The 1,153,433-nt window shown below is 36.6% G+C and overlaps 6 protein-coding genes, 3 long non-coding RNA genes and 3 pseudogenes across 34 annotated transcripts; 6 read left to right on the top strand and 6 right to left on the bottom strand.

Moving 5' to 3' along the window:
• Positions 1-146,738: 146,738 nt before the first annotated feature.
• Positions 146,739-149,119, bottom strand: LOC103556802 (4-hydroxybenzoate polyprenyltransferase, mitochondrial-like; annotated as a pseudogene).
• Positions 149,120-223,327: 74,208 nt separating this feature from the next.
• LOC103556426 (NADH dehydrogenase [ubiquinone] iron-sulfur protein 3, mitochondrial-like) lies at positions 223,328-224,123 on the bottom strand (annotated as a pseudogene).
• A 55,547-nt stretch (positions 224,124-279,670) lies between these two features.
• LOC139076802 (uncharacterized) lies at positions 279,671-299,005 on the bottom strand. Its single transcript, XR_011528784.1, has 3 exons — positions 298,878-299,005; positions 283,091-283,167; positions 279,671-282,229 (listed from the first exon to the last, which is right to left on the bottom strand). It is a non-coding gene; the product is annotated as an uncharacterized lncRNA (long non-coding RNA).
• KCNH7 (potassium voltage-gated channel subfamily H member 7) lies at positions 298,882-771,010 on the top strand. 12 transcript variants are annotated; one of them, XR_011528780.1, is made up of 17 exons: positions 298,885-299,184; positions 300,851-301,081; positions 601,711-601,866; positions 628,278-628,706; positions 633,226-633,246; positions 633,676-633,699; positions 645,694-645,908; positions 690,137-690,562; positions 706,144-706,543; positions 716,078-716,281; positions 739,095-739,347; positions 742,471-742,676; positions 744,542-744,617; positions 752,809-753,072; positions 757,855-758,023; positions 766,048-766,240; positions 767,566-771,010. XR_011528780.1 is itself a non-coding variant. In XM_070581420.1 (17 exons), exons 1-17 carry the CDS (start codon positions 299,109-299,111, stop codon positions 767,830-767,832), a joined length of 3,597 nt encoding a protein of 1,198 aa, XP_070437521.1. In that variant the 5' UTR covers positions 298,885-299,108; the 3' UTR covers positions 767,833-771,010. The 12 variants fall into 12 exon arrangements, 8 of the variants coding, with proteins under 8 accessions (XP_070437520.1, XP_070437521.1, XP_070437517.1 ...); XR_011528779.1 differs by having other exon boundaries at positions 744,518-744,617; XM_070581420.1 differs by having other exon boundaries at positions 716,078-716,277; positions 739,104-739,347.
• On the top strand, positions 363,970-365,895 carry LOC139076801 (uncharacterized). Its single transcript, XR_011528783.1, has 3 exons — positions 363,970-364,074; positions 364,331-364,456; positions 365,713-365,895. It is a non-coding gene; the product is annotated as an uncharacterized lncRNA (long non-coding RNA).
• Positions 768,040-812,280, bottom strand: GCA (grancalcin). Of its 5 annotated transcripts, XM_070581426.1 has the most exons (11): positions 812,153-812,280; positions 811,748-811,828; positions 811,432-811,631; positions 811,104-811,187; positions 788,431-788,604; positions 785,696-785,765; positions 784,773-784,816; positions 784,335-784,482; positions 781,666-781,779; positions 781,264-781,322; positions 776,914-780,382 (listed from the first exon to the last, which is right to left on the bottom strand). In XM_070581426.1, the coding sequence occupies exons 5-11, from the start codon at positions 788,581-788,583 to the stop codon at positions 780,356-780,358; spliced, it is 615 nt and encodes a 204-aa protein (XP_070437527.1). In that variant the 5' UTR covers positions 788,584-788,604; positions 811,104-811,187; positions 811,432-811,631; positions 811,748-811,828; positions 812,153-812,280; the 3' UTR covers positions 776,914-780,355. The 5 variants fall into 5 exon arrangements, with proteins under 5 accessions (XP_070437528.1, XP_070437526.1, XP_070437527.1 ...); XM_070581427.1 differs by lacking the exons at positions 776,914-780,382; positions 811,748-811,828; positions 812,153-812,280 and adding an exon at positions 768,040-768,346 and having other exon boundaries at positions 811,104-811,685; XM_070581425.1 differs by lacking the exons at positions 776,914-780,382; positions 811,104-811,187; positions 811,432-811,631; positions 811,748-811,828; positions 812,153-812,280 and adding exons at positions 768,040-768,346; positions 793,417-793,585.
• On the top strand, positions 812,222-864,299 carry IFIH1 (interferon induced with helicase C domain 1). Its single transcript, XM_070581424.1, has 16 exons — positions 812,222-812,674; positions 819,098-819,266; positions 823,878-824,024; positions 836,324-836,428; positions 841,576-841,796; positions 849,336-849,546; positions 850,418-850,635; positions 851,794-851,910; positions 853,893-854,016; positions 854,554-854,820; positions 855,201-855,460; positions 857,835-857,984; positions 859,474-859,635; positions 862,822-863,012; positions 863,599-863,692; positions 863,794-864,299. Exons 1-16 carry the CDS (start codon positions 812,222-812,224, stop codon positions 863,971-863,973), a joined length of 3,069 nt encoding a protein of 1,022 aa, XP_070437525.1. The 3' UTR covers positions 863,974-864,299.
• A 25,447-nt stretch (positions 864,300-889,746) lies between these two features.
• Positions 889,747-963,961, top strand: FAP (fibroblast activation protein alpha). Of its 10 annotated transcripts, XM_070581411.1 has the most exons (28): positions 889,829-890,123; positions 891,370-891,550; positions 891,885-891,969; positions 893,984-894,094; positions 906,852-906,950; positions 907,898-907,992; positions 908,921-908,995; positions 910,515-910,567; positions 914,185-914,257; positions 914,937-915,057; positions 916,005-916,159; positions 918,642-918,745; positions 920,865-921,000; positions 924,576-924,620; positions 930,521-930,625; positions 930,724-930,794; positions 933,047-933,100; positions 934,727-934,851; positions 939,086-939,133; positions 945,842-945,940; positions 946,393-946,462; positions 947,206-947,400; positions 952,282-952,336; positions 960,011-960,110; positions 961,171-961,235; positions 961,735-961,807; positions 962,069-962,142; positions 963,561-963,961. In XM_070581411.1, exons 6-28 carry the CDS (start codon positions 907,990-907,992, stop codon positions 963,660-963,662), a joined length of 2,001 nt encoding a protein of 666 aa, XP_070437512.1. In that variant the 5' UTR covers positions 889,829-890,123; positions 891,370-891,550; positions 891,885-891,969; positions 893,984-894,094; positions 906,852-906,950; positions 907,898-907,989; the 3' UTR covers positions 963,663-963,961. The 10 variants fall into 10 exon arrangements, with proteins under 10 accessions (XP_070437507.1, XP_008523678.2, XP_070437508.1 ...); XM_008525456.2 differs by lacking the exon at positions 893,984-894,094 and having other exon boundaries at positions 889,771-890,123; XM_070581413.1 differs by lacking the exon at positions 945,842-945,940 and having other exon boundaries at positions 889,823-890,123.
• LOC139076800 (uncharacterized) lies at positions 921,658-929,685 on the bottom strand. Its single transcript, XR_011528778.1, has 2 exons — positions 928,574-929,685; positions 921,658-923,372 (listed from the first exon to the last, which is right to left on the bottom strand). It is a non-coding gene; the product is annotated as an uncharacterized lncRNA (long non-coding RNA).
• Positions 963,962-982,242: 18,281 nt separating the features above from the next.
• GCG (glucagon) lies at positions 982,243-991,438 on the top strand. 2 transcript variants are annotated; one of them, XM_070581375.1, is made up of 6 exons: positions 982,243-982,398; positions 985,380-985,480; positions 986,924-987,085; positions 988,691-988,828; positions 990,173-990,316; positions 990,949-991,438. In XM_070581375.1, the coding sequence occupies exons 2-6, from the start codon at positions 985,389-985,391 to the stop codon at positions 990,953-990,955; spliced, it is 543 nt and encodes a 180-aa protein (XP_070437476.1). In that variant the 5' UTR covers positions 982,243-982,398; positions 985,380-985,388; the 3' UTR covers positions 990,956-991,438. The 2 variants fall into 2 exon arrangements, with proteins under 2 accessions (XP_070437476.1, XP_070437477.1); XM_070581376.1 differs by lacking the exon at positions 990,949-991,438 and having other exon boundaries at positions 990,173-990,320.
• LOC103554427 (securin-like) lies at positions 991,275-998,158 on the bottom strand (annotated as a pseudogene).
• A 66,235-nt stretch (positions 998,159-1,064,393) lies between these two features.
• DPP4 (dipeptidyl peptidase 4) lies at positions 1,064,394-1,151,453 on the top strand. The gene is made up of 25 exons (XM_070581403.1): positions 1,064,394-1,064,794; positions 1,088,038-1,088,133; positions 1,088,537-1,088,628; positions 1,089,956-1,090,036; positions 1,095,694-1,095,746; positions 1,095,865-1,095,937; positions 1,096,722-1,096,842; positions 1,108,660-1,108,820; positions 1,110,292-1,110,404; positions 1,118,381-1,118,516; positions 1,120,576-1,120,620; positions 1,122,716-1,122,823; positions 1,123,080-1,123,147; positions 1,124,114-1,124,167; positions 1,124,553-1,124,674; positions 1,126,435-1,126,482; positions 1,126,727-1,126,825; positions 1,129,125-1,129,194; positions 1,131,894-1,132,088; positions 1,134,635-1,134,689; positions 1,135,266-1,135,365; positions 1,138,123-1,138,187; positions 1,148,069-1,148,141; positions 1,148,415-1,148,488; positions 1,150,315-1,151,453. Exons 1-25 carry the CDS (start codon positions 1,064,650-1,064,652, stop codon positions 1,150,414-1,150,416), a joined length of 2,349 nt encoding a protein of 782 aa, XP_070437504.1. The 5' UTR covers positions 1,064,394-1,064,649; the 3' UTR covers positions 1,150,417-1,151,453.
• Positions 1,151,454-1,153,433: the final 1,980 nt, after the last annotated feature.

The following is a 1,153,433-nucleotide window of genomic DNA, read 5'->3' as shown; positions in this document are numbered from 1 at the left end:
TGTACTCTACCTTTAAATATACTTATCCTTGAAGCTTTCATTAAATACGTGTGCTTTTATTTATATTAGTATACATGCTTTTCACAATTTAAAAAATGTTGTTGCCTACGTATGTTTGTATATGTTTATGTGTGTGTGTGTGTGTATCTGCCAGTATTAACACTTTTAAGCTATTAGAAGAATTGGGCTCACACATTTATTCCCCAAACTTGTGTCAAGTAACAACTAAATGCATTATACCATATGCTTGAAATGACTGGGAAGCACAAAACAATAAAGCTATAATATTCTTAAGAAAAGAAAAACAGGCCCCACTAACTGTAGACCATGCTTTGTAAATAAGTCTATCACTAAATATTTTCTGAGTATTTCACATAAGAATAGTGTTTATGACTGTGCCACAAAACATAGGCTTATGTGCTGGATTTAGACTTCTTCAAGTCTAATGAACATGGATTTAGACTTATTCAAGAAGATGAGCCCTGTGAAAGAATTTGAAGATATCGACACCAATGAACAATGGTTCTAAGGGGGCAGATATCACAAGTCTTTGGAAAAGGGATTACATGTGAAGGAATTTTCATAATATTTTAAGATGATAGATAGTGGGACTTGTCTGGCTGGCAGGAGAGATGAGAAAAAGTAGTTGTGTGTGTGTGTATGTGTACACCGGTGTCTTAGAATTAAGATGGGGATGGGATTAAATATCAATTAAGAATTTATATTTAAACAAATACATAGTGGGATAGTCACTGAAGATACTTGATTGAAAGAAAACCGTTTATAGACATAGTGGTGACGTGAAAATAGCCTTTCAGTAAAATGATACTTATAACTGTATATATGATGTATATGATGAAAACAGCAAGAAATCAGATTCTAGGCAAATCAGAACTGGCACATGGCTATGTCAGTGCAGAGACGGAGTCCAGTCATGAGATGATAAAAAGAAGAACACATGCATGGTGTCCTTCTTGGAGAAAAGTAGGAACAATATACATATAAATTGTCAGTACAGTTAGGATACCTAGAGGTTTAATTTGTGATAACTAAGTATATAAATAAAAATACCCATTGGTGGCATCCAAATTTGCATTTTTCTTTAAATTAAGAAAACTCCATTCCCCATTTCATTACCAGATTTGTAAGAAAAAAATTAGACTCAAAAGTAAGAAGAGTGAATATATGACTCAGTCTCAGAGAGATGAGAGAGAAAATGCTTAAACACAAACTCTTACTCCTGAGAGACTGGTCCATGGTGCCACCTTGTGTTGATGATCCAGTGTTTCTGTTTTGTGTTTTGTTTTGTTTTCAGACTAATTTTCTTGGTGCTCAACTACCTACAGAAGTAAATATGGGTAATTTTGCCCTAATTCCAAAGTAGTGAAGTACTGAAATGGGTATCAAATAAATATTTTTAAATAATCTCGTCCATTAGTCAATTTTTCTGCTCATTTTGTTGCAAATTGGTACATTCTTTTTTTACTAAAATGTGGTCAATCCATTGGGGCCATGGAAAGCAGTATTGGGAACAAATGGATTTCGTACTGAATCCAAGGGTAGAACTTAACAACACACATTGTTTTAAGGTAATTGTAATCAAAGTACACGACCAGGGTATGCACATTCTAATATAACACTACAATTAATTTGTATTGGCCAATATCTATTTTTTTACATCAATTTTTAAAGATTTTATTTTTTTCCTTTTTCTCCTGAAAGCCCCCCAGTACATAGTTGTATATTCTTAGTTGTGGGTCCTTCTAGTTGTGGCATGTGGGACACTGCCTCAGCATTGCCTGATGAGTGGTGCCATGTCTGCACCCAGGATTCGAACCAGCAAAACCCTGGGCCACTGTAATGGAGCATGTGAACTCAACCACTCAGCCACGGGGCCAGCCCCTTCATCTATTTTTTAAATGGCTACGAATTACTGACATTTTAACGGAAAAATTTTTTGAATTCACTATTTTGAGAATAATTGAAATAGGAACTGATCAAATCTATCTTTAGCAAGTATTTTTATTATATCTAAGCCTTCATTGTTTGAACTAACAGTTGATCACTATTTTTAATCACCAGCCAAAATGGATATCTCTTTCTGTTAATTCCTGGAGAGCTAGTAGATAAAATGCTTGGGGAAGATAATTTGGACAATAAACTACAAACCCTGTTTCTAAAGCCACTATCCAAAATTGTCTTATGGCCTATAAGTCTTCAGATGCTTTAAATTGAATACTATTTTCTTCCTAGAAAATTGTAGTAGCTGTTTCTTTCCTATTTTCCCTTGTCTTGGTGACTGATTCATTTAAGAGAAAATAAGCTTGAACTGGAGTTTTGTACTTTCCTTTTCCTCCTGTTGAATGACTTTAATGTTCTTAGATATAGCCTGGTATTAAATTAGAAAATAAAGATAACATATGTAATTTATTTAAAGTGTAGTTGGCCAAGATACTAGACCTATCCTTGAAATAAAAGTAGAATTCTCAGACTCTTATTATTATGAATCTTATTATACTGACTTATTCAAGTCAATATAACTTCTTAATTAAAAACTTCCAAATACCAACCTGCATCTGGAGTCTTTATTTGTTATAATGAAACAAATATTTAGTGTGTTTAGTATATACATAAATATTTATAATTATATGTAAACTTCAATATATGTTTCAAGTATACATAATTTATACATCTAACATATACATATAATTCTACTGAAAACTTTGGATTTCCTATGGTTGTGGGATGTGCTGATCATGGTATAATTTCCATATCCTCAGTAGTATGGATAAAGAGATTCTTTGTGTCCAATAGCAAATGACTAAGGGAAATTGTCTACCTATTAAGAATAATTTTAGGTTCTATGTAAACTTTGCTATAGGCAACCTTCTTCCCTTCTGGCACTCAAGTCAAAAAATGTTCATTTCTAGAGAGTTTGAGTCTATCAATTAAAATTTCATACTCTTATGACCAATTCAACAATATGCTTAACTATTGTCAAAGAATCTCAACTCTTCATACAAACACATTTTTTAAGTGACAAACAAGGAATTTACCGCTATCACTTATTCAGGATGTCATTTCTTTCCTTTTCATCGTAAAGGAAATTCTGTCATTCCTTTGCAGAATACATATTTTTATCTATTTGCAGTGCATTATTTTTAGGAGGAAAGCTGTTCAACAGATTAGGGAATTTGAGCTAGCCAGTGGAGAACTTAACTACATAAGCGTACTACACCTAATTATAAAAGATGAAGGTTTTAAAATTTGCATAATTGCAACTATTGATAGGGGTCGGTAACATATTTGCATTATCTACTTATGTTCCATACCAACACTTTTTTAAGCACCACTTTAAAAAAAAGTCTGTAAGTCAGATGCTTGTAGGTGTCAGAGCATCGTAACCTAAAATGCAGGGAATGCCTTTTGCTACCCACACCCCTGGGTTCTGACAGCTTTCTAAAATCAATTTCTAGGTTTTGGTATGATTTCATTTCCTGAATTTTGAAATAAGCAATCTTTCATCCATAGTTGCATGCAGCAAGAGAAATGCCTGGTGCCTCTAAACCAAGTCCCAAGTACTCACTTATTTCCTTTGCAAATAATCATTCCATTTGCTATAATTCATAATCATTCATATTTACAAAAATGGCATTCACAGAATAAAAGCATCGAGATAGTCAAGAAGAGTGGTTGGTTATACAAGTTTTCCTTGTCTACCCAATAATACAAGAATATTTAGTTCTTGTTTGAAAATATTTGTTTAATACCTCTTAAATATAATATTTAGATTTGATATTTGTGTCTTATGCACAGGAATCAAAAACAGTTTTTACACACCATTAGAATGCTCCAAAGAAGGAAAGGTGTTTGCAATTCAATCTACACAAATATAAAAAAGCTAGAAAAATATGATTTGTAGCTTTTCTATTTCTCTTTCATCAGCTTTCAAGGAAAATAACTAGCAATGACTATAAAAAGATTTTTGATGAAAGATGGTAGCTAACGTTACTCCTATGTAAATAACACTCATCCAATTAACTCTTCCATCTTCGTCTTGTCTACTGAGTTTTTGGTAGTCTCTTCATTTCTCAACATTTTCTTCTCAAAGTACTGTTTTCTTGTCTCACAGCATAGTTTTAATATTTAATTAAAAGTGAGTATTTGGTTTGTCTTAGCAAATCTATTTTAGTAATTTATCTGTCCTTAGAACACTGCTTTTCACCCTCCATACTGAAGCATTTTCCCCGAAATTCGTATTTTGCTTTTGTGTTTGCTCATTTTTATGAAGTTCTATACTGTCACCTATTCTTTATAGCTGGTGTAATAATGTTTAGTTTTCGTTACAATCCTCTGGGCTCTGCTCACTTCCTATTTGATGTTCCCACTCTGGCTATAGTAGGATGTTGCACAGAGCAGGTAGTTGCTCTTAGTTGAGGAAGTGAAGAAATAAGTGAAATGCATTTGGTCTTATTTTGAGGACAGCTAATCTTTATGAGCAGAAAAATGTTGAGGTGGTGATCTATCCTATTAACTAGATTATTAAAGTTCTGCCATGGAGGTATTATTCAGAAAATATAGTTGTAATTTTGTGGGAAGGAGGCAAGGTGGAATAGTGGAAAAAACATGGACTATAGTGTCAGAAAAAGCAGGTTTAAATCCAGGTTTAATTTCTATAAGCTCTATAAACTTGGTCAAGTTATTGAATTTCTCTGAGCTTCAAGTTCCTCTTCTATAAAATAGGGGAAAATTATCTATCTTACCAGGTTTTAATGAGAATTAGAAATAATATATGTAAAGTGTCTGGACCTTGCACATAGAAGCTATCAAATTGATGGTAGCTATTATCATCATAATTTTTGTTAGCAAATTCTCAAAACTGATTTATCAATCCCCCTTTCCAGTTTTGAATTCAATTATTTCAGATGTTATTTAGATATTTAAATAAGATCAGCTACAAAAAGATGTTCATTTCTCTAACATACAGGGGTTTTTTTAGCCTCCAAAGTATACAGGCCTTTATGAAGGATGCCCAGACTTCCCAGGAAACCACCAGCACTTCTGCTTTCCATACACTTAGGCATTTTCACGTAGACTGGAGAACACTCACTGAAGATTAAACCAGGCATTCTCCCAAATGTCTCTGCCTATGATGGGAAATTTCCCCTCTCCTCTCTTCTCCTTCCTCTTGAAATCTGGCATAAGTTCTTCTTGTATCACAAAAATGTTTACAGGGGGTGAGGAGGAAGAATAGAACACATCAGAAAAGTGATTTCTACCAAGTATCAATTTACAAGTATTTAATTCAAAATACATGATGTCCAGGGCACTAATGCAATCACAAACTTCCATTCTCCAATACAGAGTCATAGAGGACACATTATTTCCTTGAATGTGAGTTTTTGGAAAATTTCTGAGTATAAGTTTAACATAAACAAAAAATCATCACAGTTACACAAAGAAATAGAAGAGAAGACTCAAACCATAGAATCTTAAATCTAAAAATGACCACTATTAGAAATCATTTTATAGATGAGCAAATAATTCTCAAGGGATTGGTGATTTCCTTCAGCTGATCTGCTAAATAAGAATGGTGCTGCCAGAATTGGAATTCAGGTTTTCCTGTGTACTGTGCTAGGTGTCTTTTGCTGTACCATAGCTCAGCATCTACCTGTGAAGCAAATAAGGCTCATTAGCTCCAGGAATATTGAGACTTGAGACAGCTAGTAAATCACTCGAGGGAAGTCCAGCTCAGGTTTAGCTGTCTCCGAAGACTCTCTTGGCCTCCACATTACTGGACCTGTTACTAGTATCTGGTCTCCCAGTAGATTCACAATGATGATGCAACATTGTGTGTGAGTATTTAGGGTGCTCTTGTTTTGTGTTTAGAAGTTTCTGAGGGGATATTTTAATTCCAGTTTATACAAGAAAATGTGTCCTTCTTGGCCAGCTCACAGTTTAGACAGATACAAAGACTTAGAAAAACAATTTAGGAAAGGGAGATTGTCAAAAAAGGAAAAGGCATTTTATTTCCACAATGAGTCATGCTTTGTAGAGTAACAGCCTGGAGAGTCAAATGGTCAATTTTTTTACTGTACAAATGTAACTGGAAGATAATTTACTCAGTTATAATGCTATATTCATAAAAAATCAAAACAACATTTGCTTACAAATCAAATATTACAAGAAGATATGTTTTTTCTAGTTAAAATTGCTCGTGGTGTGCTGACAATTCCCAATAATCAAAACTGCACAGGAAGCGAGGTTGTTTTAGCTGGCTCCTGGAACGCATACGTTTATTTCACACTTACGGTAAATATCACAACTTTTCACTGGCATTGCCCAGGGCCCCTTCAGTTGCTGCTCTCCTGAGGTAACTCCCAGACCCGGCATTTTCTGTAACTTGATTCCTCAGTACTTTCCAGGAAAGAAGGGTAGCAAGGAGCCTCGAGTTTTATTGTCAACTCCTTCACGATAGGAGAAAGCCTCATCATCGCTTTCAGCTTTTCAGCCATAGAGATAAAAATAAAGTATATAACTACATTTTCTTTTACATGAAGTTAGAATGTCACCAAGTAGAGTAAAATCCATACTCAGATTTCTCTGAGCGAGCATCAAAAATACGAGCAGGTGTGCCTGTGTGCATGAGTGTTTGGGTACGCATAGGTGCTTCTCATATTTCCCATCGTATCTTCACCTGATGGTAATAATAGTATATGGCTCTGCATGAGTGTTTTTCTCACTGCAGATTTTGATTTGCTGGGTTTTGAACTCCTGACAAATTTGGTGACACTATGGCTGATCCACTTTATCCCTGCTTTGTTTGGGCTCAGTCTTGCTCTCTGAGGCTCCAACTTCCCCATTTTCATTGACTTCAGGAAAAGGTTCATTAGTTCTGATCTCTCTGTCTTTTTTCTTCCTCCCCTTTCTTCTCTCATCTCCACGCTGGACTCTGGGGCTCTTTATTCCTCCAGTCCCCTGTAGGTTAAGCCTAAGCTCTTATCCTCTCTTCTCTTTAACTCACAGTCAGCACTGGTACCTGTATTCTGTAACCCTCCATATGAATAAATAAAAGCAGGTACCAGCCTCCCAAATCTCCAGGTCTGGCCAGACAAACAGCTTGAGACACAGCTCCTGTCTCAATTTCACATCACCTTGGAGCAAAAACTCCCCAATGCCATTAAGATGCATCTGACTGTAACTTTAATTCCCTGGTGCTTAAGTTTGCCAGCCTCCCACAAGCCTCTACATGACCTACAAATAATTAACATCTAAAGGAAGAGAAATTTTGGATATAAATGATGCACTAAGACGGAAGGAATGAATGTATCTGTGCATGGGATAATTAAGGGTTTCTGCGGGGATCTTCATGCTTTTTGGAGGGTCTGACTTGTCTGTAGACAACTAGGGTCTCAGCCAGTTTGAGCAGTTTGATGGGTAATTTGCATTTGCCAGGACTTCTCCCTCCTCGTTCTGTATACCCATGATTCGTGTTCTTTACAGAAATTCGGCATTTTTCAAAGAGTATGCTCCTTTGAAATTATTACAAAATGATTATTGTCTGAAAGTGAAACTTGTGAGGTGAAGGGCTAATACTCCCGCTCTTGTGAAGTTTTGTTTTTGCTTCTGTTTTAAACTTGAGGTTTAAACAAACTTGAGGTATTTGCATTATCAGTTCACAAAACTTATCATCCTGGGTAGATGTGAGTCGCCTATCTTCGTGAGTTGGTTGGCTGTTGATTTGTTTATTTTTTAAAATTCCTTTTGGTCCCTGTTCTTAACCACACTCATCACTTCCTGAATGGGCAACCATTGGAATGTGTAGCTTTTTATTATGTTGCATTCTTGAAAAATGTATATTGTGTTATGTGCATATATTTTAACATAAATGATATTGTTATGTAACTCTTTCTGTTTCCTACTTTTATCTTCTGTGTTTTTAGTCCCCATCCTTGCTTTTAGGTGTGCTCCTAGTTCACTGTTAACTGTTCCATAATGTTCATGGTGTGTCTCTACCACTCTTCGCCTATTCATTAAAGGTCTGAGTTTCACTTCTGAGTAAAGAAAAACAGGCAAATATCCTAAAGTTTGTTTTCTCTTTTGTGCGGCTCTTTGAGTATTTTCTGTGTCTGTGCTGGGTGAAAGGGATATAATGACCTAATTTAAGGATGGAAACAAAGGGAGAAAGGATGTGATCAGAATTATGAGTCATTTAGAATAAACAAGGTTAAGGTTAGCTGTTTTAGATTCAACTCTGTACAGTAGTAGGGTTGACAGGCTTACACCTGCTCAGACTTGCTGGGTGTTAATCTTGGTTCATCTACTTACCAGCTCTGTAACTTAGGCAAGTTACTTAACCCTTTGAGGGTTGGTTTCTTCATTTATAATATGGATATAAAAATAATACATTACTTGTGCCAATCCAGATAGGCTATAGTATGCTGCTATAACAAACCACCCCCAAATCCCAAGGGATTAAAATCACTGAAGATATTTCTTGCTCACATTATGTATTTGTCAGAGTCTGCCGGGGGCTCTGTTCCACGTTGCTCTCACCCTCACTGTAGGACCGCTGCTGATGAAGCAACCACCATCCAGATTTCTGGTTGCTGAGATAGAGGGTAAAGAGAGCTCTGGAGGCTCACGCAGCGGGTTAAATACTCAGCCCACAGATAACAACTGTCCTTCTGCTCAGAAGTTCTAGGCCATACTCAACCCTGCTGACCTCAACCCAAGAGGTCATAAAGGGAAATCTCACTAAGCGCCCAGAGGTTGGAGAAGATCCTGAAATGTTCAGTGACCATCTTTAATGACTACCATATCCCTCATGTGGTTTTTGCAAGGATAAATGAAGTTATTTCTTATCAAGTAGTTAGTACAATACCTAGAGCACAGCAGACACTGAATAAATATTAGCCGTTATTTTATTTTTTTAAAGATTTTTTTACTTTTTCCTTTTTTTTTCCTCCCCAAAGCCCCCCCGGTACATACTTGTGTATTCTTTGTTGTGGGTTCTTCTAGTTGTGGCATGTGGGACGCTGCCTCAGCGTGGTCTGATGAGCAGTGCCATGTCCGCACCCAGGATTCGAACTAACGAAACACTGGGCCGCCTGCAGCAGAGTGCGCGAACTTAACCACTCGGCCACGGGGCCAGCCCCTATTAGCCGTTATTTTATAGTCATTAAAATGATACATAAGGCCTTTCCTGTTTTCCAAACACTCTCCAGTTAAACACTGTGTTCTGTTAGTTCCAAATCTTCCTTTTTTCTGCGCACCTCCCATTAGAAAAATATGCCAACACTTCCTTCATGTTTCAGGTGAACAGCATCTTTCAGTACCTTGATCCTCATTCCATTCCTCTAGGCTTTCCTAGCCACTATTGACTCCTTACCAATTCTGCCATTATAACTACATCGTGCCCCTTGGATCTACTTGCCCTACCGGTCTTGGTGACAATTGGCTCACAGTGGTCTTTTTGTTGTTAGCGCAGTTAAGTCGATTGCGACTCCTAGCAACCCCGTGTACAGCAGAGCGGAATTCTGCCCATTCTTTTTACACCATCCTCTCACCTTCTGGTGCTGTATCAGAGAATGCTCTGCTGCTATTCATAGGATCTTCATGGCCAGTTTTTTTGGAAGTGGGCAGCCAGGTCCTTCTTCCTGGTCTGTCTTAGTCCAGAGACTCTGCTGAACCCTGTCCACCATAGGTGACCCTGCTGGTATTTGAAATACCAGTGGCATAGCTTTTAGCATCACAGCAGCATGCAGCTGATAGATGGGTGGTGTGGATCCTTGAACAGGAACAAACAGGGACTGCGGTGATGAGAGCACCAAATCTTAACCACTAGACAGCCAGGGCTGACTCACAGCTCTCTTTACTATGGCTTTATTTATGTTTTGGCATAAAAATAAAATTATTGTCCAAACTAGCACTTTTTAAAGAGTAAAATGGGGCAGTAAGTCAAAACTGGGACTGTCTCAGGGAAACTGGGATGGATAGTCACTCCAGTTTGTTGATTTCAGCCACAACTTAATGGGCTGCTTTAATAGCTTCCTATGGTATCTTTATTCCATATGGTCCCAGCTCACTAGGCTCATGCTGGACTTGAGGATTTTCTCATTTTTCAAGACACCTGGAGCATCACTTTTCCTGGGCACCCTTTCCCAACTCCCTCCTTCCTCCAGAGTTAGTACATTCTTCCTTTGTTTTCCCAAAGAAACAGGAGTATACTACACGGTGTATGAAAATTTTTTATTTACCTATCTCATAAAGCTATGAGGTCCTTGCACACAGAGATCTAATTTCATTCGTCTTTGTAACCCCAGGAAGCTACAGAGTCCTGACACACGGCAGGCAATCAATGTTTGTTGCACAGATGAATGCAGTCCTAGAAATGTAATACCTTAATTAAGGAGACCAAATCTTTAGTGGGCTGGGAAGTGGGTATTTCAGGCATTGTGGGAAGACAGCTGGAGACAGATTTTGAGAAAGAATGTATTTCAGTATTATCCTAAGATTTCATGTCAATCAATTTTTCTGTTTACATTTGAATGCTGATTCTAATTGATTTGTAGTATTTCGTGTCACTAGTTGATAAGAATTATAGTGTTCTAATACTATCTCTGGGATAGTTTTAGATGTTCTAAAACTTCAGATATTTTATTAATAATAATAGTAGTAGTAACAAATAATCACATAAATCTTTAGAGGATTTAGGCACTTCAAATACCTGACATTTTTTTTAATGAAAAAGTAAAAATGAAAAAGCACCCAATCTCATCACTGACAGAATCTAGCAGGCTTCCTAAAAAAGCCTTCCCAAAGAGTCTGGTGGCAAAACTCTTTAAAAAGCCCGAAACCTGCACGACAGTTCCCCGGCCTTTAGAACTCTCACAGGGATCCACTTTCTTTATATAGGCCCTCCTTTTGTTTCCACCCAGGGCGTTGCACTATGGCAAGAGCCTCCTCAATGGCTTCCCTGATTCTAGTCTCTTGCACCTCCAATCCATGCACCTACAGTCATGTGGCCAGCGACTGCAAAACAGTAATTAGATCATATGACTCCCTTTGTCAAAAATTATTAAGAAGGTGGATCCTTATGATTTGAAGATTAAAGGACAGTATGTCCATTCAAAATCCCTCATCAATTATACCTAATTTACTTTCCCAGACCCAAGACTGCTTACTATTCACCATAATTCCTACTCTTCAGTTACACAATTACCTGCCCGAATATACTGTGTTTGCACAACTGTGTCTTTTTCTTATGTTTTCTTCTTCCTTCTCTCTTCCCTCTAAAAAACTCTAATTCTTCGATATCCAGTTAAAGAGCATACTTCCTTCCATTCCATTCCCATGTTTTCAATTTTTCCTTAGCTTAGCTTTTACATCTCCAATAGACTTTAAATTCCTTGACAAGAATTTTCATGTCCTATTCATATTTATTCCTTTTTAGCATCTACTTAAGCTCCTGCAATTTGTAGTTACTGGTTTTTAAATTTTAATTGAATTAATTACGTAAATTAGCCTATTGCATTACAGTTCCAGTTCTGAATGAAGACATAATTCGTTACTGTCAGATTTGAGGGATGGCCTGGACTTCCACAAGAATTTTAACGTTCTCAGATGAGTTTACCTAGGTCCATCTTTGTAGGATGAGGACAATCTTTCTCATTTCTTGATTTCATTTTCTTCCTATACGTCAAGAGTTATAAAAAAATGATAATGGAATCTGCTTTATAAAAATATAAAAGTGTTTTGCAACATATACACAATGATTATGAACTCAAAATTGTTAATATTGTTTGAAGCTAAAATCTCTAATAATCTTAATATAAAGTCATCCATAATGCCTATAATAGTGACATCTGGTGGCTCCTAAGGAATGTTACATTAATCTACGAATTTTAACCTCTAAATATATTTCTATTTTAGTAAGACAGTTGACTTTGTGCTTGTAAATTAGTCCCAATCATTTAAAATATTTGCTCCATCCCTTACTGAAAAATAAATATTACGTTATATGTTTTATTCTCTAATATGTACAAGTCTTAAATTTATATTTTCAGTTAGTAAAAGCAGGCTAAATTGCAGACCTGCGTTCTTATGCCTGAAAGGGGTGAAAGGTGGAAGAATGCATTCACAGCCCCTGTAATCCCTCCTACTGTAAATCTGAACTCAACCCTCCCTACACAACCCTGGTCTTCTAGAACGTATATGTTATAACTTATCCTTTGTACCTGGTGTAAATCGTTGCCGTGACACAAAGATCAGAAGACAAGAAGATTGGATTTCCAGACCAATCCTACCACTACACAATTGTGTAACTCTGAATCGGTCACTTCCATGGGCTTAAATTTTCTGATCTGCAAGATTTAGAATCAATATCCTCTATCTTGAAAATTCTTAATGACAAGGACTTAATAGACAGTGATGGTTAATTATAATGACATAGCTCTCCTCTGATATTTGGCTTTTGGTGCATAGAGGATAGGTATTTTACAAAATGATAATAAGGCTTCTTTAAATTTATATTCAGTATTCATGTAACATCCATTATCAGAGTACCCAATGGGATAACTCAAGAGTCCCAGGGCCACTGGCAAGGAGCCAAAGCTATTACAGTCGCATTTGTGAATAAATTAGAAACAGCTTAGGCTCAGTTTCTCACACTCAAGAATTGACTAAATGTACCTGCTGCTCTATCCCCATTCAGTAATTTCCAAAGTCTGTTAGAGAATAGATTCATTAGAATCATCTGGACACTTGTTAAATACATGTCTCTCATGCTCCTCTCTACACTTACTGAAGGGAGATGATAGGAATCCAGATTTTTAAGAAGCTCTCCTGATAATAATAAGGGTTATCCTGGTTTGGGTACTTCTTACTATCCCAACTCAGAAACCACGTTGATTCAGACAGACAGGGATACTGGTTTCATCTGGATGATGAAAGATAAAGTCCTTTAAATCAGGACTTGTAAACTCAAGTGTCTACAGGGCCCACACAAGTAAGTTAAATGAAAAATCGGCCAAGGCAGAATTAAGGGAAACTCTAGAGAGCATGCCCCATGTAAAGTAGATAGCCTTTAATTAGCTGTAGTGGTTACCAGGAGGGCAAGCTTCCCAGGGTTGCCCTACACTTTGTAAAAAGAAGATGAAAATAAGATTCTTACGTGAAATCTCCACTTTGTAGGAGTTGGTACTAATTCAATGTGAGCTAAATGAAACACATTTGTGGCTTCAAGTCTGTAGTCTCTATTTTAGATCCAATTCTCATTTGTGCCCTCTGTATCACACTTTCCTCTGTTTCAGCTCCACTGCATTTTTCAGTCTAATGCATTTAACCAGCCAGATGAACCTACAGAAAACCCTAAATAGACTGGCCATTCCATCTTTTTTGTTGTCATATCCTTTCAAATTCTTAGAAAATTTGTTGAAACCTTGTCTCTTCCATAAATCATTTTGGAACTTTACTCTCCAACTGTCTGCCAATGCATTCTTTTCAGATACTATTCTCAAAGAGCTTTCCCCTCCATTTATTTAACAAATATTATCATAGGTCTTCTTCATCTTCACATATCACACCTATTAGAGGATTTAGCTTAAATAGGGGAAGATAATACTTCCAATAATAATTTTTGTTAATGACTAAGTATATTATATATAATTATCCTTCACATAGATATTTAAATGTTGCAACCTTATTATTTATTCCTTATTGAGTGCCTATTACTAGTTTAATATTACCTTGATTAAAATCAAATACTATGCACAACTCTCTTCATTCTGAAGCAAGAGTCAGAATTCTTAAAATAAGTAGATAAAAAGGACCTTTCCTAATAAGAAAGTCAAAAAGAAGCCTTACGATGAGGTGTTCTTGGAGCCTAGATCCTAAGGCAGAATAAAAGAAAGCCTCTGGGGTGGGTGGTGAAGCAAAGGACTTTAAATAGAAACCCAGAAACTTCTCCTAAAATAAACCCTACACCTTATGCTAGAAAGAAGTTTTAATAATTGGCCAAATGTAGTTAGTCAACTTTTTTGTTTGTTTTTTGCTTGTTTCTGTTTTATGGTAGTGCTGGTGGAATGATGCTTCCAGATAACAGGGAAACACCTCAAGTCCCCTGAGGAGAAGGGAAGGAAAATAAAAGCATATTACTCTGAGAGAGGATCTATCACAGCAGTATGGGGACTGAGGCTCACCAAAGCACGATCAATTATCTCCACATCCTGGAACTGGTCATCGAAAGGAACTTAGGGATTTATCATAACCTGGAAAGTGTCCAAAAGCCACTATTTCTGATATATGACATATCACCAGGACTCATACCATTGTAAAATGATATGACTCAATTAATTTGAATGAAGATAAAAGATATCTAAATTTTATGTCCTATAATAAGTATCACTTACATGACACATTAGGAGAATTTATAGAGGTTGATGATTTATTGAATGTTAGCCATGATCGTGGCCTTGTCTGAGATGATGGAGAAAGAATAAAAATAAACAAAAGAGATCATCTCCACTCTAGAGTAGTTTAAACTCTATTTAAAGAATACAAATAAAGTACATGCATAAAGGTGCTTTGGAACAGGGTAGGGTTCTGAATGAATTGTGTATTTTAATGAGAACTTGGTCCACTGAGTTTTAAGGAAGTAAAGATTCAGAGTACAGTGGCAATAGCTATGCAAATTAAATAAGCTGTTTTTAATTCGTCAGCATAACTAGCTTTGAGTCTCCTAATTCATTCAATCATTTATTCATTCAACAAACATTTGTTAAGTACTTCTCTGCATTTTTATTGAAAGGTAACGCATTCATGTGGCTCAAAAATGAAAAGATATTTTAAGAAGTCTCACTGCTGCTCCATCCTAATCCTCTTCCATAAGTGATCATTTTTATTAATTTATTTCTTATCCTTCTAGTTTACTCATGCAAATGCTAAAAAATATTAATGTGATTAAGAATATATTACTGTGATTTAGTAATTTAACCTCTTTAGTATATAAACGGTAGTGTATATTATATACACTGGTCTCTACTTTACTTTCAGTATTATAAAAATTCCCTACAAAACTGAATAAAATTCCATTCTGTGACTGTACCATTGTTTAACCCATCCCTTACAGATGGATACAGATTATATCCAATTTCTTGCTAATATCAGAGTACTAATATCCCTGTAATGATAATCTTGCAGATGAGTGTTCATATTCCTGTCTTTTCTTATCAAACTCCCTCAATAGATTCTAACACTCTAATAATACTTACATAAATTCTTATTGGTTCGAGAGAAAAGAGGTTTGGGAATGGGTGTGGAGCATAAAGTAATGAAAAGATAACAGCAGAAGTGATAGAGGAAAGGGGACCTTGCAGGACATTTGATCCTGTCCAAAGCGTCCATGGAGACATTAGTTCCACGCCAAGAGGTCCTTGATATTTGGTCATATTTGAGCCTGTCCAAAATGTCCAAGGAGACTTTGGTTTCATGCCAAAAGCTCCTTGACATTTGGTCCTCCCCAAAATCATTTTGCATGGAGCGAATATGCACATGGACATTTTGAGCAGGACCAAATGCCAAGGACCTTTTGGCATGGACCAAATGTCTTATGGACCAAATGTCCTCTGGACATTTCAAGCAGGACCAAATGTCTGCTAATCGAAGGGGATAGTACGAGGGGACAGGCCCTGCTTTGAATGTTGCCTATTATTGAAATGTTACTTCTCTTCTCACAAGAGCTGTATCTCTGAAAGTAAAGTAGCTTATTATTATCAAATTGTGAAAACTAAAAATCCTGCCATGGTTGTCTGTAAAAGAGAAAATAATAAAAAAGAACACCATAAATTCAGAAGTACTAATTGCTTAAGAAATCCTAAATACTCTGTGATATATACAGGTATATATATTTTTTACGATGTATACATATTTATATAAGAATTATGCATATAATTACATATAAAATATCTGTTATATATAATATACAATTTTAAACTTGATATACATTATTGCTGTTGGTAACATCCCCTAATATAAATCACAGCATGAATTCTCCTCCATTTCCTTTGAAGCCATTTTAAGGAACCCTAGTGCAACCAACCTTGAGAGAGAGATGACATTCTTTGGCTGTCCATACCTCACACTATCATTTTTTCTTAGTAATCACCATCTTTTCTATCTCAATCTCCTATTGGTGTTGGGTTATGGATCATCACACAGTCAAAACGTTAACTGAATCATGTCATGTCCCATGGAGTTTTATCATGTTTAAATTTTCAAAACTTGACTGCATGTAGGAAAATGAAAGGTATTAAAAAAACCAAAGCCCAGGTTCTTCCCAAGCTCTGACAGCTTGAAAGGAACTCCAACAGAGAAACAGAAGTAAAACGAAAACTCCTGGCGTCTTCGTGCACCCATACAAGACTCTAATTGGCAGACTTCCTAGGGAATTTGTCGGTCCTTCAAGTTCCATGCACTTTATTTCCTGATTAACTTTGAAAACACAGACATTGTGTGATACTGTAATTTGTCTCAAAATTAAAGTAAAACATTACTTTAATATTTTACAAAAGTTTACATTTAATGTGCGCATTTATCTTAAAACATACTCGTTACATATTTCTTTATTACTTTTTATTAGAACTGTTGCTCAAATATCTACTTCAAGAACCTAGTCCATTTGCAAACGAGATCATATTCATGATATTTTAATTCACAGCTCATTTAGCCAATTCATATCTTTTCAAAATGCCTCTATCTAAATGTAAAATATTTCAAAGCCCGTCTTTGCAATGTGGGTGAATAATAGAACACACCAGACATACACTTCTGACGACTCCTAAGATCTTTTGCTAATTGAAAAAAAATGAATGCTACTGCTTCAGAAGATCTCAAAGAACTTTAAAATTATCTGGTTTTAAAATCTTGCATGCTTGTGAGGGATCAATATTATTTTGAAGAATATGCGACTTCTGAAAGCTCGGAGTCAGTGGTGGAGCTCAAAATAGAACCAATGAATCTTGACTCTCAATTTGTGTCTCTAGCTAACCACATTAACTGGACAATTTTCTTTCATCTGTGTATTATTAATAACATAATATCCTGTGATACAACAGACTAATAGCCTCTTTGGAGAATTACCTTAGAGTTATGTGGTACACGTTTTTAAAGATGTTATGTGCAGATATATATAACTTATGGACTGTCACATAATTAAATAATTTCTGGCTATTTGGATAAGAGTTTTCACTTCCAATAGTCTTAGTCTTATAAATAGGTATGGGTCATTTAGAACAATGATACATCTTAAATTTACAGAGTAGCTTTTTTCAAGAAATTCCAATTTTTTCATACCCGGATACCTCATGAAGAGGGAGGGAGGTAGAATTTTCACAACCTATCTTTATTTTAGATTAAAGGTAAGTGAGGTCTGGCCTGAGTAAGTCACTGCCTCTGGATCCAAAGGAAATTAGTATTAGACAAGACTTTGAACCCAGGCTATTCAACTTCAAATCAAGACTAACGGGTTTTCCAACTTGTATGGTTTTTGCTTAATGTTATTACTGTTAGCTATTCAAGTATCATGATAACTTCACTATATTTCAAACTTTTCCCTCCCTTAGTGGCAATGATAATGTGGTGTTAAGGTTTTCATTTTATTTCTCTATGTTTAATTTCTTCTATACCATAAATGAAGGTTTTCCTCAATGGTCTCTCCTTGAACTCCTTCCTTTTTTTTTTTTTTTTGTCATAAACTTCTATAGCTTCAATTATTGCTTATAAGAAGCTCATTTTAACGTGTATAACACTAGCTTAACCTTACTCCTGAGATTTATTTGCCTTCTAGTCATTTCCTCTTGGGTTTTCATTAGCAGCTCAAATTCAACATGTTTTAAGTTTTCCTTAACTTTTTACTCTTGAGGGCATCAGCCTCATATACTCTGTGATCCCATATGCATAAAATGCCTTTTTCTTTTCCATATTGTCTTATAATTATACCTTTATAGGTGTTTTATCCCAGCTAATTTGCAATCTCCTCGTGAACAGGGTCTTGTTCATCTTTGTTGTTCTGGTACATATCACAGTACAGTATCTAGCAGATGCTCAATCCTTTTTTGGTGAAGGAATGAATGAATGAATGATCATTGGGTAAACTTTCAAAGTATATGAGATGGAAGGAGATTGATTTCCTGCAAGAAAAATAATTTAAGCCTTGCGTTTTAAAAAGTTGCTAGAGAATCAATTGTTAAAATCCACTCTAACAACATACTGGAACACCTTCGCAATATGTATCATTATTATGTGCTTTTGAAATACAATTTTAAGAAAATTATATTTTCTTGATGGAGCGTTTTCAACAATAGGTGATAGTCTCTTAAAGTCAGTCTTATAAAGGGACGCCATTCTATTAAAGTTTATGTTACTAAAGTGTTAGGTATTTATAATTATGAAGGAAATACAATGAAGACAAAAGTATTTCCAATCAAATAGGGTTTGATTACCCATTAATGCTAAATGGGAGGTTCATGACCTGAGCCTAATGGGCCCTTTACAAGTTGTAGTGGACAATTAAAGGACTCAGCAGTGAAACTGACGTTGAGGAGCAGATTTTGCCTGCCAGCCACTCTCAGGGTTTTGGTTTGGATTTCACTGGATCATGTTCCGAAAGGTCAGCACTGGACAGATGACCAGTCCAGAACTGCAGATGGCAATGTGGTCACCTGACCACTCTGGGGCTCCCCAACCTGCTGCACAGGCTCAAGTTCACTGAAAGGTCATGGCAGGCCCTTGCCATTAATCAGGAATACCGTAATTCCAGGTACTGTCTCTTCTACATTGTGTGGGAGAAAATGGATCCATTTGGACCCAGCCAGAGGATAAAATCATGATGCTGTTGTAACACTTGCAAGATAGCAGCTTAGCTATAGGCAGCAGCTCAGCATGGGACACCTTTCTTCAGAGGAATGTTCACATTCTGTAGGTGAAACAGCATTTACACACTCACCAGAAACTTGGGTGATATACACCAGCTTTCACGTCTGACTTCACCAATTACAAGCTGTACATCCTTGTGCCAGTCACACCATCTGCTTGAACCTCAGTTTCATTTCCAGCTGTAAACTGGAGAAGATAGTCTTGTACCTATCCTGCCCTCCCAACTTCAGAGAGTTCAGAAACACAGTGTGTGAGTCATCGGCAAGCTGTCTGGTGATATACAAACATATATCCATTTCCTTTCTGTTTGAATGAGAGTCTTTGTGTGAATTTCCAGAGAAAAAAGTGAAAAAAGATTTTTTTGAATTTTTAAGCTGTACAAGTCAGATTTAGTGAGTAAGCGAAAATGCATTTATTGCCCCTAAACTATTTTAAAAAGAGACCCAAAAGGGAAACAGATGATCTAAAAACATCTCTGGTCAATGATTCTCGTTCTCAAATTTTGCCCAAACTAGCAGGAAAATGAGATGAACTTTAAATATTTTTATACTCTTTCAGAGTCAGAATTTAGGAATATATGTTTGAATGAGGCTTTGAACTATTGTATTATATATGCTCAAACAGCGTTTTTAAAAAACGTGTAGGATACCGTCACAAAGTCTCCCCCCCAGTTCTGCTATCCTTTGTAACTCTCGCTGCTTCAACAGGGTGTTTCGTTTGCCCACAGGCCCGACCTCTTGGACGTTGCTCACTCGAGGTAAATGGAGAGAGGTTATGTCCATAATACGAAGAGCTCATCTAACATGAGAGAAAAAGCTGGGCTCACAGGAGGTGCTGGAATCTTAAACAATGAGGTTATTTTTTCTGAAAAGCCTCTTAAGAATAATCAGAAATGGACGTGGATCTGGAAACACCGCCCACGGCCCCTGGATGAGCCTGCAGGAGTGCTTCCGCAGAGTTTTGCGCCCAAATGTTAGCAAACAGCTGCTCTTGGCGGTAAGATTTTAACTTGTTTGTTTTAAATTGTAATATCCTAAAGAAGAGCTTAAAGTATTTTAACTTAGAACAAATGGGAAAGGAAAATTTTATATATTCATTTGATACAATTTTCACCAGACATCTAATTTGCATCGACGCTTTCTAATTTTGCCCAATTTTATTTCCCTACACTGCATCAGCTAAGAGAACAGAGGCATCTGTCTACAGCTAACACAGCCTTCTCTGAAAGTTCTCAGGGAAAACAATCAAGGACACAATGGAGAAGAAGGCAGATGTACAGTCTTCAAGTCTCCTGTTGGCTTGGCTTGGCTTCAGGTCCTGGGAAATAGAGAGAAGGCTGATTTGCATGGTTGATCCCGTTCAAAGGGAAGGCAGAGTGCCCCATTACCCTGTGGCGTGTGCCTAGCAAACACTTCTGGTTCCTTGGAGCAGAAGCAAGAAGACAATAAATAGATCAGTCGCCTCCTAGAAACTAGAAAGCTAGAATTTCTACCTTGTTTTTGCGAAAACTTGAGAACCAGGCAGGTTTTATAGTACACAGGAGAGGAAGACAGTCGTAGAGACAGACAGGAGGTGCCATTTCCTTAAGTCTCCCCTTTCAGTATGTGGGCAGTTAGCATTCTGAGTAGCTTATGTTGTGTCAGGTGTGACACCTGCTCTGCTGTTGGTTTCTAAAAACTATGTCCACACACATGTGGTTAAAACCTTCCTCTCTTGGGTGTCTCCTGTCTGTATTGGGTGGGATTTGGCTCCAGGAACCTGGATTCCTGTTTGTTCACCTAGCCACCATCCCCAATATGGTACCCACATATAGGCCTCACCACTCACCTACTGTTTCTGCCTTCATAACTGTCCCCAATACCTCAGTCACCACCAACTTTTGCCGCCAGAATTGATTTGCCCTGAGGGAACCACTGGGGCAGCTGGTGGGACAAACTGTACTCTCTAACTCTTCTTCTGCACTTTGCATCTTAGGGGCATTTCAATTAGAAAAGGTATGCTCAATGTACTTAAAATTGCTCCTGCAGAGGCTGCTCTAGAAACATTTGAACTCTATGCAAATCTGTCAGCCCTCTCCCTTTCTGAAAACCATCTTCACTTTTTCTCAGCCTAGGTGTCTGTATAGCCCCACAGAACCCAATCCTGGCTTGCAGGGTCAAGCTGTCCTTTCACAGTGAGAAACAGCTGATGAAAATCCTTCACACGGAGGTGTTAAGAGCTTAATGACCAAGGCTCCCTTGAGTATCTTCATTTTGAAAGAGATTGCCTGGAGAGGTTATTGATTTACACAGAAAAATGGATTTCTAATCCTGGAATTTTGTCAAGAGAAGGGAAAAGATTTACTTGGGTGGAGAGAGAGAGAATTTTTTTTGGAATGACTCCAGAAATTAAACAGGAACAGCCACCTGACTTGTCCTCTGATGAGGTGGCCCAGATAATGTTAGTGCCTTTGACTCAAATATAGTGCTAACCTTTGATAGAGAAAACAAAGGAGAAGAGAAAAGGGAGAGAGGAGAAAAAAGAGCAAGAGGAGAGGGGAGAAGGAAAAGTAGAGATGTACAGTCAGTATGACCTCACAGTAACATAAAGGCAACCGAGAATTCCACAACCCACAACCCTGGTGAGGAAATGCATTTCTAGGCAAATATTTGGACTAATTTGGCATAGAACTGTAGCCACAGAGCTCAGCAATTGAACCAGATTAAGATCAATATGTTTATCAGCATAAAATAAAATGAAGTACTATCTTAAAAAAAAAAAGCCATAGAATTAATAACTAAATGTTCTTCTCTTGAATGTGACTCCATAAGATTTTTAGAAGTCTCATCTGCTGGAGATTATGACTTAAAAAAAAAAAAGGAAAGGGAAAGAAAACTGAAGAGACTAGGGCAAAATGAGATCACTGTAATTGGATATCAGAGATGACTAAAAATAGCCACTTCATATCCAGATAAGCAAGTACAGGATGAATAAACTAGCAGTAATATTGACAATATTTATTTAAGATAATGATGGTGTTGAGGACTATTCTAATTTCTTATGTAACTAGATCATCATGATAATTCTATGAAATAGATACTCTTAGCATTTTATTTTTATTTTTTTTGGTGAGGAAGATTGGCCCTGCCCTAACATCTGTGCCAATCTTCCTTTTTTGCTTCAGGAAGATTGTTGCTGAAATAAGGTCTGTGCCAATCTTCCTCTTTTGTCTGTGGGACATTGCCACAGCATGGCTTGATGAGCAATGTGTAGGTTCACACCTGGGATCCACACTCACAAACTTGGATCCAAACCCTTGAACCTGGATCTGAACCCTCGACCCCTGGGGCTGCCGAAGTAGAGCGTGAACTTAACCAGTAGGCCACCTTGCTAGCCCCATCTTAGCATTTTAGAGAGAGGAAAAAGAGGCACAGAAAGTTGATGGATTGACAATTAGCAAGTGGGAGAGCCAGAAGTAAGCAAAGTAGTGCTGTGCTTTCCTTAAGTGTATTCTGAGGCTACGTATTAGCATTTCCGGCATGGTTGTCCTAAACTTTGTCTGTGCTTTTGAATCATCTTTGTTCCACTCCTCTGTTTTAGCATTGTGGGAGTTCCTAATGATGTAGGCCAAACAATGACACATCCTCACATTATTTGCAAATCCTGCAAATTAATACTTCAAAGAAAGCAAGAACCAGTTGCTCTGGGGACTTAAACAAATGGAGGATGATTGCTTAAATGAATCAACCAATTGCCATAACTTTTTTTACATTAAACAACAATGGCAACAATGCTCTCTAAAATTCCTGGTTTTGAAGTTTGGAAGAGACGCTAGAGATAATCTTGTCCCTCACCCTCACTTTACAGACGAGGAAACTGAGGTCCAGAAAGAAGGCATCAACTAATTTGCTCAAAGTAACACAATGGTATGAGATGGACTAATTTCCCAAAAAGTAGTTCTAAGTGGTATTAACCATTGTGTCTTTTAGTGATTTGTGATATAGTTAACTTAATCTAGGTTACTGAGATGGCTGATATAAAATAAGCATTTTGCCACTTTTTGTTAGCCTTCCTCCTTTTGATCAACTTTGGCTTTTGCCCAGAGTCTCCAGAATCATCGCTTCTGTTACATGAGAGTAAACACTGGACTTTTAGATAGCTCTTCCCCCTTTCCTGTTTCCCCTCCGACCTTCATTGTTATCCTTCGCTGAAGAATGAAAGCCTTTTACAAGTCTGTTTTCTTAAGGAGGAATCATTCTTTTCTTTCCTTCCTTTTCTTTGTTTTTCAAGAACATTTGATTTCTAGGACCAAAAAGGAAATTATAGGTTAAGATGTTAGTTGATAAATTTTTGACTTTTTTCCCTATAATCAACTCCCTAGTTCTAGGATTATTTAACTTACGTGTTAAATTTTGTATTGATTTATGTGTGCTTGTACATATTTATATATACATATATTTGTATCCATGTATATGTGTGTGTGTATGCATATATATATATAAATACATTCCCCTCCTGCCCCCCACATCTCTCCTAGGCCAGGTGCCATCTGTGAGGCATTATAGAGCTCAGAATTTGGATTCAAATGTTAGCTCCAACTCTTAGTAGGTAGGTAAATTTGCACAATTTACTTGCCTTCTTGGTTCTCTTATTTCTTCTTGTGTAAATTAATAATAGTATTGATTTTTCAGAGCTGTTTTAAGGATAACAGACATAAGAGATAGTATAAAGAGTCTAGCACAATGCCTGGCATATCGGAGTGATCAAAAAATGTTTCTCTTATTATTATTTTTGCCTGACCTATAGTAGGTGTTCAATAAATACTGCTACTGTTATCATCATTATTATTATTCTATGTCTCTGATCATTCACAATTACTCTCACTACCATAGCAACAATGCTGTATAACTACCACCACATACCTTCGTTCTTTAAATAGAAAAATAGGCAGCATGTAATATACTTGTGAGGATTATGCAAGGCGATCCCTAAACAATTGTCATATGAAGTGCTCAATAATGGTAGATATTATTAGGATTTTGTTTATTAACAAAATTGTTGTACGAGGCTTGCTGTGCACATTTTCCTTTCCTTGATGTTCTAGCTTCTTAATTAGGCTGATCAGCTTGGCTCTTCATTTCTAAGAGAAATATAAAACCACTAATGGTATGGAAATCTTATTTCTATCTACATGGTCCTTTGTGGCTTTGGCCAGGTCGTTCATCATGTATAAGACTCAGTTTCTCAACCCTAGAATGAAGTATGTAAATGAGATCTTGAAAGGACTTTTTCAATTTCATACAAAAGTGATTTTCTGAATCTGTTTTGTGAGTGAAAAGAAAGCCAAAGGGTAGTCACCATTCACCACGAAAGTATGTGACCACTGCTTTGCTTTCAGTCTAATTTGAACTGATCCAATGAGATTTCTTATAAAAGAGGCACAAGCCACTTGAAAGTCAAATACTAAACATCCCTGCTTTAAATACAGTTCTTAACCTCCTGTATTTTCTCCATTTCCTACTTTGGCCTCCTGATGTCTCAGGATAAAAGGCAGCGTATACATTACCTAAACGGTGAGATCTCAGTGTGAGTCATTTGTTTTGATCGTGTTGCTGTAAATTGTTTACAACGTCAGCCTAGACCTATTATGTGCGGAACTACAAAGAATCATAATCTGATGGGCCATGAAGAAATACAGTTTTGTCCAAAAATCTATTTGTTCAGTAAAAGGCATTTACTTTTACTTGTTTTAATACATGGTGTATAGTGACATCTATTGGAGATTGGGTGTAATGAGTGACATAAAGCTAAAATCAAGATTCTATGGGTGTGGTAAGTTTTCATGTAAGGAAAATGCATTAAATGGAAACAGGAAAATATAAATTCAATGTTAACACTTAAGGTGGGTGTCTCCTCAAAGAATGAAAGATGCTTGGTGTATATCCCATAAAGTAAATATCTTCAAATGACTGGAAAAAATTGAAGAGGAAGACAGCAATTTCCATGGTAACCATATAAAGGTGAATTTTGTAAAGGAAGAGTAAGGTGAAGAACAGAAATAAAAAGAGGTTGGCCAGAAAAGAGAATACACCTGGCCAGAAATAGCGCAGAAGTAGTTCTTTAGTTGAAATATCTATAAATAATATTTAATTCTCTAAAACAATAATACTAATAAAAAAAAAAACTATGGATATAATTACAATTCTATCATGTGCTATACCATCTAAATTGTATTCCCCAACCAGAAGAATTGTGTCCCAGACACATCTCGAAAAGTAGTGGCAGCACAGCATGGAGAGAAGAGCAGACGGTGGTCAGGGGATGGACTCAGATTCCAGGGCCGCCTAACTTCTCTGGACCTTCGATGTTTTACCCACAAAATGAAAATGGGTGGAAAGGCAATTTCAAAGGCGGAAATTAGCTCTAAATTTTTCACGAATGATTTAAAGTCGTGGTGACTTTTCTATTTTGATGATTCTCTGATTAGGGACTAACTTGATGTCCAGCCTTGTACAAAGCACTTAACCTCTCCGCACCATGGCTTCTTCACTTATAATGGCAGATGTTTGGATAGGATGATCTCTGGATTGACATCTCTAAAATGTGATTATTCTCAGATGCTTTATCATATTTCCAATTAAAATTTTACTGTGAGGTAGAGTTAAGAGAATCAGTTGAAACACCAAGCATGTAGGTGAAACAACCACTTACATTAAACATGAATATTGTGTCTCCAAACATATTTATACAAGCTTGAAGAAGATATTTTGACTTTTTAAAAAAATCTATGTACCCACACCACTTCCGTGTTTTGGTTGGTATTTGGCGACAGCAATAGAAAGGCTGGTGTGTCACTGAAGGTCTTTTCTCCTCCCCAACCCTATTCCCAATCAGGCTTCAAATTTGGACCAGTGGTCCTAAATAGATGAAGAGGTCTAAATTTCTGAATTTAATTCCCTGGATTCTTCCAAAGCCTTCATAGTTTAATCTAAGGCTCATGAAGACATTGACTAAGATTTTGAAACAATTAAATATGTATTTCCTATACCTGTGCTGAAAAGAGATGTTTTAGTATAGCAAATCATCCTATTTATATTCAAACGTTACTATACCTATTCTGGAAAAAGCTACAAGTTACTAGGATTTCTTCATATTCAACAAAAGAGAAACTCTTTTTCCTGATGTTTTGGCTTGAAGCCAAGCTTAGAATCCTCTCAGTAGTAAATTAAAGACCAATTATATTGGAAACATATTATGAGCTAAAAATGATGTTAAAACTTCAGGCGCAGTGTCTCATTTAATCTTTATAATTCAATGAAGCTTTTGTGACCTTGTGATAAATGAAGAAAATAAAGCTTTGAAAGTTTAACATATTAAGCTTAAAACTGAATTGAAGTATCATGAACTCTCATTCGTTCTGTCTCTCTCACACACCCACATGTGGCACACACATACTTTAATTGGTTCCTGCCATTGTTATCACAGGTTTAGTCTTTCTTACCATACTTATATTATGAGCTAAAAGTCAATGGCATGTTCAGTTTCTATATGAAAAGGGCTAAGTTAAAATTAAGGCTAGAAAATAGTTTTATTATCTATTTCTGATGTTGTTGTTATGCTATGGGAAAGAGAACTATGTGCAGAGAATCTCATATAAGGTTAAGAAATATCAGGTGCTACTGATAGAGGTGAATGGAGTAGTTGAGGCACAGTGCATTACACTTAATGCATTTATTTTGGGTAACTATGTATTAAAATTTTCATTTCAAAATATATTTTTTTCAATTTTGCCTTTTTTATTGTAAAGGATTTTCAACATTTAAAAAAATAGAATAGGGGCTGGTCCAGTGGCATAGTGGTTAAGTTTATGTGATCCTCTTCAGCGGCCTGGAGTTCGCAGGTTAGGATCCCGGGCATGGACCTAGCACTGCTCGTCAAGCCACAATGTGGAGGCATCCCAAATAAAATAGAGGAAGATTGGAACAGATGCTGGCTCAGGGCTGATCTTCCTCACACACACACACACAGAACAGTAAAGAAGCGTAACCAATATGAATCTATGGGCAATCCTGCCTCAATCACAACCCATTCACTCCCCTTTCCCATGTTATTTCACAGCAAATCCTTATCATCACATCATTTCATCTGCATATATTTCAGAATGGGTCAATAAAATATAATTTTGTGTAATGTAAAAATGCATTTCTCACACATACCCCAAAGTAACAATTTCTTGTTATCAAATATTCAGTCAATGTTTTTTGAAGTACAATTGAATTTAGAAAATATTTTTCTTAGAAAACAAGAAATGGAAAAAGAACTTTCTTAATCTAATAAAGAATGTCTTAGAAAAAGCCACAGTATATATCATAATCAATGGTGAATTATTGAAAGATTTTCTCTAGAGATCAAGAACAGGACATGGATGTATGCTGTCATTGCTTGCAGGAAACATAGTACTAGAATCCTAGCAATAAAAGAAATCAAGAACAAAAGACATTAGTTTGCAAAGCAAGAAATCAAGCCATCAGTTTTGCAAATGACATGATTGTGCATGCAGACAATACAGATTCTTTAGCAAGTAGCTAGATGTAGCAAGGTAGCTGGATATAAGGTAAATATACAAAAACTAATTGCATTTCTAAATACCAGAAATAAGCAGATGGAAAAAGAAAAATTTTAAAAGAACATCAAAAACATGAGATACTGAGGAAAAATTCAGTAATATATGTAAGACCTTTACACTAAAAACTACAAATATCATTGAAAGAAATTAAAGAAATCCCATGTAAATGGAAAGATATGCAAGATCTACTGATTAGAACTCTCAAAATTGCAAACATATCAATTCTTTCCGACTTGATCTATAGATAAAAGGTGTTTCCAATTAAAAACACACAAATTAATATCTATAGACTTTACATCTGGTTGTGTATTCTTTTGGAGCATACACGAATATTGACAAAAATGGATTTATACTAAATATTAAATTTGAAAGAATACCCTGTAGGTCCACAAACACAAGACAAAGAAAGGCCTCACAATTTCAATTTGTAAAGATACAAGGAACCAGATTTAGATTTACAGAGTATATTACTTATATGGACAGCAACAAAAATCCCCTATAAACCAAAGATGACATCTCCCTGCGTCCTGGTCTAACACATTAAAAAGGATGACACTGAAGCAAAAGGAGCTGAATGACTGCAATTCAAGTTGTAGAATATTCTGTTGCCAAGGAGCCAAATCTAGACTGAGCTGAGTGCTGTTATATTCTACAGCTCTATATTGAGAGGGGTGGGGCAGAAAGCACCATAACTCATCTGAGCCAGGAAGCAATGAGAAACGGTCTCATAACAGCCTTCCAGAGGAGATAATGAGAAGAGTGGGCAATGGCCTCATTGAAGCTCCTTAAAGGACTCCCACAGTCTCATGTCTCCAGAAGATCATAAGATATACTGCCAAGAGTCAAATAAGCTGCAGTTCATACCTTTGCCTATATGAATACATGCAAGGTCACCAAGGTAGCATGGATGTGCTATTACCCTAAAACTATGTTCTCTGTGAAAAACACAGCCAGCAAAGAAGATATACAAATGGAAAATAAGCTTATGAAAAGATGTTCCAAATTATATGTATTCAGGGAAATGTAAATTAAATCACAATGAGATATCACTACTATTAGAATGGCCAAAAAGCAGAACACTGATAACACCAAATGCTGGTGGGGATGTGGTGCAAGAAGAACTCTCATTTATTGTTGGTGAGAATAAAAAATGGTATAGTCACTTTCAAAGACAGTTTCACAGTTTTTTACAAAACTGAAAATGCTTTTACTATGCAATTCAACAATCACGTTACTTGGTATTTACCCAAAGGAATTGAAAACTCATGTCCACACAAAACCCTGCACACAGATGTTTATAGCAGCTTCATGCATAATTGCCAAATTCTGGAAGCAATCTAGATGTCCTTCAGTAGGTGAATGGATCAACAAACTGTGGTACATCCAGACAATGGAATATTACTCAGTGCTAAAAAGAAATCAGCTATCAAGCTATAAAAAAGCATGGAGAAACCTTAAATGAATACTACTACGTGAAAGAAGCCAATCTGAAAAGGTTACATACTATATGATTCCAACTTATGACATACTGGAAAAGACAAAACTATGTAGATGATAAAAAGATCAGCCATTGCCAGGGGTAAAGAGGGAGGAAAGAGAAGAATAGGCAGAGCACAGAGGATGTTTAGGGCAGCAAAAATACTTTGTATGATATTATAATGGTGGATATATATCATTATATATTTATCTAATGTCATAGACTGTATAACACGAAGAGTGAACCCTAAGGTAAACTATGAGTGTTGGGTAATTATGATGTGTCAAGGTAGGTTCATCCTTGGTAAAAAATGTACCATTCTGGTGAGTGATGTTGATAATGAGGGAGGCTAAACATGTGTGGGGGCAGAGGGTATATGGGAAATCTCTGTACTTTGATTTTGCCATATCTCTGAAACTGCTCTAAAAAAACAGTCTTAAGAAATAAATAATAAAAGTAAAAAAAAGTAAAAATAAAAACCAAACAGAGGGAGGGACCAGAAACATGGCAGAGTGAGCTGTTCCCTTTGTCTCTCCCCCTTCAAACTACAACTAACTAGACATTCATTGTTCAGAGGAGGATATTCACACAGCATATCAAGATAACTGAGAGACCCACTCAGCTATACATCTGAAGAGGGCTGGGCTACGCCCAGGAAGGTAGTGGAGATGGTGAGCACTCTTCATCCCCTGGCAGGCCTGTACAACTGCTCTCCAAGCTGGAGCACCCATAGCATCACTGTGGCCCCAAGGGTGGGAGTGCGTTTTGGTGTGACTACAAGAACAGGTGTTGGCAGGCTTGAGGCCCTGTGTGATCACTCTCCTACCTGGTGGGAGAGCCCACAAGGCTTCCACACACCCCAGGAAGTGGTCCAGGCTCCAATTCAGTGGGGAGGCCCCATCCATCCATCAAGCACAACGGCTGGTGCAATGTAGGAAGAGATGGTGGGGAATCTGCATGCCTGGGTGAATGAGTTCCTGGCTGCTGCGAATACCCATAATACCACTGTGGCCACAGAGAGGGGAGCATGTCTCAGTGGGACTGTGGGAGCAGGTGGTGGCAGCCCTGAACCCCCATGTGGTGGCTTTCCCATTTAGTGGGAGAACCCAACAGTGCCCCTGAGGTCCCAAGAAGTGGCCCAGGCTCAGACAGGCACAGCTGACAGGGATTTTGGCATGTTCAGAATACACAGCTCCTGCCTTCCCACCCCAGTGGTGGCAGATGGAATCTGTTAACAGATACTGTCTCCATGCAAAAGCACAAATCCACTCATCAAATAGTATGAAGTATACTAATACTCCAGACCAGAAGGAAAAAGATAAACACCCAGAAATCAATCCTGAAGGCACAGAAATCTACAATCTAAATGATAGAGAATTCAAAATAGTTATCAAAAAAACTCAATGATTTACAAGAGAACTCAGAAAGACAGTTCAATGAAATCAGGACCAAAACTAATGAACAGAGGGGAGTCTTCACAAAAGAGATTGAAACTATAAAGAAAAACCAATCAGAAATGTTGGAGATGAAAAACACAGTGAATAAGACAAAGAAAACTCTAGAGTCCTTAAATAACAGAGAAGACATTATGGAGGAAAGAATTAGCAATTGAGAGGATGAGAATATAGAAATGCTTCAGATGGAGGAAGAGAGAGAACTAAGACTAAAAGGAAATGAAGAAACTTTCTGAGAAATATTTGACCCAATTAAGAAATGTAACCCAAGGATTATAAGTATACAAAATGGAGAAGAGAGGAAGAAAATAGCAGATAGCTTGTTCAAAGAAATAAAAGCTGAGAATTTACCAAATATGGGGAAGGAGCTGAAATTACCAGTAGAAGAAGCTAAAAGAACTCCTAATTACATCAATGTATAAAGGCCTTCTCCAAGGGATATATTAGTAAAACTGGCAAAAGTTAATGACAAAGAAAAAATGTTAACGGCAGCAAGAGAGAAGAAAATAATCTACAAAGGAACCCCCATCAGGCTTTCAGCAGATTTCTCAGCAGAACCCTCACAGGCTAAGAGAGAGTGCAATGATATATTCAAAATTCTGAAAGACAAAAACTTTCAGTCAAGAACACTATATCCAGTGAAATTATCCTTCAGATAGGATGGAGAAATAAAAATTTTCCCAGATAAACAAAAACTGAGGGAGTTCATCACCGCAAGACCCCCCCAACACACAAGACATAATCAAGAAGGCCCTCATACCTGAAGAAAAAAAAAGAGTTACAAAGCCTTGAGCAAGGAGATAAATAGGCAAACAAATCAGAAAATTGCAACTCACTATCAGAACAGATTAGCAAATACTTTATAACATTAAAGATAAAGAGAAGGAAAATATCAAAATTAATATAATCACTTCATTTTAACCACAAACTCACAACACAAAGTGGAATAAGTTGTGAGAACAATAACTCAGAAGGGGAAGAGGATAGAACCTGCTTATAGTAACGGAAAAAGAGGCTATCAGAAAATGGACTATCTCCTCTACAAGATCTTATATACAAACCTCACAGCAACCACGAAACAAATAATCAGAACAGAGACGCAAATGATAAATAAAGCAAAAACTGGGAAAACTATCATAGAGAGCTGCCAAACTGAATTGGCAGTCCGAAATACACAGGACTAGAAACAAGAGAAATATAGAATAACCAGAAACCAAGTGATAAAATGACAGCATTAAGCCCTCACACATCAATAGTCACTCTAAGTGTAAATGGATTGAATTCCCCAATCAAAAGGCACACAGTGGCTGGATGGATTGAAAAACAAGACCTGACAATATGCTTCCTTCAGGAAACACTTCTCAGTGCTAAAGATAAACACAGGCTTAGAGTGAAGGAATGGAAGATGATATGCCAAACTAATGGCAAAGAAAAGAAAGCTGGTGTTGACATTCTTATATCAGACAAAGTAGACTTGAAGATCAGAAAAGACAATGAGAGACAAAGAGAGGCAATGTATAATGATAAAAGGATATAACACATAAATACATATTCACCTAGCACAGGAGCACCAAAGGACATAAAGCAACTATTAATTGACCTAAAAGGAGATATTAACAACAACACAATAATAGTAGGGGACTTAACATCCCACTTTCATCAATGGGTAGAGCATCTAGACAGAAAGTCAACAAAGAAATAGTGGAACTGAACAAAAAACTAGAACAGATGGACTTAATACGTATAAATATAAAACACTCCATCCAAAATCAGCAAAATACATATTCTTCTCAAGTGCACATGGAACATTCTCAAAGGTAGACCATATGTTGGGAAACAAGGCAAGCCTCAAGAAATTTAAGAAGATTGAAATCATATCAAACATCTTTTCTGACCATAATGTTATGAAACTAGAAATCAACTACAAGAAAAAAGCTAAGAAAGTGACAAATATGTGGAGGCTAAACAAAATGCTACCGGACAATCAAAGGATCATTGAAGAAATTCAAGGAGAAATCAAAATATATCTGGAGACAAAAGAAACTGAAAATACACCATACCAACTCATATCGGATGTAGCAAAAGTGGTCTGAAGAGGGAAACTCATAGTGATACAGGCTCATCTTAACAAACAAGAAAAGTCTCAAATAAGCAGTCTTAAACTACATTTAACAGAACTAGAAAAGGAAGAAACAAAGCCAAAAGTCAGCAGAAGGAAGGAAATAATAAAAATTATAGGAAAAATGAATGAAATTGAACCCCCCCCCCAAAAAAGTAGAAAGGATCAATGAAATGAAGAGTTGGTTCTTTGAGAAGATAAATGAAATTGGCAAACACTTAGCCAAACTCACTAAGAAAAAAAGAGAGCAGTCTCAAATAAATAAAAATAAAAATGAAAGAGAAGAAATTACAATGGATTCCACAGAAATACCAGAGATTACAAGAGACTACTATGGAAAATTATATGTCAACAAATTGGACAATCTAAAAGAAATGGATAAGTTCTTATACAACCTCCCAAACCAAGAAGAAGTAGAGCATCTGAGTAGACGATTCACAAGTAAAGAAATTGAAACAGTAATCAAAAACTTCCTCCAAAATAAAAGTCCAGGACCAGATGACTTCTCTGGAGAATTCTGCTAAACATTCAAAGAAGATTTAGTACCTATCCTTCTCAAACTATTTCAAAAAGTTGAAGAATATGGAACACATCCTAACACATTTTATGAGGCCAACATCACCCTGATGCCAAAGCCAAACAAGGACAACACAAAATTTACAGGCCAATATCACTGATAAACATAGATGAAAAAATCCTCGACAAAATATTGGCAAACTGAATACAGTAATACATCAAAAGGATCATACACCATTATCAAGTGGGACTTATACCAGGGACACAGGGATGGTTTAACATCCACAAATCAATCAATGTTATACACCACATTAACAAAGTGAAGAATAAAAACCACACGATGATCTCAATAGACACTGGGAAAGCATTTGGCAAGATCCAACACCCATTTATGATAAAAACTCTCAATAAAATGAGTATAGTAGGAAAGTACCTCAAAATAATAAAGGCCATATATGACAAACCCACAGCCCACATCATAGTCAACAGGAAAAAACTGAACAACATCCCCCTGAGAACCAGAAGAAGACAAGGGTGCCCACTCTCAGCACTCTTATTCAATATAGTACTGGAGGCTTTGGCTAGAGCAATTAGGCAAGAAAGAAAAATAAAGGGTATCAAATTGGCAAAGAAGAAATTTGCAGATGATGTGATTTTACACGTAGAAAACCCTAAATAATCCATCGAAAAACTATTAGAAATAATCAACAACTACAGCAAAGTTGCAGGGTACAAAATCAACTACAAAAATCGGTTGCATTTCTATACTCTAATAATGAACTCACAGAGGACTCAAGAATACAATATCATTTACAACTGCAACAAAAAGAATGAAATATCTAGGAATAAATTTAACCAAGAAGGTGAAAGATCTATACAATGAGAACTATAAGACATTATTGAAAGAAATTAATGATGATATAAAGAAATGGAAAGATATTCCAGGCACATGGTTTGGAAGGATAAACATAGTTAAAATGTCCATACTACCTAAAGCAATCTACAGATTCACTGCAGTCTCAGTCGGAATACCAATGATATTCTTCAAGAAAGTAGAGGAAAGAATCCTAAAATTCATATGGGGCAACAAAAGACCCTAAATAGCTACAGCAATCCTTAGAAAAAAGAACAAAGCTGGAGACGTTGCAATCACTGACTTCAAAATATACTACAAAGCTATAGTCATCAAAGCAGCATGGCACTGATACAACAACAGACACACAGATCAGTGGAACAGAATTGAGATCCCAGAAAAAAAACCACACATCTATGGATAGCTAATCTTCGATGAATGAGCTAAGAACATACAATGGTGAAAGGAAAGTCTCTTTAATAAATGGCATTGGGAAACTGGACAGCCACAAGCAAAAGAATGAAAGTAGACAATTATCTTTTGCCATACAAAAAAATGAACTCAAAATGAATTAAAAACTTAAAGTTAAGATGTGAAACCATAAAACTCCTAGAATAAAATATAAGCAGTACACTCTTTGACATCAGTCTTAACAGCATCTTCTCAAATACCATGTCTACTCAGACAAGGGAAACAAAAGAAAAACTAAACAAATGGGACTTCATCAGACTAAAGAGATTCTGTAAGGCAAAGGAAATAATGAACAAAATGAAAAGACAGCCCACCAACTGGGAGAAAATATTTGAAAATCATATATCTAACAAGGGGTTGATCTCCAAAATGTAGAAAGAACTCACACAACTCAACAACAAAAAAACAAACAACTCTATCAAAAAATGGGCAGAGGATATGAATAGAAATTTTTCCAAAGAAGATATACAGATGGCCAACAGGCACATGAAAAGAGGTTCAACATCACTAATCATCAGGGAAATGCAAATCAAAACTACAACGAGATATCAGCTTACACTTGTTAGGATAGCTGTAATTACCAACACAAAAAAACAACAAATGGAGAGGATGTGGAGAAAAGGGAATCCTCATACACTGCTGGTGGGAATGTAACCAGGTGCAACCACTAAGGAAAATGGTATGGAGATTTATCAAAAAGTTAAAAATAGAAATACTATATGATCCAGCTATTCCACCACTGGGTATTTATCCAAAGAACTTGAAATCAACAATTCAAAGAGACTTCTGCACCCTTACGTTCATTGCAGCATTATTCACAATAGCCAAGATATGGAAGCAACCCAAGTGCCCACTGACTGATGAATGCATAAAGAAGATGTGGTATATATGTACAATGGAATACTACTCTGCCATAAAAAAGACAAAATTGTCCCATTTGTAACAGCATTGATGAACTTAAGGGTATTATGTCAAGTGAAATAAGCCAGATAGAGAAAGACAAACACCATGTGATTTCACTTATCTGTGGAAAATAGACAAATACATGGACAAAGAGAACAGACTAGTGGTTATCAGAGGGGAAGGGGATTGAAAGGTAGGCATAAGGGGTAAAGGGGCACATATGTACGGTGACTGACAAATAATGTGGAACTGAAATTTCACAATGTTATAAACTATTATGACCTCAATAAAAAAAGCAATATGAAATATTATATATTTAGAAACAAAAAAATAAAGAATATTCTTGGGGTGAGGAAGAAGTCATAAGGGAAATAATTACAACTCAATGTCAAATTTCTGAATGACAGTTAAAGTAGTATTTTTAAAAAGCAAAGTAATAACTTTAAATATATATCAGAAGACAAGAAAAAATTAAAATATGAGCTAAGTATTTAAATCAGATAGATTAAAAAGGAGAATGAAAATAAATCCAAAGTAATAAAGAAAAAAGGAAGGAAATATTTCTGTATGTAATCTTTAGTATGCACACTAAGTTAAACCTGAATTCTTACTGATATCTCTAACACTAATCTGTTACCTCATGGATCAACCCTCAAGCTGTTCTCTAAGAAACCTAGTTTCTGCCATTCATCAGCCATTTACTTAATTATTCAACTCCATTATCTTTGTATACCAGTATAAGAATTGTTAATCTATGTTCCCCTGTGGGGAACAACTTCATCAACTAGAGTACAGTACTGATGTATAGTTCCTTTTGCCGTTAATTTTATAGGCTCCATTCATATCTATGACTTTCTATCTATGTATTTATAGATACGTGTACATGCACGGGTTAGTATACAAACAAAATTCTTTGCTCTGTCAGCTGAGCTAGCCTAAAAGAAATGACATACCAGTAGCAACGAGGACACCAAGTGCCCAGATCTTGGTTTCTAATACCATTCTCCAATAAATGGAACCAGGGCTCCTTGGCGTAATAGCTGAATCTAGGACAGGAGTAGAAAAGATATAAGATGAACTTGGAGCATCTCACAGTGTCATAAAGTAAAAAAGTGCTTAAACAAACCAATCCTCTCACATTGCTGGAGGTATGTCAAAGGGGCACAGAAACCAACAGAAAGAGCCTCCAATAGGAAAGCTGTAACAATTTGAGCAACAAAATGAAGTAGGTTATAGCCCAAAGTACAAAATAAATATTCATGAGTCCATTGTGATAATAAATGATTAAATAAATGAGGCATACAAGACAGAACTAACTGCAAAGAATAATTCTAAATAAATTTTGTAGATAGTCTACACTAAAGAAAGTGGAGCACAGAAAGTGTGGGTTGCACTCAATGACTTCCTTCCAAAGGGTGCAGTATGGGAGGCGGTGAAAAGAGAGTAGCTTTACTGTAGAGAAAACTGACAAGCAGTACTTCAGCCAGATAAACAAAGTCAACATCCACAGTCACAAATCATGTTGATAGTATGTGCCCTGGATATGATGTGAGAAAAGTGGCACTGAACCTCTGTGATCTTACCCCCAAAAACCCATAACCCCAGGATAATCATGAGAAAAACATCAAATTCCATTACAGAGTATCCTATAATACACCTGACAAATACTCTTCAAAACTGTCATCGAAAACAAGGGAATTTGGAGAAACTGTCACAGCCAAGAGGAATATAAAAAGACATAACAAATACATATGAAGTGGTATCCTGGAACAGAAGTAGGACATTCGGTAAAAATAAAGGAAATCAATAAACTATGACCTTTAGTTAATAAATTTAAAAAGGAAGGCCATGACAAGAAAGCAGACCCACAAAAAAGACAACAAATGTGACTAATTCGTGCCCACCCAGATAATCCAGGATAATCTCTCCATCTCAAGGTCTGTAACTTTAACCTAATCTGTAAATTCCCTCTGCCCTACCATATAACATATTTACGAGATCCAGAATCTAAGATGTGGATATCTTTAGCCGGGGCGGGGCATTTTTCTTCCTATCACAGGAATATAAAGTAACTTTGAATAAATAGAGAAATGCACTATATTATGAACAGAACTATTTAATATTTTCCCTGAAATAATCAATATAAATGTAAGGCAATCTCAATGAAACTTTTGGTGATAATGAAATAATTTAATAAACTGATTCTAAAATACAAATGACCAAGAATAGCCAAAACAATTTTGAAAAAGAAGAGCAAAACGAAAAGAATTGTATTTCCTATTGAATGAATCAAAACTTTCATAAATGAATGTTATACTTGGGATGGACTTGACAAATAGACCAATGGAAAGAAATTGTATGTTTAAACTGTAAAGATATTGAAAATTGGCATATGAGAGATGTGGTATGAGAGATTAGTAAAGAAAGGCTAGATTTTCTTATGAATAATGATGGAAAACTTGCTTACTACATGGAGAAAATTAGTTTAGAATGCCTAATTTATATCATTTAGAAAACTCCAAATGTATTAAAGACCTAAATTTAAAAGGTATACTATAAAGCTATTAAAATCATATTTAGAATAACCTTCTAAAGATGCGGTGGATTTGGATGTCTTACACAATACTTGAAAACAGAAAATACAATGGGAAAAGTTATTGGTTTGACTACAATAAAAGCAATGCTTTTGGGGCTAGCCTGGTAGCATAGTGGTTAAGTTCGCACACTCCCAGTTTGCATTTTGGGAATCCCAGGCGTGGACCTAGCACCACTCATCAAGCCATGTTGTGATGTCATGCCATAGAAAATAGAAGAAGTTTGGCACAGATGTTAGCTCAAGGTCAACCTTCCTCGCAAAAAAACCAAACGAACAAAAACAATGCTTTCTTTTCATTGCAAACACACAAAGATTGAGAGAAGATGTTTGCAATGCCCCAAATCAGAAGAGTAGTAATACTTGGCATAAACAAAAAAATTCTCAAATCAACTAGAATATTATAGGAAACAATGAAAACAATACGCAAGAAATAGAAAGAGTAATCTACGGAAGTTAAGCCTGGGTGGTTAACGGGTATTTGAAGTAATGCTCAGGCTCATTAGTAGTCAGAGAAAACAAAACTATTTTCAGCTTGGCAAAAAATCAGAACTTATTTTCCAAGAGTTAAGAACAAGAACTCCTGATGAAAGTGTAAACTGATGTGGCCGCTATACTCAACGTTTTGGCAGTTCTCTCTCCCTCTCCCTCTCTCTTTTGAACAAGCCAACAAGTGAACGAACGTATGTTAGATACATAAGAATTGTCAGGATTCAATTGCTATCTTCATGGTACTTATCTTCTGGTAGGGATACATAGATCTATAAAATCATATATTATATATGTTTAACTTTGGGCTTGGGAGGGGATAAAGGGAAAAGTTAATCAAATTAAATAAAACATGGGAAGGGCCTTGCATGATTATCCAAATAATAATGGATCATGAACTCTCCCTAACAAACATGATGTATCCTACTATTGTGGGTCTGGGATTGGAATTTATAATGCATCCTTAGACTTCAACAAAACTTGAAGACATATTAGAGCATAACTGCACCCTAGAAACTTATTTTTCAGTCAGTACACTGAGGCAACATCCGTTAAAAGCAGAAGAATGAAACCAAGTTGCCGCCAGGCAACAGAAACTTAGACAGCATCTGTTAGCTCTAACTATTCTTAATGGTAAAGAGATCCCAGGAGAATTTTTTCAAGACAATGTCTCTGACATAGGTTTATAACCAAGAGAATGCCCCAAATGAAATCAAGCATGTACCAAATTTATAGAGAAAAATTCCAAGTTTTATCATCAGAGATATGGGGTTTTTTTTTCCTTCAAATCAAGGATTTCTTGTCCTTGGTGTACAGAAAATATATAATAAATGCCAATAGCTCAGAGTCCTGCTCTTCCCAGGATGTAGCTCCAAATAAAACTGGAGATAAGAACCCTTCAAGAGGCAGAACCTGGAGCAGCCAGATTGGCAGGCCGAGGAATTCTCTCTAATTCGAGGCAGTGATAAAACATATGTATGCATCTGAAAATTTGCTGATCCTATCATGTGCCTTAAAATTTCTATGTTCTAGTATGTAGTATCTGTTCTAGTCCCATTATCAATATTCATTTCTTTCTAAGAAGTCTCCTTCTTTACTCTCCTTTTGTAAATGCTAATTCTTATTGCAATTTTTCTGTATTGGAGTTGTCACTGACTAATTGCTCCAAGGAACTCAAGGGAGGTTTCAGAAGCCTCTATTTCTCCAAATTGTTTTGTTGTTGTTGTTATGTTAAGAGATACAATCACCAACCACCCTGAACCAGACTGAGCCCCACCACAAGAGCAGTGCCTGCACGGATGAGCTTGGAGATGACCTAAAGTCACCCTTTGCTTCATTTTAATACTAAAATCTCCTCCCCAGGAGGAGCCTAAGCCTTATTACCATAACACGCAATGTATGTGGAAGCATGTTTTCCAACTGAGCCTGCACAAGCGAATACCCACCTCTCCCTTTTGAATATTCATTCCTCATCCGAAGTAAAAGGCCCCCGCTTTCCTGTGCTTGGGGAGCCATGACTTTGGGAAATGACTCCCCATGGTCTCCTTGTTTGTGGCAAATAAACTTCACTTTGTGTGACAACTACTTCTGGAGAAGGCTCTGATTTCAACTCACCAAGAAGCAGACCCACTTTGCTTTGGTAACAAAGTGATTAAACTTTAATTAAGAGTTTGATAGTGAGGGCTTTTCATAAATCCAGTCCAAAAGAAAAAAAAACTGAAAGAGGAATAGAAGTAACCTGGAGAGGGTGGATTCTGAGGAATATTCCTCCTTCACCTCTCAAATCTTTGGTTTGTGTCTTTGAGAGGAATACTTTTGAAGCTGCTTCTATAGTTAGAATTGTATTATCTTTTAGGTAGACATATTTGGAATCTTATAAATGTTGGTTGGCGATTATGTATTCCATGCCAAAAAACAAAAAAGGATAAGATATCCTGGAAATCCACATACATCCTTCACCAGTCAGCTGTGGTGCAGGAATTGGGTGTTGGTATTTAGAGTGGCCTCTGAGAGGGATCTTTGCAAAGGTGCTGTGGGTGTAGAGAGAATGTGTCCCTGAGTACTACTGTCAGAATCTCCTTACTTGCTTCCTGTCAAGTTTATAGTGATCTGAAAAACATTTTTTTCTGTTCAAATTAATTAATTAGCTTGCTTTTTCCTCTTCAATCCCTTGCCAATGCTGTTTGTTATGCTGTTGTGTCTAACATTTTTACACATACAGAAAGTACAAAGATCATATGTTCTTGCAAATGCTACATAGAAGTCCAAGTTAAATAATTTTATTCTTTTTTGTAAAGGCAATTAATTAAATGAATAATCAATAGTCACTTAATACTTATTCCCTGGAGAATATGTTCACACACTTCAATTCATAGACTAGAAAAGGGTCTTTTTTAAACCATGTGAGGTATTTTTGAATAAATAAAATATGAAGATGACTCTGCCTTTGAAACATTTTGGTGAAACATTTCAAAATAGCGTCAATGCAAATAACCCATAATCAATCTATAAGTCAAAATTGGGGTGAGTTTATTATGAGCCAGATCTGAAGACGAGCCTGGGGCCTTCCTTCTCCTAGGAAGGAAGGGCACCAAAGAAGTGGGGTGTATAGAGTGGTTATATACCATCTTGGAACAAAGAGCATACATCACATATGACAGGAATGTCCTTTTTACCGTTGTTAGGAGATGCTTACCTGGCACAGCAGATCAGTGGTCAGCAGGTCAGTGGTCACAAGGTGAGCACAGGTCGGTAATTAATCCTTAGTTCCAGGAAGAGATGCTTATCCTTAAAGAAATGCTGAAATGGGGGGAAGTTATATCCCTATCTTTAGGGCATCATTCTTGTTCTTGGGACATAGTAAATATTTAAAGCAGATGTACAATGCATGCTCAACAGGCCACATCAGGCCCTTTTGGAAAAACGGGTTCAGGCCAAATTAGTTTTAAGCCAAACAGCTTCCTTAGATACTCCTTATTGCTTTTCATTTATTTATCATTTTTCTCCTTTTGATCTGTAATCTTTTGATAGAAAGGGTGATGATCAAAATATTGTCCCTTGGTGTCAGAGTGGTTGCTGCCTGCCCTGGATCCATCATGTCTCTCGGTGCTAGCTTTTTGTCTCATTTATTTGCTCCATTATCCATGTTGGAGGAAAATAGTCAGACAAGCATAGAGGTATATATTAATGGAGGAAACATTTCATAGGTTATATAAATTTTCAATTAATTTCAGATTGTCACACAAACATTGTGCTTTTATGTGACTCCTCACACTCACATTGTTTACAATCATAACCAATTCCTGAAGACAGCCAACCAAACAAATCAAGACTGAGTGTAGCATCACTTAAGCCATTCACTTGCCTTTTTAATGTGCTTTAGGAAAGACGACAAATTGGAAAATTCATCAGGTATAAAAACACAGCAGTTTGAATGAGTTTACACATACCACCTTAGGATGCAGTTAAAATATCTAAAGCCATTCTATTTTGAAGGAGAGCCTTTTTCATTAAAGACATTTTGGTACTCTGCAAGCCTATTCCTGCTTGACTATCTTTAAGGGCTTGTTGAATAAATTTAGTCAGGGTTTCTATATGTGATGACAACATCTTCTAGTCCCAAGGAAGAAACAAATATAGCTGTTAGGTGGCCATGCCAGTGGAACACTGAATAAGCCCATCTGGCCTTAACGAGAGGAAGGTGGGCAATAGGTGTTAGCTCAGTATGAATCCTTCCCTGCATCCAAGGGAACTTCAGGGTGTAGTGTTTTAGCATCCAGGCAGTAGCCCAGGCCAGAGATTTGTTCCACATAGCCATTGAGTTCCATTAGGAGCCACCTGATAAATGCCTGGTCTTCGAGACCAGTCTGTTCCAAATAAATCACTTTCGTTAAGTATGATAATATTCTTAAAACCTTAAATAGAACAATTACAAAATAGGTATAAAGTTTAAGCATAACAAAGGTTTAAGCATAACAAAGGTTTAAATGAGGAGATATAAGATTGGGAATACAGGCCTGGTCCAGAGTCTTGGGACAGTTGTCTATAACAGATGCTGTCTTCTTCTCATCCTGGTTTGCAGATATTTGTCTTGGTCAGTGGAAGACATGTATCAGAAATAAGAACTGAAACCCACTCAAGTGGAGAGGCCTTTTTGAAAAGAGAAATATGAATCCATGAGTCTATGCCTTTTCATTCTGCACTGCATGAATTTGTTAAAAGCCCCAGGTATGGTCCTTTCCAAAAGGGCTATAAAGAGTCTTTCACTTGATGCCTCTTCCAGTATATAAATTCTCCAGGTATAGTCCATGATCTTTAAAGTCTGGGACCTCTCTGTGAAAAGAATCAGCTACCAACCTTTCATTTCTTTTAAGCATCTCAATGAGACCATGACAACAATGTAATACATCTCCCTTAAGCAAAGTTGGTTCATATATTCCTTCCTCTAATTGGATAGGCCATCCCATTATTATCTCCAAAGGAGACAGCCAATGTTTACCAAAGTGTATAGATCTAGGATTGAGGAGCACTAGCAGAAGAGCTTTTGGTCATGAGAGATTAAATGCTTCTGAAAGCTTTGCCAATTGAGTTTTGATTGTGCCATTAGTTAAAATGTTGCATTATTGACCAAAAGTGACAAATAGATTGAATTATTTGTCTGGTGAAATGAGTTCCTTGATCACTGTGTAACTTGGTAGGAATTACTCAAACAGGAATTATCTTTTTGAATAATAATTGACCTAAAGCCATTGCTCTTATGAAAGAAAGGCCTCAACCCAATGTGAGAACAGACAGACCATTACAAGATATATTTATGCTTGAGATGGTGGCATTTGGACAAAGTCCAGTTGTCACACCTCAAATAGTCCCTTAGGAAGGGGAAAGTGGCCTTGTGATTCATAAAATAGTTTCCCTACATTATATTTTAAGCATATAGTACTAGTATAGGCTTTATGAGCTACTGTGGGAGAAAGTTTCCAAAAGTATTGTTTTCCCCCTTTTGTTGCTACCTTTATTTCTTTTCTTCTGTGGTGATTTATTGAGCCTATAGAAGAAATCTTTTACTGGGTTAGCAGAGTCAATGCAAAGTAGCAGGCATTTTTGAGGCTGGACAGCATATCCAGCTTGATAATGTCCTTGCTTATCATTTACAGATGCATCTGTAAACTAAATTAAATAATAGAATGCAATCGTGGTCTTTTGCTCTTGTGATGTTGGAAGAAAGATATCAGGGGTAAAATAGTGAATGATATTTATCTACACATATAACCTAAGAAGGTTTATCACCATTTACTTGACAATGCATCCCACGCAATTTAGCATACCAAACAAGCCTAATTAGTCTCTCTCTCTTTGTAGGAAGAGAGGACACATTTCTTTGAGAAGTCCCAAGGGCCTTCTGAAAATCCCCCAAAAAACATCAAAAGAAAGATTCTGTTTAGGGTATGAATTTTGGGGAGCTTGACAAAAGTATCAAAATGTTTTAAAACACTTGGTCAAACAAGATAAAGGGGTTGTTGATCTTGTTGCTGTGAAACATGAGTTATTGTGAAAAAATGTTTAGTTATCCATTTAAATAAAGTAAGACTCACTCAAGAGTAAAGAAAAGCATTTATAATCTCTTTATCAAAAGCAGGCTAAAAGTCCAGGAAAATTATCCTTTTTAAGAGAAAGAGAAAACCAAATTCTAATTTTTTACACCAGCTTACTTCTGATATTAAAATTTATTCACTTAATTAAATTTATTTTAATCTTAGTTTCCCTCCTAGTACTTTGGGATAAATTTATCTTTTTTTAATAAAAGAAAAATGTTTCCATTCTTTATACCTTCTTTACTGAAAAATTACATCCTTCCTCAAATACAAAGATGTTTTCCTTATTAATTTTTAGTAGCTTTAATCACATATATTAATTAGAATTTTAACCCTTATAGACCTTAACCTTTAGTGAAAACTAAGAAATAAGTAATTATAAACTGTCTTTCACATTAGCATTCTGTGGCTTGGCAAATTTATACATACTTTTCATAACTTCTAAAAGCATGCTACTTCATAGTACAATTTTTCAATAAAATACAAGGCGTGTTTACTAATAGACCTAAACATCTTTTGGTTTCTCTGTAATAAGAAGCCAAATGTATGTAACCTATATTTAGTAATTAATATCTAATATTTTATCTTATGTGGAAATGACCTAGATATTCAATAAATTTGTATCACTTAACCTATTTAACAAAACTCTAAGGTTTCAAGTCATCGAAATGTTTTGAAATTATTTTAAATATACATGCCATAACACACAATTATTTTAAAAAGTTCACCCAACACTTTTATTTTTTTATATCTATTTAGTTTAGTCATTCTCAATAATTATTTGGATTACCTACAAAACTTCACAAAAGATTAGGCAAAATTAGCCAACATTGTAAGCCATTACTTTTATTAACCAGTTTTTTAATAGAGATAACATCGGCTTATTTGATCAATAAACGTAGAATAAAGACTGCATGTCTGCATCGTATCCAATGCTGATAACTCTGAAGGCATGTTAATTTTAATCAAACCAACAAATATAAATAAACTTTCACTTACCAAAGACATATTTGCTTGAAAGACATTATGTTAGTTTCCATTATATTTAGAAATAATTTATGTAAGTGCTTACTTTAAGCAATTAAATAGAGGTCTTAATTTTGGCAATACCGTTTACAGGTAAAAATATCGCATACGTGTAACATACACATAGATACACATATATAGAGACTCCACAGCTATTGTTTTAAAATTACTGCCATGGAGCAGGTACGGTAATATGAGGTTCTCTAGTTATGAATCTAAATTTTGTTTTAAGCTTTTCTTTAGTAATATTTGTGGAGAAGACACTCAAGATGCTAGATTTTTGACGAGGGAGCTCTTACAGCCATTTTTATTACTTTTTTCTTCTTTTTTCCCCTTCAGTTTTAGGAATTAGTGATGGGCTAGAAAACAATTCCCAGAGAGGCAAGGTGATAATCCTTTTTGAGATAAAGGAACTGGGTGGCATCTGAACTGCCTCTGGACTTGCATTTTAGTTTTGCTGGAGTTTGTATGTTGAGAACAGCTGTTCTACCTGTCCAATTACATCACCCTAATTTGCTTCTTTCCCTCTGGGTGCTTAGTTTTATTTTAACTTAGGGAAGCCGGCCTAGGAAGAAAATTCCTATCAGGCTCTCAGTATCAACTTCCAGTCTGGCTGACTTTCTGATAGTAAATTGTTAATTCCTTTCAAATATCTTGTCAGGTCTTAGCCAGGACAAACTAACTCCCTGGGCTGTATTGAATCTTTGATGTAGCAGTTTCCCAGAAAGTCTCATTAACTCTAGGAGTAGATTACGGAGGTGTCTGTGATGTCATGGCCTAGTATATTTTCCTTTAAGTATTATTTATAACTTAATTTTCTATTAGCTTTTTGCAATAAAACTTTCAACAAGATTACTTTGGAATTTTGAAGTCTTTGCTTTCAAGTGCACTTCTTTTTTTTTTTTTTTTTTTTTTTATTTTAAGATTTTATTTTTTCCTTTTTCTCCCCAAAGCCCCCCAGTACATACTTGTATATTCTTCGTTGTGGATCCTTCTAGTTGTAGCATGTGGGACGCTGCCTCAGCGTGGTCTGATGAGCAGTGCCATGTCTGTGCCCAGGATTCGAACTAACGAAACACTGGGCCGCCTGCAGCGGAGCGCACGAACTTAACCACTTGGCCACGGGGCCAGCCCCTCAAGTGCACTTCTTAAATAATCTTATCTAATTGGAATGTTCTTTCTAATGGCCAATGTAATTCCCCTGAGGCTGGTAGCAGTTTGGTAAGACCCTTAGCCAAGAATGGAGTGCAACCCACATTTCTGTCCGACCATCTCTGACCACAAAATGGAGTGCAATCACATTTTGTCTGACTGTATTTTGGGACCTCCAACCTGACGATTATTAACCTAAACCCTCAGAATATGAAATAAGCTTGGTAAGAATTTTGTGAGTGTGTGTGGGTGTGTGGGCGTGAGGAATATTTGCCCTAAGCTAACCTCTGTGCCAATCTTCTTCTATTTTGCATGTGGGATGCTGCCACAGCATGGCCTGAAGAGAGATGTGTAGGTCCACACCCAGGATCTGAACCTGTGAATCCCAGGCCACAGAAGTGTAGCACACGAACTTAACCACTACACCACTGAGCTGGCAGTGATTTTTTTTTTTTTTTTTTTTTTTTTTTTGCTTTCTTTGTAAACATTTACAGCTTCCAGAACCTTTAGTTTGAGTAATTGTGCTGGAAGTTGGTGAGCTCTACTCTTTAAAAATTTCTCTGTTATCTGGTCCTTAAAAGGGAGCCCCACAGTGGCCATGGTGATTTTAAATTATCCTGGGTTATCTTCTCAGTCATTTACAGCTCTCTTTATTTCGTTAAGCATTAGCAAGTTTCAGCATGAAGCCAGCCGGAGTTCTGCGGGGAGGCTGCCCATTCAAGAACTGGTCAGCTTTTAGAAGCTCAATTTCCCATTTTTCTTTTAGTTTAGTTTTCCATAAAATCTGAACAATTTCTAGGGACAGTGTAAGAAGCTGGTACCCCTTCTTTTCTTGGCAGAACAAGTTCAGACTCTCATTTCTCTATCAAGCAGCTTGTTCAGACTTTATAAACACAATTCTTTCCAATTTAAAGCCAACTTAAAAAGTTCAGACTGCCCCATTCACTCCAAAGTTCCCCTAGGCTCCCCTGGCCTAGGAAATTCCCCCTTGGTTTCTCTTTCCTAGGAATCTCCCCCTGGCCAGGTTCCTCTTACCTAGGGTCTGTACCAGTACTCCCTCAAGACACCTAGTCTTAAGGCTTGAAAAAGCTCATATAAACTCTGGACCATTGATTTAAAATAAGGAGGTCCAGGTTTCAGGAGACCTCACCAGGGTTGCCTGAAAAATGCAGTGATCTGGGGGGACTCAGTGGGCCCCTATTGGTACGAAATGCCAGTTCCGTGTAGATTCCAGGTGGTCTCCAGAGGGTTTCTCTGAAATCCTGCCATGACTACACCAAGAAATGTTGACACAAATAATCCATAATCAATCTATAAATCAAAATTAGGTGAGTTTATTATGAGCCAGATCTGAGGACTAGCCTGGGGCCTTCCTTCTCCTAGGAAGGAAGGGCACCAAAGAAGTGGGGTGTACAGAGTGGTTATATACTGTCTTGGAACAAAGAGCATACATCACATATGACAGGAATGTCCTTTTTACAATTGTCAGCAGATGCTTAACTGGCACAGCAGATAAGCGATCAGCAGGTCAGTGGTCACAAGGTGATTAATTCTTAGTTCCCAGGAAAAGATGCTTATCCTTAAAGAAATGCTGAGATGGGGGCAAGTTACATCCCTATCTTTAAGGGCATCATTCTTGCTCTTGGGAAGTAGTATATATCTAAAGCAGATACACAATGCATGCTCAACAGGCCACATCAGGCCCTTTTGGAAAAAGAAGTTCAGGCCAAATTAGTCTTAACCCAAACGTCTTCCTCATATACTCCAATATAATTCTATTGCTTTTCATTTATTTATCAATAGTTACGGAATTTATCAATTCAAAATATGCTGTTGATTGGAGCAGTGGGGAATAAAGTCCAGGATTGAGTCCTGGAGTGAGGAACTGAGAGAGAAACACAGTTGCTTCAAATATTTCTTCTGTTCTTTCACCTCTTTCTTCTCCTTCTGGTATTCCCATTTCATGTATGCTGCCCCTTTTGCAATTTTCCCACAGTTTTTGGATATTCTGTTCTGACGTTTTCATTCTTTTTTCTCTTTGCTTTTCAGTTTGGGGATTCTATTGACATATCCTCAAGTTCACAGCTTCTTTCCTCAGCCGTGTCCACTCTACCAATGAGTCGTTCAGAGGCATTCTTCAACTCTGATACAGCGGTTTTGATTTCTAGCATGTCTTTTTTCTTTCTCAGAATTTCCATCTCTCTGCTTCCATTATTCATCTCTTCTTGCATGTTGTCTACTTATTCCATTAGAGACCTTAGCCTATTAATCATACTTGTTTGAAATTCATGGTCTGATAATTCCAACATCCCTGCCATGTCTGATTCTGATGCTTGTTCTGCCTCTTCAAACTGGTTTTACCTTCCAGTACATGGTGTAATTTTTTGGTGAAAGGCAGACATGTCCTATCAGGTAAATGGAATTCTGGTGAATAGACCTTTAGAGCTATAGTGGTAAACTGTTGGGGGTTGGGGGGTGGGGGGAAGAATTTTATAGTCCTGTGGTAGGTCTTAGTCTTCTAGGGACCTGCACCCCTGGGCTGTGAACGTCACAAGTGCTTCTCAGTTGGTTCCTTTCATCCGCTTAGGTAGTACAGGACGGCTAGAGGGTGCTGGAGTTCCATTTTGCTTCCTCCAGGTAGTTTAGGCTGTGATAAAACACCAACAGGTTAAACTCTGGCAAAACAGTCTTTCTTGAGGGCAGGCCTTTTCAAAGTGGATACTTCTCCCTTCCCTCTGCAAGAAGCCCAAGGGGATTTTTCTTTAATCTCACACATTCTTACAGTGAATCTGTTAGAATTCCAGGAGTTAAAACTTATAAAAACATTGCTGGGTCCCTCTGACTAGGACCTCTTAGAGTTCCTATTTCTTAGCCTTGTCCACACTGAACTTCCAGCAATTTGTCAATTAGTCCAGGCTTCTTGGGGAAGTTTCTGCTGGTAGATTTCTACTCCAGTAAGTTGTGATTCTCTGTATCTGCTTGTCTTTCTCTCTAATTTGGGGGCAGTGGTTTGTCCTGTGACCTCACTTCTCTGATGGATCTAAGACTTGTTGATTTTTCAATTTGTTCAGCTTTTTACTTGTTAGAATGGAGCGGAGACTTCTAAGCTCCTCACATGCCAGACTGGAAACTAGAAGTCCTAAATCTATACACTTTTGTTTTTATATATAATTTTGTAATAACATTTTACTAGTCTCATAAAATGAATTGGCTATTCCAGCATCTTTTTTTCCCCTTCTGTTGGCTGGAACAAGTCTGTTAGGAGGAATCATTCATTCCTTAAATGTTTGGTTAAAGCCACCTGCAAAACAGTGTGGGCCTGGGAGGTCTTATGATTCTTTTAAATATTGCTTCAGGTTGTGTTTCCATATAGCTCAATTAAATTCTTTGAGTCTTTTGGTTCTCTGCATTCAGCCATAATAAATCTTTTTTCAGTACCTCAGAAAAACTCTGGGTTTTGCACATGCTATTTCTCTTTTTGAAGTAGTCTTCTTTCCATGTATTTTGCCAGCAAATTTTTATCATCCTTTAGTTTTCTTTGAAACTGTCTGCAGTCAATAGCTCTCATCAGATGGCGGTGATTATATGTTATAGAGAACGACATCTTCCAGAAAGCCTTCCTTGATCTAAGTCAGATTGCATGTACATGTTATGAGAGCACATAGATTCCTGTAGTTCTGCTCTATATTCCTTATCACACAATATTGTCATTTGCTGTAGACTCATCAGTATGTCCCACTAGTCCATAATCTCCTTGAAGGCAAGAATTATATCACTTCTTGATTCCTCAGTGATCAACATATATTGTCTTAAAGTATTTGTTAAATAGAATAATTGTTCTATAACACTGTAACTGAGTTATGTTGTTAAAGAGGCAGTGATTGGGCCAGCCCCAGTGGTCTAGTGATTAGGTGCGGTGTGCTCAGCCTAGGCAGCCTGGATTAGGTTCCCAGGCACAGACCTACACCACTTGTCTGTTAGTGGACATGCTGCGGTGGAAGTTCACATACAAAAAGAGGAAGATTAGCAGCGGATGTTAGCTCAGGGTAAATTTTCCTCAGCAAAAAAAAAAAAGAAAAGAAAAAAGAGGAAGTGATTGACTTTTGACTTTCTCCATACCTTTTTGATATTGACATTGGTGAAGAGATTTTAATCATTCAGTATACACTTTAAAGCAGTCAACCACTACCATCTGGTGGCAATTACATGAATTACAGTCTATAGCCTCAAAGTAACTCAAAGTGTGTATGTTCTTTTAAGCCAGTAGTTCTCATTTTGGGGCTTCGGAAATTAGATTACTGGGGGTTTAAGTAACAAGGCGTTTCTTGAAATTCTTCAAAGGTCAAAGTTAACACATTATTTTTAAAAACATTATGAGTGTATTCAGTGGTAAATATATAATCATATATTTTACTCATAATCTCAAAGCTCAAACATTCTTTGAAGATATTAAATTAGGTGAATACACATTTATTATCATTGTATCTCCCCACTAAATTAACTTTTTCATCATTATGAAATGTCCTACTTTATTACCAAAAATTCTTCCTGCCTTAAGTTCTACATTGATATTAATAGAGTTACACCACTTCATTTTGATTATTATTTTGCAAGGCAAGTCTTCTTCTATCATTTCACTTTCAACTGATCTGTGTCCTCATAGCTAAAGTTTGTGACTATCACTCCATCAGCTCCATTGGCTCTGGTTTATATGTCAGATGGTCCTTTGGAGGTCACCACACCTTTCTTCTCTGAGGGCTTTCAAGCCATTACTTTTTCTCTTGGCTTCAGGGAAGGATGACATCATGCTATGCTGGCTTCACTCTAAGCTGTGCCAGACGCGGATAGATATTTCCTGTGCAAATAGGATGCTCTTTTTGTTCTGCCTATGAACGCTTGCCTGTAGTCTCTGTTTACAGCCTTGTGGGGAAGGCATTGAACAAGATCACATCCTACGAATGTGGAGATTATGGCCTAACGTGTTGCAGAGAAGAGATAGGTGGAAGATGTGTAGTTTATGATATGAAATCCCAAATAGGAAATTTAACATGACCAAAAAATAAATTGTTGTTCACATTTTCCTGCATATACTGGAAAATTATCAATGATGTTCAGTTACAACTTTTAGAGAGCTATTAAAAGCTAGTATTCATGGGCAACATAATGGATGATACAACATCATAAGGAACAATGTAATCAGCATCAAATTAATGGTGTTAAAACACCACAGAGGCAAGATCTATATTGTTTTGATACAAACAAGTTCCAAAGAGCCACAGCATTGTGACTAATAACAAGATTGACCCCTTTTTCTAAATATTGGAAATATGAAGCTAGCCAGGAAGAGCCATTTGACAATATGGAACACACAAGAAAATCATTCATGAATTTGAACAGAAAGAAATTGTGTTTTGACACTGGAAAGAATCTTCATGTATGCCAATAAATAAATACATATGTGCCTTGTTTTCTGTGTACTGTTAAAAAGAATCTTCATAATAAATCACTATATCTTATATAGATGCAAGAATATTGAAATGCATTTTAAAATCATGTCCTAGAGATATAAAGAGTCCTCCATAAAATATAAAATATGCCTGATGCCCTCTGTTCACCCTAGAGGGGGTCCTATTTGCAAGCATCTCTAATTAGACAGTAGGCAACTTGTTTAGGAATGGGATCATAGGAGGAAAATATTCCTAACTGATCAAGATATAATTAAACAGAACAAATCGGAAACTTTTCTTATAGTGAGGCAAGTAATGGATTCACACACTGATCATGTTCCGTAAATTAAGGGAAAGCACCAATTTAATTTCAGCAAAAGGATAGCTTGAGCACAGATCTCTGATTTCCATACCTTTCTGAGTTTCTTTCTAGGATAATACCATATGACATTCTAGAAAAGGCAAAACTATGGGGATATAAAATGACTCAGAAATTATACCCCAATCTATCCTATTTGAAGAAAATACTATAGGGATTATTATAATTAAATGACAATTGAAACAGGGCAGAGATTTCAGAGTAGGTGGCAACCAATAAGAGAGGAAAATTTTGTGAGAATTAAATCAATCTTTCTCTTTCTCTCTCTATCTTTCTCTTTACCTACCTACGTACTTATCTATCTAAAAGGACTATGCTTTTGAAATAAAAGCTTTAACCACTCAAGCCATTCAAGAAACGTCATAAGAAAAAATACTAATAGAAGCCTGAAATAGAATTTTTTTTTTTTTTTTTTTTTTTTTTTGCTGAGGAAGATTTGCCCTGAGCTAACATCTGTGCCAATCTTCCCTTATTTTGTATGTGGGTCACTGCCATAGTGTGGCCACTGACAAGTGGTGTAGGTCCACACCCAGGAGCCAGACCTGGGCCAGTGAAGCAGAGTGTGCCAAACTTAGCCACTAGGCCATGGGGCTGGCTTTGAAATAGAAATTCTCAATTGTCTCAGCAAAAATTAGCAGGATTGGTTGGTGTGAGTTGAAATTGATACCACTCATATTACATAATGCTAAGAGTGATAAAATAGGAAGCAGATATTTTTCATTAATGTGGATGGAAGATAGGATACTTTTTAACTAGGAGAAATAAGTTTAAATTTAAAAAAGATCCATTTTTGTAAAAGCAAGCAAGCCAAAACTCTATATATGTGCATATACTTGTACATAATTTTGCATGGGCACAGGGTAAGAGGGAATATAAAGGCTATTGACATTGGTTCAACCATGAATAGATAAAGGAGAAAAGCAATTAGAGAGAGATCATTAATTGTTTATACTGCCTTGCATTATTTCACTCATTACAGTGCTCACATAATATTTATTTAATTAACATTTCAATAAGGAAAGTATTAATTAACGAATGGTTATTTATTATTGTGGAGATGCATTCAAAATCTTTTGTTGAGAACCTACTATCTACAAGATCTTGAGCTAAAGTGGAGAATTGAGGCCATATATGAAATCCGCCCTCAAGAAATTATCAACCATTTTCCCACTTCTGTTAAAGAGAGCCTAGGTTGTGGCAGACAAATTATCTGGACATATTTAGGCTTTGGGTATTTATCAAGGACTAAAATAAAACACAGAAAGGTGAGCCCAATATTTAGTGCAGGCTTTTCCCCTTGAGGTATTTGCCAATTAACGTGTACTATCTGATAGGCTAAAGGTGGGACACAAAGGGCGGCTTAGATCCTGAGAAATTGGGCAGAGCTTCTGACCATTTCATGAAGTTGATGGGACAAAATTATGTTCCAAAGAGACAAAGGAGGAAAATATTACACAAACACTTCAGGTTTTTAGTTAAAGACCTTGAACAATTACAATCTAGAAGTATGGATGAAGGGAAATAGACCATCTGTCACAAATAACAACATCTAGGTAACAATAAAGTCAGAGTTTAAGGTTATTCACCCCCAACCTAGCCCACCAGGAACAAAATTAAACCTTCTTTGGAAGAATACAACATCATCGATAGCATGAAAACACCCTTTCCATACACAATGTTTGGCATTAATCAAAACTACTAGGCCCAAGAGAAGACAAATTACATGAAAAAGTTCAATAGGAAAAAACCCAGAAAATAGAAACAGACCTAGAGAAGATCATTGTATTTGATTTATCATTAACTTGTATGACAATGCACAGCATATCAGAAAAATACTACAAATGAAAAAGGTCAAATAGAAATACTAGATCTGTTATTGTAAAAATAGAATAACAGAAATTAAGAAATCAAACCATAAATTTAACACCACACAGCTGGAGACAAGATTTCCTTAAGGTACAAGATATATTTGATTTTGATGAATATTCCAAATTCTGGGGGAATAAAGGAAACCTCAAAAAATTTCAAACGACTGAAATTGCAAAGCATATTGTTTTAAAACAGTGAAATTAAAAAATAAAGACAGCTAGAAAACTAAATATTTGGAAATAGTGGAATACACCACTAAATATACCATGGGTCAAAAAGAAATATAAGAACCATTGGGAAATATTTTGAACTGAATAGATATGTAAATAGTGCAAATGGATATTTATGTAATGCAGCTATAACCTAATAAAGGAAGAAAGCTATAACCATGCTTCCAGAGAAACTCATAGCCTTTCTTTTTCTTCTGCTTTATCTCCCCAAATCCCCCCGGTACATAGTTGTATATCTTAGTTGCAGGTCCTTCTAGTTGTGGCATAAACTCATAGTCTTAAAGGCATGTTTTAGAACAGAAAAAGACTGAAAAGTCAGTGATTTCAATATCCATCTCAAGAGTTAGAAAAAATAATTAAACCAAAGAAAGAAGTAACAAAATGATAAATATAAAAGCAGAAATTAATGAAATAGATAGCTGACAAAGAATAGAGAAAAACCTCAAAGGCCAAAAGCTGATTGAAAAAAGTGATAAAGTTGTTAAACCTCTAGAATGATTATTGCAGGAAAAAGAGAGAAGGCGCAAAATACCAATATCAGAAAAAAAAAAGAGATAGCAGTATAGATCATACAGATGTTACAAACATTAGCACAGTTTTGTGAACAGCTTTATGATAATACCTGATATTTCCAAATATAGATGAAATTGACAAACTCTTTAAACAACATAAATTGCCAAAACTGACATAAGGAGAAAGAGAACATCTGAATAGTCCTACATCTATTAAAGAAATGAAACCACAATTAACCTTTTCAACTAAATACTCCAGGTATATAAAGCTTTGATGGAGAATTATTCCTAATATTTAAAGAGGAGACACCACTATTCCAGAAAATTGAAAATTAATGAACACTTATCAACTCATTTTATGAAGGCACAATACTTGATATAAAAATCCAAGATGGGGATAATTAGAAAGGAAAATTCCACACTAATTTCCTTAAACACAGATGAAAATAATAAACAAATATTAGCAAGCTAAGTCAAGCAATGTGAAAATTATATCATGACTAATTGGGCTTTTTCAGTGATAAAAAGTTATTCAATGGTTTGAAAAATAAATAATATAATTCACTTCATTAACAAAACAAAGGTGAAAAATTATGTGGTCTTCTTAAATATGTGGAAAAATATTTGATATAATTCAATACTCATGAAATGGGGAAAAAAGTAACTGTAAACTAGGCTGAGAAAGATATTTCTTTAATCTAATAAAGAGTACCTATAAAAACCTACAGTAAACATCATGCTTCCCACAATGAGATTGGGAAGGATTACATTCTATCACCACTTTTATTCAATATTGTAGTGGAGAACTTAGCCAGTGCAATATGATAAGAAAAATAAATAAGAGTTATGAGGATTAAAGAGGAAGAAATAAAATACTTTATTTGCTAAAAGCATGATTATGTATCCCAAAATTTAAAAATAAATATATATGGAAGCAAGCCAAGCATCCATCAACGAATGAATAGATAAACAAATTGTGGTATATACATGCAGAGGAATATTGTTCAGACTTAAAAAGGAAAGAAATTTTGACACATGCTAAAACATGGTTGAAACTTGAAGACATTATACTAAATGAAATAAACCAGTCACAAAAAGACAAATACTCTGTAATTTCAATTATATGAGGTACATAGAATAGTCAAATTGGTAGAGAGAGAAAGGAGAATGGTAGTTACCAGGGCCTGGGGGAAGGGGAAATGGGGAGTTGCTGTTTAACGGGTGTAGGGTTTCAGTTTTGCAGGATGAAAAGAGTTCTTGAGATTGGTTGCACAACAATGTGAATGTACTCAACACTACCAAACTGTGCATTTAAAAACAATTAAGATAATAAATTTTATATTGTGTGTATTTAACCACAATTAAAAAAATAAATGTATAGTTAAACTATTAGAATTAATAAGTGAATTTAAAAAGTTCACTTAATTTCTATACACTATCACCACCACCACCACCAGAAAAAAAGCAAATACTAAATCTAACAAACGATGTGCAATACTTATACATGAAAAACTTTAAAATATTAGTGAAATAAGTTTAAAAAGAATCTAATCAGTGAAAAATGTGCTCTGTAAATATGTCTATTTTATCCAAATATACCCTTAGATTTAATACAATCCTAAACACAATCCTAGCAGTCCTTTTGTGTGTGTTTGAGGTGTAAGTAGAAGTAACTAATCCTGAAAATTAGATGAGAATATGAAGAGCTAAGAACAGTAAGATAATATTGAAAAAAATTGGAGAATGTGGTATTGACAAAAGTATAGGGAAACTATACAAATATAAGAGAATAGATAGTCTAGAAACAGATCCACGTATATATTAAAACTTGATATGTGGTAAATGACACTGCATACTAGTGGAAAAAGGAAGACCTCTCGACAAATGATGTTGGGTAAAATAAATATACAGAAGAAAGAGAATTTTGATCACCATCTCATATAATATACACAATTAAATTCCAGGTTTCCAAATGGATTAAAGGCTTTGGTGTAAAATATAAAACCTTTAGAATGTTATATAGGAGCATATTTTCATGAACTTCTGCTAGGTAAAATTTTGAAAAATAGTACCGAAAGTACCACAAAAGTAGTAATCATTAAAGTTACAAATTTCTCGTCAACTAAAAACCCTATTAAAAGAGTAAAAAAGCATGTTTTGTGATTTTTTACCACAATTTTTAAAAAGAGGAGTAAACAGGTGATCCAGAGAATAGGAAAATCTAAAACTGACAAAGGCCTCATTGAATAATATATAAAAATCACTGACAAATCCACAAGAAAAAGACATAAAGCCAAGATAAAAATGAGCAAGGAATTTTAACAAGCACTTTGAAAAGAAAATCCAAATGGTTGGGAAATGTATAATGACTTGGTCAACTTCATCAGCCCTTAGAGAAATATAAATTAAGCCCATAATGAGATACCACAACATACATCAGAATGGCTAAATTTAAAAAGACTGAAAATTCCAAATGCTGGTGAGGATTCGGAGCAATTGAAGTTCTCATATACTGCTAATAGGACTGTAAATTAGTACAACCTCTTTGGAAATTATTTAGCAGTATCTACTAACGCCGAGCACATGCCTACTCTATGACACAGAAATTCACTACAAGGTATATAACCAGCAGAAATGCATACATATATTCACCAAAAGGCAAAAGGCATGTACAAGAAGGTCATAGCAGCAATACTGAAATGACTGAAAATTGGAAACAACTCAGAGGCCTATTTGCATTAGAATAGATAAATGGTTTTCTGCAAATTCATGTAATAGAACACTATGTAGAAGTGAAAAATAAACTATTGCTACACAAAGTGATGTGAATGAATGTCACAAATATAACCAGCAAAAGAAGTGAAGCCTTAAATACATTCAGTATGGTTCAGTTATATGAAATCCATAAAAGTGCAAAGCTAAATTTGAGGTTAGATCTTAAGAGCATGGTTGACTTTAGTAACAGGATGGGAACAACGATTTGAAGGTGACATGAAGGAGGACTTCAGGATGCTAGTTATATTGTAGTTCTTCCTATACACATTGCTTGTATCGTTATCAATTTGGATAGCATAATTAGAGAAGTAAGGAGAGAGACATCACTAAAGGCAGGCTGAGAAAAGTGATAATCAATAGCAAAAGTAACAAGAAATAGAATAACTATGAAAAGCAATAAATATTTTAAAAGCCAAATAATTCTATAGTCTTAACTGTAGGGAGCAAATAGTCATTCCAACAACCCCATAGGTCATCAAGGGATGACTGGGTTCCAGTATGGAGCACGGTTGATAGTGAAAGCTGTGGCCAGAAATCATTAAGAAATCAACCCAACCTAAAGTTCTTTCCCTCTGTTTTTTATCTTAGTGGATATAACACTAAGATTACTACAGGTATTAATGTGTTACAGAATACATTACAAACATGTCTATTAAAGTCTTCAATATTTATTCAGATTGAGGTGGAAGTAAAGTGGGATGAGATTGAGAAAGTCAAAACTGATCAGAATTTTATATGTATAATATAAGTTCATTAGTTATAATGCCTATTTTTAAAAACTTCTTTTATGAAAGCTTTTATCATTCTTACAAAAAGAATCAGTTCACCAGCAACCAGGGTTGGACCTTGGGAATAATTTCTCTTTATGAGCCTATTTTTATCTGGCTCTCAATGTCCCAGTAGGGGCAGAACTAAAGGCTTTAGACCAAAGCAAAAGTATGTGTAATATATTTGTGATATTCCCACTAAATACACACACACACATCATTTTGGCATTTAGCAAACCAAACTTTAACTGTAAAATTTATTTATAGAGAATACGTTTCCCAGCAATAGTAGATAAATGAGGTCTTATTGTGTATACTATCAGCTCTTCAAATAGCTTAACTATTGAAACATGATCACCAGCTTTGTACTTTAAAATTGCATGATTCTGTTTTAAACTTGAGGATGTTTATAAAAATGCGTATATTTAAGGTGTACAATGTGATGTTTTGTATAAATATATGTTGTGAAATGCTTATCACAGTCAATCTAATTAACATATCCATCACCTCACATACTTACCTTTGAGTGTGTGTATGTGTGGTGAGAACACCTAAAATCTACTCCCTTAGCAAATTTCAAGTATACAATACAGTATTTTCAACTATAGGCACTATGATGTACATTAGATCTTTAAACTTATCCATCCTACATACCTGAAACTTTGTACCCTTGACCAACATCTCTCCATGCTGTGATCTTTTTTACAAGACAAAACTACATAGTTACAAATATTTTCTCTTCCTGAAGCATTATTGCAGCTTTAATTGTATTATATATATAATATATATAAGGTGCATATGTTTTGTATTATATTGTAAAATGCTTGCAAATGGCTAAAATACGACTGACTCCATCTCCCCTTTATTTTGCTTTTTGATCAGTAACAAAGTAATCTCAGAGCCTAATTGGGTTAAAATTATACAAGAATTTGAACATTATTTTTCTGCGCTCAGAGTCATGTGATTCATAAGCATGAATCTTATCCATCATTTCACATATTTTCCCCCAATTTACTTTCTACCCTTAACATTTTAACAAAAGCTACAGTCTTTATCCCTTCTATCACCCCTCCTCTTCCTGCACTGCATCTTCTTTATTTAAAAAAGAGGTAAGATTTATTTGGAATTATAAAAAAAAAAACAAGTGAATCATGATTCTGGAAAAACTGTGAAGTCATAAAGGAAGTTCTCTCTGAGAAACAGAGCTATGACCTAGATGGAAAGTTCGCTCTACAAAGAAATGATCCCACATTCTCGGGCTCTGTGAACATTATATTGCTAAAAAAAGTTAGACTAACAAAATCCCAGTGGAATATGTACATTGCAGCAGTTGCTAAGGTAACCCTTTTAAAATTCTCTAAATAGAAAAAAAAAAATTAAAAATACATTCTTTGAGGGCAGATCCACTAAGGCTGTCCCAAGGCTTTCTAAGAGTATTTTTGTGGAAGCAATGAATGACTGTAAGGAAAACAGCTGGGATCTAAACTGAGACTGAGTCACAGGGAAACAATTAATAGAGCAGTACAAATGAAATTAAGACAACATAGAATACAGCCCTTCTGAAGTCCTCTTTAGGTGTCCACAAGGAAGAGCAGCCTCAAGGAGAACTAAAAATGAGGAAATTAAACTGTATTGTCATATTCATCCCTTAGGGTGAATTCACTGTTAAGATAGAAAGAAGCTGGGAATAATTTGCTCACTATACAGCTCTTCCTAGCCAAACTTTATCTTTCCTCTGCGGTGAACTTTGAAACTACAGATTTCTTATATAAGAGCCTGGAAATACACAGAGAACAAGTTTCAGAACAAGATTAAATTACTCTCTATTTGAAAAGTATAAAATATCTAAATATATATTATTTAAAGAGGAGGCCACTGGATGTCATTGTAATGCCACGAAAATAGAAGTTTCCTAAGTAAACCTTTATTCCATAAATTTGACAGCATTAAGCATAGTTCAGTCTATATTATCTAAAGCATCAGCAAAGATATGCTTTCCAGATTTGTTTCACTTCGTGGTGATGAGATATTCATTAAAGGATTTAAATACCTTATTTGATTTGCATTTCTTCTGTTCTGTTAGTCAACTGATAAGTAGACTGAAAATATTTTATGATTTTTCTGTTACTACACTTTGGTTATTTAAGTCAAATTAGTTTGCATTATTAACTAATGAACAAAAACTTTACTAACTAAGACATTTTATGGTTAGTAGAACCAGAGAAATAATGAAGATTTGAGGCGCAGCTCATGGGATGCTTCAGCTTTTACTGAGGCTACTGTACGTAAATGATTCATAAGGACAGCAGGCATGCTGGGCACTCATGAGGGACAGGATTTGAATACCGTATTTGCCATTGAAGTAGGTCCCCCCTACTACTTAAGACACCCTGTTCAGAGTGCTAGTTGCCCAGAGAAGCTCCTAACAGTTTTCCACAGTTTAAGGACAAATTCAAATTGTCGAATTGAATCAGTGTCTTCTCCATCCAGCTCAGAATTCTCTCTCCAACAAAAACACCAATGAAAGCAAGGTTTGGCTGAGGTTATTCTTACTCTATTTGAGGTCAGATCAAAAAGCTTAGGTAATTAGGAAGGTGCCTTACCCCTATCTCTGGCATTCATATTTCCCTTAATAATAACCCATAACAAATCTATTATTTATTTATATAAACAAATTTACCAAAGTAAATTCAATGAAACCAGGGTTCTACCAAAATTCCCTATAAACAAAAGGGCCCAGTGGTCAAGATTTGAAAATCAAGCACTCTATGAACCTCTTGGAACTTCACAATGAGTTTTATATTATCGAAGGCTCTGAGAATTCTTGCAGTAAAGAAATCTATCTAAATATATTTAATATAGATTTGTTGCCTTTTAATTCCTGTCATAATTTATTAGTTCTAATAAGTTGTCTGTTATTACATGCTTACAATTTATCAACTGATTTTCTAGAGAAAAACAAACACCATACTATATGTACATGCACAATTATTTACCAATCATAATATGTAATTATTCCTAGACTTAAATACCTCTTTCTTCTTCAATAGAAACATTTAGGTTTCCATCTAGACTTTCTTCACATTCTAAATTAAAGATTCTTCTGAGTCACTCTGGGGTCAGAGTTGCAAGGTTTTTCCTACAACGTGATGTCCTTTTATCATGTTCAGTTCTGATGCACCATTTCAAAGACTGATGTTTTTTAGCTATTTGGGGTATTTTATTTCTACCATGCTCTCATTCTGCAAGCTTTGGTGCAGATGTCCCTTTAATCTTACCATAAGGCAGCAGAAGAAAAAACTCAGTACTCTATAGGTTTCATACTCTTTTCTTAGAGAAGTGGTTTTAAATTTCAGCATCCATCAGATACACTTGGAAGGCTGTTAAAACACAGATTGCTAGCCTTCACTCCCAGAGTTTCTGATTCAGAATGTCTGGGACGGACTTCAAGAATCTAAATCTGACAAATTCCCAGGTGATGTTGGTGCTGTGTCCGAGGGACCACACTTGGAGAACTACTGCCTTAGGTCTTCTCTAAAATGATTTGTTCAAACATCAAGAGCTTGAAGGTGGTTAGCTGTACTATCAGGAATAAAAGCTATATCATAGCACATGCTGCTAAATTTATTTTCAGCTGATTGAATGAATTGATTGTTCACGGAACCCATTAAAAATTTATGGACTAGTTGTGTCAACTAGAGATGTCTTGCACAAATATTCAAGAAAAATGTTACCCATCTTGGCACCAGCACAAAAATCCTACCTTCACTTTTCATGCAAGTATAATTATATATTTGAAATAGAAAATGCATGCATTCTTATTTAACTTGTCTCCTAAAATGATATAAGATGGCAGAAGCAGTAACAAGTAGTATCAAAGTGAAGCACTTTATTTCAAAACTGGTGCTTTTGAAATTAATATCTTTAACAGTTTTAGGATTGACGGTATAATTTGGAGGTCTATTTGATGCAATATTTATCTAGTTCTTATCTGGTTAAATTTGAGGTTAATTTTTTTCTTCATTGAATTTTTTCACCAAATCAATGAAAGTCACACAGCACCTTCTGAAAGTCAGACACTGAAAGATGGAAATTTGTCACTTGACTGATATTCCTTCATGATGCACAAAGTGGATCATAAGTTCTTTTTTCTTTGAGAAGTCCGTAATCCTGTCACAGAGGTTTGGCAATATGTATGGTCTTTAATTGCATTTTCTTGTAAGTGACAAAAAATTTTTTTTGAATAAGTCTCAATGACAAAATGAAATATGTCTTTATTTGTACCTTGCACCTTGAAGTTCTGAAAGTTTCTTGGTTTTATTCTTCAAAAAAGAATGTGGAAATGTAGTCTTTTCTCCAGTGATAGAGATTTTAAATCTCACAGCTGTATTTCTATATTCTTTTTGTTTCAAAATTTTATTATAGTGAAAACTTTTAAAGGACATTTTAAATGACTAAGTATATAAATATAAACATAAACTGTCTGTGATTTTATCAATGCTAATAACTAGAGGTGACAATAAGTTAAAATTCTTTTTATGCACATTTGACATAAGCAAGCAAAGACAACACACCTTTCTCTTCTGTCCAGAGGTTAGCTGTAAACATGTGACAAAATGTATATGCATGTATATGGAATTAAGGAAATAAGGTATAAAAAAAGCCAAGGAAATAGTGACATAAGCTGATGAATACATTCTTAAAGTTTCAGGAATTGGTAAATTTGTATACTTTGACTATAGTTTTCTTTTTTTTTTTTTGCTTTATATCTTTATAGATCAGAGAGAGTTGCCACGACTGTTCAGGGGAGAGCTTCTCTATGAATGTAAATACTTTCATCTCTTTTCCTGAATTTGAACTTATCTAAAGGAATTTGTTTTAGGAAATAAAAATGATATCAAAACAATTCACAGTCTAAGTAACAAGTAATGTTACATATACAAGCAATGCAAATGTTTTGTCCTCATTCATTTCTATATAGACTAGTAAATGGTATAAGGTTGTGCCTATGTTAGAAGAGGAAGGGAAAACTGAAGGATCATCGCATAGATTCAATAAAATGAACAGAGAGACAAAAACTTAAAGTTTAGTAACAGAAAGGATTGTAGAGATCATCTAGAATGCCTCATTTTACAGAGGAGCAACTTCAAATCCAGTGAGACTAAATAAAGTTTCCAAAAGACAGTGGCCATGGCTAATAAAGATCATAAAGACAGTTAGCGACAAACTCAGAGCTAGCACTTTTCTGCTGAAGGGCTTTTCTACTAAACATTCTAAAGGAATATTAAGTTAAGATGATATGGTAAGTCTCAATAACATTTTCTTCTCAGCTGATTACAGATTCCAAATATATTCTTCCCCCAAAGTCTTTCCTCTGTAGCCCCTTTTCTTTCTGTTTCCTTTTGCATTACATCCAGTCTATGAGTTATCTCCTTTTTTCTTTTCACAGTCTGAATCCCTCATGGTAGGAGAGATGATTCCCTGAGCAAGGCCTGGTCAGGTGGTAAGCAGTAATGCTTATGAAATGGGTGAGGAAGAAGAGAGTGGATTTGGGGACTGGTGGGAGGAGGGCAGTCATGGGAATGGAATTTGACACTGCGGAACTCAAATGTTCAAGCTTATTCATAACGAGTCGGCAGTCAACCATTTCCCTCAAGTAGGCATCTCAAAAGACTTCGCATTTTAGCATCCTATTCATCTCGTGTGTGTGTGTGTGTGTGTGTGTGTGTGTGTGTGTGTGTGTGAGAGAGAGAGAGAGAGAGAGAGAGAAAATGAGAGAGTGAGCTTTGTTTCTTTCTTCAACCTGCAAAATCATAAATTCCTTAGAGTTGTAAAACGACTCGGGATCACACAGCACAGTATTGAACACATAGCACACATTTTATAAATTATCGTTTGCTTGGTAATTTTATGTATATGTTTTATGTTCTCATATTTGGAGTAATAGGTTTAGCCAATTATTTATTGTTTGAAGGCGAAAAAAAAATCCATTCATTATTTCATTTATTCAACTACCATTAATTGAATGCTCCTCATGTGCCAGGCAGGTACTGTGCTAGACTCTGGAGTTGCAAAGACGTTACTACCTCTACCACATCCTCCACCAAATCTAACGAAGATGTCATAGCAGTTGCTACAGCTGCTGATAATAGAGATGAAGATAATGAATGCTAACATTTGTTGAGAGTTTACTATCTCCCAGGCATTGCTCTGCTTTACTCACTTAATCTTTAGAACAAATGTAGGAAGTAGCTACTATTATTTTCATTTTATAGTTGAGAAAAATAGAGCAACTTGTCCATTGTCACAGCACTAATAGCTGATGCATCTAGGATTAGGTGACTCATCTGGGGTTAGGTGAGTGACCTGGTGTCTGGACTTCAAGCAGTCTAGCTCTAGAGCTACTCACACCTGAGTCATTGTGCTGTCGAGGGTGTCTCTGCCCTCCGGAAGCTCTCAGTCTGAAGGAGGAGCAGCATACGTGAGTGGACACGAGAAGTGCCAACTATGATTTGCAAGATAAATGCAGTGAGTGCAGAAAGCCTGATGTGCTGAGCCCCCACTGGAGAAGTTGTGGAGGCATCCCAGAGCAGAAAGCATGATGTAGGTCTAACGGGAGTTCTTCGTATGATTTTCCTTCAGACTCCTCGGGCAGTCTGACGAATTTTTCACTGAATAATACTTTTAAGCGCATAAAATAAAATACACAGAAATGTAACTGAAACTAACTGTGTGGAAATAAAGTTATTTAAAATACAGTTTTCATGTAATAATATGTGTACGTCTTTATTAATACTTTAAATAACAATATCTAATGGTAGTTCTAATAATTACTCTAATTCAAAGAAGTGAGGAATCTAAATGTTATTTGAAACACCTGCAAAAACTGTAACCTGTGATGAAAATATCTGTGATTTCTGTTGGTGATAAAGTCACAGGTTCTGCTAAGAATACTGAGGTTTGTAGCCTACATTTGTTTTAGAAAGACATGCTAAATCTTAGCTCGGGGTTAGCAAAAGTAGAGATATAATTTTTTCCATACATGTTCACAAATACATTGAATTCTATCCACGGTCTATGTGGGGTCCATGGACCCCAAATTAAGAACCCCTGGAAGAACGAAGAAGCATTTATGATGTGGATAAGGCAGGCATAACTTGCTATGGTATAATTTGGAAAATGCCACATTGAGGGTTATCTTCAGTTTACTCACAAACAAAAGTCCTTCCCCAAAGTATAAGCAGCAGATTATTATTTTCACACCATGCACTGCAAGAATGACCTGCTGAGAAGCACCATTAATTAAGACTGAACAGTATAGTTCCCTCTCTACAAACTTTGTTCCTCTTTCACTACAGCCAACTTAGAATTTACGCGCTCTTGCCAGCACTATCCTGCAGATTTCAGAGTCATAGTAGTTTTATTATAAGGTAAATATTTGATCCCAAAGAAGACATATTTCCTACCTAAGCAGCCTCCATAGTGTGGGAAAGACCTAAAATGTCATAACAAAAGGAGTCCCCAGTCAAGCTGGGACCAGCATTTTGGCAGCCAACCGAGTGGAAGAACTCAGTGAATGTCCAATTTGGGACGTAGGATGCATCTTGGAAGGACTGATAGACGATAAGAAAAAAGAGGGAAAGGGATTCTTGGTTACACTTTGAAGGCAAAGTCGCCATTGAATGTCATGGACATCACTGAAACTCAATGTTCAAATATTTGTTTACCACCTAGCCCCCTGCTGCCAGGTTTCCGTGTGTGCTGGAAGTTTCCCACAGCACATGCAAGGCTCCAAGTAGTTCATTAAGGCTTCTCACCTCTTTCTTGCTCCCCCTCATCTTCAGAGGTGTAAATTAGAGAGGCAGATGTACCATCTGGGAAGTTTTCCAGCTACATATTTAGAATGTGGAGTGTTCGGCACTGTGGGCGTTGAACAGAGTTTTTCAGTCTGTCACACATCCAGCTTCAGTGCCAGGGAAACCCCCCAAAAGGCTCCTGAATGCTTTGTTCTAGAAGAAAATAGTAACCTTTATCAGGACAGGCTGCAGTTTGTTTTTTAATTTTTATTGTATAACGAATAAGGATTGAACTTGGTGGGAGAAAAAGAGGATTCTGATGAAGTCTGGGAAGCCTGAGTTTCTTGGCTAGATGGTATGTGTTAGGAGAAAGTTTTAAAGGGTCCCTTTATTGCAATTGCAGAAAAAGCTTGTGCAAGGAGAACATTAGATACCAGAAGGCTGAAATGGCATAAGAGTATACTTACTTATATTTGAAAAATACTTTCCAATTTGAAAAGTGTTTTTATGTATTTTCTCATATTATTCTTATTAAGCCTCAAACCTACAGGGTAGATTTTATTTTTCCAAAATTTGATAGGAAATCAGTCTCCAGCTAAGTAGGTCTGTCAATGTCATGAAGATATATTATGATGGAATTTGGTCTCAATTCCTTCATTCATGAAACTATTCAAGAACTATCATTTATCAAGAGAAAATATAGGGAAATAGTATAGAACTCTATACTCATTAATTTCCTCCACTATCTCTCAACCTAATATGGAGAGGAGTCATCTGAGAAGTAAAAAGCATCAAGTATGAACGGAGATTCAAGGCAGCCTCATAAAGAACATGGTGACTTGGGAAAATTGTTCCTGTGGGCGCTTTCCGTGCATAGAGATCTGTTTCCATCTCACACTTTTTTGAGCACAATTGAGTTCTCTAGTTTTCCCTTCTCTAAATTTCTCTTATCTTCCTTTACTCTGAATTGCAAAGACTCAGACTCCACTGATGGTGTAAACGCTCTCTACTTTTGTCACTGAAGTGGACTATTCTGAGATGGATTCTGTATGGCTCTTCAGAGGTTCTGAGTAGGACTGAGGGCCAGTTCCCCACCGTGATGACCTTCTCAAGAATGCACACTTGTAATGACGTTCCCTTCTTTTCATTTTTCACTCTCTCTGACCTCTCACTCCTGTTCTCTGGGATCACGTTCAAAATAAGCCACTTATACAAGCCCTTGTTTCAAGCTCTGCTTTCTGGGGAAAGGCAAGGTGAACGCAGGGGAACTATGGGCCTTTGGTTTTGTGTAACCTAAATTCCTTAGTTGGCTGTATGTTAAAAAAAATTCTGTTACTATATGCTATCAACTCCAAAAATTAATAGTTGAACCAAAACACTTTAGGAGAGGAAGTGAATGCCATAAGCCTCTCACATTGAAGGAAGCCAGAACAAGGGAAGCCCAAGTTTCAATTGCCCACAGCTCACACTACAGAGTTGCAAGACCATCTTAGTATTATGTTCTTTCCATCTTCCCTAATTAGAGCTCTGAGCAGAAAAAAAGGAAGACACCTCTGCCCTGCATGTTTTACCCGACACAGACTCAACCTTAAGGCAGATTCCCCTTTCAATTAAGTAGGCCCCCAACTGAGGACTCTACTAATGTGCTCCATCCTATTTTCATCATCAAATTCAGCTTCCTTTTCTTAGCATGATTCATTTCAAGTGAATGTCCTAGGAACTCCCTGTCCCCTTTGACTTTTCTGTGGCAGCAGAACACATGGCGTTGTTCCTGACAGCCACATTGCCACAGGCACCTCCTCCTCATCACAGAGTCTGCGGACAACAGGAAGCAACACCTCTGCCTTCCTTGCCAGTACATTCTGCGCTGGCTTTGGGAACGATGGTTATAGTCTATTATGTGGACACTCCTGCCCCAAGGATTCTAAGGAAAAAATGAATTCATAAACCTCTCGTTCCATGTTTAAATGGTTAACACTTACTTCGTTTTTTTCAAAACTACAAGAGAGAAGCCATATGACTGACCTTCATTATGACATCACTCACAAGAAATTGGAGAGCTGTTCATTTAGCCACTGTCTCCATTCACTTGCTCCAGAGGAAGTCATTATGTGAAGGCTTTTATTTTCAACATAATCCCAATCTGTGGAAAGAATGTAAAAACTCTGGCTGTTCTATTTTCTTGTCTGCTGTTACAAAAAATGAAGTTTCACTCAAACTTTTAGAATAATCCCTTTTAATGGTATGATGGAGCTCAGGAACAAGCATAAATATCTGACAAAAATGGTGCAGCAGCTGCAAAGTCACGATCTTGGATACCTTTTACAGTATTAGACAAATATAGAATAATTATTTTTAGGTGATGGTAGCATATTTGTGTGTGTGTCAGGAGTAAGTAAATCACTCCTCACCTTATGTTTTGAACTTGTGAAATGATCGGTTTTGTCATTTACATGTGGGGCCAGTATAATCATATACACTATTCCAATTTAAACTAAAAAATTTTGGAAACAATTTTGCTATTTTTTAAACCTACCACTAGATGGTATGCAAATACTCTTTCTTCAGGGATGGTTCTACTGTTTTTAGATTGTTAGAATATGAGATGTATCTGTGTATGTGATGTTCTGATTTAATTTTATTCTTGTCTTCGAAGTTGGGGTGGGTAGGAGGAAGGGATGCTGCTTAAACAAGAATTTTTCATAAACTAATGTCACCTCCCCAGGACTAATTTTATTTCTTTACATGTCAATGGTGATATTTTGACTTTTTAAAGTTTTTATACCATTTCCTCAGTATACCGAAGAACCAATTAGTAAATAATAATATTTAAGGATTGTCTGCAATTAGCAAGTGTACTTCATACCTTGAAGTTCTTTGGACTTGAAGAGCTAAAGAGATTTTACATTAGTGATTTTAAAAAATTATTTAGAGGTTTAAAATAGTGCATAGTTATCAAATATAAATATCACTTCGTGGTCTGCAAAAAGAAAAAAATGTGTTTTATATATAGTTATCTAATACTTCTAATAGCTAAAATTAGTTCCCAATTTGGCCTATTCAAATAGCTATATCTTTCAATATATTTGAAAATGCTTAATGTTCCCCTGTCTGAGATTCTGATTTGATTCCTTCTAACTCATAAATGAAATTAATGGGTTACTATTCCTAATGTGGTAATGAGATCCATCACTGTACAACAAATCTATGGTGAGTCTACATTTTTCCAAAACCAGTTACTACGTGAAGTATCAATCAGCTCCATCTCCCAGTATTAGATAGTAGTTTACCATTTCAGCTTCATTGTTCCTGCTGGAACGTGGAAGAGCTTCTCTGTGAAATTTACCTATAAGCTGTCCTGAACTACGGTCTCCAATTGGCAGCAGTGGTCTTCCTTCCATTCTTCTGGATGGAGGATTAAAGAAAGACTAACAAAGGGGGCCAGACGGGTGGTGTAGTGGTTAAGTTCACGTGCTCCAATTCGGCAGCCTGGCGTTCGCCATTTTGGGTCCTGGACAGGGACCTATGCATCACTCATCAAGCCACCCTGCGGCAGGCATCCCACATATAAAATAAAGGAAGATGGGCACAGATGTTAGCTCAGGGCTGATTTTCCTCAAAAATAAATAAATAAACAAAAAGGAAGATTAGCAAAGAGTAGAGAGGAAAATGAAGATGGATGCGATGGCCATAGAATCATTGACTCATCTGTGCTTAAAATTAACCATTTCTCTGAATATGTAGCACAGTCTCATGTATTAGTGAGATTTCAGAAATAAAGGACATCTTATCATGTTACAGCTATTTAGCTGTTTATATAACCACATATATCTACACAGCTATACACACTATCATGTAAACAGCCATCTGCATACATAACCACATAAATAGTAAGAAACTGCCCTACATCTCAAATTATCTGAGCTTTTCTGATTACTCATTCTCACATAGTTGAGACTTCCTTATCAGCCTGAACTTCATGTTCATCTATTTCTTTCCTCTTTTTGCCACATTTTCTTTTTAAATCCTTGGCTTTTTGTTCTCATATTTGCTTTCCCTGTTCTTATTCTAGATCACAAAGTAATCTCACAGGAGGAAAGCTAACCAGGAAGATCTCATGCAGGACAGAAACCAGCTCAGAAGGAGCCCTCCTACTTGCTAATTTACTACTGAAACTCCTAAAGGAATTATATCCTTTGCCCAAGGTCCTGGCTCACTGATTCCACACACAGACACTATTGTGGATGAACTCACCTTTGGTTTCATTGAAAGGATGGAGATTCTTGGATCTAGTCTTCTTAATTCTACATTTTTTAAAAAATAGCTGCAGGGGAAGGTGTAGCGATCTTTGTGATCCATTAAGCAGTTGCCTTTGATCCCGTCATTTCCTGACACCTCAGGGCTTTCCTCTAGACCCAACTCTGCACTGTTTATCTTCAGTCACTCTTTTTCCTATTTCAATATATTTCCCTTCTCTCTTAAAAAAACAAAAATGAAAACAAAAACACTAATGAGTCCTTCCTTTGCCTCTCCACACTTACCCCCAGTTTCCAACTTTTACCTTTTATTTCACTGGAAAAGTGTCAATATTCCGACATTTTCATTCCTCTCTTTATTGGCTGTAACCTCTGCAATTTTACAATTGACTTCACTCTTCTGAAAAATACTCTCTTTCTAATATTCCATTTATTGCCACTTCTAATGACATTTCTTATTTGTCTGGACTTGTGGACTATATTTATTTTTTGACCAAACTAATCTTTGTGAACCTCCCTTGTGCTGTGAACTGTGTGATCCCTCTCTTGATTCTCCTCTTGTCACTCTGAGAGCATATTCATTTATTTGAATATCCTCTTCCTGCACTTCCTCTTTCTTCTTAATTATGAATATTTCTCAGAGCTCACTGCATTCTGATTCTTTGCTATTCTATTTATTCTCCACTTATTTACTTTTTCATTCACCCATTCCTTTTGTACAGCTATCATACCAGTCTACCCATACCACTACTAAATCTAGTATATCTTCTTGTGGTATGGCTCTACAGGGAAAAGATCATTACAGAAGAACTAATTGGAAATATGAAAAAAATGCTAGGGTTAGGAAATCATCGTATTTTAACCAAATAAAGTTAAGTATATAAACCATGTATGGTCATGCATTGCTTAATGATGGGGATATGTTCTGAGCAATGCATCATTAGGTGATTTCATCATTATGTGAACATCGTAGAGTGTACTGAAGGGGAACAAAATTTGCCACATCAAAATGTGTCTTTTCAACATGAGGATTATTTTATGCTGATTTGTTTTTTGGAAGATTGGCCCTGAGCTAACATATGTTGCCAATCTTCCTCTTTTTCTTTTCTTCCCAAAGCCCCATTACATAGTTGTATATCCTAGTTGCAGATCATTCTAGTTCTTCTATGTAGGATGCCGTCACAGCATGGCTTGATGAGTAGCGTGTAGGTTTGTGCCCAGGATCCAAACTGACAAACTCGGTTCCTGAAGCAGAGCGCACAAACTTAACCACTCTGCCCTGGAGACAGCCCCTATGCTGATTTGTTTTAAGAAATAAAAGGCTCAAAAAGGTTTTCTTGTTACCCACCCCTTAACTGCCTAAAAGAATTCAGTTAAAAAAAACCTGTCTCAGGAAGTGAGCTATCACCTTAGCATAACATGAACTAGGTGGTAGACAGGCAAGAACCTAGAAAGCCTGTTTCTTGGGCTTCCCTTTGTGTGCTTCTGTTTCTGTGTAGCCAAATACTGGTTTTCCAAACATTTGCTCCTTCTCACCTACCTATGCATTGCCTTCCATCCCTTTGAAGTCCCTGACTCTCACCACTCTCAACATCTTCTTTTGTCTTTAGCTGAGGATGATATTTAAGGTGAGGGATTCAGCCATTTTGGTGAGTTACTAGGATTTCCTGAGTTTCTCCCATGTACACGTTATTAAAACTTTGTTTTTCTTCTGTTGATCTGTCTTATGTTAATTTAATTTTCTGACCAGCCAGAAGAACCCAGAAGGATAGAGGAAAATTTCTTTCTCTCATGTCACAAAATGAGACAATGATGGATGTTGTCTGCCTCCAGATGTTATGCCCTGGTACAATATCTCTTAAGCCATCTGCACCTCAGCTTCCTTAGCTAGGAATTGAAGATGTGTTTTGTGAATTCAACTCAATACTGTGCTTGAATCATTGCAAACATTCAATAAATGTTGATTTTTCTTTCAAATTCTTCCACATTATATCTTCATACAACATTTCTTACCTTGTGTCCAACTTCTCTTCAGTATGTTTTCTTCACCCAAGTCACATGTATCTCTTTGCCCCAGCTAGACTGGCAGGTAGTATTTAGAATTGTGTTTTACACAGACTAGATGCTGATACATGTTGGTTGTTGCCATTGATGTTGGATTACTGTATAAACTGTTTTTTGATGAATTGGAGGAGAAAGGACTCTTCTAACTTACATTAAGTCTGTTGCTGTAGATACTACATTTGCCTCTGTGTTTTAATTTTCTTACTTCTCTGTATGCTACCAGCAAATTAGTTTCATCACATCTCTTTCTAACCTGATTGAGCGAGACAAATAGGAAAGGCAATAATTTAATTTGAGACAACCTAATTCAAAGCTTATAAACAATTCTTCTCATAATAAATTGTATTTTACAGAACTGACACTGGAAGACATATTTATTGATTATGCTGTGAAGCATAAGGTAACATTAAATTTTAAAGTAAAATTCTTATCCAGGTGTAGCTAAAGAAGCAGGTTAAGACTGAATATATGATGCAATTTAATTAAATAGTTTAAAATCTCATATTACATTAAAAATATATTGGCAAATCATGTTGATTGATTACACAGAGAAATATAAGGCAATTATTGATTTTAAACTAAAGTTATTTTTCAATTGGGTCTAAGAAATAATTAGGATGTTTGATTCATTTTCATTAAGCCACCTTGGAACTTTATCCTCTACATTAAAATGTACTGGTCAAATTTAGATTTTTTGATCCAGAGACCAGCAAGAAATATTGTTTTAAGTTTTATTATTTACTATATTCATAGAGTTTGTGTTCATTAAAGCATATTATGATTTGTTTACATTGTAGCATGAAATAAGGAAAATTAATATCCATTCAATACAAATAAAATGGAGTTGAAGTCAGTTTAATATTTTCTATGATTTTCTCAATTGATTACTTAGTAATTTAGCAACCTTTGTATAGTGATTTAATTTTTTAGTTGAGACAAAGATTTTTTTGAGCTTTCTTTTTAGACAATCTTAGTGAACACATTAAGGTAATAAATGTTTCAGAAATTAAGTACATGTTCTTCAGTTTATAAACCACATTCTTGAAATATAACCTGAATTCTCTGCATATACAAACTCAAAACAACCATCTCTGGCTAAAAACATTAGAAAAAGAAATTATCTTTATGACATCCTAATCCGTAGTATTTTGTAGCTTGTTTTTAAATGCAGGGTTAAAAGCATTTATTGAGATAGAAAGCATTGAATGACAAGTAGAATAATTTTGTTTTGTTTTCTTTCATAGTATTTAAAGACACAATGCTATAAGGAACAATTAGAGAAATGATATAACACAATTCTTTGTTTAATTTAAGTGTAATTTTCTTTTTGTTTTTTTTTAAAGATTGGCACCTGGGCTAACTGTTGCCAATCTTTTTTTTTTCTGCCTTATTTCCCCAAACCCCTCCTGTACATGGTTGTATATCTTAGTTGCAGGTCCCTCCTGTACATGGTTGTATATCTTAGTTGCAGGTCCTTCTAGTTGTGGGATATGGGATGCCGCCTCAACGTGGCCTGATGAGCGGTGCCATGTCCGTGCTCAGGATCCAAACCCTGGCACGCCGCAGCAGAGCGCACAAACTTAACCACTTGGCCATGGAGCCCGCCCCTGTAATTTTCAATACCTGTCAAATAATGAATAAAAGGAAGTGAAAGATATATAAACAGTACATTCACCAAGACTGGAGAATAAAGGAAGTATTCCTTATCAAGATTCTATAACAATAATATTAATGAGCTCTACTTATCAGTTTCAATTTATAAACAGCATCTTGTATACATTAATTTCTACCTTAACTCTATTAGCTCTATTTGACAAATAAGAAAATAGACCTGTATTATCTTCATTTGACAAATGAGAAAATAGAGACTTCCACAGGTTAAGTAATCTGGGCAAGTTCATGAAAAAAGTACAGGCTAGAGCCAGAATTCAAAAATAGGTGAGTCTTCATTTAAAGTCTGCACTTTTAAGCAGTATGCATACTGCCTTCATGGGTATGCTTATATTTCAAGGGTGAAGGCCAAGCAAGTTTTAGTTTCTGTTGTTCTCCTTTGAGCATGTCTATATTCTACTCTCATCTTACCAGAAAACTGGTCAAGAAAAATATGAGTTTTCACATCATGTACTATCTTTTAACCTTTCATTCCATAGAAAGAAACTATTTGGATGCCAAGTTTCAAGTGGAAATGTCTTCTACTGATACTATTTTTTTTTTCCCATTTTAGAGTGAGGAAAATAATACCTACTATCAAATGTTGTTGTAAGGATCAAGTGAGATAAGGCATCATAAAGTCATGTGTAAGAAGTTGCTGAAGTGTGCTCTACAAATGTGAGCACCATTTTTGCCTTTTTCTATGTTTTTCATGAGTACTCAGCATCATGATATAGTTAAGACTTGAAAAAAGAGCTTCAGCTTTGGGATAAATAGTGCCATAACTACGTTTATAAGTATGGCACACTAAAACATTCTGATTTTCCCCTAGGGTACAAGGCAGATATGAGTAATTTCAGGGCTTCCCACTGGTGCTCTGATACAATAACACACTGGCTAGTTTAGACCCTCTGGAGAAGTGAAATATTTCATAAAATGTTTGAGGAGAATCAAAGTTTTTGTGTGAGTGCTCTCTGTTTTGAAAGTTGTTTTATATATAGGTTATATATATATATATATGTTTCTTATGACTATTAAATGAATTGGCTGCATGCTTACCTGCCATAATAAATAAGAACTTGCCAGGTGACTGGATCATACATACCTTTTCTGATATGTATATACTTTCAGTCTGTCCATATAGAAGGGCCCTTTTAGACAAGAATATAAGTTACACTTTAATATTTTCTCAACGGAGTGTCAGTTCTACCACCTGCATATCTGGTGTCTAAAACATATGGATCTCTCCAATTAATGACATGGAATATTGACACTTCAGACACTTGTCACAGAATTCAATAATAAATTGAATGTGATTGCCAAATGCTCATTTGAGATAGCTAATGTCTTAGATGACAGACATCAAAATGCTGATCCAGGTACTCAGAAAACCCCAAGAAGGATAAATACCAAAAAACTTAACTCTAGCATGATACTCAACCTGCAGGGAAACAAATACAAAGGGAAAATCTTGAAAGAAGAGGAAACGAGGGAAACCTTATCTATAGAGGAATAAGGATAAGAACTGCACTGCACTTCTCTTCAGAAACCATGCGTGCAAGAAGAGTGCAGTGAAATATTTAAAGCCTTGGAAAAAAACACCACCACCTCACCTATCTAGAATTTTGTATTCTGTGAAATTATCCTTCAAAACTGAAGGAGAAACAGAGACTTTTTCAGACAAACAAAAACTTTAGGAACTTGTCATCAGTAGACCTGCCCTGCAAGTTTGTTAAAAGAAGTTCCTCCGATGATAGAGGTCAGAGACTCAGATTTACATGAAGAAAAGAGAAGCATTAGAGAAAGAATAAATGAAAGTAAAATAAAATCTTTTTAAAAATTCTTAGTTGATCTAAAAGATAACTGTTCAAAATAATAATAGTAATAATGTATTGGGTGATTATATCTTATGAGTAAACAAAATGAATGGCAGCAATGCTATAATGGAAGGGAGGAAGTAATTGGGAATATTCTGTTACACTCTTCACTTCCCAATGAAGTGATATAGTCTTATTTGAAGGTGGACTTAGATTAATTATAAAAGTATACTTCAAGCCTTAAGGCAGCCATTAAAAAATGAATATGAAAGTGTTACATCAAAATTTGTGTGATGCAGCAAAAGCCAGGATTAGAGGGAAGTTTAAAACGTTGAATGCATATATTAGAAATAAAATAAGATATAAAGTCAATAATCTAAATTACTTTAATAATCTAATAATAATAATAATAAATAATAATTTAATAAGCTAAATACTTTAAGAAACTAGAGGAAGAAGATCAATGTAAACTTAAAACATGAAAAGAAAAGAAATAATAAAAATCAGCACAGAAATCAATGGAGTTGAAAACAGGAATATGAAAAAGAAAATTAATGAAATCAAAAGCAGACTCTTTGAAAAGAACATACAATTGATAAACTTCTACCCAGGCTAACTAAGAAAAAAGAGAGAAGACAAATTACTAATATCAGAAATATACAAAGGTCCATCACTACTGATTCCATGGATTTTAAAGGGTAATAAAGGAATGTGATGATCAACTCCCTGTCCACAAAGTGATAATTTAAGTGAAATGAACCAATTCTTTGAAAGACAAAGTCTACCAAAACTCACACAGAGATAGAACATCTGAAAAGGCCCATATCCATTAAAGGAATTGCATCAACAACCGATAATCTTACAAAAAAGAAAGTATGAGACCCAGGTGGTGTCACTGGTGAATTTAATCAAACATTTAAGGAAGAAATGATACCAATTATCTACGACCTTATCCAGAAAACTGAAGCGGAAGGTACAATTCCTAACTCATTCTTTGAGGCTAGCATTATCCTAATACCAAAACTAAAGAAACACATTATAACAAACTACAAACCAAAATCTTTCATGAACATGCAAAAATCTTCAATAAAATATTAGCAAATCAAATCCAACAATGTATAAAAGCACTAGGTGCACCAGGGTGGGGTTTCTGTTTTCCTCTATTTTTCTTCCCAAATTAATACATGTTCTTTTTAGAAAAATTAGAAAACATTCATAACTAAAAAAATTTTTACCCATATCAACATCTGCAAATGACAAGTTAGTATTTTATGGATATACTTCCTGACTTTTTCTTAGGACAATTCATAACAGTCTATCTTTTACAAAAATTAGGCCACCGTATGTAATTTACAAATTACTTTAAACTAGCAATATCTCATGAATGTACTTCTATGTCAAAAATAAATCTTGATCGCTTAATGGATAAACAATATTCTATCATATGGATAAAATTGTTTGCTTAATCATCTGGTATTGCTGGACATTTCAGTTTTTTACTATTTGCTTTTAAATAAATAATAATAAACATTCTTATACAAAAAAAGAATTATACACCACAACCAAGTAGGATTTATCCCAAATATGCAAACTTAGTTCAACATTCAAAGATCAATTAAAATAATTCATCAAATCCACAAACTATAAAAGAAATGTCCCATGACCATATTATAGATGCAGGAAAAAATTTGATAAACTCCAACACCTACTCTAGATAAAAACTCTCAGCAAACTAGGAATAAAGGAGAACTTCCTCAACTTGATAAATTACACTATAAAACACTTTAATGGTGAAAAGCTAAATGCTTTCCACCTAAGATTGGAACAAGGCAAGAATTATCTTTCTAACCACTCAGAATCAACATTACACTGGAAATCCTAGCGAATGCAACATGAAAAAGAAATAAAAGGAAAACAGATTGAGAAGAAAGAAAGAAAACTGCCTTTGTTTGCAGATGACATGATTCTCTATGTAGAGAACCCCAAAGAATAAAAAACAAAACAAACAAACAAGAAAAAGCAAAAAAAATTGCCTGGAGCTAACACATGATTATTGTAAGGTTGCAGGGTACAAGACAAATATATAAAAGTTGCTATAGATCAGCAAATACATAAAAGTTGCTTTCCTACATACTGACTATGAAAAATTGAAGTTTGAGACTAAAACCACAATACCATTTACAAGGGTACCCTCCTCTCAAAAAAAAAAAGAGAGAGAAATACTTAGGTATAACTTTAACAATATACATGTAAGATCTATATGAGCAAGATTACAAACTCTGATTAAATAAATCAAAGACAAATAAATGGAGAGATATTTCATGTTCATGGATAGGAAAACACAATATTATTAAGATGTCAGTTTTTTTCCAACTTGATCTCTAGATTGAATTCAATCAGAATCAAAATCCCAGCAAGTTATTTTGTGAATATCAACAAACTAATTCTAAAGTTTATATAGAAATTCAAAAGATGCCAAATAGCCAACACAGTACTGAAGAAGAATAAAGTCACAGAACTGAGATGATCTGACTTCAAGACTTATTATAAACCTACAATAAATAGAATAGTAGGGTATTGGCAAAAAAAAAATAGACAAATGGATCAATGGAATAGAATAGAGAACCTAGAAATAAACCCACATAAATATAATCAACTGTTGTTTGACAAAGAAGCAAAAGCCATACAATGGAACAACGATCATCATTTTAACAAATGGTGGTGGGTCAGGTGGACATCCGCAGGGAAAAAATGAATCTAGATGCAGACATTATACCCTTCACAAAAATTTACCCCGAATGGACCACAGAACTAAATTTAAAATGTAAAACTTTAAAACTACAAGATGATAATAGAAGAGAAAATCTAGATGACCTGGGGTATGGCGATGACTTTTTAGATATGACTCCAAAGGCATGACCCATGAAGAAACAATTGCTAAGCTGGACTTCATTAAAATTAAAAACTGCTGTATAAAAGACATTGTCAAAAGAATGAGAAGACAAACAACAGATGGGGAGAAAATATTTGCAAAAGATATATCAGATAAAGGAATATTATCCAAAATGTACAAAACTCAACAATAAGAAGACAAACAACTCATTTAAGAAATGAGCTAGAGACCTGAACAGACACCTTACTGAAGAAGATAAACAGATGATAAGTATATAAAAATATGCTCAACATCATACGTCATTAGGGAATTGCAAATTCAAACAATGAAATATCACCACACACTTATTAGAATGGCCAAAATCCGAAACACAGACAGTGCCAAATGCTGACAAAGATGTGGAGTAACAGGAACCCTCATTCACTGCTAGTGGGAATGCAGAAAGGTATAGCCACTTTGGAAGACAGTTTGGCAGTTTCTTACAAAGCTACACATAATATTACCATATGATCAGCATTTGTGTTCCTAGGTATTTGAAAACATGTGTCCACATAGACACCTGCACACGAATGATTATAGCAGCTTTATACATAAATGCCATATTCTGGAAGCAACCAATGTACCATTCAATAGGAGAATGGATAAACAAATTGTAGTACATCCATAATACAGAATATTATCCAGCAATAAAAAGAAATGTTCTCAGAAGCTACAAAAAGATATGGAGGAAACAAATGCATTTTATTAAGTGAAAGAAGCCAATCAGAAAAAAGCTACATACTGTATGACTCCAAGTATATAACATTCTGCGAAGATAAAACTATAGAGAGAGCAAAAAGATCAGTGGTTGCAGGGTGGGGGGCAGGAGGTGGTAGGAGGGGGTACATGTGGGTAGGAGGTATGCAGGTGAAGCACAGGAGGAAATTTTTAGGTATGTGAAACTATTCTGTACTGTACTGTAATGGTGGATATATGACATTATGCATTTGCCAAAACCCATAGAACTGTGCAACACAAAGAATGAATCCTAACATAAACTATGGACTTTAGTTCATGAAAGAAAAGAAAAAAAATTTTTTTAAAAGAAACATAATCTGCTCCTTTGAGATGTATCTTCTCTGACTTATGAACTCTTACATGTCCTCCTAACTATCAGTTTCCTAGCACATGGCTCATTGACTTGCTTCCACCTCAAGTTCTGCTTGTATCCTTGGGGACACAAAGAGTTCATCCAACAATATGGCTTCTCAATTCCCAGATCCTCTCATCTCTAATGACATCTCATACATCTAGGCTTAGGGGTACAGCTTGGTCATGTCATTATCTGAAAATAAATGAATCTCTTTTGAAAGAGTAAATTCAAACATCCCTCTCTCTCATCAAAACTTTTCTTCCATTCTGCTCTCTCATTCAGTTTCTTGTATTATACCACAGTTTGATCTTTGGGCCGCCGTTTCTTCTATGTTCTCTCTACCTACATTCTTCTGTTCATACTTCTCTCTCTAGCCAGCTAAATCTACCATTTTAACTATTCTTTGGCCATATCTTTACGGTCTATTGTTTTTCAATCATACCGACCTGCCAAAACCCAAACTTCAGATCAACCTATCTCAACTGCCTGACAACAACCCATGAATACATCTCCCTTGCACCCAGGTTGCCAAGCCCTGCTGAAGATAATCACGTACAGACACAAAATTGACATATTTCTTCATCTCTCAATGAAACAGAACCTCTAGTGTTGTCCAGTAATCTTTTTGTCTTTCCATACCTTTCTACCTTTTCCCATTCTTCAGAGATACCACTTTACTTTGCTGAAATATCTGACACCACATCTTTCTCTCATTTTTCAGCATTAACACTAGAGCTTCATAAAGAAAACATAATTCACTATACGAATAGTCACTTGACTTCCTATATCGAAGCCATTCATCACATGGGCCCTGGAGTGAGACTTATGTTCAAATCTCAGCTCTATTATTTAGCATATGACCTTGCACAGGTAACTTAACCTTTCTGAGTGAGTTTTATCTTCTATATGATGATATGATAATAAAAGAATTTTCTTCATTGAATTGTGAAGATTAAATGAATGGTGCATGCTAAGCATTCAGAACAGTGTTTGGTATATACTGGGTGCTCTTTAAATTATATAAATTATAATTGTTGTGATTGTTAATGGTATTTCTGCCACCTATTTTACAAACTTATCTCCTTCAATATTCTTCATTCCCTCTGATTTTAAACCAGAAAAGTGTCCCTCCTGGAACACCATGAATGGTGAAGGCTTTCAGCTATATTTTGGATTCTATTCCCTCCTACTTTCTCCAGTACTCTTTTCGATTTTTAGTTCCTTTTCAATTCTGTTATCCTGTATCTTATTTATATTACTTACTTGCTTATTACTTACTTAGTTAATTTATTCCTATCTCTTTCTCATCATCATTTAAATATGCTTAATTCTCTCCTATCTTAAAAAGAAAGGAAACGAATTCTATTTTCACCAATGGTCAAGCAGCTTATATCAGACTAATCCTCCTAGAAATAACAGTTATAAACTGTGGAAACATAAAAAGTTACTGTGATGAATGGCAAAAAGCAGGGAGAACTGGAAAAGATTCAACCCTTCAAAGAAGGAAAACACACTGAGATTCACATGTATATGGTTTTTCCACTGAAGGCACTTTGGAGTCCCAGTGTCAGGGGGTAGCTAGTACTTATGTAGAAATCTGAAGTCATATGCCTGAGAAGTAGAAGGTCAGAAAGCAATGCTGCAAGAGTGGCTGGAAATCGATGGAGGAAATTTTCAAGAGGAGGGGCCCACAAAAGGGAGAACCCATCTGGGCTCCATCTGTGTATAAGTTCCTCTTAAATATGGATTATTCTAGAGCTGCAGAAAGCCCAAGTGAAAAAAAAAAAAAAAAAAAACCAAAACAGGCATAAGTTTAAAAGCCAAATAGAGATTTCACCTGTTGCTCACTTTAGGGGAGAAAGAGTTGAAAGATAGAGTGTCTTGATAAAAAACTCAGACTTGAAACCCTAGAAAGGCCGTATGTTAGGAGTAAAAGACTACATTTTTGGACTAAGACATTCTCCCTAGGACAAAATTTAAAAAAAAAAAGCAGACCTGCTCTAGCAAAGCTTAAAATCAAGCCTGTAGGTTTCCTGTCTAGTAATTGCTGAGTAGCTTCTATTGAATTAACTCTCCTAAAGATAACAATAGATTCTTCATTAAAAAAAACCCCAAAACTACTTGAAGGCACTGAGTTTTTAAAAGCAGGCAGACACTGGAGGGGAATAAACCCTTGGAAGAAGGGGCTATTCTTGGTGATTTTCTTGTTTTTCACAGCTTTACGTCGGAAGGAAGATTGGACTTGACATCACAAATGGCAATTGAACTTGGGTAAAAAAATCTTAGTGGCTCAAAGGAATAGAGAGCAAGGATATGGGCAATCACAATAGCTGAGGTGAGATAATAGCAACTCCAAGTTATGCATATAACCTCTGATCAGATCTCTGGCTGGTCCTTGAATGACACATAAAGAGGACAGGCTGAAAGCTGCCCAGATGTAACAAAAAAGAACTGCAGATAGATTTTAGCTCTCGCCCATGTTAGGGAAAATAGAGCTTGGAATTTTGGCTCAGTCAAGTTAATTATTAACATTAATTATTAAAAAAAATCAACACTGTGAAGAGAATAGAAAGGAATCAAAAATGTCTACAATATATAATTTTTAATGCCCAGTACACAACCCCAAATTATGCATACTAATAAATATGAAAAACATAAACCATACTCAAGAGAAAAGGTAATTAATGGAGATCAATCTTAAGATGACTCAGATGTTATAATTGCTAAATAAGGATTTAAACATTTGAATGACAAATACACGTAGTAAAAGATGCTCATATCATTAGTTATCTTAAATGTAAATTAAACTACATTGAGATACTACTTCACATCCACTAGAATGGCTAAAATTATAAAGAATGACTATATCAAATGTTGGAGAGGATTTGAAGCAAGTAGAACTTTCATATACTGTAAAATGTTACCATTCGTTCGGAAAAAGTTTGGTATTATTTTATAAACTTAAATGTATGCCCAACTTTTGACCTACTACTTACTCCCCTAAGTATTTACTTATATCAGTTTTCTACCAATAATGCACAAATATTGAAAGCAATCTAAATATTCAGCAACAACAGAATGGATAAAATGTGATGAATACCACCCAGCATGAAAAAGCATAAACTACTGATAAACTCAACAATATGGATAATCTCCAAAGCATTTTGGTAAGTGAAAGGAGACAGATGCAAAGGACTGCAAAATGTGTCATTCTGTTACATGAAGTTCGGTAACAAACAAAACTAAACTGGTGAAATCAGAAGAGCAGCTACATTTGGGGATTGGGGTTTGACTAGAAATGGGAATGGAGAAACTCACTGGGGTATTTCAGCTGGTATGGTGGTTACATGCATGTATACACTTGCCATAATTCTTTAAACTCTACTCCTAATATTGATTCTTTAATTTTGCCTGAAAATTCTACATTTTTTTAAAAGTCTTCATCCTCACATACATACTTGACTAACATGATATGTCCACCTTATGCCTGTCATTGCCATATCTAATCAACAGCTTCTGGAAATCATCCTGTTTTCTTCTTCTGCACTGCTGCCTTATACATTTAGGCTATCATTCTCTCTCATACAGTTTATTAAAATATTTTACAATTAAGATCATTGTTTGCAACTTAGTTGAACTGATTTTTTTTTTAAATGCAAAACGGATCACAGTACATTATTGCTTAAAATCCTCCAATGGCTGTGAATGGATCTTAAACAAAATCTTAAATCTCTTTCTGTGTCTTCATGGATCTTTATGGCCTGGGCCCTGCCTACCACTTCAATCTTATCTTTCACAATTTACCCACTAGAGCATTTGGTCCCAGACATTAGAAATGTTTTTAGTTTAATTTCAACCTCTTCTCCTGATTCTGGTTCTTCCTACATGCTTTTCCTTTGACATGAAACAATCCTCTTTCCCTCTTACTTGACTAATTCCTACTCAATCATCTCGTTTCAACTTAATTAACCTTTTGCTCTGCGAAGCTTTCCCCAGCCACAAATTCTGTTAAGGGCATAAATGCTACCATAATATCCTACTCTTCTCACACTGCATTTAATTACTTGTTTATTTGTCTATATTTCTTTCTCAACTTTAACCATGTGATTTGAAAGATCACGTCTGTCTTGTTTACAATAACATCCACAGCATCCACAACAATTCCTGGTTCATGATTGAGTCTCAATAAATATGCAATTATTACTAAGTCATTGAATAATTGAGTGAATAAATAAATGAGTGAAATAAAGAATGAGTGAATGCTGTACTCTTGGCCTTTTAAAAAGAGGAAGTCTATATAAAACAGCCATTTAAAGACTAGTTGGATACCATTTACAGAACTGTACTCAATTTCATCCATAAAAGTCTCATTGCTGCTTAAGTTTGTCACCACTTGTGTCAGTTGTCTTTAAAAACTTCTGACTGATATAAGGCAAGATATTCTGGCATACTGAACAAATAAGTTCTGAGAAGTTTAAAACTTGTTCTGTTCCTGTATAAACAGGACATTGGTTCTCCTGTGACAATAGCTGCTAAGTAGTTAAAAATAAAAACAAACCTTTTATAAGTCAACATCCCACGGGAAACTCAGAGGAAGCAACATAGTTGACATCCTTTTATAAACGATGTTAATTTATAATTAAAACAAAATCCCCAGTAGAAAATTTGGGAAGTAATTCATGGCACCTCTCAGGTAACACAAGAAAGTACAAATTCTAATGGTAATTATGTAAATTATTTCTTGTAATTTTATTGCCATGTTGTGATCTCTCCTTATTAGTTAACGCTCAGCCTTGCCCCAGTTGAAGCCTGGCAAACCCACCAGATAAAAATACATCGAGTGATAAAAGTTTTACATAATTAAATAATGATTTTGTTTTGCCATCTGTAAAGTTCTCAGTTTATTTTTTTCTTAGTAATAGGTTATGATGCTATTAGCCAGCATTCACCAAGTGTTTATTATATATCAGATGATGTTTAGTTTCTGATTTACGGACAGGTTTTATTTCACCTTAGTGAAAAATCAATTATGAGAAAATGAATGGTGGGGATATGTCAATAACATTATTGGGAAAAACAATATATTATTAAAAAGTTCACTGAGTATAATTCTGATTATTTAAAATTATGGATATACTATGTATGTGTGTACACATGTAAAAAAGCCCAAGCAGATTCCTCACCAAAATGCTGACAATCATTATGTTTGCATGATGTGATTTGAGGTGATTCTTACTTTAAAAAAATTATTTTCAGTGTTTTAAAAAAGACATTTCATAATAAGTATGCATTATTTTAATTTGCAGTAAACTCCTCTGCCTCCCTACACACATATTTACTTTGAAGAGATATGTTAGACTTTTTATCATATTTATAATCTTCCCTCTATTTTCATGTCCATAAACAGAAGCCTCCTATTTCAAGCTTTATAGATGCAGGGTTTTTTTTCTTTAACTTCTATGTCTGTACCTTAATATTTTACCAGAATCAGAGTGGGTAGAAATGGCTCATTGAAAGATAAATAAATAATTTTATATGGAATAAATTGTAATTGCGTCTTGGGTCATACCTCATACCTCTTCTTAGTATATAGCTAAACAAATTAGTTTAGTTTTAAAATATATTGGATTATGATGTCCCACCATAGACTAAGAATATAATCACTAATCGCATTTCATTACTCTTGAAAGTTGGAATGTACTTAAGAAATTATTTAAAAAGAATAATTTCGTATCAACTACACCAAAAACTAAGTGTTTTCTGGAGAAGAATTTTCCAGTGTTCAGATAGACTATATAAAATCATTCCACCCAAAACATACTCAACAATTTATGAAGCTGCAACTTGAAACTACAGCTTGCAGCTAACGTATGCTAGTAGGCTCAACAAAATCTGTGAACTTCAAAATCAGACATTCTACTAGAGTTGTATAGAGACTTCTTATTGCTATACTTGCACTCAAAATTTTATAGCTTTCAAGTTCCTACTTTTCTAGGCCTTAGGGAAATTTTAGAGATCATTTTGAGAAAATATCTGTAACTTATTCCTACAGTCTATCTTTTCACAAGAATATAAGGTCACCATACTATAACATAATATTGACACAATTACTTGAGGAAATATTATCTAAAGCAAGGGGAGTCTCTGTTTGACCATTTAAATAATTTTTGCCCTTTAGACATTGACCAGAGAGCTTCATCCTTTATTGACTCTTCCAATTCTTGTCAAAAAAATATTTGAAACAAGTGTTCTAGAGAAAAAACATCCAGAAAACATGTTATTTCTATCAGTAAATAATTGTGCTCATCTTCCCATGAAAAGGCCTCTTCTACAAATAAATCTCTTGGAAGTAATTCACTGCTTCAGATGGGGAACCTTAGCGAATATGATCTAGTGAAGAACATGTCCCGGCTTCGGATGACAAGAGCGAGTGAAAAACTTTAAGCCCGTCATGGCTATTTTCTTGTTTCTTTGAGACCTGGTTCTGCTCCTTACTCTTGTGTTTCGAACTAGCAACTGATGCTGAGGACTAAGAGGTACAGTGTCTCATCTTCTATCCGGTCTCGATATATCTTGTCCTAAAACTAAAGATAGTCTAAGAGAATATCTTGTTTTACAACTAAGGGTAGGGAATAAAGGAAGATGGTGGGGTGGCACTGCTCATGTTCCTTATTTATAGCACTCCGATGAGTAGACTTCCCTCTTCCTGAAGAGTTGGAATTACTATTTTTAATTGGTAATTGATTATTTCATAAAATTTTTTACACAGCAGTGGATTCTAGAAGATATTGTGAATTTTTTTTTCTCCACCCTTTATTCTTTGTACCAACACAGAGAGTTTCTTCAGAAATGTCTACTGACAGGGAGAAAAGTTGTCTCTGACCTTTATCAAGGATCAAATGAATTTAAAAAAATTTCCTTTTTATCATATATAAATATTTAATACCCCTTAAATAGATTGTTGTTCTTCCTAAAAGGAATAAGAAAGGAGGAATGATAAATTACTCTTACAATTTGGGGTAAGAAAATGTGTCTCTCTTGACAATCTTTCTCCAAATTGACCTAAAGATTACAATATGCATCTTTTAGTAATGATAATATACCATGAATTTATATTAAATCACTGCATATATATATATATACACACACATAGTTTAAGAGCTTTAATACAGCATAATTCTATTTGTATCTCCCCTTTATTTCTATTATTTTGTCATAAATTTTACTCACCTGTGTTCTAAATATCACATACATTATTATTATTTGTAATTAAATAATCAATTTACTTTTAAAGAATTTAAGAAAAGATATAAAAATATGCTTCTGTATCTATCTACATGTTTACCATTTCTAATCTTCAACATTCCTTCCTATGTATAAGAATTTCTATTGGGAGTCATTTACCTTAAGTCTGAGAAATTTATTTAGCAATATTTTAGTGTAAATTTTCTGCGACAAGTTCTATCAACTTCTGTTTACACAAAAATGTCTTTTTTTTCCTTACATTTTTAAAGATATTTTTCCTGGATATAGATTTTTTTCTTTCAGAATTTTTATAATGTTATTCCATTGTCTTCTGATTTACACAATTTCTTTTCCTTTTCTTTTTTTTTTTTTTTGAGGAGGATTGGCCTTGAGCTAACATCTGTGCCCATCTTTCTCCACTTTATATGTGGGCTGCTGCCACAGCCCGGCTTGATATATGGTACTTAGGTCCATGCCCAGGGTCTGAACCAGCAAACCCCAGGCTGCCAAAGTAGAGCACACGAACTTAACCACTACCCCACCAGTCTGACCCCTGATTGCCACCATTTCGAAAGAGAAGTAAGCAATATTCTTATTGCAGTTCCACTGTGTATAATTTTTCTTTTTCCTCTGGTTGCTTTCAGAATTTTTCTCTGGTTATCAGCAATTTGACTGGGTAATGACTAGGCACGTTTTCCGCTTTATTTTTGCTGTTCTGGGCTCACTGATTGTCCTGCAACTATAGGTTGCTCTTTTAAATCAAATTCAGAAAATTTTCAGCCAATACTTCTTCAAATATTTTTTTTTCTACACCTCCTTTTCTTCTCCTTCTGGGACTCTAATTACATATGTGTTACACTACTTGATACTGTCATTTTGGCCGGTGAAGCTCTGTTTGTACTTCTCAGTCACTTTTCTCTTCATACTTTGGTTTGGATAATTTCTGTTGACTTGTTTCACATTTACTGATCCATTCTTCTCTTTTGTGCAATCTGTTGTTAATAACATGCAGTGAAGTTTTGATTTCAGATATTGTTTTTTTTCAGCTTTACATTTTCCATTTGTTTCTTCTTTACAGTTGTATAGCTCTTCTGAAATTTTCCATCATTTTGCCAGTTTACTCATGATTTCCTCTAATTCCTTTAATGTATTTATCATAATTATATACAAATCCTGACTGATAATTCCAACATCTGGGTCATATGTGGGTTTGTTTTTAGTGGATTATATTTCCTCTTCTTCACATATCTGGGATTTCTTTCTTTTTTTTTTAGAAGCTGCCATTATGTATTGTAGAGAGTCCAGAATCTGCTATTGTCTTCTGAAAAGTGCTGTATTTTGTACAAGCAAGCAGTTACATCTAACAGTTTTCTTGATCTTTGAGAGGATTCTTTTTAGGCTTTCTTAGAGTGGTAAATTTTATTCTTCTCTTCAAGTCTGATGACAAACACCTTAGTCTGTGGATGTAGTCTTTAGTCCTAAGGTGTGACCTTTTGTTGTCAACAGAGAATCTGAGATGTTTACTAATTTCCTCAAAATGGTGAGATTCATTCTCCAGTCCTAGCTCCCCAGCAGTGGACCACTACTAACATCTCAGTACAACTCCTTCAGCCTTCCAGGTGTCGTCTTCCCCAGATGGAGTCATTGATGTCTTATTCTGTGCATGTAGAGCTGAAGGTTCAATGATTTGAGAGGGGTTCATATGCAGAGTGTCCGTGGTTCTCTCCTTTCCAGGATTCTCCCTGCATGTTCTATCCCCTCCCAGATCCATTAATTTTATTGTCTGACTCCTTAAACCAATAAGACAGTAGCTTCTTTTCTTAAATTCTATCAAAGGTATGTCATGTGGACTTGAGAGTTCCCTAAACAGAACATCACATAAGTGGAGACTTTTTCAGGGTTAAACCTTTTCCAGTTTGTGCTTGTTTTTGTTACTCTTCAGTTGCTTTAAGTATTTATATTTTATATTTTGTCTGTAGTTTATAACTGTTTGCAGCAAATCAGTTAGTCCATTATAAGTTTTTCCATCATTGCCAGAAGCTAGAAGCTTCCATCACTTTTATTTGCTTGATTTTCAAATTATTAGTGAACTGAGAGATCTTCAAGATATTTTACTAATATAAATTCATTTAAATGCAAATTATCTCTTAATTATGTGAATGTTGCTACAACAAATGGATAAGAGCCTCAGAAATTAGATATGTCATTATTTTTAAAGTGCATTAGTCATTATGCAATGAGCATACTAAAGTTTACACAAACAGATATTTGGAAGATGGCAATCAGGAATCTCAAGTCATCTTTATACAAGTATTTACTGAAGTTGCTAATATGTTTTCTAATGTCAATTGATGTCACTCTTGCATTTTAGCTTTATAATTATTTAGATTAATTTGCTTATTTAAAATAGCATTAAATGTCTTGGGAAAGGAATTACGTATTTATTCAACATAAACATTTATCCCTAAAGACATCTCACATTCATAAAATACTCTACAGTTTGTAAACAAAATTCTCATATGTTTACCTGGTTTAATTTTCTTAACCACCCTTTGTGGTAGCATGTCAGGATCTCCATTTTATACATTACAAAATTAGAATTTTAAAAGGATTATGGTGACTTTCCAAATAAAACACAGATAGCAGGTGATGGAGCCAGGTCCTGAATACAGACCTTCTGCCTCCCAATAAAACTTTGTTCCACTAATTCATAGCAATCTCCTTAATTGTGTCCTATCTAATTCTACTTTGGATCTCAATGTCCTTCTTGGTACAAAAATACTTTGTGTTATTCTTGACATAACAGAGAGCAACACAGGATATTTGATGGTAACTTTGAGTTTGAGACTGGTTAACTTGATGAGAAAATACAATTCAGAAAAGGCTAAGGTAGCATACAGAGATCACATAGATTGACATAGCTCAGATTAGAATTTGGGTATCCTAACTACTGAATGTTCCATTGCTTTGTGCTTGGCAATGCAAATTAAGGAGATGCATTCTGGCTCACTGTTTTCTATTATCCATGTTTATATTTTTAAATCTTGATCAACTTCAAGCTTAATATAAACAATTCATTTGGACTCGAGCAGGGAATGTTTTGTAGAAAAAAATCAGTAAGTGCAATTTTTGAAGTAAATGTTAGACTAAAATCTGTCTCTCTTAGCCTCCTATGTTTTATAATCAGGCGTGAGGACAAATTTTAAAAATTTGCTTGCAAATAGCCTTTTATCTCTGCAACCTGGAACTAGTTTGATTTACCCTCTGGAAAGAAATGGAAGATGAACTTGATTCCATTTTTGATCTACAATTTCCATTTGTTTAACCCCTCTTTTAAATTAAATTATTTTTTTTAACTTCTCTACTGTAGCTCTTCTCTACTAAAGTTGCACCTTTTCTTTGATTGCCAGATGTCCCATGCAGAAAGTGAAGCTCATTCTGAAAAGCTCTTGCCTTGCTAATACACTGAAGGCATATAATTGTAGGGAGGGAGCTCCTTGAAGAACATATATGTGATTCTTGTTACTAGAAAACCATATTCCTAGATTAAATACCTTTCATACAGGAACTGTTCAATGGAAACATATGTCGGTTTGTTATCCATATATATGTATATGCATATCCAAAATTTTGCACATACATAAAAATCAAGTTAAAGTAGGAAATGCCTTCCAGAGATATGATTTATACAAATTTAGTTGTACTGACACTTTTGAATGTCAAAGAAGTATATGATTGATTGTAGGTCTTAAGTTCTTAACATTAGAAGTATAAAGAATGGCAATTTAAAGCATAAAATAAGTTAAATTTGAAATCTTTCCAGTATCTAGTTCTCTGTATTAAAAATGAGTGTTGAGGGTAGTAAAAAGAGACACTTGATTAAATTGTTAGAGCTGAATTTAGATATATCACAGGATTTATAAATTTCCTTTCTTTTAAGATAGTAAGAAAGACATATATATATATATATATATGTATATATATATATATATATGTATATATATATATCAACGTACTTAGTTTCTTGGGGCTTAAAGACTGTTATAGACCATTTGATCAAATTTTCCTTCTATTCCTACATTTTTTTGATAAAATTAGAGAAAGCTGCCTTTTGCAAATTGTTACAATGGTGAAGCGCATCCACTCAAGCACTATTGTTCAGAAAACTTCCCCTTAGTGGGCCTTTGCCTAAAATTAAGCCTGATATAGTGTAATATAAAAAGAAGAATCATTTTGAGCCTGTGGCCAGAATGACCACTAAGCTTCGTGGGACAGTAGGAAAGCTCCACTATTGGGAGCTATCGTAGAGAGCAAAATGATTACTAGCTCAACTATATTTGAAGGAGCTTATTAGACTAGTGGCAAGGTTTAACCCCTCTAGGTTTGTGGGTGAGGTGGTATACACTCTCCCAGCCCTGAAGGAGGTTAAGAGACTTCTCTATAGTATCTTTCTGGGTTATAAAGGGCTCACACGATATCATATGACTCTCTGCGCCTTCAGTTATTTGCACACACATGCTTGCATGCATGCATACACACAGACACACTCAGACATTTAATCAGAGATGCTAAATCTTAGGTAGTTGACCTAGAGAATTCAGTTCTGTAAAAGTCAGTCAGTAGTTGATGCAGGCTAGTAAGCAAAATTTAAACTTGTGTGATATGGAAATTTGTGACCATTATACAAATATTTCTGTGGCCTTGTAAGGGAGTCAAAAGGAAGAGTTTCAGTGAAAAAGTGAGTTGGGATTATGAACTTAGGAAGTATGAGTAGTTGAGGAAGTTCAGCCAGAATTAAGGACAGAACTGTGAGGAGAGATGCTGCTTCAGGAGGGCTGAAAATCACAGAATCGTGAAGTTTCCAATTTGGAAAATATTTAATCAATCACAGCTCTCAGGTTTCATAAATATGCATATTGTAGACCAAAGATTGATTGCCCAAGCTCTTAAGATGTAATGACAGAGACACAACTATATCTTCGCTCTCTGACTCCTATTCCAGAATTTTTCCCATTATATTGTGCTGTATTCACACATACATGAGCTCCCCATTGGCTCTAATGCAACTGCCTTTTTTTACTCCCATTACTGGGAAGTAAAATAATCCTCTTTGAGTGAAGGCCTAGTCACACACAAATAAAAGCATCCATATCCAGTGCTGAAGGACTTTCTTCAAGAGAATGGATGCACTTTGAGGGATCCTGGGAACAGACGCTGGTCACAAAATTATGAGGTTAAACAAACACATCTGCAAAATTATGTGATTTTGGCTAAAAATGAAAAGCTAAGTAATGTAACAATTTGAAAATATTCAGTCTTTTAATATAACTCAGATGCCTATTTTTTCTTTTCGGGTTAAAATGTAAATTGAAGGAATTGAGACATTGGCAAAATGACAAGAGCAAATCATCTTCTAAGACTAAGACATCTTTTAGGTACTTCTGAAATTTCTTAAGCATAAATGATCTGATTGGACTAAATGTTCCAAAGCAGCAGAAATAAACTTTCGTGAGAGATATATATAATTAGCCAGGAATGTAGTTATGTTGCCTTTGCTCTGGATTTTGGTTTGCTTCAGCACTGTTTCTACATTAATTGTGGGTGACTCACGGGGATTGAAAAGATTATTCTTTTTTGGAAAAACCTATCTTTACCAAATATTGATCAGGAAGAAATTTATTTGGCTTCAAATTTTAGCATTTTGAAATGAATAAAACAGCACTTACAGGAAGAGAAGCCGTTATGTGAGGTTTGTCATTTTCAAAACTATTTTTTTCTTTTGAAATAAATTAAGTATGACGCAAAATTGAGAGGCAAAAGAAAATATTGATAACTTCAACTAAATAAAAATTGTATAACTTAAAAACCACCATGAGGGGCCAGCCTGGTGGCACAGTGGTTAAGTGCACACGTTCTGCTACAGTGGCCCAGGTTTCGCCAGTTCGATCCTGGGTGCAGACGTGGCACCGCTTGGCAAGCCATGCTGTGGTAGGCGGCCCACATATAAATTAGAGGAAGATGGGCACAGATGTTAGCCCAGGGCCAGTCTTCCTCAGCAAAAAGAGGACGATTGGCAGCAGTTAGCTCAGGGCTAGTCTTCCCTCCCCCGTCCCTATATATATATATTATATATATATAATATATAATATATATATATATCAAAGAAAACAAAACAAAGCATATATTCAGAGATATTTCTTGCAGCAATATTTCTAATAGCAAATTATTTGAAACAAATAAAATTCTCATTTATACAAAATTGGCTGAATAACCTATGTTACCTCACACAAATGGATAACTAAGCAGATTTAATAAAAATGAGGATGATCTCTATGAATCATACTGCTTTATTTCCAAGATATATTGTGAAGTGGAAAAAACAAGGTGGGAAAAATGTATTACTACAGTACCTTTGGTTTAAGGGTGAAAGGGGAATAAGATATTTATTTACACATCTTTTTCACTCCTAGTTTTTTAGAAAAGAAAAGAGAAAGGAACAGATAGATACTAAAGAAAATGGTTACACAGAAGGAGTGGTGGGAATCTAGTGGAAAGGAAAGGGTCAAGAATAAAACTCTTCTTACTACATGTTTTTACTGTAAACTATGTAAATAATTCACATATTTAAAATAAATTAAATTAAAAAGGATACAAAAGAAACAAACACCAACATGAAAAACAAATAGAAACAAAGGAATGTAGCACTATAATATTGATAACATAATCCTACAGAAGGAATTAATCTGCTTAATCAGAAGAGGAGTTAGCACGTTTTTGAAGATAGCTCTCTGATGGTACACTCGCTATGGGTTATACTCTAAAGATAAGATAAAACAGCAGCAAAAACTACGCAGAAAAAGGGACATGGTAGGTGTGATATTTGTAGTGGTGAGAATGTAGAAATTCCAAAACTATTTGTGTGTATTTTATGATTGAGCAAGTGGAGGAACATATTGATACTGTTGGGACCTAGGTTCTCACAGTGGGAGAAGTGAGACACAAATACAGGACAGGAAAGGAGAGAAAGAACCCTGTGAAGTGGGATTAGCATTAGAGGTATCAGTATAGCTTCTTGACTTAAAAAAAATTTCTGTATCTATCTATCTATTTAGCTAGCTAGCTAGATAGCATTGCTAGCTAACGCATAGCATGCTAGTTTCCTGTGCATTTCTTAACAGTCTCCGTTGACTGGACCTAGAATTCCAGTAGCTATTCAGTGCCCAGATCTTGTTTTTTCTACATTATTTCCCACTAAAAGAAACCAGGCTCCTTAGAGAAGTGACTAGAGGTAGAAGAGGGAAAGTACAAGTTTGAAAAATGACAGACAGAAAGTAAAGAAGCACCCCAAAACAGATGGAGATGTGGAAAGGACACAGGAGCTAGCTTAAAGCGGTGTTCACTGGCCCAAATTAGCACAATCTGAGTATCCAAACGAATAATGACATGAATGGTTTCATAGTGCATGGCATGAGAAAGCATCCATGAGTTTATACAGATACATAAAAAATAAAAAAGCTTTAATGGAGTAGAAAAGGAAGAGTTCTTTTTCTTTTCTTTTCTTTTCTTTTTTTCTGCTTTACTTCCCCAAATCCCCCTGGTACTAAGTTGTATATCTTAGTTGCAGGTCCTTCTAGTTGTGGCATGTGGGACGCCCCCTCAGCATGGCCTGAAGAGTGGTTCCATGTCTGCGTCCAGGATCCGAACTGACAGAACCCTGGGCCGCAGCAGAGGAGAGTATGAACTTAACCACTTGGCCATGGGCTGACCCCGAAAAGGGAAAGTTCTTTACAAAAGGATGCCAACCTGTAAATATAGAAGAATTGATGGAATTATAGCATCATCACCATAGTCATAATTGATTCAGGCAAGAATCATCAACGAATTGTAAAGCTATTACATGAAAGATTGTTGTGAAACAGGATTTTCACACAGTCTCAAAATATCACTTCACATGCTACTTATAGAATTCAAAGAGGAAAGCATACCTTAAGAATGACGGAATCTGGCAGATGCCACCTTGACCAGGGAATCAAATTTAGCATCACCAATAATAGGACACTCTGACTTATAAGCCTCCCTATATAATGCATTGAGAAAGAGGCAATATCCCTGTATAACATTACTGACAAAATGAATATGATCGGGAGGAAATAATTGGAAAATAAAAATTGAAAGACATTCTGCAAAACAAGTGACACAGATGTTAATGTCAACGTTAGAAAATATTACCAAAAAAAAACCCCTGAAGAAATGGTCTAAATTATACACAACTAAAGTGCTATAACACCTAAATGCAATGTGTGATCCCTGATTGGATGACAGATTGAAAAAAAAAAAAAGAAAAAGAAAATAGGCACTATTGGGACAATAGGGAAAATTTAAATATGGACTTGCTTTCAACTACAGCAGAATGAAGTTTGCGTAAATTGAAATGAATTTAAATGAACTTTCTAGGAAGTAAAATCACTCAGGAAAAGTGGTTTAATTTGTGACAACAGAACACATTTTATCTAAAACTCATTTTGAGAACTTAATTAGTGATTTTGCTGAAATGAAAGTAACAAATAGATTTTATAAATTGAATATGTGATAACATAAAGAACAATAAGTATTCACTTTGGAAGGACAAAAAAAATACAAAGAATAAAATTAAAACCATTGATTTTAATAAAATTAAAATTAATCCCTTTCCCATGAGAACTCTTTCCAATATTTCAGTGAATGTTGTTCCAATCTCTTTTCTATGTTTACTTTTCTTTTTATTTTTTTAGTTTGGCTTCTTTTCTGTGCACTACCTTTTGCCTAACATAGTGCCCTTTCCAACTATCTTTGAACATTATGCTTTGACTTTGTTTTTACAAGCAGAATAGTATCCTTTAATGTGTATCCACATCTGTATGGTTTTAATTATTTTCTAGATTGGTTTAGCAAGACCATTTTAAACTTGAGTTCATTTTTTCAGGAGACATGTTTTTCCCTAGGTCCTGGTGTGTATGTCTGTAAATAAAAGGGAGCTCCAGTTAGACAAAATAATCTAAAACTCAGTGATAGTCTATTTACGAAATAAAGGAAGCCAGCAGCCATATCACACCAACAATTTCACATTTGACTTGCTTTTCCTCGTAAAATATTAAGAGTCTGGTGCTCATTAGCTGAAGACATACAGCATCAAACGAAAATGCTGCTTGAAATAACAAGAATGTTAGTGCTGGAATTTTCTTTGTTACTATCTGTGCTTCTGTTAAAACAAATAGAGAAGGTTCTTGATCTAGATGGTTGGAGGCATAACTTAGAAACTGCACACGAACAGGGTAAGTGGCAAAGACTCTCTCAGGCTCAGTTTTGAACTAGCTGAACTAGACCTACACACAAAAGGTCACCCTGCTCCAGCCGGGTGCTCTGACTGGTCCCTCTCTAACACCTCCCGTACCTTTCCATTGCAGCTTGTTTCCTTGCTCCTGAGATGAAATTCTGCCTCCTCACACCTCATTCACGTGGCACTCCTACACTCCCACACTTGATGCTGAGCTGAGCTGCCTCCTATTGTGGAGGAATAATTATTTCCTCAGTGACTAGACAAACACAGTTTCTCTGAAATCATAAACACAAACTTATACAGTAATCAATCCAACTCCGGATCTATAATTCACCAAAAAGCTCCATCCTTTTAAAAATAATCAATAAACACATTAAAGTAAGAACTTACCTTTGCTATATACATGACACATTTACTTTGAAAATATTTGGACTACAAGACCCATTTCTTTCCGTATGTGTATGAAAACAATATGCTCTCTTTGCATGTTATATGTGTTCAGGCAGCCAGCAAGAGAGAATTCAAGCCTTAATACGTTTTTAAAAATTTTTCATTTTAATTTAATTAACTGTGACACAAGCGAAAAAATAACTCTATTTTCCCTGTATTTTCCTCACATATGCCTCACACCCCTCCAGCATAAGAATAATCAGTTCTGCCCAATAAAGTTGGTGGCATTAATGATTGCTGCATCACTTCACTGTAACATCAGGCTCTGCAGTGATGGCTGGCTGCCTGCCAGAGGACAATCTTCCTTCCCCTCAGCTTTCTCATTCTTCTTTCATTAGCTGCAAGTGAAATTGTCACATATATTTTCAGCTTTTTTCATGAGAACCTAATTCATTCAATATTATATCTAGCCTGAAATTCTGGGCATCACAGCTTGTGTGTATTTCAAGAAACTTTATTTTTAGCTTGTCCCTTTTTGTGCCCTGTCAGCACTTATGGCTTTCCTCCCTCTGTAGGTAGGTGGCTAGGAAAGGCTAATAGCTAAAAAGATAGATGCATTCAGAAAGAATAGCCTCATGAATCCTTGGGATGACTATTTCTCCTGCTACGCCAAATATTTATAAAACAGCGTGTAAATGAGCATCATTCAGCTGGGATTATTTCCATTGGCACTAAAGGTCAACACTTCCTTTTATAGATTGTGTTTGAATATATATTTACACTCACAAAGCCCTAATTTTTGTTTCTGTCCCTTTATCATCCAAAATGATCCAGCAACATTGTAGTTATGATATGCTGGAAAAAAAGTCCTGCTAGACTTTAGTCATAATGCAGTCCAGGAAATTGGCAGGCTCTCTTGAGTCACACGCCATCACTCTTACTCCTTGAAGCTAGTTTGTCAAACTGATCTATCTACACACCCAGGAAATGTGAAGTACTTTTAGACTTTCTTAGGGTGGGATGAAGAGGAAAAGAATTTACCAAGGTCAGCGAAAAATAGTGTTGATACTTTTGGAAATTGATTTAATTTGAGCCTAGTCCTTGAGTTTTAAGAAGCAGCCAGGTTCTCACACTCCATTTTCTCTGTCTTCCTTGGTCTGAAGGACAAACCCCAAAGGTACTGATTAGTCACTCTGAGATCAGAAGATCTGAAAATTCCCTGGAATTGCTCTTTAGTAAAAATAATTTAAAAGATATGAGTGAATATACTCACTGGTTTCACAACTCAAGCTTACCACAAATCACAACAAGGAACCCAACGTTTAAGCCCAAAACGAATTCTCGTCTCATAAATTGAATTGGCTTTTACACCAAGGAAATAAGTAGCTAAACACTCTCTATGCTTGTTGTGTGTAACTTTACTCTAAAAGTAGTAGAATTTTCCACCAAAATCATATACTGCGGACTTCTGAAAGTCAGTAAGCACTAAGGCTAGAATAATCTTTGTTCTTCAGTGGCTGTTGAGGTGACTAGCAAGGAAAGTTCTGGGGCTTATCAACTAACTGCAGCCAATGAAAGTAGGAGCAGATAGCTTTTTTCAGCATACAGTCAAAATGCGGATTTCACCAACTCAACAAAAAAAGGTGTGGATAAAGAAATTTCATTAGCACACCACAATAGTAAATTTCCTACTAGTCTGTGTTTGGTGAGCTCCTTTCTCTTACACTCTTTCTCTCCAGACATTTCTCATAAAATTGTGTATTCTTTGGGTGGTTATTCTTTGCATTTTAACAGATATGCTGAACTAAATTTAAAGTTAATCATTCTTTCTATGCTACTCACCCCAAAACATAAGGAACAGAGAATTATCCAACCTGAATATTTCTCTCTGTATTTTATGGCATTTTTGTCGGGTATCTAGGTTTTTTTCTCTCTATTTTTAACAGCAAAAATAAATAATTATTATTTTTGTAGTCAATGTTAATATAGATTTATCCATATATTAATCAACATTTTTGCACCTTCTTCTGTCTTGCATTCTAAACTTTCATTAAATATTTTTCTTTTTCTTGAAGCATATCTATTGAAAGTTTCTTTAATGAGGTTCTATTGAAGGTAGACTCTCTTAGCTTTATATAAATATGTATTTCATCATACTCTTAAATGTAAGTTAAGGTAGGTTTACAGCCTTAAGTTATAGCTATGTTATTTTAGCAAATCAAAGATATTGCTCCATTAACATCCAGCTTGTATTGTTGTTGAAAAGTTGCCTGTCAGTCTAAATGTTGATTGTCTGCAGACAATCTGTCTTTTCTTTTTCATAACTTTAGGGAAACTCTCTTTGTCTTTGGACTTCTACAGCTTCACCATGATGTATCCAATGTTTTTGGTTTTGTTTTTCTGTTTGGGTTTTGTTGAGATTCCTGAATCTGAGAATTCACATCACCAGGGAATGAAAATGTTCAGCCATTATCTCTTCAAATGTCCCATGTGCATTCTATTTTCTCCTTCTAGAATTTTGAAAAGAAATGTATTAGATGTACTTATTTTTCTCTCTTAATTTCTCATGTTTTCTATCCCTTTGCTTCCCTAGACTTCAGATTAATATCTCTATTTATTAATTATCTTCAGTTCTGTCTATATGTGATATTTATGAGATCCACTAATTTCAATAATTATACGTCTATTGTAGACATTCTATTTGCGTTTGTTTGTTTTGATTTTTGGTTTTGGTTTGGTTTGGTTTTAATATCTGACTACTTTTAAAAGTCTCTTATTCCTTGTTCATGCTTTCATGTACCATTTAATTTTAAACAAACTTTCTTCATATGCTCTAGCTGATCTTCCTAATATTAAAAATACTTGTGCTGATGGTTGTTTCTGCTGATGGCCTCTTAGACACGGCGATTTATTTCTCAGCATGTTTGATCATTTTGAACTATGAGCTCATATTCAGTTACTCTTTATAAAAATTCTGTAAGACTGGGTTGAGGCACATTCTTCTAAAAATTATTTGTGTTTGATGCTTCCACATACTTGGGATCACACTATCAGCTTAGAGTTTCCTAGAACTCACAAGTAATGTAAATTTAGGCCTAAAACTGTGTGAAACACCTTTGGCCGTGAATTCTCAGGAGGGACATTTTTGTTTCACCTATAATCAAGGTGAAGACAGACTAATTCTCTTGTCATTTTTAATTGCCAGAGGAAATATATTTTCTAGTGTATTCTCCACTGAGCAAGTAGCTCATGGAGGTTCTTTGTTCCGTGCAACTGTCTCAGCTTCACCTCACCATGCTGCAGGGCCAAAGGCCTTATTTCCTTCCCATAATAAGAACAGTTTCTGTTTCAACTTTAGCTTTCTATTACTCATTCAGATAATTTTATTTTTATTTTTTACCCCTTAAGATTTTGTTTTTATTTCTCAAAAGTTCAACTAGGCATTTAAAAGGGTTTTTGTACTATTTTATAAAGAATTTCTGTATTTTTTTAAAAGGAAGTTTTTCAGGCTTTTTAACCCATCAATATAGCCAGAAATTTAAGATCATATATTTCTTTTAATGTGATTCAAAGGATTAATAGAAGTATACGTTAGAAATATAGATTATAATCCTAAATCCATCTCTGATACTCTGAATGTTCATGTTATGAGTAATGAGCAGTGTCTCTTTTCCTGAAAATTTTTTTTCCTATAGTGAGTGTTCTTACTGGCTTTTCAGATTCAGATCCCGAGGTACTTTACTATACCTCAGAAATTCAAGTCTGATCATTACCATGAATTATTTGAGGTACACTTTAGATAGCTCATTTTATGTTATCATACGTGTGCGTTGAATTAGAAATCCATCAGTAACCATAGATTTGCCTTGATCTTGCCAAACTCCTTAGTGCCCTTCCTCCAGTTGTAAACATTTTTATAAGGCTTTTGGTGAAAAATTGGAGGATAGTACATGGTTACAGAATGGGGCTATAAATATAGTTTATTCCTTAATAGAGTGATAATCTACCTGACCAACGTAAACAAATTTGATTATAATTAGTTGATAACCCATATGCTTAAAAAAACCCAAATGACCTCTAAAAGTCAAATTAAAAGCCAATCAGGGAGCAAAATGGAAAAATTAAATTATCTAGAGAAGTGTTTGCTAAACCATCACATTAGAATCACCTGGGAAACTTGTTGTTTGACTATTCATGCCCACGGTTCTCTCTGAATAGTGATTTAGACTTTTTAATAGTAGATCCTGTAGAAATGGGTTGGAAGTAAATTATTATAGTCAAACGATTTTGACAGTATATTCCTGAAATATATTGGGACTAATACAGTGTATATAATTTATTTCAGGGAAAAAAGGCATGTTATAGTTTAAAAGAAATAAAAGGAACAAGCAATCAAGAAATGAATTTTGGGGGCCGGGCCCTGTCGTGCAGCAGTTAAGTTCACACACTCCACTTTGGCAGCCTGGGGTTTGCCAGTTCAGATCCCAGGTGTGGACCTACGCACCACTTATCAAGCCACGTTGTGGCAGGTGTCCCACGTATAAAGTAGAGGAAGATGGGTATGTGTGTTAGCTCGGATGTTAGCTCAGGACTAATCTTTCTCAAAAACAAAAAAAGAAATGAATTTTTGATGTAATGCCTATAAATATCTAAGTCATGAGATATGTAAATATTCCTTTTCTTGGTATTATTAAAGTATTATACGAATAGGAAGTAGAATTATTTAGTTTTGCTGTCATTGTTATATTACTTCCTATATATTGACTAAAGACAAACATTTATAAATTCTGAACAAAACAGTGGTCTCTTCTAACTTTCCTTTGTAACAGGTCTGTCATATGGAATATTTCTAGTCATCATCACTATTTAAATGAGAGATTTACTAGAAATAGTTTTCAAAATGATTGGAAGAATGGAAGGAAAATAGATTGTCATTAGTAAGAGTAGACCATCTCCATGCTAAGGATGTGTATAAAATAATACTTTGACAAATATAAAAGTTGTATGGAATCTACGGTTCTCTAAGAAACCCAATTGAAATCATTTTCTGGTGTTTTTCAAAGGTGAGTTGTCTCATTTTTCCCATTATTAATGTTTCATTATGTTCTACCACCTACAACTAAGTTGTTCTCTCTGGGTCTTAGTTTTCCCATCTTTAAAATAAATAAAATGGAGATAATAATACATATATGGTTGCTATAAAGATTCGATATTATAATGGATGTAAGGTTTTTAGTCCTGATTCATAGTTAGCAAAAGATGTCTTATTTTTGGGAGATGTGAATTTAGATTGCAAACAAACCTAAGTTTCGATATAAAATTTTTTTAGTACTAAAACACAATAGATCATGGTGCTCAGGAATAAATATTTTAAATTTCAAAATTGTAAGAAAAAGAGATCCTTTGACTTTCTTGAAAACAATAAAATTATCATCTGCTAAGAACCTGATATTTTAGTTGATTTGTTTTAAGCAATGACTTGAGGATGTGTAAGTAAAAACAGCCAAATTTTTACCATGCTAATATTTTGAGATAACATTATAAGATCCTTACAATTGCCTCAACAGGTATTATACCAGCTAATGTTAGTTTATGGTGACTATTCAGTACTAGTATGATTTCAAATTGACCATTTGAATATACTTTACATCAAGAGCATAACAGGTAAAACCAGCAGTCCCTTAAAATACAAGTAAAGGAAAATGTGATCACTTTGAAATGAGCAATATGTTGAAATGGCATTGACAGAAGATGGGATGACTAATGAATGAAATAATACACATCATCTAGTGACGGGGGAATATCGTACAATTACACAGGATAACAAATCATTCTGGTTTCAGGATTGTCAAATGTCATGAACTCATCTTAAAATGTTAAGTTCCATAAAATACTCAACACGTAAATTGCTTTTAGATCACGCAAAGGTTAATCTTTGAATTAATTTGAATATCTGTTCAGGATACTATCAAGTGTTCATGAGAAGTTTTTAAAGAATCCATTAAGGATTTCCAATGAAGTACCTTTAAGCCAATTAAAAGAAAATACACACACACGGAGCAACAGTAACAAAAATAACAGATCTTGAATGCGATGCTTTGTTAATGTCAAGAATTTACTTGGAAAACTTGTAGTCATCATTTTATAAGGACTCCCAGCTCTGAGGCAAAATTCTCTTGCCTTTAATTCTTGTACTACTTCTAGTCCTCATTTGCTTATTAATATTCTTGAACAAATATTATTGTTAAGGAGACAAGGACACTAAAGCATATGCAATGGTATTGAGTTGTATTTTCACACCAACAGGGATGAAAATCTTTGCACATAAGAATAGAAATGAAAAATGTTCTAAGGAATCCCAGTGGCATCAGAGTCTGGGATTAAACCTTAAACATATTGGAGGTAGGCAAGCCTGTCTATTTTGTCACGACTGCAGAAGCAAAGTAGATGTGATATAAATCGAATCAAGGAGCAAGGAGTCAGTGAGAGTTTTCCTGCGTCATCAGTGGGCAAGAGAACTGGATGGCAGTTTTGTACAGGTCCTCTTTGATAACCATTAAGACATCACAAACAACATGCAGGAGGGGGCAGCTTGCTAAGACCGTTTTCTGGGGGCCTACGCTCGATCAGGGGACAACTCAATACTGCTTTGAAACCTATCAGATGCAGGGATGAAGAGGACCTGAAACAATGTCTCTCATAACATGGAATTTCGGTTCACCCAGGACCAAGCAAAATTTGGTCCAAAATGCCATGCAAAACTCTTGCTCTCTAACCACAAAATACATAAATATATAAAATATTTTTAAGTACAGCTTAAACATACAAAAGAGAGAAGATTATTCAGAATCAAAATAATTTTAAGAGAGAATAGGATAGAGGATTTTCCTGAAAGTAGGTTGGGTGAGTACAGGCGGAAAATCATGAAGTCATTACTAGAATTGTCAACATCTACTAAAAGAGGGAGAATTTGGCATTACATAATCTTTAATCACGTGAGTAGAAGTCTTGCTCTTGATCAAATAATTTCCTTAACTCATCTGTCATAAGAAAGAAAATAAAAGATGGAAAGGAGAAATTAAATTTTATAATTCCCTTCTATTCTAGAATTGCATATACTTTCAGGAATCTTATGATTATAATGTCGAGTATAATAGTCACCCCACCACAAGTCAGCCATATAGCATTTCTGGATTTTTGTTTACCTCCTTCTCTATAAAAAAGAGCAATGAAGAAATAGATCTCAGATAATAAATACGAAAAGTGAACCTTACTACTATAGATTTTTTTGTTTATTGTTTGTGCATTTATTTTTTATTCTTGGGTGCTAGAAAAGGAATTTAAAAAGGTGGTGATTACTTGTGCTGCTATGAAACTACAGAAACAATAGAAACTAGAAATTCTCTAATATTGGCAGCGTGCAGCAATAACTGTATCTTTAAAGCCCTACCTGCAGGCTCACATTCCGAAAATAGATCTCTTAGTAGTGTTTTCAGGCAGTATCTTTATTCCTTTCAATCAACTGCAGGAGAATCCAAGCTTTTGCTTTCATATTTTAAGTTTGTTAAAAAGAAATAAAACATATACAAACACTGGCTTTTAGTTTAATTCTACCAAATCCAAGTTTTTTCAACTTTAACACTTTGAAATTGAAGTTAATTGAGCACCAGTGAATAAAACGAACCAGCAAGTCCTTATAGTCTACCTTCAATCACTCTTGATGTGAAACTGGGGTTTAGGAACCCTCTCCCAGTTATTTTTACTCCTTGCCTGGGTTCACTGTACTTGTCAAGGAACAGACAATACTCAGAGTAACTTTAAGGCATTTTCAGACTGATTAGAGAAAAGATATTTACAACCGAAAGGTAAGTCCAGGACGTTAAGAAATACATGCATCAGTGCTAGCTCATGCAGTGCACACACACGAGGTGTAAGGAGAGGAGAAGGAATTTTGCGGTTTGGAAAAAGTGAAATGTGAGCTCCACATGATGGCATAGACAAATAGTTCCTTCAAGGGTAGAGGGGAAAGGACTCTGTAGGCAGGGGAATGGTGGTGAGCAAATAGAACTTCGGCTAAGAGTTCAAAGCTCAACTGTTTCACAGCCTGAAACCATAATAGTTTACACACGTTTTAGAACCATAGAAATCGCTCACTCTCTCTGGATCTCCATCTTTCTGTCTCACTCCCTCTCTTTTCTCTAAGCACCTCTTTCTTAGTCTTTGTACTTGCTTACTCTTATGCTTTCCTAGTCTAAATTTTCTCTCTCTCAACCTCTTATATTGATATATTCCCCTTTTCTTCTTACATTCTATCCTCAAAAATATGTATTGCCTATGTATATTTTTAGTATGGTTTAAAATACTTTTTACATTTATCTAAAAAAATTTAAGGGTCTCTATTTTAAAATTTTCAACAGTTTTCTTTACCCTTTTACCTCTCAGAAAGAATTTATCTTTATGAATTTAACTTGGAACTCCATCTTGTTAAAAGATAAACCGAGGCACGTGAAAAATTTTGTTTATTTGAGCAAAAATCGATTCTAATTGGGCAACATCTAATCTAGCAGATAAAAAGGAACTCTGAGGAGCTGTGCAAAATGAAAGATCTTTCTAGGCAGAAGGGAGCAAAAAGAAGGCTAGTATAGTAGACAAGAAAACAGGTTGGCTATTGCAAGGGTACTTTCCTTTAGGGGATGGCAGGGGTCTTTTAGGCAGGTTACCTAATAGTGCTGATCAGGCAATTCCTGACTGACTGGTTTAAGATTCTATTTCTGGGAGAGCTGAAATTCTAATTAAGCCTTGATTTGGTGATGTGGGCTTTAGCAAAAGTGACTCCATTTTGTCTGTTGTATTGTTTTAAAAAATCTCCATCCTTCTTTTTCAGTACTTCAATTCCCTATAAAGAAAAAAATCTTACTTTGCTCTCTCCCTTCTTTATGAGCTATGTTTGGAAGTTTTTATTTATTTTTTAAATTAATTAATTATTTTTGGAACTTTTTAGATAAATAGATGCATGAGTGCAAAAAAGTAGTACCATTTTCTCCTGATTCCATGCTACATTACACACATTCTCACAAAGCAATCACACTGGTTGTGCAGTGATTGGTGACAAAAGAACAACAGATTAATTCATTGCAAGACTTCTTAGAACCTTAAATGTAGTAACGTACATTGCGAATTCTCTTTAATTCTTTATTTTCTTTTTCTCATAGCATTTCATGATTCAACTAGTGCTCCACAAACATACTGTGGGAAATTTATCATTGTATTTCCATTTTTGTGCATATATTCTGTAATATAAACAAATATCTCTATAAACTATATTTAATTGTTTTCTTTGCATAACAAAGACAAAAGATTACATTAAACCTCTGTCAGAAGAACAATATATTGATTCTAAAGAAAGTGCAGTATTGACATTCTACTGTGACCTAGGAGTACCTTAGAGAATCTATTCTCGGTTTCATGCTCCCTTGGTTCTTATGTTAAGAGTTAAAATATAGATTTGAGTTATAAACAGAGATAACACACTAACAAAAATAGAATTTAAAATGCTCCATACCTATTTTTCCAAAACACCTTGAAAAGAAATTTTACTTGGTAAAGATTATGAGATTTAATTTAGAGATTAAAAACAGTAATGTTGATCTATTAATAATTGGTACATCTGACTCTCAATGTTTGTTAGTTATCTTTATGGCAACTGATATCTTTTTCCCAAAATGGAATTAAAATCTGACGACCATGTGTTCTCAGTATAAACACAGATATACACAGGCGTACACAAGGATTATAACAAGATTGCTTTACTGCCTTCTACTATGTCTACGTCAACTGGAAACTAAATTTTTTGAAGTTGGTAAGGTAAATTGAAAAGCCAGAAAAACTATGTTGAAAATGATATTTTTCTAATCTGTGAGTTGCTGATGATAAAATTATATTTCTTTTAGAGACTCTGGTGTGAGTAGATATTTAGATTTCCTCATCCTTCAAAGGAAATTACGTTTTTCCAGTTATAACCTCCGGTTGGGGTTGTGTGCTTTCTGAGGGTTAAACAGATTTTTAATAAATGCACCATATTCAGAATTTGTCATCTTTCAAATCAATTTAAGCTTCCCCTTGAAACTGGGGGTCTGCTCATAGTTTTCCAGGTTTGGATTGCCAATCTGCATTCAAACTGACCCTTGCCAAGCTGATGAAGGTACTTTAACCTTCAGCAAGAAACACTAAGCATAGTGTACGCTGGGATGTTGACCTAATTTTTGAAACTTCAACAATACCAGTGACATCTTTGCAATTAATACAGTTTCAAGCTTCCTTCAAAGGGCTACAAAGAAACATGAGGGTAAAATCTGCAAAGACCTTCCAAGGTGGAAATTAGAAAATTAATAGAGGTGACCATGGGTTCAAGAGACTATATTTCTGTTTTCTTTATTTGCTCCTCTCCTAGTTCCTGCTGGGAAATCCCACACAGACATGTTAATCAAAATTCCACCAGAACTTGCCTCAATCTTTTTATTTTGATTCATCAACAAGAAGTCTAATGTGTGGCATAGAGTTTGAAAACTATGTCAAAGTTAGAATGGCTCTCTAAGAGCTGGAACAAATGGTAGAAAATTTTCTTAACATTATCATCTGATACCGATGCTTTGAATGGAACCCAATACGTTTCAAATGCTTTATCTCCTTTTCCCCCTTTCTTCACAGAATCATTTAGGCAGGGGCATGGAGTATTATTTCTATTGTAGGAGAGGTCACATTGCACCAAGGAATTTATAGAGAAGCTGGTCCTGTGCCATTCTAAATTTAGCAAGAAGATCCCACTGTGCACAGACATTTGCTCTACGTAATTGCCAGAGTCTCAGGCTTTGTTACAGAAGCTTATGAAAACAAATGCAACCCTCCACCCCAGCAAGGACCAAGTACCCTTGAGCATCTCTAGACCCTGGGTCTAATTGAAGCTTTTCTCAGCAAAGCACTTGTTACTTAAGCAGGCAAAATTCCAGCCATATCTGCACATAGTAATCAGGCTGCAAAGAGGAAAGAGTGGGGAGACAGTACCTAAGGCAGCATGAGTTCTCTATAGAACCTAAGAGCTGGTACTTCTGCCGGAACCAGAAATAAGGGATTCCTTTGACAATAACTGAGAATAGCCTCTGAAAATGTGTTTCAAAGTTACCTTCAGTGGGAAGAAATACAGGATGTTAATCAGTATCAAATGATAATGAGGTAGTATTTTATAGAGAGTAATAGAAAGACTGTACCACCAAAGACTGATGCAGATGTTATGAATCAGGAGACTGCGAAATGAATCCCACAATACAAATTATTTTGTCTTGTCTTAATGTGAGTTAGTTTCTAACGTTTAAAAATTGAGAGAGTTTCACTCAAAGAACCAATTTCTCCCATCTTTTAAAGATTGGAGGGTCCTGGGGCCAGCCCTGTGGCCTAATGGTTAAATTCGGTGAGCTCTGCTTCAGCAGCCCCGGTTAGGTTCCTGGGCACGGACTTACACCACTCGTCTGTCAGTGGCCATGCTGTAGCAGTGACCCACATAAAAATAGAAGAAGATTGGCAACAGATGTTAGCTCAGGGAGAATCTTCCTCACAAAAAAACACCCCCAAAAACATTGGAGGATCCGAACAATTGTAGTGTCTGTTAATGAGTGAATAGATAAGGAAAGCGTGGTATAAATAAAGATTATTCAGCCATTAAAAAAAAAGGAAATTCTGCCATTTTCAACAACATCACTCCGTTTCCCCAGCCCTCAGCCCCTGGCAGCCACCATTCTAGTCTCTGTTTCTATGAATTCAATGTTTTTATGAGTGAGATCATTCAGTGTCTTTCCCTTTCTGACTTATTTCACTTAGCATAATTCCCTCAAAATCATCATTGTTGAAAATGGCTGTGATGTTGGTCAAAGGGTACAACCAGTTCTAAGATGATTAAGATCCAGGATATAAGGGACGGCGTGGTGACTTTACTTAGCAACACTGAACTGCGTACTTGAAAGTTGCAGTGAGAACAGAGGTTTAATGTTCTCCCCATAACAACAGCAACAAACTGGTAATTAGGTGAGGTGAGGGATGTGATAACTAACTTCATTGTGGTAAACATTTGCCACATATATGTATGTGGATGAAATCATCGCAATTGTACATCTTAAACTCACACAATGCTGTATGTCAATTCTATCTCAATAAAGCTGAAAAAATAAATAATTTTTTTTGAAAATTGGAGGGCCTGGCAATAGTGGGCCCACATTCCTTAATGTCAACAATGAGCTGAAGCTTACATCCCCCTGCTCCCTTTACTTGGTCTGTTTTGCATGTCACTAGAGCATCTCACTTTGCAAATCCTGCTCTGAGAGATGCTTGAGATAGGAAAACTGGGCCTGGATGTCACCTGGAGGCTTCAAAGGGTATATAGTGACTCTAGGAGATGGCACCTAGAAATATCAGTTTTTAGGTCATTGTAGTTTATCACTACTTCTGCATATAAGGAGACCAGAAATAGGTACCACAAAACAATCAATCTAATGTGTCTGAGTATTACAAAGCCCACCCTCAGGAGTGCCCAAGGCCCTGTGAACCCACACCCCTCACCACATCGCATGCACTTATCTTCTCTGACTTTCTGAAAAGCCCCAGGATTTCAAGGAAGCCCTCTGTGTTTAGAGTACAGTACAATGACCTGTCTGTATTATAGTGGATCTCCTGAAACAGGTCACAATTTCCTTTCACTAAGATCTTAAGTCATCAGGAATTTAAGCTAATAACTAGTTTTAGTGACATAGAAGCACTTTATATTTGACAATTACATATAATACATTTTCCTAACACTTTACAACTTTTAACGTGCTCTCACCTGCATTAACTCCTTCATTTCTTATAATGACTCTGAAAAGTAAGCAAAGCAGATATTCTTGCTCCTTTTAATAGTCTCTGATAGTAAAAATGACCTTTGTTCAAGACCAAAAAAATAATTTGAAAAGCCATGAGTAGAACTCTGGTCTGTTTTCTACCAATAGTGAAATTTTGAAGTGTGTTCTTTAAATACCTAAATTATGTCAATTGAGTAAACGTTACAGAGAGGTACAGGTCTTAAGAATGCAAGTTCTGGGGGCAGGTCTTGTGGCCTAGTAGTTAAGTTTGGCATGCTCCACTTCGGCGGTCTGGGTTCATTTCCCGAGCACAGACCCACACAACTCATTGGTGGCTGTGCTGTGGTGGCAACCCACATAGAAAATAGAGGAAGATGTCACAGATGCTAGCTCGTGGAGAATCTTCCAAATCTTCCTCAAGCAAAAAGAAGAAGATTGGCAACAGATGGTAGCTCAGGGCGAATCTTCCTCAGCAAACAAAAAAAGCAAGTTCTGGAATTACTAGATCTCGGTTACTATTCTGAGTGTGTTGCTTAATAGCTCTGAAATCATGAACAATTTAATATTTTTTTTTATTTTTCTCATTTGTAAAATGTACATAACTGTAGTTACCTTACAGAATTATTGTGAAAATAAATAAGATAATGCCTGTTTAATGCTTATAACAGTGGCTGGCATACAATAGGATTTCAAATAATATTTAAAAGAATCATCTTAAGATACATAGGAAAGTAGAGAATTTGAATTTACGTAACTGGGTGAAAGAATGATTTAGGTTATTTTACTATAACTTTCTCTTTACGAATTCAATAGCATGTAGGGTAAAAAATGGTCCACGTGGAATTTAACTTAGATAATTGAATATATATATGCAAGGAATCCTATAAAGACGCCAGAATGCTACTTAGGAAAAAAAAATTGCTTTTGGATTCTATTACTCTTTTTTGTGATGCAAAATTTTCAAAAAATCATTTTGTATTTATTTATTGACAGAAATTTTTTAATACTTGAAATGGTTGTAAGTGCAACACTTTTAACAGTTCATTTTACGTTAGCATTGACAAATGGAAGCATTCTAAAGTAATGCTTTCTCAGTTACAATTGTGAGAGATTTTGTAAAGCTCTTGGAGAGTTGCAACCTTGCTTTTAGTTTGCAGCAAATTTGACTGTTTTTTTTTCTTTCTTTTCTTCAGAGGTGCTATAATTCTCTCATCAGGTAATGAGAAACAGTCAAAGCTCATTAAGATGAAAACCAACCAACCAAGGCTCATATTTCTCTGTGTACCATGTAACAGATACAAGGTTCTCACATTCGAATAAGTATCAATGCTTAATTTATTGCCTGATCATAGTTCATTAGAAATGGATCCTGACAATAAAATTGCAATACTGTTGACTCTTAATTTACAAGCTACATCCTTACAAAACACAACTAAACTGCATATTCTTTATCCTGCATTGCTTGCACAGTTCTCAAGGGACAATGGTAACAGTGCAGGTGCCTCTAAATCACTTTTATAGAACTCAAGGAATATCATATCTTGTTTACTATCTTTAATGTCTTAGGATTTCGTGAAAAATTCCACTGTTTCATATTCAATTATTCAAAACACCTAAATCAAATTGACAATGACTTTGGATCTTGGCTTAATTAAAGCACTGAAGGTTTAGGTAAACCCACCTGCTTTGCCAGGATTTTGTTGGTCGGTTTCCTTATGGTTTATTTGTGTACATTTTTTGAAAAAGAAATTTAACACCTCTCAAGACTTGGTGGTTTTAAGAATTATTTATAAACGTGAACCAATATATTCTTTTCCTTTAAAAATGGCCATTTTAGGGAAGAAATGGATATTTATTTGAATCTGGAGACTCTCATAAATTTAAAGATGGTAATTACACAGCAAAAGGAAAGAGAACTATAAAATCCTCTTTCAATGGTAGTGCTAATATTTTTTAAATTTCCCTTTTAAGTTAGCTTAATAGTTAATACTTTATTGCATCTCTGTTTTCATATGGCAAATTTTATATACAATTTCACTTGCTATTTTCATAGATTTTATTGACTATCAAATTGTTTTTCAGTTACTAACATATACAAATTATTGGAATAAATATATACTTGGGTCTTCATAGATGTATGCATGTGTATTATGTTATAATAGTTTACATTAATTCTATGTCCATAATTAATATATTTCCCATAAAAAGAAGAGTAAGTAAATAAATTTTAATATTTTCAATATTACTTTTAACATTACTCAGGCAATTTTATGGCATTTTTCATAAGCTACAAGGAATTTATGCATATCACAAAAGGAAAAATTTTTATTGGATAAAAGAATTTACCCAAGGAAGCAGCATTAAATTATTACTTAGTTTGATGCACTGTAGGGTTTGTTTACAGACATTTTTTACTGCATGGCTAATATAATGGGGACTAGAAAAACTAAAAGTACTATACAGAAAAACTAGCAGCCACAAATGAAAAAAATAAGAAACAGATCCTTATTAGTTGACTTCTCACATGAAAGTCTAACGCAAGTTGCTGGAGCAAAACAGAACCTTTACAAATATTAAGTTCGCGCAAAATTTTTTTCAGAAATATGTTTTGTTAACTATATTACAGTTACTAATTCACTATTTGTTACAGAAAGTAAAATCAAAAAACAATTGAAATGCAGATAACTGAAATATTATAACCTGACATTATTGGCTATTGTTATATACATTGTGATTTGCTTTTCTAGAAGTTATTGTATACAACTTACGTATCTAATGTTCATTTAAAACTTATTTGTAAATCGAAGAGTGTCCAATTTTTCCATCAAATGCTAGGGAATTTGCCTGTGCTCACTATTGACAAAGAACCCACTATTGTCAGCATCTTTTCTTCAGAGGGTCTTGAGAGTAATATAAATGAATTACTTAATTACTTCTCTTAAAAACACATTTTTTTCCAGTACCGAGTTTCAGTCTGGAAATTTTTATACGTAGATTCTAAGAAGAGAAAGCTTCAACATATTTGAATTCCCAGCCCATCTCAAAAGCTCAGACTGTGCAAACACTCGTTTCTCTCCAGTAACTCTCCGTTGCCTACTCCCTTTGACAATCTCTGTGCTGTGCATTTCATTGAATAAGTCAGATAGTCCTTTATCTTCCTTCATTTCATGAAATAATTTGGATCACAGATTTTCACTATTGTGATGTTTTAAATTATATTGGTAAGATTTCTCTATTTGGATTTGCACACTTGAACAAGATAACTACTTCATGCAAATGTCTAATCATTGCCAACACTATCATGATGACAACTACTAGCATTTTCTAGATGTTAACCTTGTGCTTTACATATATTACTTAATTTATTCCTTACATCACCACCACATTTCATTGAATATAAGATGCCATCAATTATAAGAAGTGTCACCTTTTCTGTCCCTAAAAGAAATGATGCTTTCAATCAAACTATGTCCCAATGCTAAAGCATCATAGGCTGTAAGATACATCTTGATTTTAAAGATGTTGAAATGTGAAAAACAAATGTACATTTAAAAATCTATCCAACACAACTACTCTAAAGAACCAAGGATGCTTCCAGAATTATTTCGTAAAACACACACGCACATACACACACATATTTGAGGACGTATCTCTTAGTATTTAGGAAATGCATCACAGCACTTTGGTCTAGTTACCTTTCCAGTAACATGGCAAATCGAAAACTCTGTATATCATGACACCAGAGGTATCTGTTATTTTATCACCCATTTCTATTTCTTTTTCTTCCAAGAGCACTCTAACTTTGCTTTGGGAGATCCAAGTGCAGGTGACTACACATATTCTCCTTGGAATTGGAAGTATGAATAATGTCAAAAATATCAACCATGGTAGCACCCCGAAGAGATTGTCAGTTTTTCCCTCCCAGATCCTGAAAGCTGCCTTGGACGTAGCATTTCCAAGCCCAATGAGTCAATGATTCGGTTTTTCCTTAAATTCTGTGAGCTCACCTACTCCTTTCCAAACAATTTCTTTCCTGCTCCACTTACCTGCCACTAATGGATCCTGAATGAAACCAACCATGACAGTCGAATGACCTTCCATACAACATGATTCCGTGGTCAGTTAGATATGACAACACTGGGGCAAACATTCCAATAAAAATAGCAAATTTAGTTTACCTGGATATTGTAAACATATATCTATCAGTTTGTTTTAATTTTAATTAACTTAATTATCAATTAAAAATTTTAATTTTTATGTTTAGAGTATTTTGTTGTTTTCAGGAGTCCTTAGCTGCAAAGACATCATCTGGGAGCTTGTCAGAAATGCAGATTCCCAGGCTTACCCCAGACAGATTTAATCAGAATCTGCATTTTTATAAGGTCACCATTTTCAACATTAAAGTTTGAGAAGCACTACTTTAAGTCTTATTCTGAATCAAACACATGAAACAGAACCCTGCTGACACAAATAGAGGCCATGCTCAAAGCTATTATATCCATTAGAGTGAGAGAGATCCATGATTATTGTAGAGTGCTTTTGGAAAATCCATAACGTTCAATCAAAAATGTCTTGTCTGTTCACCATTTTTTAATTATAAAATCTGCCTACTCTTAAATTCAGAGAACAAGGGATTATGCAACTATATATTTGAGATAGTGGCTATTTTTAGTTAATTTCTTTTTAAACAAGTCAAACATGAAATTTATCCTCATAAAATATCCCAACGATAAAAATAAATATAGTAAAAAGCTGTGGTCCTTTGCATACTACCTACCTCAGTAATTCCTTACCTCTCCTTAGAGTTAATAATTAGTTCTATGCCCTTTCAAATATTTTTCTATCCATGTGTGTGTGGACCTGTTTTTATATGTAGTTATAGAGAACAGATACATGAATGTTCTCTATAAAAATTTAGATACAGAGAAAGGAACTAACACAGGTAATATGTATGGATCTATGAAATACATCATAAACTTTGTTGTGGAGAAAAAAACGTCTTCTTTACTTTTTTATGCTGGATTCCATATGTATCTTCATTTTTTTCCAGTAAAGGAAAGCTTATTTTTTCCAATTCATGATAAACTCAGTCAATTCAGACATTCCTCAGTTGATTCAGAGATCTTTAAGTTCTAAGGGCTTACGTAACATCATGGCATTGGCAGGAAGACTCTGGTCCTGGATCATCACCTCTCAATGTGATATCTGCTGCTCCGATTAGGTGTTAGCTCATACTCAGGACTCAGGACTGATGGCTCCCATTGCTATCTATAATCGGTCCACTCTCAGCCACACAGAAACACGCTTATTTGCTCCTGCTTTTCTACTGGGGTCCATGAAGACTCTGAGATTGGAATAGGTCCATTGGCCTATGCACCCCCAGATAACCATTTCTACTCTACTTTGTTGTGTCACAGTAACACAGAAAACTTTAAGGGCACTTGCTCCCCTCAGGTTCTTAGGAGGTGGGACAAAAGCCTTTCCTACTATCAGGTTGCTACGCTTATCTAGGAGTTCTGTTGATCACCTCCAGTTAGCACAGGGGCAGGCATAGATAGGGTCCTTTCTCAGCAAATACGCCAGTGTCTAACATTCTTATTACTTCATTGCAGTAAATTTTATCCTTTGGGCAGGTGGAAAACTCTACCTATAGTTGTCTCCCTTCAGTTCCAATAATTCTCTCTCTTTTTGTTTTCCTATGGAATTAGCTAGGACCTGTCACATATATTGAATACAGTGTGATAGCATGCAATTTTGCTTTTACTATTTAGAAGACAGAACCCTCTACCTTTTGGTAAGATACCACGTTATCAAGTTAAGAAAGCTTCCTTCTATTTCTGACTTACCATTTTTAAAATCTGTCAAATTCCTTATGCTGATTTTCTCCTTGGATGTATTAATTACTTATGGGTTCCCTAATGTTGAGTCATCCTTGCATTCTTAGGACAAATCCTACTTGCTTACAATACCAAGTCTGTTAGTGCACTGTTGGACTCAACTTACAATATTTTATCTGGGAACTTTATATCTATGTTCATAAGTAAAATTGGTCTACTTTCCTCTCTCTTTTATTTATTTTATGTTTTTGTTTTATGTTGTCCAGCATTATTATCAATATCCTTTGTATAAGAAACACGTGTCACTCCTGAAAGACTAAGGAACAAGTATGTTATAGGGTACTTTGATTAACCAAATAGTTTAATTTGGTTATACACATTTGGAGTGTCCACCTAAATTTGAGGTGTCCAGCCACCAAATTCCCATGGCTTTCCTTTGTTTAGCATTACATTTTAATAATCTGAGCCTAGTATATTGTCACCTTGCACTTGAACTCTGTATTATTTTACTAACAGGTATGCCACCAGTATCACTCCTTTCTAAAACATTTTACATATCTTTGTTAAAGTAGTCTTCCCAAATCTTTTCATTGTCACATCTTCTTTTCTTTTAAAAACCCATTCCCAATACTCATTCACTTGTCAATATTATGCCTTAATCAGGTAGAGTTGGATAAATTTTCTAATGTTGGATACATTTTCTAATATTCATATTTTCTAATGTTGATGATTACAATAAAACATGGTAAAAAATAAGTACATATTAAATAAAAAATATACATACATAAAGTACTAATAATCCTTTAATCTTTAATTCTGAAGATACTTTAGAATCTGTTAGAACAATATAAAAATCTTCATTAAATAGTTTATCTTTGTGTAGTGCTGTAAGATGAGGAAAGGATCTTATCATTTGAGATCTTAGCTAAAATATAATTTTCTCTCAGAGTTCAAGGGAAAAATTGACAAATATGTATAAAGCAACAATAATAAATTTTTCACTCTGTATGGACATATGGTGTGTCTGCATTTTAGAGTTTAAAGAAACAAATATTGTCAGTTGTAACTTACAAAAGAAAATGTATGTATTTGTCATTCTTCAAAGATTTAGAATGTTTTAGTTTATATGTTGTCTTGAGAAAATTAGATGAATCTTGGCTAAGTGTAGCACTCAAGTTTCCTTGATTCTACTGAGTTTCATCTGTCTGCAGAATGACCAGCTTTCATTCATCTTGGAAAAAGATGTCTGTGATAAAATACCTCTCTCTTTATATATATATATATATCTCATATACATATGTATGATCACAAAAATTAATAAATATACACATAAGCTAATACAAATATACACGTAATCTAATGTGACAGACAATTAAATGCATTCAGCTAAAGTGAGAGAACAGAACCCACGAAAACGAAAAGAGTAGTGGAAACACAGGGGCCACTTGAATTTCTGAAATATCTATTGGACAATGTGACTTCAACTGTGAAACAGGATTTATTTCCAGCATCAAAAAAATAGACGCAAAACTCCCTGGTTGGATCTATTCTGGTCTATAGACTGCATTTTTATTTTTATGCCACTGTAGCTAAGTTTAGTAATTCTCTCTTCTCTGTTACCAGCTGTAAAACAACACTTTCAGAGTAAAAATATACTTTTCACTGTAACTTGTTTAATATTCAATTTTTAAGTTTAGTTTTCTCATATGATCCAAATGTAAGTTGAATTCTTTTAGGCACTAACTAGATTCCCACACCTACCCTCTCCCTTATTCCTTTGCACTGTATATTAACTCTAAGAATTAACACACTACCCCAGGTTATGGGGATGGGACCCAAAATACACTACTGAAATTAAATTTCCACACAGCTTATTGGAATAGGGGCTAGAAATAAAAATTAAGTAGAATTATAGATATAAAACATGGTTCTTATAACATGAACTTGTAGACCAAAATTCATGCCCTATATAATCATACGATTTTTTGTTGTTTCTAAAAAGGGAATGCAAAAGAAAGGACATTCCAGGAAAGAACAACCTATGGAAAGGTGAAAAACTTAACTTTGATATTTCATATTGTGCCAAGAGACTGCATGGCCCCGATTCAAATTAGGTGCAAAATAAATATTTATTGAATATGTCAAATTAAGAGCCGACACCAAAAGCTGATGAACATTTTGTTTTCTTCTATAAAGGGCCTGTATCACTAAGTCCAGTGTATGTAAAATCACTTAAGAGATCTACCTATCGAATTTCCAAATGCTGTTTATACATCCTCACTTGTGTTTTTTACCCCTAACATAAAGTCTGAAATGAAAGTCCCAAATGAAATGATTTTCTTTTACTTCACCTGATCCAAATTTATTTTAATTCCTTACTCCTTCGGCATCCCTTCAGTTATAAGATACCATACGTCCAATAGCCAGGTTGAGATATATCCTACAACTTCTTGAGTCTCCTAATCCAAGCATGCCTCTAATTCCATAGCCATATACCAAGGATAGACCCTTACTAGCTCATAGTCAGTTACGTATGATTCCACTCATCTAATTTTCATGTCTTGGGCTCTTTCCCATCTGGTGCATCTATAGTATTTCTGCTATGCAGTGCATATATTTCTCAAGAATCTTGCCAGTAACTTAAATTTATTCAAGATTTAATGGATCCAACATTGTAGACTCGCCAATCTCTTGTATTCCCTACTGCATAATTTTAGTTTTTCAAAATTTTCTATCATGTAGCCTCTAAATTGGTCCTTTCACCTATTTTATACATACTTATGTAGAACTGAATACTATTTCCTCACCTTTATAAAAACACTTTGGGGTTTCTACTTCAATTTTTGAGCTTCACTGACCTTTTTGTAAATTATTATTTTGTCTTAGTGATTAAAACCTAGTTAGCTCTATGACCTCGTAATGACTTAATAAAAGAAAATGGCTTTTCTCAACATGTGATTATGTGTCCTAATTAATTAATTCAGTAATTGTTTTTAAGACAGTTGGGATAACTTTAACCTTTACATTTCAGTTTTTATTACCAGGACTTTAAACAAAATGTTTCAATGAACGTTCAAATATATAGCAGATACATTTTGAATTCTTGTGACAATATGGTAAGGAAATAAGGCAAGAACTATTTCCATCTCAAATGAAAGAAAATGAGGCTTAGCAAAGTTGGGCAATTTATCAAAAGCCATTTAACTAATGGCATATTCAAAAAGAATATATAATTTAGTCTGAACATTTGTTGGCCAAACTTCTGTTTCTCAACTACAACAATATCACACCACATGAATAGAAAATTAATCATAAATTCAGATTGAGGAGGATTTACATCTTAAAATAACCCAAGTGGAATTCTACTTAAGTAGCATCTGTTCCCACCCACCATCCCTTCTGATTTTCTTTCCCCAAAGCGCAAGGAAATGGTGATTGAGGACACTCAACAACATTGCTATGTTTTACCTCCAAAGTCAAGATTTAAATTGAACTTGTGATGTGAGCTACATCGTCCTATAAAGCACCAGCTATATATCCTATAGTTAAAAATTCCTTAAATCAAAATAAATCTCATGCTAAGGTTTTAAAAATGAAACCTGAAATTCAGCTAATAATTTCCTATGGTAACATTATAATAAGGTTTTCTTGAATATACATCTGTATATTTTTACTTTAGTCACAAATATGTTTTGTTTGCCATATGTATGATCTGCTCACTTTTGTTTTCCATTGCAGGATTTTCTTTTATTTGCACTTTGCATGGGATGATGATCTGAACTCATCCACGTTTAGCACGCCGTCACCTACAAAGAGTAACTACCAAAGCCTTTAGCTAATATCACATATGATTTCCAGCTTCTTTTTAATGTTCATTACCCTTTATCACCACTCATTAAGGTCTATAGCACTCTCATAGGTGTAAGGAAGCACCTAGAAGTGTGTGAACCACTGCCAATGTTGCAGCTAATGAAAATGGGTCTCCATCTGCAGGCTGCTGTGTCAATCTCTCCCCAGTACTGCTCCCTACTTTCTCCTGCAAATAAGGGAAACAGGTTTGGATAATCATGGATGAGTTCCTTGGGGTTCTATAGAGGTAGAAAGTAAAGGTGGTATTCTTTTATTTCTCCATTAGTAAGCACAAGCTTACCCAGCACTACAAGGTCTATGCTTCAGTACCAAAGATAACATTCCTAGTTCTTGGTGCCGCCTCAAGTATTTACAAGTACACTTTTGTAAACTGAGGAGTAGAGCATTTCTTCCCAGCGGCCAGAATTCTGTTCTCCTAGTCAGAAATACAGATAGGTCTGAATCCAGACTAGGGCTCATAGAATCGTCTTCCCTGTTTGTCTATCTCCTACTTATTCCTTGCTTCTACCTCTATTTCTGTTATCTTCTCCCAAAACTTTTAAAAGGTAACAGATCTTTTCAAGTAGGAGCTAATATGACAGGTATTTCTCTAAGTGGAGCACACTGAAGTTAAACTTGGCTGAAGGACTTTCACGTTGGACACAGCTTCTGGGGTCTCAGGTCTCAAAATTTCCACTGTGCTCAGTGATTTTATCTCCTTTGATTGTATCAGTTTCTCTTCTACTCAACAGCCTTTAACAAGCATTTAAGTTCATTTATTCCTATTGGTTTACCAGGCAGGAAGGAAGAGGGAGGAGAAAGAGAATCTAATGTCCCAGCTTCTGTCCTACTTTTTACACATCTTCTAGTGATGGCATCAGAGTCACTGAGTCAGTCCTATGAAACACACTATGGCCCAAGATTCAGATGATTTACTGTACCTGGCACCCTCAAAGAGTGTGTGTGTGTGTGTGTGTGCATGTGTCTGTATACTACACAGGAAGTTTTAACAAAGCACTAAAACCTGACAGGGTGTGATGCCAAGGATCCAAGGTAGAACCATTTAAGTCACCATGAAAATGTAACTATTAAGCTCAATATCCACCTGAGAAAAACTTTCTGTCTTCATGGCTCTATCACAGGAGAACAAAGAAACTATCAATAATGAATTCAATGGGCTAGGAAACATATATTCGAATAAAGAATTATTATGAAATAACATAAAATTTAGAAACATTTGCATGTTTCTCTTTTGTACTAAATATTTATATTCTGTCTTTGCCATTGTCCACGTTCATAAAAGGCTCCCTGTTGCTAAAAACAGCGCAAGTGCTTAAGGAAACTTCTTTCAGTTTTAGATGTCCGATTGTAAAAATGGAGAGGTTTCTGAAGATATTTTTGGTGTTATTGATCACAGTCAGATGGAAATGACCTACAAAAATACTTTTCTTTTTTTTGCCGTTTGTGCTATTAGCTGTATCCAAAAGAAGAGCTGTAAACAAAGCAAAGTCAGTACAGCTTACTAACATTAACGATATTAAATAAATAGCTTACTAACATTAACGATATTAAATAAATAAATAAAATATTAATAATAGCTAACATTTATTGAGTAGTTACAATGTGCTAGTTACTATTTCAAGCATTTTATGCTTATAAATTTTGAATTCTCACAATAACTCCAGTAGTTTATTTTAATTCTCCAAATGATTTATGTTGGTGGTAGTTGACATTAATTACTGTTCAATCCAATTTATCTCACTTTTTCAGTAGCGAAACTGCATCATGCCTTATGTCTTTAAGTACTATAATAATTAAATTATAAACAAAAATTAAAACAATTCAATTAACTAAATTAAACCAAATTAATTGAATCAAAAACAAAACAGTCTCTGTTAAAAATGAGAGTGTCGAGTGAAAATTTGACATAATGAATCAAGAGATGATGATATTATGGTATTACAGTTACTTTCAATAGCCCTTTCTTTAAAATTTTCCTGAGGGTCAGTGACCAATGGAACCTCTATTGCACACTGGTAGGATGCTATCTTAATCCATGCACTGATTACTTTGCTATTGATAAATAGAAAATTCAGTCACATGTAACAATTCTTTTAAGTAGAGACACAATTTATGTAAGAAAGTGACAATTAGTTCTTTTCATTTTGAGTGCAGTTTGAATCCACCTTCACTTTTAAACTCCGATGCCACTTTTTTAAACAATTAATTTTGAACAATTACTGCTGCATCCCTAATTCTACTCTTTCAAACTTGCAGTAGTGTCTCCACTCAGCTTCTAAAACTGCCATTTTCTGGCTTAAGACCTTCTCTGGGAAAGCATCCAGGTGTAGAGGATAATGGTGACCTCCTGAATCTAAATCTCTTCATAACAACCTTCCAGAAAACCACAAGATCAATAATGACAAACAAAATGACACAAATAAACAAAGAACACTAGTAAAAATACCTTTGGTGATGCTTTAGGCATTACCAGGGAAAAGAGAATACCAAGAACTTTTAATTCCTTATAAGTAGAGAAAAAAACAAATTCCAACAAGCTCTCATGGCTAGTGAAAGTCTACAGGCATGAAGAATGAGGGAAGGAAAACAAAAGATTCTGTGAAAAAGAAGAGTGGAACAGAAGATGCAGATAAAATATAGAAAAACCCCTTCCAGAAAGAAAAAATACAACCAGAATACTAAACACAAATCAAGGAAGTGGTAGTTCCAAGCATCAGCTATAAGAATAGGGTTTGAAAGTAAGCCGAACTGGAAGTATTCGCTTTGGGGAAGCATTTCTTCTCCGGGAGAATCTGCTAAACAGAGAAGGGATGGCAGTGAAAAGAGAGAAAAAAGAAAGGGGAAGAATTGAAAGTTAAGAATCCCATAGAAACAAAGACAAATATGACAAACCACCCTTTCCCTCTTCCTGCCATCATCCCTACCATCACCAAGATAATCATTTTTTAAATGCATTTTATATATGTTTATATATGTTATATGTGTTTATATGTATTTATATTTATACTGGTAGAAAATGGCACTCGACCCAGGAAAATTATCAAGGAAAGGCTAAAGGATTAAAAAACAAAATCAACCCAATTCTGCAACTGTGAGTACTGCAAAAAGTAAACAGAAAACTCAAATTAAATATGTCCGTGATAAATATTTTTCCAAAAATCAATAAGGAAGCAGAAGGATACTGCAACAAACAGCTTAAATTGAATTAAATAGTCTTAAACAAGCATTAGTTATGATTATAAAAATGTATTCAATCATACATTTTAAAAACTAATGAGAAAAAAAGGACAAAACACAGGAAAAAATGCAAGGAAAGTCAAACTTAGAAAGGAAATTGAAGAAAAAGACAAAGTCAACCTGGAAATGAAGAATAAATTAGAACATGCCCCAAAGAATATAAATTGGAATAAAAATTTAATAAAGGGCTTTGAGGAAAGGCAGGAAAACAACCAAGAGAGTTCATTTCAGATTTTAAAATAACAAAAAGTTTAAAGAGAAAGTGAATGAAATGCCAGACAGACAAGAAAAAAATCTGTTCTTTATGTAATTAGGGTTACTGGAAAAGAAAAAGAAACAGAACAGAAATAAATATTCTGTAAGACAAGAAAACTATCTGGAAATAAACGACAACTTAAATTTACATTTTGAGGGGACCTACCTTGTACCTGGAAAGTGACTCAAAAACAAATATCTCTGAGAAATATGCTAGTAAAACGATTCTACTTTAAAGAAAAAATTCATCAGGTCCTCTCAACAAAATAATCAAATTACCTATAATGGGAAGAATATTAATCTAGCCTCAGCCTCTCAAGAGCAACATACAGTACATAGCAACAGTGGAGCAGCATTTTCAAAATATTCAATGAAAGAAAAGTTAACCAAAGTTTTTTGTTCAGTCAGGCTGTCTTTAAAGTATCAAGACTATAGAAAAACAGTTTCAACTGTCCAAGAACCTAGGAACTATTGTCTGGGTGAGTCATTCATGAGGAATCTACTACAGGATGAGTTCACGTAACCAAGACATACCAAGGAAACCATGGTAAATGGATTGATGGTGATTATTTAACATATTTAATTGTAAATCAAATACTAACAAGAATAGGGTAAGGCGTGAGATAATTCCATTTAAATATTCTGACTATGTAGAAAGAATTCCATCAAAACTGGGAGGAGGAGAGAGGGAGAAGGGTGAAATTTGAAAAACTTAATTGACTGTTGTGCATGTGAGTCTCAATGAGTACCACTGAAAACTGGCAGACTAGATAGCAAAATATTTTTTAAGAAAAATAAAAATTAAGGGGACTCTTAATAGGTACAAATATAGAGATAATTACTAGAACAAAACAGAATCTTTCCTAAGAACCAAATGAAATAATAAAAGAAAATTTTGTTATATTTATTGCAAATAGAACATGATACATATGCATATGTATTTATATGCATATTATATCAATATAGCATAAAATAATGTCAGAATTGAAACTAAATGTCACTCATAACATTAAAAGTACATGGACAAGAATGTCCGTTCTCACCACTTCTATTTGACGTTATACTGGAAGTCCTAGCTAATGCAACGAGACAAGAAAAAGAAACAAAAGGTATACAGAATGGACAGGCGGAAATGAAACTGTTTTAATTTACGGATGCAATGATTGTCTATGGAGAAAATGCCAAAGAATCTTCAAAATAACCTACTGGAGCTAGTAAGTGTGTATAATGGGTAGCAGGATATAAGGTCGATAGATGAAAATCAATTGCTTTCCTATGTACCAGAGATGAAAAACTGGAATTTAAAATTTAGAGAAATACCATTTACAGCAGTATCAGAAAATCCAACACTTAGGCATGAAGCTAGCAAAATGTACACAGAATCTATATGTGGAAAACTGCAAAATACTGCTGAAAGAAATTAAAGATTATGTAAATGAATGGATCAATATTCTGTGTTCATGGATTGGAAGACTCGATCTAGTTAAGATGCCAGTTCTTTCCAACATGATCTATAGATTCAATGCAATCTCAGTCTAAATTCCAGGGACCTGTTTTGTCAATAATGATAAACTGATTCTAAAGTTTATATGGAAAGGCAAAAGACATGCAATCCTATACAACATGATATCCTTTCTTCATTGGTTACTATGTTTCTTTTTAAAATGGATGATTTTTATTCTTAATTCCAGCTTTTCATATTAGTAAAAATATATCATTAATATCTCTGGAAAGGTAGACTGGTTATTGGAAAATTACCTTGGAAATCAAGCTCAAGTGTATCACCACGGGATGCCCTTTTGCCATCCTTAAGGAAGTTGGCAGTTAGTTGTCTATCTGGGTTGCTCCTGGGATTCCATTTTAAACTTCTCACCATTGCATACCTAAAGGATTACATGTGCCTGGTGGCAAGCATGCTGAGTGTGTACCATTTGGTTTACTTCATTGCTCAAAATCGTAATAGATCTCTACAGATTAAAGTTAGAAAGTTATATATTGTGATGGAACTAAACAGTTACGTGAAAATTTATTAGCCAAAACCAAAACTCAAGCAATTCATTAGTTTAACCTGGCAATAGAGTCTGTAAAATCAGATAATTGAAATTCTGTCCTTACCTAATCCTGCACAAGAGATGATTAAATAAAACTTATGGAATCTGCTAGTACTGATCACTATAACTTCCTAGCAGAGTAGCTCATAAGTTTTGATTTATATCATAATCATCAGCAGAGCTTGTTAAACTCATAGATGCCCAAGCCCTCTGCCTCACAACTTACGATACTGGGATCTCTTGGAGATTGGTCATTTGTATTTGTAACTAGCTCCTCAGGTAATTTTGATGTACACCGATCTCGTGAATCACCATCTTAGCAAATAGCAGTCCCTCTAATAAGGAGCATGAAAGGAATTTACTGTTGATTATTCATTATCAGTGCCCAGTAAGAGAGAACCTATTTCTTTTGCTGCAACTACCTCTCTCTGCCATCATTTTCTTATCATTTTACATCACATTAATATGTCTATCTCATAGCGAAGGGAAAGAGAGATGAAACAAAAATTTGTCATTTTTTCTTCTCAAAGGTTTTGGTAAAAGGTGGAGCAAGAAAAAGAGTAAAATCAATTTTAAGATTTTCTGGGGATTTTGGTATCCATACTCTCCATGTTTTTGGTTCCCACAGATTAATAGAGGTTATTATATCAACTTGGATCCTAAATAGATCCTAAAATAGATTCAAGAATCATAGCACTGGAGAGTTAGCAACAGTCTCAGAAATTATCTAAATTGCCTCAGTTTCTTGATACAGAACCAGAGCAATTTTATTTTATGTTTTTACTTTCAAACAGGCTTCTACTTTGCTTGATATCTGCTTCAAATGAAGACAAGTCAGAAATATAGTGTAGGGCCATTAACATATAATAAATGAGCACAATGTGCATGTAAAGACTTTTTTACATCCTGTCAACCTTCTGAAACAGGTTCTAAAATGTATCTGGTCATGATCCAACCAGTTTGAGAGAAACGGAAAATCTGAAGAACAATTGGCAAAGAGGGTTGTTGAAAAGAAGTGAGAAAAAAGAAGAATCTAAAGGATTTATAAGATCTACGATACAGGAGAGTAAAAACATATTTTCCATTTCAATTGGGAATAAAATGAAGAATCTGTTTTAAATTGCGTCAGGAAGGGTTGGCCCTAGCCTATACTTGCAGTTTTGCTAAACTAAGAACCCTATGTCATGCCTCACTCTCTTTGCACATGCGATTTCTTCTACTTGGAATGCTCTTCTCTTACAAGGCTTTCTTGACTTCACGGACTATGCAGTTTTCCTTCACTTGGTGTAATTTAATTGTTCCTGAGCTTGGCTGCTACACATCCCAGGCAGAGATGGTATTTTATTCACCTTTAATTCTTCATTCTTATTAGAATGCTTTGCATACACTGGTTCTTGACAAACCAAAGAGTTGAAGGTTAACAAAAACAAGTCATTGGGAGTAAAAAAAAGTGGCTGCCTTCTCTCACTAGAATTGACCAGAAGGTAAATATGTGAAGCATCTGTTGCTTTCTTCAAACCTGTTCTCTCTCCTATGGTCACAGGGCAATGAGCATGGCAATTGTGGTGGCCCCTGAGAAGCTTCTACTTTAGTTAGACCCACCACTTTCTAAGTCTGAGCACAGAATCTACGGGTTGACTGCTAGCAACCATACTTCATGTTGCAATCCCTGTGTAACTGAACAGCATGAGCTGTAAGGTGGGACCTCCTGTACCAGAGGAGCAACTTCATAGCCTGCAGTCAGAAAGCCTGAAGGCAGAAATGCTGGCCTGTAACCAGGAAAAGGTCAACTCCTATCACAATAGATAGAAAAGAAAACACCAATACAAAGGGGGTAGGAAAAAAAGTAAAAAAATTCTGGATAACTATATTAGGACAAGAGCAAGGGGCTGCACAAGATATAAAGCAGTCAATTCCACAAGGCAGGTAAAGATATAGTTCTGCGGAAGTCCAGAAGACAGAAATAGTATACTGAGCTGTGGGGCAGAGCTCAGTGAAGGCATCGTGGATGGAGTGAGACTTGATTTGGGCCTTGAAGAATCAGTAACCTATGAACACATGGGCAAGAGCATCCGCGACGGAGGAAACCTTGAGCAAGGTTTGGAAGCATTGAAGCAGATGATGTACATGGGTAAGGGAGTGCTTCTATTTTGCTTTAGCAGGGTAGTGGTAAGAAATAGAATTGAAATGTTACATGAGTCTGAAAGGAGTCGCAAATGAAGGCCTTTGCTTATTTGGTAACTTTTTCCACACAGGTGCGTCTAACATGAACAGAGCAGCAGACACTTATTTCCAGCTTAAGCAGTCCCAGAGGTGGTAACTGGGATGTCAATATCACCGCCTTTTCAAAATGTGATGAGTCAATTGGAGTCTAGAAAAGACGTCTCTATTAGTCACAGATAAATATTCAACCGAGCCTGTCACATGCACCTAACAAGAGGGGAGGTGTGGCAGTATTGAACAGATGCAGCCTTTTCACGCTGCGGTCCCCAGGCATTTTCTAAAGGGAACATTAAAAGAATGGCAGTATTTAGAACCGAAGGGAACTAACACCACAGCCTCTAGCAATGAGCACCGCAGTGTAAGTGAGAGCACCTAGATTCGATCTTGGCTCCACCATTAACCCCTCCTGTGGCTTGGGGTAGAGCCTAACGCACTAAGGCACACTCCCTCCTGGGCTCTGACTCCTGACTAAATTGAAAGGAAAATCATTATAGTAAAAATGTCTCAAGATCTGGCAATAGGCCAGCAAAAGTTGCTGCTATTAGCAAACAAATATTAAATGAATACATGTTTTTAGACTTAAAGTAAAAAAGTTACATATTCTCTTAATTCCAACAATATGGTGGAAATTGAAAACGAGTTTTTTGAACTTTGCAAGAAGTAATAATGTATGAAATCTCTATGTTAGCTATTCAATTGTATCTTGAATATCAAGTTACTAGAAGATAGAGTCATACTACAATGAAGATTTTCTAATTATATAATGTATTTGTTATTTTTTTCCTTCAGGGAAATTATATAACAAAAAAATAATTGTGGAGCCAATCTCAGATGTTGTAAATATATTGCAGGGACTGTTGGCTATGTTTCTCTCTATATTAAAAATTCATATACTTGAAATATATGTGCATATATATGTGTTTAAAACATATATGCTAAAAACACATATACACATAAATGCATATGTGTTTAAAACAATAAGACAAATGCTCATAGGAGTCCCCTGAAAGGATTTTCGTTAATATATATTAACATGATATGGCAAGAAAATCTGACCTCCGTTAAGGATTCAGAATTACACTTGCTGCGTATATACCAAAATGGATGTTATTTAGGATGCCTCATTTAGTAGACAACCGCAGATGATTTCTACCTTATGATAGAAATGAGTTTGCCTCATGTGGAGTGTAGGCCACATTACTGCTCCCAAAGGTAATATTAACATGCCAAATACAAGGGACGTGGTTTGTTGAATGACCTACAGAATTCAAAACGGTGACCTTTAGCTCTGACAATTTTGCTAACTAATTTACTGGATACCATTATTGACTTTTCTGATGACACATCATTTATACTCTCAAAATGTATACATCAATTATTGGCAGCATCATCAGAATGACAATATACCAACACAGTTTCACCATATAGATGACACTTAAAGAAGAGACCCAAGCTACATACACCAAAATTACCGCTGGAAGAAGGAGGTATTAGTTGGAGTCTGAAGAATAATAACACCGTGAAGCTCAGAACACACGGAGAAGTAATTTCTATAAACAACTAATTGTCTTTAGTATAAAAGAATGAGGAGGGCAGTTGAGTAGCTCAGAAAGGAGAAAACCAAAATGAGCTTTGATTTAAATTATTTAATGAATTATGGAATGTTGCTGTTGCTACTGTTTATATATAAAAACCAGGCTTGTAGTATTAAGCAGCTAGACAGTCTACATACTAGGAATATTTTTTAGATCACCATTTATGTTCTAGAATATTAATGAATGAATAATTTATTTGAGAACATTTTATGTACAGAAGTGATTCTAAATTTTCTGATCCTAATTGTTAAAATACACTGCTTATAGAAACATGTGTCTTTAAAATAAGCTTAGGAAAATTCCAACTTTTTTTTTTTAAGTAATATCTACTTCTGGCCTGATAGCAAAACATGATGAATACGACTAGCTTTTCCCAATGAATAAATTACATCCTGAGGCAAATTTGCACTTTTTGGGACTCTAACTTTATTCCTCCTAAAACTCACTCCTGAGAGCCTATAGGCAGAACTAAAATAGTTATTTACTAATCATGTACCATCATTTTATTTGGCATATGGCATTTTATTGTTTTATTCTGTATATGTACATGCTCTATTTATTAAAAATATATAGGTTGTAGGGCGAAATAATTTACTATGGTCTACAGCAATCCAGTTCAACAAAGATGTGCTACATACCTACTGTGTGTCAAGAATTGTTTACTTGAATTTTTGTTGTTGATATGTAGTATTGAAGAGTTTTAAGCAGAGAAATTAATCTGCATCTTGTGTGGGAAATGAATTTGAGGCAATCACCCCATTACGAAGGTGATGCCATAGTCCAGGCTAGAAATATCCAAGTTTTATTCAAGTTGTGAGAGAGATGATGAAGAAAGAAGTAAAGAAGAATTCAAGGAATACTAAAGATGTAAATTGCCTCCTCCCGATGATTAATTGCATGTAGAGGGTGAAGACAACCAAGGGAAAGCAAAGAGTTGAAGATGTTTCTAAGGTTTTTAGCTTAGGTTGGGATGATTAGTGACATCCCCAGATATGATAGAGAACAAAGGAGAAGGTATTGATTGAAAGCAGAGGAAATGATGAGTTAAGCTTTGAGTATATTAATTCCGAGCTTCTTCAAGGCATGCAGGTAGAACTTTCCAGCCGAGATATGAAAGTCTGAAGAAGATAAAGGAAACCTCCGGGCTGGATATAGAAACTTAGTCAGGATCAGTAAATGGTATTAAAGTGGATCAATCACATCAGGAGAGAATGGAGAGAAAGAACAAAAATAGTTTGATGGCAAAACCTTGTAAAGAATATCAATGTTTAAGGCACGGATAGACCAAGAAGGTATAGGCAACTAAGTAGAAAAGGTAGTAGAAGGACCAATAATCTGGTTTCACTGGAGCAAAGGAGGTCTATGAATCATCAAACTAATTGTTCACTTAAAACGTCAGCTCCACTGGAGTAAGGCACTTCCAGACGTGTTCACTGCTGAATCCCCAGCACTGGCAGCAATGTCTGGACTGTAACGGACACTCAATAAATGTTGTATGAATGAATCAAACAGTGGTATAAAAGGCACCACAGAGGTTTATTCAAATAAACACTGAAAAATGTACCATTGATAAAGCAATTGAGGGCATTGACTGAAATCATTTCAATGAAAGGATGAGCGCAAAAGCCAAACTATAAGGGAAGGTTAAGTATTACAAACACTGAGGGATGATTTCTCGTCAGAAAAATAAATTCTGTATAAAGGAAAGGAAAAAGGAAGGCAATTCTTAAGAAAAACAAAAGCTTGGGAGACAGGAGATTGTCAAAAGGAAAAATCCTTTAAAGTTTAGCGTGTGAAGGATTGGAGTCAAGTCATACTAACATGGGGCACAGAAAGGAGAATTCCACCACCAGATTGCAATTTCTTGAATAACAGAGCCAGCATCTTACTCCATTCTCTTCTCATGACAGGTTCTGACATGAAGCAGGTGCTCAAATTGGATGCGCTTGCTGAATCAACCACATCTAAACTAACTTTACTCCAACATGAAACCTGTTTGTACTTATTAGTCCTGTCCTTCCTCTCTCTGTCCTCTCCATCCCCTCCCAGCTGCGCAGCTGAGACATTGCTCTCAGGAGCTGGGCCCACGCTTGAAGAAAAAATGATTGGAAATGGTCAGAAAGGGTGTTAGTGCTACCTGCACATGGGGCTTAATTATGCTCTAGGCCTGGGAGCTCTGAGGAAATGGGATGAAACCATTGCTCCATATTAGGAAATCAATTCTCACTCAACTAGAGATCAGATTGGTTATATAGCACTTGAAATTTTTTATAAGATTCAAAAGGTTTGAATTAGATACCAAAACTCCTTGATACTGGTGAATGCATATTTTAGAGCTATTTATTAGCCCAAATAAAAGTTTGTTTCTGTGGATGCAATTAAGTTACTTTCATATGTTTGCCTGTATATTGGAAAACAATAATATTATTTTAAACCTGGGATTTGGTTTTCCTTATTTCCTTCCTTCCTTCTCTCTGTTAGAATGGATATATGCTGAAGCTGGATGTTTTTGATTTAGGTGATTATACTTGTTTTGTTTCATGTTTCTCTCTTATCTCTACACAGCTAGTTTACAGTGTTTGGATACATTCTTTGGTATCTGCAGTGTTTTGACAAAATACTAGTTGTAGGTAGACTGTTACGTAAGTTACTGTGGCTCTGCAGGCCATGAGCATTTGGAGCTCTGTCAATGACAGTTGCAGATATTGGGAGCTGTTTTATCTCTACTTTACAGGATGTCTCAGTGGATCTTTAATCTGATGTAATTGTGCCAAAATAACCTGGTGCCATGCATGTACAATATGTCTGTGCTAAAAACTCCCATAAAAATTTTGGATGAGTAACCTCACAGACAAAGTAACTGGGATCTGCTATTTTAAAAACAGAAGTAATGTGATTGTGTTTGTTGTTTTCAAATGGCAAAGAGTATTATTATCATTAAATATGCTCATTGCTCAACATAACCTGCATAAATATGCGTTATACTAGGTGTCCTATAGAAAGCGTCAATTTCACGTATAGCTACAAGTGCTTGTTTATTTCTCTCCAAGGTCATGACAGTAGAGCCCCCATTGCCTGTATAAAAGTTCATTGTGATGGGAAACTACTTAAACTATCTCCTAAGACTATTTTGGACCAAAAAAGAAAAAGTCTGTGACATAATGAGCTTTGGAATCAGCTTTACAGACTAAATAATTAGCTAGAAAGAAGTAGAAAAGCATAAGACCTGACTTGCATTAAGGTTTCTCAAACTTATATGTGCCTAAAAGTCATTCAGGAGGCTCATTAAAATTGCAGTTTCATGGGCTCTGTCTCATACCTACTGAACAGGAATCTATGGATGTGGAGGCTGAACTAAGGAATTTAATAACCACTCTTGAATTAATCTTATATCAGTGGTCCTAAGCACACCTTGTGTGTCCAGGCAAAGTTTTAAAACTTTCTGGGATTCAGTGCCAAACAGTCTTTTATCTTAGCTGGTTTTCATATTTTCTTCCAGCCTCTATTTGTATATGAAGATGATGTGGGATTCTCAATAGACCGTCATGAATCTGGAAACCTGCAGAGAATGAAGGTCAGGAGAAGAGAAAGGACTGTGTCTGCCTCTCCTCCTTGGACAGGACATGATGATAAGGCATCCCTGCTCATGAAGCAAAGCAGCCATTGGAGGCCACTGACCACGGAAGTGAAGGGAATTAGGTCATTCCCTGAGCAGGTGAATTTGCTATCTGAATTATCAGGGGAACTGACCTGATTTTCTGCTTTTTCTTGTCGATGGGGACTTGGCCTAAATTTGCCCTCACTGCATGCAAACCGAGTATGATAAGTGATCAGACAGATCCAAATGGTCCAGAGTGCTCTTAAAATATTTGTGCTAGTCTTTCATTAGCATCAACATCATAATAGATTGAATTTTGATAACTATTCAGATATTTTGAAGCCTTTTTTTGTAGGTTATGTCATTTGAGCCTCAAAAATGTACAGGACAGGATTTTAGTCCTATGTGACTGCTAAAAAGACTGAAACCCCAGAAAAATCTAACAGCTTGTTTGGCAATCAGGGACTAAAGCTCAAGTTCCCTAATATATTATTCAGTGATATATCTTTGATTGTGCTTTGATTTCTTTTATCTTAAAAAATTATTAATAAATGTTGCTACCTATTAATAGGAATCCTGAATCTATTAAGATATTTTAAGCTGCAAGTCACAGAAAATCTTCTCAATATGGCCTAAACAATAAAGGCAATTTATTGACTCCTCAAAACAAATGCTCCTATAGCTCGTACCGCTTCCAGAGAGGCTTGATCCTGGGATTCAAATAAGGACCTGGTATTTTTCTTCCTGTTTCTTCATCCAACTTATCATTGCTGACTCCGATCTTCTGCATGATCTTTCTTGTGGCCCTAAAACAATGACCAGCAGCACCTGAAGCAAAACTTTCCTTTTTATACAGCAGAAAAGAGAAAGCTCTCTTCTGGCCAATGGCTAGATTAAAATCTCATTGGCCTGATTTGGATCATATGCCCAGTTCTGAGGGCAGAATGGATGGTACAGCTCCCAAGCTCACACTTGAAGGTAAGGTTCTCAAAAATGCAGTGTCAAGACAAAAGGATGTTCATGGAGATCAGAATAATTTTACTGGTCAGGATTCTGACTTCAAAGTCCCAATACCCTTTACTATTTGTTTTAAAAATATCTTCCTGGTCGCCTGGAGGTTTGTGGTAATGAAAGCGAGACATTGGGTAACATACTAGTTAGACTAGTTTTATAGAAGAAAAACCCCATCATTTTCCTAGTTCTGGCAAAACTTTACTTTTGATAACAAAAGGACCCAGAATAGAGTATGTATGGTTTAGTATAATCTTTGTTCATTAATATGGAAAATAATATTAGCATATAATAATAAAAGACATAGAGTATATACTGCACCAGTAAGTCTTAAGTCACTGATCTTTGGAGGACACAGTGAGCCGTTTCTACAGCTTTATTCCATCCCTGCCCTCCGAAGTCTTCCTGTAATGGGGAAAGATAGCCTCTTTGAAACAACATTGGCCCTAAGTACTAGACATACAGCAAGAATATATCAGTGAAAGAAAAATATGGAAGCATAAGACAAACTAAAAGAGGAATTTTCTCCTTTGAAAACTGCTATGCCAAAAGAAGAACTCTCTACGATTTAGGAAGATTAGGTTATCTGGAGAGAAACCATTCCAATTTTAAGAGCAACAGAACTTTACACAGAAAGAGTAAGCATTAAAGTGCTTCATTCAATGAACAAATATTTCTTGAGCAACAACTCTGTGCAAAGGATTTATTTAAGCATCCTGTTCAATTACTGCAGAGGATAGATTATACTTCTTGGCTTTTTGTTTTGTTTGTTATACTTGTGGATTGACTACCGTCTAACCCCACACTTTCCTTAGAAGGATATTGATTTGCCTTCTGAAAATCACAGCTCTAACTCTCAGTTTCTGCTGTTGGGACATAGTAACCATACCTCAGTTCCAGCAATAAGCACAGGACTAACTCCTTGGCCAAGAATAGAATTTTTTTCCCCTGTCCACAGTAATTGGTTCAGAGATTTACTCAAGCCAGATCACTGGCAGTTATTTCAGGAAATTTTGCTGAAACTATCAAGAAAGAGAAACTGGCACTACTTTTTACATGAAATACTGAGATACAAGCATCAAGCTTCTGAGGGCCATTACAGGGGAGAGAATTGGCTGAGAAAATAAAAACCAAGATGGAAGAGGGCAGAGTTAACAGATGCAGATGGAGATCCAGTCTTGATAATATTTGAGTTGCTGTTATCATCAGCATCTGAAACTATACTATATACTCTTCAATTAGGTGGGCCAATACATCTCTTTTTTTGTTTAAACCACTTTGATTTGCATTTCTTACATGACTAAAATTATGAATTAACATAGTCGCCAATTCTAAGCAGGTTTATAAATGTAAGCCCTTATTTTTAAACTAACAAAGAATTAAAGAATTTTAAAATATATATACTGTAAGGTGAATGTAGCAAGTTATAGTGAATATTATGTTAAATGGGAGCGATTTGTATAAGTGATCAAAATTTTCTAAAAGGTAGACACAATTTAATTGCAAAGTTTTTCAGTAGGTACCATAGCCCTTCTTTATCACAAGTGGTCTGAGATTTCATCCCCTTCATAGAAAGCTTAACGCAGAAACAACATCTCTGCGCCTATATGTATATGTATATATATATATATATATGTTGTTTTTAAATAAAATGTGCCTAGTTCTCAGAGGAGGCTACTCCAGGGTCGGGATTTTAGAAAGAGATGACTTCAGACACACTTATAATTTCATTTTATCTTAAGAGGTTAAATAGAGAATTTAAAAGTTGTAGATTTTTGGTCTAGCATGTTCATCTAGGTGACTTTCTGTTTGTGACATTTGGAAAGTGAAAACCATTAACAACTGCGTGTTTTGATAACTCCTGAAATAAATGGTATGGTAAGAAACCATAAGAAAGTGCCAAATTGTGCACTTTTAGTTTGGGTCCAAGTAGGGAAAATCATTCTTTCTTTCTTATTGAGGTAAAATTTACATACTGCAAAATTAAAAAAAAGACAAAGTGCATAGTTTGACAAGCTGTGATATAAATATACACCATAGTAACCACCACACCAGGAAAGATAGAAAAAATTTCCAGTCACCCCAGAAAATACTCTGGTATAAGAATCCAGGCAACCAAATCCCCATAAACAATCACTGTCTGATTTTTTAATGACTATAGATTATTTGCCCTTTTTTGAACATCATATAAATGTAATCATAGAGTATTTACTCTTTTGTGTCTGATTTCATTTGCTCAACGTAACATTTTAGAGATTTACCTGCATCGTTGAGTATATTACCAGTTCATTTTTTAATCATCTTTATTGGGATATGATTTACATGAAATTACATTTAACAATTTTAAGTGTATAATTCAATGAGTTTTAACAAATGTATACAGCCAGGTAACCATCACCCAAACCATGATATAGAATACATCCATCATCGCAAACCTTTCCCACATGCCCCTTTATGGTCAACACTGCTCCCTACCGCGGGTCCGTGCCAAACGCTGATCTGCTTTCTGTCACTATAGCTTTGCCTGTTCTAGAATTTTATATAAATGGAGTTACAGATTGTGTAGTGTTTCGTGTCTGGCTTCTTTTACTTAGAATAATGTTTTTACAATTCATTCATTTTGATATTTAATAGTTTGCTCCTTTTCATTGCTAAATATTATTAATTGCATTTTATTATATGAATATACCACGATTTGTTTGTCCATTTGCCAGTTGATGAATATTTTAGATTTCTTTCAGTTTGGAACTATTAGGAATAAGGTTGTTATAAACATTCAAGGACAAATCTTTTATGGATAATTATTTTCATTTTTCCTGCGCAACTAGCTAAGATTTGTATTGTTAAGTTGTATTCTAAAAGTTTTTACGTTTATAAGAAAAAACGAAGCTGTTTTCCAATGTAGCTGTATCATTTTGTATTCCTGTTGGAGGAGGTCATTGAGAGGACATGACCTCTGGTTGACCTGCAGGCTGGGCCAGGACAAATCAGAGGCTCCTCACCAGCCCCTGTCCTTGGAATGTAGGTTCCACCCACCATTCCCACACTGGGAGCTATTCCAAGGACATAGCTTTGGGAGAGTAAGGTGTTGTTGAGACCATCTGAACTGTATTTGTGACTGAACCCCGTTAAGGCCTCTATATAAACTTCTAAGATTCTAGCAAGTGGATGTGGAGACCTACTCATCTTGTGGCCACCCAAGACAAGCCTGGTATGTAAGTTCCCCTCCTTATTATATCTGCCACCCATGCATCTGGAGTGGCGGGCCTCTTTCTTCAGTCTCTACTTGCCCTCTATGTATGGGGGCCAGTTTCTGAGCCAACATTTGGTGACTGAACCAGGAGACTGAAGAAATGGCTTTTGGGAAAGAGGCATTTGTGGGGGATACCCCAAGTTGGCCATCAACCTCTATATGGGGAGGGGTGGCCTGTATGTTAGATGCTTGTGGATTGCCGCCTGAGCACAAGGACCCCTGTAAACACCAGCTGGTCTAATGTGCTTGTGTGAGGAACTGCATGTGGTGCACTGCAGCAAGGAAGGGAAGGGAATGGCTGCGCAGTGGGCTGGCCTCTACTGTGGGCAGTTTGGCTGGCTACCAATGCCCAACTAGAGGCTGAAGCTTGAGTTAGGAAATTGGAAGAAGAGCTGAGTTAGAGAAGGATGTGCAGCTGTCCATTACTATGCCAGTTTCTGGGCTGACAGACAAGGTGGGAGAGCAGGATAATAAGTTGGAGAACTTAGATTGCCCTTTTGCAAAGCTAGAGGGGCACAAACCGCCACAGATTAAGGTCCAAGCACTTCTGGCAAAGCCTGATTGGGATGCTAAGAGACAGAATCCCTGGAAAAGTGAGGACAAGGAGAATGTCATGGTGATTGACAGTGACACAAACGAAAGGTCCTGTGCCAATTGACCTCGAATACAAAGCAAAGCAAAAGCACAACCACCACCACCCCGGCCAGCGGGGCAGCCCCTAGTTCAGGAAATGTTCATGATGAGAGAATCTACTCACACTGAGCTAAATTGATATAACTGCCAAATTCCAGCAAAAGGCCAGGGAAACTATCCAGGCAGGTTAGTGCAGCTATGGGATATGGGGTAGAAGTAGGGGGTTGATGGCATTTCTCTGTCCAGCAGGAGGCAGAGTAAATGAGCAACATCACCACACACCCTGCCCTCCGGCAGCACCGGCATGGTGCTCAGGGGCTCAAGGTACTCACTCCCTCCTAGATTGGATTATTCTAGCTTGCAGGGAGACGCGGTCCAATGAGAAGGATCTCCCTGGGTCTGTGGGACCCTGGAAATCTATAAAGGAGATACAACAAATTCTTAGGGAGTTGCAAATCAGACAGGCAATCTACGCTGCTGTCTTTGAAGGCCCTTCTCCAGTCACATTCACTGAAGAAATGAATGCCAAGTTACTCCAGCCCAACCCCAGCACCCAGTAGGGACACTGATATTCATGATGAGCCCAGTTGTGGGACAAGACATGACGTTGGGCAATCCATTGCTGATCTGGGGGAAACTGACAAATCCCAGAAATGAGTATGAGCTTTGGGAAAGACCCAAGGCAGAGGGGAAGACTGGAAAGCCAAAAGCCTATTCCAATAGGTTGTAAATTCCAGATAAGGGTCGTTGGAGGCAATTGACGGCCTCATGTTGAGCTCACTATTCACTGGTCCACAAGAAATAAACAGAAGGTGACAGCTCTGGTTGACACTGGAGCCAAGCATACTGTAATACATGGTTGACCCTCGAGTTGGATCAGGACAAACCAGAGGCTTCTCACCCCAACCCCTGTCCTTGGAATGTAGGTTCTACCCACCATTCCCACATTAGGAGCTGTTCCAAGGACATACCTTGAGAGAGTAATGTGTTGTTGAGACCATCTGGACCGTAGAAGTGACTGGACCCAGTTAAGGCCTCCATATCAACTTTTAAGATTCTGGGAGGCTGTGTGAAGATCTACACGTTTTGTGGGCTGCCCAAGACAAGCCTCATATGCAATTTCCCTTGCCTAGTAAACCTGCTACTTTCCAATCTTGAGTGGTCTGCCTCTTTCTTCAGTCTCTGTGCTCCGTAAACAGAGGCCAGTTTTTGAACCAACAATTCCCACCAGCAATATATAAGAGTTTCAATTTCTCTGCCTTGTCACTAATACTTGGTATTGTCAGTTGTGTGTGTGTGTGTGGTTTTTTGGTTCATTTTGGATATTTTAATAACCATGATGTGCTATCTAATGTTTTTAACTTGTCTTTCTCTGACAACATGATGTTGAGCATTTTCAGTGTAATTCTTTGCTATTTGTACAACTTCTTTGGTAAAGTATCTGTTAAAAGATTTTGCCTATTTTTAAACAGCATTTTTTCTTTTTTTGGTGAGGAGGGTTGACCCTGAGCTAATGTCTGTTGCCAATCTTCCTATTTTTCCTTGAGGAAGATCGTCCCTGAGCTAACATCTGTGCCACTCTTCCTCTATTTTGTATGTGGGGCACCGCCACAGCATAGAGAGTGTATTTTAAAGAGCAAAATATTTTAAGTGTATTTTCTTATGAAATTGATCAGTACTGAAAAGTTCTTAGCCATTGCCATTTTGAGTTGGTGTTATTATTTTAACTGTATTTCAGATAAAAATCCAAAACATAAAAAAACTACTAGGAAAGAAACATGTATACAAATAAAAAAGAAAAAAACCCTCAAATGTTATGTATAGCCAACCTAATAACATTGATTTTTCTCTTATAGGTAACATGTATTTCAAACTTGAATTGCATAATATTTCTGGTCTATTTGGTAAACAATGTTGGGTTAGAAAAACTAAAGTATGAATACAGATTTACCCAAAGGAATATAGTAGCTTAACTTATAGTATCTTAAAAGACCATAATTGTACATATAATGCTTAATGTTTATCTTTAACAAAAGCACTTAATTGTGTAAAAGTATAATTTGAAGTCCAATTTATTTTTTTTTTCAGTTCATGATTTTTGTATCCTGAGGAATATTTGTCTAATCCAACTTTCTCCTATGTTTTTTTCCTAGAAGTATAACTTTAGCTCTTATATTTATATTTATTATTCATTTTTATTCAAAATTTATAATAGTGTAGGGAAAGATATGAGGTTTATTTTTTGCATCTGGTTATCCAATTGTTCCAGCAGCATTTGTTGAAAGAGCTATTGTATTAGTTTTCTATTAGTGCTGTAACAAATTATCAGAAATTTGGTAGCTTATAATAACACAAATTTGCTATCTTATGGTTGTGGAGGTCAGAAGTCTAAAATCTGTTGCTGGGCTAAAGGTCAAGTTGTTGTCAATGCTGGTTCCTTCTGGATGCTCTAGGGGAGAATTCTTTGCTTACATTTTCCAGATTGTAGAGGTCACCGCATTCCTTGGCTCATGACCATTTCCTCTGGCTTCAAAGCCAGCAGTACAGCATTGTCAAATTTAGTTTACTGATTCTGCTTCCATCATCACATTGCCTTCTCTTACTCTGAAACTTCTACCTCCATCTTATAAGGATTCTTGCAATTACATTGTGCCCACCTGGGTAATGGTTTTGGGCCCACTCAGAAAGTAAAGATCCATAATTTAATAACATCAACAAAGTCCCTTTTGACATATAAGTTAGCATCTGCACAGATTTAGATGATTTAGACATGGACATCTTTGGGGAGGGGGCATTATTCAGCCTACCATAACTGTCATTTCATCCATTAAATTACTTTTGTTGAAAATCAATTGACCATACATGTCAGTCTGTTTCTAGACTCTGTATTCTGATCCACCAATCTACATACCTATCCTTAAGCCAATACCATGTGTCTAAATTACTAAAGCCTTAGAGTGATTCTTGAATTCATGGAATGAAAGTCCTCCAACTCTATTCTACTTTTTCAAACACGTTTGGCTATTCTAGATCTGCATTTACACATAAATTTCAAAAGTAGCTTTTCAATGTCTACATCAACACCCATATTTCCATTTGAGAATTAAAAGCTTAGCAAAATGAGATTTCCTGATCAATGACTATTTTATATATATATATATATATATATATATTTGTGTGAATAAATACATAATAATATATATATGTATCTTTTATTTAGGTCTTCTATAATTCCCTAATCAATTCTTTGTAGACTTTAGTATATAGATCTGTCTTGTACAAATTAAGTTTATCCCTGTGTATTTCAAATAATTTTCTGATATTAAAATGGTATTTGTTTTTACTTTTCAATTTCCAATTGTTTATGGCAAGTATATAGAAATACAATTACATTTTTTACATTGACTTTGTATCTTAAAATTTTGATAAATCAACTTATTAACTTTAGTTGTTTTTATATATTCCATAGAATTTTCTACATAGATGATCAGATTATCTTGAATAACGACAATTCAACTTCTTTCTTTCCAATCTGGATGTTTTTTATTATCTTCCTTGACGTATTACACTGACTAGAATTTCCAGAATTGTGCTTAATAAAAACAGTGGAAGTGGACATCATTGCCTTGTTCCCAATCTTGGAGGATTTCATTATAAAGTATGATGCTAAATGAAAGTCATATGCATATTCCTTTATCAAGTTCAAGAAGTTCCCTTCTATTCTTGATTTACTGAGAGTTTTTAACATGAATTTATGTGAAATTTTTTTCATGACTTTTTTGAATCTATTGATATGATTATACCATTTTTTTTTTTTTAAAGATTGGCACCTGGGCTAACAACTGTTGCCAATCTTTTTTTTTCCCTGCTTTATCTCCCCAAACCCCCTGTACACAGTTGTATATCTTAGTTGCAGGTCCTTCTAGTTGTGGGATGTGGGACACCGCCTCAACGTGGCCTGACGAGCGGTGCCATGTCCGTGCCCAGGATCCGAACCCTGGGCCACCGCAGCAGAGCGCGAGAACTCAACCACTCGGCCACGGGAGCTATCCCCTGATTATACCCTTTTTTTATTGGTCTGTTGAGATAAGCTACATAGATTGGTTTTCAGATTTAAAATTCATCTTGTATTCCTAGAATGATCTCACTAGGCCATGACATATTATCCCTTTTGTATATTGATGCAATCAATTTTCTAATATTTTGTAAAGGTTTTTTGTGTCGATATTTATGAGGAATATTGTATTGTAGTTTTCTTTTCTTGTAATATTTTTGTCCAACTTTGAAATCAGTGTAATTACGGGCTTATAAAATGAATTAGGAAAAGCTCTCTTCTATCCTACTTTTGGAAACAGCTAGTGTAAAACTAGCATTATTTATTCCTTAAATGATTGATAAAATTCACCAAGGAATCCATCTAGGCCTGGAGTTTTTCTTTCTTTGCAAGTTTTTAATTATGAATTCAGTTTCTTTCATAGCCAAAAGGTTACTTAGGTTTTTTATATCTTCTTGATTTTGTTTTGGTAATTTATATCTTTCAAAAGATTTGTCCATTTCTTATAAGTAGTCAATTTAGTGGCATGAAATTATTCATAAAATTCTCTTGTTATGAGTTAACGTCTGTGGGAATGTCCCTAATTTCATATCTGATGTTGGTAATTTGTATTTTCTTCTTTCAAATCAGTTTATTTTATCCATGTATTGTGCTTTTCAAAGAATTGGCTTTCAAATTCATTAATTTTCTCTACTTTTTTGGTTTTCTACTTCATTTTATATTTTATCTACTTTATCATTTCATTGATTTCTGCTTACATCATCTCCTTACTTCTTCTTAACTTAGATTTAGTTTGATTTTTTCTTGTTTCTTAAGTTGAAATTTAAATCGCTTCATTGAAACTTGTCTTCTTTCCTAAAATGATCATTTAATTTAATGCTATAAAATCCCCTGCAAGCAATGCTTTAACTGTATGCCTCATATTTTGGTATGTGGTATTTTCCTTTTCATTCAGTTAAAAATATTTTATGCTTTGCCTTGTAGTTTCTATTTTGACTATTGGTTTTTTTAAAGTTATGTTGTTTAATTCCCCCATTTTCCAGATATCTTTCTTTAATTTAAATTTAATTGTTTTGTTCAGAGTACATACTTTGTATGCATTCAATCCTCTTAAATTTATTTTGATATTTTTATGGACAAGAATGTGGTCTATTTTGATGACAGTTCTTTGTAAACTTTAAAAGAGTGCTTATTCACCTAATATAGAATACAGTGTTCTATAAATGTTAATTTGGCAAAGTTGATAGCATTGCTCAATTCAACTTTATTTTTATACCTGTTCTATCAATTTTTGAGAAAATTATATTAGAGTATACAACTGAATTAATTACACATTAATCAACTTAATTGTTCATTTGTTACAAGGACTCATAGGTTTCAAACAGTTTTTGCTCACAAAACAACTTTATTATTGAAGGTCTCAAACCACCACCAGCCTGCCTGAAGCAAGGCACCTACATACCAGGAAGCCCAAGGTCTATCACAGTGAAGGTCTTTTAGAGTACGCTGATTTTATAGGCATATTCTACTATGTGACGCGCCTTAACTATTGGAGGCCCTATTACCACCATTTACTGAAACCAGGTGCAAATCATAAATTCAACTAGTATTTCTAAACAATACTGTCAGGATATTAAATCCTGTTCTGAAACAGCTCACAGAACCATGGTTACAGAATATTATTTATCTTTATAATAGATTCCATGGCATTGACCAAGGGCCAGTAGCTCTGGAGAAAAGCATGAGATCAACCCAGATGAGCCAAAGTGAATCCACACTACACCAGTGAGACATAGGTATTATTTATTTAAGAAGACAACTAAAGTAACATATAATTTTTGTAAAAATTTTATCAGAGTTTTTGCACCAACTTAACTATTCTCTGACAATCTTTGTTCACTGTAATTTGAACTTTATTATAAGCTAAAGCTTATAATCAATAATTAACTCATTATTATTGAGCCTAAGTCCTCTTGAGACCCATAAGCTTCCATTGAGATTACATCCTAAGCAGATTCTAGCTCAATTTTCCAGTACATTTGATCAACTATGTGTGTATTATCAAAAGTCTTATTGTCATCTATCAAATTGACTTTACCACTGATCTCAGTATTGTACAAAATTGCAACATTATTATGACTATTAGTAATATAATTACAAAAAAATCAGAAATTATGACTGTAGTCTCTATTGTTGCTTCTCAACAGAAATAACTGTTTTCTTTGTGCCAAATATTATTATGTACATGATTATTAACCAAAGGTTATCTTTCAATGAGGTATGGAGTTCTAGGTGCTCTGTGTGAAGATAACTTCATCAAACAAGATCAAATCAAGATGGATTTCAAATAGAAGGAATCTTTTAAGAGAGCCCCTTAACCATCTCTTGGGAGAATTCATGTAAAATTTAAAAGTTTTCTATACTCTCAAGTTGTACAATTGGGCTGTCTTATTCCAATCTATTGATGTTGCCAGAGCTGTTAAGAAGACTAATGTAAAATATACTCCCCATTTGGAAGCTTGTATTGATGGAGGGATCCATATATTTTCCATGAATAGGCTACCTCTGTTTTGGCAGTTGTATGCCAGGCCAATGGGATTGCCTATTTTGGCCTCCATTTGAAGCAATATGTCTAAAACTCCTGCTTGTGTTATAGTACAAAGCTTTGCTTACTGTTGTGTTCGGGCATATTGTCTTACCTTTGTTCCATTTGTAAAAATGGTTTAGTTAAAACTGCATTATCAGACCAAACAGCTTGCAATCTTGTCTACTTCATGGAATTTGATTACTCCCCAAGCTACCTTTTCTGATAAGAGGATCATTTTTCTCCGAGAACTCTCTTAATTAAAGCAAATTCTGTTTATCGAATTCTTCCTAAGTCTGTTCTTATTTCCCTTTAAACTCTCTTTGATCTGGTAGTAAATATTTTAGCATTGTCCCCATTGTATGTTGTTCCCAATGTGTGCTAATTGCCTATGGGTAGCTGGAAAACACATCCCGTAACCAGAAATGCCATATTTCCCAGGACTAAGTCAAATCAGAAATGAGTACTCCTATATATCTTTGTGGATACCAGAATGTCCTTCATAGGTCTCTCCAAATTCCAGATATTGTATTTCTGGTATATGATACCACTAGGTTAGCTGTAGGTATTGATCAATCTCGAGAACTCACACATTCTTTTAGTTATTCTTTAAAGGTATTGGTGTGTAATACTATGACACACCAGGCAGGTAGCAGAAGGCATTCTACCATTATAAACTGTTCTTAACAGTGCATCAACATTTTTAGTTCCATAATGATATTTTCAGTTCTAATATAGAAGAGAGTGCATGAGGTTTGACCTAGGGAATGAAATTCCCATAGGGATAATCCTGCTTGAGGCCCCAATAATAAATATAGCCTGTAAAATAAGAGCTGAAAGACATACCATGCTAGTGTTGTTCCATTTAGACATTGTGAGGATTTTTGTTGTTTTATTGAATCGTATGACATAAACCATTCCCGTAATGATGTTGCTTAATGCTTTCTCCCAGGTCATGGCGTTTTGTTCTAGTAGTGATGGAACATTAGCAGAAAAAGATGTATCATTCCTACAGGGATGTGAATCAAAGCTAAGAAAGAAAATTATTTTTTTGTCTGTAAGTCTTTCTCAAGGTGCCAGAATAATGTCTGATGTTTCCTAATGAATAATTCCTTTGTTAACTCTACCCTCAGTGATTATTTCACGTTCTTTCCATTTATTTCAACCCAAACTTTTCCTCCCCAAGTATGCACTCAGATCTGGCCACTATGCTGATCCACGTTGCTAGAAGAAATACAAGCCTTGCTACTGCCTCCCCCTTGACCCATTCCAATTCATTTGGGGTAGAATTAGAAAAAACAAAAGACTTATAGACTATCCACTAGGTAATAAGGCATTTGATATTGTTGAAGCCAGCTTTGGCTATATATATATATATATTTAATTATTTTATTGAGGCCATATTGGCTTATAACCTTGTATAAATTTCAGGTGTACATCACTATATTTCAGTTTCTGTATAGACTGCATTGTGTTCACCACGAACAGTCTAGTTTTTTTTGAAGAAGAAAATTAGCCCTGAGCTAACATCTGTGGCCATCTTCCTCCACTTTATACATGGGACACCTGCCACAGCATGTCTTGAGGAGAGGTGTGTAGGTCCGTACCCGGGATCCGAACCAGTGAATCTCAGGCTGCCAAAGTGAAGCACACTAACTTAACTGCTGCACCACTGGGCCAGCCCCCTAACAGTGAAGTTTTTATCTGTCACCATACATATGTGCCCCTTTGCCCCTTTCACCCTCCCCTACCCTTTCTTCTCTGGTAACCACTAATCTGTTCTCCTTCTCTGTGTGCTTATCTTCCACATATGAGTAAAATCGTACAGTATTTGTCCTTCTCCATCTGATTTATTTCGCTTAGCATAATACCCTCAAGGTCCATCCACGCCGTTACAAATGGCACAATTTTGTCTTTCTTATGAGTGAGTAGTATTCCATTGTATATGTATACAACATCTTTATCCCTTCATCTGGTTTTATATATTTTGAAGGATTGTGATTAGGAAGATACACATTTAGGATTTTATGTCTCCTTGATGAATTGACCCTTTTTTCCAGTTTTATTGAGCTATAATTGACATACAGCACTGTATAAGTATAAGGTATACAGCATAATGACTTGACGTGCATATATTGTGAAATGGTTACCACAATGCTCACTTAACATCAACCATCTCATATAGATAAAAGAAAGAAAAAAAGTGGTTTTCTCTTGCGATGAGAACTTTTAGGATCTGCTCTCTTAGCAACTTTGAAATATACCATACAGCAGTCCTAACCATAGTCATCATGTTGTACATTACATGTCCAATACTTATTTATCTTATAACTGGAAGTTTGTGCCTTTTGACTACTTTCATCCAATTCAATTACAAATTGACCCTTTAACACTATGCAACATCATTATTTATCCTTCATAATATTCCTTCCACTGAAATAAACTTTATCTAATAATTTGTTTAGCCATTCCATATAAAAAAAAAGAAGTTTTTCTTGAATTATAGTTTTTGGCAGTGAGTAAAGGTTACAATAAAGAACAATAAGTCCCAGTTTTCCATAGCTTTATTTTTCCCTAAAAAGAAAGCCCATTTTAGTACAGAATAGAATGCATATTCATTTAGATGTGTATTCTAATGCACATGAAATTTTTTTCTTAAGTGCCAAAACTCATATAATTCACATTATTTCAGAGCAGGAGAATGCATCAACTTAAATACTCAAGGTCATCTCAAATCCTGAAGAGTCCTTGGTTTCTGTGATAGGGGAAGAATTTTGCTAGCAAATAGTTGGAGTAAAATTTGGGCAAAATACCCTAAGTCTTCATCTTCTAATTCTTAATTATTTCATATATTGTAACAGATTGCTTATTCAAGTCTAATTATGTGCTAACAAGACCCGAGAGTACTTTGTCAAAATTTGTTTTAAAAATTCCTAGACAAACTTCATTTGCCAATTTTCTATTCTGCTGTCTATATTTTTCTTCATTTGGTCTGTCTTCTTTTCTTTCCACAAATTCCCAAGGACAATCTCTAGAAGACCATTAGTCATATTGTTTGGTTGGAGGTAAATTTATTTCCACAATCCTCAAGAGCGGATGTCTAGAATGTAGATCTGACAAGCCACTTGGTCTCCAGCAGCCAGAGCAGGGCTGTAGGGAGCTGTCTGATCACTGTTCACTCCCACAGGCTCAGTCCCTCCAGCATCACGATGCTGAAGCCACTGAGCCACTGCTTGGTGTTTTCACTGAGCTGCAGTGTTGTGGACTTAAGACCAATCGGAACATCATCTCTTTTGTCCTGATAGGCATAATAGTATCATATATTAGTGCACATGCAATTCCAGAAAAAGGAAGAGGCAGGTGAACAGATGGATCATAGGGACCCTTGATAACAGACCATCCAAGGAACACTCTTCAATTAAAAGTCAACCCCAAAGCTAAGACTAATTGGCGCCAGTATGTAATTCTTTCTGTTAGTGGGTAGGTGATGACAAGAAGTAGGGATCCTTCTCTCAGAGCTGTATTTTTTATTGTAGTCCCAGTCCCACATGTCATTAACAGTGCAGCCTGTTCCATGCATCAGAACAGCTCCAATGCCAAAGAGGTATAATATGTATGAATCTGGAAAACAACCTGGTTCAAAGGCCAAATCAATGCTTCAAGTACATGGCAGACACAGCAGCCAGGTTCCAATGGACTTGTCCAACTGTATGAGGAGCAGGTAGGGCTGTAGAGGGTGGGGAGCCCAATTCATGACCTCCAGTGCCACAGGCTGAGTGACTTCTGGGCCTGAGGGCTGCCCATCCCCCTGCAGCAGTGGGCACCAAGGTCAGGGAGCAGGCCCAGGAGTCCTGCAGCCATGCCTGCACAGGCCCACAGGCCCCAGGAAAGCCTGCAGTGGGGAGCCTAGGAGGCAAGATCTCCCTGTCATGAGCTCTTTGTTCTGTTCTTTTCATTTTCTGCCTTCTTTTGGTTATTGGGTACTTTTTATGATCCCCTTGTATCACCATCATTATCTTATCAGCTACACCTCTGTATTAGTCAGGGTTCTCCAGGAAAGCAGAACCAATAGGATATATCAAAAGATTTGTTTTGAGGAATTGGCCTATGTGATTGTGAGGGCTGACTAATGGGAAATCTGCATGTTCAGACAGGAGTTGACGTAGTCTGAAATCTAAAATGTAGAATAGGCCAACAGCCAGAAATTCAGGTGGGATTTTTAAGTTACACTCTGGAGGCAGAATTCCTCATTCTCCAGGAAATGTCAGTTTTTGTCTTAAGGCTTCAACTGATACAGAACATATTCATCATCACAACAGTCCCTCATGTTCCCATTTTATAGCCACACCCTACCTTCTCCTTAACGCCTGTCAACCACAAATCCGCTCTCCATTTCTACAACTCTATCTTTTCAAGAAGCTACGTAAATGAAATCATAGAGTATGTGCTTTCTGAGATTGTTTTCTTTTTCCACTTAGCAGAATTCTCTGGGGTTTCATCCAGTTTTCCTTATGTCAGATAATTCTATCATTTCTGTCATTTTGGTCCGGCATCTATTGATTGTGTTTTTTAAATTGAGACTGGGATCTTCCTGGTTTTTGATAGGAGGAGTGATTTTCAACTGAAATCTGGACATTTTCGCATTATGTTCTGAGGCTTTGGATCGTATTTAAACTTCTGGTTTAGATGTCTTTTTCTGACATTGCTCCATCGGGGAAAGCAGGGGAATGTTGCCTTGTTACTTCCAGATGGAGGTGGAAGTTCAGTTTCCTCACTTGGCCTTTGTTGAGAACAAAGGGAGTAGGAGCTCCTTGTCACCTTTGGTGGGCATGTGAATTTGAGCTCCCCATGTGGAGTCCACTGACATTGTGGTGGAGATGGCCTCACTGCTGAGTGGATGTGAAAGTCTAGGCTGTGGCCTCCATTAACTCTGTGGCGAGGGACTCATCACCAGCTTGTGGAGATGAAAATCCTAACTCCTTGCTTGACCTTCTCTGATACCACCTCTGGGGGATTGTTACAGCACTTCACTACAGCCTCATGAGAGTGGAAGTGTAGGTTTCCCACTCAGCCTTTGCTGGTATGGAAGGGATGTGGCCACAGCTTCTTCTGTGGTTTTGATTGAAGTAGATTGGTTATTGTCTAAAAGTTTTCTGTCTTGCTAAACTGGTCTTTCCCAGTCCCTTGGCTAGAAAGAACAAGCTTTTATGGAGGCTGTTTTGTCCGTACTCTTTAGCATTCCTAGGCTGCCAGCTTCTTCAGCTCCAGATCTGGGATACGAAGCACAACGTGATGCCACAGAACTCACCGCCATTTTGTCCATTGGATTCTGAGCTCCCTACTAGTCTACCTTCTTCCTGCTATCTTTCAGAGTCTTAGAGTTCTACATACACATGCACACACGTGTATGCACACACTCACATGCACACACACATTCATATACACACATTTATATCTCTGTCTATCTATCTATCTATCAATCATCTAACTATCTTAGTTTTCTAGGGCTGTCATAATTGAGTACTATACATCAGGTGGCTTAAACAATAGAAATTTACTTTCTCACAGTTGCAGAGGCTAGAAGTCCATGATCATGGTTTCTTCTAAAGCCTCCGTTCTTGGCTTGTAGATGGCTGCCTTCTTACTGTGTCCTCACAAGTTCTTTCCCCTATGCATGCACATGTCTAGTGTTTGTGTGTCCAAATTTTCTCTTCTTATAAGGGCACCAGTGAGATTAGATTAAGGCCTACCCTAATGGCCTATTTTAACTTAATCACCTCTTCAAAACCTTATCTCCAAATATAGTCACATTCTGAGGTACCGGGGCTTAGAGATTCAACATATGATTTTTGGGGGAACAAAATTCATACCACTGCACTCTCTCTCTCTCTGTATGTATGTGTGTGTGTGTATATATATATAGTGTCCAGGAATTTAGTTGTACTTAGAGGAAAAATAGAGAAAAGTACATGCACTCCATCTTCCCAGAAGTGGAAGTCTTCCTTGTTATTGGTTTTAAAGTCATCACTTTAAAGATGACATTGTATTCTGGCCTCCCCTATACCTAGCGAAATGTTAGCCATCATTTATTTGTGGAGTTGTATCTCTCTTTGTAATATACATTTTTTTTTCTTTTGATTTTCGGCAGTTTGACTGTATGTGTCCAGAGATGGTCTTATTTGTGTTACCTTACTTTTCATTTGCTGGGCTCTTTATAGTTTATATTCATTATCAAATATTGAAAATGTTCAGCTCTTATGTCTTCATATGCTTTTTCTGTTCCATTTTCTCTCTCCAGTCCTTTTGGAACTCCAATTATACGTGATAGGTCACTTGATTTTGTGTCACAGATTATTGAGGCCCTTTTTTTTTCTTATCATTTTTATCTCTATTTTTCAGATTGGTTAATTTCTGTTGAACATTTTCTACATATGTTGATCATTTCTTTGGCCGTCTCCAATTATCTGTTGATCCGGTTCAATGAATCTTTTATTTCAGTTATTGTCCTTCTAAATTCTAAAATGTCCATTGTTATTTTTTTATATTTCCCTTTTCCCTGCTGAGATCCTGCATATATTCACTCATTTTGATAACATCTTCCTTTTTATCTTTGTATATATTTTTATTAGCTACTATAGAGCTAATAAATTCCAACTTTTGGATTATCTTGGAATTTGTGTTCATTCACTATTTTTTTCTCTTAAACATGAGCCACATTTTCCCACATGTTTTCATGTATCTAGTAATTTTTATTGTATACTAGATATTGTAGATAATACTTAGTAGAAATTCTAGAAATTCATTAAGTTCCTCTGAAGAATGTTGATTTGTGTTTTTCAGACAGTGAATTATTGGCTGTTAACATTCAGCTTGGTAGGCTTGCTTTTGTGCTTTATTAGAAGAGATCTGTTTGGTTTTATCTTTTTTCAAGATAAATATTGTAGTCCTGCTACATCATCTATGTAGCATAATCTATTAAGGTACAATCTCATGGTGTTTCACTGAGAATAACACAAACTCAAAATTTTATCTCCCTTCTGTGGGAAGAAACTGAGCTATCTGCCCAGCTAATTCAGCCTTCCACTTGATGTTTTCCACTCTTATCATTAGAGTCTTCTCTATGCATGCACAGTTTAGGAAACAGCCAATGATTTGAGGATGGTTATACACAGATTTGGAGCCTATCCTTTCAGTGTTCTCTTCCTTTCCAGAATCTTCACACAATTTCCAGTAACTCTGGCAGCTCCAAACTCTGTCCTCTGAGACCTCAAGCCACTGAGACAGCAGTTTTCTGCTTGAGTTCTAATCACCTCATGTCGTGTGGACTGGAATGTGTTTTAGTAGAAAAGTGAAACTCACTTTTAAGATATAATTCTCCTAATTTCATATCTCTATTTGTTTGATCTCCCAGGCCTTCATATACTTATCTTAAAAAATATTTTGTTTAGAGTTTATAATTGTTATCTGGGACAGGGTTGTGTTATACCAATGAAAGCTTCTCCACCATACCAAAGCCAAAATTCTCTTAATTTATATTTGTAAGTAAAAGAAAATTGTCAATTAAAGAATGATAAGAAGGTAGAAGAAAACATAAATGATAATAATTTACTGGTTTCTTAGAATGGTACATGTAAAGTGCCTTCCAGTGGATGTTTGAGTATTAGCAATCCTGTTTTGTTTTTATCTGAATAAATGTTAGGAATATCAAGTGGTTCAAATCAACTATGAAATAAATTGATAAAAACAGAAAAAGTCAAAGAAATATCAAATTTGGCTTTATAGCCCCATGTCAAAACCTAATTTTTAGACTGAGTCTCACACCAAGTTTTCTAATTCTAAGGCTACATGGAAGAATTTCAATTACCATATTTAAGACTTCAAAGGAGAAATAAATAATAATGCACTTTTAAATTTTTTATTAGATTCTGTGAAAAATAAGGTTTCTCTTCTTATGACTCACAGAATTGTTCTCTCAATAAGATGCCGGGCAGTGGCCGTCGTGTGCAGCAGCATTTGCTGAGCACGTAACAAGAATGTGTTTAGGGAATATTGATGAGGAACGATTAGTGTCCCCAGATATCATTTTTTGTGCTTTTTCAAAATGCTTCTTAAATTCTATAAAATGCTTGCAAACAGCTTTAACTGTCACAGAGTAAAGTAACAAGCTAGTTCCCCTGACTGAGGAGGCTTGATTTCACAAAGTCAAATTTGTACTCTTGTGATTTCAGGCAAATTTCTTTTTCTTCCATACATAATTTCAGGAATCAAAATTAATTCTTCTTTACAGCTATTCCTATAAAATTTGTTGTAGCAAACAGAATTAAATAGAAATGCAATTAGTTTCAAAGAATAAAATAATAATCATGTCAGCCTAAACATTGAATTTCCCAACTATGCCCACATTTTGGCCGACCTTTTCTATTATTTAAGATGGTTTTTGTTCTTAAGGCCTTCTTTTCTTAGTGTGCTTGTGAATGAATGGAAAGGCTGCCTCTAGGAAGATTAAAAAGTAATTTTCTGGGAAAATACTTTTATACAATTAAGCACTTTTTTAAAAGATAAACATTAAGCATTATATGCACAATTATGGTCTTTTAAGCAACTATGAGCTAAGCTACTAAATCCCATTGGGTAAATCTGTATTCACACTTTACTTTTTTCAGCCCAACGTTGTTTACCAAATAGACCAGAAATATTATGCAATTCAAGTTTGAAATACATGTGATCTATAAGAAAAATATCAGTTATTAAACTGTTTATACATAAAATTTTGAGGATTTTTTCTTTTTTTGTATACATGTTTCTTTCCTAATAGTTTTTATTATTACTTTTTTGAATTTTATCTGAAATAAAATGAAAATAATACCACCAACTCAAAATGGTAATGGCTAAGAACTTTTCAGTACTGGTCAATTTGATAAGATATTTGGACATTATCCATGTGGCTTCATTATGGCATTTCTCTCTGTGAAGATGGAAATGAGTGTTTATTAATATTTATTTTACTTATAATGTGTATACATGTGTGTGTATTTCTCTTATCTCTTCATCGTCTGCCTCTCATTCTCCTCTCCCCGATGCTCCCCTCAGTCTATTATTTCAACTTCACAAGTGTGTATTTTGCTGGTGACCTTTCTAATTCATCACTCTGTCTGGGTAGGTGTTGATCATTTGCCTTCTGTTGCTAAGTACAAGTTTTCTTTTCAAATCCCATTTACTCTCAAATAGTTCCTGCTTGTCAATTGGGTAGCGTATATTGGACTTCCTAGTATTCTTTTGCACCTACTGGTTCAAGAAACAGAGAAGGCACGCATTGGGTGAAGAAAAGTATACATATCCAACTATGGGCTCTCTCTGGGGAATTGTTATGTCAGGTTCTCATCTTTATTAACATTTATTTTGCTTGTTGCTGCTTCTGTTAAAATGTATTTACAATTTTCAATAATTTACATCTTGTTGAACTCATTGCAGTATATTGAACGCAGAGAATTGTAGTTATGTTTTGGCTCTTATCTCCTGCTATGTAGCTATGTAACATGTAATTGTATCTAAGACACCTAAAAGTAATTGTGCTACTTATAAAATAGCAATTGCATTAATAAAATTAAGCAAAAGCAAAGTTTGATTGAATATGTCTTGGTTATGTCACCTATTCCTGTCACCTGTCTGTCCCATAATATTTGCTCAATTTTGAATTGCATTTATATAATGTGATTGAATATTGTTCACGCAAATGCCACATGCACTATTGCATTTTTTTAGCTGTATCTTCCTTTGATTTAGGAGGATGAAGTTTATTCAATTCATAGTTATTGAAGACCCACAGGTGCATGCAATTTCTTATGATTTACCTGCCAAAATGCTGCTTGCCAGAGCTAGAGCCATATTCATAATCTTTCTCAAATTCTCCAAATTTATTGAAACATTTAAGATGCTATATGTTAGAGGCAATGTCAATAATGGTTCAACTTTTAAAAATTAGGAGTACTCGATGTTTGGCATGGTATACATTCTAGATTGTAATTAGATTCCATCTCTTGATTATAGGCCAAATTGACTCCATTGACATTGTTTCTCTACAGTCCTATGTTGAATAGGCTGTCAAAGGTCTCTTCCTTCTCAAGAGGACAGGGTAGTGGATTAATGTTCAAGGGACAAGGTGTGGCAATCCTTTTGTCACCAGACATGAGCCCTAACCTACTTCTCTCATTCTGCTTAAAAATCTACTCTTTATGTTTGACCTAATTCTCTTGTATTCTTGAAAGGCACAGGGGTTCCTTTATCTAACACTTGGGGCCTTGAGCTTATGTCATTTTCAGCTATGTTCCAGGAAGAAGCTCTAAGCCGCAGTGGCCAGGCACCCAGCTGTGCTGAACTGGACCAGGCAGGCCCAGACCACAACCACAAAACTGAAACCTTGGGGCTGGCCCCCTGGCCGAGTGGTTAAGTTCATGCGCTCCGCTGCAGGCGGCCCAGTGTTTCGTTGGTTCGAATCTTGGGCGCGGACATGGCACTGCTCATCAAACCATGCTGAGGCAGCGTCCCACATGCCACAACTAGAAGGACCCACAACGAAGAATATACAACTATGCACCAGGGGGCTTTGAGGAGAAAAAGGAAAAAATAAAATCTTTCAAAAAAAAAAAACTGGAACCTGTAAAAGCGGCCAAAAGTTGTACTAAAGTAACCTGCCCTCATTAACGTCGTAAATTCCCCTCCTCTGGGAGAGGTGAAGCAGCCATTTTTAGGTCATGCAATGCATGTAGAAGCGTGACTTCAAACCATGCATGTGCAAGCTTATGCCCGCCTCTACATACAATAATGAAACTTCTCCTTTGAATGTTCATTCCCCCTCCCAAATAAAGATACCCACCTCCTTGTTCTCAGGGGGCCATAGCTTTGGGAAATTATCCCCTATGGTTTCCATCTTTCTCTTTGCTGCATGCCACAAATGAAAATCGATTTTGTGAAACAACTACTTCTGAGCAGTTTAACTTAACTCTCAAGAAGGGACCCATGTTTGATCCAGTAGCACTTTTGCTGTACACTTTCCAACACTGGTGTAGACCAAATCACTATTGATTTACACAATTTGTTCAGTTTCCTAACAGTATGAGGCTATGAGCCCATAACTGTAGTTACATGTCAAAATAAATTGTTCCCAGATGGTATAACCATCTTATTAAGGAGAGATAAAACAACCAGGTAGAAGATATTAAACAGTCTTAAATAACGTAAACATTCTTAGTGTGTAAAGCCAAAGATGGACTAGGGTGTATAGCCAGAAAGAGTTTTCCTTAGTTAGAAGTTATCAAAAGAAAAAACGTTCTAAAAATGTTTGCTTGACAGATGTGAAAAATGATTGTTATTTAGTATTCCTAAACAATGATTAAGGTAGAAATGATGAAATACCTATAAATTCAAATGCTAAAAATAGGAAAGACAGAAAGAGATTAGAGTGTCTATTGACCATTGTGTTAGAAATTCTCGTCATCCCTACCAAATGATCATTCAGCTTCTGTTTGGACTCTGGGAACGATGAGAAACTCATTATCTCATGATCAAGCCTATACCCTCCTTAGATGAATTTAATTGTCATTTTAGAAAGTATTTAACAAATATTTATTTCTATGGAATTTCCTCATGTCAGTAGACTTATGGGAGTTAAAGGCAAAGAATAAACTAAAAATATCATGTCTTATCATAATATATATTTTATTATCTGCTTTTGTTAAAAAGCAAAATTCTGCTCTGTTTCTAACTGCATGAAAACACTGATATGAAAATTAACAAAAAAGAGAATAAGCAATCTAAGACTGTGACTTTCCTATTTTATTCAGGTTGGGCTTGGTTTAAGCTTGAGGCAAAGTTATGCATGCTCCTTTTGTTGTGATCTTCTTATTGAGAAAAAATTTCCATCCCTTTTCTGAATAAGTAGAAGTATACTAAATGTCAATCTTCTTGCTAAACAAGTTTTAAGATATAGCTTGCAAGTGTATTATCAATCTTGAAATCTACCTTGAGGCCTTCTTTGTCGGGATGCGTGTAAAGCTAATTTAACTTAGCTCAGATGTTAAACACTCTTTGCTGACTGTTCTAAGCTTTTTCTACCTTTCTTGACTGATAATAAAGCAATTTTGTGATGGTGGGTCAAGTGGTGTGTAGGCATGGATTATACTGTGCTATTCTGCTTTCCTCATCTCCTGTTTCCAGCCACTGGGTATACTTGTTGGGATTTCCAAAAGGTCCTCCATAAATGGCATTATTCCTTTCTACCTAGTTCTGAACAATTCCAGAAGTAAAACAAAACAATAAAAACATGGGAGCTAAAATGTTCCTTTGTTGCTTATAGTGAGCAGGTTACTGTAGGCGTCAGGTCTGTTCCTTTGGCAGACTAATATCCTTGTTACCTCTGCCTTGTAGGTTGCAGGCAATCCTCGGTAATTGAGCTAGGCCACCACCACAAAGAGGCAACACTCCCAGACCAGTAGTGGAATGCGTGTCTCTGCAGAAGATAGCTTGCTCCCAAGAGGAAGGAAGGCAGAGATGAGCCAAGCTCAGAGATGAGTTAATTGTCTTAAATTTACCCATCCGACAAATCTTACCTTCCTAATGACAAAGAGAGGTGATCTGTATGCTGAGAAAAAATTCTTCCTCAGGGAAGTCAGGAGAAAGGGGAAAAAGTATTCCCAATTAGCATGCTCAGTGAAAGGACATGGAGGCGAAAGTCTCTCTCTACTGATCACAGAAGCTTCACAACAGCGTTTTCTTCCAAAAGGCCACTGTTTCAAAGGGACATCAAGTAAGGTCAAAAAATATTAATTGACATTATATTTTATATATTTTACCCAATTTAACTAGTTTCTTCTCCAGTTGTAAATTTTAATTCTAGGGGCAGTCACAAACACCCAAACCTCTACAATAAATGCCCGGCATTGCCACTGTGTTGCAACATTTATGCTTCTGCAACCCTTTATTAACAGTTAATTACTTCTTTCATTATTTCGTATTAAGTCTACATTTTAAAAATCTCTAGTCGTTTGTAATGAGGTTTTTATATCACGACTTCCCTAGAGCACAAGAGGTTTTTAGTAAACATCTAATCCTACGCTCACATTTTAAACATAAAGAAACTGAAGTCAAGAGACATAGGCACATATGAGGTCACAAAATTAAGATAAAATGCTTTTTAAAGGAAATAACCATTTCCCGATTATAAAATGCACGAAGATACTGGAGTAAATACTTCAGAATATGTTTATTTTATATATACATATCTCAATTAATATTTACTACTCTTATGAGGCACATAACATTATCACCCTAGTTTTATAGATAAGGAATTGAGGTTCAAAGGAATTATAAAACTGCCCAAGAACACAAGCCTAATAATTAGCATGTTTCTGACTTGACCTTCTCCGACTCCAGAGAACTGTGTTTTTTATAGAAAACTTGAAAAATATCAAACTATCTAATCAAGACCATAAAATAGTACAAAATTCCAAGACATAGCAATATCCGTCATCAACAATTTGGTATGTGTTTACAATAATTCTTCTACTTTATATATTGACACATGTTTTAAATAATTGAAATTAGTGTTTTAGTATATATTTTTCACTTTTTAGTGAGATAAGATTCACTCTTTTAAAGTATACAATTCAGTGGTTTTTAATATATTCACAAAGTTGTGTAACTATCACCACTGCCTAAGTCCACAAATTATTCGTTACTCAAAAGTACCTGTTAAACCTTGTACCCACTAGCAGGCATTCCTCATTCTCCCCTTCCACCAGTCCCTGGCAACCGCTAGTATACTTTCACTATGGATTTGCCTATTCATTCATATAAATGGAATCATATAATACAGAACCTTTTATGTCTATCTTCCTTTACTTAGCATAATGTTTTCAAGTTGTTCATCCATGTTCATGTATGTTCAGCCATGTTGTTAACATGTATAAGTACTTTCTCTTAAGGCTAAATACTATTCCATTGTATGGGTATACCACATTTTCTTGTCCATTCATCAGCTGATGGACAGTTGAGTTGTTTCTACCTTTTGGCTATTATGAGTAATGCTGTGAACATTCATGTACAAGTTTTTGTGTGGATGTGTGTTTTCACTGCTCTTGGGTATACACCTAGAGGTGGAATTGCTGGGTCATATGGTAACTTTATGTCTAACTTTTCGAGGAACTGCCAAAATTTTTCCAAATTAGTTGCACCATTTTTCATCTTCATCAGCCATATATAGGGTTCCAATTTCTTCACATATTCACCAAAACTTGTTATCTGTCTTTTTGATTAAAATACATATTTTATACCTTACATTTTTGCTTATTAACTTATGTCATGATAATCTTTGTAGACAGATTATTTTATAATTATTTGGATATATGATTTGCAAATATTTTCTCCCAGTTGGTGGGTTATCTTTTCATTTTGTTCGTGATTTCCTTTGCCTTGTAGAAGCTTTTTAGTCTGATGTAGTCCCATTTGTTTATTCTTCCTTTTGTTTCCCTTGCCTGAGTAGACATGGTATTCAAAAAGATGCTGCTAAGACCAAAGTCAATATTAGGAAATTAGTCAAATTTAGGAGTGTACTCCTAATATTTTCTGCTAGGAATTTAATGGTTTAACATCTTACACTCAAGTCTAATCAATTTTGAGTTAATTTTTGTGTGTGGTGAAAGATTATGGTGTACTTTTGCATTTATGAAAAGACCAAAATTTACATTCTCTCCATCAGTATATAAGAATGAATATGTATTATGGATTTCTCATCAACTCTGAGGATAAGTTCTATTGAAAGGATAAAAGTTACATTTTTATTACTTTTGAATTTGAAAAATGTTCCCAGCTTCTACTGGCCATTTGCATTTTCTTTTCTGTAAACTATTTTGTTTATAAATGTTGCCTCTCCCTGTGATTATTTGTAACTCTGTATTTGTTGTAATCAATCTATATGACTTCTTTGAATATTACATGCATATGAACCTTTGTCATATTGATTGAAAATGTTCATCTCAATTTTTTAAAATTTCGTTTCTAATGTGTATTATAGAGATATACACGAATTTTACTTAAAGAGTAGAATTTATTAATCCTTGGTGGCTTCTTACATTGTTTAGAGACTTAGAGTATTTCAACCACGAGAGATCTGTTAAATATTCACCAACAGTTTTTTTTCCACCTTGTTAAGTTCATTTTACACTTGTCCTTACTACCTGCAGGTTTTATTTTGATGTATTATATGTGTCCAAATCTGTTTGGAATCCTTAACAACTCTCCATTCACAGGGAAGGTAGAGTCTTTTAAAAGGTCACCTGGATCTATCTCATTTCTCTTAGGACTTGTTAACACCAGTTACATTTCTTTGGCTTCAGACCAAGTTTCCATTTCTTGAGTTACCTCAATAATACCTGAGTGTTAATTTGGGCTGTGTCTTTGCTTCCTAAAGGCAAAATTTTCCTTAAAACTCTGCCTGCTGTACCTCTCTCGTGACATGTCCTCAATTGCAAGTCAATTCTGGCACAGCACAGTTTATTTCCTTGATTGAATTTCTTTTACCAAGTACCCAGTTTACCAAACATCAGTTTTCCGTTTGATATGTGGCTGTGTGTGTGTGTTTGCGTGTGTGTTTGGATAATGTATTGTCTGCTTATATGGTTTTTAATTCTTAGCCAATATTACACTTCTGAGTGCTATGGCTTTTCAATGTGCTTTAACTCAGCCAGGAAGTATCCTTTTATCACACTTCTTTCAGAAATAACTATTCCTGACAGTTTGTTTTTCTTTAATGTTTTGATTTAATTTTTATTTTTCACATAATATAAAAATTTAAATAGTTTTACAAGGCAGTTGAGAGAAAAAATTAGTTCTTGCTACTATCTCTATCCCCATTCCTTCTCCTAAGACAAATACATCTTCAATTCCTTTAGTATTTCTGTGGATAATTAACTTCACATCTTTAAATTTGCTTACACACAGCTTCTTATTATTTTGGTTTTAGGCATTATCTACAGACATGAAAAAGACCTTTATGAAAAAAACTTTTTTTGTCCTGTCCTAATAAACACACTTTCTCCCCTGGCCCTTTCTTTCTCTCTTTATTCCCCCATTTCCTTAATACAGTAAATTCATAATTATTGGTTAGAACAATATTCAGGGACTATATTGTGACTGTGAAAAATATTCATAGCTAACACTTCACATTTCTTTTTTGGTACAAATCTGTTTTTTTCCTGTAAGTAAAAACTGTATCCTTTTGTTCAATTATTTAGTTAGCTTTTCATTATAAATAGTCCTTTATTATGAGTTTGCATAGTGCTTGATACATAAAATAAATTTCATTCAAAATATTTAACATAATTCCTGAACATATGCAATATATTCTGCATATCACTATAATAATGTCCACATTCAAACCTTTAAATATGAGGACACCGCTGTTCCTCACACACAGGAAGACATGGTCAGCGGTCTAATTGTGCTCTTTACCATAGTGGTAGTTAATTTTTTTTTCTTTTTCTTTTTAGCATCTTTATTTGAAAAGTATAGGCAAATTCCTCATTTTTACTTCAGTCCAAATCCTCAGTATTCTTTTTATTTCTGTTGTAATATTTTTAGTTTCCAAGAAATGTTTCTTATTGTTTTTGTCCTACAGCATTATTTTTATGGTATTGTAAAAGTCATTTTTTCTGTCATTATTTTCAAACACATCAGATTTTCTTTCAATGTCGTGCTCATGGAGCCAGCTCTCTGGAGCCCCTTGCCCTGCTCCACTCTGGACTGGCAGCTCCAAAAGGGTGTTTCACTGCTGCCTGCTTGGCGTCTACCTTCCCCGCCATGGGGGTGCTGCTCTTCACCTCTTCGCTCTGTTTCACTTTCTATTTTCTGGTTCTGATCTCTTTATTTTCCTAAATGCTTCAAAAAGATGATGTGCCTCTCACCACCAGAAAAAGTGTATGGAAAGTAAATTTTGTGCATCTTGTATATCAAAGATGTGCTTATTATATCCTCTTAATTGATTTATCGGTTTGCTGGGTGAAGAATTCTGGATTGAAATTTTTCCTAAAACTTTTGGAGCTAGTTTCCCATTGTCTTCTAGATTCTGCTGTTGAGAAGTCTAGCAGTCTGAAACCATTCCAATTCTTGATCTTTTCTATATGACCTCTTCCCCTCCTCACTCAGACAGGTTTTTAAGATTTTTTAGTTTGCACTTTTCTGAAAGTTCATGATATCATAGCTTTGTGTGGGTCACTTCATCCATTGTGCCTGGCTCTCAGTATATCTGCCACTCTTGACTCTGTGTCTTTGAATTCTGGAAAGCATTTTTTATATTTATTTGATAATTTTCTACTCCTGGTTTACTTTATTGTCTTTTCCATATTCTAATAATTCAGATACTAGATTGTTCAGACTAAATCATGTACTCTTATGATTTCTTCTTTTTTTTGCTTTTTCGTCTTCTTCTTACTAGACAAGTTCCTTAATTTTACTTGAATACAAATGCTCAGTATTCTTTTTACTTCTGTTATATTTTCATTTTCCAAGAAATATTTCTTGTACTATCATGTTATTTTTATAGCATTTTAAACATTATTTTTATCTCTTTAAGGATTAGTTACTGATTTTTTTAAAATTGCTTTCTCCCTGCATTATTGCTAGTTTTCTGAAGTTACCATTTACTATTTCTTCTGATCTTTATTTTTCCCATGAGAAAATTCCTTCAAATATCTGGTGATCCATGGCTGTCTCTTCATACTTTAACGTGGGGCACTGAAAGCTCTTTAGGATCCCCATGTCATGGGGAGGTCTTATGACTCTTAGACTTTTTAGGGGTGGTGACTAAGTTGGGTTATTTTGTTGCAGGATTCACAACTCCTGTACATATAGATATTCACTCAGGCTGGTCAGATTTCCCAGAAAAGTTATTGTTTTTGGAGGAGAAGAGGACGTAAAGGGAGTATAAGCATGCAGGACAGAGTGGTAGATGCCTAATGAGGGAAGTTGACTGTGGGTGTGCTTGTATGGGAGAAGGATATCTTACTGATTATTCTATAAATTTTCCTTTAATTCCCCTGGTTTCAATAGGGTATCCCTGGCCTCAGCTGTTGTCTCATCAGCCAGACTTTGTTCAATGTCTCTAGAAAACAATCCTTTCTTACATTGGTGCTGCAATAAAGTAGTTGCTTGGATTTATAATATAGGAAAGAAGAGCTGGAGTATTTAAATCTTATCAAATTGGTGTTCAGCTCATTCTTCATTCCACTGTCCACGCCAGAGCTACCTAATGCAGCCAATCCCAGACTTTCTGGGATTCAGTAGCGCAAAGTACATTACACTCCACTTCCTAGACATTAGCTTTTCATGAGTTTATCCTTCTTAGGGTAGCCAATTTATTACTCCTCTTTCAATTGCTTTCCAACGTCCAAAATTGAGTAGTTGTTTTCTCCTCTACTATTCTTTGGCTTTTAAATTTAACTTCTTTACTTGTAATTTCTGAGATTTTAGTAGTGAGCAGAAGAAAGAATGTGTGCTTAATCTATCATCTTCAATCAGAAGCTATATTTGGTCAAGATTTTGGTTTTGATTAAATTAAGTCAATAAATTAGACTTGAATGTTCTTTGACATAAGTAATTTTTTTTCATATAAGTTCCCCATAATTTGCCTCTCAGTATTGAAAAAAATTGTTTTTGTTTTATACCTGTTGTAGATTCTAAGATGTCATTGCTAGTATAAGGAAAGTTAATCGGTTTCTGATATTTTTGTACCCAGACAGTTACAGAATTCTCTTATTAATCTACAATTGCTTAGTCTTCTAGATAGGTAATTGTATTCTTTCTTCATGATACTTTACTTTTGGTGTGTACCTTTACCTGATATTCAATTAGATATAGACAACCGAGTTATGAAATAAACACTTTGCACAATTTTATTTGCACTTGAACAATTGCATATCATTGGAATTAGTTGCTACTTTAAAGTTTAAATATATTGTTTACAAAACTGTCTAGCCCTGAAGACTTATTTGTTTGGCCTGGAAAGATTCAGCCTGAACTAACATGTGTTGCAAATCTTTTTCTCTCTCTTTTTTTTTTTCCCTCCCCAAGCCACAGTATGTGGTTGTACATTCTAGTTGTAAGTCCTTCTAGTTTTTCTATGTGAGCCGCTGCCACAGCATGGCTACTGACAAACAAGTGGTGTGATTCTGTGCCCACAAACCAAACCTGGACTGCCAAAGGGGAGTGCACTGAACTTTAACCACTAGGCCATTAGGGCTGGCTCATAGCCCTGCAGACTGTTTTTCAATTGACATCTGATATTTTAAAATTCTTCTGTTTTACTATCTATACAGGTTCTCTCTCTCTCTCTCTCTATATATATATGTATACATGTAAATATGTATCCCTGTATCTATAAACATATATAATACAAATATATTTTTTATATATACTATATAGTATAAATATATATAAATCTATGTAATTGATATATTACATATATAGTTATAGAAAATTTTTTAATTTACTCCAGTTAAAAATATTTTGTGTAATTATGTATAATAAACAATAATAATTTTTACAATATCCTGCCTACATTTCTTGTTACATCTCTTGCTGATTTTACTTGTATTATCTGTATTTTACTTTGGTTAGATTTTCCAGATAGTTATATATTTTTTGGTGAAAAAATTCTCACTTAAATATCAATTTTATCCCTTGTTAATTCATTTTTTTTACATTTTACCTTTAATATTTTCCCAAGTACTTTTATTCATCTTTATCAATTCAATGACTTGAAGATTTGTCATTGATATTAATTATTCGTATTCACAGTGATATAATTAAAAGTTAGGAATTGGGGGCTGGTCCAGTGGCATAGTGGTTAAGTTTGCATGCTCTGTTTCAGCAGCCCAGTGTTTCTAGGTTTGGATTCTGGGCACAGACTAGGTACCACTCATCAAGCTACGCTGTGGTGGCATCCCACACAAAATAGAGGAAGATTGGCACAGGTATTAGCTCAGTGACAGTCTTCCTCAAGCAAAAGGAGGAAGATTGGCAACAGATGTTAGCTCAGGGCCAATATTCCTTACAAAAAAAACAAAAGTTAAGAATTGACCAGAATAGATTAGCCACCTTTTACACTTTTTCAGAAAGTATCTTTTTCTTCTGAATATTCTGGAATTGTAATGTTGGTTTTTGTTATGGGTTGAATTGTGTTTGTGTGTTGAAGTCCTAACCCCAAGAACCTCAGAATGTGACTTTATTCAGAAATAGGGTCCTTGCAGATGTAGACGAGATGAGATCATGCTAGAGTAAGGTGAGCTCCTAAGCCAATGTGACAAGAGTCCCATAAAAAGAACTCGATATGAAGATACAGAATTTAGACAATAACAGCACCACATGAACATTAAGGCAGAGATTAGGGTGCTATATGTACAATCAAGAAACACCAAAGATTCTAGGAAACCACCAGAAGCTAGGAAAGGGGCATGGAATATATTCTCCCTCAAAACCCTCAGAAGGAACCAACCCTGAGACCCCTTGATTTCAGATTTCTAGCCTCTGGAACTGTGAGGCAATACATTTCTGGGATTTCAGCCACCCAGTTTGTGGTGCTTGGTTACAGCAGTCCTAGGAAACTAGTACAGTTTTCTATTGGACCTTACAATGTAAAAGAATTTTTTTCATTGCAAAAATAAATTGCAAAATATTTTGAAGTTTCTTTTTTAGATGAATACTAGATATCATTGTTAGAAATATTCAAAAGTCGCTTGAGATTTTATCCCTTCATAATATAAAATGTGATATATAACAACTTATTAGTTCAACCAGTATTATTCTAGCTTATAAGGCACCAAGCACTGCTCTAAGTGCTGGGGAAACGGCAGTGAACAAGTCAGATAAGGTCTATGCTTATGAAATGTAAGATAAGAAAAAGAGGAAACAGTTAATAAACACATAAATAGATTTTCAGATTGTGTTACAGCCTACGAAGGAAATATACAGAGTTGTATATTGTAAACTAAGAAGGGTAAGGCATGGAGAATGGTTCAGAGAAGGTTTAGCTAAAGAGATGATGTTCAAATAAAGCTTCAAAGATTGAGAAGGAGCCTGTCAGCTGGAATAGTGAGTGCCGGGAGCCGTAAGCCTACAAGTTAAGCCTCTGCCTTGTGACACGGTCTGGGAGAGAGATGAGGGGACGCACGGTGACCCTCAAGGGAATCTATCAGGTTGCCCCTGCAACGAGTCTCCCTGGTACTTTTGACTTTCCTGCTTCTGCTCACTCTGTACTGCACCTGGGGTTATTTCAGGGGAAGTCAGTCCAGCCCTGGGAATGAGAATGATACAATGCAATATTCTAGGGAAAGTTCTGGGGAAAAACATCTTCTAGGGAAAGAACATTCTGACCCGTCCTTTGGTGGGTAAAGCGGTGGGAGTGGAGAGGGAACAGAGAAATCTGTGGCCCCCACAGATCTCTCTAGGAGGACGGTGGTTACCATGGCCCATTGAGTCAGGCGGCCGCTGGGGGTAGCCTCCTTGAAGTAAAGAATTACAGAAGCTTGACTCCCCCAGGGCCTACATGCAATCAATTGCTCTTAGGATTATTGTCTACCTTACAATCAATTGCTCTTAGGACTATTGTCTACCTTGCAAAAACCCACTTACGCGAGCCAAAAATATGTACTGTGACTGTTTCATGAAATCATCCTTGCATATCCTGAGCCCTATATAAATCATACATACACAAAATAAAGTTACACTTGGACACCAAACTCCTTGTCTCACTGCCTCCTCCTTCGCTGATGCTGTCCATCCCTCAGGAGACCCTGTTCTGGCTGGGGCTGGACCCCGGCAAATGAGCGCATATTCCAAGTAGAAGCAACAGTAAGTGCAGTCTACAAGCTAAGAATAAATATGACCTGTTCAGAAACAGCAAGGAGACCAAGTTTGCTGGAGCAAGGTACAGAGTGGTAGAAGTAGACTAGAACCAAAGCATATACAACCATGTAGTGGGGTTTGCTGTGTTTTGGCATCTAGTGTCCTTTTCTATTTTTCCTGGTAAGAGAACACAGTTGTCTTCTAGGGGAACCAGTCCCTCCCCCAGTCTCAGTCAGTGTGGATCTCTCCACCCACTTTCTCAGAGGTGGAAATTTGACTCAGGCCTGGCTAAGTAGCTCATCACATTACCTTACCATGCACTTGTGACTAAATCAGAGGAGAGACTCTTGAGGGCAAGACACGCTCTCTTCTTCAGCATGAGAGCCAGGCATTTCATCATCATGTGGATACCTGATCACGATGCAGAGAGCCAGTCGAGTCACTGAGAACAGATCCTGGAGATATCCTCTAAGTCCTTTACTCGTGATGCTCGGAAGCCAGATCTATCCTAATGGGACCTCTATTCTCAGTTTGATTTTCTGTCTATCAAGGTTATAATAGAAAGAGATTATATCTATTAATTCATCTTTATTAATTATATTGTTTAAATAATTTCCTTTTTTTCTACTTCTTCAGCGTTTGATCGATACCAGCATTTTAAAATCTCTCACTGCATTTGTATTTCTGTCAATGTCACATTGTATCTCAACATCTTAATGTACAGCTCTTCATTACAGCGTATACCGCTATTGATATAAAATGACCTGCTTTGACTGATATGACTGTTTTGTTCCTGGCATTGTCCTTTGCTAGTAGGAGAAGCCAGGCTTTGCCTTTGGCTTTCTTTTTTCCACCTTTAGACCATTGCATATCCTTCGATTTTTAGACTTTATTATTTGTTTAAAATATTTCTTGTGAGCTGATTGTTGTTAGTTTTTGCTTTTTTTTTTTTTTTTTCAAGCAATCTGAGCTCTTACCCTAATGTGCCAGGCTTTAGATGCTCTGGTTCCTATTTAACTTTCTGATTTCGCTGACAGATCTCCTGATCAATCTCATTGCTGTAGCTGCCCTCGCCTCCTTGCTAATCTTTAAATACTCCTGATGCATTTTCTCTGTAGTGTGTACCATTGTCTAGCATGTTTCATACTTTACTCAGTTTACTTTGTTGATCATCTGACTCTCTTAGTGGAATGCACACTCGATGAGGGAAGGAATTTTTGTCTGTTTTCTTAACCACTCTACACTTGGGACCTAGAATATTGTCTAGTGAATAATAGGTACTCACAAATGCTTGTTGACTGAATGAGTTGAACAAATAGATCTGGTTTTTTTTAGCTATAATATTTAATTTCAGCATATATTTTTCTTATTTTGTGCTCCTTAGCTGCTTCTTTTTCTATATAAGTTGTCTTATTCTTATTTGCTTATGCATTTGTGGAATTATTTCAAAGTTAGTCATATGCTTTTTAGTTCTACAAATGGTTTTCTTAAAGCTTTTCTGTGACATTTACAAGCCAACATTATCCTGTGAAATGTGGAGATTAAGATCAAACCCTTGCTTCAGTTCATCCCAAATGTGTGATTTAGGCAAATTACTTAACTTCTTTGTAACAGTTTTTTTATCTGCAAAGTGGGAATCATAACATTACCTATAGGTTGATTTTGAGAATTAAATGAGTATATATTTTACAGTCCTTGGCACATTGTGAGCACTATATGGTTGACAGAAATTGTCTTAGTCTGTTTGTGCTGTTATAACAAATCACCACAGACTGGGTGGTTTAGACAACAGACATTTACTTCTTGTGGTTCTGGTAGCTGGAAATTCAAGATTAAGGTGTGGCACGTGGCAGGTTCACTGTCTGGTGAGAGTCCTCTTTCTAGCTTATAGACTGCCTTCTTCTCCTTGTATCCTCAGATGGTGGGGAGCAGAGAGAGAGGGCAAGCTCTTATGTTTCTTCTCATAATGGCTTGAGGACTCCACCCTCTTGAACTGGTTACCTCCCAAAGTCACCACCTCCTTAATTTCATCACATTAGGGGTTAGGATTTCAACACATGAGTTTGAGGTGACACAGACAGTTCAGGACAGCATATGATTATTACCGTCATTACCATAAAATCATAGATATCAGTAACAAACTAGTAGTATTTTCCTCCCCCTTATGGAAGAGGAGCGTAATCCTTTGTCCACCACTATTTTCCCATTCTATTTTACTTTAATCCACAAATACAACACCGTGTTCTTTTTCTTCTTCTCTCTTGATATGGTTTTACAAACAGTTAATTGAACATAGTGCTAGCCAACAGGTTACAAGTAATAAATTAAAGTCAACATGATCCTAAGGGTACACAGTTTAGTGGTTAAAGATACAATAAAGAGGTGAAAATATAAAACCAAATAAATATATATATAAAACATAAGAAAAATCTTCTGATTATGACAAAACTGCGCTGTGATAGAAAAATACTAGAAAGTTACCTTGGTTTAGGTTTGTCAGATAAGGCTCTCTAGGGTGATATGACTGAAATTCAGAACTGAAAAGATGGAAAGTCTAGGAATGTTGATAATAGAAAGACAGGGGCACCAGAAGGTTCCAGGCAAAAGTAACTGCACATGCTCATAAGATTATTCATGTTTATCCTTCAAAACTTCCACCAGGATACAGATTATTCTCTTTTCATTAACTTTATCTCAAGGAGTTTCCACTCTCAATTTTTAGACTAATTTTTCTTTAGATACAAGGATTTTTATTCTATTATTTCTATTAGATACTGTTTGAAACTTCTATTTGAGTAGGATGAATTCTACGGCTCTGATCTAAGGGTCTCAATATTTTTCTTTAGGTTTTAAGATTTCCCTTCTTACTCTTTGAATTTTGGGGAATTTCTTGAGATTGACTTCTTTAGTAATTTGATTTTCTGTAGCATTCACTGTCTCCATTATTATTATTATTATTATTTTGCTGAGGAAGTTTCCCCCTGAGCTAACATCTGTTGCCAATCTTCCTTTTTTTTTTTTTGCTTGAGGAAGATTAGCCCTGAGCTACATCTGTGTCAGTCCTCCTCTACTTTGTATGTGGGATGCCTCCACAGCATGGCTGATGAACAGAGCAGATCCACACCTGGCACCTGAACCCATGAACCTGGGCCAATGGTGTAGCGCACATGGAAATTTAACGAGTCAGCCATGGGGCTGGCCCCTTCTGTTATTTTTTAATATGTTAATTATGCTTTAAATTCTCTTTAAATTCCTCATAAAGCCAAACAGCCCCATTTTTATACTTTTATATTACTTATTTATAATTCAAATAGGCAAAGTCTTCTTTGAACCTTACTGAGAACACAAATCATACATTTTAGTGTTTATTTTTTTCTTTTCTTTTTCTATTCATTTAAGCAACTGGTTTAATAAGAATAAACCTCCATGTACTTCAAGAAGTTACCTTTTTTTGAACTAAAGAATCTTTTAAAAGACTAATAGTTTTTTCTGTCAGTAGGAGCTTTCTGATGGCTCAGTATCGGCTGATCATCAGATAGAATTAGACAAAAGTCAGTGAGGGTCCCTGCTCATATGTAAAGAAAATTTTTTCAAGTTCTGTTTATGATTACATGAGGAAAAGTAACATCAAATGGCAATTTGAGTACGGATAATTTCCTAAAATACTTTAATAATAATATTGACTGCAAAAAGAGAAAAAAAAGAATTCCATACAGAATATGTTTAGTTTCATATATTGGATAGTTTTGGTGTGAAACATATAATGAATTTGATTATTTCACATTGGTTAGTGAATTCTAGCTCTAAAATTGTCTTGACTTTTACTATTTTATTAAATTTTTCTTTTTCTTCTCCAAATAGGTCTTAAGGGAAAATAACCCAGTAAAAGACAATTCTGAAATATTCAGAATAAGGAAATTCAGAGGAAGAGAAAGTAGATTATGGTTGCCATAGGACGGAGGAGAGAGGAATGGGAGTAATGGCTTAATAGACATGGAGCTTCTTTCTGGGGTGGTAAAAATATTTTGGGACTCGATAGTCAGGATGATTGCAGCACTTTGAATGGATCAAGTGTCACAAAAGTGTACACTTTAAAATGGTTATTTTTTATGCTATGGGTATTTTTCCACACTCAAAATCTAAAGGATTGCTTACAAGCAACAACAAAAGTAATTCCTTTCTCTTAAGTAACAGCCTTGATTATGCTATGCAATAGGATGTTTCTTTCTCCGATGGGCAAGAACAAGAGGAAAGCACATAAGAGGTCAAAACCCCGGTCAAGATGAGGTGGTTATGGACAGCATACATTGTTCTCAGTTGAGTAAGGCACCTTGTGGTCTGGAGCTAGCCACATCCACAACATGTGATACAAAATGATAGAACAGAAACAGTGACTATAAAAAAGACATCTGCTTGAAAAAGAGCAGAATAGAAAATGCAGCAGTCTCTTCTCCATAGCATATATTTTCTCCTAAATAAAAATGGTGAAGAGTCCCCACCTGCCAGTGGAATAGGCTTCTGTGTTAGCCACTCTAGAAGAGTTCTGCTGTCACGGAAGAGGCTCCTTCTTCATTGTCCTCCATGACCACAACAGAGAGGGACCCTGTCCACGTCTACACTACTTTAGTAGTCCATGCCCTGTAGCATTAAGTTGGTGGCCTTAGGATTGAACATTGACAGGTTGTTGCCAGATCATCAAGAGCCTTTCTATCAAGAGTCTCCTCAAAAACTTAACAGTCTTCTATAATACTTATTTGTTGAGCTAATAACTACAACTAAGATCTTGACTACACTGAAGTCCATGTTCTTTCCAGATTTAACCTTCAGTTGAACGGACTCTGCCTTCAGCCCAGGAAATAATAACCACTAATCAGATTTTTTTCTTAACCAAGTTTGTTCATTCTGTCTGGTGTAGAATGCCTAATGATAGAACCCTAAAATAGGCATGGGTTTCACTCTCGACAATTAGATTTTCTGCAAAGTCATTTACTTCCTGATTCTCCGAAGGCACCAGCTTCAGCTCAAGGATAGTGAAATTGTCTTATAAAACCTGAAAAACACCATATGTAGGGGCTCTACTTAGAAGGCTTGTTATAGACAGAAAGCATCTTTCTTCTCATAGCTGCATTTTCTTCCCTTTCTCCTTTCAGCTCAACCTTCCTTAGGCTAAATTTCTTTCTGTTTTATAGTCCCCTGCTGACAGCCACAGGATAAAACCAATGCACACAAACATTTTGAATTTTTCATGCTTTTTTCCTAGTTTTTTCTTTCTTTACTAGGAGGCCTGTTATGCTAGAAATAAAGCGAAAGTGGTGGTGGGGGTTGTGGGGATAGACAATGACCATTAATTAAAACAGTCAACAAAGTCTGCTAGACTCAGGGCTTAACAAATGTTTATTATGCACACAAACATTTTGAATTTTTCATGCTTTTTTCCTAGTTTTTTCTTTCTTTACTAGGAGGCCTGTTATGCTAGAAATAAAGCGAAAGTGGTGGTGGGGGTTGTGGGGATAGACAATGACCATTAATTAAAACAGTCAACAAAGTCTGCTAGACTCAGGGCTTAACAAATGTTTATTGAATTATTTAGCTTGGGTTCATAGTTGCTTCTGACAGCTCTTGATATTAAGAATGTTTTATTATTTTAGAAATCTTTCCTTACCTGTTTTTTCCCCCAAATTCTAAATACCCTTGTATTAGTGTGATCAGGCTGCCATACACAATATCACAGAGCAAATGGCTTAAAAAACAGAAATTTACCTTTTCACAGTTCTCGAGGCCAGACGTCCAAGATCAAGGCGCCAGCCTGGTTGGTTTCTGGTGAGACTCTCTTCCTGACTTACACATAGCTACCTTCTTGCTGTGTCTCCATAGTCTTCTTTGCGCATGTGTGGGAAGAGAGAGTTCTCTGGGGTCTCTCCCTTATCTTCTTTTAGGGCCCCAGTTCTGTTGGATTAGGGCTCACCCTTATAATCTCATTTGACCTTACTTATCTCCTTAAAGGCCCTGTCTCCAAATACAGTAACTTTGGGGATTAGAGCTTCAACATATGAATTTTGGAGGGATACAATTCCATCCCAACAACCCCATTTTTAAGCAAAATCCTAGTAGTAACTAAGTATGTCTTGGAAAATCTGTTGCTCTCACTGTGAAAGGCACATTACCATTAATAGGTCAGAGGCATTGCTCATTGCTATTGATTAGATGAGAAATCTTTCATTTTGGAGGAGGGAAATTTACTAGATTAAGAAAAATATTTAATATAGACTCCATTTAGTGCAAGGGATAGGAATGTGTAATTGTGATTACCCTGCTTGAACATGTATGTTGACTTGTTAGAAGTAGAGTATAGCAAATTGATAGACTGAGTAAAAGAGGTCTTAGTAAGAAGAAGGAAGACACAAGAAAGAGCAGGAACTGTGAGGATTTTGCATTCTTATAACCATGAACACAAAGCATTCTGGAGAATATTAAGTCTGGCCAAACATGGGAAAGGTTTCAATTAAGAATGAACCATGCTGGCTGCATTCCTGGTCTCCCTGGTTAGTAGATTCCATTGCCTAGATAAGCCATTTCTTATGAGTGCCTAATGCATTCTAGGCACTGAGGATACAGCAGAGAATTAGATAAGACAAGTACAGTAGATGCAGTTATATCACCCCAGCCTCTGGCAGTACAGGAAAGTCCCCATGCAGGCTGACAGCTTTTCCACCCAGGCACCTATGCTTCTTGGTCTAAACCTTAGGCTTTCTCCAGAACTCAGGTAATTGTTCATCCCACACAATGGACAGCCCAAAAGAACTGGAAATTGAGCATTATCAGGATAAATCGCCTCGATGGGAAAATTCTGAGGTTTAATCATTTCTGCTATAATGCTTGTCTTGAAAATGTGAATTCGTTCCAACACAATCGCTATATTAAGGAATGATTTGAGCAGAAACCAGTTTTGTGTTTGCTCGCACATGATTTCTTCCATGAGAAACGTTAAATTAGAGATTGGCAAACTCCGGCCCATTGCCTATTTTTGTAAATAAGCTTTTACTGGGACACCCTGGACATGTTCATATCTTAAAACCTCTTTTCTATGACTGTGGCAGGGTCTGTATGGCCCTCAATACCAAAAATATTTACTATCTGATCTTTTAAGAAGAAATGTGAAAATCTCTGATCTAAGTGAATGCAGAAAACAACATGCAGTTGACTAAAGCCATGTAAAAATACAAAAGCGTGCACACACCTTGAACATCTACAGTGACCCCAGGGCATCACATGAGTTATGAGCCACACCCAGCCACACCTAGAGTTACAACTTTCCAACAGATTTCATGTAACTCTTCTTCCGCTACTTGCCAATAACTCACAAACTGCAACCTTTCCAGCATGCCCCTCCATAAGCAAACATCAGGCCTTGTTCAAAGTAAAATGCCTTATTTATTGTAGATTTTATGCATTTCTTAACCATTTAACATGTGTAACACTGTGCTACCATTTTTAAGAATCTATCTTTTTTATGTGTGACTGGTGAAGATTTCGAGTACTGTGTTCCTAACTTCATTTTTTTCCAGAAGCCCTGTGGTTTGTATCACATGATTTTGTATAGCACAAGGATTTTTTTAGGAACACATATGCCACGTTATATCAGAACTGACTGTACTCTCTACACTCTGTTCCTTAGAAATTTTCCAGAAGAATGAACCCCAAGTGGCCAATCAGTGACTTGTTCATTAACAGATGGACTAAATGGCTTTTTCCTCTTCCCTGTCTCTCTTCTCCCACTCCCTTCTTTGGGCTTCCTTGAATCATCTTTCACATAAACTCCTTGCTCCCAAATCTTTGTCTCAGGCTCTAATTTTGAGGGGGAACAAATTAAGACAACAGATTTCTGCCTTTATGGAGCATATCTCTTAATTTGAGAAAAGAACTATAATCGAGTAACTAAATGAAGAAACAACAAGCAAGCAAGATAAATATATATTGTGATCTTTTTTTTTTTTTTGCGGAGGAAGATTCACCCTGAGCTAACATTTGTTGCCATCTTCCTCTATTTTATATGTGGGTTGCAGCCACAACATGGTCACTGACAAGTGGTGTAGATCTGTGCCTGGGAACCAAACCCAGGCTGCCGAAGCAGAGCATGCCCAACTTAACCACTAGGCCACGAGGCCAGCCCCCAGATTGTGATCATTTTTATGTAAGAAATAACCAGGGTGATGAGAGAAAGAAAAATTGGAGGAAGTCACTTTAGAAAGGATTCAGGGAAGGCCTTTCTGAGGAGGTGACATTTGAATCGAGACATAAACGATGAAAGTGAGCCAACTGGAGTAAAAATGATAATGGTGTTACAATGAGAAATATTAGAGGGAAACCACTAGATGGAAAAGGACCAGAGTGGTGCATAAGGATGTTGAATCAATACTTGTGGATGTGTTGGGAACTGCAATGTCTGACATTTCTCCCACTGGTATGGCAACCAACAGTATAAGTACACTATTTCTTAATGTTATATTCACTGTATGGAAAGGACCACAGCCTGGAAGACTGAAGTTCACTTTCAACATTTGTGAGTTGGCATAGGTTCGGAGAAACTGCAGCAACTACTGCCTCAATGGTTCTCCCTGCCCTGTACTGCTGCAAAATAAGGTTTTCAAAAAAAGATAAGAACCAACAAGTAGGATAAGAGATCAACAAGCATGGCATAAAAATATGATATGTGGTACAGATAAAGCATCTAAAATGACCCTGGGAATCCTTGAGTCCCCAGGAGTAGGCTCTCAAGGAATAGTGACAGTGATGGCTTTGACATTGACCTTGGTATTTATGATGGAAAGTAGTGATACTCATGATGTTCATTAATTATTAATCCTCAGTGCAGAAATAATGACATATAATCTCAACCACTAGGCTTCTTCCCAATTTGGAAGAGATGCACTATTTGGACATTCTTTATAGAAATGGCTCCTAAATCTTAAGGCGTCTGATCTAAAAGAAAGGAGCAGAGGGAAGAAAGGATGGGTCAAGATAAATGGCACTGCTGAGTATCCACATGGAATCACTCTATGGCACGTTTTATATACAATCTTACTCATCTTCACAATAACCATATGTGATAGTTAGTAGTTTTCCTAGTTGTCACTAACAAGGAGACTGAATCTTGGAGAGGTTCTATAATTTCCCCAAATTCCTATAGCTCATTCAAACCAACGTATATCTGGCTCCGTGCTAAGAGAGGAAAAAATAAGTTACTCACATAGACTGAAGAGATAGGGACAAATTTAAAGAAAGGAACAAACGTGGAAAAACTGAATGCCAGCTTTAAGTTTAAGACTTCATTTAGAAAAAATTGGAAAGGAGACAAGCCAGGAAAGGCTGCAGTGGGACGCGAGGTCTCCTCACTCAAATTGTACTGTCTTTAGCAGTTGATTCATTCTTGTCAATCATCACCTCTACTAAGATACACAGTATTAGGCTTCGTGTCAGTAATTAAACATTTGTGCTGATTTTGAAGAATTTTATGAACACAGTCGGGAAGCCAAACTGATGTAATTGTTTTGCTAATTGCTAATTTGCCTCAGTATAATAGCAGGTGTTTGCATTTGTGTAATTAGGAAGAGGGCCAGAATAACATTTGTAAGAAATCCTACACTAAAATTGGAAAAGTAAGAACTATGTTGACCAAGGGTCCATACCATAAAGCAGGTGGTTTGAATTTTTTTTGAGTTTTAAAATAATATTATGATGCAATGTCAGTGGCTTTCTCTACCCTCTTTAAGTGAGTACACTGATATATCTATCTCTCTGTCTATCTAGATATTTATTCTTTTTGTTTTGTTTTGATTTTTTTACATATTTAGGCTGCTAATGGGGATTACTTAATACGGAACTACAGGAAAGCTCATCACTAGCAGCTGACTCTTCCCTCACTCTCCACCTCTATTTCTTCCTTTTGTCTTTTCTTAAATTTGTCTCCATAAATTTAAAATTTGTCTTCATAAATTTAAAATTTTCTTAAATTAATTTCTATTCTTTTTTAAAATACTGTTCTTGTTTATATTATACTCCTTTACTACACTTTTGGTTTAGTTAAAAAATTTTCTGTGATAAAAAGTTTCTCGGTATGTAAATGAGGTGTACAATTTTTATGTTCTGCTTGATTTCAAGAAATTTGGGGAAATTGCTACAAATATACACTATACTATATACATTTTTTTCCACAGTTTGCTTCATCGGTATGAAGAAGAAAGAAACTCTGTTAATTTTTATCTGAGTCATGTGCTCCCAGGGACAGTTAAGAAATCCTTCCACCATTTTGTTTTCTAATTCTCCTCACCATTTTATGTTTCAAGAAATGGCTAACCTAACTACAAAGGACTTTCTCTCTCTCTCATATTCCAAAAAAAGACTCACCTCCACCCTCATCCATCCTCAGCGATTCAGAGTAAAACCATCTCTGTCCTTCTTCATGACTCCCATAAGACTCACTGATAATTTTCTCATTTACCTGCCTCTATAAAACTGTCCTTAATTAAAGAGCATGCTCGATATTACAATAGCCTTAATAGGATCATCTCCTTAATTGTCTGGTACCTTTTATCTTTCTCAGAATGTTGAATGACTTGGAAGAGATACTTGAATTTATACTTGACAAAGGCTTTCATCAATACCCATTCTTCTTTGTCCTTGAGGTAGCCAGATGGCTGGAGAATATAGTACATAGCAATTAACTGATTCTATTCACAAACTCTTGGCACAAATATGACTACTTAAAGCAGAGGCGATTATGTTCAAGTTCATCACTACCAAGTGATATGAGTTGAATATCATAGGATGACCTTCTGCTCCAAAGTATCTTATTCCTATCTTACTGGTATACACTCAAATACATATCAAAGAAAATATGCAAAGGTTTTAGTTCAGTTCATGGTACACAGTGAATGCTCTATAAATATTAGTACTTTTTTGCTGCTATTGCTAACCAAGTGCTCACAGTGCTTCCAGAAACTTAGCTATTCATTTCTCTGGCTTGGAATACCTCCTACATCTGAGATGTTCACTAATAAATGCAAATCATTTTGGAATAGGTGACATATCAACCTATTATTGGAAAATCTCTAAATTAGTTTGAATTACAACAGCAGAGGAGCCAAAGCATTCTCTCTGGTAATGGGTGGCCAAGAGACTAGAAAGCATCATAAACAAACTATCTATTTATAATTTGGCCTTATAATTATCACTCAAGGTCATAGCAATGTCCTAGAGTTTTGTGTTATTTTTAACAGGATCACAAATTTATACTGTATGCTCAGAGGTACACAGAAAACATACTTTACTTATTTAACTTTTCCAACCTTCCTTAAAGCAACCCACTGCCACATTACATTTATATCAATTCCACTGATATGTGTATATCAGTAGATATCAATTCCACTGATATGTGTATATCAGTAGATATATATTTACATATATAATTTTAATATATTTTATATATATTTACATATATTTACATATATATTACACCCCTTCCAGGAAAAAAAAAACTGAATTAAATGTAGTTCATTCTGGTAAACTCAATCCGATCTGGTATTTTAGTCTCTGTCTCTTTCAGGTCAAAAGAAATCTTGAAGATATCCTTTTCCTCCCTACTCCTTTCCTAGAAACGTTTTAGATAAAATGAAAACTAAGGCTTTTGTGACATTGTATCTGAAAGAAGTAGGGAATGAAGACTGGACCTTTTATCCACATGATAACTTTGAATGCTCCCTTGCAAATGCTGTGATGTAGCTAGTCTGGGCTACTCTCAGAACAAGTAATTGCTGAGGCAAGATTAGTCCTGTTCAGCCATTAAAGCATCTTGTAAAGGTCACTTATCCTTCGTCAGAAAGTCCTCACACGTGGTGGCTGCTTTGTCCTAATCCCAGGCCTCTGCAGATTCAATGACCTTCTCAGTTTCTCTGTGGCTCTTCAATCAAAGCACATAGAACACCTGGACCCCCTGTGCTTCATACAGGGCTTGGGAGCTAGAAACATTTCAAAAGGTTTTTCTAGTTACTTCTTTCTGCCAGTGCTATACAATCCCACATCATGATAGATGTGACTATGCTATGTTGTGCTAAACCTAGATGTTTGTGGCTTTCCCAGGAAAATATGCCACTGGCCAGTGCCAATGCACTCTAGTCCCTCCATTTCAGGGTGTTTGCCCTATTCTATTTTTCACATCTTTCATTTTTCACTTTAAAAGATGGAAAGCAAGGATGTGTGTGTCTGATACTTTTTCCTCCTCCATGTCTGTCTGCTCTTTGCAGTCATAGTCTGGGGCCATAATGGGTGAATTTATTTTTTTATTATTTACCATCCCGCTGAAGGTAGAAACCATCCAACATCCACCTCCATGTCCCACTTTCTCCTGGGACGGTGGATCCTAAGGACTTCAAGAGACCCTGCTGGCTAGGACAAATGGGCATCTCCATGATAACCAGCATGGGCAGAACACCAGAGGAACTACCCTCGAATGAACTGTATGAGACACTTGGTATTTTACATGACTATCTGGAATGGAAGAAACACCAAAAATAACTGAGCCATAATTTCCCAGCAGGCTAGCTATATGAGGGCTCTTCTTTGACCTCCATAGAATTTAATTAGACTAAAAGAAAATAAATAAATAAGAACTCTATTGCAAGCTTTAATTTGTGGACAATAAATCACATCTGCTGCTTACCATTGTTCCTCTCCCACTGTTAGTTCAGAATTTCTGATAATTTGCTTAACATTCACAAAGGCTAACTACAGGAATTTAGAAATTGATACTTTTAATGTAGATTTTATCCTCCTCAATGTGCAATTTTAATAAATTTAAATCTTGCATGCATTGCATAGACTGTGATAGTTATTTATTCCTCTAAAGGAAATTGAACTTTTGCAATTTGTTATACTGAAATATCCTTGAATTTCCCCATCATCTGGTATGACAAGTATATCATATTTGCCATATTTATATTTTTAACAGTTGTGGCTTTTAAGAATTTGAGTGTTTTAGAGACCAATATACTCAACCCACACATTAATTCTTTATGCTGTGTAAAATATCTAAATCAATAAACATTTTAGAAGAAAAAAATCAATATTACCCAAACTCCAGTGAGTAGACTATGTCCCTGTGCTTCAGGTAAGTGCTGAAGATCTGTGGGGAGACTCATCATTGGATTGATTTTGGTTTTGGCCTTGTGATGCACCTTGATCGACTGTGCTATATTTCCAGCATTCCCCTTTGTAGTAAACCTATGCATTCAGGGTCAGAGCCCCATTTTCAATTGTGTATATTTAGTGTGTGACACCTGAGGGACATTTGGGGTCATCTACTTAGAGATACAAAGAAGTGACTCTAAGGACAAATGTTAAAGGTGATTTGTAAACTGATGATTTATTATTAATATTACTTTATTTTTCAGGGCCATTGTCATAGAGAAGTATAGCATTTTATCTAAACCTGGAAAAAAGGAGGATCATCAGAAATAATAGAATTCTAATTCTCCAGCAACAGACCAAATGAAGCCCTCTGGTGACCTCTATTGAATTAAACTAAATTAAAAGAAAATAAATAAATGAGACATTTCCTGCAAACCTAACTCAAAATGCTAATGTAAATACGTTATAACCAGACAGATAATGGAGTACAGATATATTCCCTTTAGGCGTTACTCAAAAATCATATTTCATCAAACATTAATGTGTTTTTGTATTTTCTATACTTCAGAATCAATTGTTTGTTTGAAAAGCTAGACAGCTCTAACTTGCCAAGCCAGAGTTTGCTGCATGTGTCCTTTTCAGTTATATTTAGGTGCCAAGGTGAACCCCAGTGGATCATCTGGGTTTCACGTACGTTCCTTTCATCAGCTGCTAGGGACTGAATAATTTCCCCCTCCCTAATTCATAAGTTGAAGTTCTAACCCTCAGTGTGACTTTGTTTGGAGAGAGAGCTTTCAGGAAGCAATTAAGGTTAAGTGAGGTCATAAGGGTAGAATCCTAATCAATAGGATTGATGGCCTTATAAGTAGAGGAAGAGAGATCTCTCTCCATGTGCATGCATCATGGAAAGTCCATGTGAACACACTGAGAAGACAGCTATCTGCAAGCTAAGAAAAGAGCCTTCACCAGGACTCAACCATGGCGGCACTCTGATCTCAGACTTCCAGCCTCTAGAGCTGTGAGAATAAATCTCTGTTTTTTAAGCCTCACAGTCTACGGTCCTTGTTATGGTAGCCAGAACTGAGCAAGACATCAACATTTTGTATATCACCCGTACCTCTTACTAATCAAGGTCAATTCCCACTGCTAATATGATGATGACTCTTCTTGCCTGCTGACCCTTGGTCACAAGAAATCCAAAGAGCCATGGCAACAACTGTAGCCTGTAGTTCAATGTGTCCCTTGCTGTGTCCCAAGAATGCACCCTTTTTGGAGACTATGTCCTCTAATCCCACAGACGGCAGAGTTGCAGGGATAAAAAGCATAATTTCCTAAGTAGGTGTTTGGGAGTGATGGTAAAAGGGACCATCCTACTAGCACCATTCAGTTCTCAGATCAATGCATTCTTACTGGGAACACAGTACCATATGCAGTTTTCTGATTTAGTACATATACCGAGTCCTAAATGATGACACCACATCCTTGCAGAGTATTGCTTCCAAGCTGGGACTTTAGTATGGTGTTCACTAGGTCATCCCTATGTTAGAGGAGATCAGCTACTTCTGCTCGTTGCAATATGTGATCTAACCAGTGGATCCCATTATTACAAGCCCACTCTTGCATATTCTTTGCTATAAAATAAGTCCTTTGGTTGGATGCTATGTTGTATGGAATTTAATTCCTAAGGATTGGGCATTCCCTAAACCTGTGGATAGTTGTTCTGGCTGAGGTTCTGTAGACAGGAAAGGCAAATCCAAGCCTGCAAGAGGTGTCTCTGGGAGGATAAACCTCCTGGAATTTCTAGGACAGAAGGCCCAGTGTAGTTAACCTTCCATTAAGTGGCCAGTTGATCATCTTGAGGGATTGTTTCACCTTAGTGGCTCCATAGGGCCTGTATTGCTGACATGTTAGACATTCAGTGGCAGTAGTAGCTAAGTTGGCCTTGACAAGTGGTCCTGTGAGTAACCTCTATCTATGCATAATGGCCACTCTGTTCAAATGCACCCCTGATGAAGACTGGCTAATGCTGACATGTTAATTCATTTCACCTTCATGGTTGCTCATGCTTCTTATGTGATGGATGCTTCTAGTGAGTATTAATCTTCACGTTTTTTGCCCACTTTCAAATGCCCAACCACATGCTTCTACCCCAGACCTCTTTATCTCAAATTTTCCAGTCTAAGTCCTTCTAGGCTCCTGACTAGGTGGTGAGGGCACTGAACTTGCACTACCTTGCATGATTTCTCCTTCTACATGAAATGGAGGATCAGGTATACCATTCTCTAAACCCTTTAGAAAGATTTTCCCTCCTCAATGTTTTTCAAGGCCATTCCTGAATATGGCTGTATTGTAACCACTGTTCATTTCAAGCTTGCAACCATATGCCATTAGTAAGCCAAGCTTGACTTCTTTTTTACTCTTTCAGCTTGCCATTTGAGACCTCCTCACAAGACCATAGGAGTAAACTGGGTTGGTTTCTAGTGCAACTTGATGGGGAATACAGGTGGCTAGGCTATATGCTCATGTAGTTTACATGTTTCCCTGGTCCTCCCCAAGCTCTGTCCTAGATACACCCCTTCCACTTTCTGATGGACTTCTGTTGAGCCTGTTCATCTTTGTTGCTTGATGGCTCCAATAGAATCCATGTTATAAGGGACAGTTCCAGACACTTGGTGTGGGGGTCAATGGTGGAACATTTTCTCTCTTACAAGGGCCCAATAACATAACAGGGTCTGTTTCTTGAAAAATGCATCCTTATCCACTGTGGGTGGCATGGCCTTGCTCAAGAACCTCAGAAGGCTGCATTGCGAGTCTCTAACACAGGGTTGTCATAAATTCCACACTGAATCTTTCCCCATCACTAACACCCCCAACACCAAATATTATGGCCCAAGAGACAACTTGGACCTTCTGTGGAGCCCTTTCCTAATCTGTACCTCACTCAGGCTGGAGGTCTTCCATGTCACACAGTATGTAGGCTGGAGCAGTATTCCCAGGGTTGAAATGTATTGTCTCTAGAACCTGAAGAGATGTAATGCTATGCTTCCTTCTTTGTAAAAGGGGAAGCAAAGCCATAATTTGTCTTTTAACTTGGAAGGACATGCCCTTGACCATGGAGCCTCTTAAATTTTTAATGAAATAGTAGGTCTCTGAATCCCTCAAATTTCATAGGGCTTAATCCTCACTCTTTCAATGCATGTGTTTTACCAAGGCTTCCAGTGTATTAAATACTTCATGCTTATTCTGCCTGATTGCTGTGATGTCATCAATGAAAGGATCAATGTCATGTTCTGCAGACTAGAAAGTACAGATAGCTTCAGACGATATTATGAAAGAAAACAGAAGAGTTCATGTAACTGTGGGCAAAACCATAAATGAATACTTTTATCCATTCCATGCCAATTCAATCAATTTCTAATTCTATTTTCTAACTGTAGACTTGACACCTATGAAAGGAGAGAGAGAAAGAAAGAGAATTGGATAGGAAGAGATTCATACTGCCATGGAACCGAAAATCTAGGCTGGGGTGATGAGGAGTCCTCAGAAAAGGCTTCCCTAGAGGCCCGTCAGACAGAAAAGGCCTGGCTCTAATATTTCCACCATTGTCAGTCATTGCTGGCGGCAGCCCAGGGGAAGCGTGGCCCTTGTGTGGCTGCCATGGAAGAACAAAGGTTATCTGAAAACTCAGTCATCTACGGTCGCTACCACAGATTTTTTGGAAGGGAGATTCAAAGAGTGCAAACTCCTGGTTGCCACAAACAGAAAAAATTGTGTCTGTTATCTCTGATCTCTGGATGAAGAGCGGGAATTTCAAATCGGTTTCGCTTTGACTTCATTAGATAGTCCTCTCAAGTGGAAAACAGACAACCAAACAAATAAACCACTTCTCCCAGCCACTCATCCTTAATTCACTAAAGAAACATTGAACAAATACATAAAGAATATCAATTTGAAGGGATATAAAATTATTTTTCTGCCCAGGGCATTTGCAGTCTAACCCTGTGTATATTCATCGCCTCTGTCTCCCTCTTGAGTCTCTCCCCTCCCATCTCTGCTTTTATTATGCCCATGTACCCTGGCTGTTAGAGGAGACGATATCTGCAGTAACTGCATGCAGGGATTTGATCATTTTCGTTTTTCAATTATTAAGACATCTTCCATCCATCAGATATCAGTTATGGGCTTGTATCTGATTTCCAACCGTTTAAAAGATTTTACGTTTTTAGCATGCAGGCTGACAAAATAACTATCAAAGTGGAGAGGTGCCACACTAAAATGATTTGTAGATCTGGCAGAAACATAAAAATTTTGTGCTTCAAAGCAAGATATGTTACCAACTGACTGGGTGTGCTTTGCCACCTTAATGTATGTTTTCCCACATCAAAAAATGTGTAAGCATATTCAATCTTATCCCTGAAAGTTTTACAAAAAATATTACCTAGTAAAAAGCAAGACCTATTTGTTCTATTAGTTTCTCAATGTGAACACACTATATTCTAATGGCCTATTAGGTACAGCAGGCAAAGCTTTCTTAACTTAAATGTGTGGTTGTTTGACTTGATGGAACAGAGTCTGCATAGGTTTTTGTTTTTTTTTTTTTCCTGAAGGATTCTTTGTCACTCTATGTTCAAACTACCTTTCACCTCTATTGGCATTAACTAACCTCAGCATCTGTCTACAGGATGCTTCACTGTTTACTGTTTCCTCCATATATAGTTTCATCCATCTGTGAAAATTTCTTTGGTGCTTTTTTCCCTGAGATGAATTTTCTGTTTATTCCGTTAGATTGTAAAAATGATCAAAATAGATACTTTATTTAAAATATAGAAGTGGTAATGTATATTGAGATTTCTTCATTGCTATACAACTTGAATTAGTAATACTAACATGCATATATATTGTGATTTATTCTATACAAATATATATATAGTATTTTTAATATAACTCTCTCTGAATATCTGTGTAATAATTGAGAATGTTTTGTTTGACGTTGAAAGACACCCTCTATTAAGAAACCATTTTGGCTCCTAAATAAATCTGGAAATAGTGTTGAATTTAAATTCACGTAACATGGTTACAAGTTTATTACTCTATTATGTGTTGAAAAGAAAGATTTGTTTTACTTAAAACTGAGACCAAATATATCTTTGAGGAAAGAGTTGTCTATAGATAAAATCTCCACTTCTGCATCTCCTATTTATTCTTCATCCCAATCCATTCCACGCTATCCCTCTACCATTCAATTAATTGCTTTTGTCAAGATTGCAAATGTTTTCCAAATCCAGTGGCTATTTATCAGTTCTTATTTCACTGATTGGTCTTAGGCTGCCATAGTTGAATACACCTACTTTGTGAATCACGTTTTTATATTGGCTTTTGTGATGCCACATTCAACTGTTTAGTTTTGTTTTTATCTTCTCTCTTTTCTTACCTCCCTGACCACTGTAACTCGATCTCTATTACTGGCTCATCAAGACATGTTGCAATGTTCTATGAGGCCTAATTCGTTCTTACTTACCTTGCCACCTATACTGGCCAGCTATTGCTGTATAACAAACATGTACAAAATCTCAGTAGCATACAATAATAAAAATTTGTTTCTTACATATCTGTGGGTTGGCTGGAGTGGCTCTGCCGATCTTGACTGGGCTTGTTCATGTGCCCATGGGTTGGGGGTTGTGTGAACTAGATAGACTCATCTGGGTAGCTTTGTTTTCAAACCTAAGATCTGCCAATTAGCCAGGTGGCTCTGCTTTACATGTCTCTCATGTTTCTAGGCTAGTGGGTTAGGTAGAGCATGTTCTTCTCATGGAGATGGCAGAGGTGCAAGGGGGAAGCCAAAGCAGGCAATGTTTGTAAGGAGATTCAGAATTGGCACATTACCATTTCCATTCATATTCCATTGGTCAAAGAAAGTCACATATTTGAGTCCAAAGTCAAGAAGAATGGACATGAGGAAACTAAGGAACAGAGAGATTGAGAAACTTGTCCAATCTACATAATTACTAAATGGCAAAACCACTATGCTCTGCAGGTCCACAGACTTGTTGCAATTCCATAAGCCAAAAGTTCTACAAACCATACATTTTTGGGTCCAAAGAGGTTTATGCACCCCCATGTTCATTGTAGCATTATTCACAATAACGAAGATGTGGAAACAACCTTAATGCCCTTCTAAAGATGAATGGATAAAGAAGATGTGTGGACATGTGTACATATATATATATGTACACACAATGGAATACTACTCAGCCATAAAAAAAGAAAAAATTGTCCCATTTGCAACAACATGGATGAACCTTGAGGATATGATGTTAGGTGAAATAAGCAAGACAGAGAAATACAAATACTGCATGATTTCTCTCATATGTGGAAGATAACAAATACATGGAAAAAGAGAACAGATTAGTGGTTACCAGAGGGGAAGGGGGTTGGAGAGTGGGCAAAAGGGATAAAGGGGCGCATATGTGTGGTAATGGATAAAAATTAGACTACTGGGGGTGAGCACAATGAAATTACACAATGTCATAAAATATTATGATCCCAGTAAAATTACTTGAAAAAGAAAATCACACATTTTTGTAACTCATTTTCTAGCAACAGAAACTTGACCTTTACATGATTAATCCAGGAGCTTAAGATGGTGGTAACATCAAAGGAAAACTTTTATTTGGACAGGGAGACCCAAACATATTTGCAGGCATCAGGGAAGATGTTCATGGGAAAAAAAGAAAATACATTATTTTGACATATATGCATGTTTAATTTTATTTTTTTCTTAGCACTATGCTAGGTTCTGAGTATATAGCAATGAACTCAACATAGTTTCTGGCCTCATGGAGCCCGTATTCTGTAGAGGAAGAATCCTTGATAGAGCAAGATTTCAGGGGAGGCAGGAGGAGATGGGAGCAAAGCAGTATGATGCAAAGTGTGGTCCATGGATGGCAGCATCAGCATCACTGGAGAGCTTGAAAGAAATGCAAACTCTCAGGTCCTCCCTTAGGCTTACTGCATCAGAATCTCTGCTGAGAGGCCCTGGGTGTGTATTAATACACTTATTACCTGATTCCTATGCATGCTAAAGTTTCAGAATCACTGGTTTAGAGCACACATGGAGAGATCGGCCTTGTTAAGGAGGAAGAAACAAATGAGAAAAGATATTAAAGTTTGAGGAATAGTGAAATGAAGGCAAGGTAGATCACACCAGAAGATCTTCACTTTTCACTGACGTCAGAGTGAGGTCACCTGCTGAGCGTATGCCACACGCTTCCGGTCCCTCTGCAGTTGTATCTCCCACTATGTCTCTACATACTCTCACTCTAGCCAGCATCTCCCAAATACAATAGGCACATTTCTGCCTCCTAGCCTTTTTCATTTATCTGAAGTAACTTCCTGTTCCTCTAAATTTATTAAGGTCTCCCCCTCCTACAAGTCCATGTGGATTCAGTGTAGACTTCTCATAGAAGTGCCTTTCCTGTGAGCTCCTGTTGCAGCTGGTGGCAGTATAGACAAAGTAGAGTCATTACAGGTGCGCTGTAGCACGGGCTCTGGAGCCAGGAGACTGGGTCTATATCAGTTCTACAACTTAACGTGATTTGCGGGGAAAGTTACTTAAGTTTTCTGAACTTCAGTGTCGTCATTGCAAACTGGAGATGATAATAGTATCTTCCTCGTAGGCACACTTGGCAAATGGTAAGTACTCTTTAAATGTTAGTGCTTATTGTTTATTACCTACTTCAGGCTTGCCGTCAGTATATGCTACCTATATAGTTATTTTCTATATATCTATCTATATACAAACATATATACATGCTCACAATGGATTCTCTTCTCACTTGAAACAAGGGATGAATCTTAATTGTTCAACTCCATCTAGCTTCAGAAAGCTGGGTGGGGACTTAATAAATGTGTTGAATAAACGATGATGTAATAGTTATCCATTTTATGCTTTCTGTTTTGAGTCCTGGGCCAGACAATCCCTCTTAATGTATCCCCCACAGTATCTCAACAACTGTGTTCCACGTTACTGCTTTGATGGGTTCATTATTAGCCTCGGAGGAGAAAACTGTGGTGTGATAAGGACACTGAGCCTAGAGTTTGAACACTGAACTCTAATTCAGGGTTTTTCAGGCTCAGCACTATTGGCTCTTTGAGCTGGATAACTGTTGTTATGGAGTCTGCCCTGTGTATTGCAGGGTGTTTTATAGTACCCCTGGCCTCTACCTACCAGATGTCGTAGTGCCCCTCTCCCAGCTGTGAAAATAAAAAACGTCTCCAGACATTACCAAATGCTCCTGGAGGGCAAAATTGCCCCTAGTTGAGAACAACTGATCTACCACCGATCTATTTATGTTTGAATATTGTCACTTTTTAGCTATATGTAATGTTGGTTGGGTCACTCCTCTCTCTAAGCCTCAGATACTTCATCTGTAAAATGTGTATTTCATAACAGCTACTGTATAGGAGTGTTATAAAGACAGAATGAGATGCTGTATTTCAGTGACTCTCAGAATATATCAATAATACAATCTGTTACTCTAAATTTCGGAAGTCTCTATTGTTTATCCAGGCAGAACAAGAGGAAACGCTAAAATGCACCCAAAGGATGGAAAAAGATCATGCCCATTTCTAACCATCTTAATTCTCTCCCACCCTGGCATCATTTTACACTTGACTTGACCCATGTTTGCTGTGGAGCTAAAATTGGCACTGTTTTAAATAACCTTCATGCACCACCTGTCTCTTCTGGCAGCTCAAACTTAAAGAGACAAGTCAGAAGGAGAAGAGGAAGAACGAAACACAACAACCAAAACACACCAGCAGCCGGGAGGAACGTGAGATTCTGAATTTAGAGAGAGCGAATTTTTGGTCTTTAGGGAATACAGCACATTCCTTGGACAGCTTCACAGGGCTCAAATACCTACCTAGGCCAAACTTAGGGAATGCTATTCTTGATAGTTGAAAAATAATATGCCTTAAGTGGATAAATTAATCATTATTACAGAAAATAGAAAGTTAAATAACCCCATTATAGCTCAGTAGATTAATAAAACAACTATCCATGTAGAGTGCAATTATTCTTAAGAAATTATTTGATTCAGCAAACCAATTCTATTTTCTTATGGTATTGAAACTATAAATAAAATATTACCGTTACTGAAATACTTGTGAATGCCTTAGAATATGAAGCCAAAATTAAATATGTCAAAGGATGCAAACATGAGGTCCTTTCCCAAAGGATGGGTTAGCTCTTAGAAGTAATGAAAAACTTGATTGACCAACAATGTTGCTGCAGAATTGAGCTGTTGTGTTTAACTTGAATATTTTTCCTTGCATAGAGTTTTCAAAAATCTCCAAACTGTTGTAAAGTATATTTGCGCATTTTCCTGTATTAAGAAACAAACAACCTGAGAATTTCCTTGCCAATACAGGATCTTGAAATGCTTCAGGGGTTCTCATTCTCATGAAGAATGCGTAATGAAGAGATAGCAAACATTGGATTGAAAGGAAATATCCAGAAAAATGTTTTTCAAATTGTGTCCCATAGACCCACTGTTTTTCTTATATTTGTCTCTGTTTGCTGGAAGCCAAGCACAAAAATACCTAGAAGTAGGTCCTTCGCATTCTCCTTCCGCCCATCTCTTCTTTCCTTTTCTCTTCCTTTCTCTCTTTCTTCAATCCTCTCCAGATTCAACAAATATTGATTTATTATGTAAACCTACTCCAAATGGTAAATTTGACCAATATCTATAAATATTGGGTTACCCACAGGCCTAGCTGCCTCTAGGAGACAATTCATCTCACCACTAAAAATAATGTCTTTGAAACTAAAGGTGTTATAGACACTAAACGTGTATTTTATAATTGCTAGATATCTAGCCATTATTATCGTTCACTTAGAATTAGTGAGTAAATCATAAACTGATTCATAAACTGACACAAAATAATTTGAAACTACTTTTTTTTTTTTTTGGTTTTCCTTACATCTGCTTTTCTTGACTTCAAAAGGATTAAGAGGAGGTAAAGAAAATTATCTCATCATTGCTTACAAATGGTGCACAAATTGCCACTGTCACCCTGTCCTTACGCACGCACACATATATACACAGAGACGTGCAAATAAACACACATAATCCTTCACTTCACCTATATGCTGATTTATTATATAAGGATTTGTTAAAAGAGGTTATTACTCAGATGGAAAACTTTACTTAAGAGAGAAAGCACAGGTTTCTTTGTGACTCAGAAAGAGTTTTCATCCTGTGATTTAATTAATTATTTGCAATTAATGTTCTCTTTGATTCTAAGTACTTATTTTTATTTAATAGTCAACTTATAGTTGCTTCTCTGGTATTGCTCTGGGACTTGAAATTCTGGCCTTTTGTATGAGAAACAAAACATGAATTATTTTGCTTGACTTTCCTATTTTATCTGTTATTTTCCTGAAATTAAAAAGACAACTTGCTCAGACTGTATATCGTAGATTTAATAAGAAAATAAGTAGAAATGTCCTTGACATTTTCCATGACTGTTCCAAACTGAAAATCTATTCAATTTACTCTCATTTAATTAGGATTATGGTAAATATATCCAAGACTTACTTCAATTATCTCATACCCACACACACAAACGCACATGCAAAGGTATGATGAAAATTTTAACTTAAGTATTTGTACTCCCACACATTCTGCATATGTGTATATATATATATGCCAATATGTGTTATGTGTTTGCAGTTATCTCCTTGCAATCATATATATTTACAATTGTCTATATATTTGCATATGTATTTTCTATTTGTAATTTTTACATTTCATATATTTTAAAGTACTTTTCACATAATTTAAATATCAAAATATTCTCTCCCTCCTTGATAAATAAGGAAACTAAACATAATTTTGCTAAATAGCTTATGTAAGCTGACATAATCAGGCAGTATCAATCTGAGACCAGAATCTGAGGCTTCTGCTGATAGCCTTGCAACCTTTTCACTAAATATTTGTGCTGGATGGGGGGGCTTGTAATCGTCATGAGGACAAAACTCATGAAATTGGCTTGTTTGAGTCCAGTAAGGTACATCGGGAATAATCAATGTGTAATAGTTAGCATAACCTTAGAACACTATTAAGTTGAATTTCATTTTGTGCATATCTTTGTAAGCAACACAGGCAGGCAAATTTCATGTTACTATCTGAATACTATTCTTTGGATTTTAAGTCTGTTTTGCCTCTCTCTTCTCTTCCTCCCCCCATGCTTGCACACCCTTCTCTCCACCATTCCTTGCCTTTTCCGGGCAGTGTTCCAGTTTGGGGCGTGAGGTGTCTATGTATGCGTGTGCACACATGGTTGGCTGTGCATGGGCACATGCTCATTTTTGTTTACCATGATGTACTGCATCTCAGATTCAGTTTTTGAGTGGAGTGCTTTATAAATCGTTATTGTTAATGTTCTCATTAAAGCTTTTTTACAAATAGAATGCGGTGTTCAAGCATCTTACCTGCCACAAAACAGGCAGACGGGGAGGCTAATTATTCATCTTTGCATTCCTAATCTTCCTCAAAGAAAGATAAAAGAGGTGTGAGTTTAGAAAACACAGACAAGGTGAATACAAAATGTTCGCTATTCCGAGACAGATGTCTGCGAATTGACTCAATTCAAAAATAGCTATGAGGTATTCAAAAAGCTATTGTTCTGGGAATGCAGAACTAACATGGTCATGTATAAAAACTTTACAAAAGCTGCTTCATATACAAATCTGCTCTTGTTTCTTTACACTAGACATAAGCTTGGGTAAATTGAAATGGGAGCCAGCAGCCATAACTTGGTCCTGAAAATGGGAAAGGAAAGAAAACTAAAACTAGGGTTAAAAAAAAATTCCTTTTATTTCACTCAGTGAGACCAAATTATACAATTTTCATAACTTACTCCACAAGCTCTAAACTCAATGGAAAATATCACTTAGCCTCTCTACTTGTCATGTAACATTCGAAAATAAAGCTTTGCCGTTTTTGTGACTGAGCTTTTCCTCAACTACTGGTGGGGACTATCTCCAGTTGGACTCCTGTTATGGAGGCCACACATTGGGGTTCGTGGCAGTGTGGTGCCATCCAAATTTCTTTGAGTCATATTGTTTCAGAGAAGTGTGTGTTAAGCGTGATATTAATATGCCAGGGTTTTGGTTTAAATCAGTAATCATAAGTTAGATCTAGTTTTGGCAATATGGCTAGTATTTTAACAAAAAATAATGTCCTGTAAAATTGTTGGAGTACTTGATGGGTATATGAAAGAAAATGTATTAAAATGTTTTTGTTCTTAATGTCATCAATAAGATAGATATATACTGATGACCTGCCAAGTCTTGCTTAATCCCTCAGTAAATCACAAATACTAACCCTATAAGCAAGGCTATTGGAAACCTCTAACTGAGAATATCTAGTATCATAAAAGATTTCCAAAATAGTTTCCTAGCGATTTTTTCTTGCTCTTCTCTGATTCATTTTACAATGACTTGAATTCAGGGAGGAAAATTAAAAGCTGGCCACCAAAGGTGTCACAACTTACTCTCTGGAAATGAAACCAATATGTCATCTAATTTCAAGGAGTCTAAAGTAGTACTTCTATTTAAAGCCTGACAGTATGAACAAGGTAATGGTCTTTTAGCTCCAGTCTTGAGATGGACTGTGTGAAGCAACAGACAAGGAAATGATATGATATTGCAGTAAAGCAGTTCATTTGTTATTTTCAAGTTTCTTAATTCCTATTAGAGTAGCTGTAGCATCAAGGATTGCTATAAGCACAGGAGACAAGTAGATCAGCGTGATCCCACATAGGTACCCCTGGTAAATGGCCTAAACTCTGATGAGTCCATTCAAAAAGATTGGGAGGACATCTAATTTATGCCAAGCCCTGTGTAGGAGCTCACGGCCAGAGCTGCACTGGCTCAATGACACTGTAAGAAATAAAACCTGAAGCACAGGAAGGAATTGTTTCATATGTAGTAGGTAGAAATTTGAGTATTGGCATGGCCCTCACCCAACCTAATATTACAAAAAGCAAGGAGCTCTTAGCTCTCTGATCTGCCGGAAACCTCATTCCGCATAAACTACATTGACCACAAAGCTTGGGACGCATATTTGTGAGGAACTAGGGAATTCTAGTTCCCATTAGAAAGCTACATCCACTGGCTCATTTGCATCTTTATCTCATATATCATTTACACTATTTGAGTCTGCCAGTAAACCAAAGTGAAAGCAATTATGCCAGGTGTGAATTCTCATTTTAACAGATATACATATGTAAATTTGTTTGTTTGTTTGTTTGGTGAGGAAGATTGGCCCTGAGCTAACATCTGTTGACAATCTTCCACTTTTTGCTTGAGGAAGATCGTCCCTGAGCTAACATCTGTGCCAATCTTTCTCTATCTATGCCAATCTTCCTTTATTTTGTATGTGAGATGCCACCACAGCACGGCTTGATGAGTGGTATATAGGCCCACACCTGGGATCCAAACTTGCAAACCCTGGGCTGCCAAAGCAGAGCACATGAACTTAACCACTATGCTACCAGGCCAACCCATTTTAACAGATATTTTGAATGGAATGCATCTTTGTGGTTCATTTGGCACATATTTTGCTAGGTACTCCTGAATATGCAAGAACATGGATTCTAAAGGTGAAGCACAGTATCTTTCACACCTGTTCAGTTAAATCCAAAGATTTTATTTTGGTCAATTAAATGAAAGAACCAATCAAACAATTTTTTCGTTCATTACCTTAAGTGACTTTAATTGACCATATGGTTAATTACATGTGAATTTTAAATATAGGAGTCCTATATATATATAGACTCTTCACCTCTCCCTTTTAATTCTACATGATTTCCTCTTTAAGACCACTGTAGAATCAAGATACCATACAAAATTAAACTCTTCTGGTTCATATTTTTGATATTTTAGATGGTATCTTGTGTTTGAAAAATAGAAGCTTTCTATCTGAACTCTATTTTTCAAAAAATCTATTGTGGCATATTCGATCTTTACATACAAATTATTTAAAGATAAAAAAGAGAGTGCATAGATTATACTCATAGCTGGTGCATGCGCTCCACCATCTGGAGAAAACGCCCTAGAGCCTCATCGTTGTTAGCTAATCTGAAAGAGAAGAGTTCAATTATTTGCCCAAGACAACAAAGAGAACTACAACCAAATCTACATTATAACCAAAAATTCCCACAAAGCATTCTTTTTTACATATGCCCTGTGTTAAGTAGTAAGAATATATTCGCCATAATATTGTAAAAACTTTTAGCTACCCCAAAATTAAAAGTCAAACTTTATAAAGTCAGGGAATGCTAAACCTGAAATGGAATTATGACTGAAACTAATTACATTCCTGTTATCAAGTTATAATTTATTAGATAGATTTATTAATTAAAGTAAATATATGTATCTGCTTATGGAGGGTACTTCCCCTACGTTCAAAGTAAGGGAATACCAAGAAGGATCAAACCTAGTCTTGGCTACTATGTAAATTTACCAAGAAAACTTAAAATTCTAAAAAGAAGTTAGAAATTTTAGGGCCTGCCAGCTGGCATAGTGGTTAAGTTGGCAGGTGTGTATCCCAGGCATGGACCTATACCCTGCTTGTCAAACCATGGTGTGGTGGAGTCCCATATACAAAATAGAGGAAGACTGGCACAGATGTTAGCTCAGGGACAATCTTCCTCAAGCCAAACAGAGGAAGATTGGTAACAGATGCTCTCTCTTTCAAAGCTCTGCAGGCATTTAGAGTAATATTTTTGCATATGCAAATACTTTGTTAAATGCCTGCCTTTAATTTATCTAAGGCCACTGCTAGCCTATCTGGTATCTTTAGGCAGATAGAATAAGTACTTACTCTGGGCAACTGATTAGGAAGAGTCCCTCCCTTTTGGCAGATGCCTCCCATGGGCATGCTTTTGAGCTGAGCACTGGCTCGATTTGAATCCCACAGCCCCACCTGGCACGGTTGGCAGTCCCCAGGATGCTTGGTGGTCCTGAGTCTAACCTCCCCTATGCAATCATTGTCTACATTCTCACTTTGAAAAAACTCTTTCCTTCAGTTTAATAATCATGTCCTTCCATAACGGACATCTGTTGACCAATGGATTCTTCACCCTGTAGTTTTAAATCTTTGCGGCCAAGATTTTAGCTTTAAACATCCTTGGATTTATCAAGAAAACAACAGCACCAAAAAGGCAAAACTAAACTCTGCAAGAGATGACTTTGTAAAACATGGACACTTAGAATAAAAAGGTGGAAATCTAGAATAAAAAGGTGGAAATCATCAGCAAGAAAAACAACTGAGACTTTTAAATGTTTTAGTTTAAATTCAACTCCATGAGGGCACCCATGAAATATTTATACTTTAATGTCCCCAAAGTAGTTTAATCTGATCTGCCAAGTCACAGCTACAGCAGAATACTATGTTCCAGGGTCAGGCAATGTGCTGAACTCAGCAGGACAGGCTCAGCTTCCACAGCCAAAAATATATGTCATGCAGGCTTTGGTGAGAAGGCTGTAGCTAAGCAGCTCCCTCAACTCTCACCACAGAGCTCCTTTAGAAATGGTAAAGAATTTTCTGTTTAGATCTTTGGATTTGTTATTTCTTAATTGATATTATGAGTGGAAGAGTCAGTATTTGCAGAATTGCTACACAATTGCACACACATACAACCGAGGTATTGACCAATTATCAACAATTTCGAAGGGCCATTTATAATGAAAGCCATAAAGATGCTTCAGAAATTTAAATGTTCTTAATATCTGGCAATGAGAAGAGTTTGTTAAAATGGCGGGATGGTGGAGTAAATCACTCTTAATTCATTTATCAGTTACTCAGAATAACACCATGATAAATAATTATCACCTAACCACAACTGGTTGAACCATTTCCTTTCAAGTGATATTTATGACATATTATCAGCATACACAACTTAAAAGCTTACATATGTTTTTCTCATCCATGTAATCTAATCAAAGGTGCAAACCCTGGATCTATGCCAGTACAAACCTTCCTTGTTACATGGTTGCAGCCTGCGTGGTCCATCTGGAGTTGCTGGTCTGCTTGATGTCACATGACAGATCCTACTGGCGTGGAAGATGAAAGGATGTTCAGGCCACGTGCCTGGGGATGACAGTTTCCTTTGTGATGAACCACAGAGTCACAGCTTGTTAAATAAGCCTGTGACAGTGATAAAAGACAAAGCCATCAGTTTATAGCAGAATATGGCCTATCTGCCCACGACAAACCATGCTATCTCTTCTCACACACGCTGACATCTCATAAAGCATTCCCACAAGTGGTGGCTAGAAATAGTCTCTGAAGACAGCTCCAAAAAAGAGTAATAGCCTGCGCTTATCTTTGAGTAAATGAATGGAAAAAACCTGGAGTGCACAATGTAGTTCTCTTAGCCTCACAGATAAAGGGGTCTTTCTACTTAGAACATTTTGTATGGTGGACCTATTTCACATAACATTAAAATCCTGAGCACTGACAGAAAGATGACTATGAGGTCTGTTTTCAAATACATGCTACTTTTGAAGGCCCCTCTTATTGTTCCATAAGTCCATAGGCCAACTTTACAAGACTGCTTCTGTTTATTCAGAAACAATATGTCTATTAACCAAATAATAATAATAAAAGAACAATAACAAGAGCTATCATCTAGTCAATACTTACAATGTGCTAGCACAGTGCTAATCACACAATATATATTACTTCAATCAATTTCTATAAGCCATATATCACCTAAACTCAACCGAATGTACCATTTCCTTTAAGGTAATAGTATTATTATACCCATTTTGCAAATGAGGCAACTGAGACCCAGAGAAGTAATTTACTTAGATCACTCAATGGATGAATCAAGGATAGGATTGTGAGACTTCTGATTTACCATTTCCACACTACCAGAAAAGTAACAATTATGGCGGGAAACATTATAAAAATGGATGAAAAAATCTGAGGTCCATCATCTTGTACCCCTATTTTGGGGTCACATCTAAATTCATCAGTGATTTAAATCAAGATCGAGTGTTGAAATCGTTAGGTCCAGTTATCTTAGTGTGTCAGAGCATGATAGTTTTCCAGACGCTTTGCAGATGTGTGGTTATCTGCGAACTGTTCCCACAAAAAGAGAACAGTTTTTAATAACATTCAACCACTCCTTTCCCTCTCTTCTATTTTTCTTCCTCTCATTTTTCTAGTTTCTTTCTAGCCATCTTACTTTCCAAAACCTCATTTCTTTTCTTTCTTCTTTTTTTTTTTTTTGAGGAAGATTAGCCCTGAGCTAACTACTGCCAATCCTCCTCTTTTTGCTGAGGAGGACTTGCCCTGAGCTAACATCCATGCCCATCTTCCTTTACTTTATACGTGGGATGCCCACCACAGCATGGCATGCCAAGCGATGCCATGTCTGCACCCTGGATCTGAACTGGCAAACCCCAGGTCGCTGAGAAGCAGAACGTGTGAACTTAACCACTGCGCCCCCGGCTCAGCCCCGCCATTTCTTTTCATCTGATGCACTCTACTCCTTCTATTGTCTATGGTACCTTTGAATTTTAGTCTCTTCTCTACTTGATCATCTACTTTATACATACACACGCACACACATACACACACACACACATTCTGGTGTTGGGTTCTATTTAATGGTAGGACATTTTCACATAGTTCTATAATTGTCTTATATATGTAAATTTTGGCTCTCTACTATTTCCGACAAATTTCTTGAGACTGTAAATGGGTCATACACTTCTCTCATAGTTATATCAGACTTTGCAGAGTCCTCGTCAACTAGAAGATGTTCAGTGAATGGTTCCAACTAAAAGTCCTTTTTTCCCAAGAGGAGACTGCACCTCTAATGTTAAGGAACAATACTACCTGCCAAATCCAAACTCTGAACAAGCTTCTCATTCGCAATAGAAGCTTGCTTTGGGGAAAAAATTTACTTTTTCTAGTTCACTAAAATTAAAACAAAAAATTCTTTTAATCTACTAGTTCCTACTGTTCTGAGGGGACTGGCTAAACTCTATTGCTATTTTGGTTTTGATGTCTGCCATAATTTTAAGTGTTTATGATACACTGTGAATAGAATTTATAGACATATTAGGATGCAATGATTAGTACGTAAAAATACAATTTTAATTATAAAACTACAAAATAAGAAAGTTTCAGGCCGGACTTGAACTTTTAAGTTTAATTAACTAATTGATCTTAACTGGTTCTCAAGTCCTACTGCATATTTGAATCAACTAAATCAACTACATGGCATTTGACATATATATATATATATATTTTTTTTTAAATATTTAAAAATATATTTTCAGGTGATTCTCTTATGTAATCAGGGTAAGCCAGTAATCTAGTTTAACTACAGATTGGTGCTAGAGTCTCTTCTATAATACCTCTCCCCAAGATCATGTAACCTATTTCTTTAACACCTTTAAATGACAGAGCAGTGTCAGTGCACTCCACAACACTCATGAACTGAAAGACGTGAGGTCACTTGCAAAATACATTATTTACAATTGGAGAAGAACAACACACTCCTGATTAGAACAAACATTGCTCTTAGATGTCAAAATTAGCATATTTTACAGGTTTACTTCAAAATTGTAAAGCACATACTACACAATATGACTTTTAAGCCCAAGTCTTTCCCACTAAAGGCTTTGTGTTCTTGATGAGAAAAGTGGGGAAGTCAAGTGGAAAATGGCTGAAGAGAGGCCAGGGAAAGATTCTCAAGAAGACAGCACCAGAAAAAGGAGAACAAGATATTAATATAGAAAAAGGATAATTAGTTAGTGTATTATTCTGAAAGTTTGGCTGTACTCTTTGCTTAATTTTCGGCTGCCAGCCTCAAGTCACAGAACAATACTAGAGATCAGATAATGTGTGTGCATGTGTGGTATTGGTGTAACATTCAAGGAGACTGGCAGGCTTTGTAGGAGAATATCAAAACTCACCATCAAGAGAAATCAACTAATATTTATTGAAAATCTATTATATGAAAGACACTGTTAGAATAGGGCTTGGAGAAAGAAGCAGGGCTAGCCAATATATAGAAGCCCTGAAAAAATTAGACAGGCTTGTTGAAGTGGACCAGTTGGTTTTGAAAGAGACCAGAGTAGCCTTTAAATGGAGATAGAGCTGGAAAAACTAACAATGTCTGAGAGGAACGGTGAGAGCAGTGAACAATGATTCTGAGTGAGATGTGAGCTTGGCCTCCTGCAATGGATGAAAAATATACAAATTAGAAAAGAATTGCACAATTAGGAAGATAACCTTCTAAAGATTTGATAATATTGAACTAATTATTTGGGCCTCTATCTTCCCCCAGACTAAGAATAACTTTATAGTCCCCAAGCTGGAGTTTGAAGAAAGGGTGGAAAGGATGATATTACAAATGGATGGTATGTGAATTTTGGCTGTAGTTATTTGAAGCTCACAGGAAGAGGGACCAAGAAGATCATCACAGACCCTGTGCCTTATATAATCAATGATTTTAAGGGGATAAGATATTCTCTTACCTCTAATAAAACAAAGCATAAGGAGATGATAAGAAACAATAAAATAAACTTCAAATATAATAATAGAAGGGAAGCCGTAGGATAATAGAAAATTAATTGTACAATGATGAGTTGTTCAGATAATAATGGCTCTAAGAGTCCCAAAAAGGTACAGATCCCTTCAGTCTGAAGGGCTAAGAAAATGTGAAGGAGAATATTGTGACTGGGTGTAAGTAGAAGGTAACATTCCAAGGGAGAAGCATTCTGTCATTAAATGCTTAGAGGCAGGATCTTTAGACAGTTTCAATAAACAATTTATTTGGTAGGAGGGGAATTTTGGGCAAGGATAGATAGGTTTAGGTACTCAAACACATGCTGGAGAGTTTGAACTTTATTTTGAAAACAATGGTGACCCATTGAAGGTTTTTACAGACGGGAGTTATTTGTGATCAAAGCAGTATTACCGACAATTGACTTGATAGCTCATATAGAATGGATCGGAGGGGAAAGAAATTGGAGAGCCGAAGATGGGTTGGGAAGTTACTACAGTAGAGCAGACACAAGGCAATAGGAGTCTGAACTGGGGTCACAGCTGTGGAACAGAAAGAAGAGGTCCAATGCAGGAGTTGTCCCAAAGAAAGAACTGACAAGATGTGTCAACTACTTCTCATTAACTTTATTACTTCTATCATTTAACTGTGATCAGAAGTCTCTAATGAGTTAATTTGGTGAAACATTAGCTCAGTTGAAATGTGTGACAATTTACCACTTAAAAGGTCACACAAGTCAAACCCAAAAAGCTTTCTTATTTGGATACAATTATTCAAACACCATTTGGAAACAGCATTTCACTGACATGCTGCCTACCAAAATTTAGCCAGTCCCCTCAATTAGGCCTTTTCATCTGTGGAATTTATCCAAGTCAACAATGTTCCTTGGCCTCTGATGTCCTTTTCAAATCATATCTGACAGAGAGAGAACCCTCTGTATTTACTGAAGATAGAAAATAACATTAAATTCTAAAGCAGTATGGGTTCATTATCATTTAAAAGGATTTTGAAAACACAGAGGTTATGAATTTGACCATATAAAAGCTCCATTTAGCTCGTTGGTGCTTAAGGTGATGCTGTACAGACAGGTCATCTTTGTAGGTGGCAAAAATAACACCAGCGACAAAACTTCAAAAGTACTTAAATCATTATAAAAATAAAAACAGTAAACCAACCCTATTTCACATCTGGCTTTTTCAAATAATTGAATATTTCTGAAGTAAATTCTATTTACATAATAGTTGAATAATCGAAAATTTGTTTATTACTTAAAATGTATGAACTTCGAAAGTTTATCTCGCAAATATCTTCTGAAGATCTATTGTTACTTGATGTAGAATCTTTAGTTTTGTTCTTTTTGTCCTGAATTCTTTGAAAAGTCCCAGGTACACAAGACGATACATTTCAATCTCTTGTCAGTGATACACTTGGTAATTTGTCCTATGTAGGACATTCTAGGATTATACAGGCATCTCCAGCACATCCTGAGATGATAATACTTCACAGAATCATGACATCTTAAATTTGGAAAAGACTTTGGAAATTATACAGCCAACCTCCCACTCAAGACAGAAATACCTTCTCTGACAAGGATATCCCTGACAGAAATTATCACCCAGACTGTTGGAATGCTTTGCAAGTATTCCATTCTATAGTTTCTACTACAAAAAAAAGTCTTTCTTCTATATATTTATCCAAAGCATTTGTAAAATTTTTGAACAAAGCAAAGCCAAATGCTAACTCTACAGTACCAGAGACCTATTAGAAATATCACCATTCCTTGTTTGTTTGGGGTTTTTTTGTATTTGACCTCGTCTTACCGTCTTGGCCACAATGACATGGGAGATTATAAGACCTAAATTATTGGATTCTTTTGAAGCAAAAGTATTTCAAAAGGGAACAGTCTAGGCACTTCATCTAGGGCATTCTCATCTGCCAGAGGAAATCCAATTAACAGGGCATGATTTGTTCTTTGTGAATCCACGGTGCCCTCTAGTCATCACACTTTATTTTCAAAGTATTTACAAATAATCTATTTAATAATTTATTCCAGAATTCTTCCAGCATTAAATGTTAACTTCATCAGAATATATATTTATGGTATACTTTATTGATTCATTTAGTTTGACCAATATTCGTTAAGCACCTACTTTATACTATGTACTGGTCTATGTTGTAGTATGTGATGGTAAATATGTTCTCTACATTCCAGAAGCTTAGAGTCTAATAGGGAAAATAGAAAAGAAAGTTTAAAGACACTGGTATAAGGAATAAGACAGAAGAAATAGAAAGGTTTTTGGAAGCACATTGGAGGAGTATTTATTGAGGTTAAGTTAGGTTTCCAGAGGATTTTCGAGCTTAGCTGAGACAAAATTAATAAGTAGAAGTTAAGTAAAAGCAAGGATTATCAGTGGGGAGAGATCAGCATGTTTGAAGGTCCCAGTGATAGACTTTCATTTCACTGAGGAAGGGCAGAGTACATAGAGAACAGAGTATGGGCTAGTTTGGGCAAAAGGCTGTAGCGAGAAATGAAACTAAAGAGGACAGTACCACAGGAGGCTTAATATCCAAAAACTCTGCCATTTATATTATATTCCATTATATTCCACTATATCATATCATATATCATATCATATTATATTATATTATATTATGTCATATCATATGTGTGTTTGAAAGAGATACTGAGATGTAACAACCAGAGAGATAGAAGGAAAAACAAGAGAATGTAGTGGCTTGAATGCCAAAGGAAGACCATTTTTCAAGCAGTAGTCAATTATACCAGATGTATTTTAAGAAATCAAGCAAGAAAAAAGTAGGAGGTATTTATCGAATCTAGCAGCAAAGAGGCTCTTGGTAACACTGATGTCAACAGTATCAGTGGAGTTGGATATGCTAAATCCAGATCATTATGGATTGAAGTGTGACTGCAAGGGTCTTGAGAAAGTATATACAGTAAATATAGAGAACCCTATGGATAACTTCAGTGTGAATAAAGACAATGCGGTAACTAGGAAGAAAACTCAAGGGAAAATTTTTTAAGCATGGAGATACCAGAGTTAAAAATGTTTAAATCTAGGGTAGATATTGAAAAAGGAAAAAATAATTTATAAATCTCAAGAGTCAGGAGAGAATAAGATCAAGATCAAATGGAGAAAGCCACCACAGACAAGAGAAGAAACACAACCTGTATTTTAAAGGAAAAAGGGAGAAAAAGATGAATGCCAGTGCAGGAACGTCTGTAAGTTTGGTCATAGCTCTAGGAAGAATGTTTATCTTATTGTACCTTTTACTTTCTCTATAAGACAAACAGCTTAGATGGAAATACTTGTTTAAATTGAAGCTTAAAAGAGTGGAAAAGATCTTGCAGTGAATTTTGCTAGAGATTTGAATGGCTCGCTTTCCAATTCATTAGAAATCTTGAGAAATATTTAAGTATTGAAAAATCATGAAAGTATTATCTGATGGCATAGAAGACCCATTTGGGGGATGATAACAATAAAGTTATAATTTGTACAGTTTTGTGAAACTTATCCATCAGCATCATCAAATAGATTGTAGACAGATAAAAATGCAAAGACTAGATGAGAATGTCTAAAGTGGCTAAAATGGAGCACAGGGAGGATTACAGGAGTAAAAATGGAAAGGCTAAGATACTTGGCAATTGAATGAGTTGTCTTTGTGGAGGCAGGTATCTCCCCGGATGACAGAAGGATGGGAATGGAAAGGAAGACAGTCAGGCACTAAAATCTCCAGTGAATAAGGGATATGTATACAGCAGGATTGTGTCTGACAGCAATGAGGATGACTGGAGGCAGAAATGGCTTGATGTTATTCACCCCAAAAGAGTGATTGTTACAAGGAAATAGAGAAATAATGGCTTGAAATTAGCACTGGAAATTCTGGCAGGAGCAGACCTTGCGATGTGTGGATGTGGGAAAAATAGCAGCCTCCTCTTGAGGGATCTGTCAAAGGGCAGAGTGATCCAGGATCCACTTAGTTGTGATTTCTAAACCAATGTAGTGACTGCTTAACTGCCACTAGCAGGTTTTGCTCCATCCCAGACTAAAGAATATTTATATTCACATAAAGGACAAGTCAAACTAGAAAAATGTGACACTTCCTGAAAACTGGTCCCTTCTCATTACTGGTTCCACTGTAACAGCATTCACCCTGCCCAGTCACCAAGACTCTCTTATGTACCCTCAAGACTCTTAAAAATAATAATCACTTTCCTTCATTGAGTGTTTACTATGTGCAGCCACTTCATGTGCTTTTGTCAACCCTGCAAGGTAGGCAGTACTCTTATTAAACTCTTACAATGAAAGCGATACTTGAGGAAGTAAGCAAATTGGCCAAGTTCACAGAGTTGACTGGCTTCAAAGCTCATGCTTCTGGGACCATGAACCAATTTTCATTTGTATCTCATTTCCCCAATTTCCACTTATTATCTGGCTAATTACTGTATCCTTTGCTGGAAACGTAAACCTCATATAACCAATTGTCCAGTCTATCCATATTTGAATCCCTGCCTTTGATCTTAAACGAATGCTCTGTACATCCGACCTGTCTTTCTCTCTATAGATTTGCTTTCCGATTCATTTCCCAGTCTGCCCATTCTTTATATGCCCAACTGATACCTTGCCTCCCATATGTCTCCACACATGGCTTCCAGCTTTCATCATTTCCATTTTTTGCCCCAGTGATAACATTTGTGGAGTCCCTGGACCTTGCTCTCAGCCATTATGCTAGTACTAAGTGCAGTTATATTAAGAAGAAATATAAAATAACTTCACTGCTCACCAAAGAAACTAAAAACCTAGCAGGGGGCCAAGTAGAATTCTCAAAGGCTCTCTGATGCGAAATCTTATAAGAAGACAATTGGACTTTTGAAAATATTAGATGAAATGGTAAAATGAGCTAATTGAAATTTAAAGGCGTGCTAAGTGCCTTTAAAACCCTGAAATTCCATGCTTCTGTGATCTAAATTTAGAGCAAGCACAATCTTGTACTCCAAGCTGTTCCAGACTGTTGGGAACTTATTGAGTTCTAATCCCTAGTATATAACTGGGAATTAAGCCTCTTGGGTTTATGGGGTCAGAGAACACACAATCATTTGAGGTCGACTGTGTTTTGCAAGCCTGCCGAGCTTGATAGGCAAGCTACTGGAGACGGAACGTACAATAAAATTTCTTTGGACTTGAAGTAAACATTTATACGCCCACAGAAAAAGAAATTTTTCTACACCCCAAAGTGACAACTTACTTAAACTCTTTACTTCTTTCTTTCACTCATTCATCTTATAAGTATTTTTAAATGATTGCTGTTAGCAAGGAAGTTGGGAGGGCACAAAAAAAATCACATTGGAATGCAGCATAAAGATTTTTTTCCCCATAGGGAAGAATAGTTATAAATGTGAATAATTATGATTCATGAAAAATATTATAAAGGCCTTAGGAGTCTTAGCATAAATTTAGCTACAATATTTAATGCTGACTATGGGGATTATAATTAACTATTCCCAATTTTTCATATGCTGATGAATACAAGAAACTGGAAGCAATTCTTTGGAGGTCATAGGCTGGTTGGGAAGAGTTAGAAGGAGAGTAGAAGACTGTGTACTAGCATCTCTGGGGGTGGAAGACAGATACCACCTTTAAAAGCTTCCAAACGATTAGGATATAGGCCCCCACACAGGTAAGGCCACAGTAGAACCAGCCTTGTTAGTCTACTTTAACCAAAGTAAAGAATAGGATGCTGATGAAATGCTTGATCTGAATAAGGGGAGGGCTGTCCCATGAGGATACTGGTGTAGCAGAAGCTAAAGGAGGGTGAGGTAGGTGAGAGTCTTAGCCTTGGAGTTCCACTTATCAAGTGTTGAACAGAAGAGATCTGTGTTGTGAAAAGATCTTTATCTGTCCTTGATAGTTATAGTGCAAACACAAGTATGTAAGGTTAAATGGCCTAGGATTTCTTTACTTGCTATGATTGTATGTAAGAGTAAAGAAAACATCCAGAGAGATTCTTGGTGTCCAACCACCTCTATATGACAAGACAAAGCAAATCCACAATTTCCAACACAATTAGCAAAAATGACCCTTCCTGCTTATGAACTTTTCTTTCCTCTCTTTTTCTGTCCTCCGTTCTCTTTCTTTTGCTTTCTTTTACCCCTTCCTTAGTCCAATAATGTCAGTCATATCTACCAGATCTACAAAGTCCATTTAGTTTACACCATATAGTTTATGACAAAAGACAAGGACAAAAGAAAAAGTGAAGCCATAAAAATACATACATATGTATGTAAAACAAAATTACATGACAGAAATAAAATTCAGATGATGAATTATAAAGTGAAATTATCAGTACCTAGAAAATATAATGAAATAAATTCCATTTGCAACAGCAAGAAAAACATAATATATCTAGGAAATAACTAAAATAAAGCAAATGTTACTATGGCATATAAAATAAAATGAATAGATGGTGGCTATTGAATAAATGTTATTGAATTGGAAGTTTCAAAATTGTAAAGATGTTAATACTCCATATATTGATCTACAAATTGAATAAATTAGTGAATCCCAATCAAAGTGGTATTCGTGGTATTTTTTAATATCTAAAAGATTAAATTTTCCCATTGTCCTTTTTTCCCAAAATTTTCTTGGATATCATTTTTTGCTCATTATATAAAACGATTTTTGGGATTATTTCATCAAATTACTAAGCAAATGACAAATTTACTCTGTAAAAAATTATGCAAATTGCATGAATGTAGAATGCAAAGAGAGACAAAATAAGCAAAATCCGCCAATGTATATTTGTAAGGTAAATATGTAACTTCTGTAATATAAAATGCAAATAAAAAGATATAACATCTTTTTCCTCTTCAGATTGACATTCGAAAACATTACAATACTCCGTGTTAGTGAGGATGTGAGGGAATGGGTAGTCTTCTATACTGCTGGTCCAAATAGAAAGCAATAAATAACAAAGTCCTAATCTTTAATGTAGTGACTCCCCACTCTTCCCCTGCGCACCAAGAATTCAACTTTCAGGAATTTGTCTGAAAAGAATACTTGAACAAAACCCAAAAGATGTATTTATGAACATGTTCGTTGAGTTCAATACTTCGAAGAGAATAGGTCTGCAATCAACATTTTAGTGGATTAGCATGACCCAGGGCAAGTTACTCTGCTCTCTGACTCTGTATTTCCTCCCCCTTGAAATGGGATCAAAATGCATACCACTCAAGATCGTTATGAGAACAACTATGACGCTGTCTGTAAATACACAGCTTATTCTGAGCATGGAAAACAGTGCTTGCTAAGGGTAGTTATAAGAAAAAGATTTATAAATACATAATCTATTTCAACATATGTAAACATTAAACATTTCTGTGCATTTTTGTCTATAGACTGTTTCAACAGAATGTAGTTTTTATTTTATTTCATTTTCCAACATAGCTTTTAAAAATTGTGAATTGTTTATTTTTTCTACGTAAATAGGACTGCTGAAAAAGTAGCTGCATTCCAGCACATATATCTTTTGCAGTGTAGGTGAAAACATCTTAATAAATGATAAGCTGAGGAAAAATGGAATTCCTAAATATTTAATTTACCCTACAGCCTCCCCAAACACCCTTCCCGACACACACGCACACAAATGCTCACACACATTGTCCTGAGAGATCCAATAATATTTAAACTTATGCGCCACAATTTAATGTTTATTATGTCATAAGCTTCCCCCAAATCATCAAATGCATGCTCACAATTGCATTTATGCCTGACACATTGAATGCACGCATTGTTACTGCTTTGGAGCAAAGAATACAGACCATGACTCTAATACAGACTGCCTCAAGGACAGGTGTGTTGTTGTTGGCTCTTCTGTTCCATTTCTTTGTGTTCTTGGCAGAGCTGCTTTCCTAATATAGCAGCCTGGGACTGTTTGATTGTTTACACACAAACCTCATTTTAGTGTCTTACAAACTACATTGCTACCAAAGTCACACACAGCAGTGACACAAGCTAATTACACCATTCTCAAGAGTGTCAGAACACCGGGCAATGTGGGAGGAAGGCTACTCGAAGGAGAACTCTATTTAAACTCCTAAAGACAGCCAAAAGTAGGTTGCATACTCCTGTGATCACTACCCGAAGAAGATATCAACATCTCTATAAACTCCACTCTTTTAACATTTTCCTGTAGCCTGGTTTATTTTAATCTAGAAATGATGCAATCGAGGTGCAAGTGTCATATCTCCTTTACATCTGCGTCAAATACAATTTATGTAAAACCTCTTAAGACACAAATAGCAAAAAAAAAGAGATGATTTTGAGTTGACACAAAATGTTCTCAAATTCCTTACTAACCAAACTAGACTATTTCTTAACAAACTTGTCAGATGTAAAATGTCTAAAGCTGGACCTTCAAGCCACCTTATCTCGGTTGAATTAATCCTTTCTGATTATTCTAGTCTTCTCCAGACTGAAATGTAAGCAGTGTACTGCCCTATTTTCAGTGTGGAGGTGGAATTCCTTTGGGTTTTGGTTCTCACAGCTAGAAGGTCAGCCACAGCGGCCCCATGTTCTTACCCGGGCTCTTTTTGCCCCAGCTACATGGAAAACCCTCTTGGCTACTGGAACTCTAGAATATAAGATTTACCATCTAAGGAACTGAACAAGGTTGGTGAGAAAATTCACAACAGGATACCCAGAACAGACAGTACATTTTTGTAACCCTTGTGTTATGTGGGGTGGTGAGAAACAAAAGTCCTTTTGCATTTTAATGTGAAGTCTCCTGAGGAGTACATACCGGCCTAGCCTTAAGCGCCCGAATTAGAAGTCGCCAGTGACCCCGGGAGAGCAAATAGCTCACTTAGAAAGAGAAAATAAAACATTAGGATGCCTTGTATTCACATTTCAGGTTTGGAAAATATCCTGCCATGCTTTATATGAGATGTTTCTCACTGTAATTCTGGGGTCTATTCACTCAGTATAGTTTGATCAGTGACAGACGGAGTGCCACTGTGAAAAGGGCTGTAGTACAGCTAGAATCCTCTGGGGTCTACACTGAGGTCATCTAACAACCAAAGTATGATAATAAGAAGCAACTTGTTTATAGTATAGACATTCAGATTTAGGAATCGAGGTAGACTATTGCCTGAATTGCAAATAGATGTGGGTCTACCTTGAAGGTATTCACCATCTGAAACGCTCAGTCCTCCCTCCCCAAATCATTTATCTTGGGATTTCAAATATCTGGCACATATTTTGGAGCAGCAATTGTCTCTTTGTAATTATTAAAGTCATCTGCATGTCCTGAATTGAGAGAAAGAGACCAAGAAACGTGATGGGGAGCCCCCTTCCTGTCCCATTCCAGTCACTACCCTGTAATCCAGGGTAACCAGTATTCCAACTTCTGACGGCACAGACTAGTCATGCTTGTTTTTGAACTTGAAATGTTTGAAATCATAGACTTTGTATTATTTTTATAGCTGTCTTCTTTTAATTGATGTTATGTTTCTTAGATTCATATATATTGTGCTTACAGAAATAGTTTGTTCATTCTCATCGCTTCATAAAATTTCATTATATGAATATACTACAATTTACTTATCCCTTCAACTTTTGGGTGTTTGGGTAATTTTCAGTTTCAGCCTGTTATAAATAGTGCTGTTTAAGCATCCTTGTACATGCCTTTAGGGAACATATCTCCATATTTCTGTTATATCTATACCTAGGAATGGAATTGCTGAGTGATGGTGTGTGTGTGCATTCAACATTAGTGTATGCTGTCAGTTTTTCAAGTTTTTGTACCCAGTTAACACTCCTACCAGCAATGTCTGAGGAGTTCTAATGCAGTACATCTTCTCCAACACGCAGCAGTTTTAGTCTTTTTAATTTTATCCTTTCTCATGTGTGGTGACTTGTATTTTTTGGTTTTAATTTGTATTTTCTCATTATTAAGACTTAGTTTACTGTTTTTAAAATAAACAGGTGTTGAATTTTACCATATTACTTTTCTGCTTCTATTTAGATGACTATACAATTTTTCTCTCACATTTTTATTAGCGTGGTGGATTATGTTGATGAATTTCCATATATTAAAATACCTTTGATTTGTTGGAATAAACTCTGTTTAGTCCTGAAGTATTCCTTTTTTCCAGTACAACTGAGTTTCATTTTTTAGTAGCTTATTTAGGATAGTTGAGATAGATGGGTGACAGATATTGGTAAATAAGTTTTCCTTTCTTTTCATATCTTTGTAGGGTTTGGTTTCAACGTTATGCAAGCTCCATATGAGGAGGTGGAAGTGTCTTCTGTTTATTCTCTGGTAGATTTTGTATGATATTGATATTTGGAAGGATTCATAAGTGAATCTATTATAGCCTGGAATTTTCTTTGTGGAAAGACTTTAAAAATTGAATTAATTTCTTTAAAAGATTTTACACTATTCAGATATTAAATTTCCTCTTAAGTCTGTTTGGCAATCTGGGTTTTCAGAGAATTTTTCCATTTCATTAAAATTGTTAAATGTATTGGCTTAAAGTTTTTCATTTTTAATCATCATAGTTTTAATATTTAGGTGATTTATACTGATGCCTCCTCTTATATTCCTGATATAGGTAATTGGTATTTTCTGCTTGCTTTAGTCAGTCTTACTAGGGGTTTTTCAGCTTTATTAAAAGTTAAGTGAAAACAACTTTTTGATGTTTTTCTCTGTTGTTTATTTTGTATTTCATAGATTTTTTTTCAATCTTACCCTTATTATTTGCTTTCTTCATTCTTGAGGATTGCTTTGCTGTTCTTTATTTTTTTATAGTTTCTTCAGATAGATTCTTAGTTGATTTTTTATTATTTCTTCTTTTCTACAATATGTACTTATGACTTTACATTTCCTTTTCAGCACTGCTTTAGCTCTATCCAGTAAGACTTGACGTGTCTGTGTCTTCATTATTCTTCAGTTCATAACGTTCTCTAATTTCCGTTGTGATTTCTCCTTTGACATATAGATTACTTGCAATTTCCCAGCTTGTAGACTTATTATAGTTTTTTTATTATTATTCAGTTTCAGCTAAATTCTACTGTGGTGAGAGAATATACTCTGAATGACTTCAATTCTTTGATATTTTTAAGGATTTTTTTACGACAACATGATTAATTTGGTGAATATTTCTGTGCAGTTCAAAACATTAAACGATGCCATTGTTAGATTCAGTGTTCTGTATATATGAATTCGGTAAAGTTTTGTTAATGGTGTTTTTTGGATCTTCTATGCCCTTACTGCGTTTTCTATCAGTTATAGAGATGCGTCTAATTCCTCCTCTACAATTGTGGAATTGTCCATTGTCTCTTTAGATCTATTTTCTGCTTTGTGTATATTAAATCTGTGTTATTTATTGCATATATATTTAGGATTGTGCTATTTTCTGGTTGATTGATCTCTTCATGATTAAAATATGTCCGTTATTAATAGTGCTTCTTACCTTAAAGTCTACATTCTCTATTAGTGGAAATATGTTAGTGTTCTTTTTATTAGTATTTTTATATTTCATCAATTGTCCTTTTATTTTCACCATGTCTGTGTGCTTATACTCAGAATGCTTTTCCTCCTGGAAGAATAGAGGTATTCTTTATTTCAATCTAACAAGCATAGTATTTTAATTAAAATATCCAATCCATTCACCTTTAATATAAATACAGATACATCTGTGTTAAAATCTATCATTTTGTTATTAGTTTTCTCTATGTTTCTTGTCTTCTTTATTCCTTTGTTTCTCCTTTTAAGTTTTCTTTTGCATTTGCACAATATTTTTATTATTCCGTTTTCCTTCTTTATTACCTTCTGAATTATACATTCTCTTATTACTCTTTTAGTGCTTACTGATTAAAAATGTATCCTTGACTTATTACCATCTAGTACAAGTTATTAATAATTTCGCTTGTCTGTAATGTTAACATCTTAGAATACCTTACTTTCAAGAATCCACCTCCCATTTTTGCATTACTGTTGTAATGGATTTTGTCTGTATTTTTGTTATAAATTTCATAAAGCATTAAAATTATTTTATATAATCAATATATATTTATCAAAATATTTACCATTTCTAGTGCTCATAATTCCTTTATGCATTCCATTTATTTGTCTGGAATTATTTCACTGCAGCTTAAGAACTCCTTTGCATGTCTTCTGATGTCTATTGATGATATACTCAGTTCTTGTTTGCTGAGAACATCTTTACTTCACGTTTGTTTTCAAAGAATATTTTTACTAGGTATAGGATTCTAGATTAACAGTTATTTTAACACTTTAAAAATATCAACCCATCACTTTATAACTTCCTTTGTTTCTGATGAGAAGTCATCTGTTAGTCTTATTTTTGATCTTTTGATAATACTGTCTTTTTTACTGATCGCCACTGTGAGACTTTCTCCTTGTCTTTGGTGAGCAGCAACATGACTGTAATGTTCATAGTCATGATTTTTAAAATCTTCCTTGTGGTTTGCTGAGCTTATTTTATGTATGTGTTGATGGTGTTCATCTGTTTTTAAAAATGCTCAGCTCACATTTCTTTAAAACTATCTCTCTCTTGTCTTTCATTCACATATATGTTAGACTTCTTGACAGATTTCCTCAAGTCTGTTATACTCTTTTTTGTTGTTATTCTGTGCTTCGAGTTGGGTATTTCCTATTGACCTATCTTCTACTTGTTCAAGCTTCTGTGAAAATTGTCCATTGTTTTCTTAATTTCGCATATTGTGTTTTTATTTCTATAATATTCATTTTATTCTTATAGCATATTGAACTTCTCCCAACATTACCAATATTTTCATCTCTTCTCTAATTTCTTGAATATATTGGTCATAGTCATTTTTAAATCACTGACTTCTAATCTCAATATCAGGATCACCTGAAAGTCTGATTCTATGGTCTGTTTTTCCTCCTGGTTACTGATCATGTGATCCTATCTCTCTGTATGCTTAATAATTTTTTATATAATTATGAACACTGTATATAAAAAAACTATAAAGGTTCAGATTATAGATGCCATTTTTTCACCATAAAGTTTATAGGAAATGAAATGGAGGAACAATCACTTTAATCCAATCAGAAATGGAGCCAGGTCCAAACTGCTTTGGATTTTTGTCAAGATTCAAGCTCTCTCTACTTTGTCTCTATTCTCAGGGATGCTCACAAAAAGCTTTAAATTTAATTGAGAGCCTGGAAAGCATTTTTCTTCTCATTTCTGGGAGATTGTTGGGATTTCTGTTCCGCTTCTCAGAGATTTTTCAGCTTATCTTGTCTTGTGTAGCTTTCAAATGGAAATGATCTTATGAGGAAGTCTGGCTGGAGGTTAGAATGGCAAAACTCTTACTTGTTTCTCAGCTTCCCAAAACCCTATGCCAGGGGCCAGGCCTGGATTCTCTACCTCTAGCTTCACTCAGAATAAGCAAATATCCCCAGAAAGAAAAGTTAATAGTAGAATGTCAGTGTTAGTTCACCACTCTATTCAGTGCCTTCAAAAATTGTTTTTGGAGTTTTCCTCTGGCAGAGAGGAAAATTCAGTAAAATTTCAGTATTCAGTAAAAAATTTAGTAAAATTTCCAACATAGTTCTTTAACCACTCACTCTGCCCGTCCATAAATGAAGTTATATACTTATGAGAGAAACTGGCCATATCTTTGAGGCAATTTAAGTCTGCAGTCCTGGACAACTGCGAAAAGCTCTGTTGGCTTATTTGTTCCTTCTCATTGGCTTTCTCTCTGAAGGAAGCCCAGACCCTCAGGTTCTAGATCTTGCTCCAACTTCTCCCATGTTCCCAGGGAAAAGACAGCTGGAAATTCTGGGCTAACCTCTCAATATATTTCTGAATATTTTCTCTAAAAATTTAGTCCCTCTAGTCTTCCTTGTATCCACAGCTCTCTGATGCCTTTATGATTTTTATAATTTATCTCATTCCCCTAGATGTTCACATTGGGAATGTTAGCCTCTTGCAAATTACTTCATCTTACTTGAAAGTAAAATTCTCCCTAGATAGTTCATTTTGATTTGAATGCCAGTAAGGGGGACAATCGTTCTTCAGGTTTCCAAAGGTTTTATAAGTCCCTATTGTCTGAAATGCACAGGCTGATTCACTGTAGAGTAAGTTTGTGACCACTATGCTAAAAAAAAAAAAAAAAAAAAGTATAATTTTTTATCTCTTCTACCTTCCCTGTTCTTATCAGATTTTTAAGGTTCAATTCAAGCCAAACTCCTCTGGGACAACTTGCCTGGCTGGCAAGAGATGTCTACTTTCAATAAATTTCTTGACACTGTTGTCCTCCTGTGCCATTTTACTCAACAATAAATATTGGCAAAGAGCTCATGTGTTCTAAAAGAAAAGAACATTTCTACTTTCTGAAATAGTTTAGAAATGGGTAGAGGGCCAGGGAAGAATGGCTTTTGACTCTTGCCAATTTCTTCTCACCCTTATAATTGAAAAGTTGTTTTAAAAGACTTTAACAGCTATAGATTGCATGGAAGAAAAGCTAATACTTTTTGAAAAAAGCAGCTCTTAAACGACTTTGGAAAATACAGTTTATAGGTCTCCAAGTGCTTTCTTATTTCTGCAAACTGAAGACACAGTGGAAAAAGAAATTGTATGCAGAAGTCAGTTGCTCCTGATAGCAACATCAAATTTGTTCCACTGAATATGACTATTAAGTTGTTCTATTGAACATTCCACTTCTGGCTATACTTAAAATCCCTCAAGCTTCAGAGTTGGGTGAAAAAAGCTACTATACTACTAATGACTTATTATCTTCCCAGTTTAGGTAAGTGTCCTCTAGTCCCCAAAGGCAATCAGCTAGTGCCCTGAAGCACACAATTTAAGTATATAGTTACTAATGTTAATAAAATGATGGCTCTTATTTTGAAAAATACTTTATAACAATATTGATGATATTCCAGTAGCAATATTTGAAAATCCAGCCATAATACCTTGATATTAAAGTCTGTATATTCAGTAGCGTACACTTATCAATACACCACCACATGATTTATTCATACCACTCACCTGGTCTCCTCCAGCATTGATCTTAAGGCTGTATTTTAGCTCTGTGATGAAAACTCTACAGCTTAAAAATCCTGATCAAATGTCATCGCTTGATTCTATACCAGATCAGAAATATGACCCATGTGGCTTAAAGTAGAAGAAACTCTTTGTCTTGCATCATAAAATCTTGCCCATGGCTTATATTGAGAAAAGGCGGAAAACAACTCACTGAGTCAGCAAACTTACTGTCATCCTCTCATCAGGATAGACTGAGTTTATCTTTCTGAACCATGTGCTCAAAAAATGAAAAAAAATGCGGCTGATCTAATGAGTAAGAGAGAATATTTAACAAGGATGTGACTTTTGGAAACACACTTATGATGGACAGCAAAAAAACCCACACACATACTAAGAAAAAGTCTTGTTTAAAATGAGGTTAATTTAAAATTGGAAACAATCTTGGAACAATAATAGTAAAAACTTCACTAGATTTCTCCATTATCCAATGTTAAATGCTTAGAAAAGAGTTAGCTCTGGATTGGGTAAGTAACATTATCATTTCAAACACCATAGGCTCTGAGGCATGATAGTGACATTTTGACAAACAAAAATGAAAAAATAAAATTCCCAAAAACAAAATTCCAAGGAGACCTCTGAAGTATTTCTGGTTAAACTCTTCTTGGAAGGCATCTTATAAACAAAAGTCAGCATCCTGTGTGGCCTCCGGCTTTATAGCAGGGTTGGTGATGGCGGTGAGGTGCCATACTTTGCTTTTGAAAGACAGCAAAATACCTAGTTTCTATATTATTTGGTGCAAATGAAAATCTCCATCACATGTATTTAAGAACTATGGGTTTCCAATAAAGTAAGTCCCTCTTTGTTTATATTAATTTAATGTCAGTGTATATAATATACACACTTTTATACAAATGTCTAAAGTATCAAACATGAAAACCAGTAAGATTCCACAGGATAAGAAACAATTGAGGTTGACCTAAGAAAAATCACAGTAGATATAAGAAATGTTAAAAAAAAATGGACAGAATACCTTCTAGCAATGAAACAATCTCTGAGTTTAATTTCTAAGATGTTATAGTACTTTCATCAAGGTTAGGAAATAGAGTTTAGTAACCTTAAACTATATTTCACTCGTTAATGTTATGTTTCTTATTACAATCCAGATAACTGTATAAGTTAAGGTTAAGCCAAAGAAGCGGAATCAGTAGAAGATATAAATTAAGAGATATATTACAAGGAACTAGCTTACACTATTTTGGCAGCTAGCTAAGCACGTTTGAAATTTGTAGGGCAGGAGGTCAGAAGGGCAGGCTGGAGCTCTCAGGCACAGGGTAAAGCTGCTGTCCACGGAATTTCTTCCTCTTTATGGACGCCTTGGCTCTGCTTTTAACCCCTCTCAGCTGATTGAATCTGGCCCACCAAGACTGTCTAAAATAATCTCCATTACTTAAAGTCAACTGACTATGGATTTAATCCCACCTACAAAAAATTTCACAGCAACACCTATAGTAGTGTTTGAAAGAATAACTGGAGACTAGCCAAACTGACACATCAAAAAGACCCCCACAATAATATATAGAAGTGGCAAATTTAAGTATTGATGATTTCCCCAAATCTCGAACATTTGAAGATGACTCATTTAAAGTTCAAACCCTGACCTCTTTAAGAAAGAGATCTTTAAGATTTTATATGTGGGACATCTGCCACTGCCACCACATGGCTTGATAAGTGGTGCATAGGTCCAAGCTCAGGATCCGAACTGGCGAACTCCGGGCCGCTGAAGCAGAGTGTGTGAACTTAACCTCTTGGCCACCAGGCCAGCCCCATCGAAATACTTTTTTGAACCTTTATGAATGATAATTTTTCTTTAAAAAATTCATTTCTAATTGTTCTTTGCTAGAAAGTGGAAATATGATAGAGTTTTGTATGCTGACCTTGTATGCTATGTCTTGCTAAGCTCACTCATTAGTTCTGAGTCTTTTTTTTTTTAAATTCCTTCTGATATTCTACAAAGACAATCATCATCTGCAAATAGAGACAATTTGGTTCTTTAATTTCAATGAACAGCTTTTATTTATTTTTTCCTGCATTATTACAATGTCTAGGACATCTAGTACAAGATCAACTAGGAGTGGTTAGGGCATCTATTCTTGTCTTGTTCCTGATCCTACGGTAAAAGCATTCAATCTTTCACCATTAAACCTCATGTTACCTGTGGATTTTTTTGAGTAGATTATCTTTGTCTGTTCAAAGGTGTTCATTCCTATTCTTAGCTGGCTAAGAGTTTGTCATGAACAGAATTTTAATTTTGTCAAATTTTTTTGCATCAATTCATAATATCATTTACTTTTTATTCTCTAATCTTTAATTAATGTTGGAACATTAATTCAGCCTTACATTCCCAGGATAATGCTACTTGATGTGGTATATTATTCTACCCCTCTACCACCTCAGTGAGTTTTCACCTCACAGGGTCTCCACTTCCCTGCCCTCTGCCTAGAAAACCAGGGTTTTTTTTTTTTCCACTCCATTGCATAATTCCGATCACTGTGACTGCCTTTGAGGCCAAGTGATGAGAGGGTAGATAGAAAAAAAAAAACGCAATGAAGATTCTCTACACACTATTGGGACCACGGTACCTCTGGACAGAAAGAAGGGTTCATGTCTCTTAGAGTTTTCAGTTCCTGTTCAACTATTAATTCTGCTGCTGGCCCACTGCCATGCGAATGCCTGGGGCTGGAACAAGAGAAAATGGATTAAACCAAAACATAGAGTATTTCCTTCACTTTCTGACCCATCGGAGCTTCCTTTCCCACTCATCAGACCAGAAACAGAGGCCTTCCCTTGGCACTCTTTCTGTCTGCACATAGACAGCCATTACAGGGCTCAAGTTTCCTTTAGGTCCAGCCTGGGAACCACCAGAAAAAGAATAAAATAAGAAACTCCCCTCCAGTTCAATGTTACTTCAAATTCCGGTTTCCTTCTCCAATCTACCTGCTCCCATTTTTCAGAGTCCTCAGAGGGCTTCTCCATGCCTTACACCCAGAGATTTTAGTTGCATTTAGTAGGAGAGACAGAGTAGAATGCTCTTACTCCATCTTACCCAGAACCAGAACTGACACAGGTTTTTCATAGTAAATTACTATTTCATAGTAAATTAAATAACCTTCGTGTCCCTAGATAGACTATATTTACTGTTAATACTTTACCTTAAAGTGCACTTTGATGTTTCAAAGTTGAGATGGTCATTCTTCTCTATAGTTGAACAATACAGATTTTATTTTTATTTTTATTTTTTTGGTGAGGAAGATTGGCCCTGAGCTAACATCTGTTGACAATCTTCCTCTTTTTGCTTGAGAAAGATTTTCCCTGAGCTAACATCTGTGCCCATCTTCCTCTATTTGTATGTGGGATGGTGCCACAGCACGGCTTGATGAGCAGTGTGTAGGTCCACACCCGGGATCCAAACCTGTGAATCCTGGGTTGCAGAAGTGGGCACGTGAACCTAACCACTACACCACCAGGCCAGCCCCAACAATACAGATTTTTAATTCACAAACTTCCATCCTCAGAAATTATAGTAGAAAGAAATGCATGTGATAGATTTTTTAAATTAAGAATCCAATAGAACCATAAGTTAGACTACACATACAACAAAAGTCTGACTACTTTGTAGTTTGAAACTAATTGCATTTCCCTGAATTCTCATTAATAAGAAGGCTTTGTTATGGGGAACAGCTTTAGAGTCTGTCATCAGATGCAGCTCATTATGTGGCCTGCATTACTATTATCCACTTTTGCCTGGCATAACTTATTCTTAGCAGGCTTGGAGCTTTCACACTGTCAACATCTAAGTGCTTTCTGTGGGGTAGCAGGGTGACGGTGGAAAGAAGCAATGTTTGGAGTGTGAGCAAACATGCAGACTTAAGTTTTCCCCTTGAAAGGAGTTATTTCTCATCTGGCACCTTTTAGCTAAAAATATTAAATGCTTGTTTTGACTATTACTTCTATTGCTGAACCCTGAGGAAGAAAAAAGAAAAGTTAGGTATCTGCAAATTGGAGGATTTCTAGGTTCATGGAAACTCCAGGCTACCTGAAGAATTATTTGCTATGCCTGTGCCTAAGCTGTCCAGGATCTACAAAACGGCCATGAGCAGGACTTCCTGGGTCCAGCAGCACAGCCCTGGACAAAAATGCTGAAATAGAAAAGCCAGAACACCTAGGTTCTAGATCTGGTTTTACCCTAAAGTGAAGCCTTAGCTTTCTATTGTGAGTTAGGAGTTTTCTAACACTTGGACTTGCATAGTCTCATTTGATCTGCCCAACCCTGCTGTCAGCCAGGAAGAATGAGTATTATTTCCCCAGTTCTAGGGATGAGAAAGAGGCTCAAAGCAGTGAAGATCTTCTATTCTCTGTTAACATAAGACCTTTCCTTTTGAATATCACTAGTCAGCTGTGTTACTAGGAGACTCAGTTTCTTGATCTGTACAATTAAAGATTTTCATTCAATTTTTTTCCAAGGTCTTTTCAAGTTTGATTTAGTCACATTTGCACATTTAAGACACCTATCAACCATAATCAGACACTTTATAAATGATTTCTTAGGAAATATATTTACAATTCCCCAGTCTACAAAACGGTCTCGTCTCATATTCTGTCACTAAAATATCTAGCGTTTCTTCTGATCACACTACAGTGCATAAGCTCTGGCTGTGGAAATAGCAGCAAATATCTTAGTATAGTTGAATAGCATCTGATTTCTCATTGTGTTTACAGAATTATTTAATTTGAGAATTGTGATCTATTTTAAAGACTATTAAATTTTCTTGATTCCAACCACTCACCCAAATTCTCTAAATCTAATTTGTCTCATTAATATAAACACTCAGTTATAAGGCAAAGATATGAATGAACGAGTCACCAAAGAGGAAATATAATTAGACAAGATAGGTAGATAGATATTCAACCTCACTAACAGCCAAATAAATGCAAATTTAAATAATGACACACCATTTTGTACACATCAGACTGGAAAAATTATAAAAGATTAATAATATATAGTGATGGCAAGGATATATGCAAATGGGAAAACGCCTACATTGGATTACATGAGTTAATATTGTTTAAGCCCTTTACAGAGTGTCTGGCATATAGTAAGCACTTAAAATTGCCTGTTAAAAATCAATCAATAGGAGCCAGACTGGTGGCATTGTGATTAAGTTTGCGTACTCCACTTTGGTGGCCTGGGGTTCCAAGGTGCAGGTCCTCGGTGTGGACCTACACACCTCTCATCAAGCCGTGCTGTGGCAGCATCCCACATACAAAACAGAAGAAGATTGGCACAGATGTTAGCTCAGGGACAATGTTCTCAAGCAAAAGGAGGAAGATTGGCAGCAAATGTTAGCTCAAGGCCAATCTCCTCACCAAAAAAAAACAAAAAAATCAATAAATTCAATAATTAAACAAGCGTGAATTACCTCAAATCTTTTAGAAAATTATCCAGAAATATCTATAAACACGAAAAATTCACTTAGTCTTTGAGTGAACATTGCTACTTTTGGCAAATATCTTACAGAAACAAGAGCACAAGCATTTAAGAATATATGTAGAAGGATGTTTATTTCAGCAAAAATACTGAAAATAAACCGAATGTTTATCAGCAGGGGAACAATTTGATAATTGTATCTGAGTCCCAAGGAAGCAGATAAGTCATGATAATTTTAGGAGAGTTTATTCACAAAGGGAGTATTTTAAAGTATGATCAGTATGTAGGGAATCCACAAGAGCTATTTCAACAACCCGATTTTGACAGGAGTGGCGTTGTTGCCCTCCCTGGACTCAATGAGAGAAATCTGTGATCAAAGTTCAGGAGGAAAGGAGAGGAGAGGAGAGCTCCTTGAGAGGAGAAGTGGCCTTCAGTTGAGGGACACAGGCAAGCTGAGGCAAACTTGCATGGAGGGAGCCAGGAAGTAAATACCCTGCCTTCACCCCTTTTCCTTTCTTTAATCTCCTGCCAGGACTTCCTATCTGTGAACTCAATCAGAACCAGAGGGCAAGGGGACCCGTGAGAGTCGGCCTCCCAGAGTACAAGATAGAGAGGATCTGGGCAGTCAAGTTAGACTATATCTAACATAATACTCATGTCACATGAACACTATGTGGATGAAATAATACACAACTATGGAAAAGATGTATAAACTGACAAGGTTGGTCCATGTCATGGATATATGTATCCATGTATGAAACATATTTAGAAAAGAATGAGGTATAAAGTTTTGAATATGATTCAATTTTAAAAAATAATAATTGTATATATGTGCATGTGTATATGTGTGTGCACATATCTGTGTGTGCATAAATGTATAAATATGTGTGTGAATATATCAGCTTTTCGTTTTAGTGTTTCTACACAGTCCTTTGAAATACACTAGGATGATGAGATGTCACCAAGATTGTGATAGTGCTAAATGCACTTTGCACATTCGTGGCGAGTGACTGGTGACATAGATTGAATAACTGAGGTGGCTGAAATACAAGGATGGTTTGTTCAGAGTTTGTATGAACTAAATTTCACTTTGTACTATGAGTAGACAAAACAATGTACAGATAAATGAACCTTCAGAAAGAGAACATGTTAATTCTATATTTTTGTCATATCCACTTGGCTGGAACTTAAATGGAGTAAAGAATACTGGGATCTGATCTACTTCGGAGTCAGGGAAACATAACAACCCTTTGTAGGCAGCTCCAATGCTGGGGGATTTGATGAGGCCCTTAGCTCTGCAGCAACTTACCTCAAAGTCAAGAAGTTACCCTAAAGTCTGGAACATTTGTTAGATGTTATCTGGTAACAGATCTGATTTCTTCTGTTCAATTAGGAGTCCCTAAATATTTGGGAATTTTTCTTGTTTACTGAGGATTTTGTATAAATATCCTCTCCCCCATTTTTAATAGATGTCTGTGTTTATAACACGTTTTCCATTTTTAAAGTATTTTCAAATGTCATTGACTTTTAAATATTACCTTTTCACAAAGCAACTTGCAGACTTTGTTGTTTTAAAAACACATGCCAGACTTGGACTTGCTACAGATAACACACCATGCTTGCACAGCTGTTTCCTCAGCCTTACCTGGGATCATTTTCAAAATTCCAGGGCAAGACAGGAGTCCCACAACCAAATGCCTGGAACACAGCCAGTCTCACAGCACTGAGTCAATACGACACACAGACAGTGAGTCAAAGCTGCATTTGGTTCTTGGGTCTACAAGATACCAAACAACTGGTGTTCTCTCTCCCTTTCTCTATCTCTCTGTCTCTCTTTCATCTCTCTCGATCTCTTTCTCTCTTTGAAAGAAATATGGATGTTCTGACATTACGGACATAGAGTCTATTGGGAAGAGTCCTAAGAGAGCCAAGGTTTATGTGTGAGCTAGGTGGGAAGGAACGTAAGTCACACTTGGATCTTTTGAGGCATGGCTGCACATGTGGAGAGCATCGGCCATCATTGGTGTTGACTTCAGATGTGAAAGGCAGCAATTATATAGCTGCTTTGAAAAGGAAAACTCATGTGTGTCAAAGAATTTCCTAAAAGTATGTTAAAATATGACTCACTTTTAACCCATAGGAATAAGAATAGAGTCTTTTTTTTTTTTTTTGATTTTTATCTTATTTTGGTGAGGAAGATTGGCCCTGATCTAACATCTGTGCCAATCTTCCTCTATTTTGTATTCGGGATGCTGCCACAGCATGGCTTGATGAGGGGTGTGTAGATCTGTGCCCGGGATCTGAACCCTTGAACTCTGGGCCTCTGAAGTGGAGTGAGTGAACTTAACCACTACACCACCAGGCTGGCCCCAGGAATGGAGTCTTAAGTTTAGGAAACTTTGTTAGTACTTAAGCAGTGGACTTGTGTACATTAGCCCAAGAAGGAATTCTGTTGAGTATAAGTTCTGGTTACCTCTAAAATAAATGATCTACCAGACGGAAATTATGCCATTGACATTGTAGAATTATAACTTGAAGTAACTAGGTCGTTATTAGTGGAATCAGAATCCTACTTTTGATCATAAATTCCATATAGCAAGCTAGACAGCAGTGATATTGGAATGAGCTAATCTAATAACTGCTTCCTCTGTTTTCATGATTCATCTTTGTAACTCCAGGTGCCTGAAGGTGGTGGTATAGATAGAGGTTCATAAAAGCATCTGAAAGCTTTCATGACAAAGAACAAACAGGTGACTATCACCAAAAAACTTGCGTAAAATACATCAAAGTTTGAGAATCTTAGCATCTTCCCAGACCTCCAATCCCAACTATTTTAGCGCATAGGAAGTTTCCATGCTAGTAGGAAATGGAGCAGAAAGCAATAAAAAGTTAAATGAATAAGCACTCAATGGGGTCAGTCAATGACTATGACTATTTTGTGACTTTGGGGAAGGAAGAACACCCATTTGCCATCACGATATGACAAACTTCTTGTGAAATACAACTCAAAAGCGAATTATAGATTCATACCACAGGTTAGACTCTGGTAAAGGGATCTTTACCTGAATAAGAATTTTTCAACTGGTTTCCAAGTACCTAGTTGCTAGTTGCTTTCAGTCCATTTTCTTTTTTATTCCTACAGTGTTACTGGTAAAGACTATACCAGGCAAGGATTTTAAGTGTCATGTCATGGTGTGTTTGCAGATTGGAGTGTACTGAAAATACTTACTGAGCTAATGTTAAATTTTTACTGACAATCCATGACTTAATAATGACCCATAGATAAAAATGTCTGTTATTGTCCCTGCTGCCTCTCAACACCTCTGATTTTTCTCCCATCATCATCTGCGCTCTCCCCACTTCCCCCATGCTTTGGTAGCTCTCAAGGAAAAAGTAAAGATTTGCTACCCATTAGGGGGCCTGTGGATTCAGAAGCAGAGAAATATGTGAAAAGGTGAGAAAGCAAAACAAGGATATTTCAGGGGAAACAGAGTTTCATACTCCTAGACTAGTCTGATAGGCCTACTCAGTGATCCACTGCCCAAAACTAGCTTCTTAATGAGCTAGATGAATTTTTCACTTAGCTTCATATGAGTCAAAGGTCAAAGGTCTCTTGTTGGGTTTCAAAAACTTGTAGAAGTATCTAATATCTATTGAGTGACTGCTAAGTAACAAGCATTGTGATAGAAATTTTATTCTCACAATCACCCTGTGAGCTATGATGTTATTAATCAAATTTACGATATGAGGGAGCAAAAGTTCAGAAAAAGGTTAAGTAATTTACCAAAACCAGGCTGATGGAGTCAAAATTCAAAGACAGGTGTCAAGGCCCAGAGAGAATCTCTCTACTCTTGTTTCTGCTATTCCACATTGCCTTGTGCATCTTTATCAGGGCTTCGTATTTCAATGTGATTTAGCTCAATCTAGATCTACTCATTCATCCTGAGTTCCACAAGCATTTATTGGGCACTGTGTGGGGTACTGGGTTACTTCCTGAAGCCTTGTGAGGTAAGGTGCACTGGGAAATTGAGTTTGATATAGGAGTGGGACAGGTGGCTGCATGTTGATTTTTAGCACAAGCATAGATGGGCATTGCCTGGGGAGGGTGCCTAGGGACTTTGGGGGCTAAGAATTGGAAAAGAACTAGATAACAGAAAGTGAGAAGGTACTAATGATTAGTTTTACATCTTTTGTGTGTGTGTGTGTGTGTGTGTGTGTGAGTCTAAGTAGGATTTTATTTACACAGACACTCAACTCAATTATAGATACATTGCTAGATCGCTAGGATCCACATGCCTTCCCTGGAGCTACGTGGTTTCAGGTTTCTCATCTCCGGCTTCAAGCTTGAGACACTAGGGGGCTGGAGATAGGCAGGGAAAGCCTCCCATGGGCTGTTCAGGTCAAACTTGGGGAACTCTTGGGCCAACTCCACCAGCTCAGCCAACACCCACTTCACCTTATCATCATAGCGTAGCTCAACATAGCCAGACAAGGGGAAGTCTTCCCAGAAAGGATGTCCCTGGAAGCCATAGTCTGTCAGGATCCTTCTTAGGTCAGGGTGGTTAGCAAAGATGACTCCAAACATGTCCCAGATTTCCCTCTCATACCAGTTGGCTGCCTTGTGCACAGAGACAGTGGACTCGATGGACGTCAGCTCATCTGTGTAGGTCTTCACAGGGATCCGGGAGTTGAAGCGCAGAGAGAACAGGTTGTAAATAATCTCAAAATGGTTCTGCTGGGTGGGGATGTCCACTGCCATCAGGTCAGCCAGGGATTTGAATTGTGCGTTGGTGTGATCCCTGAGGAAAGTCAGCACTGGGATGATCCCTCAGGATGGATACAGATCTCTAACTCATTGAAGCAGGACGCCTGAACTTGGTGGACATATTTGGGCAGGATATCAGCCACGTACTCTCCAAAAGCTGAGAGCCGCCTGTGGGCCACATCATTCCATGGTCTGACAGTGGGGCGCGTGTCCACTGAAGTGCTTTCCATCCTCACTGGCAGCAACAGTACCAAGGGTTGCCTGGCCACTCTGGCCAGTGCCACGGCCCCCACGAGCCCCCACCACCAGCCCCTAGCCACTGCCACCGCAGCCGTCATTAGTTTTACATCTTTTTATAATATCGCTGGATTTGATAGCTTTTAAATGTGGCTAGGTTGAATTACATTTCCTAAAATTCGCTGCATGTTTCTGGTTAGGGTAGGTAAAGAGAATATTTTCATGAGAGATTTAGAAGGCAAGAGTGAAGCAGCAACCTCTTTGTCTTTATGCTCAGGTCAAAGCGGGTGCTTTTGTAGCTCTTGCATATTGTCATTTATCAGCTGACTCACCTTGGGATGAGGTAGTAGTCAGGCCTCCAACTGCCTCATCCTCCCCTGATCCTCCTTCAGTTTCTCTGACTCCTGAGCCAGGGGCATGTTCAGCTCCATGACAAAGCGCACGAGCTTTTCCTGAAGTATACACACATCACCAAGGTTGGAGGCAGCTCCACTCTGTCCTCACAGTTACAGCCGGCTGGTACTCGTAGGTGCCAGCTTGTCCTTGGGCTCCCCACTTGCTATCCATCTTCTGTTCCTGACTGTGTCCTGTGTGTTTCAAGATCCAACATGAGAAGCAGAGGAATAGTCTTACTGAGACTGTTTAACCAGCTTCCAGTGTGAGGTCAAATTCCTGTATCACACCCTGCTTCTCTGATTGAACTCTGACTAACACACTAGGAAAGGAGAGCTCTAAATGCTTTCCTTCCCCGCTTCTAGATTCCATGACCTAACTGTATCTAATACTCTTTGAACCTCGGGTCTTTATGTACTTCAGGCTTGCACACCTCTCTTCCTGTTGGTCCCTGCTATGCACTGAATTCTCTGCCGTTGAAACAAAATTTACACGTTGAAATCTAATCCCCAATGTGATAATATTTGGAGGTAGGCCCTTTGGGAGGTATTAGGTCATGAGGGTGGAGCCTTAATGAATGGGATTTGGTGCCCTTATAAAAGGGGCCCCAGAGAGCTCCTTTGTCCCTTCCACCATGTGAGGTTAGAGCAAGAAGTTTCCATCTATAAGTCAGGAAGCAGGCTCATCAGACACCGAATCTGCCAACATCCTGATCTTGGACTTCCCAGGCTCCAGAACTGTGAGAAATAGATTTCTGTTGCTTATTAATCACCCAGACTACGGTATCTTGTTATAGCAACTCGATTGGACTAAGACAGTCCACTTGCTCACCCTGGACAATCTCACACACCCTATGTTTTCAAGTACCCTCTCTAAGCCCCTATAAGCTAACAAGTACCCCTGTGTATTGGCAGGCAAAATTTCTCCTCTACACTTTAAAATTGTATATGCAGATGCCTACTGAAAAAGCCCACTCAGAAGTACTATATACAAACTAGAATTTAATTTGTTCAATATCAAATTTATTCTTGCTCATCCCACACTCTGAAAAAATAAACGAACTAACAAGCAAACACCCCTAATCTTCTCCTAATGATTTTGCTTTAACTATCGGAAGAACCCTTGATCCAGTGCTCAAGACAGAATGCTAGGAGTTTTCATTCCTTGGTATTTTCTTATTCTTCACATCCAATCACTCAGCCATAAATTTTCTAAACATCTATCAAATCCATTCACTTCTCTCCATACCAACAGCTACTGTTCCAGCTCAAGCCATCCATTCTCTAAGAGATGGTCACTGTTAATAAGTGTGTATATTATAAGACATATACAATATGTACATTTGATATATATATTATGTACTATATTTATTGACGGTATGCACTTTATATATATTTACATATATGAGATCATGTTACACATATTTTTCTGAAACTTCCCTTTTTACTTAATATTTTGTAAATAGTCTTTTTAACTATTGCAAAGTATTATGTGTTATGGGTGTACCATTATTTATTTAAATTATACAAGTAATAGACACATATGGTCAAGAACGCATGCAGAAAGCTATAAAATATAGAATCAAATTTGCCTTTTCCCATTGGCTTATTTCCATTTTGCTATTGCAATCATTGCTAAAAGTTGTTATATTAGTCACACTGAGTTTAATCTTATGACTTTAAATCCTATGCTATACCTCTATTTTTGATTTGTCAACATTAAAGAGTAACTATTTACTCCCTTAAATAATGTGTGAAAATCCACTGTATTTAGACCATCTTCCATTCCCCTGTCACAAATCAGATATTTTTTACTGATTTTAGTTTTTCATGTAGTAATTTTAGCTTTAAACTGTATTCTTAAGCTTTTATTTGTTCTTTTATCAATTTTTACCAATATCTACAGGTTCTCTTCTATGAAAGATGAGGAAATTAATTAGCCCACTGACACGTTCCTAGATCTATTTTTCCTCATTCCATCTCCAATTTCTGTCAGCTACATCATAATTTTTGCAACGTCAAGATTAATAATATTGACCAATATGTTCAGTTTCATCATTATAGTTAAGTCTACTATTCTTTATTTCCAGATTTCTTCTCAAGGCTGAAAACCAATAAATAACATTTGTTATAGCCACATTTAAATACACCTAGTTACTGTACAACTTGATAAAATATTTGGACCATAAAAAGAGCAAAATAATTCTACGTAATTGAAGCTTCTAAAAAGCAAAGGCTGATGGATTCTTTTTTATTTCCTTTCTAGTGTCCTTCATTTCTTCTGGGTCATTTTCAAATATCTTTCGCTTGTACCCTATGCAGTTCACCCTTGGCTCACCAGGAAAGTATCTGCGGCTCAACCAGGCAGGTTTATTACTTGTTGCAGCAGGGAAGACACATACCAGTGGGGACTGCGGGGTGTCTCAGTGAGAGGGAGTTCCAATGAACCAACCACAGGCTTTGGGTTTGTGTTAGATTTGGGGGAGAGTTTAAGTAGGGCTTTGCTTTGGGTTGCATGCTTTCAGGAAGTGAGAGTAATTCTGTGATTGAGTGTCTTAGTAAATCTTTTCTACAAGGAGAGAAAACTAGGCAGAGGCTAAAACCATAATTAATAAAGAAGCAGCAATCACTTTTACTGGCCAGGGTAGGAGAATGTTGTCATTTTTGTGGTTCAGATAATGTTCATGTTTTGTTTGTGTTCAGACATGATTATGTCTTGTTTCATATGATCACAGAGCGGCGTTCTCTGGTGTTGATGTTTAATGTAACTGTGTATGTTCAACAGGAGAAACCAAGGTCTAGCGATGAGTGCCAGCTTGTAGCAACACCGAGACTTAACTGATAATACCAGACTACTAGTTCCCGGAAGGCAGGGGCTGCTATCTACCTATCTGTCTATCTATCTATCTTTCTATTTATCTATCTGCCTGTATATTATTTATAGTTTGTATATGTATAAAATATTACATGTATACATATATATGTGTGTGTAGGAAAGTATATACATATATATATATATGTAAAATCTTACTCATATACATATATGTGTGGGTTTTTTTGTATATGTGTGCGTGTATATATATATATATATATATATATATATATATACACAAAGATATCAGTGATTCTTAACTGGGGTGATTCTTCCCCTGACTCGCCCAAAGGTCGGGAATACTGTTAAATATTGTATAACGCATGTAAGTCTTCACAACAAAGAATTATCTAACCCAAAATATCAATAGTGCCAAGGCTGAGAATCTCTGGTATATATGTATGTATATGTGTGTATAATAGATGAGAAATTTTCTGAGTTTCTCCATGTCCCCCAATTTTTATTTTCTTCTCACACTTGATGCATAGCTTGGCCAGGTATAGAACTGTAGGATTAGAATTTAAATATTACTCTACTATCTTCTACTATTACGATGAAAAGTCTGCTGGAAATGTGGTTTTATTCTTGATACATCCTTTGACTCTCCCTCTTCCTCTCTCTTGAATCTTTCAGGATTTGTCTGTTTTTGTGGTTTTTCCATTAATTTCATGGGTCCTTTCAACATAAATATTTACACTATTCTTTAATTTCGAAAATTTTCTGTTGTTGCTTAAATGTTTTCTCTCCTCCATTAACCCTGTTTTCTACACCCTATTTTCTATATCTTTTGAGTCTATCCTCTACATATTGCAACTTTTCTTGTAGACTTTCTTGCACTTTCTCTTTTTGTTGTATAGTCTAGGAAAGCTCTTCAATTCAGATCACTTATTTGGTCTTCAACCATGTTTATTTATTAATGAGAAAAACTATTGCTTTTGTTTTCAAAAATCATATTGTAATTTTCAAGAACTTTTAATTATTCTTTGATTTCCTTTCCTTTATCGTGTCTTCCTGGTTTTATTTTAAAATGCAGTACCATTTGAAAATCTCTGAAGATGTTAACTGCATATTTTAATTACTTTTTTCTTCTAATGCTTTGTTTGCTGGGCAGTTTTATTATTGCTAACACTTACGATGTTGATCATCCTCGTCTCTGCTTAGTCTTGATTGCCCATTCATAATTAATTGAGTGATTAGATTGATTAATACAGGCAGGGAGCCTAGAGACCCACACAATTGCCAAAAGGAGGCCTTGGCTTTGGAGATGGAGCAGGATAAGTTATTTCCCTCAAGGGCAGATTGGATTTTTTAGCCTCATCCACTTATCTGTTGTGGCAATGGGACTTGTCCAAAGCTCCAGTGTGCCTCTCTCTAGGACCCTAAACCCTCCCCTGATAGATTATGTACAGACTTTCTCTAATTTGTGTCAGGGTTTTCTCCTGAGGGCAAAATCCTTTCTTGTCAGTCATTCCATTTTCCTGTGGAGGATTGAAGGAGTTACTCCCTCAGCTATGATGCAATCAATTATTTAATGACTTTTTCTGATGGCCCCAAGGCCCACTTCTGTTCTGAGGGTTTGGTGGCTTTTATTTGGCACTCCTTTGGAAATCATTTAGGGAAACTACTCACAGATATCTTGGGCCTCTGTCTCCAGAGCCCATCTCTGAATGTTTGTGCAGGATAAACACTGCACAAGTCTATGTGAATCAAAACTCCTAGAGTTGTGCAGTTCACAGCTTGAAATCTACAAGAAATATCCCGAAATATGCTGAACTTTTATCTTTGTGGTTTCCCAATGACCTCCTGCTTTTTCGCTATGTGACCTTGGAAGGATGGAAAAAACAAGTATTCTTATCCCAATGACTTGAATCAGAAATCATGTACTATATTTAGTTATGTTAGTTCCCCTGGATAATATATATTATTAGATTAATCCCCTAAATAGCATCACTCCAAAATCCATAGAAGGAGAGAAATAATCAAGTGTCTCACAAAATATATGTATAAGTTATTGAATTTTATTTATGAAAACTTTGGCTTACCAGAAAAACACAGGCTTTATTGAGAAATTCTTTGTAAACTATGACTTTATCAGCTTCTGATACGTTAAACATACTAATACGTTAAGTAAAGATGTATGTGTGTGTATAAATGAGACAGAGTCATGAGGATAGAAATTATTTTTTAAATAAATGATGATATTTATGCCTAGAAGTCCCTCTACTTAAAACTTTCAGGTAGGATAAGTAAATTTGATTCAAGGAAAAAAGGACTAGACTTCTAGTTTAAGAAGGAAGAAAATAGAGACAGAAAAGAAGGAATGAAGACTGATTACTGGCTATCTCTTCATTTCCTAGTCCAACCAATGGAAAATGTGACTGAAGTCACAGTCGGTTGTGACTTCAGTTTAATATTTATCAACCAAAGAAGGATAAGAAACGTGTCACAGGTGAGTGCCCTGAGAAGCAGACTCTGAGATGATCAGCATGCAGGATATTTATTAGGGAGTGCTCTTAGGATCAACACCTACGGAAGGGAGAGAAAGGAAGCAGAAAATCTTAGTTGAACTAGGGCATAGTCCAACCAAGACTTCAGCCCATCCCACAGGGAGCTCCAGAACACATCTGGTGTTTCAGAGATGTTTCAAATTAGGATAAAGGAGTTTGGCCTCTGTATCCTCATATTGATCAGCCACTGTGTGTAGGCGTACCTGAAAAGATGTGTGACTTGGCTAAGGTAGCTTTCTTCTACCGGGGATAGCCACCAAAAAAGGCTGTGTTCTGTTCTTCATGGTGAGAAGCACAAGGTGCAATAATTTGTCCCTTAGTTTGGAGAGAACATCCTAGCATGCTGCAACCTTAAAATTTTTATTAGTCTTTTAGGCCCCTGAATCTTCATAGGAATTATTTCACACTCTCTGTAGCTCATATGGCTTACTAAGACTTCCATCATGCTAGCCAGTTCTTGCTCTTCCAGTCAAATTAGAATAATGTCATTTCGTAGTAGTCAAGCAGTATTATGCTCTGTGAGATAGACAGCCTGGATTTCTTCAAACTGTGTTATGACAGAGGACAGAATAACTACCATAGCCTAGAGAAAAACTGTAAAAGTATTCTGTTGCCTATTCCTTTCTTCTGACAAAGATACAAGAGAAAACATTCGCCAGATCAAATCAATGGCCACTTACTAGTTCCCGAGGTCATATTAATCTGTTTTAGCAAATATACCACCTCTGGCACCACAGCAATAATTGAAGCTACTGCTTTCTTAAGTCTACGCTAATACATTTTCTCCTTTAATTTTTGTTGTCTTTATTTTGTTTTTTGGGGGAGTTGGTTATTAAAAGAAATATGATGACAGCTATCACTCATGCATCTTTTAGAAATTTAAGGGTGATGCTAATTTCTGCCATCCGCCTGGCAGTGGGATATTGTGTTTTATTTAATATCCTAGTAAGGAGTGGGGCAGTTTCAGAGTTTTTCACTTGGCCTTAATAGCTCCTACACCACAAGCCAAGCAACCAATGTATGGGATGGCTCCAAGTAGTAAATATAACCACTATACATTTGGGGACTCTAGAAATGACCATTAAGTGAGTCTGCAAATCCAGTGGTCCCACTGTGAACTATGTGTGGGCCAGGACCCAATTTATTTTCTATTTTCATATGATCCCACTATAAGAGGGGGGGCATGATATACTCCAGGCTTCAGGGTATCATATCATCTCGGATCTGTGTTCAACAGTCCTTGAAATGATTAGGTATTCCACTTCGCCCAGTGTTCAGCTACCAGAGTAAATACCTGAAGGTCCTCTTCGGAAAGTACTTAAGAATCATTGCCATGTATAATTGCTATGGCTTTGCAGGTTTCTTTCTCCTGGTGACCCAGTCTCTTCTTCAGTTAGTGGATTTGAGGTCCAAAATTTGGCTCTGAGATGGGAACTGGGTAAGGCATTGTGACTTTTTATCAATATATTTGTCCTTACTCTTAGCTTCCTGATTTTTATCATTGATTTTATGGATTGAACAATACATTTTTGGCTACTTATTCTTCTTGGGATGCTATATTCTATTAACTATCTCTAGAACTCTGTGAGTTGGGCTTCCTTAGCCCCTTGACTTGACTCCAACATTGATGCTTAATCTCATTATTGCAAATGCACCCATCTGCCTTCTGATGGGTAAATGCTGTCATCTGGTCTCTATTGTGTTGTGTACTGTTATCCCCATTGCTATTAGTGATATGAGTTCTGTAATATTTTCCACTCACCTGGCCCAGAAAGGAGAGCAATAGATGAACTTCTCAGTGATGTTTGGACCAGTTTCACCAGCATATTCATTATTATTTTGGTAAATACTCTATCCCACTTGCCCTCCCATGGAACAGAATAGTCTAATGGGATTTATTACCTTATGTAATACATCCCCTCTAACATACCCATCTCTCTGGGACTTTCTTCTCTTCTTCCAGTATCTGCCATGATAGTTCTGACATTGCCACTTCACTAGAATGCGCCACCTAAGCGGCTTGCAAGTAAGTGCTGCCTAGCTGTGTGTTCACATCATTTCTCAGGTCCTTGCCAGGGTGATACATCCTGCTTTCTTGCAGAGTACTCCCAAAATTTGTGTTCTACCCTCCCCCTTGGTCCAGCATGCTCAGAATCCAGTCCACAGCATACTGTTCCACCTCACAGGGGTACATGTTGGTCAGGTCCTAGTGTTCCTTTAAGGTAGAATCTCTTTTTTCCCTTAGTAGACTTAGCACTTCCCTGCCTTGGTTGGTATAAATTTTTGCCTAAATTATTCCTGGTGGCCAGGAGATGGGGAGAAGGTAGATCCTGAAGACATGTTTTCTTTTAGGAAAGAAGCCTCTGCATTTTTTCAGACAAAGGGGGATTGCTAATCCTAATAGGGCTAATTGGGCCATTTCTACAAATTGAGAGGGTTCAGGGGAATCTGGAGATTCACGATTTTTAGGTGTATTACCCCAGGTATTATTCTAGGTGTCAGTACCTCATTCTTTCCCAACAAAGAACTGCCTTTGGCATGGCACATCCACTTGTTTGGGAATTTAATCTTATTTTGGAGCTTGGTACTCTTACTATTCCATTCTGGGCCTAGTTCCTCAGCCTTCTCAGTCCTCTTGCTATAGGAGATAAGAGCAAGGAGGCTTTCTGGCTTTTGTACTTAGCTTTTAATTGCTTATTAATCAATCTTATCTTTTTATTTTTTTTTCCAGAAAGTTCATAGAGCTTAGCAAGAGCAACTCAACTCCAATGTCCTTGGGGTTACTATTTCCCCATAAGTCTCAATTGTCTAATGTATTGCACAGGCTAATGCAGTCTCTTCCACAGGACAACCTTCCAGTTTGCTGCTGATGAAAGTGTTAATAATTATATTGCCCCCTTATGCTCAGGAGCTTTCTGTGTTCACCTATTACTAATGATGGGCTCCTGCTTTCCATCACCAGACAGGGACAAGTGATCCAGCTTCAAAATTTCAGTCAATGTCTTGTTTCTCTGACCACTGTCCGTACAGTGGATTGGTTTCCCTGGGAAGCAGATTCAGAGATAGAGCCTAGTGTGAAGAAGGATGTTTATTAAGGAGTGCTCTTAGGATCAACACTTGTGGAGGAGAGGGCAGGAAAGAAAGCGTGATTAGGGAGAGGCAGAAGTGGAGCTGGGATGAAGTCCTAACAAAGGTCCAAGCTGGCACCATGAGAAGTCCTGGAAATGCAATGGTCTATCAAAATTGTATCGACTTGGGACAAAGGGTTCTTTTTACCCACTTGTTGATAAGTCTTTGCATGCAGGCCTTCTCCTGAAAGTAAGTGTGAAGTTGAATGAAGCAGTTTTCTTCAACCAAGGCAGTTCTAAAAGAGGTCTGTATCTGAAAGCATTTTCCAGCAGCTGGGGGAAATATTCTTCATTCGAAAGGGCAATCTTGATGACACATCAGAGCATCTATTACATGATATGACCCATCTGAAGGGATATCTTTCAAACTGAGGATGGAAACAAAAAAAAATTGTGGCACATAATAAAGTAAATAGTTCCTACTCTTGTTGTTTTCAAAATGTGACTAGAAAATCATTTCAACAAGATACTCATCTGTTATTTACCCATTTCTTTAAAAACATTACTTACTGAGAAATAACCTATATGTTAGGTGCTTGTTGGTATTCAGATGTGAATAAGATAGATAAAGTCCTGCTTTCATGAGGATTACATTTTATGAGAAGAGATAGATGCTAAAAAAGTAAGCAAATAAATACATAATTTCAGATAATTTATTAATGAGTACATGTTAATTGGATAATTTAGTGCATCTTATTGGGCACCAGCTCTATGCACATACTAAGCACTGTGTGGAATTCAGAAAACTCTGTATCCTGTGTTAAATGAATTAAACAAGGTGGCCGTTAGACTGATGTGGCTTTAATGCTGTAGTGGCCTACATAAGCAAACCGATCTAAGCCTGTAAATGCCTCAAAGTTACAAAATCAAAATGCCAAGGACAACGAATCACAAACAGCCAACAAAGTTTTAAGCGATAGTCAATTCAATAATTTCCTTTCTTTGCTTCTGCACTGTCTCTATATGTCTTTGCCCTGGCTCCTATCAGCAGAGTGCTCCCAACCACTTCTGGTTTGGTGCTGCTCAATTCAAATCGATTTTTCCTCAAATAAACTTCAAGAATTTTTAATACACCTCGGTTTATCTTATAACATCTCAATGACTTTATAATCTTACTGGGGCAAGCCAAACAGGCAGAGAGAAAATCTAACTCCGAATGAGTGTGTGATTAAGATTCAAATAAATGAACCAGAGAATAACTGCAATGCTTTGCTTCTAAAACTGCAGTCACAGACCCACCAGAGTCTGAAGCAACTGCAGTTTTTGTTAGAGATGCAGATTCTAGGGATCTAACTCACATTTGCTGAATGAGAATATCTAGTGCAAGGGATACTGCGGCGCAGTTGTGCTGGAGAGGAATTTGTGAAAACAATACCTCAGAAGAGGTTAAAATAATCATCTGTTGGCAGAATGCAAGGAAGATCCATGGAGCTATGAATCTTGAGAAGAACCATGAAAATGGGTGGAATTTAGATCAATGAAGAGGGAAGAATGTGTTTCATATGGGGGAACTGAATCCTAGAGATATTTAAGAGATCTTGAATAGATCAGACAGACTATAATGATGCACAAATTGGAGAACAGTAGGAAATGAAGTTGGAAACGAAGTTTGCATCAGGTGGTAGACAGCTTTGCACGCCAGACTTAGAAATTTGTCTTGATTCTGAAGCCAATAAGGAGTATTTATTTATGTCAAGGGAGAAGATTGATACAAGCAAAGTTTTGAGAAGATTAACCTCGTCGTGGTGTTTTGGATATTCTGAAATGAAGAGACACTGGAAACAGGATCTCAGTTAAGAGACCACTGAGGTAATCAAGGTATGATGCCAATAGCTAGATTAAGGAATGAAAGCGGAAGAGGTAGATGGATATAAGAGAGATGATGGGAAAAATACTTCATCCACTTTATTTTTTATGAAAGCTGACATTTATTATCCTGAAGGAGGCAGAGAAGCTTAGATAAGATAAACATCTCATGTCATAAATGGTAATGCATATCATGTACTTGGTCTAGTCACTGACATGGGACTGAAGCTCAATGAATCCTGGCTCCAATGCTGATTATTCATATGTGGCACAAACCTGTGCTGTCGTGAAAGTGTAATTCGCTAGAGTAAGGAATTCTGGGTCCAAGAACTGGCAAGGTCTTGCTTTTTTCTGGGCCTTGGCTGTTTCTACTAGGGTATGCAGAGAGTTATACAAGAAAGTCTGAAAGTCCTTTAAAGTTCTGAAATTCTATCACTTTAAGAAATGATAACTTAATACATGTTATAATAGATATCTTATATATGAATATGCATCCTATACCATAAAAATAGTAGCAATATCCTCAGTCTCTTCTAGGCAGAGATAATTCCCTTCTTCTCACATAAAGTTTTTTCTTTTAATTCCTTTATTTGTGCTATTTTCAGTACACAATATGGCATTTGAGTTAGAAGGAAAGAATCTTATTTCAACTTTAACTAAGAACCAAGTTGTAGTGTTTAATGAAGGAGAATAAACAGCATGGTACAACAAAGATTAGAACTGGGCAGCTTTCATTTGCCTACATTTGTAGAAATAATTGTGGAAGTGATTTTAACATCCTGTTTCTAAGAAAAAAGACACAGAGGCACAAAGGAACTTACAGATGAACTTCAAAGCTTGAGAAGCTGTAGAATATCCCCAGTGCATGTTGAGTTTAATGGCCAAGAACTATGACGTCAAATGCCTTTTCTGTCATTTATGAAAAGAATTATAAACTGATTTCGATCAGACCTGTCTTGTTGAAAATCGTATACTGCAAAGGCAGTGCAAGTATTTTTCACTTTGGAAAAACAATTACTTTCTTCATCTTCAATTTAAAATAAAGGCAACTTGCTTTCTGCGATATAATGTCTCCAGCAAAACCAAAGCGGGGAGGGTTGTGCCTTATAATTTAGCGTTAGGCAAGCATTTCTAGTCAAGCACATTTTTCTTTACCCATGCTTGTAAGGCAATCTGTATGAAAAAGCAACTTTAAAATAACTTGGGTTTATTTAGTAGCAACCATGATAACTTTGAAAAGTTCTGATGTCAACAAGGATTTAATTTTTAAAATTTACTAAATTTACTAAAAAGTACTCTGCCTGATACATAATTAACAGATGAAAATTGTGATTCAGATTTTTTTAAAGTTTATTATTTTTATGGAAATACTCACCCTAGGAATGATTTGAATAGCAAATTTCTCAAGTATGTTAAAAGAGATTCAATTATCCAAAATGTATTTTATATTTGTTTTTAAGGTTCATATTTATTAAGTTTATTTGTACCTGTACCTTGAGTCCTATGTGTTGAATTGTGGATATTTGAATTAGCTGCCTGGAATTTATCAAAGACATTGATTAGCCCTGATCTTATGCACCAGTGTATGATATAAATCCTAACCAGAATAAAAAGTGTGCATATGGCTCTTTTTATTTATGTATTATTTTCATAATATGATGGCATTTGTCCTTTTTCAAATCAGCTTTAAGATTCTTAGAATAAGCGTTCTTTCTGATTATGTTTTTTCAACATTTCTTTTGCACCTTTAAGTGCCTAAATGATGTAACTTTAAGATGTAATCAATATGATATAGGAAAAAGCATATGGGATGTGTCATTTGGTCGTCAGGTTTGTCTTTTGAACTCACTCTAACAAGAGTGACTAGCAGAGAGGGAGCTGAGGGAAGTGCCAGTCTATTATATAGTCACAGGCTGGCATTGTCTGGGAGGCACCAACGGTATAGAGAACTGCGAAGGGATGACAGAGCCATTCCAGGGGGACCAGGAAGAAGCATCCCGGAATAGGAAGCAGGATTTAGGTAAAGAGTCCTTCAGTTCTCTCTCAGGTGTCTTGAAAGTATCATAAGGACCCTGTTGCTAGGAGACTTACATTTTTCAGATCTTGAAATTTGTACGTTTCCCGAACACTTTCCTCTAGACCCACTTTAGGAGGATACTCCCCAACAAAATTCTTTTGAAAAGAGAAAGGGAAAGATGGTCCAAGAGGGATTTTAACAAGTCAAACAAGTTTTGAATTTAGAAGGCGTGTATCAAGACTAAATAGCCCCATGAATCCCATAAGTATTAAAAGCAATTCCTAAAAGAACAGTGCAAGATGTCAGAGAATTTGTAGAATGATTTCTACCAATTTCAAATTATTTTCATGCCATGCTTGCTTATTTTTCAGCAGTGTTCATTCCCAAATGAATATTTGGCAAGGTAGGGAAAGGAAAACAAAGCTGTCTTCATTCTGTAATTTCTTTATCAATTCAAGTCAAGAAACCATGGAAAAGTGATAATAAAGAGCAGGAAATCTGAGTCAGACATAAATGAATGATGATAAATACCTGAACGTGTTTGAATTATGGTATTCTGAATAGATGTTGGGGAAAGGTTGCTGAATTATCAACTTGCTTCCGCTGAAGTTTTAATTTGTGTTAATTTGAGAGCCTAATTTTATAAATACTGTGCTGCAAATTGAGAGTGTTATTTTACTGCATTGACTTAGAGAAATAAGCCCATTGATAGACAAGATGAATAGAAAAATAAATATTCACAGCCACTTATTAGCATAACTTTGGTTGCTTTTATTTTCTTTCCGTAGTTTCCAGTACAAGGCATTCACTGTATTCACTGTACAGTGAATTGCACATTTCTTTAATTTGTTTTGTTGAATTTTATCTGTGTTTAATTCGAAAGTTCTCCCAGTTTTGGGAACAAGCTCTGCGTAAATACGTACAACCTCTCTTTAACCTATACCCTTGAGGTATGACCAGTGGATTGTCTCCAAATCTATAACGTAGAACTGGGGTTCCAAGTTCTAATGGCTTCGGCAGGCATAACAAAATATATTTCAGGTAGGAATACAAAATCCATTTGTTTCAGCCCCTTGCTTCTGATGAAACATCCAGGTTCTGTTGCACATCAGATCCACAGTCAACAAATTGCCACTTTTTCTTTAGGTTGAGGATTAACTAGTCTGGCTGCTCCCTGGCCAGCCTCTAACTCCTCTGACCCCAGGCAATCTTCAAAAATCTGTCAGGCAGGAAAAGGGTGCATCTGTGCCATGCACAATCAATCACTGCTAGGAAAACAAGTCAAAACAGGACAACCTGCTGATAGTAACCTGGCAGTGATGTCTCGTTATAGGCAGTGCCATGTATTTATCTATTACTACTCTGATTTCTATGACTTTGTCGACTCCCTATTCAAATATTAAACTCCTTCAGATGAGTCTGAGGATACAACAAAGAAAGGGTAGGAGGCCAACTAGTCAAACGTATAACTCTCCAAATCTGACTTTTAAGAAAAATTCTTGTCATCAGTTTTAAGGGGGTTTTTGGCTTTTTTAGTAAAGCCCAACTGGATAGGGATCATGACTTACGTTAATTAATTGCTTACATTAGTCTCACAATTATCCTACTAAAAGAAGGAAGGCATAAGTTGGGCCACGGTTATAATTTTTCAGGAGTCAAATTTACCTGTAGGATTTTCCTCCTCCCGATCAACACCCTTCCTAGATCATCTGGAATACACTTCCTAGATTCTAGTTGCTGAATTCCTCAAGATTCACATGAGCCATCTAATCTAAGTTTAACCTCTCATAACAACTCTTTTCTTTATCCCACTCAACCACTTTCTAATTGACCCATACCTTTTACCTTAGATTTCCATCAAAACATAATTTCCATGAAGGCATGGACCTAGTATGTCTTGCTTACAATTTTATCTTCAGTCTGGTATTGATAAGTAGATCAATACATTTTTTTGATAAATAAATGATCCATTCACTCTGACTGATTTGAGCTTGTCATTAGAATAAATATTTCTGATTCAACTCATTTCTAGCAACATCTCAAATCTGATGATAAAGATAACTTCATTTCCTTAAGGTGTTAAAGAAAAAATTATTCGTGATGCTTATTAAGGAGAATAAGGAGGACTTCATTTAAGAGGAGACTTGAATAGGCATAGGGTATAAGGACCACTGCAATAAGGTCTTGCAATGGAGGAGGTAGATTGGGTTCAACTCCAAATACAACAAGAAAAAGTGGGAATTTATGGCCAAGCAGTAGATGAAAAAATGACTAAGAAGAAACATGAAGGATAGGAGGAATTCTGGCTAAACAGACCTAACAAAATTCTTGCTGGAGGCAGACCAGGTGATCTGACCTCACTTAGGGGATGGTAGAAGATGAAGAATCCAATTAACTATTGAAGATGATCAAATATGGAGGATGGAGGATTCTGGCTAAACCGACCTAGCAAGATTCTTGCTAAAATTGGACAATGCAGAGATGAACACGAAAGTCCAAAGGTCAAGACCTACTTGAAAAAGAGCTCAAAAGACCCTGATTAGAATTTGGTCAAAGGTCATCTCTGGACAAGAATCAGCTAAGGCATTGCCTGAATTCTACAGTGGAAATTAAAGTACCATTTCCAGGTTTGCTTAACTTTTTGCCAAACAGTTTCACATTTTGATGGCATTTACTACCAACAGACTAGAACATAGGATTGAGTTTTCATCTTTCTTACTTATCCAGAACTATTTATATACATTTATGAGTAACCTGATTGTCTTACTCTATTATTAAGCTATTCAAACAGAGTGATTAAAACATATGAGCTATCTAAACTGCCTTTAACACTTAAGATATTTAACTCATAACTGAAAGTCCAGAATTTGGATCTCAAAGGGTCTTCAAGAATTTAGCAGTTCTTGCCTCTTGCTTGCAGACTATTAAATGCCTAACCCAACCAACATGAATGGTTTGGGATGTGATTTCAAAATATTACCATAATAAAATTGCTTCCCTGAATGTGCTTAAACACTAGTAAAAATGGAGGAAGGGTGTTTATAAAGAATAAAGAGTTTTATTAGAATTAATCCTACATGTGAAATTACTCCAATTCCTCTGCTTCCACTTTGACTACGTATAAAACACTTATTTTGCCAATGCGTGGTAGATAGTAAATGTAATGGCTTAAAAAATTACTTTGAAATTAATAGGAGCATCAGAAAAGACCAGATTTTTTCACAATGAGATAAATGAAAGCTTCATGAGAGTTGGTGAAGAATTAAATGCAGGAAAGACAAGCTTTGGGATGGCAGAGAAGGAGAGTATACTAGTTTCCTAGGGCTGCCATAACAAAGAACCACAAACGGGGTTGCTTAAAATGATAAAACTTTGTTCTTTCATGGTTCTGGAGGCTAGAAGTGTGAAACTAAGATGTCAGTAGGGCCATGCTCCCCCTGAGAACTAGAATCTTTCCTTGCCTCTTCCTAGATGGTGGCCATTAATCCTTGGCTTTCCTTTGTTTGTAGCTGCATCACTGCTGTCTCCACTTCTGTGACCACATAGCACGCCTCCTATGTGTCTCTGTCCAAATTTCCCCCTTCTTATAAGGACATCAGTCATATTGGATTAGGGCTCACTCTAATGACATCATCTTAACTTGATTACATCTGCAAAGACTGTATTTCCAAGTGAGGCCACATTCTGAGGTACTGAAAACTAGGACTACAACATATATTTTTGTGGTACACAATTCAACCCATAACAAAGAGTTCCAAATAGCTTTAAGACATCCATCTTGGACTATTGACATGCTAGTTAGGCCAATCATGAAATCTGAGAGTATAAGAAGAAAGTAAGTCTGGAATGAGAGAAAGCTTAGGAAGCAAACAGTTTATGGGTGGTGTCAGTTGTGCTTGCCTGAGGAATCCACATTGGTTGTCATTAACCTGTGGATCAACAGGATTTCAATGAGCAAGAAGAGATAGAAAAAGAAGTCAAGCAAGAATAGGCAGGACCTTGGGAGAAAAATTAGGGACAGTGAAGGAAAATAGAATTTCAAGAAGGAGACTGGTCAATAGTGCTGAGTTGTTTGTTCCACCTGGAAAGGAAATCTTCAAATTTGAAACAGAGGACGTCATCATCATGGTGGCACAAGACAATCCTTTTGTCTCTCCCTCTCAAACTACAGTAAATAAAATATCCATAAGCCAACAAAGGCTACACTGCACAACACACCAGGACAACAGAAAGATCCACACACCAGTACATACAAAGGTGAGTGATTTGGAACACATAGAGGAAGCTAAAAGTGGGAACATCAAAGACAGAGCCCAAGACCCTGGATTTCAGACACCCTAAGCCCCAGAGAACTTAGTGGGCAGCAGTAGAAGTGAGTTTGCGACTCCAGCCAGCCAGCCATGGCAGTGCCTGTAGGCATGGAAGCAGAGCAGCAGCAGAGGAAGAGTCCTGTGATCCTAGGCCCTCTGGTCTTGGCTTAGAGCCTGACAGCCACACCTGAGGTGTGCACAGAATTCCAACATCCCAAATGCATTGGTGCCTATGACCACAAGGTAGCAGACAACAGCTGAGGTGGTACCCTGTGTACCAGGCTCCCTCCCACCTTGCTGCTCCCCCCACCACAGCAGCAGAGCTTTCAACCCAGGTAATTCCAGATGCCACTAAGGTGGCAGCCATCCCTTTTCCCCCCACTGGCAAAGTCAGCAACCTTAGCAATACTAGCAACAGCAAGGCATTAGTGACCCCCAGAAGTGCAGTCAGGGATGACAAGGGTACCTGCAACACTCCAAATAGAAATGGTGGAGGTAAGAACCTGTAGATCTTCAAATATAGCCAGAGGCAGCTCAGATAAGAGAAACCAAAATCTAGTTCTATAGCACCACCTCCTTAAAAACAAAACAAAAGCTTCTAATCTCCAAGCAGTTGAAAAGTTTGAATCAAAACAAAGCTACCCTAGTACAAAAAGGTCTATGTCATTTACGAGACCTTTTATACAAACCACATAGTAACCACAAAACAATAATTCTTAACAGTTACAAAACATATAAAAGAAGAAACAAAGAAACACCACAGAAAACCACCAAACTGAACTTCTAGTCAGAAACACAAGGAAAATGAAACAATGGAAATATAGAGCAACAAGAAAACAAAAGATAAAATGGCAGTATTAAGTCTTCATATATCAAGAATCAACCTAAATGCAAAAGGGTTGAATTCACCAGTCAAAAGATACAGAGTGGCTAGATAGATTAAAAAACAACACCCAACATTATGCTGCCTCCAGGAGACCGACCTCAGCTCTAAAGACAAACATAGGCTCAAAGTGAAGAGATGGAAGCTGATAGTCCAAAGAAATGGAAACCAAAAGAAAGCAGGTATAACCATACTTAAATTATAAAAGACAAAATGTACTTCAAGCCAAAAAAGATAACAAGAGACAATGATGGACTTTTGTATTGATAAAGGGAAGAATCATCAAGAAAACATAACATTTATTAATATATATGCACCTGACACAGGAACACCAAAATATATAAAGTAATTATTACCAGACCCAAAAGGAGAAATTGACAGCAACACAATAATGGTAGGGAATGTTAATGCCCCACTTACATCAATGGATAGATCATCCAGACAGAAATTCAACAAAGAAATATCAGCCTTACATGAAATGTTAAACCAGATGATCTTAATAGACATAAATAAACTATTCCATCCAAAAATCAACACAATACACATTCTTCTCAAGTGCACATGGAACATTCTCTAAGCTAGACCACATGCTGGGAAACAAAACAAATTTCAATAAATTTAAGAAGACTGAAATCATATAAAAGATCTTTTCCAACCACAATGGTGTGAAACTAGAAATCAACTACAAGAAGAAAGCTGAAAAATTCATAAATATGTGGAGACTACACATGCTATTGGATCAATGGAGAAATAAAAAAATACCTGGAGACAAGTGAAAATGAAAACACAACATACCCAAATCTATGGGATGCAGCAAAAGCAGTATAAAAGGGAAATTTATAGCAATACAGGCCTACCTCAAGAAACTAGAAAAATCTCAGATAAACAATGTAACATTACACCTAAGGGAACTAGAAAAAAGAAAAAACCAAGCCCACAATCTGCAGGAGGAAGGAAATAATAAACATCAGAGTGGAAGTAGATGAAATAGAGACTAAAATTACAATAGAAAAAATCAATGAAACTAATATCTGGAATATCTTTGACAGGATAAACAAAATTGACAAACCTTTAGCTAGACTCACTAAGAAAAAAAGAGAGAAGTCTCAAATGAATAAAATCAGAAACGAAAAGGAGAAGTAACCATAGATACTACAGAAATACAAAGGATTATAAGAAAATACTATGAAAAGCTATATGCCAACAAATTGGATAACCTAGAAGAAATGGATAAATTCCTAGAATCGTACAGCCTTCCAAAACTGAATGAAGAACAAATAGAGAATCCAAAGATCAACCGTGTGTTAGGAGATTGAAACAGTAACCAAACATTTTCAAAAAAACAAAAGTCCACAACTAGGCAGCTTTTCTGGTGAATTCTCCAAACATTCAAAGAAGATCTCATACCTATCCTTCTCAAACTCTTCCAAAAAATTGAAGAGGAGCAAATGCTTCCTAACTCTTTCTACAAGGCCAACATTACCCTGATACCAAAACCAGACAAGGACAACACACAAAAAAGAAAATTACATGTCAATATTGCTAATGAATATAGCAAATTTAACAAAATATTATCAAATTGAATTCAACAATGCATTAAAAGGATCATACACCAGGATCAAGTGAGATTTATTCCACTGATGCAAGGATGGTTCACCTTTCACAAACCAGTCAACATGATACCTCACATTAACAAAATGAAGAATAAAAATTACACGATCATCTCAATAGATGCAGAGAAAGCATTTGACAGGATTCAGCATCCATTTATGATAAAAACTCTCAATAAAATGGAATAGAAGGAAAATACCTCAACATAATAAAGGCCATATATGACAAACACACAGCTAATATCATACTCAACAGAGAAAAACTGAAAGCTATCCCTCTAAGAACAGAAACTGGACAAGGATGCACACTTTTGCCACTCTTATTCAACACAGTATTGGAAGTCTTAGCCTGAACAATTAGGCAAAAAAAAAGAAATAAAATGCATCCAGATTGGAAAGGAAAAAGTAAAACTGTCATTCTTTGTAGATAACACGATTCTATATATAGAAAACACTAAGGAATCCATCAAAAAACTATTAGAAATAATACATGAATAGAATAAAGTTTTCAGAGTACAAAATCAACATGCAAAAATCAGTTGCATTTTTATACACTAACAATGAACTAGCAGAAAGAGAAATCAAGAATACAATCCATTTACAATAGAAACAAAAAGAATAAAATACCTGGGAATAAACTTAACTAAGGAGGTGAAAGGCCTATACACTGAAAACTATAACACATAATTGAAAGAAATTGAAGAAGATGCAAAGAAACAGATAGATATTCTGTTCTTATGGACTGAAAGAATTAACATAGTTAAAATGTCCATATTACTTAAAGCAATCTACAGATTCAATGCAATCCCTATCAAAGTCACAATGACATTTTTCATGAAAATAGAATAAAGAATCCTAAAATTTGTATGGAACAACAAAAGATCCCAAATAGCCAAAGTAATCCAGAGAAAAAAGAACAAAGCTGGAGGTATCACACTCCCCGATTTCAAAATATACTACAAAGCTATAGTAATCAAAACAGCATGGTACTGGCAGAAAAACAGACCCACAGATCAATGGAGCAGAATTGAGAGCCCAGAAGTAAACCTACACAATTATAGACAGTTAATTTTCGACAAAGGAGCCAAAAACATACACTGGAGAAAGGAAAATATCCTCAATAAATGTTGTTGGGAAAACTGAACAGCCACATGCAAAAGAATGAAGGTAGACCACTATCTTATACCATACACAAAAATTAGCTCAAATTGGACTAAAGAGTTCAGTGTAGACCTGAAACCATCAAACTCTAGAAGAAAACATAAGCAGTACGCTCTCCGACATTGGTCTTTGCAGTGTCTTTTGGAACATGTCTCCAAAAGGGAAACAAAAGTAAAAATAAACAAATGGACTACATCAAACTAAAAAGCTTCTACCTATCAAAGAAAAAGAAAAGACAATCTACCAAATGGGAGAAGATGCTTGCATATCATATATCTGACAAGGGGTTAATATCCAAACACATAAAGGACACGTACAACTTAACAACAAAACAAACAATTCAATTAAAAAATGGACAGAGATTCTGAACATTTTTCCAAAGAAGATATACAAATGACAAACAAGCACATGAAAAGAGGGGTTCAACATCACCAATTACAGGGGAAATGCAAATCAAAACTACAATGAGATATCACCTCATGCCCAGCAGAATAGTTATAATGAAGAAGATAAGAAATAACAAACAATGGAGAGAATTTTGAGAAACGGGAACCCTCATACACTGTTGGTGGGAATGCTAATTTGTATAGCCACTATGGAAAACAATATGCAAATTCCTTAAAAAATTAAAAATGGGACTACCATATGATTCAACTATTCCACTTCTGGATATTTATCTGAAGAACATGAAAACAGTAATTTGAAAAGATATTTGCACTCCTGTGTTCATTGCAGCATTATTCTATAACTATATAATATAATATAATAATTATGATAGCCAAGACTTGGAAACAACCTAAGTGCCCATGGACAGATGAATGGATAAAGAAGATGTGGTATTTTTATACAACGGAATACTACTCAGCCATAAAAAAGATGAAATCTTGCCATTTGTGAAAACATAGATGGACCTTGAGGGTATTATGCTAAGTGAAATAAGCCAGACAGAGAAAGACAAATATTACATGATTTCACTCATATGTGGAAGATAAACAAACAAACAAAAACACATAGATACAGAGAACAGATTGGTGATTACCAGAGGGGAAGGAGGTTGGGAGAGGGTGAAAGGGGTAAAGGGCACATGCGTATTGCGACGGATGGCAACTAGACTCTTGGTGGGGAATACAATGTAGTCTATACAGAAGGTGAAATGTAACGGTGTACTCCAGAAACCTATACAATGTCAAATGATAAAACAATGTTACCTCAATAAAAAAAAAAAACACAAAACAATTTTGTTCTGAACACATAATAGGTCATCAATAGATACGTATTTCACTTAAAAGAAAATAGCAGTGAAACGACACTTCATATATCCTGAAGCCTTAAGCGGACATGAATTCAACATTATGCTGGGCAAATTTCTAATCCTACCATCATCATGCTTGTTCCCTTGATTGTTCAATATAAGAGGATCAGAATGCAAATAATGTAGCCAGCTGTGTTTGTGTATGCTCGTGAATGTGTAGGCTGCTGTGTGATAACTCGGAAACAACCTGGCCAAGCCTGGTCACAGACAAGCTGGACTCCTGCCTCAGCTTGCTCTGTGGCTCTCACCTGCACCAATGAGGGTTTGCAGATCATGTCAGAATAACAGAGCCCAGAGTAATTATATTCATGATGAGTTGGTCTTGTAATTATAATTGAAGTTGCTAACTAGTTTTACCATTGCAATACAACCTAGAAATTTCTGGGCTTTGATTTTTTTAAAGAATGACCTATAGAAGACAAAGTCATTACATATTAAGAACAAAGGCTATTCAGGAATCCTCCCACCACCTATTACACGTTACAAATTAAATCTGGACTTTTTTGCTTTTCAACTTAAATTATTAATAAACAAGCCTTTGCAATTCATTGCATAGCCTCCCATTTGCACTGAAGCAGTGGAATGTGGAGGAATGAATGCTGGACTGGGAGCTGGCATTCCTGGGTTCTGGTTCTGGTTCTGCCAGTAACTTACTACATAAATATAAGCTGTTCATTTAACTCCATAAGCCCTAGTTCTCGTCATCTGCACAAAGAGCCTGTTTTCAAACAAAAATGTCGAGGATACAAACCTGTAAGAAGCAGATTTATTCTTATGCTGAGATAGAATAGATTTTCCAGGCATTAAGGGAAATAATGTCAACCTTTATGCTAAACATGGACTGATTATTCCCAGAGAGATTTGATATACTTTTACATTTACATGAGCTGTTACAGCAATTTTAAGGCTACTTCTAGGCAAAAAAGTAAAAAATAACATTTTTCATTGACTTAGTGACTTTTAAATCCAAGAATTCAAAATCATTTTAGAAACTTAATGGGAAGTTATGACCAGGAGATCAGATTTTAAGTGGCTTGGTAACAAAAGCATTTTATCTTACTGTCACAGTAAGCAGATTGAAAATATAAAATTTCTCAGCTATGTTTGGAGTAACGTGAGTTAAGAAAAGAGAAATACAAAAATCTTGTAAATTAATACAGAGACTCAGCTGTACCAGCTTGAAGGAATTAAAATTATCTTTGAATAGATCAGGAAGTAACTGGGTAGTAAATTTAACAGCATACCCCATCAAGAGTTGATAGCGTTGCTTCCACCAAAGCAATCCTGGAGTTTTGAATAATGATAAATAATTAAAACCATTCATTCATTCATTCAACCCAAAATGATTTATTGACATCTTCTCTATGCCTAGTACTGTTTTGGGTGCTAGGAATAAAAAATGAGCAAGCAGAAAACATCTCTGCCCTCATAAAGATTACATCCCAGTGGGGCGAATTAACAGTAAATGGGTAAATAAATGATGCAAGATCTTTCAGAGAATGACATATGCTTTGAAAGTAATACAGTACTGAATTGTAGTAGAGAATGACCGGTGAGGGGAATGAGATGATTTCATTATGGAGGTGACATTTTGCTGAGATCCAAATAAAGGGAATAAACCAGCGTTGTAAGCAAAATAATGGCTAAATGATGTTCATGGCCCAATCCTCACACCCTGTGAAGATCTTACCATACATGTTAAAAAGGTCTTTGCAGATGTAATTAAATGTAAAGACTTGAGAAGGGGAGATTATTCTGAATATTTGAATGGGCCCAATCCAACATATGGTCCTAAAAATGGAAGAGGAAGACAGACAAGTGGATCAGAGAGATCAGATACAGCAAGGAATCGACCTACCCTTACTGACAATGAAGACGGAGGAAGAGGGTCAGGAGCCCAGCAATTCAGCAGACTCTAGAAGCTGAGAATAGCCCTCAGCTCACAGGGAGCCAAAAAATGGGGACCTTACTTACACAGTTGTAAAGAACTGAATTTTGTCAACAACCTGAATGCAGCCTGCTGATACCTTGATTTTGTTCCTGCGAAACCTATACCACTGGACTTGTGGCCTGCAGCACAAGATAAGAAGGTTGTATTGTTTTAAGCCATTAAGTCTGTGATGATTTGTTATGGCAAAGATAGAAAACCATTACAACTAGTGTCTTAGTCTGTTCAGGCTGCTATAACAAAATACCATAGACTAGATGGCTTCTAGACATCAGAAATTTATTTCTCACAGTCTGAAGGCTGGAAGTCTGAGATCAGTGTGCCAGCATGGTCGAGTGAGGGCCATCTGCTGGGTCACAGACTACTGACTTCTTGCTGTCTCCTCATGTGGTGGAAGGGGCTGGGGAGCTCTGTGGGATCTCATTTTTTTTTTTTTTAACTCAGAAGGATTTTACCATTTTTTTTTGGAAGATTGACCCTGAGCTAACATCTATTGCCAATCTTCCTCTTTTTTTTTCCTCCTGAAAGCTTCCCAGTACATAGTTTCATATCCTAGTTGTAGGTTCTTCTAGCTCCTCTTTGTGGGACGCCACCTCAGCATGGCTTGATGAGCGGTGCTAGGTCTGCACCCAGGATCCCAACTGGTGAACCTGGGGTCACTGGAGCAGAGCACATGAACTTAACCACTGGGCCATGGGGCCGGACCCTGGGGTCTGTTTTATAAAAACACTAATCCCATTCATGAGGGTTCGACCCTTGTGACCTAAGCACCTCTAAAGGCCCCACCTCTTAATATCACAGTGAGGATTAGGATTTCAGCATACGAGTTCTGAAGGATATAAGCATTCAGAACATAGCAAGTTGATTTGTAAAAATTAAGTTAACTTCTAGGGATGAGTATTCCAGACAGAGAGAAAGCAAATGCAGAGGTCTCAGAATAGGAATGAGTTTACTATATTTGATAATCAGAGAAAAACAAACAAAAATTTTTGTATGACTGAATCATTATGAGTGAAGCGGAGTGTGATGAGAGACAACATCAAGGAGGTAGACAGAGACAGGATTCGAAGGCCTTATTGGCTCTGGTAGAGAGTTTGGATTTGTTCTAAATGAAAATCAGAGACACTAGAAGTCTTTAAATCTGAGTATGACGTGATATAATTCATTTTTAAAAAATATATTAGTCTTGCTGCTGTTTGGTAAATGGATTGTAGGAGGCAAGAGCAGAAGTGCTAAGGACCACTAGGAAATAATGCAGTTGTTGATGTAAGATGATGGTGAATTGGGAATCGCTAACAGAGACAGAAAGCATAGATGGATTTAGAATATATTGGGAGGTAGAATCAGCAGCATGAGCTGGTGGTTTGGAGGCAGGAAGTCAGTAAAGGAAAAAAATCGAGAATGACTCATGTTTTTGCTTTAAAGAATTGGCTGGTTGACAGAGCTATTGTCTTATATGGTGGAAACTGGAGAGGAAAATAGAGTCCCATTGACTATTGGTGATAATCAATCAGGAAGATGGAATCTCAAATATAAATTGACCAGAAGCAGTCTGGGAATCTTTGGATTTCATATTTATTCCTCAGGGAATGTGGGAGTGTCTCCTATCACTTTCTCCAGCACCTTGGTGAAACTTCGGAACATTTATTCAAGTGTGAGTTCCACACAACTCAATTTAATCCCTTTCAACATCCCTGACAACACGGCAACCAGAGCCCATATGTTGTGGCTACTCTTTACCTCTAGCAGCTGTGGAATTTGTCTTACTCAAGGAGGTGGTATACCAGCAGGTTTCCTTTTCCCTGGGATTTGGCTTTAGACATACTATTATTATGATGAAAACTGAACTGACAAGACAGATTTTAAAAGTAATTGCCAACTGTGCTCTCTGAGAGGAACTAGAAATGATAAGTAAAGTAATAGTTATAACTTCTTGAGATCTCATTCTGTACCAACCCCTGAACTAAGTGGTTTACACCTGCCTTTTATCTGAGGTACATACTACCTTTCACTCCTTTGCTGTATGTGATACCGATATTCCAGGAGGTTAAGTAACTTGAGGTCACAGAACTAGTAAGAGTGGAGCTGTGATCAAACACAGGCTCGCAGTTCTTCATATTTTACATTCTTAACCCTCACACTCAATGTTTTTCTTCCTTGAGATCTCCCTTATAAAAGCCTAAAATTCTACCATTTTAGGTAACAGATGTTTACATATTTACCCACACACGCAACCTCAATGAAGTATCATAGCAACTCTTTAATGGAAGAATTATTATTCCTTTTTTTTTTCTCATACAGAAAACAAGGATTAGAGGGCTTAATACAATTTTCAAAGCTCACAGAGCTACCATTTGGAGCTACTAGGGTTTATTTGATCCTAAATCTCAATGCAAATTTGTTACCTAAGTTTATTTCTCCAATACAAAAAGTAGCAAAAATAGACACTTTATTAAAAAACTATGATTTATTGTGTGCAGGCACTCTCCTAAGAACTTGAAATAATCTTTTTAACAACCTAATTGTTGAGACTTTTGCTCCTCACCAGGATGTAGTAACTGGTACCAGATTCACCATCCTCTAAACAATACAAACTTGGACAAAATGTAGGAGTTTATTGTTTGAAGCATTGAATATCAAGCAGTGCAGTACTGTGATCCTTCAGAGAGGAGAAACACACAAAGTGAATCCCATATTCTTTCCAGTTTCTTCCTGAGAGAATTTTATAGACCACAGCACAAGGAAGATGAGCCTAAAGAGAGAACAGAGGTCCTAGTAAGTTGAGGTGTCAGAGATCGGAGTTTGGACTCACTGAAATGTCTGGAATTTGTGCAACAGGGCGATGGAGAAAAGGGAGCAATGCAAGGATGAAACAAGCCTATGATTTTCCTGAGGTCCTGGGTGGGGACTGGGTTGTGCAAGAGCAAGACAAACTCATTGAGGCTTAACAGAGAGCAGATGGTGTGCAACTCAAACCTGAATGTAACTGTCAGAGATCAGACAAGGCTGAGGCTGCTGACATTCTAGCTTATTCAAAGTGCAGAGACCTCCCTGAGTACACTGGGCATTCTTTTGAGACCCCAGAATGATTAGACTTTACGTTAAGGACCCCACTCTAGAGTAAAGGTGATACCATAGGACTAAGGACAAAACTGAAATAGCCCTTTAACAGAAAACAAAAGGAAAACTGATAGTTTTCCCATAATTTACCTATAGAGCATTTCCCATAATTTATCTATATGCCAGAACAAAACATCATATCTTTTCTAGAAAGAAAACAGTACTCAGATTGCCTACTATGTATCACATACAATCTCCAGAAATAAATTAAAGAATCACTAGAGATGTGAAGAAAAAAGAAAGTGTAACAAATAATCAATTTAAGAAGGCAACGAGACTGAAAGATGACCCATATGTTAGAATTCAGACAAGAATTTTATAACATTTATTTTATGCATGTTCAAGGACCTAATGGAAAAAGCTAGATCAAGAGAAATGGTAAGTACTCTTAGCAAAGAAGTGGAAATTATTTTTTTAAAAAAGGAAATTTTGCAGCTAAAAACTACAGTATTGGAAAAGAAAAATCCAATAGATGGACTAACAAGAAGATTGGATACTACAGAAGAAAAACGGATCAGTGAACTTGAAGACAGATCAATGGAAATTGTTTAAAATAATTCCACTTCCAGAATGGCAGCTGTGGAGCTCCATGGACTCACTCACTAGTTAAACAATAGGCAAAAAATATTTTTTTTAAAAAAACAAAAAATCATTTAAAGTCTCTGGGAATTGTCCTATAGGTAAACAGAAAATGAAGACATATTTATTCAAGAAAATCTGCTACATCTTAGGAAGAACAGTGAGAGTCTTTGGAACTTTGGAACAACCTGCTCAAGTTCCATCTCAGTGTGACAGAAGATCCGCTATGTGTGGGTGTGGCCAAGAAGATGGGAGTGGGGATCCCTCTCCTCTCTCAGCTCCTAGTCAAGAAATACTGTATCTCTCCTAGAGAGAAGATATGCCTCCAGCATTTCTCATACCCCACCTCCAGCCTTGAGTTACAAAGGATAACTTCCTAGTAAATGCAGCCAAAAGGTTGGTGATTCCTTTCTTCTAATCAGCCTCCACTCATAGAATGGCATGCCAGGCTGAGGATACCAGTGCCCTAATCACCCTTACCTCAGCTTCTCATAGGGTGGAGGTTTCACGTTGGGAGAGGCAAGCCAAGAATACCAGAAACTATCACTCTAAGGCAACATACTGCTTATAAACAAAGGATATCACTCCTAAAGAAGCAGACCATTGTCCCCACATGCACTACAGAGATTTTGCCAAGGGGAAGAGGCAAAAAGCAGAGTGATCCAAAGTTCTCCCCAAAGAAACCTAATTTATTTGAAACAGAGTGTGGAAAAGTTCAAGCCTAAGGGCACTCTTAAAAACAATGAAGATTTTCATGGAAAGCAATTAAGAAGAAGTTAGTAGCTCTATAAGAGCAAAACTGCAGGCTAGCTAGTTTACCAAAGAGAATCTGGAAAAAAAGACAGTTAAGAGCCCTACTGGGGTAAGAAAAAATCTCATTGACTGGCCTTAAAAACTATCCCTGTAAAGGGGCCTGGATTTAATTGGACCAGACTATGGAGCAGTTTGTGCCCCAGGGCATTGTTGAAAACAGTAGGGGAAATAACTAGCAATTAGTGGAGCCTAATGATTAGTATGATACCAACAGAAGCAGACGGTTTACCAAAGAAATCAGGGAGAAGAGATACTCAAAGAGACCAACTAAAACCACTATCATCCCAGAATGATTGCGCAGTAAAAATGTCTATTTCTTCTTCTATATTCTCTTAAAGAATTTTAAAAGTAATTGTATAAAACAATATACACATAATTGAATTGTTAGACCTATAAAATATAGAAATGAAATACATTTGACAATACATGTATCAAGGAGCAGGTGGGGGGCAAAGCTGTATTGGAATAAAGACATCAGATGATAACTTGAATCCTAAGGAACAAACTAGGAGAATCAGAAATGTTAAACAAGAATGCAAACTATAACAAACTTTAAAATATATACTTGATTCCTTTTCTATCTTATTTGAAAGATATAAAATTACATAAAGTAATAATTATAACAACACATTGGAAGGGCTGTATCATATACAGATGTAATAACAGCACCAAATGGAGAAGACAGAGAAGAGCTATATAGGAGTATTATTTCTTTATCTTGCTGGAAATAAATTATTATAAATCTGTAGTAGATTCCAATAGGTTAAAATGTATCGTGAACCCTACGAAAATAATTCTTAAATTTAGTGAAAAAATAATTAAAGGAATTAAATATTACACTAGAAAATATTCACTTAATGCAAAAGAAAGAAGTAAAGAAAAAATAGGTGAACAAACAGACGTGAGACATATAAAAGACAAAAGTAATTTGACAAACATAAATTCAAATATATGAAAAATAATACTAAATGTGAAAGGATTAAATAATGCAATCAAAATGTAGAGATTGACAGAATGGATTAAAAAACAGCATCTTACTATATTATGTCTACAAGAAACACATTTTCTATTCAAAGATACAAATATGTGGAAGGTAAAAGGATGCAAAAAGTTACATCATTCAAATAGCAAATATAAGATAACTGGAGTGGCTATACTAACCAGACAAAATAGATTTTAAAGCAAAAAGAAGCTACTAGAGATAAAAAGAATAAAGATACATGGCCAATCCATTAGGAATATATAACAATTATAAATATATATGCACCTCACAACTGAGCCACAAAATACGTAAGGCAAAAACTGATAGATGTGAAGGGAAAAATGGACAATTCAACCATAATAGTTGGAAACTTTAATACTTCACTTTAAAAAACGGATAGAACAACTAAGCAGAAGATAAACAGGGAAATAGAAGATTTAAGAGCATTACAAACCAACAAGACCTAACATATCTACAGAACACTTCATTTAACATTAATAGAGTACACATTCTTCTCAAGTACACATGGATTGTTCTTCAGGATAGGTCATATGCTAGGCTGTAAAAGAGGTCCCAATAAATTTAAAAGGAATGAAACTTTACAAAGTATGTACTTTGGAATAGAATAAAATTCCACAATGGAATAAAATTAGAAATTAATAGAGAAATTTGGGAAATTCACAAATATGTGAAAATTAAACAACACACACCTAAATATACAGTGGATCTAAAAAGAAATCACACAGATTATAAACTACTTTGAACTGAATGAAAATTAAAACACAACAAAGAAAACATGGAATGTGGCTAAAGCATTTTGTAGAGGGGAATCTATAGCTGTAAAAGCCTATATTAAAAAATAAGAAAATCTTATAATACTCTAATATCTCACCTTAAGACTATTAAAAAAGGGCACACTAACAGGAAACAAGCAGAAAAAAATGAAAATAATAAAGATTAGAGTGGAGATTAATGAAAAGAGAACAGACAATAGTACAGAAAATCAACAAAACCCAAAGTTGATTCTTTGGAAAGATCACTGAATTGACAAAATTTTAGCTAGACTGACTAAGATAAAAAAAAAGAATACTCAAAATACTAAAATCAAGAATGAAAGAGGGGACATTACTACTGACATTACAGAAATAAAAAGGATTATAGAGGAATACTATGAATAACTGCATGCCAATGAATTAGATATATTAAATGGGTAAATTCCTAGAAAAACACAAACTATTACAACTAACTTATGAAAAAGTGGAACACCTGAATAGATCTATAACAAATAAAGAAAATGAAAAAGTAATTGAAAAAAATACCCACAAAGAAAAGCCCAAACCTAGAGGACTTCACTGGTGAACTTAAACAAACAGTTAAAGAAGAATAAGCACCAATTCTCCACACACTCTTCCAAAACAAAGAAGAGAAAAGCCTTCCTTTCTATGAGAAGAACATTTCCCTAATATCAAAACCCATTCTATATGGGCCAGTATCATGAGAACAGTATTGTCCTGATTTCAAAACCAGACAAAGACATTGCAAGAAAAGAAAACTACAGATTAATATCTCTTATGAATAGAGATGTAAAAATTCTCAGCAAAATGCTAGCAAGTTGAATCTAGTAATATACAAAAAAGGATTATAGGACCAGCCCCAGTGCCCAGGTGATTAAGTTTGGCATGCTTTGCTTTGGCAGCCTGGGTTCAATTCCCAGGCATGGACCTACACTACTTGTCTCTCAGTGGCCATGCTGTGCTGGCAGCTTACATACATAATAGACTAGGATTGGCAAGAGATGTTAGCTCAGGGCAAATCTTCATCAGCAAAAAAAAGATTATACACTGTGGCCAACTGGCACACCCCAGAAGTGCAAAGTTGGTTAAATATGTGAAAATGAATTAATGCAATAGAGTACATCAATAAAATAAAGGACAAAAGCCTTATAATCATACTAATAAGTACAGGAAAAGCATTTAACAAAATTCAAAATCTATTCGTGATATTCAAAAAATAACACTCTACTGGCAATAGAAGGGGTTTCCTCAATCAGATAAAGGGCAGCTATCAAAAGTCCACAGATAACGTCACAATTAGTGAGGAAAGACTGAATACTTTCTCCTAAGATCAGGAACAAGACAAGAATGTCCAGTCCTACTGCTTCTATTTAACTTCATATTGGACATTCTAGCCAGGGCAATTAGGCAAGAAAAAAGAAATAAAGCACACCCAGATTAGAAAAGAAAGAAGTAAAACTATTTGAATTTGCAGATATGATCTACTATATAGGAAATCCTAAGGAATCAACCAAAAATCTATTAGAACTACTTAATAATTGAGTTCAGAAATGTTGTAGGAAATAAGATTGATATGGAAAAATCAATTGCATTTTTATACACTTGCCATTAACAATCAAAAAATGATAATAAGAAAGCAGTTTCATTTCAGAAGCACAAAAACACTGAAGACTAAATTTAATGAAAGAAATGCAAGATATGTACAATGAAAATAACAAAACATCACAGAATAACTTTGAAAGACCTAAATAAATGGAAATGTATCCTGTATTCATGGATTGGAAGACTTAATGTTTTTGTGAAGGTAATTCACCCACACATTGATCTATAGATTTCAGGCAACTCCTGTCAAAATACTGGACGGCTTCTTTGCCGAAGAATCTGATCCTAAAATTCATATGGAAATTCAAGGTATCCAGAATAACAAAACTAATTTTGACAAAGAAGAATGAAAAGACCCATACTTCCTGATTTCAAAACCTACTACTAAGCTACAGCCACAAAGAGAGTGTGACACTGGCATAAGGATAGACATGTAGATCAACGGAATAGAACTGAGAATCCAGAAATTAGCCTACACATTTATGGTCATTCGATTTTCACCAAGGGTGCTAAAACAATTCAAAGAGGGAAAAGAGTGTGTTTTCAACAAATAGTGATAAGATAACCAGATAGCCTCATGCAAAAGAATGAAGTTCGACCACTTATGCACATTATATACAAAACTAACTTGAAATGAATCAAAAATTCTTATAAGGAGACAGCCATGTTAAGACAAACATATACAGAGGGAAGGCAATGTGAAGACACAGGAAGAAAATGGCCATCTGATTGGAATGCCATGTATTTCTCTGAAAGAAAAATATGTTTTCATAATTTATTCAATTTAGCTATGGTTTTATATTTAAAAGACATCTCTTGTGGATTTTACATAGTTTTGTTCTTCCTTTCTTTTGATAATCTCTACTTTTTATTTAAAGTATGTGGTTCATTTACATTTAATGTAATTATTTATATTATTATGTTTGTCTACCACATTGCTTCTGCTTCTCTTCATCTCTTTTTTGTTCTACTGTTTTGTGATGGTAATGTTAGAAGCTATTGATCGTCATTGTCTTGATTCATTATATTCTAATACTCTAATATTTCCCTTTATGTAGTCCCTAAGATGTTGACCAATGAAGGTTCCTTTCTTTTCCTTTTCTTTCTTCCTTCCTCCCTTCCTCCCTTCCTTCCTTTCTTGTATCATTACAAACTCACATGTTTAAACATAACTGAAGAATTTTAATGCCTTGCAGTTGTTATCTTCCATATTTTATTCTTATTGATGCACAAACTGTCCCATGTTTGGCCAAGAGGAAACTTCTCAAGTTGATTCCTGAATCTTTTCACATGACTCTCACAATTTTTTATGGCTGTCTTGTTTTCTGGTATGATGGAATATTCCAGGCCTATCCTAACATTTCCCAACCCAGACCTAGATTTACCCATTTCTAAAAGGAGATCTGATTAGGTTCAGTGGTAAATGGTGTTTAGAGACCAGAATCTGTGCATTAGACATGTCCATTGCTATTGGGTTGATAGCTTTTTCTAGGCTTTTCAGTAAATAGAGACAGAAAATAATTTGCCTTTCTTCTTTAAAATAAAATATATCATAAGTTCATGCTGATACTTCAAATTCAGAACTTATTTTTATGACGTCATTAATTTTTCATCTTTACCCATTTTCTGTAATACTGAAAATTTGCTTCCTGTAATATGCACATAATAGTTTAGAATAAAAATGACTGTACCACCATAAAATATGACAAATAAAATCAGTTTAAGCTTTCTGTACAGTTCTTTTGTCCTCAAGATACATTCTACAAGTTGTAAAATCAAATTACTGTCTTGATGTTTTATGGAATAAATCATATTAGTTTGCTTATGTCGCCAACTTAAAACACAGGTTCATTTGTTTTATTTTTTAATGTTTTCTTTTAAAAAGTTAATTTAAATTCATAATTATGTAAATGTTTATTTGTTTCCAAAGTCAAAAACAGTATATTCAGAGACATATAACTTCTTTCCATGTTTCCTCAACCCTCTTTGCTTTGTTTCCTTTGGTAAATGTCTAAAGCACTGTTTCTGGTTTATCCTCTTATTTTCTTTAAATACAAGCAAATGCGTATATTCTTTTGTAATTTCCCTTTCTTAAATAAATGGCAGCACACTACACCTCTTTTTCTTCCTTGTTTTTGTCACTTAACATATCTTTGAGATCACTCCATAGTACTATATGGGTATTTCTCGTTCCATTTTACAGTTGCATAATATTCTATTTTGGATATATTACCGTTCACTCAATCAGTCTTCTATTGATGGACTTTTAGCTTACTTACAATCCTTTATTATTACATATCATGTTTTTAAAGTACATTTGAAGAAAAAGTTTACTGAATATAATCTATCTTTAACCAAATTATCAAAGTCATTAAAGTCTCAATAAATGTTTTTGTCTTTGGTTCTAAAACAAAGGTAATTTTTGTTCCTTTCAAAGTTGAACTTTGTCAGAGAATAAAAGCTTTAAAATAACCATAAAATATTTCAAATTACCTTGATATTTAAAATAATGTATGGTTTTTCCTGTGTTGTCTCTAATCTTTCAGCAGATAGATATTTTAAAAAATAACAAGCACAACAGAATGATCTGTCCAGCCATATACTGACAATAGAAACATCAGTAGTATTTTAGGATGGTTATGAGGATGTGGTAACATTTTTTCCCCCAGTTACGATTCTAGTATATGCTTCTATAGTACACTTATTGAATGATTTAGTAAAAATTGTACACAGTTTTAGCAAAAAAAGAATGCACACACACATACACTTGTACAGATACACATACACAAAATCCTCTTACAATTTCAGCCGGAGCAGCAAAGCACTGAAGCCTATCCTTGGACTTTGGGCTAAGAATCTACCTTAACATTAACAGCATATGGAAATGAAACAGCTGCTGTGCAGGGTGTGAATTTCTCTGCATGCGAGGTCAGCTTCATAACTGAAGCAAAGTGTTTTCCCATAGAAATTACAGAGAATAGTTTACCTCTAAAGACAGATTTGGCTTTCTGTTAAAAAGACATTTTTACCTTTATAAAGAAATTTTGTAGAATTCCATAAAGTAGAAATAGAGGGGAAATTGAAGTTTTTCATCTTGAACTGGGAAGACTAGTTACTATCAAACATACTTGTTGCAAAAAAAAATCCCCACTATTATAATTTATATTTCCAGTGATTTAGATGTTCATTTATTTGTTAATAATAAATATATATGTGTGTGTGCATGGATATGTGTGTGTATGTATATACATACACATATATATACTGATGCTAGATTACATGTGCTGGGGAATAAATGCTGATCAAAACTAGACGTTTTCTGCAAGATGGAGCTGTAAGTATAGTGATAGAGATAGATATTAATCAAAAGTTCATTAAAATAATAACTGGATTGAAGGATCTGGTGTTATGAGGAGAGCTTATAATGGGGAAATTTAACCTAATCTAAGAAGGCAGAAAAGTCTTCCTTTTAAACAGAAAAGTAGTAATTGAGCTGAGATATGAAAAAAAAGAAGTTACATAAGTAAAGGGAAGAGGAAACATTCCTTCAGAGCAAATTCTTATATGACTCTTCCATGGCTAGAAGGATTATGGAATTGAAATCTTTCCCATAGTATTCTTACTCGTTTCTGTATATATAGAAGTGTCAAGAGGCAGTTAACAAACCTTTGTTTCAGTACTGTGTCTATAGATTGACTATTGTTCTCATGTGCTCTGGGCAGTCTTGGTTACAGTCATGATGTGATATGTCATTAAGAGTGCCCCATTCGTTCTCAGAAGTGTTCAGTGTAGACAATGAATGGCTTGGATGTCTACATCTCTTCTGAGTATCTGGGGACCTTTACAAGTCTGGATCCTTGATCTTTAAGTTCTTTTTAGCTATGAGTCCTATTGCAATAGTTTTGATAGCCATCAATTTCTGTTTCCTTTTGATTTCAAAAGTAGTTTATTCTTTCATACTGTACATGTAATCATTACAAATATATTCTTTGACTGCAATTCTACCGTCTAAATAAACATAAACTATTCTGTCATATTTCTGCATGTGTTCATGCATGCATTTCTGCACGTCATCGTATGTAAAACCTATTAATTGAAATTTCTTATATCACCCAAGCATCCTTATATTAACAACGAGGTAGCTGATGATTAAGTCAGTGGTATCCTCAGTCCTTTTCTTTGGCCATTTCATACTAAAATGTGAGAAATTACATGGCAACCTTATGTGTTGTCTCACTGCCACCTGGTGGCAAGAGTATGGAAAAGGCAGCAAACGAAGATGGAAGAGGGCCCAGGTGAGTCATTTCCCATAGTACAAAAATCATGTTTTCAAATTTTTTTCAAAGATCCCCAGTAGAAGCATTTTTCCTATCTAAAGTTTGGCTCTTTCAATAAACTGCACACATAGCCCTAAGAAACAACAAGGAATGTAATCGTCAATGATTAACCAATAAATCTTCAACGAGAAAATGTGAAAATAGTAAGATGTTAAAAGATCTACTTTAATAATTGAAGTATAACTTTGGAATGCTTTCTTTAAGTAATTTTAAAATTTCAAGGGTAAACTTCCTTAAAAGTTTTTATTTTGTCTGGCTTCACTCTTTGTAGATAAAGGAAATCAAGTTTCTGATATTCGAAAATATATGGCAATAAATACATTTTTTAAATCAAATAGCTATATTTCACAACCTGTCTATGTGGCTTAAGTCATTTGCAAAATAAAATCCCCAAGACTAAAATCACTGCTTTTAGCTTCAGTGTCTGTCCTCATTACTAGCTATTGTTTTCATTATTCTTTACATCACTATAGAGTCAAGCATTGACTGATAGCTTTTCAATGTCTAGAAATTTCATTATATCAAAATAATCTGTATTTAAGGAAATAATAATACCGAATGTCACTTTGACTCTTGCTGTTCAAATTTTTGTAATTCATTATGCTTTTAATGATGAATCTCCGGAATATCAGGGTTGACTTCTGTGTTCTACTTTTTCTATTTGAGGAATTTTTCAGTTCAGGCTTCCACATTTGTCACAATTGTATATATGTGTCTATGCAACATGGTATCCTATTTGAGTTATCTATGTATACTATAATGTATTTCTATATTGGAATTAATTGAGTCTATGTGTGTGTATTTTTAGTATTAAATTAGTACTTTGTATTTTTTTCAGCTTTATTGAGAAATAACTGACATATAACATTGTATAAGTTTAAGGTATACAATGTGATGATTTGATACATGTATATATTGCAAAATACTACAATAAAGCTAGTTAACACATTCTTCACCTCACAAAACTACCATTTTGTTGTTGTTGTTGTTATGGTGAGAACATTAAAAGTCTACTCTCATAGCAACTTTCACATTTTTACCAATTTTCTTTGTATGTTCTACTGCATTTGGTTCTCAAAAAAACTCTTGTAAGGGAAAGAGGAAGGAAAGGACCAAATTATTCCTATTCATAAATAAGAAAATAGAAATATTTTTGGCTGAGTGAGGAATTGTTGAACCTAGGAATTCTGGTTCCAACTCTAGAATTTGTTTCAATACGTCACAAATGATGGGGCAATTTTTCCCTGCTTTTTGAATGTCCACCGAAATCTAACATTGCTAAGGGAATTTGGCATGCTCCTGAATACACGCCCCAGGAGGTGTGGAAGAGCGAAAGAGCATCACCTTGAGTTTTACTGAGTGTACGGCATGGTCTCAACTGAAAAATTAGAATTATAACACATTCCTCTCCAGTTTCATAAGAGGATTAGAGTTAATTTATGCAAAGCTCCTACCACAATGCTGGGCAGATAGTAGGTGTTATAAATAGCTATTATTGCAATGAAAACATGAAGGTTACAAGATTCTCGTGGATCATCAGACTCATACAGAAAATAGATCCTCTAAGATGAACTGAACTGACAATGGATTACCTGAAATGTACTGCCAGATATTACTCCTGAAGTCCAAAGCTACCCCATCTCCTGTTTGATGCCTAGCAACGACATTATCACTGCCATGTTAACAATGATTGGGAGGAATATGTAAGTGTTATTAATGTTTGCAAATCTGGGTCCCTTATCTAGAGCCACATATAGTTACAGTTAGTTTAGTTCCATCTAACCAGTACATGCAGGCACATCTTTTTCCTAGCGCTGTGCCAGAGAAGTTTGATGAAACAAACAAGCAAACAAAACTCAGAACTGTACCAAACTGAATATATCTGGCCAATGCAGGAGAGAATAAATTGCACAATATAACAAATAAAAATTCAGTCCTATCACTATATGATCATTCCTGGATATGGGGTGTGTGTGTGTGTGCACACATGCATACACATACTTGCATGTATGTGCGTGTTTTTATGGAACAGTATACATGCCCTGATCACATAAGTAAAACCAAACTATGTAATACATATCCCTGTAGGCAAGAAAAGTGAGTGGGTTTTGGCCAGGACTCAGAACTGGGAAGACACTGCCGGGTGCCAAGACAGCTTAACCAATTCAGAATCTAAGAAAAGAACGTTAGAGAGGGCAATAAATGGCCTGGGGAGAAAAACAAAGTGTCACCTAGTAACCACTTTACAGTAGCATGCTGAGGCCACAACATTCTCAAGATAGCAGTGCCTTATGCAAAAAATATAGAAAAGGGACCTGTGGGGAAAAAAAGACAAGCTGTGTTAGGGCTAATGTTTTAGAAGAAGAGATTCGGAATAAAAAGGAGCATTTATGTAATAGATGTAGGAGAATCTGAAAGAGTGAGTAAAATTATTGTTTTGAAAGTCCAGGAAATAGTTAATGTAATCAAAACAAACTTCATATTTCTATGCAAATACTGAAATGGTACATATTTTCTTCAGTATATTTATTCATAACTCATAAATAGATATAACTGTCTTTAAGCAAGTATATAATAGAGAAATTATAAAAAATAACAGAAACATAATTGATTTCTTTATAAAATAAATCACTGACCATTTTCTTAACAAAATAAGTTCCATTTGTGCATTTAAGTTTAACTCTCAAAAGATGGTGATTTACAAACAACTGTGGTTATGGCACACAGTGAAAAGTCTACCGTAGTCTCAGGCATGAGGAGTATAATAAAATAAAACTGCACATTCAGATCTTAGGTTTAAGTATCACAGAAATTCAAGCATTATAATCGATGGTCTACCAGTTAGACAAGGAAATTGACTTACTAAAAAAGAGACTATAATATATCTCCAGGATGGTAGAAAAATGAAAAAAGTGAAAAGATCCAGTCTTTAGGAAACTGAGTCATCAAATGTTGAATTTCAACACTATGATTCTTCTCTGATTTCATAATGCAGAGACAGGAGTACTCAGTTTTTACTCAAAATTGATCTTGAGAGATAAATAAGCTACCAGATGATTGTCTCGAGAGCTCCATAGTCTAGCTATAGTGAAAAAAACTTGGACAGGAAGTGTACAAATCTGTGAAAGAAAAGACACCTAATTGTAACTCAACCCAGAAATACACGGAGAATGATAAAATGCACCAGTAAAAACCAATCCACAAGATACTTGCCCGGCTTTAATGAATGGTTGGTTTTTTTAAGAAGGGACTATGTGGGAGTCTATGTGTATTTCTTCCACAATTGTAATTTTCTACCCTGGCTTCACATTGTATCACCTGGGTCACCTGGGCAGCTTTTAAAAGAGAGATGTTTGTGCCTCACTCTAAAATAATTAAATTGAATTTCTGGAGGTTGAACCTGGGAATTTTAAAAGTTCTCCAGATGATAATATGGTGCAGCCTCAGTTAACAAACAATGACCAACATCAATGATAGTTAACACTAATTCAGTTTATATGTGCTGGGTACTGTGTTATATGGTTGACTGACATTCTCTCATTAATGCTCAAAACAATGCTATCGGGTTGTTATGGGGCTTTTTTCATTTATAAATAAGCAAACTAATGTTTTAGAGAGGTTAAGTAACTTGCTAAAATATAGGAACTGAAAGGAGAAAAAAAGAGATTATCTGATTTTAGGAATTTATGATCCACTTCTATAACCAAATCTACAAATTCATTCAATTATATTTTCAATCATTCATTTATTCAACAATCATGTTTTGAGTACCTATTATGTATTAAAATTTGGAGATATGGACAAATAGGACAGGACCCACGCTCTTGGACCATTTATTCCTAGAATATTCCTAGGTTTATACCTAGAGTGTAGCTGTGACTACTGGTGTCATTATGCTTCTCATGTGCATTATTGCCATCTGTCTTTAACAGCTCCTGAGATAGGAATTTTACAGCAGCTGCGCAAAGGCATTTTAAGCAGATATGTGTGCAGCATTCTCTACTTGGACCCTATAATTCTAAAGCTGTGACAGGTTGTTGGCTGGCTAATATTTAATACAAAGTTGGGTTTTAATGAGTTAAATTGCCTTCCAAATGTCTGTGTTTGGCAACTGTCTCAGTTGGACATATTTGCTAACATTTATATCTGTACTACCTAGCACAGTTCCTACCTAGTACATAATAGATATTAAATAGCTTTAATAGAAGTAAACCAAACCAAATGGGAATAACAACTCAAGAAGCTAATCTGAGTTAATGAAGGATTCATAGTTTTAGGTTTCTTTTTCTTTCACAGGCTTAAATATTCCACTCCCAGACTTCTGCTAATGGTGTTAGACTCCTAGATGAGGTCATTCTGATGGGAGAAAGCCTTATTTAGATAAATGATGATTCTGTTTTGTATCTGCTGCTGGGATCTATTTATTCTCATGATTTGATCTAAATTTGTATATTCACTGGGATAGGAGGTTTATAAAAGTGCCATGTACTCTACCGAGTCCTTCATTAAATATTAAGCAGATATTAATGGAATTAAACATAGAACTGATTCCAGAAAATTAAAATAAGCAAAGTCATCATTTGGTGGCCGCCGTTTTATACTTTAAAGTTTACGTATACAATTACAGGAAGGACTTAGGGCAATGAAATCTTTTAACTTTGGGAGAGAAAAAGTTGCAGTAAAGTCTCTGATATAAGAACACAAATATTTCCCCACAGAAATGTGTGCTAACTCTTGGAATTTAAATGCTGAATTTTGAGTTCTGTCAAGAGCTATCAGTGAGGCATTCTCTCCAACCAGACAAAAACTGAAAGAGAATAATCTCCCCTACATGAACTAGTACTTTCCATGTTCTCTTTCCTAAAATCCAGGTGGAGGACGGAGCCTGAAAATGAAGGTTAACCTTTTATATTTGCATAAAAATGGCTGTTTCAGGGTTTTAAGTAGCAAAATGTGAGTGAAACGGAAAAAAAAAATTACTCTAGGCCATTCTTACTTGTGCAGACCTTATTTAAGCAGCTAACATCATTGGTGAAAAGCTGTCAGATCTGATAGCAGGGACTGGCCACAAGCCTTAACAGGCAATGAACAGGCCAGCACATTCAATTTTAATTAAGTCTCCATGCCAGGAAAGAAAGCTTTGGGGGAAAGCAGGCTTTAGGGGTGCCATGTGTTCATGGAGTTGCTCTATATTCATGGAACCATTTGAAATAATTGCAGCTGGCATGGACATTTAACTGACCAATTAAAAGAAGTTTATCATTTGACTCCTGCCAAACATTTGACATAACCACAAAATGATCTTTGAATTATGCACACCTTCATGGCTGTTTGTTCTCCTGGGAGGTGAGGCTTTCATCCAGAATTGCTGTCTCTCCTGAAGTCAGGCCAGTTGTTCCTCTTTTAGTTTCCTGTCACAAGTAATCAATGAAAAATAAACCATTCCATTCTTCTTGCAAAAACACCAAGGACTTGGAGGTAATGTTTTTACCCCAAATTCAAGGAGGCGGAGGAGGCCAATTACACCTGTCGAAGGCAAGCTGGACTCCGTCGTTGCAGGTAATAAGATCTGCCTGACACTCACCATCTGCACCTTCACAGCACCAGTTGCTATCAAATTACATTTCCCATAAAGAAATTAAAGAAAAATCGAATCACTCACCATATGTAGATCCATCTCCTCTGGTGTTATTTACATTTGCCTTTGCCACAGTGACTACTAAGATATGGCCTTATACCAGTAATGCCACCTTCACATATGTTAGGATCTTACCAGTTACCTTAGGAACAGGAGGCCGTAGTTTCAATGAACCATGTCTCCTCATTCTGGAGTGCAGAAGAAAGTTGCTAAATAATAATAATAGTAATAAAATACATGCAAGTTGGGGCTCCTATCATGAATATTTCCCTTCTGAGCCAAAAGTTGGTGCTATGGATAAAGAATGGAACTGGAAAGCAATAGCCTTTCTTAATAGCACTAAAATGAATCAGAAAATTTCTTTTTTAGCTATAACGCTGTGGTTTACAGTATAATCAGGAGAGGAGGGAGGGGACGTGTGTAAACTGGGACAGTGCTTAAAATCAAGACTAACCTCTTCCTTGTCGGTATTCATCTGGCTTATTGATCTTTAATGTCTTCTGGCACATTGCCTCTTTCGCTAGTTATATTTAAATGCTATAATTCCTTCTATCTTAAAAAAAGTCATCAGGTCACCTCAAGCACCTATTCTGCTAATATATTACATCTCACCTTACCTTCATCACTGTGGTGTTGAAAATCTCTAGTTGCTCTCTTCTCATCAGTGCCTTAGTTCACTGCAACTTTCCTCATTTATCCTCAGCATTCCATTAAACTGGAACATCCCCAATTCGATGCACATATTTCAGCCATCATGCTCTGACTTTCTGCCCCACTCACATGTTACCACACCTTTCTTTTTTAAACACTAGCTGTATTCACTGCCTCATTAATATTCTTTCCTAGTTTTCCTTCAACCTCAGTGGTCTCTTCTTCCTGCTGTATCAAGCCCATCCTCTTCTCTCATCCCCACTGTTGTGACCTTAGTACAGGATCTTATCACTTTTTGTCTATATTGCTTCAAAACTCACCTAATTATTATCCTTCCACTGGTTTGCTGAAGTTTCAATCCTTCTTTATTCTTGCTGCCTTTCCTATCGTTTTTTAACAACACTCATTTCTTCTCCCTTGCCTTATTAAACCCGTGCAATGGTCATTAGAATAAACCCCAGACGTCTTATCATGTTCTGCATGTGTTCTGGTAACTGCTCTGCAGCTTCACCTGACACTCATTTACAGATGTGAAGCCATGCCAAATTGTTTGTGAGTTACCTGACTGTTTCACTCTTCTCATCATACCTTAAATATTCTATTCCATCTTCTAGTAAAGCCCTTATTCCACTTTTTCACCTGGATAACTCCTACCCATATTTCATGACATATTTCAAATCTTATCTCCCTGAAAAATCAACCCAGACACCGTATGCAGACAGCCCAATGTCCCTCTTCACTGCTTTCGTTGCACTCTGTGCATGCTTCTATAGTCACTTACACTGTTTTGCAACGGTCTGTATCCTGCCGCTAGACTCATCTCCTTCTAGTAATGGACTATGTTTTTTATTGACGTATTCTTAGCATTTAGAACAAAGCCAGATATTAGTCAGTTGATAGAAGAATGCAAGGAAGTAAAACAAGAAGAAAGGGAAGCTAAGGAGGAGGAAAGAAGAAAAGGAGGGAGGGAAAGAAGGAGGGAAGAAGGAAGATAGGAAGGAAAGGAGATATGTGTTATTGTACTGACACCGCATCCACCCATCCACTCATCCATCCTTCTGATAGTAGTTTCCTTAGGAGCCACCCTCTCCTACTCTTAGTTCATGTGATTCAGGTGGAGTTAGTTCCATACTTGACCTCAAGGTTGGATATATGGATTTTGAAAATATAATATTAACTTTGCCTGCCATTTTTGAATGTGGAAGCTTTGAAAGCTCAAATATTTCAGAAGTACAAAAGATTTGGTGTATGTTTTACAAAATTATGTCAGATTGCAAGTGAAATTGTATACTCTTTTAGCATACATATCAACAAAACTGAGATATCTACTAAATATCCAGCAGGTGTAATATCCCAAAAGTCTAATCTATGAATGAGCTCATTACTTTCAATGGTGCATAAAGTCGTTTATCCATGCAAATGAGTCCTTGGATGCAAGTTTACATACTGTTTGTGAAAACTTACTTGAACTTTTGCCTAGAACATCTTTATGCATATCCTGTATGTTGATATTCTTTTGCAGAGCAGCTATTTTTGACTCATTGTTTTTTCTTTTAATCATTTATAAAATCGTTCCTCTGAGAGGTCCCGGGAATTCCATATTTCATCTTCATCTCCAAAGTTCTTATTCCACTATCACGTTTCTTAGTTGTCTGTCGTCCTTACTCCACTGAGAAAAGCAGGGCATACTCCACCTTTCTACATTCTCTTTACCCACCAACATGGAAGCGCAAGTTCACAAAGCCAAAAACTGTATCCAGCCCACAGATATATTTTTCAAAAGCCAAATTGTAACTATTTGAGAATTTAATATAAAAGCTAAATTTCCAGCTTCTCTTGAAAAACAGTTTCCAGCAAGCCTAAAGCCCAAGTTCTCACATGGTAACTGTTGAGGGTTCAATTGTGTCCCCCAAAAGATACATTGAAGTCCTAACTACTGGTACTTGTGAGTGTGACCTCATTTAGAAGCAGAGACTTTGCAGATGTAATCAAGTCAAGATGATGGCCAAGGTGGGCCTTAACCCAATGTCTGGTATGTTTTGAAGAAGAAGGAAATTTGGACACAGACACACACAGAGGAGAACACCATACGAATACACACAGACACAGGAAGTATACCATATGGCAGAAATTGGAGTGATGCATCTACAACAGAGGAACGTCAAGGAATGCTGGCTATGAAGAGGTAATGAAGGATCCTCCCCTAGAGACTTCAGAGAGATCATGGCCTTGCCAACACCTTAATTTAGAACTTCTAACCTACAGGACTATGAGACAACAAATTTCTATTGTTTTAAACCACCTGGTTTGTGGTGCTTTGTTATGCAGCCTAGGATAAGTAGTACAGTAACAATGGGCTAGAAATGAATAAAGGCTGCCGCCTTTGGACTGGCTTGTGATCTTCAGTTCCAGGAGTTAAGGATAGTCTCTGTCACCCCCTATGGTTTCTGTGCCACCAAGGCCAAGTGTTAATTGCTATCTGTCATCTTATACTAAGCCAATTTCCCTCATCTGCTTTTTATCTTTTGTCCCTATAAGGCTTTGAGTTTGTGATATCTTACTATTTGTATATTAATACATCATTTTTATTTCATGTTGCGTATTTTCTTTAATCTATCTCTCAAAAATATCATTCTGTTATTGCTGCTGCTGCTGTTATTGGTGTAGTTGTTGACATTTTGGATATTGACTTCATCTTGACAAAAAAAAAGAAAAAGAGAAATATCTAGATCTTCACTTAGATATTGATAGTTTGTGCTGGATAATTCTTTGTGTTGGGAGTAATCCTGAGCATTGTAAGATATTTATTGGCATCTCAAGCCTCTACTCACTAGATGCCAGAGGCACCCCCATAGTTGTGACAGCCAAAAATGACTCCAGACACTGTCAAATGTTATGGAGCTGGGGAGGTTAAGAAGGGTGAGGGAAGAGGGGGCTGAATAACAAAATCTCCCTCACTGAGAACTGCTATCCTAGGCCATTTTTCCTATCCAGTCTCATAAAAAGAAATAAACACAGTAGCACACTATAACAAATGTTTCAACACAAAAAATGCCTCTCAGAAAATAATGTGTATGTCTCAGTGATGGCAGCACACTTTTGTCTTGTCACCCTCTGTACATCTAGCTGTAAGAATTCTCCTCCTTAATAGGGAAGAAGTGAAACTCTCGCTGTTTGCAGACTACATGATCTTATATATAGAAAACCCTGAAGAATCCATTGGAAAACTCTTAGAAGTAATCAACAACTACAGCAAAGTTGCAGGGTATAAAATCAGTTTGCATAAATCAGTAGCATTTCTATATTCTAACAACGAACTCACAGAAAAAGAACTCAAGAACACAATACCATTCACAATCGCAACAAAAAGAATAAAATACCTCGGGGTAAATTTAACTAAGGAAGTGAAGGACCTATATAATGAAAATTACAAGGCCTTTCTGAGAGAATTGGATGAAGACATAGGGAGATGGAAAGACATTCCATGTACATGGATTGGAAGAATAAACATAGTTAAAATGTCCGTTCTACCTAAAGCAATCTACAGAGTCAATGCTATCCCAATCAGAATCCCAATGACATTCTTTACAGAATTAGAACAAAGAATCCTAAAATTTATATGGGGCAACAAAAGACCCCGAATTGCTAAAGCAATCCTGAGAAAAAAGAACAAAACGGGAGGCATCACAATCCCTGACTTCAAAACTTACTACAAAGCTACAGTAATCAAAACAGCATGGTACTGGTACAAAAACAGATGCACAGATCAATGGAACAGAATTGAAAGCCCAGAAATAAAACCACACATCTATGGACAGCTTATCTTCGACAAAGGAGGTGAGGGCATACAATGGAGAAAAGAAAGTCTTTTCAACAAATGGTGCTGGGAAAACTGGAATGCCATATGTAAAAGAATGAAAATCGATGATTCTTTTTCACCATTCACCAAAATAAACTCAAAATGGATCAAAGACCTAAAGGTGAGACCTGAAACCATAAGGCTTCTAGAAGAAAACGTAGGCAGTACAGTCTTTGACATCAGTATTAAAAGGACCTTTTCAGACACCATGTCTTCTCAGAGAAGGGAAACAATAGAAAGAATAAACAAATGGGACTTCATCAGACTAAAGAGCTTCTTCAAGGCAAATGAAAACAGGATTGAAACAAAAAAACAACCCACTAACTGGGAAAAAATATTTGCAAGTCATACATCTGACAAAGGCTTAATATCCATAATATATGAAGAACTCTCACAACTCAACAACAAAAAAATCAAACAACCCGATCAAAAAATGAGCTGGAGACATGAACAGACATTTCTCCAAAGAAGATATACAGATGGCCAATAGACACATGAAAAGATGCTCATCATCGCTGATCATCAGGGAAATGCAAATCAAAACTACACTAAGATGTCACCTTACACCCATTAGAATGACAAAAATATCTAAATCTAATGTAACAAATGTTGGAGAGGTTGTGGAGAGAATGGAACCCTCATACACTGCTGGTGGGAATGCAAACTGGTGCAGCCACTATGGAAAACAGTATGGAGATTCCTCAAAAAATTAAAAATAGAACTACCATACGATCCAGCCATCCCACTACTGGGTATCTATCCAAAGAGCTTGAAGTCAGCAATTCCAAAAGTCCTATGCACCCCAATGTTCATTGCAGCATTATTTACAATAGCCAAGACGTGGAAGCAACCTAAGTGCCCATCAACAGACGAATGGATAAAGAAGATGTGGTACATATATACAATGGAATACTACTCAGCTGCAAAACAGAACAAAATCATCCCATTTGCAACAACATGGATGGACCTTGAGGGAATTATGTTAAGTGAAATAAGCCAGTTAGAGAAGGATAATCTCTGTATGACTCCACTCATATGAGGAATTTAAAAATGTGGACAAAGAGAACAGATTAGTGGCTACCAGGGGAAAGGTGGGGTGGGGGGTGGGCACAAAGGGTGAAATGGTGCACCTACAACACGAATGACAAACATTAATGTACAACTGAAATCACACAAGATTGTAACCTATCATTAACTCAATAAAAAAAAAAAAAGAATTCTCCTCCTTAAGTCTGTGACAAAGAGTGTGAGTTGCTTCCCAGTACCCCCTTGGATTTTCTGCCTTAATAAGAACACTGATATTTTTGTGGGCACATTGCCATGCAGATAAAAAATTTCATTCCCTAACCGAGTGTTGCCAATCAGAATATGTCAATAGATGTTGGCCAATGAGATTTGAGTGGGAGTGCTATGTGACACTATCAGAAAGTGCCATTAAAGAAAGGGCTTACTCTTCTTCAGTTCTTTTTTGCTTCCTGCCGCCTGGAAGTTTAATAGAACGGTTAGGTCTCTGGCAGCCATCCTGAGGCAATTCACTAAAAACAGAAGAGAAACAAACTAGAAGAAGTCTGGGTCACTGAAACAGGAGCTGCCATATAATTTTAGGACTGCCTACCTGAGGAATTGAATTCAAGAGAAAAAAATAAAATTTTATCTTATTGCGATCTCTCTTATTTCAGATTTCCTGCCCCACGGAACACAGTCTACTTCTAGTTAATGCATAGTCCATTCTAATTCTAAGAAGCTCTCCCAAAGTTTATTTGATGCTAATTTACACTATTTCAATATTGACTTGTGTATAGCTCTCTGAAGTTAAAATGTTGTCAAGTGTTTTTTCTAATATGGCAATAATAATATATGTCTTGTGAGAATATGTTTCAGATCAAGGATAATGTATATAAAGCACTTGATACACCACCTGTGTGATGGATATGTTGTTATAATCAACCATCAAGACAATTGCAACCGTTGTGATTATTTTTAGATCTCGGGATGTCTTCATGTAGTGTTCCTGTTATCTAAGGAAATAATTCTAATAGTCTTTACACTGTCTTCTTTGGGAGGCTAGGATACCTGCGTAGGTGAAACTTATATATTTGACAATATTTTCTTTTGTGTCATATTAAGTACAATATTAAAAACACACAAATTAATATTTTTAAAAATGTTTCCTTTGGCAAAAATGTTATAATATTTAGGCTTTTAAATTGAAATACAATTATTTCCTTTAAGACACTAGATCTGAAATTTGGCATCACCAGCGATATTTTAAATCTTACACATGCCTGGGTACCACTACTAGAGATTCTGAATGTATTATTGTAAGATGCAGCCTAAACATTGGGATACTTTTAGAGCTCCCCAGTTGATTAAAATTCACAGCAAAATGTGAGAACCACTGCTTTAAATAATAGTCAAGACAGGTACTTTCGTTATTGTTTGCTTTAGTTGTCAGAGACCAAGGGCCTGACACCTGAAAGGAGTGAGCAAAGGTGGCTCTCCATTGCCTGGTGCTAATCAAAGTTATTACAATATATTCCTCTTTTCTGATATTCTTCTCTCTCCATCAATCATTGGCCATTCTAAATTAGGAGAGGGATTTGCCATTTAACTTGAAAAACTGTAAATGAACCCTCAGAGTAACAGTTGAAAACAGGAGATAACCAGAATGGCTTCGCATCAGAATGGATTCCTCTGGAATTTTTATCCATAATTGCCTGACTTCCGACCCATTGCTTTCTTTACCTCTAGCATTGACCTTTGTCATCATCACCACTGTTTTTTCACACTAAACTGAAGGATGACAAGGAAACAAAAAAAAGAAGTTACCTTTTTTTTTGCATCTTGAAAACTGCCTTTTAACAAATTACCAGATGAAATAAAGCCATACAGAATGAGGAAATGATATTCTGTTTTTTAAAACCACTTGATATTTCTTAATATCCATTTTCTATGAGACAATAATTTATCAAATTATTCCTCTATCTCCTTCAAAACTCAAGTTGCTAAAAAATTACAGATTGTAACAAGTAAAAATCCAATTCTTATGCCTGGAGTTTGATTTTAAAGTAGACAGAAAGCATATTATCGCTTGCCCTAAGTGGATATTATGATCTAGGATTTAAAAGAAAACACTGTATATACCCAATTGCTGATGTCAAACAGGTTTTGAAGTGCATCAGTTTTAATAACAGAAAATGGAATTTGAAAATTGAGCACAAACATTTTTATTTGAACAGGTCAAGAGTGGTATTCCTTTAACTTGGTGGTAAATACATTTTTACCTTGTTGGAGGGGAAACTCTCATAGAAAGAGAATTAAATAAGCTTGTTTGTAACAGGAAAATATCCATGTTAACACCCTCACAGGTCGAGAATGTAGAACATTGTCAGTACCCAGAGCCCCTCCTGTCGCTTCTCAATCCTCACGCTTCCGTCCTGCAGAAGGCAGTCACCATCCTGAGTTCAATGGTAAATATTTCTTTACTTTCCTTTATAGATTTATTAATTCAACATGTATCCATAACACTAGAATTAGTTCTGTCTGACTTATAAAATTTATATATGTATTTATAATTTATATAAATGTGTATACATTTTATATAAATTAAATTATAAAATATGTGTTCTTTTGAATCCATCCTCTCTCAATCTATGTTGTGTTTGTGAGAGTCATTCACATGATTTCCTAGAGTTGTAGTTTACTTAATATTAATGCTACATATTATACAATTGAGTTAATATGCCACAATTTATCCATTTTTCCTTTAATGCACAGTCGATTGTATTCAGTTTGAGGATATGATAAATAAGACTCCTATGAATATTCTTGTACATGTCTTTTCGAGCATCCAATAGAAGTGAGTGTGACAGTTAAGGAGCCTGACATGCAGAGAGCTCTGGAGAAGATTAATAGATGGTCAGCTAAAAAGAATACAGCTCAATTTATACAAGGATGAATGTCCAGGAGTGAGAGCAGCTCTACCACCTACAAATAAGAAGTCACAACTCCTTACCCAGTTTCTGTACCTCAGCTAGTTCTTAGACCCCAAATCTATCAACTGGAGAAAAAGTGGGGTCCTCACGAGGTAGGAGCAGTAACACCATGGCAAGTATATACAGTGATGATTCCCTGAGCCCTTCTCAAATCAACATGTATAAATATACTCAGGTTACCATCCACTGTAAAAAGAGGCAAGCCCAAATAATTAGTACACATACCCAGGGACCTGAAGCATCCTCATGGCCTGCTGATTAGGTAGAGGTTTATGTCGGGGCAGGTAATAAATAGTGTCTTGACCCAGATCCAGCTTACAGTGAGTCAGCTAGGTCCACAGACGAACTAGTGATCATTCCTAAGTTCCTGAGTAAATAATTATAAGGCACATCACTTGGTGATTGACAGAACCATAATGCTGTTTCCTTGGCCTGTGGAGTAAGAGCTATTATAAGGGGGGAATTCAAAGTGGCAACTGCTGGGACTACCAACACTCTGCTCTGTGAAAATAATGAGCAGAAACAATATCCATCCTAGAGAGAATTACAGAGATTAGTGTCACCTTTAAAGATATAAAGGATATAAGGGTAATATTCCCATCATATACCCATTAAATTTTCCAATATGACCCCTCAACAAATCAAACAGAGCCAGGATAATACAATAGATTGCCTCAAACTTAACCAATTAATAGCCTATTTACAACTGTGAAGCTGTATGTAGTATCTTAGCTAGAATAGATTAATACAGTCTCAAGTATAGAGTCAACGATCTAGCAAATGTATTCTTTTTCAGGTTTATGGGGAAGGGGAACCAGAAATAGTTCATATTCACATGGGATGGATAAAGTATATATTTACTATCTTGCACAAGGGCTATGTTAATTTCCTCAATCTCTGCCATAATATAGTCCAAAGGGACCTGAACCACTTGCACATTCCACATGACTTTTGGTCCACCATATTAATGACATCAATTAATCGGATCAAATGAATAAAAAGAGACAAATACATTGGAGGCTAGGATACAGCACGTGAACTTCTGCCACTTTGGATATATGACCCAGTAGATCCTCTGATAGGAGAGGTACCTGTGATGAGAAAAGATGTTGTGTAGAGTTTATGGCAAGCTCCAGTAGAAGTATTACAACTCATACTCCTGGGGTTCTGGAGAAATCAGAAAGTATACATCAACTGAAAAACAGCCCATGGTGTGGTACTGCTCTTGATAGAAATGGTTTGTCTGACTAGGAGCCATCAAGCGACTGTGCAGCCCATCTTGAGATGAGTTCTACCAGACCCATCAAGTCATAACATCAGGTGGACCCAGCAGCAATCCATCATAAGATGAAAGTGGTTAATTTTGAATCAGACAGAAGAGGGGCAGAGAGTACACATAACATGCATGGCCAGGTACTAGACCTCATGCCATATAACACTGTTGCACCAGAACCTCTCCCTTGGCTCTCATCTACGGTCTCTAACAGGAGAGAGATGATGAGTGTGGTAGGAAGAATAATGGATTCCCAGAGATAGCCAGATCTTAATCCTCAGAAACTGTGAATATGTTAGGTTATGTGGTAACTGGCCACAGAGTGTCTCTTAAAAAATTCATGTCCACCCAGAACCTCAAAAATGTGACCTTATATGGAAATAAAATCTTTGCATCTGTAATTAAGACAAGAACCAAGATGAGATAATATTGGCTTAGGACGGGCCCTCAATTTAGTGAAAGCATCCTTGTAAGAGACAGAAAAATACACACAGTGGTACAGAGAAGAAAGTGATGTAAAGATGAAGGCAGAGATTGAGTAATGCATCTACAAGCCAAAGAATATGAAGGACTGCCAGCAACCACCAGAAACTATAAGAAAAATATAGACTGATTTCTTCCTCAGAGCCTCCAGAAGGACTTTACCCTGAAACACCTTGATTTTGGACTTTTGGACTCCTAAACCATGAGAAAATAAATTTCTGTACTTTTAAGTCGCCAGTTTGTGGAAATTAGTTATGGCAGTCCTAAAAATTAGTACACACAGCAAATGGGAATTAAGGCTGTAAATGGAATTAAGGTTGCCACTGAGCTAAATTTGAGATGGGAGATTATCCTGAATTATTGAGGTGGGCCCAGTGTCAACACAGGGATTCTCAAATGTGGAAGAGGTTGGCAGAAGAGAGACAACCAGAGAGATGGCAGGATGAGAAGGAATCTGCCTGACCGTGATGGCTGTGAAGACAGAGGAATGGGAACATGAGCCAGGGAATGCAAGTGGCCTCTAGAAGCTGGAAAAGACAAAGAAATGGATTCTTTAAAGTTTTGAGAAGGAAATCAGCCCTGCCAACACTTTGATTTTAGCCCAGTGAGTCTCCTCATTGTCCTGTGAATAACAATTGTATCCTTAAATCCCATCCTATACCTTTGCTCCGGTTGGTCCTTTTGCCGGGGGCTTGGACAGTTTCCCCCATCCAAATTTTACCCACTTTTCAAACATAATTCAAGTCTTTCCTCCTCCAAAACAGCCTTTCTTGGTCACTTTATTCCTTATCAAACATTTCTTTCTCAATTTTTTCTAGTATTAATAGTCTATATCACATAATATAATACATTCAGATATTTTTATATTATATACTGTTGATTAATATATGCTAAGCTTGTCTTCCCACATAAGTTTCAAGCTATATCAGTTGGAATCCCAACCAGTAAGAGATGACTATGGCACACACAAGGTAGGATAATTTGAGTAAGGTTTATTTACAAAAGGACTATTTACAAAGATTTGGGTACTGGCAAGACATAAGAGATTATGGAGTAAACTGAGAATAGTACCAGTAAGTTTTTACCATCCTTAAGCAAGAAGGCATAAGAGGGAAGGAGTAGATACCAGAACCCAGAGGGAGAGACAGTAACATATAATCAATTGCTTTGAGAAGAGCAGTGACCATTGGCTAAGGGAGACAGATAGCCTTGCGAGGGACTTTGCAAGGGAATAAATACCTTGGTCTCACTCTGGTTGGTGTTGTCATTGACAAACCTAATGAAAATCATAAGGCAAGAGAGTCCTGTTAATATGGTCTATGTGGTTCAGCCTCCTGGGGCAAAGAACAGGGTGGAAAATATTGGAGAATGGATTAGTAGAGGCGAACAGAATAAGAGCTTTAGCATCATTCAAAGCATTCAGAGGTCCTGGCAGGACTATAGGAATACTACCTAAATATACACTTTATAAATAGTTGTTATATATATTTAGTTGAATATAAGAAAAAGAATCTATATGATTGTATTAATTAAATAAACGTTTATTAAATACTTACCGTGTGATAGTCACTCTTCTTCAAGTCCTGAGGATATAGTAAACACAACAAAAAAAATAAAACTTCTGTTTCATGGAGATTGCACATCTTATGCCAAGGGTATATGACAGAGCTGTAAGATGCTTTGCTATATGCTAAAGATTCACTCAAATCGATTTCAAATCTCATAACCAAAACTATCATCTAAATAGTTTATTGAATTACCAAAGGTCACTTATGAGACAATAGGTAATAGATGAATTTAAAAGTTATATGTAGAAATTTTTTTAAAATTTAGTACTGAAAAATTCTAGCAAATTGTTTGATTAAAAATGTCATGAATTGTTTGCATAAGTATTGTGTTTGCTTAATACTAGGTGAACATGTACAGATTTGATCTGTAGATTAGAGCCCTCAACATTAGAACTCAAATGATGTGGGTGCACGTTGATACAAATAAATTCCACAGACGCAGAGTCCTCCAGCTTTCAGCTAAATTCCAGACAAACTCCAGCTTAGTGCAGCCCTATGAATTACCTCTTTGATGAAGATCTTTTTTCTGTAAAAATTAGGTATTAAATCCCTCAATTTTAATGCTTACATAGTCTTTTTAGGTTGGTCCATGATAGACCAATGGCTCCATTGGGAGGTGTAAAGTTTTTCAAATGTTAAACATGAGAATTGCATTAATTTAGTCACCACTTCAAGGCATTAATTTTTGGTGCTCTTATGAATATCTGTTAGCTCCTTTGTCAGGACTGATTAACTCCCCATTTCCCTGTAATTTTCCCAAAACCCTCTTTATCAAGATATTGAAGGTCAGTAGATATTTATTAATCAAAATGTTCAACATTCAGAATAAAAAGACACTTAGAGGACTTAGAATAAATCTTGACGGACAGGATCTTAGGCACAGGTATTCATTATAAATTATTTTCAGATAGCCAGCCTAATTATTATTATTGTACACCAACTACATAAAAAGCACTAGGTTAGGTACTGTGGGAAGAAAAAGATACATAGAGTATAGAAAATGTTTTTAAGAAGTTTCTAACCCAGTTCTAGAGGAAATGTGGGGTGAAAGAGAACGTAACTCTAAGCAAAATGCAATTCTGAGGTCCTCATATACTGGAATTTAAGAAGATACTAACTGTACATAAACAAGAAATGCTTCAGGGGAAATAAACATTTGAGCTGATTCCTGCAGAATGAGGTATTGTTTTTGTTTGTGTTTGTCTAAGATGTGAGAAGGTAACATTTCAGAAAGAGAAAATGGCACAACAGAAAAGTAAGTATTAGAAAGTATGGAGGCCTTTAGTCATCCAAGTTTTTTTCTTGGACAAATAAATCTGTTTGGTTTTGTCCATTAGGAAGATACTATAAGGAAAATTTCCAAGACCACTTTCTTCCCATTGTGTCTGGAGACATTTGTAATACTTGCAGCCAGAATAATTATGTTCAGTTGCTTCTTCTTAAAAGTAGATCATAGGTTACAAGATCAATAGTTTTAAACAATCAAATGTAACAGATAAAGAATCTGATGAAATATGAAATGTTAACTATTCAATCAATTTTAAAGCCTTTTCTTCTTTCTACTCATCAAAAATTCTATCAGTCCTTTAAGGACTTATTTCTCCATCTTCAGATGAGAATTTCCCTCTCCTTATTTCATGTTTATATAATCATTTGTATGTGTTTCTGTGAAAAATAACAAGATGATATATTAATTTTAGAATTTAGACTCAATTAATATTGGTTTATCTTGAAATATTAAATTATCTAAAAACAATAAAAATTATGTAACAGGTCACATTTGTCTTTTCCCCTGGAATGCCCCAGTGCATAAAGCTAACTTTGATGCTCAATCCATAGGAACTTCATTAAGCTAAGTGATCAGTGTATTTGCTTCTCCTTTCATTTAGATGTCTATTTTGTAAACTGTAAAGATGTTAAGATACGTACACACACGTAGTGTGTATTTTAAAACCAGTCCTCTAATTTTAACGTAGCCTTTTTGAAACACTTGAGAAAATATAAATAATAAATTGCTTAAAATTTTATTTATATTTTGAAATATACTGCTGCCCATCGATTGTCCTGAGTACAAGAATGTCTCCCATGAATAATTGTTGCACATTTATGAACTATTCTTTCTCAAGTACTGTAGTTAAGAGTTGGTTGAGAGTTATGACTCTACTAAATAAAATATAAAAACAAAGAGGTGGAGTCAGAAAAACTATTTGTTAGAACACATAACTTTGTAAAAGTTATACCTTAAATTCACTAAAATTATAGTGACAGGCTGCCCATTTAGTCTCTCCCAACAGCTCACTGTAGGAACTTGCAGATAGGTTTCATAGCTTTAATTGAATTTTTACTCACCACAAAAGTAACGGTTCTTAGAGCTACACAGCTTAACAACCAAAGAGGTTTATGTACAATTATAGATAGTCAAAACATTTGCGCCAGCAGATATATTACATACTCCATTTCCCAAGTTACAGTTGTGTTTTCTGATTAGCAAATCATGGACTATACGCAATCTTGTTCAGTTCATAGCATGATTGACAAAGCAGCAAAAATATTGGTCATATCATTTGAGTCACCATGTGGTTGACCCTTGGCTAATTAACTTTTGACTTTGGGTTTTGGTGAGAATGGTAGGAAATCATTACACTACTCCAGAATAACAGATGGAATGAAAGGAGGTGAAATTGTTTGGAAATCATAATCTAGGTCAGAGGTAGTTCTGTGTGTGTGTGCTTGTGTGTCTGTTAACATGATTTGAGCCTGGAGGTAACAGGATTTGCGGAACATTCGAAATTTCAGATCTCAAACCCAACTTGTTAAAGAATCTTTCTAGTCACCTTTCATTCGAAGGTGGCTATGATGCCACATAGCTCTGCTCAAGGAGTCATAAGGGATAGTGTGGTAAGCGGGATTTCTGAGACTATGAAGGCTTTTTAAAATTTAAATAAGAAGGGAGGGTAGATTCAGCTGGTACATCCTTTTCTACCTTTTTTTTCTTCTTTTTTTGCCTGAAATCATCTTGCCTGGAATACTGGTTAGAGGCTATTTTGCAACCATGAAGAAATAAACATGAGAAAAATAGTAAAGCATAAGATGGGATAACTCCATGCCTCTAATGGTATATGCTTGAGCTGTCTTGCCTAGGAGTTTCCTAACAAGGACTTTTTATGGCATAAGGCTAATAGACTTCTATCTGAGTCAAGCACATTAGTATAGAGTTTTTTGTTGCTTGTAGCCAGGTGCTATTTTAACAGATACACTTTCAATCACATCGTGCATAGAATTCCCTCCCCCATCACTTAGTAATCTTGTTGCAATGCCAAAACCGATGAGATGATGCGAACTTTCCCAGGAGAATGCCAGTGTTACATTACTTAATACTGACACCAATGTTAGAAAGTCTTTGTAAAGGTGAAGGATTCTAGAACAATCCTAAATGATTATTATGGAAACTTATTCTACATAGAATATGCTACACATGAACAAAATAATGCCCAAGGTGGTTTCTTTCATGAACTATTTAAACAATCATTTAGAGCAAAGAACTCCCATCTGCATAATGTCTTTTTTCTCCTACTTTTATTTTTAGCATTCTTCATAATGTAGTGTCTGCCAGGATAAGGTAGAAGAAACCCTATTTTGGCCCATAATGGTATATGACAAAATATCATGAAACAAGAGTAAAAAGAATTGAAAGAGGAATTTCTTGACCTGAATTCATTCTTTAGATTATGGTTGACAGCATAATGAGAAATGACAGTGAAAAATGACCTGCCAGGGAGAATGATCCAGTATTATTTGCTGCTATGTGGCATTATGCTATGAAATAATAATTCAGATAAAAAATGGTAAGAAATTAAATCTTTAAAAATACAGTAGGAAGAATGTATGTAGTAGATGAGAATTATTTCCAATGCTTAATTCTATCCAGGGCTAACAATGCTAATGACTAATTCAATGGAATCACAGTTTTGTTATTTAGATTAACTCCCTGTATGAAATATATTAACAGTATTCAGCAAAAGAATTTAATGCAGAAGGCTTGAAATAAAATATTAGTGTGACATAGTTTCGTAATTATATTTTGTCCAAGCAGAGACAGATTACTCAGTCAGGAAAAATTAGAGAAGGAGAAATGGAAATTTGTCTTTGAAAAGATTAAATACGTCCACACTGGATAAAGGCATCTCAAAGAATTTCAAGATCCAAAGTACTGTAAAACATGACTAAAATGTGCTTGAATGTGCAGTATGGTTTAGAGATGCAGTGTTGGTTAAAAAGAAACATTCAAATTAGCTATCAAATTTAGAAATTTAACAGATTTGGAAGAAGGAGTCTGTTTTAGCAGTTAGTAAGGGCAAGAGACTCGCATATTAGTTACAAGGCTGGAAAATGAACTGAGCTGAACTCATTTTGAGACCTAAAGCAAATCTCCTCTCTATCTCCATTTCCTTAGCTGTAAAACTAAGCTGAGAGAGACATGACAGTTCTTGTTCTCTTTCTTGTCTCACTCCACGGGCAGGAGGTTCTCTTCCAAGTTGGTGCACAGAAGGCTGAAGAGGAGAGGGCACTGAAAACAAACATTAACGCACATTCAGTTGTATGTATAAGCCCTGGATTTTACCGTCGTAGTAACAACCACTTGCAACTATGGTTATCTTTGATTTGTAGTCAAGCACAACCCTTTCATTGCAAACATGTATATATCTTCACTTAACAGTTTCAAGGTAGAATTGATTTTATATTGCCAATAAGTGTTTTGCTTTACTTATGCACATGCTATTCTTCTTTATAATGTCATTAAAATAGATGTCAGTTCGTAGTAAATTGTTTGCAGACAGCTTTATAGCACCAAGTGTAAGATATAATTGTATATCAACTTGAATGAAACATATCTATGTTTATTTAGAAATACAATCTTACCGATACTTGGAAATAAGATAGCTCTTTCAACTCATGTGGGGTGGGATGGTGTAAATTTTTGGTGCTGCTCTCTTAAGTGGTTTTGGATCGTGTAGTAGTAAGGATGACCAACTTCCAGAAAGGTTATGATGGGCACGTGGTTAACTTTATTTCTTCCTTCCACTTTCTTTCCACCCCTCTTTCTTTCCTTTCACCCTTTCTTCACTTTCCCTTTCTCCTTCTCTCTCTCTCCTTGTAGTCTTCCCCACCTCTCTTCCTCCATCCCTTTCCTTTTCCTTCTCTTTCTTCCTTTCTGCCACTTTTTCATCTTCTCTCCTTCCTATCTCCATTTCCTCCTATCTTTCCTCTTTCTTTCTTATCTGTCCTGACTCCATTCCAACAATCCATCCTGCTTGCTTCCCTTCCTTCCTTTCATGCATTCTGCCCCCCTTCCATCCATCCATTCATAAACTTATCCTGGATGCTTTCCTTTCTGCTCTCTTATAACAAACATTTATTGAATACTTACTATGTGCCAGATGGCATGCCCGATATTAGGAATCCTGAGATAAATAGCACATGATCTCCAAGGAACTGAATGTGTGTCTACAAGGAGGAAGGATAAATTTAAAACTTATTAGTAAAGTCATATAGATGACTATGAAGAAAGAGGTATGGATTGAAAAAATGAGGCTTGTGCACAGTGTTCCATTTCTACCCTCTATCCCTACTTTCAGAAACCACTTACATATATCTAACACAGCCAATAAGTGCCCCCCAACTATGATACTCTCTGTTGGATGTTATCACAACTATTAAGAATTACTTTCTCTGCAGATCTCAGTTCTTTCTTTCAATAGCCCATCATATTGTGATAAGAAAGTTCGTTCTGAAGAGATATTGGATTACTGAAGCACCAGAGGCCATCTACTAGGGTTTCTCAAACCCCACACATCCCCAAGAAGGGCCTGTCTTCAGGACTTTCCTTTCATTGGACTCTGGGGAATTGACCTATGAGGCCTTGGAATATCCTGCCTGATAAGAGTGCTTTTGTTTGCCTGAGGCCTCAGGCTATGCTGTATCAGTTTGACATCTGGCTCTGGTGGGGCTGGAGCTGAGTAGGTGAGTGAGGTCAGTCACACGAACACTGCATGCCTTTGTGACTGATCTTCAATAAAAACCTTGGACATCAAGCCCTGAGTGAACTCACTTTGTTGGCAACACTTCACATGTGGTCACATGTTGTTTCTGGGAAAACTAAGCTTGTCTCCATATGGCTCCACTGGGAGAGACATCTGGAAGTTTGCACCTGGTTCTCTTGGACTTCCTCCCTGTGCCTTTTCCCTTTTCTGAATTTAATCTGTATCCTTTTACTGTAATAAACTATAAGTGTAACAACTTTATGAATCCTATGAGTCCTTCTGGTGAATCATGGAGCCTGAGTGTTCTCTTGGGGACCCCTAACATGCCAAGAGATACCTGGCCCCTTTACTGCACTCTCTACAGATCATACATTGTGCTGTAATTATGTAACGTGATACCACGGGGAGCAACCGGATGAAGGTGTATGGGATCATCATATTTTGTTTCTACAACAGCGTGTGAATCTGCATGTACAATGATCTCAAAATAAAACTATTTTAAACAACTGTTTGAACCATACCCTTAAAAGAGGTACATGTTATTTTACATCAATTTTGCATCAAAAAAGTTGATTGTAAAATTTCTGGGGGCCAGCCTGGTGGCGTAATGATTAACTTCACACACTCTGCTTCTATGGCCCAGGGTTCACAGGTTCAGATCCCGGGTGCGGACCTACACACCACTTATCAAGCCATGCTGAGACAGCATCCCACATACAAAATAGAGGAAGATTGGCATAGATGTTAGCTCAGCAACAGTCTTCCTCAAGCAAAAACAGAGGAAGAATGGCAACAGATGTTAGCTCGGGGCCAATCTTCCTTACAAAAAATAAATTTATAAAATAAAATAAAATTTCTGGATTCTGACACAAATCTTCTAAGAACTAGGAAAACATGCCACTACTGTCAGTAAGAGACTAAGATTGAAAAAAGTTCTAAAAATTGCGTTATTATAAGATCCTGGTCCCTGCCCTTCATATAGTAGCCAGAAACATCTATGCATTCCCTTGATGTTGGTTTTTATTATGAAATCAACTTTTTATGCTTTTTCACTTCAGTTTAACGTTTTTCCGAAAGGCCCTTCAATCCCTCTCACAAATAGCGTTTTGTAGGGCAGCCCCATCGTTTTGCCAACAGTACTCAAATATGGCGTAAGGCCAGTGAGCCACAGACTGGAGTTCCTCCCTCAAAATAAAGACAAATGTAATACCCTTATTCAGTGAACTCGAAATATATTGACTGAGTGCTTATTTAAGGCTAATGATGTACCAGGAATTGCAGAAGTTATCAATTTATTATAAAACAAGATCCATGCCTTCATGGACATTATTGTAGCTCTGCTCCTTGCTAGCTATGTGATCCTTGATGAAGTTTCTTAACCTCTTTGAACTTTAGTTTTCTCAACCGTAAAATACAAAAATAAGAGTACTTAGCTCATAAGTTACAAAAATTAAATGAGTTTCAAAGTATTACATAATGATGCAAAGAAAGTGCCCTGATGGGTGGCAAAGAGTAAATACATCCTGGGCTTCAGAATAGGAGAGTAAAACAATGATTAGAGTAGTCAGGGAATTAAAAAATGGTGGAACTTGAGCAAGGTGTGGAGAAGTTAGGTGGAGGTAGAAGAAGTATAAAACACTAATAACAAGGAGAATGCTTGGCATTGGACTAGAAATCACAGCGAATCTACAGGGCTGTGGTGGGAGATGAGGGTGGATAGATGAAAGGTACAACTATGGAAGAGCTTTACATAATAAATAGAACTTATTTCTATTCAAGAAGTAATCAGAGACCATGAAAACTTTCTAATATGTGCACAATAAAAAGTTGATGTTTCAAAGAATATGGATGTGATATAGATCAGTAGGATGGTTAGAGTTAGGATAGTCTGAAAACAGGGGAACTTTTTAGGAGAATACTTTGATGATCCAGAAATGAAGTGAAAAAAGTCTAAAATTTTAAATTTGGGATCCAAGGAATAAAATGCAGGAAATTAAACTAAATAAACCACTTTATAATAACTTCCAGATGGCAATAATAAGATCTGTGCTTTTTTTAATGAAGAGAATATCTGTTGATTTAATGGTTAATTAATAGTCTATAACTATGATACATGTTATCTCCTCTCAATGATAATTTACTGTTTTCTTCTCAGCAGATGAATGAATGACTCATTATTAATGCCAATATATCAAATATACACTGTGAATTTTTTACTAAATTTGTTACATAATCATCCTCAGACTACTCATTCATTCAGTAAATAATTGGGTCTATATATACTGTATTAGTTATGGTAAAAATATAATCTTTTATTTAGTAGGTAATATTTTATGAGTTGTAAAGCTTGAATGGCTCTTATTTTCATTTTTACTTCCACAAGTGGATAAATATAACCACCACAATCCTGACATAAAACACTTCAATCACCCCCAAACTTCCCTCTGGCCCTTCTACATTCAGTCCTCTTCATTCACTGCCCTTTGTTGACCACTCATCTATTTCTGTTAGTGTAGTTTTGCCTTTTCTAAGAGGAATTTTATTTAAATGGAATTACAGAGTTTGTATTCTTTCGTGACTGGCTTCTTTCATTTAGCATAATGCGTTAGAAATGCATGCACATTGTTGAGGCTATCAGTATAGATGATTTCATTTTATTCCACAGTATTCAATTATGTGAACAAATCACAATTCTTTTATCCATTCACTAGTTGTTGGACGTTTGGGGCTATTATGAATAAAGCTGCTATGAACATTTACATAAAGACTTCGTTTGGACTTATGTTGGGTCATATAATAAAATATATGCTGAATTTTTTATGAAATTCTTTATAAGACACTTTATAACTTTTGTAAGAAACTTATCTCAATAGTGGCTGTACCATGTTTTAATGCTACCAGCAGCATATGAGAATTTCAGCTGTTCTACAACCTCCTCAACACTTGGCATCATTAAATATACATATATATATATAGGGTTTTTTTTTTTTTTTTTTGTGAGTGTGTGATGAAGATTGGCCCTGAGCTAACATTTGTGCCAATCTCCCATTTTATGTGGGATGCCACCACAGCACAGCCTGATGAGTGGTCTTTGGTCTGTGCCCAGGATCTAAACCTGCGAACCCCAGGCTGCCAAAGCGGAGCATGTGAACTTAATCACTATGCCTCTGGGCAGGCCCCTATTTTTTTTAATTTTACCCGTTCTATTGTGGGTGAACCGGTAGTGCTTTTTGGTTTTGATTTGTTTTGCTAATGATTAATTATATGACCATATTTTCAAGTGCTTATTGCCATCCTTATAGCTTCTAATTTAGCATGGTGTTTGCTCAAATATATTGCCCATTTTTATTGATTTTTGTCCTCTTACTATTGACTTTTAAGAAGGCTTAATGTATTCTGGATACAGGTACTTTATTGGATATATGTCTTACAATTTTCCACAATGTTTGGCTTGCCTTTGCATTTCTTAACTGAACAAATGTTTTTAATTTTATTGAATTCCAATTTATCATTTTTTTCTTTTATAATGTGGGGTGTTTCTTTTGCATTCTGTTTAAGACATCTTTCTTTAAGCCAAAATCACTAGGATTTTTTACTATGTTTTGTTCCAGAAATTTTATAGGTTTAGTTTTTATATTTAGGTCTATGATCTATTTTGAGTTAATTTATGTATGTGGTATAACATACTGGTTGAAGTGTTTTTGCTTTCCATATGGCTTCCAATTGTTCTAGCATCAGTTATTGAAAAGACTATCTTTCTCCATTGAATTATCTAGGCCCATTTGTTGAAAGTCAATTAGTTGTATATGTTTGGGTCTATTTCTGAGCTCTCCTTTCAGTTCCATTGTTTATGTGCCTATTTTTACACACTACCACACTGTCTTTATTAACATAGCATTATAGTGAGTATTGAAATCAGATGTTGGAAGTGTTCCCATTTAGTTCTTCACTTTTAGAATTGTTTCCGCTATTTTCGATGTGAGGAGTTTCATATAAATTTTAGAATTGGCTTGTCAATTTCTATAAAACTCTGATGGGATTTTTATTGTGATTGTATTCAATCTATAGATCAACAGAGGGGAAATGGCATTTAAACAATATTATGTCTTTTGATCTAGGAACATTGTATATCTTTCCATTTATTTATGTTTTCTTTAAGATATGAAGAGTAATTTTTGGTGTATCTTTTACTTATAATTTTTAAATGTATCCCGATATGGATTCTGTAATCTTTAGGCTATTTTACATTGTGTTATATTTTAATATAATTTCCAAATATTCATTGCTAGCATATAAAGACGCAACTGATTTTTTTAAATTTCTGCTTGTATATTGTGAGGTTGATAAGCCCAATTACTAATTAGTTCTAAGGCTTATTGGTGAATTACTTAGGATTTTCTGCCAAAACAATCATTTAGTCCATGAATAAAGATAGTGTTACTTCTTCCTTTTCAATCTGTGTACTTTTTATTTATTTTTCTTGCCTTTTTGCAGTGGCCATAATCTTCAACAGAATGTTGAATAAATTGTGAGAGAAATTCTTTCCCTGTTCTTGATCTTAGGGGGAAAATAATTTAGTTTGTCACCATTAAGTATATTTGAAAGAGGCTTTTATAGATGCCCTTTGTCACGTTGAGGAAATTCCCTGATATTCTTAACTTAATCGGGGAGGTTTTTTTTAATGATAAATTGATGTTTGATATTGTCAATTTCTTTCTAAATCTACTAAGATCATTTTTTTTCTTTTTATGCTGATATGGTAAATTACATTGATTGATTTTTAAATATCAAATCAACTTTAAATTCTTGAGAGAAACAACTCAGTTTTCTAAAATTCGAGTCGGGAGAGGTTCATGACTATGTTCATGAGGGATAATGCTCTGAGATTTCTTGTCATTTTCTTATCTGGCTGTAGGATCTGGTGGCTCTTCTCATGGTTTGAGAATTTTCCCTCTTCTTTCTGTAAAATTTTCTTTAGAATTGGTGTTATTCTTCCCATAGATGTTTGATAGAATACAGCAATGAAGCCATCTGAAACTGGAATTTTCTTTTTAAGAAAGTTTTAACTACAAATTTGATTTTTCTTTAATAATTATTGAGCTATTTAAGTTCTCTCTTTTTCAGCGGGTTTTCTTAATATATATCATTCAAAATTGTGTGTATTTCATTTAAATTGCCAAATTTGTAGGCAAAAAGTTGTTCATAATTTTAAAAATTATTTTTTAAATGTCTATGTGATTGGAAGCATTGATTCCCCTTTTATTTCTAATATTGGTAATTTGTGTTTTCTTTCTTTTTTTCCTGGCTAAGAGTGTATCAATTTTATTGATCTTTTTAATGAGTTGGTTATTGTTCTCATTGATTTTCTCTATAGTTTTCTGTTTTCTATTTTATTAATTCTGCTCTTATCTTTATTATTTTCCTCCTTATGCCCAATTTTTCTTCTTCTTCTTTTTTTTTTTTTTTGAGGAAGCTTAGCCTTGAGCTAACATCTGCTGCCAATCTTTCTGCTGAGGAAGACTGGCCCTGACCTAACATCCGTGCCCATCTTCCTCCACTTTATATGTGGGACACGTACCACAGCATGGCTTGCCAAGCGATGCCATGTCAACACCCAGGATTCGACAGCGAACCCCGGGCTGCTCAAGTGGAAAGTGTGCACTTAACCACTGCACAGCCAGACCGGCCCCCCAATTTTTATATATATATTTTTTAGTTTCTTAAGGAGGAAGCTTACATTATTGATTTGGTAACTTTCTTTTTTCTAAAAAAAAATGAGCATTTAATTCTATAAATTTCCCTTTCAGCATGCCTTATTTGCATCTCACAAATTTTGATACGTCAGTTCTTGTTTTTCAATCAGTTCAAATTATCTTCTAATTTTACTTGTGATTTCTTCTGGACTGTAGCAGTCAGGGTTCTAACAGAAAAACAGGTAGATAGATAGATAGATAGATAGATAGATAGATAGCCAGATATAGATAGATTATAGAAAAAATATATATGTATGATTTATTGCAAGGAAAAGTAACTGGCTTATATGATTGTGATGACTGGCTAAGCAATTCCTACATCTGTAGGGCAGGCCATCAGGAAGAGCAAGCTGGAACTCTTGGGCATGATATAAAGCTGCAGTCCACAGGCAGAACTTCTTCTTTAGGGAACCTCAGTTCTGCTTTTAGAGTCCTTTAACTGATTGAATCAGGTCCACTCTTGTTATATAGAATAATCTTCCTTACTTAAAGCAAACTGATTATAGGCTTTAATAACATCTGTAAAATACTTCTACAATGACACCTTAACTAGTGTTTTATTGTATAACTGGGAACTACATATATAACCTAGCCAGCTTGACACATCAACTGACCATCATATTGACCCAGTTATGTAGAAGTACATTTTTAAATTTCTAAATACTGGGTGCTTTTTTATATATTTTAATTTTTGCATTCTAATTTAATTCCATTTAGAACTTATAATTATTTTAAATGTAAATTATATTGTATTAAATTAATATAAAATTAAACATAAAATTAAATTTAAAATTAAATTATATGATTTAAATATTTTTACATTTCTAGAGCTTATCTTGGCGATTGTTTATCTTCGTGATTCTTCCATGAATACTTGAAACAAATGTGATTTCTGTTACTCTCTTGTGTGGTGTTCAGTAAATGTCAAATAGCTTAAATTAATTGATAAGTTTATTCGTCTTCTATATCCTTACTGAAGTTTTGTCTATCTTTTATTGAAAGAAGAGTGTTAAAATTTCTAACTAAAATGATAGACTAGCCTATTTCCCCTTTTTCTTTTATAAATTTTTTTGCTTGTTTAAGATTTTTTTTCTTTTGAGGAAGATTAGCCCTGAGCTAACATCTGCTGCCCATCTTCCTCTTTTTGCTGAGGACGACTGGCCCTGAGCTAACATCCATGCCTGTCTTCCTCTACTTTATACGTGGGACGCCTGCCACTGCATGGCTTGCCAAGCTGTGCCGTGTTGGCACCCGAGATCTGAACCGGGGAACTCTGGGCCACCAGAGCGGAATGTGCGAACTTAACCGCTGTGCCACAGGGCCGGCCCCTCAAATTTTGTAATAATAGTTTTCATGAGATATAATTCACATACTGTAAGATTCATGCTTTTAAATTGTACAATTCAGTATGTTTTATTAGTTTATTCACAGTTTAACTTTCACCACAATCTAATTTGGAACATTTTCATCACTCCGAAAATAAACCTTTTACCCATTAGAGATTACTCCCCACTCCTCCTTGCACTAGCCCCTGGCAACTGCTCATCTATTTCATGACTTTAGGGATTTGTGTGTTCTGGGCAAGTCACATAAATGGAATCACATAATATGCGGCTTTATGTGCCTAGCTTCTTGCATTTACCATAATGCTTTCAGTATTCATTGATGTTGAGCATATATCAATATTTCTTTCTTTTTATGGCCTAATACTATCCATTATATAAATATATCACTTCTATTAGTTATTAATTATATATGTTAAAACTTCCTATAGGTGTATATACACCTAAGACTGTTAGATTCTCTTGATGAATTAATGTCTCTGTTGTTATGAAATGTCCCTCACTATCCCTGGTAATAATTCTTTTTCTGAAATTCACTTTGTGAGAGATTAATATAACTTCAGCTTTTTAAAATAGTTTGCCTGCTCTATCTTTTTTCATTCTTTAACTTTAAACCTTTTTGCATCTTTGTATTTAAAGTGGATTTTTTGTGGAGAGCAGTAGTCTTGATTTCAGATTGACAAACTTTGCTTTTCAAATGGAATGTTTAATTTAGTTAAATTTCATATAATTATTGGCATAATTGTGTTACATCTATTGCATAGCTATTTTTTTAGTCCCATCTGTTCTTGCTTCTTTTTCTCTTCTCCTTTTGCATTTGTTTGAAATATTTTTTATGATTCTATTTTATCTCTACTCTTGGCCAACTAGCTATACATCTTTACTGTTTTTTATAGTGGTTGCCCCAGGGTTTACAATATACATCTTTAGCTTATTATACTTTAAGTTCAAATAATATACTCTCTCACAAGTATCATAATGAATTTGCAAAAGTATCCTTTTCATTCCCCTTCTTGTCCTTTGTTTTGTTGTTGTAATATTCTTTACTTCCATATTGTTATAAACCTCACAATTGATACTTATTGGTTTTACTTTAAACACTCAATTATCTTTTTAAAAAGTTTTAAAAAATAGTAGAGAAATTCTTTTATTTTGCCCACAGATTTACCATTTCTTATGATCTTCATTACTTTGTGTCAATGCAATTTTCTTTCTGACATGATTTTTCTCCTTCTGGAAAATATTCTTTTAACACTAATCTTCCTACAGGTCTGCTAGTAATGAATTCTCTTGGCTCTGCTAGTCTAAAAAAGTCTCTACTTTTCCTTAATTTATTAACGATAGTTTTTACTAGATAATGAATTCTAGGTTGAGACCTTTTTTGTTTTGTTTTATTTTGTTGTTTTTTAAATACTTGATGGGTATTGCTGCATTATATATTTACTAGCATAGATTCTGATGAAAATTCTCCTTTGTATGGAGTGTGTCTTTTTTTCTTATTGTTTTTAATATTTTTAAAATCTCTATCACAATTTATCATCAATTTGATTACAATGTGTGTCTTGGGGTGGTTTTCTTTATTTTTCTTCTGTTTGGGCTTTGTTAAACTTTGTGTATATCTAGGTTTCAATTATTTTTATCACATTTAGAAAATATGTAGTCATTACTTTGAAATCATTTTCTTGTCCTGACTCTCCTCCCTGCCTGACTCTAATTATATGCATGTTAGATCACTTAATATTGTCCCACAGGTAATTTTGCTGCTATTTTTCAATCAGTCTTTTTCTCCCTGTGTTTCATTTTGGAGAGTTTCTCTTGCTATATTCTAAATTTCACTGTTTTTTTTTTTAAATATATATAATGATGAATTGCTCTTAATTTCATTCAATGTATTTTCTTCATCTTAGGCATTATATTTACATATCCACAGTTTGATTTGGATATTTTTTACAATTTCCATTTCTTTCTTCATTAGGTTCATGTTTTCCTCTACTTCTTTGGGCATAGGTAGTATAATTCTAACAACTGTATAATGTCCTTGTCTGCTAATTCAATCATCCATGTCTTTTCTGGTTGTTTATGTTGATTGATTTTTTGCCCACTTTTTTGCACACCTGATAATATTTGGTTGGAGGCTAGATATTGTTATTTTGAGTCTTGCATGCTGGATTTTGTTGTATTCCTTCAAGTATAGCTGGCGTTTGTTCTGGGACATAATTATCATATCAGTATAATCCTTTTGAGATTTGCTTCTGAGCTTAGTAGACCAGTCTCTGCTTAAGGTCTGATTTCACCCCTCTTTTAATGCAATAACTTTCTAAAGAGCATAGTCAGTGTTCAATGCGTTAGCAGGTTTCTCACCTTAGACGGTGGCATAGTAACCATTCTCCTTCCTGTGTAAGCTTTGGTAATTGTTCTGCCAAATCCTTTCCTTAGTTTTTGTCCTCTGGTCTTGGGTAATCTCTTCACATACTTTTGCAAAGCAGTGAAGGACAAAGACTTGAGCTGATCCATATGAAGATATCTGGACCTTTCTTTCAATGCAACTCCCTTCTCTCCATTAATCTGCTCCGTAAATTCAAGCCTTCTTGATTTCCCTAAACTCTAAACTTTGTCTTCTCAAGGCATTCTATTTAGGTCTGTTTGATTCTTTACCCCATGCACTGTGGCCTGGAAATTCTCTTTAGCTGGTGAGCTGGGGCAATCACAGGGCTCACCTTATTTTTACTCTTCATTCAGGAAACAATCTCCTCCACTTCTTTTTGTCCAGTGTCTGAAAACTGTTGTTTTCCATATTTTGTCCAATTATATAGTTGTTAAAAATGAGAAGGTAAATCCCGATCCCATTATTCCACCATGAACAGATGTGGAAGCCCAAATAATAGCTTCCAAATTATTTGAGAAAAATCTGGTTCCTAGTGTACACATTTCCTTAAATATTATAGAATTCCTATAGTAGAATAAATCTGTCCAAAGATATAGAGACACTTCTTAAAATAACTAAAGTGAGTTTGTTTCAGAAAAAAGGCAATGCAATTTAGCATAATTCTAGGACAAAAATCTGTATTTCCACAAAGTGTAAAGACCAATCAAGTTAGACTTAATGAATACAACAAAAAATTAATCTGGATAATGATAAGAGTACATTGGCCAACTAAGAAACAATTTTAAGGTCTACCAATATAAAAGAAACTTCATACACTACCTTGGTCCGCAAAAAGCTATAATGTGTAACAACTGGCTCATTTTGGGACCTATGTTGTAAATTACTTATAAACTGAGTAAAGAACTCATCCTCTAAAACCACCTTACCAACGCACCCAATCAAATCTTCATTTAGAATATCTATTTAATTTTTTTATTTTAACAAACTTACGTTTTATAAATTATAAGAACCCAATCAGGTCACTAGCAATTTCTTATGTCAACTATTGATGAATGTACTAACAATGTACTAACTACACATATGAACACATTCTTTTCTGCAGGAATAGGTGGCACCTTTTAGAGAAGTGTTTACCAACAACTGTAACTTCATGTTACAGTAAGATTCATGTATAATCAATGAGATTAGCCAAATATTAACCATTTGGATAAAAACTATAATGTGGAGTATGTTATCGCAAAAGTATCTTAGGTGAAGTGAATAATAATTATCTGGATTAAAACTAACATATAAAGAATGTTATTAGGAAAGGATCTAAATTTTATGAAGAAATATTCAACTGTCTAACTAGAAAAGGTTATGTTAATATATTAGGAATAGTCACTGGTATTAGTCCAAGTCATTCAGACTAATGAGTATGAGTATGATTCACCTACTCCATTCTTACTTCTAATGCTCCAAACACACACACACCACAAGCAACCACCATTAACAACCTTAATCTAAGTTAGCTAAATCCTATATGTTAATATTATTAATTTACTAATTTTAAAAACATGGAGTGCTTAGATTGTAGGACAGCTGTCATTTATATGTTGACTACCTGTCAGAGTGTGTGCTAAGCACTTTGTATCCATTTTCCTAGTTATTCTTTACATAAAACTGAAAGATGAGGATTGTTGCACTGATTTTAGAAAGGAAGCTATGAACAAGAGAGCTTAACTATTTTCATTAGTTTCTGCTATAAATGGCAATTTCAGGTTAGAACTCAGTTTTTTTCTGCCCTTTTCACAACTACATGCTGCACAGAAATATTGCAGTTTTAGCAGATGACCTCAAAATTTCTGCCTCTTATAATATTCTAGAGCTATATATGATAATACAAGCCTAAAGTTTGCCTAACTTGGAACTGTAAAGTCAGATATTTCTTAGGTTAAAAGTGACCCAGTTACTAGAATAATACCCAGGATTCCCATAGAAGGCCACATTAAAATAGCCTTTATAGTGCTGCATTATGGTCATCAGATCATTAAACTAATTTTGTCAAATGGAGAAACCATCACATTTATTTCATTGATTTATATTCTACATTATTTAAAAATGTGAAACAAATTACCTGGCTTATTTGAGCTTAAAATGTTTTCATTCTCTTTCAAAATAAGAATGCCACTTAAATAGCCCATAATAGTTGCTACTATTTCCTTACAGATTCAAGCATTAATGTATGATACTTAAATTATTTCTAATGTAGGCTTCTTAAGCAGGGCTCTATTAATTCTGTGGGCTTTCATGCAGAATTTTGTGTGTACTAAATTTACGGACTACTTACTATGGTGCAAGCATTGTTGAAAGGTTTTTAACATTCTGTAAATACTAAACTACTTAATTTTACAGTAACTGAGACAATTAAGTAATTTTAAGAATATATCTGAATCTATTCTGTGTCTTTGCCCATAAGCAGGTTGTGACTATATACTTGATCAGATTTCAACAGTTGAACTTATGTGCTTTGTTTAATATTTGAACTTCCAAAAAAATCCCCAAATATTAAAACCTTATGAAACCTGGCTTCAACCCCCCCAAAAATCTAAAGTTCACTTTTGTAGACAGCAGGGATGAAAGGAGGGGTAATTTTCCAGCCAGCAAGCTGCCATGATTACTATCCTCTGGTTTGATTCTATTATTGGCTGAATATAGATTCATGTACTTGTCTCCACTGTACCAATGTATAATGCATGAACACGATTACTGGGATAATTTAGAAACAGGATGCCTTTAATCTTGTGCTCAGATCAATCAATTACGATACATAGGTTATAGAATGTCCTATGATCTTACACTGAATCCTTAATAGAACTAATCTTAGAGCTAAATGAGGTTGGGAAAAATGCGAAGCCCACAGAGATTGCTCATATGAACACAGACAATAGAACTTTAACCGCCATGTGTTTAGTTACCCAGAGCAAACAAACAGAGACTACTCTGAAGGTTGTAGAGAAAGAAAGAACACTTCAGGGAGCAAAAAGCTAGTTTTCCTCTTGAAGAATCCACTCTTCCACCCTTAAAGTAGAATTCAAGTGTTTCCAGACTCAATAGTCTGTGAAAGTTAGTATCAGACTCATAACTAGAGACATTATGCACTGTTATTTTCTGCATGTCAGTACATCTCATCATATGGCAGATAAACTTTGGGTTTCAAACTGCATTTGGAAATGCCTAGTTCCCTTTAAAACAATATTCATTCACTGAATATACATGTGATTTGAAAAAAATATATTTGCCATACGACCTTGTCATAACTTACTATTGTGTTATTATGCCTTTATAGCGTACATGAAACCTTAATTACAAGCCACATAATATGTAGTTTGTTCACTTTTCTCTGGAGTCCTTGATGCATTTTGGGAGGAATACATTTGAGCTTCCAGTTAGCTAAGAAGCTAAATAGAAAAGGGAGATGTTTTAGAAATGGGATGCAAATAGCACTCTCTGTTTCTCTGGGTATACGGTGAAGACAAGAAGAGTGTGTGAATATATCAGGGCCACTTGCCCGAGTTTGCAATTCTATTGTCTGTGGCTGGATGTAGGCAGGGAGCAGTTGCTAACGGCAGAATCAGAGTCAGCACCACGGATAGCTCCATACGTTTACCACCTGGGAAAGGAACTCTGTCGTTTCACAAGCCCAGCTGCAGCTAGCGAACACCACAAAAGGATCCACTTATATTGAAAAGGGGGAGAAAATAAAGCCGTGCTCTGGAGGATCGTGCCTTTTTAGATTCCGAGGGAGGGAATCGTACAGATTCAGAAAAGCTCAAGCTCCCATAAGAGCCTAAGGGTTGTCATGGATTGTTTCTTTTTAAGTAAAGCTAATTAACCAGAAAATTCAACATTCTCAGGCAATGTCTAGCGTTTCTGGTTCATTTTCATTACTCTGATATGAAAAAGTAAGAACTGCTTAGGTTCTTGTTTTTGTTTGGATTTTTTTTCCTGGCTTATGCTTTCTGGAATGTAAAGTAAAAGTCATTACACTTATTTCCTCGTTATTTACTGCAGTCCACAGGATTCACCTTTCTAACCCTCCCTCTCGGCCTCATCTCACTTCCGTCCTCATTTTTTTACTTCAGAACTGAAGTTGTAACTGAGAAAATATGAACCCGACTGACTCAAGACACAGACAAAGCAGGTTAATGGGCTGCACGAACTCCCAAAACTCTATCATGCAACTACATGTTTTGATAGGAGACTCTGCACCCTTTGCCAGCTGGAAACAAGCGGTTTGTCGGTCTTCTTATTCTTAGGCTGTAGTGGTGGCAAACTCCGCTTACAGAAACGGGCCTGGAGAAGGGCTGACTATTGGGTTAAAGGAGGAGATATCATAAATGAAGGGAAAAGAATAAAAAAAAAAACTAGAAAAACAACTTAGAAAACACCCTCTCCTGGCATGGCTTGTCACATTTGATCTCCTAAGGCTCCACAGGGACTATTTGAACAGAAGTGTATGTGTATTACGAGACTCCCGCATTGGTAGGTTCTGAGAAGCAAGAACCAAGAGGACTCTATTCTGCCCCTTAAACCCTTCTCCATCCTAAACGAGACGATTCCTTAGAAATGGTGAGTGAAGAGAGCAGAACGGAACGTCTAGTGCGTTTAGGGGATGAGTGGCATGGGAAGTCATACCAAAGCTGGTAACTCTTAGCCCCACCCACCTTTTGTTCCTTCCACTTCGCGCCTAGCGTCACCCGTTTCAAACTATTTTCTTGTTTTGTACCAGTTGCTGGCACAGTCTTTGGCGTTCTCGTCTTTCTCCCAGCCTCCAGCACCTAGAGACCCAATCCCCCCCAACCTTGCAACTCCTCAGAGGTTCAAGCAGTGAAACTGGGCATGCTCAGGGGCGGCGCCAGCAGCCTTCAGTCTTTGGGAGGCGCGGCTCAGCTCCCGGCAGGGACGGGAGCGCTAATTCAGCCCCGGCTTCAGCGCCCGCCTCCGCCGAGCCCAGAGATCCGAGCTGCAACCTGAAGCTAAACCTGCACCCTTAAGTGGCTCATCCTCAATCTTCAACCTCTTGAACGCCACCAGTGTTTAGAAATAGTCCTCACTGAGGCACTGTTTTCCCACCTGTCTTTTTTTTTTTTTTTTTTGGCAGCTAAGGGCATTTTAGCCACTGCAGCGTGAGGAGCTCAGGGATGGAGCCCTGTGGCTAGTGGCTGTGGAGATCACCTTCCCAGAGTAGCTGTTTGTCACTGAGTTTTGGAGATTTCTTGGCTGGCTTCCGCTAAAGCACGCTTGAGTAATCCGAGCTGTGGCGGCGCCCAAGCTCTCGGGATAAAGGAAGCGTGTGTGTGTGTGTGTGTGTGTGTGTGTGTGTGTGTAGGGGGAGAGGGCGGGGATAGATACGTCAACCCCCCCCCCCCCGCCCCAAGCCATCCTCCTTTTCTTTCTCCCCTTCCTGCAAAAAAACACACAAGTCTTCCATCCCCCCCTCAGCCATCCTCATAGCTCTGAGCAACCGGCAGGTTAAGCCCATTTGCACTGGGAAATTGGCACTGTTTGGTAGAAGAGAAACAGATCGATTGCCCTTGTGACTCCCCGCCCCCCTCCCCACCCCACCCCCACTGCTCCCTCCCTCTTTTCCTCCCCCGCCACCTCCCCTCACCCCGCCTCCTTCCCTTTCCCCACCCCCAAACCCTCTCACCCGCGGCAGTCCGGTGCGAGGCCCCCTCCGGAAGGTGAGGGGAATGGATTGGACTCCGGTAGGGAAAGCGGGTGTCTAGAAGTGGTGCTAATGGGAAGAGATTTCTGGTTTCAAAAGAGGATGCTCTGCCACAAAGAGCGGCTCGCGCGCTGGCCTGGGCTATAGCCGAGGAGAGATCCCGGGAGAACTCCGGAGCTCGCGGGGAGCGCTCCTCGGAAGACCGGGGTCAACATGCCTGTTCGCAGGGGGCATGTGGCACCACAAAACACATTTTTGGGGACCATCATACGGAAATTTGAAGGGCAAAGTAAGTTCATTTGTTCTCTTCTCTTCTCGCTCGTTTTCTGCTTGATAGTGTACTCGGCGTCCGCCGCTTACAAGCTGAGGAGACGGCAACTCTGGGCTCAGTCAAGTTAAGAGGCTGTGAGACCCAGCCAGGAGGTTCGAACGGGAGCAGGAGTGTTCTGCCTCTGATATTAATTTTGATTTACATTTTAGATTATGGTCTCCATGATACGAGGCAATTTGATCCTCCTCTCCCATTGCTCCATTATCTGTCTTGCTACTTAATGTCCTGCTCTTCTACTATCTTAAAGGGAACGTACTAGGATAACATGAGTTTACATTTTGAGGCTGTTTTATTGTGGACTTTTTGAAAGTCAAGACCAGGGCAGAGTGTACTATTGGAACAAGAGAATGTAAATGGTAGCAGCGATGTAAATGGCTATGCAAACTCTCCTTTACCTTGGTTAAATTGCAAGGCTGTGGTGTGATGGGGATGCTTGCTTGCTGTTAGTTTCCAGAAGCTAAACTTTGCATGGAATCAATGCAAATATATCCCAAGCACGATAATTTGGAAAAACCAATATCTGATCCATGCTGGTTCCCAATGCAAACAGCTCATTATTCAAAAGAACATTTCTGTCCCTACATTGTCCCCTTAAATTTCAGCCTAGAAATTTAAAAATTGAAGTGTAATGAGTAAACCCCACAAAGACTGAATGCAGAGAAATGTAACATTCTCATGAGGAATAACTATGAGAAATGAATTATTGTTATATATATATACATTAATGTTAAATCCTATACTGAGTTTATATTCGACATTTCCTTAAAACTACCTTAACACACATTTATGTTGTACATTTTGCAGTTATTTTGCACTACGTTTAGTGACTTGAGGATATAGTACCTTGTGTACAAAATAAACTTGTACATCCTGCTTCACATTCTACCTAGAAATAGTAAATATAATCTGTGATCAAAATTAACAAGCCCTTTGTGTTAAAATCCTTACTACTACACAAAAGTGCAAGATTCCCCAGAGTAAAAGTGAAAAGGTGTTAACATGATATTTACTGAGTATGTGTATGTGTGTGTAAGTATTTCTTCTGGAAAATATATGTTATAGAAAGGTGAACCTTTCGTTATTGAACTGCTAATTAATGTGAAATAGTTTCATTGCTAATAGTTTCTTCTTTCTTTTTTTAATTTGAGGTTTGTAGTATGTCTTAGAGGGTTAGAGAAAAGCCAAATCCAAGAATAATGCCTACTTTGAGAAAGTTGTGCTCTAAAGGCCAGGCTTGAAGTGAGAAATTTGACAGCTACTGATGTGTCACTGTTTGGCTTTGAAAATATTTACCTTACAATTAAATGGCATTCTGATAATATCAATGAGCCAGCTGCTTGTCTGAGTGTGCCTTAGATCCCCTGAGAGTTACAGGGCTTGAGAACTAAACTATTTGGGAAATTACATTCTTGAAATTTGAAGAGCAGTTCCTTAGTACCTTTTGTTAAAACCACTGGGATCCTTAATTACACTTTTAAGTTTTTTTTTTCCTTTTAAAAGTCCAGCCAGTTAGCAATTTGGGAAGCACCTGCATTTCAGATCCATCATGCAACAAATTGCTCCAGTGTTTATGAGAATCTTGTGGAAGCTTTTTAATAGATATCTTACTATCTTCTTATTACAGATAAAAAATTTATCATTGCAAATGCCAGAGTGCAGAACTGTGCCATCATCTACTGCAACGATGGGTTCTGCGAGATGACTGGTTTCTCCAGGCCAGATGTCATGCAAAAGCCGTGTACCTGCGACTTTCTCCATGGGCCCGAGACCAAGAGGCATGATATTGCCCAAATTGCCCAGGCATTGCTGGGGTCAGAGGAGAGGAAAGTGGAGGTCACCTACTATCACAAAAATGGTAAAGTTTATCTATTTAGGATTCCTTGTGTTTGATTCCATTGAAATGAAATTCTGACAACTGATTACTGGAAGTTCATGTGCAGAGAAGTCCCAAATATTCAGTTGTAGAGATATGCTTTACTCATAGTATTTTGGGATTCAAGTAATATGAATACTCTCATTAGTGGACTAGTGGGAACAATTTCTTCTTTGAATAAAGGTACTCTGTACTCTTCAAAAGTGCAGTAACTTAATGTCACTGGGGACAAAATGCCACAAATCAGTCTTACGCTCTCCCCTTTCTAAGGAATAATGTAAAAGCCGATAATTTACTGGTTGCGTTGATATGTATTTGGTAGGAGAGAAATATAGACTTTTATTTGCTTGAACTTGAAAATATTTCACAAAGTCTTGTTGAAAACTGTATATCCGAAACTAAAACTATTATAGTGATACATCTTTCTTGGATAGGCAATACCTCTTGTTTCTTTTGTTCCTGTTTATTCAAGATTAAGGATGATATATAGCAACTTCTAAAATTGGTCTTGTAAATTTATGTATATTCAAATAATAAAGGCTGTTCATGTATTCAAGATTTGCCCTAAAATAAGAAATGCAGCAAAGGAACTATGATACTGTGGAGTTATTAGTACTCATTTTTACAGCTGCAGCAAAACTAGCATCTCAAACTTAAGGTCATACCTCAACTTCAAGGGCACTCCTCCTTCTTTCAGGCTTGCTATTGGAGCATAAATATGTTAGACTTATAATAGTTCCTAAAAAATACACATTTAATGGACATGCATTCATTCAACTTGCAATATATATGTATATGAACTCATATGTTCAAATATTCAGATATACCCATTTTAAAGTATATACATTCTCAGATGTGCACACCTAATGATATTTGACAGATTAAGACTTAAAGGTAAATTGATTTTAAAAATGCACACAGCAGTTAGTTTTGTTGATATTGCATTATCATTTATTTCCTTTTATTCTATTGACAGAAATCAGTGAGACAGGGCGGTGTCTAGTCAGATTTTTAAGTAATGCTTAAGTTTTGTAAATGAGTGATGTGTTATAGCCTGTATCATATAATGACTCATCATTTGGTAAAATACAGAGAAAAAATTCTATCAGGGAAAAGCTTTAACTTTTCTTCTTATTTTCTGATAATTAAATATTTCATGATAGAAAATATACAATTCTTAATCATTGGATTTTCTTAACATCAACTTGAGTGGGTATGTGTGACTAACTATGATTGGAAAAACAGGTATGTGTAACTTTGGATTAATCTGGAGTGAAAACAATTCTATGATTTTCAACCAACATAGAGACTGTTTTTAAAGTTCTTCTCATTTTTCCCTCACTTTTCAATCAGTAGTGTTGGCATACTAGAAACAGCCTAATTGCTCTGTTGTCTTGAAAGCATTTCTTGGACTGAGGCTCTCACTACCCAAAGCAACTCATCTTTTTTGTGTGTGTATCTGATGCCAACAATTTGGGCTTTCGGAATAATTTGAATGTCTAACATTTTTTCCCATCTGAATATTTATCGTGATGTTGACACCATCTATATTGTGGTTACTGCAGGGCGTGTTGGTCCACGTGTGGTCATTATGTTTTCTAGGACATTTCAGAATTTTTTCAACTTATAGAATTTAAGTATAAAATGAATCTGGACTGTCTGGATCACTTAGATACTAACTATATTTTTCAGGCAATGTTTTCAAATAGAAGTTGTTATTTATTACATTGCAAGTGGAAAGGTGATGTTTTGAAACCTAGTTTAACTTGTACAATGTGAGTGTGTAGAATGATCCCAAAACACCTAAAAAAAGAGATTTAATGTGGAATCACAAACATGAATGTAAAAATTTCTGCAGTGAAGATGCTGGTACATTGACTAATGCGAATCTTCCCATCTGAGTGTTTTGCTTGGTTATATGAATTAAAACTTCCCCATTTTAGACAAGGAATCTTTATTTGGAAGCTTGTTTAAGTTATAAATACCAATCTTTGGTGATGATTTTGAATCTTTTGGCTTCATTTTCAGATGTGACTCAGTCTATGAGAGCTTGGGTACCTTTAGAGTTAATGGCAAACGTTGCCTATTTTGTTTTTATTGATATGGGAAACATGAGGTGATGGGTCAAGCTTTTTCTTTTTTTTCCAAAGAAAAAGATTAATTTGAATGATCTTTTTAGATTGTGAAGACACATAAGACTTATTTGCTGTGAATGTAATCAACTTGTATTTTTGCTACTAGTTCAGATACCTTGAATAGAATCTTCAGAATGTATTGGCTTTATTCACATGGCAACTGCAGAATCAGTCAGAGCTTGTGAAGTTCAAATGCTTTCAAAGTCCTACCTCTTAAAGACATGCCAGCCACTCTACATTTCTGAAAGCAGGGAGGGACAAAATCACCAACATTTTCTTTAGTTTATTTCTCAAAGATTCCTTAATTCTTTATTATTAAGGTCATTTGCTTTTGAGAGGTTCTTGGTTTCTTAAGTATATACAGTAAATGCTTCCTTTACTTATTCTTTATTTAGCATTTCACAGGAATATGAATAGGGATGTGATAAGCACAATGAGCATATTAACAAAAAGTTGAAATATTCTGTTTCTACTTTTTCCATTCACTTATACTGGAGTAACAAAAATGTAACCACGGTATTATTTCTGAAAGCTTGTTTCCGTAAACTGGCTAGAGGCTTTACAAGCGGTGTAAACCCATGATCTATGATGCAATGCGTGGTGAGCCGCATCATCACTATTGCGGAGCAACACTTCCCACCATGCAACTTTACGTCATTTTACTAGGTCCAACTGGACTTGCTGTTTATCAGAATATCAATTTTTAAAAGCCTAGTTATTTGCAGTAGGAATATTTGACAGCCCTTCCTTTGAGGATTCTATTTTACAGTTTAAGTCATTATTGCATAAATCGTTCTTGGCAGCTGTGAAATATTGCTTGAGGTGATAAAGCTGTAAATCTTTTGACTTGAAACTCTAATTATACAAAACTATAATTACGCTGAGGCTTATATAAGGATGGGCATGTATTTTAAAGCATAATACATTCACTTTAAAAGCACCTTTTTAGCATTAGTGATTGAGAAATAACAAGACTTCACTTGTTAACTAGTTCATAGTTTGGAGACGATGTTAATAGTAAGGAAACAGAAAAAAATAGTTTAGTTAGTCATTCCTTAATTTGTTGCTTGTCTGGCTTGGGGTATGTCATGGAATAGAGCTAGTAGGTGAGGTGCTCAACCACGTCAGGCGTATTTAGACATGTGACTTTTACCTTAATTCTGAAGCAACGCTAAACATTTGGAAAGTCAAAGTAAATTGTTCCAAGAGAAACAAAAGTCTTAACTCAGTAGGAAAAACAGGACTTCAAACGCATTATTTTTAGATGTCCGATTGTTTCTATATTTTTGCCATTATGCTTGCAGACATAGTGCAATGACAATTTTGTTAACACATCAGAAGTGTCCCTATCTTTGTGTTGCTTTTAAAGAACTAAAGGATGAGAAGAGGCTGAGGGAAATCCTTTCCTGATCCAGACAGGGACCATCCAGAACCAGACAGGGCACCTGTCATGCTGAGACCAGCAAAAAGGCAGCCTTTGATTCAACTAAACTCAGAAGAGGTTTTGGTTTGATGTCATCGAATGTGCCACCTCTCTCTAAGGGACTGTTTTGGGCAGTAGAGGAACACTAGGAGGAGCAGCAATGGAGGGTGTGAACTGTCTCTGCTCTCAGGATGTTTGTATTATACAGTGACTAGTGTTCGTTTCTATCTTCTAAACCCCAAGTTGTTTTCATGAAATTGTTTTTAAAGAAAAGGGAATATATAGACTATGAAACGAAGAAGCTTTTAGATACATGAAGAATAGAATTTAGGGCTAATTACCACACTTCTTCTATTCCTCAACTCTGAAATAATCTTGTTTATTTGTATTTCTTGTCACCTTTTGTCTTTTATACATAATACTAACTTATTAAAGACGTAATGTAGTTTAGTTAAAATTTTAATAGCTCAAAAGTAAATTTTATAATAGCTTTCTGTAAGTTATATGACACGTAAAATACTCAGCTCTCCTGATTCCTGAATTGTGTAGTAGAGATATAGATGGTAGCTTATAGAGAAGCATAGAAGTTTATTTGTGTGTGTATAATTCAAGCAATAAGAAAGTTCTGCAGGGATTATCTTGCCTATAATTTGTTTTGGTGTTCATTTTAACTTTCAGTTTATAAATTTTCATGCTCATCCAATAGAATATTGTGACAACAGTAATCTTAAAATGCATTTCTTTTACATACTTAAATTTTATAACATCTCATGGACTCTGGATATTGTATAGAATTTAAATTTGATTAATTGTTTTTGTTGATAAAATAAGAATTCTCAAGAAACGCTCCTCCTGGGGCCAGACCCATGGCCGAGTGATCAAGTTCGCCTGTTCCGCTATGGCACCCCAAGTTTCACCGATTCGGATTCTGGGTGCGGACGTACACGCTGCTCATCAAGCCATGCCGTGGTGGCATCCCACATGGAAGAACTGGAATGACTTACAAATAGGATATACAATTATGTACTGGGGCTTTGGGAAGAAAAAAAAAGGGAGATTGGCAACAGATGTTAGCTCAGGGCCAATCTTCCTCACCACAAAAGCATAAAAACACCCAGTGCTTCCCTATGAATTGTTTCAGGAGAGGGGTTAGTACACCCATTAAAAAAAAGAAAGAAACTCTCCTCACAATTTGAAAATTTTGTTTCAGCATTGTTCCAAGTGAAAACAAAACGTCCTAAAACTGCGGATGTCCTGAAATGTCCAAAATGTCCTAAAACTATGGCTGTGTTTATCAGTCCCTTTTCACCACTCACCAACACCTTACCTCTAAGCAGCTCTGGTGCTAAAAGAAGTCATGTTGTCCGCTGGCTTGAGAGATAACTGCCCAGTTATTTTCACACCCAAGGTCTTGAGAATGAGGTCAGTTTAAGACTATAGGCATAGGATATACTTAGTGGGAGAAACTGACTTCTCTGGCTTCTATTGGTTTCCAACGTTGTTTTTATTTTTGTTTTTTTTTGCTATAAATAGCCACTAAATCAATTACTGGCAGTCAGCAGCTGGGAGAGTCGTGGGATAATTGATTCACAGGGAAGTTGCATTTGGAGTATGAAATGTTAAGACATCAACATTCATCTGGCCATCTAAACTGGAAACCTTGGGGTCATTTTCTGTTTTTACCTCTGTTTCCTCCATAAACTGAATTAGTCATCAATTCCTTTCAATGCTTACATCTGAAATATCTCCCAATGCTACCCCCACTTTTCTATCACTGCCAAGCTGAAGCCCTCTTCATCCTTCTTCGGAATGCATTCTCCACAATGACATCAGACAGTTATTTCTGAAACTAGAATCACATACACTGATGACTTATTGGAGCCAGCATCATCATAAGTGAATTTCATATATTAAATAATGAGTACAACAATCCCGTAAGATATATGCTTATTAACCCCATTTTATGGGAAGAACCATGAGACCCAGAGACACGGAGTAATTTACCAAATCACACACAGCTCATAAGTGGTGCCGCCTGAGCTCTTAAACACTTTGCCATATCCGCTGCTCAATGTACTTATGCCATACCTTGGTTTAAAAACCTGTCTTAATTCATTAAAACTCTCAGGATGAAGCTCTAGTCTCTTTAGTAGCATACTCGCTGCCCTTCAAAGTTGAATTCATTTGGGTTTTCAGTAGGATATGTTTAGAGGAACCAGCTGATTCCCAGCTCTGACAATTGCTTGGTGAACTTGACCAAGTTTACCTTCTTGGTACTTCAATTTCCTTTTCTGATAGATATTTGGAAAATAACGTCTACTTTGTTAGGCTGATTTAATGTGTCATATACTATAAAGTACTGAGCGTTATCTCTAGCATGGTTTCTTGCCCATAACGTGTGCTCAATAAATATCAAAGAGTTGAATATGTTATCAACTCCATTTCTCTTACAAATCTTATGTTCCAATAATACTTGACTGCTCAGAATTTCTCAAATAAACTGCACTTTTATGTCACCAAAACTTTTCTCACGCTTTAGAAGTTTTCCTTTATCTATAATAAACAGTGCAAAGTCTTCTGAATGGAGTGACTTTCCTCAGTTTCTCACCCTAAAGAAACCATTATGATGTTTCCAAAGACAAATCAAAAGACTTCTCTGTGAAGTCCTTCCTGATGCCCCCACTGCCTGCTCCAGAATATTAATTTAACATTCCTCTGTGTCTCTGTAACACTTGGCTCTTGACTCCAATGGAGCACCTGGAGTGTGCCATATATCATTATGTATTATTGTGATTAATTTTATCTGTTTTTTTGAGCTTCTCCAAGAAAATATTTTTTGGAAATTTTTTCCAAGAAAATATCAAGTATTATTAATTTCTATGTCCTGAAGACATGAAAGAGTGCCTGGTATGTAGTACATGCTCAATTAGTATTCACCCAAAGAATGAAAAGAGGATGAGAGATGGTACTGTAGAGTTGGGGAAACAAGAAACAGATTGAGATCAGGAGGTCTTTAGAAAAGTAAGTTATAGGCAAAATATGATGTTTTGATTTTTCTTATTTTTTTGAGAACACTTCTAAAATATGAAGAATAATTTTCACCTTAATTTTATTAATGGACATATTTCTTTGCTTCATAAGCTAAGGTATTAAATCATCTTCATAGCCTGTAAGTATGCAAATAGCTAGAAAAATATTTAATAAAGAGTTAGAGAGAAAGCATTAATCAGAAATTATTAACCACTCTCCAAAGTGTCACTCACTCACCACCAAATCGAAATAACTCACTAGTGTCTCCAACAATCTCTATGTAATAGCCAAACCCAAAGTTCTCTTCTGTTCTTTTCTGACTGGAATTTGTTGCTGTTTGATGCCGTTCCTCTACTGACCACACAAGCTACACAGTATTGGCGTTTTATATCTCGTACAACGGTTTACCCCTCAGTGTTTTATGGAAAATTCTTAATTGAATGAAGCTTGATCTCAGGGTCACTCAATAATGAGAGTGTTAAATCTACAATAATAAAGGTACCTTATTAATAATAATAAAAATAATAGTTACTGTCAAATGAATGTTTTCTCTCTCTTTGCTGTCAGCATTTAGGAAAACTACTGAACTACCAAGAAGCAATAGAATCAGGCAGCAGTAAGACATTAATCAGCATAGTGAGGAAATTTGTCCTATCACTGAACAGTTGAGAAGGTCAGATTGCCACTTGTCACAGGTGGGTTATGAGAAAACCAAGTACCAGGCTCCTATCGCCTTCTGTAGGACTGACTGAATATTCCATATCTTTCTCTTGCTCCTTTAACTTACATGACATATCTAATTAAGAAAATCAAAGTACTCGTTCTGTGGACAGCTCAAATTCTGGCCTAGGCAGCCCCCTGTGGCCTTCTCTCACAAAAAGTGAGTCTGCCTGTATACAAACTCCTTTTTAGGGTTTTCACTGTTTTGTGGAATGTCCCACACTACTTTTTACTGTGAAAATGGGTCAAACAGCTTTGGCTGGTGCTTGGTGTGTAAGAATTTGGGAGAAGGAGTGAGAGTGGACTGTGGGTGCATTTCTGCCCTTAGTCGGCTCAGTTGTAAAATAATCTCAAGCTAGACAACACCAGGCTGAGCCTGGCAAGGCTGCCTGGCCACACTGCTTTCCTTTACCTGCTCTTTCCTCCTGGACAATGGAGCAGAAGACACTGTTACAGGTGATGGACTCTCACCATTGCTGGTTTATTGTTTCCTTTTCCTGTTTTTTTTTTCCTTCTTCAATAGTACTTTTATTTGTCATTCTTTATTTTGATAGGACATTAATTCTTGCATGTTGTTTGAAGCACTGGTTTTGAGAAACATGTCATAATGAATGACCGTCACCTCTCATACCAACTATTGACCTCTAGACTCACAACACCTTTTTTTAATTCTATTCAGTGAAATCTGTACTAATGACCCAAGATGATGGGCATGATGATGGATATTAAAGCAGAAAATTAGTGGTGGTTTCATAACCAATTTTTCAAAGATCTAGTAAAAAACAGAATCTAGGACAAACTAAATAAGGTATTTATATGTTAATAAAACAATAAAATCTATTTGTGCTAGAAAAGATCACATATTGAAATAATTATCCTGAGGTTTTTGAATATACTAATTAAGATCACATCAATTAATAAAATCAATTTTAGAGCTATGCAACATTGTGTATTCTGTGAATAATTTTTAATCAGATTCCCATTTACTTCTCTTAGCTAAATAATTCACATTTCTTCTGGTTTTGCTAAAAATTCCTATATACACCATCAGTTTTCTTTAATAGTATTAATCAGTTGATCTTTAGCTATACATTTATTTAAGTCTTTCACACACATGAATGTGCTCTCTGGGTTTTAATTTCCATGCTTGTAGTTCATAGCCCTGCCCCCAGTTTAGATCTTCTCCCAAGGGCCTAATATTAATTGAGTTCTGATTCTGTGACTAGCTCTTTATATGAATTACTTTGTCTGATTCTCATGACAGCTTTGGGAGTAGATATTCCCATTTTACAGATTAAGTTGAGGTTCAGAGAAGTTAAGTAAAGTACTGATGATCACAGGGCAAGGTGGAGACAAGGTTTAAAATCTAGATTTGTCTATTCTTGAAAACCTTATTGCCTTCAAATGATACACTTTTTAAACCTCACCCTGCCACGTCCTATATGCCCTAACTCTAGTTATTAATCATAGATTCTTAACGATTACCCAAGGTGTGAATCTTATCAGTTTTATTCACACCAAAAGATGAATGAAGCAAGCTTTATCCTAGATATTTTTTATTTTAAGCTGGACCTTAGGTACATGTCTACACTGAATTTGTTATACCTCTCATAGCATCAGATGGGTCTATTGAGTAAGTTTCTCTTGCCCTGCTAAGATTTCTTTCCTTGTCACTGTTGGAATGATTTCTGTGGGGAAGATAGCAAAATTTTTCACACATTTAGCATAATCATGTATCAATTCAAAATGAATCTCTATCTGGCAGAATGTTCAGTTTCAATAGAGTGAGGATAGCTAGTATATGCCTGTAATCTTTGCATAACCATTAATGGCACTCTTTTTCACTCTTAAATGTGTCCCTGTTTTGGATTGTAAATTATATGGTCAATTTATATTTGGGGGACATTTTAGTTGCCCTTTGTTTACTATTTGTCTAGTCCTTATCCAGGAAGTCTGGAAGAAAATTCATATAGTAGTGTGATTCAGTAGCAGAAGCTCTATTGTGTTCTTATCTTTTTTTTCTTCCCACAGCAAACTTTTATTAACTGGCAAAATTATGTGATTTCATAAAATCCACCAACAGTATTTAAAAGGGAAATCATAAATTTACTGGTGCGAAGAATCTCTGGTTTACTTAAAACACCTCCAGTTTTCTTCATCTTGGGCCAAATGTCATACTCAGGTCCTGTTACACACCCTACTCTCTTGTGCCTCTGAGTTCCTCCCAGAGGCCAGCATCCTCTCCTTTGCATGGTCTTTCAATTCCTCAGGCAAACTTGTCCACATTTCCTAACATTTTTTTTCCTTATCTCTGTTAGAACACTTATGAAATTATCTTGTAATAATTTGTTTCTATGTCTGTCTCTTCTATTCAAGATTGAACTCTTTGAAGGGATTCATTAACACACTTTTTTTAAAAAAAAGGAAATGGAGGGAGAGCAAAAATAAAGATTTAAAAGAACCCTGGAATACACCTGTTTACCAATGAAAAATCTCAGCTGGCAGGTTTTAGAGAAGTCTCATTCACTCATTCATTCATTCAACATCACATGCCAGCCATTTTCCTGGAGTTATAAAAATTAACAGCTTACGTTGCTTATTAATTGAGTAACTTAAACTTGCTGCCATATGGTTTATATATTATGAAGCAATTTATTCTAATACTTAATAACCTGTAGCTCTTTCTAAAGAGACAGAAAAACTAATCGCCCTTCTTCAATTAGCCTCAGAGAGAGGTGAATGGTCCGAACAGTTGAATACACATGATAGAATGCTTATAAAACCTTGCAATTATTCTTTCTTCTGCTGCTGCTTTTCTCCACACACTGAAAACAGCCCCATACATACATTGGTTTCCCAACACATTTCATTCTTTTTCCCAAACCCAGAATCAGGGGTTGAGATTGTAAGGCCTGTATGGTATCAGCAGACACTTCATCAGTCACATCCTGATACCAGATTTCACCACCTCCGCAAGGACTTCATATCTCTACTCTCTCTCAAAGTGGTTTAACTCCACTGTCGAAAAATTAGAAAATACAGAGAACAAACAGAAAAAAAAGACCAAAGACCAATAATCCTGAACCTAAGAGAAAGCCACTATCAAAATGATGGCATGTATTCTGTCTATAATTTTTCGACACAAATACGCACACACTTTTTTTCCAAGACCAGAATAGCACTATATGTTCCAACTGTATCCTGTTTTCCTCACTGAGAAATTTATCCTTAATACATATATGTTTTAATGATTATATAATATTGAACACATGAACAATCTGTAAGTGATTTTAATATCTACAGAGGACATCATTAAAGGAAATAAAATATTACCAGCATCTTATTATTGAACATTTTATTATTTCCAATTTTTCACTATTATGAAAACATTCAAAGAACCCAAGCATCTATCTTGCACACCTGTGCTATTTTTTCCTTAGTGTATATTCCTAGAAGTATAATTTCTGGATAAAACAACATGGATATCAATCTTTGGTACCTCATATCAAATTATATGCTGAAAGAGAGTGCACTTGATTGCACATTTACTGTGTATAGTAAAATTGGTACTCTTTTAAAATTTCCTCAACTCAATAAAAATAGTATCTTATTGTCTGGTCAGTGTATTTAACCCACAATCTTTATTGAAAAACACAAGTAGAAAATATTTGAGGTAATTTATTTTATTATTTAAACAAAACAGTGCCCAGTATTGCCAAACCTAGGGAGCAGTGGGAATCCTCCAGTAGCTGATTGTCCAAACTAGATGCCCCACCTCCCACTGGGGTCACCCTTCCAAACACTGCTCTTCACATTCACATTTTCATTTTAGTAATTTGATGGCAGTTTTCCAAGTCTCAGACTCAGAAACTAGTACCAATTATTAACTAGTTAGCAGCATTCTGTAAACTTTTTCTCCTTTCTTTTTGGAATAAGTTGGATTTTAAGTTATTTTTGATATTTCTTATCTCTGGAAACTATGATGAAAATCTTGATTAGGGAATAATTTTTACTTGGTAGTTCGCAACTGGGTGTTTATACATATACATAGGTATATTTAAATTTTATACTTTAGCTTAGAGTCAAAGTGATAGGATTGAAAGGTAATAAACTTGTAATAAATAAACATTTGGCTAGGATACCATGTAACAGAAATGAAATGTACTTATAAAACGTAAGTGGCATCAAATGCTGAAAATTACACAATAATATGTAGGAAATATATAAGTGACAGAAACTCAACATTACTATTGGATGAACCCCTAACTTTATCCCAATATAATACTACTAAAATGACTGCAGGAAAAGATCATTCTCTTCCTAGGCTGCCTTGCTTAAGCAAGAGATGCAGAGCTCCAGTAATCTGATCTTTCTAGCTGTGACTCAGTTGTCAGGTCTTCCCTCCAGGTGTTCTTTATAATGAATGTCACTTGACTGAGACTCAGTAGGATTTATGGATTCCCAGATTACTGTTCTCAGAATTTCCTCCCCCAGTGAAGGACTGTGCAAAAATGCCACTAATGATGCTCAGCTTCAACTCTCCTGCTAGTCGGTTTCTAGTAAGTTCTCACTCTAAAATTGCAGGACTTGTTTCTTCGCAGTTCATATTTTTAGAGTGAGCAGAAGGTATCCTACTACAATTTCATACCTACTAACATTCATTATTTTAAATATATTCACAACAATGTGAGTATAGTGTAAGTGACACATTTTGTTTTCATTATTGACTCTTCGGAGATGCCAATAACTTCAATGATAAATTTCCCTCCGAAGAATACTTCATTTAAAAGAGTTCTGTTAGGACTTTTTGTTATTTTTTTGAAATGTGAGAGATCCTGATTCTGTTCTTTAAATCTTTACCAAGCAAGAGTTTTATAACATTCTTTATTTTTCTTCAATAATAGAAAATAAAGCTAAATATCTAGTTGAGTTACAGCTCAGCTACAGAAATGAAAATCTCAAGTGTAAAAAAATAGGCAAAGGTATTTGCATAAATACTTCTTATATGGCATTTCAAAAATCACTAGCAACATTAAAAAAATTTCCAGAAGAGAGGGCTTAGAGATTTTAGTTGGAATGTCTGAGGTCAGAGAATTTAAAAATTAAAATATAAAGAATGAAGATGAACCTGACCTTATAACTACTTTAGCTGCATATTGGAACACCCAGAAAAGCCAAACAAAAGAAATCCCAGGTATTTCATTTTCAATCCAGCAGAAGTAACGTGTACTAACTTCTGTTAAAGATTCCAAGGAACATGCACTAAAAAACCCAGAAAACTTTTTTTGAACTAATGACATTATAATATCATAGCAAACGCCTCCTTGCTACCAATTCCGTTATTCCAGACTCAGAATAATCACCCCCTCCCCATCCCCACACCCAGTTTAACCACAACTCAAATGAAAAATCAAATCCTAGAATTTTGTTGTTTTTATTGATTTTTACTTTATTTATATTCATGCACACTAGTCTCCTGCTAATGAGTTCGAAGACTGGGCTTGTTAAATTATATGTTTGTGACAACTTGTATGTTTTCTGTAACTGGGATGAATTAAATAATAGAGTGTGGTTTGAACACTTTAAAGGATATTAATAACTCTTATTTATTGAGCACTTACAATGTGCCTATACTTTCCTAAAATCTCATTTTTTCCCCATCCTCACAACGTCCTATGAAGTAGGTATTGGATTGCTCCCATTATACAGACTGAAATGATGAAGTCAGTCGACTTTCCCCAGGCTGCACCAAGCAGTATGTGACAACTGCAATTTAAGTGCAGGTTGTCTTCTTTCAGAACCCATGACCTCAGAACTCTGTGGTACCACCTCAGGCCACCTCCTGTCCATGCAGTGTCCCTGACACACACAGCTCCCACATATGTAGAGTCAAGTCCCATCTTGATGGAAGAGTGTAAATTGTTTCTGCATTTTAGACATTTAAAGGTTTTAAATTGAAAGGCATCTAATCTTCTCTGAAATGCAATTAGAAAATTTGGAGGCATTTAATCTTCTCTTAAATGCAGTTAGACAAATTCCTGCCTCTAGTGTTTTAGAAATAATTTAAATTCACTTCTGTTTCCTCAGTGCCTACTACAGTGCCTTGCACAGAGTAGCTGCTCAACAAATGATTTCTTTAAATAAACGAATGAATTAAAACATGAGGCAAACTCTCTTCATCATTTGATCTGTCAGTTACTTCTTCAATAATGTGGAAGTCATCTCTTCCCTATTTGAGAGGAATGATAAAGAAGGAGCATAGTATAGTGGCTGAGGTCATGGACTCTGGAGTCAGGTTGCCTAAATCCTGAGCATATTCACTATGTGATCTTTTGCTAATTACCTAAGTGCCCTGTCCTCAGCTTCATTATCAGTAAAATGGGGATTACGATAGCAATAGAAGCTCTCTTATAGGATTTTATGAGGACTAAATGTGTCTATATTTTTAAAAGCACTTACAACACCTCCTGGTACCTAGTAAGTGCAATGTAAGTGTTAACAAATAAAATAATATGAAAAGAAAAAAATTGTGAAAACGAATTGGGTTAGAAATACATATTAAGTTGATATGCTCACCGAGTGTTGCACTCAGAAGGAAATTTGGAGCCCCATGTGTGATGGAGTCAAAAACGTGAAGCAAATTTTGACATCAGTAGGTGAAAGAAGAAATCAGCAGTATTTCTTGAAAATTTAAAATGTGAAATTCCAGGGACTTTATCCTGGTTATTATGTCATCAATCAAATTCTGTATAATTTAATTTATTTTCTAGACCTATTTTGAAATGCTGAAACTCGTTTTCGGTGTGGTTGCCCTGAAAATGTCAGCAGTCTGAGCAACGTGGGCTCTTACAATTTTTCTGTGCATAGCTATCTTGCAGCTATGTTGCACCAATTCCACTAATGGTATTCCAGAAACCAGTGTACTTTGAAAGCGAAAGTTCCTCAAGTCACAGTGAAGTTAAGCTCAGTCTGCCCCTCCTCCCCCAGAATTTAGTAGGAATCAAGATAAATCTTATTTGAAGCAAACATATATAATTAATTGAAATCTATTGATTTGAAGAAAATACGTTGATATAAATACCCAAATATAGGCACCATAACTAAGGTGAACATGTAACTTATTATCCAGAGCAGGATTCTGTTTAAACTAAAAGGGGAAATTATTAATAATTATACCAGCAAAACAGGAAAAAATTCAAGACTGACCAGACAGACTGGATGTATGAACACCCTCGATCTGGCACTGTGTATCAAGGTTTTCAAATGTATACCATTCCATAGGGCAGACTTTTTATGAATGTTTTTGGGCTCCTGAAACTGGTGAGTTTAAAAATGTAGCGACTCATTCTTGTGATGCCTAAAATGCTTACTTCATAGACAAAGACAGTATCTTGCAATCTGGAAAAGTGAGTCAGAATTCCTCTCAAGAATATATTGCACCTGCTGACCTCTTTGAAATAAGACTACAAATGAATCTCTCCATAAATACCACGTTGAAGGTTCTTAGTAAAGGAATTAACCTTAACCACTTTCTGAACCTCAGTGAGTCATGAGAGCAGAATGGACTAAAAGTAAAGAGATGGAGTTCATTGTTGAATGTCAACAGTCCTTTACAGGATATCTTTGATCTCAAAGATCTTGTAAAGGATCTTTACCTCTGAATCTGTTAAAGCATGGGTGTACGCCGGGAGTATGCACAACCACTTTTTTCCAGCTTCTCGATTAGGCCTTAGTCATATGTGTTAGTCTATTTGTAATTCCGTGATAAAATTAGCCTTGCTTTGGGTGTAATATTTGTTACCTAAAGGATGTTCATTAAGTAGGAGGAACAACTCCAGAGAGTTGGGACAGACAGCATTAAAGCAGAAAGTTATCAGTATTCTAATAAAAACAAACAAAAATTTAATTAATTAATTCAGATTGGTAATACAAAGTAAACTTGTTAGTTCTCAGGAATTCAAAAGGGAATTAATCTTTCCAAACTTAATGAGAAAATGCAATTATCAAAAATCAAAATTAAGGAGTAAGAATTTCTTTTTCAGAGGAAAGTTAAATGAAAGCGGTACAGCTGGTGTTCTCATTTTGTTTGTATTTTTCCAGTTCCAGTACAAACATAAAGGAAATCATCTTTGTCTGTGAAAACTGTTTGTAAACAAATTTAGCTTTTGCAGTGCTACAACGCAAAAAGCAAAAAAAGAAATCTATGAATAACAGTAATTATAAAAATTCTCCTTCCCTTCCACATTCAACTAAATATTCCTTTTAAATTACCCCTGGTTGTGGAGGTCATTGCCCATGATCAAACATTACCAGAAGGATGTGGGCAAAATAAATGGAGGAATGAGAAATTACACCCTCCACACTTATCTGTCTGTTTTCTTGTTGACTTATGGTGTCATAGTCACTTTATATTTGCTAAATGAAGTTTCAGGGAATAAAGAAACACCTGAATAAATACATTGAAGAATTTATATAACATGTGGAGATGGAAGTTGCATTAGTATGAGTGGTCATATTTTTGGCTGAAACTGTTTCCCCCTCTTAATGAACTGAAATGGAAAAAACACACGCAGGCTTTCAATGAGCATTATTTTTATTTAGCCTTACTGAAAAGTTAGTCATAGAAAAGAACAGCACATATTCTTGGTTTAGGAGCAATTTCTTCTTGTCCCTTGCCCTGCTTTCTTCCTCAGCTCTTTATTCCAGGGAAACATTGTCCTGCCTCCAAACAAAACATAATGAGCTGGACATGGTTGAAATCTTTGGCAGCTCAAAGCAAGATTTACTACTGTCTTTCAAGTGGCAACCAGATTAGCATTATTCTTGACAAATGACAGGAGACATTGATCCATCTGTCCAAATCTGCTATCATCACTTTAATTAAAATTTTATGTTGAAAAATAGTCAGACCTGCAGAAGAGTTGCAAAAATATTGCAATGAACTCTCATGTTACCTTAATATAAGTTCAGCTACTGTTTACAAGTTGCCACATTTGCTTTCTCTCTCTCTACATTTTCTGTATAACATACATATGTTTTCTGTATAACAAACATACATACATACTTTATTTACTTATTTTGCTGAGCCACTTGAAAATTATTTGCACAGATCAGGACCCTTCACCTTTAAATACTTCAATATTTTATCAACTAATAATAAGCAAATTCGTATATGTAACTTCAGCTTAATTACCAAATTCAGGAAATTTTACATGGATACAAGACTATTACCTAATATACCCTATCTTCAAATTTTGCCAATTGTCCTATGTTGTACTTTAGCTAATTTGTTTTTAATATTTCGGCATTTAAACTGGTGTCATACATTGCAGTTTGTTTTCAGGTCTCTTTAGCCTCCTTCAATCTGAATCACTTTCTCAGCCTTTCTTGTCCATCCTGATGTTAATATTCTTTAAGGATACAGGCTCATTGTTTTGTAAAATATTCAATTTGCCTTTGTTTGAGGAATCCCCATAACTTGATTCAAGTTGTGTGTTTTTGCCATGTACAATATATAAGGGATGTTGTATTCTTTTCAGAGCGTTACCAGAAACACCTATAATGTCAGTTTCTCCCATTATTGGTGATGTTAATTTAGATGACTTGTCTTGTTAATTTTTTACATGGTTTGACAAAAAATTGGAAAATGAAATTTAAAAATACCTTTAAAATCACCATCAATAGAACAAATTTAACAAAAACATGCAAGAAATCTACATTAAAATAAACACAAATATTATTAAGAGAACTAAAGGAGTAAATAAGTAAATGGAGAGATATCCAATGTTCATGAATTGGAAATCTCAATATTGTAAAGATGTTGTCTTCCCAAATCGATCTGCAAACCTAACCAAAATTATAGCAGATTTTCTTTGACATAAAGTAACAAGCTAATTCAAAAATTTATGTGAAAATGCAAAGGATAAATAATAGCCAAAAAAAAAATCACAGAAAATAAGAACAAAGTTGAAGAATTCTAATAACCTGATTTTAAGAATTACTATAATGCTACAGTAATCTTGACAATGGAGAGTTGGCATATACACAGATAAATAGATTAATGGAGCAGAATAGTCTGTAAATATAGCCTCACATATATAGTTAATTAATTTTTGATGAAGGCACAAAGGTAATTCAATGGGATAAAGGTGAGTCTTTTCAAAAAAAGAGTTATTAACTGGAAAAATATATGGAAAAAAGTGGATCTTGACCCTTACATTATACTATGTACAAAAATTGATTTGATATGCTTTACAGATCTAAACATAAAGGCTAAAATTATAAAATTTCTAGAAATAAATTTTAAAAAATCTTTGTAGCTTGGGTGGACAAAGATTTTTTATGAAAGACATTACCTATAAGAATAAAAAATGAATTGGACATCATCGAAATTAAAAACTTATGTTCTTCAAAAAATTCTATTAAGATGAAAATTGACATGGACTGAGAAAATATCATCAGTGCATTAATTTGACTAAGGAATTATATTTTATATGTGTGTGTATATATAGCATATAGCCTATAATAAATATATGTATATGTCTACAAGTCAGTAATGAAAAGACAACCCAAGCAAAAATGACGGGCAAAAGACTTGTATGGATGTTTCACAAAAGAAAGATATACAATGACCAGTGAACACATGAAAAGGGAAATACAATTTAAAACCAAAGTATGATGTCATTTAACACTTGTCAGAATAGATAAAAATAAAAGACTGACAACATGAAATGCTGGTTAGGATGTGGAGGCTCTCATATATTGCCAGTGGGATTACAAAATGATATTAACACTTTGAAAAACTGTTTAGTGTTTCATTCTAAAAGTAAATATGCACCTCCCTTTTGATCCAGCAATTCCTTTTCTAAGTTTTTATCCAAGAGAAGTGAAAATATATGGCCACAAAATAATTTGTATAGAATCTTTATAGCACATTCATTTATAATAGCCCAAATCTGGAAACAACCCAAATGTTCGTCAACAGGCAAATAGCTAAGTAAATTGTGGTATAGCCATCAATGTTATACCAATCAGCAATAAACACTGACAAATTATTGATATAAAAGAACAGCAAGATGAATGATTCTCAAAAACATGTTGAGCAAAAAAGCCATAAATAAAAGAATGAATAGCACATAATTCCATTTATGTAAAATTTAAGATTAGGAAAAATGAACTAATCTATGGTAACAGAAATTAAACCAGTAGTTGGGGCCGGCCCGGTGGCACAGTGGTTAAATGCTCACGTTCCACCTCGGCAGCCCGGGGTTCACCGGTTTGGATCCCGGGTGCAGACATGGCACTGCTTGGCAAACCATGCTGTGGTAGGCATCCCACGTATAAAGTAGAGGAAGATGAGCATGGATGTTAGCTCAGGGGCAGTCTTCCTCGGCAAAAAGAGGAGGATTGACAGCAGTTAGCTCAGGGCCAGTCTTCCTCAAAAACAAAAACAAAAACAAAAAAACAGTAGTTGCCTATGGGGTGGGGGGAGTAGGAATTGACTGGAGGGGAGCACATGGGAACTTTGGGAAGTGATGGCCATATTCCATATCTCAATTTAGGTGTTGATTATATGAGTCTGTATATTAGTCCAAACTCAACAAATTGTATACTTAAATTTGCATTTCACTGTACGTAAATTTTCCCTCAATTTAGTAAAGTCACTATTTACTTTCAGATTCAGACTGTTTTCTGTGTAACCATACAATCGTTACACGGACTTCAGCAAGACTTAAGTAAACACATCAAGAGAAATACATTCTTCAAATTCTGGGCATTTACTTTCATGGATAGGGGAATTAGTATTATATTTAATATTATACAGTCCATAACTCATTTTCTGTCTTTTGTTTCAAAGTTGAGAGACATTGGTAATATCCTGAAATACCAACCAGGATTTATTTTCATGGTTTAGGAAACAAGGATTACGCGTTTGATTAGCAGCTAGTTTTGTTTATTTTCCCCAGCAGCCTCTCATATTTTAGCAACGCCTCAAAGGAACTAAATCTATTGTTTTAGTATATGTTGACCTATTTTCTATCCACTTTTACCCATGTAACAGTGGTAATTCATAATTTTAAATCCAATATTTCATCCTCTTAAAACTGTATCTAAACTAACTGCATTTCATTCTTTCCAGTTTTCATAAATGGATCTCAGTTTTGTTTCAGGGCATTATTTTCATATTCAAGTGGCAAATGGATCTTTAATAATCTGTGAGCCCTCCAGGGCAGGGTACTCTCTATTGATTTCTGCTTGTAGTTTTCAAGATTCTATTACGGGAAAGGGCAGAAATGACCATTTTAATGAGATCCATTTTTTCTTAGATGCAGATCCAAAGAGTTCTACTAAAACTCAGCATGAGGAAGGAAAGAAGTTGGTACAGTAGGAAGGCTTTCTGGGAAAGGACAGATTTCTAAGTAGAATTTTTTAATCTGGAGCATAAGGGTTATGAGGAAATTCATTAGTGTGATCCAAAAGATATCTCTGTGCTACTCAGGTGGTCAGATGCATCTCTTCTTCGCCAAAATATTGAAATCTAGAATGACAGAGCTTTCTTTGAAGATTGAAAGAAAGCATATTTAAATGTAGACCTACATTGTGATTAATATGGCTGCCTCCAAGGGATGATAGCATTAAATTTATGAATATGTCTTAAAAGAAAAGTTTATTTGTGGCTACTAGAGCTGAGACAGACATAATTGAGATGCAAACTCAACATTTTATTGACTTTGAGACTAACATAAAGGGCAACCAGGTTTCCTGGGGGGCCATCCCTTGGTGTCCCTTTGTTCTCCAGTATGCATAAAATCTATCAGGGCATTCTGACCCAAGTTTTGCATTTCTCACTTTCTTCTATTCTTCTTTATGTTTAGTAGTTTAAAATCAATTCAAAACCACACCTAAAACCTAGTGCACATACAACTGCATCGCTTCACAAGATTTTTCTAATGACAGAATGTTTGCTCACACTTATTGTAATGAGAGTTGAACTATATCCGAATTATTTTGCCATGTGATAGACCACTAAAGATTATTGAATACATATTTATATCTTTATTGCGGAAAGAATTCATGTGTCTCATTTTTTAGTAATATTCTGATTATTTCTATCAGTTTGGAATCTCTAAAACTTCACTAATTTAAAGAGAGGCTTCATTTGGATGACTCTGTTCCTCTAATTATAAACTCTACAGGCGTGTTTAGAATAAGTTGGAGGATAAGACATATCTTCTCCTTTAATTGTAGTAAACATTAGATTAGGATCTACGGTCTTTAAATTTGAAGTATTTGGGGAGATTACTTTCTGTGAAAGAAAATATGATTTTCAGAGTATGAGGACAAAGTTCATATTTGCTGCTCAGTTATTAGAAAAGGCAAAAAACAGAAACAGAAGTGGAGAAGCAAAAATAAGGAGGGAAGATTCAAATGTAGGAAAACGAAACTGTGAAGTGCAAGGAAAACAGGTATATGGACCTGCAGTGGCAAGTGAGTAGGGTAGGAAATCCACTTCAAGGCAATGAGGGAATAACAGAAAGAAAAACACATAACAGAAGAGAGACTGCTGCTTCCTCCCCTCAAAAAAAAAAACATGCCAGTGAAATCTCTGACAAGCACAAGTTCAAGAGGGTTATCTGAGACTAGACACCGTGATCCTGGGAGGATGGATTCTTCAGTGTGAAGATTTATTCCTTAGATCTGTTTACTGTTCTATTTGGAGCTAAGGCAAGAGTGATGAATAATGGATAACAGGCCACCCTAATTGTCTCTGTAACAAAAGCAGCGGCACTGGCCATCACTATATCTTATTGTGTGAGAACCACATATTGACAGTTACACAGATGAAAGAACTTCTCTATAGATAACAGGTCTTTGTTCCAAACAACAGACTTACTTTTCCAGAAGTAGAAGCTAATAGTTGAGACCTATTCTGCCTTCCACACCTCATCTCTTTGGTGAAGTAAGTAGATTAAGCCCTCATGGAAAACAAGATAATAGTAATGGCATTTCCATCTTGAGTCAGTTTAGAACAATGTTGTCTAGAGACGAAATGTTGCAGAATCACACAATTTTAAGACGGTAAGCAACTGGGATCACTTTCTAAGAAAAATTTCCTGGCCCAGAGTAGCTGCCCCCAAAATGCTAATTAACTAATTAGCTTCCTGCCTGCCTGCCTCCCTGCTTCTTTTCTTCTCTTTCTTTTTTCCTCTTTCCCTGCCTTCTCCCTTCTTTTCTTTCCTTCACCAACCTTTATTTTACAATTGTAGAAACCAAGGCCAAGCAACTTGCCCAGGCTCACTTCGCATCAGGAACAGGACCCACATCTTTCAATTTCTAAAACAAGGCTGGATTTCCCCTTATATAGTGAAAGCATTGTCTTCTTGTTCATGCTCTCAAACAAACAATATTCTTACAAGTAACAATGAAGATTTAGTTTCCTTTTCTTGAAGATGAGGAGTACTTTGCCTGATTTTCAAATCAGCATTTTTCACTGAGTTTGAGCAATCATATAGCTTTATATTTCCTCATTAAGCATTTCATTTGCTCTTTTGGTGCTTTTTAAACAACGTTTAATCCCACTTTTTTCCCCCAATACAATCCATGAAGTGTATGAAACCCTGGAGAAGAGATGGTGCTGTTTGTACTGTATATTAAAATAGTACAGCATCACTCTTTGCCGTAAAATGATATAGCAATATTCTAAGAGAGGAACTCACATCTCACAGAGCGTCTGCAGGGGCATTAGAAATGAAATGGAATGCAGATCTGTTTGACTTGGTGAATTTGATTTATTCTGCTTTGTGAGCTCTTGCAGGTAATTTTGGGTAATGAGTTACTGCAAATAGTTTTGGAGAATGTTTGTATTTATGTCCAAAAGAAATGCTAATATTATCCAGGCTTATATCCATGCCATGAAGACCATTCATGTTCACTACAGAGAAAAAGAAATTAAATGAGGATGGTGCATTCTAGTTACAACTAGACTTTTGGAGTTTGTGCATTTTTCTGAGTACAGTTTCAGAAATTGAATATAATCCTTAGAGATTACTCTTTGTCCAAAGCACACCATCCTGTGAACTATGATCATGCAGTGCCCCTTTGGCTCCCAGTTGTGTGTAAGAGGACACTGGTGATAGGACAATTATAGAAACCCCGATTAAAGAGCCTCACCAATCACCCCTGATGGCAGCTGATATTTTACAGTCCCTCTAATAAAGCTTTCTTCCCCGTGGTTCAGTGATACTATTGTGGACACAAAAGTAGACGAATGCACCTGGTGAGGAAGACTGTTCTGGCAGAATGGAAGAGTGGAAATCTGGCTTTAATTTTCATCCGTGGTTATCTCACCTTTCTTTGAATTGAAGGGTAGCATGTGTTGGTTATTCCTGGGTCTGCTTGGATTCGGAGGGGTAAATGCAACGTAACATTCACTATACTGGCTGCCATATTTTCTGACTTATCCTCCCACCTTCAACATTTCCAATCCTCTGTCTCCATAGTCTTTGTCCTTTCTGACTTTGAACATGCAAATATATTGCCTAAGTTTCAGAGGGAGGGTAGAGAGGAGATCTGTTACCTTCTCATTGGTCACTCTCTGATTTCTGTCTCCTTCTTTCCGCATAAGAATTCTTGGGTTTCTTCTTCCTATGTTGTCTCTATATTTCCTTACCACCCTCTCCATTCTTGAGTCCCAGAAATCTTTGAATCCCAGTTACCCTCATGAAACTGCACTCTCAAAGGTCACCAAGGGTATCTTCACTACAAAGTCGGCCTACCCTTCTTCAGAATACACTCCAGAAAACTCTCCTTTCTCATCTTTCTTAATATTGTAATGTGCTTCCCCTCTGATTGTTTCTTTGATTCTCATCCCTTACTATCTTTAGATCTTAGTTGTTTATTATTGTTGTTGATTTTTCATCTTAACTTGACTTCTCAATTCCTACCTGTACAGCTGTTTCTTCACCCATTGTCGAGTACCATTCCTAATGCCTAATGTTATTTCATCTTCACTCCAATTATCCTGGATTTTACTGCCAAGCTGACCTCATTTTGGCCCTGTTTTCAGTGTGTCACTTTTTCTCAAAATATTCAGGGACCTCCCATTTCTTTCTGTTTCCTATCTAGATTCTTGGTTGATATGTTAAGTTTTAGGGTCTCCCATAAACTAACTTCACTCTGAAGCCTGAGGTTTTTCAAACTTTTTAAACCTTGACCAGAAAATAATATATTTTATATTGCAACCTAGCATGTGTGGACACACACACACATGCACACACACACACACACAAATTGTGCTGTACACTCATGTAATTGAAACAAGTTTCCTGTAATGATATTTACACATACTACCTACAATTTACTTTTATTTTCCTATTGTATTTCCTTGAAAACATCAAGTTTATAAACCCCTATACTGACTTCCTTTCATGATCCCATAGTTTGAAGTGGTCCAGCTTTTCTGATTTTCCACCTAGTCACATTCTACCTTCTTGACTCTCTCCAGAAGAGCCTGTCACTGTGCTATAAGCACAAGCGCTCAGGTTTCTGAGTTTTATTCATGTTTTTCCAATTCAAGTATCTTCTAGTTGTGAAGACATCTCTCCCAGCTTCAGCTCTTGAAAATCCCCAGTTCCTCTGAAGGACAGCTTCTCTAAACTGCCCTGTACAAGATGTCTCATAATCTTCTGCTGAATTTATAATGATTTTATAATAGCACATTTTATCTTTTCTATCTCATTTGTAAAGTCATTAAGACTAGCACTACGTTTCCTATAGCACTTAAATTTAAGTGGTCAAAACAAATCTACTAGGTTCTTTTTTAATTGATAGAATAAGATTGTAATTAATTCATTTTTCAAACTGCTGAATTTATGTGATGATATGAAAAGAACTTGGTTTCTAAAGGCTAGGTATAAATCTCAGCTCAGCTATCTACAAGCCATGAGATCTTGGGCAAAATCCTTAACATCTCATTCTTAATTGTAAAACAGGAAAACTAGAACCTGCCTCAGAAAATTGCCAAAAGGGTGACATGAGAATGCTTGTGAAAACCCCCGGCGGATATTAGATGCCCAATGAATGTTTGCTGTTCAATACGCTGTCCTGGCACATAAGCGTTGTATCACATTTCTTGCTTGATTTTCTTTCTATTTGTTTATAATATTTTCAAATATGATCTTTTCTCCAGTCTTCCTTGTTACACTTTTCTGATTGTGCCGATTACCTACTAGACATATTTTTCTAAATTTTACACTTGAGACAAAGTCTAATGAGCAATAAATAAGAAATTGTGCATGCCTTCAGGCTCTTGTCTCCCCTGTAGTACTCAGTGCATGAGTCTCTAACGTTCTAGAGAACAAAGAGATGCAGCCAGCTTCTATATTATATTTTCTTTGTAGAAGAGTCTTTCATCATAAGATTTGCTGCCACCAACTCTGAAGGTTCATTATACCAAATTAAATTGATTTTTAAATGTTTTATTTAAAAACAAGAAAAGTTTCTAAAATAAAAAAGGACATGCTTTGAACAATTCTTCATTTTGGGCAAGTGGGTGGTGATTTGGCCTTTCGCATAGCTAGTTATTTGACCAATTATGAGATGCTTTTTTTTTTTGAATTTGTGAAAGGAAGGTTTTGTATTTTAAGATAAACTAGGACACTAAGTTTTAGAAGCACATATTGCATCAGATTTTAGAACTAAATTTAAATTCATTTTCAACTTTCTGCGCTATGATATATGCAGTTTAAAAGGAAAGTGACACACATAAAATCATGTCTAAGTGTTTTAAATTTAAAAAATAGTTTTTTACTCACCAAGAGTGGAACTTGCTGGCATAAATTATCTAGCATCAGTTAGATGGCAGAAAGTAGCAGAGATTGATAGCAGATAGAAAGGCTAAAGATGGGTGGGACAAGCAAACATGGATATAAACATGACTTTCCTATTAATATTAGCTTACCTCTACCCTCAAATTAAATTCAGTATGAAACATTTCTCTTTCATATTTCATTTGGTTTTTATCATATGTGGTAAACATGTAACCTGTGACACGATGACAAATTTCTGCCAGACTTTCTGACATCACCCATTTCTTATCTTGATTTCCTTCCCACCCTTCTCCCCATTTCAGAGATGTGTTCGTAGCATAATAAACTTATTTTGTATCCATCTATTAAAAGCATAACCTCTATTGGTTTCAGTTTATTCAACTATAATATGAATATTTAGTATAGATGTATTATAGACATTATTATTAGATTATAGATGTATATTATATTAAGAATAGGTAAGAATGCATAATTTACAAAAGAGTTTTGAAATTCATGAATTTCTGTCAAACAAAAACTGTAAAAACTTTCATAGAATCAAATAAATCTGTTAATGTTATTCTTGTTCCAGATTACCTCTGCTCCTCTCAATTAATATAGAGAATTTAAACATTACCTTTTGCTTATATAGTTACTACCCTCTGAGTATCTAGAAATGTTTTTGTGGCATGAAAGAGTTAGACCTGTGTTATCCTGAGTATCCTAAAGGAAAGATACTTTATAAAGCTTTACCTCTTATAAGATCCAATGGTCTTACTATGCTCCAATGGTCTTACTATGCTCCACAAAATATTTCCAGCAAAATTTGCTTTGATACACAAGTCTGACATTTGTTTCTTAGTAAAATGAGCAATGATAGTTATTGTAGTAGTCATAAGTACTGAATAAAGCTTTACCTTCAATGAGGTTAAGTTACATATCAATAAAGCTTTGACCTTCCTCTAGGAAGAGGCAGAACAAGAATTTGTGAAATGTCATTCCAATACTTCTTAGTGTTTCAAGTTAAAGAGATAGCATCTTCTGAAAAATCTAGGTCTTAACAAATTCATGTCACAAAAAACAAGAAGCTAAAGAATGTCGAAAGACCTATGACAAATTTTTTAATTTCTTATTCAGTTTGCCTAAGAAAAGGGTGGAGACAGTTGCCAGGTATATTTTTTCCTTTGAACTTTCTTTCATAACATAGGGCTTAATAACAGTTTAGCTTTGTATCACTGTGTAGTCAGTGATAATGATCATCTTTAAGTTAAACTAACTCTCAGTTGATGGATCTCAAAAATGACTCCATCAAAATCTTGGCTCAAATTTGTTTGTAGAATTCAACTGTTAATGGGTTAGAAAACTCTATCAAGAGATCCTGCTAATCACTAATTTGTATAGCGCAGCCCTCGCCCTCCTAGTACTCAACCTCACAGAACAAACACTAGACCGTCTAAGTTAGGACTAGCATGATGGTTTCTCTGGGCAAAATTCAACCACCAGGTGCCTTTAGTTCATCACCCGGAACCTTTGTGTTGTACAGCTGCTTGTCCTTGGGGACTGGAAACTAGTTTCAAAATTACTTTGTGAAAAATACTATTAGGATTCTTTTATTTTATATGTGTATATGCATATATGTATACATACACACATATAAATATGCACATGCATGCATGTACGCATGTGTTTGCATGTGTAGTTATGGTACATTTCAAAATGGAAGGTAATGGGAGAAAGAGTAAAAACGGTGGGCCACATTTTCAAAATCTGTTAAAATTTGTACTCTATTGTTATATTTCTTTTTGACCTGGTCTTCACTTGGTGATTGATAGTTTCTAAGTTAAAAAATAAATGCTTTTTAAAAAGTAACAAAAATCTAGTAAAAAAAAGTCCAAGCTGACTATATAGTATAGAGAAAAAAGTAAGAGTCTTTCTTATGTCCCTTCGACACCTAGCCCTACTCCTCAGAGACTCCTTTAGCCCACTCCTGTGAATTCCTTCCATACTCAAAGCTCTGTGGGGTAAAGGCTATTACCATAGATCCAGAGCCTCACACTGCATCTGGCACATACTAGGCATTCTCTGAATATTTGTTGGAAAAAAAAAATGAATGTCAAAGAAGAACTAAATAAATGGAGAAATATTCCATGTTCATAGATAGGTAGACTCAATATTGTCAAGATACCAGTTCTTTGAAACTTGATCTATAGATTTGATGTAATCCCAATCAAAATCCCAGCAAGTTATTTTGTGGATATCAACAAACCAATCTAAAATTTGTGTGGAGAGTCAAAACCCCAAAATAGCTAACATAATATTGAAGAAGAAGAACAAAGTTGGAGGACTGACACTACCTGACTTCGTGACTTAGTATAAAGCTAAGTAATTCAAACCAGTGTGGTACTGGTGAAAAAACAGACAAATAGGTCAATGGAACAGAATAGAAAGCTGAGAAATAGACTTACATAGATATATAGTTAATAGATCTTTGACAAAGGAGCAAAGACAATTCCATGGATAAAAGATAGTCTTTTCAACAAATGGCATTGGAATAACTGGACATCCACATCCAAAAAAAAAAAAAATCTAGACCCAGACCTTACACTCTTCACAAAAACTATCACAAATTGAATCACAGACCTAAATATAAAATGAAAAACTATAAAACTCCTAGCAGATATTATAGGAGAAAATCTACATGACCTTAACTTTGCCATTGACTTTTTATATGCAACACCAAAAGCATAATCCAAGAAAGAAAGAATTGATAAGCTATGCTTCATTAAAATTAGATATTTGTGCTCTGCAGGAGAAATAGTCAAGAGAATGAAAAGACAAGCCACAGACTGGAAGAAAATATTTTCAAAATACGCATCTGTTAAGGGATTGTTTTCCAAAACATATAAAGAACTCTTAAAATTCGAGAATAACGACACAAACAAATCAATTAAAAAATGGGCTAAAAGCCTTATCAGACACCTTGCCAAAGAAGATATGCAGATGGCAAATAAGGGAAATGCAAATTAAATTAACAATGAAATACCACTACACACCTATTAGAATGGGCAAACTCTGGAACACTGACAACACTAAATACTGGTGAGGATGTGGAGAAACAAGAACTCTCATTTGTTACCGATGGGAAAACAAAATGGTACAGCCACTTTGGAAGACCGATTGGCTGTTTCTTACAAAACTAAACATACTGTTACATATGATCCAGCAATTGTGCTCCTTGGTATATGCCCAAAGGAGTTGAAAACCTCTGTCCACAGAAAAATCTGCACATGGGTGTTTATAGCAGTTTTACTCAGAATTATCAAAAATTGGAAGCAACCAAGATGTCTTTCAGTAGGGAAATGGATCGATAAACTGTGGTACATCCATACAATGGAATATTATTCAGGGTTAAAAAGAAATAAGCTATGAAGCCATCAAAAGACATGAAGGAACCGTAAATGCATATTACTAAATGAAAGAAGTCAATCTGAGAAGGCTACATACTGTTTGATTCCAACTATATGACATGCTGGAAAAGGCAAAACTGTAGAGACAGTAAAAAGATCAGTGGTTTCCAGGGGTTAGAGGGGAGGGAGGGATGAATTGGCAGAGTACAGAAGATTTTTAGGGCAGTGAAACGACTCTATATGATACTATATTGATGGATACATGTCATTATACCTTTGTCTAAATCCTAGAATGTGCAACACCAAGAGTGAACTCTTATGTAAACTATGGACTTTGGATGATAATGATGTATCAATGTAGGTTCATCAATTACAACAAATCTACAACTCTGGTGGGCGATGTTGATAATGTGAGAAACTATGCGTGTGTGGGGGCAGGGGTTATATAGGAAATCTCTGTACCTTCCACTCAATTTTGTGGTGAACTTAAAATTGCTCTAAAAAATAAAATCTGTTTAAATAAACGAATAAAAGAATGGGAAAAAAAGAATTGATGATTGAATGTCAAGAATATAAGTAATAAAGTTTCAAAGTCCATGGTATATAAACTATTGAGAAATTACTTTTCTACTTCAAGTCTCTTTATTTTCAACTTGCAGAGGGATGTCAGACCTTAGGTTTTACAGATACAAATAAATCACGTTTGTTTTCAGAATCTCCACTTTCTATTGAAATTAACATGTAGAGGTAAATATTTTTAGAAGTTTTTTGTTTTGTTTTTATGTTTTTTTACTTTATTTTTTATTTTTTGCAAGACAATATTTATTATTCATCCACTGCATTTCTATTTCTATAGTTTCTAATTTTCTATTTCTATTTCTGTACAATTCTATTTCTATTAGTATACTTCCTATTTCTGTGTTATAATTTCTATTTCTAATATTATAGTTCCTTATTTTAATGATTTCCTATATAATATTTTTACACACATAGATTACATAGTGATCTATATTATGGTCAATACCAGCTAGCTTAGGTGGCACTTTCAGTTTAAAAATTGGTCTGGCTACTAATTATCATTTTTTCATTCCCTGTTTTGACCTCATTAGAAAATAATACCCCTTCCTCCCACAACTTCAATTTTACTGAAACCACAAATTCCATTCAAACATGTAGTATTGCCAGTGGTGTGGATGTCTATTGGAATACAAACTATCATTCTTTATTAAGACAAGTTATATTATCTCAGACTACTATTATTTCTTCCGTTGATGACTTTAAGAGAATGTCCTAAAGCACAGTGAAAACTGTAACACTGAATAGCAGACTTTGAGAACTTGAAGGCCAAATCATTTCCTTTTTTACCAGCAGTAATGACAGATATTGGTAATTGTTTTATCTCTACCCATGACCTATTGAGATAAGGAAATCTGTAAACTACAGTAACAATTTGTGTCAGTTACAATTCAATTCAGAAAGTTTCCCCATTTCTGATATCACAGAACAGAGCACATAGTAAGAACTCAATAAATTATGGGTTATAAATAGCATTTTATTATCATCATCTAAAAACCCTTCTATTCAAGATAATGTATGAAGAAATGAGCTGTTGTTCCTAAAATTGAGTTGCCTAAACTTAAAGTTGGTTTAGAAGGACTTTATAAATTTGCGTAATTCTTTGAGGCAGTAATACCAGAAAATTTTGTCTATGAATTTAGGTATTCCCATTCTCATATTCACAGAAATTGTATAATTGAGGGTAAGGGGAATGATAGTAAAATAAAGTTACTTTGATTTTAAAGTATTTTTGGAAGAAAATTTCTTGATTTTTTTTGAGATAATTGGAGACACTTCAGCATGTGACCGAATGTGTCATTGCCCAGGGGTCCTGTAACTAAGACGTGAAGATAAGGGGACATGGGCAAAGAGAGCACCAGTGATTTGAAGTGCAGCTTCAGCTTAGTTCCAAGTTCCAGTCAGTTCCTTTGTCCCTTTATAGCTCTAAGTATTGTTCTGTGAATTATATATGAAGGTAAAAACTGTTCTCTTCGGGCACTAAGATTCCAGAGGTGGTTCTCTGATTAGAATGAATTATATGCCAATAATTTTGGTTCCCAGATTATTGCTCTATGAATAATGGTCTTTGCAAAGAGAAATTCTATATTATCTCATGGTACCAGAGTCTTACTGTAGAAAGAGCTTAGGCTTCTCCGCAGGCAGAAAAGGATCGTTTACTAGCTGTGTGACTTTGAGAAAATCATGTGCTCTAAGGGTCACTTTCCTCACCTGTAAAAGGGGGTTGCTAACCCTCTATGAATGGAGAGTTAAATCCAATGTTATAATATAATTAAAATATCTCACAGAGGTAGGTCAATAAAAATGTCTTGAGTTTATTATAAACCTGGTTTACCAATAGCAGCTATGCCAGAATTATTTTTAGATTCCTACTCTTTCCTTTTGTGTATTTCTAACATTAGCTTAACAAAAGTAAATTTCTCATGTATGGAAATTGATGTAAAATTGAAATACGTTTTAAATAATTCAACTGTTTCTCTGAAGAAGTCTGTAGAAAAGTTTAGAATAAATAATTCTTTTTGTAAATAAGTTGATTATCTCACTAGTGATGTGTGAATTGTAAAAATTATTTATATTAGAGTTAGAATAGGATTTAGTTCTCAAAATAGAAATCTTAGGGAAATTAAGAATAATAAATACAGCAGAATAGTAATGTGTATGGGATCATTGAGTTTTCTACTTTCAGCTATGCTCCATTATCTGAACAAAAGGCACTTTCGGTAAGGATAGAGTCCTTCCTCTTCTGGCTTGGTGACATCACATCACTGAGTTTTGCTCCTTTCAAGCTGTCCAGTTCTTCTTCTACTACCTTCAGTAGAATTTGAGGGCTATTTTGGAGACTCAAGAATTTCCCTAATATAATCACCTATCCATAGGCCTTCTCACATCTCCTCCTGAAAGAAATGGATCCACGCTGTTGTGAAATATATAGAATTTTCCTTTTTTTTTTTTACGGTAGCTACTTACCCATATGTAGCTAGTAGGAACTTGAAATAAATATCAAACCAGTATGAGTGAGAAACTTAATTTTCTATTTTCTGTTTGTTTAATTAAATTAAATTTAAATTAAAAACCTGAAGCAGTCAAATATTTCTTGGTTAAACAACACTATTGTTTTTGTTAAACTACATTTTAATTTAAACCACTGAAAATTTAGCATCTGCATTGAGATGTGCTATAAGTAAAATGCATACCAAATTTCAAAGATTTAATACAAAAATGTAAAATATCACATTAGCAATTTTCATATTTTGTTACACATTGCAATGATAATCATTTTTAATATAGTGGGTTAAATAAAATATAATGTTAAAATTAATTTCGCCTGTTTCTTTTTACTTTTTTTTGTAGCTACTAGAAAATTTAAAATTGCACTTATGGCATTCATTCTGTTTTTATTGGACAAGGCTAATATAGAGAGCAGTCTGAAGTAAAAATACATGAGAATTAAACGCAGGCTTCCAATAAGTCAGATCAAGCTTACAATATGACCTGGGAGACGAAGGACAGCTTGTGGCAGAAAAGAACGAAAGTTGTCTGTTCTTAAAGATTTTAATTTAGAAGCTGCTGTAGAGTTTAGTCTTAGCAACTAGTGTATAAAATTGTCCTTTAGCTAGAGTCCTACTGACAGCTTTACCTAATTTATAATAGCTTAGGATTTCCCAGTTCATTTGAGTACTGGGAAACTTTTGATGACACTGTGTCTCTCATTCTTTGGAAAAGAAACTAGAAAGTTATTAAACCAGAAGAGTAGTTCTCAAAGTAGTGCTGGAAGCAACAGCATCTGCATCACCTGGAAATCCTTACAAATGCAAATTCCCCAGCCCCACCCCAGTTCTAAGAAATCAAAAAGGCTGGGGATGGGGTCCAGAAATCTCTGATTTAAGCCCTCCAGTTGATTCCGATGCACACGAAAATTTGTGAACCACTGGAATATAATCTTCTTGTACTGGAATATGATGTTCTTGCTAACTGATTAATAAAATTCACTAACAGGCTGAGATATCAGTAAGTCCACAGGTATTTAGTGAATAACTAACTATAGAGCCGTGATTAAGTACTGAAGCTGAGAGGAACTCATTAAAGTGCGGGCATGACTCCCTCTTCCACCAACGACTTGTGTTAAATTGTTAGTTTTTAGGAAGATTTTCCTGTTTAGTGTTTAATTATTATTATTAATTGCCTTAATGGAGTTTACTGCTTAGCATTCTCAAACAATTCCTGCTTTATCATGATGCAAGAAAGTTTAATCTACCACAATGCTTTTACTTTTCATAAGGTGCACAGAGCATTGCTGAACAGGATAATACTTTAGTTTTAAGGCATCCCGTTCTGCTTCATCCATTTTGATGAAAAATGATTGTGTTGCCTTTTGAGAATGTCAAAATGATTATGTAACTTTCATGGTGTTAAATTATTTTGGATATGACATTCTTGGAAAGAAAAAAGAATACTTCAAGAAATTACTTCAGGATCTTACTAATCTTTTTATTCCAGATTTTGCTTGTGTAAATTAAAAAGAAAAAGAAAATTACTTTATTGAGAATTGCTATTCCTGTGGTAAATTTTAGCACCCTCACTATTTAAATTAAGTTTAAATCTTTAAGTTAAAAAGAGAAGACAAAACATAAGAAGGGAAAGCTTGTCTTTTTTGGATTTTAAATTCCCAATAATGCATTTTCTCCTTTATTATTCATTTAATTTTTAGGATTGTTTTATTCAAGTCTATTAAAGATTATGCACTTGTGCTCTAAACATATTTACCCCCTTAAAGTTAGTTCCAAACACATCAAAATGAATTTTTCCTTCTTTTAAAAATGGACAACCCTTGTCTGTATCCTTGCATCAACCTAAATATGGATTTGAAAGAAATAAAGCATGCATTTTACATTAAAATGTAAAATAAAAAGTCAATATATGCATGTACTATTTGAGTACATTTTCTCTTTCTTGCAAGAAGAAAAAGCCAAGGAGAAATCTCTAACTACTGTCACCTTAAAGCATGTCTTTGCAAACACTGATCACTAACCTGCAAGACAACATTCTTAAATAAACAAGGCGTGCATATGAGAACACAGGATTACTTCTACTACTTAAAGCTAGGAGTTCTTCAAAGAGCTTTAAACATGGAAGTATCAAAGGCCTAGCACATCGGCATGCAACATCCTTGTCAACATTGATGGGTATGGCGTTTTATAATCTAAAGCACAAGGAATAATAGAAGCCTTTGCAGCTTTTCTCTTTGTTAGTGTTAACAAGTGCTATTCTTATTCATGTACATGACTAATGCCTTCTTAAAACGTACTAATTTGACCCAAGAATGCTCTATTCCATTATCATGGGTGATAATATTCCATTATCATGGGTAATAATATTCTTTACTATGACAGGGGGATAAATGCTTCAAAGGGCCCTTAATGGAGTGTTTGGAATTAGAGCTTGAGGTATACTGGAGTTAAATTGTTTTAATCAAAGTTTTTGAGTTGCAGATGATGAGTGAAAGAAACAAACAGATTAACACAGGTAATAATAGCACATACAATAAAAATGTACAAATACTAATACTGAACATAACTTTCAGTAAAATGCCCTGGCTCAACCCCTAGACAAGCTATTTACTTTCACTTTCTACAGTTCTGCACCTGGACATTTCTCTAAACTGGTTTAAGTTTTTTCACCAGCGAGCTTCTTTCTTCTTTTCAGAGGACTCAGTGAGTACCCCCAGGCTCTTGTCATTGTTTGTTGTCATGACAGGTTGATAAGAGATCTATTCCTTTTATAAAAGATACAATATATATATGGATTTATATTTTCCAGCATTCGAAGACTTTGAGTTGGTTCCTCCTATTCCGAGTACTTATTCATAGTATATGTATATATGGACATGTAGATCTATGTGTGTACCTATGTGAAACAAAATATTTTATATTTATGCTACAAAGCCCCATCTCTTACACTTCAATAAGCACCTAGTGCAGAGATACAGAAAAGACAAATGTATAATTGATGATGCCCCGAACTTTCCAAGGCTTTGAAATGAAAACCAGGCAGGCAAATTGTTTTACCAAAAATGAAAATGTCCTCTGTATGACAGCAGTTTGTTCCAGCTGCACCTGTGCTTTGCTATGATTCACAAATTGGTTGAAATTTGGCCCTTGGCATCCTTTTAGCCTTAAAATGTTTAAGTATTGTAGGGGAGAAAAAGGAGACTTGAGCATTTATATACTCTTACATCTGATTTTGTATGAATTTTAATTTTGTGAGTATAAGATAATTTTTTGAATAGAACTATTTGACAAAACAGGAAAGGTTACTTATAACTACTTACAATGATGCGCATAAAAGTCTTCTAAAAATTTCAGATCTGGGTTATAGTGATTGATGATCTCAATGTTTACCTAATCTTTAAAAAAACATTAATTCATTGATTATTACTTATGCTCCATGTCATTCCACAAGAGATATATGACTGCTTTAGCAAAGATGGATGCAATTCAATAGGATACTTTTTCCAAAAATTAAAACAGGATTCTCTTTTTTCGAAAAATTAAATGGAAAATGTATGGAGAAAAAAATCATGCAATATACGGACCATTCAGACCCCACAATTGCTATACTTGAGCATTGAATTTGGCACTGAATTTCTTGACATCTTAAAGAAAGTGTAGAGAGGGCCAGCGAAAAAGAGGAAAACATCTGTTTCTCATGGGAAACAAAGCTCTTCCTGGTACTTAAAAAATAAAAGCTATTTCTTCTGTGAGTCTTCACCCGGAGGGTCTTTGGTGATAAATATGTAACTAACTCTGTTCAAATACCACCCAACAGCAAACCTGGTGAAAGAGTTCATTTCTTATACAATCCATCAGTGAAAATCAACAAAGTGTTAAAAGTCAACTCATTGTTTTATTTCAAGGACAAAAGTGAGAATTTCTATCAAGAAGTGCTTTCCAAAATTTTCTGTTATTCCTATTTCTTTCAGTTGTATTTTTGCTGAATTAAAGACAGTTGAAATTCTTTTATCTGGCCAGAATTTGAGATATAGGAATTCTCCGTCATTGATTAGGAACCATATTTTTTTTTAAATAAGAAAAGTAAACCAAGAATATTGGCCATAATCAAAAAACAAAACAAAACAAAAATAACAAGTGTGGCAAAGATATGGAGAAATTGGAACCCTTGTGCCCTGTTAGTGGAAATGCAAAGTGGTGCAGCCTCTACAGAAAACAGTATGGAGGTTCCTGAAAAAATTAAAGATAGAACTACATATGATTCAGCAAGCCCACTTCTTGATAGTTAGCCAAAAGAATTGAAATCAAGATTTCAAAAAGATATTTGAATTCCCAAGATCATTGAAACATTATTCACAATTGCCAAGATGTGGAAAAACCTAAATGGCCATCAACAGATGAGTGGATAAAGAAAATGCATATACATAGTATGGAATATTATTCAACCTTTAAAAAGAAGGAAATCCTGCAATATGTGACAACATGTACTAACCTTGAGGAAATTATGCTGAGAAATAAGCCAGTCACAGAATTACAAATATTGTATAATTCCATTTATATACGATATCTCAAATAGTCAAACTCATAGAAACAGAACGTAGAATGGTGGTTGCCAGTAGCTGAAGGTGAGGGGAGGAAACTGAGCAGTTGCTGTTTAATAGCTGTAAAGTTTCAGTTATGCAAAATGAAAAAGTTCTAATGGTCCGCTGTACAACATCATATTGATAGTTAACAATGCTGTATTTTACACAGAAATTTTTTAAGAGGATAGATCTCACATTAAGTGTTCTTACTAGAATTAAAAAAAAAGAATATATCAACAGTAATTTTAAATGACCATTCAGCGTTATCTACAAGTGTTGAACAATAGGTAGCCGATCCAAGATGCATAGACTGTTAGGTGAAACAGGGTGTCTGGTCTCCCACAGCGACTTTATAATTACTGTTCATATTTCTACCTCCATGATTGAATCACAAGCTCCCTTATGAGTGGGGACTATTTTTCATTCACAATGTAGTGCCTGGCACATATTAAGCCTTGATAAGGAAAAAAAAATAATGGAAAAATTGTTAAAGCTCTTCTATTAGCACCTTCTGTGGGACATTTTCTATTTTTGAATCTTAAAAATAATATTTTAAGACAATATTTTAAAAAGTATTTTGCAAGAAGGATTTATTCATACTGTCTGTATTTTTGGGAAATGACAGAACCAAATGCAACGTAAGAATTTCAATATATATTGTTGATTATTTTAGTTTGAGCCAAAATTTCTGCTATTATGCATTTGGATGAGATCTGACTTTATGTTCCTATACTAGGGAAACAAAAAATTCTTAGAAATGAATCCTAGAAGGTTGTTCAAGATTCTATCACACGATATGTAGAATGTGCAATGAAGGCTTTGAAATAGCTACATATAATTTTCTAAAATTTATGTGTGTCTCTTGAGGAATCTTACTATATTTATATCATTTATAATGCAAATGAAAGCTTTTGTAAAAATTAACTTGTTTGAAATTTTTTTCAAAAGTATTAGCTCCACAATACTTTCTCAGCAATTCTGTGGGACAGCAAATTCACAGGGAAAAAATATACGTTTTAAAAAGCTTTAGGGCTAACCATTTTCATTTTCTTGTTAAAAAACTCTCTTTCTACATCCAAAATACTATCTACATCCATATATAGTGTATATGGGGGCCCAAGGAGGAAAAGCTTTTTACCTACTGGAAGCTGATAAATTTATATTTCTTTAAAGATTGCTTGAACTCATGCTATAAATAGTATTATTATTCTTGCCATTATTCACACTTTTCTTTATTCTATCATGTAGGAAAGAAGATCAGAATTAGTCTCCCTTTTAATTCAGAAATGGGCTACCACAGACCGCTAATGCAACAATTCAAACTTCCAGTTCCTTAATGTTATATACTTGATTACTTTGCATAAATCCATACAATCTCCCTCTAACCTTTGCTGAATTTCCAGAGAAAGAACTTGGCTTGCACGTCTAGTTATCAGACTGAGTCAAAATGGTCAATTTGCTTCTGGTGCACAGGGCTTTCCCAAGGACGTCCTGGGGGTCAGTGCTGCCCACCATGCTCTCACATTTAAGATGTACACAGACAGTCTCATTCCCATAGCTTCAACATTTACATCACAGGGCAGGGGTTTGAAAACCAGGGCCATGGAGTACGAATAATCCAGAGATTCCTTCAGTTTGCTTTCATTTTGTTCTTGATGTTTGATTTGAATGCCTTCTTTTTTTTTGCTGAGGAAAACTGAGCTAACATCCGTGCCCATCTTCCTCTACTTTATATGTAGGAGGCCTGCCACAGCATAGCTTGACAAGCAGTGTGTAGGTCTGCACCTGGGATCTGAAGCAGTGAACCCTGGGCCGCTGAAGCAGAACGTACAAACTTAACTGCTGCACTGCTCATTTACAACAATCACTTGGCCCCTGAAGATATGTTAGTTCTTCATCCCCATGACAGCTCTTATTTTCTACTGAGTAATGTTAGACTTGTCTGTTCAAACAAGAATTGTTAAGGGGCTGGCCCGGTGGTGCAGTGGTTAAGTTTGCACGTTCTGCTTCAGCGACCCAGGGTTCACTGGTTCAGATCCCAGGTGCAGATCTACACACTGCTTGTCAAGCCATGCTGTGGCAGGCCTCCTACATATAAAGTAGAGGAAGATGGGCACAGATGTTAGCTCAGTTTTCCTCAGCAAAAAAAACGAGGAGGATTGGTGGCAGATGTTAGCTCAGGGCTAATCTTCCTCCAAAAAAAAAAAGAAAAGAAATGTTAATATCCTAACAACCACTAATGAATGGATCAGTTCTCTTAGATAACTTGTGTGTTTTCCAGCAAGAATCATCAGTGTCATAATCTAGAGATACTGAATAGATTACTGACTCTGATCAGACATCACTGACTTGATAGAAGCTCATGTTGGGAAGATAGGACACCAAATGCAAGTTCACAGTGAAAGACTACAGTTATTGGTGGCCACAGGCTGTGAGAGATTAGCGTTTATCAAATTTGTATAGTTCCAATAGACAAGAATTTACCATATAATGCCTTATAATTCTAGACTTAACCATCTTGCCCTACCACGCTTCGACTAGATTGTAGTCCAACTAGATAAGTATCCCTCCTAAATATTTGTGTACCCTTGTGGCACCTATCACAGAGCTTTACACATGGAAGGCTACCTGTATAACTAGAATGAAAGTAAGCCAGGTCTGAGGGGGAGCTGTTTTCTGACCCCCATCTTCTGTTGCAACTTTACATACAAAGGGATTCAAAATTTAAAAATAAAACATGATTAAGCAAAAACAGGTTTTTAAAAAAGTCCTGAGTGATGACTATCAAGCAAACATGAACACAGCTTATTTTATTGAAGCTACAGCTCTCTTACAGTAACCCTGCAGTTGCTAGTGCACAGGAACTATGGCTTGTTCAATGTTCACATATGCACTATGCTAAGCAGTAGTACCTGTCCTTGGAAATATTTTCCTGATACGAAGAGATGAAATACTATCATGTATTTTACATTATCGAAGACAAACTGACCATAGATCAGTTGTATTACGTGGATTACATGAGGAGAAAACCTCTCAATTTACTATCATTAGGAAATACTTAAGCCCACTAAGCTCACCTGAGGCAGATGGTTGAGCATTGCACTGGACAAAATTTTGCAACCCCAATGGACTCTGGTTCACTCAATGTCAATGGGTAGTTGTCCTTGCAAACAGTGTTGGCTTTCAGCCTGTTATGTGCTAGGGTTTGTCTTGGCACCTTATGTACATTATCACATTCAATCCTCTCAAGAACACTTTGAGGTTCAGATTGTTATACCCATTTTACAGGTAAGAAAATTAAGATTTAGGAAGATTAAATAACTTTCCCAATGTCCTGAAGCAGTGAGAGATATTAGGTTCAGAGCCAGGCCTCTCTGATTCCAGTGCCCGTGCTCTTCTTTTGTTGTCAGTCATGGTGTACATGAACAGCTTTTCATTTAAGCTAAACATAGATGTTATCGGGATGGAATGAATTTATTCTAGAATTTCAGCTTTCCTCTTTGTTCCTTGAGCCTGACTGTGCTTGTCTTCAGATTTGCTTTTTGAGGCCGCATTCTTACTCTATGCTCTTCTTTGTTTCCTTTTTTCACTCCTCTTCGTTTCACTTCACAGAGGTAAAATAGCCAATATCTGTCTGTGAGTCTGTGCACAGAGCATGCCCATGACCCTGTGCTCACAGACTAGCTCATAGGAAGGACCCAGGATGCTTTCCTCTCTCACTGTAGAAACAGAACCAGCCAGAGCAAAGTGTTCACAATTATTATCTTAAATTGTTTTTGAATCCCACACATGTGCACTCCTGTTCTGGGTACATCTCAAGATAAGATGAAGAGAAATAGTCTCTATTCTACAGAGAAGATTTCATGACATATCTCAGTATGAGCAGAGGAACCCTCAGTGCCAGAATCTGAGTGCAGGAATTGCCTCCTTTACAGCTTCTTTGATATTCTTCTCATTTGCTAGATTTGGAATCATAGATTTTCAGAGCTAATAGTGAATATCAAAGTATGGGTCGTGGGTCCTGAAGATAGGACTCAAGACCTTCTAGGAGCCAATGGCGTGAGTTGCCCTCAGGGTAGACTTCGCCCTACTTTAACAAAGGAGTTCCATCTAAGTGGGGATAGCCTTTGAAAAGAGGGGTTTTCCTGGATTCAAAAAAAGAAATTTAAACCACACCAGTGTAGCCTAGATTTCTCATAATTGTTGCTGCTCCCTCCTTTTCTCTCTCCCCCTTCACCACCAAACTCTCCTAAAAGTATAAAGTTTTCAACAATTTTGTTCCAATTTATCCACTAAATTTCATAATGATAAAAAAGATTTTAATAGAAAGTAATTGTATTATCTAATTACTGAATCATATATCATTAAATCATTGATAATATGCAAGGCAAATCTTAATCTACAACTAATTAATGAGTCCTTTTGTATCTACAAAATGAGTTAACTGTCCAAGAATATAGATTTTGTGGTTACTTATTCATTTTAATGATATTAAAAGCTAAAGCATGTTCTCAATTACTGACTAACTGGGCAAAATAGTTAAGAGTGAAATGAATAGCTTAAAAAGAAAAGATACATAGTGTAATTTCACTGACTTTGTTATGCGTTTTACTCAAGGTCATGAATCAGAACTTTTAAAACTATTAAAACTGAAGGATATCAAGGAATAAAATTAATGTGTTTCTATACATATTAATAAGGTCATTTTTCCATGTCAAATTGTTCTAGGACCTAAACCATATTATAGTTTGAAGTTGGGCTTTTTTGGAAGGGACTATCATGTATTAATAATAGAAACACATAAATGGTACAATAAAAATTGGTTTGGTGAGCCTAATTAGCAGAACGACTTCAGGCAATTCATTCAAGTAAGACCTTTTTGAGAGTCTCTTTTCTCATTTGGGCAATAGAAGTAGGCTTGGAGTATAAGTGTATTGAAGAACATATGCATGAGAGAAAAAGCGAAAGAGTAAATATTATAAGGGCAGTGGTTGTTAGATACTTGTGGAGATTGTTCTGGCAGTTAATGTATGAGTACCACGTGAATATACAGAAGCCGCAGCTCTAATCTTTCCTCCAGTGTTCCTGAGAATCTTTTTCCAGCCCAAAGCTGGGTGAAGTTGTGTTTGAGGAGGGGAAAGATGATGCTCTCCGCAGTGTCCGTGTTGCTCATGGGCAAGAACGGGTGGTTTTGCATGCACAGACAGCAGCTATGTGAATTAGTTCCTGCAACGTAATTAATCAAATCCTTCCTTCCTTCCTTCCCTCCTTCCTTCCTTTCCTGCTTACTTCCTTCCTTCTTTCCTTCCTACTACCTAGCTATCCATCCATCTATCTTTATTTTACCATAGAATTTCCATCTAGTATGAAGACTAAAATTTTTTTTTAAGCTATGGAAATAGTCTTGCAAAATTCGGAGATAAGAAACAAGTAACTTTTTAAATAATTCAGCTTAAAAAGTTTAATATCTAGATCATTCTAAAAATTAACGTACTTCATGTTTGGTAAATTCAAGCTCACTTATGTTGGACGGTAGCTTATATTCAGAATGTTTGCTTAAAATGAAAACATAATTAAAAAATACTTTATTGTAAACATATTTAAAATTTGCAAAACAATTTCAAACATATTATACCAGAATTTGTTCAAACAATCTGTAAAACCATGTGGGTTTTTAAACTTGTTTTGTTTTTAATAGAAGCATGAGAGCTCTGAAGCTATGCTCCCAGGGTTTAAATCTTGGCTCTGTGACTTGCTCCCTGTGTGCCCTTGGGCAGATGATTTATCTCTGTGCCTGTTTCCTCGTCTATAGAATGGAGGTAATAGCACCTACCTGATGGAGTTGTAATAAGGAGGAGTTGATATATGTCAAGCTCATAGAACAGTGCCGGGCACATATAAGAACTCTGTGAATATTGACTCATATTACTAGTTTTAATAGAGGTTGTCAGAACCATTAAAAAGGGGAGTTTATTAAATGATTGGAAAATTAATGGTGCAGCAAAAGTGGTGCAGTCACAACTCAGTGCCCACTCTCAGGGGTTTCAAAGTAGCACTGGTCTCAGACTCTTTCCTGAGAAAGTTGTCCCCCAAACCTCAAACAACCCAAACCACCAGCAATCAAAAACAGCAACGAAAACAAAAATCCTACCCACTCCTACACACACACACAAATCTTTGCACATGCACTCTGAATGGGGAATAATAATGGAAGCCAGAAAAAACAATCCCAACACAGAAAGGCTTCGTTTTTAACTCACTCACTTGAATGACTAAAGCAAGTGACTGCAAAAAACTCCACTGAAGAAAGTTAGGATGTCTAACTAATAGCAAATTATGATCCTAAGTCAATAAATCAATGAAATGTTGAAAAACTTTTGGTGTAAAATACCAACTGGTGGTAATATACTAAAAATCACCATGCTAAGCAAGAGCTATAATGATATAATCAGAAGTTAATAGAAAAGTCAGGGTCTTATTAAAGTGTTATATTTAAGACCATCAATCTTAAGAATAGGCTTTGCTGACCAGTGTATTTATCTCCAGCTAATGTGATTCATAGCAGTTTAAAAGACTGATGTTTCTTGGTTTACGATGTTTCATGACAAGTTAATATTTTCTTTCAAAAATGAAATATATGTATAGATGACAACATTTTAAAAAACAGAACTGGGAAATAGTGCAGACCCTTTGCATAGTAGAGTCCAGCCTTATTGGGCCCATATCGGCTGTTACTGGCAGATTGAGAGCAGGAGTTGGAAGAGGTCTGGGAGATGATGGCTCTCTCCAGAACAACGTCACCATTCCTCCCCGCGTGGGCTGGTCATAATGCTGTGCAGATTAACCAGGAGTTAAAAAGCATTATACCCACTGGTCCGGACTTAACTTTATTCTAAATTCAAAGCTTCTGAAATATTACTGTGGATAACACGGGACAATTTTGTCAAAGATTCCTTAAACGTTTCCCTTAAGTATTTGCTGAAATTTTCCGAAACAGTAAAGCATCCCAGGCAGTGCTGTCTTCTGAGATCTCCAGGAGACGAAGGGAACCTAATGTTTATTGACTATGTGACTGCATTTGACCTACACTGCAATCCGGGGGGTAAGGTGATCTGCCTGCTATTTTTGTGGACGAGGACACTGAAGCTCAGAGAGTCATTTGCCCAATGTTGCCAAGTTTCCAAAGGGTGGGTCTGGAGTCTTCTGGCTTAAGCTCTTTCCACTACTTGACAGGATTAGGAAGAAAATTTAAATAAAATTTAACACAAAACCACTCAAATAGAAGATAATTCTTCAGTGCTCACGTCAGTGGCTATATAATTGATGATAAGTTAATTAACACATCTCTGGTAAGAGTTAAATGAGAAATAAATAAAATATTGGAGTCAGTAGTATTATTTCTATACTAGCATTACAGAGATTGAAGGAAGGAACACTAGTCAGCAGTCAGTATGCCAGGGTCCGCACAATAACTCTACTCTCACTGGTGCTAAGAATATGGGCAAATTATTTAATCTCTCGGAGCCTCCATATTCTGTAAAATCAGCCCACAAGATGGTCAGGAAGATTAACGAAAACAATGTAATAGACAATCTCTAATGTATATTAGCTCAACAAATTGTTGTTGACTTTGGATCAATAGTATTGAATACGATGCCTTTTTTTAAAATCTTTAATTTGGGGACAACTTCCACTGCTCTTCTACAGACAGCCTGCGTTTCACAAAATCCAAATACTGGATGGTAGAAACAACATAAATTAAAACTAAATGAAAATTTTGCTTGAATAAAAATCAAGGGAATTTCTCAAAATTTGGTTTTTTTTCCAAAGGATATCTACATATCTTTTACTCAGACACACTAGTTACTAGCTCTTTGAGCTACGGTTAGAATGCACTCAATATTATTAAGGAAGGAGTAACTCTGAAGTCTGGAATCACTGATAAAAAAATCAAACATTCATTTACCTTTCAGACTGAAAAGTGCAGAAAGATTCTCTTCAATGTGGGTATCTTATGTTCAAAGCTGTGGTATTAAAGTAGAGAAACTTTGCTGGGTTTTAATGACAACACCCTTTTGTATTTATCATCTTAGAGATGTCACCTTTAGGGGATACAGCTAAAAGGATTGGTAAAATAAATTTAAAAGAGGATATTTATTTAATCTAGTTTCACGTTGTCTTTCCTTCTGAGTGTTTGCTGAGGCATCAGACTGGCAAACACATCTCTGTCAACATCTGCTCTCATTTTCCAAATTGACAGCATTAGGAAGCAGAAGTTGGGATTAAATGTTGTTCTTAACCTTGGATCAAGCTATACAACTGCATTCCGTCTGCTACAGAAAGCCTTCCTGAAAACACCTCAGACGTTGTTGGCCTGAGCCAAACATGTCCTGCAAGAGACTTAAGTTTATTTTGCAATTTTCCAAAACTTGCCAATATTTGCTAAGTTTATCAAACGTTAAAGCAAATGGACAGTTTTCTGTAAATCAACTGAATCAGGCAAGTCCAGGCAGGGGAACAGAGTTGCTAGTGAGTGTTCTAGGGTAAGAAATTTGTTATAGAAATCAGAACTTACACAATTGTGAAAGAAGCTGTGGAAGCGAGGTCAGAATTAATAGTTGGATCAGCAGAGGAACAATCAATCTGAGAAACCATGCACCTCCGGTTACCTGGTTGGGCTGCCAAGGGGAAGCTTGTGTGGGAGTCTGCAGGTAACTGTTGCCTCTGATAAGTTACCGCTGCTGTGGTTTCATAGGGAAGCACCTGGTGGTGGGCTTGGCCACTGTGAGATAACAGAATCAGCAACCAAGAAGATGCTGGATGCAGAGTGGAAGAAAGTTAAGACAGACTGGAACCCTCCAGGTACCTCTATACCTATCTATCACAGCATTTAACGATGATTACCCTCATGGAGTAATGACTACTGGATTCCTCCACTTTCGCCTTCCAAATCTTACACGTGATCCCATTTTGGTCACATATATTTGGCAGTCCTAGAGGGAAGAGCATTTGGGAAGCATAGTTTCCAGCTTAACCAGATACACAGTACAAACCATCACATGCTCCAAAATACATGCTATGGAAGCCCGTTCCATTGCTGGCCTTGGTGAGGGTCATTCAGCCTCCTTTTGGAGCTATTTGACTTTAAGTCCATTCTCAGAATAATGCAAAAGAAGCACACTTGGAATCATTGCTTTTCTTACTGCTTGGGTATTTTCTTCATTAAACCTCTCCAGAGGCTTTCTGATTTTTCCTCAATGGGAAAGCCAAAGTCCTTACAAAGGTTTGAAGACTGTTTTGAAGACTAGACTCCTCATGTCCTCTCTGAGCTTATCTCCCAGGCTTCTCTCTCCCCTTCCCTCAGCTCCAGCCACCCTGACCTTCTCATGCTTCCCTGAAAATGTCAGACATGCTCCTGCCTTTGTGCCTCTGCATTTGCTGTTCCCAGAATGCTTTCCCGAAAACGTCCACATGAATTATTAAGATTATAATCTAACAGACTATATATACTCCATACGTATTTTGAGTGCTATGTTTTTTCCCACACTGGAATGTAAGCTCCATGAGGGCAGGAATTTTTGTCTGTTTTGTTTACTACTGTGCCTGGCACATGATGAGAGGTAAGCTAGTAGTAATCCCACAAGTGTTTATTGAATATATTCAATGTAATGATCAGAGTCACAAAATTGTTTGGTCTATTCATAAGGATTGTGCAGGGGTTTTGTGTTACGAATGCAAGGTGTAATTTTAAAAGCCATATTTCAAAATTAATAACTCTAGAAAAATCCCAATTCCGGTTAATTTTTCATTCTGACTTTCATCTCACTGATGATGAGACTTGCACCATGAGGAATATTTGCTGAATTTACCTAGCTGTCTAAATTTCTTCCTTTGCAGGGCTCTATACAGCCAGTCACTAAAGGAAATTTTCTCTGCCATAGTAAAAAATTTGGTGTCCTCTTGAAGCCCTGGATTACTCTCTTTTCTAACTGATCCCCCTGAAATTTTAAGGGCTTGAGATTAGAAATTTAACGGAAGGACAGTTTAAAACCAGTTCTCTAGATTTTCCTGTTGATTTCTTAAATTTGACTGTGTAGCCACTAATCTTTAAGGACCCCATGCTCAAAAAGTGCTGTTGAGAAATGTATATAGGTAGATCTTAGAACATCGTTACTTATTGCGCCACGGCTCTCTTTCCTACACTACCGTTTTCATTTTTTTCCACCTTCAATCCAATTTTTATCTTCATCATTCTCATCTGCCATATTTAGTTGTTTCCATTCTCCTAGGTCATGAGAGTTTGCATCGATAGTGTTGAGAGTTAATAAATGTATGGATTTAGTTAATAAACATAGAGACAATTAATATGTGAATTAGGATTAATTAACAACCCCAATTCAGTCTCTTGCCTTACCACTTACTGTAGCCTAACATTGTAAAAATTTTTTATTTCCCTAAACTTCATCTGTTTAAATAATAATAGATAATAGTAGATTCTATCTTTATGAGGATTAGATGAGTGAATACACATAGAGGATTTAGCACAATGCTAAAGATATAGCACACATTAAATTCATACTATTAGCAATATTATTTATAAATAATTTATTATTATAAATAATTATTAATAAATTTATAAATGTGAATATACACCTTGTATGTGATACTTCATCTCTATGATTCTCAGTTTCATCAGGCATAAAATGAGAATATTAAACTAGAGTATCTTCAACTTCCTTTTCAGCTATAAAATTCTGAGTCTATAATACACAGATTTTGTCTGTATATTGGCGTGTTTAGATATATAAATATATGATATAATCTCTATTGAATTATCTCAATTAAATGATGATGGTAATGGAATATATAACATCATAATATCAGTTTATTACAGTCATTATATATGACTAAAAGCTATTGTAGTAGTATTTCTTTTGAAAAGGAATCAAATCATACGAATTCAAGGCAGTATACTTTTCAAATTGTGTAACTGTAAGGTTTTTAGTTAATAATTAGTTTAAATAATATCTTCTGCAGGAAGTGCCATCCTTACAAATATATTCTGTCCCAAAAGTTGGACCTCAATTGTTTGGAACTCCAAAACCTTTTACACAGACATAAGGTTAGAAATGGAGGCCATGTTTCTCCATGCTTGAGAAAAAGTTAGTTCAATTATGATAAGGGTGTAGATAAAAATGGTTTTGCAGAGTCTGAAAGTTGGGTTTGGACCTTGTCACAAAACTTAGGGTACTAGTTTTTATCTTTATTCCATCTCAAAATGTTAATATTTTCTGCCCTTACTGTTAGTGATTCCATGTCTGGGTGTTCATTGTATAAGTGCCTTAGCGCCGGCACAATGCATATTTTTCTGTGGTAGCAAAAGACTAGAAAAAAATCTAAAAATCCTTCAATGGAGAACTTGTTACATAAATGAGGCACAACCATCCAGTGAAGTATTATGTAGCCCTTAAAAAGGATGAGGCAACTCTTTGTGTATATATATGAAAACATTGCTAAGATATGTTGTGAAAATAAAACAAGGCACAGAAAGGTCTGAATAATAAGTTATGATTTTTGTGGAGGAAAATAGTATTTCTATGTATATGTCTGTGGAGTACTACTAACGGTTTTTACCTCTAAGGAAGAAAATTATTTTTCTGGAAACAAAGAAGGAGAGAAGGAGACTTATTTTTACTGTTCCTTATCAAAATGAGTTCTTAAGCTCGTAGGTTAGCTTAGGATTTTCCATCTCCTTGGATACATTTGTACCATTAGCACTCTTGGTATCCCAATCAACCAGACATCAGAGGGTTTTGTTTAAACTCACAGTTGCAACAGAGGGAAGGAAAAAGCAGATATACACCTTGAGGAAATGGAGGCAATGGAGAGGGGAAGAGGACGAGGGTTTAAAAAGACGTATGAGTCCATTGAGAAAGAGATTGTCTATGGTGCAAATAGTTAAGATGTATAAAGGAAGGAAAGAGGAAAACAGTGACAGTGGACTGTGCAGAATTTCTCTCAGAAGGAAGAAGAGATGATGGAGGAACATGGTTGGTTCAGACAGTTTTCTGCCACCAGGTGGCATCATCAACTCAAGACAGTTTGGATGCTATGGGTTAGTATGGGTTCCTATGCATTAATGACTTAGTAGAGGGAGGGTCAAAATGAAATAGCTTTTGGATTAAGAAGTGGAAAGCAATGTATGAGCAGCTATTCAAAATTTATTATAGCAAGAATATGTAACACATATAACAACTCAGTTCGTACACTGATAGTGCTTCTTTGGAAAAACAATTGTATTATGTGTATGTATATAAAACTGTTGTTTAAAGCTTGCTTAAAATCTATTGTTTCCCTTAACATTAAAATTCATATTATGTCTCTTGAAAAAAATATTTTTCTCCACAAATTTTTTCAGCAAAATGAAACAAAATGAATTGTATATTAAAACAGAGTTGATATAAGTAATGAAGATGGCAACAGTTTTTGAGTTGCATTAATATTTGGGTTGAATGACCTCGGAAGCTAGACCTTCCAGAAAAAGAAAAAATATTGGGCTTCTGGCCTATGAGATGTCAGGTTCAATGAGTCAATAGCTGACTGAGTAGTAAATGCACATAGCTTAATGGATAAGTTTACTATAGCAGACACATGGGTCATGCCTGTGTCAGAGTATCAGGTTAGGCAGCGATGTCTGATGTGCACATGTTAATCTGAAATATGAGTATCTAAAATATGAGTTTTATAATCAGGTAAAGATGAATTGTATCCATGTATTCTCTATCATCTCCATTTACATGATTTAATAATTTTGAAAGAAGTATTTTAGATCATGTTATAAAATATATTTTTGATATCTAGTCTATGTAGGACAGAATCTTGTGAGATCATTTATTCAAGAATATTTCCTGGTTATCCACCCTGTACCAAGTTCTGTGCATGCACCGATAACAAGATAATGAAAAAATGTACAGTCCCCACCCTCATGGTGTAGGATAATGAAAAAGTAAAGAATTTGGAGTTAGACCTAACTGGTATTTTAACATGTTGCTTGTTGATTGTGTAATGCTGATCTAATTAGCTAGCTTCTCTAATTGTCCATTTATTTTAAAAATATTTATGGAGAGTCTTCCATGAGCCCACTGCAGTGTAAGGTGAGCAAATAGGAGTGAATAAAATAGATAAAAATTCTTGGCCTTAAGGAACTTACACATCCGTTTCTTCATCAGATAAATAACATAATAATCTCATCTCAATAAATATTGAATGAAAAATTGTGCAGATAGGGCACTGAGAGCAGTTCTAGGAAAGAAATTGGCTCCCAATAAAGAGCAGTTCTCTTCTCCTTTGATAAATGGGTCTTTCCATATTTTTTCCTACAAAGCCTCCTTTTGCAGGAAGGGAGGGTCTATCTCTTTCCAGTCTTCGCATTCACAATAGGAACTCAGTCAAAGTTTATCAAACTGTTATTATTTGGAGAAGTGGTAAGAAATAAAACTGGAAATCTAGGCAAGGCCCAGAACTTATCTGACAAACTAAGGAGTCTAAATTTTTCTCTGTAAGCAGTGAGGAACCACTGAACGGTTTTAATCTAAGATGTTAGGAGTTCGCATTTACAATTTAGAAAAATAACTATGGCAGCAAAGTCGAGGGAAAGAAGAGAGGCGGCATGGAAGAAGTTAGACTTCCTGGAAAAAAGAAAGATCAGCTCATGATTAGAATAGCGTTTGCACTCATTATTCTGGGAGTGGATGATTTTGCTCAGGGAGATCTTGTATAGTGAGAGGCAATGTAGGCGAAGGGCGGAACCCGGGGACTATCAAGGTGTTGTTACAATCCAATTATATAAATGCTACTGAGCACCTGCTACGTGCCAGATACTGTTCTAAGTGCTGGAGAAATGGCGGTGAATGGAAGGTTGAAGTTTGCATTTTAGTGGAGGAAGATAATAAAGAAAGAAACAAATAAAAACCAGAAGAAGCTATCAGATAGTGACAAGGGTTATGCAGAGAGTTGAAAGAAGTTGATGAGAAGGAATAATCGTAGGGCTCGCTTGGTTTAGGTGAACACAGAAGCCTCTCTGGGAGATGATGTTTGAGATCTATCTGGCAGGAAGGAGCCAGGCCTGAGAAAATCAAGAGAAAGTCCACTTTGGGCAGGAATATATAGGGGTGAGCAGAGAAAAGAGAGCTGGCCAAAAGGACTGAGAAAGAGCAGTCAGAGTAATAGAAGGTAAAGGAGATTGGTGTTGCCGTCCAAGATAAGAAAAGAAAGAGTTCAAAGAAAGAGTGGTCAACACTGACAAATCAGAAAAATCAAGTTATAAAAAGCCCACAAGCAATCAATTAGATTTGTTAATTGATGACCTTAGTGAGAGGAAAGAAGAAAGAGAACTAACATTGCAGGTGATAATAAGTGGTTTTTATTTATTATCACCTGCAAAGTATATATAGCTGTGTTATTTTACTTTTTAAGTAATTGTTTATTTCAGTCTTCACAATATCAATAATATTACTATATCTGTATTACAGATGAAAGGACCTAGAATCAGAGGTGTTAAATACATTGTTCAAAGTCAAATAGCTGATAAGCTGGTATACAAACCCAGTTCTATTTAACTGCAAAACTTTCAGTGTCTCCAAAATGAGTGGTGGTGAAAGAAGCAAGATTTCAGACTGCAGTTCAGAAAAGTGGAGAGTAGGACAGAGAGGAAGTGAATGTTTTATGTACATAATTCTTTCATGAAATTTGACCCTGAAAGAAAAGCTGTGGAGTAGGGGCAATGGGCTATTTGACTTGCTGGATTAAATTTCATTAACAAATAATATTTGAGATGGAAATAAAACTATGAAAGGCCTTGAAGAACAAGTGAAAGTTCTTATTTTTATTTCAACCTGTAACAGGGGTTGATAAACTATAGTCTGTGGGCGGAATCCAGCCTACTCTTTGTTTTTCTAAGTAAAATTTTACTGGAATGTGGCCACAGTCACCCGTTTACACCTGTCTATGGCTGCTGTTGCCCTACATTAACGGAGTTGAGTGGTTGCAACAGAGACTCCATGGCCCACATATCCTAAAATATTTCCTTTCTGGCCCTTGATAGAAAAAGTTTACCTAACCTAATCTAATTTTTTTTTTTTTTGAGGAAGATTAGCCCTGAGCTAACATCCATGCCCATCTTCCTCTTCTTTATATGTGGGATGCCTACCACGGCATGGCTTGCCAAGCAGTGCCATGTCCGCACCCAGGATCGGAACCGGGGAACCCTGGGTCCCCAAAGCAGAATGTGGGAACTTAACCACTGCGCCACCAGGCCAGCCCACCTACCCTAATCTTATAGGGAAAAAGTAGAGTTGTTGAAAGTTGTTTGAAAAGTGAAATGGATTAGGTGGAACATATAAAATGATATATGTATAAACAAGATTAATGTGATTTTTTTTTTGAGGAAGATTAGCCCTGAGCTAACTACTGCCAATCCTCGTCTTTTTCGCTGAGGAAGACTGGCCCTGAGCTAACATCCGTGCCCATCTTCCTCCACTTTATATGTGGGATACCTACCACAGCATGGCTTGCCAAGCGGTGCCATGTCCACACCTGGGATCTGAACCCACGAACCCCAGGCCGCCGGAGCAGCACATGCACACTTAACCACTGTGCCACAGCGCCGGCCCCAAGATTAATGTGATTTTTGATGTAGGATGAATTTGTAGGAAAATATGATACTATTTCAGGAAAGAAGTGTTGGGAACCTTGCCAAGGTGGGAATAGGCAGGAAAGGACAGATGTGGACTTGGGAGCTGATTAAATGGGGGAGTTGTTGGAGAACATTGAGGGCTGATCCAAAAGGCCTGGGGGAGTGAATGCAGAAACAGGGAAGTCAAGAAAGGAAAATAGTATAGGGGAAGATGCAGAAGTATATTTTAGAAACGTATAATGCGCTAAATGTCACATAGTGAAAAGAACATGGAATTCAGATCTGAGGGACCTAGGTTTGAGTTCCAGCTCTCCCAATTGTACACATGTAACAGTAGGATATAAGCTTTCCCAGTCTGTTTCCTTATCTGTAAATTAAGAATAATGACGTCCGCCCTCCAGGGTTTGGGTGAGGTCAAAATGAGATGCCATGTACTTAGCATCATGCTTGGGACATAGTTGCTAGTTGTAGTGATGATAAGCTATTGTTATTATTGTCCATAAATTTGTTGTGTTTTAAAATCTATAGAAATTAAGCCATCATTATAAATATTATATTACATTAAAGTAGATTTAATTTTCATTTGTGTCAAAAGTGAACCTTTAGCTTGACTTTGGCTTATTTCTTCTTATTCAATCATCTTTTTTTATACTTCCTTAGTAGATAGTTAGATAATTTGTCATGTACAAGCTCAAGTAAGGAAACTTTCTAGCATAACATCAATTTCTTTGGCATTGAAGCATAAATTAAAATGATTCATTAGCATTACAGGATTATTTGTTGTAATTGATATCATTTTAATGAAAATATAGAATGTGATCAGATCATTCTCTTCTGAAAAATTAGTATTCCAACTTCACATTTATTTTTATTTTTAATAAATGCTTCAGCTTCACTTTTTGCCTTTCTACAGCTATCCTAGGGCATAATTACATTCACATAGTTACCGACCTAGTCACCCAAGGATTCCTCTAGACAAATTTTTCCTCTCTGTGCCATTCCAATCTTTACTGATCATTCCATATGGTTTTAATATATTACCCACTAATCAAATGACAAAATCAAAATTAAATAAAGCAAAACAACTCTTTTTTATGCAAATGGCAATGAAGAAGTCTTGTGCATATACAAATGGTCATAATGCGCAAAGACGTGAAAAATTAGACAGACACTGCCTCCCGCCATATAATCAGTTTTAGCTATTAAACTTTTAGGAAGTACAAAAGAAAGCCTTTTCTTCCCTCTCTGATTTAGAAACTAATTGAGAATTAGATGAGGGGTCTAATAGCTGGGTCAATTTTATTACTGATGAAAACTAGGCTTGGCAAGTTTAGCTTAGACGCAAGTAAATAGACTTTATAATACTTGTTAAATTGAACCTTATGCACCCACTTAAGAGGGGTGAAAGGCCAAGAATGTTAATGCAGCAAAAGTTTCTCTGCCTGGAAACATTAAGAGTAGGGAATAAATATTTACCCATAGCATCAGGTTGTTCTTAGAACTCTTCCTTACAGTTAGACAAATGTGAGTAGAAGAGCAGAAGGCTAAATGCCCCCAGCTTATTCCAAAACAAAGGAATGCAATGTTTAATTCCAATTCATTGTGATATCAAGTTCCCCTCAAAATCTTATTTTTCTAAAACTTCTTTTATCCTGTCTCCTTTGACACGTGTCCTCTTATGCTTCAAGTATTTTCAGTTGTCCTGAATTTGGATGTTTTACTACACCATGGACACTGGTATTTATTTTATTGCTAATCTTTTATCTCTCATGCAAACATGATTTAACTTCCAGTGTGATTTCACCTTCATGGGTACCGTGGTGGCTCACTGAGCATTCAGTCTTGTTGTAAATGTGCATTGCTGTGTTTAGTATATTTTGGTTTATCTTTTTAAACAATTGGCAGTGGGTTTAAGCTTACTGCTGAACGCCTCATTAATATCAGATCTTTCATAGTGCACACATTGGGTTTGTATTTAAGGATTCGTTTACCTAACACGCACCATAAAGGATGATTATATTGGCCAAAGTTACAGTCTTTACTTTATTTTAACAATAACAATAATCAGTCTTAGAAAAATAAACTTCTGTTTTAAAATCTGCTTCAACTTAGCATTATGTTCAGCATAATAATGCAATCAATGTTAATTCAATTTGTGTTACTAGTTACCTTGTTTTACATGAGGAACCAAATAAAGTACCCGGTACTGTCTTCTCTATGGCATCCTGTTGTGAATTTACTCAGAGCCATGTATTTTAACTCTGGGTAAAATCCTGGCTCTGCTCCCGGCCTTAAGGCCATTGGTAAGTTGCATTACTTTACTAAGTCTGTCCGTTTTATAAAATGAGGATGATACAAGCCTCACAGCTTGCTGGAGAATGAAATGAGATAATATAGTTAGTATATGTAAAGTACTTGGCATAATGCTTAGCTTATGTAAGACATGCTTAACATGTATTAGTCTCCTCAACTTCAGTATTTACCCTCTCACTTTTAATGCCACTAGAAGAGTACTATATTGGTGATACTTGTTTAGTGAAGAGCAGAATGATCTTAAAGATTCCAGGACCCCTTTATATGATAAGTCACTCAGCCTATATGTATGGAGTCTCTGATGGTGAGTGGACACTGGGCTCCAAGTACCAGCTCCAACAATAGAGGATTGAGAACAAGGAGACAGAGGGAGAAAATAATAGCTGTTGGAAGGTTTATATGGAAAACTTCTTTTAGAATAGCTGGTTCCATGTCCATACTCTACCCAAGGCAGGAAGTTATTTCATGTTTGCCTGCTATGCATTGCTTTAGTTAAAGTTCTTTGAAGAATGAGAAACAAAACCACATCTTGATATCTCAAGTAAAAATGAGAGTAGAACAGTAGCAGATATTACAGAGATGTGAGAGTAAATCCCATTGCCATCCAAGATTATGAAGTGAAGCACAGCCATACACCCTGGAAAAGGAAATCAGGAATCACTCAGTCCAAGACTGAGCTACCCTCTCTCTCTTTTAGAGACTCCATGGTCTCAAGGTTCTGTCTTCTCCTCTCTCTTCTCTCTCCCAATCCACCCTCTGCAACCCCTCCCTCGCCTTCTCTTTTCTCTCATTCTCTTTCTTCTCTCTCGCCTTTTCTTTTTCTGTCATCTGCCTCTCTTTCTTCTGTCTCTTTCTTTCCCTCTGCCCCCAACCAGCATTTTTCACTTGTATTTGGTTTAAAATGCAGTCTTCAAATCAGTACATCCTTTCAGGTCATCACTCAAGGATAATTGACTCAGCCTTTCACTATTTTAATTTCACTTCCCAGAGAGGAGCTGGTTTGGCCCAGATTACTTGTATTAGCCAATGGCTTGTCATCCCTAGATATGAAGCTGAGCACTTGGGATTATGCTCATGTGGTATCTATGTTAAGCCTCCCCTCCAGAGGCTAAATGAACAGACTCATTAGGAAGATATCAGTTATTTTCCTAGCACTTCACTCAGAATCTGGAATGTAATCTGTGCTCAATAAATTCTACTGAATACGGGAATGATACCACTAGATTCATAGCTTATTTTAGTAAGAGTCTCAGCTTTACTAATAATTGACAGTCAGTATGTGTCAAGTGTTCATCATTAGCCAAGCATTTCTTGATGCACATTCCGCGTATTCCCTCTGTAATCCTCACAAAAGTCCTGTGGGAAAATCAGGCACAGGAAGGTTAAATAACTTGTCCAAGGTTACAGAGCTAGTAAAGCGCTGAGCCACGTCTACCTGGGCACTTTGACTCTAGCCTCCACACTCTTGACCAGTAATCTAAATCGGCTCTAATTCTGAGCTTCATTTCAAACACTATAAACTAAGCCTATATTAGCTTATACTGATATTTTAGTACTTTTCAATAGTAGTTAAAAAAATAATGGAGCCGGCATGGTGTCACAGCAGTTAAGGGCGCACGGTCTGCTTCTGCGTGGCACAGGGTTCACCGGTTTGGATCCCGGATGCAGACATGGCACCACTTGGCACGCCATGCTGTGGTAGGCGTCCCACATATAAAGTAGAGGAAGATGGGCATGGATGTTAGCTCAGGGCCAGCCTTCCTCAGCAAAAAAGAGGAGGACTGGCAGATGTTAGCTCAGGGCTAATCTTCCTCAAAAAAATAAATAAATAAGAGAATAGAATTGTATAGCAGCAAATTAAGAGACATCAAGAAGGTCAGGGTTTCCTGATAGGCAATGCAGATGGATGGCTAAAAAGTGTAAATATTTTGTTCCTAAAAATCTGTTTTCTTTTCTCCCTTTTCTATCCTCTCCCTGGTTATACATTTCTACATTCTCTCCTTTTTCTCTTTTTTCTTATCCATCTTTTTCCTTTTAATATCCATTTCATCCATATCTATTTGACTATTCAGTATGATAGTTACTGTTGTTGTAGGAACTATTTTTACTCAATTTCTATTCTATAGCCCAGATCCACGTATTTTCAATGCCTCTTCGAAGGAGAATATATCAGTAGAAAGGAAAGCACGATAGACCATGAGAGGAAGGCCTTTTGTGCAACAAAGAACATGTCACAATGGCAACCTAATCTCAAAGACTCAAAATATTATGTAAAATACCAAGACAATGAAATGAAAAGTACAGCATAGTTCAAATTGAAGTTAGACTCACTATTAATTAAAGAAAAACAAACTAAAACAGATTTTTTTTTTACTAAACTAGTACATTTTAAAAAATGGTACTACCCCTTGATGTAGAGATGGCCTAAAGCAGAAGACTGTGTTTCTAGCAAATAATATGGTGATAGGCATTACAGGCTGTAAAATCTTCATACATTCCTTATTTTTTGTATTTGTATTTCTTGAAAAAAGACAATCTGCTGCTTATCATATCATTTTGTTGCTACTAAAAACAGAACAGGGGCTGGCCCAGTGGCATAGTGGCTGGGTTTCTGCACTCTGCTTCAGTGGCCTGGGGTTCACAGGTTTGGATCTCGGTCATAGACCTGCACACCATTTGTCAAGTCATGCTCTGGCAGCGTCCCACATACAAAATAGAGGAAGATTGATGCAGATATTAGCTCAGAGACTACCTTCCTCAAGCAAAAACAGGAGGATTGGTAATGGATGTTAGCTCTGGGCCAATCTTTCTCACACACACAAAAACCAGAATGGATGATATTAAGGTTGTAAACATTTTTGAAATACTGATACTCCTCAGAATTGGTCTATCGTAATTAGTGTTTTGTGATGACACTGACTCTGATAAACTAAAGCTTGAACCCAGCTACAATATGAATGGTTATTTCATAGGCATGGAAAAGTTGATTTGTACTCTTTTTCAGCTTTGTTTTGTGTTTTTTTCATTTTACTTGTGAGTCATAACACAATTCTTATTCTCTCTTTTGTCATTGTCGTTTGCCAGCATCTTCAGTTCAAGTTGGCAAGATACAAATTCCTAAAAACATTATTGTTCCTTATAAAGACATATTGGGATTATTTAGGAAGATACTTTGTGACTGCAATATTCAGAAAGCTTTTAGTTTGATATTGACCAAACCATATTTAGTCTGTAAACTTCTTTCTTATTTGGTATTTTGACCTTTGGAAACTGCCAATCAGATTAAATTTGCCCTAGTTAGTTACTAAAAATGAAACTCAGAGAAAATAGTAACTAAAGGGTCTACAAAGAGTTTATTTAGAAATCTTACCTTGATATTAAAGGAATTATTTTTTCTGCAAGTTTATAAATTCCTGGAAGCCTAGTAATCATGTTTATTTATTTCCACAATGCTTATATTAATGAATGTATGTTGAATAAATTAATGAAATTCCAAGGAGACATGTCTACAAATTTTTGTCTTTTTATTGTTGTTCATTTGATTCCTCGATTTAGAGATTAATTTCATAAGTTTGTGGGTGTTATAATTTCGGAAATTCCTAGTTTAGGAAGTAGATAATATTGATTTTAGATAAATTTTTATTTTTAGCAAGACCTGTCATTTATCTCTTTTCAAGGACTCTCTTCCTTTGATATTGGAGGACAGACTGTCTCTATGATTTGACTGTTACAAATTATCATTTAATTTAAGGAATATAGCCTGTTTTGCTCTAGCAAGAATTCCTATATGATAGGAAAATTAGCCAAGTACAGTTTTATATAAATGTATATAAAAGATCACTGTAATGATTGAGGTGAACTGATCTAATTGAGGTGAAACTCGATAACAGTTGGTTATTTGGATAAAGATAGTTGTAAAGCTTCAGGGAGAGTGATGAGGTTAGCCATGTGTAGGGATCAGTGGTTCCTGTCAATGGAAAGAGTAGAAACTGGTGCTCTTCTCTTTTCTTCTGAGTTGTATGTCTCTTTCCTCCTCTGTATAAGCTCTGCAAAGACAAGGGTGGCGTCTTTCACTTTGGTACACACTAAATGAATATTTGATGTACTGAATTGGTTGAGGTAGGAGAAAGAAAAGGGAGGCAGAATGCTAGAGATGCAAAAGTTAAGGTCGTATTTAGTTTAATTATAGTTCTAATTGGCCTCTACTATTGATCCTATGTGATTGAAATAGCGCTTTGAGGATCTTAAGTTTAAAATAGATTGATGTGTTTCCAGCTGTGTCTGAACTGGCTGCTCTGGTGCTCACTTGACTTTAAAAACACTTGAGGCCAGTGGAAAGTGGGGAAAAAGGAAGACAGATTTAATATATACTCCAAGAGGAGAAATTATACTATATTGAATGAATTAGGACCCCAAAAAAAGACAAAGGTTAAAAAGGATCCATGAGGCCAGCCCCATGGCCTAATGGTTAAGTTCAGCATGCTCTGCTTTGGTGGCCTGGGGTCAGTTCCCAGGCCTGGGCCTACACCACTAACTGGTGGCCACGCTGTGGCAGTGACCCACATACAAAAATAGAGGAAGATTGGCACAGATGTTAGCTCAGGGAAAATCTTCCTCAGCAAAAAAAAAATCGTTTTTGTGAAGCAAAAGAGGTGATATAATTGATATTACTGGAGAAGTTGGAAATAAAGGACTATAATGAGGCAGTAAAGTGTATGCCACATGAAGGACATAGCATGATGAAAAGGCATAGCCTTGTTAGTCAGAAAATCTGCATTCAAGTTCACACTTCCTCTAGTTACCAGTTATGACCTTTGCAACCCTCAGTTTTGCCATCTCTAAAATGGAAGAAAAATTAATCTTTTACGTACAGAGATATTGTCATGATGATTGAGTGTGATAATACATCTTCTCTTTTAGAGATTGTTTGGATGTAAGAACCTGAAATCTATGTACTAACTCAAATAAAACAGGGATATATTTTAGAGTACAGGGGAATTAATTGCTATAACTTAGAAATATTACCTATCTCATAAAAATTTTAAATTTTTAGGGGGCCAGCCCTAAGGCTGAGTGGTTATGTTTGTGTGCTCCACTTTGGTGGCCCAGGGTTTGCCGATTCAGATCCTAGGTACAGACCTACACACTGCTCCTCAGGCCATGCTGTGGTGGCACCCCACATAGAAGAACTAGAATGATCTTCAACTAGGATATACAACTATGTGCTGGGGGCTTTGGGATAAACAAAAAGAGGAAGATTGGCAACAGCTGTTAGCTCAGGACTAATCTTAAAAAAAAATTAAATTTCTACTGTGACCCTACTCTCTTCATATCTCTCTCTTTCTCCCTGGGATCTCATGGTCTATCATCAATTCATTTCTCTGAATTCCTGTGCCATTCTTTATGATATTTTTGGCCAAGAGTAACAGAAAACCTGATTACAAGAGGCTATACAACAAGAGATTCATTATCTTATGTAACAAGATATTTGGAGGTAGGACAGATCCAAGGTTGGTAATTCAACAGCTCTGCTCTGTTATCATGGACCTGGTTCTTCTCGTCTTTATACTTTTCTACCTCAGCCTGCAGGGAATGTCCTCTTAAGCTGGCCCCTTCCAGGATCCCCAGATAGATACCTCAGTCTCAGGCATCAGCTGTCTTCAAGGAGAAAAGGGATGTCTTTTCCTGTACATTTCTTTTTGAGAGCAAAGACAACTTGTTAGGTATATCCAGGCAATAATCTTATTTATAAACTACATAGCATTATACAAGTAGTTTTAAAGTTATTCATGAACTATTCAAATGGAGATATTATGAAGATGCAAAGTATGGAATCAGAAAAAAGTTTAGAAAAACTCCAAGTTTCACTCTGGGACATACTTTATTGATAGATTAGAAATTATCCATAGTCATGTATAAACTGTTTAAATTTGTAGAAATTTTATTCATTTAAAGTACCTTCCATATTAAAGTTTATTATAGTAGTTGCTATAGTGAACACTAAAATGAATAAATAATATATCTAAAAATCTCACAGAGGCAATCAAAAATATACAAAAATAAGAATGACACAAAACCAGAGGAAAGACCAAGGTCTACCTCAATATGAGGGAGGGAATTGAGGAAAAATTCATAAAGAAGTGACATTTGACCTCTACAAGTTGGGATAGAGAAAGGCTACCCACGGCAAGTGAAACAGAGTAAGCATAGACTTGCAAAAAGCAAAGTTGTAAATGCGTGCATAATGTTAGAGGATCATGAGAAGTTTCATTTTACAAGATCAACGAAAATAACAGTAACATTTAAGCTGGGTTTTGATCATGGAATGCCCTGAGGGTCAGCATAAGAAGTTTCATCTGAACAGTTGGAAGCCAGAAATCATTCATTATTTAGGGGAGACAGTAATATGTGCTTTGAGAAAAGGAATTGGTCTGCAGTATGCTGGGGAACTTGGAGCTCTAGAGACTCTCTACAATAGTCTGAACAAATCCATAATTTCAACGAGAGTTTAATGGGAGTGAAAATGAAAGCTCAAATCCATGAGAACAGCCCCAAGTTGTGAAGGTGTAAAACTTAATCACTCTGATTTAAGGAAAAGGTAACTGAGATTTTTGAACTTTAGGAATTGGAGAAAAGATAATGCCTTTACAAGAAATATGACAGGAGGAGGAGAAGTTGGTTCAGAAGATGCTATGAGTTGTTCAGATTTGAATCCAATGCATTTAGGATATCAACAGGACTTCAGTTGCAAACATTGGGGAAATTCAGGTGTGAAGTTTAAAAGAAAATGTTACTAAATTAGGAGATTCAGATATCATCATCATATTGAGAATATGTGAGAATATAAGAAGAGGATAAAAGTGAAAATCAAAACAATTCGTGAGATGAAAAGTAACAAAGACTGGTTACTTTCTCGTAATAAGATGCGTCATTGTAACAGCATCATATGATATTTACAGTTGCTGCATGAAGTTACATGTCTCATCTTAATTGATTCTCTTAGAAACATGCCCCAAAGGTGTTAGTAGAATTGTTTTATAGTTTGTGAGACTGCTATTCAAAGAGGTTAGACAACTTGCCCGAAATCAAGCAGTCGGAAATCAGAGAAATTGGAATATTTGTGCTTGTCTTTGGACTCGAAATTTCACCTTTAGTAATTTATAATGAACTGAAGTTAGTACAAAATCTTTGGATCTAAAATATCATTATTATATAAGTGAAATAAATATGCATACATATGAGATCCAATAGTAATTCTCAGGAATTCTAGATTTAATTAAATAATCTAAACGCCTTTACTGTTCTCTAGATTCTATCAAATTTTTAATCAAAGTTTGTTCATTCAGATTTTATGCAATATCAGGATAAAATGAATGTGTTGTGGTGAGAATTCAGGCAAATATGTAATCAAATTGCCATGAACTGAGGCTTAAGATGTAGTACCTGTGAATACTTGCAGTTGGCAAATTAAACCAATCAAATATTTCATGGATTTTACTAAAAATTCAAAGTTTAAAAGCCCCTCATTAGGCAAATGATGAATAAATTTTAATAAAAAACAAAAGTGTCGCTTTGCTTTCCTATTGCACTTTTCCAAAATCCCAAAGGGTTAGGAACTCAATAGTACACCTATGTTCAACATTAATTTGTTTGTAAGGACGTCTGTGCCTTCTGCTTTGCTTATTTGCATCTTAAGTTTGTGTATTTACAAAATTTGACTACTCAAGTAGCAGATGCCATTTTTAATGTTCTGCATCAATATTTTTAACCCCTTGGGTTTCTATTTTATGCCATATACTAACAAATATACATATTTATATATATATGTATATATATATATACACACACACACATACATATACACGTATACGTATATACATATGTTGGAAGGATGTTTATTCCTTAAAATAAAACCTTATTTTTCCTCATTACTTACAGATAGATAGCTAGATAGCTAGATAGCTAGATAGATAAAGGCATTTGTTCCTTAAAATAAAACAGTATTTTTCTCTACCTTTCCCTTGGAGATGGCCCTTCTTTACTAAGGTCTATAGAGGGCCTTAATAGGCTGCTTTTAATAGCGGTATGTGGGCAACAGGATGGTTAATTTCACGAGTATTATTAGTTTATGAATATTCATTAAATTTGTTTTTAAGCAGCAATTCAACTTTGTAAATGGTTGCAGCCAGAAAAAGCTCTAATTAGAGGAATTAATTAGGACTTGGAAAGGTGAACAGGGATTTGTGGGCATTCAGAAGGGGTATTTTCTCAACAAGAGACAGATACCTCCCAGGGAGCTGGCAATACAGTTTGCACGTACACCAGGTGAAAGAGAACAGTGAGTTTCAAGCCTTAAGGCAGAGTGGAGGTCTGTTGTTCAAGTTAGCACAGGACATCTTGCAGATTACAGGACATCCAGGTCTTTCCTTGGTGGAATTCATCTTTTAAAAGATCTTGTTACCAACATTCAAAACTCACATTTAATCCTAGTAAAAAGTTAAACCCAGTTAAACAAGAATAATGTGACAATGGAAACTATTTTCCATAGTCGGAGTGGTGCGTCTTTCCCTCTCAGTTATCTCCATAACATGATGACGTCCCTGCCACCAGAAACCCAAAGGAAGCAGCTGCTCTGAATATGTACAAACAAAAGAAGCTGTTACTATAGCAACCATAGAACTCTGTGGAAAAGCTCTCCCTTTAGCACTAGCCAATCCCTCTCTTCACCCCTCCCTCCCATCCTTTTGTGCACCGGTACACACTGCCTTTGGACAGATATGGTGATTGTGATTTGACTGCACTGGGGCGGGGTAGGGGCTGGAGTGAACAGTTCAGTTGGCATTTACACTTTGCAAGAGCTGGAGGACTTGGTTCTGGCCAAAGCTTATGAGAAGGCTGCAGAAATTGACACTTACAGAGCATTGGATTGCTTCATTCCCTAACTTTTCTTTATTATCCTTTAAAACATACTACTGGCCTCTCATTCTCTACTTGATGAAGTAATGATGTCTATTCCATCTCTGTCTTTCATTTCAGTTTTCATCCCTAGCCCATATTCATGCCCATGAGCCAAATGCGGCATGGCTGAATGGAATCTGTGGACTGCTGATTCCACAGTTGCTAATGAATTGGATGAAAGATAGAACTGTTTTGACTTCAGAGGTAAATGGGTGGTGTTAGATGTTAAAGGTTGTTGTTGTGTTTTTCCAAATGGTAGAAAATATAGTCATAGTTTAGCAAAATTAAAGCCAGCTTCAGAAACCCTGTCCTAAATAATTAAAATTCTAGTTATTTATTCTCAATTTTAATGTTCCATAAAGTTTTGTCTTGATTAATCTACCAACAATATCTTTCATTTAGTTTTATATCTCCTTTGGTAGTCAGCCTTCAATTTACTAATTGCTTGTACTCCCAAATTAGTTTGGAAATCAATAATTTAGGTACTTAAAATTAGTTTTTAAGTCAATAATTTAAAACTGGGAACATATTTTGATGTGGACACTATCTGCTAACTATCTTGCTAACACAAATCATGGCATTTTGTTAACACAAATCTGTTTATCCCTCATGTCGCTTAGATATTTTATCTTGGCAAGGAAATGTTGTAGAATACTATTTTACTTTTAAGTGTATAGCAAGGTCCTTTATAAATAAACTCCAGATCCAAAAACACCTTGAAGTAGGCTTTCTAATGGGGCCTAACGCTGCTAAAATTTGTTCACATGAAAACTAAAATCCTGAATTTAAAAAGTGTTGAAGAGGAAATTCTCTTATCAGTTATTACAACATATTTTAAAACTTTATAAGTAAAGCTATAAAAACAGGTCAATGGGACAAGATGCAAAACTCACAAGACCCAATTATTTATGAGGTTTTAATATATGATGAAAGCACCTTTCCAAGTGTTTGGGAAAAGGATGGATTCATTAACAAATGGTGTGGGCACAATTTTAGTAGCCATCGGGGAAAAAAAGTGGGTGTACATCTTAAATCTTACATCATAATAAATTCTGAAGTGGACAATTGTTAAATGTAAAGCAATGAAACTGCAATCATAGTGAAGACCATGGGAGAAAGACATTCAGAACCTGAAAAACTACTTTTTGCCTATCAAGTTGAAAAAAAGAATCATCTATTTGTATATGGTGTTGAGAAGGGTGTGGAGAACAAACACTCTCATCCATTGCTGGCGGGAATGTAAATTGGTAAAACTTTTATGAAGGACAATTCAAGTATAGCTTTTGAAATTTCAAATATACATATCCTTGAATTGAGTAATTTCACTTCTAGAAATGTACCTGCAGGTACAATTAGACACACTAGGAATGCCAGGATTGCATGTTTATTCATTGTGGTAAAAATTAGAAATTCTGTTTATGCCTGTGAATATAATATGGGTTAAATAAATTCTTTTACAGCCATACGATAAGAGGCAGCCATCAGAGAAAGAGAGAGAGAGAAGATCTTTTTAAACTCTTTATAATCTGATAGGAATAATCTCAAAGATCAAATGTTAAATTTTTGAAAAGCAAAGTGAAGAACTTATGTATAGAGTATTATACCTTTTGTGCAAAAATAAAAATGACATCTGCATGTGCGTATGTGTGTGTGCATGCAATTTGCTTAGAACCTCTCTGAAAGGACACACGCACGCAAAGACACTAGAAACATCAAAAGTTTCTAGAGAGGTAGCCGGGTATTTGGGTAACCTAGGTGGGAGGGAGACTTCATTTTATACCTTCTGTACCTTTTGAATTTTTTAGTGTTACCGATTCAAAAATAAATTTATGTAAAATTGTCTAAAAACTATTGCTTTCTAATCTTCTTGCTCAGATGTTGGGCAGACAACTGAAAGGAGACAGCTGTGAGAGTGACCAAAATTAAAGCCCATGATGAGACTTCTCTCCTTCCTCTTCAACTATTCTTTGGCTGACATATCCCTCTTGCTACCTTCCCATTGTTTCCGCTGTCCTATTGATCTTGGAAACAAAGGCAGGGAAGGAATAACATTGGTTAAGGATGAAAATCATTTCCAGATTTCCTCAAGATAATTTGAGACCACCCTAGGTCAGAGAACAGTTTTGTATAATCTTGAGGGACTGTCCCTGCAGATGGATTTGTAACAATATGTATTTCTTATTCATTCCTGAGTGGAAAGATGTGAAATTTGTTAATGGCTACACACATGTAAGTAGGCATTGATGTGTTCACCTGAAGCTCGCCCATCACTTTTGAGGCATGTCTGGTGTAAGCCAAGTATCATCTAGTACACCTATGTATTTAGTAGTAACTCAACAAATATTAATTGATATTAAGGATCATAAATAAACTCAGTGTGCAGCCAGCTTGACTCAGATCTATATAAACAGACTGGTTATCATTTTAAGGGCCTTTTCCCTGGAAAAACATTTAATTAAACTTTTTAAGAGTTACTAGATACAGGATCAACTGTAATGTATCATTATGTGTCATGAAACTTTTGTTAGTGCTTTTTAGAAAGAACTCTACTTTTGGTAACTATTTTCTTCAGATGAGATTAATATGCACAGTTAACCAGGTTATATTTTAAAAATCAATAAAAATTCTGTAATATCATAGACATGAAAAAGAACAAAGCCAACTAAAATATATAGATAGAAGTCCAGCTTAAAAAGAGATCTCTGCTGGCCAAGCTTTTTTGTTTCATTTTTGAGGAACTCACTGATTTTCTGATCAATTTGGAACTTGGACTTATGAAAAAATATTTTGACAACAAAGAGATACTAGACAGATTTGAAAAGTTCACAAAAGGGATTCCATTTCCATGTTCTTGACCTTCCTTTTGCTAATAATCAGGACTTTCACAAATTCACAAGCCCTTTCTTCTACTTAGATTTTTGTTTTATTTACTTTTACATAAACTTTCGTTCCATGTTAAGGTACATGTGCAAAGTGTGAGCAACATTGGCTAGCGTTGGAAGTGGACTATTCCAGTAAGTAAGGGGCACAGGTGATTTCAAGCCTTCTGGCCTTTTGTGTCGCACACACACATAAATATGCACACACACACACAAATACTTTAAAAAGAAAGAGAAAGAATATAGGAAAGAAAATGACATGTTAAGATTTTTTTAAATAGTGGAGAAAGAGAGGAAAAGAGAATGAAAAGCAGAACATTTAATGTAAAAGAAAAAATGCAGAATTTTGGCATCAGGGTGAAGATAAGTGAAATTCATTCATTTTGTTATATTTTTCATTATATATTCATTTTTCATTATATGTTGGACCAGCTCCACAAAAGACAGTAAGATGACCACTCCTCATTCATACTAAACACACTCTCTATTATATTCAGTGAACATTTTCCTTATCTTTAGAAACACCTACTGTTAGGAGAACAGTGTGGTGTCAACAAAGTAGGCTATATTGCCTCAAACTCCTATGAAGATGATCCTCAAACACATAGCAAAGACCTACCATATATTGGAAACTCCACAGAATGGGAAATATTGAAATTATCAAGAAGAATTCTAACAGGGTGAGGTTCAAGGTGTGCATGCTCAGTGTTGACAATCTTAGTTCTCATTCTTAAACATAAAGTCAGAAGTGAGCTGATAGTTATTTAAATATTTACATAGATAAAAAGACATGTGTGTACATATTTTTTGGACTTGTACACATACCAGGATTCAAGTATCATATATTAAAGGAGTTTTGACATTTATATCTTCTATTCATTTTCCTCTCCCTGCACCCTGAATTCAGGTCTGTTCAGGCTTTCTTTCTTTTCTTCCACCTTGCCCTCCTAAGGGTAAGTTTATTGTTGAATGTTGGCATCAGGAGCAGACTCAGACTGGTCTTCTATTTTCTGCTCACCTGTCTTCTTGTTCCTCCTTCCGTATCCCTTTCCTACACACATCAAACAAAATCTGTAAAGTCAGTGTAAATATTCATGTCAGTATCATGACATTTTAATATATGCTTAATTTCTTTTTAAGTCTCTATTTGATGTTTATATGGCTATATATGTCTAACAATTTAAAAATATAACTGCCTTAAAAATTATGTTAGCTAACCAAAATTTGTTGGCTAGGCTTTCTTTACTATTTAACGTAAATTTATTTTTGTTGGAGTAGACTTATATATGATCCTTCATAACATGCTAAAATATCATGAATTTAGGAAAATAAATGTAAACTTAAAACTGCATCTGCTTAGAGATATTTGTGTTTACATCTGGTAAGTGCTTTTAATTTTTGGAAAATAATTCATAAATTGATTTTTCTGGCATCTATATCCAAGCCTACATTGTTTATCCTCTGTCAATTTTGTTCTAGCTCTTGTACTTGTGGTAATTTGTAGAGGGAAAGATTATTTATGCCTGGGCATAATCCAAGTGAAACAATTAGTCTATTTTGTCCATTGTTTTGAAAAAGCATTTATATATCATTTTGCATTTTTAGTAGTTTCTAATGATACCTTAGAATAATCTTGCTGGTTTATACCAGATTTTATCAACTTTATCAACATTTAGATAATTGGGGAAGAAAGTACAAAGTCCTGTCTAATTAGAAAATATTATAAAGGAAGCTACATGGAGAAAAATATTCCCTTGGAAAGGATTTCCTTCTTAATATTTATATAAAATATTGCTACCTTGTACCTTGAATTTTTATGGACACACGAGCCATGAAATCAAAGCATCACTGGTTCTTATAGATGTTGATATTTTTCTTTTATAGAATGAAACTTTCCAAGACATCACACTAACTGTAAATTTTCCGGTTTCTGACTTACAGTTCTCTGACTTGAGATTTACATGAAACCTTAGGGAATTTTATAGTCATAGTAATACATTATTGGAGAATATTGACCCATTCCTGATGTGGAAAATATGACAAAGGAAACAGCAAATATTTGGAAAGAAAATAGTAGAAAGAAAGTTTACAAACACTGTTTACTGGTATAAAATCTTACCTTCAGGCAGAGAAACTTCACACACCCACACACACACTTCACACACGCTCTCTCATGTGCACACACACACCGCTAAGCCCTAAGGCATCTTTATTATGCTTTCCTTGATCCACTATCATACTTGTCACATTGTTTACACATCTGTCTGATTAAAGACAAAAAAGCTAAATTTTATCCGCAGAGGCTGTTGTAGTAGTTGGCACTCAGTAGGTACTGAATAAATATCTAATGGATGAAGGAACCAAGAAGCACAAGTCATGTAAAACACTTGTGCTACAAATGCTTTCTTTCCAGATCAATTTTCCCCAAGTTAATCAACCTAACTCAGGAAAAATTACCAGCCCTCCAACGTACCCTGGTCCTTTGTTTCTTCAACCCAATTCCTAATACCTCCTTTCTTTCTTTTGTCTAATTCAGTCCAACATTTACTGCCTCTGGAGACATGCAGCTCTGACCACCCTATTTCCTACCAATTTACCGGCAGAAATAGAAAGAAGCATACTGTGTAGCTTTCAGTGAGTAATTTGCAGTTTTAGGTAATAAAAATCAACAGTGTATGGATGCTATTTGCAATGAACAAACAATATCTACTTGGCCTATCGTAAATGGGAAACAAAATGGCATAGTGGTAATTGATATAAGAATGAATATAGATCAAAGACTTTTTCTTTAAAATGCTGACCAGTTGGTAATTTAAAAAGTGACTTGGAAATAATACTTTTAGTGTTTATTGAGTACTCGGAATGGTGCTTAGCGAACTATGGTCACTGTCTTAAAGGAGTGTACATTCATTCTCTTATGAAAGTCAATTTGTATTTGTATAATTCAGACAAAGTTATACAAGCTTAAAGAAATGTATCAATTGGAGGAGATCTTGGGACATGGTTCCTGAACTACTCTTAAAAGAGTGGGTAAAAAAATGGAAAGAAGAAAAATCCGTAGTAGCAGTGAAGGATCTTATCGTCTCTTTTCTATTCATCATATAATAAAATGGTTTCAAGGTGTCATAAGGAATCTGTTATTTTAATGGCTGTATATCTTTCTTTCCTCTCAGTCAAGTTAAAAACACTGCTTACATAATAGTTTCTTAAATACATAGAATATATTGACAACTTATTCTGGATAAAATGCAGTTTAAGATCTAAAGAAGACAGAGGGATGCAGAAAGAAAGGGAGTCTAGCCGCCCTTGGGACCTAGAGAGATCAACAATGGATAACGACTTCCCAAATCCTCTACAACACTGAGGGACTCACCTTTACTGTGCTTCCTTTCCTTGGAGTATCAGCACCCAACCTAAACTAGCTTATGGAGAGAGTTGAGACTTAGGAGAACGAGAGATGCTGTTGAAATTAAAGGAATGTTTAAACATTCCAACTGTTGGAAGGACAGAAGCTGTAGCACTGATACAGCCATATCTCAGAAGCAACTGAAACCACAGACTCAAATACCACCTGACACACTTGTCTAATTCCTGTGTGATGTGCATTACATTCTCACACAGGTTTTCTCCAACTGGTAGAGGGGAATGTACTGTTAAAAGTTGCCAGGTTTGGGCTGGCCTGGTGGCGCAGCAGTTAAGTGTGCACATTCTGCTTCAGCAGCCTGGAGTTTGCCAGTTTGGATCCCGAGTGCTGACATGGCACTGCTTGGCAAGCCATGCTGTGGTAGGCGTCCCACATATAGAGCAGAGGAAGATGGGCATGGATGTTAGCTCAGGGCCAGTCTTCCTCAGCAAAAAGAGGAGGATTGGCAGCAGTTAGCTCAGGGCTAATTTTCCTCAAAAGAAAAAAAAGTTGCCAGATTAGGGCGCCTACCCTGTGGCATAGTGGTTAAGTTTGGTGTGCTCCACTTCAGCAGCCTGGAGTTCGTGGGTTCAGATCCCTGGCATGGACCTACACCACTTGCTACTCATTCTGTGGCGGCTGCCCACATCAAAAGTGGAGGAAGAGGCACAGATGTTAGCTCAGGGTGAGTCTTCCTCAGCAAAAAAAATAAAAAAAATTTGCCAGATTAATCTGATGTAGTCCTATTTGTCTATTTTTTCTTTTGTTTCCCTTGCCTGAGTAGACATGGTATTCAAAAAGATATTGCCAAGACCCATGTTGAAGAGTGCACCACCTATATTTTCTTCTAAAGTTTCTGCAAAGCAAAGAAAACCACCAACAAAATGAAAATACCACCCACAAGCTGGGAGAAAGTATTTACAAATCATATATCTGACAAGGGATTAATTTCCAAAATATATAAAGAACTCATATAACTCAACAACAAAAATATGAACAACTCGATTGGAAAAGGGACACAGGATGTGAACAGACATTTTTCCAAAGAAGATATACAGATGGCCAACAGGCACATGAAAAGATGTTCAACATCACTAATTATTGAGGAAATGCAAATCAAAACTATAGTGAGATATCGCATCACACCCGTCAGCTTGGCTATAATTAACAAGACAAGAAATAACAAATGTTGGAGAGAACGTGGAGACAAGGGAACCCTCATACACCACTGGTGGGAATGCAAACTGGTGCAGCCACTGTGGAAAACAGTATGGAGATTTCTCAAAAAACTGAAAATAGAAATACTGTATGATCCAGCTATTCCACTTCTGGGTATTTACCCAAAGAATATGAAGTCAACAATTCAAAAAGACTTATGCACCCTCATGTTCCTCACAGCCTCATTCACAACAGCAAAAATGTGGAAGCAACTCAAGTGCCGACCAATGGATGAATGGATAAAGAAGATGTGGTGTATATATACACAATGGAATACTACTCAGCTATAAAAAAGATGAGATCTTGCCATTTGTGACAGCATGAATGGACATTGAGGGCATTATGCTAAGCAAAATAAGTCAGACAGAGAAAGACAAATACCATGTGATTTTACTCATATGTGGAAGGTAAACACGTAGATAAGGAGAAAATATCAGTGATTACCAGAGGAAAAAAGGGGTGGAGGCAGGCAGCAAGGCGTGAAGGGGCACATGTTTATGGTGATGCATAAAAACTAAACTATTCGTGATGAACATGACAAAATCTATGCAGAAACTGAAATATAATAATGTACACATGAAAGTTACACAATGTTAAAAGTCAATATGACATCAAAAAATAAAAAAAAGAGGGAGAGAATTATATATTTGCTGAAATACATACAAAATATCTTAGGAAGGATGGACATTAAACTCATGATAGGGCTGTATTGGGGAGAGAAACCAGATAGCTAGAAGGAGGTTTTCTCCCTGTACATTCTCATAGCTTTAGCATTGGTGCCATGGGAATACACATCATCATAAATAAATGAACGCATTTTTCAATAAAATAAATATTTTTTTAAAAAGTTGCCACATTAAAATCAGACTTCCTGACTTCAAGGGCCAATCACTCATTTGCACTAAGACTTGGGTAACAATTCTAATCTATAATTTCCTCACCTGTAAAATGTTGTGACTAATGATAGCATTGTTGTAAAACGTTTAAAGTGCTTAGCAGAATGTCTGAACCCAACAAATATCAACTGTTGTTTTTGCTGTTGTTGAAACAGATATTTTGGCTTTGGGCTCTCACTTCTCACAGTGCTGTTGCTTGAGACAGACAGTTTCTCTTCCCCAGGTTCTGATTTCAAACAACTTGAGAAAGTCACCAATTATCCTAGGTGTGGTCATGTGTTCAGACTATAAGGATACGGGGACTATGGAACTACAAAGCTGAAGTCAGAATGGGGAATGGGGGCATTTCAAGAGGAAGAGAGAGAAAGGATGCTGAGCAGAGCAAGCAATAGATGCTCTCCACAGATATCACCGATATCTGTCCTCTGCCTACACTAAATCTCCCTTCATAAGCTTGCTTGAGTGGGTCTAATCACATCTCTGATATAGATATTGATACAATTATAGGTATAAATGTAGAGGAAGATAAATGTCCACATAGATTAGATAAGTATTATATGGCCAAAAGATAATTGTCAGTTTTTATAGAATAGCAAAAACAAACAGTTTTGCTGTAATATGTCAATCTGATTCTTACACAGAGAAACTTTTAGAAGGCATTCATAAACTTAGAAATCCCTGCCAAGCAACTAGAATGATATATTAATTATAATTAGCTGCTATTCTACATGTAAATAATGTATTGTTCATAATTGAAAGAATAATGGTCTGTGCTGATCTCTCTAAGGAAGTTTTATTAGCATGCATATCTAGAGATATTTTAAGTGTGCGGTTCAAAAAGATCATATTTATGCATTCAATAAAATATATATTTAAAAGGGAAATCCTTGTTGAGCAGATGCTGCAATGAAATAAATGCAATGAAATAAAATATTGTAGCTGAGCTTATTTGTATGCATATCAGACACTTAACATTTCTGGTGTAATTAGGTTTTAAAGACAAATGATTCACTGCTTTTGATCACATTAAGAATACCAGGCATATGATTCAGAAGATACCATTTAGGGGACTAACAGAGGATGGTTAATTAAAATCACTTAGCCACAAATCAAAATGTATATATTTTGGTTTTTTTACTGAGGTCACAATAGTTTATAACGTGTGAAATTTCAGTTGTTCACTATTATTTGTCCGTCACCATATATACATGCCCCTTTACCCCTTTACCCCACCCCCCAACTCCTTTCCACTCTGGTAACCCCTAGTGTTTTCTTTGTCCACGTTTGTTTATCTTCCACATATGAGTGAAATCATACAGTGTTTGTTTTTTCTGTCTCACTTGTTTCGCTTAACATAATACCCTTACCACCCATCCATTTTGTTACAAATGGGAGGATTTTGTCTTTTTTTGTGACTGAGCAGTATTCCATTGTATATATATATATATATACACCACATCTTTCTTTATCCATTCATCAGTTGATGGGCACTTGGGTTGCTTCCATGTCTTGGCTATTGTGAGTAATGCTGCAATGAATATGGGGGGTGTAAATCTCTTTGCATTGTTGATTTCAAGTTCTTTGGATAAATACCCACTAGTAAGGTAGCTGGATCATATGGTATTTCTATTTTGAATTTTTTATACTGTTTTCCATAATGGCTTCACCAGTTTACTTTCCCACAGGCAGTGTATGAGGTTTCCCTTTTCTCCACATCCTCTCCAATATTTGTTATCTTTTGTCTTGGTGATTATAGCCATTGTAACAGGTGTGAGGTGATATCTCAGTGTAGTGTTGATTTGCATTTCACTGATGATTAGTGTTGTTGAACATATTTTCATGTGCCTATTGGCCATCTGCTTTGGAAAAATGTCTGTTCCTATCCTCTGCCCATTTTTTGATTGGGTTGTTTTGTTGCTGTTGTTGTTGTTGAATTGTGTGAGTTCTTCATATATTTTGGAAATTAACCCTTTGTTTGATATGTGATTTGTACATATATTCTCCCAGTTGGTGGATTGTCTTTTTGTTTTATTCTTGGTTTCCTTTGCCTTGCAGAAGCTCTTTAGTCTGACAAAATCCCATTTGTTGTTTTTTTCTTTTCTTTCCCTTGCCCGAGTGGACATGGTATTCGAAAAGATCCTTCTAAGACCTATGTTGAAGAGTGTACTGCCTATATTTTCTTCTAGGAGTTCCATGGTTTCACATCTTACATTCAAGTCTTTAATAATTTTGAGTTAATTTTTGTATGGAGAAAGATAATGGTCTACCTTCATTCTTTTGCTTGTGGCTGTCCAGTTTTCCCAACACCATTTACTCAAGAGGCTTTCCTTTCTCCACTGTACGTTCTTAGCTCCTTTGTCAAAGATTAGCTGTCCATAGATGTGTTGTTTTATTTCTGGGCTCTCAATTCTGTTACCTTGGTCTGTGTGTCTGTTTTTGTGCCAGTACCATGCTGTTTTGATTCCTACGGCTTTGTAGTATATTTTGAAGTCCAGGATTGTGATGCTTCCAGCTTTGTTCTTTTTTCTCAGGATAGTTTTACCCATTTGGGGTCTTTTGTTGCCCCATATGCATTTTAAGATTCTTTGTTCTATATCCATGAAGAAGGTCATTGGGATTCTGATTGGGATTGCATTGAATCTGTAGATTGCTTTAGGTAGTATGGACATTTTAACTCTGGTTATTCTTCCAATCCATGAGCACAGAATATCTTTCCATTTCCTTATGTCATCATCAATTTCTTTTGATAGTATCTTATAGTTTTCATTCTATAGGTCTTTCACCTCCTTGATTAAATTTATTCCTATATATTTTATTCTTCTTGTTCCAATTGTAAATGAGATTGTATTCCTGAGTTCTCCTTCTGTTAGTTCATTATTAGAGTATAGAAAGCCAGCTGATTTTTGTAAGTTGATTTTGTACCTTGAGACTTTGCTATAGTTGTTGATTATTTCTAACAACTTTCAGATGGATTCTTCAGGGTTTTATATATATAAAGTCATGTCATCTGCAAATAGCAAGATTTTCACTTCTTCATTGCCAATTTGGCACCTTTTATTTGTTTTTCTTGCCTAATTGCTATGGCCAAAACCTCCAGTACTTTATGTTGAATAAGAGTGGTGAGAGTGGGCACCCTTGTCTTGTCCCTGTTTTCAGAGGGATGGCTTTCAGTTTTCCCCATTGAGTATGATGTTGGCTGTGTGTTTGTCATATATGGCCTTTATTATGTTGAGGTACTTTCTTTCTATACCCATTTTACAGAGTTTTTTAAATCATACATGGATGTTGGATCTTGTCAAATGATTTCTCTGCATCTGTTGAGATGATCATGTGGTTTTTATTCCTCATTTTGTCAATGTGGTCTATCCCATTGATTGATTTGCACATGTTGAAGCATCCCTGAGTCCCTGGTATAAATCCCACTTAATAATGTTGTATGATCCTTTTAATGTATTGCTGTATTTGGTTTGCCAATATTTTGTTGAGGATTTTTACACCTATGTTAATTAGCAATATTGGCCTGTAATTTTCCTTCTTTGCATTGTCCTTGTCTGGCTTTGAGATCAGGCTGATGTTGGCCTTGTGAAATATATTAGAAAGTGTTCTATCTTCTTCAATTTTTTGGAATAGTTTGAAAAGGATAGGTATTAAATCTTCTTTGAATGTTTGGTAGAATTCTCCAGAGAAGCCATCTGGTCCTGCACTTTTATTTTGGGGGAGGTTTTTGATTACTCTTTCAATCTCTTTGCTTGTGATTGGTCTATTCAGATTCTCTATTTCTGCTTGGTTCAGTTTTGGGAGATTGTACGAATCTAAGAATTTATCCATTTTTCTAGATTGTGCAATTTGTTGGCATAGAGTTTTTCATAGTATTCTCTTGTAATCCTTTGTATTTCCGTAGTGTCTGTTGTTCTCTTCTTTCATTTTTAAGTTTATTTATTTGAGCCTTCTCTTACGTTTTGTTAGTGAGTCTGGCTAAGGGTTTGTCAATTTCATTTATTTTCTCAAAGAGCCAGCTCTTAGTTTCATTGATCTTTTCTACCATTTTTGTTTGTTTCAATTTCATTTATTTCTGCTCTAATTTTTATTATTTCCCTCCTTCTGCTGACTTAGATCTTTGTTCTTTTTTCTGTTAGGTGTAGTTTAAGATTGCTTCGTTCAGATTTTTCTTGTTTGTTAAGGTGGGCCTGTAGTGCCATGAATTTCCCTGTTAAGACCACTTTTACTGCATCCCCTCTGAGTTGGTGTTGTGTATTTTCATTTTCATTTGTCTCCAGATATTTTTTTATTTCTCCTTTAATTTCTTCAATGATCCATTGGTTGTTCAGTAGCATTTTGTTTATTCTCCAAATATTTGTCACTTTCCCAGCTTTTTTCTAGTAGCTGATTTCTAGTTTCATAGCATTATGGTCAGAGAAGGTCCTTGATATGATTTCAATATTCTTAAATTTATGGAGGCTGGCCTTGTTTCCCAACATATGTTCTATCTTTGAGAATGTTCCATGTGCACTTGAGAAGAATGTGTATTCTGCTGTTTTGGATGGAGTGTTCTATATTTATCTATTAAGTGTATCTGGCTTAGTTTTGCATTTAATTTAACTATTTCCTTGTTGACTTTCTGTCTGGATGATCTATCCATTGATGTAAGTGGGGTGTTAAGGTCCCCTACTGTTATCGTGTTGCTGTTAATGTCTCCTCTTAGGTCTGTTATTAGTTGCTTTATGTACTTTGGTGCTCCTGTGTTACGTCCGTATATATTTATAGGCATTATGTCCTCTTGGGCGAGTCGACCTTTTATCATTATATACTGTCCTCTTAGTCTCGCATTCCCGTTTTTATCTTGAAGTCTACTTTATCTGATATAAGTATGGCAACATGTGCTTTCCCTTGTTTGCCTTAGCTTGGAGTGTTGTCTTCCATCCCTTCACTCTGATCCTGTATTTGCCTTTAGAGCTGGGATGTGTTTTCAGGAGGCAACATATTGTTGACTCTTGTTTTTTAATCCATTTAGCCACTCTTTGTCTTTTGATTGGAGAATTCAATCCATTTACATTCAGAGTGATTATTGTAATATGAGGCTTAATGCTGCCATTTTATCACTTGTTTTCTGATTGTTCTGTATTTCCTTTGTTTTTCGTCCCACATATTTCAGTCTGCCAATTCAGTTTGGTAGTTCTCTATGATGGTGTTCTCAGTTTTCTCTTTATGTATCGTTTGTGTCTCTGTTATTTTTTGTTTAGTAGTTACCATGAGGTTTGTATAAAAGATTTTGTAGATGAGATAGTCCATTTTCTGATAGCCTCTTATTTCCTTAGTTTAAGCAGTTTCCTTCCCTTTCCTCTTCCCTGTTCAATTTATTGTTGTCACAACTTATTCCATTTTGTGTTGTGAGTTTGTGGTTAAAATGAAGTGATTATAGTTATTTTTGATGTTTTCCTTCCTTTTATCTTTAATATTATAATTAAGTGTTTGTTAACCTGTTCTGATAAAGAGCTGAAATTTTCTGATTTTGTCTGCCTTTTTATCTCCTTGCTCAAGGCTTTGTAAACCCTTTTTTGTTTTCAGGTATGAGGGCCTTCTTGATCATTTCTTGTAGGGAGAGTCTTGTGATGATGAATTCCCTCAGCTTTTGTTTCTCAGGGGAAGTTTTTATTTCTTCGTCATATTTGAAGGATATTTTTACTTGATAGAGTATTCTTGGCTGAAAATTTTTGTCTTTCAGAATTTTGAATATATCATTCCACTCTCTCCTAGCATTTAAGCTTTCTGCTGAGAAATCTGCTGAATGCTTGGTAGGGATTGCTGTGTAGGTTATGTTCTTCTTCCTCACTGCCCTTAATATTCTTCTTTTTCATTGACTTTTGCCGGTTTTATTATATATGTCTTGGAGAAAGTCTTTTTACGTTGCTGTAGTTCGGAGTCACATTAGCTTCTTTTGCTTGTAGTTCCAGCTCTTTCCCCAGGTCTTGGAAATTCTCAACTATTATTTCTTTGAACAAGCTCTCTGTTCCTTTCTCCCTCTCTTCTGCCTCTGGAATACCTATAATCCTTATGTTGCATTTCCTAATTGAGTCAGATATTTCTCAGAAAATTCCTTCGTTTCTTTTTAGTCTTAATTCTCTCTCCTCCTTCATCTGAACCATTTCTATATTTCTGTTTTCTAAATTGCTAATTCTGCCCTCCAGATCAGCTCTGTTATTTAAGGACTCCAGATTTTCCTTTATCTCATTCATTGTGTTTTCCATCTCCTACATTTCTGATTGGTTTTTCTTCATAATTTCAGTTTCCTTTGCAAAGAATTCCATCTGATCATTAATTTTATTCCTTATTTCATTGAACTGTCTTTCTGAGTTCTCTTATGACTCATTGAGTTTTTCTATGATAGCTATTTTGAATTCTCTGTCATTTAGATTGTGGATTTCTGTGCCTTCAGGATTGATTTCTGGGTGTTTGTCTTTTTCTTTTTCCTTCTGGTCTGGAGTATTATTATACTTCTTACTATTTGATGGAGTGGATTTGTGCTTTAGCATAGTGATAGTGTTTGGTCATAGATTCCACCCCTGCCATTTGTGGGGTGGGCAAGAGCTGTGTATTCTGTGTATTCTGTACTGCAATCCATGGCTGCTGTGCCTGTCTCCCTTGGAAGCTATGCTTACAGAGTCCATCTGCTCACTCACCACTGCTGCTTTACAAAGAATGTGAGCAGGCACTCTGGCAGAGGTCCCTTGCTCTGGCTGACCAACCAAGCTGCTCTTCCAGCCAAGGGAAGGGGCACTTTCTGTCATGTGTGTGATCCCAGGTGCACTTGCTGTCTGTCCTCATGGGCTGCTTGGCTTGGTGAATATGCCCCTGCAATTTCTTTTTTTTTTTTTGAGGAAAATTAGCCCTGAGCTAACTACTGCCAATCCTCCTCTTTTTGCTGAGGAAGACTGGCCCTGAGCTAGCATCCATGCCCCTCTTCCTCTACTTTATATGTGGGACACCTATCACAGCATGGCTTTTTGCCAAGCAGTGCCATGTCTACACCCCGGATCTGAACTGGTGAACCCCAGGCTGCTGAGAAGCGGAATGTGCGAACTTAACTGCTGTGCCACTGGGCCGGCCCTGCCCCTGCAATTTCTTAGCCTCCTCAGTGTGGAGCTTTCCCACAGGCTGGGAAGCAACTTGGAGAGCAAAGGCTTTCCCATGGATTACTGCCCCCTCTGCCCCTCCTCTCAGAGCTGTACACATCACTGTGCCCTACGTTGCTGCCATTGGGGGAGGGAAAGGAGATCCCCTTACCTCTTCCACTGCCTCCCAGAGGGTCCAGCAACTCCACTTTCAGATGTATGGCTGCGTGGGTCTCTCAGACGTCTAGTGAATTGTGTGAATGTCCTTTTCATGGTATGTTAGTGGTGAGAGTCTAAGGGAAGAGCTCACTCTGCCATGATGCTAACCTACATTTTTAAGGTAACTAAGTGATTATACATTTCCAATCTATGGATCACAGACCTTAAGAGGATGCAGGCTTATTGCATGGACTCCACAAATCCATAAGAGAAATCAACATTATATAAAGATTGAATTAAAAACATTCCTTGCAATATATGTGAATTCTCTCACATACAATGAGAAGTTGTTGAGATTGATAAAAATGTAAGTCAATTACTGAATAGTGATTTGAGGGCACTATTTATCTCTTCAACTAATGTATATCAGAACAAAGTATTACGTGTATACCTGAGACATTAAAAAAAATTATGTCAAGTTGTTTCTAAACTGGATAGGGTTTGAAGCCCCTGCTTTAGATTCTCACTGAAATGAGTCAGGTTTCTAAACTATGCTAATAAATTGTTAAGATAAATAAATGTTCTATCTAGCTATCATAAGCTATATTGATTTATAGCATTAAGAAATTATCTGCTGCATGCCACACAATTACTTAACATTGTGAAAATACTAAGACACTTTCCACTTAAGCTGCTTTCTTATCTCCCATTTTCAGTAAACACACTAGATACAAAGTTACCACAGGTCGATTCTTCAGAATTCTGCATCTTTTGAATATTTTAGTAGGTGGGACTTTGAACCCTAATTTGAAAATCTTAGTAGCTAAATTTAAAACAATTAATGGAAGCAAATAATAATTATCATCTAGAAAGTGGTTACTAATACATTTGTAACAGGCTTAAATTGCTTCAATTTTCTCTGGTTTTAAAAATTCTAAAAGTTTTCCTTTCTTAGCTGTTTTTCTTTTTTCGTTTCTTTTCTTCCTTTCCTCCTTCCCTCTCTGCCTCCCTTTGTTCCTTTCTTCCTTCATTCATTCCTTCTTTCCTTATGGTTTTTAAATCAAACCTGGCTTTCAACTTCTTTCCAACTCATGTCAGTGATAAGTCCAAAAGCAATCAATTTACTGCACCCTTACTGTTCTTGGATTGCAGTGGCCCCAGGGCTTACATAGGCCAAGAAAATGGGTTGAGAAGATCTGATTGGCTAATCTATTATGGTTACCACTGAAGCTGTACCTTGACTTATCCTGGGGGTCTACTTGAAAGATGGCATTTCTTCTGTCAAATTCACTCCCTCAGTGCCATGCTGGGCAATCCTCCCCAGATTCTAACAACATCCATGCAGCTACCCCTCCTCAGGGGTACTGCTTCCCAGGACCTGTGTGTGAGGCTAGGTTGCAGGCCTCCACCATTAACAGAAAATACAATCCAATTTACTTCTCTGTCTTGGGCAACTTCCTTTTATATTCAGGAGTCCCAAGGCCTCTATTCACTTTCTTATGTAGGTAAAAATAGTTTAATAATCCCTCCAGAGATCTAAATTTTCAAAAACAACTGTTGGTCCTGGAGCTAAAAGAAGCCCAGACTTAGTCCTTGCCTATATGTCTGGGAAAGAGTGGGAAAATACCTCTCTTTCTTTCTTGAAGAGGCAAAAATTTCTTAGGTCATTCAACAAGGAATTTTCATTGGATCAGCCTATTAGACTATATTTGGATATTCTTTATGTCACCCTTTTTCTTCCTTAAATAATTACCCATTTTTCCTTTATATTTCTTTGGACTCAAAATAGGTTCATAATGGTACCCTTAAACTTCCTCTTGTGCGTAGCAAATCTTGAGAGTTCAAAGCTTAGCTAAAAGGCAATAGACTTTTTATTGCTTGTCTGCTTTCAGTTTTTATTGAAATTTCTGTAAATTGACTCACGTTCTAGGTATACAAGATTAGTCTGTAAGGGTATTCAAGGGTAAAGCCTTTAGAAAAGAAATAACTCCTTAGAAATTTAATGCTTTATTAGAGTGGCTTGCATATATTTTGGAATCTAAAGCATTCACACAACTATAGAAATATTTTTTAAAGCAATTAAAATTGAGTTATTACTTAAAGCTAAAGAATTTCTTCAACATTTTTTGCCTGCTGTTTATATCAAAAATAACTTTTTTTCTCTGGTTTGATGAAACAATATATCCTCTAATACCAATATAACCTTGTTGCTTACACTGGATCCTGCCCAATATTTAATGCCTGCCTGGGAGCTCAGGCCATTGCATCTTCTGGGGATTACAGTGCAGCGTTGATCAGACTCCTAATGAAATGACATAGCTTTATTGCTAGAATTCAAATCAAGCAAGAATTTGCCTGATTTTCCTGACTTTGCATTGTCTCAAGGTGTTATGTTCCATATTTCCTGGAATATAAATATTCATTTGTTTATTCAACAAATATTTACTCAGCTCTCACTATAGGTCAGGCACAATAGGTCTCATGGAAACAACAGAGAAAGGGTAGGCTATTGTGCCTTTTCTTCTGTTTACAGACCAGCTCTACATATAAAGTCTTCAGTCTTACTTATTGTGCTGACTCTAGCCTTGGTTCTGCCCACACACAGTGAGCTCATTGAGAATCAGGATTCTCAGTAGTGCATGGTACAAACTCGTGTGGATTGAATGGTTGAGTGCATGAAAACTTAGCACTCAATGGCAGTGCTTCTGATAAGTGCTAAATTATTGGAGAAAGTGTATAACTTGACAATTCTCCCAAGAAACAGGATCTTTGGCGGCTATTTACTTGTCATGGAAATGCATGCCCTGCTTACTATCTTGTGAGAAATCTAGGGTCTGATATAATGTGCTCCCAGGACACAGTGGGGGAAAATCCTTTCACATCATTCTTCGTAGCAGGTTTGTAAGCTCTAAAGAAATAATCATCACTGCCTGGCAGTTCCTTTATTTAAAAATGTTTGTAATTTAAATACCTTTGTGGTCAAAAGTTTCTAGAGATATACATTTTCAGGGGAGGGAGTGGTTAACTCTATAATCATTTCAGGGAGATTGTATTTTGTTTTGTATTTCCTGCCAGATTTAAATTCTAGCAGTAAAGCTGTATCACTTCATCAGTAGTCTGATCAAGACTGCGCTTTTGGAAAGGGAAAAATGCATTAAATAGACTAATTGGGGAACCTGAAGGGTAGTCATTAAAATCAGCTGCCTTTTCAATACATGTTGAGAGATTTGTCTGGGAGCCTTTCTTTCAAATGATACTATTTCAATCATGCCTAACATTTAAATCTCTAAACACTGATATTCCCATTTTAATTTTAGCTGGCACCAGAAGGAAATGGTAAAACAGCAGATGATTACCTCAGTAATTTATTCCACATTTTCTAACAGCTTTACAGATTCAAATAAAAAATAATAATCTAAAAATGAAAAATACACAACTAAAATTAAACATAGAAAAATATTCTTAAGCCAAGAGATTTTTTTCCCTCATACTCCCCAAATGGTGAAAAGTAAATTCCACAGTGAAATGTAAACAGGATCTAATTTTATCACTGGTTATGTTTTGATGACTAACTTGAACTTTTTTTTTTTTAAAGTGAGATAGATTCAGGTCCTATTAATTTAAATTTTGTGATCGTTTAACTAAAGGATTAGTTGGTGTTTGTTTTTAAACTTACGTTATCTATGAGTAAATCTCACTTTAGAAACACCCTGTATATAAATTAAATTAAATTGCTCTTTAAAACAAGTCCTCTAAACGTTTTGATTTAGTTTAGTTAACAGTTTCAACTGAAAACAACAGAGATGAGATTTTCCTCAGAAGTAACAGAAAGGAGACTGAAGTCGGGGAAGTGTCATGTCAACAACAGGCATTTACTGAGAGTCTAATACATGCCAGGATTTGTCCTGGATTCTTGGCACAGCAGCAAACAAATACGCAAGCCATTGCTCTCACACGGTTTACGTTCAAACCTGTGACTTCCTAAAATTGGAGCCTTGGTAAGTCATTCTACTTCTTTTGGTTGTTTTTGTAAATAAGACTACCCTCCTGTTTAGTTGATACTGTTGAAATTTCGATTCATTTTGAAGGGGAGATATATAAAATCTTATCAGTCTAAGTCTACTGAATAATAAAACTAATTTTTTATGTTTATTTTATAATTCATTGGTGATTAATTTATGAAAACTCAAATAGAATTATTTAGTTTAGTTAACATAGAATAGAACATATCCCTTAAAATAAAATGTGAAACATTGAATTTTAAAATGTCACTTGCTTCTCTTACCTAGTTCTCTTAATTTAGCATTTTATTAATATTAAGATTAATTTACCTAATTCAACAACAATAAAACAGATATAAATAGGACTACTGCTCTGGTTGTAGAACACATCACTTGTAGATTTCTTAAAGATTGTCATTGAGATTTGCCAAGTCTATTACAGCTCATGATTAGTATTTCATGTCATAACATAAATAGTATGGTAAAAGTTTTCATAAGTCAATAATGAAATGATGATGTCTGTTTGGATGTGTCTGTAAGTGGAATGAAACTTCTGTCATTACATCTTAAGGTTATGCACTCCAGGAAATGAAAGGCTATCTCTAAAAAGATTTGTGTGTAAATAATAAATATCATTATCATTTAGTAAATAAATTCTAAATATCATTCTGTTCTATTAGATACTATTTTACCTGTTTAAAATGCTTTTATATACATGATCTATATAGATTATCCTTAAGATTGAAGGCAAGTCATGTTATTTAATATAATGTTCTATCTAAGTTGAAATTCATGGGCAAATATAAATTATTAACTCATGATACATGTAAGTGTACGGGAGGAAGACATTTCCTCTACCCACTCTAGTTTCTTCTTGCCAGAGAATGAATTAAATTCACATGAGACAGAATAGCAGGAGAAAATTAAACAAAGCTTTATAACAGGTGTACATAGGAGAGGCTCAGGCAACCTGAGCAGCTCGCCAAAATGGCCGAAGCCACCACCTTAAATATCATCTTCAGCTAAAGACAAAGGAGGATGTTGGGGGTGAGGGGAGTCAGTTACAGGAGATTACCAGATAAGTACAGTAAACAAGGGTCAGGGTCAGGTTATTATGTAGATTTAAGTCCTTGCCTTCTGCATTGCCAGGAGTTTCTAGAGATAAGGTGATCCCTCCTTCCTGGTACAGAGAGGGAGACACCTTTACAGATGGAGATTTCCTTTACAATGTAAATGTCTCTTAACAAAAGGTAAGTAAACTCTGCTTTTCAAAGTTTCTTTCCTGTCTGCAGTTTTTTTTAAAGTAGCCAGCCCAAAATATTCCTCATGCCACAGAGACATATCTTGGGGTGGCCAATTCTAGTCCCCCACATAAGCTATTACTCTTGTAGAGGAGGAAAAATAATTTTCCCTCTACCCTCCTATGTTCTTGGCTGAGATTCCCATATAATAAAGAAACAGATTAATAGGAGAAAAACAAACAGAAGTTTAACTTTATACCTCCTGTATACATGAGCAACACTCAGGAAAGCAGAGTAACTCCCAGAAATGGCCCAAACCATCATTTTAAATGCCATCTCCAGCTAAAGAGAAAAGATGTTGGAGGTAGAGGCAGCCAGTTATGGGAGGTTATCAGGCAAAGTACAGTAAACAAGGGTATGGTTGTTATGCAGATTTAAGTCCATGCCTTCTTCATTGCTAAGTTTCTAGACATTTAGTCATCCTCCTCTTCCTGGTAGGAAGGGGAGACACCCTTACAAATGGAGATTTCCCTTGTAAATGTAAATTTTTCTCACAAAAGGGTAACTTCTGTTTCCAGAGCTTTTCCTGTATCTGCAGTTTCTTAAAAATAACCAGCTCAAGATCAACTTTATGCCAAAGAGGCATATTTTGGAGTGGCAAATTCTGTTCCCCTTCACTCTGCAAATAGGACTTTTACAACCTGACTACATATCGACTATATGAGTTTGTTAAGCTTTTAGAGAGAAAGAGGAAATAAGAAGAGAAACTAAACAGGAAGGAGAAATAATTCTTAAACCCAAAGTCATTCATCTAGGAAATCATATTATCGTAGAAGGGTGAACAGCTTGTTCCAAACTAATGTAAAAATTACAAAATAGAATAGTCCCATCTGCAGCAATTCCTCTAGAATGCCAACTGGGAGATTATAGAATTACAGTTTTTGGTTTCAACGGAACCAACTTCAACTAATATAAATGAGAAGAAATTTACTGAAAGAATATTAGGGTTTTGCTTATTCAGCTCAAGGTTGAATACATTTTAACACCACTGTCTAGTTAGAATAGAACACTCAATGTTTTCTGTCTCTTTGCTCTCTGCTCAAAATTCAGATTCTAGAGAAGGAGCATCTTAGTGGCCTGGTTTGTTATAATTCATAATCTGTTTTTAGAAGCATCTGTGAAATTACAAAGTAGATTTCAAATATAGAAAATAACCTATGACAGAAAACTGTGCTGAAAGAAATTGAAATTGTATGTGTATATTTTCCACACTTAAGCAGGCTAAATTAAACAAAAAACCTAAAAAAAATTAGTGTTACCACACAAAGGGCACGATTTGCTCACCATCAAGAAGCAAGATGGTGGCAGAGAAAGGGCAATTTAAGCAATAAACTAGCAAATTGGAAGAGGGTGGACTAGCATCGTACAGCACTATCTTAAGAGGGGCACAGAATCTTGAAGCAGTTATATAGGCCAATGGGTTGTAGGGGAGAGGATTAGCAATGTTAACCCTCTGGTGTTACAGATTGGGAGTCACCACACCAGATCTTTCAATTGTCATTGATGATGGCTATCAACATAAACTCTGGGAGTCATCACATTGCTAAGGAAGTCAAAAGAACAAAGGCATCATCTTATCGCAACTGGAAGGTACATCCACAACAGGGGTCATAAAATCTACAGAGCAGGTAGATCTCCTGGAGGGCGCATATCCAGCTGGGTTGCTTAGTCAGAGGTCATTCAAAGTTACAATATGGTTTCTTTTCTACAATATGGCCACCTTTATGTCAACCTTGTGTTGAGCCAGTATCAATTGCACTGAGAATGTTTATGATAATCCAAGAGAATAAATGTTAGAATACACCTCAACTAATGTTATCCATCCTTCTAATGGGCAAAGAAGGAAGAAAGAAATGAAGATCAGGACCAAATTATAAGCATTTTTAAAACTCAGTGTGGCCTTTTAAATGTATTTTCTTGCTTTCTTCTTCCTTCCTTCCTTCCTTCCTTCCTTCCTTCCTTCCTTCCTCCCTTCCTTCCTTCGTGAGGGAGATTAGCCCTGAGCTAACATCTGTGCCCGTCCTCCTCTATTTTTTCTATGTGAGATGATCCACACCATGGCTGATGATGAGTGGAGTATGTCTGTGCCCAGGATCCGAACCCTTGAACCTGGGCCACTGAAGCAGAGTGCGCAGAACTTTAACCACTTGGCAAAGGGGCCAAGTCCTGGTTAAATGTATTCTTGAAGGAGTTCAAGGAATTTCTTTAGAGATCAAACTAAAATGGGCTATATTAGCTAAGAGTTCTTAATCTTCCATTGTGCCCTGTGCCTCTGACATTCTGGTGAAGTCTGTGAAGCCAAACTTGGAATAATGTTCCTAATCCAAAAAACTAAAATTCATGGAAACTAACACTTAAATGGTTTTAAAAATATGAAATTTATGGGGCCAGCCAGGTGGCATAGTGGTTAAGTTCACGTGGTCTACTTTGGCGGCAGGCCCACTTTGGGTGTGCAGGTTCATATCCTGGGTGTGGACCTACACACTGTTCATCAAGACATGCTGTGGCAGCATCCTGTATACAAAGTAGAGGAAGACTGGCAGCTGATGTTAGCTCAGGGCCAATCTTTCTCACACACACACACACACAAATAGATGAAATTTATGATATATTATTTTTATTTAACAATATATTAAGTAAGAAGGCCAAAGATGGTGAGTGTAAATGATAGTTTGGGATATTTACAACATTGTGGTTGATATAAACTATCTACTTTCTATTGGTATCAAAGTCAAAGAAATTTTTAATGCCTTTATAGTAAAATTTTTTTCCCCTCCAACCTCATGGACTCCCTGAATCACAGGTAAACAATCCCTGTCCTAGGATACTTTCAAAGTCTGATCTTACCTGAACACAGAGAAATTATTTAGATGACTTCTTCTTAGTTATTTTAACCCTATATTTTCAACTGAAAAGTGACTTATTTAAAAGTTGATAAGAGGACATTACTAGACAAAAATAGGGAGTACATTAGCTTATTTGTTTTTTAAAAGACTCAAGGTATATACTAAAGGCAGGCAAATACTTGAAAAAACTAAATGAGTTGTATTTTCTTCTTGGAAATCCTCTGTATTCTCCATGATTCTAGGTAGTTAGACATTGGTTGATTAGTCTTTAGAGAGATTTTTAATTTTAGCATTAAAAAATGTTATTTGCTTCTGCTGAAAACTCAATTGCTTAAAGAAGTACTTTCTTTTTAATATTTTTAAGGTAAAATTTTATGTAATGGATTATTAATACAATTGGCCTCCATCTTAGGTAAATATAACCATCAGTTAAATAGAAAAATAGGTCTACTGAGATGTAGAAAATATAAATTATAGCAAGAAAGAGACAGCAGAAGAAAAACTAAATGGGATTTAATATAAACAGGAAAATGTAAATTACTTCTTTAATTTATTTTGCTTACTTCTTTTATACATAATTCTTCTTGTAGAACATTAAATGATATAATACTTTGGTGGAAAGTAGCTTAGCTGTATAAAGTTATTATGAATTTCCGTTTCCATCATAATTCATTCTTTGGACAGCATGAATGCCTTCCTCTTATGAGGAGAATTAAATATAATGTTACATAGGATAGATACCTAAGATACCCAGAAATCAGGAGGACCTGAGTGTCACACCAATGAACTCTTCTTCTGAGACCAAATTGCTTGTAGTAGAAGAGTTTTGGGGGAAGAATCGTGTCGTCAGGAAAGAATTGGTTGTTGATGATGTTGTTGTCTTGGTTTTTGACTTTTTAAAAGTTGGCCTAGAAGTTGAATATAAGAGAACTAAGTCCTGGCAAGTTCAGAGAAACAAAAACGAATCCAGTTAAATTTTTTAGATGAAAATTTTAAAATATGTTTTTATTACAGAACAAAAAAATGAAGTACAGGGCCAGCCTCGTGGCATAGTGGTTAAGTTCGCACACTCTCCTTCAGTAGCCCGGGGTTCACAGGTTCAGATCCCGGGTGCAGATCTACACACCATTTGTCAAGCCAGGCTGTGGCAGCATCACACATACAAAATAGAGGAAGATTGACAACAGATGTTAGCTTAGGGGAAATCTTCCTCATCAAAAAAAAAAAAAAAGAAGCAGCCCAGATTTTCAATGAGATTCTTTCAGATTTGGCATATTTTCCATAAAAATATTGAGAGATGTAACTTTTTTCCTTCTTGTGCCCATGTGTAAGAACTTGAGCAAAAATAATTCCGAGGTGACACATTCTTCCATACACCTCTAAACCTAATTCAAATAAAATGTAAATGCTGATAAAAATGATAAATCAAACTGCTCTTAAATCTTAAACTCTTTTAACCTGCCTTTTAACTTTTATGAATGGTTTAATGTACTTCTTGTACCTCTAAATAATCTCTAGGTACCGTACAAATTCATTCATTAAATATAACCTTAACTTGGAAAGTATTTTATAAATTATATTAATTCTCTTGCATGCACTTTGAGTTGTATTAATTCTCTGAATTCTATAACCACTTTATTCATTTTAGCATCAAGTTTATCCAATACTAATATTTTATGCTTTTTTAAGCCTATCTAGAATTGCTAAGTCTTATGTTCATTTTACTACATAAGCTAAAGTTTATCCAGTATTTTTTGTTGGTATGCTCACTTGATTTTTTCTTTCCTTTGTGAGAGTAACAGTTAAGTTCCAAGACATTCTCTGTGCTGTCTCTGTATTTCCATTCAGAACACAGCAAGGCTTGTGGTTCTCTTTGTATCCCATCCCACTCTCAGTTTCTTTCTGTGGCACTACCACCTTGAAGCTAATGCCTCAATATGTTCTCTTGACTCTCTGGCTTTGCAAAGGCTGATTTGCTGTCATTAATGATTTTAAAGTTTTCATCCTATCACCTCTATGTTAATAGGTTGAATCCAGATTAGTCATTCCTTTTAATTAATCTGATTAATCTTCCTAGGTTCACATAAGTCCCCAGCGTAAGTTTCATGTTTGAAAGCAGAAAAACACTTTGAAGATCTTTCCAGGTCGTCAGTAGGATAAAATTAAGTTTACTCGTTAAAAAGATTTGCTCATTCCTATCACAGCATTTATTTCTTTCTGCCTTTAAACTTTACCCAACTCTCAGCAGGAACGTTCTCTTTCCATCCTTCAATCCTTATCAACATCTTTAAATTCTAGTCACTTCTGTGCTATGCATTCCTTCAACACCCATAGAGACCCACTATACTCTATTTTGTTCTTTGAGATGTGTTGCTTTTTGGTATTTTTTGTCATGTTTAGTCTATCTGTGTACTTGCTGCCCAGCTATGTAAGTCGTGTCTTGGAGATGGTCTAACTTGAGGACTGGCTAATTCCTTCCAATCTGTGCTCAAATATCAGCTTCTTAAAAAGGCTTACTGTTTAAAACTGCTATATGCTACTCACCCCTCTCCTCACATTTGTCATCCCACATTCCTGAACCCCCTACCCTGCTAAATGTTTTACACATTACTTGTCACATTCCATAACATGTATTGTAAAATTTACCTGTATCTTCCTTTTATTATGTTGTTATTTACAGTCTGCCTTCATTCGAAGAAGATAAACCCCACAAGGACAGAGATTTTTGTTTATTTTGTTTACTGATGGATCCTATTTACCTAGGAGAGTACCTGATATATAATATGTGCTCCAGAAATAGTTGTTGAATGAATGAATAATATCAATCTGCTGAAAGCAGAATTGTGTCCCATTCCCATGCTCCTTAGTATTTAGTGCAGTGTGTTTCATAAAAGGTGATCAAAAATTCACATTGGGTATATCTCCACTAAACAACAACAACAAAAAACGAAAATGGAAAAGAAGAAAGAAAGAAAAGCAGAGAAAAGAGTCACTAGATGCCTGTTGACTTTGTTAAGCATTGCTTTCTTGGTGCTATGTCTCCTGTGCTCACAGTCACATCTCCATGATTTTTAGGAGTCTTTTGAAAGTTAGCGCAAAAAGAGTACAGCTACTTTTATGCTAATAGCAGATGGTCATTCTAGTCTGGTAAGATCTAATTTGGAAAGAAAAACACAGAATTATGAGGAAGAGAATAGCTGTGAAGCTGGAAGACCAGCTAAATAGTTGAGTCTGCTACATCTGGATAACCCTCATGCATGAAGAGTCTTCTATTTTCCTTTCATCATTGATGCCTTGGCATAGGTATTCAATATTTCACGTACATAATAGGACTGTTCATTAAACAGCTTGACGAGACTGAAAAATGAAGAGTTAAATGAATCTGGGGAAAGGCATAAAAACCTAGTATATCTCATCTCAGCAAAAGGACTATTGTTCTAGCTGAAAAATATGTGAAACATGAAAAATCCAATCTGGATAGCACTGAGTAGCATATGAAATTTAAGAACTACAGTGATGACACTTAAGACATATTTCATAGACGCCATAACAAAACTTTACAGTATGAGGAATCCTATAATGTATTCCGAAAAGTGTTCTCCTATAGGATTTCTCTGAGGGCTATAAAATGATGAGGCCCTACGGGCATTTGCATTTCCTTTGTGCAAGTGGACACAGACCATGTTTAGTATCTTTTGAAGACTTCTCAGAGTAAAATGATTTTGTTGTTATCCAAAGATTATCTTTCAAGGTTCACTATTTGCTTTGACTCCCAGACAACCACTCCAACCACATTATCTCTAAACTACAGAACAGCTGTCAAGAAAGACAAGAAAGAAAAATCAGAATGAGTGTTTGTTCATAGGGCAGATAGACTTGTGATATAGATTACTCCTTTTTTCTGGGAAGCATTTGAGTATCAAGAATCCAATTCCACACTGGAAGTTATAAACATAAAACTACCTGGTTAGTTTTGGTAGCTTTCCATCATCCCAGTGTGCTCCATTTTTTGCGGAGTCCTTAAATTCAGTTCACCTGGTAGGGTGACTTCAATTAGCAAGCCACTCTGACATCTTGAACTAACCTATTGGGTGGGATATTGCGTTCAGTTCTGCCCACCCATTTGCTGTCACTCCACAAAATCCCAGCTGCTCAACCCACACACAACTAGAATGTACAAACAATACTTTTTTAAATACATCAACAAAAAGCGATAAAAACACAAGCACTTTGTTCTTAGCCACAAAAAGTAGAGAATATGTACTTGCTTTTGAAAACTCTTGGGAACAATTCCCAGGAACTAAGATATTGGCTTCTGTCCTTTTCAATGCTAACAGATCAAAGTTCTTGATGGTTTCTTTTATTATTTTTAACTCTTGCCGATGTTAAACCTTCAGAATCTAACCCCCATTTAGATAAAGCTTCTTTTTAAGAGTCGCAGTTTTCTTACTCATTCAATTGGTGTTCACACCAGACGGCTCTTTTGCTACCTTATTTTTAAAACTTTTCTTATCCAGCCACCCAGCTCCTCCTGCATGTAATGGAATACCCAGTCAGCTACACTCTGGAGTTAAACTTTAAAACTCTGAAAATAAATGCATTTAGAATATTTTTATAGGCAGTTTTTATATCTTTACCCAACAAAATGATAAGAATTTGTATACTTTTTTTCCTTCTTCACTCTTTTGCTTTCATTATTACTTCCACGTGGCAGAAAAACCTAAATTGTTAATTATTAGTGGCTGATGACAGGATCGTTTGGAACTTCATGGAATCCAAGAAAGATGAAGAACAGAGTCTTTGCTTTTTTTTCCGTTTCTTTTATTCTGACATGACTATTTTGAGAACCCTCATGGATAACTTCAAGTTTTTAACGTTTAAAATGTTATCTTTTAAATTTCCTATGCTAATTATCTATGCTGTCCCCATACGTAGTTTGCAGAAATCATCACGAATAAAGATGATTTACTAATTGATAGATCTATGTTTTGGTGTGTGAATTTATTGGTATTTTACTTGATTTCTGATTTACATACTTGTTTTACGTTTATAGCAAGTTTTGTTAAAGTTTCAGGACCATGGCAATTTCATGAAATTGGATTTTGGACAAATCTGGACTGAATTTCAAGTTTGATTTATTATTTCAGGCAGAAACCATGTAAAGTTTTGCAGTGTGAGATAAGTTTTGAGTTTAAGTTTTCTGGCTCATTTAAACCTGAATCTCAAAGAATCCTCAAGGGATAAGAATGCACAGGAACTGAAGCCAAACTCACTATAAATATTTTCAAGATAAAAATGGTTTCTGACCTTTAATTCCAATTCCTTTTCATATATTAACACTCATAACATTATTGTCCAAATCAGTTATGTTTTCACAGGCTAAGACAACAAATTACTATTTGAATACCATGAATTTTACTGTAGCATGATTAAGAATGATTTGGCTGAAATGCAAAGTCAGTGAGAGTTTGAAATTATTAAACACATTCTTCAGTAGTATTAATTACTATATTTATTGTTACAGTTTTAACTTGAAAATCTGAAAACCAAAATATCATAGGAAAGGGGGGGTTGAAGGGAAATAATTGTTATGTACTGTTTTAAAAGATATCCAGGGGCTGGCTTGGTGGCGCAGTGGTTAAGTGCATGCGTTCTGCTTCGGTTGCCTGGGGGTTTATCGGTTCGGATCCCGGGTGCGGACATGGCACCGCTTGGCAAGCCATGCTGTGGTAGGCGTCCCACATATAAAGTAGAGGAAGTTGGGCACGGATGTTAGCTCAGGGCCAGTCTTCCTCAGTGGAAAGAGGAGGATTGGCAGCAGTTAGCTCAGGGTTAATCTTCCTCAAAAAAAAAAAAAAAAAAAAACAGATACAGGAATTAAAACAGCAACTCTTTACCTTAGAAAACAGCAAGCTCATGAATTTTGTTTTGCAAATTCTACATATGGAAAAACAGTAGTCTTTATAAAGTTACAACAGCTCCAAGTGTCAATGTGTTAACTGAGCTGGGAGGCAGCAGATGTTGGCTTACAAGAAAAAAGCTACAACACACTCAAGTGTTCCTTAATATCTTTTTGATACATAAAGAAACTAGAATAAAAACAGAAAGCTTTTTTTTTAAGAGGACAAAAACTAAGAAAAGATAATTGTAAAGTTTTATCTAATGCGTACTTAGAAAAAAGTACTTATTACCTATGATTTTTTTTGTTTTTTAGTTTTGGTCTTCTTGAATTGTGATTAAACAAACACTTCAGAAGTACAAAATGGTATGCTGTTATATATTATTTTATTCTACTATGTCTAATATCTAGTTAGTCCCTTTGGAAAATCTATTCTGTGGGAAATATTGCTTTTTAGAGGAATATTCTGTTAAGGCAATTGAAGTCATACTTAGTATTTCTTGTTTAAAAGGATTTTTTAATTGAAATCACATGTTAGATTACTACTTTCAAACTAAAGAAAAATCTTTGTTAAGAGGTTTAACCTGCATCACTTCCTAGATGTTCCATCTAATATCCTTGGTTATTCATTCACTCTAAATAAATGGGGTCTTTAGCAAAAACAAGCTGTTAGGTAGTGACACTTTGGTCGAGCTGCAGTTGTAAATGATAGGTCAAATACAGGGGTTGAGTAGAGGTAAGTGAGCCTTGTTAAGGTAAATGAAGCTTAAAACAGAATTGGGATTGAACTGACAAATGACTACATCAAATTGCTTCATATTTTACCATTGTAGACAAGACCCCTACATGTTGTCTCTGTCTGTAAAGGGCTAGAAGCTGTATTTGTCAAGTTCACATAAAGTCAGGGAGTCATACTAGGATATTCTCAAATTTCAATTCAACTGTTTTAATGTCTTCCAGGGACAAAGCGTCTTTGGACATTTGGGCTACTTGCATGACAAAAAGTAAATCGGTAAAAAGCAATGAGCAGTAGCTCCAACTACTCTTGCAAAGTGTTTGTTTACTTGTGGGAACCAGTCAGGAAGGTTAAGTGAGGTCTGGCTGTCAGCAGGACTGCCGCCTCAGTCTTGTTTCTGGAATCACAGGTTATAGCGGCAATTAAAAGTTCTGGAAATTGGAATAAAACTGTATGTGTAGAATTAAAGTTGTCAGGACAGAGCTAGTGAGACACGGAGTTTAGAGGTAGGAGGAGCTGGGAATACCTGCCTGGTGGGGGAGCTTGTTTGCCTGGGGAGAACTTAATTACAGTGGAAATACCAGAATTATGAGGGAGGAAAAGGCTGTTGCTTAATCTTAAAATGTTGCATTGGCAGCAGTTATATATCTTAGAGAAACAATACAATGCATTTACTCAGGTAGACCTTCCTGATGTTTTAAATTCTCTGTGATTTGGGATATGAGTAGCCAGGTGTATCTGTCAGTTTTTCATAACCTGACAAACTGCTATGTTTGAAAGGATGATTTCTTTCCTATTTCTTTATTAACTGTTTTACCTCCCTAAAGACTTCTAGATCGTCAACATTTTGGGGCTATCGTGAACCCAAGAGTTATGTGAAATTTGAAGTAGAAAAAGGGTTCTCTTGGCATCTGTAAAATATCTTGAAATAAATCCCTTTATTCTTGAAATAAAATCATTTCACCAGAACCTAGATGACTGTGAAATTTATTACATAATTTTGTGGCAGTGAGTTATCCTTCCTGCACACTAGTACTATATGTGAAGAAATGCTGTAAAATATTTTATTTCTCTTTAGATGCACTTCTTAATAATCTGTCTTAATTCTTCTTCTGTGATTAAGGTTCTAATGAATGGCCCAGGCACTGGCATTCTAGAGTGGCATAATGTAAAATCTAAGGACCTCTTTATAGTCAGTCTTTCTTATTTTTGTTTTTCTTGTCATTCACGTCAATTTGCTCCAGACTACTGAAATTTTGGCCCTAGTAATGTCTGTTGGTTTACATGGGCGTTGCATTAAAACGTTTTTCATAGTTTTAATTTTTCAGACTAGAAATATGACGAGTCTAGTATTCTGGTCATTGAACCTGCATTCTGATCCCAGTTCTTAAGCAAATTTTACTTATGCTAGAAAGTTAGTGTTATTTTCCCATTTTTCTTTTGCTAACATTCTATATTATATACCATTTTGATTTTGAAAATAGCCTCTGGATTCTTTTCCTTTTTAATCTTTGACATATTCGTCTTTTTCTTTTTTCCCTTTCTTCTGTTCTTTTTCGCTTCTCATGATATTATCATTTATGAATTGCTTTCTCTAGAGTTTCTTTTGAATTATTATTTTTTTAGTTTTTTAAATAAATGCACAAGGTACGAAACTCAAAATGCTAAATACAGTTTACAGAAAGGCTCTCATGTCTGTCCCGTAGCCATCAAATTCCACTTGCCAGAAGTTGCCACCTGTAAACGGCTACAGAGAGATGCAGAAGGTAGACTTTATCATGTAGAGTCATGTAGTGACTAGCAAACAGAGATGGAGGGAAACATAAATCCTGGAAGTTAATAGGAACAATCAATGAAATGGGAAGAAGCAGTAACTAGTGAGAGAATCACAGAAGGACCAGTTGGACCCCAAATATGGCTGACAACTAGAGTTTCTGCTGATCCATCAGAGCCTGTAGTAGATTACTGAAAGTGAAGAATAACATTCCACTTCACCTAAAGCCTGAATGCATTACTTCTGAGACGTTTCTTACTCGTGTGTATTGTATCCTGACAATAAACTTCTGCTGCTTGAGGTAATTGGAGCATATCTCTAATTCTTATTGCAAGAAGCATTAACGTATGTCACAAACAAGAGATATGTCTTTGCTAGGTTTCAAGTGCACCATCAACCATAGGGAGGTCTTTCAATCTCTCTGTTGTTCTTTTCTGTAGTAGTAAATTTATACCAGAGTGCAGTGTGATGAAAGAAATGAGGCCTAAAATGAAAAAATCTGTTCTGTTTTAATCATACACTTAGTTGAATTGCAGATAATTTGTCTAAAATGTTATTCTGTTCTCTCTGAAGAAATGTTTTTAGAATTTTTAGTTCTCAAGAGAAAAAAGGGAAGAAGAAAAGAAATAAAGCATTCCATTCTTACCAAGGAATGAAATATGAAAAGTACAATGTGTAAATTAGCAGATAGATAACAAAATGGATTAAATATGCAAAATATACTTTATAATTTATATTATAATTTATATTTATAATTTATAGATTCAAATTAAATTTAACTTGTAAAAACAAGAAAAATATTTTTTCTATTTTATAGTTAAAAAAGGGATGTGAGGGGCCAGCTCCTATGGCCTGGTGGTTAAAGTTCGCTGTACTCTGCTTCAGTGGCCTGGGTTCAGTTTCTGGGCACAGAACACACCAATAGTCTGTCAGTGGCCATGTGTGGCGGCAGTTCACATAAAGAAAAGAAAAAGAGAAAGATTGGCAGCAGATGTTAGCTTAGGGCAAGTTTTTCCCAGCAAAAATTAAAAAAAAGAGAGAGAGAAAGAAATGTGAGGAAAAACTTATAACTTATATAATCTACGAAAATATAAAAATGAAGTGAGAGGAAACTCATTTTACTGCCATCCATTAACAATACAGGATCAAAGTTGAAAGATAAATTAAACCAATTCCTTCTGTCACTCTTATTACACACATTGCCCTGGACCATTTTCAAGTCACCTTGATCTTCACACTTCATGCCACTCCTAGTTCTGAGTTCTTTCATTCTTTGAGACTGTGTCTCTGCAGCATAAATATCTGAAGATGTGGCTTTCATTCTCAGAACTTCTGTCATAATTTGGAATTGAAGTAACCTCTGGGTCTTTAAGATAATATTTTGAATTCTCCATGCAATCATTTTGAACATGGCTTATCCCATCACAAGTGATAAAATAAACATATTTTCAAAACAAAGCATGTAAATAGATCCAACCATTCTCTGCATCTATAATTCTATTCATGGGCAACATGATTGCTTCGAGGAAAATAAATTATATTAACTGCAAGAAAACAAGACTTTTTAACCTTGAACTGTCTTTCAGAATCTTATACGTTATCTCACATTGCTTCATAAAAATGGAAGAATATTTTGTAAAGGGAGCTAATGTTTGAAAGTGCCTTGAGAAATCTCAAGTGTTTTATAAAGCTCTGTATAAATGTAAACACCGTTATTTTTATGATATGAACTGATAGTTATCCATATTTCTTAAGAGGGTCACAATAGAGATTATGAAAGTTGAGATTTTCATACTTAAAATTTGAAACTTAAAAGCTGAAATCAATTAAGATTGTTGACTAACATGGGATTACAGTTAGCTATGGGCATGTTGGTAAAAGAGTAGTGGTAGATAGATAAAATATGTAACATATTGGGGCTAGCCTGGTGGCATACTGGTTAAGTTCATGCACCGCTTTGGTGGCCCAGGGTTCATGGGTTTGGATCCCAGGCACAGACCCACACATCACTCATCAAGCCAAGCGGCATCCTACATACAAAGTAGAGGAAGATTGGCAAGAGGTGTCAGCTCAGGGACAATCTTCTTCATCAAAATATATATATATATTTTTATATAATATATAACACAGAGCATATGGTATATTACAACTTTAATATATAATATTAAAATACGTAACTCTATTATGAAAGTGCTTTTGCTTTTAATTTTTTAAACTATGAAAATAACATATGTTACTTAACATGTTAACAAATGTTAATATGTATAGTGCTAGCAAACCAGTCTGACATTGCATAATACCAAACACTCCTCCACTGAAATATTGCTTGAATTTTACCTTGAGAAGACTAAGTTAACCAGTGTCTGGATACGCATAACCAATTAGTCAATTGTAAAATATTTCTGAAGGCTATATCATGTGCAAGGTTTTGAATTAAGATTCAGAGAGAACTCCAAAGAAATAATAAGGAAAAAAACCAATGTCCTTGAGATGATTTCAAACTCCCATATATAGCAAGCTAACAATTCCAGGAAGTCCAGAAGAGTGCTTTATAGATACACACTGACCATAAGAGCTATAGCATTTCTGATGACTTGACAAGCCTTGGGAAGGCAACAGAAAGAGGAAAGGAAATTGCAGATGAGGGACTAGCGCAGTCATGGAGGCAGAAACAGCAGAAAGTTTGAGGGGCTGTGCTAGATGCCATGATGTAGAGCTGAAAGGTGACTACTAAAGATCTGCCTGGGAATTGAGAGGAGTGGAACCTGCCATATGATTGACAGACTGGAGATAGGAGTTTGAGGATTCAAATTCAATCCTTACTGAGGCATCATCAAAGTCACTGAGCAAGGGTGTGACTGTAATAACTTTTCCTTTATCCCATGTCTTTCTCTTTAATTAGATTTACTCACGAATCTAACCTGCAGACCCAAACACACTTCTCTCCAATTTGGGAGCGAGGTCACTGTCCCTACTCTCTCTATCTTGTACTGGCTAGAGTCTAGCTGTGCTACCACCCTTGTCAGTCTCCGATGTGCCTGGGAAGAGACCCGGGATTGGTTTGGCCTTTGACTCACAATGCTTTCTAACTTCTGTACATCTGCTTTTTGTTAGCTTCCTAATGCCTCATGGAAGACTGGCATGTTGCTCCAAACTCATTTTTGTGGTAAGTCTTTGTCTCCTCTGACTATTTAGCTCCTACTTTCTTTTTACTCCCCTCCCTTGAGACACACATACCTGCTGTCCAGCTTTTGGCTGGAGTCACAAAGGGATAGATCTCTCTGAGCAACGATGACTTGACCTTACTGTCTGCCCTTGAATTATCACTGCTTTTGTGTCCTGTCATCTGAACTGGAATCACCCATCCTTTACCGTAGGTAATGGCATGCCAAAACTTGTTGATCCACTCCTCATATAGCTTCTCCTTGGGACACTGGTCCATGGACTTCTTGGCTCCCCTTGTCTTTTTGCTGTTCAGCTAATTCTCCCCATGTGTAGTACTTTAATGAGTGGTATTTCTGGGACTCAACTCAATCCCCAGCCTTATTCACCCATGCACTGACAACCTAGTACGCCATACCTCATAGCTGTATCCATTCTCACATGTCTGAGTGATTGTATCTTTAGATGCAGCTGTTGACCTCAGATTACATGTAGTAGAATGAGGCAGGAACAAATAGTCTGGGATCTGGCACTGTGACTACTCCTTGAAGCCAGACCAAGTTACATGGAAAAGTATTCAGGAGGTGTTTCCAATGACCCAGGCTCACAAGGGATCCTGGAATGCCCTTCTGTCATTTCCAGCCTCCAAAGGCAGACTTAGAAAATTTTTACGGAGGCTCGCCTGATGACTGGGCCCCATGCAAGACCTGGGGCACAATATCTATAGTCACCCACAACAGCCCAGGATGGTCCCCATTGGTGCAGCGGCATAAGCAGTTAGGAGAAATTTAACCCAGCGGCCAGTAAAACACATGATGCATCAGGTAGCAAGGCAAAAGTAGAGAGCATCCAAGTATATGTGGCTGATAATCAAGATGTTTGAAACAAAGTAAAACTGTATCAGAATATGGTGATAAGGCATCTAAGGATCTCTGGTGACAACACTTAGAAGTGGAGGTAGCCAGTTGGCATTAGGGATGCATCAGCAGGGAGGTGGACTGTAGCCATTTTGCAGGAATCTGAAGCATGGTTCATGGTCTTTGAGACAGGAAGTCAGGCTGAGTGTAGTGAGAAGGAAAGACAGCCAAGAGCAGGGCAGGGGTAGACAGGAGGCTTTGAGAAGGGAAATTGAAAATACACACCAGGGCAAAAGTGCATTTATAAGAACTGGAGCACACAGGGGTTGAGGAGCTCTGAGGTTCCAAAGAAGATGGGCATCTGTATTTCACAAAGGCTTGAATGCCAGCAGGCATGGGGAGCTCAGGAAAATCTGAGCTTGTGCACAGGAGTGGGTTAGTATCCAGAAGTAAGGGCAGAACTAGGTGTCTCAGAGTGAGAATCTAGTGGGGAGGGATTATAGATTAGGAATTAGGCTGGGCCTGACTTGGGAAAGTGATGTTCTGCTTCTTCCAAAGTTATGTTGTGCTGGAGTTCAGTGTATGTCAGGGTGGAGGCAGGTAAACAACTTGGTTGTCTAGGTTTCAACAAGAGATGGATGGCAATTAAGATTCATTAAATGCTGCTTTGTATATTCTTTCTTTTACCTTCATAGGAGCTCAGAGGAGGTGGGTGTTATCCTCATTTTATGGATTAGTTTCAGTAAGAATAAGAAATTGCTAAACAGCCAGACAAATATCAGAAAAAAAGGCAAACAGGGCTCTGAGCTTTGTTTTTGAACATTTGTCCAGTGTGCTCTGTTGGCATCGACTCAGCTCCAGCATTTCTTTTAGGAGTTTTGTTCCTGGGGAAGAACTGGGTCAGATTAGGCAGCATTCGGCATGAAGCTACCTAGTTCAGAGACCTGCTGACTGAGTCAGGAAGGCTTCATCAGCAAGTTCTACAGAACCCTGATTAAATGAAAACCACAAGGCAAACTTGTCCTTTGAAAAATGTCAAATAAGGGCACTGATCATCTTAATATATAAGGATGGTGCTTCTCTGTGCTGAAGAATGCTGGTCAGGCAGACCACTTGGTCATCAAGGGAGGGTCATCAAGACCTCACTCAACTAGGGGTTACACACAGAAGGAGGAAAGCCTTTGCAAACGAGGACCAACAGCACATGCATGTGCATATATGCATGTGCATAGATATATATACATACACACATGCATACACACGTACACACAAACACACATCACCAGAACTGACCAATGACTTGGCCACTAGCCTTTAAGTTTAGAATCTTAAAAAGGAACTTATCATAGAAGTATTCTATTTAACTGCAGCAAAGACAGAGTAGAGCTGTTCTCTTTTTACAACTATTTTTAAAAGCCAAGCAGTATCATCCTATGTTCGACCCTCTTGACCTTACAGCAGGAAAGTGATCGTAAAGTGAGCCAAATATTTTAGACTCAGTCAGTAAAGTTCCAGAGTGTGTTTGTGATTGACTTTGAGTATCGTTATTTTTGTCTTTGATACTGTAGTTTCCATCAGTTATTAGTATCATTTTCTTTAAACTCAGTATGTGATTTTGAAGGCCTTATTTTCAAACGTTACTTTATTTAGTGTTTGTATATATTTTCCCCATTAGGGGTCTTATAGAATTTAATATACGTAGCCCAAAGGGGTATATTTTATCTCTCACCTGAATGACAGCAGAAACTTGATACCTGCCTCTGAGAATCCTTGGAATATTTACACTTTCGCAATGCCCTTGTGGCCCTGTCTCATTTCTTCCTTCCTGCTCTGCTGATCTCACCTTACCTTGTGCTAGTCACAAGGCTGCATTTTCTCACTGTTCTGATCCGTGAGCGTGAACAGGGTCCTCTCCAAATCAATTAGCAGCTGCTCCTCTTGGGGCTCACAGGCCCTCACTTACTGCTTTGGGTCCCCTTGTGGCTCAGGCCAAGGAGAGGAAGCCACCTCATCCAGACCCAGAAGACAATCTGTAGCCCGACAATGCTTAGGTTGATTGCCCTTTCTTTCCGAGATGCCTTTGATGGACTCAGAGAAGACATAACAGTCCAGTCTGAATTGACCAAACACCAGTCATGCCACAAATAATGTGGAGATATTTACTAGTGTCCCCAATAAAAGCCATGTTCTCCAAAACGTTACATTTTTCTTGCTAGAAACTGTAAAGGCAGTTTTCCTCTCAAAGGATTTCAAAGTTCCATCTCCCTGGGTACTCCATGTCGAGGTATAAATCTATAGGAAGGGGGGATGGGCTGTATGTTTCCCTGGGCAGTTCTAGACATAGTCATCTTACTGTTAAGATGATTCCTCTGATTAACCGTTACTGTCCAACACATTCATTTCTCTGTCTGTGACTTTATTACCTGTTATTGGTGAACAAGTACATCATTTGTGATGGGTGAGCTGTTTAAGTATCCCTTATCCACAAAAGCATCATTTACCTTCTGAGTAACTTCCAATTGGCAACTCCCTTCTCAACTTACAACCTCTCATCTTTTCTTTATAAGGGCAAGCCACTATGCGCCATTTATTATACAGGACATTATTACATAAAGGCCTCTATTTTAATGTAAATCATATTTGATAGGGACCACAACAAAACAGGCCTCAAAAGCAATAAGATCTCAGATTTTGAGGGCTCATGTGCAATGGGCAAAAAGTTTATATTTCTTAAAATGATACATGCAAAAAGTAACTGATTATTTTTCTATAACTGAAATTAATTTTGATCATGGGCCTCCAGTCTACTTAATCAGCAACTCATTTCATTCAGGGTTTTCTTGGTCCAATTGGGATTTTTAGTAAGTGTGGGATTCTCTTTCTTCTTCTGGGGCTGTGTCAGTGGACCCACGAATGGAAACCTGGTCCTGAGTCCTCATCCCTAGCCTGGCTGACATCAGTGAACAGACAGATTTTGCATTGTTTTTTGCTTTTTGTCATCAGCATCAATCCCAACAGACATCTACTCAAAATATCCATTCCTTCCATGGTTAAGTCATTGGACCACACAAGTTACTCAGCATTCTCCTTATCCTGACCACAGGTTTCCTCAGATCTACTGGCTTTCTCTCACTTCTCAAGAAAGCTCCTGTAGGCTCTGAAATGATTGGTGGGGCACTCTATCAAGCCTTGTCTAGATGTGTCATGGCCATTTCTTGCCATCTCATACCACATGAGACTGATTGTAAGGCCTGCCATCTCCCGGGGATGGAGGCACAGATTCTGTTAGCTTTAAGATCCCCAGAATAATCTGTTGGCTTTTAGATCCCCAAACACTGAGTTTGGAGACAAGGCAGTATAAAGGACAAGGTTCTAACCACCTTTTTGAAGACTTACGTCAGCATCTAAATCTTTTGCTTTCATTTGTGACTCCTTTCCTTTAATACCACTCTCTCCTGTTCTGATTTTCATTTGTTAGTTTAAAAAGAATGGTAAGAAAAATTGATTCCAACCAATCATAGATTTTTCTATGACTATGGCTTATGACAGAAACTTTATGTCTTGAATTCTACTGATCTGTGTCTTTTGATATTTAAAGCCATGGTTTTGAAGTTAAAAATAAAATTGTTCCTAAATTATCTATGCCATGAGTTTCAAAATTCCACCTCAAAACTCAAAACACTCCATTTCTGTTTAAACAACTTTCCCCTGAGGCAAGGAGTGCTTGATGTCTAGTTTTCACAGGGGGAAGGGCTTTTGGATCCTGGGGAAAAAAACAGCATAATTTTTCCATGTTTCAAAATACGTCCCACCACGCAAGGGCAGGACAATTGCAGTACTAACGGAAAGTGAGGACCTGACATCATGTTGCCTTGATGTTTCCAGATAGATACTAGGCAAAATCAACATCTATGATCATTATCATTTTTCATAGGAAAACACATTTTGTCATAAAAACATAAAAAGGTCATAATCTAAAAATAAAGGGCAATCCTTTTTTAATGGATGATATGGAGCATTATGGAAAAAAACCTATTTGTTTTCCTATATATAATTTTCCTATATAAATATTTTCCTATTTATCTCATTTATCCATATCTTAGGGAGGCAGGGGAGTAGGAATAAAACTTTATCATGGTATGTCACAGATCCATGGAGGAATCACTCTCTCTACTCAAAAGTCAGGTAAAATTTAAATGCTACTGTGTTATAGAGTAGAGCTTTTTGAATAAGACCTTTTAGGATCTATGTTTTCAAGAATGGAGTGGGTTTAGAAAAAAAGAACATAAGCTTAGGACTAAAAAATATACATATTCAAATACAGACACATCTAAATTTCTGAGCCTCAATTTACTTATTTGAGAACTGAGAAGAACAGTAACTATACATTTAAATAATGTTGATCATTTAAAATGAGGTAAAGTATGAAAAACACTGGGCACATGGTGGGACTTCAGTTAGTATTAATTTACATCCATTTTGCTCTTAATTGTAAAACTAAGGAGGAAACATTTATGCCATTTTATACAACAACTGAATCCTTCTACCATGCTCTATATAATCGCATTTTTCAAAAATTTCAGATTTAGATCTCTGGATCAAATACCTACTTTTTAGGCAGTCAAGAGATTGCTGCTCACGTTTAACAGAATAAAATGGCGAGACAAACTAGAGGGATGTATGGGTTAGTTTCAGCTAAGCTGTGCTGTGATAGAAAATGACACCAAAATCGCAGAGGCTCACAATAGCAATCACTTATTTCAGTTCACGCTATAGTGTGCATCTCGAGTCTGCTTCAGCTGTACTCCTTATCATCTTCATTCTGGGACTAGACTAAAGGAGCAGCCGCCATCTGAGGAAACCTGGTCTCTTGGCTGAGGAAAAGTTGCAGAAGGCAGAGCCACATGATGGCTCTTAAAGCTGTTGCTTGGAAGTGGCGTATGTCCCAATTCATTGGCCAAAGTAAGTTATGTGGCCAAGCCTGATGTCAATGGGTTGGGAAGGAATAATCCTGCAATAGGGAGAGGTAACAAATATTTTGAACAATAACACAGTCTGCCAAAGTGGGTACAAGTAAATGAATGTAAAGAAGACAAGGTATAAACAATGGAGAATGGTAAGCGCTATTGGCAACCAACTACACAGCTCTAGTTTACTTGCTGACATGCAGGATTGGGGACCCACTGTTGCCAGATCTAGTTTTTCAAAAGAAGCTGGGGACTGATGACTGTGTCCAATCATAGTTCTCTGAGCCCAGTCCAGCTCTTGGACAGGTCCTAGCCTCCTACAGCTCTAATAACAGGTGTAATGTAAGAGTACACCAGGGCTAGAAGGAATGGATACTCACTGTTGCTAAACATGCCTAATTTTTGAGACAAGCTGGGAATCTGGAATTTTATCTAAAATCTTTATATTTCCTAATATCATCATTGAATTCAATTATTTTAAAAAAAGCAGTGCCAGACTAACAAAGCATGGTCTGGGTAAAATCTGGCTCAGTGACCACAGTTTCTGAATAATGCTGGTGCTGTGGCTAGAGATCCCTTCACTTTCCTGAATTGGAGCAGCTTCTGAGAGGGAGCAATCAAGCAAGTTGTCAGATTGCTACATGATAAATGAACAGGTCATTTTCTTTTTCTAGTGTCTGGGAATGCCAGCTGCTAGAGACTCCATTTTTGTGTGACTGACATGTCTAGAATATCTAGGTCGAAAGTGAAGGATTTGTACTATCACAAAACATTTACAGTGAGAGAATCAATGAAAGTGAACAATGATAAAATGGTGTTTCAAGTTCTTTCTAAATTTGAATTGGTAAATGTTCATAAAGCTATAATGCAATGGAAATCTTTAAAATTTTGAAATTAAAAAGAGAGCTGGCATCATCATTAATGTAATTTTATATTTAATGCACCACAAAAATCATAGCAGAAAGGTATGTTAAATGGATGTAAAATTCAGGCAATAGAACAATTAAAATTAAACAGAGGCTTATTACCATATTGGGAAATCACAGTAAATTAAAATAAGCTAATTGAGATTCATTTTTCCTTTTATATCTAAAAAGATTGCATTCTCTTGGGCACATGGGGGTGATGATCTCCCTTTTCCCCACATCTGTCTCTTCAATATCCTAATCCTTGCCATGGTCTAGAATTAGGACCACAAAGGCCGCATTTGAAGTATGTGTACATTTAGGTAAAGAGAAGATTTTTGCGTATGTTTGTGTCTTCATCACCTAGCAGAGTGTATGGCACAAAAATAGGTGCTCAATATCCTGTTAAATGATTTAATATTTAGGATAATATAGATTTTCTATAAAAAAAATCGACCCCTCCCATTTAATATTCTATTTAACAACATAGATATTTGAAAGCAAGAATGCAAGTTTACTTTACTTTATTCTTGTTACATTTGAGTCACTGGGACTGAATGAATTACTGAAATACCTAGAGAGAAAGCTTTTAGCCACAGTTCAGGACGTGTGTGTATCTATCTATATTATTCTACCTGTCTACCTACCGAGCTGTATCCCTATTTGTAAGAGACATAATCAAAGTTGCGGATACCTGTACAGAGTTCTTTCCCATATTTCACCATCTTTTCCAAGTTTCAGTAATCTTTTGAGGCGGATATTAACAATTGCAATTTTACTATTACAAATGAGGATATTAAGGTTCAAAGAAACAAAATCACTTGCTGAAGTGAACACATCTTGTAACTAGAAATCCAGGTCGTCAGATCCCCAAGTCAATTTTCCTTCCATTATATCTTAATGTTCAGTTCAGTTCTCCTTACTGGATCCCTATTTATGATTTTAAAAACATCCATTCTTTAACCAGTAGCTGAATAAACCTGAAGCACTACTTACCCACATGAACATATAAACTCTAAGGGAACATATCCTTTGAAGAAAGAAATAAGAGAATAGAATATCTTTATACACTTGGTACCTGCTTAATTTACTCTCAGTTTCCCTTTTCTTTTTCTTTTTCTTTTTTGCTAAGGAAGATTCACCCTGAGCTAACATCTGTTGCAGTCTTCCTATATTTTTTATGTGGGTCACTGCTACAGTATGGCCCAAGAAGTGGTGTAGGTTCTCACTCCGGAACCAACCCCTGGCCACCAATGTGGCGTGCTGAACTTAACCACTAGGCCTTGGGGCCAGCCCCTCTGTTTCCTTTTTTCTATATGGAACTTATTGGTTTCAAAGGTCCTGGATCATTTTTGGCATTTTGAATTTGCTATAGGTCATTTCCATAAATATTTATGTACTTTTATTCATCGCATTGCAGATATCCATAAGAATAGTAAGGCATTGCCCTGTATGTTTTATAAAATATTATAAAATGTTTTAATCTTCTGAACTGTGCATGTTTTGTTCAATATTATGTTTATGTATCCATATTGATATACATAGCACAAAATTTATTTTGATTACTACATGGAATTCAATAGAATGAATATACAAGAAACTCTTAGTCAATATTCTATTTATGGACATATAAGTTTTTTCTTTCTTTTCCCTTTTTGTCCTTTCTTTCCTTTCCTCTGTCAGCTCATTATTACAAGCAAAGTTACAGAAGCAGCTCCTTGTGTACCTGTGCAAGAATTTTCTAATGTGCATAAATTAGAAGTAGAATTACCGTATTAAAAATATACACACCTTTATATTGCCTAATTACTCTCCAAATGGGTGCTACAGATTTGTCTTTCTTCCAACAGTGCATGAAATAGCACATTGCTTCACAACCTCAGCAATATTTGATATTATCAGACTTTTTAGTTTGTACGATGTGATGGATGCACAATTATATCCTGTTAGTGAGTTTGAACTCTTTTGTGTTTATTTGTCATTTCGGTTTGCTCTTTTGTGAATTGTTTATTCATAGCTTTGCCCACTTTTGGGAAGATTATCTTTTTAATGATGTCAAAGGGCTCACTATACAGATTCAGGACATAAATTCTTTAAGAGTTAGTAGGCATTACCAATAGTCTTCTCAGCTTTTGACCTTTTTTCTATTTCTGAGAGAGAAGTTTCTTATTAGAATGCTGTCAGTTTTTACCAACTGTTTGTTTCGTATTTTGCCTATTTAAGAAATCCTTTTTACTCTGAGATAATAAAGATTTTTCTCTTGTTCTTTACTATACATTTTAATTTTCACATTAGATCAATAATTCACTGCAATTTAATTTTGTGTATAGTGTAAGGATAGAGTCAATTTTGTTTAACCTGCTTTTCTTCTTTTCTTCCTTCCACCCTTTCTTCTTTGGTTTCTTCCTTCTTTCCTTCCTTATTTTGATAACCAGTTGTTCCAATACCTATAATTTTGTTTAGCATTTTTGTATCTTTGCTCATAAATGGTACTGGAACATACTTTCTCCTACTGTATTTTTCAGGTTTGAGTATCAGGTTTATACTAGACTGATTAAGTGAATTACTGAGTTTCTCTCTTTACTTCTAGTTTTTGCCATACTTTATGTAAGATTGTCTATGGAACTATATGGGTATTGTTGGCAAATTTTGAGGGGAGGATATTTGGGAAGAAATGATTCAGTTGTTTAAATTGTCATTAGTAATTTATCTTTTTAATTTATTCTCATGTTAGTCATATCCAAAGGTAGATACAGAAATTTATTAAGAATATTTTCTTATGATCTATCATATCATCATGTCTATAGTTTGAGCCTTTCCTTTCTAATATTGTTTATTTGTGCCCTCCCTAATTCCTTCATCTTATGGTCAGAGTTCTGTCTATCTTACTACTTTTTTCAGTAAATCAGCAACTGATTTTATTAATTGTTTCTTGATATTATGGTTCATTATTCTCTTCACTTTAATTGCTTAACTCATTTTTATAAGTTTTATTAGGTTTTCTCTAGTTTTTTCCCTAATTTTTGAGTTGCAAGCATAGTTAGTTTACAGGTTATGATTTTCTAATGCAAGAATTTATAGCAATAAATTTTCCTCTTAATGGTCTTTTAGTTATATTCCACAGCATTTAATACCACAAATTTAATATTTAGTGTTTAATTTTTTTAAGATTTATACATATTTAAACTTATTTCTAGCTTTTTCATTTCTGGTATCACTTAGGTTTTCACCTATGAGGTATTTGGAAGCAGTTTTATTTTGTAAAATTTCCAAATGCCTTTTTCCTAGTTAATTTGATGTTATTTTCCATTTAATTACATGTCATTATTGAATGCAACTTGTATGATATCAATTCTTTAGCTATGAGGTTTTTCTTGTAGTGAAATTTTTTTCAAATAAGTTGCTAGAATAGTCAATTTTTTGCAATATGTAATTCTTGATACATTAATTACTTTTTTTAAAACTATGGTTGTCTATTTGTCAGTTTTTATTTTTTTGGGCAGTGTTTGCTTTATATATATATATATTTTTTGGTGAGGAAGATTGGCCCATAGCTAACATCTGCTGCCTGTCTTCCTGTTTTTGCTTGAGGAAGATTGTCCCTGAGCTAACATCTGTGCCAGTCTTCCTCTATTTTTTGTATATGGGATGCCGCCACAGCATGGCTTGATGAGCTGTGTGTAGGTCTGTGCCTAGAATCTGAACCTGTGCACCCTGGGCTGCAGCAGCAGAGTGCACAAATTTAACTACTACACCACCAGGCTATCCCTTGCTTTTTACATTTTGAGGCTGTAATGTTAGTTGAATTTAAGTTTAGACTTATAATATTGGCAAGTTTTTCCTCTTGGCATTATGTATTGGCCCTCTTTTACCTTCTTATCTTTTGCCTTTAAACAAATTTTGTCTGATGTTACTATTGTTATAACTCCTAGTTCCTTTTTATTTGTATATGCCTGATAGATTATTTTCATTCATTTACTTTTAATTTTTATATATTCTTAAGTTTTTTAGTGTCTTTTATAAATGGCACATTGATTATACAGATGTGTGGGTATAATATAAGCTTTGTTGTTGGTTTTCTATAAGTAAGCTTATTTTATATGCATGTATTATGATTTCTCATATATTTGGAATAATTTCAACATCTTATTTTGGGGTTTTTTTCTTGTTGTTTCTTTTTATCCACTTTCCCACTTTATTGTACATAGATCATTCTTTAATCTCCATTTAGGGAATAAAATTTCATAACAAGGTATCTAGGTATGTATTTTTTACTAATATTGCTTCAAACTTACTGTAACATAGATTGGGGGTTCATGCTTTTCATAAAATATGAAAAATTCAACTATAATCATTTTCAATATTGACTCATTCTCCATTCCCTTTCTAGAAATATTAGAATCATTTGGATCCATGAGTCTTAATTTCTGTTTCATATTTTCCGTCTCTTTTCATTCAAAATCTTCCAGTTTCCTAATTTGGCTGTGTCTAGTAATATGTTTAAACCACACTTTAAGTTTCTTATTTTAGGAACTGTGGATTTCCACAATTTGTAATTAGCTATTTTTTTTAAATCAGCCTTTCAGACTCAAACGGTCTTGCTTTTTTTTAAAAATATATTTTCAATTCTTTATTCCAAGTCTAATACCTTTAAATCTACTTATTTTGTAGACTTGATTTTATTACTAAAAAAGTAAAACCATATGATCATCTCAACAGATGCAGAAAGACATTTCACTAAATAATTCAATACCTACTCAGGATAAAAACCAACAGAAAACTACCACAAGAATAGTATTTTCTCAAATTTTAGGGTATCTAAAAAAAATAACTTATACATGACATCATACTTAATGAAGAAGGACTGAATGCCTTTCCCCAAATTGAAAAAAAGGCAAAGATGCCTATTTCCATTACTTATATTCAACATTGTACTGGAGGTGTTACCTAGTTCAGAAAGCATAGAAGAGAAAGAAAAAGCATGCAGATTGAAAAAGAAGTAAGAGTGCCTATAAATACAGATGCCAAAAGTTACTAGAATTTATTTATAAGATTAGCAAGTTTGTTGAATACAAGATCAATTTCCAAAAAATCAATTATACTTCATAATACTAGGAATAAAGAATTAAAAATTGAAATTATAGCATCAAAATCATGAAATATCTTGGGATAAATTTAGCAAAATATGTGCAAGAACTGTTCACTGAAAAGTACAAAAGATTGAAAGATGCAATATTGTTAGGATGTCCATTCTTCCCAAATTGAGCAATAGAGTCTATATCATCCTAATGAAAATCCCAACAGGCAATTTCAAAGAAATTGGCAAGCTGATTCTAAGACATATGTGGAAATGAAAAGGACCCAGCCTGGCTAAAATGACTTTGAAAAAAGAAAAAACAAACACCAAAACCCAAAACCAGAGGACTTCAAAACTTACTATAAACCTATATTAATAAAAATAGGAAATACTGATAGAGGGAATATATGATAGTCATATAGATCAATGGAACAGTATAATGTTGAAAAATAAACCTCCATATAAATATGGTCAAATGATTTTTGACAAGTGTGCCAAGGTAATTTGATGGGAAAGGCTAGTCTTTTAAACAAATAGTGTTGTAATGATTAGATATCTGTATAAAAACAAAAGAAAGTAAAATCTTGAGCCTTACCTCACACCATATAATGAAACTGACTCAAAATATATTGTTGACCTAAATATAGGAGGTAAAACCATAAAACTTTTAGAAGAAATCTTAGGAGAAAATCTTCATAACTTTGGATTAAGCAAAAATTTTTAAGATGGGATCAAAAAAACCCCATGAACCATAAAATAAAAATGTGATGAGTCGAGCTCCACCAAAATTTTAAACTTTTGTTCTTTGAAAGACACCGTTAAGAAAATAAAAAGGCACGCCACCCACTGGGAGAAAATTTTTGGAAAACGTATGTCTTATAAAACATTTTAACCCGGAAAATATAAAGAACACTTGAAACTCAAACAAATTCATTTCAAAATAGGTAAAAGCTTTGAAGAGACATTTCACCCAAAAAGATATGCAAATAGCAAAACAGCACGTGTAAAATTTGTCAAGATAGTTAGTCATTAAGGAAATGCAACTTTAAACCACAAACGGATACCACCACACACCTTCTCAAATGTCTCAAATCAAAAAAAAGACTACTGATAATTCCAACGGTTGGAAAATATATTAACTAGGCCACTTATATATTGTTGATGGAAATGGAAAACAAATTCAGCGGGTTTTTTAAAATAAAATTAAACATTCACTTACCCTATGATACAGAAGCACCTCTCCTGGGTATTTTCACCAGAGAAATGAAAGTCTATGTACTCACAAAAATTTGTACATGAATGTCTATAGATTTATTAATAATAGCCCAAATTTTGGAAGCAGCTCAAATGTACATCAACAAGAGAATGGATAAACAAAAAGTGGCATATTCATACAATGGAATAATATTCAACTACTACAAGGAGATCCTAACAACACAGATGAATCTCAGAAACATTATGCTGAGAGTAAGAATCCAGACAAAAAGAATACATGCAGTATTATTCCATGTATGTCAAATTTTCAAAAAGGTAAAATTATAGTAACAGAAACTACTTCAATGAATATCTGGGACCATGGCTAGGCAAGGGGGAGATCGACTATAAAGAGAAATATGGGAAATTTTGTGCTAATAGAGTTGGTCTGTATCTTAACTATGGTGGAGTCCATATCTTTGTCAAAGCTATAGGCTTAAGGGGCCAGCCTGGTGGCACAGTGGTTAAGTGTGCCTGTTCCGCTTTGGCGGCCCAGGGTTCTCTGGTTTGGATCCTCGGTGCAGACATGGCACCACTTGGCAAGCCATGCTGTGGTAAGTGTCCGAAGTATAAAGTAGAGGAAGATGGGCATGGATGTGAAATCAGGGCCAGTCTTCCTCAGCAAAAAGAGAAGGATTGGCAGAGATGTTAGCTCAGGGCTAATCTTCCTGAAAAAAACCCTATATGGTCAATCTTATTGCATGTTAATTATACTTTGATAGAGAAGATTTTTAAAACACAAGTAATTTTGTTATACATCCCTAGTAGGGTATGCCCTAAGACAAAAATAAAACCTTAACAAAAAAATCTTACTCTTTAGTCATATTTTTGTTGGTAGTGTTAGTATCGCTATTCTAAGAATTTTAAAGGTCAACTGTAGTATAAAGTATGTAAGTAATTATATGTTATCTTTGGAAACCAGGATTCTTGGTGTAGGTGAAGGGAGAAATAGACAAGATAGATAAGTTTAATTAAAAACTCACTAGTACTAAATTTGAATTGAAAGTACGTGTATGAAGTCATGATGTTTTTATCTTTAAAAAAATCTAGCTTTGTCCACTCACAAGCAAACCCTAAAATAAGGACTTAGAAGCAGTGATAAGCCTTTTCCCCAATATTTAGATTATAGTCCCTAAGTATCATTTCCCGCTAAAATGAACCAGCGTTCCTTGGGGAAATAGCTGTTTTCACTCAGGTCTAGGGTAGGAAATGTACATATCAGCCCAGAAAGCAAGGAATTGTTAAAGCCAATAAGCATATATCAAAAGGACCCTGGAGCCAATTGAAGAGGCTTCCACCAGCCAAAGATGGGACAATTTGAACACGCAAAAGAATAATAACCTCCATAGATTGAAACATGGTTATATATGAGGTCATAATAATACTTCTTAAGAAAAATCATTCATCGCTGTTCAAGGTAAAAAAACTCATTATTTTGAAAACTGGAAAATAAAGGGAAATACACACTTATCCTGTTTTTCTGTATAAATTATACCTTCAGTAAACCAATAATCGATGAAGGGATTTTATAAAAAAATAAATGAAGAATAATTGATAGAAATACAATCACACTTTTTTGAAACCTCTGTTGAAACAATGGAACTAATCAATGATTATCAACTGTTGCTTACATCATAACAAACAGAAAAATGACCAGATATCCCTGTATCTCCTGATGAAAATACACAATTGTACCTAAGAAGCAGCAGTATGAAAACTGGAACCTGAAACCCATCAATCTCTGCCTCTCATGTTAATCAATTTACAGGAAATATATTGACAGAGGAGTATGGAAAACAGCTTCATGAGGACATAATCAACAAAACCCAAACTGGGAAACTATACAGAACGAATGAAACAGTTTTTAAAAAAAATTCGAAAAAGGGATAAAAATAGAGGGAGACTAAGTGTGTAGATCAAAATTTATAGGTGAAAACCTATTGATCAAAAGAGACAAGATACATATACCTTCTAAATGCCATAAGTGTACTTTATTCTATCTCAGTTCAAACAAATTTTTAAAAATCAGGGAAATTTGTATATTGATTGGATATCTAATGACATTAAGAAATATTTCTGGGGCCGACCCAGTGGTGCAGCAGTTAAGTTCGCACATTCCGCTTCTCTGCGCCACGGGGGGTCCCCGGTTCGGATCCCTGGTGCGGACATGGCACTGTTTCGCACACCATCATGTGGTAGGTGTCCCACATATAAAGTAGAGGAAGATGAGCACGGATGTTAGCTCAGGGCCAGGGTTCCTCAGCAAAAACGAGGAGAACTGGCAGTAGTTAGCTCAGGGCTAATCTTCCTCAAAAAAAAAAAAAAAAAAAAAGAAATATTGCTAATTTTTAAAAGCATCATTATTGCATTGTGGCTATGTATTTTTTCAAGAAAATATTCTTTTAGAAATAGGTGTTGAAATATGTGCAGATGAAAGGATGTGATATTTGAAATTTGCTACAAAATAATCTGATGCTGTGAGAACATGGATATTGGTATAAATGAAGCAACATTATCCAGGAATTGATAATTATGTAAGCTGAATATTGAGCGCATCAGATATTTTCACTCTGTTATCTCTAGTTATGAATGTGTTCAAAGTTTTCCATAATAAAAAAAGTTTTTAAATGTCCATCTGGGGAAAAAAAATCACTTGTGCTCTATCTACACAGTGTGAAAGAAACCAGACATGACCTAAGATTGATTAAGGGAAAAAGAAAAGAAAAACCTGGCCTTCTTCCTTTTGGTGGTCTTGTTCCTGAATAACGTCTGAGTGCTTTCATTAGGCCGGTGCAGGGACAGGAGATGAAGTAGCACAAGGTAGTTAAGACTCAGATAATATCGGGTACTTTTTGTAAAAAGGCTGCCTTAAAGTTGTATGCACATGTTCTGAAGGTGTCTTTCAGGGTGCTTGTGCTTACTCTATGGTTAAGGATTTTTGTTTATAAATATTATTTTAAAGAGAAATCCTGCCCTAAAGAATATTCATTATAAAAATGTAAGCAAAGATGGTAATAAATGTTTCTGCTCTAAATTTAAAAATAATTTGGAAAAATGTTAAAGACGACTTTTGTACCAATGTGATTTCACTTATGCTATATATTAAACTATTGCAGTAGGAAGCAATAATCAATGTGAATGTCTGGAAGTGAATATTACTAATAACAAATCTGTGCGTGCATTATTAAAGTTTTATCTAAGTCTTATCATGTTATCAAAAACATTTGAAGTAATCTTCTTCTAATCTAAATACAATTGAATTGAGAAAACTGCAGTTATGGCTAAAATTAGATTTAGAAGATTTCTTGTTCAAATTACAGAAATATTCATCAGCAAGCTGTTGGCTGATGTGACCTTAGCTTTCAGAAGACAGTCCAAAAATAAAACACACTTTCAGTGAGTCATGAAAAAAAAGTATTTTCCAGGGTTGAATGGGACTTAAGAGAAATAACCCTTTGCTTTGATGCAGTCAGTTGCCATTATATCTATTAGAATATATTCATTTTTAATGCTATTTGGCATACACACACACAAACACACACACACAGAGCAGATTTAAGTATGTTAACAGGTCCAGTAAATCAGTTCTTTTCCTCAGCTAGAAAGATATGACAGGCAGAATTTACAATGCTTCATTGTTACCTAGAACAACTCCGAAGTTGTTGATTTATTTTTATCTCATTTTCCAAGTCTATAACCTCAATGAGTTATTAGCAAACTTTTCATTCTAACTTTTTCAACTGAATCTTTATCAAACATAACATCTTTCCAGTAAAACTTAAAAACCTATATTTGAAACTGTGTGAATTGGTCCTTAGTTATGATTGTAGCCTTCATGATTCTATCCTCAGAACTAATGGATTAATGTGCTTTTATGTGCTCTGGATTTTTTTGAAGAACTCTTTTTCTGCCCCTGGGTCACAAGATATTCTCCTATATTACCTTGTCATAGCTGAACTTTTACTTCTTGCATTTGGTTTTTTGAATCCAGATGGAGTCCCCTCCTGCATCTGTAGTAAGCAAGGATTTCGTTCATTTTCTCCGTACAGTGAGTTAGTTTTAACAGCACCATCTACCAAACAATCTGTTTTCCCCCCATTGATTTGTGGAGATTTTAGTACAAATTAAGTTGCCCTTTATACACTAGTCTATCTCTGTAATCTCTGGGTTTTTTTCATTGATCTATTTGTTTATTTATGTATCATTATCACACTTCTTTGTTTCTTTTTTTGGTGAGGAAGATTAGCCCTGAGCTAACATCTGTTGCCGATCTTCCTCTTTTTGCTTGAGGAAGATTGGCACTGAGCTAACATCTCTGCCAGTCTTCCTCTATTTCATATGTGGCATGCCACCACAATGTAACTTGATGAATAGTGTATAGGTCTGCACCTTGGATCAGAACCCACGAACCCAGGGCCACCAAAGCAGTGTGTATGAACTTAAACACTACACCCCTGGGCCAGCCCGCATTATCACACTTTTATCACTATGATTTGGGAGTATCTTCTGCAATATAGTAGAGCAAGTCCTTCATTGTTCTTTTTTAGGGTTAACACAGCTATTCATGGACTTTTATTCTTCTGTATAAATTTTAAAATATGTTTATCATATCCTTTAAAAAAACCACCTGGAATTTCAGATTGGGATTTGTGATTAATCTAACAATTTACTGAGCTATCCTACAAATTCTAGTTGTTAATTCTATTGTTTTTCTACATAATCATGCCATTTACAAATTCTAATTTTAATCACCTTTCAATCTTGATACCTCCATTTATTTTTTTCCTTATAACATTATCTCAGAGATCCTATACATTATACAATAGTAAAATTGGTATATATTTTCTTTAATCAAACTGAAGAAGTCCTATTCTATTTCTAGAATGCTGATAGATTTATTTCCTTTCATACTGATAAATAAGAATTAAGCTGTATCAAGAAAATACTACAAAAAGCTATACACCAACAAACTGGACAACCATGAAGAAATGGATAAATTCTCAGAATCATGCAAACTCCCAAAACAGAATTATGAGGAAATAGAGTCTGAATACATCAATCACAAGTAAAGAGATTGAAACAGTAATCAAAAACCTCCCCAAAAACGAAAGCCCAGGGCCAAACAGCTTCTCTGGTGAATTCTACCAAACATCCAAAGAAGATTTAATATCTGTCCTTCTCAAACTCTTCCAAAAAATTGAAGAGTATGGGATGCTTCCTAACTCATTTTACAAGGCCAACATTACCCTGATACCAAAACCAGACAGGGAAAACACAAAAAAGGAAAATTACAGTCCAATATCACTGATGAACATAGCTGCAAAAATCCTCAACAAAATAGTAGCAAATCAAATACAACAATACATTAAAAGACTCATACAGTGCAATCAAGTGGGATTTATTCCAGGATACAGGGATGGTTCAACATCTACAAATCAATCAATGTGATACACTACATTAACAAAATGAAGAATAAAAGTCACATGATTGTCTCAATAGATGCAGAGAAAGTTTTTGACAAGATTCAACATCAATTTCTGATAAAAACTCTTAATAAAATGGGTATAGGAGGGAAGTACCTCAACATAATAAAGGCCATATTTGACAAACCCACAGCCAACATCATACTCAACAGTGAAAAACTGAAAGCTATCCCTCTAAGAACAGGAACAAGACAAGGATGCTCACTTTCGCCATTCTTATGCTATATGGTCTTGGAGGTTTTAGCCAGAGTAATTAGACAAGAAAAAGAAATAAAAGGCATTGAAATTGGAAAGGAGGGCATAAAATTGTCACTATTTGTGGATGACATGAGTCTATATATAGAAACCCTAAAGAATCAACCAAAAAAACTATTAGAAATAATTAACAAATACATTGAAGTTGCAAGGTACAAAATCAACATCTGGAAATCAGTTGCATTTCTGTACACTAATAATGAGCTAGCAGAAAGAAAAATCAAAAATGCAATTCCATTTACAATCTCAAGAAAAAGAATAAAATACTTAGGAATAAATTTAACCAAGGAGGTGAAAGATCTATATACTGAAAACTGTAAGATATTATTGAAAGAACTTGAAGAAGGCATAAAGAAATTGAAAGATATTCTTTGCTGACAGATTGGAAGAATAAACATAGTTAAAATGTTATATGCCTATATTACCTAAGGCAATTCACAGGTTCAATGCAATCCCAATCAGAATCCCAATGACATTTCTCACAGAAATTGAACAAAGAATTCTAAAATTTATGGGAAACAACAAAAGACCCCGAGTAGCCAAAGCAATCCTGTGAAAAAGAACAAAGCTGGAAGTATCATTCTCCCTGAATTCAAACTATAGTGCAAAGCTATAGTAATCAAAACAGCATGGTACTGGCAGAAAAACAGACACACAGTTCAGTGGAACAGAACTGAGAGCCCAGAAATAAAATCTTACATTTATGGACAGCTAACCTTTACAAAGGAACCAAGAACTTACAATGGAGCAAAGAGAGTCTCTTCAATAAATGGTACTGGGAAAACTGGAAAGCCACATGTAAAGGAATGAAAGCAGACCATTATCTTACATCAGACAAAAAAATTAACTCAAAATGAATAAAAGACTTGAATGTAAGACCTGAAACCATAAAATTCCTAGAAGAAAATGTAGGTGGTACACTCTTTGATATCGGTCTTAGCAGTATCTTTTTGAATACTGTATGTTCTCAGGCAAGGAAAACAAAAGGAAAAATAAACAAATAGGACTACATCAAACTAAAACGTTTCTGTACCACAAATGAAACCGTCAACAAAATGAAAAGACAACCCACCAAATGGGAGAAAATACTTGCAAATCATATATCCGACAAGGGGTTAAATTCTAAAATATGTAAATAACTCATACAACTCAACAACAAATAAATGAACAACCCAATTAAGAAACGAGCAGAGGATATGAACAGACATTTTTCCAAAGAAGATAAACAGATGGCCAACACGCATACGAAAAGATGTTCACTACCACTAATTGTTAGGGAAATGCAAATTAAAACCACAATGAGATATCACCTTATACCTGTCAGAATGGCTATTATTAAAAAGACAAGAAATAACAAGAGTTGGAGAGGATGCAGAGAAAAGGGAACCCTCATACACTGTTGGAGGGAATGCAAACTGGTGCAGCCACTATGGAAACCAGTATGGAGATTCTTCAAAAAATTAAGACTAGAACTACCATATGATCCAGCTATTCTACTTCTGGGTATTTATCCAAAGAATATGAAAACACCAATTTGAAAAGATATATGCACCCCTATGTTCATCACAACATCAATCACAATAGCCAAGACTTGGAAGCAACCCAAGTGCCCATCAATAGATGAACAGATAAAGAAGGTGTGGTTTAGATATATATAGGATGAAATAAACAAAATTGTGCTGTTTGTGACAACATGGATGGACCTTGAGAGTATTATGCTAATCAAAATGTCAGAGAAAGACAAATACCATATGATTTCACTCATATGTGGAAGATAAACAAATACACACAGATAAGGAGAACAGATTAGTAGTTTACCAGAGGGGAGAAGGTTGGGGGAGGACAAAAGGGGTAAAGGGGCACATATGTATAGTGACAGATGGGAACTAGACTTTGGGTGGTGAACACAATGCAGTTTATACAGAAGCTGAAATATAATAATGTATACCTGAAATTTATACAATGTTATAAACCAATGTGACCTCAATAAAATAATTTTTAAAAAAGAAACTGTATGAAATAATACTTTAGGTACTGTTGGATTCAGTTAGCTAATATTTTATTTAGGATTTTTGCATATATACTCATGAGGGAAATGACTTATGGTATTCTTCCATTTTATTGTTATCCGGTTTTGCAATTGAGATTACACGAACCTCATGAAGTGAGTGATGGTTTTCACGCTTTTCCTGTTTTAGAACTAGTAAAAATATACAGATTAACCCTGAGTTTTATTAACTCCCTTGTATGATCCTAGAGTGCGAGAAAGGAAGTATTTACCATTTCAGTTTTTAATGATTAATCTGTTTAAGTTTTCTGTTTCTTCTTGTACCACTTTGCCTTTTAAATATTTTGAGATAGAGAACAATTTCTTATAGATTTTAAAGTTTATTAGAGTTCATTTGTTTGTATTACGTTTTAAAAATTTCTTCTAGATCTATAGTCCTGTCTTGTAATTTTTCATGAATGTTCTTTGTATCCAGCCTTTTTTCTGTCACACTTTTGAGAGGTTTGTCTTATTAATATTTTTTAAGAACAATCATTTGCTTTGTTTTACAGCTTTTCATTGTTTTTTATTTCAAAGACTTTTACCCTTTTCTTCATAATAATTGTTCTTCTTGTTTCTTTGGGTTTGCTCTGTTGTTTTCCTTACAATTCCCGTATTTGAATACTTCGCTAATTTTTATTTTAACCTGTATTTTTTTCTTGATAAATATACTTAAAACCGTGCTTACATACTGTGCATACTGTCTCTCCTCATCTCTGTTTTTGAATGCAGTGTTCTATCCTTACCTAGTAATTTGTTTGTTAATTATATTGCTCAGATGACTTATGTTTCTGTTCGTGCTTGTTATTAGAGGAATTGTTAAAATTTTAAATTATAATTGGTGATTTCTCTATTTTCCTTGACATATTGTTACATATTGCATTATATATATTAATTTTATACTCAGTTTTCTATGCATTGTGATAGTTATATATTCTGCTCTATTGTTTCTTCTTTGTTCATTTCTTGTTTTCCTTATTATGTCATTTTGCTTTAAATTATGCTTTAAATTTCATTTCAGTTGTTTAGATATCCAGATTACTATTTCAACTTTATTTTGGTTTATACTTGCTTGGTTTTATCTTTTTCTATTCTTTTATTATAAACCTTTCTATATCCTAATGTTTTGTGTGTCTCTTTTAACCAACATATTGTTAAATGTTTCTTATCCAATCTGAAAATTCCTGTCTTTTAGTTGGTAGGTTAAATCTATTTTCATTTATTGTAATTATTCTTATTTCTGCCATTTTTTTTCATATATTTCATTTACTTTACTTCCTTTTGGTAACGTTATCCCTCTTTTCTGTTTTTAATTTGTTAGGTCAAGTTTTCTTTAACTTGCATAAAAAGTGGATTGCTCTATTTTTGTTCACATGGTGATTATCCTTAAAACCCATACTGGTATTTAGCCCTGTACATTTTTAAAACTTATCACCATCCATATCTTCCTCTAAAGACTCGGTATGCTATCACATCTTTCTTGTCCCTCTCCTCCCCAGCCCCCAATTAGGCAATGTTTATATTACCTAGAATTAAAGTTTTAGGGTTTTATTAATATACTTTTGATATGTCACACCTTTGCTGCTTCATATTTTAGAAAATAATAAACTTTATTTACTACCTCTACTTGTAGTGTTCTCCTACGTTTACTTCCTTTCTCATTTGCATACTTACTCCAAGAGAGTTTTAAAAATTAATCTTCATGGAGAAAACTTTCTGAAACTTTTTAATGTGAGAATACCTTTATTATACTCTCTCATTTGAATGGTAATTTGGCTAGATATAAAATCCTGGTTGATTTGTTTTCCACTTTGAAGCTCTAAGTGGAAACTACACCATTGTTTTCTTGTATACAATGTTGCTGTTAAAAAGAAAATCTGATTAGTCTGATTCCTAGCTATGTAGTTAATCCATTCTTTTCTTCTAAATACTTTTACAATTTTTCATTTCATTTTCTGACTTTCATGTATGAAGGTATGATTATTTCAATTAGATGGACATTCTATGAATCTTTTTAATAAGACAGTTCATCTTTTTTTATTTCTTGGAAATTTAATCTTATGTTTTTAACCTCCTTTGGGGATTTGTGTTTTCTGGATATTGGCATTTCCCATCCTACCTTCCATTTCTCTTAGCTTTTAAATCTACTATTTCTTTATTATCATCTTCTGTCTTCTGTTATGATATCTCAATTTGATCTTCCAGCTCTCTTATTTATTCTTTGTCTATATCCATCCTGCACTTTTCTGTTCTACTTTAGTATGCATTTAAACTACCATACTTTTTATTCCTAAAATTATTCTTGGATAAATTTTATGACTTCTTGTTCTTGCCTCATTGTTGTATCTTGTATTTGTTAAACTCAAATACTTTAACTGAGTGTATTTTCTTTGCTAATTTTAAAGTCTTAGTTTCTGTTTTCCAAATATTCTGTTTCATTTAGTTAGTAGTGTTTATGTGTTTATTTTAGATAACGTGCTCTGCTCATGTTCCCTTAGTGGTTTTAGCTATTATATCAGTACTATGGACTGGTGAAAGGTTTAATGCTGGGCTCCAGAGTCATCATAAAGAAGAATGTCATGGGTCTGAACATATACATGGCAAAAATAAAAGAAAATGTTAAATATTACTATGTGTTATTTCAATGCAGTTAGAGCCAGGTACCTGAGCGTTACTGTAGATATCCAATAAAAACATGATTGCTTTTCAACCTTGTTCCCATCATGGACATAGATGAATCTTGCCAACTTGCTGTTTTCTTGTTTAACTTGAGGGGTGACGCAGGGGTCTCCAGGATTTGTGAGCTTGTTTTACAGAAGAAAGAGAATGACTTTGGGGAGGTTGCAATCACCCTGGATAGTTGGCCCCCAGCTGCTGTTGATGCCCAGAAGTTAGATTGCCCAGGAACTTATCGGGAGTGACCCCTTTGTTTCTCTCAAGCTCCTCCTGCCAAGCCCCTTAGCTCTATAAAACTCCCTGCTTTCTGCTCTTATTAAAGCAGATTTGAGTGAACCCATGTTCCTACCTTCATGTTTTGGCCAATTTGAATGAACCTTTCTCCATCTCCAGGCACTGATGTTTGTCTTTGGCTTGCTGCACACCAGGCACAGGAACTTGAGATTAGGAGGCTCAGTATCACAATCAACTTAACGTTTTCTAAGAATTTATTTACATATAATTACTTGGTAGGATGTAAAGTTATTCAGGCATCAATTTTCTTTCACTGAAATATTAAACATTGCTATTATTTTATTTTTTAAATAAAGACAATCAAACACTTGAAAATTCTTAATCTTTGCTTTTTTATAATACATAAGATTTTTTAACTTCCATAAATGTGGGCTTTCTGATGTCTTTGGATTTAGTGTGAAAAATTTTACTTCCTACAGAATTTGAAGTATAAAATAATTACAGCATATCAATTACATGCTATGAAATGTAGCCAGTAAAAAGGAAATGCCTAGGCAACCAAAAGGCTAATTCAAGCATAACTGGACATGATTCCATTCTTTTTTTTCACCTTCCCTACTGGGTGGTGTGATCAAGTGGTATAAAGTCCAGCTGAGGAAGGGAGTGGCCGAAAGGAAAGACTGAGCTGTGGCTGGGAAAGAATCTTAGTATCCTATAATGCCTTTAACTTATGTGGATATTAAGGTAAGTTGGAGAAGGTAGCGTCTTTTTTCAGGTTTCAGATGTCTTTCCCACATGTAGTAATGTGCTGGCACTGCTTGACCAACTTATAAGAGCTAATTTTTAAATTTTCAGGAATTTTGTCTGCCATCATTGTTAAACATCATTAAAAATTAAGCTATTTTTAAATACCAGCCATTATTAAAAGTTAACTTAGAGAAATTTACAATTAAAAAATATGATAAAAGCATAACTCGGGGGCAGGTCCTGTGGCTGAGTGGTTAATGTTCTGTGCACTCCGCTTTGGTGGCCTGGGGTTCATGGGTTTGGATCCCAGGTGTGGACCTACTCCACTCATCAGTCATGCTGCGGAGGCATCCCACATACAAAGTAAAGGAAGATTGGCACAGATGTTAGCTCAGGGAAAATCTTCCTCACACATACAAAAAAGAAATTTAAAAAAAAGCATAACTCAAAACTCATCACTCTCTAGTTATTTTACTCCATTTTACTATTATCTATGCCCTTGGGGTTACTTCCATCTATTATCTGAATGGTAGAATCCTATATCATGGTGTGCTTTTGTGTGTCTCTTCTCTCTTTCACATTCCCTAGAATTATGTTAATTGCTTGAAATAGGTCATGGTGACAGTATTTAACCTCAGAAATCAGCAAATGCTACAAACGTAGACTTAATTTATGGTTTTGTTAATCGTCTAAGTTTAAGAAAATGATAGGGAAAACGCTAATAATGCAGATTATGGGTAAAACTGTATAGTGCCCATAGGCATTATATTGTGACTAGCACACAAAAAATTGAGGAAATGTTCTTCCAGCATTCACAAGTTTATCATCCAATTCAAGAAAGGAGTCACTTACATCAAAGACCAGCAAGGGAAGTTCCCGCATGTATCACAGTTGCTTCACTTTCCTCTTACTCGTTCACTTAAATGAAAAATGAATGACCAACGTTCAGGTCAGAACTACACAGATTCATCAACTGCAACGGTATTTTGGCTCTGGATACGAGAATTCAGCAAAATCCAACTAAAGGATTCTGTGAAAATCAATTGGCTATATGGAATTTACAATAGAAGTATTGTTTACTTTGTTGTTATTTTAAAATTATGTACTACACAATCTTTATATTAGTAAAAATTATATTCAACTTGTGTATGTATATATCTCTACATATGTGTGTGTAAAAATATATATATATATATATATTGGAGAGCTGGTCGTTAAATTCCTATAAGCACACCACTGCCCTTCATAGATTAAGTCTCAGATAACCCCAGAAGGCTAGATTTTGCCACACCATGGTTCATTTTTTTTTTTGTTTCTTTTTTTTTTCAGTCAAACATCACAGACTTTTTAAGGACTGGGGAGTAAGGAAGGAAGGCTTATAGAGAATTTGTGATTTTAGTTGATCTCCTGTACTTGACTAAAAAAGAAATTGTTCCTACAAATCTTCTTCCCTGGGGCTATTTAAAGACTAGCCTTTCAGTAAATAGTTGCTGTAGAGATGCAAAAACGTCTCTACAAATGTGCAAGTGAAAATACTTGATTCCTGGCCTTCCGATAAAACGCATCTCAAGGTAGCAGTGAAGCCATATGTTTGTGACTGTTATCTCCATAATTGTGAGGCAATGGAAACTCAGATTGACAGGTTTTGAGGCTTTACTTTGTTCTTGGCCATAGCTAACAACTCCTAGTATTTTAAACATATCCACGGATGCTGACTGTGTTATAAATAAACTTTCAGGGAAGCAATCAAACAAAGATTGTTAACACAAGAGGAGGGGTGTGATAAGTTGGGACATCAATTCAGGTAGACTTTTTCTGTCTTGGGAGCTTTTTGTTTGTTTGTTTGTTTTTTCTTGAACCTGAGGATGTTGATTGAAAATAGCAAGCAATTTGGGGTGGTGAGTAGGTTGAAGTCATGGTTTTGTATTTAGTATCTAGCCCACATATTCCTATTTAAGAACGAGGTTGCAAAAATTAGGGTTTTCACTCCATCTGTTTAAAACTAGTATTTGCATAGTCAGGGTGTTCTTTTTTGATATCATAAAATGCCTCTTGCTAAGACATGGTGAAATCCTTGTTCCTAAGAAATTTGAGATATTTTGTGGATATTAGAAAAAAATAGAATGCAAGTCAGTTCCCTTCAGAAAAAATCTTCTCACAAGTATCCGTCATTACTTAGCAGTTTGACATTTCAACCTTTTAGGATGTAGGTTTGTATTTAGAATATCTTATTCATTAAGAGAAAACAAACAAGAAACTCTGTGTCTTACACATTTAATGTGTACTCACCAATAATAAGCTATGTTGCTTTACCCGGTTTCATGCAGACTTATTATATTTTCCTAAAAAGGATGAAGCAAGAATAAATATTCACTTTACAAGATATATTACAATATGTTTATTTTGAATAAAAGAATATCTAGGACAGGAAAGCATTACAGTGCTTTGTCCTGCATTCACATTGGCACAGGAGAAACTGAGGCCCAGAACAATTAGGTATCTTTTCTGAGACCCGCAGGTAGTATATTCCCAATTTGGGATACGAACTGGTGTCTCCTGACATCCCTCCTTTCAGAGAGTGATATTATCATCGAGTTGAAAGACAGCTAGGAGGTCATGGACCAAATTCTTCTCTTTACTTTTTTTAAAAAAATTCTGAATGTTTATATTTATTCTAAGTGTTTGGACAAGGAAGTGTTCAGGCTAATTGAGAGTTACCAGCTATTATATACATATTTTATATTTATTATATATAATAAATCTATAAAGAATTAGAACATAATAAAATATGCTTGACAGAAAACCATATTAGACTTAATTTAATCTTTCTTTAATGACTTAGAAAGCACTTAAGTAATCTGCAAAACTTCTGAAATATCATTACAAATATAACTTTTAAATTCATCTTATATAAAATTTGTAGAAAATTAGACTGAACTTTACCGAAGGTGTGACATTCCCTAGAAGTCTCATGTAAGAGAAAAGCATGAACATACAATTTTAACAGTATGGAAAGGAATCAACTGAAACATGAAATTTGACCTTAAACAACCCCAGCTCCTAGCCCTACTATTTGAGTAGCTATACCTTATTAGATGGCCTTCTATGTATTCTTTTTAAATTAAGAGACTACGTTTTTAGAGTAGTTTTAGATTCACAGCAAAATTGAGGGGACAGTACAGAGATTTCCCATATATCCTCTGTCCCAGTACACACATAGCCTCCCCTCTTATCAACATCCTCCACCAGAGTGGTACTTTTGTTACAATTGATGAACCTACATTGATACATTATAATCACCCAAAGTGTGTAGTTCACGTTCAGTCTTGGTGTTATTCATTCTATGGGTTTGGACAAATGTGTAATGCCATGTATACAACATTATAGTATCATAAACAGTAGTTTCACGGCCCTAAAAATCCTCTGTGCTCCACTTGTTCATCTCTCTCCCGCATCCCAACCCCTGGCAATCACTGATCTTGTTACTGTTTCCATAGTTTTGCCTTTTCCAAAACCAATTTTTTTCTGCATTTAAAATTTTATAACTCTCTGACTGTTAAAATTAGGTTGTTAAATAGCATGTGAAAAACATCCACTGGGAAAAATGAAGTTATCCACCTAGCTAGTTAATATGATTATGTAGAGAACAACAGAAAAGGTATCCATATGCAGAAGCAGAGATATTTACAATTAAAGGATACATGGAGACCGGAGAGAAAACTCTGTATACATTAACTATAAAAATGGATTGGCATTTTTTTAAACATATAGTTTAAACATCAAAATGAGTGTTGTTCCATCCAAGATAATGATCTGGGGAGTCAATACCACGATTCCTGTTATGCTAAGACATTCAAAACGAGTCTCACAATCTGATTTCAAAAGTTCTTCCAGGTCCACTTGATGAGCAATCAGTGAGAAAGATGTTCTAGTCACATCGCTTTGTTGATGAAAAATTCATAAGATCTGCTTTGTTCATACCACGTTTCCCACAGTGGGTTTTAAATGACTTCTGACTATTTCCAAGACCGAGTCCACTCTCAATAGATAAAAATATTCATTATTAACTACGTTAAAGTTAGATTTTCACAAGTTCTGAAGGTAATGGCAAAAAATTGTTGCAAGAAACGTGTTTGAACAATGCTAGAGTCACTGGGGTCCGTGTGCTGCCTGCCAAGGGGTTGATTTGAGATGACAGTACCACTTAGAAATGTACACCCTGGTATATTTCATTTAACAAGTCATATTGCTTCTTAGACACATGATAGATTTCACTAAATGGGGTGTTAAAATCAAATATTAGTGTCCGGAGTTTCTAGAGCTTCTTTCTAGATGTCAGCTAAGGGAGTTCATTCTTTAGGGATCATTTTTATAATTGTTATCCTTTTCAGGTACTACTGAATTCATTTTCCATAAGCAGCTAGTATCTCATTCATCTATTCATTCAGATGCTGGAAATATAGCTTTGAACAAAACAGGTGCTTGCTTTCTACTGGGGAAACTGACAATAAACACCCAAATGAATAATCCAAGGTCAGGTGGTGAGAAGAGATATGAGGAAAAATTAAGCACAGTAACGGTGTGTTGGGGGTCATCATTTCAGTCAGTGTGATCAGAAACGCCTCTTTAAGAGCTTGACAAATGATCACGTATCTGAATGCCTATAGTTGGAATGTTTTCCTACCAGAGGGAACAAATGCAAAGGTCCTGAGGACTTTGAGAAACAACAAGGCACCAGTGAGGCTCAAGAGAAGCGACCAGGGGCTGTTGGTAAGAGGTGGACCCTTCCTCAGAATGGTATACAAGAAAGCAATCAATGTCCCGGGTCTACGTATTAGCTTCAACAATGATTATTTGTGTGCAATTTACTTAACCTTTCCGTGTCTTGGATCCCCAACTGCCAAATGGGACAACAGCAGCACCATCTCCTAAGCATGGCAATTGCAGGAGATAACACACGCACAGCACTTGACATTGTGTTGTCAGCGATGCAGCATCGGATGAAGGAAGACAGAGTGGAGACATGAAGTTGTGTCTGTCCTAAAATGAAAGAGTTAAATATCTGTTCACGTATTAAAAAGGGAAACCTTCAAAAAATTAACTTCCTAGCTCTAGCTAACGGTTAGGGGTTGCCATGCAGTTCTTTCTTTCAACACCTCCTTGTAACAGCTGCCATTGGTTTACTTTTAGGTTCAGCTCCGTTAAAGCAGCACTCTCTTTTTCCAAGATTTTTAGGCACAACTTAACTTTTTGATGCTTTTTTTCATAATCACAAAAGTATTACATGGTTGTTAAAGAAAAAAATTTTTAAAGCATAGAAATATGAGAAAATAATAAACTTCTTGGCTGTAATCAGAGACTATCTTTCCATGTGATCGCATATCAGTAAATTGAACCATTTCCAAGGACTCAATGTTGTAGTAAATATTTGATCATATTTCAGGACTTCGTTTTTACATTGAGTTTTCTAGTTTATCTCAATTTTATCTTTCTGTATGGTACAATGGGGACCTAACTCTAATTTTTCTCTCAAAGGCAAAACTTGTCTCATTACTAAATTGAAGTACAATCTCTTTCAAACACTAAATGTATAAAAATTGCTCGGATCTGTTTTTGGACTTTCCTTCTGCTTCCTTGATCTGTCTTTTCATGAGCCAGTATGACATTATTTTAATAATTTTGCATTAAAATTATATCACATATATAATAATATTATAAACACTAAATGTCTTATTGGGAAACTTATTATGCATCACTGCTCCTTAACATAATTATATTGTCTACTCTTAGTCTATTATACTTCCAGATAAAGTTTATATTATTTTACCAAGTAACAAGAAGCATTTTTGGGTTTTTTTACAGCAAGTGTGTTAAATGTATAGATGAATTTTGGAGATCTGACATTTTTACATTATAAATCTTCTCATCTTGGAATATATCATGTCTCTCTCTGTGTGTGAGCATGTATGTGTGTCTATGTGTTCATGTGTTATATGTGTCCTTTTACTAAAACTCAGATTTAAAGAGAATTCTTTATTCCTCACCTTTCTTATTCCACTTCAACATCATTAGCTGTTAGGAAAATGCAAATTAAAACTACAATGAGTTGTCACTACACTATACCCATACCAGAAAGGCTAATTTAAAAAAAAAAAGTAACACTATGAAATGTTGGCAAGGATGCAGAGAAAGTGGATCCCTCATTCATTGCAGGTGTGAATGTAAAATGGTACAGCCATTCTGGAAAATGGTTTGCTAGTTTCTTTAAAAAACTGAACATGAAATTACCATATGACCTGATAATCGCATTCCTGGGCATTTATCCCAGAGAGATGAAAACTTATGTTCACACAAAACCTGTACAGGAATTTCATCATAGCTTTATTCATAATAGCTAAAACTGGAAACAACTCAGTTTTCTGGCTACAGATGAGTGGTGAAACAGATTGAGGTTCATCTATAACATGGAATATTACTCAGCAATAAAAAGGAATAAACTGCTTATTGATACACGCAACAAGTTGGATGAAGCTCCAGAGAATTATGTCAGGTAAAAAAAGGAAATCACCAAAGGTTACACACCACAGGATTCCATTTATACATCACTCTATTTTTTTTTTTTGGTGTGGAAGATTAGCCCTGAGCTAACATCTGTGCCAATCTACCTCTATTTTTTGTATGTAGCGTGCCATCACAGCATAGCTGACAAGTGGAATATGTCCTTGCCTGGGATCTGAATTGGCAAACCTGGGCTGCTGAAGCAGAGTGCACAGAACCTTAACCACTTGGCCATGGGGCCAGCCCCTATACATCATTCTTGAAATGACAAAATTATAGAAATGGAGAACAGATTAGTGTTTGCCAGGGATTAATCACAGGTGGGAGCAAGTAGATGTGGCTAAAAAGGACTACAGATCCTGTGGTGAGGGAAATGTTCTGTGTCTTGACTGTATCATTGTCAATGTCCTGGTTGTGATAATGTACTATAGTTTTGCAAATTGTTATCTTTAGGGGAAATTAGGTAATTAGGCCATGCAGAATCTGTCTGTATTATTTCTTACAACTGCATTTGAAACTACAATTATCTCAAAATAAAAAAGTTTAATTAAAAATAAATATATGAGTAGAAATTTTAAAAATGAATCCTTAGAATTAATTTGGATTGAAAGTGTGTTAAATTTATAAATAAATTTGGAGTCCTCTGACATTTTTACAGTAGAAATCTTTTCATCTACAGGCGTGTTTCTCTCTCTGTCTCTGTGTGTGTGTGTGTTCCTTTAACAAATCTTAGTAATGTTTAAAACAAAATTAAAGTGATTTCATTATTCCTCAACTTGTTTCCTTTGGTTCTCTGCTTATTATCCTAAAAGTTTCAAAGTAGAATATTGACCTAGATAAAATAGGTCTAAAATAGCTGGATTTCCACATGTTCAACCCTTTTTTCTATGATATTATCTTGTGTCAAAAATGAATCTTCTCCTGAAAGTCCTGATTGGCCGTGGCCTTACGGGAACAAGGCTTTGGGAGCCCACGGCTGCAGGTAGGCACACAAAATAAACCGCAGCCAAAAATTAGTGGGCTATTGGAAATCTGATCAAATGATTGATATTTATTTTATTAAAAAGTGCATTTTTCCTCAAAAATAGAAAAGGCGCTGGATTGGACTTTAGATTTTTAAAAATCTTTTGTGTTCTGTAACTTTTTACAGATGACGTCTCCTCTGAGTCCACTTTTCTTGTCTGTAAAATGGAAGATAATTTCTTTGTGTTCTTTCATCTTTCAGTTTCCTAGATTGTTGGATGTTTTACATTTCTATGATCTTGTAATAAAACTCTAACCAGTGAATACAGTACATAACTATGTGTTACAATGAAGTATCAAATTATTCGAACTTCTCAATAAGGGAAGAAATCATTGGCTATTAAGCTTTTTCGAAAGCTCTTTGGCCTTTTAATATCCAGGCCCTTTTATGCTGTAATCTCTTATAGAAGAAGGGGTACAAGTTTGGGAAGAGACTAATATGATTCAAACTGTGGCTCCACCATTTACTGGTGTGATACCACTCTTTAAAGGTCACCAGACTTTTCTAAGCCTCAGGTTCTTCATCTAGGAATGGAGATTTGAGGGTGACAGATATATCTACATGTCTGACAAATGAAAGATCTTCATAAGTTTTTAATTACTATTTGATAACGATGATGTCTATTCTTTAAGGTAAACTTATTTTTGTCCCCAGAGGAAGATAAGTCTTATGCAGTCTCTTTGTAATCCTCAAATGGAGTATACGCCCTTGTTGCTTTCTGAAACACCTATGTGATCTCACAGGGAGTTATAAAACTGTTTCCAACTTTGCATTCAAACCAAGCTCACATTAGCACTTGATATGTATTATTTTCAGATAAAAGTAATCAGAGTTGTTTCAGATAACTTTTTATACCCTAGACCACTTAAAAAGCTATTATCAATCCTTTGGGGAGAGGCAGCGGTCAGGCTAAAAACGTAGACTGTAGAATTTGTTGAAAGCTATTTGTAGACTTTTTGATTTTTCATACAATGCAATTTGCAAAAAAGCATTTACCTAAAACGATATTTTAGATCACATTTTATAATATATTACTTTTGGACACAGAACATATAATAGACTTGTTTGTACAATTTAAATGTCTGCAATCTAAGCAGAATTTATTTGAAAGCCTAAAAGGCTGAAATAAGACCTGATTTCACAATACTGAAGATTAAGGCTCATTTCTGAGTCTCTTAACACATTCCCATTTACTCCTGAGGGGAATAATTGAATTAGTTCATTATCTCTTACACTAGAGTATGTATAGGTAAATAGGTCTATACAATATGGTTTAAAAAATATTTGTAAGTCCATTAAATGCAAACATACATCTTTATTCGAGAAATAATCTTAAATCTTGTAAATTGCCTCCGTATTTTCTTCTAAATAGTCAGCATGCTTCTCTCCTGCATCTTATTAATTTCCATGTTTCTTTGAATTTAGATTTCAATTAAAAAACCTAAGCTCTGATTCTAGCAATGCCTGTTACTAACCATATGGCTCTGGGAATTTCAGAAATTTAGGTTCTGAAAGAATTCTCAGAAATTCTTTTTAATTTCAGAATTTTAGAATTTTTCACAAATTCTATTCAGGACCTGGCTAAATTTTCTCCTTTGTAATACGGACAAAAATACCTACCTTCCTAGACCAGTTGTATATTGCCACAGTACTGTTGCTTAATAACAGCCACAAAATGTAAGTTGCATACAATTATAAACATTTATTCAGCTCACAAATAAACAAGGGTCGGCTGATCTCAGCAGAGCTTACTCATGTGTCTGAGCTCAGCTATGTGTTGGCAAGGAGATTATGCTGATCTTGTCTGGCCTTCCTCACATATCTATGGTTGCCTGGCTGTTGACTGATCTAGATGGCCTTGGGTGGGCTTATGGGATTCTCAGCTCTGCTGTATGTGTGTTTGTGTGTGTGCATGTATGTTTTAAGACTTTATGTTTTTAGAGCAGTCTTAGGTTCACAACAAAATTAAGAGGAAGGTACAGAGATTTTCCATACACTCCCTACCACCACACAGGCACAGCCTCCCCCTTATCAACATCACTCAACAGAACAGTATATTTTTTACCAAGCATGAACCTATATTGACATATCATAATCAGCCAAAGACCATAGTTTACCTAAGGGTTCACTCTTGGTGTTGTACATTCTATAAATTTGAACAAATGTTTAATAACATATATCCATCATTATAATGTTACACAGGGCATTTTCCTTTTTTTTTTTTTTAAAGATTTTATTTTTTCCTTTTTCTCCCCAAAGCCCCCAGGTACATAGTTGTATATTCTTAGTTGTGGGTCCTTCCAGTTGTAGCATGTGGGACGCTGCCTCAGCATGGTTTGATGAGCAGTGCCATGTCCACGCCCAGGATTTGAACCAACGAAACTCTGGGCTGCCTGCAGCGGAGCACGCGAACTTAACCACTCGGCCATGGGGCCAGCCCCTACACAGGGCATTTTCACTGCCCAAAAAATCCTCTGTACTCTGCTTATTCATTGTTCTCTCCCACTCCCACCCACCGACAACCACTGATATTTTTGTTGTCTCCATAGTTTTGTTTTTTCCAGAATGTCATTAATGTCATTAGAGTACGTAGCATCTTAGATTGGCTTCTTTCACTTAGTAATATTCATTTAAGTTTCCTCCATGTCTTTTCATGGCTTGTTAGCTCATTTCTTTTTAACGATGAATAATATTCCATGATCTAGACATACTATGGGTTTTGTATCCATTCACCTACTGAAGGACAACTTGGTTGCTTCCAAGTTTTGACAATTATGAATAAAGCTGCTATAAACATCTGTGTATAGGTTTTTTGTGGAAATAAGTTCTCAACTCCTTTGAGTAAATACCAAGGAGTACAATTACCAGATCAGATGTAAGAGTATGTTTAGTTTTATAAGATACCACTAAACTGTCTTCCAAAGTGACTGGACCATTTTGCATTCCCATCAGCAATGAATGAGAGTTCTTCTTGTTCCATATTCTCACCAGCATTTGGTCTAGTCAGTATTTCAGATTTTGGCCACTCTAGTAGGTGAGTAGTATTATCTCGTTGTTTTAATTTGCATTTCCCTGATGACATATGATATTGAACATCTTTTCATATACTTATTTGCCTTCTGCATGTCCTCTTTGGTGAGGTCTGTTAAGGTCTTTGGCCTACATTTTAATCTAGTTTGTTTTCTTACTGCTGAGTTTTTGGAGTTCTTTGTGTATTTTGGTTAACAGTCCTTTATCAAATGTGTCTTTTGCAAATATTTTCTCACAGTCTGTGGCTTGTCTTTTCATTCTCTTGACATTGCTTTTCACAGAGCCGAAATTTTTCATTTTAATGAGGTCTAGTTTATCAATTATTTCTTTCACGGATAGTACTCGTATCTAAAAGTCATCTCTATACCCCAAATCCTCTAGGTTTTCTCGTATGTTATCTTATAGGAGTGCTGTAGTTTTGCATTTTACATTTAGGTCTGTGATCCATTTTGCGTTAATTTTTGTGAGGGGTCTGTGTCTAGATTCATTTTTGTTGTTGTTATTGTTTTTTTTTTAAATGCTTTTTTGGTGAGGAAGATTGGCCCTGAGCTAACATCTGTTGCCAATCTTCCTTGTTTTTTTTTTCCTCTCCAAAGCTTCAGTACATATTTGTATATCCTAGCTGTAGGTCATTCTAGCTCTTCTACGTGGGATCCTGCCACAGCATGGCCTGATGAGTGGTGCTAGGTCAGAGCCCAGGATCCAAACTGTCGAACCCTGGGCTGCTGAAACGCAGTGCACAAACTTAACCACTTAGCCTTGGGGCCGGCCCCTAGGTTCATTTTTTTTGGCATGTGAATGTCCAGTTTTTCCAACACAATTTGTTGAAAGGACTATCTTTGTTCCATTGTATTGTTGTGCTCTTTAGTCAAATTTCAGTTGACCATATTTACGTGGATCTATTTCTGGGCTTTTTATTCTGTTCCATTGACCTGTTTCTCTATTCTTTCATCCATACCACACTGGTTTGTTTCACTATGGCATTATAGTAAGTCTTTGAGTAGCATCAGTCCTTCAGCTTTGTTCTTCTCCTTCAATATTGTGTTGGCTATTCTGGGTCTTTTGCTTCTCCATATAAACTTTGGAATCAGTTTGTCGATGTCCACAAACTAACTTGCTGGGATTTTGATTGGGGTTACATGTAATCTATGGATCAATTTTGAAAGACACAGATATCTTGACAATATTAAGTCTTTCTATCCATATACATGGAATGTCTTTCCATTTGTTCATTCTTCTTTGACTTTGTTTATCAGCTCTATGTTTTTTATCCTTCAGCAGGTTACCTCCAGCACGTTCTCATGGTCATACTGAGGGATAAGCACTACGCGGAATCATTCAAGCATTTTTCAAATCTCCCTTTGTGTCACAATTGCTAAGATACCTTTGGCCAAAGCAAATCACATGGCTAAATTCAGAATGAGGAACAATGGAAAACACTCCAAACTCTTGTTGTAAGGAGCTGCAAAGTCATGACAATGGGCACGGATACAGGGAGAGCTGAAGAACCAAGTCCATCATGTGATCAGTCTACACACCAACTTATTACAAAGGGTTGTGAAAATGAAAAAAATGTACTTGAAAGCCCTTAGTAAATTATGATACATTTTGCACATTCTGTCACTACAGACATTTTCATTATTATCACGACATTTATAATAAGGCTGTCTTGACCGACAGAACTTTAGAACAGGGATCCATAACTTTGGCTCATGTGCCACATTTGTACGATAGCCTCTTTTTATACAGGTCATGAGTTAAGTTTACATTTTTAAATGGTTGGGAAAAAAATAAAACTTTAAGAATGGTATTTTGCATCATGTTAGGATGGTATGAAATTCAAATTTCAGTGTCTATGAAGAGAGTTTTATTGGAGCACAGCCATGCTCATTGGTCTGTAGCCACTCTTGCTCTACAACGGAAGAATTGAGTCGCGACGGAAACCATGGGTCCCACCACGGCTAAAATGTTTGCTATCTGGCTCTCTACAGGAAAAGTTTGCCAAGTCCTTGTGTTTTACATGTACAATACTTACATGGATCTCAGGTTTTAAACAGACATTTCTAAAGAAGTCCAGCATGGTTATGTGGGTCACTCCTCTAAGCTCCTTCAGTGAATATTTGGAAGGTTCAGGAGTGAAGTTATGTGACTTCTGACTAACAGTACTGGCAATGTACCTGCTTTGTCAGCTTAACTCCTACCTCATTCTCTTCTCTCACTGCTTTTTTGCTTCATTTAGTCTTTCAGCATCACACTAGCTGACTATCCTTCTGCAGTGTCCTTGCAGCTCAGGTTTGGACAATTAACTCATGTGAGTCTCAGTGGCCAGTTGTTCCCTGCAAAGTTCATCTCAAGGAGAAGTCCAGTTCTGGAAGCACCCCGCCAATACTCCCATCTGTCAGAGGCAGCAAGAACTATAAGCCCCTAGCTGGAGCCTGCTGGCTCTAACCTAACACTTTAGGCTCCAATTGGACAGAAACCCTCCGAAATAAGTACATAGTTAGTAAAAGGAACAACCTCGTCCAGAACTTAGATATTCTGACTCTAAACATTAGAATAGTGCTACATCACTCTGTAGGCATGGTTCACTAGATGTTTTGCTCACATTTACATTTTCCACTTCATCCTAATTTAAGAAATTAAATATGTAATGTTTTGTTCAATAATTACACATCAGAATTAAAACTCTGCGTGCAAGTTATATTTAGTCTTTCAATTTTTAACTACTTTCATTTATCTAAGTATTTGATTTTATGAATAGTCACTAAACTAGTATGAGTATTTTTATATAATTCTGCTTTTATCCTCACACTCAATTATAAAGTCCTTTCTAACTCACCTCCATTTCTTACTTTGGAATTGGCTTGCTCTCAATGCTAACATAAGGTTCCAAGTGTTCAGTGCATTTGGGCATCAAAATGCCATCAATTTTGCCCAGAGCTACCTGCCACAAGGTATGTCCTCTGCCTATCAGAGATTTTCCAGCTCATACAGCAGTTTTCTTAGCACTTTTTTGTCTCAGAATTTGCCTTCCCAGTCACTCTCACTCAACTGGTGAAACAAGGAATTTCCATCTCATTCCTTCTCTTGACAGCGAATGCCTTATCTATGACTACTTTCTCTAATCATAAGAAATTGTCATTCTAACATCCTGAATCAGTTATTTGAACTCTACACACATCTTTTCTTCCACGTATTGCAAAAGAGAGATATTACAGCCAGGTAGCTACATCTTGCAACAACAGCATTCAACCGGCATATCACTGGTGTCAAATATGAGTAGAGATTTTTCCCCTTTACTTTAAATAAAGTGGGAAATATCTTCCTTTTGCCTGGTAAAGTTCAGTGAACTGTTCTGATAAGTGAAGCTTAAAATATAAAAGCTGAAGTTAGCTTCTAATACTTTTTAAATGGTCATTTAAATCATATGTGTTGAAAACTAATAGCAACCAAGTTGGTAGAAGAGCAATATTAAGACATTCGTGTACTATAAAATATCAGTTTAGATGTTTTAAAATGTACGAATTAACCTATTTCAAGGACATTTTGAGAACGTTTCTTCATTTAATCCTTCACCTTTCTTTGTTTTAAAATCACTCTGGTAATTGTTTCAATTTTTTACATTTTAAACCATTCTGAGTGCAGTTAAATAATGTTATCTCAACCACTCATCTCTTATGCAGCAAAAAGACAAAGACGGCTCCTTGTTCGCGAACAGTGAGAGGAGGGAGTAAGTAGGGGGCGCTGCAGAGAAGGACTCTTCTGGAGCCCGTTGCCAGTGTGGAGAACTGCTCCACTGAGTGGGGTGGGGTGGGATTTGGAGACTGATAATGAAGTAAACTGGGAGGCAGTCTCACAAAGAACGCCATCGTGCGCACTTAGCACTGAGGAGGGAACAGTGTGCCGCACAGACGCATTTTTCTGTGATTCTCAGAATCTGCTTTTGTTTGGCTGGTGTTAAAATTGTTCACTTTGCTTTTTAATTCTAAAGATGTCAACAAGTCACAGCCTAAAAATATGATGGGAAAAGGCTTAATAGAGTGAAAAATTTAGCCAGTTAAGCTGCTGAGTAAAAATTCTTGTACCTGAGGGCAAAGCATCACTTGATCCAAGGAGTCAGGCCCTGTTGTGAAGCTCTTAGAGAAAAGGCACCATCCCAAATGCACAACAATGAAAAATGGACAAAGACTGATGGGAAGAGGGGGGAGGAAACTGCTCCCTTTTGTCATCTCCTGGCTCTTGACCCTTTCGTATTTATTGCCTTTAGCATGTGCTTGTTTTGGACTCTTCCCTTTTCCCTTTCTTTTGGAAGGTAACGGCTATTGTAAACCTGCTTCTCTGCAGGAACAGAGGCTTCTGCTGTGTGCTCCTTCTTTTATGAGAACAAAAACACACTTACTGTGTGAAGCATTCAGAACTTACTCTGTCTGTCTGATTTCTAAGTTGACAGCATATTTTCACCTTTCCAAGTTTTGAGTTAGGGGAACTGCTGACGAGAAACATGACTTTTGGTCATTAGGAGAAGGTCCTGTGGGGTTGCATGGGCACACAATAGCTCCAAAGTCAAGTCATTCTTTCAATGAAAAGAAGAAGAAGGAAATTCCCTTTGAAATCTGTTACTGAAAATGCAAGATGTAGGTTGGGGCGGGGCAACGTTCTGTGACTTTTGCTGAGCAATACACGTTACAAAAGGCTTTTACATTTATAACCTGTTTCACAAAAGGCCAGAGGTTTCTCTCATTTATACTGTATCAAGGGGTTGATGCTCAGAGACTATTTTCATAGTCCCTTCCTGGTAAAGGCAGAGACTAATAGATTAATGGTGGCAATAGCAGCCTCAGTGAAAGAGTTCTAGAAATACAGTGCCTTTCAAAATCTCTGCTGATATAGAAGGCCTAGAGATGACATCTGGATTATTGCTTTAGGAATATATTCAGCCCAGAGGCCATGCGCTCAATGAAATAGGGGCAAGAACATTGTGCAATCTACCTTTCCCCTTAGAAACTCCTGCCCCTTGCTTCTTGGTTTGCACATATCATTTCAAAGCCTTTCCTGTTATTTCTAGATAAGAATTTTTTCAGCCATGTGGAAATGTACTATAAAAAGTGTAATAGTTATTGTTAACATCTTATAGGTGAGTTTTTTTATGTAGTCGTTGAAGTGATGCTGAAGAGGATCATCGTTTGAATCCAAAGCAAAATTGCAAAATGGTGGTTGGCAAGCCATATCAAGATGACAGATGTGTTCAGTTTGATGCATAATATTTTAGAAGAATTTGAGCCAACTTTTAAAGTCCTTAAATTTCACATTAAAAAGTTGGGGTTTCGGGGCTGGCCCCGTGGCCGAGCGGTTAAGTTCGCGCGCTCCGCTGCAGGCGGCCCAGTGTTTCGTTGGTTCGAATCCTGGGCGCGGACATGACACTGCTCATCAAACCACGCTGAGGCAGCGTCCCACATGCCACAACTAGAAGGACCCACAACGAAGAGTATACAACTATGTACTGGGGGGCTTTGGGGAGAAAAAGGAAAAAATAAAATCTTTAAAAAAAAAAAAAAAGAAAGTTGGGGTTTCTAGCTTCTCCTGAAAACTTGGAAGACCTGGTTATATTAGGCCTCTATTTTCAAATGGCAAAATTGGCTAGCGCTAAGTAACAGCAGCTACTAACGGGCAGCTCTGGGCAATGTTTGCCAGAATCCCTGACACCAGTCCACATCCTTATAGCGTGCGTGTGCTATGTACCTGCACTCCTCCCACTGCACTCATGAGGGTCCCCTGCCTTGAAGGCTTTGAGTGTGTGATCCTATTCCAACAAAACACTAAAACTGATGTGTGTCTTTTCCTAAATATTAGTGGATTATAGTGCTAACATGTTTGTACTTTCTGAGTGTGTCTATATAAGCACTGGTTTATGATGACACTTTGTGCAATTCTACTACATGGCACAGTCAGCCTCTCCATAGTACCAGTACCAAAGGACTGACAATAAGCATGAGTCATCAACAAATCAGGAAACAAAGACAGAAAGTTCTGAACTAATCCAGAATCTTGGTCAAAATATCTAGAAATAAATTAGTCTAATTATATCATACATGCATGTTTTGTATTTTACAGATTGACATTGTTTTTGTTTCAAATTACTATGGTGGTCTCCATAATCATTTTAGTGTGTTAGAGTCTATAAAGGATTTATTGGGTTAACTCTGAGCAACTAAATTTTCAAGCTCCTTTTGAGTCTTGGAGGTAATGTTGGATATCAGATTAATTTCGTGTGACTGTGAAGCAAAACTATTTAAATATCTAACCATCTCTGCTCCATGATTGGCAAATCCTTGGCTATCACTCTTGGAAACTGATGTTTTCCTACTCATTCTTTTCTCTTTTTTTCTTATTATCTTTCTTGTTTGATGATCATGCACGTGCAGAAGGGTAAATTCCCTCCAAAATCCATTCCCCAATGACCCAGTTTTATACCTTCAACTTCCACTGTTGAAAGACCAAGCTGTAAACCTTCATAATTTCAGTAGCAATGCACATTTCTGGGTATCTGGTACGTATTGAGCAGTCTGTGAAAGTACAGATTTTAAGTTCAACAAACATTCAGAAGGGGAAGTTCTCTCTAAGGGTTGGGACAGACAGAGAAGTGCATAGGAAGGGCATCAGTAGAACATTAGCAGAAGGAATGATAACTAGCAAGCTAGGAAAAGGTATCCCAAACACAAACAATGAGAAAAACAAGGGCATAGAGATAAGGAGCTTGAGATGTTAGGAGAGGTATGAACAGATCTTTTGGCTGGAGTAAAGCTTTGCAAGAAAAGCTGGGGACAGAATGTGGTGGGCATTGCGTTCCAAGCTTAGGAGCTCAAAGTTTATTCCATATAGATAGGAAATAGACACAGAAGATCAGAGCAGGGGATGGTGGCATAGCTTTTAGACAGCTAATCGGGCAACGGAGTTTATTCATTCAATAAATACTTATTAAGTACATATTATATGGCACACACACTGTTGTAGGTGCTAAAAGTATAAGCATGAACAAAGAAATTAAATTGTAGATCAATCACAGAAGAAACAAGCAAAACCTAGGAAGACTGGTTAGGATGTTATTATGGATACAAAGCTACTACATGTATCTACACTTCAAACACACACACACACACACACTCACCCCATCCATGCTCTCTTGTCTTCAGCCATTCTGAAGTGTTCTGACATCCCCACTTCACCTTCTACATGAGCAGTTGAGAACCTCTGCTTTAGTGAACCGTTGTTACAGATGGTTACCCATGTGATCTCTCAGTCATATTAGGGAATGAAGAAAATACTAATAACTACTGGATTGAGAGGTTTGGTTTTCAAGGTTTTGCTCAGAAAATCACCTACAAGGAACTAGCTCCTGGGTCCAGAGATTCTTGACACTTCACCATCATATATTATTCCCTCTTTTTTTTTTTTTTTTTGAGGAATATTAGCCCTGAGCTAACATCCATGCCCATCTTCCTCTATTTTATGTGGGACGCCTGCCAGAGCACGGCTTGACAAGCGCTTCTAGGTCCGCACCCAGGATCCGAACCAGCAAACCCCAGGCCACCAAAGCAGAATATGCAAACTTAACTGCTGTGCCACCGGGCCAGCCCTCCCTCCTTTTTTTAAAGCCAACACTTATATAGTACTTACTTAAAGCCAGACACTGTTTTGGATACTTGACCTTAAACTTATCTGTTCTTAATCATTCTTCATGTGTTTTCCCCCAGAATTAGAATGAATTTTTTTTAATCATCACAATAAACCTATGAGATAGGTACTAATATCATCCCAGTTTTATAGATAATAAAATTGAGGCATATTTAGAATCTCGTGGATTATTAGGGCTACGCCAATGACAAACTTCAGCATATTACTGCCCCACCGCTATCACTGTCTAACCTTGATTCTTTCATCTGTAGGCGTCTTTAAATAGTAGCGACAACAACATAAGATCATTTTTTGAGTGCCTACCGTGTGCTTCCATACTATGTATTGAAACTAATATTAGGTAATTCTAAAGATATACTCACTTTTTCTACTTCATAGCTGTCCCATCCGGCATTCTGTCACTTGGATCTTTCCTGTCCCTAGGCCTGGATGACACCCACGATATTCTTTCTCTGGTCTTTCTCCAGGATGACAGGGAGGGTATATGAGGTGGCTGATTGACTTATCTATAGGTACATATGATATACTTGCAAATTCTCACTACCATAAAAGCCGTACTACTTACCCTCGTGGTTCTCTTTTGCACCCTGTCGAATAGCTATTCCAATCTTTTATCCTCGCAGAAGCCCCCAATTTCTGCCCCTACTCCTTTCATTCTTAGTAAATGGCCTTGGGGAAAATGAGCTTCCGTAGCTTCCCTCTCCTAACACTTACTGGTTCCTCTTGATTCTCACCTATGTCTCTCTCCTCCTTCGATCTTATTAAAGGATGAAGTGTTCCTCCAGAGAGGAAGCCAATTGCTCTACTCATGCCTCTGAACCTGTGTCCTTTGATTCTTTCATTGATCATCAGTGGTCTCATTTTTCTTAATTCTTTCTTCTTTCTCTAGTCCCTACCCCATATTCCTTGATATACAAATATGTTTAAACTTATCTTAGTTTTAGTAAACCAGGACTTTCTCTGGACCCTGACAATAGTCCACCTTCTATCTGAAATCTTTAATTATTGTTTCCTAAGGACTCCACCTTAAGCTAGTCAACGCTTCATTTATTTATTCAACAAATACCTACTAGAGTCTAAGAATCTACTCCAAGCTCTAATAAATTAACAGTTAACAAAATAAAAGTCCTTGTCCCTGTGACTCTTAGATGGTACAAAGGAGAAAAACATGTCTTATATAAGAAAACATTATACTATGTTTGAAAATTAATAAGAGCTGAGAAGAAAAATAAGGTAGACAAGGGCAATGGGAAGAAGGTAGGGAGGTTGTAATTTTCAAGAGGGCGATGAGGGAAGATGTCACTGAGAAACAACATTTGAGAAAGTTTAAATGAAAGGGATATCTGGACAAAGAAGAAAGGCAGTGCAAAGGTCTCAAGACTGAAGAGCACCTGGTTCTTCAAGAAACCACAAGGAGGTTAGTCTGGCCAAAGCAGAGTGAGTGAGGAGGGGAGGAGTAGGAGATGATGTCCGGTGAGTTAGATGATGTCACTATCACAACATCTTCTTTACAGCAAGGTTTAATCTTGTTCATCGTTGTATCCTTCACAGACCTTACTTTTGCTCTTTTGCTACAGTAGATGTGCTTGATCAATCTTTCTTAAGTGAAATAAATTATGACTTTAAAAATGAAGCATTTAGGGGCTGGCCTGGTGGTGCAGCAGTTAAGTTCGCAGCGGCCCCAGGTTCGCAGGTTCGGATCCCAGGAGCGGGCATGGCACTGCTTGGCAAGCCATGCTGTGGTAGGCGTCCCACATATAAAGTAGAGGAAGATGGGCATGCATGTTAGCTCAGGGCCAGGCTTCCTCAGCAAAAAGAGGAGGACTGGCAGTAGTTAGCTCAGGGCTAATCTTCCTCAACAAAAAAAACTGAAGCATTTCTTTTCAAACATATTTAAAATTGTTTAAATTAAATTTTTTCAGGTAACGGGTGCTAGTTACATAGTTTGTGATAAAGACTATCTAATTCATATCTTCCCGTTTTAAGCAGAATGATATCTAAATCCGGCCATTATTGACTAATGGGGAAGTCTTCTCCTTAAAGGTTAATGATCCTAGTGGTTTTTACCTGTTTTGAATTTATGAATTCTGTGCTTTCTCTTTTAAATCTAAAGGAATATCAAATGAGTTCTCAAATGTAACCTCAAATTTATATCCAACATTAACAAAAAACCTAAGCAAAAATGAAATTAGTTCGATGTTTTTATAGTTACATTGATCTGGATCCTCTTCCTTTTCAAATGCAAGGAGAAGAAATGACGTTCTCTAAAGATGAAACCTCTTAGGGGAAAAAATATGGACTGTCAAAAGATGTGTTAATAAGTTGTGTCCTTGGGCTTAAGTGAATGCATATTCTAGTGTGCTGTGAGGGAACACCATGAAACTGGAGATGTTCCATGGCTTTCAGAAATAGAAAGCTTTCCCACTCCGACTGTGCTCATTAAAGATCTCAGTAACACACATTGTAAAAACTAAAATGTTGGTTTAAATGACCAGACCAACCTCTAACTGTGGTTATTACCTTTTTAAGTAGGACAAGCAATTTTAAGCAGTTTTTATTTCCTATGTGGACAAGCATTATTCCAAGCCTCTTCCCTCCTACAGGCAGCTGCATTTCAGAGGTGGCCGACATGACTTCCCTGAGCATGGAGGCAATTAGAGGCAAATAGTTTATCAAGAGCTCTGAAAGCTTTTGAAATAAAGATATATTGCAGAGATACCGGATAGTATATTTTTTGGAGGAGCTTGTACACCTTTGAGTATGTAAAATGGTAGGGTCATTAAGGGTAAATACTTTGTAGTAAGGCATATCTCGGCTCCCAATTGGGCTCAGCCTTATGTTTACTGTGACCTTGTCAGGTTACCCGGCATCTCTGACCTTCAATCTTCCCTTCTTTAAAATGGAGATAAGAGTGTCTACCACAGAGTTTTTATGAGGATTGAATAATGCATATGAAGTACATAGCAGACATTCAGTATATGAAAACTCCCATCATCATCATTGACAACGATATCATCATCCTTCAATTATCATCACGATCACCCACAAAATTACTAAAACCATTTTTAACGAGATTATAGTTTTTCCCCGTTTTTCATTTTTGGAAAAGTTCTTTGTTTCTTAGTGTTTCTGTAGGTTAAAAGGTGAAATTTAAATATTTCCAAGGATTACTAGTTGGCTAAGACATCCCAACTGCAACAAAGCACCATGGTCTCTAGCAAAGCTCCGGAAGCCCTCCTGTCTTTGGGTAATGAAGCACAAAAGATTTTACATTTAGCAGAGCACTCTTCTGTGACTCAAAAGTATACCTCTGTGGGCATGCACAGCAGAAGCTCAGCTGAAATATCAGGAACTTTGAAATGGGAAGTCTGACTTTTAAATCAAGTACATTTGTGTAGAGTGTGTTTTCTTTCCAATGTTCTAATTTTATTGCATCATGAATGCTCCAGCTGGAAGCACTGGTTGACAGTTGGTTTAGAATGTTTTAACTTAATTTTTAATGCATTTTTAGGAGTTTTCCAATTTGGTCCCCAAAATTCATTGATAAGAACCACAATTTACTGATTTCATTATTAATACCAATTTTTTTTCTGGATGCTCTCAGCAAATTTTTAGATGGGCAAAGGTTAATTTAAAATCTATAATTATTTAAATTGGGTTTTGCGAGCTATTCATAATATGACATAGTCCATTTTATCAGCCCAAGGATAACAATGGTATCATTAATTGGACAAATCCCTGAATACTAGTTTAGCACATTTTCACAATTTACACTACAACAAATTTACACTAGATTAGACACAAAAGAGTCATGTCCAGACATAATTTCCTTTTGATGCATGAGGCAAGCAACTTAAATCCACCTTATTGTTTCAGTGCTCTGAAAAGGCAAATGTTATGTTATAATCTTCCCATAAGTGAGGAGGATAGCTCAAGATTTGTAAATCTTATCTGTTTGAAAAGGATCCTAGTGATAATAAAATTGCCACTACACACTTTAGTTCCTCAAAGTTGCTATTTTTTAAATACTTTTAAAATATGCCACCCTGTACTTGCTTTCACTTAGACAGGTATTATCTCTAGTTTCTAGATTAAGAAACAAGCACAGAGCGTGTACCCATGGTTCCAACACAGCACTGCTACTGAAGATGCTATGTGATCCACATGTAAATTCTATAATATATTCATCAATTTTTAGTTATTAGATTACTTTGTGGTAAATTTCCTAATTATTATGAAATGTTTTTTCATCTGTTTTTCTCTTGATTCTAGTATGATTTAATGATTTCCATATAGCTTTAGTTTGTGAAGAGAATGCATGATAATAGAAATGAATTATGATTTACAAATATGATTTACCAAAAAAAGCACAAACTCATAATGACAAGCTATTTAAAAGTATTAAGAAATTTAACTCTTTTATTTTAGGTTTTATCCATGTTAATTTTGTCAAAACACAGATTTCTAAAAATATGAGAATCTTTCTTGCTATAAGCTTTTTTCCCACTCGGTTTCTTCTTCCGTACTTCCTACTCTACTTCAAATAAGAATTCGATTAAGAGGGCAGAGGAAAATATATCCATGTAGGGTTTTGGTGTCTTTGTATACTCTGCCTGGCCATAAAGCCATTTTGGCTTCAGTCACCTAGAGATGCCGAGTGGGGCTCATGGTTTCAGAGACAGCTGACTAATACTCATGCTCAAAGCAGCAGGGAATCTGGGAAGGGGGGTTGAAAGAAATTGTCTCTCCCATTGCCCAGTGGGGTTCTTTTCCTGTCTTATGGAGCTGAAAAGAGAAACTCTAGCTGGATAAGGCTGTGGATTTCTTTTTTTAATCAAGTATTTAAAAATAACTCTTCCAAAAGACAAAAGGTTCTAAAAGTTTGACCCTTACTTTCACCCTGAACCAAGACAAACCAACTCATAAAATATGGGCTATAATTTCTGTATAACCAAAGATTGCATTTCAAGGCAGTTTAAACTCATGGGAGGAAAAATACTGTCCATAATGTCTTTCCCTGAGATTTCAATAACTTGATTGCCTCTCTAATTGACTTTTTCTGATTTTGAATGTATCGAGGTAATAATAATGCTTTGCCATTATTTGCACCTTTTAATTTTTAAATCTGTCAACATCTGCCTCCCTGGAAGCAGGTCCTTTCTTGAGGGGAACTAAAGTACAGGAAATATTATGTGATTTAGTCAGGGTCCACATAATTTCACTGGTGAGGCAGGCATAACAGGATATCTAGGACTATATTTCTACTCTGGAAAATATTATTCCAATATTTTTCAAAAAGCTCACATATATAGTTATTTGCTAACAGTTTTCACAGTAACCCTTTAAAATATATTAAATATATTTCGTAGCAGAACTCACAGTATTACCATAAACTGATTTTGCGCCTTTACACTTTTCCATATTAATAAAAAGCTTTCTAGTATTCCTTTCTCTGCCCTTTTCCAAGAAACTCCCAGATAATTTTTGAACAGTTGGCAGGTTGATTACTTGATTAAAGCACCTTCTACTGTTTCTGTCATTTTCTTAAGATCATCTGTGGTGCCTCAGAAATGCTAGAGTTTCTAGCTGCAAGATAATTGAGTCACCATTTCAAATGACTTCTGTTAACCTTCTGGTACCATGATGACTATGGTGACAGGTAATACCTGTCTAGAAAAAGTCAATGTTAGTCCAAGGCCAGATTGCGAAGTAGTCAAGTTTAAGTTTCATGCTCCTTTATTTCTTTTCTCAGTTTTAAAGCACCTACTCCTTAAAAAGAGGTTGCTATCATGTAGACGTTATATATAAGGTTTAACACTCTCTGTGTTTAAATATAGATATGTCACTTGGAACTGTTCTTTTAAATGCAAAAATCTACCTTATCCAAACTATTTCCTCCTCTGATATTCCATATTTCTACCATTGTATTCTCTCAAGTATACATGCTTAAATCCTTGAAGTTTGCTTAAGCTGCCTGTAATTTAGGTGTCTCATATATAAAGTAGAGATAATGATGGTAGCCACTTCATGGGTTGTTGTGGGGATCAAATGAGATATTGCATAACACATGGTGTATAGTATTATCTACTGCCAGCTGTTATTACTATTATTATTATTTGCCTCCAACTGCTATACATAATTAGAATCAAAACTGCTCCTTCTTTTTATTATCTATCACATATAGCAACTTTTTTCTTTCTTTTTTTTTGAGGAAGATTGGCCCTGAGCTAATAGCAGTGCCTATCTTCCTCTATTTTATATGTGGGACGCTTGCTGCAGCATGGCTTGATGAGCGGTACATAGGTCCAAGCCTGGGATCTGAACCGGCAAACCTCAGGCAGCTAAAGCGGAGCTCATGAACTTAACTGCTGCGCCACCGGACCAGCCCCAGCATTTTTTTTTTAATCATTCATACCACCTTGATGATAGTCCAGGTCCTTGCTGCTCTCCTGAACTACTGCTATACAGCACTCTGTACACAAGCATTTACCGAGTTCCTCCAAAAATCTAGCACATTTTGGGACCCTTAGATTTCCAAAGTTAAATCAAATACTCTTCTTCAGGAAACATTTGAGCTAATTAGGAAGAAAGAAAAGAGGCAGAGATTTACAATTAGTGTGACTAAAGAGGATAAAATAAACTAACCTGGTAAAAGTAACAGTTAGGAAAGGGTACTCCAGACACAGGAATCAGCTTGTTCTAATGACCAGAGTGCTAAGAAAGAAAGGAGAATTAGAGATGCAGTGCTTAAATGCATGAATAACAATTTAACTTCCAATTTGACTTCTTTTCCTTAAAATATTGGAACACATGTCGAGTTCTTTCCTATCACATCTACAGTGCGCTATTTGACAGATTATCATGGGATAATTGTTGCAATTATTTTTAGACTATTTTTAAGCAATTCAAGCAAATGATGAGTAATAGCATTTGAGGCACAGTATTTCATTGATGGCACTAAAGCGATACACTATATTCAAGGTGGGAACCAGATGTCTCTACCTGATGGTGTGTCATTTATTTGACAGAACGAATTAATATCATACGACTTATTTTACTACTGTGGCTAATCTATGTATAATATAGTGTAATAGCCTCAGAATTCAACACTTTGACAGGAAGGAGGGAGACACCACATACAGATCTAGCTTTATCTGATTTCCAAAGAGAATATTGTGCTTATCACAATCAGAAATGACAATGATGATGATGATAATATATTGAATGCTGTTTATGATTCATGCTGGCTGATATTTCTCACTCTTCTTACTTTTCTTTAAAAGGACTTAACATTTTGAAAATAATATTTTATCTCCTTGTAATGCCCTTTAGAAATTGAAATTCGCTGAATTATACAATACTGATGAGCAACAAGATAGAATCTTTAATTAGATCTTAAATGTTTATAAGGTTAAATTCTAACCCTCAAGTCTCATTTTAAATTGGCTTTTAGAGGTGTTTGGAAGGATTATGAGATTATAATTTTGAAGACGATGTTTTGTGTGTCCCAAATAACCATATCTAGGAAAATCTAGCATGTCAGGTCCCTTCTGGCAATATCATTTTTTTCTGGACAGTTAGGTGCTTAAAATAGTAAGTAAAATTATTTTAAAGAGATTAAAATACTATATGAAAGGATTTCAACAAGGGTAAATTTCTGGAAATGGTTTATAAGCAGTTATTGAACATTTCTAGGACACAAAATAGACTATCGTGAAAAACCTATATATTTACATTTATATAATTGCTAAATATAATAATTCTCCAGGTAACTCATCAATGATACACCACTAGGAAAATTTTTATTATGCATGTCCCACAGCAAAAAAGAAATTGAAGTCTTTACACTAGATAAACCATAAATAAAAGCTAAACCACAAGAATAAGAGTGTCTTAATTATTTCTATGTGACAGTATTCAGAGTGGCTTTCTTTTTCTTGTCTCCCAATGACTCCTTTAGAACTATTATATTTTGACAGTGCCCTTAGTAACAATTCATTGACTTCACTATTATAGTTCTGAAGGGGCCAGGAGTGCAATATGCTTGTCATTCTTTATTAAGTGGGCATCTGATTATGTGAAAAACTGTTGTTAAGTTAGTTATGAAACCAATGTCCTGGCACACAGGGCAAACACAACAATAATTCCATTTCAAAAGAACAACCCCAAAGCCTTAAAGAGAGCAACCAATATTTAACCATTTTAATAAGCCAAAATTCTGATTTTAAAGATACCAAAACAGATTTGTTGTATCATGTTCATCCAGGAAAAAAAAAAAAAAACCCCTAACTGAATGAGCAACAATCTTCCAATTTGTTAAAAGCCTTTGACAGACTCAAAAAAGAAACAGATTCTTAAATGTTAAGGAAAAAACTGAGAGCAACAGTTTTTAAACCTCTGACACAATCACTAAGAAACAGATTCTGTTAGCTTCAAAGAAGTTGGAAAGGATCTTTATTTTTCAAATATGCTGACAGTCATAAAGTAATGGATTTTTTTAAAAGAAGAGACTCCTTGCAAATATTTACATTTTTACATGTAGAATTCTGGAGTAGTTGTCTAGTAGAGCAAAGGATGGCAGTTCCCTCACATTTAATTCATCCCTTTTTCCTTTCCCATGTACACCAAAATATGTATTTCATATCGTGATCCTCACAGAGTAGAAACTTTCCCATGAAAGGCAGCAGAGAAGCTGGCCCATGGGGATCTCTCTCTGACTTCTAATCACGAGGTTGGTCAGCTGGTGGCATGAGCAGGGATTCAGAATAACATTTCATGACTCCACAGCAGAATTGTAGATAAATGAAAAGTGTTTGCTTTTGATCGTTTCCTAGAGGGACATTAAAATGTCTCTTCTCTTCTCTTCCTCCTGCTTGGGGCTCTGGGGATTGGTGTATGCCATCATGCCTCTGTCCCCAGAACTCCCCATTTCACACTTCCACCACCATAAGGCTTGCTCCAGCCAGGGGAAGTCAGTCTCAGCTTTTGATATATTTGCATATTCGTTGGGAACTCCCCCAAATGTTTTTTGAAAAAGAAAGGAAATGTGAAGATTTGTCAAATTTGGGGTTCTTTTTCACCACTCCTAAAATTATACTACCAAGACAGATGCCAACTTGAAAAACTGGTCATAGCCACAAGGTACTACCATTGGTTTTAATGGAAATGTATCTATAGTTCTCTTTTCTTGGTTTCCTAGGTCATGCTTGCCTTCCTTTGTCTTCCCTATCACCTATATACTTCTTCAGAAAATGGGCAGTGGAGGGTGGGGGGGCGGGGACACACTCATAGAGATGTAGAACTGAGTGGCTCTTTCTGTGCTGTTCAAAGGGAAACCTTTCATTTTATTTAGAACATTATGAGAGAGAGGAAGCTATGTTCACCATAAACAGGAAAGACCATGTTTTTACGTTGTTAGAGATGAGTCTTGGCTATCTATTTGTCAGTCAGCCTATGTTAAGTTAAAAGCAAATAAGAAACAGACTGTCACATCTCAAGCAGATCAGAAATGTAGCAAATTTAAAAATATAAATGTTTGAAAAGAAATTGAATCTGAAATAAAGAAAAGTATCCATCACTTAGAGATGTTGTAGCAAATTTAAAAATATAAATGTTTGAAAAGAAATTGAATCTGAAATAAAGAAAAGTATCCATCACTTAGAGATGTTGGTTGTAGATTACTGAATGCATATCTGATACATTTGCGCTATATTTTCTTGATCAAAATAAATGTATTGGGGAATGAAGATAGGAAAAAGTTTAAAATTGTTTAAAACTGCTAATATGCCTGGCCAAAGAAAATATTTTCCTGTCTAGTAACTATTTCAGAATTAAATCTACTCTAGCATAAAACATAAACTTCAGAATGTAATATTTAACAGGTAAAGGAGTATAATTATCATTTAGAAGCTATCTGAAATACTTTAGATGTGTTTTCTCATTTAACCTTCACAGCAGCCTTGGAATGTTGGCCTTATGGTCTCCATTTTATAGATGAAGAAATTGAAGCTCATGGAGATACAGTAATTTCCCCTTTGAGTAAATACAGAACCTGAGAATGAAATACAGATCTGTTTGACTCAAAGCTATTGCCCTTTCTAATGTCCAGTTCTTTGAGGTTTTGCTCAAATACAATTGATTCTTAGGGGTCTCTAATTTTGAACTATTATAAAAAGATATGGTAGTCATATAAAATACAAAAGGTTTTTTGAGAAAATATGGCATATCAATAAGCCTTGGAAATATCAATTTATGCAATGAAAGTATAAAAGAAGTAGATTACAATTCTCCTACGAAACAAAAACTTATCTTCACTGACCCACAGAGAAGAATCGCAGGCTGAAGGAATAATTAAAAGGGAAATTTAGTGCTTACAAGTTGCCATGGCTTTCTATCTACAATCTTAAGTGCTAGGGTGCATATTGTTTCCAAATAGATGCATCAATTTAACAGGATAAAACACTCTTTCTCTCACTGACGTCTGTAGCTTTCCATTCATATGTGTAATATCTTCTTGTGGGAATGAAATGTTTTATGGGTCTGAAATAAAAGCAGGAGAGTAATAGACTCAAGGGTTGAGGAGAGGGAATTGGAGTGAAGGCGAGCCAGAGGCGGTGATTTCAGTTCACCTGTCCCAAGTGTGAGCTCTGAATCTAATTGTAAGCACTTTCTGATATGAAAGCTTTGAGAGAAATGGGGTGGTATTAATTCCAGGAAACTAAAATCTTATACTCAAACGGTTAACACTACCTTGGGAAAATTAATATTCTCATTTTTCAGGCCCAGAGATTGAGACACAAATAATATGAAGCTATTTTTCTTGGATAGAAAATCAGAGATAAGAGATTAAAAATAGAAAACAAGAATATAAGATAAGGCGGCTGAAGTAAACCAAAACTAGTTGTCCACTTGATAAGTCTTTTTAGCATTAGATTGACAACTAGTTATTATTTTGATTTTTAACATTTTATTGTAAAATAAACTGCCTATACTGAAAATCACTTAAAAGAAATATATAGCATTGTGAGTTATTATATGACAGGTATTCTTCTATCCCCACCTAGGTCAAGAAATATAACTATAATGACCTACCCCAGAAGGCCTTTCCATACTCTGTACCAATATCAACCCTTTCCTTTCCCATCCCCCGTAAATAGTCATTACTCTGATCTTAATAACCATGAATCCTTAGAATTTCTTTTCAGATTTATTGTCCAAGTGTGTATCCGTAGAAAACAGTTTATTTAGCCTTGACCATTTCTTTTCAATTTAAAACGTGTTTCAATCTACGGATTCTCTCTCCAGCCCTTGATTTTCCTTATAGTTTTATACTAGTACCCAGGGCATTTCACATGTAGCATTCCCACAGTCTACACTTTGCCGATTGCGTACCTGTGGTATACTGTAATGTGATTCTCTGACCTCTGTATTTCCTCAAGTTGGCAGCTAGATTCAGAAACTGGACCAGACCCAGCCCCATCCTTTTGGCAAAAATATGAGTGGTGGTATATTCTCTACTCAGGAGGCACATAATGTCTGATTGCCCTCTCTTTTGGGGATGTTGATAGTCATTGATGCTCAGTGCCTAGATTCATTGAACTATTGGCAGTTACAAACTTCTGGCATTTCCTTTTCATTTCATTAATTGAAATAATTTTATGAAGAGACACTTCCCAGGGCCAGCCCGGTGGTGCAGCGGTTAAGTGTGCACGTTCCGCTTTGGCGGCCCGGGGTTCACTGGTTCAGATCCCGGGTGTGGACATGGCACCACTTGGTAAGCCATGCTGTGGTAGGTGTCCCATATATAAAGTAGAGGAAGATGGGCACAGATGTGAGCTCAGGGCCAGTCTTCCTCAGCAAAAAGAGGAGGATTGGCAGCAGATGTTAGCTCAGGGCTAATCTTCCCCCACCCCCCCCCAAAAAAAAAAGGGAGAGAAAGAGACACTTCCCCCATTTTCTATTTAGTTAGCCAGTGGTACAGTTCATATAGAAAAGACTAGCTAAATGGAAAGAATCAAGACTAAATATTTGATCCTTTCATTTATCAGTTTTCAAGATAAAATGAATTAGTTTCCTATCACCTTCCAAAGGTCAATTAGATTTTTAAAATATCGTTATGAGCTTATGGATTTAAACATACTTGAAGGATTTCAATCAATTATAGTTGTCATTCTTTTTGAAGCTCAAATAGTCCCATTTTTGGTGGAAGAGACATCTTTACTTTGGCTCCTGAGTCCTTTTGGCATGACCCTATAGTTGTTGCTAGCTTCTGCAATATCTGATATGCCACAATTTCTCCGGCTCATTTACACTGTCCCTGCCCCAGACCTGGAATCAGCCGTTTCTTTGAAAAGTCCTGGGTTCTGTTTCTGGGAAAGGGTATTTCAAGGCTACAATTCGAGTGCAAGAGATGCTTATTGCTGGTACATTGATCACTGTCTCCAGACTTCTTCAGTAGACACCACTAGAAAATATATCCGTAAAAGTAAAATGCCTCATGAATTTCTAGGGATATTTCCCATTCATATTAGGACCCTAGGATTTATTATTATCATTTGTTACTTATCATCTTCTGTATCTTCCATATCAAAACTTCTAGTAGTGAAGGACTCAGGGGATGATAGAATTACAATAATCTGTAATTACTTACTTAGGTAGAAACTAAGTTACACATGTAACTGACTCAGAATAACAGTACTACATGTATAACTACTTTCTAAATATATATTACTATAATTATAATTCATAAATCATTTATAAAATCATTTAACATATTATTTCTCCCCTCCCTTTTTAAGTAATATTATATCTACATTACCTAAATATGTAGCCTTTGGCTTCCTTTTTAACTCTCACTTAGTCTTAGTGCTACAAGGAACCGTAAACTTACTGATCACCTCAGTCTTTATCTCTTTGTCTCTTTTAGTCATTTGACTCCTTTGAAGCTCATTCTGTGATAGATTCCTCAAGAAGAGCTTATGTGAACAATAATCCTTTATATAAAATTTGTCTTTGTAAATTTTTAGGAAGAAGTAGCAGTCAAGGTACCTTTTCTAACTACAGAGTCCCTTATTTGTTCTTTTCTTGTAATGATCCAAACAATATGGTGGCTCGCTGTCCAAGATTTCCTGGAGCTGGTCCCTTTGCCTGCTTTTATGCGCACTGTCTGTGCTGAATTGCATTTGTCAATAGCCAGTCCAGTTTTGCTCCTTCTCCAATAGTTTTTCCTTAGAGTAGGGCATTGGGTTATCAGTTTCAAGAGATATCGGGCCTAGACTGCTGCAGCCCCTTGTTCTCTGAAGGCATACCTACCTTGAGTCTCTTGCACTTGCTGACTATTGTACTAGGCCAAACCACTCTCAGTTTCAACAGCTGTTCTCAACTTGGCCCACTGTGCTCGCTAGTGAAAACCTCTGGACTATTTTGGGGTTCTCAGAACCATCGGTTGCCCTATTACTTCCCTCTTCTTGTTCCCACAAAGATTCAAGTAACCTGTAGCCTGTGTCTGGCAGTGTTTTCTCCTCAGAAGCTTGTACTTTTATTATAAATGTCATCCATAGGTTTTTGGTTTTTCTATCTTATTAACTTGTCTATTTTTGTGTTGGAATTCAGAGAAATTTGAAAACTATGATGCTGCTGCTGAGATCATCATCCTCCCAGAATCCAATAACTGATTATTATTAAATAGAGGCACAAAAATACTCCAGTTAATAGCAAAAAGAAGATTAACAGGCTTATATAAATAACAAAGGCAATGGGATCATAAGTTTCTTCCCAAGGAAAAATGTGAAACTTTATTCCTTCAGATATCATTAGTATCCAAAAACCCTGCAAAGTAAGAATATTTAGATTTAGTAAAAATCTTCTCCACTAATTGAGAAGCAATAACTTTAAGAATTATAAGTTTTTTTACTCTAGGCTAGCCGGCGGATGTACCCCAGGCAATCTCTTGGCTGGGAGTTGTGCTTGTGCTTCATTTCCTCCTCTTAATTATTTTGTTCTAGCCTGTCCTCCATTCCTGGGAAGCACATCCCTGGAAAGAGCAAGAACTCATGACATTGCCTCTAATTATGCATACTCATGCTCAAAGACTGTAACATCAGCTTCCTGAGTGAGAGCCCTGACTCCTCATGTGAGTTTCAAGTATGCACACACACACACACACACACACACACACCAGATGCGTCTCCCAGTGTTCAACATTGCAAAGATCTGTGAGTGCCCACTGCCTGTCTGCTAGAGTGAAATAATGGTACTGAAAGCTGACCTGCCTGTTAAGGTGGAGAAGTGGATCTGAGTTCTCAGTGAATGCGTTGATGACCTCTTGCAGATATCTTTGTCAATGACATCAGATGCCTTTTCTCTATCTCCAAACTGCAGAAGTCTGCCCACTATTTTCCAAGTTCTATCTGCTGATGAGCATTCTTCATAATACACAATACAAATTACTGCAAGATTGAGTTAAAACACAGATGATTAATTATAATTCCTCAAATATATTTTCAGATTCATAGTATATATCATTAAAATATGTAGATACTTGTTAACAGCTAAGCTTTATACTTGTAGAGCACTTTTCTCCAAGGGACTTTGAAAACACTATCTCATTAATCTTCACAGGCTTTCTTTTTTAATTATGAAATCACTGCACCATTCAAAATTAACAGCAATAGAACACCATTTCTCCCACCCATAATATGCTAATTGACTCATTATTAGCTGTAATCTCCTCTGAGATAACAGCCAGTCTTTCTTCTTCCTATTTTTGCTAACATGAGAAAGGTTTAATATTTGTGTTAAGCTTATATTGCCATATTGCCACATATTTTTCAGAGATTTGGAAATTGTCCTTATTCTTTTTGCTCATTAACTCAGAAATGTCATCTTCTTTATAAGTTCTTTGTGTCCTATTTTCATCCCCACGTGCTCAAAAGTCTTCTGCCCCTCAGCCAACTTTTTTCCTGTGAGATATACTTCCAATACCTCCTGAGCGCATGCCACTATCTACCTCCTGCCATCAGTGTCTTTTCGTCCATAACTATTCTGATTTGCAATTGGATGTTTGTGTTGATGCCATAACACATTGCACGTTGAAAATGACCTTCCACTGACCTGATTCTGTTGGAACATTCTTCAACATTATCTTACTCACTTTTAATACTTCTTGAATGTATGACATTTTTCTGATGTGTGATTTGTAGTGATGTGTAGAAAACACAAATCTCATGCTATAGTTGAAAATTATTGAGTTAACCGTACTCTCCATATCCTGCTTGAAAATTTAGTCACTTCCTTTCCTTTATAAGTTTTTATCTTTAAGCTATTTCTAGGTGTTATAGCTGCATGTGTGCCAAATGTGGTCATTTTTTGTTGTTAATTTACTCGAGAACTCTTTTAAAATGAAGGACCAGAGTTAAGCTAACAGGTCCTGGGATGTGTTTTTCAATGAGCAATTTTAACAAGGAAAAGACCTTTATCAAATCGTCGATATAGATAAACTATTTAGAAAGTCTTCTTCCAAAAACATTTTTTTGCCACTTATTCAGCATACTTGTAGGTGGACTATTTGTCATTCTTACCTGTGTAGACATAATCTAAATGTGACAATTTATCTTTTTTTGTTTGTTTTGTTTTGTTGGTTTTTTTTGAGGAAGCTTAGCCCTCAGCTAACATCTGCAACCAATCCCCCTCTTTTTGCTGAGAAAGACTGGCCCTGAGCTAACATCCGTGCCCATCTTCCTCTACTTTATATGTGGCACGCCTGCCACAGCATGGCTTGCCAAGCAGTGTGTAAGTCCGAACCCAGGATCCCAATCAGTGAACCTGGGGCCGCTGAAGCGGAACGTGCGAACTTAACTGCTGCGCCACTGGGGGCCCTGATTGTTTACATTTTTATGAATTAAACAAAATAAACGACCATGCAGTTTTTCTTTCATTTACTTATTGACTTCTTTTCTCTGCGTTATTTAAAAGTTTTCTTTGGAACTCTAGCGTGTCCTTCCTTATCTATGTCTCTCTCTTTCCTACTTTGTTTTGCTGGATTACTTGCAGTGTGCTGGCTACTTTACAATGTTTACTTTTGTTGGGTTATATTTATTTTTGAAGTGGCCTCTAAATTCTCCCATGTGGCCCTTAATTCATGAACATCAATGTTTGTTTTCTTTTCCGATGATAGAAAATAAAGCACAAATATGAACTTTTCCAAACTCTTCCCAGCTCACCTCAAGTACTGCTTTTGTCCTTTATGGTGTTATGCCAGCATATAATCTAAACTATCAATAGAGAAAAAAATCAAATCATCTAGAAACTCCCTTGTTCCTACTAGATTCGTCAGTAGAAAAATGAAACAGTAAACAATCTGTTCCCTACTGTGACATAGGCTTTTCAAAATTTGGTATATTGTGTTTTTATTAAAGTACTCAAACACTTTGATATTTCAGATGCAAAAATGTGTGTGTGTGTGCACACGTCTGTGCATGTGAGTGTGCATGTGCTACACTAAGAGATTTTGTTTAGAGAAGTCTGACTTAGATCCTAAGATCCTCAATTCATTGTAGCCAGGGTACAACTTTGATTATGAAATCTGATGTTGTTCACATCAACATTAGTTTCCCTTAGACAATACCAGTGTCATGGTCTCAATAATAAGATGTAATCTATCATACATGCAGAACTGAACACAACTGGTCACGTCTTGATTCCAATAAATCAGCAGTAGCAGAAATCAAAGGGGGACAAAGTGAGATTCTTCTTTGAGGTTATCAAGAGAATATTATCAAATATTAAATGTAATGCAATAATTGAGTATTGCATTCAGTATTTAGTATCACAGGAGTATAATGATTGATGCTATTTGCGGAAAATGAGCTATGTGCCAGACACTGACTTGGGAAGTTGGGGAACATTATTGCGTCATTACTGCTACGAGGTTTACAACAACTCTGGCAAGATGGCAGGTGATGTTCCCATTTTATAGAGAAGAAAAGTTACACGGCTAATAAATGGTAGAGAAAGGATTCATTCCAGATCCTTCTGACTCCACCTCTGGGCTCTTTGTACTATAACAGCTTGTAGAACTGGGAGATAGGACACCTACACCCACCTGTTGAATGACAGTGAGGCACAGCATGTCATTACAGAGCAATGTGGACAGCAGAGATAAAAAAAAAGAAAATTGGGAGATGGGATATTAGTAGTTAAAGAGACAGTGACACAGAAGCAGAGAATTACCTGAAGAATACCTACATGATGTTTATAATTCAATCAGAAAAGGAATGAGTTGCACTGAATTGCCTGAGAAGCCATAACACCATTGGAAAAGTATGAATTGACTTTAAATGGAGCGCCCTAAATAGAGTTAGCCCTATCTAAATGCAATGAAATAGCTTGGTAGGAACTATAAACTTCCTAATTGCTTAATGAATTTTTATTTCATTCTCAAAACTATAGTATTATTTCTATATATTATAAATTATCACTGGTAAATTTCCTTTTTATTTGTTTCCCTATGCAGTGAAACATGCTTTAGTTAAAAATTTCTTGATGAAATGCTTGGCAAAAATAGCTCAGATTGTGCACAAGAGTAGTTTTTATTTACTAGAAGGCTCCTAGCCATTTTACTTAGAAACCCATCTTTTGGGTGTACTCTTCTGAGAGAAAATCAATCTGCTGATTATCACGCAGGAAAAAGCTGAATTTTAAATTAACATATTCTTTATTCTGCCCCATAGCTCAGCCCTGAGAATAGTGGGTCCTTACTAGTGGTGTGCGAGTAAACGTTTAACAAGTGGTTTTCCAGCAGAGAGGGGAGCTCTAATTTGAAGTGTCTGCCAATTTTTGTGGTAAATACTTCCAACATGGCTGATCTCAAGCTACCAATGTAACATCACTGAACATGTTGTTGTGAAGAAATGCACAGCAATACGCCTTATAAAGTATTTCTACCATGCAGATGCAACAGCATAAATAACCTCAAAGCATAGATCATATAAGCATAGATTATATAATAATTAGAAAGTGAGAGTTTTGTAAATTCATTACCTTTGTTTTTAATATAATTTATTTAATTGAAAATTTATATAATTTAATTTTTAATAATGGCTATGTTCAACCACTGTCTCACAAAAGTCTTGAAAATAGCATCACTTCTTGGGAGTCATCATGAACTCGTATTAGGCAGCGTTAGCTGGCCTCGCACATCATGTTCCCCATAAGTACATTGCAATGCAAAGCATCCAGGTTTTGAAAATGAGAATGGGAAATGAAGATAGTACTATCTGGAAAACGGTCCAAAGTTAATCAATCAGGGTCAGTTTCAAGGCTGAGGTTTTTACCTGTCATCTTTCCGAATGGGCATTTTCATTATTTTTGTTATCGAGGAGAGAGAACTGGACACTGCTTTTCTGGTTCCTGCTGCCCATGATGACCCTGGTAAATGCAGACAAGGAATCGTAAAAACAGTTAATTAGCCACAACTACTCTACTAGAAATACTTTCTTCTGAAAAAAAAAGAATTCCCATACTGAACGTGGGCTTTACTGGGGATCTGGAAGATTCGAATGAATAGAAAATTGTTCATTTCTAATGAAGCAGATGCTGAAATTTCATCTGAGGCTGCTTGTATGCCAGGCATGCTTGTGACCCTCAAGAATTTATACTAGCCTAGACAGGTTTGTCTGTGAAACTGGTTTGGACCTGCAAGGCATAGGCACGTTTGAAAAAGGGCAGACTAAGGAAGAAAAATATGGAATTACAAGAAGGATTTAAGGAATCATTTCAAAGTAGAAAAGTAGAGATTGTTCTTTTAAGGCTTGCAACTTTGTTCAGATTTTTAGATGAACCTTTCCTAAGGCCTGAACTGATTTGCATCTCTTGTAGAGTGAGATTTGCAAAATGTGAGCCACGCTGTCTCCCTGGCTACCTCTTATGACCAAACCATGACCCACATTTATAGCACCACTAGCCAAGGCTAGTAATATTATCTCTGGCAATGAATAGAGTATAGTTTGCACTCGCCAATCCTAGCTAATAAAAATCATTAGTTTTTGTTTGTGAGGTGATATTAGCAAAAACTCAGGATTAAAAATTAACTGGTATATTCACTCCTCTGGTTGGCAGAGATGTTACCCACTTTGGAGAATTTATTTCTTTAACCTCCAGCCAAAGGAGAAAGCAAACATATTCTTAAGTTTGGGTTTTGAAATTGGGAAATTGCTTTTAATGTTTTAGTGCTTAATTCCTCTGTTATAAAAAGAAGTATATAGAATGAGAGCAAACCTTTAAGGTCATTTTCATGCCCATCAGAAAGTAAGGTCGTTGCCACCCAATACACCAGACTTTTCACAGTATCCCCAGTGAATATATTTTCCTGCTCTCTGTCTCAGTCTCCTTGATCTGGTTGTCTTCTCCCAGTAAACTAGCTATGGTCTGGACAGTAATGTTAGAGAACAATTGCTAAACTGAAGTGTTTTTCTTTCACTGTAGTCAGATTATCAATCACCTGATTAGAAAAAGAAAGGGCTAAGATTTAGTGAGCTGACTTCTCCTTTTAGCCTGAGACATCTCTTTCATTGTTTTGTTCTACTTTGTTTTACCTTCTCTGACCGGATTAGTGACAATGAATTATTATTAAGGGTTGAGTAAATCAATCTGTCTTTACATCCTATCTAATTTCTCTTTCCCCTAACTTTTAGCTTTGTCCCTTTCTGTTCTGCAGGCCAGGCCCTGGCACAAACCTCCCTGAATGACTTCATATGCATATAACCTCTCAAATGCATCTCTCGCTTTTCACTCTGGCTTCATCCTACTTGTCCTAATGCATCCGAAATACCCCCTTCCACCAGGCACTTCTCTCTCTGCCCTGAAACCTCTGCTGCTATTTTCTTGCTAATATGTTTCCACTTTGAAAACCTACCAGTCTCCCAGCACCACCTCAGTTCCAACTTCAACACAGAACCATTCCCAATAATTCCAGCCTTTCATTCTGCCCATCCACAACAAATCATCTTCTTACTGTACATTGTGTCACTAGAATATATTCCGTTGGCCTTTTGTTGTATATTATATTGTACTATACTAATTTTCTAATTGTACATTTTATTTCTTAAATAAGATACCTTCCCTGAAGGTATGGTCCAAAAATATTTTTATATTGATCTTATTCCTTAATAATTTTCCAGGTACCCAGCAGTTACTAAAAAATTACTTGTTAATACCAGAAAGTGCTATGATTGAATTAGAGAAATATTACATCTAAATGAATTTAGACATGCAGGAAAGGTCCTTTTATACTATCAGATTAGACAGTTTCCTAATGTGACCTTATGTCTCTTGTTAGAAATGTCTTCACTCTGTCTCACATTTGTGACATACTTGGGTAATTTGCTTGAAAGCTTGAGTTGCTCTCAATGACCCACATGAGATCAGTTTAAGGATGGTTTTAGGCGTATAAGAAAAAAATAAAATCAAAGGGGAAAAATCCTTGCAAAGAATAAGTTATTGAAACGATATATTAGAAGAGCTTGGTTGAATGTTTAAGAGTCATTTTAAACAAGATTAACAGAAAGATACCAGGTTAGGAATAGAAGAACATGGTCCAAAGGGGGACTCTGCCTTGTATCATTTAAGGTGACTTTGAATGAGCCACTTAATTTCTCTATCATCAATGCCTTCATCTCAAATATGAGGAAATTATAGTTGATGAATCCAAAGGCTATTTTCAGCTCTAAAATACTGTAATTTCTAAGTGAGAAATTTTCATAAGTGAGGAATTTTTGATTGGGAGATCTAAAGAGATTAATTTTTAAAATAACTGCACTATCTGAGTAGGGAATTGTATGCTTTGTTTGAATATCAAATAGTAGATTTACATTTAAGAAAATTAGCATTCTAATTTGCTGCACAGAGAGGGATGTAAATCTTTAAATACTAAAATGTAATGTGTCTCTCTATAAATAAGTAGACACCGTCACTTTGTCACACCCTGCAATGGAGTTCTCGTTCATTCAGGAGGAAAACCATTTGTGTATTACTCTTTGTCCTACCAACAATGGTTAAAGTTTTGACTGTGTGCTTCAACATTTCCTATTTCAATATCATCTTTCTTCTGTGTCTATTTTTTGATCCATGCCCTTGAGAAGAGAAATGCAAAAAACTACACTTTCATGTATTAAGCAAGCCAAATTCAGTAAGAAAGTCTTTTATAAGCTGAAATGTATTGATGGACAAATCATTTATTGTGTGGGTTTTTCCTCAATGAACATTCAGGAAATGATGGTTCTCTGTGGTTCTATCTAAATTTTGTGATATTGATCATTGCGCTACAAGCAGGTTTATTAGTACATTTTTAAACTTAGTTTCAACATCTATAATTTACAGTTTACTGTTTCCCTCTGATTACAAAAGTAATGTCTCTTTATCTAAAATTGTAAATTATAGAAAGTACAAAGAAGAAATTAAAATTGTATATAACCCCACATCTCAGAAATAACTACAGAGAATATTTTGTTGAACATTCTTTATGTTATAATATCTATATCTTTGAAAAATAAATAAATATCACTTTATCAACCTAGAACTGTCACCCAAGCCCTGAAATACAGATGGACTAAACTATGACTATGGTATAAAAGATCTAATTATTTTGTAACAAAATTTCCCAAATTCTTATCTCCTTTCTCTCGTTCTCAGAACACCTAGACTTATTAATAAATCAGCTCTTACAATTGGTAGGATGTGGATAATAGAAACAGCAAGGCTTTATGCTTCTACAAATGGCCCCGGTGTAACAGATTCCCATTGCTCTGTACACTGCATGTAGGTATTACCGTTTCTCACTCTCCACTGCTTAGGATAGTACCTGGAACCTATTGGCCCTCAGGTAAACATTTTTTCGGTGAACGCATACATCCTGAACTGGAAGAAAGGGAGGTTTGGCTATTCTGTTCTGACTCCGTGGAATCCCTGTGCATTGGCATCAGTACTGTATTCTGAAATCTGGTCCATCACTTGGCAGGGTCAGAAATACAGTTTTATGACTTCATCTTTCTGAATAAATCATGGGGATAAATTCGTTGCAACCAATCCTTACAAGAAGAAAATTAGTTCTGGAAACAAACAAAAAAAAAATCAAGAAAAATAAATTTCCAGTAACAGAAAGCAAATGACAAGTGCTAAAGAGCTAAGATTTTCAGAACTTTATCTCTTGTGCTCTTTCTTTTAAATCCATTTTCTCCTGAATGCATCAAAACAAATTAAATAAATAAGGACTCCTTTTAAAAGAAAAAAATATCACCATCTTGAGTTCAGCTCTATGTTATTTAAATATTTATACACTTAAAACTAGTTGCAAACTTCTGCTATGCTTTTAGCTCACATGTAATTATAAAAAGTCTAAATTTACATTAATTCCGTGCAAAACTAGTAACACTTCAGTCAGCAACACTAATAGGGATTTCTTTTTTATCCAAACTAAACCACTTTCACAGCATAAAAAGCATTAATATGGCGCCGACTACTAATGCATGAGTTTTATGGCAGGACTGGAGAGAGAAATCTGCACCAGCATCTCTATTTTCAGTTAAATTAACTTATTTATTGAAATATACATAAAGAAAAGTGCACAAGCCATAAGTGTACAGCCTTCAGAATCATCACAAAATGAACACACCCACATAATCATCACCTAGATCAAGAAATAGAATATCTGGGGGGAGGGTACCGAGGGGGAAGTGGTGTACCCACAACATGACTAACAAAAATGTACAACTGAAATCTCACAAGGTTGTAATCTATCATAACATTAATAAAAAAAAAAAAAAAAAAAAAAAAAAAAAAGAATATCACTGTCAACTCAGACACCTCCCTCATGCCCCATCCCACCCTCCATGCCCAGGCTCCTCCCTAAAGGCCACCTACACTAATTTGTGCATGTGGCGTGTTTATATGATTGCACTCTCCATGGCTACTCAACTTCTATCCTCTTCTCTTTTTGAACTATTGTGAAAATTTTGTCTTGATAGCACTCTGTGATAGCATTTGGCTTTTTATTTTGACACAAATTTATTATCTATGTAAGTCCACATTTTTCCCATTAATAATGATAGCTAACATTTATTATGTGGTTACTATGTCTGGACAATGTTCTAAGTGCTTAGCATGGAATAAACTTATTTAATCTTCAAATAAGACTACAAAGCAGATATTATTATTCTCTTTTTATAGATGAGGAAACTGAGGACACAACGTAAGTAATCTGCTCAAGGTCATACAGCATGTAAATTGTGGTTTTAAGGTTGTAGTTCAAGTGGTTGGGCTCGTGTCCATGCCCTTAATTACCTACCCTGCTATGCCATTTTAAAATTTTAAAATTTAAAGATTTTCAAAATTACCAAGTGGCAACAGTTTCAGAAAAAAGTCAAACACAAACAGAGTCATGGATATCCCCTGGCAGTACTAGTTATGAAGTGGTAATCCACATGATCAAGTATAAACCTATTTTAATTTTTTAGATTATTATTGAAATTCAAAGTCAGCTTTAGAAAACACTCTCACACAGCAATTTTAGAGGCTCCCATTCTTCCATATACAAACAAATGTGTCTGTGACCCCTGTTTGAGAAAAACTGAGTCTAAGAAATAAACTTAAATAATCTTTTCCTTATAAAGGGCAGTGGGCCAGGGTATAATCACATAGGATAATTATCTCTAATCCTTGCCTCTACAGAGTAACTCACCAAATGTCAGTAAAACAAGTGAGTAAGTAAAGACAGGTACTGCCTCTAATCATTGAATATTATTTTATAACTGTTAGATGATTCTAGATGTGCTGCACCTACTGGGCACAAAAATGAGTTAGAAGCATCCTGACTATTTCTTTTGTCAAACATGATCTATGATTTACAACGGTTGTTACTGGAATATATTATGAATGAGCAAAGTTTCAGATGAGCGACCTCAGAAGGTCACTAAGAAATGCAAAGTAGACTCTCAGAGAGTATCCTGAGAAGCACAATCTGCTCTTCTTTTTAGTGAAAATTACTAACCTTTCCAGTCTCTGCCTCTATCCCTACTGGTATCTTCAAGTGGGAACTGATAGCCCCATGTCTCTGGATCAGTTTTGAGCTCTATCCTTTGGCTTACAGCAGTGGTTGTAATGCACGACTTTAGAGATGAAACGATGGAGGTCTGGGGAGTACCCTAAGCTGATGTGATGGTGCTAGGATCACCCCACAAAATGGTACTCAGAGTTCCCCTTAGTTTTTCTTTTCTATATTGGTTTAAAATTGTTTTTTTTTCCCCCTTGGAATTTTATTCCTAGAGTTTGCTGATATTAAACACACGAAAGCTTCATGGTTTACTCAAAAATCAATGGTGTTTTGTTTTTTTTTAAAGTGACTTCCAGTGAGTTCTTTCATTAGAACAACTTAGAGAACCATTGAATTCACACAAATTCTCATAGACCTGAACCTCTTCTTTGGACAGCGCTTATCAGCCAATTATTTCTAATCAATTTAGCACTTAATTACAACTGTCTGTTCTCTTCTTAAAACACTACCTCTTCTGAACTTGACTTGGCCAACAAAGCCCTCATGACCTGCCCTCTCTCTCTACCTTGCGGCCCACTGTTGGCCACTTTCTCATGTTCCCAAGCTTTAGCCACACCCCGGGGTTTTAAGCTCCCTGTAGGATCCAAGCCCCCTTGCTTAGGCCCTTTGCTGGAATACTCTGGCCTGAGCATTTTACACTTACTGTCTTCTTTATTTATCTTTCTTTTCCTTCTGCGTCTTTTTAAAAGTAGACATTATATGTTCATTTTCAGAAGTTAAAACTATTCAGAAGTGAATAATAGAGAAAGTGAAAGTTCCCCAACATCCCACACCACAGTGACAACACATAAAAGTCTTTGGATATCTTACTATCTTTAACTTTTCTAGAAATTATATTTAAAGATTACATATAAAGAATTTGATAAACACAAAAGAACCTATGTGGTATATATCAATACGATAATTATCCGTCATGATCCACTACCCAACCTAGGAAATGTAACATTGCCAAAAACGAAGTCCTACGGGCTTTTCACTGATCTCATTTCCAAAGTTTCCTTCTTCAGAGTATTGTTTCTTTAATTTTACAGAAATTTTGTAAACTAGATACTAGTATTATAGTCATTCAAAAATGAGTACATGAAGGCTTAAAGAGTTTAGAAACCCAGAGTCACAAAGGCAATAAGTGAACCAAACCCAGGATTCCCTGACTCCAGAGCTCAGGGTCTTAAGCACTACTCCACACTGTTTTTCCTCAACTCCCATGCAAGGTTTGAGACCCTGATAAACGTTGTCATGACATCTAGAACTTCACCTTCATGAAAGGATCATGACTATAATTACATAATTATTTGAATACCTATTGGCACAACGGCAATTTCCCGCTATTTCATAAGCTCCTTGAGGGCAGAACCCAGAGGTGTCTTATTCACCATTGTAATCCCCAGTTACTGGAGCTCCATATGTATCTAGAGAGTGGATGGGTAGATGGACTGGGGGCTGATTATTTACATGTTTATTAATTTCCATAGACATCCTGCTAGTGCAATGGAAAAAATAAAAATGACTTGAGTTTCTCCTATATTGTATATATATAACTATGTAAATCTAACTCCTTTCGTTCCTCCCCAAGTTCTACTCGCTTCACTAATGAGTAGCCTGTATGGCAACTGTGTCTTCTGTTTCTGTTTTCTCACTTTCACCGATGCTAGGCTGTCCTTTTCATCACGTCCTCCCTGCCTTCTCTTCCTCCTCAATGCTTCCAGACTGCTTCTACTTGAATGCAAATACTGTAGAGGGAGGATGGCCCACCATGTGATCACCAGCCTGCCTGCCACCCTCCCCTGGGTATGATAATGGTACAGTTCTAGTGAAAATTGCTTCCTTTTCAGTTTTTATCCTCAAAAGTGAATGAGCAAAAAATACAGAGACTGTAATGTCGAATACCGATAAGCCATTAAAATTGCCTAAGGTCAGCCATAAGAAATCATGAAATCTGGCCATTTGTGACAACATGGATGGACCCTGAGGGTATTATGCTGAGTGAAATTAGTTAGAGGGAGAAAGTCAAATACCTTATGATCTCACTCATAAGTAGAAAATAAAAACCACAATAAACAAACACAGCATCGGAGATTGGATCGCTGGTTACCATAGGGAAAGGGGGAAGGGGGGAAGGCAAAATGGGGTGATTAGGCTCACATGTGAGGGGATGGACTATAATTAGTTTTCGGGCGGTGAATATGATGTAATCTACACAGAATTTGAAATATATTATGATGTACATGTGAAAATAAATTAATTAATTAATTAAAATTGCCTAATGTCAATTAGCTACGTATTGCCATTCTTTATCTAGAAAGCTGCTATATACTTTATTGATTTTGTTTCTGCAGTAGGTTTAACCATGACATGTTTTCTACCTATGTAAATAAAATTTCAATTTTCTGTATTCTTAAATTATGTAAATTCCAAAGATTCCATAAACTTTAAATGTACTCAACTAAGTTTTTTAAATGGATTTTCCAAAGCAAATTAAGTCAAATTCAGAAATATCTTTTAGAAGGTCATTAAAATTGAGAAATATGGGATGCAGACATAAATAAGGCATAATGTATTAATTAACACAAAGCTGAACCCTGCCTTGGTGTTCACTGTGAAAGAAAGATAATTGGAAACAACACTTTGAAGTATTTTTCATATGACTCCTGGGTTACTGAATGGATGAGAAATAAAGATAATGATACAAAGAAAAAGTTGAATGTGACATTCATAACATAAAAGCAAAAGACAATGCATAGTTTGATGTTGCTGTTTTGTATTTAACTTTCTAAATTGCTCCCATATTTTAAACAACTGTTCAGAGTGTTTCAGTAATTAGCACATCAGGGATGTATAAATATAAAATGATAGTCTTGATTTTGGGAGTTATTTAAGCTTTAGTAATCCCCTTTCCCCAAAGCACAACATGCAAATAATTTAAATTAAAACAATCTATCTCAATCATCTACCAATGCATTTAATATATTAAATACAGACAAACATATTAGCTTACATGTGCCAACCTTAAAATACTGCAATATGACTTGTTAAACATTTCTCTGAGAGGACGAAAAATATGACTACATGACAACAATTATTTACAGTCTGAGAACTGTACAAGCAAGACTACTGTTCTGGGAAACTGCTGTTTGCCAATCCTGTTATGTGGGACTCTGCACTTCCTTTTACATCTCAAGTGCGTCTTGTCAACTTAGCTAAAAAAAGCCACTCTGTTTCTCAAAGCTTGTACTCCAGGATAATCTGTATGCTGCTGCTCTTTCCGATTTCACACCTGTAACCTGTTATTTCAAATTTTGCCTCGGAGTATATTTACACTTCTTAAAGTGCATGTTGAAATATAAAACTCCTGGACTCAAATATCCACAAGCCATCCAGTGCTGAGTGTATTCACTTTAAGCTGTTTGGTCGATTGTCCAGTGAATGTGTAATCATCATCTTCTCATTCAGTCTCAAGCCTCCAAATTATACTCACTCTACATTTGGATAAATATCCTATGTAAGCTTAATATTACCCTCCATCCCAAATATGCCCAGTACCTGCCGAGAAGCTATGCCCTGCCTCAAGAAAGTTGAAAGAGTTTCTTGGCAATAATCAATGTGAGACTAACCCCAAAATCTGTTAACAAAGTCTGTTAAAGAAATTTCTTACTCTCTAAGGCTCTAAAGCAAAATCCACACAGGCAAAGCCCTCAGAATATTGTCATTTGAGTTTGATGTGTTGTGTAATGATGCCAATGAAGCCATAATCCTCAGGTTTCCAGCCTTTCCAGAGCATTCTGAGGTTACTGGTAGACTTCAGACATTGCCATTTCTCCCCAATGGGTACAGAATTATCATGAAGAGATTTTTATCGGAAACAGTTCTTGACTGTTGATGAAATTCTTTGATCAACTACAATTTTTCCTTCATTTGTTTGGATATTGAGATCCATCTCATTCAGAGTTATCATCATTCCTTAGCAATGTTTTCAATGCTTCAAACTCAAGTTAAATAATGTAATTATAATGAGAATAGCTATCATTTATTGAGCTTGTACAACATGCCATATCTTCTTCTGGGAAACTTAGAAATTTAGTCTCATTTTCACTAAAGGAATGTTGTTAGAAAAACAACACACTAGGAAAACTCATGGCCTTCATTTGGTTTAGAAAACTTCAGTCATCCAGCATATATATATATATATATATATATATATATATATGTACACATATGTATATATACACATATGTTAATTAATAATTAAAATGCTTTACATTTGTTTAACACTTGCAAATTTATAAAGAGCCTTCATTTATGGTGTCTCATTTTATCCTCAAAATAACTTGATGAAAATCCAATAAAAAATGAGCAAGAAAACTTAAGGAGGCACGTTAAAAAGAGGATATCCAAATGGCCAGTAAATGAAGAGATACTCATTAGGACAAGCAAATCGAAACCATAAAGTAATACTACTACATACTCATCAGAATGTTGAAAATGAAAAGACAGAAAAGACCAAGTATTGGTGAGAATGTGGAGCAACTAGAACTCCTATAACCTACTAGTGTGACTATAAATTGGTAAAACCAGGTCGGAAAACTATTTGGCAGTATCTACCAAACTAACCACACGTGTACCTTACAACCCAGTAATTCCATGAAACACATAATATATTTATCTAAAATGTACAAGAATGTTCACACCAGTATTAATCCTAATGATGGAATTGGAAACTGCACACAGACTCCTCAGGAATAGAACAGATAAACATATTGTGGTGCACTGTGGAATATTACACAGCAATAAGAATGAACAAATCACAGCTCCATGCAACAAAATGGATGGCTCTCACAAATATAATACTGAGGCAAAGAAGCCAGGCACGAAAGGGAGTCTAGGGGGAGGGATCTTGAATGGATATGCTTCTGCAGCACTGGTAACATTCTGTTTCTGAATCTGGATGTTGGTAAAATGCATGTGTTCAATTTGTGAAAATTCATTAAATTGTGTACTTATAATTTGCTTACTATTTTGTGTCAGACATTTCAATATAATGTTAAAAAACAACATGATGACATTACCAAAATGAAAATTAATTAATGACCAAACAATTAAACATTTTCAGAGTACATATTTCCAGACCTCTATACTTTCTGCTATGTAATCTGTCAAAATTCACAAGAACCATGGATTGCAATGATTTCAGTCATTTATACTAATATTGTTATGTTTGGTTGACTAAGTTATTTGGCACAATTAAACAAGTTAAGAGATTAAGGTAGTAATTTTGTGCTGTACAGTAATATTTTAGAAAATTTTCTACATTTATGTAAAAAATGTTTCCTATCTTCAAGCAACAGTATGAAAGGGTTTGTTTGTTTATCTTTGTTTTTTCATAACTAGTATCCTTGAAGATTTTCTAAGGCATGGGTAATTTTTCCCAGGGAAACATCAGACACATGAAACAAGAAAGTGAGTATTCTATCACAAAATGAAGCCTTATAAGGTAGGACAGAATAGGAAAGTTTTTCTGTGAAGTTACTTCGGAAGACTTCATTTTTATTTCAAATTTAAAACCTGTGGCAGTAGTAACTACTGGAGCTCTCCAAGGTATTTCTATTTGTACCATTTAGCTCTGGATTTCTTTTAAAATTATTTCAGAAGCTCTAGGGGATGTCAGCTGTGGCAGTTGTACCTCTCCTAGACATAGAAATAGAAATTGGAAGTGCCTTGCTTGCTAGTAAAGTTCAATTTTGTTCTTTCTGTTTCATCTCTTTTTTGTTAGAAACTGTCTTATGCAACTATGTCAATGAAAGCAGAGGAACTGGAGCATTTGGCATTTCTCTTCGTTGGTTTCCTAAGTCCTACATTATCAATGCTCTGAAATTGATAATTATTTCATAAATAGTTAAGAACATAAAATATACCCATTTTACTATCAGATTGCTTTCTATTTAAGTCTAACAGAGATTTGGGAGTGGCTTCAATGAGATTTCCTACTGGATTACTTAATTAATTAATTAATTACTTAATTACTTAATTACTGGATTACTTAATAGAATCCATTATGTCTTTAAATCTTTAAGAACTTTTCCTAAATGTTAACATGCTTTCCTGTGAGTGGAACAGAGCCTTGGTGATAAATCTTACTTGAATGGAAGATAGCCTTTTAGCAGCATCACTACTATAAGATATTCAAGCCAACACTGTGTATACTTTTAGGCACTCAAGGTAACTTCAAATTTGGAAAGGAGTTGTTTAGTAAAAGACACTGAAGTTAAATGCAAGATTAAGTACTGCTTTCTTATCTGTACTTCTCTATCTATGCAATCCTTCATATTTCCCATTATGGAGAGCTATTGGAGATATATTAGTATAGTAGTAGAATCCTGGCAGTGAACAGTATAAGACAACCTCAAAGAATTCATGGATATATGCCATTGATTCTAAAACTTTGCGTGCTACCTTCATACTTTCTGTCATATAAAACTTTGCCTAACTTTTTGTTTTATTATTTAGGTAAATGATTGGCAAGTATAAAATAATGTTTTAAAGTGTAAGTTACTGACATTAATAACACACACCCAACCATCCACTACTCAGCTTAAGAAATAGAACATTTGAAGTCCGCTTAAATGCATCCTCTCCTCCCCACCATAGTACAGCTATGGTTATCATTCTTTTCATTTTCTTTAGTGTTATGATACCAGTAAGCCATACATTATGTTTTGAATACTTTTGAATTTAATATTAGTAGAAATATACTGCATGTTACTTTTCTCTTGCATATTTTTCACTCAAAATTGCGATTGTTAGATTTATCTTGTGTTGGTGCATGTATCATAGTTCATTCATTTTTATCTCTAAGTGGTATCCCTTTGTATGGATGTATGACAATTTATATATATATAAATGACATATATATATGACAATTTATACAACATTCATTTAATATATATTTTTTTCTAGCTTTTTTTCCTGCTAGAAACTATCTTGTATGTTTTAATTTTATTAGATCTTTCAAATTTATTTTTCTGAGTTGTATCAATTTACGCTTGCTCCAGGAGCCTCAAGTCTTCCTGCAGGCCCAAACACTATCAGTATTTGGCAATATCTGACTTCTTAATTTTTGTCAAATTAATGAATATAAAATACTAACTTGAAGCCCTGATTTGCATCTCATTTATCACTAATTTCATTGATTATCTCTTAATATCTTAATATATCTTATATATATCTTAATATATCAAGTATCCTGTTCTATACAATATCTGCTCATTTTTGCCTATTTTCTGAATTAGGCTATTTATTGTAGTCTTATTGACTTGTAGGAGTCCAGTATATGTTCTGCAATCTAGTCTTTTGTGAGCTATTGGTTATAAATATCTTTTCCCAATTTGTAGCTAGTCTTTTTAATTTCTTTGCTCTGTCTTTTGAAATAGAAGGTCTATATTATAATGTAGTCAGATGGATCAATATTTTCTTTATGATTAATGCTTTGGGGATCTTCATAAAGAAATCTTTCCTTATCAAGTTCATAAAGTTTTTTTCTCAAATTACCTCTCAAAGGTTTTACAGATTGCTTTTCATATGTGATCTTTAGCCCACCCAGAATTGATTTTTGAATACACTTTGAAGTAGATATACATATTTTTCCCAGTAAAATGATCTGCTCTTTTATTTACTGATCTCTCCTGCTTGTTCTATTCTATAGGTGTTTTCCTTGTGTATGAAATAATTTCTGCAATTTCTATTTTGTTGAATTGCTCTGTCTATCCCTCTGCTGATATCACATCTTTTAATCAGTAAAACTCTGTAGTGAATATTAAGATCTGATGAACAGCGTCCCCTAGATTTCTTCTTCTTCTTCAATGTCCAAGCCATTCTTAGGATTTTCCATTTCCATAGAAAATTTAAAATCAGTATTTTAAATTCCACGAAAATACTTGTTAAGCTGTTTATTGCACTTACATGGATTCTTTGGTTAAATTTAGACAGAAGGGGCATCCTGCAGACATTGATTCTTCCTATCCAAGAACATGGCATATTGCTCCATTTACTCAGATCTTCTTAAATATCTTCCATTAAAGTTTAAAAATAGTTTCCATAAAGATCACACAGAGATATCACATTAGATTTATATCTAAATACTTTATTTTTTGCTGTTATTTCTGCTATATATCCTAACACTTTTATTCCTGGTATATATAAATGTACTTGATTTTTATATTAATTTATATCAAATAAACCTGCTAAACTCTCTTATTAATTCTAAAACTTTATGAGTGCATTCTTTGGATTTTTTGGTACATTCTTTGGATTTTTTTGTACACAAGTATATCATCTGCAAATTCTTCCTTTCCAATTCTCTTATGTTCAATGGGTTTTCCTTGCCTTACAGTGAGAGTTAGGTAGCCTTTTTTAACATTTACTAGAAATGATGATAGCGGACACTGTTTTCTTGTTTCCAGTCTTAAAGATAAAGTATGCAATATTTCATCATTAAAAAATATCACAGGTATTTTATGTAAAGGTTTTTTGCAGATAATCTTAAAAGAATTTTCTTCAATTTTCAATTTAAGATTTTTAAAAATTATAAGTAGATCTTTTATTTTATTAAATTATTTTTCTTCCTTTGTATGAGGTTAACACAGGGTTTTGCTTCTTTAACCAAGAATCTCAGTGTCTCTGTGGCATTCAACAAAAACATTCACATCTTCCTCATGTTACATGACTGCTGTGGGTCCAATATATATGGATTGAGTTCCAAATGTCATTGCTTTCCTGGGGCCATATTGAATGAACAACTGCTCTTTGGGACATGCTATTCTCACAGCAGAGAGCAAAAATGCAAGGGAGAAAGCCAAGTGGTACAAGGGCATTTAAACCTTCCTCTTAGACATGATATGTCATATCTCTTCACATCCTATCAGCCACCATAAATCGTTTGACCAAATCCTAGACCCTGGGGTGAGGAAGTGTGGCAGAGTAGGGAGGCAAAGAATAGTTGTAAATGGATAATATAATTTGTTAATGTGGGGGATTATATTTATTTGTTAATATTAAACCAAATTTGTATTCTTGGGATAGATCTAATTGACAATGCTGTTTCATCTTTTTCATACTTTGTTAGATGTGATCTTCTATATTTTATATAGAATCGTTACAAATATATTCATGAGTGTTATCAGTCTGTCATTTTCCTTTCTTCTGCTGTCCTTATCTCAGAATTCTCTGATAGAATTTGTCAAATAATGCAACTAGTTCTTTTAAAGTTTGGTAGAATTGTTTATAAAACATTCTGAATGGCATGTGGAAATATTGTAAAATATTGATATGTACTTTAATGATTACAGTCTTGCCTTTTCTGCATTTCTTCTTGAGTCAATTTGAGTAAACTATATTTTACTAGGAATTAGTTCAATGAATATAAATTGCGTTTTGTTCTAAAATGTCATTTGGTATATCCCCTTATTATTTAGACATTGCATCAGCATCTTTGGCCTAGTTTCCATTCTTAGTTCCGTTTATCATTATATTTTATTCTTGAAACCTATAACCAGAATTTGTCAATTTTATTCTATTATTTTTGAAGAATCTTTGAGTTTGTCGTTGCTATGGATCATATCTTGATATTCTATTTAATAATTCATCACACAACTGGTGAAAGGAATTTAAAGTTAATAAAAATAAAAGACAGTACAATGTCCAACATACAATAATTGTTATATGAGTTCTAAGTAATACTAGTATTTCTATTTTTTTCTTCTATTCACTTCACTTACAACTATTGTGCTTTCACAAATTCTTAAGCTAGATGTTCAGTTTATTAATCTTTTTTAGCAAAAATTTTATTTTCTCCTCCAAATACCACTTTAGCTGTATCCGACTCACTGTTAGCTATTTGTGTTATAAGTCATTTCTAAATATTTTCTATGTGCCATTGTTTTCTCTTTTTTGAGTCATAAGTTATATCCACAAGTGAGTTTCTAAAATTTTCAAATATGTGAACATCTTCGAATTTTCTCTTTACTAATGATTGTTCAGGGAATCATATTGTGGTCAGAAAATCTGGTATATGTAACCTCAACCTCCTGAAATTTGCTAAGACTTACTTTATGCCTACTATTTAGTCATATTTTGTAAATATCTCATGTGTGCTTGAAAGGGATGTGTGCAATGTTTTATATATGTCATTAAATCAAACTTGTTATTTGTGTTAGTCAAATGTTTTGTCTCCATAGCATTTTTGTCTGCTTGATGTATCAATACTGAGTGTTAAAATCTCTCACAATGATAAAACATTGATCAAATTTTTCTTGTAGTTCTGTTAATCTTTGTTTTATGTTTATTGAGGTATATGTTAAATACTAACATTAATTACATATAATTTTTTCTTAAAGTTCTATAAATTTCTGCTTTGTATTTATTGGGCTATATTATTACTTACATATATGTTTATAGTTGCCTAGTGAATTAAAATTTTGAATGTGTATATTGACTTTTTTATCTCTAATCATTAGATATAGTTTTGTACACTAAGTCTTCATTATTTGGGGTGATACAACTATTTCGGTTTTCTTCTAGTTGACTTTACTTGGTTCATATTTTTTGAATTTCATTTGTACTTTCATCTGTATATCAGTCTGACAATCATGTCTTTAGCTTAAATTTATCATGATTGCTACTATAGTTGATCTATTTCTTTCAACTTATTTTATGCTTTTGATTTTTCCACCTTTTTGTATGACTTTTTCTCCCTTTTTTGTGCTTTAGGGTTTTTTTAAATCTTATTTCACTTCTTTTCTCCATTAGTTTTCAGAACTAATCATCTACTGGTTAGCCTTGAAAATGTAACGTATACATAATTTGATGACGTATATATCAAATCAACATCTCACCTACCTGCTTAACAGTAATAGGACATTGGCAAGCTAATCAACCCCTAATTTATATGCTATTCTTTTCCAGTGATTTAGTTTTATATTATTATTATTATTGTTGTTGGGCATACAATTGTAGATTGAGGGTTATTTTCTCTCAACAAGTTGAAGATATGTTCCGTGGACTTTGGGCTTGTACCTCTGCTTTTGAAACTATTGCCATTCTTTTGAGGATGATATGTTTTGCCTACTTTGGCTTTGGTTTGTCTATGATGTATCTAGATGTAGACTGTTTTTTATTTGCTCTCATTAGATTAATTTTGATTTTTATTAGATTATTTTAATTTTTATTTAGTCTAAATAGTTACATCTTTCAATGCTTCTAGAAAATCTCCCAACTATTATCTCTTTAATTATTTCTTACTCATTTTTCTCTATTGTCTCCTACTGGATATCCAGCTGAACATACATTACAACTCTTCATTCTATTCTCTGTAATTCTTAATCTCTTTTTCAGACTTTAAATCTCTGACTCTCTAGGCTCCTTTCCAGTTACATTTTTCATATCTATATTCTAGTTTTTAGAAAAATTTTTTAGCTGCCCTAATCTACTATTTAACTCATCTATTAAATTTTTACGATCAAGTACTACATTTTTAATTTCTGTAGGACAGTTCTTTTTCTTAATTTATCAACCATTTTTAAGGTTTCTGGATCTTCATATGCGCTTATGATGCTTTCTTGCCTTTTTGAGCATAATAATTGCAATTGTTTTATAGTTTTTATACGATAATTCTCATACTTAATATATCTGAAAATATGTGTTCTATCATTTTTTTCCTACTGCTTCTCATTCATGATACTTTATTCTTATGCATATCTTATGGTTTTATGGCATGCTCATAGTCAATAGAACTTTATCTATGAGAACATTATGAGATGCTGGTGGAAGATTTATATTCTTTTTCAAAGAGAAGTTGCTACTGCTTATGTAAGTAAAGCACTGGGGAAAACTACAAACTTTGGATCACTTTAATGCTGTACTTGGGGTTTTCCAGATGACTTCGATAATGATTAACTTGATATCCAACTCTACCTCAGGGATGGCTTGTGGTTTTGAATCATTAAGGACATTCTCCCCTCCTCCCACCAATTGTAACAAGTTTAAGGCAAAATTCTTTACTTTGAGTAGAATTTGCTTCTACCTCTGTTGAGTAGTTTTTACTGGGAGTACAGTCCTTTGAGTTTCCACATTCTCTCTTGTCAGATTTGGTAAACCCTAGATTTTATTTCTGGTTCTCCACACACTTAGCAAATGTTGAAATTTAAACCCACCATCAACAGGATTGGTGGACACCCTCAAGGTAGCTGTAAACTTCAGATAACGTTACCTTTCTGGATTCTTGTTTTCCCCTATTTTGGCCCTCTGGTATTTTTATTACTTTCATGACAGCTCAGCAATAAAATTAAACATATATGCTGGGAATGGAAGTCAATTTTATTTTATTTTTAAATAGTAGTTTATATAAATAAACTCAAGCCTAAGAATGCTACCTGCTTGATTCATCCAATAAATATTTATTGAGCAGCTACAGCATTCTTATCACTGTTTTAAGCACTAAAGGTATAATGTGAATAGGACAGAATCTGTGCCTTCAAGTAAATTATTACATTCTAGTGGGAGGAAAAAGATAATAAACACAAAACAAATATATATAAAGAATAACTTTGGACACCAATGAGTACTATGAAGAAAATTAAGTAGGATGATGTGGTAGAGTTATCTGGGCCAAGGGACCTGAGTGATCTGGGATTGGGATCAGTTGCTCTGGGGAAGTAAAATATTAGTTGAGGCCAGAATGATGAGAACCAGACACTCACTCAAAGGTGAGGGATGTTCCAAGCAGAAGAAATAGCAATTACAAAAAGATCCTGAGATGCGAATTAGCTTGAGTGTTTGAGCAAAGAAAGATGGCCAGTTGATCTAAGTGCAGAAAATAAAGAGATGAGTAGAGAGAGATAAGTTCAGAGATAAAGGTACACGACAAATAATAAGATATGCAGGTCATGAGAAGGGATTTGGATATTTTAATAAGTGGAATGTGGAACCATTGAAGACTTTATGTATAGGAGTGAAGAGATTTGATTTACACTTCTGAAAGATCCTCCTGGCTGCTGTATAAGGAATGGGCTGGAGGGTACACGAACAAAGGTAAACTTGTAAGAATATTTTTGTCATCCACACAAGGTCATAGCAAAGCTTGCATTAGGGTTGGAAAAGAGGTGGTGGTAAGAAGGGTTGGCTTGGGATACATGTGAAAGCATAAGTAATATATTGAGTGAATGAGAAAGAGAGGAATAAAGGCTGACTCTGAGGACAGTATTTACTGAAGGAGGAAAAATTTACAGGAAAACATGTTTTTGGAAATACAATAGTAATTTTGTTAATATTTTGGTTTGAGATGCTTATTAGATATCCAATTAGATATAGTAAGGAAACAGTTGCGATCCAGAACTAGAGAGAATTCTAAGATAGAGATCAAATTTGAGAGTCATCAAAGTTTTGTAGTGTTTTGAGCCATTGAATTGGATGAAATTACTTTCAAAGAGAATGAGCATAAGGAAAGAAAGAGAACTAAGGACAAAGAGCAGGAGTAATTCAGCAATTATTGATCTGATAGAGAAGAAAATACTAGCAAAATGAAATGAGGAAGAAAACCAGGTGAGAAGTGTGCTTTCTAGATAACTGTTCATAAAATTAAAGTGAGTCCAGTCAATCCAGTTATATAATTTCTTAGCAACTTTCAGCTGCAGTGGTACACCACAGGTGTAGAGTAAGTAGCTAATTGGATTAACTGGAATTAAGGTTTTATTAGGCAATTTTGACAGCAGTAGAAAGGGATTAGTTAGTTACAATGTTTGCCAAGGACTGGTTATAGTACTGGATCATGGAATCTAGTCTAGATAAAGAGGTAATTGCAGAAAGTAGAGTCACAGATTGAGACATTTGCTGTGCTCAGAGAACTGTTGGATTGGATGTGCTAGTCTTATCTAGGGCTGGAAGGAGAGGAGATGACTGTCAATGAGAGGGATATCAAAGCTGGTATATTGAAGAAGGTACAGATATTGGAGTGATAACAAGATGTAGGGTATGTTTCTTCCAAAAGAATGGATTGACTGAGGTGTTGGAGGTGAATGGAGAAGTGAGACATGATGAGCTTCAACCTGAAAGTCAGAGGACATTGCAGTGACTAAAGACCAAAGTAGAGAAAGAATCATTGTTTTCAAGAACAATGTTTTCAGGAACTAAGAGGCCTAGTTTGAGATGGATCTTTTTGACAGTAGAAATCTCCAAGTACATTGGAGAAGAAGTCATGAGCTAGTTGCTGACATCATCAGTATGTGATACAAAACGCCCAGGAGGTTAGTAGATGACAATGAAGAAGAGAGGTAAAAGATGGTAAAGTCTCACCAAGTGTCATGAGGCAGTGGGATGCAGTAGAATTAGACTTGGATTCACATCCTGATTCCACTGTAAACTGTGTAATTTTTAGCAAATTATTTAACTTCTGTATCATTCAACTTCATCTTCTGTGAAACGGGGCTCATGAAGTCAAGAGACAAAGAACAGAAGACATCCAGCACAGCATCTGATGCTTGGCAGTTACCCAATAAATGGTTAACTGTTGCTACACATTTGAGAATTGGAAGGAGATTGCTGAAGTTAGGTGTTCTTCTAGAGTTTATCAGTGGTTGGGATGTCCGAGGAGCCTCTAAAATTGCAAGTAAAAGAAGTTGTATTTACATGCGCATTCCTCTGGGGAAAGGGTCCATGGCATTTGTAAGATCCTTAAATTTAAAACAGTCAAGTAGAAAAAGCGATTGAATAAAATTTGGCTGAAAGAGGAATGATATGGAAACAGAAAAAGATTAAGAACATGGAGTAAGGACACAACTAAACAGGGACTCCTAATGGTAAACAGGGGGACCAATGTGGAGAATTTGCAGAGAAAGGAGACGATAGCATTGATACAGTCTTGAAGAGAAGGTGTAGTTGGCAGAAATGAGTAGATGAGGTCAAACAGAATTAATAAAACCAGGTAGAAGACATTGTAGCTTTGTAATGGGGTCTGCAGTAAGGGCAGTCAGTGAGTCTTAACAGATTCCTGGGAAGCTATTATATTTCAAATGGCTTCTGTTTTATCTTCCCTTGTTACTCAAAACCATTTACATAGGTCAGTTGACTGTATTATGTGTTTCACATTGATGTTTCTTCCCCATTTTGAGATATTTAAGCCATCTCATCTCTGTTGTATTATCGTATTGTCTGATGTTACTTATTCTCATAGAGTTTGATGAAGATTATTCAGAGAGCTCTTCCCTACACAGGTTAAATGTTTAGATTTGCATTTCAATTTCTATTCTCTCTGGCAGTTGATCATTGGATTCTCTTGAACATTTTCAGAGTGGACAAAAAAGTTAATGATGGTTTTCTGGAAGAGCAAACCAATCAGCTTTCTATTAAAAAGGAGAATTTAGTGATAATCAAAATTCTGCATTACTCTGAGAGGAAAGTGAATAAGATAAATTCTACTTGAATTTATTGTCATTAGTAAATCATCAAAAATTGTCAGCAACACATATCTTAGACTAAAACTAAATATGAAAAAGATAGCAAAAATGTTGATGAAACCATACTGAGGAAAATTTCACAAATGTAAAATTTTTCTCCCAAAATATAAAATGAAGCTATATGAGGAGTCCTGGAATCAATATTAAAGAATATACTTTCTAAAAATTCATATTCAACAAACATCTACTGCCTGTCTACTCTGTGCCAAGCACAGAGCTTATGGGAATTATATTTTAGCTTCACACAAACTCATTTATTGATTTTACAGATGAGTAAATGGCAGCTCTGAAGGTTATGACTTACCCAAGGCTACCCACAACTACATTTACCAAGGGCCTACCATGTGCTAGTACTTTTCATTCACTGTCTTTAATCCTCATGTCCACAATGTAAGACATGTCTTATCGTTATTATTCGTATTTGCAAATGACAATGAAATCCAAGACAAATTAAATAACTTGCTTATTTGATAGAAAGATGATATAGAAGAAGAACCCATGTCTCTTGACCTCAAATTCAATGCTCTTTCTACTATGTCATATTTATGTATTTACTTATTCTCAGAACAAATATTTATTGTGTACCTAGTAGTTGCCAGGCATCTTGCTAAATGTTGTACATAGAATCATGGTGAACAAAACAGTGATGGTCGTCGTTCTAATGGAGTTTATAGACTTTTACAGGAAACAGATTTTAAACTATAAGCAAAAGAGAATAATTTGTTAAGAGTAAAGAAAGGAGGTGATCAGCAGACCTCTATAGGAATCAGCTGTGAAGAGAGAAAGAATGTTCCAGCCAAATGGAAGAACATATGCAAAGGCTCTGAGATAAGAAAGAAATTGGATTTATTAACTCAAAATGAAAACAGTGATCAAAGACTTATTTTTTGCATAAAAAGTGAAATGTCTATTAAATAAAGAGATCACATAAATCAATTGTCTAGTGTATCAAGTATCCATCATCAATTTACTTAATCTGAAAACAAGCTTACTTGAGAAAAGGAAAAATATATATATATGGAGATTATATGTATGTAATTCATAGTGTGTCTCTGTGTGTGTGTACAATGAATACATTTTACTCAGTTATCAAGTTTTATACAGAAAATGAGAATTTTAGTGCATACCAATTTCTTTAAAATTATTTAAAAAGCATGCAACAATAATATAAAAATTTTGAAATCATTACTACCCGGAACCCAAACTGCTTAGTTTCAGGACATGTTATAACAATGTATGCAGAAACCGAAGGAGAAATGAAGCAATAGCTCTCGGGAAACATCTGTCAGTGTCACTGGATCACTTGCGCTTCTCATTTCCTTTCTAAATCTGGAGTACCTCCTTCTCAGTAGCACATGAGCTTTATTCCACAAAATTTATGAGATTTTCATTACCTGAAATAGCTTCTTACAGAGTCATTTTGATCTCTCTATTACAATTCACAGTTTCCTGTCCTTACCACCAAGATAGAGCCTCCATGATGTCAACAATCGACACTCATAACTTACCCAGAACTTTGTGACTTGGATGAATGGAGATGTTTAAATTCTCAAATAAACAATCTTCTATTACACACGATGACCTTCAGTGTTCTTAAATATAAATAATATTATCAGAAAAATTTAAAGATTATTTGTTTCTGCATTTATTTTGTTAAAGATGCCATACTCTGGTTCCTATATAATATCTGGTTTATCTTTTATAAACTTTATTTCTCTTTGCTGTCTTTTCCTCCAACTCTGAATGCTTTACCTTTCCAGGTCCCTGTCTCAAAGAGCAACTTTTAGCATTTTGGTAACCTTCTGCAAATGTAGGGGGTAACAATTGATTTTGTTTTACACTAGCAGATAAAGATTCATAGCATTTCCACTGACTGAGCATCCTTTTGTGTGGACTGATACAAGTAGGAGATAGCAACTGTACTATAACACTGTATGTTTGGGGGCATTCAGATCATAGCATTGTCACATTCACTCTTGCCTGTGGAAAATGTTTTCTTCAAAGTGTGTTGAGAATAATTTTAATTTGTCATAGTTTCTTCAAAATAGTAATAAATCAAACTGTAAGAAATTCTGTAAGATAGAACTTTTTCCAAAAAAAGTATTGTATTATTTTGCAGAACTTTTTGTTAAGAATCATCAGGAGGCCTGGCACGGTGAAGACAAGACTGGAGTCTACTGGTGTCTAATGAAATAAGTCCTTGTCCTAGTCTTACTATGAAATTGTTCTAGGACACACAGATTTTAACCTTATTTTGGTCTTAACTTCTATGTATACAGTTTGAAAGGTTGCATTCGATTTAAGTCCACCATGTTTCACAGCATGTATTTTTTAGCTTCCCAGTGTGTAAAAAATAATTGAATACATTTATAGAGTGAAAAATTGAGAATTTTTTGACAGATCTAGCAGGGAGAAAATCAAGAAAGACATAGTTGAACTCAACAGCACCCTCAATCAATTGGATATAATTGACATCTACAGAATATTTCACCCAACAGCAGAAGAATACACATTTTCTCAAGCTCTCATGGAACATTCACTAAGATAGACCACATTCTAGGCCATAGGATGCACCATAAAAGAACAGGAATCATATAATATCTGCTCTTAGGCCACAATAGAATTAAGCTAGAAATCAATAACAGAAAGATAACTGGAAAATTCCGAAACACTTAGAGATTAAATGAAACACAGGTCAAAGGAGAGCTCTTAGTGAAATAAAAAATTTTTGAACTAAATAAAAATATAACATAAAAATGTGTAGAAATCACAAATCGTGAAAACAATGCTTAGAGGGAAATTTATATCATTGAATGCATATATTAAAAAAGAAGAAAGATATAAAATCAATAATCTGTTTCCATCTTAGGAAACTAGAAAAAGAAGAGAAAAGTAAATCTAAAGTAAGCAGAAGAAAAGAAATAATAAAAATTAGAGCAGAAATAAATGAAATTAAAGGCAAAAAATCAATAGAGAAAATCAACAAAACCAAAAGCTATTTCTCTGAGAAGACAAATAAAATTGATAAGCCTCTAGCTAAGCTAGCTAAGAAAAAAAGACACAAATTACTAATAGCAGACATGAAAGAGGAGACATCATTACAGATCCCAGGGACATTAAAAGGAATATTATTACCAACTCTATGCCCACAAAATTAATAACTTAGATGAAGTGGACCAATTCTTTGAAAGATACAATCTGCCAAAACTCACACTAGAAAACATGAACCATATGCTTATAGCTATTTAAAAAATTGAATTAATAATTAATAACTTCCAAAACAGAAAGCACCAGACCAGAAGGATTCACTGGTGAATTCTAACATTTAATGAAGAAATTGCACTAATTCTGTGTAATCTCTTCCAGAAGATAGAAGCAGAGGAAACAATTCCTAACTCATTCTATGAGACCAGTATTTCTCTAATACCAAGTCAGACAAAGACCTTACAAGAAAAGAAAACTACAGACCTATATCTCTTATGAACATAGATGCAAAAATCCTCAACAAAATACTTAGCAAATTGAACACAACAATGTATAAAAAAAATTAGACAACAACCATTTGGATTTATTCAAGGTATGCAAGGCTAGTTCAAAATTCAAAAATTGATTGATGGGGCTGCCCAGGTAGCATAGAGGTTAAGTTCACATGCATGTTCTGCTTCAGTGGCCTGGGGTTTGCAGGTTCAGATCCCTGGTGCGGATCTACACACCATTCATCAAGTCATGCTGTGGCAGATGTCCCACATATAAAATAGAGGAAGATGGGCCCAGATGTTAGCTCAGGGCCAATATTCCCCAGCCAAAAGAGGAGGATTGGCAGTGCATGTTAGCTCAGGGCTAATCTTCCTCAGGACAAAAGAAAAAAAAGGAAATGAGGTATCAAACCATGAAAAGACATGGAGGAGTCTTAAATGCATAATACTAAGTGAAAAAGCTGGTCTTCAATATACTGTACGATTCCAACTATATAACATTCTGAAAAAGGAAAAATTGTGGACAAAGTAAAAAAATCAGTGGTTGCCAAGAGTTCGGGGCACAGAGAACTGACTAGGCAGAGCACAGAGAATTTTTAAGACAGTAAAACTATTATATGTGGTACTATAATGGTGGATACATGTCATTGTTCATTTGTCAAAACCCATGAATTGTGCAGCACTAAGAGTGAACCCTAACATAAACTATGGACTTTGGACCAGCCATTGATTGTAATGAATGAACTGCTCCCTGTGGGATGTTGATAATGGTGGAGGTTGTGTGCATGTAGGGGCAGCGGGTATATGAGAACTCACTGTACCTTCTGCTCAGTTTTATTGTGAACATAAAACTGCTCTAAAGAATAAAGTTTATTTTTAAAAATTGGAAGTTTTTTTCTAGCAGCGATCTGCTAGAGCTGCCTAGCACCCTAGGAGAGGACACACGCTCTCCAAATGGCCACAGTCCTTCCCAGCTTGTTCTCATTTTTCTCCTCTATAGTCATTTGAATTTGCAACCCTTGAGCTTGATGATTAATCATCTGTAATATTCAGATTTCTTTTAAGCTGAATCTAGCCAAACAAAGCAGTGTATTTTTCCTGTGTATTTTTTTACCTCACTTTTGATGCTCCATAATGTACATCCTATGAGTTTCACCATTAGTGCAAGCTGCTCATTTATTGATTTTCTGCCATATCAATGCGCCAATCAAAATGCAGTGTCCTACTAACAGACCTGGACAGTCTCAGAGAAATGGAAGGGAGAAGAGATGAGTTGCAGTTCTTATGCTCGTCTTCTCTTGCTCATTCTTATTACTAAAGCAAAGCAATGTCTTTTCATCCTTGTACATATGCCCTGTATAATTTCAGTCTATGATTTCTTTTCTCATAAAAATGATAGATAAGAAGGGGAAGCCAAGCAAGAGAGCAGTACGAGAATGGAATTCAAGAAACGCACCTCTGAATGCTCACTCCTTGAATGCTGAGTATAGACAGATAGATAGATAGATAGATAGATAGATAGATAGATGATAGGTAGACTATATTATGCTCTGTATAGAATATTTTATGATATATATAGACTTTATGTAAATTTTTAATAAAAATATTGACACTATGGTTGCATAGAAACTGGAGCCAGTGGATTTATTGTTTGTGTTTGTTTCTCCGGAGAAATTTGCCAGGAACAAAACAGGCATCATTTTAGACTTCCTAGACTGTGTTTACAAAAGACTAACCTATCCACACAGGTTTTTCAAATTCCAAGAAGGAATGTTTAAAGTGTATTACAGGCTCATATTTTAAGAACTATATTGACAGTACAATAGAATCCTTTTTGAAGAGCTTGCCCCATAAAGTTATTTGTGATTGTAGATGTGCACGTGTAGGTGTGTGTACCTTTTTCTATGTGTTATATTGTTGTTATTTATGCCAAATACTTGATCAAGAACTTGTTCCTATTAAGATATATGCTACAATTACTATTGTTTTTATCCTTATTAAAGACAAACATTTATTGAGAACTATGTGTCAGGCACCATGCTAAGAATTTACACACAATATCTGAATAATAATCACAATAACTCTGTGAACTAGGTATTTTTATCCTCTCTTTACAGAGGAAGCTTTAGATTTTCCAAGGTTTCACAGCAAATACATGGCAGAGTCAGGATCATAACCTAATACATTGGGCCTTTAGGACTTCTAATCCTGGAGCTTTAAAAATATGAAAATTGCATCAATAACTTCTGTTGAGTTCAACAGAGTATATGTGTAAATATACAAATAGCAAGCACATGTATTGACGTTGCATGACTTTACTCTGTACAGCACGCTACACTCTAAACACAGAGCCTTAGGCATTGTGCCTGCCTGAAATTTACTACAATAAGGTCAAGGTCTGTGATGTTGGTGTCAGGCTTGTCGCTTAAGCCTCAGTTTTTTTCCAAGTGAAATGGAATTATAACTCTGGGATTTTGTGAGGATTAAGTGAGATAAAGTAAAGCCCTTGGCACACAGGAATCACTCAATGGTATCCGCAGCCACATTAATCCCAAAGACACAATGAGAGCTGCTACCTGGATCCAGATTCCGTGACGTCTGTCTTTCTTCAAATAGTCTATGTGATTTTAAGAGACTTAAAACAATGTGTTTGTTATATAGAGAAAAGCAATTTTTCATAAATGCTTATTGTTATGAAGGTATTGAAGTTTAGACTAGTATTTATAAAACATCTCCAGTACAAGTTGTTTTATTCAAAATAATCTCATTTAATCCTCATAAAAATCCTGCTAAGTGGAATTATCATTATTTGAGAAGTTAAAGGCTTAAAATTTGAGGAGATTTTCCCAAAAATACGCAGCTAGTGTTTGTTTTTTTTTAAAGTATGCTTTTCTTGGTGAGGAAGATTGGCCTTGAGCTAACATCTGTTTCCAATCTTCCTCTTTTTTTCTTCTTTTCTCCCCAAAACCCCAGTACATAGTTGTGCATCCTAGTTGTAGGTCATTGTAGTTCTTCTCTGTGGGATGCCACCACAGCATGGCCAGATGAGCGGCATGTACGTCCATGCCCAGGATCCAAATGGGTGAACCCCAGGCCACCAAAGCGGAATGTGCAAACTTAACCCCTTGGCTACGGGCCTGGCCCCAGTGTATGTTTTCAATCCACCCAGATAGATTGCGAAGTCTCAACTCTTTCAACCACATCAAAAGCTTAATGCTCACTGCTTTTGAGTTTTCCTAATTAAAACTAGAGATAACTATGAAGTGCTTAGGAAACAAAGCATTTTCTTTTGCTTAAGCTTCTGTAGGCAGAAATCATGCACTAAGCTATTTCTCTCCCACATTTCATAGGCATTCATATTTCAGAACTGATCTTGAGCATACAGAAAAAAATGCCATAGTTCACTTTTTAATAAATTAAAAAAAAGATTTATATGCGTTTGGGCAATGTTATTCCTCCAAAAAAGTTTCCAAAACTAAGCAGTCCTTCTTCAGTATGAAAGCGTGAATTTTCTCAAGATAATAAGTAACTATTAGTAATTTTTCCTGTTGTCTTTGAATGTTATTTATGGTGTAGTTCTCAGAATTTGGGGAGAGAAGGGTATGGCCTTAGTTATAACTAGCACCTGCTAAGTGACAGTCTCCGTTGAATCTTCAAAGGCTCCTCTGTTTATCTATTCACTCCATCATTGAATATTGAAGGGCAGCCTCCCACATGCCAGGTATTATGCTAAGAGAGTGAATACAAAAGCTCGCATGGCCCCCATTCTGCTGCAGCTGAGAGCCTAGTGGAGACACAGGGATCACACAAATAATCACACTGACAAGCTGAAAATTGGCAACAGAGCTAAGTTCCATGAGGGAGAGATACATAGCTCTGAGAGAGTAACCCACAGGAGAATTGAACCTTGTCAGGAAGGTTGAGAAGGCTTTGCTGGAGAGGTGACATTTGAATCTAGGTCTGAGGAATGAATAGGAGTTGACTAAGGCCAAGAGGGAAGAAGAAACTTTCCCTCAGGGTAGCAGCATATGCCAAGGCTTCTTGCTAGTTTCTTTCAGACTGAATAGCTATCTTATATTGAAACATAGCCCTCAAGACTATAACTGCACACCTGGGTTCTGAATTATGAAAAAAATCCACTGAAGAATTATAAATGAACTGCTAAGTCATAAGAAAAACCTTTGTTTCATACACCTTACACACAAAAAATGATTTTTTTAGCATACTATCATAGAAACAATTACAAAGCATCTCCACTGACATATGAGGTAGTTCTACTATGTGCTTTATAATGGTGGGGAAATGTGCACAAGCTTTAGCCATGTGAAATTCACTAAAGACCTCACAAATTACCACAGTGGGCCAGGAATTGTGCTAGGCTTTAGAGTCTCAAAGATGTATAAGATAATGCCCATGTGCTCTGAGAGCCCATAATCAAACCAAAGATCCATAAAAGCAGTGAGCAAAATATCATCTAATTAGGCCAAAGGTCAAACCCTTTAGCTTATTTAAATACTATAAGAACATAAAGGTGGGAGCAATTACTTTTTTCCCTTTACTCTTTGCTACATTGTTTGGCTTTACCTAAAGGCCCTATATATTAGGAAGGTATTAATTATTTTACATAAATAAACATGCAATCAAATAACCCTCTGTCATTAACATAACGATATATTGTTATTGCTGTATAATTGTTGAGATGAATGTAAATGTGGCTATGGTTAATTATGCTCTGTTACTAACCCAACAAAGGGGGATAGCAGAATCCCTTTAAATTGGAAGTAAATATTCTGAATTGTAAGTAACCTCTGAAAATTCCACCTTTTCTTTTTTGGTCCAAGTATTTGATAGTAACACATCATCAAAGAACGCTTTCAATGCGGAACTGGGAAATTAAGACCCAGAACTTGGGGGCCCGCCCGGTGGCGCAGTGGTTAAGTTCGCACGTTCCAATTCTCGGTGGCCCAGGGTTCGCCGGTTCGGATCCCGGGTGCAGACGTGACACTGCTTGGCAAAAGCCATGCTGTGGTAAGCGTCCCACATATAAAGTAGAGGAAGATAAGCATGGATGTTAGCTCAGGGCCAGTCTTCCTCAGCAAAAAGAAGAGGATTGGCGATAGTTAGCTCAGAGCTAATCTTCCTCAAAAAAAAAAAAAAAAAAAAGACCCAGAACTTGGTCTTGGGTTCTGCCATTGTCTCATTGAATTCTCAAGAGGGGTCTCCCCATGTGCCAGTGCCCAGAGCAAGGAAACACACGCTGTACTACTATGCACAAGCAATGTGACTTCTCAGGAGAAAGTTAATATTTGACTGCAAAATAAGAAGTGAATATTAAAAAATCCATTGACTGCAAAATTGTACTAGACAGTTGTTATTACAAACCTAAAGGTAAAAATCATTTTCAAGTTTTTCCGGCATACTTTTATTCTCTAACATTTGTGGAGATTTGAGCTTTTCTTGAAACAAAAAGCCTTATGCCATAATTATTTAGACATAATCTCTAAGAAACCTTAAGCATACAAAAAAAGGCTTTGTACGTTTTGTTTCAAAATCCTCTCATGCATAACAAAAAACATACTTTTTCTCCGAGAAGGTTTTGTCCTGAATAGGTTAGGAGAAGAAAACACTCAGGTGAATTTATTTAATAATTGATAGTGGAAATAGAGTCTTAATGAAATTTCCATCTTCCTGAAACATGAACTCTGTATTTATTACTTTTTATTGTTACCTAATACTAATGTGTGCAGTTACCTGACATAACCTAGCTGAAACTCCCTATTAGCAACACAAAGTATCTGCACTGGAAAATTTTTTCAAGCACTATTATCTCTCCATTAATCTCAAATATAACCATATGAGCAGTGGTGACGAGAAAATCCTCATGATAGAAATGTGTGTTCTTGCTGAATACATTTTAATTTAAATAAACATTTGTTTTTCATTTTCGGTGACAGGACATTATTAATGGTAACATTTCACTGAAACAGATTATTCTTCTGGGTGTTCTGTGGAATTATCTAAATTCAAAACCACTTGAAAGTGGTTTAATTTTCACCCTCATTAAATGAAATTCACAGAATAATCATTTGTAGAACTGTAAAATTTGGAAAGGATTCTCCAATATTAGGGCCACTCCCACGCCAGCACTTTTTATTTTACAAATCCGAGATACTCAAGCCCAGAAAAAATGAACTTCAATTGCCTAATGTTCTAAATTGCCAAACCAGCAACTACAAAAAATGAGCAGTGTCCTTAGCAGCTCATCTTTCCAACAAAGGAACAACCCAACATGACAGACAAGTGATCATCTGGTATCTGCTGGAATTCTTCCAAAGATGGGGACCCCAAACTGCTCCCAAATTGTCCATTCCATTTTTGAACATGGCTCTTTGTAACTTTTATTTATTGATCCCTATTCTGCCCTCTGGAATCTCACTAATTCTTTTCTCTCTTCCGCAACTCTCTTTCATCTCTGACTACAGCTCTCCTGGCCCTTTGGGAATCTTCTCTCCTGCCCATTCTTAGTTTCACCCATTCTGCATAAGAACTTTCCTTCAAACTTTAAATATTCTGTTGCCTCTTTCTCTGAGAATTTTATTCTATCAATTTCCCTTCCAAAATGTGATGTTAAGAATAGAAGACAATAATAATTTGATTTTGATGTCACCGGTTACTATAGAGTTCAAAGAGGCTATGACCATTCTTAGTGTGGCCACTAAAATTTATATTATCACAATTATATTATATTATATAATCAATATAAATTATATTCTCTTATTTTAGTGTTATCGTATTTGTAGCTGTATTTAAAGTTAATCTTAGACACTCTAAAGAATAATTATTGAAGATAATATCCTCATCATAAGCACATTTTATAAAATTCACTTACTAGATTTTTTTCTGGGGATTTGAGACTTTAAGGATTGTAGTACTTTAATATAATTGAAATCATTCTATAGCAATGTATAAAGTAACAATTATGCAATTTCCTCAGTCCAGGAAAACAGAGCCTTTGTAAGGGCCAGATTATTGGAGCTTCCTTCCTAATAAGTAGGTCAGACAGTAGCTGGAGGCATCTTGAAGGCTGTTAAGCATTCATTAACATTATGTGAAAACATTGCTGCTGTAAGGGAACCATACATTTCTAAAGAAGATGCCAATATTTATTAGCAGATTATTTAGGAATGACTGCTCTTTCCTCATCAAGAAATTTTTTTAATGCTAACAAATAAAATTAATTCAGCACTTACCTTGTTCCAGGCACCATGCTAAATCCTCTACATGTCTTATCTCTTCTATCTCTTACACTGCTTTTAATTATATACTACTATTAAACCCATTTTATAGATGAGGAAAAATAAGGGTTATAGAAAATCATTTGCCGAAGATCATAATTCTAGTTAGTGACAAAGACAGGACTTGGACTCGGTATATCTGACATCCAAGCTCTTAACTACTTTGCATCATCCATCCATTACTTAGTTACTTTATTTAAAATAAACTTGCCCCTATCGTTGACAAGGCTCAAATATATTAATATAACTAGTAAGTGTAAGGTCTTAACTGACATGCAAGGATTCTGAACTTCTGATCCCAGGATGAGCAACTCTTTTCACATTGCTGTGGCAAAGTTGAGACCCCAGAGTTCAAAACTACACATCACATTTGCCTCTATTTAGATAATATTTTGGAAATTCAGAGAAACCAACACACAGTTTGGTCTCTATGTCTCTTTTCTCCCATAATTTAGTTAAAGCATCTCAAACTTTCCCATCAAAATGTTCCTAATGCCAGAGGAAAAATGTATGCTTGTAATGTAATTAAAAGAAGTCCCTTGTACAAGCTATGCATTTCTTGAAAGTTTTGTTTTGCCACTTAAAAATTAATGCAAATTTTATGCTTTACTACATAATACATAATTGTTTTATTACCTTGTGTTTTTTAATCCAATTTTTTTTTTTAGCAAAATTAAAGCTTTGGAAAGAAGCACCATGTGAATTTCATGCCCTCGTTACTATCATGTACCCATAGGACATGCATACCTCAGTCTGAGAATAAGGGTGGTAAGAGGTCCATTCAAAATTCATTAATTCATTTTTCATACTTTCATTCATTTAAAACATACCTATTAAGTACCTACTTTATGCAAAGATGATACAGACAGGATATGGAGACAAATAATGCATATTACCTGTCCAAGAAAACCTCAAAATCATAGCAGGGGAGACAGCCTAGCAAGTAATTCTCATACTTACTGACGCTCTAGTAATAAATGCTGTTGTTAATAAAATATTAACGTATTCTCTTTATCTAGCTTTGTATTTGAAACCTATATGGGCCGTTTCTAGGCAGTGAATGAATGTTGATGCCACAGATGTAAATGCCATTTCTCAATTGCTCTCTTATTTATGTTCTCTCTCTGTTTTTGCTTTGAGTGTATTTACTATAAGCATCTTTATATAGGAGAGTAGGTGTCTGAGACAGCAGACCAAACGAAACCTTTCTGTCATTACAGGATTTCATGTATTTATTTGATGTGTTCAACTCCAGGCTCCCGTCTCTCTCAGTTGTAACATTACTTTCCAAATTATAGCCTTCTATGATGATTACAATTTGCTGGTTACTGACATCCAATACTTCTGTTTGATCCGTATTAAGGAGTTTCACTGTTCTCATATTCATCTAGCTTTCAGTGTTCTAGTCCATCTTTACCATCTTATCGTGCATGGGATTTCAGGGTCGTTGTCGATTTGCATTCCTTCTAATATATTGTTGGCATTTCTTATGTGGTTTCTCAAAGTTCTTTCAAATAGTTCAGCTATTTTTGCACTTTTAAAACTTTTAAACTCTTAAGTTAAACTTCGAAGTTGAAACTTTGTATATATTCCCAAATGCACACAAAATCATTAAACATTCATAAATGCAAATATTTCTTACCGTTTAATACTCTATTATATTCACAATATGTAAAACATATTAATAGCAAGTACTGCAAGTCCAGCCCTAGTTTTAACGATACTGTATAAACAAATGTTAGATATACACAGAGATTTTATAAATACTCACTCCCTGCCTGTCACCTACTAATAAAATTTATGAATTAATAGTTATTATATTCAAGTGGTTCTTGCATGTTTAATTGTTCATTGACAAAAATGACATGTGAAAACCAGGTCCAGCCAAAACCTGGAGAAACATGTCTGAGCATTTTATGTGTAGCAAAAAGCAAAGCAATGTGAAATAATTGGTTAATAAAGTTGTAAGCAATCTATTGAAAAGACTTAAAAATAGCCTTTTTCTCCCCAATTGGGAGAATATAGGTAGACTTCATGGAGAAGGTGCTATTTGACCTGGACTGAAAGCAGGAGTGAGCAAACTTTTCCTGCAAAGCGTCAGAGAGTAAATATTTAAGACTCTTCAGGCCAAGAGGCAAAATCCAGGATATTATGTATGCATATATATAATCATTTAAAATGCAGCTATTTAAAAATTTAAAAGCCATTCTTAGCTTGTGGGCTGAACGTAAAACAGGTGGAGGGCCGGATTTGGCTTGCAGGTTATAGTTTGTTGACCCCTGACTCCAAGTGTGACTGAGAGTTTAAGATATGAATTGGGGGGAAAGAATGTTCTGGGCTCAGAAAAAACCTAGGCGAAAGCATAGAGAGCTATGTTCTTTGAATGTGAACAAGCACGAGAGGAAGGAGATAAAGCTGGAAATGTATTAGAGGCTATATCATAGAGGGCTGAGTAGGATGAGTTAAAGTTTAGTTAATGGGAAGCATTGCAGGTTAATAATAGGTAATTAGTAGCATTTATTGAACATAGTATGGGCCAATAATCTGCCAACTGGAGTTTGATTCCAAATCTTACATTCTAACCTATGATTTACTGCTTCTTATGAACATCATCGATTCGACAATTCATTTAATGCCTACTACCAGCAAACAAGGATATGACAGTACATGTAACATAGCTCTTGTTCCTTAGGCATTTATGGTCTTATGTACCATAAACCATGAAAAGGGATATTAATATGAAGAAATGACCCCTTACAAGTCATTCCAAGCTCCTCAGGTTATGGTTATAGGTCTGAGGTTCTTCTTTCCTTGTTGACTGTCACCTGGGGGCTGCTCTCCACTCCTAGAGGGCATTCCTATTCCTTCTTTCACAGCGCCCTTCTCACACTTTGAATCGTTCTGCTTTGCCCTTCTCCCACCAATTGGAGAAAGTGCTCTGCTTTTAAGGGCTCACGTGACTAGATCAAGCAGCCCCTTGGACAAATTCCTTATCCTAAGGTCAACTGTGCTATTTAACATAACAGTCACTGGAATGACATCTCTTCATATTCCAGATTTTGAGGATGAGAGCATGACATCTTTGAGGGGAGGAACCATTTTGGAAATTCTGTCTTCTATGCTATAGAGTGAGGTGGGGGCAAATGGAGACTAGAAAAAATAAACAGTGAAAGAATAGGCAAAAAGGAGGAAGAGAGAATACTATAAGTCACTTGTTGGGGCTCTGTGAAGTGCATGATATACCAGCTAAATTCATCCTTCTTTGTGATAAATGTCATGGATCATATAGATATATGAGAAGCAGATGTTATCCTATAAAACCTTTTACTCTCTCCTCCATGGAAGTTCTCATTCACCATCTATAAGGATAAAACATAGATAGGTAGATTTACAAATATGGAGAGCTATGGGACTCTTCTCTTGTTTTTTAGGGCTTGAAACCTCAAAAAAATGGCAGATTTTGCTATATGTGTTGAGTTGACAAAATCATTCCTTGTGTACTTTGACCACACTGATTGCATATCTTTTTATTAAACCTCTAGATTTCTCATGGTGTTTAGAAACATTCATTCATGTCTTTGCAGAATTAGATGGGCAAATAACTGTCGTTGGCTTATCAACCTGGGAAACAGATGATTCATGTGAGTTGAGAGATGTATCATACAAGAAGTTTAAATTTTCTCATTGGACATCAACGTAAAAACATTTTCAGAAAAATATACATTCTCTAGGTGTTATCAGAAACTCTCATTGTGACCTCGTTTAGGAGAGAGGACAGAGAGCTCGAAGCAATGAAATGCTGTTGCACATTCTACCCATGCTCAGCGCATAATGGAAACCTACAAATTGACTTCCTCTTTTGCAAGCAAAGTCACTCTCCAGGAGAGGAGATGAGAAATGTGCATGGCTATAGCATGCCATCAATTTTCGGTTTTCTAGATACAGTTTTCTAAGATTTCACAGATAGGGCTAATAGAGCATAGCACATGATCATAAAAATTGTAAATGACCTCAGCCACAGAGAGTTGTTCCCCTGTTCCATGGTAAAATTAAAAATACATATATTTCACACTATAAAAATGCTCCAATGCCTGTAAATACAAGCGCTATCAAGCAGAGGCAATACATAGTAAATCTTCTTAAACATAAATTGATTTTGCTAAAACAGAGCAGAAAACTTTTACTAATTGTAGAGAGCCACAAGTTAAATATGAATTAGCAAAGTGGTAGCAATTTTTAGAAATTTAGAGATGTACATGTCAACTAAAGTTGTATTTATAAGGTTGTTATTTTCCAGGGTCATGAAACCCTGGTCAAATACATATTCTCTATGTTTAGCAGTATTTGACTTTTAATAAAACACTGCATTGAATGTAGTCTGCGTTTGCTGTAAGGAGGTTTAAAGGTTTTCAAAGAAGAAAAATTTAAATAATTAAAGAAATAGGACCTCTGAGGAGAGAAATTAGTGTCAGTTTATTTAGACAAGCAAAAGCAAAGAGGTTTCCTTCTTTCCAAGTAGATGACACATTAGTACAAAAAAAGAAAAGTAACGTTCTGAATCGTGACTTTGCTTAACTGTAGCGTATTATTAAAATGAATGCCTATTATCTTTCATTATAGAAATATCAATAAATAAAATCCCATATTTCTGCTTTCGATAGACCCTAATATTCGTCAGATTTCAAACCACTGAACTGCCTTTTTGGTCATTCTCAGGACAGAACGGCTTAGCTCACCATTTTGGTGAGAAAGAATTGGAAATGTATTGTTATAGAAACAAAGGGAAATTTCTGGCTGATAAAAACAAGTAGATCCAATGTATAAAAGTTTTGGATATTGTCCTGGAATTATTAGTCACTGTTAACTATTTTTATATGGACAACTTTACTGAAAAAAAAAACGCAAAAAACAAAAAACGTTAACAATCTGAAACAATACGCTACCAGCAATCTCTTCTCGTATTAATGACTTCTTGCTTGCTCAAGTTTCCGAGCAAAAGACTGTTTCTTGAAACTGGATGAGTCTTTATAAATAGCACAGATGCCATGTGTTTTCTCAAGCCTGTTTTTCCCGAACTTACCCAAAAAAACTTCCTTAAACCCTGGACAGGTGATCAGGGAGAGGGAGAAGCAGACAAGAAAGAAGCATACAGTAGCAGAGGTAGTAACACGAAAAAAAGAGCAGTACAGCGGTGATGCCAAGCCCTTAACCTGAGGAGTCACGCTATCTGCCTGCTGATGAACTAGTTAGAACTTTCTGTTATTATGTCCCTGTAATTCTCTGAGAATCAAAACCGCTATTCTTGAAGATCCAGACAAATCTTATAGGAGAATATATCAATCTGCTTCATTAAGCATTTTCCTTTGAATAATTAAATCCATTTCATCCTTTTCCATAATGTAAATACAATTTTCATTTCAGCTATAAAATTTCACACTCACTTTCTCTAAAATTTACACCCATTTACTGTGCAATTGGGGTGAAACAACATATTCTGGGAGATTTTTTACAAAAAGTTTCTGATAAATTGCTCAACATGGCGTCCAAAATCAAGTCAATTGTCTGAATGATCATCAATTAGGGATGCTCTGAGCCAGCTGGCTGCCCTGACTGATACAATGTTTCCAAGGTAAGCTGGTTTAGAATTATTTGATAAAAATCACCATTAAAATACTGGGAGGGCAGTTCTTAGAGTCATTAAAATATTTCAAAGGAAGAAATTCCATTAACTCAGAGATTTCTCTCAGTAATAGCTTGGGCTGTGTACAGTTTCAAGTTTTAATTGCATAAATATGTCTATTTTCTGTCTATTGCGCACTACAAAGTATTTTCAAAATTCTCAAAACAGAAGCATTCTTTCATCTTACACTTCCCCAAATGCCCATAATTTGACCACTATTCTTGGTTTTGTTAAATTGTTTCAGCATAACAGTAAACACAATCTGGAATCTCTGGTACATTACTTAGTGCTTTTCTGGTTACTCAATGCTCCTCCAGCCTCCTGGTTATCCACTCTCCATTCTACAAAAATAGCAAGACAACAGCTGCCTGCTGATGGGGATTTTAAGTTAAGCAAGTGTCACAGCAGCCCTGAAGTGCATTTGTGGCTTCCAGCAGACTCATGCAGGTGTTTCTGCTGCCAGGTGCTCTCTTGTTCCTAGGAGTCACCAAAGTATGATACAAATGACAGAAATGTTGTAGTAGCAGAGAAGACCTGTCTGAATCATACAAATATTGACAACAATGCACTCCTTCAATAGCCTGCAAAGCCTTCTCTTGACAAAGCACTATAAATAACTAAATTGAGAACCTTTCAGTTAATCACGTAATTCAAAAATAAACGTTCTGTAAGACATTGTAATAGGGTCGTGGTGGATACACAGACAAGATTCAGAGACAAGAATTAACCTTTAGGGCCTCACAATCTATTTGTTAAAAAAAAATGCACATACAAATGAAAATTAAAGGACAAGATAATAATGCAAAAGGAAAAGGTTGTGTTCTAGTTCAGTGCCTTACATATAGGGAAAGTCAATACATATTTCTTGCTATGATCAATATACTAGCTGAGTTGTGGATACGAATGAGTGCTTTAAGAGTCCAGACAAGAGCCATCACTGTGGATAATGGCTATTTGGAAGCTTATTTGTTGTGGTAAGGATGGGTAGGGTTTGAGACAGTGAATTTAATCAAGGCAAAACCTCCCATAATTTCTCTCTACCTAGTGGAACTTATTGGATTCAAGAGTCTTGAATTGCACTTGAAAGATGTGCTCTTCATGGCCACATCATTGTCCTTCTTCCTTATGAACAAATAAAAGAAAATGATCACTTGGGCTTCATTGAAACTGAAATGGCTAAAAAAATATATCTAAGACTTTCCAATGGTTAAACTTATCTAGATGTCCCAGACTCTTTGATGTTTTTTCTATTTATATTTTTTAATTATGCTCTTTGTGTTTTGAGATCATTGTAAAAAATGTAGTAATAAGAAAGAATACAGAAAGATTCCACTGTGACCTTTAGTAGTTTCCCCCAATGATTATATCTTGCAAAACTATACTACAAGATAGCAACCAGGCCATTATCACTGACAGAATCAAGATAGAAAACATTTCTATCACAACTAGAGTTTCTTAGGTTGCCCTTGTGATCGTTGCTACTTGCCTCTCATCCCAACACATTCCTAATCACCTACAATCTCTAATCTGGTCTCTATTTCCATAATTTTGTCATTTTTAGAATGTCACATAAATAGAATAATATAATATGTAACCTTTTGGTATTAGCTTAATTCCCTGGATATTCATCCAGGTTTTTGTATGTATCAGTAGTTCATTTTATTGCTGAGTAGTATTCCATGGTATGCATGTACCACAGTTTGTTTAACCATTTATCTGTTGAAAGACATTTGTTATTTCTGGGATATGGCTATTATGAATAAAGCTGCTATAAAAATTCATGTACAAGTTTTACATGAACATAAGTCTTCATTTCTCTGGGATAAATTCCCAGAAATGCATTTGCTTCATCACATGGTAGTTACATGTTTACTTTTTAAGAAACTGCCAAACTGTTTTGCAGAGAAGCTGTGCCATTTGACATTCCCACCACCAACATATGAGTGATCCAGTTTCTCTAAATCCTCACTAACATTTGGTTTGTCAGTATTTTCTATGTTAGCCATTTTGATAGATGTGTAATGATATCTCACTGCAGTTTTAATTTGCATTTCCCTAATGACCAATAAGATTGAACATCTTTTCGTGTGATGATTTGTCATTTGTATGTTTTTTTAAGTGGAATGTCTCTTCATGCCTTTTGTCCCCTTTCTAATTGGGTTGTCTCTTTTTCTGTTGAGCATTGAGAATTCCTTATATATGATAGATACTAGTCCTTTGTTGGATATGTAGTCTGAAATATTTTCTCCCACTCTGTAACTTGCCTTTTCTATCAGAAGTTTTTAGTTTTCATGAAGCCTAAATTAGCAAGTTTTCTTTTTATGGATCATGCTTTTGGTGTCAAGTCTAAGAACTCTTTGCCTAGTCTGGATCCTGAAGATTTTCTCCTATGTTTTTTCTAAAATTTTTGTAGATTTACAATTTACATTTCAGCCTGTAATACGTTAGGGGTTAATTTTTGTATAAAGTGTGAGACTTAGGTTGAGGTTCATTTTCATTTTTACCCAGGGATGGGCATCCAATTACTTCACCTCCATTTGTTGGAAATTATATTTTTGCTCCACTGAATTGTTTTTCACCTTTGTAAGAACTCAGTAGGGCATATTTGTGTAGGTCTATTTCTGGGTTCCCTGTTCTGTTCCATTGATCTATTTGTCTACGCCTCCACTAATAGCACACGATCTTCATAACTGTAGCTATGTAATGTCTTGAAATCATATAGACTGATCCTTTCTACTTCATTTTTCTTTTTCAAAATTGTTTTAACTATTCCACTTCTCTTGCCTTTCCAAATAAATTTTTGAATAATCTTGTCTGTATCTACTTAAAAAAACCTTGCTGGGATTTTGATGAGAATTGTGTTAAACCTATTAGCAATTTGGGGAAAATTGAAATCTTCACTATTGAGTCTTACAATCCATGAATATATAGGTCACTCCATTTATTTATATTTATAATTTTAATTAAATATTTGTAAATCTATAATATACATACATATATTTATATTTATAAATCTTTGATTTCTTTCATTAGCATTGAGCAGTTTCCAGCATATAAGTTTTATACATGTTTGTTAGATTTACACTCAAGTATTTCATTTTTTTGGAGATTGGAAATGGCATTGTATTTTTATTTTTTATTCATTGCTAGTATATAGAAATAAAATTGATTTTCGTATGTTTGTCTTATATCTTGTGACCTTACTGAACTCGCTTACTCAGGAGTATTTTGGCAGATTGCTTGGGGATTTTCGATTTAGACAATCAGATCATCTACAGAAGGGAGAGTTTTATTTCTTCCTTTCCAATCTAGATTCCTTGTATTTTCTTTCCTTGCCTTGTTGCACTGGCAAGAATTTCTAGCATTATGTTAAATAGCAGTTCTGCGTGGACATCTTTGCCTTGTTTCTGATGTTAGGGGGAAAACTTTCAGTCTTTAGAACCGCTGATATTTAAATCTTAGCATTATAGTTAGCTTTTATGTCAGTTCTTAATGTTCATTTGTTTTCGTAACAGGTCAACTAAAGGCTGTACTGAAAGACCTTGTGATGTACTGCTTACATGCATGGGCTTTGAGTTTAGTCAGAACTAGGTGTGATTGCATGCTCTATCCCTTCCTAGAAGTGTTCCCTTGGGCAAGTTTCATAGTCCCTTTAAGTCTCAGATTTTTCACGTGAAAAATGTTACAATGCACTTATTCATTCAATAAATTTAAATTCTATATTTTAGAAACTTGATAATAAAAGTGCCTACCTATCTCACAGAGTTATGAGAATTGAATGAGACAATACTGGCTAAATGCTTGATAATACATGGTTGGAATTTAAATTTTAGCTATTATTAGTATGACTGTTAGACCACAAGTGTCAAATGAAAGATTCTCCTATAATAATGTAGTTAGATCAGTGGTTCTCAATGGGAGAGAGGAGAATGATCTTATCCCCACCCCAAGAGACATTTGGCAATTTTTGGAAACACTTTTCATTGCGGTAGCTGGAGGAGGGAGATGCAATTGATATCTAGTAGATAGAGGCCAAGCATGCTGCTAAAGACCTTGCAATGCGTAGGATAGGCCTTAACACTGAATTAGCTAGCCCAAAATATTAATAGTGTCAAGGTTAGGAAAACTGATTTAGTTGGGTAATAGAAGCCTATGTGTGAATATGTTAAAAATTGCTTACAGCCTACCAGTGAATTCCCAAACCCCCCCATAACCCTTGGCCTAAACCCACCTTCTCCAGGACCCCCGCTTTGGACTCTTAAATTCAGAACTTCCCTTAGTCTGGCACCCTTTCAATGATATATTAATTTATACTTTTAGATCTGAATTGGGTCACCAACCAGAGAGTGAACGTTTGCACGCAGGAAATGCATATTCTTTGGGAGTAACTCTGCTTTGCTGGTACTTGTGACTGATAGTCATCAAATGTGTTTAATATCTCTTCCTTTGATTTTGTTTTTTTAGTCTTAAATTCTTTTTACTTTTAATTCATGCTTTTCTTTACACTATTTCAGCAAGTCCTCAGAGTTAATGATATGACATCTTGTCTGCCAATGATTCAGCGACAGTGCTAAAAAGTTGCTCTTCAGCTTTCAAAATGAAGAAACTTATTTTTCTATATGCTCAAGTCATTAATATTTTCTGTTAGAAGCACCCAAAACAGCAATGTATATAAGGTGATCTCATCTTGATTTTTAAGTCAACATTTGAAAAATGGACTCAAAAATCAGTGGAAAAAACTCCACTGATGATTGGGTACAAATCCTTTCCCCAGGGTACCAGTCTAAAGCAGAAACTGAATTTACGTACCTTTAGTGACTGTGTCAGCCTCCTCCACAAGCATTTCATAGCATAATCCCTGGTCACTGAAGGTGGAAATGGAAATATTCAGATCTACCTCCAGATGATGTTAGAACTACCACCTCAGCGTAAAAAATAAACCAGCCAAGAACTTTATTCTGAAGTATCATGCCTATAGCTAAAGTGTACTTCTCTTTAAATGCTAAGTTTTGAAAGGTGAATCATATTCCAAAAATGCTCTCCCATAGACCTGCCATTGAGTCTAAATTTCCTCCATGACAGTAAACTCTCTGAGTTAAAATGTTGTGTGTCTCACATGGGTCTATCAAAAGATAATGCAAATATAAGCACTAAGAGGGGTAACACACTAACACTTTTCATCAATTTACATATAAACTAGTACATTAATGTTTGAATCTAAAGTGTCCAATAGGTTACAACCATTTTTTCCCCTCCAAGATTGGATGGGGATTAACACATGAACTTTCTAACTAGTTAAATGGATTAGACACTAAGGTTTAGATATTTGCCCACTTAGGACTCTCTGATATATTTCTTCCACTTGTGCAAGACAATCCAAGGGATAGTCTACAGAGCAGATACTTCCCTCACAAGTTGCACTGGGAATCACTGCCTTCAACCCACACGACTTGCCCAAGGAGACAAGAGGACCAGGTCCCATAAATGTATGAAGTCTCCAAATGAAAACATAAGGTTGGGGGGGCGTCCTAACCATCAGCGTGGAAAATGGCAAGATCAACTGTTTGAGACCGGAGCAGAAGGCACAGAGGAGGAATGTTTTTATGTGAGCAAAGTGATGAGGGATTGTGAGGAATAAAGAAGGAAGAAAGTCGCAATGTTGAGTCATCCTGATTGAAGCACTAATGAATTCCCTACAAAAGAGGCCCCTTTCTGTAAGATTCTATGAATACGAAGAATGCAGTAGGGGTGGAGGAGGAGAGCAGCCAGGTGGCCCTAGATTAGGTGAGGAATAGATTGAAGAAAGGTGGAGAGTTGAGAGTTAAGTTGGAAATAATAAAAACAAGCTCTGTCACTCAGTAGTATGTTATTAGACTCGCCTTGCAAAGCACAGTGAAAGACTTGGGCCAGTGGAGGAAATAAGAATGAGTAGCTTTGTTTCTTGCCCTCAAGGAATGTATACGCTAATCCAGTAGGATTATTTGCTTCCATTCATGTCAATGGGATACATTGCTCCCATTTATGTGAAGAAAAAATACCTAAACACCTACTGACCATGGTCAGTTTATTTGAAACTGCACTGTGTGATATGACGTATGTAACACGTGATGACTGCATCGTGTCGCCAGACTTTTATGTTCAGTCGTTTGTTTTGCATTAGAATACTGGAGCCCTGAATCATCCATGCCTGGAAACAAAAGGGAAAACTTGTATCTAGAGTGTGAGAAAAAAGGAACATAAGAAGCCAGCCAAGGCTGATTTTGCATGGATTAGGAAACACAATGAGGGTCCAACAGCTAGCAGGGAGCAGCAATCAACACGACATTGGCACTTTGGTTGACAGCACTTGGCAACAGCTGTAGTGAATGTCCTGCAAACAGACAGAAGGGTTCAGGTAGAAGCTGTCCAACATTCAGTGACGAATCTTTCCTTAGAGGCAAATGGATGTTTTAGATACATTTAATCATTTCTTCTTTATTTCCATCTTTGGCTAAGATTTACCCTTTATTTGATAGTGCTAATTTTAGGCTATCTTCATGAAATAATGTCGTCTCATAAAATGTTCTTGTTGCCAAATAGAAAAATGTGCTAAATAAATACTACTAAACATCAATCTGAAAAGGAGACATTTCATGCATGCATTCTAAAATACCCCAAATCAATGTAGGTAAAAAAGGAAGCTCTAATGAAATGGACATGGCTCTTCCAACAAAGGTGAACTGAGTTTTTGCTGTATTTTTAAAGTGAGAAACAGAATTACTCTTATTAACTCTGGGTAGAGAGGGCCTACATAGGGGGCATATTTGATAGCTTTTTTTGACAGCAAGAAGTTTCCAGAAAACCCTCTGGCTTGTGGATGAAAATTCTTAGGGAAGTCAAACTTTCTCTCACACAGTGACAGAACAATAGGGCTTTCCAGCAGTTTCTCGCTAGTGAGGACTTTCAAATGCTTAATAGTAAAGAATTGGACTGTTTTGCTGATAATTTTATCAGTGATTATTTTGTACAAGATGAAATGGGGAAAATTCTAGGTCAAGATTTTCTATTTTTCGTTAGGTAACAAAGACAAAGAAGATGTGAATAGATCACTCCCGACAGTCATTATCTAAAAAGAATTAGCAGAAATTGTGATTCAGATGTATGCTGCCAAGGCAGCAGTTCTGGGCCTGTGTGGGTGGGTGTAAAGTCAGCACTAAGATTTGCAAAACTCTAAGGCAAAAATCAGGACTAAACTCAGAGAATTCTTAGGGCAATAGATAAGTCAGAGCACCCCAGATCAATCTGGAATAGGCAACCATTACACATGTGTGCAGAGAAAAAGACCAGGAAAAGTACAGTAATCTCTTGGGGACCTATTATTATTATTACTATTGCTTATTGTTATTCCCAAGAATGGCAATTCCATTGCATTGTCTCCCACTGGATTTTGAGAAACTTTAGAAAAGAAATGTCTTTCCTGTTTTTGATCCAATGCCTACAATGATATGGCACATAGTTCATGTTAAATATTCACTGAGGAAATGAAATTATAGAGCAACTCCAGAATATGATCTCTGGGTCAGTGTACTAAATCAACACTGTTCAATAGAGACTTCTGTGATGATGGAAATTTTCAGCATTGCCCAGTTTGGTAGCTGCTAGCCACATGTAGCTGTTAAGCTCTTGAAATGGGGTTAGCATGACTGAAAAACTGCATTATTAATTTTATTTAATTTTAAATAATTTAAGTGTAAATTTAAGTAGCCACATGTTGGATAGTGTGGTGCTACGTTTTGCAAAAGAGTAAAAGGAACAGACCATGTTCATTTTCTTACTTGCTATTTTAATACTTCTTGACTATTATCTATCCCCCCTTTCTATTTATTATCTTTCATCAAGTAAGAAACCCAAAGGAAAAAAAATAGTCTCATATACAGGTTAGTGAAAAGTGACCAGTCTTTTCCTTGTTGACTTGCAATGACCAAACATCAATTTTCTTTCTCATAATCACTGACTGTGTGTCTACAGCAGAGCATCATGGAAGAGCACTAAGCACACACACCTTTTGGAATCCTGAGTCTGTCAGGTACTTGCAGAGTATCTGTGGGGACGTTTCTTGAACCATCTGAGTCTCAGCTTCCTCATTAGTGAAATGGAGATTATAATACCCACTTGATAGGTTGTGGGAGAATTAAAGACATTATTCTTAGTCCTTAGTGCAATGCCTGATACATAACAGGAAGTAAATTGTAGTTGTTACTGCTGTAGATGTCAAGGGTAAGATTATCTGCTAAGTGCTGTGAGGATATTGAAGGATATACTGTAGTCCCTGGATTTTTAGTGTGATTTCCTATAATTTTTCATTTATTCTACATAGGTACCAATGAATTTTCTGTCCGTTAATCAATATGTCATTAATTCTAGCCCCTGATATAAAGATTACAGGCACTTCTACCAGGCCCTGCATACTTTTGTGGAAGCAATTCCTGTTTTACCTATATCTTCTTACTCCTACAAGAGAACCCAGCACTTAGTCCTTAAAGTGATTGAGTGTGAATGATATAAAAATATAGTCTTCAGAGCTGCTACTAAAAAGAAACAAACAAGGTGCTTGTAATACACAGCAACCAGCAATACCTACAAATAGAAGATATGCTACAACAGAAAATGTGCCTTTAATTATAGTAATATTCATCTCACACACAACTCCTTCATCACACACATGCACAAGCAATCTAGGAAAACAGTCAACAACAAATGTGAAGGATCTATGGGAAGAAAATTATCAAATTTATCAAATATATATTAAGAAGATTTGAATTAATGCAAAAGCATGCCTTGTTCCTGGGTGGGAAGAGTAAATGTTGTAGAAAAGTGTAATCTTTTTCGACATCAATGGTTTGTGGAGAATTTCCAGGAAACTTTTGAAAAACAAGAATAACGAGCTTTCATTCCCTATCAGATATTGAAACAAATTGTGGAGCTGCAGCAATAAGTAAACCAGCGTAAAGAATAGACGCGTAAGTGCAATAAAATGAACAAATTCAAAATGGCCCCTAGTAAAAGTAAGAGTTTAACATAGGAAAAGGGTCTCCTGTATGGAAAAAAATCAGTCTAGCATCTCACCTCATACTGCATACTGAAAATAAATTCTAGATGGATTAAGGGGTTATATGATATGACACAAAGAAACAAGTAGAAAATAGTGTGTATCTGTTGCAAGGAAGGCATACTAAACATTGAAGAAAGCAATTGCATAGATGACAATTAATAGTTGTATGTCTACAGGCTCTTTCAACTTTTTACCATCAGAAACATATGAACAAACAGAATTATAAGCAAAAACCTGTGAAAAAAGTTTTATAAGCACAATCAAAGAGAAGTTCATAGCGTTAGGAATTCTTCAATGAAGACCTTGGTTTAAATGCTGTCTGAGACATGTATAACTACACAATCTTAGGCTGATTATGCTGTCTTATCTCTAAAATGAAAATTTGAAATAATATATCTCATAGGGTTAACATGACACATTTTAAAATGTGTGAAACATTCTAACGTTTACCTAAAACGTAGTAAAATGCTCAATAAATGGTAGCCTGAAAATAAGAAAGGATCAATATCCTTGCTGTGTAGTTTTATAGCTATATAAATATTACTTTTTCCTGATACGAATCTCTCAAATATTTTTCCAAGACAGTTATTACTTTGAATTTTATTTTTCCTATCTTTATAAGAGAGAAATTTTTAATTATTATTTGGTCGTATCTATTAGATTTTTCCTTCACGGCTCTGGAGTTTCCATTATACTCAGCAAGTCTTCCTCTCCTTTTCACTTTCCTCCACATGATTATAAAAATATTCTCCTCCATTTTGATCTAGTATTTGGACTTTTAATCCATATGAAATTTATTTGTCAGCATGGGGCACTGTAGATGCTCTGGTTTTATTTCATTTTAAATGATTAACTGCACAACACCATTTATTAAATAGTCGATCATTTTCAAAAAATCTTAAATGCCATTTATTCAAGCCATATTGACATTTATTCATAGGTCTTTTTCTGGGCTCCATTCTTTTTGAATAACCTGTTTATTTGCTGCTCAGACAACCTGGTTATTTTAATTACTATGGGTTTCTGTTTCGACCTCTTTTAGGACATTGTTCTTTATTGAACGTTTCTATTCTTGAATTTGTTTATATGAATTTTAGAATAACTTATCAGGTTCTATAAATATTGTGTTGAGACTTTGATTGAAATTGCTTTAATTTTATAGATTAATTTGAGGAAAATTGACATCCTAAAAAACTGAGTTTTTAAATCCTAGGAGTTGATATCTTTCTCTAATTAAGTTATTTTTAGCATCACACATTCAATAAACTCACAGTTTTCTTCACATAGTTATCACACATTCCTTTTTCAATTTATTCTCAAGCATTTTCTGTTTTGTTGTTGCTATTACAAATGATATTCTTTTTTCCATTAAATTCTCTTATTGGGTATTCCTGCTTTATAGAAAAGCTATTGAATTCAGTGAACTTATTATCTTGCTGAATAATTTTATTACTTCCAAAAATTTTCAGTTGATTCGTATGAATTTTCCTGTTAGATCATTTTATTTTCTGCAAATATTAAAAGCTTTGTCCCTTCCTCTCCAATACTTGTACCTTCATTTATTTAGCTTTCTTTTTCTTTAAATGAATAGGACCTATGTGTGACGATGAATAGTGGTTTTGTCCCTAATATCTGTTATAGGAAATATTTCTAATGCTTAACTATTTAGTACAATTTTTTGTTCGTTTCTAATAGATAATCTTCATCAAGGTTAGGAAGCCCCACCTCCCCCTTTTCCAAGCCAATCCCTACTCTGGGGCCTTCCAATTGTAGAAAGAGACATTATGACTTTTGCCTGGGAGATAAATCCTTGAAAAATGGGTGGAGAAAGGTGCTGGAAAATAGATAGGAAAACTCTGCTCAATATTTTTACAAAAAAAGAACCATTTTGAAACAGAATTCCTTGCAATCCTTTAATTTTGTATTTTCTCTTTTCAAACTGCATTTACATTCTTCTTAATCCTCAGTTAGTTTTCCACTCTCTGACTTATTCTTTCCTCTCAATGAGCTATTAATTTTATTCTTTCTGTAATTCATTGTGATCTAATGTTTTTTCTTACTGTTCCTTTTTCTGTTTTTTTTTCCTAATGTGTCAGATGCTTTCTGGGTGTTATAGCTATATTTACCAATTTATCTGAAACTGAAATGAACTCATGTTATTCTATGATTTTAAAAATAAACTTTTTTTCCTTTGCACACTTTTCTGTAGGGAATCTTATAAATTAAAATTAAGGAATTCTATGAATTTATTTCAACTTCACTCTTACTTAGGTGTTTGATATTAAATCTATCTATTAATAAAAAACATTTCAGATAAACTTTTTCTCCAAATTTTTTTGAAGGGCTATTTCTTTTTATTTCCTTAGTTCTTTGGACTTTTGTTAGACCAGCGTCTAGAATGGGCGTACCATATCTTAACTAGTCCTTTCACAGACAATTATCACAGGGAGATGGTGTTTGATAGAAAGATACCCAGAGACAAGGGAAAAAATGCAAGTTCCCTCAGTATATGACAAAAAATGTAATGTAAATGCACAGAGCTGGTAACATAGTAGCACCCACAGTGGGGTGTGGTGGGGACCAGGTTTCCCAGCCTCCTAGTCCCTACCAGGTGAAAGTGCAGTAAAACCTTGTCACAACACAGTTAAGTGGCATCCTACAAAATTCAATTGCCTAAAATTCAGTTGTTGGAAATAAATAAAAGACCAGGGCAAATCTACTCAGTTTGCCAGTCTGGTGATGTTGAGCCCCAGCTATGAAATCTCAGTCTGCCTCGTCCAACTGCAGTTGGCACCACCCGGTAGTGGTCATTCAGTCTGGGTTTAATATGGATGGGGATGACCCTGGGTCCTGCGGCAAGCAGCGATCTTCAGAATCACAGCAGCTCTGCTGGGACTCTCGCAGTTCCGGGAAACTGATCTGGGAATAAGGCTTGCAGACAGCAAGATAGGGTTGCTTGGAGATTCCTCACCCAACTCTGTACCTTCTCCCTTCAAGAAGATTAAAACTTTACCCCTGCTCCACCCCTGATGGGAAACTTCAATTTTTAAAGATCATTTTCCCTTGGGTGCCATTATCCCTGGCTGACATAATCTTTAAACCTGCCTAGAATCTATTACTACACCAATATTGCCAATTTATGTTCAATATTTTCCTTTACTTTGACAGCATCAATTACATTTCTTTAAAAAGATAGTCTGCATTCAGTGTTTTTATTGTTTCATCTTCTCAGTCCACTGCCTGAAACAACTATTTTCTTAAGAGAAAAAAAAAAATGTCTCATTGCTAAAGCCAAGCTCTTCGCCTTTGGCTGTGACATTGTATGTTCTTAGTTATGTTCCTGCGTCTTTGCTTTTTCATGTCTCTTCTTAATGTTCTTTCCTGATTTCTCCTCTTCCTCCCATCTCTTCGTTGCAGATGTTCCTGCAGGTCTTATCCTCAGCATACTTCTCTCCCTCTCTAACTACGTATCTTTCCCGGGATAATCTCATCTAGGTCCATGTCTCTGCCCATCATAACAATGAATGTAATTCCCAGAACTGTATCTTGAATCTTCATGTTCCCTCAAGCTCTAGATCCATAAATCCTATGGCTATTGCTTATCTATTTACACAAGGGTCCTCCAAAGGGACTTCAAATTCACTGTCTTGGAAACTTAACTCAGTTTTACATGTATCTAAGTTCTTACCATCATGTTGAGTGATTCTCATGTTTACATGATGCCCTTTCCAGCCCCAAGCCTTGAAGTTCCTTGATTGCTTTGATTCCATTGGCCTTTAGATCCACTCCATTTTGGCAATTCACTCCATGAACAAGCTTGGATGTTCTCATCACTTGCATGTTTTCTGCCTCTGAAACCCAAAATGACAACTTATTTTATCTTAATCAGTAAAATCAGTCCTATCTAAATTTTTTCATTCACTTCCAGGTTATAATTTAACCTTTCTTGGGTAAATTCAGATTCAGTATTTTTATCTCTGTCATTATTCAAAATTCAATGCCCTGTCTTTAAGAATTCACTCTAAACAGTAGTGTGCTGGTAAATGCTTAATAACTAGCTCTTTAAAATAAAATCCCTTATATATATAGCATTTTCTGATTTCTGTGATGCAAATACTCCCAACTTGGTCAATTTCAAGCTACCAAGACAATGTCACTTAATGCACTGTTGGGAAAAGCTGTGTACAATCAGCTCTTGAGGGCTTGAAAGAGGCAAGGTGGCTCCAGCGTATCACTCACTGCCTCTAAGCTTTGCTTTCCTCTTCCTCCTGGCTCATGCCAGATTCTAAACCCCTCCAGGCCCTACGTTTACACTCCATCTAATAGTAAGGGCAGTGGGGAAGAGGAATCTACTGAAAAATGAACACACAGAAATTGCAAGTTGTTTACTTCTCTACAGGTGTCCTTGTCCAGTCCAGTCTCTGCCAATGGCCACTTCTTGCCACCAACTATGTTATGTGACTCTCTGTGTTTCTACTAGACATCTCAATCATAGTCTCTTGTGTCAGTGATCTAATGGAAGCATAACCACTTGGTAACACTCACTTGCATGAGAGTGTTTTCCTTATTCAACAGCCCACTGGTGAGATAGTCAAGTCAACATTGGCCCAGCTACCTTCTCTAGGCCCATGGGGGAAATTTCTATTCCTACCACATCACCACACCACCATACAGTTGCTGGCTTTACAGAAAATTCATGCATGTATGGTGGGAGTGTGGGCAGGGAGGAGATTGGTCTTTATTGCTTTTTACCTTATTCCAACTCTCCACCCTATAATGCCATGTCTCTACTGACCTTATCCCACACCCCAAGGGTATGTTCTGCCCTTATGTGTTCTTCCGTTCATTAAACTTGAGGTCTAAAATGTTTACTAGTCCCCATGTTCAGAAATACCTACAAACCGCTCTGAGGGAGTCTCTCTGGGAATAAAGATTCCTCATAAAGAAGGAGGATGAGTGTTCCCCACTCTACACAGAGGAAGGAGGTCATGTGGAAAGGATGGGATAAGGCGCTAGGAACTGAAGAATCACAAAAGATCTATGGCCTGAAGACTGTCTCTCTGTTTCTGGCTAATATTACATCTCTGCCTGGAGCAAGGGAAGGATGAAAAAATTGCTCTTCTATGGTATCAGTAATCTAGTTTCTTTGTTCTGTGTGAGCCCGGTAGGGCATGTTTCAAAAAGGGAGAGAAGTTTTTTTTTTGTAGTATCAGACTTCTTCAAAAATCTTTATGTTACAATGCAATGCTTGCCATTTAGAAGAAAGTAAATGCATTTTCTTCTTAATGCCAATATTCTCATGAAGAGATTATCTATCTATCATCTAAAATTTGGAAGCATAGAGGAATATATGTGTACACATATGTGTATCTTTATTTTATAACAACTCTGATTCATCATTTTTTATTTTTATGCAATTTGATGCTTTCAATAGAAACTACAAAGATAGTATACATATAATATGTGAATTCTTTAAATTGTATAAGTCAATAAGTCAGTCGTTCTTTTGATTAAAAACTTCTGAGTATCCATTATATATGAGTCATAACTACACTCTGAGACTAAAGAGGGAAAAAAGATATGGTTTCTGCTCTCAAGGATTTGTTCACTAGAAAAATTTAATGTTGTCCATGTCAATCATTCAATTAGCCAAATCCTCCTGGCAATCAGTGCAGTGACAGGTGTCAGATTACTCCAGAGTCCAGGTCAACCACTAAGACCTTTACAATAACTTCAGTTACCTGAATCTGAAGCCTCAAGCAAATCTAGATTGCAGAGCAGTCTCAATATTCTTAGATGCTGAAGAAATCAAGTCCCCCAGGCTGAATGCCTCTAGCAAAACATAAGAGGTCAGACTTTAACTTTCCCAAGGATGTAAAGAATACGTATGGTTAAGAAGCCTCTCTCAGGACTAGGAGGGAATTCACTCACTGTTTCAAACAAATATTTGTATTTGAGTACATTCTATGAGCATGATCTTTCAAGTTGCCACAAGGCAGGAGTCAATGGCAATGTATTTTTTAAAACTCTTCTCTTTGATTTGTACTACATAGAGTAAAAAAAGATTACCTTATTTTTGAGGTTTTGGAGAAATAATCCAGCATAAAAATTGAAGTTCCATCAGCTTATTTCCGCTGTATTTCCTATATTGATAGTTGACTTTTCAACTAATTGCCTTTACGTCTACAATTGGTGTTATATAGGCTAAGTTATTAATTCTCATTTTTTAATTCTGTAATCATATGAATCTTTAATAATGATTCACAATGGGTATAGAGTGAATCTGTCTATTCAGTGATAGATAGCACCTATTCCTAATGACAGTGCTGCTAGCCTACAATTCAGACCAACCGGGGATTTAATTTCAGCTCAGATATTATGACTGAATTTGTTACATCAAAGCATCCATTACTCATTAAACTCTATTTAGATTACCATATATTACAAAGGCCTATCACTTATTTTTGTAGATAAAAGGAATTTTGGATCTGCAATCACAACAAATGTAACAGGTTACTTCTTGACATTCAGAATTCCCATTTTCTTTCATTATGTTAACTACTCCTCTTTTCTACCAAATAGCGGCATCTTCCATTTTTACAATTTGTTTTATGACTAATATTAGCATTATGATTATTCTATGAAACTTTGGACATGTGTTACAAAGGCTATAAAACTAAGGGTTTAAGTAAGGCCTTCATCCAAATATGTCAAAGCTTTCCATGGGTACTCTGTCTAAATATTTATTATCTTAATTAGCAAATGGTTTGTGTTTGCTGACATCTTTGCTCAGTTGTTTCTCCCACAATTAAAATTTTGTATTTCAGAGTGTAACAGAAACTATGTACCATGTTTTTATTAAAAATTGATCTAAAGGGGCTGGCCCCGTGGCCAAGTGGTTAAGTTCGCGCGCTCCACTGCAGGCGGCCCAGTGTTTCGTTGGTTCGAATCCTGGGCGCGGACATGGCACTGCTCGTCAAACCAGGCTGAGGCAGCGTCCCACATGCCACAACTAGAAGGACCCACAAGGAAGAATATACAACTATGTACCAGGGGTCTTTGGGGAGAAAAAGGAAAAAAAATAAAATCTTTAGAAAAGTTAAAAAAAAATTGAGCTAAATACTCACATATCAATATAAATAAAATTTCCCCATATCCATAGCATACCACAGTTAAGAGCAGCTACGTGAAACATTTAACCAGAATGTAACTAGACTGCCCCAAAGTCCCGTCTCTGTGGCAGGGTCACGTTCAAATGAACTCCACTTGATCAACAAAAATATTATTATTATTATTATTATTTTAATAATTTCAGACAGGTACTAAGATTCCCACAGCAAGACTTTTTAGAAGCCTCTTTCCCCCAGGTGACCAAAGACTCTCCTCCTCTCTCACCTCACTCACAACTCAGGCTATGCCTCTTTGTTTAAGCTCCTACCCCTGCCTTTCTTGATGAGCTCTGTCCTTTAGTCGTAGCTTTCCCTCTTTCCAATGTAAACTATCCAAAGTAATCCCCATTCTACAGCTCTTTCCACTTATGACCCTCACACATGATATAATACTAGAAGGCTACACAGCAAAACTCCGTCCAGTGGGGTGGAGTTGTAAATATTCTCACATTAATTTTTCTTCTGGTTACCCAAGTTTATTTTTTCAATCATGTAATAACTATAGAGCATTTTTTTCTTTAAAAGAGGATCTTGCTCCCTGTGCCCAGATTCTGCCTAAAGCGGCTATACCTCTAAAATTCTTCATTCCCCGCAGTCCCCTCACCCCGTACTAGCTCCTACTTGCGTAAAGTGAGAAAACAATAATAGGCAACATTCGCTGAAGGCTTATCACATGCCAGGTAAGTTCTTGGTGCTTTGCTTGCATTTACTCATTTAACCTTCACAACAATGCTATGAAGCAGATACTCTTTTTTTCTTCTTCTTCTTTTATAGATGACAAAATGGAGGCCCTAAGGGTTAAAGAAATTGCCCAAGGTCATAGGACTAGTAAGTAACAGTGCCAGGATTTGAACCCAGGGAGTTAGACTGAAGAGTTACACATTTAACCACCAATCTACTTAAAACTCACTGAAACTTGCTTTGGTACAATGAAAAGATTCATTGTACAACTGATAATGATAATTCTCTGATTTATCAGAGAATATTAGGAGACTATTAGGAGAAAACCTTTAGAAATTGATAAAGAAGATAGTAAGATTATCGTCTAAGAAGTTATTAAAAATGAGTACAATTCCTTATTCTGGGAAGATGTGTATGATAGAAGTCCATAAAATCACAGATGATATAGTTAAATAAATAAGGACTTGTCTAATTAATTTTGGAATATCAGCATTTGAAAAGGACCCTAGAAATTTAGAGAGGTGAGAATGTGGGAATAAAAAGAGGGTCTCGCACAGTAGCAAATGATAGACCAGGTTTTACATCATGCACGTATAGGCACTATTGCTTCCCAGTTTTCAAATGAGGAAATGGATCTATATGGATTAAGAATTCAAATCTTGATTTCTCTGATCCTACAGCCCTATTCCTAAGGCATGTGTTATCCTGCTTCTCAAAGACTCCTCAAATTATTGGGTGAAAAGATACTGATATTAGCTAACATGTATACGTAGTGTAAATGAGCTTCAATCACTATTCAAAGAGTTTTGTAAATGGTAGCTCATTTAATATTTATCACAACCACATAAGGTAGTAGTATCTCCGTTTTACAGGAAACTGAGGTGCAGAGAGGTTATATAACTTGCTCAAGGTGATATGACTAATTCGCAGAACTGGACTTTGAACCCAAGTTGTTAAGTCTTGGATCCATATTCTTAACCTCTACACTAAACCACAGTAAGAGGAATTTTAATTAGATCAGTGTTTTTCCTTTTGTGTCTCCAGTATTAGGAGGCCACATACAGAAGGAGTTCTGTAGTCAAACCAGTCTACTATATTTTTTGTGTGTGTGTGAAGAAGACTGTCACTGAGCTAACATCTGTGCTAATCTTCCTCCACTTTATGTGAGATGCTGCCACGGCGTGGCTTGACGAGCAGGGCTAGGTCTGCCCCCAGGATCTGAACCTGCAAACTCTGGCCCCAAGCTTTATATTATATATTTTCTTATTAAAGGCCCTGATACATCGACAAAGACACAGTCATCTGGGGTGGGGGGTGGCGGGCAGCCCTGTGGTGTGATGATTAAGTTGGCACGCTCTGCTTGAAGTAGAAGTTTGCTTGCTCTTTCCCATTTTGGGACTAATGCTTTTCACTAATAATTAGGATCATAGGATAAAAATGTGAAATACTCTTCTAATGCCCTTCATTTTACAGAATAGAAATCTGTGGAACAACAACAAAAATCCATGAAACAAAATGTGTGAGAAGCAAAGCCAAGACTCAGTGCCCCAATTCCATACCAGTCCTGTTTATGTGTCTCCTACTCTCATCCCCTCACAGTGGGTGATTCTCTGGGCATCTGTGATCAGGACTTTTCATTCTTAGGAGATCTGTGACCAGGTTTTATGACCAGTTACAACTGGGCTTTTAGTGGCACATACATAAATATAAATTACAGAATTTACTATTGCATTCCAGAGGTCTAGGCATTAAGAGACGAAATTTTTAGATCTAAAAAAAACTCAGAGATCAATCTCGTCTTTCACCGTATCACCAGCAAGGAATGAAAATGAAACCAAGGAGGGCACTAAAGCTTCCTTTGGCATAGAGGTGTTTAACTGTAACTATAGTGTGTTAAGAGTAAACTAATTTAACATCATTTGACATCTGCCAGCCTTGGAGGAGTTGTTCGATGACATTTGCCACTGATTTGCAATAAAAGAATGGCCAATATAGCTATGTTAGACCCAAAGAAACCATTCTGTTCTATACGTCCTGTTGTGATCAGGTGGCCAATATCCATAACCCTTTCCCTGACTGGCTCACAGAAGCGGAGCCTGCATATCATTACAAGGAGGGATGGTACTGACCCACTTTTGATACTCCCGTGAGGTTTTATCTGAATGCAGAGCTGATCACTCTCATCAGCATGGGACTACTCCTGTGAGCAGTCGACACAGGAGTGTTGTATATTTGATAACTATGCACAAGAATGGCAGTTAATTTCTTTAGGAGTTTAATTTAAGCTTTTCTGCAGTTTCTAAAAGTAAGCGGGAGAATGAATAGAACAGAATGTTCTCATTTTGCAGAAATAGAATAGCAAACTCTATATCAAGAGAAAAAGTAGACTGAATATTCTTTAAAAAGACTCACATGAGAAGTAGCATGAGGAAAATACCCTTAAGTAGCAATTTTATCTTTTGGTATTTTGGTGACTTTTCTCATAAAAGAAGTATTTGCACTATGCATATAACTAGTGATGATCCAGAGAATACTGCAAACTAATTCTTTAACAAACATAACTAAATAAACTACTTCTATTTTGCTAAAAAACCTTTATACTGAACAACATTTATATAAAACAAGACTTTACATAAAATTTCAGCCTGTGGAGAAATTTAACCAGCTAATAATATTTAATCTTTTTGCTTTTTCTGTACATATACCAACTGGCAAGAGCAGGTACTGAAAATATATTTATTGAATTGATTTAAAGTCTATGATTTAAATATATATGTAGATAATAATTATGTCTGGTTTTATCCAGCTACACAGTTACAAGTGTATAATCAGTTGTCAAGACAAATGTCCTAAGCACAAATTATTTTCAAAATCCCAGAGAAGCATATATAGGATTACAACACCGGCAAAAATGTTTCAGCCCACTCCCCTACTCTGGAACACAAAGTGAGATAAATTTACAGGTCCTAAGGGTAGCAGAGCAAAGGAGCATTCTCAGCAGACAGAGACGTCTGTGTGCTTTGGCTCTTCATTAGCTAGAAGATCATTGCCAGCAGGGCTGTGCCCTTAGTGTCCTCCGTGCCAGGGATCATCCTCGTGTTTTCTCTGACTCTAACAATGAGTTTACCCAGGATTTGAAGCAGAGGAAAAACAAAACCATCACAAAATAAAATTACAGAGTTGCCTCAAAATTAACAACGTCTTGTGGGGATAACTTAAAAAATTGCTTAATCAGGGCAATACACATACACACACACAAATATGTGTGAAATGGAAGAGAGAGTGGGATAAGTTAATTGGTGGAGGCATTTAGAAGGCAAGGAAAGAGGTTTGGGTCATTTCTGCTTCAAGTGACCATATCACGCAATTGACTGGAAGCATTCCCAGTTTATGCCTTTTGTTCCAGCATAATATTTAGTTCGAATAATACACCTTACTAAGGCTGGGTATTAGACATTTCCTGCATATTAATGTGCAAAGGAATTATGTGACCGAGGGTCTGTGACAGGAAGATTATTCTATGATTTCTTGGCACCTGTAGCAAAAGAGGGCAGGAAAAATGTGAGAGATATTCCTATTTATGTATACATGAGTTGACTATTACTTAGTGATTAGGACACAAATAATGAGGAGGATCCATAAGATCTCATAGAAGGGTAATTGACAGGATTTTTAAATGATTTAAAATAAATTATGATGGATAGAGGATCTCAAAAGTAGACATGTTATAAATCTAGGGAACTTGGGAAATGGCAATGTCAATAATAAGGATGAAGTATTGACAGGAAAATATTTTAGAGAAAAAATAACGAGCCCAGTATCTAAAATATCATTTTCAGGGGTCAAAAAAGGCAAGCCGAGGGGTCAGCCCTGTGGTATAGTGGTTAAGTTCCCCACACTCTCTGCTTCAGTGGCTTGTATTCACAAGTTCAGATCCTGGGTGTGGACCCGCACCACACATCAGCTATGCTGTGGCACTGACCCACATGCAAAATAGAGGAAGACTGGCATAGAGGCTAGCTCAGGGCTAATCTTCCTCAAGCCAAAAGAAGGAGGAAAATTGGCAACAGATATTAGCTCAGGGCAAATCATCCTCAGCAAAAAAAAAAACAAAGGTAAGCCAAGGAAGTTGTGTCATCCTATAATAATCAACAAGTAAGAGTCTAAAGAAACGTGAAATGCACATTTGAAATCATCATCACATAGGTGATTTTGCATGTCTCTTAAAATTTCTGGATCAAGTTGACATTTAAATCTCTAAAAGGGATCTTAGAGATCAGGGAGTCCAACATCTTCACTGATAGTGTCCAACATGGAGTCTAATATCTATTTCTACGTATCTGTACCTATATACCTCTATCTATCTATCTATCTATCTATCTATCTATCTATCTATCTATCGAGAATATATACTGATTCAATGCAAGGTCAGCTAACTATAAAGCAGTGGGACCAACCACAGCTCTCCCAATGCTTTGGACTCAGCACTCCATGGTACGTCTGCCTACATAGAATAAGTTGTGGTAAAATCCCAAACGCTTGAAGGTTGAGAAGTATTATATTTAATTTAGATATTTATGGAAATTCCCAATATCCTTTTAAAAATAGAGTATAAGGATAAATAAGAGTTGAATACTAAATAACAAATTAAAAAATTGCCAAGCTATATGCTCTGGAACAAAATCGCTGGGACAAGGTGAGTTTAATTACTGTGAAGCATCTCCCAGGATCTGGGGATTAATTTGCTATTGCCAATAAAGTCTTTAATTGTCAGCAAATTCCTAAGAGAAAAAAGAATTATTTCATCAATGATAGGGATATATATTGGCTTATCTACACAAAGGATCCCTTTGGGGGAAGGTCATAATTGTCTTCTATTTTGTTTTCAGCTTGTGCTGTCGCAGAGGAAAACATTAATAGATGAGCTGTCATGCGGCATTGATTTTGGAAGGTTTTTTTAGAAGTAGACTAGGGAAAGGGATTTGTTCTTTTGGAAGAATTGAGTATTCTGGACCAAAGGGATAATTCTGCTTGTTGTTCCATCCTTAGGGAGAATTATGAAAGATTTAATTAATCCCTCTCAAAGAACCTTTCAATATTACCCTTGATCTTTTGTCCTGACTACCCATAGCATATACCCACTTAATAAAATTTTAATGTTTTCTAATTTGGTCCTCATTGTCTTAGCACTACCTTTTCAGGCCTTGTTATTTGTTTGGAATCTATCTTAATAAAATGGAGCATATTATATTTGTTAATATGGATAACTTTTTTCATAATTAGTAACTTTGTCCTCTCCATGGTTAGTGACTGAATAGCCTAGCATAGCTCTTGACACACAATAATTAATGAAGAATAATTGAATGAGAGAGTAAATGAATGGAGAAACAGCTGAGGTGTACACAGCAAAAGCTGGCCAAGATTATAGCATCCCTAAGGACAAAAAGTTTTTCCTTTTCATCTCTGTATCCCTAACAGTGCCTAGAAGAGAGATTTACCCATGACAGAATTTTAATAAAGTTTGTTGGAAGAACAAATCAAAGCATGCGTGAATGAATACATTAATGAGCTATAGCAACACTGCCTGGTCTAAAGTCTCCTAAGCTAGCAACTCGATTCTTTTGCATCCTATTTAATTAATCTATATAAGAATGTGACTTAAAATTAGTTTGCTGTGTTGGACAGTTTTCCACATCTCCTCTAGTGCATATAGAAGAGAATCAGAGACAGTTGTTTATTTATTTATTTATTTATTGAGGAACATTAGCCCTGAGCTAACATCTGCTGCCAGTTCTCCTCCTTTTGCTGAGGAAGACTGGCCCTGAGCTAATATCCATGCCCATCTTCCTCCACTTTATATGTGGGACGCCTACCACAGCATGGCTTGTCAAGCAGTGCCACATCCGCACCCGGGATCCAAACCGGTGAAATCTGGGCTGCTGAAGCAGAACGTGTGAACTTAACTGCTGCGCCACTGGCCCGGCCCCCAGAGACAGTTATTAAGCTACTTCAGTTAGTTTGAGAGAAGATTCATTTGACCCATCAACTCATTAACATCTGCAACCATAAATTCATAGAGTGTTAAAGATAGCAAGTAATGAAAACAAAATACAAAAGAATTTTTAAAGCAAATGTGGCAATTTATAAAAGATTAGAGTTTGAAAAGTAAGATTATGTTATCTTGCCAAAGTAAAATTGAATATCATTTTATTTCTAAATCAATACTTGAGGTTTTTTTTTAACTAATGATTTCTTTGTATACATTTAAGCTAAAATTCTGTGTAAGGTTGTGTATGTGTGTGTGTGTCCTCCAAAATGATGTTTAAAATACAGATTTTACAGTAATTAGCTTATTTAATAATGTTGTAAAACCTATGTTATAAAATTCAGTGTTAGGGCTATAGGGGAGAAAAAAGTTTTCCTCGTCTCTCTTGAGCTCTCTGGTTGGGTCTGAAAATTAAACTGAGGAAGACAGATTAGCCGGAGAAAGCATACAAATTTCTTTAATATAAGTTTTACATGACACTGGAGCCTACTTAATGAACTGAAGACCAGAAGAAATGGCTACATCTGAGTGTTTTTGTGCTAGGTTTGTCGTGGAAAGATCTGATAGGACAAAAGCTATGAGGTAAGTGTGGTGAACGGGGGGAATTTAGTAAAGCTTGTTCCTGCAGATTCCTCTCGGTGGCCCTTGTCTTCAGTGATAAGGAGGCTTCATCCTGCCACCCACACTAACCCAGTGTGAAGGTGAGGTTGAGGCCAACAATTAATCCTATGTAAGGACAAAAAGGTCAAGAAAATTGATGGTGTAGGAAGATTGGAAGGGAGTTGAAACATCATACAATCCGATTTGCTCACTTTTCTTTTGTTGAGGTAACATTGGTTTATAACATTATATAAATGTCAGGGGTACATCATTATATTTCGACTTCTGTATAGACTACAGATGGGGAAATCAAGACCTGGGGAAGGGGCCGGCCCGGTGACGCAGCGGTTAAGTTCGCAAGTTCCGCTTCTTGGCGGCCCTGGGTTCACTGGTTCGGATCCTGGGTGCGGACATGGCACCGCTTGGCATGCCATGCTGTGGCAGGCGTCCCATGTATAAAGTAGGGGAAGATAGGCATGGATGTTAGCTCAGAGCCAGGCTTCCTTAGCAAAAAAGAGGAGGACTGGCAGTAGTTAGGGCTAATCTTCCTCAAAAACAAAACAAAACAAACAAACAAAAAAGACCTGGGGAGGTTAAAAAGTGTTTCTTAACCAAAGTCGTACAATTAATTGGTGACACACGAGGACAATAATCCCAGTTTTCTACCATCCCAATTACTTTTCTCCTCCACCAGATATGACAGACACATCATTGTGTGATTATTTTTTCACTTAAAAGATTTAGCATTTCCAAATGTTGTCTCCCCAAAAGTCTTCAAGAGTCCAGGTGAGGGGGGCTATGTCAGCCTCCACATAGGTTAGCATATAAGGAACATAGGGTTTATTTAATATATATGAGTTAGAATTAAATTGAGTGGGATTGAATTTCATTCTTTTATCTCCATAAGTCATAAACTGAAACTTTGGAAATGGAGATCCAATTAATGTGGAAAACCAGAGTGGTAGGGCATGCCTCTCATAGCCAGGACACAATCAGAAACTTTGGCATTTTTAAAGAAACATGCCTGATTTCCACTCTAGCAACACTTTGGATTTGAAGGCAGTTTAGAAAGCCGTAGTATTAGAAACACGTCAGCAACTTTCCTATCTCTAATTTAGTAAGTTCTAATTTAGTGTGAAATAGAAAATCATTTTGTTAATTACTTGAAAACTAACTTATAAGCAATTCAGGAAAAAAGTGATACTTTTTTTTTGGCCAGTGTATTTAAAGTATAGGTCATTTGTACATTTTTGCATGGGTATCCATAATTATAATTGCATTCATAAACATTCTCCCAGAGCTAAAACTTTTGCTGATCACAATCTTTTAAAAAGAAAAAAATACAATAAAGCAATGGGAGAGTTTAATAACCTCATTGTTTTACTACCTTAACAGTAAATAAAATGACTCTAAATTACTCTGCATTCAGAGAGTGCTGCATAAATGATAAGTAATTATAATTAAAAGTAACAATTGGTAGATAATACTTTCTGTGTGTGCAGAGCATTAATAACGGTTCTTAAGGTAGGATTATGACTTTGCCGTGCTACCCGGCATTTGAGAGCCTTAATAAATTTTTTAAGCCTCAGGAGAATCTAACAAAGAATGCATGTCACCCTGACCACTGAGGCAAAACTTCCCTGGTCTTGTTGTTAACTGAGCCCCTCCAGCGATATATTTTTAATGCGTTGTTTTTATGGAAACAGTCAGCCAGCAGGGTAAGGCCATTGCCTGTTTATTTACAATTAACACACTTGTAGACAATGTTTGAAGTGCTGAATAAGAAAATGAAAAGGGTATTGTAGTTAAGCTTGGATTCCAATGTACACAGTGCTTTTTTCTGCTTACTAGAATCTTCCTGTAAAAATCTCCCCTGAGAGGCTCCAGGCTGCCCGTACACTGGTGCCTGGAAAATACTTGCTTTCCGTAAGGCTAGGACTCAGACAAGGAGTCAAAGAGAAACCACAGGTGATGTACTTACCCCAGCTTGAGTTATTAATAGCATACAATTTGAAGTTCTGTAAACTGTGAAAAACAAAATTCTTCAAGTATGTTAGAGAATGGCAGATTTGAATGACTGCTGACATTTAAACCACATCTCTCTAATTTTTAACTCAATTTAAGAAATATTTATATCAATCTTTCTTTTTTAATTATGGAATGTTTCAAACATACAAAAAGATATAATGACTATAATGAACACACTTGAAATTGCTATTCATCTGAAGTAGAACAGTACAAATAGGGTTGAAGAACTCTCTCTAATAGCATTTTCTTCCCTTCCCATCACCCAGAAGTAGTCACTGTCCTGGTGCTTGTCCCTCCTATGCATTTTTTTATACTTCTCTACAAATGCATATATTCCTCAAGAAAACATAGCATCATTTTGTATTATAAAATACAATCATACGAAATGTATCATGCAAATTGCTTTTTCCACTCAATATTATGTTTTTTTAATAGCTACCTGATTTGATACATTTACTTTTAGTTCATTCATTTGCATCACTAAATATTATTAGATGTATGAATATTCCACAATTTATTTAGCCATTCTTTGGGGAGCATTTAGCGAGTTTGTTTTGTTTCAGTTTGTTTTGTTTTGTTTTGCTATTACAAGCAGTGCTACTGTGATTGCTCTAGGATATTCTCCCTATGTATGTGTTTAAGGCTTTCTCTAGAGCAGGGCTGCTCAAAGGGTAATGTGGACCTGTGTCCATCCATGAATTATCAGTTATCGAGGATGAGGCAAGTACAACTACTGAGAGCAAGCATTTGAAAACTTTTATAGCAATTTGACATTGCTACAACATCTGTGCTTGTGGTTTTGTATTTGAAAAATTATCACTCTGCAGTGGATTACACATTTAAAAAATTGCTTTTAACCATAGAGGGCTTCAGAAGTATCGTTCTAGCCTCTATACTTTGGGATAGAATTGTTTCATCATGGGCTGTGCATGACCTAATCTGTAAGATTTGGCCAGTTTTCCTGCAGAATGGGTGTGCTGATTGACATTCCCACCAGAAGTGCGGAAGAGTCTTTGTTCCTTTGTGCTCTATTTACTCTGCTTCTTCTATGCTTATTTTTAAACTTCTCCTTTGGCAGAAGGATTATTCAGTTTCTATTTCATTTTCCCTCTACTACAGAATTTAAATGCTCTATTTCTGTTCTTTCAGTGATGACTCTTCAAAAATTTCTCATGTATACTTATCTACAACCATTCTCTCCTCTCTTATGTGTTATTTTTATCTAGTATATTTTTCCATCTTATTTTTTGTTGTTTGAGTTAATAGTTATTGTTTTATACCGTCAATGATTGTTCAATCACCTAAATTTTAACTAGTTTTTGCCTCAGTCTTTTGAGCTTCTTGTCTTCCTTCTGGAATAATTTTATTCTCAGTAATTAGGAAGTTTTAGTGCTTTGAAGTTTCTTCATTCACTGAAGGTCTGTTGATGGCAAATTCTTAGTGCTGTTTTGACCAAAATATATATTCCTCCCTTGAATAAAATTCTATGTATTTTCTCTTAGTATGCGGAAGAATTGCTCTACTGTCTTCTGACTTCTAATGATGCTGTTGAGATGTTTACAGTTACCTTAATTATAGCTCGTGGGAGAAAATCTGCCTTTCTCTCAGGGTGCTTTTGAAATATTCTTATTGTATTTAGTGTTCTGTGGTTTCGTTGTGACACGATTTGTCTAGCTATGGACTCCTTTTGATTGACTTGATTGAGATTTGTTAGACCCCCTTCAATCTGAAGATCTATGCTTTTCAATTCTAGAAAATGTCTGTGGTTTTTCCTCTCTTATCTTTCTCTAATTGTATAGAATCTTTTCACCAGAAGCCCAACTAGATACATATTAAATCTTCTCATTCATTCCTCTAAGACTCTTAAATTCTCTGTCATATTTTTCATCTTGTGTCTCTGTACTAAATTCTGGGTGATTCTTTCGATACAGATAAGTAATTTATCAGTTATCTCTTCAGCCGGTGTCTAGAGTAGCTTGTTATTTAAGCTTTCCATTGGATTTTAAATTTTAGTTATTTTTTACTTCTACAAGTGCTTTTTAAAATTATAAGTATTTTTCGAAAAGATATTCTTCTTTTTCATGTTTCAATCTACTTTTTTCTAAGCATTTTAAATATACATATTTACATTATATATTTAGTAACTAAATTATTTGGTGTTCTTGTGGATCTAATTTTATTTAAGCACTTTGCTAATTCTGCCCCATATGTCTTATAATTTTGCACTTTGAGTTCACGTTTGGCAGAGCTTTATCCCTGGGAATCTTGAGAAGTTTCCTTTCTTTCTGCCAGATGTCCTGGTAAAACATCAATCAATACCAATTACTTATGGTAGTTTTCTATTTGACATCTCCAAGACCACCCACAGAGTATAAATATGAACTTTAGATCCATGTGAATGTAGGCTGATGATTACAGATTTTCAAGTGAAGGCTTTGTTCCACTCAAGCTCAGGTCAAGATGGTTGAGTTTCCATGTCTTTTTAAGTCCACTTTTGACCAATGGTATATTCTTTCATGGATTCTGGCTTCGTGTGGTGCTCTATGGTCTAAACTTGCATAACCACTAATACTCAGTCCTCTTAGTCACCAAGATTGGGAAAATTTTCCAAGGCGGCCATAATGTCTACATCTTCTTCCACTTTGGATTTTAGCAGACTTCACTTTTGACTTCTGACGTTTTCCCTTCCTTTCTTGGAAGCTCAGTTCTGAGTCTAAATGAATGTTTGCTATATTTTATTCAACATTTCTAGGTATTTTGAATGCATAAGATTTTTAAAACTATCTAATATGCTGTAATACTGAAAATGGAAGCAAAATACTATCCTTTCTATTAGCCATACTATGTGTACTCCTGACCACAGCTTTATTCAAACATCCACTCTTCCTGTAACAACCTTCTCCATTTTCCCAGATCCTATCTATAAATTAAGACTCAACTCAATTTCTGCCTTCTTTATGAAGCATTCCTTGACAGTCCCACTCTCAAGCAAAATGCACAGTATGGCCTAGAAGTCAGACATCACAGAAACAATAACATTATCTAGATGTCTACTCAATTGTAAGTGTCTTAGGAGAGGAAATTGGTGCTACTCTTCCTGGTATACATCCAGTACATTGTTGTGACGTAAAATTGCAGGTGTAACTCATCCTGTGCTCAAATGTGCAACGAAAATATAACTCTTTTTTTCTCCCATTCCTAATGCTGTCTTTCTTCTTAACCTCAAGTACTTCTTGGTCTTAGAACATTAACTTAGGGCCTAATTCATTCAATTCTTTTTCACATCTGCTGCTCTAATTAGTCTCTTTAAGTAATGTTGACACACTCTAGGAAAATAACATCTCTTAACATCTCATATTTCTTAACTCCTTATCCTTTTCTTGATTTCTCCCCAGTAAGACATCTGAGTATTGGAGACCAGAGTGTGTTTCACACAACCTTGTATCAGAGGGTGAAAGTCAAGGTCTAGAGGTGTGAGGATATATGGCTACTCATGTCACAGGACAAGATCTCTTGTTCACTTGATTGCAACTCACCATGCTAGACTCCTTAGATAATGAAGAAGGCCTGTGTAACTCAAGACCTTGTTTCTTTTTACTCTGCCTGGGGACCTCTGCATCATTGCCACAGTCTCCATTTGTCCTTCTCCCTGGTGTTCCACCCTAATGCCACCACAGCGAGCTTCATGTTAGGCACCCTGGCTTTCAAATTTGTACCCATGCCAAGTGTAACTGAAGATGGTTGGAAAAGTTAAACTTCAAGGCCTTCCTCTGACTGATTTTTCTGTGCCTGCAAGTTTACTTTCATATGCTATACCCTTCATTGATGAAGGACATTGTGTTTCTTTTTGAGGTCCCCACAGGGAATAGTATCTAGAGTCTTCCTTTCCCTCATTTATCTAACATACCTTCCCATGTGGCCAATACTGTGTTTACGCTGAGCCTGGCTTTCAAAACTGTTGTCTCATAGAATGGTCTTTTTGTTTGTTTGTTACTTAATACCTTCAATAACAAATCCTAATTCTCACCACATTCCTCACTCTTTCCTTGACATAAGCAGGGTGAAGGTCTAGTGCTCAGAAAGGTAAAAGAGGAAACACATTGCTAATTTTCAGGGTATTAACCCAATTATTATCGCAATATCTTACGAGAGACAAGATGAATAAAGATGAAAATAGATAAATCATCAGTCCTATGCTTTGCTTGCATGATATTGGCAGAAAACCAGGACTAGGAAAGTAGAAGATATTTTAATAAATTGTGGGCTACATATAAATTAGCAAAATTAGGGGAACTTTGTTATCTCCAGACATACGCATATAAAAACAATTCTCTAACTACTTTAATTTTCTGGTTCAATGGCAGACTAGCCTTAGCATTTAGTGAGTTGGGATGGTCTCCTTGCATCCTAGGCTTTGGGAGGATGCAACACTCCACAAAGGCAATGTTTCTTGAAAATGACATGGGCAGCAAGATCTTGGCAGGAAAAAGAACTAATTTAGCTGTTTACTAAAGGAGCTGTGGTACGTAAAGTAAAAACATAAATGCCTTTCTCGGCAATCATTTGAGGCCACCTTACCTGGGATCCTTAACCTCTCAAATTATACTGTTAGGATATAATTTTCAGAAAGTTAAGAACAATGTTCCAGTATGACATTGAAAGGACATGCCGCACTCTCTTGATCTTATTTCCAATTTTTGGGTGACGTGCTCCTATTTTCCCTTTCCAAGTTCATTCTGATGTTCAGTTCAACATGCCTTTGTTATATAAAAGTGTCAGTGAGAGAAAGAGACCCACAGTGAGTGTAATCATCCCTGAGCTCCCCATTGTCCTAAGGAGAGCTTAGAATCTGAATGCTCCTAGGGATGGTCCACTTTGAGCCCGAATGAGACTGAAGTAGATTTGGATTCAGACTCTTCCATACTACAACCTCCTGGCAGATTTGTCCCGGGCCCAGGCCAGCCCTCATTGTCTTACAGCACTGTGACACCCTCCCCCGACCCTCCACACATTTAAATCCTTGACTCTTCCAGAGTCACCACTAGTGTCCGGATCTCTTTGGGAAGCTGCTATTCCACTCCCCAATTCTCCCCTCCCTTTCCTCTACTTTCTGCCAACTCTCCCTTCAAAAGGAGGAAAAAGCAGCAAGAAGTTTGCCTTAACTTCATTTATGCACTCTTAGCACTTTCTCCCTTAACTAACTCATCTTGCCTCTGGGCCAAAATACCTAAAATACTTTCACAGTGAAATCCAAAAGAAATATCAATGAAAAGTTTAGACTAAGAGATCTCTAAGGGCCCTCCTAGGAAAGAGTTCTATGACTTCATATGAGGACAACAATGCAAAGGAAAAATCCAATCCAGTCCTCAAAAAAATCCTGTAAGTATTGAAAATTCATTATGTGTGAAATGCTAAATGGTGGCCGACTCAAAAAAATAAAAGATACATTCCATGGCCTCAACAACCCTATAACCTAGTTATTAAGTGTAGAAGACATACGTACAAGAAAAGTTAAATAATATTGGAGGAGTTCATTCATTTATTCATTTGTTCATTCAGTCATTTATTCACGAATGATAAAGGAACTCACAGTCTTGTGGAGCTTTACTTACAGAAGATGAACTAAGCAATTTAAGGGGCCACAATAGGGAAAGTAGAGGATACTTGGGTATCATGTAGAAAGATAGACAACCACCTCCCATATAGGAAGGTAGACATGTCTTCTTGGAAAAAGTGATGTCTCAGCTGAGATTTGAAGACTGTGTGCACACACATGTGTGTGTGTGTGCATGGTGCAGCAATGATTAATTTGAATCAAAGAAGGACAATGATCTGAGCAAAGCAAGTACCACATGTAAAGGTCCAGAAGTTAGGGTAGGGCCACCTCCTTTTCAGGAGACTAATAGTAGTTCAGTCTGGCTGGAGAAAATTTAAACAATAATATAAAACCACACAGTAATGTACAGGTCAGAAGATGCCACAGCAAATAACAACTGAATTGCCAGTTGTGTGTGGTAAAAAGAATTGCCAGTTGTGTGTGGTAAAAAGCTAAAACTTCAGAGGTTGATTAAGATGAGTGACTTGAGATTAGCTACACTAACACGTGTGGGGATGGTATGATATTAGTAATTCCTAGTAGAGTTAGCAGTGTGATCGAAGGCAGAGTCAGAAGAAAGCATGACATTTTCAGGGACTGCAGGTAGGCCCATTTGACTAAAGTCAGGATATGAACAGGAATTCACTGGGCAAAATTTGCCACCTCGAAATATCCCTTCCTCCTGCTGCTAAACAAAGAGAAACATTCTGATAGCTCCACAGAGTCCCCCACTGCACACTGCGAGGGATGGGAAACTAGGCTAACAGGAAATCAGAGGGGAGTGACTGAGTACAGAACGGTGGCCACATTATGCCCAGCTACAGTCCGTGCTAGGGGGGCCCTGGTTAAATGCCAGGGTCTGGCATCGTCCTATGCTTGTGGCACAAGCTTTAACACTCTTGAAAACAAATTTTGTTTGGAATTGAAAATACCTAATTATGCCAGCTGCGTGTTTCTTGTCAGCTAGTCATGCCATCAAGCCGTCACACAGAATCCCTGTCTGCTGAGTCTTAGCCATCTCCCACTGGCTGAGCTACTCGCTTTTTTGCCCTGTTTATAGATATGGCCAACACAGGAAAGTCAAATTCGAGGAGCAGAATATGGCTCATTTTGAATGGAGCCATAAACACCCCAGACCAGGTACAACCCCAAATACTAACTAGCTTTGGGACCTAATGTAATAGAATGAATCTGTCTAAGAGATATAGATATGGAATATTTATTAGGCTTAGAAACAGCTAAAGTAGTTGGCCAGATTTTGTGAATTAAGAAATCTGGTAAGGCAGCAGACTCCATATTTTCGGAATGCTGTAATTGTATTCACATTTTCTAGCTGGTTTAATTTGTTAAATTTGGAGGAGATCAAAATGTTATTTTTTTGTAAAATCCAGTACTTTAAAATTTTATATTTTCAGTCAAAGATATGTAAAATGTAAAATAGTAATTATTACATGTCTGGAAATAATTTGTATAAACTATAATACACTTAGAATTTCCATCCAACTTAAGTATATATTTAAGGGTACTAAAATATGGTTAATAAAGGGAACAATTTCACACAGCTTACATTATTATTTATTAATGTCCATTTAATACAAGTTAAAAACTAGGTAATAATGCAAGACTTTTTCTTCTTATTCCAATTGTGTTTTTACTCTCTCCAAATTTAGCAACTATGCAGTCAACTTGCTTTCTGTTCATACACAAGCCATTTTTTATTAATTTTCAAAAGCATTTATTTTCCTAATTGTAAAATGAATATGTGTTCATAGGCAAATAAAGACATGAAGAAAACATAATTTGTAATCTCACCACCTACAAATAATCACTATTCATAGTCTGATATATTTATTTATATTCTTATTTTTAATCTATGTATATATTTTAAACAGGAGTCATTACATATGCATGTTGCATCATTCTTTTCTTATTTACCTTTTTCAATTTTTTTAAATTCATGTTTTTATTGAGGTAAAGTTGGTTTAGTATCACCATTTTAAACTTATTCCAAGTCAATATGCATTCTTGGAAGACACCAATTTTAGTAGTATCATAATATTCCAAATTACGAATGTTCCATAAGTTATTTAGTCATTCTCTGATTGCTTTTCATTTAGACTCTTTTCAACTTTTTTCCTATTAAAAGTAACATTTTAGTGAATTTCTTTGTTTACATCTTTTCTTTAAGGTTCTGATTATTTTAGATTTCTAGGAGAATTACTGAATCAAAATGTATGAACTTTAAAAATTATCTTGCCACATTTTCTTCTCAGGAAAATTTCTTTTTTTATTTTTAAACCTTTATGCTCAAGTGTATGAGCCTGAAATCCTCAACAGCACTGTGTATTTATCTTGCTTATCCTGATAGACAGAAAATGGTCCTCTGCTCAAATTTACATTGATATGCTTAATAGTGAGGTGAAACATTTTTCACATTTATAAGCCATTTGTACTGTTCCTATTAACTGTTCACATCCTCTATTACATTTCCATTCCTTTCCGATTAATTGAATATTTCTTAGGATTTCAAACACTGAGTTGAAAAAGATAATTTAAAAAATGATAACTGTAAATGTCACCTTGTAATTAAATGAATACTTAAAATTAATCAACTTTTAATTTACTGTCAGTTAACTCAATGAGAATTTTAATTAATGCAATAATTTTAACTCAGTTCAGTTTTCGGGTTTTTTTTTAAGCTTGGCTTTTACTTTTGAATCCTAAATCAGGTTTCTCACTAATGTACATTGTCGCAGTTTTCTTTCCTCTCCTGTATGTCCTTTCTCCCAGGCCACACATCCCATGCCACATGTTCAGACCTATTACCTAGTAGCAACTAAAAAGGATCTGGAAAAGAAAAAATTCACGGGCCAGAGAAATAAATCTTTAACAATCGAACTTAAAGGTAGTGAGAGAGATTTATTTACACATAAAGGGATCTTCTATATGTAGTCAGCTATGGCTTACAAAATCTGTGCTGAACAGAATATTAATCTTTGTAGCACAACTAAAATAAAGGGGAAAAAAGACACTATTTTTGGAATTTACTAAGAAGGCACAAAATATGTCCAACTAATATGCAAGCAGAGAAATATGAACATCTTGATAAATTATAGTAAACTTTAAGTAATTATCCTGCATCCTAGTTGCATCTGAGTTATAAATGAAACCCCAGATTTTTTGACTATTGTGGAAATTGTGGAATTTTTCTCACTGACCTTGTCAGGGGTCTCTTTCAATATTGAGGAAAGCAAATTACAAAGCTCAGTAACAGGGATGGTGCAAGCTCTCCAGGGGAAAGGTCAACACAGAAAACTGAAACTTCAAACAACCAGAAAGTCTTCTTACAGTTAGAATATTTTCCATCATAGAAATGATAGTAGTGAAATTGATAATAAAGCAGTATCTATTGCTCACATCTATCACCTCCTAAGCATCTAGAACTCACAACAAGGAAATTCTGTCAAAAGAGTGGAGATTTCAGGGCCAGGCCAGTGGCAGAGCAGTTAAGTTTACTTGTTCTGCTTGAGGGGGCCCAGCATTCACCAGTTTAGATCCTGGGTGCGGACCTACACGCTGCTTATCAAGCCATGCCGTGGCAGGCGTCGCACATATAAAATAGAGGAAGATAAGCACATCTGGAGACCATGTTAGCTCAGGGCCAATCTTCCTCAGCAAAAAGAGGAGAACTGGTGGTGGATGTTAGCTCAGCTCAGGGTTAGTCTTCCAAAAAAAAAAAGGAGTGGAGATTTTACTCTTTCCTAGAGATTTGAAAAATAAAACTGCATTCTACTTTTCTTTCTCAAAGATTTCAATTGTAACTCTCTAGATGTCTGTTTACTGCTGGCCACTGAACCAATATAAGTTTAATAGCTGCTAAAACAAGAATCCTAATCAGATTTAACAAATCTTCTCTGGAATGATTTATCTTGTCATAGCTGCAGAGCAGATAAATTGAAAAGTAAAATGAATCTGCCTCTATAACGGTGAACTCTACCCTATCATGTAGTCGGTGACAGTAATTAATGCTACTTTAGCTTTCTTTCCATGCTCAGCCCAAGAAACCTAGTAATAATTTAGGTATGTGGAAAACCTGTGTTGAGCTTCATTCATTTCAGCCACACAGGATGAGGAGAGATTGGCATGTTTACACACTTTGAATCTCTCCCAAAAAAGAAGCTTCTGAAAGGCAATTCTTCTTTGCAATTTTCATTTGAGTTTCATATAAGATTAGATACTTTTCTATTTTCTAGTGGGAAAAAGAGAATTGATCAGGAACTCTATGGCAGCTTATAAAAACCTTGATAATAAGGTGATGATATTTTAGGACTAATTTTTGAAATAAGTATTTGAGGGTATTTTCCCCAATGTACCAATATTTTTGAATACAGACAGATAAAAACAGTATTTTTAGCTGTTCATTGGTTCTAGTCCTGAAAGCCAGCTTTTAATTTAAAAAATTAGGGAGAGGGGATTCTTTCTTGCTTCACAAGTCAAGGTGATTGTTATCTTCCTTTTTTATAAGGCAAAAAAATCTCAACTAGTAGCTTAGCTTGAAAAAAAGGGAACAGGGATGGATATGAAAGATCAGAGAAAGTAAAATCAAAACATCAAATAGATTTGAAGTGAAGCAAAGGTGAGGAAGAGGAAGCTTCCAGAATAATTCTCCTATTTCTGGCTTTAGTCACTGGGCAGCTAAGGGCATCTTTCATAAAGATGGGAAATATAGAAAGAAGAAGAGATTTAGAAGGGAAAACAAAGAGTTCAGCTTGGTTATATCATTTGTGAAGTATGTGTGGAACAGGCAGTCTGATATGCAGGTGGGAGCTTAAGAGAGAAGTCTGGGCTTAAGAAATAGATTTGGGGATCCTTAACACCTAAAGGGTCCTGGAATTCATAGAATTGAGTGGAATCAGCTAAGTAGTCTATAGGCAATAGTCTATAAATCAATGCCCATTCTCTCAATGGACAATTATTAGATTTTTTTTTAAATTTTAGGATCAATGAAGAATCCTTTATCGAACTAAAGAGTAGATATCTAGAATGTTCATATTTATTCCTTATAATCTTTTTGGTTCATCAATCAAGACTATGTATAATCAATATAAATTTATTAAGTTCTTAAAATTGATAATGAGGCAAACAGCCACAATAAGGGAAAATGTCTGTTTTCTTCCTAAAACAATCAAAGTTGGGGGAGAATTCCTAGTGCAAAATAGAGCTTTCTCTAGTTAAATTAATCTTTACCACTCACATATTTTCATGTCAATGAAAGAGGAATCAAAAAGCCAAGCTTCCCTAATAATTTAAATTCCAGTATTTTATGGATTGAGATTTTATTTTTAAGGTATACATTTTAACACTGTTAGTATTTTGCTACCATCCATAAGAAAACAAGCAACACCATAAATATGTTTCATATTTTTTTAAACATCGTACTAGAATAGAGTATTAATTGATACTAAATTTGCTTATGAATTCTGAGACCAAATCTTTCCATTCTAGGAGAAGAACAGACCAAGCATGAGGTTTAAGAATATAGCACACCAATAATAGGAAAAAATGTGATTTGGAGTAGATAGACATTTTCTGAACACTGATAGTTTATTTGTTTCTTAAATGAAAGCGTGTGGAAAAACATCTCTCTAGATGTTAAAACTCTGTGATTCTATCATCTTTCTTGAAGATAGTGAAAATAATATTTTCACAACCACTTTTTGCATCTTTCATTAAATATTTGAAAATATACAATAGAAAGAACTACTTGGCCATATAAATAATAAAAGTACAGCATTTATATAGAAACAAAAGCAAATCTTCCAGCAATACAACAAATCTAAGAACAAAATGAGAATTTGAGAGCATCACCATGACCACATATTGTACAGATTTTTTAAAAAAATAAATAGTAAAACCACAATGTTTCATTTTATTAGGTCATAATTTATCTTCTTGAAATCTATATATCCCAAAACTGTAATAAAGTCAAATTATAATTTGGCATACATTTTCATGCTGGTAATGTCTGTAATCCACTTTATTTGTATTCTTGAGCCCTAGAATTCAGCAGAAATGAAAAATAACAAGACTCTGCAGCTTAAAAATCACAGAGTTGACACCAAAAGAGTCTCAAACTCCTAAATTCTGCCTGTCTGGTTCTCAAGTTATCTCCTGAATGTCATGATGCGCTAGTCCAATTCTGTGTGTCCCTGCTGTGATTCCAGTGGAACCCTATGCCATTCTACAGGAGCGCAGCAAAAAGGGCTCCCAGCTCCTCCTCCTCACATTTCATGACTTACTCCTGCAAGGCTGACTTAACCTTTCACTTTATGGTATTTCCTTCAGCTTTTGACACTCTCAGTGTTTACCCTCATTGCTGATTTCTCCTTTTCTGGCCTCTTTTTTCATTCATTGACATAAAATAATAATATAATACCAAATGGCTATAAGAGGTATGAAGAAAAATAATTCAGAGTAATGGGATGATTAATATTGGACTATTTTAGATAAAGTGTTCAGGGAGAGTCTTTCTGAAGAATGGAATTTGAGCAGAGACCTGAATAAAATGAAGGGGTGAGCCAAGTAAATCTCTAGGCAGAGGGAATAGAGATCCGCAAAGGCGCTGCGATGACATCAATGTGCCCACGTGTTTAGGAATAGAGAGGAGGAGAAGAGAAGAAAAGAAAGTTCGAAGGATAGCTGGAGGCCAGGGCATTTGGGGTTTTGAAGGTCACAGGGAGGACTTGGTATGGAGCACCTTCCTCATATCTGTTAGCTTGCTGCACTCTCAAACGTGGTTTGGGTTTTCCCGCCAGCTACCTTACTTTGGGTCTCTTTGGAAAGACCTGTGAAGCAGCTTTCCGGTTTAACTGGGACCCGAAGCCACACCCTTTCTGCCTGCTCACCTGGCAGGGTTTGGCTGTCACTCAGGAGACTCCCGTTGCAAATTTCTTTCTAGGCCTCCTACTTATTATCTCTAATCAAATTTACTGGGCCTTGTTCCTCCCCCACTTGGAAAGAGGGAGTAAAACAAAATGAAATTGCGTTTTATTCCAAAATATTGTAATAGATTCTCCCAAGTGTGCCTTCTCCCACTGTCACCCTAGTCCCCTCCTCTGTAATAATGTTCGCATCCTGGTGGACACTTCCAGCTCTAGTTCCTTTCCCAGTGGGAGTCAGGAGTATCTAATTTTTTCATCTCTTGTTTATAACATTTTGGAATAGAATGTTGTTATTTTAAAACTCACAGCTAAACTGTTCTCACTTTTCTTCTTGAATAGATGTTCAACTATTTGTCAGAGAACATGAATTCAAAAAATGCTGAAAACTGTTTATTCCTTATAAAAGTTAAAGAGATACATGTCAAGAGAAGGGTATTAGGAAAACTAAAGTGTAGTCCATATTTAACACATCAAAGGGAGCATCCACACACCTAAGTATTTACAATATTTAATATAACTTGATAAGATAAAGTCTTCCAAAATCCTTAAAGTAGATCAGGTATGACTGAATGCCTCCTTTATTGCATAGATAATTGTATGAATTATTAACCTTCGAATAAGATAAAATAAACTTTCCATTGATGATCCAAACAAAAAGGTAAAGAGATTAATTGTATAATTTGTTAAGGAATGTGACATTTAAGTACAAATTGAATAACGGCAGGATCATTAAAGGTCACTTGTGCCCTGATTTAGAAGTTTAGTCTGAGAAATGTTAAAAACACACAAAAAAGAAAAAGTAGTATTTTTTTTTTTTTTAAATTGAGAAGTCAGAATAGATGCAATATAGTCAAATGAGTGCTGGGCGAAAAGGTTAAAGCCAAATGCCCAGAACCTAGAGGGTGGAAACGTAGGCCTATCTTAAATGAAGGCACCTCTGGTCAACTAATATCATTTGCCCTATTATCTGTGAACTACTGGCCACCAGGGTGTCACAAACTTTTACTGTATTATATTGAACACAGTTACTTTTCTCCAACTAGCTAGTGGAGCAGAACTCCAGCTAGGTATTGTTCTCCCAGGAGTATTGATGTGAACAGCATGAGTTACCCTTTTTTTTTCTTTCCATTTGGCTAAGTTCTCACTGAATCTTAGAGCAGAAGGGGACTTTTAAAATCATCTATTTCAGGGATAATAAATAACATACATGGTGCCTCTTCCCTCTTTTTCTCTCCCCATGGGACACACTACGTCTCCATGGAATGTTCTTTCCCATGAAACATAGAATCTGCCCCACAATTTCCAGGAAAGCACTTAAAGCAACCACTTCTGGTCAATTGGTGTGTCAGGTAAAAGCTACCTGCCACGCCTGATGTAGTCCAAATTTCCATTTCACAGTGAAGGAAACAGACCCAGCACTCACTCGCAACTGGGTTAGAGATTCAGCCTATAATGTTGAAATGAAGCTTTTCTCTGTTGAAAATAAGTTGATCCATACAAGAGTAAAACTTTTATCTCCTTTGCCCTATATTCCAAATTCCTGAACCAAAACATATATACAGACCTGCTTCGTACTGAGCTGGCAACTTGAAAGGCTCACTTTTTTACAATTTCTCCTGTACACAAAAGTAATAGAGCATTTAGGGAGCTGTCACTGAAACCAATTCTTTTCACATGGACGAAATAAAATTTTCCCGAATACCGGGCAACATGCTGTTTATCTTGCAATCAAAAGAACAGTAAATCTAACAGAGGCAAATCTTCCACCCTCAAATTATCTGGTTTGTCCATGAAATAATGTCAAGGTGGAAGCCGTAATTTGTTAAGTGCTCTGAGGGAATATGCCACCCAAGGGTGATCACCTTCCTGTGTCTGCTTGGTTCATTTAACCCAGTGAGACTTCTATTTGTCTTTCTCTGAGGCCCGGTATGAAGAATAAGGCAATCACCAGAATTTAAAAATAACGCAGTGTAGAACCATTTCCCCTAAGCATGTAACAGGTGATGTTCTGCAGAGAGCAGTCCTGGGCGCATTTAACATCTCTGTATGTGATTGATTACGAGCTGGAGAGAGTAGTCATTAAATTTGCCAAGTACATCACATCATCAGGATGGGTGAGCACCTTGGAAGACAGGAGTAGAATTAAAAATGACCTTGACAGTTTGAAAAATGATTACAGGCAAATGAAATTGAGTTCCCTAGAATCAACTGTGCAGCCACATACTTACTAAAGAGACCTCACGCTGCACAAATTCAACTTTGAAATGGGCGAGTTGAACAAATGCTGGTTGTTACCTAGTGAGTGGGAAGCCGTACTTTGATCAGCATTGCTTTGCTGATTAGAAAGTTAGCATCATTCTGAATTCTACCATTAAGAAAAGCAGAGGACTATGTATTTCATAAAGTTTATAACCTAATATTTCATTAAATATGTTATTAAAAGTCTAATGAGAATATAGATTAATCAGTAAGTAACATTTTAAAATTAATTTATGAAGTATATAAATTAAGGCTTGGAAACCCTAGAAAAGAATCGGAGACTTAGAATGGAAATAATTGCAAGGAAAGTAAAAAAAGTTAGGAAACGTTAATAAAAGGAAGGATTTAGAAATGTTGAGAGTGCAAAGATGGTCAACATCCAAAGAGAAATGAAGAGAAAATATGTTAAATAACATCATAGAGGATTTAGGCTGTAAATAAAGACAAAAGATGTTGAATGTTGTAAACTCTGATTTGATTCTGAAACGTTATCTCATAGAGATAGTGTCCATCTAGGCTATTGACTTACTGCTTTACCTGGATCCAACAGCACAAAAGAATTAGGATTCTGTGATCTTGTAAGGGTATAATATTTACGTGAAGTTTTAATTTCTCACCTTGAAGAAATGCTAATTTATGAGAATAGTTTTAGTCGCATAACATTTCATAAGTGATTGCAAAGCAATTATTTCAGCTATTGAGAAATTATAAAATTCTCTCAAAACTCTTTTTATAAAATCTTTAGTATTATTTGACATAGAGAATCACAAGTAATATGTGACATTCTTTAGTAATGCTGATAGCATATAATGTCTCTATTGTGTAAAGCAAGAAAAATTGGTGTGGGGTCTTCTATATTATCCATGAAACTTTAATGCTAGAAAGGGCTTTTGACCGAATCCCATTGATCATTTCATTTGGCAAGTTTAATGTAACAACACCTTTAATAATTATAATACCTGAAGTGATAGCCACACAGTACTCTTGAGTGTGCAGTAACAATTGTTAAAAAAAAATTAACCAAATAACTCAGTAAAGGACCCTTTAAATTTGTTTAGATTCACATAAAATATATAGCCTATATGCTGATTTATAGCTGCTACTGTGATTTTAAAATACTGCATTTCTTAAATACCTAGAGGGATTTTTTTTTGTCACATGTAACACTGAAATAATTTTAGTAGACTATTTATGCATTTGGATATGTATAGTGTGTATTCACATTTAACATCTTTCAGATGAGTCTTTGTATAATTAAAGGGATTTTTCTCACTGTGTTCTTAATTTACATCAAAATGTCATTTTTTTGCAAGATTCCACCACTGTTGTTATAGCCTGAGCTTATGAACAAAGAAAAACTCTGTGGTAACTTCCATATTAACCTTATAGGTGTTCTGAAGGAGTTATCCAGTCTCTTCAACACACAGCTAGATTCTGAACAGTTTAGCTTGTGTGCACAGTGTTGGTCTCAGCAGCTTCCTCTTTACCATGAGAGAAATGTTGGTATCTGTAGTATTGGCTGTGTCCAAGCCATGGGAGTAGAAGAGATTGGGAGTAAGAGAGCAAGTGAATACTAGCACAGGCTGAACAAACAGGCTGGAGATTGGCTAGAAATACTGGGATTTGGGGTAGTAATGTTCTCTGAGAAACAGTGCTCAAACAGAATTCTGTCTTAGACTTCACAATTTACAGATCTGACTTAATGATTATACGAAAATGTTCCTGTTCCTGATAGCAGGAAAAAATGCATTTCCCAAATGTTAATTTGGTTTGGCTACATTCCCTTTCCCTTGCCCCCATCTCAATGCTCATCCCCAGTAAAAAGTCTTGCTTAGTTTGAGTAGAAGTAGGATATGAGAGAGAAAGAGGGAGAGAGAGAGATTGACAAAGACTAAAAGTGGCTGAAGCAATTGCATGAAGCCTGTGGTTCCAAGAAGACAATTCACTGGTTATAAACTAGCATCTCTGTGAGATAAACTACCATGTTCTTCTGAAAGACAGTGATGGGGTATGCCCCCTTCTACCGCAGATTCTCAAGGCCTTCACCAAATTTCAAGTCTAATTTGGAATGTGATAAACTAAATGTATCCCATACAACCAGAGCAAACTGCAACCAGATGAGAGAAGACCTGGTCCAAAAGGTCATGGAAGACAGGACTTCCTGCTCAAAATGATGCTACTAAGGTCATAGTCTTTCCTTCATCCTTCGTACATAGCATTAGCCAGCCAAGTGCAAGTGCAAGACAGGAAAGATAACACTAGAATGAGGATATGCAACATTTGAAAGAGAGTTTGCAACATCTGAATGCTTGTCTGTGGATATATTGAGTCAATAAACACTTAAATTGGTCTGTTTTGAAGATAATTTGATTCAACTCTCTCTCCTTGGTTATGAAATTGAATCTTTGACGAGTATTATTAGAAACAAAAAACATAGAGAAATCATCATCATTTTCATTTAGAAATGAGAACTTCACAAACTGAAAAATGTCGCATAGGCACATGGCCCTATTGTTATTGTTATTAGTTATCAAGATGGAAGATTTGGCCTGAAAGCAGGAAAAAAGATGGAAAATCATATTATCACAGATAAGAAGTGGCAATTCTTATCCCTGCTCAAACTACTCCAACTTAAATAACCAAAGAACGATATTGCAGATGGCATTTCAGAACTACATAGGGTGCCTTTTCTGGAAACAAAAAAATTTTTGCTACCGATGTTAAATTGGGTCACATTTCTTCTAAAATTGGACTAGACTAGACTAAGATTGACTACACTGCTGTGGGCATTTAGAAATGTTTAACATCCCTACTCTCAAAGTGAACCGTCTCTCCCATAATACGGAAGACCTGTCAATTCTGTCTGCCTGCATTATTCTGCCCATTATATTGAAGAGCAAAAGTGAAGCTATTTGGTTGAAGCAAAGCAAATTCTTAAATATAATTTCCATTACTTATGCCAAAAGTCAGTAAATTGAGGCCCACGGGCCAAGTTCAGCCTATAGCCTATTTCTGTATGGCCCTGGATCTAAGAATGATTTTTACATTTTAAAAGGATTGTTGAAAAAATGTATTTTGTAGAATGATTTTTACATTTTAAAAGGATTGTTGAAAAAATGTATTTTGTAGTAACAGAGACCTTATGTGGCCCGCAAAACCTAACATTTTTACTATTTGACTCTTTACAGGGCTATTAATAATATAGTTCCTTTAAATGTAACAAGTTGTTAATTATTAGTAAATTAAGTGATTTGGATAAAAATGTAATGTAGCTATCTAAACCTAGAACACAGAAATAGGATGCAGACACATTTCATTCACAAAATGCTATGATATGCTTCTGATGTAGAATTGGTTGATGAGATGGCAGAAATACATCAATATTTTGATATCAAGAAGAAAGAAGCTTTTCTATTTGTGGATTTGGCCAGCTCAACAGAATATAAATAAATTGACAAGGTAAACCTTTGCCTGTACAGTCTATAAATAGGAGTCATTAAATAAAAACTATACATATATAGACACATATGTATCATTATGTGTCATTAACATTATTATAATACAGATATACAGATAAGGTAGTGTTAAATTCTCCAGTAAGTAAATAAGGGCTGGGAGGGTCACTATAGGGAGAGATTGTATTAGCTGCAGCCAATTTTTGCAGGTTTCATCTGGCTCCGTTGAGCTAAATCACCAAAGTCTTGACACCTGTTCATGCTGTTAAACTTCTAAGCCTGCCCATCGCCCTTAGCCAAGAGTACATTTTCCCAAATCACTCCAGATTTTGTAGGAAGAAGAGTCGCAGAGAAGACCTAATAAAACGCATATGCTCATTGTTTTTCCATTCTCCCCCGCACACGCCTGTGGACTGTATTTACGAGGCTGGACTCTCCCATACTTAATGATATCCTCCCTGTCTCTGACGGCTTCCACCTCTTTCCTATAAACTTAGAAACGCATCAGCCTCCTCGCCTCAATATCACTGTGGTGCTGATTGCAGATTGTGGGTGAAACCTTCGTCTATCAAGAGACTAGGAATAGATCAGGAAACTCAGCACAACTCTGAATTAAGTAACCTTTCAGCTATGGGAGACTTGAATCACCCCACCAAACTCGCACACTATTCTTAACTGTTTCTTTGTCATGCTCTTGTTAAATGGAAAAGGATAAGACTGCCTTCTCTCTCTCTGTTTAATCTAGTAGAAGGAAAAAGTAAAAGTGGACTAAAATCCATTGATTCTGCATGGGACCTTCACCATTGGCTCAACATTCACAAATCTCTAAACAAGTTTCTCAGAAAGCTATTAATTGGGGCTGGCCGGTGGTGCAGCAGTTAAGTTCTCACGTTCTGCTTCAGCGGCCCGGGTTCGCCGGTTCGGATCCTGGGTGCGGACATGGCACTGCTTGACAAGCCATGCTGTGGTAGGCGTCCCACATATAAAGTAGAGGAAGATGGACACGGATGTTAGCTCAGGGCCAGTCTTCCTCAGCAAAAGGATGAGGATTGGTAGCAGTTAGCTCAGGGCTAATCTTCCTCAAAAAAAAAAAAAGAAAGCTATTAACTGGTTATTTGTAACCAGCTGCCTTAGAACACTGGAACTAGGAGTATAATCTGTGATAGGAAGAGAAAGGAGCTAACGAGAATAACAGGTATGCTGATTCTTAACTAGAGAGAAAAGAAACTGATAACAATGAGGTTTAAGTTTCAAAAATGAAAGCAAAAATTCTTCATTACTTCTATAAGAAAACGTTCCAATCACAATTTTAATTTTAATGATAATAAAATAGTCTATAGATTTTATGTGCCAGTCAAATAACTGCTGTTACTCGTTTTTGACATAGTGACATGACAAAACTATGAGATTTAAGTCACTTGATGACTCATTAAGAGTTAATTGTTCAGCCACTTACTGGTAGCTGCATGTGGGTTAGCTGCACCACTGTGAGGACTGGCCGTTCCTTTTCATGCCATGCATGGTTTCTGTTTTGCTTTTTGCGTCTCCCACAAACTATATGTAGCTGTTTAATTTTCTGGGTAAAATGTTACCTTTGTAAAGGTGGGATTTTAAAACAGGAACAGTTAAAAGTGACTAGAGGTATTGATTTTTTTAAATAAATAATTATTAAGTTCTTGCTATATGCTGGACACAGTTATAATGTCTGGAGAGACACATGTGAAGGAGGGTCTTTGCCTGGTTGAAATCACATTCCAGTAAGAATATAGACCAAAAGTAAAAATTAAAGAAACGCATAATTTCCGATAATTTGATGTAGATAATAAATTGGGTGATGTATAAAGAAAATAACCTTCTTGGGGGAGATAGATTTGTTGTTCCAGGAAGATCTCCCTAAGAAGATGGTAATCTGAGCCCTGAAGATGGAAATGGAGCAAGCCATTAAAAAGCTCGGGAAATGTATTCAAAGGAAAGACACAGGCAAATGCCATGGGCAGGAGTTGGGATTGGGCATGTTCCACGATCAGAAAATTTACTCTGGCTGATACAGTGAGTGTGGATGGGAGCAGTTGAAATGAAGTCAAATGGTAGGCAAGGGCCAAATCATGGCCCTTATAGGCTGGGTTCAGGAGTTTGAATTTTATTCTTGGATTATTGGAAAACCATTGGAGGACTCTAATGACATGCTCTGATTTAAACATTTAAAAATTACTCTGGCATATGTGCAAGGAAAGTAGATTGTCACCTTCAAGTCTAAGTTGGGTTAGGCATTAATCCATCAAGAACCCCATAACTCTGGTCTCTTTCCTATGTTAGAGCTAAAATATGAATCTCAAAGCCATTTACTGTTTTTGTCTCTGATAGAAGTTTTTAAAATATTTGTGCTAGCTCTTTGCTGTTCACAGCTACTGCACTGGCCAGAACTTCAGGAGATGTGGCTCTCCTCCCACTCACAAATGCAATAGGACACATGCCTAATACAAGGCATCTTCTCTCTGGCCATGCTGTGCTTGGGAACTTTTGAAATCTCTTTGGCTTAGATGGGACAAAGCTATCTTCAAATGTACTTCTATGCAAAAGTCTAAAGGCCCATTTTTCTCCAGTTGTTTCCATGGTCTATAATTAAATATCTCCTTTGTCCTCTACTCCCAACTTCCATCCAAAGCTACACACTTAGTGCCCATCTGGGGTTTTATCACTTAACTAATACCTTCCAGACTGAATAAGCTAATCTAGCTTTCTACATCTCATTGTGGTTTTCTTCTTTATTTTGCATTTATTTCCCTCCATTCATTCCTCAGTGTAACAAACCTTACCTTAATGGATAAACACTTTAACAAAAACATGTTGCATGTTTAATGGATGATGTGTGCCCATAGATTTACCACAGCTCAATAATAGAGGTAATAGTGGTAATAGTACTTTAATTGATATCTCTTGTATCATATGCCACCCAAGGATGAAATCTGAAAATTTAGTTCCTTCTTATGTTAAATCCATGGTTTTAAAACATATTTTATCTGTGAAATTGTTCCTCAGATGGAATCCTATGTGGAACCCCAACCCCTAGTATTTAAGACATAAGAGGAGAGCTGCCCTGCTGGAAGAGGAAGATGAGCCACCTTTCAGTCTCTTCCATGTTCCCTGATACAGTGCTTGGACATTTATCCATACGAAGTCTTGTGCTCTACAAAATGCAATTTGAAACCTCAGTGCTAAAAAATTATTCTGAATCTGTTTCTTTAAAATGTCAGATTTGGGAACTTTCCTACTTGTTCTACTTGTTATGACCACAATCACTGGTCCTGATGATGTATATCTCATACACATACACACACACACACACACGCACACACATTCCTCTTAGTCACAGTAATGGATCCAAGCTACTGAGAATATTTTATTCTCTGCTTCTTGATAAACGTCGACGAGATCGCCTTCCTCAGAAGTGAAGTTTCGTTCAATAAATAATGAGGCCGGCTTTCTGGACCCTCCTCACCACTCATACAGTTTATGGTCTCCACAAGGGGCTGTTGGCGCAGAAAGTCCTAGGGTGCTATGGCCACGTTGCCCCTCTCCACCTAGAATTGTTGTATTTACTTCTACGTCAGCCTTGTGAGGTAAAGAGGAGTGAAATCTTTCGTATGAGTTCAAATGTGAAGACCTTAGACCACATTTAGGGAGCCAAATTAACTCTCTAGATTATCTAGTCATGAAAATGTGATTGGGGTGAGACAGAGTGTCACAAAAACCACATGGCTATTACATGGGTCTTTTATTCCTTATTTACTCTCTCATTACTCTCTTTACTATAGTCAAACTTTACTCCTTGACTATAATAATCCGGGTTTAAGATTACATCTGCCGTTGATCACTAGGAGGGAGAGGGAGAGGATAAACAAGTTAACTGACAATTCATCATAATTATTGAAGAAATTAACCTAGAATATGCCTAAAATAGAGGATTAAGAAAGCCAATTTTGATTTCAACAAGAGGTTCATTAATTTATTATACATATCTCAATCTGATAAACACCCAACTTTTGTTTTGGGGAGTATATGGAAAAGACCATAGTAATAGTAATATATTAATTAGTAGTAATATATTAATTAATTAATCAGTCAGTTAATTAGTAGTAACAAATTCATAAACATTTAGATCTGTTTCACATTAAATACAATAATGAAGCTACCAGGATCTATATCAAACAAAGATTACTTATTGGGTGAAGATACCATCAAAATGTTGCCTTTTTTTTTCATGAAAATAACTAAGTTCAGATTTGTGCTGTTTCTTAATTTTTTTTCTGAGTTTTCCTCCAAGCATCATAATTTGAGTGACATTCAGAGGTGAGAAGGTTAGGAATTGAGTGGTCATTACCAATGCCTCTTTTCATACTATACATATGTGACAGTGATTTAGTTGTGTATGTCCCGTGGTCATTTAATGGCTCTTTCAGGACAGGAGCAGTGGGAGGAAGAAGGGACAGTTTGCCAATGGTACCATTCTTGCCATTCAATAGTATGACTGGTTTTCTTGTCTTGGCAGCAATTACAGATGTAGGGCTACTTCCTGGGAAATGCTCTTCTTGGTATATACAGCAGATTTTTCATGCATCTCAGCTGTGCTACCCTGTATTGTTATATATACTGACTCATCACGTGCTCCTAGAGTGCGAAAAAACATAAAGACTTTGCTAAGTGAATCTGGCATCTTATGGATACAAAGGCAAGGCAAATGAAGAGTAACATGTATTATGGTAAGAAGCAAATGTTCGATACTCCATAGGTATAACCAGTCACTACAGTGCAAAAGGATATGCTTTTTCATTTGCTATTTATCATCACACACTAATGTCTCCTCTGGACAAAGCTGGGAAAAGAAAGCATATAAACCAAAATAGACTCACAGGAACACAGAGAGAGAGTATGGATGACACAGCACATGTGTGCATAGAACTAAAAATAAAAGTGTTTTTGCTGCTGCTTTTGCTACCTTATATCTAAAAAAAACTCTAAATGCTATAAGGAAAATAAAATTGGTATTAAAAACAATCTCAGCAATTTTTGAACATGGGCTCTGTATTAGTTATTTCACAGCAAGCTTGTGATAGCTCTGGGAAGTCATTGTGAGTGCATATCATATAGACTGGAGGGAGTAAACATATATTCTAAAAGAAACCTTATTATACTGTATTCTAACGGTTTTGTTTAGGTCTAACATCTCAATGACAGTTTCCCAGAAAAAGAAAATCCGGACTTAAAATATCTCCCAAGTAAAAGACTGTTGTAGTCAAAGTGTTTGATGAAGCCTATACAAGTTTCCCTGATGTGACTGTCAGATCACTCATAAATAGGAAGTAAATAGCATAATAAACAAGCAGAAAATTAAATACATAAATTACAGGCAAAAGATTACAGCCACCCATGACAGCATTCATGTACATGAATTCATTTAATACCAACTGAAAGCTTTACTTATAAGTAATGTTGAAGCAGGAGAATCTGAGATGAAAGAGCATGAAGCTATTCCTTCCATGGGGAAAAAAAGTGTGTGCATAGTGTATGAATTAGGATTTAAACTGGACAAGGAGTCTTGGCTAAATTTTAGTTGTGATGATGATGGAAGTATGCAAAAGTAGGGATAGTATAGATGACTTGATAAACAAGGTTGATACACACGTTTCTTGTTTTCATTGGGTTTTTAATACTTGGTGAAAATTTTTTGTACCGAGAAAGCCATACATATTGCTCTATTTCTAATTTCAAGTTAACTTACAACTTTTGTTTTCTATTGATTTCAAAGCCCAAATTTCTATTTCTAGGGGGGATATGAAAAGAGAAAAGAAACCATTATCATTACATCAGTTATTTACTTCATCAGTTATTTACTTCATCAGTTATTTAGGCATTTCAAACCATCTCAAATTTAGTGGCTTAAAGCAAAAACCATTTATTTGCTGATAATTCTGCAATTTGGTTCAGCTCAGCTAGGCAATTCTTTGGCAGCACTCACCTGGCATCACTCACAGGATTATAGTTGTCAGATCAAGTGACTTGGGGCAGGATGTCTAAGATGGCTCCAGGTCTGAGGCCTAGCAGGTCTGAGTCCTCTGCTAAGATGGCTAGAATGGCTGTGGGCGCTGGGCCTTTCTCTCCATGTGATCCCTCATCCAAGCTTTTTCAGTGTCTCATGCTCTCAGAGTTCCAAAAGGGCAAAGCAGAAGCTATGTGGCCTTTTGAGGTCTCATCTCAAAAGTTGCACAATGTCACCTCCTGCACATCCTATCAGTCGAAGCAAGTTGTAAGGTCGGCCCATATTCAAGGAGTGTGAGGTGAGAAAGAGAATCTGCCCCTTGTTGAGTGGGGCAGGGATGTTACATTACAAATGGGTGTGCAAATAAGGACAGGAGGAATTTAAGGCTGTATTTTGCTACCTACCACAATCATCAAAATAAAAGAGGAATGATATTTTGATAAATTAATAGTTATGCAATCATGAATACATAGGAAGAAAATTTAAAACTTTATTTAGCAAGAAAAGCTCTGGGGTGGACCCCATGGCTTAGTGGTTAAGTTTGTGTGCTCTGCTTCTGTGGCCCAGGGTTCGCAGGTTCAGATCCTGGGTATGGACCTAGCACCGCTCATCAAGCCACGCTGTGGCAGCACCCCACGTGAAATACAGGAGGATTGGCACAGATGTTAGCTCAGGGCCAATCTTCCTCACAAAAGAAAAAAGAAAAGAAAAGAAAACCTCTTATTAGCTAAAAATCTATTTTAGTTCTTGATAAACCTTTTAAAATATTCCTAGATTATGGACAAATCATTCTATGTCTCTGTGAATTCACACATTTGTTACATTTCACTGTAATACATGTAAATCCTTCCTCTTAGATAAGCATAGCTAAAACTTGCCAACATGATCAGTTCCAATACAATTCTAACTTGCTTAATACTAATCTAACAGTGTTCCTGAAAGTTTTTGCTCTAAGTTTGGGTCAATGAGATTTGGCCCAGAAAATTGCACATTATTTAATCTTTTATCAAGTTCTACCTTTTTTATTTAATCATTTATCGAGTTGTGCCCATTTATATTACATAGGGACTATTATTAGGTTATATATTAGAAGATATTTTAAAACTGCATTACTAATCATTATCAAAAGATTAATTTAAATTTTATTTTCTTCCAGATTCTGTGAATTATTAGAATAAAAGTCTATGTGTGACTAGACGTATCCCAGTTTGGAAAAAGTGGGCTTTAGATACACTACATTTTTAAAAGCTGTAGATGTTTCCTTCTCTCATATTTTATTAAACAGAGGCAATTACTCAACTGTTGCTTTATGCACAGAAATTTGCCAATCATGGGGCAGATGTTAGACAGCGAGAGAGATAATGATAAATAAACAGATCCTGACCAAAAGAGTTTATAATCCACTGACGGGAAGATCTAACCACATAAAAAAATGCAAAGATGTTCAGAAAATAGAAAACAAGAAACATATGAACTTGAAAGTAGGCATATTTGTGTTTCCAAATTGGTCACTTTTAAATCCCCGGGTTGAGGAGTACAAGTTGAGAAGGGACAGAGCAAGGAAAACCCTTCTCCCGGTAGATAAGTCAACATGAGCTGGAACCCCAGAGCACAGGCCAGCTGGAGGAGCCTGGTCTCGGCTCATGCCCAGAGTGTGGTGGTTGATAAGTATTCACTTAGATTCTCACAGCACATCTTTTTACAAAGCATTTTTGTGTACATCCATATTCTCAGAAATCCTACATCACTCAGTGAGACAGGTAGAACCTTTGTTTTGGATCAAGCAACTGGCAATGGGTTAGGGAAAGTGACCTGCCCAGAGCTAAACAAAAAATTACAATGAGACAGAATTAGGGCAAAACCTAGGCCTCGTGCTCATCTCACTATTCCTTTCTTTCTATAGAGAGCAAATTAGAAGCACAATTGGTGGGTAAAGGCTTGATGTTGCATTAGCATCTATTAGTCAGTTCACAAACGCTGCAAAATACACTGGCTCTGAGATTAACAGTGTGAACTTGAGATCTTGATTCTTCAGCTATAATAGGTTTCCCATGAGGTGATGTATGTAAAGATGAAAGGATGGGTTCTAGCATGTGGTATCTTCTCAAATAACTCCACCTCCACCTTCAATAGCTCTAGGATTTAGGCCGCAAGACCAACTCTCACTGCTCTGTACCAGCTCCTTTGGGTATTTTAAGAGCTAAACCACCTTTAAGTGGTATCTGAGGTCCACTTTCTTGACTCTCAAATGTATTACATCTTGGTTCCTTTCTCAAACTAGGGTCTGAGGCACTTGGAATTTCAAGGACATTCTTGGGAACTAGCAAATACTCTACAAAAATTATTTTAACTGTATTGAAATTGCTAATAGAAAAACAATGGAGATGGACTTACATGTATGATGTTTCCATACCATGAAAACCAAAAGATTTCACATTTTGCTGTGTGAAAGAAGGTTTTACCAAATATAAAATAAATCATCACAAAGCATACTGTATTAGAGGTCTATAGACCTGTATCCACAATTCTAAATGTAGTAAGTTCTGGAAACCAAAAAAACAATGTAAATCCTTTTCACTCATTTGGTAGTGAATTTGACCTGTGTGGACATGAGGCTATCTATAGTTTTTATTTATATTTTTTACCATGAATATATATATATATTCATATAGTATGATGCAAAGATATTACTATGTTTGATTACTGTGTACTGCCTCTTTCTAAAATCTGAAAGACTTGAATTCTAAAATAGATCTTTCCCCAGTGGTATCAAACAATAGATTCTGGAACATGAGGGTGTGATACTGCAAATGGATGTGCATTAGGTGGCCGGTGTGCTGTTCTTTATTTATTTCATTTATTTATTTATGTTTGGTGGGGAAGATTTGCCCTGAGCTAACATTGGTGGCCAATCTTCCTTTTTTTTGTTTGCTTGAGGAAGATAAGTCCTGAGTCAACATCAGTGCCAATCTTCCTCTATTTTGCATGTGAGATGCCTCCATAGCATGGCTGATGAGTGGAGCATGTCTGTACCCGGGATCCAAACCCGTGAACCTGGGCCCCCAAAATGGGGTGTGTGGAACTTTAACCACTCAGCCACAGGGGCTAGCCCCTGCTATTCTTCATTTTTAATGGCAGCTTTATTGAGACATTAGTGCCCTACTCTTATTGGTGATATTTTTTCCAGCAAGGCAACACCAGTCATCATATTAAATTACTGGTATTCATTTCAGTTGTGCGTTTTTGTTGTTTTCTTTGTATTAAACTTGCAACTTCATTTTGGTTGTAAATGTGTTAAGAATTGTGGACATTTGAAATTAATTCTAAATTTTATGTCTTTATATATTTTTCATCCTATTTTAATAAAAATATTTTAGGTCAACACTGAATAATTCACTAGATGTTTTTCTTTGCTTGTTTAAAAACAGGTATATTAATCACAGTTGACAAACTTTGTTTAGCATTGTACTTACTAACTAGAACAAGGATAACAAGGTAATAGTTTAGAATGGCTTTCAACATTTTTAAGCTTTCCGTACTGACAAAATTACTCTGGGGAAAATGTAGCTATGCCTAAAATATTACTGTGATACTTTGCTATGCGTCAGGGAAAACAATTTTTACTACTTATCACATGCTCATGAAAGTTTACCTAAGTTTTCCCCCTCACAGAAAGAGTTATGAAAATCTTGGTCTCTTTACTATAGGAAATCTGTGTCTTTGTAACTAACAAATATCCTGCCTATCTTTGCTACTAACCATCTGGTCACCTCCTCGAAGCATCTGTAGATTCTGGGAAATGAAAATTTCTCTAAATATATAGGAACTAATTACAAACAATTTACAGCTATTAGTCCATCAGCCTTGTTTAAATAGTTGGGGTGCTTTAAAACTTCAAAAATACAACCTGGGATGCAATTTTGAAATGTAGCATTTACCACAGAATTCGTCTCCATTGTTTATGCTAAAAATAGATAATAAATATCTCACTCTTAACAGCTAAAATGTAACATTTAAGATGCTACCCAGTGTGGGAAGATTTTTGAGCAAGCAATCACAGCAAATCCCATTGAGTTGTTGCTGGTTTTACTTTCTGGATACAGGTGTCACCTAATATCCAAGGCAATGATCACAGAACAAACAATCTCTTCAATCCCTTTGCTCTGCGGAAGAAAATGAGGTTTTGAGAGCCTTCATAGGCCATGCATGATCACGCAGCTAATTAGTGTCAGGGTCAGGTGCCCTCCCTTTGAGTCCAATTGTTCGAACAGTTTTGTTATCATTTGAAATGCTGTGCTCTAAATCCAAGGAGGAAGTGACCTTATCTGCCCCGAAGCCTGCAAATCAATTGTCTCAGAGTGCCAAGGCAGTCGTGGAGCCCCGGAACAAAGAGGGTGACTCAGCCAGACCCCCTTCGGCAGCGCTGGCTTGGAAGCTGAGTCACAGAAAATCAGATTGCAGAGCAACGGTGCTAAGCGTTCCCGGCCTGGTCCTATAAGTAAAAGGGCAGAAAGCCTCCACCAAATTGGGAGATAGGGGAGTTTCTCTCAGGGCTTCCTGCCAGTCCTAAAGTAATTATTTTGAGTTTTATCCTTGCTAATCCTTACTAAAGGATTAAACGCTAAAGTGTCACACCATATCCGAGAGTTCAGGGTACTGCTTCCCAGGTTTAATATTTTAATAAGGGACTCCAGGAGACCTTCTTCAATCCAAAAAGAGAAGGGCAGGATGTTTGGGGCAGCAGATCTCAGCCTAACACCCCCTAAACCAAACCACATGGGCAGCTAACTACTCGCAAATGGAGTCTTACATCCTACCCCAGCAGGGATGATCTTGACCTTTTAGAATCACCTTTGTCATAAATCTCAAACTGCAAAGGGCGGTATTGTGCAGCCATGCTTATCCAGCCGTGTCTAAATGGCCCTTCAGTTTATCCAGCCCATTTTGCTTTGCAAGCTGGCTTGTTCGTGGAGATCTCAGTCCTTTCAATCAGACACTGTGCTTATCATCTTCAAATGAGAAGTGTGACGGGGAGTGAGAGAGATCCCAATTCAGCAGGTTATTCTTTGATGATGAGCATCTCGTCACTGCTTCTCATTTCCAAGGTTGAGTGGTTCCTTTTGTAATAAAAAGGTTTGAGGCATCTCTGGATGATTGTAGTTTTCTTAATTATAAATCAAACCAAATTCCAATCAATTAAGATAGATGACATTACTCCTAGCACTGGATATTTCATTTTTCCCAAAAAATTGTAAATAGTACTCAACAAAATAAATAGTAACTTTCAATCAGTCTAGTGATCTAAGATACCATTATGTAAAATAAAGCTTGCATTGTGGGGGAAAATCTGCATTTAAATATACTTAAAAAAAAAAAAAACCTTAAAGATTTGCAATGAGACAAAATGGTAATTTTCCATGGTTAGAAAGGACAAGCAGGGGATATGACCTGCAATGCTGCTTCTTATAACATGGTAAAGACTAAGCTCTCCTCTCCAAAAGAATATGCTTCAAACACCTTGGTAATGGATATAATAAAACAAGGGTTCTATTTTTACTAAGCTGTTAGGGTAGTGATTGTTGTGTTGTTCAGTCTATCATATATTTCATGCGGTTCTGAAAATAGCTATCCATTGTTATTTGATTTATTAAAGTCCCTTCCCTCACTTATGGATACAAAAGGGCATCTAGCAAAGTAAGTTGTATAGTATGCCATGCCCTGGATTGGAATTTTTTAAAAAATAGGTTTTAAAGTTTGGGTTCATTTTGACTGTTGACTTGAATCTGTCATAAATAAGGACCTCAGCCTTATTATTTGAAATCAAATGGAAGTTCTGCCTATAAATCAGGAATCTATCCAGGGATTTACCAAATTTCATTTGCTGAAAGCCTGTCACAATTACCCATCCTGCTCACTCCACATTCTTCAGAACTTGGGAAAACCATATGGCCATATATCCTTTTTTCTCCTTGAGCTTTAGTTATAGTGAGGCAATGTCAATAAACATTCCATGACTCTCATTGTGCATAGCCAATATAAAAAATTCTACTATTTTTCAAAAATCTCTGTTAGTCTCACTCTCTTCTTTCTCTATCAGAATATCACCCAGGCCTTTGGTTGTCCTGAGACCATTTCTACAGAGGAAACTTAGAGATTTCTCCTCTGTTCTCCTCAGTGCCCACAGAGATCTTCTACTTGAGGCTGTGCTCTCTGCCTCCTGTCCCAATCAAACACTCTTCTCAGCCTTCCTGGGGCTACTTTGCTGATGAGGTTCTCCAAAAGCATCTATTATGGTGCGATGGCTGGATCTCTTCTCCTGGTAGGTCCTCTTTCTCTCACCCAAATCATTCATTGCTCTTCCCAGATATGTGGTAGTCGCAAAGGGGACCTCCTTTCTACAGCAACACATGAAACTCTTGTTGTAACTAAAGATTGTTGAGTTGAGTTGCATCAAATAAAATAGAAGTGAATTAAGTTGACTTGAATGCAATGGAATGGATTGGACTATGATGGGAAGAATTGGAATGGGCTACCTTGGTACTGGACCCCTCTTCTTTGAAGCCACCTCCTCCCCATGTATACTCTTGTAGTGAGCTCAAGGTTCACTTCTTGGAGTAATAGTCCCTTCCATGTTTCGGATTTATTTATACCCATTTTTATTAAAAAATCACTCCTATGAAATACTATATCTTCCTGAAGGACAGGAACTGGCTCCTAGTGTTCCTTGTAGGCACTTGGTAATTTTTTTTGTCTGAAAACCAACTTACACCATTTCCAAGTGATGGACATGGATAGTGAACCATAAATAAACAAGTTAGCACTGCCAGTGGACAAGAGTTCAGTTATAACTTAGAAAGACCTTCCTTAGCCTCGAGTTATAAGGCCTATAACACAAGCCAGGAAAGGTCATAGAGTTGCATTATCCAAATACTTTCAAGAGAATAGGTTGGAGGACCTGTGACCTGATCTGTAGTCAAGCCTGCTTTGAATGAAGCTGGAGAACTACTACATGCAGTGGTCGCAACTCTTCACGAGGGTGTTATTTTCTTTTTTTCGTCCACAGAAAGCAAGTTTTACCTTTCCCTAAAGAATCATTTAAAAATCATTATCAGAATATTTCACAAATAGGAAATCATTATGTAAATCTCTCTCTTTTGCAATTCCATTTGCTAACCTTTGTGGAGAAAAAGTGTTTTCTATCTATAATTAAATACTCTAACCACTGTGTATCTGTCTTACCAGGGTTCCTCATTAAACAACTGCCTCTGTTGCTGTTATAAGATACATGGACTTTCGGGAAGGCTTATAAATGTTTCATATGTGCCCACCGTGTGAGGGGTGAGCTGAACAGGGGCAGTTTATCGCCAACATCCCTGAACTTGCTCGCCAACTGTTTCACTGTACCAAGGATGAGAAGCCCTATAGGTTTCTGGGCTGCAACTGATATATCAGACACTAGGGAGATTAAAGCGTTCCCAAGCTGCTCACTGACACTGGGGAAAACAGAACTTTCATGTTGACGTAGCAGAAGAACAGGAAGGACTTTAGCGTTCTGGAAATATGATTGCACCAGTTCTTTCCAAACGCTTCCATCAAGACAAGAAATACTGCATCTCCCTCTACAGGAAGTAAAGTTGAACAAACCTGCACTTAGAATGATGTTCTCTTTGAATTTCCCAGGAGAGGGTAAAGAGTGACTCAAGTCAACAAAGGAGCCCAGTGACTGGTTGAATAATAGAATATGATCCTGGTTCTGGGGAGTGAGGAGCTTCATACTCAGAAGCAGTGAAGTACCCCTTCTGGCCTCATTCCCCCTCAGTCAGCACAAACAAGAAATGCCTTGGCTCTCTGCTCGAATAATTTGCATGACGCTGAAGAATTCACACAGCCCCTTAAACCTCAGAAATTACCCTAGAAAAAATAAACCTGATTTTTTTTTTCATGCTATAGCTGGATTTTACTAATAAATAGAATTGTTTCATTGCCCAATCAGTCCAAGCGTAGGTGTTTCAGTAGACAGGTGGGCATAACATAAAATTGCTTTCCTTGCCATACATAAAAATCCCATAAACTTGAATGAAAACTAAAGTTTTGTTTTTAATAGAACTGAAAAAACTAATAATTTGGTAAGACCATACTCCTAAGAAGTCTGTTTCTTTACCCAACGATAGCAAAAGATGCTTATCAAGGAAAGTAGGACCCACCTCCACATCAAGGAATCACTTTTCTCTTTTCCATTTGTAAATGGATATATTTGAACCTTCAGTTCCTATACCGTGAGTGAGACAGCAGGATCTCTCCAGGTGCCACCTTCAAAGTCAGTCCAGGAAAAATCGCTGAAGTAGGCAAGTACTCCGGTTTCTTCTTTCACTGTCAGCGAACTAAGATTTGGCCCTGGCTCCGTAAGGTCCTGAGTTCGGTGCTCTACCTTGTACGCTATACTTGTGCACTGAATTGACCTTCAGACACTGGCAAGAACCCAAACCTTGGGATCAGAAGCCTTGGTTGTGTCACTAACTAGTTTGTCATATATTAGACATGTCATTAACCTTTGTGAATTGGGAATAATAAAACCTACTTTACAGGGGCGTGATGAGGACTTACCATAAATATGTGGAAACACAACTGAAAGGTTAAAGCACAAAATAAATATAAATATTTAAACACCTTGAAATAATTTAACAGCCAGACTCACTAGATATTCATTTACTAAAAAAGTAATTCTTCAATAAATGTTATTTTCGTCTCATCCCCTTTGATATTGACTCAGCTCGAATTGAAAGGCCCAGTGTTTTCCGAAAATCACACACACGCGCGCACACACACACACACACACACACACTCCCCCTACACTTGCAAGGTCAGTATTTTCTCATGACATTCTATCAGAGTGTTCATCACATTTTATTTGTAATTACTTGTTTATTGTCTTCCTTACTTGGCTTTAAGCTTTATGAAGACAAGGACTGCATCTATTTTGTTCACCTTTGTCTTGCCAGGACCTGGCATTTTGAAGACACTCACTGAGTGAGCAAATCAACAAATAAATGAACGCACACATACACACATAACTCAAAAGCTCTCTCCTACTTATTTGATTCATGAAATTCTTCTATCCAGAGACAACTATTTCAATCCAAATTATAGATATATAGATAATGAATATTCCCAGGGCAGGGCGCTTAACAATTGAATTTCTTCCCACTAAGATATATATAATTAAAAGCAGATGCCTTATAAGCATCGTTTTTGAAAGGGAGAGATCAAAAGAGAGAAAGGCCTAAATGGAGAAAGGTGAAGACTGGACCCTGGGCAAGAGAGTGAAAACCGTGCTCACCTTCTTGATAATTTTGTGAAAATCTAGCCTGCCCTTTTTAAAAATGCCTCTGCTTTTTGTTCTGGTCTGCTCCCAATCTTGATTCCACTCAATGCTGGTAGATGATCTGAGTCGGCACCAAATAAATCAGTGAAAATGGCTGGAGAAGAGAATATCCAATCAGTGTCATGCTTTAGAGATGCCACAGAAACACTTTCTGTGGAAAATGACCTGAATCACTGCAGGCACAATCGCCTTGGGTGTGCATTGTCGCACAGGGACTCGTCTGCGTATTCTTTGGTACCAAGGGCACAGCATCCTAGTAGAAGAATCATAGATGAAGCCCACTTGGAATCAGAGCCCGGCCACTTAGGAGCTCTATAACCTTGGGAGAGTGACTTAATCTTGTTGGGCTTGATTTCTTCAACTGCGGAATGGAAGTAGCAACGTCTACATGGGAAACCTGACACTGGTAATATGAATATAGGAAGGGTTTTCTAAAACTTATTTATTTAGAGGAGAACTTGCAGAAAATTCTAGAAAAGAATCTTTTAAATAAAATTGTGCTACCTTAGTGAGGATTAGGCAAATTCACTTTATGGAGAAAAACAATAAATGAAGTATTTTATGTTGATATAGTCTTTTGAAGTTTATAAAATAGTTCCTTAGAAATCTTCCTCGCCTGAGCTAATATAACTCTGTGAGGAAAGGAACAGGTTATAGTCTCTCAGTTTTACAGAAGCAACTGAAATTAGGTTAAGTGCCTTGGCTAAAGTTTCAGGAAAATTCATACGAATGGGCAAGCCGGGTCCAGAGTCGAAAGCCCAAAGCTCAAGGCTTTTGACCTAGGACCCAGGATTCTTTTTGGCATACTAAGCTAGCTTCCAGAGAAGTTTCCAGAGCATCAAACTTTGAAACCTCTTCAGCTTCCTCAATATATGACTCCCTCTGCTTTCTTTCCTGTCTATGAAAATAAAGATGTTAATATAATTTGATGTGGCCTTAAGTGAGGGAGAGTGAGGACAGAAATGGCCAGAGGAGTTTATAATAAATTATCCTGGTTGAAAGAGCCTCTGTGCTTCCTAGTTCTATCAGATCAAATTCAAACTTACCTGTTCCTTCTCTTTTTCTCCTCTTTTCTCTTCAGCTTTGTCTTTTATTTGCAATACTCTTTTGGTCATCGTCATAGTCTCTGCTAGCTCTAAAAATCTATGATTCATCATTTTTTTCTTTATGCCCTTTTGCAAACAAGAAAAAAACCTGGAGATATTTTCGTGGTTGTGGTCGACTTTTGGAGGGGAATGGGATGAGCGCATTGTTGAGGAAAGATAGATTTAAGCAAAAGATGGGAAAAGGTTAAGACAAGATAAAAGGATGGAGTGGCTAATTTCAGTAACTGTCCCCAGGTTTTCCTGTTTTCTGCCTTTAAGGAACAGCTTCTCTTCAGGAATAGGTTCCATTTCAAGTTCCCTGACTCCTTAAATCTCGCTCTATTAGAATTGGAAGACATTTCATCTCCTTCCTTCTCACAACCCCCAAGCCCCCAATTTTACGGAATGAGAAAGTGAAAGCCAGAGAGGTTACGTAACTCAAGCAAAGTTGCAAAGAAGTTAAAGGAACAGCAATTTTTCTTGTCTTTTGCCTCAAGAATTTCTAATCCTTAACCTCAAATAGCGCTGGAGAAAAAAAGTTTAATAACTGTTAGTAAAGCCACAGAAAAAATTCCATGAGAGAATTTGAATTCTTCACATCAATTAAGAAAAAAAAGTTTCTTGGTGTGCAGCCATGATCTCTCTTTTTGCAAAGAATGGATGCTGCTATTAGAAAAAATGCACTTTTGCCAAATTCAGAATTCTTTTGAAACTGATGGGTTCAGTTTTAAATCAAACCCAAATTATGTGGTTCTCAAAGTTGTTTATGCATGGCAAAACCCTATTTCCTGCAAGTGAGTCAGCTATCTGAGAGATCACTCATAATGCTTCAAGCACTACAAAAATAATTGTTTGGTTTAAATTAATTTTACAGTTCTATGGCTACCTGAGAAAGTAAAATGTCTCTGTGAGCTAGTTTTGGATTTTTTTTAAAACTAACGTAGTGATTTGTTTAAGGGTTTTTTTGAGTATAGTTATTTCTCACATTCCAACTCACATGTAAGTATAATCTCCCTGGTTTCAAGGTAAAATATTGTATGCACAGTTAATTCACGAATAAATGTTATTGCATTAAAAAGGCATAAGAAAGTACTTGGAAATGCCATTGGGACATTGGGACATAGTCAGGCAGTGTAGTTTATGCAGAAGAGGGGGCAGGGGCCAGCCCAGTGGCACAGTGGTTAAGTTCTCACATTCCGCTTCTCTGCAGCCCGGAGTTCATCGGTTTGGATCCCGGGTGCAGACACCGCACCGCTTGGCAAGCCATGCTGTGGCAGCCGTCCCATGTATAAAGTAGAGGAAGATGGGCATGGATGTTAGCTCAGGGCCAGTCTTCCTCAGCAAAAAGAGGAGGATTGGCAGTAGTTACTTCATGGCTAATCTTCTAATCTTCCTCAAAAAAAAAAAAAAAAGAAGAAGAAGGGGACAGATCTTAGTGGCCAGAATCTGAAATTTTATGTATTTCCCAGGGAAAATCAGTGTCTAGGGTATCAGGTGCAGCTGCTGGTCCCGGGGGAAAGTCTAGCCCTTAACAGAATAAAGTATGCAGGAAACATGGCTGTAGGCAAGAGCTGGCCATCCTGGGCATCATTTGGCACGAGGAGATCCAACAGAAGTAAAGAGGGTGACTCAACAGGCAGCAAAGCAAGCGCGGTGTCAGGAGTTCCAGCGGGGCAGTGGGGCAGTTGGTCTCTGGCAAATCTGTCTACAAGTAGCAGAGCCCCACACAGTAGATGGAGGCCGACTGAAGTCCCCGTGGGAGACTATCCTAGAGGAACAGATGGCAAAGCAAGTTACAAAGACTGAGATTCAGACAAGAAAGCAGGAGCAGAGTAAATGTGGGAAGGGAACTAGGGTTGGGGAATAAGGCAGAAAGCCAGGTATTCTAGTTGATCTTCAAGGACAGGAGCAAACTAGCAGCAGGTGTGATTTGATCCTGTGTCCCTGAATAGAAGGCTTTACAGCTCTAAACCTTCCCACGCACGCTCAGATTCCCGGCTCTGGATCCTGGGCTGACACTGCCTGCCAAGTGACTTAGCTAGAGAGGAGGGGGCTGGGGCCCAGAGGCAATGCCTGGTAGGAGCACTACAATTTTGCCACTATAACTGAAAAATCAAAAGAGTGAAAACCTCAAATGCCCTACACTTCCACTGACTTTCTATATTGTATGCCAAGGATAGCTCATACAATATTACCATTCTCATCTACCTGAGCATTTCGCATTCTACCTGAAAACTATTTGATCATGAGAAGAAACAGCAATTAATGTTTTACTTTTGTAAACTCAGTCTGATAATACTATGAACGAAAGAACATGGAACTGAGTCTCCAAAGAACAGGCTACAGGTCGTGGACCTGCTGAGATTGGCCGTAGGATCACAGCCACCACCCAGCTTTGTTCCCGTCACGTGCACCCTGGCAAGAGGAGCTTACAGGTTCCTTTCAGCTCCAGCTTTCCATATTTTCATTCCAAAACTCAAAGAGATAAACACTACTAAAGTCTCTAGGGATTTTTCTTCTAGACAGTTCACATGGCACTCTTAACATTGAATGCTTACATGAACAACAAAAGAAAGTATTGCCGTGAATAGCTTCAGAAAGTCATTACAATCTATTAAGTAAACAGCTTACATTTCAAGTGCATTTATACAACTGTATTAGGAGACCATAATAAAGGAATATTACGTTTCTATTTAACCAACTCTCTAACAGGTATATGATTGAGTTTTTGTTCCTCTATTTTTTGTTCACAAAGAGAACAAATTAAGACTTAAAAAAATGCCAAATTTAAAAAGAGACCATTAAAACCCTGAAATAATGAGCTGAGACAAGCACTTCTGTCATCTTGACGGATGATTAATGAATAGTCAGACTGTACAGCCCAAACTCTCTCAAGTAGTAGCATTTGCACTGTATTAAACATTCATACTTATTAATCTCTATTGTATACAGTTCGTAGTGTCCAACAAAAAATATAAATATCCATGCCACAGAGATGCAAAATGTGTTTTGTAGACTTGTTCAATGAACAGTCAGTGAATTATGTGATTGAAGATAATTAAATACCAATATCTAAGACAAATTTCAAATTCTTAAAAACATTTACCCACTTAAGAGTAAGAGGTTTGATGACAATTTGAATAAATGAAAAATTATGATTTACAAATATGCTTATTCTACTCTTTTATAACATATTCATAATTTATATAGAAACCCATCCTCACTGGCATTTTTTCCTAGTGAGTACATGCACCAACGTACTTGCATATGTATTAAACTATGATGCAACTATCTCTTTACATTTTCCTTAAAAAGTTGAAACATAGAAGCTACCTGCCAATTAAATATATAGCAATATTTCTGTAAAACAGTTAAGTAATCTTATTGAACATGATAACGTGTTGGATAATTCTTCCAACGTAAGACCTAGAATAATTTTGCTAATCTTAATTTAGATTTATACAACATAAACACAAAATAAAAGGTGACAGAAATACTTATACATATCTAGTGGACTGAAGGAAATAACAATCCTATCTGCAGATATGAAAACAATAAACATTTTATGACAATTCTGTGAACGTGTAATTAACAAATACAGTGCTTGTAAATTCCCAAGCGAAGTAATTTTATAGCTTACTATTTTCCAAGGTGTTTTAGTTTGAATATCTTCTCCTGATTTTTACTTATATTTTAGTTATGTTATTAATAGTGCCTCCATTAAACTGAAACTTTCATTCATTATTGTACTTATTTCTTCAGAAAATGTTTATCCGCCTCCTGTTTTTCAGCCACTGGGGGCTAGATATTGCCACAATAAAGAAGAATGAACTATTATTCCTATGCTTGAGAGTCTCTCACCCAATCATGGCTTGATTGCAGAATTCCTCCATCTCCGATTGCAATTTCCGTTTTGAACTTTCTATATATGATACCATTTAAGCTATTTAAGTTAATTTATATAAAGTTTTTTCCCCTACCATTTCACAACATTTCTTAAAGGAATTAGGGTTCAGGGTTTATTGAGATCAAGTCTGAAGATTATTAGGCTATATTTATATTTTTATGACACATTTTCCCAACCCAAAAGTATAGTTTTATTTATGTCATACGTGCAATGACTGAGAAAAACTATAAAGATACTTTAAGAAGCCCAAAAATGTATTTTTTAATAAAGATAAGTATCTCTTATGCTATTTGAGCTCTATTTACATTTGATTCTATTTAAAATAATTTTCATAAAAATCCCCCCAAATTTTACATTCTTCTCCCTACTTCTGGCTGGGCTTCTTCCCTTTACCTATTTATGTACCCTTAGATTTCCTTTGTATTTCTCTGCCATCTAATAGCTCTAATTTCATTCTTCTACCGATTGATTCCTAAATATTGACATCATGCAACCCAACAACAAATTTTGAACAAAGAAAGAAATGCGTATTAAAATGTCATTAACCTGTCCTTCATTATAATAGTTCTGCTATTTAATGAATGAGAAATGGAAATTATACAAAGTATTTAACATAATATCTTAAAAGTCTTAAATGACGTTGTTTCATACATATATTTGTATTGTCAAAATAATTCTGTTCATTTTTTAATTTGAAAATTATTTATTGAGTTCTTACCGCATTACAGGCACTATTCTAGCCAGTGAAAAGAATAGTAAAAAATACCCCATAAAGTTTACATTCTAGAAGAGAGAGGTCAAAAATAAAAATAAATAAGTAAAACTTATAGTGTGTGTGACATTGCATGTCCTACCATATCACTAAGATGCTCCACTTAAGCCATACTTGTTTTTAGCAGGAGTTGGGGGAGATTAGAAGCCTAAAAAGGACTTGCCCTCATGGAGGGTACAGACAATTAACACGTATGATAGTGGTAACTCCTACTGTTCTCAATTTTACTCAATTCTAGCTCCCAATTTTATGTAGATACTTACCTTGCCTAGCTTCATCTAATGGCTTTTGGACTGAGTTATTCAGAAAGGAAAGAAGGAAGGAGGGTTGAAAAGATGTGTCTCATTTGTCCCTAACCCTTTGTAAATTCCAATCTCATTTAAAAAAGATCTTTTGGGCTTCAGAGTGTAAAGAGTTATTTTAGAGTATCGTACATAGCTAAAGTAATAGTTTTAGTGTAATTTTCATCTTCCTCCTAAGGAATGGCCATATTTTTCAGTTATCCTTTTTTTTGGTATGTGTTGAGTTTATGCCATAAACATGCATATGAATAAGTTCTTCCCTTATTCAGTGAAAAATTACCCTACTGACACGTCATCAAAAGACCATATCCTTTGAAAGCCTGAATCCTCCCATCTCCATCCAGCTGATCAAATCCTACTCATCTTTTAAGACAAGGCTCCCCAAAGTTTATTTGAACAATAAAGGCACTTCTGACACTCACTTGCCCAAAGGAACTTCACCGTTCCTTTGGGTACCCCTGTGTCTGGTACATAATTCTCTCATAGCTGCTGAAACAAAAACATCACACTTTGATGTTTACAGATTTGGTCTCTCCTTGAGCCTCACTTTTGCTCACCAGAATGAAAGCCCCTCAATGGCAGTGACTCTGCCTTATTTGTCGTTGCAGCTTCTAGCAAAAAGTACCTGATCTTTATTAAGTACCTAATAAGTGTTTCCTGGTTAAATGAATAGTGAATTAATGAATAAATGTTGTTTACATAAGGTGGTGCATTGACAGTCTCTTATTTTTCCTTCTTTGTACTTAATGATCATATTTTTCGAGACAGCTAGTTCAATTTAGGCAGGTAGTTTGTGGCCATGGAGCAAGCTGTCTGGAACTGAGTCTGTAAGGAAGCCTCATTCTCATGTTTTTATAAGTAAATAAGCTGAATATGGCTACAAAGCTTTTATTGAGCACCTGGAAGTCCCCAGCTATTATGCTATCCATAGATAAAATTGGCCTACAACAAGGTGACCATGCTTTACATAAAAATAGATTTAGAAAAGACAAACCCAGGTAAGTGTTCTGACTATGAGGCTGGTGAAATCTGTGAAATATAATGGAGAGGGAAAACACAGAATAACCAACAACAGATATCTCTTTTGAGGAGGAATGGCTTGGTGCTGGTAGACTTCCCAGAAGGCAGTGGCCTCTTAGGTCAATGTCTTTCAAAGACTGTCAGTCCTCCCCTATGACTGTTAATGTGGCAGGGCATGCTTCCCAGATAGATGAAAGTGACTTGTAAATATCTTAAAGTAACAACTAATAAGCTAATATTTACTAATTATTTCATATGCTAAGCACTTTATAGCCGTGATTTTATGTAGCCCCACAAAAACCCTTTATTATCCTTGTGTTTTATAGATGTGGAATTAGAGGCACAAACATCTCAGTAATTTCTCCAAGGTCACACACCTCAGAATAAAGAAGCTAAGATTTGAATCTGAGGTGTCAGTACATTCCTAACTGCTATCCTGTTTTAAGCTTAAAATATATCAAGAAAACTTTTCAGATGATGACATTTTATAAATACAGTTTCATATCCCTTGTAATGATCTTGGAAGACCAAGGACTGACTTCAGATTTGCAATGTCCTAGTATGTTTTTAGAACCATGGGAACAAGTCTCCACTCTATGGCATCAGGATAAACCCCCATTCTACAAGTGACTATGGAATGGGACATGTTGAGATCTTTCATACAGCAATATAATGCTGATTTTTTCCTGTCCATCTTATTTTACCATTCAGTAAAAATTGTCATCCTTTGGTACTTCTTATCAAGATATTTTTGTATGCTACGAATTTTTTATAACATTTATATATAAAACATGTTCTATCCCAGTGGGAGAATATACTAAATAATTAAAATCTATTCAAATAGCCAATATTGTCTAACTTATGTAAATGGAGATGTTTCTTAGGTCTAGTTAGGTTTTTTTTCCCCAAACTAATTTAGGTACACATGTTACTTAAAGAAATGATGATCAGGAAAGAAATATATCTTATGTTACTCAAGTCTAAGCATTGTGCAGAAAAGACCAAATGCAAAAAAAGAAAAATTCCTGGGAGCAATACTCAGATACGGGTGGCAGGCATTATGCCAATCTGGCAGATGGACATACGGAAGCCCCTACTTGTTGGTATGAAATATTAATAGTGAGGGCAGGATTCCAAGCTGAGAACATAAAAACAAATTACTTTGGAGGTTAAGGGGATGTGCCATCACTAATCCATCGCTGAGCTGAATTAGCCTTCAGAAATAAAAATGGCTCCCAATAACATGTCTAACCTAATGCTAAACTTATTTTAACCAGGTGGAGTTTTGAGAGACTGTAAGAAGCTACTACAAATTTTATGAGCTCACGAAATGTGGAATCAGAAGTTTGATGCAGAAGATATATTGATCTGTGGATGCTAAAAATGAACAGAATGGGAATCTAGCCTTTCATGAACCTCAAAAGTAGAATCATGTAGTAATTTTACAGAGGCAAAAATATTATGTTGTACTTCCTTAATCCTAAACCAATAATCCTTCTCATCCTTAATGTTACAAAGAATTAGTGGTCAAGGTCATTCATAAAATATTATGCAATATGTAAGGAAAAGTAACCTGTATAAATGTCTCTTTAAATTACCACAAAGGGTCTTCCCAAGGTCTTCCTAGAAAGAAAAGCAGAACAGATCAATTGTATAAGCAATTTTAGGGGTTAGTGAATTCTCTTTCACCTCTCTGGACCTCAATTTTCTCAAGGGTATGTGGCCTGCTTCATGTTGGCAAAGCTAAGAAAACTCATTGAGGAGAATTCTGCAAATATAACATTCTCTTTCAAGACCTATACTAATGCTTTGAACTGGGACTCAGCACCTATGAAATTTCTACCTTGTTTCTTAACCTTGGTCCTGTCATTTAAACTCTCTGGGTCATATCTGTAAGTCTGGTAGAAAAAATACAAGTCCTAACCATGCTTCACAGGAATTCTGGAAAGAGAGATTAAAAAAAACAAGGGAGAGATGGAAAAATAGGGTCAAAGAAGCAACATATATATGGTAATAATTGTTTTAAAATGAATTATATGTGAGAAGGAGGATATAGAAGAAAAAAAGTAATACATATGTTTTAAGTTTTGAAAGAAAGTCATTTTGAATGTTGCTATTAGAGAATGAATATCCAATGAAAATTTTATTCTAGATAAATTTTCAAGGATCTAATAGGAATAGCTGTGGTTTTAATTGGGAAAGTGTATTTCTTAAATAATCCCACAATAAATCATTCCTATAAACACCAGGCACAAGAGAATGTTAAGGAGAAGAAAGAACTAGGAATTAATGTTTTTTCTAGGTTGACAGATGGTTAGATTCAGACACCGTCTATAACCATAAGGAGACAATGCCATGGAGTCACCTCTTAATATCTAAAAGGATCTTATTTGCAGAACTCTAATTATATGCTTTCATCCAACAGTCAACATGCTGGGTTAGTTTTTCCAGTTTGCACTTTATAAACTTTGAACTCGGTTTTCATTGCTTTTTTCAAAGAATAGTAGGTAAACAGCCATATCTGTAAATTCAAGAACATAACACCAGAAGTTATTGAATCTTTGAAAAGCTGTTCTTTATCTGATAGACTTATACCATTTCATCCTAGATTTACTATTAGCTAGAAAAAGCAAAATTGCCTTGTGTTCTTAGCTATGCAAATAAAAGCACCACTGAGAAGGGTGCATGTGTGTATGTGTGCAAATTTCCACATTGTGTTAATCAAGAAATAGAGTACAGGACAAAATAATTCAAATGTAAATGCCTGCATACCTGGAACTGTTGTCAATTGCTGCTTACTAAATGGCACCATTTGTGTGTCTAGCACTTTCATGTAAGTCATTGTATGATTGTATGCTGAAACCCACCCACAAAGGAGTTGGTATTAACTGAGTTCTCAGATGAAGAAAGCAAGTTCCCTCTGATAAGATGTGGCAGAGATCAAACTCAAACCCTCGGCAGTTGTCCCTGCCTGGGAGGTGCTTATCACTGCACATTTTAACTCAGTGAATATGCCATCTTTCATTTAGTGGCAATCGCTTAAATTACAAGTGTCGAAAATAGTTACCCTATGAAAAGTGACCTTGTGTTTCTGAGTCAGATAAGTGACAGCTTGAAGGAAGACCAAAACTCTACCCTTATCTTCAAATGTTAGCGATGGCAGTAGAATCTCCACAAGGGCAAGCATTCTTCGCTGCTGCCACAGTCCCACCAGGCTATATAGCACAAGTATAGATACCTAACTTGAAGGTGGATTCTAGAAGAGATGACGTTGTGCTAGAACATTTAAATCAGACTTTGCGAAGGGCCCATGAATAGCAACACAGGCAAGACAAAGAAAGTAACACAGATGTTGAAGAGCCAGTTTGCAAACTCCCATTGCGTTTGGGATTGCCCAGCAAGTTGCTTCTGTTTGGCGGAGGCCACCCTTCCCCAACCACCTAGCAACACCCTCAGCTTCTTTAAAGCCCAGCTCAAGTGAGCAGGGCTTAGAGACAAATAAGTTTGCCTCCATGTTCTAACAGCTGAGCTGAGGACCACCCTCTTTTTCCTGGGTGGCTAACACCAGAAGTATCCACTCCTTTATCCTTAGCCTTCACTGCAGCAGCCTGGACTCATCCTCAGGCCTCTGCTCAGCCAGTTCAGAACACTACACAGGACATGCCATCTCCATATAAGAGAGACATACCATGATCATACAGCAGCATATGTATATATAGAAGGAATTGTCTCTTACACTGTCAAAACCATATCCTTACAACTAAAGCCTGTCTCAATTACCTAACTTTAATTTTCTATGAACAATATTTTAATAAAGTTTTCCATACTATAAATCAGTGATAAATTTTAATTAAAAATTTGATTAAAATTTTGTATATTGCAAGGCAAAGGTAAAGTTTTCATTTTTACCAAAAAATAAAAAATTGTTTTGGGGCCAGCCCAGTGGCATATTGGTTAAGTTCGCATGCTCCACTTCAGTGGCCCCGGCTTCGCCAGTTTGGATCCCTGGCACAGACCTAGCACAGCTCATTGGTGGTGGCATCCCACATAAAATACAGGAAGATTGGCACAGGTTTTAGCTCAGGGCCAATCTTCCTCACACATCCACACAAAAAAATTGTTTTAAAGAAAATGAGATGCTGATTCTTTTCAGGAACAATGACAACTACTACTGTTACTTCGCAGCAAAAGCAGCAGCCATAGCAAAAATATAAACAAATAAAAATAAAGTAACTCAAAGTAAAAAGAAAAGGGAAACATACACATTATACATCATGGGTTTTCAATATGAATTCAATGAGCAATTATGGTCTTTCAAGAACATAAACAAAAATTAAAGATCTGAAAGAAATCTCCTACAGAGAATTTTTTTTTTTTTTTTGAGAAAGATTAGCCCTAAGCTAACATCTGCCACCAATCCTCCTCTTTTTGCTGAGGAAGACTGGCCCTGAGCTCACATCCATGCCCACCTTCCTCTGCTTTATATGTGGGACGCCTACCACAGCATGGCTTGACAAGTGGTGCCATGTCCACACCCAGGATCCAAATGGGTGAACCCTGGGCCCTGGAACATGCAAACTTAACCACTGTGCCACTGGGCCGGCCCCATGAGCAAACTGTTTGATGATGTAAAATCCAATAGTCAGTGAAAACAATATTTCCAGATTGTAAAAAAAAAAAGTTATTCTAATTCTATATTTTAGGTATGAAGCTGGCTTTCTACCCTGGTGCTGTATAGGAATCGTTCCATTTTAACAACAGACGCCCTTCTAAAGACTAAAATACTGAAAAAATGGCCTTGCACTTTGTTATTTCAAGAGGGGTGAATCATGGCATGAGCCACTGCCTGAAGAGTCACCTTTTAAAGAGTCTTACTACAACCCCTTTAATCTTCTGTAACTCTGCATTATTTTTAAATCACAAGTATTTGTGGAAATAAAATTTTTTCTATTTTGAACAAACAGCTCATGAAAGTGCATTAATTTTATCTGTTTTTTCTTCAGTTTCAATATTGGAAGTATAATATAGACATTACAACTACATGTTCCAAAACTATCTAATTCTGTTTCATAGTTGACCAGCTTCACTAGTTCAAAGGCGTAGCACTTTTAACCGTGAATACCTCAGGCGTCCTTTTACACACCAAGGGTAAGGGTCAGAGCTGGGGCACAGCACATTCCCTTCTTTCTCTCTGTCCTCTTTTTAATCCTGGTTGCTGGCCATCCAGCCACATGCTGATTCCCAGCTGTCTCCAGCCTAGCGAAGTAGGCCCTTCCCTTTGGGCCTAAGGCCTCTCATCACCGCTGAATTCCCCTTAATGCCCAAATGGTGTGCTGCTTCTCTTCCTGTTCTGATGTTGTGGTTAGAAGTTAGCTACTTACAGAGAGGTGAAAAGAGCTTTTCAGCACAGGCATCTCAAAGACCAGGGCCTTACATTCACAAGAAACTTTGAAATGGCAGAGAAATTCTTCAGAAATGTAAATTTCCAATCATAGAGAAAAACTGGGTTCCCCGATTCATAAATTTTGTAGCAATGCAATTTGACGTTCTCTTTATTGGCTTTTGGGAACATGGTGTTCTAGCTGGTTGCCACACAAGAATTATTCTTATCGTTGGCATCCTCACTATTTTTTGGAGTTTACCCCCAAAGAGAATCAACTTCATCACAGACTAACATATGGGTCAAATTTATATGTTAGAAAATAAATATTTTAGAAAGCTATAGCTAACGCCTACAATGGCTATCAGTTTCTAAAGATGAGAACAAGTTCTATCCTGTTTTATTAACTAATAAATTTCTGTGATTCAACTCTACATTGTAAATTGTGTTCACATAATTCAAAACTGCATCTATCAGATGTCATTTGTGACAACCATGCTTCAAGCATCACCCACACCCTCTATCTGCCCACTGTTCACAGGGACATAACCATAGTCAATGCAGACACATTTTAGGAGGCTACCCTGCCCCATCAATATAGACATCATCATCATTTCATTGATCCCACTTGTTTTCCTGTCTCATTCTATGATCATATCTGAAGCTTCAATTTTAGGGTAGTTACAACAAATGGCAATGACTCAAAAGAACCCACTGGCAACTTGGAAATAATATAATATTGTTATGGGTATCTTCGTTGCAAAGTGTGAAGTCATAGAAATGGTAAACTAAGAGAGACATTAGCTTTTGTTTTTCATATCCTTGCTTTTAAACATTCTAAAATACAATAGTTTTGTAAACAATAATATTGGTACTAGGATTTATAGTAAATATCGAGAGTATTTTATGCAGTTTCTGGCATAATTCAGCACTTTCATTCCTAATTCTGCTATTACTGATCACAGTTGACTTTCACATTGATTTTTCTCCAAGTGATTCATAAACACTCTTTGATATCGAGCTCTTTACATGTGGTCATGTAATTGAGTTCTTTATAAATTGACTATTACTCTGGAGTCCAGTTCCTTAAATTCTCTGACTCAGATTCCTCATTGGTTAGTTGAGGAGGCTAAATTTAATGACTTCTAAAACACTGTGGTTCTGACTTTTAAACCATTTGATGTCAAAAGACGTTTATGCCTTCCCCACCTGCAAATCATCTATTTATTCTTTTAGACTGGCACACTTTTTTAAGAAAAGAATTTATTTTGCATTTTAATTTTGTATCAGAACTTCATGTGCTTTCTTTTGATTCTCTTGCTTCTTCCTTCAGTGGATCAAAGCAGAAAGAAAAAATTCAGGGTTAGGTATGAATTCCCCAAAAATACATATCTGCAAGACTATTTTTATCCTCATTTATAAATTTCAAACCATAACAACATTTGCTTCTTTTACTTATTTATTTTAGGCTATGTACAGACTGAAATTTATCTAAAGTAATTCAGAAGAGCTCACAACATCTATAGGACTATTTCTTTAACAGAGCTTTAAAGTTATAAGAATCTCAAGGCAAATTTCATTTTTAAAAAAATACTGAATTTAAGTGGGACACATAAAAAGTGGGACACAAAAACGTCTACTCAAATTTGAGTAGGATTTTTAAAAAGATGTATTTTATTTCTAATCACACCTGTACCTTGCAATCTATGATCGGTTTGCTCTCTAATTAATGTAATTTGATATGGCTCTTTGTCAGGTTTTTGGTTTTGAACTGAAAACATACAGTAGCACCATAGCCCATAATATGTGTAATACCCAGGGCTTTATGCTGCAGTGGATAATTGCAACTTTAGGGAGAAAATGGATTCTTCTGATTGTCACTTGAATTGGGGTTCACTATAGTTCTGGAGGAAATGGGGAGAGAGGGAGAAGGAAGGACACAGTTAAAGTCCTTTCAGAAATGCCGCAGAGGGTAGCAAGTGACTCAGATCAAAAGCACTGCCATGTTGGTAGAGAGATGGGAAAACCAACTGGAAAGAGCAAAACTCAGCTCCCACACTCTGAGGAGAAAAAACAGTTCCCGCTCAGCTGCTGTGGAGCAGAGAACTCATAGGTGGCACACACACTAAGGGTGTCCCTGTGATCAGTGTCCCCAGCACAGCCCTCACATGGTCATAGGCACGTATAAGGATGAATAACTTAATTTTGAATCTTCTTTATATTAATTTCCAAGATTATTCTGTAGCATATGATGGGGAAAACACTTTTTTTTAAGTATGATGTTTTGGTGAGGAATATTGGCCCTGAGCTGACATCTATTGCCAATCTTCCTTTTTTCTTTTCGCCCCAAAGCCCCAGTACCTAGTTGTATATCCTAGTTGTAAGTCATTCTAGTTCTTTTGTGTGGGATGCCACCTCAGCATGGCTTGAGGAGTGGTGTGTAGTCTACACCCAGGATCCAAACCAGCGAACCCCAGCTGCTAAAGTGGAGCATTCGGACTTACCTGCTGCACCATCAGGCCAGCCCCCAAAACACTTATTTTTAAAGGCCCGTCATGTAAACTTCCAAAAATGACATCCACATCAACCTAGGTAAATAACCTCAAATTGCAATAATTTTAAAAGGCCTTGTGCATGTTATTTTTTACCAATAAGAGTTAAATATCTTGTCAATTTACCACAGAAACAGATCCCACAGTTAAAGCAATAAGCCACATTCAAGAAAACTTTCCAAATGTAAAACTGTTTTGCCAGGAACTTAATATGCCTTTTGTCATTTTTAATAACTTATTAAACAATTTGAATATCAAAACCCCCACCTGTTTTATGTAACAGTTTGTTATTTAGGAAGAGATTTTGGAAATTCTAATTTTATTTATTAACTTATATTCAATATTTGCTTAATGCTTAAGTTAGATTTGAAAATGTCCTTCGTATTTCCACCAGTACTCATTCTATACCCTCTCTAGTCTCTCGATATCTCTTGGGTAGGTAGCTGAGATATGTCTCGTTATATTAAGAAAAGGAAGGAAATGGAAAGTTCTTCAATACGGTCTCTCTGCAGAAAAAAGTGCCAACTAAAGCAATACATGTAATTCTTTCTTCACATATATAGGTCTTATCAAAATCATTGAGGATTTAAAATCATCTTCACAAAATGATGTAAAGTTTGAAGGTTGAACTCTAATTCCATGTGTACGAACTTTTAAATAGTTGCTTCCCATGTATGAAGAGAATTTTGCTCAAGACATCTCTGTGCGCAGTGCTGCTTCTTATTTTTAAGCACATTAGAAAAAAATACCATATTCTTTAGATTAGATGGACTATTCAAAGAAAGTAGTTTTACTAAAATAATTACATACCCACACACAGACATACTATCCCCACTCTAGTTTGGGAACCTGAAATCAAAACAACAAATTAATCCACAAAACTTTTCACTAAAACTTACTATGGACCTGAGGAGATGTTGCGACATGTCAGTAAGGGCAAGGGCTATACCTGCCTAATTCGTCTATACCTCGGTCAGTGTCTGGTACGTAGAAAGCTCTAATAGCCAGTCTGATGAGTGGATGAATTAATCACTTTAACTTGACCTAATTGTCTGTAATAGCTTGCTCTCCTTCGTTATGATTGCAATTATATAAAGGACATTTTATTCATTATCTGAGCTTGTTTGAATACACATCTAGGTTAACAACAGAAATTTAAATTTTAATCATTGCTCCTTCAGTTTGGAGCACAGGGAGATAAAGGATCACAGTGTAAGGTTCTGCTACATGTTCGTCTTTCCCTGTATTGTGAATTCAGCAACTATTGTTTAAAGAGAACCCACAGTGTATGAAGTTGTGTGCTAGGCAGTGAGAAACAAATATTGTAAAATATTTCAGGAGCCGGCCCCATGGCTGAGTGGTTAAGTTTGCGCACTCCTCTTCTGTGGCCCAGGGTTCACTGGTTCAGATCCTGGACGCAGACCTACCCACTGCTCATTAAGCCATGCTGTGGTGGCATACCATATAGAAGAGCTAAAATGACTTGCAGCTAGGATGTACAACTATGTGCTGGGGCTTTGGGGAGGAAAAAAAAGAGGCAGATTGGCAACAGATGTTAGCACGGGGCCAATTTAAAAAGAAAAATATTTCAGGGCGCCAGCCCAGTGGCACAGCATTTAAGTTCCCACATTCTGCTTCTAGGCGGCCCAGGGTTCGCCGGTTCGGATTCCGGGTGTGGACATGGCACCACTTGGCAAAAGTCATGCTGTGGTAGGCGTCCCATGTATAAAATAGAGGAAGATGGGCATGGATGTTAGCTCAGGGCCCATCTTCCTCAGCAAAAAGAGGAGGATTGGCAGTAGTTAGCTCAGGGCTCATCTTCCTCAAAAAATAAATAAATAAAATATTTCAGATATGTTTTGTTGCCTCCAGAAACTTTCAGGCTAGAGTCACATGATTTTTATCTTTGACTATAACAAACTATTTTATTATTTCTAATTATTTAATTATCTTCCTGTAAGAGATTAAGCATTCCTTGCCACATTGATGTTGATCTTAACCACACAATGTGTCTTGGGCTAATGAAATGTGAGTGTAAGGAACATACATCACGTTTGAATTAAAGTTTTAAGAGCCATTATGCGTTACAGTCATTGCATTTTCTCTCTGCCATAAGAATAATGTGTCCCAAATAGTGGCAGCCTTTTTAGCCTGGATCCTGGAATAAAGAAGGATCTAAGAGCAGAATCACAGATAATCCATAGCTGCCTTAGTCTACATTTAACAGTAGCATAAAATAATCCATTTCTGGAGTAGGCTACTGAGATTTGGGAAGTTGCATTTTCCATAGTGTTTCCGAAGGTGACTAATATATGACAAATTCAACAATATTTTCCAGGCAATTTTAACATCAGAAAGGTATTCTCACCAAGTGCTTCTCTGCCTTAAAAAATTGTAGCAATTTTTACCAATTTGATTGAAAAATAAAAACTAGATTTGTCTGATGCCATACTTTTTCTGCTGTACCATGTTATCTTTTTTAGTGCAATATTAATGGTAATTGGCCATATAGGAGTATGCGGTAACATCTAACTCTCTCTTTGACTTTATTACACTTTCCCATTTAATCTTCCCAATAATTATACAAAGTAAGCACAGTTATTACCGTCTCCATTTTATTTCTTCTCCAGGTTAAAAAGGTCAAATAGCTTGCCCAAAATTACATGGCCATCTTCACCCTACCCACTGTCACTTCTCATTCTTGTTTCTTCATCTGTTTTTCACACAGAAAAGTCTGTAAACATACTGTGATGCAAAGAGAAGGGTCCTGAAGATAGAAAACCTGTGATTCAACCCCCGTTACCAGCTATGTGACTTTAAGAACATCACTTAACTTACTTATCCCTCAAGTGCCTGATCCATAAAAAGTTTGATGCAGGCTCAAAACAGGAAATATACACGAAAGGTCTTTATAAATTCGTGGGTACAAAGATGTATGCTACTACATTATATAGAAAGAGTGATCTTCCCTGTTTTGTTATTAACTTTATAGGTTAACAGTGATTATACTCAAACTTCTTTTATAGTTTTATGATTTCTCTCTGTGAATTCACTCTTTACTGCCAACCTTTATTCCCACTCTGCACATCTTCACTTCCCAATCACCAACAATCAAAAGAAAGAAAATAGCAACTGAGGAGCCAGCCCAGTAGTGCAGCGGCTAAATTCTCACATTCCACTTTGTGGGTCCGGGGTTCTCCGATTTGGATCCTAGTGTGGACATGGCACCGCTTGGCAAGCCATGCTGTGACAGGCATTCCACATATAAAGCAGAGGAAGACGGGCATGGATGTTAGCTCAGGGCCAGTCTTCCTCAGCAAAAAGAGGAGGATTGGCAGCAGATGCTAGCTTAGGGTTAATTTTCCTCAAAAAAAAAAAAAAATAGCAGCTGAGACAGAGAAATAGACTATCAGAAATTTAATGTGACGTATCCAGCATTATTTATAATAATCACTATCAAAGGGAAAGAGATCACCTGTGGTAACCAGGCTCCGAAATCTAGGAATTTAACCCTTCCCTCTAAATCACATAACTTTTATACTTCAGCTATATTTTGCAAAGACTAGATGAAGCTTGTTTTTTAATGAACTGCAGCAGGTTGCATTTTCCAAAGACAGCTGCACCAATATCTCCTCTGCCTCCCACCTCTTGACACGGTTTCATCAAGAAGGGGAGGCTATTTCTCTACTCCCTTGAATATGGGTGTCCCCTCTGGCCTCTTTGCCCAACAGAATATGAAAAAAGTGATGCTATACTGATTCTGGGCTTAGCCATTGGTTGCCCTGGCAGCTTCCACTTTCTACCTCTTATAAAGCTCACAACTGAACACTTGTTCTTGGGATGCTTTCTCAAGAAACCAAGGTACTATCCTCTGAGAAGCTCAAGCCACTTTGAGAAAGCATATGTAAACATTCCAGTTTATAGCTCTACTTAAACTCCCGACCATCAACCAGCGTCAACTGCCAGCCGTGTAAAGTATGCCATCTTGGATATCCCATCCAGTCCAGCCTTCAGATGACTGCAGCCACAACCATGATGGAACCCCAGCTAGAACCAACAGCTCAGAACTTAACCTACAGAACCATGCAAAATAATAATAAATTGTCACTTTAAGCTGTTAATTATTGGGGTGGTTTGTTATGCAGCAATGGATAACCGGAACATCAACCAATCTGCTGCATTGCTTGTTCTTTGCTTCTTTCTGTGAATCCATTAACACAATTTACTAAAAACAACGTGATTTCCAAACAAAAACCTTTAGTGATTTCATCATATTGATGCTATGTGCTTTTAAAATTCTTTTAACTTATTTTAAAATGAAGATATTATTTCACATGTTTTAAAGCCTACTGTGAAAACTAATTTTTTGGAAAAGATGGAATTTGCACGGAAACACGAAAAAAATCATTGCATTTTTATTCCGTTATTTGCATGGGGATTTGGGGATCTAATTTGAATTTATTTTCAAAATAATGAATTTTGAAGACGGTAAGATAGGTTTTCAAGTATCAGTTTTCTTACATTTTAAATAAGGTATCATGTCAGATAAATTGCAGCCAGGTGTTTGCAACTGATCTCCTCTTTTGTTGAGGATCACTTTTTTTCCCAAATGAAAAATATCTTTCTTCTTTTTCATAATTATAAAAGTAATACACACTCATTATTGAGAATTCCCGCATAGACTGTGAGCAAAGTAGAGGTAAGAGTCCTCTGAATATTTATATCCCAAAGATAGTGCTAGGTAACCAAGTGTCTTTGGCAAGTTACTGCATCTCTCTATGATTCAGTTTTATCTATAAAATCGAGATAATAATAATAATTCATAGGCTTCCTGTGGGATTATATAAGATGGTACACATAAAGCATTTAGAACAGAGCCTGGAATATTATAAGTATTTAATGTGTTAGTCTTAATTAGTAACAGTTTGATGTATAAGTATGTTTCCTTCCAGATTTTATTGTAAGCAGGCATAATTATATGTGTACTTTTTAAGCAAAAATTTATAGAATCATAAATGCTCAGTTTTCAAGCTGATTTCTGAACTCTTCACTATATCGTGTGGACATGGTTTTATAACAATACTTAGAAGTATGCCTCATTTATTTTTACAACCACATTGTATTCTACTTTATTAACAACATAATACATGTGAAAAATACTGGATTCTATTTGATTTTTTCTTTTTACAGTTTGAGTTAACATATAAAACACTGCAATGAACATGTTTATTTTGAAAATTATCTTCCCCGTAGGATCTTATAAACAAGAAAACTGGAAAAATAATTGTCCTAAAATGTATGGAAATTTTTACTCAAGTAGATCAGAATATTTTTTGATCATATGGCAAGTGCTTTATTAATTCTAAATCTTTATCGACACCATGAAGCTGCCAATTTACATGCATATAATCAATACTGATGAAACCAATACATAAAAACTATAAGAACTAGAAAAATCTAAAACCTAAAATTCCCATAATATTATCAGGATTAGGCCTCCTAAATAATCAAGTTTAGTTCAAAACTCTGGGTGCCCTATGTTCATTGCGGCATTATACACAATAGCCAAGACTTGGAAGCAACCTAGGTGCCCATCAAGGGATGAATGGATAAAGAGGATGTGGTATTTATACACGATGGACTACTACTCAGCCATAAGAAATGATGAAATCCGGCCATTTGTGACAACATGGATGGACCTTGAGGGTATTACGCTGAGTGAAATAAGTCAGAGGGAGAAAGTCAAATACCATATGATCTCACTCATAAATAGAAGATAAAAACGACAAAAAAAAAAAAACACATAGCACTGGAGACTGGACTAGTGGTTACCATTGGGGAAGGGGACAGGGGGAGGGAAAAGTAAGTTCACTAGCCCTCACCCTCCAACTAAATTGCCGCCCCTGAGCTCCTCTCGTTTGGTAATTCTGGAGCCCCCACTGACTGCTACCTGTTTTAGTAGCTTTTGTACAATAAATCTTTTATATGGTTATCATGTGGATACACATATAAAATGTTTTACCAGAAGCTTTTGAGTTCTCATATCATATGAAATCTTCTCTTTCTAGAAGTCTTACAGACAAAGATACATAAATAAAAGATATCCCCTGTGGTAGGATAATTAATGGCCCCAGAAAGAAGTCCACGCCCTAACCCCCAGAACCTGTGAATATATTACTTTATGTGGCAGACAGGACTCTGCAGATGTGATTAAGTTAAGGATCTTGAGATGGGGAGATTCTTCTGGATTTTCCACGTGGGCCCAATGTCATCACAAGGGTCCTTATAACATGGAGGTAGGAGGGTCACAGTCAGGGAAGGTGATGTGAGCCCAGAAGCAGAGGCAAGGAAGAAGATGTGATGACAGAACCAGGGGTCATAGCCAGAGAGAAATTTGGAGATGTTACATTGCTTGCTTGAAAATGGACAAAGGGGCCATGAACCAAGAAATGCAGTTGACCTCTAGAAGCAGTAAAAGGCAAAGTAATGGATTCATCCATAGAACCTCCAGAATGCAGCCCTGCCAACACTTTTTGTATTTCTGACCTCCAGAATTTTTAAGGTAATAAATTTATGTTGTTTTAACCTACTAAGTTTGTGGTAATTTATTATAGCAGCAATAGGAAACTAATACACTCCCAGTGAGGTATGACATGATAAAGAATTCCATAGCTCATTTCTTCGTAATAAAGCAGCCAAATACGTAAAGTGTGACTAACTAGAAGAGTGTAGCTAGCTAGAAACATTTGTTATACAAATATTCACAATGTGTTAAGTTCTGATGAGAACACAAATGTGATTCTATTTTCTATCTCTTTGTAAGGCTCACCTCACTCCTTTCCCTCAGCGCACCTCAATAAGCTTTCATCCCAGCTGTACTCTCCAAAATGGTGCAAAGAGTGCAGAGTAAACTACACCTTCCTTTTATTGCTTTCTGCAACAATGATTTTGAACTCTCTCTATAGCTGTGCCAAGGATGAAGTGACTTGTTTCTTGCAGCTAAGATCCCTAAGTCACTGATAACCCCAAATTCCCTAAACATCATAAAGAAGTACATGTGGAGAATGTAGGCAAATGCAACCAACGTGGTTACTTCAGCTCTGACTCCCATATGAATCATAGTCATGTAGTTTGTGGTAGGACCAACCATGGGAAGTTGATTTATTCATTAAACTTGAATTAAATTCTTTGTGCACAGAGGGGTTATGTGGTTTTAATAAACATATATAAACAAAAGGAGTGGAATAACTTCATCTTATACACAAATTGGGAAGTTAACATACACAATGCAATAGAATCCTATGAAATAGACTGTCAATGTACAATGGTATAATAAAGTGCAGAATTCTTTTCAAAGTGCCAAGGAGATCCAGATAAAAGGGTAATTAGAGTCCTTTGGAAATGTCTAACACATTGCCCTTTACTCCTTAAATTCCTGCAAAAAGAAAAGAAAAGCAATGGTTTTTAACTGTTTTCTAAACGAAGACAACGTGCTTCTTTCCCGTTCCTAGGTCCAGGTAACTATGAGAATGAGATGTCAAACATGGCCAATTAGTCAGGCTTTTCATTTTACATCTCTTTTTGTCACTGTCTTGTTGAGGAGATTTGCGTTTAAAAGGTTAATTACTCTTTGTCATACATTTCCATTGGTTAAAGTGCTCATAACAACTCCTAGAAGAATCATGAAATGTAAAATTCCCATTCTGTATCAAGAATTTAGTAATTTAGAAACCCAAATTGTAAAGATGGTAGTGAATAAAGAAAAATACACAAGAGAATTGGATTGCAAATCTTCCATTTTGAGACTTAAAGGTGATTTTTATGCTTTATATATTGACATTAGAAATCTTTTCGATGCTGGAAATTACTCCAAATGTTAAAAATGCCACATGGGTTTAGACTATTGCATGAATAAGCAAGTAAATTAAATATATCAGGGATACTATACAAAATGATATAATAACCCAGTTATTTGACCTGAGAAATGTGAGGATGTATTCAAACTTCCAATCTTTTTTAAATTTATAATAATTAGATTCATTAAACACTTCTTAAAATCCTTTGTAATTTCATTCTATACAACTTCTTGAAGTAACAAATTTCTTAAATATACTATCAATTATGAATAAAACTATGCTTCGTTTTGGTTTTAATTTTTAGAATTCCTCTTTGTAACATCAAGAGGAGCTATCTTGTTCTAATTGTTAGGCCCTTTGACGTGACCCAATAAACAGCATTTCTTTTCCTACCACACACCAAACTTTAAACTAGTGGGAAAAGAAGGCAAAAGAATATGATTTCTGAAGCAAAACAACACTTTCATTACTCAAAGCTAGGATGAAGCTGACGTCTTTTACAATTGCATTTATATTTTTGGGATGTTTAGAGTTGCTCATACTAAACCCCAGAAAAAAATAGCCTTATCCACCCATTTAGAGACATGCAGAAGAGAAAATGTGCTCTCTTTGGTCAGGCTTATTCTTAAGAGATATAAAGAAGGAGCTGAATCAAGAATTCCCAATATACCAACCAATTTTACCAGTCAGAGTAAATCATGCTACCTTCCCAAGCGCGAGGGGATCAAAGCAATGGAGAGGAGTCAGGACTGTTATACTAACCTAACTTACTGGGTATGGAAAGAAACACCTGGAAAGGGAAAGAAAGAGCATCCCCCTCGCAAACTGTGCCCTCAGATTGTTGCCAACAGAACTTCTCTGCAGTCTTACTCTTTTTTTTAAAATAAACTTTGAAAATATTTCTGAAATCTTTCATTCTCCAAATAAAGGGCATATTTATAAAATATACTTCCTCAGAAAAAACTGTTGCTCATTTTAGTTGCTCAGCTGAGAACCTTGTCTATCACTTACGTATTTCCTGATATCTAGTTAAGAAGGGTAACTCTTCACATTATCCTGGGAAAGAATTAACCGTATATTTTTTTCCAGACCTTTTGTTTCTAACTAGTTTCCAATACCCTTCCTGAGGATGCTCAGAAATGCTGTTGCTCTTCTCAACAGTAGCATGTTGAGCCCATGTCTGCAGGGAACAATGAAAGTGCTCACTATAGCTCTTTAATGAATCATAATTGCGGGTTGAGACCCATTCATCATCTTGCAAATATCATCCAGATTAATTCTTCCTAAAATGCCTTGCCTTAAACCCACACTGAAACTTCTGCCATTTCACATGGTTAACATATAACTCAGTCTCCATTCAGTGTATTCCCCACAGATCAAACTGCTACTATATGCACAAGCTGCCTGTAATTTTACTGTTCTATAGCCTGAACTTTTGTAAAAATGTCAGATAAGACAAATTCCAGAAGAGGTTTTTGCTGTGTGTTAATTTCCTATAGCTACACGATAAAATACCACAAATAGCTGCTTAAAACAATGCCCATTTATTAGCTCACAGTTCTGAAGGTCAGAAGTCTGGGCATGGTGGGACTGGCTTCTCTGCTCAGGTTCTTACCAGGCTAAAATCAAGCTACCATCCCAGGGCTGCAATTCTCATCTGGGCTCATGTCCTGTTCAAGCACACAGGTTGATGGCAAATTTCATTTCCTGTGGTTGTAGGACTGTGTTCCCATTTTCCCACTAGTTGTCAGCAGTCAGTTCAACACCACATTCCGCTTCTAGGGGCTTCCCCTCTCTGCAGTTCAAACATGCGTGTTTGCTTTCTTCAAGGCCAGCAGTGAAAGCAGACTTCCACTCCTGTGACTAGCCAGAGAAAAATCTCTGCTTTTAAAGGTCCCAAGTGACCATGTTAGGCTCACCTGGATAATCTCCCTTTCTTAAAGTCAACTGTGCCATATAACATAAACTAATTGTGAGTCAAATCCATCACTTCATTGTCTCTAGAATTATGTAGGGTGGGTAAACCAGAGGCAGATGATTTTGAAGACCGTCTTAGAATTTTGCCTAGCAAACACTGTTAATGAATCCTAGGCATAGAAATGCCTGATTGCTCCTATCCTTTTTTCTTTCTTAGTTTTGAGTCAGCTTATCTTTGCAAAACACTGTCCAAATCAGACTGTTCATCAATTTTTAAAGCCTTCTAAAATCTCTAATAAAAATCAGTTAGGAATTTTTTAAAAATCTAAATGAATTACTGAAATAAACAGGGTACTTATAACAAGACAGACCTGGGCAGGAGTCTGAATTCTGCTTTTTCGCTTTTTCGTGGCGAGTCAAACTGAGCCAGTGAGTAATGTAGTAATGGAGCCCTTTTATTCTGTTTCCTTCTGTAAAATGGAGACAATAATTCCTGCCCCTGGAACACTGTCAGTATTTAATGGGTGTGTTAAAATTCATATCACAAAGCTAGGTCCAGAGTGGCCAGCTAACAATTTCTCTCCTATTCCTTTGTTTTATCTCTCTTTTCTTTTCATTTTGGTTCTGTTTGCTTTTTATTTAAACTCAAAAATCTCCAATAGATGAAACAGGCAAGATTTTCACCTTACAGAAAAATGTCACCTTTCCACCAACACATTATTCTCCACAAGGTTTTAGTATCCTGCAATTTATTACCATTGCCAACAGCTCGCCTGGTATGGAAGCACTGCTCTAATCTGTTGATCCCTCTTAAATGCTTATCATGGGAATCACACTGATTATCAAAAAAATAAATTACATTCTTCAGGCACCAGCATCATACTTGAGTATTCTAAATATTGATCGTGGGAGATGATTTATTTATGTTGTTGTTGTACAATACACTTAATGCATTCTTGTTGTATAAGGTGGTTCTAGAACTCTTCCGTAACTAGTGGGATAGTTTTTAGCTGAGTTTCCTTTCTACACTGAATATACCTTCAGTGATCAAATTTGTTCCCCAGTTCATGTCCTCTGTTTTTTTAATCTTCCAATAACTTATCTAACTTAATTAATCACTCATAAATTTTTTTGTAAGTGCCCCTCAAATTATTTTTGGTTTAATTTTTTACACTTGACCTTCTATTCTTACTAGCTTCCCTGATTCTCTTTCAAAATTTCTTCATTTTGGAAAAAAGTTTTAATTTTTTGTTTATTTGTTTTCTTCATTCAAGTGTGCGGTTTTGCCACTTAGTCATCTGAGACTTGCGGTTGAGTTATTTTCTTAGAAATACATTGTGGTGGGTTTTTGTTGTTTTTTTGTTTTGTTTTTGAGGAGGAGGATTAGCCCTCAGCTAACTAACATCCATGCCCATCTTCCTCTATTTTGTATGGGATGTCTGCCACAGCATGGCTTGCCAAACGGTGCATAGCTCTGCCCCTGGGATCCGAACCAGTGAACCCCGGGCTGCCAAAGTGGAGAGTGCAAACTTAGCCATTAAACCACCAGGCCAGCCCCTACGCTGTGATATTTTTAAATGACTTAAAGGTTTCCCCTGGGATATTAATGAGGTTTTTTTTTTAATGTTTTCAGTCTTCTGTCAGTTTTTGCTATTTCTTTGTTTTATTTTCTATCATTAAGCACTCTCCTACTGACGGGTATTTTTAGTTCTCCTCACTTTCACGAAAATGTTGAATTTGATCATACTATTACCACTGCATAATTTGCTATTCTTCTGACCACTGCTCAGAACTATATCTGTTATATTTCATCCTCCTTGAAGTTCTAAAGGAATTTAATTTTGGAAAGTCATTTATCTTATCCAAATACCTGGCACCCATATTTTGTCCTGATTAAGATTTCCACCAATCTATGTGGGCACAAATGTAGTGCCATATTATTATTATTATCTGGTCCAATTTTTTTAGGTTCTTTTTATTTGTTTTACGTATCCAACTGATTGTCAGTATCCCAGTATTTTGCTACATCTTTATGTTTCAAATATGGAACGTCTGCTTACCAAGTTTCCACTTACTTTCCTTGTCTGGTAATATTTTTATCCTATATGTTTCAGCATCCAAATAGTTTTGGAACACTCAAATGGGGTAATTGGAGGAGAGTTAATGAAAGGACAATTTACAAAGGTGAAGGTAGGGTTTATGAGAAGCAACAAGAAATGGTGCAGTAACAGTGGAGAGCCATTAGAAGGGGCAAGCACAGGGAATGATAGTTATTGGAACCTTGAGACAGAACTATCTGCTGAGGGCTGACAGGAACTATGACATTTAGTGAAGGATGCACCCAACACTCTGCATCCCAGTAGGCCTGGAGTCTAGGGGAAAAATAGTTCATCGCTTTCTTCCCTCCCTCCAATCTCTTGCTGGAAATCCCCACTGGTTAAAATCCAACTGGAAGCCAGAGGATAAAGGATCCCTTTCAGCATCTTCTCTCCATTCTGAGCAGGAGAAGGATGGAGAGCGAGTCTGAAAGGGAAAACTGAAGAAGTTCAGCACAAGTATCAACACTTCTTACATTCTCATGTCAATGTCTTCCTAGAGAGGATTATTTTCCCTCCATCTAGGCTCTGAAATACCATTCACTATCTATATATTTTGCCAAGCATTCTATATCACCTTGCCTTCTGAAATGAGTTTGGAAATATTTATGCATTCTCCATTAAGATGCAACTTGATGTCACCTCTCTGGGACGCTTTCCAGAAAATGCACACAGAGACACTGAAATACTGATTGCTTCTCAGGTGCAGTTCTTAGAAGGAGAAACATTTTAAAGAATATCAATGAAATCAATTCAGGCTCTACTTGTCAATCATATTTTGGTACAGGGCCTTCTTATTATCTTTTTCCAGTGATCTGAGTAGATGGTAAAACGTTTGCTCCTTCCTTGTTCTTGTTAGCATTAATGCTGTATCATATTGCCTGCTTTCTTTGTCCCTAGCAATTTACAATGACAGTAAGGGCAAGAAATCTAGGAAATTAATTCCTTTCATCTTAAAAGTTTTAATCTCTTTCTTCTAAAATATAATACATGACAGATCAGCTTTGCTAGTGGTTTTATAATGTCTATCGAAATCTCACCAGTGTGTTCAATCTAAATTTTTTTTCAGTTCCTCTTTACCATTTGAGAGGTAATAAAAGTCTCCATTGCCATTAAAATGTCTCTCTCACCATAGTGCCTGAAATTTTCCTCTTCACAGAAACTTCTCTGATATAGGGCTTTATCTCCAGAAGTTTCCTATCAAATGGGTTTTGATTAGCTAAGAGAGGTAATACGTTCACCACTTCTCACATGTTCAGAGTCACTGATCAGCTTCAAAGTCATCAGGCAAGAAGAAGGAGTCATGGGTATTTAGATGAAGGTACCTGCTTAGAGAAGTTAAAGGTTTCACCTTCAGCTGATAGAATTAACCTATTTTTATGTCCAACATATTTCTAGTCATGGGTAAAACCAAATGAGCTTAGGGCTTATCTGCCAAAAATTTTCAGACATCAGAGCTGAGATTTATTTCCTTATCTGAAAGTTAAGCCCCATGCATCTCTGTTAACAAATGCTACTCAAGACCCTTGGATAAATATGTGGACTGGTAGATTTTCATAAGGGATAACACTCAGGAGAAGTTTAGAACTAGGGGCAAGTTCTGAGGAGGCAACTGTATAGTTAGAGGTCAATAGGAGCAGAAATACGGGATGTGGGTGCACAGTGAGATGCTTACGAGGGAAATGGGTATACTACAAGCACATTTTGTCTCCTCCCCTCAACTTAAAAAAATGTTAGGCTCTATCCTTTAGTCAATGACTTGTTTGCTATAAAACTCAAAATTATTCTTTGATACTTCCTTTATGATAATAACAGCTAGCACTTTTTTCAATATACAAGGCAATGGTTTAAGCTTTTTAAAGATATTGGCTCATTTAATCCTCACAATAATTCCATGAAGTGGGTAACATCATTATCCCTATTTTACAGATGAGGAAACTGAGTCTCAGAGCAGTTTAGTAACTTATTCCAAGATCAAACACAGGCAAGTGGCAGATCCCGGAATTAGCTCCTGATAATCTGATGCAGAGGCTTTATGCTTAATCACTATACTACACAGCCTCTGATGGACACAGAGAGTCCATCCTGCCCCTCAGATAAACGTAAGTTGCTATGTGTACAAATCAGATCATTCCCATCACACATCTTCCTCTGTGGTCTCAGCGTACAGCTGGACCATAGCAGACACTGCTCTGATATTTTGAAAAAGCATTAGGCTAGGTCATGAATCCTGGTATGGGTAAAACATAAAAGCAACAATAAATGTAGTCTGGGTGAATTTGAAATAAAACATCTTTCGCTCTTACTCTGTAGCTGTATTTGGAAAAATATATCCAGCAAAGATGAGCGATCGCAAAGCAATTCCTGCTATCAGGCATCAGCTGCAGGACCATGCCTCCGGCAGCCTTCAGAACAGGGGACATCTATAGTAGCCACATGCCCTAAAGCCTAGTGTCAAAGCCTGGGAGAAGGTGTGCCTCACTAGCACTGCCAATGGAAAGCTGTTGTCACTAGTATCCAGGACATCCTTTCTGCTCCATCAGCAATTCTGTAAAAATAGTCTAGGCATTTAAAAAATAAAAATGAAAATCCCGAGTTACAGTGGTCAAAGAGGATAGAAATTGTTGTGAGAAGAGGGAAGGGCTCAGTTACCTGGCGAGATACCTTCAATTTCACCTTTTTCTGCTTCTATCACTTTTTTGTCCCAGAGATGCCTACAGAGCTTAATTTTAACCCCATCAATGTCAATACTCTTCATAGAGGACTCTCAGAAGAATTCTAAGCCACTTTCAATGATTTGATTCTTGTTTTAAAACGTGCCTTTTTCTGAATTGGATGAAGTAGAGGGTGTCTAAGAATCTTGAAGATACGTGCTGAAGTTAAACCCTAGAAAAATGTAGAGCTCTATGTGACTGCGGTCACTTGTATCACCTGTAAATAAGTAGAAATAAAAGTCTCATTACGTGGTGTGAAGACCTTGGCTTGTTCAGACCGTCTAGATTGGAATCCTGACTGCAGCGTCAGGCTGTGTGACTCGGGAGAAGTCAAGTTCCTCTTCTATGAAATGGGGATGTTTCGTGTGTGTAGTTCATGAAGGTTTTTATGAGAATTATTTGGGATGAAGCATGTAAAGGAGTCAGCATAATAACTGAGTCATACTGCACATGGAAGTTGTTTAATATGTTTAATAAAAGTTAACTATTTGTCGGTGCTGTTGTTATCATCAAAATAAGAAATACCAGGCATGAGAGCAATAAAGTTGGTTGCCCTAGAAGGAGCCACACATCATGCTCATTTCACTCTAGAGTCACACATTCCTTCATTGCTCGTGCTTTTCCCTCAGCCTGAGATGCCTCCACTCCCAATTTCTACCTATCGCTATCATTTTACATCCAGCTTAAATGATGCTCTTCCCATGAAACCCTCCGCATCCCTGAGAGGAATGACTTGTTCCCTTCTCAGTCACACTCTCACGAGTGGATTCTTCTTTTGATAAAAGGTCCCTACAATTTCGGGTTCGGTACCTTGTATACCATAAGTACCCAATTCTTATTAAATTTTATTAATTTAAAATATATTTTACTCATTCTAAGATATGAATAGACTCACATTATTCATAACTTTTGTTCTTGCTCCAAAGTTGCAAACGTAGTGAGAACAAAAAAGATACAATTCCTTTCACCAATCGGCAATACACCATGAGCAGAGCACACCAGGCATATGGCCCTGGACAGCTGCAGTCAGCAATGACATCCATACAGTGATGGCTGGCCTTGGGAGTCTACTTGTGTTTGACCTTGACAATAGTGTGCACATAACATAGTGATGTGCAGATCTGCTCATAATCTGAGTCAGCCCAGTCGGTTCAGTGCTAATGCAATTTTACTAAACAAATGATCGTTTAGTGGGGTAGGCTGGCTTTTGATACATTTGAGGCTTGGTCATATAAGTATGTCTTGTGAAAAAAAAGTTGAACCAAATAACCAAATATTTACTTGGGTGTAAAAATCACAAATTATTAAAAATTGTCACATGCATGGCTCACACTTCCTGATTACAAGTGTCGACATGGTTTGCCTGGATGCTGAGTACAGCACTACAAGTCTGCCTTAGCTTGCTCTAACTCTCACATGTTCTAATACACTAAGTCAATCCAAAAAACTCCAAAATTAAACAGGAGCCAGGGCAGGTAATCATAATAGGACATCTTAAGAGGCAATCTGATTTATGAGTCAGACAAGGTATATGAGATTTTCTTTCTAATTTCAATCCCCAAATAATTTATCAGTGGTTTATCACATATAGAAAGACAGCTGAACTTGCTATTTTTCAATAGTCAAGTTTATAAGCATGAAGAGAACCTAATACTAGTCTATATATGTTAACAGAGAATGTGGAAATGGAAAGGAGTGAGAGTCAGTAAATAATTATACATTCACGTATGTCCACATTTTGAAATGAAAATGAACGAGAAAGACTCCTGGGGAAATATAGCTGAAAATATTTCCTTGCAGATGTCAGAGTTATCTCAAGAAATTTCCGATGCAGAATAGTAATGGATTATTGAATTGGGGCTATTATGTTCTGAAACTGATCTCTGTCAGATGGCGTGAACTGGACCTAGGATGTGAAACACTTTGCTGTATTTTAATATTTAACAATAACTTTTCAACTTAGAGCTAGCTTATAGGGAAATCATTGCTGCAAGATATGTGATCAAATGTGACAATGCTATTTTAGTTGGATTTCTGAGGGCTGAGACCACAACCAATACCAAGCAAAATACATTGAGTAAGTGACACTGGCCTTTGGCGTTCTCTTTTCTCTCCTGCCCTAGCCTTTCATTCCCTGTAGTTCCTCCCTCCCCAATAAACATCTAAGTGACCTATGATATTTACCTTCCTGCCTCTCAGAAGGATGTCTTTGAAACAGGGGGCGAGCATAACACAATTCACTGTTTCCCAATGACATTCCAGGGAGCTAGATGTTATCGCAAATTTCTCTAAAATAGGATTTTAGAGTCAAATTTGGGAAATGCATTAAACAAAGTAAATATACTTGTTTTTGCAGAATTTCTCAAAACCTCTAATAGACTAATGTGCACTGAGCATCTCCTAGGGAAGGAGATTTCCCAAATTGGATTAATTACAGAAAGCCCTTTCCAGTAACATCTATTAACATCTTACTCTTTGGGAAAAACTGATGTAGGAGAAAGAGTGAAAGGTGGAAAGGTCTGAGTTCAAACCCTGGTTCTACTGCTTATCTCTGAGAACTTCTCGAGATAAGGTTTTCTCATGAGAGACATGTGGTACATAGAAGACATCGAGAAAATGGTAACTATTATTTAATTACGTAGTAGCTAATAGTAGTAGTAAAGATATATACAGGGATCCGGGGAGCTGGGTAGAGCACCTTTATTCTTAGGAAGCTCAGAGCTGATAAGAAGGAGGGGGAGATGGAAAATGGTCATAAGGTAGTATAGGAACAAATGGATTAAAATGAAATGTGGGGTTGGGGCCGGCTCGGCAAGTACGTGGTGCCTTCCTGCCTGCCAGGTGGCAGAAGGGAATTCTGCCTAATCCAGGAGGGCTGCAGAAATGTGTAAGACTGAGAAAAAGAAGTAGGAAGAGTTTTATTTCTCAGGCCATTGCTTATAGAAGATGAAAATCTCTTAGAACGTACCTGACTTAAAAATCATGGAATTCAGGGTCTTGGTATAATGAAGGTATTGGAACCCAAGCGTTCTGCCTCGATCATGGAAAGGGGAAGAAGTGCCATCAAGATCAAGGGAAAGGAGAAATTGTGTATACTTAACTTTTAATCTGCATAGCAGGGATGATAAGGGTACCACCATTGTTAAGATTTTGTGAAGATGCAAAAGATATTAAGGCATGTAAAGCCGTTAGAACAGTGGCTGGCACCCAATAAATATTAATTGTTATTATCTATCTTCCTAAAATGTGTTTTCAAATACTGATCATGGTACTCCTAGAGCAAATCCAGAAATAAAAATTGTTTCACACATTTCTACTATATACCAAATTCCACTAACTATGGAGCTTGCCAAGAGAGACCAAGTTCTGCCATCATAAAAGTTATGTAATATATAATATACTTTTTAAAGGTAATAGGACAGTCCACAGGGACAGGGGAAATTAAGAAATAAGCCAAGAGCCTTGTCACTGCAAAGTTAAGACATATTTTAGACACTAGATGATAAAAAGATCTTCCACTGTCCAAATGGCTGTTTGAAGCACCTTCTCATCTGAAGACAAGGGAGTTGACCTGATGAGTTGATCTCTGATGCTTCTTAAAAGCTGAAGGACTCCATTTTGAACATTTGAAGGAAATTTAACCACCATTTCGAGTTGAGAAACTGATTTTTCCCAGCCCTGTTAATAACAGTAACACTCACTTATTACTCACTTTCTATACCCCAGGCTCCATGCCAAATACTTACATGGACTATCTAATTTCCCCTTCCCAACAATGCTATAAAGTGGTATAGTCTCTCTTCCTTTCTTATTTTACAGGTGAGGAATCTGAGTCTTGGGGAGATTAAATAACCTGCCCAAGGTCACTCAGTGGATAACAGCAGAGTCAGGTCTGTGCAGTTCCAGGGGCTAGACACATCCAAGAAATTTACTACTCACTGACACTCCCTCACCATTTTCTGAATATTTGAAATCACTTTGAATAAGTAATTATAAATAAATTACTCATGCTGTTGAGTCTCAGACACTGCTAATACTACCACATAGAACATAAACATGCCAACCAGGTTTGTGTAAATTAGGTTAGTTCTTCATTTTTCAAATGAAAGACATACATACAATCTGTCCTGGAAATTCTGAAAGGGTACTTTTAGTCCCATCAACCCTTTCAACTATCTAAATGTACTGATCATAACAATTTAATTATGTTGGTGATTGTTATATTAAATCCATATATGTTGGCGATTATTATGGTAAGGTTGTTTCTTTAGGCCTAATGTATTATTAGATGCAACTGCCAACTTTTTGCCAGCTCAATCCTTTTGCTATTGCTTCTGTGAAAGGGTTTTCTTTAGCTCACATGAATTCCTCCTGTTTGCTTTCACTGTACTTCTTTAGGCTTAAGCAGGTGGCTGGTGAAATAAGAGAAACCCGCAAATATTAGGATACTTGCTTCCCTCAAGCAGGCTAGTTTGACGCAATCCAGAAGGTCAAACAGACTATATGCGTTCATTGGAACTACCTATTCCATTTATCACTGTTGATATGATACTGTATGAGATACTGTCATATGATACTGTATCAAGTAGTTTTAAATGTGCCTTCTGTCTCTTCAATCAAATAGGTCCTATATCTTTTGAAATTACTTTCCTTCTCTAAAACATTACTAGTACTCAAAACAGCCCATGTGCTAAGGCTGTACACTAAAATACTTCTTTTGCAGATACTCTCGTGCTTAAAGCAATTCACTATATCCCCAACACCAAAAACCCAAGAACATAGAAGGCCATCAAGACATGACCTCCTACTGCTCAGGCCTCATCCATCACCTCCTAGTTCATACTATATGCTCTAGTATACTGTTACCTAGTTGCTTAAAAAACTAACATAAAATGTTCAAACCTAGTTGCTTAAAAAACTAACATAAAATGTCTCACATGTCCATGTCTCTACAGTAGCCAGAGCCTAGCATTTCCCTTTCTCAACCCATCCAATGGCTTCCCCTTGTCAGCCCAAGTCATTGCAATGCCTATGAGGTTCTACTTCCTCTGGCACCCCCCACCTCACTTCCCTGCTCTGTTACCTCTCTGACCTGCATCTCTTACCACTTTCCCCTCAGCTTAATCTGTTTTAACCACACTGGCTGCCTGCCCTGGCATACTCCAGCCTCAGGGTGTCTTAATCAGCTTAGGCTGCCATGGCAAAGTATCACAAGCTGGGTGGCTTAAATAACAGAAATTTATTTTCTTACAGTTCTGGAGGCTAAAGTTCATGATCAAGGTTCTAGCAAGGTTGGCTTCTGGTAAAAACTCTCTTCTTGGCTTGCAGATAGCAGCCTTCTCACTGGGTCGTCACATGACCTTTCCTCGTGTGTGCGGACTCCTGGTGTCTCTTCCTCTTCTTATAAGGAGACTAGTCCTATTGGATTAGGGTCCCACTCAAGGAACCTCAGTTAGTCCTTTGTAGGCCCCATCTCCAAATACAGTCACATTGGGGGTTAGGCCTTCAACATATGAATTTTGGAGGACACTCTTCAGCCCATAACAGGGCCTTTACATATGTTATCTCTTTTCCTAGATATTCTCAAGACTCACTTCTCATCTTCCTCAATTCTTTACTCAAATGTGACCTTCTCAGAGAAGTCTTTCCTACTCTACTAAAACTTACAAACTTTCCCTACTCCTGGCACTCACTATCCCCTTTATTTTCTCCACAATATTCTATGTACTATCATCATTTTATCACTACATATTTTACTTATTTATTTCTGTTTCTTCCAACCCCACTAGAATGTAAACTACACAATAGCAAGGATTTGAGTCTATTTTGTTCCCTGCTGAACTCCTAGTACCTAAAACAGTGCCTGGCACATAGTGGTTTCTGAATAATCAGTTGTTAAAGTGAAATTGGTTTGAATTGTACATGTGTTTTTTCTCCATAGAACTTCCCTCTTCTCCAAGTTTGTTCCTACTCAGCCTTAAAAACTTAGGCTCAGTGTTCCCTGACCTCTTGCAAGAATAACACTTTGGGCATATCCAGTTTCTATAGCTACCACATTATGTTAAAAGGTTCCACTCCCGTGAGCTACCATCTACTGAGTGTCTACTATGTGCTAGGTATCATACTCTAAATATATTTTCTCATTTAGTGCTCAAATACTTTAAAGCATAAATACATCATCCTAAGTCTACAGCGAAAGAAGCCAGAACACAGAAAAGCTAAATAGCTCATCAAACTTAGAACCCAGGTGTCTCTTTAACTCAAAAGTCCTTCTTCTTAAGACTGCAGGCTACTACCCCCCACAGTCACAAATGCAGCCCTGGCCTGGCTCAAGGGTCATTTCCTGTGGACAGCTTTTCATGAACTATCTCACTTTCAGGGAAAAGTAAAAAGCATCATTATTAGATCAGCAAATACTCATTGATTTCCCACTATGTGTTGAGGCCTATGTGCATAGATTGATAAGATCTTGTCTTTGAGGAGCTTGCAGTCTAGTTATACATGTGCTGTAAAGTGGAATATTTTCACTGCTCTCTTTTTCTGCAAACTTTGGGATGAATTTTAAGAGTAAATCATGAGTGAAGATGAAGTCTCTGTCATGTTTACTTTTCTTATCAGAAGTAGCATAACATCTGTTAAAAAATAATCAAATGGCGAAAGAATGTCAGATAAACTCTCCATTCATAGAAATTTCTCCTAGTGCTGCTCTAGGACTCCATAATGGTCCTCTCCTGTTCTTTAGATTGCAACTTGTTCCACAGCAGAATCAATATCAGCAGGCAGTTACTTATATGGTGTGAGTTGAGGGATATCTAGAAGGTCCTACCCACACAACCAAAATATTTGTTCTATGTAGAGGCTACATTAGAGCTCATTTTAGGATAATTGTCATTTTTTGCTACTCCTCTTTAAAAAATTCTCCTGAAAGTGGTAATTTATTATATCATTAACAGTTTTATGAGAAATTAATTTGTCTTGTGATGCTCCTCCTTGATAGAAGGAAGTTCGTAATATTTCACCTTGAAGGCCTGGAGAGAGTAGAGAAAGATGGAAGAGATGCTGAAAGAAATAAATAAAAGGAAACATTACATACAGAAAAGCCAAGTACAAATTTTGCTGTTTCATCATTTGTGCCCCCACTTGGCTAAACCTTAAGTCATTTGTGACTGGTAGCTTCCTCCTTCTAGAAGGTCTAACATTCCTCTTTGCTTTTCTAATAGGCTTTTGAAGTCAAGATGAGCACTGCTGCCTCTTTGGTGAGGGCTTTGTATCATGAGGCTGTTATGTTTTGTTTTTCTTCTAGGGCAGGTCTCTAATGGTATTTTTTAATCTTCAAAGAGCTCCCCAGTCTACTAGAAAGAAAGGAATTAAAAACTCTGAGGCATTCGCTAAACCAATCAGCTGTATTGGTGCTCCAAATGTGAACAAACCATGTAGCTCGTGGTTCTAAGAATGGTAAAGGCTTGGAGGAAATTACAGAGAGACCCTTGAGAGTTAACTCGTGCCTCTGCTGACTCTCCAACAAAAGGCAAAAAGAAGAGCTCATGTTATTGAGTTTTGCTCCATGCCGGGTACTGCTAACAGCTTTATACGTATGAGTTCTACTGAACAGTGTGAACTCGGACTGTGAACAAAATGCAGCTTACTTTTGTTTTTTGTCATCTCTTTAAACTTTATTCAGTGAAGTAACTGACCACTGCCTTTGGATGGTGATTTGGCAGATTCTTTCCTTCTGGTCACTTTCTGTTCTAACAACAGCCTCCTTTCTAAAGTTGCTATCCCCACCCCGCTTCAGGTCAGAATGCAATAGGAAGCCAGCTTCAACTTCCTGCCCTCTTCCCTCTTCCCCACACTCTGGATGCTATTTGCTCCTTTCCAGGTAGAAGGTGAGAGGGAGGAAAGGTTATGGAGCAGGACAGTTCTTACCTGGCTGCGGTGTTTGCCCTGCCAGGGTCTGGCAGATGGGCAGAGCTGACGCTGTCCCTCCTGGACACTCTGCTGTGACTCTGCCTCCCTTCAGGTCCCTTTCCCCACTGATGCCATCCCTCCATCCCAGTGCTCCTTGCCTTTTCCCTCCTTGGCCTCCAGGATCAGGTAGTTTACCACTGTCTCTTCCTCTGGAGTCCCCTTGCCTCTCATCCCAGGAAGATCTTGTGCCCATCCTCGTCCAGGAGACCTGATGATAAGTGCTATCCCACCAATTCTTGGGTGTACCCACTTGTTCCAATAACCATGCTCACTGTCTCTGCCAAAGAAGTTGAGAACTTGTCCCTTCTTGGCCCTCTCTACCCCCAGGGTTGAGGTTCCACTATGGCCTACCATTCATCCACATTGGCTTTCAAATACTTGTCTTCTCTGTCTCCCAATCACAGGGAGCACATTTCAAAGGTCCCGGAGTGGAACCTCAAAATGCCCTCATTGGGCCTGGCTTAGAAGGTGGCATCTCCCAAGTTTGGAAATATGGGAAACTCACATCGATGGGCCAGGCCTCTCCAAAGAAATCTCTTTGCCAATCCTCTCACACCAGTCTCTTCTCCACTCCTTGGTGGTTTTACACTCTTGATATAAAGGTTCCCTGATAGCTATTATATTAGCATATCATGTCAATGAAAACTAAAACAAGGAGAAGCCTATTCTAATACCCTAGTACATAGGTACTAGCTCTTTTGGATCCCAAAACAATTCTATGGAATAGGAATTATCCCCATTGTACAGATGAGTAACATGAGGTGCCATGACATTTAGTAAATCACCCACGTTTTACTCATCAGATAAAAGATAGAACCAAGATTCAGATTCAGACAGTCTAATTGGACAGCTGGTGTTCTCAAGCCATAGACTATATGCCTTTATCTACAGATATCATGTACATGGAAAATCAAGTCACCCTGAAGTGAATTGCACTTGGCCAAGGAAGCAAAACACAGAAAATTACTAAGTCTTGGAATAGAGTTAGACTTTTATTGAGTCTTATTAAACGATCAGACTTTATGCAACAAAAATATGGAATGGAACTATTTGAAAAAGATTAATCTACTTGTATAAAAATATGCTGCAATATCTCTCACCTACAAATGCAAAATCAATCACTTTTAAATCTTCTCCAGCTACCTCAGGTTTCTGGTTCACTTCTTTAGTAAAACACCTCAAAATAATTTTCTATAATTATGTCTGCTTCTTCTACTCTCATTCACTCTTGAATGCACTCCAAACAGTTTCATAGACACTAATCTATCAGAATATCTCTTGAAGAGGTTACTTATGACTCCAGGATCTTTTCTCAGCACTCATTGTGCCTATCAGCAAGATTTGTGCAGTTGATCACGCCCTCCTCTTGCAATACTTCCTTCTCTTAGCCCCCAGTGCACTACACCCTTGATTTTTCTCCCACCTCACCATCTGCTTCTCCACAATCTTCACCGCTTCTTCTTCATCTTCCTTTCTTTGATGCTACAGTGCTTCTGGGCTCAAGCCTCAAACTTCTCCAATTATATTTGTTCTTTAGATAACCTGATCCAGTCTTTAAATATAATACATTTCCTAATGACCCTCAAGTTCGTATCTCTGGCTTGGACTAATCCCCGAACTGAACTACAACCTCTTGTATCCCACTGCCTTCTAGACATCACCACATGGATATCTTACAAGCAATTTCAAACTTAACATACTCAAAACGTATAGATTTACATAATCCCCAAAAACACTTCCTCCCACAGTCTTCCTCATTGTAGTAAATGGTGTCTCCACTTTCCCAGTTCCTCAACCTCCAAATTTGGACTCTCATTCATTCGCATCCCATCCAATATATCAGCGAATTCTATAAGCTCTACTGTGAAAACATCTCAAATAGACCCCTTCTCATCACCTTCAGCAACACCACCCCATCTAAACCACTCTTATGACTTGCCTATGCTATTGGGATATTTTCCTAACTGGCCTCCCTGCTTCGATCCTGGCCTCCGCTACAAGCTATTCTTCACGTAGAAGTCAGAGGGACACTTTTAAGTCAAATCAGGCCAAACTCTGCACAAAACCCTCCAATGCTTTCCCATCTAACCCAGAGGAAAGCTCCAAATTCATACACTGGCCTTCCACACAGCGTGGCTTTCAGTTTCTCCTTTGACCTTACCTACTCTCCAACCCCATCCTACCTTACAACCACCACACTGTTGCACTAGTCACACTGGCTCTCACACTGTTTCTTGAGCTTTTATAGGAGAAACATTCCCTGACCACTGCTATTATCTATCATGTTATCCTGCTTTCTCTGTCTTCTTGGTACTTATTTTCACTTGATATATTAATGCTTATGTGTTTATTTATTGTGTCTCCCCTTGTAGGATACAAGTTCCATAAGTGCAGAACTTTGATTTGTTTTTTCACTGCTGTCTTCTCATCACCTGATCTAAGAGCCCAGAACAGTGCTTGACCCAATATTAGGTCTCAATAAACATTTGTTGATTTCAGGGGCCATAAAGATGCCCTATGAATACAAACAGTAGAATAAAATATCTTTAAAGAGGCGCAAAGGGAGGAGTCCTGGTCTTTTATTTTTAAATGCAGGTGGGAGTATGCCACTAATTTATTAGTAAAGGAGTAATTATTCAGATTACCCTGAGTTTGCTTGCTCTGTGGCTATGGTTAAAAATTAACATTCTAGACATTTTATGAAAATGAGCACTGTTCCTCCTAAGCAGTCTTTCCCACTTTGAAAATGTTTTTACTCCAGAGACAAAACATGGAAATGAACCTGAGTCTAATTAATATAAGTATAATTGCATGTATAATTATTGGATAATGTTATTGTAAATAAGCTTCTTCTTAGCAAACATAATTTCATTTGAATACAAGATTCACTTTTAAAAGTTCTGAACTTTTTATTTCTAGATTTTTTTAGTTCTCTTATTTATGCATTATCAAATGTGTCTATGTATTTTTCATTGCTGGATTATTGTTTTATGGCTTATATTTCCATTTCTCTTGCTCCCAATGTTGCATTCAAGAAAAATATTTAGGAGCACACAGTAATAACTTCTTAGGGTAATGTTACTTTACAAAAGTAGTATTTTAACAGAACTTAGAGTTTGTAGGATTATGCAAGCTAAAATGTTTCTGCTCTATGAAATATATTTGGTTCACCTCCTCTTCTAAATTCCATGTATCTCCTTTCAATATCTGCTTTCCAGGAGACTATGGAAGATTGATGGAGACATTAAATCCAAAAACTAAAAGAGAAAAACATGTAAATGTGAGTCTTCAGTTGCCTTTAGAGGAGATATATTGCTTAATAGAAACATGCAGGAAACAATGATAGCGGGCAGTAAATCCCAGATTAATTACATTTATTCATATGCTATGGAGCCAATGCATATAGCTGCACTTTTTTATAAAGCACTATAATTTATGATTTTTGGCACTAGACAGTAAATTTATAAGCATTCATGCTGAAAGACATGATTTTGTCCCTTATTACCAAAAGCAAAATTACTCTGCTCTATTACAAACCTATGAGATCTCTATCCACACATCTTTTATTTATTGATTTCTCAAAAATCTGTGCTTTATGTTTCGTTGTACAATCATCAGTATACCTCAAATGTTGAAAGATTTGAAGCTGCTAAGTAACAAATATTTGAATTCACAATGATATTCTAAATGATCCCGGAAACATCATTTTAAGTGGTAAAATCAATATGTATTTTGGTTCATTAGCAAAATACATAATGGCTATTTCTAGCATCTCCTCAGACTCTCTGTTTAACCAATTTGTATTGTGATGTTTGGCCTGAGGCACTTCTATTTTTAGTTCTAATGAAACAGGCTTAAATTGCTTATTTTCTGTTTACTAAAGTCAGCCCGTTTGTTACTATGGGAACTATGACAAGTGCTCTAGCTATTTTATTAAATGAATTAAAAATATAGCTGAAGACTGTGAAGGTGCAGCATGTCATTCTTAAAACATACTTTCCAACATCTGTAAAACCATGGCCATACTTATAGAAAATAAGAAAATAGCTATAAATAAGGTCTTCTAAACTGCAAATCTGTGAGGCTATCCACGTTTAAAAATATGAATCATAACTCACACATAGGCATCCCCAATTTACAAAAAGTCTACGTTCTACAAGTATACTTGTAAGTAATTTCCTTGGAAATTAGAACACGTTCACCCATGGAAACAATTTCTTAAATAATAATTAGATCTCCGGGCCCACCCTCAAAAGCTCTTCAACCTGTGATATCTCAGTCTATAGCAATGTTAGCAATAGCCTTTGTTCTCAGCTCTGATGACAGGAGCCATGTTGCAGGGATGAGAAGAAAGGAAAAAGTTTACTCATACTTATTTTGTTTTTAGTAGGCAGAGCATATATTGGACACCATTTTGGAATACTAGCATCCACTAGACTTTGCTGGTGTTGAGGCCCCCAACTACATTCTTCGCTATTTGCCAGTGGCCCTGTCCCCAGCCTCTTGGTGTCCTCTCACTTTCCCACATCTCCCTCTGAAGTTTCATGCCCGACTTACCTTGCTCCCAACCTCCTCCTGCCTGTACATTGCACATTGAATCCTCACTTTCCTCAAGATTCAAGATGCTCCTAGCTAGTGTTAAAAAAGAAAGCAATCAAAATACACTCTATTGCCCAAACAATTGAGAACTCTTCCTTAAGTTTTTGAGTTTTAAAAACACAATGGAGTAGTCCCCTCTATCAGCAGTTTCACTTTCTGTGGTTTCAGGTACCTGTGATCTACTGCAGCCAAAAACATTAAATGGAAAATTCCATTTCAATTTGTAAGTTTTAAATTGCACACTGTGCTGAGTAGCATGATGAAATCTCATGCCATCCCACTCCAGCCCTCTTGGGATGTGAATCATCTCTTTGTCCAGCATGTCCATACTGTATACACTACCCACCCCTTAGTCACTTAGCACCCAGCTTGGTTATCAGATCGACTGTCACAGCACCGCAGTGCTTGCATTCAAGTAACCCTTATTTTACTTGATAATGGCTGCAAAACATAAGAGAAGTGGTGCTGACAATTTGGATATGTCAAACAGGAGCCCTAAAGTGCTTCCTTTAAGTGAAAAGGTGAAAGTTCTTGACTTAATAAGGAAAGAAAAAAAATCATTTGCTGAGGTTGCTAGGATCCATGGTAACTTTTATTACAGTATGTTGTTATAATTGTTCTATTGTATTATTAGTTATTGTTAATCTCTTATTGTACCTAATTTATAAATTAAACTTTGTCCTAGGAATGTATGTATAGGAAGAAATGTAGTATATATAGAGTTTAGTATCGTCCTTAGTTTCAGGCATCCACTGGGGGTCTTGGAATATATTCCACTGTGGATAAAGGGGGACAACTGTACTTTTGAACCTAGACAAATCCCAACCTGTGAAATTTCCATCGCTATGACTAACGAAAATATTCAGAGGGTAATGATGTAAGAAAACCACTTTGAGGGAATGTTCAGTTGTAGAAGTCAGATCCAAGAAGTCAGTCAGAAGCCAGTTGATTTAAAAGAAGCCAACTTCTTGACTGTATTCTTTAAATCTTGGCTCTTAGGTTTTCTGTTAGAGATTGGGTGGTGTTAATTAATTGTAAACTGAGTTATCTCTGTTCACTTCATTTCCAGAAGATTCTAATAAAATGTATTTTATTAGCCCTATAATTCTGCCTTTAAAAGAGTATCATCTTCCTGGTTGAAGGGATCAAATTAACACAATAATATAGATAAAATTTTGTTCTTATTTTATGACAGATTACAAACCAAACAAAATCATCGTAATTTGGGCACTTTGAATTTTGCACAAAAAAGGAAGAAATTACTGGAACATTTAAGACAGAGTCAATAATTTACTATTTTATGTCCAAGAAAGGAAAAAAAGGAAATAATTTGCTTAATGCTAAAATCAAGATGACACAAAATGAGTTATATTCATTGTTTATAAAGCTATATTTTATATAGATTCAGAATTAATCAAAATATATAGGGAAAGGCTAAGAGTTTTTTCTAGAAAGTTAAAGAATGTCTTTTTTTCTATACTAATTATTATAGTGGTGGATGTGAAAACAAATAAGGTTTGATATTCTGTTTTTCCATAATGTAGTAGCTGAATTTGCCAGTAAAGTCTTTCTGGCAAAATTTGTACATTTCTGTGTAAATATATGTGTAATAAAATATAAAATAAAAAACAAAATTATTTTTTATTTAATTTCAGTGGTCATTTAAGATAGAAAATTCTATAAGGGTTTCACAGAATTTTAATATTACTGATGCTTCAAAATAAAGACATACTTTTGACCTAACTCTCATTTTTCATTTCCTTAGGGTCCACTTTCATTTGTAACACTCACATAATTCCAGTGAAAAACCAAGAGGGAGTGGCTATGATGTTCATCATTAATTTTGAACACGTGACAGATGAGGAAAATGCTGCCTCCCCACAGAGGGTAAACCCAATATTACCAGTCAAAACTGTAAACCGTAAGTAAAAGGCAACATGTACATAATGCTCGTCAAGTTGTCCTACTGTAGTAATTTTAATACACTTTTCCATTTTGACTCAGTTCTCAAAATATGTTTGCATTGTAAGTAAAATAATTTTAGATAAGGAAAAGCCATAGCTGATGTTACCCTTGGTGCCCTACACAATTGATCAGCTGATTTCAAAGCCATTTGACTTGGATATACCATAGTGCATTCAACCAGTCTCCTACTGATGGACATTTAGGCTGATTCCAAACTTTGGCTGTTACAAATAACGCCAGAATGAATTGTGCATATGTGTTCTCATATGTGTATATGTATATTCTTAGACAAAAGCATCTTCAGGGTAAGGTTCTGTAAGTGGGATTCCTGGGTCAAAGGGTAAATGTACATGTAATCTTTTTAGAAACTATCAAACTCCCCTCCTTATGGTTGAACCATTTTACACTACCACCAGCAATGTATTAGATCTTTTCCCCAAAGCCTTGTGGACAGAGTGAGTCAGGCTTCACAATTTTTGTCTTTATGATAGGTGAGAAGTAGTACCTCAATTAGTTTTAGTTTACTCAGTATGAATGAGGTTCATATATTTAAGCACTATAAGCATTTCTTTTTCTGTCAATTGTCCATTTCTCATATATATTTTCAATTTTTTGTTGTCTTTTTTCAAATTATAGAATAAATGACAGATTGCTTCCCCAGCCAATAATTTGTCTTTTATATTTTTCCTGATTTTTGTCATGTAAAGGTGGGGGTTTTTGGAATGTGGCTAAATTTATCAACCTTTTCTTTTGTTGATTCTCAATTTTTGAGCTATAATTAGAAAAGCTTTCACCATTCCACAGTTGTAAACAAATGCAATTTTTTTTCTAGACCTTGTATGGCTTTATTTTTTAGTACCTCTGATCCATTTTAGGTTTAGCTTGGTTTATAATGCAAGATATAAATTTAATTTATCATTTTATCAATGGCTCTCCAGTTGTGCTAACGTCATTTATTGGAAAGTCTATTTTTTCACCTGTAATTTGAGATGCTGTGTTTACCATGTACTAACCTTCCTTAAGTGCTTACGTATATTTCTGTACTTTCTATTCTGTTGGTCTTTTTATCATTTAAAATCACACTGTTTTAAATATACAATTAATCTCTGATATGACATGCACCCTTTGATATTAATTTTCAGGTGTTTGGGGTTATTTCTTGCTGAATATTCCATATGAACTTTAGAATCAACTTGTCTAGATACAGAAAAAAAATTGGATATTTTATTGGATTCACATTAATTTTATAATTGAATTTGAGGAAAATTAACATCTTTATGATGTTCAGTTATTCTATACAAGAACATTATGTGTATTTTCATTTTTAAGTCTAATTTTTGTGTCTTTTAGAAGTGTTTTAAAATTTTCCTTATTGTTTAATTTGCTACTCGGCATTTAACATTTTTGTTGTTGCTGCTATTATAAATAGAATCTTCTCTTTCATTATGTCTTCTGATTATTTTAAAGCCTCCTGTATTTTTCTCAGTATGTTAATTGTATATCCTACCATCTTAGTAAGTTTTCTTAATTTGCAGTGGTTTATATATTGACTCTCATGTGTTTTTCAAGAGTCCGATTATATCAAACAGAAAGTGTTTTACATTTTCCTTTCCAATTCTTACACATCTAATAGTTTCTTTTTTAATTGTGCTGGCTATTACCTCCAGAATATCATCAAAAAGAAATTGTGGTGAACATTACGCCTTGATCCTGACTTTTATGTGAATGCCACCAGTGTTCCCCATTAATTCAAATGATGACCTGTGGGTTGTGTTCTATGTGCTTTATAACTTTAAGGAAGTTTTCATTGACTTACATTTATTAAGTATGGGTGTTGAAATTTGTAAATTGCCTTTACAGCATCTATGGATATGAGTGTGCCATTCTGTTTTCTGATTTTTATGGTAAATTTCATTAATGGAATTACTAATACGGAACTCTTCTTACATCCTTGGAAGGAGCCACATTTGGACATGACATATTTCATTTTGCAATATGTCATTGGATTTGTCTAAAATTGATTTAGAATTTGCGCATCGATATTCATTAGGGAAACTGATCTGTAATTTTTGTGTGTGTATGTGCAATTTCATCAAGTATTTGTATCGATGTTATAATTCCTCCAGAAAATAATTTGGAGCTTCTTCTCCATTTTCTATGCTACAGAACCATTTAAATACTTTAGGGATTATCTGGACTTTAAAATTTAAGTATGATCCCCCTGTGAAATCATATAGCTCTAGTACTCATTTGTAGAGTAGCTTTTTGAAAATATTTTTTCCAGAGATTGGACTATTCAAATTATCCAGCTCACCAAGTATCAGTTTTGTTAAATTTTATTTCTTGAAAAATTATTTATTTAATGTAGATTTTTAAAATTTATTTTAATAGAATTATGCAAAGTTGCCAGTTATGATATTTTAAGATTTCCTCTGTTCCTATAGTTATTTCCTTCCTGATATTTCTCAGTTCTTCTATTTTGTTTTCTCCCATTTGAAATTTTCTGTTACTTAGTGCTTTTGTTTCCAAGGAACTAAATTTCATTGTTTTATCAACCCTCTTAGTTTATAAACTCATAAAATTTTGCTTTTATCTTATTAATTCAGGTTTTTATCAGCTTACTTTGTTCATCTTCTAACATAATTGATTTATCTGCATTCTTTCAGTTTTTTTGATATATGATTTTAAGGCTATATATTTTTCCCCAAACACTGTGTAAGCAATACTCTATGAATTCAGATATGTGGTATTTTCATAATCTTTTTTTAGAAAATACGCAAATTTTGTTTTCTTAGTTTTTAATTGGAGTTGTTTTGTGTAGAGAATTTTTAATTTTCCAGTAGGAAAGGTGTTTTTTTAAGTATTATTTTATTAGTAACTTCTGGGTTTATCATCTTACGGTCATAAAATGATGTCTTTATTATTTCTCTTCCGTAGTTTACTAAGGTTTTTCCTATGGTTTATTGTTTGACCAATTTTCATGAATGATCTACATGAATGTGAAAAGAAGGTGATATTCAAGAATATTAGGGTACAAAAGTTGACATATACTTTGAAAAGTCTGCCTTATTGTGTTGTTGTTTAAGTCTTCTAAACTTTTATTTCTTTTCTGTCCATTAGATGTGTGTTGGATTAAGAGAAGTGTATTAAAGTCTTCTGTTATTAGGGTATTTTCTCTGTTTTTCCTTGTATCTCTTGTAATTTCTGTTTTACAAATATTGCTGCTGTCTCACTTTTTTCGTAGCTATTCACATTTCACAGATAGTCATATAAATCGTTATATTCTTACTGTAAGTTAGCCTGTAGCATGCTAGTGTATCATATTTTTTAATTAATAATTTTCCATCTAAATTCCACTGTATCTTAGATCATGACACATGTTTTTTCTTTTTCCATTTTCTTGTTATATCTTTCAACCACCTTTTAATCTTTTTTTGTTTTAGTTATGTCTTTTTTATACATTGTAGAGTTAGGTTCCCCTTTGTTTCTTGTAATAAAAAACACTTTTTTCATTTTAAACTACAATAGGCGTTTACATTTATTGATATAACTAATATATTTTCTCTTAGTACTAACATATTGTATGTTAAATATGCTCTCTTAAAGTACTTCATGAGGTTATGTTTTCTTTTCTCCTTTTTACTGTGTGTTTTTGGTTTGTTTGACCCTGTTTTCACTTTTATTTTGGTATTCAGGTACATTTGTATTTTTTTCTAGCAGTTATCTTTACAAAAAAATTTTATATAATGCCCTTCATCTCTACCCCTTTTCCTCAGACACCGCATTTTGGTTCCTTACTATAGCAAGAATCAAATTAGCTTCTAATTCTTTTCTTCCCCTTTTTCACCATGAAATTTTAGTTAATAATATTACCTGCCTTAATGCTTATCTTTGTACTCCTACCTATCTTATTCTTCTATCTTTCAGTCTGTCAGTTTAAATTATGTCATTTGACTCCCAATTTTTACCATCAGGGCACTCAATGAGCTTATTTTACATTTTCTTCTTTCTCCTTCGCCTCTCATTTTGTTTGGTTGTGGTATTTCTAGCTTGTCAGTGGTTGTAATGTTTACCTACTTCTCACTTTTGTTTTGGTCTTAAATTTCTAGTGAAATGTATTCAGTGCTTACCACTAGTCTTTTTGCCAAAGGTTCCCCATTGTAACTTCTTGGATGAAGTTCATCCTCTTCAGGAAATGTTTATGAGTAAAATATTTTCATGGTTCTTTCATGTTCAATGCTATTTTTCTAGAGCCTTGACACTTGAAGGACAATCTAGGTAGACATTACATATTTGGCTCACAATTTATTGCCCTGTGAAACTTGTAGATATTGTTCCACTCTTTTCTTTCATCCAATGTTGCTAATGAGAAATCTGATGCCAACCTACTTGATTACCCTTTGTAAGTGATTTTGATAGTTTTTCAGAGTCCCAGAAGACTTCAGAAATAAACTAATAATAGGAGACTTTAATACTACTTCTCTTTCCAATCATGAAAGACTTTTAAAATCTAAAATTTTTACTAGCATATGTCCAGATTTGACTAATCTAAATCAATTTCCCCAGACACATGATGGGCCTTTCAATATGTAAATTCAATTTATCTTTTATTTCAGGAAATTTTTTGAATTATAATTTTAAATATTTATTTGATTTCTTTTTGCTTGCTTTTCTTCTTCAAGGACTCAAATAATACGTATATTGGATCTTTGTCTGCCTTTCATATTTATCACTTTCTCTCTGGTCCTTTTTTCTCTCTATTTCTGTTTTATTTTCTTGGCTTCTCTCATTTCTAACCTTTATTCTTGTGGGTGGCTAGTACTGTGGTTTTAATTTTTTACATGATTTTTCCTTTTTCTTTCCTGAATTTATTCCCTATATTTTTCAGTTCTAGCTTTGCATTTTCTTCTTGTTTGTCCAGTTCTTATTCCATGTTTTTCAATTCCTGACTCATAATTTTATTTCATATCTTCAATTATTGGCTTAAATGTTTTAAAATTTATTTTGGGGTGTTAAATAGTTATTCTATTTCATAATTATCTTTTTAGCACAATTTCTTCTACAAAGTATGTTTTTATCCCCATTTTCTGTTTTTTTTCTTTGTACAAATATTAGAGTTTTCTTGTTTATCTCTATTCATGAAGGACTTTCTTGGATCAGCATTAAAAGGAAATCTGGAGAGGGGCAAAAGGAATGGGACTTATTTGAGTGGGTTTCTCAGTTTTTCAATTCAAAGGCTCACTCATACATTGCAAGGAGTTTGTAAATTTGGGAGATTTTTGTTGTTTATTCTTTAAAACATATGGCACTCCCTGTTTTTCCTTTGTCTTCTGATTCTTCTATTCCCTCTTATTTCAGTAAGGAGAACTTATATTCAGCTGCTTCCTTATTTCCCAGCCTCCAAGAGACAATTCCACATTTGGAGCTCCCTCCACCTCTCCAGGAAGTAGTGCTTTTCCGAGGCTGCTATCTGGGGTCTTGTGCACTTTTCAAGCCACTTTCTATTGTCTCTCTAGTAACCAGTGCTCTGCCCATTCAGGTCATGGATCTGCTCTCAGTATTTCTTACTCAGTGTGGAGCCCTCTTCTTCTGAGGGTAAACCATATTTTATATGTGTCCCATCACTTGAAGGAGACTTTTGTACTCCTCTTTTTTCACTAAATTTCTGCCTGATTCTCTATTGTACTGTGTTCTCCTGAGCCAATTCTGCTGGTCTTGGGCCTTTATTTCCCTGCCTACACATAAGTTAAAGTTTGTAGTGTCTCTTTCTGTAGTTAGTCTTCGGGTATACTTTATGAGTGTTTTTATTGGCCTCCCTTATTGATCTCTATGGTTTTTAGGAGGATCCATGAAGAAAGTGAAATTTAGGCATCTATCTTTGTGGGAATCTGGAAGGCTTATCACAAAATTTAACGTCTGAGAAAAGAAATTGTTATACTGTATATAAATTCAGATAGAAAATTACGCATAAAACAGAAAACACAGTCCCAAAAGCCTATGTTGTAAAACTAAGTCTAATACTAAATCAAATGTACACCCAGCTGAGAATTTTTTATAGTGTCAGTTACTTCCTTAGGTATGTCTAAATGACAGTACAATATTCTATTAAAAGATTATTGGGACAAATATATTAATGTAATATGATTCCAACATTCTAAATATTTTTCTCTGGACAACACCACTTGGGGAAAACTCTTTATCAAAATCACCAATTTGTCAGTCTCCCAGGTGACATATTTAGAAACAAAATGGAACTACTGTAAAAAACTATTGTAATCCCAAAATCTTGCTCCTTTAAGTTGGTGACTGTTTTGATTTCTTTATTTTCTACTAACAAATTCCATCATTTTTTAATGATTCCTGGGAGTATACTTTAGGTAATGACAGCCTGTATTTTGATCTTAAATGTCAATAAGAGAATTTGTTTTGAGGGTGCCTAGTTTTGTTTCTTCATTGTCTCCACAAATTATTCATTTTTTCCAAAAATTAGTTATCTTGCATGATCTGTAAAATTGGATGGAAGTGAAAAATGGAGTGATGTATCAGCAGCATGGCAAAAAAACAGGGATTTTTTTAAAATAAAATATTCATTTCAAACTGAAATACAAATGGAAACTTGAAACTTAGATTTCTTTAATGGAAGATAATCTATACAGTAGCCTCCCAGGATATAATACATTACCTATGCAACTTTATACTGTGATTAAAATAGCATCTCATGTGAACGTCATAGCAAATTCAATAGAGATTGTTTTTTATTTTGTGAACATGAGTGATTTCCCTACACTGTGGCTGTCATTCACACAAGGAATCATTGGATAAAGTACAAATATGCAGATAAAATTGTTTCTAGAGCATTGCAAAGGCCCATTATTTACAACCAGTGTATTGGTTTTGATTATACCTTTCTGTTATTATATGCTTTAAATTTCCCTTTACTTGGTGTCAGTTTTTGAAGAGTTGACTGTTAAATCAAGCAGAAAAGTTAAAGAAAGACAAATTAGACTTGGTAACTTCAAAATTTCCACTTTGTGTTATTTCTGATCTTGGGCAAACTCCTGCTGATATTTTTTTCTTAAAATATAATTTTACCACCTGTGTAAAATAATGATGTTGGTTATTTCAAACATTGTTGCTCCAGTGGTAGCCACTAAAACAAACAAACAAAAAAAGAAAATCAAATCAAATTTTGATACACCTTTTGTCCAGAAACATCTTAACCTTTAAAATGATTAATTTCTTATCTAAATAGGAGTGTGTACAGGTATGTGTACATGTGTGCCCCTATGTGTTGGGATTTAAGTGAGAGTAATGGGGAAATGGCTACTGTTTTTTTGAGAAGATGTGGTATTCTTTAGACTGGCTCTCCTGAAATGTAGGCAAACTAAAGGAAACAATGTGAACTGACAACATAAGAAATAGATGAGAAAGAAATGACATGTTGAATTAAGAAGATTAAGTAACAAAAAAGGAGCTAAATATACAAGAGAAAAGATGGATCATAAAAAGGGACTATGATAAATTGGGCTGAGTAAATTCTGGAAACCTAGAAACTTGTTTTGTACTGAATGAAGTGGTGGGTCATTTCTAAATGCAAATATCTAGTTTCTGGATCAGGAACCCTACACAACAAAAGTGAGCAGCTTTCCCTGGAAAGGACTAATTTTTCACAAATTTATTCTCTGTTGAAGACGTAGGACCAGTCACAAATAGATGACTTATGTCCCCTGGTATGAAGCAAGTACAGAAGAGAGTATTATTTTGTTAGGCTTAACTATCAAATTGATAAGTGCTGCACAATTGAGTCAATTAATTACTACATAATAAATGTAAATACCCAATAAAAGATATTATTAAGCTTTTTCTCGCTGATGGTTTCTGTAAAAACTTTTCAGCCTGAAAAATGGAAATAGTACCGAGGGGAAGAGAAAATTGCACTTTTCCTACCAACTAAATGGGGCCACATTTAAAGGAACTAATAGCAATGGGAAAATGTTCTCTTTTTTCCTGCTTTAATATCTGTTGTTATGAAATATTTGCATAATGTGGAAGATAACCAAATTATGTCTTCTTGCATACACTATTAATTTCAGAGTTCATTGTCATCAAGTTTGAGACTTTTGCTTTTATTATTCTACATAAAGTATTTTTGTTTCATTTTAAATTATTTACAAGTATATTTGAGTTTTATATTTCTTCTATTTTATAGCAGGAATCTAGAATTACCAGTCTGGTTCACATACACATTTTAATCTGTTAAAAATTTTTCAAAGGCATTGGGGGAACCTAAATAAAACAACAATTCTTGGCTTAACAGTATATGTCCAAACAGAAAATGAATGCATTCTATGTTTTTATCTTGTTTTAAAACCAATCAATTTGAACCACTATAAAAGTTGACCTTAAGCTCATATCCCCAAATAAATTTTAACTAATAGCATTTTCATTTCTATCGGTTTAAAATAGTTTTTATTTAAATTTAAGTCTACTTAATTTACTGTTGCCGTCACTGTCAAAAATCCATGAAGTATTCTCACTTTACTAAACTTGAAACATTTGCCAAGAAGAAAACAGGCCCCAAGTTAAGTATTTCATTCACAGAAAAGTAATGCATTTTATCATGTATTAATTTATAAATGATTATACTGCATGTCAAAACTATGCATGAGATCCTAATTTTTGTTTCAGATCATTCACCTCTTTCCCTTAGCAAGTATCTCCGACCTTCGTTAGGCTTCTCATGACTCTCACCTCAAATTCACTTCTCTGTCCCCACAGATAACCTCACCTCCCACACCTCAGAGCAGAGGGGTAGGGCGTGGGCAGGAACTCTTTTAATCAGCCTGCCCTCAGCAAATATATCTCAACCCCTGGTGATAAATCTTACCTGAGTCTCAAATCTCCACTTGAAACCCATTCCCTCCTCCATTCTTTCAAAATCTCTCCACCAATGCACCCTCTCTCACCAATCCTTTCCACCGGCTTTTTCACTTTTGCTTATACTCATGCCTCTGAGAATAGGCTGTATTTCAACAGATACATTCTGTTTATATGGCATAATATTTTCTCAAAGTTTTAATTACTTGAATTTGTTGCCATCCTTTAAAGATTGTAAGATTACACGTAAAATTAAGATCACTTGCTTTTTTGGGAAAAATAGGAGTATCTGGCCACATGTTCTCAATAAACTGAAACAGAATACTGACCACACTTTCAGATGGGGAGTGCACTCTCTACTTTGCTGCAGTCCTCATCTCTCCTTATTGTTTGATTATATCTGGCTTTCTTCATTTATGTTATTTGTCTCTTCCTGTAGGCATTTGGATTTTCCAAACCTTCTCACTCATATCCCTTATTTTCTTCATTTCTCTGCCCACTGGAATTGAGCTCTCTATGTTGTGCTCACTGCATTACCCTCTAGGTTGAATGTACCTTGCTGAATGTAATTCCTTTCTCTCTGTTCTCTTATGTTCCATGACACCATATATCTATGCTTCTTTTGATCTCTGTAACATTAGTACCAAAATTTAGTACCGTTTTCTTGTTCCTCTTACTCTACTCTTAAACACTGTTTGTTTATCCCCCAGAAGGTACTCTTAGCCTGCTTCTCTTCTTGTTCGTCTTCTCTATACACCCTGCCTGGGCAAACTCATCTGTGACCTCAGTGTAAAGACCCGCCTCACAAATCAGTATCTCCAGCCCTTACCTTTCTCTAGACTTTTCTCATTACTTAGGACTTCATATATCCAGTTGCTCACTGTGCATCTCCTTTGGAAAATTTTAGCATTTCTGGAAGATTTAACATTTCAAGCTAAGTCTTGTCTTTCCATCTCCAGCTACCATTCACCCCATCCTGTCAAAATCTCTTGCTCTTCGTACATTGTGATGGTGACATCAAGCCAAGTGAGCCAGAGACCTGTGCATCATGGTAAACTTTTCCTTCTCTCTAATCCTCCCTTCTCCTAACCAAACAGTGGTCAACTTTTGCCAAGCACACCTCATGAATCTCCCTCTCAAACAGCCCACCATAACTGCCCACTCAGGCCTTCAACGCATCTTCCTTGGACTGATGCAATTATCTCATGATTTGTATCGCTGCTTTTGGCTACTTTTCCTCAGGGTCACATGTCATACTACTGTACATCAGATCATAATACTCCACTATTTATATCCTTTACAATTTCTCTATTGCCTGCAAATATAAAGCTCCAAAACCCTGTGCTTTATACAAAAGACTCATGCTATGGCCTCCGATATTTTTTCAGCCTCATCTCCTATCAAAATCTCCTCCCCAATCAGATCTGATATTTCACTGGTGGTTCCTTGAAACCACCATACATGTTATATCACTTTGTTTGGTATCCTCTCTACTAGAATGACTTCATTCCTCTGGCACACCTTTTCCAAAGGTGGAGCATTCCTAACTCACCCAGACAGATTTCCATCTTCCTGCCCCTGTGACATCATGATACTTTATACCTGTCTCTACCACTATGTTGGTCATATCTATTTGCCTGGGAGACCAGTAACATAAATGACTGAAGAAGGCCAGGAAAAAAGAGAGAGGTGAGGGTTGTGGAAAACTAGAGAATGTTTACCTTATTTAAAGCAGCCAAGAACCATTCTACTCTAGTTCATAGCAGGGATGTTGTATTTTCTTCCATGTATCCCCAACGTTTTACAAATAGTAGGTATTCAATACATATTTGTAGCATATATAAATAAATGAATTGCTAAGTTATTTTTATACTGAGTATTTGTTATCTTTTCCTACTGAATGAACACTAGTCAGTGATTCTCCAAGTGTGAGACCATCAGCATCATCTTGGAACATGTTTGAAATGCAAGTTCTTGGACCTTGCACCAGAACAACTGGTTCAGAAACACAGAAATTCAGCAATGCGTGTTCAACAAACCCTTCAAGTCATTCTGATACCCACTAAAGTTTGAGAACTACTTGGTCTAAGTTAGTTAATATCTAGATAAAAGTATAGAGATAAATTGTAAGGAAAACAGGGTATAAAACTATTATAAAGTTAAATTTCTATAGTATCTTATTCTCATAGTTATTTTCAAAAGTGAACTTTTTCACTTACTCTTATTAAGGTACTATAAAGGAGATTCCATTACCTTTGAAATGATTAAAATTATACTCTCTAAATCAAGAGAAGGTTTTTACCTTTATACTTACCAAAATAAAAGTTTGAATTACTCTCAAAGCTTCAACTGAAGCTAAATCTATACATACAAAATACAGTTGGTAATTTAGGCAATTATCTAGATAATTTAAGCCACTAAAAATGTATTCATATGCTTTACACTCAATATTCTGATTAATTGACATGTAAAATATATAGTTGCATGAATAGGTACATTACTCCCTCAAATTTGTATTTCAGTTTTCAGACCTCAAGCTAAGGAACAAAGAAATATTCTGTATAGCTAGTTTATAAAAGGGCGTTCACAGTGTTTTTACTGCTCTGCATTGGAGCTGAAAGTTATTCTTTAATTCAAAGATGAAGAGCTGCGGTAGTAATATAGAGTTTCCCACTCAGCGAGCATTACTATAGAAACAATCTGTTATTCAGATGGATTTAATTAAAGGTTTTATAATATAACTAATGTTTACCATTATCATGTGTTTGGAAGTTTCCTCTTTTTTGAAGATTAAATTTGGTATAGAAGAAAGAATCATGACATGGTTGCTAAACGAAATCTGGGGAAAGTTCAGTCAGGGGTTGCAGTCAATTTTACAGCATGTCTTCCCCCCAGGATTCAGGCAAAATACATATTTCTAAGATCAAGAAAATTGCTGGTGGTTGAAAAAAATTATGCTTTATCCCTTCATTAACAATGAATGTTAATGACAGCCTAAATCAGCATATCCACACCAGAGAGTCCCCATGTGTTCTGCGTATCATTTAGAAGAATTTGTTACCTAGCAACAACCAAATAGGGTTCAGTCCCTATTCACACAGCATTTGGGTAACTGGTTTCTGTACTATTTGTGTTTGGAATACTGCATCAAGAGAGTCCCTGTCAATGTGATGAGAACATGGTCATCCTGGGTCAATCTAGGTTAAGACATTATTACTTTCACATAACTTGAATGGACTCTTTAATTTGGCATTTGGAAAAGGAAGAAATCTATCAAAGAGAAACAAAATAACAGGATTGGTAAATCACACTTGGATTTATTAAGAAGTTATCACACAGAAACCTAATTAGGTATGTATAACAGTGATGTGTTTGCTTTCGTTTCCAATCCCTCCTCACTGAGGGATTTGAACCTTGGGTTGCTAAAAGCAGTCCACTGTCTTGTCCTGTTTTCTGCCTTATCTCCTTTACCCCAGACCTGTGTTTTCAGCTTCTTTGCTCTCATGATGACCCAGTCAGGTTGGAAGTAGTGTCTCTCAGACATCATCAGCTTTTGCAAACCTGTTCTAGAAGTTCTCTGCTGCTGCTGCAGTTCCTGTGATTGCCCTCACGCAGGCTGCAGCACTAACTTCTCCGACCGCTGCACACGTGTGCCGTGCGCTACTGGGTTGGGACTGACGTTGCTACATGATTCCAATTTGGTCCTATAGTTACTGCCTTATTGTAAAATCTTATTTTTTCTCTGGTATCTCTTACCCTAGGAAATGTCCCAGGAGTCTTAGTCTTTCAAGGTACAACTGACCACATCTGCTCCTCTGAAAGCTCTCAAATTTAGCTTCAGGTTTACTAAGTCCCTGGTGATCGTTTATTGTCACTAACACCAGGACCACACCGGTGGCACTGCCCCATTTGTCACCCACTAAACAGATTAGCCAGTTCAGACTGAATGATCCTTTTTCCCAGTCTAACTTCTAACTACTGCCTTCTTTGATAATATTATGGGCTGCTCTAGCAGCCAATGGGCAACATCATAAACTCTTTACATAGTTAGGAGTAGGAAAGACTCATTTCCTTGCAGGGGGACTCTGTGGAAATTTCTCCCTAAAAAGAAAAGGCAGATATGTCAATTATCTTTCCTCTTTCTCTCTTCAAATTTGATATATCGCTCTCTCTGACTCAGAGATTAAAGTCATGTTTCTCTGCATATCCAGAGCTATTTGGCTGGAGAAAAGTCTCACAGTGATTTTAAGCCTCCCAGTTTAAGTGTCAGACTTGTGAATTCCCTGACTTTAGAAAGGTACATTGACATTAATTCACAAATCCTTATTTTGTGTGCTAATAGCTGATAGTAGACTTAATTCAGATCATAGTCTCTTTCAGATCAAAAACAGGCTAGTCTTCCCTGTCTGTACAGTGGACACCATGTCGCTCAGCCAGATACCTTCCTCAAGGTTGGTTACTGGAAATGTTGGCTGCTGAGGGTGCATAACTCCGCCCCCATTGGAAATCGTGTATTGCTTTACCCAAGGCTATGGCCTTTCCTATGGGGTGGCTGTAGCCAGTGACTGACTGATGCAGAGAGACAAAGGCCAGTTACCCTAACTTCAATCTGGCATAAATCTGCAGGGCTATCCCAGCTCCAGAGCTCCCAGGAGGACTGGCTGCAGCTTCAGCTGAATTTGCAAGACAGCTCAGCTTCCTCTGCCCAATCCAGCCTTCCTCCCTTCCTTATGGGTGCATCTCCTGAGAACATTCCCCATAAAACCAATCACACAGTCCATTTTCAGGGATCCAATCGAAGACAGCTCCCACCACTCCTAATCCTTTGTGAGGGGACTATCGCTGCTCATGGCCTTTACAATGTCCATTACACACCCACACCACATGTATGTCCTTTCCTAATGCCACTATGTTCTTTAGTTCACGTGACTTTTTCAACTTAAGTTTCTCTCTACTTTTCAGTCTATACTTCGACTAAGCAGAACCAAGCAGGAGTAAAATGTTCCTGACTTATATTTAGCTGGCTTTTATTAGATAATCAAATTATTAGATAATCAAAGTTCTAAGAGTTTATAAAAATGATGAGACATTGAACCAAAGGAGTGATTGGAAATTTGTAATTGTGAAGAAATTCAGTGATTAGGCATGTATGGAGGATTTTTCAGAAATATTTGATTTTCTGCAAGAAATATTATTGTTTATAATATTCCTAAGTATATTCCTAAGTTGGAAAAATTGTTTGAGGTCAAAATGGGCACAGTAGTTTTTTTCCAAACTTTGGTACATGAAACCCAGCTCCCAGAGGAGAGAAAGAGAGAGGCGGAAAGAAAGAGAAATAACAGTTCACATTGATGAAGTCTTCTCAATTTGAAAAAGTTAGGAAAACCATTTCCTAAATTTACTACCACAGGAGATTGGGGAGAGATGTAGTTGTGATCACTATAATTTTGCGAGAACTGTTGTTAGAGCAAATATATAAGCCAAAAACTCAAAACTGGAAGGAAATTAAGAGTCAAGTAATCCTAAGGGATCCTAGGAGAGGTTAGTGGAAGGCTTTTGCTTGGGAAGGGGGTTTTGTTATTCAGCCTCTGAGATCATAAACAAAATTGTGTGGATGCATTTATCCACATTTATTTAGAGGAGAGAATTATTATTCTCACTAGATTCTCCTAAGGATATCTGTAGCCCAAGAAAAGACCAAATCTTCGATAAACTGAAATTAAATCAAGAAAATTCCTATTTTATTCTGACTTTACCCTGATTTCCTATGTGAGCTTGGGCCAAGTATTTAACATCCTTGTGTATATAAATTTGAGTCTTAAATCTAGGCTTTTTAAAGAGAAGGATGATGGGAATATCTCTATGTCTTCTTGGTTGAGAGGTAAAAAGCTCTTAGTCAAATATGATATAGGATATATGAAGATGCAGCTTTACAAATTGACATATCCTCAGAAAGACACTGTAGTAGTAGTTAATTGTAAGATCATTGTTTTAGAAACTATATATCCTCTTAGATGAAAATAGCATATTTAAACAAAATCATGTCCGTGTAAGTAGTTTATCATTACTTATAATTATTTCAGGGGATGTGTTTAAAAATGTGTAAAAAAGCTTATTCTGTTGTTCTTATTTCAGATTTTTCAAGCATTTAGTAGATCGAACAAAATAGTATCTATGTTAATTATTCAAGTTAGAAAGCAAATATGGTAAATATGGAGACTTAACTTACAAGGGTGTTTTTCAGTGTTAAGAACCATAACAGGATTACCCTCATCTATGCTTCATATTTCAAGCCAGAAAGTGCTGGCATTGAGCAAAATTCTCAATGTGTATTCTTTCCAGATGAACTTCAGTTAGACAACTAAATCTATAATGCAATATAACATGGTCATGTTAACCTAGTGATGCAGAAAAGACCATCTGTACCACCTTGGATATGACTAAGCTATAGGAGCAAACTAAATGCCTTGTGTGGTCATTAATTAAGAAAGGCAGTGAATTGTTTTTAAAGGAGGAGGGCAATGTAATTGTTGAAAAATGAATAAAAGTAGGAATTGACCTTCAGTGTATTGCAATAAGTTTACGGAATTGATTTGTAAACTGCTTTATAACTCAATTCCATGTGCATTAGAAACTAATCAAATGACTGTGATGCAGTTCACTGATTTTTAACTTGGCAATTTACTTGAACATATAAAAGTTGTTAGTAGAATTATGTAAGAATGCTTGCAAAACAGTTACCGTGATGCACTGCTATTTAATCTTATTTGAACAGATTGGTTACTTTCATCTATATTTTATTAATCCGGAGTTTAACGCTGAATGCACTTGGAGTTTTTGCATTGTGGCTTGTCTTTTATTGGAAAGATAAATTCTATTTCAATTATACTTTACACTGTTAACTATTAGCCCACAAATTAAAGCTTACAATAATAAATTAGCCTGCTTAATTCTAAAATTTCTGTAATGGGTATTTTACATATAATCCACTAGATGATGAGGAGTTTGGAAACATTTCTGTGTATCCTCTAGAATCAGAATGGTAGCAATTAATAATCTCTCAAAAAAGGTAAAATTAACAATGAGCTGTGTCAGGTATATAGAGTTCACGATTTCCATGAGCTACTGAGTCCTAATTAAACACTCATTTTTTGTAAATATGGGTCAATATAATTCCAGAAGGCTAAGATTCTCTAATTAGATTTGTCAGAGCAATTAAATATTCTAGTTTTTCAGTCATCAAAATTGAAGCATATTGTCAGTTTAGAATCTGCTCATGGAAATTCATTGACCCTGCTCAGGCATTCTGTCAAAGCTAGGATTTGGTGAGCAAAATAGACAGGGCCCCATCCTTATGAAGCCTACCGTCCACTATGGGAGAGAAGTATTAATCAGAAAACCAACAAGGAGATTAGCCTCGATTACCCAGGTGGATAGAAGGGAGACAGGCTGCTCAGAATGGTACTAGGGGGCATCATTACCAGAAACAAGAGGTTGGAATGATGTGAAGAAGGGGTCACAAGCCAAGGACTACAGGAACCTCTAGACACTGAAAAAGACAAGAAAGGAATTCTTCCCAAGAGCCTCCAGGATGAATGCAGCCTTGCCCAAGATCTTGATTTTAGACTTCTGATGAGAGTTTTGAAGATTGCAGCATAGGAGGACTCTGAATTCACCTCCTCCCATAAATACAACAAATCTAAGACTAAATGTGGAACAATTTCCTCTGAGAGAGATCTGGAAACTAGATTTAAAAAACCTCCACAACAAGGAACTACACTACACTGACAGGGGTGGAAGAGGCAGAAATATAGCTCTGCTGAGGATAAAATCATATCCTAACCATGGCATTTCATGGCCAGGAGCAATATCAAAGGTATGGAACTTTTCCCACAGGAGTGGGGGATCTGAGCAGGGGATCTATGCCACAGTAGGCAGTCTCGCCCTTGGATTTAGCACAATGGAGACAGGATCACATAATACTTGGCTTTGCTGACTTTGAAAACCAACAGGGAATACACTCTGAAAAACTATTGAACTCCAGAGAAAGAAAAACCTGCTCTTAAAGGGCCTATACAGAGATTCACCCATTCCAGAAATCAATACAAAAACATCAGAAAGAAAATTTCATAGTCCATTGATAGAAGAGACTCACCTACTAAGCTCAGAGTGCATCTGGAAGAAGCAGGAGAGAATTGGGTCCACGAACCCCAGGGACTGAGACAGTGGTGACAGCCATTATTGTGACCTACTTCAGTTGTGCTGACACAGATGTGAACAGCTGCCATTGGATTCCATCCTGTTAGCCCAGGGGGTTGCCCCACTCACTAGAGCACAAAAGGTAATTGAGTACAGCCAGGACAGGCAGCCCATCCCAGGGACTGGCCCCACCCACTATCAAGGCCACAAAAGACTTGTGGGCCAGTGTGGCCAGGGTGTGTGGGAACTCTGTAGCAGGGAGAATGGGTCCATGGGTGGTGGGGCATGTCAGCCACAGCCAACTTGTGCCACTCATCTCAAACAGCCACACAAACAAGAGATCTTCCCTGCCTTCCAACTCCTGAAACCATTGTGTGTTGCCACATCTGGAGCCAGCCCCATCCATCTGCACTCCTGAGTGAGCAGGGAGGTGCACTGGAGGCCTGGATCACTTGTGAGTCCCTGAGCCTAGCAACCAGTCACACTGGGGCCTGACTTGCTTAACAGCAAAACAGTGGTAGTTGTATGCCATTAGACCTGGAAATCAGCTGTGCTGGAGCTTGCTCCATCCAATAAAATGACAGTAGCAGCCACATGAGGCTGGACCTTACAATGACCTGGCCCAGGGCCAGCCTAGCCTACCCATGCCACAGCAAGATCAGCCCCACCACAACAGAAGGACACATGTAGCTCATACATGGACACTCCTAGAAAATGTGGCATGCATGATGAGAGAGGAGTGCATTGCTGGGCCCCACAAGGCATCTCTTACATAAGCCCACATTTTCAAGAGCAGGAGATGGAGCTGATCTACCTAATACATAGATACAAGCACAGAGAAATAGGAAAAATGAGGATACAAAAGAATATGCTCCAGGGGCTGGCCCCGTGGCCGAGTGGTTAAGTTCGCGCGCTCCGCTGCAGGCGGCCCAGTGTTTCGTTAGTTCGAATCCTGGGCGCGGACATGGCACTGCTCATCAGACCACGCTGAGGCAGCGTCCCACATGCCACAACTAGAAGAACCCACAACGAAGAATACACAACTATGTACTGGGGGGCTTTGGGGAGAAAAAGGAAAAAATAAAATCTTTAAAAAAAAAAAAAAGAATATGCTCCAAACAAGGGAACAAGACAAATGATCAGAAAAAGAACTAAATGAAATAGAGATAAACAATCTACCTGTTAAAGAGTACAAACAAATAGTCATAAGGATGCTCACTGATCTTGGGAGAATATATGAATGCAGTGAGAACTTCAATAAATACCTGGAAAATATAAAATAGAACCAATCAGAACTAAAGAATACAATAATGGAAATGAAAAATTCACTACAGGGAATCAATAGCAGAGTAGACGACATAGAAGGATGGATCAGTGATCTGGATGAAGAAGTAGAGGAAATCATCCAAGCTAATCAGAAAAAAAGAAAAATAAATTAAAAAGAATGAGGACAGTCTAAGGGACCTCTGGGAAAACATCAAGTGTAGTAACATCCATATTATAGGTATCCCAGAAGGAGAAGAGAGAAACAAAGGTGCGGAAAAGCTATCTGAAGAAATAATAGCTGAAAACTGCCTTGACCTGAGGAAGGAAACAGACATCTAGGGACAGGAAACACAGAAAGTACCAAAGAAGATGAACACAAAGAGGCCTACACCAAGAGACATTATAATGAATATGTCAAGAATTAAAAATAGAGAATCCTAAAAGCTGCAAGAGAAAAAATCCTAAAAGCTGCAAGAGAAAAGCAATAAGTTATATACAAAGGAAACCCCATGAGGCTATCAGCTGATCTCTCAGCAGAAACCTTACATGCTAGAAGGGAGAAGCATTATATATTCAAAGTGCTAAAAGGAAAAAACCTATAGCCAAGAATACTCTACCCAGTAAGGTTATCATTCAGAATTGAAGAAGAGATAAAGAGTTTTCCAGACAAGCAAAATCTAAAGGAATTTATCACCACTAAACAGGCTTTACAAGAAATGTTAAAGGGACTTAAGTGGAAAAGAAAAGACCACAAATAGGAATAATAAAGTTGTAAAAGTAAAAAAATCATTGGTAAAGGCAAATATATAATAAAGGTAGTGGATCAACCACCTATAAAGCTAGTATGAAGGTCAAAAGACAAAAACTCTAAAAATACGTATTTCCAGGATAAAAGGTTAAGAGATACCCACACACAAAGAAGAGGTAAAATGTGATATCAAAAACATAAAATGTGTGTGGTAGCAAGTAAAATTAGGGCTTTTAGTAAGAGATCAAACTTAAGAGACCATCAAATAAATATAGATTGCTGTTTACATGGTTTATTATATACGAACCTCATGGTTATCACAAACCAAAAATATATAATAAATACACGAAAATTAAAGAGAAAAAACTGAAACATAAAACTAAGTAAAGCCATCGCATCACAAGGGAAGAGAGCAAGAGAAGAACTACAAAAACACCCAGAAGAAAAGTAACAAAATGGCAATAAGTACATACTTATCAACCATTTCTTTAAATATCGATGGATTAAATGCTCCAATCAAAAGACATAGGGTGGCTGAATGGATGAAAAAAAATAAGACCCATATATATGCTGCCTATATGAGACATACTTCAGATCTAAAGATACTCACAAACTGAAAGTGATGGGATGGAAAAACATACTCTATGCAAATGGCAGTGAAAAGAAATCTGGGGTAGCAATACTTATATCAGACAAAATAGACTTTAAAACAAAAACTGTAACAAGAGACAAAGGAGGACATTACATAATGATAAAGGGAACAATCTAAAAGGAGGACATCACACTTGTAAATGTCTACACACCCAACATCTGAATATATAAAACAATCATTAATAGACATAAAAGAAGAAATAGACAGCAACATAATAATAGTAGGGGACTTTAATATTCCACTTACATCAATGGATAGATCATCAAAACAAAAACTCAATAAGGAATATTGGCCTTAAATGATATAGTAGACCAGATGGACTTAGTAGATAGATACAGAACATTTCATTCAAAAACTGAAAAATACACATTCTTTTTGAATTCAAATGGAACATTTTCTAAGATAGATCACATATTAGGTCATAAGACATGTCTCAATTAATTTAAAAATATTAAAATAATACAAAATATCTTTTCTGACCACAATGATATGAAACTTGAAATCAGTTACAAGAAGAAAACTGGAAAAGCCACAAATATGTGATTAAACAAAATGCTACTGAACTATTGGGTCAATGAACAAGTCAAAGAAGAAATTTAAAAAAAACCTGGAGACAAATGAAAATCAAAATATGACATACCAAAATTTATGCGATACAGTAAAAGCAGTACTAAGAGAGAAGTTTATAGCAATAGAGGTCCACTTTAATAAACAAGAAGAATCTCAAATAAACAATCTAACAATACACCTAAAGGAACTAGAAAAAAAACAAAGCCCAATATCAACAGAAGGAAGGAAATAATAAAAATCAGAGTGGAAATAAATGAAATAGCAACTAAAAAAACAATTAAAAATCAATGAAACTAAGAGTTGGTGCTTTGAAAAGATAAATAAAATTGATAAAACTTTAGCTAGACTCAACAAGAAAAAAAGAGAGAAGGCTCAAATAAATAAAGTCAGAAATGAAAGGGAAGAAATTACAAGACACCACAGAAATGCAAAGGATTCTAAGAGAATACTATGAAAAGCTATACACCAACAAACTGGACAATCCAGAGGAAATGGATAAATTCTTAGAATCATACAATCTTCCAAAACTGAATCAATAAGAAATAGAGAATCTGAATAGACCAATTTCTATTATGGAGAATGAAACAATAATCAAAAACCTTTCCAAAAACAAAAGTCCTGGACAAGATGGCTTCTCCAGTGACTTCTACCAAACATTCAGACTTAATACCTATCATTCTCAAAATCTTCCAAAAACTTGAATAGGAAAGAATTTTTCCTAACTCATTCTATGAGGACAGCATACCATGATACCAAAACTAGACAAGGACAATTCGAAAAAAAGAAAATTACAGGCCAATGTTGCTGCTGAACATAGATGCAGAAATCCCCAACAAAATACTAGCACATTGGATGCAACAATACATTAAAGGAATTATATACCATGATCACGTGGGATTTATTCCAGAGTTGCAAAGATGAGTCAAGACTTGCAAAGCAGTCACCATGATACACCACATGAACAAAATGAAGAATAAAAATCACATGATCATCTCAAAAGATGCAGAGAAAGTATTTGGGAAAATACAGAATCCATTTATGATAAAAACTCTGCATAAAGATGGGTATAGGAAGAAAGTATCTCAACATAATAAAGGCAATATATGACAAACCCACAACTAAGATCATACTCAAAGGTGAAAAACTGAAAGCTATCCCTCTAAGAAACGGAGCAAGATAAAGATGCCCACTTTCACCACTCTTATGAAACATAGTATTGGAAGTCCTAGCCAGAGCAATAAGGCAAGAAAAAGAAAGAAATGGGATCCAAATTGGAAAGGAAGAAATAAAACTGTGACTATTTGCAGATCACATGATTTTATATATAGAAAACCCTAAAAAATCCACCAAAAACTATTGGAAATAATAAATGAATACAGTAAAGTTGCAGGGTAAAGAATCAACATACAAAGATCGGTTGCCTTTCTATACAAAGCAACAAAATAGCAAAAAGAGAAATTAAGAAAACAATCTTATTTATAATCTCAACAAAAAGAATAAAATATAAAGGAATAAATTTAACTGCAGAGGTGAAAGTCCTGTACACTGAAGACTATAAAACATTGTTGAAAGAAATCCAGGAAGACAAAAAGAAATGGAAAGATATTTCGTATCCATAGATTGGAAAAATTAACATCCATTCTTCTTAAAGCAATCTACAAATTCAAGGGAATCCTTATCAATGTCTCAATGACATTTTTCATGGAAGTAGAACAATGAATCCTAAAACTTAAATAGAACAACAAAAGACCCCAAATAGCCAAAGCAATCCTGGTAAAAAAAGAACAAAGCTAGAGGTGTCATACTTTCTAATTTCAAAATATACTAAAAGCTGTAGTAATCAAAACGGCATGGTACTGGCACAAAACAAGACACAGAGATCACAGAACAGAATCAAGAGCTCAGAAATAAACCCACATGTCTATGGACAGCTAATTTTTGACAAAGAAGCCAAGAACACACAATGGAGAAAAGAAAATCTCTTCAATAAGTGGAGAACTGGACAGCCACATGCAAAAAAAAAAATGAAAGTAGACCATTATCTTTTACCGTACAAAAAAATTAACTCAAAATGGATTTAAGGCTTGAATGTAAGACCTGATAGCATGAAACTTCTAGAAGAAAACATAGGCAATATGCTCTTCAACATCAGTCTTAGCAGTATCTTTTTGAATACCATGTATGACCAGGCAAGGGAAACAAAAGGAAAAATAAATAAACGAGACTACATCAAACTAAAAAGCTTCTGCACAGTAAAGGAAGCCATCAACAAAGCAAAAAGACAACCTACCAATTGAGAGAAGATGTTTGCAAATCATATATCTAATAAAAGGTTAATATCCAAAATATATCATGAACTTATACAATTCAACAACAAAAAAACAAATAACCCAATTAAAAAATGGTCAAAGGATCTAAATAGACATTTTCCAAAGAAGATATGCAGATGGCCAACAGGCACGTGGAAAGATGTTCAACATCACTAATTATTAGGGAAATACAAATCAAAACTACTGTGAGTTAATCATCTCATGCCCATCAGAATGGTTATAATTAACATGACAATTAATAACAAGTGTTGGAGAGGATGTGGAGAAAAGGGAACCCTCATACACCATGGGTAGGAATGTAAACTGGTATAGACACTATGGAAAACAGTATGAAGTTCCCTCAAAAGATTAATAGATCTACCATATGATCCACATTTTCCACTCATGGATGTTTATCCAAAGAACATGAAACCAGTAGTTCAAAAAGATATTTGCACCCCTCTGTTCATTGCAGCATTACTCACAATAGCTAAGACTAGGAAAGAACCTAAGTGCCCACCAATGGATGAGTGAATAAAGAAGATGTCCTATATATACACCATAGAATACTACTCAGCCATAAAAATTGTGAAATTTTGCCATTTTTGCCAACATGAATGGACTTTGAGAGTATTATGCTAAGTGAAATAAGTTGGAAGGAGAAAGTCAAATATTGTATGATTTCACTCATTAGTGGAAGAAAACAACAACAACAGCAACCACCAAACACATAGATGTAGAGATTAGATTGGTGCTCACCAGAAAAAAGAAAAGAAAATCAATAAGTGTTTAACTATTAACTATGGTGAAAGGTATGAAAGTAACACTAATGTAGTTCAGAGGGAAGGAAAAGCTTCCCAAAGAAAATGACTTTGGAGGTCAAACATAAAGGATGTGCTAAGTAGGAAGAATAAACTGTGTCAGACACAAGGAAGCCCTGAATTTGAGAGAAGCACAGGCCTCTGGAGGAATAAAAGTCCATATGGCTGGATCCCAGAGAGCAAGGTAGGAAAGACGAAGCTGCAGAGTGGAGATAGTGATGTCTTCATCCCCAAAGCAGGAAGTGATTGGGAGCAGTGAAAGACTAAATGATAGTCTACATGATCAGAAGTGCATTTTCTAAAAGATAATTATTCATTTAAAGGATGGACAATATGATGCAAATACACAAAGTGATTAGCATCCGATTGCAAGAAATCAGGTGAACCGTGATAATAGCTTAGACAAAAGTGAGAGCAGTAGAGGTGAGAGAAGTGAAAACATTAAAAAGATTTTCAGGAGGTGAAGTGAACACAATTACAGGATTGATCAGATATGAGGAATGGAGGTGAGAGGGAACAGTAACTAGAATGGCCCTCAAGTCTCAGGTTTGTATGATTAGATGGATTGCAATGCCATCCACTGAAAAAAACTGGCTGGGCTTGGAGGGATAGATCATGAGATTGGATTTGCTATGAGATTTTGAGGTCTATTTAAGACTTTCAAATGAAGATGTTGATAAGGCCATTAAACATGCAGGTCTGGAACTAAGAGAAGAAGTCTAGGCTGGAGATACAGATTTATGAACCATTGGACTAGAGATGGAATTTAAAATATGTGTGTAGATAAGACCATCCACTGGAAGAGTATACTCAAATAAAATTCAAAGAGGTTCATGAATTTTAAGAGTGTTCTTCCATGTTTAAAACCATCCTCAATGCATTGAGGAAAAGTTCATAGTAAATATATTAAAGATAATGGTTCCCATGACACTTAAGGAATATAAGAAGGTAAGATAACCTTGTAGCCCAAAGATAGCAAATGTCTGACTAGAAGGGCGATCTGTAATTGTAAAGCCAAGGAATGATGTGGACCTAAGCTACTGCACTGGCCATAGAAATTAGAAACTACATTTTCTTGTAGACAATAATTAGAAAAGCTTTGAATTACACAATATTGTTTGGATGCTTTCTCTTATCTTTTCATTTCTTCTAGTGGTAGAAGTTTTATCTTAGTTTTTTTAAAAATTTATAAAAGGATGCATGCTTGATGCAACAAACATCTTTATATTTTTATGTATGTATATCTTTATATAAAGGGATATATAAAGAAGAATGCAATACTTTATACTTTCCCACTTCCAAACCCACTTAGCCAATCAACATTAAAAGTCTGGAGTATGTTCTTCACATCTCTCTACTCCCATACAACTTATATGGAAAAATATATGCTTTTATTATTTTTAATGAAGTAATATCATCATAAACACACTAAGCTGAAACTTGCTTTTTCACTTAACACTGTATTTGAGTAACCCTCTAATCAAAACATACACATATTATTGTTTTTTAAAGAACACCATAAGATTCCAAAGTATATAAATGCCATAATTTACTCAACCATTCTCCTTTTAATGGATATTCAGATTGTTTTTATTTTTTGTGCCTTTGTAATATACTATAAATGGGATTGCTAAGTCAAATGAAAAGTGTATTTTTTCATTTTAATACATATTGTAAACCAGCTTTCCAAAGAAGTTGTAGCAATTTGCAATCCCACCAGCAAAGGGTCAGAATGCTTGCCAGCATTCTTTGCCAGCACTAGATGTTATGCTTCTTTTTCCTCTTTTACTGCTAAATTGAAGAGTGGAAAATGATATCTTTTGTTTTAATTTGCATTTTTTACTACCAATAAGTTTATGTATTTATTAGCTAATATTTTAATTTTTTTTTAAAGATTTTATTTTTTCCTTTTTCTCCCCAAAGTCCCCGGGTACATAGTTGTATACTCTTCCTTGTGGGTCCTTCTAGTTGTGGCATGTGGGACGCTGCCTCAGCATGGTTTGATGAGCACTGCCATGACCGTGCCCAGGATTTGAACCAACAAAACACTGGGCCACCTGCAGGGGAGCACGTGAACTTAACCACTGGGCCACGGGGCCAGCCCCTAATATTTTAATTTTTAATGTCCACTCTTCACTCTTCAATGTTTATATTTATTGTCCTTCTAAGCATTATCCACTCTGAGATATGTAAAACAATTTCATGCCTTATCCTCAGTTTCAAAACAAAAAGTCAGGAAAAAGAAATTCTTGTCGTTACGATACATCTCTCTCTCTGAAACCAAAAGCTTTTTAAGAATTCCAAATAGAATGAGGAACATCTCATACACAGTTGACCCCACTTCCCCAACCACGTTGACATACAATATTATCCAATACAAACCTGCTAGGTATGTCAGGCCAGTTCCTTACCCCCACCTCTTTCTCTTCCCTCCTACTTCCGATACAATAACCCCCCTACCCCCCACTCCCCCAGCACACACACACATGCAAACACTATAATCTTTCCTGTGTCTGTCCTTTTTACACATGGTGCTCCATCTCTTCTTTTCCTTTCTAAACTGTGCTCCACCCTTCACATTCCCTTAAAAAATGGATGTATGGTGGATATATGATTTTAATTTGTTAAACCAAAGAAGCCTCTTATGATCCAAATAATGCTTTCATGTCACTGGAGTATATCTAACCATCAGAAACATGGTAAAATTATTTTACTACTTTCTTTCTACTGATATGATAATTCATATTGGTCTCAGAAATTTTCTACGATATCTCACATTACAACTGTAGATGATTTGCTTAAATATTGATTAATAACTCTTTTTACATGTATTTAAATATGAGTAAACAATGTTTGTTTGTGTGTGTGTTCCAAGGAATATACTCTTTGTCTTGTGATAATACTCTTTCTTCTCTCCATTTGTAGGGAAGCTTTTTGGGTTCAAATTCCCTGGTCTGAGAGTTCTCACTTACAGAAAGCAATCGTTACCACAAGAAGACCCCGATGTGGTAGTAATCGATTCATCTAAACACAGTGATGATTCAGTAGCCATGAAGCACTTTAAGTCTCCTACAAAAGAAAGCTGCAGCCCCTCCGAAGCAGATGATACAAAAGCCTTGATACAGCCCAGCAAATGCTCCCCCCTGGTGAATATATCTGGACCTCTTGACCATTCCTCGCCCAAAAGACAATGGGACCGACTCTACCCTGACATGCTGCAGTCAAGTTCCCAGCTGACTCATTCCAGATCGAAGGAAAGCATTTGTAGTATACGGAGGGCTTCTTCAGTGCATGATATAGAAGGATACAGTGTCCACCCCAAGAATGTGTTCAGAGACCGACATGCCAGTGAAGGTATGTTTGGGTTTTTTAAAATATGGAAACATATATTAATGGGTAACAAAAGATAATCTCCATATTGTTTTTAATTTCAACATTAATATTTATGCCTTGAAGAAATAAATATGAGTAAAGGTATTAAAAATATGAGTTCTACATTCAGAATTGTTACTAATTTCTTTTTTGAACCCTAGTAAATAATTTGGTTTCTTCTGGCTTCTTTATCTATGTTTCTGAAATAGTATAATAACCATATCTGCCTAATTTATGGAGTGTTAATTAATTAATGCTTAATATAAGATACGCTTAAGTGATGGCACGATCAAGCATAATGAATTTTGATGCATTTCGCGAATAGTCAAGCACTGGGCAGACAGAGTGGTGTGCTATCGCCGAACTCTTGTATTGACCCACTCTTTCCAAAAGAAGAGGTGTAGGAAATGTGATGTATTTAGTGATCAGAAAGCTGTAAACTGATTGGGGGTGGGGAGGGAATGAGTAGCCAGAAGGGGAAAGGTTTAGTGAAAAAAAAACCAACTGGAATTCTTAATCTCAAACAAAACCAACTTGAAAAGCAAATTCAGAATTCATTTGTTTCTCCCCGGCCTCTTTCTCTTCACATTCTTATATTAGCCAGTAGTGAAAGTAGGGATGCTTAAAGCCAGTGGCAAACAATTTGTCATTAACACAATAATGGATAAGGTTTGTTGAGTATTTACCTACGTGAGGCAATCTAAGTGCTTGACACACGTTAACTCTCATTGAATTCTCACAGCAACTCTGTGAGTTAGGGATTATTATTAAGCCCCATTTTATAAATGAGGAAACTGAGGCTTAGATATCTTAAATAAATGATTGGCCCAAGGTTACAGAGTGCCAGAGCCAGCCTTCAAACCCAGGACTGGCTCTCTCCAGAATCTACAATCCATCCATGCAAAGTTTTTCTCCCCTCACTCCTGAAACCTTGCTCCGTGAACCTGGCCATAGGAGGGCTCTGCTGAGTCACTGAACTCTCCCCAGGGGGTCCAAGATTCAGAGTACCTGTTGCATGAATACATTGGTCCCACTTTTCTAAATCCTACAGATTTGGGTTCTCCCTGGTATTTATTCCTTCGAGTGCCCCTCATCATCCATGCTGCTGCTAATTTTCATTTTAAAACATAAATCTGATCACAGGGCTCCTTAGTGTAGGGTACCAGGCACTTTGCCAGCTGGCCACGGTTATTTTTCAAGCCTCATTTCTAGCCGTTGCAAGACTCCCTCCCCTACTGTCTACTCTATTCTAATCCTGCACAAAGATAATTGCCTTTTCTCAAAAATATATCACCCATTTTCTTGCTTCCTTACTTTGTTCTGCCTGGAATACTCTTCCCTGCTTTGTCCTTCCTCACACTACTACTCATAGCCATAAGAGCCATCTCCCCTGCCCAAATGAGAAGAATTAAATGATTCCACACCTGAGTGTGCAAAGCAGTGTTGACATGTTATAGCATTTATAGCATTCTACCTTTCTTCTGCATTATATATCTGTCTGTCATTCCTATTAGATATGCAAACAAATAATTAGATTGCTGAGAGCTCCTCTCACACAGGAGCTCCAGTATGGTTGGCCCCACACGCAGCCTTAGGATCCAGCACAATTGCCTGTTTAATGGCAGAAACTCAGTAAATGTGGATGTGACGTTGAGAAGACTGCTCATGAATGATGTTCCAAAACCACACACATCAGGAAATAATGAGTTATCTGTTCCACAATATGCTAAAATTTAAACCAAAATCTTAGGATTGAAAGAAAAGGTGAAAGAAAATGAATTGGCAGGAAAAAGTTCAAAGAGATTCAATATTGCAGAAAGAGACAGAACAGTTTTCTATAAGAAATAGGTTTAAGAAACTGTATATGGTACAAGAGCAATTAGTACATCCATTTTAATCTGTAGTCCAAAGAAGATCAAAAGGAAAACAAAATCAATGACAATTCCCAAACTGGATAATCATCTAAGGCCCTCCACCGTGTAGTAATGGCGTGCTCAATATCTCCTGACTGCATGAAAGCTCTGAAATTTGACCTTGGAGCAATGGATCCTATGAGCCAACAACAATAAATCCAATATGGTATTTCAAATGACCAACATCCATTGTGGTTAGTTTGTTCAGTTAGTGTGGTCATCTTTAGGAATCGTACTGACTTTTCAGACATTGGCCTTATTGCCTGGAAGCTGATTTACAGTATAATAACAATCAGAAACAATAAACTTGAATATTTAATAAAAAATAATCTGTGCATGAAACAGACTTAGCCTGTGTTTTGACAGTCGTGCTGAGTAGGTCAGATCAGATTTTATGATTTAATTTCACTGTTTTCAATTTTATGTGGTCTCCATTTAGTACACAGTTACTGATACAATTATGGGAAAGAATGATTTAATACTTTTGGATTTCTCAGTACAGGTTATATACATGGACACTCGGTGTTGAGATCATCCTCAATTTTCTTCCTCCACCCAAGCTGTTATTTAAAAAAAATGTGTTGATTTCTTGCAAATGCTACAGTCAACGTCTGGTTATCAACTGATAAATTCAGAGGACATTTTGTACTTCAGCTTTAGAGCAATTTTAGCTACAAAATCACTGATTAGTATAGAAGAAACTACACTTCCTAAGGCTATATAATTTGATATATCTTAGAAACTGAGCCACTGATAAGGGAAGATGGAAAACTTTAAAAATGGATTTTAATTTTATGAATTCACATAACTGTTTAACAGGTTAAATTCCCACATGCACTAGATTTTAATTCAGATTGTTGTCTCTTCAGTCAGGAAGAGAAATTGTCTCCTATATATAGGCTACCTTTCAGAACTTTAAATAATTTGTAATATATTAGTGCATAATATTTTACAGTATGCTTTCTTTAATCTACATCAACAAGTACCTTAGAACAGTACTTCTCAAACCATTTGTGGTGAAGGACCAGAATTCTGTTCTAACCTGTCATGGACCAATACATTTGTAAATACAATAAAAATGCACTACAAGAAAAATAAAATGAAATAAAATAGATGTACGAAATATAAATCCCAATTGTTTTATTATTAGATTGAACAGACATAAAATTACTCTGTCACATTGCTACAAGACTCTAAATGCTTACTCTAATTTCTTCACTTATGCTGTCGTGGAGGAGTAACAAGCAGGTCTCAGCTGTCACCAGTGCACAGACTGCATGCCCTGCCTAGAACGTCAAAGCAGCATTAACTATATAAATGTAACTTTTGGTCAGTGTTTTGGAAATTTGCAAATTTCCAGGTTTTGTGAGTAGAATCTTAATTTTTCACTACTTGCGAGCAGTTGTTACTTACTAATGATTTTTGGCCCAGCTTCTGATGGAGATAATTAATTCTATGTAATTGAAGTCGCTTCCTTTATCCCTATTCACTTTTCACGGTCCCTCAAAGAGAGCAGAGCATTGTCATGTAAGGTCATCATTTTATTTGTGTATCTCTGTTTGAGGCAATGTCTACACTAGCAATTCAATACACCACATTATTGAAATTGTTTCCATTGTAAGCTTTGGAACACGTATGATATATTGCAAGATTTTAAATATGCATACATTAGCATAGATGTCAACAAATGTTGAACAGATTTTTCAGATTTTGTGTATATTTGAATGGTTTTGACATGACTTCATTTATTTTAAGCTTGTTTGTTTCAAAACTAGTAATGCATATTTTGTTAGTAGCAAATATCGGCAGAGTCAGATTGCTAATCTCAAAATAAATCTGAAAACATTCCATTCTGAGATTTGAAAGCATTTTAATATAAATAAATTTCCTGAATATTCTAGGTATTACCCTGAATGCACCGTGACAACATGAATGTAAAACCTCACATTACCTTGAAACAGTCAAATCTCTCACTGATTTCTTATAATTATTTTTGCCTAAGAATGACTCTCTGAGTACTATTTGGCATTCTCAAAACATACATTAAAAAACATTTGTAGGAGGGATAGTTAATAAAATTATGATTAATAGCATAAGTTGGTTTATTAAGGTAAACGGTTGTCTTAGAAACATTTTTCATTATTAACATATTAGGTTCAAGTATACAAAAAAGTATTACTTAATGTGCAAAATGTTGTGTATTCTTTCTTTGTCAGTGATAGCTGAACCAACACTAAAATTGGCTTCTGACAAGGCTGAAAGTATTTATCACAACTGCAGGCAGCTAGGGATGTCTTTCTCCAAACTGTCATAATTATAAAATCTGTATCTTAGAATCCATTTAAATTAAGTGAGATAAATGTTTCACATATTTGAACATGAATGCTTATGATGGCAGATATTATTTTTAGTATATGCATTTTACTCGGTTGAATAGTGCAAAATGTCATTAATTTCAAAGATAAATTTTCAATCATTACATCCTGTTTTCTCTATTTGTTTTTACAGAGGTAATTCAATGTATATAACATAATTTTAGTCTTCTTTTTATATTTCTCTCTTTTTTTATCCTTCTGTGCTCAAAACAGACAATGGTCGCAGTGTCAAAGGTAATGTACAAACTCAAACTTTACCATCCAATTCTCAAAGTGCCCCTCTACTCGGCATGTTAATTTGCCTGCTGTATGCCCTGTTCAATGCAACATCACGCTGCCCTTAGCTAGTCCGGGTGCCTGGTGGAGACATCATGGCTTGATTTTGTTGGAGACGTTGTTACTTCCTCAGCTGTGTCACCAAAATGATTATGAACTCCTTTTTCCTGCAAGAAGTATGAACGTAGGTTGACAATGCACACTTCCTAAATATTTAAATCATTTGAAAAGAAACAAATATCAAGCTAAATATACTACCGTCTGAAAGAGGCACATAAGCCTATTTCAACCAAAAAAGTTTTTTTCAGTACAAGATTAAATAAAATAACCAAAGTGCTACATGACAGCATTACTTCACTTGTTCCTCTTTTGTTTCCTTAAAACTAGTTTCACGTTCCTGGATGGCAGGGGGTATGGTTTTAAGCTTACTGTAGTAAACTGTACATGCATGATAGTCATGTTCTACTTTTCTATATTGCATTTCAGTCATTTTTAATTGTGTACTATATTAGTCTGAAATCACTGGCATGACCTACAGCTACTGTAGGGTAATGTTTAACAGGCAATACCTCTGGATAACTTTGGATTTGGCTAAAAATTTGAAATCCACTTCTGTTTTTCTACTATATCGCAGTAGATACAAAGAATCACAAAATATAATGATTGTATTATTCTCATCAAATTGAAAACTTTTTGGGCTTAGTCTTTTTACATCAGCCATACATGCTGCTGTGGGTGTGCACATGGTGACAATGACTCGTTTTATGCATGTGTGTTGCATGGACACGTCTCCACCAGTAACCATCATTACTTAGAATTCACTGTTTTGGCCTCTTCCATATGTCAGTGCTACTCTGATCACCGTGAAGTTTTGTATATTGATTTCTCAATTGCTTCCCTAATTAATATAGAGCTGATAAAGGTTATGAATTAAGAGCACTAGAAACTAAAGATGTTTTCCGATCAGCAGCCCAGGGTAATTTGAAAACAAAGGAAACTGTGGTGGCCTCTCCCCAGCCCAACTTTATTTTGTAAGCACTTCACAAAGGGTCTATGCAGGTGACCTCCAATAAAGGGATGGATGTAATCTCTGTGAGGGTTCTATCCTTGGCCTGTCCGCTGGCCTGTCTAAAACGGAGCAAACTAGTGTCAGCTGTGGGTGGTGATTTGAGTTGATATAATTCAGAACATAACCTCAAGAAACAGGATACAGACAGCTCTCACCAACTTGCCTGTGTGAAATATGACTGATTCTTTCATTTAATAATTAGCAATAAATTATTAGACATTAATTTTCCAGTGATCTTTTCAATGTAGTGAGAAATGAATCTAATTTTTCTCAATAAATAGAAATTTGAGCTTGCTTATCTCCCAAGCTAGTAGTTCACATAGTTGTTATTCAAACTATAGTAATTTTATTTTTGTCTCATAAACTGATCCATTTCATCTCCAACCTTTTTTCCTCAACCTTCCATTTTTTTAATGGTAAGAGTCTTTGAATGAAAATGAATCATCAAGGTCAAAACTTAGGATTAGGAAACTCTAAACCACTGTAGAAAGTGTTCACATATTAAAATTTATGAAGTTAAGCTCCCAAATTAGATAAAACGTGCAAATTTAATAAAAATTTAATGTAAATGTATCCTCCCAAGTCTTCATTATTTGTTTAGATGCTGATTTGGAAAACTATTTAAAAAATAGTTGTGCCTGTCCCTTTAAGATTTTCACAGAGCAATTAATATACTAATCAGATATGTGACAATACATTAAGTGTGCTTTTTAAACCTTTTTGGCTTTTTTTAAAACCACATTTAAATAAAAAATTTAAAATATAAAAGACAAATTTCTACAGTACTTTGTATACAAAAGCATTATTACAGTTTTTTCCATATCTAACTCAACCAAAAATCATTTCTTTGTCAAAATAAAATAAATAATTTAGGAGTGCATTTGAAAGGTCTCTAAGGTCATCTAGTTTATTCCCTTCAGGTGGGAGTGTTGTCTAAATCCCACTCTGCAGGTGACAGAGGCATCTTTATCTTCGGAGGGCCCCATTCTTCGGCTTTCTGGGGAAATACATTTTACTGCCTGTTACACAAAGAGCTAACCTAAATCCTTCTTGCTGAAGTGTAATTTTTTTTTACCTTCATCTATCCTGAATAGACAAAGATACTAACTGGTTATATCTAATCTTGGTGTAATATCACAGTCTAAAAACAGCAAATTGGTACTCACTCTTTTCTTCTAAAACTATTATAATTCCATTTAACCTTCTTTCTTAGGATCAATCTTGTTTCCCTTAAATAAATTCTCTTAGCACTTTAACTCTTTAAAATAAGACTTCAGAGATCTAAAAGTGCAACCCATTATTGAAGAGTGAAAAACGTTAATTCAAATAGTTTGCATATGCATTAATTCAAATAGATTATATGCTGTTTATATACACATGTGTGTGCATTATATTTTTTAACCATCTCTAATATGTGATAGGTGAACCTAATCCTACCTCAGTCACTCATAAACTGATTTTCACGTCAAACTTAATGTTTTCCCTTCCTATTCTGCTTCTCGAGTCATCAATAAAAATTAACCCCACTTACCCTACTTAGTAACTAAGTCATCAGTATCATTTTACCCCTCTATTGCTTCCACCTCCTTACTATCCCAAGTAACTCTACATCCTACTAACAATGGTATGTTCAGTTTTCAACTTGTCCATGATTCTGGCATGAGTCAGAAACAAAACTACTCTCAAGATTTATTACAGCTCTCACAAAGTTGATACAACTTGTTTCTCATAAGCTATATTGGCCATTACTAAACATTTACGATCTTATAAGAATCTGCAAATTGATTTTCAATGGTGACAATTTACTTCTGTAAATTATATGTCATGCACTGAAACAGACAGTATGGATATTGACTACAAATAATTTGATGATTACTTATTCTTATTCCCTTTTGGCTTCATATTCCACCTGCTTAGGTTTACAATAGCAAAGTGAGGATATTGCTAATACCTATCTTAATTAAAATTGTTGGAAACTTTTTTCATTAGAATTTAGATAGGTTTTAGATGAACCTAAGCCAACACTGATCATCCTGCAGACTCTAACAGACTTCTGCCTATAAACATCAGCTTCAAAAACAGTGGAAAAGAGCATAATGATCTTTGTTATACAAGATGAAATATATTGTAAATGTCTTATCTAAGTAGCATGCATGAATTATTAAGTAATATTTTAAGTTCTGCTGAATTCTTTAAATGTATAGATTTAAAAGAAAATCTACCTTAAATTACTAACACTAAGAGCTTAAAAAGGAAATAGAATAGAGTAACAGTTTAAAGAGTTTTCCACCAGTAAATAAGAAAAGCAGAAATACTGACTACAATGAAGTTATAATATTCTGAGGCCAAATCTGAGTATGACACTTGCCAATCAGTGGTTTCTCAGGCTTATCAGACCCAATGTCCCCTTGTTTCAACAAATATTTTGTTATACTTATTTTGTTATCATGAAACAACATTCTGGGACAATCTAACCTATTCCTAAAAGATGAACATGATTCCCTAACTGTCATATAAAGGAGAAATAAAAGGAAAGTAGTTTATAATAAAATGATATTTCTCTCAATATGTTACTGTTTAAATATAACTACACTAGAAGCCATAATACAATAATCAGACATAAGAAAAAATTTGGCTTTAAGAAGATTAAGAACCCAAAAAGGCCCACACCAAAACACATGATAATTAAAATGTCAAGAAATAAAGATAGAGAAGCCTAAAAGCTGCAAGAGAAAGGCTACGAGTTACATACAAAGGAAACCCCACAAGGCTATCGACTGACTTCTTAGCAGAAACCTTACAGGCTAGAAGGGAGTGGCATGATATATTTAAAGTGCTGAAAGGAAAAAAAAAAAAAAAAACCTATGGCCAAGAATACTCTCCCCAGTAAGGTTATCACTCAGAATAGAAGGAGAAATAAAGAGTTTTCCAGACAAGCAAAAACTAAAGGAGTTTATCACCAAGAAACCAGCCTTACAAGAAATGGTAAAAGGACTTATTTAAGAAGAAAAGAAAAGACCACAAATAGGAATAAAATTATCAAAAATAAATAAATAAAATCACTGGTAAAGGCAGTAAAGGTAGCAGATCAACCACCTGTGAAGCTAACATGAAGGTCAAGAAACAAAAGTACTAAAATTATCTATTTCCACGATAAGAGAGTAACGGATACAGACACACAAAAAAGAGGTTCAATACAATATCAAATACATAAAATGTTGGAGCAGGGGAGTAAAAGAATAGAGCTTTTAGCAAGCGATCAAACTAACAAACCATCAACTTAATATAGATTGCTATATACGTAGGTTATTGTATATGAACCTCACGGTAATCGCAAACCAGAAATCTATAATAAATACAAAAGAAAAGTTAAGAGAGAGGAACCCAAACATAATAGTAAAGAAAGCCATCAAACCACAAGGGAAGAGAGCAAGAGAAGAAGAAAGGAACAGAGAAGAACTACTAATACACCCACAAAAAGAGTAACAAAGTGGCAATAAGTACATCCTTATCAATAGCTGCTTTGAATGTCAGTGGACTAAATGCTCCAATCAAAAGGCATAGGATGGCTGATCAGATAAAAAAACAAGAGACCCATGTATGTGCTGCATAGAAGAGACACACTTCAGACCTAAAGACACTCACTAAAAGAAAGTGAAGGGATGGAAAAAGATATTCCATGCAAAAGGCAATGAAAAGAAAGCTGAGGTAACAATACAAATATCAGAAAAAAATAGACTTTAAAATGAAAACTGTAACAAAAGACAACGAAGGGCACTACATAATGATAAAAGGAACAATCCAACAAGAGGATATAACACTTGTAAATATGTATGCACCCAACTTAGGAGAACCTAAATATATAAAGCCATTATTAACAGACATAAAAGAAGAAATAGACAGCAACACAGTAATAGAAGTGGACTTTAACACTCCACTTACACCAATAGATAGATCATCCAAACAGAAGATCAATAAGGAAATACTGGCTTTAAATAATACCTTAGACCAGATGGACTTAATAGATATATATAGAACATTCCATCCAAAAACCACAGAATATACATTCTTTTTGAATGCACATGGAACATTCTTCAAGATAGATCACATATTAGGCCACAAAACAAGTCTCAATAAATTTAAGAAGATTAAAATAATACCATACATCTTTTCTGACCACAACTATATGAAACTAGAAATGAACTACCGGAGGAAAATTGGAAAAGCCACATAAATGTGGAGATTGAAGAAAATGCTACTGAACAACTATTGGGTCAACAAAGAAATCAAGGGAGAAATCAAAAAATACCTGGAGACAAATGAAAATGAAAATATGACATGCCAAAAATTTGTGGGATACAGAAAAAGCGGTTCTAAGAGGGAAGTTTATAGCAAAATAGCCCTACCTCAACAAACAAGAAAAATCTCTAATAAGCTATCTAACAGTGCACCTAAAGGAACTGGGAAAAGAAGAACAAAGCCCAAAATCAGTAGAAGGAAGGAATAATAAAAATCAGAGCAAAAGTAAATTAAATAGAGACTAGAAAAAATAGAAAAATCAATGAAACTAAGAGCTGGTTTCTCTGAAAAAATAAACAAAATTAACAAACCTTTACCTAGACTCACCAAAAAAAAAAAAGCTCAAATAAATAAAATCAGAAATGAAAGAGGAGAAATTACAATGGACACAACAGAAATACAAAAGATTATAAGAGAAGGCTCTAAAAAGCTATATGCCGACAAAGTGGATAGTCTGGAATAAATGGATAAATTCTTAGAATCATACAACCTTCCCAAACTGAATCAAGAAGAAATAGAGAATTTGAATAGACCAATCACCAATATGGAGATTGAAACAGTAATCAAAATCTTCTCAAAAAATGAAAGTCCAGGACCAGTTGGCTTCCCTGATGAATTCTGCTAAACTTTCAAAGAAGAAGTAATACCTACCTTCTCAAACGCTTCCAAAAAATTCAAGAAGAGAGGAAGCTTCCTAACTCATTCTGTGAAGCCAATATTACCCTGATACCAAAATCAGACAAGGACAACACAGAAAAACTACAATCACAGGCCAATATCACTGATGAACATTGATGCAAAAATCCTCAGCAAAATACTAGCAAATCAAATACAATAATACATTGTAAAGATTATACACTATGATCAAGTGGGATTTATTCCAGGCATGCAGAGATGGTTCAACATCCACAAATCAATCAATGTGATACACTACATTAACAAAATGAAGAATAAAAATCACATGATCATCTCAGCAGATGCAGAGAAAGCATTTGGCAAGATACATCATCCATTTACGATAAAAACTCTGAATAAAATGGGTATGGAAGGAAAATATCTCAACATAATAAAGGCCATAAATGACAAACCCACAGCTAATATCATACTCAATGGAGAAAAATTGAAGCTATCCTTGTAAGAACAGGAACCAGACAAGGATGCCCACTTTTGCCACTCTTATTTGACATAGTATTGGAAGTCCTAGCCAGAGCAAACAGGAGAGAAAAAGAAATAAAATGAATCCCAATTGGAAAGGATGAAAAAAAAAAAAAACTACGTTATTTGCAGATGACATGATTTTGTATATAGAAAACACTAAAAAATAAAAAAAACTTTTAGAAATAATAAATGAATATGGTAAAGTTGCAGGATACAAATTCAACATACAAAAATCAGTTGTGTTTCTATACACTAACAATGAAGTAGCAGAAAGAGAAAATAAGAATATAATTCCGTTTACAATTGGGGCAAAAAAATAAAGTACCCAGGAATAAATTTAACCAAAGAGGTAAAAGATCTGTACACTGAAAACTACAAAACACTGTTGAATGAAATCCAAGAAGACACAAAGAAATGGAAAGATATTCCATGCTCTTGCATTGGAAGAACTAACACAGTTAAAATATCCATACTTTCTAAAGGAATCTACAGATTCAATGTAATCCTTATCAAATTTCCAATGACACTTTTCACAGAAATAGAACAAAAATTCCTAAAACTTATATAGAACAACAAAAGACCCCAAAGAGCCAAAAGAATCCTGAGAAAAAAAGAACAAAGCTGGAGGTATCACATTCCCTGATTTCAGAATATACTACAAAGCTATAGTAATTAAAACAGCATGATACTAGCACAAAAACAGACACACACATCAATGGAACAGAATCAAGAGCCTAGAAATAAACCCACACATCTATGGACAGCTAATTTTTGACAAAGGAGCCAAGCGTATACAAGGGAGAAAGGAAAGTCTCTTCAATAAATGGTGTTGGGAAAACTGGACAGCCACATGCAAAAGAATGAAAGTAGGCCATTATCTTACACCATACACAAAAATTAACTCAAAATGGATTAAAGACATGAAACTTCTAGAAGAAACCATCAGCAGTATGCTCTTCAACATGTCTTAGCAGCATATTTTCAAATAATGTGTCTGATGAGGCAAGGGAAACAACAGAGAAATAAACAAATGCATCCACATCAAACTAAAAAGCTTCTGCACAGCAAAGGAAACCATCAACAAAACAAAAAGACAGCTTAACAGTTGGGAGAAGATATTTGCAAACCATATACCGATAAAATATGTAAAGAACTCATACATCTCAACAACAAAAAAACTAAGAATCCAATTAAAATATGGGCAAAATATCTGAACAGACATTTTTCCAAAGAAGATATACAGATGGCAAACGGGCAAATAAAAGGATTTTCAACATCACTAATTATTAGGGAAATGCAAATCAAAACTACAATGAGATATCACATTACACTCATCAGAATGGCTATAATTAACATGACAAGAAATAAAAAGTGTTGGAGAGGATGTGAAGAAAAGGGAACTCTCATATACTGCTGGTGGGAGTGCAAACTGGTGCTGCTAATATGGAAAACAGTATGGAGATTCTTCAAAAAATTAAGAATAGAACTACCATATGACCCAGCTATTCCACTGCTGGGTATCTATCCAAAGAACGTGAAAACACAAGTGCATAAAGATACATTCACCCCTATGTTCATTGCAGCATTATTCACAATAGCCAAGACTTGGAAGCAACCTAGGTGCCCACAAGGGATGAGTGGATAAAGAAGATGTGGTTATATATACGTAATGGAATATTACTCAACCATAAAAACAATGAAATCTTGCCATTTGTGACAACATGGATAGACCTTGAGAGTATTATGGTAAGCAAAATGTCAGAGAGAGAAAGTCAAATACAATAATTTCACTCATAAATAGAAGATAAAAACAACAACAAACAAACACAAAGAGATAGAGATTAGATTGATGGTTACCGGTGGTGGGGGGGAGAATGGAGGGAGCAGGGCAAAAGGGATGATTAGGCACATGTGTGTGGTGATGGATGGTAATTAGACTTTGGGTGGTGAGCATGATGTAATCTACACAGAAATTGAATTATAATGACATACACCTGAAATTTATGTAATGTTATACACCAATGCTACCTCAATAAAAATAAATAAATAAATAAATAAAAATAAACATAAAAAAAGAGAAAACAGTCCATAGAAGTACTTTATAAAATGATAAAACAGGAGTATGGATGGATCACAAAATAAAAACCATCATTGGAAGAAATAATAACAGATCAGACCTATTTATATATGAATTTTTAAAATGAGAAATAACTAAAATTGAATTATGAATATTATACAAAGACAAACTGGGGAGAAAATGAGAAAGTATGACATTCTCACAAATGAGCTGGCCCCTACTTTTAAGTGTAATGTCAGAATGATTCCCTAGGTGATCATATGCAACAGTAACGGATTGCTCAGAGGAAAGAAATCCCACTAAATGTCAGGACACACATTCATCTGCCAACACTTAAATAAGACCTTGTAGACCATATGCCTTCATAAGCAGTGGGCAGTAGAAAGCAGACTGGAAAAAGAAACGGCAATCAAGCCACGACGGAGAAGTTATGGAAGATCTCTAGGAGTTATCAGAGTGAGATTGACAACCAATAAGCATTCCCAAAACAAATAATTTCCAGTGTTTAGTTTTTACCACATAGATTTCTTTTCATTGTATCACACATCATTCTACATATATAGAAGAACGATAATATGTCTGAAATAATATATTTGAAAGAAATTGCATTACTGATTTTCAGTGTGATTCCTATACTTCTCTGTGAAATTAATATTTGGTTCCAACACTGTTAGAAAAAAAAAGACTCAAATCTCTTTGCTTACATAGTTGCCTGTGACAGCTGCAAACACAGACTGTAATCTGAAGTCTGAAATTTTGTATTGACAACTCAAGTGCCACGAGTAATGCAGCTCCACGTGATATGATTTTCCAAAATAGTTAACAACTTCTGGTAAAGTTCTGAACAAAACAAGGTAAAATCTTTTCTTTACTCATGGCTCTGGAGAGCTCAATGTATATTCAAATCATGTTAAAAGTACATTGTACTCTTTATATGTGAGACAGGTTCAAGGCTCAGATCATTATAAGCAGGCTTTTCACCTACGTGAATGCCACAGGACAATTTTTCAAGGCGAGAAAATAGCCACCTCTTATCATTGTGACAACCAAAACTGCCCCCACAAATGCCCCCTAAGGTGAAGTAGTGTCATAGTGGAGACTACAGGCTTATCAATGTAGCCAATTGAGTGGAGTTTATTGGAACTGGTCACAAGGACAAAGTATATTATCAGTGCCTCTCTGCCTTAGCATCATAGATGATTCATGTTTTCATCTGATTTTTTAAAGACCTCTATAGACAATCTGCTACAGAAATCCAACATATAGAAGGATGACATAGAAAGAGAATTGAAAGATGGGCTCAAGGGTTTTAAAACACAATTTAACTATATACCTGAGCTCAACCCTCTATAATCTCTCGTCAGTGTCCCTGTGTGCAGTAAAATTGCCTGAGTGAAAATAAGGCATTAGAGTTTGGGAAAAAACAGCCTCTAAGAAGTCTGAAGTCCTAGAATATTTTACAGATTTTAAATATTAAGATTTAGGCCGGGAATGCAGCCATATAATTCTGCAAAAAAAGGAAACACTATCTAGGATATGTTATAATAAGAAACTAGCAGTCTGTGGTAGAGACTTCTACCAAGACCTGGAGAGTAGGGTTTCCTTCAGAGATCTTCTTTTTTTTTTTTTTTTTTGAGGAAGATTAGCCCTGAGCTAACTACTGCCAATCCTCCTCTTTTTGCTGAGGAAGACTGGCCCTGATCTAACATCCATGCCCATCTTCCTCTACTTTATATGTGGGAGGCCTACCACAGCATGGCGTGCCAAGCGGTGCCATGTCTGCACCTGGGATCCGAACCAGCGAACCCTGGGCTGCTGAGCAGAACATGCGAACTTAACCGCTGTGCCACCGGGCCAGCCCCTTGGCTCTTATTTCTATCCTTGTCATATAGATAGAAAAGAGTGAGAATCTATATGCAAGTAAGAACATACTGAGCAACAAATGCCCAGAGAGCTCAGTGACATTCTTCACCTAGATGGACTTGATCATCATCATGGATAAAACTCAGAGAAGAAACAGAAATGCAACTCAAGAAGCAGTGTTGGGGCTGCCCGGTGGCACAGCGGTTAAGTTCTCATGTTCTACTTCAGTGGCCCAGCGTTCACTGGTTGGGATCCCAGGTGGAGACCTGCACACCACTTGTCAAGCTATGCTGTGGCAGTTGCCCGACATGTAAAGTAGAGGAAGATGGGCGCGGATGTTAACTCAGGGCCAGTCTTCCTCAGCAAAAAGAGGAGAATTGGAGGCAGATGTTAGCTCAGGGCTAATCTTCCTCAAAAAAAAAGAAATAAAGAAACAGTTTGTTAAATAGGTGAAAATTCTCCTAAAACCACTTCAAACTTTTATAATAAGCAAATATAAACTTTTATAAAATAAATACAGTGTGATTTTTCTCCAAGGTAACTATGAACTGATGGATATTCTTTTCAGCACTATATTTGACCTGAGTTTATTGATTGTTGTGGTACAAAATATACAGTCTATAAATTTAACTTTCAAGTGTTTATACCTTGCTTGATGTGTAAAGTACATTTTGATGCCTTAAATGTGTTAATTTCATTCTGAACAGGCAAAAAAGAGCATAAGGCAAAATGCGCTGACCAGCAAGTTCATTCATGCAGTCTGTATGTTTTAAGCACTCTCTAAGGCAGAAAGTTAATGGCTGTGTAACACTTAGGCTGGGGATTTTCACAAAATTCTTCCTTATGCTAATTTTTAAGACCTACATAATGGTATAAGTAACATTACCCATTGTACAAGAAACTCTTTAGAACATTTCCTGACTCTTTATAAGCAGCAGACAATAAGTCATTTCAAAAGAGGATGGAGCTGGTCAGGGTACTCTTCCTCAACAAGGGGGCCTGGAGTCTTGGCACCTCCCCAATTGTCTTTGCAGGAAAGGAATGTGGGACGTGACCAAGGACGGTCCAAGGATACACATTGCCAGCTGTAAAATGAATAAGTTGTGGGCTTCTAATAACCAGGTACTACCAACTCCAGACACATCCTGTTACCTAGCTAAGGTCACTTCAATTATAAGTTATGTTTGCCAAAGTATTCTTCTGGTATGGTTTTTATTTTTTCTTAAAAAGTGGTCAGTCCTAAATCTAAATGAAAGAAAAAAAGAAAAGGAAGGAAAGACTTAAAAACTCCCCACAAAATCCTAGAATTTTCATTAGAGTCCGCAAAAAAAGGAAAGGAAAGAAAATGACATTTGCCCTTCTCAGCCTTACCTGAAATTCCTGTATCTGGACTTAACTCTTCTAGAAGCTCTGTGAAGCATCTTGTAAAGGCAACAGAAGCATATGAAGAACCCAGCTGACTTTTCACTTGTCATGGCACAGAGAGGGAGGTAATACAAATTGGAACAGGGTAGACAGCCCATTCAGAAACTTCATGGCCAACATGATTTTAACCATAGGCAAGTCTTTCATTGAATAACTCCTGAATTATAAAAAGAAATTCATGAGAAACTTTGAAAGTAGTATTTGACCAATAATAGGGAGTGGAGTCATTTCTTCTATTCCAATCTTTAATGAAAGAAGCTGATTAATAGCTAAAGCTGCCATCTGCTCTCTGGGTGCATACCTAGGACCGCTTCTTATCATGAGATACTTCCATGCCACTCCATGTGGTAGATGGTGACCCTAAACCCTGTGTCAGGTATCAGCAGGCTGCATTTAGTCACACCTGAATTGGGGTCATTTTGGTCATGGATCCCTAGCAGGTCATCCAGGACCATCTCTTTCTTCTTCTGTTTCTTCTGATACTGCTTTCACAAATACTTTCCAATTTTTTTAGGACCTTTTAATCATATCAAGTCAAGCCTCCTGGGATCCACATCGGATTCAAACCTCAACAAATACAGCACCATAAACAAGATTCCGCAGCTCACGCTGAATTTTTCAGATGTTAAAACTGAAAAAAAGAATACATCCCCTCCTTCTTCCGATAAAACCATTATTGCCCCCAAGGTCAAAGATCGAACACACAATGTGACAGAGAAAGTTACCCAGGTAGGACATGATTTTGCGATCAATTTCAATGGTTTTGAAGGTTCTTTTCTGCATCATAAACACATTCTTTTTCCTATGAATGACTATCAAGAGAGGTAAGCTATTTATTTGCACTCCAATTTCTTGAAATGTTGCGTAACCTTCTAATGCAACAGGCAAATAAAATTATAGATTGTGATCTGGTCTACTACAAGACTAAGCAAAAATGGACTAACTTGGTATAGTTCCCTTTGTTGCAGAGGTGGTTAACCTGCTATTCATCATGCTGGGATATTTATTGTTTTGCTGCCAACTCTTGCGTTCCTAATGTGTGGCTTTTTAATATAATGGATGTGTCTATTGAAACTTTAGTTGACTAATTGGGGTTTAGTCTTAGCTGTATCCTCCTTTTTTGCACTTATTCTACTAAGTAGAGTCAGATATAAGTCAGTTGAGCTGTCTGGGATGATGAAAAGTCAGAGCAAAACAAGGTGTTTCCTAGGAACAATATCTTATTGTTTTCAAATAAATATCGCAAGTTGAACTAGGGTAAACAGGTTCTGTCTAGCAGGAGTCCTGCTTTAAAGAATAGATAAAAATGATTTGTACTTATTATATCAAAATACCAACCTAAGCATTACCTAGCTTTTGCTTACAATGCACTTACATTGTTGGGAATTCATGATTCTAAAATTTGTGTCAAGTGAATAGGTTTTTTTACAAACAATTTACTCAGTATATTTGATCAGCAAATCTTTTCATAAACTGTCATGATATAAAGATAAATTTGACCCCGATGTGTATCCCAAGCATTGAAGCTTTTGAACTAAGTTTTTCTGTAATTATAATCAGTATTATAACAACGCTATAGTAATTTGTAAATAAGCTCTTGTGTGTGAGCTGAAATAACCTTGTAAAGACCGTGAGTCAGTTGTAAATAGATGTAAGTAGTCTCTATTTATTTGAAATGAGAAATTATACATACTGCTCTAATGTATATTTTGATAGGTATGTAGTATAGTGATGAGGCTTTCTGTGTTAATGATGGCATTTGGTTTTCCCTAACTTATGCTTAGTAAACTAGGCTTAACGGTGGTAAATGAATAGTCTACTGTTATTCATGTTGTACTGGCACCATTTTGATAATTTTGAATTTTACTTGTAATTGTTTTTACCATAAAAATTCTATTATTAGTAGACAGTAACCATCATATGGGTATAGAGAAATTAAGAGATTTTAGAAATTGCACGAAAGACTGGTGGCAAATATTATGGTCCAGGCCGTGCCAGTAGCATAAGCGATAAAGTAGGCATCAGATGCTTGACCAATGTTTCCGAATCTTCTAGTTTTAAAAAGAAGCTGAAAATGCAGAATTTAAGGCAAACTCTTAATTTCTAGGAGTTCGCAAACTCAACCAAAATGCTTTTTTAGGCCAAACAAAATATACCTTATGGCCTGCAGGCAGTCAAGTGTGAACTTTGCAAGGCTCTCATGCCCTTGATCCACCACAGGGCCCACCCTGTCCTGCCACACTCAGTAGGTCCACTGTGCCAAGAGAGGGTGATACACATGTGATCAGAGGTGGCACCTGCTCTGGAGACCTTCTGAGCCTGCTGAGAGGAAACAGATATACAAATCGCTATACTGATATAATATTAATAAAGAATACAGGAACACAGATTAGAGGGAAAGTAATTATGCTTTAAGGTAAGAATTTTCCGAGAAGGAAAAGAGATGGGATGGGACATTTAAGCTGGACCTAAAAGCTTACTTATCAAACTGGGTAGTAAGTTGAAGAGCATAACCCAGAGTCACATGAACTTGTGTTTTAATTCTGGCTAAGTCATTTATTCCGTGCCATGCAGACCACTGCCATTTATTATGTGACATTGAGGCAAGTTTTAGTGATGACAAAATTTATTTCTCAGGATTGATATAAGAATTAAATAGAATGAGTGGAAATTCTTCATCACAGTGTCAGGTACACAACGAGCAACGTCAGCCAATATTGTGTTTATTAGTGTTCTCGCATGACTTCCCCCTGCCCTCCTCGCCACCTCTGCAAGATCCTTTTATCCTACACTTCCGGGGCCTAGTAGAGGACCTGGCAGAGTGCAGTTCATGAAATCTTTACAGAAGGAAGGGAGTGAGGAAGGGAGGGAGGGAGGGAGTCAGGGAGGGAGGGAGGAAAGAAGGAAGGAAGGAAGGAAGGGAGGAAGGAAGGAAGGAAGGGAAAGAGGGAGGAAAGAAAGGAAGGAAGGACAGAAGGCAGGAAGGCTGGTCAAATGGACAAGGAAAGGGGTGAGAATCCCAGGAAGAGGAAAACAACAATAACAAAGTCGTGGAGGCACAAAGGTCACTGTGTCTTCTGAGAACAAGTGTTTCCCTGGCCCAGGGAGAGGCTAGGCTGGGCAGGGGCTTGTTACAGGTTGGGGAACTGCTAGAACTTTCCCCTCTAGATGGTTCTTCACTACCTTTTTCCCATAAGTGCCTTGGGGGTCTGAGTAAAATCCAACAGCTTCCATCAAAAGCTTGGCATTCTTTTAAGATCTCATGCTTTCTCTTTAAAATCCCTGTGGCTTTTGTGTTTAGATCCATAATGTTGCAATATTTATTTTAACATTTTAAAAAATGTTTTAAACTACTTAGCACTGAGGGGATCTGAGGCCCACAGAAAGGCCCTAGAGTTTTTCTATAGCTTCTCCTGCTTCACCCAAATTATGGAGTACTCCCCCCCAACAATCTCCAAAGTACCCCAATCAGAGAAATACGATGCAGGCTAAAAACCTTTTTAAAGTGATAGAAGATTAGAATTGAATCTTGTTTTATAAAGAGTTTTTTTCTTGAAAAAGAGTGGCCCTGAGCTAACATCTTATTCCCACCTTCCTCTATTTTGTATGTGGGACAGCACCACAGCATGGCTTGATGAGTGGTGTATGTCCATGCCTGCGATCCAAACCCACAAACCCCAGGCCTCAGAAGTAGAACATGACAAACTTAGGCACTGCGCCACCAGGCCAGCCTCCTTTGTTTTTACCATGTGAAAGATACAGTGATAGGAAGGAGATTCTGGAGACAGATAGAGCACAAGCAGCTATAGTTCTGGCCAGAAATGATGAGGGACTGGAAAAAGTCTGAGATGGGAAACTAGAAAGCAGAGGATCAGGCATGCTCTATCTTCTTTTTAGTGCCCCCTTTAGCTCTTAGTAACAAACCTTCTAATAGTCCACATGTCAGACCAAACAAAGTAGAGGTCAAATATTGAGAAATTCCTCCCACAGACATAGCCTCTGGAAATTTTGTTTAAGAGCTTGCAAGCAGGGTGACCCTATCACTATTTTCTCATTTCATGGTCATTTAGTTTCCTGATCATAGCTATCTCTGGAATTCCCATATTCATAACATATAGCACACTTGTTCCCTCCACAAAAAATAACTTGATAATAACCCAAAGACTTTATTATTCCCTTTGTTAGGCCTGTGTGGAAATTCTCCTTGTCAAGGTACTCTCAATGTCTTTGCTGTAGGCAGCCAGCAGCATTTTCTTTATCTAATGTTCTTATTTATTTTATTCCCTTTATAGATTTGTATGGTAATCCTTTCTTCAAAAGATATCTGGGTTTGGTTCATATATCATTCAACAGGGAGTTTTAAACACTCCTCTGAGCATGAATAATAGACCAAACATCAAGAAAAAAAGTCATAAATGAAAGGAACAATTAATCACTGCTCATGCTATGCTCTCTTACCATTTAGATATTATCTATTATTACATTAGCTAATCACTAATTAGCCAATTAATTATTTTCCTTCCCAGCTAGAGTGAGCTTCTTCAGAATAGGAGCCATATTTTTATTCATTTATTCCTTCATGTATTTGTTTCTTCATTCAACAAGCATTTATTGAGAGCTAGTATGTACAGGGCTAGGTTGTTGGAATTTCTGCCTTCAAGAAGTGAGAGAGACAGACAATACAGTACGTGGGCATTACATGCAGTCTGAAATATTACACTACAGGTAAACTCAGAGTGCAGAGGGTGCCTAGAGAGGAAACATGACCTACATTGGCAGTTTGGGGCAGTAGATAGGGAACATAGACTCTTAGATGAGTTTTGAAATTTAAGAAGTTTCTGGCTAGGAATTAGAATCTGGAGTGGGGTACACTTGGAGAATTGTGAGTACCGATGAATGAATGAACCATGAGGTGTCTGTATCACTAGTGCCTAGCATAACACACAGCACATAGGAAGGACCGTCAAAGATTCACTAATGGACCACTGAAGGTATTGGGAGAATTAATCAAGAGTAAACTTGTGGGTCAGAAATCCCCAAAGAAAATGCTTGCCTTCCAAATTCTCCCCTTCGGCAATATCTGATTCTTGCTGTTTTAGGTCCAGAGACTCCTTTTTTTGGCTGGTCTGACAGTTTCTGGGGTGCATCAATTCTTTATGCCGTATTCCATCTGACCTTCTCTACTCACTGGAGGAAATCCACTCTCAGAAGGTGTGGATTTATTTTTTCCTTAAGTACAATCCAGCTGGTACAGCTGATATGTAGTAGGGTCCACTTTGGGGAGGCAGGGCCCTGATTGACTAATTCCTACAAAATTCCACTGGAGTGGTGGAGAGAAAACAATGAACTGGAAGAAAAGTTGGGTGGGTGGAGAGCAAAGATCTGCTTTTACCATACAATTGTGGCTCTCAGTTGAAAATCAAATTCTTGACTGTATCTGTCCCCTTTTAAATAAAAGTAAACCAAACTTTTGCACCCTTGTATGATTTCATTATCCCTAAGGCTAGTTCTAGTTCAAACGTTATGCTAATTTTTAGGATAAAATGTATTATTTTGTCATGTTCAATTTTTACAAATTTTGTATTAGATCACTCTCCCTAGATATGCATAAGAATATCAGAGGGTTTAAGAAGATGGCACTGTGGATTCCAGGTCTTTATTGGCAAGTCATGTAAGACTGTATCAGCCAATGCTGTAACAGAATGCAAGTAACAGAAACCCAGCTGGAGCCACCTTAAGCAAAAAATGAAAGGAGGAGGGGCAGTTTATTGAGTCACATAACTGAGAAGTGCAGGGGCAGATCTGCTTTGGGCCATAGCTGCATTCATTGTTTGAACAGCTGATGACACTCTCTCCCTCTCTCAGCCATGCTTTCTTCTGTAGTGACTTCCCCGCACATCTGATTGAAGCAAGACCCTTTGACCCTTAAGTCTCACATAGTGCTCACAGTCGGTCATCTGATGAGAAGAGCTTTCTCTCCTCCAGTGTCCATATCATTCCCAAGAAAGTGGACTCTGATTGGCCAACTTGAGTCCTGTGCTCATCCTAAGGGTGGAAGAAGTGTAGCCCTTTGACTGATGACTACATCCGAAAAACGCAGTGGGGAGGAGAGGCTGTAAGGAAGAACAAAACAACAGTGGCTCATTGTAAAGATGAAGATAGGCATTCAGACTAACAGCATCTCACACACACACATACACACTTATTGAATGCTCATTATGTGCTGGGTAGGAGCTAGAGACTCAGAAGTATAGAACCTAGTACCAGTACTCAAGAGGTTATAAACTACTTGGAGAAACACAATACAACAATATATAATAATAGGATTTACAAGTGCTAATGTAATAAATGCTACAAGATCATATTAGGAAACTAAAGGTAGTTTGAGTTCCTTTAGCTTAAGTACTGGTCAAATACAACTTATTACTTTGTTACTTAAGAGGAACGTTTTGGTGAGTTTAACAGAAACCCATATCGTGATCATCAGATAATAAGATATAGGAAGGGACTTAAATGAATCAGAAGATTTTAATCTGGAGAAGAGATGTTGGGAAAGGGATTTACTACTAGTCCACAAGTATAGTTTTCCTATAGTTTCACTAAGGAGAGTTCTCAAGAAAATTAGTTTTAGGAGTAATCACAGAGACTCAGGTCATAAGAAAGATATTTGTCATAGAATCTTGAAATCTACAAAGAACTTTAAAGCCAGAATAGATTCCCATTATTTAGGATTCTTTGAAGTATATTATTGGCATAAAAATAGAATTAGGATAGATCTACTAATAGCTGACATTTTTTACAATTTACAATTTTACAATTTACAATTGTGAATTTACAATTGACACAGTAAGTTGAGCATTCACTGTGTGCCAGGCTACATGCTAAAGGGTTTAATGGATTATCAGTTTTAATCCACGTAACAGTCCTATGAGTTGGTACTATTATTATCATATCCATTTCATAGAGGAGGAATCAAGCTTAGAAGAAGGAAGCAACTTGCCCAGGCCACATAGGAAATAGTGGAAGTAACCTTCAAACTGAAGTCATTGGACTCCAAAAGTGAAATTCTCTCTCTTTTTTTTTTTTTTTTTTTTGGTGAGGAAGATTGTCCCTGAGCTAACATCTGTGCCAATCGTCCTCTATTTTGTATGTTGGATGCCACCACGGCATGGCTTGATGAGTTGTGTGTAGGTCCATGCCTGGGAACTTGCAAACCCTGGGCCGCCAAAGCTGAGTGCACGAACTTAACCACTACACCACTGGTCCAGGTCCCAAAAGTGAAATTCTTTTTTTTTTTTAATTGAGTTAATGGTAGGTTACAATCTTGTGAAATTTCAGTTTTACATTAATGTTTGTCATTCGTGTTGTAGGTGCACCGCTTCACCCTTTGTGCCCACCTCCCACCCCACCTTTCCCCTGCTATCCACTAAACTGTCCTTAGTCCACATTTTTAAATTCCTCATATGAGTAGAGTCATACACAGATTATCCTTCTCTAGCTGGCTTATTTCACTTAACATAATTCCCTCAAGGTCCATCCATGTTATTGCAAATGGAATGATTTTGTTCTGTTTTGCAGCTGAGTAGTATTCCATTGTATATATGTACCACGTCTTCTTTATCCATTCATCTGTTGATGGGCACTTAGGTTGCTTCCACGTCTTGGCTATTGTAAATAATGCTACAATGAACATTGGGGTGCATAGGACTTTTGGGATTGCTGACTTCAAGCTCTTTGGATAGATACCCAGTAGTGGGATGGCTGGATCGTATGGTAGTTCTATTTTTAATTTTTTGAGGATCTCCATACTGTTTTCCATAGTGGCTGCACCAGTTTGCATTCCCACCAGCAGTGTATGAGGGTTCCTTTTTCTCCACAACCTCTCCAACATTTGTTACTACTAGTTTTAGATATTTTTGTCATTCTAATGGGTGTAAGGTGATATCTTAGTGTAGTTTTGATTTGCATTTCCCTGATGATCAGCGATGATGAGCATCTTTTCACTTGCCTATTGGCCATCCGTATATCTTCTTTGGAGAAATGTCTGTTCATGTCTCCAGCCCATTTTTTGATTGGGTTGTTTGATTTTTTGTTGTTGAGTTGTGAGTGTTCTTTATATATTATGGATATTAAGCCTTTGTCTGATATGTGACTTGCAAATGTTTTTTCCCAGTTAGTGGGTTGTTTTTTTGTTTCAGTCCTGTTTTCATTTGCCCTGAAGAAGCTCTTTAGTCTGATGAAGTCCCATTTGTTTATTCTTTCTATTGTTTCCCTTCTCTGAGAAGGCATGGTGTCTGAAAAGATCCTTTTAATACTGATGTCAAAGAGTGTACTGCCTACGTTTTCTTCTAGAAGCCTTATGGTTTCAGGTCTCACCTTTAGGTCTTTGATCCATTTTGTGTTTATTTTGGTGAATGGTGAAAAAGAATGGTCAATTTTCATTCTTTTACATGTGGCTTTCCAGTTTTCCCAGCACCATTTGTTGAAAAGACTTTCTTTTCTCCATTGTAGGCCCTCAGCTCCTTTGTCGAAGATCCAAAAGTGAAAATTCTTAATCTCCCTAGTACACCCTTTCCATGATTCTGTTTTGTTTTCCTGTTGGTCTCCTAAATCTACTCAAAAGTCAGCATGGCATTTGGATATCCTTGTAACATTTGGCCGTACAGCCAGAAGTCTTAATCTGAAAGCTTAGTAGTAACTTATCAAAAAAGTGAGTCTACAGAAATAGGGAAAAGAATGTGGTAGATTTTCTCCAAAACTCTTCAAAAGTTGAAAAAAACATCCTTAACAAGGGAGCTTCATTTCAGCCTTATCTTTTGTTTAAGTTTATATCTCATCTTTGTAACTAACTTTAGACTGGGCTGGAGGAATTTTGTTTTTTGTTAGTGGCATGCCACTCAGTTGCAGGAAAAGCAAAATTCTACTCCTGTTACTGACATAAAGAAGAGCTCAAATATTACGGCTTTCTATTTTCTGCTGAACTTTGTCCATTGTAAACACGCACATCATTTCTTCATGTGATTCCAAGGCTTTCAGTTTATACTTGCTTTGACAGAGATCCAAAACAATATTTGTAATTCAGTATTTCTTTAGAAATGAAGACTGATTTATAATGGAGAGATAGTGTTGATTTCATTTTATTAGCTAATGTTTAAAATTATAATTGTGTGCAATTTTCGTATATCAATTACACTTCAATAAAGCTAAAAAATTACGTATCTCAGGCTTAATAGTAAAAACTTTCTTAACACTTTCTTTAGTTTCCCTCGAATTGGGTAAACTTAGTCCTAAACTTTCTTCAATGGCAGTATTAAAAAGTATCTTCCAGACACAACTACAAATTAAAAGTGGTTTTATGTGTAGCAATAATTTTCAGTAGTAATGTCATTATAATTCGGACTCCAATTCAGATTCTGACACCTGCTGGGTGTCCTACAATTCAATTAATTTTGACACTATCTACCAGAGATAGCATGAGATTTCACAAATTAAGAGCTCAATTTCACAAGACTGCCCCCCACTTCAGACACCAATCACAAGTCCCGGTTGTCACCTGTGCTTCTGACAGGCTGGCCATAAATTGGAGGCTCCTACAACTTCCTCCCTGGGTTTGATTGATTTGCTAGAGTGGCTCATAGAACTCAGAGAAGCATTTACTTATGTTTGCCAGTTTATTATAAAAAGCTATAACTCAAGAACAGCCAGATGGGAGAGATGCATAGGGCGAAGTATGGGGTGAGGGGTGCAGAGATGCCATGCCCTCTCCCAGCATCTCCACATGTTCACCTACCCAGGAGCTCCCCAACCCTGCCTTTTGGGTTTTGATGCAGGCTTCATTACATGGGCGTGCTTGAGGAATTCATTGGCCATCAGCAATCACTACAACTTCCAACACGTCTCCTGTCCCCAGAAGTTGAAGTTGGGGGGTGAGACTAAAAGTTCCAACTCTCTAATCCCGTGGTTGGTTCCTCTGTTGACCAGCTTCCATCCTTAGGTGACCTAGGGCCTTTCCAAAAGTCACCTCCTTAACATAACAAAAAATACCTTTATTGCTCTTATCCCTTAGGAAATTAATAAATCAAGGCTTTAAGAGCTCTGTCCCAGGAACAGGGACAAAAACCAAATATGTATTTCTTATTATAAATCACAATATCACAGTCATGAATTAAAAATTACACTTAATTAAGGGATCTATTTTTCAATGGTTATTTTTATAAAACCTTATTGATTGTTCACTCTTGAAATTACAGAAATCAAAATTCACAATACTTCTACAATATGATTTAAATGTTTTCCTAAACTTCATTTCTTGCCTAAACTAATATAAATATCATGCAAACCTCAATAAAACTGTACAGATCATCTTGAACTGCCAGAAATAGTAATAATCACGAAATTCCAAATTAAATTTGAAATGTAATGCAGGAATCCAAAATTGCCTCTGAACACTTCCAATTTAATATGACATTAGTTTTGCATCCATTATCTTACTGTTATTTATAGAATACCAGCAAATTTGGTTCGGTAAAACAGAAATCCCATCCAATGTTTTCCCCATATTCTGGATTTAGTCTGTGTCTACACATGCAAATTGAAATGAAAACCAATATATATGGATGCTGCAAGTAACAGTAAAGCACATTTATTGGGATAGTTGTGGACTCAATATTTGTGAGTGCTTATTAAACATTAAGTCAAAGTGTTATGTGAAAAGGTGATGCAACAATGTATGTCAAAGTCCTTGCTTTCAAGGGCCTTTGATTGAATACAAAGCTTTGATCTGTGAGATACTGGATTATGTTTTCTAGTAGTCTATGGGCAAATAAATTTATTCTGTAATCTATTCAATGATGAGGAAAAGATAAAAAGTAACTATAGACATTTAAGTAACAATTGACTACTGCAAGCATGCTGTATGCTACATATATATATTAAATGTTAAGTAAGGATGTTCACTATTTTGAAAAGGGAAGCGTGTGGGTGTAATTTAAAAAAGCAACAATTTGGGGCCGGCCCAGTGGCATAGTGATTAAGTTCACGTGCTCCAATTCAGCTGCCTGGGATTCATGGGTTCGGATCCTGGGCATGGACCTACACACTGCTTATCAAGCCATGCTGTGGCAGCATCCCACATACAAATAGAAGATTGGCACAGATGTTAGACCAGGGACAATCTTGCTCAAGCAGAAAGAGGAAGATTGGCAACAGATAACAGTTTAGGGCCAATCTTCCTCACCAAAAAAAAAAAAAAAAAAAAGCAGCAAATTAACTTTCTATCTGTTTTCACTAAATACTATATGCATGTGAAAATTGATCATCACTTGCTGACATACTCTAAATTAAAGTTTTACTTCAATTTAAAACATCTTAATTAGTTCAACATACTTCTCCATACTTTACATGATGAAGTAATAACACCAATATGAAACCCTAGTAGCCACTGACTAAGAGCCATAGCTTATAGGACAAGCATTTCTGGGTAACTGTTTTTAAAAATCACCTGTTTGGTTTTGTACATTCATCACACATTTTAAAATGAAAGGAGAAAAAAAATCTCCTTTAAAAGTTTTGTCTGCCAAAGAAACCAGGTTGAAAATAGATGCGTGAAGTAAAGAAGTAAAATACAAGTGGTTAGAAAAAACAGGTAAAAATAATTTAGTGCACATACCAATAGCCTGGTTGCTATGGCAACCGGAACACATGAGATTGCAGATTATCTGTTGCCAACATAGTTCAGTGTTTATCTGCTCAGGTAGCGTGAGCCTGGGGTTAAAGTCAGACCCAGGGCCAGAAGGGAAGCACTGCAAGGAGTTCCTTTGCTCATTTGCCCTCATTGCCTAGGGATGGGGGCAAACACAGGTCAATATGGGTTGCCCAATGAGGGTGGACAGAAGCAGCAAATTGTTCATGTTCCACAGGATTGGAATTAGGCAAAGGATTTTTATCATCCAAAGGATTTTTATCAGATATAGAAATTCCAGAGAAGACACGGCATTGTCACATCCCAAGCAACCCAAGGTCTTGTAATGTTAAGTGGTTGTGAACCATTTCTTGTGTTAGGAAGTGAATTCAACCGTGGCATCTTACTTAGAAGGAAATCCCAAATAAGAAAATAAAATAAAATACAATAAAAGATCCCATTGGTTACCTGGGTGGTAGAATTGTGGATAATGTATTTTTGCTTCTAGTTCTACTTCTCTGTATTGTGCCAATCACATTTATAATGGAAAATATGTCGTTAGATAATCCTCTAAAACTCAGTTACTGCAAAAGAAGTTGTTAAAAAGCAGTTAATCTTCCAAACACATGGACAAAGAAAACCAGATTGGTGGTTACGAAGGGGAAGGGGTTTGGGGGTGGGCATAAGTGGTAAAGGGGCACATATATGTGGTGACTGATAATGTACAACTGAAATTTTACAATATTATAAACTATTATGACTTCAATAAAACAGTAATATTTTAAAAATCAGTTAATCTTCATAAAATTTTAAAATTCAAAAGACCCTTAAATATGATCTTCCTCAGGGTTTTTGGTTTTTGGTTTTTTGTTTTGTTTTTTTTTTGCTGAGGAAGATTCACCCTGAGCTAACATCTGTTCCAATCTTCCTCTATTTTGTATGTGGGTAGCTGCCCCAGCATGACCACTGGCGAGTGGTGTATGTCCATGCTGGGGCACCAAACCAAGCCCACCAAAGTGGAGAGCGTCCAACTTAACCACTGCATCACAGAGCCAGCCCCTCTTCTAGCTTTTTTTTTTTTTAACTTCCTGATCAAAGGAATCATCTGGAACACTTCTCTCTCTCTCATTGTCCTCCCACCCCCTGGAAATTCAAAACGTTTCAATGGAACCTGAGGATTCTGAATTTTTAACAAGCCCCATTCCGTTTGCAACCTCTACTGCCATATTTTTAAGAACAGGAAAATTTGGGAAACACGGATGTAGCCCAGCCCTCTCATAGTGCAGGTAAGAAAGCTGGAAAGAGAACCTCGTAGAGACTTAGGTTTTGTTTCTTCTTTGTTATTGTAGATTGTAGCTCTTTTTGTAGATTTCTTAATGAGATCATTGGTTCAGTTATATATTCTTAGGATGTTTTAATTACAATATTTTTATTTAAAAAAAAGATGTTAATTCTTATTTATACAATTCACATTGGAGAAATAGGCTTACTTTCATGGGGAAGCTACTGAGTCCAGGGAGAGGTACTGCCATATGGAACTACTGTGCAAATCCTCTAAGAAACAATCTCCATTTAAGAGAGTTTGCCTGGGGCCAACCCGGTAGCACAGCAGTTAAGTTCACACTTTCTGCTTTGGCGGCCCGGGGTTCTCCAGTTCGGATGTAGGGTGCAGACATAGCACCGCTTGGCAAGCCATGCTGTGGCAGGCGTCCCACATATAAAGTAGAGGAAGATGGGCACAGATGTTAGCTCAGGGCCAGTCTTCCTCAGAAAGAAAGAGGAGGATTGGCAGCAGTTAGCTCAGGGCTAATCTTCCTCAAAAAAAAAAAAAAAAGAGAGAGAGTTTGCCTAGGCTGGAGTGCTCCAAAGTATCTTCTTCAGGACACTGGTCTCACAGATGTTGCCTAGAAGAAAATTTTCTTAGTCAAATAATACCTTCTCCTGCCCCCAGAAATTAACATGGCAAATAAGTACACTGAAAGTTCTGAGAAGTCCTTGGGGCCAGCCCCACGGTCAAGTTCAGCATGCTCCACTTGGGCAGCCTGGGTTCACAGGTTGGGATCCTGGATGTGGACCTACACCACTCATCAGCCATGCTGGGGCGGTAACCCACATATAAGTGGAGAAAGATCGGAATAGATGTTAGCTCAGGGCTAATCTTCCTCAGTAAAAAGAAAAAATTCTGAGAAGTCCTGAATTAAAGAAATCTATAAAACTTCACCTTACTCAATAAGCTTTGAAATTTTTTTGGTGATAAAACCCATTTCTAATTATCAATTTGTTTATGTATAACACCTATTGATATTCTGAAGAACTCATATTTGAGAAAAGATGCTTTAGGAAATACTGACCTAGACAAATGCTTTTTCACAGGTAACTGAGAGCACCGTATGCTCAACTCAAACACGGATGGGTTAGAAATTTGAAAACTTTTAAAAGGAAAAAGGTTGGGATAGGCCCGAAGTAACAGTGGTGGGAAGGAGGTAGTACCTAACAGGAAGTACATTTTCCCTCCTTGTTTTCGTGAAGTCCACTTAAATTTCTCTTCTAACCATGTGCCAAATATAAACTCAGCTTAGATGAGCTGGAGAAAATACCATCCATATTTCCTTCTCTGTTTTAAATATCATCTATATTTCCTTTTCCGTTTTAAATATATCTGTGACAAGTACATCTGTATTTTGAAGCCTACTCCTTTAGAATCACTTAAGTAGAAATGGGAATACTGTAGGACACAGGGTCATGGAGAAGAGAATTAAAAAAGTGTCTGTCTTTCTTCTGAGAGTACCATAGTTAAAGCTGACCTTATGCCGTATTTTAGTAGCCATCGAGTCAAGAATGGAGAACCTTCTTTTTCTGTATCTTGTCCCGATGTCCTTAGGTTGGTGGTACTAATGATATCACTTTAATGGTAGAGACAGAGATGAGGTAGCCTGTGGCGAGAGGTGAACCAGGATAACCAGGTCACGTAACCATGCTGTTTTCCATACTTCCTCAGCTCCTCTATGTCCTGTTGGTCTCTCAGTCCTCCTTTTCCGATGTGGCAGAAAATATTCAAAATGGTCTGCAGCCAGGTCTAGTCTCTGGTGCCTGGTGATCCCTCTCACATTTGAAGTGAAGAATCAAGCTGACGAATCCCCATGCCATTATTAGAAATACAATCTTACTTTTCAGGTCACAGCAACAACAACAGGTGAAATTGAGTGAAGTAAGTCAAAAGAAAAACAGAATGTAATAGAAACATTCTAGGGCTGTTTCTTGGTTGACTGGCAGCCTTCAGATGAGCTGTACAATCCTGTTTCCGATGATAAGCTGTCATTTGTAAATTATGCCCATAGCAATATCCATTATTCATGACTTGGTATTGGAAAATAGTGATTTCAGGCCCCTAAATTTTCCTCCCTGCAGGCACCTGAAATACTTCCAAAATTGACTACTATATTACTTCTCATTCCCTCTCTTTGTTTTTCCCACCATCATCAGATCCTACCAGCCTACTTTGTGTTTTCAGTGAAGAAGGACTTATTTCTCTTTCCTACATATCCTTCCATAGAAATGGATGAATAAATCCTGATAGACAGAGTACTCTAATTCTAGTAAATGGTCAACTGCAAGCATGAAATTTCAGTTTTAATTTAAAATTAAAAGTGTTTCCCAAAGAATAAGTATTATTGTCCATTCTACATAACCTAGTACTTGAAAGTGAATGGAAACTAAAGAAATGTTAAAACTACTGGATATTAAAAAGAGAGAGATCTTTATCATAATTTTGCATTTTAGAATTATTTTGTGTTATATAATAAACTAAAATAACCCTCAGCTCAGACTTCTGATTAGTCATTTTAAGATTTTTGAATATGTTTCTTACACAAATTTCCCTAAATTTGTCTGCATTTTGAAACCAAACTACTCCTTTAGAATCAGTAAGGTAGAGAGGGGAAAAGATCAGTGTGCAAGGAAGTAGAAGGAATCTCAACTTGGAGGCAGTTTTGTTCCATCCTGAATCTTCAAACTCTATTTTTTTTAAGTTCAGGGAAAACAGCAGACACAGATTCCTTAGTTCCTATTTCATTCCCATGCAACGATCTTCTCTGGCATATCAAACTGTGAAGGAAAGAATTATCACATATTACATGGATAGATTAAGGTTCATCCTGACGGTTGTAGTCTCTCTGGTTTCTCCACCATGTTATTGCTACAGTGATAAAGAACGTAATAGAGAGAAATACTCTGATGCTGTTTTCAAGGAAATCTCTTTTACAAAATATAAAGCTCTCAATGCAATTGTTCCAATAGTTTTGAAATATGTGCTCGTTTGAGTAGTAGGTACCTATAAGCAGGATGAAGCATTGGGACCTCCACACCATCTCCACATTCAGTAAGACCAGCTTCATTCTAAGTGGCTTTATAGATGGGCTTTCTCTTAAGAGAGTGTGTATGTGTGTGTATATGTGTGTGCATATGTTTTCAAGAACCTGAAAGGGTCAGGCACTCTCAACTTTGCTCTAGTTCCACTATTTATTCTGTGCTTTCTCTTACCAAAACTACTTAAACGTCTTAATTGATTCTGCTCATCAAGTCCTTATTCTTACAGAGAATTTTGAGTTAAGTGAAGTATCGAGAGTCCCACAAGTTGTCAACTGCGCACCTGAGACTAGAATCCCCAAATATGGACTTGGAGTCTAGTGGTTTTTCCACTTGGCACTCCCACTTGGGCCATTTTAATTCCTGTATCCTTTCTTTTCCATCGAAACTGCAGAGTCCCAGAATTCCATCAGCCTCCTGGTCCAACTTCTCCTAGTCCCAATCCTCTTCTCCACAAGACACATGGCTCAAGAAGCACAGAGTTGCTGGCACAAGTCAGTTTTCATAACCAGCTAAAACCAAGTAATCAAACAGGCTACATTCTTGAAGATAAGTTTTCTACTATCTGCCTCAAGAATAGACAGAAAATTAACTTTGCGGGAAAGTAAACTTAACTTTTTTTTTTTAGCACAGTCACTAAAATTTAGGCTATTACTCATTCGTTCTGAAAATATTCTCAGAAAAAAGAATCTGATGCTACTTTTGTACCAAGAGGTTCAAATGTAGAATTTATATTAATTGTCAAGGAGAGACACAATATACAAGAACATAAAAAAAGCAACAGAGAAAACCATGAACTTCTGTTTCTTCAGAAATTATTTTTATCACTGAAAATAAGATTCTTAAATTGTTGTCAAGAACAGTAATTCTACATTGCAGAATCCATCTTTCATCGTATGTAAAATTGAAATCCATATCAAAAGACTATACAGCAAAATACAGACATGCATGTCTCATAGTGAAGAAAATAACCTGATTTAGCCAGCGTGGCCTCTGGTTCACAGTATTCCAAGAGCTTATAATGTAAAATTTTGAAATGATTGGTTTTAAGGTAAGACTTTTAAAAATATTTTCTATGTATTTAACATACACATCTCTGTTACCAACTCATATGGAATATTAAATTAGATATTTTAAAATTTATGAAATTCAAGAGTGAAAATTGAGAGGATATTATAAGATCAGAAATATACTTTAGTTTTTGTGCAGTCTATTTTTATTTCCATAGCTTATAAAGAGTTAATTCCTTATTAATAGTAGTCTTTACCCATATTCAGCTCTTGAGAATAAACCCGGAACACAATTACTGGTTCATAACAGTTCCAGGAAGTTTTAGTTACAACATGTGAAATTAACCTGCTAATAGTTGGGATATAATTACATTCAGTTGGCACTTGACATTCGGTTTGTGTTCCAAAAAACATTAAGAATAGACTTTGAAGTTCGCAGGGAAACATTTATTTTAGTGTAGTTATCCAGTAGAGGAAAGAAAGATTCCTGATTAATCTATAAAGGTTAAGAGAACCTGCTTCTGCAACATTTTCAATTTCCCAAAGTTCTGTAGCTGTGGAAAGCAGCAGAGATCAATAATATCATTCTCTTCTCTTGCTTTGGCTTAATGCTTAACCTCAGGGACCTGCTACACACCTTGATTCTGGTTCAACCAGTGAGCTTAATGTAGCTATTTAAAAGTACTGGCATTGTTTGAAACAGTTATTCCCAACCCTATCTTAGAGAGAAAATTCTGTTTTAATGGGTTAATTCCTTCTTTGCACTAGAATTCACATGGACTCACTTTAACACATCCTTTGGAATCAACTATTCTCATCTTCCCAGAAAACAGATATACACACATACACATTACAGAAGACATGTGAATATTTCCTCTCCCCAAAGCGCTCTTAACTATGCATGCTTTCCCCCTTTCCTGCCTCTTGTATTCTCACTCTGCACCAGCACATACTGTCTGCTCTGGGCATACAGTGTCTTTTAAGTGCCAATTGTCCTGCTTATAAGTCCTTAACATTTGTTCACAGTGGTCCCTAGAATTTCTAATTGCCATTCTTTTCTCAGAATATCAAATCCTAACCATTTCTGAGATCCATAGCATCTCCAGGTAAATTTGAAGCCTTTCCCAGCTTGCATTGACCTCTCCCATCCTTAAATTCTAAGGATATTTGGTCTTTTCTCACGCAACTAAACAGTTTATTTCCATGTTGCTTTCTATCTCTTGGTAGATGGATAAATGATAGCTAGACAGTAGATAGATAATAGATAGATAGGTAGATAGATAGATAGAGACAGACAGACAGACAGATAGATAGATAATTTGTGTGTATGTGTGCATGTGCAATGAGTTTCTTTCCTCTTTGTAACTTTGTCTTGAGAAATAGGATTATAACATCTTCTTAAAATATGTCCCAAAGAACCTAACATAATGCTCACTCATCAATTGTAACCAGGCTAAATAAAATGCCATTTCATACAGTACATTCTTGACGCTCAAAGAGAAGATTCTAACTTCTGATATATTTCTTTGGTAAGAAGGAATAAGGACCTCATATGTCCACTCATTTAGCATTCTGAGTTCCAGCCTGGGCTGAACTGTAAGAGGTTGAGACTCTGATATCTTTAGCTTCCAAATGGAGATGAGAGAATGTCACTGGATTCAACTTCCAGCTCCCTTCACTTAATACTGCCAATGTTCTTGACTACATTGTCTGATCTTTCTTTGTCTTAGATCCCTAATTAGGATTCAAGTAGGAATAATATCTTCCTTGTTGTAGGCACTAACTAAATGTGTAGTGTTAGGACCAAGGCAAGATAGCTAACAATTCTCTCATTCTCCAGATTTGTATGGCATGCCTACTATGACAGGATACTGTGTTAGAAAGTCTGGTTACAATGGTAACACACCCCTACCCTCTAGTCAAGTGGGCAAAGATACAAAGATTAACAGAACCCATCTCAAAGTGTAATAAAGGTTATATTATAGAGTAAGGAGTAATCTGTGAACACAGAAGGGGCATTTAACCTAGTCTGGAGTTGTCAAAGGAGGCAATACCTACCTTGAAACAGGGAGGAGGTGAGAAAATAGAGGATGCTAGCCAGCTAGAGGCATGACAGTGAGGGTGCAAGGCACACAAACATTAGCACAGAGATTTTTAAACCTAGTAACTTCTTGTTCTGTGAGGTAGACCATTCTACTTGGTCTATATTCAACTCAATAATTCTCCCTCCGTATCATGGATGACTATCTGATTATCCAAATGTTCTAAAGTAATACATAAAATTATAAATAGAGTTTGTTTAAAAATAAATTCCCTCAGTTCTTCTCATTGTAATAAAAATCCATGTTTTCTGAATGTTGCTAACTTGATTAGAGTATTTCATATGAAAAGCTGCATGAAAATCCAGGAGTTTTGTTCTCACTAGGATATATTTGCATCTTAAAGGAGAAGTTCATTAACTCAAATGAATCTTTTATCGATGGAAACATGGCAGAGGGAGGTGAAGGGATGGCAGTTGAAAGAGAAGATATTTTTAAGAAGCAGGCCTTCTGGTTCTATCTGTATCCTCCCGCATTTCCTGCCACTCTGCTCTCCTCAGGTACAACCATTGCTGTCATCATTCCTCTTTCTGCACCTTCAGAAAGAGTTAGGGGCTCTGTAAAACAGGCTTCTCCTGAAGAAGAAACATTAATTGTGATTCAAAATAAATTTATGAATGTGTGGGCTTCCTATGTTTACTGTAGACTGAACCATTTTCCGTGTAGTAATTGGTCAGGAAAACTAAGAAAAACGCATACAGCACAGGTGTCTATTTAAAATAGTAGCATTTTAATAAACCTAGATTTTAAAAAAAAAAACAGAATTCTTATATTAACTAATCAGAACTCCATTTTTTATAGCTTAATCTAATACTTGCCTTCAATTAGAATTTTTTTTTTCCTCTCCTAAGGTCTTGAAATAGCTTCGTTAAACCCTTGAGAAATTATAGTCTCCTTGGCAAAATCATTCTTCACAGAATATCGGGCTACATTTGCAATCCCTTCAAATAAAATCTAAGATGACATTGTCATGAAGTAGAAGTTAAAATAAATTCCATCTCTCTATCTTGAGGATCAGCCTGCACTTATTTCCATTCTAAGAAAGATGAAAAGTCAGGAATTCATAGAACTTTAAAAAGGGCATTAGTATGGATGCTATGACGGCCTCTCCAGAGGCATTACCAGGTAGGTAAAAATATATTTTTTTGCTCTTGAAATCTGATTCCAGTCTATACTTCAGTCATCATACAAGTAGGAACAGTCTTCACAACACACACATACACAACACACACACACACACACACAATTCCTTAATGTTGTTTCTCAAGTTTCTCTATCCTTTGGGGACATCATTTATTCTGTATCTATGACACAAGGCACTGTCTACCCGCTGTGCACAAGCAGCATACAACAGTGACTTCCCCTGGTGAATTTAGGTAGGGAGACTATTTCTAATATATGACATAATTAGTAAATACTAGAGAGCTGTGTTTAACTAAAGTATGGGCCAGACTATATTTTCATTCAGGTAAAGGTTATATCTGCATGGTTAGGAGAAACTTCATGGAAAAGAGATGACCTCTTCTGGGCGTTGAGTGATGAGCAGCATTTGGAATAGTGGAGAGGGTGCTGTAAAATGAGGCTAAGACTGAGCCATGGCCCGGCAAGGTGAGTCAGAAGCAATTACACAAGAACAGAGCTCCTCGTCTCCAAAAAGTTGCCATTATCACCTTGCACTTTTTATCTCCATACCAAATTATCCTTTTTCCTTTTGAGTTCCCTCAGATGAATGCCCTTGGGTGCTTATTTATCCTATGAGTATACACACAAATTTCATTTCCAATCTATAAAAATTGAACAGGGAGCAAAATATGTATTACGACTTGATGTACGCTTGAATTGTGAAAGCTAACTGCTCGTTCAGTTGAGTTTTGAGCTGTGCGTTGGGTACTGATCATTGCTGTCATAAATAAATATGCTTGCTTGGAACCCACAAGAATATATAAAGTTCATAAGCCTTCCTTTTCACCAGAAATACAAGCTCTGATCATCCTATCACACAAAACTAAACCTTTGATCCGTGTGTAAGGGTATCCTTTAGCCAATAAATAATTAGCATTAGTTTTAAAAGACAAGTAATTGATATTCAGTTTCTCAATAAATTTAAGATATTGAATGACCTTTCATATAATTAAAAGAAGACTTATAGATCCTCATGTTCCCATTCCTGTTAGAGGAACATAACATTTTCCAGTAATTGAGTCATCCCCACTTACCTAAATTTAGAGTGAAATACCTCTCTCCCCTCCCTCCTGATTTCTGTGAAGAGATCTGAAGCTTTCAAAATAAAAATTTCCCCTGTGTTTTGTTTGTATCAGTTCTGCTTCCTTCTCAAAAGCACCAGGAAAGCCCAGGGAGCTACAATGATTAATGTTCTAGAGTTTAACCTGCTGTCTAAAATGTGCTGCATTCCAGAGCATAAAAGAAACTCTGAAGTAGGTCAGGAGCTTAAATAGCCCAAGGGCCTACCTGAAACCAAAGGCAAGCAGGAGGTTTGAAATTAAATTAGCACCAGAAATTGCCATGACTCATGATTCTGTGGCTTCATATTGGACTGACAAGTGGGGAACTACAATATGTAATAAAGCCTTAAAAACCTAATTCATTCAGACTTGTGCAATTTTGGATTTGAATTAATTCAGATAGTAACCTGGTTTGAAAGAGCTTTGTGCATTCTCTACAGTGGGTTGAGGTGGGATGGAGGGGAGAATTTGCAAAGTGAATCAAGGAAATATTTGGCCTATGAGAGTAGAAACTAACATAATACGTTCAAGGATTACTTTAGAAGAGTCCCAGAATGAATGTGCTAATTACAAATAATTCTTATTAAACTTAAAATTTTGTATGCCAAACAAGTAGATTAAATCTACAAGATGTTCACCACTGAGGTGACACATGACGCTCTGTGACCTCAAGCAGGTCATGGTTGCTTGCTGGACAATCTGTTGGCTCACTTCCATCTCTAAAAGTCTGCAATACTATAATCCACGTGGGAAACCCACCAAAGCTCCAAAAGCTGTAAAGAACAACAAAGTGGGAAGAGATGGAATATTAATGGGGGACAGAGATAGCTTCTTCCAGAAGAAGCCTGCGTTTCTGGGTCCAGGGAATGATTAGGAGCCTCAAGGCGGTTATTACAGGTGTGTGAGCCCCACCTGTCTCTAGTCTCACCTCTAGATGCCACCACCATACCTAGCATAAACACCGTTTTCTCAAGGATGCCTTCTTTACCCACCTTACCCGCACCAGACTAAGCTAAATTCATCTAGTTTTACACTCGCACAGTGCCTCCTTTTATCATTTATTACACATATCACGATTGTAATCAAACCTTTGTGTTATATCTGCCTTCCCCCACTGGTAGGTGAACTCGATGAAGACAGAGCCTGTCTTTTTTGTTTCTCATAGCTTTCCCAGTGTGTGATGCACTACAATGGTAGGTGTTCAGTAAATGTCATATTGGTAGATGGGTGGATGAACGGATGGATAGCTATATAGGAAGAGATGGCATAGTTGGAAGAGGCAACGTGGAGCCAGATTTCCACCAAATCCCCTCCTAAATCTATGAAAAAATTGGCTTTTAAGAGATGAAGATTTCATCCAGTATCTAGAGACTGAAAATAAGGCAGCATTAGAACAAAATATTTTGTTGTAGAATTTATATTTCTGCTTCATATGCGTATCAGTATTATTCCCTGTGAAGACAGAAGTGACAGGCTGCTTTTCTCAGAGCCTGCCAACTGCAGAAAAAAAAGTAAAACTTCCTCCATTTAAAATCTTTCCTTCTCTAGCCTATGTCTGAAGCCTACAGGGAAAACCCTGTTGACTTTTTTTTCAAGTCTGCTTGTCAGAGGAGATAGAATTGGAAATGGAAAAAGAGCCAAAGGAATAAGAACACGGCTGGTGAGGCTGCCAGGCCCCTTTGTGCTCCACAAACCCTGGGGCTTGGCTCTGCTTTCTGTGCCCGCTCCTCCTTTACTCTCCAAGGGCATGTTAAACGCTGAACCCTTGTGACGCCTGGAGGGCCTTAGTCTCCCAACCCCAAGGGCTCCCAACCCCAAAGAGATATCATGGCAGGAAAATCTGCAGAATGTCAGGAATGCTCGTAAGCTCCTAACCTTTCAAGATACTGCCTTTAATTGTTCTGAAGTCCCAAGCAAGAATTCCATTTTTCTCTTTCACTCTTCTTGCTCTTCTCATTGCAGTTAGGAAATTTATCTTTGAAAATCAGTTTTAATCCGTGCCGGTGAATGAGAAGGTTTACATGGCCAGCCTGTCTTAGAAGTCCTATTTCTTAACTCCTGAGGGAAATGAAATATAAATGATGTTCAAGGGTACGTCTTCTGCTCCTGACCAATGCACATTTTTATTACCATAATAAAAGCTTGTATTGCAAATGTGGGACTTAATCGTATGCATAACCACTTTTAACATTCGAGAAACTGTGTTTCTACTAGAGGTGGCGACAGGATCTTTTTTGAAGCTTTAAATTGGCAAATATTCTCTGAAAAGGCATTCTTTCTTCTGCTCAAAAGGAAATGCTAATGATGTTCTCTCCATTGTCATTTACTCCAGATAGTACAGGGGTTACCCTCCTCCGAATCATCGATTATCTCAAGATTAATTGTATTTAAAGATGTTTTAAAATGTATTAATAAAAAGTACTAATGAATCTATAATCTTAAGGATACAGAGAAAATGATATATAGCTTAGCAAAATGAAAGTAATTTAAAATGAATTGGTAAGAAAACTCTTCATTAGTTTAAGATTCATAACCTTTATTTTAAATATACATTAAAGATATAAAATCTGCTGTAAAAATTACCACATTTCAGCATCTGTCTTTATAACAAGGCAGATGAGAATTTCAAGATAATGAGTTTTTCTGAATTTCTGAATGTATTAACATGCTCTGAGATATTCTTATCTGACAGTAATCCAGGCAAATATTAATATTTTGATACAGGTTCTGGTATAATGAATATGTCTTGGAAGATTACCACTAGAAGTTTGTTCTGTGTATAAAATTCAGTGTAATTTGGCCAGAAAGTTAAAGGACATTATTTCAGCAGGTTACTGAGAAAGCTAAGGATTGATGGATTGAATGCTGTTAATAGGCACCAGATTCCTTTAATGAGATGCCAGGCTTCAGAGGCTTCATCCAGGTTCTAAATGTTCGGGACAACGCTTGCCAATTTGCTTTGCTGAGGGCACAGAGTTCCCCCGTAAAACGGGCTTCTCCAGTTGCAGTTTTCTGGCTTAATGTATTCTAGGCTGAATTATTTCACCCATTGATTGCTGCCCTGGGAATTCCAGTGTTCATACAAACTAACAAATGTCCACCAGACAAGCACCAGCAATGCCCAGCTGGCTCTTTGTCCCCCATGGGAAATTTTCTCAGTCAGAGCCTGGTAATTGTTTAGTGCAGCTGCTGCAATTTCAGGGGTGCCAGCTCATCTGAGCCAACTGTATGCATACAGCCCATGACTCACGGGGCTGAGAAAGTACACATCAGGGGTGGATGGGGGCCTTCAAGGACTCCATTTTAAATTTGTCTTCTGTGTCAACTATTTAGGGGAGAACACGTAATGAAAGGCAGTTATTTAAGGATTATAAATAGCGTATATAGTCATGAAATCCAGCTATAGGAGTGCAATGTAATCTCATTTGTATCAAAAAGCATTTGCTGTATATCTCAACAGTCACCTACTTGGCTCTACAGTACGTGTTATAATGACAACTGTATTGTATCACCTGTGGTTTTGTCCATATACCCAGATATGGGATAAATAGCTGGCTTAATATCCAGAGTGAGGGGCAATCTGGGTGGAGGCTAGAAATGACAGTCCGGTTGTCTGACCTCATACCACGCTCTCTGGCATGAGGGTTCGCTAGCAGATTTTCCAAAATGACACCAGAAATACCAAAAATATATTTTGTGAGGAAAGCAGACAAAACCAGGTTATTATTCTAAGGCAATTTGAATCGTCAGGGCTTTACTGTCAATTAGAAATAGTAATATTGTCCTGGAAAAATCTTCCTACATAATATTCTGTACACAAATAAACAGTGTCAACCTGCCGCATATATATACTAAATGTCTCCAGGGGATTGTGGGATGTATGATGATTAGGGTGACAATTCTTAATGGATTAGTTTTCTGTTGCTGAGAAACACATTACTCCAAAGCTTAGTGACTGAAAAGAACGAGTAATTATTATCTCACAGTTTCTGCGCGGCAGGAATCAAGGAGAGGCCTAGCTGGGTGGTTGCTGCTCAGTCTTTCGCAAGGCTGCAATAAGGTGACAGCCAGGGCTACAGTCAACTCAAGGGGAGCGATCTGGTTCCAAGCTCATTCACGAAGCTGGTGGCTGGCCTCAGAGGATCCTCTTCCGAGCTCCCTCCCACGGGCCTCCACATGGGGCTGCCTCACACCATGGCAGCTGGCTGCCTCCAGAGCAGCAGTCCAAGAGAGAGAGAGTGCAGGCAAGACTGAAGCAACAGTCTTTGTATAACCTAATCTTGAGGGTGACATCCCATCATGTTTGCCATACTCTATTCAGTAGAAGCAAGTCAATAAGTCCAGCGTACCCTCACAGAGAAGGGATTCTATAAGGAAGTTTAATACCAGGAGGCAGAAATCATTGGGGGCCCTCGGAGAGGCTGCCTACCACGTTGAGAAACTATCTTAATTCAAGCGTCAGCAAGTCTCTCTGGAATTATAACAACCACCTCTAATTAGTCTCAGAGCCCCATTTTGATCTCCCCCAATCAAACTACCCTTGCTGGGGCAAAGTGGTCTTTAAAACTGAAAATCTGATTATTTCATGTAACAATTAATTGTCCTCAGGAGAAAGCCTAAGCTCCTAACATGACATACAGGACCCTTTATATACTGTGCCTAGAGGCAATGTTAGATGGTCTTTAAGATCACCCAGGCTTGTCTAAACTCTAATCCCAGCTCCACAGCTTATCAGTTTTATGCCCTTGGCAAGTTTATCAACCTCATTGGGCTTCAGTTTCTTCACTGAAACCTAAAAAAATAGCAATATCTACTTCATAGGATTATTGTGAGAATTAAATAAGATAATCCTTGTGCAGCTCTTGGCACAGTGTCTAGCACATAGTAAGACCTGAATAGATGTGGGTTGTTATTATAATTTCCCCAATTTATCTGGAACCATTTCACACAACATGGTGCAACTACACCAACCTACAGTGCAGAGGCAATTTTGACCTCTTATGAGGATGTTTCCTTTGCCTGGAAAGCCTTTCCTCATTTTGCTTTATCAGAAGAACTTTCATTTATGCTTAAATACTCAATTCAAGAGTTCAGTTTTCCTCCAGGAAACCTTCATACACACACACACAATTCTGGGTTAGGCGGCCCTTCTTGCACTCCCTCAGTTCACATGCGTAACTCATCACACAGGATTGTCACTGTCTGTTTATTTCTCTATGGCCCTATTGAAATGTGAGCACCTCAAGGGAAAGAATGAATCCTATATTTCTACACCTACAGAGCCCAGCTCAGTGACTGGCACATAGTAGGTCCCCAGTACATGTGGGTTGAGTGATTTAGTGAATGAGTGATTTGAGAGATTACTGATGCGGTCTCTTTGCTTCTTCTGCATTTCTTGATACTGCTTCTCACTCTCACTTACTCATCCCTTCACCCGCAGGTCCTGGTTCCATAAGAATATTTCAGCTTTGGCTTTGAAGAGACTGCTGCCCAAACAAGAGTAGTTTAGATCAAAGAACGTGCTTCTCTTCACTTGAAGTTCTTAAGACACCGTTTAGATAAAAGTCAATATTTCTTTCACTGACTTCCTGTTCTTTGGGATTTTGAAGTCTACAGCTTCATAATAACTGTATGCTTCACAAGCCAAACTCCTCAGGCGGGCATTTAAAGCTCCACATAATATTGTCCCCACAACCTTTCCATCTACATGGCTCCATGCCTCCTTCTTCCTTTGCCCACTCTCAAACACATACACATACACACAAACACATACACACACACTAAACACACACCCAAGCATATGTACACATACACACATCCACAAACACACAAATATATACACAGGAGACTGTTTTTGATTCACTCTAGCTGCTTCTTAAAATTCAGATTCCTGAGTTTCACCTAGACTCAGAGGGCTGAGAGAGGAAATCGGCCTTTGACAAACCTCCTGGGTAGTCCTTACACACAGCAAGGCTTGAAGACTGCAGTCCTTATCCTGCTGAACGATCTTGAGTATGTCTCCAAGCTCTACTAGTGTTGTGACCTCTTCCTGAAGAGCATCTCATTTCCACCTGAAAAAAATTTCCAGTTACTTTTTAAGATTTACTCAAATAGCACCTTTGGCAGGCACCCCTAGATGGCCCCACAGCAGTTGATGGATTCTGCTTGCCTGACCCTTGGCAAATATTATGAAAATTATTAGTTTGCACGTTCATTCCTCAGGTCAGTTCAAGAGAAACTTGAGTGTAGGATCCACCTCTGACAGCACTTCTGGTACAAGGTCAGAAACAACCATTGCTCAGTCAGTGTCCTGAAATTTTAGCTATGACATTAAAATGTGCTTTTGCTCTCAAATGTGTTATCTTGTATGAGTCTAAAAGACTTTACTTTTTCAATATAAAATAAAATATCATAAAAATATTTAGCCATTAAGTGCCACCTTAACTTTTCAAATACATTATAATAAAGAATAAATACAATGCTCAAGATATATAAATAGGATATTAAATTAAGCTCATCTGTCAAGACATTCTGTTGATAATCTTGCATAATTTGTAATAGCTAGCTACAAACTAGATAATGTACAAATTTCAGTTGTGTTGGCTTAATAGCTTTATATTCCTTAGTACAAAGGCATAAGATCAGATTGTGTTGGTATTTTTATTTATATTTTGCTGTTCCAATTATTTTAATGCTTCAAGATTGTTGCTGAATGTTTCTTCTCTAATTGGAACTTGGAGTGTATTAGGTGGCCAGTAATCAGGTTCCTCCACCTTAAGATGAGTGGTTGCCAAGATTCGTATTCAAACACATTTAAATGGAACCACTGCTGAGGCCACCACTACCAGAGTGGCTGCCCCAAGAGGGAGAGGACCAAGAAATGTGAGCATCAAACACCTGAGCGGCTGCTAGAGTCAGCTCCTGGCACATAGATGTATAAGTTCACTACCTGATTGAGAACAGTGGATTACATTTAGAATTCAGTTGACATATTCATTTCACAAGCTTTGGTAAAAGAATCACTTCCACCTTCTCTGTGGTGTGATACCTTCTTCTGCTGACTGAACTCTCCCCTAAAGACAGGCAATTTACATAGCTTCCCAGCCCTCAGTCAGTGTGGAATCCTTTAGGCTGTATGGTTTTTCTTTCAATAGTTTGTGAATTTCCAGAACAAAGCCTCCCACTGTCATAGGCAGGAACTGAAATCCATCCTCAAGTCAGACAGAATTATTTGGAAATGACACACAGATTATGGTAATTCTCCTCTTTCCCTCAAGAGCACACATAAGCCAAGATTGATAAAGCAATGCATCTTTCCATTTGTAGGTAATTCTTTCTCCCTTTAAAATAATCACTATTACTCTATTTGACATTTAATATATTAGAATCACCTCTCCTCATTCCACAACAACTTACTGATAACGTTAGTGCCCAGTTAAACTGTCCCAAAATTTACTGGCAATTAGATAATGTTGAGTATTTTAGCTGAGCAACAATCACTTAAAGCCCATTACCAGTCCTCAAATTAAATGAGGAACCAAAACTAGTTACCAGTGCAGTAGTAGTATTCAAGATGGCAGCCTGAGCTGCCACTTATTTTACTAGAGAATTAATCACTCCTAATCTACAACATGTATAGTGAATCACAGAAATGTGTTTTTGATACCTTCGAAGTTTTCTTTCATGATACAATATTTCCAGGCAAGAGTTTCCTAGCACATTTAACATGTAGTGTCTCTCCCTTGCTATTTTCATACTCTAGCCAATATCCCAACATTGATATATATATACACACAAATATATACACACACACACACACACACACACACGTATATTATATTTATACACTCATTTGCAACATAATTATAAGCTTAGCCCCTAACCACTGAGCTCATAGTGTCAAGGAAGTAGATGCATTCAATTAAACAAAGAGAGATAAGACAGCTCTCTAATGAGATGTTAAGTTTGATTTTGTGTAATGCTGGGTAAATTCTGATTACCTTCAGAGGTTGAGTTTAGTTCAAAAGAACAATCTTATGAAAAATATTGAAGATGGATTTGAAAAATAGTTGAATGATGGACAGTCTATTATCTAGGAAAATAGATGCCTCCTCTGGATCTATAGTGTACTTAAAAACGCATAGAGAAAAAGATGAAAACAGGATAAGGAGGTGCATGACTGATGGTAGGATGTACATTCCATGATACTTAGTGGATTTGGAGATAAATATATAATTTTAATAGACACAGTTAACTATAGTCAGGTCCTACCTGTACCTTTAACAAGAATACAGTGCACATTAGTACTCAGCATGACTCACCGAATTGTCCCTACATGGAATAAGATCTTTGTGGCCAAAATGATTGAGCTGAGGCAGCTTTAACTCTCGGACAGTTGGGTTAAACATGCAATACACTTGGACAGAAATCTTAGTACTCAGTGATCTGCCACTATTAGGTCCTATACTACCACAGCAATGGTCTATCTAATAAGTGCATAGGATACATCTTTATGCTTAAAAAAAATTGAATTTGTATATTGGGAATCTTCCCTTTCACAATAGAGCTTGAATTCAACATCACCAACACAGTAACCACTCTTGCCTAGTACAGTAATTTGCAGTACAAAACGTGCAGTAACAGTTGGAAACATAGAGTATGTTAGGGCTGGAAGAGGTTTTAGAGATTACTTAACTCAACTCATGTATTTTACAATTGAGATCATCTGTATGACACTATTTCCAAACACTGGTCTGCAGAGCAGTGCCTGTTGGTGACATAGTTTATACCATCCACAGTAAAATGAGAAAGATTAAATCATACAATAAGAGTTTCATAAAGTGGAATTTACTCACTTAAAATGATTGCCTTTTAAGAGTTTGTGCTTCCTGATTTTTTTATATTAACATACTGTTGTGAAATGATAGTGATAGAGAAAGATAGTTTCTTTTCCTAACATTCATAATTGATTAAATAAAAGCTTAGCAATCCTGTGATACACCTTATTCCTTTTTAATTCTACCAGACTATGAAATCCAAGAGTTGGGAAACCACTGATTTAGATGCCAATATAGAATAGAGTCCGTCGACTATTTTATATACAAAAGATTTAAGCAAATGTATCAATAAGGCAAAATTAGTGAGAAAGGTTATTTACAAAATGAGTGATGTTAAAGGACTTTGCTCCTATTTACTACGTAAAATTTGATAAAAGGTTTCAAAGGAAATAATACATATCTTTTGCTACTCATATGTGTCTCTGACAAGACAGTAAATGTAATAGTTTTTACCTGTATTTGAAAAAACTGGTATATTTTATCTATCAATGAGGTGTAAAAGCTGCAAGAATAAAGAAATCAAGGAGATTGAAGTGTGGACATAATCATATTATTACACATTTATTAGGCTAGAGGTTATTGTCATCAGGAGGCATAAACTGGCTTGATTTTCATTTGTTCTGTGTCACTTGCTTAATACTTTTTGCGTTAGGTAAGTGTTATCAGATTCATGCCACCCCCAGGAGACATGGATAGGAGTCAAAAATCTTAGTTTCTTTGCAAAAAATGGCAAAGTAAAAAAAAACTCTAATGAGATAAAAAAACATAATATCAGCCAAAATGGAATTCAGGACCATTTAGAATCAAGAGAAATTACCTCCTAGAAAGTTATCCCTGAGAAGTGATGCATAAAAATAGGAAGCTAATGAATCTCTGGTACAAAATTATGCTTCTACATCAAGTCTTCTAAATAAGCAAGAATATCATATGTATTTCTTTTCATTTATTTCAGATGATTCAAATGCGCATTGCTTTAATGGTACTTAAAAGATCAAAAGTGATTTTCTTGAATGAACTCGAGATGACTCTGAATGACTTTGAAAAAGGGACTTTGATTCTTCTTTCTTTCTTTCTTTCTTTCTTTCTTTCTTTATTGGTGAGGAAGATTGGCCCTGAGCTAACATCTGTGCCAATCTTCCTCTATTTTATGTGAGATACCACCACAGTGTGGCTTGACAAGTGGTGCTAGGTCTGCACCCAGGATCTGAACCTGCAAACCCCAGGCTGTGGAAGTGAAGCACATAAACTTAAACACTATGCCACTGGGCTGGCCCCAAGAGAGACTTTGATTGATAGTTGCTTATCAAAGAAGGAAAGTTATCTCATTGATAATTCTAGCCATCATTTAGGTATAACTCTTTTTTGACTATGAGAGAATCAATCTCAGATTTAATTCCAAGATTCATTATGGTTCTCAGTAGAATATTTGGTGGATTTTTTTCTCTCTTAGAAAAACATAATATATCACAATTAAAATCTAATGTCATTTTCAGATTTTTTTTCTTATTGTGCAGTTTTAGTCAGCAATCTTTTTCAACATGGAATACGTTTTTTTGCATTTTTTTGCTGTTGCTGCTATTTGTTTTTTTTGTTATTTGAACACGGAAGAGACATTTAGATTTTGAGTACTCAGGTTGCCCATGTCACATTTAAGGGCTATTTCTGAGTACTAGCAAGACATTTTTCATAGGACCTTTTGAATTTAAAATAACAGAAAATAATTCATCACACAACTGGCCTCCTTCTTCTTATGTATTTTTGACCACTTGGGTCACAAGTTAGTCATCCAATAAAAAATAGATAGTGAGTACTTACTGTGTGGGCGACAATGAACAAGAGTAGTCTGAAGTGCAAAATGATAGCAAACACTAAGTCTCTCAAGCAGTTTAGAATCTAGTAAACAGCTCTATAACCTAATTCATAATTCCTCCTTGCAGAAGTTTGACTTCTGTTAAACCTTTACATCTTGGAAGGAAGTAAAGAAGGAAAGGAGAAGGAAAAGGAAAGAAGGAAGGAAGGAGAGATGGAAGGAAGAAAGGAAGGAAGGAGAAGGGGAGGGAAGAGGAAGGGAGGGAGGAAAGAAGGCAAAAAAAGAAAAATAGATAATTTAACAACTGATTCTGTATAAGGCATCTCTTTTACTTATTATGATTGTATTGAGTTGGCCCATAGATATTCTGGCATTCTCTATGCATTGCTCTTTCAGGTCCCTAATGAAGTTTCTCAGACCTCCAAAAAGAACAAATCCAGGAGGCAAATGATGGCCTTCCAAGAACTTGTTCCTAAAATAAGTGATGTGAGTGAATTCCTTCAATTAGAGTCAGGTTTTACGGACTCAATCATTAGACATGGCCTAGCCAAGTAAGACTTGTCAACTACAAATTTGGTGAGAATGTCACAGTTGCTAAGGCTACTTAGTAACTGAATGTACTCAATCCTCTCCAGGAAGACAGTTCTCATTTGGAAATTTAGTAGGGATGAGAAACTGTCCTTGAAGCCAAGTTATTTAAAATCAAAGCATAAGTCTTAGAATTAGCAGACTGGACATCTTGTAAATACTCAGAAAATCTCTGTCAATAATGGAAAAACTACTCACCTGAGATTCAGTCAAGATGCCATCCTTGACTTCACTGTAACTTTGAGCACACGTACTAGTGACACCCCATTACTTTATGCTTCATCTTCTCTCTAAACATTTCCTATTCTTCCTCTTTGCTTCTCTCTCCCTCTCGCTTGATAATTCTAAATGTATTTTGTGGTTTTAAGGGATTTAGAAACCCATAGAAGTCCATGTCCTAAGACAGTGTTTTGAGCTACTTGTAGGTCACAGATGACTTTGAGAATCAAATAAGTGACATAGAAACATATTTCCTGAGAAACAAATAGCACCACACATCTTAGATCCTTTTAAATAATTTCAGAGGAGTTCACAAAAGCCTACTCGTACATCCCAGGATGATACACTGTGATAGATAACTATGTTCTTGCTCACATACACACACAAATTTACAATTCCCCATCATCCTGGAATTTTTTTCCAGTTTTATTGAGAAATAATTGAAATATATCACTGTATCAGTTTAAGGTGTACAGAATGATTGTTTGATTTATGTATGTTGTGAAATGATTACCACAATAGGTTCAGTCAGCATCCATTATCTCATATAGATACCATAAAAAAGAAAAGAAAAAGAAATTTTCCTTGTGATGAGAACTTTATGCTGGAATCTTTTTGGAGAATGTTTCTGATTTCTTTCCTTAAAATACATTAATCCTTGACCTGTAGATGATACAAACACAGTAAAACCACACCAATTTAATGTAATTGTGTAAACAACCTGTGTGACATAAGAAAAATAATAGAATCACAGAATCTCACAATCATCTGTACTGATTTTGTTGCATCTATCATTTGTACAGGATCCTCGGGAAGTATAGTCAAAATTTAAAACTGACAGGGACTCCATAAATACTTACTGAATTCGTTTTAAAGAAATACCATTTCATTAGAGCAAAATAGAGAAATAACATGCAATCTTCGAAGATACTCAAGAGCAATTTTCTCCGACTACCATCAGATGTTTGATTCTCTTTATGATAAGCATTCAAACTAAATGTTCCCTAGTTCCAGGGCACATGCTTTTATGAGGAAATATCCTATCGCTTGTTTAAACTGAGTCCTTTCAAAGCATTTGAGGGCTTTTAAAAAATAGTTAATTCCCTAAATTACCACTTTACACATGGGCCACAGGCCAATATAGTGTAACTAAGCAGTTCCTAAACAAAGAAAAATTATCTTACCAGCAAACACACATAACCAAGAGGCCTAACCATTTGTCTTCTGCTGTCTCTAGCTTTGCACAACTGACTTGCTCCAAAGGTCACACCAGAGAACTGGGTTCAGTCAATAACTATAATTGTCATTGAATGTTACTTCTAACTCCATTTCTAGCAGTTCAAGTTAAATATGCCTAAAATTATAAAAGTAATACTCACTTATTGTGTGTTTATGTTGAGACAGGGGTTATATGTGGAATTTATGCATTTGTTATCTTACTTATTGCACAGTTGCCTAGTAGGTAGATATCGGTTTCCTCATTTTGCTACTAAGGAGTCTGATACTCAGGGAGATTTTTTTAAAATGACCATGGCAAGGCTGGAATATGTAACCTGGCTCTCTCAGTACAGAGTCTGGTCTATCCAGCAATACTTGACAGATTATGAATTTCTAATTAGTGAAATTATCTTTATTTTTGGTGCTCCTCATGACCATCCAACATTTCTATTTTGTTCTTCTTAATGCCACTTCTTAACAAGTGGCATTTAGGCTCTTGGCAAGAAGTGGTTCTACATAATTCTCTTTAGTCACTATTTGGGCATAGGTGTGTAGAATTTTATTAAAAGCATTTTAATAACTATGAAAATAGTCACCCAGACCCTATAAAATAATTTCTTCTTCTGGAAACAGTATGTATAGTAAGAAAAAACAGGCTTTTATCCTCATGAAGAAGTGAACTGAAAACTGGTATGCTGCTGTAGATAAGAACACAGGCCCTATGGAACCAGACAGCCTTAGGAAGTTATCTAGCCTCAGTTTTCATGTCTGTAGAATAGAATAAACAGTAGCACTGTCTTAGCTTCCTGGGCTGCCATACCAATTACCACAAAATAGGTGCCTTAAAACAACAGATACTTCTTCTCTCATGGTTCTGGAGGCTAAAAGTCTGAAATCAAGGTGTCAGTAAGGGTGTCTGAAGACTCTAGAGGAAAATCTATTTCATGCCTTTATCTTAGCTTCTGTGTTGCTGGCAGTCTTGGTGTTCTTTGACTTATAGACACATCACTCCAATCTCTGGCTTCATCATCACGCGGCGTTCTTTCTGTGTCTGTCTCTATGTCTTTCCCTCTCTTCTTATAAGGACACCAGTCACATTGGATTAAGGCCCACCTCAATCCAATATGACCTCATCTTAACTTGATTACATATGCAAAGATCCTATTTCCAAATAAGGTCATTTTCATAGGTACTGGGAGTTAGGCCTAGATCATTTATTTTTGGGAGACAACTCAACCTACAGAAAACACCTACATTGTAAAATTGTAGCCTTTAAATGAGATAATTCTCCTCAAGCCCTCAGTAAATAATAGTCATTCAATAAAGTTAGAGAATATTATGGTTAATGATACTATGACTGGCTCTGAGACCTCGGGTAAATTATCCAGCCTCTCTCCAGTTTCCTTCTCTGTAAAAATAGAGATAATAGTACTTATGTCAAAAATGTGTTGCAAGAATTAAATGTCATAACTCGGTGCTGGGCCTGGTAACTAGCATGAAAGACGCTCTTTCTCCAAGACAAAGCATTGATGAGCAGAGTGGGAACTCTCAGGACTCACCATGTCATCCCATCCACCATATTTCTAGGCAAAAAACAGAAAGAGACAAAACAGACTGACAGAGGACCAATGAGGGCAGCTCAGCTCCTTTCCCAGGTATCAGTAGTGGTGTGCAGTGGCAACCTAAGGAAGGAGGCGTTGGAGAAAGCACATGACTCCCCAAAGGAGCACCCCTCCTGTTGACCTTTGGTTTGCTGGTAGTGATTCTGGGGACACGTGGGCAGAAAGAGCTTGACTAAGCAAAGCAAGCATGAACATATCTGTTCCTTTGTGCTTCCTTACCCCAACCTTGAATAAGTTACCAAACTGATGGGTGAGCTGGTTCACGTGATTTTTGCTGGACTTAGATGTGGCTCTATTGGTCTTTCACACATTGATACATATCATTGTTAACACCAGTTATGTGACTTTATTAAACTAATCTTCAAGGGAGAGCAGGGGAAGGAATGACATGAGCTATGGACTTGATGTTCCTTTCCTGCCTGTTTGAAGTCTCTGTCTTATCAAACATGCAAGTATTAGGGTAATGACAGCTACTGGAGCTAATAAATCCCATATCACTTTGGCTTATCCTCATAGTATATTTCATCCTCAGCCAAAAGCAGAAGCTGGTATTCTTGTCCAGGGAATGATGTTCTTTCTCTTGGGAATTTGGTGGCCCAGGCTTCCCACATTTGGATTCTCCACCAAGCCATAGACATTAAGGACCTGAGGCCTTGGAAGTATCTGACTTTATGCAGTGGAAGGAAAAAGCGGGGAAATACACATCTGCTTCTTGAACGCTTTGACCAAGAAGCGCTACTCATCAGACACATGGCCATACCTAGATGCAGATTGGGCTGGTAATACAGCTCTTGGCTAGGCAGACATATTCTAAGAACTGTACTCCATGGAAGAGACAACCACAAATTTTGGTTCAAGCAGCTGTCTCTATTATAATTCATTTTCTCGTGAATTTTTGGTCTTGCCAGCTCCATTGTCTCTTTTTCTTTAAGCTACAAACTTGCCCATTCAACAACTATTTTGAGAGCTTACTATGTATATTCCAGGTACTGTGCTAAGCCCCAGGAACACTGCCTTGCCTTGTCTGTCAGTCCCACATTTTAGTTATTTCCAGTGGATTTCCTCTCTCTTTACTCTCTTGGCAAATGAATCCACTTTCCAAAGCTTTCAGCCGCTGCCTCTGCAGGATGAAATATCAAGCTCCAACCGCATCAGGAGCTCTATCCCAGACCTTCTGTCTGCCAGGCATCTCCTTCTATGGGCACCTGGCATGTCTAACTCAAATTATCCCAGCCAAACTCTTTACTTCCCTGTCCCATCTTTTAGCCTGTTCCTCAGTCATCTGTGCTTTTGAAGGACATTTGTGAACGGCTTACTTATGAATCAGTACGTTAAGTGCTCCTTTTCCTCAATTCCATTTTTTCTTAAAGTAGATCAATTTTTAAATAAAGGTAAAGGAAAATTATTTGAATACAGAACGCTGCAGTGATTCTACTGCCTAATTTTAATATTTTATTTGTTAAGAAGAAAACTTCCTATGTGACAGATTTGATTGACTGTGTGATTCTTTTTCATCTTTCAATTTAAATATCTGGGTAATCATCAGGGGGGTTGCCTGTTTCAATGATAATTATGCAGGTTTTACTGTGTTTCTCAAATCTTCTGCTGAAAAGCCAGAGGCATTTACATCTTTTCTGATGCTGTGTAATCTATCTGATTCATTTGGTTACTGACTACCCTTCCCGATAGTTAAAAATACAGCTAGCCCATTAGTTAACTGAAAGTCCCGAGTAAAGGATAAATAACAGATGAGCAGTCTCTACCAACACCTCAGCATGGCGTGTAACAGCTGCCAGAACTACTGTGTAATCTTCTGGAAGGCTTAATCGTTCCCTATTGCACTTTTCAAAGGAGAAGAGTAGTTATTAATCCTGGTGTTCGCACAAAATTTTCGCAGTAGATCTTCATTGAATAAATAGTGCTGTTTCATATAAAGATTTTGGTTTTATGTAACACTTAACTGTTAGAGGTTAAATAAATAGCAATGTGCTAGCAAGAAAAAAAACTGCATTTGGTAAAGAAAACCATATTTTAGGCTGTATTAAACTGTACATTTAATTGGTGGTTTGAGGAAAGAGAAAATAGAAATGTCTTTCTAGAGACCATGGAGTTCCTCTTTTTTGTACAGTGAGGTGTTTTCCCCCCTCTTTTCTTTCTCTCTTAAAAGAAAATCCTTGTAATAGTTCAATTAATCATGTTTTATCTTTCTAAAGTATGTTATTTCCCAAATGTGTGGGAGAAGATGGCTCTCTTAAGGAAACATAATAAGACTGTATAGCAACCTTTTTCTTTTCAATCATTGGCCCCTTAGAATCCTATTGATGTTTTTAAAACAAATACCTACCTATCAAATATTTTATTTCCAACAGAATGGCTCCAAAGTTCTGTCATGATTAATTTTAACTTACTTGTGACTTATGATCTATACATTTATCCTTATTTCCAAAGAAGTATGAGGTGACATTATAAAAGATATATGAGTTTAGACCATGCAGATGGAACTAGAACAATTAAAACAATGTAAGAGAAATAGAAATAATTGTACTGAAACTCTAAGCTCATAGAGTCTTCTGCAAGAAAAAAAGATACTACAATTAACAGAATAACTTCTATTGTTATGTTTTTAAAACAAAAAAGAGATAAAATCTTTTGATTCCTCATTGTTTTCTAGAAGTGAATTATAAAAGGACTATACAATACAAATATTTATAAAAATGACATTAAACAATGTAAACATTGTGTTTAGTGGTAATTTTGCGGGAAAAAATGCAAAAACATACTTCTTATACCAATTCAGAATGAAAGCTTGAAGTTTGAATATGAGATACTAACAAAGTAAAAGTATTTCAGGAAAAGGCCTAACCTGGTGAGTCTCTGAAAAGTGGCTGTATATTAGTCTAACCTGATGATCAATGTAGCTAAGTATACTCAGGGAAGTGGCCATCTGCAGACTTAGCATGCCTGACTATCTTCTCTGACCATCTGCACACTTAGCATGCCCGACTCTCTTCTTGTTACATGATTGTCCCAGCCACCAATTTGATGGAAATTTAAAGGCAAACAGTACAAGATTGGGCAAAGCTGGCATTGTGTGCAGTCTGTGGCTGAATGGAGGTCAACATAAAATCAATTAGATGTGCAGGGAGCAAAGTAAACATTCTGTTGTACGAACAGGAATCTAAACTTGCCTGATAAGGAACCAACTCAGTTCTGATAGGAGTGAGCCCCTGTGATGTGTGTAGAGCCAGTTCTTTTTTTCCAGCAAAAAATTATATCCTCCAATATCTTAGACCTTTCTCTCTGAGTTTCTAGAATTCTTTTTTTCTTTTTTTACTTTTTATTAGGAAAAATTTTAAGCATGTTATAAAAATAAAGAGAATAGTGTCTACCCATAACCCAGTTTCAATAAAAATCAATGTATGGTTAATGCTGTGTATAGAAACAGACTTTTCTCCTCTTTCCTTCCCCTACTCTGGATGATACTGAAGCAAACTCCCCAAACTATAGCAATTCATCCGTAATTATTTCCCTATGCACACCTAAAAAATAAGGACTATTTTTTGAAAACATAACCACAATAGCTTTATCACACCTAAAAATAACAATTATCCATAATTCCTGTGATAGCTCATCTCCAAGACAGCTACAGTTAACTCCTTTTCTTTTACACGCACGCCTTTCCCCTATCAAAAGGTAAAGACCCTTTCTCCACTTTCTTGAATCTAGGCTAGGCTTTGACTGCTTTGGCTAATAGATATGGCAGAAATGATGCTGTACTACTTCCAGACCTTGATTTTACAAGGACTGGATGTTTCCAGCTCTCTCTTGGAAGTACTGAACCTCCACAAAAAACAGCTACTACCCTGCTAAAGAGACCATGTGGAGAAGCTCCTGGAAAGAGATTATATTGAAAAATTATATGTAGTTTTTATAGCAACTATATATAGAGAAAGATATAGATATATAATGTAATCTAAAGATATGTATCTATTTCTATATCTATATATACAGACACATAAATAGAGAGAAAGATCCAGTTGTTCTAGCATCTTATGTGAGTCCAGCCTTCCAACTATCCCCACCAAAGTATTGGACATGTGAGTGGAGCCTTCCTGGATTCTCCACGCAAGCTTAGCCACCAACCAGATATTCCTGAGTGACTCCAGTTGACACTGTGTGGAGCAGAAGAATAGCCCAGCCAAACTCTACCTAAATTTCCATCCATGGAATCAGGAATAATAAAATGACTATTGTTTTTAAACCATTATGTTTTGACTTAGTTTTTTCCAATGAATATTTAACTGAAACAATTCCTTAATGTTATCAACATCCAGTCAGTGTTCAACTTTCTCCAATTGATTCAGAAATGTTTTAGTTGTAGTTGGTTTCTTTGAACCAGATTTTAAACAAGTAACCCTAGAACTCTAAACAATAATGAAATTACTTCATGTGAATAGTCCCCATTTTATCAGTTGCTTTCATAGAAATTATCTGATGTGATATGATAGCTCTGTATAGATAGGTAATTTGGGCAAAGATTGCTATCCCCACTACACAGATGAAAAAAAAATTGAGATTCAGAGAGATTAAATGACTTACAGGAAAAATTGTATCTGGAATTCAAACCCAGGGCTTCAGATTTGAAGTCTAGGGCTCTTTCCCTTATTCTAAGTGTGATTGAGCTTTCAGAGATTTATATTACCAAGATTGGCTCTAGTAAGACTCATTATTAGAACCAAAGAGAAACAAATATGTTTCTCCACTCCTTATTCTTACACGCTGAGACGCATTTATTTCTCAAATGTGGCCCTCCTCTCCACTTCTGCCACCTGTCCCTAGTACAGGCTTTCCTGATCTCTCTTCATTTATCTATATTTCTTAGTACCAAAGTCCTAATTGATCTCAAAGCCTCTGGTCCTTCCCCCTCTGCTTTCTCCTCCATTCCATTCCCAGATGTATTTATCTAAAACTAAACTTGGCCGCTTTGACTTCCCTGCCTAGTAACCTTTAACAACTCTCAAACCAAATCCATGGAAAGGAAGACTCTCAAAGGGCCGTGAGTTCTTCTGGCACATAATAATAGAGTACTGCCATCTACCTGACTTAAGTGCCTATGATTGCATTTGGATTTACAATGAGACCCATGATGCTAAAGCATGCTGTATAAATAAAAGACTTTGAAGTCGTTTGGCTAGTTAAGTTTATGAGAGAATTGAGTGATCATATAACACAGGCACAGCCATGCAGAAGTCAAAAGAACTTATACCATAATATTTGGTACCATACCAATTACTACAAATGCATTGTCAAAACACACTCCATGATTGTACATACCCAATTTCAATGGTTTGGTATCAATAGCTATGTTGGAATATAATAAATGAACTACCTTTCTGATCCTAGTTCCAGAGCTAATTTGATTAGATAATCACATAATGTAGAATTCAATAATGCCCCAAAGCTAAACTGAACTTCAAATAAACAAAAACTTTTATAAAGTCCCAAGTAATACCATTTAAATTGGCTTTTAAAGCCTGGTAGGAGCAAAATTTGAATTAAAGATTAGACTAGATTATCCTAAAATGATAATAAAATCTTTGAAGTTTGTAATACTATTTTGACAACATACTTTTACAAAAGGCATTGAGGTTACAATACAGAAAAATATTTTACCTATTAGATCAAACCACAAATAATAGCCAAAATTCAAACATTTTTGGCCTACAGATATGTCAAATATTGAATTAGTGCTGATAGTTTGAATTCACTGGTTTTGCAAATATTCTTATAATTCGTTTCTTTTCATTTTTGTCGTTATATTAGTTTTCTAGGACTGCCATAACCAAATACCACAAAATGGGTGGCTTAAAGAAGCCAAAGTTATTCTCTCACAATACTGGGGGCTGGGAGACCAAAAACCAAGGTGTTGGCAAGATTGGTTCCTTCTGGAGGCTCTAAGGGAAAATCTTATCTTTGTTCTGGTGGCTCTCACCAATCCTGGGGTGTCCTTGGCTTGCAACAGGATCTGCCTCCATTGTCACATGGCCTTCTCCCTCTGTATCTTTGTGTCTCTGTACCTGAATTTCCCTTGTTCTATAAGGACACCAGTTATTACATCAAGGCCCACCTCAATCGACTATGACTTCATCTTTACTTGATTACGTCTACAAAGATCCGATTTTCAAATACGGTCACATTCACAGATACTGGGCGTTAGGACTTCAACATTTATTTCGGGGTACACAATTTAACCCCTAAGTCATACTAAGAGGTATTAGCATAAGAGATTTTAAGCTAGTTTTATTTTTGTACATATTTAACTAATATTATAAATAAAAATATAAATCATCATTGGGGTTCTGCAGTAAGTATCTCTCCCCTAAAGGGAGCCTGCATTTTATTCAAGTGTGAGAAATCCTAACCTAAAGGTGAAAGCCCAAGCACCATAGCATGTCACATTAGATCTTCCACAGCCTGTCACTGTCTTCTCCACTGCTGTCCTCTACCAGTACTTTCCTTGCATGCTATCCATCAGCAATATAAAGCAGCTTATAATTCCTCAACACACAACACGTTATTTCATGCCTCCATACTTTTGTTTATTCTGTTCCCTCTATCTGTAATATTCTTCCCTTTCTAATTTCCTCACCCTCCAGCTGCATTCTTTTCTATTTCCTACTCAAAGTCTCAGTTCAAGCACCATCTTTTCCCAAAAGTCCTCTATGGAGACCACCCCCCACATCAGCACCACCGCTGACCACAGGAACTGAGTAAAGTGGACCTCAGCAGGGCTGCCATTTTCCTGCATATCTGCCTCTCCCAACAGGCCATAAACTCCATGATGTCAGGGCCAATGTCTTCCTAATTTTCAGTCTCCAGCTCTTAGCACAGTAGTCATCCAACTGTTAAGTGAGTGTCTGTATATGAAATGAATGTCTGCATACGTGGGACGGAAAGAGTTTCATCCACAATTTTTACTTCTCAGGGGAAGCGCCAAGTTGCTGTATGCATTCTAACTTATACTTCTGCTAAAACAAGGATTCGAATTGCCCCATGTGGGAGTTTGGCATCTGAAGTATGTCAAGTAAGCAGGGAGCCTGCTCAGCCAAATACCCTTGTCTTTAAAACTAATCTTTTTTTTGTTGTTCTTGTTGGATAACTGTATACTCTTTTTTTTGTGAGAGAAATTTGAGAATTTAGGGATTTGGGAAGATCTCAGCAGCTTAGAAATTTCAGTCATGTCTTACCAGAGTACATTGTGTGCATAGAGGAATCTAATGGGAGAAGGAACTGAAAATACAGAATGGGTCCATATTTTAGATGACTTTGAAAGCCAAAGTAAGGTTTTGGATTCTGTTTTCTATATTCTGAGTAGTCCTTGGTTTTTGAGAAAGAGACATTACACGATGACACCTTAAGAGATGAACCACTCTTTCCAGACCAAAATGTCATATATTGGTTTTCTGTACCAAGCATGACAGGATCCCAATTCTACCAGTCTGCGCTTATCAACCAAAAAATTATCCAAACATTATTCCATTTTGGGTTTTGGAAGTCAGCTATAGATATAGATAGATATAGATCTTGGATTCTGAGGATTTTTAATGTTTTTTTAAACAGTGAAATCACTGTTTTTGCCATATTCCTCTTTTACTAATAATTAATTCTTGTCATTTCTCACAATAGCTTAAAATAAAGCCCTATTTCCTCCATATACTGGTAGTTTAAGTTTATTCTAGGCTGCAAAAATGGTTAGGTTCTTTATTATCTTTTTCAAAGCTAGTTAAATCAGTTTAGCTGTTATCTAAAAACAGCTTTGTCTATTTTAACTGAATTCTTATATTTAAAAGTCATGCTGTACCTCATTTGGAGTTGTTATTTAACTTCTCAAGTTCTTTTTAAAATAGGAATGCTTACTTGTTATATGTAAAAAAAAAAAAGGTATGAGATACAACAATGAAAATAAGATTTAAAATTAAAACTTGCCTGAGATAATTTATTGTTATAATCAAGTTAAAACCTACATGGATAGAATTACCAAGAATATGGAAATAACGTTCTTTGACTAGCCAGTGAGGGACTACCTGAGGTCTATGATAACATATTAGCTATGTTGAGAAGAATGTAGTCTAAAAATTTACTCAGTGAAATAAACTTTGAAATAGGGGCATTGCATATATGTGGGATAGTCATCATCAAAGATTATAACCCATTACTCCCTGAAAAAATGTCTCTATGTGTCATTTGTGGAACCACCAAAAATTTTAAATTCTTTAAAACTCGTATGTTAAGGCTAATTACATTTTCTGGGTAGCTAGATGACCTTTTTGTTTTGACCTTTGTTCTTGAAACTTGGTCTGAAATCACAGGCTCATAAACTTTTCTACTGGGCAGGGTAACAATTCAAGTTTAGCTCTCATTTTTTCAGATAAACTAAGATTCTAAAAGATGAACTATTTTAGTCTACCCAATACCTTATTAAGTAGAATAAATCTTAGAGTTTAAGTACCCCTTAGAGTTTAAGTACACCCTTGGTGGCTAAAAATCTTACAACATTTGCAGATCAATATTCTGAACATCTTCTTGCACCATTCTCTCTTCGCAATTCTCAAAATGTGATGGAATAGTTCGGGTGAAAGTATATTTGTCCCAGAATATAAAATGCTCTCTCAAGCTTTTGGCAAAAAGACTCCTTTGTGTTTATTTTAATCTCAAGTGCCTTTGTTTCTAATGTTAAAACAGATTGCAGGTGGGAACATTTTAATTAAAGATTTGAATGAGTTGGGTTTAATTTATCAAGGTTTAATTATAAATTAAGTATATGTAAATTAAATATGACCATGGATCCAAGTAGATTGCTTCTATTCATCACAGTTAATCCTTTCTTAGGTTTGAAAACTGAATTATTCATGTACCAAACTGATTTTATGACTTTCTAAAAACAGCATGTAATTTTATTTCTGATCAGTAGCATGTTCCAAAGGAACCAGTAACCATTCCTTGGTATCTCAGTGACAGTATTCATTATTTATCAGTGAAAATCATATTTATCAAGAAATACCAATGAGATTTTCTCAGATCAAATATATTGCATAGTGAAAGTTTATATGGATTCCTTTAAATGTATGTGTTTGTCATGCACACTTCACAATTACATGAATTCTTTCTAATAGATTTTGCTGTATAATTACCTTTATATTTGTATAGGTTCAGAAATTAAATAATGGCACTTTTATGTATTATACAATTTTCTTTTCTATATTCAGGTTCTCTCTTTGGGAGCAGATGTCCTACCAGAATATAAACTGCAGACGCCACGCATCAACAAGTTTACAATATTGCACTACAGTCCTTTCAAGGCAGTGTGGGATTGGCTTATTCTACTGTTGGTCATATACACTGCTATATTCACTCCCTACTCAGCAGCCTTTCTCCTCAATGACAGAGAAGAACAGAAAAGACGAGAATGTGGCTACTCTTGTAGCCCTTTGAATGTAGTAGACTTGATTGTGGATATTATGTTTATCATAGATATTCTAATAAACTTCCGAACAACATATGTAAATCAGAATGAAGAAGTGGTAAGTGATCCGGCCAAAATAGCAATACACTACTTCAAAGGCTGGTTCCTGATTGACATGGTTGCAGCAATTCCTTTTGACTTGCTGATTTTTGGATCTGGTTCTGATGAGGTAAGAGCTGCTTAAGAATCTTATTTTCTGAAAGATTGCAATTATAAAAGTGAATCTATTTTAACTGCAAAAAAAAAATAGTTGCTTTACAAACTTCTATCTCAGATGAGAGTCATTTTCAATTGGAAATGCTATAAAATGAAAGGAAACCATTTTGTCATTTCAAATATTCACAATTCCTTCTACTTTTGCTAAGTGGTACTAAAAAGAATTCATCCTGTAATCAACAAATTAAACTTTGAGACAAGCGTTTCCTAGCACATAGTACATTCCCAGGATGTAAAATCTACATATCAACTTCGTGGGTATAGCACTGTCAAAGATGAAGATGTCTCTTTCTTTCTTAACTCATAATTGTGGTGTGGGACCGCAGCGACTTGTTTTATGTTCAACTTACATGGAAGAGGCATCTTCTGAAAAGTGTTGTTCAAAACTCTCTTAATTAATATCTAGGTTAGAAAATACTTCTTGTGTTCCCAGTACCTCATAGAGTTGGAAACTTTGAGGAAATCTGACAGGTATATGTATAGCGCATTTTCAGGAAAAAGAGTCTGTAACTTTAAGCAGATTCTCAAAGGGTTCTTTGATCCAAAAGAAGTTAAGTTCTTCCAAAGTCACCTCCATTTAATTGCCACTAACTTTTATTGTAGATAAGTTTCCTGGATTCTGTAATGGAAAGATTTGAAGAAGATGTGAAAGTAGTTCTAAGGGAGTAGGCTGAGAAATATAACCTCAGTGGGTTGAATTTTAAAAACTCAAGATCTTTTTCTACCTTAGAACTCCTCATCCCTTCGCCATCCCTTTCATTACCGTTGTTCAAGAGGAGATCAAATGTCAAAAATGCCCTCTGCAGATGGTTGCTTCCTGATCAATTAAGGTTTCAGGACAAGAGAATCCTCCTCTGCCAATGGGAACCAATAGGCTTAGAAGCAAAGCCTCTCCTACAGAACAAGTCCATCAAACTGTGTGTCAGTTAAGAGCAGGGCAATAAAACAGTACATTCTTCCTGGATTCTGCAAACCTTAGACAAAGTCTCAAGCCTGACGCTCCTCCCCTGTAAGGATAATACCACTTTCGCCTAAGTTGTTTTTTTTTCATTTGAGACTCTAATGAGATAATACATGTGAAACTCAGCCAAATACTGGGGAAAAAATAAACTACTGTTAAATTACTTGAACTTTTAATGTTAGATACTCCTAACTTTGGTTTTTAATTAAAATGCAAGAAAGTGAAATACTTTTTTTAAAAAAAAGAAGATCGGCACCTGAACTAACAACTGTTGCCAATCTTCTTTTTTTTATGCTTTTTCTCTCCCCAGCCACCTCCCCCAGTACATAGTTGTATATTTTAGTTGTGGGTCCTTCTAGTTGTGGTGAGTGGGATGCCGCTGCAGCATGGCCTGATGAGCGATGCCATGTCTGCCCCCAGGATCCAAACCAGCGAAACCCTGGGCCACTGAAGTGGACCGCGCAAACTTAACCACTTGGCCATGGGGCTGGCCCCAAAAGGGAAATACTTTCTTTTTGATATTTATCTCTACAAGTTTCTTACAATAGGTGATCCATGTAATTACACCAAATAAGTTCTTATTGATAAACAATAGAGTAAAACCTCACTTGTTCAAATTTTAAAATATATACACCAACAGCAAATTACTTTCAGCTTAGTGAAATGAAAGAATGGGTAGACAAATAAATAGGCAAATAGAATTGTTGAAAGTTGATTTACTGATGATATTTAATCAATAACAATCAAACCAGGATTAGATCAAGATAACAGAGTAGGAAGATCCTTAGCTCACTTCCTCCCAGGGACACACCAAAACAACAACTACATATAGAACAACTATCTCTGAGAATGACCTGAAGGCTAGCAGAACAGATTTTCCACAACTAAGGGTGTAAAGAAAAAGCCACATTGAGACATACAGGAGGGCAGAAACATGGTCTGGTCAGGACCCACACCCTAGGCTCCTGATCCACAAGTGGGACGGACATCATAACCATGGAGGTCTACCCAGATGAGTGAGGGGCCAAAACCCCAGATTGGGCTCCCCAGCCTTGGGAACCTGAGCCAAGATGAGTTCCTACAAGGTCTGGCTTTAAAAATAAGTGGGGCTTATGTTAGGGAGAGCCGGAGGGCTATAAGAAACCAAGACTCCACCCTTAAAGGGCATGTGCAGGAGCAGCCTGGTGGCACAGTGGTTAAGTTTGCACCTTCTGCTTTGGTGGCCTGCGGTTCACCAATTTGGATCCTTGGTGCAGACCTATGCACCACTTATCAAGCCATGCACTAGCACAGATGTTGGCTCAGGGCCAGTCTTGCTCAGCAAAAATAGGAGGATTGGTGATGGATGTTATCTCAGGGCTAATCTTCCTCAAAAAAAAAAAAAAAAAAAAAGGACATGCACACAAACTCACTCACTCCAAGTTCCAGTGTAGAGACAGCAGTTTGAAAAGTGCCTGAGTTATACATGAATGAGATTCATTGACTAATTTTAGGGCATGTGCTGGAGGGGCAAGGATCTGTTGGAACTTTCTCCTGGGACAGAAGTGCTGGTGAGCGCCATTTTTTAATTCTCCTTCTACCCCTGGCAAGAGCCATTTCTGACATTCTCCATCTACCTTTCTAGCACCACTCACTCCGCCCCAGTGCTCCCTGTGGACCTGCCCCTGCCAACACTCCTCCAAAGTGGTTCCTGCCCCAAGGGGCCAGCCCTGCACACAGTGTGCCCACAGCAGTCATGGCCCAGCCGCAACAAGAGGGCAAATGCAGCCTACGCAAGGAACAAACCTGGAGCACCTGGCTCTGGTGACCAGGGGGTATTGCACTATTAAGCCCTATATGACGCCTTCTACACAAACCCTTCTACACATCTTTAAGACTGGGAGATGTAGCTGATGTACCTAATATAGAGAAAGAAACAGAGAGTTAGGCAAAATGAGAAGACAAAGGAATATGTTCCAAATGAAAGAACCAGACAAGAAGTTCAGAAAAAGAACAAAACTAAATGGAAACTAGCAATCTACCAGATAAAGAGTTCAAAGTAATAGTCAAAAAAATTCTCACCAAACTTGGGGAAAGAATGGATGAACACAGTGAAAACTTCAATAGAGATGGAAAATATAAAAAAGAATCAATCAGACTTGAAGAATGCAGTGACTGAAATGAAAAATACACTACAGGGAATCAACAGCAGATTAGATGATGTAGAAGAATGAAGCTATCTGGAAGACAGCATAGTAGAAATCACTCAATCAGAACAGCAAAAAGAAAAAAGAGGTTTAAAAAATGATGATAGCTTAAGGGACTTTGGGGATAACATCAAGCATACTAACATTCACATAGTAGGGATCCCAGACGGAGAAGATAGAGAGAAAGGGACAGAAAATTTATTTGAAGAAATAAGGGCTGACAGCTTCCCCAACCTAGTGAAGGAAACAGACATCCAAGTCCAGGCAGCACAGAGAGTCCCAAATAAGATGAACCCAAAGAGATCCACACCAAGACACATTATAATTAAAATGTCAAAAGTTAAAGATAAACAAAGAATCTTACAAGCAGCAAGAGAAAAACACTTACATACAGGCAACTCCCCCTCCTCCCCATCAAGACTATCAGTTGATTTTTCAGCTGAAACTTTACAGACCAGAGGGGATTGACACCATATATTCAAAGTGCTGAAAGGAAAAATCTTCCAACCAAGAATACTCTCCCCAGCAAGATTATCATTCAGAACTGAAGGAGAGAGAAAAAATTTCCCAGACAAGCAAAAGCTAAAGGAATTCATCACTACTAAACTGGCTTTACAAAAAATGCTAAAGAAACCTCTTAAATGGGGGGGAAAGCTGTAACTAGAAATAAGAAAATTATGACAGACAAAATTTCGCTGGTAACGGCAAACGTATAGAAAAGGTAGTGGATCAACCATCTATATAGCTAGTTTGAAGGTTAAACGACAAAAGTAACAAAATCATCTATATCTACAATAATTAGTTACGGGATACACAAAAAGATGTAAAATATGACATCAAAAACATAAAATGTGGTGGGGGGAGTAAAATGTAGTGCTTTAGGAATGCACTTGAACTTAAGCAACCACCAACTTAAAGTACATTGCTATATACATAAATTGTTAGATATGAACTTCTTAGTAACTACAAATCAAAAACCTATAATAGATACCCAAAAAATAAGTGAAAGGAATACAAAGATAACACTGAAGAAAGTCATTAAATCACAAGAGAAAAGAGCAAGAGAAGAAGAAGAACTTCAAAAACAATCAGAAGACAATGAACAAAATGGCAATAAGTACATACCTATCAATAATTACCCTTAAATGCAAATCAGCTAAATGCTCCACTCAAAAGACAAAGGGTGGCTGAATGGATTCAGAAAACAAGACCCATCTATATGCTGCCCACAAGAGACTCACTTCAGATCTAAAGACACAGACAGACTGAAAGAGAAGGGATGGAAAAAGATACTCCATATAAATGGAAATGAGAAGAAAGCTAGGGTAGCAATACTTATATCAGACAAAATAGACTTTAAAACAAAGACTATACCAAGAGACAAGGGCATTTTATAAAGTAATGTTTGTAAAGTGGCGAGATACAAAATCAATATACAGAAACCTGTTGCATTTCTAGACACTGATAACAAACAATTAGAAAAAGAGAAATTAAGAAAACAGTCTCATTTACAATTGCATAAAAAAGGATAAAATACCTAAGAATAAATTTAAGGGAAAGACTTGTACTCTGAAAACTATAAGACATTGATGAAAGAAATTAAAGATGACACAAATAAATGGAAAGATATATCATGCTCATGGATTGGAAGAATTAATATTGATAAAATGTCCATACCATGCAAAGCCATATACAGATTCAATGCAAAACCGATCAAAACGCCGATGACATTTTTCACAAAACTAGAACAAATAATCCTAAAATTTGTATAGAACCACAAAAGACCCCGAATAGCCAAAGTAATCTTGACAAAGAACACAGCTGAAGGTATCACACTCCTTGATTTCAAATATACTACAAAGATATAGTAATAAAAACAGCATGGTACTGGCACAAAAACAGACACATAGATCAGTGAAACAGAATAGAAAGCCCAGAAATAAACCCACATTTATATGGTCAATTGATCTACGACAAAGGAGGCAAGAGTATACAGTGGAAAAAAGACAGTCTTTTCAATAAATGGTGTTGGGAGAACTGAATGGCTGAATGCAACAGAATGAAACTGGGCCACTTTCTTACACCATATACAAAAATAAACTCAAAATGGATTAAAGGTTTAAGTGTAAGACCTGAAACCATAAAACTCCTAGAAGAAAAAATAGGCAGTAAGCTCTTTGACATCAGTCATAGCAATATGTTTTTGGATCTGTCTCCTCAGGCAAAGGCAACAAAAGCAAAAATAAACAAATGGGACTACATCAAACTAAAAAGCTTTCGTACAGCAAAGGCAATCATTGACAAAACAAAAAGACAACCTACTGAATGGGAGAAGATGTTTGCAAATGATACATTCCACAAGTGGTCAATATCAAAAATATATAAAGAACTCATACAATTCAATATCAAAAAACAAACAATCCAATTAAAAAATGGGCAGAGGACCTGAATAGACATTTTTCCAAAGAAGACATACAGAGGGCAAACAGACACATGACAAGATACTCAACATCACTAATCATCAATGCAAATCAAAACCACAATCAGATATCACCTCACATCTATCAGAAGTGAGAAGGGTAAAGTATGTCAGCATCAAGAATAGCAAGTGGAGGGGTGAGTCTGGAAGGAGCATAAGGGAGTCAGATATCAGGCTAGGTCAGCTATGAAGGATAACAACAAGACTAGTCATGGATTGCATTACTTCATACGTTTTTCAAAACTGACAATGAAGATATTTATTTTATACGTAAACTAGGTTATATAACTATATCAGGCTTTTCAGGACATAATGATATTTCAGAGTAAAATTTTTCCAAAAGTGTATAATGTGTCATGTAATGAGTATTAAAAATATACAGCATCCATTTTTGTTTCTGCCAAAAAGAAGAAAAGAAATGCTTCCAGAGAAAAGAGATCTTATACTCAAATTTGGGAAGTTTCATCACATGAATAGGAAGGAAAAAATAAGTCTGGGACTTTCCACCCAAAATTAAATGACAAATCTCAAAATCATTAAGCTAGAGGTCACTCTGAGGAGATATCATCTAGTCCAATCTTCTCCAGCCTGGGGTTTCATGGAGATGCTTGAGAAAGTCTCAGAGGCCCTCAAGAGTTGACAGCAAGACAGTCTGATAAGACTCAGAGCCATCCACGTCTGCTAGAAAAAAAAGTAGCTTGATTTTATCTGCTTTACCAACTAGAGTTTCATGTAAATTTTCTATAAATTTTAATGAAAATTTACTTAATTCATTTTACCATTTCCAGAAAGGATTATGGTAACCCCCTCCTCAAGTAGGTTCATTCATTCTCTAACAATTTATTAAGAATGTACTATGTGCCGGTGTGCTAGACCTTGGGTTTATATGAAAGAGTCAGACGAGGACCCCACTGTCTGGGAGCTTGCAGTCTCAGATGGGAGAGCAGCAGATGAGCAGATAGAATACTATCTGATAAATGCTTTGATAGTGCCATGTACAAAGGAACAAGTGAGCGTAGAAGGAGGAGTTCCTGATGACCAGTGGAAGTTTTCCAGGTAGAAAGGTCATGCTGGTTAGAGGGGAAGTCCTTTAGAGGCATGGAGCTATAAAGTGTTGGTTCCCAGCTCTGTCAGACCCAATATAACAAATATTATACAGTGTCCTCTTTTACTATTGTTAAATAAGTCATAGATAATATAGTCTTTTTACACACATAATGTCACAAATGTAATATATAATGCCCATCCTTAATATAAAAGAGAAATAAAAGAAATGTTCATAATAAAATAGTTGAATATGTAAATGCTTCAGACTTATCTACATTAAATCATATAATGAAGTCATCAGATGCTTGTACCTAGTTGTAATGAGTAGGTCCATTTTTAAACAATAAATTCAATATTAAACTGAATATTGCTGCTTTCTTTATATTTGTATTTAACATAAGGGTTGAATATATATGTATGTATGTGCTTATATATGTATATATGTATACACATACATATATAGGTAAGATATGTATATATGCATATGTATGCATATATTAACATTTATACACACCTAGAGATGTTGTGACTGTCATAACTACAAATGTAGACTGCTATGGCTGTGCTGCATATCACACAGTATACAAATTCCACAATCCTGTTGTCATTGAAGATGTAATTTTCTGAAACAGTGAACAGCTCTTAGTGAAGATCCAAACTAAAAAAGGTAATCATCTCTCAATGCACATGATAGCTAAATTCCTGGAAATTTTAATGAATATTAAAATGTACAAAAATGAATTTCTCTTTATATGTAAAACCTAGCTTCAAGGCTCAGTAACTATAAATTTGCTGTTCACCTATACAAATGACTGTGGGACATTGAAAAGTTATATAATACACAAGACACTTTTTTGTTGTTGTTGGAGACAGCTCTAGGCATTACAGAACTTCTACCTGCCGTACTCTGCTAGGAAGTAAAGGAAAATTCAAGAAGAGGATGTCAAATATTGTAAAAACATGAAGTATGATGAGGACTGAAAATAAGTCACTGGATATGTCAGTTCCATGTGTGTTGATTTTAATTGGATCAGATGGTGGCCACAAACCAAACTAAAGTGGCTTCAGAAATTAACACAAAATGGGTAGGGCCTCTTCTTGCTAGAATCTTGGTAATAAAAGGAAAGTATTAGAAGCCTGCACATGGTGAAGACAAGGGTTATTGTTTTTGTTTTTCCTCTTAAGATGTTTGTGAGCTGAGAAGAAAGAGGCACACGGTGCAGAATAACTTGGGTGGGTGGCTAATTTGGATGGGGAGATTAGGGAGGATCACTGAGGAGGTGCCATTTGAGCTGAGACTTGACCAGAAGAAACAGTCTCATGCAGAGCATTTCAAGCAAAAGAAAACACTAGTGAAAATGGCCCAGTTGAGGAACAAGCTTGGCAAGTTAGAAGAACAGAAAGAAGGCCAGTGACCACTGGACTGCCTCACGGTGAGTGAGGGGTGGAGTGCTAAAATATGAGGATAAAGAGGCAGGGACCAAATCACATGAAGCCCTGGGGTTTGGTGTTTATTCTGGCTGCAATGGTAGCCTTCTGGATGGGAATGACATGATCTGATTGACATTTTGAAAGACCTCACAGCTGATGTCTGTAGACAGCTTAGTTGGGGTAGAAGCAGGGGAACAAATTCTAGAGCCTTTACTATAATGTAAGAGAAACAAAACAACAACAGTTTGGACTGCAGGGTGGCAATAGAGGTGAAGAGACATAGATACATTCGGAATATATTAGAGGGGAGCTGTTTGGTCTTGTTGATGGGTTAATATTGGTGGAGGAGTAAAAGAAAAAGCAGAATAATGATGGTTCAAAGATTGTGTTATTGTTCTTTTTTCTTGTTTGAAACATTTTATTTGGAGGGGAAGGGGCTTAAGCAACTTTTGTAGATGATCACGTATTTATCCAGATGGGAAAAACCTAGAGAGAAGAAGATGCCTTATGGGGGGAAAATTCCTGTTTGGGCCATGTTAAATTTGACATACCTATTAGTCATGCATGTACAGATGGCATGTAGGCAAGTCAGGCACTGCATGAGCAACTAGAGAGATATATATGCGAGTTTAAGAAAAAGAAATGAGATTAATTATAAATTAAATATAATCACGGCAAATGTTGGTTTGGATCAGTGTTTCTGCATCAGGACTATGGATCAATTTCTGTGTGGATCTTAGAAAGAGTCTGGAGATTCATAATTGGTAGATTTGAGGTAAAGCCTTGAAACCTGCAGTTTTAAAAGTGGCAAGAATGATTCTGTTGGTTAGATATACAAGATCTGGTGGCCTTATCTGGGACAAAGAGGAAGTCCAGGAGAGGACTTTCATGTGCTCACAGGTGAACATTTCTATAAAATAAATACACAAATAAACAAGTGAAGGAGTAGCTCTCAACTAAATATAAGAACAGTCATGATTTCTTAATTGCTTAATTTTAACTGATTATTAAAATGTTTTCTTCTATGCATCACAGCATCATGGATGACCTTAGAGAAAAGAATCTTGTCAATGTTAATTAAACATTAATGTCTTCCTTGCCAATTTCCCTAAATGGTAAGCTACTGTGACATTTTAATGGTACTTACATTTAACTCTGGAGAAGAAGAAATATTCAAATTTTGGATTTATACTATTTTATCTATAAAACATGTATGTTAGCAATGCTGAGTATAGCTTGGCATATATGTTTTTACTAAAGCAGACATGTGAGCAGAATTGATCATTTTTTTCAAAATAATCATTTTTTAGTTTAAGTAAATTCAAATCTCCTACTAATAACTAGAGCATCTTCTGTAATGTTAAACAAACATGTTAAAGAAAATGAATAGTAGCAATAACTGGGCTTGCCTGTGTCATTAATATCTTCCTGATGTTAACGCCATCCAGATAACCAGGGAAAAGACTATTTCTTAATTTTTGTATCATCAAACATCATGCCACCTACAGCAAATTACCTTCATATCATCGAAGCAAAGGAACAATATTATTGGCTCAGTCTCCAGAAAGTCAACTTTTCGTTGTCTACCACAAGTTTTCCCATATTGTGCTTATCTGTGGCAAATCTTAGTTTCAGAGATAGTAACACTAATAATCTAGAGTACTCTGTTTAGTTGCCTGCTTCAAAAACCTCTTCCTTTCCTGAAAATTAATATTATTTTGATTAATTACTTGTTCTGTTGACCTCTCTCCTTTCACACTTTACTGTTATTTTTCGTGAATCATGAATGCAGGCAAGAAAGGCCTTTGAAACCTAAGTAAATACAGTGCTCTTTGAAGAAAAGTTCTAATAGAAAAGAGGAGTTTCTGCCCTTATTGGTATGTTTGCTTTACTAGTCTGGCAGATGAATCATGGAAAGGACACAAGGGAAAACTTAGCAGGCATCCGTATAGAAACTCTGGTCATCTGGTCACTATTCTTTCTGAAGCTGATCTTTACAGCAGCTATTCATTAGTTTGTTGGAAGTAAATTTCTAAAACATCGGACATACTCATCTTCAAATTTAAATAACAAAGCACATTTTGAAGACCTGTTTGCACATCTGTGTCTACCCATAAAGTAACTCTCTCTCTCTTTACATTGTTCTTGGGAGTTAAAGCATAAGTGCCCATTGGCTTGTATTTGAAGCTGTTGGTCATGCCTCCAAAAATCTGTGATGTGACAAATGAGGGACATAGGATCCCCAGTGGAGTAATTTTTGAACTAAGGAAATAGAAAAACATTCCATCAAAAAAAAATCATTTTGCGTTAAGTTGATCATTTATTCATCATTTGCATGTGATTGATTGATTATGATTTGCTAGAGATGGTATATGGTACAATTTTTGGTTAAATATTTCTCAGATCAAGTTTAATTCCCATTTTAAAAATATAATATCCTTAATTGTTTATTCATGGCAACATTTCCCTACTACTGTTTAGAATCATTTGATGATCAGTTTTCCATGTAACTGTAACTAATGAAAGAGAAAGTGAGTTCAAATTGCAGCAAAGTAGAATCTTAATTATAAAATAAAATAAAAGTAAAATCGTCTGGACAGTAAAGGCTATTAAATATTAGAGTGAGTTACCCAGGGATGTTGTCAAATCTCCTTCTCTTCAAAACAAATAGTTTGTGGAGGAATTTGTGAAGTTCAATATGAATAAAGGAAGGATAAGTTAGGTGATTTCCCCAAGGGTTTTTTACACATGCAAAATGTAGCCCTTTGATTGTATTAGCGAATGTGTCCTTAGAAATATTGAACTAGTGTGACTCAAGCTGAACAAAAGATTAGAACCTAGTTTCAGTACTATTGGGTTTTATTGGGTAAGTAATGCATTAAATAGTGTATACAACTACTGAAGCTTAGAGGGAATTGAAATGAAATCTAAAGCAAAACATGAGTGTGGAGTTATGAAATGTATTCCTCAGTAAGTGTTCCCATTTCCCCACCTGTACCCAAATATTTCTTGACAAACAGGACAGAATGATGGATTAAGTAGAAAGTTTCAGTGACGATTCACTCTATCAACACTAGACAAAACTAAAGATCACATACTTATATTTCCTCATTTATAAAAGAATAATTCTATCTGCTTATCAGAGGCAAAGGTTTTAGGGAGTAAACGTCTGAAATAAAGTATTTTAAATATAAGATTCTTGAAAATGCTTACTAAAAAAAAGTAAAATTATTTTTCAAACTTATTTTGAAAAACTCTTGAGATAAGATTTTCTCCAATTGATGAGGCTTTCTCAGCTGAACTGTAGCCAAATTTATTATTCAGTAGAGAGTTGTTTAATACTGCTAAGAAATCACCTATTCTAATTTCTAACCTTCAAAAAGAATTCTATTTACATTAAAAGAGAATATTGCTTGATCTATTGTAAAAGTCTACTAAAAAAATCACATGGTCTTCTTGAATCTGGGTCTAATATGTAACATACTCACAAAATTGCAGTTGTTTAGCATACGTATTTTTTAAATAAAGTTTAGTTAAGAAAGTCGTACCTAATAGAGGAAACTAACTTCTACCTCAATCTAAGAAAGTATCTGGGGCTTTAATAACCTCTGGATGTGAATATGTTTTTAAAAAATTGAAATTGGATGATATTCATCAGCCACCCAGAAACTTGAATAATTAAATTTCCAGAGGAAGGGTCCTTCTTTTAAAAAAAAATTCTGACAAAGTGTATTAAAAATAAAAGTCTTAAATAAGTAGACTTTCTTTACTGTGGCATTCAGGCAAAAAGAGTCTGAAATATCATTCAGCCACAGTAAAGGAGTCAAGTTCTGAGATGGCATGAGTGTTGGTGAAGTGAAGACTCAACTTGTTAAATTCATTCTGTCTCCTTTGTATAGTTCATGGGCAGACTACAAAACAAAGTACCTTGCTTCAATCTACTGCAAAATGGCTCATCTCTTTCTATATCTTATTTGCCCTCATGATATCTTTGTTTTCCGTAATAATAATCACACTACCTCTAGCAAGATTTTATGTTTTTTTGGTCTCTACCAAAAGTAACAATAAACAGACAATATTTTTCTAATACCAGTGAAAATTTCAAGAAGTAACATCTAAGAGAAAATTCTTTACTATTTTTAAAATTGTTGTGATAACTTTAAGGATAGTTTTATTTCTGTTTTCAAAAATTGTAAAAAAATCCACAGAGACAGATTTCCATAATATTTCTGGATATTACATGAAATTAGATATACTGTGAGATAAACATGCATTCTGAAAACATTTACTTTACCAAATTATGATGTTAACACAATTATATTATAAGGCAGTTGTTGGTCCAATTTTTCTCTTGCAAATAGTACAAAGATAGTCAATTGAACTACGCAATCGGCACTAATAGTCCCCAACAAATCAGCAAGGGGAGATTGTTCCTTCTTTTATCCACTCTGAGATTTTGGTGCAATCACTTCTCTCTATTCTGTAATCTGGAGCAAAAGCACCTTAGATCTTTAAAGAGCTATTTAAAGATGAAGAAGAAGAAAACAGTTATTGCAATCCTAAATGTCATCTACAAGATGTGCTGTACACAACTGTAGCTAGGGAAGAATGCCCAGGTGTGTTAGCAGCATCTTGATAACAAGAGAAATAAGGCCAAGTCGTTTGTTACATTGTCAAACTAGCATATGTAGTTATGCTTGGTTGCATGTTACGGAATCACAAGAGAATCACTCTGACCATTGAAGTCATTATTCATTCATCCTTATGATGCAACTGAGAGATCAAACAACTGCTTAATAATCTCTCTACCTCTGTCTCTCCCTCTGCAATTATTTTGTATAAGTACTGTCAGTTGGGTTGAGAGTTCATCATGTACCATATTTCTTAAGAAATTTTTCCAGAAAAGATGTCATTTGTGTGTTAGTGTATAAATTATATTTATCTGCTTAGAGAAACTTACTGTGATCCAGGTTTTACCTCATTTTGATATAATCCTAGAATAAAACATCAGAAATTTCTTTGGAGGAGGGCAGAAAGGAGGGTGGCACACATAGCAGATTTGATTCCTTTTCTTTTCATAACATCATTTTTACTCTACTATCTTTGCAGCCGGAAGAGTCCTTAGTACTTATTATCACAATGTTGTTAAAACAGCTCATTTGTTTTGAAGCGTTTCACTTCCTTAACCAAATATCTAGAGATTTTCATTACATTTCATTTATTTTGAGGTCAGAGAGAAATTTTGTTCCAAAGCAAGAAGTTTTAAACAATCACCTGAGTATTTCTGATTTCTCAACGCAAGTAAATAGGTAACAGAGCTAGGAGGAAAAATAAGGACACAACTTAAGCTGTGAAGTGTAGAAATGGAGACACATTGAACCAGGGTAATTCCTGTTTCCAGAGTCTGAGCAGTCAGTGCATCTAGAGGGTGTTCTTGTCTTTAAAATCCCTGCCATTTCCTGAGGAGACAGAAAGGCCAGTGTGGAAAAGCCTACATTTGGAATTTTAGATGTCAAAGTAATTCATTTGGAAAATAAGTAAGCTCTATCAACCCACCTCACAATATAAATTCCTGTTTACTGAGAAACAAAAGCATATGGGATATTCAAACAAAAACACAAAGAGCTACCCTTTACTGGGTATTATCTACAACCCTGTAAGGAGACATTATTATGCACAATTACAGATGAAGAAATCGATGCTTTGAGATTAAATAAATAACTTATCCAAGGGGACACACTGGTACAGAAGTAAAATTCAAACATAAATTCACCTGTTCCTTTGTATAGTTCATGGGCAGAGTACAAAGTCTTAGCATATAACTACTAAGATAAAATATTGATAATACAAATAGTGGAACATTTCTCTCAGGGAACCACCTAACACTAACTTAAACTCTCCATTTATTCATTGAGAAGAGATATACTTTTAATTTTGTGAAGAAAGAAACGCTATTTTCTTTATTTTACCCTGAAAAATAATAACTCAGCATTGGAAACAAAGAAGACTCATCTGTCTACACATTCCCAAATGAGCAAAGTCCAATTGTAAAAAGCACATCTCAACTAAGCAAGTTCCTCTCACTTCTAGAGGATTCCAAAACTAACTGAAAAGTATTCAAGGGAGACTGAGGGATCCCACCTTCCCTTGTGACCACTCTGACACAAGAAAAAGAAAATACCACAACGCTTACTACTAAATTTTAATAAAAAGAGTTTTCTTGATATTTAGTGCTCTTTTCCCACCAAGTCAATATGAATAGATATAGGGTGATAGTTATGCATGTGCTATTTCTTTAATTAAAATATGTGTTCTTAACTCAGTTGGATGTACTTTGCAAGATAAAAACCAACAATGAGCACATAAAATGACTCAATAATTGATTGGTAAACACCATGTAACTATGGAATAATTATATGCCCTGTGAATTATATAGTACTTATAGTTGACATTATTTAGGAATCCTAAGAAATGAACTTGTAATTTGTACTTATCAGATTTCAAATCCAAACAACCAGTTAAGTATCATGGTATTATATAAAAGTGTCCTATCATTAGATACCTGGTCAATAATAATCATACAATTAATTACACATATCACACCCTAAAGCAAAATACATAATATCTTGGGATATCCAGAAACAATTTATCAATTTAAGCCATTTAGGAAGAAAAAAACGAATTCAAATATAGTGCCTAAGGAATGCATGCAATCATCCAATAATTTTCGCAGTTGTCTGCTTGACCGGCTCCTTCTCATTACACAGGGCTTTGTCAGCTCTAATGTCAGCTCCCCAGCAAGACCTTCCTCCAGCTTCCTTTCTAATGTGGACCAATCCCAACCCATTCCCCCAAACACCCTCTATCATATCACTCTGTTTTATTATCATCATCACACTTTTCGCTCTTTGAAACGATCTTACTATTTGTTTGTTTTAAAAATGTCTGTCTCTTTGCAATAAATAGTGGACCTTGTTTCCCTTCATTAGAGAAGACAGTTTGTCTAGTAAATAACTGTCTCTTTCTATTAGAAAAGTGACTGTCTGTTTGTTCAACACTATAATCCCAATGTGTGGCACTTCCTAGGCACACCAGCAACACACTGGAGTGTTTGTTGTTGAATGAATGATTCACTGAGTACCCATTATGTGCAAGGCACTTGGTTAGAGCATAAAACTAGACAGATAGAATCTCTGTCCCATGGGTGGTGTTTGTGAAGATATTGAATTAATGTACCACACACTTTTAAAGTATTTTCCAAAGCAGGTGTAAAATTAAAAATAAAAACTAACCTTAATACTTAATTCAAATATACAGTTACCCTCAATGCTATCATACTGTTTTAATCTGTTTCCACCTGCTTTGATTCACAGGAACACACATTGAAATGTTTACCAACTGTTTCTGACCATGCACGTTTATTTCCACAGACAACAACGTTAATTGGTCTTTTGAAGACAGCTCGACTCCTTCGTCTTGTGCGAGTGGCCCGGAAACTGGATCGATATTCAGAATATGGCGCTGCTGTTCTAATGCTCTTAATGTGCATATTTGCCCTGATTGCTCACTGGCTGGCTTGCATTTGGTATGCAATTGGGAATGTAGAAAGGCCCTACCTGACTGACAAAATTGGATGGTTGGATTCCTTAGGACAACAAATTGGGAAACGTTACAATGACAGTGACTCAAGTTCTGGACCATCCATTAAAGACAAATATGTCACGGCACTTTATTTTACCTTCAGCAGTTTAACCAGTGTAGGATTCGGGAACGTGTCTCCTAACACCAACTCCGAGAAAATATTTTCAATTTGTGTCATGTTGATTGGCTGTAAGTAGATTTCTCTTTTGTTATCTATTAGGATAAAATAATATCACAAAATTGATCACTCTAGAACATTTAGACTAAGGCAAAAAATGTCATAGAAAATTGTGGAGATCATGGGATTACGTATATATGGGTATTATATTCTATCAAATCTGATTCTGTCTGTGAAGGGGAGACAGCAAAGATCTTTCAGGACCTCAGGAGACCACTAGCATGAAACTGGAGTGACATGGGTCTTGGAATTCAGGAATTGAGGCTAGCAGTTCACATTTACTGCTGTAAACAAGTGTCTATAATTTATTACCAATGGTTATTTTCTGTTTCAAGCAGAGGTCAGATTAGAATGGGAAGGATTAGCTTATATTACATTACTAGATAGATATATAGTAAATAGATATAGATTGCATATGTATACACAATACATACATATATATGTATTTTGATATACGTAATTTTCCCTGCAATTGACTAAAAATTCCTTTCCCTGTGACATTATGCCAAGGTCTAAGTGATTGCCCTTTGTCCTGTAATGAGGTAATGACATGGACATCGTTTGTAAAGTATATTCTTCAGAATAAGAAAAAAAGTTCTGTGTTAAACTAAAGATATTTTAATGTTAATATTTTTAAGAAATCACACTGTGGAACCACTAAAGACAATCTTGCTGATAGCAGTCAGCAATTGACAAAAGCATGATGGATCTTTAAAGCTTAAATAAGAGTATCATCCTTAGATTGTGCACATATTTGAGAATAGATCCAGAGTTGATTTTTAAATACTAACATATTGACTAATGAAATGTGCTTAGATAAGCTTAATAAACAAAACTTAAATAGATTCATCCAATTTATTCAGCTTATTTAAAATTTACTTTTCATATACTTGACTTGGTGTTTTTATTTTGGTGAGATTTGTATAGGCAAATAACGTTATATTTCAACAACTCCTGAGATATTCTACAAATTCGGGCTAAGCCTGGGCTATAAATACAGCAGTTGCATTGCACCCAGAAGGAAATGGAAATGAAGCTGACTGGAAAAAAATAGAAAAATCCGTTCCAGAGAGACTGAATCTGTCAGAGGAAACACAGTCCCAACCGCTCTGTGATTGCAACTGTTAGCAAATACTTTATAGTGATTTTCAATTTTAGTGGCATAAGTAGCAAAGAGAGACAAGGAAAGAAAGTTTGTTCTTAATTACTCAAACATCTGTGTAGAAAAAATATATATGATTTTTTTAAAGAGAACAAAACCAGCATCTTGAAAGTTAGAATTTACAAAAAAGAATTTTTAAAAATGCACTGAAGTTGAACCTGTTCACCATTTAGGAATCCTTACCACCTGTGAGAATTAAGTGATATTCATAGTACTGTTTATCATGTGAGTTATTTTAAATTAAAGAAAACTCAGTACTGTACTTCCTCTATATCCAATCTCTAATCCCTAAATGAAGGGATTATTGACAGTTTTTTTCTTCCTTTTTTCCTATCTCCTTCCTCCCTTCCTTCTCTTTCAAATGTGACACTAGGCTATTTCTATTGATTCTTAAAGAAGAATATTTGTTTCCTGAAGATGAATTTTATATTTTAAGAAAAGAGAAAACACTCTAGCTAATTGGGTAGAGCGAGGTACATCCACATTCCACATAACATGCTTTATTTGAGTAATAGACTTGGTTCTACAAATCTTAATCAATACAGGACTATGTAAAGCTTAATGTCACTCAGAAAAAGTTTATAGACATTCCTGGAGAATTCTGTCATGACCTATTATGCCATAAATAAAGAAAAAAGGTAAAATTAGGATTTGAAAGTTAACAATAATAAGAATGCCATGAAATTTGCTTAGCCATTTTATGTATATAGGTATATCTATTCATGATATTTCCATTTATATCCAACGGTGTTAGAAAATGATTTGGTTCTCTTTGTTTGGTTATATTTCTATACCAAGTACATACTCTTCAGATTTATGAGTGGCCTGATTTAAACTTAAAAATAAAATACAATATCCAAAAATATAATGTAAAATATTGTATATGAACCTATCCTAGTTATAGTCTATTTTGTCTAGTTATCAGGTCAAATTCTCTCATCATCCCTAAACTTCTTTAAATCTAATGCTGATTCTAAAGGAAAAATTTTAGGCCATGTTGTAGAAAACAAAGCAATCTACCATGTCTCTGACAGCAATATAATTCAAGGAAAATAAAAATTAAACATTAAAAACTGGCATATAACTAAATATGAATAATTCAAATGCCTATAGATACATTTTTAGAAGCTACTATTTGCAAGACAGTTACTAATTGTGCTGCTGAATGTGTACAGAGAATTCATTTTAAAGGTGTACACAATTCAAGATGAAAAATAAAGGAAAATTTTAGTGGTCATTAGATAAGTGTTAATATAAGTTATGATCATATATTTAAATCTATGTGTTCTAACATATACATTTATATTTTTATTCAAATAATATAGCATACACATTTAATTTCAAAAACAAATAAACCAGTAAATGAAAGCAAATGTATTCCATCTCTGCTTGACAAACGTCTTGGGATCATTTTTTGTTTTTATAGCATGTAAAAAATGTTATTAGATTTCTGCTTCTAGCCATGATGGAGTAACTGGAACCTTACAATACCTCTACAAATTTTTAGAAAAATAATAGAAAATTGAACAAAATATACAAGGCAACTGTTTTCAGACATTGGAAAACAGAAGTAGGGAAATTTGATCCCAGAGAGAAGAAAAATAAACAAGATGGATCCCATAATACCCTCAGCTTTCTGCATGGAGGCACTTTCTGGATCGTATTGAAAGGAGAAGCAACCTAAACAGATGACAGTGATCTTGCTGAGTTAAGAAAACAAGATCAGAGGCTATGGAGGCTGAGGTGCTAAAATTTGCAAGATAACCAGAGAAGAGGCAGCTATGGTAAAGAAAGCTCCAGAAATCTATTTACATATTCGTTTGAGTCTGCTGATGAATAGCATCATAAATGCATGAGGCAAAACTCCTCAAGGACTGGAAAATAAATACCAGAAGTACTGTAAGCTGAACAGTTTCCAGAGCTCACGTAGTTTTGGGAGAAATTCAAGTTCTTGTCAGCAGGATGGAAAGCCCTCATTGAATATTGAGCATATTTAATAGAAACCTCAGGAAAAGGTGCCATAGTACTATGGCTAGTCTAGCCCTAACAATGCTTAAAAAACAAGCCTCAAAAGGAACAAAGCTGATCTACAAGTATTTTAACTGCCTGCAAGAACAATGCATAACATTTCTAAAGGTAGACAAAAAATACACAGCAAAGAGCAAGGTTAAATTTGCAATGCCCAGCAGCCATTAAAAAATTAATTAATATGCTATGAAGTAGGGAAATGTAACTCATAAGCAGGAGAAAAACTTTTTTTAAAACTCCTAACTGATAAAGAAGATGTGGTTCACACACACACACACACAAGGATTATTATTTAGCCATAAAAAATTAATCTTGCCATTTGCAACAACATGGATGGACCTTGAGGTCATTATGCCAAGTGAAATAAGTCAGAGAAAGACAAACACCATATAATCTCACTTATATGTGGAATCTAAAAAGAAAAAATTCTTTTTAAAAACTAAGCTCATAGATACAGGAGACAAATTGGTAATTGCCAGAGGCTAAGGTGGGGGGCAGGGTGGTTGAAATGGGTCAAGGGAATCAAAAGTACAAATTTCCAGTTGTTAAATAAATAAGTCATGGGGATGCAATGTACAACATGGTGACTATAGTTAATAATAATGTATTGCATATTTGAAAGTTACTAAGGGAAAAAATCTTAGAAGTTCTCATCATGAGAAAAAAATTCTGTAACTATGGATGATGACAGATGTTAATGAGACTTATTGTCGGGAACATTTTGCAACATATACAAATATCTAATCATTATGTTATACACCTGGAATTAATATAATGTTTTATGCTAATCAGAGCTTAGCGAAAAAATAAAAACCAAAAATCCAGAAACAGAATTGACAGAGATGATGGAACTAGCAGACAGTCCCAAGGACTTGAACAAATGTGTATGTGGACTCCCAGAAAATGGGGCCTAGAGGGGCAAGGTAGAAAAGAAATTTTTTTTAATGGCTGAAAATTGTCCAAAATTTATAAAAACTATGAAGCACAGATCTAAGAAATTCAGTGAATCTCAAATAGCTTAAACACACACACAAAAAAACACACCAAGGCACATCATAATCAAATTACTGAAAACTCATGATAAAGAGAAAAACTCTTAAAAGCAACCAGAGAGAAAAAAAATGGCACATAAGGTGCAGAGGGAAAACATTAGGTTGATAGCAGATTTCTTATTAGAAACAATGCAAGCTAGAAGACAGTGGAATAAGATCTTTAAGCGCCAAAAGAAAAACAAAATCTGTCAACATAGAAATCTCGGTTCAATTAAACTGTCTTTCAAAAGTGACAGACAAAACCTGACATAATTCATCATAAGAAGATTACAAGAAATTATAAAGTTCTTCAGGTGAAAGGAAAATGATACAAGATGAATCAGTAAAGATATAAAAGACGAAGAATACTATCAATTAACTTGATACATAGGCAATTACAGAATATCAGCAGAATTCACATTCTTTTCTAGTGCATATGGAATATTTATCAAGACAGACCATATGCTGGGATAGAAAACAAGTCACCAAGACAGATCATATTCTGGACCAAAAAGAAATGTCAATAAATTCAAAAGTATTAAGTCATACAGAGTATTTCTCTGACTGTAAGAGAAACCAGAAATTAGCAAAAAAAAAAAAAAAAAGAAAAAAAGAAAAGAAAAAGAAAGATTAAAGAAAGAACAGTAGATAGATATTTAGAAAGTTTCCAAATATTTGAAATTAAGTAACACACTTCTGAAGAACCTGTGGTTCAAAGAAAAAAATCACATGGAAAATTAGAAAATAGTTTTAACTGAATGAAAATCAAAATAGAATGTATCAAAAATTGTAAGAGGTAGCTAAAACAGTGTTCAGAGGAAAATTATAGCTTTAAGTGTTTTTATTAAAAAAGAAGAATGAGAGGCTGGCCTGGTGACATAGTAGATAAGTTCGTGTGCTCCACTTCAGTGGCCTGGGGTTTGCAGGTTCAGATGCTGGGCATGGACCTATGCACTGCTCATCAAGCCATGCTGTGGCAGTGTACTGCATGCAAAATTGAGGGAGATCAGCACGGATGTTAGCTCAGGTACAATCTTCCTCAGGCAAAAAGAGGAAGATTGGCAACAGATGTTACCTCAGGGCTGATCTTCATCACCAAAAAAAAAAAAAAAAAAAGGCTGCAGGGCCAGATGTTATTATGATATAAACATGTCCTACTGCACCTGGCATTAAAAAAGAAGAAGAAGAAAGATCTAAAATCAAAGATCTAAGCTTTCATCTTAAGAAGCTAGTAAAAGACAAGTGAATTAAACCTAATATAAGTAGAAGAAATAATAGAGATAAGAGCAAAAATTAATAAAATAAAAGACATGTAGAGGGGCCAGCCCTGTAGCCAAGTGGTTAAGTTCTCGTGCTCCACTTCGGCAGGACGGCCCAGCGTTTCGCGGGTTCAGATCCTGGGCATGGACATGGCACCACTCATTGGGCCATGCTGAGGCAGCATCCCACATGCCACAACTAGAAGGACCCACAAGTAAAAATATACAATTATGTAAAAGAAAACATAAAAAAGCAAACAAACATATAGAGCCAGCCCTGATAGCCTGGTGGTTAAAGTTTGATGCTTTCACCGCTTTGTCAGCCTGGATTCCCTTCCTGGTCATGGAACCATACCACCAGTCTGTCAGTTGCCATGCTGTGGCAGCGGCACACATAAAAAAACTGGAAAGACTTACAACCAGGATATACAACCATGCACTGAGGCTTCGGGGAGGAAAGGGAAAAAATAAAAATAATAAAAATTAAAAACAAGCAAACAATAGAGAAAATTAATGAGAATAAATTCTGGCTCTTTTAAAAGATCAATAAAATTGATAAACCTCCAATTAGACTGAAGAGAGAGAGAGAAGACCTGTTACTAATGTCTTGTGTGAAAGAAAAGATGTAGCTACAAATCCGAAAGACATTGAAAGGATAATAAAGTAATATTATAGATTACTTTGTGATAATAAATATGACAATTTAGATGTAACGGACAAATTCTTTGAATAATACAAATCACCAAAACTGAAACAAATGGAAAAACAACCCAGAGCCATAAAATAAAAATTGATAAATTGAATTTCATCAAAATTAGTAACTTCAACTTTTTAAAGGACTCTGTAAGAAAAGGAACAGGCAAATGACAGACCAAAAGAAAAAGATTCTCAACATTTAGACCTGAAAAAAAGACTTGTATTGAGAATATATCAAGAATTCTTACAAGCCCCTAATAAGAAGACAACTCAATTTAAAAATGAGCAAAAGATTTAAACGCTCATTTTACAAAAGAAGATATATGAATAGCCAATAAGTACATGAAAAGATGTTATTAGTCATCAGGGAAATGCAAATTAAAAGCCCAATGAGATATTATACTACCACTGCAATGGTTAAAACGAAAGACTGATAATACCAAATGTTCGAAAGGTTGTGGAACGACTGATACTCTCATATATTGCTGGTGGGAGTGTAAAATGACACAACTTCAGGAAATAGTGTGGCAGTTTCCTATAAACTCAGCAGTTCCACTCCTAAGTGTTTAAATGGGAAGTGAAAATAAATGCCCACACAAAGACTTGTACACAAATGTTCATGGCAGTTTTATTCATAATAGCCAAAAACTTGAGACAGTGAGATTTCTGTCAACAGAAGAGATAAATAAACTGTGGCAGAGCCACATGATGCAAATTTACTCAGCGACAAAAGAGAACAAATTACTGACACACAAAATAGAATTAATTTCAAAAACATTATGTGAGCAGAAGAAGTCAGACACAAATGAATATGTACGTTATAACTCCATTTATATGAACTCCTAGGAAATGCAAACTAATCTGTAAAGACATAAAGGAGCCCAGTGGTTATCTAGGGTCGGAAATGGGTGGGCAGGTAGTCAAGGAACACAGGAACCTTTTGGGGTGATGGAAATGGTCTATATCTTGATTGTGTTTACAGAAGTGTGTACATTTGCCAAAAATAACTGAACTATATAGTTAAAAGTGCTTCATTTTATTATATGTAAATTGCACATTAGTACAATTTATTTTTTTGTTACAGTTTTTTTAATAGGTAGAAAAGCAAGTGTATTTGTTCTATCAGCGTGTTTCAGCTAATACCCAATGACCAACTAAATTCATTAGTTTGGTGAGCATATCAGATTTTGGATGTGGTATGCTAAAGTTTTAAGACATACCTGTTTTATTTCTATAGTATCTAAACCTAAAGTAAGTCATTTTGATGAAATAAGAACTCCCTATTAAGGAAAGCTAAGGAAAATGATGAGTTGCGGAGAGAAACACCTATCTATAGTCTGCCAACTTGCTTTTGATTCACATTTTACGGCAGATGGTGGGCATTAACTAAATAATGTATACAGAATATTAGCATTTTGTGCTTCTCTCTTGCTTACAGCCTTTAGCTCTATTTGCTTCCAAAAAAAAAGGAAAAGAGGGGCTGGCCCCGTGGCCGAGTGATTAAGTTCGCGTGCTCCGCTGCAGGCGGCCCAGTGTTTCGTTGGTTCGAATCCTGGGCGCGGACATGACACTGCTCATCAAACCACGCTGAGGCAGCATCCCACATGCCACAACTAGAAGGACCCACAAGGAAGAATATACAACTATGTACCGGGGGGCTTTGGGGAGAAAAATGAAAAAAATAAAAAATCTAAAAAAAAAAAAAAAGGGAAAGAATTCATGCCTTATTATAATTTAAAAAGCCATTAGCATAAAATTTCCTAAGAGGTGTCATTCATGTATTTAACCATGAATTTATCATTTAGATTTTGCCATCTTGTCAGTGAGTGGAAATACCTATTTATGACCCAAACTAGTATTTGGTTCATTTTTATGGCAGTATGGGCATAAAACAACAGTATTTATTAAAAACTAAGTAAGAATGTTTTCCCTGACTCTTCTACTAGTAATGTGTTTTAGGTTAAATAACTAGCGTTGATTATGTGCCCTCTGATTAAATCAAGTAAACTTACTCAGTACTAACTAAACTATTTCCTGAGAACATGACAGGTACTTTGGAGACATAACGGCATGCATAAATATTTCCAATACTACAATTAGGAAGAGTAAAATATATTTTTCACTTGAATCTCCTTGGATCATAGAAATCAGTTTCAGGCAAGTGTTGCTAACTCCCTAATGATTAACTATTCATTTACTCAGATTAGGCTTGAGTCTTTTTTCTGTGGAAGATACAAACTAAACAACTTGCCTGTCTTACTGAGAATTGCTGTCTTTCCCACATCCCAGTTCAGCTCCCTACAGATCTCCCAACTTTCATCCCTTTAAATAGATAAAAACAAGGGCCACCCCGTTCTCTCAGACATTCTCTTACTTGGGACATCTATAGTAAACAAGATCCACGCTAACCAAGAGACAAAGGTAAGATGGAAAAGAAAGCAGATGACCGAGAAGTTAAGTCATTTTAACACACGCTCAAAGATCAAGATATAGACCATGTATCATGATATGATTTTTGTACAGAGTATAGCATTTTTTTAGGATTATTAGAAACCAATACAAATATGAAAAGAAAGAGAAGACCCTTAAAAAGCTTACGTTAAATAATAACGATTTAGCCCAGGCAGCACTAAAACGGGTATTCTAAGTATTGCCTATATAGCGAGGGTTGTCTTAGCAGTTTCTTTCTTCCCTTAGATGAAAGAACAAAGGCATATTCTATTTTTCTCTACAAAATAAAACTATATTCTCATATTCTAAGCCAGAGATATCTGTTTCTCATGCAGAAATACTATAAAAATCAATTTTAATAGATTAAAAATTGTATACAAGTAGATACGCTAAGGAAACTCCGAGTTCCTTAAGACAATTTATCCTTCCTAAGCAAATCCAAAGCATTCAAAATAATCTTAAGATTTATAATAGAGTTTTAATATTACAAGGTTAGGTTTGAGGTTGAGAGGCAGAGCTATGACAATTTAAATATTTACATTTTAACTCCACTTCCAGAAAACGTATCTATGGAACCCCATGACATAACTTCTTATTACACCACAAACAAAATATTTATTCCAAATGCCTTTTATCTCTCCTCAACACTCTACGTTATAGGTTGATATTGTAAACAATCTGAGTTTTTGCTTTAATTTAGAATCCATGGTGAACTTGGATCTCTTCCCTCTCCAGATATATCATCAAAATTATAAAATTTAAAACAGTATTGGCTAAACTTCTTTTCTCCCCATAGGCCAATGGTAAATCGTCACAACTGGATTGAGATAATCAAAAATCTAATACTTGAGATTCTGACAAGATATAATATGCCCAAGTGCAGTCTTCCCCCATAACTTTGTTTTTTATCCAATCCAGCACTAATGTATGCAAGCATTTTTGGGAATGTATCTGCAATTATCCAAAGACTATACTCGGGAACTGCCAGGTACCACATGCAGATGCTGCGAGTAAAAGAGTTCATTCGCTTTCACCAAATCCCCAACCCTCTGAGACAACGACTTGAAGAATATTTTCAGCACGCGTGGACTTACACCAATGGCATTGACATGAACATGGTATGTATTTCTGTTTTCCAAAACGGAAGCACCTCAGGCATTATAGCTACAGCCAAAATGGAAAAGCCAGTCTCACCAGCTTTGAACCCCCTGCTTTTGTTTTCCTCTCTCGGATGTTTATTTTCTCCCCTGGAGATAGTCTCTCATTCTCAATTCATGGCATTGCATGGTGCTGTATCTAGTTATACTGTGTGGCAAAGGCATTATAACATGATGCAAACTGATATAACTGTGTGTGGTAGAGTTCTCACTTCTGATTAGAGAGAGCTTTGCTAAACTGGGACTTGGGCTCTCACCACATGGTCTAGCTGCCAGCACCCATATAAACACTAGGACCCATGTGCAGTAAGATTTGGCAAGTAAACAGCAACAAGTATGGTGCCCCCAAACAGAAATCTTTAAAAACATAGGACATTTTGAGGGTCTGTAGGAGAGGTTAGGGAGTTTAAGTATGTCATAAACATTTTATGATAGGAAGTTTCATGTTTTTGTTAAGGACTATTTTTATATATTTTAGACAATTAACTATGTGCCCTTTTACTGTACCTGGTTTAATGCATCTTTCCTTTCAAGGGGGAAATATGGATTCCTTCGTAACTTTTAAGCAAATTCAACATCCACAATCACTTTTCATAACCCTTCCCTACTCCATCAATGATCACAAATCAACACAATTAATAGCTTTACTGTGTTCCAAATAGCTCTTCTTATTATTAGGAGAATTGCACACATTCTTTTGACCTAGTTCTTTCACTGTATAGATTGATTACTAAAGATAAATTATATGATAAATACAAATTCTGTGGAGTATCATAGACCTATTAAAAATATGGTGCCCTCCCATCTAGCTACTCCTCCACTGGGCAAGGACCCTGTTTCTAAGAATTCCTCAGAAAATAAAATCATTCACATTTAATGACATCAACAGCATAATACAATGCATAAGTGAGCCTGTTCAATTTAAATTGACATATTTTATTTGACCAATAACATTCTAACAAAAAAACAAAGGTTCAAAATTAGCAGTCAAGGTGCAGAAAGCATTGCAACTATTGACCAATTTGAAAGATATATTTAGATATGGATAAGTATCATAGCTGTGTATTATTTACTTGACTGAGAAGTAAGGGCATGCCATTATAAAAATTTTAATTTGAAGAGCTAATCAATTAGCACATTTCAGACAAAACCACAACTGAATTCCATGAGTTATATATAATTATCCCAATGTTACTCCTGAAAATTCATTTGATAAATTGATCTCACCAAGGTAACACTTTAATCTCACAGGAAAGCACCTACAAATTGATCCCTTTTATATATTTCCATCTGTATTATTGCTTTAAAAAGATATAAACATTCGGCAACTATTGGGGATTCTCTAATGCTGGGTTGGTGGAAGCAGTGTCAAGAATTTTTAATCAAAACACGTGTCACTCAATTTTGTTGTTCCGTACCGCTACATTATTTCAATAACAGTAGTAAAACAATTATTTATTGTACCTCCCCTCTCCATATAACTCTAGTTTTATGAGCATTTTTTGTGATAAAGTCTATTTTGTGACAACTATTTACCTTTCATTGTTTGACTCTATTACCTATGAATATGGTTTATATACCACTTGCCTATTTACAATGTACTTATGAAAGATTTATCTCTTTCCTGTCTGCTTCACACCTTAATACATGGAATCACAACACCCACCGGTAAGAACAGGAGGTATTTATATCCAATTTAATTCTCGTGTAAATTGTGGAGAACACCCTTGTTATCTGTCAGGTTTAGAGCTTGTTAAATGATTTCCAATGTTAGTTCTGATTTTTTTTGCATGATGTAGCAAGGAATTGCAAAGCAAGAAACTGGGGAAGATAACCTGGCAGAGGCCAAGTACAGAATAGAAGTCCTTAACTTGAACAATGACTTGACCTCTAATAATATTTATATACAATTTCCCTGTTCCCACAGAAAGTCACTTATCTGCCCCTTCCTCCACTCTGGCAAAGGTTATGGGTATACGGTTTGCATTAGATAATTGTCATAAAGAAAATGTCATTCTCTTTCATCCTCCTCTATTTTCATGATGTAGGTGCTTTTCTTTCCTCTCATCTGCATGCCTGTGTTACATGATCCTGGAGTGTGTGAGCTCTAAACCATGTGCCACTGAGTCTTGCATGTGGTTTTGAGAGCTTGACTTTGCACGAACTTCTTGTTTGTACACAGTGTCTACATTTCTCATCTTGTGACTGCAAAGTGAGTAAAAAATCAAAGTGCAAGATAACTCGGAAAACTCAGCAAATGGAAGATGCTTGCTTATTAAGCACAATGTGCAAAACAAAACAAAAGTTGATTAGAGAAAAGCAACTGTACTCAAACTATTGAGAGGTAAAAAAAAAAAATTCAAAGTGGATTTTTTTTTACCTCCAAAACCACATTGTTAAAATCCCTGTGTCTTGTTAGTTTATTGTTAACTAAATGGTAATTTCATAATAATTTAAAGTGATTTAAATTTATGTATTGTGGTACATAAAAGTACATCAAACTGTTGTATTTTACATCAGCATTCCACGTTATTCCATTTAAGTATAACCTTAAATATAATTTCTCATGAAACATTTCAGGTCATTTTTACTGTTCAACCATGTCCAAATGAGGTGCAAGATTTCCAATCACACTGTATTAATTGATCTAAAATTATTTTTCATAACCCAAAACATTTGATTCCTTGATAGATCACAAAACGTAGGAAATATTTGTCCTAAAATGTGCAGCCGTATTTCTTAGTCCCAAAATCTTTTGCTTTTTATGAAACAGCTATTGTCAGAATGTTTCAGAACCAAAAGCATTCTGGGACCACTTATGGGTTCCCCTTCAGTTGAACCAAATTGTTCACAGTGCAAAAGAAAAAGAGTTAGGATAATGAAGCTAGTGAAGGGAAAGTTATTTTGCATCTGATGTCAGGCTTAGGAATAGTAAAAGTTACTTCAAAATATCTATAGTTCAATTCTGAAAGAACTTTGCCCTCCTACTTCCAGAAATTTAACTAATTAAGAAGGAGGAGATACTTTCTCAGATTAGGACTGAATCTCCAGGAATTTCCCCAAATCAAAGCTATCTTCTGACCCAATTGGAAACTTTCAGACATTATCTAACGTTGATTATAGTTACAACATTGCTAAGAACCAGAAATCATGTTCCATGTCAGTGTAGAATCAAGTTTCTTCACATCACACGCAAGAGCCCGGCTTGAATGAAGAAGAGTCCCAATATATGCCACTCTGGATGGAGAGAAATAAATCATTTATAACAGAAATCACTCCATAATCTAAAATTATATTGGCATGGAAGAAAAGCCTTTAGGAACATTTAATGAAGAATTTTATTCCTTACGTAAAAATGCCACCCCAGTAATACCTGAATAATATAAAAAGATATGGAATAGGAATTCGGAAGACCCAAGTACTAGCTCTCAATCTGCCACTAATCTTGAGCAAGTCACTTAACCTTTCTGCAATTTCATTAAAATTGTCATTTTCAAATAGTTGTAAAGCACCAGGACTCAAATATGCCAAATGTGTAAAACAATTCTTATTGGAGCTTCTCTGTTTGGAGATGGAGATTCTAAGCTATCTGCTGCCCACTCTCTTGCTCCCTGTGGTGAGCCTCTGAGCCGCCTTTGTAGAACATTTGCTTCTGCATTGGGTATTATTCAAAAACCACTGGACTAGGTGGGTGGTAGATTTTTGATGGCAGAGAATGGAAGGGAACCATTTCAGGTAAAAACAGGGACAAGAGTAGAGGGTAGTATGTGGGAGAGTGCAAGGAGAATGAAGACCGGGAATACACAAGCAATATTGTTTAATTCATTTTAGGAAGAAAAAGGAACAACTGAATACTTTTTTTAGCCTGAGGCATTAATGGAGAAAATTTTGAGAGACAGACATAGAAAGGATTTGGAAATAAGAACCTAGGAAGAGGGATAAATTGTTCAGCAGAATAGAGAGACAAGTTTTCCTTAAAGACAGGCAGGAAAGAAAAGAGAGGATGAAGGCGTTGACCTTGAGGAGCAAAGGAGAAAAGTTGATGGCACTTACACTACATGGTTCATTCTTCTTGGTCAAGCAGAGACTAGATGAAGTCCTCAGAGAGGAGGAGATGTGGGACAGGAGCTGAGTTGAAGAGGTGGAGAATTTTTAGAGATTTCAATCGAGAGTCAACCCAGGAGGCTAAAAATGCTTAGAATCACAGCAGGACTCTGAATGACAAAGCACACATTTATATCAACCCAACGAACAAAGCCAATCAAAGTGGAAAAGAAAATAATGAAGAATGGCATATTGTTTAGTAGAAATTCTTACTTCTTGGGGCTGATGTGATTTTTAAAGAGCATTTTAATGAACATATGATTTCCCTTTCTTCCATGACTCTTTTCCAGCCACTCTGTTGTCTGTCAGAGTAGCCTAACTCTAACTACCGACCTTAAATACTAACCACCTACTACTATTACTTACTACTAACAGCTATCTACTTAACTACTAACTACTAATACTGACCCTATATCTGCATCTACAATCTAACTTTACTCCATTAAAAACTTTGCTGCACCCATTCTCTACACTTATTCAAATGACTTCATCTGTGCCAGATATTCACATTCAAACCGACTGTACCCGTGGACTGTTTTGATAGACCCTAGTGAAATCTGCTGATGAGCTCTTTCAGTTATGTACAATTCAGCAACTAGATAACAACAATCCTTGTGACATTAAACTCCATCAGAAATATAAAGCAAAATTTACAAATAGCATAGCTTGTCTTCACCATATTGCTTTTATCCCCCTTACCTTTTTCTCATGATCATTTATAGATTGAATTGATAAATATGATCAATGAAAAAACTTTGATTAGAGTCACAGAACTATAATAAAATGATTAAAAATATAATGCCCTTATATCTGGCTATGCCTCCACTGGGCAGTGATCCTGTTCTAAGAATTCTTCAGAAAATAAAATCTTTCACGTTTAAAGATATCAGCAGTGTAATACAACTTTTGTTTAGGTGAGCCCGTACAATTTAGATTGATATTTCTTGTTTGACCAGTAATATTCTAACAAAAAACTCTACGTTCAAAATTAGTAGTCAAGGTGCAGAAAGCATTGCAAATATTGCTTAGTTTGAAAGCATACACCCATTCTCTACACTTGGGTCCAAAGTGCCTAACAAATAAATCCACACATTTACAAAGAGGGCATAGAGATTGACAATAACCTGCATTTAAATGATAATGACCCTCAGGACTGATGACATCTTTTAGTTTTCTGTAAAGACATACGTACTTACCATTCAGGAGTTGAGTTAAAATAATTGTCATCTACAGTGCCCTTTAAAAGATATTGTCATCTGCATGCTGATTAGTTGACAGAAATTGTCTGGCTCCACAGAAACTGGGTAGGTAGTAAAATTTTGCACTAGCAAGAAATCTATTAACATACATACTTGCCTGCTGTAACCAACGCCTGAACAACAGGTGCTTAAGCAAGGGCAAGGCATACACTCTTATTTTTCACCAAACCTATTTGCCCTAAAGTCTCAAAAATACCACAGAGAGGGGCTGGCCCCGTGGCCGAGTGGTTAGGTTCGCGCGCTCCCCTGCAGGAGGCCCAGTGTTTCGTTGGTTCGAATCCTGGGCGCGGACATGGCACTGCTCATCAGACCACGCTGAGGCAGTGTCCCACATGCCACAACTAGAAGAACCCACAACGAAGAATACACAACTATGTACCGGGGGGCGTTGGGGAGAAAAAGGAAAAAATAAAATCTTTAAAAAAAAAAAAAATACCACAGAGAACGATGAATACCATCTGGAGCCCCCTGACATGAAGAATATCAAGCTTAAGATAGGCATCTGGTATTTTCACGTCACAAATGGTATGTACTCAATCATGTTTCACAAATGATGATGGTCACTTTATCCCAGTCTCCAACCATCATTGAGAAGGACTTAGAGCTGGCACCATGCTGCTTACGTACAAAGCAAGTTCTCATCAACAGTGGGATCTGATCTTTAGTAGTTCCTGAGCCAAGAAAAACAGTGACAGCATGGCCTGGGGCTTTACACATGAAAGACAGTCATTGCAGAAATACCATGCTGAGGCAATGAATATATTTCTGTGCTTCAGTTTTTCCATTTATTAATAGTGCTCCTTTTCCTTTTTAAGGACAGTGAAAATTATGTCTCAGATTGTTTTTTAACTTTTTAAAATAACAGTACTATTCAAAGAGGACTCTAGGGTACAATTTCTTATGTTGAAGGGAGTGAGGTGTTCCCAAATGCTTTCTTTGGAGTGTTAGGAGCACAGAGTAATTTTTTTAATGAATTAATTTATTCTTTATTGCAGTAATATTGGATTATAACATTATATAACTTTCAGGTGTACATAGTAATATATTTCGAATTCTGTGTAGATTACATCATGTTCACCACCCAAAAACTAATTACGATTCATCACCATACATGTGTGTCTAAACACCCTTTTCACCCTCCTCCTTCTCCCCTTTCCCTCTGGTAACCACCAATCCAATCTCTGTTGCTATGTGTTTGTTTGTCATTGTTTTTGACTTCTACTTGTGAGTGAGATTATATGGTATTTGACTTTCTCCCTCTGACTTATTTCACTTAGCATAATATACCCTCAAGGTCCATCCATGTTGTCACGAATGGCTGGATTTCATCATTTCTTATGGCTGAGTAGTATTCCATTGCGTATATATGCCACATCTTCTTTACCCGTTCATCCCTTGATGGGCACCTAGGTTGCTTCCAAGTCTTGGCTATTGTGAATAATGCTGCAATGAATATAGGTGTGCATGTATCTTTATGCATTTGTGTCTTCAAGTTCTTTGGATAAATACCCAGCAGTGGAATAGCTGGATCATATGGTAGATCTATTTTTAATTTTCTGAGGATACTCCATACTGCTTTCCATAGTGGCTGCACCAGTATGCACTCCCACCAGTAGTATACAAGCATTCCCTTCTCTCCACATCTTCTCTAACACTTGTTGTTTCCTGTCTTGTTAATTATAGACATTCTGACCGGAGTGAGGTGATATCTCATTGTAGTTTTGATTTGCACTTCCCTGATAGCTAATGATGTTGAACACATTTTCATGTGCCTGTTAGCCATCCATATATCTTCTTTGGAGAAATCTCTGTTCAGGTCTTTTGCCCATTTTTTAATTGGGTTCTTGTTTTTTTTGTTGTTGAGACATATGAGTTCTTTGAATATTTTGGATATTAACCCCTTATCTGATATATGGTTTGCAAATATCTTCTCCCAATTTTTAGGTTGTCTTTTCATTTTGTTGATGGTTTCCTTTGCTGTGCAGAAGCTTTTTAGTTTGCTGTAGCCCCAGTTGTTCATTTTTTCTTTTGTTTCCCTTGTCCAATCAGACATGGTACTTGAAAATATGCTGCTAAGACCGATGTCAAAGAGCATACTGTCTATGTTTTCTTCTAGAAGTTTCATGTCTTACATTCAAGCCTTTAGTCCATTTTGAGTTGATTTTTGTGCATGGTGTAAGGGAATGGTCTACTTTCATTCTTTTGCATGTGGCTGTCCAGTTTTCCCAGCACCATTTATTGAAGAGACTCTCCTTTCTCCATCATATGCTCTTGGCTCCCTTGTCGAATAGTAGCTGTCCATAAATGTGTGGGTTTATTTCTGGGCTCTCGATTCTGTTCCATTAATCTGTGTGTCTATTTTTGTGCCAGTACCATGTTGTTTTGGTTACTATGGCTTTGTGGTATATTTTGAAATCAGGGAGTGTGATACCTCCAGCTTTGTTCTTTTTCCTCAGGATTCCTTTGGCTATTCGGGGTCATTTGTTGTTCCATATAAATTTTAGGATTCTTTATTCTATTTCTGTGAAAAATATTGTTTGAACTTTGATAGGGATTGCATTGAATCTATAGATTGCTTTGGGAAGTATAGACATTTTAACTGTGTTAATTCTTCCTATCCAAGAGCACAGAATATCTTTCTATTTCTTTGTGTCTTCTTCAATTTCTTTCAACAATGTTTTATAGTTTTTGATATACAGAACTTTCCCCTCTTTGGTTAAGTTTATTCCTAGGTATTTTATTCTTTTTGTTGCAATTGGAAATGGGATTGTATTCTTATTTCTCTTTCTGCTACTTCGTTGTTAGTGTATAGAAATACAACCAATTTTTGTATGTCGATTTTGTATCCTGCAACTTGACTGTATTCATTGATTGTTTTTAGAAGTTTTTTAATGGATTCTTTAGGATTTTCTATATATAAAATCATATCATCTGCAAGAGTGACAGTTTCACTTCTTCTTTTCCAATCTGGATCTCTTTTATTTCTTTTTCTTGCCTGATTGCTCTGGCTAGGACTTCCAATATTATGTTAAATAAGAGTGGTGAAAATGAGCATGCTCATCTGGTTCCTGTTCTTAGAGGAATAGTTTTCATTTTTTCTCCATTGAGAATGACATCAGCTGTGGGCTTGCCATATATGGCCTTTGTTATGTTGAGGTATTTTCCTTCTATACCCATTTTATTCAGAGTTTTTATCATAAATGGATGCTGTATCTTGTCAAATGCTTTCTCTGCATCAGTTGAGATGATCATGTGATTTTTATTATTCATTTTGTTAATGTGGTGTATCATGTTGATAGCTTTGTGGATGTCGAACCATCCCTGCATCCCTGGAATGAAACTTACTTCATCATGGTGTACGATATTTTTAATGTATTGTTGTATTCGATTTGCTAGTATTTTGTTGAGGATTTTTGCACTGATGTTCATCAGTGGTATTGGCCTGTAATTTTCTTTTTTTGCGTTGTCCTTATCAGGTTTTGGTATCAGGATAATTTCGGCTTTGTAGAATGAGTTAGGCAGCCCCCCCATCTTCTTCCATTTTTTGGAACCATTTGAGAAGGATACTCCTCTTTGAATGTTTGATAGAATTCACCAGGGAAGTCAACTGGTCCTGGATTTTTATTCTTGGGGAGGTTTTTGATTGCTGTTTCAATCTCCTTATTGGTAATCAGTCTATTCAACTTCTCTACTTCTTCTTGGCCCAGTTTTGGAAGGTTGTGTGTTTCTAAGAATTTAATCCATTTCTTCTAGATTATCCAATTTGTTGGTGTGCAGCATTTCATAGTATTCTCTTATAATCTTTTATATTTCTGAGGTGTCCATTGTAATTTCTCCTCTCCATTTCTGATTTTATTTATTTGAGCCTTCTCTCTTTTTTCCTTAGTGAGTCTAGCTAAAGGCTTGTCAATTTTGTTTATCTTTTCAAAGAACCAGCTCTTGATTTCATTAATTTTTTCTACTGTTTTTTAAGTCTCTATTTCTTTTATTTCTGCTCTGATTTTTATCATTTCCTTCCTTCTGCTGATTTTGGGCTTTGTTTGTTCTTCTTTTCCCAGTTCCTTTAGATGTGCTGTTAGGTTGTTTATTTGGGATTTTTCTTGTTTGTTGAGGAAGGCCTGAATTGCTATAAACTTCTCTCTTAGAACCGCTTTTGCTGTATCCCATAGATCTCCTTTGCTTTCTTCATTGACCCAGTTGTTGTTCAGCATTTGTTTAATCTCCACATTTTTGTGACTTTCTGATTTTCTTTCTATAGTTGATTTGTAGTTTCATACCTTTGTGGTCAGAAAAGATGCATGGCATTATTTTGATCGTCTTAAATTTATTGAGACTTGTTTTGTGGCCTAATATGTGATCAATCCTGGAGAATGTTCCATGTGCATTTGAAAAGAATGTGTATTCTGCAGTTTTGTAATGGAATGTTCTATATGTATCTACTAGGTCCTTCTGATTGAATATGTCATTTAAGGCCGTGGTTTCCTTATTGATCTTCGGTTTGCATGATCTATCCACTGGTGTAAGTGGAGTGTTAATATCCCCTACTATTATTGTGTTACTGTCTATTTCTCCTTTTATGTCTGTTAATAATTGCTTTATATATTTAGGTGCTCTTATGTTGGGTGCATAGAAATTTACAAGTGTTATATCCTCTTGTTGGATTGTTCCCTTTATCATTATGTAGTGCCCTTCTTTGTCTCTTGTTACAGTTTTTATTTTAAAGTCTATTTTGTCTCGTAGAAGTATTGCTACCCCCGCTTTCTTTTCTTTTCTATTTGCATGGAGTATCTTTTTCCATCCTTTCACTTTCAGTTTGTGAGTGTCTTTAGGACTGAAGTGTGTCTCTTGTGTGCAGCATATATATGGGTCTTGGTTTTTTATCTAATCCACCACCCTATGCCTTTTGATTGGAGTATTTAGTCCATCGACATTTAAAGTAGCTATTGATAAATATGTATTTATTGCCATTTTGTTACTTTTATTTTTCTGGGTGTTTTAGTAGTTCTTCTCTGTTCCTTTCTTTTTCTCTTGCTCTCTTCCCTTGTGGCTTTTGGCTTTCTTTATTAATATGTTTCATTTCTTTCCTCTTACTTATTTGTTGTTATTATAGGTTTCTGGTTTGTGACTACCATGATGTTCCTATATAATATTTTACATATATAGCAATCTATATTGAGTTGATAGTCTCTTTAGCTTGACCTATTTCTAAAAGCTCTACTTTTTTACTCCCCTCACAGAGTAATTTAAATTCAATTCAGTTTAAAAATACTTAATGTTCAACACAGATTTCACCAATAATAAATAAGAGAGAGACATCAAGGTTCAGTTTTAATTTTTTTTTTTGGAAATATAACTTTAAGTCCCTCTTAATTCAAATTTTTAAGGAATTCAACTTTTACCAAACTTACTGGAATCAAACCATCCACAATTTCTCCCAAAATAAAAACTCAGTAATTTCTTTAGTGGAAGAATTGTCTGAGACATTCCCAGTGGCATGGAAACTTATATTAAAAATGGATATGTAAATGTTCCAGATTTTTTTGTCAGTTTTTTAATCACTTTTTTAAGGCTGAAAATAAGCGCAAGTAGTTCATCTAGCCCAACTGATCATATAGCTTTAAGGCAGTAGTAATCAGGAAAATTACATATATGTTAATTGTTTTTCTTGGTTTTGACGTATTACTATCCATGGGGATGAGTACGAATGAAAAAAACATATAATCATTGCCTCTTTCATGCCAGATACTCCTAAAGAACCTTTTTTAGTTTGTGTCTTGGCTCCTATTAGTTAGGTGGGCCCCCCACAACCCCCAGCAAACCTCTCCACTCAATTTAGGGACTGTCGGATAAGAATCTCCATTATTTGGGGTCCAGCATCTCAGATGGTGCATTTAACACTCTGAAGTTGTACTAAATTATTTACTTATATGCTGTAGTTCATTTTCCCCATTCTATTGGTAATCTCCTTATATCAGAATGCTCTACAACACACACAGAACTGAAGCATATCAGTAGTTAGAAACACCTCCTATAGTGGGAAGATAAGCCAAAGACTCACTCCACACAGCTATAATTATTATGTTTGAAACATAGAGGTCCATTTCTAGCCATCATCTAGTTCTGACTGTGGATCACCATGTGTGGATGCTGGAAAAATGGAGCCTTAAGAACATTTTCTAAGATGGAAGCATTGGTCCAGAGTCTTACTCTAATTCTATTGCTTTATCTGTGAGCTGGGCTTAATACCTAACCATAGGTAACACCAGCACTGAGGTCAGAGCATTATAATAAAGCAAGGGTAATTAAGATTGTTAATCAAGGGGCAGGCCCTGTTGCTGAGTGGTTAAGTTCCTGCTCTCTGTTTCCTGGCCCAGTGTTCACTGGTTTGAATCCTGGGGGCAGAACTACACACTGCTCATTAAGCCATGCTGTGGCGGCATCCCATATAGAAGAGTTAGAATGACGTGCAACTAGGATATATGACTATGTGTTTGGGCTTTGGGGAGGGAAAAAAAAAGAGAAAGATTGGCAACAGATGTTAGCTCAGGGCCAATCTTCATCACAAAAGAAAAAGATGATTACTCAAGATGTTTCTTCTATAAATTACCTATTCATAGTGTTTTTGTGTAGTATTTGGTTACCTTTTTATTATTATTCTATAAGAACTCTTTGCAAATTATAGATATTAATGCTTTATCCGTCATCTGCATTGCAATTTCTTCCTAATCTCTTTTCAATATGTTGGTTTGTTTAAGATATCTTTTGCATTTAGAAGTCTTTTTTGTTTTTTAATATGGTCCAATTGGTCAACTTTTTAACATAGTTCAGAGATCTTGTCCTGTTTTTCAAAGGTTCCGCTAAATCTGTGAATTATACAAGAAGTTCCTAGATTTTGTTCTAAGTTTTGTTACATGATTAGGAAGAAAATTTTGTAATCTGTTTGAAATGTAGTTTTATAAATTGTTTCCTTCACATGAGTAGAAGGTAGTACAGATAATTTAAATAATGCCAATATTTTTCTATTGATTTAACATATTTATACATTAATTTATCAGATATAATTGAGATACATATCTTTACTCTCAAATTGGCTCTGTTTGTCCATTCCTATGGCAATATAATAATGATTTGTACATGCTTTAATATCTAACATAGTAGGTCAATCCTTTCTAAGTTTGTTTTCCTTATTTTCCTTGGCTACTTCAGAGTATTTATTCTTCCATATAAAATATATGGCCATTTTTTATTCAATTACAACAAACTCCACGTTGGGCTTATGAAATAACCCAAAGATCAGATTGTCAAATATGGCTTACAAGAGTCAGAAATTGTAACAAATATCAAGATTTACTAATAATTTCAAGAATATATGTAATCATAAGGCATAAGGAAAGCATAGAGATACTGCCTTGCCATATTGGTATGTGTTCTTGCTCAGAAATAACACAGGACAGCCCTAAACAGTGTATGTGATAACATAACGTTTAAGCAGAATGAGACACTTTTGGTCATTAAACATTCACATTTTATAATCCAAAAGTTATATAACTTACATGACATTTTCCAGAAAGCCATGTCCTATAAATCTATTTATAAAACGTTTGTTTACCATAAGCAATTTAGACTAGATACATCCCGCTAAAAACACTCCATAGCTAGGAACTACTCCACACCTTAAGTGTGTTTGCCAGGAGCAGGTCATTAAGGTTGGTCATTAGCTGGTCTCTTTTCTTTCTAAGTGTTGCTTAGGAAAGATAGAGAATGCGTGGTAAGCCTGCTGCTAACCCTTTTCTTCCTATGAATTTTATATTAATTTTTATACAATTTTAGAATTTCAATATTAATTTCTCATCCTTGCTGCGCATTAAATCATCTGAAATAAGTTAAATAAATTTCAGTGCTTCAGATCCACCTTACAAGGATTAAATCAGAATTACTTACAGTGAATTTTGATCATCAGTATTTTTATATGTCGATTCTAATATGTAGCCAGGATTGAGAACCGCTTGTTTAGATCTTAAAAAGTAAAATCTACTTCAATAAGATTTTATAATTTTCGTCTTAGAAATTCTTACCTTTGTTATTAAATGTATTCTTAAATTTTTATATAGCTTAGTTAGTTGAACAAATGAAATATATTACACGTTTTCATTTTTACCTGATTATAGATAATATGGAATGAAACTATTTATCTTCTTTATAGACACCTTAACTCTGACTCTTTCTGATAGGACTTTTTCTGTAGTTTGGTTTGGTGTATCCCTTGAGGATATGCTCTTGGATATTCTAGGTATTCAATCATATCAGAAACAAAAAGATACATTTATTCTCTTTTTTTAGTACTATTTGTTAGTCTTTTTTAGTTCACAAGATTCTCTGAAACAATTTTGAATAGTACTAGCTGATTTTAATGAAAATAGCTTCACCATTAGGACTAATATTTTTAAAATATCCTTGCATTCCTAAAATAAATCCTACTTGATCATAGTTTTGATACTTTGTTGATTTTATTGGCTAGTAAATTATTTAGAATTCTGCCACTATTCTATAATGATGTGGGTCTACAGTTATATGCCCTTTAAATGTTAGAAAGAAATCATCTGTAAAACCATGTGGTCCTAGGGGCCAGCCCAGTGGCATAGTGGTTTGTTTCACACACTCTGCTTCAGTGGCCCAGGGTTCTCAGGTTTGGATCCAGGCAGGGACATACATACCACTCATCAAGCTATGCTGTGGTAGTGTCCAATATACAAAACAGAGGAAGATTGACATAGATATTAGCTCAGGGCCAATCTTCCTCACCAAAAACAAAACAAAACAAAACAAAAACCGTGTGATGCTAGTGGTTTTAATAGCAGATCTTTAATCACCAGTCCAGCTCTACTATAGTAATTACTTATTCTGTTTCTTCCTTGGTCAATGTTGGTAATTTATATTTTGTGAAGAATTCATCCATTTCATCTAGGCTTTCAAAGTTGTTATAAAATTACGTATAGGATTCTCTTTTACCTCATTTAGTCTTTATCAGCAGGTCCATCTGCTTTCTCGTTCTTAAACTTGTATTTTTTTTGTCTCTTATTTCCTTTAGCAGGCCTTTGAAAGGTCCTTTATATATTTCATTGGATCTTTTTTCAAGGCACTGGTCTTTAGATTAATTTATTCTTGCTACTATTCTTTTCATTTTCAGCATTTCCTTTCATTAATTCTCTCTTTTTGATTTCTTTGGATTGTCCTATTGTTCTTAACATTTGTATTAAGGTCTTTTATTGTTCGAGTCTTTCTTCTGTAATAAGGAAGGCATTAAGACTCTACATTTTCCTTTCAACACAAGTTTCTCTGTAGTTCTGTGGGGTTTGGTATGAAATGTTCTCCTTTTATTGCTTTCTAAATTATTTCTTCTTTGATCCAAAGGTTGTCATAGAGTGTGGTTCTTAATTTCTGTATACTTCTTATTTTCTGGTCACTTTCTAATAATTTTTTATTTTTTGAATTATAATCAGATCTAATGGACTGTATAACATTTCTACTTCTATAAATCTTTAAGCATCCACACCTAATGCAAAAGCAATCTGTGGTTGCACTTTTTTAAATGACTCACCTTTATAAAGGTTTTCCAGAACATTTAGCTTTATTTTCATGGCAATGGTGGGGCCCTGCTCTCTTTCTTTACACATATTTTATTCTTTTATATGCAACATAATTGAATTATATAATTCCACTAACAAGTACAGCTGGTACAAATAGGTTTCAGAACATACACAACTGGTGTGTAACTCAACAGGTAGAAGTAGAAATGTGCGGGGATACAACAGTGTCTGGAATATTCAGAGTGTTGGAATAGCAAGAATCAATACATATTACAGAGGGGAATCTGATAGGTTGAGAAAGAGAACTTCAACTATTTTGAGAGCTTCTGCTATTTTGCAAAAGGTTATGTAATTGCTGATACACCCATTGCTTTCTCTAGAAAACAACTGAATTGTTGTCTAGCAATAATCTTTCTGAGGAACATATACCCTAACTGGTACAAAATGAAAATGACATTTATGCTACATCTCCATTCTCTGTTACTTATTGATAAAATCCAATAAATAACAATTAGGAAACATTTTGTATCTCACCATCTAAAATGCTATACATGAGAACTGTTTCTGAAACATAAAACTAAATTCAAGTTCAAGATGATATATCAAGTGCAAGGTGGTACTTAAATCATTCTTTTCAACATCTGGTAGATTGCACGTTCCTTTTCCTTACTTTATGAGCAAGCTCGGGCCATCTACAATCAATCCACTTGGGAAGAAAAATTTGCAAAGTAACCAATAGAGTTCACTATAGTTGTATTCTGTTTATGTCTTCCCTCACTCTTCTCTCTCAAGTAATAGGGATGTTGAGGGAAGGGTCCTGAAATTGCTTCTCAGGATGCAGATCCCTCCTGTTACCTTTAGAAATGCTAGTGTGTTCCAAGGTTTCCCCTTGAGACCTCATTTCAGAAACTCTAACTCACCTTCTTAAGTTAGGCTTTTGCTCAATTAGCAGAAGGACTCCAGAGTCAGGGTAACAAAGACGTGTATGTGAAAGCAGTAAATCCCCTGTGCCTACACATCATCTCCCACACTCCGACTCACCCTTGGCTCTGACTTAGTTTGGTTCAGGTTAACGTTGAAGTGTTCTTCTGAAAGCAAAGGAGCCCCTCACAGTTATGCTGTTAACCAGGGTCAGGAGCTGCCGGAGAGGGAAGGAGACGATGCAGGAGAGAGGACTATTTCATTTTTCAAGGAACCTTTACTTGTACCAAAACTGGTTCAGGATTTATGATGTTGTTTGCCATGTCTATGTGTGGCAAGTTTTTGTTCTGCTCATATATTTTTCTTAAATAGTGTAACCATATGATAAATGTTGAAAAGTTACATGCAGAAAATTAATTTTCCCAAGACTTATAAAAGCCCCTAGTCATGGATTCTACAATACTCTGTTTTGCCAACAATCTGGCGAGATATTACAGCCTTATGCAATAAAACAATTTCATATTCTCATCAGCCACATGAAGGTAAAATAAAATAGATGACAAAGTAATTTAAGATTCAGACTATGGCTATATATATTTGTATGTTTAAAACTATTAAAAGAAACCAGCCGTCATGATCAGTGATTTAACAAGAAGTATTAAATGTATAATCACCAAGAAAACATGAAAAATATGTTTCCTATTCCTTAATGATAAATCATAACCATTGAAATAATATGATCTGAAATGACCTCAAGTTATAGAATCCACTAATGAAGGACATTAGCTTCTAGAGACAACAAATAGCAAGGTTCAGTATTTAAGATATCAAACGTAAGATACCAAATGCTGAATGCCCACATGGCAATGATTCTATCAGAATCAGAAAATGCTATAAAATATTCAGACTGTACTCTAGGGCAGAGACTTAAGATTTAATATATTACTTGCATAATCTATTTGATAATCATGCTTGAGTTTTAGTGTTTCATAGGGAGTGTTAATTTGTGTTTTGATTAATTCTAATTTGTCAAGATTTAAGTGTATTTAATGGCCCAGAGAATATCCCCAGAAAATTTCTTAATGTCAGTTATCACAGTTACCAAAGTTGTTCATATGATTAATTTACTATTTAGGAGAAACATTTGCCGCCCTCAGACTGTCTTTCTCAATGTGCCTTTCTCAGCCTGCCTCTAGGAATGTCTCCCTCTGCAGCTACACTGCATGAAACAAATCAGAAACCATACATTACAACATAGATCAGCTTTCCAGTACTATCTAGATAGGGGGTACCTAGTAGAGAATACATTTTGATTCTTTTCTAAAGCAAACACAAGGGTTTAAAACACTATGGAAGGAGTCTGGAGAGAGTCTTGGTAAAAACTCAGTTGTTGATGTTCTCCCAACAGAACCTGGAAAGTGTACCTACATAAGAGAGTGTTTTTCAATCCAGGCTAAGAAACAGCAAAATTGAATCCCGTGTCTTAAATTTGAAGAAGGAATAATAGAGTTTATTGTCAATATATTGTGAATATTTAACCTCATTTGGAAATCCTTATCTATCAGCAGCCAGGTAAAAGTTGAATAAGGAAATAACTTTCTCTCCTACAACCCTTGCCTTTCTTTAATCACTCAGAGATGGGGCCAGGAACATGGAGACCATCTCACAGGAACAAAGGAAGCCTTAAATTGCTGGTCGGAGAAGGGAATCATGGGTTTGGGACTGTAAGCCAACTGTCTTACTCACAAGACATATAGCTATTGTGAAAGGATAAAATTATACAGAAATTTGACCATAAAAAAACTATTCCCAGAGTAAAATTCAATATAAAGCTGGCCTTACGTTGAAGGATGACATAATAGTGTCACATCAAAACAGAGAAAAATCTTCGTTAGTTAAGATATTCCTCCATTCAGACTCCACTGACGGAAGCCCAGGACACATTTCTCTAATTGTAATCTATCATTCACCTGGGCCAAACTTCTTTTTCATTTATGTCCCAATATATAAAATAGATGGTATAACTGTTTTATTAGCATAAGTATATAGGTTTAAATTTAAGGATTTACTTATTAAAAAGTTAATGAGACTAACGTCATTTTGATGAGCACACGTACATCAAATCACAAGTTGCGGGCCTACACTAACTCAGGTTCCATTCATTTCCAAAATTTATATTGATTGCTCAGTATAGAGAAAATCTGAATTCACATACTACCTAATTGCAAATATTAACAATATTGTAATATTTATTCCATTATGTGTGTGTAAGTTTGTATATTTGAGGGAAGTTTAACATAAAGTTGAATACTTCTGAATTAATGTCTGATCATGTTTGACAGATGCTTGTCATGGAATAGTTATTTCCATTTTTGTTCTCTCTTTGTGTGATTTCTTCGAAGAGTTTTACTTTGGTTTAATAATGCTATCTTGTTTTGTAGTTGTTGGATTGATCTTGTTTGAATGTCCTTAAACTTTGGGTCCTCTAGCACTAAGCTATGGGGTTGATTTCTTTTAACATTCACAGAAAGCACTTCAGGCTCACTTAAAAGAACAAACGTCTCATTTGTCTGACATAATTTGACAGTCCCAGAGAGTTTTATCTACATAAATTCAAGTAAAAAGAAGTTAATACTACATTTATAAAATATTCAAGTGGTCTTACACCGTAATGAAGACACGGGATTTTTACCAGCCCTGAAAAACTTTTCTGGAACTTCAGGAAGTTTTAAAACTCTGTCCCATAACAGTCAATATTAGAAAAGTGAAATTAGAGCTATTTACTCACCTTAAATTAATTGTTACCTTGAGGGTTCATTTGAACAACCATTAGTCTTATAAACGTACATTGTAAATGTCCAATCTGGCATGGAAAGCAAAGTGTAGGATGTTCTGTTTAAACTATTTAAAAAGTTTTTTTAATCTGGGCATTTAGAAAGGTTTTAGGGCCAGGTATTTTTTCAGACCATGTTTATTCGTTGTTATGCTCCCATGCATAGCATAGCGCCTGATATATAGTAGATACTAAATAAAGATTTGCTAAAAGAATGACATTTTCCAAGCTACAGGCCATGAAACTGATTCTGGGTGATGTTCATTGGTCTTTGAAATCAGACTAACTCAATAAAACAATGGCTCCAGATGCACAATGAAAGGTGCTGTGTACCCTCAGAGTTTCAGAACTTGACAGACAAGAAGGTTGTGTAGAGTGCAGTGGAAATGATTATAACAATCATTAAACCAGCTTGTGTACTTGACATAGCTGCTATTTGTAGCCAGGTCTGCTTGGTCCAGTAAAAAGCCAATATTTGAGTGCTAAATGAGGAAGCTCCCAGTCAGGTAGTTTACCAGAGGAACCAAACCTGATAAAAAAAAAAAAAAAGTGCCATGAGCAAGAAGCAAGAATGGCAACCCAGCTGGGACCACTTGAAAGTGATGCCTTGGATACGTATCTACTTAAACCTACCCCTTTCTTCCCACTCTTTTCAATATTCTTCTACCTCTATTCCACTACAGCTGCCTTCTCATTTAACTCCCTCTTAAAGTCCCTTTACTTAGGCATAACCCAGATTCCAAAGATGCTAACTTATTTAGGACATCCAAACCTCTGGGCTAGTAAGAGATTCAATTACTGAATATTAACTTCTATTGAGTTTTACTTAGTCATCTATGTAACTGACTTAAGAAAATTAAGAAAGTCAATTAAGGACTAGCATCACAGGAGAATTCCTTAATCTAAACAAGTTCTTCATGCCAAGGTCTGTATATCTTCCTCATGTACAAACAAAAGCCTCTTCATGCAACTCTATGGTACCTCCAACTTGAGGTCATTCTTTCTAGTCATTGTCACTTCTATAACAGGATGAATGTCAGGAGGTGACAACACTTAACAAGAACACTTGAGAAGAGAAAGATGTTGAAAAACTTTCCCAAATGTCCTTTAAGATTTTGTGAGTGGTTCTAAGAATACTGGAATTCCAAGAACATATTTGTAAATTGATTTAGTAACTGCCTACTTTCCCAAAGGTTTTAAGATAACTCACAGTGAAAATCGAAGTGCAAGTAAGCCAAAACATTTAACACAAGTCAGAAACAGGAAATAAAAGTTAGAGAGAAAAGAGGGAAAAAAAATTTTTAAACTCTTTTGAGGCAATAGAACACAAAACTTAGCGGTGAATTTCCTATTCACCAAAGAGACCAAAGAGAAAAACGCAATGGGTATTTGTATCTCTCAATTTCTAGTTAAAGAGGACTTGATAGTTTTTCAGGAACAATAAATATGTATGACAAAAAAAAAACAGAAAAAGTCAGAAGTAAACTATCTATTGAAATCTACAATGCATGGGATGATTTACATACATTATCACAATTAATTGTGGGAAGACCCTGTGAGGTAGATCTTATTTTTACAATAGAAGAAACTGAATCTCAAGAAAAGTTCATTGCCTTAACCAAAGTCACAACAAGTAAGTGATGGAACTGGGACTTCAGCTCATGCCTGTCCGATTCCATAGTTCTTATAACACACTCAGAGAAATGAATAGCCCCTGCCTCTATCTCATTTGCATCTTCCAACTTAAGGCACGCATACACATCCATGTGCACACACACACACACAAATGCACAATTTTTCCTTCTATAACCCAGGTATACTCAGAAAGTATAACTGATAAACTTAGGGAAATACCAGAAATAACAGCTACAAGCTCAATATTCTCATTCAAACTACCATAATGGTAGCAATATCTCCTCAATTTACGTAAATATAAACTGCCTTTTTGTACCTTATTACAGCCAAATCTTAAGAGAAAAATAGGTATATCTAATTTGTTGCTTGGTGTAATGCTCTTCACCTTTTTATCTGTACCAGGACATCTGAGAGTTATGCTGAGACTGCAACAGTGGGCTTCAGGGAGAAAAAGTAAACCATATGCAAAGAGGCCAGTAAACTGGGTTTTTTTCCTACTATAGCACCCCCACGTAAACTGGTCCCATTTCAGAAAACTGTCCAAACCTAGCTTACCTCCAGTCTAGCATCACCCGCCAAAGATTCCAAGGAGGTAGTTTAGACAGGTAGAAGGGACCGGCAACCTAGTGGGTTGATTCCATGAGAGGAGCAGGGTTGTTGAGGATCCCAACAAAGAGTGGGAAAAGAGCCTCCAGCCCCCAAAGGCAAAATTGTGCAAAGACTAGGCAAGCTACCAATTTGGAGAGGGCTTTTTAGTCCAAGTAGGAAATCTGGCAGGAGTCCGGTCATGTAGACGAAGTGTGTGAGTTACCGTCAAGGGAAGAGGTTTCAGATGAGTGCCCAGGAACTCAAACAGAGGAAGGCTCATTTCTTTGAGGTCTGAGCCAGGTAGCACAGAAACTTCAGGATAAAAGTCTGAGTTCCTACAGCTGTGTAGAGTTGGGTGAGCAGTGTCTGACAAATGGCACACCGTTTATTGGTAACCTAGGACAAATTTCAACATTGTAAATGCTCTTCTTCTCCGGCAAAGAAACACAGGTGGATAAAGTGACTTGCACAAGTGTCAGTCTGTGGCAAATTCATGACCAGAACTCATATTCTGTGAGTTTTCTTCTAAAACACCCTTGACCCGTTTCTGTGGGTGACTGTGCAATGAAGGAAATAAGATCAGAATTACGTATTTCAGTTCTCTCTTTGATCCTTCTGTATTATATCACAGTCAGTCTGACCAATTGCATCACGCAGTGATCCTACAGAAACAGGATTCCTGTGGCTGCTTTAATACTTAAAATAGTAATAAATTGCAAGTTAATTCAAATATGATCTAACTTGAAGTTCTCTACCAACCACATACGTTTGGATTATCTACAAAAATAATTCATGATTACTTTTAGCTTATTAGACAGCAATAACAAGGTTGACCCAAAAAGGTAGGAAATCTTAAAATTACATTATTAGGCACTCTATAATGCCTCTTCCCTCTACCCCACAGCATATTTAAATGGATCTATTTTTACTGACAGAGGAAAATCAACATGAGAATTAAAATCTATATATGACACCCAAAATAGCTAAGACACGTACAGAGAAGCAAGAATTGAGTGTCTGATCCACTGTATACTGGGACTTTTATAAAATAACGTAATATTTTATTCAGTATAAATTGAGTAGCACTTGTCAGAAACTATTGTTTAATCTTTTTGCAAGTTTAAAATTAGTCACTGAATAAGTTGTCAAAACAATAGCGTTGGTAGAAGAATTATGTATGCATTGTAACTTCTGGCACCATTTCCATTTCTGAAAACTGAGCTACACTTTTAAAGTATGTTTGCTGTTTTCCTTCCCTTTCTCTATTTTCAGTACTTATAAAAATATTTAGTATTAATAATGTGCATATTAAACACAGGTATTCCAAGTAGCATTAACTAAGAGCACTCTCTGGTATATGACATTTACAAATACCATAGCTCTTTCAGGATCATTATTTTTACACAATTATAACTAAGATATATACCAGAGATAGCAATCCAAATTGACTTGAGATTCCTTAAAAAGGTTGTCTTTCTAGTTGTACTGCCTTTCATTAGCTATGTCTTATTAATTGTCACATTGCATTATATCTGTGCACAGTATGATGCTACATAACATAATGCAGGGAATGAGAAGCAGTGTGAGACATTGTAGGCATTACATTTTAATGAAACAGCATTTGTGTTGAGTCTGAATGCCTGCAGTTAATTCAGAGAAAAGTATTTGAGTTAAAATTCTGACATGTTTAAGAAACCAAGTATTCATTGAGGTAGGCGAGGTAGAAGCATTGTAAGAACTCCTGTGTGACAATTACTACACCTGCGGTTCTGTGAGCAAGAAATAGACTTTATTTCCGGTGGAGGTACCCTGTGCCCTGCTAGTATGAAACTCTTTATGTTTTTTCTTCAGGTCCTAAAGGGTTTCCCAGAATGTTTACAAGCTGATATTTGTCTACATCTCAACCAGACTTTGCTGCAAAACTGCAAAGCTTTTCGGGGGGCAAGTAAAGGTTGCCTTCGAGCTTTGGCAATGAAGTTCAAGACCACCCACGCACCTCCAGGAGACACCCTGGTTCACTGTGGGGATGTCCTCACTGCACTTTATTTCTTATCCAGAGGCTCCATCGAAATCCTCAAAGACGACATTGTGGTAGCTATTCTGGGTGAGTGTTTTAGAATTGGATGGTGACATATTCAGTTACTAGCTGGTGCAATGCATAGTTTAAAATGATAGAAAAAAGGACTGACATATTTATTTATGGGTGCTATTTAATGCTGATAGGTAATTTTAATGCTTTATTTAAAATTCAATTCAAATCAAATTAACCTTGTAGAAAATATGTTTTCATAACTGTCTCACTTTTTCTCTGATGTGTAAATGCTTCCATGCCTCTCTTCAGTTCTTGGCTGCTACTTAAGCCTTTGAGACCAAATATATGAAAATAGTCAGCATTTTCTATTTCATGATAGAGTATCTTGGATTCATGCTTGATCCCTTAACACCTTAAATAAAATGTACACGTTGTAAGCTTACTTGCTAGCACGTGCCAGTGCCCTATCATGAACTCGGTTTATGTTTGATGAACTTCATCTATACGCCTGCCCTTTTTCTGTGTCCCATCAAACAGAATTATATGTCCTACCTAGGTAATATAGAGCTATGAACTTAACATCCAGGGATAAAGCCCATGAGGGGATTAAAATTAATAGTAAATTGAACTTCTTTGGGTGCAAAAAAAGTCCATCTGTCCAAGCTATCTTGTTAAAAATAAATTTAGTTGGGCCACCCAGTGGTGTAGCAGTTAAGTTCGCAGGCGCCATTTCAGCAGCCAGGGGTTCACTGGTTCAGATCACAGGTGCAGACATACGCACCGCTTGTCAAGCCATGCTGTGGCAGGCGTCCCACATATAAAGTAGAGGAAAATGGGAACGGATGTTAGCTCAGGGCCAGGCTTCCTCAGTGAAAAGAGGAGGATTGGCAGATGTTAGCTCAGGGCTAATCTTCCTCAAAATAAAAATAAATAAATTTAGTCAGTGTGAATTTGTAGGATTTCTCGGGGATATTAGGACAGTGGGGAGCAACAAGGGAGCAGAGAGACACGAGATCAGTTCTTCTCCTTTCCTACCACCTAGCCAGTAGGTTTAAGCCTCCGGCTCCTCATGGGAACACCCAGCCCCAATGTGTGTGAACATTGGCACTTCTTTTTTTTTTCCTGTAGATTAAATCCAGGTCCATTTAAACAATGAGCATGTAATTCAATGCTTTCCTTTCACTCAACTCTTGATGTTAACATTCAAAAGGACAAGGACGTTGTCTGTTTTCTTGGCTGCTGTGTAGAGCCAGAGTATGGCATAGCACAGGACTCTACATGAATGAAGATGTTTGAATGATTCCTATATATTTTGATGATTTTATTATAATCACAGTTTTAAAAAAAATTTCTAAAATTGATACTATGCACAATTTGGTTTACAATCCAATGAGCAGGCAGAGAATTGAAACATCCTCTAAATCACTTAGCAACTACACAATAAAGTCGGATTTTCACCAGATTTGGCCTTGACAGTTTGCTCTGGTATGTTGCCAGGGAAGGAGCATGCTTCCTTGCATTCCCGATCTTCAAATCAGCCAGTCCTAGCTTCTACAGGAAGGTAATAAGCCTTCTTGCTTTATGAAATAGTAATTTTAGAGTGTAGTTAAGCTGTACACGCTGACTGGTTTACTCTTTGCTCATTTACAGTCATGCAAGCTAATTGAAATACAAAGTCCATGCTGAATTTAGTTCAGAGCTTTTCTTTGATAATATCTGTATGGAAGTATCAAAACGGTAAAGAATTATAAGAGATTCTCCTTTTCTGTTCTCATTTCCTTGTAAATCTGCACCTAAAATCCTCACAGATTATGATTATTCAATTTCTGAAAACTAAGTATTTATTTAAACCAAAGTAAATGCATTCTCCCCAATATCAGTTTTTCTTGGAAAGATATGGTATCTGATTTCTCTGCATTATTCACATTTAAAATAAGAACATTACAGTTTTTGTTTTTTTTTTGACTAGTTAGAACTTTATTGTTGAAAAGTCTTTGATAGTTTCCATAGTCGGGTGCAAATGAACTTGTCACCAAAAACTAAATTAACAGATCCAGAGGGTTTTTTCTAAATCTGAAAAAACGCTTCAGGATATATGTAAGAAAGTACTATTTTATACTACCATTGACAATTTTTAAAAATTACATAATCAATAATCTATCAGTAGTTATTAAGCATATATTCCAAACATACTATTTTTAAGACTCTTGACATTCAGAGACAGAAAAATCTAACTGGTCATGACATGCAGGGAAAATATTGGGAGGAGATTAAATACATCAGATGTGTAAAGATTTTGACTGGAGTCAGAATGCATGGCATTTAATCATGGCTACACTTTGCCTCCTTTCACTTCACTCAACTAAGAAGGTGACCTTGACCTAATCAGTTTACCATTTTAATCCTCTTTCCATATTCATAAAATTTGGATAATAATTAGTAATTTCTTCATGAGATTACTTTAGGGATTAAATGAGTTAATGCACCTAAGCATTTGACCCAGTGCCTGGCACCTGCTTTGTCCTCAATAAGCATTTGTTATTGTTGCTGTCATGATCATCCTCATTGTTGAACAAGGCCTGGAAAAGCAGGTGGCCTGTGGCTAGGCAGAGGGCATGAGAAGGGCCCATCAGAGGGGAGACACTGAAATAACCCCAGATTTGCCAAAAAAGCAAGAAGGACACATTTTTATAATAAAGGTCATATTGTTAAAAAGCGTTACTATATATGTTGAGCAAATTGTAAGTGTTGAAAGTGCTCCACCATAACTTCATGCTGGGCATCACCTCCAGAGACCATCCTGAGATAGAAAGTTCGTGAATCTGACTCACTGCAGCTTGTCTCATATTCCTGGACTGACAAAATCAGACTATACCTACCATATGGCAAAACCCTTTTCTAGCAATGTGGGGCATAGTAGACTAAAGCCGTGTTTGTTGCATTCTAGATGCTTAGCCAAAGAATCAAAACAAGGAAATAATAAGGATTATACCAGGGCCAGTGAGCCAAGAGGCAAAATTCCACTCAGCAAATAAACGTGAGAATGTTTCTGCCCAGTGTCTATTGGCTGTGGAGTCTTACATTTGAAATCTTTGGGTTCAGGGATTGGTCACTTGTCCCCTTCTGCTTTTAAAAAGAACACATTAAGTTCAGATTCCTTTTACTTCCTTTTTTCTTTTTTCCTTTTTTTTTTAGGAAAAAATGATATATTTGGAGAAATGGTTCATCTTTATGCCAAACCTGGAAAGTCTAATGCAGATGTAAGAGCTCTCACATACTGTGACTTGCATAAGATCCAGAGAGAAGACTTGTTAGAGGTTTTGGATATGTATCCTGAGTTCTCCGATCACTTTCTCACAAACCTAGAGCTGACTTTCAACCTCAGGCATGAGAGTGCAAAGGTATATGTTAACTGATTGTTTATTTTTGTACTTCTGATATTTTGTTGTATTCTGGGATTACCCAAATACTTCTGAAAGATCAAGTGAAATATTGTAGAAAAACTTTACCAATTCTGAATATATGGAAGGAAGAGTTAATTTAATATTGGAATTTCTAAATTATAGGGAAGAAATTCAGTCTAATTACTTTCAAATATATTGAATAACTTTAAGTAGGTGAATTAAATTTGACCTTTTAGGAACTCTAACGTGACATACTTGATATAAAATAGCCTTGGTTTATATTAAGTGAGCCAATTATTTGTAAGAAATGGGTGATTCCAGACTATTGAAAATCCCCAAAAAGAGTTTATCTTATACAGAGGTTAAAACCTTCTCTCAGCTATTATTTACATCATACATTGGTTAGCAATGTCTTTTTAATAATAATAAAAAAGTTAAACTCATTCGTGTTTAGGTCCATATTTAACACAATTTCCAACTCACAGAAGGCTTATACCCGAGTCAAAATTAATTTTGCAGAATGAAAAACATATGTTCTAATAGAGATAATATTTTAAGTGATTCTACATACAATTTAACCTGGAATGAGTTTTGAGAGTGCAGCTCTTATATCTCCCATTCTCTTCTAGTATGAAAACGTGTCCCTATGACCTACCACTGTTTTAAGAACATAGAATATATGTTGCAGCCCACAATTTATCACTAGGTTATTCCTCCACCCCCTTCACTTCGAGCCCTGTAACTCCAACTCAAATTCTAAAGACTCCTTTGTCAGAAATCAAATGTTGGACTTTTGACACTTGCCAGTGTATTTTAATGCTAACTAATATACTCTCTGGAAAAAAGATCCTCAAGTCAATAGTTAGGTCAAAGGTGGTAAATTTAATTCTCCCTGGAGTTATAGTCATTCCCAGGTACTGAGAGACTTAAAGAGAAAGAGAAACTTTTAAGATGACCAGTGTACCATTTAATAACCTGAAGCACCAGCTCCAATAATAGCTTCTTTTCAAAACACTGAAAAATTGAAAAATACTTAGGTGGTAAGAGGTTCAAGTTATCAAGAGCTTATGTTTTTCGTATAATGATTTAATTCAGTACTTTATCAAACCGCAGTTTAATGTCATAAGCTCCTTCTGATTTTGGCTGGAAAAACAACAGACATCTACCTCACATAACTTCTTTACATAAAAACTTTAGGCGGTAACCGAATAAACAGAACAAGAACTTCCATTTGTTTTATTTATTTGGGAGCTTCCATTTTTATTTGCAAGACTGATAATATTTTACAGAATGAAACAGAGGGGGAGGAAAGAGGAACTTGGAACAGAAATAATAAAGGGTTCAAAGCATAGTGTTTATTGAATTCAACCTTATATTTATCGTTGTGAAATTTAACCTTGCAACCATTGCCATGTAATTTAAACATCATGGCTAATTATAATTAGTTTACACCTTTTTCTGTAGTAATACAGATTCTGCAAAGTTCTTTAAATTATTATTATTTTTATTTTAACTTTACCGTGTTACACAAAATGCATTCTACATGTAGAAATATGTTGTCTCTAAATATTGACAACATCATCCCCAAGCAATTCTGATAAGCAACTTCTACAACTATGATTTCCCCATCAGACAGTGATTCTACTAGTATTATTTTATCAGTCTATTTTATAATTTAGAGACAACCATTAAACAAAGTATTGTAGCTATTTGCCTGAAATCTAATAATTAACTCTGAAAGTGTTTGAAACAATATGAAATAGTGGAGCATTTACTGATAATATGTTATGTTCAAGTTGAATCTACTTCCATTCTATCTTCACGTTCCATTAACAAAGGCTGATCTCTTACTACGATCGCAGTCCATGAATGATTATGAAGGAGACAACTGTAAACTGCGAAGAAGGAAATTGTCATTTGACAGTGAAGGAGAAAAAGGTAAATCCATTCTATTTCTAAAGTTTAAATGTGGAACATGTGGCTATTTGCTGTTCCTACTTAAATGCTCATTATGCTTCTGATTTCAAGGGCAAACTTCATTCAGGTTTTATGAAGGCAAATCCTTTGTTATTTTTCAGTAGCTAAAGTGGTTTCTGATTGATAGCTCTCAACAATGTCATTTAACAAAGCCGTTTGATATCTGCAAGGACATCACAGAGAGAGAAATAGAGTAAGTGGGTTAAAAAAAAAAAAAGGAAGCCAATTAATAACAGTTGAATAACTGCGCCTCAGAGTTCTGAGCAGAGTGTCCTGGAGGGAGGACCTTGTTACAGGCCGAGTGCTCAATCCTCTCACACGCATGTATGACAGGGTGGAAGGTGGTATTTGTTAGTCTTTTTCATGCTCAAACTCTCTGAGTTACTTGCCACTCCTTGTCCTCTCTAGGTTTTTTGTCCCCTCTGACTATTCTTTATGTTTTACTCATATGTTCAACAAATATTTATTTAACATTTCACATTTTTAGAGAGCTACTCAATTTCTGAGACCCAAACTGTGTAAAACAGCCCTTGCCCTCCCTAGGAAGGGAGATGTCACACCCTCTATCAGTTCGAATACAAATGGTGCTGTAACAAGAACAAGCACACCTCAGTGAGAACCCAGATGGGGGTGCATTTATTCGTGCCTGGGCAGATGGGAGAAGGCGCTCCTGAAGAAGCTCTGCCATTACCCCACGTTGATCCAGCAAACATTTTGGTCTTCACTTTATTTGGCCTCTCAGCAGAATCTGACACTGTGAACCAACTCCCCTCTTTTTCCTGAATATTCTTCTCTTGGCGTGTATGACACTGTAGTTTTCCGCTGTGCCTCCTACTCTCACCAATTCCCTGAAGATAATGTCAGGATCATTATCTTCTAAACCAGTTATTAGCTGTTGGAGTTTCTCAAGGGGAGGTCCTAGGTCCTCTTCTCTTCTTATTCTATTTCATACTCTTTCCCTGGGTGATCTCATTTATACCTATAGTTTAATTATATTCTCACATGGGAGATATATGTATTTACATCTTAATCCCAGACCATCAATGTCATGTATCCAACTGCCAATAAAACCATCTACTTGAAAGCTCAAAGGCAGCTCAAACTCAACATTTCCTAAATTGAACTCATGATGTTCCTCTGGAAGCCTGTCTTTCTGTCAGTTGCCATGTCTCTAAATGGCACCACAATCCAATCAGTTGCACAAACCAGATATCCATCTAGGCGTCAACCTTCTCTTAACCTCTCCGTCAATTCTGGCAACAAGTCTTGTTATTGCTACCCCAATACATCTCCATTTAGTTTTCAAACTAGGTCCCTTTTGGTTCACTTCTTTTCGTCTTTATTGGCACAACTCTAGGCCAAACTACCATAATCTGTCACCTGGTATCCTGAAACAGCGTCCCAACTCCCCTTTCCACATCCAGCTTGCCCTCTCTCATCTGTTCTCCACACTGGACTACTGGTGATTTTTTCTTGTAAATACAGTTGTGTTTATGTCATCCACATATTTAAAGCCCTCTAAAGACTTCCCATTCCCTAAATCCTTAACAGGGTGGGTCTATGCCTACCTCTTCAGTCTTGTCTCATACCACCCTTCCCCTAACCACCCAGCCTGGCCTTCCTCCATCAGCTCCTCTCTTTTGCAGCATTTATTTAAGTTGTACCTCTATGTTTATTTGCAACATTATTTAATCAATGTTTTCTGCCTGTAGACCATAAGCTCCATGGAGGTGGGAAATATTTTGTCACCTGTAGCTTCACTGTTTGTTACATAGCAGGTATTCAACAAACATTTGTTGAAAGAATGAATGAATTCATTAAATAGAATTTGAGCATCTTCCTTTTGATGCTCTTCCTCCTTTTGCCTTCCTAACTCAAATTCTTTTCTTGGCCCTTTTCTCTTCTCCCTGAATTCTCTCCCTAAGGGAGATCATCTACTAGGTTCAACTTGCTCTACAGCTCAAGTGAACTAACCTGCCTTCTCTTCCATATAAATTGTTTCTCTGTTTTTGCTCATATCGTTCCCTTAAATGGAATTTACCTCCCTCTCGTGAAACACATACACATGCAACCACACCATACCGGTGACTTTTTCTAAAATCGGAACCATTACTGTCAAGCTATTCTTCCACAGACTTAATCTAAATCTCTTATCCTGAAGTTAATCTTTTCTTTCAACATTGCTGGAAATGAAGAACAGCTTGAGAATGTTGTCTATATAATAATGTTTCCCTTACAGTTGAAGATTTATTAAATCTCTTTTCAATCTTATTTAGTTTCCTCATTCTGAAGCTAAATAATCTTTTTTATCTTCTGATAAGTCTCTGAGAGAATGTCACAAATTATATTATGCTCATGCAACTAGACATTTCTATTGATTCTGAAAATTTTTCCTTTAATCACAGACTTAGTCTATGAGATCCATTTTATATAAAGTATAGATGGTAGGATTTGCCTGCTTGCAGCTTTTTGAAGTTTCCTGGTGTGACAGTGAGTAAGCATGATTTGGTCAATATAAAAACACAATTAACTCCAGTTATTCAGAGCCTGAGAGCCTATTGCAGTATTCAGGACTCCAAGGTGCTACATGTGAGTGTAAAATTTGCTGAAAGCGATTTAATCCCCGTCACTCCAATCTAATGCTCTCAAGGTGGCCGTTCATTATATCCTTCTTGATATAGAATCAATATCTAAGAGAAAAACACACATATAAGTAAGTATAAAGAACAGAGAACTTTTGGGAGATAATTAATGCTAAATGATATGGGGACACATAAACTAAAAGCTGCCCATAAAATGCATTGATTATTTTAGAGTTAGTTTACTGCTTATGCGAAACAATACCTTGAAGGCAGACATCCAGGAGCACTAATGACTGTGAATTAATCACACAGGCATCAAGAACCAGAGGGAACAACATGTGGTTGGGCGTTGAAGACAGACAGGGGTGGAGTCCTGCATTGCCACTCACTCCCTACTCAGTGAGGCACTGGAACTCTCCAGGCTTCAGTCCTCAACTCCCCACCCCTCACCCCAACCTTCCAATCATGCCTGCCACATGGTGCTAAGGAGCTTACATTCAAAAAGACATATTAAAAAAGAAAGTATATATATAGAACCTCTGGCAAGTTGACTTGAACAAAATAGAAGCTTAACATATTGGATCACTTCTCTCTTAAAATGAATTTGTTGATGAAAGAGCTTCACATTTCTTCTGAGGAAATAAACTCGTTTCCCAACAAGAGAAAGTTGTCAGTTCAGGTCCGAATTTGAGGACACCTTGTATTTTTTGAAGGTATCGTCAAATAGTTCTCTTTTCTTCCTAAAATTCTGGCATGGAGGTGCCCAGGTCCTTCTCAACTCACTAGGGTCATTGTAGGAGGAAATGCTACAGTTTCAGAGACAGAAGTAAAATGTTATTGTTACAGAAAGTGAAGAATAAAAATGAATCTTCAATGACCTATTTAGTGGCCACGAGGATTGATCAGATGATTGGACAGAATAGAAGGAAATGAGGCACAGTCATTTGGAACATGCTGAAAATGTCTCTAAATAGTCTTGAGAGTTGGATTGTTCTTACTTCAGAGTGTGCCATTATGATCCATTGGGTTATGGGAATAATACATTTTTTTAAATTTTATGTTGTGTGGATTTTATAATATACATATTAACGCAATAGCATGTATAATGGCACATGAGAGACACACACACACACGTATGTATTTTTTACTGATAGTGCTTCTGTGACCACATATTTGGAATATTCTGCTGAACCCTTTCTATGGACAGAAAATGCAGTATCAAAGTAACTACCAGTGGCTGATTTAAGGAGCCAATGACCTTTTGGCAGAGAATAAGCTAATGAGAACAGCAATATAAGAGGTCCCAAAAACAGGAAAAAAATTAAAATAGTGGTAAAGATGTGCCTGTGCCAACCAAAGGCATGGAAATCAAAGCAAAAAGATCTTCAGTATCCTCTTTCCACTGGACTTAGATTGTGCCATGCGTGTCATGAAAAATAGAAGCCCATTTTGATAGATATATCATACATCCCCAGAGGAGGGAAAGAAAGATTGAAATTTTCTCATTTCCCTACCCATATAATTTTTACTAAAATGGGCACTTCTATATTTTTTTAGCTGGAAAAATCTAATATTCCAGAAAATAAGGGTGGAGGTGTCTTGAATTCATCACACCTTGCATTTCAAAGGATAACAATAAACTTTATTTCTTTGTAATATTAGTTCAGTGATTTCATGTTGTCATCCAAAAGTCAGTAAGTTTTTAATGTGTTTCTTCAAAACAAAATAACTTCTATAAAAGTTATTGAAGTAAGGAACAAATATATACATTTTTAAACTTATTTTTATAGAAGAGGAGTGGTCTAATTCTAATGTCATTAAATCAAGCTTTTAAATATATTTGTATTATACTTTGGCATCTCTTTGGACTATCTTCTCCAATAACGAATAATGGCTGATTCTTGTTATTCATTTTAGTCATCTATAAATGTATCTTTATTTTAATTTTTAAAATAGTTTACAACTTTTTATCTTGCATTTGTATGGAAAATAACACTAGTCGCCTTTCAACATTCTTTGAAGCTGGAGAGGAGCTAAGGTACTTGAAATCAAATGAAGAAATTTATTTTAAACCCCAATTTTCTCATGAAAGGAATTGTTTTAATACATCTGGCTGGCAAATGCTCAGCTTATCTCAAAATTGTTATCAGTGGAAATCTAAAACTCAAATACTGAGAGAGTACATTAAATGCCTTTTTTTGACCAAAAGTTAGGTCTAGCTGTTGGGTCTGGCAAATAAAAATAGTAGTTAATCTGAGAGAAAGACTCCATGAAAGACGGAGGTAGCACAAGGGTGTGTTCCCAGATTGTTTGAAATGGAAGAATTTTATCGGATCATTCTTAAGATGGATGGGGTCAACCACTCCATCAGGACACTCTTATTCTGTGTGCTTCAGTTCATTCTGAACCCAGAGAGACACCCACAAGACAAATCACAAATGCTTTAGAATTGCGTCCTTTGAGAAAAGGGGAAGAGAAGAACTGTCAGCTTGCAGAAACAAAGGATGAAAAAAAATAAAGATTTTCAGTAATCTAAATCAGAAAACAAATTTGAGCCTTCAACAGGCAAAAGTTTTTCTTCGTAAAATGCTGGTAATGGGAGTGATTATACACTCTCACTTCTAGCAAAGGGGAAAATGTAAAACTCCCTCAGAATGCTATTTCTACATGGAATAAGAATAGCATTAAGGAAAAATAGTAACTAACACTATTTAATGTCTGTCCAATAATCCAGTTTAACTAGAAAAAGGAAGAAATGGAACAGGCCATCAAAATCTAGAGGTACCTGGAGGCTAGTTATAATGTATTTCTGCTTAGTTTCATGTATTCCGTCAGCCAACCTCCAGCTTAAGCCTGAGCAGTTTCCATTTTTAATCCACAAATAGACTGTCATTTCAACTTTCATTTTAAATGATAACGTATTCAGCTTTGATTTATCTAGTAAGGAACAGAAAAATGTTGTTGCAGTTGGACTGCACCAAAGAAATTGTTCACATGGTCTGGGATCCAGGAAGCAGCTGGCTGATCATCCAATGGCAATGAACACAGAAATAAATATGGAATAATTCCCCTTAAGAACTGGAAAACGTAGGGCTGGCCCAGTGGCACAGCTGTCAAGTTGGCACGTTCTGCTTCTCAGCGGCCCGGAGTTCACCAGTTCGGATCCTAGGTGTGGACATGGCACCACTTGGCAAAAGCCATGCTGTGGTAGGCGTCCCATGTATAAAGTAAAGGAAGATGGGCATAGATGTTAGTTCAGGGGCAGTCTTCCTCAGCAAAAAGATGAGGATTGGCAGTAGTTAGCTCAGGGCTAATCTTCCTCAAAAAAAAAGAAAAAAAAAAGAATTGGAAAATGCAAGCATATCGAACTTTTTCTTCTTCTTTCATGATCCTGCTTTTACCTGGACATTTTCCTAAATGATTTAGATACCACATATATGAAGTAATTTGCTCCATTTTACTAAAGAACTAAAAAATAATCCCTCTTTCACAACATTTTGTGAATACTTATCCTGAGTTGAAATCAGCAAGTTATCATTCAATTTAACAATATATGCTAATTGATTAATTTGTGCCTAAACATTCAAAATAAAGCCATAAGTTAGAAAACTAAGACCTAGGCCCAAGTAATAGGTGGGATGGAACATTTTACTGTGTGTAAGTATTTAAAAATATACAGAAAACTCCCAAGACCTCTCAAGCCAAAGACACAGCGTGGCTGAATAATTTGTGATGTACATTCATTACAAATATACGTGTTAGCCTTATCCATAATTAGACTGGAGGCATATGAACTGTTTGTTAATTCCTTTTACATTTGCTTCTGCTGGAAAAGATTCCATGAAGGCGTTTAAAAGGAAAGCATTTTCGGGAAGATGAGAAGCCTGAGCTGATTCACATCCCACTGGTGCTTGAACTGCCTAAAGGGTTACTTAGGAGCAGCAGACTGATGCAATTCACTAAGCAGCTATGAGGATAACTAAGAAAAGTGAAGCTTTCCTTCTTTTTAACATTTACTAGCATAAAATTGGAAACTATTATTTTTTGAGGAATGAAATGATATGTTCATAAAGTGGGGAATGTTGAATTTTCAGGACAGAAGTTAAAATCAAAGAAAATGGAGGAAGAGATGACAAGAATGAAGTTTAGAGACTTAAGGAGGGCTGTGTCAATGACACTGGAGAGAAAAGCTTTGTGTCGGAAGAGCTGATCTGAATATTTTCAGCCAATGAGATTAGTGGTTGAGTGGAGAAGAATACGTGATACTGAATAATCAAGGATGTCTACAATGCTTGAGGCTGGAAAGGTCTATGGTCTTCTCAGCAATGATGAGATCAATGAGCAAGTGTGAAATCTTAAAGAAAATAAATTAAGCAATCTGCTTTTGCTATGTTTAACTTTAATTGAGAGAACACAAACTAACTCCTTAATAACAATTTCACATGAAACTGATTCTTAAACTCTATCCATTTCTACCTTGGGCTACATTCTGGCTTCTCATATTTTAAATTATAATAGTTTAAAAAAATGAAGGAAAAAAATCTCTGTTTAATTTCCCTGCCATATGGGAATTTAAAAAAACAGTTGGAAGTTTCTCTGGAGTGGCCTTAAATCAGTTTATTTGGTCTTCTATAAATAACAAAGTAAGCACAACCAGGCAGAGAGTAGATGGGGACACTGTCTTAACCATTTCTCTAGAAAATGATATACCTTCTGGAGTATATTGGTTAGTTATTCACAGTAACCAGATGGAGAATTATACCGTCTCCCCAGGACACTAATGGAAGCAAGTTCTGAGATTTGTCTCTGAGTTTTTCCCACTGAAATATGTTCTAACATAACCTGCAGTGCTGAAATTATCCTGACATTTCAGTATAAGACAGCCAATATGCACTATTGGCTTTAATGTAATTAGGTAAACCTACCTTAATTACTGTATTTAGCTTTATATTCTTCGCAATATGCTGCACAACCAAACTGCTTAGAATCTCAAAGCCATTACATTCATTGAACTAAGGTTGAAATTCAGCCCGCCAGCCTTTACCACAAGGAGGCTTCCAGTTTTGACCTTCACAATGTATGAATGGCTGCCGAAGATAAGAGGGCATGAGGTTAAAAACAAACAACAAGGTACAAAGGGTTGATATTTTAGAATTGGGACGCATTTTCCCTCCCTTTTCCGTTTCCTTAAAGAGATAGTGCACTAGATTTTAAGAATACAAATGACTGTTGAGCATGTAGAAGGTTGTAAGTTATCCACAGTTTTTTCTCCTGAGATATAAAGATTATTACTATCACAGATAATCTTTTAATTTTGAAATGAATAATGTGTTTAATTAAAGATAATCTAATGTCCCTTGAATTAGGAAAAAAAGTCTCCTTAAGTAGCTACATTTTCAATAGGAAAAAAGAGAAAGAACAACTTTCCTGGTGGTTTTATAGAAAATTCTATGTTAAAGTTATTCAAAGAACATTACTATTAAGAAGATAGTTTATATCTTTTTAGGTAGGATAATATGCATAGAGTCTCACATTTGATTATTTTCTGTAAAATAACTTTTCTTTAATAGATTTTGGCAAAGCAAACGGGGCAAATGATCTTGAAGACTCTGTAGATACCATAAGAAATTATCAGAGCTCCAGGAAACACCTGGAAGAGAAAAAAAGCAGATCTTCGTCTTTCATCTCCTCCATTGACGACGAACAAAAGCCTCTCTTCTCAGGAATAGTAGACTCTCCTCCAGGAATAGGGAAAGCAGCGGGACTTGATTTTGAAGAAACAGTGCCCACCTCAGGAAGAATTCACATAGATAAAAGAAGTCACTCTTGTAAAGGTAATCAAGTTTCTCAGGAATCTGTTTGTCTCTCTTCAGTGCTAATCAAAAATGGTGACTTTTCACAAATAAGAGCTGTACTGACACATATTAATCTAATCTGTTGATACTTCATGAAATATTTGCAAAGAGTTGAAATCTCAGATCATCTACAATGTTTGTACAATTCTGGAATAGTGGTAATTATACCCAAACAATGATAGCAGAAGAGGGTTTTTGTGACCAGACTTAGTGTAATGCCACGTAGAGCATTGTGGGAATGTCTATTGTAGTGATTCCAACAGAGAGAGGGAATCAATGAGCATTTTAAGAGGGCTAACCGGTTGATTCTTATATGTATCTTCTGTACCCATTCCTCACCCCCAACACTGTTGTTTCGTAGCATGAAAGGCCAATACAATAATTGCCAAAAAGAATTTCATTTTACTGGGAATTGTCAGAAAACAAAGAGAAATGCCCCTAATAAAGTATGCTCTTGATCCAACTCATTTGAACACATTTGTTTAACATCTCTACCAAAAGGAATACCCAAATATGTGGGTTTTTTGCAGAAAATATTCATGAGATGGGTAATAATGCTTGATTAACGCACGCAGATTTGATGCTAAAGGATGAGAAACTCAAGAAAACTTGAGAACAATCACATAGAAGAACAATTAACTTAGCATAACAGGAGCTAGATTTACAGATCTAGTTAGAGTTACCTATTAAGTGGGTGCAAGAATAGGTGTGGGTCAGACTGCTTGGGTTCCAACCCCAAATCTGTCACTTGCTCCCTTTATGACTTTGGATAAGTGACTCCCCACGCCACCCCCAGGTAAGACTCAGTGCACATCTTTAAAACAGGAATAATATTTTCTAACCAACTTGTCAATTGTGATTATTAAACAAGATAACATGCAGAAATTACTTTCTCTGAAATAAAATCCCAACTCAGTTTAGTATTTTCTCACAGGTTTTATTTGCCAACCCTTTAATCATCAACTATATCCCTGGAGATATAAAAATGTAGAGATAAAGAAGGTGTAGCAAAAAATCAAAAGAATGTAACAGAAAAGAAGGAAAAATAGGATGTTCTTGGCTTGGCAGGAGAGCAAAATTTTGGCATGCAGTAAATATTACCTATCATCATCACCATTATTCAAAGTGACTATATTTGACAACAAAAGTTTTATTGAATCTAGGATGCTTGGGCTTTACATTTTTTTCAGAGTTTCTTTCTTTATCTTATCAAATCAGCTTTGGCCATGACCCCATGTTGAAGTAAGCTAAGAATATATGCAAATGTTCTCTGGACAATCTAAAATCTTGATGAAGTGAATGAAAATAGGACCTCATTTATCACAATGGAAGAATGGAATATTAGATGTGATTACCAAATGTCCCGTTTTAGTTATTTATGAAAACGGATTCTGGGAAGTGCTAAAAATAGAAAAAGGTTGTATCATGGAAGTTCTGAAGAGCTTGCTGAACCATCTCTACTGTCTCCAAAAGTCAGCTGAGAGTAGGCCTGATTTTTTAAAAAGTACTTCTTGTTGTTTTCCTCTTGAGTTTTATAGTCGCAAGTGACAAGGCATTAAACATATATTTGGGGGATTTTATTCAACTTCATAATGACTCTTGCTGACAGTGAATTCTCATGCCCTGCATCTTATATTTTTCTTTGACACTTTTTCCAATTATTTTTAACTAGCTATTCCAAATGCACAATTAAAAAATAGTATTTTAACAAATAATTTTAATATCTACAAATTTTAATTTTCCAAGATTTACAATGCAAACTTTATTTAAATATAGACAATTAACCAGAAAATGCATAGTTAAATATGCATGATTGAATAAACATAGTCAATGTCATATAAAGTCAATCAGTGTGACACACGGTTAATCAATTTACTAATAGGACCAACCAATGGAGAATTCTAAAACTTCATTCACTGCAAATTTCATTCCCTAATGGTTTTTTAAGGTGAAGTACTGTGGAATGTTTGAGAATTTGAATAATATGTAGAGTGTAGCTGTAACTGGTGCAGTTTGAATTACTAAATCTTCACAAAATTTAGTTTTATCGTCAATAGGAAATTTCACTTACATTCCTGGCATTTGTCATGCCGACTCCAACAGAGGAGCACCTTTAGACAAAACTAAAAAGAAAAAAACAAATTGAATGGACTCTGATCCTACTTAAATTGAGGTCAAAAGTTGACTCTAGGAAAATTGTGTACCCAGAGCAAAGTGAAAGTTTCCTTTCTGTTCATCCATTTCCAGAAATGTGTCTTGCAACTATAGCAACATTTTCCAAGGCAACCAAGTGCAGATTCTTTCTGAGCTATATTTAGAAAGTGTCTACAAGGATATTCATTTTGATTAAGACCACTAACTGTGATTTTCCCTTTGAACTCCTTTTTTTCATATTGCTGTTAACACAAGCTAATCACACATATCCAGATTTTAATAAAAGAGTAAATTATAATCAAGCAAGCCTTTATCTAATAGTTTACATTTTATTCATTTTTGCTAGGAGAAGATAACGTGCACTGAAGAAAAAGTATAATCCTACATAATTTATTACATGTGATTCACCATTGTTATTTAAAAATCAATTTATTATATATGATTTGAGAATGAGAGAGCTGCTAAGCATCGGCAGAAACTGTGTAAGCTTTCTTGGTACAAAACTTCTGAACATAATATGTAACTTCCCTCCTGTCAGTTCTTATTGTCTTCTTTAAAGATTCCTACCTTAAACAGCTAGCAGGAGCCTACAGGGGCAAGCGTTGGCCTCACCAAACCATTGATCTGTGCGTCTGAATGTTTGGTTGGCATTGCTGCTCCCAAATTGGAAACCTAGTGCAGTAAAACATTATATTATTGTTTTGCATTTTAAATAGAGTCACATATCTGTGAATAGTAAATCATACTTTTCAGTGAAAATCTGCTGATATATTACTTGAAACTCCAGCAATATCATTTTTCTATGTTTATTTTCATGTTGTTGTGTTTGGTAATACATCAAAAGAGATTATATACTGTCACTTAAAAAAAAAAACAAAAAACAAAGCACTAGGATCCTATAGGCTAAGGAAGCACAAAGAACCCTTTGGAATTCATAGCAAGTTCTCTGAGACCTGTGAGCTATTTCCACAGAACAGGGAACCCTGACCTTGCATTTTTCTAATGCTCTCTTTGGATATGCTAATTTCTTTGTTACAACTTCACCCAATGGAGGCATAAATTGTAGGCACCTTATTAGAGAAATCTCAGTGTATTCAATGATAAAAGGATAGTGACAGAAAAACCATGAAGAAAGGATACAGAAATTTTGTCTGCTACTTGGAGAAAGAGGATGCTTTTAAGCTATCTGTACTTTAGGAGAAATCGTAGGAAAATGTAGGGACTTCAAGAAGTCCTACGAAGCTTGTTCCCTGCTTCTAGAATCATAGCTAATTCTCCTCAAATCGGTTACTTCCTATCCAACTTTTAAAAATAGCCCAGAATATAAATTCCTTGAGTTTACGTAACTTTTGTCAGTGTTTAATCATAGCTACGTGTCCAAAAAAAAAGCTTTTCTATCAAACCAAAATCACTTTCTGTAATTCAAATCTATTTCCATGTGAAAATGAAGACCAGTTTTAGGTAGTCTTTTCCTCCTCCTAGCCTTGCAGTGAGAAAAATGTCTTGCTCCTTCTTTATCCCTGAAATAAACTCCAAACTCCACTAGTACTTTTTCATGGGTTTTGTTTTCCAACCTTCTATTCATTTCAAGCCCTTCTGTAGATACATAAAATGTAGAAGGTAAGAAAGCATAGTGAAAGCCATCACAAGTATAGGACAAAAATGAGAGGAAAAGTAAGATATTATATTTTCCCTCAAACATTGATAACTAGCATATACAGATTGTAGGAGAAACAGTAAATTAAAAGAAGCTCAGAAAATGACTCTCTGGATGAAAAATTATTGAAACCTTGGTAGACTGAATTCCTCAGGTTGCAGGGCCTGTATCTTCTTGGTCTTTAATTCCTCCACATTTAGCAGAGTGCCTGGCACATAATGGACACTCAGAGCATTTGAAAAGTGGACTTGAACAGATAAGCAATATGTTTTAAAGTATAGAACATAAAAATATTTTAAATAAAAGAGCCACAAGAAAAATATTGGAAATTAATGTGACTATATTAAAGGACAGTGCGAAGGGAGCTACCAGGAAATGAAGAACATGGAAGGGTGTCATGGGACTAGAGGACTTTTAGGGCCCTTCCCACTTTTAATGGCTCATAGTTCCTTGCCTCTACTTTGAGTTGGGTTGGCCTAAGGGAATGTAGCTGAAGATCAGGACTTCTCCATGGCTCTCCTGGGGCACACTTTGAATCATGAAGTATGCAAATTATCCTGGGGGAAAGAGCCGTAAAATCTTACATCAGAGGGGAAGCAGTACAAATGGTGCTGTTTCTTCCCAAATATAAAAGCATGAAATCACTGTTCTTTAATCAGGGTTTTGGGTTGACCATCCATGTCTCCTCTTAGCATGAACAGAAAGAAGGCAAAGTTGTATTCAAGACTCATAACCAGCGATATGTTTTTATTCACATGGAGATGAAGGGTCAGGGTGGGTGGGACTCAGCTTTCAATTGGTTGTGGCTCTTGGACAGGTCTGAGTCACTCTGGTTCTGTCTTCAGGTTGTACTTCCAAGATCCCTTCCTGCTTGTGTTGTGGATTTCTCTCTGTTACTCATGCAAATGGGAACCCAAGGAAGTTGACATCCATCTTGTTACTTCCCACAGATATCGCTGACACGGGAGGCTGGGAACGAGAAAACACCCAGACTCAGGCTGATGAGTCTAGTCCCTCAGCACTTCAGCGAGCTGCCTGGGGGATCTCTGAAACTGAAAGTGACCTCACCTATGGAGAAGTGGAGCAAAGACTAGATTTGCTTCAAGAACAACTTAACAGGTATAAGCAATGACGAGGCAAAAAGAGAACATAATCCAAGCCCTCAGTTGGGTCTAGCTTTACTCCTTGTAAGCAGCAAATTCTTCTTGCAATAGATCTCATAGTTTCCTCATACACTTAATTAAAATAAAACTAGAAGTTGACAGAATTATTAATCTGTGTTGCAAGGAGCATTTATTTAGAACACTTTATACTTCTGGCAGCATAAATCCCATATTTTTCTTTATTTGCCATAAAATTAGTATATTAATCACACCAGCTGCCTAGGAAAATTCCTTTTTTTTCCTCAAAATAATTCATGTTTAGCTTGTTGACTCCTCTTTTAATCCTTCTTTTGTACTTTTTCATTGTTCCTGGTAACCTAGCTACGTGTTAGGCATTTCTCTTTTAGGTATGGACAAAATTATTTAAACCTTTAGTTATTCAGTCAACTTGTCAAAAAAGTAATTTAACTGAAAACCCCACAGAGTTGAAGTCCAGGTTGTCTCCATTTTCCCTCCATCTTTGATCTATATCCTTTTGAGATGAGGAGTAAATTTTGTTTTTAGGGAGGATGGAACTCCTTAACCCAAATCTGCATGAATTCCTTAAAATTAAACTGGTCAATAAGACTCTGAAAAAAAACACGTGAATAGCTGCCTTAGTTATGTTTCCCGTGGGCGTTTACCTTGATTCAAAGGTAGCTTCCAGGTATACCACCAGGCAAAGTACTCCACTGGTCACAGACGGAAAGCTTTATGCATTGAACTAAAATGCTCAAATCACAGGATTTAAATCAATTTAAAACACACAATGAGAGATGAGGAGAGCTAAATGGGACAATTAACACATTTCTAATAAGTGTAAGCATGGGAAAGGAAGAACGCTACCTGAATCCTGATTTATCCAATGTTCATATAGGCCGCATCAGCCTTCTCTGCTAATGGTGTTGTTACCAGGACCAGAGTTGAGGTTTGCACAAAGGGGTCCCCAGACGGAAAATCCCCTGTGCCAATGACACACCCTTGCTCTACCACAAAGATGTAAGGCACCTGGCCACAGCTATGGCTCTGTAATTAGCCTGCTGAACAGCCATGTGTTTCATCGGCCTTTTTTAGGTAAAGCATATGGGGAGCCAGAATGAGTCTATACTGTATGTCACCAGTGGGTGACCAAATTTGGGGGTGACAATTGTCTGCCCAGAGGTGACATGAGAATAATTGGTTCTTTCCATTTCTTCCTACGTATAAGCTACCGTCTAATTTGTTACATCATATTTCTATTCTATCTTGGGTATGTCTTACAAGTTAGTAGCATGCTGTCTGTATTTAATACATCTTATGAATTCTGCCTGTGTCTAACAAGCTACTTGCTAACTGCTTATCTATACTTAACACATTCTATGAGTTTTGCCTATATCACGCAAGCCACTGGTTTACTTACTATCCGATTAATATCTCTTATGTGTTTTATCCATGCTGTTTGTTATTTTTAATGTTTTTTAAATATTTATGCCAGAATTGAACAGTTTCAAACAATACAGTAAACACATTAAAATCTGTGTGCACACACATATACATAACCATGAAATTTAATTGAATTTAAAATGGCCTGGTGTTGAGATCCATATCTCATTCCAAGTGCCAAATTCAAGTCTTGTAAAATTGAAACATACCCGAGAGAATTTAAACAGACCATCATTTACTTAGTGTCACTAATTCTTAATTAAATTATACGAATGGGCTATGATTATTATTATTGGTCAGAGAAACATATTTAGTTACTAAATTAATACATTTGCTTTTTTTCTCTCCTTGCTATGTATACCAAGCCACATTGATCTTTTAGTCATAACATACATAAAAATGTATACTGTGCGACACATAAGAATTGATATGTGTGGTCTTTGAACTTGAATTTCTTCAATTCCTGTGACTGAGAGAAAATAAGTGCTCATTTCTTTACTGCCAGGACATAGAGTATGTGAGAGAATGAATGGATGAGTGACAGGGACAGTCATGATTCCTTTAGCACAATTCTTGCACAGTACTCACAATTGGTTAGCCTAGATTAAAATCATAACTCTACTACTTAACCATTTACAGGATGACTGGGTCAAGCCATTTAGATTCCAGGCTCAGTTTCTTTCTTTGACTCATACCTGCCTGCAGTGCTGTTGTAGAAACTAAGATAATATATGTGGAGGCTATATATGCTATACAAACAGAAAATGTTGTACTTGCAGTTAGGGAAAATTTGATTAACAATGAACTGCACTTCTATTATTGGTGTTTCTCTGAGTGTGCTGTAGTCCCCCCTTAGCCACGGGGCATACATTCCAGGACCCCCACTGGATGCCTGAAACAGCGGATAGTGCTGAACCCTGTATATATTATGTTTTTTCCTATACATACAAACCTAAGATAAAGGGTGATTTATAAATTAGGCACAGTAAGAGATTGATAACAATAACTAATAATAAAGTAGAACAATTATAACAATATATTGTAATTGAAGTTACCGTAGATCTTAGCAACCTCAGCATATGATTTCTTTCTTTCCTTATTAAGTCGAGAATTTTCACCTTTTCACTTAAAGGAAGCACTTTATGGCTCCTCTTTGACATATCCAAATTGCCACATCGCCACTCTTGTGCTTTGGGGACATTATCAGGTAAAATAAGGGTTACTTGAATGGAAGCACTGCGATACCGCGACAGTCAATCTGATGACCGAGATGGCTACTAAGCGACTAATGGCGGGTAGCATATACAGTGTTGATACACCACACAAAGGCATGATTCACGTCCCAGGTGCGAGAAAAAAGGACAGTGGGAGATTTCATCGTGCTGCTTAGAACAGTGTGCAATTTAAAACTTATGAATTGTTTATTTCTGGAATTTTCCATTTAATATTTTCAGACCATGGTTAACCACAGGTAACTGAAACTGCGGAAAGCAAAACCGCAGATAATGGACGACTGCTGTATTTTCCTCTTCACGTGTATTTTTACATCTCCTGATTCGGACCTTTTTTTCAGGACTAAAATTGAGATGTGTAGGGTTCCCTCGTTGCCTTGTCATTGCTAGGAATCATTGCTGCTAGCATAAGTCAAAGATTATTGAAAACATTTGTTTTCAATATTTCCCAGGGCTGAAAGTATAAACTTTTAAGGGCATATATATCTAGGACTCATTTGGTTTGCAACTGCCAATTAGTAACAATAATGATTATTTTATTATATTAGTTTTTTTAAAATTATTACTTTATGAAACTCTTTCACAGCCAAATTGCAATTAAATCTCTTTTGGCAAGTTCCTAGCACCTGCACGTCCTTTGACACACTTTTTTTCTTTTAACTAACTTCTTTCTATTTGTCTCTGATTATTTTCACAAACATTTTATTGCCTAACTCAGCTTAGCCTCTTTTGGATTTAAAATCCAAAATATTACATCTTTGCCATACTGCCGTCTCCAACAACCTCTCCTCTCCACTTTACTCTGGAAGCAAAAGTATAGAAAACAAGTTTGGAGAGGGCGGCTCAGTTCAGACTTCGACTTCGCGGAATGAGAATCCTGGGACACTTTCTACAGTCGAGTCTACCCTGTTTAGCTTCAGCATTCTGTTCTAGTATAGAACTGTGAATTTCTACCCCATCTGTCTCATCCAAATACACATATTAAACCCACAATGCAATAAAAACAAATATAAATGGTGGATCTGGAGTCATCCTTGCTGTTGCTGCTTTTCTGCTTTAATGGTCAATTAAACTATATGTAGGGTTAAAGGTTTACCTAAGAAATGTTCTTATATGTTTATATATTATGCCTACAGATATACATGTTTAGGGAAATAGTTAACTCTTGGTCCTAAAGCAGTGCTTCTCAAACTTTAATGTGCATTCATATCACCTGGGGATCTTGTTAAAATGTAGATTTTAAGTCGGTAGGTCTGGAGTCTGGCAGAGATTCCATATTCTAACAAGCTCCCAGCTTTGACCACTCTTTGAGTAGGGAGGCCCTAGAGAAGCTAAAAGCTTTTTGAAATGATTCCATCCCTTGCGGAACAATTATTCTGTGTGTCTTCACTATGGCACTGAGCACTTGCTTTGCCTCAGTGTTACAGCAATGTATGCACTTCCTTCATTTTTCCTTCCTAGGTGGTCTGCTCCTGTTAGCATCTGAGACCAGAGTCCATATTTATTCATCACCATGTTCTCTCCTCACTTTCCTACCTAACACAGTGCCTGGTACATTGTGGGTCTTTGAATAAGTAAATGAAAACATTCATTTTACACAGTTGTATAGCTGTGCTGATGTACGAGAAGAAAAATAATTTTCCTTCTACCCTTCTGAGTTCTTGGCTGGGACCCCTGTCATAAAGGACAGATTAACAAGAGAAAAACAAACAGAAGTTTGTTAACATCTATGCATCATGTATATATGGGAGATATATAGGGAAAAACGAGTAACTCCCAAGGCGGCTTAGAATTCAGGATTAAATACCATCTTAATAGGGAAAGGGGAGGGGGGTGGAGGCCTCTCAGAGGAGAATTAATGATTTTTAGGAAAGATGAATGGACCTTTAGAAGACTAGATAGGAAGTATGATAATTTGTGACAAAGTTTGCCTGAGTGTGGAGTCAACTTCTAGCCTCCTCTCCTGTGACAAGAGTCAATCCTCCGTGCTTGACGAAGCTCTCGGGGAGAGGATTTATGACAAGTGAGTTCCTTTTGGAGGATCTGCCTTTAGGCAGATAAGGGGTGTTCACAGAAAGCCTCTCCCTGCATTTGCTGTTTTTCAAGCACCTACAGCTCAAAATTATCAGTGTGGTGAAGTGGCATATTTTGGGGTGGCATATTCTGGTAACTTTCACTGACAAAAGAAAGTTATAAAACTGGGTTATTTATTCTTTTCTGTTTTAAAGACCACATTGGACTTTAAAACAATTATCTATAATTCCTCTTGAGTAAAGTAGATTATTTAGTCTCAGTAGAAGAGTCCATTCCAGTTAAGCCAATAGACCCTAGTCATAAAACATGAAAATATAATCTATGCATAGTAAAAATAGTCTTCACTGGAGCTTCCATTTGTCGAATGTCTTAGTATGTTCAGGCTGCTATAACAAAAATACCATAGACTGGGTGGCTTATAAACAACAGATATTTCTTTCTCAGAGTCCTGGAGGCTGGAAAGTCCAAGACCAAGGCACCAGCAGATTTGGTATCTAGTGAGAGCCCACTTCCTGGTTCATAGGTGGCTGTCTCACTGTGTCCCCACATGGTGGAAGAAGGAAGGAAGCTCTCTGGAGTCTCTTTTATAAGGCCACTAATCCCATTCATGAGGGCTCTACCCTTATGACCTAATCCCCTCCAAAATGCTCCACTTCTTAATCCCATCACATTGGGAGTTAGGGCTTCAATATATGAATTTAGGGGAGGGGGACGTAAACATTTAATCCATTGCATTGAACTACCCAAGATATCAGATAACCAGTTAATAAAACAAAACTAAGTATTCAAAATCACTGCAGAAAGGGAGACTGCAATCTTAAGAGACCAAGTGGTATCTAAGGAGGGGGAGTAAGAAGTAGGATATTTATAGCATTTTGAAGTCTGGGCCTTTCAAGGTAGGAAGGTGATTGGAATTTGGCAAAGCTCATGATATAATAGTTCAAGATTGATGGACATAATGAGGTGAGAATCTTGAAACAAGTCCGCAGAAATAAAATTTGTTCGATAAGCAAGTTATTTGTTCAGATGAGTAGACAGCTGTCTCCAATGAGTTCATCTGTAGAAATTTCCTGAAGGAGTAAAGTTATTTAGACTTATTTTTCTCTGGCAAAGTTTTCCTGGAACAAACAACTAAGCCACGTTGACAGAGGTTGTCTACAGTCTTATCTAAGCCATGTTGACACAAACAGTCTCACTTCTCGCCCCGCACCTGTTACTTCGTCAGCACATTTGAAGGTGAAGTGAGTTCCACTCATGGCAGCATGTTACAATCGCTGAAGCCCCACCTTCCAATAGACTTTTTTCTCATAGACACTATTCAAATAGATAGAATCCGTGATATAGAGATCCTGTTCGCTGGAGATCACTGCTGTTTGACAAATGTTTTATAGGACTCAAACATTATCATGATTTTTGACTCTATTGAGTCTTGAATCCCAATTGTTGATGAAGTTTTTATTCCACTCCCCACCCCCAAATCCTTTTATTTTTATTTACTCATTTATTTATTTCCTGAGGAAGATTGGCCCTGAGCTAACATCTGTGCCCATTTTCCTCTATTTTATATGTGGGACACCTGCCACAGCATGACTTGATAAGCAGTGCATAGGTCTATGCCCAGGATCTGAACTGGCGAGCCCTGGGCTGCCGAAGTGGAGTGTGTGAACTTAACCACTGTGCCATTGGATGGGCCCCCAAATCCTTTTACATTCAATGTAATAAACAAGTGTAAGCCACTCACTAAATATTAAATGCTGTTAATGATAGGACATGTTTGTACAGAAATACTTATGATGAAGTCTGAACATAGAATTTTCTTTCGGGGCTCAGAGGAGAGAAAAATTAATTTTGAATGGGTCAAATAAGGGAAGATTTTCGGGTACAAATAAAATTTGAGCTAGACCTTGAAGAATGAAAGGAAAAATTGATGCACAACCATAAAATAACAAATCTGCTCAGTTTAGTTGGCACCATAAAAAATGAGATCAGACCTACAGGCAACAAGTAGATAAATAAACTAGTTGATAACTCAATTCTTCTCTTTTCAGTGTGTGGTTCTGACATTTGCAAGGAACAATCATGTGTAATTTATAGCTATTGGTTTAGAAGACACTAAGCTATATGTCTATATATATCAAATATAGAAAACCTCTAAGAAGAATGTGTCATGATTCTCAGAAGGGAGATTTGTAGTATCAATATTAAGAACTAAACATTAAAAAATGATCTTTTTCCATGTTTTTCATGTTTATTTTTGTTCTCTCTCAAATCAAAGGTTAAATTCTCTCCACTTTGAATTCCATAAATATAGCATGTATGTAACTGGGCAAAATTAGTTCTATGATTTTAATATTTTTGGTAAGATTTACCTTTCTTTGCATTTTTCATTGAGAGACAAAATAGTGCAAATAAATAAAGAGTTAAAAGGAGAGTTTTCTAAAGAGGCATATGGTCCAAATTTTTTTGTTCTTATGCCCACAAAATTTTCTGTTTTTTAATGATGTTAACACATGCAAGGGAGGGGAGTCAGACCTATTGTATTTTGCTATTTTCCCTTGAATTTTAATTTAAAATGAGAATGAAATTAACAGGCCAGTTGGCTACTTGTGAGCTTTGGGGAAAAAATAATCAGACTGGTATTTTGCAGGCTAGATGGGTCACAGAAGCAAGTGAACTTTAACGTTTGGTCTGTTTCCTAAATACCAAAGGCCCCGAACAGGAGATGGGAACGAAATTTAACATTTAACAGTACTTAACATTAAAGAATACAATGATTACTATACACTACTTGATGTGAATAGGAGACAGGCAAGGCAAAATGAAGGTAATATGAACTAGAAACATATAAGAAATTATCCAGTTGTTGCAACTATGAAAGAAATGTGCTACCAAATCTATTTTTTAAAGAGTAAATAAGATGTTTACAAGAAACTGAGCAAAGCCTGATTAAAAAGCAAAGACAATTATTGATTAAAAGTAGATTCTCAGTGCGTTTTACATTTTGAAATCAATAAAGCTTAACTGCAAAAATTTAATACAATGTGCATTGTAAAAACGTAGAGTAATCCATTCAGCTGTTTCTCTGTCAAGATCTTATTGAATGAGCAGGAGAGCAATGGTCTTTGTCAGAACATTAATGAGACATCGAAAATGAGCAACAGCCAGGAGAGAATCTCCATGCTCCCTCTCCTGTCCTTCTTGTTTAAAGCAGGGCCGTGATTCTGTTTGTGGGTGGTGCTGAAATTTTCTCATGTGCTTTGCAATCCTGGACTATACTTAGGACTGTCTCCCCCAATTTCTCTCTGTCCTGCAGACTTGAATCCCAAATGACTGCTGACATCCAGACCATCTTACAGTTGCTGCAGAAACAAACCACTGTGGTCCCCCCAGCCTACAGTATGGTAACTGCAGGAGCAGAGTATCAGAGACCCGTCATCCACCTGATGAAAACCAGTCATCCGTTAGCATCCATCAAGACTGATCGGAGTTTCAGTCCTTCTTCACAAGTGAGTATAGATAGTGTACAACCAAGAGGGTTTCTCAAAGTGTGGTTCCAGGGACCACCTGAATCAGAACCACCAGGTGTGCTGGGGAAAGTACAGATTCTCATCCCCATCTCTATTTCTACTCAATTAGAATTTCTGGGAAAAGGCCCAGTAATCTGCATTTTAAACAAACCCCCTGATTCTTATGCTCATTTAATGTTTGAGAACAATGGACCTGGAGGAATGATCTTAAAACACTAGCATTTTTTTTTTAAGAAAAAGTTTTTTTCAAGAATCAATCTACTTAAGTTTATATATAGTAGAGCTTTGAATGCTAAGAGCCCTGGGTCCAGAAAGTGCTTCAGAGAAAGGTCTGTAATTTGCTCAAGCGATAAGAGGCTGGGCAGGGTCAGAAAGGAAGGGGAGGAGAAATAGCAGCTGGCCAGAGAAGACCTGAGATTCAAGTGCAGTCAGGCTAGTAATCTCATCTGTGCCCTACCCATCACCAGAGATCTATAAACTTTCCTCACCTTGAGGTTGGTAAGAGGAGGAATGTTGAGGTGTCCTTTATCCTGCCTCTGAAGCCCTCTAAGAGGGCCCTTCTGAATTATGTTAATACAAAAAGTCTAGTTCCTTTGGAATCCCACTTTGGAAATCAATCTTAATTACTTAAACACTATGGCCAAATTGGCCCTACGAATGATGATTTAAATTAGGATTTACAGAACAATCTTGTAAAACTTTTTTAGAAGTTTGGAAATTTAGTGCAAAATGTTCTGGGAAATGAAACTACATCAATAACAGGAGGTAATGTGCAGAAGGAAAATAATGTGATCTTTCCAAAATACGAAAGTAGAAATTTATTTATCTCTAACTAGTTTTGAATGGCTGGGAAATATGCAAAACCATGTACTTTGTTCTGTTTTCAGTGGATTTAGATCATATTTTCTGACCAGGGATGGGTGATTTTCCTTCCTTTTTTGTTTTCTCTCCTCCTTATACTCCTTATTTACTAAAAGACCCACGTTTCGGATCCCAGTTTTGTCTTGAATTGAACTAAAATTCATCTGGAAAACTCAATGTGAAAAAAATGTGTAAAAAAAGAAGAATCTGATCTGGCTTCAGAGTAAAATTAAAGTTCTTAGAATGGTTGTTAAGGATTATCTAAACTGATACCTGACCTCTGAAGTCTTGACTCATCTTTGGGAGGGAAAGTTTGGTTAATACCACCCATCAAATTCAAATTTATGGGGAAAGAAAACACATTTAGGCTTCCTGAGTGTAATTTTAGAACTGTGTCCAAATGAATTACAAAAATGAGTTTTCTTTTCTTTTCTTTCTATCAGTGTCCTGAATTTCTAGACCTTGAAAAATCTAAACTTAAATCCAAAGAATCCCTCTCGAGTGGGGTGCATCTGAACACAGCTTCGGAAGACAACTTGACTTCACTTGTAAAACAAGACAGTGATCTCTCTTTAGAGCGTCACCCAAGGCAAAGAAAAACTTACCTTCCTCCAATTAGGCACCCTTCTTTGACAGATTCATCCCTAAGCACTGTAGGAGTCTTGGGTCTTCATAGGCATGTTTCTGATCCTGGTCTTCCAGGGAAATAATCATTTTGTACTATTTACTCCACATACAATGTAAGTGCTTTTAATGGCTGTTTTCCTTTTTGTATTTAAATCCTCTCTACTTGACTCAGGGGCTCACAAGGTACCATTATATGCAAAAGTACTGTATATTTTCCTAAATTGAAGCTTGTAAGGTAAAATTGAGCAGTTAGGATGTAAATATACAGATGAACTCTTTTGTTCCAAATGTTAAAACTGCCAGCATCTCAAGGCACCTTATTTTTTATTTTTATTTTTTAAATCATGTGCATGTTAGGAAACTCCAATTTCTCTTGCATGGAGACTCCTATTTACTGCTTTTACTAAACCAGTACTTTGTTATGAAAATGCCTTCCAAGCAAATAAGAAACCAAGGGATAAAATTGTTCATGGATGCAACTCAGACGATCCTCAACTCATGGAAATTCAAGGGGGAGAAAGAGAACTTAGTCACTTTTGAGAACAGATACCCTTCTGTATGGAGATGTTTATAGTTAATTACACTCATTCCACGTCACTGGAAAAGAAAAAAAGTTTTACAGTTATAAATCTCTGACAGTATAGGAAGTCATCTCCAAATACATGAATGTAGGCCAGCAGTAATGAGGACAAAAAGGCCTTTCTATTTAAAATTCTGTCTCTAACTGCATTCGCAAACTACCTAAAATATTTTCCACTGGCACATTTCCTTGAATGCTTAGAAACAAATTTCTCTAACTTTTCTTTTTTGAGGGGGCAGGAGGGAGTCTCCTTGAGAGCTGTTACAGTGCGAGTGACAAATTGACAGCCACAGCTTTCTGATTCATATTTTAGGGCAATCCTGAATTTGATCAAAAGAGTGGACGCACATAGTTTTCTTTTCAAAAAATGTACCATTTTAATGGATATGCATGGCAAAACTGGCTTCCATTAAGTATATGCTGTTCTATGGCTTTCTGATTCCAGCTGTGGAAAAACGATGTGCATTTACCTGCCTATAAAGGAAATGCACACATTCCAGTAAAATTTCAGTTTTGTTTGGTTATCAAACATGTTTGCTAATTGAAGATTAAATGGAAATCTTTTATATATGGATTGGGCTGAATATATATTGACCCCAAAATATTGGAACATATAATATCTTCAACTGTTAGATTGAGGGGGGGCGGTGTATGTGCCTCATAAAATCAGGGTGTTGAAAAAATTGCAAGCTAATTTAAGATTCTGATTAGTCAATTTCTAGCTGTTTTATTTTTCATTTGAGTAGTTTTAAGCTTATTACAGACTGATCCATTATATCCTTTCCTTCTGAAAAAAATTTTGAAAATTTTTGAAAGTTTCTTCGTCCTTTACTAATTCTTACACTCACACATATTTTTAAAGAAACATTATATCTGTGCATAATATTAAATGGATTAATTTCTCTCTCTCCAGGACAGAAATATAATCTATTGACTTACCTTTACCCTTGACATTAATATATTAGTTTCAAATACAAGCAATTTATAAAAACTCTTGCACTATTTAAAATATGATTAAAGTGACCTTAAGTTGCTCCTTAAATATTTTTAAATGGTCACATAAATTGATAAACAGTGTGGGAGGCAAGCTGTAGGCATAAGCATGTTCTTATCCCTGCTTAATTTTTGAAAGACCAAAACATAAGCGACCAAGTACATATGGCAAAAGACCAGTAATTCAGTAAAAGTATAATCATTTTAACCAGTGTCCCAAATCATTTGGTGTTATGCAGATACAAATTTAGGGACTAACTGAGGCTTTCTGTTCCTCATTTATGGGTGCCTAGCAGGGGAGAGAGAAATGGCTAACCTTGATTCAGAGGACGATTTAGAGATTTTATATACATATTTTAAGCACATTTTTGCAGCTGCAAAAAATTTCCTAAGGATTGCCAGCCTAAGTTCCAGGGAAATTCAGGATGAATTCACCAGAGTCTGTTCATCTGTAGGGAGAGAGGATTTTGCAGGTGAGAACTTTAGATCTGATTGATTAGTGAAGGCTTCAGCTGCAACATTTGGTATGAAATGTATAAAATTCAGCCTTCTACAAAAGCTTCAATACTTTTTGATAAAAATTGAGCATGAAGGAATGGGAAGATGGGGAATGGTGGGCAAGCACCCAGCTTGTTTAAATTCTAGTTTAACACAAATCTTTTTTCTTCTTAATTCCTTGACATAAAATAATTGCTTGATATCAAGTTCAGAGAGCTGGACAGGGTTAGGAGGGTCTCTTCCTGAGGATGTTAGCTTATAAACAGCCTGAGCAGGGGCTGACCCTGTGGCCGAGTGGTTAAGTTTGTGAGCTCCGCTGCAGGGGGCCCAGTGTTTCGTTGGTTTGAATCCTGGCTGCAGACATGGCACTGCTCATCAAACCACGCTGAGGCAGCATCCCACATGCCACAACTAGAAGGACCCACAAGGAAGAATATACAACTATGTACTGGGGGGGTTTGGGGAGAAAAAGGAAAAAAATAAACTCTTAAAAAAAAAAAAACAGCCTGAGCAATATTAAGAAGCAGTTAGGCATAAACGTCAGAAGACTCAATGGTTAAAATGACTTAAAGAAGATGACCAAAGCAATTATCTTAATTTACAAAATTTATCTCTTATCCCAGCCAAAGATCTAATGCCTAAAATCACTGTCACTTTCCCCATGGGCTGTAGCAAAAACAGTCTGTCCCTTCCATCGAAGAGCCTGCTGAGAGCCAGGTTTAACTGCCGCAGCCAGTAACAGCAGTATAGCAGCTGTCTCCTAGGTAATTAGAAGCACTAACATAACACCTTTTGCCTCTCACCTAAAAATAATGTTACCTGGTCCCCAGGCCTAAATAAAATGCCACCTAAAGTCTACAGTTTATTTGGATTAGATGTTTTCCTGCTGTTATTAACTGCTGGGCAGAGAGCTGAAAGTTAAGACTTATCATTTTACCCTAGAGGGGAGTTTCATACTCTAATTAGTTGATGAAAAAACCAGGAATAAAAAACGTTGAAGCAGGTGCCAGCCTGGTGGTGCAGCAGTTAAGTTCCCACGTTCTGCTTTGGTAGCCTGGGGTTCACTGGTTCAGACCCCAGGTGCAGACATGGCACCGCTTGGCACACCACACTGTGGTAGGTGTCCCACATATAAAGTAGAGGAAGATGGGCACAGATGTTAGCTCAGGGCCAGTCTTCCTCAGCAAAAAGACGAGGATTGGCAGTTAGCTCAGGGCTAATCTTCCTCCAAAAAAAAAGAAAATGCTGAAGCAATGTTCTTGCGGGGTCTTTAAATTAATAGTCACTCATTCAACAAACATGAGAAGGCCAGAGAAAATTTGGGACAGCATAGTTTCTTAAGTCCATTATAATGGGTTGGTCATCAGAGTCGAACTTTCCAACGCTTCTAGTCAGGAGATACGGAAACGAAGTCAGCACATGAGCGGCATTTGATGTCAGGTTTAACATGTATGTCTAAGGGTTGCTTACAAAGTCCTCTTGGAGGTTGATCTTTAGCAATGGCTCCAAAAGGCCTAAAAGAACAATGACCTTATCCAAATGTTATTTAAAATCCCATTGTATACTATCAAAGGATAAAATGTATCACCTGATCGGCATATCTAAAATAATAATTAACAACAGTCTCTTTCTTCCGAATGCTTTTCATGGTTAAAAAAAGGAATTCGGTAGATCTAATTATTAAAAGTGAACTGCACCACTCACAATTTATAAAATAGTGGAGTCTTTAAATTGCTTATCCATAGTTAAAACCAAAACTAGATCAATATATTTAAGTAGTTTTCTTACTGTAAATGAAATTTTTTATAATTACAAAAAAATTCAAATGTTATTGGGTTTCTAACCATATTTTTGCCGTAAAACAAACCTGTCTATCATGTGAGTTCAGAGGCCCTTGGAAGAAAAGAAGATGATGTCCTCAAGTGTAATCCTAGAATTTGTAGCTCTAACACCACCTGGGAGCTTGTTAGAAATGCGCAATCTTGGGCCTAACCCAGACCTAATGAATCAGAAACTCTAGGAGGGGGTGCCCAGCAACCATCTTTTAACAAGCCCTCCACCAGAAGATCCTGTTGCACACAAAAACTCTGAGAATAACCAACGTAGATGATGGACACTGCAGTCAGACCAACCTGGGTCTCAGGATGAGTTCTCTCATTAAGAGCTGTGTGACCCTGAACAAGTTAATTAACCTCCCTGAATCTATAAAAATGGGATAGCGGTACCTGCCTCGAAGCTTGTAAGGGAATGAGATAACATATAGCAAAGTGCCTGGCACATAGTAGGTGCTCAAAAAATGCTAGATTCTTTGGTTCTCATCCAGGAACATGACATTAAAAACAAGCAGGACAACAACTTTCTACAATTTAGCTTTTGCATAATGTGCTTTGTCTCCAACTAAACAGCTGTTACCAAGACTAAAGTTTTTGATTCAGAAAAATGCGAGTGTAGCTATTGTTTTCTCTCTCTTTATTTTGCACTATTAGGTTTATAGCTTTAAAGTGATACTATTTACAATAATAATAGTGAGAGTCTGAATCTCATTGTTACAAACATATCTTCTCTGAATCGACTTAAATGCCAAGTATGCAAAGCTGATCTGTCGAATTCAGTACTACTAGAATGTATACCGTAAAGGCTGGCTCACCGTGGAGGCCCCTCTCTACATCCATGATGTAGTTCCCAAACACGATATAGTTTCAAACATATTTGAAAATACATTTTCAAAATACAATTTTGAAATAAAATAGACTTTCTACTACTTCAGCAAATAGAATTTTACAGTTGTAGTGGTTCTTTTCAGGCACTGAGGCTCACTCCCTCACGCAGAGATACCTTAAACAGATCTTAAGCTAAGAGCTAAACTGCCTAAGCTCTGGTGTGGAATGGTGGAAATGGCAAGAGACTCAATGTGGTAAACCCGAATTCAAATCCTACCTTCTCCACTTACTCTCAAGGCAAACTCTCAGTGAGCTCCATTATCCAAAACTATAAAAAATGAAGGTAACATCTTAAATATCTTGAAAGAGTGTTGAGAAGCCTCTGAAATATCTATGTGGAAGTACTTTGTAAACCATAAAGCACCAGAAAACTGTAAGATCATCATGTGACTTGTGCATCCTCACCAGAGGTGGGGGTATTACGGTGGAAGTGCGGAAGCCCTACCTACGTCTTCAAAAAACCTTCTGTTCTTCTTTCCCCTACCCAACACTGACCCCATTTACACTCTGTGACAAAAATCTGTGAAGTGATTCTCACACAACTCTCAAAGATCCATTTGCTTAGAGTAGAAGGCCAGTGTTAGGGAAGCTTCTTCTGCTATAGCATTCCAATATTTGTCAAATATTGTCTTTGTCCAACATCCATAAAATTACACATCTGCATCGCAATTGTTTTCTAGGTATGTAACACCTTCTCCCAGCCCCCTCACTTCTCAAGGTTCTCAAAGCTGTTTTCTTGTGGTTCTACTTAGCATGAAGTGATGTTAACCTTTGAAAAACTAAAAGGGTCATGTTTTAAAATGCTTTATAAAGTATATTGTGATGGATCAGTGACCAAGCTTAGAATAATTCATTACATGCTCTTGTGATATAAATATACTTTGCTTTAAGAATATGCGATACAGAAAAATTCACAGGAAGACATGAATTATTAATAGCTGACAGCATGAAAAGACATTATCACAAGGCTTATTTATATAAACTATTAAGTGGAGGTTGAGAGAGATGATAACAAGAAGTTATTTAAAATTAACATTATTACTATGAACAGAAGAATAAAACATCTATAGAAATGCAATGCTAAGAACTCAGAACCATATAATCAATTGACCAATTTCATTGTTCTACCAATCATAATCAAACTTTTAAATGAGAATAGCAAAAAAATATTACAGAAATGCTCCCAATATTTTTACAAGAAGTGGCAATACTAACACGGTTATTTTTGAAAAGCTTAGATGAATTCCTAAATTGCAATCATGACATCTGTGACTTCCATTAGTTAATTTGTTTTTTCGAGAGACACAAAATAAGTTAGTACACTTGTGGTTTTAAAGCACTATACATTTAACCTATATTCTTTATACTTCCTCTGTGTGTATTTTATTGTTTTTAACTTGAAAATAATCACAACTATTAGCATTTAAACTGTATTTTTTGCATACCGACATCATAGTGTTTGAGCATATAAGAATATTCCACACCATTCCATCATCCTTATTTAGGAGTAAAATTCAAGGATCATTAATCTTATAATTAATTCCTCCACATAGTCTCATCAAAATGCCCCTACAATTACAATAGCATTGAAATTATATGGCACCCTTTTTCCAAATATTAGAGAAATATACAAATATTGAGAAATCCCTAGTTTTTATCTCCTAGTCACTTACTGATTTTAACTAAAGAACATTACCTCTTTTTAGCTGGAATCTGCATTCTGTAATTTTGATTGGAAAATGTATATGAATGTTTGCCAGTTAAAGAATAATACATTTCGAAAAATAATGTGTGTAACTACTTGAAAATGTCAGTCATCTGATATAAAGAAGCTCACTCACATTGGTTAAGTAGTAAGTACCCTGGAATGCTTTAAAAGTAATGAAACAATCTACCAAAACACATACTTTTTCCTAGTCTTTAGGCACATAATGTAGCATGAAATCATGATGCTTTTAAAATACTCTGTGCAGAGATATTTATTTTTTAGCAAATATTTTCTTCAAAAATTGGTATGCGGTATTGACAGTGTAATCTACTTGCACAACTAGTTTTGCAATAACCTACGAATAACTGTAAATAAGGAAAATGTAAATTTCATGTAAAAATGGTTGCAAATTTTTGGTAGCTACAAGTGTACAAGTTGTATTGAAAATATAGTATATATACATAATTTAAGAATGAAGCATATAATTTCTGATCTATTTATACATGAAAATTCAAGAATTTGTAAAAGAAATTATTTTGGGGAAAAAGAAAGTAAATCTCATTAGCTAGTTAGGATACTTTTATTAGAGAAGCTAATTATTTCCAACATTTTACTAGGTACAGAACTAGATACAGGCATGGTGGTGCTGATGTATTTCATGAAATCACACAATTGTCACAGTGCTACTGCAGTTTTACTCAGTTCCATTGGGACGCTAGCAAGCTGGACTGAGTGGGAAAAAGCATTAAATCTAAAATTAAAGAAACATAAAAACATTTCACTTTTTATTATTGCCTGTCAAGAACACAATAGTAATTAATTAAAATATTTATTGTTTGATTACTTAAAATTTCTGATGGCTAAACAGGTTTTAACTTACACATCAAACAAATTTTTTATAATGTATGCTTGATTCATTTTTTCCCATCAAGAATGAAAATATCTGGATAACATTATTTTCATTTCACTAAGTTTCATACATTCTTAATTTCTCCCCTAGAATCACTCATTTATTATTTAAGAAAAAAAAATCAAACTATCTTCAAAGACAACTTTTAAATAAAAATTTGTTGGTTGTAATGTGGCATGTTCTAAGGTAGGGGCCGCTTAGTCTGTTTGGTGGTTTAGATTCTCCAGCATTCATTTTTAACGGTTTAAAGGTTTAAAAAACCAAGAGAATATTTCCCTTTTGATAAATGAAAAATCAAAGCAAATACAAATTAGCAGAAAGCACTGTATTGATAGCTGTAAGTGAGGCAATGAGAAAATGAGAATCAAAGTGTGAAAAAGGTAAATATTTAAAAACTTAAAGTCTCTTGCCCTAAGACAAATTTGGGGGTAATGCATTTAGATAGCTTTGGAAAATTAAATATGCATCCAAATGTTCAGTTAATCCTAAAATCATTTCAAATGGCCTAGAATTTTCAAAAGACTATGGTTTTTAGTTTTTTTCTAGAGCATTCAAACTGGCGCGGTTCAGGTTATCCTTTGAAATTTCAGTGATCATAGCAAGAAAAAATGTGATTAAATACAGTGAACCAAACTGCAAATGACTGTATGCATGTAACTTTAAAGGACATATTTATATTTTTATGCTTAGGGGAAAGGGCTGGGGCCCTCCTCCACCCCCTCCCCCCATACACACACATATCAAAAGAATGTACTAATTCCTGGCATACTTGCCTCTGAATATAGTTATTAAATGAAGACCTAGCCCAATTCTTCTCAATCTCTGTAAGCTTCCCAAATTGCCACCATCTCTGATGCTGCAGAAGGGGCATACCTGAAAACATAAGTAACACACAGGCAAGGACCCTACTCATTTCCCGACTGTACAGCACAGCACAGTAACATAGAAGTGCTGCCAGAGGCCACTCGCTATATATTCAGACGTACAGAAGCACACTTGAGTTTTGAATGCTCGCAAAATAAAACACAAAGCTGCATATTACCAAGCTGCTTGGGTAAAAGGAATGTTAAATAATATAAGGATCTTTTCTTTATATGCCAGTAAAATATGTTTTTTAAAACAAGTAGAAAAAGACATGGCAAGAAACAATTAAAAGCACAAATTTCCCAGCATTCAAATGAGCTGACAGTGAGTCAGACAGAAACTTTTCATAAGTTTCCCAGTGTTTTGCTAGAAAGTAGTTTTGTGTTCAGTATTCTAAAGCATAGGAGATTTTTAATTTAATAAATGGACATATGTAATGTTATGACCTTATTCTAGACTACAAACTATCTGAACAGTATTCACTTAAATTCCTGTCAGCATTCATCACGTTAAAAAACAGAAGTTCTAAATTTTTATTTTTTCTTGGTATCATCTAATATTACTATGAAGTCTAGCTATGCTCTTAGATGATACCTTAGCATTGTCTATTTATGTCAAAATGCTTAAGATTCACTACATAAATTTCATTGAATTAAGACCAAAAAAGTTGTGATCTTTTGATATTCAAAGTAATAGAAGACTCATGGTTGCATTTTAAAATGTAAGAGAAAAGAAAAAGATGCTAACCTGAAAGAAGTCTTGGATTTTACTCACTAGATTTACGATATTTTTGCAAATTTATTCCTATTAATTTCCCAGAAAACTGCTATAAAGAAATAGAAAACATATCATCTATAAGTTTGTCAAACATAAAGGACAAAGAAAAGCATATTTTTGACAAATAGTATTTATTTTGTTTGTCCAGTTTAGTAATGCCATAAAATTACAAGCGAACTTGATTTGTATATTTAACTTAAATAATTACAAATTATTTTTTTTAATTCAACAGCCTTTAAATTACATTAATAAATTCTACTTTCTTCCAGGTAAATGTCTTTTCTGGAAATAAACATATCACTTGACCTTTTTTATTATTTTTTGTTTCTGCATGCATGCTTAAATAGATAAAATGAGCACAGTCCTTGAAATTACATTCAAAGTGGACCAAATTAAGATTCTAATAGTATTGATTTCCCCTTAATGTAATTTACAATGTGTAAACTGCCACTCGAAATGGAGCTGCAATAGCTGGCATTTAATCATTTGGCAGTGTTTTTGGCAGAGATGAATTATTGCACTGTTATTTGAACTGAAGCATCTCATAATATATATGTAACAGATTTTGTATGATACAAAACTTCACAGCAAGCTATTTGAATGTTTATTAAAAAAATCTCAAAATGACATGGAAACGTTTACTGTATAAATAAAAGCACTTAGACATTGAAGTGTACATTATTCAATAATTTACATCATCATAAGAAAACTGGGTGTGAGTTAACCAGTACAAGCTACCATACTCCATTCATATTCCAGTCATGTCCATCATAAAACGATTTAATTTTTACTTTAGTAATGGATGCTTGTTACATCAATTATCTTAAAAGCATCAAAAAAGTGAATTGCATTTCAGTACAAAAATCCCAGTAAAATATTGCGTATGCCTAAGGTGTTTATAAGATTATTTATTTAATGTAAAGTGCAAAAGAATCGTCTGACAATTAAGTTGGATTGGCACAGAACATTAGTTTTGCTAGGGAAAGGGGTTCTGTAGTCAAAAAAGTTCATAAAAAACTCAGTCAAGTAAAATTAAATAGGATTTTATGTACCTTAGGCTTTATCCAGCTCCCTGAGGAGCATGGGAATTTCCCAGATATGTTTGGACATGCAAACTCCTTTTTCACAGATCTCCTATGACCAAAAGTCACAGGAACATCTTTGGAAAAGGATGAGTTAGAGAATTGTGCAAAGAGTTCTAATACAAAGTGTTATTTGGCAGAAACTTATATGAATAATACCATATGCCATTTTTCAAGTTTTACCTCAACCACAAGTCTCTTAGTAAGAAAAATTATAACTGACCTCAGAATAATACAGTAGCTGGACTGGCTTTAAGCTGGAGGTTGACTCCAGGCTGCTGTGTCACATTATCACCATTATTCAACGTAAACGATACACAGTGTGTTTACATTAGCTTTTGCCTACAGCACTTCTAATCAGAATTCTGTATTTTTTATGGCTCAGTTAACATCCTCTCACATTATCAAATATATGTTCCTGAAAAGAAATTAACAGCCAGAGGACAAAGTTATATGAATTATTTATTCACATATTTTTATAAAAGTGACCAAATGAATTTGACGGCTAATTATATAAAATCATCAATGTCAAAATGACTATACATTACTTCCTTTCCAGGATTTTTTAAAGTGAAGGTTGATTTAAAATTCCGTAAGTTTATAAAAAGTTTTCTTCAAGATACTGCTGTTGGGGCCCAGGACAGGCGGCCTCAAAATATTCCACAATGGCGTATTATTTTGAATTCAAGTCGCTCGAGAAGCAACCAGTACAGGAAGAGCACTGGGACCCTCCCTTGTCTCTCTGAAAGCAGGAAATCAATCTCCCAGGTGAAAGGCACTCTCCCTACATCCTTATCGCCAGAGCTGGGGGATACAGGGCTCAGAGGCCTGCAGAAACAAACCTTGTTAATTCACTGTCTGCAGCCTAAACTCTGTTTAACTTCCTCACTAATCACATACCTCAAACCTAAGTTTCTTTATCCTGTCAATTCCTCACAAATTTATTGGTTTTTGTGTAAAAGATATACACACTGCCTGCTTCGTTCACTCACCAAGCATCATTTTCATAACTCTCCCGTGCACACGTAATTAAACGGGGTTTTTCTCCTGTTAATCTGGTCTTGTGTAAATTTTACTATTAGTCTAGCCGTAAGAACACAAGAAGGGTAGAAGGGGGAACTTCCCTTTCCAGGACAGTGCCATTCATTCTTTAAGAAATGCAGAGTTTTATAAAAATTATAGATTAATTTGGTCATCAGCCATACTAAAATTATGTCAATTTGTATTCACCTTTAAGCTAGAAGATATTCAGTTACAGTATAAGAAAAATATGTGGTTTATTAAATCTTCATTAAGAAAAACTTAGGGTGTCTCCCAAGAAAGGGGCTGGATTAATTATAACAGCTTATAACTAGGGATTTTAAATGCTAAGGATCTGGTGACTCCACTTTGCAATTTCCATAGCAATATCACTCAGAAATGTCACCATGGTGCCTACCGTGTGCAGTACCCCACATTACACAGATGTGCTCAAAGGAATTTTAAAAGACTTACTGGTTTACTAATGCCAAAACCACCAGCTAATGTTGTCAAGAAAGACAAATTTGTAATTTCTGAAAATTTAAACAGAGTGGTAGATTATCTACTTTTTTTTAACTTTGTAAACAGTTGGCATTATGTATACACAACAATGCAGCTTAACAGAACAAATTTAAATGTTGACTTTTCATTAAAAATTTGTCATTTCCAGAAAAATCTAGATTTAGAGAAAGATGCCATTTCAGGTTTTCTATGTCTTCACTAACAAAATAAAGTGCAGAGAGAAAAGTTGTTTATTAAGAACCTTTTTTCCATAGGAGACAACAAAACATATTGAAGAAAAATATAAAATGCAAAAAAGAAAAGATATTGCCTCCTATAGTCTTATTTCATTATTGATTATTTTATGGTCCACCTAAGGCAATTTAAAATAAAATTTTAGGAACTACAATTTTCTTCAACACAAAGACCCATGAAGATTCTGTTCTCTGATTATGTGATCAAAGAACAAACCCTATTACGAATATGGCACAAAATCCAGGATTCTCCTTCTAGTTCACCCTGAAACACCAACAACTACAAACAAAATTTCAATGCATGATTTGTAACTTTCAGATAAGTATAAATTAGTTTTATCTAGGCTTTGATCATTTGGCTTCTTATATAATCTATCTCGTAAGTACATTCCTCTAGGTGTATATTATTAAAAATTAAGGCTAAGAGATATTTATATAAATTAATCATACCAATATTTTATGACATTATGCAGATAGCTGTAGAGTGATAACTTTTCCAAAAGCAATAATATCCCAAATACAAAAACATCTCTTTTATTGCTTTGAACTGTGTGCTAAAGCAAAAACACATAGAAAGGAAAAAGATTTAACAAGTAGGAATATGGAAAAGCTCCAAAAGTGTTAATTCAAAGTGATCCAGTTTGTCTCTTCCAAGCAGAAAAATTCACAGTATTTCTTCACCTTTCAAATTCTAAATATTCAAATTGCCATAGTGCCCTGCAAAAACTAATACATAAGCAAAATCATCAGCTTGTAACAATAAAATGTTAATTTTTTTTAAAAAAAAGATTGGCCCTGAGCTAACAACTGTTGCCAATCTTTTTTTTTTTCTCCTCCCCAAAGCCCCTCAGTACATAGTTGTATATTCTAGTTGTGAGCACCTCTGGGTGTGCTATGTGGGACACCGCCTCAGCATGGCCTGACAAGTGGTGCCCCAGGCCACAGAAGCAGAGCGTGCAAACTTAACCACTCGGCCACGGGGCTGGCCCCTGGTTTTTGTTTTTGATTAATTCTATTCCATAAAAGCATTTTCACAAGAGAAAATACTTTGAGTTTCCAAGGCTTATAATTCAAACCACTATATACTAGTAATGTTGACCCTATAACTTACACATAAGAAAAACACAACCAAACCAAACAAAAACCCTGAAACATTGAAGCACATGTGAAATATAAGTTTCCTATAGCTTCAGTTAAAAAAAACCCAACTGGAGTCACGTTAAAACAACCTTTGAAATGAGAAATGAACAGCTTCATAATCTATCACAGAAAAATTTCCTATCTCTATTAGAAAAAAGATCACCACGAGTAAACTACTCCTGATAAAAATAATGGTAGCTTTGCCTTTAAAAATTATTTGGAAGATAAACTGCCAAAAGCCTGTTATAAAATTTAAAAGCATTTTTATGTTTAATATAAACTCACATTGGTACTTGTACCAATATTGATTCTTATATTTACATTCAGTTGAAAAATACAGAAAAAGAACATGGTCTATAAAATATATTATTCCCAGTATTGATACCAGGGATCACTTAAATTTCTGATAACTATGAACACATCTAGAACACAGCATAAATATCTAAAGTGTTATTCAGGATACTTACATCATCATATATGAAATTCACAACCCCTTGTTGCAAGTGGTCTCTTCTCCTAAAGAAATCTTTAAACAAAAAAATTACTTTTTTATTATAATTTAAAATCTATAGTTTCAAATACTTGGTGTCCCCAGGAACTAAAAGGATGAATAATTTCATACTCAATTCAATTTTAAGTGATTTTATATCCAAGGCAACTGAAACATGAAGAAAACTTTCCAAAACAGAGCTACAACAATTTTTCAGTATTTATATTCCTAAATTTTTAAAGCCTTAAAACTCTGACTAGATTTAATAGTGAATAAAGGAGAGAAACACATGATATCATAAACTTACTGGAGAAAATGACAGATACTACTCAAGAAAAACAGCTACTTAATACTGTACCCATTTTTAAATGGTCAATACCTGTCAATGCTCGAAGCTTCACACAGCAAGCAATATAATCATCAAAGAAGATTCTGCCATTCTTGCTATAACGTCTAACAATAGCAGTTAATGTTTGAGGACTCAATCTATAACCTAAAAAAAGGGATTGATAAAATTAAAATTTCTAAAACCAAATGCCGTAAGACCACCAGAACAAACATTGCATGCTTCTTAATAGTCATAAAATAACTTTCAAGATACATTCCATAAAAATATATATTAGAAACAAAATGTTCATAATGAAATGGATCAGAGAGAGGCTTCATTACTAACAGTTAAGTGGTAAATAAATATCACAATTCTATCTTTGTGATAAAGTCGAAGCTAAGGAAAAGAAAATAATTATCTTTCTGTGTCTTTAAAATATATTTTGATTTTGAAATAATGTCTAGAGTATTTCATAGTTTTAAGTGCTTCAATATTTCAATTCTGAAAGTTTATTTATTTTTTACTCTTCAGGTGCTTTATTTATTTTTAGTTTTTTATTGAGGTATAATTGACATCTAACATTATGAGTTTCACAGCATAATGATTAGAAAATTTATATTGATCCAAATGATCCAATAGCAAAATGATCAGACTGTCAAATGATCACCATAATAAGTCAACACCCATCACCATATAGTTACAAAAATATTTTTTCTTGTGATGGGAACTTTTAAAATCTCTCTTAGCAACTTAGAAATATGCAATACAGTATTATTAACTATAATCACCATGCCGTATGTTATATCCCCATGACTTACTTATTTTATATGGGAAATTTGTATCTTTTGAACACCTGTACGCAATAATTCTGTAATGTTACAGTTCTTTAAAGAATATCAAAACAAAGATTACCAGTGATCTTTGCTATCATTCAAATACTATAATTCCCACTGAATATATTACTTATATGTATCTTTTGTGGCCAAAGAAAATCTGAGGATCAACATGGTTATTCAGAAGGAGAAGAAATATGAAAATGTTATTCCTTTCTGTCCCACAACCCCTCTTCTGTTTCTTCACAGACTTTCATCTTAACCACAGACTTTTCACTATCTTTTCGGTTCTTTGTTGTTTAGACCTGTGACTCCAAAAGTTTTTGACTACATACTCTTATCAGTAAAATGTTTTGGATCATTCACTCCCATAACAGGCATATTAATTTAATTTTAAATTCTATACATGCATTACTGTCTGATTATTTACATTTTAAAAATATATAAAACTGAAATTTAAAAAATAAAATAAAAATAATTAGAAATATAAATTAATATATTCTACTTTCTGCGCCCCTATAGATGGTCCTGTGAATTTAATGACACATGTACACTTTACTGTGAAGAATGCTGGCCCAGAAGTATTGTCTTCATATATTACCAGATTAGTAGATCTACACAAAAGACACTAATTCATTCAAAGGGGAAAGCAATAAAAATAAACGCAATAGGAAAATTCTATGTGTAGCTATAATAAAATGTAATCCAGGAAACTAGGTGAAAGGAAAGGCATAAATTAATAGAAGTAAAACATGCAAACTAATATAATTATATACAATGCATTTTGAACTTCCCATTAGAGGGGTATGATCTGGATGTGGTACTGATAAAATTCTTAAGATTTCCCATAGCATTCTAAGCAAAATAATATGAATAATTTTAAACCTATCTGAAGATCTTAAATTTGAATAATCCAGAATACCTCTTTGTTACCCTCGACTGCCTATGTGAACTCTTTGGTGGCTTTCCATTTTGCAAAAGGTTATATTAATTTTCCAACGTTATGCTGAATTAAAGACCAAGTTTAAACCACTGGGTATTAAGCCTCTTTATACGGCCAGGATTGTCCCTAAAATCACCATCTGTTAAATTAAAATATCCACTTATAAAACAAATCACTGGTTGTCACTTCTTTAAATTAGAATTTGAGATAATTTGCATTGGGTTCAGATTTTAACTTCAAAAAGTTAATTTTCTTACAAATGTATTTTGTTTAGAAATGAGTATAAATTAAAATGACAAGGGTAAACACAATTAAAAGGACTACTTACAACTGCATTAACTCTAAGCAAATTAAATACCACTGCATATTAGCACTTTTTGAAAGAAAGTAGACTGAGAATCTTAGCTTACCAGAGATTTGATTAAAAAGTTACATTCTTTTAACATATTCTAAAATGCAGACTTCCCATTTTGGGATATTTTTATCTCTAGTGTGTGTTCTATACTACACAAGAAAAAGAAGAAAAACAAAAAACATGGTTTTGACTGCTGAAAAGCTAGACTACGATATGGAGACCTGTAATTGACTGAGATAAGCCTTTGTTGTCAAATTAAAGATCTTACCAAGTCAGCAAAGAACACAACGTAAATGCTAAGTGAGTACTAACAATTAGAGGAATAAATTTAATATACTCAACAGAGAAAATTCAGAAATTATTTTATCAACCAGAATGCATGAATGACCATCTTTTGAAAAAGTCATAGATAAATGGTTTTGTTAAAGGTCTAAAGACAAAATTTATCTACAACCCTGAAATCAAACTAGGTAACTGCGGATCAAATAATCTCTCTCTTTATTACCTAGCAAATTGCAACAATTAAGATTCATCTGATCTAAGAACAAAGACAACCTGGACAGATTCTAAAGAATGTTAATATTCTTACCCATAGCAGCAATAGCTTGATTCAATTCATGATGCTCTACTGTGCCACTCTGATCTTGATCAACAGTTATGAAGTTTTGCTTCCAGGCATTAAGAGCTGCCCAAAGTTCTTTGAATTCATTAAATCCCATCTTTCCTGTGTAATCTCTCTGATAGTTTTATTAAGAAACATAAATTCTGATACCAAAGAGAATTCATCTGACCCCAAACTCCAACGTACTGACTAAAAAATTGTTAGGATGCTTTCGTAAGAGTTAGTCAAATTTAGCATATGAATAGATTTCTGTGTAAAAAAAGGAAAAGCATGAATTTAAACAGGATCTTACAAAGTATTTTTAAACTCTCTGACTTACTATGGTCATTTATAACCAACAATTGCCTTAATATTCAGAAGCAATTATTCTATATTCTAGTATTTTCTATTTTTATTCAAGGATACATCCAACATGGCAATCATAATTCTGCAGGTTTCCAAACTGAAGGCTATAAAACATATTTATTATTCCAATTGTTGTCTTGCCCAATTTTATTTATGTAAAATTATGATAATTTCTATTTTCGAAATATTTAAAAATTGCCAAAAACACACAATTACTCCATCAACAAACTTTGATGAAATGTTAGGCATCCATAGTAAAAAAGAAAAAGCTAAAGTAAAAATTACTACCCTCAAACTATTCACATCTAGCACAGGGATTTAGGTAATTAAATAAGCAATTATAAAATAAGTGAAAATTATTGTCATGGGGAAAACAGCTCTGGTCTTCCTAACATAAATGACAAGTTGGGTTTAAGTAGAAGTTTGGCATATACTGTGATTACAAAACTTGAAAGAGTTAGAGATTTAGTTCAAGCTTGGGATTTATGTGAAGCAGTGGCATAGGATGACATCAGAAAGGCAGATGAAGACCAGATCATGAAAGTCTTGAATGCCACCCTAACTGAAGTCACTGAAGGATTTTCAGGAGCAGAGGGGCAATTCTAAAATGTCCATTTCAGAGCATTAGTTTACAATGAACAAACTATAGAAGGATGAGACTGGATATAGATAAATCATCTGGTAGTGTATGGCAATCGACCAAGCAAGAAAAAAATGAGCTTCTGGACAGAAGCAACTGTTTTTCCTTGGGGGAAGGGAAAAGAAAGGAAGAAGAAATAAATATGAGTGGTTAACATTGGAGAGATAGAAATGGACGATGAATAGTTATTTTCATTACAAGCTTTGGAGAATTATGTGACTTTTTCAACTACGCGTATATATATCTGTGATAAAAATTTTTTTTTAAATATTTTAAGTACAGGGACAAAAACGTCTGAAAATTAATTCCTATTCCAATTTTAATGGGGTGGGGGAGATCTCACGAGAATAAGTTCCAGTGATTCCAGACTGTGTCAAACATTTCTGGAGTTCTTCAGCATCCACTTCACCATCCTGTTAAAAAATAATTATAGACTGATTTACCGCGCAGTTATATAAATATGCATTCTTCAAAACATTATTCTATTATCAACTATATAATTACAGAAATATTAACAGCAAAGAACATCATACAACATGAACAATTTTTTCACAAATTACATTCTACTAATTTTTTAAGCATTTCAAATATAATTTATTTTCTCTGCTTCTGAAAAATAGCATAATCACTCTGTCCTATAATAGCTCAAAATAATATCTTGTGAGAATCATTGTACTTCTACTTAAAATAGTTAGAAAAATGCTTCAAATGTGTTCTGAAAAGTCTCAAAAACTTTCCCCTTGTGCCCCTTTTGGGGCAGATTATTTCTACAGGATAGTGAAACTTTAAGTGGAAGGACAAATATTTTTTTGACCACCACCATTACCCCCAGCAAAATTTTAGAGTCCTCCTACATTTCGTTGCTATTCTTCTGATTACTGACCAAACATTCTTATTTGAACTTATGGAAAATAAAAGTTTTTAATGCAAACAAGAAATCACAAGAGAAGCAAAACAGGTTGAATATTCTCATTATGATTCAGTACCTCATTCTATTTTCTAAAAAAATACAGAGTAATTTACCTGGAAGTATCACATACATTGTCACAAATGCAAAACAAGAGCTCTGAGAAAGGATCAAGGAGGCAAATTTAAAATATGTACTTTGTGAGGCTGGCCCAGTGGTGTAGTGGTTAAGTTCGTGCACTCTGCTTTGGTGGCCTGGGGTTCACAGGTTCAGATCCTAGGGACACCTACACACCACTCATCGAGCCATGCTGTGGCAGTGTCCCATGTACAAAATAGAGGAAGACTGGCACAGATGTCAGCTCAGGGCGAATATCCCTCAAGCAAAAAGAGGAAGACTGGCAACAGTTGTTGGCCCAGGGTCAATCTTCCTCACTTGCCCCCCAAAAAAGGTACTTTGTAAGAGACCTAAGAAACAAAAAAAACTTTTACAAACTACTTCTAAGAAGTATTATAAACATTCATGGTCTATGGATCTTTAGCAAGGAACTCCTTATAACAAAAATTCCAGCAGTTCTAACACAGGAATTAAAAAATACTGAGAAGCATTCTTCTTAATGGACCATCCATGTAGTATTTCCTACACAAAGTAGCTTAGTGCCCTTTTCTCTGTCATGCATATTTTTGGAAATTTGCTTACAAAATTTTAAATTCTGTAGTTAGAAAATCATACTTTAAAAAAATTAGCCATATTTTTAGATTGGGAGCTGGGTTAGAAATTTCTCCTCCAATGATAAAGACTTTAGAAGGAATTTTTATTTAATCAACAATTACCTACTTCCCTATTATATCAAATCATTATTATATTTCAAGACTAAAAATTATACACTTCTAACATGACCTAAGAAGAAATTTTCAGGTAAAAAAACAAAAAAAACCCCAATGAATGAAGTTCACAGCTGCCACTGTCAATAATATCTCAGTGAAATGAAGACAGAAATGCCTGGTCGTTGTCAATTATCAGAAAGTAAATTTTAAAAGGCAATCCTTTACAAATAATTAAAACAGAAGAATAGAAACAAAGGTAGAAAATGATTTTTCTGTTTTTTAACTTAAAAAACATCTTCTACCTTCTAGTACACCAAAGATAACATGGTTACAAATTATTTTTTCCTTTAACTTTTCTCAAGTAGGAAAATGGTGTTCTATCTGAGGACAAAATTAATGAGAATTACTAAGGCTCATCAATTTTTTCTCATTTATCAAAATAATGCATTGTGAAAACAACAAGCTCAAACTTAAAACTTTCTAGAAAAGAGAAATTTGAATTTACTAAAAATCTAGCCCAACCCAATTAAAGGAGGGGAAATTAATTCAATGTGGTCTGGTGATAATTTCTGTTCAAGTATGAGCTTCCTCTGTAACACTTCACACAGAAGTCTGCTTAGTGCACAGAGGACCTTTCTCTAAATTCTATATTTCCAGAGACACAGAAGAAGGAACCTTGAAGAGTATATAGGTTCTTTTGTATAGGAAGAACAAAGTTTATAGAGAAAGCAAAGTTGAAAAGTATGTTAAGAAAATATCCTCTATTTCTAGTAAAGCATATGAGATCTAGTAAACACTTAAGTGAATGAATAATGCAGGAAAAATGTTATCACAGTTCTACAAAATTCTAACTATTCAATATATTTTTCTTGACCAGTATAAAAGAAGATATGGACTGTGACTAGGGCTTAAGTCTGAATGTCTGTCTCTGCTCATTAGTCTGGACCTCCATTCTGGCCTGTCTTCTTTACCTTTTCCTGATCTGCCTTACCATCAAGACTCTCCCAGAACCACTCACAACTTACAAGTCTCCTTTCTGATACTCTGGCCCAGCTTCTGTAAGGAGATTTACAGGCAGATCTGTGTTCAAATCCTCTCTGGCTTAGTCTCCATGCATCACCCTGTTTCCTCTTTTAGTTTGTGTCAAGCATTATACCAACAGACTTTTAAAAATGAAATAACTATGACTACCCTCATCTCTGATCTCAGGAAGAAAAGCAGTCTAGTTTAAAACACAAATTTCATATACATTTAAAATGATATATTAAGGAAAAGAGTTCACATTTCTTTTAAATAGCAATCATTTTGTAAATTGGTCTTTGTGCAATCCACTTAGCATCTCACCTGTCCAGCAACAGCAGTGAAGTAAGTCCACATGGGGTCTCCCGCTGAGGAATAACTGTCTGAATATGCTGGGTACCCAGAATATCCACCAGGGAGCATGTTTGGCCCTGTTCCTGGCACTGGCTGTCCCATTTGCATCTGCATTCCTGGCATCTGACCACTAAAATTTCCAAACTATAAGAGTGAAAAAGGAGAAAGTTATTAATACAAATATTACCTATCTTCCACTAAAGTTACTTTAAAAGAAAATATTTATGAGAAGGCCTTTGAGAAGCAAGAATAGTGTTACCGAAAGCTTCCAGATTCACTATCACAAAAGCTGTTAGCTACAAAATGGTAGACATCCTCCATTAGGACATAATTCAGTCCATTAACATGTTATCCAGCATTAAAAGAACTTTAAAGAAAAAAGAAGTCTCTGGCCTCTCAGAACTTAGTCTAACAGATGAACATGAGGCACAATTTTAAAAAGTGTTTACCATCATCATCACTGAAATAAACCAAAAGTAAAAAATACAAGAAAATTTCACCTATAGTAAAACCAAGTAGAAGTAAATCTCAAGACACATACTTTGAAGAATACATGGTAAACACAATGCAATTGTGACCTAATCATGGGAAGCTGCATAGGGCTGAAACACTCTCGCTACCAGAAAATATTCTTAAAAAAGCAAGACCCCAATGAACAGATCAATAAAGTGATAATTCCAACAACAGTCCTCTTAAAAACTATTAAGAATCGGGGCTGGCCCCGTGGCCGAGTGGTTAAGTTCGCGCGCTCCGCTGCAGGCGGCCCAGTGTTTCGTTGGTTCGAATCCTGGGTGCGGACATGGCACTGCTCATCAGACCACGCTGAGGCAGCGTCCCACATGCCACAACTAGAAGGACCCACAACGAAATATACAACTATGTACCGGGGGGCTTTGGGGAGAAAAAAGGAGAAAAATAAAATCTTTAAAAAAAAAAAAAAAAAACTATTAAGAATAACAAACACAAGAATACCAACAAAAACACAAAGCTACTATTTATTGAGAGCTTTTCATATCCCAGGTACTGTTCTGAGTACTTTCCATCTATGATATAATTTGATTTTCCAACAACTCTATGAGGTAAAAGTATTATGGCCTTTTAGCAGCTGAGGACCTGAAACTTTAAGAAGTTTCCTGAATTGGTTAAGGTCAAATAACGAGTAAAAAGCAAATGATGATTCAAATACAGACAGTCTGACCCCAGAGGCTACATATTGTTTGTTCCTCCTAGAGTTCTGGTTTCTCTCTTCTTTTCACTTTTGGTATACATTTTTAACACCTTAGAAAGGCATTTTACTCAGTATTTTTATGAGTCAGGAAGAGGAAAAAGTATCAAGAATGTTAGAAAGTTCATTATTCCAATCTGAACAAAAATCATCCTGACCCGCATCCTTGAAGGATGAGCAGAAATTGCCAGAAGGCAAAAAGAGAAAAGAATTCAAAGTATTAGGGAGGGTAGGAGGAAAGGCAGGAGCCTTTGGAGCAGGTAAGGGCAAAGGTATGGAGGAATACTGGAGCACCAGGAAATGGGCTCAAGAGGGTGGTCAAAACCTTTGTTTAGAGGACAAATCTAAACCCAGATTAGCAAAACCCCCAACGCAGCTTTTGCTCTGAGAGCATGTAGCAATAACAAAGAGGTAGACTTTGGTTCCAAGGCCTCCAAGGCCACAGAGAGTAATCAAGGCCACAGACAGATCCAAGAATTTAAGGCTCATTGAAGATTCTTGCCACCTTACCTTCACATAAGAAAACAAACTGAAAAACTTTTTATATAAGCATATTAGTGAAAAGCTAATATTGAAGTAGTATCAAATGACAGGGTATGGACGCTCTACTGTGGCATCGCCATTTGTGCCTTGAGGGTTCAACACACTTGTTTTAACCAAAGTCAGGCAAGCTGTATTATACGAAGAATCTGTTCTTAGGAATGACCTTCTTTCTACCTTTTCTTCCTGACTTCCAGCATTAACCTCCCCCAAATCCAAAAATGTGAGAGCCTAGTAGTGGTCAGATTAAAGATGGTTGCAGATTCTTTGCCACTTCTCCCATGCAAAGGGAAAGACTATTTCTCCACTCCCTCGAATCTGGGCTGGGCCTGCTTTAGCTTCATCAGGTGGAATATGGTAGAAATTGCACCATGTCCGTTCCAGGCTTAAGACTTTAAGAGGACTGGCAGCTTCTGTTTCTCTCTCTTAGAACACAGCCAGCATGAAGAAGCCCAAGACTCATGTAGAAGGGCCGATGTGAAGGGGAACTGGGGCCTCTGGCCAACAAGGTTAACCTCTAAAAATAGTTTCTATAAATTCATATTTCAGATTGTCTTCTTGATAGTTTAAAATGAGTTAAAACTCATCATTACATCATCATTTTTATTACCTAATAATGTGACTAAAGAAAAGCTTGGACTTAAAAGTATCAATGATGTCATTTTCATGCTATTTTGCACATTTTTGAATCTTTATTATTATCTTTGATCTCTAGTTTCTTCCCAGAAATTTTCAAACTACTTGTCCATTTTGTGATGGTTAGTTAAAACTAGATCATATAATCTGTAACCCCAGAGAACTCTGAACACATAAACTGTAATAAGTCACCATAGGCCGACAGGAGACAAGTGAGAGGCCAACGTATAGAACTCCACCTCCTCCCTCAGGATACCACCAACACCTACACGAGGGTTCTTCAAACATTTTGCTTCCCTATCCCTAAAAAATTTTCTTAAATTATATACCTTTCCTCACAGTTTATGTTGACATATAAAGTTTTTATCTTAAGTTTGAATAGTTATAAAAAAATGCAATACCCAACATAATTACAAATCTCAAGATTTACAAATAAAATTTTGCATCACTCTTTGGAAAGTATCCTCTGTTATCTACACACTATAATGATCTGATACCTGCTCCCATCCATTTTAAAAAAGGCATGAAAAGGCTTTTCTGCAACATTTAGAAATTTTACATTTTTCCTTTTACTCTTTGAATTCATTTTTTATTCTATTACTTCCATGAATATCTAATCCGTGTTTTATGCTTAAAATGTATTTTCATGTTTGAAAATACTGATCCCTGTCATACTTACCTAAAATAAAACTATTTATATAAGTTGAAATTTTAAATTTTGTTTTATTTCCTGTGGCCATAATGAGAAACAGAGAAACAGAGAAAAAAATCTCTTGAGATTGAGTTATAATTTGTATTAGTACACAATAAGTAAAAAATATATATATTACAATTTTGATAAACAATTGTTAAAGAAGACAAAATTTATCAGAAATGAATTTTCTAATGAGATGAATCATGCACTTAATTAGATAAAAGTATACTATCAAAACAAATAGGTCTAGCAGCTAACATATTTTATATTTTGTTAAAAGAATATAGGAAACATTAATAAGAGGCAGATTGACTATAAGTAATATGATTTATAAAACAGTTTTAAGTATCTCATTAATATACTCTGAGTAAAGAAATCATATGTTTTATTTGTAAATTTTATCCAATGCATCTCTAAATATTTCCATTACATTTAAAAGAATCAGTCTCACTAATCTACATGCTTCAGCTATTCGAGGCTACTTTTCCTTCCAGCTACTAATGATGAGTGTGAGAACAGCTGAAAGAGCTGCTATGTTTAAGCAAATGGAAAAGGGCATTTAAATGTTCAAAACACATACAGGTCTTGTCTTTACTTTGCAGAGTAGGACTCTCCATCAAATACATGCACTCTTTAACAAAAGCAGGGGTAAGGTAGTACCAAATTCTTCGAATGAAAACTTACTACTCTCACCACCCCCTCTATCATCTTTATGACTTCAGAACACACAATAGTTATAAAAATACTACGTATCTAACAGCAAGCTTCACCCTAATGAAAATATGTAGAAGACACGGAAATTTTAAAACCCCCATGGGTTATGCCACCTTGACTAATCTTTGAAGGGGGATTTATCCTTATTACTTCCCCATTAAGTTTAAGGACTGATGAGGGGTAGAAATTGTAAAGTGCAAGACCCCAGGGGGAACTCTGGCAAGTTTTCAAGCAAACAATTTTAGGACCAGGAGCGAGTACGTGAGGAAGTTGAGGGTCTGGAAACTCATTCTCTTAAAAAAAAAAAATTCCCAAGTATTCCCAGGGGTCTGAGTAACTCTTTGAAGACCACTGCCAAATGACAGTGTTAAGTTCTATATTATATATTAGTAAAGCTCAATTTCTCTTTCTAGATATAAATAAATAGAAATAAAAATAGAAAATACGTTATTTTTTACCCACACCCCCAGTGGATCAGCCCGCACGCTCATTTTGTGAACAAAACGTGCTCACCCCACTTTGGAGATCATGACATAAGTACTGAAGGTCTGGGCTCTTTTCTAAGAAGAAAAAGCAAGCCATCAGGATACTAGTGACAACTTTCAACTCTCAAAGATGATGAAGATAAACAGTTACGTAAGAAAGAGTAACCCTCCCCACCCCATCACCCCAAAACTCTACAAGAACAGATTGTCCTTGGTAGAACAACAAGGATTAGAAGACATTTAGCATATCTTAACTTATTCATAAGTAACTGAAAGGACAAAAAACAAGAAGTGGTCAGAAAATTCCGAAAGAGGACGTCTCGCAAAACTGAGGGGGGAGGAGGTGGACCGCAAAAGATTACTGGAACAAGAAGAGTGCGTGGTTCTCCATTCCAGGAAAGAAATGTTTAAAAACACACCACATCCTTGGCTGGCCACGGACGCGCCGAAAGGGCCCTCAGGGACCGGAATACCTGCGGCTCCCCGCTGGGCCCGGCCCGGCCCGGCCCGTGCACTAGCACCGAGCGGAGCGCCGGCAGCCGCCGGGTACCAGAGGCCAGCGAAGGAAGCAGGGACCGAGGGCGGACTGGCACGTTGGCACCGCCTGCAAGGGCGCCACACCCCGAGGGGGCGGAGGCCGCGGCGAAGCAGCCTGGACTCACCCCTCCTCCGTATCCCGGGTAGGCCATGACGAGCCGCGCGAGCGTTCCCCGTGCCCCTTCGAGGCCGCCTCCGCCCTGCGGAAAAACGGCGCCGGAACAGGTGCTTTTGCAGGTGAGGCTGAAAGCACGCTTACCACACTGTTCGCTTCCCCGAGACCGCCCCCTCCTGGAGCTCAGCCCCGCCCTACTCGGTTCCGATTGGCTGAGTCTCACTCTTCACCGCCCACACTGCTGTAGGCCACCCCTTCCCAGAGCATAGTCCCACCCATCTGGTCTCTGATTGGCTTTACGTACCCATCCCCTTCCTCCTCGGCTCCTATTGGCTCGGTCAGGTCTCGCGCTCTCTCTTCACAACCGCGAAAAAGCCTTTGCCGCGGTAACTTCCAGCCCCTTTGGAAAGGCTCTCCGCTGTGAAGTTTCTTTGCTCTGTTTAGAAACCTGACACTGCCTGGTCCATGACTTCTTTTAACCTACTCCTCTGCTCTTCTGAGCTGAACTTCCAAATACACATGTATAAATTTAAAAGTTGCAGAGTTAGTCACTTTTATTTTTGCATGGCGTTGATGTCACATCATCAAAACTTTGAAACCTTGACCTCTGCCCCAAGGGGACTTTCTAAGCCAAATAAAACCCACTAGACGCTAAATTTTAGCAAAAGGTTATTTGCAATTTGTTTGATAGATAAATGGTGTCTAGAGTAGCCAGATTTAGCAAATAAAAGTACAGGATGTCCAGTTAAATGTCATTTTAAATAAACAATGATTTTTTTAAAAATATAAGAATGTCTCAAATATAGCAGTAGACACGGATTTACTAAAAAATTATTGTCTATTTATACACTAATAATATCCAGGAAGTCCTGTATATTATCTGGCAACCCTGCCAATGATTCAACCTTTGGGCAAACTCTTAAATTGTGCCTCCTGATTATATCTACTGAGAGGAACAGGTCGGTTTTATCACTGGATGAAAAGTTAAATGCTCAATTATTTTGATTTATTAAGTAATAGTAATTGAGTAAGTAGTTCTGCTTTTCTCTAGAACTGAAATGCACTTTGTAACTTCAGCTTTAAAAAGACAGGACACAAACACACACACAAACCAAAGGGTAAGAGCTTAAAGAGACCAGGATCATATTATTTTGAGTTGTCGCTGAAGAATAAGACAACCATTAAAATGTTTCTTACAAATAAAGATGTGGGGGAAAGTGTTTACCTATTTGCAGAGGAAATCAACCTTGCAAAGCTGAATAACTACTGCTCAGCTACATTACAGAGGAGGAACATGTTGAACTTTGTGAAACCTAATTTTATCAGGCAGAGGCGGAGAGAAAGGAAGATTGCTAACGTACAAGCCACTCTTGAGAAAGTATGCATTAGTTCCTCTAACATGATAAGAAATACTTCAGCCAATAGGGTTAAATTATTGGCATAAATGAATAGATGAATGGTGACAGTAAAGCCTACTTGATAAGAGAAAGGAGTGTCTGACTCATTAAAGCACCAAGGGATAAAGCAGTACAAAGCAAAACAAATTGTTGCAAAGTTTTATTCCAATTGACTAACTACATATTCAAAAACATACTCAGAGAGGATTGAGAGTTTTACATTTACAGTACTAGTCTAAACCTCTGGTCAGAATTTTTGTGCTTCTATTCATAATAGCCTTACTGATGCATTGCATTTGTGTATATTGGGAATCAAGTCTCCATGGGTCTTTTGCATTTCTACACAGATAGTTTCAAAGATAGAGATAGTATTTCCCTCAAGGGCAGAGAGAATATTTGTTGCAGGATAACAAAAATAATCTCTCCCTCCAGGGCAAAGTTTGGGTAGGTTTGCTAGCAGGACTTTCATAAGCTCAGAGTTCCTCCTTCTGATACAAACCTACTGCTTGTACAGCACCTGCCTAGAGGCTCCATTTCCCTCTGTGGGACTTCAGAACAAGAGGAATCTATGAGAGCCTGAAGCTCATGCTACCTGTTGTGTCTTGAATAATAAAGTCCTTTGTCTCTGATGGATGAATCTCCTGCCTTCTATGAAACTGTGGCAGGCTACTTATCAGCATGCAAGTAGGATAAAATACCAGATCCTTCACAGTTCTTAGCAATGTATCTCTTTCTGAGAGAAAGAGCCACCCAGGGAAGTTCGTATTGAAGGGCAGCAGAATATGCCACCCCAAAATTTGTCACTTTGGCATGAAGATTATTTTGAACTTCAGGTAACTGAGAAACAGAAACAAGAAAACCTCTCTGCTCCCTCTCTATTTGCCTAAAAGCAAGACTATATCTACAAAAGTGTCCCTGTTCCTCTCTCTGCCAGGAAGGACAAAGATTAATACTCTGAGACAACTGTAGACTCTTATTAATGGAGAAGGCAGGGACTTAAATCTGTCTAACAAACCTTTCAGTTGTTTACCCTGTTTTCCAGGTAACCTCCCCAAAGCTAGTCTACCCCACACCTTTCTTTCTTTTTTTTTCTCTTTAGCTGAACATGGTATTTAAGCTGGAGTTCAAAGCCACCTCTGAGAGTTACTCATTTTTCCCTGGATGTCTCCCCCATATACACGACAACACATGTTAACAAACTTCTGGGTTTTTTCCTGTTGTTAATCTGTCTTTTATTATAGGGATCTCAGCCAAGAACTCAGAAGGGTAAAGGGAAATTGTTTTACCTCCTGTACACTACTATAAGAGATACAGAAAAAAACTTTCAATACCACAGTCTGCAGCATTTCTCTCTCTCTAAACCTTGTATTTCAAATTATAAATTTTCTAGTATAGGAAATTAAAAACTCAAATGAGCCTATGAAGAGGGTTTTTTTTAGTAATAGTAATGAAAATGTGCCTCCATAATTCAGTTAGTATTGCATGAACAATATCATTTTATGAAAATGTAATACATAAAAAAATTTTTAATTATACATTTTTCTTTTCAGAAAATACTCCATAATTCCATAAAAATAGCTGTTTATACGGTGAATTCTATGTAACAGGTACCGTATGTTGTGAGGTGTTATTCCTCAAAACAACTTTGTCTGGTATGTGCTATTATTATCTCCATTTTACAAATGCAAAAAGTAGGGAGTTAGATGTCACTTATCCATAGTTGCATAGTTAGTAGCCAAATTGAGATTAGAGTCCAGGCGGTTTGGCTGCAGAATGTGGTCTCTTAAACAATGCATTTTCCCTTCCTTCCCCACCCCCAACCACAGTCAAATATATTTCAAAATATAATAAAAATTATTTACACTATAAGAGGAGAAAGTTTAAGAAGTAGAAAAATGGCACACCAATCACTAGAGGAACAGACAAGAAAATGCATGATTTTGACTAAGATTAGCCAATCTAATTACTTTCCTTACACAGGACACATGCTTTCTGGTGACCATAAAGCTTTCATGATTATGTCCACTTATGGTATTTCTTCTGAATCTTGGAGGCCTTTGGTCTTATCATAAATTTAGATATTCAATTGACCAGTACATTTTCCTAAACACCGAATTGATTATGCTTCCCTTTCCTGTCTGTAGACCTCATTTTCTCTTTCCCTCTATATGAATGGAGGTGGGGGTGGGGAGAGAGGAACACGAGAGACAAGAGTAAAAATCTTACTGCTCCTCAGCAAACTTCAGTTCCAGAGCCAGAGCCTCTCGCTCTCATAGAAATCACTTATATACTATATATCACTAAGAAATCTCACTGACAAAGGGTAATTCATTTATTCAACAAATATTTATGGAGCACCTATAATGTAGGACTAGTTTAGATGGAAAAAAATACACCAACGGGGGAGGGATGTCCTTGTCTTTCTGGAGCTTACATTCTAGCAGAGAGAAAAGACAACAAGTAAAGATAATAAAACATATAGTATGTTAGAAGATGATAAATGCTATGGAACAAAAGGAAAACGGAAGCAGGGGGAGGGAGGTGACAGAGTAGGTTGCAGTACTAAATGGGAGGCTCAAAGTAGCCTCATTAAGTAGGTGAGATTTGAGCAAAGACTTAAAGGACGTGAACAAGTTGGATATGTAGTTATCTGTAGGAAGACTATTCCAGGTAGAACTCGAGCTATGGTCCTAAGGCAGAAGGCTGCTGACCTGTTTAAAGAACAGCAAAGAGGAATGAGTCTGGTGTGGACTGCGCAAGCGGGAAAGTCGTAAGAGTGGTTACAGAGCAGGGCCATTGGGGCAGATTATGTGGGCCTTTACAGGCCATTATAAGGACTTTCCGTTATACTCTTGATGAGATAAGGAGCCACTGAAGGGTGTGGAGCCATAGTGGGACATGATATGACTTAATTTTTAAAGGATCACTCTTTCAGCTGTGTTGATGATAGACTGAAGGAGGTTAGCGTAGAAGCAAGGAGATCTGTGAGCAATCTGTTGGTACTTTAGAGATGCTGGTGACTTACCAGAGTGTAGCAGTTGAGATGGTGAGCAGTGGTGAGATTATTTTCTATTTTTAAGGTATTACCCTCAGGATTCACTGATGTTTTGGATTTGCCCATTAATGACATGATGACAAAGATTTTCTCCTTGACCAAACTCAAGCCAGGTTCTTCTGAGACCTCCTCTGGACTAGGCCTTAATCCTGGCCTATAAAGACTTGAACAAACACTGACATAGTTTCTGACAGCTCAAGACTGCATCCCTAGGATGACCCTAGCCCTCCTTAAAGTGCCTACCTGAGAAAACTCAAGGCTGCCAAAGAATTTACTGTTTGTCCCAACCGACACCTGAAGGTAGGCCCCTGTCCCCCAGTCTCTGTGGCATGTAGGAGCCTAACTTCACTTAGCACCAGTTAGCAAACCCAGATGGGTTTCACATGGACTAGTATCGACACATCTTCCTGTTTTTTGTAATTTTTCACTTCCCTGACTCCACAGAGCCCCACTTGCTCCTTCCCTATTCCCTTATTCTCCCTTTAAAAAGCCCAGTCACCTCTGTACAAATCAAAGTTGAATTCAGTTCACAGCGGACTCTTTTCCCTGTTATTAATAGTATATCAATTAAAATCATCCTTACCACTTTAACTAGAGTCCAGCTTTGTTTATCTTTGCCAGTGGTGGAGACTGGAGGAAGAGCTGTTTGAAATGAGCAAATCAGAAATCAATATTGGGCATGTAAGATCTGAGAAGCCTATGAGTCTCAAATGTTAAGTAGGTTGTTGATCCAAGAGGCTGGCTGGAGTGAACAGCTTAGCTAGCCAGGGTGCCTACCAACCACTCAGCATCTGCATCTTAATGAACCTTGATTCTCCCCTTGGGACATATGCAGCAACTGTTGAGAAGTAGTGAAGAACTTAGTGGGAGGTGGGAGGTGCTCGTCCAATATAGCCCTAAAATGAAAATTAATTGCTCATGCTGGTGATGACAGTGAGAAGGGCCCCAGAAATTAGTGCCTCTTTGACATCATTGTCCATAACAATTAATGAATAATAGAAATAGCTTTATGACCTAGTGGATTAAAGTTGTGGCTTATTATATAAGCAAATGATTCTGGCAACATTTAAATCCATGTAGCTTGAGAAACTACATAAACAGTGTCCGAGTCAGCTCATGCTGCCATAACAAAATACCATAGACTGGATGGCTTACACAACAGGAATTTATTCCTCACAGTTTGGGAGACTGAAAGTACAAGATTAAGACGCCAGCAGGGTCCAGGGTCAGTGTCTGGTGAGAACTCCCTCCTTGGGTTACAGATGGCTGCCTTCTTGCTGTGTCCACACATGGCCTTTCCTCCGGAAGTGTGGGCAGACAGAGGAAGCAAGATCTCTGATGTCTCTTCTTAGAAGGGCACTAATCCCATCATGTGGGTCATACCTTCATAACCTCATCTAAACCTAATTTCTATCCAATGACCCCATCTCTAAATACCATCGCACTAGAGATTAGGGCTTTAACAAATGAATTTTAGGGGGACACAGTTCAGTCTACAGCACACAAAGTCTGAAAGGTGAGAAAAAAGGGACACTTAGTCATAATGTCTACTGTTGTGTTGTCACCTTGGATCCACCCTAGTATTTATTTATCTATTTCATACTGAAATGTACTCACATAGATTTCATGCCATAGTTTTAATTGATATACATGCAATAATTAAAATATTTTCTCCAGAATTATTCATTGTGTTTTTAATATGGAACAGTGAAGGTTCTATATTTGTTATTTGCATAAAGCATAAAAAATATGACAGTATAAAATGAAGCCATCCAGTAGTAATTTCATTATAAGTTCAAAACTGTTTCTTTCAGCAACTGCCTAAGGGTTACTGCCCACTAGTGAGGACAGAGAGAAATAATAAGCTTCCTAAATGAGACAAAAATAAATATTATTTACCATTTATTACTGAGACTAGCCACATGACAAAGTGACCTTATTCAGCTAAGCTTTCAACAACACAGTTTTCTGTTTCTAAGTCTGGTAATATTAAGTACTCTTTTGGCAGAAGCACAAACTCTAAAGCAATTTAATAAACAGTAATGCATATATGAAAAGTGTCAACAGGACTCTTCAGAGTAGTGACAAATGATATAGTTTCTGAATATATACATCTTCACTTGAATTTTGAAGCCTTATTAAGTAATTTGGATTCAATGCAAACTTCTTTAGAAATGCATGTATATAATGTTGACTACAATGTGTCCACAACTAATGCTCAGTAAAAGCAACAACACTATGATTAATGGCCTCAATAAAGTAATCTGTTACTCAGGCAATGTTGGAAAAATACCTATCTTAAATCTTAAATGCAGGTTTCATGCTTGTGAATATCAATTAGACTTCATATTGATAACATGGGATCATACACTCACAAAACTGACTTTCTGGAAAGATATAAAGGAAATAATGTTGATTGAATACTTTTTTTGTTGGTGTTTATTCCTTTGCTAAGTAACTTGATTATGTATAATGTAAGTTAAGTTAAAGTGATCATGTTACAAAAAACTAAAAATGCTTTAATCAAAAACATAAAAGTGGCCTAATTCTTAAATAGATTATAGACTGGCTAAAAGCGAGATCATCCCATCTCCAAGCTAATCCTTAGGTATTTTGTGTATGTGTGAAGATACACAACACCCCACTCCCTAATTAATGTCAAACTAAAAAAATACAATTTATTTATTTATATAGTACATGATGCTTTTTACAGCTATTTTGAAGATTATCACATTTGATCTTCACAACAATCTTGTGAAATAAGTATCATGAATTGCATTTAAGAGGAAACTAAGATAGTAATAAATTGCATTGTGGATGTAGACACAGATCAAAACAATTACAAAATATTTTTAAAATAAAACATGACCTGATTAATTTTCATGTTTGGAAAATGACAACCCACAGTGCTCCTATAGTTTTGAACAAATGAATGAATGAAGTTCCATGCTTAAAGCTTTTTAAATTGCTTAAAATCTAAGAATTAAGCTATAAAGCACTTTATTGCATGAGTTATCCCAAATTAGAAATTGGAATAAAGTAAAAAGAAAAAAATTTGGTATTCTCCTTGTAAGATTCCTGAGGGTAGGAATTATGACATATGTTAACACAGATGAGGAACCATGATCAGTGATGGTGCCAGGAGTAACCCAGGTGGGTGTAACAAGCCCAGTTAATGCACCATCCAAGATCTGCTCAACTTTGCCTACCTTGGATATTTGCCTTGCTTTTTGGCCTTTAGCCATAAAATTCAATTGCTGTCATAACCACCAAAAAAGCAGATGGCACACTCAAACACAGTAACTGAAGAATTGTAATAAAGTCACTATTTACAAAGGTGTTGACATAGTTAAGAGACACCATTAAGCGATGGTATAGCATCTCAGTGCAAGCGACAGTGAGGATCCGTTACCACTTTAAGGCTGAGGAGCAAGGCGAGGAAGCCATTATTAAGACCCAGAGAAAGTAGCTGTATGGAGAGGGCCATTTGACCTTTAGTAAAAGGATGCATGATGAACTGGATGGAAAGGAGCTGAGGGAACCAATACTACAATCGCATTCTCTTCCCTGCCTCTGATCTCCTGCCAGGGCTTCCATTGACTGATCCCAATCAGAAGCCAGAGGAAAAGGGAGTTCATGGATGCAGTCCCTAAAGGTCAGCCTCCCAGGAAACAGTTCAGTGTAGAGGAGGGTGGAGCACGATCTTCAGAGGCAAGTGGAAAATATCAAAGACAGTGAAGAAAAAGAAATTCCACAACTTATACTTATGATCCTGCCAAAATTTAACTCTTCAATTAGAGACTCAACCTATGTAATTCTTCTGTAAGACAAAAATCCAGATAAATTATATAAAGTAAATATTTATAGAATAATTATATTGAATGGTGAATCTCTCTTTAATTAAATACAAATACTTGATCAAGCAACTAGGATATGTACAAGAGGGAGAGAGAATGAGAGGGAACTTAGGTTTTAGTTCAGCCACCATGATTCCAGTATGGACTTGAGCCACCCCTTACAAGAGGCACTATGGCAACCAGCCCAGGAGAAGGGAGCGAGGGAGAAAGGAGGATGAAAACTGGCAACAGAATCTTTAGGCCACAGTTTGCTCATTAATTGTCAAGATAGTAGTTAGTGATATCAGAAAACAAGAATTAAATGAAGAGAAAGTACGAAAAAGGGGTGGGTGGGGACATAGAAAGCAAATATCTAGGTATATGCATAAAAAAGATCAAATATTTATTTAAATTAAAATTCCTGTATAAAATGTCTTTCTGTACATTATTTTAAATAAATATGCACATAAAGCAAAAACTGTTTAGAAGGAAACAGAACTGATTTCTATTGGAAAAGTATGCACCTAAAATATAGCTTTTTCAGTAAAAATTAGAAAAATTAAATGATTATGATCTCAACCTTGCAGTATTAACTAAGCAAAACGTATATCTTCAAGCTTATTACCCTATAATATAGTTTTACAACAAGGAAAAAACAGCAAATATTTAGATTAATTTTATTTATATTTAGATCAATATTTCCTCCTGATATTTGGGAAACATTCATATAGAAAACTGTCTATCAGCTAATGATATTTTGCAGATAATAAATTAATACCAATATCAGAGTTAGAATAATTTCTCTTTATTAACTCTACTGATTTCATTCATTCACATATACTCTCTGATTTCAAAAGAATATATTAATTGGTATATTAACTACATTTTCTTATTTTCTGCATTCTTGATGCTCTGGCATCTGGGGCCTTGCTGACTGGGGAGAGACTGCCCCTCCCAGGACTAGCCAGTTCTTAGAGATAGCAAATGACTCCTCAGGAGGTGTGCCGTTCATAGGCAAACTGGCCAATCCAGAGCTCAGACTGAACTAGCTCCTCTCTCTGGCCCTTACACTCCAAGGGGCAGTATTCCTCTGCACTAATCTCCCCAGGGCGGACACGAGGCAACTAGGGACAGCCCCTATGCCCCAGAGCCTGCTGAAATTATTCCAACTCTAACCCTGCCAAATCTAACCCTGCTGACCCTACCTTGCCTTGCCTTTCCCATGGAAACCAAAATGAAGGCTCCTGTCTATGCTTTCCTCTTGCTCCTTCTGCCCCCTCACTGATCCCGGTGCTTTCCTGTGTGGCTCTGCATGGTGTCCTGGGCCCCCTCCTCTTGCAAACTGTAACAAACTGTTTTTTTCAGTGGTAATCTTCTCCTGATCTGTTGTCCTCTTCATACCATAATAATAATAAAACCTACGTTTTAAAGCAATTGGTTCTAAACATTATTGTCTATGATAACTCTTGAAGGAACTGTGCAATAAATATTTTAGAGTTGACAATTGACTTCATGTTGATCTGCTGACAGTGTGACGTTGGGTAATGTAATGCAACTTCTGGGAATCTCCGTTCCTCTTTGGGGATATTTCCTACCAGAAGATCAATTAGTTCTCTATACGTTGTTCTCTGCTTTTATAAAACAAAATACTTTAAGTTTATACTAAATTATAGTCACGGTTTTATCTTCCCATTAGGAAATACGGATTACCTCCCTTTTCTGTTACCTGTCAAAAAATCTGTAATTGTACATGGCTACAATTTTACTTCCGTGATACCAGCCAAGTCAGTTCTGATGTAGTTAAGATTTGACAGTGAAAACCCCACAAGGTGGCAGCAGAGGCAACACCATCATCAGCAAGGAGCAGTACAGAGAAGCCTAAGGAGGAAGCAAGGGAAGACTTCCCCACTTCATAGCTTTCTGAGAACGGCCTGGGCACAGCTGAATGTCTAGGACCTGGCCTGGGCTGCTTTGTGTCTGCGGCTCCTCAGAGACACTGTGTCATTGAGGTTTCAGGGAACAGAATGAGCCACAGGCAGTGCTTGGCCCCACCTGAGAACCTGGGTCAGCTTTCAGAATTTATTTTGTGAGGAAGCTCAGGTTTTCTCCATAGTTCATTGTGGTGTTCCATAACTATTAAATGTTAATATTATTCTTAATTCCTAATTAACAACACGAAGCACATTTATGCGTACATATGCAGTCTGTTCCTGAAAAACATAACATTTTTGAAATGCTTAAAATCAGATATCACTCCTAGTCCATGCTTGCAACCTTATTTATACTCATCTATCTGTTAAAATCATAACTCCTTCATTTTGAAGCATTTTTAAGTAGATCATTTGTAGCAGTTATTTGGACCACTCTACAATTTTTCAAAAATCTCCCACATAGTACAGTATGTGCCTATTGAGGTTTTTACTGCATCGGAGGGAGAAAGAATCAATGAAATGAAACCATCTATGCTAAATAAGTTTTAAAGTTTTGTACCAGTTCTAAGGGTTGGGAAGGAGTATGCAAACTCTCCTAGAGCTGCTAAATCTATACACCCTTGACACAAATATGCATACAGGCCTGCAAATGCAATACACATATACACACACATTCTAATTAGGAATCCAGAGGAGGAAAAAATTAATTCATTTAGGAATAATCAGGAAATATCTTAATAAAAATATTATAAAATTTAAATTAAATTTAATTTTAGTTATAAATTTAATTACAAATTTAAATTCTAAAATTTACTTTAATTTTACTTTATAAAATGTGGTATAATTTGCAGCCTCAATAAATTGGTATATCATCATTTCATTCATTTGCTGATTTTACTCATGTATTCTTTCATTTATAACAATAGCAGCATAATAGAACTGAAGTCCCTTTTTCTCCCTCAACAATATGGTGTATTTGTTCCAGAACTCACCCAACTTTTCTAATATTTGGTTCTATAAGAAATTGACCAGATTAGCTGGTCAGCCTGAACTCATATTGCTCCTAGTTGGGCATATATAAATATGAGAGAGTCTAAGAAAGCTCTGATACAATATTTTTATTTTTGTAAGAACTATACATGATGTTCTGACCTCCCAGCACAGAGGTTTTCAAATACTTTTCCAAAAATATGGAACTTCAAAATGTAAAGCCAATAAAAGTCAATCCACTTTGGAGTGGGCAGAGTGGGGAGCCAGAGCCTCACCCATTGAGCCTCTCTCCATCAGTCTCTAAGGTACCACTAAGCTTCTTCATACTACAGATTGAATATTAGTCGCCTCTCTCCATCAGTCTCTAAGGTACCACTAAGCTTCTTCATACTACAGATTGAATATTAGTCACCTAGTGTATGATAAACTTGCAATAAAAGTGGCTATGCAATGGAGCTTATTTTTGTGTGGAACTTGAGTTTCCTGATAATATTCCCAACTTCCCTCTTCACGGTTGACAAAAAGTATAAGAAACTACAGTTAATTAATATAAGTAAGAGTTTTTTTGGTTTTTGGGTTTTTTTTTTTTGAGGAAGATTAGCCCCGAGCTAACTGCTGCCAATCCTCCTCTTTTTGCCGAGGAAGACTGGCCCTGAGCTAACATCCATGCCCATCTTCCTCTACTCTATACGTGGGACACCTACCACAGCACGGCTTGCCAAGCAGTGCCATTTCCGCACCCGGGATCCAAACTGGCAAACCCCAGGCCACCGAAGCAGAACATGCGCACTTAGCTGGTGTGCCACCAGGCCGGCCCCAGTAAGAGTTTTTTAATGATATAGGGGTACCTCCGTCTGTCTCTCATTCTCTTTGCTAAACCAAGAGGTTGGAAAACTACCATCTAGGTAACAGCTAGGCATGTGATAAACAAAAATTCTTCCAGTCACTCAGATTCAGATTTCCTGTACTTGTTATTTTCTCTCTAGTTTAGAGACATTAGGTGACCTTTTAGCTGAATTTATACATTATCCAATTTTACCAAATATAAGCTAGAGATTTACATTCTGAAGTGTCCAAGGTGCTATTGCCGTGAAGATATTTATTCTCTATCACGCATAATAGGTTTTATTTGTTCTGAGCAAATACCTGACAATGCCCACGTCAACGTATTTGGCAGAAGAATGTTCCAAGCTATAACATCGCTCTTAATAAATTGCTGAAAATACATGTTCATTAATATCACAGTTTTAGCTAAACTGAATTAGTACGAATGATTCAGCAATATGTCTACAAAGCACGATCCAGTTTTCCAAATTCTCCTGGTTAGACAAGGAAACTATTCACCTACTTGCCAAAATATTTATTTGTTACCCAAAAATCATTAGCTTTCGTGCTTTCAGGGTCATTGGTGAACATGTGCAGAGCAGCGAAAAATTTGAGTTACCCGATGGGCATGTTCCTAGCTGAGATCAAACAAGGCGATGCTCTGCCTTCTGGTCAGCTCTCATACTGTAAACAAATGTCCTTTTCATGATATATTTAGTGCCTTACTATTAGAAATCAGATTTTTTTAATGTATCATTTTGTTTTAGGGGAGGTGGGCACAACCCAGTTCCAGCCAACGAGATATATAAGAAATTCTGCTGGGGAACTCCCGGAATATTTTTTTCTTCACTGTTAGAAGGAGGCAAATGGGAGAAACTCTATGCTCCATCCCCATACAACCTGCGTTTAACTGAAGTTGGAAGAAGAACTGATGTTTGGAGCTGTTGTAGCCATTTTGCAACCACGAGAATAAAACCAAGACAATTACAGGACACATCCCAGAGTTCTGACCTCAGTGAATCACTGACTCTTTTTGTTATGTGAGAAAAATCAATCCCTCTTGCTGGGTCAAATTTATTCAGGCATTCTTTACCTTGCAGCTGAAAGCATGGCTACTGAGATGGCCCTTCCCTTCCTGCAGAGCATAGCAAGTCTGGCACAGTTCCTAAGGTGTTTGAGGTTTCCTATAGGGCTTACACTCTCATCATTTCCCTTGGATGGAATTCTCAATCCATACTCCTTGTCTCAATTTCTAGACTACTTTCTTTCTGTGCAGCTCTGCTCCACCACATGGGGCCACTGCCTCTCCTTTATTAACCAAATCACCACTGCTAACTGCCTGTTATATTGGCAGACTTTTAGGAAAGATCTGGGACTAAGAAGGGTCAGTACAGCAAGTGCAACACAGGAATGAACTTGTTATTCAGTACTAGGCATTGCTGCCCAAATATCCTGCCCATCCCCGCCATAGGGGATCTCTCACAGGCTCTGTCTCCCGTTGGCATGTCAACGTGATCTCCCTGTGGAGATCTCTTCCTGGGAGATCTCTTCCTCACAGTTGAGACCATCTCAGCTCACTCTCTGTTGAACAAATGTTGGATGTGTATATGCATGGAATGCATGCATACACACCTATATTTACACAATAAAATACTGGTAGGAAATACACTTAAAATATTAAAAACGCCTATCTCTGGATGATGAGATTAAAAGTAATTCATATAATCTTCTTCAATATTATGTGATTTCCCCAGAAATTTCTGCAGTGAACATAAACTATTTTTTAAATGAATTTTATTAAAATATTCAATTCAAGAAAAAATCTGGTGGACATCATGTCTGGCAATAGGATACGAAATATATCCTTGCCCATGTGTTAACTTAGTATACTGACATTTGTCACAAAGCAATAATAATATTAGTAACCTGAAATGTTCTACTTCAAGATCCCAGTGCTGGATTGTCCTTTTTTCCTCAGAGTTCTCTCTCTTTTCACCTATGCATCTTTCTCCTCCATTCTTGTTAATCCTGCTCGTCAGCTGAATTCATTACACCCTCTAGCCCTTGGGAGGCTCTCTAGAACCGTGGTCTCCAAGGACTTTGTTCTTGATCACTATCAGTAAAAATATTTGAACATAGACCCCAATAAATGTATATGTATTTACTTAAAAAATCTTTAAATGTACAACTGTAATAATACATCATAAAATACAAACAAAAATTCAATAGTAAGGGGTCAGATGAAGATAAAATAAGATTGGTAAATGTAATTCATATACTCTAGTGCATTAATAATAAAAAATATTTTGTAATTGACAATACTTTATTATTCTTTAAAAATCTTAATGTAACCATTTATGATTTAGCAATTTGAAAGATTGGTTCGATTTATCTCAATATTTGATTTCAAGAACTCACTTGACAGTACTCCTACTTCAAAACTTTGTCAGTTATAATAGAAGAGAGGTTAAATAAAAATATTTCACTAACTGTCTGGGGCAGGTATTAAACCACTGGAACAGCCACCCCTCAGTCAGAATGGACAGAGGCTGAGACATCTAACCCCCAAATGCCCACCATGACCTCAAGGCAAAGACAATGGCACTCTAATTACATTGGCCTGTAGTCTGCTGTTAAGCATGTATTCTAAAATAAAGTAAAAGAAGCATAGCCAATCTGTATCTGTGAGGTAAAGCTGCTGTTTTAACCAAAATATGTGTAAATGTGCAAGTAACTGTTTTTGAAAGAACCTAAGCTATAGAGGAAGCATTTGGAAAAATGGATGTTTAAAAAATTTTTCACTGACATCTGATTTTTTTTTTGTCAAAACTGTTTATTATGTAGAAAAGCTTTCACATGTGCACACTTAAAATCAGAACTTCACCATTGAATTGGTGGAAGTAATTAAGAAACGAGTATCATGATCTAATAAACTTAGCCAGAATTTCTTTTTCTATTTTGGAACTACTCATGTTTTTGAAATATAAAGCCAGGACAGTATCCTTTTAGTAAACTTTTCCTGCTAAATCAGCCCATCAGCGTTCGTTTCTTGCAAAAACCAAGCCTGTCTAAAAGCTCAGTTACGTGGCTAGTTATTACATTGTGTTTATGTACATAACTAATTTATTTCCTCTATAAATTGTGCCTTCTTTGACAACTAGCACCATCTCTTACTCATTGCCTGTAAGAATGCTGGCAGTCACTTACTGGGCACGTACAACATTGCAGCCCTGGGGCGAAATGCTTTACAGTACATCCTTTGAACAACCCTATGACATGGTAGTGGTATCATTCCATTTTACAACTGAGAAATTGGACATCCTAAGCTCAGAGTCTCTCTGCTTAATCATGACTCTACACTGCTGGGTCAATGGTATCTAACTGTAAATGCCATGGAGGAAACTCTTTATTGAAACAATTTGTTAAATAAATGAAGACACAATAACAATTCTAGAAGGATTTCCTCATTTAACTAAATCTATTGTCATTTTCTTTTGGAAAAGACATTACTGCCATGTGTGACCATTAAATTGTAGTTCTAGTTTGTCAAAGAAGTAACAGTTGTGATTTGTACTACTTCTTAATTGTAGAAAACTCAAATGAAAAGTTGGATAATAGCAGGAATCTGTTATCTAGTATGTTCTTGAATTACTATTTAAAGAATAAAATGCTAAAGGGTGACTTTTAAAAATGATGAAGACTGAAATTTTCCTTTTAGGTTTATAAAGACAAGGCAGGTCTAGAGAAAAGGAAAAGCTATAGATCAGCATGATTTCCTACCTCAAAGGAGAAAGGAAACAGAAACTTACATTTAGAAAATAATGAGGAGGATGAAAATTGAAAGTGATGAGAAGAAACTTGACAGAAGAAAACATTACTCAAACAAAAAGCAGACAATAAACTAAATCACAATGCAAAAATATAGGTGAAGAAAAGGGATAAATTTTGAGAGGCTGTGGGTTGGATTTTTTTTCCTCAACCTCCTTCCTCCAGAAGGGGTCCTACCAAGATTATGGCAGATTCCTAAAAAAGAGGTTCCTTTCCATTTTCCCTCAGATGCTCCCACTCATGCTCAGTCCTCGTCACTCAATCCTCGTCCAGCAAAGTGACTCTTACTTGAGAGTAAATATGAATTGTTATGAATGGATATTATGTGATGCTAATGATGAGGGCGAGGAGAGGGCATCTATATGGAAAATCAACCAGGGAAACTATAATGTGCACTATTATCTACATCTCACCATAGTCCTCAGAACACTTATCCTCACCCAGCACATCGCATATTTTCTAGTTATTATTCATTATCCATCTTCCCACTCCCATTAGCTTGTGAGCTCCATAAAAGTAGGAACTTTGTTTAGTTTTATTAACTGCACCGAGAGTAGCGCTGATCATATATAGATACTTAATAAGTAAGTTTTTAAATGATTGGATGAATGAATGATATAATCTAAATACCAAACATTTAAACTTCTGCTTTGGACCCTCTCTCACCAGGACAGCAATTCCATGGTGTTAAGAAGATGAGATCATTTTCCCATATTTAACTAGCAATCCCTCCTTATTCCCCAATGTTTGAAACTAAAGGATAGAAGAATGGGTACCAGGGCACAGAATGTTTTTGATTTGTTTGTTTTTGCTTTACCATACTGAATGAAACCTGCCAGCACCTAAGCGGGTGAGGGGGAGGTTTTTGTTAAAAGACATCTCATAGACACAATAACTAAAAGTAATAATTTGAATACTTTTGTAGAAACATCTAGTATGATTATCTTCTACCTAGGTACAAAGGAAACTCCCCAAAGAAAGTAAAGATACAGCAGTGTTTATGAAGAGACAGAAAAAAATAGCACAAATTTGGCCCACCTGCAAGGTAAAGGTTCCATTTCATTTCAACAACTTTCACTGTGTGTGTGACATTCGGCCACTTGCTAGAGTCAAGGCAAATAAAACTCCCCTTCAGGGGCAAAATCAGCAAGGGTCTACTATTTGTGGAGTATTGTACTGGTTACTGTGTAAATACGTCCTTTATTCAAGTAGTTTACAATCCTTTAGGGAAGAAAAAGGCTTAGCTACATAATATAATTAGAGAATAAAATAAGACAACATGTATAAAGTACTCAGTTGGATATTTTGTATGCCCCCCCGAAAATACTCACAAAGACTCTAGATTTCTCTTATCCAGTCCCCAGCACAGCCAGGCTTCTCTGGCCTATTTAAACTTCATTGAATGTGCTTTGCTAACCAATTACTTTTTCTATATATCTTTTTGACAGCCTAAATGACCGCTCCATCCTCCCTATAATTCTGCGCCATGAGGTTCTCATTACGAAACTTATACACTACCACCCACAGCCACCCAGGGCTACAGGATGCCTTAGCGAGTAGCAACCTGAAGGACTCACATTTATGTGGTTTCTGTACTGAAATGCAGCTGCCATTTTTCAGTGTGGGTGTCTTTTTTTCCCTCATGACATAGACAAATGTTGATGTTTACTACAAGTTGGTACATTAGTTGCTAATTAAGTTCTTAGCTGCTTCAGCCAAAACTTGCTGTATTGAATCCAAGAAAAGAATGGCAGTCATATCAAAAATAAGTTGTTGGGGATTTTGTTTTGTTTTATTAAAGGAAGGTTGTATACTAAAAAATACAGGGAACTTACATGCTGAGAGAGAGAAAACCTTCAGTCTTGGCTTCCTCCTAAGCTGAGTTGGTGATTAAAGTCCTCTGCGTCTGTCACCAGGCACTGGTCAAAGACAAATAAATACCACAATCTACGCACGAGGGAATGAAGTTCACTGTTTATCATTATTCGCTCTTTTTCATACCCAGCCACAAATTCCCAGAGGAAAGAGTTCTTGGGGACCCACAAGAAGTCAGATTTATTCTAGAAAGGGTGCAGAGGTCACTTCATCCTGGGGTTTTGGGGTTTCACATCTCTAGAAAGGTGTCTTCTTAGTTTCACTCTCCACCTGCCCCTGCGGTCTTACCACTCTGGCGGGCCGGAAGCTGCCCGCATTCACCAGGCAAGGGTGCATCCTCCCTGTTGGCAGCAGCGTCCGTGGCAGTTTCTCTTCACGCCTGGCCTGGGAAGTCCCGAATCACGAGCTTTCACGCCCTCCACATTTTAACTGACAAGGGGTGTTTCAAGGCGGCTGTGGGAAAGAAATCTGAATTTTGAGGCAGGATCCTGCAAGGGAGACAAAATCCCCGTTGGCGTTGTTGGAACGTCGCTGTCCGACTCAGGGGGAGAGCATTCGCTTCCGTTTTCCTTTTCCCCCAAGTGCCCTTGAGCAAAGGACTCACCGTGCCAGACCCGAGCAAAGGGTGGCTCCTCCCGACCAAACACACACTCCCTGCCCGGCGGGCGGTTACGTTTGGAAAGACCTAGAGAATCGAAACAGAAACAAAAGTCGCGCTAACTTATAAGACAGGCCTGGAAGAGAGCTGGACTCAAAGCTCCCACCCGAGCGTGCAGAGCGTGCCCTGGTCCCCGGCCCCGGCGAGTCCCGCAGAGAGCCCGAGGGGCCGCGCCCGCCCCGTGCACAGGTCCCCGCCGCGTTCCCGGCCCGCCGGCACGCCTGCCCGCCTGCCCAGGTGCGCCCACCTGCCCGCCTGCCCAGGTGCGCCCGCGCCTCCGCGCGCCGCTGTCAGGCCCCTCGCTGCAGACCCTGGCCCTCCAAGGCCCCGGACAGCGGCACCGCGTCTCACCTGTTGGGCAGAGAACAGCCACCAGTCCGTCTACTTGGGAGAATCCTCTCCCTTCTCTGAGAACGAAAGATGGCGAATGGCTATTCCACAGACAAGTGTTTCCGCTATCTCATCTCGTGCTTCAGGGCCAGGGTGAAAAAGTACATCCAGGTGGAGCCGGTACTAGACTACCTGACCTTTCTGCCTCCAGAGGTGAAGGAGCAGGTTCAGACGACGGCCGCCACCACTGGGAACATGCAAGCAGTTGAACTGCTCCTGAGCACCTTGGAGAAGGGCGTCTGGCCCCCTGGCTGGGCTAGGGAATTTGTGGAGGCCCTGCAGCGAGCAGGCAGCCCATTAGCCGCCCGCTACATGAACCCTGAGCTCACCGACTTGCCCTCTCCATCCTTTGAGAGTGCTCATGATGAGTGTCTCCAACTGCTGAACCTCCTTCAGCCCACTCTGGTGGACAGGCTTCTGGTGAGAGATGTCTTGGACAAATGCGTGGCGGTGGATCTATTGACGCTTGAAGACAGAAATCGGGTAGGTGTCAGTTCAGATCCAGCTAAGCTTTTAGACAAATTTTGCAACTTCGGGTTGCTCCTTCATTAGCTCCATTCCAGATGTTCTTTGATGTCTTTGGGTGAATTTGGTTTCCTCCTTCCTTGAGAAGAGAATCTCTAGGCACTTATAATTTTTTAATTAATTTAAACACAGAAAGGCTGTTTTTCTAATCTTTTCTCTGAATAAGCTAAAGAGAAGTTAATTCTAGAATAATAATATCTACTGACAGGTAACATTTACTAAACACTTACTATGTGAGGTTAGTATCATTTGCAGAATGTGTTATCACAGTTCATACTGGCAATAATTCACTGAGGTTTTTAATGCTACTCTGTTTTACAGATGAGGAAACTGAGGCAGGATAATAACTTGCCCAAGGTCTCCCAAGAAGACAGTGGCAAAGCCAGAGATTTAGGTCCTGATGGTGTGGAATTTTATGTCTTATATAACATAGCTCTGTAGAACAGGAATTAGCAAACCATAACCCATGGGTTAAATCTGGCCTGCTACTGGTTTTTGCAGGCCCAAAAGCTAAGAATGGTTTTTAGATTTTTGAATTTTCAGGATTCGTAAAGAAAGTTTCATTGGAACACAGCCATGCTCATTCATTTACATACTATGACGGCTTTTGTGCTCCAAGGGCAGTTGGACAGAGACTATATAGCCGGCAAAGCCTAAAATATTTATTATCTGGCCTTTGGAGAAAAAATTTGCCAATCTCTGGCCTATATTATACATTATGCCATTTAATTTTGGTCCAAATGGGGAAATTACGTATAACATGAACACACACACACATTTTTTTTTCCCTTTAATCAAAATTTCAACATTCTCTGGGAATCAAAAGTTAGAGATAATTCGTTAAAAAAAATATGTCACCGGTTGCAGGTTTTCATATAGTGAAAGAATAGTGGATTTTCTTTTAGGTGGCATTTTGACAGGGTAAATTTTACAGGTGACTTTACACTTTAATGTAATGTTTATTGTTCGTTGTTTTTCTCTGAGTGAGCATGTACTGTGAAGTATAGAAATGCTGACTTATTCAAGAATATGAGTCCAAAGTCTTAATTTGAAAGGCGTATAGGCAAATAAACCTATGACTAAAAGTCAAAGGCTTTGTCTAACGTGCTATGATTTTGCAATTTTCTGTTTTTCTCTCTTTCCTTTTGATTCATCAGTTGTTTGTATCCTCATTACAAAGTTCTGGGCATTGGTCTCACACTAGTCTATGATGTGACTTTGTCTTTAGTGACTAAAGTTAATGCTCCTTTGTATACTTGACAGCCATAGGGCCTGTCCCAAGACCCAAACATGCATCTAATTTTGATGGCTGGTTTTCCCAACAAGTAAATTACTTTACACTGTTGTCTGTAACGTTTATGTAGTTTTGTGTATTGAGAACCAGCTAGAACGCATTATAGTAGTCCAGCTGGATATGACAAATGTGTACATCACTGTGGCAGAATCTTAATTTGGAAGACAGTATGCAGCCTTCAAGCCAGCTGGAGATGGAAGATGGCATTTCCAGCCACAGTAGCTGTTAGGAAGTCCAGAAGCAACAGAGTCCAGTAACACCACAAAGCTGTTTATGTTTGGTGGGTATGATGTCCCGATTGCCAGCGAAACAGCACTTCTCCTTATTTACTCTAAATACTTCTGCCTATCAGCATCACTTTTGTCTTGCCTGGATTGAATTTCCGCCAGCTAGATTTTATCCAAGTTCTTGATTCTGGCAAGCTTGGAGGCAGCTAGCAGTAATGCAAGGGATTTGACACAAAGATATAGAGTAAAGGGACATTTGTGTACTGGTAGCAGTTAAGGCCAAAACAACCCAAACTCTTGGATTCCTATTTCAAATGAGGCTCTGAAAGATGGAGGAGCTATGTATTTGAGGCTCTCTAAGGAGGAAGAATGGCTTTGTGAGATTCTGGAATAATTTTGTACCTATAAATTTACATGTATTATCAGTCTCAAATAAGCTATGGAGGGCAGTGAGAAGGAAGCACTAGGTTTAGAAGAATCTATATTAATATGGGGGTCATCAGTGAGTGGTTATCTTATGACAACAAAGTATAGTGGGAAAAGCATGGGAATTTGTCATGGGAAGACCCGAATTTGAGATCCATCTTTGTTTCTTACTGTGTTTGTTACTTTGGACCTAGTTATTTAAGTTTCCTGACCCATGAAAATGGACATAATGATAATTTCTCCTCGCATTCATAGTATTTTAGTGAACGTGAATGAGAAATCATGTTTATGAAAAAGCTTTATAAATAATAAAGAGCTATTTTGATATGATGATGATGATGACTTTTATCGGCATTTATTTCCTTACATTTCCTTATGAATTTAAAGTTTCAGGGATTTTGATAAATCTCTCATGTTGCAATTGAGATCTGCTTCTTGAAGTCCCTGGATTAAACTGTGATTTGATGGAAAAATTGTCTTTCATCTTTAAGCTCCCAGAACCTAGCCAGGAGTAGGTATAGAGTTGGTGCTTAATAAGGATTGATTGATTGAATTTATTTCTAAAAAGTTGTCTGGAACAAAAGATAAGGACACATGATATAATGAATTGCCTTGCCAGGCTTTTGGAAATGTGTGAATGATGGACATAAGTTCTCGAAATTTGCTTTTTTCGCAGCATAAAGTAGCATTTCACTAAGAAATCAAGACTTCTAAAAAATGTTTTATTTTAATTCTTTTCTTGTTTTCAGGTAAGCATTTTCTACTTGGTCTGTTATTTTAGTTTAGGATTTCCACATCCACCCCCTAGTCCTGCACCCTCATACATCAGAGCTTCTGAAAATGATCCTAGATTTAGTTTTGTGTCCAAGAATTACCCCAAAAAACTGATTTAATTGATTGAGTATTCATTCACTTGGTTTAAATTTATGAAGTGACATCTTTTGCTAGACACCATGCTAGTGGTGAGAAGATTGGAAAATAATGTAGTTATTATCTGTACTTTCATAGAGCTTATGTTGTAGTGTTAATCAGTGTTCATTAGTCTAACAAATAGTTAAAGAACGTCTAGTGAATGCAAGGCACTGTTGTAAATACTGGAGACTCAGCAGTAAGTACAAGAATTGCTTTATAGATCATTTTAATAGAATGATCCCTAACAGTAATGGAGTGCCCCTGTACTGACCTGCCTCTATTTTAGGATGCTTAGTGATATCTTGGCACATCCATTGACTTAGACAGCCATGAACTCTGGAAAAGAAGCGATCATATAAACATTTTCATAGTGTTTTAATACTGATCTGAACAGCTGAAGAGAGGTGCATGTTTCAGCCCTGGTCAGTTCAAAGCATACACCTTTCATTTACATAGGAGAACCAGACATACTATGACCAGCACAGGTAGAAACTGAGTCCAGTTCCCCCTACGTGAAGTTGTGTACCTGAGTCAGTCTCCCTCAGCTCATTGTATTGTCAGGTAAATTAAGATGGATAAGAACTCTATTAGCAGGAGGAAGCACTAATAAGAAATTAGTTATGTCAATATGACAATACGTATTCACTGGTAAGACAACTTTTGTGGGGAACTAGTTCTTTGAAGTTCTTCGTTTTTAACACATGAGTTTTACTTCTTGATTTACTGGTACTGAGCATTGAGCTCAGCTGTGTTAAAAAATCATCATTATATTTGAATAGCTATCTAAGGTTGTAATGGGGAGAGAAAACATTTTTTATCAAACTTTACAATTGTGTTGTTAAGCCAGTGCTTAATGGAAAGATGATTGGTTTCTCCACTGATTTCTGTTGAAAAGAAAAAACATAGATCAAAGTATTTAGAATATGAAAGCATTAAATTATATCCCCCACAAATTCAAATTCATATTTATTTTATATTCCGTAATTAGTTAACAATGTACCCATAGACATTTATAACTTCATATTCAGAGAAAACATTCAGTGGAGGAAGAACATGAGTAACGATCATTATATGGCCTGCTGCAGTCTCAAGTCTAAATATTCACTTCAGAAGAATTTCAGTAATTGGATTTATATGTTGGGATCTAATATCTTTCCTATATTTTAGGAGAACGGATTAAGTGAAAAAAAAAAAAATGTGTGGTTGCTTCAAAGGGAATTGATGTACTTTTCAGCCCCCATTTTGAATTTTGAATATCTTAAAGAAATTTCTTAAAAATTCAATCTTGATAAAGCTGCTAAAATTGCACAAATGTTATACATAGTTTCACAATCAAATAATAAAAATACTTGTAGGAAATAACGGCATAAGATTCCTCAAATGCCTGAACTCAATAAGGACAAAGCAAGTTGACAAATGTAATTCTACAGTAAAAATCAACTTAACTGATTAATAGTTGAGGAAAATTTAGTGGATATAATTATGCTTAGGTTTTTAACAAAAGTATTCATTACAGTGCCTCACTTGTTCTTTTTTTTAGAGAAATTCTTTCGATTACTTTTGTCAGATGTATTTAAAGCTGATTAAAGGATGGGGTAATTAAAAAAGAGAATAGTTGAGTTAAAAGAAGGTGCTCAAACCAGTCTTATTTAACATCTTTAGCAATTATTGCTTAAATTAGCACAATTATTGCTTAAATTAGCAGATAATAATAAAGATGTCACAAACACCAGAGAAGACAAAGAATTTCCATTAGATTAATGAAGTTAGAGAAAAGGTAGGAAATGAGCAAGAATCTGCTTAGAAAATGCTGTGGGGGAGATGGATTGAAATCATCTAAATTTTATTAAGTCAAGTAAGCATTTTAATCATTTTTTGCCAGAAAATGAATTTAAAATTGGAGACAATTATTAGCTATAATGATAGCTCAGGAAGGCAGTATTCAACCTCTGAAGCCAAATGCCTGGGATCAAATCCTTCCTCTGCCATTTACTAGCTATGTTGATTTAGGGAGGTAACTGGACTTCTCTGTGCCTTAGATTTCTTATCTGTAAAATGGGTTAATATTGGTACCTTCTTGAGGGTTTCTGGATTAATATATGCAAAGCCTTTATAATAACATTATTAACTATTAGCTAATAAGACTAACATATGCATTAGGTAGAAATCATGCTATAGACTCTTGTACTACGTAAGTGTCCACTAGTGAAATGTTTGTAAAGGTGGATGCTTTTGCTAACATCTAATAATAGCTAACACTGGATTTGTGCCAGACGTTGTTCCAAAAATGCAAACAAATTTCTGACATTGAAAGGTTATGGCATATATTTATAGGACTAGAAAATAGACAAATTTTGTAGGAAACCATTAATCTCGGTACACAATCCAAATTACACATGTAGAAGATGGGCAAATGTTGAGAAGGAACTTTGAGAATGTGTGAGTCAATATTTCTTGTCTAAGCTGCTGATTAGAATCGTGAGGTGCTGTTTAAAAAATTTTTCTGGTTTCCCAAAATAGACAAACCAGCATCTTTGGGGGTGGATCCTAGATATCAGTATTTTCTAAAGCTCCCCCAGATGCATCTAATATGCAGCTAGGATAGAGAAACCCTGAAATTTATTTTCAATTGTCTTATTTTACACATGTAGGAAATGAAGCCCAGAGAGATGACGTGGCTTGCCTGATGGCACAGCAAGCTGATGATGTCCTGTCTAATTTCTTTCTGGTCTAAATGTGGCTTGTGTTAGTCTGTTCTCCAAATGTTTGGTGCTGTATTAAGAGCTGGGGAGATGCACTGTGATAATGATTACCCAAATGATCCACATTTAAAAAGACTTATTAGATTAATCTAAAAGAGAAATTAAATAAAGGCTAAAGATTGTAATGACTGGATATAGAAATAATTCTACCACATACTTTCAAAAAGGAGTATTGAAATAAATTTGTCTCGTGATAGTAAGTAAACACAAATTTAAGAAAAATTTATTATAGCGATAATAAGTAGGGCAAATATTAAATAGGCAAGAGTATAAATCGTGATAGTAATTACTTATTCCATAATGGTAATAGTGAAGAAAGAGGCATTGAATAAGAAATGTTTGATTTTCCTTTGATCCCACTTGTAGACTCCATGGGTTGAAAGGAAAAAGCAAGCAAGCCCTAGATATACAGAAAGAGATTGATGTAAATAGACATAACATGACTAGAGATTAAAGACACTTTCTTTGCACCCCTTATGCAGAATGGCAGAGATAAAACATTTATTTCCTACGTGTCAGGTTTGAATATCTCAATAGCTTAAAAAAAATGCATATTTAAAAGGCATTTAGCCAGAGATTTTTTTCCCCCCTGGAATCCAGAATTGCTACAAGTGGCATTGCTGTATTTTCTTTAGTATTTGAAAACGAGCCTTTATTTACATTTATGCTTAATTGCTCAATTTTTCTAAAGGCTAGTTCCTATTTAAATTTATTCAGAAGATGTTTGATCTTCTTTAATTCTACTTTTCTCTTAAAACAGATTGCTGCTGCCGAAAATAATGGAAATGAATCAGGTGTAAGAGAGCTACTGAAAAGGATCGTACAGAAAGAAAACTGGTTTTCTACATTTCTGGCTGTTCTGAGTCAAACGGGAAATGACGCACTTGTCCAAGAGCTAACAGGCACCAATTGTTCCGAAAGCAGTGCAGGTATTTCTAATTCTGCTAAGGAGGAGTTTGTACATTTTGCCTAGTGATCGAGAGTTTGATAAAGGCTGTAAACACAGTGCCAACTATGAGGATATTTAGAATCAAAATTTCAAAACTGGAAGTGATTTGAGAGATCGTCTACTTTATTCCCTTTACAAATGAGGAAACCACTGCATGGGAAAAGCTTAACTTCCCCCAAATCGCAAAACTCAGCAAACTGGGCTAGAATATGGGAAGCTGACTCCTAGTCCAACACTCTTTCCACTACCGACCTTAGTCTGGAAACAAAGTAATTGCTTAAAATTTTTATCAAGATAATTTTCACATTGAAACACAAATAAATTGAAAGAAAATATTTTAATGGTTATTACAACTCTGTTGCATAGTCTTCTGGATATTTTTTATATATTTTTAAGTAATTTATTGAAAATTTGGTGAAAGGTCTGTAATTGTCAACATTTCTCAACACTTTTTCCTGTGAGTTTTTAAAATTATTCAATTATAATAAAAGTTACGTTCTGCAGCCTTTTCACATATATAATTTGTAAATCTAATATAAACTACCATCTTATTTTTCTTTTCAGAGTATATATCCTATGTTTTAAAAAATATCATATGTAAGACAAATCGAAAGTTAATTGGTAATGAATTATTTAAATGATTATAATCATTTCAAGCTTATGTTACTTCTTCTATTCATTCATTCATTCAGTCAGTCAGATATTCAATTAACATATAATGAGGCCAATGATACACCAGACACTGTTCTAGGTGCTGGGGATATGGAGTCAAATGAGACGTCCAAAGTCCCTATTCCCATATACCACATTTTCTAATGGAATAAGATACACGTGAAACAATTTTCTAAGTTACATATGCAAATTAAAAACAGTTACTAAATTATTACAGTAAACAACATATTATGTTTTTATGCTATACTCTTTATGAAATAGCTTAATTTTGCCCAGAAGTTAGAAATACACATACACAGATAGATATGTGGAGAGAGAGAGAGCGAGAGAGAGAGTCAAGTATTTCTACTATGAGGTATTAAAAAGCCCTAAAGAATTATAAATTGGCCTTCATGGACCTGTGTGTGGATGAACCACGAGGCGTGAGTGTAATCAAGATGTTTGGGCAAGGTCTGTTTACGTCACCCCAGAATAAATGCTGTGCAGTGTCATATGTTCAAGACCCCCACAAGTGAAAAGCTCAAGAAGCCTTGCAGCTCTCCCTCCTCTGTGGAATTATTTAAGGATTTGGGGATGCTTACTCAGCCAAAGGTGGTCAATCCAGCTTTTTTAAAGATTTTATTTTTATCCTTTTTCTCCCCAAAGCCCCCCCCGGTACATAGTTGTATAGTCTTAGTTGTGGGTCCTCCTAGTTGTGGCATGTGGGTTGCCACCTCAGCATGGCTTGATGAGCAGTGTCATGTCCGTGCCCAGGATTTGAACAGACGAAACACTGGGCTGCCTGCAGCGGAGCATGGGAACTCAACCACTCGGCCACGGGGCCGGCCCCCTCAATCCAGCTTTTAAAAGCCAGGCAGTAATTCCATGATCTGTCCACCAGCAGATTCCAGGGTTGCTGCTGTCATTGCTTCTGTTTCCACAGCAAAGTGTAACTGTATAAAAAGTCCTTCTCAGTCAGAAGCATCTTTATTTTGCTTGGATTCTCTAGAGGGGGCTCAGTGATACCACTTGCTTGCAACATCAAGATTATGGTTTTTTGCATTTATACATTATGGCCCAGCCATTGTTTCCATATCATAACTCTAACGCCCATTGGCTAAGTTTGAAGTGACTTCCAGCTGAAGTTACATAATATGATGGGGCCAAATTTCACACACCGCGAGGATCAGCTGGACCCCAGTCCAGACCACCCCCCTCATGATGAGTTCCTGTTCAAGAACTCATGGGACTGTTTCCACCCATGACGAATATTCTAGGACTTGAACTTCAAAGGGAAAGGCCTACAGTCTAGATTATTTTGTTCCCTGAGAAATTTTGACTTCAGTGTATAAAGGGATGTTGGAATGGGCAGCCTTTCAGATCACAAACGACCTTGTCATATCTATCCCCCAAATTGGAGGATACCTAGTCATTTTATAGTTGTGTACAGCGGCATACGCATTTAGGGAAGAGTCTAGAAGATCTGCTCCAAACTGTCTTCTAGATTCTCCTGACAACATGCGCGGCCATATTTCTTTCTAAGGTATTGTGAAGTCCCACTTTGCAAGGTGCCTTGTGAAAAGTTTAATATGATTTTTCAAATTATAATTCTTTAAACAATAGCAATCCAAGTAGAGTATATATAGTGATTCCCATGTCATACTTACGTTATCACACACCTCATCACATACATCTAGTATGCACATGCCTTCTTCTTTCCTTTCCTCTTTGTAAGTCATAACTTTGTAGTATGTTTAAGTCTTTGTGTGTGTGTTTCAGAATGGCTTGGGGACTAGTTTATCCGAACTCTCCCAGCCCCTGCACGTATACTGGCTGGCCAAGGCTAAGCACTTTATAGAAGGGAGAAAGGCCTCTGAAAAGAAAAAAAGTGGCATCAGTTATCCATCACCCGTTTTTCCTTCCCTGGTCCCATGGCAGGGTCCTCTCACATTGGGGCTTCTCCCTCATTTGACTAAAGTGGGTGATGATGGTTGTTGACTCCAATATGTGGGCTTTTATGAGGGCAGAGTGGAAAGGGGTCTCTTAGCTTCTTCTGAAGGTTGGATGGCAAATACCAGTCCCTGTCTGGGGCTCAGCATTCTTATACTCTCTCACCACCCCTCCCAGCAGTCAGGTTGCTCCTGACCTACTCATTCCAGATAAGTCTGGTTTACTTCTCATTTCCTCAGAAAATCCAGTCAGGGGAGTCAGGGGGTTAAATATTGTTTGCTGAACTGTGCATCTTTTTATGGGAATCTAAGCATTTTTCTGGCAGGCCTGGATGACCAAAACAAAGTTAGCCGTGGTTATTCTTGTGGTCAGGAGCTGCTATGGCCTGAATGGTGTCCCCCCCGACAAATTCATACATTAAAGCCCTAACCCCCAATGTGACTATATCTGGAGGTAATGTCTTTACGAGGTAATTCAGGTTAAATGAAAGGTCAGAAGGATGGTCCCTAATCGGATAGCAGTGTGGCCTTATAGGACCAGGGAGAGAGATCTCTGTCTCTGTCTCTCTCTCTCCATCATGTGAAGACACAGCATGAAGGTGGCCCTTCTGCAACCTAAGGAGCATGCTCTCTCCAGACACCAACCTGCCGGCATACTGATCATGGACTTCCAATCTCCAGAACTGTGAGGAGATAAATTTCTGTGGCATAAGCCGTTCAGTCTATGATATTTTGTTATGGTGACTGGAGCAGACTATACAGGAGCCTAGGCTCCGGATCCTGATTCTTAGTGAATCCTGGCTCCTTCACTTCCCTGGATGTGTGACTTTGGCCGAGTGCTTGCCCTCCCAGTGCCAGTGCCTCAGTTTACTCTTCTGTGAAATGAGGATAGTAATATTACTTATCACTTAGGGCTATTTTAAGGATTAAATGATTTAACATATTAAAGTACTTATATGGCAATCACAAAATAAGTTGACTATTATGATTATAAGCCTGACAAATAACTTAACATGTGGTTGCAAATATTGTCAAGTTGTTTTGTCCAAAGAGAAAGTCCAAAATCACAATAGTTTTCTTCAGGAAATTCTCCAAACTGAGGACACATTTTTCTCCTTTTTCCTTAAGATAGGCTAGTCCCAAATGATACTTTACAAAATTTTCTTTATGGCATCAGTGTTCTCTGACAGATTGTAACTTCGGAAGGACAGAAACTCTTGTTTTTCCTTGTAACCCACTTAGGCCCTTAAGAAAACACTCAGTACATAGTGGTTGAAGGAGGAAAGGTGGGAAGGGAGAAATGGAGGGAAGGAGAAAGGACAAATACAGAATATTTCCTTGAATTGTAAAAAATCTCCAGAAATTCAGAATACATGAATTTCGGCTGACATTAAAGCATATGTACATCTTGTGTAGAACACACAGCGAGGAAACAAAATGGCAAGAACACAAGCTAAAGAAAAACCACCACCAATTTGCATGTTCATTAATTCAGCCTTAAATGTGACTTTGTATCACTGAATAAGTGGCTTCCTTCCTAAAGGTGATGGTCAGATGGGAAATCATCACACTTTTCTTATGATTAGCATAATACTTATTATGTTGTCTTTTTAGATAAAATTTAATCATTACAAAAGAATTACTCATTGTGTCCATATTAAAAGTAAAAATACTGTGTCAGAACAAAAAACACGTTCCAGGCTTTTTAAAATGTCAAAGTATTGAAATATATTCAGGCAAATCTCTACTAGCGACCTCCACTCGATTTTCAAAATAACAATAACATCAATTTATATCTTAGAAAAGCTTGCATTGCAATACAGTTTACATTCTGTTTAGAATTTCTAAGTATATTGAGTATATTTAAGTATATTCAGGTAAATCTCTATTGGGAACACCCTTTTTGTTTTCAAAATAACAGTAATGATTCTGTATACTGTATAAAAACTTGCATTGCACTATTGTTTACATTATAATACTTTTTTTCTTAGAAACTGAGAATTTATCACAAGAAGATGGTCCCGAAGTTAAAGAGCCACTGCTTCTAGCCACAGATCAGCCGAGTCCAGAGAAGGATGTCTGGGACGTGGAGAATAATGCATTGGAATCATCTTATGCAGATTCTTCTGTAGTTTCAGGTACTTGGAACATGTACATACTTTACGTATGCTAACTGCCACTTCCAGAAAAATCACTTGGTGCATTGATGATATCAGGATCTGTTCAACAGAGAGAGAAAATTTGGGCTTTGGGGTTTTGTGAGCATTTTTATTAAAATAAATTTTCTAGAAGAGATTAAATTAAAATAATTTCTCTCTGTGGCTAAAAGTGTTTTCAAAAGTAATGCAATATTAATATGTTCTGAATATGAACACATTTGTTTCTAATTTTACTTTATAAGCTAGCCATGGTCCTTGTAATGTGATAAATATCATAAGCATGCCCTATATTTCATAGTACTTTGAAATACATTAATTAGTTCGACTCACCCAAAGCTCTGATAATTAAATAAGACCACTACCTTTCCCCCTATATTACACACTGGGATGTCTCAGAGAGGTTCAGCTGATTGCAGAGACTAAAACCAAAGCTATAGAAAGGACGGTGAACAGATGTGAAACTGGGTTTGGCTTGAACTGCAGTAACTAATTGGTGTGAGAGATAGATAACATGTCCACCTTTTTGGTGTGAAACAGCCCTGGAAGAATCAAACTAATTTAATTATGCTTCCCTCCCTAATTTGTTCATAGTAGGAGAATCCTTCTCTCTTCCCCTCTCTCCCCAGAAGGGCTACATTCTATTTTCTCAGGAGATACTTCAAGTCTGTGGTGTGTGGATATGTTGTGGAAGTAGCTCTCTGGGGAAAAGAAAAAAGCCCTGATTTGTAGCATTTGACAATCTCCATGGAGTAACTACTCCCACTAAGGCTGATTTCAAGCCTCCAACATAATGTCACTGAACACACAGCTGGGAAGAGAGGTGCACACCATTACATAGCATTGCCACCATATAGACACCACAGGCATAAATAGCCTCAACATCAAAGATGATTATAGTAAAATGATGAGGAAATGATGAGTTTTAAATATTCATTACCTTTGTTTTAATATAATTTATTTAATTGTAAGTTTATGTAATTTAATCGTTTTAAATGGCTATGCTTAACAGCTGGCTCACAAAATTCCTGAAAATGTGACAATTGGCCCTTGTGAGCCAGTATAAGCTGACTCCAGCACACCACTGCAAAATTTACCACTTTCTACTCACAAAAATAATATGGCTGCATTGCAGGAAATTTGGAAAACACAGAAACACACAAAGAAAAAGTCACCCGTACTCCCCCAGCTTTGACATATTACTCTTAACAAGTGGGTATGTATCCTTCAGGTCTTTTTACATACCTGGATGTTTATAGATAATGGCATTTCTCCTGTGTTCATTAGATATTCTTCTACAGCACGATTTTTAAAGACTGAATAATAGTTTCATCCGTTGGATGCATTATAATTGATTAACTAATTGTTGAACATTTAGAATGTTTCCAAATTTCTACACCTTAAATATTGCCACAATAACTCCTTGTATTTATGACTCAGTTTAATTCTTAAAAACGTGTTACATAATTGGAATTTCTGGATCAAATGATTCCTACGATTTTAAGACATTTAATAATTGATGCCAAATTTCACTCCAGCAACTTTTACCAATTCCATGTCCTCCAACAGTGTAGGAGAGCGCCTATTACCCTGAAGTCTCTTCTACAAGAGCGGGTAATAATATGTTCAGAGTTTTCCAATTGGGTACTTTGTTGCTTCAATTTGAATTTTTTTTATCTCTAATGAAAAACATTTTTATAAGTTCCTTCCTTTTTGTTGTTGTTTTTGTTAATTACCTATGTATTTTTCCAATAAGGTATTTATATTCTTCTCTGTGGTTTATATGAACTACCTAAATATTTAGGATAACAATCCTTTGTCATAAATAGTACCAATATTTTTTATAATTTGCCTGCTATTTAGCCTTGTTTATGGTGTTTGTTTTTTAAATGCAGTTCTTCTGAAACTTTAATGCGCGTATGAGTGAACTGGAGGAGGGGGCTTGTTGAAATGCTGTTTCTGATTCAGCAGGTTCTGTGTGGGGCCCGGGAGTCTGGCTTTCTCGCAAGCTCCTGGGCGATGCAGCTGCTCCTGGTCCTGGACCACACTTTAAGTAGCAAGGTTTAATGTACAGAGTAGCAAAGCTTTTCAACCTGAATTCTAGAGGGTTATTTTTTTCAATTTGAGCAGCTGTGCTTTCCTTCAGAAATCATGATTCTATAGGAATGCCAAAATCCACTATCTGATTGGGGTTCTCACTTTTTAATAAACTTCCCTGGTGGGCTACCTGACATCTCTGTGGGTTGCTTGGTATTTTCGAAATCCACACTAGAAAGAACTGAAGACAGGATGGAGGCTGGGAGATGATCCTGCATCTCAGATGAGGGTTTTTCATCAAAAGTTGCCAGACAAATGCATCTTGTCAGCCTGTGGTTTATCTATCTATGGAGGATTCTGAGTCTCGAAGTGGACAAAATTAAAGGCAAAAATTTTTTAAATTTCTATTTTTTTTTCTATTTGATATAAAACTTAAAGCTGCATCTTGTGGGGAAAAAAAATCTGGATCTTAATAATGGCCTTAGAGGACAGAAAGGATTTTTTTTTCCCTCCTAGATTCCTTCCCTTTCTCTCTTTCTCCCTCCCTCCTTTCCTTTCTCTTCTTTCCTTAAACAAATATTTATCAAACTCCTATTATATGCCAGGCATGTAGTGTTCAGTGTTCAGCACCATAAATAGGGGGGAATGTAACAGAAATGGTTTCTGCTCCCTGGCACTTTCAACTGATGAGCGTGTCAACCAAACACTTGTCACTAAATAGCTGCACATCAAGTCCTGTGTAATAGTCGTATAATAAGTACTGTGAAAGACGAGTAAGGACTATTGAAATATGTAATAGTCTGAGGACATGTGAGAGTACAGTGAGCCGTACAGTAATCTGAGGACTCCATCCAATTCACAGACTTTAACAGTCTTCTAGTCTGTAAGATCTTTGTGATATCTGGACTTCTCATGTGGATTTGGAAACAGGTTAGTTCAATCCATTCTGGCCTTTTCCAGAGCAGTAACAAAGGGTAACTTATTTCTGAAAATGTAGTGCCTTTGCTTTAGGGGTTAGACACTGCTGCTGATAGATGCTGTGGATCATTCCAGTGTCTGTTTCATTTTCTTGTTGCTCTTCGGAACTAAGAATTACTGACATAAATAACTTGTAAAGTACCATTAGCCCAAAGAAGTTATTGGAGTTCTTTTGATTGAAATTTTTGTTGCAAAATTTACTGTAGAAGGATTTGGCTTATACAGGCATTCTTTGACAGAATTAACAATCAATATAAATGTGAAAGTATTCCATAGTCTATAATATGTATTTGCATAATTTTGTTTTGTGTATCTTGTTGATATTGATAATGTATAACCTTTATTTTGAATTCCTATATATATATATATATATATATAATAATGTATAACCTTTATTTTGAAATCCAATATATCGGGTTAAGATTTTAAATACAGTTAACCAAAGTGGCATTGAAAGACACTTGTTACTTAAGCTGCACACATTCTGTGAATATGATATGCAGGAAGAAATGTGACTCAAATTATTTCTAATTTTAAATTGAGTTCTCTAATTTTTATTTCCAAATCAATTTCTAAAGTGTTGTTTTTTAGTGCATAGTAGTCTTGGTGCATACAATGTTAATTATTTATAGTTTTAATGCAAAGATTCTTTATAGATTGTTTTTCAGCCCGTTTTACTTCTTAACACACCTGATGGGTGAGACACACCAGCATTAACAATGGTGGCCCGCCCTGAAACCAATTTTAATCATCTCTCCTTCATCCATCCTAGGGGTGATATATCAGAGTTTCCCAGTGGATAGTTCTGGAGAATGATTTCTTCATGTCTCCACAGTGGAAGCTACTATTTCTTCCTTTTTCCTTCCAACTGCTTCCTATTAAAAAAGTGATTAATAATTAAGATATACCAAAAATGTTATTTATTTTACCTGTTTCTGAATTAACACAATAATTTCTAAAGCGTATTTCAGTAGTTCTCAGACTATTGGTAGAACTTTAATGCTGGATATTATAGTTCTGCTTTCTGAAGTCACTGATCAATTTATAACAAGAAAATATTGGAAAACTTTGGTGTTTCACTAGGACACGCTTCCCTAGAAAACATCAGAGGAACACCAAGTCCACATTCATTTTCTTTCATTAAAAATATTTTCCTTATAGCAAATACATAATTATCTGGATTATTTTAATTCTCTAGGTTTAAGTAAAATTGGTTGTACAATCATTTTTAGTTGTCTGGCTGCTGTTGCTTTGTCACAAGTGAGTAGTTATTTTACATCGAAATTTTTATTATACTATAGGAATTAATGCTCTATAAGAAAATAAAAGTAAAATAAATGAGATTAAAAATGAAGAAAATTTATTGTATTTGGAATAAACTGTCTTCAATGCAGAGTTCTACAGAAAATTCCCCAAACTTCCTCATTCTGTGTTGAATCTCCCTGTTGTGAAACTAGAAAATGCAAATACCTCAGATTGGCCAGCAGAGGGCGCTTTTACATTTATAAAGAAAATGAAATTTCACTGTTCCAGCGCGGAGGTTATAACGTAACAGTGTAGAGTGTACCATGTATGAATATACAGTGCGCATGACTGTGAATGCGTGTGTATATTTTGATTTATATATTCGTTCACGTGAAGATTTTAAAATTCCACCCCAGCTAATGAGCTTACCAACCTGCTTGTTTTCAGACTTTAATACCTTCTTTTTCATATTCCCCCATATGTTCCACTCCTTAGGTTTATCCGGTGACATTATGCTTTGGAATATATTGTGGATATATTTTGCATAGATCATGTTCTGTAGGAGGGGTTTAAAAATTGACCTTTATAAAACAGCCTCCTTCTCCCTGGCCCAATCTGTTATAGCACTTTTTTGTTGTTGTTTTGTTTTGCCTTTTTATAGACCAAAGTCCAATCTTAGATTTGGTCTATACTAATTTCTGTAAAAATGCCACAAAATTTATCCTTGCACTTGAGGACCAAAATAATGTTCCACAGCACTAACCTCTAGAAATTTAGAGATTTTTAGAATCTCTAGAAATAAATATCATATAGCACTTCAGACCTTAGTGGGAAAGATAATTGATACAGCAGTGTACAATAATATTATGAGACAATCAGCCTTACTATTACAGGATTGGTTTGAATTAAGATAGCTCTCTTTCACTTCTGTATTTTCTAAATTTAGGTACGTTAATTATTGGGAACTAGAAATACTACTGAGGCAATCCAAAAGGCAAATATTAATTTGAGCTGAGAAAGAGACAGAGAGATGCTACTGCTGCTGCTGCTATTGGTGTTTGTTAAAGGACAACATAGGTTTGTATTTTATTTGAAACCTACCAGGAGCCATCTAGGTCAGTTATATGACTTACAATTACACAATAGTTCTGGAAGGGTTAGTGTTCATATCTCAGGAATGAGGACATAGGTATTTTGGTGGAAAGAAATCTCCCTAGTGTGCAGCTAATATATGCTGGATTTATTTTCATGACATTCTTTTATATCTACAAACCTAAAGCTTTTTTAGCAGGATTTTAACAAAGGTGATGCTTCTAATTTTAATTTGATTATTAGACCTTACCTGCTCTATTTTGGCTGTGAATGAGGACCAGAAGGCAGAGAGTGAGTAGTCAGATTGTCTTACTGCATTGAGAGAACCAGGTACTGAGATATTTTCCTGACTCTCAAAGAGATTATAATTATAATCCAGTTCAAGAAAACACGTTACATACTCTCAAAGAGAAAAAGTAATCTACCTACAGCAAAAGAGAAAGTATTAAAGAATGAGGAGAGAAAACTTGTGAAAGAAAGAAGACTTAGAGACAGCTCACAGAGGAAGAGTATGAGATGTTTTGTCTGAGCCTGGAAGGGCCTGTGTTGGATTGGTAAACAGAAGTGGCAGGCAGCATTTCCGGTTGCATGAACATCATGAACAAAAGCGCAGGTATGAAAAAATTCGAAAGAATTTAGGGTGGGGAATGTGGATAATTGGGAAGGCTATGCATATGTTGGGGGAAGGGATGTATGGGTAATCTCTGTACCTTCAGTGCAATTTTGCTGTGAACCTAAAACTACCCTAAAACTAAAGTCTATAAAAATCAATCCAGTTGTAATAAACAGGGCAAAATTCTATCAGAGGTGTGTTTAGAGGAACAGTTTGATTAGAGGGGAACATTGTGGAGGAAGGTGGTGGGAGAAAAGATTTCTAAGATCAATGAGAGTTAATGGGTTTTTCTAACTATGAGTTTTACAAATGCTTGTCCTAAGGCAAAAAAAAAAAAAAAATGCTCTTAAATGTTTATCGTTCCTTATTTGGACAATTATGAACTACTAACACAATGCATGTGTGATCATCTCAGATGGTGTTTGTGGGAAAGTCCTTAATTAGAGGAATGTATCCAGTGGGGTGCTGGAACAAGAGCCAAATGTGCACATCTCTGCCCGACTCCACTCAGTGACGTCATGCTGGCCACTTGAAATCAACCACGGTGGGAATATTTACACCATAAAAGATGACAAGCACTTTTAAATTGTGGCTTTTTCTCCCCAAAGAGCCGACTGTTGAACATTTACCAGGATACCCTTAAATGTCTTGCTCCCAGTACTTTCCTCAGGTCTTAACTTGAATAGCTCTTCCTGAAGTGTACCTATCAAAGAGGCTTCCAATTCTTCTTCTTCTATCTTGTCATCCCTACACCTTGTTATTGCCAACACCTACTTCCCATGTGGTCATCTGGCGTATCACCCATAAGCGAGGTGATACGCCACTCGAGGACTCTTTGCCTCTGTTACTGGCTGGCAATGAATGAATGGGTCATTCTAGTGAGTATGGGTTATCCCCACAACGCTGGACTTTAATAACTATCTTTCTACTTGAGACTCAAGTCCAAAGGCTAAAGGGCATAGATGTTACAACTGAAGCCAACATCATGGCACACAATTCAAATTTAATTCTGGCTGCAACATTTCAGCAGTATGAATTCTATAAACAGGAGCAGAGGAGCTCCATGGATAGCCATGTGGGCCTGTGGCTCTAGGAGAGTTTTTTCTCTTTGGGGAACTCATTTCCTAGAAGCTTGGATCCAGGAGAGAATATGCAAGGTGGGTGGAGGTGGCTTGTCTCCATTCTGCGGGAACACATGTTCCCTGGCACAGAGAGCAAAATCTGACAGACCAAAATGTGAGCGTGTGTGTGTGCATGCGCATGCACAAATCCATATACATAAAGCTGAAAATAAAAGTCATCTATTTCCTCTCAAAAAAGATTAAGTTATTTCAAAAGAAAGGGAAATTTGTATTATTAGTAGTAAGAAAGTAAGCACACTTAAGAAGCCTATGCACTCTTTGTGTGTGTGCCTACACGTGCACAAGCATTTGAAGTTTTAGGGGTCGTCTTTGACATTCCAGGCTGTGGGGATTATGCAGCTAGAGGGAAGATGGGCATAGCTAAAGAGGTGAAGTTAAAATGCATCACAAGATCAGAGCTAGCATAAACATAAAATTAGCGTGACAAGTGACGTTACACTACTTGCAGACCCTGTAAGCACTGTGTCTCAGGAGAAGGGAATCTGTTGCTGCCCTTCCTCTTTCTCAATATGCACAGAGGCCCTGGCCCCTTGCACTGCTTCCGGCCATAAAGCAAAACCACTTTCCAGCAAAGAGAACGTATGACAACCTGAGGCAAGGCATAAGAAAGGAGAAATATTCTGTGGATGAGAAATGCATCTAGGCTGAAAATACGAGAGACAATACCCAGCAGAAACAGAAGTCAGAACCAATTCCTAACTTACCTAATGAAGCTTAGCTCTTAGGGTGCACAAACAATGTACTTGTCAACTAATTGTTATAATAACATTTTCCAGCAGAGGGCACACTTTACATTGAAATAGATCTAAAAAGGTGTCAACAGAGAGGTTTTCATTTGAATTTTTTTTAACTTCAATATTTTTGGTTTCTAAATGGTTTAAAAATATTTTAAAGTATTTAAGGTTCCAGAAGTTGTTAAATATGAAACTCCTCAGATTCCAGTTAATATTTCTGTCTTATTAGTAAAATATTCAACATGTGATTGCAAAATGAGGCAGTTTTTTTCCATGGTTTATGGACTGGTCTTAGATACTTACTATCACTGTAAGCAAAGCTGTTCTTTTTCGGTGTTATTTACAAAATTATTACAGAAAATCCTATCTTTTAACTGGATGAGTATCATTTTCCTTCATTCCAACAGAGTTTGATATGAATAACTGCTTTTCTTCAACAGCTAGATATTTCCAGCATTTTCTAATCTGTTTCACAGCTAGCTTTGATATTTTCCCTAGAGGAAATAACACCTATATAAAAGTTAACTAAACTTATTATATAACGTAACTCCAATATTCAAAGCCTCTTTAAGCAGCAACTTCACACGAATTTGAGGTTTCACTTCAAGATTCATTTCCTTGATCTAAGAGAATCATTCTTACAATAAATGAGAAAGTAGAAACTACAACCTATATTAAAAAAATTTTTAAAGGTTAAGTCAATTGTTAGCAGTGGCTGAACTCAGATCTGGAGACCGATCTGTTTGACTCCGTAGCACGTGTTCTTTTCACGGCAACCCCCTGCCTCCAGTCGACTCTGTTCTATCTGATCTATTTTAAAATCATAGACACATGACTTTATTCACTTAGGACATAAGTCCAGGTTGACATACTGTGAAAAGCACAAAGAATGAAACAAGGTAATCCTGGATAATCAATTGCAGGAATTCTCGGCTTATAAACTCAATAAGCCGGTTTAATTTGGGCATCATATAAGCACTTTCTTGATCTGGCGTTTTGGTGTGTGTGTAACGTGACTTTTTTAAGTGAATGCAGGAAGAAAATCTCACGGAAGACATTATCAATGTATGGGAGATACAATATATTTTCTTATGTTATTAAAATTATTTCCTTTACTATTTCTGTTTCTATGAAATCAAAAAATATATATATTAAATGTGTAAGGATTTGCTGCCTAGGAAACAAAATTATTTTTGTATTGAGAAACTGGAAAATTATATATCCTTAAAATGACAAAGAAATAGTCCTCTATATGTTCTCTTTCCTTTTCCTAATGATCTCTAGCAGAATTATTGCAATTAATTTTGTCCAAGGGTAGAAGTGTTCCTCTTTTGTGTGCACAAAAAAAGTTTGAATATAAGTGTGTGTGTTTAAATGTAAAGTAAACGAAAGTCTATTGATGAAATCAGAAATGTTAGCAAAATAAAACAATCTCTCAATTTTTTTTCTTGGAAAGATAAGCTGTTTCAAGATTTATAGAAAATTTGACATTACAGTGAAAATGTCTATACGCTTAAAAAAAACCTTTCATTTCACTTAACACTATGGATACAGGATTGTTTGCTTGTTTACAAAACTTCATGCAGGTCAGTAGCCATTCGTGCTGTTGGGTACAAAGCACTGGGATACTGAACTTGAATTCAGAAAATGGGGATGCCCAGCTCTGGCCCATTCTAGCTGTGTGATATGGAGAAACCATTTAACCTCTCTGAGCCTTGGTTTCTCACCTATAAAGTTAAGATAATAATGGGTATCTACTACATAGGATGTTAAGAGCTTAAAATATAATTTGCATTATATCTGTGAAAGCGCTGAGCTCAGTGTCTTTCTGACACATTGCAAATTTATTTGTTGGATCAAAATAATCCTGATAATAAACAATTAATAATGCCCTGTTTTGTGTAGCAACTTTCTTTAATATTCATAACTATTAGTGCACATTACGTTAAATAGCTGCCCCGAACCTTATGTACGTTAGAACAAAGCTTGGGGAAAATCTTGACTTTATATATACATGAAGTAGATTTGAGATTATGGTTCAACTACTGGTGATTAGAAAATAAAGTGAAAATCAAATGTAATCTCCATTTTTATTACACTTGTGGGAAACTTAAAGATACAATGTTAGATTTTAGATAATATTTGTTAGTATTCTTCAGTATTTTTGGTATTGTCTTCAGTTCTCAATTCCACATTTAAAACAACAAATGAAAAGCATGTCAAAATTTACTTTTTTGTCTTCAAAAATCTTGGTCTATATTTCTAGGTCTAGAATTATCCTTCCGATGACATTTTCCCCATCTCATTTTACACCTTGCCTTTTCCTTACAAATCATATTCTCTTTTCATCAGTACATCTGCCCAAAACGCTCTTCTAGTTGACAGCTCTATCCCACACTCACCGCTGAGCTTCTAACAAGGCTTACCTCTGGGAATTGCAAAGTGCCATATTTAAAATCTCTCAGTGAGATATGCAGGTTTTCCCGTGTGATCATAAGGGATTCCTCAAATCTGAGTTTTAGAGCTAATCTACGACAACTGATAAGCACAGTATTTTCACATTAGTGTATTTATGTTGTGCTAATATACTTAAACAGAATGTGTGTCCATTGAGAATTTGTCTACAAATTTCTTATCAGCTTTCTTTTAACTTTTAAGAAAGCTATTTTACATATTTGATTGGCATTGGCTGTAATTCCTTTATATTTCCCAAGCTAAATAGGCTTACCCACGTTGGAAGGGAAATGTCGTGTCACAGGTGCTCAGTGGAATACTAGCCAGCCATAAAAAGGAACAAACTACTGATATAAACAACAACTTGGGTGTATCTCAAATAGGTTATGCTAAGTCAAAGAAGCCAAAAATACAGCCTACATGTTGCATGAATCCATTTATGCGACATTCTGGAAAAGACAAAACTATAGAGACAAAACCAAATCATTGAATGCCAGGGGAAAGCAGGAGGGAATTGACTAAAAGGGGCTTGAGGGGACTTTTGAAGTGATAGAAAAATCTTGATTTTGATGGTGGTTATAAAACTGTATACATTTGTCAAACTCATCAAACTATATCTCTAAAAAGAATGATTTTTATAGTATGTAAATTATACCTCAATATGCCTGACTTAAAAAGTGTAGCTGGTTAAAGAAAGAGAAGATATCTGTAGTTTTAAAGAGTTTTATATTGTCTCTTTTCAGGGAAGTTTCATTGATAACTTACTGTGTGTCTGTTTTTCACCCATTTCTCTTTCCAGCCCTAAATGTGTGACACTCAGACTAATTTTAAAAAGATAAAGGCTACTTTAATATTCTTTATTTAGTGCATTTGGCAGCTTTAGCAAGAAATAATAGTTATCTAACAAGTATAAATATTATTAATTATAAGAAGAACATTATTAAGTGAAACTCTTGCTCTAGTAATACACCAACTACTTGAATTTTATTTTGTTTTCCAATTACCAGCAATTAAGCTAAAGTGCTAAGAGCTTACTGTACTTCATTATTACTTAATGGTTATCAAATGCTATGAGGTAAATTATACTAGTCCCATTTTAAATAAGAGGAATTTAGGCACAGAGCAACATCAATGGCAAATTTCACGAGTCCTTCCGATTCCAACACTGACATTTGTAGCCATCTTTCATTTATTTTTATCAGTTTAGGAGTTGTTCTTATCCTTGAGGATGGGATTTCATTAGTCCTTGGAAAAAAACCGTAAGGAGGGAAGGCTTCCCTTTAGGGAAAGAAGGTTTTCAAAAGAAATTGATACTGGGTACTGAAAACACAAAATCGGGATCCACAAGAGAAGATGTGCCCTTGCTACTCATGTTAATTGTACCTCTTTGATGGAAGCTTAGTTTAATCATAGAGAGGGAAAAAATTGATTTCCAACCTCACGTAAGCTTCTAGTACAATTGCAATGCCAGGCTTTAATGATATTTTTTTGAGCAAATTCTTTTTGATTTTAAGTTATTTTTATCACTGAACTGCTGTTTTCGTAACTAATCAGTAAATCCATATACTTTGTTTTTACCTTGTTAATTCCCTACCATTTTACGTGAAAATAACTCACTGCTTTATATATTATTCTCTTTGTTTAAATGACATTTTCAAGCCTAGGTCTTCTTTTTTTGGACAAAGTTTACATGTAGGGGGACGACAAAAGTCATACATCCTTGCAAATTTGCATTAGCTGTCATGTTGGACGTATGCTACTTTAAGTAGGTATGTGTATTTGATTCACTCCCCGGCAGCTGCTCATCCATAGTGGAGTTTTTAAATGCAGCTTGCCAGAAACTCTTACCTTTTATTCATAATTGTCTGGGTGTGCCTTCCCCACTTGCATTGAACTGTATGTACTGTGTGCTGTAGAGGTGTGCAGTTAAAATACGTTTATTCTCAGAAATATTTTAAAAATATTTTAAAATGTTTTCCTTTGCAGAATCAGACACAAGTTTGGCAGAAGGAAGTGTCAGCTGCTTAGATGAAAGTCTTGGACATAACAGCAACATGGGCAGTGATTCAGGCACCATGGGAAGTGATTCAGGTACTGCCTAACTGTTGTGTAAACCTTAAAAAGTGTGAAATAAGACACCATATAGTGGAAAGCATGGGGGCTGTTCATACCCTCCCTAATGTATTTATGCAATTAAAGCAATTCTTTTCTACAGTTGAAGTAGTTCTGGAACTTTGCCATTCGCTTTCTTTAAAAGTACAACTTACAAAAGTCTTAGAATCGAGCTCTCTAATTTTGATCCAGTACATATCTTTCTGGTCTGACACATGCCATATTCCATAGAATCATGTCGTCTATTTTATTGATGAGATCTGTTTCAATTAATTTGACTGCTTTTAAATTCTGTGTCCAGTTTGGTACATTTATTCCCAAACCCTAATTTTTTATTTATTTTTAAAATACATTTTAAATAAAAAATTAATACTATCAATGAGTATGACTCTAGATAACTGCAGATAACAAAAGTCCTTTTTAAAATGAAGAACTAGAAATGACACATCTAGTTAAGAGTCCCCATTTGTATAAATATCCCTGGCATTGGAGTAGAGTTTGCAAAATATTTCCATCACTAAAGGAGAACTTTACTAGGTGCTTCCAAATTGTTCTCCATGTTAGGTGACTATTCCACCAGCAATAAACAAGAGTGTCTCTTCCCAATCCCCACATTTTGGCAGTACTTCCTGTTATCAGATTTCCTAACTTTTGTCAGTCTGATTGATTTCAAATCTCTTCTTTCTATGTTTTGAATGTGCATTTCCATTATTATTACTGAGCTAAAATGTTAACACCTTTTAAGAATGGGTAATCGGTCCTGGTCCTTGGATGTCTGTTATACACCTGTCTATATTTGTCTGTACGTTTGAAATATTTCATAATGAAAATTAACGGGTTATAAACAAAAAAAATGCTCTGCAACACGGCCAGCCAAGAAGGAGTAAAAAACTGTCCAATTAAGAAACAAATTACTTTATTCTTTATTTGTTCTGTGATTGAGTTGTAGAAAACACTTAAAAAATATTGTTTACTTCAGGTTATCCTGGATTGTCAGAAGAATTATAGAAATTTAGATCTACAACAGACCTAAAGGGGTAAAATAGTTTACATAAAGATGATCATCTGCCCTAAACGCTTTCCAAATTGGAATGTACCACCTCTTTCATTTAAATGTCCTTTTTTCACAATAACACTCCTGAATCCCGTAGAACAAGTTGGTCTGAGGAAACTCAATTCACCAAATGTCAGTCATAACGTTAACTTTAATTAAAAAGGGTTAATTCATTTTCTGTTCAATTTAGTCAGTGTTTATTAAGTTCTTACCATGTGTTTGTTTCTGTTATTGTATTTGTTTTTTCTATGCTTGTTATACAGTCATTAAATTCAATAATTCACATTTTTATTAAATGCTATTGATGCTGGAACTCAAAATGTGCCCTAGCTAATATTTAACATTTTTATGGGCTGCCTTAAGCTTCTGGACCTCATCCTAATTTTTGCTTGTCTAAGTAAAGGCGTTTCAACAATATTCACTCATTCAATAAATATTTAATGCACATCCTCTACGTGCAGGGCATTTTGTCTATTTGGAACTGTTAGCCAATGTAACTATTTACTGATTTTCAGTCCTCAATGTGGCGTGAAAGACGTGATAAATCTAAATGCAACCTACTTTTAAAAAGCAAATACATTTTCAAAGGCAAATACATTTGAAGACACACATTTTCAAAGTGCACCCATTGACGTTCTAGATGGGGTCAGTGCTTAGGAACAAAGAATTACTTTGCATAGTGGGTAGTAAAATTCTTAAATTATAAAATTCTTAAATTCCTTTCCCTCAGGTACATGATATAGGATGAAATAAAAATCAATTCAAGAAAAGGTCTAGCTAAATTGTGAATTGTTAAACATGTATTGAATCACCGAAAAGCGTTACAATGCTTGGGATTGTGTTTTAACCTTTGAGGTTGACATCAAAGGACCCTTATTCCATTTGTCCTTTGTCCATCTTCAAAGGTCACATAGTGAGCCATAAAAATCACGGGCATGACCCAATATCATAACATTATGTTCCTCTGTGGAAGCATAGCGCCTTTGTAAAATATAATTAGTGGTACTTTCAAAGTTTAAATATTCTATTTATACTTTGGAAGGCTTTTTTGTTTTTCTGTTTCTTATTTTCAGAGAGATATACTGCTTCTCACAAAGTGGCAATATTTTTGGCAATACACATTGACCTGATATGTAGAAAGTGTTTTCTTACTATTTTGAAGTAATACCTATTAATATTTGTCCAGCTGGAGTGGTGTATTTTTTCATGATTACATATAGGTAAAGGAATACTTTGTCGATTTCAAACACATGCAGTGACAGACCTTTTCTCTCCAAGAATAACTCAGCTGTCAAAATCAATGTGAGAATGAAATTTGCCACATGGTGTAGTTCCAATAGAATGTTATTATTTAAGCCCTATTTGATTTCAGTTTTTGACCATTTATATGATACAGTGTAAATTTAAGGTTTCAATCAATATTTGTTGTAGAGGAAGAGCACAATGTTATTCAAAACCTGCGCATATTTTAAACATCGTTTTCATTATTGCATTTAATTGATTTTGCTTTTCAAAGAGAGCCAAAAAGAAACAAACAACAAATAAACAAAACCCAAACATTTTTTTTCACAAAGGAAATTGGCTCCTGGCTCATTGACACCAGCCCAGTTCTCTCCTTCTGGTGACAGAGAAGAGAAAATTTTCTTTTCATTGCTTATGTGGATAAATTCTTCCATCCCTATGTCAGAGGATGTGATAAGGCAAGAATCAGGCTGAATATTTAGCACTCACCCAGCTCTTTTTCTTTGGATGCTATTCTCACAATGAATCCAACTTCAATTTTTTCCACATTCACTCCGTGCTTCTCTTATAAACTTGGGGCTACCCATTACATTTCCTAGACTTGACGAGAAAATATGGAAGATAATTTAGCTGTCCATCTAATAGCCAGATATTTTTAGTAGCAGCAGTATAAACCCCTAGACTCTGGAGTCCTTGAGGACAAGGACGTATTCTTGGGAGTGTATGGCATATAGGCACCCAATAAATAGTTACTGCAGAATGAATTAGTGGTACATGACTAATTAAGTGACAGTAAAACATCATGACTTCAGTTATAGAATTAAATTTTGAACACAATAGCCGTTTCAACATTCTAACTCTTCTTAAATAAATATCTAATATGCATGAGTGATATTGATGTTTTACTCGTTTGACTTAGTTTTAGATTTCTGGCAAAGAGACTTAGAAAATTGGTCTAAGCTTTTCTTTTAAATTTTTGTTACCCAAGGATATAGGAGTAAGCATGAAAAGCAAAAGAAGAAAATGATTATTTTTGACAGTACATGCCACTGTTATGAGGAAACCAGAACTTTATTATTGTTTTTTAAATCTATGAGAAATGTACCTTGAGTGAAATTAAAATGAATTTGCTAATAACTTTTAACAAACTTGCTAGATCAAATAGCAATTTAGCAAAAGTAAATTCATGAATCTTGGTGTTAAACACAATTTAAAATACATTTCTTTTGCAAATATTGTGGCTCTTTTGAAAAAATTAGGTGACAAAATCTTCCATATATAGGTGGAATATTAGGATTTTGATAGTCTGTAAAAACCAGTTAAGAGATAAGTAATGATATTCTTAAATAAACTTAAACCTTACATAAATAAAATAGAAGATGAGTTATTATAATTGCTGTAGAGTTCAAAACAAGCATGGAAAGAAAACTTGTAAATGTATATTTTTAAGTGCTGGCAAGCTTCAATGAATTTTTCCTGAAAATCTTATTAAATGAATCAGCAGCTGATCTAATGATAACTTACATGTATTGCATCTCTGTTTACTCATCCATATGGAAGGCAAATTTCCTGCCAGGTTAGTAGATGATTTTTACTGAGTGGGTATTTGGTGTGAATTTTCCTACCTGTTCAGATAGTACTATCACAACAAGTTAAAACCCAATTAAATAGAGTCATCCAGTTGCTAAAATGGAACCATCAGCAACTTTTTTGAAGTTAATGGCATTATGTTAGTTTAGTTTTATTGCAATCATTGATAAGGGAAAGAACACTTACTTCATGTGTAGAGAAATACTGATAAGTGCTGTCATTTCATTTTTTCTTATGATTACGTAAAGCTTTTAAATTGTTACAATATTTATTTTACTGCATTCCACATGATAAGTTATAAAAGTAATGTATGTTAGTACTTACTTTGTCAGTATTTCAAATTTATAAATTTATGTTAATTGGAAATATTTTTAATATATTGTGCTTTGAGTTTCAGGAAAATAAGAATATGTGGAGGCATACATATAAGGAAGTGATAAAAATCACAATTCAAAACTAAATTGCAAAATTAGTCACAATTCAGTTTAAACCAACAAAACTGTTTTTCATCTTTCAATGAAAACCTACTAGTTAAAGGCTGGCATGGGAGAAGTTTTTCCCCTCTCCCTAAATGTTGCTTCTGTTTAATCTGTTTTCCTCAAATGGCAAAAGTGGGATTTTGGGGGTCATTTTTCTATTTAAGATAGACAGAGAGACAGACAGATAGATATGCTTTTTGGTATTTGGTTGTCAGATAAAGTTTTTCAATTGAAGGAAAGTAGCATCAGCTATAATATCTTTGCAATAAAATGTAAGGGGGAATATGGAACAAGAAGGACTAATGATTCTTGCTTTCACAGTTCCTCTTGATTTGTAGGTGGAAGGGCTGAGAGAAAGAGGTAGGGCATAATGGCTCAACAAAGAAATGCAGTGTCTGATGTGTTCAGAACCATTGACTGCAAATCCTGCATCACAGCCATTTCTGTGATTTCCCCTTGGCTTTGCCCACTCTGTGAAGACTCCCCCATGTTGCCCCCTCCCAGTCTTCTACCCTGTTAATTCACTCCTTCTGCACCCTTACGCCCCAGGCCACTTCCATGATAGACCAACTGGGCTGTATCCTGCAAATGCAAACAGAGAGCTGACACACTTTGGGTGCAGAAAATAGAAAATGGATTGGTTTGGACCACACGTGAAAAGTAATTTAAACCACAAGAGGCTTATGTAGAGTTTCAGGCTTTCTAGTCTCAGTTACGTTGTTGTCCATTCCCTTACTTTTCTTCCTTTTAACTTCCTTCAGATGAAGAGAATGTGGCAGAAAGAGCATCCCCTGAGCCAGAACTGCATCTCAGGCCTTACCAAATGGAAGTTGCCCAACCAGCCTTGGAGGGGAAGAACGTCATTATATGCCTCCCCACAGGGAGCGGGAAAACCAGGGTGGCTGTTTACGTTACCAAGGATCACTTGGACAAGAAGAAAGAAACATCCGAACCTGGAAAAGTTATAGTCCTTGTCAATAAGGTATTCAAAAGGCGCATCATATAATGCTATTTTCATTTTAGCATTCTGAAGCTTTTGTATAATGACATTTGGAGCAATGGATCACACAGATTTAGTTTAATTAGAAGTAATGTCAAAATAAGTAATTTATTTTATTTTAAATCTTTGCTTTTCCAGTTATATGTAATATCTAAGTTATTAGCCTTTAAAGCAAATTTTTCCATAAAACCAAAACATTAAATCAAACAACTGTAACTTAGGTATAAAGAGTATATTTACCCAGATATTCTTTAAGGTTAACTGCTACTAATTTAAGTTATCATTGCTTGTAAACATAAATGATTTCAAAATATCACTGGAATCTAGGATCAAATATTGTCAGAGTATCTTTAACCATTGACCTGTAGTCAAAGGTGGCAAATATTCTTTATCTAGAATATATATAGTTTGATTTGAAGATAAAGAGAAAATTAAGTGAATATTTGGCTGATCTATATCTAGTTAAATAGAAAAATAGATAACTAACTTTCAAGATTACATATATCAGTATATATAATATATATATATCGTAAAGATATATGTATCAGTTACATTAAATGCAACTATGTTTTTTCTTTACTAATTCATATCTTGGGGTATTTGAAGGCCAATCTTCATAAACAGGTATAAATCTCCTTCTCTGTAAAACAAAATCTCGTTATTTGAGCTTTATTAAGATAAATGAGAGTTTATTAATTTATAAATTTCTGAATTCGGGGTGTTAATCTTTACCATTTTATGGAGTAAAATTGAATATACTTTTCCATGACCAGAAACAGTCTTTTTTCCTTTACCTGTGGTAAGTAGATTCTCTTCTATTCCGTTACAGAAAATATAGTAATAGATTACACAACTGTCCTATATTTTTTGGGTTTCTATTACGCTAAAAGATTTAGTTGCAACTTGCTTTTCAGTACTAAAGAAATGTACTCAGAATTCATGATCTGAATGACTTCCATCATGTAGTCATTTAGTATGTATCTAGTGAGTCTGAAGACCTCTCCTTTAGACTTGTATGCCCACTATTACTTCTCTTGTGATAATGGTGATACCATCAGAATTTATTTGTCCATAGCCTTTCACATATTCCCTTTATTAAGGACATTATCTTTTGTAATAAAACAGTTATAGCTTTGATTAATATTTCTACCTACCAGTACTTTGACTTTGGACAAATTACTAACATCTCTCACTTTAGTTTCCTCATCTGCAAAATGAACAAAATAATACTATCCAATACAGTTGTTCTGAAGTTTAAACTAGATAATCTATTTAATCTAGGAATGACTCAGTAAATATTAGGTTTTTCTCCCACTCCTTTCTCCTCGCCTTCACAACTAATGAAATGGAATTCTTTCACCAGTGAATAGGGTCTTAAATGTCAGGTCCAGAAAAAGAACAAAATTAACTGAATTCAAAACCACCTAAGCAGACATTCTTGATACCATTTGAATATTCTGGTATATCCTCAAACTCAGCCTCATCATCTACTCACCCAGAAGGCTCTCCGCTGTTTCTCTCTCTCTCTTTATCACTCCTCCAAAGCAAGTAGCCTCAAAACCTAGGAGTTATTTTTTATTCATCTGCTTCCTTTACTTTCCCTATCAGGTCACAGCATCATAGTATATTACAGTTGAAAGAAGCCCTCAAGATCCAGCTTTCCTCCACTGCGGAGTGGTTCTGTCACCTCTGCTGAGTAACTTCTAATATCAAGGAGGTCTCCCTTCTAACAAGACAGCTCGATCCATTCTTTGAACAACTGACACTGTTAGAAAACCCTTCACGTATTTTCCAAAATCTGTTTCTCTGGAAACCACACTCATTGGTTAGAGTTCTTTCCTCTGTGATGGTACAGAATAAGTCTTAATTCTCTTGCTTTATGATAGCCCTTCACATAGAGAAGGCAGCATCATGTGGCGCCTAAGATATTTTTCTTCTTGTTCTATGGGATAAATATTCCGAGTTCCTTTAACTCTTCTTCATATAACGTGGTTTCCAGACTTTCCATCATCCTAAGTACTCCTACATTTCCAGACATTTATCCAGAACCCTCTTAAAACACAGTGTCCAGAGTTGGACAAGATACTACAGATATAGTCTTATCAGTGCAGTGTAGGAGAAAGGAGATGTGACACTTAACCTATGACTGGGTTTGCCTTTGTCACCAGTGTTGGTAGTTGGCACCCACAGACTCACGTGGAGCTTGCCATGAGCTAAAAAGCTTCAGGTTCTTTTCATTTGAAAATCTGTTAAACTAGAACTTTCTTGAGTGATTTTTGTGGAGTTAAATTTTGAGCCTAAATATAAATACTTATGTTTCTTTCTTCATGTTGATTGATCATTTCAGGTCTCATGTTTTTATGAGTCTAATGCATCTTCCTTTCTATGATAACTCCTTCTCCTCTTGATGCTATATTCTAGTCACAAATCTTTCATCCCATTGCATCTAGATGAATCTATTAGTCCACATTTATAGCCATGTTTAAATGTTAAATTATCCTCATTAATTATTCATATTCTTTGCATTATTGCATAGACATTTCAAGACATGACTTTAATTCCTGACCTGCTTTCCTGTTATTTTTCCCTAAGAATTACTAGAAATCCCTCCACTAGTTCTTCATCTATGTCATAATTGTTTACTTTATTATCCCATTTCTTTGAATGTTAAGGTAATTTCAGCTTTAATTCTTTTTGATTGAGTTAAGAATCTCTGGCTCCGTAAGTCTACACAACCTGCATTCTGTGTTTAGCCCCATAGCAAGGTATTATAACCTTTGATCTAGAAAAGAGAAATCCTATTCCCTAACACCATTTACTTTCATCTCCCTTCCTCCATTGTTTCCAAAATTATTGCCTTCAAATGCAAGGAGAAATGAAAACACCACCTGTGTTCCCAGACTTTCTATTTCCTATCTAGGGCTTCAACATCACGAGAGATGAATCCCAGGTTCCTTCAGATGCTGTAATGCAGCCCCATATGATTCAGCAGAAGTGGGTACAGTTGGGTTTGATTAGTCTTGGCAGGCACTCTGTCACATCTCAGGAAAAGATTCCAAGAGGACCACACACCTCCCAATTAGCCATGTCACACTTGCATCTGGCTTTCTCTGTGTCCTTCACTAGGGAGTCAGCACCACCCAGAGTGAGTATCAGGGTTTCCTACACTTGCTACCTCCTGTGACAACTTCTTTTCATTCTGTAGATCAGAAGTGCTGCTTCTTTGGAAGATCTTGACTCACCCTTTATGGGCAGAACCTCAGGTTGCCATGTCACTCCACGGTATAGAGATTCTTAAATCATTCAGCAACCTGAGGGGATTTAAAGACAAATCCAATGCAGAGCCCGTCCTCAAGGATCTTCAGTCTAGGAAATGAAAGATGTGTATTAATAATATAATAATTAATATTGTATTACATTTTACAATATACTATCAATTCTTTTTATTGGATCCCATTAAATCCACACAGCTACTCCATGAGGTAACCGTGACTATCCCCTTTTTATCCATCAGAAAACTGAGACTCTGGCCTGTCAGGGATCATCTAGCCGATAAGCAGCAGAGCTGAGGCTTGAACCCTTTTCCTCTGAAGTTAACTGATCGTCTCTTGTTCCCAGACTCTACTGCTAGAAAAAAAGGACAGGTGAAGTAGCAGGGAAGTTTTCTGAGTACTGGCAGTATGTTAACCTCTATTTCACTTAATTTTCACAACAGCTCTGTCATAAATTAACATTATCCCCATTTTATTAATGTGGAAATTGAGATGATTGGGATCACTAAGTAACTTGTCTAAAGTCACACAATAAGCAAGTGGTTGGAGTAGTTGTTTTCAGAGCTGACTTTCCTCTGGATCGTGCCCTCTCTTTCCACTAAATTTAATTTCTTTTCTCTTTCTCAAAATCTTTCTTCCTGAGTTCTTTCTCAGATTATTTCCTGTATCTTTTGTATTATTATTCAGTTTGTTTAAACTGAAACAAACAGAAAACGGTTCACTCATTTCTCCCACCTCCCACCCCCCAGCTCTGGCAACCTCCAATTTCTTCTCTGTATCTATGACTTAGTTTTTTAAACTTTAAAAAAAGTTAGATTCCACATATAAAAGAGATCATACAGTATTTGTCTTTCTCTGTCTGACTTATTTCACTTAGCATAATGCCCTTGAGGCCCATCCATGTTGTCACAAATGGCAAGATTTCATTCTTTTTTGTAGCTGAATAATATTCTATTGTTAGAATATTATTTCTGACAATTCTTTATCCATTCCTCTATTGATGGACACTTAGGTTGTTTCCATATTCTTGGTTATTGTAAATAATACTGCAGTGAACATGGGGGTGCATGTATCTTTTTGAATTGGTGTTTTTGTTTTGTTTGAATACATACCCACAAGTGGAATTGCTAGATCATATGGTAGTTCTATTTTTAATTTCTCAAGGAACTGCCTTACTGTTTTCCATGTGGCTATACCAGTTTACATTCCCACCAACAGTGCACAAGTGTTCCCTTTTCTCCACATCCTCACCAACACTTGTTATTTCTAGTCTTTTTGATAATAGCCATTCTAACAGATGTGAGGTGATATCTCATTGTGGTTTTGATTTGCATTTCCCTGATGACAAATGATATAGAACACCTTTTCATGTACCTGTTGGCTACCTGTATGTCTTCTTTAGAAAAATATCTACTCAGATCTTCTTCCTGTTTTTTAATCAGACTGCTTGTTTTTTTGTTATTGAGTTGTGTGAGTTCTTTATATATTTTGGATATTAGCCCCTTATCAGATATATGATTTGCAAATATTTTCTTCCATTCAGTGGATTTTTTCATTTTCTTGATGGTTTTCTTGCTGTGCAGAAGCTTTTTAGTTTGATATAGCCCTACTTGTTTGTTTTTGCTTTTGTTGCTTGTGCTTTTCGTGTCAGATTAAAAAAATCGTTGCCAAGACCTTTGTCAAAGAGCTTACTACCTATGTTTTCTCCTGTGAGTTTTATGATGTAAGATCTTACATTCGAGTCTTCAATCCATTTTGAGTTAGCTTTTTTGTATGTTGTAAGATAGTGGCCCAGTTTCATTCTTTTTCATGTGGCTGTCCAGTTTTCCCCAAATGATTTATTGAAGAGACTATCCTCTCCCCATTGTATATTCTTAGCTCTTTTGTCATAAATTAATTGACTATATATGCATGGGTTTAATTCTGGGCTTTCTATTGTGTTCCATTGATCTTTGTGTCTGTTTTTATACCAATACCATACTCTTTTAACTTCTATAGCTTTGTAATATAGCTTGAAATCAGGAATCTTGATGCCTCCAGCTTTGTTCCTCTTTCTCAAGATGGCTTTGGCTATTTCTGGTCTTTTATGTTCCCATACAAATTTTAGGATTTTTGTTCTATTTCTGTATTCCTATTTAAGTGGAATGAAAAGAACAATTCTAGACAAATGAATCAGAAACCACTTTGTGGCAGAGAGACAAGAGCTGTGGTTCTCAAATTGTAAAGACTTAACTTCACATGGGAAGCTTCATAACAGTGCACGTTTCAAGACTTTGTCCCCAGAGAATTTGCCCAGATTTGGTAGTTCTTGAGTGAGGCGAAGGAGTATGCGTTTTCCAAATCTCTCAAGTGATCTCATGGCAGGTAGACTAGAGACTTCACTTTGGAAAAAAAGAGCACTAACAAAGTTTCTCTCCTTATTTTTTCCACCCTGTGTTATTTTCTTTCACTTACCAAACTTAGTTATTCATTTTAACTCCACTTTGCTTCCTTGGACTTCTTGAATTCGATTTTACAACCCCCCTGCCCCCCCCCCCCCATTCATTCTTAGATGACTTCACTATTTCTGCTAAATAATAAAACAAAGCAATGTTCTTCATACACCGTTCTCCTCATTCACAGGGATCAGTCAACCTTCATTTTACGCATAAGTGGGGCTCACCTCAAGTAAACTGATGAATAACACATGCCCTGCAGACCAGTGGAAGGGTAATCACTGATCACATTATCAGGGAATTACATTATGAGGAATATAATGCATATTCTTTGATACTTGCTCTTGAAACTCTTCCTGCCAACTCTCTGTTTGCCAATACTGTACACCCCTGGGCTTTCATTGCATGAATTCTTCTAGGATATGACCTTCAAGATGGCCTGCTTATTCCTTTCCCCTAATCAGGAGGTATTGTGAATGTCTGGTAACGTGTAGCATTGAGATGTCAACTCAGCCAACTTCAGCAGACACTATGACATACAGAGACTCAGCTACAAAGGACTCTTTTTCTTTCGTTTATTTTTGCTACCATGTGACAAAACCATTTTAAACAGGTTCAGCTATTACTGAAACTGGTAATTTCTAAACTTAAATTGGGGCAAATGGCAAGAGTACAGGGTAATGCAATCATTGGGCACTATGAAAGCAAGACTGAAGAAGTTAATAGTACCCCTCGGACAGAGGACCAGGTGCAGGGTTGACTTTCTCAAGGTTGTAGTCAGAAAGAGTGAGGCCACCTTCCAGTTGCTTGCCTGCAAAGATGAGCATTTGCTGGCTAAGGAGGATGCCTTTTTCATCCTGGATCTTGGCCTTCACATTCTCCATGGTATCACTGGTTCCACCTCTAGGGTGATGATCTTTCAGGTCAGAGTCCTCACAAAGATTTGCATTTTGACCTGTTGGCGAATGTGAAGATACTAAGAATTGCCCATCAGGTCAAGGCACCTCAACACCAACACACTGTCACTTGACAGTGCTAGTTGCCTCTGAAAGACTTTCCACTGCTTTTGCCAAACCGGTTAGCTGTTTTGTTCTTTCTCAGCCACCAAAGCTATTCCAGTAGCCCACTCCTTCACCTCACAGCCATTCTCCTAAGCAGTCCCCTGCTTCCTCACTTTTGGTTCTCTGCTCCCTCCCCTTCTTTAGGCATGTTGCCTCTAGCTCTATCCCAAAACAAACAACAAGCATAAATCAACTCTGCAACACAGTTCACAAGGGTCCTATGAACTGTTATACAAAATTTCAAATACTCTATTTGATGTTCACAGCCATTTACAGCCCAGCCCTGCTCTACAAATTCAAAATTTATTTCTTATCCAGCCTTGGTTTCAATTTATCTCTTTGCAGTTTACAAGATTAAAAATCCTTCTAAACCCTTCTCTTGAGCAGTCAGTTGTTTTTTCCTCTTTGCCGTCACTTTGTATGTTTCTATGGGAGAATTACTACGTTGTGTTATAATAATTTGTTTTGTTTTGTTCAGTCTTGGTCTATGTGCTCAGGTAGACTGAGTTCCTGAAAGTTGTCGACCATATCTTAAACATCTTTGTGTCCCAGACACGATGTCTACGCCTAATAGGCATTCAATAAACGCTTATTGACAGATGAATGAATGGAATGATGGATAGACTGTTATGCCTAATTAACTGATAATGTAGACACCTCTGATAATGCTTGACACATAGTAGACCTTTGATCAATATTCCTTTTGCTTTGACCACGCTCTCTTTCTTTTTTTTAATTTTGCTGTTTTTAAAGGTACCGTTAGTTGAACAACTCTTCCGCAAAGAGTTCAATCCGTTTTTGAAGAAATGGTATCGTATTACTAGATTAAGCGGTGATACTCAATTGAAAATATCATTTCCAGAAGTTGTCAAATCCCATGATGTTATTATCAGTACAGCTCAAATCCTTGAAAACTCTCTTTTAAACTCAGAAAAAGGAGAAGATGCTGGTGTCGTGTTGTCAGGTTGGTCGAAGTGTTTATATTTGCAAAAAGAAGAATTAGTAATAATATTAATAATTGTTAAGAGGCTGTATTAGTTAAGTAATTTTTAAAATGTCAATAAAAAAGATTAGCTTTGGTTTAGATTGTCTTTCATTGCTTCAGTTTTCATTTAAATCCTTCTACTTCCTTGGAGAAAGAAACAGACAAAAAATTTAATAAGTTTTTAATTAGATCACTTTATTTTGTGTAAGAATAGCATTATTAAATCAAGCACTCACTGGGCTTTGCATTTACTTCTTATTTGTAGGTACTGACAAGTTCTTTTTATATGCTAATGGATCCTGTTAGATCTGCCTTCTTCTCCATAGACTAAAAACACAGTCCTTTCTATTTGGTGGGGGGTGGGAAGAGAAGGTAGGAGAGAGTAAGGGAAAGAAGTATAAATAATAATAATAATTAAATGCAATGATAAAACAAAGCAAAATTATCCCTCTGTAAATAGTATGGTTTTCATTTGATATAATAAAAATTAAAGTTTACTAACTTAAATATTTTATTGAAGAACAAAAGTATAATCCTGAGAGTTTTGGCAATAAGCCAGGGTTTGAATTCCATCCCATAACACTTTTTAAATCTATAAACTTTCTGAAACTCATCTATTAAATGGAGATAATATCTAACAGGGATAGTTTTGTGATTGATATACATGAATTTCTGTATGTACAGGTGACTACCATAGTTACATTTCCCTCTTAAAAAGTGGAAGAGTGCTGTGCCAGTATTCTGCCCAAGAAAGAACCTCCCCATAGAGCTTAACTGACTAGGTTAAAGGTGCTTTTTTTTACTGACCTTGCTGATATGGACAAATGAACCATCTGAATTTTCTTTTAAGACTTTTCCCTCATCATCATTGATGAATGCCATCACACCAACAAAGAAGCAGTCTATAATAACATCATGAGGCGTTATTTGAAACAGAAGTTGAAAAACAATCGACTCAAGAAAGAAAACAAACCAGTGATTCCCTTACCTCAAATACTGGGACTAACAGCTTCACCTGGTGTTGGAGGAGCCACCAAGCAAGCCAAAGCTGAAGAACACATTTTAAAAGTAAGTCATTAACCTTATGTATAACCAAAACAACCAAAGCTAAAACAAATGCCAGTGCTATTTGGGCTTTTTCAGTAAGATTGGGTCCAATTGCCATGGAGTACATAAAAGGATATTCAGAGATCATCAATGAAATGAAATCTCTTTGCTTTAGTTAAAATAATACACTCAATCTTCTACGGAACAGTAATATGCCTTAATAAATAACTGTGCCACAGAACAATATCACAAAATTTATAGAGAACAAATATAATTAATGAAAAATGGGACAAATGAAATATCTTCTTTAAAAATATTTACCCCTATTGTTAAACTTGATCTATGTGACATGGAAATATGTGTAAACTATGAAAGTTTCTAATTTTTGTACTTACTCCATGAGTTTCAAAATTGCATCTGTGCGTCTTTTTTGTTCCGTGTGATTCTCATATGCTGGGAAATTCAAATTAAATGGGAAAATGGAGATATGAGGATCTTTACTTAAAGATGTATTACTTGTCAACTGCCCCCAAATGATAACACCACATAAAGTACTGTTGTTGGTCCCTAGTGTTAAATGAATTCAGAGTAACCCAAGAAGTGTGTTGGCACCAAGGCAATTGCATTCATATTTTAAGGCCCTTTCTTTAAGTCAAATTCAGTAAAAATCATGCAGAGTAGACAAAGATTTTGGTTCCAAGATACAATTTATTACTGGGATTAAGGACTAACTCCACTCTAGATCCAGGCACGTGAACTTCAGCTGCTCCTAGCTTTGCATTGTCCTCTTTATGTGTAGAAGAGGGTGGCAATCTGATCCAGGGATGTCAGGTGACCCTTAAAATGCCTCATGTAATATGGTCATCTCAACCATTCTCTGCTGATCTCTGCAATTTGCTGTACTCTTTCCATGTCAGCTTTTCCAGCTGGAAAATGGAATTTAGGAAATGAAAATAAATACATTTCTTTTCTGGAAGTATCCACCAATTTTATTTAGAAGCTCCTTTTTACTCTATCAGGATAAATGTTATTGGTTAATCAGATCCACAGTAAAGCAATACTAAAATGTTATATTTAGCAAGTCCCGGTACTTATTTCTTACATGAAAAAGAATTCTACATTGAATCAATTGAAAGGGAAAAGTAATTATTTGAAAATTGAGAATTGTCTCTTTTCCAGATATGTGCCAATCTTGATGCCTCTGTCATTAAAACTGTGAAAGAAAATATTGATCAACTCAAAGATCAAATAAAGGAGCCATGCAAAAAGTTTGCTATCGCAGATGACACGAGAGAAGTATGTGCTTAAAATTTTATATTTAGTTGATTGGTGATACCATACTCAACTGAAAGATGCAAAGATTGTTTTATACCAACCATCTAAACAATATTATTTTAAATTTTTAGCAAAGAAGTTACAGTTTTATTTTTTTTAATTGATATTAGGCAGCAGAGCACTACTGTGAATTCTCTCTTTCATCCTGCTTTTAGTCTTCTGGTTTATATGAAGAGTAGCTCAGTAATTGGTTGACTGCATAGGAGCCTTGGAGGGTAAGGGTGGGGAGGGTTGTACAGCTAAGCTAGGGGTGTTACCATAGATTGTTTTATCCTTCTTTTACTTTCTGGGTGAATTCCAGGATTGATTTTCTGACATTCCACAGAGCCATTTTGTTGTTACCAGATTACAGTTGTCAATGATAATGGGAATCCTACCTGATTTGCATATTTACTTTCTTAGGAAATTACTGACATGGTAAAGACATGAAATATTTACTTTAATGGTGCTTTTGCAAGGAATATTTTTTCCTCCTAAGGTGTGCATTTCTTTTTGGTGAGGAAGATTGGCCCTGAGCTGACATCCATTGCCAATCTTCCTCTTTTTTTTCTCTCTCCAATGCCCCAATACATAGTTGTATATCCTAGTTGTAAGTCATTCTAGTTCTTCTATGTGGGATGCCGCCACAGCATGGCTTGATGAGTGGATGAGCGGTGTGTAGGTCCACGCCCAGGATCTGAACCGACGAACTTCAGGTCACCAAAGCAGAGAGAGCGAACTCAACCACTCGGCTGTGGGGCTGGCCCCTGCAAGGAATATGTTAACTACAGTCTATAAAAACTGCAACTGAGAGTTAGTTTGAACATTATTACCAGTGCATTATGTTGATACTTTTGTTCGTAAAATTTTAAGAGCGTGATAAATTTTATCTGTATGTACTTGATAATAAGTGTGATCGTTGAAAATCTACCTCAAAAAGATGCTAGGATTAAATGATATTAAATATGTGTAATGAGTAATAGTTGTGTTTGAAATGTGGTGGGCACTAAACCAATGTTAGTGGCCAACTTCCATAGATCTTTCCTGAAATTTTGAAAAAAGTAATGTCCATTTCAGCTGAACTAGCACGTTTGAATATGCTTTATTTTCCTTCACTTTGTGTTACTTGTTCAGGTTTACTTGACAAGTTTAAATGCATGTTTCTTCTGATACTCATTAAAAAAACCAAACACAACAGTCTCAGATATTTTTTAAAAAGAATCTGCCATCCTACTTTTTAACTTATTTAACTTTTGGTATGCTTTTAATAAGTATAACACATATACAGAAGAGTACAAATTTGTAAGTATACAGATTGCTGAATTTTCATAAACTGAACACGCCTATGTAACCAAAATCCACATCAACAGACAGAACATTTCCAGCACTCCAGAGCCCCTCCTTCCCCCTTCCAGTGACCATCCCCCAAAGACAGACACTATCCTGACTTCTAACATCGAAGCTGGGTTTTGACTGATTTTGAACTTTGGATGAATGAAATCATGTAGTATGCACTCTTCTGTTTCTGACTTTTTTCAAAACTCTAACGCTTAACTTTTATTTTGGTAGAAATCATACTGAAACCATTCTTCAAAGAGGAATATTTCTTAGATTAGATTGCAAGCTTTCTAAATAATTGTGGCATTACTTTAATATTTTTTTAAAAGTGACTATTAACATTCCAGGTTTATATCATTCATTAATTTTACTTTTGTAAAATTTTTAAATTGGAAATTTCAGAAGGGGTTCACAGTGTTTGTGTGAATGTGGTTTGAGAGTAGAGGTATAAAAGAAACTAATAAAAAAATAAATGTACAAAGAGATGATCAGAGATTAACTGGCTACTTTGTCTAGACAAAGATTCTAAGTCAAATTTTTTATAACGTGGAAATTATTTTCACAAAGATAATGTGATTCCGTTAACAATATAAACATGTGAGAATAAGTGTATAATTTATTTTTAGGATCCATTTAAAGACAAACTTGTGGAAATAATGACAAGGATTCAAACTTTTTGCCAAATGAATCCAATGCCAGATTTTGGAACTCAACCCTATGAACAATGGGCCATTAAAATGGAAAAAAAAGGTAACTTGAGTTTTGACCTAACAGTTTATTCCATGTTTGTGCCAAGATTTCAGATGACTATATCACATATTGCCAAGCAAACTGAAAGTCAATTTAACATCAAATGGGATTGCTCTTTTCTGAGTAGGAAAAGGATAAATGTTCTAATTCCTTTTCTAAGGAAAGAAGCATCAGTTCATCCATTTTCTCTCTATTTCCAGTATTTCACTTATTGTGTATTTAAGATATTAAGATAAATATTAACAGTTCTATCACCAATCACAAACTCAACTAATATGTTTTTCATGCCATTCCTCTGAGTCAGCATGGATCAGGTATGTGTTCTTGCTGATGCAGAACTCAAGCAGCAAATCTAGGAGTCAGAAAACTTGCCCCCTTTTAGAGCCCATGAAACATTTTGCGTGTTAACTTGCCCATCTCAAAAACAAGATAAAGCCTGTTCTGGGGTCAGTATCATAAACATGTTCAAGTCCACAGCATAATTTTAGGGAGTGTGTTTGATCGTTATCTCACTATACGTAATATATTCTTTCATAGCTGCAAAAGAAGGAAATCGCAAAGACCGTGTTTGTGCAGAACATTTGAGAAAGTACAATGAAGCCCTACAAATTAATGACACAATCCGAATGATTGATGCATACAACCACCTTGAAACTTTCTATAATGATGAGAAAGAAAAGAAGTTTGCAGTCCTAGAAGATGATAGTGATGAGAGTGGTGACAATGGTGATGAAGATGAGGTTGATGAAAAGAAACATTTGGAACTGGAAGAGACAGATAGTTTTCTCATGACTTTATTTTTTGGTAAGAATCTATGTAACATTTACTGAATGGTCTCATCCATTTATCTCTTTGACATAAACCTGCTACTTCTCAAAAGCTCTTCAAAAGGCCCTCTTAATCATTCATTTTGAAAGAAGAAATGCCACTCATATTGGGGGCATTTCTAATTGATATGATCAGATTAGCCATGAGTTGCATGATCACAATCAATCAATTGGTCATCTGGTTTTATTGTCAAGATGACAGCAATAAATTTATTTATTAAACTAGTCTGTTAACTAGGTATAACACAAGACTAACTGTAGTTGAGCCACATCCTAGTCCACCGTTATATAAAATCTTCCAGTGTGATTATTATTCACATGAGTATTTTACTAATTTAAGCTAATTATTTCTTAAAGACAACAAAAAAAAGTTGAAAAAGTTGGCTGAAAACCCAGAATGTGAAAATGAAAAGCTGACCAAATTAAGAAACACCATAATGGAACATTATACAAGGACTGAGGAATCGGCACGAGGAATAATTTTCACAAAAACACGACAGAGTGCGTATGCCCTTTCCCAGTGGATTACTGAAAATGAAAAGTTCGCAGAAGTAGGAGTCAAAGCCCATCATCTGATTGGAGCTGGACACAGCAGTGAGTTCAAGCCAATGACACAGGTATAAACATCCTTCTGGATTTCTTTTCTTATGCGGTTATTGCTCTTCCCAAATTAGTTGCAGTCTTTTGTTCATCAATTCTCTCACCACCCAACAAATAATTTTACATAATGAAACACTTGTTCTTGAAATAAAATGTGAGTTTTATAGCAATCTAATCTGTGGTATTTGACAGGCTATGCGTTGTCCTAGTAGTCATTTTTTTCACATACTTGGAGGAGCTTTCCATATTGAGTTTCCTTTGTGAAAATGATTGAAATTTAAACTTAGTGACAAAATGGAAAATGGCTACAATGTAATATCAAGTGGAAAAATCATATCTCCACAAAAATGTGTGCATAATAATTAGAACTAAGTAAATTTGTTTGCATAGGATGAGATCTGTGAGGGAACTTGGAAAAATTAAGACATTTGATGTGTTAGAGATTTGAGACTATAAAAGAGATTTTCTTTTCCTTTTTAAGAATTTTGTTTTGTTTTGTTTTCATTTCATTATACTACTTATCATGTGCACAGTCAAAAACACTTGGGAGAGAAAAAAGGCGCTTGGAGACATTACAAGCATGGATGAAACAATGATGGCTTGTTAAAGTAAACTGTTCTTCTGAAGTCCTATTGATCCTGAGTCTTGCTGGACAAAGGGACACTTCAATTCTGTTATGGTCATCATCTCTCCATCCAATGGAGCAAATTAAATTTGTTTTAATGTTGGCTGAAAAGAAATGGTTCTTGAAATTGTCCACTATAACTCTCGATATATTCTCTACGTGTACTCATGTTAAAGTTGCCTCTAAGATTTATGCCAGAAAATGCAGTTTTCCTTGGCTGAGGAGTTTACTTCCTCCTTTGTGATGAGCGCTAGTTTACTTAACATGTTTCCTTTTTTGCCCTAGTTTCCGGGAAGCTCATGTGCAAAACTGAAGTTCAATCTCGCAGCCTCTCTGTTAATCCTTACAAGAAATAACATCTATACTCTTTCGTTTTTGGTCTTGTTTTTAAGTTTCTATTACATTAGCTTTAGTGGTATGACTTTGATTTTATGTGGCCTCAGCTCCTCTTTGAAAAGAGGCGAGGTCAAATGGAAAATGTGTTTTCATGCTACTTTTTGCTCCTTATCCGTTTCAGACTTGGGGCTTGCATGGCAAAATATAGAACCCCCCCCCACCCCCACCTTTCTTACTCCCCACATCCTCACTTTGTAAACTGAGTTGTACTTACTCATTGGGAAAAGAATTAGGCATCTACTTGATGTGATTTGAGAGTCTGACACTGTGTCTGAAATTCTCTTTATTAAAGTTACTCCTTTGAATTAAGGCACAGACGTCTGCTAAAATCCATTACATGTAAGTTTTTGTCAGTGGATGTGAGTGCAACAGGGAGAAATTCTCAGAGAAGACTGTAGAGGGGGCCTTCTGCAAGATTGTCCAGCATTTAGGAGTCAAATAAAGACACGTCTGAGAAGAAAGGGAAGGAGATAGGAGAAGACACTGTCATTTGGACATGTTTATTTTTGTTTAATATATGGGGGCAAAAGGTAGTCTGAATGTGCACCAAAGGCCAACTGTACCAACAGCTTTGGTGAGAGTGGCTATGAAAATAAAACTACACTTGCCATATCAGGTTAGGTTTGTGATCACCCATTCCTCCTATGCAAGGGCTAGAGTGCATATTTAAATTTCTTACCTATATTAACTTTAAAAATTCAGATTTTTAAAATTTAAATATAGTTGATTTAATAACTTATTCTCTTATTTTTATTTATATCATGCCTTTGAATAGATAACATATTTACCTCTTTCAAAATTAGTAAGGTACAGGGCACACCACTGTCCTCCAGTCTTCTAGCATCCTTCCCTGGAAGCAGCCAGTGTTTTCAGTTGCTCACATGTCCTTTCAGGAATGTTCCATACGTTTCTTGCTTGAATGACTCTGTTGACTCAAAACTCAACAATCTTTAAAAATGTCACTGCATCTTATTCTCTGAATGTTAAAGATTCTGAAATTAATGTAGTGAAAAGCAAAACCCATTTTAGTTTCTCATCACCTTATCCTCTTCTCAACTAAAAGCTTCTCCTCCTTTTTTCCTCCCAAGTCACCCATCAATTTATTTCCTTGGCATAAATGATGGTCTTCCCACCTCCAGACTGGAGGATGGAAATATTTTTGTTATTGTGTGGTAATCCCAGATTGGAAGTCAAATGTTGTCTCACCATCATGTCTTTGTTCAATGCCAAAAACAGATGGCAGCAAATCCGTGTATGAGCTAATCCTTTGATTTACACTGACCAGTTGTAATTTATTATTTCTTCTCCTAATTAGAAGATTTTAATGTGTTTAGCATCACAAAATTTAATTTATTAAAATGTTTCTACAGAATGAACAAAAAGAAGTCATTAGTAAATTTCGCACAGGAAAAATAAATCTGCTTATCGCTACCACAGTGGCAGAAGAAGGTCTGGATATTAAAGAATGTAATATCGTTATCCGTTACGGTCTCGTCACTAACGAAATAGCCATGGTCCAGGTACATTCAAATACCTCTAAGAGGTTAATTTTTTATTTTGTGTTCTTATTTTAATTGTTTTCTTTTAGTAAAACAGCGCTCACAGTTTTAAAAATATATGTTTTCCAACTAAAAGATAAATTATTTTGCAAGGTATACAAATATAAAATCATTATGTTGCACACCTGAAACTTATATGATGTCATATGTCAGTTATAATTCAATAAAAATCAAAAGGGAAATCTTGAAGAGCTGCATGCTGCTGCCTTTTATATTGTTTAATTCATATGACAACCAGATACCTGTTGTATTTTTAAGCAAAAATTCTTCTTTGATTGTTATTTATGTGTCCTAAGATTTTTAGGAACGTGACACTGGCTCCATCCACAAGAATCAAAATTAGCCCCCTTATTCCTAGGATTTCTGTGAGCCCACAGAACCAGGAATCTGAAGTACAGTGTCCCACAAATGTCTGACAAAGTGACATATCAAACCTTAGAAAGACTGCTGTTTCTGCCCTTATTCTTCCCTTATTCTTTCAACTTTTCTGTATATTTGAAATTTTTCATAATAAAATGTTGGAGGGAGCAGGCGTATACATGCAAAAAGAGAAAAAAGTAGCACAATGTCTCAGTTTTCATTCAATTTCACTTTATCTCTTGTCCACACTATGTTAACAATAGATTGTTACCTTTTGTTGAGTAGGTACAGGAGTTGTGCTGATTAATAGAAATAATATTCCTCCTATGAAACGAACTAAAGGCTTTTTCTTCAATACTTTAAATTTCATCCTCAAATAGAAGGCAAGTCCTAGAAGACTAAGATAACCAGATAGTCACCAAATTAGGAAGTAATTGTATTTCAGGAGTTGATTTATTAGTCAGCGGTTTATTACTCAGAATGCATTTTTCATGAGGATAATATAATAGGTAATAGTTAGGTTCCTGGACCAGACCACAAAATCTTCTGTTACTCAAAACATGATTAAATATCATTGTATAAAGAAGACTATAGAAACTTATCACCATGTTGAGCATGTTTTCACGGGAAAATGTGCTCAGAATCCAATGTAGGATGCCAGGAACAGAGCTGCACACTCCACAGCCCTGGTGTCAAGGTCAGAGATGCCCCTTCCTCTCATTCATCCCTCCTACCAGGCGAGGGGAGGGGGGCTGCCCCAGTCCAAGTCGCTGATTATTGTTCTCAGGGTTTGAGAGAGAGGTCCTGGGGAACAAAAAGGCTAGACAGGATGGTGTTGCATTATTGAAGCTTTTGAGGGCTTGTGTGGGGATCTAACCATCATCACTCTAGAACATTTCTTCTTCATGAAAGTGCATTTTGAGTTTCAAATAGCCAACTTGCAATGAATGTATAATAACTAACTTTACTGAAAATAGAGAGATCGTTTGAAGGCTAGGATGCTGAGCAATGAATATCATTCCAGGACAAAATTGTGAGAGTTCACAGCAAGGTCTAGCCCTTCATTTACTTGATTTCTCTTTGTTCTCAGGCCCGTGGTCGAGCCAGAGCTGATGAAAGCACCTATGTCCTGGTTGCCCACAGCGGATCAGGAGTTGTTGAACGTGAGACAGTTAATGCTTTCCGAGAGAAAATGATGTATAAAGCTATAGACCATGTTCAAAATATGAAACCAGAAGAGTATGCTCATAAGGTATTGTTTTTGGCCCTCTCTAAATTTAGTTTTCACTTTAAAATGTCTGCATGTGGTTGCCATTAATATCTTTGTGGTTAAGTCTTGAGACAGAAATTGTGCTGAATTATAAGTTCCAGTCTGATGAGCTGTGCTTAGTCCAGATTCACATACAAAGCATCAAGATCCACGGGAGGCAGAAATTGTCAGGAAGCCATTCCAGTGGGACCAACCATAAACTTTGGTAATATAAAATTAGGCTGCCCTCAATCCAGAAAGACTAGTGCAACTCCCTCATTTAACCCAACCTGGTTATTTTGGTTTGGTCCAATCTGTTTGTACAAGTACAATTTTTTCATTCCAGAAATATTTACAAAATGCCTACTGTGTGCCAGGTAATGTTCTAGAAACAAAGAACATGTGGCAGAAATAGACCCCTGGCATATGAAGCTTATATTCTAGTGTGTACATGGTGAGATTTGAGGAAGAGACACAATAAACAGAAATAAAGCAAGAAATACATTATGTAGAGATAAGTGCTGGGGATTAGACTACAATGACATGAAATGAGCCACTGCATGGGTACTTTAGATTGGGTGGTTGCGAAGGGTCTCTTAGAGTGAGTGACACTGAGGCTAACTCTGAATAATAAGAAAATACATAATATGTCCTCGAGCTGCATCTCAACTTACTAACATAGAGTCATTTGAGTTGTGAGAGAAATACAGTGAAGGAAGTGTATTTCTACAATATTTCAGGAAATCCCCCATACCACTGAATTAAAGACTGTAACTACTATAATAGCAAACAATCCATTTAGAAGAAAATTCACACCCTTGCATATGGGTGTGAATGTTAGTTTCTTAACATTGGATTTGGCTCTACCCTAAATAGAGTTTCACGAAAGGGATGCTTTCAAATTGGTGTGCATTGCTATAACCAACTCCAAGGTTTCCTGGCCAGGTTTCTACACAAATTTATATTTTAAAACCCCTTTAAATATAAGGCAAACCAAACATTTTATAGTGTCAAATCAAACATTTGTGGCCATGTAATACCACTGGAAAGTTATTGCCTTACATTTAATGTCCTAAATGAATGAATCACATGGAAGTTTTCAAAGGTTGATGTTTCAAAACCAGTCGTTTTGGGTAAGCTCTAGAATAACCTTTGGAGTTTATGAGTCTAATTTTTCCAGACAATCTTTAGAACAAGATACCATCCCTTTGGGGATCCCACAATGGACTACCTTTGTAGGTCTCCTTTGGCTAAGAGACCTACCCTCGTAAAACTACTACAGGTAGCCAAACTCAGAGTAGGGACAACAATAATGTGTGGTATGTGCCACCACTATTCTGTTCCAAGCCCTCATCAGACATTGCTACCAGGTCACAGCGCTCATTTTGTCTGATCTGAGAATCCTTCTCAACACAATGTTCAGAAGAACTGCTAAGAAATGGTGAGAGTTGACACAGAGAGTGAGGTCTATTTTCTATGTCATATACAGGGTTTATACATAACTAAAAGCTTCTAAAATCAAATCAGACTTGTAGGAGCAAGTTGAAGATTGTTAAAATTTTCCCTGGCATTGCCCCAACAAGTTTTGCCACATTATTTACATTTCAGTTGGACTTTGATTGATTATAGCTGTGCCTTCCATATTTTTATTATGATTTCTTTTCTTTTTTTGTTCCTCCAGTTAGTTTAGATTCTTTACTATTTTAGAGCTATTCTTTTAGTTTTTGCTGTCCTAGTCACATATCCATACACTGACCTTGATTTATTTTTATTTTTTCTGTCGCACTCACAGGTGTTTCTTAATTGCCCACGTGTATGTGATCCTATGCCAAATCATCTTTTAATCAGCTCATAGAACCATAAATATCTTTCAAGAACAACCTAAATAAATTTTAAGGGAAGAGACTACTTCAATTTATTATGTTGTTGTAATTTAAATAGGAAATTATTCTTGGTACTTGTCTGATTAAACTGTGATATGGCCCACAGATTTGCTTGCCAGATTTTGTTCTTTTCTGTGCTAAATATGGTTGCCTCCAGTCAAGGCCTAAAGTATAGAGGCAAGAGCCAAAGAGATGGGCCACTCAGCTTTGTTCTTCTGCACCGATAATTTACTTTTACTGAAAACTTCCCTTCAGTCTTAAGGAAAACAATGGCTTCCTCTATAATTTAATATAAATTTGTCATCGATGAGAGGTTCAGTTTGGAGGTAAATTATTTAAGAATCAGGTTTTTCTACTGTGATGTTATGTAGGTGTGAGAACGGGCCAGTCCCTCTCTCAAGTTTTATATCTCTCATAAACCACATTGTTTCTGTTATGAAATAAGCTGGGCCACTAGCCACAGAACCTGGAATATAGTGGCTTAAGGGCTTATTCTCTCACATAAAGCATGTGGGCAATCTAGATCCACTTGATAGCTCAGTGATGTCATGAAGAAGCCAGGATTCTTCCCTCTCTCTCTCTTCTCTGCCCTTTTAGTATTTGGCTTCCATTCTCAAGGACAAAGATAGCTTTTAAAATTTCACCTGCCACATGCTCATTCTAGGCAGTAAGGAGGAAGAAGGTGGAAAAGGCAAAAAGTGCACATGCCAGCTATCTGATACTTAAGCAGACTTTCTAGAAATCTCACTCAACATCTCCTTAAGTCTCAATGGCCACTGGCTTGGAAATGTTTCCCCTGGATGGGAAACTAGTAGTTTCTGCCACAAATGGGTAAAGCAGAGATTGACTAAGATAGCGGAATGTCTAGAAATTAACAACACATGAGGAAAGATGAAAGAAACTGGGGGGCTTGTCACATATAAGAGAAAACTATAGGTAAAGTAATAACAATGTTTGGTTCTTTAGAGATTCCTTGGGGAAGAAAGTTTAGACTTATTTTATGAGACAGAATTAAAACTAATGGTGGGGGTTAGAGGGAGAGATTTTTTGGTTGAATATTGCAAAAAACTTTCTAACAATACAACTTTTGTAAAATGGAATGGGCAGTTTTTCTGAACACTTGAGGCTCCTACATTTCCATGATTACAGGAGATTATCTACTAAATTCTTTGAGGGGCCATCACCTCATTATTTTATTTCTAGACCATGGACCAAGTGTCTGTTTTCAGAACTAAGATCTCTGAATTCCAGGAGACTTACTTCAGTGAAACTATGAAAAAAAATTGAATATTTTTTCTCAATGCAGATTTGGGAATTACAGATGCAAAGTATAATGGAAAAGAAAATGAAAACCAAGAGGAGTATCGCAAAGCATTACAAGGATAACCCATCATTAATAAATTTCCTATGCAAAAACTGCAGTATGCTGGCCTGCACTGGAGAAGATATCTACGTAATTGAGAACATGCACCATGTCAATATGACACCAGAATTCAAGTAAGTCCAGGAAGACTCAATTTTAAGTTTCTTTATAAGGGGTGAGGCAGGTTGTATCGTAAATGTTCTTCCAAAGTAGTACAAATGAGATTCATTATTTTTCAGAACCTCCCCTCTTTTAGTCCCTAAATATTGTCCCTATTTCAAACAATTTTTCAAATATGCTGTGTTATATTACTGTAATCACTCCAGTTTTAAGATTAGAGTTTGCATGGTAATGTATTTTTCTCGCCTTTTACTTGTGCACTGGGGCAAGGAGGGAGAGGTGTAAGACCCAAAGTCATTTTGATCCAAGGCACATCAAATTACTCATATTTCTTCTCAACTTTTTAAGCAATTAAGTCTGGTTAAAATAATCCAGAGACTTGGAAGAAGCCACAAAAGGCAACATACTCCTTCAGAGGTGTATGTAGAAATGGGGCATTTGCCTGATGATCTGGGGAGACAGGAAGAAGAGAAAGAATGCGGTATGGGATAATGCCAGCATGGGGTCCAAAAACTTCAGGCCCAACAACACATACCCATAGCCTTCATATTGGTCCTTTGTGAATTCTCGGAGATGTTTCTTACTCCTTGATAATTTTAGGGAACTCTACATTGTGAGAGAAAACAAAGCACTGAAAAAGAAGTTTGCAGACTATCAAACAAATGGTGAGATTATCTGCCAAAATTGTGGCCAAGTGAGTAAACGACTATGGGCTTCATTTTACTTTGTGCCAAAACGAATTCTTAATCGCATGCGTATTTAATTTTTCTTTTCACTTTCTCTTTTGTTTTCCAGGCTTGGGGAACGATGATGGTGCACAAAGGCTTGGATTTGCCTTGTCTCAAAATAAAGAATTTTGTAGTGGTTTTCAAAAGTAATTCACCAAAGAAACAATACAAAAAGTGGGTAGAATTACCTATCACATTTCCCAGTCTTGACTATTCAGAATATTGTGTGTTTAGTGATGAGGATTGACATTTGGTTCAAGATTCCTTCAAAATATTACCAACTGAACATTAATATGATTTTGATTAATGTTTTTATTATACTACAGAACTGCCGTGAGAATTAATAAAGTCATTTCTTTACTCTGTGTTTAACTGTAAAGAGGAAGACAGTATATTATGCTTTCAATTATCTGTTTTGGTTGTGGGCGGGGGTAAAGGAAATCTAGCAATAATACTCGTTACTGTGGAGCACTATAGTACTGTGGGAAGAATACTGGAGTATAAATGAGGATCCAGGGTACCAATTTCAGTCCTGTCACTAATTTTCAGAATAAAGTTAAGCAAGTCCATTCATCTTTCTGAACCAGTCTCCTTATTGGTTAAATGGTTTTAGTGTTATTTACTTTTGTTTTTATTAGTTTTCTATTTCTGCATAAAAAGTAGCCACAAACTTAGTGGCTTAAAACAACACCTATTTATTATTGCACATGTTCTGTAGGTCAGAAGTCCAGGCAGGGTCCTCTGCTCAGGGTCTCAGAAGGTGACATCAAGGTGTCAGCCTGATGATGTTCTCATCTGGACGCACTGGGGGAAGAGTCACTTCCGAGCTCTTTCAAGTTGTTGGCAGAATTTGCTTCCTTACAGCTGTATGACTGGGATTCCTGTCTTGCTAGCTGCTCACTGGGGATCACTCTGAGCCCCCGTTGGGGCCTGCCCTCACCATGTGGGCTGCTTACGGGCCCTTACAGCACCACTATTTGCTTCTTCAAAGCATGCAGGAGAGTTTCTGTCTCAAGTCTGCTAAGATGAAGTCTTAACTGTAATCACAGCAGTGACTATCCCATCATATTCGTAGGTGCTGCCCACACTCAAGGTCAGGGGATTTTTCAGGGCATACACAGTGATGGGCAGAAATCCAGGGGGCTACCTTAGAATTCTGCCTCCCACACCACTTGCCCAGTTTTTGTGATTAAGTGATATATGTATACATATGAAAGCACACTTAAAAATTTGAAGCAAAATTAAAAGGAAACATAGCTTCGAATCTCTTTTTGATAAGACCTAAGCCAAGAGGAATATTAACCAATCAGAGCTCTTGGGAATGCAAGAGGACAAAGAAGATTGTGGTTTTCTTCTTCTTTTTAATTTTGTTTGAGGAAGATTAGCCCTGAGCTAACATCTGCCGCCAATCCTCTTCTTTTTGCTGAGGAAGACTGGCCTTGAGCTGACATCTGTGCCCATCTTCCACTACTTTATATGTGGGACACCTGCCACAGGATGGCTCGATGAGCAGTGTGTAGGTCCACACCCAGGATCTGAACTGGTGAATCCCGGGCTCCCAAAGCAGAACATGTGAACTTAACCGCTGTGCCACCCAGGCTGCCCTATGGTTTTCTTAAAATACTTTTAAAACTCCAGCTGACTCCATTTAAAGTATTGCTATCTTCTAGAACATTTTGGAAACTATGCAAGAAACTAAATGCATAAAATAGCTAAATGTACTACTGTAACATATGCAGACTGTTTTTGAGGTGTCAACAAATATCAGGTTTTTTCATCGATGTTTTCCAGTAATTTTTTTCAATAAAGTGTTATTTCTATTTCAAAGTTTTAAAATATGTGTTTCAAATAGTATAAAACTTAATATGTGATGGTACCTGAAAACTCAAACTATTGTGCATGTATTTCATTTCAAAACAATTGTCATAATTGTAGCACTTCGATTTATTGTTACCGAACAGTTAATACTTGTAACATTTTAGGGTCATTTACAACATATGCTCCTGACACATAGACATCAGTCTGGAGTTAGGATGCTTGAGTTTCAGTCCCCACAAAACTGCAATTAGTTGAGTGACTGAGCAACCTCCTCTCACAGGGCCTGTGTTTCCTCTCCTGGAAAATGAGAGACTAGATTAAGTGACACCAAAGGTCCCTTACAGCTCTAGCATTCTCATAGTCCATGCTTCTGGTTCCCTGTCTGCTTTCATTTTAAGACCTCGTTTAATGACTTGTGGTAATACCAGCTGTGTGCTAATTATCTGCTAAATACATTCCACATGTGAAGGGATCTCATAATTGCTTAAGGGCATTGCAGGGGTCTCACAGAACAGGTACAATGGCCAGAGTCGTGTCTCAAGGCAGGTTTGAAGGGTCTGAAAGTATCAGGAAATCTTCAAATACAAGCATTTCCAAGTCAACAGACCACTGGACAACCTGTGGATAAGAAATGTAAAGGTTTTATACCAGAAATCAGAGATCCTTTCAGGCCATATGAAATTAAAATACAGTAATTTACAGTTTATACAAATATCTTGAATGTAAGGCATTGAGGCAACATAAAAATAGATAAGGAATGGTTTTCCAAAGGATGATTAGTGCTTGTCGCAAGAGATTGTTGAAATTGAAAAATACTGTAAGAGAGGGGAATATTTTTCTTTCTGCAATTCAGTAGTCCCTACGTTGGAGTGTTATGCCTTAGGGAAAAGAAAGTTGTTTTCAATTCAGTTGAACACAAAGCCAAAGAGAATATGAATTATCCATTATTAAGTTGGGTTATTGTCATCGTTGCTTTGAAGATGTGAGAGACTCGAGCACACTTGCAAGCTGACGTGCCAGAACGGCAGAGAGTGGGACAATGTTAGCAGTGCTCAACCCCTGAGGAAACTGTTCATTGGCTACTCTGATATTTTCTACCAAATGTTCTTATTACAGTCTTTCCTGGTCACCCTGATCCTGTCTCAAATGTGTGCCTTTGCGCACAGTTAGAAACCCTTCTTTGCCACGTCTTCAGCAAACATCCTTTAAGTTCTTCAAAGACAAAAACAAATGTCACTTCCCAGCATCTAGCACAGTTCATGTTTTCAGAGTAGAACGGAGAGAACACACAGCGAAAGTAACATTTACTCATCCTGAGCGTAATAAAGTGCCCGTTTTAAAAATCTGGTAAACAATTGCATGAGTCATAGCAATAAAGAAAAGACAGGAAAATTACTTTATTTCCTTCTAAGAGTTATGAAGTTAATTTGAAATGACAACAAGCTTCTGTCTTCTTTGGCTTATGAATGTCTCCTTAATTAGTCAAACTAGATACACAATTTTATCCTTATTTTTATTGAGAGAGCATGGAGTGAGGCAAACTTGGGTTTGGATCCTCATTAGCTTTGTGACTTGGGCAAGTCACTCAATCTCTGTGACTCTAGGGAATTAATACCAACCTTGAGGGACTGCAAGAGCATGTGTATATTGTATGGAACATATCTAACAATTGGCATAGTACGAATTAACGGATAGAGTATAGTAGCAGGGGTAGTTATAGTAGTGACAGCTATAGCTATAGCATAATAATAGTAAGTTTTAGGCCTATGTTTAATAATAAGTAGGATACAAGTAGGATTGGAGCCCCATACATCCAATATTTAGCCTAGAGTGCTTATTTCAAGAAGGGAGTAGTAGCTGTAATGAAACATGATTTCTATGAGCATGTTACTCAGTGTAGCTGGGGGAAGATTTAGTGTCCAGATATTTTATAAATGCAACAGAAAGATAAGTATCAATATCAATATCAATGTCAACATTTATTTATTAAGTGGTTATAGGACTTTACGTCGATTATGTCAAATAAAATTTTAATTAGATTCTGTCTTCGTCTTCAAGAATCTACTATAATATTGTTGTGACCTGATCAGCAATTGCATAAAAAAGAGGGAGAGCGAGATTGGGTGGTAGCATGTCAACAGTAATTTTTGTCCAGCGTAAATGACGGTTGTCTTTTATTTCTTTCTACATCCCTAAACTTTTTTCTTAGGTCATAGATTATAAAACATGAAATATATATGGAATGCATTGCAGATAGTCTTGATAATTTTTAGATATTTTCCACACAGAGTATAACCAAGTCCCTCTTTCTGTGAAATTAATCATCTGTAAGCATCCCTAAGCGTCTCATTTGAAGACGAAATGTGAACGCTGGTGAGCCCTATCAGTTCATAGTTTTTAAATCCAAATTAAAGGCCAGATCCTAGGGGGCCATGGGAAGAGGAACAGACTGTTTATGGGAAGTAATATTTAGCCATGCTGTTGTTACAATACATTTGTGCCACGATTTTAAGTTAAATATATTTGATGAAGTTCATTAATTTTTTACATACTAATTTTTAAAATGGGCATTATATTAACACATGAAAAACATTTTAAATTTTAATTCAGTTACATATAGAAAATAACAGTGAGCCAAAGATGAGCATTTTTCCAATTTAAATATCTCCTTCAAACCCTGTCTTTTGTTGTTTTTATAAGCTTATGTGTTTTATTACATACATATAGGATGAATGGACTGCTGGGTGGTTAGTTCTTTCATTGTGAATCCCTTAACAGGACATGGAAAGGATTATAATTCATCAAGCTGTAAGGATTTGTATAATACTACATTGACCAGAAAAACTGATTTAGTGTTACCTTGGACAGGGTTGCTCACCTGAGATTAGTATCAATTTAGTACCACATCAAGGTTTCAACTACTAAACTTACTTTTTTCCTTAGCCTTCGACCCAGGTTTATATATTCATGACTTGACTTTGTACATTTCATGCTAAATAACTTGTTGAGTTCAAATACATTGCAACTTAATATAATTTTCAAAAATTTATCTCATTTAACAAATGAATCCCAAATCTTTCTCTAAAACATTGATTTATCTTCCGTTTAATTAGACTGAACAGTTTTTTCATTGCAAGCCACTAACCTCATGGGGAAAGACCAATTAAGTTTCCATAAATTTTGTAATAAACAACTTAGTCCAGCATTTTATTTTTATCATTCATTTATTTTGAGATAAAATGTAAAACTCAAATAACTGCAAGAAACAAACAAAAAGTTTAAGTGCATGTAAAATGTTATGTTCTATGCAGGAGTGGCAAAAGAAGAGAAAATGAAGATTAAAAGGGAATAAATAGAAACAAAGTGAGATAGAAGCAAAGAGGATAAAAAGATACTCACACTAAAACACATAGACAAAGAAATGAGAAGGGAAGAAGGAAAAATAAATTTAACTGAAGGATATACATACATCTAATAAATGACCAATTATTTCTTTATTCATCAAGTATCTTTAAGTTCTACTATTTGTAAGGTACTATATTTTAGGCACAGAGAATAGTGAGTAAAATAAGGATCTTGTCCACAAGATCTTTTACCCAATAGTGAGGATAGTTTACTCAATAGTGAGTAAAATAAGGATCTTGTTTTTAGGATTTGCCTATACAGATTAGCCATGTTCATAAATATCAATAGTATATGGAAGATAGTGATCAATGCTGTAAGAGAGGGGAAGGTGAGATTACTGCCAACAGGGATGGAAGATAGAAGATTGCATTGGATTGTGGAGGTTCCAGGAGATTTCTCAAAGCCCTTTTTGGGGTTATCTGATTTTGGGGCTAGAGGTGTTGAGGATGGATAGTGTGGAGATAAGAAAAAGGGAGAACATATGACAGCCCATAAAAGAGAATTTTATTATTAAATATTATTATGATAACCTCCCATTAGAAAAGGAAAAGTCATTCTAACTATGTTTAGAATAAAATGTTTTTTGGTTTAAAGTGTATAATCAGTTTAAGCTAATTTTGTAGATAACATAACATTGATTTAAAAAATATTACTAAACTTTATTTACCTAAGAAATTATAAAGTAGTTAAAGTAGTATTAATAAGATTCAATGCCTCTGTAAGGTCTGAGAGGGAAATAAACTAATGAAAGAAGGTGCCAGCTTCTGATGTAACAATCATGGGGAAAGGTCAGGACTTCTCTGAATGGAGCTGGAGGTGGGAGGAAGACTGTGAGACACCTGATCACATCCCTCCTGTTCAAAAGGTGTCTTGAGACCCAATCCTATTTTTCGTACATTCTCGCAGACAGAGGCCTCAGCAACTGGTCCAACAGTCATCTGCTGGCCCAGATAAGGTCATTACTTCACAACCATCCTGAGGAAAAGAATGCCCAGACAATCATAGTTTTCTTTGGAACCAGAGTAGCAGATGGGCAGATGGGTAGTTGGTGCCGTGTACATCATTGTTCACAACAACATCCAACGATTAAGACAGTTAAAAACATCTTTTTAAAAATGTGCTTTATAATGAGTGCTCAATTTGAACTCTGTGGTTGAGCTAAGGAAAACTGACCTATACCAAGAGACCCTGGTAGATATTCTTCAACAAAAACTGAATTTGAGGAGGTGAGGAAACGTATGTAACAAGCATAGATGATCTTTAAATGGGCATTGTAAAAAAGAGAAGGAAAGAGATGAGAGGAAAATTTTGATAGGGGATCAATCCAAAGTTCCAAGCCTGTTTACAGGATGAGAAGTAAGAGTCAGGAAAGAGGGAGAGAGATTCAAGACTCAAGGGGGAGAGAGGAGGGCAGAAGTGTTGAAGTAAAATGCATGGGAAGAAGGAAGAGGAGGAAACCAAGAGCACAGGAAAAGGTTAAGTTTGGATAGAAGGATAGCTATTGCTGCCACTGCTTCTGAAGCAGGAGAGAAGTAAATATGAATGCAAGACAGTTTAGGTGAAGGTACAAAAGCAGGAGGCTGATAGAATTCATTCTCCTGGCGTCAATTACCAGGCTGTCTGCTGAGATTGGCTTTAGACTTGAGAATGGACATAGGGACATAAGGAAAGTAGTACAGATTTTTAAACTTGTGGCAATGAATGCAAAATGGCTAATTAGAAACTAGTAAGAGGACTGCCATGCAGTACTAAGACTGGCTGAATTGGAAATGATAAATGTAGAGCCAATGATTTAATAAATATTTATGTGCAGGATATTAGACTAAGTTCTGTTTTATTTATTCTTTGGTATGTAATGTAAAAGGGAAAAAAAACTGAATGTTTAAAAATTTGATGGACTCAAAAGCTTTGAAAATGCTGTGGTCAGTGTAACCCAAATAAAGTATGTGGCTTCTCTCAGCATAAGGTTGTATTTAGAAGAAACTCAACATCAACATCCAAATTAACTAAAAAGTAATCTAAATATTTATTTCTGGCATGCAAAATAAAAAAGTCCAAAGGAAATTGGACGTTAGACAAATATTTTCAACACTTTTTAACTTTGTGTTTCCCAAAGAATAAGTGAGAAATACTTTACCACCTCTTTTTCTCTCTTCGAAACTCCTCAAAACGATTTCCCTAAAATCATCCTGCATTGCTTTATGTCTCCCTGACTTCTTCTCCCAATCTCTTTCTTTTAAACTGTAAATCGATAAAATTTTACTGTGTTTATTTGTGTCCCTCTGTTCACTATCCTCACCTTGATGGATGCCTGAGCCACAAATGCTTTTTCTACCTTAGAAGTGGGCATTAGAGAGGAAATTTTTGTGAATATTCATATTAATATTTTAAGTCCCTGGAATATCAGAAAATAACAGTACCGCTTATCAAGGTATTGCCTCTCATCTCCAAACTTAACCTTTTTAATCTGCTTCCTAAAAAAGGTATCTGGGCCCTTTAAATGTTTTTACCTTGCCAGCTGGCATGCACTAACCTTTGCCTGTAGAGGGTGCTAGAGAGACAGGGCAGAAGGAAAGGGTATTGCTTCCTGGTTCTGGCGTGCTTGCTCGGTAAGCTTCTGCAGGATGGGTGGCTTCTCCAGCGCCAGGCTCTTGCAGTATATGGCGGCCAGCAGTACTCAGTGGCCAGCAACTGCACCTCCTCAGGCAGTTTTGTGTAGAGGGCCTCCAGCAAGACACCTCCCCATGAACAGCTTTCTCTGGTACCCAGAGGGCACATTTCCAGCAAGCTCCAAAAGACAGATTTCCAGCAAGTTCCGGTGGCACCATGGCAACTTCTTTGCTTTCAGTGACCTATGATTGCCCTCTCGGATAAGATCTGGATCTCAGTCTTGGGTACTCTATCTCAGCCACAAGAGAACTGGCTGCTTCAGATATCTATTTCCATATTCTTTAGAGTTCTTTTTACTTCTTATTAGCTAATCCTTTGTTACTCCAATCCCGTTATAGTTAATAGTTATTTATGTTAAACTTTACCTGTTCAAATTACTATACGGTTTCTCCCACCAGATTCTACTCAGGTTCATACAATAATATCTAAAGAAATATGAGAATTAGTACATTAGAAATTATAATTTTCAAATATCCAATTACTCTGGTGTATAGCATTGTATTTCACATAGAAAATGACTCAAATGCATCTGACCAATTCTCTAACAAATAATTTAGAAACAGGAAAAAATGTTTTTTATAACTAGATAATTCATTTTTGAAATCCAAACAGCCAGTTTTATAATAACAATAACTGAACTAAGAATTCCTACCTTACGTAAAAGCCCATATTACTAAACTTCTACACGTAGGCCACCACTTCCACTGCTCTTGTATGTTCAAAACATGTGGCTTAGCATGGAAAAAAAGTAAAATAAAACTACAGAGGATATTAAACTTTCAAAACATGATTAATGGAAAGAGAACCAACATTTATTGAATATACTTTATGTGCCGGGCACTATCCTTAGTGCTGTGCACCAAATTATTTTATTTAAGGATGCTTTATTTTTACAGCAAGACATTTAACGTTACCTTCAGGATCCCAAAGCAAACAAGGCCCTGTTCTCTTACAAAGAATCACTACATTCTGGTTCTGAGCACAGAAATCCCATATAGAGTGCTGACTTAGCCAACATAGCCAATTCTTAAAAATAAGGCGTTTGTCTTTTATGTAATCTGCTTGTTGTAAATGCAATAAAAGTATTTAGAATCTTATGACCTAAGTTCTAAGGTTCTTATTTTTTAAAATGTGGCTACAAAAGAAGGAAGAATGATTCTTTTAAAAGAAACCACCAGAACCTATGTTTGTAAATAAGAATTCCCCCCTTTAGAAAGCTGTATCCAATCCCAGTTATGCTGTACTTGTTCACAAGGTCGTGGGATCTCTTCAATTGTAAGACCCTCAGAACATACTAGGATTAATAGATAGGTAGGTAGGTAGATAGATAGATAGATAGGTAGGTAGATAGATAATGTAGATATATACCTTTACTTCAGAGTGAGAACTTACATTTGATCCTAGATATTAATAACAGCGCATCACCATTTCATTCACTAGGCTTGGCTCTAGATGACTTTTGGCTATTTCAAAAATGACATTTAAAAAAAGTGAATATTTGCCAGAATATTGAAAAAAAATGTATATTGTACCTTCCAGGCCATTTTACAAGATATAATTCAAAAAAGTTTTCAGCGACAAGAGCAATATTAGACTAAGTGTAATTTCTGCTATATTTCTTGAAAAATCAGGTACTAACGTGAATTTACAATTGCTATACGAACATGTCAATTCTTGTGTGCATCACAAACTGACATCAGATTGTTATTATTATTACTCTTCCAATAAAGCCTGTTTCTATTGGATTGAATTTCTTACAGCTTTCCCCTGTGCATAATACTTCTGCCAATCCAAAGCCACGAGTGTTCCAGAGTAGTCTCACTGCCTCCAAGAAGCCAACTTTAACTCCTATGTTAATCTTCTCGCCTTTGTTTGGACTTCCTTCACAGATGATGTATTTAATATGTAGCACACTAGTAAACATGTTTTACACGTTACTTTAAACTTGTTTTCTATCATTTTGTATATTTTTGTTTATATCTCCAATGGATCTATTCATTTCACCTATTCAAGTTTCATCTATTTCACCTATCCATTCTCCAATGAATGTATTCATCGTCTTTCATTAATCTATTATACAGGAAGCAAATATGGCAGGAGAGAGAATAAAAGGTGAGGAAAGGACTCTGAGTAGAGGTGAAACTTAAGGAGGTGACCTGGAAAACAAGACAACCATCTTAAAGAATGGAGGGAAGGGACTTTCCAGACAAAAGCAACAACAAAGGCAAAGTCCCAAATGAGGAGGGCTTGGTCTATTCAAGGAACTGAGAAAAGGCCAGTGGGCTAGTGTGGTTGAATGTGATGAGTCAGGAGAATGACCTAAGATGAGGTTGGAAAGGAGGGCAGGGCCAGGACATACAGGGCCTTGTTGGCAATGATCTAAAGTTGGATTTCAGTCTAAGGGTAATCAGAAGTCATTAGAGATTTTCATCAGGGGAGTGACGGGAATTGATTTACTCTCCAGCTCTCTGAAAAAGTAGTTGGAAGAGACAAAATAAAAGCAGAAAGATCAGTTAGATAGCACCAGACAAGTTGACTGTCGTGAATTAGGGTGATGGAAATGGAATGTACCAGAAAGGGGCATATTGGTGGGAGATTCTGGATGTGCTGGATATGGAGAAATCAAAGAAAAGGAGGAATTAAGGATGAGTCTTATAAAAGGACTGACTTGTCTTTTGTATCTCAGTGAATATAATATACTCAGTTAAGTCACTTTGAGTGCTTAGTAGGGAAGCCAACTGAAAACATCAAAATATATGACCCATCAATCACGCTCCTTGGTATTTACCCAAAGGAGTTGAAAATTTAGGCCCACACAAAAACCTGCACACGGATATTTATAACAACTTTATGCATAATGGCCAAAACTTGGAAACAACCAAGACGTCCTTTAGTAGGTGAATGGATTAATAAACTGTGGTATATCCAGAAAATGGAATATTATTCAGAGCTAGAAAGAAATGAGCTGTGAAGCCATGAAAAGACATGAAAGAATCTTAAAAGCATTTCACTAAGTAAAAGAAGCCAATCTGAAAAGTCTACACACTGTATGATTCCAACTATCTGACATTCTGGAAAAAGCAAAACTATGGAGACAGTAAAAAGACCAGTGGTTGCCAAGGATTGGACTATGGAAGGGGGAGAGATGAACAGGCAGGGCATAGGAATTTTAGGGCAGTGAAAATACTGTATGATACTGTAATGATGGATCTGTGTCATTATGCTTTTGTTCAAACCCACACCAAGAGTGAATCCTAAGGTAAAGTGGAATTTGGGTGATTGTGATGTGTCAATGTACATTAATTGTAAATGTTCCATGTTCATCAATTGTAAAAAACATACCACTGGTGGGGGATGTTGTTGATAATGGGGGAGGGTGTGCAAGTCTAGGGGCAGTAGGTGTATGGGAAATCTCTGTACCTTCCTCTTAATTTTGCTGTGAACCTAAAACTGTTCTAAAAAGTTAGAAACTTTTTGAAAAATCCCAGACAATACTGACATTAAACAAACAAACAAAGCACATCAACAGGATGAGAGCAATTATCTCCCAAACAAGGCAGGGGATGGAACAACATCCTCTGGTGGACGGAGAAGCATTCCAGCCACACTAGTCGTGCTCTGTGTGACTACAGCAGATTGCTTCAGCTCGCAAGTCTCAGTTTCTTTTTTCTGTGAAGCAGGACAGCAACGTTGTTAAGAGTTTGGGCTCTGGAATCAGACTGCCTGAGTTTTAATTCTGGCTCTTTCACTTACTCTCTGAGTCCTCTTGGACAAGTTGTTTAACTTACCTTCACTTTGTTTCCTAACCTCTAAAATGTGAATAGTAAGAATACCTTCCTCTTTTGTTTATAGCGCTGGTTAAATGAGATAATATGGATAATGCACTTAAAACAAAGCTTAGTGTGTAGTAAACACTCAATAAATATTTATTGCTAGCTGCTGTGAAATGGATTGTTGGGAGCGTCAAATGAGAAAATTGTGTCTAACAGAGAAAAAAATTACTTAAAACTCACAGAATATCTCAGAGAGAGAGAGAGAGAGAAAGAGAGAGAGAGAGAGAAACTGTCTTTGTTTTAGAACCACCGTAACACGTATGTTAATTTTAAAGATCAGGCCTTCTTAGGGCTCCATTGGTAATGAATCAAAGAGATAACTAAACTGTTTTTGCATAAAACAGGACCAGTGAGAAAGAGCTAGAGAAGAAGAGAGAAAATGTTGAAGAGAGAGGGAACCCCAGGAGCAAGCAGGAGGCTGCAGCCCAAGTAGTAATTACCAGTGGAAATTCCACCATCATTGTCCCAAAGCACCAGTAAATCTACTCCTTACATACTTGAGTCAGTGTTTTTTGGCATCAGGAGTCAGGGCAGTCTGGCAGGGTCATGTGGAAATGATGAAGGGAGAGCACAGACACAAGGAAAAGGGGATACAGAGAATTCTGGATAACAAATGTTAAACGCATTTTACAGTGCCTGACATAGAGAAAGCATTCAATAAATATTAATTTCCTTTTCCAATTTGAGGTAGAAGAGATAATCTCTGACCTTGGAGAGTTAACAAATTGGTTGCAAGTTCAATGATTATGCAGATAAAATTATCTGAAAAAAATATGAGTATACAGCAATCATGTGATATACAAATTGTGGGTATCATAAGTTCAGGAAAGTCAAGAATCAAGTGAGAAAAGCTTCTGGAATAAAGTGAATAAGGAACTGGAATAATATCTTGTGTATATTAGACATTCAATTCATATTTCTTTAAAATAATCTAAAAAGTGAAGAAGAGTCGGAAGTACATTCTAAATGGAGGGAATGAGGAAGAAGGAAAAAGGAAAATGAACATATTTTGCCTATCTATTGGGATGCCACACTGAGCCTGGGCTTGGTTGGGTAACCAATATGAAGTCATTCTAGTTTTGTGAGCAGGGGAGCGACATGTTTTAGAAAAGATCTTCTACAAGAAGTTGGCGGCGAAATCAGAGACTAAAGAGAAAAAAATTGGGAGGAAAAAGATCAAGGAAGGAACATTTGGGCTGAGGTGATGAAAATCTGGACTTGGTCATTGGCAGTGAGGTGGAAGGAATGAGTGGTTCTGGATGATGTTGAAATAAAATCATGAGCTGGGGAAAACATGGCTGGCATGGAATTGACGGCAATAAACAAAATAAAAACAAAAGTACAGCACTGTTGGTGGTAGAAATAAATACAAGTATTTTTTACTTTACCTTATTTTTGCTCTATGACTCATATTTCTGCTTAGTCTTCATCTAGTGCCACATGTGGTCGTATTCCTGGCATATGAAGTAATTATTTCATTGCACCAAAGGACTTACTCACTGAGCTCCAGCTGTTTCCTAGTCCACCCATACTGATCACTGAGCTGTGATGGTTACAATCCCTTGTCCTGAAGCAAAGGTTTAAAATGAGTCAGAATCTCTTGATTTGTGATTAAAGCAAATGTTTTTACTTCTCAGAAGCTCTGGCTCCCAAGAAGGATGGCACAATGAATCTTGACTATTTCCTACATCCGTTCTCACCCTACCAGTGGGAACATAATGGTTGTACGACCCAGGTCATATCTTGGTCTTTCAAGAACAAAGTAAGATGCTTTTGGGTTGCTATTCTAGTAAGGCCTAGGGAATGAGTTTCCGAATGTGTAGAGAGGGGTTCTGCACCCTATCTGTGGCCCTTTCCAGTGCTACTCTGCCTTAGGCTGTGGGCTGATGTAACAACACCTTTGTCAGACTTTGAGATTAGTCTAGACCAGCTCTGTCCAACCAAACTATAATGTAATATACATAACTAATCTAAAATTTTCTAATGCCTACATTAAAAAAGTTGAAAGAAACAGGTGAAATTAATTTTAATAACTTACTTTATATATAGCAAAAAATCCTATTAACATGTCATCAATATAAAAATTACTAATAAGATAGTTCACATTATTTTTTCCTATTAAGTGTCAAAAATTTGGTGTGTATTTTATACTTCTAGCACATCTTAATTTGGACTTGCCACATTTCAAGTGCTCAATAGACACATGTGGCTCGTGGCCACTGTAGTGTATAGTGCAATCCTAGACATTTTATTTTTTAAGACATAGATAAAATTCAGTTTAAACATGAAATTCCAATAGTCTTCTTACAAGTTATCACCTAACTTTGAATTCTCTTATTTTCTCTTATTTCTGTGAAATTTTCTTATCTTTCTGATTTTCATATCTCTATAGCTTATAAAACAATTAATTGTGAGAACATGTCATGGACACCATGATTCTTTCCCCAGATCCTCTCTTCGGTGCCAAGATACCCATCCTTGGGTCTGGGAATATGGCTACTGACAGCTCCCAGCGGCCTCCCACATTAGATATTACCCTAGTCTGTGGGGAACTTCCCTCCCTAAAGTTGTGCCCTCTTGGGGGTGGCCTGAAGTGAAATAACTGACTGATAAGAGGACACAAGCCTGTCCTTCTTTATTCCATTTGGGACAACTCTGAAGGGCCATCCCACTCCTGAGGTCCCTGTAAGGTAGACTGAGGTTTCCTTTGCAATTGTACTGTGGGTCAGTGTCTCCCTCTGCCACATCCTGCCTTCTTCACTTCCCTACAGGTATATCTCCTGAGAGCAACCTCTCTCTACCCAGGTACCCTACGCCCAAAATAAACCCTGCTGCATCTCTCCATCTCAGAGCCTGTTTCCAGGGAACCCAGTTTGACAGAGACTATACAGTAGTCTCTTTTCTACCAAGGCAAGATTATAAGCAGTGTTTGAAGCGAGGAGAGGGAAAAGCAGGAGCCAGGCTTTGAATCATTTCTGTGTATTATAACTATATTTAGTCACAGGTGAGTTAGGCCAGAGCTCTCTCTGACCCTCCCTCTCTTCATGTTTATTCTTTTTTGTTTTCTATATCACATCTCTCCCAAAGGACAAAGTGAAAATTGAGCAAGTGGTATGGCCAAAACTGGGATTCATCAACAGCATTGGGATGAAGCATGAGAAAATTATTGCGAAACAAAAAAGATATCAACTGAACGATATCATAGCCCATACATTTATTGACATCAACAGAGTACTGTCTTTACTTTTCCTGGCTCTCCAGCGCCTACCTATATGGGTGGAGATGCAGAACAGTTTTGCAGTTTACAGAAGCTTCGTCTTCTAAGGCAGTTATTGCCTTTCATTTCTTTCTTCTTCCTCAGGAAAGTCCAACCTTTCTCGCCTTTATACTGAAGGAAAGCAGAATATGCCACCCCAAAGTGTGGCACTTTGGCATATTGATTATTTTGAATTAAAGTTACTCAAGAAATAGCTGGTACTGGAAGAACATTCTGGCCCTTTGTCACTTTGAAAGCAGGAAATAAACCCCCCATGTGAAAGGTACCCTCCCTATACCAGGAAGGTAGAAGGCATCCTTGTCTGCCGAGATAGGGAACTTAGGGCTGAGAAAGCTGTATAAATAAACCTTGTTACTTCTTCAATAATTTGCTACCCAAACCCAAACCTCTTTGCCTTGTCAATTCTTCACAAACTTATTGTTTCCTTGTCAAAAAGGTGTAAAATTTGCCTGCTCTGGTCACTTCTTTGAGCCTCATATCTTTAGTGTTCCTGTACATACAAAATTAAATTTTTTTTCTCCTGTTAATCTGTCTTATGCCAATTTAATGATTAGACCAGCCAAAGAACCTAGAAGAGAAGGGAAAAGTTTTCCTTCCCTACAATATTTATATCCCTTTGCTGGCGTCTGTGAGTCTCTGTCTTCCTAGAACACTCTCTGGGTCATCTTCAGGCACCTGAAAGCCTTAGATGGATAGTCTGGTCCAAAGTTTTAAAGCTCTTAGGGGATGGGAAGGGGGTACATCAAGATCCCCCTTGTTTTAAAACCTGTGCTTGTCTGCCACACAAAGATCTTCAACTCTCAAACAAGTAAGATCATTCTCTGGGACGATATTGGCTTGTACCATTCCTGCTTTAGCCTTCTTTGATGACTTTATATCTCTGTCTCACACACACATATACACATACTTATCCAGGTTAATGACAATTCATTCTGCACAGCACTTCTATTGGCTCTGTTTCAGATCTTACAAAGTTATAATCAATTGATTATTATAGCTAAGACCATTAAAACATAGGGAACTGGAAGAAGGGAGACATTATTCCCCATTATTTTCCGTTCCTCTCCCCTATGGCTGAAGTCCTCTGAAAAGGATGCGGTAGTCAGTTCTTAGACCTGAATTGAGAACTAGGAGACATTGATTCTCCATCTGATTTGGTCTCTTACTGAAGTTTTTGTGACTGGTTTAGTATCTGAAGGATTCTACTATCTAATTGTTTCATAGACTGTAGCAATATAATGATAAAAATTGCTTTATGTTTCTGAAAAACTTTTCTAGTCTATAAATTCAGGTTAGAAGGTTGGATAAAATCTTACACAAGGTAGGCAGTGTTTCTTTTCCTCAAAGAGCTTACTGCCTCTTTGCTATTGGTAAAATTCAGAAATAAGTTTCCCAGGTGAAAGGCGCTCTCCCTGTGTCCGTATCACCAGAGCTGGGAATTCCCGGCTGAGAAGCTGCAGAAACAAACCTTAATTCACTATCTCCAGCCTAAACTCTGTTTAAATTCCTCACTAATTACATACCCCAAACTTAAGTTTCTTTGTCTCGTCAATTCCTCACAAATTGATTGTTTCTTTGATTAAAAGATGTATATACCTCCTGCTTCGTTCACTCTGAGCATCATTTTCATGATTCTCCATGTACACATAATTAAATTGGGGTTTTCTCCTGTTAATCTGGTCCTGTGTCAATTTTATGAATAGTCCAGCCATGAGAACATAAGAAGGGTAGAATGGGGGAATTTCCCCCTTCCCGACACCACCATGGTGATGCTGTAATGGTACTGAAAGGCCAGTGACTGAGGGTATTTCAAAGGAAGGACTCTATAATTAGAAAAGGAAAAACATGCGGGAATAATAGGAATAAGGAGATTCTGGCATAAACAATACTTCAGGCTCTGAGAATATGTTTGGAAAATATCCAATAGTGCACACTGGATATTTCTATTAGATGAATGTAAGCAAAACTAGGGTGATCCTTCATGCAGTCAGGCACGGCCCTTCCTGCATTTTCCCAGGAGATGGGAGGGAAGGAAATATTCTTGTTCCTTTTTCCTTTGATAGTAGGAACAAGGTTACAAAAGAATAGAAGGTCATGCCTCAGTATCACAAAAAAAGTAGTTTCTTTAGCCTTCGGTGTTTGCCAGGAAATTGAGGGTTTGAGCTCATGCCTCACTGTGGCCAGTTGTTGCGGCATCACATTATAGGACAGTAAATTAATGCCTGAGTAGATTGTGTCGTTCCACACAATCCACTTCCTCCTGCTTTTCCTTGCTCCTGCCTACTGCTTCCTTCTTCCTTCACAACTCCCTCCTCTGTGATGGTTCATCAGTATGAGCCTGGAGGAGGAGACTTCAGGAAAGGGAGAACTTGCTGCGCCAGAGTTTGTGCTAATTAGAGGAAAAGCCCAATCCCTCAGCCACATGATGGTCCAGACAGCACCACAGGCTTTTCATCTTGACCATGTCGGCTTAGCTTTGCCATTTGAATTGATAGTTATACCAAGTCTTCCACCACGAGCATGGCAAATCACTTGTCAAAAAAATAGTTCCACAGTTTTGGCACGTGAACCCCACCACAAAGATTTTTCTAGATTTCTGGCATTTCCAGAATTTAATCAAATGATTGCTCTTATAAGCAATTATAATGCTCTGATACTATTATTTATGTAAATATATATTTTTTAAGCTATAATTGCTGAAAAAACTATCAGAGTGGAACACAACATTGATTAGATCATGTATTCATTGAAATTGTGCTAATTAGAATGTCAAAAGGAAGCAGACATGGAGTTCAACTAATTCTCACTTTACTAATCCATAAAACAGATACTTCTCACAAATAGCTGGTAATCTTTCCATAGTTCTCAGGAAGAAATAACTGAATAGCTGCAGTGCAGTCTCCTGTTACTAATTCTCCATGTTATAATGAACAAAACTGCAATTCATGTTGAAAGGCAACCTGAAGCAGTAGCACAAGGATTAAATGACCGTTGTTAGATAACAATGGTTAATATCTGATTGTTTGACAATAATGATGGTGGCCTTTTACTGGTCACACCTGGAGGCACTCTCCTTGAGCATTATTTAGGTTGGGCCCACAATGAGCAGCAGGTAAGCTCCATATCCTCTATATCCTTCCTTCCTTCTTTCCATGCTTCCTTCCTTCCTTCCTTCTTTCCATCCTTCCTTCCCTTCTTCCTTCCTTTCTTCCTTCCTCCTGACAGCAGTATTTATTAAGCACCTATTTCATGTCGAGCATTGTTCCCATATCCTTGGAATATATGAGTGAAACAGACCAAAAATGGAGCTATACGTGGGAGAAAGAGGAATAAGCAATAAAAATAGCAAATAAATAAATAAACAAATATGACAGGTTATTAGGAAGTGGTAAAATCTATGGGAAAAAAGAAGAAGAAGTTTTAAAAAATCTGGAAGTTGAGGGAGGTCAATTTTACATGAGTGATTTGGCCTCATTAAGGAGGTGACATTTCAGCAAGAACTTGAGCCCATGTTGGCAATGTCTTTCCTATTTTTTCATCTATAAATCTTACTCTGCTATCATTCTCTTTGTCTTTCTTGATGCTATATACTAGACTCATAAGAAAAATTATTTGTGTGTTGGCTTAAGACTTCATAAAACCTCAGGTCAGGGCAGCATATGATTTCTCTCTTGAAAACCTAAGAGGCCTGGCCTTACTCATGGTAGCAGTAGGTAGGCACCTAAAAGATGTGACATGAGATGTGCTACCAAAAGTCCCATCTCCTCTTCTCCCAGTTCCTTTATGGCTTTAAAATCTGCTTTCTAAATAAGTTACATAACCTTCCCATCAGTCAGCCAAACTGACTGATTTCACCACTATTAAGATATTCGTTATTTTCGATTAAAGTATAGCATTATTAGCAGTTCTTTTTTAAAATTCAAATTTGCCATGGGAATCAGACTCAAGAAAAAACGTTCACATTCTTGGAGGGAGAAGGTTGCATCTGTAGTGTGGAATGACAGGTTTATAGACAGAGGATCCCAGTCTTTCACTGCTAGGAGATCAGGGGCCGAATTGGGGGCAGGAGGAGTAGACAGAGCACAGAGAGAGATCAGACAAGCATTGTAAGGTCTTAAACTTGGCCTCATATACTTTGCATAATACACACAGAGGGATACTTTTTACTCCCACAAAGAAATATGTTCTCACACAATTTTTCTTGACCAACTGGCCCTCTGATCTAATTTTAGTATCTCACTGAGATACATCTTTTTGACCTTTGATGGAATGGCATAGCCAGGGTGGGTTATGGTGGGAGTGGAGTGGTCTGCTTCAGGAGGAAGGAGTATTTTATCACTAAAATTGTTTAGAATTGCTGGACGTGGTGATAACAATAAGCAGGTTTATTATTGTTTGTAAATATGCTATAGATAGTGCATTCCCTTTATTTTCTGCTTCCAAGAAAGACTACACTCACCACACCACACCTTGGTACCCAATGCTCTGAGGCATATGTTTCCAGAGTTTCTACTATGTATATACCTACATAAACATTTTCTTCCACAAAACACCTCTACAAAAATGGGATCATATTATACAAACAAGAAATAGATTGTGGATGTTTTCCATGTCAAAAAACTTAGACCTACATCATTCATTTTTATATGTCCCTAATGGATTTGTCTAATTCCCTCCAGATGGGCTTTGAGACGATTTTCAGTTTCTAGATATTGTACGCTGAGTTTCAACAATACTCTTGTATTTGTGTCTTTGCACACTTATCCAATGTCATCCTTAAAGTACATTCCTAGAGGTAGAATTTCTATCTTACAGGAGATGCATAGTTTTGATATTTACTCCTAAAGTGCCCTCCAGAAAGTTTGTGGTACTTTCCTCTACCATCAGCTGATCGTGAGAGTGCTTGTTTCTCCCGTGCGCCTGTGCTACCATTTTTTAATCTCTGCTAATCTGATAAATGAAAAATATCCCATTTTGGTATTTTATTTTTCATTTCTTTGATTTCTAGAAATATTTAACATTATGTTTATATTTCTATAGTAATATTTTTATATTTTACGATTTGTGGATTTGCCTAGAGAAACAGCCCGTTTTTGCCCTTTCTGTTGCGCTGTGAAGCAAAAGAGGGAAAAAAGATTCTGAGCACAAGTGTCACCTACAGTATGAGGCGCTTAGTGAAGAAGACCTGCTAATATCCGTCATATGAATTTGTAGATTTATTTTTTAAAATTCTGAAATTATATAAAAAATCATGTGGCTCTCTGTTTCTACTAATGTAAATATTCCCCTCATACAATGTGTCCTCTATACCATTTGGAGATGATATGGTGGGGACTGTTATGTGTACTCCAACTCTTTTTCTGTCCATCACAGATGAAAGCTCTTGACTGCCTGCTTTGGGAGATGAGGGCATGAGTTTTCCCGATTTTCTGTATGTGTTTCTTTACTCTCTTCCACTTTCCAACTTCTATTGGATTTGTTTAATTTTATTGATATATAAATGATAAATAATTTTGATTGATAATTTCTGACTACAAAAAAGTCTTTTGTGATTTGTCTACAGTACATTATAAAAATTTAAAACAATAAACACTCAAACTGTTGTGACTATGTAAATATTCTTTTGAGTTAAGCAGTTTGGTAGGACTACATTTCATTCTCTGTGGGTCCAATAGTACTTCTCATGCTGATCAGTAGAGAATGTTCTTAAGACTCTACTTTTACATGCCATCAATTACTTCCATCAGTTACATAACTATTGGGACTCACGTTTACAAGCGGCATGAAAAACAACCCAAACTTAGAAAAAAATTACTCAACAGAATAGACCTGACTTAAAAAATGGCTGGAGACAGGGGCTCGCACATTAGCCTCTGGTTTCCAAAGACCAGATTCTTCATTTCTGGGCTCAGCTTTGCTCTCCTCTGAATGATGAATCCAGTACTTTACTCACTCATTTTGCTGAAAGACACCCTCAAGTTCCTTTCTAAGAAAGGATATTTGGAATGTAAACTTTCTAAGTTCTCACTCATCTGAAAATTTGTTTATTTTGTCCTCATATTTGACTGGTTTCTTGGCTAAGTAGATTGTAGCTTGACAAGCATTTTCTCTCAGAACTTTGAAAACAATCATTAAGATATTTAAAGTGTACATTGTAGTGATTTGATATACATATACATTGCAAAAGGGTTCCCCTCATCTAGTTAATTAATACATCCATCACCTCATCTATTTATCTTTTTATTTTTTTGGTGAGAGGTGAGAAAATTTAAGTTCAGTTCTCTTAACAAATATCAGTTATACAATACAGTGTCATCATCTCTAGTCCCCATGTTTTACATTAGATCCTCAGACTTTATTTAGCTTATAGCTGAAAATTTGTACCCTTTACCAACCTCCTCCCTATTTCCCCCTGGCAACCACTCTTCGACTCTGTTTCTATGAGCTTGACTTTTTTTTTTTAGATTCCACATATAAATAATAGCATGCAGTATTTGTATTTGCCTGGTTTATTTCACTTAGCATAATGCCCACCAGGCCCATCCATGTTGTTGCAAATGAAAAGATTCCTTCTTTCTCATGGTTGAATAATATGCCATTTTATATATATATATATGTTGTGTGTGTGTATGTGTGTGTGTGTGTATTGAATAATATTCCATTCCATAATATATATTGAATAATAATATATATATATCACAGTTCCTTATCCATTCATCCACTGATGGACACAGGTTGTTTCCACATCTTAGTTATTGTGCATAATGCTGCAATGAACATGGGGGTGCAGATATCCTGATATCCTGTTTTCATTTCCTTTGGATATGTAGACAGAAGTGGGATTGCTGAATTTAAGCATTTTTAAAGGTTGTCTTCTATTCTCAGAATTATCTCCATGGTCATTTTTTATGTTTTCCTTGAGTGTCTTTTTTTATTTTTTCTTATTTCTTCTTCTTAGTGTCTTTACTTTTTCTTTCATGTTTCAGGGTTTTGATTCTTCTTTTTTTAGGAAAATTTTTTTTATTTTTGTCTACTAATTCTTGCTTTTGTAGCAGATACAAGAATGAAGTAAGGATGGAGAGACCCTCGTATGCACGTGGGGCTCGCTGGCCAATGTTGTTTAAGGATAAGAAGTCAGGAAACCATTAAGCTGGAGGACTAGATTTACTCTGGTGCACTGACTCCCAGGTAGCTCCTCTAGTACTCTCCAGTTATAGTTTAAAATCTCTTGAAATTAAATCTCCTCTTTTTGCCTGGAATAAATGCACAGCTACAGATTGTTCTGCATCCAGAGGTAGAGAGTCCATATATGGATGTCCAACTAGTCTTCTTTTTTCAGCCTTATTTCTCTCTCTTACCCTCAGTAGTAAATGCCATCTCAATTCCAGAACTGTTCCGCGCAAGTTCCTTTCTAGGGGTGTCCCAGACAGTTTCCATTTCTGTTCTGCTTTATCCATTGATGATGCTCTCTCCATTGTCTCCATTGTTGTATGTCTTATTCTTTTCCTTCCTTAACAGTCAGTTTAATGGAGTTTCAGAAGGCAAAGAAGTTGATGTACATATTCAGTCCACCATCTTGAACTGAAAATCCCTCCAACTCTTTTATAAAGAGTTTAGAATGGGATTCAGCGTATTTCTCCTCCCTCCCCAAGTATTGCTAGAATTTGAAGTGAATTAAGTTTCCAGATAGACATCCAAAGTGACACCCTAGCCTCTCACTCTTTTGTCAACTATATTTCTAGGTACTTTCACTTCTTTCCTCTACCTCAGCCATACTCTTCTCTAGCCACTCCCTAGACTTTGTCAGTTCCTTGAACTGAAATCTGAAACTGAAACCTGCTGCTTTCTGGTAACAACTTCTTTTACTTTCCACTCTATCACTCAGTTACTACTAAAACACATGCTTTTGGCCTTATCAAGATATCCAGATTACTAGCCTATCTAATTTCTTCCTTCAGTTTCACCTCCTCCTTGATCCAGCCTCAATTACACATTCCATCACTGTACCTATATATACCCTCCTGCCAGAACCCTAAACATGGACCAACTAAATTGTGTTATACAATTAGACTGTCCGGGTTCATGTTTCATCTCTACCACCCACATAGCATATGAACTCATAGTCATAAGCTATGTAACTTTTGGGAAGTTACTTAAATTTTCTGTGACTTCACATCCTCATCTTTAAAATGAAGATAATAATAGTACTAACGTTCTCAGGATGAAATGAGACAGTATATGTAAAGGGCTTAGAAAAATGTCAGGCTCAGAGCAAGTCCTGATGGTCTAGTGGTTAAAGTTCAGGACTCACTGCTTCAGTGGCCTGGGTTTGCTTCCTGGTCACTGAACCACACCACCCATCTGTCAGCTGCCATGCTGTGGCGGTGGCTCACATAGAAGAACTAGAAGGACTTACAACTAGGATATACAACCATGTACTGGGACTCTGGGAAGAAGAAAAAAAAATGGAGGAAGATGGGCAACAGATGTTAGCTCAGGGCAAAACTTTTCCTGAAAAAAAAAAAAGAAAAAATCAGGCTCAACAAAAGTGTTCAATAAACATTAGCGAGTAGTAACAATATTCTCTAATGTAAAAATACTAGTGAAATAGCAGTGTGCTTTAATAAGTTATATCACAGTGTATAAGGTGCTTACACGTTCAATTTATACTCTCCAGTCAGTCTTCCTATTGATTAACCACTTTTAAAGAGATGTAATACTTGCATTTTTAAACTACATCAAAGCACTCAAAAAATGAGTTGTTTCTCTAATGCTTCTTTTCTAATTCAACTTTGATAGTTAACTCTCTACACCTCCAAGGAGAACTTGCCCTAATTATTATAGGATAATGAACCACTGACATCTAATTATAACATCTATTAAGGTAGAAGATACCAATTAGAAACCGAGAGGCCTGTTGCTTCATATTCTCCCTTATGTAACAACTGTGGTTTTAGAAAATAGACCAGACTCAAAATGTAGTTTAAACTGTATCATTTCTCATTGATGCTATGTTATGCCACTTCTTCCAGATCTATAACCATATGCTAGTTATCATGAACGTAGAGATCTCAGGCCTCTTCCTAGTTTGGATCTCTAAATTTCTTTGATGGTGGATATTCTGGTGAATCCCTTAATTTAAACAAGTCCCCAGAAGAAGATTTTTTAATCCCAGGGACTATATAAGTATTGCTCTGATTGTTAGACCCTAATTCTAGCAAAACGCTAACCAAGTTAATATTTCAGTCACTTCCCTGTGGAATGAGACTGTAGTCTTCCGAGACATATAACAGTGTCCTCCGAAGACAGGAGGATTGTGCATATTTTGGTTCTAGTGATTCAGTTCACACCCTTAAGATGTCTCTCAATAGAAAAATCAGTGAGATGTCAATCAAAATTTAAAAAAATAGTTATTACTCTGGAATCAGCTTCAGGAAGTACCACAAAGAAGCAATGTAATATAACACTGGGTTGTGATAGAATCTTGGGAAAGTTATCTAATTTTTCTGAACTCCATTTCCTAATCAGTAAAATGAATATTGATATGAGTTAAATGAAATATGTAATGTATTAAATAACTTTGTATAAATAATTAACAGGAAATTTTTATTGAATCTGTGGAATCAAATGGGCAGGCATGGCCTTCTCGGGAGCACATTCTTATTTGAAGAGGATAAAATCGAGACTTGTGTTGGCTCCACTCCTGCCCTCCCTTGCTTGTCACTTGTCCTTAAATAATCTGTCTGAGCCTTTGGTTAATGCATGTATCCCTCTTTCTTTATCTGTCTACCCTCCAATAGAAAGACAACATCCTTAATTATGCTTTCAGCGTAGTCTTACCTTTACACTCTAAGATGGTATAGCTGAATGTGTTTCCTGGGAAAACACCTAAATCAAAATCATTTTGGAGCAGACGTACGATGGCTGTTACTAAATAGTTCTAGAAAGCTCTCTTAGTAAGCTAAGGATTTATGTTATAGTTAACTTACCCAATGGGATTACAAGAATGTAGTCATATTCCAAATTAAGCCATCTAAGGTCCATCTTTAGAAAAATCTAATTCTTACTCTTAATTTTTTACAAACCTACATCATACTTTGCATTTTTATAGCATTTGAATCGATCCAGAGTTGCTTTTTGAGAAAAGTCCTGGTCCTGACAAAAATTAGACTTGAATTAAGGGTTATAAATATGCACTACGTGTATTTTCTGTCCTTCCTTCAGAGTCCACGCAGAAATCACCAACCAGTCAGGGTGCTCTTTCCTACTAAGCACAAACCGAGCTTTAGGCTCATGCTCAGCAAGATCTCCAGCAAGGCAAGAGAAATAAATATGTAAGAATTTACCTGCCATGCTTGTACTAAAATGTAAGCTCCCCGAGGACACAGACCATGGCTTACTCATATTTGTTTTCCCAACAAAACTGTTGACTGGACATTAACTAACTGTGCCAACTAAGAATAGTGGTCAGTTTCCTTAATGTTTAAAAAAAAGCATCAGCATAAGCATTTTCATATTGACTCTAAAAGGAGAAAAAGCCAGTAAAGACATTATAATATTAAAAGAATCCAAATTTTTGTGGGAGTCCCTATTTGGATGAAAATTGGAACATTTGTATGTTATCTCAAAGGAATGGCAGTGTGTGGCTCTGTTATAAGCAATATATCCCTAACTCATCAGATGGAAAAACTCCTAACATCTTTATTTCTGTAGTCAGTCTCATTTTTCTTATTACAGTTCAAACCAGTAAGAATTTTCCAGAAGTTACAGTTTGAATCACCCAACCTCCTGAGGAAAAAACAAACAAAACTAAATAAACAAGTTTCAGTCTTGTAATTTTTCCCCCTACTAATAGTTTCAACTTAAATTTGTTCCTCTTAAAGCCCCCCAATTTCTCCAGAGAACCTGTTAAATGAGTCTCTTATAGATGCCCACACTTGGCTGCAATCCTAAGTGGTACTCAGACCGGTCACATGTCAGTGCATTTTTAATTGCTGATGCAAATAGTATCCATCTTAATTACACCCTCATCATTTATTACAGTCAGTTTCTCTTCAGAATATAAAGTCTTGGAAGCAAACCCTTTCTAAAAAGTGCTTGTGGACTTTGGGGCTTTGGCAGCCTGGGACAGAACTTCTGAGAACAGCCTGTGTGAATTTTCCAAAGAAGGCATTCCATCTGAGAGGACCCACATGAGAGCAGTTCATTTGGAGCCTGGCTAGTGGCTTTTATCTTGGATTTGAGGATCTCACAATCACATGGAGATGCCTACAAGTGCCTACCATAACTTGGATATTACTCTTAATGATTGCTACAGTTTGTGAAAAGCTGGCCCCATCAACGGCGAAGGAGGAAGGCTCATCTAGAAGCTGGAGTGGCTACATCTGTCTGCCAGTAAGTGGTTAATGACTCATTTTCCTCAACAGAATTTTCATAAGGCTGGAATTCCAGGAGGGCTGTCTGGAGAATGTCTGAGAGGAAGTTCATAAGCCACTGTCCTGCCGTTTGCTGGAGAAAGCCTCCCATGCTAGCCAGACAAGCGACCAAAACAAACAGCAACAAATTTCAGTAACATTTCCTCCTTACCTTTCATGAACAATTCATGAAAGATCACCAAGAAATTTGTTTTAGTCAGGTTGGGAATATTACAGACTTCCAAAGAAGAAAACCATTAGTGGAAAAACTAAAGATACAGTAGACTAACAACGGTGTATATGTGGAACCACAGAATCTATCCGAGTGAATTGCATTGAACCAGCCAGAATACTCCAGGAAACTGTTGTGTGTGTACTTTTTTTTTTTTTAACTCAGTCAACCATTTTACTGATCTGTCAGGTTGACCAATTTCTTTGGAATTATGTAGATTTAGCCAAAATGAAATTGAACATAAGACTTACTTCGCTTTTCAATGCTTTTTTATTTGTTTCAAAGGCTTTGTAATTACTAAATGTTCTCTCTCAGAAGATATTCTGAGAGGGAAGAAAAATATCACTTTTGCAAAGCCATTTCCATTCTTCCAAAGGTCTGCTGGTAAATTATTCTTACTGATCTTTCCATCTTTCTGGCCTGTGCATACACACCTAACCCATACTAAATTTCACCAGATGGCATTTTGTTTCTTTAAAGTAAAGCAGTCGTGGGTTTAGACAGTTGAATTTTTAAACTTCTGTATTTACTGAAAGTGCATATGGTGCTATATGGACAAAGAAATTGTGCTGAAAGAAAAACGTTTCTGTCTGCAGTACCTCCTAATCTCCCAGAGAAAGAAAAAATGCAGTTCTATGGTTTATTTCTCTCAAAATTTTATGTGGCTTTAATTTTCTTCCTCTGCTAAAAATTAGACATATGTATAATGTACATACCTGGAAATTTGAATTATTTTAAATTCTTCTTTTGGTTGCAAATAGAGAGCTTATACAAAACCCAATGGCTTGCCAAAGTGATCCGTGAGTGATTTCTAGAAGAAAATGAAACATAAACCTGAACTTGTAAAAAAACAATTTAAAAACCTCTGTATGTCAACGTAAGCAGATGTGGTGTAGAATTTACAAGGATGAGAAGGCTATAAAACCTCCCTTGAGCCATTCACAGTTCATTTCAAGGCCAAGAACGCCCCCAAAATCTGTTTCTAATTTTACAGAAATCTTTTGAAATTTGGCACGGTATTCAAAAGTCCGTGGAAAGAAAAAAAAACCTTGTCCTAGCTTCGGCTTCCAACTACGAAGGCAGACTTGCTTCTTTTCAACGGTTTTCACAGATCTAGTGACCCACGCTCTGAAGTCAGAATTAGCTAACTTTCAGAAACATCTGGAAAAATGAAGGTTAGTATATGCAGCCTCAGGTATTGCTAAAGAATGAGGGTGAGCTGAATTGAGTGCGATCAAAGTTTTCTATTGTTTAGAAGGTAAGGATTCGTACATAAGTATGTACTTCCTGGAGTGGGTTGGGATTGGGACATTGTTCTAAATATACCGTAGAAACATTTGTCCTTGCAGAGCTGGAAGAATTCCAGCAATTATAGCCAGATCAGTGGAATACAATCAAAGGCTTTGTGGGGAGGGAGAAACAGGATTTAGTTGTAAACAAAGTCTTGCCATTTCCAATAGTTAGCAGAAACTGTGTGTATGTCTAATTTTTCTATTTTATTTTATGTAGACATGGTTAAAAATTGTGTTTGGAGTTGCCACCTCTGCTGTGCTTGCTTTATTGGTAATGTGCGTTGTCTTACGTCCTTTAAGAGGTAAGAATTTTCTCTGATTTACTCTATCTGCCTAGAATAGCTTGGAGAATGCTCTAATGCATGGTCACAAGTGACTGAACGTTTCCTAAGTCCTTATTTTCCAAAGCAAGTCTGTTATTGCTAAGAAGATGTATAAGCTCACAGATATGTTGTTGAGAAACCAGAAATACTGAGGAATTTAAGGCAAGGGTAGGAAGGGATTTCCAGTATTATTTCGGCAATAGAAAAACCTAAGCACTATTCTGTATCACCCCCACATCCTCCCAAAATATATGTAAATCACAAGCTTTAGAGACAATATTTTTAACTAACGTTGCTTTTCATTATTGGATTGCCTCATGGAAAGTAAAGATGAGTAAGAATTGAAAAGTTAAAACAGAACCCATGGAGTTTTTTATTAGGAGCCTTTGCAAAAATTTAGGGAGGCAGTCAAGAATGGAGATCTCAGGAAGAGCTGCATAGAAAAGTGAAATTGCTGTTCTAGATGCAGCAACAATGAACCATCAAATTAGAAGACTTAATATTATTAAACAAGCATTATGTTTATTGATAAATCAATCCTTTTAGAAAAGATTAGATTAAGATTGATTTCACTTTGCTGAAAAATGGAAGACACTATGGACTGATATTGGGGCTAATTTAAATTAAGACTCCAGCTATAAATAATCCAGTGATATTAGGGTATTAGGGGAATTAGGTTTTTATAAACTCTTTATTAAGAGAAGCTCAAGTTCTAAAACAGGAAAAACATACAGCAATAACAGGTCTTGTGCCTTTGGGTCTAGGGAAGGGGCAAAAGTATGTACTAACAAATACTAAAAGCTTATGAGAGCTAAGGTGGGAAATATCTTGGTTAAAAATTAACTGACAGTAAAGGATGTATATTGAATATATGAATATAAATATACATACAACTGAATGAAGAATGTATGAGTCTTGAATGATCTGTTGCTTTAAAAAAATGAAATATAGAAAAATATTTTGAAAAATTCAAAATGATCATAGGATTTTCACAGAATTACAAAAAGAAGAGGTTAACCAATAAGATGAAGGCAATGCTCTTGTATCTTCAGTATTAATCTTCCATCCTTATTCCTGCTCTCTGCTAGCACACAGTTATTCTTAGGCTGTTGAGATGTGTCGTATGCACCATATTTTTTTATTTTTTAGAGTTAAAATTGTTTTCAGAGCAGTATTTCACCTCAGTGCTTTTGGGGTTATATTTACCTCATACTAACAATTGTCAGGTGGTGGATTAGGTCCTATTGACTGTTGAATGCTAATCCATTCAAAATTAGCTCTGATCTTTTAAAGAAACTCATGAGTACTTGAAATTGACACTTCGCTTCCTCAGAATAAATGTTCAGAGAACAGAAGTGTGTGGATTTTATTGTGAGCCTGCCTCCACATCCACAGACAAGGATAGATTGCATTTGCACTTTGGAATTTGAGCCACAATTTCTAATAAGAAGTATACTATAATCACACATTTACAAGTAGTATATAAATATACACACATGTGAACATTTGTGTAATTGTATATAATCCCAATCCTTACCCTCTTCCCAAGTTTAGACATGTACATTATACACATAAATATATGTTATGAACTAACATAATTATATATTATAAAAGTCCTATGTCATTTGTAACATAAGTTTCTGTCTCAACCAACAGGATAGCTTTCAGAGCAAAGTAATTCCCTGGTGGAATGAAATAATCACACTAAACTTTAGATGAAATTTTATTGCTCATTCAGAAACTGGAAAATTATGAAAAAGCTGAGAACTAATTTTTTTTATCATAATATCATCACTTTATATTCTAAATTGGCTGAAGAACATTTCAGAATGTCAATTAACTTGTACTTGGGACTATTCATTCCCCTACTTGCCTTAGCAGGACGAGGGTTGAAGCCCTCCCTGAAGTCAGTGGTATAGGCAGCCCTGATGTTGTATGTGTCCTTCTGACTTCACCCCTTTCTTCTCACACCCCACTCCTTAACTATCCCCAGTCTGAAGCTGCAGGTCCAGTTCTCACTCACATCTGCCCAGTGCCTGGTGAGGACAGGATCTGAGGTGACAAGGCAGGAGAAGGGAAGGAGGACTGGAGAATTCAAAGCCAAGTAAGCTTCTAGTTGGCCTTCTCACACTTCCTCAGAAATCCCATTACCTCACCTTTGCCTTAGGTGCCCTCACATTCTTAGCCCAGAATTTATGAGCCTGCATAAGGACAGTCTTCCTGAGAGAAACTTAAAAACCCACTTAAGAAACATTCATTCATTTATTTATATATTAATGAATTAATCCCACTAACTACCGGCTCATCGTTGTGCCAGTTGTTGAAATAAAGGTACAATAGTCTACATTTCCCTCTAAGCGGCAGGATGGGAACCCAGTAAGGATACATAGTCATCACCACCAATAAGGGATAAGGATTTCTGTCATTTCCAACCAGGTCGAAGTGAGAAAAGAAAAGAAAGGGGCTTTTCCACAGAGGGAAAGGGTCCCAGGAACACCGGCCTCAAGATTACAAGAATGTGGAGGAAGTAGGCAGGAGTTTAGGGGCAAATAGGAAAATGTAGAGGTAAAATGAGGAAGAACTGTTTAGATTACTCACATTATAATAAAAATAAGGGACTTTTTTTTTTGAAACTTCTGAATTTTCTCAGTTTTATTTTCACCAAACGCAAAACATATGTGGGTTTCTGCCCCTTAGTCCCAGGCTATCCTCCTTGGCCTCAACCTACTCCCCTTCAACTGATTCCTTTCTACTCTCCTGCTTCTATACCTTTTCTTTTGTTCCCAAGCATCAATTCTTTTCCTGTGTGAAGATGCCATCAGACGGAAGGTGGAAACTAAGCTCCACATCTTCCCCTGGTGTTTACCAACCCCAAAGACAAACTCACAGACCTCCCCATTTTAAGAGATTTACAGAGGTGACAATAACAAAAACCAAATAAACAAAAAACTAGAACTGAAAAGTAGCAGAGGCTCCAGAATTTCAAAAGTAAATTCCATATGGCCTAGCTTCATGATTTATAGTTTCTGAATTCCTGGACCTGACTTTGTGATATTCATTTGTGAAAGGAAGTATGGGAGTTATCTGTCCTCTCCTTGAATTCTATTGAGTGCAGAGTTCTCCACATGGTGATGAGCAAACACTCAATAAATATCAGCTATTATTTTCCAACAATTTCTGACTTGTAGCAGCTGCTTAATAAGCGATAGCTAGAATTTTACTGTGTTCTTCAGCCTAATATACACATACACACAAAGAAAGCAACTAGCCCTTTTTGTGTGGTGTGTTTCAATTTCAACAGTGTTCTTCTTAATTCTGAGTTCTTCTTAATTCTTCATCTGTGGGTATCCTCCCTGTTCCTATCTCCCACCTCCTTGGATCAAAAACGGCAAATATTTCTCAGAAACTTTTGTATGCAAGACAGTCACAGGACATTGGAAGCTCTGAAGCAAAAGCAAGAGAGAAGAAAGGAAGAGAAAAGATAAAGGAAGCTGGGGTGGGGGATGTGGAGAATAAAGCTGAGTGAAAGAAAAATGAGAGAGGTATGCAGTGTGGAGAAATAGCCAGCGTGCCTGTGCTGTGCCTCCAGGACCTCTCAGTGAAAGGAGAACCAGCATGAGTGAAGCCTCAGATCACCCTGAAGCCCTCTTGTCTACCCTTAAACACTTGTCCTTTTATTGTTGTTGTTTTGAGCCTTCAGTGTTTTATACAAATTGGTATTAGTTGCCAATTTTTAAAAATCATAAGATTTCACATAAGAATTTATATTTTGGCTTCTCTTTAAATATTAGATCTGGCGATATGGGGCCCATGGTAATAGCTGAGAAGCAGTTGTTGTCCTTAGATGGACAATGCCTTCTCCAGTTTGCCACAGACCCTACAACTTTCTATTTTATTATGCACAAGATGCCATATTCCTTGACAATAATCTGTCCAACCTCAATGAACAGGTGGATTTTTAGCCTTTGGACTGAAGGAGGCATACGGTTCCTCCTGGGATTAAAAATAACCATCTACTGAGTGTGAAAAAGACTGAGATTAGCACAATGGCAAGTCCACAGCAGCTCCCGGACACTGGTTATTTGTCCAACAATTATTTATGAAGAACCCTCCAAATACCAGGCACCGGTCTAGGGCACAAATGACAAGGTTTCTGCCCTTAGGAAAGGGTAGTTTGGTAATAAACAAGTGAACAAATAAATTCACAGACAGTTTCAAATTCTTATAAGTGCTGTAGAGAACAACTGGAGTGAGGGTTGTGTTAGACATCTGGGGCTGCCATAACAAAATATCACAGACTGGGCGGCACAAGCAACACAAACTTATTTTTTCACAGTTCTGGAGGCTGGGAGTCCAAGATCAAGGTGTAGACAGGCTTGATTTCTCCAGAGGCTTCCCCTCTTGACTTGTAGTTGGCTGCCTCCTTGCTGTGTCCTCACATGGCCTTTTCTCTCCGCCCACACACTCCTAGTGTCTCTTCCTCTTCTTATAAGGACACCAGTTATATTGGATTAGGGCTCCACTATCATGATCTTATGCAACCTTGATGACCTTCTGAAAGGCCCTATCTCCAAATGCAATCACATTGAGGGTTAGAGTTTCACTCTATGAATTTCGGGGAGACTTAATTCAGTCCGTAACAGAGCTGGTCAATGAAGCCTTCTCTGAGATGATATTTGAGCAGACACCTTAAGGACAGGGAGGATACAAGCTGGGTGATAAACCCTCAACACAGAGGAAAAAGATACTAAGGCCCTGAAACAGGAAAGTGTTTGGGAAGTTCAAGGAACCAAAAGGAGACCAATGTATGATGCCAAAATTATGGAAACAAATTAACATAGTAAAATATGTATATACATATATATATAAAATGTATAATGATTGCTTACTTAGCTAAGTAATGCCTTATATAGTTTATTTCAGAAGACATCTGAAGTCACAGACAATTCAGACAGAACAGAAATCAATATTTTATAAGAAGAAATGTCATTTGGAATGTCAGTATTTTAGGCAGAAATCCACTGTTGTTATTATTACTATCATTATTATTGCTATTGCTACTACTACAACCTCAACAATCACTTTTTGTAAAGTAAGATGCATGTGAGATGAAATCATCTTCAAAGAAGAGATGAATATATTTTTAAGGCTTGAAATTTTCCCAGTATCAACATTCAGAATTGTGAAAGACTCCCTCAAATATCTTAAGAGTTTTAAGCTTATTTATTCACTGTTCCTTTGGAGGAAATATGGGGGAGTCGAAAAGGTTGAGGAAAAGGTTCAGAAAGTTCACGGACACAAAAGAGCTTTTGAGTTGAGTGTAAACAGATCACCTTTTCAGATTACATTTCTCTAATTTGCACTTGGATTTTAAAATCACAGAAGATAAAGCTTGGCAAACTCTCTTTGAGGTTTGCCAAATTCTGAATAATTTAGAAAATAATCCCAGTCTTTGGACAATTCCCATAATGCAGAGGAGTTTACCTGTCTCTGATTTCTGAAGCGATTGTGTAAAACTTATACAAAAATATCTAGTCACAGATATACCTTGAAAACTACATGTTCTAGAGCTCAAATCGGGGATGTAGGATCAGGGCTAAAAGTTTTTAAGAACCAGAGGCAGTCAAAGTGAACCTTAAAATATAGCAATAATTAACACAGTAGGCACAGATTGAAATGATCTTTCCATAGGATAATCAAATACTATTCAGTCTTTTTAAAATTTATTCCTGTTATATGTAGAGCAAAGAGTTTATTCTTCATTTCAGTATCCTTCTGAAGTAACAAAAATTATGCAGTAAAAACAGAATAACTTGTAATCCTTATTAAGTTTTATTCCCATTAATTAAAAAAAGAATAGGATTGCTTAGTATCTAAATTAAATTTTTTATAAGATTATGATTTTATACTTAATAGAAAAACTGTAATAGGATTCTTTAAAGGAACAGGATAGAAAGATTGTATGTGAAAAAATCAGATAACTTACATGATATGGACAAATTTCTAGAAAGATTCGAACTACCAAAATTTACTAAAGAATAAATAGGAAACATGAATAGTACTGCAACAACTAAAGAGATGGATTTAGTGATTTAAAAACCTCCCACAAAGAAAACCCCAGGCCTAGGTGGCTTCACTGGTAAACTCTATGAAACATTTAAAGAAAAATTATTATCAATCCTTCACAAACTCTTCTAAAAAGTAAGGGAACACTTCTCAGTTTATTCTATAAGGCCAGTATTACCATGATACCAAAACCATACAAAGGTGTCACAAGAAGAGTAGTTACAGACAGTAGTTGCAGACCAATATGTCTTACGAATATAGATGGAAAAATCCTCAACAAAATACCAGCAAACCAAATCCAGCAATACATAAAAAAGACTGTACACCAAGACCAAGTGGAATTTATCCCAAGATCACAAGGTCGGTTTAACACTGAAAATCAATTACTGTAATAAATCATCCCAATAGAAAAAAGGACAAAAACCACATGATCATCTCAATAGACACAGAGAAAGAATTTAACAAAATCCAACACCATTTCATTATAAAAACACTCAGCAGACTAAAAATAGGAAGAATTTCCTCTACCTGATAAAGGGCATCTACAAAAAACTCACAGCTAATATCATACTGGTGAAAGATTCAGTGCTTTCCCCCTAACTTCAAGAACAAGAAAGTATGTTTGCTCTCATCACTTCTGTTCAATATTTGATGGGTGGCTGTAGCCAGGACAATTAGATAAGGAAAAGAAATACAAAGTATCCAGATTGGAAAGGAAGAAGTAAAACTCTCTCAATTGGCAGATCCTAAGGAATTCACTAAAAAACTACTAGAACCAATAAACAAGTTGGGAAAAGTTGCAGGACACAAGATTAATATATAAAAATCTGTCATATTTCTATACATTAGCAATAAACAATATTAAAAAAATCTAAATAAGTGGAAAGACATCCTGTGCTTATGGGTCAAAAACTTAATATTTTTAAGATGGCAATACCCCTCAAATTTATCTAAAGATTAAATACAATCCCTATCCAAATCCCAGATGAGTTTCTTGCAGAAATTGACAAGTTGATCCTAAAATTCATGCAGAAATGCAAGGGACCCTAAACGGCTGTCTTGAAAAAGAAGAATGAAGTTGGAGGAATCACACTTCCTTATTTCAAAACTTACTACAAAGCTTACATAATCAAGACAGCGTGGTACTGGCATAAAGACACACATATAAATTAATAGAATAGAGTTGAGAGTCCAGAAATAAAGTCTTACATTTTGTGGTTAATTGGTCAATAAGCCTGCCATAACAACTTAATGGAGAAAGTATTTTCAACAAATGGTGCTGAGACAATTGGATATTCACCAGCAAAAAATGATATTGGACCCCTTTTCTCACACCATGCATAAAAATTAACTCAAAATGGATCAGAGATTGGGGCCAGCCTGATTGCACAGTGGTTAAGTTCACACGTTCCGCTTCGGTGGCCCAGGCTTCGCTGGTTCAGATCCCGGGTGTAGACATGGCATCATTGGCAAACCATGCTGTGGTAGGCATCCCACATAGAAAATAGAGGAAGATGGGCATGGATGTTAGCTCAGGGCCAGTCTTCCTCAGCAAAAAGAGGAAGATTGGCAGCAGATGTTATCTCAGGGCTAATCTTCCTCCAAAACAAAAGGATCAGAGATCTAAATGTAAAAGTGAAAACTATAAAACTCTTAAAACAAAACATAGATATACATTTTTATGTCCTTGTATTAGGCAGTGGTTTCTTAGATATGACCAAAATCACAGGCAACAAAAGAAAGAGCACATACATCAGACTTCATTAAAATTTAACGCTTTTGGATTGCAAAGGAAACCATCAAGAAAGTGAAAGACCGCCCACAAAATGGGAAAAAAATGTTTGCCCATCATATATCTGATAAGGGACTTGCATCCAGAATATATAAAGAACTCTTACAAATCAATAATAAAAAGGCAAATAACCCAATTTAAAAATGGACAAAGGATAAACATTTCCCCAAAGATAAGCAATAAGCACATGAAAAGATGCTCAACATCATTAATCATTAGGAAAATGTAAATCAAACCAAAATGAAATATCAGGAATAAAATTACAGGTGGAGCAATTAGCCTGCCTGGTGAGAAATGGCTTGGCCGTGGGGGTGCAGTAGAAATGGAGAAAAACAGACAAAGCAGAGAAAGATTTTGGAGATAAAGTGGTTAGGCCTGGGTGTTGGATAAAGACGATGAGGGAAGGGGGAGGTCAAGGGTGACCCTCAAGCATTTGAACTGAGGAACTATGTGGATGACAGTGCCATTGACTTGGAGAAATCTGGAGGGGCAGCTTGGAACTTCTTTTTTCTTAGCTTTGGACGTGTTGATTTTGAAGAGCCTGTGAGATATGTAAGTGGAGATGTGAAGGAGGAAGTTTAATATACAGGTCCGGAATACAGAGAAGAAAATGCAACGGGTTTCAGGTGCGGCAGTGATGGTGGGGGTGAGTCAGCCTAGGGATAGGAAATAGAAACTCTGGGAGAATGAAACTGCTGGGGAAAGCAGCTCTTCCTCAAGTCCCGAGTTACCCAATACGAGCCACACCAAAAGTTAAAGTCGAGATTAAAGAAAGATGAGCTGGCAGCACAACAATAAAGTAATACACAAATGGACTTAAAAACGCTGATAGTTCCTTTGAATAACTTATGTTGTTCAGTGTTGTTTGTAGAGAGAACCAAGGAAAATTGCTTTCAGAGCTGAGAGCTCCTACATCCTGCAGCCAGACTTGAAAGCTTGCTAGTGACCGCTTTGCTTTGACAAAGCTCAACTTGCGTCTTTTCTCTTAACCTACGTTTTTAGGTATAATCATTCTACCCCCCTTGTGTGTTGCTTGGTTCTTGACCTTACTTGTGTGTTTGTTATGTGTTGCTGCTATGCTTTCACTTGAAATCATAGTATAGTGATGAAGCACCCAGCCTCTAAAATCAGATGGAGCTGGATTTAATCTCCAGCTCTGTTACGTATTCGGCCAATTACTTTACCTAATTTCCATTTCCTAACCTGTAAAATGGTGTTAATAATAGTACTTCTCTCAGAGAGTTGCTGTGAGGATTTAATGGGACCACGCATGTAGACTGCTTGGTACCTATAGGACTTAGTAAGTTATAACACTTCATATTATTGGTCTAAAGCTATCTTAGGTCCATTTTTTTCAAAGTTGTCAGCCTTTGCTCCAATATAATATTAGTTTAAAATAGTATATTTCCCACACTAGTATTTCCTACACTTGCCCCGACCCGGTGCAACGGCTGGAGAAGATGCCTCCTCATAGACAGCATCTCTGCAGAGGCAGCAGAAAGACAGGTACAGTGTGCCTGTGAGTCCATGTCACTTTTCTTGAGGTGGCCTCATAAGCATCAGCTCCTGGTCAAATATGAAAGTGAAAACAAAAGGACCTGCCAGCCACTTGTATGCCCACTTAATAAACCATATTTTCTCATTTAGTTTATGATGAATATTAGAGCTAACGTCAGATGTCTCTGCTCTGACACTTACTCCCAGTTTTTCAGGACTAGAAAATTAAATGGCAGAAATAGAAATAGAATCCTACTAAAGAGTAAACACAAAGTTTTAAGAAGGAGTTAAGAGAATAGTGAATCACTACTTACTTGTGAATCATTTCTGTGAATTGTAATTTCTTGGATTCATAATTGAAATAATTTTCATCTTTGCTTTCCTAAGTTAAAAATGCAAATAATTAAAATATAGTTAATTAGAGTGTTTAAGCAGTGAGTGAGTAACTGTGCTAAAGATGGGCCAAATTGAATAAAAGGGCACTGTCAGGAATTGTGTTAATCAAATAAGTGTCAGTTACGTATGGAAGAGAGAGATGCTTTCAGAATTCATTTCCACTTTTGCTCGACTATTTAGAGTTGAAAAACTATAGATGCCAAAACTAAACTTCCAAAATTATCAAAAGATTTTATTTCAGCATTAAAACACGATTTGGAAGGGGGCATGAAAATCTATTTATTCAAGCAATAATTCTTAGTGGAATATTTTTCAGGTGACTGGAACTTAATTAGCGTGATTGATGCTATAGAGATGCACTTTGTACTGATTTACACACACATACACATTCAAAACACTAGAAAACAATGACCCCCAATGTTTTTCCTGCATTCTTGCTTGAATCTAATCTGGGGCAGAATCAATCCCCTTGCCCTTTTTCCATTCCTCAAGGATCAGCAGAGAGAATGTACCTAAAAAAAGTTCATTTGGACATAGCATCAAAAGACAATGAGCAAGAGGACTGAATAGGGACATAAATGTTAAAGGAGACCATTAACATTCCTTAAAAGCCACGATCAACACTTAGATGTGGGGAGTCTATGTCCATGAGGTGTGGATTCCTATGCAGGCCAGCCGCACCCACCTACCAAGGGTTTATAGGCAAAGAGCGATTCCACTGACAAGCACAGGAGTACACTGGAGCTAGCAGATTCAGTGAAATAATTAAGATTCTTTGCAGAAGAATTGCCTGGGGAGGCTTGGTAAAAATGAAAACTACCAGGGCTTCATCCCCAGAGATTCTGAATCAGTAGGTTTGAGATAAGGACTAGGAATCTGTTTTTCAAACAAGCATTCCAAGTGACTCCAAGGACTAAATTTTGATACAATTTAAACGAAGGCATATCCAGGTACAAGAGTATATTTATGAAATTTACAACATGGACAGGAAGGTAGAGAATAAGGGCATGTATATCTTTGGGGGAGGATTAGTGAAAACAAGTTAACATAAACTTTGTCCAGTTGATTCGATTTTTCGTTCAACAAACATTTATTGTGCTCTCACTATACGCCAAGCACTGCCTTAGCTGGTGGGCATATAATAGTGAGGATAATCAAACACACTCTACTCTCAAGGGTAAAGACCTATGCCTTATGCAATTCACATATATAGAGAGATGAAAAAGGTTCATGTTCAACAAATTTGGGTAAGTATTGAGATAGCAATAAGCCAATGGAATTTTCATAGAGTCCAGTGGAAGATCATTTCTTTTGGTGATTGATATAGGGGTCAACACTGGTAGTGTAGTGAAACATTATTATGTTTATGATCTTTCTAGATGTACAAAGAACCAGAACTTAGAGTCGAAATTCTAAATAAACTTTATGTTTCATAACTCTTAATATGTGACCTAAGGCAGCATTTCAGAGCAGACACATTACTCCATTGCATTTATGAACGTGCAGTCATTTCCAGCAGAAAGCAAAGAATGCTTAATTTAAATTTTTTGCATTTAATTTGGTTTCACTCTGAGCCAAGACTGACGCCAGCGTAATCACACCTTCTGAGCCCTGGCTACATCACCTGTGAGGTTAGGAGTAATCATCTACCCAAATCTGTGCCATGAACCCTATTTCCATGTAAATACAGCTAGCTCTTCTGGATATATTTTCTGTATATCCACTCATCACTTCTTGGGTGCTAGTGGGGCCTATTATCATTATAGTAATTAGTAGTACAATTAATATATGTTTCAAATTGCTTTACAGATATTTTGAGTCATAATACAACGTATGCTAAGTTCTCTGTATAGATTATTGGCATTTATAGCTACTGCGTACTTGTTTAAAATAAATGACTAACTAGGAAGTAACATAAAATATACTCTCATGTAACTTTTCTGTATAATCAAAGTTGGAGGTTCTAAAAGAGTAAATAATCCTTAAAGTCTTTTTGAAATCTGCTAAGGATCAGCATGATTGTTAATATTATGAGAAGGAAAATGATTAGTTATTTAAAAAATAATTTGAAACTCTTGACTTTAATGAATTTTATTTAGCCATATAAGCAATATCAGTACTAACTATACTTATGATCATAACTGTGATATTTCAGTTATGGAGCTATATGATAACCAAAATGTTCTAAGTACAATCGATAAATTTCTTTGTATTAGAATAAAAGTAAACATTAATTGTATATTCTAACAGTCTAATCTGAAACTGCATTTTCCAAACCATGATTTTAGTGGATATTCAAAAACAAAAAAATGAATGTTCTGGTGGTCAAATTAGTTTAGCAAACACTGATCAAAAATATTTATTTGAAGAATACTGATAAGCTATGATAATAGCAAAAGCTAATATTTATTGACTGCTTACCATGTGCCAAGCAAGAGCTAAATGTTTCACTTGAATTATTTACTTAATTTAACTTTCTATAAAAGTAAAGACTAATTGTAGCTTTGAATTTCTCAATTAAGCATAATTGCAAGTATGGAAAATTATATGCAAGGATACTTAAATAGGAAAATCTATTATACAAGTCATTAGCCATAATCAAAACATTATTTACGCTAGACAAAAAAAAGAGACATCACCAAGATTATATTCATTTATTAAACTAACAAAGTTTTTTAAAAAACAATTATCTAGTTGTGGTTTTTGTGATATTTACAATAAAGGGATTCATTAAATTTTAACATTTTCATCTAGATGTTCAGGATTGTGTAGACACAAATTAAATGTATCTCAAATGGAAAGTAATTTCCACTACAAATGTTTTTAGAATTTCCTCATGACTACATTAGAAACAGATTGCAATTTGCTCTTAAGAGAGTTCAATAAAATTGAATTCAAATACTTAACAATTATTCTAATGCTATTGTAGTAAAATGGTGTCTTATTCGTTGAATGAGAATTACAAAATCAGTAGTATGAATTTTGCACAAGACCATTTAATTTAACAGAAGAACTTTCATTATAAGTAACTGTATGATATGTACAACCTTACTTAGGATGCAAAGAGAATGTAAGCAGATGATTATTTAAAACAATAGAGTACCAATGTTATTAAGTATTTAGTGTCTGGTTGCCAAGGGGTTCACCAGTAACTTGTGTTCTTATAGCCATCAGAATAATTCTTAGTAAATTAATAAAAAATCTATGACCCTAAACAAGTGTGCGGGTCATACATAGATCAGTGTAAATCTGTTAAAATAATAGAAGATGCTATTATCCAAGTGGTTATTTGGTTCTTATCACATGGCAGTACGTTTATGTGACTACAAGGTTACTATAGCATGTTGAGTCTCAAATTTCAAAATCTAGTGTGATAGAGCTAGGAGGTATTGTCAGCATTTTCTAGTCTGGTCCTTTGTATTACAGGTGAGCAAGCTGTGTTATCAGAGATTGACTTCCTAAAGCCATACAGGAAATTTGTAGTAGAACCATTTTGTGAAGAAGAGGGCACAGACCTCATCCATCCATCCATCCTTCCATCTTTCATTTCACGTATTCGTTCATTCAACAGATATTTATTAAATGCCTGTTGTGTGCTACACACTGGGGATGTGATGGTGAGCAAAACTAGATATAGTCCCTGGCCTTCTGGTGACTGCCTTGAGAATACAATGGGAGGTGGAGAAACATTAATAAAATAACCACTTGAATACACACATGATTACAAACCAAGACCAATGTTCTAAAAAATAGAATATGGAATATAGTAATGTATAATAAAGGAACCAAACCCACACCAGGGGGTCAGGAAGGGCTTCTGAGAGGAAGTGGCCCCTGTATTGAGCACTAAAGGCTGGATACAAGTTATAAGACGGGAGAGAGTGGAGCGAGGTGCAGAAGCCCTGGAGAGAGAAAAGAGTATTTGAGGAACAGAAAGCCCAGCATGCTTGGAGACTAGAAAGTAATGAGTGAGGGGCAAGAAGGGGCTGCAGGGGCAGGCTGTCCCAGACCACCTGGGGCCTGTAGACCAGACTAACATTCTTGGTCTTTATCCTAAGAGTCATGGAAAGCTATGGAAGAGTTGAGCGGGAGTATAGAGTTACAGCTTTCCTCTTCGACAGTTTTATTTTCACGTGGGTGAATGCCAGATTCCAAAATGCTATTCCAGGTATAGGACATTGTTCTCAGTTTTGGTTCTGGAAGTGGTGGCCTGGAGAAGGGGTGAGGTGGGAGGGATGCAGAGTGGCAGTATGGATATAAAGGAGGATTGAACGTTGGTTGTCATACTACCCATCTGGCGTATCTGCCTGTTTCGGGGCTCTGTAATGAGTTTGTTCTGAGAATAGAGTCATGTTTGAAAAACACAGTTGTTTTGGAGGATTCAAATATAGGTGAAATTTGCTTGTGGTTTTGGAGCTACATTAAGTTAGTTTTTACACGGAAAACCTCTACTGTTGGAATTTCTAAGATCATTTGTCTAGATGGTGTCGTTTTCTTTTCTTCCGGTCTTTGTATCTCTTTATAAGACTCCCTAGTCAGGATAAGATATTAGGAATATTCATTAATGCCCCTCCTGAGATGTCTGAAGGTAAGGATTCTGGCTGGTCTCATCTGATTAACTGAGATGCTAAAATACGTCATTGATAAATAAGTAGAAATCTAAGGCAAACATATATGAGGAAACAGAGTGAACTGTTTAAAAGGCTAGGTCTTCAGTCAAACCCACATGGTCTGCAACCCCAGCTTTGCAAGGCCTAGAGTTCTTGGAACCTCATCTCATTTTCTTTCTTCAAAACCTCTGTCAACTCTTTGCTGCCTAAAGAATAACATCCCCACTGCTCAGCATGGTGCTCCTATATACCCTTCAAACTCCTCAACATTTTCCCACCAGTGTTCCCTTTCAGGCAATCAAATTACCTCTATGCTTCAGTTACCCTACCTATAAAAAAGGAAATAATGCTTATAGCTATTAAGACAATAGTTAAACACGTATTTAGCAAATGGCAGATCTTTTCGTTATATGAGAAAGAAAAGATCAGAGACACCTTTAGAATTTATTTGAGTTGTTAACCTTCTTTTTAGTGATAATATGTTTCTTCCTCCCCCAAAGTTCAGAACTCTGAAAGAAGTACAGCAAGAGCGCTCGCACTGAAGGATATTTTAAATGGGACATTTACTTATAAAACATTTTTTCCAAACTGGATTTCAGGTAAGTAAATAATTTCTTCACGTTTTTTAAAACATATGTTTTTGTTTTCTGTTTTTAGTGCCAATATATCTCCATGGTAATGGAAGCCATACAAGTTGACATAGGAAAAAAGAGCAATTATTTAGATAAGTCAAGTGGCTGCCAAAGCACTTTTGACAGAACCCTTTAGAGCTGATTTACCCAATAGCGATGATGCCAATTGGAGTTTTACCAGAAAAATAAAAATAGAGAATGCATTGTTGGAATAATCTGAGTGTAAGGTATAGTTTTTCAGAATGGGAGATATGCACCTATTTAAGAGAGGTCATGAGAATTTTACCAAAAGCGAAATTCCATTGTTAATCTGGATAATCTGAGAAACGGATAATTCTCACCCTAACAACAAATCCTTTAAGGCCACAATATTGATATTTGGGTATAGGTTTTCAAAATAGGATGTTGTCAAATAAGTCCAATCTAACAAATGGTAAGGTCAACTAAATAGTTTTTGACATCATAGTTTATTTCTAAAGTGCCAATAAAAGTTGATATTTTCATTTTTCTCTTGAGAAAATAAAGTGCACACAAAAAATAAAGCACACACAAAATAGGTTTTAAACTAAATCAAACCCAAACCAAATGCATTTTTTTATTGAAAAAGAAATGTACCATTTTTTATTGGTTTATCCCCTTCGTAACACAGAGAAAACCCAATTTATCCCTGAGCACCCTGAACTGGTTAGAATAGGGCTGCTACTGGCAAACATAGCATCTTTGTGTAAAGTGGAAAAAATCATCCTTTCCTCCCTTTCACCATCACCTTATTATTTTAAATCTGACAAAACAACATGTATTGGACAGGGAGGAGAAAGAAAGTAAATCTGTGAAATAGAAGAGATTTCTCTGTTATAAATGTATTTCATATTAAGGAAGATCATTTCAAGTTTTGTTTTCCTTCTTATTTAAAGGACAAGAATATCTTCATCAGTCTACAGATAATAATATAGTATTTTATAATATTGAAACAGGAGAATCTTATACCATTTTGAGTAATACCACCATGGTATGTATCCAACATCATCTTCCTCCTCAAAACCTTTGCCAGCTCTCCACTGACCAAGGAAGAAAGTCCGAACTCTTAGCACCTGATCTGGACCCAAACCGCCTTCTCAGCTCAATCTCCCCTGTAGATCTCCTCCAGTTCTCTCTTTCAGTCACACTGGACTACTGTCCATGCCTCCTCTAAATCACCTAGCATCTTTCTTCCTGTGGGGAAGTAGTATGGTATGAGATTGAGGACTGAGTGAAGAACTCAGTTAAGAACTCCATCCTTATAGTCAGACAAATTGAGGTTCAAATTCTGGCTCTGTCACTTACTAGTTATGGAAACTTGGGTAAGCTTCTACACTACACCAACCTCACTGTGCCTCAGTTTCTCCCTCTGTCAAGCGAGAATAGCAATACTCTTTGGGTTAATATAAGAATTGAATGAAATAACATTTGAATGTCCTTAGGACAGTGCCTAACAGAGGATAAATGCTCAATAAATGGTAGCTATGATATGTGCACACACACTATTCTGTCCTCCTGGACTCTCAATCCTCCTACTCAAGTCAAGTTAATAATACTTTCCTCCTCTGTGCAAGCAATGATCCTCTCATGTGGATTCAATCACCTCTTTCTTCATGCTCTTGCAGTGCTAGGTTTATATCTCTTTTACAGAATTTTCTAGTTCGTAATGTAAGTTGCTTATTTACAGGTTTAACATTTTAAGCTTCTTGAAATCACAAAGCATATCTTCTCACATTCTCTTCCCATAGTGTTTAATGTTTCTTTGTATATAGTAGGTACTTCATAAACATTTTCTTTAATTACATTGAAAGTACATGTATATAGGAGTGTATCAGTGATATAATATTCTTTTAGAACTACAAATTTACATGGCTGTTTATTTTTTTTATGCGTTCTAATCAACTTCTTCATAATTTCAGAAAACTGTGAATGCTTCAAATTATGGCTTATCACCTGATCGGCACTTTGCATATCTAGAAAGTGATTATCTAAAGGTATTGACTATTTAATTTGTGTATATCTGATTATATTTCCTACTAATCCACAGATTGGTTTATAAATGTAAGAGGAACAAAGAATCTATCTATATCTCTAAATATTCAAAAAATTAATGTGGATTCTAGATGAGCCCAAAAAGCATAATTGAAATGTATACAAATAATTCAGAATTTGGCATTCTTGTCTGGTTATCAAGTAGTAGAAACTACTTTCCTCTGGGAGGAAAAAAATTTCATTTGGGGACACTGTATTCATCAGAAATGAGAAAATTACCTTATATACTTCTAAAGCTATTTGACATTATAAATCATTAGTTAATTCTCACTTATTTTAACCTTGTGAATGTTTATTATTCTTGAAAATGGAAAAATCAACATGTAGCTTATTTAACTCACTTGCTCAAGCAAGATAATACACAGTCAGTGGTTGACCAGGGCTTAAGTCTGTTTCTTCAAAATCCTACTGTAGGAGCATCCACCAAACCAGACCATTTAGCCTTACTTCATTTCCCCTTCCTGAATGAAGTTACGGAGGGAAGTTAATCATCTTATTTTTCTACTTATATATCCTGAAGATGATTTTCTTTTTGCAAAAGAACAAAAGAATTTACTATCAAATTAAATTGCTAATAATTATTTTTAGATCAAAAACCCTTTGTTTTAACTGCCATTTTTCATAACCAACTCAACCTGCAAAACTCGCTGATATACAGAATGAACAGTCAATCTTCGCTCTCCTCGGTTGTTTAATCAGCTGATTGTTTTCCAATGGACCAAGTCCTGATCACCAGCAATCTTCAGAAAGATTGACATCTCTCTGACAATTGTCAGGAAGACGTGTTTCAACCTGCTGCAGCTTCTTTGCCGAGAGTTTGAAAGCCCTTTTAAGAAACAAAATCCAAGTTAATACTTGGATTATTCACTAACCGCAGCACAAATATACTCAATGACAAAAAGAGCAGTTTTTTTAAGGAGTCATTATAAGCTATATATCTCCTATTTATTTTTTTAATTTCTATTATTTTAAAAAAGAGAAAACTATCTAGAAAAGGCAAGAATTCTGTAACAAAACTGTACACTGAATGAAATTCTCTTTATGCAGTTTTAAAGGGTGTCATTATACTGAATTGCCCAGGTGCAGGGTAATCCTATGAGCCACAGAAATCATCCTGGTTTTATTTCAATCAAGGTAAAGCATAAAGGGAAAATTCTTAGGATAGAGTGTGTCAAAGAAAAGCTTTTTATATTAAGAAATGTCTTTGGATGTGCTTTTTATGGCGTGAGAGTTGAATCACCGCTGAGATTAGTTCTGGAACTTGGACAAAAAACACAAAAGTCCCCAGTAAAACTCTTTAAATGAAGACTTGTTTGGAATTGAAACATATCCTTCCTAGTGCCTTGTGAAAATAGTCCTTTTATAATTCTGAACCTTCAGTTGAATGAACTATGATTATACATTATTGATATAAGCTTTTTAAGAGTTATAATTTGTCTTTACCTCTCTTCTTTCTGACAGCTTTGGAGATATTCTTACACAGCAACATATCACATCTATGACATCACGAATGGGTAAAACTTCATGTCTATTTATTAATACTATTTAAATCTAATGTATAGACTTTTTCATTCTGTTTCTGATTTGAGGTTAAGACTACATTATCTTGCTACTGATAGTAGTTTCTTACTTCTTTATGTATACCTGTAAAACTTAAGAAATTATAGGAAATACTCCTATGGAATATTCACATTTTTTATTTGATTAATATTTTGCATTTTTATACACAATATAGTTTTATTTTTCCTACCTTCCTATTTGAACACCACATTATAGATATATCATTTATAGAAGTAAACATACATAATAAAAGTACAAAAACACACATAGGAATGATATACTATTTTTAGGAGAGTGACTACTTCATTGGAAGGAAGCAAAAGGGAGAAAGAAGCAGCATTAGTTGTATCTGAACACATATCAATTAATTGCTTTTAAATTAATTTTTTTAAATTGAAAAATGTTAACATCTCTTAAAATTAGATGGTGGATAAATTGTCATCTGCTGTATTATTTTCTTTATCTGTGTGTTTAACTATTTGAAATATTTACAATTTAAAAGAAAAAAAAGTAAATGAATGAGTAAGTAGATGAAGGACTGAGGGAGAGAATTCCTGGCAAAGAGAATATATGTAAAGCCCCAAAGGGAAGCGAGAGCAAGGAGCGTTCAGGAAACTCAAAGTAGGTCAGTTGAGTTGAAATTGGAGGAAGGCACACTGACTAGTGGGAGGTGGTGTAAGGTTGCGAAGGCGTTGGGGCCAGGAGGCATGGGTCAAATAATAATGTGGAAACCATTAAAAAGAGTTTAGATCCCATTCTTATGACAATAGGGACTCACTGAAGGGTTTAAATGGGAAATGACATGATCAGATTTGCACTTCAGGAAATCACTGTGGCTAAGTATGGAGAATGGATTGGTTTAGTTACTCATCTTAATGTGATATCCTATTTGCTGTTATATAAAAGGGAAAAATAATTAGATGGCTTGAAGAGGTATTGAAAAATCTTATGGTCTATTTCGCCTTTTGTCTAGCAAGAACACAAAAATTCAAAAGAGATTTATCTAACTACTTCTTTTAAATGGTCAGAAAATAATAATTTTGACCACTTTAAATTTTCAAGTAATGAATTAGAAACTGCTTAATAAAGTAGAATCTAAATCCATCTAATGAACTCTGAGTCTTTCTCTTCTCTGTATCCACATCATCACCAAATTCACGAAGTATTTATTGAGCATCTATGTGAAAAGCATATATGGGGAAGACACAAATGAACTCGAGGCACCAACCCTACTCTCAAGAATCCTTTAGACTAGTGAGGTGGAAATCTTACTCTTTCTGTAGAATTCTAAAGATTTTAACCATTTCCTTGTTTCTCTTTTCCTCCTTTTGAAGTTCTCCATGTTCTACCTCTGTTGAAGATCACCAAATCAAACAGCATTCCAAGAATATGACAGTACTAATATTTTAATCATAGTTTGTATAAGCTTTATGGCCTAGAATCGTTTTAAATATTTAGCTTTTATGCAGTGCGTTTAATCAAACCTTTGGTTTTTGTTTTTCCTGCACACCTATCTAACTTGCCAGATTGTTTTTCTCTGAGGTAAACACAGTGTAATTTACAAACTAAGGAATGACAAATTTTTTGAGCTTCAAGGCAAGACTGAAAATTCCAAGTCTTCTATATGCCTCTGGAAAGTCTATAAATATCTACCACAGAGAAAATGAAGATGGTTCTGGTTTCAAGCAAGTGAAGGAATACTGAGGAGATGACAACCTTCGTAAGGCAGCCTCCTCCACTTTCTCTCATACTGTTAATTACTTAGAAAACAGAGAAAATGGCAGCCGTGGTGACTTGCCAGTCATGAAGAGACTGTGCCCCGAGATTTTCAGCTTCGCACTGTCTACATGACTGCATAGATGATTCCACGGCTTGTGGAAACCTAAGGCAGTGTTACAATGTCAAAGGTGACACGAATATTGGCTTGAAACAGTTGTAAACCAGGTGAAGAATGGCTTCCCTTCTGGGTGGTCCCTTTGCCTGTGCCCTTGTATGTCTTTCAATATGTTCCAGACCTGCCAGGGGCCTGGGGCTCATCTACCGCCTTCTGGCAGTCAGGATTCCCACTGCAGCACCAATGGTCTCCTTCCTCCAAAGGTGTCACTTTTTCTCCAATTAAAACTGATCTGTCTGGGCTGGCCCAGTGGGGCAGTGGTTAGGTTCACACGTTCCACTTCTCGGCAGCCCAGGGTTTGCCGGTTCGGATCCCGGGTGCAGACATGGCACCCCTTGGCACACCATGCTGTGGTAGGCGTCCCACATATAAAGTAGAGGAAGATGGGCATGGATGTTAGCTCAGGGTCAGTCTTCCTCAGCAAAAAGAGGAGGATTGGCAGTAGTTAGCTCAAGGCTAATCTTCCTCAAAAAAAAAAAAAACTGATCTGTCCCCTGCCAAGTTCCCTCATTGTTCTCTAGGCCTCATGCTGCATGACCTAATAAGTTAAATCAAGGCAATGTGTGTTACAAGTCTTCACAGCTGTCCAAATTTTAAAAGAATGGGAAAAGTAGAAATGTCAGACGTGTTAGGGCCAGGTTGGAGAGATTTCTTTGGAGAGGGAGGCCAAGGAGACTTCCTTCAGGCTCCTCGCATTCTATCTTGGAGGCTGGTCTTGTTTCGCAGCTCCATGAAAGCGTTCTTAGTGAAACTATTAATACAATCCTCAAGAAGATAATAGTCAAAACTTAAGCATGGCATCCTATGACTCTTTAACACTTATAAAAATCTGAACACGTTCTTGCTGAAGAACGACAAAAACTCCACAGTCAAGTCAGTGAATTGAGTATTTGCAGGGCGACTGTAAGCATCAAAGTGAGATTTTTGGCCAATAGGATATTTGAAATTTCCCCATGGGTGGAGGACTTTGCAAGCTTAAGGCATACTGCCCAGTATATGATCTGCTTTTCAGTTTAGCTTGAGATCAGATGTTCCTTTCCTTTTCTGATTTCAAGTCAGATCCCCGGGGAGATTGTCAAATGGCATCTTATTTTCAAAAATTTGAAATGCATATGCATTCACAGAGATGGGGGTTGTGAATGAGAATGTGGAAGAGTACATATTAAACTTCAGCACAATTATAGAATATGAGAGCTGGAAAGCACTTCAGCGACCATCTCAGCCTGGTGTGTACAAATTTTACAGTCCTGAGGGTTAAAAGACTGCAGTTTAATTTTAGGGGTGTGCCCAGAACAAGCAATGTGATTTTAAAAAGTCACACCATCTCTCTAACTTCACATTTATTTTCTATAAAGTGAGGAGTTTCCATTAGATAATTTCTAGAGATATTCCCACTTTCACAGTTTATACATCTTTAATCCGTTCACGGCACTATAAAGGTCAGAAAACAGACCTAGAGAAGTTAAGTGACTTTTATGTGACAAACAAAGAATGGTAACTACTACCACTACCCCATGTCTCCTGTCTCATGATGCCACATTCTTTCCATTAGGTTTGAAGAAGCAGAGAGGAGGATCCTTCATTTTTATTCTTTGTTTATTTCTTCTGTTTATACTGATTTTTTGTGTGTGTTTAACAACAAGGTTTATTTATTTATTTTTCTTTCTTTCCTTCTAGAGAGTTTGTAAGAAGAAACGAGCTTCCTCGTCCAATTCAGTATTTATGCTGGTCGCCTGTTGGGAGTAAATTAGTAAGCGTTTAAATTGTAGAAGTGTTTAATCATTTAAATAAAAGAGAAGCCATTTGAATTTGGCCTTTGTTAAGTTTCCCTCCCTGAAAGAAAAAAAAAAAATTCATGACTATTTTAGTGGTTAAAAATGGGAAGAGTTTTGATAAATTGAAACCCATCTGAGAATTCAGCAAAAACTCAAGCTCATGGATAGACTTCTTTAAATATCGCAGTCAAAAACTTTATCCTTATACTGAGCCAGAATGCGTTGTGCCAGAAAGCTCAGGAAAAATATGGTTTTCACAAGTTTCCCAGACTAGCTTCAGACAACATGAAATTTTGTCCAAGCTCTTATTTAAGGACTCTAAATAAAGATTAGATCTGGCTAGCTATTAATATTCAGAGATTTATTTGACTTTCTGTCAATGTACGTAACTATCTATTTGGATAATAAAACAACTAATGTAATAGCAGACTTTATTCTTAATTTGATATAGACTTTAAAAATCGTTAGCTATTTTAATATGAGTTGGTTGGTTTTTTTGACTTATTAAAATGACATTTTAGTCGTGAATCTTTTTTTGCATCTGGATTACCACTCCTTTTAAAGGTATTAGGTGAATAATTAACACAAATATGCAGACTGCATTGTATTTCTTATGGAATTTCTCTTTATTAACTAACTTACCACCTCTTCTAGGCATATGTCTATCAAAACAATATCTATTTGAAACAAAGACCAGGAGAACCATCTTTTCAAATAACATTTAATGGAAAAGAAAATAAAATATTTAATGGGGTCCCAGACTGGGTTTATGAAGGTAGGCTGTATTCTTTTTCTACTGCTGCTGTTTTAGGCTTTTAATTGAAAATAATTGCATACATTTAGTAAGATTCAGATGAGGGGTATGCTCTTTAGCTGAATGGGGCATTTCTGAAAGCTTTTATTAGGTTGTGAACCAGGTGTGCATGTTCTGAAAGAATAAATTCTTGTTATCAGAACACTGGTAGAATTTATTTTCGTGAGCATTGTGAAGTGGTGGTAATAATTTATATTCCAGGAAATATGTGGTTCTTAGATGCTGTATTAGCACATTCTTTCAGGTTTCTTTTTTCTTGAGAAATAAATCTTTTTTCTAAAACTAAACAACTGTCAATATTATTTTGTGATAAAATCTTCTCAGTTTTTGATACTTTTGTGAATTTTATCCTCTTTCTAGTTTATGTAGGATGTAGGACCTAATCGGACTTTCAAAGATCTTCTAGTCCTTGCCTTTATTTAAAAAATATAACTGAAGTGCTTTTTAAAAAGAATATTCCCAGGAGAGAAAGTCAGCTTTCAATGTTTATGTCACCCTGTAGTATAATTGCAGTTCTCCTTGTTTGGCTACTTCAGGTGACTATAAAAATCAGAAGCTGCCTCAAAAGGAAAAATTAATTATTGCTGAGATGTTTATTATTTATTTAAAAAGTTACATTTCTGATTAATGTCAATTCCTAACAAGACTAATAGATGTTTGGTATGGGGTATAAGGTTAAACTATTCCTCTATACCCAGACTATTTATCTTTTAATAATCAAAGTATGACGTATGTCACATCCACATTGAATAAATTATTTCAGTCAACAAATGGCTATGTACAGTATATTTTGAAGTATATATTAAATAATATATATGAAGTATATATATATATATGAAGTATATATTAAATAACGATTTTAAGAGTAAGCTGTAATTGTAGTTAACATGCTGTTATTTATTTTTCAGAGGAAATGCTTGCTACAAAATACGCTCTGTGGTGGTCTCCTAATGGAAAATTTTTGGCATATGCAGAATTTAATGATACAGAGATACCAGTTATTGCCTATTCCTATTACGGTGATGAACAATATCCTAGAACAATAAATATTCCATATCCGAAGGTATGTTGCATACTTTTAGTAGATGCTTTCATTTCTATGGTGTCAAAATGAGCAACCAATACCATGAATAGAGGTGGGATCAACAAGTTTGGAGAGCTTCTTATCCTTGTGCATTGTAAGGCAAACATTGTACTGTGCTCTATTATTTATGTGGACATCTGTTGCTTTGGACATCTGGTTGTGCTGGATGAAGAAGTCTTTGCAAAACCCATTGCAGAATCTTTGAAAAACATATGGTCTAGATCATGGAGGAAAAACAAGCTTAACTTAATTTTAATTTTTTCATATTTCATGCTCCAAATTCAGGGTAAAGTTCTGTTTTGCAATTCCCTCTTGAATTCTCATGTAAATGCAAACTAGATTGGGAAATATAAATGCCGAACTTGATGTTCCTGTCAAGTAGAAGCAGGCATGCGTTATGATCTTTTCTGGACTTACAAGGTAGGTTAAGTTTGTGAGCCTAGTTTATTCCCTGAGGGAATTAGATATGGTGTGAGCACAAAGTTTCTTGCATAAACATTCTTAGTGCACGTATTTTTCATTCAGTCCCATGTCCAAGGAGAGGAGAACTGTATGTGCAGTAGGACAACGGCCAGGTCACAGTGGAGAAGCATCGTATCCTAATTTAATTTAGACAAGAAATCTGAAAGGAGATGGAAGCATAAATTCTCCTCTTGCACAAGGAATGGCAGTGATTTTAGAAGGCAGTTCTTTCTCCTTTAGTCCCTATTGTTTTTACTTGTCAAGGGGAACACTGTCATATGGATCCAGTGGATCCCTATATGTGACAAAGATGGGTGTGCATACACACAAGTGGATTCTGAAGTGAGCCAAAGTGGCTGTAGTGAAAGAAGGAAATTTCAGATGGTCTAATACTTATGTTAAAAGTCATATGAGAGCCAGCCAGTGGCCTAGCAGTTAAAATTCGGCACGTTTGGCTTCAGTGGCCCAGGTTCGGTTCCCAGGCGTGGAACCACACCACTTGTCTGTCAGTGGCCATGCTGTGGCGGTGGCTCAAATAGGAGAAGTAGAAGGACAACTGGAACTACAACTATGTACTGGGGCTTTGGCGAGGGAAGAAAAAAAAGTCATTTGAGAAAATGCAATGGATAGATCATGAGTGTTTAGGTAGGAGACCCCTCAAGGGCTGTGTAGAAAACCTGAAACCGGGAGATGTTTGGAAGTGAGAGGTGCAATAGTTGAGACCCAACATGTAAAAGAACTTGGATCTTTGGGAGGGTGTGAGGGAGCAGGAAGAGATGAAGAAACCTAGAACTTGGGAGTAAGTGACAATGACAAAGAAGTTGGGACCTAAATTCTCATGTTTCTTTTAAGACTGATGCAACTGAAACATCTGACATGGGACCAATAAGTGAGAAAACAGTCCCAGCTAAACTTTGGAGTGAAACAGGGAGGTTGGAGGAGAGCCTTGACAATTGTTTAGATAAATTCAAACAGCATGGAGTCATTTAAGACAACATCCCTAAATTTTGTGAATTTAAATTTTTTAACAACTCTTAAGATTCTCTTTTTCTGTAGTAAAATAACAGAGGAACTCTAAAAAGCTGCCTGGGCTTGAACTATACTGTCATGTAAATTGAGAGTGTGTACTAACACAGAAAGCACAAAACAAGAAAAGTATAAATCCTATGGACACTTTATTTGGAGGTGAAATTTCCCTAATCTTTTGGGGATGGTGGTAGTAGTAATGTAACCAGCTAGATTCTGGGTGTGGTGATTGTCCTTGACCAAATTATAGGGTAAAACCAAAAGGTATCTTTCAAATATTTCATCATTTTATTCTTTACACTCTTCTTCCAAAAACCAGTCCCCTACTTCACTTCCCCTAGCACATGGAGAAATGGTTATTATAATTACCCTAATAATAATAATGGGAAATATCTGTCTTGAAAGTCAGAAAAGAGAATATTAATTACAGAACTACATTGTCATATCTAAAATATTTTTCCCTATGGATCAAATCTCCCTCATTAATCATTTAAAATACATGTTTTCTGGCCAGCCAGGTGGCGCAGTCATTAAGTTTGCACATTCCACATTGGTGGCCCAGGGTTAGCCGGTTCAGATCTTGGGTGGGGACATGGCACTGCTTGGCAAGCCATGCTGTGGCAGGTGTCCCACATGTAAAGTAGAGGAAGATGGGCATGGATGTTAGCTCAGGGCCAGTCTTCCTCAGCAAAAAGAGGGGGATTGGCAGCAGATGTTAGATCAGGGCTAATCTTCCTCAACAAATAAAATAAAATAAAATACGAGTTTTCACTCTGGTTGACACAATATTTGTAATTGCCCTGCAAGTAAAATTGAAATGAAATTCCTGGTCATGTTATAATTAGAATGTTTTCAACAGTAGTATAGTTAACATTATTAGCTTATGAAAATATACCTATATTCCTAAAGTGTCTTTAAAATGTTGATGATAATTAGAATTTTATGAGCTTATATATCTCCATTTTCTTGTCAGGCTGGAGCTAAGAATCCTGTTGTTCGGGTATTTATTATTGATGCCACTTACCCTGACTATGTAGGTCCCAGAGAAGTGCCAGTCCCAGCAATGATAGCCTCAAGGTATATTAATCTCAGATCCTTCTCACCTTTTCAACTGCATTTTAACACTGAAATTTTTTAATCAGCATTTACATTTCTTTTCTTGTGAGTTCATGATGTGTATACTATAAGCATAAATAAATAAATAAATAAATAAAATTGGCATGTAAAGCTAAACACACACAAGATTAAAATCACCAATAAGTTTCTTAAATTGGGTTTAAAATATCTGTCCTTTTCACATATACAAAGATGAACACAGTGGTCAATCTAAGTGATGCTTTCTTTAGATGTGTTAATGTAAACTTGAGACCAAGAGGCAGAGATAGTAAAATTCATATACATCCTCAGTTGGCTTCTTTTAAGTCTGGTTTACTTTCTTTCCAACCTGGGGTGTGTGGATCAATGCTTATCACATGTGCATAACAACAGAAGATAAGCCAACACTCTCCAAATAGCATTTTTCACTAGGATGCAGTTTATTCTCAATTATCTGGTTGTAGAATTATCTGTTTGGGGATTAACTATAGACAGACAGGGACATGAAGCATTCTCACTTCCCCAGCATGGTGCCCTCTGTAGATCTTGTCTGATTCATCCTGATGACAGCAACCTTCCAGCCCCCTATCAGTCCCCCATGCTCATTCTGGTTGAAGTGGATAAAGGAGAGAGATTCCCCAAGCCCTGCCTGGTGGAACTCCTTACCTCTTCCCAAACTCCAACAGGCCAATGCTTGACTCCTCTCCTCCTGCCTCATGAAGGACAGCCAGCCAGGGCCAAATGATTGATCACTAATAGGAGAGAGAACCTCATCAGAGGCCTCGCTGGGCCTTGGCAAGGTGAATTCACTCTTGAATAATTAAAAGTGGCTTGAACTTTTTGAGTTATCTGTTATTCCCCACCTCAATCTAGTTGATGAAAACTTAACTAAATGCATCTTTTTTTTAAAGTGGAATGATAGAAAGAGCACCATACAAGGAGTCAAGAGGCTTGTTTGAGCATCTGTGAGACACTAATAATATAATAGTAATAACTAACATCTTTTGAGCACTCACTATGTATCAGGCATAATTCTTAAGCACTTAAAGACTCTCAGCAAATCTTTACAACAACCTTTAAAATTGGTAATAGTATTCTTCTCATTTTATATAAAGAGAGGCACAGATGTGTTAAGTGACGAGCCTAAGGTAGTGTAAGCAGGAGATAAAGCCAGAAATTGAGCCTGAGACCCCTTCCAGCTCTGTGATTTCTTTTACATTGATGTCCAAAAATCTGCGGTTCAATTACATTGATCTTCTCTATCTATAAGTTCATCCTCAGAGCCAAGCAATCATTGCAGCCGTTCATTGCCGCCTGCTATGTGCCAAGCTCTATTTGAGTTACTTCGTGTACCTCATCTCTGATTATCATACTAATCTGAATTTCGAACCCTGAGCATGGTCATAGCTAAAACTCAGCCTCCAACACAAACCTGCCTGGAGAGAAAGACGGCCTTTACCACACTCGGCTCTCTCTCAATTAGTTAAAAGGCGAGAAGTTGAGTTGTCTATGCAAAATAACCAGTTTAATGCTTTTTCCCGTCTAGATTGACCAGTAGCTTTGGCCTTACGTCTTAAATTTTTTCCTAAAATGTAAAAGTCCAAAACGCAGAGAAAAGTCAAGTATGAAATAATTCCATTAACTGAATGCACTCTCCTTTAGATATTCTTTAAAAGTCAGCAGGTATAAACTTTCTCTGTGAAGAAAGAAAAGTTTCGCCTTCCTTGTCTAAGGAATACCTGTTTCATAATAATAAAATTCATCCATTAGAAAACAGAAATTGAGAAATTATTTGGAGGCCTGCCCAGTGACAGCAGTTAAGCTCACGTGCTCTGCTTTGGCAGCCAGGGGTTCGCCAGTTGGGATCCCAGGTGTGGACCTACGTACGTACCGCTTGGCAAGCCATGCTGTGGCAGGCATCTCACATATAAAGTAGAGGAAGATGGACACAGATGTTAGCTCAGGGCCAGTCTTCCTCAGCAAAAAGAGGAGGACTGGCGGCAGATTTTAGCTCAGGGCTAATCTTCCTCAAAAAAAAAAGAAATTATTTGAATAGGAACTTGGTTTCTGGTTGTGACTTTCTGTTTTGATTTATTTGCAGTGATTATTATTTCAGTTGGCTCACGTGGGTTACTGATGATCGAATATGTTTGCAGTGGCTAAAAAGAATCCAGAATGTTTCAGTCTTGTCTATATGTGATTTCAGAGAAGACTGGCAGACTTGGGACTGTCCAAAGGTAGGTTATATGAAAACCACAGAGGTGTATTTTGAAGATGAAAGTACAAAAGTGGGGACTTGTTTATAGCTAACAGTTTATATTATAAAGCCAGAATTATTGCATTCAACTCCTGATTGCTTTGTGGAAAAAAAAAAACAACAAAACACTTTAGTCACAGGTCCATTATTTTTATTAAATAAATAAGATACTTGCTGTTTTCTTGAATGAGAAATTGAATTAGAGTTGAAATCTAATAGAGAAAAAGACTAAATGAAACCATGCAATAATGGGAAGATCAGGTAGCTGGTTCTCGATTAGGATGGAAATCCATCCTTTTGAGATTACAAAATTGGCAGTCAACAAAAAGCAAAATAATAAAGATGAAAAGATAAGATGGGTCTATTAGGGAAACAGATGTGTTCTATACAAAAGAACCAAAGAAAAAATGCAAAGGGCAGCATGTTCTATTCCTTGTCAAAAGTAAAAAATAAAAATTTCAAAGGAAATAGATATTATCAAAATAAAGCTAAATATTCCCATTTTAAAATCAAAAGTGGGTGACTGAAAGCATGACTTGAAATATCAAATCGGATTATCCTGTTGTCCTGTTATCTTAGGAGAGTGCTCCGCACTGTGCTAATTTTAGGGAGAAAAAACTTGAAAACTAGGCACAGATTTATTGTTTAGTTTTAATTGTTTTTATTGCTCAAATCCAAACATAGTCTGTTGAATTAATGAGTCAGAAAACTACTTCACCAATCTAAAATCTTTAAAATAAGCCTATTCGTAAGTACTCATATTAGAGACTAAGAAATACAAGATGTTTTCTTTAAACAGTAAATTTGATGAGTACATTTCATGAGACTTCTAATTATGAAGAAATGTTTCATTAAACCAAATATAGAATAAGCCTATTTTACAAAGTAAGAAAATAGCACAGAGCAATCAAAGTAAATCACTAAATTCCATGTTGAAATTGAAACATTATGTTTTGCAAGGGAAAAGTCATATGAGTCTGTTTGGAAATATATCAGGACTATAACAGTCAACATTACTCAGGCTAAAAATATTTTTTAAGTCACTGCTGTGTCTGTAAGAAGCTTGACTAATTCTGAAGTAATATTCTAGAAGCTTATTTTTATCTTATTTATATTTTAATATACAAAGCAGAAAGATTTTGGCTTTAATGAAGTATCATAAGCAATAAAAATGTAGAATAATCTTGATTCTGCTAGTTAATTAGAAACCCTTGGTCTAATTTTTGTTGAATCTAGATACTAGAAATTATTGCCTTAATTTTATCAGTTTAAAACTATAAGATTGGTCATTTAGATGCAATTTTTAGCTCTTAAAACTAGGCATTTAGAAACTATGATTGCTTTGGAATCTGAAATTCTAATTTATCGAAATCTGAGACAACTTTAATCCAAACTGACAGAATATATACGATGCACATTCAATGAGACGTGGAATTCCTTGGAATACAAACTTTAGTTTCATGGCCAAAAACAGTGATTCAATTTAGAATACCAGGTTTGAATAACCTTAGGATTTCAAAACTACCTCTGTTTCAAAATAATCTTATAAATACATCAACACATTTTCAGATTTAAGAACAACAAAGTATTAAATTTTTTAGCAACCATACTCATGATTGATATGTGTGTGTGTGTTGAAATCAAATAACCTTTAAGGTTAAGTGACCTGGCAACATTTTATTCACGTTGGGAGTCATACCCAAAACTGGCAGTAGTTATTTGTAGCATAGTTATGTTAATGAGATTTATTAAGAAATTTGTAGTTTGGGAAAGAAACATATTTCATATTATTCTTTCTTCTCTGAAAATGAAATTAAAATTGATTTTATCTTTATGGCTAAAAATAATGAATCAAAAAAGTTTCACTATTTTTTCAAGTCTTGTCTTAACTTGTTCTCTCTAAGGCACCAGCCTATTCCTATAGGAGAAAATCCAATCTGTGTTTTTAAAATTTATCACTCCTTTGCTTTTTATGACAGTACACGCTCTCAAAGTTCTCTTTCTCCTTCACTGACTGTTCTTTTCCTTTCCAGCTCTCCTTCTTCAGACTTCTCTAGAAATCTTATTACCCTCCAAGTTAACGCATTTGCAAGGCAGGCTAACTGTTATAACAACAACAACAGCAACAAACCCTCCAATAATTCAGTGGGTTAATTCAGTAGAAAATTTTTGCACATTCATGTAAGCCTCCATTAGCGAGTCCAGGTAAGTGGGGAATGGTGAAGGGTCGGGGATGGAGTGCTCTGCTCCATACATCGTTCCAGGACCCAGGTTGATGGTATTTCTGCTTTCCTCATCCAGTGGCTTCCCAGGCTAGTCCAAGATTATTCAAATCTGAGCATGAGCATCCAGCTGGGAGATGGGAAAAAGAATGAAGGATAATGTATGAGAAGTTTTTATAGATTAGGCCTAAAAGTAGCATGAGTCACTTCTGCTCACACACCATTGGTTAGAACTTATCACATGACCACATCCACTTGGATGTGGGGGGGGCCTGGGAAATGTAGCCTAATAGTTCAGCAAAAAGAAGAAATGGTTGCTGAATATCTTACGGTTTCTGTTACAACTCTCTACTTGCACTTTAGGTGATTTTTGTCTATACCAGAGGTTTCTGTTACAACTTGGCCCTCAAATCCATTTTGAGGATTTGAACTTTTAAACATCTCTGGCTACATCTTCTCTGCTCCATCATCACTACTGCTGCCTAGATTTGGGTCTTTATCATTCTTTTCCAAACATTACAATAGTCCTTCAGTTGGCCTCTCTACCTCCTTCTGTCTTACTCACTTCTAATCCACTCTCTGTATCATCCACAGTTATATTTTCTAAATGGTGATTTTGAAATACTTCCAAGGATTTACCCACAGGAGAAATTCAAACGTCCTAGGATGGCATAAAAGTTTCTCTAAGATCTTGCTGATACCTCTGCATTCTGCCTCATCTTCTAACTCTTTCCCGTAGTCACTCTCCACCCAGCCATCTGAACCACCTGTGGTTTACTGAGCTGGCCTGGTCTCTGTGCTGTTCATTCTGTTTAGAATCTTCTTTCTCTAATTATTTGTCTAGGAAAGCCTGTTCATCCTTTTACACTTACTAAATATCTATTCAGTAAGTGATTGGTTGTATTATGCGAAAATATACGCTGAAGTAAGATTCAGTGCAAATTTTAAGATTCCTCGCTAATTCACAAGACTAAGAAAGAATTTAGCTTAAACTTCACCGTGAAATGCCTTTTTGGCTGCAGAACTCCAAGCGCTTGGGTTATGCTGGGACTCCATAGATGTTGGGAAAATTTCAGTCACTACCTCATGGAAAATTTAACCAGGATTATTAAAGATTTGCAATAAGATCCAGCCCTTAGATTACCCATGTGCATGCAATAGTGCTGTTGTATAAAATTTTGAATACAGTCATCTTAAACTCAAGTGTGAAGTGAGTTGACTAGTAATAGTAAACTCTGACCAGGCAGCTTAACTGGTTCAAATGCCCAGATTATATTTAGGAAAAACTGTCCTCCTAATAATATATTTGATATGATCTGTTTTTTTCTTTTAGACCCAGGAACATATAGAAGAAAGCAGAACTGGATGGGCTGGTGGAGTATGATTTTGCTATCTTTTCCTTATATTTTAATGAAATTTGACAGATTCTCAGCTACCAAAGTACTATTTGAAATGTGTCCAAACTGGCACTCATTTCCATAGAAAAAATATCAAGGTAAAAAACACAAAGGTAGTGATTCTTTCAGCGATTTCGTGCCAGACAATTTTAATATCTATATATTTGGAATTCAACTGAAAATAAATCACATTCCTTGTGTCTCAACCCTAACTTTTTCAACTGACTCTCAAATATCCATAATTAATATTAATTCTTAAATAAATACAATAAAGATCATTTTTCAAAAGGGACCACAATCTCTGACCTGCTTAAAATAATCTTAATAATTATTAGCCAGTCACTTGAATCCAGGAAAAAAAAAATACATTCAGTATCCTTGGTAATTCAGAGACAATCTACCTCATATTAAATTTTATATAACCTGAAATGAAAAAGTGAATTATATGTGTATTCATTCTACCTTTTAAGTAAAGTGGTATCAAATAGGAAAATGAATTTTGTTATGGTTTGCGATCACTTACATCTGAATTTTTTGAATAGGCTTATTCAATGATCTAAGAAGATTTTTAGTGTAGAAAAAATCATGTTTTAGGAAACTATCAATTGTATCTTATATCCTATATGAAGAACACACAAAAGGATAGAAAATAAGTGGATGTTGTGTGGATGCTGCCACTTGTCATAAACATATGATTGAATTTAATTAGCATTTGTGTAAAAAAAAAAAACCGGCTACTTCTCTGAGATTTGGACATATGCAAAGAAAACGAAAATTCCTAGGGTCTGGTTTAACACATTAACCCATAATACAAGGACAATAAAGAATTCAGAAGTCAATTCTAAGATGACAAGTCTTGTAAAAATTCAAAGTTAAGATGGGTAGGGAGAAGGTAAATTATAAAGTAAAAATCTTCAGATATTAAAAACTGTTGTACACTTTTCTGAATGTAGCAATTTTAGCTTATATATATTTGCTCCCTGTTTTCAGTTAAAGACACTTCGGTTTTATTTATTGACTAGAGAATAGTTATTAATTGTATAAAGTAAATGTAAATTATATTCTAAAACAACAAGGTAACAAGGATAAGTGTGTAATTCAGGAGAAAAAATGGGAAAGTCCTATTTGAATTCACTATTTGCCACTGTACAGGAAAAAAATAGGAGTATTCAGTGAAAGAACAGGATTTTCTGAATTTTTTGAATTCTTGGTCAATCAGAAGCTCACCTTCCACAAAAGTGATTCCTAGATCTGCATTTGAAAACTTGAGAAAAGGAGAAAGTTAATTTATAAATTCATTCCCATCGTAAAGATTTCCAGTAAAGAATGAGGGGAAGAAAGAAAGCTGGAAAACTTCCTTTAGTTTTGTTTTCCGTATTGATACTGTGACTAGAGTTACTATAAAGTAACATAAATGATGTGGTTTTACAAATAGATAAACAATGATACCAACAACCTTCTCAAAGACATGATCTTAGGAATCCACCCACGTTTATTCTGAAAATGCTACCAGCCTTCGAAACACTCTGAAATATTTTAGATTGCATCTTTTGAAATCTCCTATTTATGAGCATCTTAAGGACAACAATTGTATCTTAGTTTTTACAATCTGTATAGCACCAACCTTGCAATCTCAGCAAACATTAGCTGAATGAATGGACGAATGAATAATTCATTAATTGCCTTCGGAAGCTATAGAACATTGTTTTAAATACCCTCAGTGGAGGCACATATGTGTCCTGTGAGGGAAGACGAGGTCCCTACATTAAATCAAAAGTCATGCCAAAATAACTCTAGTGAATAAATGAATTATTTATCTGCAACATATGATTCTGCTCTAGAGCATTCTGATATCTGCAGCTTTAGAATTCCATTGCAAAAAATTATTTTTCTTATGTATTAATCTCAGTCTCTTAAAATTTATCCAAGAGTCAGTAAAGTTTCTAAATACCGGAAAAGGAACTGTCAGAAACTCTTTGTAATTGTAGCTTTCAAGAGTAAGTTCATACTCTCCCAAAGCAACTGCTTTGAAGAGGACATTCATTGGATTTTGATAGTTCTGATATGTCTTTTAAAAGATTCAGGTCACAACTTTATATAGTCATAACTCATATGTCATAACATGCTGTGTAACTTCCTTTGACCTATAATCAAACCAGTGACTTAATAAACATGCTGTGTAACTTCCTTTGACCTATAATCAAACCAGTGACTTAATAAAATTACCCAGAAGTCACCTAGAAATATGTATGTCTTTCAGATATTAGTTCAAGTAATATTTATGAGGTGTTTAGATAAAATGTACAGACTAGTCATCTTAGTATAAATTTAAAGAGCAGTTTTAGAGCAGTTATTCCTTTAGAATTTATCAAACAGACTTAAACGGAAAAAGACACATTGGAAAAGTGAGATTAGATGACTTGCTAAAAGTAATTAATCTGTTAGTTGCAGGCACAGAACTAGCAAACAGTTTCTTGAGAGCTTTACCAATCACTTTCTTCCTCCAGCATGAGATATTCAATGTCTTAATTTGGGAAAAATAACCTAACTTCTTCTCTTGTATCTGATCAGAAAAACAACAACAAATTCACGTTAAATAAATTGCTTTTTGCCCTGTAGAGAACAGACAAAAAGGAAGATTTAATCAAAGAATCTAGTATTTAATCACTAAAATTTGGAGAACAAACACTAGAGCCATAACGCTTAGATGGCAAAGCTACATTTAAATTATTTTAAAATAATCAAGCAATACACTACACCTCCTTTAGGCGGCTGGCAAAAATCCCGTGGTTCAGGAAAATGAATTTTCTATTTGACGCCTGAAAGTCTGTGCTTTTGACTGGATGTGGACTCAGTTTAGGCCTCGGCCGTAGATCAGTGGGACCTCAGGTCTTTTACCAACCGTGGCAAGAAATTATCTCGTGGTAAATAATCTTGCCTTCCAAATAAAATATTTTAAATGGCTTTGCACGTAGAGATGAGTAAATTTCTCAGAAAATCTAAGCATGATCAAGGGACCTGCAAAGAGGCCTTGTTAAAATTGAGGACCACCTAGCCATGTGTGCTTTTCTAGGGCCCAGGGTGACTTGCTGCAAGAAGCACTGAACTCAAAATGCATTAGGGACCCAGCTCTGGCAAAGTGAATGCGGAAACATTTCACACTCTCTTTACCTCACCCGAGTTACCTGTGCGTGGAAAGCAGCTGTCTTTGATGTGCGCCATAAAAGGGGAGACGATAACAGTCTTTGCTTAGCAGAAATATTCTTCCTGTTTGCCTGATTCTAATATCTTCAAACGTCACACTCTGCCCTGTCGTCTTCTTTATTTTCCGTGAAAATGAAATTTTAAGTTTTAATGTAGAACAAAACCTCTTTTTAGAGTTTCTTAACTAGCTGCAGGTGTGAGGAGAATGTTTTTACACTCTGGCACCTTAAAATATTTTGTGACCCTGGTTCCATTTTAGTGCTGAAGACACTAAAGAGCCAGTTTTTGTCTTTCACCCTAAGGAGTGACAGGGACGCATCATAAAGTGGTTCCTAGTAAGTAAGCATATCATCATTTGGCTCAGAGAGCAGAAATTTACTCTAAAATGAAAGGGTAATTTGCTAGACCTATGCTGATAAAATTCCATCCACAAAATTGCAAATCAGAATTTCCTGTTCCTGGGCCGCTTGGCCCTCAATTTCACCTAGAGGCATTAGTCTCAATACACAAACTCCTACCGAGGCTGGTCTTATTATTAATGAAACTAACAAGAGAATCATGTAAAGAGACAACAGTTTCTTATTATTCCATTTTTCATTTTGTTAAAGACTTACCAATTCTGTGCCAAAGAGATAAGATTTGGGACATTGTATTAATTTCCTGGGGATGTTGTAACAAATTACCACAAACTTCGTGGCTTAAGACAACAGAAGTTCATTCATTCTCTCACCCTTCTGGAGGCTGTATGTCCAAAGTCAACGTGTCAGCAGGGCCATCCTCCCTCTGAAGGCTCCGGGGAACAATCCTTCATTGCCTCTTCCAGCTTCAAGTGGCTCCTGGCAGTGCTTGGCCTTCCTTGGTTTGCAGCTGCATCACTCCCATCCCAGCTTCCGTCTTCACATGGCCTTCCTCTCTGTATCTCCCTGTGTGTCTTTGTGCCCTCTTGTTTTCTTATGAGGACACTAGACAGTGGATTTAGGGCCCACCCTAATCTGATCGGATTCTTACCTTGACTACATCTACAAAGACCCTATTTCCAAATAGGGTCATTGTCTTAGTCCATTTGGGCTGCTATACCACAGATTGAGTGCTTATAAATAAGAGAAATTTATGCTTACAGTTCTGGAGACTGGAAGTCTGAGCTTAGGGTGCCATTGTGGTTCGGTTCTGGTGAAAGCTTTCTTTTGGGTTGCAGACTGCTGACTTATTGTTGTATCTTCACATGGTGGAGAGCAGAGCAGAGGAAGTGAGTTGTCTGGTGATTCTTATAAGGGTGCTAATCCCATTTATGACCTTATCTAATCCTAATTACCTCCCAAAGGCCCTACCTCCTGATATATCATTTTGAGGGGTAGGGTTTCAACATATGAATTTGTGGGGGGATATATTCAGTCCATAACAGTCACCTTTGAGGTTCTATGTGAAAATGAATTTTGGGGAACGTTATTTGGATAACTATAGATACCGTATCAAATAAATTGAATTTTAATATCACGCAATAATAATCATCCATTTTATCAAAAAGCACCAAGTATCAGATCACACATGGGGCCATCATTAAGGAAGCCTACAGAGATTTCCCGTGCCCTCTTCTTACCCAAAAGTAGGTCTCAGACTGGATGTCAGTAGGATAGGTATTTGTAGCTAAAAGATACTGGTATTCTTTTGGTGGTTGTCTCTTAGTCAGTTCTAAAGGAGCTGAACAGCTTGGTCGCCATCGTGTGGAAGTGTTCTGGCTAGAGAGAGCTGGTTTGGGATTACTTATGGGGCTATCTACTCTGCATGATGTAGAGTAGCTCTTTCCTCATGTAGGCCTTTCGCCATTTAGCATCCTTTCACAACCTGATGACCAGAAAAAAAAGAAGCCAGCAAATGTAAGATCAGTCTAGTTTTTGAAAGGGAGAAACTGTTACGTAAATTTAGTGTGAGGACATTTGCAAGATTTTAGCTATCTGACCATTTAGGATAGTTGATTCAACAACCATTCAGGATGGTGCTCTGTTCCAGGATACACTAGGGACTCCACAGGTCATTAAGTGCTTCCCAGCAGGTGGCCAAGGGGGCCCTGGGAAGAGGTCAGAGTGAGCAATGAGGTCTGCTTTGCTCCCCGAGCTCAAAGAGCAAATCTCCCATTTGCTTGCCCTGGGTGACATTTTTCTCTCAAGTCCAGAAATCCATCCCTACCATTAAAAACTGTGGCTAGTAGGCCGTGATATTTTAATCTTTAAAATGTCTTCATTGAGTCATTGTCATTAGGTGCTTGGCATCAGACAAATCAAAAATTAAAAGGGCTATGAGCCTTAATGAAAGTCACCACTTTGGTCAAATATCGCATTTTGAAGTTGGACTTGGTTAAATATCAACATACATTTGTGATTTTTTTTAACTCTCTTTCAAACCACATAAACTTAGAACATAGACATTCAGTCAAATATAACATGATACACCCAAAGATGTGTTGTAACAATCAAGCAGTGGTTGGAATGTGCAAGTGCCTGTTAGAATTACTACAAAAGCTGTCTTTCTGAAAGAATGCAGCTTCAGATGTGTGTGACGGAAGGTAGGGAAGTCAAGGCATTCTGGTTCCTATACTTGTCACTAGACATTGCTTTAAAAAGAAATCTGTAGGTTTAGTTCAGTTTGTCTTTTGAACATAACCTCTGTTAATTTCTTTCAGTTCTTTGTTTCAACACCAGTTTTCAGCTATGATGCTATTTCATACTACAAAATATTTAGCGACAAGGATGGCTACAAACATATTCACTATATCAAAGACACTGTGGTACGTTCCTTCCAAGATTTATCTCCTCAAAGATCATTCACTTGAGGTTGCTCAAATAACGCTCGGCTTCACACAACATAATGTTTGTCTTTTTATAGGAAAATGCTATTCAAATTACAAGTGGCAAGTGGGAGGCCATAAATATATTCAGAGTAACACAGGATTCACTGTAAGTATTGCATGAAGCACAATGCGCCATTCAAGTTTTAATTGGCACTGATGGACGTACAAAGGATACTGCACCCGCTTTTCGTTAAGAGCACTTTTGCTATTTACTCTATAGTGTAGTTCAGACAGCCGTAATTTCATTACGATTGCATGTTCTTTAATAACTAGTCAACCTGATTTCCTTTTGGAGAGAATATTTAGTAAGTCTTCGTTTTTCTTCAGATACTTGGTAGATAATCATATAAAATTTTTTAAATAGTAACTGGCTGTCCAGGCAAATTTTACTCTTCAGCACTTGAAGCAAAGACGACCTTCAAAAGTCTATAGATTCCTTTGTAGTGATTCACTGTTACATAAGTTTAAGATTATTATCTATAACAGCTGTCATTTATTGAGCAATTACTGTATACTACGTACTGTAAAGTAGAAATGATTATACCAGTTTTACAGATGGGAAAGCTGATACTCAGAAATTTAATTAACATGGCCAAGGCCACGTAGTTAGTGGCAAAACTAGAATTCAAACTCAAAACACGTTAAATCTAAGGTTCTTATAGTTAACTTCAACATGGGACTTATTTCTTCCAGTTCTTTCCTTTTCAGTCCATCCTGTATACTGTCTAAATAAACCATCTTAAAATAACCCTTTATAATCAAAGTTCTCTGATCAAGAATGTACAGTTCCTTTCCTAACTTCTAATAAAGTCTAAACCCAGGGTATTCTCTTCATGCTCATAATCTGCCTGCCGTTAGCTGGAATTCTAGGAGCAAAAGGGGAAGATTATTAGAAACCTGTCAGAACCCCATTGCGAATCCTTGAAACTTTTTGAACATTCAGCAATGGGTTTTGGACATTCTATGGAGCAGCCATTAAAATGGCCAGTGTAAGAGGACAAGATAAAGACAGAAGGGAGATTAATTTCAGTCATAATAGGTTCAGGAGGTAGGGGAAAACTGAAAGCAGGAAGGCTCAGCCATGGTCACAATCTCAACCTGAGGTGGTAGAAGTCTGAATCAGGATAGGGGTAATGCAATATGAACTCTCTTTGAGGGAAAAACTATACCTCATTTTTTTGCATCCTTGGCACTTGACATAGTACCTGACGCAGAGTTGGAGTTCGATAAATGTTTGTTAAAGGAATGAGAGGAAGAGTAGATACACAGTAAGACAGATGGAGGCTGGAAAGGACTGGGGAATCAGTGGCTGAGAGGGAAAAGGAAAAGCGGATTCTACTGCAAGTGTTAGAGACGAAGACAATCGTGAAAACTTTGACATAACAAGAAAACTTCAGGGGGCTATTTGTAAAAGATACTGAGTAGCTTATTCACGGGTAGTCTGGGATGATGTGGAAAAGGCAAGTGCCAGTGATGATTGGAGCCATGTGAAGTTAGTGAAGATATGTAGAAGGATGCCCTTTAGAAGATAAATTTAATACCGAGAGAGTTGTATTCTGTTGCCTTTTCTTTTTATTTGGGAATATGCAGGTTTTTATGAGTGAGGAGATGGAAGTACCTGGGCTGCTGACCAGTCCCAGGAATTAAAAACTGGTAACCAAAGTTTCGTTATTCTATTCCAAACTTTTCACATCCCTATTATGTTCTTCCTAAAAAAAAAAAAGGACAGTTACTTTTGTGATATTCAGATGAACTCAAGAGAGGAGTGAAAATTGTGTCGCTAAATTGGATTTCCCACTTCATGGCTATATTAAGACAGGTTAGAACTGGGACCCGGATACATAAGTAACAGTATGTTCTCTTGTGACTTGGTTTGCCTCTGGGTAAATTAACATGTCCCTTTGTGTGGCACCCCAGTGTGGGTGAGTTTCCCGATTTATAACAAACTTATCTACTGTCAGGCCTTCTGTAAAATAAATTCAAAGTATGTTCAGAATCACAGACAAAATTAAATACTACAGCATAGAGAAACCAGTAAACTGCTAATCTTGAAGGAAAGGGGTGCTATTAATCAAATATCCAAGTTTATTTTGTGTGGCTCAAAACTAACGAATCAGAATATAATATACTTATAACAAAAAAGATCACTGCGTAATTTAATCTTTCTCCTATGAGTTGAAAGTCAGAGTAAACACACAAAATTCAGAGTTATGAACAGCAGGGGTACGTGTACATAAATGCCAATCAATAGTTTCATTAGATGAACGTTGGACTATATTGTTTATTATATTACTACTAACAATTGTATCCCCATTTAGTCATCAACACTTATTTAGCAATTTCTGAATACATTTTCAGGTTTTATTCTAGCAATGAATTTGAAGGCTATCCTGGAAGAAGAAATATCTACAGGTAATTTTTGTCAAGTCACTCTAGTATTTTTATATGTTGATATTCGAATAAAAATATGTCAGGGTTCTCAGGAAATGTAGAATGTTTTTTGTCTTAAATTTAATAAAAATAATTTATGAATTAAGATAAAACATTCAGAGAGTATTGTACACTACATCAGTATAAAAAATATCCACCCCCAAAATATTGGCCAACTCAAAATGTTCATTTCAAAAACAAAAACCAAGAAATTCTAGTGCTGATGCAAATATGAAACTAAATCCTTGAACTAAATTTAGAGGCAATTAAGGACATTCATTCACTTAACACACATTTATTCAGTACCTACTGTGTACCAAGCATTGTATTTTTTCCCCATAATGTGTGATTTCTTGTAATATGGCTCACTTTGGCTTAAGTCTATTATGATTGGAAGTAACTCATCTCTGTTTCTAAATTAGTGTTTAAGTCAGTCAGTGGTTCACTTGGTGAAGGGAAAGATGCCCTCAACAGCCCCTTCTGGATGTAGAAATAAAAACAATGGTAGTGTACTATATGCCAAGCACCTTTTTATCTGCTTTACATATGTAATTTCATTTAATCCCCACAACTCTATGAGGCAGGTGATATTGTTGGAGTCCAGATTTGTACCTAGGCATGCTGACCTCACCTCCTTACTTTTAACTGCCTACCTAATGTTTCCAAGATCACATCAAAATGTGAACATGAATACAACTGTAGTAGAGAAAATAAATTTCCCCTTGCTGCGTTCCTCTGTTCCCTCTGGATCATGGCTCCTTACCTGTTTGGGAGAATCCCTCTCTGCTACCCTCTACCATGCCCGAGGCAAGGTCAGGGGCAGCCACAGAAGAAATACTGCGGTGGCCACAGGTAACTTTACCAGCCACAACAGGGCTCCAAGCCTGCCCCTATCCTGGCTCAATACCACGTAGTCTGCCCCAGATGAGATTCTGATTCTGAGGGTTTGGGGAAAGGTCCCGGAGTCTATGTATTAAATCAATCACTCTGTTCAGGAGCCACACAGACGGCTCTGCTGGGGAGAGAGGGGGCAACATGGGAGGTGCAGGTTGGCTTGTGCAGGAATGTGTGGAGGGAGCATTCCCAGGAAGAGATCCCGTGAGCCCAAATTTCCCGCCACAAGGAATGAAAGACACAGTAGCCACATAGAACTGTAGTTTCTTATTTCCAATTTGCTTATTAGTAATTTCTCCTTCTCCTTTCTTGGTGAAATGGCTAGATTTTCCTTGTATGTTTTGCTGTGGGAGCACAAAAAGAGCAATGGGACAATGAAGAACTATGCATTCTCTGATAAAATTGGTAAAGTGTAAGAGTAATGGCTATAGGAAGTGACTACCTCACTCCCATTCAAGGTGTTAGATATTTCTCCCACCCCAGGAAAACACAAAGGGCCTCCCTTCAAGGTTTGTGCCTCTTCAGGCAAAGATGGATTGAAAATCAGGCTACATCAAAATACTACGATTCCCCTTTACTTTAAGCGATATTGGCAACAGAAAAATAAAGTGGGTTTGATGTCAATATGTAAATTAGTCATTTTACATGGAGTACTACATTTTGATAAGTACAATCTCAAAATTTCAGCTTGGTTTTATTTTCATTTTCCTCTAGAATTAGCATTGGAGGCTATCCTCCAAGAAAGAAGTGCGTCACTTGCCATCTAAGGAAAGAAAGGTGCCAATATTACACAGCAAGTTTCAGTGACTACGCCAAGTACTACGCACTCATCTGCTATGGTAGGTCATGCACCTAGCACAAGTTCTACCATCCCACTGCCACTGTCGTCATCCTTGTTACTGCCATCTGATCAATCCTTAGCTACAGATTATTCAGTCCTTGTTATATGTGAGGATCTTATCTTATCTGAGGCTTATGGGGAAAAAATGAAAGGAAGATAAGAAAACATCATTATCTCCCTTTTTGCAGTTGAGGAAACAGAGTAGCTTGCAAATGTCCACACTGCTGGTAAGCATCAGAGCCAGGATGGCAATAAGGGTCGTTTACGGTAAACCCTGAGCTCTTTACCTACCACGTACCACTGCACCATGACGTGGTATGCAAACACTATCTACCAGCTATCCACAGCAGGATTCAAACAATATCATAAAAACAAGTGTTCTCTGATAAAATGGTTGCTGGACTTCAGCCCCATTTTACCGAAGAAATGTCCATCTCCTACAGCCAAGGGAAAGAACAAAGGCCTAGAAACCTGAGCTCCTTTCCTTGCAGGCTAATAACTCTTTGAACTGCAGCTTCAATGGGGGTGGAAAATGAACTTTTGTCACCTAGTACGTCCTTTCTAAAATGGAAAACAATAAGTAATTCATTCAAATAAAAAAATAGGTAATAAAATAGACTAAACATTTCCTAGCTATTTAGGCCATGTGTGAATAATTTGGTGAATAATTTCTATCGAAATTATTTTACTTTATGCATAACATTTTATCTACATCTTGAACAAGTGGCATGCAATAAAACAGGCTACGTTAGGCGATCAGTAGATCATGAGGTATGTTGGGGTCTTGGTAGTCATCATGCGGATTTGGAAAACTGACTTGGAAAATAATTACCCTTTCATTCTCTGTCCTGTCCCCCTGGTTAATCCCTGAGTTTCCCTGATGAAGTTCAGAAAACAGAAGGGGTTATAACAAAATGTATGCCACTCTCCTCTTTCTGGTATCAATTCTCCACATGGAGGTGGGCGGCTTAGAGAATAAATGGAATCTGACTGACTGAGATCCCCACTCAGTTGCAGAGGACCCTGGGGTTCCCTTTACTTCCCAGAAGGAAGGCCACCCTGACATGCCACTTCCCTAGGTCCAGTCACCTGGCCCCAGAACCTGAGCCCCAGCTCATTTGATTATGTAGAAATGACTAAGCATTTTAACCCAAATGCTCCCATCAAAATGGACACAAGATGTCAGTTTGATACAACGCCTTCCCAAAATGTTTGGTCAGTGGCATTTATGAAAAATCAAAAGATTGTTTGTTGTTCATGACCATATGTGCTGATTGTGGTTATGGCATTTAAAGGTATATGTTAAATGTCCCTCTCAAGTTATGTGCAACATTTTTCAACCCACGCTATGTATTTCTGCAGGATATATTGAAAGCTTACGTGCCCGGAAAGTAGTGTTATTGAACTAACTGTACTGAATCTTCTGGTTGTCTTTCTCTCTTGAAGGCAGAGGCTACTTTCTTTAAATCTTTATAATCATAAGGCTAATGCATAATAAACATTGAAAGTTTGCTGAATGAACATAGGTACTAGACAAGATCAAAGTTTTGCTGCCTTTTGCAAAGGCTACCAAAAAACTCATTTTTGTGCTGATATATATACTGCAAAGACATCAGTGACCCTACACTTACATACTTGTATTTATATGTATATTTACCAGCATTCTGCATTTGTACAATCCTTTAACGCTTTTTGAAGGCACTATACCACTTTTTATATCCCTTTGTCTTCCTAATATCTACTTGAGCCTAAGTGCCCACTAGAGAGAAAAGTGAGCAAAGATTAAGCTCTCATCAAAAGTTGGTGGAAGAGTCCTTTCTAGAACTTGAATCGCCTGACTTTTCCACACTCACTTTTCCTCGGCAGTATGGTAATTTCCCATTTAGCAAAAAATACACTGTGTGGGAAGCAGCACATCGTCTGGTGTTTTTGAAGCTCCAGTAAAATGAGTCACTGAGCCATCATAGGAAAAACCTTGAAATCTTTCCCTTTGGGACTAAGAGTAAAGCCTCATTATGTAACTTCAAACTCTCCAAGAGAGAGGGTAAGTAAATCTCAGATAATAGAATTAAAATAGGTAAAAAGATATTGATGATGCTATGGAACGAAAGCAATGCAGAGGAGGGACTCTATGTAATTGATGCTTATCCCAGTAGGACCACGTCCTCAGGCAGCTGTGTCAATGGTGGTCAGTCATTAGTTTGTCTCATAGTTTGGGCAAAAAAGATATGCCAATTGTCACTACTGGAATTGTACATCCATGAAAATTCCATAGAGTGGATGCTGATTGACTGAAGTCTAGAAATGCAGACTCATGTCTCATTTCCTTGCATTCTGACCAAAAATGTGATATGTGCTTTCCCTTTTAATAACTTTGAAGAAAAGCTGGCCAAACTGAAAATCTCTGAAATTAAATCGCATAAAATTTTGAGAATTCAAACAATAAAGAACTGCTGGTTTTTGAGGGAGCCTAATAAATAATATCCCTTCTCCTCCCTCCCAGTTGTACTGAGAAGCCAGGCAGGAAATCATAAGATTAGTTTTATTATCTACCAAGGTGAGCTGGAGAATGTGGCTAAGGTGTGGCTTCCTAATACTGCACCCCAGACTGACAATTATTCACACAAATATGGGTACAAGTGGACTGCCACTGGCTTTCCCCATGGGGCCTGGCACTGTCACGCATCACTGAAAAGCAGATCAAAAGCATGTTCTCTGCAGGGAGAAAGATGCCAGGAATGAGGCAGAAAGAGCTTCTCACACCCAGAACTCACCAAAAAGGTCATTCCCTTTCCATTTGCTTGGGACCAAGGGTGCTACGCTAAGGACACTCCCTCCACATAGAAGGAAGCATCACGAGGGCAGATGAACATCTCACTCCCACCTTCCGTGTTTGCTACTCTAACTCATTGACTACCTGAGCAAATTTATCCTTTGAAAGTATACTTACAGGGGCCGGCCCGGTGGCGCAGAGGTTAAGCGCACATGTTCTACTTCAGCGACCCGGGGTTCGCTGGTTTGGATCCCGGGTGCAGACATGGCACCGCATGGCAAGCCATGCTGTGGCAGGCGTCCCACATATAAAGTAGAGAAAGATGGGCATAGCTCAGGGCCAGTCTTCCTCAGGAAAAAGAGGGGGATTGGCAGATACTAGCTCAGGGCTAATCTTCCCTGGAAAAAAAAGTATATTTCCAGGTATCATTTTAATCTATAGTTCAAGTGATAGATAATTAGTGTTTGATTGTAGATTTGTTAAAACAATCAGTTTCTGCACAGAGACCCTGAATTCCGTGTTGGAATATATAGTGGACACCAGTATGCCACCCAGACCCTCTACCTTCAGGACTGAATCACTCATTTCTCCAGCTGCTGAGAGTGCTGGTGGCTGACAGTTCACAGCTGAGCACCCCTTCATGAGATTATTCTTATCCCAGGCCACATCCAATGACCGTTCCATTCTGGACTATAAAAGCTGGCCCTGTTGGTCCCATGCAAGACAATTCTGCAGCTTGTCTAGCTCCAGAGCTCCCTGTGGCGTTTGCGGAGGCCTGTGCTGTGACTGTGCAGAGGCCCTCCTGCCTTTGCTGCCCCACCCTTCCTCTCCTTCTCCCACAAGTGTGCATCCTAATACCCACCCCAGGTAAACTTTGGCCCCAAAAAACTCCTTCTGGGTCTGTTTTTGGGGGGGAATGTGACCTGCCACAGAATATTTGAACAGGCAACATATTCTATATAAATTTGCTTCTGCATATATTAATTACAGCAAAAAAAAGATGTTGGGTTCTACCTACCAAAATAAACTGAGCATTGAACCAAGAAGCCAGATTAAAAATACAATCTTGGTACCAGTGAAGGTTATTTGCTAATAATGTTGCAGCTAAAACTGGCTCGAATAGCATGACATCTTCCCAGAAGATGCCCCATTTATCCCATTTATCACTGAAGTTTCTGGGGTCCATTTGTGTAATTAGATCCTGACTGTTCAGGAGCACTCTTGGAAAAGTGCACAAGTATCTCCTCTCTCATATTTGTTCTTTGATTGGGATCTGAGACCACGTGTTGTTTAAATGTAACTTAAAAGGTGATGTTTACTTCTCTATGGGAACAATATAGCTGCAGAATTAAAAGACGTACTTGAGTTTGACACTAATCACAAATACTACCAGCAGTTCTTATTGTAAACCATGTTATTTTAAAACTAAGCCACGTGTTTGTTTTCATCCTGTGCACAGGCCCAGGCCTCCCCATTTCCACCCTTCACGATGGCAGAACAGATCAAGGTACTCTCTCTCTTGCATGCTGTTGTCTTGTCTAAAGAAATCCTGACCTCTCAGTGACACTACACTAGAGGAAGCGAGACTGTTTCCCCAGACCAACAGGGAGAATTACGATGGACTCCATCATCATAGCTTATTATTATACAGATTTGGGTATTCTTTGAATCAAACCCAATCATGTGAAATTCAATAATTATTTGCGATAAGAACCTGGTGTATCGCAGATGAGTTTTAGTAGAGGGATTAAACTTATCTTCCCTAATCAGCCTTATAAAAAACACAGAAGCCTAGAATCAGAGGGAAACTCAGGATATTTAGTACAACCTCCCTCCCAAGTAAGAATTCCTGTTTTTTTGTAACATCCCAAACTGGAGACAAATTCCAGATATAACTTCAGTTCACGCTAGCTTTTGTGTTTTAACAGCTACATCACACTATTGCCACGTATGAAAGCCCTGAAATTTGGAGGTTGTTTCCATTTTCAACTGCTGTTGAGGCAGCCCTCCATCCCATATTTGCGATATTGGTTCAAAATAGTTCACAGCTCAAAGACAACTGTTTTTGCTCTCGAGAGAGTTGTCCCAGTATATAATTGCCCTGATACTCTTCCTGAGGTTCTCTACCTTTTGATTTACTAGTAAACAACATTAGAGGGTTGAAGTTGACAGAGACTAGGGACAATGAGGGACTTCAGCACTCGATCATCCCTGGACAGCTTTGGTGACAATTCAAGAGACTGCTTTGGGATTAGTTTGTCTGCCAGCTCAATGGCTCAAGTGGAAGTGAAAATAAGGTAATGAGGAAAAATAGAGTCAGTTCAGGAGCTCTGGACAGGACAGGCATTTTAATAATGGGACCATGAATTTGGTTTCATTTTGAAGGGTTTTTTTACCTTGTGTCTGATGATGAAACACTTTTAAGAATAACAGATTGTATTTCTCAATTTGGCTCATCCCAACCTTCAGGGAGAGAAATTTTAAAGCAGTACTACTTTCAAATCTGTAAGTTTTTGTTTTAATGGAAATCACCATAAATCTATAACTCCCATTTTATCAAGACTGCAAAGTAAAGGTCAGCTGTCCTTTTCCTATAGCATGAATTTCCACTTTCTTACTGTCCTTCTCATATTCCTGCCAGATACCAATTTTTGTACTGCTTATGAAGCTTTATTAGTTCACCCAGTACTTACAAAACAGGTGCAGTGTTCATGTCACTCTCATATATGTCATTTGTATTTATATGTTTTCTACCTTGCGAAATAGACTACAGATTCTCTTAGAGCACAGTTTTGCAAACTTGCCTGATGGTGAATTCTCGGGAGGTGTTTATTATAAATACATATTCTCAGGCCCTCCCCAGAGATTCCAGTTCAGTAGATCTTAAATTGGGCTAGGGGATCTGTATTTTTCATAAATGCCTAGACGTAAGTTTTGAGCTGCTTTTTAGAGAAGATTCTACGTTTTCTATTTATTTGTAGTATTTTCACCCATTTTCCATTGCATTTGATGCCAGCAATCTTCATTCAATGAATACTTATTGAGCACCTACCACATGAAGTCAGCCACTATGCTGGATACTAGATCCTTAAAATCAGCAGATACTGGGTTAGACATTGTCTGTGTCCTCAAAGAGATTATAGATCAGTGGGGGAAGCAAACATGTGAATGGGCAGTGCCAATGCAGTGGGGTAAAGTATTAAGATAGAGGAAATAGGGCATGAAAGCACGTAGACAGGGCACCTTCTCTGGGTTTCTTGGATTGGGAAATGATGATAGCTACATCAAACTGGAGTTTCATAAATATGAGGGAGGGATGGATGCTGCTTGGATGTCTGACTTGGTCAAGTGGGTTCATATTGATGCTTTTTACTGAAGGATGGGATTCACTGTGGAACGAAGGTTTTGGGGGAGATGATGAATTTTGTTTTGGATGTTGAGTTTGACATACTGATGAGATATCCAAGGAGAGCTGTCCTGGAGTGATATAGTTTTAGATATGGATGTTTGAGGATTGGTTTGGACTGAAGATGATGGTCAAGAAGTCACTTGTTTATGGACTACATGGTTACTAAGGCCATGGAAGCGAGTGAGATAGCAGAGTGGGAAAAATGGGGGTGGGTGGGGGTGATGGAGAGTAAGCCCAGAATAAAACTGTGTGATTACCAAAAAGACAAGAAATAACAAGTGTTGGCAAGGAGATGGAGAAAAGGGAACACTTGTGCACTGTTGGTGGGAATGTAAATTGGTGCAGCCACTATGGAAAACAGTTTGAAGGTTCCTCAAAAAAATAAAAATAGAACTATCATGTGATCCAGCAATTCCACTTCTGGTTGTTTATCCAAAGAAAACAAAAACACTAATTCCAAAAGATATGTGCACTCCCATGTTCATTACAGCATTATTTATAATAGCCAACACATGGAAACAGTCTAAGTGTCCACAGATGGCTGAATGGATAAAGAAAATGTGGTATATATAAATATACAAAGGAATATTATTTGGCCATAAGAAAGATTGAAATCCTGCCATTCATGAGAACATGGATGGACCTTGAATGCATTATGCTAAGTGAAATAAGTCAGGCAGAGAAAGAAAAATACTTTATGATCTCACTTATATGTGGATTCTAAAAAACAAAAAAAACTACAGAGCTCATAGATGCAGAGAACAGATTGGTGTTTGCCAGAGCAAGAGGGCCAGGTGGTGGGCGAAATGGATGAAGGAGGTCAAAAGGTATGACCTTCCATTTATAAAATAAATAAGTCATGAGACTATAAAGTACAGCATGGTAGCTATAGTGAATATTATATTGTATATTTGAAAGTTGCTATAGAGTAGACCTTAAACATTCTCATCACAAGGAAAAAAAATTGTATGGTGATGGATGTAAACTAGACATTGCAATGATCATTTCACAATATATATAAATATCAAATCATTACCTTGTACACCTGAAACTAATATAATGTTATATATAAATTATACCTCAATTAAAAAAACTGTGTGGAACACCAACATGAGAAATAGAAAGAGACAAATGAGCCTGTAAAGGAGACCAAGAGAGAACAGAGGGAGGAGGACAAACCTTGAGAGTATGGCGTCATGGAAGGCGGGGAGGAGAGGATCTTAAGAGAGAGGGCGTTCTCATCTGTGTCAAGTGCTGCAGAGAATGAAGGCAGACCTTCTCTAAATCAATGGATTTAGCAATAAGGAGATAAGCATAGCACTACCTCAGACAGAGCAGTTTCAGTGGAGCAGTGGAGGTGGAAGCCAGATTGCAGTAAATTAAGGCCTGCATAGGAGGTAAATAAAAAGAGATGGTATTTTCAACAGGTCTGGCTAATGAGAGGAGGAAAGAGGTAGGATGGCTTGAAGGGATTGGTAGATATTTAATTTTGGTTTTGAAAGATGATGAATGTGTGAGCATGGCAAATGCTGATGGAAGAAATTAGGAGACCAAAAGGGGTTGAAGACATAAAGGAGAGAGGTCATTGAGAAGCTGGGAAAAGATGCATTCCAGAAACAGGTGAGGATTAATTTCTTGCATTGTGATGAGAGGGAATAAAGAAATTAACTACGTAATTGTAGGAAAGTTTGTAGACATTGCAGAAAATAGTGCCATGACTTCATTTTCTCTGCAAAATGGGGTGAGGTCATTTGAAAATAACAGATAGTACTTGCACTGGATGCTATGGAAACCCAGGAGAACTTGACATGGAGTGTCAGTTGAGGCTTAGTCACTTTAGGCACAGTAGGTGCTCATTAAAATTACCCAACTCATTGATATCATTTATCAGCTTTTCCACAGATTCTTCACATAATTTAATTAATGAGCAATCCATTGTGGTTAATTTGATTTAAACAAAAATCTCACACATGATCCGTCTTTATTACCACTTGATGTCATCAAAATGAAGAGTCTACAGATAAAGAGAGAACATGTACTACATGTCAGTTACTAGGTACTGAGTATGCTGGGTACTTCGTATACAATGATGAGTGAAAGAACATTAAAGGTGCAATCTGGACTGAGCGCTCCTTTGCTAGGTCACAGACTTTAAAGTATGCGTTTTGTTTTTTGGGGGTTTTTGTTGTTTTTGTGAGGAAGATTGGCCCTGAGCTAACATCTGTTGCCAATCTTCCTCTTTTTTCTTTCTCCCCAAAGCCCCAGTACATAGTTCTATATCTTAGTAGCAAGTCCTTCTAGTTCTTCCATGTGGGATGCTGCCACAGCATGGCTTGATGAGCAATGTGTAGGTCTGTGCCCAGGATTGGAACCAGGGAACCCTGGGCTGCCGAAGCAGACCACAAGAACTTAACTACTATTCTCCCCAGGCCAGGCCCTCGTCATAGACTTTTGATGCAAAGTCACATAATGCAATTGCTACCCCTTCCTCTCCACACAACCCTGTGAAAATCCATTTTGCTCCAAGGGTGGGAAGGTTGCCCACTTATCATCCAGAAAAAAATGTAGAAGCTCTAGTAAGCTTTAAATTTAATTTGACATTTCAGCAATTCATGAATCAGAAAAGTTCAATAGCTAGGAACAGAATGGAAAAGGAGTCAAAGTCAAACCAATCTGACACCACCTGTACTTTGTCTCGGACTTTCAGTACCTGTTAGTAAAATGATAAAAATAGTACCAAATAAGTAAATAATGCAGCCACTTTGTGCTTGCTCTCCATAGGACTCCCTTTATCAGGTGATAGCTCCGCATACAGAACCCACACAAGGAGAATGAAGAGCTGGCTCCATTGTACTTAGAATTGTGTATTCATTTTATTTTTTTGGTTTTAATTTTTAAGATGTCACAAGTATCTCTTTCCTGATGGATTATCCAAAGTTAAAATGAAATTTATTATGTATCTTATACAACTCGTACCAAAACATCTATACTTGTTCTAAGATTAAATATAACATGTTGGAGCAAAATGCCATGAGTATATGAAAACTGAGAGTTACAAGGGAAGTGGTTTGGCAAACTTAGTGTAGTTACAAGTACTCCTCCAGTTCCCTATCTTCAAAGACTACTTTTTAAAAAGGCACAAAAACAAGAAGTCCACAGGATGTCTTTTGTAGAAGTTGCCATATCTCAGAAGTCATCCAGACTCTCTTTTCAAAATAAAGGTAAAAACTCCACGTATTATTTGAAAGCCTGTCTTTTCCCTAGAAGAAGACTGGTGTCAATTCTAGTTCAAAATAAAGTTTACAAAAAGCTCTCCATTGCTAGAAACTTATTTGTATATACCACCAATCTACAGCATCAGGAGATTAATGGATTTGTTCATTTTCAAAGATTAAAGTGTGAAACATAACTGAGCTCACATATAAATAGCAATTTTTTAGAAGATCTTTTAAGGTAAAAGACAAAAAGAGATCATAGTGTGTATATATTCTTGTTTTGCTAAGATATATAACTACCATGAGAGAAAGGATTTTTTTTAATTGCATTAAATTGGTTTATAACATTATACAAATTTCAGGTGTACATCGTTATATATTTCAATTTCTATGTAGATTACAGCATGTTCACCACTCAAAGACTAATTGCTATCCATCACCACATACTTGTGCCTAATCACCCCTTTTGCCTTTCTCCCTCTCCTCTTCCCCTGTGGTAACCATCAATCCAATCTCTGTTTCCATTTGTTTGTTTGTCATTGTTTTTATCTTCTACTTATAAGTGAGATCATATGGTATTTGACTTTCTCCCTCTGACTTATTTTGCTTAGCATAATACCCTTAAGGTCCATTCATGTTGTCACAAATGGCTGGATTTCATCATTTCTTATGGCTGAGTAATATTCCATTGTGTATATATGTCACATCTTCTTTATGCATTCATCTCTTGATGGGCACCTAGGTTGCTTCCAAGTCTTGGCTATTGTGAATAATGCTGCAATGAACATAGGGGTGAATATATCTTTATGCATTTATGTTTTCATGTTCTTTGGAAAAATACCCAGCAGTGGAATAGCTGGATCATATGGTAGTTCTATTCTTAATTTTTTGAGGAATCTCCATACTGTTTTCCACAGTGGCTGCACCAGTTTGCACTCCCACCAGCAGTATATGAGGGTTCCCTTCTTTCCACATCCTCTCCAACACTTATTGTTTCCTGTCTTGTTAATTATAGCCATGAGAGAAAGGATTTGAAGGAACAGGATGCACAGCAATTCAACTGCCCCCTCCAAAAAAGAAAGAATATCTTATATTAACCAAGTGCAACAGCAAAATGTTAAGAAAGAAATAGATATAAAAAAAATTTTAGAAAATGATAATTGACTTCCCACATTGAAAATTTATTTAAAAACTTTGTAAGTACATAATTATTTTAAAGTTGATATTTTAGCAAAATAGATTTTACTTCTATTACTTTTTTTTTAGTAGATGACAAAAAATGTCGCCTACTCAGATTATAGCTTTACATTAAAAAATAAAAGTTGGCGATGGGAAAATGTGGCTGAATAAACATTGTTGCTTTGATGATTCTGTTTTGATGCTGTAAGGAACAGTTTAGGCAGCAATGATTGATGTCTTTCATAAGCTCATACTTGCTTTAAAGGCTAGACTTAAAAATATGCTTGTCAATGTGAAACTCCTTAGCAATCCTTGCAGAGATTCAGTTTCATCCATATTAAAGCCAAAGGAATTTTAAGAAAGGAATTTTCTTATGGAAATTAATTAAAAATGAACATTTTCCTTTTTTAAGAAATTAAAATCCTGGAAGAAAACAAGGAATTGGAAAATGCTTTGAAAAATATCAAGCTGCCTAAAGAGGAAATTAAGAAACTTGAAGTGGATGAAATTAGTAAGATCTTTTAAAAACTTCTTATTTATAGATATGAAGCTGAACATTTATCTTACTTTTTTTAAAAAAAAGTTAGATGGTAAATATTTAAGTCCAAATCCTATAATTTTCAAACAATCTTACCATAATAGTAGAGTTTCACAAAATACCATTAATATGTTTATGAATAGGATTGATCCTATACTTTTCTGTAGCTCCATTTCAACACTGATATTTTTTTAAAAAGAGCTAGTCTAATTTTAATTTTAGAATGTGTGCTTCTAGAAAAGCAATAATTCAAGATTTGTAATAATTTGAAATTAGACAAAAATGCGTAATAAAAATCAATTTGAAACACATTCTTGATTCTTAACTTGCTAGTTATGAATTTGTTTTATGTTCTATGTTGTTATTAAAGAAAATAAATGATGCTATCAATCTAGTGGAATGACTTTTCTCCTTTTTTTCCCTAGCTTTATGGTACAAGATGATTCTTCCTCCTCAATTTGACAAATCAAAGAAGTATCCCTTACTAATTCAAGTGTATGTAGTATTTTCTTGTGTGTAAGAACTATTTACTGAAAATATGTTGAATTAAATACACATTTATGAGATAGAATAAACCATTCTCCTTGGTAACAGTTCCTATTGATGCTGTTTTTATATATTCCTCAACTAATCAGAGTAAATAAAATATGGCTATTTAAAATAGATTGAGGAAGTTTTGAGATTTTAGATGGACTTGCTTGCCTTTGCTGTGTTAAATTTCCTTTGTATGGCAAATTGCCGAATGTGTCAGAATACCTTTGAGATAGAGAAAATGCAGCCAAAAAAATATTGTAAATCATCTTAACATCTTATGTAATTGAGTTAGAAATGAAATAAGGCAATGGAATACATTTAGTGGAATCACACCCAAAATCAGTGCTGACCTACACACAATTTGCTTAAAACACCATGAATTTTTTTTAGTATATCTTATGCCTGCTTTTAGCAAGTGGCAGGTGGCAGAAATGACGAAAAACCCACACATATTCCTTGAAATGCCAACCCTAGATGTATCCGTTTTGGGGAATAAGAGAGGCTGTGTCCCAAAACAACTTCCTTGTAGCAAACCTCTGGGAAAAGCCTGGTCCTCTCTTGATTTTGAGCCAGTTCTAATGCCACTGTTATTGAAATTTTATCATATAAATGTATGAAGAAATACTAAAGGCAATTCTTGGCCATGATGGGAAGTTGAGTTTTACAAAGGAATAAGAGATTCTATGTATATTTTTTTCCTTTAGGTATGGTGGTCCCTGCAGTCAGAGCGTAAGGTCTATATTCGCTATTAGTTGGATATCTTATCTTGCAAGTAAGGAAGGGATAGTCATCGCCTTGGTGGATGGTCGAGGAACGGCTTTCCAAGGTGACAAACTCCTGTACGCAGTGTATCGAAAGCTGGGTGTTTATGAAGTTGAGGACCAGATCACAGCTGTCAGGTGAGCGCTTTGTCATTCAAACAGAAATTGACATGCAACAAAAGTCACACAGTCACTATTGGGTTTATCCATCCTTAACAACTTAAATCTTTTTGTCTATTTACCTAACTTTGTCCAAAGCTATCATTAATCTTAAAGGGATATTTTTGCCCATGAGAAAAATATTATTCATGGAATAATGGAAGAGAGCTAATAAATTCTTATAAAATGATTTAAAGTGATAAATGGCAAATACTCTTTCGATATTTTAGTCTTTCTAATATTTTTTCACTTATTAACATGGTTCGTAATTACCAGAAAAATTTGTATAACTCTAGGGATGGTCTGTAGGAACCCAAACATCTGAACTTGCTGAAGCATTGTGGATTTGACCTTTAAATTTAGAAATGGCTCAAGATCTTGTCAGCACTGTATATTTATAGATGTTAGACATTAATTTGTAATTAAACTAGCTCTGAAGTTCAGCTATTTTAGCATGAAAATGTTTTCCTATTTTCATTAACAAAAAATTCATCTTACATGATAGAAATTATATTATGAAAACATTTAGAGGAGGAAAGACAGATTCATAACCTGAGTTCTTCTTCTCAACTACATTCTCAATCACAATTTATGGCTCAGTCCTTTTTTCCTAAAACGTAAGGAATGTAATCACCAAAATCATTGCTTATTTGGAAAAACTGCACAGGATTCTTCTGGATATTTCTCTATAGTTATTGGGTTTCTGTTATTATGGTATGAATAGGTGAAGTTAGAGAATGGTAGTTTATAAATGGGGCCAATTGCACTCTTAGTCATGAATGTCTATACATGCATGACAGCTAAAGGTCAAACACTGTTTCACAACAAAGAGCAATTTAGAAAATTCATTAGTACATTTCTTTTATCATCTTAATGTCATTTAATAGTATTACTAGTTATTGATTTCAATGCAGCATACACAACACAGATCGTATTCAACAACTAGGAGCCAGGCCTAGACAACGCTTTTCTGTATTTTTACCTCTAATCAAAACAGAAGAGTTTAGACTCACAAGTAATTATTTTTAAAAATGGAAAAGTAATCACAACCCATGTGTTTTCAAATTTTTCTTCCATTCTTTGAGCAGTAATATACACACACTTAAACACAAAATATTCGATTAAAAACAAAGCCTATTTGAGGGAAATCTGACATATTTATAGATTATTATACAACATGAGAAGATCTGTAGTGACAGATATGTAGGACATGAAACCACAAATTGAGATCACCCACACATAACTTCTAGGAGGCTCCATCTTTCTTACTGATGCAAATTTTTGGCCTTTCTACTGCCAACTTGTTTGGGGGAGTCTTCTGCCTGACAGAGAGACATAGAAGAGATAATTCAAAGAAAAAGTCCACCAAGAGATCTCATATGAAGACTGTAGTGTGCCTTAATGGGAAGATGAACACAACTGTGAGCATGATAGACTTAATTCTTTAAGGAATTTCGTGTTTTGGTTTTTTTTTTTTCAGCACTGTGGGTCACATCTCTTTGTATTTAAACCATCCAATAAACCCAAGGACAGGTAATCCTGGGACGACATCAAAGACAGAGATGTAAATTATGCCTCATTTGTAATTCAATTCGGTCTTTTCCAAAGTTCGTAGAGCTAAAAAGTGGTTTGTTTTGGCATTGGTTAAAAAACAATCTCATTATCATCATCATCTCATAATCACAGCACACCAATAACAAAAACATACATTATATTTTTGTGCATTTGTTTACCACCAAAACTGCAGCATTCAAATTTAAGAATACCTCGAGAAACAGAACAGATCACTTATTCACATGTTCCTTGGGTGGAATGAAAATTTAAACCTGAAACCCACGTATAGCCCTTAACAAAAGTTGTTATTTCTGATGTTCAACACATAGGACATGAAGCCACAAATTCTACCAGTTTTCACAATAGCATAAATGTCTTTGGCGTTTAAAATTGAAGATGGGCCAGAGGCGGTAATCGGCTAGCTTTACAACTTCTCTCAGCCATTTTTAGGATTGAACCTGAAGAAAACCTTCCTGCTATACAGCAGGCATATGTTCACTCATTTGTTCAACCACTTAACAGCAATTGGTCCCATATTAATACATGTGATTGCAATGCCCTCTGTATAAAATTGTGTAATTTACAACTTCTACTGTCAGTGCACTCCCAATCTTTGCGAAGTAGACAAACCACCTGCACTCTGAGAAAGCGTTGCTTTTAGTTACTTTTAGTAAACACCCTAGTGAACAAGTGGCGGCCGTGTGGTCCATGCAAAGCACCCATACAACAGTGGAGATGCTAGCTGGGGCTGGCCTTGACTTTGCTTGAAATCATTTTTCTGCAAAAGTGAAAAGAAAGCCTTGGAACCTAATGCTCTGAGAAAACAAAAGCTAAAAGGGATAGATTCATAATGATAATTCTGGGAATAATTCAAGCACATGTCTCCCCAAGAAGTGTTTTAGGAATCAGACGCTGAATGTCTGGCCTGGGGAATTGAGGTTGTAATGCCTCTATGGTAGCCCTCAAATACCCCCCAAAGAATGAAATTTGTCCCCTTGAATCTCTTATAAAATGCGATCTGACTAAATTTTTTACATACAAAAAGAAAATCATACGTGTATATTTGGAAACACCAGTAAATACTAGTCAGGGTCAATAAATAGATTCAAACAAAGCAAAGCGTGGGGGGAAAAGTCATACAACATCACAATTTTTGGCTATGCAAAAGAGAATGCTTCTACAGAGCTGCTTGTGAGGTCAAAGCATAAGTGAACCTGGGACCTACTTTCTTCAGGCTTCCCTGCAAACAGTACATTTGTGGGACCCATAGAACTTCAGTAGTTATAGAGTCAACTCTGCTCATTTGATGTATATTTGGCATTTTTGACATACCCACAATTTTGAAATTTTATATAACCTGAGGGTTAATGGTAAGGAAGAATTACATGAGGAAAAAATATCATATCATACTGTTATACATGGTATCAATAAGAATATTTCCAAAATAGAATAATAATTGATCACTAGGCTTCCAAACTAACCTTTGGTCTAGGGCCATTTTCATGAGAGAAAAGTTGTAAACTTCAATCCAGCTTCCCAAATTCAAAAATCATGCTTTTTCATTTGTTACTAACATTTTGTTGATTTAACCACATTATCTACAGTATTTCTGATAACCCTCCTGGAAGCTCTTCAGAATTTGGAGTTAAATTTTACAGAGCCTGGTTGTTCTCAAAATGCTCTGATTATCTAGCTAACCTTTAACCTAGTCTTGCCACATTAAGTGTTAATGTTTCATTTCCAGGTTAACTATTGCACTATCGTTTCCAGTAAATGTCATCCTTTCAGAATAAACCTAGGAAGGGAGTTGTTAAGAATTTCCTGTTCCCATATATCACCTGTTATTTGCTTTTACCCCAGATGCAAGGCAATATGATTGCTAGCTTCTGGGAGATCATAAAATCACGATTGGTTTTATGGCTCAGAACTGTCTTCAAGCACTAGTGGCAAGATGATTTTTTTAACAAAGAAAGTGAACCTTCTCTTCTTTCGTTTGGTTTTTGAAGTTTGTGGAAGAATTGCAGAAATGCCACACTTTCCTGCACGCTGTCTCTGCTTTACCATGAACAGCATCCACACAGGTAGCGACTTTCCATTCGCTACTGCGTTTCTTCCCTCTAGACTCCTCAGTGTCCCTCAGAATCAGTGTCGGGTAAGCTGTGACTGACGGGGCTTCTTCCCATCTGTTTGTCCCGGGCATTGGCCCAACTCCTCTCTGCATCGGAAACATGCTTGTTGAATCAATGCAAGGAGCAAAATGGTTGCTGTGAAATCCTTTAAGAAACTCTATTATTCGCTAATGAAAATGACTCCGTCCTACTTCCAGAGAATGAGAAAGGACATAAGACAACTGAAGGGAACAAAAAATGGTATTTTTCTGGGGCCGCGTGTGCCACTTTGGTCTCCCCCTCTCCTCCTTGTGTTGCATCCAGGCCTCCACAATGGCTCATCCAGTTTGCTGTTTAATTCCACTGCTTCTGCTTCTCTGAGAGTTTCTTGAGTTTTTATCAAACCATTCTCAAAATAAATCACAATGCTCTAGAACACCAGCCCTCAAGGGGACATGGAATAAATTAGCCTAAAACATTCTTGTTTTGTACCAACTTTGCAAAGCTACATTTCTGAGGGCTTCCCTGAGGACTTTTTAAAAGCTGCCCTTTACCATGGCCTCTTGCTCCCAAGGAGAGATTTATTTTCAAAATAGTTTTCAAATGGAGGCTCTTCCATAATGGAGCTCAAATGAATCATGTCCACATCCTAAAAGATACCTATAATTGTCCATACCTTGATAAACTGAGAGTACCTGAGTATGAAATGGCAGGAGGATGGATATTTTTCCACAGATGAATGTGACCAAAACTGAACTGGTGATTATCATTAACATCTAAGCCAAGTCATAAGAAATTAATAAAACTTAAAACAGCAACAACAAATGCCTTTTTTCCAAAAGCCAAGGATTTGGGAATTTGGTCTTAGTCATGGTGCTATTACTTCTTGTGTTATTATGAGCCCGTGTCTTGACCTATTTGAGTCCCAAGTAACCCACACAATGAGGACATGTGACCTTACAGCTCTGAAAGAACTACTCAATAGATGTACAATGAAGTCTAAAGGATCCTTTTATCCTCTGCAGAAAACATGATAATACTCTTTTAATTATTTGTACATGTGGCCTTATTATGCATGTGTTTAAACAAAGAAAATGTAGCATTTCTATTAAATCTTTGGATTAAATATGCTTGTGTAATGAAGTAAATGTCATGTTTACACACTTAAAATTCTAAAAATTTGTTTCTTTTACTTTAGAAAATTCATAGAAATGGGTTTCATTGATGAAAAAAGAATAGCCATATGGGGCTGGGTGAGTTGTTTTATATGTTTTATGCCTGTTATTCAGTTCAGCAATCATCATTTTCTAAAGTGTTCGCTTATAAGGTTTCTCATGAAATGTTAATGTTGTAACATAATTTAATCTGTCAATGGAAACAGTCAATTTGGATAATCTTGGCTTTAAAGTGGTGGTTCTAAGTGTTTGTTCCTTTTTTTCAATTATTTAGTTTCTTCTCTGTACAGCAAATTAATTCATAATTGATACATTTTTACTTAATTTTTTGGTATTAGATTATAGTAAATTGAACTGAACCATATTCATCAGAAGTTTAATTTTCTTTGTTACTTCAGAGTTAATATATATCTTCTATTTTATATTTTGTAATTTCATTTTTGTGAAAAGATAAGCTGAAGTTTGAAACTACAGGAACTTGCAAAGCATAAATTCCCTAGCACCTAGCCTATCCCAGTCATATCTTGGCTGTTTTGATTCTTTTGGGGGTTTTTTTGGTAACCAAGTTATTTTACCAAACCTAATATTAATTTGTGGTAACTGGAGAGAAGTATTAGTGTCTTAATTATAGGTCATGGAGATAATTTCCCAGGTTTGAGGAGCTGTTCAGATTTTTAAACTGCACGTTAAAAGGACGTGGCAAAACTTATCTGTCACGGGCAATGAAGTCATTGGAAAGTTTAGAGAAATATTGGAAAGAGTTTAGATTTGCCCATTATAAATTATGATAATTACCCTTCAAAGAAGATTTCCTGTTTCACTTTTTGGTCTGGATTTGTACATTTGCAAGTCAATTTGCAGCCGTTTGTGCTTGGGTTGTTTTTCTTGGCTGTTTTCTCTGAGAGCGGCCTGCACAAGATGGAGGGAACGAAACCCAATATTGAAGGGAATCTGCAGGGTTGGGCTCAACTCAGCTCAGTGACCAGATGAAGAGCTGTTATGAATTTGTGGAAAGTTGTTACTTCAAGCCATTTGGTCCTTTTTAAAACTATCAAATGTTAAATATCTAAACAGAATGGAATTCAAATGGGTGAGAATAAATGAAATATTTTTATAGTGAAATATTTCAGATAAGACCTACCATCCATTTTTATGAAATTTCCTAAAGTAAACCCTTGAAAGATTCAAATTTCAAGCTGAACACTTACATATAGTCATTAACATTTCTCTTAAGAGCTTTACTTTGCTTTTAGTACAGGCTTTGAAATAACTATAAAGTAGAACTTTTAATTTCATTTATAGAACATTCTAGGTATTAGTTTGGTAGAGAACCATCCCTGTGGGATGATTTAAGGAACCCACTCATCACCCAAAAATACATTCATATCAGTCTGAAATTCTTCAATGAGAGATTCTCACCATGTCTGTGCAAATGCTTCTGGAAGAAATAGTATATTAGGCCCCCTATATTGATTACGTTCCAATGTGGCAGTGATTGTGAGGTAAACCCTGATAGCATGGGTGGGAGAAAAAAATAATAAGTGGACTACCAATGGATACAACACTCAAGTAGCCCCTAAATCATCAAGAGGACCCAGAAGGTCCTGAAGGAAAAAGACCTTAATGCTATACTGTTTTTATTAGTTCTTTGAGTTTAAGACTAATCCATATTTATTAATCCATCCATCTGACCATTGACTCATTCATTCTTTCATCTATGTAGTAAATTTTTCTTGGATCTTCACTAGGTCTTACCTTAGGTTCTTGAGGAAATGAAAAGAAAGTAAGTTATAGCTCTGACCTTCCAGTAGAGCGAAAAAGCAATTGCTCAGCAATGTTCCATGTGTTAAGGGAGATGTGACTTCTTGTGGAGAAGACCAGGGACAATAGTGGTTAATTCTATCTGTGAGAGCTAAGGGGAGATTCAGAAATGAGGTAGCATTTGAGCTTGGAGAAGATAGGTTAGTAATGCAGCCTTCCAGGCAGAGAGAAGACAACGTTGCCCAGGCCCTGAGAGAACAAAGAATGTGGAGTACATGGGGGCTCTGTGTTGGTTGGGAATGCCTGAAACTTCATAAGTTTAAGGTGTATGGTGAGGAAAGTGTAAGAAATGAATCTGAGTAGGTAGGTAGCCAGATAACAGGAGGCCTTTTAGGGCACTTAAGAGAGAGTGGGCTTTGTCCATGGCTCAGTGACACATTTTCTCTTGTCATTTTTCTGTGTCTCTATGATCATTACACTCCATTTATTCTTTAAATGTTGGTGTTTTCCTGGGTCTGGCCTTGACTCTCTTTATTCTTCACTTCCTTGGGGAAATCCACATAGTTGCAAAGATGATGATGACTGCCAGATCCCTGCCACTAGCCCCCCACTCACTTCTGAGCTCCACATTTCAAATGCCTACTGATCATCTCTCCCAAATGTCTTACAGGGTCCTCAACCTAAACTTGCCCAAACTAAACTTGTTATAGTCTACTTTTAAATAAGCCCTGATCTTATTAAGGAGCTCACCACACACCCAGTCACCCAAATTAGTAAGTTCAGAGCTATTTTCAATTTCCTCTGCTCCCTGACTCCAACATTCTGTTGGTTAGTAAATACTGGCAATTCTACCTTCAAACACCTAAATCTGTTCCCATCATCCCCACTGATGTTGCCTCAGTTCAAGTTTCTTCGTATGTAATTTAGACCAGTGCTTCTCAAAGTTGAGCTCACATAAGCATCACCAGGAGAACTTGTTAAAACACAGTTTCCAGGGTCCTACCATCAGAGATTCCAATTCATAACTCCAGGTTTGCATTTCTAACAAGATCCCAGGTAATGCTGATTCTTTTGGTCCATGGACCATAGGTTGGGTGCCACTGGTTTAACTATTCCAATTGTCTCTTAACTAGCCTCCTTCCTTTGGCCTCATAAGCTCCAATGTTGTTAATGTGGTTATTGTTCCAAAACACAATTCTTATCATGTTGCTTTTTTACTTATGTATTTTCTAGAGCTACACATTGACCTCAACCTAGTGCCCAAACATATTTCCTTGCGTGCAAGGCCTTTGGCAATCTGGCTGCAACCTATTTTTCCAGGCTCATCTCTCTCCACTTCTCCCCACACTTTGCGAATAATTTGACTTATGTCTGTGCTTCTCTGTTCCCACGATTTTGTAAATCCTGTCCCCTGCACCTGCAATATCCATCCTCTTCTTCCATTCCCACCTCTTTCTCACTCCAAAATGAAAAATTCATACTTGTTCCTTAAGATCCAACTCACACGTGACTTGGTTTGTGTTCCAATAGCTCTTTATACTGCTCTTACAAGAATTAACATCTTGTCTGTCTACGGGTTTCTCCCATGAGAATGTAAGATCATTGAGGAAATGGACTTTGTCTTTTTTTAAGCCTTGTTTCTCAAAGGTTAACACAATAGTTGGCCATCTCATGATCTATGATGTTGTTTAAACTGAATTAATTATTTAAGTCAACATTCCCCCAAATGTGTCCCAGGAAATTTTCAGGAAAAGATTCTCTGGTATAATAATTTGGTCAATCATGAATTCTATATAATAGTATATATAGGCTCTTTGAAGGAATAGTAAAGAATCCTCTTAAATTTTGTTTAATACAGTGTTACCAAAAAGTATTGGATTCCATGAATACCTCTTTGAGAAGTGCTCTTGAAGTCACTAGGGAGTGGAATTGGTGTCTTAGAAAGATATTCTTGGCTGCAGGGGGAAGAATGGCCTGAGGAGGGGGAGGGAGTGGGCCAACGAGCTAGGAGAGCAGTAATACTGACAACATATACCAAGGGTCTGAATTTAGGCAGCGAAGTAGGATACAGGAAGAGGGTATAGCTCTGAGTGCTCTTTTCCAGTTCAAAAGCAGGGACCTATGGGAAATTGGAGATGGGAAAGAAGACAATGCTTAGAATGACCATGAGGGTTATTTAGCTATTATTATGTTCCATATCAGGGAAGGAAGTATCTGTTTCCATGAAGTGTTAGACACTTTAGTGGTCTGGAAAATATGCTATAGCTCACTGCACAATTTCTTTTGTAGTTAATTGGTCAATAAGCAGCAAACCCTACATTTCCTTCCCTTATCCAGATTAAGAAGGGGAGAAGAGGCATTTTTATCTTATCCTTTTATTTTTCTGGCTCACACAAATCAAAGCCCAGTAGTCCTGTTTTTAGCTGCTTATCAGATATCCACTCTGCACCCAGCACCATGCCTAGGAAGTGTCTGTTATGATAGTGGTTCTTAACTGGGCAATTTTGCCCCTCAGGGGACATTTAGCAATGTCTCAAGACATTTTTGGTTGTCACAACTGGGAGTGTGCTACTGGCACCTAGTGAGTAGAGGCCAGAGATGCTGTTAAATACCCCACAATACACAGGACAACCCCCCCAAAAAAGAATTATCCAGTCCAAAATGTCAATAGTGCTGAAGCTGCAAAACCCTGGTTTATGCAAAGCAAACTTGAAGCAGTTATTCTGACAATTGAAGAGCAGCAGGGGTTTTGCCTAAATTATTAGAATAACAACCTCATTTATGGGCTTTGCTTTGTTGATATAGGCCTAGCCAGGTGGTGTTGAATAAGCATTAGTTCATGATTTAATCTTAGTTCCTTTCTCTTCCAGTGACTAATTATAAGCAATTTAAATTGCTATGTGTGATCAGCGATATAAAAGTAGGACAAATGCACCTCTAATGAGACTGTGTTAGACTCTGAACTTCTCTGATGAGGTTGCCCTAGTGTAGGAATACTCAGGAAATGGCATGGGTTGTAGAGTTAGGTGTCCCGGTTTTCAGTCTCAGCTTTGCTGGTTACTAACTCCATAACTAGTCTCAGTCCACTCTGGGCCTTACCTTCCTCATCATGAAATGAGCAATAATTTCCTCACCAAGGCATTGTGAAGATTAGATGAGTTAATAGCAAAGTTGTATATTCAGCAAATTTTTATTCTATTCCCTCCTGTGTTTCAGGCCATATTCTTAGTGCTGAGAATACATTCATTAAGAAGACAGATAAAAATCTCTACCTTTACGGAGGTGGAAATGGTTGGGGAGAAAGATAATAAGCAAGAAAAATAAGCAAAACGTATAGGATGTTAAAGGATGATAAGTACCATGGGGAAAAACAAAACAAAACAGAACAAGAAAGGAGCCTGACGCAGGGTTGATGCAATTTAGATTAGAAGACAAATGAGACTTTTTTTTTTGACTCAAGACTTGAAATGGGGAGAAAGTGAGCCATGTCAATTTCTAGGGAAAGAGCGTTGCGGGCAGAGGGTGGCAGCATTTGCAAAAGTCCTGGGGCCAGATCATGCTTGGAGAGTTTAAAGAATATCAAGACAGCCAGTGAGGAAGGGGGAGGTCTGAGGTGGGAGAAGGGAGACAGATTGTGTGGGACTCTAAAGAACATTGCAATAACCTTGGCCATACAAACATTAGCTAGTTATTACGGCCTGGAGGTAAAATGTTTCAGTGTGCATTATGGCTCACATAAGGGTGTTCCATAAACCCCTTGAAATTCTGTGCCCTTCTAAGAATGTTTTTAAAGATATCCTTCACTTAAACAAAATGGCAAGGCATCTAAGTGCAAAGGACAAAATTCTAGAATTCTCATGGCCAATCTGCTCCGTGGGTTCTTTTCTTGCAGCAGCCACCCACTCTGCCTTAGAGCCCCACCCATGGGAGAGCAGAAAAAAGTCAACTCAGGGTTTTTTTTTCTCTTCACTTCTACAATAGGAATAGCTTTTCTAAGCTGCCTGAGAATTTAAAGCACACTTTCTTTTGTTGTGCTGCTGCTACACTAGCTTTGCTCTTACAAATTCCTAGAGACAATTTGTACTCATCCTTAAAACAGGGAATTTTATTTAGATACAGCACTGTCATCTAATCACTGAGTCAATACAGGTAAACAATTTCTAAGGTTTTGAACAGAAACGTTCAAAAACCTTTTTACTACGTGCAAATGTTTTCCATTTTAAATTTCACTTCATGCTATTTCCTGTTCTGGGGCATAGAGTGGAGAATAAGGATCCAGAATTGCTATTTTCAAGGAACATACTTTTCCCATAAAACTGTACACAATAATGACATTTCTAAAGGACTCAGGCTTACTTTGCTTTCATTTGAACCTAAAATTAAGAAGGAAGGAGAGATCTTCTCTTTCAGTAATACTTGTTGCTAACCTACTCATAAAACAAATTATTTTTATATAAGTCAATGTTTGAAGCTGATAGAGAATTTTCTCTTACCAAAATCATTTTTAAACCCAAATGTTCCTTCTATTTTTAAAATATATTTCCCCCCTATTAAAACACGTGTTAGTTCTTCTCCAAATATAATAAAAGGAGGCCATGTATCATTGGGGCTGCCTCTTTTATTCTGGGTTTTGAAGCCAAGTGTCCTCAATAAAATTCCCCAGAGCTGGAAACAAAAAACTGTAAACTAGTAAGGGACTTCATCCTTTAACTGCTGAATTCAGCAGGATTGTTTAGCTTATTCTCCCACTGCATGAATTTTGTAGCTTAAGAATAGACCCCTGCCACTGACCTGCTGCCATCACCATCTGTCTGTCTGTCTCTTGCTCCATAGAGCTCTCACTCATCTCGTTCTTGCACACTCTCTAAGAACTGACTTTTCTGTGGCAAAAGTGATAGGATCTCTGCTGACCCGAGGGAAATGATTCCCAGAAGTTTATGGTAATAAGGTCCTAAAAACAAGACATGTCCTTAGTTGGAAAGTCACATTGTCCTCTTATAATTTGTAGGATGGAGAATACATGCTGAGAATCACTTCCTAATCTAGGGCACACCTTTTTGGGGGTCCATGTCCCAGAACACTGCTTAATCCGTGTTCCCAGGAGAAGCGTCCCTCTCCCCGCATGTTTATACAGACCAAATTCATCTTCCAGGGGGAGATGCAGCTTTACTGCGTTGCTCTGCTCATTTCCTCATTTTTAGAAAAAGGTTCAAATTTCCAAGCGACATGGGCAGACATCTCCTTCTGTTATCAGAGTCACATTTCTGAATCACCTATTGATTCCTTGGGGAAGAAAATTGAGAGCTAAACCTACTCCTGACTGTGCAATTTGTATCCCCTTTTGTATTTCTTTGTTTTTCTATTAAATTTGTGGAAGGATATGCAAGATTTTTAAGACACCAATGGCTTTTCCTCCTTTGAGCTGCTATTCCAGAAATCCTCAAAACAGAGTATATGACACTATATTATACACAAACTCTGGCCATGCCTTTAACTATCCCAAAGGTTCTGATGTCTTTCCCTTGCTATTCTGTTGTAACCATAAATAAGTAAATACACCGATATAAATTCTGCTTCACATGACTTTTGCAAACTGTGGGAAGTATCGTGCCTTTACATTTTGGGAATAAGCTTTTTTTGTGCATTTCTTTCAAGTAAAATCCTAATTTTGCTCTAGCAAGGTTTTGGTTGGAAAAATATAGAGGGAGGAAAAAAAGAAAGTTTTTGCAGAAAATTTGTAATTGTATCTATCTCTTAAACTTCCCCTATTACGTTGTGATCAGCACACTAAGAATTTATAATTTATTAGTTGTGAAATTACTGGTACGTCTGGTGGAGCTTGCTGCCAAGGGTGCAAGATAGACACTTAATCTACCCTATCCATAGCTCCCGGCTCCCGTCAGCACTAATCGTGAGTAGAGTTGCTGTAAAAATATGTCGGAGAGTTTATGAAAGTAATTCTGAGACTGACTTGTAACAACGTCTCTACAGTCCTATGGAGGTTACGTTTCATCATTGGCCCTTGCTTCAGGAACTGGTCTTTTCAAATGTGGGATAGCGGTGGCTCCAGTCTCCAGCTGGGAGTATTACGGTATGGAAACATTTCATAAATGTTGCTGCGAAAACATTTAACACATAATTACTCTATATTTGAGGTTGCTAGGAAAACAAATTATGCAGTAAAATTCACCCCAGCATCACTGGGGAAAATATAATCCGTAAACAAGGTTGTTTATATGATTCATTATAATCATGTTGTAACAATCAAAGAAATCTTAAGCGTGAGGGAAGACATTCCCAAAATCCAATATATCTTATTCTCTCCCAGAAACCTTGTGCTCCCTGCCGAACCAAAGCTTTAAAATCAGAGCTAACTCTGTGTTTTTGCAGGCATACAGTTGCAGCGTAACTGGCTTTTATTCACATTTTACACAAAGTCAGTCTGGGGCCAAGCAATTCACCTCCACACCAGCATTTGCAGCTGCCAGCTCCATTGCTCCAGAAATCAAAGACGGAAAAAATTTGTTTGCAAAGTACACCTCCCATGTGTGCCTATTTTTATGATTAACATCAATACAGGATGATTCTTTGGAATTAACTCTAATAATTGTTCAAAAATGAGTTTTCATCAGATCCTCTTCCCTGTGTTGGGGTAGAAATGAGACAATTGTGACTTGTAGAGAATCTTCATTCAGGAAAAAAATGTGTGTGTGTGTGTGTGTGTGCTGGGAGAGGAAGATTTGGGGAACATATTTCCATCCCAGATTAATTCAGACACTAGGAAAAGTACTAGAGGTAGCTGCATCTGTGATTTATTTTAAATTATCATGAGGTCATTCCCTGGGGTCATTCCTATCTCAACATCTCCCTGCTCAAGAGCTTTGTATAGAAGTGAAAAAGTTTTAAGACCAGCCCTTCCTAATGTTAGCTGCTCCTGTTTCCATCATCTCCTTCTCCATTGCCTCTCTAGCGCAAGTGAGGCAGATTGCAGAGCAAATGACTTGGGTGGAGCGTTACAGTAAAGGAAAGCAAGAACCTTCCTCAGCAGCTCCACACGGGAGAGTTGAGTAGCAGTTATCAAACTAGTGGGTCTTGTTGGTTAATGAAATGACATATTACATGCAAACAACATATGTTTATATATTTTATAGCGTCTATCTACACAGAGCGATTCATGGGTCTCCCAACAAAGGACGATAATCTCAAGCACTATAAAGTAAGCATTTTCTGTTTATGTAGGTCATTAACTTATTTCAAATATGCTAAATAATTTTAAAGCAGTCATTCAGAATTTACACTTTGCTGGGTCCCCAAGCAAATATGATGATCTTTTGTTAGCTGCCAAACACCTCACTAGGAAGGAATTTACTTCATTTGGATTCTATTCTTTCTTTCCCCATCCTATCTTCCCTAACCTCCCTTTTCCCCATCCTCCTCCCCACCCCCAAACCCTACACAGCTTGAGCGGGCATCATTTATGCCTAAGGTCTCACTCATATGTAACATATGACACATAAACTTTCAGTTTTTCAAGCTAAGAATCAGATGGAAGTAATGCAAATGATGATGAAAATGTGTTGCTCTGACTCTTAAATATTTATCAAGCAAAGCAATACATAATTTCAGTATTGGTGCTAAGTCCATTGCACAATGATTTAGCTAGTTTTCTATTAGAACTTGCAGCAACTAAAATGTTAATTTTTCCTCTTTTCCAGAATTCAACTGTGATGGCAAGAGCAGAATATTTCAGAAATGTAGACTATCTTCTCATCCACGGAACAGCAGATGGTGAGGTTTAAGCAAGACTCTTACACATAAAAATACTGAGCCAGCATCACTTTGTTTAAGAAACATTAACCATCTTCCTATGCCTATGCTCAGGGTCAGTACCTAAGAGTCAGGGACATTTCCATAAATGAGTGTGATTACTCACTGCTGACAATGTCAACTGCATGACTAGATAATTGTTGGTGTTCATTTCCAGGCAGTACATGTCACTCTGTGCTTTCTGGTATTTAGCAGCACTTTAACTCTCTCTCTTTGTTGCAGATAATGTGCACTTTCAAAACTCAGCACAGATTGCTAAAGCTCTGGTTAATGCACAAGTGGATTTCCAAGCAATGGTACATAATTTCGTTTTACTCATGTTCACGGCCTTAGACCCCTAAGCTGAAAGGAGGAATCTTATTTTTTATTTTTTCACTAAAACCTAACAAAGAGGCTGTAGGGTAGACTAGGCAGAACATTAGCAAATGAACCTTGGACCTTTCATTAACTCCCTGAAGATCACTAGGCAAGCCATGTCACCTCTGGGGACCCCAATGGACTCACATATAAAATGAAGGGGTCCACAAGATTAAGTGGTCTTCCAGCTCGAACATCCAGCAGTTCTGTGTTCCTGTGTACGTAAGCGTGGCCTGTGGGTGCAAAACCTGGGAGTCCCAACGCAGCTAGAAGATTCTGTTTATTCAGTAAGATGCAATTGCAGAATGTTATCAGAAACCTCAGAGGCTCCCTGAAGTCATACAGCTTCACTCAGAGTCAGAGAATCCTTTCATCTACGTGTTCTCAGCGCCTGGCACAGGCCAGGCCCCCCACAGAAGCTTATATTTTTACTGAGTGAATGAATGAATGAGCTAGCTGTAAAATCCAGGTTGCGTAAGAAACGGGAAATGGAAGCAGGGAGGAAAATCAGGCAAAAGCCAAGTCAAGGGAGACAGTCCCCAATAGCTGTCTTTCCCCCTCTTCAGTGAGCGTAAATTCTCCCTCACTTGCTTATGTTGAACAAGAACCCAGAAAAGGAAACCCGGATCTTTTAGAAATTTCTGTTTTTTAAAATAATTTACAAAGCATGAGGTGAAATTTTTCCGACTTTTTTTAATCATGACCTCCAAAGGAAATTCAGCTTATAAGTACAGAGCATTACATTCTAACCATTAGCCACCTTTATTCAGTGAAAACAATAATCTTACCAGCATCTCTCCAATTATAAAGTTTAAACCTATAATACCAGCTTCCTGGGTTTTTTTTAAATGATACTATTTTAACTCCTATAAAGGCTATTTATGGTTATATGTGTTGTAGATTTTCTGCAACAGAGAGGAATTAGATTCAGAGGCTAAGAGCCTCAGAGAATGTTTGAGCCAGAAGGAGCTTTAGGGAAAATCGAATCCAACCCCCTCATTTTTCAAATGAGACAACCAAGCTCCAGAGAAGCAAAGAAACAGACCCAGCGCACAAGCTCTGGAACCCATGCCTGCCTCCCGATCCCCCAGGCTGGGGCCACTGGGAAAGGTCAGCCACCAAGATTTAAAGCATCAGTTTAAAGAATACGAAACAATAGTGAAGGTTCATGAAAGGTCTTTCAATCTTCCTGCTCTAAATGTTTATATGAAAACTATTTTATTTATTCAAGTAGTCTTAGGTAGAATTTCAACCACAATATTAGAAAAGTTATCAGGTCCTGAAAGTATTAAAAAGTCGAAGCTAGATGCATTGTGTGGCTGCAGGAATAAAACAGGTTTCTTCTCTCGTGTTTCAGTGGTACTCGGACCAGAACCACGGCATATCCGGCCTGTCCACGAAGCACTTATACACCCACATGACCCACTTCCTAAAGCAATGTTTTTCTTTGTCAGACTAAAAACGATGCCGATCCAAGCCTGTCACAACCTGAACACTTTATATAAATTCCTCAGACCATTTGCTTGTTTTATTCTTTATGCTGTTAAATGTTGGTATAAACAAACAAATGAACGTTGTTTGAAAGGCTGGCACAAAATTAGAAGGACTCAGAAGTTCAACCTAAATCTTGTTTACATTTTCTGGTACTCTGTGAAAGGAGAGAAAAGTGAGCCATGCCTTCTGATTTGGACACAGACAGTGTTTTATCACCTGTTCATTTGAGGAAAAAAATAAAGTCAGAAGTTAAAGTGCTATTAATTCGTCTGTGTGTGTGTTAATTCCGAGTTCCAGTTTCTATCACAGAAAGAAATGCTTCTGCTAGGCAAGTACATGAATAATACTAGGGTAGTCATGGAGGAGAAGAATCTAGAAGCAGTTTTGGATTTCTGTAATTAAACCTCCAAATGCTGGAATGAACAGCTCAGAGTATGGAAAAGCATTGTTCAGAAATCAAGTTTGAGATGAGTTTTATAGATGCACCCTGATGTTTGCACTCTATGCTGTCCTTCCAAGAAATGTTTATTAAATTTCTCCCAGAAGATTTCTTCAACATTGCCAAAAGCATTTCATAAGGATAAAGTCAGAATTTTGAATTCGGGCTCCTTTTAAGAAATGTTTCAAATTTGGAAATGTTCCTATTTTTGTATCCCTTTTTAGAATTAGTAATGGTAACTGCCTTCAGATTGCCAAACCACGCCAAACTAAACAACACAAGAAATTAGATAAAATGGACATCAATAGCTGGAGAGGGAAAACGTGATATCTACAAGATTTTTCTGGGGTTTTAGTTCTACGTTATAGAGTTCATTTTGAAAAAGAAAAAGAAAAAGCCGTAATGCCTGTAATCCCAAAGGCAACGCTAAGCCAGTAACTGTCCCTGTCAATAAGAAACTTATGGGCAGCTTGTCATCTCTGTGATTGCCACAGAGTTAAAAAGATGCACATCAGGTCACCAGAGGCTGTTTCTTAGATGAATATTGGAAGTATCCATGAAGCCACTGCCTAAGGACTGTTCGTTGACATGCTTCCTAACCCTTGATTGCCCTGGAGGCTTTCTCCCCATTCCCAGCTTGATTCTTCCCAGTTGCAGGTAGAAGATCCTCATGCCTTCTCTCATTCTCTATAGCCAGGAGAACCAATCCAGCATGGCACATTGCAGCAGGAAGGGACCTCGGAGATCATAGACCAGAGACTCCTTTAGAGTTTCTAGACATTTCTCAGTCCAGCACGTTTTCCACTACCGCTTTCTGAAACCGTGCCTCCCACTCAGACAACATAGCCCCATCTTGCTGGTCAGGAAGAAGTGCTTTGTGGCAGTCAGGGAGCCTGGGCAACGCCCTCACAGTTTCACAACTGGCCACAGCTCTTCCTCTTCACAGCCGTGGAACTGCTGATGCCCTGAGGGTCAGAAAGAAGCTACTACCTTCTCTTTCTGCTCTGCATGGAGCAGCCTCTGAAGCAAGCCCAGGTTTCCTCTTAATTTTCTTACCATTCACTCTCTTCCACTAGGGAGAGGAGAATAACCAACAGTCATTTCCTAGTATTCTACCAAGGGAGACAACAGTGCAATTACAAAAAATGAGACAACCTTGATACTTTAGCTTATCTTCTGCTTTTGTGGAATATGGAAAGCCGGTATTTAATGCCAATGTGCAATGAGTGGTCTCCAGCTTCAGGCCTTTGTTCCCACTGCCACAGAGGCAACTTCTAAAAGATGAATCTAACTGCATCATTTAGCCTGTAGAAACTCCAGCGATTCTCCACAGTCTACAAAATAGCATTGTAGATATTAGAAGTAGAACATTTCCATCATCAGAGAAAGTGTTATTGGACGGTGCTGTCCTAGAAGAAGCTTCACAGTCCATGTCTTGGAACATAGCATATGGTTGAAGCTCACCAATTGGTGAGTGAGTACATGCGTCTGTGTTCACGGAAGACTCAGGTTCTCCACATTACTGTTGATAAAGCCTTCCCGGACCCCGGGTGGAATCGTTTAGGTGCTCCTCAGGACCGTCAGCATGTGTTTGTGGATTTCTTCATTTATTCAACAAACATGGGATCTGTATGTGTACCAGACACTGTGCAGGACTTTGAGGATGCAGCGAAGGGCAAGGCAGCAACTTGAGAGGCAGTTGTTTTTTACATGTGCACATTTTGTACGGCTTTACTAGATTCTTCTTTTGGCTTGGAAGATAAAAGGTACATAAAGTACAAAGGGGAAAGATTTTAGTAGGAAATACCAAATTAAAAGGGAAGATTCAAAAACATGTTACCTTTTCTATTTATAGGAAGCAAATTATAATAATAGCTATCATTTACCGCATTTTATTCTTGCCTATGAGATTTGGGGAGGACAGTGTCCCAATATCCTAATTAACGCTGCAAAGTATAATCATCCTTCATATATCACAAACTTGAGATTTTCATTCATTCATTCAACAAATGCAATTGCAAGCCACTGTTTTAGGCACTGCAGGTTCCCCCCACGTCCCCACACCCCGGCAAGGTAGACATGTATATTAAACAGGACATATATCTATAGGCAGGGGCTTAAAGTCTTGTAAAGATGCGAAACAAATGTAACTATAATTCAAGTTCAAATGAGATTGGTGGGATTCTAGTACATGTAAGAGAGAAACCATAAAAGATTATACCATCTCAAATAATCTCAAATTCTAGACCTGCAATGCTGGGCTTAGAGCTTTTTTAGAAGGTTCCAAAATTCAAAGTGATTATTTACTATTTCTTAGAGTGAATGAGAAAGAAGCAGCAAGAAAATGGGTATTTTGTTAAATTTAACACAAATGAGGGAACTTTTATGGAGATTTAAAATTTTTTTTAAATCTATCCCAAAGTGTAAAATGTGTGATTTATTTTCTTTAAGAAAGATTTTTGGAGTACCTAAGCTGTACATGGCAGTATTCTGGATACTGCAGGGGTTACAAAGATGAATATATGACAATTTCTCCGTTTCTAGACTCTTTCAGTAAGGGCAACTTAACGAATCTGATTTTCCCAACATTTGAGCATTTTTCAGAAACTGACAGATCTTTATGCAAATGTTGTTGCCAAGCTGTTTGTAATGGTGAAATTATACTTTGACAGTAACTCTTTAAAATATATTAAACCCAGCTAAGGTTTTTTTGGAAATGTTGCCAATTAAGTGACTTTAATGAGCTTCTTGATGGTAATGTAATTAAAATTCAGATGTTCTAATTGTAAAAAAAATACGGTTCTGGGAAAGTCAACAGTAAAATAAGCAAACGTAAAATGAATTAGGGCTAATTTAAATGGTGACTATGTGATCTTCTGAGAAGATTCTACCAAAACAATGCTTTCAATTATGCTGTTTGTAAAGAAGAAAGAAGGCACCTAACAGATATTTTAAATTTATCTAGTAAAGCAGATATTTTGAGTTTATCCAATAAAACAGATCAAAAAAAATTCTGAACACAGTAAATTATTCTCAGCGTGTTAAAAGAGAACTGCTAAAATATTTCCTTGGCCTTATGGACAGGTACCTTGGCAATTTGAAGTGGAATAATTTCTAATTCAGAGAGAAATAAGTGCCTGGACCTTACCAGGCTATTCGTGGGGAAATGATCTGGCTCCTAGCAAAAGTCTGTAATGACCACCTGCTCAGATTATTGGCATGTAATACTAACATGCTGGTCATAAACACTTCTTTTGGACACACAGGTAGTATCTTTGGCAAGCTAGAACAATATGATTTCATTTTATTGACTTCTAATTAATACTCTAATTAATGCATATGCTTTGACAGTTTGTTTTAATAAATATTCGTTGGTACAGCATTACGTCCTTCACTCTGTGGTTATCCAGAGTCTGCATCCTGTGAGTAAGAGAGAGCAGTAATCAAGCCAAGGTCATGCCGCAAGGGTTTGACAACTCATCTTCCTTCTTTCATAAGCACTGTTCATTGACAAGCAAAGACAGTAACATCTTTGCTAATCATTAGTTATTAGGGCCAGGAATTTTTCTCACTATTACAGAGGGTCGATTTTTGAAATAAATGTCTTAATGAAACACAAAATAATATAAAAATTATTTGTGTGTTATAAACTACTATTCATTCACGTCTATTCAGTTTGTTACTGAAACATCCTTTCAGATATTCATAGACACAGCAGAAGTTTTGGATACATCACAAAATTTACTTATATCACATTGACACTAACTAAATTTCCAGTTTTAAGAGATGGTAAAAAGTGATGATGCTTTAATATATACAAGTGCTTCATATACCAACAAAAAACAATGCTGCTTTCTCCTTTTCTTTAGAAGATTAAAGTAACGCTTTACAATATTGTAAATTTCTTCCTTTCAAATGAAATACAAGATAGCTCATATGTCAATTCTTTTAAATATACTATGTTCATCATAACTCATTTTAGAGGTAGCAGACTGTAATAGGTAAGGGCATGGATACTCAAGTCAGACTACTTGGTTTGAGTCTCAGCTCAGTAACATGCTAGCTGTGTAACTTTGGTCACTTTTCATAAGTTCTTTCTGCTTCAGTTTCCTTCTATCTGAAATGGAGGATAATAATACTTCCATATAGAAGTCACGAGTGTCCAAGGAAGCTCATCCACCTTGATACTTGATCTTGAATGAGTCGTTCATCCCCGTATCCCCATACTTGTCTGAGGAGTTGACTATGTGTGACAGTAGTGATGGAAATGCCTTTGGGGAAGACACACTGCCAGAGAAATGTGCGGTTGAACAACATGGACAGTTCACTCACCCAGCTTCATGCACGACCTACAAAGCACCACACAGGCCTTCTGCTCTGGCCGTCTCTCCACCACTCTCCCATTGCCCTCCAACTCCAGCCACACGGGTCTCCTTTGTGGGGTTTTTTTGTGCAGACCAAGCTTATTTCTGTTTCAGGGACTGGAATGTTGTTTTCTCAAATTTTCACTTGGCTGTCTCCTTGTCATTTAGGTCTCAGCTCAGGTGTTATCACCTTAGAGAGAACTTCTCCGGTCACTGGGTTGAACGTTGCTTCCACCACAGCCAGAGACTTTCAGCCACATTATCTAATTTTGCTTTCTTGATAGCACTGGTAAACATTGGAAATTATTTTATTTATGTATGTGCCTACTTGTTACCTATTTCGCAGATTAGAATATAAGCTCCCTGTGAGCAGTGAGCCTGCCTGTCTCTTTACTTTTCTGCGCCCTGGGTCTAAACGGTCCCTGGAATAAAGTGGAGGAGGCTGAGAAATATTTGCTGAATGTAGTACCATCTTCTGTGGATAGGAGGGCCTGTGAAACTCAAATCCTTATGTGTGATCTCACAGTGGAAACAGATCTTGCCCTTTTTGCAACTTAGTATATAAAAGGAACTTACTGTTTCCCCTCAAAGCAAAGAGGAAGAAAAATCCCTGAGCAGCGGGTGGCCCACAGTCATGGGAATGGGGTAACGGAGGACATAATCTTAGCCAAAAATCTAAAAGACGTTTATCTTTGAAACAAATATAATTTAGGTTAGGAAATGGAAACACAGCCCACTGCACTATCCAATCTCCAATATTCCCTGCTTCTAGATGAATCTCCGGGACACTACAGACTGAGGAAGTTTGCCACAAAATGTTCATACTGGAAAAAAGTCAAAGTAATTTCTGGAATGCTATTGATTACTCTAGAAGCTTTTATTTTTAAAAAAAATGGAGTTTCAAAACATATTTTACTTAGTAAATGTATTTCAAGCACTAATGGTTTCTTTCATATTATAAAACAAGGATACCCATGTCCTACACTGTTTCTGTCTCCTGATCAGATGTCTCGTATAAGTTCAAACCCAAAGTTTGGTTGGTTGGTTCCTTTAAATGCAGATTATAAGCTTGGAGTCACCAAAAATAAGCCAGTGAAATATATCTTCCAAAAACTGTACATTTTAGATAGTGTTTTTCGAGTTGGTCATTTAACATGGGTGAATTGAACTTTCTAGGATCCCACTGATGCAGCTGAGTGGGGCCTTGTGTTCTGCAAAACTGCCAAACTGAATCAAGAGAACTGAATTCTATTTCTTGTGATTTAGGAAAGCTTCTTCTCTTCCTGAGATTCCATCACTCCCTCTGTGTGCCACAGTTACTGGGCTAGATCCATGGGTCTGCAAGCCCTAAGAATTCCTCTGTGTTCCATTAGGGGATAGTACACAGAATTCCTAAACCTTAAATCAGCTTCTAAAACCTGAGGCCCATAGGTTGGATAATAGGAGTCAATCCCATGCTTTAGTTCACTCTTCTCTCCTCAGATCTATCATTTCTGGGATTACAGTATTTACACTGAGGATTTCTGTTTCCTCTCAATATGGAGCTCTCATTGGTCTCCTTTGAGGCTCTATTTATAGAGATGGGATGGGATAACAATCTTATATTCCCTAGAAACACTGAGGTTAAAGTGTTCTCCCTGACTTAGGCTGTAAAAGTGAGGCCAGGGACCCACCATGGCATCTCACTTGATTCTGATATGATAACATTCTCAAAGGAATTGCCATCACCATCACTATCCGCCATCTTCCTTGATGAGATGGATTTTATATAAATTAAATTTTAGTCGAGAATCTTGTGTTAGACAAATGTAACAAATGCCTTGCAGCAATGTTCCCAATCTCAAGCAACTGCTAAGGCCAGCCAGGCAATCAGAAGGAATGAAGAAAACCAAGGAGGGGCTCAGCAAAGTCTCCAGGAACCTAAGGGTGGGACTCTGGCAAGCTGGTGAGTGCATCTAAGGGGATAGCAACCAATGGTTCAAACTGTTGCCATGTGGAAACATGAGCCTATTGTTTCCCAGACTCATTTTTGTCAAGAGAAACCAGAAAATTGGGTTTTTAAATGTAAACTCTCTGTCAATTTTGAACCCATAACAACTAATTTATGAGTAAAGAAAACTCAGCTGTGAGCCAGATTTGGCCTCCGGGTATCAATTTCTATTTTAAGTAATTTAATTGCCTTTCTTGGGATGTCAATTACATACCATGTACTCCATATACATTACTCAATTTAATTCTCCAAACTCTGTAAGTTAGAAATTAAAGTATGTGTATTTCCGATTAGGAACATAGGCTACAAGTGTGGAAGTTATCCAAGATTTTATAGGTTCAAGTCTGCTGAACCATGACCTTCTTACCACCACCACACCTCCATGTAATACAAGCAGTGTGGTTTGTCAGGTATTCCAGAAGGATATGTTGAATGCCTTTTCAGATGGCTTTGTTATATATTATCGTCATTAATCAAATATTCAATATAGAGTATAAATAAACATAAGCCTAGTAGCAGGCCCTTATCAGTCGTTATTAGAATTTAAGTACAGTTAATGAAGTAGCCATTAAATGATTGCTTAAATAAATATTTGTAGGGTTGCTTTGAAAATGGAATTTTGTGCCTCCCTTTAACTTAGTGACTTATATGGGATTTGCATCTTGTTTCTGGCCCCAGCAAAATTTTGTGTTATGTACAGGCAAGCCATTCAATATGCAAATCCAATTTGTGACTGGACTCAAAGTAGCATCAGTTTTCTAATCTTCCCATCGCCTATCTCCACTCATCAGTATTTCTTCTGGACACCTTCTAACGTTACCCCTGCTCTGTGTCTGCACACACCTGGTCCCCTACCAACTCCACACCATGGCCATGAGCTACAGGAGAGGGCAGGATGGGGAGGAAGCTGCTAAGAGATCACACAAGAAAGGTCCCCAAATTGGCATAGGATGTATCTTGCCAACAGCACTGCAGCTGCCTAAGCAGAGGCTCCAGGAAGAAAGAACAATGAAAGTGTAAACCTGAGGTTTTTATTCCTCCAGATCAAGTTTTGAGAACAACAAAAAGTAAAATTTAAAAGATTCCATGTTAAATAAGCATTTTGTATCTTTCTGCTGTTTTTAGTGAGGGGTTATCAATGGATGCTTTAAAAAAAAATCACATTTGTGCCTCCAGGTTGCAAAGCACTGTCCACATATCCGGAGTACTTTTAGTATTTACTTTTTCAAGTTACAGTATCAGGAGCCATAAAATATTGTTTACATATTCTTCTTTGGTGAAAAAGCCGTGCCCACTGAAACCTGCTATAGAAAACTCTAGTATCAGTTTTTTTACATATACTTAGTATTTTGCATAGTATTTCCTCTTAACAAATATTGGGAATTTATCATTATCAAAGTCTTAAAAATAGGTGGTAAACTTTACAAATAGCTACTCAATATTCACATTGTCCTTGTGTCATATTTGCCAGAGAATAATTAAAGTCACAGAAACTATGAATGCAATTGTTAAGATGTGTAGTTGTTTAAAATGTATAATTTTTTTTTTCTTGAGGAAGATTAGCCCTGAGCTAACATCTGCTGCCAATCCTCCTCTTTTTGCTGAGGAAGATTGGCCCTGAACTAACATCCATGCCCATCTTCCACTACTTTATATGTGGAATGCCTGCCACAGCAAGGCTTGACAAGTGGTGTGCAGGTCTGCACCCAGGATCCAAACCTACAAACTTTGGGCCGCCAAAGTGGAACATGCAAACTTAACCACTATGCCACTGGGTCAGCCCCAAAATGTACAGTTTTTTAATTTAAATTTCATCCATTTTTGAAAAAGAATTTCATATATATTTTCTACATGTTTTGTATATATGTTTTGTATGTATAATATACATATTTACATATATAGGCATATATGTGTGTGTGTGTATTATATATATATATAACTTTATTTGTAGGGTCTAGTATCTAGAGTATATAAGGAGCTCTTACAATTCAACAACACTATTAAAAAATGGGTAAAGGACTTGGATAGACATTTTTCCAAAGAAGATATACAAATGACCAACAAACCCAGGAAAAGATGCTCAATATCCTCAGTCAGGGAAATGTAAATCAAAACCACAATGAAGTATCACCTCACACCTACAAAGATGGCTATAAAAAAAATAAAAGAAAGGAAACAAGTATTGGAAAGAATGTGGATAAGTTGGAACTCTCATACATTGCTGATGGGAATGCAAGATGGTTCAGCTGCTGTGGAAAACAGTGCAATGGCTCTTCAAAAAGTTAAACATACAGGGGCCAGCCCAGTGGTGCAGCGGCTAAGTTCACACATTCCGCTTCAGCAGCGGGGGGTTCGCCAGTTTGGATCCGGGTGCGGACATGGCACAGCTTGGCACGCCAAGCTGTGGTAGGTGTCCCACGTATAAAGTAGAGGAAGATGGGCGTGGATGTTAGCTCAGGGCCAGTCTTCCTCAGCAAAAAGAGGAGGATTGGCAGCAGTTAGCTCAAGGCTAATCTTCCTCAAAGAAAAAAAAAACAAAAAGTTAAACATGCAATTAACATACAGCCTAGCAATTCCACTCCCAGGTATGTACCCCAAAAAATTGAAAACAGGTTCTCAAACATACATGGACAGGCATGTTCACAGCAGCACTATTCACAATAGTCAAAGGGTAGAAACAGCGCAAATGTCCATCAGTGGATGAATGGATGAATAAATTGTGGTATACACATAAAAAAGCATTTATTCAGCCACAAAAAATGAAGTACTGATACACACTACAATGTGAATGAACCTTGAAAATATGCTGACTACAAGAAGCCAGACACAAAAGGCCATTGTATGATCTCATTTATATGAAATATCCAGAATAGTTAAATCCATAGACATAGAACATAGATTGGTGGTTGCCAGAGGATGGGAGGAGGGGAAATGAGGAGAAATTCCTTAGTGGATGGGCCGATTTATTTTGTATGGATGGAAATGTTTTGGTACCAGTTGAACGTGGTGGTTGCACAGCATAGTGAATGTACTGAACACCACTGAATTGTTCACTTTCAAAGGTTTGATTTTGTTACATGAATTTTCTCTGAATAAATTTTTTTAAAATCTGTTTTAAAAAAAGTCATTTGTGGAGCCGGCCCCATGACTGAGTGGTTAAGTTCTGCATGCTCTGCTTCAGTGGCCCATGTTTGCAGGTTCGGATCCCAGGGGCTGACTTACTCCACTCATCAGCCATGCTGTGGAGGCATCCCACACATAAAGTAGAGGAAGATTGGCACATATTAGCTTAGGGCAAATCTTCCTCACACACACACAAAAAACAAAACTTCATTTGTAATGATTTTCAGCATAAGGAATCTATAATAATTATGGCATCGTTTCTGGAATTAGTAGACTCAAGCTTTTCCTGTAAAAGAAGAGTATATTCCAGGAAATTAGGCTCTTGGGTGCCTTATGAATATTTATTTTGATCCATCCTCATTTGCCAATAAAAGGAATATTTTCCTTCTCAACTGAAGAAAAAATTAAAATCTGTTGTACTTATTTTATTCAGTTATGATTCACACCACCACACCTCTGGACACAGAAGAGAGGAGACCCACAAGATTCACCCTCTCAGCCTTTGCAGATCCATCCTTTATACCTGATGAGCATTCAAAACAACATGGATGAACTCTGAAAATATTATGCCAAGTAAAAGAAGTCAGACACAAAAGCCACATATTGAGAGATTTCATTTGTATGAAATGTACAGAATATGCAAGTATCTAAACAGAAAGTAGATTAGCTGTCGTCAAGGGCTGGGAAGGGCTGGGAAAGGGGCAATGGGGAGTGACTGTTAATCGTTACAAGGTTTCTTTGGGGGATGATGAAAAAGTTCTGGAAGTACACAGAGAGGATGGTTATACAACATTGTGAATATAATAAAAACCACTGAATCATACACATTAAAAATAAAAGCTAAACTATAAAATACCTGGAATTGCCAATTGTTTAATCTTTAGATGTCTTGCTATCTTAGCCATCTGGCGGCTGTGAATGGATTGAGACAGCAGTCAAGGCAGATTCTGAGGTTGGGAGATTTTGGCTCCCACCAGTACGTCGCAGAGCCTCGCTCTAGAAAGACAGAGCCTCGCTCTAGAAAGACCGAGCCTCGCTCTAGAAAGGCAGCATGGTCTGGATTCATATCCAGATGTGACTTTAAGCAACTTGGTTGCCTGTTCTAAGTCCTCGTCTCATTATTTGTAAAACAAAGACAAAAATATTTAACTTACTGTGTATTGGGAGAATTAGACAACAGTATATTCAGAGAGTTTTGCCCTTATTAGGCATTCAATAAATGGTAGCTATTTGTATTATCCTAGGGGACTTGCTCTTCATCTCTGAAGTAAAAACAATCTGGCCTTAAACGATAGAAATATTTCCTATTCCACTCAAATTATTGTTTTTTTCTAAATCTACTGCCTATAATTGAGCCTGTATATGAATTCCAGGTGAAAAGTGAAAAAATAATCACCTAATCAGGTGGTTGGTCCTGCATGTTAACCACAAGAATGAAAGGATATTACACTTTCATCTAGGTATTTCATCAAATATACCCTGAATGTATAATATATGTTTGATTCTTTTCGTCAATGTCAACTGTCCTAAATAATAAATACATTTAAGTAGGACAAGGGTCCATAAAAACATTAGACTCAATTTGGTGCTTAATAAATCAAACCAAGGTTTAAGATAATCCATTGAATCACCTCTTTTGCTATGCGCTATGCCTAGTGCTGAGTGAAAGGATACAAAAAAACGTGTCAGAGCCATGGTCTTTGATTTCTAGAGTTTGGCTGATCAGTGTTCATGGAGGAGCGCCCTGATCAGCATGAACCAGGTTTATGAGAAAGAAAGAGAGAAGCTACCTTTCTTCAGCAGAAGAAAAGGCTCACAGTTGATATGCTAGTGTGTTCTATGAAGAGAAAAAGACTTTTATTAAAATGGAAGTGAAAAAATCAGTCTTGACTTCCTCTGACAACGTGGCAACAAAGAAAGAATCTACTTTTCAGCAAGAAAGAGTCAGGATAGAACACAGCACTGAAGACTTCCTGGCCGTAGAACTATTTCTAAGTGCAAAAATAAATTATTTTTGGTACTTTACTACAAAATGAAATTGTAGAAATTGATTCTCTATGTTTGAAGAATAAAATAGCCAAACAGTGAATTGCAATAAATTGGACTCTACTTAAAAAAGGATAATAAGGAAGGACTGGCCCCGAGGCCAAGTGGTTCAGTTCGTGCGCTTCGCTTCAGCGGCCCAGGGTTTTGCCGGTTCCGATCCTGGGCGTGGACATGGCACCGCTCATCAGACCATGCTGAGGTGGCATCCCACATGCCATCACTAGAAGGACCCACAACTAAAACATGCAACAATGTACAGGGGGGATTTGGGGAGAAAAAGTAGAAGAAAAAAAAAAAGAAGATTGGATTGGCAACGGTTGTTAGCTCAGGTGCCAATCTTTAAAAAAAATAGGATAATAGCCTAGTGGGCTTTATAAATTATCCTCCACTCTATAATTATATCATTTCAGTATCACCAAAAAACTGGGCATATCTTTACAATACATCTGATAAAATGTGAGTTGGCAACACTGAGGAAGTTTCAGGCAAGGGGCAAGTCTGATTACAAGGCATAATGAATAGGAAAAAGAGCTTATAACTCCATTTTTGCATTTTCTGCCCTTTTTTAGTATATAGATTTCAAATTTTAATTTTCTAATGGCTGAAGTTACTTCCTTTCACAGAAGCCTTTGAAAAATTGCAATGTTTTAATTGGTTCACATTAAAGACTCTTAGAAGCTTGAGGAAAAAAGTCTTTCCAGATGAGCAAGAGGTTGGATAAATGTAATGACATATGGTTTGTTTTTTATAGCTACAATATGCGAAAAATAGAAGTATAACACATGTATTCAATGGTATATATGTATTATACATATAAATATATATTCTGCCTATAAATTATGAGATAAGATTATTTTGCACAAATGTGATTTTGTTTTCTTTCTTTTTCTTGTTCCCTTTATGAATAAAAATAACAAATGAAACTTAGAACAATTTTAAACATCTTATTATACCAGGAACTTAGCAAAAGATGAAATCAACGAATGCAAAGCCACGTTGCCACACGGTCCCCTGCTCAGACTGTGAGCAGGGCTGCCTACAGGGTCTCAGAGCCTCAGGGCGGGAAGACTGTCCGCTGATCTTATTACCAAATCGTTCCCCCACCCAGCAGGCTTCCTGGGAATCATTCCAGATGGATGGGTCACGAACTATTTCTTAAATATCTCTCAGTAAAGATATTTCTCACATCCTCTGACAAACTAAGAACTTTCGGGGGAAGTTTTATTGTCCCTGGATCCTTGAGCCCATCAAGTCACTCAGAGAGAGATAGAGGGCATCTGATTATGACAATGTAGGTACTCAACTTTTAAATTTTCAAAGGCTGTTGTTAAATGACTCTCTATACTTTTATCTGCAAAGGTAAAAAAAAATTTCAACTAATGTCAACTTTTCTCTCACAGTGCTATCCATAATCGATTTTATTTCACTTATGTATTTATTTTTTGATCTTCTGAAGGCTCGCGCCTATTTTCAGAAGACGCTTGTTATGGAGAATATTGAGAGGATTATCTCTGAGAAGCAAAAATGGACCTCACACTCCTAAGAATCATTTTACAGGCCACTGCTGAGTCTTCCGTAACAGAACAGAGGCATCCCCTAGGGCAGGCCTTGAAGAAGACTGAGAAGCGAGCTGTGATCGATTTCCCATTACCTCTGAAGGGTGGCTCCCTCCCCCTGCCTTCTTGGCAGTTTTCCTGTTACCCAAGCTCTGCCCTGTGCTATCATTTTACCTCCAAGCTTTGTTGCTGCCACCTGTCTCCGAAGTGCATTCACTTTAGCCCGCTCAGGCTTAGTAACTAAAGGGTCAAACTCTTTAGCTTCCAAAGTAACTGATTAGTTGGTGCTAATGTCCCTCCTCCACACTTATTTTATTAGTTTTAATTTAACTTGTTAGTTTAGAAAATTTCAAACATATGTAAAGGAAGCAGGATTGCATAATAAACCCTGTTTACTTCAGCCAATTCCAACAGTTATCAATATTCTGCCATGCCTGTATTATTTATACCTCTACCCACACTCCTTTTTCCTTTTTTAATTTTACTTTTTTTTCTTTTAGTTGAAATTTACGTAAATTGAAATCACAAATCTCAGCGGCACTATTTTGACAATTGGACATATCTGGGCCACTCACACCCCTTTCATAATATGGAATACATATTTCCATCTCCCCAGAAAGTTCCCTCCCAGACTATCCTCACCCTTCCTCATCCAAGGGACAGCTACAGCTCTGAGCTTTTTTTAACCTTGGTTTTGCCCGTTCTCGAACTTCTAAAAATGGATTCAAACAATATGTGGTTTTTTGTGTCCAGCTTCTCTCCCTGAGCATAATATCTTTTAAAACATGCCAGTATGAGTTATTGGTTCTTTTTGTTATTGTTCAGCAGTATTCCACTATATGAATTCCATACCATGATTTGTCTATTTTTTCTCTCATTGATGGATAGTTGGTTATTTCCAGTTTTCAGCTATTGCAAATAAGGCTGCTTTGAATATTTTTGTACAAATCTTTTAGGGAGTATGTATTTTCATTTTGCTTGGGTAAAATACTTGAAAGTGGAATTATTAGGTCAAAGCGTAGCTGTAAGTTTAGCTTTAAAGTTTAACCTCTTCCCAAGGTAGTTGTACTGTCACTTCTTTTTAAATTGCATTTTTTATTGTTGTTTTGAATAGATAATTAAATCAAGTGATCAAAAACATTCAAAAGCATAACAGGTATATATTGAGAACTATTCTTTGCACCCTGTTCCTGACTACCCCACTGCTCTACACTGCCTCCTACAGGTAAACACTTTCATTAGTTTCTTGTGTATTCTTCCAATTCTTTGAAATGTAGTGATGAGTAAATAAATATGTATTTGTCCCCCTTCCTCTCCTAACACAAAAGATGGCCTTCTATATACCCATAATGCACTTCCCTATTTTCACCTAATCACATATCTTAGAGTCTTTCCATATTGGCAAATAAAGAGCTTCCTCATTCTTTTTCTAAACATTGCTCTATTGATGGACCCTTGGATTGGTTCCAACCTGTTACTATTATACACAATGCTGCAATGAAGAACCTTGTATCTACATCATTACATATAAAGATAGGAATATATATGGGATAAATTTCAAAACGGTGCCTTAGCCTTACTAGACCAAGGGTTATAGGCATTTGTAAATTTGATAATATTGCCAAATTGTACCCTAAATGTGTTGTGACGTGTTGTACTTCCATCAGCAATGCATATGAATTTCCCTTGTCCATAGTCTTGCCACCAGACTGCACTGTGAACCTGGATCTTTGCCATTCTCAAACATTTCAACCCAAGTATCCTGAACAGCTGAGGAAAATAAACATACAGAAACCCCACACCTCATGATTTTGTGAGGTGTGGTCCTAAGCAGAACCCACTACATAATTTGTGAGGCCAAGTACAAAACAAAAATATAGAGCCCTTGTTCAAAAATTACTAAGAATTTCAAAACTGTAAGAGTAGAGTATTAAGCCAAGCAGGGGTCTTTTCTAAGCATGTGGCCCCACGTGACAGCACAGGGTGTAATCCCATGAAAGTTGTCCCTGGTCCTAAGCATCATAAAGAAAGCAACAAATCTTTGGGACAGTACTTTATTTTATCTTAAAGCTTGATGCACATTTTTGCACTCCACTCCATGCAATAATTCTGTTTTAGATTACTTATATCAAATCAAATTGACCTTTCAGCAAGGCATTTTGTAACTACTGTGTGGCAATACCCCTAAACTACCACAAGTCACCCCACACACAGCCTCATGGGAGAATTCTGGATAACACCTTCCAGAACTTCCCTGCTTCCAGATGAGCTTTTTAACAAGAGTCAGATAAATACAGGCCCACCACTTTCCCTGCCTCACATCTCCATAACTGAATCACTGCCATGATGGAAACTGAAGAACAAGTAGAGTGGAGTGTTGGGACAGTCATTGGAAGAAGAGCCAAAAGTCCAACCTGCGCTTGATGTTTGTATCAATTCCTAAGAATACAGTGTCCATTAAGGAGCCTGCTTTGCTCTTCTAGGGAGGGAAGCAGTGCCCTATATAGTGGAGCTCTTAATGCTTCTGCATTCTCAGAATGCTTACCATTATGGTGTTGGGGACCCCCAGGAATCAATGTTGGAGGTTTGGAGATGAAGCTAGAGGAAATTTCCTGAAACAACTTGGGATCATCACTTCTGAAATAATAGAAAGCAGTGGGGTGGAGGGAAAGAACCAAGTTTTGTAGAGAGATACTGGGAGAGGGCATTCGCTGAGATGCCAGGTGCTCTGTTAAGGGTTTTATATACATCATCCACAGAGCTCCCTTCTTAGGACTGCTCCACAAACAGGTAGCATCTGAAAAGGAAAGAGAGACAGAGAGACAGACAGAGACAGAGAGGTAAAGAAACATCGACTCAAATAGGCAAAGGGAAAAAAATAGAACTGAATGCCAAAAGATTAATAAAAATATAGCCAATATACTTACAAGGATTGAGGCGAGGGAGAAAAACAATTTGATCACATGTTAAACTAATCCACTCTTTCAAACCATTGCCGTATTTGAGTTAATCCAGACGACCCTGAGGGATGCCACCGTTCTCTGCTCTTTCACGCCCTCTGCTGATAGCGCTAAAAAGCAGTCCAAGGTCAAAATACCAGTTAGCACCACGAAGGAAGTGAAGAAAGAGATGGGCGTTTTATACAGTCATGCTTCTCAAACTTCAATATGCATATGAATTGCCTGGGAATCTTGGTAAAATGTAGATTCTTATTCAGTAAATCTGAGCTTGGGCCTGAGATTCTGCATTTCTAGCAAGCTCTGAGGTGATGTTGGTCCTTGGACCACACTTTGAATAAAAAGGCTTTAATCACCAGCACAAAAACCCTTCCTGAGGTCTCCCAGTTTCACATAGAACTGATCTGTATGGCCTTTAAGTAGCGCTATATCCAACAGTGGGTCCAATCCACCAGTGAACAATTTAAGTTCACTGGGAATGTTTCTCCTGCTGCCTCAATGATTTACTTCTGTACAAGATATCAGCTTCTTCATGCAGTTGATGATATTAGAATGTTGGACTTTTGTTAGGACATATTGTGATGATTTTGTCATATGGGATCAGATTTTTATTTTAGAAGAGTCATTTAGCCAAACCTCTGATTTTACAAATCAGGAAGCTGTGGCAGAAAGGGAGAATGTGACTTAACTGCAGTCACACAGCTTGTTGATAGCAGCCAGACTAAAAGCTAGTTACACTGACACTGTTCTCACACTGTATGTCCAGATTATATCTTATTTTTCTCTTTCTTTAAAGTGACCTATAGATCATTAAAGTCCCAACTGGCAGGTCACAAAGCTCAAGAAATATGACAGTATGCATCTCATCTCAACACTTTTCCTCACATCTCATTCTTTTGTAATTAGTGTCCAGGTCTCTCATCAGTAGAGTTAGCCTTTAAATATCTATTAGAAGGAAAAAGAAATACTAGAACCTGTCTTATTAGCCTCACCTATCTTGGATGTTTAATCCTCATTTTGCTTTCTCATTTCTGCCTGAATCCAATTTACTACAAAGGATACATTAAATCTTAATTGATATTCTTTAAAATTCCCCACCAAAATAATACAAATTAATTCCATATAGAGGTGATGAGAAGATTGTTAATACATATGTGTTGATTTATTATCTGGGTAGACAAAAGAATGAATTGATTATATTCAGATTAAATTCATCATAACTAAATAGTGATGAAAATAATAAAAAAATTTTCACATATTGAGGTATATGGGGAAGCCATTCTGGTTTAAACCTGATTCGACCTAAACTTATTTTTCCCAGAGCAGCCTGACTTATAGCCTGTCAATCATGCACTGTGCATCTGCTTTAAACATTAAACATCATCCCAAAGTAAAGGATGCGCTCTTTCAAGATAGGAATGGATGCCTCCCCTCTTCTAACATCAATATCAGTACTCTTTCGAAGAGAAGTTTTTCTTCTCAGAAACCAGGGCCAGGTCTACCTAGTGTGTATGTGCTAAACTTCAGTAGACTAGCTCCTTGTGACTTTGAGAAAAAAATATATCCCTGTCATGCTTCATGTATGTTCTTTGCTCTGAAATGGTATGTAATCATGCCACAAATCGTGCTTCTCCGAAACGTTTTCTCCCTTTGTGGAGACTGCCTTCCCAGCTCAAGTAAAATTCACTGTATCTCTCTTATCTATAGAATGGTTATTGGTTATTTGCATGGACAATAGCAAACAGAAGGACTCATAAGACACTCAAACGAAGCCAGGCTGAAAAAGGGGTTAGTCATGGACTATGTTATTTCAAGTTCATTCGTCTTCAATATCAAAATTCATTTTAGAAGACTTACGTAATTTTCATGCCTGACTGAGAGTGAAAGGTGATTTTTCAAACTGCCCTTTCCATTCCCAACAAAAAAAGGCATGAGAGTAAATAAAAAGTTTCCTGCTCTCTGAGGTCTCACCCAACATAAGCGTAGAATGCAGATGAGCAAAGTGAGTAGGCGAGTGAAATCGTTTGTAACAAAAACCCATTATTTACAGATGAGAAATTTATATTGTCAGCATAATATCTGTGAGGCTAAACAACGCTGGGGAGTATATAAAAGCAGTGCACTTTGCTGCAGAAGTAGAGAGCTCAGGAGACAGCACATCCAAAGTTCTGAAAGGAGGGCGCGCTCTCTCTCCACCTGCTCTGCTCCACATCACAGTGTCAGAAGGTAAGACTAAAACTGAGTGACTGTAAGATGGCAAATCCGGTTTGGGGCACAGTTAAGTATTTTTATGGGGACAAAGTATTGTGAATTAAAGTACTCTTTCACCTGATACTCTATTACTAATAATACATGGGGTATAATTGAGATGAAAAAGTGGTATAAAATGCATTTACATATACTTTAACATAGTGATGCTGCAAAGAGAATTGAAGAACTAATTCAATGCGAACATACAAAACAGAAAGAAAAAAGCTTCAAATCAATGCACTTGTTACAAGACTTAACTGTTATGAGAACTGCATTTTAAAAATAAGTGGTAAGATTTTGAAAAATAAATATTTTTCCCTGGATTTGATAAATGTGTATACTACTTTGAACAGAAGACACCTTTCAAACTTAGCAGCAATGTGTCCATTAGAGAGGCTATAACAGCAATTGCTCCTTCTCGAATAAAACTTATGGTTTTCCAAAAGAAGAGAATCAACATCATCTTTCAAATATTCAAATTCCTGACGTCTGTCAAAAACTCAAAGTGCATGAAATTGGTTCTTTGTAAATAAGACATAGCCTATTTCTTACAGAGAACAATATCGACTATTGGGAATTCTTTGGATGGAACTGAGTAAACTGCAGATTAATAATTATTTACTATGTATTGCGGACCAGTAGTAATAAACAAAATATCTAAATGTTCACATTCTGAAATGACATTTTAGTAAATCTCTTTAGAAAAAAAATCAGATGTTCTAAAGTTAAAGTACCTCTTTAAGCTCTTAAGGATAAAGAACAATTTTACAAGATTCTCAGTGGAGTAAATGATTAAAGTGGTGTGTCTTTCCCACACATACCAATGACCTAAGAGAGGAAATTAGCTAACCAGTTTAAAAAGTATTTATGTGGCCTATAACATCAATATATATAAGGATATAATATAATGTCACTTTGCCTAGGTCTAAGATTAATCTTTCTGAAAGACTTTTTAAACAGGGAATACTACTGTTACTATATTTTCCTTTTAAATTGGAGTGGACCTGTGTGGTTCTTATGAAACTACAGATTCTCTCCTTAAGCTACCTAAAAGAGATGAGGAGTAACTGGAAATTCTTCTCCTATTGAATGAGATTTGGATACTATAATAACATAAATATTTGCTTTCTCAGTAGTGGTATTCAAACAACTAGCCTTATTCCTAAATTTTTCACAATTCTGTAGACTTTCGCAAAATGAATAAAAGAAACTTTAAAAGTTAGTTCCTTCTTTCAGTAGAACTCATCTTACTGCCTGTAGAGGACTTTGAGTACTCCCTTCTGTATTGCTTCTCCTTCCATCGGCTCCAACAGTGGCAGAATACCACCTGCTCTACAGCTGCCTACGTAGAACATCGTAGAAGATACTGCAAAATCCTTTAGGGATCTGGCATTGAAGGAATTATTTAGGACTAAATTGGCTTTCCAACAGTGGTGTAATCCCAAAAAGAAATGCTTGCTTTAATTTTTTTAAATTCCTGAAAGGATGACTTTATAATTAAGAATTATAATCATAAGACAGTACCTACATGTAAGGCAAGGTTTCCAAAGTTTGCTGTCTAGATAAACTGAAGAATACAAAAACGCCAAATTATTAATTTAATGTTGATGAATGAAGAAGGATGAATATGTAATTCCCATTGTGTTACTTTGATTGACCACTTAATCTAAAAGGACTCGCTACTTCAAAGAAAAAAAATACCACTGCAGGTATTACAGTCTCCAAGTTTTAGTGCCAAAATAGATAATAAATATGGCTAGGATGTTAAAGAAAAGATTGATAGTTTAAAATGATAATATTTGTAAAATCTTTGTTTCAAACCAAATGCTATTTGCTAAAAATACTCGTTCAAATTATTTGTGGATAAGCATAATCAAACTTGGATTGAAATCCTTACTTCTCAAAGTAAACACAGTCATATTTGAAAGTAGCAAAGAGAAGCCTGTGACAAGTACTGGACTTGAGGTTTCCATTCAGAAAGTAGAGGAGCTTGCCCTGTGGGGACATTCTGCCCCACAGTCGTGTTGGTGGCCGCCCCATCCACACTACGTCATCATGTCTTTGGCATCCTATGGCTTCCTGGGGCATCTGCTTGTGAGACGAGGACAAGCAACCAGGTGTATCCCACAACCAGGTCTAGGATGTCACTAGCAGTGAATGACATGTCCTGGACTAAGTCCAATTATAAGACAACCTGGGGACTTCCAAGACTTCAGAAGCAAGCATTAATTTTCTTTATGACAGCGATCTCTTAGTTTCTTGGTTGTGATTGTTCAAGTTGCCAGAAGCATTAGTTCTTGTTGCAAATTGCTTGTCTTTAAAACGATTTTTTTCCTTTAATTTAGAACAGGTCAAAGCACCCTAAAATACCTCAAATCTGTTGGCCGCTTTATAATTACAAAGTCTAGACCAAGTTACACTATTTAAAATATAAATGAATAATACATCTGAACCGACAGCTGGTATGCCAAGTTGTAGCCTGAGGCTGCTTTAAGATGGTTGAAATGCAGTATAATGTAAATGCTTGGAAGTGAAGGACTATTAATTGAAAGCCAGACTGATAGTGAAGGGGGTGGCATTATGGATAAGGTGCCATTCAGACTAACCATATGTAGCATATCATCTACAGTGGATATTTTAAATGTTTATCATGGACATTTTTAATTTCAAGTCTGGAAATGAGCCTTCTAATCATTAACAGAAGTGTCCTACACTAATGAAAAAGCTTAATGGTGGTACACATCTTTTGTATCCTTTTTTGACACAAAAAAAATCTGGAAAAAAATCTACTATTTAATATTAAGCTGGAAATATAATCAGAATAAAATTGATGACTAGCTTTTTATTTCTATTTTTAATATTTACTTTGTCAAAATTGAACTAATTCAGCCCAACATTTTAAACATGGTTGCCTGTCTCCCCCTACCCCACTTCCCCTTGACTCTGTGTTCCAACAGGCAGCAAAAATGAAAAGCATCTACTTTGTGGCCGGACTGTTTGTAATGCTGGTACAAAGCAGCTGGCAACGTTCGCTGCAGGACACAGAGGAGACATCCAGGTACTAAATCTTTAGATTTGAACTAACATAGCACAATGGTTAGAATACAGCCTGTGAAAATGATGTTTAGTGAGTAGGTCTTAGCAATGTAGAATAAGTATTCTGCACAGTTTTCAAATGTTTAAAGTGTCATTGAGATAAAGGCTTTTCGGGACTATAGATCAGAGTATGTTGTTTCACAACCAAAGGGGTGGGCAATGTGGAAAAATGTGTTACATGGGAAATTGTAGCTCTTTGAAATCTTCAGCTGATCCTATCTATCCATTCATTACTCGCACACTGCATAGTAGATTATTTTAATTATTCACACCAACTTTTCCTTTTGTTATTCCTTTTAAAAAGTAACATTATTTCTCACTAATTGTAAAAGTCATACATGTTCATGATAAAAAATATATGAAGAATTTTATGTGTACTGTATATATATCTGAGATCATTATGCAGCTTTGGATTATGCTTTTGCTCTTAGCATTGTGTTAACTTTTTCCCATGTAATTAAAAATATCTATTAAGCGTATAATGTATTTCATTTCGCCAATGTACAGCATTTATTTAGCTATTCCTCCTCTGTTGAACACTTGAGTTCTTCAAATTTTCCCGCAGGCAACGCTGCAAATAACGTTTTCCCTACATTTCTTACTATTTTCTGAGGATAGATTTCTAGGAGCAGAATTACTGTGTCAAAGGGTTTGAATGAGTTTAAATCCTTTATAACATCTTGCCAACTTGCTTTCCAGAAAAGTCATACACATGCACACTCCCATCAGCGATATAGAAATACTCTTCTCACACGATCCTCCCTGGTATTTAATCTTTGCTAATCTCACAGGAAAAAATACTATCTCATTTCTATTTATGAGTATTAATCATATTGAAGATTTCCCCTTATTTACTATGGGAACCAACTCTTGATTGCTAGCATGTGGGTTATTCACTAAACAATTTCAAATGACCAAGTGTGCTTTCTCTTGTCCTTTGAACTTTTAATTGTCCCTCTTCCACCATTAGTTACCATACAGCAGGTAGTTGAGTTACTTTTTTATATTAATATATGTGAAGCAGAATTGGGAACATAAATTTGCTGCCCAAAAAAATGATGTGGGATTCTTCACTCTTTTAAAATATTCCAGTTATTGCTCTCTTCTGTCATTATTAGCATAATCACGAGTAGATGTATTAGTTGAAAAAGATTTGTTTAATCTTTTTTCAGAAAAAAAGAAGCCAGTTGAAAAATCTGTCACTAGAATTCAGAATCAGACTGTATTCAGCTCTAATAAAGCTATGGGATTCCCATAGCTAGCTAAGGTCTCTCTGAACCAATGGAAATACTCAAGGCACCTGCCTTCCAGCTTCATGTGGTCCTATATTTTGTAGAGAAGATGCTCCTCAAGTGAATCTACTCTTGAGGAGAGATTTAGTTGCACCAATCACTCTTCCTCGTAGATCGTTCCCAGCTCCCCAGACAGACCCACTCAGTGATCCGGATCAGATGAATGAAGATAAGCGCCATTCTCAGGGCACGTTCACCAGTGACTACAGCAAGTATCTGGACTCCAGGCGTGCCCAGGATTTCGTGCAGTGGTTGATGAACACCAAGAGGAACAAGTAAGAGTCTGAACCTGGTCCAAAATTTGCACACAAATATGCCTGAAACTTCTCCTGACTTTCTTAATTTATCATGCTCATCAAATAGTGCCCATAAGCTGTTTCAATTTTGATGATTTTTAAGGTCTATAATACTATCCTTTGTATTATGCCTTTGACTTCCCACCTCCCACCCCTCCAAACTCCTTACCCACCTTTCAGTGGGACATAGACTTTAAATTATTTTCCCAACTGTGGTCTTAGAAGTATTTACTCTCTTGCCTATTTTCCTTTAAAATTGGAAGCTGACTTTTGTGGATCTAATTTCTGACCAAAAGATAAGAGCAAATTCAACATTCTCCTGTAGGGTTCAAACTATGACTGTGATCACATTCAAAGTGTGATCTCTAGCCAAGTTAATCATGGTAAGGAATGGAAACAGATGCAGTCTTTTTCTTGTAGAATACAATCCAAGATACACATTTAAAATTACAGCCTAGCTGCGCAGCATAAAGAGAGAAGAAGGCAAATAAGAACACAATCCTATCATAAGGCATACATTTTAATGTTGGATTTTCTTTGACAGTGTTGGGTTTTTTGCTGCATCTAGGCTACTGGAGGAAATCATCCACAAGGGTTTAAGAGAGATGGTGGAATTTTACAATTTCTTTGGAGAGTGGCCCACAAGGGGGAGTTATGCATACAAAGTAGCTGAAGGAATCTAAAAATCAGGAAAAGGGCATAGATTTATCTTCATAGAATGGAGAAGGGAGAGGGAGAGCATGAGAACACAAGCCAGCAGGAGGAATAGGAGAGACAGAGTGGTTGACCAAAAGTTTTTAGAGTGAAGGGTACAACTGCAGAGAAGACAGCAATCACGGTCAGAGCAGACACTGGGAGGAGTCCCTGTTAAGGACTACAGATGGGGCCACTGGTAAAACGTGAGAAATCACAAATTTGAAAAAATGAAAACTGTCCTCATTTCTAGAAAGGGAATGCCACAACTTGGTAAACTAATGTTAAACAATCCTCGCTCTCGGACGGTTTCTGCTGTGTGTTTAAGATGAAACCTTCCAAGGGTAATGTATGCCAGGAAGACTGAGGGGAGCTGGCCAATCACCTCCACAGAGCCTTCTGCCCATACTTGAGTTGATATGGGGTCATCTTCTTAGCTTTCCTCATTGCTAGCCCATCACACGTTTCCTTAAATCTTGTATCAAGTGGTCCTTGTGATAACATTTTGAGACTGTCCTTTGCTTTCTCTTGAATCAATTAACTAACTGTGATCCCATACATACTAATAACAAAGAGCTGCTTTGTTTGCAAGTAGCATTGCATAGAAGATAGCCCACATATATTGAGACAGCATAAATGCAGCTTTAATAATCAATGGCACAGACAAGCAGGGGAGGTGAAAACGGGTGTGCTGGGTAGACATTTAACCTCCCTTAATTGTTATTAGCCCTCTCCCATCAACCTTCAATCCAGATAATTAATGTAGCTTCTCCCAAATCTCCCTAAGCCCCTTCTACATAGAATCCTGAACCCAAAGCTGCCACTGCTTATAGGTGAGAACCATATTGCTGAAGAGACAGATCTTCAATTTAACTTTCACATTTCCTTCAGGAATAACATTGCCAAACGTCATGATGAATTTGAGAGACATGCTGAAGGGACCTTTACCAGTGATGTAAGTTCTTATTTGGAAGGCCAAGCTGCCAAGGAATTCATTGCTTGGCTGGTGAAAGGCCGAGGAAGGCGAGAGTAAGTCTGTACATTCCTATTTAACATTTTTTTTTCTGCTTTATGCTGAAAACTTAGACTACAGTTATCTATATATGGATCTGGATTACAGAAGCAATTAGTATAGTCTCACAAAGTAAGGAAATAAGTCCCATTGGTGGGAGACAGTCTACAAAAGTCTAGTCTGACTTATCTTTGGTGGCAAGTATTAATAATAGAGTCAAACAGGTTACACTTTTATCCCCCATTATAGCTGTGTTATAATCAGGCTACTAATTTGTCGATCCAGGACACTTTTGAGAATAAATAGCATGCTTTTGACAAGTACACCAAGACAACAAGCTTAAACTAGGGCTGTCCTAGGAAAACTAGGGATAAGGAAAAATAAATAAATAATGCTGAAAACTTAAAGTTTGACTTTACGTATGGGATCAACATATATTTATGTGTTAGTAAGTATTCAGGTGAAAATATGACGAAGACTGAAAGGAACTGAACTTAAGATGGTTAATGAAATCACACTCAAAATACAGATATGTGGAAACATCCATACATTTAACAACATATCCGTTTTTTTGTGGGACTGTCATATAGATAGCCATTAAGTTATTGCATTTGAAAATGAGGCTAAGACTTCTAGGTACTTTCTTGAATCTTGCCACAGCCAAACAGAACCTTGAACCATCTCATTTTCTCGTGATCATTTTGACTGACATTTGAATTGTGAGAAGCAGAAAATTCATGTTCAACTCTAATTTTTTAAGTGAGGTTTAAAACAATCTTACTGAGACTTAAAGAGATCTCAAGACAAGAGGGAACTAGTATTATTGCTGATTTTTAAAACATTAACAAATTTACAAAATCAACAGTAAAATAGTCACACGAGAATATTTATAACGTTTGAAAGAAATACCAAAAATTCTGTTAATTAAATGGATCAAAGAGAAAATCTATTATAGGCTAAGGTTTAATCCCTTAATACTGCACTTTGCAAGACTGTTCTGATAATCACTAGTTTTACAGGATGTAATACATTTTTCTGAATTATAAACAAATTAATAGTCTCAAAAACTTCTGTGTTGCAAATATTCGAAAATCTTTGAAGCAGCTAGAATATTGAAAAGGGCATGAAGTTATACAGCTTGGTTTCAGATCCCAGTTCTGCTCTTTATTTTCTCCATAATTTCCTTTCCAATATGCACCAGTTCGTACAGGTTTCTATCAGGCTTTTCATAATAGACCCTCTGTAAATAGGAACTTATCGTTTTCTCAATGACCCTCACACATATTACCAGTGATGGGCAATCAATAAGCATTTATTGAAAACATCTAACCCAATACTGCTGTCACCCCTCTTTTTCTCAGTTTCCCAGAAGAAGTCACCATCGTTGAAGAACTCCGCCGCAGACATGCCGATGGTTCCTTCTCTGATGAGATGAACACAGTTCTTGATAATCTTGCCACCCGGGACTTTATAAACTGGTTGCTTCAGACCAAAATTACTGACAGGTGACTGCATTTTAGTTCATTTTGAAAACCATCAAAACTTTTATCAATATTATCATACTGCTACAGGTTGTTCCCAATGTGAGGGAGAGTATGTAATCGAGACTATGAATCATTTGAGTACATTATTATGTTTCTTTTTGATCATTACGGTTTTATCCATTCGCCCATTTATTCCAAAAACATTTCCTGAGTGTTAACAAGGGACGAGACATCAGGAACACAGACATGAATAAAACAGAGATGTTAAGTCATTCTCATATTAATGCCACATTACAAATTGCCAAATATGTTGACATTTTAGCACAAAGTACAATACCAGGATACATGGTATCATACTTAATGTAATAGGCATAGTAGTAAAAATCTAAACACCAAAAATTAACCACTTATCTTGATTGGTTGTAATTGCTTTTTATAATTATTCATACGCTTTAAATTTCTTGATAGGGGAACTTTAGGATAAGCCGTCTTTAAATGCAAATATTTGACAAGTCCACAAGACTAAGGGATTTATAACACGAAAAGATTGATAAACAACTTTTATCAATAAATATTTGAAATATTTCCCAGATAGGTTAACTACAGTATCTGCAAATTATAGCTATGTTAAATCGCTGTCTTTTTATTTCTAGGAAGTAAGTATGTCACTATTGAAGATCATCTTCACAACATCACCTGCCAGCCACGTGGGATGTTTGAAATTTTCAGTTCTGTAAATTTTAAGAGGCATATTCTGAAGCCATATTGCTTTACATGCCAATAAATAAGTTTTCCTTTAATGTTGTGTAGCCAAATACTGTAAATTGAATAAACCATTGTCAAAATATTGCTAAAATATCAGCTTTAAAATCTGAAAATGCAGAATTCTCTTATTTTCTTCTTATTTTGGATGAAGTACCTTAACCTGCTTAACTTGGCAATGAAATTGTTTTTCTATGATACAATTTGTATATATAAATTATTCCAATCACAACATATCTGTCTTATAATAATAGATATGGAAGGACTGGCAGCCACAGTGGTGAAATGGGAAAGAGAAATTTCTTCTTAAAACTTTTATCATAAAAATGCTTAGCTTTCAATGTATCAAAGATAGACCTAAATAAAATTTTCAAGCTTCTTTACCATTGTCTATTTTCTCTCTTCTTCATGCCCCAACTCCTTCCAAACACCCCTTCTTCCCAAACTGGTAGCCCAGAAGCCAAATCTTGTGTCCAGACCTGGCTTCCTGTTTTGAACGGCTGCACAATGCTTTAACATTTTGAGCCAATATTGAAAAATCAAGGTATTTTATAGAAATACATTGATTTCTGGCTTCTCTTTAAAAAGTAGGCCATCAGGCAATATTAGATCCACCAAACAAATATTTTCTGGAGCTGGGTACCAGCTGCCTCCTTCTGAAGGGTCATATGATCTTTAGCTCACTATTGTGCGCCCTACACATGTGCACAGGCGCACACAACACACATCTATGCATGCTCACACACTCACACCTACATAATATACACATGTATGCTCTTTCCCTTGGTCCACTCTATTTATACATCTCCCTTCCCTGGCCCCCATAAGCACTTAAGTTTGTCTATAATACCCTGTACTCTTCTCTCCCTGTCCTGCAGTGTCCAGTAAGTTGGGCCTGTCCAGGGCTGATTGCCATGGTGGAGAGTTTTCTTTGCTGTAGACAGCATTGCCAACTCTCTTTCTCTCTCTCTCTCTCTCTTTTTTTTTTTTCCCCAAAGATTGGCACCTGGGCTAACAACTGTTGCCAATCTTTTTTTTTTTTCTGCTTTTATCTCCCCCAACCCCCCGTACACAGTTGTATATCTTAGTTGCACGTCCTTCTCGTTGTGGGATATGGGACGCCACCTCAACGTGGCCTGACGAGCGGTGCCATGTCCGCGCTCAGGATCCGAACCCTGGGCCGCCGCAGCGGAGCGCGTGAACTTAACCACTGGGCCACGGAGCCGGCCCCTCTCTGTCTCTTTTTTTATTGAGATAAAATAAACATAACATTTTGTAAGTTTAAGAGGTACAATGTGTTGATCTGAAACGTTTATATATTGCAATGCGATTCCCTTTAGCTAATATGTCTATCACATCACATAGTTATCATTTCTTTTTTGTAGTCAGATCATTTAAGATCTAGTCTCAGTAATTTTGAAGGATATAATACAGTATTCTGGACTATAATCACTCTGCTGGGCATTAGATCTCCAGAACTTACTCATCTTCTAGTTGCAAGTTTGTACCCTTTAACAACATCTCCCCAACTCCCCCTGCCCCCCAGGCCCTGGGCGGGATTTTCTTCTTTCTTATGACTCAATAATATTCCATTGTATATTTGTTTATTTGCGTGTGAGTGTTACACACATATGTGTGTGATGTATATATAGCATCTTCTTTATCCATTCATCTTTTGGTGGACACTGAGGTTGTTTCCATGTCTTGGCTATTGTGAATAATGCTGCAATGTTTAAACATGGGAGTGCAGATATCTTTTCGATATCCTGTTTTCATCTCCCTTGGATCTATACTCAGAAGTGGGATTGATGGACCATATTGTATTTATAATTTTAATTATTTGAAGAACCTCCATACTGTTTTCGATATTGGTTGTAACAATTTACGTTCTCACCGACAGAGCACAAGGGTTTCCTTTTCTCCACATTTTTGCCAACACTTGTTTTCTCTTGTTTTGATGATAGCCATTCAAACAGGAGGGAGGTGATATCTCATTGTGGTTTCAATTTTCATTTCCCTGATGATTAGTAATGTTGAGCATTTTTTCATATCGCTGTTGGTCATTTGGATGTCTTCTTTGGAAAAACACCTATTCAGTTCCTCTGCCCATTTTTAACAAGATTGTTTTGTTGTTGTTGTTATTGATTTGTATGCCTTCTTTACATATATTAGATATTAACCCCTTATTTAATATATGGTTTGCAAATATTTTCTCCTCTTTCTTAGGTTGCCTTTTCATTTAGTTGATTAGGAGTTTTTTTTGCTGTGCAGAAGCTTTTTAGTTTGATATGATCCTGCCTGTTGACTTTTGCTTTTATTGCTTGTGCTTTTGGTGTCATATCCAAAAAAATCATTGCTGAGACAAATGTCAAAGAGCTGCTTCTCTATCTTCTCTATCTTTTCTTTGGGGAGTTTTATGGTTTGAGGTCTTATGTTTAAGTCTTTAATCCATTTCAAGTTAATTTTTGCGAGTGGTGTAAAATAGGGATCCAATTTCATTTTTCTGCTTATGCTCATCCAGTTTTCCCAACACCATTTGTTAAGGAGACTATCCTTTTCCCATTGAGTGCTCTTGGCTCCCTTGTAAAATATTATTTGACCATAAGTGTAGGGGTTTATTTCTGAGATCTATTCTGTTGTAGTGGTCTATGTGTCTATTTTTATGCCAGTACCACACTGATTCAATTACTACAGCTTTGTAGTATAGTTTGAAATCAGGAAGCGTAACATCTCTGGCTTTGTTGTCAGGATTGCTCTAGCTATGTGGAGTCTTTTGTGGTTCCATACAAATTTCGAGATTGTCTTTTCTATTTCTGTGAAAAATGCCATGGGAATTTTGATAGGAATTGCGTTGAATCTATAGATGACTTTGGGTAGTATGCATATTTTAACAATATTAATTCTTCTGAACCATGAACATGAGATATCTTTACATTTGTTTATGTCTTCAATTTCTTGCATCAAAGTCTCATGGTTTTCATTATACAGATCTTTCACTTCCTTAGCTAAATTTATTCCTAAGTATTTTATTGTTTTTGATGCTGTCGTAAATGGAATGGTTTTCTTTGTTTGTTTTTTTTTTCAAATATTTTGCTGTTACTATATGGAAATGCAACTGATTTCTGTGTGTTGATTTTATATCCTGCCACTTTACTGAATACCTTTATTAGTTCCAACAGTTTTTTGGTTGAGTCTTTAGGATTTTATATATATAAGATTATATAATCTGAAAATAACGATAATTTTACCTTTTCTTTTCCAACTTGGATGACTTTTATTTCCTTTTCTTGACTAACTGCTCTAGCTAAGACTTCCAGTACTACGTTGAATAAGAGTGGTAAGAGTAGGCACCCATGTCTTGCTCCTGATCTTAGAGGAAAAGCTGTCAATCTTTCACCATTGAGTCTGATGTTAGTTGTGGCTTTGTTGTATGCAGTCTTTATTATGTTGAGGTATTTTCCTTATATACCCAATTTGTTGAGAGTTTTCTTTTATCATAAAAGAATGTATTTTGTCAAATGTTTTTTCTACATCTAGTGAGGTGATCATATGATTTTTGTATTTCATTCTATTAATATGATGTGTCACATTTATTGATCTGCATATGTTAAATTATCCTCGCATCCCAGGGATAAATCCCACTTGGTCATGGTGTATGATCCTTTTAATATGTTGTTGAGTTTGGTTTGCTAGTATTTTGTTAAGAATATTTGTATCTATATTCATCAGGGATATTGGTCTGAAGTTTTCTTTTCTTGTTGTGTCCTTATCTGGCTTTAGTATCAGGTAAAGCTGGCCTTTTAAAACAAGTTTGGGAGTATTACCTCTCCCTCAATTTTTGGGAAGAATTTGAGAAAGATTGGTGTTAATTCTTCTTTAAATGTTTCGTAGAATTCACCAGCGAAGCCATTGGGTTTCATTGTGTTGGAAGGTTTTTGATTGCTGATTCAGTCTCCTTACGTGTCATTGATCTGTTCAGATTTTCTACTTCATGATTAGTCTTGGCAAGTTCCATGTTTCTAGGAATTTATCCATTTATTCCGGTTATCCAATTTGTTGGCACATAATTGTTCACAGTAGTCTCATGACCCTGTGTATTTTTGTGATATCAGTTGTAATGTCTCTTTTTTCTAATTTTATTTATTTGAGTCTTCTCTCTCTTTTTCTTAGTCTATCTAAGGTTTTGTCAATTTTGGTTATCTTTTCAGAAAAACAGCTCTTAGATTTGTTATTTTTTCTATTGTTTTTCTATTCTCTGCTTCATTTATTTCTCCTCTGATCTTCATTATTTTGTTTCTTCTGCCAACTTTGATCTTAGTTTGTTCTTGTTTTTCTAGTTCCTCCTTGAGTTGTAAAGTTAGGTTGTTTGTTTGAAATCTTTCAGTTTTCGCAATATATGCATTTATCACTTTAAGTTTTCCTATAATAACTGCTTTTTTTAATTTCCATTTTGATTTCTTCTTTGAACTATTGGTTGGTCAGGAATGTGTTGTTTAGTTTCCACATGCTTGCAAATTTTCCAGCTTTCCTCTTTTTGTCAATTTATAGTTTCATACCATTCTGGCTGGAAAAGATAGTTGATGCAATTTCAGTCTCATCAAATTTTCTAGGACTTATTTTGCGGCCTATCATATGACCTATTCTGGAGAATGGTTCTATGTGCACTTGAGAAAAATGTGTATTTTGCTGCTGTTGGATGCAATGTTCTATAAATGCCTGTTAGATCCATTTAGTCTAATATATGGTTCAAGTCTACTATTTCCTTGTTGATTTTCTGTCTGGATGATCTATCCATTGCTGAAAGTGGGATATTGAAGTCTCCTACTATTATTGTTTTGTTGTCTGTTTCTCCCTTCAGATATGTTAGTATTCACTTAATATATTTAGGTGCTCTCAGGTTGAGGGCATATATATTTATGATTGTTATATCTTCTTGATGAATTGACCCCTTTATCATTATATAATGACCTTTTTTGTCTCTTGTTACCATTTTTAGCTTCAAGTTTATTTTATCTAATATAAGTATAGTTACCCCTGCTTTCTTTTGGTTTCCACTTGCATGGAATATTTTTCCATCCCTTCACTTTGAGCCTATATGTGTCCTTAAAGCTGAAGTGAGTCTCTTGAAAGTAGCATATAGTTGTCTTTTTTTTTAAATCCATCTAGCCACTCCTTGTCTTTTTATTAATGAGTTCAATTTATTTACATTTAGAGTAATTATTGATATGTAAGGACTTACTAATGCCATCTTATTAATTGCTTTCTGGCTGTTTTGTAGTTCAGTTGTTTATTTTTTCCTCTGTTTCTGCTTACTTTTGACAATTTTTTATTTTTCTTTTTTTTTCTGTTAAGAAAAAGAATTGCTTTATTAATCTGACAACATACACACACCAACTATAGAGTACTAAGAAACTTAAATATCTAAGTCATAGCAAATAGGTGTCAATTCAACACCCAGAGTCAATAGAATACCTGAAAGAGACTGCAACAGAGTAGACTCCCATAACGAAGAGGGCATCTTCAGAGGTGAAGGGGAGCCCAAGCGTAACAGCTTTTCAAGTTCCCTCTCTTCAGTGAGGATCATAAGAGGCACTCCATTCAAGGGGAAGTGTGCAATCTGATGTTTTCAGGTAGGTCGAAACTATCAAAGTCTAGAGGATTAAAGGGAAAGAATTTTTCTATTTCTGTCATCTGAAGCAGGAACAGTTTTTTGCTTCAACCGTCTTCTCAGTCATCTTTTTGGCAGAGAAGTTTGTCTGTTTCTGTATGAGGGATCTATTATTTTTTATTGACTTTTCTATAGCTCTGATGGCAGTTCCCAAAGGCTTTCTAGCAGCTTTAGGTAAGGCTGGTGGAGCATCATTTTGCCAACATGTAGCGTTGAAACCTGAGATCTCCCATCTAAGACTTTGACTGAAGTCTTAGATCCCAGTTTCAGCCCATCCCCAGGAGTCACATGGGTGCCTTGTTCTCCATTTTCCTTAACAAAGATAAGAGTAGCCAAGACTTAGCCTCTTTTTCTGCTCTGATTGCTCTTTCTGATTTTCTGCTCTGATTCCCTTTTCATCTTTTGTGAACTGACTCTAGGTGTCTGCTTTGTGGTTGCCATGAGGCTTACATAAAACATCTTAGACGTAAAACAGTTCATTTTAATCGGATAGCAACTTAACTTCAATAACATACAAAAACTCCACCCTTTTACTCCCTCCCTTTTGTATTTTTGATCTCACAATTTGCCTCTTTTATACTGTGTATTTGTTAAAAAATTATACCAGCTTTTTTACTTTTCCTTTAAGCTTTATATTATAGTTACGTGGTTAACACACTGTCCTGTTACAGAATTAGGGTTTTCTAAATTTGACTGTATATTTACCTTTCCAGTGCATTTAGTTACTTTCATATATTTTCATGTTACTAATTAGCATCTTTTCATTTAAGCCTGAAGAACTTCTTTCAGCATTTCTTGAGAGGCAGGTCTAGCAGTGATTAACTCCCTCAGCTTTTGTTTTTTGGGGAAAGTCTTTATTTCTCTTTTTGTGTGCATGTGAGGAAGATTAGCCCTGAGCAATGCTTGCCGCCAATCCTCCTCTTTTTGCTGAGGAAGACAAGCCCTGAGCTAACAGCTGTGCCCATCTTCCTCTATTTTATATGTGGGATTCTTGCCACAGCATGACTTGATAAGTGGTGCATAGATCTGTGCCTGGGAGCCAAACCTATGAACCCTGGGCCACTGAAGCAGAGCACATGAACTCAACAACTACACCACCAGACCAGCACCTTTATTTCTCTTTTATATCTCTATTTCTCTTTCATATCTGGTGAAATCTGAAATCTGAGATCTGATATATGATATTTCTCTCTCATATCTCTTTCATAACTTTGCCAAATAGAGTATTCTTGGCTGGCAATTTTTTCTTTCAGCACTTTGAATATGTCATTCCACTCTGTCCTGGTCTGTAGGATTTCTGCTGAGAAATCTGCTGATAGCCAAGGGGGATTTCTTTGTAAGTTACAATCTTTTTTTCTCTTGCTGCTTTTAGGATTCTCTCTTTCTCTTTCATTTTTGACAGTTCCATTACAATGTGTCTTGGAGAGAGTCATTTTGCACTGAAATGATAGGAAAATCTATTAGCTTTGTGAACTTGGATGTCCAAGTCTCTGCCTAGGTTTGGGAAGCTCTCAGCTATTATTCCTCTACATAAACATTCTGCTCTCTTCTCCCTCTCTTCCCCTTCCGTAACTCCAATTATTTTAATATTTGTACTTTTTATGATGTCTTATAAACCTCCTAGGCTTTATTTGCTCTTTCCTTTTTTCTTTGTCCTCCTCTGATTGGGTTATTTCAAAGTTCCTATCCTCTGGCTCACTGATTCTATCTTCCACTTGGTCTACTTTGTTGTAGATGCTCTCTATTTCTTTTTTCTTTTTTTTTTACATTTCATTCATTGACTTCTTCAGCTCCAGAATTTCTGTTTGGTTCTTTTTTATGACTTCTATCTCTTTGTAAAATTTCTCATTTTTGTCACATATTGTTTTCCTGAGTTTGTTGAATTGTATTTCTGTGTTTTCTTGTAGCTCATTGAGTCTCTTCAAAATAGCTATTTTAGTTCTTTATCAGCTAGATTACAAAATTCTATGTCTTTGAGTTCAATAATTGGAGAATTATTATCTTTTGGTAATGACAGGTTTCCTCAATTCTTCATGTTTTTGCAGTTTTGCATTGCTACGTTCATGACTGAAGGAGTAGACACCTCCTCAAATCTGTACTAGTTGACTTCAAGTGGGATACACTGTTCATTGGTCCTGTTATATCTGGAGGTTTCTCTGACCTTGTATGGATACACCTGCTCCACACTTTTTGCTTTCTTTTGTGGCAGAATTCTTAAGCTTCTGTGTCTTCTCTGGTTCTTACAACTCACCAGGCTGGTTGCTGAAAAATCTCTTTTGTTATCCAAAAGGTGGCACTACAGCTCAAATTTGTTGTTTCTCCCTTGTCCACAGACCCTGATCTGATTTCTCAGTGCAAGCCATTTACTAGAGCTCACTCTTACTGCCACACTCAGGAGCATGCTCAAAAAGCCAGCCTCAGAGTGGAGAGAGGTATGGGTTTAGCACTTGGGGAATTGGAGATGCCTATGAGCCTGACAGAAGAATCTTCGGATGAAGTTCTCTCAGAGGCTTATGGATACGTTTCTGCTGGAGTCCTGAAAGCAGTCAACAGGAACCATGTCCCTTTTAATGCCCTTTGATATTTTTATCTGTCTCCTTCCTGATCTCCTTTCTCCTCCCAATCATGAATGTTCCACCTCAGTACTCTGGCTGCTTCTCGAGAGAAATGGGTTTCTCCAGCAGTGTCCTGCACAGCTCAGGGAGCCAAGCACTCCCTTGTCAGTCTCCCTTTCTCCCATGGGAGAGGTTGCCACCAGCTAGTTCAGCCCTGCACTGTGTCACCTTGGGGAAGGGGCGGAGTTGACAAACTTCCTGTTACCTTCTCCATTGAGTCAAACTTTACTTATTTTTTCTGCAATGGAGTGCTGGAAGCTCCCTTTGGGAAGGCTGGACTTCTAAAAATTCTCCTTCATCTGAGGATGTCTGCCCAAATCAGCACTCTCCAGGTTTTCCCCAATCACAGCCAAGGGCAGCTTCACAGGCTCCTGTTGTTTCCACAGACCACATCAAGGTCTGTCTGCCTACCACCAGATGCACAGATGGGACAGACTCCACCCAGGTCTCTCGGTATAGGGCTCCAGATCCACAACTACCATAGGGGAACTTTTGTTCATGGATAGATGCTGGGTTTTAGTTGTTAAAAAGGGATTCAAAAAGGATGGATAACTTACACCACCATGATGCTGAAGTCACTTCTACTTGGATCCTCTTTCTCTATCTCTAAGGCATTCTTCTAAGCTAGAAGTTCCCAATTACCCACTAATAAGATTCCAAAGTTTATAAATTATTTATATATTTTGATCAATGGGAGCGAATTTGAATTAATATCTGTAATAATCCTCTCAGCTATTCATAATGATGAGCTTTTCCTGAGTTGGCTAGAAACTTCAAAACGAGAGTTATCTAAGTAAGGTTAGTGCTGGCTATAGGACCCTGAGCAGGCAATTTAAGCTCTCTGGACCCAAGTTCTTTATGTGAAGAAATAAGATAAAAATTTTCTAATCATCACCACATCTTACAGAAATCTTTGTTCATAACTCTGAACGTACCTTACAATGAGGTCTCAGTAATAATAGGATCCTGAAGTACTCATCCTAAGATCATTGTTATGGAGCTACTCAGGGCAGAAGTTAACTTTTGTATGTATCAAGATTGTGTCTGTCAGCTTCTCCAGAACCAAAATCATGACATTTTCCTCCAAAGTCTCTGACTGGGGGTGGCTCATAGGCTACACAACTATTTTCTCAAAGTAGGGTTTTTGTTTGTTCGTTTGCTTGTTTTTTAGGTAGTAGATGGCTTTGTGGATTGTTAAGGCATTCAACTGATAAGATTAAAGTACCATATTTTTCACGTTTCTGATCTAAGCAGCTCAATGCAACTCTATAATGTCCACCATATTTTCTTCTATGCAAATTGTTGCCTTTACCACTCTGAAACCAATGTACCCACAGGTGACCTAACAGGCTGCATATGGAACTGAAATTTGGTTTAGACACTGAATAGATATGTGTTCCATGACACCAAAGTCAAAAGCCTGAGAACATCTCTGAGCACACTCCAGTTAAGCTGCAGCCTTCAGAACCATAGGCTGTGCTCACACAAAGGAGGGGAGATAGTCAGCTAAGAAAACTGGTACCTGGCTGGAGTTAATGGAAAAAAAGAAGCATAAGACAGCAAATGTGAGTCAAGCTCAAAAGAATGCCAAAGGTCAAAACCAGAGAAGATGAGTCTTTCCTTAAGTTCAAGAGGCAAACTAAGGGATGACAATGGGAAATGAAGCTAAAGAAGTAAGCAGCCATGTAAGAAGTAAGCAGCCATGTAAATGTAGAAATAAAGTTGAAAATATTAGTTAGCTATTATGTTTTACTGTGTGTAGTACAAACCAAACCACAGAGACTTAACTAAATAGGGGAATATGTTTTTTTACAAAATAAGAAGTCCAGAAGCAGGAAGTCCAAGGGTAAACATGTCAGCAATAGCCCATGGTCTTTGTCTTTCTGCTTTGCCCTCATTAAAAAATGACTTTCCTCTCACAGTCACCTCAGGATTGAAAGAAGACTGGTCCATCTCCCAGTTTCCTATGTTTCCTATCTTCTAAGGAAGATGATGAAGAAAAAGGAGAAAGATGGGTAGGAGAAGAAAGAGGAAGATGAGGAGGAAAACAAGAATAAGAAGTAAAGGAAAGGAGAATTGACAATCAGGAAGGGAATACACCAATTTTGAGAAAGCAAAACATTCCTAGAAATCCCCAGCAGATTTTTAATTATGTCTCATAGGCCAGAAATGTGTCCCATGATGACATCTTGGCTGTAAGGAAAGCTGGGAAACATTGTCTTTCAGCTGGATATATTGTAGCTCATACAAAATCAGGGTTCTATTAGTAAGGAAAAGGGAAAGAATGAATATTACATAGGGAATTAAAATCAAAAGGCATATAGATTGCCACAGTCAGGTTGAGATGCCCAAGGCTCATTTTACTGAGTGCTACTTTTGTATTAGTGGGTTTTGTTGTCCTAATTTAAGTTCAAGCAGGTTTACAAAACCCTGGACTCCCTCTGAATTCAATATAATAAAAGTAAAATGCTCTACAAAGAAATTATTGGAGAATATTCAGCATAAGATTGTACAAGCATTTTATATCTTTGATTATACAGCTAAGATTAAATAATGGGGATAGAGGGAGTCAGGTTAAATGAACCAGGCAGAAATAAATATAAAAGAAAGCAGGGGTTGCACTCTTGACCTCAGAAGGCAGAACTCAAGAAAAAAAGATTAAGTAAGGGAAAGGATACTTTAAAATGCTAAATGTATGAATCATAATGAAGATACATAACAGTTATTAATATCTACTCTCCCAATAACACATCAAACACTTTCATAAAGCAGAAACTGCATGAGATTCAAGGAGAAGTGGTCAGAAATACACTATTAACAGGAGATCTTAACTCTCCTCTCTTAGTCCAAGACAGAGGCAATGAAGCAAAAAATTAGGATACAGAAGAGCTAAACAACATAATCAATAAGGTAGATCTTATAGATCTAAATTGAACTATGAATTCTGATAAAAGAGTATACATATTCTCCAAGAGCTATGGAAAATTTGCAAAAATTGCCCAATAGTAGACCACAGACAAAACCTCAATTATGGTACAAATAGTATTCTCTGACCACAACGTAATAAAACTAGAAATGAATAACAAAGTTATTTTTAAAAGCTTTCCTTTCACTTGGACATTAAAATACACAATGTTAAATAATTCTCTGGTCAAAGAGGAATCACAATACAAAATTTCCAGAGTTTATAGAAAATAACAATGATGCAACTATCACACATCAGAATCTAAAAGATATTGTTAAAGTAGAATTGAAAGGAAAATTCTTACTATGAAATATTTGTAATACAAAAAAAATTTAATTGAAAATAGATTAAAAACGCAACTCAAAAAGCTAGAAAAAAGCTAAAAGTAAACAGAAATAAAATGCAAAAGGAAAGAAAAAATTTATTAGAAAATAAAAAAAATAATGAGATAGTAAACAAGTAGCAAAATTTACAATTAAATAAAAATTCTTATTCTTTGAGAGAAAAACCGTCAAAATAGACAAATGACTAAAAAATCCGTTTTTTAAAAAGGGGGCAAGCACGAACACCATAATAAGAGATGAAAAAGAGGAAATAATTATCAAAGGAATTTTGTTTTAGTGAGACCAATTTGAACAACTCTAAGCTAATACATTTAAGAATTTAGATTTTAAAAAGTAGCTTTATAGGAATATATAGTTTACCAAAATTGTCCCCAATATGATGGACAGCCTGAAGAGATCCTTTTCCACTAAAGAAACAGAGAAAGTTTTAAACGATTGCTCTATAAAAAAACACCTGGACCAGATGGTTTCAAGGTGGATTTCTACTTAATCTTGAAACATCAGATCACTCAACGGTATTTAAGGTATTCCAGCATACTGAAAGAATAAAAATTTGTAAATTTTTTTTCTGAAATTAATGAGTGTGACATTTTTATTGAAACATGAAACCAAATTACACAAAATTCTACAGATGAATTTCACTTATGGACATAGATGCACATATCTTAAAAAGAGAATCTGGCTGTCTATTAAAAATAATATAATATGAAGAAATTGGAACACTTGTGCACTGTTGATGGAAATGTAAAATGAAATAACCAACAAAAACTACAAAAATATGAACAACATGGCACTAAACACACCACAAAGATTCTTATTTACATCACAAGAGCTGAAACAAGATGACAGAGCATCACCTTTTTTGACCTCTGCTGGGAATACGCACATAGAGCTACTTAAATTTTACTCCACTCTGTGCATGTCCGTGAATGACAATAAAATGGCTATGAGTATTGATTTTGGGGTTACGAATAAAATTTAGTGAGTAGGTGAATTTGCAAATATGGAATCAACAAATCATGAACATCCACTGTAGTTCAAATAGAAACTAGAGTGAGGTGGCGGATACAATTTCAAATATACCAGTTTTACACAAAATGTAAATGAATTAAATATTCGTATTGAAGACTAAGATCAACCAACTGAATTAAAAAAAAATCCAACCAACTATTACACGAGATATATTTTATACATAAAGACAAAAGTAGTTAAAATAAAAAGACTACAAAAGTTTATAACATGCAAATACTCATTCAAGAAACCTGTGTAGAGTATTAATATCAGGAAGTAGACTTTAAAGAAACTAGCATTACTAGAAATAAAGAGGGGAATTTAAAAATGATAAAGGAATCAATCCATCAGAAATATATAACAATTCTAAATCTTTATACGACAGAAAGCATAACTTCAAAATAGATGAGGTCTAAAATGACTGAATTAAAAGTAGACAAATCCACAATCACAGTGGAAGGGTTAAATAACTTGGTCAATAGTTGATAGAGCAAACAGACAGAAAAATCAGTAAGATGTTATAAACTCAATCAATAAAATAAACAACATTTATAGAACATTACACCTAAGAACAACAGAATGAATATTCTTTCCAAGTGCACACAGAATATTTACCAAGATTGACTTCATCCTGGATCAAAAAATTTCAGTAAATTTCAAAGACTGAAATCGTTCAGAGTATGTTCCTCGACCACAGTAAAATTAAACCAGAAATCAAAAACAAAAGATATCTTAAAAATTCACAACTGCTTGAGACTAGGCAATCACTTCTAAGTAACCTATGGGTTAAAGAAGAAATCATAAGGAAAATCAAAAAATGCCTTTGAACTCTATGATAATGAAGATATCATAAATACAAACTGGAGATGCAACCAAAGCAGTGTTTAGGCATATAATATAGCTTTAAATGCATTTTCTAGGAAAGAAGGAAGTTTGAAAATCAATAGCCTAAGGTTTTACCTCAAAAAGCTGGGGATAAAAGGACAGCAAATCTCAAAAGGTAAATGAAAGGAAAATTTAAAAGATAGGAGAAAATAATGAAATAGAGAAAAATTGATGATAAAAATGAACAAAGCCAAAAGCTGGTTCTTTGACTAGATTAATAAATTTAATAAATCCCTAGAAAGACAAGGTAAGAAAAAAACAGGAAAAATTACCAATACCTATAATAAAAAGGAACATCTTTAAGGATCTAACAGATAATAAAAGGACGATAAGAATATATTATACAAAATTATATGCCTGGTAAATTTGACAGTTAGATGAAATGGCCAAATTTCTTTTAAAATGTTACTAACATAGACACAAATAATAGGAAAATATTAATAGTCTTCTGTCTATTATGGAAATTGGATCTGTTACTTAAAAAACTTTTCCAAAACAGAACTCCAGGCTCAGATGGCTTAACAGTTGAATTCTTCTAAACATTAAGGAAGAAAAAAAATATATATGGTGAGGGACAAAAATTAGACTACTGGGGGTGAGCAGAATGAAGTGTATTCAGAAATTGATAAGTAATAATGCACACTCAAAATTACACAATGTTATAAATCACTATGATATCAATAAAATTACTTGAAAAAAATCTTTCAAAGATTTTACAGAAAAGGAAAACAACATGAATGGATCAATGTAGCGATATATAAAAGGACTATTACAGTACAAATAAGGTATATTCCAGGAATTTCAGGATGGTTTATCATTTGCAAAACAATCAATGTTAATTCACAACACTAACAGAAATACACAGGAGAAAATTCATCAAACATTTGATGAAACTTAAGACCCATTAATAATTTTTAAAACTCTCAAAAGAAAATAATAAAGTTAAAAACAGTAAGAAATTGAGTAGAAAGCAAAACAAAACACAAGAATAATAATCAAAATTATGATTCCATGAAAAGAAATAACAAAATAGAAAACCACTAGTCAACCTAAGCAAGGCATAAAAGGAAACAACAATATACAAAATAAAATGAGTTTGGAAGCAATCATTGAAACAGATGAAATTAAAACAAATACGAAACTACTGAAAATAATGAACAAATATACAGTCGCGTGCCACATAACAACGTTTGTGGTCAATGATGGACCATGTATACAATGGTGATCCTATAAGATTAGTACCATATAGCCTAGGTGTGTAGTAGGCTACACCATCTAGGTTTGTGAAAGTAGATTCTATGATGTTCACACAATGACAAAATTACCTAATGATGCATTTCTCAGAATGTGTCCCTGTCAATAAGTAATGTGTGACTATATTTAAAAATCTAGAAGAGATGCATAAAATTTTAAAGAAAAAATTTTAAAGAAAATGTAATTTTAAAAAAATTGACACAGTAGGGATAAAGAAGCTTAAATAAAGCAATTTCCGTAGAAGAAATGGAGAATAATGTCAAAGAACTATCTCGTAAAAAGGCACCAGGTCCAGATGGTTTTGTGTGGAATTTCCATCAAACTTTCAAAGAGTGGGTAATTATAATGCTTCATAAATTATTCCAGAGATTAAAGGGAAAAAAGTAGAATGCCTTAATTATTTTTTATAAAGTGAGTATAACATTGACACCTAAACTTGATAAAGACAAAGGGGAAAAAGAAAATTATGGACGAATTTCCCTCATAAACATTGATTTTAAAATCCTAAAAACTATCAGCAAATAGAATTCAATAGCACATTAAAAATATTGATACACTGTGACTAAATGTAATATATTCCAAAATTGTCAAGGGTAGTTCAATATTAGGAAATCTTTCTTATAATATACCATATTAAGAGATCTAAAAAAAAAAATCTCATCATTAACCCCACCCACACTGCACAGGCCTTGGACAAAAATCAACAGCCATTCCTCATACAAAATTCAATAAAATGGAATTAATGCATTATATATTTATATCAAATTTGAAAAAGCCAGCAGACTAAATTGTAGCAAAGTTGTGGAACAATTGGAAGTCACATACATATCTGGTGGTAGTATAAAATGGGATAGCCACTTGGAAAACTGTTTGACCATTTGTTATAAAGTTAAACATACACCTACTTGGTATATAGTAACCGAAAGAAATAGATTTTATAAACAACGTAAATACCCATATATTTATCCATAAGATACTGGTTGAATGAATCAAGTTATGTCAACAATATCAAAAACTACACAGTCATTGAAAAAATGTATGGGGCCAGCTCCGATGGCCTAGTGGTTAAAGTTTGTCACACTCCACTTCAGCGGTCTGGGTTTGGTTCTCAGGCACAGAACCACACCACTCGTCTGTCAGTGGCCATGCTGTGGCAGCAGCTCACATAAAAAAAGAGGAAAATTGGCAACAGATGTTAGCTCAGGGCAAATCTTCCTCAACAATAACAAAAAATATGTGTATATGTATATATATGATTTGAACAAGAATGTTCTTAGTGGCTTTCATAATAGCCAAAAGATTGTAAATAACCCAAATGTCCACCAACAGAAGAATGAACAAAAAACCTGGTATATTCATAAAATGAAATATAACACAGCAATAAAAAGGACAAATTATTAATACATTCAGCAACATGAATAAATCTCATAAATAGCAGGTTGCACAAAAGAAGCCAGACACAAAATAGAACATACTACAAGCTTCTTTTTTTAAGAAGTTTAGGAACAGTATAAACTGAGCAACGGTGGTACAATAGCTTAGTGGTTGCCTCTATGAGAGGAAGGTGTGGAATTTGAGTAGAAAAGGGTACAAGAATACTTTCTGAAATGATGGAAATGTTCTATTTCTTGATTGAGATGTGGGTTCCATGAATGTGTACATTATCAAAAGTAATCAAGATGTACACTTAAGATCTGTGTATTTCACTGTGTATAAATTATGCCTTAATAAATCAATTTAAATATGCAAAACCTATATGAATAAAACTATACTGAGATATTTTTTCTAATTCCAAAGCTTGACAATATATTCTGTTGGCAAGGATGTGGGTACACAGAGTCTTCCAAACACTGCAGATGAGCATGCAAAATGTTATTACCCCTTGTGGAGGAGAATTTGAGAGTATACCAAAAACACATGCATTCGCCCTTTGACTCAACAGCCCAAGTTGTAAAAATTTACCCTGAAGATACACACTCAACAATTTAAAAAGCTACATATGTACAAGGCTATTCATTGTAAAAAAAAAATCAGAAACAACCTGAATACTCCCCCATAGGAAACTGGGTGAATGAATCAAGACACGTCCACAAAACGGGGAATTGTATAGCCATTCAAAAAAAAAAGGAAGAATGAGTCTCAGTTCATAAAGACAGATTTGTTTTCAGTAGTGTTATTAGTGTAATAATTCTGAAACTGTTAGGAATCAGGTTCTCACTGCATGAGAAGGGAGAAACAAATATGGAGTAGGAAAGGGAGGAAGAACTATGTGGATTTGAATTGGAGATATTAGTACATATATGTGTGCATGAACATATGTGTGTTTGTGTATATACAGATACATGAATTATATATGTGTGTTTGTTATATACATATAGACATACATAAGTGTATCTATACGTATACATGGAGAGAGTCTAGCTAAAGTATTCTGTAATACACCAGCCCCTCTCCCTGCAGTGCATGCCTTAGATAACAGTCAACAGAGTAACAAGTAAACCTAAGTCCCCAAGATGACTCCCGCAACTGCCCTTGCGATAAGCATTCTCCCCGCCTCCCAGGCCTTCCCCTTGAGCACCTCTTAGATAAGACCCCAACGAAGCTTACCAAAACCCCACTTTTTTGGTTTGAATTGACGAATCTGGCCTTAGCCCATGAATCCCAAAGCACCTGACCCTCAACTCCTAATAAAGGCATGTGCCCCAGGTCTTCCAGCACTCTCTCTCTCTCTGCCTGCACCCTGCCTTGACTTCCCTGTGTGGTCCCTTGAGGCATGCCATGTGCCTCCTTCAGGACGTGTGAGTAATAAACTCTATTTCACTTTTTCTTGTGGTCTTTTGTTGAAACTTGGTTTACCAGCCCACACGCCAGGGCCTTACTTAACAAAAGTTAATTTAACAAGGTCACAGCGCACATCACACAGACAAACACACACACACACGCAGGGATGCACACATGCAAGCACGCACACATGAGTTTTTAAATACCATTTCCCAGTAAAAAATCAAGAGCTCCTTGCAGAAATGCTTGATTTCCCTGAGGTGTGTAAAGTATAAGGTGTGCTTGGAACATCTTGTGCTGGAAAGCAAGGAAATGTTCAATGGCTGATCGAAGAGGGGATACAAATGTGACAAAGTACTACCAACAGTGTGAAGAGTATATGAGTGTTCATTGCACTATTCTTTCAACTGTTTCGTAGGTTTAAATATTTTTCTATGTAAAACATTTTTTTAAATATTCATTATCATTGAAAATTGCTGGGAATCAACTCATTACTCCAAGAAAATGATAAATATAAAGAAAGAAGCAAGCATTTGTTATACTTTTTCTGCACAGATTGTTCTTTAGAGTAACTAAATGGTTGGTGAGAGAAAACATTTTTTATAGAATTTCAGTTAAATAATAAAAAAAGAAATTATAGAGTTAGAAAAATTACCGTTTTGCAGTCTTTAATAAAATAACAGATCCAGACAATAATCATCATCAAAAGATACTAAAACCATGAGGTGAAAATTTGGTGAGGAATTGTGTAATGCATGGGTTAGCTGACAACATCTGAACCCTCTACTTGAGATGTGATGCAGTAGAAAGTTCCACCCTGAACTAGTCTTGACTAAAAATTGAGCCTGAATCCATGAAACCACTTACTCTAAATACTAGTTAATAAGAAATATGGGGAAGCTGTGAACCAAATGCAAAGTGTGAAACATTCTATAGGCCAAATTATTCCTTTTCTCTATCAGATAATTGTTATTAAAAAAAAAAGGAAGAGATCTATAATAGAATAAAAGAGATACAGTAAAGACATAGGCAATGGTAGACCTCATTTGGATCCTGAATCAAACAATAGAAAGACATATTGATAAAATTGGGAAAATTTGAAAATACTTAGGGTGTTAAATAACATAAAAGAATAATTGCTAATTTGGGTGGAGTGATAACAGCAATATACATATTGGATCTGAGATCAATCGGCAGATCTGAAATGTAATCTGGAGGGAGGACTAACAGAACTAACTGGATATGGGAGATGAACAGCAGTGTGTTGGTAAATATTTAACACCCATTCTCTGGGGGGATGAGGGGAAGACCCTTGATTTGTAGTTATTGCCAATGTTCATGGGTGACTATCCCCCCATGGCCAATCTCTCACATGGATTTGAACATGGATTTGGGAAGAAATGTGCACAATCGCCTCTCCCCAGTATGTGAGCCCACATCATCATTCCACAAGATGAGAAAAATGATGAATCAAGGATTAGTCATCAGTTTTTCTCATCAACAATTGGGTAGTGTAGCTGAGACACTACCTTAGGAGACTGAGAGAGCCATTGTAATTCGGGGGTTAAAAGTAAATATACAAGGGAATGAAAGAATATCAATACAAGAATAATGGATTACCTCTGCTTGGGAGTCAGGAGGAGAAGGGAAGACCAACCACAGTGTTTCTATTGTTATGGTATTTGGAATTTTCTATTTTAAGATTGGTGGTGAGTATATGGGTGTACATTTAATTATTCTTCATATCTTTTAGAATGTCCTAAATTTGTCATAATAAATTATAAATGAAATGAAGATAAGAAAAGAGAATGAGGAGAGGTTATTGTTTTCCAGCTTCCCAATAAAATATTCATGAACACAAAATAATGTTAATAATGAATAATAATAGTAATAATAATAAAGCGTTATTTTGTCGCCATGGCTGGCAATTCTGGTTACACTTCTGTAAACTCAGCTCCTCTCATTACTTCAACAACTCTCATTGCATAGGATATGCTTACACAGACTATATTTCATCTAGCCATGCTCAATTATACCATAATATTCTGGGAGATGGGGAATGTTTAGAGCACACTAGTCAACATGTATCTTAGAGCAGTCACTGTGACCCTCACATTTTAGCTCCTGTCTTCTGTGTAATTTCAATTTCTCGTCGTTTTCTTAATTTCTTCCTTTGGCCATCTTACTGCTCTGGACGTCTTTTGCTTTGGCCACAGATATCTGTGTCTCCTCCACCTAAGCAGTTCCCTTTCTTTTCTTCTTTCTCTTTTTTTTTCACCTGGAGTGAACTATTAATCTCATAAGACAACTTTAAAGAATGGAGGCAAGCAGCAATATGGAGAGTATTTCAGTAATTCAGTTAAAAAATGATGAATACCTGAATGGAAAAACTGGGAGTGAGAAGAAAGAAAGAGGTGGGCAAAATATTAAGGGAGTGGCATAGATGGGGAAGGCGATATGGAGATTGCATCCTCGATTTCTGGTTCGGCATCTAGATGGTATCATTCACTGAAGAGTAAATACTGGATGAGCAGCAGGTTTTAGAGGCTGGAGGGAAAACAGTAGGTTTATTTTGGGATATATAAAAGATATCCAGTTGGCTTCTACACCCACCCCTACCCCATAAGAACACAATAAACTTGTCCCACACAGGAATGATGAAGCAGATCAAATTATAGTGAATTAAGAAGAGACAAGAGAATGAGGGGAACAGATAAGCGTAGACCACTGTGGTCTTTCAAGTTTTGCCTGAGAGGAAAGGAGTAGGGACTGCTGTAAGGTTTACATATAAGAAGGACATAGGAACAGTATGGTTGGAAGAGGGGCGGGACTTGACACTGTATTTGCATAATGTTTTATATAAAATTGAGAAAACTTACTGATTGTTCAGATGAAAAAGGGGGAGAGAGAAGCTTGATGAGTAGAACCAATGGGTGGCTGTTGGTTGGTTGAATATTTGTTGGTGGGTTTGTGAAGATGAGATGACTTGAGAACACATTTCTATCTCCTCCCAGCCTGGGCAGACCACATGGAAAGTAGAATTGGGAAAAACTGGTATTAAAATGAAACTGTACTCTCTTCTCTTTTAAACAGAGAGAACTGAGAAAAGGAAGAGGACGCAGAGATAAAACAGCATCTACCTTACCTAACGTGTCGAATTACCTAGGTAACAAAAACCGCCTGAAGAACGACAAAATTTCAGAAACTTTCATAGGGCAGAATATGAGTTTAAACCATAACTTTGCTGGAAACTAATTCTGAAGTTTTGCTCTTTAGAAATGATATTTTCCCAGGGAAATTACAGGTTCCTGCCAAGACGAGAGAGTTCTTGCTTTTCCCCCAATGTTTTTGAGTGATCCCTCTCACTTTCCCAACAATTGTAATTTCAACTTTGATGTTTGAAATCATTTCCATCTGACATCTGGAACAAATACATAGTATTTCTAGGAAACTAGCTGGTTTTTTTCCCCAAGAAAGTTACATTTATAGTAACACATCTTCCTTGAAAATTTGTGGTGCTTCAGATTCTTCACAATTTTACACCCCAGCTAGAGAAGTGGAGCATTGAGCAGAGGCAGGTTAATGTGGTAGGGGACAGAGAAGATGGGCTTTAAAACTAGGCAGACAGGGGCTTGAACGTCAGCTCTGCCAGCACCTGGCCATACTGCTTTACTTCTCCAAACCCCAGTCCCTACCCCATGGTTTTGTGGTGACATTAAACTGAAATAGCACATTGCAAGCTCACGGTGCAGTACCTAGCACATAGAAGCCCTTCAAGAAGTGGAACCCTCTATTACCTAAATTATTTTAAAACAATTGATAAGAAGTTAAGGTTATCAACAATCTAGGAAACACCCACCAGTTTTCTTGTGGCTTTGGAGGATGGGAATATAATACTATGAAACCTTTATAAATCCAAAAATTTTCTGTTCAATAAAACCATGAAGTTCAAGACAAGCACGGATATTTTCATGAATAAAGTTATATTCGTTTCTTATTGCTGCTGTAACAAATTACCACAAACTTAGGTGCTTAAAACAACGCAAATTTATTACCTGCAGATAAGAAGCCCAAAATGGGTTTCAGTAGGAGAAATACATGTCTCCACAGGGGCTCTAGGAAAGAATCCATTCCCTTGCCATGTCCAACTTCTTAGAGGCTTCCTGCATCCCTTATGGATAAGGGGACTTATGGCCTCTTCCTCTATCTTCAAAGTGTATCGCTCCAATCTCTGCTCCCATCATCTTGTCACTTTTCTCTCTGACCCTGCCTTCCTATCTCTCCCTTATAAGGGCCTTTGTGATTACATTGGGTTCACCTGGATAATCCAGGATCATCTCCCCATCTCAAAATCTTTATTTTAATGGTATCTGCAAAGCCTCCTTTTCCATATAAGGTAATATATTTGCAGGTTTTGAGGATCAGGATGTGGACATCTTTGGGGGGCCATTTTTTAGCCTACTACAAGGCCCCAAGACAAATTAGCCAGACATGACATGTGGAAAGTAGCAGTTTGACAGTAAAAGGCTTGAGATTTATCGTGGAACATAATCTATGCCAGAAACAAAAATGAAGCGCTGTAATTTAAACAGCAGATATGATACTGGGATAAGATAAGAAGAAAATTTTGCTGTTTGTTTACAGCTGATTAGGACTTGAGCAGAAATACTACTACCAGTCTTATAGAGTGAGCTACAGAATAGACTCTAAGGAAAAAAAAATAATTACAAAAATCATTGTAGAGGGAAAAAAATAAGTCTTTTGAAAAATAAAGGAATTGCAACTGTGTAGCTTGAGGGTAGCATAAATCTTAATAATTAATTGCAAGAGTATGGAGTGTGGGCCAAAGTTAATTAGCAGGAAAGGTTGATCGTGTACTCTCTATATTCCCAGAAAGCTGAAAAAAAGAGGAAAAGGGCCAACCTGCAGCGAGAAGCTGAGCTTTTAAAAAAGGAAGTTCTTGACCATGAAGATCAGACTACCAAGGGAAGCTGTGTAATCTCTATCCTTAAAGAGCTTTAAAAATAGTATAAACAGCCATCTGCACAAGATGATTTATGCATTGACCTTCAGGAGGCGGGCCCAGATCATCTCATGACGTCCCTTCCAAGTGTGGGATTCTATGATTTAATCAGTATGTGATTTTTTTCTCAGCTCCACATTTTGTGAGATAACCAGCAGATGGAAGCCACAAATTCCCCAACATCATACCAAAATCATGGTTCCTCACACTGGTAGGGCCCGGTCAAGCTTGCCAAATTGGCATCAGTTGTAAAAATCATTGAAGGACCCACCTCAAACATTTATTTATCTCCTCATGGGTGTCTGGACCACCCATGTCCACAAAATACAGATAATCCTTACATTGATTCATGTGCATTTAGCTTTGATTTAGCAAAAGAGAAAGTTGCGTATGTTAGAAATATTTGTCTGGTTTTGGAATCAGAGGCAATAGCTCTCAAAAATGTTCGCAGAAATTTACAGACCCTTGTCTAAGCAGAAAGGAGGCTGACTGGACACTTTGCTCTGAAGAGATTCACAGCTCACTTGGACTTTCGTGTTTCTCACTTAGGTAACAGATATAGTTCTCTGTGTATATGCATTTGTTCATCGAACGAATATTTGAGAGCTGACTGTATTCTAGGTTCTGCACAAAACACGGGGATGCAACGGTGAGGCAGACTGTCCTTGCTTTATGGTGCTTCGAGTCTTCCAGGAGAGACAAACAAATAAATAGGCCATTTTTTTTAATTGAAGTATAATTGACACAGTATCTTATTAGTTTCGGGTGTATATCATAGTGATTCAATATTTATATACATTGTGAAATGATCACCATGATAAGTCGTTGCCATCTGTCACCATACAAAGTTATTATGATATTATTGATATTTCCTATGCTATACTTTGCATCCCTGTGAATTATTAATTTTATAAGCAGAAATTTGTACCTCTTAATCCCTTTCACCTATTTTGCCCCCAATTCTTTCCCCTCTCTGATACCCACCAGTTTGTTTCAGGTATCTATGAGTAGGTTTCTGAAACAGGTCATCTTGATGTAGAGCGATAAAAGCTGTAATGGGGTTAGGGACATGGTGCTAACATAGGAGGAGCAACCAACTAAGTTTTTGGGGACCAAAGAGGATTCCTGGAGGAACTGAGGTCTAGGCTGGTATCTGGAGGATGAATGGGAACTGCTGAGGGAGGGTGAAGGGAGAGTATTTCACGGACAGAAAACAGCCCGGCCGAGAGGCTGGTAGAATGCCATGGTATGGGAAATGAGAGTCTTCGTGTATAGCTGGAACTTGGAGGGTGGAGAAGGTGGGCAAAAGGAGAGTGGGAAGAAGGAGAGAGTAAAGGGAAGTCAGCAATGAGGCTGGCGAGAGCCGCAGAGGCCTCAGAGGCCATGCTAAAACATTTGGACTTGATGTGAGGGTATGAGCAGACATTGAAAGATGGAGATCAGGTTTGTTATTTTAAAAGATATAATACAATTCTGAATTCAAGGGACAGAAAAATATTTACATTTGTTTCATCAAAAGGAAGAGTTTATCAGAAGGATGCTGGGAATATAAGGAATGCAGGGAGGAACTGTACATCCAAGCCGAGCAAAGAGCAAAGATACTTGCAGGAAGCTACAGAGCCAGGCATGGGAGCAATGTGGCGCTCAATTCACCTCCCACTGCTGCTCCTTCGAGCTTCATTCCTTCCACTTGCTCTTTTCGTTTCTCTAGTTCCATTAATGGTCACCAAAAGCTCCTGATATTTAAACTCTCAGTCTTGACAACCCGGAGATAGACTGGTCCAGTTCTCTCATTTCTAAATCCAAAACACCAATGGAGGGGACTTCTAGGCCCAGCTGTATTCTAGGAGCTCATCTCTTGACCAAAGAGCCGTGCTAGGGAGCAGAGTTCCATGACTATGGGGCAGCTGTGCTGCAGCCACTTTGATGGGGAAAGAGGGGTTGTTCTCAAAAATAGAAGGGCTGTTTTGCAGATTTGCCCACGTGTCCTTGCTGCAGTTTAGCTGGGTTGATGGAGAGCCCAGAGGTAGAGCCAAGATGGAGATGGTTGCATATATGGAGCTTGTGCCTGGGGTCAATGAGGAGAGTGGAAGCCTCCATTCAGCCCAGGAACGACACAGCCACACTAGTCACAAGCCCAGAGCAAGCTCTGGACCTCCATCAGGCTCCACAATCCAGAGAACAGGTTTCTGGGAATGTGTTCTTATTCAAAACTATAACTACTGGCAGGTTCCACTCTCATATATGAATTTCCAATCAGCATGCTTTTCTCAAGTAGTTCTTTTGTTTCATCGTGTTACTAAAAAAAAGTATGACAGGTTGGCATGCCTGTTTATGTGAATGTCTGCAACCATAATTTCTTACATGTTAACTTAGGATCCTATATAGGCTACCATTTAAACAGTAAAATCACCTTGTCAGTATTAACAAAACTTTCCTTAAATTTGTGGAGTGTGAGGTAGAAATCTTTTTGTTAATAAATAATTTACCTCCCTCAATTCTCCATCCATTTTAAATTTCTGGCAGTAGATGATACGTTAAGAAATACGTATGCAGTTACCTGTTTAACCACTAGATGGCACCATACATCTTTCCTTCTAATTTTATCTCCGACTAGGTTTTTGAAATGGGATTTGCCTTCTGCTTTTTGTTATTGGTTTTCCAAAGAGTTAATGGTACTTTTTGCCCCATTTATTGAATATCCCTCAGAGTCACTACTTATTTATGATACTACCTTTAATGAAATACTAAATTTCTATGGATGCTGTATTATGCTTCCAGGCAATTTTATTATTTTGTCTGCCAATCCTTATTATAAAACCATGCTGTTTTAATTATTTTAGTTTTATAATACATTTTAATATCTTTTATCACCACCATTACTCCACAATTATGTCTTCAATTTCAAAATCTTTCTTATCTATTAACTTCTGCACATGAACTTTAGGCTCATTTCATCATCTTAAAAAAAAAAATACACTGGAACTTTTATTGTAATTGCCAATAAATTTATAAGTTAATTTTGGAGGAGGTTACATCTTTGCCATATTTATTTCCTTCAGGAGAATGAATATTTTTGAACCAGTGATGTAGACAAGAACATATGCAGAGTTCTTGGCATGTGCATGAGAGCGTGTGTGTGTGTGTACAGAATAAATGAGTATATAGAGAGAGACACATTCAAATATTCTTTATAAAAGAAGGAAAACGGGGGGAACAAACTCATGTCCAACTGTAGCAGATTGGCTAAACAAATTATTGTATAATCTCAGTGGAATATTTTGCTCCACTACATATAATGATTTCAAATGATTGTCAAATGAGAAAATGCTCATAGTAAGAGGTTAAGTAAATACAGCGGATGTAAAATTATATATACAGCATGATAACAATTTTGTTTAAAAAATAGAGACAGAAGGAAATAGATAATACACTAACTCATTCTTTCCAGGTGTAGAATTACAACTAATTCATATTTCCTCAACACTTTTCAGAATTTTCTATATTTTCTATAGTGAACATCTATTGCTTTCATAATCAGAAAAGAAAAAATAAACTTCTAAACCTTTAAAACAAATGGGCTTTATGGAGATTTCAAAAATATGCCATTGTCTTACATATAGATAAAATTATGTAAATTATTTATTAAATAAATACCCTTGTATTATTCAAAGTTAGAAGGACTCTCATAGCTCAAAAAGCACCTTTATGATGCTTTTCCATGTATGCTCCCTGCTATTCCCTCAGAGAGATGGTGTGACTTACCTCAAGCTGTAGGTCAAGGTCACCAGAAAGCTTATTGCGATAGGACTCTCCCCCTCAACTCCTTTCTCACATGTCCAACCTCTCAGTCTTTCCCTGAGAGCTAGTCTTCACCTTCCAGTGAGTGTTAAAAGTCAGTGGGTCTAAAACTTTCTGGTCTCAGGGCCCCTTTACTCTCTTAAAAATTATTGACTACTCCAAAGTACTCTCACCTGCCAGCTTCTCCCTGAGAAGTATTGGTTCGGACCCCACATTTAGTGGTCCAACTTTTAAGACTCTCGCCTGATGGATGGGCCCCCACACACCTAGTTCTGAAAGCCAGTGAAGCTTGTGTCCACAAGACCCTCAAGAATACAGCAAACAAATAAACAGCTCTTAACAGGTGTGCAAGCACTCGCTGTAGCCATCCCTCCATGGCTCAGCACAGAGGAAGCAAGGAAAACTGCCCAGCTCCCAGCCTTTCCCTAAAAGGGTCCATCTGCAAACTTTGAAAGCTGCTGCCTGAGGGTCAGGCTTCTAATTTAACATACACCCAGGGGCTGGCTGAGATACTCCCTGTAGGATGCCCACTCTCACCACTTTTGTTCAGCATAGTACTGAAAGCCCTAGCCAGAGCAATGATGCAAGAAAAAGAAATAAAAGTCATCCAAATTGGAAAGGAAGAAGTAAAATTATCTCTATTCACAAATGACATTTTATCATATACAGAAAATCATAAAGACCTCACCAAAAACTGTTAGAACTAATAAACAAATTCAGTAAAGTTGCAGGATAGAAAAGTCACTATACAAAAACCAGTTTCATTTCTATACACTAGCAACAAACTATCAGAAAGAGAAATTAAGAAAATAATCTCGTGTATGACAGCATCGAAAAGAATAAAACATTCAGGAATAAATTTAACAAAGGTGGTGAACGATATATACGCTGAAACTGCAAGATAGTGATGAAAGAAACTGAAGAAAACACGAATAAAAGGAAAGATATTCTGAGCTCACATATGGGAAGAGTTGATATTGTTAAAATGTCTATACTACCCAAAGGGATTTACAGATTCAGTGCAATTCCTATAAAAATGACAATGGCATTTTTCACAGAGATAGAGAAAACAATGCTAAAGTTTTTATGGAACCACAAAAGACCTCAAATAGCTAAAGCAATCTTGAGGAAAAAAACAAAGCCAGAGGCATCACACTTCCTGATTTCAAACTATATTACAAAGCTATAGTAATCAAAACAGTATGATATCAGCATAAAAACAGACACACAGATCAACGGGACAGAATAGAGGGCCCAGAAATAAACCCATGCACACATAGCCAACTAATTTACAGTAAAGGAGCCAAGAATATACAGTGGAGAAACGATAGTCTCTTCAATAAGTGGTACTGGGAAAACTGGATTATCACAAGCAAAAGAGTGAAATTGGACCCCTATCTTGCACCATACACAAAAATCAACTCAAAATGAATCAAAGACTTGGATGTAAGACTTGAAACAGTGAAACTCCTGGAAGAAAACAGAGAGGGTAAGCTCCTTGACATCGGTCTTAGCGATGATTTTTTCGCATTTGACACCAAAAGCAAAGGTAACAAGAGCAAAAGTAAAAGTGGGACTACATCAAACTAAAAAGCTTCTGCTCAGCAAGAGAAACCATCAACAAAATGAAAAGGCAGCCTATGGAATAGGAGAAAAAATTTGCAAATCACATATCCAATAAGAGGTTAATAGCCAAAATCTACTAGAAACTCATACAACTCAATAGCAAAAAACCCAAATAATCCAATTAAAAAATGGGCAAAGGACCTGAATAGAGATATTTTTCTGAAGAAAACATACAATTGGCCAACAGGTACATGAAGAGATGCTCAACATCACTAATCATCAGGGAAATGCAAATCAAAACCACAATGAGTTATCACCTCACACCTGTCAGGAAGACTATTATTAAATAGACAAGAGATAATTGTTGATGAGGATCCAGAGGGAAGGGAAACCTTTTACACTGTTGGTGGGAATATAAGCTACCATGGGAAACATTATAGAAGTTCCCCAAAAAATGAAAAGAAGAACTACAATATGATCCACAAATCCCATTTGTGGGTATATATCCAAAGTAAACCAAAACATACCTCAAAGAGATATTTGAAAGCTCATGGTCATTGAAGCATTAGTCACAATAGCCAAGATGTGGACACAACCTAAAGTATCTGTTAGGGATGAATAGATCAAGAAAATGTGGTATAAGTATACAATGGAATATTCAGCTTTAAAAAAGAAGAAATTCCTGTCATTTGCAACATGTGTGAACCTGGAGGACATTATGCTAAGTGAAATAAGCCAGGAACAGGAAGACAGATACTGTATGCTATCACTTATATGTGGAATTTAAGAGAAAAAAAGGTCCGATTCTTAGAAACAGAGTAGAGAAGTGGTTGCCAGGGGCTGAGGTGTGGGCAAAATATGGAGATGTCGGTAAAAGGGTACAAAGTTTCAGTTATAAAATGAATAATGGGGCCCGCCCGGTGGCGCAGCGGTTAAGTGCACACATTCTGCTTCTGCAGCTAAGGGGTTCGCCAGTTCGGATCCCAGGTGCGGACATGGCACCACTTGTCAAACCATGCTGTGGTAGGCGTCCCACATAGAAAGTAGAGGAAGATGGGCACGGTTGTTAGCTCAGGGCCAGTCTTCCTCAGCCAAAAGAGTAGGATTGGCAGCAGATGTTAGCTCAGGGCTAATCTTCCTCAAAAAAAAAAGTAAATAAAAATAAATAAATAAAATGAACAAGATCTGAGGATCTACGATATAACAGGGTGACTATAGTTGATAACACCGTACTGTAGAGTTGAAATTTCCTAAGAGAATACAACTTAAATATTCTCACACACAAAAAAAGAAAAAGGTAAATATGTGAGGCTGTGGATGTGTTAATTAACCTGATGGGGGAATCCTTTCACAATGTATAAGTATATCAAATCATCACAATAAACCTGAAAAAAAAAAAGACTTTGGCTGAGGCTTCAGCCCCATTTGAGGTTCTGCTGAAAAAGGCTATGCTTCCAGGCTCACTCAGGCTGTTTGCAGAACTCAGTTTCTTGCAGTTGTAGGACTGAGGGATTTGGTTTCCTGCTGGTTGTGGGTTGTTGGAGGCCGCCTTCAGCTCTTTGAGGCCACCTGTAGTTTCTTCCTACGTGGGGTTCCCCAACATGGCCACTTGCTTCCTCAAAGTCAGCAGAGGAGAGAGGGAGAAACTCCAGCATAAGAAGCACTACAGTCCTATGTGAGAGAACCATACCATCATGCGTAAGCCACCACATTTGGCATATTCTATCGGTTAGTGTCTTCAGATGTGTTCATGGAGGGGGCTGGCTTAGGATACTTCAGATAATTTATCTGATAGGGTAGGGAAGTCTTTTTCTGAGGAGGGGATATTTTAGCTGAGACCTCAAATGATGAGGAACCACCTGTGAGAAGATAGGGGATAGAGGTGAGGAGCATTCTGGGAAGAAGGAACAGAAAGTGGGAAATGTAGCTATACCCACAGGCAGAAAATATTATCACAACATTATAACTGTTTTATTTGTTTCTGTATCTGCTTTCTCCATAATGCAGTGAGCTGTACAAATTATCTCAGAATCTTCAGTGTTTATTACATAGTAAACACTCAGTAAGTTTGTTTAATAAATGGGTGGATTTTTAAATAAAATAAAAGAATAAGCCTATTACAAATTAACAGAAATAAAAATTTGGGCTGGCCCCGTGGCCGAGTGGTTAAGTTCGCGTGCTCCGCTGCAGGCGGCCCAGTGTTTCGTTGGTTCGAATCCTGGGCGCGGACATGGCACTCCTCATCAAACCACGCTGAGGCGGCGTCCCACATGCCACAACTAGATGGACCCACAATGAAGAATATACAACTATGTACCGGGGGGCTTTGGGGAGAAAAAGGAAAAAGATAAAATCTTAAAAAAAAAAAAAAAATGGGGTGGGGGGAACTCTGATATTTTCCAAAGCAGAAAAACAAATCTTTTTTAAAGACATTGTTTTACATTTTCTGAAATATCTTTAATTTCTAGCTTAATAGAAGACAGCTGGATTTTTATGACTGGTTCTGTACTCAATCTGTTGTGCTATTGTATGTCTTGCAGCCTCTGGAAAACTTCACCATACACTCATAAGATGGAAAGTGAAAATGGCAAATGACATCTTAGCATTATTATGCAAATAGCTATGACCTGAAAAGACCGTCTTGGGAAACTCCAGGGGCCTCTAGACTACACTTTGAGATTAATTACTTAGCTGGATTAAACTAACTGAATGATTATTTCTCCAAATTCTTTTCTCTCTGTTTCTTTTGTAATACTTACACACTCAACTGAAACTGAAAAATAATGATGAGAATAAGAATCCTAGCATAGAACAATAATCCCTCATTATCCACTAGCCCACATGGAAAAACTAGGAGAACATTTTAAGCCAGACTTGTGTGTCATTCTAGAGGTGACATGTAGTTGAAGTCATCCACTCTCCCACCCCACGACTGCCCCCACCACTACTTGGTTACTCCTTGTTATTCTTTGAAAATAGTTTCTAACTCTCTTTTTAATTCTACTCCTCTCATTCTTCTCAGTGAGTTCAATATCCATATAGACAATGCTTCCCATGTCTGTCCTCTCAATGCCTTGCCCTCCCCTCTTCCAGTGATCTTGTCCTCCCCTTTACCTTGGCCACACATTCCCATGGTTACACCTGGACTTGTATCAGTAACTGCAAACCCTCCATAATCTCAATTTTAAACAGTCTACTTTCTGGCCAATAACTACCTTTTTTTCCCAGCTCACTTCCTCTGCTCCAATTCCACCAATCCCTCAATTCCACAAACACCTTCAATCCATTGATTCTACAGCATTTTCACTGCTTCTCCTGTGTCCTCAGTCTCTTCCCCCACTATCCAGTTTAAATTCCATGGTCACTTATAATCACTCCCTTAAATTTGTCTCCAACCTCTTTGCCTTACTCTTGTTCATGAAATTCTCTTGGATAAAGCCCAATCTTGGTTAAATTCAACATTCTTCCTACTCTATGCCTACACCCACACAGATGAAAATGTCTAGAGAAAAATCTACTGATGACATCAATCTAGATTCACGATCACCAACATTATGCGGATGATTAACACTGTCTGGCAATTATATTGTATTTCCTTAGATCATTTACACTTCTACTCTCCTAAGTGACTGTGTCTTACCTTATCCTCTCTCCTCAAACTCCAACACCTCCTCCACCCTCATTCTCAGAGGACGACTTTGCCTCCTATGTAACTAAGAAACCTATAGCAATCAGAAGAGCCCCTCTACATTTACCCACCCACCTGCATGTGTGCACGTGCACCACTTCCCTTCTTGCACTATGGCTGAGCTATCTATGATCCTAAAGACCATCCCCTCCAATGGTGCACTAATTCCTTCCCTCTAACCTATTCAGGCCATTGCTCAGAAATTCTCCTTCTCTCCTGCCTCATCAATTTATTCCTCTCTACTGGGTCTCTCCCATCAGCCTAAAAACATGCTTTATTTTACAGAAAACATCCGTATTCACTGATAAAAAACTCTTCTCATCCTATTTCTCTCTCCAGCGATTGCCCATTCTTCTCCTTCCTTTAACAAGAACAACACTCCTTGAAAGAGCTGTCTATACTCACTGCCTCTAATTTAGCTCCTTTTGCTCTCTGTTGAACCTACTCTAATCAAACTTTCGTCACCATTACTCCCCCAAATTTGTTCTTATCAAGCTCACCAGTAACTTACACTTTGCTAAATCCAGTGATCAAATCTCAGGCCTCATCTTCCTGGATTATCAGTATTTGACAGAGTTGTTCACTTCTTCCTTTTTACAGTTTTTTTCACCTGGAATCCACAACATTTTGCTCTCCTGGTTTTCCTCTGTAGGACTGCTACGAGGGCAGAAGGGAGGAGAGTGTTGGTTGAACTAGAATTGTGCAGATCTCTGTAGTCATTGGAAGATTGAGTTAGGGGAAATAGTCAAACAGAGAAGGCCCAGGAGGCTCACCTGAGGTTGAAGGAGAGAGAGTTATTGACTCTTGCCTGATGCAATAGTAGGGCACTGACCCAAGGAAGACAGTCTAGGTGCATATTGGTATTCAGGACATCACATCTTAAAGATCAGGGATCCAAGCAAAAGACCAAGGGATGCAGTAAGGATAGGTAAGATAAAGATAAGGTAATAATGTTACCAATCCCAACTCCAGCTTGGTAACCAGGTTGTACTCATAATAATACCATTCATATATTTACTACCTAATTTGTACAAAGTGCTTTCATGTCTATTGTTTCTTCACAATATCCCCAGAAAATAAAGTTATTTTTATCCCAATTATATAGATGAAGAAACTGAGGCTCCAAGAAGTTAAAACAATTGTCTAAAATTACACTGAAAGTTATTAACAGAGTTGAGACTGGAACCCAGACCCACGAAAACCAAGAAGCAGCATCTAGGCAGCAGCAACCAAGGTGCTAACACAGAAATCTTGGGCAACAGAGTCAGAAGCTTCAGATGGCTTGGTTCAGAAAGACTGGACAATCAACACCACATCTTGAGACTGAATAGCTGATTTGGGTGAGTGCAGGGATGGGGCGGGAATAAGAAGCCAAACTGACAAGCCAGCAGCAAGGGGAGCTTCCTGGGTGCTAGAACTCAAGTGGAAGCAGACAAACTGAGCTGAACACAGGTGAAAGGAGCAGGTGGGTTCACCTGACTGAGGGGGCCGGGTGGAGATGGAGAAAGCTGAGTCATTTCTTACAATCATCCCAGAGAATAAATAAACCTTCAGTTCTCTGTTGGAAGAGCTAATGTTTATCTCCTGGAATCCTTTGGCCTCTGGCCTAAGGAAGAAGAAAATATTTGGCATCTACTGGGATGGTTATTGGGTACTACTGGGGGCTGAGCAAGGGGTGGAAAGGGTGGAATTTTTTCCTATATTTATCTAGATCATATCTGAAGGATTTTAAACAGTTCATGGAAAATGCATAATCCTTACAAAGTGGAGTAAAAGAATTGACAAATTATCTCTTTGACAAGCAATTTATTCCTTTTTGTTAGAGCAGGAGTTTTGAAATTTCAGGTGTAATGGATATTGAGCAAGCCTGACCCATGACTAATTCCCAGCCCCTTTGTTCTTATGATCCAGTCCCCCTACATATGTTTCAGTGCAATTGACTTTCCCTTGTCCCTGGATGAACACTCAGGCACATCCTAAGACTTTCCTAGACACCCTCAGGTATTTATGTCAGGACAAGGACATCCTATAGTCACTTTAGTAACAAATAGAGTTAAATTCGGTAATTAGAACACCTTACATAATCAGAAACTAGAACTGATTTAGCACTAAACCTTCTCCTGCCCCTTTGCTTGGGCTGCTTCTCAGTGTGTGGCTTGTTCTCGATTTCTCCACCTCATGCTTTCCCTCCTCCCTCCTGGTGCTCTTCCTGCAGCTCACTAACCAGTTTCTGGTTTCAAGTCAGAGGCAGGAGAAGAGAGAGAAATGGCCAGTGGCTAGGGTATATCCTCCATGAACTAGCTTTGTTTAAATATTTACAGTGTTTACAAGTGAGCCTTCTTTATCAGACGCTTTCAAAGGCATTCTCTAGGGTCTCTCTTGGACCCTCCCCTGCGATTCCCCTGTCTCCGGCAGACAGATGCATCCTATTATGGGTTGTCAAGGGTAAGGTAACCAACCATCCCAGTTTGTTGGGTAATGTCCCTGTTTTAGCATTGAAAGTCCCATGTCCTGAGAAACCCCAGTCCTGGGCAAACCAAAATGGTAGGCCACCCTAGTCGTGGGTGCTTCTACAGCCCTTAATTAACCTGGTATCAGCTCCAACTTCTGGATTTTGGTCCTTCATCCCTTTAGGGTCCCATTAGACTAAACCAATGATAAACCCACATTGACTCCCCGCCCCCCCAGTGACCCACATATCTGGTCCACAGAAAATATTTCTTTGCTCCTTTGGAATCTGGAGGTAAAAGCCCTCCATCCTGCCTGAATCCAAATATTTGCAAGGGCTATCTCCAAATGCACAAAGGAAGCGGCTCCCTGCACCTCCCTTCTCATTTCCTGGAGAGAATCAAGTTGTCCTGAGCCCACTGGAACAGATTCCTTCCTATCACCTCTGAGAGGGTTTGGTGACAACCAAGGGGCCTCAAGGGGCGTCCACTTTAGGTTTCTCCTCGGGAAGAGATTCCTCAGGGATGTGGTCAAGTCTGTACGTAACCCCTGTGATGTACATGGTGAGTCCATAAATAACCTTAATCCGGAGCCACCTACCCTATTTGCTCCCTACTATGGGATAATAAAGAACCTACTGATTAAATTACCTTCGAAAAACAATAGTAATTTTAATAAAATAATAAATAAAATAAAACTATTATTTTAACTAAAAATAATAGTAATAAGTACTAAATTTTAATAAAAAAAGATTTTTAATAAAAAATAAGGATAACACTTTATCTTGTTGCCATTACCCTTTTTGGCTTTCTAAGTTATAAGTCCTCTGAGAATCCCAACTGCCAGGAACATGGTTCAAAACTCTCCAAATGGACCCACTGAGATCTCCTCTTGCTAACGATGGGGTAAAGAAGACAATCCCACCACGGGTCCCCAGGATGGAGCAATTGCTCTTTCCAAAAAAATCATTTCAAAATTCTCCTCCATATCAATGCTTTGCATCTGAAAGTGGTTGGGGGGATTCAAGTCCTGGAATGCAAATTTTGCATATTGTGATCTGGCCATGGAATATCACATTGGTGTCTCAGTCTCTAACTTTAATCTTAACATTCTATTATTACACAAGATTATCCAAAATAAAAACTCTACCCAGTAGGTGGCACTTGCAGAAATATATGCAGAGCATTTGGAGGAGATTGCATTTTCTAGAGATTGCCATAGCAATATTTATGTTCCCACATACCCTCCCAGAACCTTGACATCCTTCCATCAAGCAGTGGAACCTATTCTTCTCTCTTCAAATATGAGACACCTCAGTGACTCACTTCTAAGAAATACAGTGTAGTGGAAGTCTGACTTCTTAAACTAGGTCAGAAAGGGCAATATAGCTTCTGACTATTTCTCTGTCTCTCTGTCTCTCTGTCTCTCTCTCTCTCAGTCAGGACCAGCTACATGATTTGCGGGATCCAGTGCAAAATGAAAATGAGCAGCCCTTTTTTCACAAATTGAAAATTTCAAGGCAATGATAATAGAGCACTAAACCATGCACAGGATCCTCTTGAGTGTGGGGCCTTGTGTGACTGCACAGGTCACAAGCCCATGAACACTTACCCTTGGAAACCAGACACCACGTTGAGACAAAGCCCAGGCTGCATGGAGAAAGAGCCACAAGAAGCTCTTCCAGATGCAGCCCTAGAAAGACCCTCAGCCAGCAGTGACATCAGCCATAAGCCATGTGAGTGAACAAGCATTCAGATGGTTCCAGTCTCAAGCCTTCCAGTCTTCTGGATGAGACTTCAGACCTTGTGGAAACAAGCTGCCTCACTGTGCCCTGTTCAAAGAATCCAGGAACATAATAAAAGGGTTTTTTATGCCAGTAGGTTTTGGGGTTGTTACACAGCCATAGTAACCACAGCAACATGATTTACAGACACAGCTTGTGAAAGACATGCTGCCCAGTCATACCTGCCCTGTCTCTGCTATGTGAGCATCTGCTCACCACCTGTACCCTCCGACACAAGTCTTCCCCAGTGTTGCTGGTGAAGCTCCAGTGCCCTGGGCTGCAACCACCACAACACCCTGAGGACAGAACTCCAAACCTCCACCTTCACCTGAAGCAGTCTTGGCCTTCGGCAGCTTTGCCAGCATCAAACCTTTATCATTCTCCACACAAGGCTCTGCTGCTCCCTTCACAGGGCTTCAGCCTCAGGACAGGAGAAACATTGAGACCACCCAGCCCTGGCACCATGGACAACACTTCAGGTACCCCACCGATGAGACAGACTCCTTGATTTCAGATTTGGTGTTACCCTTCCAGCAACCATGTACATTAAATTGGGCTGATGGAGTGTCTTTGGTACTAATGCATCATTAATATCAGGGTTTCTATGAAACTGAGAGTCTGAGACCCAAACCTCAAAGTTTTGAAACTCAATGTTTTCATTGGTTAAGAACCACAATTCAGCCTCTAATGACGTACAATCCATTATTTGACTTAAATAGCTGCTGGAGGCTAATGACACTATTTTTCCGCATGTTTATTTGAGTGCCTTGGGGGTCATGTCCTTTGGAATTTAAAACCCAAAGCAATTTAATATGGCATAGCACTCTAGAAAAGAAACACAAAAACAAAAACTCTAAGGTTTTTGTTAGACATTTTTTAGGTTTTACAAATTGTGAAACCGTGACCACTGAAAGAAACTCATCCTTTCTACAAAATGATGTTATGAGTGATTTTGAAAAATATAGGAATATTCTCAAAGTAAATAGGGCTTTTTACCATAATAAGTTTACTGCATGCAACAACTTACTGAATTATCTGCTCTTTATTTTATTTGGTTTTTTTCGAGGAAGGTTAGCCCTGAGCTAACATCTGCTGCCAATCCTCCTCTTTTTGCTGAGGAAGACTGGCCCTGAGCTAACGTTCGTGCCCTGAGCTAACATTCGTGCCCATCTTCCTCTATTTTATGTGTGGGACGCCTACCACAGCATGGTTTACCAAGTGGTGCCATGTCCGCACCCGGGATCCGAACCGGTGAACCCCAGGCCGCCAAAGCGGAACGTACGCACTTAACCACTGCACCACCAGGCCAGCCCCTGCTCTACTCTTGTTAGTTCTCAAATTTAGCCGTTAATAAGTGAAGATGCCGTTTTTTCCTGACTTTTCCTGTAAGTCATATATTAGTACATGTATCATTTCAAATGCCATGTAAACATTAACTTACATAATATATGCTTTTTAAAAATCTAAATATTCTCAAATCTTGAAAATATTTCTTACATTTCTCTTTGATATCCAGTTGCCAAACAATCTTAGATTCAGATTTCTGTCAAATTTGTTTTCTATACCCAAACTGCACTGATTATTTGGAACACACCAAGCATAATAATAATTATAATAAAATGGCATCATCTCCTAAGGGATTCTATTTAATTATTAAAAAACAAATCTGTGAAGTTTTTTTCTGTTTTCTCTCTTCTTTGTCCTGATTAATGTCCAAATTAAAGTAAGCATGATCATAAACTAAAGCGATCGGAATACGTGCAGCTCAGCTTCCCTAAGGGACCCTTCATATTGCCATAATGCTGCAAAGTAGTAATAGCAGTTAATCTATGAGGAAATGTGAATTCCTAGCTCCCACATCCAAAAACAGAATGTTAGAGAACAATGGAAAGCTGCCCTGCCTCGTGGTGTATGTACAACTGGAGAAATTGGCCAACCAAATGCCATGATGAAATAAATGGAAGCAATATAATTTTTAAGCACTTTGGAATGTTTTCACAGTATTTGGCTCCAAGTAGACACTCAATTATAAGCTTGTTAAATAAAATAAGATAGCATATCTCATTTTTTTCTCCTCAACTACCTTGCAAGGTAGGTAATACTATCATCGTTACTCAGGGAAAGTCACGAGGTTATACAGCTACTCGCTGTGCAATGCTCTTGCAATATTTCACACATCTGATACTGCACTCATTCATTCATTTATTTACTCACTCGTTCATTCATTTACTCTTCAAAGCCAAACTTGTGGTTAATACATTTGAAGAGTACCCAGTCCAATGGGGAACAGAGACAGGTAACTCCAACTCTGCATTCCAGAGCAAGTGGTCGAATAGAGTCTGCTGTGGAGTCAGGTAGGGGTCCCTGGAAGAGGTGATACTTAGTTGAATCCTAGAGTAGAGATAATCTAACAAAATTGTTTTAGTGCATATTGTCTAACTCAGCACTTCTCCAACTATGCTTGAAAAAACATTAATGTTTGGCTTAACACCAATAAATATTCCGTGGATGACACAATATCCCAATTAGCAGCAGTTGCTCTCTGGTTTGACCTAGCATTTTTTTCATTGTAAATTATTTAAGTTGGCCCACTATTTCACCAATGAGCCTGCTGAGTTTGATCACTCAGAATTAGTCAGACATAATCTGGCTTGTTTATACAATAAGATCACACAGGTGGCCTGACAGTGGTAGGACTAAGGCACAAGACCCTGGGACAGAGGGGACAACTTATTGCATCACACCCCAATTCTCAGCCTTCCTGTAGCCGATACACTGGGTGGTTTTTCTTAATTGCTTAAGGAGGAACTGGACATTCTTTGGATGAATTTAGTGGGTGTGATAAAAAAGAATTCATTTTAAAAACAAACTAGAAGTGATAATAAGCTGGATTGTTCAATATTTAAGTAAGAAACCAAAGTCAATTTCTCAAAGGAGCCTTTTGAAGTTGTCTAAGGTAAAATCGTCTCTGCTCCAGGGTGAGATCAAGTAACACGTACCACAGAAAGCCACTCAGCGCTCTCGTTTCCCAGGAGAACAGAGAAGAGAGCCAGTGGGTTGCCTGTTTAAAGTAGATAATCTGAGCAGAGTAAACGTTGGAAGTCAAAGTCAGAATTAGGTTAGTCAGAAAAAATTTAAAGTGAGAAGGAGCCTCTTCAGGTGTCTCCAACTGTACACAGCGAGTAGCCAGGCCTCAGTAACAACCTTGAGAAAAGCACACCCCTTTGTGAATTAGAAATTTGGCAGTAACCTAAGTAGACACACCTTTTTCAGTGTGTTTCATGTCGTTTTTATAGAAGTCTCAAATGGGTGCTAGTAATTTCTGCTAAAATTTCCCCTCAGGATAAAACTTGTGGTCATGGCAAGACTTTGTAGGAGTTCTAAGATTTGTTTATGCTTGCCATGCTTTTAACTGTTTGAGGCAGGGTAGCACAAGTTGAGGATGGAAGGGATGCCCTCAATAACATGACGGGGCCCATCTTGGTGCCCGTTGTTCTAACATCTAAAGGTGCTTTGACATTCAATAGCACAGGGTGCTCCTTATTTTTGAAGATACTCCATACTTACAAATCACCTCCTTGGAGATTGTGCAGATTGACCATGTTAGCACCGAGGCTCCCGTGTGCTGCAGTCTGAACAACAAGGAGGAACAAAGATTTGTTGAGTGTTTTCTCTGTTCTGGCCTCTTCACGACATTTCCTATCTTAGCAAAGAAGTCGGACTCTCTGCTTCTGAAGTACCAGTACCCTGATTGCCACTCCTGCAAATCTGTCCCCATAGCACCTGGCACAGGACATAGCAGGAACACACTTCTGTCCCTCAGCCCAGGTCCCTGTTCTTTTCTACAACTCCTGGGAGGCTATTGTCCTTTGTTATTCTGCCAGACCTCAGGTAGAGTACATTCTGTACTTTGGTTACAGACAGAGGGGAGCAGTGGGAGAAAAGAGGAACAGAGAAAACAGTGCTCTGCTTTTCATGTGATGACTGCCATCTTCTCTTACCTGAAGAAAGCACAAACTGAGGAGAGTGTCCTGTTCCTCCTCTTTCTACATCTATCCTCCTCCACCCTTATTTTCTTGGCTGTTTTTCTAAGGCCCATCTTTTGCCACAAGAGGGTAAAGAATAGGGTTGGGTAAAGAAAGTTTAAAAACAATTCTAGTTCCTTTCCTCTTATTTCAAGTCTCAGAAACCAATTAAAATCATACTTTTCCTCATATTCAATGTACCCACGTAAGCACCTGCCACAGTTGCATTGGCTCCATGACACCTCCACTGTCACACCTCACCTGTCTTCCCTGTAGTGTGGTGGGAAGAGCAAGGACACAACACCATTTACACAACCTTGTGTACAATAGGCACCCCCTTAGCCACAGTTTTACTTTTCTCAGCTTCAGTTACCCACAGTCAACTGTGGTCTGAAAATATTAAATGGAAAATTCCGGAAATAAACAATGAATAAATTTTAAATTGCATGCTGCTCTGAGTAGCATGATGAAATCTCGCACTGCCCACCTGGACATGAATCATCCCTTTGTCCAGCATGTCCACGCTGTATGCACTACCCACCCATTAGTCACTTTAGTAGCCTTCTCAGTTATCAGAGCACTGCAGCAGTATCACAGTGCTTGTGTTCATGTAACCCTTATTTTACCAAATAATGGTCCCAAAGCCAACTTTATTATTATTGTTGTTAATCTCTTGCTGTGACTAATTTGTAAATTAAATTTTATCATAGGAAAAAACCTAATACATATACAGTTCGGTACTATCCAAAGTTTCAGGCATCCATTGGGCATCCTGGAACAAATCCCCCATGGATAAGGGGAGACTACTGTGTGCTTAATTCTTTTTTTTTTAATTCTGGAGTTTCAAAGAGAAACCAAATTATACTTACTAAAAAACAAGTTTCCCAAACCAAATAATAAATGATTTTGAAAGACAATTTTCCTATCCAAAATTTATGACATTTGGCTTTACTCTGTTTTGCAAACGTCAAATCAGTCCTCACTGATCAAGTCCAGTGAGAAGTGAGAACAAGAAAACACTAAGTGACCTTTTTTTAGCATTTTTAGGGAAATTTCACAATTATACATACACACACACTTGTGTGCAAGTTATCTTGTAAGTTTATTTATTCACTTATTGTGTTTTCTGGTCAACTACACTATACCAAGTATGACAGCTCATGCTAGGTGCTGAAGAAATAGGAGTTAATGTAACAGTGTTGTGACTATCTATTGCTGTATAACAAACCACTCCAAAACTTAATGCCTTAACACTATAATTCATCGTGATCTCTAATAGTTCTGTGGGCTGACTGGGCTCAGCTGGGCGGTTCTCGTGGAGGGTCTCTCATGTATTTACAGATAACGGTTGGTGTTGGAGTTATTTGAAGACTTGACTGGTCTTGATGTCTTGGTTGGCTTGTTTCTTTACACTTGGGATGGCTGGAACAGCTTGGGCTGGCCGAACATCTCTCTCTCTCTCTTTCTCTCTCTCTCTTTCTCTCTCTCTCTCAGTCTCTCTCTCACCGTGTGACCTAAGCACAAAGCCAAGTTGGGTTTCTTTACAGCCAGGCAGCCTCAAGTAGTCAGACTTATGAATTCCTCCAGACTAGAAAGAGACCAAGACAGACATTGCAAAGCTTTTGTGACCTAGCCTCAGAAGTCATGCACCTCACATCCGCTGAATTCCATGGGCTACATAGGACAAGCCCCGATTCACCATAGGAGAGGACTACCCAGGGCCACGAATGCAGGGAGGTGTGGTTTGGCTTTGAGACTAGCCAAGATAAACAAGCGTAGTCCCTAACCTCAAGAAACTTATAATAGTTAAATAGACACTGAACTAAGAGTTGCAGTCCCGACTACTAATTTTGGCTTTGCCACGTGGTTGCCAAAGTCATTTCACCTTTAAAAAGCAAACAACAAAAAGCTTAACTGAAATCCCCACTGAAATGGATTTTTAATGGTTTATAAAACTAAGCACTATGCAGCAATTAAAAATCATGCTTTCAAAGAATATTTGTGGATGGAAAGTGCTCAAGTTCAGTAGAAAGCAGAGCACATAAAAAGAGTATGTTTGTAGAATATTCCTAATTGTTCTTAAAACACACATATACATACACGTACAAATTCACAGAAATTCATAAAAAGAATCCCATGAACATGTTTAAGGTGGTTACAATATGAATGGGATCTTTTTTCTTCTTTATACTTTCCCAAATATCCACAATTAACACACATTGTTTTTATAACAAAATTACATTATAATATAGTATATTTATAACTAATATCCTAAGAGAAAAGGAAAGTGAACAATGAATCTTTACACTTATTTTCTGGAAGTTGGGCTCTCCAAGACAACCATAAAAGAATGGCACATTAGCACTGAATCCTAATATAATACTTTGTAAGAATTAAAATGAAGACATCAAGGGGCTGGCCCAGTGGCACAGTGGTTAAATTTGCATGTTCTGCTTCAGCGGCCCAGAGTTCGCTGGTTCGGATCCCGGGTACGGACATGGCACCACTTGTCACACCATGCTGTGGTAGGTGGCCCACATATAAAGTAGAGGAAGATGGGCATGGATGTTAGCTCAGGGCCAGTCTTCCTCAAAAAAAATAAAAATAAAAAATGAAGACATCAAGATGGTGAAGGGGTTCAGAACAGGCCTCCCCAAGATGTGCCACTTTGGCATGTGGAATATTTTGAGCTAAAGGCCATCAAAACCCTGCAGGCTCAAGAGTAATTTTCACCGCCCCCCCCCCCCAAAGAACTTAATAAGAGTTAATACCAGAAATAACTTTTTATGATCTACCTGAATGGCAGAGCAAACCTTTAATTAGTGAATATCCACTCTTCTTGTCATCCCATGAATTACCCTCCTCGCCTCTGAAGCCTCAGGCGTCTATCCCATTCCTTAGCTCAAGGAATATATACCTTGAAATATAACGACATAAAATGAGGCATGTATACCCCATTTTACCTTTTTGTCTCTGAACCTCTCATGTAAGTGGGGTTCCTATACATACAAAATTAAATAAATTTGATTTTCTCCTATTAATCCATCTCAATTTAATTCTTAGATCAGCCAGAAGAACCTAGAAAGGTAAAGGAAAATTTCTTCTTCCCCTACAGTGGCTAGGGGTGAGGTTCACAGGACTCTAGTGTTAACAATCTTATATTAGAGGAGCAAGGCAGCAGGGTATCTCCTAAATTCTCCTCTGAGCAGAAACCACAACTTGACACAGGAAAGAGTCGCGGGTCCCTGGGCTTTTTCCTGGAACATTGAAGTTCTTAAGAGAGGAATGCTTTTGGTCATGATACTTGCATGATACCATTTGATCTTATTTCCCAAGTTTCCATAAAGGAGTGTAAGAATAAAAGGAGGTGAAAGAATAAATATAATCAAATGTATCTGTCTCCATAGTGTATGAGAACAAGAGATCAAGGCCATCCATTGGGGAATCCAATAAATTGTACTGATGGTGGGGAGATAGTCTTTTCCTATCTCACAGATGTTATATAGGTGGGAACAGGAAGGCATTTCAGTGGGAGGAGCCATGGGTGGTAACTAGAAATAAGAACTTAGATGAGCACTGAGCCATGGCTCGTGTGACTCAGCCCCAAATCTATGTCACAGGCAATGAAATATAGCCAAGATTTTATTTCAAAATAACTCCAATTCTCCACTTCAAGGACTGTTAAAAATATTGAAGAACATAGTTCCGAATACCACCTTAGAATTTTCCTTCCCTATGGGACATCTGCTAGTCATCTGTCCCAATATCCATTTTCCTTTTCTTCCTTAGAAGTGGAATCCCTGATTTGGTTGGACACCTAGAATAAAATAAAACTTTTCCCAGGTGTGGCCATGTGACTCAGTTCTGGGCAATGAGTTTAAGTACAAGTGTTAGATACAACTCCTGGGAAATTTCCTTAAAGGGTATCCCCAGGCATCCTTTGTGCTGGCAATAATACAGATGATTTGGCTAAATCCAAAAAACCTATTTTAGACCATGGGAGGTCATGCAAAGGATCATGGGACAAGAAGAGAAAAGGATCTCAAGTCCTTGATGGTCACGGAACTTCCATAACGGTGATAAACTATCTGCATTTTGCCTTTTTAAAGTGACCCAGGAACAAAATTCTCTTAGGTTAACTACTGTTATTCAGAGGTTTTTCTTTGCTTGCAGCCAAACGCAATCTTATAACAATTCAAAGTCAAATTCCTTACATTGCTCATCTCTATACCCTCCTTTTCTAAAATCCCCTAGAAAACTTCCTCCTTACTTGCAGTTTCCAGGACGGATCCCAGCCGCAAGAGGCTTTTCTTTCCTTTCCTGAGAGAAAAACGTCTCCCCTCCCCCTGACAGGGCTCTTGTCATCTCACTCTCTCCTTTCCTCCTGACCCTGAGGCTCTAGCTGCCTGTCGTCATTCTCAAATTCTGCAGCACACATTCCACATGACCTGCAACGGCAAGGCCTCTTTGGAAAGCAGAAGGGGCAGAAACCAAGCAATCTCAGTAAAAACTCTCTTCTGGAGGAAGGCGACAGGGGCCAAAAGCTGTGGGAAGACTTCGACACACAACTATTTTGGAAGTGTATCAATTAAGGAAAAATTTCAGTAATGACAAGATACCCTTTTACTTGTGCAAATAGCTTTATTAAAAATGTGCATTTTTCTATTATGATTATTTCCTGTATTGAATTAAAAATTGAAGAGGGAGAAATTGTACAGCTTTTTGAGATGGTAATATTTGAGAAAGAGCTATCCTGGGGCAGCATTTTAATTCTTTTAGCTCTCACACTTACATGGCATTTGAATGCAATACTTCATTTTGCCTTCTAAACAACTCTGAGGGGTAAAATGCTATTATCATCCTCTGTACACAGGAGAAAGCTGAGGCTCAGAGAGGTGAAATGCCTTGCTCAAGTTCACATAATATGTCAAACTGTATTATTGTTCTCAAATATTGGCTGCCCCACATAATGGTAGGATTAGACCTTGTCACGTCTTTGACATCAGGCTTGACACTGTGACTTTCTTGGGCCAATGAAATGTGAGTAGAGGGCCTGGTGCCAATTCCTAACACAATCTTTAAGGGTGATTCTTCTACCTTTTCTTCCCTGCCATAGATCTGTATGCCCAGAGAGAAGCTGGGTCATTGATCAAATGTGTCAAATTGAGCCACAGCCAATGCACAATGAACATGTAAGCTGAACAAGAAATGACACTGTGTTTATTTTAGGGTCATTTTCTCCTGTCATATAAGTTAAACTAAGGTGATTGATGCACAAAGTGAATGGAAAGCCTGGGGCTGAAAGATCATCCCATTCGATGCAGCATTTGCTTAGAACTCCCTGGCCTTCCAGCAAGACCCAAAGAGCTGAAGGAGTTGTAGGCAACTGTCCACTCCCAGCCTCATCCTCCCTCTCCCATGGTGGGAAGTTCTCCAAGCTATGTGAACCTGGCAACTCAACACACAGCACTGTCCTTGGCTGGTGCCCAATGCTCCTGAGTGCCTAGCCGGCTGCAGGCCTTCGTTGGACAGTGGTTATTCTGCCCACCAATGAGCTCTCACTTTCACTGTCACCAAACCCCAGCTTCTGACTCCATAGATGATCCAGTGGACTAGCAGAGTTTCCCTGAAGACTTCCCTCCTTCTCCTCTTCACTGTTCCAACCCCTCAGCTTTGTAAGAGGGAGGGGAAAAAAAGCTTTGAAATTAAGTATGTTGTGGTAGTTCTAAGACAGAAGGCTTTTGGCAGTCTTCAAGGAACAGACTACTCACAGATCAGCTGGATGAAAGAAGGAAGATCAACAGATGTCTTGTCAAAGTCCAGCCAGGACAGCAGCTATCACAGAGAAATCTAATGTGTAGGCCAGAGCTGTACCAGGACATCAAAAGTGGCTGCCATGGCTGCCAAGAAAGGCCTGAGTTCCCCAGATTTCACTGCAAGATTAAGAATCAGCTTGGGAGCTGGGAGACAGAGGCTTGGGGCTTCCAGAAACCCCACTGGATGGGACACAACTTGGTCACCCTCTCCAATGTTGGCGTGGCTTGAGAAAATACAGTTTACATTTTACACACATAATACACTGATTATATTTGTCATAGCAGGTTCATTCTTGCCAAAAGCATCTTTCCACTACCAGCAAATGCATGGGTTCCTCATGACGACTTTGAGTTGCATGAGTTTTCCCATATCTTATTATCAGTAGAAGCATTATTAGTTGCTATAAGAGAATAATGGGGAAGTTTTTAACATCTACAGTCATGCATCACTTGATGACGGGGATACATTCTGAGAAATGCGTCATTAGGTGATTTCGTCATTGTGTGAACATCTTAGAGTGTACTTACACAAATCTAGATAGTACAGCCTCTGCACACCTAGGCTATATGGTACTAATCTTATGGAACCACCAGTGTATATGTGGTCCGTCATTGACCAAACGTCATTATGAAGCACATGACTGCACAAGGAATCACAACTGTTCCAGTTACAGTGTTTTTTAAGGAAAATTACTTATCCTTTGGCTTTTTTCTTTTGAAGCCATTATGATTTTAGAAACTCCCTATAAAGTTTATTTAAAAATCTCATTTCCTGGGGCTTATTATCAAACTTTTAAGAGTAAACTGGATGGAAAAAAATATCTTTACCACAGGGTAAGTGATAAAAGGAGATATGGGGAAAAGCCAGGATAAGTTTCTGATGTCTTTTTGGGAAAAGGATACCTTCTGCAGGAAGGAATCTGTAAACTCACTAAGTACCTGCTCACCTCAGCAGGAGGCCCACAATTTAGCTGTTTATCTCCGTCCTAAAGAAGTGAAGCCTGAGGGAAAATTAGGAAGAGTAGAAATGAGGACAAGAGATTACCCAAAGATTCAAAGGAGGAACTTTCGGGTACAGTTTGCCAGACAGGTTTGACTTGCAGTACGGAAGTGATACCAATGTTAGCTGGGCTATATTTTACTTTCTTTACAACAAACTAAATGTGTCTTGTAAATGGATCCATTTCTAGGTTTAGGTATTCTGGTAAAGTCCGGGGTGTGTGTGTGTGTGTGTGTGTGTGTGTGTGTGTGTGTGTTTCCCAAAAGTGAAGAGGAAAGGGGATTTTCCTCACTTTGGTGAGGCTAGCCGAAAAGATCTGTTTCTAGAGGCCATATATCCCACTGGCAGTAACTGTTCCAACAGGACAGCCAGGGGAGAAGCTTCAGAGGAAGGCTGGAGGAGCTGTTATAACTGACACTCCACCCCTCCCCTCTCCCACAGACTCCTTTTACCAGCTGTTAGAGTCGTCCTTTTTACTTTTTCACATGATATCTATATTTTATCAATCTTTCCCCAGATCTCCCCATGACCACTCCCTCACTTCCCTCAGGTCTTGCCCAAATGTCACCTGCGCAGTGGGCATTCTCTGACCGCCCCCTTTAAAACTGCAGCCCTTCCCTCTGGAAACCAGCATTCCGTATTCCCCCTTTTCCACTTATTTTCTCTGTAGTACTATTTTATTCTTTGAAAATGTAAAATTTGATGTGTACAAAAGAATATACATAATATACATGTAAACTATAAATCATTCTAATAAAATAAACACCTCTGAAGTTCGCCACAACTTAAGAATTAAAACATTTTAAATACCCTATCATCTTCCTCACTGTATCCCTGATACGTGCACCAGGAGAATGCTCATGGTGGTACACATAATTACAATACAAAACTGAAAACAGTACAAATGCCCATCAAACCAAAAATGGATAAATGGATTACAATATATTCTCCCCACAGAATACTCATCAGGGGAAATGGATGAACAGCAGCTCCACACAACTGAGCGTGGATAAACCTTAGCAACATAATGAGTGGAATAATTAAGTCCCAGAATATCAAACAGAGTATGATACCATTATATAAAGCTCTAAAACAAGCAAAACAATGTTATTAGCATGAGTCTTAATAAATGCTAACACTATGAGACATATTCATCATCTCTATCTTGGTTTATTATTCAGATAGGACTCCTCCAATTTCAACGTACATGTAAAATAATGTCTTCTAAATTCACGCCAATTTAAAAAACTCTTAGTTCCCAAAACATAAAACTATATTAACCTTCCAAATTGGAAAATAGGAGTCAATCCTGACACCTTTTGCTTCATGCCCATCATATAAAACTAGTCACCCAATCAGAAAGCATTGTCTCTTGAATCAGGCCCCAATCTCCTTCCAACTTCCTATCTACCACTTTGCTAGATAAGATCTTCAGCTTTGAATTCTGGACATTTAAAAGTTTCCTAACTTACCTCCTCATTTCAGTCTATTCATAGAGTTTCTTTGTGTGAGTTATTCAGAAGATTAACTTTTTTGGTTTTTACTTTGATAAACTTCAAATCAATTTAATATGAACATAATTGATTTATCAAACAGTCTGAACTTGGTGGGAGTTCAAACCTAAAGCAGTTGTTTTTTTTCTCCAGTTGCCACATTCATCTGCGCTAGGATAAACTCTCCTTTCCAGTTACCTTCCAATTACTTCTAGTCGGTCCATTCAATTCTGTTAAAACTTTCATTCTCGTAGAGTTCCTTTCCGCCCTCCCCACCCCCACAGTCCCTAGCTCATGCTGCTTGACCCATGGCCTGAAATCTGTAAGGCACAAGAGGTGTAGTCCTCACCTTTCTTTGAGCATCTCCGCTGCTCAGGTGAGGGGAGTTGGATGGGGGAATAGGAGTTATGGAAGGGGATAATTGGGTCCTGTTAAAGGGTGCTGTTGTTGTTCTCTCTTGACTACACTGATTGTTTATCCACTCCCTCGCTCCGGCAGGAGTCCCGTGACGCCTCTTTTGTGGGCAGTGTAAGTTAGGGGCACAGTGTGTTCTTGTGGGAGAACACCATTTAGTTCTGGGTATAAGATATCTGATCCAGCTCAACTCATTCCAATCTCTTTTATTCAGTTGTATTCTGGAGCCAGCTCATACTGGCCAATCGTTAAATTTTCAGAAATTTTGTGAGCTGGTTGTTAATCCATTGGTAACTTGAAATCAGTCATAGTGGGAGAATTCACACTACACAAATTGGCAAAAACTACAAATCAGTTCTATCTTTTTTCTTTTGGAGAGCTAGTTGTTAAACATTTACTAGTATTTACTAGAACGTCCACAGCTTTCATCTCCTCTCGCCAGTGATTTACCCCAGAGCTTCTTGCTGCTGGAATCTCTTCATCTCAGTCCTTTTGAGTGGAGTACTGATAAAATGATTGAAGCCTGACTACTGGACAAACTGCTCGTGTAACTCAGAGGACAATCATGCACCCTTGCCACACCAAAGGATGTGAGTGCGAACAATTGCACTGTTGGCTCTTCATTCTACCGTGTCATCTCTCTCCAAATCTTTACTCTTTCTGCCCAAATTAGGATAGTAGCAGTTCAGCAGTCAACTGCCTAAGAAGGCACATAGCTCAGGAAAGAAATATTGATCTTACCTTCTTAGGGCATCGTCAATGTCTGGAAGCAATTCTCCTGGAGTCTCCTTCTCACTCAGAGAGGGGAAGGACTAACATCACATATAAACAGCATTCCCAAGGTCTTATCTCCCTGATAATTTTCCCTGGGCAGCAGTTCTCAAACATTTTGATCTCAGGACTCCTTTACTCTCTTAAAAAATATTGAGAATCTCAAAGAGGTTTGTTTATGTGAGTTGTAGCTACCAAAATGACTGCACTAGAAATTAAAGTGGAAAAAATTTTAAAACATATAAATACAGAAACTCACATTCTGTTAGCCACCAGAGTGATGACATCATCTCATTTTATGTAGCCTCTGGAAATCTCCACTGTATATTTGTGAGAGAATAAAAGTGAAAAAAGGAAATAACGTTTAGTACAATTGTAAATGTTTTGGCCTCATTGACTCCCCCATGTGAACATCTCAGGGAACTCTAGAGTTCCACACTGATTGTTGAAGACAATTCCCCATGAGTCTCTTGTGTTTCTGCATGCCTTGCAAGCACAGGCACCAACTGCCTTTGATCACTGTCTTTTCAAAGATGTTTCTATTGTGGACAAGCGTGGAAAAATAGAGACAAGTGTCTCCCTCCAGAGAAAAGAGCAGGTTTGTTTACTGTTGAATATAATGGAGATAATGTCTCCCTCTGGGGTAAAGTTTATTATAAAAGATCATAATGTCCATTGTAAGGTTTCATTTTCCTTTCCTGTAACACAATCCACTGCATGCACAAATGTCACCTGACACTTTTCACATTGCCATGTGAGAACTGAGGTTTGGTAAACTTGGTGCAAAATTGATGATACTCTGGCTGCTGCCATGATTGTGAATAATAGATTGTTCTTTGCCTCTGACCAAAGAGTCTCGTGTCTTTGGTCAGCATCTATGAAACTGCGGCAGACTAACCTATTAACTTGCAGTAGGGTAAATTTCATATCTTTCCTAGTTCTTGACATCCACATTTTGAAAATCTCACAGTCCTAGAGATTTCTCAATATTTTATAAACTTACAGGTGTATCATGGATGAACTCCAGGAGTTTTGGGGTTTGGTACAAAGTGTATTACATTTTATTTATATAATGCCATTGTATTGTGATAAAAACACAATACAATGCGTGAGGGAGTATACCAAATATTGAATTTCCATAAAGTGTCCAAATAGAATCGTTTCAAAATTTTAAATGAAAAACTTGAGCTTGCTTCCTTGAGTGTGGTTTTCATATCAGATTTTTTAAATGAAGTTGTCCCACGCTCTTTCTAAACAAGAGTTTTCACGTAACTATTATAATTATACATTTCTATAAATGTCACATCAACATTAAGAATAAATTACTGTATTATGAAAGAATAGGGTGATTTATGGGAATGGTAAGTAAACCACATTCTATTTAAAAGTCCTTGAAAGTCATTGTCCCTGTCACAATTCTCATTTCTAAGCATCCCTTTCATTGTTTGATATAGCAATGATAATCATGTACTTCTGTACACATCACTGAGAATGAGGTTTTGTATAATATCATTTTAGCTTTTGTGTTTGCTTTTTAAAAAGTAAGACTTATTGGAGTATGATATACACACAGAAGAGCATACAAATTGTAAGTGCCTAGTAAGTTTTCATGGAGTGAATACATCCATGTTGCCAGCAGCCAGATCAAAAAACCAGTGTCAGAGCTAACCTTGTGCCTTCTCTTATTCACTTCCCCCAATGGCAGGAAAATCATTATCCTGACTTCTAACTTCATAGATTAGTTATGCTTGGATAAGGTTTTTAAAATAGCTTTGTTGAGATATAACTCACACACCATATAATTTATCCGCTTAAACTGTATAATTCAGTGGTATTTAATATATTAACAAGTTGTGAAACCACAGCTACAATCTAATTTTAGAACATTTTCATCACCCCAAAAAGAAATCTATACTCCTTAGCAGTCACCCCTATTCTTCCTCACTCCTTCTTAGCCCTGAATAAGATTTTTAAATACTTATATCTTCACATTCTTGGGATTTGATATCAACAAAACTTCATTCACTTAAATAGATAAGAAAATTAAAATCACTTATTTGCAACTAATCAAATATTTCCAACAGCTGAAGTTCTAGAGAATCTAAAAATCATCTTTTCCTTTAACAAATCTAGTATTACTATTTCCTATCAAAATGTGAATGAATTTTTAGATACTACTGAACTCTTCCATTTTGTATTAATTATCTGTTGCTCAGTAACAAATCACCCCAAAATTTAGTGGCTTATAACAATAGTAAAAATTGATTATCTCACACAATGTCTGTGGATCAGGAATTTAGGAGTGGCATAGCTGGATATTTCTGCCTCAGATCTCTCATGATGTTGCAGTCAAGTTGTCAACAGAGGCTGCAATCATCTGAAGACTTGACTGGGGAGGGAGGCTCTGCTTCCAAGGTGGCTCACTCCTATAGTTGGTACGGGAGGCTGAAAGATGGCCCCCCAAAGATATCCATGTCCTAATCCCCAGAATTTGTTAATATGTTACCTTACTTGGAAAAAAGGAATTTGCAGATGTGACTAAATTAAGAATCTTGAGATGCAGAGATTATCCTGGACAATCCACGAGGGCCCAATATAATCACGGAGGGTTATTATATAAGAGGGAGGCAAGAGGATTGAGGTGAGTAGTAGAAGATGTGAAGACAGAAGCAAGAGGTTGGAGTGATACAAGGAAGGGCTCATGAGTCAAGGAATGCAGGTGGCCTCAAGAAGCTGAAAAAGGTGAGGAAATAGATTTTCCTCTCTGAGCGTCCAGAAGGAACCAGCCCTATTAACACCTTGATTTTAGCCCAGTGAGACGGCTTTTGGACTTCTGACCTCCCTAACTGTAAGATAATAAATTTGTGTTTTAAGCCCCTACATTTATGGTAATTTGTTACAGTAGAAATAGGAAACTATTACAGTTGGAAAGTTGATGTTTGCTATTGGCAGGAGGTCTCAGTTCCTTGCCAGGTGAACATCTCCATAGAACTTATTAAATGTCCTCTTGTCATGGCAGCTTGTTTCTCCAAGAGCAAGCGACCCGAGAGAGAACAAGGTGGAAGCCACAATACCTTTCATGACCTAGCCTTGATTATCACACTCTGTCATTTCTGCAGTACCCTACGGGTTACACAAATGAGCCCTTTACAAGGTAAGAGGGTACTATGTAGGGCATGAATTTGAAGGGACAAGAATTATTAGGGTCCATCTTGGAATCTGGCTAGCACACGCAAGTATTTTAAATGACAGTGAAGCTCTAGCTTACAGATACATTTATGCCTTGAAAGAGTAGTCACCTTGTCTAGTCTCCATGCCATCAAAGAACACATCAACCAGAAATAGACAGATGACCAATATAGTTGGGGCCTCTAGATGACAGGAGACCTAGCCTGGCTTCTCCAACACCCCTCTTTTCTCCCCACTACAGGCCTTGGGCTAGGGCAATGTTCCTTGGGCACCTACCATATGAACTCATCCAGCAGTTCCATGAACCCTGTCACAGTCTGGGTCTCTGAAAGCAAATCCTGAAACAAAGACATGCATGCAGATAGTTTATTTAGGAAATGAGTCCAGGTCAGAGCCTGGGACAGTGAAGTAAAAAGATAGTAAAGTCAATAAAAAGATGTGTTTACAAATTGGTCACCAAATTGGTACACCATTATGTGTTTAATCCCACAGGACCTTCTGGGGGGCCCTTTTGAAATGCACCTCAGAATGATGCCAAGCGATGAACAGGTCAAGCATTGATTCATCAGTTCCCATTCACTTTGTCAAACATTGCTCCAAGGGCATCCATCTTCCCACATCTCCATGTTGTGTGTGCATAAGTGCTAAACTGATTCACACAGGAACTCAAAGCCATGGCATCTGAGAATCCTAGGGACAATAAGCCAGAGGAACACTGAAGAGTCTCAAGGAAGACGCTGTTGAGATTGCCCTGTGGGAAGCTGGTAAGTCTGTGTGGAAACTGGTCACCACAACAGTGGCTAAAGAGGTGAACTGAAATGATTTAGAGTGATCTACAAATGGTGTTCAATATTCACTCTTTGTCCAGGATGGGTAGCCTATAATTGGCTTGTGACATAGACAGGTAGATGCCCAGATGGCAGAGCGCCACCTTGGCCATGTTGAGCATGCCATATGGTGTCAGAGTAACAATACTGTATGTTTCTCCATGAGGACCTCATGGTATCTGTCTTCCACGGGAAAGGAGAAAGCAAAGTCTTTTGGGCATTTCTCAAGTCCTAAATGATAAACCTAATGTCTAACAGTAAGACTTCTAAAATGAGAGATATTTACCACCCAGTTGTTCTCAGATTTGGAACTTAATTGTCAATTTTAGAGCTTATGGAAAAAACATTCCCATTATTATTCTATCAACAAGCATATTCTAGATCATCCAGATGACTGCTATATAAATAAGAAAAGATGCTTTTTTAGTGTCCTACGTCTGTGTTTGTGTTTAATAAGATTAATTATGACACCCTGTGGTAGTTATAAAAAGTGGCTGAAAGTTCTTTGAAGATCAAGAGATGAGGACGACATCCCCTCTCCTTGAATCTGAGTGGACTTGTGGCTCACTGTAACCAATATAATACAGTGGAAATGACCTCAAATGACTTCTGAAGCTAGGTCAGAAAATGTGAGGCAAATTCTATTTTGTGAGCTGGGACACTTGGGAGCTCTGAGCTGCCATGTAAGAAGCCTGATCACCCTCAGGGTCCCATGCTATGAAGAAGCTGAGGCTGTCTGGAAAGGCATGTTTCAAAGCTCTAGTTGACTGCCCCAGCTGAAGTCCCAGCCAACAATCAGCATCAACTACCAGTATGAAGATGTCAAGTTACTTCCAGACACTGAGTCTTCTCATTTGAGCCCCAGATATTGTCGAGAAAAGACAAGCCATTCCCACAGTGCTCAATCTGAATTCCTGATTCACAGGATCCATAAGCATAATAAAATGGTTGTTCAAGCAGCTGAGTTTTGAGGGAGACGTAATATATCAAATGAAGGCCAAATGACTTCACACATGTTGTATAGATTAAAGATGCACAATAGTTTGAGCAGCAAAAAGAAGCATAAAAATCGAATCATCATAAAACAAGGTATTATAGGCATGTTGTACCCTTTTATTTTTTCATGAATTTATTTCAGCAAAATATAATCCTTCATATTAGATTAATATCAACTTGAATTTTAGAATTCATATGGTTTTGTTTTGATTTATTATGTAAATTAATTTTGGTTCTTAGTTATATAAAAGTTATAAGCAAAAGAAATTTATATATAATGAGTTAAAGCTGATACATATAGGATATATATTATAAGAAAAATAATCTGTAAGTCTCGAAAAAGTCCTCAAAAAAACATTTCAATTAAAAAGAGGCATGTAATAATCAGATTTGAGAAGCACTGGTTGATACTGTTAGCCACTAGCTTCTACTTAAAAGCCCCCTAAAATACCCTATTGCCTATCACCTTTGGATTCAGTCCAATTGCCTTTATAGGAAACACAAAGCTCTTCCCAATCCACTCCAAAACCATCTTGGTTTCTTTCTTCCCTTCATTCATTTACCTTATGTTCCAGCCAACTTAATCTTTTCTCCCATCTTCTCAGGACCTCCTACTTCTCAACTCAAGTGCCACTTCCTCTGTGAAGTCTTTCTGGATTCCTCAAAGATTTCCTTCCTCTGTTCTCACAGTGTATCAGTCAGGGCTCTGCAGGGAACAGCTGGCACATTCAAAAAGGTAATTTGAAGACATTTCCTTAAAAGCTGTGACTGGTCAATGGATGCAGGCAGCCCACTGTGAAAGGAGCTGGGGGACTCAATAACACCTCGTGATTAACCTTTCCTCTGATCTGTTGCTGGGGTCCCCATTGGCTGAACCCAACCAGAAGCCAAAGGGCAAAGGAACCCATTGATGCAGTTGATATAGATCAGCCTCCTCAGGGAAAAGAGCAAGATGGAGAGTGGATATAAGGGCAGGGGGAACAGAAGATATCCAGGCTTTTTACTTACACCTTAATAACATTCTATTGCTATGACCTGTTTCATGAGTGCTTTCCCACTGGACTCTGACCCTGCCATCACTATTTCCATATTCTCTGTAGTTGACAAAGGATTTGGACCAAGGTAATCTGTTAATAAGTGATTATCAAATTCATGAATTAAGAAGGGACTGACGTAAATGAGAACACCAAGAGCATAACTGGTATTCTTGAATGTTCCTCAATTTTTGTTTTAAAATTTTTTCTCTACAGTTGTTTTATTTCTATCTTTTGGAATCAAATTTTTTTTGTACAATAATATCTTGTGATTTTTTTTCTAAGCAAAGCAGCTAGTTGTATTGTATTTTTGTTTATTTGAATCTTGTTACTGAGATTTTAGTTCTCTAGGCCAGTTAGGATTCTATCTTATATTAAAGCTTATTTTAATGTTTTATTTTTGTGCATATAATTATGGAGCAATTTAATTTATAATATAGGACACATTTATGGCACATGGCTTAAAATTTTCCTTCAGTTTTGCACTGATTTCCTAAATTCCTTTACACTATTTGTATGGATCTTGTCAATCAAATTTAATTCTGTGTAAGAGATTAATAGAGGAATGCTACATTATGAGCCTTCCAGTTTTCTTGAATGATTTTTAGTATTCTGTAACACTTTTTTGTAATTAAGATTTAAATACCCAATCCCTCAAGACTTGCCATACAGAGAGCTGTCAATCAAAGAATTGGCAGGCTCTATGAACTGCATGATGAAGTCTTTATCCCTACTCTCTGATGCCTTCAAGACCAGCTTTTGCGAGCTGATCCTTCATTTCACATGTCTTAGAACTCACTCACACTTCTTATGCTTGGAAATGTAACACACAAAGTGACAACGTAATCCACAGCTAATAAGTTAGCAGCTATAAAAATGAACATCCACATTAACTTGCCAAGCATGGAGGATCGAGGTGTTACACTGTACTCATGTATATATGTCTGCCAGGGCAATAGTACATATGCCTTTGGAGATGCTTCTAAGTTATGCAGAGAAGCCGACAATAATTCTTGAACTTTGTTGTCAGGATCCAGTTTCCTTTAAGAGCCAAACCAACAGCAACAAAACACTTGGCCATGATCAGCCACAATCAAGCCGGCAAAGAAAACATGTAAAACTAGCCCTTGGGTTGTAAATTATGTGGAAATAAAGCTACCTCAGCTGATTCTGTTGTGTCCTAGTTTAGGGCATATGTTCTCACTGAAAAAATAATAGCAATGAAGGAGTTCTTAGATCTTTTTTCTGCATATCTCTTAACTCATTACATAGTCAAGTAAAATGAATAATTACTATTATTATTTAGAGAAAATATTTGATCTAAAATTTTTATCATTATTACCAAATATAAAAATACAATTCTATTTTTTAGTTTACACTCAAAATTTAAAATTTTAAGAGTTTATTCAGTTACAAACAATATTTCAAATAATGCACTATAAAATTTGTGTCCTAAAATTTGAATCCAATGTTATCAAACTGTGTCCGCCCATTGAAATCTAACTTTAAGTGTACTTATTTTATACAGCAGGATAGGATATTTGACATACAATGCTTTAAACCCTTAAAAATTCTTGATATATATTTTTTAATGTTATATTTATGAATACTATTTTTAATAAATGTAAACTCTCTTACCCTTTTCTCAATATGATTTTTAAAATTGTGTGATCACATACATGAAGGAGGATCATCTTGAGTCCACTGGAAAGGTGAGCAGAGATTGATATTAAGTAGAAGTAGAGCTGCATGTTGGGAAGGAAGGAAGCCAACATTATTGTGTGTTTATTATAGCACATGTTTAACATATCTTATTTTAGCACTTACAAGAATTCCATGAGGTAGACATCTTTCATCCCTATACCAATTCATATGTTAAGTCTCAGGAAGGTTGGATAAATTACTCAAATTCACAGGGCTGGTAAATTGTAAAGCTGGGATATAAATCCAGATGTAATTGAAAAGTGTGTTCTTTGTATTATCCCACATAGTCTTCCAATGTACAGAAAGTAAAACAGACTATAAGCTCTTCAAAGATAGGAGCTCTGCCAAAAGCACCATTGTGTATCTGCATGCTGGTCTGTCTGTCTTCCTTCATTCATTCCACAAGTACACATTCAGTGCCTACTCTGAGCCAGGCACTGTGCTAGGCCCTGGGAATGCAACAGTGAATGAAACAGACAAGAGGCCCTGCCTTCAAGCTGTTTGTAGCCTGTAGAAGTTTTCAGAAAAGCAAAAATGGAATGGTAATTTACCATGGTCACTGCTACAGGGAGAGGAATGCTAGGGGAATTCAGATTTTCAGGATCTGCGAAGGTGACTTGGAGGAAGCAGCATCTAAGCACAGACCTCACAAACAAGCAGGGATTATCCAGGGGCAGGACACGGGGGATGCTGGTGAAGAGACTTCCTGGAAGAGGGTACTGAATGAACAAAAGCCTGGAATGAAGAACAGGCTTGAGAAGGTGGCAGGAATAGTGGGAAGGGAGGCAATGTTACGAAGGAATTTATAGACGTGCTCAAAGGATTGGAAACAACAGAACCACGCTCACATTTGAAGACAATCTCTCTGAGCAGAATATAGAGAACTGACGTAGGGTAGGGACAAAGGAGGGCAAGGAGTAAGGAGAGGCCACTAAGAGAAGTGGCTGTGGCCTGTACCTTGAAGTGGTTCTGGGGACTGGGAAGTGGGAAGGCTGAGTCCAGGGACTGACTGGATGTGAGGCAGGGAGAGCACACTGTGGGCTGTCCCTAAAGGTTTGTTAGGTTTCTCAGGAATATTGAGAGAAAAGCACTAAAGCAATTAATATTGGTCATATCCCACCACAAGGACCTCGATGGGAAGCAGTTATAAATGAACACTCCCCAGTGATGAAAAGGGAGACTTCTCATGAGCTCTAAAGTATAGCTCTTCCTTTAAGAATCTTAAACTGCAGCATCTAAACGGAAAGTCTCTAGTAATAAAGTACTCAAGCATTTTAAGTTGTTTGTCTTTGACGGGGTTAGGGGTCTTAATCTAACTTCCTCTAATTGATAGGAGAGAAGCCATTTTTTCCTCTCTAGTCAAGATGCAGCCATTCTATGATTTTGCATTTTCTTGTTTTCCACAAAAAAAGATTTACTCCATGATTAGTGAGCCTGTTACATTCCTCCTTCTGTTTATGCTGCACCATGCCATCAGGTGTTCATTAGCTCCTTTATTAAGATGGGCTGTTAGATGCACACAAACTGAAGAAGAGCATTAGTTCTTTTGTATAATTTAAAGTTGTGAATTATTACTTTATCTGGGACCAAAATATAAAGGAAGGAGGTTACTTTTGGACATGTGTTAGCACAATTAATTCATGTACAGAGTAGTTAAAAATTTTTAAAGCATTTCTTGTTGAAATACAGAGTCTTTGGAGATAAAGGAAGATTTCTTAAAACTCCTTAACACAATTTACCTCCAACTCAAATAACACAATAAAGAGTTGTTTCACAAAATGTTATTGACTTCAGGGTTTATAGTAAACCAGTATTTTTTTATAATTATAAGTTTCATATTTAATTACTGGATATAAAATAACATAATTATGTCTTCTTTCATTAGTTACTGGTTTATTACAGTATGGAATATACTATCATGCTCCTATTTTGCAGCTGTATTTAAAACAATTTTTGAACTTTTCTTCTTAAGTGTACTATGTTACTATTCCAATTTCAATTTTATGTTGGACATAGTATAGAATGTATTATTTCATAAATTAACTTTAGACATATTAAGTCATACTATATGAAATTATAATTCTGTGAGTCAAAAATGGTTAAGGATCAGCAATTTCATATGGTTTAAATCTAATCTTTCCATACACGTTTTTTTTACCCCTTTCTATCATCAGGAGGAATTAGTAATGGTCACCCAGTCATTAAGTGAATGCCTAAAGGAAGTAATATCCACCTAGCATATATCCCATTAACCATTTGCTAAAAGTAGTTCACCCATCCATAAGAATTAACTTCCCACAGGGATGACTGGATAGATGAGAGGTCCAGGAATCTGACTCTGTGTTATGTTTGAGTTAAGTTTATGTCTTTCACTAAAATAATGAAGACTGCTTTGTTTTACAGTAAATTCTGTATTTGACTAAAACTTCAAAGATCAATTGCTAAACACAAATTATCCATTTACTAATCAAAACAATAGGGAGGAGAAAGCTACTGAAAATTGCCACCAGCAAAGCCTTCAACAGAGTATAAGAAAAAAACAGAGGCTCTTCTTGGGAAAACATGGACTTTAATCAGAGAACCTGCTCTGTCCAGGTGGTTTTATTTCACTCCTCTCAAAAGTGAGAATGCCTTGCTTGTTTCCCTCTCAAAGCAACTGTAAGGCCTGGAGAGGACAGCAGGACTTCAGGGGTAGAGATACATGCACATTGCACCCTTGAACCTCTGAGATCCAAGAAGGAGGTCAGATCTGCTGGGTAGAGGTCTCCGCAGGGCCGAGGGTTGACATATTTTGCCACTACAGGTAGTACACCAGGTGTTGCAGAAAAGTATTGAGAAGAAAGAAACTCTTGCCATTTATACCTTTTATGAATTATGTTTATATGAAACTCTACTTGTGTTTAGCAATACAAGTAGCTTGAATTTCTGGATTTGTTTTATCCATATGTACATTCTTAGTTCTTGAAAACTCTGAGAGAGAAAAAAAATTATTATAAATACAAATTAGAAGACATGGTTCCTGCCCATAAAGTACATACATTCTTCTTGGGCAGAAAAGATGAACGTAGATGAAAGAATTAGAAACACATCGTCTTACACAATTCCCCTCCTCTCTCAGGGCATTCATTAGCACAATATACTTATATAGAGCCTCCCTTCTCACTAGCCCAAACACCGGCTGTGGAACAAACTCTTGAATAAAATACTTCCCACAATCACCCTTTAGCCAGTGAGTCCATCTGGGAAGTCAGTTCAGTCCCTTCATTCTAATCAAAAGCTCTTCTAACTTTGGGATCTTCCTTAATCAACCTTTGTCATGATGGGGCAAATCCTCAGAAATCCTAGCCAAAAAATTAAGAAAATAATGCTAGTGAAAAATAATACTAATGATAAATCCACTGTCATAAATCCACCGCCTGGAGCCTACCGTGAGCTCTTTGGTAAGTGTGTGTCTTATTTTCTCTATTTTTCTGATCCTCACAATGCTGCTTGCAAAGTGCTGCTCAAAAACACAATGAGGCACAGCTGAAGTAAGCAATTCACCCACGCTCTGGCTGCTATAACAACTTGTCTCTCAAACATTAGCCACCGAATGAGCCAGAGATCAGAACATGAAAATTATTTGTTTGCATGACTCTGAAATTTTGACCTGCCCCCAACCCCATCCCACTCAAAGTTTTCAAAGTTTCTAGAGAAAGTCTACAATGCCTTTTAAAACTGTCTCGGGATTTTAGAGTGCTCATTTGGAAAAGAAAGATGCAAAATACACCTACTAGCCAGGAAATACCATCGTTACTTTTGCACCCTTTTTAGCTGTGCCTGAGTCACGTGGGACTTGAGGATATTCTTTTATAATGTTATGTTGAAGCTCAGGCTGTCTTTCCCCTAATAAAGTTGTCCCTTTTCCCCTGTCTCAGCTCATCAGAGGGCAATCTAGGCCTGTTGCACATTCCTCTCCTCTGTGAGACCTGTAAACATCTATTCAACATCCTTCAAACTAGGGCCCATTCATGCATGGCCTTCAGGGCACTAGAACATTGATCCACAGCTTTTTCCTCTCCAAACTTGATCACCACTATTTTCAGCCCTGTAGATCATATTTTTTCAACACTTCAGTCATTTTCATGTCTCTGCTTATTTTCCTCCTATTTCTCCACGATGTGTAATATTCCTTTGAGTTATCTTTTTCGAAGGAATGCAAAGAACTCGATGATTCAGCCCTCCACCCACACATCCACATGAGGCAGGAGGCTCTCCTCCCTGCTTTTCTGAGGTATAAAATTGTTTGGCTCCAATGAAGCTATGTTTTTCCAGCTGTCAAGCAGCAGCTGACCAGATTTTTTTCTACACACTGAAAATTGACATGCAGCAAAGTGTGTTATGGTGTGGTAGGGTGGAAGCAAGGTCTCATAAAAACACAGAGGCAAAGTGGAATCTTGGAACTCAGAGTGGCAGTAAACCTACCAGAGAGACAAGCTTAACAACTTTATATGTGCCAGGTATCAGGCTAGCTGCTGGGAATCAACCGTATAAAACCTAGTCCCTAACCCAAATGAATTAGCATTTATTCATTCAGTGAGTCTGTATACTGTTTATGAGCAGCTATGACATGCCAGACTTTATTCTAGGCTCTGAGAGTACATCAGTGAACAACACAGACAGAATTTTTGGAGATTATTGGATACAAAAACGCATAGTAGATGATTACATGGACTCTGGAGTCAGACTTCTTGGGTTCAAATGCTGGCTGTGTAATACTGAGAGGAATATTCACCTCTCTGTGCCTCTGTCTCCTTATCTGCAAAGTAGGGATGATAAGGGTACCTAGTGCATAGGGTCGTTAGGAGAATTAAAGGAGCTAATACAAATAAGGGACTTAGAAGAATGTCCAGCACAGAGCATGGGGTCCATATATCTTAGCTATTATTACATTAGAAAATTACATTACACTGTGATGGGGGCTTTGTCAAAAAGAAGTGAAGCATGAACCTTTCCAGGAGCACAGAGGCAAAGCACCTCACTCGGACAGGTGGTGGGCAATGCCTCTTAGAAGAGATGGCACTGGAGTCTGGAAGGTCGACTAGGATTTAGCCAGATGAAAAACAAGAGGAATGGAATACCAGGCAGAGGGAACACTGAAGATTTGGAAGCAAAGCAGAAAGCAGCAATTCTTAGAAATGCAAGTGTCAGGGCTGGCCCGGTGGCATGCTCTGCTCTGGCAGCCCAGGGTTTGCTAGTTTGGATCCTGGGCGCGGATCTACACATGGCTTATCAAGCCATGCTATGGCAGACGCCCCACATATAAAGTAGAGGAAGATGGGCACATATATGTTAGCTCAGGGTCAATCTTCCTCAGATAAAGGAGGAGGATTGGCAGTGGATGTTAGCTCAGGGCTAATCTTCCTCCAAAAAAAAAAAAAAGAAATCTAAGTGTCTTAGTGTAGGTGGGAGTTGGAGAGGAGTGGTGAGAAGGAAGGTTAAGAAGAGACTAGATCATGTTAAGGAATTTGGACTTTATCCTGTAGCAGAGGAAGCCACTAATTCTCAACAGGAAAGTAATAGAGAGTGCACTGGAGTGAAATTACAAGACAAGAGGCCAGTCAGAGGAGGTTGGTGCGGTCATCTGAATTGGAAGAGAGGCAGGTCTGAACAAAGGTGAAGGAGTGAACGTAGAGGGATGTGGACAAATAAAAGAGGTATTAAAGCGGTCAGTGTGGGGAAAGGAGTGGGTACACATAAAAGAGACTCCTTGGTTTCTGGCTTGGACAATGTGGTGGGTGATACCTCCTTCTGAGGTGCAACATGACGAAAAAGAACCAAACGGTGTATGTGGTAGGGGATGAGCAGTGATAATGCCAGGAATTATTAATGATTAACTTACTCTTGGCTAAATTGCATTTGACAGGCCTCTGATTCATCAGACTGGGACATCCTGTTGGCTCAGAATACAGCAGAGAGATCCCAACTAAGAGATATGTGGACAAATCATCAGCATATACATCAATTTGAAAGCTTCAGGGAGTAGCTGAGATTATTTGGTTATTATCTCATTAAATCTCTACAACTCTGTGACGTAGGTTAAAAAAAGACCCACAAGCATATAATAATTGGATGACAGACCCAGGCTTGTCTGATTTTAAGATCTTCCCTCTTTTTTCTCCACGCTGCCTTCCAGGTGGTATGTTGAATGGCTGGAAAAAGCAGTTGTTTCTGTGTTCCTGGCTCCAGCATATTGCTGAGTTCACTCGAACCCAACATCGCTGTAGTTTCTGGAAATGCAAATATGAATAAAACATATCTCCCACAGTCAAAGCAGGGGAAGAGAGATAGAGAGTCAAGAGATCATTTCAATGTGATATGGTCAGGGCAGTGAAGGAGGTATGTACAGACACATTGGCACAACTTGTAAGAATCAGAGAGGGCTTCTGGCTTCAAAAAGTCTTGATATGTCAATCCTGTCAACCTCCAATCAAGTCTGTCATCAGAATAAATGGAGTTTGAGAGAGAAGAAAGAAGTGGAAAGGTGGGATCTTTGCCTGAGGAGACTTGTTTGAAGGACATATTACTGAAGGGAATACTTGGCATAGAAGAGACAGTAAAAAAGAAGAGACAGCAAGACCTAGGAGAGAAACAGAAGGAAGGGTACCTATGGGAAGGAGCCAAGAGGACTACCACGCTCTAAACATCAGACCCATAACCCAGTGCATCCATGTGGCCTCTGTGAATTCTACTCTCTTCCCCCAGCTCTCCCCAAAAATCTCTTTTTTGGTAAAGCTGAAGTAAAGCCTAATCATCTCTGAGATTTAATCTTGGGTTTTGCTGGCAAGCTTGGATCGATTAGCAATTGTAAACTTGTTTGTAAACACTGTGATCCTCGTGATGGGCCTGACTAGTTCACCATGATATTCCCAGTATACTGCCTGGCAAAGCAGAGTCTCAAGTATGAACCTTGATTAAATTAAAGCTAAATGTAAATAAGCAGTTATACTCAAAATAATTTTTAAAATTTCTAAAATATATTTTTCTAAAATATTGTATTTTACATAATGGATTTAGCATGTGGAAATTTTTTGGTCTTCCATTAGTAGAAGGCAGAGTCCTGAGTTGTCCGTTGAGGAACCTCTGATGAAGTTTTTTTCCTCAATATTCATGGCATCATCTAGTTTCTATCCAAAAGACTTTGGGTAGTCTTTGCACTGTTACTCATAACTGCATGACCTGATCTGGAATCAATCTTCCAAATAAATTCATAATTCATCTTTCAGTTTCTCCTGAAACCATTTTTAGTTTACTGTCAATATACTAATGCTAATACATTGGTGGATGTAACAGGAAGTCTTAACTATAAAGAGGCAAACATTTGTGATGACATTCTCAAGAATTAGTCATTTGGGCACTGAACCTTTTTCTGGGCCCCATCAAAGTTAACATATAAGTATTCAATAAACTCAGTAATAGTGTCTTTATATGTGTAAGACTCCTACTGAATGACTTATCTAAGTCTTTTATCACCTGTCTGCATTTCCAAGCATCTTTGAATATTATGACTGCTATAGTCAAATAGTCAAAAAATGTGGGCACATCGGGGCTGGCCCCGTGGCCGAGTGATTAAGTTCGCGTGCTCCGCTGCAGGCGGCCCAGTGTTTCGTTGGTTTGAATCCTGGGCGCGGACGTGGCACTGCTCATCAAGCCACGCTGAGGCAGCGTCCCACGTGCCACAACTAGAAGGACCCACAACGAAGAATATACAACTATGTACCAGGGGGCTTTGAGAAGAAAAAGGAAAAAAAATAAAACCTTTAAGGAAAAAAAAAATGTGGGCACATCATCTGAATACTGTGACTGATAAAGAACAAGATAAATAACGTTACAGTAACCTTTGGAGTAGTTAAAGAAAAACAGAGACCAATGAATGAGTCATTCTTGCTGCTGAAACACTGTAATGGAGAAATGAGAGAATTATTGTCTGCAGTATCTGTTTAAGTGTGCAAGGTCTTCCATGGCAGCATCCCCATTCCATATTATGGAAAGAAACAATGACCACCCAAATGGAAAGACAAGAAAAGGCTATTTTTTCAGAGCTTACTATAGCAAAGGTATCATCCATCACCACTTGGCATTTGGACTCAAAGGCAGGCAGGAGAATGAATGTTTTATGGTGAAAAGGAGAGGCTTCAAGTATGCGGATTGGAGACTACTTGCCTGGGAAAACAGGAGGCAAGCTAAGCAGAAGTGGGGCATCTTACAAGATTGGATTGAGGAGAATATTAATCTTTTTCTGGTTGGTCCTGAGTTGGAAGCAAGGGTAAAAAATAGGGAAGCTGACAGTCATTGACCAAGTCCTGACCACTCTGGGCAGATTGCTGTAGAGGTTGTGAGTCAGAATCCACTTGTCGTATATGATCTGGCCATTGTCTGTTCGCATATTCAGTCTCACAGCATTAAGATTTCACAGGTTACCTTTCCCAGAGTGAACTTAGTATTTCTACCATATGCTGGAAACAGTGCTTTAAAAGGGTCATGGTACCCTGCTGATCCTGAATAATTGCCACGCTCATGTTGGAACTGTGTGTAACTATAGAGCACGCGTTATCAAGGAGAGCGATGCCCCCAAGGGAGTGGTTCTTGGGTGCAAGAATATATTAGTCTTCTTAGTATGAAGTACAGATATATATATAAGTACATATAGTACACAAACAGACATACAGTATATCTGTGGTATTAGAACTTCATGGGAGAATGGTTAGGAAAAAAAGATCTAAAATAGGTTCAGAGTGGGGAAGGGTAGAGAATAAAGACAATAAGTTTGAGAAAGATACTGTAGAGCCTGCATAAATACCTCCACCTACAATTACGCTTTTCAGCCAGGAAGCTAAATAGCATCTGACCATCCTTGCTGGATTGTGTTTGCCTTGTAGTTCCTGGCTCTTCAAACTTCTTCCCAGTTGGTTTCTTTCTGTTTGAACAACTACAACTACTGTCCTTTCTTCTCTCAAAGCACAAGGAATATCACCAGAATAAGGGTCTTTGCATAGACCCACAGCAAAGACCCCTATGTGATATCACTAAGAAGATCCAGTTTCCCAGGTAGTCATTCTTTTCCATCCTATATCTCCTTTACGAAGAGAAACTCAAGAAGCAGAAGCCAGACACCAGTCCAAAATGAAAGATAGTCAAGTTGTATTACCATGAGAGTAGTCAAGTTGTACTGCACTATCTTGCCAAGGAAAAGGAGAGTTCTAAATCAATAATCTTAAGTTGCATGTTTAATTGACTAAAATTACATTATAAGCTTTGGATTACTCTGAATAAAAAAGAAATGACTGTACACTTAAAAATGGTAAGATGGTGGGGCTGGCCCCGTGGCCAAGTGGTTAAGTTGGCGCGCTCCGCTGCAGGCGGCCCAGTGTTTCGTTGGTTCGAATCCTGGGCGCGGACATGGCACTGCTCATCAAACCACGCTGAGGCAGCGTCCCACATGCCACAACTAGAAGGATCCACAGCGAAGAATATACAACTATGTACCAGGGGGCTTTGGGGAGAAAAAGGAAAAAATAAAATCTTAAAAAAAAAAAAATGGTAAGATGGTAAATGTTACGCTATACACATTTTACCACGATTTAAAAGAAGAAATAAATGACGTAATTCTTTTTCCCTCTAATCCAATACCCAGCATGAACTTTTTTTTTCCCTTATTATTCATAAAACAGCACACAACAAAATCAGGAGGCCCTCTTACATATGATTTTCTGACTATGTGATCCACCATTCAAAAGAGAATAGGTGGTCCCACACATGGCGAATTAGCTCTCGCACTTTCATTTAGATTGGGGCCCCATGCAGTGTTCTACTGATCTCTGCTATTTCTTTCCTTAAATTATAGCGTTCACTGCCCCACCTCCATTCCACCAGTAACCCAGCCTCATAAACATACACCACCACCATCACATCTGCCACATCTTTATGGCTTGGAAAACACTAAGGAGGACATGTCATCATAGCCACAGACACTTTGTGAGAATCTGGCTCTAAGAATCTTAAGCACATTTTCTCAAAATGTCATATAATTATTTCCTAAGTCACGGGCTAATATAAGAAAATTCTTCAAATTAAAAAACCCACAGAATATCCAAAGAACATCAACAAAGGAAGAGTAAAAAGTCCTCCCCCTTTGGCTGGTGTCTGGTCTAGCAGGTAGCATAAGCCTTTATTGAGCGCTGAGTGTAAGCAGAACCTTTCATTTGGTATTACTGATAATTGGGACAAGGAAAACACCCAAGACCACAGCTGGGAAACAGTGTTTTAGAGACTTATGTGTTAACGAGTATAAATTAACATGATTTAAATTCTTTTATGACAAGCTCCACAGAGGGAGGCACCTGTCCAACTAATTTTGCAACATTGAGTTTATTGACTCTCATTCCATCTTGAGTTTTCCCCTTTCCCATCTATCCAGCATAGGCTACTGCCTCATTCTTATATCTAAAGTTCAAGTCTGACTGGGTTCCTTTCTCTAGCAAAAACTTTCAGTGACTCCATAGTACATACTGAATTTAAAACTGAAGAATGTGTCCATGACTGACCTTTATTTCCCTATATTCTCTAGAATACCTCATATTCTGGTGAAACAAAGCTAACAGATATTTCCTAAAGTTCCTCCAGCTTTCTTCTCAAGCCTTTGTGTATAGTTATTCCTTCAGCTTGAAATTTCTTCTTTCCAGAGATCTAAATTCATAGGATTAGCTAGTCAGCTATCTGTCTATGACCTGTGTACCTCCTGGTAGACATGAATTTTGTCATAAATAAGTTCTACCTTGAGCACAAGCAGAATAATATTCCAAACTATAGTTGGTAGGGAAAGCAGAAAATTGAACAGAAATAGATGGGGTTAATGCTGAAGGTAACCAGGAAGAGTCCGATTTGACCTTGACTTCAAAGGAGGTGAGATGTAAGGTTTGGCTTTGGGGCAGAAGGAAATCGTTCCCACATAGATGGGGCAGAATTCTCCTATTAGGTGGAGAGCGGTGTCCACAGAGCAAAAGAACAAATAAATATCTTTGTGCTTCCTTTATTTATCCCCCAGAGCTGAAGGCGAGAGTAAAATCTGTTCAGCTCCCTCACCACTCCTCCCACCTCTGGCATCCTCCCACTCTCTTTTTTTTCTGTATGTGAGATCTCATTTCTTCCAGACCTCTGGTTCCAGCCCCCAAGAATACAAAGAAAGATCTGATGTTATTTTTTTCTTCATTTATCATTTCATTTTTTTATTTAGTCAATCAACACTTATTGACTACTGATGTGTTCCAGATATTTTACTAGACATTGGAAAGAGAAGGATGGAAGAGAAAGGTAAAAGAATAAATGGAATGTTTCCAATCTTTATGAGGAGACAATTTGGCAAATAATACATACTACAATCATGTTGGGCAGCTTATTTGGTTATTTTTCATTTGGGCCTTCCCATTCATTCTTCCTTCTTATCTTCCCTGCCTAATGCCTTAGGAGACTGACCCCTGCAGACAGCATCCTCTATTATCCAGGCGCCTTTGCCCTCTGCCTTTAGTTGGGTTCAGCCAGTGGGAGGCATGAGCAAAATATTGAAGAGAAATAGGAGAAAGAGACCAAAGTATTTATTCCTTCTGCTTTTTATCTGCTTTGTGCTATAATCTAACATTGGCTTCATCCTTCCAGTGCAACGCTCACTCTACCTCCAACACTCAGGTTCTTAAAAGAGGCTATTACCATAAACTGCTGCAGGGACAACACGGTGATCAGAGTGTTTAACCTGCAATGGTGGTGGTTCATTTATCATGGGTACTTAAGAACGAAGTAGATGAACAGCATTCTAAACTACAGCTTGATTTAAGCAATCAGAAAAATTCTAGGTCTGGAGCAGAAATCTCATTTAAGTTGCCACAATAGAAATTCATAGCCTTTCATCAAGTTTCCAGGCTCAAACCAGTTCATAGACCCAGAATGCCTTGTTTCAAATCTTTTAGAGGAAGGAGCCTGCAATGCTGTCACAGTACATACCTTAAATCTTCTTTCAAGTCTTCCTTAGAAGGACACGTGGCATACAGCTAAGTTTGAAAATGCCCTGTGAAAAGAGATATGCCCAGCCCTCCCAAGAGTTATTAAATACTAGCTAGAGGTTTGCACTAATTTCTATAGAGTTAAAACATCACTGTGATGCAGTGGTGTATTAGTTTCCTATTGCTGCTGCAACAAATTACTACAAATCTAGTGACTTGAAACAACACAAATGTATTATCTTATAGTTCTACAGGTCAGAAGTCTGAAATGGGTCCTACTGAGCTAAAGTCAAGGTGACATCAGAGCTGTGTTCCTTCTAGAGGCTCGGGGGGGAAATTCATTTCCTTGCTTTTTCCAGCTTCTAGAGTCTGCCTGCATTTCTTGGCTCATTTATCTCCTGAGGCATGGAGAGAGATTATGGTATATAAAGGCCAAGTGGAAGGTCCTTCCCCACCCATATGATAAACTAAAAGTAATCCTGAATCCTTGGGCAAGTACAGAGATTATTATCACTATTTAAGAACTTGAAAAATGCAGGCGTGCTGGTTCCCATCCTATGCTCAATTAACTTTCTTGTTCAGTCTGTGCAAAAGTAAGATGGATTATGGAAAATAATTATGGATCAATCTCAGCTGCCGTTTCCAGTGTGGTAACTTTACTGAATCAAACAATACAGTCCTAGTATCTGGAGCTATTAACCTAAAGAACACTTTCTTAAAAAAAAACTATATAATAAGGATAATAAGAGTTTACCTTTACTTGGAAGGGTCAGGAGTGTATTTTTACCACCTTACTTCAGGGCTATGTCACCTCTCTCTCTCTCTGTCATAGTATAGTCTCCTGGGACCTTGATCATCTCGATATCCCATAGAACATCACATTAGTCCATTACATTAGTGACATTATGCTAATTGGACCTCAAGTACAGTAAGTAGCAAGTTCCTTACATGCTTTAATAAGACAAATGTGACCACAGAATAGAGGATAAATCCCATGAAAATTATGCAAAGTTTCAAGGCAGTCAGCGGTCTGGAGCACGTCAGGATATTCCCTCGAAAGTAAAAGATAAGTTGCTACACTTTGCATGCCCACCACGAAGGGGAACAATGTTTCTCAGAACTCTGTGGATTTTGGAGGCACCATATTCCACAACCAGATGTGCTTCTCCAACCCATTTGCTCAGCAGCCTCTAAAGTTGTCTGTTTTGAATGGAGCCTAGAGCAAGAGAGGGCTCCCCAGGTCTAGGCTATAGTGCAAGCTGCCCTGATACTTGCATCTTAATGACCTACTGGACACAATAGTTATCAATAGTTATTAGAAGTGTTGGTGGCAGCCAGAGGGAATGTACAAAGCCTCTGGCAAGCCCAAATAGAAGAATCACAGAGAAAATGCCTAGGGTTTGTAGAACAAAGCCATGCCCTTTTTACTAATTTTATTGGTTATCTATTGATGTATAATAAAATACCCCAAAACGTTGGGGCCCATCTTAGATGCTGGCTACAACAGTCAACGACTATTCACTGTATGAAAATCAGCCTCGCTCTTTCTACACGGCCCTGGTAGAGAATGAAAGCATTAGTTTTCTAAGGCTACCGTAACCAGGTAGCACAAACTCGGTGGCTTAAACAACAGAAATTTATTGCATCACAATTCTGGAGGCTGCAAGTCTGAAATCAGCAGGGTTGCTTCCTTCTGAGGGCTGTGAGGGAAGGATCTGTTTCAAGCTTCTCTCCTTGGCTTGTAGATGGTCATCTTCTCCCCGTGTCACATCCTCTCCTCTCTGTGTGTGTCAGTCTCTGTGTCCAAATTTCCCCTTTTTATAAGGACACCAACAATATTAGATTAGAGCCCATCTTAATGACTTCTTTTTAATCTGATGATTTCTCTAAAGATCCTAACTCCAAATAAGGACATTTTCTGAAATACTGGGAATTAGGACTCCAATGTTTCTTTTTTGGAGGGGGCACAATTCAACGCATAACACCAACTATACAACCTGAGCTACCTATAATTAACTGGCCATTACCTGATCCACCAAATGATGAAGTGGGGTATATTCAGTGGTATCCCATTATTAAGTGAAAATAGTATCTGTAAGATATAGCAGATGAGTACAAGAGGTCCAGAAGGCACAAAACAATCGCATGAGCAGAGAACTTAGACTCCATGGTGTCTTCTCCCACTGCTTCAATGTCTTTCCCTCAACACACACCTATAGCTTCATGGGGAGTTCCCTATAACCAGATAACAAAGGAGGGAAAAGAGTCAGCCTTATGCAAAGTAAGCTGGTACCAGTTATAAGTGGATTGCTGCTGCATCACGGCCCTATTCAGGAATGCCCAGAAATACAGTAGAAAGAGAAATCTTCATAACAGACAAAACTTTGAGTAGTACATCTGTTTTTCCATTTTGCATAGAAAGAGAGATGGCCTGATATAAAATCTATACTGACTCATGGATGGCAGCTAATGTGTTGGCCAGCTGGCTCTTTAGGGACTTGGAAAAAACAAGATTGAAAGACTGGTGACAAAGAGGTCAGGGTAGGAGAGATTTGGGAAAGTATCTCTTAAAGTAGGCAAAGTGTGACGATAATTGTGTCTCATGGAATGCCCTCCAGAGAACAAGATGATCTATCCCATTTCATCATCATATGACATATCCTACGTCAGTGAACCTCCCCCCAGCTTCCCCAGGGCCTGCAGAATGTACAGTGCCACGGTGCAGGCCTGGAGGTTAAGCATGGGCCCAAGTGCATAGATTTCCCTCTCCAAGGCTGATGTCACTTGTGGCTTCCCTCCTTCATTGCCGAGTGTACAACCTGGTGAGAGCAGAGGCCAACACTGAGCCCCCAGTATGGCACCATTCCCTGTAGTTCTTGCTGGATGTCCTCTCTTCACAGCTCCAGCGCACAGACTCCAGTAACACTATTGACTCACCTTCCCCAGCAGTTGGAAGAGGGAGAGGGGGATGAATTTGAGAGACACTTGTAAAGGTAGAGTTGAGAGGAAACGCTGGCTAAGTAAATGGAGGAGAGTGAGGAAAAACAATCTAAGATGACTGAAGTTTTCAGTTTTTGTGAATGGTGAATAGAGACACTTTTAATGAAGACAGAGATGATCAGAGAAGGGTAGGTGAGGCAAGGCTGATGGAGGAGATGAAGTTTGAGTCTCTGGAGGTGGGTGTGGGTGAGCATATGTATGTATCATAAGCAATTGATGGTCAAAAGAGAAAAAGATCCCTGAATTCAGAAGCAAAGTCTGGACTGGAGATAAAGGATGGAAATTTGAATTTACTCATAATCATGCATTAACACCCCGTAGGACTTTGCATTTTTAATCTTTTACCTCTAACTATGGACAGAGGCTTTGCTTTTCAGCTGCAGTGAGCAAGCTGAAGAGGCCTTGTAGGAGGTAGGAGTACTTAGTGAGGAAGTAAGCTTAGAGGGCCCCTAAACGCAAATGTTTCCCTGTGTATTTTACACTGAAAGTGTCGAGTGCACAGACCTCATCTGTCTTGTCCCACTTCTGGATCCCCAGCATCTAGAAGGGAATCTGGTACACTGTTGCCACTCCAGTATCTATGGAATGGGTAGAATAAACGGGAGGATGTGGGGATGAAGGAATGAACGAACAAACCTACAGGACATAATGAGGAACTGGGGGAAGAAGAAGCCACACTTGACCTTTATCTCTTCTCCAAATCCTCTTTGCAAGACTGAAAGACGAGGGGCCACATGGAGTAGTGGTTAAGAGCATGGACTCTGAATTCAGGGTCCAGGACTTCCTAGCTTCTGACTTGGCCAAGTGACTTAAGCTCTCTGTACCTAGGCTTCCTTCCTGTAAAATAAACACAATAAATGCTTAGAGCAACACCTGGGGAAAAGTTCCACATTAGTGTTAGTGTTGTTATTTTTGCCATCTTGAGAAGGTAAACCTACAAAACACGTCAGAAATTCCCTGCGGACGGTGAGTCCAGATACTCCGCCCCTAAATGCCACTCATAAGTGAACAATCACCTTTTCTCTCTCTTTGCCTTCCAGACACCCCACTTTCCCCCAACATACCTTTCACTGGCAAGAGGCCGAGGCCTGGGTTCAAGCTCCAGCTGCCAGCAGTGAGCTGTGTGAGTTTGCAGAGCCCCACGCCCACTCTGGTCTCAGCTGCCTGTCCGCGCTAAGTTGCAGGAGCTGAGAGGGAAAGTCCCTTTCAGCTAGGACAGACACGGCCCCCGCGTCGGCTGCCTCGGGTCTCCGCGTGGGATGCCGGGCAACGGCTCACCCAGCTCGTCCTCTCGCAACCCCACCCCGCGCGTCCCCGGGGCCCCGCGCCCCGCGCGCCCCGCACAGCAGGGAGGAGGCGCCTCTCGGGCGCCCCCCGGCCGGGATGCCAGTGCCCAGTGCCCCGCGCCTTCTCCCGCGCCGCTCGCGCCCCTTCATCCGAGCGGGCTGGGCGCTCACTAATGTTTAACTCGGGCCGCAACTCGGGAGCGCCGAGTGACTCGGCGCCCGCAGCAGCCGAGCTGGCCGCGCGTCCCGGCGCCGCGCCTGCCTTCTGCCTGCGCTCCGGCCCGCGCGCTCAGTGCCGCCGAGACGCCGACCATGAAGGTGAGTGAGCGGCGCGCCTCCCGCCCTCCCAGCCCCAGGGGCGAGCGGTAGGTGCTGCTTCTCCAAACCCTCCTTAAATTGCCCCAAAAGCTCGCAGAACAGGACCAGGGACTCCCATTAGGCGGAGGCTCTAGGGCCACCCTCTGACAGGTGAAAGGACGTCCCAGAGCTCTCAGCTCTCGGCCCCGCGGGGTTTCTGCTAGAAACCCAGTCGCCGAGCTTTGGAGGACCCCTAGAGCCACCCAAAAAAACGCACGCCCGAGCCCTCACTTGGCTTTTGACCTGCAGGCGTAGAGCAGCAAACACTACTGCGCTCAGAAGCCACAAGTTCAAGGGCAAACCGCTCCTGCAACCTCCGACTGGCGCGCTCAAACCCTCCCAGCCCACTGTGCCCCTCTTCCAATGCGTGCCCATTGGCAAATCCTGCTACCTCAAGTGCAACCCAGGCCCCGACCCTCTTACCCAGACTGGGGCCAGACGGCTTGTTCTAACTGAACATGATCTGACCGGCTTGCAGACAGTGTGGAAGGTGCTCCTGGGACTGCTGGGGACTGCTGTGCTGGTCACCGTCATCACCGTGCCCGTGGTTCTGCTGAGCAAAGGCAGTAAGTTTGAAACTTTTGAAAAAGATAAGACAGTTGGAGACCGGGGTCAGGTTCTGTCTTAGCACCCTGAGGACAACTGGAGCTGCTGCTGGGGGCTTGGACCAGCGCACCAGGTTGTGGCTGAGGCTTCCCAGGCGTTGTCGCTGCTTCGAGTGTAGCAGCTGGATTCACTTTACCAGGTCTCTAGAGGTTAGGCTGCGAGCCTTGCAGCAGCCACTTTTTATGTAAAACATACATGATTCCTGAAATTAGGGGAAAGTCTTAGGATTTCTTTTTATTAAACTTAAATTGAATACGTATTAAATTCAAATTAAATTTTTAAAAAACGTTTGCGGTTATGATCTTCAGAGGAAAAGAGACAGTGTTTAAAGATCCCACACAGCAGTAAAGATGGCTTAAGGGGAGGGAAAATATAAGAAAGAAAGCCCCAAAGTACAGTTTTGAGGACCCAGTGGTTTTCCTTCAGGGGTGATGAAAATTCATCAATTTGAGAGTTGGGATGCAGGGAAATAACTATTTAGAAGTAAGTATTGCAGAGCTAAATCATCTCATTAATGTTCAGAGGGAGGTGGGATCAGTGATGTTTTGTGGATTCTTTCATAGAAAACCCCCTTCATTTCTTTTACCTTGCCTAACTTCCACTTTAGCCCAAGCTCTGAATATAAAACATTCACATTATGGGATAAACACTACTGGAGGCAAGCAAGTGAGAATAACTAGTCTGGGTCTCCTCTGGCCCGACTTTCTTTTTAAATATTTACTTTCATTTCAGTATTACACACTCTGGCAGCCTACTGAAGCATTGTCTCTGGATGGTCTAGCCAACCAGGAAATGCGTAGACAGTGCTTACGTACTGAGGGGTCTTATCCAGATTTCAAGGTGACAGTTTGGGATTCGTTTGTAGAGCTCTCAAAAACCACATTTGCCTCGCCGTTTCAGGGCCAGGGCAAAGATGCCAAAGGTTAAATAACTGAGTGGGCTGACTTATTGATAATGACTTCTGGTTACTTAAGAAAGTAATGGTTACCATCATTTTGGACTATTAAATGGCAGGCATCAGTCCACTTACATTTGACTCTTTCTGGTGAACTGTTAAAATGTAACTGTTTTCATAAAGTGATATTTTGTATATTTAAACAACCACACACACAAAGCCTTGTTGTGGGAAAAGGATGGGTCATCCATACAATCAGAATTCACATGGCTTACATTATGTTCCAGGCACTGTGCTAGTTGCTGCAAATACAAAGATTAAATTTTATAAATATAAAGGTCCTTGACCTCAAGAAGTTTATAGTTTAGTGGGAAACAGATATACAAATGAACCAAAGTAACCTGGATAGCCCGTTTATCTCTAGAACATCACGGAGGCACCACAGCATCCCTGGAAGGATGGATAAAACTGTACTTATTGGAACTTTAGTTAAGGAAAATTGGAAGGAACACTGAACTTTGATAAGCCACTTGAGATGGACAGCGACATGGCCAGGAGCCTGGGTCATGCAACTGCCTTCCCTGGGGTTTGGTCAAGTTAACTACAGGGATTTTCTTTTACTGGGTGGAGCACACAGACTGGGGAGGGCCTGTCTTGACATTTCCCTTAAATAGCACTTAGTGTCTTCTCCAAATGAAATTTGAACAGATATTTCAAGAAAGTCCGCTTGGTGGGGACTTCCTAAGAGATTCTCACATCTCCATCTAACTATGGTTACAATTCAATGAGGTAATTTAGACAGGCTTGAGTAAACCTCCCTGGGGGTTAGAAGGATCACTTCTGGGAAAGTAGGGGAAGATTTCTCACAGAAATCTTGTAGATGATGGAGCATACTGGAGAATTTGGAGCACGCCTGCACAGTTGGGCATGACAGTGGAAGAGGGAGTTGAAGTGGCAAGGCTGGAAGGGAAGCCAGGGAAGTGTCCCAGAAGATTGATGGTGCAGAGCAGGATTTGGAGGCTATAGAGCAACTCAAATGTGAACCATTAGACTTTGGTAATTGGAAATGTAGGAAGTAAGGGGGAGGGTGGCTAAGGATGCCTATGGGGCAACTGGGTGGAGATGTGGTTTCATTGTGTGCTTTATTTACACTTACCACTAAGTTATTTCCTTCTCATATTTCTTAATTGACATGTGTGTATATTTGAGGAGAAAAGAGAAATCATCTTGTGTCAACTCCTCCCTTATCATAAGAGACAGAGATGAAAGTTCAAGAATGCAACATTTTCACTATATCAGCAATACCTTTCTTGGGCTGTGCCACAATAAAGAACAGCATTCTTACAAAGGATACAGAGTCATCACCCAAGAAATATACTCTAGATTGTCAGTCTAGGTTTAAAGTCAAACAAATACTGGGAAGGAAGAGAGGAAGGGAGGTGGGAGAGAGGAAATATAAATGGAAAGGAAAGGAAGGAAGAAAAGAAAAGAAAAGAAAGATTTTGATAGAAAAACAAAACAAAGTCCTAGATTAAGTGGAAAGCGAAGAACTAAACAGTCAAAAGAAAGGAGGAGCAAATGAGCAAACCCAAGTTCATCTCCTGAGAAGTTGGTTTAAGACAAGGTCAAGTGTTTCCATATGGAACTCTGACTTTAGCAGGACTAGACCCACCCAGAGCTGGGGGAGAGAGAGAGAGACACTTAATACTATTGTCGTATTTTTTTTTAGAATAAAAACTCCTTGAGGTCAGGAGATAATTCATTTCATCAAGCAAAATTAAAAGTTCACCTCCTTCTATATATATAATAAAGGATTGTATTTTGTTTTAAATCCCTCAAATATCCTATTATAGAAGGATATTGCATATTTAAACATTCAGTTTCCCAAAGAATCAGCAGTAAAATATATAAAAATATTTTATTCTTAGTGGAATTATAGAAATCCTCATGGCTCAGTGGTAATAAAACCTCCTCGCTCAGTATTTGTGTGACTTTTATCTCCTTCTTTACATTATATCGTAGGCTGAGTTTTTGAAATATTTGGCAAATAATTTTATTATTGAGTTCTGTTATTTGTCAATGGTTTTATTATTGAGTTTTGTTAGTTGCCAAATAGTTTTATTATTGAGTTTTATTTTGGGATAGAAACGTATCTGTTGTTTTTTTGTTCTTTTCAATGCTTTAGCAGTAAATTTTCTCAATACCTTCTTTCAGTGCATAGGAAATTTGACTGCTCACCCATTTTTGAGTAATAAAAGAAAACCCAAATGTGAAGAAGACAGGAATAATCAGAGAAAGAAAAGATAACATCTGTGAAGTTTGCCTGAGGAAATCCAGGATCTATTCCAGATTTAAAAGCACAGAAATGAGCCTGAATGAAAGCTTTGTATATTTCTGAGGACAATTTCTAAACAGTGTGCTCTGTAAAGGCTCGAGTTGACTCCAGCTAGCTCAGTTAACTATTATCAACCTTTGTCAAGGTCTCGTGAGGTCACTGGGTTGGTCTTTTTCAGGCCAGCTATTTTGGTTTTTGGTTCCCTGGGCATAGCATATGCCTTAAATTTCCCTCTCTTAGACATTTTGCCTCTCATCACCAAAGAGATCAGAGAGAAAAAGAGAAGACTGTTTGCCCAATTGATAATTAGAGAAAGACAATGTAAAGGGACTGACTAGAGCCAGATAGGTATCCTTGAAATGTTACAACTTAACAAAATGCTGATGCCTACTGAGAATGTGACTATAACATGCAGGACCACCCTGCTTGTGGAAGAGAAGATACACAAGGATGCAATAATAGCCAACATGTATTCCCTCTGTGCCAGGTATTGGGCTAAGGACTTTCAGTATATTTCTCATTTGATCCTTACACAACTCTTTGAGACACATACTATTATCATCTCCATTTTTACAGTTTACAGAAACTTTGAGAGGATGTTTTAGTTATTTATTACTGCGCAATGAATTACCCCAAAACTTAAAACAATAAGCATTTGTTATCTCATGGTTTCTGTGGGTTAGGAATTTGGCAGCGGCTTAACTGTGTGGTTCTGGCTCAAGGTCTCATGAGGTTGCAGTCAAGATGTCATCTGAAAGCTTAACTGGGGCTGGGAGATCCACTTCCAAGCTCTCTCACATGGCTCTTGGCTAGAGGCCTCAATTCCCCAACATATGGGCTTTTCCATAGAATGCCATGGCCACTGGCTTCCCTTAGAATGAAGGATCCAAGAGAGCAACTAAGTAGGAAGCCACAGTACCTTTTATGCCCTAGCCTCAGAAGTGATGTGCCATTACTTCTCCTGTATTCTGTTGGTCACAGAAACCAATCCAGATACAGTGTGAGAGAGTACTACAAAACGGCATGAATACTAGGGGTGAAGGTCGTTAGGGGTCATTTTGGAGGCTGGCTACCAAAGAAGATAAGGAACTTGATTTAAGTTCCACAGAGTTAGGATTCACACTCCAGCAGTGTGATGCTAGAGCTGGTGCTCTTAAACGCTAAATAATCCTGTAAGCTTGTTGTAATCAAGTGTAAAATTAATGTGCCCCTCATGAAAAGATGCTGAACATCACTAATCATCAGGGAAATGTAAATCAAAACCACAATGAGATATCACCTCACACATATCAAAATGGCTATTACCAAAAAGACAAGAAATAACAAGTGCTGGCAAGGATGTGGAGAAAAGGGAAACCTTGTATACTATTGGTGAGAATGTAAACTGGCACAACCACTATGGAAAACAGCCTGGAGTTGCTCCAAAAGTTAAAAATAGAACTACCATACAATCCAGCAATTCCACTTCTGGCTACTTATCCAAAGAAAGCAAAAACATTAATTCAAAAAGATATATGCACCACTATGTTAATTACAGCATTATTTACAGAAGGCAAGATATGGAAGCAACCTAACTGTCCATTGATAGATGAGAAAATGTGATATACATACATAATAAACTATTCCTCAGCCATAAAAAAGAATGAAATCTTTCCATTTGCAACAACATGAATGGACCTAGAGGATATTATGCTAAGTGAAATTAGTCAGACAGAGAAAGACAAGTATGCAAGATTTCACTTATATGTGGCATCTAAAAAACAAAACGAGTGAAAAAACAAAACAAAACAGAAATAGACTCACAGATACAGAGAGCAATCAGGTAGTTGTGGGGTAGGGCAGAGGGAGATGGATGAAGTAGCTGAAGGGGATTAAGAGGTACAAACTTCCAATCATAAAATAAATAAGTCACAAGGCTGTAAAGTACAGCATAGGGAATATAGTCAATAACATTGTACTTGCTTTGTATGGTGGCAGATGGTAACTAGACATGTCATGGTGATCATTTCATAATGTATAAAAATATTGAATCATTATGTTATATACCTGAAACTAATATAATATTGTATGTCAATTATACTTCAACTGAAAAAAAATTAATGTGGTCCTATTAGTGTAAATGTTACAACTCCCATTTTTATACCTGTGTTAAAATTTTTATGGCTGCTGATCCCTGAAGGCTAAATGTTCTGAGGAAAAGCACCCGCCGTTGATGCCCCCGTTCCTATAGAGAGCCATAGATATGCAACAACTTCCAGCCCAGGGTTGACGTCTCCCACTTTAACTGGTCTTATTAGGTAGTTTTAGTAGTAGTAGGTCCAGATTTACTACTCGCACTGAATGACACTTGCTTTGTTGCCAATGCACATTGTATTATTTCACTTGAACTTCATGGAATAATCCATGTCACAAAAAGATATGAATATCTTGACTTTCTACACTGCAGAAACTGCGGCATAGAAGTTTAGGGCTCTGTGAATAAGTACTAAGACTTGAGAATCCAAATTTTTGACTTCTAGCCTTCCTGAGTCTGCTGGTTCCCATAAATGACTGTTTTAAAGAAATGCTTTGTTGGGTGATTTTATAAGTTAATGATTAATCATTGCTTTATGACCTTTCATTGTTGTAAATCAGTATCTTGTGAATATTTTTACCTTTAGTCCTCACAGCTCCATTATGACCTCTGAAAGAGGGTGTGTCTCTCTATCTGAGAGTAAACTGAAACCACAAAGTTAGAACTTCTGAATTAGCTGTTTTATTTTTGCCAAGTACTGTATTTTCAGTTTTATATCATACCTCAAAATTGTTACTTCCTAGGAGATTTTTTAAAACTTGATAAACCATTTGCTCTAATTAACTATACACATGAATGTGTACTTTCTTCATTATTTGGTTCACTGGGGAAGCAAGTAGACTCATGGGCTTAGGTCACATATTTCAGCATCTCAGGTGCAAGAAGCAGAGGTAGTTTAAGGCAGAGTCAAAGCCAGCAGGGACTTTGCTCCTGGCACCCTCAGGGCCATGGTGGCTCAGGATGTATAAAAGAGGAAGAGGGAGCAGGAGGGGTGAGTTTCAAGTGGGTACTACCACCCACTTCCTCCCTGATTTCACACCAGGTGCCCCAAAACTGGCTGGGTGGCCCCTGTAGCCTTAACACCATCTCTGTGGGCCTGAGACCTCCTTGTTTTGCTCAGTTGTTTTAAAGCCTGACCTGCTCAAGCTCAGGTCTGTGAGTTTCGTGGATGTCTCCTATTTCCTTGTCATTTTCTTTTGTTCTTTTGTTCCAGGCAGGAAACTCTTTTAGTATGAAATGTAAAACCTCTTCAGGGCTAAGACACAATATTTGTTAACTCACCAACATGTAATGAATGCTTACTGCTCGTGAGGTGTTATTGCAGGTACAGGGGATGTGGCCTAAACAGTAGAGATGAGGACCTACTCCCAATGATCTTTACAATCCATGGGACAAGCAGGTGGCAGGCAAGCATGTGAGTGATTTCAGACAGTAATACCTGCTAGGACAACTATAAAGTGTGATAGAGAGGATGGAGGGACACAGAAAGGAGTTTCTCTTTATTCAAAGCATGAATGTGGCATATCTTATTTCAGTCTCTAAAATGTGTCTCTGACTCCTGTGTAGATAACAATGGGGGTGGGAGACATTTGTCCAGGTGAGAGATGATAGCAGATTAGACAGAGTGGTAGTATTGGAGATGTGAAAAAACACCAGGATGTGTTTTGGAGGTAGGACAGTGTATGGGAATGTGAAGAGTGTGGTAAGGAGCAGAAATAAGGATGACTCCTTGAACAGCTGGCTGGACAGTCGACACGGAGAATTTTCTCTTGCCCTCATGGCTGTATCCTCCCACAAGAGCTAATCTGCAGTGGTTCCTCTGACCTAACTCCCTCGTCATACTGGATCTGCTTCAGGGATCAGGAGGCAGGGCCTTCAACATGATGCACCCAACACACATTTGTCAACAGAAGGTAATCCTCCAATTCAGCAAATATTTACTGAGCATTTTCTACATGTCAGGCACTTTGTTGGTCACTAGACATTTAAAGGTGATAGACATGGCCCTTGTCCTCTAATAATTCACAATATTAAAGGAAATGTAAACATTAAGCGTAATAAAAAGAGCTAAGTATCCTTCTAGTAAATTATCAAAGTGCTGCAAAAGCACTAATGAGCAAATGATAAATGCTGCCCCAGGAAGTCTGTACAGAAACCAACCAAGCATAAAGGGTTAATAATTAATGGGCCTGAATACAGTCCTTTCAATCCTGGAGCCACCAGACAGGCTCCCAGGCATGTAATTCACTTACCTATTTAGTCCTCAACAATTTAGAGCCCCCAGATTCTGTATGAGGATTGTATCAGATAGAATGTTTCTGGCGGCAAATAACAGAATACCTGACCAAAATTTGTTTAAACTAAGGCAGTTCGAGAGTTTGTTAATGCAGTGGTCCAGCAACATCCTCAAGGACCCAGCGTCTTTCCATCTTTCAGCTCTGCCATTCTCAGACTGTGGGCTTTTGTTCTCAAGCTGGTGCTCTCAGGGTCAAGCACGGCTGCTGCAGCAACACATCATTTGCTCGCACAGCTATTTCACAAGACAGAAGAGGATGCTGATCCTCATTTATAGCCTGTTCTATCAGGGTGGAAAATCGTTTCCAGAAGTCCCTTGGCCCAAGGCAGACTTTCCCTCATGTCTCATTGGCCAGATTTGTGTCGCTTGTCCTTTCTAAACTAATCACTGGCAAGAGGAATGAAGTACAAAGCTTGGACTAGATTAGTCAGGACTCATCTTTCAGGGACAAGGAGGAAACTCCTTCCTTAGCACATGGAAGGGGAAGGGTAGTTACCTGAGCTGAATTGGGAATTCTAAAAGAAAGAAGTGGGGGGTGGTCTACATAGGCATAGCATATATTTTATTATTCCTTTCTTTCCATCACTTTGGAAAGATTTCATTTCTAACAAATGAGACTAGATGTCAAGCTAGCTCTGATCTCCAAAGAATCTGACCATAGAACCCTCTGCTTCTCCTCTTCTCACTTCCTTTCCTAACCTCCTGAGTTTATTGCAAAGCAGAGTGTTTTGATGCTGCCTTTTTATCCTGAAGGCATTTTGAGCCAAGAACTTACTTTCTCTTGGCATCCAAAGTGATTGAGAATAGGGAAGAATTGAATTTGCAATATTTAAGATACAAATCTGAGACAATAGAGTGGGTCAGAAACTTCTGAGGGGAATTACTCTCAATTTTCTCATAAAAAGCACTTATAAAGTGTCATATTTTATCCAATTCATAATGGAAAAACATGACAGAAACAGTCAACATAAAATAAAAAGTTTAAAATACATGGTAAAAATTAGACCTGCAAAAGTTGACCCAGGAAAGTAGGATTTGAAATAATTAATGGCCATAAAAACAAAACAAACCAAACAAAAACAAACAAAATAACCTCACAATGTCTAGAAGCTATCATCTGTTTAATTTGACATGGACCAAAAAGAATCTCATTGATGACTCAGGTCTTTGTTGTTAAATCTCCAGGCGAAAAATTTAAGCTTCATGGTAATGACTTCATTAAGATGAAAATGGTTTAACTGCTCTGAAAAGAAAATCCAGAACCCAACATCAAGTGACCCCTCCATACTGCCTGACTATCCCCAGTGCACCCCACCTGCTCACTCGCCCGCTCTCGTGATGAACTCTGTCACTGTCACGGGTCTTCTCTCCCCACACCTCCAGTACCCACTCCTCAGCTCATTCTCAGCTGATGACCTTGCTTCCTATTTTATTAAAAGAATGGAAGCCATCAGAAGAGAACCTCCTCAATTGCCACCAGCCGGTCTGCGTCTGCACACTCACCTGCATCTTCCCCTCCCAGGGTGAGGGATGAACTCTGCCAGCACCTGCCCAAGGTCAGGCCCTCCTTTATGCACTGACCCCATCCCCTTTGGCTTAATCAGAGATGGCTCCAGCTGTTTTCCCTGGCCACTGAATCGTCATTCCCCTGCCTCCATATAGACGTGCTCTAATCTCTCACATCCTTAAAAAAAAACAGAGAGAGAAAAATTCTCTCCGGAACCCACATCCCTGCCAATCTCCTAGTCCCTTTCTCTGCTCTCTTTACTACAAAACTCCTCAAAGAGTTTTTTATTATCACTGTCTGCAGTTCCTCTCCCTGCTCCCTCTTAAACCCACTGGAATAAGGCTTATCCTCACCCTGCTTGTGAAAGGGTTCTGTTCTCGTCGAGGTCCCTTAACCTCTGTATTGTGAGGTCCAGAGCTCAGTTCTCCCTCTGAGTCTCACGTGCCCTGTCAGTTGATCATCCTTTTCCACCTCCCTCTGGGTTTCTACTTTCTCCTAGTTTTCCTGCTACTTCACTGCATGCTCCCATCCTTTCTCCTGAGGTTCCTCCTCGTGTCTGACTTCTAACCTTGGATTACTCCAGGGTTCCATCCTGGAACCCCATCCCTCTTTCCACTAGGTCATCTCATCCACTCCCGTGGCCTTAAACACCATCTATAACCTGACATCGCCCAAATTCTTATCTTCAGACCAGACCTCTTTCCTGAACTCTGTGTACATATAAGCAACTACTTAGTGGACATCTCCATTTGGATGCTATTGGCATCTCAAAGAAACATCTCCCAAAATTCTATATCCCCCTAAACTGATTACTTCCATAGTACATCGTGTCTCAGCAAACAGCAGTTCCATTTTTCCAGTTACTGAGGCCAAAATCCATTCAGTACTCAACTCCATTCTCATTCACATTCAACATCAATTGGTCAGCAAATCCTATCATTTCTACCTTTGTGTTCTCTCAGAATTTGACCATATCTCACTACCTTCGCCACTAGCAGCACCCTGGTCCAAGACACCACCTCTCATCTGAATTATTGCAAAAATCTCCCTGTTTCTCTTCTTGCCTCCCTATAGTGTATTCTCAACACAACAGGCAAGGTGATTGTGGTAGGTAAGCAGAATTCTAAAATGACTCCCCAAATTTCCTTCCCGCACCCTGTACTAACCTCCACTTCATCTCTGAGACTGTGAATATGCTAGATTTTATTCTGGTGATTAGGTTATGTTATATGACACAGTCAACTTTAAAAAAGGGAGATTACCTGAATGGGGCTGACCTAATCACATGTGGCCTTTAAAAGCAGAGTTTCTCTAGCTACTCACAGAAGGGGTAATTAGAGATCTGAGGTACAAAAAGGATTTGACATGCCACAGCTGATGTGGAAGATAGAAGGAACCATGTGGCAAGGAATGTGGGCAGTCTCTAGGAGGGGAGTGCAGCCCCTGGCTGGCAGCCAGCAGGGAAACAGGGCCGTCAGTCCTACAACCACGCAGAGCTGAATCCTGCCAACAACCTGCATGAACCTGGAAGCAGCTTTTCCCCCAGAGCCTCCAGATGAGAACTCAGCCCAGCCAACACCTTGATTTCAGCCCTGTGACCCTGAGCAGAGAGCAGCCATACCAGGCTGGATTTCTGACCTACAGAACTCTCTGCTGATATGCTGGTGTTGTATCACTATGTTTGTGGTCATTTGTTACGCAGCAATAGAAAACTAATACAGTGATCATTTTTAGACATGTCAGTTTACAACCTTTTATGCTCAGAACCGTTCAATGGCTCCCGATCTCTCTCAGAATAAACACCAGGGCCCTCACAATGGCTTACAGGGCCCCTGTGATCTGAGCCCCACCTCTTCTCTGAGCTCCTCTCCTACTCTCTCCCTCTTGCGCACTCATCCTGCCTCAGAGGTTTGTACTTGCTGATCTTTTTACTGGGATTCCTCTTCCCTGTCTTCCCTGGGCTATCTGTTGCTCACCCCCTCACCTCCTTCAGGTCTCTGCTAAAATGCCACCTTATCTGAGGGACCTTCCCTTACCATAATACTGAATACAGCAGCATCCCCAAATCTGATACTCCTTTTCTCCTTCCCTGCTTTATTTTCTCAGTGGCACTTACCACCTAAAATAAGGCATTATTTACTTAGTATTTGTTCCTATGTCTCCTCAATTAGAATGTAAGCTTCACGAGGGCAGGAGTTTTTCATGTTCTGTTCACTCATATCTCTAGTGCCCAGAGCATCGAGGAATACAGTGAGTGTTGTATTAGGTGACTAGGGCTGCTGTGACCAATTACACAAATTGGGTGGCTTAAAACAACAGGAATTTGGGGCTGGATCCATGGTCTAGTGGGTAAGTTTGGCATGCCCTGCTTCAGAACCTTGGGTTAGGTTCCCAGGCACAGACCTATACCACTTGTCGGCGGCCATGCTGTGGCAGCAACCCACATACAAAATAGAGGAAGACTGGCACAGATGTTGGCACTGGGTGAATCTTCCACAGGAAAAAAAAAAAAAAACAGAAATTTTTTCTCTCACACTTATGGAGGTTGGAAGTCCAAAATCAAGTTGTCATCAGGGTTGTGCTCCCTCTGAAGGTGCCAGGGAAGAATCCTTTCTTGCCTCTCTCCTAGTTCCTGGGTTACTGGCAATCCTTAGTGTTCCTTGACTTATAGGTCTATCACTCTAATTTCTGCTTCCATCTTCATTAGGCCTTTTTCCCTCTGTGTCTCCACATGGTCCTCACCATCTTCCAAGTCAGCAAAAGCATGTCTTCATGTGGCCTTCTTATAAGGACACCCGTCACAGGTTTTAGAGTCCACCCTAATCCAGTATGACCTCATTTTAACTTAACTAATTACATTTGAAAAGACTTTATTTCCAAATCAGGTTACATTCTGAGGTTCCAGGTAGACATGATTTTGGGGGAAATACTCTTTAACCCAGCATAGCCTGATAAATATTTGGTGAGTTAAAAGAATTATCTCAGAGTTCATGCAAAAAAAAAAATTTTATGAACATTTCTTAATGTTGCTTTAATTCTGATTAAAATTCAGTTTTTTTTTTTTTTGAGGAAGATTAGCCCTGAGCTAACATCTGCTGCCAATCCTCCTCTTTTTGCTGAGGAAGATAGGCCTTGAGCTAACATCTCTGCCCATCTTCCTCTACTTTATATGTGGGACACCTGCCACAGCATGCTTGACGAGCAGGGCATAGGTTCGCACCTGAGATCCGAACCGGCGAACCCTGGGCTGCTGAAGCAGAATGTGCGATCTTAACTGCTGTGCCACTGGGCCAGCCCCCTGATTAAAATTCTTTTTTTCCCTGCTTTCTTTTTTTTTTCCTCCCCAAACCCCCCCGGTACATAGTTGTATATTTTAGTTGTGGGTCCTTCTAGTTGTGGCATGTGAGACCGCCTCCTCACCATGGCCTGATGAGTGGTGCCATGTCCACGCCCAGGGTCCAAACCAGCCAAACCCTGGGCCACTGAAGTGGAGTGCATGAACTTAACCACTAGGCCACAGGGCCGGCCCCTAAAATTCTTATATTCATAAACATAGGATCAAGCCATCCAGTACGAGATCTTGTGTACCCACTATTTGTAGAGTATGGTACTAGCTACTGTTTGATAAAGATAAAATAAATTCATCCTTTCAGCTTACTTATAGTCTAACTAAGATGAGACTGTTCAGATTAAATAATTAAATGATGATAAAAAATTGCTTAATTAATTGACAAAATATATAGCATAGAAAGTAAATGTTAAAGACGATGAGGAGGGAGAAATGAATGTGGTGTAGGTAAGTAAGAGAGAGATCAAGACGCAAGAGGAGGGACAGTGAGGAAATAAAGGGGACAGATGTGGGTTGTTTAGTTGAGACATTTGTTAATAAATACAGAAAGAGAAATAAGGAAATGGCTGAGGAGGCAGCAGAGTCAGGTAAATATTTTTTAAGATGGGTGCACCCTGTGCGTGCTTAGGGACAGGGTGGAAGTAAGCAGTGGCAAGAAACTGAAGATACTTGAGGTAGAAGAGATGAAAGCAAAGTCCCTTGGGGTGAAGAAGATGAGACTCTGAGGCACAGGCAGGCCCACTTCAGAGAGAAGTGGAAAGCAGAATAGAACAAAAGCCCCTATGGTAGCTTCTGCTGTGAAAGAGGAATCATTGAATCTTTTCATTGGATAACTTCATACTCTTTTGAAAATGTGTACTGCAGGGCCTGAGCTATTCAGGACTGTGTTATGTTTAAAATCTAGGAAACGTGAAAAAAAAATAAAAGAAGGAAAGAAATCTATTATAAAGCTTACTGACTGCTTTTTATGAGTTAGGGAGAAGATGATGAGAGTTACTGGAGGTACCAGGGAAAAGAGAATGAGGGTGGTACAACTTGTTTTTCAGGAAGTCAGAGTTGCTGTCCTTACTAACAGCCCAGAGAGGAAATTCAAGGGTTTTCAGAAAGAATTGGTACCCCTTTGACTTTGGAGCGCTAGAACAAATTATGTTCTTATGTAACCTACCGACTGACCCAAGTCCAAATGATACTACCAACCTCCCAATTTAGATTAGTTTCAAACATTGACTTCAAACACTTCCATAAAGTCTAATCCATCTATACCAATTCACAACAACTGCCAACATAGCACTTACTATGTACGATCACGCTCCCAAATACTTAGGTTGTTTACAGCAGGAGTTATAACGACAGGCTTGGGAGCCAGATTGCCTAGTTCAAATGTGGCTCTGGTGCTTCCTAGTCATGGGACTTAAGTCCAGTTACTATCTGTGCCTCAGTTTCCTTACCTGTGAAATGAGAATGAAAGTAAGTTAATAAGTATATAATGCCTAGAATGGCCCAGTGCATTGGAAGGTCTCTATAAGCATTTACAATTATTATTCTTTATATATTTTTAACTTTTTTATTCTTTTAACAGTCCCAGAGGTAGGTACTGTGATAATACTTATCTCACATTTGTGAAAGTTTTGCCTGGTGAATGCCGGAAAGGATAATTTCTGTGGCAGTTTTGTTTTCCAATGATGATTTTTGGTTGTATCCTGGAAGATAAACACTTGTCAAAGAGGGTAGCCCCAATGATTATGCCTGTAAATCTTTCTGGAAAGTTCTTCAATGATTCAGTATTCGAGCTTTCAGCTTCCCCAAATACTGATGTTCTGGAATCAGTTTTCCTTGTCACACAAACTAATCGTTTTTAGCTTGCACTGTAACACCTTCTCTTCACTGCAATTACTTTTGAATATTTTTTGAGAGAAACCAGCCCTTTGCTAAAATAGTTACAAGTTTCACGGGACTGTGGGTCATTTCTCCATATAGTTAAGATGTTTCTACCCGTTAACTCTTTCTCATCTCTTTGTTTACGCTGGCTTAATGTCAGTCAAAACAGTGGGGCATAGAAGCCTTATCAGTGTTAAATTTGGCCATTATTGTACCAGTCTTGTTTATTTCCAGAAGGGTCATGACAAGGTGAGAGGAAGTGACTATAGTCAGAAAAAAAATAATAATAAAGCAATATTTAGTGCCAGCTTCCTGCATGTGCTGAACCTCCTGGCTCTTTGCTGGGGTGAAGGCAGAGTGAATTGAGCAATGTAAACTGGACATAGTTCAAGTGATCCTGTTGGCCTTGCATTTCTTCACCAGTGGCCATAGATATCCTCATCTTGACTGGAATTTTGAGACCTGAATATTCTGCCCATTCCACTTTTCTGCTGTATATATTGGAGTCTTGTGTTGATATTATTTCAAGGTGATTACAGTTTCAGTCTCAACATCTGTCTTTCAAAACTGATTTTGGGTGCAGTTTTGTTTCTTTTTATCTTACTCACAATTCTGAGGAATGTTGAGATAGGGTCGTCAAACTATAGCCAGGGCTGGCTGCCTGATTTTAGAAATTGTTTTATTGGAAGGCAGCCATGTACATTCATTTATATATTGTCTGTGGCTGTTTTCAGGCTATGATGGCCCACTTGAGTAGTTGCAAAGCCTAAAATATGTACCATCTGGCCCTTTAAGAAAAACTTTGCCAACCTCAGGGGTAGATACTATATTCTTACAGCTGAAAGAGACCTTCTTATTTTATAGGTAAGATGTGTAGGTCTTTAGTCAGTTAGAGTACAGAGATGTGAAGAATACAGAAATCACAGTAGATATTTCGGCAGACGGATTTAATATAAAAATTCCTTACACAGATTAAAGAGCAAAAGAGGAATTCTGAGGTAACCCTGAGCCAGTAGCTGTAGGAAGTCTTGGGAACCAAGGAGAAGAGGGACATAGAAGATCTGGGCCCAAAGCTCCAAGGGGTATGAGGCGCCCAGCTGCTCCTGGCATGGCTGAGAGTCAGGTTGAAGCAGGTCAGGTGTTCCAAAATACGCCGGAGGCCCGGCCAGGTGCTACTTCTGGGCGCATGCTGACAGGATCAGCAAGAAAAGGGAAGTCCCTCCTCCTCTCCTACTGACTCCAGTCCTTCTCTGTTTTCCTCTAATGGCAGGAGCTAACAGGAAGCCTGCAGACAAAGGGGTCTGGGAAATGCAGCTGTAGATGCCCTTCCCAGCATTATTGAGCAACAATAGAAGTGTACCTTTTGAGCTGAAAGACATATGGTTGGCACCAGCTTAGAGAAAGGTCAGTGACTGGCATAGGCTTAGAGAAGTGAGATGGCCTAGTGACAGCTACTGGCAGGCTGGAACCTGAGGCTGCTGTCCCTACTCTGTCCAGACCCATCTGTCCAAGTGTGCTGCTCTGCCTACTGCCTCAGTCACTTGGAGTTCACAGTGCTAATGTTTAGAGCTGTGTTCCTGTGTTTGTATTCTTGTGTTTGTATGTCTGGCTTTCATCTTTTCATTCAACAAATATTTATGGAGTGCCTACCATGTGCTAGTCACTGTTCTTGCCCGTGGTGACATAATAGTAAACAAAATGAATCGCAACAAAATCAGTGTCCTCATGGAGCTTACACTCAATCAAGGGAGGCAGAGGTAAACAAGACAAATAAGTGACAAATACAGTATTTTAGATAGTATCACTGCTAAGGAAAAAATCTAAAGCCAGGAAGGGCAATACAAAGGGAATGACATGAACCAGGGGTTTGTAAGTGTCAGTCCAGGGAAGGAGGGTTACATTTAAATAAAGACCTGAAGGAGGTGAGGGAGCGTATCTGAGAGGAAGAACATTCCAGGCAGAGGGTGCAGCAAATTCAAAGTCCCTGAGGCAAGAGTGGGCTGAGTGTGTCTATGGAACAGCTGCGAGGCCACTGTGAATAGAGTGAAGTAAAGAGAGAGCAGAAGGAGATGGTGAGGCTGGAGTCATGACAGACAACCCCCCATTAAGTTGTTTCCTTTTTTCCAAATTGTTGCTTTTCTGGGAAATGTGCATTGTACTACTTGGTTGGTCTTTCAGGGTAAACCTTTAAAAATATAATGATTACATCCCTAAACAAAAGTTTGGTCATCTGGCGCTGTGATCTTACGGTAAATGCTTAGAGTATGCAGTCCCACATTCTACAGGCTCCAGCTAAATGGCAATATGTTTGTCAGATACCACTTGATGTACCTGGGGTGTTTCTCTTACTGAGAAGGTAAATCTGGTGACTGTGATTATATTTCAATGACTCTTGTGTGTAGTAATCAGAGAAACATAACTCTTCACCAGTTCTCTAATTCTACAAGTCCAACAGTTTCCCTCCATACTATAAACTGCTGATTCCACTATGGATGCTATGGGTGGTGTTAGACATATGGAAGGGGGAAAGTGATGCTCATCGGTACTTAGCACATGATTAGATTCAACTTATCCTAGATGTTTTCTCAATGTGATGCTCATATGCTGTCTTCTTAGGATCATTTGGGATATGAACATAGTGAAAAGTAATTGGCTATTATTTTGTTGCAGTGAAATTCCTAATCTCTGCACCAATGCTAGGTACTGCAGAGGAGAGATTCTTCTATTCATCTTTGTGTCCTGATTGCCTGATGCTTGGAACAAAACAATAGTAAATACTGTAACATATCTGGAGGGCTGCCTAAATTTTAAGTCCTGAGCTAAGTACATTATCTCATTTAATTGTGGCAAATCCCTGTGGCTAGATAATGCTATTATTTTCATTTTATAGATTTAAAAATTGGGGTTTCAAAAGATTCAGTAATTTTCCCAAGGCCCCAGTGCAAAAATTAGACCTGGGCTCAAACCCAGGCTCTCTGATTTCAAAGTCATCAGGGACCCAACCCTTTACTGATATTTGTTGAATCAATGGAGTTGGGTGGTAGCTTGCATATGTTGCTGGATAATGCAGGGTATGAGGAGGCTTGCAGTCAATTTCTTCTTCTGCCTTCTTGAATTTTCTTCCTCTGTCCCCAGGTCAAGGCTGCTATTTTGCTAGAGAAAATTCTAAAGTAACACTCATTTTATTTCTTTAGCAGCAATATAAAATGTTAGCTGATTACCATATGGAACACAAGAACTCTCTAACCAGATATCTTTTTCCTGTGTTTGACAATTTTATGAGTTTATGAGCTGTAAAGAGCACATTTCTTTTTAGTTGCATTTCATTAGCCATTTATTTATCAACACAGTTTATCTTTCTAAAGTAGAAATATTATATATCATAGTTTAATGCAGACAAAAATGTTTACTATTAATGAATATAAAAATATTCAAAATATCCTGTAATCATAAAGTAACAATTGGTAAAAGCAAGACTACACTGTCTCTTACGTGGATCTTATCATTCTGGAATTACTTTTATTCAGAAATGGTTTTGATCCTACCACAAGGATTCATTAAGATACCATACACTTTGATAAGAATTTATCGTTAGGTTGAACCATATTAAATACTGCTATTCTACCATTTTTGACTGATAAAAATGACATTTGCATACAGTTTAACCTAATAGTTACTCTCACCAAAGAAGTAAAGTATAAAGTTGTTCACCTTTTTTGGATTTTTAAATTGAAGAAGACACAAATCTAAGTTTCCATATAAGCTGATGGGTAACATATGATTAACTGCTTTACTTGGCTAGCACAGCACTTTGAACTGATAAGTCAAATGAACGACATGTCCCAGGCCCACCAGGAAAACCACACCAGCAGCCAAGACCTTCATCTGTTGCTGCAGCAGTGCCCTGTCAGTGAGCAAGTAGACAAGGAAGAAGAAACGTGAGCGTGTCCTCTGTGTTTGACGAAATAGGTTGTATCTTGGCAGCAAACTCTGAACTTGCTAAAGGTCAAAACCTGGACTTGGCACTCATGCCTCACAGAACTCGCTTATCTAGATGTTTCAAAAGTGTCTTCCAATGTTCACTGCTTATCGAATGGCAAGGCAGAAAACAAGGAACATTTGTTGCTCTACTTGCTCCAATTTAGCAGGGCTGTTCTGGGACTGGGTAGCCAGGATATGGAAACCAGCTTGCAGGGTCATGGTGAAGGAGCTCAGTGAGCCTAGCACAAGCTGAGGTAAGCCTGGGCCCTGCACTGATGTCCTGGGCCTTAGCAAGAGTGTGGCGTCAATGTTGGTATCTGGAATATCAGCAGATGGATCAAAATCACGTTGAGCCCATTATGAACAGAAGAGGCCCCGCATCTGATAGAGAGGATGAGTTTAGAAAAGCTGCGGCCTGCTGAGAGTGAGCCCAGAAATGTCTGAGGTGGGCGTGAGAGGTAAGGGCTCAGTGAGGAGCCCATCACGAATGTGAAGAGCAGCACCCTGGGTGAAGAGTGCCTCCTAGCAGGTGACATCACAGGCAATTTTGTCTCAATTATTTTAATATTTCAGATTTGAGTGTTTTGTCCTGAAAAACCTGGGCAAATACCCTAATGTGAGATAGCACTTAAGTGAGATACCACTGTATGTGATCTATTGTAGGTGCTCAGTTCATTCTCTTCTTACAAAATCAAGAGTCAGTGATAGATGTTCTATGTTGATTTGTCTGTTTTATTATATATGCGTATGTCTTAGTCCATTCAGGCTGCTATAGTGAAAATACCAGAGACCGGGGGCAGTGGGGACGGGGGCAGGCTTAAACATTTATTTCTCACAGTTCCAGAGGCAGGGAAGTCCAAGCTCAAGATGCCAGTAGATTTAGTGTTTGGTATCTTGTGAGGACCCATTTCCTGTGTCCTCACATGACAGAAGGGGTGAGAGAACTTTCTGGTGTCACTTTTTTAAGGGTACTAATCCCACTCATGAGGGCTCCACTCTCATGACCTAATGACCTCCTGAAGGCTCCATCTCCAAATACCATCACACTGAGTGTTAGGATTTCAACATATGAATTTGAGGGGGGACACAAACATTCAGCCCATTGCAATAGACATATGTGTGTGTGTGTGTGTGTATAAATTGTGCTATCACTATCTCTAGGTCTATCTAGACATCTACATGAGCAGATAATATTAGGATTGTGAATGTCTATAACCATTTATACTTTGAATTATACTAATTTGGGGAAGTGTTTCATGTCCATTTTAGACTAATAGCTCTTGATAGCAGGATATATATATCATCAACAGTGTTTCTCAAATACTACCTGCTTTATAACTATTTGATGTATGAAAAGATGATTGGGTGAATACAAACAATCAAGAGAATTTAGTGAACAAATGCACATTTGTAGTTTTTTAGTCCAATATGAGTTTCAAATAATATTTTCTATAGCACAAGTCTTTGTTTCTTGTTTGAAGGTCGACAAGTCTAAGGGCTGGTTTTACCCACTTGCTGTATTTCTGCTAACACATACAAATCTTGTTAGCTTTCAGAGATAAAATGCAAAACTGAGTTAAAAAATAGATTTTTTTAACTTCTTTTACTTAACAAACTGGGCTTAAACAAAATCAATAAAGTCATAAAGTGAAGTGTAGCAGTTTTACCTATTGAAGCTGAAGGTCTTATAGGGAGAAAGACTGTGTTACCAGGTAAGATCCAAAGAAATAGAATCTTAAGGTCATTTTTTGAAAGAGAATTACCTTTCCACATGCTGTAAAAAATTAACAAGAGAAGATGCTGATAGCTTCGAAATCCCCAAAAGACTAAGAATTGCAGTTATAGGAATATTATGATGGTGACTGATATTGTGAGTGTATATTTGCGTGTATGTGGGAAAAGTAAAGAATTTGGAAAAAGACTTTAGGCTCTTTGTTGTCAGTGGGAGCTCTGGGATTGGGTAAGAAGAACTACATTGACCTGACTATGCTTGTAGGATGATGTCCTGCATCAATCGACAAAAATTTTGTGTGTGTGTGCCTCCTATGACATAGAACTGTGCTAGATGCTAAGGTTGATGTGAAAAACAAAAAACCCAAGGCCCTGTCTTCAACAAATACATGGCCTAGCTGAGTAAACCACACAGATAGGCATGAAAAAAAGAGTAATCAACACAGTCATTAAGTGACAGGAGCCAAATGAGTAGTGTGGAGGCAAAAGTCAGAAGAGATAGAATTAAAATCTTCCAAAATCTTCACAAAAGAGATGGGAGTTGGAGGATGGAAGATTGTGATAGCGAGGGAAGCAGTTGAAGACATTGCAGCAAAGTGGCTTAGGACAAGGAGCAGAAATGGAAAAGCCTAAAGATCTACTGGGTTTAGTAGGCAGACCAGTGTGACTGAGTTAGAAGGTTCATGCAGGGAGAGAGTGAAAATGCGCCTGGAAAGAGGGTCTCATGTCAGGTTGTGGAGGCTGCAAGTGCCAGAGTTTGAATCTTCCTGTAAGCAACGGGGAATCATTGAAAACTTTTGAGGAAGAGACCACCAGGATGGAAGTGGCATTTTAGAAAAATCATTCCAGTGGTAGTGCAGTTGAAGGATTGTACTGGGGAGAACCAGATGGCAGGGATACCTGGAAAAAATATTTCACAGGAACAATTAACGAGGTTGATTGGATAAGGTGGTGGTAAAAGAGAGGGAGACATCAAAAATGATTTTCAGATGTTGAATTTGGGTCACCAGTAACAAAATATAAAACCACAAAAATTCCCTATGGTGGGGCTGGCCCCGTGGCCGAGTGGTTAAGTTTGCGCGCTCCGCTGCAGGTGGCCCCGTGTTTCGTTGGTTCGAATCCTGGGCGTGGACACGGCACTGCTCATCAAACCACGCTGAGGCAGCATCCCACATGCCACAACTAGAAGGACCCACAACGAAGAATATACACCTATGTACTGGGGGGCTTTGGGGAGAAAAAGGAAAAAAATAAAATCTTTAAAAAAAAAAAAAACTTAAAAAAAAAAAAAATTCCCTATGGAAAACTAGCTTTGGAAGGAAGACAGTTATTTCAGACAAGGTAAGTATAGGGTTAGGGAGGAGCAAGTCCACTAAGAAGGCCCAACATAGCACTGGAAATGTGAGTTTGGGGTGTGGTGGGCTAGGGTAGTAAGTAGATTTTGTCACTTATTTAAATGGAAAGTATGCCTGAAACTCAGGATGTCACATTCTCCGCACTTGTTTGGAAGGAAGAATGTAGTGAGAGAAGAGCAGAAAGCTGAATATCAGGGCATTTCTGTCTTAGAAGTCGGTGGAGAAAAATACAGTCAAAATAGGAGATGTGAAAATAATAGTCAGAGAGGTAGGAGGACTACTGAGGTGTCAGAATCCAACGGAAGGGTTTCATGTAAACTTTCACCAAGTTCAGGGAAAAGCACCCGTAGAAACAGAGATCCCTGAACTGGGTAATCAACATGTCTCAAGGTCCTTGAGGAGTGAGAGAGCTTCGAAGTGGATCTCAGGGCCTCAAAAAGGATGATCTAGCCTCGTGCTGTCCACCACAAGGCCACATGTAGCTACTGACTGTGAATGTGCCTAATCAAATTGAAATATGATGTCATTGTAAATTACATACCAGATTTCAAAGACTTAGTATGAAAAGAAATAATGTGAAAGATCTCATTAATAACATTTAAATATTGATCATACATTGAAATGATAATATTTTGGATATATTGGGCTAAATAAAATATGCTATTAGGGGCCGGCCCTGTGGCCCAGTGGTAAAGTTCGCGCACTCCACTTCAGCAGCCCGGGGTGTCGCCGGTTAGGCACCACTCATCAGGCCATGTTGAGGCAGCGTCCCACATGCCACAACTAGAAGGACCCACAACTAAAATAAAATATACAACTATGTACTGGGGGGATTTGGAGGAGAAAAAGCAGGAAAAAAATGCTATTAAAGTTAATTTTACCTTAAAATTTTTTAAATATGGCTACTAGAAAATGTACTCACATTATATTTTGATTGGACGTTGCTGATCTGGACCTTCATAATGAAGCTCAATAATATAGTGCTGTGAAACACACACACTCACATACACTTTAACAGTTAAATGTATTTTTAGTCTATCCACCCAGTCCAAACTCTTTGAAAATATGTTTTGCATTTTTTGAGTACATTTCTGTATTTTGTGACCAGTATATATTATAGAGATCCATTTGTTTATTTTGTGCAAAACTTAGGTTATTCCATCTTACTGAACATTTGGCTCTTTTTTCAACCAACAGATGATGCTACAGCTGACAGTCGCCAAACTTACACTTTAACTGATTATTTAAAAAATACTCATAGGCTGAAGTACTACTCCTTGCAGTGGGTTTCAGGTAAGGATTTTTTGTAGGGGAGGGGACAGGTTTTTATGCTTACGTTCATTCTAGTTAGGTTGTGGGGCACTTTTATGGCACTGAGAAGATATCTTTGTATTTTTAAACCCTATAGGAGAGTATTTTTTTCTGCTTGGTGGGAAGGGAGATAAGATAGAAAAAACCTTAGTATTTCTTTGATATGTACCATAAAAAGTTAAATGTGAATTGAATCCTTGACAATAATGATGGAAAAATGAATGCCTACTGGTGTAATATTTATCAGTCAATGTTTTTCCAACTTAGAAATGCTTATTTAGTACTTGTGTGAAGTTAAATCTTAAATTTTTATTGCATAATTTTTAGCTTATGAAGATGTTTAATGGCAACTTGAAATATTGATCTGGCCGTTTTCTCTCTTCAGATCATGAATATCTCTACAAACAAGAAAATAATATCTTGCTATTCAATGCTGAATATGGAAACAGCTCCATTTTCTTGGAGAACAGTACATTTGTATGTTTAATCACATAATTAATTCATACTTTAAGGAAATTCTGGGGATTTTTTTTCATAACCTTTCAAATCATGAGTACTATCGTTTCTCATCCTGTTGGACTCTCTCTGCAGCATATGGCACAGTGGATCTTTCTCTCCTTCTTGGAATGCTCCCTGCCTTGGCTACTTTTTAGTCTCCTCTGACGATTCCTCCTCCTCTGCCCATACTCCTAAGTGTAAGTGCTCCCCAGGGCTCTGTCTTTGCTTGCTGGCCTCTCTCCTCACTTTGCATGCTCTCCTTCAGTGAATTTCATGCACTTCCACAGCATTCACGCTCTCTTTCTGGTCTTGTTTCTCAAATACACACTTTTAACACTAACATTCTCCAAAGATCTAAACCTCTGTTTCCAACAGCTTGCTGGCTTCTACACATGGATGGGCTACAGGCATTTAAATTCAGGTCAAGCTAAACTAGTTATCTCCCCTTCACTCTCCTAGCAAAGTGAAAGCATCCTATTCCTTTTCCTGAGTTCCCAATCTTGGTAAATAGTGCTCTCCTCCAAGTCATTTAAGCTAGAAACCTCAGAATCCTCCTTGATCCCTCTGTCATCCCCCATATTTAGCTACTCAACAAACCCTATTGATTTTCCCTCTGCAATGTCAAATATCTCTCAGATTTCCATTTCCACTGTATAGTCCTGGTTCAAGACCTTGTTTGATCTTGTGATAGTGAGTATTCTAACTTCTGTCCCTATCTCCATTCTGTAGATCAGACCACTGCAATGCCCAAGTCCAAAGCTGATGCAACCTTTCTCATCTTATCTCAGCCACTGTGTCACCAGAGCATCTTCATAAAAGACAGATGAGATTCTATCACGTCCATGTGCAAAAAGTAGCTCATAGTTCACCTTCTTATATTTAGGTCCCAGCTATTTTTCTAATTTTCTGTCCTCTCACCTTCTACTTTATCTGATACATCCTATCCTGTTACACCTAACCTTTAGACAGTCTCTACGTATGCATGCCCTTTCCCACATCTGAGTTTTTGTTCATGCTGTTCCCCCTCCTGAGAAAGTTCTCTCTCTACCTGATCCCACACAGCCTCACACCCTCACAGCTTTCTTTCCTCGGTTAGCATTAATCCTTCCCTCCCTGCTTTTCCGCCCTGTTCACCACCCACCTTGCATTATGGTCCTTTGTGTGGGGGAATGTGCCATCTCTCCTAGACTGGGAGCTTCCAAGCCGTGAACCACATTTCTAGAACTGTACCTTCTACATAGTAAATGCTCAATAATGGCAGTTAAATGGAATTGTTCAATTGTTCTTTTTTCTACTTGATTGACAGGATGAATTTGGGCATGCTATAAGTGATTATTCAGTATCTCCTGATCGACAGTTTATTCTCTTAGAGTACAACTATGTGAAGGTAAAAGAAATGCTGTCTTCCTGTGATGTTTAAAGAATCCTATGACTATGTTATTTTATAACTGATTTCAAGTCTATGAATATTTAAGGTTGACACCTCAGTAATAGTAGGCACTAAAAACTTATTAATTCAGCCCCAAAGGAGAAATGGTCATTCTCATTCATAAAAGAGACGTCCAACAAATGTTTTAAAAGAAATTCATTTTCAGTGTTTTTAAATACTAAAAAGTATAAGTAATAATATGTTATGGATACTAAAAAGTTAATAAAATAGAGCTTACTATTTAAAAGTATGTCTACATGTCTGACTTGTACATCCAGTAATAGAACCTCTTATTTCCTTTGTCTCAGTTTTAGATATAATAAAACTCTTGATAAGTATTAGCTTTAAAAAAAAGTTAAATTTCTCATCCTCCAAAAGAGACTCTGCAAGGTGATTCAGACCACCTCCCAGCCTTCAGGTCCTACCATACACAAACCATTCTATAGCGGGAGCCTCAGCACTGGTCATCAGTGCCCTGCAGAGAGCACTCAGCCTCCTCCAGTCACCCAGCCCAACATCAAATTCTTACACATTCAGTAAAGGTTGCAGCCTAATTGCATATCCTCTTCGTGTTTAGAATGACTGCAAATCGCCAGTAACTTTAACTGCAATTTTTGGGTTCCTGATGGATTTGACAACAGTTGTTGAGTATAGGAAGTTTTGAGACATGTAGGAAAGATTAAAAATTGGTAGAGATATTCTGCATTGAAAGCAAAATACACAGAGCCATATGATGTGGACTAATGGATGCTTTTCACTGGTAGACCTTAGCTGGACAACCATTACTGGTAACTTGTATTTGTTGTGTCGCTGGAGTTTTAACTGCTTTTACTGTTTTCACTCTGTCCCCTTTATCCCGCTGTCTATGCTTTTCAGACGGTATCCACAGTGCCCCTTTTAAAACCTAAATTAGATTACATTATGATCATGATTAGTGGCTTCCCATCACCCCCAGAGTAAAACACCAACTCTCAACTCAGCATCCTCAGAAGCCTGTGTGACTGGACCCCAGTGAGCCCGTCTGAACACATCTCCTACCACCGTCTCTGCACTCACCGTGCTTGGCCTGGGTTTCCCAACTCAGCCTGCACCTTAGAATCACCTGGTGGGGGGGGGGTTCTTAAAATACAGATGCCTGCAGCCTACCCCACACCAACTAACTCAGCTTAGCTATGGGTGGGGCCTAGGCACAGGTAGATCTAAGGGCTCCCAGGTAAGTAAATGATCAACAGTTAAGAACTTTTAAGTTCACACCTCTTTATTTTTCTCAAGCATCACTTTCATTCCCATCTAAGGGCCAAAGCATTTGCTAGTGCTTCCTCCTAGAACCTTCTTCCCCTCATCATCATATGGCTCTCCCTTTTTAGTAGCACAGGTCCAGGCTGTCTTGGATCCCTTTATCTAACATTACTCCCTGCCATTCTGTTCCCCCACACTGGACCATTCACTCTTTATCACATTAGCTTATTTTACTTTCTTCATACATTTTATTGCAAATCATGAATTATAAGATTTTTGAAAGTAGAGAATATATCTTCTATTTTACTTCCCAGAGTATCCAGTAGAATTTTCTGTACAGCATAAATGTTGACTAATCAACTCTCAAGAAACATATCCAGAACAAAGTAGTTATCTTCCGTTTCCTCGGAGGTCTACTGTGCAGTGTTCCTTAGATCCTACGCCATGGCTTCTCCATGACTGAGTTAGTGCATACAGAAAGATTAATTATTACTTCTAAGTTGTGGCTACAAGAAAATAAGTGAGTGAGTGAAAACATAAATAAATAAGTACCAGACAACTTGGTACAGATGTTCTCCGATGCTCTCCGCTTATTGCCCAATGCTCTAGAGATAATAATAGTTGCATCACCTATACATGTTGACAGTGTTACAGGAGCCCTGCTAAGCACTTCACATGCATTCCCACGCACCTGAGGTTTTTGCTGTCATTATCCCCATTTTTCTAAAGAGAAAATTGAAGCTTAGAAAGGAATTGCCTGATACTACACAGCGGAGACTTGTCTTAGTCCATTCAGGCTGCTATAACAAAAGACCACAGGCTGTGCGGCTTGACAACAGAAATTTACTTCTCACAGTTCTGGAAGCTGAGAAGTCCAAGATCAAGGTGCCAGCATATTCAGTGTCTGGTGAGATCCCACTTCCTGGATCATAGTTGGCTCTCTTCTCCCTGTGTCCTCACATGGTAGAAGGGGCAAAGAATCTCTCTGGAGTTTCTTTTATAAGGGTACTGATCCCATTCACGAGGGCTCCACACTCATGACGTAGTCACCTCCCAAAGGCCCCACCTCCACATAGCATCACACTAAGGATTAGGATTTCAACACATAAATTTGGAGGGGAAACAAATATTCATTCTATAGCAAGACTTGAATCCAGGTTAGAAGACTCCACAGCTTGTGCTCTTAAACGTGATCTTTCCCATCTTTGTGTTTCAACTTCTCTCTGCTATGATGCTTTTTTTTCCCCTTTCCTGCATGACTGTCTTCTCCCACTGAAATTCAGTCCATGAATCACTTTTTCCATGCGCCTCTTTCCCACCCGAAGCCTAATATATTATTTCTGCCTCTCCCCACCCCTCTCCATGATATCTCTTGTGACTCTTTTCTTGTATTTACTTGCTCATGTCCCCCATTCAACTATGAGCTCCTCAAGAAGAGGGAGCCTGTCTTATCCAGGAATGGCTGAGAGAGGATAGCTGCCAATGTTTATAACCCAAATAGACTGATGGTCTGTTTCAAAACATGGAGTGAATGTACCAAACATCTTGGGTATCCTTTTACAACTCATGATGGATCTGTCATTCTGCAATGATCTCAAACTTTCTTAAACCTCTTAAAATTTTTAACCTGTACTGCACCTTTTGGCTCTAGCAAGTATTATACTCAGAGGTTTCCCAGAAACAAGCATGGATTGTTCAAAATAATCTAGGATTCAAAATGGAATGTGTGACTTGCAAAAAGTGGGGACTTAATAAATATTTGTTGACAAGAGAAGATAGGAGGGTGATAAATGATAAGTGGGAAATAGTCTTCAAGGTTAGGAACCCTGGCTTGTGTCTCAGCTCTTCCATTATACAGCCAGGAGTCCTTGGGCTACCCATTTCCTCTGTTTTATCCTCGTATGTAAAATCTGCTTTTTATTTTAGTTTGGTTTATTTCTTGAACACATACTATGTGGCTTGTGCTAGACCAGACTCCAGCTATTTAAAGATGAGTAAGACAATTTCTTACCTCTAGGAGTATAATAGGGAAGACAGACAAATAAACAAGTAATTTCTTTTAAAATATCTTTATATAGGCATTAACATATAAACATAATTTTTGGTAAATGTTAATCCGTATAAGTATATATGTATTTTTATCTTCATTTTTTTTCCTTTTTTTTTTTTGCTTACCTCCTTCCTCCTCATCTCTCTGCCTTTTCCCCATGTATCCCATGTTAAGAATCTAGCACTGGGGCCGGCCCCGTGGCCGAGTGGTAAGTTCATGCACTCCGCTGCAGCGGCCCAGGGTTTCACTGGTTTGGATCCTGGATGCGGACATGGCACCACTCATCAGGCCACGTTGAGGTGGTGGTCCCACATGACACAACTAGAAGGACCCACAACTAAAATATACAACTATGTACTGGGGGGATTTGGGGAGAAAAAGCAGAAGGTGAAAAACAAAGTAGATTGGCAACAGTTGTTAGCTCAGGTGCCAATCTTTAAAAAAAAAAAAAAGAATCTAGCGTATATCTCTTCATATTTTGTGTTTTCTCTTTATCTATATAATTCTATGAAGATAGAGATTCTTTTTAGTTATGCTTATTTTATAAAAATAGAATCATGTTTTCCATATTTTTCTATAAATTATATTTCTCACTCAATGATACCATGTGGAACTTTTTCCAAGTCATCTGATATAGCTTTAATTTATTTATTTTTAAGTTAATAGACTTTATTATTTACAGCAGCTTTAGATTTACAGAAAATAAGCAGAAAATACAGAAAGTTCCCATCTACTCCTCACTGCCCACTGCCTCCACCGCACTTTCCCCCTTTAGTAACATTTTGCATTAGTGTGTTGCATTTCTTACAATGATCCGATATTCATACATTATTATTTACTAAAGTCGGTAGTTTACGTTAGGGTTCACTCTTTGCTGTGTACATTCTATGAGTTTTGGCAAATGTATAATGGCATGTAACTATCATTACAGTATCATACTGAATATTTTTACTGGCTGAAAATCCCCTGTGCTCCACTTATTCATCCCTCTCTCCCCCCAACCCCTTGCAACCGCTGATCATTTTACTATTTCCATAATTTTGTCACTTCCATAACGTCATATGGTTGGAACCATGCAGTATGTAGCCTTTTCAGATTGCCTTCTTTCACTTAGCAGTATGCGTTTTAAGATTCCTCCATGACTTTTTGTGATGTGATAGCTCACTTCTTTTTATCACTGAATAATATCCCAGTGCCTGGATGGCCCATGGTTTGTTAATCCATTCACCTATTGAAAGACTTTTTGGTTGCTTCCAAGTTTGGGCCATTGCTCCTAAAGCTGCCATAAAAATTTCTGTGTAGGTTTTCATGTGGGTATAAGTTTTCAACTCACTTGGATAAATAGCAAGGAGCTTGCTGGTAAAGTTATTTGGGTTTGGAGTTTTCTTTGTGCAAAGGTTTTTATTGATGGATTCAATTTGTTTATTAGGTGTAGACTATTCAAATTTCCGGTCTTTCCTTGTCTCACTTTTGATAACTTGTTTGTCAAGGAATTTGTCCTTTTTTCTAACTTTTAAAATGTATTGGCAAAAATGTTTATAATAGGGTCTTATAAACTTTTAATGTCTGTAGAGTCTGTTGTGGTATCCCATTTGTCATTTCTGATATTGGTCATTCATACTTTTTTTCCTCACTCTTACTATGTTAGCAATTTTATTAGTCTTGAAGAATAAGTTTTCAGCTTTGATTTGTCTCTATTGTGTACTTTCTATTTGATTACTGCTTTTACTTTTATTATGTCTTTTCTTCTAATTTCTTTGGATTTGGTTTGCTTTTCATTTGATAGCTTCTTAAGAGGGTTGTTTAAAATATCGATGGCATATGTATTTTGATTTTAATGTATATTGAGTGCCAAGTGGCTTTTAAAAAATCTATAACACTTTATATTTTCATGATCAATGTAAGAAAGTAAACATTTCTCCACATCACCACCAGCAATAGCATTATAGATCTTTTAAATATTTTGCCAATAAGATGGTTGAAAAGTGAAAATTTGCATTTGTTTGAACAGGTGAACTTAGCATACTGTGGTAAGTGCTAGGAATAGGAAGCGGCACTTGGCCCATTGTGGTCCTGGGGAAGCTGCTTGGCAGAGGTGATGCCAGAGCTGTGGTGTAGATGAAGTCCAGAGGAGTCTATACCAGATGGTCTTTAAGATACTTTCTAATTCCAAACTTCCAGGAATCTAGATAGGGAATTATAAGATATGATAAAATTTGAGAATTATACAATGATACATTACTTTATCTCTCATCTTGAGCTCCTATAGCAAGTAGCCAAACTATCAAGGATCACAAAAGGCTGAAATGTCTGCTTTCTTTTATAGCAATGGAGACATTCCTACACTGCCTCATATGACATTTATGACTTAAATAAAAGGTCAGTTACTTCCTCATAAAATCTATTATGCTTTTCTAGTGTAATAATAATTTTTTCAAGAAAGCAATCCCACTGTGGTTTATTCATTTGGTAATGTTTCCTTGTATCTTTTTTCCAGGCAGCTGATTACAGAAGAGAGAATTCCAAACAAGACACAGTGGATCACATGGTCACCAGAGGGTCATAAATTGGTTAGTGAGTCTTTCCTGTTGTCAGAAAAATAATGACTTATATCTTTCATATGCAGAAGCTACTAACCCGGATATAGAGTAGACACTTAGGAAGCCAGTACTTCACTATCAAATATAGTGTTATTGCCTAAAATAATATTTTATTAGCCTACCACAGTAAATACAATTCCTCAACGTTTCTGAACTACCATTAGAGAATGTTTTATTTACTGGGAAAATGCTCATTAAACTCTTAAATTCTAATTTCTGTTGTACTTAGTTTTTTTAAGAGGAGTATCTGCTTTCAGTTAGTTCTGTGACCCTCTCTGTGTCACTATAGATATATCTTCATGTTTTATAGTGCTAGGAGAATGTCCGAAGTCCAAAAGAATCTAAACAGGAAGATGGACTGTTTATGTGTAGTTGAACTTGTCCGGGGTGCAACTGTATTGCCTCTACTCAACTCCCCCAGAAAGAAATGCACAAGCACATACCGTCCCAGAGAATTGGCCAGTCTTGTAGGGCTTCTCATACACTTTAGCATCCAATTAGTGGTGGTTGTGAGCTGCTTCTTTTTAATATGTTAGGAGTATTTAGAGGATTATACCTGGTATACTTCTAATTTAAGAATGTGAGGGGAAGGGAATAAATGACTCTCTCTCTCAAATTGAATAACCTAAGGTACTCATTACCCTTGCATACCAATTTTTTTTTAGGATAAAGTAAATTAGGAATGTTTTTTAAAACTCTAAACAAAATATAGTAAAGATGTTATTATTTATCAATATTTTTTCAATCTTCCTAGGCATATGTTTGGAACAGTGATATTTATGTTAAAAATGAACCAAATTCGTCAAGTCAGAGGATCACGTGGAATGGGAAAGAAAATGTAATATATAATGGAATAACTGACTGGGTTTATGAAGGTAGAGACTTTAAAGCTTTCTCAAATCAGAAAATCTGTAAGTTTTCAAAAGTAGTTAAACATTTCTTTAAAAATAGGAAAATTCAATGGCGTTCAAAATAAGTTGCATTTTAAAAAATGTCATCAGGTCTCTTTTAGCATTTATAATACTAAGTATCTCATAAAACAAGAATTTCTTAGCAGTAGCTAGTACTGCTGGTGTCCTCTTTGTCTCTCAATGCTCCTATTGTCTTAGGTCCACTGCTACAAAGGGCCTTTCTGTGTAGGTGGCTGTTCTACTTTACTGGGGCATAAAGCCTCCAGATTAACATCAGATGTTTCTCTAACTGGGCCTACCTAACCCAGAAGTTACTAAGGAAAGCTAAATACTCCCACAGCATTCCAAAAGATAACAAAATATTGTTTAGAGGCTGGGGAGTAGTGGGGAAGAAAATGCCTGTTTTATAATGCATTTGTGTTCACTTGAACTTGGACAAATCATAATTTCCTCTTTTTAAAGAAGAAAAAAATAATTAGAAGGGCTTAAGAAACAAAGAGTAAAAAAACCAGAACTAAAGAAGTGAAAAAGGATTGTTCTCTCTTTTAGGATAAAGAGTTTTAGAAAATATTAGAAAAACATTATTCATGTCAATAGTTGCCAAGGTAAGAGGCATTTTGAGGCTGACCCAAACCATTCACATGGTTGCCTCATGCTTATTAAAAATTCATCCTTATTTCTTCTTCATAGTTTAAAAAATTGGTTTTTCTTCATGACTTAATTTTGGTTCATACCCAGTTCAAGTCAAGTTCAATTAAATGGATAACATTATAGCAACAACAAACAAAATCACTCTATAAGAAATAATTCCCGGGGCCAACCCCGTGGCCGAGTAGTTAAGTTCATTGCTCTGCTTTGGCAGCCCAGGGTTTCACCGGTTCAGATCCTCGGCACGGACATGGCACCGCTCATCTGGCCATGCTGAGGTGGCATCCCACACAGCACCGCTAGAAGGACCTACAACTAGAATATACAACTATGTACAGGGGGCTTTGGGGATAAGAAGAAGAAGAAGAAAAAAAAGAGAGATTGGCAACAGATGTTAGCTCAGGTGCCAATCTTTAAAAAAAAGAAAAAGAAAGAATTCCTATGGCCCAGAAATAAGTGTTAGATTAAAGCTTATAATGAAATTTACTAGCACTAGTCACTTAAGAGATTGAAAAACGTCTTTAACACTTGTTTGGAACAGCACAGCACAAGATCCTCCAGGTGAACTGGGTAAAGCCTTTTTCCAAAGCTGTGACCAGACCCTTCCTCGGAACAACCAGGCATCTCTAAGATATGAACACCCCTAGCACTAACACCCTTTCCAAGGTCGATAATAGCTGGAGGAGTCTCATTTTGCGTGTTCACGACCAAGCCATTCACAAGCAGAAGAAGGGCTTCACAACTCCAGTGTGGGCCTGTCTCTAAAAACAGGACTTTGATCCATGCAGGGAAATTCCTACAATTGGTTTTGTGTATTTACACATGACCCATACTTAGAATACCTGTTTCTGTATATATTGGATCCATCCTCCCATTGGAGCCACTCTATCCACTACAGCCGTGAAGGCTTGTTGGGATTGAAAGAGAGTACATTTTGGGACTCCGTGGATTCACAAGTGAAAGAACAAACAAAGCTGCCAGGTCCAGAGAGTGCCATGTGCCACAGTGCAGAGGGACACTCAAAGAGGAGCCTACATTCTGGAACTGGGGTTCTCCCCACCCCACCCCATCCTGTGTCCCCAAATGGCTTTCTCTCTCAATTTCTCTATGTTTTCACTTTGTCTTATTTCATGATTTTCTAATTGATTTTTATTTTATGTATTTTTTATTGAGGTAACATTGGTTTATAACATCTTATAAATTTTAGGTGAACATTATCATATTTCTATTTCTGTGTAAACTACATCATGTTCACTACCCAAAGACTGGTTACCATCCATCACCATATACATGTGCCCTATTGCACTTTTTGCCCTCCTCCCTACCCCCTTCCCCTCTGATAATCACCAATCTGATCTTTGTATCGATGAATTTGTTTGCTGTTGCTTTTATCTTCGACTTATGAGTAAAATCACGGTATTTGACTTTCTCCGTCTGACATTTCGCTTAGCATAATACCCTCAAGCAAGTTCCATCCATGTTATCACAAATGGCAAGATTTCATCTTTTTTTTAATAGCTGAGTAGTATTCCGTTGCATGTATAAACCACATCTTCTTTATCCATTCATCCATTTATGGGCACTTAGGTTGTTTCCAAGTCTCAGCTATTGTGAATAACGCCGCAATGAACATAGGGGTGCATATATCTTTGTGCATTTATGTTTTCATGTTCTTCGAATAAATACGCAGAAGTGGAATAGCTGGATCACATGGTAGTTCTATTCTTAATTTTTTGAGGATTCTCCATACTATTTTCCATAGTGGCTGCACCAGTTTGCATTCCCACCAGGAGCGTATGAGGGTTCCCTTTTCTCCAGGTCCTCTCCAACACTTGTTATTTCTTGTCCTGTTAATTATAGCCATTCTGATGGGTGTGAGGTGATATCTCATTGTAGTTTTGATTTGCATTTCCCTGATAATTAGTGATGTTGAACATTTTTTCATATGCTTATTGGCCATCTCCATATCTTCTTTGGAAAAATGTCTGTTCAGATCTTTTGCCCATTTTTTTATTGGTCGTTTGTTTCTTTGTTCTTGAAATGTAAGAGTTCTTTATATATTTTGGATATTAACCCCTTATCAGATATGTGGTTGGCAAATATCTTCTCCCAATTATAAGGTTATCTTTTTGTTTTGTTGATGGTTTCCTTTGCTGTCCAGAAGCTTTTTAGTTTTATGTAGCCCCATTTGTTTATTTTTTCTTTTGTTTCTCTTGCGTGGTGAGACATGGTATTCAAAAAGATGCTGCTAAGACTGATGTTGAAGAGCATACTGCCTGTGTTTTCTTCTAGAAGTTTTCAACTCTTACATTATGGTTTCATCTCTTACATTAAAGTCTTTAATCTATTTTGAGTTAATTTTTGTGTATGGTGTAAGATAATGGTCTACTTTCATTCTTTTGCATGTGGCTGTCCAGTTTTCCCAGCACCATTTATTGAAGAGAGTTTCCTTTCTCCATTGTATGTTATCAGCTCCTTTGTTGAAAATTAGCTGTCCATAGGTGTGGGGGTTTACTTCTGGGCCCTTGATTCTGTACCATTGATCTGTGTCTGTTTTTGTGCCAATACCACGCTGTTTTGATTACTGTATCTTTGTAGTACTTTTTGAAATCAAGGAGTGTGATACCTCTAGCTTTGTTCTTTTTTCTCAGGATTCCTTTAGCTATTCTGCACTTTTTGTTGTTCCACATAAATTTTAGGATTCTTTATTCTATTTCTGTGAAAATGTCACTGGGACATTGGTAGGGATTATGTTGAATCTATAGATTGCTTTGGGAAGTATGGACATTTTAACCATGTTAATTCATAGAATCCATGGACATGGACTATCTTTCCATTTTTTTGTGTTTTCTTCAATTTCTTTCAACAATGTTTTTTTCAGTATGTCTATAATATATACTTTTTTTTAAGACTTTATTTTTTTTTATTTTTCTTTCTTCTGCCCAAAACACCCCAGTACATAGTTGCATATGCTAGTTGTGGGTCCCTCCAGCTGCAGCATGTGGGATGCCACCCCAACATGACCCCATGAGCGGTGCCATGTCGTGCCCAGGATCTGATTCGGCGAAACCCTGGGCTGCCGAAACAGAGCAGGCGAACTCAACCACTCGCCCACAGGGCTGGCACCTCAACAATGTTTTATAGTTTTCAGTGTACAAGTCTTTCACCTCTTTGGTTGAATTTATTCCTACCTATTTTATTCTTTTTGTTGCGATTTTAGATGGGATTGTAGATTGTATTCTTTTTTTTTTTTTTGGTTTCTGAACAGCAGACGTTTATTTCTCATAGTTCTGGAGACTGGAATTTGAGGTCAGGGTACCAGCATGGTTGAATGAGGGCTCTCTTCTGGGTTGCAGACTTCTAGAGACGTCCTCCAATGGTGGGAGGGGTGAGGGAGCTCTGTGGGGTCTCTTTTATTTTTTTTTATTTTTTATTTTTTTATTGAGTTAATGATAGGTTACAATCTTGTGTGATTTCAGTTGTACATTAATGTTTGTCATTCGTGTTGTAGGTGCACCATTTCACCCCTTGTGCCCATCCCCCACCCCACCTTTCCCCTGGTAGCCACTAATCTGTTCTCTTTGTCCACATTTTTAAATTCCTCATATGAGTGGAGTCATACAGAGATTATCCTTCTCTAACTGGCTTATTTCACTTTACGATGGAATTGTATTCTTAATTTCTCTTTCTGCTACTTCATTGTTAGTGTATAGAAATGCAACTGATTTTTTTATGTTGATTTTGTATCCTGTGACTTCACAGGATTCTTTTATTATTTCTAATAGTTTTTTGGTGGATTCTTTAGGATTTTCTGTATAAAATCATGTCATCTGCAAATAGTGACAGTTTTACTTCTTCCTTTCCAATTTGGGTCCCTTTTATTCCTTCTTCTTGCCTGATTGTTCTGGTTAGGACTGCCAATACTATGTTAAATAAGAGTGATGAAAGTGGGCTTCCTTGTCCGGTTCCTGTTCTTCAAGGGATAGTTTTCAGATTTTTACCATTGAGTATGATATGAGCTGTGGGTTCATCATATATGGGCTTTATTATGTTGAGTTACTTTCCTTCTATACCCATTTTATTCAGACTTTTTATCATAAATAGATGCTGTACCTTGTCTAGTGCTTTCTCTGCATCTATTGAGATGACCATATTCTTTATTTATTTATTTGTGACATTTATTCTTCGTTTTATTGATGTGGTGTATCACATTGATTGATTTGCAGATCTTAAACCATCCCTGCATCCCTGGAATAAATCCCACTTGATCTCTGATCATGGTGTATGATCTTTTTAATGTGTTGTTATATTCGATTTCCTAGTATTTTATTGAGGATTTTTACATCTGTGTTCATGAGTAATACTGGCCTGTAATTTTCTTTTTTGTGTGTTGTCCTTGTCTGGTTTTGATATCAGGGTAATGGTGGCCTCATAGAATGAGTTAGGAAGCTTCCTCTCCAATTTTTTGGAAGAGTTTGAGAAGGATGGGTATTAAGTCTTCTTTGAATGAATGATTGAAATCACTAGGGAAGCAGTCTGATCCTGACTCTTGTTTTTTGGGAGGTTTTTGATTACTGTTTCAATCTCCTTACTGGTGAATGGTCTATTCAGATTCTCTATTTCTTCTTAATTCAGTTTTGGAAGGTTGTCTTATTCTAAGAATTTATCCATTTCTTCTAGATTATTCAATTTGTTGGTGAATAGCTTTTCATAGTATTCTCTTATAATCCTTTGTATTTCTGAGATGTCCTTTGTAATTACTTCTCTTTCATTTCTGATTTTATTTGAGCTTTCTCTCTTTTTTTCTTGGTGAGTCTAGCTAAAGGTTTGTCAGTTTTGTTTATCTTTTCCAAGAACCAGCTCTTAGTTTCACTGATTTTTTTCTATTGCTATTTTAGTCTTTATTTCATTTATTTCTGCTCTGATTTTTATTATTTCCTTCTGTCTACTGATTTTGGGCATTGTTTGTTCTTCATTTTGTAGTTCCACTAGGTGCACTTGTAAATCGTTTGAGACTTTTCTTGTTTGTTGACATAGGCCTGTATTGCTGTAAACTTCCCTCTTAGTACCACTTTTGCTATATCCCATACATTTTGGCTTCTTGTGTTTTCATTTTCATTTGTCTCCAGGTATGTTTTGATTCTTCCTTTTACTTCTTCATTGAGCCAATCATTGTTCAGTAGCATTTTATTTAATCTCCACATATTTATGACTTTTCCAGCTTTCTTCTTGTAATTGATTTCTAGTTTTATACCATTGTGATCAGAAAAGATGCTTGATATTATTTCAGTCTTTGTAAATTTATTGAGACTTGTTTTGTGGCCTAATATGTGATCTATCCTGGAGAATGTTCCAGATACATTTGAAAAGAATGTGTATTCTGTGGGTTTTGCATGGAATGTTCTATATATATCTACTAAGTCCATCTGGTCTAATGTGTCATTTAAGGCCAGTGTTTCCTTATTGAGCTTCTGTTTGGATGATCTATCCATTGATGTAAATGGAGAGTTAAATTTCCTTACTATTATTGTGTTACTGTCTATTTCTCCCTTATGTCTGTTAATAATTGCTTTATATATTAAGGTGCTCCTGTGTTGGGTGCACAGATGTTTAGAAGTGTTACATCTTCTTGTTCAATTGTTCCCTTTCTCATTATGTAGTGCCCTTCTTTGTCTCTTGTTAAGTTCTTGTTTTAAAGTCTATGTCATCTGCTATAAGTATTGCTACTCCAGCTTTCTTTTCTTTGCCATTTTCATGGAGTGTCTTTTCTATCCCTTCACTTTCAGTTTGTGAGCGCCTTTAGGTCAGAAATGTCTCTTGTATGCAACATATATATGGGTCTTGTGTTTTTATCCATTCAGCCACCCTATGTCTTTCGATTGGAGCATTTAGACCATTGACAATTAAAGAAGCTATTGATAAGAATGTTCTTATTGCCATTTTGTTACTTTTTTTCTCAGTCTTTGAGTGGCTCTTCTCTGTTCCTTTCTTCTTCTCTTGCTCTCTTCCCTTGTAATTTCATGGCTTTCTTTAGTATTATGTTTGGGTTTCTTTCTCTTAACCTTTTGTGTATTTATTATGGGTTTCTGGTTTGTGAGTACCATGAGGTTCATATAAAACAACCTATGTAAATAACAATCTATGTTAAGTTGATGGTCTTTTAAGTTTGACCTCTTACTAAAAGCCCTAGACTTTTACTCCCTTCCCCCTACATTTTGTTTTTAATATCAAATTTAACCTCTTTTTTGTGTGTCTATCCTTTAGCTTCTTATCATGGAAATATGATAATGCTTTTGTTTTTTGACCTTCATATAAGCTTTATAGGTGGTTGATCAGCTACCTTTACTGTATATTTGCTTTTATCAGTGATTTTTTTTCTTTGGTAACTTTTTATTCCTATTTGTGGTCTTTTCTTTTCCATTTAAATAAGTCCTTTTAACATTTCTTATAAGGCTGGTTTATTGGTGATAAACTCCTTTAGTTTTTGCTTGTCTGGAAAACTCCTTCTCTCTCTTTCCATTCTGAATGATAAACATGCCAGGTAGAGTATTCTTGGCTGTAGGTTTTCCCCTTGCAGCACTTTGAGTATGTCACAGTACTCACTTCTATCCTGTAAGGTTTCTACTGATAACTTTATGGGGTTTCCTTGTATGTAACGTGTCACTTTCTCTTGCAGCTTTTAGATTTCTCTCTTTAGCTTTAATTCTTGCCATTTTAATTATAGCAGGTCTCGGTGTGTGCCTTTTTGGGTTCATCTTGTTTGGTTCTCTCTGTACTTCCTGAACCTGAATGTCTGCTTTTTTCTTTTTAGGTTAGGGAAGTTTTCAGCTATTATTTCTTCAAATAGGTTCTCTGCCCCTTTGTCTCTCTCTTCTCCTTCTGGGACACCTATAATATGGATGTTAGTATGCTTGATGTTGTCCTAGAGGTCCTTTAGACTGTCCTTGTTCTTAATTCTTTTTCCTGTTCAGTTTGGATGATTTCCTCTAGTCTTTCATTCAGGTCCCTGATCCGTTCTTCTGTGTCATCTACTCTGCTGTTTATTTCGTTTAGTGAATTTTTCATTTCCAATATTGTATTCTTCACTTCTTACTGGTCTTTTTCATATTTCCCAATTCTTTGTTGAAGTTCTCATTGTGTTCATCTATTCTTCTCCCAAAATCAGTGCGCATCCTTATGATTATTAGTTTGTACTCTTTGTAAGGTACATTGTTTATCTCTATTTTGTTTAGTTCTTTTTATGAGCATTTGTCCTGTTCCCTTATTTGGAATATATTCCTTTGTGTCCTCATTTTGTCTACTTCTCTGTGCTTATATCTATGTATTAGGTAGATCAGCTAGGTCTCCCAATCTTGGAGATGTGACCTTATGTAAGAGATGCCTTATGAGGCCCAGCATTGTGCTTCGCTCTCGTCACTAGTTCCAAATGTTCCAGGTGTGTCCCCCATGTGGGCTATGTGGGACCTTCTGTTGTGGCAGGGTTGCTCTTACTGTGGGTGCATGGGTAAGCTAAGCTGAACCCTGGGCTGGCTGGTTGTAAAGCTCAGCTGCATGTGGCTGCTACATTCACTTTAGTCACTTTATTGGGCAGGGTAAGCCCCAACACAGCTGGCTTCAAGGTCTAATAGTACCTAGCTGCTGTTGCTTTGCTGTTAAGTGAGTCAGGCACCCAGCATGGCTGGTTTCTAGGCTCAGGGACTCACAATTGTTGTAGGCCTCTAGCCTGGAGGCTTTTGTCAGCTCTCTCAGGAGAACAGCTGGATGGGGCTGGCCCCAGGCATGGCAGCACACAATCATTGTTTAAGGCACCAGAAGTTGGGGCAGATCCCCTGTGTGGCTGTTTGAGAAGGCCAGTGGCACAAGTCTACTGCAGCTGACAAGCCCCACTGCCCACAAGCCCACACACTGCGTCAACGCAGTCCTGCTCAGTGTGCACACCCCACCCCGCCAAGGTGGACCCACTTGCCCTGCTGCAGAAGGCCCAGCAGACCCTACCAATGCAGGCCTACAGGTTCCCCAAGGGCTTACTGGTGGGCGGGGCCAGTCCCTAGGGTGGGCTGCCTGCCTTAGCTGAGCTGCATTAAATCATTGCTCTGGTGGGCAGGGCAAACCACTGCGCTAACAGACCAGGGGAAGAAATCTAATGGCGTCTGCCAGTGTCTGTCAGCACGCCTGTACTAGGTCACAATATGGCTGCTGCCAGTGTCTCAGTCCCTAAGGAGGTGGGCCCAACCACCTCCTGCCTCTCTGAGATGCACCCAGAGCCTATCAACTGAGTCTCTTTTACCAAAGGTCTATGCATCTTTCTTTCTTTCTGGTGATTTTGTGTTGGCTTCTGGAATGGGTAAGTCTATGCATGGGTCCTTTAAGAGCAGGCTTTTTTTTCTTTTATGTTCCATAGCTTTTCTGGGGATATTCCCCATTGATTTTAATATCCAGCAAAGCCAGATATTATGGCACTCATCTCAGTTGTGCTGAATTCAAAGGCTGCTTATTGTGGCATAGGTTTCCTGCTCAAATCCTCCACTCCTCCAGGAAAAGCTTCAAACCTTAAGAATGCTCCCAGCTATGAAGCAGTGCAGCTAGAGTGTGATTTGGCTTAGCAGAAAGGTATTTCTGCCTCTTCCACCTCTGTCAGTGTTGTCCCTTGTGGGGATTCTTTTTATCCAGTTTCCAGTTCAGTCTCAGAGGTAATTGTTCCAAAGGTAGTTGTAAATTTGTTGTGTCCGTGAGAGGAGGTGAGTTCAGAGTCCTCCTATGCCGCCACCTACCTATTACTTTACTTTAGTTAATAAGTGTCTTCTTTTTTTGCAAATGGTAATACTTTATCTCCTCATTTGAAATTAAATACGTGACGTTCACTCTTGAGTATGAGTGTAGTTTACCTAACCCAGAGCTGATAATCAGAATTTTTGTGAGAGCAAGGATGAGAAGGGATGGAGAAAGAAATAATTCTGGAAGATGGAGCACTCCTTACCCCCCTGAAGTAGGAGTGTTGACAGTGGGGGTGTGGGTAACAGTGCAATTCACATTGAGTGACAACCACCTGTAAGGTGCTGTGCCCAGTACTGGGGACACAGAGACAAAGGCTACCCAACTGCTGCTCTCAGGGAATTCAGCCCAGAGAGGACACAAAGTTGCTAACAAATAATTGTCATGGAGCTAATTAAGTGCCCTATTCAGGGGAGGACACTAGGTCCAGGGGGTACATAAAGAAGGTCAGAGTGGTGGGACAGGAGATATTACAGGATGGTGAGAGTCTGGGGGTAGGCGGTACCATAGACACCTGTGCTCACAGCCAGCTTTGTATCAGGAAGGGCTGGGAATCTTTTCCTTCCTTTATCGTTCTCCTTTCTCCCTACCCATGGTCCCTTTATTCTCAGGTCTTTGAGTTTGACCAGAAGTAGTTTTATAATAATGACTTTAATACATCATTGATATGGAAAAATATGTTCTGTATTCCAAATAACCACTAATTCAAAACACAGAATGCTGCCTTTACTGAAAAGTAATTTTAAAAAGAATATCCGTGCTGTAATTGTATTCATTTTTTGTAATTGCATCTTGATCTTAGACTAGAACCAGTGGATAGAAGCCACAAGGAATGAGCCATCAACTCAGTATATGAAGAAGTTATTAGTGGGAAGCCCCCTTGACTTGGAATCCCAAGGCCTGTGTCCTAGTTCTTGTTTCTGGCAGTTCACTCAATCTCTCTCAGCTTTAGTTGCCTTCTCTGTAAAATGGGCTATGAACAGACTCACCCAGGTACTTTGTGAAGACTAAATTAGATAAGTGTTGTGTAAATTCTAAATTTCTACATAAATGTAACTCAACGACATAGGTATAAAATAGTCAAAGGGGGAACAGGCTGCCTCACCAAGTAGAAGGTTTTTTGTTACTAAAGGGGCCAAAATAGGCAGGAAGGGACAGTAGTGCACAGAGATAAAAAGCATGGACTCAAACCAGACAAGTTTGGATTCATTCTTGATTCTATCAATTGTTGGCTGTGTGACCCTTGCAAACTATGTATTCTCCTTAAGCCTGCCTGCTCTCTTTGCTCATCTGCACAGTGGGTTATTGTGAAGATCAACTGAGATAATAGATGTCAATTACTTCTCTATTATTATTGGAAACAAGCATTTGGAAGAAACTTGCAAAGAAGCCTCAAGAATCAGAAAAGTAATTGGGATAGATGATTCCTTAAATCTAAGATTCAAGCTCCTATGCTTTTACTTTTACCTCTACACTCAGAGCAGAACATGAGAGTTTGGATTAAGTCTTCATGAAGGACCAGAAGTCTCCATCTAGTCTACTTGAATCCTCCATTCCTGGTTGGTAAAAGAGGTTTTGGCATTTTAAGAACCAAAGGTCAGAAGTCCCATGAGTAGACCCCATAATAAACATAAAAAGGAGCTACCTTTGCCAGAGCTTGAGGAAGAATCTGTCAGTGTTCTGGAAAGCAAGACCTTTCCTTTCATTTGCCTTCCTGTTTGACCCTCTTCTCTCACCCATCAGGATACACACCAGAGCAGGGTGTTAATCCAAGGGAGTCTTCAGTTGCTAGGCTAGGCGATGGAGATGTTTCTCAGTAGGGGTCTCACAGAGCTCCTTGCCATTCTAAATTCCTCCTTTCCACACCTTGTTTGTGCCAAGAGTAGTAAACTCTGGGCACCATATTGGTTTGATAGCCTGGAGCCACACACCACCCACCAGTACCCTGCGGGCTCAGTACAAATTGAGCCCAGTTGGGGAGAGTATGCTGGCATGTTGACTGTTGGAAAATTAGAAAGGAGAATCAGCCCCTTGTGTGAAATTTACTTTTAGTATGTTTTGTGGCATAAATTTAGAGGATTATAAGATAAAGAAAAAAATGTAGAGCTTATATTAAATATTGTGTGCTAAAATATTCCAAAATGGTCCAACGGGTTACTTATTTTTACATTCCAGATCTATCCTTGAAGATTTTATTTTTGTTCATTTGTATTACTCTGATTTTGGAAGCCCAGCAAATGCAAAGTGGTTCATTAGTTGAACTCTACTGTAATTACTAAAGCTAATGAGAACAATATTTTGAATGCCAAAGCCAATTTATCAGCTACTTCTTGTAACAGAACAATTTATGTCTTTTTTCAGAGGAAGTCTTCAGTTCCTACTCTGCTCTGTGGTGGTCTCCAAACGGCACTTTCTTAGCATATGCCCAATTTAATGACACAGAAGTCCCGCTTATTGAATACTCCTTCTACTCTGATGAGTCACTGCAGTACCCAAGGACTGTGAAGATTCCATACCCAAAGGTCTGTGCTCCTGTTCAGATAGTGGTTCCGTGATTTGATGAGAAGAGAATGGTTTCATTTAATCCTTTCCTGCTAATGAAAATATTGTCAGTCTCTCTTCAACAGCTTGCTGTGATTACTCTTGCTGAAGTCAACAGCATCTGGCAATTTTAAAGTATTTTTATTATCCCAGGAAAGAGTGTGATTTAAGGTTTTGTAATTTCTCCAAAAACTTTGAGGAATGACAAGCTGAAAAAGATGGGGAAAATGCTTTTGAAAGAGGTAGGGGGAATGGAAATGTTTAAATGGAGGAAAAGAGAGGCTATAATTGAATCACAAGCTCATCTCATTTGTGGAAGTTGGAATGTGCCCTAGATGAAGTTGAAAAGCTTGGTTATATATCAGGTTGCATTACTAATTAACAGATACATGACTAGTTTTAGTGATTCTATTATAGATTTGGCACTAATGTAAATTTCACACGTCCTACATTTGGAATAATAGTGTCACGTCTTGGTTTTCAAGGCTGTTCTCCCACTCTGGGATGCATGTTTATGAGAATTGAAGAGCTTTATTAAGCAGTGTAAGCTGAGAAAGAGGGGGATTTAGAAAGAAGCCAGGATTCTTCACTGGTATCATAATAATAATGGCCACAGTATTGTCTATAGGAAAATCTCATAGTAAAGTGGTTTTCCTATAAGCAATTTGGGAATAGGGACTTTTATTTTTACCAACTCACTCAATTTGCTTTATGAAGAGCTGCCATTTTAGGAAGACAGAGGAAGTTAAAAGAAAAAAAATCAGAGACTAAATATGGAGATGTATTTTCAGTGGAATGTTATTTTTTGATGAGTGAAACTGGCCAAAAAAACGCCATAAAATGTACTCGCTAAAAATATCATATTATTTCTAACTAATTTGTCAATTGAAAATGTATGTGTATATAGAAAAAGGTTTCATAGATTTCTGTCATAATATTGATTGTAAAGCTCCAATGTAGTGAACTTGAATTTGGTGTGGAAATGATGGCTTCCTAATTAGCATTACTGGCTCTCGACTCAGGTAAACTAGTTTTCCTTGTGGACTGTGTCTTTGGCTGAACTCAAGGTATTCTTCCTAGTGGTCAGCCATCAGACTTCTTGTCTTCTGGAGTCAGGGTGTATTTGCAAAATAATAGAATTGATTTTAAGAAGTTTATTCTTGTTTTCATGAAATACGTCAATTATGAACGTTCGTTATTTAAACAGGAGTGCTTTGGGTCTTCAAGTCATATGTACATATATGTCAAATCTATATATTTTTTTGCCTGAGCATGGAAAGGTTGTATTTCGTGACTCTCCATTATGTTCATTTTATCTATCTTAAATTGTTTAACTGTGTCTGACAGTTATAATTTCATGGGGGTAATGCAGACATTTTTGTGCAGCTTTAAACTTGTGCAATGATGTTATATTTTTTTGTCAATACTAATTCCATGATTGTTTTTTCCTAGGCAGGAGCTGTGAATCCAACTGTAAAGTTCTTTGTTGTAAATACCGACACTCTCAGCCCAGCCACTAATGCAACTTCCGTACAAATCACTGCTCCTGCTTCTGTGTTAATAGGGTAAGACACTTAACCCAAATGTAAACAGTTTCATAGCTCTCAGTTTCATAGAGAACTTTTAAAAAATGAATGGCAGAATCATTGGTAGCCTCCCATTGTGTCACCCAAGCTGACAGTCATTCATTCTTTCATTCAACCGCTGTTTGTTGAGCACTGTTTGTTGGTGGTGGGGTTGCACAATGAACAGAGCAGCGACAGTCCCTGATGTCATGGAGCCTACACTTAAGGTGGGGGAGACAGACAACAACTAGGTAAATACAGAAAACTATAACATGTCAGGTGGTGATAAATGTGAAGACAGTCAAAGCAGGGCAGAGGTTAGGGTGATGGTGGAGGGAGGTGAGGGAAGCCTTCTCTGAGATGACCTATGACCAGTGATATGAAGAAAGCGGGCATCTAGCTGCATGGATAGCTGGGGGCGCAGCATGAAGCAGAGGAAGAGCAAGTGCAAAGACCCTGCAGGGGGAACATGTTTGGTACATTAGAGGACCTGCCGGGAAGCCACAGTGACTGGAGCTGTCTGAGTGAAGAGGACAATGATAGGAGTAAGGTCAGGTCACAGGGGGCTTTGCAGATCCTCGTAAGACCTAGAGAAATTCAGGGAAACTGCAAATTAAATTTAGGGAGCCTCATGTCACTGCTGTGCCTCAGGATGTCACATGCTTAAATAATCCTTGGTGGTTTGAAATCCTGCCATTGAGCACCCTCAGCCCCCCGCTGTTTTCCTGTAAAGATCACCATGCTGCATGCAATTGATCACTATCAGGTAGCTCTCTATTCATTTCTGTTATTTATGTTGATTTTGTTGTTGCTTTTAAATAATAACTAGCATGTATTGAGCACTCACTATGTGCCAGACACAAGGCATTATCATGTTTTATCTTATGAATCTTTAAAGTAACTCTCTCTCTTTCCAACAACTATTATTATATGACTGTTTACAGATAAGAAAATGAGGCCCAGCAGCTAAGAAAATGACCAAGTAGGAGTCTATATTCAAACCTGTCCTTCTGTCTTGAAAAAAAGAGTGTGTCTGCTAGGTCCCTCCCTCTGTGTGAATTCAGCTGGTGCTCTCAGATTCCTGAAGCTGTCATCAGAGCAAAATGGAAGCGTCCACTCTCTCAGGGTTGCATTACCACATCACGCATGCTATAGGCTTTGCTCTGTGATTATTAATTCATTGACTTGGTTAGAAATATCTATATTAACCTATTCTTTCCGGGGGAAAATCATTTATTGGTAAATTAAAAAAAATTATTTTTCCTGAGTTTGTCCAAGGGTATAAAAATCTACCCAGAAGTTCAAAAATCTGCTGTTTGGTCCTGTCCAGGCATCTCTTCAATCAACATTGATTGAGCACCCACTGTTTACACTCACAAATGTCCACAGGACTGAGCTTCTGCCCTTCTAGCACTTGTGATCGGGTAGAGGACGTAAAACATTCTGATAAATGACTGCAAGAACAAATATGACTGAGGTAGAAACAAAGGCTGGAAGCATTCTAAAGGTGGGGAGAGGAGTTTTCCATGACCCCAGGGGTCAAAGAAAGCATCCTGGAGAAGGTGGAGGTTGAACAGGTAGCATCCCAGCAGGGCACAGTGAGAGCAAAGTACTGAAGTGGAGGGAGCCCGGGGCGTGCGCGGGGCAGTCCAGGAAGAGTCCCGCAGGGCGTGGTGTGACCTCTTGATCTACAACCAATATCTGTCCACAGGGAGGATGAGCCATGAGGTCCTGCTCTGAAAAATATGAGCTCCGCAAAGGGTTGTAGATCTCGCCAGTGGTTTGCAAACTTTTTTAAGGATCCAGAAACCTTTGTTTGAGTGAGCTATAACACAGAAGTGCAGTGCCAGAAAACTAACAGAAGATTGGTTGCAGGCCCAGTCCTTGTCACCTTGCTCCCCCGAGGAGTCTCAGGAAATTAGACAGAAGCTGTGGGGGCTCCAGAACACACTCAGAACACCACTGTGAGACCAGATAAGAGAACTGAGGCTCGGAGAGGTAAACTCAGTGTGCTCTAGGTCAGCCAGCAAGTTAGCAGTGGGAGCTAGGAATAGGACAGAGGCCAGAATAATTGAATAATCAAGTTAGAATGTATTGAGTGCTCCCTATGGGCGGGGACTGTGCTTGGCGCTCTGCTAACATCTCATTTATTCCCTACACGCTCCCTGTGGTCTCATTTTCATGGCCATTTCACAGATGAGGAGATGGAGTCTTCCCCACGTAGAACTCACTTTCCAAGGCACAGTTGTGAATTGCTGAGCTCAGGAAACTGAAGCAGTCCTAGGGACTTAGTTTTTGCCTGATAGAAGTGAATCATTAAGTCTGTTTGTGGTTCTTTATGCCACCCTCATTGTAAGGGCTGCCTGACTCATGGGGATATTTTGTGTGGAACATATTTAAACCAAGGAATCGTTTTTGGAAATGCCACAGGAATGTGTTGTATAGGGAATTGCAAATCCAGCTTTGCTCTCTGTTAACACCAGTAAGAACACAGCTTATCTGAAACCAGGTTCACGGTCCTCTCTGGGAAAATGTTCTAGTACGTGGTGATGCTCCATTTTCTGGCCTCAAACAAAGATCCAGCAAGGCTGAGTTAATCTACGCAAGTGATACCTCTTACTAAACTGCCCGGCACACTCTGATATGTCACCTAGCAGTTCACTAGTTCCTAGAATTTGAGGCCCTGCCAGGATCAGCATGTTACTCCCTCCTCTGCCCTTGTGCCCATCACTAATTTTCCCGTTAGGCCACATCGTCCTTTCATCACAGAACTTCCAGCAGGTGAAGTTCTCCAGGAGGATAAGGTTGGTTTGTTGTTTGTTAGGAGTGGTATCCTCTGACAACAGTGAGAAGGGCATCCAGGTCACTCTTCCAGCGACTCGGACATGACCCTGAATTAGGGTGAGCCCTCCTGGCACCCTCATTGATTTAGAGCTCAAGTTGACTAGATTCGTTAAGCTGATCATTTGTAGTGACTACTCATAAAGGGAATTTGAAAGAAAACGACATATCATGTAAAATTATAAATTTCCTAAGTGTTTTATTTAGAGCATTGCTTCACATTGCTGAATCGAAGACAAGTTCTGCAGGTAGGGGCCAGTCCTATAATATCTTCAGTACCCAGCTGGGTGCCTGGGACATAGCAAGTGCCCAATCAATATGTGTAGGATAAATGAATAGATTAGTTGATGGATGGATGGATGGATGGATGGATGGTTTACATATGTTATACATGTGACTTTGTGTGTGGAATAGGAGTTTACACAGCCAGCACCAAAAATGGCTTTCGAAACAACTTTGCCTAGCAATCCCTCTTTTCCGCCTCCTCCCAGCCATCTGCAAATTCTGTGGCTTGAAACTAGAGAATTGGGGAGGGTGTGTCGTACTGAGATGACCCCACCCAACATCTGCTGAAAGGCTTCCGGGCTTATCACACCCAGTTCATGACCTGCTCCACCCTGTTCTGTTTGCTCCTGAGGGACACAATAGATAAAGACTTGCTATGTCTCCTCTGAATGGTTGATGACCCTTGGTCTATAAATTAGGGACTTCAGGGCCTGGGATTGTCACACAGGAGATAAATGTACTGGACTGAAATCCCCTGGAAGCTAGTGACACAGGCAAGAAAGGAGGCAGTTTAGGAATTCACATGCTATGGGTACTGCATCCCTCAGATCTGCTCCATCTCACCCCACCCATTCCTCTCCTCTCCTCAGTGATCTGTCAGCAGACCTGGGAGGGCTGGCATCCCTATCAGAGCAGAGGGTGGCATGGAGCCCACGGCCAGCACTGGCAGAACGCCTGCTTCCTTGGGTGATTCACTGAATTAATCAGTCCACCGTCTGCAGTGGCTCTTAGTAGCAGTTTTCTCTCCAATATTCTTTTCAGTTAGTAATGAGTACCTTATTTTAAGTGTCCTCAATATACCAAAAAAAAAAAACATTTACACAAATTAGAGGAATTAATATCACTCAACAGACATTTATTAAATGCCTACTGTTTGCAAGGCAATAGTCACTTTACAACAGGATTCTCTGTACTATGACTTTCAAAAGCAAATCTTTCCCAGTGCATTCAAAGATGATTTGCTGTATAAAATTCAGTTTTTCAGTTTACACACTCTCTAGGAATAAATAGATTGCATAGAATGAGGAATTTTATCCTGAAAAGAAGCAAGAGGGTGAAGCTAGCTAGTAATATCTACCAGAGGGATGGGTGGAGATTCTACAGAGGGAGCGAGGGATTGGGAGCAGAAAATCTGAAGCCAACTGCTTGGTTTGAATCATGGCTCCAACACCTTCCAGTGTGTGACCTTGGGCAAGTTACTTAACTTCTTTCTCCTTCTGTTTCCTTCTCTGCTAAACATGAACTCTTAGCATTCCTACCCCACAGGGTGGTCATGAGCTTTATGTCAAGCACTAAGGACAGTTCCCTGCACATAGTAGGCTCCACATGGGTGTGAACTCTTATGATTATGTCCACAAATTACTTCATTACTTTAGTATTAAAATCAACCATATTCCCCTTAGACTAATCCTGTTCCAGCAGTTAGAAGAGCTTGTTGAATCACTATGTCTAACCCAGGATAGGCAGTCACTGGCTCAAGGAAAGCCCAGGCTGTCTTCAAGGCCCCTCCTCCTTCCCTCCCCCAACCATTATATAACCAAAATCTACTCAATATTTGCCTTTCTGTTTTTGCAGAATAAAATCGGCATGTAGTGCAAAGTATAGTTGATGATCCTGCTTGTTGGATTTTTCTAGTCTTAAGTGGGGACTTAAACCTTTCAGTAAAAAATACAATTAAGCTATTGGTTTCCTTGTATCTTTTTCATGACTCACTGATACCTTGGCCTGGCATAATCTTGACTCAGGGCTGAGATATGCACCCTCCTTCTGTCTCCACTTAATTCTACATCCTAAAGAGAAACTGTGATTGAAGAGAAGTATGTTTATATGAGAATTCAAAATTAACTGTCTGCTCCTCTGGTGACCCGCCTTCACTGAGGCCTCCCAGGGTGCAGAGTACACCCGGCCTGTGGAGAGTGACAAAGGTAGTGGGGGATATGAGTTCATGAACCTTTGATCTAGGAATGGGCAGGAAAGATGCCAGGTGCATGTGAGTTTTCTGGCAGACTTCCCAAATTCCATTCCTCAGTGTTTTTAAATGAGGACGTTACTTTTATATGTCTGATTTCTGAACCTGAAGCATAATTTATGGCTTCTAGTACATAAAGCTACTTAGTACCAGGTAACCCCTCAGTCATGTTAAAGAGTTTTATTCCCCCTTCATCTGCCCCTTTCCCGCACTGGGACACTTTAGAAAATGAGAAAGCTATTTCTGGAGCTCACGTTCCTAATCGATATCCATGGAACCCTTGGAAAATGTGTGTGGAAAGGTAAATGATTTTCATCAGATATACAAAGGGTTTTTGACCTAGAACACTAAGAACTACTGGTATAGAACAGGGGTTAGCACACCAGGGCCCAAGACCAAATCCAGCCCCCCGCCCGTTTTTGTATGGTCCTGCAAGTAAGAATGGTTTTTACATTTTTAAGCGGTTGGGAAGAAAAATCAAAGGAAAATTAATACTTCATGACATGTGAAAATTATATGAACTTAAAATCTCAGCATTTCATTGGTACCCAGCCACACTCTCCTTACATATTGTCTCTGGCTGCTTTTGTGCTGCAAAGGCAGAGTGGAGTCATTGTGACAGACAGCACGTGGCCTGCCAAATTTAAAATATTTACTGTCTGATCCTTTACTGAGAAAGTTTTCTGACCCCTGGTCTAGAAAATTAATTTCAAAAAATTTTATTTTCTATCTTGTGTTTCATTCTTCCATTTCCTTTGCAAGTTTTTATTTCCTATCCTCAATAAGATTTATTTGCCTTTCCATTTTCTCATTTAATGTTGTGCACTGGGTACAACGCAGAAGAGTTAGATGAGCTGAGGCACCCTTGCTCCTGGGCAAGCAAAAAAGTAGTCACACTCTCAGACCCTGCAGCTGCGCAGTTGGTGACAAGCACCATAAAGCTGGTGATAGTGGTGTAGAAGGAGAGGGTTTCCAAGAAAGCATCATGGACAGGAGGTTGTTGAGTAAAACCTAAAGAAGTTGAAGCATGGCAGTCTTGTCAGACCGAAGGACAGGTTGAACAAAGTGGGGCAGCTAGGAGACCTCATAGCGTGTTTATGGGACACCAACCATGCAGACTAGGTAGTGTATAGGTTCTTTTTTTTTTTTAAAGATTTTATTTTTTTTCCTTTTTCTCCCCAAAGCCCCCCAATACATAGTTGTATATTCTTCGCTGTGGGTCCTTCCAGTTGTGGCATGTGGGACGCCACCTCAGCGTGGTTTGATGAGCAGTGCCATGTCCACGCCCAGGATTCGAACCAACGAAACACTGGGCTGCCTGCAGCAGAGCGTGCGAACTTAACCCTTGGCCACGGGGCCAGCCCCAGTGTATAGGTTCTTAATAAGCAAGGGAAAGGCGTGAAATGGAGAGGAGTCCCTATTTGTGCCAATGTGGTGCTTTGCTGCTGGGTGAGGGGGTTTGGTCTTCTTTCAGTACCTGCTACCTGCAGCGGGGACAACCTGGAGGCCCAGGTACCCCTGGTGCATTAACACGGTAAGTGGCCCCAGCAGTAGAAGGGGGAGAGGGAAGTAGTGACAGGTTTAAAGTGCTTCATCCAGCACCTGATCCACCCCAAGTGCTCAATAACTGTTTGTTGTTTGATTTAATGTCTGTGAAGGGAGTGGGGACAGGAAGTGATCCCTGAATTCTGAGGAAAGACAGAGCTCTTTAGGCCACAAAGGACAGGACAGGATTTTTCCCTGTCTTCAGCACTGCATTCTACAGAATTTTAGGGATTGCCTGTTGTGCGCCAGGTAGTCTGCTGAGCCCTGGGGCTACCCTGTGTCCCTGCCACAGAGAGCTTGCAGTCAAGCAAGGAGAGCAAAGTGACAAGAGGAGGGGATGGTAAGCCTGTGAAGGAAAGAGCAAGGGAGCATTTTTAGAGCATTTGTGGGAGAACAGATGTGGTCATAGGGCCAGATGGGAAAAGGGGAAAGAAAAGATTTCTTTGAATCCTTCTGACAAAAGGAAACAAGGCTTTGATCAGACAATGGAAAGAAGTGATTAATTAAGAATAGTCATACAAAATCAATCACTGGAGGGTGGGGACAGCCAAATAAAATAAACTATCCAGAGCAAATATTTAGGGAGGCTAGTGCTAAAGTAAATTATGAATTCCATGCATTTCACAATAAATCAAAATGTGCTTCCAAAAATGTTTAAAGGTATGTGTTGGAGCAGGACGCACTGCTAGAGATATCTCTATTTGTATAAATTTGTGTTAAAATGCAAAAAGATTCCTTAATATCTTCACTTTGTTCATGTTTTGACTCTTGAGAAAAGTTTTTTTACAATATAATTATTTGATTTTCAAAGTTTGTAGAGATGTGAGTCAATTTTTTTCCTCTTTGAAAGTGAAGTTGAGAAAAGGGTCAGCTGTAGTTTCACCCCAATAGGAAGAATTTTCTAGAGAAACACATCAAATTACCAGAAAATATTCAAATCCCAGCCAGTGTCCCTGGCCTCATTGTAATGTTCCATCAAGACAGCAGAAAATAAGTAGGAAAAGGTCACTCTTGACTCCCTGGCACCACCAAGTCCAAGTGGAGGACTTGAAAAATCTTGAGCCATGGTGTGCATCCCATTTGGTAAGGCACTGTATGATGTTAGCTGCTGTTTTTCCTGTGAGATACATTTTAATTTCCGTTCAAAATTAAATTACATTTTAAGCATTAAGAAAAGGTGACATATTATGGTATAAGTGGTTTCAACCATTTAAAATTGTATTCCCATTAAGATTGATTTCATTGAGTAAAATGTCTGTTTGTACCAAGGTCTGGAAATACTTATTCTCTCTCTCTCTTTCCTTTCTACTTACTTTCCTTCCTACCTTCCTTCCAGGGATCACTACCTGTGTGACGTGACATGGGTAACCACAGAAAGGATTTCTTTGCAGTGGCTCCGGAGGATTCAAAACTATTCGATCATGGATATTTGTGACTATGATAACTCCACCGGAAGATGGGCTTGCTTAGTGGTAAGGTGGAATGGGGATGCTCTGCTTCTAAAGCTGCATGTGATCTGAGGGCTGTATGAAAACACAGAGAGTGAATGGCTGGGAATCCAGAAATAAAGCTAGAGTGTCTCTTCTTTCTGATTCTGTCTGACCCTGAGGCAGTGGGTAAGTCTTGACTAACTTTTAGATAATCTGATATCTGGTGGTACTTCTATTTCGCCATCGCTCACGAGTCATACTATTTTAGTTATGGATATTATCACTTGGGAAGGGGGTGGGTGATTGGAAACCCAGAAGACAGAATTTGATGTCAAAATTCAAAAAGTCCAAGAGGGCCACAGCCTGCAAGTTCAATGAAGTGTGTTTCAATAGAGAAATACAGGGAGTGAGGAATGACCAGCTGAGTACAGGTGAAACAAAACACATATCAAGAGGCCACAAATCCATTACCATCCTGTGACTATCTCTAAGCTTTAAAAAGCTTTAGGATGTAAATGGATAGCTACTAGGCTGAGAGGGTAGCAACACTGAGGCAAAGGCCGGTGTTAATCCAGCTTTGAGATGTTGGAGGGGTTCCAGCCAAGAGACCACAAGGTCCAGCTAAGCTGTTGGATCAGAATGCAAGCCCCTTTGGGAGCCAGCAATCTCAGGAGGGGTAGGCTGGAGGACATTTGCTGCCATTTGTCAAGGACACTCTACAAGCTTTTTCTGGTAATGGGCCTTGTGCCTACATACCTCCCCTCCCTGCTCCCATCCTGGTTGAGCACAGGGCGTGTTCTCGCTTCAGAAAGCTTGGGCAACCTGTATCTTGAGTCACTCATTCATTTATGCAGGAAACATTGAATACCTATTATGTCCCAAGTTGTATGCATAGCTCTGGATATTAAAAAAAAAAAAAAAATGAATTACACAGCATGCTTGTCCCCAAAATGTTTATGCTCTAGTAGGGAATACCATTATGCAAATCAATAATAATAGTTACCATTTCTTGAACATTCACAGTAGTCAGACACTGTGGAGTGTGAGGCTCAGTAAGGTTAACGAGCTTGATTAGGTCACATAACAGCCATAATCCAAATTTAAAAATCCAAACTCTCTGCTTCCTGCCAATTAAATCATCCTCATATCAGGATATTGTGCCCTAAAATGGTATAAGTTAGGTATAGAGAGAAGGGCAAAAGAAGATGATCGACCGGACTGGGGGCACACACAGTAGGATGGGAGCCGACATGGGAGAGACATAGGACAGTCAGGGATAAGGTGCCGTGTGCTGGGCAGACAAAAGCATAGGGACCCTATGAGCAGAGGCTGTGCAAAGACATCCAGTGTGAATAGCTTGGACCATGCAGGGTCTGGGGGTACCTAGGACTAAGCATTAGGGGAGAGGCACAATGCTGAGAACTGAGGTTAGAGATGTCGGCTAAGGCTCAGCTGCCATTCTGAGGAGTTTGAACTTATCTTGTAAGACATGGGGAGCTCCTTCAAGGTTCTAAATAGGAGAGGATCATGATAAGATAGAACTGTATGTTGCCAAATGAGGTCAGCTAGGGATTGAGCAGGACGGAGAGCAGGAAGGAGAGAACAGCAGCTGGGTCTCCATCCAGGAGATCAGGGCAATGGACCAAGGAAGCCTGATAGGACATGACCTAAGGCAGCAGTGGTGGAGAAGGACAAGAGAAGCCAAAGAACTGGATGACGGGGACTGAGGGGTGTCCCTGTGAGAAGGCTAGGTCTCTGGCTTGGGTGAATTGGTACCACTAACCAGGAGAAGAGGGAAGGAGTAAGAGCAAGCTGGTGGGAATAGAGGAAAGATAACATCATTATCTTCAGTTCTGTACCTATTGAACTGAAAAGGCCAGGGGAACTTCCGTAGACCCAGGGCAGAGCTCTAGGCAAGAGAGGTAAATGATCTAATGTAATTACATAAAAAATGCCACCATAAACACAAATACGTGAATGGAGATAGCTTTCAATTGTTTTAAGTACAATTTTGCTTATATTACCACAAATTGTGGCTGAAGAATAGAATTCATCATCTCACTTTTCTTTGAAACACCTGTCTGTATTTTTCCCTCCCTAGGCACGGCAACACATTGAAATGAGTACTACTGGCTGGGTTGGAAGAGTAAGTGTTAAAGAGTTATGGGTTTTTTTGTAATATAGATAGATTTTCAAAGTTATTCAGTATGTAGATATACCAAGCAAGGGCCCTACGTTATTTGTTATTAATAGAGATATTAGGTGACCTATTTCTCAAAATATTTAAATGCCCCCTGTAGAGATATCTTTTTATAGAGCATATTTATCATACTCACTTGGAAAAAGAAAGAAGACAAATGAAAAATCAAGAGAAGAGCAGACAAAACAAAACACATACTGTAGGAGAATTGTAGCTCCCGGTAAGTTAAAAAGCAAATATTGCTGAAAGGCAGCCAAGATGCAGAATGTGCTCATTGACCTCATATTTGAAGTTAATGTGCTTAGAGGCAGAAAACACGGGTTCCATCCACAGCCTGCACAAATGCGTCAGGAGATGTGACTACATCCAGCAGCAACCCAGCGGCATACACATCACACCTGCTATGCACCTCTCTTTGGAGGAAATCATGCTTATGCGGGTTCACACTTTACTAGACCCCTTGATGCAGAGCTTTATCCAAGAAAGCACGGTGACCCTCAGAGACTTCTCATGCTTCGCACTCATGCTGTGCTATGCCTAGAGCAGAATCACCAACTACTTTGCTACAAGACCATGGAACAGAACAAGTTGAGGAAGGCACTCCAGCCAAGGTGGCACATTGTGTGGACGATGAAGAATGAATCCTGCCTAATTTTTATGACCACTTCTCTTAAGCCCCTTTTAAGAGAGAAACAAAGTGACACAAAAATATAAAGACTTCACATCTCTTGGGGCATAGAGGTGAGGTCCCCTGGACCAGGAACACGACCCTTTCCAGCTGGGCATAGAGCTCCGATAGCATTCACACGTCCTTTCCTTCAGGCATTGATTGGGCAGAGGGGAGAGGTTTGCCAACATGAAAAGTGGTTTCCTCCATGGCAAGAGACATGCTACACTTCCTCACGACTCTTTGAAAAAAATATGTTTTTTCCTCTCTGTATTTAACCAGACAGATGCCACTTTTCACACATTTCTACTAGGCACAACTCCATCCAGGGGAAACAGGGAAATGTATTAAAAAGATAAGGCTGTGAACACAGGTCTAGAGAGGGGAATGTGTTTCAGAGCTCTGTAATGAGAACACCAAGTGTACTGCACGCCTCAGCTTGCTCCATAAATGAATTCGCTTTGAATCACTAAATAGAAGAGGGAAGCATTTTTCTTCCTTCCCAAAATGGGAGCTGATGAGAAAGGAAACATCGAGGTTGAAGTGAACCAACAGTTTTAAAAGACCATCTCCTACCTGCTCTCAAACGGAGGAAGGGAATCGAAGTCGTAAAGCGACATATTCCTTTCAGGCTGGTATAGACACTCTTCTGCTTAAACTACATTATGTTCTGAGAACTATCTTTTATGGAACCGTAAAAAATGGAAATTTTGTTCTATATTTCCATATAAGTATTTTTTTTTTGGTAAATTGTTGATCCTATTTAGCAAAATTAAAAGGCTTATAATAAAAATAAGTATATGAATGTTTCCATCTGAAATATGCGACAGACCTTCCTTATAGGATCTTGTCCAGAAATGGTTAAAAACTTTCTAAGTCTGACTTTCAAAAAGAAATGTGTGTAAAAAAAAAAGGGGAAAAAAACCCCCTCAAATTACAAGTCACCTCTAATCTGAAACATTCAAAAATAATAGCAGACTGAAGAAAGCACGTTTGAGACCCTGAGGAAATTTACTTCTTAAAACTGAAAGGCTAATGCTAATTTTTGCTCACTTAGAGCCAGCAGTCATGGAGTTATCCTCCACAGAGAGGAGATGCCCGAGGATACCAATATCCACTGCTATGTGTTGAGTGTCCTGTGTCAGCCTCTTTCTGTGCATTCTCTCATTTGCTCTGCACAAAACATTCCCTGGGAGTTAGATCTTGTCTGCACTTTCTAGAAGGAGAATTTTCTTTTGAGACACTGGTTTCATTTGGCAAGTAAACGAAGCCTGAGTTTTGAGCATAGGTGTTGGAAGGACTTTCTAAAACTAACCTTGGTACTAAGATGAGACTTGTGCTGTACTGCGTTTTTTGTTTTCCATTATTTTCTAGTTTAGGCCTGCAGAACCTCATTTTACCTCTGACGGGAACAGCTTTTACAAGATCATCAGCAATGAAGCAGGCTACAGACACATTTGTCATTTCCAAGTAGATAAGACAGTGAGTATTCTTAATTTATTTCAGATTGAGCTCCTTTTCATGAAACTAACTTGAAGTGGAAATCATTTGGTGAAGTCGATCAATGCGTACAAATAATCAGACTAATTCAGATTCCCCTGTGGTATCTGGAGTCAGGTAGGATGGGGTAGGGAGACCCAAGAAGACCAGAGATGATCTGAATTCCTGATATAAATGATTTAATCCTCCTCCACTTTTTAGAGAGTCTAATAAAGCTCTTTTTCAAAAACCCCACCAGGGTTGCACATTTATTACCACAGGAGCCTGGGAAGTCATTGGGATAGAAGCTCTTACCAGTGATTACCTGTGAGTATTCTAATAATTGACAGGATGTTAACATACTCATCAAATCACACCCTCTTTGCCCAGAAATAGGGAAAAATCTCCTACAAATGAAGACTAGTCTATTTGGACTGTGTTCAGTACTTTTTTCTTTTTAACATACGGAAGGCTTAATGATTTCACAGATGCTCAGCAGACTTGATACCACGCCACCAAGCAGCGCTACCTCCTCCTCTCACCTGCTCTGCATTAGAGGAGCTGCAGCCTCTTTTTCCTAAACGTCCTGGAACACCATTCTAGCACTCGGGAGCATTTTGTTAAATTTCAACTGGCACTGAATTTTTGGAAGGCGTGGAGAGGCTGTCTTATCTGTCCGTGTCTCTGCCCTACCCTCTGGAAAATAGAAAGCTTTGCAGAGGCTGTCAACTACCATGCACAAGTTGGTTGGAAAGCAAGTGTTATTTTTCATTAGAATCTTAGATATTTTTATAATTCTTTATTGATCTCACCACAGAGGAATTTTGCCACTGCCCAAAGCAGGTTTTGAAGATCCTCTTTAGAAGTGGCTCTGCCACTCTCCGGAGGATGGGGCTCCTGCTATTGAGTAGTTTGTGTTATAAAACAGAAAATATGGAAAACAGTGTAGATAAAAGGGGTCTCAATTTCAGGCTAGTTGTCCCGTCATATTTTTCTTACAAAAGACTTTTGAGTTTTTACTTGTCTCTTTAAATAAGGGGGAAATCCCTTGGATTCAGATAGTTTAGTCTGTTAAATTAAAAAAAAAAAAAAAAAAAAGAATGTCCTATTCAGAGATGATGCAGAAAAATGGCTTCTAGGGGCCAGGGGGCAGGGGAGCAGTGATAAGAGAAGGGCAAGCAGTAACGCACAGGCACTTGTCTGAGCACTAATGCTGGTGTTTGAGTTAAATGGCATGTACTTGACTTATCTTAAAAATGTAATTAATATATATTTCATTTTGTTTTTTCCCAGATACTACATTAGTAATGAATATAAAGGAATGCCAGGAGGAAGAAATCTTTATAAGTAAGAGCTCTATTAAATTATTGAATTGAGCTGTTTTAGCTGATGAACAGGTCCTGCGGCTCTCTTTTCTTTTCCTTTTTTTTTTTTGCTTTGTTCTAACTAATATATTAACTGGTATTGCTATCGAGTGCTTTTATTCCTTTATAAATCAATCTGCTTGTCAACAAAAGAGAATGACTTTATTAGGTGTTTTGTGATATTTCCAAACAATAGGAAGTTTGAAGTATTATGAATTAATTCATGTATTTATTTCACATTTTTAAAAAAGTTTTTGAGGATTGCTTTGGCATTCCCATATCTTTAAAACTAGAATATGGCATTATTCAGTTCCTTCCATTCATTGATCCTTTCGTCAAGCACTTAACTTCCATCATTGGTTTTACAGAATCCAACTTAATGACTCCACAAAAGTGACATGCCTTAGTTGTGAGCTGAAGCCAGAAAGGTGTCAGTACTATTCTGTATCATTTAGTGAAGAGGCGAAGTACTATCAACTGAGATGTTCGGGTAAGTGTGAACTGACTAGGGGAGCTGGAAGGAGGGCAGCGGGGCTCTCACAGCGTCTGAAGTAGCTCCCGCCATCCCCTCAGCTTGCAGGCTTCCCTCCCCTGCCACTCGCCTCCTCTCTCTGGACAACCTTCTTACCACCCTCCTGGCTCACTCTCCCCATCTCTGAAATCTCCCTTTCTGTCGCCAGTTTGGGAAATATTCTTTCTGCCCTGTTCCATTCTCTCCTTTTGAAATGGAGGAGTCCTTGAAATCATATGAGTCCCCTTCTCTCCACTCACATTTAAGAGGTGAGTTAACCACCTTTCCTTCCCCTTCTAACCAGGAGACTTGCCTGCCTTTCTTTCAACTGAAAAAAACACACTCACGGCCCCCTCCCGCCCCCGAGCCAAGCTTATGTATAACAGAGGCACTTTATACTTTGATATGCACATATTGTGAGTTTTTAAATTATTTTATGCACTTGTCCCTTTGGATGAGAAAATGTATGTGGGTGGTGTCTGCCATGCAGCCTGCTCACTGCTCTGTCTTCTGTTGCTATTGTTATTATTGTTTTCTTTATTGTAAGTGAAGAAATCTGGACCAGGAGAGGCAAAGTGACTTCCACAGGTCACACAGCTAACAAGAGGCCCAACAGGATTCAAACACAGGCCTCAGCTTCCCAAGCCCTCTGTTAAGCACTGTGCTGGATTACTTCTCAAAATGAAAGAATCTAGATATTCTGAAAAGAACGTTCATTGCCAAAAAAAGTCTCCGAACTAGTTATCTGAGTCTTTCTTTACTAGTATATTTTCTTTACTATTATAATTCTCTTTATGGTTCTTTACTATGGCTGTCTTCAGTCACTGTTTCTTGGGCATGTGTTTTATACTAGGCACTGTGCTAAAAGTTTTATATTCGTGATCTTGTTTGATCCTTAAGAAAATTCTATACAGTAAATATTATTATCTTCATTTTATGTGTGAGGACATTGAAGCATAGATATGTTGTCTTGAGTCACACAGCAGGTAAGCCAAGATTCAAACCTGGATCTGTATAATGCCTTCACTATGGTTCTGATCAAGTGTAAAAATTAATGTTATTATGCAAGTACATCAAAATCAAAGAGCTCACAAAATAGCTTTCTATACGTTACCTTCCACTCTGCAACTACCACAGTTGGGATAAATAGTGAAGATATGAGCGTGTGAGAAAAACACTTTTGCATGCCAGAAAGGAATCGCTTATCCAAGTCGGGCGCTGTGCAGATGTGTTTCCTGGCTCCAAGACTCGGTGGGGTGGGGGCAGCGGGAGGTGAACCCCCCTTCCACCAGGTGAGGCTAGCCCCAGAGCTCCGCCCTAAGATGGGCAGGGCCTGAGGGCTGGTGTGGTCCTCGCTGGATCCTGGATTTAGAGCAGGGAAGGATAGGCGCTCTCAGAAGGTCCCCAGGGCTTAGTTCACAGATGAGGAAATTGGGCGCAGGGATGATAACGTGCCCCAAAGCACTCAGCAGGACCAAGTTCATTTCCTGCTTCATTGTACTGGGCCCTGTGCCTTTCCAGTAATACTTCCTACACTCAAATTGCCCTTTAAGGAAAAGAAAAAACAGCTGACACTTATTAAGCCCCTTCTCCACTATGATATTTATTCTATCAAAGTTAAATGTATCAAAATTCTATCAAAGTTAAATGATAATAAATGTTATTATTTAAAAGTATGCTATCTTCTTTTAAAACATAAAACTCGTCTGAAATATATTTTCCTCTGATTACACTAACAGGCCCTGGTCTGCCACTCTATACTCTGCACAGCAGCAGGAATGATCAAGGTATTTCTCATATTTCTCCCTTTGTTGCCTTTTCAGGAAAGCGTGTGCATGAATAGGACCAAGATGTATTTGGCATAATGTGATTTTCTTTGCCTTTCGGGTGTCTTTAACAATGACTAGAACACAGGGCTTATAACCTGATGTGTAGTCCCATCGGTGAATTGCCTGCTTGTTCATTATTGCTCTGCATAATGCAGATTGTTCACATTGTAAGGAATTACTGCTGCATTGTGTATTTGTTTAGAACTGAGAGTCCTGGAAGACAATTCAGCTTTGGATAAAACGCTACAGGATGTCCAGATGCCCTCAAAAACACTGGACTTCATTATTCTGAATGAAACAAGTAAGTTCAATTTCTCTTGGACCAGAACTTTTCATGGAAATACCAGTAAAAATAGAACTAAATATGATAATTTGATCAGAAAATATGCATTTTATATTATATAAAATCTAATTATTTTTCCATGAAATGTTCTGTCACAAGAACTACTAGCTTTACATTCTTTTGTCTTAAAATACAGTACCATTCTATGTAAAATTTATTTTTTTAAGAGGAAAGGTATTTGGAGAAAATGCACTATTGTTAGTTTAGTTTCATCCCATTAGTAACTCTATTTTACTATTAAGTATGAATTGTGTGTTTAACTTAATGATATCCTGATATATTTTACCTTCAACCCGAAGAGATCAAAAATATCTGAGATAGTTATATAAAAAAATTAGAGTTGGCTATAAAATGTTGAGATTTCAGTCTCAGCAGACAAATCTTGCATTTTTCCTAAGTTTCCTGCCCCCACATAGTTAACCTAGTCCCTGGCCAAGTGGCCTGATCATGGATATTCAGGGACCACTAAGGAGAATGGGGTTTTTCGAATAGGAAATCTTGTCATTTTTGTTTGTTTTTTTCCATTAAGGGCTAACGACTCATAGTGAAGGGAGAACCCATCAGGACTGATTTACTTTAGATTTTCTTTTTAATATAGGATAATAGAAAAGACTCAACTCATCTAGTTTTAAATGGCAGGAAGACACTGGAAAGTGTAGGATGCTTCTGAGGAACAGCTTAGGGCAGTGCTACTCAAACTGAATGTGCATGAGTCCCCGGGGAACTTGCTAACTTGCAGTCTGATTCAGCAGGTCAGGGTGGGTCCAGCATTCCACGTTTGTAATTAGCTCTTAGGTGATGCCAGTGCTGCTGGCCTTTGAATCAGGCTTGAGTGACAAGGACTTAAAGTTCTGGTGAGCTGACTGGACTGCCTGGGGCAGAAGGCATTGAATACTGAGATGTGACATTCTATTTTAGTTGGTACACGGTGGGGAGCCCCTGAAGGTTTTGGAGTCAGAGAAGCCACATGATTGGATGAATAACCTGATAGGGAGTGTTGCTTGGAGCTGGCAGAGGGGAAGGGGCTAGCTGGGAGGTGGTGATGCATTCCCAACTCCAGGAAAGGAGAGTCTGAGGGGGAGGCAGGGAGCAGGAAGCAGAGGAGGTTAGGCCTGGGAATCAGAAAGAATCCCCCCGGAGAAAACACTGCATTTTCAAAAAGGGGGAACTAAAACACTTCTAATCAACTAGTGTTGATTCAAACAAAGGAGAGATCAAATGGTGGGTTTGGCATATTCGTCAAAAACATCATGATCAACTGATAGTTTGACATTCTATTGAAATATAATAGAGACTTAAATTTTTGTTCTTATAAGCACATTTAATCAGAAGGCATATAATAATCAGCAAAATACAAATTGAAGAGAAATCTTATCTATATAAAGATTTACTCCTAGATCTTTCTTTTTTCTTCAACTAAAATAATTGCAACAAAAAAACCAAAAAAGGTAAATGTAAAGAAGAAGAATCTCTAGAGATAAGGATTTTTTTCCCCTAAAGGTTAAATCTACTTAAGCTGGAAATAATCTTATTAAAATATGGAACAACTCTCCTTTTTTATTTCTTTTTAGATTTATTAGTCTAATTCGTCATCCTGAATTTGGGAGCAAAGGATACTGATTTATTATTGAGGGAAATATTTTATTAAACTGATGTTAAATCAAGCACAGAGAATTAAACAGATCTGCAGAAGATCATACAGAATATACACAACAGTTTGCTCCATGTAAACCTGATTTCATTCTGTGAAACAGAGCTGAAAATGGGAACTCAGCTCTGCGGTCTGGGATGGCGATAAGAATTACAAAAATGTTATTAAATCAGAATTTTAAAATAGAGTTGGGGCCAACTAAAAATCCTAAACATCTAGGAAATTCAAGAAGAGGAAAACATTTTGGAGGAAAACTTAGAACATAAGCCATAAACAAACTAGATAAGTAGATCAGATGCCAAAGAACAGAATCATAAAAACAAAACATTAGCAATTCTAAGATGCACTTTTATTTCACAAGGCACCAATGTATTTAATAGATACATTAGAAACAACTTTATTGTTTTAACCTTAACTAGTATTTTAACCTTAAAGAGAATGTTTTTATATCTTAAAAACATGCTAAATCTAAGCAGTTCATTTTCTTTTTCTCTTCTAATTTAACAAATTGCTAAACTAGATATGACTTATCACTGACAGTAAGAAACCGAAATAACGTGCTAATAATCGTTGTTAATTCACTAATGAATCTTTCTGTTTGTTTAGAATTTTGGTATCAGATGATCTTGCCTCCTCATTTTGATAAATCCAAGAAATATCCTCTACTAATAGAAGTGTAAGTATTCAAGAGGAGGGGACAATTTAGAAGTTAACTGTGGTACATTTTTTGCTCAGTGTAGCTTACTGAAAAATAGAGCCAAATGCCTCCTTTGTCTCTTCTTGAATCATTGTGAAGCAGTTTTACAATTTCCTCCTTCCATTTTGCAATCACAAGCCCAAACCTATGTTTTCTTCCATCTTTCTAATGGAGAAGGTAGACACTCTTCCTCCATCATAGTGGCATATGGATTTTGTTTTGATTGATTTCCCTGAACTGCAAGGAAATTCCAAAGGCATTCTCAAGTCCCCATTTTTCATCCTTACTTTGTGGACATTTTAACAAGCAAGAGACGCATATTAACAATCTTCACATTTCCTTATGCCTAGACTCACCCAACCATCTCCCGTTGGTTGCCTTTGATTCATTAGACATCAAGTTTCTCCTCCTTTAGTTCCTGAACTGTCACTGCCTGGTATGCTCCATTCCCCTTTTTGGTGAAGAGAAGATATGATATAGGAAACTATTCATTTTCATCTAGTCTTCTTCAGTCTTAGAGAAAATTCTGAAATCACAAGTCTCTGAGCAGCAAATGTGAACTCATATAAATTCTCAATATGGCATCTTTGTAAAATATTTTTGTAAAATAAAATTATTAGGAATACATTTTACTTTAACCTTTCTAAAATTGCCCTGACCTCATGCATAATGCCACAATGCCGCTCTTCCTCTCCTGGCTTGCTCGTTTCCTTTATTAAAAATAAAACAAAAGAAACCAACAAGTGAGCTGGGTGCATGCTGCATGCCAGGCAATTTGCCTTATTTCATTCATACAGAAACCGATGTGAGTTCTATTAGGCCAATTATATAGAAAAGAAAACTGAAACTCAGGGGCGTTACTTTTCCGTTGCAACTAGCAAAAAAAAAGGAAGGGTATAGATATTAGCATCAGACACAGCCTTGCTCCACTATATTCCCAGTTCCATGTAAACAGAACAAAAAAGCTCAAAGAAAAAGATATTTTAAACTTTCGCATGTGCTATTTGATTTTCCTTAAGCCTAACTTTGACGATACTGACTCTAAATTGCTTTAGGCTTTAGCCTGATACTAAAAAAGAGCCCTTTAGAAAAGAGCGATATTTTTATCTTCTTTAACTCCCCAGTAAGTAATGGTTAAAACTCCCCTTCATTAGGAAAGTTAAAAAAAAAACCGTAAATTTAGTTCCCATTTCTTTTCATTTATTTTCTTCTTCATGGGCTTAGCTGTCTAAATCTTTGTTTTCTATTTTTAAAAATAATGTTACTCTAGGGGGCTGGCCCCGTGGCCGAGTGGTTAGGTTCGCGCGCTCCGCTGCAGGCGGCCCAGTGTTTCGTTGGTTCGGATCCTGGGCGCGGACATGGCACTGCTCGTCAGACCACGCTGAGGCAGCGTCCCATATGCCACAACTAGAAGAACCCACAACGAAGAATACACGGCTATGTACCGGGGGGCTTTGGGGAGAAAAAGGAAAAAATAAAATCTTTAAAAAAAAAAAAAAATAATGTTACTCTTGGGGGTTAGGTAACTTGATCTATAACTAATATTAAGAGGAGCTGAAACTCTACCAAATTTTAAATCATTGAAAAGACCAAGGCATTTCACATGTTGTTAAAAAATGTTTACTTGCCCAAGAAATGCTTGAATGCATTCTTCTTTTTAAAGTAAGAATGTTACAATACTTAGTTTAAAATTAAAGTAATACAATATTTTGTTTAAAACTAAAGTTCTTTTGACTGTTCTCCCTAAGGAGATGGAGGAAAATGTTAGCAAATGTGTGCAAGCGGGACTTGTCCAATCCTGTGGAGGGGACAGTGAGCAAATGAGTAAGAGAGAGAGGCTGGGGCCAGAAGAGTTACTGAGAGGGTCTGGGTCCAGGAGCAAGGATAGTGCAAAGATGACATATTTAAATGAGACGCAATGAGCCATAGGGAGCTTCTCCTGATTAATGAACAGAAATGAGAGGGCTTAATGGAGATTGTGCATACAGCTGGGTGGGGGGTAGGTTGTAGTCTATTAAGACTGCAGATATAAGGAAGTTAAACTTGTTGATAAATAAAATGCCGAACAACATACCCATTTTCCAATGTAGTCTATTTCTTTCTCCTTTGAAGTTTTAAGGAATAACATTCATTCATACTTTGGCCCATTCCACAAAGACTTGTAGAGACTTAGTATACAACACTGTGCTAGGTACTGGGGGAAATGTAATGCATATTATATAGCAATCAAAGTCCTTAAGGAAGTTCTGACCTGTAGGAAATACACCTGTAGTCTGGGAGTGTGTTTTTAAGCTGAGATGGAAAGATATATTCAAAGCTGCATTTATTGTCATCCTCATTATGTTTTCGTAACACAACTCCCCTATCCCAACTCTTAGAGAATTTATTTCTTTGATTTCCAAGATATATATAACTTTGAAGATGTTGGTCTGTGAAGTCTGTGTTTGATAACAATCTTCAAAGATAAAACTGATAGGCATCTTTGAAGGCAACCCCAGCCATTTTAGTCATGTTGCCAAGTTTTAGAGGACCTATTGTGGACACCCTGGTGGCTGGCACGATTTCAGGCTCATGAACAGGAAAGATGTACACTTCTTGTCCACAGGGAATAGAAATGCAAGCACTCCTCATTTGATTCAGGAAAACCACAAAGGCTAACAATTTGGGATTTTCCCCAGATATGGAGGCCCCTGTAGTCAAAAAGCAGATGCTGTCTTCAGACTCAACTGGGCTACTTACCTTGCAAGCACAGAAAACATTATAGTAGCTAGCTTTGATGGCAGAGGAAGTGGTTACCAAGGAGATAAGATCATGCACGCAATCAACAGAAGACTGGGAACATTTGAAGTTGAAGATCAAATTGAAGCAGCCAGGTGAGTGACTAGGAGGTAAATTCAAGGGTCATCTGATCTTTCCCCTTCAATTAGTATTTTAAAGTTGTAAAGTGTGAAGAATTTAAAGAGTGTTGGGATGAATTTGCAATCTTTCATTCTTGGGGTGGATTTTTAGTAAAGATATCATGTTTTGATAAAATGTATCTTGTCATAGATTTGTATACACAAAAATATTTCCTAAATTCCTCTCTGTATGTGACTCTAGAAAGGGAGTTGACATATGTGCTACCATCTTCTAGGAAGAGAGACTCAAAATTCATCAAACATATGGACAAACTGAGGGATACATGCACCCCTGAGTAAACATCTAACTAAACAAGCCAACCATCCCGAAAGTGAAGGATAAGTAGAGGAGTTCAGTGTACATTTACATTTAGGAGGGTGACGGCTATGAAGTCCTAGGAGTGGCTTCTACAGTCTATGAGGGTTACTCTTCTGTTTTGGGAAAACTGGAGCACAATCCTCATTGCTCATAATAATAAGGGCTCCATTAAGTATGAATCACATCTCACTCTTGTGCTCTGCTGTTATGGGACTATAAATAGATGTGATCTGGCTTAAGAGAGATTTTACTCATGAATGATAGTTACCCCGTAATGCTCATGCAGCATGGGAAATGTTTTACCTGCATTGTCATTGAAGCTGCACAGCAAGCTTGGGAGGTGGGTGTTCATACCTCACATTTTAGGTAAAGAAGTGGAGGCTCTTAGGTTAGGTAACTTGTCAAGGGAAGTCACGATTTGAATCCAGGCCTCACTCCAACTCTTAGACTCAATTGCATTCAACTAGTAAATGGGAAATGTAATCTTTGAGTTTCTATAATCAACTACATGGATGTCTGGGGAAACATAGTAAGTAGGTGACTTAAAATAATGTTGTGAAATCATAAACTAGGAAATGCGGAAAAGTCATGAATGATTATGGATGGAGGAAAATGCCTTTAAGAAAAACAACAACCAAAGAGAAGAAAAGAAACAGACAATTTATAAAGTACTCCTGAGTCTCTTATATCAAAGTTAATGATTAGCTGTTTTATTTAAAACTAAGAAAGAGAGGTTTAGATTAGAGAGAGGACAAATTAGTTCAAGAGTGAAGCTGTGATATTTTAAAAATAAATTTTTATTTATCCACCTTGGTCCTCTGTGAGAGACGGCATAGTTTCCAGGGCCTCTCAAATGTGATCAATGCCAGTCCTAAAATTACAGAATTGAGTATCCACAATGCACAACTCCAGTTAAAAAATTAATGAGATGTAGTATATTTATACAATGGAACACTATTTCAGCAACCAAAAAGAACTATCCACAACAACATAGACAAAGCTCATAGACGGTTGAGTGAAAGAAGCCAGGCACAAAGTGTACAACCTGCATGACCCCATTTATAGAAAGTTCAAAACCAGGCACAAATTTAGGTGAAATTTTTATGGGATCCAATAAAAGGCAAACATTTCATTTTTCCCTTTTGCAAAGGGAGAAATGACCTGGAGACTTCTGGGTGATAGTAACGCACTATATCTTGGTTCAAGGGTATGTTCACTTTGTAAAAGTTTATCAACTTGTACACTCATGATTTGGTGCACATTTCTGTACATAAGTGTTCTGAGTTTTAAAAGTTTACATGGAGAAGATAATGAGCTGAAAGCTACTTACCTTTAATTTTTTCTAACATTGCTTAACTCAGGGCCACATAAGACATATATCATCAACTGAAAACAGAAAAATTCTCAAAGTCACATATGGGTCAATGCAAGGGTCCCCCACACGCCCCTCAATACTACAAAGTTAAGAGTCTCATTTGCTAGATTTTTTTTAAAGTGAACAAATGGTCTTTTGATGTAAGGCTAAGATTAAGAAATAGGTGCATAAAACATTTTTTTCATTTCTTTCCTTGGATTACAATACCGAAAGCAATTTGGTGGCAAAAAGACTGCTTAATCCATCAAGGAAAATCTGCTTCTTATTTAATGATGCTGAGCTAACTAATCAACACCCAGCATAAAAAGGGATTTATTTAGAGAATGGTGTTTAAGTTCTCAGGTAGGGGGCCCAAAGACACTTCTGAGCCCTACCCAGATGTTCTCTGCCCCTATATATCTCCATTGCAGGGGCAGCCACTCTCAAACTGAAAAACATCTGGAGAGATTTAAATTCAATTATGTAAAGAAAAGTGCATCTGGGCTGCAAATTTTTATATAAAGCTGTGAAAAAAACTGCCAGGATTTGTTTTCTGTGAATCATACACACACACACACAGACACACACACACACACACACAATTTTTATGGACTCCAACAAAAATAAACCTTGTTTATGGACTCCAACAAAAATAAACCTTGTTTATCTGGCTCTTAAGTTAAAAATGATAGACATTTATCTCGAGTGTTTATTTACTTGCTTTAATTAATCATAGTTTCTAATAGAATGAAATAGAGAAAAAATGGCAGAGTTTCACATTTGGGCAGTTATCTTACTTTTCTATATGCAGTGCAATACTAATTCTTTAACTTTGTCCATGTATTTTAGACAATTTTTAAAAATGGGATTTGTGGACGACAAACGGGTTGCAATTTGGGGATGGGTGAGTAGTTGTTTGGCTGATGAATCTGTATGTATTTCTTAGTGAATATAACCCAAAGCAGGATAATTTATCTTTCGTATGTAAATGTTTGAAGATGAAAATCACGTCTATCATTTTAAGCTAAGAAGGTCCAAATAAAATGTCTTAGATCTCTGGGCAATGAGTCCCTACTAGCCAGGCTTTTGTTTATTATGATGAGGGAGGGAGGTGAAGAAGGGAGAAAAAGAGGAAAGGAGAGAAAGAGGGAGAGAGGGAAGGAGAGAGACTTGTCCCCATGCGTCAGAAAGTCAGTAAAGATTTAGTGTTTATTGTTTTTTTAAAAATTTAATTGGTACTACCCAGCAAATTTTTGATGCTTTTCCCCCTACATCTACCAAGAAAAGGGTCCAGGGCTCTGGAATTGTATTCTTTAGATACTATCCAATTAAGACCAATTTAAGCCTCTTCTACCATGCTTTCTATCTCTAAAGAGGCATAGTATATAAAGATGTGAGAAATGTGGAAACTGCGACTCGCTTACCATATGTCCTTAATTCCTTTACCTCCACAAAAATAACTGTTTTCTTCATTCCTTAGTCATATGGAGGGTACGTAACCTCAATGGTCCTGGGAGCAGGAAGTGGCGTGTTCAAGTGTGGCATAGCCGTGGCACCTGTGTCACGGTGGGAGTACTATGGTACGTAATTGCTAGCAGGTATGAAGAGATACGGTCGACCTTAAAATTTCAATGGCAAAACCATTCCTTTTTGAGTTTCAGTGGTTCTACAGTGAACAAGATGATTCACTTTAGAGGTACTTTATGGATGCCTATAATGAAAAGATCTCACTTATTCTGCTATTGTGAAAGGCTAGATGGTATTATATGTTATCTACACATTTAGTTATAAACAAATTCTGTTTGCCAAATTTCTTCTCAAATCTTATCAACAAATTCTGTTTGCCAAATTTCAAAACATCCCCAATGCTGCATTTCTTCAGATAAAACCTTCCTTATCTTTATTCTAATATGAGTTTGGGGCTTCACATACTTACCAGAGTAAGAGAAGAATGTTTCTCTTTCCCTTCAGCCAAACATAAGTAGGGCTTTGGGTAGAAAGAAGAGAGTAGGGACAGAGAAATTCCTGAGGGTTATTTTTCTGCTGTCTTTAAGTTGGTGAAAGCCACTTTAGAATATCTCTTCATCACTGAGAAAATACTATTCCCTAAGGCATCAGACACAGGTAAGACTGTAATTCCCAAGTGCGTGGGAGTGTGCAGTGGAACTCTAGGTAGGGAGAAGAGTCAGAGGTGGTGAGGAGATGACTTCTTTTCTTGTGCCTCTTCTGACCCCATCTCAAGCCCTTTATGTAATTTAAAGATAATTCATTGATAATGAATATGCTCATTAAATATTTTATGTCCTAATATATGGTAGTACCAGTCCTGTGGGAAACCATTTTTTAAGGCCTCTCCAAGTCAAGAGAAGCCAATGTAGGAAGTACATCTCTATCTTTCTGTTAAAAAAAAACTGGAAAGCATAGTTAGGATTTGATCCTCACACAATGGATTTGTTTTCATATAATACTTTTCTGCTTGATAGTAATTGTTCTGTCTGATGGCTTGTTTTTGGAGACCTCTGGTGGTCAATAAAATAACAGAAACAATCTTTGTGAGTTTAGAAACATGTAATGATAAGAAAAGAAATTCATTAAATGGACCAACCTAACATATAAGAAGTTTCTAGAATTCTTATATATGTATAAATTTGAACAATTTTACTCAAAGATCAGATAGAAGGATTATGTAAATGTATGTCAAAGCATATTTATAAAAGTCTACAATAACTGCATTATGCATTTTTTAAATGCTATTTTTAAAATTTCAGATCTTCTGACTTGTGTAAACCTGGTTGGCAGAATAAGAAAGGGGTTTTGGGTCCTAGGATAAGAAGAATTAAAGTCTGTGTCTGGGGAAAATTTATTTTGCCCTTAAAGGCCATTTCTCCCCCTATCAAATGTACAACCTAAGTTATTCATATTTAAATGTTAAAAGATATGTGGATTTTAGGAAGATCTTATATTTTAAAGTGTCTTTTAAAATATTATATTTTCTATGTTAGGGTCCTCTAGACATGTAAAATTACATATAGTCTGTATTCATTTTAATCAAAATGATAAAATATTGCTGTTACTCTTTCTGGAGGAAAATGTTTTGATTTCCATAGAAATGACATACAGAATATATGTGGAACAACTAACACTCATTATCAATGTAAGTTTTTAATCTACAATGCCAGTCATTCAAAAAGAGTCAGAATCTTGCTAAAGGTTATTTAGATGATATATTCATTTAAAAAATTAATGAGATAAGTATTAATATGTTTGTATAATTACAGTGAAATTCAGCCATTAACGTAAATAGCACAATGGCAACATATTGTTCTTATGCTTATTTAATTACCATAATCTGGTCATTTAAAGGGGCATCTTTCAAAACAGTTATTTCAGATTTTTAAAGCTATACTGGAATTCAGCCACAGTAAATTTTCTCACTGATATTTTAGGATATATATGTTATATGATATATATCATATACATGACATATATATTATATCATATATATGATATATATTATAGAATATATGGAGATATATGATTTAATTTTTTAAAAATAGGGCAAAAATATGTTTAATTATACAAAATAACAAAACTAATAATGCATATGTTTTTCTGCCATATTTATAGATACAAGAGCTTATGTCATTTCAGTAGACAGATACTAATAGAATCTGTTTCACAATACTCAACTGTTATAACCAACACTGAGGCCTCTCCACGAAATGAGAGAAAACAAATGTTTAACTTGTGTTATGATGAAGTAGCTGAGTCAATAGGGGGTTATACAGCAAATAAGTGATAAACTGAATTCTCTCTTTTCATTATGGTGAATTTCAACCTGCCAAAAAAAAATATGATTTAAGTAAGCAGCTAGTAATTGAACATTATGAGGGGTTTCCAAAAGGAAAGAGAGTATCCTAAATTAGGACATATACTTGTGTCAAGACCAAAAACTTCAAGACAATTGAGGCCTTAAGCGATTTCGAATTAAGATTCTTCCAGAGGGTCAGATGATAATGTAGAGTCCTTACCTCTTAGCACTTCACATGTGACTTCTCTGCAGGTGCATTGTTGGTTGGGTTTTAGATCATCTGGTTTGATCTCCCTCTGCCCTCATCTCAGGGGCTCAGTGGGGATGTGCTAGGGCTCAGCGTGGGAAGGCAGGAGTCTGGCTGCATTAACAAGCCAAATAAAAATGATCTGGAGGAGATATTTCTGAGGGTAACACTATAGACCCATGCACAAGTTAAGACATACAAAGAAACATAAAGTAACCCAGTAAAAGACAGACAATTTTTTATTGTATGAATTAAGTTTGTTTCTTTTCTCCGTCACAGACTCAATATACACAGAGCGTTACATGGGTCTCCCAACTCCAGAAGACAACCTTGACCATTACAGGGTAAGAGATGAGGAACTAGATCCGTGTTATAACCTATTTATAAGTGGCTTAAGAACATTTTTAAGTGTATCTATTCTAGAAAATATATATTTTTTATTTCCAACAAAATTCTTGTTAAAAAGAAATAACACAGGTGGTTTAGAGATACTCCAATAGCTTCCTCTACTATATTCTGCATAATTACAATCTTTATCGTATGCTATATAGGTCACAATATGCATTCATTTGGAAATACAAAGCAACACCAGATAATTACTTTAATTATAAGAATTTCAGTTTAGAAAACATGTCAAATTCAACATATTCCTTTAGAGCCCAGAAGACTCTCTAAACCTTTAACTATATATTAAAATCTTTTATGGTATTATCATAATTAAGATGTATATACAAGCCTATAATTTTCTTATTCATAGCTAAATATGTACAGTTTTTCTCACACAAGATTTGAGTAAAGCAGGTGAGGAATAGGTACAGTTGGGCATTACCCTGAAAAGTCCTTGAACCCAAATTACTGAGTAACATCCAACAGGCTAGTTGCCTGATGGGAGGACCAGTAGGTAGGTTGCTCTGCAGATGGGCTATAGCACTGGAAATATGGGCTGGGTGCAGCTATCACAGGCAGCCCCATGTGCTAGTGTGGATGCCACTGCAAAGCCAGAACACTCTCTTTGGTGTCGAGCTGATGCAGCTGGAAGTGTAGCATAAGTACTAGGGACCCTTCTAGCAGGCTGGCCCTTCCAAAACTTTCCCGATTCTATCTGTCATGTTAGTTGAAAACCCAGAAACTTACAGATGACAAGACAAATCATCTGACCTTTACATTCTCCAAAGGAAATTCAAAACTCTTCCCAGGACAGTGAATTAAAAAGAAAGAAAACAAAAACAAGAATAATTTAAGAACACAATTTCTTATCTGTGCCACAACTCTCAATACATGGGCTGCATATTAATACATTGCTCTGAGCAATATTTGTGCGTTTTTGTAAGATGTCATCATTACTATGGATTCTGAAATGATTTGATCAAAGCACAATAAAACAAGCAAAATTTATAGTTTTGTAGGATAAGTGCAGACAGCTTAGTTTTACCCCTTACTCTCAGCTTTATTTAGCAAGGCTCATGAGGGGAGAGGCAAGAGAGGTATGTTTCTGTGTTTGTGCTGCATGTGTGTTTTCATCTCTGTTTTTCGATCAAGCTAGAAAAGTAACAACCTGTAAAGTGAGGTGCACAAATGATCTTATATTATGGGACAAAGCAGTTCCATAATCCGATTGTCCCCATTTCTGCTAATTGTCCCACATAAGACTTTGGACTCAATTCCTCCCACTCTTTCTCCTCCATGTCCAATAAGCTATCTTAGACATCTTTTCCCTTCTTTGTAACCACATTGCCACTGTCACATGACTTATCTCCTTTTATAATAATCCAATTTGTCTCCCCTTAGCTTTCTTTCTCCATCCCAGTCTGCACCACACAGAGCTGTGAGATTAACCCCTACCCATCACACTCTTGTGGACTTTTCCTGTGGACTCAACTACGTCCAGCCTTCATTCTTTCATCATTGTAACCTTGTTACAGTGATCCAGTTTACCTGCGTGTTCAATCTTCTCTGAATATTCCTAGGCCTTCTCTTTTAGTGCCTTTGTCCTCTGCTCCTTCTGCCTAGAATATTATTTCCCCTCCGTCTCCATCTGTTAGGAAACTTGTACTGCTCTTCCAGTGACTAGCCTCCCCTTTTGACTCCCATGACATTTTCCTTATATATGTCTTAATCCTCAGTTTATCTATCTCGGACTCATACTTATTTTGTGCTCCCTTTTCCCCCTCTGCAGTATTGTGAGCTTCAAGGCTTTACTTAACAATGTATTCTTTGGATTACCCAGTATGAAGTATAAACCTTAAAACCTTTCCTCATTTAATTTAAAAACTTTCTGAAGGGAAACATTATTGTAAAAATTTTATGTCTTCATCATTTCTCCCATTTTACAGCTGGAATTTTCTTGTCTATGACCCAACCAGGATGCTTAAATTTGTAAACCACCCCTCCAATGGTATGCCGTATCTGCTGGGTTACTGAAGGGCTTTCTCAGATATCCCAAAGAACTGAAAACTCCTGAAACATCAGAGGTGTACCGCCCACGCCCCTAACCCTGACTCTAGGAACTTGGTGGATGATGAGTCAAAAGTTCTGATGAGTTAAAAAAAAATCCCATTCTGAAAAGTCTTTGAACCTGCAGGCACAGAGTCAAGTCCAAACCCTGACACCTGAGGAAGTCCACGGCACCTAGCCTACTTCCCTCGATGAATATCAGCCAACGGGGTGTTTGCTATACAACTAGCCCTCCCTGTGTGGGACCATTAGTTTTAATCTGCCATTTCAACCTGCATCTTTTTCTAGACTTTCCCATAGGCTCCTCATTCCCACACACATCCCCCACTCCCTAACTCAGCCCCCCACTGTGGTGGCCATTTTCATCTTTCCCCTTAGGTGTTCGCTGCGTAAGGTGGTCGTGTAAATAGAAGTCACTTCCTACTGCCAATGGCAACACACGCACACTGGGTGCACAAAGTCACTCTTTCACTTCACTGCACAGATGGTACCCGAGGACTGTTTAATCCTTCCACGCCAGGAGTCGGGTTTTCTTGGCACAAAATTCATTGCTGGCAATGGACACATTAAAACTGCCAGTACCAGGGAGCTAAAGGTTCCCAATGTGTTGCTCAGAGGAATTATTTGGGTGGGCGATAGTTAAGGTGGGCAGGAGAAAGTGAGGCAAATGCATTAACTGAATTGTTTCCACCCTGGTAAGTTGCTTCCTCGGAATGTGGAGAACTGAATCTAAGTGCCTATATTTGGTGCACAGCAGGCTTTAGAATAAAGCTGCCCTCCTTTGTTTTTTAAATGAGCCTGTGCTTTTGTCTCTGGCAAGAATACATTCAAAGATTCTATTTTCCTCCAAGGCCCCAGCTGCCCCTCTGGACCCCATTTTCTTTTACTTTTCTTTCCCAGGTTGTTTTCTCTCTCTCTCTCTCTCTCTCTCCCTCCCTCCCTCCTCACCCTCTTTGAAAAGACAAAGAAGACAGTTCCTTGATGCTTTCACTGCCCTATGCATTTCCATGGGTCAGAAGGAAATATTTTGAACATGATTCACATTTAATCTGGCCGACTGACTCTCCGCAGCACATCCAGGATGGGAATGCCCAAAGTGTGTAATAACCAAGGCTCTGATCTTTGTCCTTTCTTCAAGCTAAAGCATCATTGATACAGTAGCCAAATTACAGCCTTCGGAGGAGAATACAATTTTTAATAAAACCCAAATGAGAAAAAGGATTCATTATTAGGTCATTGATGACCCAGATTTGAAAGAATTTGAAGAAACCCACATCACCAAGAGCAGCACATTTTGTGAAATGAAGGTCCTACTTACCATTTAGGAAAGGGACTTGGAGGAACCATTTGTAAATGCCAATGGAACTGGCAGGGATGCCATGTGTAGTTGTTCAGCTTGTGCACTGCTGAAAGCTAGTCTATGCTCCATTCACTAAAGCATGCACCTCTGGGGCTCTATCCAGCCAAAGCAAATGCCTTTTCCTATTCTTACAAAGCTTCCATTTAAAATAGGGGACCCTGGAACTACAGCTTGGACCCAATGCAGTGACCTAAACAGTGACTCCATGAGGATCTTTTTGTAGATAATCACCCACTTACTGCCAAGTTGCAAGGCAGGAGCACTTTTACAGAATGCCAGGAACTCAAAGAAGAAGGAAGACGTTCATCTCCCTAAAACTCCAAGGAGCTGGTCCCAGAAACTCTAAGTAGGCAGCCAAAGTGGAGGAGTGACAAATCAGAGCTAATAGGCAGTGTAGCTCTTTTCTACAATAAGTCTCAGTCCACAGCCGACAGAAATGGTGACAGATTTGAGCAAAGGAATCAGATAGCCAAAGAGATAACCCTCACCCCTAATAGCAGTAAGAAAATAGCAACTGTGGGCACACCTTGAGGAGTGGGTTCCAGACTAACATTGATGAATGATCTCTCACATGGTCGGTCACAGATCTTTTAGTCAAACCTACAAAAAGTATTAACAGGTGGCAGACTTTCATTCACCCATTCAAGGTGCGTCGTGTCTTAATTGTTCAGAAGATTGTTACCTTGTTGGTGAGACAAAGCATGCACACAAAGTTTTTGGCGAGAAATAAAAGAGAGCAGGTAATAAAACATGAACTTAAGTATGATGAAGTGGTCAATATGTAGGAAAAAGACCAGTGGTTTCCAAATTGTGACTATGGAGCCCCAGGAATTCTGCGCCTTCCGAGCAGGTAGGGAGGGAAGGGAAGTGGCCGAGAAGTTAGAGGTTCACCTTCCCGCGACTCCTCTCAACCAGGGGGATCCAGTTTCATTTATTTCATTTATTTTTCCATTAATTTATTAAGTGCTTGCTTCTACAGCAGGAGATTATTCTAAGCTCTTTACATGGACTATTAGGTTCAAGTCTCTCTCAGATTCTCTGAAATAAATGCTCTAATTATCTCCATTTGACTGACACAGAAACCGAGGCACAAACATGTTATATAACATATAGATACTGAGAGTTAGGAAAGGGAGAGGGCACCTATCTGAAGCCAGTGGAGAAAGATTTAGGAAGACGGAGAGGAAGAGCGTAGATGCTCTCTGCTGGTTGCACAGAGGGACGAGGCAGAGCAGCACAGAAGACACAGGAATAGCAGGTAGAGCTGGTTTCCTAGGGATTTGTGAAGCAGGTCCGATGAACCAAGGGATAGCACAAGGGAGGGCTGGGGGAAGGGCAGGCCAAATGGTGGCCAACGAGGCAGGACACGACTGCGGAGGGAGTGGGCTTATGAACATGCAGAGAGAAGGATAAGATCAAGGGCAGGAGAAATGGGGCCCAAGTCCTGAGCCTTGTTGCCAAGAGAAGAGGGCAGCCTGGAACACACAGAAGGGACTGATTTAACTTGTAGAGGAGATTTATTTTGCATTTTGCTCAAAATTTGATAGGCTTTTGGCAAGTGTATGAAACAGTCATAGATTTGGCAGTCTTCTGCTAGCAGATTTGAAATGTTCAATCCTTAAGAACTGCTGCATCGTTAGGTTATGCAAAACAGGGTGCAATTTTGTAAATATGCCATCTTGTACTGATTTGACATTTGTTCTATTATCCCAGAATATGCCAAAGGGAGAGAGACCTTCAGATTTAAGCCAAACCTTAACTTGTTTGTTGAGTGCTGATAAAATGTTGACTGCTGTGTGATCTTTAAAGAAGCCAGTGTTGCTTGGTGAGGCCTGAGGTAGAGCCCCCTGTCGGGTTGATAGGAGCTCTTTCCTTGGCATCTCACGGGTACAGTTGTTTGGTAGACGTAAACAAGTAAAACATCTGATATAGTGGGTTGAATTAATTTTTTCTTAAAAAGTTTCTGTGGCCTCTGTTTTCTGTGGCATTAATGGTGCTTCCCAAAATAGCATCATTTAATGTTATTTAGGAGGCTTTGGTTGCAAGTGGGAGAATGCATAGAGCAAGTCAGTGCACTCATAATATCTCACTGAAGTACTGGGCTGTCCATTACACTAGTGACTGTTTGCTCTTTCCACAAGAGCCTGGAAATGGTGATGAGTTGTTTGGCTGTGAGGTGAAGGAACGCTGGACTATGATGTTCAGGGGAATGGGCTTTGGAGTTAGAGAGACCTGTATTCAAATTCTCTTTCACCACTACTCACAGTAGGAGCTTGGGGAGGTTACTTAACCTCTCTCAACCCCAGTTTCCTCATCTAGATAATGGGGACAGTAAAACCTACCTCACACAGTTATTGAAAGGATTAAATGAGACACCTGTGCCTGCCATGAAGCAAGCTTTCAAAACATGGCAGCTGCCACCATTATCCTGAGAAAGCAAACTGTCCTTATGGTTCCTAGATGGCACAAAGGGTAGCTTAAAAATTGTTAGACCTTCTGTTTCTCACAGTACTTCCCCACTCTTATCAGCTCTCTTTTATTTCAAAAATACAAAGATTTATTTGTTGGAAGGTAACTGAGGAACCAGCATGATCCAACAAGCAGCTACAGATGGTTCTTCTTAGGGTTTGAAGGAAAAGCTCCTCGCAGAGATGCTGTGGAATCGGCACTGCCACTGGACCAATCCTTCCCACTTTGCTTTGCCAGACTGTTGCTGGCAGCGGGGCTCTCCGGAAGTTTCTAGCCTCGGGAGAGTGCCAACTGCACCACCATTGCATCCTTGCCCATTTATCACTCTGAGCTTCCTTTTTAGTAGTTGGTGATAGACTATTCGGCTTCTAACTTAGTCATCCATTTCCTTTTTTATTTCGGTTTCCATCGAATGGGGATTATCCTATTTTGGTGGGTTAAAATAGCACAATTAAATTATTTCCGATCATTAATCATACCATAAATTAATGCATGCATTTCTTTCACTGGCTTTGGCTGTTGCCTTTCGCAGGCTAAAGTGCCCCATACAGTGGACTGTCAAGGGTCTTTCTTGATTGAGAAGCCAGGATGCTCAGTCTAGTGGGGAATGAGGGGTGGTTCCAGAGGCAAGGTGCCACAGCTGCATCTCTCTGGGAACAAGATGTTCTCTGCAGCCTGAGAGCCTGACAGTGGGGGTGTGCCTCCAGGCTGCCTGTCTCCCTTGCACAGAGAGGTCTCCTTGAGGCTTCTGCCAGCGAGCAGGGGGAAGTGTGCATTGGAAATGGCACACTTATCTTGCAGTTGCAGGGGAAGCTTTTGTTTTATTTTTCTCTTGCTGCATTAAAGTATTTGTCTTTCTTTCTTTGTAGTGTAATATTGTTAATGTAAAACAATTTGCATCATGACACTTTTATCACAGTTTTCGTCTTTTTCTCAGTATGTTGCATTTCTCACCATGTCTAGTTCATCACAGCTACAGTGTGTACATCACAACATTTATCTTAGGCTCAGGGTTTTACTTGTTTATAAAAATTGTCTTCTTTCAGCCTGTATTCACTCCATTTAAGAAAAAAAAAAGGCAGCCAGAAACTGTTTTGGTCCAAACTCCAGTAGTTATCACATTCCTTGCTAACTGTCCTGCGTATTTATATGTCTCCTAACTATTACTCTATGTTTCAATGACATTTCTCAGTTTTATGGCTTAGGGAGGTTGTAGGAGCAGCTTTTGCTGTTCAAGCTGCCAAACCAGGGAGGCTCATGAGGCTTTCGGAGGTGAGGTGACGCAGCTGTATATTTGGGTCAGATCTGGGTGTTAAAGTTGATGATCTTTGGCAAGCAAAGAGCTAGATTTAATGTGGGGAGAAACAAGGTGGAGGAAACAGCGGTGCAGTCAGCACAGGCTGAGAGCAAGACCAGCAGAAAGGATCACCAAGGGGGACTCTAACGGGGGCTCCAGGGCCTGGGGCTCCGATTACTAATGCTCACTGTCAGTGTTCAAGCCCCACCCTCTGCTGTCTCCAGCTTAGAACCTGCACTGTCCTTTAGGGAGATTGATGTTGACCCTTTCCTCTCTTAAGGGCGGAAAATTACTCAGGGTTCTATTGCTGTCTTACGCTCTGCCATCAGCTGCACATTCAGAAAACACGCCTCCCAAATCTTGTAGGGCTATGCAGACCGCTCCCTTCTGATTAATTGTCTGAGAAGCCATGGGGACACAGGAACCAAAGGATTCCCAGAGTATTTCTGTACTACAAATTCCAGGACAGTTAATTAACAAGTGATTTCTCACTGTTCCTTTGCGGCAAGACCACATTGTGAGCAGCATAGGAGGTAAAAGGGGTTCTCCCGTCAGACTTCATGTCCAGCTCTGATGCTTCCTACAGATGGAACCTGGTTCAGGTTACTCACTTCTGAATCTCGGTGTCTCTATGTAGAAAGTAGGATTGCTATAGACCTATCTCACAGGAATGTTATGAAGATTAAATAGGACAGTGCTGTTTATAAATCCTCTATGATGCTTGGCAGTGACTAGCATAAGGTAAACACTCAATAAATGTTAGTTATTATTGTGAATGGCCTGGTGTATAGGTTGAAAGTGGGAAAAACATGTCTCAGCAAATTTTGGAAAGAGAGTATTTTATTCTGCTAGCTGTTACTACTTGCCTCTGCAAAACTAGGACTGAATACAGTGAACAGTATAAGTGCTTAAATTTCTTTCATTTATTCATTTAATTGATATTTAGATTATTAGACGCTAAGAATGATGATCAATATAGACAAATCCCTTTCTATTGTATATTAGGGTATATGACAAATAAAAATTGATTGACTAGATGAAAAAAATGAGTGAATAGATGGAAGAATGAATGGGGTAAAATTGGGATGGAGGGATGGATGGGTGGATGGGTGGATTCATACATGGATGGGTTTATCTGGGACATCACACTAGATAAAATATTTCCTAAAAATAAAGTAAAATAAAAGTGTGACTTTTAGTGAGTCCTAGGTGTTTATTCTGAAAGTTCATGGGTGAATTCTCAATTTGGGTCAGAAATGCAATATGGTCAGGACAAATGGGATCCAGCCTACACAGGAATGGGAGGGCATTTGCTCAAGGCTTTCCAGGACAAGTTGACCTTGGGAGCCTCAGTCAAGTGAAACACATTGGGTGACTCTGTCCTGAAAGTTGTAGACAGAATTTTTTTTTCCCAGAAACACTGTGTTACAGCATTCTCACATCAGCATGTCTCCAGGTGAACAGCTCACTAATATTAAAGTGGGGACTAGAATACAAGCACTCTGAGTTTAGCCCCATCCCTTTCCTGCCAGACCATCAGGGTTCTCATCAAAAATATTAAGCTCATGTTAGCTACAAAGATATCTGCAAAATACGAACCTTGGCTCTTAAAGTTGACTTTGATTCACCAAGATGCTGCAGCTCTAGCTGGCTGATTTTAAATCCATAGAGAGGCTACTGGCCCTTCCTCTTTCCAACACATAACTAGGCAATAGAAGCGGACTCCAGCTCACCCCCTCCCAAAGGCACTACAATGTCTCTGTGACATTTTTACCTTCACCCCAACTTTGCAAACATCCCCAAATTAAGATCAGATGACCAGTTCCATGCTTTCAAAAGCTTTTTCATCCCAGATCTTACCCTCATTCTAGAAGTCCTACCTGACTGAGGCCAGGAAGCAATCTCCAAAAAGCTGAACCCGCCCCCACCCCCCACCCTTTTGGTCCTGTTTCCCTGGCTGACTTGGAATGACTCACTCCAGTAACATTTTCCCCAATATAGAATGAGGCCGACAACAACAACCCACTGATTTTCTAAGGCCATCCTTGATCTTTTTCACCCGTTCCCCTCCCATATGTTACATTTGACTAGGTTTTAAACATCTGTTCCAAAAGAGGTACTGCTTGCTTCTCATTCGGAGCCTAGCAATGTGGACCAAAGTTCATATGACATATTGCAGAGTATGTTTAGTTGCAAATGCTATGTACAGGCTCTTTGAAATGTAGCATGTATGGCACCATGTGACACATGGTTGCCATGGCAATACACTTTTTGGCTGAACTACAGCATAAGCCCATGGAACATACATTGCTAATATGAGACTCTGCCCTGTGCTAATGCATAGGACAAAGCCAATCTGGGATCTGGGGCTCAAGGGGTTTTGCATGCAGCCTGGGTGGCAGGTGCCCTCTTCCTGCATGTGCAGGGAAGATGTGGCATCCTCTCTCTCCAGTCCTGCCTCCCAGGCTCAGGGCATGCTGTGCATTCTGCCATGCATGGAGACAGCATTTGCTTGAATATCGGTTTGCTATATTTTGTATCAAAGGGGGCCCCAGCTGAAAACATTTTATTTTGTAAACTGAAGTGAAAAATCAGTTTATGGCAGATCTTTTTTTGAATAATGACATTCTTTTTCCCAATTCCAGAATTCAACAGTCATGAGCAGAGCTGAAAATTTTAAACAAGTTGAGTACCTCCTTATTCATGGAACAGCAGATGGTGAGTTTCAGTTAATTAGACTTTTTAGTATCACAGACAGGTTTGCAATTTCACTACTGACAAAACAAAAGCATGAGGGGCAAGACTGTTACATTTACTTCAATAAAACAGTGTTGCTTTCCACAACTCACTTGTCTTGGGCTAAATGGGATGCTGAGTCCTAGAACTTCAAACAGTCCCTTTCTTCTTGTGCCTTTCCCACCCTTCCATGTGAGAAAATGAGAAAACTGGAGCGGCTATTAGTTACTTGATGTTTCCTTTCTCTCCCTGCAGACAACGTCCACTTTCAGCAGTCAGCGCAGCTCTCCAAAGCCCTGGTGGATGCTGGAGTGGATTTCCAGGCAATGGTATAGCAAAACTTTGTGCAAGGAGAGGGAACTTGCTGGTGGGGTCTGGTTTCCCCTCTCTGGGCTACTTCTCCTCACAGAGGTCCCAGGAGACAGGAAAGAATTAAAAGAGTTTTAATTTATCTAATGAGAAGTTGGAGAAGTGATATCCTTGAACCATATACAGAGTAACATTCAATAATATTAGAGAGTTGGGATTGAGAAGCACAATATTGTGTATCCTGGGAGTGTCAGAACACTGTTCTCCTATTTATGTGAGTGTTCAATCTTTCCCTATTTTGATTCAAAAGTAATCACTCAGTAAATGTGTGGCAGAGTAATTCTAAAGTGAAATCAGCATGATAATAGCTCAGCTCAAATGAAAATCAATTTCTGTCTAGTATGTATTACTAGCCGTTTTTAACAACAGTGGGATATTAATAATCAGTATGCTTCGGCTTTTGCAATTGCCATGTTATCTTTCGTTGAACAACCACAGGCAATAAACAATTAGGCTTGTTTTATAAAGTCAGAAATGTTAGAGCTGTTGTTGCCTATACAGAAGGATGTTTCTAGGTATTAAGTCAAATTCATTTTCTGCACTAGACCTTTACAGATTAAGAAAAAATATTTTTTATATATATACACATGTATTTTATACATATATACACATGTACACATATATGTATATATACAGATGTATATATGCATATTTATATGTATATTTATGTGTGTTGCACTAAATATTTTTGTGTAAAATAATTGTCTGTATTAGCTAGAAAAGCCTACTTTTCCTCGTTTTCTTCTAACATATACACTTTGCTCTGTGCTCAGTTCAAACGGTGCCCGCTGTGTAGGAGTGGGACAGTCTTTCCATACAAAAAAGACCTGGTTTATATCCTTTGGGTTAGATTCTTATAAGAGGCTGAGGGGTTTTTTCCCCCACTATTCAAGCAAAAGACATGATAAATTAACTTTTAAAAATTGTCTAATTAAATTATGTCTCCATAATATACGTTTGCCTGGCACTGCCTTCCCACTTGTTTAATGCTGTATGAGTTGATAAATTTTTGCCTCAGGTCATCAACTCTTTCTACATAAATGTCAGACATACAGATAAAAAAATTCCAGTGAAAAATGTAAGTGTTGGCAAATAATGCATTTGACTTTTGACTTCACTTATGTTAAACATATATATGGGATATTGAAATAGATTTTTCCAGTTTCTTAGTGATATATATTAGGAAACATTGCTTTTAAAAAAACATTTATTTTAATACAATTTATCTTACTGTAGTGTAGGGGCAATTTGACACTTGATAACACTTAATTAAAACTAGTGGGCCTAATGGGGTAAATATTCCCTTCCTATCCATGACATGACTCTAAGTGTCCTTTGAGTCAAATTTGAAAATGGATTTGGATATTTTAATTAGAATATACATATCCTTAAAGCACTGGGCAGTAAAACCAAATGGATTTGTATATTTTAATTAGAATATACACATCCTTAAAGCACTGGGCAGTAAAACCAAATGGATTTGGATATTTTAATTAGAATATACATATCCTTAAAAGCACCAGGCAGTAAAACCAAATTCACAGTGAGTTCTCTTAGCACCTGCGAAGGACAATCAGAGACTTTCCGCAGGACAGAACAACATGCACTGGAACCGTTCCGGGGGAAATTACACACCCTCTTTGATCACATTTCAGTTTATAAACTGACTCAGGAATTAAAACATCCTGTTTTATACCACATATGCTCAAGAGCTCCTCTGAATTAATTTAAAAGAGAAAAGACAACTGACTTCCTAATTCCGACCTCTTTTTCTCTCTCTCTCCAGTGGTACACAGATGAAGACCATGGAATTGACAGCAGTACAGCACACCAACATATATATACCCACATGAGCCACTTCATACAACAATGCTTCTCTTTACATTAGCACCTCGAAACAGCATGCCATTTAAAGCTTATTAAAAGACATTTTTATTCTCATTATCTCAAAACTGCATTGTCAAGATGATGATCTTAAAAGAAATACAGTCAAATGAAAAAATTTAAGGTTGCCTTTGTTTCCAAATTTCATATCTATAACCCCAAGTAGGGACTTCTACCTTTGCAACAGATTATTATTACCTTACAGAAGTTTGAATTATTGTCTCATTTTGTTTATTATTTAAAATAATTTCCACATCAGTTGCTGAAACAATGAATATGAATTGTTTCTATGGGACCCTTGCATAGGTTCCCTGGGCAGCATTTTACTTTTTCTAACTGGACTAGACCAAATCTTATTCTCTTCCTTAAAGGGATGGCACAACGTGGGCAGCGATGTCACTGAAGCAGGAGTAAGAAAAGGGAGGGTAGAGAGAGAAGCTAGCAGGGCATGGCTAGGAACCTGAATCCAAGCACGCTGACCCGACCCGGCTACTGTCAGCTCCTCTCAGAGCAGAGCTGTTCACAGCCAGACTGGCACAGTTTTCTGAGAAAGACTATTCAAACTGTCTCAGGAAATCATATATGCAAAGCACTGACTTCTGAGTAAAACCACAGCAGTTGAATAGACTCCAAAGAAATGAGAGGGAAACTGCCAACAATGCAAGGCCCCCAGGTGCCAGTTATGGCTATAGGTGCTACAAAAACACAGCAAGAGTGATGGGAACGCATTGTAAATGTGCTTTAAAAAATGCTGATGTTGCCTAGTGAAAGAGGCAGCTTGGAACTGAGATGTGAACACATCCGCTCACCCTGTTAAAAGATGAAAATATTTGTATTGCAAATCCTAACTTGAAGGAGCCCTTGCATCAACTTTTCTTATTTCATTTCTTTGAGCATCTTAATTAAAAGAATATTTTAACTTCCTTGCGCTTGTTTTTAAAAATTGAAAGTAAACTAGAAAGTTATGTATTATTATTCCTTTTCTACATACTGTGGAATTTCTCCTGGTCATTTAATAAATGTGCCTTCATTTTTCCAGAAGTAATGAGTTTTGTGTCTTGAATCAAACCTAAACCACATTGGCATATGGACACGTTTATCCAGAAAGGCTCTTGTTTATTTTGCTTGTTATCACAGACTGCCTTGTAAACATGGAGAGAATTCAGTTTTTGTAAAAAACTAGATACATAGAAATGTGTTAGATTAAGGAGTTCATAGAGCTTTTATCTAATACATATACAATTTCTGTTATCATACATATATAGCTTTTGAAAAATCAACTTAAAATAATTTTATTATTTATAATACATAATTTATAGTTTTATCACAGGGAACTATTCTGAGGTTCACAAGAAAAAATAATATCAACAGTATCATCTTGGTAGCTCTGAAGGCTCAGTAGAAGCAAAAAAAAAAGGCAAAGTCAATCACTTGTTTGACTAATTATTTTTCATTGACATAAGTATATTAATGAAAAGACCACATTAATGAAAGCAAAGATTTCAGATGCTCAACTGAGCCTAGCAAACTCAGCTAGATGACTGAGAAAATGCGATTTTTTTGTTCAATTATTTGCAAAATGGCCTCATTTTAAAAAAATTGATTTAATGAAGTTTAACTTAGCTTCAGACCATTTGCAGGAAAAAGTTACCCTAGACAGAGTGAGCTAAAGCATAAAAATCTAAAAATGGAAGACATAGAAAAACATCCATCAATTCAACATGAGACCAGTGAGTCATGCATAGGAATGGACAGAGGATTGTGAAATTCAGCTTCAACCGTATTTTCAGAGCATGCCATTGAGTAGCTTCACCTTAATTAAGGCTCAAATCCCACTCATCCCTTGGAACCATAAACCAACCTTCAAACCTGTAGGGCTCTTGTCATAAGTCTATTCCTAAATAGTTCCATCATCGTGAGTAGCTTGACACATCTTTGCAGAGTTCTATATCCAGAAACAACAGTCATAGATCATATGTTCACATCCAGGACTGAATTAATAGTCATAACAGCAAATTAAATAGACATTCTCCTTTTATCTTAATTGAAACCAGATATTGTGCAACATCAGATACACTACAGGCATTAATAAGATCCTTGTACAATAGTAGATGTTCAATATCCAATATTATACAGATATTAAGACCATTGTGTGGTATCTAATAGTACAATATCTGACTTGATATTGTGCAACTATTGTAAAATACTAAAACTCTATGAATTCATTGTTCCTTTAGTTTCTAAACCTGCTAAATGTTTTCTCTGGAGCCCAAAGGTGATAAAAAATCCATGCACATATTTTTCACATAATGAGTGTTTCAAATGGTAATAATGTGATTGAAGTTAAAGTAGATTTCATTTTAACCACATAGGACAAATTTTACTCTCCAATGAGAGTTTTTAATTAGCTTATTTGAAAAGGAAGGTAAAGAAATTGGCAAATAAACTAGAGAAAAAATCTGAGGGAAAGTTTGCAACATAGGAACTAATCATACTGCTATAGACTTCCCTGCCATTGACAGCCGCAGTCTCAGCAGGTACGTGGATGGCTAAGACTCCTTTTGTAAACCACCTGTTAGAGTGCCCCAGTGCCTAGGGGTGCAGACCCCACAGGAAGGGAGAAGTGTTCACATCTCTTATATGAATGTAGAAGTTTGTTTTTTAAGTTCTAATCAGGACTTTCAGAAAATCACTTTAAAAATTATTTTTGAACAGTTTTTATTGCAAACCTTGCTAAAAATGGTTTCTTAAATAGCAGGGAAAGAACATAATTCAATGCATCTTGATGACTGGAGGCCACCACCATAAAGACCAATGATCATGTCAGGCTGTATGTCGTTCTGAGTGTTTCTTGTCTTATGCACAGGTGGTCACTGAGGCTACCAGTTCCACTTGGCATTTGCTGCTGTTTCTAAGTTTCTCTAAGTTGATGTGAGATTCCAATTTATAAAACTACTAGATTTGTACGATATTTAAGATCCAATAAGCTCTAAATGAAAAACATGCCAAAACACAAGAATG

This window comes from Equus przewalskii, chromosome 17, assembly GCF_037783145.1.
Source record: "Equus przewalskii isolate Varuska chromosome 17, EquPr2, whole genome shotgun sequence".
In the NCBI taxonomy this organism is placed as follows: Eukaryota; Metazoa; Chordata; class Mammalia; order Perissodactyla; family Equidae; genus Equus; species Equus przewalskii.
Note: the sequence above shows the minus strand (reverse complement) of the source record. Positions and strands in the feature narration are given on the sequence as shown.

Coding starts and splice junctions, on each gene's coding strand:
- KCNH7 (XM_070581415.1), top strand. CDS start 299,109: ATGCCTGTTCGCAGGGGGCATGTGGCACCACAAAACACATTTTTGGGG. Junction 690,563..706,143: donor TTGGATCTGGTTCTGATGAG/GTAAGAGCTGCT, acceptor TTATTTCCACAG/ACAACAACGTTAATTGGTCT. Junction 742,677..744,517: donor TCAGGCATGAGAGTGCAAAG/GTATATGTTAAC, acceptor CCATTAACAAAG/GCTGATCTCTTACTACGATC.
- GCA (XM_008525451.2), bottom strand. CDS start 793,443: ATGGCCTACCCGGGATACGGAGGAGGG. Junction 784,817..785,695: donor AATCACTGGAACTTATTCTC/GTGAGATCTCCC, acceptor TATGTTTTATAG/CCTTCAGTTTGGAAACCTGC. Junction 781,323..781,665: donor GAAGCTTCGAGCATTGACAG/GTATTGACCATT, acceptor TTTTGTTTAAAG/ATTTCTTTAGGAGAAGAGAC.
- IFIH1 (XM_070581424.1), top strand. CDS start 812,222: ATGGCGAATGGCTATTCCACAGACAAGTGTTTCCGCTATCTCATCTCG. Junction 849,547..850,417: donor TGCTGGTGTCGTGTTGTCAG/GTTGGTCGAAGT, acceptor TTTTCTTTTAAG/ACTTTTCCCTCATCATCATT. Junction 854,821..855,200: donor TCTCATGACTTTATTTTTTG/GTAAGAATCTAT, acceptor TATTTCTTAAAG/ACAACAAAAAAAAGTTGAAA.
- FAP (XM_008525456.2), top strand. Junction 921,001..924,575: donor AGACTTGGGACTGTCCAAAG/GTAGGTTATATG, acceptor TTTTTCTTTTAG/ACCCAGGAACATATAGAAGA. Junction 945,941..946,392: donor ACTTGAAGTGGATGAAATTA/GTAAGATCTTTT, acceptor TTTTTTCCCTAG/CTTTATGGTACAAGATGATT.
- GCG (XM_070581375.1), top strand. CDS start 985,389: ATGAAAAGCATCTACTTTGTGGCCGGACTGTTTGTAATGCTGGTACAA. Junction 985,481..986,923: donor GACACAGAGGAGACATCCAG/GTACTAAATCTT, acceptor TCTTCCTCGTAG/ATCGTTCCCAGCTCCCCAGA. Junction 987,086..988,690: donor ATGAACACCAAGAGGAACAA/GTAAGAGTCTGA, acceptor CATTTCCTTCAG/GAATAACATTGCCAAACGTC.
- DPP4 (XM_070581403.1), top strand. CDS start 1,064,650: ATGTTTAACTCGGGCCGCAACTCGGGAGCGCCGAGTGACTCGGCGCCC. Junction 1,088,629..1,089,955: donor TCTTGGAGAACAGTACATTT/GTATGTTTAATC, acceptor CTTGATTGACAG/GATGAATTTGGGCATGCTAT. Junction 1,134,690..1,135,265: donor GGGTTGCAATTTGGGGATGG/GTGAGTAGTTGT, acceptor TTCATTCCTTAG/TCATATGGAGGGTACGTAAC.